The following is a 1,124,853-nucleotide window of genomic DNA, read 5'->3' as shown; positions in this document are numbered from 1 at the left end:
AGTATGACTCCAAAGCATGTGTGCTAGCCCCCAGATAATACTGCCTAATGACATGATGTTTCAATAAGCTTCTATTTCATTCCTGCCTCTCAACAAATATTTTCCATGGCATTGTCCTTACTAGCATTGAGGTCTGGACTTGCAGAATGAAATGGCAACTATTATGAAATAAACCCATTTAATAAAATATTAACTATTTTATTTGAAGTACATCTGGGAACTGCCTAAAGTCATCTCCATGAGTATGCAGATGAAATTCCAGAAAATGCTACTCTATTATCTAGATTCTAAAGAAAAATTCACTCTTCCACTGGGTGATTGGTATATCAGCCTCCTTGTGAAAAAAAATGCTCTTCAAAGCTTGCAAAGGAGAAGGCAGGCTAGCTTTTAGCCCCCATTTACCCATCAGCCACCTTGCTACCTTTATCTAGTGAACTTATACTCTGCACAATTGTAGGCAAAGTCCCCACACTTCTGCGTAACTCCTTGTATCAATTCAAATTAGGTTCAGTTGCAGGTGACATCAAGTCCAAATAAGGGGAACCTAAGCTAGAGGTCTGGTTTTGTTTTTTTCTCTCACACAAAAAATGTCTGGAGGTGGTCGGTCCAGGGCTTGGGCTACTGTCAGTGTCAGTTATCCAGACTCCTAACTTGTTGCTCCACCATACACTTCCACCTATGGTCCAAGATGGGTGCTCAACTTCCAGTCATCACAATCAATTCCTAGTGGCAGAAAGCAAGGTGAAGAAAGACACATCTTTTCTCTTTAAGGACATTTTATAGAAATTTCATTTCCCACTTCTGCCTACCTCCTACTAACTAGAACACAGTCTTCTAAATATACCTAGTTGAAGAAAAGTTGGAAAATATATTCTGGGTGGCCACATGCTAGCTAAAACTCAGTAAGTTTACTACTAAGGTAGAAGGGGACAATGAATAGTGAATGATAACTAGTTGGTAATAAATCGTGTGTGCTTAATTACTCAGATACACTTTCTTATCTAGTACTTGAGTATTTGGGGGTTACAAATAAATTTTAACTGAGTAGGTATTTGCAAATACAGATTTCAGGAATAATAAGAACCAACTGTATTTAAAGTAAAGAGCAGAATGATTAACACAATGTAAGTGATAATTGTTTTCTTCTCCTCTCTAGGTATAGACTATGTACTGAATTACTAAGGAAAAGTTTACATGAGATCTGGTTCTCTGAGTGAGTTAAATGTATTAGAAAGCAATGTGTATATGAAACAAATATGTCATTTGTACCTGAAAAAGTGGTGGTTGGGTTGGAAAAAAGTCAAATATGACCTCCTAGCCTATAAGAAAATCACATTTAGCTTACATGTTTTAAATGTACAACATTTTTCCAATGCTACATCCACCATAATAAGCTCAAATACTGACTACATGTCATTGAGATTTGTGCTTCCCCGAATTTCACATATACAGAAAAAAAATTTTAACCTAAAACTATTGATTTTGATGTGAAAGTGTTAAAGAATTCCAGTTTTATTTTGTTTTACAGAAACAATTTTTTTGAAGTTGAAAACTTCAAATGGAAAATATTGATATTTCTGATAAATCTAGCTCAATGAAATTAGATTTGGATTGTAAAAGAATACAAAAAGACTATGCTCATAAATGTCATTAAAAAATCAGAACTGCTGGATTTTAAAACATTGAGTGAATGAATATATTAGTTAAAACTTGTTTAATAAATTTCAATGTGTAAAACTGGAACTGACCAAAGACTTTTTTCTTAGTAAAAATAAAATTGTTTCTTATTAATAAACAAATATTGAACATTTCTGTGACTATAGCCTTGTGAGGCATATTTGGAAAGATGTAAAAAAGACATGAACTGACCCTTATCTTCAAAAGAACTTGTCTCATTATGAACATAAAATATGCCCACATTAATGCCTCAGTTGAATAGTGATTAAGCTTTTTATCGAGATTCTTACACCAGCATGACCTCAGTCCTCTGAGGCAGGACAGGTAGCATATGATCCATTTGCAAAAGAAGAAGTTTAGACTTAGATTATAATAGGAAGTGATAAGATGATGCAACTGGAAATAAAACACAGATTTTTTCAAAGGGTTAGCCAAGTTTTCTGAATAAGTTTTAGGCAATATTTGAAAAGGCCTCTGCTTTTTCCAAAATAGTAAGGTTCATGTCGTGAGTTTACAAGATCAGTCACAGTTAGGAAGTACACCATGGAGAGTAGCATTTACATGGGCAACGAAGGGGAAAAATCTAGATAGTGGGAGCATCATGGACAGAAGCAGGGGAGCAGAAGCACAGCAGTGGTATAATGAAGTGGAGGGCAAGCCCCCTGGAATTGCTGAGTTGTAAAAAAAAGATTAATTTTTTCCCGTCAAACTTAGTAGTGCTCTTACTCTCTCTCCCCTATTCCCCTCCAACAGTGTAATAAGAAAAGACTAGAGAGTTCTCTTCTGGGTCACTGGATCATGGCCAATGAGCAATGAGTTACCACTGACTTCAGCCCAGCCAGGCAGGTGTGGAAATAAAGTAGCTGCCCTCCCCCTACTCTAAACCAAAACATTTCCCTCTCCCTCTGGATATCATGCCCTCTGCTCTTGGGCTGCTGGGACAGTCCTAGAGAGGAAAAGGATCAGGTACCTCAGACTAGGATACAGTGGGAGAGAGGGGTCAGTGCAATGCCTGAAGCTATTTCTACCACTACAAAAGTGAACCTACATTGGTAAAAAGGAAAAACAATAAATGGGTAACTGGCTTTGGTCCACACCTGTGAATAGAGAATTGCAAAATGTCGATGGCTATGGAAGGGACATTTTTCTACTCAGCAACACTGGTGAAAATAACAGATTTGAGGGTAATGGCTCCCATAATTTTGTATCAAAAGACTCAATATTGTGATCCATAATGTTCATTAAGGTAGGGGAGGCTTGTGGAATCAAGTTTTTACTTACACAGGTTTCTCTGACTAGAATGATCTGAATTCCTTCAAGCTTCTATAACAAAGTACCACAGGCTGGACAGCTTATAAACAACAGAAATTTATTCCTCACAGTTCTGGAGGCTGGGAAGTCCAAGATCAAGGCCCCAGCATGGTCATAGTCTAGTGAGGGACCTTTCTCTGGTACAGAACTGGCACATTCTTTCTGTATTCTCATGTGGCAAGAGGGGTGAGGGATCTCTGTGGGGTATCTTGTAAGAACACTAATCTCATTCCTGAGAACTCTGCCCTCATGACCTAATCACCTCCCAAAGGCCTCACCTTCCTAATACCATCATATTAGACATCAGTATTTCAACATATGAATTTGGCGAGGACACAAACATTCAGACCATACAAGCCCTCCCTCACCTGTTAATATTTTCCCATTCTTAAAGATCCAACAGTTACTTTCCCTGCACCACCTTTGCTCTTACCAGGCAAAATTAATTGGTCCCTCCTCCAAACCCCCAGAGTACTTTTTAAACAGCAAACTATCCTCAGTTTGACTCATAAATACAATTAACAGAGTGTCTATTATGGGGCTGATGTGTGCTAGGTCATTTCTATGTTATTTAACTTAACCTTCACCACAGTATATCTCCCATCTGACACTTAAGACAACTGGCATTTGGAGGTATTACATAACTTGCTTGAAGTCATTTGGCTAGTCATGCATTTATGGGCCAATAAACACTGTCAAGTTGGTTAGTAATGTGTAATAAGAGGTTGAGTGACAAGGATGCTGTGATGGAGACAGTGTAAGAAGGCTTCCCAAGGTCAGGGAGGCCCTGTGCAAGTGGTAAAGAGGCAGGCTCTGGAGTAGGACCGCCTGAGTGTGCATCTGGCCTTCACATCTAGTAGTTACCAGCCTTGGGCTAACTCTTCACCATCTCCATGTTGTGGCGTTGTACCTTCCACTTAGGTTTCTTGAGAAGATAAATGAGAGCTAATTATATGCAGTGTTTGGCACCATCCTTGGCAAATAGTAAACATTCAATAAACATTAGCAGTTAGCATTATCTTCATCATCCTCATCATTAAATATTAAAATGTACCAAGATGTGTGACAAGAGCTCCAGAATTTTACTAAGAAAATCTAAATTCACATTCCAAGTCTTCCTCTTCAGAAAGCATGTCTTAAACAAATATTTAACACTCACAATTTCTATTTCTAAATTTTTTAAATGAAGAAAAATATATTAGGGTTGCTTTGAGTGTTAAGTGAGAAATCCCATCCAAAATTAATCTGTGAAGCTTAAATGTTTAACAAATCTGTTGTACCAGTATTTATTATGAATTAATCTTTAAATATTTTGAGCATTTTATACACTGCTATGGGTAAAATTATAGTATTTCCAGAATATCTCACCTAGCTTTAGTGCATCTGCATATCAACAGGCATTCCTCAGGGTTGGATAACAGTTAATCTCCATATCAATGGGTAATTACCTGGGCAACCAAGAGCTTATATGAACCGGAGAGGTTGGCTTGCTTGCTTCTGCTGGAATAGGAGAAAGAGACAGCCCGGACTATAGTTTGTAAGCAATAAATGAGTTTTAAACTTTATTTCTCCCTTTGACTGATTTCAGTTTTCAAGATATTTTGCCCCAGGATTTCCTTTCCCCAGAGTGATGACTGCTTTCACACTTAGACTTAAAAAATAATTACTAAATTCAAAAGTGTATGGCTAATGATGAAAAACTTCAGATCTTCACTATCCTTTTTTTCCTTCTCACTTTAAATGAAGACGTTAATGACCAAGGGTTATTTTACTGCATGTAATATATTGTTTTATGCTGCTTAAAGTGTGACAATTCAATCTTAATATACTTAGAACATTGTTAGGAGTTGAATTGTGTCCCCCAAGAAAGGTAAGTTGCCCTCCTAACCCCCAGTACTTCAGAATATGACCTTTTTCGTAAGTACGGCCATTACAGAGGTAATTGGTTAGGATGAGCTAGGAGTAGGGTGGATCCTTAATCCAATCTGATAGGTGTCCTTATAAGAGGAGACACAGAAACAGAGATGCACAAAGCAAGAATGACACATGAGGACAGTGACTGAAAAGATCGAAGATTGGAATACTCCAGCTACAAGCCAGGAAAGGGCCACGATTGTCAGTAAAACCCCCAGAGCTAAAAGGCAAAGAGGATTCCCCCTTACGTGTTTCAGGGGGTACATGGCCCTGCTGAAACCTTGATTTTGGACTCCTCACCTCCAGAACTGAGAGAGAATAATCTTCTGTTGTTTTAAGCACCCAGATTGTGCGACTTTGTTACATGCCCTAGGAAGCTAGTACACTACTTTATGAACCCCTTTTAAGAACGTCAGATGCTCTTAATTTTTTAAATATCAGGTAATTATTTTGTAGAATTAAAAAATATATATGCTATAAAAATAAAGTGAAAAATAATAAAATACTATGCTGGACCAATATTATTCATGAGTCCAGAATTGTATGAGAGGCAATGAAAAATAGTGAGAACACATTGATTTTTCAGTCATACATAACTGGATTCGAATCCTTGCCAAAACAGCTGTGTGAATGCAAGTCATTTAATGCTTGCTCAGTTTCCTCGTATTAAAAATGAACCATCAGGGTTATTGAGAAGCTTTTGTCCAGTGCTTAGGCCAAGCAGCCACTCAGCCGATGGCAGGTAGTTCTCTCTGAAAAGACACCACAGGATGTTCTATATAGGAGTATGGCAATTGCATTTTAACTCATTCTCAAATTAAGAAATGTAAATAACCCTGAATTCTCCTGTAGTAACCCATAGGAATATTTCATTCACAAGTCAAGAATTTACTTATGAATATGAAGGAGAGTGTTGATTTTCAGTATTTATCAGTTTTCATCCAAACCCTTTCTTCGCTTTCTTCCCACATTTCCTTTTACTTTCTTGGTTTTTCTGTTTTTAAGCAGCAGCTAAGCTCGTTTGTATTCAGGGAAGCATTGAGGCTGGTGGGGCAGGGTGGTTTTTTTTTTCTCTGGCCTTTGAGTTTTAAAAGCAGAGGCCTAATGATAAAAGAAACTAATGAATAGGCAACAGATTGGCAAGATTGTATCAGTAAGAATACAGCGTCCTCTCCCTCCTCCCAACCCCTCTGCTCCCTGCACACAAAAACCCCCAAGTGGAGAGGACTTGAGAGATGAGGGTAGAAGATGTGGGCATGCAGCAGAGTCCTACAGGAAAGTACTGTCCCTATAGAGAGTCAGAGGCAGCACCCTCCCAGGTAGGTGTGAGGAGTCCCAGCGGTCAGGAGCTTCAGGGGCAGACTCCCTGGAGGCAGCGGGGCCCAGAGGAAGTGGCTGTGTTGTATGCTCACTGCAGTTCCAAGGTAGCAGAATGAGTCCCAGGACTCAAGGATGGAGACAAAGAGAGGAAAGAAACCCTAGTTCAACAGATTCATAGACTAGGAAAAAGGAAGTCTCCAGAGAAACCTGTTGGACTAATTCATGGCCAGATAGGGAACTGATATCTCTAGTGACTGAGGGGACAAATGAGCTTTCATTTCAGTATCTTCATGCCAATATTAGAGAAAAAGAAGGGAAAATAGTGAATTGACCAAGATAAAATTTCTGACAGCCTGGTGAAATGATGTCTTGAAATAGAAATTAAGTTTAATTGTAGAAATTAAGTTGTATTTCTTACACATGTGAGTCTGTAGGTAGAGATTTTGTCCTAATATACCAATTTATAGGTTTGGCCTATTAGCCTCAATTTAATCCAATTACTGCTTATGCAGTGTCAGGCAGTGTTCTTGCCCACATGATGCCTACAGTCCAGTGAAGTGATAGGTACTAAAAACAGTTGCAAGGATAAATGTTACCAAAAGCAAAGTACATAGAATCATTGATCAAAATGGTTTAAAGTATATACTGGTACAATAAATGCCTCCTTCAGGAAATTTTAAGCTGAAATATGAAAAATAAGAAGGAATACACCCAAGGCCAAATATAATAAGGGAAGAGTGGTAGAGGTTAACAAGAGAGAAGAAGTTGTGTCAGGCCTGAGGGAGTGAAATTCAGTATAGAGAGGGCACAGAGGGCAAAGGGGAAAATGCTAGTGTTCAGGTCTTCAAAAAGTGTTTTTGCTTTTATTATTTCTTTGCTAGGTGAGTGGCTAGAAAATAAAGTAATGTAGTATATACTTAGGTCTTAAAAAGAGGGACAAGTCTAACCAACCTTAAAATAGCATTCCATCACCATGTTCCAAATTAACTAGTAATGATAGTTTTAGAGTAAAAATATTTTCACTCCCAGTGCCTATTTCTAGACATTATCTGTATCCTGTGCCCAGATGGGGGCTCTCTGAAGGTTTTAGAGATTATATTCTTGTCGGGATGTCACTATCTTTCATGTCTTATGGTGTTCACATGTATAAGTGAATTCTGAACTTTAAGCCACTTCCATTGGCACTCATTACATTCCAGGTGTTTTCTTTGGATCAGAATATGATCATTGGTTTTACTTCTGGGTTGGCAGTCCCCAACAACACATTTATTTTGTTATATCTGTGTGGGCTGGAAACCTAGAACTTAAAATGTACCCTTAAGTTACCCTAATATTACAAACAGTGGCTTACATGAGGGTATGCGTACTGTAACAGTTTGATTTGGCCCACCTATTGTCTTTGCTTTACAAAGCATCTGTCCTCTTCTTTCTGTTTCTGTTATTACTACCCTCCACATCACACCTTGTGTCAGTTTCCCAAAGCCCTGTCTCCATTATCTTCTACATGTCCCTCTTTCAAACCCCTCATCCTTGCTCAGGTTCCCATCACTTCTCACTTTGACAAATGCCTTTGAACTGCCTGCACTCTCTTTCCCATCAACTGTCCTCCACTCTGCTGCCAAAGTTTCAGATCTGTTGCCATACCTGCCTCCTTAAAACCCTTCACTGTTCCCCTTCACCTAGAGCAGTTGTCTCCAGGCTTCATGGAACCCAGACCCTTAACCAGAAGAACAATTCTGAACATTCATCCCCAATGCAGCCAAATTCATTTTTAATAATGTATATATTTATATTATTGTGCTAATATTAGTACTAATATAAATTACATCATAAGAAGAATATTTTAGGATACAAAGGAAGCTAAAATAAATACAAATGTATATAAAAGATAAAAATAAATAAAAATTGTAACTTTTTCTGTAGAGTACCATTTTCAGCACACTCACTTCATGGACCTTTGTCTTCCGATATTCTGCCCTTCAATTCCCACCAGCTTACACACACATATGCTCCTACCTTCCAGCTGCAAAAGGATTCTCTCAACATAACTAACACTCGATGTTGATTCTCTTTGCACAGGTCATTGCTTCTGCCTGGAAATTCTTTTGCACTTCTATTCCCCCCAGCTCTTTCTTTGCCTCATACTCAGCCCTCAGGGTGTCCTAGCATTACTATCTTCAAAGATATTTTCCTTGATCCTCTCCAATAGGGTCAGATACCTTTCTCCTGTTCCCAAAGCCAATGGGCATTGTTTATGTTGGCGATGTCCCTCACTGGTTCTTCAAACTGCTTGAGGATAAGGATCAGGGATTTCATCTTGATGTCATCATCACCAAGCATAATACTCAGTACAGAATATAATAAAACAATTTGGCTAAAAGGTAGTTTGATAGAAAGAAAGCTGGACAACCTGTTGTTCTGGTCATAGGGGTGTTTTTGTACTGTTTTAAGCAACTTTAAAAATTGTTGCCCATTTTGCTTTCCTTTCCCCCCCCCCAGGGGCAGGATTGTACTTTTTTCTTCTGACTTACTTTCATTTCATTTTAACTGCATTGCAATATTCATCATTTTAAAAGTTTGTTAAAGCCTAGATAGCCAATAATTGGTGAACTTCAGAAGAGAATGCATGATATTAGATTTTAGAAAAATAACACGTTTTATAGAGAAGAATCATGGAAGATATAATCTAAGGTATTACTAAACATTTTATTTCAGAAATGGGTTTGTATTATTGAGACTTTTCCTGCTCATTACAGAAAATCAGAAAGCACAAACAAGGAAATAACAGAACAGTTAAAATTTCATCATCCTAGACACATCCCTATATAAAGAGAGACGAAAGGAGAAATGTATATGAATTGATTACAGATTGATTAGGAAAGGGGTAGGTAGTCTTGATAAAATTTTTAGAGGTAGACATAGATGATCAAAAGAATTTGATGGGAATCTAGGAGGGATGGCTTGAAATAAACAAGGAATTCTTTTGAAGTAACTAAACTGATCTTCTACCTTACATTAAAGTACAATTCATTCATTTAATTTGAGCCCTGAGTCTCAATAAATTAAGCATACATTCCTAAGCCTTTGTTTCCAGTTGCATTTTCTTCTGTCCCTGTATTGCAGACAATTTATGCTCCTTATACTCTCCCCAAATTGTTCCTAACGTTTTCTTGGCTTTCTGTCTGTGCACAAGTCACTTATTATAGAAAATACCACCAATCATTGTCTATTGAAATATGTCCACCTTTCAAAGCTCACCTGAAATGCTTCCTTCTTTATGAAGTCTTACTTCCCACCCCACCCCTACCACCCACTGATATCTCTTAATATCCCTTTGACAATTTTTTGCCCCCATTGTCTAACATAATGCCCAGCACATTAGTTATTTAATAAATATTTGTTAAATAGCATATAGAAGTTCTTTTCTGTCTCTCCCTTGCCCTTATTTTTTAGGAGTGGCCTTAGGTCTTAAAGAAATGTTTTTTGAGTTTGTTAACCTGTCATCCACGAATTTTGCAAAAGCCTCTGCTCCAGTCACAGAGGAAGTTAAGATGTGCATCTCCCCCACCAAGTTTGTGAGATGTTGGTATATTGTTTATTTCCAGGTATGATAATCTTCAAAGAGTAGGTAATGAGAAATTTTCTTGGGCCTTTACACTTGAACCACTGTATGGAATTGTGCTTGGCATAGATGAGGGACTCATGATATAAGGCCTTCTCTAAGGCTCTCGTAATATAGGTAGACCTGCCCCAACTGACAGTGCAGACACTGGTCCTCAGATTGGCACATTCCAGTTACCTGTGTTCACTTTGGAATATCTGCTGCATATTCTCTCATACCTCAGATCTTGTTTTATGGTGCCACCAAAAGATTTTCCCTGCAACGAATTTCTTCCTGGCCAGCATTTCAAATTAACTTGTCCCTTTGTCCCTTATGGACAGACAGAGCCCCACATAAATGAAGATGCTTGTCTCTCTCCTTCTACTGGCTGTTTCTAGACCATGTTAACCTACTAGTCAAACATAAATTTTGGTTTTTAGAATATGAGCTCTCAAGGAGGAAAGTTTGAGACAAATCTCCATTAGATACAGAATTATATTGTTAGATTTATTCATCAGCAAATTTCTTTCATAGATGTGCATTCATGCATGCACATGTATTTATAGAATCATTTGTTTCTGCAGAGACCATTCCTTTCCATTCAATACACATTAATTATAGTCTTGTTTTGTGCCAGACACTCTACTAGCTCCTGAGGAGTGGGACTTGAATGGATTACAGGCCTTGCCATGTGACTTAGATACACCTTCTAATATGCCCAGGAGCTCAGTGAATTGAGGAAGACCAATAATTGTAATTCACTGTGAAATGCAGGAGAGTGGACACAAAGCACATCAGTAGTTCAGAAAAATGCAACATTATCTCAGTCTAAGAGAATCAAGGAAAGTTTCACAAAGGTGGCAGGAATTTTGAAGGATATGCAGGGGTTCATCAGGCAAATGGTGGGGTGAGAGCATTCCAGGCACAGGGAACAGGCTGTTCAATTGCACAAAGGTATAAATTGTGTGATACTTTGGGGTACTATAGTCATTAATGTATTTGCCTCAGGGGATTTGCAAGATGATCAGCTGGAATATCAGATAATATATTAGGGCTTCTGTATAAAGACAAATATGAATTAAATCTACATTGACATGTCATTTCCCTGTAGAAAAATCCAAAATTTCTACACACTTTTGATGAGGTTATAAGGTAGGTGCACTTTCCACTGCTGGTGGGAATGTAAATTGGTACAGTGGCAAAGGAAGACCGTTTTGAAATATCTATCAAAATTATGAAACTACAAACACACATGCCTTTTGACCAAGTAATCCCCCTTCTGATAATTATATGTATATATTTTCATATACTAGTGAAATGACATATATAGTGTAGTTTATTCATTGTTGCATCATCTGTAATATTTTTGTGATTCATCCATGTTATTGCATGTATGATTTTAATTCCTTTTTATTGCTGAGTAGCATTCCATTATATAGACTGACAGATTAAAGGTTTTTTGTATATTTGGGATATAAGTCTTTTACCAGGTACTTTAGAAACATCTCCCAGTCTGTGGTTTTCCTTTTCCTATTCAAAGTAGTGTCATTCAGAGATCTGGAGTTTTTATATTTTTATTAAGTCTAATTTATTAATTTCACCTTTTATGGTTTATGCTTACTGTGTCCTATCTCAGAAATCTTTACCTAAACCAAAGTCAAAATTTACTTCTGTTTTTTTCTTAATGCAAATTTTATAGTTTTATAAACCTAATTCTTGAGTCTATTATCCTTATGGAGTTAATTATTTGTACATGGTGTGTATATATTAATCTTCAATTTAAAGTAAAAAACAAATTCCGGTTATGCTGACCTCTATTTTGATAAGCAACTCTTAGTACTACTCCACCTACTGGACATTTAAAACCACTCTCACATTTAATCTGTCAGTTCATACTATGGACACTTAATTAATGTAAAAGCAGCTTTTTTTTTCAAAATGAAACAAAAGTATTTTGAAAACAAATGTTTGCAGATACCATTTAATTTTATTATTGAAACAGACATAAATATATCACCTATAAAATTAACTCCACACACTTAGAAAACTTGAAAACAGATTTTTCTAACTTATTTTAAAATATCCCACTTTAAAATGAAGAATGTGAGGGGGATTCAAACAAGTTTTTAAAATCTGAAAGTATACCACCTTCCAATTACTTGTCAAGAACAGTTAGTTGACATTAGAAAAAGGTGGAAATTTGCTAATAACTGATTTTCAATGAAAATTTCTGAGTAAGTGGATGGAATTGAAAATTGAGTATTGGCACTACATATCTTTGTGAGGTATTTTTTTTAAACAGCCGAGTATCAAAATAACCTGAACCGACAACTCACTTTTTATATTACTGTATCAAAAAGTGATAGTCCAAGGTTTTAAAAAATGATAATACATATTCATTCAGCACCCACCAAAAACATTGTTGATTGTAAAAGCAAAAAGGATTTTTGTGCGATTAATAAAATAAAATGATTTTTAAATTATTTCTTCTTTATATCACACTATAAAATACTTGTCTTCATAATTTATAACTGTGTTACTATATAATAATTAGATGTTTCCCTGAACATATTACTCTATCTAGTTCGTATATCCTCATTTATAAAATGAATGGTATTAATGACATATTCTGCTCAACCTGCTTGAAAACTCTTTTATTTTGTATTTCTATGCCTAGTGATCCCTTTTTTTGGCCTATATGTCTACATTTTTTAAATGATACTATCATTGGCCTTCTCTCACATATTTGAAAGAATGTAAGACTAAAGTTTTCCTTGGAATTCAGACAGCGCATGCCTGAGGTCAGTCCTAATGTTATATAAGTACTTTTTTAGATAAATGTTCATTTTTCTCCATTGGGGAATACTGGAGGCAAGGAGACCAGGTAGACCGCATCACTGCGATTGAAGAATGACAAGAAGGCTTTACTTAAGGCAGAGGGAAAGCAAAACAGAACAGATGTGAGAAATGAGTGGAATTTATTTTGAAGAAAGAAATGACAGATCTGGTGATAGGTTGCAGGTGTAAGGGATTTTACAGAGAGAAGAGTTAAAGATAATTTAGAAGACTCTAGTCTCGGCAATTAGAAGGGTGATATTATGGGCAGATTTATGAACATATTAAAACCATGCTAGTTCATTATAGGAGAATGTTGAGCTTAGTTTCAAGGGTTAAATTTGAAGCAATTTTTGTAGATCCAGTTGTGATTTTTCTCTACTTTTCTATTAAAAAATAAATCACAGATTAGAGAGAAAAGTGCATTAAAATCTCTAATGGATAATGATCATCTACAAATCAATAGGAAAAAAATACATTTCTAATAGAAAAATGGGCAAGGACAATGGCCAGGAATATGGCCAATCAAGACACCATCAAATGACCAATAAATGTGAAAAATGCTCAACCTCATAAATAATTCAAGAAATTTGAAATTAATATAATAATAACTTATAGATTATTAGGATGGACTTTAGCCATAATTATGTTGCTTCTTTGAATAAATGGTTCTTTTTTCTTAGAGAATTAGACTTGAATGTATTTAGAATATACTTCAAAGCTATGGCTTCTGTGCTCTGGCTTAGAGAAATGAGAACCCGAGAAGTTAAAAGAGGCAGAAGCCCAGCTGGCACACAGTGGGTTGATGTGACACAACAAGTGATCCAGGAATGTGCTGAGAAGAGCTGACAAATGCAGGAATTAATGATGAATATATCAAGTGATAAAGATGACCTTTTGCAAATTGAAATGATGTACCTCACCTCATTTCCAAAGATGAAGAAAAAGTGATATACATCCCCTCAAACCAGCTAATCAGGGATTCATTAACATAACAATCCCAACATATCTGGAGAAGCTGAGAAGTTGAGAAAGCACCAGATAAATATTGAAGAGCACCAAAGGTGCAGAATCTTAGGTGTATCAGTACCTAATATATAAATATATATAACTTTATATAAATATAAAGTTTGTCATATACATACCAATAATATCCAAGAAATGGAATTTTGTTTGAAAATAGCAGAGATGCCCTAGGAATTCAGCAGAGAATGACCTTAAAGAAAAAACACCAGAAGAAAACAGCAGAATTTCTCCAACTCCATTTGGAATCCATAGAAAAAATTCAGGAACAAAACAATGAAGAAGAAACTTCATTCCACCAGCTTCATGACTGTTTGTGGTGTATTTTATGACAAGCCTCTTTTTCTTTTTTTTATTGGAATGGTTGATATATAGTATTATACTAGTTTCAGATGTACAACATAGTGATTTGATAAATATATGCATTACTAAATGCTCACCAGAGTAAGTGTAGTTACCCTCTGCTACCATACCAAGATATTACAACATTACTGGTGATATTCTCTGTGCCATACTTCCATTCCTGTGACTAATTTATTTTATAATTTGAAGTTTGTACCTCTTTATTCCCTTCACCTATTTCACCCATCCCTCCAACCCTCCATTTGCAAGACAATTGGCAAAGTCAGCAGGGTTCATTGTTGACCGAGGAAAAAGACAGGCTACCCTTATGGGAGGGGTGCTTCAGTGGGCTGCCCCTGTGAATGGGGAGACAGTGGATTGTCCCCCAATGGGCATGTGGTCTGAGGTGGCTTGCTGGACCCCACCCCAGGACTGGAGGCAGGTGGAGGTGAAACCTGAGGTAGTAGGGGTGGCCCTTGGTATAGTAAGTAGGTCTTCTGAGAAACAGAGTGCTTGTGAGGCAGCAGGGACTTTGGGTTGGCTGGTTCTCACATGTCTTGCCAATGAGTTTCAGCCCCGGGTAAGTTCACTATGGATTCAATATGACCAAAGAAACAGACAGCAAAATGTTCTTGGGGTGAAAGGGTTATACCCAACTTTATTTCCAGGTGGCAGGTCAGTCACTAAAATCCTGTTCACTCAGAGCAAGTCTGTATGCAACAAGCTGGTCTCTCCCCTTGCCTCTGGGCCCCTCTGTCTGCAAAGCCATCCTCTGGGCCTCTGTCTGCACAGCCATCCCACACAGGCATCCTCTGGGCCACTCTGCACAGTCGTTCGCACAGCTGTCCTCTGGGCCTCTGTCCTCGGTGCTACCACCACTCCAGCCTCTGCTCTGCTCTCCTGCAGTCTTGCAGCCATGCCACCATGTCACGTAGAGAGCATTGGGTGGAGCTCTTTATACAGAGTCAAATTGCCCACAGGTGTGCAGCGAGCTAGACAACTATGGCCAGGTGAGAATCCTGGCCACAGGAACTCTTATTTTATCCACATCATAGTATTAAAAAAGTCTACAGATGAGAAGAACATGCTCCCGAAAGAGACACAAGAAATGGTGACACAAAAAAGTGAGCTGAGAACTGTGAATTCATTGAAGAATGAAATGGCATTGATACCAGAGGAGGCAGCACAAGAACACTGGCAGTGAGGTCCAGTGAAGGAGGTAAAAGATTCCTTACAGAATAAGACAGCAGTGCTGCCAGGTGCTCTGAAGGAGGGAAAGGCCATAAAGGAAAAAGACAAACTCCTGAGGGAAGCACAGGTGGAGGTGGCACGAGAACACCAGCTGCGAGGCATTGAGGTGAAGATAAGAGCTGCTGAAGACTGAGGCAGCATTGCTGCGAGGCACTGTAGAAAAGGTAAAGGATGTAGCAGAGGAGGCACTCGGGGGAGGGGAGAGAAAGGTGCCATCAGCCCCAGAAATGGAGGAGCTGGGGAAGGATGAAGGAATGGTGCCAGGGGCACTGATCCCTCCTCTACTGAAAGCACACCCAGCGGTTGAAAAGAAAATTAAGACACAGCAGCAGAGGGTTTCCCCAGGAGAGGTGCAGCCCCCTCCCCAGGTCATGGAGCACTCTATGCTCTGCCTCTGTACTCAGGCTGAGCTGGTGGATTTGGGCTCCCAGTTTGGGCAGAAACCCATTGGCAAGACACCGAAAATCTGTAGTTTAGGTAATAGTCAAGCATAAAATATTAACTCACTGTTTGCTGCAATGTAATCATTGTCTTGACTGAGAGAAAGAATGTTTAGGGAAAACTGACCAGTTTATACTCTGTAATGGATGCTGTGGGGCATGACCCCGGGAAAGTGAAGCAGTCACTTCCTCAGCCTCCTCCAGGCTGCTGCTGGGTCACAGCTCATCTCCAGGAATTAACCTCAGCAGATGCTGCTTTGGTCCGGCTTACAACACTGCCCCAGCGACAGCTTGCAGCCAATTGCTGGTGGGGTGGGAGACCATGGATCTTCCCTTATCTCTGAAGGGGTATCCAGCTCGGAGCTTGCTCTGGGATTAACTGGGGCCCCCCTCGCTGCTGCAGTGCAGTTCAACTTCTGGCAGCTCTACTTCACTGGCAACCCTAGGGGTGCTGCTCCTGTGCACAAGCCCTCAGACACTTCTGCACGCAGGTCGCCAACTCAGACGCTATGTTCAGAGAACCTAAACAGACCTACTCCAAACGTGTTGTCAGGTGTTGTCAGATCAGTCCTTGGGTCTAGCTAGATCATAAGACAGGTGGCTTTCTTGGTAACTTAATTTTGACCACCCTGCAATTGTTTAGCTTAATATGCTTGGAATTAGTTTAACTTGCTTTAAATTTAAATTGCTTTAAATTAATGAGAGGATGTCCAACAGTCTTTTCAGAGTGATGAAACAAAGAACAGGCCAGTAAAATTTGTCATTATTTCTACAATTTCATTTATAAGAAGTTTATACTAAGGAAATAATTTGACTTGAATTCAAGGATGTATAAATAAAGATAATGACTATAACAGTTTATCATTGGAAAGGAATCAGGGAATATTGGAAACTATAAATATTTACCATATTATATGTTAATTAAAATTTAAAAACACATGTAATAATATACACAGTTTGATCTCATGTTAAATGCCTTAAATATGTTCATAGAAATTAGTCATGATGGGTCATGGCATTAGATGTGGATACAGTAATTACCTAAACAGAGGTGAAACTTGAAGCCATATCATTCTTACAAAACCATAAAATTACATATATTTGACACATTTTTTGTTGAATTTTAGACATATCTAATAAAATGCATATGAAAACAACATTTTATTGAGTTGATATGGTAGAATTTTTAAACAAATTCTATTAATGATGTCCAGGTTAATTCTAATAGCCATAAAGTGAATTTCCAACATACCTAAATGATTTTTCTACCTATTCAGTTTGCATCAAAAAACTTATATAGTTCTTTATTGATCATCTATTTGGGTAGTAGTTATTTTATTTGCACTATGTGTCATTTATTACTATCAACTTATAAAGTCAGCTTTATTCCTGGTCTCTTGAGAAGCAACTGACCTTCAACTAATGTTAATACTAGTCTGAGGTTGAATTACTGGTTCATGGAATTGTTCAGACTCAAACTTGAGTCCATCTTTTTAAATTTTTTTGCTCTTGCTAGTTTGCCAAAGTGTATGTTCAATATATATGCATTTCTAGTGGATTCATCCATGAAACATTATTATAAATGTTTGAAACACTTGATGTAACCAAATAAGTGTTGAGTGAAACAGTACTAAACATAAACTCCATTTAAAAATATAAATGTGCACACATGGGCATGGAAAAAAATGCTTGAGATCACATATTCTTGAATGATGGAATAATTAATGACTTTTATCTTATACTTTTTCTTATTTTGTAAAATACTTAAAATAAGTATGTTTCAATTTGTAACTAGAAAAAATAGGATTCTTCTACAAATATAAAGCTGCTTCTCTTTTTAAATGGAGTGTATCAGTCTTCTTGATCCCTTTAGAAGTACAATTTACATTGAGCTTATTTTTTGTTTTTTATTAAAGTATCATTGATTCTTTACACATGTTACATGTGAGAGTTACACATGAAAACATTGTGGTTTCAACATTCACCCATATTATCAAGTCCTCACCCTCTCCATTGCAGTCACTGTATATGCAGCTTACATTTATTTATTTATTTATTTTTGTATGTGCCAATAAAATTTTATTTATAAAAATGGAGGTACACCAGACATGGCCCATGTGTATAGTTTGCCCACCCCTTGAATAAAGTGGCAAATAGATTAACTTTAAGAAAATAAATACTGCAATACTACAATCATCTAACTGTCTCTAAACGAATTATATGCAGAACTAAAGGGCATAACACATTGATCTCCAAGGGTGATTTCCAAATGCCTTGTTTGGAACTTTAAATTACTTGAACTCACAAGTCATCCTCCCTGTGGGATGGCATTTACCCTTTTATGTCTGATAATCACTTCTGTTGACTAAATTACAAATGGAAACAGTCACTTAAATCACATGCTAAGATGTATCAGGGAAATCTGGGGTTCAGATTCATTTACATGGCATTCCACAACACACCAAAATTCACTATTGAAATGCCACACGAATTTTCCAATTAAGGGAGTCTTTGGGGATTTGAAGCTTTTCAGACTGATTGTGAAATTCGGCAGAGCCCACCTTCATTGAAAACATGGAAGCCTGAGATACTGGAGTGATATAGTGCAATTAATGAGTTACATTCTTCATTCTGAGTTTTGAACAAAACTTTTAACAACTCGATTCTATATTTTGTGGTAGTTTTTTATCTTCCATTCCTATGGGAAATTTTTATGCTTTCAATCATGATTTGATGTGATCACATTCAATTCTGTTCAAACTTTTTGTGAGTTGGCATATATGTTAAAAAAGTTTTTCCCAGAGATATGCAGATGACAATGGGTTTTTCTTGGGTTCTGCCTTCTTTCTTACTGGTTGTCTTTTGCTCTCCCAGAGGCTTATGCATAAACCAGCCAAAGATCATTTTTTAATCCAGCATATTAATTCTATGATTAGGATGATTCCTTAATTAAGAAAGACTTCACTGACGAAAAATGCTAATCATCCTCTGAGCTTTCAGGAGTTCGTAATCTTTTTTGCTGGTGGAGGGTTTTTGCCTCAGTGTTGACGGCTGCTGACTGATCAGGGTGCTGGTTTCTGAAGGTGGGTGTCTGTGGCAGTTTCTGGCTTTTGTTTGTCTTGATTGCAGTCCTCTGGCTCTGGGACTTTGACTCGCCCATGGAAGCACTCCTCGAGCTTACTTTCAAATGCATCTTTTCTCACCTTATTTATCACTCTTTTTAAGATTTAGAAAACCAATTGCTTTCTCCTAAAGTTCCAGTAGGTGGTGCTACAGTAGAATTAATTAATTGCTTTTTCAGACCCAGTAATTCTCAAACTGATCTTGTTTTGAAGTTCAAGTCATTTATTTATCCCCCAATCAATCTCTTCATTGTATCACTATCAATTAACAAGAACAGATCACCTCACTGCAACTCTAGTGCTGATTTAAGGCAATACTAAAGCAATATTTCTATTAAATATGATAGAAAATTGATTTATGGTTAAGTGATAATATAAGCAATGGTTTATCATAAACATTAGACAGGCATATATCTAACCCTGTTAACCGTGAGGTGCTTGGTGATAACTGAAGATATCTGGGCCACACTTTGTGAAGCACTAATTTACAATCTAATATTTGAAGCAATCTGAATCAGTAATTTTTTCCAATTACTAGTAGTTCTCAACTTTCAGATATTCAGCTACAGTAATTTAAAATTAGGGCACATGGATGATTACATGCATGTGATTGTGTATGGCATTTAGAACAGTCTCTGCAAAAATCCCAACTGTTCTGGTCCAGAGGCCCTTTATTAGTAAGGCTCAGGAAATTTTCCCCTTTGCTGCACATTTGTTCCCTGTTCATCTCTCTGGTTCATAGGTTCAGTGATCAAACATTTATCTCATTCTGATATATTCTCTTCAACTCTTTTTTTGGTAATTTTGTCAATAAATGCAACTGAACTTCAGTGCCATTAGTTGCAATATTGTACTATTAGACAAATTGAGCAACTAAAAAATATGTCAGAGTTTATTACCTGTGAATAAATTATGTACTATCTATAAAAGGTTGATGTCATAGGCTGAATAATGACTTCCAAACAGCCATTTATTCCCTGGAAACTGAATGTTATCTTATGTAGCAAAAGAGAATTTGCAGGTGTGATTAAATTAAGGACCTTGAGCTAGGGAGACAAAACTGAATTATCCAGGCGGATGTAAAGTTATTACAATAGCTTTCATAAGAGACACAGGAGATGTCAACAGCAGCGGAGAAGGCTGTGTGACAATGAAAACATCTTGGAGTGGCGTGCTTTGTAGATGAAGGAAAGGGGCACAAGCCAAAGAACACAGGCTAGAGGCTGAAAAATCCAAGGAGGTGAGTTTTCTTTTAAAAGCCTCTAGAATATAGAAGCCCTGCAAACACCTCAACTTTAGCCAAGTAAAATTGATTTTGAACTTCTGGCCTCCAGAACTGTAAGAAAATAAATTCATGTCATTTTAAGTTTGTGGCAATTTGTTACAGTGGCGGTAGAAAACTAATATTGCTGCATATCTGATTTTTGCTTAGTTATCTCACCCTATTGATAGAGCATTGCTGCACTGGAATCTTAACCTGCTTAATTAATTGTATATAAAAATTGTAATACATTGGAAAAATAGGTGCTCCTTTTGGTGGATTTATTGACTACTTCAGTTTTTCTGGAAGGTTTAGTAACATGTATCACATTACTCTAACATGTATCACTTATTTTAAAATGAAAAAACAGTTTAAAAGGCTCATACTCTTTGACCCAGTAATGCTAGATATCTAAAGAAATAACCATGAATATGTTTAAAGATCTAGATACATGAATGAGCATTGCAAGGAAATAATAAAGATTAGAAGAGATACTAATAAATAAAAAAAGAGGAAAACAAATTAATATCCTGCTTTCAATAATGAGTAAAATAGTGTAACACATCAATAAGAAACAGAAGACTTGAACATATTATGACTCAACTAGGCCAAATAGATATCTATATAATACTCTACCCAATGAAAGCAGAATACACATTCCTCTTAAGTGCACAAGGAACATTTCCCTAGATATATAGTCCACAAAACAAGTATCAATAAATTAAGGAGACTGAAATTGAACAAATGTCTTCTCTGACCACAATCGCATGAAAGTAGAAACCAGTAACAAGGAAAAACAAAAAATTCATAGATCTGTGGAATTTAAACAATGTATCTTAAAAAATCATTGGGTTGAAGAAGAAATCACAAAAGGAATTAGAAAATACTTCGAGCTGAATAAAACATAACATATCAGAATTTATGGAATCCCTGGAAGCAGTGCTCAGCAGGAAATCTATAGCTTTAAATGCTTCCATAAAAAAAAAGTTCTCAAATCAATAACCTAATTTTATGCCATAAAAAGCTGTTGTTTTAAGGAACTGATGTTCTAGGAAAAAACAAACAAAAAAAGCAAAACAAAACAAAAAAACCCTGCTGCAAACTCAAGGATAGCAGAGGGAAGGAAATTATAAAGATTAGAGTGAAGATAATGAAATAGAAAAACAGTAGAGAGAATCAATAAAACTAACAGTTGGTTCTTCAAAAAGATCAATAAAGTTGACAAATATTTAGGTAGACTAAGGAAAAGAGAGAGAAGATTCGCATTCATAAAACCAGGGATGAAAGAAAGAAAATTACTACAGATCTTGGAGAAATAAAAAGGAGTATAGGTGAATACTGTGAACAACTGTATGCTAACAAATTAGATAACCTAGATGAAATGGACAAATTCCTAGGAAGACACAAACTATCACAATTGGATCAAAAAGTAGAAAATCAAAATAGAACTAGAGCAAGTAAAAAGAAAGTAATTAAAAATTCTCACAAAGAAAAGGTCAGAATCCCATCCAAAGGCAATAGAATACACATTTCTCAAGTGTATATGGAACATCCTCCAAGACAGATCATATGTTAAGACACAAAAAAAATCTTAATAAATTTAAGAAGACTGAAATCATGTCAAGCATCTTTTCCAACCACAATGGTATGAAACTAAAACTCATTACAAGAAGAAAACTGGAAAATTCACTAATATGTGGCAATTAAACAACATGCTATTGAACAACTGATGAGTCAAAGGAGAAATTAAAAATTACCTTGAAGATAAATGAAAATGGAAATACAGCATACCAAAACCTACGGGATACACCAAAAGCATTTCTAAGAGGGAAGATTGTAGTGATAAATGCCTGCCTCAAGAAATAAAAAAGAATCTCAAATAAACTACTTAACTTTACATCTCAAGAAACTAGATAAGCAGAACAAATAAGCCCAAAGTTAGTATTTTCTTGTTTTTTAGATTCCACATATAAGTGAGGTCATACAGTATTTGTCTTTCTCTGTCTACCTTATTTCATTTAGCATAATGCCCCCCAGTTCCATCCATGTTGTTACAAATAGCAAGATTTCTTTCATTTTTATAGCTGAATAATATTACACTGTATATATAAACAATTTTAATGTAGTACAAACTTAATAAAATATTATTTTGAAGTATTATTTGAACTTGGTTAATCTGTGTAACTGATCTCCTGAACTAACTCTGAGGGCAAAGCTATGTAAACACATGCTGGGTTGGTCTTTGGATATTTACAGCTCTGGGTAGAGTACCAAAGGCCACCACTGAATAAACAGACTGCAGATGCCTGATTGCCTCATTCTTTCTAAAAATTTTTCATACAGTTATATATTCCTACTGGGAATAAAATAACCTGTAATAAATAATTTTCTTATAACAGGAGAAGTATGTTTCACCCTTTATCTATGAAACAAGATAAATTGACACTATATGCTTAATCAGATGTTAAATAAAAACTAGCACAGGAAATGGCTTCTCTCATAAAATTCCATTCTCAGTTGTCACTGTCACTATCATCCTGCTTATTAGGGATGAGAGATCACTTGTAAAGGGAACTTTTCTTAGTGTTAATTAAAAATGCTACATGCTGTGTAGATGCAGCTACTTATGTTCATTTTACTTTTCCACCATATGGAAGTACTTTCATAAAAAGATTTTCACATTTTCTAATGGATGTAATGTTAGCCATATAAAGGCTGTCATTCAAGATATTATACATTTTAGGTTGATAGGCTCAGAATTTTTTAGAGCTATGAAGTTTGTACCTGAGAAACTATCTTGTCCAGTTCTTTCCTTTTTTAGATAAGGGAGATTGAATGATTCTCTTCACTTAAGTTTTGAAATAAGCTGTTTTAGCTTAGTGATTCCAAAATAAAGATTCATGTGACCTTGCACAGGGCCCAGCACACAGATGGCATTGTGCAAGTATTTGTAAGATGAATTACTGCTGCTGGAAGATGTTAGAATGATTTCTTTCAAAATACATGGCCAATATGTAATAGACAAAATATATGAAGAGCTTAGTATAATCCCTGGCATATAGTTAGCATATATCTATGTGATATATAATGTGTATGTAATGCAGTAAAAATCCTCAGTTCAGCACACAATGGGCACTAGGCTACATGGAGATCATCTGTTCTGTATTCTAACAGTGTGAATTGAGGCAAACATGATTTCTCGAGGAGATTGGCTGAAATTATGACTTCAGTGTTATTTACCCTTTTATAATCTATATTATTTATTATAATTATAATTTGCACCTGAAATTGCTGACTTTGTAAGAAACAGAGCCACATAGGCCAAAGTTACAAGCAAGTTGTTCCTAAGAGATTTGATGCTTCCTTTAGCGAACTGGTTTGCAAGTACTTTCCCATAGGTCTCATTGGTGATATGAAGTTTAGGGTACCTTCAACTGCCAAAAAAATTCCAGTTATATATCTAAAGCCTTAGGAAACAGGTCTATGTGCTTAAGTGAACAAAATTCAGGATACAAATATTATGTTAACAGATGTGGACATAGACTATTGCTATAATTATTTCTTCCTTAACTATGGCATATTCTAGCAGAACAGAATTAAAACTAACCACAGAGGATGTGAATTTCAGGATTTAAGCTAAGTGGAATTTTGAAGAGCTAAATTTAGTTTTTTAAAAAATGAGATTATTGAGCAAATCCTTTTGAATGCTCAGACAGCTCCATGGTATCTCTTTGATCAACAAGAGAGCTCATCAAGATGGAGGGCAGATACTATGCCAATTTTATACTCACACAATCTGCAGGTGAGAGAGATAAAATAGACTATCTTCACTTAGTAGTTCTCAAACTGCTTTATCCTAAAAATCCCCTGGAGTGTTTGTTACAAATCCAGATTTCTAGACTTCTTTCCTGGAGATTTTGTTTGATAGGTCTGGATGAGGCTGGAAATCTCTGTCTTTAATAAAACCTCAGGTAAATTATTCTAATGTTTGGTCCAAGTTGGGAAATACTGTCTTGATTATCATTTGTTAAGTAGAAGAACTGTATGAACACTCTTTTCTGGGTCAGAAATCATTAAGACCTCCAAAACTTAGTTGGTCCCTAAAACTCAGCAACAATATATAAAACTTCCATAGCCACTCCCAAAAGGAAAGATTAAGTTGGTTCAAATTGCCAGGACTTGGTGTTGTACCTCTTAAATAAAAGGTCAAAACAGGGATGGATACTAGTAACTGGGAGTTAGAATGTGAATAAATGAAGGTTCCTGTGACCAGGATTCTCACCTGGTCCTGGCTGGCTATCTCACTACACACGTGTGGGCAGTACATTGCTATTGACTCTATATAAAGAGCCCTGCCCAGTGCTCTGGGAGACATGGTAGCATGGCTGCAAGGCTGCAGGAGAGCAGAGCAGAGGCTGGAGTGGTGGCAGCACCGAGGACAGAGGCCCAGAGGCAGAGGCCCAGAGGCAGAGACCAGTTTGCTGCATGCAGACTCGCTCTGAGTGGACAAGATTTTAGTGATTGACCTGTCACCATGGAAATAAAGTTGGGTATAACCCTTTCACCCCAAGAATGTTCTACTGTCATTTCTTTGGTCACTGAATCCTTAGTGAACTTGACAAGGGCTGAAACCCATTGGCAAGACATAGAGTCATAATTTAAGTCCAGACTAGGAAGTTTACAAAATCAAAAGTACAGGTAAAGCTGACATATTATCAAACCTAAGATGCCATTGATTATAGATGGCACATTATTTCAGGTATCACTTAAAAAGAAAAACATTATGACACAATCATATCTTCCTTTCACCTGAATACTTTATATTTATAGAACTCTTTTAGACTTGAAGATATTTATCATATACAACTCAATAACTCTTATGAATACATTAAAAAGGGAAATACCATATATGTATCAGTGAGTCTAAGGCACATTTTTTCACATTTTTACATTGCTGAAATCAGGAGATATATTAGAATTAGTGATGCCATAGCAATGCATCATAATTTAATCCGTTTTTATTTTCACAACATACATAAAAATATTGCTTTACAATGCATGGCACCTTAGATTCAATGAAAGATAGTATTAATAAAATATTTTGGCTAATGCATTCCTAAGATTTATTCACACCCAAGGACCACCTCTTTCGTATAACTCTTTAATTCAGAGTCATCCATGTTGATGTTTTTTTTACATAATTATTATCAAGTGTGACATCAAAATGCAGCATTTTTTGAGTCCATGAAAGAATTAAGCCTCATTGGTTCTGAACACTAAGCCAGATTTACAATTAAGTAAAACTACTTCATATTAACATTGAGAATGTTAATAATTACATCTGATTAACCAATACCCCTGTATCTTGCCAGTGACCATTTGATTTATGCCCTTGAATGTTTGGTTGACAGGAGATAAAAATTTGCACCAAAGGCAGCCTCTATGAAAAACAGTTGGGCAGTTTCTCAAGTGGTTAAAGATAGAATTGCCATATAGACCAGAAAGTCCACTCCTGTGTATATATCCACAGGGCCTGAAAGCAAGGACTTGTACAGATACTTGCACACCAATGATTATAACAATTTATTCACAATAGCCAGAAGATAGAAGCAGCCCCAGTGTCCATGGACAGAAAAATGGGAAAAGAAAAAACATGATATTTTATTCAGCCATAAAAAGTAATACAATTTTGATATATACTACAACATGAATGGACCATGAAAACATCATGTTAAGTAAAATAAGTCAGACAGAGAAGGACAAATATTGTATGATCCCACTTATAAGAGGTACTAGAATGGGCAAGTTGATAGACAAGGAAATAGAATAGAGGTTATCAAGGTCTTGAGGGAGAGGAATTACTGGTTGATGGGTTTTGGTTGACGATAATGAAAAAGGTTTAGGTATAGATAGTTTTGAATGTATTTAATGCCATTTAATTGTACACACTTGAATGATTAAATGGATAAATCCTTTCTTACGAATATAAATATCTGCATAACTATTTTATCTCCAGACTGCATCCATTGTACCACACTTTAATCTCTGGATTTGCTTCCATGTCACTCACACTCCTTTGGCCAGTCTTCTTCATCCTGGCCCTTTTGATATGCGAAAGCAACATCTACTATGTCACAACTGTGACATGACTAAATAGTAGTTGGAGGAAGTCATTTAGCTAGATACATCCCAACTTCAGAGATGTAAACTATGTGTAAAAATGAAATGTGTACCTCAGGAGCAATGAAGTGAAGCTCAGGGACTTGGGATAAAGTTAAGGTGTCATTGTTTTAAGGTCAGATAAGGACAGTAATCACAATAGACTACATGTCTCAAAATCAAGAATATATGTGAGCATTTTGGCACTTGGAAGAAAAATATATATTATGAATCTATCTAACAATGTAAAGATCTTGAATAAACGAAAGGATGCTCATTATCTTAAATATGTTTACCTACAACATACTTTCACATATGTCATCACATTTGATATGATCCTCGCAACATCCCCATGAGGTAATAGAAGGAACCCCACTCAGAGAGGAAGAAACTGAGCCTCACGGCTAGGCACTTTCTTCGAGTCCCACATCTGATGAGAAACAGAATTGTACTCCAACTCTGGTCTGATCCTAAAGCCCAGGGCTTTTGGCTTTACCACAGGAAAGACCATGTCATATGTTATCACTGAATATGAGAACCAGTGTGGGATTTGCCTCTGAGTCCAGATGAGCTTAAATTGTGCCCTTAAGAAAGGAGAGTTATTCTAGGGTTCATTCGCAGCTGCTGGACTTGAAATGTAATCAGGGCCAAATACCATGTCCCAGAGGAGAGGTCTAAATGAACATTCCTAACATGCCAGAGGCTCAGGTACACAAATACATGACGCCTGTACTGGGTCTGGTCATCTTACCAGCACTCAAGAGCTGAGTGGCATCAAGTTTCATAGCAATGACTAACCTTTTGAGACCCAGTTTCCTCATTTCTAAATAGGAGTAACATTATCCACATTGCAACACTCTTGTGAAATTAGAGATAATGTATGTAAAATATCTAACACAGTATCTTGCAAAATGGTAGGTATTAGTAATATTCAATATTTACACAATGTCTTTGTTTTCATTTTGTCACTCATAATGATAGCTACATTGACCCAATCAGTCAATTCTATATTGAAATAATCTGGTTTCCACAATTTAAATACATATGAAAAATAATTGCCCTTTTTCAGGCATCAGGATATGGTGGCTGAGTGTATGAACTCTTAATTATAAACAACCTTAACTGGACTGATTACTAGCTGTGTGATTATTAAGCAAGTTGCTTAACTTCTCTGTTCCTTAGTTTCCTCAATTCTAATATTGGCATAATAGACTCTGTCTTGTAGCACTGTGGCAAAAATTAAATGAATTAGTATTTGTAAAGAGCTGAGAATGTTGCATGACACATGATAGGGGTGTATAAGTCTTCGTTTAACACATGTCATTTTCAAATGAATGATTGACAGCAATTTGTAGAATAACATTTCTAACAAGGGGAGCAATTTTTACTTTTAGTAATCCACATGCTTCTTAATGCACAGCTAAATAATGGTGTGCATCATTCAAAAATGGACAATTAAGTACTGAGTTTACACATTTAAATAACTACCTAGTTCACAGCTGTGAGGATCCTAGATTGAGGGAAAAGCTAGGTCCTCTTGAAGACATTCAAGACCATTTGCCCTCAGTCAAGCCCAGAGGGACCTGCAGCCATTTATCAGAATAACAGTAATGGGGAAAGAGAAACATTCAGAGCTTTTGAGGGCTACCATATATTATGAAGCTAATCCCCAGAGTCTCAAATTGCCACTAGGGTCTCCAGTCATAATGGGTTTATGGAGATCAAGTGATAGATCAAATCTTGACCTGAGTTTATTTTACAATTGATCTGATGGATAGAAGACTGATACTATGGTCATTTCCTCACTCACAGATTGTGTAATGGGAATAAGCATATTTGCCATTTGGCAGAATCCCCATACTGATTATGACCCATGGAGTAAGTGCTATTTTAGTAGAAAGAGTCAAATAGAGGCCCTTGAAAACTGACCACCTCACTCTCCCTCCATGGTACTTCCATTCTCGTGCTATCTCCAAGGTAGTTAACCAGAAGCATTACCTTACCTCTGGGTGACTATGGGTGTGGGGCTCTGTAACTGGCTCCTTTAGTTTCAAAAGCCAAATGGGTCTTAGTCATGACTGTGAATCATTACAAACTCAATCAGGTGTTGGTACCAATTATAGCTCAGGTCTAGATGTGGTTGAATGGAGCAAAGAAACACAGGGCTAGTCTCCAATTTCTCTCAGTGAAGACCGTCAGAAGCAGTTTGCCTGTCTGCGGCCAGGATTGTGATCTTACTTTAAGGGCTGTGCAAACTCTTCTGCTTTCTTGTACACTGTAGCCCAGAGGCCCTGATCATCTTCATGTGTTGCACTGGTTAGTCAGAGTTCTGACCAGAAGGAGATGGCACACTCGCATTGGAGAGTTTGGGATAGTTTAGTAAAGGGACTATTTACAACAGAGAAGGGATGGGAAACACAAAGTCATTACCACCCTCAGATTTTGAACTGGGTTGAAAGGTGTCTGCCCAAAATTCATGGCCTTCCCAGAACAAATGATGTGAACTTATTTGGAAAAAGGAGCATTATAGGTATAATTAAGTTAACATGAGGTCATACTTGATTATGGCAGACTCTAACTCGATATGACTGTATCCTTATAAGAACAAAAAATAGATACACAAACACAGATACCTAGGGGAGATGCCATGTGAAGATGAAGACAGGGACTGGAGGGCTACAGCCATAAACCAAGGAATGACAAAGATTGCGGCAAGGACCTGAGGCTAGGAAGAGATATGGAACAGATTCTTCCTCAAAGCCTCCAAAAAAGGAACTGGCACTGCCTACATTTTGATTTTGGACTTCTGCATCCAGAGCTATGAGAATAAATTTCCATTGTTTAATCCACCTGCTTGTGGCACTTGTTATAGCAGTGGTAGCTAACTACTACAGACTGGAGTGTCAAAGAGTGTGTAGTTAAGGAAACTCAGAGAGAATAGCTGTATTGGGAAGAGAGGGCTGCCCGAAAGGCATGGTGGGCTTAGACTGAGGGGTACAGCCCGTCCAAAGAAAGCCTTGACCTCATACTCTTCCCGTCTCTGGTCAGTGCCTGGCGTTGGCCAAACACAGCCAGGAGCCAGAGAGCAAGGGGCAAACTGAGGAAATCAATCAATCAGCGCACAGAATGGGAGAGAAGAGTGGAAGATGCATCTGAAGTGAAAACGGAAAATCTTCAGCATGCTGGTCTGTTACACTGTTATGTGTTAAGTGGGCCTGGTGAACCCGACATAGCCAACAAATGGTTTCGTAAGAATGCTGTACTCCAGAGGTAGGAGAGAGACCTCACTTTGGTTCAGGTGCTGTCACACTGATGATATTTCTAGCCTGGGCATGTTGAGATACTTCCCTCCTAAGGGAGCAATAAGTTGCTACACTTGCAAAGGAAGAGACCTGAAGAGGCCCAGGCAACCATTCCTTCTGAGGGTGCCTTCTGTTTTCCACTGAGACAATTTCTCAGATACTGTTAAGTGAAGAAAGTAAGACATAAAAAGCATTTATGTTATGCTATCTTTTGTGTAACTTGCTATAACATATTTGCTTTTAGTTTCATATAGAGAAAATAGAAGCATTAACCAATCCTAAAAGATGGTGAAGGAAAGAGCAGAGCAGGAGTTGGGGGAACAGATACAAAAATACAGCTTCTCAGAGTGTACCTTCATTTATATTTCTTGACTCTGAAACTGGTTAATGTTTTACTTAATTAAAAATCAAAGTTAAATTACAAAAAAGGGGAAGTAAGCCCTCAAAGCTGAAAAAAAAAAGGTGAGCTAGAGGGACAAATGAACTTACATATCGAATTGGTTGCATAACCCCTACAAAGAAAAGGATTCCTTCAAGTGAATTTAAAACACCATATTTTGACTATATATCCATAATAAGATACTGTTAGGTTTTTAATATTCATCTTTATCAATTTTATCCTGAGTGTGTACACGAGGTATTGTAGGTCAGAGACAGAGTTCCTACTTAATACTTCGCAGTCAGTAATTAATGGGGTAGTCTACCTTGCCCTAGTCCTTGACCCCAGGATGAGTAGATGTGAACTAAAGGGAACTTTGCCTACATGAGTTGCCAAACTCTGCATAGGAGAGTATTTAGGAAAATGATTTTTCTCTGCATATAAAGGAGCAAGAGGCAGCTGTCTTCTTCTGTTCTTAAAACAGTCTCCTCCTTGCCTACCTCCATACCTTTGGTATGTAAATAAAATCTCTCCATCAGCTATAGATCCACTAGTCTCTGTGGACTCTCAGCTGTTACTATTGACACTAATTTTTTTTTTTTTTACCATTTTTACTAGTTCTCAGACTCCTCCTTGAAATGTGAATTCCTACGTTAGTCCTTCCAGTCTTCCTACATGGGGAAGTCTTCCTAACTCTATGGGAACTTAACCCAAGAACTGAGATTTAGTTATTTCGCTTTCTCCAGGAAATGAGAAGATTTACTATCCTCTCAAATCAGTGCAATTCACCAGACACATGAGAATATATCTAATTCTCATGGTATGTGAAGATGTTTCTGTGGGTCTTGGCCTTTTTATAGGAAAATAGAGTAATCCAGGTAAATTTTATTCCCCCATAGACAAATCCTAAAAATAAAAGGTATCACAAAGAAAACTTTTACTGCATTCAATCATCTTATTTTTAGTGGTATTACTGACACTGCCAATTATAAACTACATGTAAATTATATGATTAAAAGAAGTAAGTAATCATGGTAATACCAATGGGTGGTAAGACTTTTAGTGTAAGAAAACAGGGATACAAATATAAAACCAAAGATGATTAGTAACAACATGGCCATCCTAAGTTTGATTTGGAAGAAGGTATGAACTCATGATCTATTTTCTCTTTAAAAAATATTTTTTTCTAGTTCTCTCCACTTAAAGCACCTTGCAACTCTGACAATCCAGTAGGAATGAGTAAGAATAGAAGCACTTTTGTGCCCTTCCAATCACTACCTGACCCCATTAGTAAATCAATATTCAGATTTCTAACAGATGGTAGTTCTGCCAGGTTTTAAGCTTGTTATCAATGGACCAATACAGCACAAACTCTTGTGTGCCTACCTTCTTTAATTCAACCTGGTGTTGGAGAGTTGCTGTTATATGTGGTTTTAGTTCCTGCATTCTTGTTAGATGTAGTGCTTGACGGTATGAATATACCACACTTTATCCCTCTTAGTGTCGATAGATATTGTTTCCAATTTGGGACATAACACAGAAATCCTATGAAAAAGTTTTTACACATCTTCTGTTAAACATATGTGTTTTTACACATATACATACATATTTTGTAGTACATGTGTTACACATACGTAGGAGTGAAACTGCTGCTCCTAGGGCATGAATAGTTTCAGATTTAGTATAAATTGCCAACCAGTTATTGAAAACAGCCAAGCATTTATCTTCCCTTTCCTATAAAAATGGAATTTTAAGTTAATAACATAGTTGATAAGGGAAAATTCCTATTTACAGGAAAATTTCCTTCTATGATATAAATTAGGAAATGACCATTTGCAATCCCTAAAAAAGTAATGTGCCCAAGCAAAGATTGTCATCAGCAAATGCTAAAACCACTGGGTAAAGGGGAAATTGAAAACTTTGAAATGTTTGGATGCAAGTGAGATCATCTAAATCATCTGATCTATGTTAGTTTACCAAAAGGGAGACAGCACAGATATTATGTATGGCTCATGTGATGCAAAGAAGAGACACCTCATGAAATATTCTTAACCAAAGTAAGATTCAGCCTAGATCTAATCAAACCTCTAGATCTAACTATCGTTTGTAGGAAGTGTAGGAGAAAAGGAACTACTTCATAATACCACAAAGAAGGAATCCACTAAATCTAGAATGTGATAAATCCTAAGGGAAACTGATCTGGTTACCTCAAAAAATTAATGATATTGTTATAAAAAAATAAAAAAGGATGGCTATTCTTAACATTGAGGCTTATTAACAAAGCACAATGTATGAATTTATGTGGATCATAAGTCAACTAATTCAAAAGAGGTATTTTTGAAACAATCAGGGAAATTTGAATACAGGCTGGATATTAGATGACATTGTGGAATAGTTGCTAATTTTTTTAGGTGTGAAAAGTGGTATTATGGAAAGAAGAAAATAATGCACCTTAAAGTATTTACCAAAAAAATTATATGATATGTAGGTATTCTTTAAAGTTATTTGCTTATAAAACAATATTGGCAAAATATCATTTGTTGCTGAAGCAGGATTCACTACTATTAGTATTCACTGCTATTCTATGTATGTTGAAAATTTTCCATAATAAATATTACTTTAAAATTTTTTAAATAAGCTTTCCCAAGTGATGTATGGGAAATATATGGGAAAACTTCAGTGGGAAACTATGCATTTTATAGACCCTAGATGATACCCTTGGATTAATCTGACTTTTATTTAGAGTATTTTACAACTCTGTTAACTGTAGATAACTGATAGCATAGACAAATAATGCCTGGCTAAGAGCATGCAAATTCTGTCTTACTTGGTAGAGTTTCAATTGGTCTCCCTCCTTCACTGTGAAAGTTAGTTTTGCCTCTATTTGCATATTCATTTCAATTTTATTTATTCCATATATGTGTGCGCTGTTTTGATTTCTCTTTTGAGCCTATGTTATAACATCTTCCTGCTTCCTTGCTTACAAGTTAAGTGAAGTCTTTAACACATGTTCATTTTATTATCTATATGAGAGTCATAATTTTATTCCTTTTCAAAAGTTCTCTCTTAAGCATGATAAATAATATTTATGTCTTTCTCATGAAGCTGAAAGCAAAATAAACTAATTGGTATATATACAAATTATTTTGTGTTGATGAGTAACTCCTTGTTAAACAATTTCAGAGTAAACTGTAAGCTAGTTGTACAAATATTAACTAACTTTTCCTTCCATGTCTGTTTCTCATACTATTAGCTTCACAAACTCCCTTGGAATCTTTGCGCCAGAGGCCAGGGTGCATTTTCAGTAACCCTCAGAGCTCACCAGGGTAAAATATGAGTGAAGCAAATCTGAAAATACTTGAAAACAAAAACTGAGTAACATCTCCTGAAAACTTGTGTCAAGAATTCTAAAACTGCTACATAGATACCAGATACACTGTTGAAAGACACAAACATGGTGTGTATTATTTAACAAAAAGTAATCAAGTTTTATTGTGGAAGTCTCACCTTATACGTCTATTCCACCACTTCTCCAACTTTTTTTGTTTCTGTATCCTTAACAATCCACTCTTTTCTTCAACTGAACTAACTACAGATATTGAATTTTGTTACAGATCATTGCTACTACTGCCACTTTCTGAATATTTAGGAGCCTTACAGGCATCTGGGCTCCCTCAATCAGTCAATCAGTAAATATTCTTTTGCATTCATTTTTTAAGAGTCTTAAAAATGCAGAAATAACAAATTTGGACTCCAACCCACCCACAGTTCATTTCCAAAAAAAGATACTAGAGCTAGCCCATGATCTCTCACGACATTTCTGCCTAATTCAAACAAGCAGATGCTAAGGACTAAGAACAGGTAGAAAAATGTGTTGAAAAAAATTTGAAAGAAGAAAACATACTTTGCTCTCTCTCGTCAATTTAAGCACTTTAAACTACAAAGGAGACTGTTTCCTTTATAGTTTTATTATTTAGAGCTTTGGGTAAGGCTTTGCATGATGTACCCCCTTTGACTATACCTCTTCCTCTTCCTCTCTCTTCTTCCTGATTTCTGCCTCTCTCCTTTATCTAGAAAACTTTTCCAATGCAGCCACTAATGCCAAGCTGCTGTTTCCCCAGTAGCACTTATCACCACCTCTCATACCATATTTTATTGTGTATTTATCTTGTTTATTGTCTTTCTCCCTCCACAGAATGAAAATTCCCCAAAGACAAGGGTTTTGTCTGTTTTGTTTACAGGTATACATTCCTTACCCAGAACAAAGTCTAGGAACAGGAGCAACTCAATAAATACAGTTGACCCTTGAATAACTAGGGAGGGTAGTTAGGGGCTCCCACTCCCTGCACAGCTGAAAATGCATGTAACTTTCGATTCCCCAAAAACTTATCTACTAATAGCCTACTGTTGACTGGAAGCTTTATTGATGACATAAACAGTCAGTTAACACGTTATTTTATATGTTACAATTATATATTGTATTCTTGCAATAAGGTAAGCTAGAGGAAAGAAAACATTTTTTTCAAATGTCACATGAAATGTTTTTTCAAATCTCCAAAAAAAATTTCCCATATGTTATTGAAAAATTGTAAGTGGACCTGTGTAGTGCAAACCAGTGTTGTTGAAGGGTCAGCTGTATCCATGAAACAGCAGTCTCACCACCCTGACTGAGCTTCTTAGAAAAGCTTTGTTTTAATTTTTTTGGACAATTCTAGCATTTACCTAGCGCATGGTATACTTCAGTGAGAATTAGTTTCATGCATTCCCTTTGGGGACACGGTCAATTCTAGGATAGCTGCAACAGAGATATTTTAGAGAAAGCCGATTTAACAACATTTGTGGTTTCCACATCACTCCCCTGCTTGTCTCCATCACAGGTGTGTGTGTGTGTGTGTGTGTGTGTGTGTGTGTGTGTGTGTGTGTGTGTGTGTGTGTAATTAGATGAGATCATCTAAGTACTTGGCTGTCCATTGAGATACCAGACCTGGTGGTGGATGGGGTGTAACAGAGGAAGTACATGATGTTCAGAATAACTTTTTTGGCACTTGCTATTTATTTGTATATGTCACCACCAGGGTACAGTGCCAAAAACTGAGAAGATGTGGCCTGGATAAGGAAGAAGGGGAGGGGGTAGTGAGTCAGTTAAGGTAGTATTATGGAATGTGTATTTAGAAACCTCACCTGTAATACAGTTTGAGGTGGGAGTCAGTTTGGAGCCTTAATGGCAGCATCAAGGAGGGCGACTCAGGAGTGAGTCAGCCTCTGACGGAGGGAATGGTTGTTCTAAGGCTCCTCCCAGCTCAAAGAGGAAGGGAGGAAGAAAAGAGAGAGAGGGGAGGATGGAAGGATGGAAGGAAGGGAGGAAGGGAGGAAGGGAGGAAGGGAGGGAGGAAGAAAAGAGAGAGACAAAGAGACAGGTAGGAGGGAAGAAAGAAAAGGAGGGCGGATGGAAGAGAGAGAGAAAAAGAGGAAAAAGTTCTCTGGCCGATTATTTTTAAAACATCCCAACTAATCGCGGTCAGTATAGGCAAACAAGACACCTTCCCCTGGGCGGTGAACACCTGGACTTCCCTTGGTGGGGACAGGCGCGGGTGACCACCGAGTGCTTGCTTTCAGGAGGGGGAGCGCCGTGGCGACGCCGCGCGGATTCCTTTCCAAGGAGGCGGCCCCGGCACACCCACTGGACGGCCGCGGGGTCCGGGGGTGGGTGTGCGCTGGCAGCCGCCGCCTGAGGAGGGGCGGAGGGTGGCGCGGAGCCCGCGCTTTTCCGAGCCGCCAGTGATCGGCGGCCGCAGGCGCAGCGGCGGGCATGGCGGAGACGCGGCCGGGCCAGGCGGCCGGGGTGCAGCTCAGCTCGCTGCCCGACCACTCGCCGCTGCTGCAGCCGAGCCTGGCAGAGCTGCGGCGAAGGGCCCGGGCGGCGGGCACCCCTCCCGCGCCGCTGCAGCTCACCGACTCCTTCCTGCTGCGGTTCCTGCGCGCCCGGGACTTCGACCTGGACCTGGCCTGGCGGGTAAGGAGGCCTCCCGCCGCGCCACCCCGCGGCTTCGCCCAGGCGACGCGAAAGCCCGAGCTGTGGTGCGCGCGGCCGTGGGACGCGCCGCCGCGCACCTGGCGGCGGGCGTGCCTGCAGGTGTTCGTAGAAATCGCGCCCCGGTGCTTCCAAGTTCTCTCGGCCGTGGAAAAGGGCAACCTGGAAAAAGCTGGTACACTCTGGGGTGATGGCCCGTTTGACCCCAAACCCTGGAACTCTGCCTTAGACGAGTCTCCCGACCTGCACAATTTGGGGGAAATGCTTTTGCAGAAGGCCGGTGGTATAAAAATCCGAAGAGCTGAAATGCAGGAAGCTTTGATTTATCACATTTTAGTGGATAACTCCACGTGTGGAGGGGAAAATGAAATCGCCCTTAAAACTGAAGGTCTAAAGCCAAATTCTAGCAAAATAGTGTTGTGAATAGTTAATACTGAAGTGTCAGGATTTTGAGCCGAAGGGCAGATGATGAGGCCGTTCTTTTGTGAATGACCAGGTAAGTTAGCAGCTGGTAGACAGGAGGGGTGATAGGAAGACGGGAATCATAAAAGAGGGATGTAACTATGAATTCTGTCACCCTGGGCTCAATATCCCCATCCATAAAAAAACGGGGAGAATGCGTACCCCACTGACCGGTTTCCATAACAGCTGAAAGGAACAAGATGTGCCTAGGACAGAGCCTAGCCTACGGCAAGCCCTCAGCAGTTGGACCTGATCTAGTCCTTTCTCCAGGTGGCTTGCCTAGTGTTATGCTGCTCGTTGGGAGGCAGGGGAGGTATTAGAGTGCAGAATCCCAACTGCTCAGGATAAGGGTTTTTTGTTGTTGTTGATAACTAAATTTTAATTGAAAAAGAATGTGGGTGGTAAAAATACTCATAATAGTAAAAGGGGCAAAGTAAATTTCTAAAAATTAACTTTCTAAAGGAAAAAATGTCCCCACCCCAAACCTTGTTTGCCAGTCATCTGTCTAGAGGCATTTACTGTTAACTGTTGTTTGTTTATCTTTTCAGACATTGTGTTCACACAAACACATGGATGTGTTTTACATCTTGTCTTTTTTACCTGGTTTATCACAGAGATCAAACTATTACAGAATGTGTACATACGTCTTATTATTTGGGGGCTATGTTCTATTCCATTTATTGTACTAAAGGTCAGCAGTCCCCTGTTACTGGACACAGGAGTGTCATCAGGTCAGTGGCAATGCTGCCATGCATGCTGTTCATTCCTTCATTCAATGACAAGTTTCTGAATTACAATTTTCCTGTAGTAGGGGAAAGGTGGTAAACAAGACAAATGGATTTTTTCCCATCACCAGTTGGATATTCTAGTACATATTTGTTCATATGTCTGTGTGAAAGTGGTAATATATCTTTATGGAATAAGTTGATCCTGCAAAGCCGCTGGATGGAGATGCACGTTTTCAGTGTTGAGGAATATAACAACTGTTCTCCACAGTGTTTGCGCTAATTTTATCACTTCTGTATTATATAATGATGCCTTTTTTTCATATTATCACTTATACTGTGTTATTATGACCTGTGTGCCAGCCTGCTAAGTGAGGAATTGGTTCTCATTATTATCATAGTGTTCATTTGTTAATTACAATGAAGTTAACCATCTTCATATATTTAAAATTTTAAAAATTCTTCTCCAGTTGTGTTTCTGCCACTTGTTCATTTTCTTCCATTTTGTTTACATAAAATATACATATAATATTAACTTTTATTTCTAAAATCTATGTATTAAATAAAATAGGCCTCTATCCTACTTTGTTTTTCTTTTGACATTTGTACTGTTTTCTTTCTATGCAGAATTTTATAAATTCTGTGAAATCAATGTATTGATTAGATTGTTCTCTGAGTGCATCTGGGTTTTATAAGCCTTTCTTCTTGCTAAAATTCCTCTAGTAATTCATGACATCTGTTTTTAATGTTGGAGTTGTTGATCTACTGGGATTTATTTTGCTATTAGAAATGAAATAGCAATCTGACTTTTAATTATTTTCATTCTGTCAGATGGCTCTCCAGGTGTCCCAACATCATGAGTAATTAATATTTACTTGGAAGGTACTGAATATGAAGACACAATCTCAGGTCCTATGAAAAGTACAGTTTAAATGAGGCTTTAAACATATATGTATGTGTGTGTGTGTGCACACACACACACATACATATAACTGCATATATGCATATAGATGTGTAACTAACAATAAAAAGTCTGATTTACTGATTCCATGTATCTGCCTTTTCTTTTTCTTTCTTATTTTTTTATTAAGGTATCATGATATACAATCTTATGATGGTTTCACATGAGCTCATGTAGCTGGTTTTTAAAAGTACTGTCTAAACAAAAAAGAAAAAAGTTTGCCTCCAGCCTCTGTTACATATATACATGTATGTTACAGACATATATATATATTTTTTTTTCCCAGTATGCTTTATTTTCCTGAATTGTTTTCATTGCAACACATCGTTGAGGAACTGGTTAGCAGAACTCTCCAAATCCACTGGATAGGGATCAAGTTTCTGCCTATGAACTCTGTCTTTCTTTTCTGCCAGCTGGAAAGGAAAGGGAAAGGGTTAGAGTGTGAAACTATTTTTTCATTTTCCTTCACAAAGGCGGTTAATTCAACTCAAACTCCCTTGTTAATAGTATAAAAGCCCGAAAGTTTCAGTGTATGAAGAGGGCTTGATGAACCCCTCAGTTATAATTAGAAATTTTTCAATCTAGAGTTTGTATTTGAACTTACAACAAATTTAATGAGGTTTTTATAATCCTAATAGCTTATTGAGTTCCAGGTACTTTGGTAATTAATGTTTGTGTGGCTTATCTCCTTATTTTCATTTTGGAAAAAAGTAGTTGTGGAGTAACAAGTCCAAATTCACAGTTGCTAAGTGGTGGAGCAGGGATTTGAACTTGGGTTGAACTCTGGGTGAGCCTGTGCTCTCAAGTATACCACATTTGCCCCCTCTGTTTAAAACAATGAACATAAAACGACCAACTGTGAACTTCTGTCTATTCCACATATTCTTGTGAATTTCTGTGTTTCACAAGTGAATAATTCACTTCCTTAGGTTTTTGCTGCATGTGTTGTTTTTCATTCTTTGATGTTTTTATGGTTTTGCAGCTTTCAAAATTCCACTGACTGTCCCTGCTAGTTTTCCTCTAAATGTAGCTTCTTTTGTAAAACATATCAGGTGTTGGTTTCAGTCTTCACTCTGCTCCTGTTATCAAGTTATCGCCCTTAAAAAATACGTAAATTCCCTAAGCTTTAGTTTACTTATCCATAAGATGGGGTAACAATAATTACCTCGCAGATGGTTGTGAAGAGGGATTGAAATGATGACATTAAACCCTATAAAACTGGCACAAATATGATTGCTATTTTGTTTGAAAGTACATGAAAAATAAGAAACCTATTCTGTTACAAAGCCTAATTAAAATAAACCATAACTTTTTACATTTATTTATTCTTAATTGTGGTACAAAATGGGTACCTTCCCACTATGAATATTCACTTGCAGCCAGTTTTTTTGTTGTGGACATTCAGTGGTTTGAGAATTGTGCAGCAGCAGTTTACATCATTCACATGATTTTTGTCAACAGGATCTTTGAATTTATTCATAAGTGGAAAAGTAATACTCAAAGATCCAGGTTTAGAAATTTTAATTTGAAAAATTTAAGTGACAAAGGCATGAGAGTGATCTGCGTGTCTTTACAAAAAAAAATTTTTTTCCAGTGTGTGGATCCTGCTGGTTTACTCAGGCACTAATTTATTTTCATTCAGCACATGAACCGACCGCTTGGTTGTCTAGCACTCAGCACAAATGCATAAGCTGAAGACCTTGCCTCTCTTACCTAGAAAATGTTTTCTAATGAAGCTACAGCTTTTTTTCATTTCCTGGGAAAATAAAATCATTATTTCTATATAGAAGTTAATATACAGCTTCTAGTGTTTTGCTTCAATTAGAATTAAAATAAGTTTTTATGTCTGAGGGAGCTATCAAAAAAGTAATGAGCATGGTGAAATGCTATTAGCACTTATTCTGATGGCCCCTAAGACAGCAAGAGGAAGAGATATTCATCTCATAGAAGAGAATGAATATGTCAGAATCTACAATGTGTCTTTTGTTCTTACTGCTTTTGGAAACTGCTATTTAGGTCACCAGTTAGTTCTCTGTTGGCAAATTTACTGACTTTTTCTTTCTTACCTCTTTGTTGCATTTAACTCTTAGAATCATTCTCTTTTTTAAAATAGTTAAGAAAAATTCATTAAATGCATAAATGAAAGGAGAGAAAGATAGGGAGGTAATATCAGGGAAAGTGAGAGGAGAAAGGAGCAGAAAAACCCAGATAACTTTTCCTACCGTAATGCTGTTTCTCCTCCAGTGCAACCAGCTTCTCTCTTCCTCCAGCCATTCCAAGCCACTAACATTGCCCAAGGCTCTGAATTTCACCCTCTACTTGGTTTTTAAAATTTGTATTTGTAGTTTCTTCTCCAGATCATTACTGGTTTTTGGTTACATTTATCATGTTGTTGTTTCAATGACTCTCAAGTATAAAGTTTGTATTTTCCTTTCATCTGAACTTCAGTTCACATTGCTAGTAGATCTCTTTAAACTCAAAACAAATATATTGTCATTTTACGAAAACTGAGAATGCTGAAAATCATGAAGAGGAAAATTCAAATATAATATCTCTTAACTGTATAAATTGATTTTAGTGTTCTCCACAATGCACTGACAATGTTTGTATTATTTGCTAATATAAAGTAACCACTATTGGTGGTTCTTTTGGAAAACAAAAAGAAAACAGAATTTCTTCAAGGTATATTTTGCCAAGACTTAATATCCAAGTATACCGTTTCTTAGGCTCTATGAATGTATACCTCTATTAACCAAGTCCATTTTTGTTGTTTTTTCTATTAGCTATAAGTACAGCAGCAGTATTGAAATGTTTACTTGTATCTTTGATTTAGCTCTTTTTTGTAGGAAAGAAAATTCAAAAAGTTCTAGTTATCTTTATGTAAACCTCCACTAAATACTTGGATGAGCAATTAACCCAGATAACTTTCCTTACTGCAAGAACAGCAGTGTTTAACTACCAGGCATGATGCCCATATATGCTTTACACATAAACTTACAAGGCAGATATTAAGGAAATAGAATGCAAAGGAGTTAAATACTTACCCAAGATCACACAGATAATAAGTGCAGGTGCCCAGCATATTTTGAAGAAGCAGAAACCGAACTTTTCACTATCTAGAATGACCTATATCATCCAGTTGTCACCAAGAAGTCAGCTCCAATGAGAGTAGGGATTTTCTTCTGTTTACCGCTGTCACTCAAGTGCCTAACACAGTTTGTGGAACATTGTAGATGCTCAAAAAATATTTGTAAAACTAATTCACTTGATTTCTACTCTTATTAAAAAAAACTAAATGTGGGTGTTTCAGTTATCTATTGCTGAGTAACAAATTACCCCCACATGTAGTCACTTAAGCCACAACTATTTATTTGTTTGTGATTCTTCAGTCGGGGCAGGGCTCAGTGGGGATGGTTCATCTCTGCTCTGCAGTGTTAGCAGAGGGGAACATGGCTGAGGTTGGACTATCCGAGAGAGCATCTCATTGTCCAGCACCTCACTCCACATAGCTTTATCATTTGTTAATCTTGCAGGGTGTCTGTATCCCCAAAAGCAAAACCAGAAAGTTCTAGGCTCCTTAACCTAGCACAGTGCCACTTCTGCCAAAGCAAAACAGAAGGCCAGGCCAGCCCAGATGCAAGGGGAAAGATCAGAAGGGTTCCTCCTCTTGATGGGAAGAATGGCATGTATATACCAGAAGGGGAGGTATCATTGGCTGCTATCTTTGGAGACTCCCCACCTTAGGAGACAATTGAAGAGTACTCAACTTCAATTTGCAATTAACTCTTAATCACCTGAGGTCCTTGATGTAGGGAACTTTTTAGTTTTTGTAGTTCAAATGATACCCTGGATTAAAATCAGTGTATCACAAAACACAGTGGATGGCAAAGGCCACATGTAATACCAAGGCTTTCCTACCATCTTTATAAAATGTTGACCATGTATGCTCTCTGTAGACAATTTTTATTTTATTTTTCAGCTACTAAAAAACTATTATAAATGGAGAGCAGAATGTCCAGAAATAAGTGCAGATCTACATCCTAGAAGTATCCTTGGCCTTCTGAAGGCTGGCTACCTTGGAGTCCTGAGAGCCAGAGATCCCACTGGCAGCAAAGTTCTTATTTACAGAATCGGTAAGTCATAAGCATTTCTTTTTCATTTTTCTTGATACCATATCAAAAGCTTTAATGAGTCCACATTGATGGATTTGGCTTTTTAGGTTTTAACTTAGGTTTAATTTAGATTTTAATGCCCCCCGAATACAAAAAAAAACTGTCAGTCATGAGAAAATTAACAAAAACCATTGAAAATCCTACTTCATTCTTCCACACAATTGTATAAAATAAGAGAAAAAGAAAATAGAGAAGGTAATAGGAGGAAAAGGTGTAAAAAGGAAAGTAAAGTGTTGCAAAAATGCTTAATAGGAAATCCAAATAAGAATTCTGAACTATGTAATGTATGCTCCATGAGAGCATGTGAATTCTGTCTGTTCTGCTCAGTATATATATTCTGAGCACTGAAACCAGGGCCTGCACAAAGTAGGTATTATTAAGTAAGTTTGAGATGAGTGAGGGAATGGCTAGTTGGATGCTGCCCAGGCTTTGGAACAAAGCGGAAGCCCTGCCGTGTGTCAAAGGTACTGTACACAATACACCCCCTTTTCTTTTCACTGCTTCCCCTTTTTGCCATTAGGTCTTGATAGCATTTCTTGTAAATCAGTGACCTATAACTTCTGCCCCTTCCTTAGACCTGCGTGTGATTAAAAGTGGTGTGTTAACTGAGGACTCACACCGCTCCAAGTATCCTCTCATGAGAAGACAAAGCTAGCCAACATTTCATGAGCAGAATCTTATGAATTATAATCTTACAGAAATTTTGACCTCTGTAAATATTCCAGGCAACTTTAGAATATTTATATAGATTTGCTTTCCTGCTTGCTTGTAGATAGGCTGTCTGCCGGTAACCCAGAGTTTGCTATCTTGCAAGAAAACACTGTATTTAATTCTTGAAAGGGTATCAGAAGACTAAGTATAAGGACTGTTTTTTTTGCTCCAGCTTATGTGTCAAGTACAGCTGGGTTAGTCATGAAGTCATTGTCTATAAAATAGGTATTACAGTGTCTTTCTTTGTCCTTTTCTTGCCATACTTGTTTAATAGCAAGTTGAATAAAGTTTTCCAACTCCCTTGGGGATAGAGTTCTGAGATTTAGCAAAGCATCTATGTTTTATGTAGCAAATAAACCTATATTTTATAAAAATATAGTGTCCAATTGCATTTGAATTTCAGATACATAGCAAATAATTTTTAGTATGCATGGAGCATATTTATACTAAGAAATTGTATCCTGGCTGTCTGCAATTCTACTTTAACTGTGTGTCTTATATTTTTATCTGGCAACCCTGATACTCAGGGATCCCCGAAACATAAAGCTGAAATCTACATGTGATGCTTTCTGCAAGTGTCCTGGCTGGAGGTTTATTTATTTATTTGTTTATTTATTTATTTATTATTGAGTTTGTTCATAAACTAACTGGGGCAAGTTAAGTAAAAATGACATCTTGATAGTTGTAACTCCGGGGGGAGGAAATCCCAGGGCAAAATACCTCTACAGCTGAAATCAGTCAAAGGGAGAAATAAAGTTTAAAACCTGTTTATTGCTTACAAACTGCTGTCTGGGGGCCATCTCTTCCCTGCTCCAGCAGAAGCAAGAGAAACCTCCCACCAAACTCGCAGTTTCAGAAAAGCCCTCTGTCACCCAGGTAACTACCCATTGATATGGAGATGAACTTCTCTCCACCCCTTAGGAACGCCTGTTCATATGGTAATGCACTAATGCCAGATGAGATATTCTGGAATATTACAATTTTAACCACATAGTGAAAAAGCAAATATGCTATGTTGCCCATATATACCTCAACAGTGAGTCAAGAGTCTTATATTATTTAGTGTGGGCTTCTCATAGCATATTAAATTTTAAGTGTCCTATTTAACTCAAAGAGATTTTCAAATCAAGAAAGCATTTAGTTTGAGTGATGGTCAAAACAGAAGGGTACACAGCAAATCTGAATATTATATAGAATAACATGTTATTCTAGGTTGAAAAGGAGAATATCAGAGGAGTTTTAAGTGTAAAAAAAAAGATTAGGATAAAGATTTATAAATTTACCAAATTTAATTGAATTCATAGTAAAGACTTGTGATATAATGATTTATAAGAAATACATACTTGGTCATTCAAAATATATTTCTCAGATATACTTGGTTTTCATCCACAGTTCCTGAAAATACTTCAGAGCCATAAAGGTGAAATGGATGTCTTGTTATGTTAACGAGGAGACTTTTTGTCCCCAGCAAGCATGGGGGCTGGTTATCAGGTCACTAAACTTGTGTTTAGGTCATGGGTAGTTTCAGCTCCCAACCCCTGGGAGGGAGAAGGCAGGGGAGCTTGAAGTTGAATCAGCTAATGGCCAATGACTTAGTCAATTGTGACTATGCAATGAAACCCTCTTAAAAAGAGAAGAGCATTTTGCCCCTTCCTTTGGCATCCTCTTTCTCTGTCCTTTTCCATGGAAGAGCTTCCATGCTTGGGGTACCAGAACTTCAGAATCTGAAATTCCTTAGGACATTGGCCTCAGCTTCCTCTTCTTATGTTACTTTATCTATCTACTGTCACAAAGAACAGCATAGATCTAAGATAATCCCTGTGGTAGGCTGTTACAGAAGTACAAGCAATTCCCAGATTTGTATCTTCACCCCACCATCTCGTCCCCAAGGATCCATACAACCAGCTCCCAGATGTATCTTATTGGATGTGTCACAGTCACCATTTTAACATGTCCAAAACTACTTGTGATTTTTCCTCTCAAAACATTTCTTTTCCAGTGTTTCCTATCTCAAGAAATGGTACTACCATTCTGTCCAGTTGTCCAAGCCACAAACTTTGGCATTTTGAAATGATATCATTACTTGGTCACGACTTTTTCTTTCTCTCTCTCTCTCTTTTTCATTTGTTGTGTTAGGCATTCCATGGGCCTTTCAGTCTGAAGACTGGCATCTTCTTTCAGCCTTGGAAAATTTTTCTCTACCATTACTATTCCTCTCTCCACTGTTCCCTATTTTCTATATTGCTGCCTTCCAGAACTCTGATTAATTTGGATGTTGAAATTTCTGGATCTTCCTGCACACCTCTTTTTATTGATAGATATCAACTCTTGGCTCTTATCAGCTGTGTATTTTCTGTCATTTGTCCCATCAACTAAAATTTGCTTGAATTGTCATCTTTTAGTCCAAGATCTCAACTGATTCATTTCATTCCTTGGGTTTGGGTGCCTTTGTCTACTGAGTTTGGTTCCTCTCTTCATTGTGTGTTTTTGAAGATACTGTAGTTCTTAGTGTATGCATATCTGTTTCTCAAGATGACCTGCTTGCCTGTGTATTACTGTCATTTCTGCAAATCACACCTTATCCCAGGGATGTTTCTACTCCTTATTTCTACTGGGTATGGGCAGCACTTGAGTGCTACCTATGCTGCTTTCCAAAAGCTGACACTTAACCCTTCTAGCCTGTACAGACATGACTGCTAGGTGCTGCTTGTCGTTGAGGGGTGTCAGGGACATCAACCTGCCTGTCTGCACCTCACACATTTGCCTTAGCAACCTCTTTGATTACTGTAGGGCCCTCATTACTTTCCATAATCCAGGTCCTTGCTTTTCTCATTTTCAACACCTCTGAGTTGGCTGCATTGAGTTTGAGACATTCCCATCGTGAGCCACAGCCTGCTCCTGCATGTTTTGGCCTATAGATCCATTTGGCAATCAAATCCAGCCTGCGTTCGTTCTTTTTTCCCCTCCAATCTGCTATTTGCAAGGAATCTGAGGAGGGAGAGAGAAGTAGTCACATGTTCTTGGAGTGTCAATGTTGGCCACACTATTCAGTTTATAATCTTGGTACATATTTTATTTCCACTGATCCTTTAAGTCTAAAAAGAATTAGTTCCATTTTTAAGTCTTTCTGATTCTTTACACAATGCTGAGATATGCTATTTTTTATTTTTTTAGCATGCTGGGACCCAAAAGTTTTTACAGCTTATGATGTATTTCGTGTAAGTCTAATCACATCCGAGCTTATTGTACAGGAGGTAGAAACACAACGGAATGGTGTCAAGGCTATCTTTGATCTAGAAGGCTGGCAGTTTTCTCATGCTTTTCAAATTACCCCATCTGTAGCCAAGAAGATTGCTGCTGTTCTTACAGTAAGTGTATATTTTAACTCTTTTGAGATAATAATTCCAAGTAATAAATTTGAATTTAGTTACATGTTAGACAAAGAGAAGGCATAGTACATTCATTAGAAAATTAAATTTTAGAAATAATAATAGAATTCAGTAATGCTAAGGGGAAGTAAAGTGTTACTAATTTGTAAAAGAATGTTGCAACAAACTGAAAAGGTAACCAGAATTTATATATTTAAGAAATAATGTAGTCACTTTATTTTTCTGTTGTTAAAACTTTATTAAATTAAAAAATTGACTCAAAAAACATTCATAGTGATGGTACAATAAAATGTTACATAAGTCTTGGTAGGTATAAATTGATGTAGTTCTTCCAGAGATCAAAAAATTTTTTAATGTCCATCATATTTGACCAAGTAATTTTACTTTTAGGAATCTAGCCAAGGAATCATCTTAAATGTAGTAAAGACTTTGTATCTAATAATAATAGCTTACTATGTGCCAGGTACTTTGTTAAGAGTTTCAAGTATGTTCTGTTTATAGCCACACAAGCTTATGACATATGACTATTATTTTTCCCATTTTACAGATCAATTTACTGTGTCAGAGAGGTGACATAGCAATGCTCAAGCACATATATTTTGCAGCAGTGAAGCAAGGATACCAATCCAGGTCATCTGCATGTAAAAGTTGTGCTTATTGCCACCATTGCCTTATATATATAGTTACTATTGCACCAGTTTTTCTTTGGAAGAAAATTACAAGCAGCTTATTTGTCCAGAAATAGGAAAATGGTTACTTAAATGGTGGTATAGCCATTTGATGTATTATTGCAACAATATTAAAACTCACGATGTTTACACAAATTGTATTATATCAGTGAAACAAAACTGGGTGTACATTATTTAGAGAGCATATTAGTAATTATTTTTAGCTAAAATTACACATAAAAAGAATCTGGAAGGAAAGCCCCAACTTGATAACACATGCCTGAAAGCTATGCATAGGTTAAAAAAATAATAATAATTTTGCATGAACGAAGCTTGGAAGGAAAAGTCTGTACATTAACAACACACTTTGGGTAGGGAAAGAATGGATGTGGTTTTTCTTTCAATTGTTAACTTTTAAACTTAAAAAAGCCTATATTTCTTTGATGTGAAAGATTTATATCTCTTTCAAAAGTTTAAAAGTGTGTGTTTATTTTGCTATACTTTCAACTTTTATGAAAGTTGGATTTTTTTCTCAAAATAAAAATTTGGGGGAAAAGTTAAATATAAATATCCAAATGACTCATTGGTTCTTTTAAAGAACATGTATATATGTGACTGGGGAAATATATTCTATGTCTTACTTATGAAAGATGTAGTATTTCTTAAAATACTTTGCCTAAGCTACAAGGTGAAACCTTTTTAGAGATCTTTTCTTAATCTAATGACAGTGAACTATGAAGCTGGCTATTGTTGTGTTGGTGTGATAAATAAATAAATTTGAAAGTAAAATTACACTTAAGTTTAACATGTGTTTGAAAATGGAACTTATCAATAAGAATTTATATTGATTTATGCTTTGTTATTAATAAGGTGTTTTCTTTATTTTTAAAAGGACTCATTTCCATTAAAAGTTCGTGGTATCCATTTGATAAATGAGCCAATAATTTTCGATGCTGTCTTTTCCATGATTAAACCATTTCTGACTGAAAAAATTAAGGGACGGGTGAGTAAAACATCATCAAGTCACTATTCCTCTGTACTAAATGTTCCAATCCTTTTCTGTTTAAGGATTTCTTTATTATCTGCCTCTGCACACACATACCATTAACCCAGTATTTTGAATATCTATCTAATAAGTCAACTACTTTTATGAATCAAAAATTCTTTTTAATTTAGAAAATGAGGTTAGTAAGGCTGTGGGGAAACGGCCTCGGATATTGACTCTGGGAGTGTAGCATGGTGTATTTCCTATAGAGGGCAGTGTGGTGATAGTTATCAGAATTACAGCGACTTTGCACTTGCGGGATTTTAAATCTACAAATATACCTGCATATAAACAAAATTACACCTACGAGGGGATTCATTGCAGCAAAGGATGTGAAACCACCAAGTATAAATCATCAGGGAACTGGTTAAATGAACTATGATACATTTACACAGTGGGATACGGTAATATTTGCAGGGTGCTTTGTGAAGTGAAATAAGAAAATGCAAAGCAGTGTTTATGGTATGATACCTTTTGTATAGAAAAAGGAAAGAAATCAGAATATTTATATCTTCATATTTATATTTCCACAAATATCATGTTAAAAGGATTTACAAGCATACAAGTTAAGTGGTTTTCCTAATGGATCAGAGTAGAGATGTGGATGGGGTGGATGAAGATAGGGTGGGGAACAAGACATCTCACTGGAACCTTTTATCTTATTTTCATTTCTAGCCATGCGAATGTAGAATTTATGAATTTTAAAAGTAAATCTATTTAAGTTACACATGTAACTGAAAACCACAGTATATAACTTAATGTCATGTTAGTTAAGAGATTTGGTGCGTTTACCTATTCCTGTGGAGCTGTATCTCAAGTGAATATCTAATATCTTTTAGGATTTTTAAGGTATTGAAAATAGAATCTGAGTTACCAAGAATCAAGAATGACAACCACTCTTCTACATTAATCTATAAAGGATAATTTTTAGAGCATTTATTTAGGCAAACATTGGTGACATCTAACTTGACAGTTTTTAAAGTCTGACAATTTAAATCTCAAAAAGTATTTAAATACAAATAGTGATAATGTGAGTTATAATGGCCTATTTGGAATATCTAAAAATATATTCTTTCATATTAAGAAAATGTAACATTTTGCGTCTAGTCATAAAATCATGACCCTAGAGCTTCTTTTGAGGTTACCCAAGAAGTAATTCTGTCTGTCTTCAAGAAGAAGTATCTCTACGAAGATGGCCACTTTTCATTCTAGTGTTTTTATAGAAGTAAATTTTTTTTCATATTTTTTCTCTCTTCAGTGTAGCTTGATAATGGCTGACCACCTTCTATTTAACTCTGAAAGATCTAAAAATAAATATTTCTATTTTGGGTTATATTCTGGATAAATAACAAAAACAACAATAAACTGAACCTAATAAATAAGAGAATAGGAGCAAAAAAGAAAGAAAAATAAAAAATTGAGAAGGTAGGTAAAGCATTTCAGTGAAAGTTACTTGCCATGAAATGGACTTCTCAAAATGGGTATGGGGACTCAGTCTGTCCACTTTTCTCCTTTTCAACATTTTGACTGTACCTTGCGAATGTTCTTATTTCCCCCTTCCTAACGTGATAGTACGGTTTCTTTTCAATTAGCTGGCAATATTTAATTTAAATTAACTTATTTTGTGCCTCTTTATCCTCTGGTAATATTCTAAGTTTTCAGAAAAAAACAAGTATTGGGACAGTGAAGCTTCCTGAGTGTAGGAAACTTGTCTCATTCATCTTTCAATCCTTGTCCCTTAACACATAGTAGGTGCTCATTAAATGATTGTTGGCTATATAGATGAACACTTTGCGCTAGCAGATGGAGAAAGATCATTTATTCATTTATTTTTAACAAGATGTACTTTGAGCTGAAGGTTCCAAATCATTATTTTAACTTCAGAGCATTATATGATCATTTTTAAAGTTAAAAGTATTTGAAAGTTTAAGCTTCTCCACCATCATAATCTCTTAAGTTTGTACTAGCCAAGAGTATCCATTAACTGTACTACACAAATTATTCCCATGTACCTACTTGTGTGCTCAGATATATGCTTTTATTTAATATGAACTAACACTAGGTAGTATATTTTTATCATCTACACAACAGTCTTGGCATATTAGATATTTTGCTAAGAATCACCTATACATTAGAGAATAGAATGAACAAAATAATTTTAGAGTTTAAAAAATCTACTTTTGAAAGAGGAAAATAATATATTTTATTTTATAAATCTTGTATAGTTATAAGAATACAAAAGTAAGAAAACAGTAAGATAATCAGATTAATGAGAAGCACAATCTAAATACAGGTAGATTCTTAGATTTACAAGCAGAGGAATAAAAGTTGTAGCACCTATACATGTTCTTCTATGTTGGGAGTTACTAAAGTACTTTGTTTTATGGCATTGATTTTTCTACTGGAAATGCACTTAATAAACTGAGAGGTAGAGGGCATACCTTCTAAAATGTTTTGGCTATTTCAGATTCATATGCATGGGGACAATTACAAACAAAGCTTACTTCAGCATTTCCCAGACATTCTTCCTCTGGAATATGGTGGTGAAGAATTCTCCATGGAGGACATATGTCAGGAGTGGACAAATTTTATAATGAAATCTGAAAATTATCTCAGCAGCATTTCACAGACCATTCAGTGAGAAGTTATTTAATGCAAATGGCTTCCTAATTAAAAATACATGCAGGAGATCCTACTTGGTTACATCAATGAAAGAAAAAATCTTAAACCAATTAATGCTTGTCGATTTTTAAAAATGTAAATATCCTCTGACTTGAGTGACATGAGTATTTAGGAACTGCTTTACTTTGTAAATGCATTTTCTTTACTTAGAAGCAATTAAATTTTAGTATACCTTAAAAGCATAGAAGAAATTCCTGATTTTTGCACTTGAAAGAAGTTATCTTTAAAGTAGCTGTTCAGGTGCACCCTTGTACATCACTGGAAAGTTTTCATTTTAACCAGGCTCTCTTATTACATTGATTTAGAAATGTATAAGTAACCCATTGAAAAGAAATATTAGCACAAGTTAATGATAAAAATCTATTAACACTCATTTGGGTGGGTGTCAGAATAAATTATAATTCAGCTTAGAATCTGAATACAGATTTACAGAGTTATTTCCACAGAAAGATAATTCATCTCAGGGAAATTCTGTTTTAGGATATTCGCACAATAGAAACTTTTAAAGATCTATAGACCATAAACTATTACATGTAGCATTGATAGGCCTCTTTGAAATTATACTTGATAACCAAAAATAACTTAGAAAATATTTCAGGTGGAGCTTCTTAATACTGTTTCTGCATTTTCAAAGAAATCCAGAATGTCATTTTGACTTCATTGTTTGTTTTTTTTGTGTCATGACCACATAGAGATTTAGAGATGGAATAATATTTACTTGTCATATACATGTACTCTGTTTTTAACTGAAGAACCCAACAACACAAGGGAAAGGAAATGTTTACATTTTTAAAATCACTGTCAATTACACATGGAAGTTTTTATGAAATAATTTGAGTTGTACTATTACATCAGAGTATCCCAGCCAAATCCTACAATTCATTTTTAACAAAACACGTAGTTAAAATGGGCTGTTTACTGTAGCTCCTATCAAAGAACATTTCATTTATTAAGAAAAATATGTCACTACAGCTTTCAATTTATGACAATTTTTATAGTTTTTAAATTTTATTTTTAAACTTGAACATAAGAGAACAGCGCAAAGTTTGTTAGACATTTGGTTAGCTTCTTTGAATTTCAAAAATAATCATGTAAGAGTATTTTGTGAAAGGATAATGTGGAGAGTGGTTTTCATTATAGAGAAATTATTCTAATCAGGTGATCTGATAATTCCGATTCTCTGTACATGTATCTTTGAAAACATTGAGAGCGATTGTGACTTTAGGGAACATACTTGATTTTGATTTAGCATTATGAAGCTAACTTTACATTTTAATTCTTACTAAAAAATTAGATTGTGCCTGGTTTCTAAAGAAAGTTGAACTATTCTTTACAAAGTCATATAATTTTAAATTGTGTAATTAAAAATGACAGCAGGATAAAACCATTGGAAAATAATGAAGAATAACAACAAAAAGCTGTGGTTTACCCAACTTTCATTCCTACAAGAAGGCTTACATCACAAGGTTCCACTTTATTTACATTTGACTGCTTAAAGCACTTTCTTAGGACACTTTGAAGGAATGTGCCCTTTAACACAAGGATAAAGGATGATTTTTAAAATGTATTTTTGTGATATTATTAACAGAAAATAGAATGATAATAAATCAGTCAGTAGAAATTCATTCTGCGACTTTGAAATTTTTATAAAATGCAACAATTCAGAGAAGAACATTAAAAGAACAATGTGAAGTGAGTAGCCAATTTGATAACAAGGCAAGATAAGTAACTATCAAATTATCTATATTACCTTACTGTAATTGAAGAAGTGCCTTTCAAAAGATTAACGTGTGCTTATTGTGTTACTGAATTGCATGATAATTTGTTTTAATTATTGTTAAAAGAAAATAAAGATCTTTCACATGAGCTATAGCTGTTTCTTTTTCATTGTAAAATACAAATATTAGAAATTATTTTTCAAAAACTTCTTTTCCTTACAGAAAAGTTTAAGGAAAACATACCAGATCAAGTTGTCCATTACCCAAACGCCAGTTTTATCTTCATAAGTTGTAAATGCTGGCTAGTTTCCCTGCTGCTTAGCTCATCACCATCTTCCCCTAATGTCGTTTGCTGCACTTAAAGGGACTGCGGACTAATTTCACAAAATAAAATCATGAATATTCAAAAAGTTAAAACTTCTAAGTGAAAAAAGCCAGAGTGTGCTACTTAATCAGATTATTTGATGTTGAAACAATCTGCTATTTTCCTAGGTCATGATTTTATTTTTCAAACTGTATTATTTTTCTTACAGAGATAACACTGACATCCTAGAGCAAATGTTATCTTTGCCACTGTCTTGCCTGCGGGTTTCAGCCCCACGCAAGTTTACTATAGATTCAGTGAGACTGAGAAATGACAATAGAACATTCTTGGGGTAAAAGGGTTTATACCCAGCTTTATTACCCCAATAATAGGTTGAGCACTAGAATCACATCTGCATCCAGCAGTCCGCAGGTCTGAAATCCTCCTCCATCTCTCCCTCCACCCAGAGCACTGGGCAGAGCTCTATATACAGTGACTCAGTCAATCATAGCTTATAGCCTAAGGGTGTGGAAGCAGTAGCCTAGCAGTAGGCCAATTATATCATCAAATAGTTTAGGGTCAGGTGAGGATCCTGGCCATAGGAACTCCCATTTTTCCCACAGCCACTGACCTCAAAGAAAAACTCACAAGGCAAACATACTGTCAACTAAGAAATGATGCAAACAAAGATCCTGATCAGGTTAAACAAAGTTTTATTCAAGTTTTGGTAGGCTTGCAGTCCAGAATACGTAGATTCATGATGCACTTAAATTATGTTCCAGCAGACTACACAATGGAGAAGATTTATGAGGCAAAAATCTCAAGATTAAGGAAAATCATATAAGTTGTAAAGGTGAAGGTGCTTAGTATGTAAGGATTGATGGGGGAAATGTTAGAACTATAAGCTTACAGTTTGCAGCTGGTATTTTGAAAAACTAAAAGGTCACAGCAGAATTCTATCATGTGGGTTCCTCAAGACAGGTTTAACCCAGTTTGAAGTTCAAGTGAGGATGTGTTGGCCCTGCCTCAGCAACATCTGTCTGGCTCAGTGTGTCTGACAAGAGTGACTCCATCTTGACTAAAACAGATCAAAAATATGTCCACAATACAAATCAAATACTCAGCAAACTAGTAAGATGGTGTTTGAAACACTCCCTATTGGCCTTATATGTTGAACTTTCATACTTAGGAGCTGTGAAGGAACTGTGAGTTACAAAGACAGAGCCAGAATTGATGGCAATAAAATTAGGGCAGTATTTCCCCAAGAATTCTCTGGTTAGCAAGGACACACACCATCCTCCTCCTGCCCCCATACCTAGCATTCAAGTGACTGCTTTCCTCCTCTCTTCAAGTCATTGTATTAATCTATTAAATATCTATTTGGTTATTAACACTGTACATAGAATTAAATACTACAGTGCATAGAAAAATTAACTGCATGTTACTTGGAAGAGAAAAAATATATATCCCAAACAACCAGGTAAAGTGGAGTACAGGATAAGGGTTATTAGAACGGTTCCACTAAAGTGCTTTAGGAGTTTAAAAGAAGACATGATAACTTCCTTCTTACCTGGGAAATGGAGGTTGTGTTCTTAGAGGAGGTCCTGTACGAGGCAGATGCTTTAAGGAGAACTGACCCTAGAGAGCACTGAGAACTGAGAAGGAGGATATTCCAAGAAATGAAATAGCACAAGCAAAGACTTAGAGATGAGAAAGAATAGATCATGTCTGAGAAATAATAAACAGCCCTGTATTTCTGAGGGAGGGAATGAGTAGAGAAGAATGGGGCTTTTTCCTAGGAAGATGTATATGAAACAAAATATAGGAGGCCTTGAATGCCAGCTGAAGGGCATTCAAATATATGGGTTACTTCTTTGGTGACTTACACTATTTCAGATTGACATTCGTTGTGTTATATCTTTGCCAACAAAAAAGGAAGTAAGTGCCATTGTGCCCATTTTTACAGAAGAGAACTAAGCCCAAAAAGTGTCCATTCTGGTCTAACAGTTACCAAAGGGAAAGGAACTGGGGAGAACGGAGGGAAGGGAGGGGTAAGGGTGGGGAAAAAGAAAGGGGGCATTACGATTAGCATGTATAATGTGGGGGAGGAGCTTGGGGAGGGTTGTGCAACACAGAGAAGACAAGTAGTGATTCTACAGCATCTTACTATGCTGATGGACAGTGACTGTAATGGGGTTTGTGCGGGGGACTTGGTGAAGGGGCGGACCCTAGTAAACATAATGTTCTTCATGTAATTGTAGATTAATGATAACAAACAACAAAAAAAGTGTCCATTCCTTGTTTAAAACCACAGAGCCAGTAAATGCCAGAATCAGACTGAACTTGGCTGGCCTTGGGGTAAAGTCCACACCCTCCACAACACCACCATGCTCTCAATAGACCCTATTTCCAGGCCACAGTGATTGATGGCCACCAGATTCTATCAGTCCTACCTTGAAATGTCTGACCTATTTCTAAGGCTCGTCATTTCTCGAAAGACCTGCTGTAATAACCTCCAAGTTGGACTACCTGTTCCTCATTATTCCCGCCCTTACATCCCCCTTCCAGTGCTGCCAGGGTTATTTTTCTGCAAGAGTTTATTCCCTGAACTCTGAGAGAGCAGTACTACATGCAGGGTAACTTGCTAATTGGCACCCAAGGCCCTTGATGACCAGGCCCAACCTGTTTTTCTATCCTCACTTTGCAGGACTCCTAACCCCACCCATATTCTAGGCACACAACCTTTTCACCACTTTGAAAAATACCATCCCTATCACACAAGACATCTCAGAATCAGAAGCAGCCAGGGGTGCGTATGTATGTGTGTTTGGTGGTGGGGGAGTGAGGGGAAAAGAAGGCAAAATATTTTGTACTCAGAAGCTTTGCTCTTACTGTTCCTCTGCACCATACCCTTTCCTGCAGTCTGTGTCTGCTCATCTACAATGTCCTGCTCCCTTGTCATCTCTGAGAAGCCTTCTTCAAGCCTCACAAGAATTCTTTGCTTCTGCTTGTGTGATCCTCTCTGTGGCTATCTAATATCACCTTTAGGACATTGAATTTATAGCTCTTTACCTGCCTGTCTCCCTGCTAGAAAGTGCTCTGAAATGCAGATACTGTCTTTTGCATCTTTATATAATCCATGTCTAACCAGCTTTTAGCACAGCGTCAATACAAACAGAATAAAGACCTGTCCACTTTTAAATTAAAATGTTGATAGACAATATTATGTTAGTTTCAGGTATACAACACAGTGACTCCACAATTATATACATTAGGAAAATGCACTCCATGATAAGTGTAGTTACCATCTGTCACCACATAAAGTTATTACAATATTATTGACTATATCCCTATAACATATCCCCGTGACTCATGTATGTTATAATTGGAATTTTATAGCTCTTAATTTCCTTCACCCATTTTGCCCATCTCCCCACCCCCACCCTCTGGTAATCACCAGTTTATTCTCTATATTTATGAGTCTATTTCTGTCTGTCTGTTCATTGGTTTTATTTTTTAGATTCCATATATAGGTGAAATTATATGGTATTTATCTTTTTCTGTCTGACTTACTTCAGTTAACATAATACCCTGGAGGTCCATCCATGTTGTCTCAAATGGAAAGATTTCATTTTTATGGCTGGGTACTATTCCATTGTGTATGTGTGTGTGGACACACAATATACTGGGAAGTTGGGCTGACCTCAGCAGCCTATGTACAATCCCTCAGACTTCTCCTCCTGTCTACTTTTTCTCTCTCTTTCATCCTGAAGTTTTACAGCGGTAAGATCCTATCCTATTGGGTTTTATTTGTCTTAAACTTCAACCTATTTCTCTATCTTAAGTATCTTAGCTAATGGCTTCCACTTTTTAGCTGATTTTAAATTTCACTTATTTTAATTACATCTAAATATACATACATGCATGCATGCTGGTCCCTAAGGAGCTGTACAGGAGACTCAGTAGCTATTGTTGAATAAATAAACCCTGATGCAACTTAGCTCTCAGGAGGGGCTCCCTCTCCAGTCAACAAGAGCTCTTTGGGCAGGTTTCCCACAGAAGAGCTTGACCATGCAGCTCACTCCTCTCCACAAGAGAATCCACATACCAAACTTTACTAGCCCTTATCTTCCAACAGTTCCTCCATATATTTACTTTCCCTCAGTTTGCCACTCCTAGAATCTCAAAGTCCTTTTCCTTTGTTTTGTGACTTCTTCAAAAAACCTATGATTTCTTTGCTAAGATGCTATGTAAGCCCAAGTTCTAACCAGACCTTTCAGTTACTCTTCACTGAGGTTCCTCCCATGTGATGTGCACTGCATGCATTAATAAGCTGGCTTTCCCTTGTTAATGTCTTTTGTCAGTCTAATTTTACAAGACCCAAGTTATAGAACCAGCAGAGTATAAGGAAAAATAATTTGTCCTTCCCTATAATGATATGAGGAGGACTGTTTTCCCAAGAACAAGTGTATGACACCATGAGGTGACAGCTGCCAACGGAAACGCCTGTGAGAGCTCTATTCCCTCCCCTCCCTGTTTCCCTTTGGATCCTTCTGTTAGCCTCCTTTTCTTGTTCTATTATTGGTATCAAAACTTCTTGAATCATATCCTTCCTTTTCTTTTTTGCCCTTCCTACCATTTCCTTCTTCCCTATTCTTTTTACCTACATTTAGAACCCCAAAAACTTTTGAATGGCTTTTGCTAAACTTATCTATCAATTTCAAATTGTAGCTTTTCTTCATCCTTTCCTTTCAGCACAACCATTTTTCTTCAAATTCTCTTCCCACCCTCACAACCTCTATAGCTTAGTTTAGCTGTTTTCTCCAGGCAATGTTAGGAAATTCTTCCTCTATTTTGTACTATCAGTTTAACAAGTATCCAGATCCAATCTGGACCACTTTTATTAAAGTCATGTTGGTTTCTCTGGCAGTCTCACAGACAGGAGTTTTCTAGGTTCCAATTTCTCTCTGTATCTTTTACTTTGCTAACTCTGATGACAGTCCTTATAACTATTTGTCCTTTTCTCACAGAAAAGGCAACCTTATATCAAAACTCCATCTAGGGGTGCTGCCATTTGTGAGCACTAACTATTTAGAAATGGAAAGGCCCCAAGCAGGTTTTTTCCCTTGCATCTATACCCTTTTCTCAGCTTCTATACTGTAGAAAGGATAACATTATGGCAAAGAATTGCCCAGTTCTCCTATGCTGTGCCAAAAGACACCTGTTTCATTTGTGGAGGAAGGGTCTGATGATACCTGATGATACCTCCCAGCTACTGGCTAGGCTCATATGACCTAGCTAGCCTCATTAGTCCTCACCAGATATGCAGCCCAATCACCTTCCTAAAGTATTTAAATTATTCTCTGCCCTCTTCAGTGCCTGTCATTGGTCTTGACAGTACACTAGTAACTATTTCCTGAAGATGTGGGAGCCAACACCAGAATATCATGGCCCTCTCCCTTTCTCTGCTGGGTCTGAGGACACTCTTGAAAGGGAAGTTGCAATCTTGGTAACAGATTTGAGGTCTTGACTGCTGCATCTGATCACATTTGAGCCACTTTCCTGCCTTGAGTATCTGAAGTATGGGCTACTTAAAAAGTGAGTAGAAACTCTCACATCTTCCACACCCTACTCCAGGAGATAACTATCACTGAAAATGATGTGATAAAGAACATTGAACTTCTTGCCCAAGAACTTCTAAAGATTCACCTCACAGTGTTCCACAACTGACTGGCACTCGCTCTGATCGTGGGGCCTAGAAGGGGATGTGTTCTATGTTTGGAATCAACTATTGCATGTTTATTCCCCAAATTTCTCTGACCTCTACCTCCTAAACAAGAACATTAAATTTGCTAATGAAGAAATATACCTCATTGCCACACAGTGCTGACCTGGTCATGGAAGGAAATTTCCACACTAATCTCCCAGGATCCACTAGAATGGGTGCTGTCTAGGCTCAGGTCTTGGTTATATTCCTTAATACTACCTGTAATAATCATTTTTCTGCTTGTTCTGGGATGTATCTCCCTGACTAAATACCTTGTCTTCAGAACTCTTCTCTGTCCAGACCACTGTCAGAGCACAGTAGTGGGTCAGCTGTTTCCTTAAGAGCAGTATCAACTGCTCAAGAAATGATGACTTTGTTGATTGTTTCACCAAATCTTAACCTTTTCCACAGAAATTAATCCCTAAGATTGCTCTAAAACAAACTATCATTGTTAGCCAAGGCCAACAAACACAGATCTTTCTCTTTTGCCTGAACCTGCTGTCAAGGCCAGACACAGACCCTCCATTTTCCCACTCTATTGATTAGCTAAGATTAGAACTCTTTGTCCTCCTGAAACTTGCTAACCACAGAGGAAAGCATTTCCTCTTCAGATATCTGAGACTTCTGCGAAAAAAACCCTACTGTAAATCCTCAATATGCCATGTGTTTATCCGTTTCTATGAAACTCTAAGGCAAACTACCCTACTGAGACACTCCGATATTTAAGCTTGGGAAACTCTCCATTTGCAATAGCCAGAACAAAATTCACCTCTTTACTTGTCCAGTTTTTGTCTTTGATAGAAGCCATTCTAAAATTTTCTGACACTTGGGCAGGTGGTCTGTCTGTCTGGAAACCACAGAGGATTTCTGAGGAAGGTTGTGAACTATCACTTTACCTCAGCTTTGCTCAGCCCCTTGCTACATGAATGTTTTTTGTTTGTTTGTTTTTTCTTTTGAGAGGGCATCTCTCATATTTATTGATCAAATGGTTGTTAACAACAATAAAATTCTGTATAGGGGACTCAATGCACAATCATTAATCAACCCCAAGTGAATTCTCAATAGTCTCCAATCTTCTGAAGCATAACAAACAAGGTCTTACATGGTGAACAAGTTCTTACATAGTGAATAAGTTCTTACATGGTGAACAGTGAAAGGGCAGTCATATCACAGGAACTTTCGGTCTTGATCACGCATTATGAACTATAAATAATCAGGTCAAATATGAATATTCGTTTGATTTTTATACTTGATTTATATGTGAATCCCACATTTCTCCCTTATTATTATTATTATTATTATTATTATTTTTAATAAAATGCTGAAGTGGTAGGTAGATGCAAGATAAAGGTAGAAAACATAGTTTAGTGCTGTAAGAGGACAAATGTAGATGATCAGGTGTGTGCCTATAGACTAAGTATTAATCCAAGCTACACAAGGGCAACAAAACATCCACGGATGCAGCAGATTTCTCTCAAAACAGGGGGAGTGAGGTTCTAAGCCTCACTTCTGTTGATCCCCAATTTCTCACCTGATGGCCCCCCTGCGACTGTGCCTGTCTTAGGTTGTTCCTCCCTTGAGGAATCTTACCTGTCTCTGGCTAACCAGTCATCTTCCAGGGTCATACAGGGAAATGTAAAGTTGGTAAGTGAGAGAGAAGCAATATTGTTTGAAAAGTTAGCTTTTTACTTCTTTGCAGATTTATACCCTGTGACTTCTATGCCCAGCATTTGTCTTGAAGTATCTTTACCACTTGGAAGAATTATGATACTAGGTAAAAAATCGAATTTACTGAATTCTATTTAAGGGTTGTAATTAGGAAGGAAGAAGAAAAGCTATAGAAGTAGCAGACAGAAGAAAACATAGGAAGATTGATTATTTCTTTGACATGTCTTCTTGTAGAGAAACATAAGCATGTACAGGTTTTAAACTACTAATTAAATTGTGTACACACATTAACATAATAGGAATACAGCTACATAACAAAAGCAGACCTACAATTACCAGCCATCTCTAGTGAAACCAAGAAAACCAGTTAGGCACCCTAGGCATTTGTGAAAACTTACCAATGATACGATGGATATTGTCTAACTGAATTTGAATAGTTTGAGAAAAATCAGACAAATTAAAACAACACATTCCTGGGAACTGTTCACATCCCATATGTTCTTTTAACAGTAGATAGTCTATAGTTGCAAGATTTTGGAGTGCTGCAACTTCCACTTCTCTTAATTCTTGGTTGAGTTCTGACAGTATGGATCCAGTCAAATTTGTTGTTTTACTGTATGCGCAGGCCAGCTTAGAAATCTCCTTCTTCATTCCCATGGCAAGTCCAGGAACCAGTGGGATGAATGCAGCTACAAGTGCAACAGTGCCAGGATATTTGTTGAAGTTTTTTGATGATCATCTTCTGGTATGACTCTTCCAGAGAATGTTGATGTTGCAAGTTCTTCATATCATATCTTAATTTGTTTTCTGGGTAGCCAAATTAGGCTTTGATCCTCTGTGTAAACACAAACAAACCCTTTGCCCACACTTTGATATGCCATTTATACCATTGTGAAGAACTTATTGGAGATCACCATGCAGGAACTGCTGTTAGTCCATTCTTGGGTTCTGTGATTCCACTGCTGTTTTGTTCCTTCAGTTTTTCCTTTGTTCTTATAGTCCACAGATGAGTGAAATCATTTGGTATTTCTCTTTCTCTGCTTGGCTTATTTCACTGAGCATAATACCCTCTAGCTCCATCCATGTTGTTGCAAATGGTAGGATTTGTTTTCTTCTTATGGCTGAGTAGTATTCCAATGTGTATATGTACCACATCTTCTTTATCCATTCATCTACTGATGGACACTTAGGTTGCTTCCAATTCTTGGCTATTGTACATAGTGCTGCAATAAACATAGGGGTGCATCTGCCTTTTTCAAACTTGAGTGTTACATTCTTAGGGTAAATTCCTAGGAGTGGAATTCCTGGGTCAAACGGTAAGTCTATTTTGAGCGTTTTGAGGAACCTCCATACTACTTTCCACAATGGTTGAACTAATTTACATTCCCACTAGCAGTGTTTGAGGGTTCCCCTTTCTACACAACCTCACCATTTGCTGTTGTTTGTCTTTTGGATGGCAGCCATCATAACTGGTGTGAGGTGATAGCTCATTGTGGTTTTAATTTGCATTTCTCTGATAATTAGTGATGTGGAGCATCTTTTCATGTGTCTGTTGGCCATCTGTATATCTTTTTTGGAGAACTGTCTGTTCAGTTCCTCTGCCCATATTTTAAGTTCCTCTGCCCATATTTTAATTGGATTATTTGTTTTTTGTTTGTTGAGGTGGGTGAGCTCTTTATATATTTTGGACATCAAGCCTTTATTGGATCTGTCATTTACAAATATATTCTCCCATACTATAGGGTACCTTTTTGTTCTATTGATGGTGTATTTTGCTGTACAGAAGCTTTTCAGCTTAATATAGTCCCACTTGTTCATTTTTGCTGTTGTTTTCCTTGCCCAGGGAGATATGTTCAAGAAGAGGTCACTCATGTTTATGTCTAAGAGGTTTTTGCCTATGTTTTTTTCCAAGAGTTTAATGGTTTCATGACTTACATTCAGGTCTTTGATCCATTTTGAATTTATTTTTCTACATGGGGTTAGACAATGGTCCAGTTCATTCTCCCACATGTAGCTGTCCAGTTTTGCCAGCACCATCTGTTGAAGAGACTGTCGTTTCGCCATTGTATGTCCATGGCTCCCTTATCAAATATTAATTGACCATATATGTTTGGGTTAATGTCTGGAGTCTCTAGTCTGTTCCACTGGTCTGTGGCTCTGTTCTTGTGCTGTACCAAATTGTCTTGATCACTATGGCTTTGTAGTAGAGCTTAAAGTTGGGGAGTGAGATCCCCCCCACTTTATTCTTCTTTCTCAGGATTGCTTTGGCTATTCGGGGTCTTTGGTGTTGCCATATGAATTTTTGAACTATTTGTTCCAGCTCATTGAAGAATGTTGTTGGTAATTTGATAGGGATTGCATCAAATCTGTATATTGCTTTGGGCAGGATAGCCATTTTGACGATATTAATTCTTTCTAGCCACAAGCACGGGATGAGTTTCCATTTGTTAGTGTCCCCTTTAATTTCTCTTAAGAGTGCCTTGTAGTTTTCAGGGTATAGGTCTTTCACTTCTTTGGTTAGGCTTATTCCTAGGTATTTTATTCTTTTTGATGCAATTGTGAATGGAGTTGTTTTCCTGATTTCTCATTCTATTGGTTCATTGTTAGTGTATAGGAAAGCCACAGATTTCTGTGTGTTAATTTTGTATCCAGCAACTTTGCTGTATTCCGATATCAGTTCTAGTAGTTTTGGAGTGGAATCTTTAGGGTTTTTTATATACAATATCATGTCATCTGCAAATAGTGACAGTTTAACTTCTTCTTTACCAATCTGGATTTCTTGTATTTCTTTGTTTTGCCTGGTTGCCATGGCTAGGACCTCCAGTACTATGTTAAATAACAGTGGGGAGAGTGGGCATCCCTGTCTTGTTCCTGATCTCAGAGGAAAAGCTTTCAGCTTCTCACTGTTCAGTATAATGTTGGCTGTGGGTTTATGATATATGGCCTTTATTATGTTGAGGTACTTGCCCTCTATACCCATTTTGCTGAGAGTTTTTATCATGAATGGATGTTGAATTTTGTCAAATGCTTTTTCAGCATCTATGGAGATGATCATGTGGTTTTTGTCTTTCTTTTTGTTGATGTGGTCGATGATGTTGATGGATTTTCGTATGTTGTACCATCCTTGCATCCCTGGGATGAATCCCACTTGGTCATGGTGTATGATCCTTTTGATATATTTTTGAATTTGGTTTGCTAATATTTTATTGAGTATTTTTGCATCTACATTCATCAGGGATATTGGTCTGTACATGAATGTTTTATACAGATACAAATATGTAACCAGACTCTGCCCTATCAAAGTCACCGTGTTGAAACAAATTTCACATCCAGCACACATACACACAGTACACACACACACAGGCATTAAAAAATACTATACACTTCTACTAAAGCTTTCATGCGAAATGGAAAAGAGGGCTAAATTGCAGGTCACCTAGAAAAAACTCAGCGTGCCTTTTAACAATCTTTTGTCTTTTGCCAAAGTTTTTTCTTCCTTCCTTTCCCTCCCCTTCCTCTCTGTGGGGACAAGCACTGCCCACTTGCAAGCTTTTGTCTCAGAATACCCATGTGTCCACGTGACTCCCTCCTTCAGTGGTGTGCTAGGTATGCAGTATGTTAATGGCCTGGGGTTGGTCACATCCAAGCCCGCCTTAACTATGCAAACATCTTATTCGGAAGCAGATCCTTCTGACCAAGGTGTTGTTCCTTGGGGCCCTAGTGGCACATGAATAATCCTTTCTAACAGGGTACATAGTCTCCTTCTCCTCTGCCCATATAAGCAGTCTCCTCCCTTTTCATGCTGGTGGTGTGCAACCTCCTGGACTACCTGTGCATTAAGTCCCAATAAACCCTCCTGTTAATGGTGTCTCCCAGTCTTTCCTTTGGTTTCTCAAGCACTTTCCCATCACAACTCACTGCCTTGGGTGTGCAATTGGACTTGTGGTCACACCCTCTCTTTCCTCTCTTTCTCCCTCTTCCCTTATCACATCCCATCACAGGTTCCTTGGGATTTCTCTAGATCCATAACTACCTCTTTCCCTTAGCAAAACAAAATATTTCTCCCAGGATGATTCACCCTCCTTAAAAACATGGAAATAGGGTAGGGTAGTTTGGTGATAACTCTTTACTTTATTCTTGGAGTTTTAATTATAGTCTTACACTTTTATTTTTAATCTGGAGTTTTTAAATCATTTGAATCCTTATTGTTTCTTTTATTTTGCATTAAACTATGTATATTTTCAAATTAAAATTTTGTTTTTCCTTTTCAACTGCTTTTAAGCCTTTTGTTCTCTTACGTACATTTCCTACATTAATTTCCTGCTACCTAGGGGATGCCATAATGAGGGAAAGACTTCCAAGGAAATGCCCCTTTTTGACTTTTGTGACTTGGTTTCAAACATTCCAGTATTCATCAGAATTTACAGAGTGGAGACTCTATCACCAGATTTCAGCCACTTCCTCTTCTCTCATCTAAGCTCTAGGATGGTTTATTTCACCTTCTCAGTAGGGTCATGAGAGAAAACTCTTATGTTTGCTCTTACCAGCTCCCTCTACTCTCCACTCTCCTGTGAACCAAGGAGAACCAGCTAAAACTAGCTCAACAAGGTTGTAGTTCTTCTAGTTGGTGGTTCTCCTAAGCCTTTGGGTCCTCTCTTCAGTCAGTAGAGTCCTGCCTAGGAAGCTACCAGAGAAGAGGTTTTCCTTTTATGATTGCCTTTCCCCATAAAGGTAGATCCTGTTGTACTAAACCTAACTGGTTTCACTAAATGGAAATAGATGCATAAAGAATGACTTGATTGGACTTCTGCATGTATGTCCCATTGATAATGTTCCTAACTTTACTCAGTTATCCCCTCCTTCCCACCTTCTTCCTCCTCTTCCTCAAGGGACCTGTGAGCTCCTTAGTAGACCTCACTTAGTGGATTGCTCTATCTATCCCTTTGAAGAGATGAGTCATCTGAGATCTCCTCAAACCATATTTGAACTAAAGACCAGAACAGTTGTAATGATAGTGCTTTTTGCCACTTCCCAGTCATACCCAAGGACTAATACTGGAGTGTTCCTTTCTACATCACTGGATCTTCCTGGATTTCAGGGCTTATGAAGAACAGGGCAGAAGAACGGAAGTAAACATCTAAACAGGGTAGTACAGAGGAGGCTAGGCAAATTCTAGGGTGCAGCCAGACAGCCTTCTGCTGCTAGATAAGCCATGAATGATCTGCAGACAGTTGATGATTAGACATCTATATGTTACAGCGTATACGCGAACAGCACCCAGGACTCTGCTTTGGTGATGGTGGTATTCTAATAGCAGCAAATGGCCTGCAAATATGTGGGGTCAAGTGTTTTTGCTGGTGGTTTTCTCTAGAGGCAATAAAGAATGTAAAAGTGGTCAGTGTAAAAATCCTGTCCTCACTCTTAGGTAAAACACTGGCTTAAGAAACAGACATGAATTATCTTTGGTAAGTAATGGTTTAAAATTAGGACGGGATATCCAGTTAACTAACACATCTATACTTAAAGGGAATAACGGTTGTCCTTTTTAAAGGAGGGAAAAAGTATATCCTAGGCCCAGTCAGATGTAATAGTACTAGTAGAATTATTTAAGAAAAACAAGCTATTAATAATAAATTTTATTACTTCAAATGGTCTCTAAACAGATCTGAGGGGAAAAGTCATTCTGGAAACTTGTATCTAAATACCAGCACAGTGGGAAGGACAAGGTATCATTTTTACTTACTTGTTTACTTGTTTATTAGCTTGGGCAGTTTTTGTTTTATTCTTTGACATTCCAATGGTGATTTGGATGTATGTCACATTGTTTTGCCTCCTGATTTTTTCTTTCTTAATGTGTCACTCTAACTGTCCACTTAAAATTTTTTCTTTTTTGCATTATGCTTCATTAAACTTACCAAGGCTTTTGTCCAGCTGTTTTTGTTAGCTCACTTATAGAACATACAATCTCAGGAACTAGTATACTAGTAAAATGGGATCATCTGTTAGTGTAAGGTCTTGCAGTTAAAACTATTATACACAGGCAGAGCCAAGATGGCGGCGTGAGTAGGACAGTGGGAATCTCCTCCCAAAAACATATATTTTTGAAAATGCAACTAATACAACTAATCCTAAAAGAGAGACCAGAAGACACAAGACAACAGCCAGACTACATCCACATGTGCGAGAGCCCAGCGCCTGGTGAAAGAGTTAAGATACAAGCCCCAGCCTGGCGGAACCCGAGCGCCCCTCACCCCAGCTCCCAGTGGGAGGAGAGGAGTCGGAGCAGGGAGGGAGAAGGAGCCCAGGACTGCTGAACACCCAGCCCTAGACATCCGGACCAGAGCAGAGACAGTGCATGCATGGGGTCCTTGATACTAGGGAAACAGGGCAGCAGGACCGGTGAGCAGGTCCTGAAGCTGATGCCCCTGTGACAAAGAAAAGTGAGTGCTTTTTGAAAGTCTTAAAGGGAAAGGGACGCAACAGCTGGACGGAAACAACCCAGGTCACAGTCCAAAAGCTGGAAATTCCAGGGAAACCAAGGCACACTAACCCCCTGGGCAACAGCTCTGAGACCCCTCATGGAGGTAAACAGCCAAACATCCCCCCATCCATTACCCCTCTGGGACCCTGCCAAAGTAGAGAAGCAGCCTGAGGCTGGCCACACCCTCAGCAAGGGAGCTTCCTTCATACCAGCCGGGCAAGACACGAAGACCCAGTCTACACACAATTGGCCAACACAAGCCACTAGGGGTTGCAGTTGTCCCAGTAAAGAAAGGCTAGTAGCAAGAGGAAAGTTTGACCCTCCCAGCTGACAGTCAATAGCACCTGTCAACATGAGGAGGCAAAAAAATTTGATCCAGACAAGACTAACCCAGACAGCTTCGGCATCTGCTACATCTTCCCCTGAGAAGGAACCTGGGGAGATAGATTTAACCAGTCTTCCTGAAAAAGAATTCAAAACAAAAGTCATAACCATCCTGATGGACTTGCAGAGAAATATGCAAGAACTAAGGAAGGAGAATACAGAAATAAAACAAGCTCTGGAAGGACTTCAAAACAGAATGAACGAGATGCAAGAGACCACTAATGGACTAGAAAACAGAGAACAGGAATGCAGAGAAGCTGATGCAGAGAGAGATAAAAGGATCTCCAGGAATGAAAGAATTCTAAGAGAGCTGAGTGACCAATCGAAATGGAAGAATATCCGCATTATAGGGGTACCAGAAGAAGAAGAGAAAGAAAAAGAGATAGAAAGTGTTTTTGAAGAAATAATTGCTGAAAACTTTCCCAAACTAGGGGAGTCAATGGCCTCTCAGACCACAGAGGTCCACAGAACTCCCATGACAAGGGATCCAAGGAGGGCAACTCCAAGACACATAATAATTAAAATGGCAAAGATCAAAGACAAGGGCAAAGTATTAAAGGCAGCCAGAGAGAAAAAAAAAGGTCACCTACAAAGGAAAACCCATCAGGCTATCATCAGACTTCTCAATAGAAACTCTACAGGCCAGAAGAGAATGGCATGATATACTTAATGCAATGAAACAGAAGGGCCTCGAACCAAGACTACTGTATCCAGCACGATTATCATTTAAATATGAAGGAGGGATTAAACAATTCCCAGGCAAGCAAAAGTTGAGGGAATTTGCCTCCCACAAACCACGTCTACAGGGCATCTTACAGGGACTGCTCTAGATGGGAGCACTCCTAAAAAGAGCACAGAACAAAACACCCAACATATGAAGAAGGGAGGAGGAGGAATAAGAAGGGAGAGAAATAAAGAATCATCAGACCATGTTTATAATATCTCAACAAGCAAGTTAAGTTAGACAGTAAGATAGTAAAGGAACTAACCCTGAACCTTTGGTAACCACAAACTTAAAGCCTGCAATGGCAATAAGTACATACCTTTCAATAATCACCATAAATGTAAATGGACTGAATGCACCAATCAAAAGACACAGAGAAATAGAACGGATAAAAAAGCAAGATCCATCCATATGCTGCTTACAAGAGACTCACCTCAAACCCAAAGACATGCACAGACTTAAAGTCAAGGGATGCACAAAGATATTTCATGCAAACTAAAGAGAGAAGAAAACAGGTGTTGCAATTCTGGTATCAGACAAAACAGACTTCAAAATAAAGAAAGTAACAAAAGACAAAGAAGGACATTACATAATGATAAAGGGCTCAGTCCAACAAGAGGATATAACTATTACAAATGTATGTGCACCCAATACAGGAGCACCAACATACCTGAAACAAATACTAACAGAACTAAAGGAGGAAATAGAATGCAATGCATTCATTCTAGGAGACTTCAACACACCACTCACTCCAAAGGACAGATCCACCAGACAGAAAATAAGTAAGGACACAGAGGCACTGAACAACACACTAGAACAGATCGACCTAATAGACATCTACAGAACTCTATATCCAAAAGCAACAGGATACACATTCTTCTCATGTGCACATGGAATATTCTCCAGAATAGACCACATACTAGGCCAGGAAAAGAGCCTCAGTAAATTCCAAAAGATTGAAATCCTACCAACCAACCTTTCAGACTACAAAGGCATAAAACTAGAAATAAACTGTACAAAGAAAGCAAAAAGGCTCACAAACACATGGAGGCTTAACAACATGTTCCTAAATAATCAATGGATCAATGACCAAATCAAAATGGAGATCCAGCAATATATGGAAACAAATGACAATGACAACACTAAGCCTCAACTACTGTGGGACACAGCAAAAGCAGTCTTAAGAGGAAAGTATATAGCAATCCAGTCATATGTAAAGAAGGAAGAACAATACCAAATGAATGGTCTAATGTCACAATTATCGAAATTGGAAAAAGAAGAAAAATGAGGCCTAAGGTCAGCAGAAGGATGGACATAATGAAGATCAGAGAAGAAATAAACAAAATTGAGAAGAATAAAACAATAGCATAAATCAATGAAACCAAGAGCTGGTTCTTTGAGAAAATAAACAAAACTGATAAGCCTCTAACCAGACTTATTAAGAGGACAAGAGAGTGAACAGAAATCAACAGAATCAGAAAAGAGAAAGGAAAAATCATGGCGGACCCAACAGAAATACAAAGAAATATTAGAGAGTACTATGAAAACCTATATGCTAACAAGCTGGGAAACCTAGGAGAAATGGATAACTTCCTAGAAAAATACAACCTTCCAAGACTGACCCAGAAAGAAACTGAAAATCTAAACAGACCAATTACCAGCAACGAAATTGAAGCAGTAATCAAAAAACTACCAAAGAACAAAACCCCCGGGCCAGATGGATTTACCTGGAATTTTATCAGACATACAGGGAAGACATAATACCCATTCTTCTTAAAGTTTTCCAAAAAATAGAAGAGGAGGGAATACTCCCAAACTCATTCTATGAAGCCAACATCACCTTAATACCAAAACCAGGCAAAGACCGCACCAAAAAAGAAAACTACAGACCAATATCCCTGATGAACATAGATGCAAAAATAGTCAACAAAATATTAGCGAACCGAATTCAAAAATACATCAAAAGGATTGTACACCATGACCAAGTGGGATTCATCCCAGGGATGCAAGGATGGTACAACATTCGAAAATCCATCAGCATCATCGACCACATCAACAAAAAGAAAGACAAAAACCACATGATCATCTCCATAGATGCTGAAAAAGCATTTGACAAAATTCAACATCCATTCATGATAAAAACTCTCAGCAAAATGGGTATAGAGGGCAAGTACCTCAACATAATAAAGGCCATATATCATAAACCCACAGCCAACATTATACTGAACAGTGAGAAGCTGAAAGCTTTTCCTCTGAGATCAGGAACAAGACAGGGATGCCCACTCTCCCCACTGTTATTTAACATAGTACTGGAGGTCCTAGCCATGGCAACCAGGCAAAACAAAGAAATACAAGGAATCCAGATTGGTAAAGAAGAAGTTAAACTGTCACTATTTGCAGATGACATGATATTGTATATAAAAAACCCTAAAGATTCCACTCCAAAACTACTAGAACTGATATCGGAATACAGCAAAGTTGCTGGATACAAAATTAACACACAGAAATCTGTGGCTTTCCTATACACTAACAATGAACCAATAGAATGAGAAATCAGGAAAACAACTCCATTCACAATTGCATCAAAAAGAATAAAATACCTAGGAATAAGCCTAACCAAAGAAGTGAAAGACCTATACCCTGAAAACTACAAGGCACTCTTAAGAGAAATTAAAGGGGACACTAACAAATGGAAACTCATCCCGTGCTTGTGGCTAGAAAGAATTAATATCGTCAAAATGGCTATCCTGCCCAAAGCAATATACAGATTTGATGCAATCCCTATCAAATTACCAACAACATTCTTCAATGAGCTGGAACAAATAGTTCAAAAATTCATATGGCAACACCAAAGACCCCGAATAGCCAAAGCAATCCTGAGAAAGAAGAATAAAGTGGGGGGGATCTCACTCCCCAACTTCAAGCTCTACTACAAAGCCATAGTGATCAAGACAATTTGGTACAGCACAAGAACAGAGCCACAGACCAGTGGAACAGACTAGAGACTCCAGACATTAACCCAAACATATATGGTCAATTAATATTTGATAAGGGAGCCATGGACATACAATGGCGAAACGACAGTCTCTTCAACAGATGGTGCTGGCAAAACTGGACAGCTACATGTGGGAGAATGAACTGGACCATTGTCTAACCCCATGTAGAAAAATAAATTCAAAATGGATCAAAGACCTGAATGTAAGTCATGAAACCATTAAACTCTTGGAAAAAAACATAGGCAAAAAACCTCTTAGACATAAACATGAGTGACCTCTTCTTGAACATATCTCCCTGGGCAAGGAAAACAACAGCAAAAATGAACAAGTGGGACTATATTAAGCTGAAAAGCTTCTGTACAGCAAAATACACCATCAATAGAACAAAAAGGTACCCTATAGTATGGGAGAATATATTTGTAAATGACAGATCCAATAAAGGCTTGATGTCCAAAATATATAAAGAGCTCACCCACCTCAACAAACAAAAAACAAATAATCCAATTAAAATATGGGCAGAGGAACTGAACAGACAGTTCTCCAAAAAAGATATACAGATGGCCAACAGACACATGAAAAGATGCTCCACATCACTAATTATCAGAGAAATGCAAATTAAAACCACAATGAGCTATCACCTCACACCAGTTATGATGGCTGCCATCCAAAAGACAAACAACAGCAAATGGTGAGGTTGTGTAGAAAGGGGAACCCTCAAACACTGCTAGTGGGAATGTAAATTAGTTCAACCATTGTGGAAAGCAGTATGGAGGTTCATCAAAAAACTCAAAATAGAAATACCATTTGACCCAGGAATTCCACTGTGAAGAATTTACCCTAAGAACGCAGCAATCAAGTTTGAAAAAGACAGATGCACCCCTATGTTTATCGCAGCAGTATTTACAATAGCCAAGGATTGGAAGCAACCTAAATGCCCATTGGTAGATGAATGGATAAAGAAGATGTGGTACATATACACAATGGAATACTACTCAGCATAAGAAGAGGGCATATCCCACCATTTGCAGCAACATGGATCGAGCTGGAGGGTATTATGCTCAGTGAAATAAGCCAAGCGGAGAAAGAGAAATACCAAATGATTTCACTCATCTGTGGAGTATAAGAACAAAGGAAAAACTGAGGGTACAAAACAGCAGCAGAATCACAGAACCCAAGAATGTACTAACAGGTACCAAAGGGAAAGGGACTGGGGAGGATGGGTGGTTAGGGAGGGATAAGGGGGGCAAAGAAGAAGGAGGGGTATTACGATTAGCATGCATAATGGGGGGGAGAAAGGGGAGGGCTGTACAACACAGAGAAGACAAGTAGTGATTCTAATACATATTGCTAGGCTGATGGACAGTGACTGTAAAGGGGTTTATGGGGGTACCTGGTATAGGGGATAGCCTGGTAAACATAATATTCTTCATGTAAGTGTTGATTAATGATAAAAAAAAAAAAAGCAGTTCCTGTGTGGTGACCTCCAATGAGTTCTACACAATGATATAAGGGGCATATCAAAGTGTGGGCAAAGGGTCTGTATGTGTTTATACAGAAGATCAAAGCCTAATCGGGCTACCCAGAAAATGAACTAAGATACGATATGAAGAAGAACTTCCAACATCAGCACTCTCTTCAAGAGTCATACCAGAAGATGATCATCAAAAAACCTCATCAAAGATCCAGGCGCTGCTACAGTTGTAGCTGCATTCATCCCATGGTTCCTGGAGTTGCCATGGGAATGAAGAAGGAGATATCTAAGCTGGCCGGTGTATACAGTAAAACAACAAATTTGACTGGATCCATACTGTCGGAATTCAACAAAGAATTAGGAGAAGTGCAAGTTGTAGCGCTCCAAAATCTTACAACTACAGACTATCTACTGTTAAAAGAACATATGGGATGTGAACAGTTCCCAGGAATGGGTTGTTTTAACTTGTCTGATTTCTCTCAGACTGTTCAAGTTCAGTTGGACAATATCCATCATATCATAGATAAATTTTCACAAATGCCTAGGATGCCTAACAGGTTTTCCTGGTTTCACTGGAGAAGGTTGGTAATTATAGGTCTTTTTTGGTTATGTAACTGTATTCATATTATATTAATGTGTGTGCACAATTTAATTAGTAGTTTAAAACCTGTACATGCTTATGTTTCTCTACAAGAAGACATGTCAAAGATATAATCAATCTTCCCATGTTTTCTTCTGTCTGCTACTTCTATAGCTTTTCTTCTTCCTTCCTAATTACAACCCTTAAATAGAATTCGTGCCTCATATCGAATTTACCGAGTATCATAATTCTTCCAAGTGGTAAAGATTTATCTTAAAGATAAATCTGCAAAGAAGTAAAAAGCTAATCTTTTCAAACAATATTGCTTCTCTCTCACTTACCAACTTTACATTTCCCTGTATGGCCCCGGAAGATGACTGCTTAGCCAGAGATGGGGAAGATTCCTCAAGGGAGGAACAACCTAAGACAGGCACAGTCGCAGGGGGGCCATCAGGTGAGAAATTGGGGATCAACAGAGGTGAGGCTTAGAACCTCACCCCCCCTGTTTTGAGAGAAATCTTCTGCATCCGTGGATGTTTTATTGCCCTTGTCTAGCTTGGATTAACAGTCTACAGGCACACACCTGATCATCTACATTTGCTCTCTTACAACACTAAAGTATGTTTTCTACCTTTATCTTGCATCTACCTACCACTTCAGCATTTTATTAAAAAATAAAAATAATAATAATAATAATAATAATAATAAGGGAGAAATGTGGGATTCACATATAAATCAAGTATAAAAATCACACGAATATTCATATTTGACCTGATTATTTATAGTTCATAATGTGTGATCAAAACTGAAAGTTTCTGTGATGACTGCCCTTGTACTGTTCACCATGTAAGAATTTATTCACTATGTAAGAATTTGTTCACCATGTAAGAACTTGTTCATTATGCTTCAGAAGATTGGAGACTGACAAGAATTAGGCTTGGGTGGATTAATGATTGTTCATTGAGCATTGAGCCCCCTATACAGAATTTTATTGTTGTTAACAACCATTTGATCAATAAATATGAGAGATGCCCTCTCAAAAAAAAAAAAAGAAAAATAAATAAATAAATAAATAAATAAATAAGTTCATGTAAAAAAAAGTATTATACAAAACAAGGGGACATTATCCTTTAGACACATTAGAATTTTAAAATTATTTTTTATAGATTCCAATTCTCTGCTGTAAATTTCTCATCCATTTTGCACATCTTTTTCTCTGCTTTATTTAAAATTAATCATATTTTGCTTAAAATAAAAGCCTTATCTTCTAATTGTGGTACCAGGATCATATATGGGTCTTCCATTTAATTTTTCTTTTAAGATTACTATTACATATTTCTGCTTATTCATATTGTTAGAAATATTTTATTGTATGTTGGACATTATATTTATCTATAGAAGGTCCAGGTAATATCTTTCATCAGCAATAATTCTTTCTTTCTTCTGTCAGTCAGTCCAATCAGATCTCGAGCTGGGTGGCAGATTTGTTCAGTCCATCTCTTGTTCGTCCTCATTCTTCAAGATTGGTCTGCTTGGGCTTTTGATTGATAGCCTGACTTTCCTCTATTTTCTCAGCCTTGAAAGTTCTGTCTTTTGCAGATTTTTAACTTAGTTCCTATCCTTTGCAGGCTTAAAATTTGGCAGATGTCTTCAGGAAGAGACCTGGTGTGTGTTTGTTGCAGGCTCCCTTCCTCTAATGGGACTTTGTCTCCAAAGCTGTGCAAGACAATTGAATGCTTCACTCCGCGTTTCCTATTCAATCTTCTCTAGCTTCTGCTACCATGCCAGAACTCAGCTCATGTCCCATGAGAAAATCTAACCATGTACTTGATATTTTCCAATCTTTTCACCAGTACTACGTTAACTACAGAAAGGCTCACTGATTTCTTTTCCCCAGTAGTATCTCTGTATGAGCTAGGATCTTCTATCTTATACCTATATGTGTAGGTACAGGCATACCTTGGAGATATTGTGCATTTGTTTCTAAACCACAAAATAAAGGGAGTATCACAATAAAGCAAGGCAAGTGAGATTTTTTGCTCTCCTAGTGCATATAAAAGTTATGTTTACACTATACTGTATCTGTTAACTACAGAAGCATTACGTGAAAAGAAACTATGTGCCTTAATTAAAAATACTTTATTGCTACAACATGCTGTTATCTGAGCTTTCAGCAAATCATAATCATTGATCATGGATCACCCTAAGAAATATAATAATGATTAGAAAGTTTGAAATGCTGTGAGAAATACCAAAATATAATACCAAGACACAAACTGAGTAAATGTTATTGGAAAAATGGCATCTGTAGGCTTGCTTGACACAGGGTTGCCACAAACATTCAATTTGTAAAAAATGCAGTTATCAGCAAAGCACAATAAAACAAGGTGTGCTTGCATATTTTTAACTTTTATCATGCCCATTATTTCTTTTTCTATCTGGTTGGTCAGTTTTGAAAAGGCACCTTTTGACTCTCACCTATTAGCTCTACACTATAAATGACCTCATTTTAGTTTTCTCTTCTTCTCTCCCTTTCTTTTTTTTTTACTTACATTCTTTCTACTTGACGGAACACCTGATGTTTATATTCTATTCTCTGACCCATGTACCTATACTTATTTTAGTGTTAGTGCTACCTTTAAATATATTAAATGCTCACTTGTCAATTATTTTGATCAATTTTCTTAGTCATCTTGTATTGGGATGAAGTTCATCTTCTAGTTAGTTTTCCAGGAAGGGCATGTGAAAACAATTATTCCCTGTTACATTCAAATCTGTGTTTCTACAGCCCTCATACTTGAAGAATAGCTCAACCATATGTAGAATCCTAAGACTTAAATTTTTCTTGAAATCATGATCCACCGTTCCCTTGAAAAGTGTAAGGCCATCTTAGTATAGTTTTTTTCTTACATTTCTTTATTATTATTATTGTTAATATTTTTAGTATCGTGAATCTACAATTATATGAGGAACATTGTTTTCTAGACACCCCCATCACCAAGTACCCCCCACACACCCCACTACAGTCACTGTCTATCAGCGTAGTAAGATGCTGTAGAATCACTACTTGTCTTCTCTGTGTTGTACAGCCCTCCCCATGCCCCATCCCACATTATACATGCTAATCAGAGTGCCCCCTTTCTCCCCCGCCTTATCCCCTCCCTTCCTTTGGTAACTGTTAGTCCATTTTGGGGTTCTATGAGTCTGCTGCTGTTTCGCTCCTTCAGTTTTTTTCTTTGTTCTTACACTCCACAGATGAGTGAAAGAAATCATTTGGTATTTGTGTTTCTCCGCCTGGCTTATTTCACTGAGCATAATACCCTCTAGCTCCATCCACGTTGTTGCAAATGGTAGGATTTGTTTTCTTCTTATGGCTGAATAATATTCTATTGTGTATATGCCCCACATCTTCTTTATCCATTCATCTACTGATGGACACTTAGGTTGCTTCCATTTCTTGGCTATTGTAAATAGTGCTGTGATAAACATAGGGGTGCATCTGTCTTTTTCAAACTGGGCTGCTGCACTCTTAGGGTAAATTCCTAGGAGTGGAATTCCTGGGTCAAATGGATTTCTATTTTGAGTTTTTTGAGAAACCTCCATACTGCTTTCCACAATGGTTGAACTATTTTATATTCTCACCAGCAGTGCAGGAGGGTTCCCCTTTCTCCACAACCTCGCCAACATTTGTTGTTGTTTGTCTTTTGTATGGTGGTGATTCTTACTGGTGTTAGGTGATATCTCATTGTGGTTTTAATTTGCATTTCTCTGATGACTAGTGATGTGGAGCATCTTTTCATGTGCCTATTGACCATCTGAATTTCTTCTTTGGAGAAGTGTCTGTTCAGATCCTGTGCCCATTTTTTAATTTGATTATTTCCTTTTTGTTTGTTGAAGTGGGTGAGCTCTTTATATATTTTTGATGTCAACCATTTATCGGATCTGTTGTTTATGAATATATTCTCCCATTCTGCAGGATGCCTTTTTGTTCTATTGGTGGTGTCCTTTGCTGTACAAAAGCTTTTCAGCTTGATATAGTCCCACTTGTTCATTTTTGCTTTTGTTTTCCTTTCCTAGGGAGATATGTTCATGAAGAAGTTGCTCATGTTTATGTCCAAGAGATTTTTGCCTATGTTTTTTCTAAGAGTTTTATGGTTTCATGAGTTACATTCAGGTCTTTAATCCATTTCAAATTTACTTTTGTATATGGGGTTAGACCATGATCCAGTTTCATTCTCTTACATGTAGCTGTCCAGTTTTGCCAACACCAGTTGTTGAAGAGGCTGTCATTTCCCCATTGTATATCCATGGCTCCTTTATCATATATTAATTGACTATATATGATTGGGTTAATATCTGGACTCTCTATTCTGTTCCACTGGTCTGTGGGTCTGTTTTTGTGCCAGTACCAAATTGTCTTGATTACTGTGGCTTTGTAGTAGAGCTTGAAGTTGGCAAGTAAGATCCCCTCTGCTTTATTCTTCCTTTTCAGGATTGCTTTGACTATTTGGGGTCTTTTGTGGTTCCATATGAATTTTAAAACTATTTGTTCCATTTCGGTGAAAAATGCTGTTGATGTTTTGATAGGGATTGTATTGAATCTGTAGATTGTTTTAAACAGGATGGCCATTTTGACAATATTAGTTCTTCCTAGCCAAGAGCATGGGATGAGTTTCCATTTGTTAGTGTCCTCTTTAATTTCTCTTAAGAGTGTCTTGTAGTTTTCAGGGTATAGGTCTTTCACTTCCTTGGTTAGGTTTATTCCTAGGTATTTTATTCTTTTTGATGCAATTGTGAATGGAATTGTTTTCCTGATTTCTCTCTCTGCTAGTTCATCATTAGTGTGTAAGAATGCCACAGATTTCTGTGTGTTAATTTTGTATCCTGCAACTTTGCTGAATTCAGGTATTTGTTCTAGTAGTTTTGGAATGGAGTCTTTAGGGTTTTTTATGTACAATATCATGTCATCTGCAAATAGTGACAGTTTGACTTCTTCTTTACCAGTCTGGATGCCTTGTATTTCTTTGTTTTGTCTGATTGCTGTGGCTAGGACCTCCAGTACTATGTTGAATAACAGTGGGGAGAGTGGGCATCCTATCTTGTTCCTGATCTTAGAGGAAAAGCTTTCAGCCTCTCGCTGTTAAGTATGATGTTGGCTGTGGGATTGTCATATATGGCCTTTATTATGTTGAGATACTTGCCCTCTCTACCCATCTTGTTGAGAGTTTTTATTATAAATGGATGTTGAATTTTGTCGAATGCTTTTTCAGCATCTATGAGATGATCATGTGATTTTTGCCCTTTTTGTTGATGTGGTGGATGATGTTGATCATCTTAGTATTCTAACCCTTATAAGTAAATTGATTATTTTGCTTGGTAGCCTTCATGATATTACTTTTCCTTAATATACAATAATTCTACTAGGATAAGTCTCAAAGTTGATCACTCCAGGTTAACTTTACCATTTATATCTTATTTACAGAAAGTTCTCTTATATATCATTGTAAATATTTGTCCTGTTCCATTGCTTTCTTTACTTTTTCTTCCAGGACTCCAGTAATACATATGTTGAATCTTTGCCTGTCTTCCATTTTAAGGAGTCCTGGATGTGTTTTACTTACATCACTTTCATTTCCTTGGTTGTTTTTCTTGTTTTTCCCTCAGTGATCTTTATTAAAACTGCCCTTGAATCTTTTCTACCTTAGACAGTGGTAATTTGTTTTTCATTTCTTAGATGGTTTTGTCATTTCCTTTGTTTTTTTTGCTTGACTTGATCAATTCTTGTAGCATTCTTTTCATTTTTGTCCATTTCTGTTCTTAGGTTTTGTAACTTGAATCTACATTTGAAGCTTACACGCAAATACACATACGTAATGTTTTCTGAGGATATTTAATTTTAGTTTGGAGCTTTGTCTTCCAGTTTGGGGTTTTTTTTTGAGGAAGAAATTTCATTAGGTTAAATGTTACAGGTTATTTTTTCTGTTTTTTTCTCAGAGTAGTTTTGTACTGTGTTGGTTTGATTTTTTTTTTTAATGAGCCTTTTGTGGACACTTTCCTAGTAGAAATATTTTATTGTGTCAGTATTATGAAGTGCAATTCTTTTGATAAATAATGTTTATAGCGGTGGCAATTATACATATGTATGGGTGAGGTGGGGTGGCTGGCCTGACTTACTTCTCTTCTGTTTCTATAGGATCCTGTATTTCCCCTGTTATTTCCTTCTTTCCCTTCACTGTCATGTCTTTAAGGGACACTATCCCCTTGTCAATGTGGTTGATTCTCCCTCAGAAGCAGTAATTAGCTGAAGCTGCACCTCGGCCCTCCTTCATATTCAAGCCCCTTCCTAATAGCCAGTGGTAAAACCTACCAAGACCTAGGCTATGTTCAGAATTTTGGCACTTTATGTTTGGCATTTTCTCTCAGGGCTTCATTTTGCATATGTGTTGTTTAATCATTCAGTCCCTTTTCTCTTTTTCAAAGATTCTTTGAAAGCCTTGCCTCTCCTACTCTCAGCCTCCAGAGTCTTATAGCAGTGGCAGAATCTTTGTTGCAATCTGGTACTTATTAATTTTCTGGTAATTTCATGGTTGTGGTATCATCTGTCTCTTAGTATTATTAAAGTTATGAATCGTGTTATTTTATTTGTACTACTCATATATATATATGTAGCATATATATATTTTAAAGATGTGTGGAGAGATTCTGGCTCAGACCTTTGACGTTATCCTCTAGACCCAAGCATAATTTATCTCTGTTATTTCTTATTAGAGACTTATCTCTGTTACCTTTTGTTAATAGGAATTTCTCTGTTGATAAGCAGCTCCAATTCATTCATTTTCTTGCTTCCTAGTAGTCTATTAATGTTACAATTTATTTATCCATTTTCTTATTGATGGCCATTTACATTGTATTTAATATTTCACTGTTACAAAAAAGTGCTGCAAAGAACATACTTGTGTATATTTCTTTGTTCACACATGCAAGCCTTTCTTTAGGGTATGTACCTGTTTCTGAAAAGTGCTGGGTCATAGAATATGTGAATCCTTACTTTTACAAGATATTGCCTAATTGCTCTCGGAAATTGTTGTAATAATTTACAGTTCTAGCAGTGTTAGAGAACCGATTTTTCTACATCTTTTAATTATTTTTATCAAGATTTACATTTTGACAATCTGATGCATGTGATGTATTATCTTGTTTTAACTTGCTTTGGTGACTAGTGCAGGTTTGGTTTATCTTTTCATGTTCTTTCCCCATTTTTCGATTGGTTGTCCTGTCTTACATGATTTTAGTTGTTTGTATATTCTAGCTAAGAATACTTTTAAAATTCTGTATTTTGTAAATACAGTTAACCCTTGAACAACATGGGTTTGAATTGCTTTGATTCACATATATATTGCAAAATTTTGTGGAGATTTTAGGACAATTAAAAATTTCTCTAGCTTATTTTATTACAAGATACAGTATATAATACATATGACATACAAAATATGTGTTAATTGGATGTTTATATTATTGATAAAGCTTCTAGTAAATACTTGACTATTAGTAAAGGTTTTGAGGTATCAAAGTTATACATGGATTTTCAACTGCACAGGGAGTTGGTGCCCCTAGCACCTTTATTGTTCATGCATCATCTGTATTTTCCAACTTTATGCCTTATCTTTGCTTAGTTATATAGTTTTTAAATTATAACATTGTCATATCTATCAAATTTTCCCATTAACATTTATATTTTTTATATAATGTTTTGTGAAATCCTCTGACAACCAAAGTTACGGACATAGGCTTCTGTATTTTATTTTCAACATACAGTATTTTGCCTTTTACATTTACATTCTTATTTATGTGGAGTTTATTTTGTGTATAATGCCAGGTTACAAGTTTTTTCCTTTGTGGATGGTAAATCTGCTTACCTCTAATCACATCCTCCCTTAGTAGCATTTTTTCTTGTCAAACCAGACTACTAATTGCATTCACTCTTCTTGGAATATGCCAAAAGTGTGCTCTTGTGCTCTTGTTCTCTCCACAAGCTGTGTTCTCTTCCTGTCGTTTTTCCTTACTAACTTGTAAACTTCCTTTTGAAAAGATATTGTCCAATTCTTCTTTGCCTCCTCAATACTTAGCATTGATTGAGTAGGATTTCAAATACTCACCAACTTTATTCTGAAGTTAATCCTTACAGGTGGGAACTTCTTTCATAAATATGTATGTAGGTTTTCACCCAGAAAGAAAAAAATTCTTTTTTTTTTTTTACTACCTTCCCAACCAAAACATGCCCAGTGATTCTAAGTCTCTTAAATTTTTAAACAGAACTTTCAAAATACTTTTAATGGCTAGGAACCAAAGCCATCATTTCTGCTCCTGTTCGCAGGTCAGATGAACGCGGTTGGTGCTACCAGCATTAGCAGGTACTGCCCTTTTGCAGGAGATGCCAGGAGGTGACCCCTCCTTGACCTAGTTCTGAGGTGAGGGGTTGGGCCTCCGACCGTGTTCACAGTTGTCTTCCTTCCCTTGTCTTTCTTTTGTTTCCTTCTGATGCCTTGACCCTGAAAACAAACAGCAGGATGTGGAATGTGGAAATTCCCTCCGAAGTTAGCCTGTTCTCACGTCGAAGTGTCAAGCGCGGCTCTCAGGGCTCTTAAAGACAACCGGCCTTTCATGTAGGAGCTTCAGGGGGCGCAAAGTTCTCGGGCAACTTCCAGAATCTCTCACCAGGCTCCCTTGCTGCCTGGTTACCAGATTCGGTCCGGCCGGGACCCAGAAGTTCCCCTTCGACAGCCTGGGGTGGGCGTGCCAGCTTAGTGCCAACGACTGAAGGAAGGTCTCGTCGCTGTATTCGTTGGTAGGGAAGATTCCGGAGACGCAGACACCACCTCGTGCCCATCTAGCCCTTTCCCGGGTCTCAGCGGGGCCGCCGCAGAGCGGCAGTTTAGGGGCGGGGCGAGACCCAGCGCTGGCGGCGCGATGGGGCGGGTGAGGCCCCGGCGGCCCCTGAGCCTTCCACCCCTGCACTACGTTTCCCACAGGCCTCCGCGTCGGCGCACCACCCCCGCCCCCGCGCTCCCTGCGGCCGCCGCCGCGTCTCCTGGCGACCTGTCTGTCTGTTGTGCCTTTGAAAGACGGCGGGAGGCTGCAGCGCCATGGCGATCCTGGGCCGCCTTCTGTGCATGCTGGGCTTGCTCCTGTGCGGGGCGGCGAGCCCCCTGCCGTCGGCTCCCCACGCCACCACCACCAAGAAGCCCATCATCGGTAAGAAGGTCGGGTGGGACCAGGGGCCGGGGCCGGGTGTCTGCGCTGGGCGCTGCCCGCTGCCGGGCGTCCGCTGGTGCGTGCCTCCTTGCAAATACCCAAGTACAGGGTGTGGGACAAGAGCTGAGCCAAGACACCCTTTGGATCGAATGCCTCTGTCTCCTCACATTCAAATGACTCTGAAAGTTGGAAGGGAGGAGGGTGCACTGTGAAGAATCCTGTGAATTTTCTTCTTTGTAAGTAGCTAGGGATTTCTATTAATGAAACATTGTGTAACTTTTCACTGGCTGAGGGCCTGTTTCAAAATACAATGTGTAATACATGTGAGAATCGGATTGACAAGATAATCAAGACATGATGGTACGCCTGGACTTGGCCGTCTTCAAGCAGCACAGGGCAGCCGCGGCTCCTGTGATCCTAATGTGAATACTATTGGGTGTTAAAGCGAAGCATGTAATTTTTTGTTTCCAACAAATTTGTGTTTTAAAAAGAGTAAAGTCCGTTTGCACTGCCAGAACAGACACTTGATCAAGGCAGGGAACCAGGAAAAATCAACCTAGAATTAAATTTTGCCAAAAATAATTTATGTCGGATAATTAGGATTGATTTTATCTCTAGTATTATGTCATTTACAGTGTTTTTTATTCCTTTCACAAAGAAAAGCACTGTATTCTGTAACTAAATAGAAAGTAGACAGGCATTTTTTTCGTATTGGTAGTGTCCAGTTTTTAAATGGGTTGTATATCAATATTTGGGACTTGGAATGCCTTATTCATAGCTATTTAAAATGGTGGTTAGATTCTCCAAGGAGAATTAACTGGAAATATAATTCCATGTGGAGTGATTGGAATTGTGGGTGCAGGGAGGAGGAAACAAGGAAAGAAGTGGAGGGGGTTCTTTTCCCTTTCTGAGAGGGTGGTCAGCCAGGGTCAAATACAAAGAAAAGGAGTAGGCTTTTATGCTAAGATCAGTTAAGATGACATAGTTAACTGAGCGTCCAGTGTGTGCAAGGCATTGATTTAGGAAGGGCAGAGGATTCAAAGATGAGGAAGTCACAGAAGTTGTGAGATGGCCTTAAAGTATTGGGGGCCTTTCGGTCACATTTTGAGGTGCCGGGAATACAGCCTGCACTTTTTTCTCCATGGATGGGAAAAGTGAGTATGGAGTGGGAAGAGAGGTTGGTGGAACTTCACCTACTCTAAAGTACTTTTCTCCTTTCTGGTACTTGTGTTCACATACCCCAGGCCCTCCTTTGTGGCACCTCACCCTTACCTGCCTTCTACTACTCTATTTCCTATGATACTCCCAACCCTTTCTGTACCAAATTTCATTTTCTTCAGTGAAGAGGTCTTACCTTTCCAGGAGGAGAAAAACAGTCTGACTGTTTTTGACTGACAGATTTTGGGTTTTGGTGTATATTAGTTGAGTGCCTGATAAATCCAGTTATTTGTAAGAAGCTGGAAATACAGAAGTGATTGGTGTAGACAGCAGCAGGTGGCCTTCAGAAATACTGAAGGTGTTCCAGGTGGTGAAGTAGTGAATGATACTGGCGTGGTGTATTGTACAGACTGCTTATTAGATGCCAGTGCTGTGCTGGGGCTGAGGTTTCAGCGGTAAGAGGTAGAAAGGTAAGTGGGGCAGAGCACACAGGGTTTTGTAGAGTTTATGAGGTTAGGAACCTATTGAAGTGTTTAAGCCAGGAGGCATGTCCTGCTGATTGGCTACCAGTCTGATCCCATTCCCTATTGCTTTCTTCCCTTGCTCAACTCAGGGCTCTAGTCGTATATCCTCCTTGCAATGTAGCAGGCATGCACCTGACTCAGGGCCTTTGCACATGCTGTTGCTTCACCTTGGATCCCTCTTCCTCCAGTAATCTGCATATGGCTTACTCCCTCACCTCTCTGAAATTCTGGCCCAAATGTCATACTCTACCTTCTCAGGGAGACTCTTTTGCCCCTTGTACACACCCTGTACCCACCCACCTTGCCACCACACACACACACACCTTCTCCCTCTGCTATACTTTTTTTCTCCTTAGCACTTAAGCACCCACTATCACACAGTAGCTATTTACCTTTTTGTCTCGTTTACTGTTTGTCCTTTCTCCCCTCCCTCCAACACACTATAATTAAAGCCCATAGAGAAGGGCTTTTTGTTTGTTTTGTTCACTCATGTGTTCCCAGCACCTAGTTCAGTGCCTGATATGTAGTATGATTCAACAGTATATACTGAATGAATGAACAGTGATGTGATCAGATTTATTTCCATGTGGAGAACTGGTTGGAGTTGGTGTGGGTTATTTAAGAAAGGACATAGACCTTTCAAGAGCCTAGTCTAACAGTCCACGATTAGGGAGGCAAGTTTGGTTGTTTGAATTAAGGTAGTATTGGTGATGTTGGAGAGATGTAGATAGAAGATATTTCAACTGTTGCTTTGTTGTCAAGGAGACATTATGTCTTTCAGTGTGTGTGGGAAGGGAGAGGTCTTCTTATATATTTAAAGATCTGTTCTCTGGGATCGATTGGAGGTTGTTTGAAGGAAGCTGGTGCCATTGTAAGTCTACTTTGGGGACTTACTTGGCCTTCCTGATGAGGTGAGAGAGAGGAGGTTACTTAAAACTCAGTTCAGCCTCCACTATTCCTGTCCCAAATCCTGTGGATGTACTTGCAGGAGAAGCTTCATATTTAATTCTGAGAATTTAAAGAGTAAAGTAGTGATATTTTTACTATGATGTGTTTCAATGTCTGAGCAAGAAAAAAGGAAATTGCATGAATGTAAAACTTTTTTTTGTCATTTAGGAGTATTAATGCAAAAGTGCCGTAGTAAAAACATGCAAAGCCTGGGAAAATACTATATTGCTGCATCTTATGTAAAGTATCTGGAGTCCGCAGGTGCAAGAGTTGTACCAGTAAGGTATGATTCAATATTTTTTACATTATATAAATAAAAATTGTGTTATCTCTAAAATCATCTTTTATCTTCATTGCTTTCTTTCCTATGATTGCATCATTTAAATGTGGTAATACTGCATCTGATTTTTGCCATAAACTCTTAATGCTTAGAGTTTCTCATTCAGTTGTTTAAAGTATGAAGTCATGTATATCTATACTGTCGTTAGAGGCATCTCATGTGTGTTAGAGATTAAAATGATAGTTTCTTTTCCACCAGAAAAGGTGGTCCTCACCGGACATCATAAAAGTAATCAAGTAACAGAATCTACAACTTAATCAGCTTTATTTCATAATATCAGGATAAGGGAATACTTAGGGGATGAGGAGAATTTTTAGAAGATGACTTTTAAATTATCTTCCCTCTCTAGAAGTTTGTAAATGACCAATACAGCAGTGCTGCTTCAGTATAAATTGCAGATGTTGCATTTTTAAAAGAGCTACATTATTTTTGTGATAAAATGGCCTAGTAAGTATAAAATGATTCATGTCATGTTTTGATTTGGAAAGAATGGATTTTGTTTAACAAACAAAACCTTGTAAATATTTATAATATCTTATCATCCAAAATTAGTCTATTTTAGAATCTTCCAGCATCCCCTTCTAATCTACTATAAGTGACTTCACACACAAAACACAACTCTTTGCTCTGGGCAACCTGTTTGTTTAAGTAATTCCACATTAAAAAACTATAACAAAGAAAAGTACTATTCAAATGCAACAGTAATAATAAAAATGCAAATATTGTAATTTAGGGAATTGTACCACAAAGTGGTTTTATGATTGCCTTCATTAAGTTTTTGGTCTTGTTTAATCTTTGACATCTCCCTTTACCCCAAGAAGAACATTTGCTTTAGACATCAGTCTAATTTTTTAGTAGCAGGTGTAATTTTTCAAATCAAATCTTATCTGAAACCCAGATAACAACCAACTTTTAAAGCTGAGGAGGAGGCTGCAGAGAGCCTTCAGAACCATGTGTCAAAGTTTTGATCATGGAAGCTCTTTTTGCAAGGTGTCCTTTTAGGGCATTAGTGCTGATACCATGGATTGGAGGTTGGCAAGACAAAAGGCAGGTAGACCAGTTCTGAGACTGGTGCAGTAGGGTAGGTGTGGAGTTTTGAGGGTGTGGTCTAGAGTAGTGGCTGTAAGATTGATAGGTAAATGTTCTTAAAAAATATGAACAAGACTTGATGACTAATAAAATGAAAGACAGGGAGGAATAGATAGAATGACAGAAGTTTTGAAACTGGGAAGTTTTGAAACTGGGAGCCTTGCAGAATACTGCTGTTTATGACAGTCACTGAAAACAGGACTGTCAGCATACTGGTTAATTTCCAGCTTGGGTTCCCTCAGTTCATTTTAAGGTATATTGCTTAGAATTAGAATCATATGATTCTGTAAAAACAGTGTATTACATGGTGGCTAAGTTCCCAGAGTCGCCTGCACAGAATGGCCTGATGTAGAATGAGACTGAAACAGTCACTCTGCTAGTGTTGGATTGTATGACCACAAGTCTGATCACACACCCAAGTGGGTGAGTTGCGATGCGGAAGTGCTCAAGAGACCAAAGGAAAGGCCTGGAGACGCCATGTGAGACTTGTGGGTTTACTGGGTCTTACGCACAGGGAGTCCTGGAGCACTGGCTAGACGAGGCTGTGCACCATCATCGTGTACAGAGAGGGACCTGCTTACATGCGGGAGGAGACAGAGATGACATGTGCCAGAGCGAGTGCGTGATTTATGACTATACTACGTGTTATGCTAGAAGGAATCATTCCTGTGTGACTAGTGCCCTAAGGAGTGAAACCTTCGACAGAGGGCTCTGGGCTCTGCATGCTGATAATGTGTCCATCGATAAGAGGGGCTGGATGTGGCAAACCCCAGGCCATCAAATACCTAGCATACTTCCCAGAGGACATAGTTATTCTGGGACAAAAGGTTACAGGCAGACAGTGCTTGTCCACCCATGGGTTCATTTCTGAATTTTCGGTGTTGGGGCCAACATCTGTGTTTTAGAAGGGAAAAGGAGGATGGGAAATGAAGGCAAAATTCTGGAATAGGTAAAGAAGTTTGTCTTTGGTCTGTTTCTGTGTCCTTGCTCCTGCCTTCTCTCTCAGGCGCTGGTGCTCTCAGGTTCTCATGGATTCCCTCTGTGGGATTACTGGAACCTCCAGAGTGTCTTCCTCCTGAGAGGTAGCATGTGGCTGCTATTGGTTTAAAGATATGTTTCATTCCCAGTATATTACAAATCAGAAGATTTCACTAAAGTGAATTTATTTTTGAGCACAAATATCTGGAGCAAATTGTAAATGAAGCAAGTGCTCTTCTCAGTGGGTAACAATGTCTGTCACTCCTTTTCATGCTGCGGAAGCTGTGTCATTTGTCATCATTACCAGGCTTAAGCTGTTTTCCTCTAGTTAAAGAGAGCGAACTCTTCCTCATACACTACTGAGAGGGCCTTCTGTTTCATGAAGTCTGACAACATGCAAGTGACATTCAGCCTGTTTTCCCTGCCAGGCCTCTGAGGCACTTGAGTTCTTTTTCCCTATCCCCCAGCAATTAAGCTCCTTAATAATGATAAGCAGGGCCCCAAAATTCAGTCATGGACAATGTGGGAGTCCTCTACATAGAAGGAATGAAATGACTAAAACTAGCCTGCAGGGCTGGCTAGTAGGAGTACTGGGAGTGCCGCTCAGTGATCTCCATCCATTCTGGTTCCTGGTGGTGGTGATTGCCCATCCTGGTTTAAATATTCATATGGGAGATTCTGGGTCTTGACTCTTTGGTTTCTTTCTGTTGGCACAGTCTGGGGAGATGGAGCTGGCAGAATACTGCATCCCAAACCAGGGCCACCTGCCCTTTTATCCCCCAGTTAAGATGGTGGTGAGCGCCATTGCAGTATCACCCACTGCTTTGTGGCTCTCTGCCAGGAGGATTATTATGAACTTCTGAACAGACCTGGACATGCAGAGTCCTTCTGGCCTTAGAGGAGAGCCCAGATGGGTTTGCTGGCAAAGCCCAGACAAGTTCTGGGCATCACAGGGGTCTTAACACAGAGAGGTGTTCTGATTCCTCCGAGACATTTTCCCTGGGGCAGAACTGGACTGTAGTTGACATTTAATCATAAACCTACTCTTTGTGGCAGGTTGAGAGGGCCATGTTATTCTCTTATAGAACCAGAACACTGGTGAATGTAGGAAAGTTCTTGCAGGAATTTCATGAACATGGTGCTTTCTTCTCTTGTTCTGGCATATTGCTGAACTTTTTGAAGAGCAAATCCATCTTACTATGACTTAATTAAAGGTCTTAGTTGCCTTAGATGAATCCCATAGATTTTCTCTGGAGAAGGGGTTAAACTCATCCATATTATGGTGGTTGTTAAGAGGCCCTTACAGGATGTTTGATGAAGGATGCTTCAGAATAACTACCTGGGCAAATCAGGCCAGTCCACAGTGATATGTAGTCTGTCCCTAGACCTGAACTCTTCTGTGTTTTGAATATCCAGTAGTATCCAAACCTTTAGAGTTGCTGGTAGGGGTGGGAGGAAGCAGGGACCTGGCATTTATATGTATTGTTTTTATCTGCCAAAGCTGCCTGTAGTTAAGACAGGCACATGACCAAATCTCTTTATATAGTGTTTACATAAAACAACTGAATGTCTTTGCATTCTTTTTATAGTTCTTGGCTAGTAGAGAAATTATTGGTGCTCAAATCTCATGGTCTTTAATATTTAGCATATTTACATGTACTTCACAGTAGTAAATTGTATTAGACCACAGAAAAACATGTTTACTTGTCTGATGAGCAAAACAAGGATATAATTAGTAGTTTGAAAAAAATGCCTCTCAGAAGGGAATGATATAATACTGTTGTATTTCAAAAGTATTTTTCATCTGACTTCTGAAAATTAATGCTGTGACTTAATTTAGAGGTTTACTTTTTTTTCTTAAGTTTTGGAAATGAATGTTTTGTAACTTTTTATTGTTTTCAGGGTTGATCTTACAAAACAAGAGTATGAAAAGCTTTTTCAATCTATTAATGGGTAAGTTGGCAGCACTGGTCTGCTTTTACAAAATTGTACATATACATATTATATGTGTATCTATGTAACTATCCTATAGTGGTATAACATTAGTTTTCTTAGTTTTTTATAGGAATTATTTTGTTGAGAGATGCAAAAGTTCTGCAGAGAGGAGAAGGCAGGAGAAGAAATAAATGTTATGTTGTAGGTACATAGAATTTTTTTTTAATGTGTGGCATAATCTTGGTTCTTTTAATACTTGTCTTAATTGTTCTGAAGCCACTTTGAATGGCATGGCATACTGCTTGTTTGGGGAATTTATAAGTCCTAAGTCTGAGGATAGTACTCAATTATTTTTCATAAGGTAATTTGAATAGAACCTGGAAAAAGTTTTCTGTCTTCTGGCTTCACTGCAAAAGATATGGTTGGTTAGCTCACAGAAGAAAACTTTTAATCATATGAAAAAATGTTCAACATAACTCATAATTAAAGGAAAGCTAATTCCAGCAATTAAAAATCATTTTAACTATCAATCTAGGAAATATTCTAATCTTCTATGGTTAAGAGTGTGAGGAAACAAAATAATTTACAAGTTTGTCAGAGGTAAATATCAGTTATTGCTTATTATTCCAAATGAGTGTTTGTGATTTTCTTTGAAGATGAGTCTTCTTTTTTCAGTATCTGGTAATTCTTCCTTCTTAGTTACCCTAGCCTTGTTACCCCTTTAACTTCTTAGGTGCCTGCCCTACCGCAGCCAGTGGCTGCATTTGCCATTTTCTGTGTGCTTTGCTTAATTTTGGGCTCCTAGAGAACCCTTAGAGCCCTGCTGATGGCCTCCACATACTTTATTTATGTTATCATCTTTATTTAAGTTACCAATTTTGGGGGTGGTGGTTTTGGAATACCTACTGAAATTAAAAATGTACATACTCTTTGACCCAGGAATCCTTCAGAAGGAATTATATTTTACAAATATATTCCCCCCTTATGCAAAGACTGAGGTCCCTACATATGCATTTTAGTATTGTCTGAAATATCCCCAATTTAGAAGCCTATCAATAGTCTATCAGTTGGGAATTAGGTAAGTAAAACAGACTATGTGTGTATAATAGAATATTATATATCTAGGTTGAGAAATGAGGATATCTATAGATGCTGCTGTGGATCACTGTTGTTACGAGAACAGTGTGATACTGTTACATGCAAAAGCAAGGCACATGATGGTGTATATAGTACACTCCCATTTCCTTTTTATTTTAAAGTGGGGTGAAGAGATATGCATAGCTTGTGCCTATCAGGTTAGCAGAACAATTATTACTGGTGGTGGTTTCTGATGGGAGTCGGGTGGAGGGAGTCTATTTTATGATAAGGTTTTTATACAAACTTTAAAAAAATTTAAAAACTATTACTGTATTCAGAACAATTACCTGCTTTCAGTTCAGTTTGGTTCAGTAAATATTTCCTGTAAAACTTTAGTAAAACATTTACAATGCCTGTTATGTGCAGTGTACTTTGGCATGGACAAAGATAAGTCCAGGTTAGAATATATGGTAGAACCTTATTTAGGTATACCAGAAAACAAGCTGTACTCTAATAGAATTCCAGAAACACCTTTATTGAGCCCCTGTTATGCAGTAGGCCCCTTACTGTTTTGTGGGGAAACACAGAGATGAAAAGGCAGACCCTTGCTTTAAAGGAATTTGTCAATTGGGAGGGACAGCTAAGTGTTATTTGATGAAAGCAATTTAGGGTTAAACATACCATATATGACCAGTGACAGCTTTCTACATAGTAGAAGAAAAGGGGAACTACTAATGAGTCTTCCTTAAGGTACTTTTAATTGTAGGGTTTTCTGCATTGTGGCAGATGTTCTATTTCACAGTTTATGTTTTCTATTAGACTGTGGGCTTACCAAGAGCAAAAATTATTCACCTTTGTCTCTATAGGTTCCTACAAGGAACTGAATATCTTTATTAGAAGAACAATATTAGCAAAGTGGTATTTCACATATTTTGTATTCATACTTAAATGTTTTCAAAATTTTAGTACACTTAATTCAATTTTTATAATCTCTTTTGAATTTCCTTAGTTATTTTAATACCTGTTACAAATTCTTAAATTTAAAGTTAATTTCAAAGGTGGTATAAAAACATGGTACATGTTTTTCTGTATCTCGCTTTTATGGGTAGAGGAAAAGAAAATCAAATGTTTGGTACTCTTCCCCTTTTCATCTGAAACTTTTTCTAGAATGGTAATTGTGTTCTTTTTTCAAAATTTTCTAATACCATGCTTATTTCTGAAGAGAGTTCAGGGCAATAACAAAAAATTACATAATTGTGGATATTTAATTCTAGCCTACATATATTTTTGTGACCAGTTTGTTTTCTTTATGGTTTAAAAAATTCTTTGTGAGTCAAAACTGACTCCTGATTGTGAACCCACATTTGATTTTGGCGTTGTAGATTGCCTTAATTTAAACCTAACTATACATGGAATGTTTACCTCTGCTTGATCTCCAGCTTTGCCATGTTCTCCTTCCCCTTGTCCACTTACGGACCTGTAATGTATTCACACTGTATTTTAAAAATAAACTTGTTAATCAGAGAAGTTTTGGAAGGACATGCACAAAGTGTTGTTAACTACAGTGGTTTACAAATGGGTAGGATTGTAAGTATTTTATATTCTTTTTGCCATAGTTTTCTCACTTTCTTTAATCTTGCTGCTTATATAATAAGGGAAAAGTTTGTTTTAAAATAAAAAGACTGTTTGTTTTCTATGGGGGAAGGGGTTGAAATATATCCTATTGGATGTTGTTTCAGGATCCTTTTCCCTGGAGGAAGTGTTAACCTCAGGAAGTCAGATTATGCCCGCGTAGCCAAAATATTTTACAAGCTTGCCATAGAGGTAACTACCAGTTATTGCTTATTATTCCAGATTACTTTTGTGATTTTTCCATGAGGACAAGTCTTTTTTTCAGCATATGGTAATACTTTCTTCTCAGTTACCCTCGCCTCATCACCTCTTTAACTTTTGAGGTACGTGCCCGCTGGCGGCTGGTGGCAGCTTTTGCCCATTTTCTGTGTGCTTCACTTAATTCTGGGTTTCCAGGTAACCCTCAGAGCCCTGCCGACTGGCCCTCTCAGTGCTCACCAATGAGAATCAGGTCCTCCTGGTGGCTTAGTGAGCTATTTTCATTATGTACTGGGCATTGTTCATATGTTAGTAATTCTCATCGCTTGAAAGCTCGTTTTCATCCTGACTCATTCAATCCCATTTAACTTTTCTTCACAGAAATCTTAGACTCCATGTTCAGGTACCAAGCAGAGCCTCTTGACTCCTTTGTAATGTCTCTCACTGAGCCTGCCTTTGCACTGTAGCTGAGACTCTGACTATTTCTCCCCTGGACTATTAACAGCAATTTTCTAATTAATCTTGCTGGCCCCATATCTCCCTTACAACCCACTACCCCTTAAATACTTCCCCAAAGAACTGCCTTTAGCATATGAGATACTTGTTTGAAAACTTTTAATGGCTAGGCTAAATAACTTGTAGCCTTTTAGAAAGTCTTTGGGTCAAGACATGTGTGCCCACACTCACCTTTTCCAGCCTTTGCTGATGCAAGTAATTGAAGCCAGGTTAGTATTTCTAGCACATACTCTGTGTCCTCTTATTTTAAATCAGTGTACTCTGTTTCCTTCCTCCCCAACCCTGATACATGCCTTGGCCGTCTTTCCAGGCCGAGGTGCTGCTCTCCTGTGTAGAAGCCTCTCTGCCTCCTCCAGCTGCAGTGGCATCCTAACCTCTCTTAACTTTTAGAGTATTTTGCATAGAATTGTTCAAACATTAAGCTCCAACTCTATAATGTGGCAGGGTTCACAACCTTAAAGAGTTTATAGTTCAAAAGACAGAGTATCTTGAAGTTAGCTGTTCATGTCTCATCAGATTTCATGGTTCTGACACCCTTTAAAGTGTTCCTCATTTCATATCATTTCGTATCATGTACTGATACTGAGTACATGCTTAATGAATTTTTTTAAACTAGCGAACAAAACAGAAATTTTAAGTGACTTAATTTAAAATGTGTTTGGGGAGTATATATTAGCATTATAGTCACTCTTCCCTTTGTGTGTAGAGACTCATGCAGTTAGCTTGCTCAGTGTAAAAAAAGGAGCTATCTTACCCACAAGACTCAAGATCTATTTTTTAAAAATATAATTAGGTACTTGAAGATTTGATAACAAAAAAGCTTAGCAACAATTAATATAGTTCAGCCACTGGGGTCCACAGAGCCCTCATTGAAGAAACCCTGAGAAATTATTAGCCTGATAGATCTGTTCAGTTCCACTCTTTGTCTTTTGCTGTGCCAGGTGTGTGGAGGACCCACAGAAAATAAAAGATGTGGTCCCTGAAAGTGGGGATTTAACATTTAATTAAGAAATTAAATTTGGTACATATGGGACCAGAGAAGTTAGACCCTCTTTTGTGTTTATTATAAGTAAATGCAATAAGACCCTTCAATTTAATGTGTACAATCTTAACTTCTAAAAGTAAAATTTGCAGACATGTATATAAAGTTTTAAAATCCTAACTTGGGGTAGAAAGTATAAGAATTCACATAATTCTATGTTTCTCTCAGTGAGGAAGAGAGAAAAAAAAACCCTAACAATTTCCTCACTTAAAATAAATGACTATTAGGTTCTATTTTGCAGCCTGTACAAGAAAACTGCTAATTTAGAAAGTAACAAAACTCATTTTTGAAACTATTAACACATATGGGTTTAAACTTTAGTTAACTAGAAAATTCAGGTGCTAGAATACTTTCTCCGCAGTCATGTTAGTTGTTGTGATTCCCTTTGAAGAAACCCAGTACATTTGTACTTTTCTAATTGACAGTTTTTGCTCTGAAAATTTTACTTTTGTGTAGCATCTTCCTTATTGTACTTTTTTTCCAGATCATGGGTTTTACCTGATTTAAATCCAGTTAGCTAAAGGTAGAATAATACAGCTATTCCTGTAAATTCTGAGATAATGAAGGAAGACTTTAGAGTGGGTTCAAAACTAAATAATCGTCCTAAGCAACAAAATTTATAGATGTATAAATAGCATTATCTTTGATATTTACAGTCCCTAATTGTACCTTATGTTGTTTGGTAGTTGACTGGCAGATGTCAGTCTCTTTCCCAGCACAACTGATGTTGGATAGTTTAGTTAATTAAAGCTGAATTATTATGTGGGAGCTTGATTTGAAGAGAGATGAAGTGGTAGCCTACTTATGGATCCTGGAAAATTATTAGAAATCCATGCATACGTAGCTCAGGTGCCTGCCTTGTAATGACAAACCTAAAAAATGTGTACTTTTTGTTCTGAGAAGTTTGAATAAGCTTAAATTTCTCTTTCACTCTTCAAAGGGTTTTGATAATGGAGATTATTTTCCTGTATGGGGCACATGCCTTGGATTTGAAGAGCTTTCATATCTGATTAGTGGAGAGTGCTTATTAACTCACACAAATACTACTGAAATTACACTGCCTCTGAACTTCACTGGAGGTAAGAATTCTGTCTTCAACTCTTTTAACTGGGATGGATTAGTAAGTAGCAAATATCAAAGTAAGAAATACTTGTAACATTTATTAATTTTGAAATTATTTACACAGACTGAGGATGTGAGTAACCACTTTTGTACTGAGTTACAAAGATGGCTTAAAGAACTTTGAATTTCGATAATTCATTGCTGCTAATGATATCAGTCCCATGCATGATTAAGACCTGTAAAATCATACCTGGTTTTGAGTCCTTGCTTTGCCGTTTTTGCCTTGGGAAATCATTAAACTTCCTTCAGCGTTAAAGTGCTAAGCACTTTAAATACAACTCTCATATGTGTTAGCTATTGTTATTATAATACAACATTTTCCCTTGGCTCTGTACCTTTTTCAGCCCCAGCTGGGATGTACTGTGGTTCATTTCTGTCACTGACCACCTGGAGTCAGCACGGACTCCACAGTTAAAGGTCAGCTCCTCAACTAGACTGCCCTTGTTTCAGATACCAGCCGTGAGTCATGTCCCGGGTCACCCATACTTCTGACCAATTGCTCACAAATTTGTGGATTCCAGTACCCACTGAGGTTCAATAATCCATTAAAATGACTCAGAGAACTCAGGAGAGTGCTGTGCTTGCAATAACAGTTTTATTATAAAGGACATACATAGGATGAGGTCTGGGAGGGAATTCCTTGCCCTCTCCCTGTTGAGACCTCCCATGCCCTCTCCCTGTTGAGTCAGGGCACACCGTCCTCTTGGCATGTCCATATGTGCACCAACTGGGAAGCTCCAGTGAGCACCAGTGTCCAGTGCTTTTAGTAGGATTTCACTGCAGAGGCATGATTGATTAAATCACTGGCCACGTGATTGAACTCAATCTCCAGTCCTCCTCCAGAACCCTTGGAGGTCAGGCTGGCTCAAAGTTCTAACCTACTCTAATCATGTGGTTAGTCTTCCTGATGACCAGCCTCATCTTGAAGCTAATAGGGGCCTACCATGAGCCACCTCATTAGCATTACAAACCACTTCTATCACTCAGGAAATCCAAGGGTTTTTGAAGCTCATGTCAGAAACCCACACAAAGATCAGACAAATTCCTTACTGTATCACTCTGTACATAGATAATGATTCTTGTAGGTTACTTGATCTATGAACCCTTAGAATTGAATGCTACCCACTATTCTCATAAGGATTTTGGATGTAAAGTTAGTACTTGTTATGTATAGAACCTATAGAATGAGATATACTTTTCTTTTCTTTTTTTGAATGTGCTATACTTTTCAAAGTTCTTTCTCACATTACCTCAATCATTGCAAGAACCCTGTGAGAAGTATATTCTTAGCTTAGTCTCTTCTAGTTGCATGTGGTAAAAACCCAGTGTATACAAAAAAGGAATAAAATCCACTGACGTAAGGTACTTCAGTGAATTTTTTCATTATTTGAGGCACTGGGGTTTGCATGGAAATCATTACCATCCTCTTATGAGGGGCATCATTTAGGGATAGCTGACATCAGGACTTTGAACCTGTTTACAATTCTTTTTATCTTTTTGCTGGTATTTGAGTCCATGTGTCGGACTCCAGAGCTTTCAGAGAGGTACATTACTCTTTTGAGCTATTTACTGAGTAGAAATTTCTTGGCCTGGTTATTACTCTTTTCTACATTTGGTATTTTTAACCTTTCAAGTCCCAGATATCTTTGAAAATATGTTGAAAGTTCTAGATCCTTTCCTGAGAAAACAAATATATACATGTATGAAAATTTTTATCTGTTTTTCAGCTCTGACTAGAGAACTCTAGTTAAAGTTCTGCTGCTTCTGCTATGGCTACTTTCTAATGATCATATCAGGAGAATTTTAGTTTCTCATATTAAAATTCTAGAAGAACATTTTTCTTTTCTAGAAATAAAGTACTTAAATATAGAATATACTGGAATTTTTTTTTTAACCCAGTTTGTGCTTAACTGGAATACTTCTGTGGAAACTGTTTTGCTTATCATTTAGTCATCTTATGTCCTAATAATGGCCTCTCTTTGGATGTAGATCAGTAAATTCAGTGGATTTTATTTTTTCCATGTTTAAATGATTTCTTCTGTGCTTAAATTTCAGCTGCACTGAAGAGCAGAATGTTTCAGAATTTTCCTGCTGACTTAATTCTGTCGTTAGCATTAGAACCTCTGACGGCAAATTTCCACATGTGGAGCCTCTCCATAAAGGTATCACATTAATTAAACAGTGAAGTTAATGCATTTAGATTAACTACAGTTAATTATTTGTTTTGTTTTATTTTTATACTCTAGAATTTTACAGCAAATGAAAATTTAAAGAAGTTTTTCACTATATTAACAACAAATAGAGATGACAAGATTGAGTTTATCTCAACAATGGAAGGTATATATCACTGTGCATATACTCCTAATTTCACTTGTCATGTTTACATTTCTTAATTTTAATTTTGTAGTTCTCTTTTTTATGAATGAAATCATGTTATTTGGGGGCCTCCAGGTGGAAATTAGGGCAGTTTTGGAGTCAGGAGACATGTTTTGTCCATGTTCCAAATCAGTCATTGTTTACCAGGGTCATCTTCTAGAATAACTTGGTGAAGAAGGAAAATAAAGACTAAGGAAGAATGAATAAAGAAATAAATGGAGAAAATAACTTATATTTCTATATTGTAAATTAAGTGCCTTGACAGATTCTGCTCCAGATGACAACAAATATAGTTGACATATAGAAAAATGTCTTTCTGAATACACTGATGAAGTGACAGGAAGGATGCTGAGGCCAAAAACCCCAAGAGTTAAGTGGAGTATTTAAACCAGCATTATTATTGAATCAGGAGGACTTGCTCAAGTTCTTTCTCTGCAGAGCAGGACTTGAAAGGCTATCCTGTCAATGAATCTCACCCAGTGCACTGCAGGGAGAATTGCCCATCTTGAGTCTTGGCACTGAGGAAGTATGGATGGTGAATAAGCCTTTAGCATTCCTGGGAACAAGCTGATCTAGTGTGGCCTGCATTATACTAACCAGGAAGTTGGACCGGCCTCAAGTCAACAGTTTTGTTTAACATTGTCTCAGACTGATAGTGTCCCAACAGGCAGGGCAGATACAAATACAAAATAATTCCCTCTGGAGGAAACTAATTTATCCAGACTTCAAAGAATTTCCGTATTATGAAGTTTTAAGGAAAATAAGCTATTCATGAGGAAATTGAACAATAAAGAAAGTGAGCAGATCATAGCCAAAAAATCACTAATTCACAAAGAAGCAAAATACCACAAATGAGGACTTGCAGAAACAATAGGCAGTTTTTGAGTTGACGAGGCTGGTTAGTGCTACTTGAGAGGCCAGGGTGCCAGAGTGGAATAAACTGGAGTAAAGTGGAAGTAGTTTGTGTTGTTTAAGGATTGGCCATATCACTGTCTCACCCATGGGAGGAGGTCCAATGTCTAAGGGTTTAGAAACAATATCCAGGGAATTCTGGGAAGGTTGATCAGTAAGATCTGAAGTGAATTTATGTCTTCTTTTCAACTACTGCCCCCTCTGTTTTTGACTCGAGCACTGCCACACCATTACGACAGTATTACTACCATTCTCAAAATCACCCAAAGCCAGAAACCTGGCAACTGCCCTTGTCTTGCTGCTTTCATTCTCCATATCTAAAAAATTCATGCTGCTTTCCACTTCCCAAATCCATCTTGACTCCATTATCTCCTCTGTCTCCAGCTTGTCCCCGTCCTACTTCAGCATTACACCTGCCACCAGGATTTCTGTAGTAGGCCCTGGCTGTTCCGCAAGTCTGCCTTCCAGCTGGCCCCTGGTGAGGCCTCTGAGTACCACCAGTCTGGCCATACTGCTTGAGGAGAACTCCTCAGAGGCTGTGCAGCACTTGGACCATAAGTCTAGATTTACCGGACCGTTTGCTCTGTGACCTCTCCCTGCCTTTGTCCCTAGCCTGTATTCCTCTGCATCCCGTTGAGCACACATGCCTTCTACACAGCACTGTTTCCCACACTGTGCTTTTTCTTGAGTTCTTTCCTGTCCTCTGAAGATTCCCTTCCTCCCCATTCCCTTCTACGAGGGACAATTAGTCTTCTTTAAAGACTGAGGTCATTGGTTGATTCCTAGCGGCTATCCCTACCCATTCCTCTCCACATCTTCGTCTGTGTACCCTCACTTTTTGTACTTACTTGCTCATATTCTATCTTTCCTCATAGACCAAGAGCTCATTGTGAGCTGGAACTGTGTCTTATTCTTCCTTGTGTTTCCATGGCTTTGTGTAAATCTCAACAGATACTGAGTGAATGACTGTTGAAATGGAAGAGTATTGGGTTGGAAGTTAGGGAATTGGGTTCCCTGTTGGTTCTTTTGCAGCTATGTCCTCATGCCAGGCTCATTTGAAAATCTTACCATCTGAACATTTTCTGATGCCTGCTAGAAAGGGACACTTGTGGTACTCTTGATAGTTTTGTTCTAATCAGTGAGTCAGGGCATGACTGCTACAGTTATCAGGAACCTGCATTGATTTTTTTAGTAATGCAGTTTACTGAAGAGTAAATCTCACTTGTTTCTGAATGTCAGTGTTTATCTTTCTCTCTCTACTTAACTATCCATCTCTCTCTCTCTTTCTCTGCATCTCCCTCTAGCTAATAAAACTTTGATACCATTTATCACTTAAGGCATTTATTATCCCAAATAATACTTTTCACATCTCAAAGCAATCCATTAGAAGATCTGTCTTTCAGTGAACTATGTGTAACAGTTAATTTCCTAGTCATCCAGCCTGTGGGTCTCTTGCTGGTAGCTTCACATGTAGTCCCAGACAAGAGAGAAAGTGCAAAGACTTAGGCAGGTAGGGAGAAGGGCAGTGAGAGGGATGGAGTAGTGTTCAGAGCTGCAGGCCAGTAGATGAACCTCAGGAAGACTGGGATAAAATATGTTTCCTTCTTGTGAAATGATATCTAGAGGCAGAGGCTCATAGGATGTGGGAGGACAGTATTTTTTCCCCTAGATTTCTCTACTTCTCAGCTAATTATCTTCTTTTCTCTAGGTACTTTACTAAGGTAGTCAGGTTATAACTTTAAAGCAGAAATAATAGGGGGAATTTTTTTTTCAATTAAAATGAAGAAAGGCATATGTGGAGAAGAGATGAGTATATACATTTTTCAGAAGGTATATGATATACATATTCATGTTTTTAAAAAACTGTGGAATTTTTAAAACCTATATAAAAGTAGAGAAAGAAATATAATGAACCCTGGGGTACCAATCTCTAAGCTTCAACAACTATGAACACGACATATGTGACCAGTCTCGTTTAGTATTTACTGTCTTCCTATACTAGGTTATTATTTGAAATAAACACTAGTGTTTTATTTTTATATATAAAGATATTGAAGAATTCTGTAAGTAATTGAACTGTATCACCAAAAATTTTTCACACCAAATTTAAACTTTAAAGAAATTGGCACCATGAAGTCATTAACCATTCCACAGACTGAGAGAACTGCATGATTTAGGCTGAGACAAACTGGCTCACATAAAAGGACACCAGAAATGCTGGCGCAGTTCATTCTCATATGAACAAACCATTATAGGAGAGGATGCAGACATGGTCTGAAGGTGGGGGCGAGGGGGCCCATCATGCAGATGCTTATTCTTAATCAAATATGCACTTCACTGTTGCACTGGATATATTCAGAGGCTCAAATATGATTTTCTAGTAAAGCAAATATTACAAATTTTGTAAGGTTGAAGATCAATGAAATATTGTACTATGAATTTTCACATTGTAAACTGAAATTATTTTGTACCTGAGAGAAGGCTCACAGTTTTACTTTGTCTGACACATTGCATTATCAAGTTAAAAAAAACTTGTAAGTAACATGTTAGACCATTCTTCTACTCAGTACTTACCAGTTTGTGTTCTTCATGCAGGACAAAAGTATCCAGTCTATGGCGTCCAGTGGCATCCAGAGAAAGCACCTTATGAGTGGGGGAAATCAAAAGGCATTTCCCATGCATCTAGTGCTGTGAAGGCTGCATTTTATTTAGCAGAGTTCTTTGTTTCTGAAGGTAACATGTGGGTATAGAATGTTATCACTCTAGTATAGTTTTGAAGGAAATTGACCTCATCTGAATTTTGTGTACTCTTTTGCTCTGTATATATTCTGTAGGTTTTAACTTTTCTAAAAATAAAATCAAATAAAAAAGCCTTGGAATTGAGATATTAGATATTCAGCTAAAACTGGGGCAGGTATTTCAGTTAATAGTATTGCATACTCTAGAATGGGCTGAATTCTAAAACGACAGCATAAAGTTTGTTGGGATTGTTTTTCTTTCTTTCTTGAATACTTTTAAAAGATTTTCCTCCAATACTCTTCTTTTCAGGAATACTTTACAACACTTATAACATTTATAACATTCTCTGAGAATTAGATGTTATTTTTCCAAGTATTGAGTATATATTCTTATCAGTCTGACTTTAAGGCCACCTGTCTGGAGGCATTGGCATGTTGGATTAAAGTGAATAAGCTTTGTCTGTTTTTCATAATGAAAACATAGACATTTTCATGCTGTGTTATGTCTGTGGGTAAAATTGAGAATTTGATGGGAGATGCTTAAGTTTTAGTTGAGTCCTATGGATGTAAGACTGAGGTACAAATGCAGCCTGCAAGCAACAGAGCATCACGCTGTGAGGCATTTGCAGTCTCTCTCCAGGGCTGCACGTAAGCCTTTATCAACCCTCCTGCCGACACTGAGGAGGGAAGTTCTCCCTCCTCAGTTCACTCTGGTTTAGAATTTGGTCACTTGAATGGGTAGTTTCATAACAAAAACCCTAAGTTAAAAAAAGAAGTTCTCTCGTGTGCAGTGTGAGTCCCAAGGAACATTGACCCATGTGTGGAGTAAGCATGGTGAGCAACGGCAGAGCAGTTTGCTGTAGTGTTACCACAGGGTGAGGCTGTTTATTTTGTCTTCATTTTCCAATACCTTCTTTTTAAGAATCTCATAAAGGCCTGTATTTATTTTGACTGTAGGAGAAAGTCTGAGCCTTCACCCCATCACATCCCAGCTTTGGCCACGCCAGCTTCTTTGTGCCTCCTTGTTTCTCATGTTTCTGCCTTACCTGAGGGAAGTGCTTCACTTCTCCATCTGAGCTCTGCCAGTTTCTCCATCCTCTTAACTCTTGAAGCATCTCAGTGAAGAGAGACTATAACAACATTGTAATACGTGATCCTGTGTGGTTCCTACACTAGATTTCTTGAACATTAGGAAGTTGCCCAGTTTATATTTCCATCCCCAGGCCCTGCATTAAGTCTTGCACACAGTAGGCACTTAGTAAGTGTTAGAACGGAGGGAGGAGTGCATACCACATGGGATCTGGTGCAGGGCACATCTAGTTGCTGCATCACTAGGTAACTACTCTAAATCAGGGGCTGCTTTACTGGGGGGAATTTTGTAAGGTTCTCCTTTTTGGTGGTATCTTCTCAGTTAATGCTGATTCTAGGAGGAAGTGCTAAAAAGTAGATTTTCAAAAATTATATCCAATCTTTTTAAAAATTAACACTTTCTTTTTCTTGCAGCTCGGAAAAACAGTCATCACTTTGAATCTGATGTTGAAGAAGCTAAAGCACTGATTTATCAGTTCCATCCAACTTACACTGCGAACATTTCTTCATTTCAGCAAAGCTATTTATTTGATTGAAAGCCATAGATGTGTAACAGGAATTTTGAATAATGCCATATTTAAACTATTTTGCTAACTTACTGTTCATGGCAATAATAGAAAGCCAGAGATTCCTTTTCTATGATGTTGCTGGCTCTGATTCTCATTTGGTATATTTTACTCTATCACATTTGATAATCAGTGAGACAGATAAATAATTATAGTGTATTTCATTGAAAAGCTTTCTCATCTCTGAAAATTAAAAAATAAATTTATTGGAAATCCAAGTAATTTTTCTGATTGATTCTAGAAATAACTTGCACTTCCTACTCATCCATGCATCCTTGCTGAAGGCTCTTTTTAAATCCTCCTCCTTGGTCACTGTGATGTCTTCCTCCTTTGAGTCTTTGGGATATTAGTAGTGTGTGCATATGTGTATGAATGTATATATACACATGTATTTCCCTTTCTTCTATTTTAACTCCTCTAAAGTGTTCAGCTCCTAAAAGCAGTTTGTGTCTTGACCTTTTTATCTCCCACAATGTCTAGCAGTGTAGGCCCTCAATAAGTACTTGTGACTAGTGGGGAATGGAACTTTCTTTTCATAGAAAATAATGTAAAATGTTATACATTTATTAGGTATGTTTTAATATATTTCTCAATCTATGCTTCCCTCTTCCCTCCCTCTTCCACCATTAACCAGCCCATATACCCTCACAAACTGAAATTTAGAAATTCTTAAATGGAGGAATTACAGGCAGTTAGAAGAGAGGATTTTGTGAGCTGTTTCTGATAGTGTTTATGCATCTGTTTCCCTTCATCCTACAGTTGTGCTGTTAGAGAGGTGGAAACCCAGGAAATCGAGTGATTGGGCAGGAAGTTAGAGAAGATGATGCAGAAGGCTAACAACAATCTGAGGTAAACCACGAGCTTTGGGCAATAAGGCCAAACACAGCAATAGACATTGAAAGAGGTTAACACATTTAGTCAGCCAAAAAGCGCTTCAATAGAAGTCTGGCAGATGTAGTCTCTGCCAATGAACACGACGATACTTTATTAAGTCTTATAATCCAGTGTGACATTTCTGGCGAATTTCATGTCTCTCACAAAGAAACTGCTATTACTCATACTACCAGGGCTCTTCCCTACCTGTTTATATTGAAATACTACAGCTCAGTTTGTCTCTGAATAATCCTCATAATAAAACCCTTAATCCTGACTGTATTGTTACTCGAGACGCTGTACCATCCATGCTTCTGCCCATGAATACTGGCTTCTAATTGCTCCTAAAGGTTTTTTTTTTGAAGCAGAGTAAAAGTTTAAGGTTACTTAGAAAGTGCAGGTGACCTCAGAGAGAGGAACACCACACCCTAAAAGGTTGAAAAGAGGGAGTTTAAAGTTAAAAAGTTACCCACTTAGAAAGTGCAGGTGACCTCAGAGAGAGGAGCACCGCTCCTAAAGCTTTTTACTCTGCTTCATTGATGATGACCACAAATGAAAGAAAACATGAACTGTTACTTGTTTTTTATTCATATTAAGTTTTCCACTTTCCCAACCATGTATTTTTTTTCACAGTCTTTACACTGGAATTACTTTATTCCAAGAATGGAATCTCTTTCAGTGTTGACAAAAGCCCTCTCTCCGACACCCCTGCACCTGTTGGAAGACTAGACAAGAGGCCTGAAGGCAACTATGGAGAGAGGTCCCATTTGGGTAGGAATGCCAGTCCCTTGTCTAGTTTGGCGTAAGACTGACCCAGGTAGCCTGACCTGTGACAGCCATGGAGGCAGAGCAGATGTGGATTGGAAGTGCCTGTTGATGTTACTGAGAAATAGGAAAGCTCTGGGAGGAGATAGGTGGCCCCTTCTGGAAGACTGCCTGGCATGTCATGTGGAGCACGTGGAAGGAGCTTGACCACCTTGGGTGCCAGTGGCTGGATGCATGATGGCTAAAAGATGGGTGTTGCCTCCCACCTCCTTGCAGTCTATTAGCTGGATGTGACACTGTAGTTGAGTAAGAGCCAATGCTTGGGCCCACTTACGTGGCTCAAGCCAAAGGGTCAGTGGTCGATCTCTAGCCCAGATTCCTGAATTTGTCCTGTGCCCATCAGGAGATCACTTAAAACTTGAGCATGTCAGCACCATGCTGGTCACCCAATATCATAATCTCATGCAATCCTCTGAAAGAAAGACTGTGCTTACCAGGTGGCCCTACACAAAACCTGGGTCAGTCTCACAGGCATGAGTCCCAGGGCTGCTCCACACATCTGGTTGGCCCCACAAATGGAGTAGTGTTGGACAGAACTTTGAAGGAGAGAAATGTCAGGGCCTGTGCAGGTCTGGCCAGGCTCAGAATGGCCTGCCTAGATGGCTCTGCCACAGCTGGCTTGTCACCACTGGGGTTGGGGGCACTTGGGAAATGTTGAGGCAGGTGTGTCCTATGACCAGGACCAGTTCCAGGTATGGGGTACCTAGCTGAGGTAATAGCACTCTGGCCCTGACCAGTTCCAGGAAACATAAACGGGCTTAGGCAACTTTGAGGAAGGTACCTCAAAGTGTGGGGGCTCCTGATAGATAAGAGCTGGATCCATTTGCCTGAGTCTAAGGGTGATTACGGAACACTTAACCCTAGCCCTAGCCCTGGCCCGTGGAATGGACCCCTCACCATCAGTTTCAATGTCACGCCTGCCAAATTGGAAACCTGAAACACAATCTCACACTCACCCTCACATCACAGTCAGACCCTAACTCTAACCGAAACCCTATACCCACTGTACACCTTCCCAAACACCTAACCCTAGCCCTGGATCTTGGACCAGACCCATACCATCACCATTGACGTCACCCATGACTTGGTGTAACACTGTAGCTCTATCTGGCTGTCGCCCTCACATCAGAGCCAGAGCCTAAATGTAACCATAACCCCATCCTGCCCTTACACCTTACTGAACGCGTAATCCTAACTCCAGCCCTGACCCTAGGACCTGACCACTCATGGTCAACATCGACATCACCCACAATTCAGGGTAAAACTGTAGCTCAATCTCGCCCACACCCTCAAATCAGAGCCAGATCCTCACTGTAACCATAACCCTATCCTGCCCGTACGCATTACCGAACACTTAACCCTAACCCTAGCCCTGGCCCCTGGACTTGAACCTCACCTTCAGTTTCAGTGTCAGTCCAGCCAAATCATAAACCTGAAACAGAATATTGCACTCACCCTCATGTCACAGCCGAACCCTAACTCTATCCGAAACCCTATCCCCGCTGTACACCTTCCTGAACACCTAACCCTAACCCTAGCCTTGGCTCCTGGATCAGACCCATACCATCACCATCGAAGTCACCCATGCCTCACTGTAACACCGTAGCTGTTGCCCTCACATCAGGACTGGAACCTAAATGTAACCATAACCCTATCCTGCCCATACACCTTACCGTGTTCGGGAAGGTGTACGGGGGTGATAGCATTTCGCTTAGAGTTAGGGCCAACTGTGATGTGAGGGTGAGTGTGAGATTGTGTTTAAGGTTTACAATTTTGTGGGGGTGACATTGAAACTGATGGTGAGGGATCAGGTCCAGAGGCCAGGGCTACGGTTAGGGTTAGGTGTTTGGTAATGTGTACAGGCAGGATAGGGTTACGGTTACAGTGAGGATCTGGCTCTGATGTGAGGGTGAGGGCAAGATTGAGCTGCAGGTTTAGAATGAGTTGTGGGTGATGTCGATGTTTACTATGAGGGGTCAGGTCCAAGGGCCTTGGCTGGGGTTAGGATTAGGTGCTCAGTAAGGTGTATGGGAAGGATAGGGTTATGGTTACATTTAGGATCTGGCTCTAATGTGAGGGTGACAGCTGGATAGAGCTACAGTGTTACAGTGATGCATGGGAGACATCGATGGTGATGGTAGGGGTATTGTCCAAGAGCCAGTGCTGGTGTTGCATTGGGTGTTCTGGAAGGTGTACGGGGGTTATAGTGATTTGGTTAGAGTTAAGGTCTGGCTGAGATGTGAGGATTAGTGCGAGATTATGTTTCAGGTTTACGATTTAGTGGGGGTGACATTGGAACTGATGGTGAGGGAACAGTTTCAGGGGCCAGAGCTAGGGTTAGGATTAGGGGTTTGGGAAGGTGTATGGGAGGGATAGTGTTTTGGTTTGAGTTAGGGTCCCGCTGTGATGTGAGGGTCAGTGCGAGATTGTGCTTCAGATTTACAATTAGGCGGGGTTGACATTGAAACAGATGGTGAGGAGTCAAGTCCAGCGGACTTGACTAGGGTTAGGGGTATGTGTTTGGTAATTTGTACAGGCAGAGTAGGGTAATGGTTACAGTGAGCATCTGGCTCTGATGTGAGGCTGAGGGAGAGACTGAGCTACAGGTTTACAGTGAGTTGTGGGTGATGTTGATGTTGACCATGAAGGGTCAGGTCCATGGGCCAGGGCTGCAGTTAGGGTTCCGTGTTCATTAAGGTGTACAGACAGGATAGGGTTATGGTTACATTTAGGATCCAGCACTGATGTGAGGGTGACAGCGATATTCAGCTACAGTGTTACAGTGAGGCATGGGTGATGTTAATGGTGATGGTATGGTTGTGGTCCAAGAGCCAGATCTAGGGTTAGTTAGGGTTAGGTGTTTGGAAGGTGTACAGCGGGTATAGGAATTTGGTTAGAGCTGAGATGTGAAGGTTAGTGTGAGATTGTGTTTCAGGTATATGATTTGGCATGGGTGACATTGAAACTGATGGTGAGGGGACAGATCCAGGAACTAGGGCTATGGTTAGGGTTAAGTGTTCTGTAATGTGTACAGGCAGGATAGGGTTACAGTTACAGTGAGGATCTGGCTCTGATGTGAGGGTGAGGGCGAGGGCGAGATTGAGCTACAGGTTTATGGTGAGTTGTAGGTGATGTTGATGTTGACCGTGAGCGGTCAGGTCTAAGGGCCATGGCTATGGCTAGGTTTAGGTGTTCGTTAAGGTGTACCAGCTGGATAAGTTTATGGTTACATTTAGCATCCTCCTCTGTTGTGAGGGCAATAGTGAGATTTAGCTACAGTGTTACAGTGAGGCATGGGTGATGTCGATGGTGATGGTAGGGGTCTGGTCCAAGAGCCAGGGAGAAGGTTAGGTTTAGGTGTTCAGGAAGGTGTATGGGGGTCTAGGGTTTCGATTAGAGTTAGTGTCCATCTGTGATGTGAGGGTGAGTGTGAGATTGCACTTTAGGTTTATGATTTGTTGGGGGTGACATTGAAACAGATGGTGCGGGGTCATTTCCAAGGGCCAGGGCTAGTGTTAGGGTTAAGTGTCTGGTAATGTGTATGGGCAGTGTATGGTTACAGTTACAGTGAGGATCTGGCTCTGATATAAGGGCAAGATTGAGCTACAGTTTTACAGTGAGGTGTGGGTGATGTCGATGTTGACTGCAAGGGGTGTGTTTGAGGAGCCAGGGCTACAGTTAGGGTTAGGTGATGGAGAAGGTGTATGGGGGGGTATAGTATTTCAGTTAAAGTTATGGTCTGGCTTTGATGTGAGGGTGAGTGCGAGATTGTGTTTCAGGTTTATGATTTGGTGGGGTGACATTGAAGCTGATGGTGAGGGAATGGGTCTAGGGGCCAGGGGTAGGGTCAGGTTTAGGTGTGCAGGAAGCTGTATGGGGCAGATAGGGTTTCGGTTGTAGTTGGGTCCATCTGTGATGTGAGGGTGAGTGCGATATTGTGCTTCAGATTTATGATTTGGTGGGGCTGACATTGAAACAGATGGTGAGGGTTTAGGACCAGCGGACTTGACTAGGGTTAGGGTAAGTGTTTGGTAATCTGTATGGGCAGAGTAGGTTTATGGTTACAGTGAGCATCTGGCTCTGATGTGTGGGTGAGGATGAGATTGAGCTACAGGTTTATGGTGCATTTTGAGTGATGTTGATGTTGACAGTGATGGGTCTGGTCCAAGGGCCATGGCTAGGGTGTGGGTAAGGTGTTCTGTAAGGTGTACGAGCAGGATAGGGTTATGGTTACATTCAGGCTCCAGCAGTCTTGTGAGGGCAACACTGAGATTGAGCTACAGTGTTGTAGTGGGGCATGGGTGATGTCAATGGTAATAGTAGGGGTCTGGTCCATGAGCCAGGGCTAGGGTTAGGGTTAGGTGTTCGGGAAGGTGTACTGGGGGTGATAGGGTTTCAGTTAGAGTTAGGGTCCGGCTGTGAGGTGAAGGTGAGTGCGAGATTGTGTTTCAGGTTTACGATTTCGCAGGGGTGGTGACTTTGCAAGTGATGGTGAGGTGTCAGGTCCTGGGGACTTCGCTAGGGTTTGGGAAAGTGTTTGGTAAAGTGTATGGGCTGTGTAGGGTTATGGTTACAGTGAGGATCTGGCTCTGACATGAGGGTGAGTTCGAGATTGAACTACAGGTTTATGGTGAGGTGTGGGTTATGTTGATGTTGACCATGAAGGGTCAGTTCCAAGGGCCAGGGCTAGGTTTAGGGATAGGTATTCGGTAAAATGTATGGGCAGGATAGGGTTATGGTTACATTTAGGAACCAGCTCTCATGTGAGGGTGACAGTGAGATTGAGCTACAGTGTTACAGTGAGACATGGGTGATGTCATTGATGATGGTAAGGTACTGGTCCAAGAACCAGGGCTAGGGTTAGGTTAGGTGTTTGCGATGGTGTTTGGTGGGTAGGGTTTCTGTTAGACTTGCGATACAGCTGTAATGTGATTGTTAGTCTGATATTGTGTTTCAGGTTTACTATTTTCTGGGGTGACAGTGAAACTGATGGTCAGGGGTCAGGTCCAGGGTTCATGGCTAGAGTTAGGGTAAATTGTTCAGTAGTGTGTACAAACAGAATAGGATTATGGTTAGAGTGAAGATCTGGATTTGATGTGAAGGTGAGTACGAGATTGAGCTACAGGTTTCCAGTGAGTTGTGGGTGATTTTGATGTTGACCATAAGGGGTCAGGTCCAAGGGCCAGGGCTAGGGATAGATTTAGGTGTTTGAGAGGGTGTTTGGAGAGGATAGAGCTATGGTAAGAGTAAAGTTCCGGCTCTGATTTGAGGGAGAGTGCAGGTATGAACTTTAGGGTTTCAGTGAATTGTGTGTGTTGTTGATGGTGGTGGTGAGTGGACAGGTCGAGTGCCCAGGGCTATGGTTAGGGATAGATGTTCTGTAAGGTGTATGGGAAGGATAGGGTTACAGTTACAGTGAGGATCTGGCTATGATGAGATTGTGAGGGCGAGACTGAGGTACAGCTTTACAGTGAGGTGTGGGTGATGATGTTGACTGTGAGCATTCAGGTCCAAGAGCCAGGGATAGGGATAGGGATAGGTGTTCTGTATGGTGTTCGAGAAGAATAGGATTATGGTTACAGTGAGTGATCTGGCTCTGATGTGAGGGTGAGTATGAGATTGAGCTACAGGTTTATGGTGAGTTGTGGGTGATGTTGATGTTGACCATATGGTGTCAGGTCCAAGGGCCAGGGCTAGGGATAGATTTAGGTGTACCAGAAGGTGTTTGGAGAGGATAGAGTTATGGTTAGAAAAAGGCCTGGCTCTGATTTGAGGGAGATTGCAGGTATGAACTTTAGTGTTTCAGTGAAGCGTGGGTGTTGTTGATGCTGATGGTGAGGGGTCAAGTCGAGTCGCCAGGGCTAGGGTTTGGGATAGGTGTTCTTTAAGGTGTACAGGAAGGATAGGATTATGGTTACAGTGAGGTTCTGGCTCTGATGTGAGGGTGAGGGTGAGAAAGAGCTACAGGTTTAACGTGAGGTTTGGGTGATGTCAAAGTTGACCGTGAGGGGTGTAGTCCAAGAGTCAGGGATAGGGTTAGGGTTAGGTGTTCGGGAAGGTGTATAGGGGTGATAGGGTTTCAGTTAGAGTTAGGGTCCAGCTGTGGTGTGACGGTGAGTGTGAAATTGTGTTTCAGGATTATGATTCGGCAGAGGTGACATTGAAAATGATGATGCAGGGACAGGTCCAGGACAAGGGCTAGGGTTAGGGTTAAGTGTTTGGTAATGTGTATGGGCAGGATTGGGTTACAATTCCAGTGAGAATCTGGCTCTGATGTGGGAATGAAGGCGAGATTGAGCTACAGGTTTACGGTGAGTTGTGGGTCATGTCCATATTGATGGGGTCAGGTCCTAGGGCCATGGCTAGGGTTAGATTTAGGTGTTCCAGAGGTGTTTGGAGAGGATAGAGTTACGGTTAAAGTAAGGCTCCAGTTGTGATTAGAGAGAGTGTGCGGGTATGAACTTCCGTGTTTCAGTGAAGCATGGTTGTTTTCGATGGTGAAGGTGAGAGGTCAGGTCAAGTGGCCAGGGCTAGTGTTAGGGATAGGTGTTGTGTAAGGTGTATGGGAAGGATAGGGTTACAGTTACAGTGAGGATCTGGTTCTGATGTGAGGGTGAGGGTGAGATTGAGATACGGGTTTACAGTGAGGTATGGGTGATGTCGATGTTGACCATGAGTGATCAAGACCAAGACGCAGTCCTACAGTTAGGATTAGGTGATAGGAAGGTGTACAGGGGTTATAGAGTTTGGTTTAGAATTAGGGTATGGCTTTGATGTGCCTGTGAGTGCGAAATTGTGTTTCAGGTTTATGATTTTGCAGGGTGTCATTGAAAATGGTGGTGAGGGGTCAGGTCCAGGGACCAGGGCTAGGTTTAGGGTTAAGTGTTTGTTAATGTGTATGGGTAGAATAGGGTTATGGTTACATTTAGGATCCTGATCTGATGTGGGGGGGACAGCAAGATTGAGCTACAGTGTGACAGTGAGACATGGGTGACGTTGAAGTTTATGGTAGGGGACTAGTCCAGGAGCCAGGGCTAGGGTTAGGGTTAAGTGTTCGGGAAGGTGTACTGGGGGTGTAGGATTTCAGTTAGATTTAAGGTCCGGCTGTGATGTGAGTGTGAGTGCGAGATTGTGTTTCAATTTACGATTTGGTGTGGGTGACATTGAAGCTGATGTTGAGGGGTCAAGCCCAGGGGACTTGGCTAGGGTTAGGTTAAGTGTTTGGTAATGTGTACGGGCAGTGTAGATTTATGGTTACAGTGAGGATCTGGCTCTGCTGTGAGGGTGAGGGCGTGATTGAGCTACAGGTTTATGGTGAGCTGTCAGTGATATTGATGCTGACCGTAAGGGGTCAGATCTTAGGGCCAGGGCTAAGATTAGGGTATGTTGTTCGGTAAGCTGTACTGGCAGGATTGGGTTATGGTTACATTTAGGACCAGGCTCTGATTTGAGGGCGACAGCGAGATTGGGCTACAGTGTTACACAGAGGCATGGATGACGTCGACAGTGATGGTACGGGTGTGTTCCAGGAGCCTGGGCTAGGTTTAGGGTAAGGTGTTCGGAAGGAGTGGGGGGGATAGTGTTTCTGTTAGAGTTAGGGTCCATCTGTGGTGTGAGGGTGAGTGCGAGACTCTGTTTCAGGTTTACAATTTGGTGGGAGTGACATTGAAACTGATGGTGAGGATTCAGGTTGATAGGCCAGGTCTAGTGTTATGCTTAAGTGTTCGGTAATGTGTACTGGCAGGATAGGGTTATGGTTACAGTGAAGATCTAGCTCTGACTTGAGGGTGAGGGCAAGATTGAGCTACAGGGTTACGGTGAGTTGTGGGTGATGTTGATGTTGACTGTGAGCAGTCAGGTCCAAGGGGCAGGACAAGGGTTAGGATTCAGTGTTCTGTAAGGTGTACAGGCAGGATTGGGTTATGGTTACATATAGGTTCTGGTTCTGATGTGAGTGCGACAGCGAGATTGAGCTACAGTGTTACAGTGAGGCATGGGTGACATCGATGGTGATGGTAGGAGTCTGGTCCAAGATCCAGGGCTAGGGTTAGGGTTAGGTATTTGGGAAGGTGTACAGTGGGTATAGGGTTTCGGTTAGAGTTAGGGTCCAGCTGTGATGTGAGGGTGAGTGCGAGACTGTGTTTCAGGTTTACGATTTGGCAGGATGACATTGAAACTGATGGTGAATGGTCAGGTACAGGCACCAGGGCTAGGATTAGGGTTAATTGTTCAGTAATGTGTGTGGGCAGCATAGGGTTACAGTTATACTGAGGATCTGGCTCTGATGTAAGGGTGAGGGCAAGATTGAGCTAGAGGTTTATGGTGGGTGGTGGGTGCTGTCCATGTTGCCTGTGCTGGGTAAGATCCAAGGGCCATGGCTAGGTTTAGGGTTATGTATTTGGAAAGGTGTACAGGCAGGATAGTGTTATGGTTAAATTTAGGATCTGGCTCTGATGTGAGGGTGACAGAGAGATTGACCTTCAGTGTTACAGTGTGGCATGGGGGACGTCAAAGGTGATGGAATGGGTCTGGTCCAAGAGCAGGGTTAGGGTTAGGGTTAGGTGTTCTGGAAGGCGTACGGGGTTGATATGGTTTCGGTTAGAGTTTGGGTATGGCTGTTATGTGATGGTGAGTCTGAAAATGTGTTTCAGGTTTACGATTTGGCAATGGTGACATTGAAAATGATGTTGAGGGTTCTGGTCCAGGGGCCAAGGCCAGGGTTAGGGTTAAGTGTTCAGCAATGTGTATGGGCAGGATAAGTTTATGGTTACAGTAAGGATCTGGCTCTCACATGAGGGTGAGGGTGAGATTTAGCTACAGGTTTATGGTGAGTTGTGGGTGGTGTCGATGTTGACTGTGAGGGGTTAGATACAAGGGCCAGGGCTAGGATTAGGGTAAGGTGTTCGTTAAGGTGTACGGGCAGAATTGGGTTATAGTTACATTTAGGATCAGGCTCTGATGTGAGGGAGACTGCGAGATTGAGCTACAGTGTTACAGTGATGCATGCGTGACATTGATGGTGATGGTAAGGGTCTGGTCCAAGAGCCAGGGCTAGGGTTGGGGTTAGGTGTTCTGGAAGTGTTTTGGGGGGTTAGGGTTTCTGTTAGACGTATGCTGTGGCTGTAATGTGAGGGTGAGTCTGAGACTGTGTTTCAGGTTTATGATTGGCGTCAGTGACATTGAAACTGATGGTGAGGGGTTAGGTCCAGGGACCAGGGCTAGAGTTAGTGTTAAGTGTTTGGTAATGTGTTCAGGGAGGATAGGGTTATGGTTATGGTGTAGATCTGGCTCTGCTGTGAGGGTGATGGTGAGTTTGAGCTACAGGTTTACCGTGCATGGTGGATGATATCAATATTGATCGTGAGGAATCAGATCAAAGGTCCAGGGGTAGGATTGGGGTAAGGTGTTCAGTAAGGTGTAACTGTAGGATTGGGTTATGATTACATTTAGGATCTGGTTCTCATGTGAGGGAGACAGCAAGATTGAGCTACAGTATTACTGTGATGCATAGGTGACTTCGATGGTGATGGTAGGGGTCTGGTCCAAGAGCCAGGGCTAGGGTTAGGTTAGGTGTTCAGGAAGGTGTATGTGGGGAAAAGGGTTTTGGTTAGAGTTAGGGTCTGGCTGTGATGTGAGGGTGAGTGTGAGATTGTGTTTCATGTTTACAATTTGGCAGGGGGTGACATTGAAACTGATGGTGAAGGGTCAGGTCCAGGGGCCAGGGCTAAGGTTAGGGTTAAGTGTTCAGTAATGTGTACAGGGAGAATAGGATTATGGTTATGGTGAGGATCTGGCTCTTAGGTGAGGGTGAGGGTGAGATGGAGATACAGGTTTACTGTGAGCTCTGGGTGATATCGATATTGTCCATGAAGGGTGAGATCCAAGAGCCAGGGCCAGCATTAGGGTAAGGTGTTCAGTAAGGTGTGCGGGCAGGATTGTGTTATGGTTACATTTAGGACCAGGCTCTGATGTGAGGGCAACAGCGAGATTGAGCTACAGTGTTACACAGAGGCATGGGTGACGTCCACGATGATGTTAGGGGCCTGGTCCAAGAGAGAGGGCTAGGTTTAGGGTTAAGTGTTTGGAAAGGTGTACGGGTGGATAGAGTTTCAGTTAGAGTTATGATCCGGCTGTGATGTGATGGTAAGTCTGAGATTGTGTTTCAGGTTTATTAATTGGCCAGGAGTGACATTGAAACTGATGCTGAGGGGTCAGTTATCGCCAGGGCAAGGGATAGAGTTAATTGTTCAGTAATGAGTATGGGCCAGATAGAGTTATGGTTATAGTTAGGATCTGGCTCTGATGTGAGGGTAAGGCCAAGATTGAGCTACAGGATTCATGTGAGTTGTGGGTGATGTCAATGTTGACCATAAGAAATCAGGTCCAAGGGCCAGGGCTAGGGTTAGATTTAAGAGTTCCAGAAACTGTTTGGAGAAGATAGAATTACTGTTAGAGTAAGGGTCCCACTCTGATTTGAGGGAGAGTGCAGGTATGAACTTCAGGGTTTCAGTGAAGCATGGGTGCTGTCAATGGTGACAGTGAGAGTTCAGGTCGAGTGGCCAGGGCTTGGGTTTTGATAGGTTTTCTGTCAGGTGTATGGGAAGGATAGGGTTACAATTACAGTGAGGATCTGTCTCTGATATGAGGGTGAGGGCAAGATTGAGCTACAGGTTTATAGTAAGGTATGGGTGATATCAATATTGACCGTGAGGTGTTTGGTCCAAGAGCCAGGGCTAGGTTTAGTGTTAGGTGTTTGGAAAGGTATATGAGGGGTATAGGGTTTCAGTTAGAGTTAGGATCCATCTGTGATGTGAGGGTGAGTGCAAGATTGTGTTTCAGGTTTATGATTTGGCAGGAGTGACATTGAAACTGATGGTTAGGGGTCAGGTCGAGGGGCAAGGTCTAGGGTTATGGTTAAGGGTTTGATAGTGTGTATGGGCAGGATAGGGTTACAGTTACAGTGAAGATCTGGCTCTGACTTGAGGGTGAGGGTGATATTGTGCTACAGGTTTACAGTGATCTGTGGGTGATATCGATGTTGACTGTGAGGGGTCAGGTCCAAGGGCCAGGGCTAAGGTTAGATTTAGGTGTTCCAGAAGGTGTTTGAAGAGGATAGAGTTATGGTTAGAGTAAGTGTCCAGTTCTGATTTGAAGGAGAGTGCAGGTATTAACTTCAGGGTTTCAGTGAAGCGTGGGTGTTGTTGATGGTGATGCTGAGTGGTCAAGTCGAGTGGCCAGGGCGAGGGTTAGGGATAGGTGTTCTGTAAAGTGTACAGGAAGATAGGGTTTCAGTTACAGTGAAGAACTGGCACTGATGTGAGGGTGAGGGCTAGATTGAACTACAGGTTTACAGTGAGGTGTGGGTGACATTGATGTTGACCATGAGTTGTCTGGTCCAAAAGCCAGGGCTCGGGTTAGGTTCTGGTGTTACTGAAGGTGTATGGTGGGAGGGTTAGAATTTCAGTTATAGTAAGGGTCTGGCTTGATGTGAGGGTGAATGCGAGATTGTGTTTCAGGTTTTTGATTTGGTGGGGATGACATTGAAATTGATGGTGAGGGTTCAGATTCAGGGGCAAGGGCGAGGTTTAGTGTTAAGTGTTCAGTAATGTGTAAGGACAGGATAGGGTTATGGTTACATTTAAGGTCTGGCTCTGATGTGAGGGTGAGGGTGAGATTTAGCTACAGGTTTATGGTGAGGTGTGGGTGAGGTCGAAGTTGACTATCAGGGTCATCAGGACCTAGTCTGGTCCATGAGCCAGGGCTAGGTTTAGGGTTAGTTGTTCAGGAAGATGAACTTGGGGGATAGGGTTTCGGTTAGAGTTAGGGTCGAACTGTGATATGAGGCTGAGTGCGAGATTGAGCTACAGGTTATGGTGAATTGTTGTTGAGGTCGATGTTGACCATGATGGTAAGGTCCAAGGGCCATGGCTAGGTTTGGGGTAAGGTGTTTGGTAAGGTGAATGGGCAGGATAGGTTTTTGATTACATTTAGGATTTGCCTCTGATGTGAGGGCAACAGCCATGTTGAGCTACAGTGTTACACTGAGGCATGGGTGACGTTGATACTGATGGCAGAGGTCTGGTCCAAGAGCCAGGATTAGTGTTAGGGTTAGGTGTTTTGGAAGGTGTATGGGGCTATAGGGTTTTGGTTAGAGTTAGGGTCAAACTGTGATGTGAGTGTGAGTGCGAGTTTGTGTTTCAAGTTTACGATTTGGCAGGGGTGACATTGAAACTGATTTTGAGGGGTCAGATCCAGGGGCCTTGGCTAGGGTTAGAGTTAAGTGTTTGGTAATGTGTACGACCAGTGTACCATTATGGTTACAGTGAGCATCTGGCTCTGACGTGAGGCTGAGGACATGATTGAGCTACACGTTTATGGTGAGTTGTGGGTGATGTTGATGTTGACCATGAGGGGTCAGGTCAAAAGGCCAGGGCTAGGGTTAGGGTTAGGTATTTGGTAAGGTGTACTTGCAGGATAGGGTTATGGTTACATTGAGGGTCTGGCTCTGATGTGAGGGCAACAGCGAGATTAAGCTATAGTGTTACAGTGAAACATGGGTGACGTTGATGTTGTTGGTAGAGGTCTGGTCCAAGAGCCAGGGCTGGTGTTAGGGACAGGTGTTCAGTAAGGTGTACAGGCAGGATAGGTTTATGGTTACATTTAGGATCTGGGTCTGATGTGAGGGCAACAGCCAGATTGAGCTGCACTGTTACATTGAGGCATGGGTGATGTCATTCATGATGGTAGGGTACTGGTCCAAGAGCCAGGGCTAGTGTTCGGGTTAAGTGTTTAGGAAGGTGTATGGGGGGATAACTTTTTGGTTAGAGTTAGGGTTTCTCTGCGATGTGCGTGTGTGAGATTGTGTTTCAGGTTTATGATTTGGCAGAGATGACATTGTAACTAATGGTGAAGAGTCCATGACAAGCACCAGGGCTAAGTTTAGGGTTAAGTGTTCAGTCATGTGTATGGGCAGGATTGGGTTATGCTTACATGTAGGAACTAGCTCTGATGTGAGGGTGACAGCAAGATTGAGCTATAGTGTTAAAGTGAGGCATGGGTGATGTCGATGTTGATGGTAGGGGTCTGGTTCAAGAGTCAGGGCTAGGGTTAGGTTTAGGTATTCAGGAAAGTGTCCGGTGGGGGATAGGGTTTCATTTAAATTTCGGATCCAGCTCTGATGTGATGGTGAGTGCGAAATTGTGTTTCAGGTTTATGATTTGGTGGTGGTGACATTGAAAATGATGGTGCGGGGTCAGGTCCAGGGGCCAGGGCTAGGGATTGGGTTAGGTGTTTGGTAATTTGTACAGGCACTGTAGTGTTACAGTTACAGTGAGGATCTGGCTCTGATGTGAGGGTGAGGGCGAGATTGAGCTACAGGTTTACAATGAGATGTGGGTGATGTTGATGTTGACCGTGATGGGTCAGGTCAAAGGGCCAGGGCTAGGTTTAGGTTTACATGTTCATTAAGGTATACGGGCATGATAAGGTTATGGTTACATTTAGAATCTGGCTCTGATGTGAGGGAGAGAGCGAGATTGAGCTACAGTGTTACACTGAGGCATGGGTGATGACAATGGTAATGCTGGGGGGCTGGTCCAAAAGCCAGGGCTAGGGTTATCATTAGGTGTTCAGTAAGGGGTACAGGTAGGATAGGGTTCAGTTACAGTGAGGATCTGGCTCTGATGTGAGTGTGAGGGCTATATTGAGCTACAAGTTTACGGTGAGGTATGGATGAGGTCAATGTTGACATTCAGGGGTCTGGTCCAAGAGCCAGGGCTAGGGTTAGGGTTAGGTGTTTGGGAAGGTGTACAGGGGGGATAGGATTTTGTTTGGAATTAGGGTCCAACTGTGATGTGAGGGTGAGTGCGAGATTGTGTTTCAGGTTTATGGTTTGGTGGTGGTGACATAGAAACTGATTTTGAGGGCTCAGGTCCAGGGACCAGGGCTAGGGTTAGGGTTAAGTGTTTGGTAATATGTATGGCCACTGTAGGGTTACAGTTAGAGTGAGGATCTGGCACTGATGTTAGTGTGAGGGAGAGTTTGCGCTACAGGTTTATGGTGAGTTGTGGGTGATGTCGATGTTGACAGTGAGATTTCAGGTCCAAGTGCCAGGGCTTGTGTTAAGGATATATGTTCTGTCTGGTGTACAGGAAGGATAGGGTTGCCTTACAGTGAGGATCTGGCTCTTATGTCAGGGTGTGGGCTAGATTGAGCTACAGGTTTATGGTGAGGTGTGGGTGATGTCGATTTTGACCATGAAGGGTCTGGCCCAAGAGCCAGTGCCAGGGTTAGGGTTAGGTGTTCGGGAAGGTGTACAGAGGGTATAGGGTTTCAGTTAGAGTTAATGTCTGGCTGTAATGTGAGGTTGAGTCCTAGATTGTGTTTCAGGTTTATAATTTGGCGCGGATGACATTGAAAATGATGATGCAGGGACAGGTCCAGGGCCAGGGCTAGTGTTAGAGTTAAGTGTTCTGTAATGTGTATGGGCAGGATAGGTTTATAATTCCAGTGAGGATCTGGCTGTGCTGTGGGGGTGAAGGTGAAATTGAGCTACAGGTTTATGGTGAGTGGTGGAAGATGTCAGTGTTAACTATGAGGTGTCAGGTCCAAGGGCCAGGGCTAGGGTTAGGGATAGGTCTTCTGTAAGGTGTATGGGGAGGTTAGGGTTGTGGTTACAGTGAGGATCTGACTCTGATGTGAGGGTGAGGGCTAGATTGAGCTATAGGATTACATTGAAGTATGTGATGTCGATATTGACCGTGAAGGGTCTGGTCCAAGATCCAGGGCTAGGATTAGGGTTATTTGTTCAGGAAGGTGTACAGGGGGATAGGGTTTTGGTTAGAGTTAGGATCCGGCTCTGATGTGACGGTGAGTGCAAGATTGTATTTCTGGTTTACAATTTGACGGGGGTGACATTGAAACTGATTGTGTGGTGTCAGGTCCAGCAGACTTGTCTAAGGTTAGGGTTAAGTCTGGTAATGTGTACAGGCAGTGTAGGGTTACAGTTACAGTGAGCATCTGGCTCTTACATGAGGTTGTGGGTGAGATTGAACTACAGGTTTATGGTGAGGTGTGTGTGATGTTGATGTTGACCTTGAGGGTTCAGGTCCAAGGGCCAGGGCTATGATTAGCATTAGGTGTTTGGTAAGGTGCATGGGCAGGATAGGGCTATGGTTACACTTAGGATCTGGCTCTCATGTGAGGGTGCCAGCGAGATTGAGCTACAGTGTTACAGTGAGGGCTGGGTGATGTCAATGTTGATGGTTGGGGTCTGTTCCAAGAGCCAGGGCTAGGGATAGGGTTAGGTGTTCGGGAAGGTGTACTTGGGGGATATGGTTTTGGTTAGAGTTAGGGTCCAGCTATGATGTGAGGGTGAGTCCGAGATTGTGTTTCAGGTTTATGATTTGGCAGGGTTGACATTGAAATTGATGGTGAGGGGTAAGGTCCAGGGGCTAGGGCTAGGTTTAGTGTTAAATGTTGGGTAATATGTACTGGCAGGATAGGGTTAAGATTACAGTGAAGATCTGGCTCTGATGTGAGGGTGAGGACGAGATTGAGCTACAGATTTATGGTGAGTTGTGGGTGATGTCGATGTTGACTGTGAGGGTTCAGGTCCAAAGGCCAGGGCTAGGGTTAGATTTAGGTATTTTTCAGAGGTTGTTTGGTGAGCATAGAGTTACAGTTAGAGTAAGGCTCCAGCTCTGATTTGAGGGACAGTGCAGGTATCCACTTTATGGTTTCAATGAAGCATGGTCATTGTTGATGGATACGGTGAGGGATGTAATCATGTGGCCAGTGCTAGCATAGGGATAGGTGTTCTGTAAGGTGTATGGGAAGGATAGGCTTATGGTTGCAGTGAGGATCTGGCTCTAATGTGAGGGTAAAGGCGAGATTGAGCTATAGGTTTACGGTGAGTTGTGGGTGTTGTCGATGTTGACTGTGAGTGGTTAGGTCCAAGGGCCTGGGCTAGGGTTAGGGATAGGTGTTCTGTAAGGTGTACGGGAAGGATAGGGTTATGGTTACAGTGATGATCTGGCTCTGATGTGTGGGTGAGGGCAAGATTGAGCTGCAGGCTTACCTTGAGGTGTGGTGACATCAATGTTGATCGTGAGGGGTCAGGTCCAAGGGCCAGGGCTAGGATTAGGGTTAGGTGTTAGGGAACATGTATGTGTTGGATAGGGATTTGGTTAGACTTAGGATCTGGCAGTGAAGTGAGGATGAATGTGAGATTGTGCTTCAGGTTTACAATTTGGAGGGGGTGATATTGAAACTGATGGTGCCGGGTCAGGTCCGAGGGCCAGGGCTAGGATTAGGATTACGAGTTCGGTAATGTGTACGGCAGGATCGGGTTATGGTTACAGTGAGAATCTGGCACTGATGTGAGAGTGAGTACGAGATTGAGCTAGTTTTACAGTGAGTTGTGGGTGATGTCGATGTTGACCATGATGGGTCAGTTCCAAGGGCACAGTATAGGGTTACGGTTACAAGTTCGATAAGGTATACAGGCAGTATAATGTTATGGTTACATTTAGGTTCCAGCTCTGATGTGAGGGCAACAGTGAGGTTGAGCTACAGTGTTACAGTGAGGCATGGGTGACGTCAATGGTAATGGTAGGGGTCTGTTCCAAAAGCCATGGCTAGACTTAGGGTTAGGTGTTTGGGAATCTGTATGGGGGGGATAAGGTTTTGGTTAGAGTTAGGGTCTAGCTTTGATGTGAGGGTGAGTGTGAGATTGTGTTTCAAGTTTACGATTTGGTGGGGAGTACATTGAAACTGATGGTGCAGGGTCAGGACGAGGGGCCAGGGCAAGGGTTAGGTTTAAGTGTTCAGTGACTTGTATGGATAGGATAGGGTTACAGTTATAGTGAGGATATGGTTCTGATGTGAGGGTGAGGGTGAGATGTAGCTACAGATTGACAGTGAGTTGTGGGTGATGTCAGTGTTGACCGTGATGGGTCAGATCCAATGGCCAGGGCTAGGGTTAGGGTTAGAAATTAGGGAAGGTATGTACAGAGTGCATAGGGTTTCAGTTAGAGTTAGGGTCTGGCTGTGATGTGAGGGTGAGTGCAAGATTGTATTTCAGGTTTACGATTTGGTGGGGGTGACATTGAAACTGGTGATGAAGGGTCCGGTCCAGGGGCCAGGGCTAGGTTTAGTGTTAAGTGTTAGATAATGTGTACGTGCAGGATAGGGTTACAGTTTCATTGATGATCTGGCTCTGATGTGAGGGTGAGGGCGAGATTGAGATACAGGTTTACGGTTAGTTGTGGTTAATGTCGATGTTGACCATGAGTGTTCAGGTCCAAGGTCCAGGGCTAGGGCTAGGGCTAGGTGTTCTGTAAGCTGTATGTGAAGGATAGGGTTATGGTTACACTAAGGATATGGCTCTGATGTGAGGGTGAAGGTGAGATTGAGCTGCAGGTTTACCTTGAGGCATGGGTGATGTCGATGGTGATGGTAGGGTTTATGGTGAGTCTTGAGTGTTGTCGATGGTGACTGTGAGGGGCTATGGCAAGTGGCCAGGGCTATGTTTAGGGATAGGTGTTATGTATGGTGTATGGGAAACATATGGTTACAGTTCCAGCCCCTGGACCTGACCCCTCATCATCAGTTTCAATGTCACCCCCTCCAAATCATAAACCTGAAACATAATTTTGCACTGACCGTCACATCGAGCTGAAGGCTAACTCTAACCAATACCCTATTACCCCTGTACACCTTCCAAAACACCTAACCCTATCCCTAGTCCTGGCTCTTGGACCAGACCCCTACCAACAGCATCGACGTCACCCATGCCTCAGTGTAACACTGTATTCCAACCTGGCTGTCACCCTCACATCAGAGCCAGATCCTAAATGTAATCATAAAACTATACAGGCCATACACCTTACCAGATACAGAACCCTAACCCTAGCCCTGGCCCTTGGACCTGACCCGTCACAGCCAACATCAACATCACTCAGAACTCACTGTAAACCTGTAGCTGAATCTCGTCCTCACCCTCACATCAAAGCCAGATCCTCACTGTCACCGTAACGATATCTTGCCTGTACACATTACCGAACACTTTACCCTAACCCTAGCAATGGTCCCTGGATGTGACCCCTCACCATCAGTTTCAATGTCACCCCCACCAAATCGTAAACCTGAAACACAATCTCACACTCACACTCACATCACAGCCGGACCCTAACTCTAACCAAAACCATATCCCCTCGGTACTCCTTCCCAAACACCTAACCATAATCATAACTGTGGCTCTTGGACCAGACCGCTACTGTCACCATTGATGTCATCCATGCCACACTGTTACACTGTAGCTCAATCTTGCTTTCACTCCCACATCAGTCCCAGAGCCTAAATGTAATCAAAACCCTATCCTGACCGTACACATTACCGAATAATTAACACTAACCCTAGCCCTAGCTCCTGGTTCTAGCCCCACACCGTCACCATCGACAACACCCATGCTACACTGAAACCCTGAAGTTAATACCTGCACTTGCCCTCAAGTCAGAGCAGGAGACTTACTCTAACCAAAAAACTATCCCCCTGTCCACCTTCCCAATCACCTAACCGTAACCCTAGCCCTGGTTCTTGGACCAGACCCTTACCAACAGCATCGATGTCACCCATGGCTCAGTGTCACACTGTATCCCAACCTGACTGTCACCCTCACATCAGAGCCAGATCCTAAATGTAATCATAAAACTATACAGGCCGTACACCTTACCAAAGTGTAACCCTAACGCTAGCCCTGGCCTTTGGACCTGACCCCTCACAGTCAACATCAACATCACTCAGAACTCACTGTAAACCTGTAGCTCAATCTCATCCTCACCCTCACATCAAAGCCAGATCCTCACTGTCACTGTAATGATATCTTGCCCGTACACATTACTGAACACTTTACCCTAACCCTAGCAATGGTCCCTGGATGTGACCCCCTCACCATCAGTTTCAATGTCACCCCCACCAAATCGTAAACCTGAAACACAATCTCACACTCACACTCACATCACAACCAGACCCTAACTCTAACCAAAACCATATCCCCTTGGTACTCCTTCCCAAACACCTAACCATAACCAGAGCAGTGGCTCTTGGACCAGACCACTACTGTTGCCGTCGATGTCACCCATGCCACACTGTTACACTGTAGCTCAGTCCCAGATCCTAAATGTAATCAAAACCCTATTCTGCCTGTACACATTACCAAATAATTAACACTAACCCTAGCCCTAGCTCCTGGTCCTAGCCCCACACTGTCACTATCGACAACACCCATGCTGTAGCTCAATCTCGCTGTCGCCCTCACATCAGAGCCGAATCCTAAATGTAAACATAACCTTATCAGGCCTGTACAACTTACGGAACACCTAACCCTAACCGTAGCCCTGGCCCTGGGATCTGAGCCATCACAGTCAACATCAACATCACCCACACCTCACCGCAAACCTGTAGCTGAATCTCGCCCTCACCCTTACATCAGAGCCAGAACCTCAATGTAACCATAATGCTATCCTTCCTGTGCACCTTTCAGAACCCTTAACACTAACCATAGCCCTGGTTCTTGGAACAGACCCCTACTATCATCATCGAGGTAACCCATGCCTCACTGTAACACTGTAGCTCAATCTCGCAGTTGGCCTCACATCAGAGATGGTTCCTAGATGTACATCAGCCTCACCCACACCTGACCATAAACCTGTAGCTAAATATTGCCCTCACCCTCATGTCAGAGCCAGATCCTCCCTGTAACTGTAACCCTATCCTGCTTGTATACATTACTGAACACTTAACTGTAAGTCGAGCTCTGGTCCCTGGACCTGACTCCTCACCATCAGTTTCAATATCACCCCCACCAAATCTTAAACCTGAAACACAATCTCGCACTCACCAACACACCACAGCTGGACCCTAACTCAAACCAAAACACTACCAGCCCCATACAATTTCCTGAACACCTAACCCAAACCCTAGCCCTGGTCCTTGGACAGACCATTCACTGTCAACATCCATATCACCCACCCCTCACCATATACCTGTAGCTCAATCTCACCCTCACCCTCATGTCAGAACCATATCCTCACTGTAACCATAACTCTACACTGCCCGTACACATTACCAAACACTGAACCCTAACCCTAGTCAAGTCTGCTGTACCTGTCCCCTCACTATCAGTTTCAATGTCACCCCCGCCAAATCATAAACCTGAAACACAATCACGCACTCACCCTCACATCACGGACTCTAACTCTAACCGAAACACTAAACCGCCCATACACATTCCCGAACACATAACCCTAACCCTAGACCTGGCTGTTGAACCTGACCCCTCATGGTCAACATCAACATCACCCACTTCTCATCATATAACTGTAGCTCAATCTTGCTCTCACCCTCACGTCAGAGCAAGATCCTCACTGTAACCATAACAGTGCACAGTCCATACACATTACAAAACACTTAACACTAAGGCTAGCCTTGGTTCCTGGGCCTGACCTCTCACCATCAGTTTCAATGTCATCCCCGCCAAATCATAAATCTGAAACACAATCTCACACCCACCCTTACATCACAGCTGAACCCTAAATCTAGCCAAAACCCTATCCCACCCACACAACTTCCCTAACACCTGATCGTAACCCGATCTCTGGCTTGTGGACCAGACCCCTCATGGTCAACATTGACATAACCCACACCTCACCGTAAATGTGTAGCTCTATCTAGCCCTCACCTTCACATCAGAGCCAGATATTCACATAACTGTAAGCCTATCCTTCCCATACACCTGACAGAACACCTATCCCTAACCCTAGCCCTGGCCACTTGACCTGACCACTCACCTTCACTATCGACAACACCCATACTTCACTGAAACCCTGAAGTTAATACCTGCACTCTCCTTCAAATCAGAGCCGCTGACTTACTCTAACTATAACTCTATCCTCTAAAACACCTTCTGAAACACCTAAATCTAACCCTATCCCAGGCCCTTGGACCTTACCCCTCATGGTATACATCAACAGCACCCACAATTCACAATAAACCTGTGGCTCAATTTCGCCTTCAGCCACACATCAGAGCCGGATCCTCACTGGAACAGTAACCTTATCCTACAACTACACATTACCGAACACTTTACCCTAACCCCAGCCCTGGCCCCCTGGACCTGATGCCGCACCATCATTTTTAATGTCACGCCCGCCAAATCATAAACCTGAAACACAATTTTGTACTCACCCTCGCATCAGACTTGTACCCTTACTCTAACCTAAACCCTTTCACCTCCGTACACCTTTCCGAACACCTACCCCTAACCCTAGCCCTGGCTACTTGACCTGACCCCTCACCATCATCATCGACAACAATGATGCTTCATTGAAACCCTAAAGTTCATACCTGCACTCTCCCTCAAATCAGAGCCAGAGCCTTACTCTAACCGTAACTCTATCCTCTTGAAACACCTTCTGGAACACTAACTAAATCTAACCCTAGCCCTGGCTCTTGGACCAGAACCCTACTATCAACATCGATGTCACCCATGCCTCACTGTCACACTGCAGCTCAATCTCACTGCCGCCCCCACATCAGATCTGGAACCTAAATGTAACCATGATCTGATCCTGCCTATAAACCTCACCGAACCCATAACCCTAACCCTGGCCCTGGCCCTTGGACCTGACCCCTCACAGTCAACATCGAAATCACCCACAACTCACTGTAAACCTGTAGCTCAATCTTGCCCTCACCCTCACATCAGAGACAGATCCTCACTGTAACCATATTCCTATCCTGCCCGTACACATTACCTAACACTTAACTCTTCCCCTAGGAATGGTCCCTGGACCTGTCCCTCACCATCTGATTCAGTGTCACCCCCGCCAAACCGAAATCCTGATACACAGACTTGCACTCACCCTCACATCCCAGCTGGACACAGATCCTCACTGTAACCTTAACCCTACCCTGCCTATACCCATTACCAAACACTTAACCCTAACCCTAGACCTCTCCCTTGACCTGACACCTCACCATCAGTTTCAGTATCACCCCACCAAATCAATAACCTGAAACACAATCTCGGACTAACCCTCACATCACAGCCAGACCATAACTCTAACAAAAACTCTATCCCCACTGTACAACTTCCTGAAGACCTAACCATAATCCTAACGCTGGCTCTCGGACCAGACCCTCAGCATCACCATCGACATCACCCGACTCAGTATAACACTGTAGCTCAATCTCACTGTCACCCTCACATCAGAGCTGGATCCTAAATTTAATCATAATCCAAACCTGCCCTTACAACTTACTGAACACCTTACCCTAACCCTAGCCCTGGCCCTTGGACCTGACACTTCACGGTTGACATCGACATCACCCACAACTCACTGTAAACCTGTAGCTCAATCTCACTCTCACCCTCACATCAGAGCCAGATCCTCACTGTAACCATAACCCTATCCTGCACATACACATTACCAAAAACTTAACCCTAACCCAAGCCCTGGCCCCTGGACCTAATCCTCACCATCAGTTTCAATGTCACACCTGCCAAATCATAAACCTGAAACACAGTCTCGCACTCACCCTCATATTTCAGCTGGACCATAACTCTAACCGAAACCCTGTCATACACGTATACCTTACGATCACCTAACCCTAACCCTAGCCGTGGCCCTTGGACCTGACCCCCCTCAGTGAACATTGACATTGCACACAATCACCATAAACCTGTAGCTCAATATCGCAGTCACCCTCACATCAGAGCCCGATACTCCCTGTAATGGTAATGCTATCCTACACGTACACATTACTGTGCACTTAGCCCTAACCCTAGCCCTGGCCCCTGTACCTGACCCCTCACCATCATTTTCAATGTCACCCCTACCAAATCATAAAACTGGAACACAGTCTCACACTCACTCTCACATCAAAGCCAGACCCCAACTCTAACCGAAACCCTATCCTCCCCATACACCTTCCTAAACACCTAACTCTAACCCTAGCCCTGGCTCTTGGTACAAACCCCTTCCATCACGATCGACGTCACCCATGCCTCACTGTAACCATGTAGCTCAACCTCACTGTCTCCCCCACATCATACCCAGATCCTAAATGTAATCAAAACCCTATCCTGCCGTTACATGTTATGGAACACCTTACACTATCCCTAGCCCTGACCCTTGGAGCTAACCCCTCATGGTCAACATCGACATCACCTACAACTCACTGTAAACCTGTAGTTAAATCTCACCCTCACCCTCACATGAGAGCCAGATCCTCACTGTAACCATAAACCTATCCTGCCCGTACACATTACTGAGCACTTAACCCTAACCCTGGCCCTGGCCCCTGGACCTGACCCCTCACTATCAGTTTCAGTGTCACCTCTGCCAAATCGTAAACCTGAAACACAATCTCACACTCACCATCACATCAAAGCCAGACCCTAAGTCTAACCGAATCCGTATCCCCCCCATATACCTTACTGAACAAATAACCCTAACCCCAGCCCTGACAGTTGGACCAGACACCTACCATCAACATCGACGTCACCCATGCCTCACTGTAACACTGTAGCTCAATCTCGTTTTGGCCCTCACATCAGAGCTGGATCCTAAATATGACCACAACCCTATCCTGCTCATACACCTTACCGAACACCTAACCCTAACCCTATAACTGACCCATGGGCCTGACCCCTCATGGTCAACACCGACATCAGCCACAACTCACCGTAAACCTCTAGGTCAATCTCACCCTAACCCTCACGTCAGACCCAGGTCCTGTCCTCACTGTAACTGTAACCCTATGCTGCCCATACACATTATGAAACACTTAACCCTAGCCCTGGCCCCTGGACCTGACCCCTCACCATCAGTTTCAATGTCACCTCCGTCAAATCATAAACCTGAAACACAATCTTGCAGTCGCCCTCACCTCACAGCCGGACCCTCACTCTAGCAAGAACCCTATCCACACTGTACACCTTCCCAAACACCTAATCCTAACCTAGCCCTGGCTCTTGGACCAGACCCCTCATGGTCAACATCGACATCACCATCGACGTCAACCATGCCTCACTATAAACCTGTAGCTCAATCTCGCCCTCACTTTCACATCAGAGCCAGATCCTCACTGTAACCATATCCCTATCCTTCCCATACACCTTATAGAACACCTATCCCTAACCCTGGCCCTGGCCACCTGACCAGATCCCTCACTGTCACCATCAACAAAACCCATGCTTCACAAAAACCCTGAAATTTATACCTGCACTCTCCTTCAAATCAGAGCCGAAGCCTTACTCTAACCGTACTCTATCCTCTCCAAACACCTTCTGGAACACGTAAATATGTCCCTAGCCCAGGCCCTTTGACTGGACCCCTTACGGTCAACACTGATATTACCCACAACTCACTGCAAACCTGTAACTCAGTCTCTCATCCTCACATCAGAGCCAGATCCTCACTCTAACTGTAACCCTATCTTGCCCATACATATTACTGAAAAATTAACCCTAATCCTAGCTGGGGCCCAAAGACCTGACTGCTCACCATCAGTTTCAATGTCACCCCGGCTAAATCATAAACATGACCCTAACTCTAACTGAAACACTGTTCTCCCAGTACACCTTCCGGAACACCTAACCCTAACCCTATCCCAGGCTCTTGGACCAGACCCCTACTATCACCATTGATGTCACCCATGCCTCTGTGTAACACTGTAGCTCAATCTCGCTGTCGCCATCATGTCATATCCGTATCTTAAATGTAACCATAACTGTACCCTGCCTGTACACCTTACTGAACTCCTAATCCTAACCCTAACCCTAGCCCTGGCCCTTTTACCTGAACCCTCATGGACAACAACGACATCACCCACAACTCATTGTAAACTTGTAACTCAATCTCACCCTCACCCTCACGTCTGAGCCAGATCCTCACTGTAACCGTAACCCTATCCTGCCTGTACACATAACCAAACACTTAACCCTAACTCTAGCCCTGGCCCCTGGACCTGACCCCTCACCATCAGTTTCAATGTCATCCCCGCCAAATCTTAAACCTGAAACATAATCTCGCACTCACCCGCACATCACAGTTGGACCCTAACTCTAACTGAAACCCTATACCCCCCATACACCTACCCGAACACCTAACCCTAACCATAGTCCTGGTTCTTGGAACAGATGGCTACCATCAACATCGACATCACCCATGCATCACAGTAACACTGTAGCTCTATTGCGCTGTTGCCATCACATGGGAGCCGGATCCTAAATGTAACCATAACCCTATCCTGCCCATACATCTTACCGAACACCTAACCCTAATCCTAGCCATGGCCCTTCGACCTGACGCCTCTCGGTCACCATTGCCATCACCAACAACTCACCATAAACCTGTAGCTCAATCTCACCCTCACCCTCACATCACAGCCAGATTTTCAGAGTAACTGTAGCCCTATCCTGCCTATACACATTACCGAACCCTTTACCCTAACCCTAGCCCTGGCCCCTGGACCTGACCCCTCACCATCTGTTTCAATGTCACCCCCACCAAATCATAAACCTGAAACACAATCTCGCTCTCACCCTTACATCACAGCCAGACCCTCACTCTAACCAAAACCCTGTCACACCCATACACCTTACGAACACCTAACCCTAACCCTAGCCCTGGCCCTTGGACCTGATGTCCCTTGGTCAACATCAATGTTACCCACAACTCACCATAAACCTGTAGCTCAATCTTGCCCTTACCCTCACATCAGAGCCAGATTCTCCCAGTAACCATAACCCTATCCTGCCTGTACACATGACTGAACACTTAATCCTAACTCTAACCCTGGCCTCTGGACCTGACCCCTCACCATAAGTTTCAATGTCATCCCCGACAAATCGTAAACCTGAAACACAATCTCACACTGACCCTCACATCACAGCCTGACCCTAACTCTAACTGAAACCCTATGCCCCCTGTGAAGCTTCCTGAACACCTAACCCTAACCCTATCTTCAACCAGACCCGTACCATCACCATTGATGTCACCCATGCCTCACTGTAACACTGTAGCTCAATTTCACTGTCGCCCTCAAATCGGAGCTGGATCCTACATGTGACCATAACCCTATCCTGCACGTATACCTTACTGAACACCTAACCCTAAACCTAGCCCTGGCCCTTGAACCTGACCCCTCAACAGTCAACGTCATCACCCACAAGTCACAGTAAATCTGTAGCTCAATCTCGCCTTCAACCTCACATCAGAGCCAGATCCTCACTGTGACCAAAATCCTATCCTGCTCAGAACTGCTGCTTAGAGACATAAACACTGAAAACATCAGAAGGTTTGTTTCTGAATCCATAGTGTGGATGTTACATTGTACTGTGCTCACAGGAGATACCCCGTACAGTCCCAGGACTCGCAGTGAGCCAGTTCGTGTCTCCCATTGGCCACTCCTAGTGCTGGAGTGATCTGTCAACTGAAACTTACTTGCTCCTGCTTCTGGTCTGAGCAGTGCCTTTCCAGCTGATGTGCATAGGAGCCACCAGGCGGTCTTGTTAAAAGGCAGATTGGGATTCAGTGGGCCTGGGGTTGGGCCTGAGGACCTGCTCACCAGCTCCTGGCAGTGCTGATGTGACCAGTCAGCTGGCTGCTCTCTGAGTATCACGGCCGCAGACTTCTCCGTCAGTGGGAGGGGGCAGAGGCTGCAGGGTGAAGTGTGATGAGGGCATGTATGGATCAGGAAAAGAAAAAGGAAGAAAGAACAGAAGCAGGGTATGGGTGGGTAAGTCTGGGGATTTCTTTCTACTTGTAGGAGAGAGCTGATTTGTATGTAAGCATTTTTCTCCAAAAAACAATTGCCAAAGTTATTACCTCCAGCATTTCTCACTCCCTCACCTATGTGAAACACTACAAATAGAATGGGAACATTGCCCTTAAAGGACAGGCCCCCTTCCTCATTTCTATTCAAGTGAAATATTTCTGATTGCCTACAAGTTTACATGACCTATTTTACGAAGGAGTGTTGGCTGTCTGCATTTTGATGCTGCAGGGCAGGAAAATCTTCAATACCTGGTCAGGCTGAGTTTCCATAGTTAAGATGGTCCTGTAGCTTCTACAGCACAGTGTTAACTGACCCTGAAGTATTCAAGCCCTGTATTTAGTGCACAGTGGGCCTCTGTAAGTGCCCTTCTGCATCCCCCCTCCTTCCTGTGTGAACAGCCCTATCTGTGCATGCTGCATTTTCTGTCTTATCTATCAGAACAGCAAGAAAATATACTACTCTTCTCACATGGAAAGAATTAAGAGAGAAGATCTTTTGCTCCTTAGATATACAACCTTTGGTATTATTTAGCTTGTAATTTTACTGCACTCAATGAACTTTTTTAAATGAGTAAAGTTTTTATTCCATCCAACATTTTCATTCTAATTGTATTTTAAAATGCACTGAAGTATTTTGCAGCGATGAATCAGGAACACTAGATGTCAGGAGAGAACCAGCTAACCTAAGTTTAACTGGTTGTGTTTTCATTCAACCATTTAGAGGAGTAGATTTGAGGAGGCTGCCAGAAACCTAAAGAATGTTTAGTAGTACAATTATTAAGTTTATTTAAATACTAACGGTTTATTGAATCACTATGTTGTACACCTGAAAATAATGTTATATGTCAATTATAACTTATTTAAAAATACTAATGGTTGTATAAACATAGATTAATATCTAATAATGGCTGTTTTCTGCTCTGATCCAGGAGGCCCTGGAGGATTTGATAAAAAGAAGGGGAACAATTTGAAGCATCTATTAAGGGCCAGGTACTTTCATGAACATGAATTCGTGGACTGTATAAAAAATTCCAATCCTCATTCCCCACTGCCTAACTGGGTAACTTCTAGGCTAGAGGAATTTATATTCTGGACAGGTAAAGGACTAGAGTTTCATATAATGAGAGAAGCTTCTGGGGAGACCTACAAGGAAGGCAAGAATTAATTGAGGTATTCCTTAATCAGTTATTATAAGCAAGATATAAGTATGAAAAGCACTTTCAACAAACGTAACCTAGTCTAGATTTTTTTTCCTATGAATTTTCTCAACCTAATGTGCTGTAAATCTTGTCACAATTTCCCCTTGGAATTTAGAAAATGTCTTCAATCTTTAGTTTTCTTATTGAACTTCTTCCTTTTTGCGTACAGATAGCATGCTCTGACTTCCACTTCTCTGACGTTTATCACAATTGCTCATAAACAGAATTTAGAGTCTGTGTTTCATAATATAGGTTGTCTTTAAAAACTTATAATAACACTCTAACATCTTTTGTTGTAGTTCAACATATTGGAAATTTTTCAGGGAGAAACTCAAGGCTGTGAGAGAATTAGCGAATCTCAGCATGGAAGAGCACTTAGATCAAGGTGGACAATGGGTAGAGTCCACACTTCCATTAGTGAAGTCTAAACAGAATTTAAGGTCAGCCACATAACCCCTGGGTTCACTGAGCTGTTCATAAATTTAAAAACCACAATTCCTTGTTGTCCAGTTTTTATCCTCCACCCAGTTTCCCAGCTAGATAAGAGTGGAAAGAATACTGGCATTCAGAGTGCTAATAATAAAGTCCCATTTCTACCATATCCTAACTGTGTCATCTTGGGCAAATCATGCAATCGCTTTGTCATGAAGATTTCTACTCATAGTTGGAGTACTTCATATCCTTTAAAATTGTCCTTCAAGTTTTAAACCCAAAGTAGATACTTTTACTTTTTCTTTTATATTCTTTTGCCCACTTTTTATAGTGTTAAATAGGACAATGAAAGTTTTCAACTTGCACAGTTAGAACAGCAAATTTTACTTTGCCAATAGTTATAAAAATGACTTTCCCCTTCAATTTGATAAAATGAAGTGAGGATGATCATTTACATTTTTTCTCTTCAGAAGGATCTAAATGACTTGCTTGCTCTTCACTAGTCTCCATCCAGGGGCAAAGGAGCTAACAAATAATAATGCAAATATTTTGGTATAATTAAATATAATGATTGACCTCAATTTTGAGGGCAAATAGCCACATAAAACATGTTTAAACTAAGAATAGAGTTTAGAACTAAGAATAGAATAACAATGTTAGAATTTTTAATTAGTCTTTTTTTCTGTTACTTCCCCTTGGTATATTTGAGGTAGTTACAAATATAATTTGTGTCTTACTTTTAGTTAACTGGATCAAAGGTATGTTTTTGTGTTGCTACATATGTGACCATCCTTGCTGGCTGGGTCTATGCCCTTTGGGAGCATTGGGTGGCCCAGCCAAGGACTAAGCTCAGTGGTTAGGACTGGCCAGCATGGGAGGTGAGTTGAGGGTTCAGGGAGGGCAAGAATTCTTCTTGGACATGGGCAGTGAGGCATATCCAAACCTGAGTACACAAGGTCAAACCAAGTGCGAGAATAAAAAGGACAAGAGCAATATAGTCACTGGAAAATGGAACCTAGATTTAGAGACTAAACTCAAGAAAGCCTGAAGTATGAGCAGGTTCCTACCACCCAGGACAGTCCAGGAGGTGAGCCTCAATCTCCAAGGAGAGATAGTAGCTTACTTTGTGGGTTCAGGTTAAGATATGCCTTTCTGTCTCTACAACACTGTCAAGACTTATACTAACTTATTTTAATGACTGTAAGATGTTTATCTATTAAAGCTGGTAGTATTGGCCTACTTGGATGTATAGGATGGTTACTTTAAAGCCAGCACAGATTGATACTTTAACCCCTCTTCTCCCAATACCCAGGTTGCAGGCTGCCTCTGAGGCCTTCAATGTCAGAATTGCTGTGGGCTACCAGCCACTCTGCCCTCTGTACTTGGGTCTGCCTTCTGTCTGGAGTGGGTTTGACATTCAGGGTGGTTTTATTTCTTGCCCTGTCCCCTTGTGTTTGTGGGTGTTTGGGGTGGTCTGCCTGGCTCTGTGATTCACTGAGTGATGTATAAGGCCTGGCTCCAGCCCAAGCCTTGGCCTCAGCTGTGTGAGTGTCTGCTGCCTTTTGGCCAGTGTCCTAAAGAAGGTGCCCATAGGCAGGGAAGCCTGCCTTGCCCAGTGTCCCCTTTGTAAGTTTAATTCAGAGAGAAGTGGTAAGAGGCTCACTGGGTCTTGTGTTTAAGGTATGATCTCCAAAATATCTTTATATAACAATAAAGTGATGCCTGAATTGTATTCCTTTCCTGTGTGTATAGAGAAGGAACTAGGCTCCTCAGCACCCCTAATACCTAATACCCCTAATACCTGCAAAGGTGAATTAGTTAAAGAGCCTTGCTTCCCTTTCCAGTGAGGTCTGCTGCAATGGCTGGATGGTGCTATGGCCTCCCTGGGCCAGACCTCCCTACCTCCCCGAGACCACCCTACATGCACCTTCAGATGCACCATTCACCTGTCTGAGATCTCCACGATGCTCGCCTGGTTCTCTGCCAGAGCAAAGGGCTCAGGTGCAGGTCAAATGCACCTCCTCCAGGCACAGTGAGAGCTAAACAGCAATGCCAGGCTGTTTCAGGTAGCTTTTGTTTTTCAACAGCCCTGCCTCCCCATTTTACTGGCTTTAAATAACCATTTTATTCAGCTCCTGATTCTGTGTGTCTGCTGGCCAGTCCTTTGGTCTGGGAAGGTGGTGGGTTAATGCTTATGTACCCTGCCTGAGATGCACACATCCTAAAGCAAGTCCATGAGGCTCGGAATGCACTGGGAGGGGACTGATTCAATTCTGCATCTGCAAGTGTTGGGCCTGTTACACACTTTTAAAAGATTTAAATAAAATGCTAAAACTTGTCAACCTCAAGGCTGACAATCTGCTCATCAGCAACTGTTTTGAAATGTAGATTTTTTTTTCAGTTATGGTGAGGCCAACAGATCAGAAAACAGTTGCCATTGAAAAGATAGTTATTGCTTGGAGTTTCCAAGAGGAAGGGGTATGCCATGCCACATGGGCCACATGGGGCCTAGGTTGTTCACAGGCAGAGAGACGGGGGGAGGTGTGGGCAAAGCCTTCATTGTGGTTTTTGTGGGAACGAATGGGCCAGGCATAGTAAGAGGGCTAAACAGATTTAGTATTGGCTAATTTACATAATATCAGCAGGCTCAGGGCATAGGGGCTGCCCCCAAGCATGTAGTGGCTGGCCCTGGGTGATGAGGGCAGGAGAAGCATGTGTGAAGTGTAAGAGCCTGGGGAGGCAGGTGGCCAGGGGTATGGCCTGTTACCTCTAGGACTTAGCCAGCTCTGAGAGGGGCAGTCCGTCCCTGGTCAGGAAAGCCCCAAATGTCAAAGCATCAAAAAAAAGCTAGCTAATGTGGCTAATACAGCCACCTGTGCCTTCCATGCTGAGACCAGGTGACCGAGTGCCATGTTCCCATTTCCAAATGTCCCTGGGAGGTTCTTACTTATCTTCCTGTTTACCTTCCCCTATGGTTATGAGACTCAGGTGAAACCTTCACAAAAATGGAAGATGCTATCTTCTGGAGTACTTCCCTGTTCTGCATTCCCTGCTCCTTTGATTATCATGTACTGCCAAGTGACCCAACATCTGATCTCAGCATGTCATTTGTGCCTGGGTTTGGAGCCTTTGTTTGAGGGCCAGGTCCATTTGTTCCCTACTCCTCATTCCTAGACCAAAGCCCAACAGAGTTTGTCAGATCAGGAGCTACAGCAATCTGCATTTGATCAACCTCACAACCTCACAACATGCCGCCATTACCGCATGTAGGAGAGGAAGGGACTGTTCCTTTCATAGGGACAACAGTTTTGCCCTGACTACTTCCTCACTTCCTCTGATGATATAGAAACCCTGCTGTTGGCCAGTGCCTGGGAGAACCAAGAGTCTCCCAGATGGACTTCCTGGATACCTTAGGCATCAATCCTTCTTTTTTAAACCAGCATCTTCCTGAGGTGGCATCTGACGCACAGTGTTACCAGTGTTAAGTGACACCTCTCTCTGGCTCCTGAGATGGCTTCTGGAACTCTTTGGCCTTAACTGGCAGTTTCTGATTGTAAAAATTACTCTATGTAAGTCAAATAAAAAAAAATCAACCAATTTTTGTGCCATTTTCCCCCTTTATCTTTTATGTCCTTTCCTCAGCTAGAGTCTCCAAAATGGAATTACTGGGAAACTTTTGGTTCTTGATTCCACTGCAAAATTGCTTTCTACAAGGGTCTTATTATTATTATTATTATTATTATTATTATTATTACCATTATTCCACATCTCCTAACAGTGTGTTTAAGCTGATAATAACTTCAAATGCATACAAAAGCTGTATATTTTTGTACTTGCCCATTTAATTTTTTTGATATTACAATTTACATCTTTTTATATTGTATATCCATCAATAATTTTTGTGTAGTTTTTTAATACTTTTGTCTTTTAATCCTTATACGAGAATTATAAGTGACTTATGCAACACCATTACAATATTAGAGTATTCTGAATTTAACTAAATCTCCTTTTACTAGTGAGTCTCACTATACTCATGTGCATTTGTGTTACTAATTAGCATCCTTTCATTTCAGCTTGAAAAACTCCCTTTAACATTTCTTATGAGGCTGGTCTAATGGTGATGAAATCCTTCAGGTTTGGTTGTTTTTTTTTTTGGTCTGAAAAAATTTTCCTCTCTCCTTCAATTCTGAAGGACAACTTTGCTGGGTAGAGTAATTCTTGGTTGGCAAGCTTTTTCTTTAATCACTTTGAATATATCATCCCACTCTCTTCTGGCCTGCAACGTTTCTGCTGAACAGCCTGCTGATAGTCTTATGGGGGTTCCTTTATCTGCAGTAAGTTGCTTTTCTCTTGGTGCTTTTAAGATTCTCTCTTTGTCTTTACCATTTGACAATTTAATTGTAATGTATCTCATTGTGAATCTCTTTAGATTTATCTTATTGGAACTCACTGGGCTTCCTGGATCTGAATGTCTGTTTCTTTCTCCATTTTGAGGATGTTTTTCAGCTATTATTTCTTGAAATAAGCTTTCTGCTCCTTTGCCTCTCTCTCCTTCTTCTGGAACCCATGTAATGCATATGCTCATCTGCTTGATGTTTCCTCATAAGTCTCTTAAGATATCATCACTCTCTTTTATTCTTTTTATTTTTTGTTCCTCTGATTGGATGAATTCCCCTGCTCTGTCTTTGAGTTTGTTGATTCTTTCTTCCACTTGATCTTTTCTTCTGTTGAAACCCTCTATTTAATTTCTGTTCCATTATTCTGTGATTTCTGTTTGGTACATTTTTAAAAATTTTCTATTATCTAATAATGCTAGAAAAACCATTTGTAAATATGAAGCAAAAAGTTAGCTGTATGATTTCTATTTGGTACTTGGTTTCAGCTCTATGATTTCTGTTAAGTACTTTTTAATATTTTCTATCTCTTTCTTGAAATTTTCACTTTGTTTGCACAGTCTTCTTCTGATTTTGGTGAGAAATTTTGTAATGGCTATTTTAAACTCTCTGTTGGGTGTATTTCTTTTTTTTATTATTAAGGTATCATTGATATACAATCTTATGAAGGTTTCACACGAGCAACATTGTGGTTACTACATTCACCCATATTATCAAGTCCCCCCTGACATACCCCACTGCAGTTGCTGTCCATCAGCTATAGAGTCACTACTTGTCTTCTCTATGCTGTACTGCCTTCCCTGTGCCCCTCCCCTATATTATGTGGCCTGTATATTAGGTGTATTTCTTATCCCTGTTTCATTAAGATCAGTTTCTGGAGATTTATCATGTGTTTTTTTCACATATTCCTTCTTTTCTTCATTTTCCTTGACTCTCTGTGTTGGTTCCCGTGCTTTAGATAAAGCAATCACCTTTCCCAGTCTTTAAAGACTGGTGTCCAATAAGAGATGAACCTTATCAGTCAGCCCAGTCCAATTTCCTGCATGACTCTCAAATGTTTGTGATTGTTCAAGCCACTGCCCTTTCTCTTGTTGGCTTTCAGAAATTGAGGGTGTGCCAAGAACACAGTGTACCAAAGTGAAGGATTATAGTTAGCAACTAGATGCAGGCTGATTAGTAACTGGACTCTTAGACAGCAGCTGGGAAAGTATGCAGCCAAACCCTTCCCAGGGAGAAACTAGGAAATGGGTGTTTTTGCCTGCTCTCTTTGTGCTGAGCCCAAGCCTATAGACAGGGGGGTGTTCTTCTGCACCTGTTTAAAAACTACTTCTTTTTTTGAAATAGTCCTTTAGTACTGGTGAATACAAGCTTTATTGGCTATCAGAGATAGTCGATTTTGGGACCTATCCCTCTGTTGACTGCTGTAAATGTTGGGGCAGTAGATGTGTGGACAAGTTTCTTCCAGGGAGATACTGTTGGCTTGGTTTTATTGTTGGAGTGAGTCAGAGGGAGAAGGTGGGGATGTGTCCACTGGCTCCTTTGGGCTCTGGGGCAGATCACAGTCAGCACCTAGATGTGGGCTAATTAGAAGCAGATCTCTTAGGTACCTCTTATAAAATAGAGTTAAATTCCTTCCAGGAAAAGACTGGAAGATGGGCATTTTTGCCTGCTCCCTCTATGCTGAGCCCTGTGGGTTAGCTGAGGTGGGTGCACATCTGACTATTAACACTGGTCTTTTGTTTGCTATAGTCTTGTAGGAGTTGTAAATGCATGCTCCAATGGTGTTCAGAGCTAGGTGACTCAGGGGTCCACCCCTTGGGAGGGCAGCTTAGATGTTGGGGTGCTAAATGTGCTATCTAAGACTTTCATTTCTCACAGGGATCTGGGAGTGCGGGGTTTCCCTCCCAAGTGCTTACTGGGGGTGGCAAGAGTGTGTATCAACATTTTCCATTCATTGCAATGTTGGTATTCTCTCAGTTTCCTGAAATATAGGATCTCTAGGCTAGCTTTCAGATTTCTTTCAGAGGGAATTGCTTTGTGAGTGGTATGTCCATGAAAGGAGGGAAATTCAGGAGATTCCTATGTTTCTATCTTGGTCTGACCTAGAGTTTTTTTCTTTAATGATTTTTTATCTTTTTCTTTAAGCCTGGAAAATCCTTTCATATTTTTATTTCTGTTTTTTTTTCTTGATTTTCAATCACATGACTTTTTAACTCTGTAACCCAAACAAAGTTCATTTTGGAGTATGTTATGAAGTTACCAGATAACTTCTTGTTTCATATTTACAAGTGATTTTGCTAGCATCACTATCAAATAATTATCTCCTTTGTCAGTTATTTACAATGCTATCTATAGAACATAATAAATTATTGTAAATGCTGTTATCTATTTTATTTTATTTCATGAATTTCTGCTTATTCATATGCCAGTAGTAGTAATTTAATTATAAGGTATTTATAATGTATTTTAATATAAAGCTGATTCACTTTTATTGGTTTTATTTTAAAGAATTTGTTTTCATATCCTTTCCTATTTATGTGTTAAAATTAATTTGAAGATTATTTTGAGTCCTCAAAACTCTCCCCTACCCCAACATAGATTTTATTGGGAATATAATAAATATATATATTAATTTGAGAAAAACTGACATCTTTATCTTTCTGACATCTTTAGTGTTTTCCAAATAGTAATGGAACTGTTACTAAGTAGTTTTTTCTTTTGAGGGGGGTGGGGAGAGCAAGTGAGAGTATTTAGAGATAAAGTGAGAGGACAGAGCTCCTGGCTCATGCCAGGGCGGACAAGAGAGCCCCCACTAAGTAGTTTTATGTACGTTTCTTGTTATGATTTTTCTTAGTTATTGTGTTGTCTATTGCTATTTCTCAATGGGATTTATTAAATTACTTTTTTAAATGAAAGGTTGTCAACATATATTCTTTGAACTCATCAGAGTAAAATGTCTTTTGAAATTTCTAACAGGTTTTTGGTGGAGTTGATACAACAGTACTTGGTGTATTGACTTTCCACTGATTTTTGTCTGTGAATTTTGTACCTATTATTAATTCTAGTAACTTTCAAATTGATTCCCAAGGGCTTATTTTATATATATACTTATACATTATATCTTAAACATATACTATATTAGTATTGTTAATACATATTTTCTGTTGTACATATAGGCATTTTCCATAATCTCTGTGATGATTCTTTCCCAGAAATAAAGAAGTGAATGTGCATGTTAAATTAAGGAGGGCTGAGTCATTTAGACATTGAAATGTTGCAATTAGAATAGCACAGTTAATGTTTACAGACTTCTATAAACATGAATAAAAGCATTCCAATAGGTGGTACAGTAATCACAGTATGTAATTTTCTGGAAAGCATTACCCTAAACCAGCTATTTATGTAGGATCAGATGTGTGTGGATGGTTGATGCTCTGGTACAATAATTAAGCTTTTACCTTTCCTTTGCTTTCAAACAGAAAGGTCTGACAAACTATGTAGTGCCTTCAGGACCTCTGGGAAACCAAATAAATGGTGCCCTTATGTTGACCTGTACCTTATAGAAAGAACATGCTGCACTAATGAACGTATGTCAAGATATTACCAGTTCAAGTCTCATCACTTGTAATTAGGGTCTCCAGAATTCTGTGACCCTTGCTACATCTCTGGCTTGGGCCATTTTAATGTGTTTCCATTCCAAAATCTCACTGCTAATTATAATTATTTTTTCCTCTGTAGTATGTCCTAAATCATTCATAGATGTCATTTATTTTGCCTTTCATAATGGAAACTTAATTTTTAAAAAGCTTTTTATTTTGAAATGATTTCAATCTTACAGAAAAACTGCAATTATTTTACAAAGAATTCCCATGTATCCTTTAGGCAGATGATGTAGTTGTTAAAAATTTCATACATTCATGTTATCTTTCTATGCTCTTTATATATGTGTAGTGCATATATGTACATGTATGCACACACACACTCTTTCTTTTTGAACCACACTAGATTAAATTGCAGGCATGTTCTCTTTTACCCCTAAATATTTCAAGGTATATTTCCTAAAAACAAGGATATTCTGATAAATAATACCTTATAGCTATTAACATCAACAGACCTTATTAAAATGTTGCCAGTTTTCTTGCTATTGCTCTCTATGGGAAGTGAAAATATTTTTCAGGGCTAGGATCCAATCTAGAATCACATGCTGCATTTAGTTGTCATGCTTTATTTTTTTATAATTTTCTTTTTTATATCATTAATGTACAATTACTTGAACATTATGGTTACTAGACTCCGCCTATTATCTAGTCCCCCACACATGCCCCATTATAGTCACTGTCCATCAGTGTAGCAAGATGCTATAGAATCATTACTTCTCTTCTCTGTATATACTGCCTTTCCATGTCCCCCATCCCCCCCACTACATTATTTGTGCTAATCATAATGCCCCCTTTTCCCCCTTATACCTCCCTTCCCACCCATCCTCCCCAGTCCCTTTCCCTTTCATAACTGTTAGTCCATTCTTGGATTCTGTGATTCTGCTGCTATTTTGTTCCTTCAGTTTTTTTCCTCATTCTTATACTCCACAGATGAGTGAAATAATTTGCTATGTGTCTTTCTCCACCTGGCTTATTTCACTGAGCATAATACCCTCTAGCTCCATCCATGTTGTTGCAAATGGTAGGATTTGTTTTCTTTTTATGGCTGAATAATATTCCATTGTGTATATGTACCATATCTTCTTTATCCATTCATCTACTGATGGATACTTAGGTTGCTTCCATTTCTTGGCTATTATAAATAGTGCTGCGATAAACATAGGGGTGCATATGTCTTTTTCAAACTGGGCTGTTGCATTCTTACCTTAAATTCCTAGGAGTGGAATTCCTGGGTCAAATGGTATTTCTATTTGAGTTTTTTGAGGAACCTCCATACTGCTTTCCACAATGGTTGAACTAGTTTACATTCTGACCAGCAGTGTATGAGGGTTCCCCTTTCTCCACATCCTTGCCAACATTTGTCATTTGTCTTTTGGATCTTGGCCATCCTAACTGGTGTAAGGTGATATATCACTGTGGTTTTCATTTGCATTTTGTGGTTTTCATTTGATTAGTGATGTAGAGCATCTTTTCATGTGCCTGTTGGCCATCTGAATTTCTTCTTTGGAGAAGTGTCTGCTAAGATCCTGTGCCCGTTTTTCAATTGGCTTATTTGATTTTTGTTTGTTGAGGTATGTGAGCTCTTTATATAATTTGGATGTCAACCCCTTATCGGATATGTCATTTATGAATATATTCTCCCATACTGTTGGATTTCTTTTTGTCCTACTGATGGTGTGCTTTGCTGTACAGAAGCTTTTTACTTTGATTTTGTCCCACTTGTTCATTTTTGCTTTTGTTTCCCTTGCCCAGGGAGATAAGTTCATGAAGAAGTTGCTCATGTTTATGTCCAAGAGATTTTTGCCTATATTTTTTTCTAAGAGTTTTATGGTTTCATGACTTACATTCAGGTCTTTGATCCATTTCAAGTTTACTTTTATGAATGGGGTTAGACAATTATCCATTTCCCTTCTTTTACATGTAGCTGCCCAGTTTTGCCAACACTAGCTGTTGAAGAGGCTGTCATTTCCCCCATTGTATGTCCATGGCTTTATTGTATATTAATTGACCATATATGCTTGGGTTTATATCTGGGCTCTCTATTCTGTTCCACTGGTGTATGGACCTGTTCTTGTGCCAGTACCAAATTGTCTTGATTACTGTGGCTTTGTAGTAGAGCTTGAAGTCAGGGAGCATAATTCCTGTGCTTTATTCTTCCTTCTCAGGATTGCTTTGGCTATTCGGCATCTTTTGTCATTCCATATGAATTTTAGAACTATGTGCTCTAGTTCCCTGAAGAATGCTGTAGGTATTTTGATAGGGATTGCATTGAATCTGTAGATTACTTTAGACAAGATGGGCATTTTAACAATATTAATTCTTTCTAGCCAAGAGCATGGAATGCGTTTCCATTTATTAGGGTCCTCTTTAATTTCTCTTAAGAATGTCTTGTAGTTTTCACGGTGTAGGTCTTTCACTTCCTTGGTTAGGTTTATTCCTAGGTATTTTATTCTTTTTGGTGCAATTGTGAATGGAATTGTTTTCCTGATTTCTCTTTCTGATAGTTCATCATTAGTGTGTAGGAATGCAACAGATTTCTGTGTATTAATTTTGCATCCCACAACTTTGCTGAATTCAGATATTTGATCTAGTAGTTTTGTAGTGGATTCTTTAGGGTTTTTTTATGTACAATATCATGTCATCTGCAAACATGGACAGTTTGACTTCTTCCTTGCCAATTTGGAGGCCTTGTATTTCTTTGTGTTGTCTGATTGCTGTGGCTAGGACCTCCAGTACTATGTTGAATACAAGTGGGGAGAATGGGCATCCTTGTCTTGTTCCTGATCTTAAAGGAAAAGCTTTCAGCTTCTTGCTGTTAAGTATAATGTTGGCTGTGGGTTTGTCATATATGGCCTTTATTATGTTGAGGTACTTGCCCTTTATACCCATTTTGTTGAGAGTTTTTATCATGAATGGATGTTGTATTTCATCAACTGCTTTATCAGCATCTATGGAGATGATCATGTGGTTTTTGTCCTTTCTGTTGATGTGGTGGATGATGTTGATGGATTTTCGAATGTTGTACCATCCTTGCATCCCTGTGATGAATCACACTTCATCATGATGGATGATCTTTTTTATGTATTTTTGAATTTGGTTTGCTAATAGTTTGTTGACTATTTTTGCATCTATGTTCATCAGGGATATTGGTCTGTCATTTTCTTTTTTTTGTGGTGTCTTTGCCTGGTTTTGGTATAAGAGTGATGTTGGCCTCATAGAATGAGTTTAGGAGTATTCCCTCCTCTTCTACTTTTTAGAAAACTTTAAGGAGGATGGGTATTAGGTCTTCACTAAATGTTTGATAAAATTCAGCAGTGAAACCATCTGGTACAGGACTTTTGTTCTTAGGTAGTTTTTTGATTACCAATTCTATTTCTTTGCTGATAATCGGTCTATTCAGATTTTCTGTTTCTTCCTGGGTCAGCCTTGGAAGGTTGTATTTTTCTAGAAAGTTGTTCATTTCTTCTAGGTTATCCATTTTGTTATCATATAATTTTTCATAGTATTCTCTCATAATTCTTTTTATTTCTGTGGTGTCTGTAGTGATTTTTCCTTTCTCATTTCTGATTCTGTTTATGTGTCTAGACTCTCTTTTTTTCTTGATAAGTCTGGCTAGGGGTTTGTCTATTTTGTCTATTTTCTCAAAGAACCAGCTCCTGCTTTCATTGATTCTTTCTATTGTTTTGTTCTTCTCAATTTTGTTTATTTCTGCTTTAATCTTTATTATGTCCCTCCTTCTACTGACTCAGGGCCTCATTAGTTCTTCCTTTTCTAGTTTCATTAATTGTGAGTTTAGAATGTTCATTTGGGATTGTTCTTCTTTCTTGAGGTAGGCCTGTATTGCAATATATTTCCCTCTAAGCACGGCCTTCCCTGCATCCCACAGATTTTGTGTTGTTGAGTTATTTTTGTCATTTGTCTCCATATATTGCTTAATCTCTGTTTTTATTTGATCATTGATTCTTTGATTATTTAGGAGCATGTTATTAAGCCTCCATGTGTTTGTGGGCTTTTTCATTTTCTTTGTGTAATTTATTTCTAGTTTCATACCTTTGTAATCTGAGATGCTGGTTGGTACAATTTCAATCTTTTTGAATTTACTCAGGTTCTTTTTGTGGCCTAATATATGATCTATTATTGAAAATGTTCCTTGTGCAATTGACAAGAATGTGTATCCTCTTGCTTTTGGATGGAGTGTTCTGTGGATGTCTGTTTGGTCCATCTGTTCTAGTACGTTGCTCAGTGCCTCTGTCTCTTTACTTATTTTCTGTCTTGTTGATCTGTCCTTTGTAGTGAGTGGGGTGTTAAAAATCTCCTAAAATGAATGCATTGCATTCTATTTCCCCCTTTAATTCTGTTAGTATTTGTTTCACATGTGTAGGTGATCCTGTGCTCGGTGCATAGATATTTATAATAGTTATATCCTCCTTTTGGACTCATCCCTTTATCACTATATAATGTCCTTCTTTTTCTCTTGCCCCTTTCTTTGTTTGGAAGTCTATTTTGTCTGATACAAGTACTGCATCTCCTGCTTTTTTCTCGCTATTAGTTGCATGAAATATCTTTTTCTATCCCTTTACTTTCAGTCTGTGTATGTCTTTGGGTTTGAAGTGAGTCTCTTGTAGGCAGAATATAGATGGGTCTTTTTTTTTTATCCATTCAGTAACTGTATGTCTTTTGATTGGTGCATTCAGACCATTTACATTTAGGGTGATTATCAATAGGTGTCTATTTATTGCCATTGCATGATTTAGATTTGTGGTTTCCAAAGGTTCAAGGGTAATTCTCTTACTATCTATCAATCTAATTTAACTCACTTTGTATGCTATTACAAACACAACCTAAATGTTTTTTTTTTTTCCATTCTTTTTCTTACTCCTCCATTCTTTGTATGTTATGTATCATATTCTGTACTCTTTGTCTCTCCCTTGGGTGACATCTATTTAGCCTTAGGAATACTTCCATCTATAGGAGTCTCTCCAAAATGCACTGTAGAGGTGGTTTGTGGGAGGTAAGTTCTCACTACTTTTGCTTATCTGAACATTGTTTAATCCCTCATTCAAATTGAAATGATAACCTTGCTGGGTCAAGTATTCTTGATTCAAGGCCCTTCTGCTTCATTGCATTAAATATATCATGCCACTCCCTTCTGGCCTGTAAGGTTTCTGTTGAGAAGTCTGATGATAGCCTGATGGGTTTTCCTTTGTATGTGATCTTTTTTCTCTCTCTAGCTGTTTTTAAAAGTCTGTCTTTTTCCCTGATCTTTGCCATTTTAATTATTATATGTTTTGATCTTGTCTTCCTTGGGTCCTTTGTGTTGGGAGATTTGTGCACCTCCCTGGCCTGAGAAACTATCTCCTTCCCCAGATTGGGGAAGTTTTTGGCAATTACCTCCTCAATTACACTTTCTATCCCTTTTTCTCTCTCTTCTTCTTCTGGTGCCCCTATAATGTGAATATTGTTCTGTTTGGATTGGTCACAAAGTTCTCTCAATATTCTTTTTTCTCTCTGTGCCTCAGCTTCTTTGTATTCCTCTTCTCTAATTTCTATTCCATTTACCATCTCTTCTACTACATCTAATCTGCTTTTAAATCCCTCCATTTTACATTTCATTTCAGATACGGAATTTCTCAGTGATTGAATCTCTGACTTAAATTTGTTTCTGAGATCTTGAATATTTTTCTGTACCTCCATAAGCATGTTTTTAATTTTTGTTTTGAACTCTCTTTCAAGAAGATTGGTGAGTTCAGTTTAATTTGACCCTTTTTCTGGGTTTTGTGAGATTTTGGTCTGAACCATGTTTTTTGACATTTCATATTCCTGTGTGGTGCCCACTAGTGCCAGAAGCTCCAGTCTCTGGAGCTGCTCAGCCCCTAGTGTGAGGCTGGGGGTCACAGGGGAGCGGAGCTGGTGCCTGGGGGAGGAAAGATCTGTTTCCTGATTCCCATCTGCAGTGCCTGTTTCCAGTGTCAGAGCCAGTGGGCCATGCAGACAGGTGTAAACCTCTGTGCTTTGTGTCACTAGCTGTTGTGGGCAGGGCCTCCATCTGGCTGGCCTGATGTCAGCACAGTGACGCTGGTTTGCGAACCTGTGCCTGCAGGCCAGGAGGAAGGCACAGCAGGCTGTGTATCACAGTGGGGAGGCCTTGGAGCTGAATAGTCAGCCAGGGGGATGGGGTGCCAGAAGCTCCTCAAAGTTCCCAACCAGCTAGGCAGAGCATGCCCAGAAAACCTATCCAGCTCTCCCTTCTCCTGCACAGCAAGCTCCATGCAAACCCCACCCCTTCAGTTGCTCTCTCACTGCTAGGAAGCCTCTCAGACTGCCTGTCTTTCCTGACACTGAGCAGCCAGATGTGAATCTGTCCTCCCCAAAGGCCAGAATCTGTCTCTCAAGCACTCCGCCTGTCCGAGCTCCCCAACATCCAGAGCACCACACAATATAGGTTTCTGCTCACAAAGCAGACCTCCAGGGTAAGTGTTCAGCAGTCCCAGGCTTCCACCCCTCCCTGCTCCATTTCTCTTCCTCCTGCCAGTGAGCTGGGATGGGGGAAGGGCTTGGGTCCCACTGGATTAAGGCTTTCGTATGCTACCTTGCTTCTTGAGGTCTGCTCTGTGCATGAGGTCTGTATGCAGTCTGGTTCAGCCTTCTTTCTTGTTGCTGTTTTAGGATTAGTTGTATTAACTATATTTTAATACTATTTGTGATTTTGGGAGGAGTTCTCCATCTCACCTCTCATGCTGTCATCTTGAATCTCCAGTTGTCATGTTTTCTTAATCTCCTTTAATCTCCTCCTCAGTTTCTGTCTTTTATGAGTGAAGCCTGTATGCAAATTATTTTGTGGAAGCTTTCTTTTAGTCCTTAATCTTCAACTAATTCCAATGGCATGACCTTTAACTTACAATTTAGCTGTTGTCTTAATTTCCCATATCTAACCTGAAGACATTTACCTCCTATTTATGATTTAAAAACTCTATGTAGAAGGGCAGAAACATGGAGAAGAAATCTATGTTTGCTGAGCTCCTGCAAAGTCCTTGTACTGGGTAGTTGATAAACATCTCATTTAATTAGCACATGTAATTAGTAGCATAAATTATTATTGCTATCACCCATATTTTGCAAACAAGGACACAGATGCTCTGAGACTGTATTCTGCACAAAGCGACAGTCAGAGCTATGATATTTTGCAGCTCAAATCGTCTGCTTCACCACACTGCTTCTGAAAGGGGGTTAATCTACCTTGAGCCTCACCAGCACTTGGTTCTATAGACACCTTGACTTCTAGCCTTTCATGAAGGTCATTCATGTACTACCTTTCTTCTCCACTAGATTGGAGAGGAGGAGGAGACCACAAGTTATTTACTTTGTAGCACCATGCCTAACAGTTCCTGAGTGAAAGCATTTGAGAGTATAAAATCTAAGAGGAGTAGGAAATGCATCTTTCCTCCAGTTAAGTTTTCCATGTTCAGGACCATGACCATTGCCTGTACCTTAGAGATGTCCTGAAGCCCTATGGAGACTATAACTCACTGCACAGAACCCAGTGGTTTCCCTGCTATGGGCTCAGAGCCTGGCACCCTGATGCTGTGATTTGGATTTTGAGATTTAAAACATTTTAAAACATTTTCTAACTTATAAACAGAAAAGAAATGATGAATTATTTTCAAGACATAAGATCAAAGACAAAGTCTTTCATGATTTTCCCATTTGTGAAATTTTGTGGTAAAAAAGTGGGAGAAATGTCATCTGCTTCTGGGAAATTCAAGCCTTTTTTTCTCTTTAGTGAATGTCTGTCTTGAGTGTTATCCGACAGACATACAAATGGTGGCATTGTTGCAGGCTTGCTCCCCACTCGTCTATATAGTTTGGTCGCTGACAGCATGATAATATTGAGAGTAACATGGGATGTGCACATGGAAATATAATCCTTAGAAAGAGGGACAAATTGCCATGTAGAAAGAAAAACTCAGTGGATACTATCAGATGTGCACTCAATTCTCAAATTCAGTTATACACAATCATAAAAAACCCCAAATAACAACAACAAGAAAACTGCAAAAATGAAAAAAATATACCCTGCGTTTTGTGTATAACCTGGTCCCTAAATGCAAACCAACCATTTCCTTTGGTGGCCAGCTAAAGAGAGAGCGAGCACGTTGCCCCTGGCCACAGCCCCAAGAAGGTCCTCAGTGCTGCTGCAGGATCTGCACACGTTTCCGTAGTCTGCTCCCTCTTCCATTCTTCTGGTTCACTATTTCCTGCCCCTCCTCTCAAATGTCCAGCACCTTCCCTCTCTCCTCACTGTAAGATGATATATTTGCTATATAAACTATGAGATACTAGAAAGGATGAGAAGCCTCCATTCCTCAGCTACCCTATCTCTTCTGCAGGCCAACACTCTGGTTTCTCTAACTGTACCCCTGGATGCATCACTACTGACCATGCACAGCCAACACCTCCTCCACCGGTGCACCAAATCCTGTCCCTTCTGATCTTCTCAAGGGTCCTCACACTAGCAAATGGCTCCATTTTCCCTACATTGTCAGTATTTCTCTCTGGAATCATTCTGATCAATGCATTTACATGTTATATTTCTTACTTAAAAAAAAATCCTATCTTGATTTCACAATCTCTCTCCTTACCTCTTCATTTTACTTTATCCCTTTATGATAAAAGCTTTTCAAAGAGTCATCTGTACTTGATGTCTCTGATTGCTCTCCTGCCACTCTCTCTCAAGTCTATGCCACTGGATTTACAGGCTTACACCCTGACACTCCCTGGAAACTACTCTTTTCGAGCTTTTTGAGGCTACTGACGACCTCCATGTCACTAAATCCAGTGGCCAGTCCCTGATCTGTCAGCAGTATCTGGAATTTCTTCTGACCTCACTAGCTGCTGTTTCTCAATCTTTGTTGATTTATCCTTATCTCTCTGACTGTCAAGCATGGGATTGCCTAGGGTCCAGTCCTTGGACTTACTTTCTCTTTGCTCTGTGTTAACCTACTTTTTGTCCTCCAGCCTCATGGATCTAGACACTGTGTGGCTACTTAAAAATTTGTATTCTAGCTATAGGTTCATCCTTGATTTTCTTTTTCTTTAGTACTCACATGCAGTCCAGCATCAGATTGTGTCAGATTTCAGGTGGTCAGATCATGATGCAGTGGTACTTTAAAAATATCTTTCAAATTCTCATTGAAAATCAAATAGACTATCAGGGATGGAATTGTGGCCACTCAAAATTCATGTTTTGAAACCCTGTCCTCCAATATGATGGTATTTGGAGATGTGGCCTTCGGAAAGGAAGTAGGTTTAGATGAAGTCCTGAGGGTGAGCTTCCAAGGATGAGATTAACACTTCTATAGAAGAAATAGCAGACAGCTTGTCCTCCTGCTCTCTGCTGTGTGAGCACACAGGAGCAGTGTCCGCAAGCCAGGAGGAGAGCTCTCACTGGAATCTGACCATGCTGGCCCCCTGATCTCAGACTCCCAGCCTCCAGACATGGGAAAATAAGTTTCTGCTCTGGCATTTAAATGATCCAGTCTATGACATTTCGTTATGGCACCTGAGCTGACTGAAAAATAGACAAATCTGTATAGTAAATGGAAAAAACATCCAGGCAAATTGCCTTCGAGATAACTGGATGACAGAAAATCCGTACGAATCACAGAATTCAGACATGCTGTCCAAAGTCCTACCAGCATTAGCACAGTTGTATGGGAGGAGGGGTAGAAAATGAAAAGCAAATGTGACAAATCCTACGAGTTGCAAAACCCAAATATCACCCCAAATCCACTTGTCCCTAAAAGTAGAGGAGCCACCCCAAGTGGAACTTGAGTGAATGTTTATGAGAGCAACTACTGAACAGAAATCTTCACAAGGTCCCAAGTTGCAATGAGTATAGAAAACTGCAGATGGAGCAGAATCAAAGGGCAATGGAGGCTTAAACCCTTGAGATTCTCTAGCAAATAATCTCTGTGAATTCATAGCATTCCACAGAGGGAAAATAACTAGAAATAGAAAATGCATTGCACAGAATTGGAACCCAAGGTCAAGGAGTAAAGACTATTCATAGTGGAGGTGTTGGGAGGGGAGGGGAACCTAAGGGAAGTAGATTCCAGAAGGTCCTGTGAATGCTAAGGGCACATGCACGGCTAGAGGCAGAAAGCCTTCCGGAACCAGTTCTCCATCTGTTAATTTATAATTGGAAAAAATTGCTTGTTGGAGCAATTGAGCAATTTGTCCTATGACAGTCCCTCATTCTGATTTTGTCCTTTTGCCTCCTACATTTCCTGTAAACCGGAAGTTAGCTCTACATGGTACATTGGAAACAGCCTCAGTGATTTGACAGAAATGGCACACTTAAGCCCTGGATGAATACTACATCCTGCATGAGTTCAGGAAGGACGTAATGCTGGTTTTCCCATATTGTGCTGAGGGAAGATTGATCTGTAGTCCAGGGCCTGCAGCTGGATCTTCCTCTAAAAAGACCCCTGTCAACTACTCATCTGACTGCCATGGAAGGCCCCCACTTCTAAGCCACCCCCATCTCTCACCTGGAGTATTGCAACTGTCTCCTCGTCTCCTCACCTGTCTCACATCTGCTTTTGCTCCGTAGGATCTCTTTTCAACAAAGGAGCCGGAGTGATTCTTTAGAAACCGGGGTCCCATCGTATTGCCGTTCTGCTCAGAACTCCCTCTTGCTTCCTAATTCTCTTGAGTTACAGCCTACTGTGTGCCCTGGCCCCTTAGGTCTCTGGGATCTGGCCCCTACCTTGTTTCCATCCTGCTGGCCTCCTCCTGCATCTCCCACCATCCAAGCACACTTTCACAACTGAGCTTTGCATGTGTAGCTCCCTCCCTTCCCAGAGAGCCGCCAGCCCGTGCTTTCCTCCCTTTCATGCTTCACCTACATGTCAGCTTCTACAAGAGACCTTTCCCCACTCACTTTAATTAAAGAGGTACTTGCCTCTTCCTTTTCCCTGTTTTATTGTCTCCACACACCAGACAACTACCTGATGTCATTTTACTTACTTGCTCATGTAATTATTCTCTCCCTCCTTACCAAGAACATAATTTAGATAAAGTCAGAGACCTATTTTGTCCTACGTCATCATGGCAGTGTGATCGGTGCCACTCACACAGCTGGTGGACAGCCACGTGCTCAGTGCTGAGAGACTCCTGGGGTCCTGCACTCGGGAGCACCGCCAGCAGGCCCTGTCCCCCAGGGGGGAACCACAGGATCCTTCATAGGAATTTTGACTGTACTCACCTTTTGCTTTATGCACTCACTTTACAATTTAATCCCCTGACTAGGCTTTTTTTTCCACTATAGAACACCATGCGGTCTATTTCATAAAATAAGTAACAAAAACCTGACAACCTGAAGGTCTCTAAAGTCTCTGGCCACAGTTAGTAAGGGCTCATGTCCATGGCCTCAACCACCAAATACTCTGAAAAAATGTACTGGGCTCATAGTATCCATTTTGATAATTCAAACCCCCAGTATAAGGTTTCCTTGTCTCCAACTCAAAACCCTGGTCAGCCCAGCACCACACACAGAAAAAAACATAAGTCTGGCTCCAAAAAGCACTGTGTGGAATATAGGTGATTAGCCCAAGTTTTCACTTTATTTTTTTATGAGGCAGTGGAGGAGGGGTGCTGGCACTGTCACACACACACTAAGATTTCCTGCCCTGCTCGGGAGACATCGTCCATCCTTAAAATGCCCTAGTCACGCCAATCCCCTTTCCTCTCTGCCTCTCCCCGCTCTCACCTGACCCTGCCCTCTGCCTCCTCCTCTCTCCTAAGTCTCCTGCTTTCTTTTATGTATGTTGTGACTTTCTAATGTTTATCAGGGTAGCTTCTCTGCGTTTTTAGTTAGGTTTAGTTTTTAGTTTTTAGTTAACCCTACTTCCACACTCAGCACAGCAAAAGTGGTTAAGTAGGAAGCAGTCTTCCTGAGTCTGGGGTGCAGGCTGACCAGGCTCCATTCAAGGCAGGGGGGCATCTGTGTCCCCCTGTGAATTTTCACTTTGCTGCCTCTGGCTTCTTTAATCCCAAGAGCTGTGTTTAATTCCTTTGGCTCTTGCCCTGCAGCCTGAGCCATTTGAATGAACTCCTGGAGGATACAGAGGACAAACATCTGAAATACCCCTTCTCATGATTAAGCACGCAATAGGATATGCCTGTGCCACACCCATCTAATTGTGGTATGTTTGCTTAATATTAAAATGCTTTTAGATCTACATAAGCCATCTGCTTTCCTCCAGATTCACTGAGCCCTGATGCATTAAGCATCTGTAATGCCATTTCTCTTTATGTCACTAAGGGTGGGAATGTGCTAATGTAAATACTAATTGGAAAGCTGGAGTACTTTTTCAGATTTTTCAGTCATGCTGTTTGCTGTGTTATTATTCTGGATTAGTCTACTTTAGGGACAATTTTACAGTATAATCAAAGTCCTGCTTCAATATTTAGATCCCATATGACAGATTTAATGGCCTTAGTTAACACCATGGTGATGGAGGCTTAATTTTATGGTTCACCTGGTTTTGCTGTTTACTTTCCTGAGCTTCAGCCAAGCTGAAAAAAGTATATGAAAACAGAGTCTGATTGTCCATGAAAGAAAATGTCACTTTCTTAGTAAAAAGGAAACTCTGATCCTCCTAAGTTGGCACCAGAAAGGGACTCTGCACATGGGGATGGAGGAAAGGTAGACCCCACAGACCTGGCCTTCTCCCCCAGTTACACCTTAGTCATACCGACCTCAAGGACATGCTCTGCCTTTGAATGTTCTAGATGGAACTGTGACTCTCTTCTTAGTAGCCCATGGCACTGCTGGCTTTAGATTGGAATATTTTGTTTATTTATTATCAACTTGACTTCTGAACAGATTCTAAAAGGAACATCTACAAAGTCTTCTTCCTTGGTCCACACCTCAGCCACTCAGCCTCCTTCCCCAAGGTGACCCATGTAACTGATTTTTTTATATCTCCTCAGAGACATTCCATACTTAGACAAATACAATGTGATTCCCTTTTGCACAAACATGGTAGCACACTGCACACACGCTTCCACAGCAGAGCCTTTGCCATACTCTTGTCTTGGAAATCCTCTAGCACATAGAATCTCCCATTCTTTTCTGAGGGCAGCATAATGAACCACTGTATGGCTATACCATAGTTTATTTAGCCAGTTTCCTACTGTTAGGCATTTAGATTGCTTCTTATCTTTTCTTACTCCAAAATCCTTCAATATAAACAATGAATAACTTTTTTTGCATATGTGACCCCTGTAGGACAACTTTCTAGAAATTGGTGGGTCAAAGAAGAAATACATCTTTAATGTTAATATGTAGTGCCAAATTTACACTAATATTCCAATTTATAGCCCCCTTCACCCTCACCCCACACACATCGGTAATGTATACATGTAACAAGAGTTTACAACAGGTTTGGGAATAAGATAAGGAAATAAACTTAGTGACCTGGACTTAGATGGTATGGTTTACGAGCTATGGCTTACCCTTTCTGAGTTAGTGGTCCACTGGAGAAAGGCTTGCCTCCTAACTCTCCCAGTGCTTATACAGAAACGACCTCAGCGAGGTAGTGTTACCAGAGAGAGGTCCTTGGTCTTGTTGGCAGGAGGAATTCAAGAATGGACTCTGAAAAGCCATTGAGCATGTAGAGTTTATTTGGAAATTTAAAGTTGGAAAGAAAGGTAAGAGTATGTGTCCAGAGAGTTGGGGCCTGGGCAAACCCAGAGGGAGACTCACAGAGAACAACAGGGAACCTATTTTATATGAAGGGAGATGAATACTCACTCAGTAAGATTAGTTTCAAAGTAAACAGGTAGAGTCTTTCTGGAGTTCTGGCTTGCTCCATCACATGGAGTAGAGGGACTTTTGACTATATTTGGTTCCCACTGGAACTGTCATGGTGTGGGGAGGCTTAATTTCTGCTTTGCTAATGACAGAGCAGTGTGATTTTTACTGTGTTAATGTATTTGGGGTGAAGTTTGTGTCAAGTTCTCCTCCATGTTGGAATCAGCCAGTTTTGGCTGGTCTGTTATCTATATTCTCACTCCATTTCCTGTGAGAACAGCTTGCATTTAATGTGTAGAATGTAAGCAAGCATTCAGCTGAATGTAAACACTGGATGAAGTCCCCCTCCCCTTCCCCATCTGGCCATCTACCTACCAACAGTATGGGCGTGGTTTTTCCCCACCACCTGCCTCACACCCTTCCACCTCTCGAAGCCAAAGGTGACACAAGGGGCCTTAGATAATGCAACTTAGGGAGTAGAAAACATAGTATTTTTCCCATCTCCATTCTTCCAGCACCAACATCTGGCTCAACTAGGACTGGTGGTCAATGCTAAACACCAGGTCTAGGGAGGGTAACAAAAAGACTGAGGAGATGAGGGGTCATGGAAGGTAGAACAGATAGGGGTTACAAAGGGAGACATTCCTCTCCTGGCCATAGAGGGAGGCTGTCTGGTGACTCTAGAGAATGTTATGGGTGATGCCATTTACCATTTATTCCCCATGTTGATCTATATGGTTTTGTAGAATGTGTGGAAATATCCAGATTAAGAGCATCATTATTATTCTGTGTAAGCTTAAAGTTTGAGGACAATTAACTTTGCTCCCAATCCTCTTATTTTCTTATTATTGGTAAAATTCTAATATAACAAGTACCTCTTAAAATGTAGAAAATACTTAATAAAATCATTTGTAATAAGGGATTGTTGTAGCAGAGTTTGTTATATGTTGGGTATATTCTATTTCCCTTTCTTTCTCCAGATCTAGATTCTATTTTCTTCTTTTCTTGCTCTTTGGTGGGGTCCTGTGACTGTTCTGGCTCAAGGAATGTGGGCAGAAGTGATGTGCACCATTTTCAGGCCTGGCTCCTAAGGACTTCCCTCCACCACCATCCCATGGACTCATCTGTACAGCTGGAGGCAAGAGACTCCAAGTCCTTAGACCAACATAAAGCTAGAACACAGGATGAGTCTCGGGTTCTGAATTCTGCTTGAGGAGAGTAATCCAGGACAAGATTTATGCCCTTATTAATCACATGTTAGTTCTTTCCTTGGATTGGTCTCTACTGGCATGTTGCTGTAACATCTGGGTACTTACATGCTTCTGGATAAGAAGGCATAAAGGTAGTACAGGATTCAGCTTCATTATACTGCTTGCCCCAATTTTAAATAAAAATCTTACCTGTCATTAGTAGAAGGGGTCATATAGTTCTTCATGAACCCCCTTAAAATAAACAACAATATAGAGGTTTACTCTGCATGCTAGAATATACTTCTGAATAGACTGAAGTCTATGCCTTGGACCTGCAGGGTTACAGCTAAAGTGAACCACAGCTGTAAGAACAACTGGGGTTGGCCTTTGGAGCAGGCAGGCGAAGAGGAGAAAAGGGAGGTTGGAAGAGAAAGCATGGGCAAGGGAAGTCTAACCCTTGTAGGGGACTCACTTGTATGTCAAGGTCTGTGTCATTTGCTTTAAATGATAACGTGATTATGTCAGCCTCCTTTTACAGATAAGGACACTCTGCCTCTGAGACACTTTACTAATTCAAAGATATGGAGTTAGTGAGCAGTGGAACTGGGGGCTGAAATAACATGAAGAGAGGGTCCTCCAGTATCAGAAATGCAGAAAGATGGGAGATGGGAGGAAGGAAAGTCAGAGAAGAAGAGAGGGAAGGAGAGAGGAGGGCACAGGGGCAGAGGGAGTGTGGGGTGCCGTGTTACCCTAAGCAGCACCTCCTCTCCAACTACCCACCCCTCTTCCCTCTGAAGATGTTTGGTTTGTAACAATGCCTGCAGCTCAAGGAAATTGTGTAAGCAGTTTTGACTCCCCAGGGCACTTTCACCTTTAAGGGATTCTTCCAAGAAACAGCTCTAAAAGGACTGCATCAACTGAAGGTATCCTGTCTTCTTTTATTTCTCATCACCAGCAGGACAAAGACAGGATCAGGTACCATTAGTGCTGGAGGTTTCAGTGAATGCAGGTCTTCATTAGAGCCGGTTAACAGCAACATTTAAGGAGACTTCAGTTTCAGGGAAAAGTACTTTCTGAAAGCAAACTTAGTGAAGTCATTTCTGCATATCTGGAGGCAGGAATGCCTTTTTTGGTTGAATTTTCATTTCCATCATATGACTAATGTCGGATATTATGATGTGTCACTGTGAGCTGAGCAAGCCTGTGCTTTGCTCTGTGTTGGCACAAGTTGTTCTCACAGGATTAAGATGGCAAAGGCAGGGAGGGGTACAACTACATCTCTGCTTGAGTAAGAGGAATACTGCAGAACCTTTGTTTTTTGCCAACAGTTCTGATTTTTAGAGATGTATGCAGTTCCTAGTATTTTTTGGTATTTGTTACCCAAAGAGAGGCACAAGAATCTGAGAAGAATAACCAATAGTTTGGTTTAAAATATCTGTATTCAAAATCATGTCGTCATGTTGAAATGATTGGCTAAATTTAACAAAATTAAATTTGATAGGGGTGAATATAAAAACCTGAAACTGAGTCTAATAAACTCATTTCACAGATGCAGGATGTGTAATTTCCACTTAACAGTAGTAGCATATGGGGAAAAAACTCAGCCTTATGGCTCTAGGTGATAGAAGAACTAGAGAGAATGAACAGGGTAATATGATTGCCAAAATAGCTACCATAATCTGTATTTCTAAAGCACTCAGAAAACTCACAATGTAGTAGGTATAGTTAGGGTTCAGTGTATCATTAAAGAAGCAGGACCAAAATTCTTAGAGCATAGAGTGATCAACTCTGCTGAGTAGATTCAGAATCCTCCACATAGTAAGGGCTCCATCATTATAGGTCAAGTTGGCTTTTAATGGGGTAACATTTGAGTTGGGTCTTGGAGATTGAGTAAAATGTATCTAGCATTCATGATAACCTGACATTCTACATATAGAAAAGGGCTCCCAACTAATAGAAACATGCAAAAGCAGGGGTAATGTTTGGACAAAAGCATGAAAGAGAATCACATGGTATGGAAAAGGGAGTAGTAAGTGGCAAGGCTGGTAATGTCAGATAATGGAAGAGCTTACATACCCAGCTAAGGAGTATGGGTCTAGTTCTTTATCCTATTACAGGATTTTAAGCAGAGTGATAAAACAAAGCTCGGATGTGTTATTTTAGAAATATATTGAAAGCAGAGTTTTTGGGAACAGATGGAGGGTCTAAACTCCGTTTAAAAGGCTGGTTAATTAAAGGATGATGAGATCCAGAACTACACCAACAGCAGTGAATTCGGAGAGATGGGCCTGAGAGATGACAGTTAAGTTATTGCGACACAGGTAAAAAAAATGGAAGAAAAATAAAATTCAACATACCCTTAGCATAGGGAAAGAATATATGCTAGTTTGTTGTTTAAATTCACAGTCATGATTAGATGATGGAACCTAGTCAAGAATATCTAATATGATTTCTATTTGTCCAACTAGGCATAGGAATTCAAATGCCCATCTTAGGGGAAAGGCAATAAGATCAGCAGTTTAATTTTTAAAAGAATTTTCTTGTAAGTACATGGATACGCTGGGACTAGATTCTATTTCAACCTTTTTGATAAATGGAAATGGGGACAAAAAATTCATAATTTTTTATGTGGTTGTGCTTGCAACTCTGAGGGTAGGATCTGGAATACACTGCTGAAACAAGTCTGTCCTCCTCACCTTTTCAATAAATTGTTTTAAACTTACAGAAAAATTGCAGAAGTAGAGTTCCCATGTATCCTACTACCATATTTCTCTTTTGTTCTGAGATGAACCTACTGTGAGTGGTTAGTCAGTTGGTTGAAGACAACTTCATTCACTGTTCTTGGAGAAGCCTGACCCAGGCACAGAATCTCAGCACACATACTTCAGGCCAGATATTATCTTCTTTTGTATAATATATATTGTTTATAAAGATAAAGTATTTTCTTCTATAATCTAAATAACAGTATTCTTAATGCTAAGGAGACTTTTGCTCCCCAGTTAGGGTGAGGTGGAGGGTATTTCTGGCACCCCAACCCAGAAGCCGTGCAGAACCATCAGTGGGCAGGTGTCCCTGGGGACAAGGAGAGGGCAGACAGGAGTTTAAGATGAGAGGCTCAGACACCACTCTGCAAAGGTGAGTTCACTGTGACCCTAGCCTCTGGTAAAGGTGATGCATTTTTCTGGGCTATAATCTTATTTATTCATCAAACTTTTGTAAGATGTATTAGTTACAAAGGCTTGTTTCCACTTTGGGAAATAAAAAGAGAGTCCGAGTTCCTGCTTTGGGAAGAGGTTGGCTGGAGTGAGCTGCAGGGCTGAGAAGCAGTATCAGAAAGTTAGAGCTGTTGGCACTGAAGCCCAGAGCAGAGCAGCTGCCTGCAACGTGCCAGCAGCAGATGTGTACAGCTGGCCCCGTCCCCGGCGATGCCCAGAGATTCATGGGGAAGATGTTGAGTTTCCTCTTCACATAGCCTGAGACTTAACTCTGAGTTTGCAATTGCAATAGAGGGGTAACTGCTTGAAATCTGAAGAATAAAGGGACATTCAATATTAATGCCTTTTCTAGTTTTATTATAATAAATACATACTGAAATGGGGAAAAACTTATTAAAAACAGTAGTCATCTTTAACTTCAATGTATATTTTTATTCATAATTGAAAAGAATAGTCTATTATACTGTCAACTTATTGTAAATGTACCCAGATTCAGAGGGTCCATAGAGACATAAAAAATGCATGTAGTTTCTATTAAATAACACTTTCTGGTCACTTCAGAATACAAGTATAATATACAGGTATTTTATGCACAAAAAATGTAAAAAGGAATTGTGAAAACAAATCTTATTATCAATTTGTATAAGAAAAAAGACATTCATTTTTCACATTTTTTCACGGTCTACCAACATCATATAGGATGGTTCCTCAAAGGATTAGATGTTTTTAATTAATTCACCTGGTAGCTCAAAAGTGTGTAGAAAAGAAGTTAATATACAGTGAAGTCACTACACAGTGTTAAGGGGCAGTAGAAATTCATATTGGTACAAAATATCATTCAAGATTTTTATATTAAGTTACAGTGTCAAGACTGAGACACATCTTGGTTGGCAAGCAATCTAAGAATTGCTCAAGACTGAAAAGTTCTTTTTTTAAAATTACTCATGCTGGCAAAAATGTTAAAGGTTAAGAACATGTAGAAATAGACAGGAGTGCCATGTCCTTGCCTTTCTGTCCTCTTACTAGCAAATCCTTGCCTTTGAATTAGAATGCAATGCTTTAGGGCTTCCAATATTTCCCATAAGATGGCAGAATTGGCATAGCAAATGGAGAGCAAACTGCTTGCATTTTGTTGGTCACAGCAACAAAGACACTGAGAGCCTTCAAACCATGAAAACCCAGCTATCCTCTTTAATAATATCCAGTGTCAGAAACAGTGTGTACTGTGTACCTTCTGCAGTCATGCTATAGCTGCATGGGGACTGCTCTTAGCCTTTCTTCTGCTCCTTTAGTAAGCTTCCTTACCTGTCTGCTCTGGGTTTTATTTGAACACTGACCCATCTAATTAGACCCAAGGGCATGGTCCTTAGATCACCACAGATGTAACAAGAAAACGTCAGCTGATATCATTTAAGCAAGCAGTGACCATGATGGCTTTTGGTCGTTAGGAGCTGCAGACTTGCTGTCTTTAGTTCAAAGTCAGAGGTCCTTGGACTTGCTTTAGTTTGTTTGAAATGGATGACTGCAGTTCTGGCATTTGTTAATCAAATACTGAGCAATGCCTCTCTTTCTGTCAGTTTCATTTAGCATTACAGCCCAAACCACCGCATACATCTGTGGCCTAGTGAGACTTCAGGGTAGTTGAGTGAATGGGTGTTGTTTTCAGAGCCCAAACCCGAGGAAAGTCACATATGAGAGCCACTAGGATTTCTTTTGTAAATTTCTCAAGACAGAGATGTATGTTTGATTTGTTACTGTCACTCCCCGAGCTGCTTGCATACAGTAGGTGCTCACTAAATGTTAAGTCATAGGGAGACAGAGGAAGGCTGTGAATGGGCTCTCCTTCCTTCTGGTGGTGCTAGGAAACAGAGTCTGGAAGAAGGAAAGGCCGGCATCTCCCAATAGGGCCTGGCTTGTGTGGAACACTAGACAATGAACCATAAGGTCCCTGTGGGCAAATCTTAGGATTTTGCTTTAAATGGTACCTCTGTGGTGCCTCATAGTAATAGGCACTCAGCAGGGGTGTTTTGAAAAAAAGCAGCAGCCATAGCTTGCCACCTGTAGATGCTAGTCCACAGTGTGGCTTATAAGGTATCACCAAATCCTGTCTTGCCCACGTTGCTGGTGTACCCGACACTAGTGTATTAACTATTTGCAGGGAAACTTCAAGACCAACAATGTCTTCTGGGTGTTGTCAGTTTTTACACACCAAACAGCCAATAAGAGTTCAGCATGAATGAAGAAGAAACTACACATCCCGGTTTAGTAGAAACTGCTACTATCAAGGCAGAAGACTTTTCCTCTTAGAGAGTGCTGATAGGCCAAAAATGTGCCAGGAAGCAAGTTTGCTTTGGTTTATATAAGCAGGAGGGTAACGATTACTTCCCACGGAAAAAGCATGCCACACTCATGCTTTCCACCAAGGCTTTGCTGTTCTGTGAAATATCCCAGGGCTTTGATATCTTTGCAACTGAAAAACATCAGGGCATTTTACCAGAAGAGAGAATTTGGTAACTTCAAGGTAGAGGGACATTTATTAAAGAGGACAATTCCAGAGAAGTAGCAAGGCCCACAGTCTTGAAAATCTTTTCATTTGTTTCAGAGATACATGCCACTAGGACATGGCCCTATTCAGAACATTCAGGGGATGTCTTTGGTATTACTGATACCTTAACTTTTAATGCCTAAGCATCTTTATTTTAGCTGTTTTGGATAGGGAGTTTTCAAAGATGAAATTTATATACCTAATTATTAAGAAGACCATTTTGACCACAGGACCAATATAAGGGCACAGCAATGCCACATTTAAAGGGCTCCCATTCAAACTGTAGACAATGAAGATCCAAATGGTTATTTGAAAAAATTTCCAATAGATTAACAGTAAAGTGTCTTATTTAAATAACCATTGATAATATAGTCTTGGGACAGATGAAAGGAAAGTATTCCTATTTCTAATTCCCAATAAATGTTTTTATTGATAAGTTGATTCATCATAATATGAATAAGATGCTGTTCTCTAAAGCAATACAATGTTGCCAACAGACTCACATTAAATGTCCCTAGACAACAGTGCTATAGATTTTTCATTTTCTATCTGTGTGCTTTTAGTTAGAGACAGTTTGGTAAATTATTGTTGATATTTCTGCTTATTTTATACCATACCTGCCTTTCTAATCTTCTGTTTTAAAGCTATGTGATTGAAAACTATGCTGTAAAAATAATTCAAATTATGTATAAGTTGAGAGGTAAGCAGGATTTAAATAAAGATTTGAAGAGCTTTTCTATGGGAAAAACTCAGAAGTTTCCGAGCGTGGATTTTATCAAGGGTATTGGGATAGTCAGAGACTCTGTTTCCTCGCCCTCAGGCCTGCTGTGGATAAGGAGAGGCTGCCAGGTAGCAGAGTTCTTGTCACATAGGGAGTCTCAGAAAAATTTGAAAGGCCAGCACCACTGAGAAGACAATGATTTTTTTGTCTTTTTGCCTACAATGGCAGAAATTCCTTAGTGTTTTCAGATCAGAAGGTCTCAGTGGGAGTTCTCACCTACAGGCTTCTACCCCAGGATGAGAAATAACTTTGGTATTCTGAGGCAGGCATCTTGCTTTAGGAACTGATGTGGAAATGAATACTTCTCACTTCAGGTTTTCCTCTAAGGACTTAAAAAGTATTTTGAAATGTCAATGCCAAATTCCCCTTGAGTTATACAAGATGAAATTGGAATATCTACGTCTTTAAAAGGAAAAGAGACATGGTCTTATTACAGTTATCACTGATGCTAATAATGCTCTGTGCTACTAGCAGCTATCACGTGGCACCTTCGATTTGCAGGGAAACTTTAAGGAAAAGCCCCCATTTTCTTAAGAGGTTGTAATTATGTGGCCCCTTATTTATAGACACAGAAAGGTGATACTCAGGCAAAATAACATCAAGGAGGGTTGATGGCCACGGACCCTGAAACAAATGAGGAAAGAGTAAAACAGGATCAGGAGTTCACCTTCTTGACACTTCCCACAACTTCCTTTTTGACAAAGATTAATGGGACCAATGTGAGGAGACTTGAGAGCTGAGCCTTTGCAGCCTACGAGTGCAAAGAGAACTTTACCAAGGGCCAACCAATTTCAATTGCTGAGTGAACTTTAGATATCTGAGTTTTGTGATCAATGGGCTTTTTCTGTGATGTTAAAAAAGTTGAAGATCAAGTTTTAAAAAATTCACCACACTGAACAAGTGGCTTAAAAACATAAATAAAATAGAATTAAAGAATTTTGCTTACCCTATAAAAACATGTAAGCGTGATGCATGAATTGTTCCAAATTCCATTCTCAGAAGCTATTTCACCTGGCGCTCTATACCTTATATTCTCCTTAAAATGTTTTGCACAGGAAACTACTTTTCTTATTTACAGTGATGGCAAAAATGAAAAGCCATAAGAACTAAGTAAATAATGATTGGTGCTGGTTGCATAAATGGGTTAAATGTGACAGTTCATAATAATATAAACCCTCGACAGTTAAAAGAGAAGGCTGCACAATACAATGTAGGTCTGATAAGAGAATCCAAATGCTAATTAACTTTCACAGATATACTACTCTAATTGCATTAGCACTATCTGGATGCAATAGGAATAAATGCAATGATTAGGCTCTTGGATTCATACTACATAGGTGACCCAAATAAACTATTTCATAAAACTGCTTTCAATGGCTGATATTTTAGGCTTAAAATAGCTTTAAGAAGTCAGAAGAGGAAGGGAGAAATTCCCTTAAAAAAGAGGTTTAAAAGAAATGAAACTATGTAAGGCAGTTAAAAAGCGACTCTACCCCATTACTTACAAGATCATTCCCTCAGAAACAAAAGTCTTTAGAAGAGATGGACATTCAGTAGTTAGAAGAATACTATCTCTTCTGGTGGACAAAAATCATGAGAAGGTTTGACTGGCCCAGAGGGAATTGTGTTGAAACCATGAGTAAAGAAAGACGGCAGGCAAGGCCTGAGTTACTGTATCTTTTGGGAAGTGAAAAGCAGTGAGCTGAGGTCTGGGTTTTCTGATTTACCCTGAGAAGACAAAATGGTAGGATGAGAGCCCGCTGGAAGGGGACTTTCCAAAGCTCACATCCAAGCAGCAGGAAGGGAAGGTTGGAGGAGCCCACAGCAGGCACTTGCCCAGCTGTCCTGAGCCTTGATGACCTGGTGAAGAAAATCATCAGGCTGCAGCCGGCAGCAAAGGCCTTGTTCAGATGGAATTTGTGACAGCTGATGGCCACCAAATAAAGAGGAAAGAAGGTTGGACTGAAAGCTTGCAGAGCAGACCCAATGGGACATGGGACAGGGCACCGTAGTGACCAGCCTCAGTCTCCTATTCTGTATATTGAGTAAATGAATCACTGAGGTCCTCTTCAACTCCACAATTTGATCTTGCAGAGCAATAACACATTGAACTAAACATCTTACATCATTTAACTTTCACTCCCTAAAATAATCTTATACTATTTATCATTTACGGAAAGCGGTCATAGGGAACATTTTAACAATATACTTAAATGTTGAAGTTTGTGTGTAGATGTGTGTGTGCCAACACGAATAAGTCAAGTGCTGATATCTCTGTCATCAGCAACAGCTGCCATATTTGCAGGCACAAGGTGTTAGGAGAATATAACCAACACTTTTCAGTGTTTGATCACTTCCTGGGATATTGTTTAATAAGGAGTTGGCAGATATCTGTCTCTGTCTCTGTCTCTGTCTTTTCTCTCTCTCTCTCTCTCTCTCTCTTACACACACACACACACACACACACACACACACACACACACACACACACACTGAAGAGCCTGGGAGGAATGTATCATGAAATCTAATTATAAAAGAACTTTATGATATCTCTCATTATGTTTTTTTCTTAGAGAAACAGACTATCAAATAATTTAAAATACTCATTCCACTCTAATTGATACTGGTTCTGGAAGAAAAGCAGATGAAGAGAAACACAGAACCAAATTTTACTGAAAGAAAATAATAGAAAAGGAAGGATCATATGCATTCCACTTATGTGTTCTGTCCCACTTTCCTAAGCACCAATGTTTATTACATATTTGTTGAACTGAATAAAAAGAAAATGATGACACTACTAATCAATTCAGAAGACAAATTGCTGCCAAATGAAATAGTTGAAGGCTTATGACCATAAAAGAATTAATTTATTTTTGTAGCAGAACAGTGAAAATCAAGCAATACATTAGATTGGCTCTTGAATTTTAAACTCAATTTCCAGAGCAGGAAAGTTAAAATATACTCTGCAGAATTATGGGAAACACAGAGGATCTTGCATCGTAGATTTATATTTTTCTTCCTAAGAAGAAATGCAGAAAGATGAGGTAGAAATTCTCATTTCACAGAGTGGATGTATAATTCCTCACAGTATTGAAGGATATATGTATTTTTTTCTGTAATGTATTGCAATTAAAGTAAATGAAAACATTCCTCAAAAATCATGCCAACTAGTTTGAACTGTATGGTAGAGATTGCTAAGCATTTTTACCACACATTTCCCTTTTGTATTAAGAAATGAACCCCTTAATTTTTAGATAGGCACAAGGCTAAGAATAAAAACTATGCTTCCCAGCTTTCCTTGCAGCTATATTTGGGATGGGCCCAGTTTTGGCTAATGGGGTATAAATGGAAACAGTTTGTGCAATTTCTGAGACATGTCCTTAAAAAGCACCCTTCTCTGTCTGTTTTCTTCCTTTTTGGCTGGAATACAAAAGCAAAGGCTGGAACTTTGGCAGCCACCATGAGTTATGTTATGATCTTGAGAATCACTTAATGAAGCAACAAAGAGAGTGAGCCTGGTCTCCATCTCTAGGGAACTCGTCTAGCTCTTTACTCACTACCTCCAGAACTTTGAAATATGAAAGGATATAGGCCTCTGTCTTATTTAAGCCACCATTAGTTTCTTTGTTTTGTCACTTGTAGATAGACCTGTTCCTAAATAATATAGACTGACAAGGTTGTCCCCCAAAGCAAGTTCTATGACCAGATAGATCATTGGTTTCTCTAAACTCTTTTAAAACACTTAGCTCTGGAGAGGAGAGGAAAAGCAGGTCCTAAATTTAAAATAGATCATTGTTTTTAGTCACTCAAAGAAGAACAACTCTGAGTTAAGGATTGACCTGTCCAAATTCAAATTAGATAGACTCAATTTTAGAGCCTTCTTTCCTTCATTTTCCTTCTTCCTGTTCTTTCTTTTCTTTTCTCCTTTCCTTCCTTTTTACCTTCTTTCTTTTTCTTCTTTGTATATAAATTAACTCTCAAGTTCAAGCCAAAGCATATTTTGGATTTTTTTGAATATTTTATTTTTAAAATGTTTATCATTTAACATGATCTTTGCCTTTTGTATGCCTGCAAGTCTAAGGAAGGTGATTCATTTTTTACCTGTCATCACATTTTTCCACACTTCATTCAGTATTTAAGAAACTTTTTCCACCTTCTAGAAATGGCATTTTTTCTTCACCCTCAATAAATAAATTAAATTTTATCAAGATGAAAAAATAAATGTTACAAATTGTTAATTTTTGTAGAAATCTGTTTTTTTTGAGGATTCTTTATTAAGAAATACATTCTCCTAATACTTAAAATACTTCTACTTCCTTTCTGCATTGCACACTGTGCAGTTACATAAGCAGTAATTTCCTTTATCAGTTCTACTTTTGGACATAATATCCTTAAGTTGTGGGCCTATTGATCACAAATATTTTAACAGGATTTATAGACACTTGCACAGATTTCCTATCGAGCAGAGGTTTTAGATGACTCTTAAAGGGGAGGACATAAGAAGAAAAAGATATTCAAGTTTTCAAGATCAATTATTTGTATTTTTTACCACTTAATTCACTTTTGCCTTGAAAGGAACTACTACCTTGGGCCAAAATGTCAAGTTAGAACATCTGAATTCTAATCAACTATAAAAGTTCCCCAAGTTACATACTAAAGTAACTCAGAAGTAATAAGTCAGACTCCATAGTGAGTCCACACTTTAGGATACTATACATTCTATATATGTATGTCTAAAATGAAGATCTGTTTATTCTTGACAAGATTCCTTGCTGATTTGCAATGGTTGCAAAGAGCATTTTTGGTTTTTATCTGCTTTTTAATTTAGCAGCGTCTTGATGGTTTTCCTCAGCTTTGCAATGCACTTTTTAACTGATTCTAATGAAGACAAATTCTTCTCAATCATGAGTGTCCCATTCATTGAGACAGATGGCAGCCTTGTTACATTTGTTAGCTCCAGCTCCTTGAAGCTGGCCACCTCCCTTATTTAGGTCTACAGAAAATAGTGGGACGTACTTTCTAAAAGAAAAAAGAAAGAAGTCAGTGTTTTTCTAGGCAAGACATCAAGTTATCTTCAAAACAAGTGAGCAAATAGCCCTTCAGATTTGGAGTGGTATGGACATATGGACACAACCCTCACATTACATGGCAGGTAAAATGCTAAGATACTTGGGAATGGACTAACTTAGTGCTTTTCCCGAGAGATGTTTGAGATTTCTCTGATGTAGACTGTTCCATGGGCAAGACATATTCTGTTCCTGGGGATTCTCTAAACCCTGCACCCTGTAACTCCCCTGCTTGACTTCCGCTGCTTTGAAACATGACTGGAAGCTGAAATAAATAGAAGGTAAGTGGGAAAACATCCCAGCTAACTATGGCTCCACACAATGTCAGCAGAAGACTTAAGAAAGGGTAGGTCATCTATGAAAGACAGAAGACGAGCTGGGGCAGGGTTGGCCAAGATTTACAGGACATAATGGTTCAAAGAGGAACAAAAAAAAACATTGGATTTAAGTTCCCCTTGTACACTTCAGTCAGCACTAGTGGCTAACGTGCAGTGGATGTCTGATCTTCAGCTTTCCCAGGATCACTTCTCAGAAAACTACTTGACCCTGGAGCTACACCATCTATTAGGATGCTGAGATTCTGGAAACTGGTACAGGCTAAGAGATGCATTCATCTTCCCTCACTCTGACCAGTCATACACTTGCATACAGAGGAGCCGAGATTTGGCAAGAACGGAGATAGAGTTCACTTTTGTTGAAAGCCTTTCTGTATGAGGCACAGTGCAGAGCAGATTCCCTAAAACAGGAGGCAAAAGCTGCCAGAGCTGGAAATGCTCGCTCCTAAGGAGCAGGAGTGGTGACGGTCTTGCGCTGGAGTTACCCAGGTCACAGGGTGACTGCTGAGTGTGACTGCACAGTGCTGTGCTTCTTTCCATCCCTCTGTCATAAGTAGGCAGAGCCTCTAACAAGAAGCCAGGGAGAGGAGAGGCAGGGAGAAGACAGTGGGAGGGAAATGAGTCGGAGGTGTATCTCACTTGTTTCTGATGTGGGTCAAATTTTGTGGAACTTTAAAATGATCATAATGGATTACTGGGGTTGGGGATTGAAACCGTTATAATTTATTTAAATGAAAGATTAAAAACTTAAACATTCCACATTAAGTAGTTGCCTATATTGAATATCATAGAAAAATCACTAATGTAAGGAATTCCTCCTCAAATTTGTTACCCTCAGTTAAACAAGATCTAGGACTCTGCAGTGCATCTTGGAAGCATGTATAAATTTACATGAAGGTAAAACAGTAACAAAAATTAGTATGGTACTATTTTGTGAAATGTTAACTTCTTCTTTGTACATGGGGAAGTAATGAAATGGCAGTTTTGAATATTTGAATACTACTTTTATTCTGCCTTACTGATTTTCTAGGTTTCGTATATTCTATTAGCTTTCTCCAATAATACTATTATGTATTAATCTTGGAATTTGAATATGAGTTTTTCTTTTTTAGAAATGCAATTTTTAGTCTGCATTATTTCTAATTGCTGAAACATGGGCAAGTTTTCCAAGCTACTTTTTAGGAAACTTAGAGGAGGTTGGTGTTTCTGTGGTCTTTTCACAGCTCTAGGGTGTACAGCAAGAGCTCCAGACAGGGTCCAACTCATTGTTCAGACATTACAGTGATAGCTGTCATTATCACTGTGGAGTGCTTCACAGTTTACAGAGTATTCTCTACATTGTCATCTGATCTTCACTTCACCCTGGGAGGTACAGATTGCAGTTCTACTCTAGATGAGGAAATTTCCAGGGCCGAGATGTCCAACACTGTCCAAGGCCACAGTGATGGATGGACCTGAAACCCAAGTTCCTTTTGCCCTGTAGGATCTCCTTGCTTTGTCTTCTGTCTACATGCAGAACTCTGGACAAATCCACCAGTTCCCCTAGGCTTCAGCCCCCTCAGCTATGCAAAGGTGGCTTGGGTTTGACTATCTCCCAGGTCCCTGCTAGCTCCTCTTCCTTTTGAATTTGAGCTTAGTCAGCAGATGAAAGTGATGGGATCCAGTGGGTGCCAGTTGACTGAGGGGGCATAAGGTGAGTCAAACAGGCCTCCAGAGGGACCACAGTGCTTGTCATCAAGTGGGAGGAAGCAAGGCAGACTTTGCTGCATAAGTTCTGATTCTTAGCAGACTCTCATAAAATACATGGACTCCAAAAAAGAAGAAAAAAGGAACCTCTACACACATACAAAAATCTGCATAAAATTCTAGATGGTTTATAGACTGACTTCTTAAAGATGTATGGGCCAACTTAACAACTACCTATACACAGTTTTACAGGAGGCCTCACCTTGGTTGGTATACAAAGTTTGCAAAACTTATTTTGATATGTGAAATAGTCATTGAAAGACATGAACAGAAAAAGCTGAGATGTGTTTTCAAAACAATCCATTTTTCCATGGAAAATTATGTTTCCCATGTCATTTTCTTGGTTTTTGGAATGGAGTAGGAGAAAGAGAAGTTGATGTAGAACAAATACAAATATTGTTTTTAGAAACATTTATAGAGATTTGTACCCTGTTTTAATGCTCCTTTTGAATTTCTTAACAATGTTCCTGGTTGCAGATTTATGGTTGTGATTTCTGTCCCAGAAGCCCACAAGCTGTATGTTTAGGTGTTACATACACTGTTTGTATGACCAGTGTCAGGACTGGGATAAAGAGTAGAAAATATGAAACTCAGAGATACCATCTTCCCTCCAAAGGGCAAAAATATTCTACTAATCATTTCACTCTTTCATATGTCCTTGATAAATATTTTTCAGAACACACAGGAAGAACAAGATAATATGCACGAATCTGAAAATTTAGATTAACAGTATTATTCTGGATTTTGGAAAGTCAAGAACAAAGGAGGACTCCATGTTTTTTCTTTCAGGGTTGGAAATATGATCTCTACTTGGCCTGAAGGCCAGATCTACTGTTGTACTCATTTCTGAGATGTCACAGCATCTAAGTTCATGTCTAATAACCCCAGGTAATGTCTGCCAATGCAAAATCCATCAAGCCTAGGATAACGGCAGCACTCAGCAATACTGACTTAACACTTCAGCGATATAAACCAATGTTTCTCTCAGCATTGACTGTAGCAGGTTTTCATGGAAATTTTCATTTTGCATGCTTCACATTAGATATTATTAAAAAATTAAAAAACAATTTTTTAACAATTTATAAGTATTCATATAAGAAGAAGGTGATTAAAAAAATACCCACCCCAGCACCTACATCTCATCTAGTGAACAATACTAATAATATGTAGGTTGTGACTGAAGACCTCCGGGATTCATGGGAAAGCAGGAGGGTGTAGTCAATCCTCTGGAAAACAGTGAGACGCATTGATGCAGGGAGGTGCTGTCTGCGGTGTTTGCCTCCTACATCAAGTTCAGCAGCCACATTTCAGAGTTGATGTTATTACTTATTTCGACCTAAAACAGAAAATATGAATTGCTTTAAAAAATACAAAATTGAAAACTAAATTTCCTTTCCATTCATCCAGGCTTTCGAAAATGCAAAATAGCTTTTGGGTGTGCCTTGTACTGTCTTAATAGGTGACTGTGGCAACAGGAAAACTAGAAACCTGGGCTTCCTGGTTCTCAAATGAGAGCATGGCAATCAGGTATACAGATCAGAGTATAGGCTTGGTTTCCTGGGAGAGATGTGTCAACCACGCAGCAGTTGGGGAATAATGTAAAAAGATTGCCTTTGGTTGCCTTGGGGTAAAGGTGACAGGGTATATCTCCAAACTACTAAGTACATCCTTAGCCTATTCTTCCTACAGCATTCTGTTGGTTGACTGTTCAAGAATCATCCTAGTCTGGCTTTCACACCACCTAGCCATCAGTCTATGTCTCTTAATTTGTATTCCATTCTGCAATGATTCATTTCATGTGCCAACTTGGCTAGACCATAGTACCAAGATATTTGGTCAAACACCAATCCAAATGTTACTGTGAGGGTATTTTTTATGTTAGATTAACATTTAAATCAATAGACAATAGGCTGAAACAGATTATCCTACATAATGTGGGTGGGCCTTACTTAATCAGTTGAAGGCCTTCGGAGCATAGATTGAGGCCCCTGGGAAGAAGCAACTTTGCCTCCAGACTGCCTTCAGACTCGAGACTGTCACATAAACTCCTCCCTGGGTCTCCAGTCTGCCATCTTCCCCTGCAGATTTCAGACTTGCTGGCCCCCATAATTACATGAGCCAATTTCTTAATCTCTCTCTCTTTCTCCACACATACATCCTATTGGCTTTGTTTCTTCAGAATTCACACTCCCATCTCCAGTCACTCCTGTCCCCACATGTTTGACAAAGACTCTGTGCATTCCTTATTCTATACGAGGCTTTCGGAAGGTGAGAGTTCTGGCTCATGTATCTTCATACAATACCATCCTCAACACAGCGTCTGCCACGTAGTTGGCACTTAAATGTTTGTGAATAGTTTTGCTGTCATTGTTTCTTTCATGAGAAAAATTTTAGCTGATCCAAATCCTATTCATCATTGAGGTTCAGTTGAAATTTCCTCTCCTCTGTGAAGACTTCTGCTTCTACCTCAGCCACAACGCTGTCTCATCCTGCTGGTAGTAGCTCTGATGGTACCAGCTGTGCCCCGTGGAGCTGGATGGCATTCATCTTCGCGACTAACTGTGCTCTGATTATTTCACTCAGGTACCTTTCCCCCTTTGACTAAATCGTTAGCATCATACCAGCAGAGTCTCAACATGTGTTGCACTTATTCCATATCTCCATCTAGCAATTCTCTTCCTTTAACTTAGTTCAGTGACTGCCTCTATGACTCGGGATGGATTTTCCAGTTGTACCACCTGGCAACCCCTCCTCCCCCTGTGAATCTTGCTCCCTCCTGCACCCCTCAGGGGATGGAGGCCCTCAATTCTCCCTGTCTTCCTCTTGTGTTTTCTCCACTTTTCTACTTCTCTGCATTTTGAGAGACATGACCCATGTATCTGCCCCTTCTACTCCTCTGTAGTTTAACAGGGACTTAAACTGAAAAGACAAAAGGATGAGATCGTGATGTGATATTTTTATAGTTCTATACAACATTTTAGGTAGAAGGAAGATTCAATATCCTAAAGTTCATTTGTCCATCCAACAGGTGAGCCTCTTCTAGAATGGGGATAAAGCAGTAGAGGAAGGTGCTTTTCTTTGTAGTGGTAGCAACAGTGGGGGTTTGGAGGAATTTCTAGATTGCCACCATATTTACTGTAATGTCAGCTCTGCTTCTAGCTTATATGTTCTGGTTTTGGGCTTTAACCACATGCATTGGTAAAGCAGTGAAGCAGGCTGAGCCTGCTCCCTTGATGTCAGGTAGGAATTCTGGAAATGCTACTTCAGATATTGGGAAATCTGTCTGTGAGGAGTTTTCAAAGAAGACAATGAAGCAACTTTGAGAAGAGGCATTGAAAGGTAAGGCTATTGGCAACTCTACCTTAAGTTTTATTAGCAGGTTGATTTTTACAACTCAAACATACACAGAAGTAGAAAGAATGGTTTTAGGAATCCCTATGTGCTCACCACCCAGTTCAACTAAAATAAAAACTATGCTAGGGAAGCTTCACCTATCCACCACAATTTCTTTTCTTGGCTAGAGTACTTAAAAGCAAATCCTAGACATTATGCAAGTCATTCATCAACTCTTCTCTATGCACCTCTAACTTAGTGACTTTTAACCAGGGGACATTTACCAATCAGCATCACAATTCGGCAGGGTGGGAGTGCTACTGGCATTTAGTGAGTAGAGCCCAAAGATGCTGCTAATTAATATCCCACACGCACAGGACAGCCTTCACTACAAAGAATTATCTGGCCCAGATTTAATAGTACTGAGGATGAGAAACCTTATTCAACTGATAAGAATTTCTTTTTATTGACCTATTCACTAGCATATTTCTCAAAATAGACAAGCATTTCTTAACATCATTTACTATTCAGTCCATATTCACATTTCCCCAGTTGTCTGAAACATCTCATCACAGATGACATGTTGAAATCAGAATCTAAGTGCAGTAGACACACTGTATTGACTAGCACATCTCTTAATCTCTTAATCAGTAACTGTCCCCCTACCCTTTCACAGTTTTTCCCTATACTATCTTCTGCATTCCAGATTTGGCTGATTGCTTTCTTGTGGTGAGATCTAATTAATTCTGAATATTCTTGTATTTTTCTGTACTTTCCGCCCAAGATCAGGCTTGATTTTGTGGCACGATATTTCATAGGTGGAGCTGTGTCTTCTTATTGCATCACATCAGGAGACACATAATCTGCAAGTGTCACTCCTTCAATGATACTGTGATTGATCAATGGGTCTGGATAGAACAGTCTGAGTTTTGAGATCCTTAAGATTATATCTCTTTTTTAACTGATAAAATTTTTTATTTCACTTCTGAATTTTTATACATTTCCTGATTATTCAGTGTCAGGTGGAAACTAGAACTGTTTAAAAGACATAACACAAATCTAGTACATTAACAGCTGGGGATCGTTCTGTTTTTTTTCCATATTATTTTCACAACCACGGGTGTGCTTGTGAGGGAGTGTAACCATCACAGAAGAATCGTGAGGCAGAATACTGGTAAGGAAAAACAAAGCAAGAGGAGCTAGCAGATGCACAGACAGGCTCACTGCACATCCGCTACTGCCTTCACAAGTGCCTAAGATTAACTGCGCCTTTTTTTTCCAGTGAGAAAGGAGACAGTTTTTTTTTTTTTTGGTTTGTTTTAAATCACTGCATGAATGTCTCTTTTCTTATTTCAGCAGATGGACACTATATACAGCGTGGTGGAATGCTACAGGTAGAGAGGGGTAGGCTGGGCTGCTCTTGACTTGCCCCATGCACCCTCCCTGCATCAGAGGGTCTGTTTTAACCACATCTGCAAACTTGGCTGGATGAGTACATGTGGGAGATCTGGTGATAGGTAGTAACAAGCATTAAGATCCTATCTTATTCCTATTAATTTTTGCAGATGTTTGGAGATGGAAGAATGAAATCAAGTAGTAAGATATGATGGTATTTCAAAGTTGTCCTCTGATAGGCTTCCCATTACTTCTTCTGTTGCTTGTCTAAGTCTCTCTGCACCACTTGAGTCTGTGTGTTTGTGTATGTGTGCACCTTCATCTGAGTATTATGTAATTTTTCCTTTGTCTTTTTCTTCTGATAGCCTGTCATAACATGGGGTTATAAATATTTTTTGATGTGAATATAAAATGAAAAAATATGTATTTAACATAAAATTTGGTTGATTTTCATGGCCTTTAATTTTAAAATTAGGGGGATATTTTCTCTTGGGAAAATGAATTATTTTTACTAATGTTGATTACTTTGGGGGGCAGGTGCTCTGTGTCTCCACACCACTGGATAAATCTCTTTCTTTGTCATAGCAATGTCAGGTAGTGAGAAAATCCTGAGAGTTCTGGGAAAAACAGGAACTGATGGCTTCTCTGGAGGGCACCTTTCAGAGCTTCCTCATTTTGGAAAAGGCTTTACATACTTCAGGAGGCAGGATGAGAACCGGGCTCCACAGGTTCTGGGGCAATGAGTGAGGTCACCGGTCAAAAGAGAAGGTCTCTGTGTCCCCTGAGGCATAGTGCATGGGTCATGGCAGACCCTCTTGGGTGATGCTGGCGGCATCAGTCCTTCCTAGCAAGGAGAGTAACATGTGAAGTGACTGGGATAGTGACGAGTCTGAACTACACGAGGCACATGAACACAGCCATTTAATTGCTAAATGGTCAACTGGCTACACATTAGAGTGTGTTCTTACCTAGTCCCTCAATGGTATAATCATTTCCTATGATAGATCAAAAACTTATTAACAACAGTGACAAGGGGAGAGCGCTCCAAAGCTAGGGAGGGCAATCAGCCCTAAGAGCTGCCCCTTTCGTGCTAAGTAAGGCAGGCAGGTAGGGAAGCCCGGGTCTCTTTTGGGGCAGCTAAGAGGTGCTGAGTGTACTGCTGCTGGAGTGTTCTACACTCTCAAGACAGCCCAGGGGAGTTAATGCCGCTGTAAGTGCCCCCCACTTCTAGGGACTGATGGAAGCCCGCAGGCAGCAGAGCTCTGCACTCTACAGCGGGAAAATGAGCAGCGATGTCTATGAGCAGATTGCGGACACCTTGCTCTGGGTGCCACAGGGGGACACACAGCAAAGATGGATAAATGGGAAAGTGTGGAAGCCAGTTAGGGACAAATGAAAACAGGGTAAAGAGAGAGTTATCATTTCATTAGTCTTTAGCTGCTTGGTCAGAAATGGAGGAGGAAGGGGTTCATGCAGGTTGTAGACTCCAGGTCCGTCTAGCTTCAGTCGACTAATACATTGCTGGTGGTTCCTGCTTTTTAAACCACGGTTTGAAAGCACATCATTCTCACCATTCTCCCTTTCCCACCTCCTACACACACACACACACACACACACACACACACACACACACACATGATTTGACCTCCTAATTTGTTCTTAATCTTGGAAATGTAAATGCAAAATGGCCTGGGCCCAATTCACAGGGAGACTGAAACAAAAGCTGTTCTTAAGAAAGAGCAGATGGATGGGGCCACCTCAGGCCCTATCCAGCAGCCTGGCATCGGAGCTAGAATTCCTCTGGGCCTGGCCTCTGGGAGGCAGAGGACTGGCTGTGGGAGGAGAGGCTGACTGCAGTGCCAGCTGGGAATGGGGTTAGCCTCCTCTGTCTTCTAGAACTTAGTTCCAACAGCAGACACTCAATCAGCAACAGCCACATGGCATGTAAACATTTTTGTGAAGAAAAATTAGCTTGTAGCAAAGGCAATCAAATCAAGATATCAAAGAAAAGTCAAGTTCTCACTTGAAAATCTTGGAAAAAGATTGAAAGTGGTGGGGAAGCTTTTTTCATCAAGTCTTTCTTAACTGCCGCCCCAGGGCAACTTCCTCACGGAAACCACTAACATTGTCGGTCTGTCCACCTGGACTGTGGAGCTCAGTTCTGAAATTCCACTGCTGTCCTGCTTTGATAAACTGCCTTCCTCTAATTATTTTTATGTGAAGAATTACTGCTACATGGAGCTTTATTTTCCCACTCCCAGTAGCTAACCATTTTGATGATTTTGACCAATTTTAAAGTAATTTAATTGCTCACTATGATGGTCTCTGAAACCATATCCCTTTTATGGCTGTGTGGGTGCATGCTGTTTTTCCCCTGAGAGGTAAATCTGCTTTGGTTTGCCCTCTCGCCTTGGTGGTACTGCTACCACAGTGATAAGCTGCTGTGGTCGTGTCCTCTTCAAAGTCATCACTGATCTAATAACAAGAGCCTTCCTCTTTCCCCTTGTGAAAGGTGGTACCAGTGTGCATAGCAGCAATGAAGGACATCCTGGCAGAGATCCAGGTGGTACTTATGTTGGGAGTTACAACCCCCTCTCTGGCGACTATGGCAAGATGGTGGCCCTCAGCACAGGCTGCTCCTGACCCGTGTGTCACATATACCCAGCCAGACCCAGATGACAAACATTGGAAACATCTCTATAGCTTTATGCATAAAGAGGGGTGGATGGTGTTTAGATGGCAAAGCAATGTCTGCTGAGGATCTCAGAGCATCCTGCCCACAGCCATCAAGAGCCATCCTGCTTGGCTTAACATCTGTTCCCTCAGGTTGGCTCAGTTTATGTGGAACTACGGTGAACATCAGGTTGGATGATCACAAACTTCAGCTTCATCTGTTGTAGAATGGCTGACAAATCAGCTTCCATTCAGGGGACACCCATTTTCTTCTGCTGCTTTTGATAAACTAGCCCTTGTTTTTCCAAAGTCAGCTCTCAACTCAACCCACCCCTTACCACCAACCCCAAGTGAAAAGTGATGGTTCCCTCTTCTGCAAAAATATTACCTTGAGGATATTGTTCTCTATCTACTTATTTCTATACAGGTTTCCTCTCCTAGATTATTGGCTGCTGGAGGAGAAAGCTCAAGTATTACTCATCTTTATATCTCCAGCACTCAAAACAGAGCTTAGTGTGTACATGGTAAGTAATCAATAAATAATTGCAAATGGAAGGAAATCAATTTAATCAGTTAGTTTGATATCATTACTTTAAAAAATCGCAAAGCATGAAAGACCAAATCTATATGTGAACTGCCTCCCATCACATCACCCCCAATATACACACTCACAAACAATTTGACTGTGGGCACTAGAAAGGTACATGTTATGGTTACAAGCAACGACACACTCAAACACAAGAATGGAGGCCTCCTGTACAAATCTGCAGTGTTTCCTGTGCAGGGACTGTCTAGTAGTAACCCAGCCAGAGTTGAAGGCTACCTTCCACATGTATGTGCCTGGGTAAGAATATGCTAAGGAGTCTCCTGATCCTCTTAATAAAGTGGCTTCCTCATAAAAGCTAGTTTGTATTCCATACAGATTAAAGAGAATTAATGAAAGCAAAAACCAGCATTCACTCCCCTCTCTAAGATTGGTATAGAAATTGGCTTTTTCTCCAACCTGTTTCTATACCTCTCCAATGACTGGTATAGAAATTGGCTTTTTGTCCAACCTGTTGCTGGATGGTGATGTGTCATCCCTGAGCTAGGTGCAACAGAAGCCCCTATAAAGGTCTCATTAAAGGAAATCAAACAGGTGGATTCCTGCCCACTAGATAAACTCAGCAGTACCTGCCCACTGGTGGGGAGCGCACATACTGAGCCTGTAAATTGTTTCATGCACAACAATTTTAATTCAGGTTTAGTTTGATCTTTCAGATTCCTGCTGCCTTCCTGGCTGAAAGGCTTTTTCACATTCCTCTAACGTAGTAATATGCATAACCTGTCCAAGTAGCCACTTGGTTTATTGCTCCCTGCAGCCTGTAGTTTATGCTACATTCAGCTAAGAAGACGTAAAAGGTCAGCAGTGAACAGGATAGTTGAGAAAACTCTTTGAAGAAGGAGTGGAGTTGATTAGAGCCTTTTAGGTTTTCTTACAAGGATGTTTCACATGTTCCTGATTCATTGAAATGGAAGGGACATTAAGGAGCATAGATGGAAGTCACTTGCCTCTGGGCCAGGCCAGAGAAAGTCTTTGAGATATGCGGATACCCAGGTGTCATTCAAGAAAGGAGATTCCATTGTCATCATCAACCAGTTACAGTTTTTAATAACTTTCCTTAACAGAAAGATCTTTCTTACATCTAACATTTTGCACATTGCACTTTCTCTGCTGGATTTTTTTTTCACTGTGATGAGGAAAGAAATCATTCATCACCTTATTACATAACACACACACACACACACACACACACACACACACACACACACACACACACACACTTAAGACCCCCTTGTCATCACTAGGCATTGTTTCAGCTGTTTTCTCATTTCCAAAGCCTGGATCATCTTGATTATTGTCATAATCCCTGGCAAGTTCCCCAAATCCACAAACATCAACTTTTGGAGTGCACACAGCACCAAGAGTAGTGAGGTGGTGACTGCTTAGTCCCGGAGTGCTATGGAGGGTGAATGTTTTCCCAAACTGGATTTGCTTTAAGAAACCAACATTTATTTAAGCATCTATCATGCAGCAGGCAGAGTGCTGCTATGTATAACCTGTGAGCTTTGTTTCCTTTAGATCATTCTGCCAGGTTAAATTAATCTGGGAAGGCAGAGGAGCCAGAGCAGGCTTCTCAGGGCTTCAGTCCCAAAAGAAGCTGGGTGGGGCTTGGAGGTCTGGGCAGGGGCCACTGCAGATGGAGGTTTTCATATGCGTTTCTTACACCAGTGACTATTTTCCATGATTTCCCCTACCCCCGTGGAATTACAGCACATTGGGCCGAAAGACTAGGAAGGTCATCTGAGCGAGTCCACAGTGTCAGGCATGGTGACACTTCATCAGCCAGAAAAGATCGCAGCCCCACCACTTATTAGTGGGACTTCGGGAAAGTGGTCTAACCTTGATGACCCTATTTCCTTCATTATGCAGTGGGACAATGAATTCGTACATTACAATGTTTTTATGAGAATCAAGTGAGATAATATATACAAAGTGCTTAGCACATGGTAGCTATTATTTTATACCATTGCCTATTTGCTACTTAGAGTTTTCTGAGAAGGGAGTTATGGTTTCCCTTTTCTTATTTTCCAGTATTTTATCAGGCTGCTGACCATGATTCTTCCTTATACTCAACCCAAATCTGTCCAGTTGTAGGGTGTTTTTTTTTTTGTAGTTGTTGACTTCCTTCCATATCCTCTAGGGACTCTTAGTCAAAACATAGGCCACTTTACATAGGCAACCTGCCCTCCCTCCTCCGCATATTGCAGGTGAGAGAACCACGTCGTAGATCAAGGGATTTTTCTGAGAACACACATGTAAAGCCTGGAGTCTAACTTAGTCTTTCTCCCCTTTTCCCTCTGCTATGCTACCCCGACACATATTTAGTCTCTCTTTGTAGACTTAATACTACCCCACCCTTTTTTCCAATTTGACAATCAACTACTGATAAGAAAAATAAAATAAAAATGTCATTTTAGAAACACAAACCATGCTGCCTACTTCAAATCCTTTTTGGAATGAATAATAATGAGGGTGATGTCAGGTTACATGTGAAAGGTGTGTTTTAAATATGAGTGGAAAATTAAACCAATGATTAGTAGTAACAGGTTCACATTATTTTGTATTTGGTTAGTTTTGACCATGTTAGAAGGATTAATATTTTCCACCTCATCACACCTTTACTTACAGGTTAACAGGCTTTAACTCAACATGATCCTGGTGGTAGGAGTGTGCATCAAGTCCACCTATGAAATCAACTGAAAATATAACATCGCCTAATATGAATAAATGTGTAAATAAAAGCACACGCACTATCAGGTGTTTCAAAAAACATTAACAAAAATATGTCTACCACAAAATGGAAAAATGTGTATTTAATACAAAGGGTTGCTGAAACTATTATCAGTGTTCAAAAATATGGGGAAATTTTAAGAAACACATAAAGAGCTTTGTATCTTAGGGACTGAAAAAATCACAGTTGTTATTGGCTATGGTGAAAAATGAAGCAACATTAAATAACATTAGATTTTAAATAATGTGTTTGTCCTTAGACATACAGGGTAGACCCTTTTGCCATGTTTCAAAAGCTATACCTTCTTGTCTTGTTGCCAGAATCAATTTTTTTTTCTTAAGAATATTTATTGCATAATTAGAAAGACTTTGAGAAGTCACATAATTTATATTCATACCTTCTGTCTTCAAGCCATTCCTAATATATAGGTGTCTGCCTTTTACAAAGAAGCTTTCATCTCTGGTAGGATGGTGCATGTCTCAGACTCTGTAGGGAATCACTATTATTGGTAATACTCGTTCTACTTTCTTTCTGTTTTGATCACAGCCTCCAACTTTATTTTCCAATCCTAATAATCCCAGCTAATCTTATAATCTTTGTTTATTTCTTCTTTCCTTTTTTTTCTTGGTAGTCCACTAAAAGCATTAACTACTTTATACCAAGCTTTACATTATAGCATACCAATAACAGGGACATAGCCTTCTAGGGACACTGAACTCTGTGTGTGTGTGTGTACATGCACAGTAAGAGAATATTGTATCATATGCTCAATTCAAGATTTACAGATGTGATTTAGAGATGAATTAGCCTAGAATTCTATTGAAGACTTGACCTACTCTAGCTGCAACCACTTGTCAATCTCTGACCTGCTCTATCCTTTTACCTACATTGGAGAAAAGTGAGATTAGGCTGAGTCAATCAGAGTTTCATCAGATCACCGTAAGAACATGAGCTATGAAGTCCTGTGGGGCACACAACAGCCAGTTGGCAAGGAACCATTTCCAGGAAATCTCCCAGGAGACCAGAGGGGCCTGAAGCCCAGCCTTTTTCTACCAGGTCACACAAATAACCGGAGCACTACTTTAAAGAGAGGAGCAGTGAGAGAGGAGTGTTAATCTGGGATACCAAAAAGATTTTTCCAGAGGAAATGAGCAGTGCCTAAAGGGACCATGTAATGGCCAGATTGGACTAAAAATACATCAGATTAGATATGTAATCGATAATTGGCTCCTTCAACCTGCTGACCAATGGGTGGGAATTTATAAGGAAGACCACATTGATTAAAAGTTGAATGAGCATATCACTTACAGGACACTTCTGGAAATTAAAAGGGGTGTTAAAAATAAACAAAATTATAAATGTATACATTTGTGAATAAAATGATTCAATTGGGAAATTATATTTGAAGTAAAATTATTTATTTATATAAAGATAACTATTTTATGTCCATTTCTTTTAACCTGGTACTATTATTTTATCTCCATTCAGGGCATCTTTTCTTTTGCCAAAAAATTTTGCAAGGCAAAAAACATAAATGGTATATAGTTATGATTCTTTTCACCAAATATAAATGCTGCAAAATTTTGAGGCCTTCTCACCAATCAATTTCTTTTCATTCTGGTGCAGAATACAAATTTACCCAGTTATAAACAGGAGCTCTGTCAAGACAGTCTTTTCTCAAGTTGAGATATTTCAAAAGGAAATTATGAAATTGAAACATTAAATCTTGTATAATATTTGAACTCTCATTATTGAATTTGTCCTCTCCTCTTGCTTTTGTGAGCATAAATTTCAATGTTCTCCTTTTCATAAGCTTTCCATTATTGCCATTTACTAAAAGCTTCAAAAGATGATTTTTGTGGTGTCTTGTTGAATGATTTGATTTAAATTTTTCAACTGATCTTGAATGCAGTGCGACTAAAATGTAGAAGACACATTTGTAAAAATGCTCAAAACCACTACAGGAAATTTAGATTAATTTACAAAATGGTTCTTTAAAAGCTGAAATGTTCTTAACTCTGATTGATGAAAAGAAGCAGAAAAGAGAAAATGTATTTTGTCATCCTGAAGTTCTTTCTGCTTGTTTTCAACATCAATTTCATTACAAAAATATTCTCAGGGAAATGCAAATAAAAACCACAATGAGGTACTACTTTATGCCCACTAAGGTAGCTAGAATAAAAAAATCAGATAATAACAACTGTTGGTGAGGATGTGGAGAAATTGCAGTTCTCATCTACTGTTGTTGGGACTATAAAATGGTACAGCCACTTATATGATCCAACAATTCTACTTTTAGGCATACGCCCAAGAGAAATGAAAACATGTCTACCCAAAAATTATTTGTGTATAAATGTTTATAACAGCATTACTCATAATATTCAAAAGATGGGAAGAACATTCTAGTTTATTTACCCTAGTGTGTGTGGTATGTGTATGTATACATATATAAATATAAATTTTAAAAACTATAGTTTCTATTTTCATTGGTAAAGCATTGCAGCTTTATTGGCAGGCAATTATAAATTACTTGTGCACTTGAATTCCGAATACATTTTTTGCTTCACAAATTTCCTAGTTTAATAAGAATGTTATGCTTTTAAAAAAAATCTCTAATACTGTCCTCCACCAAAATTTGTGTTTGTTATAACAACAAAAAAATAATTTTATCTTTAATATTTACTTCTTAGCTGAATCACCCATTATATAAGGTAATATCAGAAGGTTTAGCTTGGACAAGATGAGTATCTAAAGCTTTATTTTGATTCCATGATGGATTTAAAACACCAAACCATATTTGAAAATACATTAATTTGTTTTCTGCTGAAAGCATTTGATGAATTGATAAAACATTGATATTTTAGCTCTTTGGTAAATTTGATTTCCACTATGGGAGGCAGACCCTCACCTATACTTCCAGTGCCCTCTGCTGATCCTGTTGGCCAACCCAGCCATGTTCTGATGCACTGATGTGCTGGTAGGAGATGAAGCTTCCAGCACTTCTCCCATATCCACTTGACCTTGGAAGGAGTTAGCCATCTCTGCCACCCCTGTCCAAGCATCTGCCTTTTAAACCATTGATTGACAGTGCATACTGTTTTGAAAGGAAGGTGCTAGTTACATTGTGTCCTTAAAGGCTTGGGGAGAAGAGAGTGGTGTTGGTTTCCCTACAGATCTCAATGCCCCTTAAGAGAAGATGCTACTCATTGCCCTCACATCTCACACACCTTGAGGAAACTATGACAGAAGCTTAAAGCACTGCCTGTTCACTGACCCTAGATTATTCTAGTACAACTATTCATAATACATCACACTTGAAATCTTAAAAAATCTAAGATAAAGTCTAAGCTAGATAGGATGCCAGGACAACTTGTATAAACAGGGACCATTTCAATCAAACTAGAACTTGAGGTCACCCAGGGGATGGTCCCATAAATGAGCTATGCTTTCTCTCTATATCACAATTCTAGTGTGATGCAAATTTTGCAAACCTTTAAAAACAAAACTTACATATTGGTAAGACTTAAATTAATAAGCTTACAGAACTAGACAAGAAAGCAACAAAATAACTTTTAAAGAGGAATCATTGAAAAGTAGGGCATTAATCTGAAAACCAGGATCCTTTATGGATGGAACACAAGGTGGTTCTTTGGCAGCAGAAGGCTGCAAGTCCACAAGGTGATGATGTTTCCATATAAAGAGTAGTTTTTTATGCATATACCAGTGTTTCTCATTTGCCAGAGTGGGAAGATAGTTCAAGTAAGGTGGTAAAGTAAAGCACAAATGGAATTTGAAAGATTCTGAAAGCTTTTCCCCCCCTAAATGTCAATTGCTTTAAAAAAGTGAATTTTTTTTGAAGATGACTTAATAAAAAACTTGAAAACAACTCAGTAGGAAAGACCTTCAGTTTTATGTTTGCAGAAAGGTGGTCATAGCACACTCTTAAGAAAGGAAAGCAACTATGTATTCTAAAATTCGCTTTCTTGAGAAACATGACAAGAGAAGATGCTGAATTAAGGAATTTCTCCAATAGAAATGAGATGAATTTCAATGAAACATGGGAAGTAGAAGAGGCATGGATATATTTTTAGAGGTATTAGGAAGGGGATAAGAAAGGAAATATCCATGAAATCTGTAGTTTTACAGTGAGAACACCATGTAAGGGTCTTTGGCAGAAGAACAGCCATAGAAGAGACGGAAAGCAGAAGCATGGGTGGGACATTGAGGGAACAGCTTGCTGGGTGACCTGTAGAACAATTGAGTTGAGTTCTGTATCCTCTGGTTTTTAAAGTCATGAGATATAGAACAAAAAATTATCACAATTAAGAGTTGGCATCAACTGTCCAGAAAAAGCCAATTATGTAAACCATTGCTCTCTTCGCCTACTCTCAGAAACGGAGGAGTTACTATGAGATCCCACCAGGAGAGCCTGCAGGCAGGAAACCCCCTTGTCTGTAGTCCTTGCAAACATATTTCCTGTGCCAATTTCTAAAAGCACAGTCAAGAAACTTCTTGGAAGGAATTACATTACTTGTAACCAAACATCTTTGTGGTTACTCACTGTAGCCCTGGAGATGCCCTGACAAATGTTCTCACCCACCTGAAGGAATTACAAAGCTTCTCTAGATGTAAAGCAACATCTTACTGTATCAATAGACTTGTTTCCCACTTGTAAAAGCTACACAACTAATTGCAACTTTTCTATATGACTACAGGAAACTTTTGGTTATAAATGAAGTTTTCAGTAAGTAATTTAGTTCTACTGACTCAATTCCTCACTCAGAACTGAAAACCTGATTGACTTATACCCCTAAAACAACCCATTTTTAGTTATCATTCAAACTATCATTTATGTCCCAGATTTAATTACATTCACCAAATAATTAACTAGCATGTAGGTGTGTTTTGTTCCTGATGCAGTTACATTGGATGCTGAGAAACATCCAGCCCTGGTAATGTTGCCTTTAGCTCAGAGGAAGGAAGGGACTCAGGAAGTGGGGGATCGATACACATATTTGGTTTGAACTTGCTTCCTAGCCTGTCATGGTTCCCGCTAAGTAGTTACTGGGCTGGTCTAATAAGCATTTGTTGTATAGGTTGCCAGCAATAATGTCTTAGGGAAGCATAGCTCAGGCCTTAGAGAACTCGAGTATGAGGCTGTTAGATGGTGATTTACTTGTTCTGTGATAGGAATTCATAAGAGAAAAGCCAGGGTAGAGGCTTGACACCACCTGAATTCACAGAGAGGATTCTGCAGCACCCACAGATAAAGAGGGTTCTTAGGAGAGACCAGCTATTGCAGAGGCAGCTGGAAACTGAATTTGTCCTTTGTTTCTAAGGAACGAATCACTGCATCACTGATCTGCTGTCTCCTGTCCAAATAATCTGAGCTTTCAAAGGATATGACCTGTTGTGCCAAACTGAAAGCCATGGTCAGGATGCTCACAGCACCCCAAGTGGCTGAAGGCAGCTGTGATGGCTGTTCTGGGCACAGTGAACTTGACAGTCAGTGCTCTAAAATGCTGTTGATGCCCAGTAGGAGATGCTGAGACCATGTCCCTGCCTGCCCAAAATAACTCTATGAACCTTAATGGCGCATCAGGCAGGTAGATGACACCCAAGTACAAGCTTTATGGCTATTTATTGTTATGCTCTTTATGATGCAGGAAGTTGAAAATCTTTTCCTTCGTTCAAAGCATATGCAACTAAATAAGGAAAGCACATGAGACCATCGAGATGTTTAAGGATAGCTCAATTGTTGCTAATGGCAATTTGGTTTGGAAAACACTGAGAGCTGTCTCGGGGAGAGTCTGGAGGGTCTGTCTGGGACTCCCAGCCCATTCTGGTACTGGGAAGGGAGAGGGGAGGCAATGAGAGCCCAGCATTCTTCACCTGGGGAATGCAAGTGTACTTGCAGACTTCCCAAATGGGGTGTAGGCAAGCACAGTTAAAGGCAGTCAGTTCCAAGAGCCTTAATTCCAAAATTTGTTTGTCCTGACAAAGTACCATGGCCCTTCTGGTTCTCAGTTCCCTCATCTTCTTCCATGAATGTGTTCCTTTCACTTAAAATAAATTTTTTTTATTAAGGTATTATTAATATACACTCTTATGAAGGTTTCACATGAAAAACAATGTGGTTACTACGTTCACCCATATTATCAATTCTCCCCAACACCCCATTGAAGTCACTGTCCATCAGTGTAGTAAGATGCCAGAGTCACTACTTGTCTTCTCTGTGCTACACTGTCTTCCCCATGACCTGACGCACACACCATGTGTACTAATCATATTACCCTCAATCCCCTTCTCCCTCCCTCCTCACCCTCCCCTTTGGTGACCACTAGTCCCTTCTTGGATTTTGTGAGTCTGCTACTGTTTTGTTCCTTCAGTTTTGCTTCGTTGTTATACTCCACAAATGAGGGAAATCATTTGGTACTTGTCTTTCTCTGCCTGGCATATTTCACTGAGCATAATATCCTCCAGCTCCATCCACATTGTTGCAAATGGTAGGACTTGGCTATTGTAAATAGTGCTGCAATAAACATAGGAGTACATATGTCTTTTTGAATCTGAGAACTTGTATTCTTTGGGTAAATTCCTACAAATTCCCGGGTCTAATGTGTTTCTATTTTTAGTTTTTTGAGGAACCTCCATATTGCTTTCCACAATGGCTGAACTAGTTTACATTCCCACCAACAGTGTAGGAGAGTTCCCCGTGTTCTTTCCACTCTTCAGTGAAAGGCATTTATCTCATCCATCTGGAATCCTATCTTGGTGCACTACCCTGGGGAGTGAGGCAGGGGAACATCCTCCAGGGAACTAAACAAAATGGCAGGTTTAATTTCCTAAGATGATAAAATAACAGCTACCAATGACAATGTGGTTTCCAATTTTTGCCTTCCAAAACAATTGAAGGAGAACCTAACTGATTCATTAGGTCTAATACTTTAAACATAATTTTTGGTGCCAAGTCACTATGTACTTTTTAACATATATCTCAGCCATTTTACTTACAATCTCACTCCTCTCCTTTCTTGTTTCCTGCTGTTTCGCTCTTTTGTATTTACCACTATTTACCACTATTTACCATGCTACACTATTTTACTTTAAAAGACCTTTTTTGTTGTCTGATGCCTTCACTACATTTAAACTTTATGAGACAAGAATTTTTGACTGATTTTGTCAGATTTTGTTCATTGCTGTATTCCTAGCATCTAGAACAGTGCTTGCTACAAGATAGGCTCTCAAAAATATTTGGGGAAGAAAGGAATTAAAATAATTGACATTTCTATAACCTATTTTCTTATATTCTTTCTGTGAGCAAGGTTTCTATAAATATAACACTAGTGCCAAGTATTAAAAGTACCCAAGGTAGCCTATCTCATCCTAGCAATAACTAATATTTATCCATAAATATAGGAACTAATTGAAAAAAAAGTTCTATCCATTTCATTAAGAGGTACCTTCCAGTACATGTTTAAGTTTTCCCTTGGATGTGGTTATAATTACAATTCTTTGTTATCAGTATGATTGAGCAAACAGAAATATATTCATCAGTATATGTAATATATTTATATTAGCCCAATCATGTTGGTAGCCAATAATTGTAATTATAATCCCATCTGAAGACAACCTTTAATGCTTAAAATCTGGTCACAGAAAACAACTAAATTTTTATTCATAGGGATAAATCTAAAACATTTTGCGAATCCTCTACTCTGAACACTACAGAATATATTGAGATATGTTAAAGATGTTTTAAGCAAATGGAGGAATATAATGCAGTCATGGATTGTGAAACTCAATATTATAAAAATATCATTTGATCTGAAGAACAATTAATCTATGGACTTATGGCAATCCCAATAAAAAAATTCCAGTTTAATCAAAATGCTGATTCTAAAATGTATATGATAAAGCAAAGACTCAAGATTAGTTAAGACAATCTTGAGAAAAAATATGAATTTTCCTAACTTAAGATTTAAGATTGATAACTGAAGTATACAAATTAAGAACTTTTATTCATTAAAAGATAACATTGAGAATAAAATTTCAACTATAACAATTTTTCAATGCAGCAATGTATGACAGACTAAGAAAAAACCTTAAAGAATAAATATATTCCATTAGGACAGCATTTGATGGGTGAAGTGGAATGAGGGTACAAGTTCAAAAAGAAAACAGAATGATTTAAAATTTCAACTGTTAAATGAGGCTTGTTCAGGAACTTTTAGAATGGATAGTTATGGGTATTGAATTGCAGTGGCATTTAGATTCCATGAGATACATGCAAAAGAATAATGCCTCAATTATATTATGAACTATTGTAGTTATTTTGTAATGTGTCCATTTAAGCTGAAATAATGTTTCCTGAATTCCCCTCTCTGTTGGCTTGGCTCTGAGTTGGCAGCGGCTACAGAAGAATTCTATGTGAGATAGGGAAGAAAGAATGGAAGTGCAGTTACTGTGTCCAGGATGCCAGTTTAGGGTCCCAGGCCCTGTTATAGCTTGCAAATGAAGAGCAGCAACCCAGAATGAGACATGCTTGACAACTGAGACCACAGTGGGACCATTCTACAGCTCAGTGGGTGCCTGGAGGAAAGATGGAAATGACATCAGGGTCCAGCCCTACCCTTCATAGTGCATACCACCACATCAACCTTGGCCTCAGAACCAGAGCAGAGGAGGACGACCCCTTGCCCCCTGGGCTCATCCCTGATGTGGTGGACAAATCATGATGTGGCTGAGATTTCCTGGAAATGACTGCTTGGGGAAGAAATGTGACATCTGGTTTTGTGAACATAAGGGAAGTTACAATTTGTTTTTAAAAAATCATACTCATAACATTTGTCTAATGTTATATTCTCTCACATTTTATCGAGCCAGACTTTAATTATTAAACGGTGGGTTCTTCTATTTCACTGTATAGCCATACAGAATTTTGCAGCTATTAAAAGTCAACACAACGTTTTTGGAGGGGAGGGGTTTGTTTTCACAAGGTGTAGTATTTTGAATTGGATCCTGAGATTGTTAGTCCAATAAGTTTTGCATATTAAATGTTCGGTACTGAAACAAGACAACTGATTTGAAGCAAGATCATTGGGTGTTTTATATTACACATGACTCCCCATACCTACTTCAATTTTCATGGGATAGCTCATTATTTTTCTCCATATTGTGCAAGTGATTTATATTCCACTTAATATTTAAATGTTTAAGTGTTCTGGTTTTAATCTAGTGTGGGACCAATGTCTCTTTCTTTACCTATTTATGGAGAATTTGGTCATTATCCTGTTGGGAAGAAAGGCATACCGCATGTTGGAAAACATGTGGACTTTGGTACCTGAAACACTTGAATCAAATATGAGTTCCACTTCTGACAGGCTATGTGAATTGGGAAAAATTGCAGTGCACTCATCTGTAGAATGAGGACAATGACTACCTCACCAAGTGTGGTTACCCTAGATGAGATAATGGCCACAGAAAGCGTGCAATGAATGGCAGGCTGTTGTTAATGTTACTTACGCATTTATTTTATTCTGATGACACAGTCCCATCAACTATTAATTTCTGAAATTCCAAAAGCTCTGTTTAGTTTAGAATAACAAAGATTTGTGAGAACTAACTGCAACATTCTCTTCCCCCTGCTCCTCAGAAGAGTGTTTGTCCTTGAGGAACTGTATTGAATTTGTCTCTAGTTTGACTTTCTCACATTTGGAAAGAGGAGCTAGTTTGGGGGAGGGGAAATTGATCAGTTCACCACATCTTGAAGCCTGATGTTTCGTCTTCTATGAGCATTTTTATTCTGTAAAGTAATCTTTCCTGTATAAAGATATGGTGCAAGAAAGAAAATAAAACTCAGTGAGAGCAGGTGTGGTCATGTGCCATGAGAGCACGTGGCTCTCCCTCTGTCCAGGGCTGGTGTTGAGTCCGTGAGTGGGGGTTCAGCACACACAACCTGTCCAGGACACAGGTGACAATGTCCACCACCACTTGTTAGCTTTAGTCTGGCATTGCTTTTATGCTCTCTTCTTTTCACCGCAGTAGCCCCAACCCTGAGGGGAAATTGCTTTTTTTTCTTGCTATATTTTCTTTTCAAGTCACTCCATGGGATTCTTTGTAGATAATACATCCCCTATTCTCATAAAGTGATGTCTTCCTAATATTTTCAGTGTTATTCCTTTAGCTGCAGAGGTATGCTTACTCCAGTTGTTCTGTAAAGATTCTATAGACTGTCTTCAGTATTTTGTGTTTGATTCTTCTGTATGGGATCTTGGATGTAGTGTCTGTTACAGGTGCTTTGATAATAAGCATTTACTACTATGGCTTCTCTCCTTGCTCTAATTCTAAAAGTTGTATTGTCTTTGTAAAGATGCCTATAACATATCTGCTCCCACCATTCCACTTCTGCAACACACACATTTATTTTTATTTCTATTTTCTCATATTTGGAAAGTAGCTAGATTTTTTCTCTCCCGTTCTGACTTTAGTCATCACTCTTAATAGTACATCTTCTATTGTCTTCAAAGTTACTCAGCTTTTTCAAAACCACACACACTGGGCTCTTTTTTCCTACAGTAGATATACTCAGCCCTCCAGTTTATCTTCATCAGTAGCTCAGTGATTGGATAGAATGGCTGTTACCAGCTCACTGAGCTTTACTGACGGCCCTTTCAAAGTTTTTCATTTTTCAACTACTATCTGTACACAATCATTGGTGTCTAAAGGCCTTTGTGTCATCACCGCTGGGCTCATTTGGAGAAACATTTTATTCTTGAGAAAACAACATTTAAAAAGAGTCCTGAAATCACCTCCCTTTTCTATTTTTGGAGCTCCATTTTCATCTTATTTGTCTGCATTTCTAGCTTTTGTTCCTCATTGTGGGTCCAGATCTCCGGAATTAGATGTTCCCATAATCAGTGCTGACAGTTTCTTCCCACTTAGACATTTTGTAAGGGTAGCTAATATTTAAATAATGGAACAATGAATTTCTAAAATTTCTCTGGGGTCAACAAAGCAGGATGGAATAGCTGAGAGGAAAAATAATGCTCAAGAAGATAAAGGCTAAAAACAGCTCTAAGAATTTGTCTAAATAGTTGTAATTTTTCCCCTACGTAATATACATTTTTTTTTAGTTATCTGGTTTCCCAATATATATTTATCAGTCTTGCTTAAATCTAGCCAATGTTTTACTTTGCTCCATAAATCAAACAGCAAGAACTCACTGACTTTGAAGTCTTTCTATAATTCCTTTTTACTGTCTACTTCTACAATTTTGGACATTTCCCCTTGAATTTGAATATTTTCTTCTTTTTTTAATAGCCTCTAATATTTTGTCTTTCCCTTTCCTAGGACAGTCTCCATCCAGACTATGCCATTTATTCTGAGATCTCTTTTATCAATCTTTTTTCTCTTTTCATGAATTACTATTCAAAAAAATTGATTCTGATCATAGTCTTAAAGATTCAGTCCATTCATTGATTCCATGTCATCTAGCAGAGCATCCCAACTGGTACGACCTGAGTAGGTACAAACATGACAAGACATTGATTCCCTGGAGTATGTGTGAGGGTACGTGTACGTGTACGTGCGTGTGTGTGTGTGTGTGTGTGTGTGTGTGTGTGTGTGTGTGTATTAAGTGAAACGTGGGGTAGTTAGTCCTGTGAGCTGATCATTTCTTGCTTGGAGAAAAGTAATTTATTTACCACAGAATGCCTCATGAATGTTAGTTTTCACTACAAGTGCCAAGATATGAAATAGGTCGGGAATCACTGGTGTGAGACAGAATCCAACATCCCTCACAGTCTGACCCCACCATTCACTTCGTGAATTGAGAATACCCAACTACAGTTGACTCTTGAACAGTTTGAGGGTTAAGGGTGCTGAACCCTAAGTTGAAAACCTGAAAAAGAGTTTTGACTCACAAACGCTAATTACTAATAACCTACTGTTGACTAGAAGCCTTACAGAGAACATAAATAGTCAATTATCACATATTTCATTTATCATTTGAATTATATACTGTATTCTTACAAAAAAGTAAGCTAGAGAAAAGAAAATGTTTTTCAAATTGTCACAAATCTCCAAAATATTTTCCAATATATTTATTGAAAAAAAAACATATACAAGTAGACCTGTACATGTTTTGGGTTCAAACCCATAGAAACTGTACCCATCACTTCCTGCATAATTCAGGTTTTCCCCAGGCCTTCCTGAATATCCCATGGTTTTCTCAAGCTTTTTTGGACATATTTTCTCCAATATTTAAAGTACATTTTCTTTGTTTCCTTCCTGGTGATGCAATATTCTTCTTATGCTCTGAGTAGCCACGCTTGGTTCCCCAAGACCCAGTTAGCCTCTGCTTATTTTTCTGTGCATCTGATTCACTTTATACAGACAATTATCTATTAACTATTATTTACATGCCTGGCTCACTTATTAGAATGTAAGCTCTCTTGGGAAAGGGACAAAGCTTTACTGGTTTCTGTGTCTTTGTGATCTAACATACAGAAGTCTTTCAATAACTCTTTTTTGAATGAATGAATCAATAAATCAATAAAGGATTAGTTATTTAAGCTTGTTCAAAGCTCTAAAATTAAGCAATAATATTCTAAGTTTGGACTGTAATTACTTCTGGGTCTGCACAAGTTGATGACCTCAGAACAAGAAGAGATATGAGAGAAATGCAGAATCCAATCAAACATTTAAATGTCTACAAAAATTGGCAACCTACCTAGAATACAGAAATAATGCAGAATTCTATGAGGCAGTACGATTGAAAGAAATAGAATGTCAACAAATCATCTGTGGAATCACATGGGACAACATTACAATGTTTTAAAGAATTAGTGTATAAAACCAACTAAAAAGAGCCTCTGAATAGGAAGTAAGTCTTCTGTCTCCTCAAATCTAATGGCATCTGAGTCCTGGCACTGTAGCCTGTTAAATTAATCACATTGAAGTGTATGGAATGAGATCTTTTCTTGTTCCATCAACTATTAAAAAAAAATCTGTATTTCCATTAGTAGAAAGTTAGAATCCCTTTGGAATTTAAGTACTGTTTCCCAAGTGAAAATCCCTCAACATGTAGCAACCTCAAATTGTTTGAGGTGCTTACTTATTGCAGAAATGCCTTCCCAATACAGGGCATTGACTGTAGAGAGAATAAAGTAGGCAAATTCCACAATTTCAATACTTTTTTATGAAGTATAGATTATGATTCTGTAATCATTGGGATAACCTGTGTTTACCTGGTGTGTAAAGTCTTTGTGATTCTTAACATAATCAGAAAGATTATGTTAGATCTCGGAGATTGACTCTGTAAAAGCCATGAAAAAGTTGAAGTGGGTAATTAATTTTACACTTCCGATATTTGGATTGAAAGACATTGGAAAAAATTTTTAACTTGTGTAATATTTAAAAACACACGGATTTAATATACATATAACCTTATTAGATTTATTAACTTTCCGGAATAGCTTACGACTAATATTTGAAGGACTTCACAAGAACAATAGCTACAATGAATTCATGAATGCAGGCTAAATGTTTAAAGAACTTCAGTTTAAATTGTAAATGGAACAGATAATTTAAAGGAATTTAGATTCCTGAATTTAAGCAGATCAAATAGTAATTACAAGTTTAATGGGATATTATTCAGCCTTAAAAAGGAATGAAATTCTGATATATGCTACAAGGTGGATAAATCTTGAAAACATTATGGCAAATGAAATAAGTCATACACAAAAGGAAAATATTGTATGATTCCATTTATGAGGTGCCTGGAATAGGTAAATACACAGAGATAGAAAGTAGAATAGAGGTTATCAGGGTGCGGGGGAGAGGGAGATGGGGAGTTATTATTTCTAGCACAGAGTTGTTATTTGGGATGATGACAAAGTTCTGGAAATGTGTGGTGGTGGCAGTTGCATGACATTGTGAATATATTTAATGCCATTTAATTATACAGTTAAAAGTGCTCATATGGTTAATTTTATATTATGTTTATTTTACCACCAGAAAAAGAGACCAAAAATCCCCAGAAAGTGATTATTAAAATTTGTTAGATTTATAAATGGAGTATTAAAATTTATGTTGCATATAGAGCCTAAGAAAAAAAACAGGTTTTAAAAAAATGTGTTACTTTAATAAATTGCATAGTGATTTTAAACCCTGAATAAGATATAAGTAGAATTCATTGTGCAGAGATGCTTCCCTCACGGACATCAGAAAATAAAGAGACAAAGTCCTAGGGAAACTATGCCTTCGCCTGTTCTCTTGCACCTTTATTGTCTCAATTAGGATGAAAACACAATATGACACCTTGACTTCAACTTTAAAACTAGTAACTAAGAGTCTTTGTTTTTCTTAAATAAAAAAGGCACAGATTTAATTTACTTTCCCGAGTAAACATGTAGATGAATAAATAGGAAATGAATCAAATATAGACGTTAAGAAAAAGAAAAAACTTCAGTCCAAGCTGTGCGCTCTCTTTTCTCACAACATGTGAACAACTAGTATGCTTCTTGTCATTTTCAGCTAGCCTTCTGCTCAACACAGGAAGGCTATGTGAAATAAGTCCCTGATGCAAGCTGCCTTTTAGTTCGTTATTCTTCTGTGAGTCAGCAGATTACCTTTTGACTCTCCAGAACGTCCAGTATGAAGCTGCTCCTGAAGTCAAAGTCTTTGATTTGGCTGGAAGCCTCTTCTAGGAGCGATTCCCCATGCACCTGCTGTTCTTTCTGCCAGGAATGCTCTCCTCCTCAGCTATCTCCTCACAACCTCCTTTTTCTTTCAGTTCCAGCTTCTGTGCCATCTCCTGCAAGAGACCTTCCCATGCACATGGGTGGCACTTGCATTTTGTGGGATGCCTGAAATGCTCTCCTCCCCTTCAGCGGTAAAGAACTCCCGCCTATTTCTGTTTCAGGTTCTCCACCCAGGGGAACCCTTCCCTGACCATACACTCTTGGGGGCTTCTCAGCACCCTGTGCCTCAAAAGCACTCATTTCCTGTTCTCAACTTATTTGGCCAGCTTTCCTCCAAGCAATGACCCAGTGGCTCAAGTCCCTCAACACTGTGGTTCCACCATTTTAAAACACATGGCTTCCAAAGATTTTGTGCTTGTTGGTATCCAACAGGTAGAAAGTAGAAGAACATGGAGAATCACATGGAGAAGTTAGTTAGGGACCAGGCCTGGAAATGGGCGTATCCCTTCTGCTCACAGTCTATGAGCTAGAAGTCAATTTCAGGGACACTTAACTGCAGGGAAGCTGGGAAATGAGTACAGCTGTGTACCAGGAAAAGAACAAATAGTTGTATTGAGTAGATGGTTAGGGTCTGACCAAGCTTTCACACAGCTCTTACAAATTTGTGAAGGTAGAATTCAGTGAACAAGGTAGGGGAATGTTACAGGCTGTGCAGTTTATCAAACTGTATGTAGCAAAGGAAGCTGTTCTCAAAATACATCATCAACTCCAATCTAGACTTTCTATTCTTACAATCAAAGAAAGAGCAAGCGAGGCCAAGAGAGAGAGGGAGACAGAGAGAGAGAAAAAGAGAACAAGGAAGAGAGCTCGTAGTTCCTTCCATAAGGGGGAAAAAATGTGGATCAAACTGAAAGACTACTTAGGTATAATTTAGAATTAATTTACCTGGTACGTCATACAACTTAGAAGGAGAGGAAAATGCTTTTATTTCTCCCTTACTTTTTTTTCAAGTGGGCATCCAAATATGTGAATTCTCCTAAATACTTCAGTTAGATTTAAGTTTCAATTGTTGCTGCCCAGAAAGGACACTAAATTATTTCTTTTTTAGTCAATACAGTACTTAGAATAAAGCACATGAAGATGAGTATCTCGTATATGCCTTTTATTGTTGGTTACTTGTATGACATTTCTTTAAAGGAATTATAAAATAGGATTTCCATTAAATATTTGGTCTAAGAATATAGCTCTTGAGAATATTATGTGTCATTTTGTTATCTAAAAGGGATAAACATTTGTTTTATTGTTTGGTCGTAGTTTAAAATTTACTGTCTGATTTTACTTAATCTGCTTCAGTGTAACAGTGGGAATATAAACTATATACTAGGGTTGGCAAGTTAACCATTTAAGGACTTAATGATAAATCATCACTCCAAATGTAGAGCAAGTCCTTCAAAATTTGTAACCTGTGTCTGCCACAGAAAGCTGCTTGATTTGCATAAGTATGTTAGAAATAACTTGTAATTGGTAAAATTAGTGCTGTTCAAGAGATAGGATTGCCTGGCAAAACTCTAAAGATGGGATTGCTTAGAAATCCAGAAGAGAAAATTTTCAAGGAAGGAGCAGTGACCAAAGCCATCAATTATAATAAAGCTTGATAAGCTCTAAGTGAATTTGACAATTAGGAGGCTGTCGCCGGACTTTGAGACAGCGTGTCAGTGATAATACAGGACAGAAAGCCTGACAGCAGTGGACTGACAGGGAATAGGAGGCAAGAACACTCTAAGGGTGGAGTACTTTGTAGAAAAGCCCAGATGTGGAGGGAAGAAGCATCTGAGACGGGGAAGGTAAATGGACACCAGGTGGGGAGTCAGGGCAATTTCTGTTTTCATTTCTTTCTAAAAAAATTATGTGACATTTTTCATGAGCTGAGGAAAAACACCTGCTAGGAGGAAGAAACTGGGCGGAGAGAAGGGAGGGAAGGAGGAGAGAGAGAGAGAGAGAGAGAGTCAGTCTCTAATGGAGCAAGCTGCCTGAATATTAGAAAGATGAACATAAAAGCTCCAAAAGCCACAGGACAGGGGGACAGCCTCTTTCATCCCTCTGCGGGCAGCTGAGGGGCAGCTGCAGAGACCTGAGGGGTCGAGGAACATGCAGTGGGGCGGCAGAACAAGCCCAGGATGAGGACGAATAGGGGGTTGGGTTGGGATAAGGATATTGAATTTATAATGAAAATGGAAACACAGGGGCCCCTGTCAGTTGCTGTCAGCTGCTCTTCCCCTGGACTCCTGAATTTTCCCACTAATAAATAACCCAGAATAAAGCCACTGCTCAAGATACACATAAATCCTCATGCCCATTTTTCCTCACTGTGCACTCAGGGTGCCATGAGGGTGGGAAGTTTTTGTTACTTTGCTCCCTCATACTCACATCAGGTTCCCAATTCCCTCATCTTCCACTTGGCACTACCTGGATACCAAATCCTTCATTCTTTCTCCTCCACTTGAAGGCTTAAGGCAGGCGGCACAGCCTGGGGCTGCTGGGAAGGCTGCCCCCAGCACTCCCACCTGTCTGCCTCAGGGACGTAGGGGCGTGGACTGTGCCTTCTGTGAGCAGGCACATGCCTCATGCTTGAAGGGGGGAGGCCATGTTCACACTTCATTGATTGTTAATCTGGAGCTGAGAGATCAGGATGTCTTCAACAGCTGCTCATGCTCACCATTTGTAAATGAATGAAGAAAATGTGATGGACTTGATTGCACGCTGAGATAAGCTATGGGCACCATCCACGGAGCTGTACTGTCAGAGCTCAGAGTGCCTTTGGGATCCCTAAGACGTGACTGGATTTGTGACTGGGCACAGAGCTAGATATTGGCAGAGTTAGGACCACCTTCATTTAAATTATTTCTAACATCCAGTTTCAAGTGGAAACATAGAAAATTAAATCCCCACTGGGGTGTGCTTACTGGGATCAACTTTCTGTCAAAATGGGCCACAATCAGTAGCCAATGAAAATTTCCAGGGAACTTAAGTGCATAAACCATTTACATCTTATTGTGAATTCATTAGATTTTTTTTCTATAGTTCAGGGAATGGGGAATTTAAATTTTCATAAGGTGTGAGGAAAGAAATATGAGGTAATATAAAGACAACAAATATGCACTTATTTGCTTTGATGTTCCAGACATTGAAACAGGTCCTGGGGCCCTAGGATGGGAAAGACATAGTCTCTAACCTCTCTAAGTGGAGAATTCAGTTAACTAACAAATATGCCCAACACAGGTTCAGAAACATGCTTAGAGTTTACTGAGTCTCTGGGAAGAGGGTGTCTTTGGGAAGAAAGGGAGCATGTAGGAGTCATTAGTTACATGAAGGGAGGTGACATTGCCCACTTGGCAACTGATTGGATATGGAAGGTGACCGAAAAGTCAAGGAACATGCCTGAGTTTCTATCTCTTGCGAGGAGTGGTCATTCATGTAAATGGGTATAGAAAATAGAGAAGGAAGATCTTTATTCCCCTACTCTGTCGATGAAAATCCTAACCACTTCTGAGTCCATTTGTTCATACCATTATTCATTCAATACTCACTCATTATCTGTTGTCTAAAGTGCCCATTATGTCAGGAAATTGGCTGGGCCCTGGGGAGATTATGGCTTTTAAAAATTACAGTTGTGTTAAATGTTTCCAAGGAAAAAGTACAGTGCAATGAAAGCATATAACAGCATACCATGCTGGTGCCCTCATCTAGCCTGGGGACGGTCAGAGGGAAGTGGCCAAATCTGGGGAGAGGTCTTTAAGGCGAGATCTGAAGAATGTATATAAGTTAGGGAGTTACCGGGGGAAGGTGACGTGGAAGAGCCTGGTGGAATTAAGACCACACATGTGGCCGGATATGAGGAAGGGAGGAGGATAGAAAATATGGCTGTGGATAGTCCCTAGTGAATTATAGGAGGCCTGGCTTAGTGAGACAGGCAGGAGTCTAGGCTCTACTTCATGCGGACTTTAGCACTTTGGAGCTGGTTCTTTTCTATCTTGTGCCGGTGGAAAGTCCCCACTTGATTCACTGGTTTGGGTATTTGTTTGTTATGATACTGTCTCTTTTTTTCAGTTTTTCTGAAGTATAATTGACAAAGTTATAATATACTTAAAGTTTACAACAGGATGGTTTGATACATATACTTTGTGAAGTAATTCCCACCGGCTAGGCTAGTTAATTAACATACCCATTACTGAGACAGACTGTCTTGATCACCTACTTAAGGACCAGAAGACTGTCTCTGAACCATAGCCCTGTAGCGAGGGGCCTGTTCTGTGCTGCCAAGGTCACCAACCTAGTGGTCTCAACTTTTTGACAGTGGGTCTGTCTGCTTGGCCATATTTTGCAGCATTCTGTGAGTGCATCTACCTTTCTGCTGTTCTGTGGGTGCACCTGTTCCCTCCATGATATCTTGTCCAGGACTTGATAAGGTTAATAAGCTCTGGCTCTGATGTGGAATAGTTGAGGTTTAATCCATCTCCCTATATGTTGACTTCGAAATTACTTAAAATTCATCCAATTATGTTAAAGAGACACAGGACCTCCCTTTGCCAAATCTAAATACTTGTAAATGCATCAGACATTTCACTAAATTCTAAATGTAAGGGAGTATCATTTCATCAAAATTAAGAGCCTTGGGGTATTGAAATCCATTTTGAACAATGAGTTGCTAGGCTAAGAGAATTCACCTAACTGTGTAAATTTAACGATCATTTCTTTATTGGTTACTATGTGCAAGTCATTTTCTAGGCTATTGTATCAGGGAACAAATAAAGATCCTGACCTCATAGATCTTCTGTTCTAGTGGGAAGATTAGCTAGTAATTTTGAAGCTATTTGGTAGAGCCTTCTCAACAAATTAGGGGAAATGTTTCAGGCTCTACCCTAAATCTAAGATGTGGTAAGGATAGTTAATACACAACTCACCAGACAGTTACTAAAGAAATCTATACTATCTGAAAACCAGTGGCTTATTGGGTAAATATTGTGACTCCTTTGAAATGTTGACTGCAGGATCACCCTTACCTGAGTCTCATGCATTTTGCCATCTTTGACTCTCACAAAGCTCTCCTTTCCCACTACCCTTAAATATTTATATATTATAATGTTCACAAGACAATGAATCAGTTTTCTATTCTAAGGATCATCCAGGTCTCTGCTGCTTTCTCTCCTTCCTCTACTGCCTGACCTTTGGTTCACTCTACTTCTCTAAGGCTTCTGATACATTACATAGCAAGAAAAGGAAACTTGGAAATTAACATTGAGAAAAATCAGTTTCTGTACCATTAGCTGCCCTAGTAAATTCATAGGAAGAGATAGGGTTCATTTTTATTTCCAATTCACATCATTGCTATGGTAATATGACCTTATCCTCATAAAAGGAATTCATGGGCAGTCAGGCAAATACATGAACACCAGCCTGCGGGAAACCTCAAGTACAGTAGAGATATGGAATGTTTTTCCAAGAGCCAAGTTTTCTTACAATGAAAATTTTTTTAAAAGTGTACTATTAAGGGTCAAATATTTGCATAGTGAGCTATTTTGAACTTTTCAATGTAAAATACTGAGCCCACATCTAGTGGGTTCATCTCTTTTTCAAAAACTAGCTCTAGGGCTTTCAATACTTTTCTCCCATATATACATGTGTGTATATATGCATACAACAGAGACAACCTAGATTGACAACCCAAATGGATATCTCTATTGCAATTTGCAACCTAGTATCAGGAGTAGAGGTAGCAATAGATTCTCTGCAAACTGGCAATATTTATACAAGTTAATACTATTTTGCAGCATCTTTTGCCTTGCCTCTACACTTCCCTGAATTAAAAAACATTCTTTTTAGTAAGTCTGACAAGGTAGTAACAAACCTACAAGTTCATTTTCAGCAGTAGATGGTTCGCAAACAAGATGTCAACAGGTTTTTATGATTACAGATTCCCAATATCCTGGTTTCACAAAAGTGTTCATAGAGATTGATGGATATTAAAAAAAGAAATAAAAATTGAAACAGAGAGATACAGATAGGCTTTTTCATTAGAATGAATGATGAAAAGTATTAATTCACCTAGCAGCATTCTTCCTTTTGTGAACTTTTTATCTCATTGTCTTTGACCTGCAATCATAGTCTTTAAAAGAAACAGCAAAAGAGGCTGACAGGTAACTAAGAAGATGGGTGGCTGGAAATAAATGTTTCCTCAAGTGTTTGTTACCCTTCAGAAATGTCCATCAGCTGAAATGTTAGTCCCATAGAACCACTTGAGCAGTGCAGAGGAGAGCAGCGGGTAGCTGCTATTAATTTTTAAGGCTGGCTGACAGCTCTCGGTCTGAGAACAAGGCTTAACTTTGCATTTTGAATAATGCAGGGATTTTCATTAGTTAGAATAGGAATTGAAATGATAAATGATGTATTGTCTGCCAAAATACTGTGACATTACATTATGTATTTGTAGTTACATTTCAGAGTAAGCTTTCCAGAAGTATACTTAGACAAATTGGAAAGCTACCAGCATTATTTTATTATTGTATAGTTAAATTTTGAAACAACAATGCAAGGGACACATCTTCTTGACTGTGTGTTGATAATGTCGTATCCAGAGGGCAGTTCATTACTGCACCTAAAAGATAAGTGTTGGCACAAATTGTGCTAGTCTATGAGATCATTGACATTGGTTTCAGACATTTCTTTTTGCTCACATCTGCCTTCTGAAGACTCCGGGACAATTTAATTACAAATGCACTTTTGATTCCTACTTCTCACAAAAAAAATGTAAAATTACACTCACTTGAGAACTATCAGACTAAAAGGTTTGGGATTGCTCTTTGCTGTTATCTTTCTTCCCAAAGATTATCATGTCAAGTTGGTCTAGGGCATATTTACTTTGTTTTGAGCACCCAAGACTCTTTCTGGCTCTAAGTGTTATTTGAATTGGTGGTAACAAAACTACTGTATCCAGATGTCTCTTGGTAACTTAATGTATGGCCTTAAAAACAAACACTAGAATTAATCCATTAATAGAATAGACTGCTAGCAGCTGTTTCAATTCCAGTTTTATGGGTATTAAAATAGCTGATTCAGAGATTTCTATAGAGAAACTAAAGCTAACAAAAGACACCAAAGTCAATGGAACTGCAAATATCTGCCAGTAGCAATAAAATACATGTACACTGACATTATTACTCTCAAAGAAGGTGGATGGAAGGTCAAAATCGATTTAGATGAGCCTTTTATTTTGCATGTCATTTTGCATTTTCAAGTTTTGCTTAAAATCACAAGCTTCAAGGAAAAGTCCTTTGTATATTTATTCTACTAGATAAAAGAAGACTATTGATTAATCTGCCTTTTCTCATGCAGTAAGATAGGATAGAGCATTAGCATCATTTGAGAGTCTGTAATGAGTTCACGAGGACACTTTTGGTAGCTAATCAAAAATAAGTGATAAGGGATTCAGCTGGAATTTATCAATCAATGTATCTTTTTTTTGAAGTATTTATTCAGCCTCCAATTCTAATGATCTGTTAAAATTGTTCATACTCAGCCAGTTGTTTTTGGCTATACAGCCTGTCTTTGCTGTGAGGTGGAAACGTGCTGTAGATTTTCTATACATTAACCAGATCAGATTGTGGAACCACCAATGGAGTTTCTGTACTTTTTGAAGTTAACCTCATAGTGTCATTACAGCAACACGTTTGAAATGTCCTAAACTTTCTGGTTTCTCTAGCATTAAAAAAAAATTACATGCCCCCAAGCGAACATAAAAGATACGATGTATTGTGTTCACATCTTTTCATGGCCTGATAAGTTTAAACTCAGGGTCTAAATATTTCTTCCAGTTCGTTAAGTAAATCCTCATTGTCAACTGGAGTCCAGTTCCTATGCAATGCATGAAATCTATTTGGTGGGATACATTCATCAGACCCCTTTGGAGTTGTATACTAGAAGTTATAATGGCTATCCAGATATTTATCTTCATTTTTTAGAAAAGTCAGTAATTTTTTAGGAAAGACAATAACTGCAGTGATGTAACCAAGTCTCCAGGATGGTTGGTGTGATTTATCTAATAATTTATTTTTAAAAAGTCAATCAAAATTTTCTTTGGAATTATGTAAGCCCATAACAGAGATGTGTCAAGAAGTGCCTTATACATTAGCAGGTGCTCAATAAATGCCAGTTGTTGACTTTTGTTGTGATATTTCATCCACTGAATTTCAGGTCACGTGCCATTTTTTTTTTCCTGAGTGTTCTGCTAAAACATGAAGGTAACCTCATAACTTTTTAGTATGTCAATTAATTCTTTTATAGAATCTCTTTTTTTATTTAAACACCTCACCTTGAAGATTATCATTTTAAATTTTCTCAGAGCATTTTACATCGTTTATGTATATGTATTTCTTGCTATAATTTATTGTATTGATGTTATTGCTATTAGATTTCAACCATTCTTACAATTTGGCAAGAATTACAGCTTACTTACAATTGGTGGAGGACAAAACAACCCCTTCTTTTCTCCTCAGCATAATGTTTAGGTCTCAGGAAAAGTGACTAAGACATGATAAGACAGCAGTCTGCAGGCCTTGGTGTCTCTGGGAATCCTTCCACACAACACAGATCAAGAATTGGCAATATTTAGTGCACCTATTTGTGCACAGTTTGGTTTGCAAGCAACTAATTGTAGCTTTACTATGCTGAGTTCAAGTATTTTAAATTCCAAATGTGAAAGATTTCATAGCCCTGGAATAATGAGTTTTGGAAGTTCTCAACCAAAATAAACTCACAGAGAGAGAGCATAGTACTTACAGGTGTCTTCTTCTTCCATGAAAATACTGATCACATAACAGGCATACACAAAACCAACCAACTGCAAAAGAAAAAAATACTTTGAGAATCTATACCAAATAATCAAACAGCCTATATAATCCAATAGGTAAAGAATATAAAAGAATAATGTCTATGAATTTGTAATAGAAAAAAATCTTTTTTAAAAATAATAGCTGTGACTTTTGAAGAGTCTTTATATTTCTACTCAGCTTTAATAGTTTTCTAAAAATGTACACAGGGATGGGAAATATTCTGGATATTTCCCTTAAATTTTGATTTGGGATTTATAGTTCTTATATTTTAAAATCACCACAGATTATTTAGAACATACATTTTTTTTAAGTTTTGACTATTTATACAGCAATTTGGAGCAGCACTCATTAATACAAATATTTTGGTGTTTAATAGCCACACAAGGAATCAAAATATGTTTGTTGTGAATTAAATAACAATCACTTACTTAATTATTCAAAAAGCTTCTAGAACGTAAATTCTATTTAAATAATAAGTTGTTTTGTTAATTTTATCATAAGAAAATACATTAACTTCAGATCATTAGTCAAAAACTAAAGTAGGAGCTAACTGATACTTTGGATGCTAGTGGTTAAAAGACTAAATTCAGGTACCAGAATGTAGGCTTTCTCACTCTTCATGTTGTTTTCTGCACTTATTATAATGAGAAAGCAATTTTTATTCTATGAAGCCAAGACACTACAGTTCCTAGAGTACAAATTGTCAGTGAAACTAACCCAGTCTAACATTACTCTGATACTTTGATGAAAAATAGACATTTCAATAGCGGCTGTATAGCCTGTCTTCTAGCCTTTCTCTCCACTGTGAAAGCCTGCCCCCCACCCCCACCCCTCCACCTGCCCCCTCATAAAATAACATCTGGAAAGGAAACTTGTCTGGTAGTCCCCCTTCTCTAAGGCTGAAGTTCCCAATGCAGAGAACAACGTGTCTGGTGTTCGCATCTGTCCATGTAGATTAGGAGCCTGAATTTGTCATCAGCCTCCAGATTGTCTAGACTAAGGCTGTGACATCCCTGGGAAGGTGACGGGTTAGGGAGTGAGAAGGTCTTGGAGAAAGAGTTTCCAGAGAACCAAAGCCTTCCCCATAGGGGGCCTCTTCTATTCTCAAACCAAGTGAGGGAGTACATCAGAGAACCACTTCAGGAACTTGCCAGTTTCTAGTAATTTGAGGAACTCGGGGGCTTGGCCCCTGACTTGCTTGGAAAAGACAAAGGTGAGGGGCGGGGGCTACAGGGGCTTTTGGCAGCAGGGCAGGAGGGGTCCGCAGGACGGGCATGTGCACATGGGCCCTTCGCCTAGGCAGTAAGGCCTTCAGCAGAGCGCTGGCTGTGCTGACCTGGCGTAGAACCACAACTGAGTGCACTGCCTGCCAGGCCGTGCCTCGGAAGATGGGTGTGGGCACTTTGGTTACAGCTGAGTAGTTGTGTTGAGTAGCGGCCAGAGGTGGATTATCTAGAGAAGCAGGTGAGGATCCTGAAGCGGGGGTGGGGTGGGCTTTGAAGAACTCAAAAAGTACTCCACAAAGGGAAGAATCCACATCTAGGATCTGTTACCCCCAGAGGGCCACGCCCTGCTGGATTAGACTGAACCAGCCTGTGAGACCTCACTCTTTTCCCATGATTCTTCCTTCACTTCTTCCTGGGAGTAACCCAGAGCAGCTAGTGAGTGCAGAGAGAAGTGGAGTAGGGATTGGAGAAAGCAGCCACCGGTCCCTTTCTCACCGAGATTTACAAATTGAAATTATAGCAATTCCTAGGCCTTCCCAGGCCAAGGAAGAGCTTTAAGTAGATGAGAGTTTGTGCTGACTTGGGCTGGACTTTTTAATATCCATGAGGGAACAAAAGAGCTCTAAGTTCTGCCTGAAATGTGACCCAAAGGGTGAGGCAGATGGAGGGCACAGCATACACTTGAAGGAGAAGTGAGAGAGAATAAAATTGCCTTTTGATTATATTCTACAAAGTCTCAATAGATCAGCTGCACACAGAAGAAAGAAATACCCTATGATCTCATAACTAAGAACTTCCTAATGGACTTTCTTCCAGTCTTTTTTCTCATAGTTGTTATATTATACTTTCATGACCCAAATCAATACTTTTCACAAGCTTAATTATGAATGACTATATGAATTTTCATAACTTAAATGTAATGTATTTAAGCAATTTTCTATTATTGAAAGCTGTTTTCAACATTTTCATATCATGCTTTTATGATGAGTATATTCATGCTTTTTTGTATTTTGTATTATCTAAATCCTAGAAGTGCCATAAATGTTTTTATTCTTGTTTCACACATTTTAAAATTGCTTTTAAAAAGTTTTTTTTCACCTGTTATACTAATCCTACTACAGAGTGCATAACAATGCTGGCTTGTTCATACCCCTAGTAGCATAGGATTTTTCATTTCAAAAATACATGCCAATATAACAGACAAAAGAAATCTTCATTTATTTAATTTGCAATAGCTTTATTTCATTTGAAACATTTTTATATTTTATTAGCCATTTATATATTTTTTTCTGAAATACCTACAGAAGTCTTTTCCCCATTTATTAATTTAATATTGTTTTCATTAATCTCTGTGAGGTCTTATGGGTACACATACTAACCCTTTGCTGCATTTGTTGCAATTTTTTTCTTTTTGTCAACAAGTGATGATGGTGACTTCATAACTCATTTTCTTAGTAAACCATATATCGGAAGGCATCTGCCAACAAAACAGCTTCTGATTTCTTGGTGAGCTCTTCCTTAAAGATATGTGTGTGTGTGTGTGTGTGTGTGTGTGTGTGTGTGTGTAAATCAAGAACTTTGTTATGTCAATGTTCTATTGCTGCTGTAACAAATAACCACAAACACAGTGGATTAAAACAACATGAATTTATTACTTCATAGTTCTGGAGGTCAGAAGTTTGAAATCCTTCTCTCTGGGCTAAAATCAAGGTTTCAGCAAGGCTGCCCTTCTACTGAAAAATCTGGGACAGTCTATTTCCTTGCATTTTTCAGCATCTGGAAGATGTCTGCATTCCTTGGCTTGTGGAAAAAATCCTATTTTCCGTTTCAAGGTCAGCAACCTTGACCTTAGTCCTCCTATGCAGCAGCTATGACTGTTTCTCTTTCTGCCATTTTGTTCCACTTTCAAGGACCCTTGTGATTACATTGGACCCACCTTAATCCAGAATTATCTCCTTGTTTTAAGGTCAGATGATTAGCAACCTTAATTCATTTCCCTTTGGAGGTTAGGGCATGGACATCTTTTGGGGGCCAGTATTCTGCCTACTGCATTTGTGAACTTGAATCCCAGGCTCCCATGGATTATTTCTTTCTACTTTGGATTATTTTTTGTACCTCTTTGAATCATATGCTTTACTTCAGAGACCTTAATTTGAAGATGACCCTTTTGCTTAAAAGACAGTTCAGTTAGTCCAGGTCACATGAGTTCCAGTAACATAAATACAGGCAAATCAGATTTCTTCTGAACCCTGAAGAGCTAGACCAAGTGACAGCCAAATAGATCAAGAGTCTCCTATTCAGTGTGACAAAGATGGCTGATCCTCTGTGCCTTTTCCAGCTGTACTGCAAGGAGAAGGGCAGTACCCAAATGGATGAATCATGTTTCAATTGAAAAAGTTCTGAACTAGTTTTATTACCTTGCTTACAGACAGAAATTTAGATGCTACAATGTGTATTTTATCTTGGAAGTGGTTTATTGAATAGTTAGCCCAAAGCTGCTTGATAGCTTTTGTATTCCAATAATTTTTCCTCTACAGCAAACTCAGGTAAGTTAAATCTTGCAAAGTACATTTTTTCATTCATGTTTGTGGGAGGTAAGCAAAGATAAATAAAAATGTTGAGTGCTATAGGACTTTTCTAGTGTAAAGCTAAAGGCCTTTGTTTCTCTTCTTTTCTAATAGACTATACTTCTTTAGAAAAAAGTATAATGCTCCTACCTATATACCTTTACATTGATTTGAAGTAAGATAAATTATTATTTGGTCTTTATAGATATCTTTGGAGATGACAACAATGTCTAAAGTATGTATTAACATATTATTAGACTCTTTGACAGAGGACACATTTTGGTGTTTTCTAACATTGACTCAATCCATTTGGCATACTGGGTCCATCAGCATTTACTGTTTGGTTTATTGGCATTTACTAGAAGGAAAAGGCCAAAGGATTGATGATAGGGCCCCTTGAGAACAAACTCTGTGATCTCAATGCTGAAACATTGTTCTGATATATCAATGTATAGAGTTAATTTGATGCAGTTGAAAAAAAATCCCATCTTGAAAGAGAAATTTTGACCTAAAAGTAAATTCACCCCACCCACCTCTGGTTTGCCTTCCAGTTTTCATAAGAGGCTTGGAAAACATTAACTGCTAATGGCTGAACCATACATTGCTTTGTTACATATGTATACATCTAGGGATACCAATCTAAGCACCCTGTAAGGAAACTTTATAATATAAAATAAAATTTTTTTTTGCTGGAAACTTTTTAATGATTCTAATGCAAGTTTCTTCCCAGGCCAAACAGAAAGGGTTGACCAGATGGCTAACACTGAAAAACAAATATAAGTTTATATAGTCCTGATTTCATTATTTGAATAAGTTTTTTAGGGACAGGTTTTGGATTAGAGCGAGACTTTGAACATGTTGGAAGGAATGCATAAGAATATGATCATAGATGTACTTTTTAAAATAAAATAAAATTTTATTTAACAATCGGAAAATCTCTTCCTTTGGCATTAAGTCTAACAAAATAAATGGTCAGTCAAAGATTTGTTCACTATACTCTATCTGTGGCTATGTGTCTCTGTGTAGACAAGTGTCTGTGTCTACAGATGCTTTTTGTTTCATTGACATTTTAGCCTCACTTAAATTAATATGTAAAGTTTTGTTATTCTAATAATTCTAAAACCTGAATTAAATATTCCTTAAGTCTTTTCTCCCAAACCTGTGTCCCTTCCTCCCCTAAGTCAGCTCTTCACCTTACATTAATACTAGGTCTTTAGAGATTACCAGCATTCCTACTGTTTGAGAAATGCATACTAGATTTGAAGTTGCGCTGATTTATATACCCTCTGTCTGGGGAGCTTCTCTGTGGAGGTGTGTGTATGGGGAGGCATTGGCCATTTTGAATTGTAGATCCTCTTCTTGAGGCCTGAGTGCCATGATATTACTCTCTTCTGGAACTATGAAGCTACCTTGGCTCTCAGGGTAGTCAGTGAGATAAGCTTATTGTTCCCTCTTTTGTCTTCCATCTTTCTTGACTTGCCAGGCTGAAGCAACCTGAGAGATAATGGGGTAGAGGAAGGACAATGTTCTTCTGTGCCCAGATTGTGTTTTCCTCTTCTCTGGCCTCAGGAGTTCTCATTGGCTTCTCTGTGGGCTATGAATCAGGAGAGGCTTCTAAGGGGGCCCTAGGACTTGGAGTCCCAGACCCCAAGAAGGCCCTGGGGCTGATGGGTGAACCCTGTTCAGAAGTCATAGGGCTAGAGGGTATGTTTCCTGAGGAAGGCCTGGGCTGGGAGCAGCCTGGGTGGAGGAGGCCTATTAGGGGGTCCTGAGGTCCTCTCGATTGAGGCTCTATCCTTCGGTTGTGCGTATCCTTCATGTGAGGTACAGGTTTGGAAGACTACTTCGGGGAGAGATGAAGGCGGCTCTGAACGGGTCAGTGCTCTGCCTGGTGATGGAGCTGGGGAGCCAGGGAAAGCGTCCTCCTGGGACTTGCCACCCTTCATGGTAAGAGAAAGCTGGGCCTGAGTGGGTCACTGCAGGCTGTCACAGGCTCATCCTCTTCAGAGGAGCTTGATTCAACCTCTTCCTCCTCTATTTCCTTATCTTTTAAGGGCTCTTCTTTGATCTCAGAGTTGTCTTCTCCCTGGGCAGGATTAGGTGCCTGCTCTTCTTCACTCCTGAGATGGATTCCCTCTCACTCTTTAAGGAATGTGTGGAGGGACTGGTAAGTGAGGTGAGAGGGCAGGGGACTTTAGATGGGGAGAGATTACTGAAGAGCATCTGCTTCTTTCACCACAAGGACTTTGTTGAACTGTCACTTCTCCAGTTTGCTCACCACCTTGTACAGATCATGATTCAGCTTGCTCATTTTCCTGTAGAAGATGTCCCTCAAGTTGAAACTATTTTAGAAAATAGTCACTTAATAGCCAATAAGACTACTTATAAAGAATAGGTAGCTCCTCTAGTTGATCCTGGTTCATATCTTCAAACACAATTTTTCTCTGCCTTGGCAGTATTGGCCTCCTCTTTTTTGGCATCCTGCACTGCCTCCAGCTGGTGTCAGGAACTGTCATGGTCCATTAGTTTCTGACACCATTTAATGATTCTTTTCTTAATATTGCTAACCTGGGTTACATAGTTTTCCATGGTTCTCCAAGCCTGGTCAGCTAATTTTTCTTCATCGTCTTCCCAATGAAGATTGTTATTCCCTAGGATGGCCTTCAGCTCCTCATGAACTTCCCACTCATTGCTGTCGGCCTCCTGCAAGGTTTCTAACACTTTCTTTGAACTTTCATGCATCACTTTGCATTCACAAAGTTCTTCAGGTCCTTGTATAGCTTGTAGCCATCTGCTAGATTACTGGTTTTATAAAAATATATACAGCAACTCAGAAACAGGCAGATGGAAGAAATGCATGGGGCAAGGTATGAGGAAAGGGCTTGGAGCCTCTATGCCCTCGTTAAGCAGGCCACTCTCCCCAAATTTCCAAGTGTTCACTAACCCAGAAGCTTGCATAGATGTTATTTTATAAAGGCAAAAGAGAGCAAGCTTGTTTGAATTATTTTTTTCCAGAAATATGTTTTCACTTAAGTTTATTTGTCTTGTATTTGTCCTTGTACTTTTAAGGTTATGAATTATGCTAACATATTAGATTAACTGTGTTTTCTGAAAAGATTCCTTGCCTATACTGAAGAGAACTGGTTAATATATTTATTTCTCCTTTCCTCAATGAGTCTTTTGACTGATAAAAAGAGAGATTAGCTTCTTAATCACAGTGACAGCACAATATCCTTCCCTATTCAGTGAATTTTTTTTTTTTACCAATGAAATGTGAGAACACTTAGTTTTAAAAGAACAGAAAAATGTGTATAGCAACAGAAAATTTGTCACATCCAGCTCTTTACTAATGGACCTTAATAATATCTTGATAGATGACAAGAGGAATTTTGGCTAGGTAATTGAAATATACAGTACCATTAGCTGGAAATACTAAGATAAAGACAGACCATAATAGAAATATGAGATCACGCTCCAGGCCCTGAAACAGAATATGCCAGACATAATGTCAACATTATAATAAATGAATTAATTAAGATATATCCTTTTACTTTTGCTTTATTGATAGGTACACTAATAAAATATTTATTCCCAAATTACTTTTGCTATTGTGATTAACCAAACTGCTGTTTAATTAATAATAACATTCTCATGAGAACTTGTCTAGACATCATGTTAATCACCAATCCGTACATGGCTGAGTGTTGTGTATTTCTTGGTTTCCCAGAATATGAGTTGAAATAGTTCCTGTGGCTTTCTGCTTATCTCCAAGAAATGGAATAAAATGCATTCTTGCCAACAGCAACGACACAAAAAGTAAATAATACCAGGATAATCCTGGTTATTTCTGCTTTTAATGTAGTTCTGAAAGAGTCATTCATTTTATAGACACCTTTCTTGTCTTCTATTAAAGCCATCCTTCTCTATAGTTACAACATGTAAATGATTTTCTTCTCTGTATTGTAAATTCTGACTGCATAAATTCCATCTGTTTTCATATATTAAGTGAATGCAGATGACATAAAACTAGGTTCCAACACCACTTTCTGTGTAAGGGATTGATTAGTTTTTGCAAGTAGGATGTGTATGTGGGCTTGATTTGCTCTGACCTGCAGGCCTTGTATAGGAAGAGTCAGGGCTGGGTTTCACACATGCAGACACTAGGATCACAGCCATTGGCTATGTGACCTGCTGGCTGTGGATCTTAGTAAGAATGAACCCAGGAAATGAGTCATGGGTATCTTACAGGTTCACTTTTAGGTGAAATACTGGATGAGAAAATCTCTTCTGAGGCGCTCAGGGAGGAGGGCTGGCACAGGCCCAGCCTTAGGGAGAGAGGATCAGAGGGTGTCAGGGAAGCCGAAAGGATCCTGAACAAAACCCATCTCCCTAACTACTTTCCTGATCTCCCAGCAGTCACACCAACATTTAAGTGTTAAAGCCCAAGTGAATTCTTCAGGAATGACTGAAGTTTCTGTTTAACACTGGGTTCTAAATACTCTTTGTTAGTCAATTTTTCCTCAAGTTCAAAATGACTGTGTAAAAGTCTTGGCCAAAGCTACCTATGGGAGTCAGGCAGAGGCTAACACCCCTCTCTCTGTGTAGAGCTTTATCCCCATGAAGTCATTAAGTTGAACATTTGTGAGCATTTGGGCTAAGCTGTGAATTTATCTATAAAAATAAGCATAGCTACCTAATGCCAAGAACTGTGCAGAGTTGGATATTTTACCCCTAAGCCAACAAGTTAGCCTGTTTTTATTTCATGGGTACCAGTCAAAGACAAAGACTTTATTATTCACAGCTCAGCAGCTGACAATAGCTTCACACCTCTTTGCTGCATTCACCATGCCCGTGAGCTGTGATGGAGCCCTGCACACACTGTGGGTTGTACTCCGGTAGGGGACTCTGAGACTCTTTCATAGCAAGGGGATGCAAGCCTGTTCTTTTTGGAGATGTGATGGAGGAGAAGTTACCTCATTCCAAATGGTGGTTTGCTGGGAGCACAGCCCTGAGAAATCACACAGGTAAAGAGGGATTATAAATTTGGAAGTTATCAGTGTATCTCAAGATGGTACCGAAAGCTATGTGACTGAATTAGATCACTAAGGAAGTGAGTGAAGTCACAGGAAAGGATGAAGATCTGGAACATTATGACAGTTAGAGGCTGGAGAAAAGTAAGAAACCAGCAAAGGAGACTGAAAAGGCCTGAGAGGTCTAGTAATAGAAGAAACACAGGTAACCAGCTGTGTCAGTGCCCTCTGGTAAGTCAAGGACTGGAGCCCTGAGCCCTGGGCACTGGCCTGGGCAACGTGGAGGACGTGGGCAGCCTCGATGGGAATTGTTCAGTGGATGGTGGGGCAAAAATTTGATCAGAGTGGCTTGGAGGGAAAAACAGGCTGTCAACAATTCTTTCAAGGAGCTTTGCTGAAAGGGAAAGTAGAGAATGGATAATAGCCAGAGAAAGTGTGAGGTCAATGGTGTGTTTTAGTTGTTTTTTAAAAGTGGACATTATTACAACATGTTTGTATTCTAGTGAGAATAAGCTCTTCCTTAAATCATGATCCACAGTTTGGAGTAATAGTCAACAAAGATTGTTTTGCCTGTCTAAGCACACATGCCTTTTTATCTATTCTAAGCCCTCTATAATCCTGCTTCAACCTGGATGTCAAGGCAAATCCTGCAGTATTCTCTGCCATGAGCCTGAGCTCTGGCTCATTCTTTGCTTGCCCATGACCCCTAACCTGTTCTCACATCTGTGCTTGTAGAAACCTTTTCATCCTTTAAGCCCTGTTGTAAACGTCTTTGATCTCACCAGTGGATATACCTCTAGTTTGACTTTTTCAGCACTTTGTTTTTGTATCTCTGATGGTAGTTTCCAGTATTGCTTTGGATCACAGCTATGTGTGCATTTGTTATCTTCCCACTAGGTCCATAAAGGCAGGAGCTCTCTGAGAGAGCTGACGCAAAGCCCACATCCTCTGTGAGTCCCGCTTGGTTCCTTCAGGAAGAAGACCAGCCCCTTCCCCTACTTTGGTACCACCTCATATTCCCTGATTTAAGGCACATTTCACATGATTATCCCCACCTATTGGAATGTCTGTCTCCACCACCAGGCTGTTTCAAGGTGACCGCTTTTTCTCGACTTAACTTTCCATTTCTGATACTTAGTACTTTGCCTGGTACAAAGAAGGTACTCATTAAATATTTTTGAACAAATAGAGGGTAACAAGTATAGTATGTCAAAGCAAAGTGTGGGAGGGAAATCAGCGTGACTGGAATAAAGGGGATGACTTTCAGATTTCCAGCATGTAAGCACCCTGAAATTCCCACATGCATCACCGTGTCACTCAGCCAGAGTAAGAGCCTGCTCTGCCCAGGTGTATCAGTAGCTATTGTCCTTATTTGATAAGGTCCACAAATCTTTTTGCTTTGTGTTGATGCTAACTGGATCATGCATAAAGGCAAGAACAAATCAATGATTGTACCATCTTAGATGAAGGAAACAAACACGTAGAAAGAACAGGGATATTAGGCCATTTTCATTCATAGGTTTACTATTGGTTGGGTTAACATGAAACTGAACATTTGAAGTACATTGAAAATGTAGTCCCACGTACATACTGCTCTATGAAGAAATAATATGGAGTAAGAATTTTTCAGCCACATTATGGCAGTGATACAGTGGCTTTCAGAAGGAATGGTAGTATTCCTTCTCTCACAGCAAGCCTGGATTCCACATGCCTGTTTGTCATATCAGGCTGGCAGTCAGTCAGATATGTCCAGACACATAACATGTGGTTACTAACTTGGGAATCTTCTGAGTCCATCTTCTAGAAAGGATAGGGGTTCAGTTTTGTGCAATGGCTCACCCTCAGTTTTGGATTGGGCAGCAGAGTAACTTTGCTTTCTAGGGAGTTATCAGAAAGCTCTGAGATGGGAGAACAGGCAGCTGGTGGACTGGCTTATTGCTCAGCACCGTGAGGACACATTTCTTCCTCTACAGCTCCCAGGAGGGCTTTTCCATGCAAATGTCACTCACTCCCATCTGTTTCTCCTACATGGCCAGCAGAAGTCTAGGGGCTCAGAGCCTCAGGGGAAAAAGTCCTAGGAGGCACTGGCTTTTTATTTATTGGGATCACTCTGGGAAGAGTGTGAATCTTAGAAGTCCTAACCTATTTGTTTTTATAATCAAACTGCCTCATTCTTTCCTTCAGGAATCCAGAATCTGAGTTATGTCTGTTCATGGAAGTGTCCTATGCCAAGTGAAGCCTGAAATTATTTGAAGATATTTGGTTCAATCTTCTACACATCCCACTGGCACCCTGGGCTCCAAATGATTCAATGAATATGGAAATAACTTGTTTTCTCCACAATGACCATAAAAATGTACAATAGCAACAGCACCACATTGATTCAGGCTTCCGGGATTTATTGCCTTTACGTGTATGGGAAGCACTTGTATAGACAGTCAAAGTGGAAAACAAATGGTTTGCTGGCTTTTCCCTGGGAAGATAAGCCTTTTAATGACAAGCTTTTGTGATACAGGCACTCAGCGCAAGCCAGCTGAGCAATATCACAGAAGACGCAAATGCTACTCTGACTCGCAAAGAACATTACCCTCAATGCATTTCCAGCGACAAGTTGTTGAAGATTTATAGTGTCCTTCAAACAAAAAGACAAACAAAGACATAATAAAGGCAGCTGTTTAAGTAGATCATTTCATTTAGGTATTTTCCAAGCGTCCACCACCAAATTCAGTAATTCCTCAATGGTATTATGTGAATAGTTTGGTAGGGTCATAGCATCTGAGTGTAATGAAGTAATTAAAAGAAAAATGTCTCTATTAAGGAAAATTTCATCTAGCTTTTACCAATTTTACAATCCTAAATGTAAACCAAAACAGTTTATAAATGTGTGAGATTAACATAAATGTAGTTTAGGAATAAAGAACTGCTCTTGTGATAGTGTCAGAATGTGGCACCCAGCATCTTGGGTGAGTATATGTGTCTTTATGGTTATGGGTACTTAAAAATATGCCAGGTTATATCAAACTCTGCCTCCTCCTTCCCAGACCCTTTAAATGGAGTCAGGTCCAGGAAACGAGTAAAAGCTGGGCTTGGGCAACAGCCCTCTGCCTGTGTCCACTCCGATTGGCCTCAGGCTTGCTTGTCGATCTTCTGTCCCTTGTTCCCATCTTTACCTGTTGATTTCACTCTGGCAACTCAAATCTCTTGCTCTTAGGACTCATTTAGAATCTGCTCACTAACTTATTAGAACCTCCTGACTCTTTTTTGTGCCCTTCCATTTTGGGGTGCCCTCAGTGTCTCAGGAGAGACATTTCTGCAAACATACCCTCAAATGCAGCTTGCCCCTAGACTGCACAACCCAACAGTGGAATGTCCATCTCCAAATGTTGTGTTGAGAACCAGATTCCCCAGAGCATCCATTGGAAGGCAGATAATGGCAGAGCAGCTGTGCTCTGAGCCCCATGCTCAGGCAGTCAGGCACTGCCTCATGGACATACAGATCCACATGTCTATCCATTGCTCACCTGCCTGCAACTGAGGAGTTGGCTCAGCCAGTAAGAGAACTCTTGAGGGGACATTTACAAGTGGCAGTCTGGAGCCCTATGTTTTATGGACACTGCTTCCACCATCTCATAGACTCTTCAGCCCCTTGTTGCAGGTAGAGCTCTGTGTGGATAAATAGTGTTTATAGAGCTCAGGAGAATCCAAGAGAAAGATGGGCATTCCTCTGCTCGTATGTCTCTATTGGATTTGAGGGGAGACATTTTGCAACATGGAAGCGTGCTCTTCTGTGATTAAATAGGGTTTTCACAGGCTTCTTAATTTGTTTGAGAGACATATTTGACAGCTCCACCTAGTGAAATGTGGCAGATACTATGATCCCCTGTCAGTTCTACCTAACTCCACCTCCTTGAACAGGAGTCAGTATGAGACTGAAGATATTGTGGCCCAGTTCCAAATAGGCTCCAGGTAATTCTGTATGAAACACTGTCCACAGTACCAAGGTGCACCAGCCATTGCAACTGATGGACTTTTGAGGGAAGCTAGACCCATAGTCTAGGATCTGCCCATGTTTCACTCTCATAGCATCAGATCACCAGCCCTCCCATCAGGGCAAGGGTGGGGAAGGATCCCATGTCATGGCCACCAGACCTCCCATGATGGTCTTGGTGAAATGAAGGCTGAGTACCACCACGTTGCCTGTATTGGTGTTCCTGCACCCTCCTTTGGCTCTGAGCCTCTATATCTCTTTTCTCCTGACTGCTGGAACAACTTCATTTCAGTCCCCAGGACCAGTGGTGTTCTTAGCAGCAGAGTTTCAAGGAATCCCATCTAACACTTGGGGAATCAACATGAGGCCACTCTTGCTGCAGGTGTCGCTCTGGAATAAGCAGGTCTCAGAGTGGGTTTCAGCTTTGATTCTGGGATCCAGTGCTTCCCTTGCAGTTGATGGTTATGGTGATCGAGAGCCCAGCTTCATGGCTGGAAAGTTCTCAGTTCAAATTTTGGCATTGCCTCTGCTATCTGAGTGACCTTGGATGAGGTATTTAACCTTTCGGAGGAGGCCTAAGTTTCCTTATCTGTAAAATGGGGATAATGATTTATTATGTTATTGATTATTATGAGGATTACTGAGATAATGGATATTTAGTGTTTAGCAAAGGGCTTAGCTGGATACAACTCCAGGCACTGTATGTCCATTAATTCACTAAGTCCTTACATCTCTATCAATAAATTAAGTTCTATTATTAACTCCATTCTATGGATGAGAAAACTGAGGCATGGAGGTTACTTAACATGTCCCCAATCTTAGGTAGGATGGCATACTCTGGTTCTTTAGCTGGTGATGTTAACTCCACTCCTGACTGCTGCTCTGTTTGTAGTTCTTTCCAACCCAATGTTGCATTCACTCAGCAGAGCAGTTAGTACAATTTTCCATAATAATCCTTAGATAGAATTAAGTGCTATTCAACTATCTGCTTAAGACCAACTGTGTACTTTTTAAAGGGTGGTTTAAATGTTTAAAAGCATTTTTTAAAAACATGAGAAGGGCCAAATTTGAGTCAAAGCATAAAATAGCTCCAGACCACTTGTCTAATAACCTGGATTCTTAGACTTTTCCTTTGGTTTTATTGGATACTTTTCAGTCCAGTGGGTGACAACCACCTTTATTCCTTATAATATGCTGAAATCAATAGAAATAAGTTTTTCACTACTATCCATTTTATTATTGCCCAAACTGATAGTTCCTTTTCTAAGATGGCTTTGGAATGATCCCAGAACTATATGGCCATAGTTCCCTTCAAGTATTAGTATCTGTCTAGGTCCAGGCAAATTCATTACTATTGGAGATTCATTGATTACTAAATTCTTTGTTGAAATTCAGGTGCACCATGGATTTGAATTCAAGCACAATCTGGTAAACATGACCAAAAATGAAGCAAGGTTAATTCACTCTTACTTATTCTTAGAGAGTCTATGTTGACCTCTGGAGGGTTCTATCATCTTTCTTATTTGGAGTCCTTCAGTAATGTGTTTCATAAATTATTCCATTTTGTTGGAAAGATGATGTTAAATTTTCTGCTCTGTAATGTGTGGAATTTATCTTTTGTAATAATGGGACAGTTTCCCAGGTCCAGGAAAGAAAATTTAAAGAACCACCCTGGCAGCAATCCTGGTTCTCTGCCACTGCTGAAAGCCAGTTGTGTGATTTATGGGGATGAGCTCTGGGTTGTACATGCCACACCCAAGGTGATATAATCTAAATATCTCAATAGAGACACGTGCTTCTAGTCCAGGTCAGCGCAAACAGGCTGTGGGCTCTCAAAGGGCCTCTCATTCCCGTAGTGCCAGAGCTCACTCTTGGTGACCATGGTCATCCCAAGTGGGCCCTTCCAGGGTAGCCATCTCAGGCTCTATTGCAAACCTCTGTCAAAGTGATGAAGGTTTATATTGAAGAGAAAATGATAGTTCCTATGGCCACGATTCTCAGCTGACTCTGGTCTGCTTGCTCACTATACATGTGTTGGCAATGCATTATTATTGACTCTATATATAGTGAGCTCTGCCCAGTGCTCTGGGCTGCAAGGCTGCAGGAGAGCAGTGACCAGAGTGGTGGCAGTACCTGGGACAGAGACTGAGATGGTGTGGGAGCAGAGAGGCCTGGAGACAGAGACCAGCTTGCTGCATGCAGACTTGCTCTAAGGTGGATGGGATTCTACTGCTTGACCTGCCACTATGGGAATAAAGTTGAGTATGAACCTTTTCACCCCCAGAACATTCGATTGTATTTTTTAGTCTCACTTACTCAGGGCTGAAACCCACTGGCAAGACAATACCTAACAAATTCTGGAAAGAGACTCCAGAAGGAATTTTTGGGTTGGAGTATTAATCAGTGTGGGAAAAACGGAAGTTCCTATAGCCAGGATTCTCACCTGCCCCTAAACTACCTGATGATGTAATTAACCTACTGCTAAGCTAATGCTTCCACACCCATAGGCAATAAATTATTATGGAGTGAGTCACTGTACAAAGAGCTCTCCCCAGTGCCCTGTGCAGAGGCAGAGATGGGGCAGATTACAGACCTGCAGACGTTGGATGCAGATGTGATTCTAGTGCTTGACCTACTGTTGTGAGAATAAAGGTGGGTATAAACCCTTTTACCCCAAGACCAATTCTTGTCATTTCTTCTTCTTACTGAATCCATAGTGAACTTGCCCAGGGCTGAAACATTCAGGCAAGAATCAGTGAGGATATTTGGGCTGGGTAAGGAGGATCAAACTGAAAGAAAGTAGTTTACAAACTATTTTTTCAATTAATTTTTTGGGAATTAAAATATTTTTCTTTAGAAGCTAGTGAAATTTCTAGATGCTTTAAAGATATAACTTAACTAAAAAAGTTTTGGTAGACATACTGTACCCACAAAGATCCTAAATGAAAAAATAGATATATTCTGTGAAGCTGTGAGTGAAAATAACTGGGTCCTCTGCTTCAATTTCAAGTGTTTCAGCTGAGAAAAACTGGCTATAGGTAGGTCTCATTATTGGTCTCCTGTTTCAGTTCTTTTTCAGTGATCAGACTGTTTTGCTGTGTGTGCAACTCAGGAGGAAGGCATTAGGACTGGTTCAGTGGTAATTAGGTCTGGGTTTCCCTGTTCTGCCCTGACAGGTAGAAACTGTGGGAAAAGTTTTGGTGCCATGAAACTCAGTGGGAGAGAATTGTGTTCAATGAGCTTTAGAATATGGCATCTTGAAATGCATTCAGGGTTCCCCAAGGTTGTGTCCCTCAGAATCACCAACACAAAGTATATGTTCCCTACCAAGTTTGATAGTTTTCTACTTTTCTACATTATAGAGAATTCTAGAGAAAATCTGAATGGGAATATATTACACTGCTATCTTTATGGCAATAATCTGATACTTTGAGACATTTTATTTCCTTGTATATTATGAGGCATGTTTCCACCTCATTAGAAAAAAGAGACTTATGTAACCATTTGTCGCTACATTTTAAGGATTCACCTGGGACTAGGTACTCAGTGGTAAATTCTTGGTAATCTTCATGACATATTTGTGAGCTGAGTATTATTATCTCTCCTTTGTGGTTGAAGAATCTAAGGATCAAAGTAACTTGTTTCATGTTGTGTAGCTTGTTAGTAATGGAATTAGGAATCCAGCACAAGTCTTTAGTCTACAAAGGCCTATGCATTTGACACAGTTCAAAGTGTCTCCACACTGGACAAGATCTGAGAAGATGAAGAAGTTGGTTAAATTTGAGATTCTCCACTGACTGTGGCACTGGCAAGTCACTTCCTGCTGCCCTCCCTACAGTCCTACCCATTCATTCTTGCTCATTGTCAGACCAAACTAGCCCCACCCTGTACCATCCCTGCTTTTCATTTCTTTGCTCCTGCTCCTGAGTCACAAAGTAGAGAACTATCATGCTCAGGCCCTACAAAGAATAAATCAAATTTAACTTTTTCAGCTGAAACTTTGGTCTTCATCTGCCTCAAGTTTACCGTTGGCACAGGCTTAGCTTCAGCTTCATTTCTGGTACTTGTCAGGTTCTCTCGTCATCGCTATCTCATTATCCTCAGGGATTCTTCCAGATAGTATTAATCTTATAGCCACTAGATTCCTTTAAACCCATTTTGACAAATCAGTTTATTTTATTCATTAACAGTTTCCTGTGTCTTCGAATGAAGAGAATACAGTAATAGATTGCTTCCATAAGCTTTTCTAGCAATACAAATCTTTGACCCTATGAAAGTCCTAAATCTAACTCAACACATTCCTTATTCTTACCTATTACTTTGTTGAGTGTAATGCTGTTAAAGTGAACCAATTAATAGATCCACAGACACCTTTCTGTATTTTCTTTCCTCATTTTTCCTTCATTCTTTCTTAATATGTCTGAGGTTAAAGGAGTCTTTCAATATAACCTCCTCACCATCTGTGTTTTTTCTTAGATTGATTTTCTTCAGTTTTTTTGAATTTGTCTCCAACATCTCCTTTTCTCAGACTCTTTTCCTTCTGCGTTCAGAAATGTTCAGTTCCTCCTTATCTTATAAAAGTGTCATTTGATTCTGTTATGTCTTATAGCTTCCTCCTTCTACCCACAAAATGTCTGAAATGAATATTTTTATCAGCTGTCTCCCTTCCTCTGTTTTTTTATTCCTTCCTTAATTTACTGCAATTTGGCTTCTGGCCCTACTTTACTGCTGAGATTGTTCTTTTAAAGGTTAGCAGCCTACATTTTGTCAAATCTAATGGCCTTTTTAACCACCCATATTCACACAGTATTGGCACTGTGCTCCAAGTAGACTGTGAGGGCAATGTTCTGCCAGGCTTCCACATCTCCATCCCTTCCAGGGCCATTTAGTCTACTTGTGTATTTCAGCCTGGCTGCAGCACCTAGAAGCTATTCTTGCTGTGCTCACAGGAGACTGAAGGACTCGAGGTCAGTGGTGGGACTCAGCGACAAGTCACTTTTTGACATAAGTAGCATGGTTGTGGTGTTACGTTGATTTCCCCTTGGGTCAAAGAGAGCAAGTAGGGCCAGTCCTGACATGGCACACACTTACAATGGGAAAAATCTGCCTGGGATCTGGGGAGGAAGAGCTGACTCCAAAAGAAGCTTTAGGAGAACATCAGAGTCAGTTCTGCTCCCAGCTTTGGTCACCAGGCAAGGTTGTCCTGACTCATAGAACCCAGCCAGCCAGGATCTAAGCTCCAGGGTAGTGATACATCCTCAGAGCTCTTGGTTTTAAGGCTTAAAAACCAGTGAGGCCCATTTAAGAAGTGGTAAGGAAGCTAGAAGCAAGAACAGCTCCATGCGAAAAGGGGACATAGAAAGCAGGGAGGAGGGCAGCTGTTGTTGGAAGCCGCCTTCCTTCCAGTTTAGGAGAGGAGGGTGGGGATTGCAGAAGGAGACTAACCCAAGAAAGCAGGCCAACAGAACCAGAACTGCTGGCACAATTGGTTGTAGATTAGTGATGACACAGCCTGATGCTCACTCTGGCCCTCACCTACCCCAGGTCCTCCCAGATACCCATAGGACGTGCAATTACTTCCAGACCCTAACAGCTGGCTGGGAGAAGGCTCCTAATACACTACCAGGTGTGTTTGTCACTAAGCTGGGACTTTAGAAGGGCTGATGGTATGCATTGCTTCTCAAGTGCTCACAGATATTTCCCAGGCTCTTGTTAAACGGCAAATTCTGATTTAGTAAATTTAAAGTGGGGCCTGAGATTCTGTATTCTAGCAAGTACCCAGGGATGCTGCTGTGGTGGTGAGTGGATTGCTGTTTGAGCAGCAAGGAGTGTAGGAGCAGCTGGGGTAGGGCAGAACCTGGCCTTCAGAGGAATGAGCCTCAGATGTGTCCTTTGGCTTTGGTCCTACTAAAGTCTGATGAATGTGGTGGATAGAGTCAAAAGCAACAGGACTACTTATGTCACCATTGGTTTAAAAAATGTGGGGGGAAATGCTCATAGGCTTTTATATTGCAGTAAATTGTTAGTTGCTTATGTAATTTGTATTATTTATTCTTTACTAATAGGATCCCTGTGTTTGGGAGTGGCAACGTGCCCAGCCTAAAATCTATCCCCTCAGACAGGGCTAGTCATGGGACTTCTAAAGCACTTCAAAGGGAGCTGACTGCTGGAAAGCATGCCCTGTTGTTCTTCCTTCATCTTGGCTGGAATGGTGATGTGATAGTTTTTACTCTAGCCGCCATAGTCATCATGAGGTGACTTTCAAGATGAAAACTGCATCCCAAGAATAATAAAGAAGATTGAGAGAGCCTGAGTCTGATAGCCATGGAGCCACCGTTGTGGGCTCGCTGTGCACACCTCCAGACCCCTCGATGAGAGAAAAGCAAATCTCTACCTCCCAAATAACTGTTGTTTAGGGTTTCTTTTCTGTGTAGCTAAATTCCATTACTAGCTGGAACTATAGGCACATACTGTTTGTCCAAGGTTAGCTATGAACTGCTATTTGCTATTGTCTCTGGGAAGGGGACCTGGTAATACCCTGTCAGGGGCTGGGAGGGAAATTTAAATTTATGGTATGCCCTTCTGTCCTTTTTGGAGTTTTCTTTTCAAGAGGATACCAACAACAAGCAATAGCAAATAACAATAAATAAACAAACAATGACAACAACCAAAAAAAGTAAACAAGTGAAACAGAAACAGTGAAATAATATGAGAACCTTGAGTTCTTGTGAGTGTTGGAGAAAGACATACTTTGAATTTTCAATCCCTGTTTTCCATCCTTTGAGTGATATTTTCATGGAAGATGAATGTGGGCCCAGCTACATTATATGGATTTTATCAGATATTTGTACATGAGTGGAAGTGAGCATGTATAATTGACATTCATCTCAACTCCGATTTCCTATCTCGCTTTCTGCAGATTTTACTTCAGGATCACTATGCAAATAATTAAAGCTCCTGCATTTTTGCCACTAAAATCAGATTTCTAAGATTTTGAATTCACATTTATGATTGATAAGTTAGTAAATGTCTGGGTCTTGATACAGTTTATTGAATCTGTTTAATGAAGTGCTGGATTTTCTTTGGTAGTGTCATTTTGCAGCAAATATCATAGGAGGCACAAACCTTTATGTCTGATGAAAATGTAATTAATCAAGATCATTCAATCATCTTCTGTGTATACAAACATCACCACTTGCCTTTTCAGGCTTTCTTTTACTACAAAGTCAATCTTCTTTCTCCGTTAGCTGTGAAAAATTTCCCTTCATTCACCTGAACTTTCCATACTGTCTCATTATTCAACCCGTTGATCATGGATCTTTCTAGTGTATGCATGGCCCCCTTCCTTTTCACCTTCCCTGCTTGTATGTATCTTTGTGAGCACACACGCACAAACACACACTACACACATTCAGTGAGAACTCATGCTGTGCTAGTGAATATCACAGGCTTCTCTAACATACATGGAATTTCTGAAGTAAGTGTCAAAAATTGGTGTCCTTTGTCTACATCCAGCCCACAGATAATACTTCATTTGGTTCATATGCTGTTTCCTTAAAATGTTAAGATTGTTACCAAAAGTAAAATATTTTGGAAGATGTCACAAAAAGTGTCAAATATCTAATTTCCCTTACAATATTGGAGGGAAATTCCTTATGTCTATAGTCAGCTTCAACTAATAGCTGCTGCTTTTGAAATAGAGCAGTCTCAGGTTTTCTGGAGACCGCACACCCTATTGCCAGGCCTCTGAGGCATATGAGTCTTTCCCCTTATTATTGGTCATGGGGAACTTAAACTGGGACACAGAAGCATGAGTGGGGAGGGGGGTGAGTGGGGTGACCCAAGCACAGATTCTATGGCAACATCTGTAGGTATCTACATGTGTCTGGAGAGAGTCCACTGTCTCAGTCACACTTAGAACTATGTATAGCTTGCATACAGAGCCCTGCGTCGATTGTTTAGAGCTGCATGAAATGATTACACAATTTATTTTCCTCTTATTAAGCCAATTATTTACATGAATGTACACTTTGAAGATGGAATGGAATATTAAGTATTAGCTCCCCCACCCTGTCCCACTTATCATAGGTCAGGAAACTGACTCACATAGCTAGTTATCACTACCTAACAAATCTCATTACTGTTTTTTCACTATTTTGTGCCTGCATGTCTGACCTTTCCAAATTAGCAGCAGGCTCCTGGAAGGAGAGGATCTTCTTATGTGTTTCTGGAGGCTAATAGAAGACTATGTAAATACATATATATATAAAATAATAGTACCTAAATAATATTTTTACCATATTAAGCCCCTGGGATTTTGATTTGAGAGCACCTTTACCTCCTAATATTTATATTCAAGATTTTCTTCTCTTTACATTTGAATTTACTGCCACTTGAATTAGAGTGACAAACCTGGTTTTGTTGTTTATTTTCTTTGGCAGTACATTTTGTATCTATATTTTTAAGCATATGACCTGAGCATTTGGGGCTAGTAACCACAGACTGGAAAGTGTAAAGACATATCTTATTCACACTTCATTAGCTCAAGAAACATTTTCCCACATCAGTTAATAATATGAAAATAGTTCTCTAAGCATCTGCCTTCTTCCCCCTCATGGTGAAATGTGAAGTGATGTTAATCTAAGACTTGTAAGGAAGTAGATTTAGAAAGAGATTTTGCATATATCATTTGACATGCTAATCTTTCTAGATTGGGCTCTGAGTATGAAATCATGTTATCTAGACCACTGTGCTGTTACCTGCCTTTAATTTTTTTCTGTTTATTTTTCTTTAACTTCTGAAAGCTTTTACTTTGCATGATACCTAGAGTTCTTTCTTCCCAGAAAATCAATTAAATGACTGTATAAAAAAGAACTATTAAAATATACTTAATCCTTGCTAAAATGGACAAAAGCCACCTATAGAATCTATTGTAACGTCTCTGTAACCTCACATGTACTCAACAGTCCTGGTCTTGGTATTTTTGCTTTTTCACCACTTTTAATAATCCTGTGAATAGAAGGATAAGTTTAAGGCTTATTTCACTTACTCTATTATCTAATGGACTGTTAAATAATTTTCTACAGGGGCTTTCTGGACATCCCTTCTCTGCTCCTTTCTTTCAACTAATTATTTTTATTGTGTGAATATGGAAGTGAGGAAAGAGATCAAGGAAAAAGAAGGAAAAGTGGGAGAGAAAGGAGGAGGAGGAGGAGGAGGATGGAGCGAAGAAGAGCAGGAGAGAAGGAGGGAGTCACTTCATTCCGACAAGAATTTTATCTGTGTTTTAGAAATAAACAAGTCACCATGTGAATTGCTAAATGAGGAGGGAATTTTGTCTCTGCTGGAAAGGCTGAACAGGAATAGTGTTCCAGCAGCTACCAGGAGCTCAGACGGCTCTGCCTGCCTCTCACCCCAGCTCTCTGCTCACGGGCCTCACCTCCAGAGGCCCATGCTCTGTGGTCCTCCATACTGCTCTCCTCCAGACATTCTCAGCTGCCTCCTTGGCATTGAAGTAAAATCAAAGCTTTCTTGTAGTCTTCAAAGGATAAAATATTAATAGGATAAGGCCATGTAACAATCTTAGAGGGACAGAGCTTGAGAAATGGCCCATGGACTAGTGAGTGAGGAAGGGCTTTGCCTGGTGGTGAGAGGGTACGTGTGAGTGACAGACCTCACACCCCAAAGGAGGCAGCACTCACTTCACTCAGGGCAAGCAGGCCAGCCCTCTGGGACAACCTTGAATCCTGTCTCACTTGTTGGTGAGAGGCTGTAGGTGAGTGTCCAGGCGTGTACGTGCTGAGAACACAGACACCTGAAGGGCATTCCAGTTAAGGAAGAAGAAACCTAATGGATTTGGAATGACAATTTCTTATGTTTGAATACATGTCATACATTTCTTCTACACTATTATATAAAGGCCATGGGGGAAAGTAAACACTTTGAAAGTAAAGAAGGAAATTACCTTCCAGTAAATTAGAAAACAGCTCATGGAACATAAAGAACTGGTATGAATAGCAAGTTTCTACCTGCACTGTGTGTATAGAAGGTGGGCTTGAATAAGGGAATTACCTGCATGACATATTCTTTCATCACCATTCAAATTATCTAAGAAAAGGAAAATTAGAGACAGAGACAGAACTATCAGGGCTCATTTGCTAAAGATCTCCGTTGTCAGTACACTTGTTTGCTGTCAGAGCATAAAAATGTTTTCATAATCCCCTTTGAAGGACAGTGTTTTTAAAAATTTAGTAAATGTTGGCCTGCTATCTTCTAAAGGGGCCTATTAAAACATTTTAGTGCTGCTTCAAATCTACTGGTTTAAGAAGGGTAATGTGGATTGCAGATTCCAACAGCTAGAACTGTCAGCCAAGCCAAAGACTGTTCAACTGAAGAACATGTTTAAAATAAATTGTGCTTACAGCTATTGCAACACACTGCACTTTAATTGGGAAGGTGATTTTATGCATATCATGCATATCAACATATATTTTCTACTAAAATCTTCCTGGTATAAACTAAGTTACTTTACTTTTCTTTATGCCACTCCATTGTAGTTTTTCAACATGAAACTAGAAATATTAATAATAATATATTATTAGAAATAAATAATAATAATTACTAATAAGATGCATTTTCTTACTTTCCAAATCCACACCTGATTAAAAGTCATGCTACATTCACACCAATGCAAGACCTTGGCTCACCAAGTTCTCCTCTCCTAATCATGGCCATTGTTCAAGGTCTTTCCCAAGTGCTCTGGCGTGGAGACTTCCTGAACCTACCTTGGACTTCTCTGAAATTCCATGTGATGTCTATTTTGAGTAGCTAATAATTCTGGTACCAATTCTAATGTGTCCCCACACCACCAAGCAATTCTGTGACACTAGCTGGATATCCTACTCTTCAACTCCAATCTGACATATTTGCCCAGAGATATTGTCAGATCCCATAGCTTAAGGGCTCAGTTCCACCAGACTGCTCCATCCCTTCTCCCCCACTTCAGACACCAATTACAAGTCCAGTTTGTCACCTGTGTTGCTGACTGGCTATAGATTGTAGGTTCCAAAGACTTCCTCCTTGGGTTTGTTTAATTGGCTAGAGCAGCTCACAGAACTCAGAGAAATATTTTACTTACTAGATTACTGATTTATTGTAAAAGGATATCACTCAGGAACAGCCAGATGGAAGAGATGTACAGGGAAAGTTATGTGGGAAGGGGCAGAGCTGCCATGATTTCTCTGAGTGCACTATTCTCCCCAGATCTCCATCTGGTCATAAACCCAAAAGCCTTCTGAGCCCTATCCTTTTGGAGTTTTGTGGAGGCTTCATTACATAGGTATGTTTGATTAAATTATTGTATACTGCATTGATTCAGCTTCCAGCCCTTTCCCAAAGCTAGGACAGGTGGGATCGAAAGTCCCCACCCTCTAATCTCAAGGCTGGTTCTCCTGGCAACCAATCCCCAGCCTTTGGCGCTGGCCAAAATCTGCCGCGTTCACACAGTAAGATACTTTTGATGACTCATCACCTAGGACATTTCAAGGGTTTTAGGAGCTCTTTGCCAGAAACAGGGACAAATATATATTTATTAATCATATCACAGTCTTCAAAGGACATACCACTTTACCTGCTTTTCTTAAATTAAGAAACCAGAACCAGAACAAATTCTCCCTCTTCCTCAGGTAGTTTTTAATCATTGAAAAAGATATCTATACAAAAGTACGTATCAAAGCTCAATAATGGTTAGATTTTATCAGTAGGAAGTGAGGCTAGCTCCTAGATAGAAGCACTGGATTTACTATTTCCATGCCTAGTTTGTCACCATCATGTTTCATTATCTTGGTGGAGTATTTTGAAGGAACTCTTCTAATGTTCAACAAGATTTGAAATTTTTATTGTTCAGTCACTTTCCCTTATTTTCCTTCCTAACTTGTGCCTAGTTATTGGCACAGAGCATTTGTCTGGTAGACTTATGCTAAAATACTGAATAGTTTTTGGAATTTCTTGAATGAATGAAACAAAAGGTAATTAGGGCTCATTAAAAACTTGCCTGTTAGTTAGAAAGAAAAGACAAATAGACCAGTGGAACACAATACAGTCCAGAAATATACCCACACAAATATGGTCAGCCGATCCCAGACAAAGAAGTGGAGGTAATTCAAGGGAAGAAAGGTAGTGATTTCAGCAAACTAAATGCAAGAACAACTGGGCCTTCACATGCAAAAACAACCTGAACAATCCCTTCACAAAAATAAACTCAAAAAAGACCACAGACCTAAGTGTAAAATTCAAAACTATAAAACTAGAAGATAACATAGGAGAAAATCTAGGTGATCTTGGAGATGGTGACCTTTTTAGATATAACATCGAAGGCATAATCCATTAGAGAAATAATTGATAACATGGACTTCATTAAGACTTCTGCTCTGCAAAGGACACTGTCAAGAGAATGAGTAGAAAAGCCACTGACTTGTGAAGTATTTCTTCAGACTTCTTCAGACTTGTGGAGAAAATATTTGCAAAAGACCCATGTGATAAAGACTGTTACTGAAATTGTATAAAGAACACTTAAAACTCAGCAAAAAAAATGGGCCGAAGACCTAAACAGACACCTCACACTGGGTGAATGCAGCAACCCAAAACAGACTCATCAAAAGTGTCCTGTTATGTGAATGCGGCAGATTTTGGCCAGCGCCAAAGGCTGGGGATTGGTTGCCAGGAGAACCAGCCTTGATATACTGATGCAAATAAGCATATGAAAAGATGATCAACAGCATATATCATTAGAGGATTTCAAATTAAAACAATAATGAGATACCACTACACAGTTATTAGAATTGTCAAAATCCAGAACACTGACAACACCAAATACTGACAAGAGTGTGAAGCAACAGGAAATCTCATTCATTGCTGGTGGGAATGCAAAATGGCTTACTTTGGGAACAGTTTGATAATTTCTTACAAAACTAAACATATTCTTATCATTTGATCTGCAGTCACACTCTTTTATATTTACCCAAAGGAACTGCAAACTTATGTCCACACAAGAATCTGCACATGGATGTTGACAGAAGCTTTATCCATAACTGCTAAAACTTGATAGCAATCAGGATGACCTTAAGTAGATAAATGAATAAATAAATGGTGGTATATCCAGCCAATGGAATAGTATTCAGTGGTAAAAAGAAATGACTTGTGAAGGCCATGAAGAGATATGAAGGGACCTGATATGCATGTCACTAAGTGAGAGAAACTAAGCTGAAAAATCTGCATACTGTTTGATTCCAACTATTTGACTCCTGGAAAAGACTTTTGAGACATTAAAAGGATCATTGGTTGCTGGGGATTAGTTGGGAGGGAAGGGTGAACAGACAGAGATTACAGGATTTTTAGGGCAGTAAGACAATTCTGTATAAAACTATAGTGATGGATGCATATTGTTACACATTTGTTAAAACTCATCAGATGTATAATATTAACAACAGTAAACTCGAATGTACACTAAGAACTGTGAATGATCATTATGGGTCAATGAAGGCTCATTGACTGATACAAATGTACCCCTTCTGATTTGAGGGTGTTTTTTGATTAATAACCTGCTTTTTAGAGCATTTTTGGGTTCACAGTAACATTGAAAAGAAACGGCAGAGAGTTACCATATACCACTGGTGTGGGGTTTTGATAGCTGGGGAATCTGTGCATATGCAGGGACAGTGAGTACATAGGAAATATCTGTACCTTTCATTCAATTTTTTCTGTAAACCTAAAACTGCTCTAAAAAGTAGGGCTTATTAAAAAAAAATCTCATAGAAAAAGAAATCAGATTTTTCTTTACCAGAGGCAGGGGATGAAGTGGGATAATTGGATGAAGGTGATCAAAAGGTACACATTTCCAGTAACAAGATAAATAAGCACTAGCTCTGTAGTGTACAACATGATGCCTACAGCTAACACTGCTGTATGGAAAATTTGAAAGTTCCAAGGGGGGATCCTAAAAAGTCTCATCACAAGGAAAAAAACATTAAATTTTTTAAAATCTATATGAGATTTCATGATGAGGTTTATATTTATTGTGGTAAGCATTTTGCAATATATGTCTCTCAGGTTATTATGCTCTATACTTTAAAACTACACAGTGCTGCATGTCAATTATATCTCAATAAAACTGAAAGAGAAAAGTCTATTAAAAAGAGGTTAATATGGTACATAAATTAAATATACAGATTAAACCCAATCCATAAATGATTTTGAATGTGAAGCTTCACTTGAATTTGAAATTAACAATCGACTTGTACCCTTAGCAATGACCACCCACTTCCAGTATTTCATAGATTTGGGGCTCTGTCCATTGATCAGTAGGAAGGTAACTAGGAACAGGTGTCTCTAATCTGAAGACCCCATGGCGGAATCCTTGCACCAGCTACATCCTGCTTTGTCTTCTTCACAAAATGGAAAGACCTGGCGGAGGGCTGTGTGTACATAAAACCATAAGTAAATCTTTTTGAATTCCTGTTTTGAAGGCAAATAGATCAATCTCTTTCAGTCTAAGTATGCAGTTACTGAAGGAATCTTTTCATTTCTAGCTGTGTTCCTTTATCTCTTCTCGTCCTAAAGTCTGTTATAAAGTAACAAGTGCCTTCACTCTGTGATGAATTTGGGGCCCAGACCTGGCAGGAGACTAGGGTGTTGGATTTTAAATAAGGACCCTTTTTGTTGTGGAATTGATTGTGGGACGTTTGAAAATGGATTTCTATCTACTATAGGCAGTCTAGGTGGAGGCACTGGATGATCTCAACCAACCTGTGCAAATTCACTTCCTTTGTTTCACTTGAGGAGGGGTAGTAAGATGCATGGTAGTGAAATGCCAAGACTGCCTGAGTTCTTATCCCAGCTTTGCTACTGATTGATGTGTGAGGGTAGACATAGTAACAAAGTAAAAAGTTGGTATCTCTAACTTCATATTGTATCTGTCTCCTTTGCTGCTTAAACATTGGGTCAAAAAGCTACTGCTCAGTCCTGCAGCCCCACATGTAGGCTAGTTGATCATCAGAAGGAATTCTGCTCATGACGTAAGACTGATGCAGCCAGCCCCTTACCCAAAACTTGCCTTAACCAAGGAGATAAAGAAGTATGTACAAAAATGGTGACAGGATTGCCAAGGACTTACAGGAACATCATGTCCAGACCCATGTCAGTGAAATGACTGGAATCAACTGCTCAAGGACGAGGAGCTCCTCAGAACCTTGCTGACGTCCAGATGTCTGAGGTCAGTCGTCACCTCCTGACCTCAATCCTCCCATTCCCCCATTTCCTTAATATCAAAGAAGTTTGAAATCAGCCCAGGTTAAGATGATGCTTCTGGTCCACCATCTTCCCCATCTGCAGGCTTTATGGATAAAGCTTCCTTCCTTGTCCAACAAGGTCTCTCCACTGTGGCTGACCTTGGACTTGATACCATGTTTCTCTTTCTCTCTGTGTCTGTTTCTTCCTCTATAAAATGAGGGCAATGCTAACAATATCTAGTCCATGAATGGTTATGTAAGCATTACATATGCACATAACAACAACAGATTAAAATTATTATAGAAAAGTATTAACTGAGGTTAGGGTAGCTGAGGCACTTCAGAAATTAATGCATCTGCCAGCAGCTGCTAGCAAGACTCTCATGTCAGAGCAGCAAAACTACACATTTAGGTTTTGTTTTTTTGAAAGGATACATTAACTGATAAGAAAAGGATTATTTGATTAATCAAAGTATTATCTCCATTGGGATTTTATAGGTTCAACTTTTTTATAGAAAGAAATGTAGAAATAACAAAGCAATATAGTCTTCTCTACAGACATCTAATCCATTTATTTCTGTATTAAAAAATCCTCCCAGTGTGTTAAAACAGCAGCAAAAAATGACAAGATTGATATAAAGCAAATTATTGCACATATCTGATCCTTGGCTGAAATGCAGTCTTTTCTTAGATCTCTTCTTATCTCTCTATGTGTTGATAACATCGCTAACAGAAAAATAACCTTCTTTGACTTATTCATTGGGAAAGTGAAGGATAAAGAAGTTTCAGATTTTGATAGGATTAAAGAATTTCTAATTTTAGCACTAAAATTTTAACTAGGGTGAAGAAGAGTCTGGCTCCAGACCAAAATCCTACCTGTGCTCTTTCAGGCCTGACCACAGGCAGTTAGAGAGTCCGTACCGCGTAGGTTTCCTGGGAAAGCAGCCCTCCCTGCCCTAGACATGGTGCACAGTCAGGGCACTGTGGGCTCTGAAGGGAGCTGGGGTTAAATACTCAGGCGCCCCCTATAGGCTGCCTCCCACCCCCAGGGGTCATGCTCTCTTGCATATCTGTACTTCCAGCCTGGGTGCCTCCATTTGGAGGCCTTGGTCTTAGGCAGCTCTCAGCTGACGCCTTTCCCAGTTCTGCTGCTTAGACCACGTTAGAGGGGACTGGCTTGCAATGCTTTTCCCCACTCCACTTCAATAGTTAGTACTCTCTCACTCCCAGTCCTTTCCCTGACCTCCAAGTCTATAAAATGGCAGGAGCCTTTGGTTGGGGCTCTCTTGGCAGTGAGGTGATGCCCCCCTCCAGCCACACGAATTCATCTGACCCTTATACTGGTCTCACTCCGTGGGGAAAGGTGGACCACTGAGGGAGCCAGCGCCTTCTTTCTAGCCTGCTGCTTATCATCAGAGTCAGTGACTAAAGGCCTGACCGCTGCATCTAGTCTGGCTCCTTGTCTACTCACCCACGTGGACACCCGGAAGCTCAGCTCTCTTTCTCGGTAGGGAACCCATTTGGACTCATGGTACTCACTCCTTCCCCTCTGGGAAATGCATCTTCTGTCCACAGTGCCACTTGGCAGGGTTATCCCTTTCCTACTCAGTCCAAAAACAAAAGCACATAATGGTATCACCATGTTCAAACACAGCTCTCAGGTCTACTTCCTCAGGCTCGGGCAGGAAGGGAACCTGAACATGAGTGTCAACTTGGACTTTCCTGGGTTTGCACTTTCAGCTATGCTGCTGAGGGAACCCCACCCTTTGTGTATGAGCCTTACGTACCCCAGATGTCACTGGGGTCTCCTTGCCTCAGGTTTAGGATACTTGTCTCAGAACTCATGGAAACCCTAAGTTCCCTCTGTGATCTCAGCAATTTTCTTGCCCTCCATCTTACCCCTGAGTTATCTGGCCTGTGTTTGCTCCATTACAAATCCCTGAGTGGCTTCTATTTCTACTTTTCTAAAGATAGATATTATTAACCTCCCTTCTAAATTATTTGCCTCCTGGATAAAGCACAAGTGAGGTATTCTAGGTGGGGTACAGACCTCTGATTTCTCATAATGTTTCATAAGAAAACTAATGAAATTGGTGAAGGGTCCCAGGGAGGAATCCCATTCTGAACCTTCCGCCTGCTCCAGGGGTTTCTCTTTCCTTCCAGAAGCCCGCCCAGCTCCTCTCCTGCGACACTCCCCGCGGCTTGGCCCTGGAAGGACAGCTCAGGCTGGCTCCACTGCTGACGGAGAGCAGCAGCTGCCTCAGACCCAGGCTTTCCTTTCACCATGAAGTCTGGGGAATAATGTCTTTTTCATCTCATTATGTTTATTTGCTGAGCTCTACCTGGCTACTGTTTGAAAGAAAAAAAAGTAAATATCATGCCATTAGGGTAAAGTGAGTCTTCTGTTGCCTTTAGCTTATAGAATCATTCCAAAGAGCACTATACCAGAAAAGTTCCCTCTGAGGAAATTTTTGTTAAAAACAAAAGCCAGTCTTTGACTCCAGTTTTCCCAATATGTATTTTCTTCTGCTTAAGAAGACAATCTAAAAACAAGCCTTTTCCCAGAACCACTTTTCCAAAGCTAAACAGTAATAGTAGATGGCTTCATTTAATAATTTGCATTCTTTCTAATCTCAAATGAATAGCAACTTCTTAAAATCTCATTTAAATTTTGCATTTTTTTTACTTTGTCATGTTAAAATAAATTTCTACCCTTCCTTTTATCAGTTTTAAATTCAAAGAATTTTTGTATTTCAGCTCCCTAGATCAATTCTGCTTAGCTTATTCCTTATTCCTCAGGTTATACATCATTAATTTTCCTTCTAAATTAATTTGCTCATTGGAAAACACCACCAAGAAACAACAATTTTATTTTCCTTTCTTAAAAATATCTTTGTAAAAAGGTAAAAACATCTCTTTAGAAGAGATATCTCTTTTCCCAACATTCTTAGCCAAGGCCATTTCAGAGAGCTTGCAGACACAGGAGCACCCCTCTCTCATTCTACCGTTTTCATGATGAGGTTTATATTTCTCTTGTCCTCACCCATTTCTTGCAAACATTCTGTTCCCCTCAATCGAGCCTGTTGCAGAAAGCTATAGGGGCAAGGAAAGAAAATCCAATCTTTTGGATCTTTTTCCTTTCTGCTTCAATCTTTTTACTTTTCTCCTCTGCCTCTACCAGGAGCAGCAGTGGGAAAGGTGTGATTGCTAATTCAGGAGCCACCTTGGTCCAGCTGTAGATGTCACGTGAAGTCTATTGGCTGGGCTATGGAAAGGCTGCATGTGGTGCCATCTTAAGGCAGAGTACCCAGTGACAGCCCTCCTATTCAACACTCATTCAAGTATTTAGAAGCTGAGCTTATCAGGGCTTATAAATGTCCCTTACTAAGTTTTTCAGAACATGAGAGCTGAGTAATGGTGTTCAAAAGTCAACATTCACACCAGTGATAATGCTGCAGCTGTCACAAAAGAGTCCCAAAGCACATTCAGGACTCACTGGACTGGATGAATCAAAATCAGAGCACTGTGGTGTCATCAATACATTATTTTATGTCTGAAACCAAACCAGGTCTGGGGTTAATTTAAGCAAAAATTCTCCTTTGTCTAAAACATCTTGCTACTTCGGGTATAAATTGTTTCTGCCTGAATTGTTGAGAAAAATGCCTCCTTGGCCCATTTCCCTTTGCTAGTATAATCCTAGCTCATAATAGAAGCTCGTAATAGAAGACCAGGTCAGGAGGAGAAAGATGAAAATGAGCTGAGAATGAATGAAAAGGAAATATGAACAGAAAGAAATACTCTACCACTAGCATGATAAAATGATTTTTGCTTTCATTAAAGTATAAGGGTCTCCTGCTGCACTGGAAAGGATTATTTAAAACTGTTGTAAAGCTCAAGTGTTCATAATTTGGCCTTTTATTCTGGTGAGAGCATCTGCTTCTTTTTCTAACAGCCCCACTTTTCTCCTTTTTCCTTTAAAGATGTTTTTCAAACACTAGACTCCCTGTTCTCTTAATGTATTCTGGTCAGATCCAGTATATTCTTTACAGAATGTCATGAGAATAACATGCAAGGTTTCCTGCCAGTTTAATGATTTAGTCCTGATGTGCTTCTATGTCTTAAAGCCATTTTATTCTTACACAGCTGGATGTACTACATTTCTCTGTACACATGTTTGTGACTATATGTATATATTTTCAGTGTAAACATACTCATGCATATACAACCAAGTGATCAATTTCATTTCAGGAAGCCTTTTATTCTGTTTATAGACTGCTGTTGAAGGGTAGTTACTGAAAATATGTGATTTGCTACTTTAAATACCTAAATTAAACAGCAGAATATTGGATTCATGATCACTAACTAGTATTTCTTACCACTAGAATGTGTGCTTTAGTATGAAATTTATTATGGGAGCTCACTATTCCTGGCCTCTTAGAGTTTCCTTCCTAAGTCAACTGTATGGACACAGGCTGCTCAGAAGAGAGCAGCCAGTGCTGTAGGATCTGCATTAGCAGAGGCTGCAGGTTCCCATTTGAGTAAGTCTTCAAGCAGGACAAATACTGGCAAGCCACTTCTCAGTTCTCTTCTGCCGTCTTCTATTTTCTCCCTAGACTTCCTATTGTGTCTTAGTTTGTTTAGGGCCTGGTACGTTTATCAGTAAAGATACTGAGTACAGTGACTATCGGTATTGGTTACACACATTGTGCCAGGCATGTGTTGAAGGCTTTGTACATCATCTCACTCAGTCCTTAAAATAATCGTATGAAGAAACTACTACCATTATTATTTTGTAAATATGACATAAAGCCATGGGAAAACTAATTAAATCATCTAATGTGACACAGTGTAGAAGTGGTATATCAGAGTTTGAACTCAGGTGTGTACGACTGAAGATCTTATTTTTAACCATTAGACTATTCTGCCTCCCCCCTGAATCAAAAGAGATTCTGTAATTTACTTTCTTCGCTTTACCACTTCCTAAGTTTCAGAGATGCATGATATGAAGATTCACTGTGTCTTTATGTACATACACATGCACACACATCACAGGCAAATACTTGCATGCATACATATGGATACACATGACCTACCTGCATAAAACACATGCACCCACATAAACACACATCCATATGCACGAATGTAGACCCTTAACTATGGGATTCACCACTCTTGCACTGTGGGATGGAAAAAGCAAGCTGTTTGTAAGCTCTTTTTAGAGTTTATGAAAAGAATAACTCCTCTTGCCTTTCCTCCCAATCTGTGACCCCAAAGCTACACTTGTGTTATCTAACTTCTTTATGGAATATTCTTTTCTTTTCAGTCTCTGTGTTAATTCTTGTGTCTTTATTCTTTCAATTTCTTCAAGTCATTGACTTGTATCCTATCTCTATTAAAAGCTATACATCACTCAATATTATTTTCTCCAATTCCAAAGTGATTTTCAGTAACCTTTAAAAAGGCTCGAGTGTACTTCATTTAGAACTACAAATTTTTCATGATTTTTGGCACCCTTTTGCATGAAAGAAGGGAAACTCAGATATTATAATAAATGCTGAATGTCTCCTTTCCTTTTTCTCTGAAAATGTCTCAACTCATTTCTCAATTACATCCTTTATTTCAGGTTTTAAATACCTGCTCTTCCTTTCAACAAACCAGTTTTTTTCAGTCTCTTTGATTTTAGTGTTAAAGGTATTTTAATTTTTATTTATTCTTAATTACAAAAAACTGTGATTTCCTATGTGACCTTGTTATGATCTCATTCATTAGTTCTGTAGAATTTTTCTTTTTCAAATAACCCTCTACCTTCATTGAACTGAAGTGCTTTATACCCTGTCAGCCACACAGAAAGTTTCTTCTTCTCTTTGACTGTTTTACATGATGCACTGGATCTGTCATGTAAATGGGAAGCCAAATCTTTTTTTTTTTTTTTACTGGCTTAAAATACAGGGGGGGCAGCTGTCTAGTTTTATTAATATTGTTTTCATAATTGGATTCCTGATGGTAGATGCACTTTTTGGCTTTCGGTATCAAGGACCAAACTGAATTACAGATCAAACAGATTACAGCAAGTACAGTATGGTAAATGTAGAAATTTAGTTAGGTCAAGCACAACTTTATAATGGAGCCCGAAATGCATCATATGGGTATCAAGAGAGTTCATTTGTTTTACACATGACATTACAAGCTTACATGTCACCTCCTTCATATCACACTGAGAGGGACCTATATTCTTTATACTTTCATTCATTTAAAGTCTAGACTATGAAGATAAGGCTACAGATTCAAACCTGTTCATAGTTTAATCCTAAAATCATTCACAGTATCTAACATTGATTAAGTGCCAAACTACTAGTAAAAATAGCACTATGCTTTATTAGTGACAAACATGCTAATATCCTAGTATAATTAGAAATTACAAAATTGCATTAAAGTCATACTGTTTGGAAAGAATGAATATGCCATTTCTTTTGCAAGGTAGTCACTAACTTGCCTTTTTCAAGTAATACAATGAATTCTCACAATATTTAAAAAATTTTGCCATCCAAAACTTGCATGAGGTTGTTCTCAGGCTAATCTAATGGACACCCATGAATTCTTTGGGGGATCACAACAAAGGGAAATATCCCTTTCTGTGATGTTACTGTTGGCTCACCTGGACAGATGAAGTTCAGGGTAGAGTAGAAAGGCAGGGGCTGTGAGTCCATAGTGAGGCAAAGGGAACTGAATCCTAGCAGGTTAATTGTGAAAATGGAGCTTTGACAATTAACAAGATGTAGTGGGCAGAGGGAGTGGGGCACTTTATGGTTCCTGAGAAAGCAAGGGGTGAGGTACAGTCTACACTGCAAGGGGTCACAGCAGTGGACAAAGGTCCAGCAATGAAGAAGCTGAGACATTTGTTTTGGTCCAGGGAAGGAATAATAAACAAGGTGCAGGAAGTCTGAAGCCCAAGGTAAGCATCTTAGGTAGCTTTGAGGGACAGAGAAGCTCAGAATAAGATCTGAGACAAATGTCTTCTCTTTGTAGGCAGCCCAAAGACGGACCCAGTCAAACCTACTCTAGCATCTGTCATAGTCGATCCAGTACCCAGTATTAGGGATATGCTCCCACCCTCTCAGGAGGCCTCTGTTGTTTATGTCTGCAGCTAGGGTGTATCTGAGCAAATCTGGGCCTCCCGTGGTGGGGGTGTGGTAACAGAACGATCTCTGCTATTCTTCAGAACCCACAAATAACCTGTTTTCTTTGTGTTGCTTATGTTGTATTTCTTTGTTTTATAGCCAGCTAATGCAATGTAGGCATGAAATGGACAACTGAATCAGGTTTCCTATCTCAAGGACTTTCCTAGAGTTTACTGTTAAGGTCAATATGTATCCTGCACAGGTGTTTGCTCTCTTGCCTTAGAATGGTCCAGGGGCAGAGGGAAGTTGGTGCTGAAGAGTAATGAAGATAAAATCGGTGATTAATATGGCAAAGGATGTTCTGGGATAGAGGATGGGTGTGCTTGAAGAAGCTGGCCTGATTTTCTCTGATGGGTGGTGTAAAGGGAAGAAGTGGCTCTATGTTAGTCAGTTCTGCTATAATGTTTGTTTTGAAAATGTAGACTTGTCTCAGAGATGGACCTAGTAGGGAAAAAGTAATGATTTTATGTATATATATATATATATAAATACATATTTATATACATAAAAAATTAATGATTATATATATATATAAACAAATCATCAACTAAAACATAATGCAGATTTCACTTTGGCTTATGCATGATTTTGCCCAAGAGAAATAATAGGTGAATACACAAAACAACTAGCTGAATTGAGTTGTGTATTCCCGGGATTCCAGGATAAGAGTCCTCCCAGTCCACCATTCTTCTTGAAGGCTTGTGTATAGAGTTTTCAGTGGCCACAGAATGTTTGCCTAGCGCTATCATGAAGCAGTTGACAGAAATCAATGTGCCTGAAAAGCAATGCAGACACTGTGTGGAAGTGATGGAAGATGATTCTGGCCTCACTAATGAGTGCTCTTCTGGGACTAGCAGGGGATCCTTTTTTGTTTTTTTGCTGCTGCGAGGTGAACAATAGAGAGTCTGGGCAGTGCTGCAAGATGGACAAATTCTGTATGAATAGCAGGCAACTGGATAGCTAGGGACCTTCAGATGTTAAAATGTAGGGGGTTTACAATTGGTTTTCTGGCTCTGTGATTTGGAATGACATTGGATCTTGCTGCCAGACCTCATAAAAGTAAAATGTCACCCAACAATCAGATTATGCAATAGCCTAATATAAACATGATCAGAAAAGGTTGAGTAGCCTTACTGAGTATTCAGAATGGCCATAATAGGTTCAAGATATGTTCTGTCATCTTTCTTCATGATTATGACTGGCTGTATGTTTTCAAGAATCCCTGTTTGGTATAAACTGTGGTTTTCCTTTGCTAATACAGCAAGCCAGGAGTCAATGGGAAGGTATTGATTTTGGGTAATGATTTTACTTAGCACCTGGTGCTCACTGCACAGATGTGCATCCTTGCTTCTCCTCTTGATGAGGAGATGGGCAGATGGAGCTCCTCTGTAGGTTTCTTTCATTAAATTCTCCACAAGATGTCATCTTTGACTGATCATGGATACATGTACTTGGCAGAAGATCAATAGCTGAGGCAGAAGGGTGGAGGGTAGGCAGGATTTTAGCTTGAAAAGTCTAAATATATTTCAGAATCCTGGGCTTTCCGTGTTACAAACAGTACATTTTGTTTTCTTTTGTACTTCAGTGTGTATGCTTGTTGAGGGAGGCTGTTGGAAGGGATAATGAAAGCACTGGAAGTTATCCTTGGTTTTCAGTGATTTCAAGGGATACTGTTTACTACCTTACTTCCCTAGAGTTATAAGATTGTCAGGGAACAGGTAGTATGCAGAAATGCATATATTTGGTGATACTCAAAATTATTTTTGAACCTCCTGCAGCTTTGAAGAAAGACTGAGATTGTCTTTGGTTGTTGGATTCATAGTGTTGTTGCCCAGCTGTAGTAGTACTCAGTCATTCCATCGTGCTCTGTGTATGTGGAGACAGCCATCTGTTTAACAAGGGCCTATGTCCATATTGAACTAAAGCAGCACCTTGAGGATTCCCAAAGAATGGTGTTTCCAACCATGATTGGAAAGGAAGAGGATGAATCTAACTAGAGTTAGACTCACAAATAGCTTGTGTAGTATTGGGGATTGGTAGGAAAGATCTAGTGTATATTGCTTATATTATTTATTTATAAAAAAGGTATTATTATTGATAAAGAAAGGGAGAAGAGGAAAATAAGAGTTCATTTTCTTTATGTTTGAGTCTGGTTTTATTTGTTTTACTTTAGATACTACATATAAGAGAAATCATATGGTATTTCTCTTTTTCTGTCTGATTTCATTTAGTATAATACCCTCTAGGTCTATCCATGTTATTGCAAATGGCAAGATTTCATTATTTTTTATGGCTGAGTAATATTCCATTGCATATATATACCGTATCTTCTTTATCTATTCATCTGTTAATGGCCACTTAGGTTGATTCCATGTCTCAGCTATTGTAAATAATGCTGCAGTGAAAATAGAGCTACACATTTCTCTTCAACTTGGTGTTTTTATTTTCTTCCAATAAATACCCAGAAGTGGAATTGCTGCATCATATGGTAGTTGTAGTTGTATTTTTAATTTTTTGAGGAACATCCATGCTGTTTTCCATAGTGGTCATACTAGTTCACACTCCCACCAACAGTGCACAGGGGTTGCCTTTACTATACCTCCTCACCAACCCTTGTTTTTTAAAATTATTCTTCTTTAATAGCTGTGTGATCATGTATAGATTTTTAAACATTCAAATGCTGAGTGAGATTTTTCTATCTTTTGGGTTATGATCAAGTCTTGGGAGTCTGACATTTTGGATTCATTCTCTATCTTCTAAAAGGACTGGGGGCCCTGGTTAGTTGTGTGTTGGTAAGAATTGTGAAGCAGGTGTATTTTTACTAAATAAAATAATAGAGTACAGAAAAGAGTAAATGTTGTACTTAGTAAAATTAAGTCCATTTGGTAGCATGCACGGTGGATGTGTTGTGAACAAAACCTGTCTTTCCACTGGGTGACTCCTTTTTTCCTTTTTTTTCTTTTTTAAACATACTGTCTAATCCTTGCTTAAATAATGCCAGTTTCCTCTTACTCCCAGGTCTGCCTGCCAGGATACGGTGCCTGATTAGCAAGCACATTTGTGTGGCCTGTTAAGTGAATGTCAGCTTAAAAGTTCCTTTTCTTCCTGATTTTATTTCACATTCTAGGATAACTGTGATAAACAAAGGTAGCAAATACAACCACTACATCACTTACTTTGCAGGTTTTCAATTCTCTCCTGATCCTCTTTCATCACTCATTTTGGGTCCTATACTGACTCTGTCCCTTCTGTCCAGGACTTCTCCTGTACAGGACTCAGATTCAGGTCTCGTGGGTGATGACCTAGATTCAGAGCTAATGAAGCCCTACATTTCTTGCTGAACTTCTTGTTTGGTGAAAGAGCTGAAAGAGCTATGGGGGCTGGGGGAGGGGGAATAAATCTAGGGCAAGAAGTCAGCTCTGTTAGGTACAGGATTGTTTTCATCACTTAAGCAGCAGTCAACAAATCTATATTATGAAGAAGATGAAGGTTTATAAAACATGTAACCAGTATGAGAAAGAGAACTGATAATACTTAAGCCATGAAGGCATCCCTTTGGACACCTGCCTTTATATTAATACTAAAAATTCTAGCACATGGCAAAATATTCCTTTTAATATCCAATCATCCACATATGTTCCAGGTCTGGATAGCTGTTCTTCAGTGATTTGTGGTTGGTTACAATATGCTTGGTGAGTAAATCAGACATAATTTCACCCAAATGTCCTTTCAGATGTGGAATATGAAGGTAAGTATGACAATGGAGGGCATGAGCAACATAGCCTTAACCTTCTGTGAGAGTGTTTCCTTGCTGGTGATGGTAATGTAACTCAAGGAGTGTCAGAGCTGCTGGGACCTATCAGTTGCCCAGCTCCAATACTTCTGTCCCCTGACAGACCAGGCTGTGACCAATATCCATGGGAAGGCTAAAGGGCACAGTCATCATGAGAAGCAAGCTCCTTTGATCAGTGATTCTTTCTCATTCTTGCTATCTGCCTCCATCTTCCCTTAACCTGGATTTCAAGAAGATCATATTCAATTCTAATGCATCAGCATTTAGTATTGATAAAACTAATGTAGAACAAGAAACCAAGTGTTACCATTAGGATATCACTATGGACACCTGATAATAATGAAGTCAGGGGTAATTAAAATAGTCTCTGGTGAAGGTGAAGGAATGAAATCCTCTTACGAAGAGAAAGTCCTCTACTTCATTTCTCGATTAAAAATAAAAATTTTCTATTACCTTGATTTCACATTTTGTTATAACCTAAAGCTTAAGTAAGTCTTTCAAATGTAAGCAGTTCATCTGGTTTTCTGAAGGGAATCTGAAATCCTTACTATCCTCAGAAATAAATCAGCTGTCTTGGACATGAAAACAGACAGTTTCTAAAAAGTTATTTTATTCTCTGCATACATACTCTTTCAATCCAGGTTTACACTCAGTAACCCTGGAAAGCTCCCCATTCTGCCTTCTGTAAATAGTGGAATCCTTTTTTTTAAACACTCAAGGCAGAAATTCACATAGTTGAGTTGCAAGAAAAATCTTTTCATGCCCTGTTATATCAGCCAGGCCAATGATCTGCATGTTGGGGGCATGTTAAGGTCATAGTTCAGCTTTTGCTCACAGTTAATGCTTACTATACTATGAGTTTGGCATACAAATAGCTTTTTATTGTGAAATTGCAAAGTGCCTCAAGTCACTTCTCAGGTAAAGGTTGGAGGACCTTTACCATAAAGTTTGAGACCCCTAACACCTAATGAGTAGTCCTATAAGCTTTCTCAGTCTCCCAAAGCATGGTTATTTGCTCAGAGAGGAAAGGTCATGACTTGGTGTAAACACCAGCACAGGAGAGAAGCCAGGCGGTGCCGCTGGGTAACCCTCTCCTCCCCCAGCAGCCCGGCAGAAACAAAGCTGGAAAAACGCTCTTAGGTTCCTATTGCTGCTGAACGAAATTGTCAGAAACTTAGTCACCTAAAGCAACATATTTTCTTATCTTACATTTTTGGAAGTCAAAATCTAAGACGAGGCTACCTGGACTAAAACCAGGGCTTGGGAAGGGCTACGTTTGTCTCCGGAGGCTTTCAGGAGGATTGTTTCCTCGCCTTTTCCAGTTGCTAGGTATCGCCTTTATTCCTTGCCTGGGGCCCCCCTCCATCCTCAAAGCCGGCCTAGGCAGGTTGAATTCTCACACCTTCCCTCTCCTCATTCTTCTGCTCCGCTGTTCCACTTTTAAATACCCTTGTGATTCTCCGGGGCTCATCGCATAATCCAGGACAGTCTCCTCATCTTAAGGTCCTTAATCTTATTCACATCTGCCAAGTCCCCTGTGCCCGTAAGGTAACCCTTTAACAGGTTCTAGGGATTAGGGGAGGCACATCTTTTGGGGGCATTATGCCACCTACCGCAATGCCTGGCTGCATGGACACGTGAGCCCTCCAGCTCGCCTCTCCAGTTTGAAAGCCCCTGGGGCAAAGGCAGGAGCAACACAAGAAAGTGTGTACTGCGGGCCCAGAGGTGCCATGCTCAGGAGACGCTGGGCACACCTGTTCAGGTGATTCATCTTTCTCAAATATCCTAAGTTGTATATTCAATACAGACGTTTTTCCCCTTCTTCCTTTGTCACAGTTGTATTTTTCCTTTGTATGAGTTGATTTACCAACTTTTATTAAGGATCATTAATATACATTCTTATGAAGGTTTCACATGAGCAACATTGTTGTTACTACATTTACCCATAGTATAGAGTCCCCCCATCTCACTGCAGTCACTGTCCATCAGTGTAGTAAGATGCTATAGAGTCACTACTTGTCTTTTCTTTGCTACACTGCCTTCCCCATGAACCCCCTAAATTATGTGTGCTAATCAAAATGCCCTCTAATCTCCTTCTCCCTCCATCCCCACATAGCCTCCCCTACATCTTCCCTTTGGTAACCACTAGTCCCTTCTTGGAGTCTGTGAGTCTGCTGCTGTTTTGTTCCTTCAGTTTTGCTTTGTTGTTATGCTCCACAAATGAGGGAAATAATTTGGTATTTGTCTTTCTCTGCCTGGCTTATTTCACTGAGCATAGTACCCTCTAGCTCCATCAGTGTTGTTGCAAATGGTAGGGTTTGTTTTTCTTCTTGTGGCCGAATAATATTCCATTGTGTATATGCACCATATTTTTTTATCCATTCATCTACTGATGGACACTTAGGTTGCTTCCATATCTTGGCTACTATAGATAGAACTGCAATAAACATAGGGGTGCATAAGTCTTTTGAATCTGGGATCTTATTTTCTTTGGGTAAATTCCTAGGAGTGAAACTACAGGGTCAAATGGTATTTCTATTTTTAGTTTTTTTGAGGAACCTCCATATTGTTTTCCACAATGTTTGAATTAATGTACATTCCCACCAATAGTGTAGGAGAGTTCCCCTTTCTCCACATCCTCACCAGCATTTGTTGTTCCTAGTCTTTATGATGGCCATCCTAACTGGTGTGAAATGATATCTCATTGTGGTTTTAATTCACATTTCCCTGATAATTAGTGATGTAGAGCATCTTTTCATGTGCCTCTTGGCCATCTGAATTTCTTCTTTGGAGAAGTGTCTGTTCATATCCTCCGCACATCTTTTAATAGAGTTATTTGCTTTTTGGGCATTGAGGCATGGGAGTTCTTTATATACTTTGGATGTTAACCCCTTATTTGATTTGTCATTTATGAATATATTCTCCCACACTGCAGGATGCCTTTTTGTTCTACTGATGGTATCCTTTGCTGTACAGAAGTTTTTTAGTTTGATGTAGTCCCGTTTGTTTATTATTGCTTTTGTTTCCCTTGACTGAGGAGATGTGTTCAGGAAAAAGTTGCTCAGGTTTATATTCAAGAGATTTTTGCCTATGTTTTCTTCTAAGACTTTTAAAGTATCATGACTTAACATTCAGGTATTTGATCCATTTTGAGTTTACTTTTGTGTATGGAGTTAGACAATAATCCAGTTTCATTCTCTTACATGTAGCTATCCAGTTTTGCCAACACCAGCTGTTGAAAAGGCTGTCATTTCCCCATTGTATATCCATGGCTCCTTTATCATATATTAATTGCTCATATATGTGTGGGTTTATATCTGGGCTATCTATTCTGTTCCATTGATCTATGGGTCTTTTCTTGTGCCAGTACCAAATTGTCTTAATTACTATGGCTTTGTAATAGAGGTTGAAGATGGGGATCATAATCCCCCTCAGCTTTATTCTTCCTTCTCAGGATTGCTTTGGCTATTCAAGGTCTTTCAGTGGTTCCATATGAATTTTAGAACTATCTATTCTAGTTTGAGGAATGCTCTTGGTATTTTGATAGGGATTGCATTGAATCTGTAGATGGCTTTAGGGAGGATGGCCATTTTGATTATACTGATTCTTCCTATCAATGAGCATGGGATGTGTTTCCATTTATTGGTGTCTTCTTTAATTTTTCTCTTGAGTGTCTTGTAGTCTTCAGATCTTTCACCTTTGTTACGTTTATTCCTAGGTATTTTATTCTTTTTGATGCAATTGTAAATGGAGTGTTTTTCCTGATTTCTCTTTCTGCTAGTTCATCATTAGTATATAGGAATGCAACAGGATTTTATGTATTAATTTTGTATCCTACAATTTTGCTGAATTATGTTATTAGTTCTAGTAATTCGGGGATGGATTCTTTAGTTTTTTTTTTATGTGCAACATCATGTCATCTGCAAACAGTGACAGTTTAACTTCTTCCTTACCAATATGGATACCTTTTATTTCTTTGTGTTGTCTGATTGCTGTGGCTAGGACCTCCAGAACTATGTTGATTAAAAGTGGGGAGAGTGGGCATCCTTGTCTTGTTCCCAATCTTAGAGGAAAAACTTTCAGCTTTTTGCTGTTAAGTATGATGTTGGCTGTGGGTTTGTGGTATATGGCCTTTATTATGTTGAGGTACTTGCTCTCTATACCCATTTTTTTTAAGAGTTTTTATCATGAATGGTTGCTGAATTTTCTCAAATGCTTTTTCAGTATCTATTGAGATGAGCATGTGATTTTTGTCTTTCTTTTTGTTGATGTGGTAGATGAGGTTGATGGATTTTCCAATGTTGTACCATCCTTGCATCTCTGGAATAAATCCAACTTGATCAGGATAGATGATCTTTTTCATTTATTTCTGAATTCAGTTTGCTAGTATTTTGTTTAGTATTTTTGCATCTCTATTCATCAGGGATATTGGTCTGTAATTTTCTTTTTTTGTGGTGTCTTTGGCTTTTGGTATTGAAGTGATGCTGGCCTCATAGAATGAGTTTGGTAGTATTCTCTCCTCTTTTACTTTTTGGAAAACTTTGAGGAGGATAGGTATTAGGTCTTCTGTAAATGTTTGATGAAATTCAGCAGTGAAGCTATCTGGTTCAGGTATTTTGTTCTTAGGTAGTTTCTTGACTACCAATTCAATTTCGTTGCTTATAATAGGTTTGTTCAGATTTTCTATTTCTTCTTGGGTCAGTCTTGGAAGGCTGTATTTTTCTAGGAAGTTGTCCATTTCTTCTAGATTATCCAATCTGTTAGTATATCATTTTTAATAGTATTCTCCTATAATACTTTGTATTTCTGTGATGTCTATAGTGGTTTTTCCTTTCTCATTTCTGATTCAGTTTATGGGTGGAAACTCTTCTTTTCTTGATAAGTCTGGCTTTTTGTTTATTTTCTCAAAGAATCAGCTCCTGGTTTCACTGATTCTTTCTATTGTTTTATTCTTCTCAGTTTTATTTATTTCTGCTCTGATCTTTATTATGTCCCTCCTTGTACTGACCTTGTACCTCATTTTTCTCCTCTTTCTGATTTAATTGTGAATTTAGACTGTTCATTTGGAATTCTTCTTCTTTCTTGAAGTAAGCCTGTTCTGTAATGTACTTCCCTCTTAAAATGGTCTTCTCTGTATCCCACATATTTTGGGGAGTTGAGTTGTTGTTTTAATTTGTCTCCATATATTGCTTGATCTTTACTTTTATTTGGTCATTGATCCATTGATTATTTAAGAGCATGTTGTTAAACCTCTATGTGTTTTTGGGCTTTTTTATTTTCTTTGTGTAATTCATTTCTAGTTTCATACCTTGTGGCCAGAGTAGCTGGTTGGCACAATTTCAATCCTTCTGAATTTATTCAGGCTCTTTTTGTGGCCTCGTATGTGATCTATTCTGGAAAATGTTCCATGTGTACTTGAGAAGCATCCTATTTCTTTTGGGTGATGTGTTGTGTAGATGTCCATAAGGTCCATGTGTTCTATTGCATTGTTCAGTGCCTCTGTCTCCTTATTTATTTTCTGTCTGGTTGATCTGCCCTTTGGAGTGAGTGGTGTGTTGATGTTTCCTAAAATGTGTGCATTGCATTCGTTTTTCCCCTTTAATTCTGTTAGTATTTGTTTCACGTAGGTGCTCCTATGTTGGATGCATAGATATTTACAATGGTTAAATACTCTTGTTGGAATGATCCCTTTATCATTATGGAATGTCCTTCTTTGTCTCTTGTTACTTTCTTTGTTTTGAAATCTATTTTGTCTGATACAAGTACTACAACTACTGCTTTTTTCAACCTATTATTTTCATGAAATATCTTTTTCCATCTCTTCACTTCTAGTCTCTGTACATCTTTGGGTTTGAAGTGAGTCTCTTGTAGGCAGCATATCCATGTGTCTTGTTTTTTTAATCCATCCTGTAACTTTGTGTCTTTTTATTGTTGCATTCAGTGCATTTACATTTAGGGTGATTTTTTATAGATATGTATCTATTTCCATTGCAGGCTTTAGATTTGTAGTTACTGAAGGTTTGAGGGCAGCTTCTTTACTTTCTATTAGTCTACTTTAATTCACTTATTATGCTATTTTAAACACAATCTAAAAGTTTTTTTTTCTCCCTTCTTTTTCTTCCTCCTCCACTCTTTATATATTAGGTGTCATATTGTGTACTCTTTATATATCCTTTGGCTGATTTTGTGGGTAGTTTATTTACTTTTGCATTTGTTTACTAATTAATAGGTCTGCTTCTTTTACTGTGGTTTAATTTTCTCTGGTGACAGCTGTTTAGCCTTAGGATCATTTCCATCTAGAGCGGTCCCTTTAAAATACACTATAGAGGCTGTTTGTAGGAGGTAAATTACTTCAACTTTTGCTTATCTGAAAATTGTTTAATCCTCCCTTCAAATTTAAATGATAATCTTGCTGGTAGTGTATTCTTGGTTGGACACCCTTCTGTTTCATTGCATTAAATGTATCATGTCATTCCCTTCTAGCTGTAAGGTTTCTGCTGATAAGTCTGCTTATAGCCTGATGGATTTTCCTTTGTATTTGATCATTTTTCTCTCTCTGGATGCTTTTAATACTCTGTACTTGTCCTTTATCTTTGCCATTTTAATTATTATATGTCTTGGTGTTGTCTTCCTTGGATCCCTTGTGTTGGGAGGTCTGTGCACCTCCATGGCCTGAGAGACTATTTCTTTTCCCAGATTGGGGATGTTTTCATCAATTATTTCCTCAAAGAGACTTTCTATTCCTTTTTCTCTGTCTTCTTTTTCTGGTACCCCTATAATGTGAACCTTGTCCTCTTTGGATTGGTCACACAGTTCTCCTACTAATCTTTCATTCCTAGAGATCCTTTTTTCTTTCTGTGCCTCAGCTTCTTTGTATTCCTGTTCTCTGATTTCTATTCCATGTACCGTCTCCTCTACCTCATCTCATCTGTTTTCAAATCCCTCCATTTTATGTTTCATTTCAGTTTCCATATATTTCAAAGTTTCTCTCTTTCCTAGAGTCATCCTTGAGAGCTTAAATATTTTTCTGTAGCTCTGTGAGCATGTTTATGATTTTTATTTTGAAATCTTTATGAAAAAAAATTCATGATTTCAGTTTCACTTAGCCGTCTTTATGATGTTTGAGGGATTTTGGTTTTCACAGAATTCTTTTGCCATTTCATATTTCTAATGATTATTATGGAACAATAACTTTGTGTAGGCAGTGCCCTCTAGTGTCCAGAAGCTCTACTATCTGCAGCTGTCCAGCACCTGGAGCAATGGTGGGTATTGCAGGTGAGTGGTGCTAGTGCCTGCTGGGAGGAGAGTTTTTTCCTGCTTCCCAGCTTCAGTGACTGCCTCCACTGCCAGGGCATAGTACACAGGGAGGAGTCTCTGTATTATGCCCCTGTAGCTGCTTTAGGTGGGGTTACACTTGGGCTGGCCTGGTGGAATGACAGGGACAGCAGGTAAGCAGACCAGTGCCTGCTAAGAGGAAAGAACTTCTTCCTGCCTCCTGGATGAAGTGCCTGCCTCCACTACCAGGGCCTGTGGGCTGAGCACACAGGGAGAGGCCTCTGCATTAGGCCTTTTAGCTGCCTAGGTGCACTGCTCTCTAGCTGGCCTGGCGCAATGACAGGGGCAGTAGGTTTGCAAATTGGTGCCAGCAGGGAGGAAGGAGCAACAGGCTGCCTATTACAGTGTGGAGCCTCAGTGCTGTGTTGCCAGCCAGGGGGATGGAGAACCTGAAGCTCCTGAATGTTCCCAACCTGCTGGGCTGAGTGTGCCAGGATGATTTTGTCCACCTGTCCTTACTCCTAAGCAGTAAGCTCTGTGTAATCCTTGCCCCTCTAGCAGCCCTCTCACTGTTGGGAAATCTTTCAAAGTGCCTGCCTTTCTTTTGCCCTGGACCAGCCAGTTGTGGGGTACCTGTTCTCCATAAGCAGCTGGAATATCAGTCTCTCTGAGTATTCTGTCTCCCTTTGTTTCCAACCCTAATCTCTAAGGCACCATGTAATGTGGGTTCATGTTTTTGGAGCAGATATCCAAGGGTGGGTATTTAGCAGTTCTGGGCTTCTACTCCCTCCCCACTTCTTTTCTCTTTCTTCTGCCAGTGAGCTGGGGTTGGGGGAGGGCTCTGGTCCCACCAGATCATGGCTTTGCTACTTTACGATTTTCTGTGAGGTCTTTTCTTTTCCCCAGATGCAGGCCATCTGTTGCAGTTTTCTTTCTGATCATTCTTTCAGGATTAGTTGTATTTGCTGTATTTTCATGTTTTATATGGTTTTGCAAGGAAGTTTCTGCCTCACTTCTTACAATGCCATCTTTTCCACCCTCAATTTACCAACTTTTTAACACAGAAACTTGAGAGTGGGAAGGTATGTAATACTGCTTAAATGGTTGGAGAAATCACACCAGTGGATTTGCCTTGCTTAGAATTAGAAAACATATTTGTGGAACTTCTTTCATCCCGGAAGATCAGTCAGCACTGGAACAGCAGAGCTACCAACAATATGACTCTCTCAAGCAGTTGGGCTCTCTGGACCTCTCTCCATGGAAATACTTTTTAACACTAAAAATGTAAAGAGCAGGGTAAAAGGACAGGAGTCAGAAAAAAGAAAATCTTGCTTTCTTTTTTATTGCTTTTTCCTGACCCTCCAGGTTTAAATACAGCAAGCCTTAGAGTAAAGGTAAAACCATGTTTTACAATGAAAAAGTAATTGTATAGAAACCTGGTGACTCTGTTTACAGTGGCGTTGAACACATTATGTTAAGTGATGGCATATGCATTACAAACTCTAAGTATATAACTAGATCACTAAATAAGTCAACAGCCCTTGGAGAGCTCTTTCACGTGGAACTAGGAGTTCAAGGATAATGTGTGATAGGGAAGATGTATGCCAGAAACATTTTTTCTTCCCTAGTGATGACAGTAGGGCTTGGCTCATGTTTACAAAAGCCATTCATTCATTCAAAATGCACATTGAATGCCTACTAAGAGCAATGCTGTGGAGGGATGTATGTGGATGTGAATATATAAGCATAAAAATAAAATCCACCCTATTTTCTATCTCACTTATATTCTAGAGAGAAAAGACAGCAATGTGTGTGTGATTCCTGAGTGCAATGAAGACATTTTATAAATGTCTCTTATTTTCTACAATGTGAAACTCATTTCTGATTTCATTTATCAAAAGGAGGTCTCTAAAAAGATTTACTTCCTTTTATTTACAGTTTTAAAGGCCAAAACATAACCATTTCAGATACGAATATCTTTTGTTTTTTCCAGTAATTTTGAAAATGGCCTTTTTGGAAACCCAAATCCATTTGAGCCACAGATCATATATATGTCACTCTGTATTGGTGTGAAAGTCTTTTTTTTAAAATATAGGCAAAACCCCCTAAAACTTTTAAATAGGATAGCCTATCAGGCTTAGCATATTTTAGGTTGGCTAAAGAAAGAAAATGGAGATTTTGCATAAACATGGGAGATGAAGTTAATGAAAGGTAAACAATTTTTGTTATTAAGCCTTTAGAAGGAGGATAAAAGTAGAGTCAAGAACAATATGACATAGAAACTGCTTCCCTGTCAGATTTCTGCCTGCTAGGAAGATGGGAGTGGGTATGTTTTAGAAGGGGCTGAAGTTATGTCTGAAACATTTACATTCTGTGGTGCTCAGGTGAGGAGCCAAATCCATGTAATCCCCATACTCAGGAACAAAGGAGAAGACCTCAGTGTATATTGAAATTTCCCCCTTCCTTCTAGTTATCCCAAGCAAAGAATGCTAATAAAAAGAAACACATTTCAGTCCATTAGGAGAGTCCAAGTTTTTCTGATGACCCCAAGAATACAAATATCATTGACTGGATCAAGTTGTATATTGACAATGTATATTTACATTTCACTTGAATGATTGAAAATAGGTCTATCAAGTGCTAAGGAGTTTATTCCCTTGGATATGATCACTGATTATTTTGTGTAAATTAAAATATATATGTGATGGTTTTGCTAGCTAATAATTTCATCTTAAATGTAAAATCTTCCATATTTATAGTCAATAGATCCCCTACCAACCAATATTTTCATCTGCTAGATCTAAAGGATGGATCTTCTCTGTTAAAATGACACAGGCCATACTGGGGGGCAGATTAACATTTACATATCTAATAGGACAATTATGGAATAACTTGAGAGTTATCTTAGCTACATAATTTTGTTTGCATTTTCCATTTCTTACTAAGTTTTCACCAAATCCACAAATCTCTTCCTAAACGTCCTAGCTGTCTCCTCTGGTGTTTAAAAAACACTCTGAATAGTGTCTTCCCCGCACATTTGATGCCACCACACACTTCTAAATCCTAGGATTTAACTTCTTCCTCAATATATGTTTTGCTTTCCTAAAAAGTTTTTAAGAGTCAAGGAGCCTTATCCTTAGTCTTAAGGGTCTCATTAGCTCTGAGGATGTAGTTTGCAGACAGTAGACAGTTAATGAACACAGATTGCACAGACAAATCGATTGAAAAATTTAAGTTCACTCTCTCTAGCTATCAACCTCCAAGCATCCTGCAGCTCCCTACAAGAGCTCCCTTTAGCAGGAGTCATATACAATCATGTTTAAGGTAAACTGCTTTCATGACTTCAAATTGTTTTTGGTGGGAGGGACACAGTGAATCAGCTCTGGGTCTTTTGTTTCTCATTAACTGCAAAGCATATTGCATTTTTAAAAATAATGTGGATATTAATTGATAATGCATCACATTTTGTCAAATCTAGCTACTCCAAAAATTACTCTGTTACATATCAATAGATGGATGGAAAATATGAAATCTGAGAGAGAGAGAGAGAGAGTTGAAATAGAAATAGCCTTCTCTGGTCACCCAAAATACCACTGTTCGAGTACTGTAATATAATGCCATGCATACTATTTTCATGTTCAGGATAAAACATTTTTTGGTGAACAATTAAAAATCATTCTAAGATATAACTCTAAAATCTTACTGGAGTTTTTAGGCATGGGCAGAGGATACTTTGAATTGCATAATATCTATGTGGGAGTCTTTCCTGTGTGTCCATATTACTGACTAAACCATATATTACTGAATTAAGTCATTAATCACTGATTTAAAAACATCACGAGGTAATGTTCTAATCTTAAATGGAGATGATGTTACCTTCCCTGTCTCATGAAAACGCATAGACTCAATTGACTTCAAACATCTTAAATAAATTGCAAGTTTGTGAAGACAGAAAGAAGGTCACAGTCATTAAAAATAAATGCCAGTTCATTATTCACAATGTCATTTACAAGGTCCTAACACTGGAGAAGCTGGTTACTCCTTGCTAATATTTTCTTGGAAAACAATAGTGGAATCTCTCAGGAATGTCACAAGAAGGTAGAACTAAAATGAGTCTAGTTTTCTCCTGTGGGTGAATTTAACAGAAATCTCATTTACTCCCTTTAGTGATAAGTGTACCCACATAACCGCACTACAGCTTTCCAGGCAAACTTGTTTTTTGTTTATTACAAGTTTAGATTTCAGTCTCTGCTTAACTCTTCATACAGCTTTTTGTGTTGTTAATTCCCTGAACTGTCTAAATGCAGCTTAAGTTCCTGTGCCAGTCTCTGAATCTTGTTTCTTAATTATCTCTGGACACCACTTAACTGCCACCATGTGCCTCACTAGGGAGATCTGGAAGCCATCAGAGCTGAAGTATATGAGTATATGAGGGAGGCACGGGAAGAGGCCCCTGGCCAAGCTCCGCGGGTGAGCCAGGTCTGCTGGCTGCCTGGCTCCTGATCCGTGCTGGTGACTTTGTGTCTTCTCTGCTCTCATGGCTTAAGAAAAATCCATACAATTCTAGGTGCTTTACAAGGGCACTGCTGCTTTGTCTTCTGGTTTTACTAAACGGAATCTTTTATTAAGAATTTTTTTCCAATCTTATTAAGAAATAATTGACATATCACTGTATAAGCTTAAGGTGTACAGCATGAAATTTGATTTACATATATTGTGAAATGATTACCACAAAAGATTCAGTTGATATCCATCATCTCACAGAGACACAATAAAAAAAAACAGTTTCTCCTTGTGATGAGAACTCTGAGGATTTACTGTCTTAACAACTCCCCTACACATCATACAGCAGCGTTAGCTGTAGTCGTCACAGTGTACATTACATCCCCAGCACTTATTTGTATTATAACTGGAAGTTTGTACCTTTGACCACCTTCATCCAACTACCTCTTCTCCCGACCTAAAAGAAAATCTTGAAAATGGTCAGAGAAGGCCAGGATGACAATAGGCAACTCAAAGTCCTGAAACTTGTGGATGAAAGATAGGAATATATTTAATAAATTTGTTAAATCTTTCTTATAATTTACAGTTACAGGGCATTATGTATTATATTAGAAATCTAAAACAAAATGGCATGTTATATTAAAACACTTATTTTAGACATGGGGGTAGAGTGGGAATTTTATGTTTTATGTTCTAGCACAATGTTTTCAACAATACAGCTACTTTTATAGAGGTATATGCAGCTACTTTATCGTTGTATCAAGCTATGAGGGTGAACATACATTCAAAAATCAGAAAAAAAAATCAGTACTAAAGACTGTGAAGCAGAAGGAATTCATTTAACTTTAGAATGATTCATGGTAAATTATATTAATCAAGCCTTTGTTATGTGCAAAAATCTTTATTGAGTGCATTCACATTTATTTATTTGATTATTCAATCCATTAGTTGAGGCTATTTACTGTTTATGGAAATCCTTGAGTTTAATCTTAACACTCAGATTTAATTTTAGTACATACATGTTAGTTTATTGAATACAGAGGGAAAATATTTTGGATTTATTTATTCCTTAGTGGAAGAAATCAGTAATAATTAGTATGAATCTTAGATACTACCTGTTAAGTAGTCACCAAAAGATCATTTAAAGAATATTCTAAAATGTTTCGCTAGGTGACTTATAGTCATGGAAAAAAATGTTGGTGTGTGAAGGCATAACTAGAAATTATCTATTTTCTGTCATGAATCTTAGCTCCTTTCCATTTCTGTCTTTCTGAGTCTACTTTCAGCACTGTGAAGTTCAATAATGTGAAGTTCAAATATATGACAGAATTCTGAGTCCTCCTTTGAAAGATGACTTTGCTTTTTGTGATTGGAACAAAATTCTTCAATTTACTAACTTCCTACTTCATTTCAAAATCAATTTGAATCAGATGTGGAAATTAAAGAAAAAATCCCTTTCTTTCATTTTGAGACGGAAGGTAGGAAGCATGTCTTCTAGGAGTATACTTTCAGCACAAACAGCTTTAATGAAAATAAATTAGTATTTACAAAAGAAAGATAGGTGGTTATAGTTTTTTAAAAATGCTCTTTTCTTTCAAATATATGTTTCTGTATGTCTGCATCTATAAGAAATCACTAAAACTAGCCTATAGAACAAAGAAAAAGAACAAAAAATAACCTTGTACCTTGCCTCTATATTAAGTCATTCTTATTTATCAAAAATCATAAAATCATCCTACTTAAATATTCTATTAATGTGATGTGGCTATTTAATAAATACCAATGTTCCTACCCATTCTTTGCAATGCACCTGGTCTTATTATCTCCTGTTTTCATGCCCATTTGGAATCTATGCTCTGCTGTACTTCCTTCAGGGGCCTCTTTACCTGGTTTTCTTGTAGCAGTTTTTTTCCTCATTGAATTTCTTTATCTTTTCTGGTTGTGACATGTGACATTGTCTTCTGGGCCCAGCCAGTTCTAATTAATCTTTTCAGTGTGTCTGAAGTGCTTGGGATCAAGCATCAGGATGCATAAGAATCATATATAGGTAGCTTGTTCAAAATGTGGCTTTTTGGATTCCCACATTAAGAGATTCTTATTCAAAAGGTGTGACAAAGTGTGATGGTGGGGGTTGCCTTTTCACCAAACTTCAGACCGTTTTGGTACAAGTTGTTGAGGTTGACACCATAGAGAACTCTGCAATAAGACAATGGCTCATGACATAGAGGCCTACATTTTCCTGAGGAACTCTTTCAGTTGTCTATTACTGTATAACAAACCACCCCAACAGTTAATAGCTTAAAATAACTCAAGTAATTAATTTTTCCCATGAATCTGCAATTTGTGGGGGGCTTGGTGGGAAGGTCTTTTCTCTGTCTATTCAGCGTCAGCTGAAGTAGTTTGCATGGAGCTGGATACCCACTTCCCGCATGGCTCTCTCCTGGTTTGGAAAGCTGGTGTTAGTTGTTGGCTGGGAGCTCAGTTGGAAGGCCATCAGTCAGGGCCCTTGGTCTCTTCTACATGGGACTCCGCAGGGAGCTGCATGGGCTTCCTCATAGCATGGTGGCTAGGTTTCAAGAGTGAATTTTCAAGAGAAAGTAAGTGGAAGCCCTCAGTCTCTTAAGACCTGGCCCCAGAAACTGACAGAGAATCATTTCCTCTGTATTCCATTTGTAAGGCCTGGCTTGATTCAAGGGGAGGGGACATAGACTCCACTATTCAATGAGAGAATTGTCACAGATTTTTTGACTATTTTTATTATCATAATAACTTGATTATTTCAGTATGGTCACTAAAAGGGAATTGAGAGGGAATCTAGTCTATTGGCTTCCAATTTAAGGTGGGTGATGAACAATTGGGGTGCAAAAACAAAATATTAAGAGTTCATTACATTTTCCTCATGACTTTTTGGTATATTATCTTATAATACAAGGGACATACTTGCTTTTGGTGTACAGTGTTAATACATGTATAGATTTGTATAGCCACCACTGCAACCAAGATGTAGAAAAGTTTCAGCATTTCAAAAAACCCTCTTATTATATTCCTTTATACTCAACTTTAACCTGCCTATGACACTTGGCTATTGCAAATTAATTTTTCATGACAAAAGTTTTGTCTTTACAAGAATATCAAATACGTGAAATAACAGAGTACACTGCCTTTTGAGACTAGCTTCTCACAATGCCTTTGAGATTCATCTGTGTTGGTGCATATCTTAATAGTTTGTTCTTTTTGTACTACTGAATAGCATCATATTGTATGAGTATACTGTCTGGCTTTTTTACTTACCTGTTGAAAGACATTGAAAGACATTTGGGGGAAAAAAGAGGCAAAAAATCTCAATGATAATGTAAGTTGGTCACAGGGATGGAAATGCAGCATAGAGAATATAGTCAATAGTTCTGCAACATCTTTCTGTGTTGACAGATAGTAACTGCACTAGCTGGAATGAGGATTTAATAATGTGTGTAACTGTTGAATCACTGTGTTGTATCCTTGAAACCACTATAATATTGTATATCAACTATACTTCAATTAGAAAAGGAATTAAAAAGAAAGACATCTGTGTTGTTTCCAACTTTCAGCTCTCACAACTAAAGATGTTACAGACATTCATGTACAGAATTTCATTATGTCTAAACTCATAGTTTAAAAATATGAGGTTTGTTTTAAAATGTGTGATATAATGATATAGTAATACATGTTTATATTTTACATATAAGCTGTATGTGAGTTCTCAACTCAATGATAAGGGTATGTGATTTTAAAAAGTTGGGAGATTGTGTAGCTAATAGCTGAATTTGCATGATGGATACATGGAGTTTTATTATATTGTACTTTCTACTCTTTCATTTGTTTCAAAATTTACATGATATAAATTTTTAAGTTTTGTAGATCTCTATCTGGCTCAGCTCACTCATGTAATGGATGTAAAGCTGAGTCTTGAGTATTATTAGACATAAGGAGTAGATGGTAGAGAGAAAACCAGATCTTCTTTCTTTCCAAGATGTTATGCTACTACCCAGCTGATTTAGGTAAAATAATGAATTACATAAGAATGTTACATTAGCTATACACATTCTCACATTCTAGCACTGATAACCACATATTTGGAAGAATTGATCTATACTTAAAAAAATCACATTATGAGAGCAAATCAAGGTCAGCAACACTACTCTTGGTCAATCCTTGTTCTTGTTTTTTTCTTGGTGCACTAAACATCTGCACTGCAGAGAATGAAAATTATTGAGCTTCTGAGAACTGAAGATTCTCAGTCTCTTTGCCTGGAGTGGGAAGAGATCAGTTGACCCTTTGTTACTAACATCAGCAAAGAGTAGTGTAACAATGGGTGAAGACTTTGTCTTGGTTATGATTCTGCAGCACGGAGGCAAAGTCATCTAATATGCCAGAAATCAGCATATGCCAAAGCTTCCACCTCTTTATTGTCACTGGCCCATTGGTTTGGGTTGGGAAATTGTTTATTTACTATTTATTGCTATTTGTCTATTGCTTTTCTCTATAAAAGGAAAATTGAACCACCCAGACAGCTTGGCTAAAACTGGCCAGATGACAAGAGTTCTTTCTCTTCCACACTCTTAGAACTTGAGGGCCTATCAGAAATAAAGGGTAAAGACTGACATTAGAGATACACAGTTGTATCCAAAGCAGCCAAGGAACCCAGATTCGAAACAAATGACTATAGTTCATTACAATTCAGCATATGTCAGCTATGTAAGTACTGATTTACTTCCTCTAGTTTTCTAGTTACAGTACAAGGAGAGCATTGTACTTCCAATAAATAATGTATAATTAATTAACATTTCCAAAAGCATAGTACCCTCCATATATAATTGCCCTCTCTCTACCAAAACAGCAGGTACTAATGAGATCAAGTTTTTGTCTTGAAACAATCAGTTCCTGTTATCTGGCAATTATGGAGAGCTTAGGGAATGGAACTCAATTTTTCTGGTTTCCTCTATTTAAAATCAACCTTATTACTATGGAATGGATAGAATTCTTCTAGGTTGGAGATTTATTTAACAAAGTTAGAGAAAAAGGCACTTGCTCTAAGGAAATACTAACACATGCCACCTTAAAGAACTTAGTAATTGTGAATTGGAGAGGTGGTTCAAAATGGCAGTGTAAGAAGATCCCCAAACTCATCTCCTCCCATAAATACAACAAAACAAAACATGTTTTCTGAAAACCAGCTGAACAGCTCCTCTACAACAAAGGGTAAAAGGACCCCATGAAGATAGGCACAAGAGGTAGAGATGCAGTCTCCCCTAAAACACAGTAACCCACACATGCGAGGGTTCTCGCGAATACAGTTTGCCCCCAGGGAGGGAGGATTTTGTGCCCCACATCAGGTACCTCAGCCTTTGGGTCCTGCATTAGACAGAAAAGCCCCCCCAAATGTCTAGCTTTGAAAAACAGTGGGACTTAACATCTAGGAGAATCACAGGGTTGTAGGAACTGGAAATTGCATTATTAAAGGGTTCATGAGCAGACTCACTCACCTGGAACCCAGCACAAAAGTAGGAGTTCGAAAAGGGCCTACACCATAAATGAAGGAGACTGATTTGTTAATCTTAAAGCATCTACCAGAGGGGCAGGAGCTTGTTAGAACTCTCTTGGGGGATGAAGGCACTAGTGGGTGCCATTTTTGCATCCTCCTTCTACCTTGCTAATGCCATTCTACCAGGCCCCATTTTTGCACTCTCCCTCTAGTCTACTAGCACTAAAGTGTGCAATTCACCCCTGTGCTGTGCCCACAGCCCCACCAGAGCCAGTCCTATGAGAATCCCACCCCAATGCAGTTCCCCCGCCCCCTGAGTGGGCAGGCATTTTCTGCCCATACAGGAGATGCCCTTTGAGTGTCTGGCTCTGGAGGACAGTCTTTCTGGGTTCACAGGTATAAAATAATCAGGGAGACAATTCTTGGCAGGTTACCATCCCCAGGGCACTACACAGTCAGCAGACTAAAACATACCCCCAGTCTTCCTGTAAAAAAGGCATATTTAGTTGTCCTGGAGCTTCAGCCTAAGGGGCATGTTTTAAAGTTTCCACATATTTAAAAGCTATGGAAATGCTCCCAAAGAATGTAAGTTGGGTGATACCATCTTTATGCTATTGCTTGTCTTTGCTACAGTTTGCCATTACCTCCCAGAAAGGAGCTTATACACTCATCCAGAGCCCTGAGTTTTGCAACCACTACATTACATAATGACAAAGGGTCAATTCAGCAAGACATAAACACATTTGTAAAAATTTATGCACCCAACATAGAAGCACATAAATATATAAAGCAAATATGAGCAGAGTTCTGTTAACTAAAGCGGAAAATTGGTAGCAATACAGTAATAGTAGGATAATAGTTACTTACATCAATGGGCAAATCATCCAGAGAGAAAAGTCAGCCTTACACAACACATTTGACCCGATGGATTTAATAGAGATATACAGACATTCTGTCCAAAAACAGCAAAATGCACTTTTTCAATTGCACATGGAAAGTTCCCCAGGATAGATCATATAAGAGGTCACAAAACACATCTCAATAAATTTAGGAAGACTGAAATTATATCAAGCATCTTCTGTGACCACAGTAGTATGAAACTAGAACTCAATTACAAGAAGAAAATTAGAAAAAATCACAAATATGTAGAGATTAAACAACATGCTACTGAACAAACAATGGGCCAAAGAAGAAATCAAAGGAGAAATTGAAAAAACACTGAAAATTGAAAATTGAAATACAACATGCCAAAATCTATGGGATGCAGCAAAATGTTTCAAAGAGGAAGATTGTAGTGCTACAGGCCTATCTCAAGAAACAAGAATATTCTCCAATAAGCAATCTAACTTTGTACCTAGAGGAACTAGAAAAAAAAGAACAAAGCCCAAAGTTAGTAGAAGGAAGGATATAATAAAGATCAGAGAGGAAATAAAATAGAGACTAAAAAGACAATAGAAAACTAAAAGTGAAACTGAAAGCTGGTTCTTTGAAAAGATAAACAAAATTGACAAAACCTTAGACTCACCAAGAGAAAAGGAGAGGACACAAATAATAACTAAATAAAATCAGAAATTAAAGAAGAGATGTTAAAACTGATAACCAAAGAAATCCAAAGGATCATAAGAGACCAATATGAACAATTACATGCCCCCAAATTCTCAACCTAGAAGAAATGGATAAATTTATAGAAACATCCAATCTTTTTAAAGACTGAATTATGAAGAAATAGAAAATCTGAATAAACTTATTACTAGCAGGAGACTGAAGTAGTAATCAAAAACTCTCAACAAACAGAAGTCAAAATCTCAGAGCATCACTGGTGAATTCTCCCAAACATGAAAAGAAGATTTAATACCTACCCTTCTCAAACTCTTCAAAAAAACTGAAGAGGAGGGATCACTCCCAAACTCACTATATGAGTGAGGCCAGGAGTAGCCTAATACGAAACCAGATAAGGACACCACACACACAAAAAAGAAACTTACAGTCCAGTATAACTAGATGAACATAGATACAAACATCCTCAACAAAATATTGACAAATCAAATTCAACAATGCATTAAAAGGATTATACACCATGATCAAGTGGGATTTGTTCCAGGGATGCAAGGATATTTGACATCCTCAAATCAGTCAATATGATACACCATATTAAAAAAATGAAGGATAAAAATCATATGTTCATCTCAATAGATTCAGAAAAAGCATTTGACAAAATTCAAAATCCATTCATAATAAAAACTCTCAAAAACAGTTAGTATTCATGGAACATACCTCAACTTAATGAAGGCTATATATGTATCAAGCCCACAGCTAACATCATATTTCAGTGGGGAAAACCTGAAAGTCTTTCCTTTAAGGTCAGAAATAAGACAAGGATGCTCACTCTCAGCATTTTTATTCAACATAGTATTGGAAGTCCTAGCCAGAGCAATAAGGCCAAAAAAAAGAAATAAAAGGTATCAAAATGGAAAGGAAGAAGGAAAACTGTCACTGCTTGTAGAAGACATGATTTTGTATATAGAAAATCACAAGACTCCACCAAATACTGTTGGAACTAATAAACAAATTCAGTAAAGTTGCAGGGTACAAAATCAATATGCATTTTTGTACACAAAAAACCATAAAAAATAGAAGTTAAGAAAAGAATACCATTCACAATTGAATCAAGAAGAATAAAATCCCTCTGAACAACTTAACCAAAGAGATGAAAGACTTGTGTAGTGAAAGGTATAAAACACTAATGAAAAAACTGGAGAAGACATAAATAAATGGAAAGATATTCTATGCTCATGAATTGGAAGAACTAATATGGTGAAAATGTCCACATTACCCAAAGGAATCTGGTTGCTGGACGGTGGTTGCTAGAGAGGATGGAAACTGAGGTGGTGGGCAAAAAGGATGAAAGGTATCAAGAGGAAAAAACTCCCACTTCTATAATAAATAAGGGGATAAGTAAATAATGTACAGCAAGTGACTGTAGTCAGTAATATTGTATTGCAAATCTGAAAGTTGCTAAGAAGGTAAATCTTGCAAGTTCCCATCAGAAGAAAAATATTTTTGTAACTTTGTATGATAGATGGAACTAGACACAGATTTAATGAAATCTGTATCAAAATTCCAGTGGAATTTGTTATAGAATTGGAAAAATTCTAAAGTTTGTATAGAACCACAAAAAACCCCGAATAGCCAAGGAAATCTTGAGAAAACAAAGCTGGAGGCATCCCGCTACCTGATTTCAAACTATATTATAAAGCTATAGTAATCAAAACAGTATGAAATTGGCATTAAGAACTGATCAGTGGAATAGAATAGACACCCAGAAGTAAACCTATACATATATGGTCAATTAATTTATGACAAAGGGGGCAAGAATATGCAATAGGGAAAGGATTATCTTTTCAATAAATGGTGTTGTGAAAACTGGACAGCTACATGCAAAAAAATGAAACTGGACCACTATTCTATAACATACACAAAATTAACTCAAACTATACTAAAGACTTCAATGTAAGACCAGAAACCATAATTCTCCTGGAAGAAAACATAGATGACAAGCTATTTGGTATTGATCTTGGTGGTATTTTTTAGCATCTAACTCTAAAAACAATGGCAACAAAACAAAAATAAACAAATAGGAGGACTATGTCAAACTAAAAAGCTTCTGCACAGTGAAGGAAACCAACAGCAAAATAAACAGGCAACTTACTGAATCAGAGAAGATAATTTTAAGTCATATATCCAATATTATTTGTAATAAGGGGTTAATATCCAAAATATATAAAGAACTTATAGAACTCAATAACAACAAGAAAAAAAACCTAACAATCTGATTAAAAATTGGGCAGAGGATCTGAATAAACATTTTTCAAGATATACAGATGGCCAATAGGCACATGAAAGATGCTCAATATCACTAATCACTAGATTTTTCAAATAAAAACCACAAGAAGATATACTTCACACCAGGCAAAATGCCTATTATCAAAAATGAGAAGAAGTAGCAATTGTGGCAAGGATGTGGAGAAAAGGGAACCTTTGTGTGCTGTTGGTGGGAATGTAAATTGGTGCAACCACTATGGAAAATCATATGGTAGGTCCTCAGTATTTAAAAATAGAACTACCATATTATCCAGTGATTCTACTTCTGAGTCTTTATCTGAAGAAAGCTAAAAAACTAATTCAAAGAGATATATGTACCCCTATGTTCATTGCAATATTATTTACAATAGCCAAGATATGGAGCCAACCTAAGTGTCCATCAGTAAATGGATGGATAAGAAGATTTGGCATATACACACAATGGAATACTACTCAGCCATAAAATCTTGCCATTTGAGACAACATGGATGGACCTTGAGGGTATTATGCTAAGTGATATAAGTCAGATAAAGAAAGAAAAGTAACTGTATGATTTCCCTTATATGTGGAATTAAAAAAAAAAAACAAGACAAATGGACCAAAAACTAAACAAAACAAAACTCACAGACACAGAACAGACTGGTGGTTTCTAGAGGGGAGGGAAGCCGAGGTGGTGGGCAAAATGGATGAAGGGTATCGAGAGGAATACCCTTCCACTTCTATAATAAATAAGTCATGGGGATAAATAAATAATGTACAGCAGGTGACTATAGTCAATAATATCATATTGCAAATTTGAAAGTTGCTAAGAAGGTAAATCTTGTAAGTTCCCCTCACAAGAAAAATATTTTTGTAACTTTGTATGACAGATGGAACTAGACTTATTGCAATTATCATTTCACAGAATATACAAATGTTGAATCATTATGTGTACACCTGAAGCTAATATAATGTATGTCAATTATACTTCAATTAAAAGAATAATTCAGTCAACTGAGTGCACTAATGGCATACAACATTCTGAATTGAAAAGAATGGAGAAGTCATTAGAGGTGTTGATCACATTTTTAAATATGGCTCTGTCCACTATTTTAATTAATAGTCTTACTTAAGCAAGTTTAAATAAATAAAATTTCATTCCCTTTATTATTTTGGGCTAGATTTTAAAGTTTACACACACTTGTTAAAGAAATACTTATTGTAATACCGAATTTATTTATTCCCATAAGGCCGTAAATAGCCCACAAATTCTTTTCAATGATCTATTATTCTTTTAAGCTAGGAAGTGTTCTAAAGTAACATACATCATTGAAGTGCAATACCTGTTTAAGCAATTTCAGCATGATGATTAGGGATGAAGAGAAGAGGGGGTACAGTTGGTGACGTGGTGATGACTGGGGAGGAGGAGGCCTGAACCCGGGGCCTTTGTTGTGACAGAGAATGAAGCATTTGTTATAATTCAATTTCAAGGATATTCTTGATATAACATGTAAAATATGTGTTCTTTGTTTTTTGAAGTATGGCTGCTGCTGTGTCCTGATTCTCTTACTCTAGACCTCTCTGATGAGGCAGCCAGGGACTGTAAGCCAGGAGGCATGACCACTTTAGCCTCTGCTGTAGCACCATGGAGTGATGAGCTGTGTCACCTCACACTTTACAATATCATTTCCAAATGGCTGCACGTGAGGATGACCTGGGAACTTCTCATGTGTAGCTCTCTGGACCTCACTTAAAACCCACTCAGTGAAGGTCTCTGGAAAGTGGAATTCAGGAATCTTTTAAAACATCCCTGGGTAATCCCGACTGTCAGCACTGCTGAGTGACCATTGTTTCACTCAGTTTTTAAAAATTGGTTTAAATAGAGATATGCATAAAGAGAACACACACATACAAATTGACATAACTAATTTAATCTAACCATGGGTTCATTTAATCTAGTGGATTTTCTCTCATGAAAGCACCGGGGCACTTAGGGAGGCAAACTGTAGAGATTAGAGGGAGAACAAGAATATTTCCAGTTTCTCCATAATAAGCTAACTGGAAATATATGCTAGATTATGGATTTTTCCTCAGCCCTCTGATGAATCTATAATAAAAGACACTTATACTCTTTCCTAAATATACATCTAGTAAAACTGAACAATGCATAGTAATGATAAATAAGATCACTAAGCTGGATAAACTTTGCCTATTATTTTGGGGCAAAATCTACTTCCTAATGTCTATTTCAAAGTTTCCTTAAATTTTCTGAGACTGAGACTCATGAGTTATTTCATTCCCTGGAGGTAACTGTATAAAGTAGGGACTGGCTGTTCATAGACTTGGCTCTGATCTTAAATCTTTGCTTTTTCCATGTGGGAGACCTCAAGAAACTCATGATCTCCTTTCTTAGCTTTTTATCCACTTGGGATGCTTGCTCAAGATCATATCTAAAGTCTACTTGGGCTCTATACTCTGTGATGATAATCACCTATTTAAGCAACTGCCAGTACTGTGTTGGCCACTATCCTGTGGTATTTACCATGTAAATAGGATGACATGACACCTCCATGAAATGATAACTGACATAAAGCATAGGTCTATCTATAGTACAAAGCAGAAGTCTCTAAGATCCCAAGGTGGTTTGATGAGGGAAGGCCTTGTGGCAAAGTTAGAACCAGGTCAGTGCCTCATGAAGAACTTAGATACCAAAAAAGAGTAGAAGGAGCATTGCAGGCACGTGAGAAGTGTGGATTGAGCTCAAGCCCTCATTCTCCATGGAAGACAGACTGAATCTCCCCATGAAGGGAAACTCCCTCTTCAGTATTCTCAAAGCATGTTGCAATGACCATTATTATATACTGACCACTGTTTCTTTTCTGTGTTTTTTCCCCTTAGACTGCAGGACGTTTTTCCATTCACCTTTATATTGCCAAAACCCAGCATATATATAGTATCCAGTAGACTGAGTCCCTAATATACATTTTACATAAATGAAGAGCGGAAACAATGAGAATACCGGGCAGGTGAGACTGGTGTAGTGAATGCTATGACCATGACTCAGATGCCCTACAAGGGACCAGGTACTCTTTCCCCCAGCTATTGGGAGTGGTGATGATTGATGGCTCTCTACTCAGCCACTTTCTGGGAATTGCTCTCAGTGGAAGAAAGCTGTCTCTCCCTTGGTCAGGTTCCCTCCCTACAAAGAGTCCTTACCCAAAGATTGGTCAATGCCGGAGTATAAAAACCTAAGTCCCTGCCTCAAACTGTCGCAGCTCAAGCACTCCCTGTGGGATTGCTTGATGTCATTGTTGAGTTTGCATTGCGGTTCACCTCTCCCATCTGTTCATTCCCACTTCCTTCACTTCCTCCTGGTGACCATCCTATGGGCACCGTCCGTTACATTTCTGGTATGCAAATTTCTACCTCCGAGTCTGTTTCTCGCAGAATCTAATCTAAGACAGCTGGTGTGGGAGTTTAATTTTAGATATTATAGAGGCTAAAGTTGGAACAACCTTGCCTTGAGCCTAACTGACACCTTTATGGAACTTTGAAGAAGTTGCCCTTACTCATCTTCAGCTCCATAATATCCATGAAATAGATCCATGTGAGTTTTTCTGTTCAGTGTCACATGCAATTTATCTGTATTTAGCATTATAATATCAAGAGGGAAATGATATATGGTTTCTTGTGTATTTGTATATTTGTTTACTAGAAAACATCTTCAGCCGGAAGAAAAGTCTACTAAATATGGTCCTGGGACTTCTCAGGCTACACATTATGCAAAAGCCGAACACTTAGCCCAAGGATGGCAAGTACAATATTATATCAACACCGTCCTGTGCCTGCGCAGAAAATGAGAGCTGAAAATAAATTCTCAAGTTTGGTTGCAACATGTCTTCCTTGGATTACCCTAGATTAGCTAATCTAGGCATATAGTATTCTATGATAGTAAATACTAAACTAAACTCTTCTCTTCAGTGTTATATGCAATTTATCTGTATTTAGCATTACAGTGTCAAGAGGGAAATGATCTATGGTTTCTTGTGTATACGTATATTTGTGTGATTACAAATACTAAATTATAACACAAAACCACACAAACTTGTATGTATGTAATGCACATACAAGTTGGATTTGGTAAAGTCAAATGCTTTAAAAATTGATGAGCACAGAATTGAGCTCATATGAATGCTTTTATTGAAATACTCTTCTCATATTAAGGAATCTTTCCACTGCTTTCTATTTTTGTACTTTTATCAATAACATTTTCCTTTTAATGCCTTTTACTCAGAATCCTTCCAATATTCTCTTCCATCCAGTGAGAGGAAATAAATTATGCCCTACCATCAAGAAGATAAAATCAGCAATAAAACTACTTTAGATCAGCTGGTGCCTTTTTCTTTTGACAATATGCTTCATTTTGATAACAGAAGGATTTGGCCACCTTGCTCAACCCAATTTAAACTTCACAGAGGGTCATAAACTAGTAATGAGAAACTGGATTTTCACAGTTGCATCCCCGAGGGAATTTTTTTCTAGCCCTAATCTTAGCTTTGCCCATCAGCCTCTATATAATGTTTTTTCAATAGCCAGGCTATAGATGTATTGCATAAAAAGGTACAGTGTCCGAGGGTTTCCTTTTCTATTATGCAGAAAAGAAGAAACTTTTGATTATCTCAAGTTTCTCTTTTCAGTGACATCGTGTCCCCATAATAAGACCCATTTATGGGCACACGACCACAGGGACCTGGCATGATGGGTTTCCTAGGCATCTCCCAACTGTTGTGTCCTCCAAATAAGAAGAATATGGGAGCTCAGGAAAGATATTTTTAGCAAGTGAATATGCTATCTTTTATAATATCAGCTAATATTTGTTTACATGTTGAAGATGTGAATCAGGGAATATAGGTATGTGTCCTTCACTTTAATATATGACTTGGAAATTCATGACCACTTCAAAATAATGACATGCATCAGAATAAGATAGGAAGCATCATTATCTCTCCAATTATGTTCTGCTAAAAAAAGTCCTCCACATTCCACATTAGATGATTATCTGTTACATTGATGGAAAGCACCAGCCAGTAATCAACTGCTCTTTCTCCTTCAAAGGTTAAACTCCTGGACAGAAACTTCTGGTAATGAGAAAGACATTTATGTGCTTGAATGTTAAAGCTGACCTTTGGTATGGAAGACAAGACCTCAATCTTGATAAAGTGAAAGAGGAAATAAAACAATAAACAAAAGAGAAAATAAAAGTCACTCCTGCCCTGTCTATATCCTAATGGATTGTGAAGTGCAAAACTTGGCCTCAAATTATCTATCTCCTGTTAGACAGTTAGATATTTGAGTTGACTTTGCCAGGCATGATTAAAAGGAAACATTTACTATCAATAAAGAGGGGAAAGACATTCTACTAGGCAATAATTGGTAGCACTCCTACCTCAACTGTCATTTTATAGAAACCAAAGCTCATTATTACAAAGGATAATTTAAGGTTTGAATTGTGCAGGTGTCTCAAGGTAAAATGCAATCAGCATAATTAAAATACTCCCGCTTATAATTATGCCTATGATAGGTTCAAGAGAACAAAAACTGCCATAAAACAAATATTGCAAAGATAATTAAACAAAAATAAAGGCTTTGTTGACTCAGATTGCTTCAAATTATTTCTCTAAATGTGCACATTTATGTTTATGTTTGTTTCCTTGGAGTATCTTCCTCATGGATTGCTACAGCTCCCTAACAGGTACCGTTCTCCATAATCCAGCGTTTCCTCAGATCTCACCTAGTCCATGAAGCTTTTCTGAAATTGGTAGCACTTCCTATTGTTCTCTTCCTCACTCTGCCCATTGCTTTTTAACTTGCATCACTATCCTTCACGCGCTAGTTGGTGGGTTCTCTGGAGTGCTGCCTTTGATCCTGTTTTCTCCTTCTACATATTTACTTCAAAAAAGGAGAACTAACTTCTTGTCCTAAATTGTCATTCTCAGCTCTGCCTTGATATCCTGCAGACGTTTAGAGTGAACATGCCTAATACTGCATACATTATGAACTCCTGCCCCAAACCTGCTCTAAATTCTGTGCTCTCCACTTTGGTTGATGACGTTACACTGAGACATTCTCCCTGTTCTTCCACTGTGCCTCTGAATCTTAATCATCTGTCTCAGACAATCATCTCCTTTCATTCCCACAGCCACAGCATAGTTCCCGCTCTCGTCACCTCTTGTCTGGACCATTTCAGAAGCTTCCTCTCTTTGATGTTTCTGTTACAGATCATTCCCCCTTTATTCCTGAGATACCTACAAAGCAAATACACTCTGTTATTCTTCCATATCAAACCTGCACTAATTCTCTCTTCATTAGGATTAAATATGAATTTGTAAATTAAGAAAAATTTGTTGGTTAAGAAATGCTCTTAGCCATAAGTTTACTACCTATCTTTCAATTTTTTACATCCCTTCCCCTGCCCCAAGCCCCCCACTTTGGTTCCCAGCCTGCCCTTGGGGCTAGCCATTATTTCCCTAACATAAGCTTTCTTTTTTTTTTTTTCCTGCCTGGAATGATTTTCCTTTTCTTCCTTCATATAGCAGCTTTTAAAAATAAAATTCAGGTGGAGCCAACATGGCGGCATGAGTAGGACAGTGGGAATCTCCTCCCAAAAACATATATATTTTTGAAAATACAACATATACAACTAATCCTAAAAGAGAGACCAGAAGACACAGGACAACAGCCAGACTACATCCACACGTGCAAGAGCCCAGAGCCTGGTGAAAGGGGTAAGATACAAGCCCTGGCCCAGCGGGACCCAAGCACACCTCCCCCCAGCTCCTGGTGGGAGGGAGAGGGAGCCCAGGACTGCTAAACACACAGCCCCAGCCACCTGCACCAGAGCGCAGACACAGTGCATGCGTGGAGGGCTGGAAACTAGGGAAATAGGGCAGCAAGACCTCTGAGCGGGTTCCAAAGCTGATGCCCCTGTGACAAAGAAAAGCGTGTGCATTTTGAAAGTCTTAAAGGGACAGGGACATAACAGCTGGACGGATACAACACAGGTCACAGCCCAGTGGCTGGAAATTACAGGGAAAACCGGGCGCACTGATCCCCTGGGCAACAGCTCTGAGATCCCTCATGGAGGTAAACAGCCAAACAGCCCCCCTGGTCCATTACCCCTGCGGGCGCTGTGAAAGCAAAGAAACAGCCTAAGGCAGACCCCGCCCACAGAAAGGGAAATTCCTCCATATCATCCGGGCAAGACACAGACCCAGTCTACATGCAATAACCCAACACAAGCCACTAGGGGTTGCAGTTGTCCCAGTAAAGAAAGGCCAGTAGCAAGTGAAAAGTTTGGCCCTCCCAGCTGACAGTCAATAGCACCTGTCAACATGAAAAGGCAAAAAAATGTGATCCAGACAAGACTAACCCAAACAGCTTCGGCATCTGCTACATCTTCCCCTGAGAAGGAACCTGGGGAGACAGATTTAACCAGTCTTCCTGAAAAAGAATTCAAAACAACAGTCATAACCATGCTGATGGACTTGCAGAGAAATATGCAAGAACTAAGGAAGGAGAATACTGAAATAAAACAAGCTCTGGAAGGACTTCAAAACAGAATGGACGAGATGCAAGAGACCATTAATGGACTAGAAAACAGAGAGCAAGAATGCAGAGAAGCTGATGCAGAGAGAGATAAAAGGATCTCCAGGAATGAAAGAATTCTAAGAGAGCTGAGTGACCAATCAAAAGAGAACAATATCTGCATTATAGGGGTACCAGAAGAAGAAGAAGAGAGAAAAAGGGATAGAAAGGGTCTATGAAGAAATAATTGCCAAAAAATTCCCCAAACTAGGGAAAGAAATGGCCTCTCAGACCACAGAGGTACACAGAACTCCCATGAAAAGGGACCCAAGGAGGGCAACACCAAGACACATAATAATTAAAATCGCAAAGATCAAAGAAAAGGGCAAAGTATTAAAGGCAGCCAGAGAGGAAAAAAAGGTTACCTACAAAGGAAAACCCATCAGAGTATCATCAGACTTCTCAACAGAAACCCTACAGGCCAGAAGAGAATGGCATGATATACTTAATGCAATGAAACAGAAGGGCCTTGAACCAAGACTACTGTATCCAGCACGAATATCATTTAAATATGAAGGAGGGATTAAACAATTCCCAGACAAGCAAAAGTTGAGGGAATTTGCCTCCCACAAACCACCTCTACAGGGCATCCTACAGGGACTGCTCTAGATGGGAGCACTCCTAAAAAGAGCACAGAACAAAACACCCAACATGTGAAGAAGGGAGGAGGAGGAATAAGAAGGGAGAGAAATAAAGAATCATCAGACTGCGTTTATAATAGTTCAATAAGCGAGTTAAGTTAGACAGTAAGATAGTAAAGAAGCTAACCCTGAACCTTTGGTAACCACAGACTTAAAGCCTGCAATGGCAATAAGTTCATACCTCTCAATAATCACCCTAAATGTGAATGGACTGTAGGCACCAACCAAAAGACACAGAGTAATAGAATGGATAAAAAAGCAAGATCCATCCATATGCTGCTTACAAGACACTCACCTCAAACCCAAAGACATGCACAGACTGAAAGTGAAGGGATGGAAAAAGATATTTCATCCAAACAACAGAGAGAAGAAAGCAGGTGTTGCAATTCTGGTATCAGACAAACAGACTTTAAAATAAAGAAAGTAACAAAAGACAAAGAAGACATTACATAATGATAAAGGGCTCAGTCCAACAAGAGGATAGAACCATTATAAATATATATGCACCCAATACAGGAGCACCAACATATCTGAATCAAATACTAACAGAACTAAAGGAGGAAATGGAAGCAAATGCATTGATTCTAGGAGACTTCAACACACCACTCACTCCAAAGGACAGATCCACCAGACAGAAAATAAGTAAGGACACAGAGGCACTGAACAACACACTAGAACAGATGGACCTAATAGACATCTATAGAACTCTACATCCAAAAGCAACAGGATACACATTCTTCTCAAGTGCACATGGAACATTCTCCAGAATAGACCACATACTCGGCCACAAAAAGAGCCTTAGTAAAGTCCAAAAGATTGAAATTCTACCAACCAACTTTTCAGACCACAAAGGCATAAAACTAGAAACAAACTATACAAAGAAAGCAAAAAGGCTCACAAACACATGGAGGCTTAACAACACGCTCCTAAATATTCAATGGCTCAATGACCAAATCAAAATGGAGATCTAGCAATATATGGAAAGAAATGACAACAACAACACTAAGAGCCAACTACTGTGGGACACAGCAAAAGCAGTCTTAAGAGGAAAGTATATAGCAATCCAGGCATATTTAAAAAAGGAAGAACAATCCCAAATAAATGGTCTAATGTCACAATTATCGAAATTAGAAAAAGAAGAACAAATGAGGCCTAAGGTCAGCAGAAGGAGGGACATAATAAAGATCAGAGAAGAAATAAAAAAATTGAGAGGAATAAAACAATAGCAAAAATCAATGAAACCAAGAACTGGTTCTTTGAGAAAATAAACAAAATAGATAAGCCTCGAGCCAGACTTATTAAGAGGAAAAGAGAGTCAACACAAATCAACAGTATCAGAAATGAGAAAGGAAAAATCATGACGGAACCCACAGAAATACAAAGAATTATTAGTGAGTACTATGAAAACCTACATGCTAACAAGCTGGGAAACCTAGGAGAAATGGACAACTTCCTAGAAAAATACAACCTTCCAAGACTGACCCAGAAAGAAACAGAAAATCTAAACAGATCAATTACCATTAACAAAATTGAAGTGGTAATCAAAAAACTACCCAAGAACAAAACCCCCGGGCCAGATGGATTCACCTTGGAATCTTATCAGACATACAGGGAAGACATAATACCCATTCTCCTAAAAGTTTTCCAAAAAATAGAAGAGGAGGGGAAATTCCCAAACTCATTCTATGAAACTAACATCACCCTAATACCAAAACCAGGCAAAGACCCCACCAAAAAAGAAAACTACAGACCAATATTCCTGATGAAAGTAGATGCAAAAATACTCAACAAAATACTAGCAAACCGAATTCAAAAATACATCAAAAGGATCGTACACCATGACTAAGTGGGATTCATCCCAGGGATGCAAGGATGGTACAACATTCGAAAGTCCATCAACGTCATCCACCACATCAACAAAAAGAAGGACAAAAACCACATGATCATCTCCATAGATGCTGAAAAAGCATTTTACAAAATTCAACATCCATTCATGATAAAAACTCTCAGCAAAATGGGAATAGAGGGCAAGTACCTCAACATAATAAAGGGCATCTATGATACCCCCACAGCAAACATTATATTGAACAGCGAGAAGCTGAAAGCTTTTCCTCTGAGATTGGGAACTAGACAGGGATGCCCACTCTCCCCACTGTTATTTAACATAGTACTGGAGGTCCTAGCCTTGGCAATTAGACAAAACAAATAAATACAAGGAATCCAGATTGGTAAAGAAGAAGTTAAATTGTCACTTTTTGCAGATGACATGATACTATACATACAAAACCCCAAAACTACTAGAACTGATATTGGAATACAGCAAAGTTACAGGATACAAAATCAACACACAGAAATCTGTGGCTTTCCTATACACTAACAATGAACCAACAGTAAGAGAAATCAGGAAAACAACTCCATTCACAATTGCATAAAAAAAAAATACCTAGGAATAAACCTAACCAAAGAAGTGAAAGACCTATACTCTGAAAACTACAAGTCACTCTTAAGAGAAATTAAAGGGGACACTAACAGATAGAAACTCATCCCATGCTTGTGGCTAGGAAGAATTAATATCATCAAAATAGCCATCCTGCCCAAAGCAATATACAGATTTGATGCAATCCCTATGAAACTACCAGCAACATTCTTCAATGAACTGGAACAAATAATTCAAAAATTCATATGGAAACACCAAAGACCCCAAATTGCCAAAGCAAGCCTGAGAAAGAAGAATAAAGTAGGGGGGATCTCACTCCCCAACTTCAAGCTCTACTATAAAGCCATAGTAATCAAGACAATTTGGTACTGGCACAAGAACAGAGCCACAGACCAGTAGAACAGATTAGAGACTCCAGAAATTAACCCAGACATATATGGTCAATTAATATTTGATAAAGGAGCCATGGACATACAATGGCGAAATGACAGTCACTTCAACAGATGGTGCTGGCAAAATTGGACAGCTACATGTAGGAAAATGAAACTGGACCATTGTCTAACCCCATATACAAAAGTATACTCAAATTCGATCAAAGACCTGAATGTAAGTCATGAAACCATTAAACTCTTGGAAAAAAACATAGGCAAAAACCTCTTAGACATAAACATGAGTGACCTCTTCTTGAACATATCTTCCTGGGCAAGGAAAACAACAGCAAAAATGAACAAGTGGGACTATATTAAACTGAAAAGCTTCTGTACAGCAAAAGACACCATCAATAGAACAAAAACTCTACAGTATGGGAGAATATATTTGAAAATGACAGATCCAATAAAGGCTTGACGTCCAGAATATATAAAGAGCTCACACGCCTCAACAAACTAAAAACAAATAACCCAATTAAAAAATGGGCAGAGGAACTGAACAGACAGTTCTCTAAAAAAGAAATACAGATGGCCAACAGACACATGAAAAGGTGCTCCACATCGCTAATTATCAGAGAAATGCAAATTAAAACTACAATGAGGTATCACCTCACACCAGTAAGGATGGCTGCCATCCAAAAGACAAACAACAACAAATGTTGGTGAGGCTGTGTAGAAAGGGGAACCCTCCTACACTGCTGGTGGGAATGTAAATTAGTTCAACCATTGTGGAAAGCAGTATGGAGGTACATCAAAATGCTGAAAACAGACTTACTATTTGACCAGGAATTCCACTCCTAGGAATTTACCCTAAGAACACAGCAATGAAGTTTGAGAAAGACAGATGCACCCCTATGTTTATCGCAGCACTATTTACAATAGCCAAGAATTGGAAGCAACCTAAATGTCCATCAATAGATGAATGGATAAAGAAGATGTGGTACATATACACAATAGAATACTACTCAGCCATAAGAAAAGGGCAAATCCTACCATTTGCAGCAACATGGATGGAGCTGGAGGGTCTTATGCTCAGTGAAATAAGCCAAGTGGAGAAAGAGAAATACCAAATGATTTCACTCATCTGTGGAGTATAAGAACAAAGGAAAACCTGAAAGAACGAAACAGCAGCATAATCACAGAACTCAAGAATGGAGTAACAGGTACCAAAGGGAAAGGGACTGGGGAGGATGGGTGGGTAGGAAGGGATAAGGAGGGGAAGAAGAAGGGGGGTATTAAGATTAGCATGCATGGTGGGGGGGAGAAAGGGGAGGGCCGTACAACACAGAGAAGACAAGTAGTGATTCTACAACATTTTGCTATGCTGATGGACAGTGACTGTAAAGGGGTTTATACGGGGGACCTGGTTATACAGAGGATCAAAGCCTAAGTTGGCTACCCCGAAAATGAACTAAGATACGATATGAAAAAGAACTTCCAACATCACCACTCTCTGGAAGACTCATGCCAGAAGATGATCATCAAAAAACCCCAACAAAGATCCACGCACTGCTACAGGTGTAGATGCACTCATCCCACTGGTTCCTGGACTTGCCATGAGAATGAAGAAGGAGATATCTAAGCTGGCCTGTGCATACAGTAAAACAACAAATTTGACTGGATCTATACCGTTGGAACTCAACCAAGAATTAGGAGAAGTGCAAATTGTAGTGCTCCAAAATCTTACAACTACATACTATTTACTGTTAAAAGAACATATGGGATGTGAACAGTCCCCAGGAATGGGTTGTTTTAATTTGTCTGATTTCTCTCAGACTGTTCAAGTTCAGTTGGACAATATCCACCATATCATAGATAAGTTTTCACAAATGCCTAAGGTGCCTAACTGATTTTCTTGGTTTCACTGGATATGGCTTGTAATTATAGGTATGCTTGGTTATGTAACTGTCCTCCTATTATGTTAATGTGTGTGCAATTTAATTAGTAGTTTAAAACCTATAAATGCTGAAGTTACTCTACAAGAAGATATGTTAAAGAAATAATCAATCTTCCCATGTTTTCTTCCGCCTGCTACTTCTATAGCTTTTCTTCTTCCTTCCTAATTACAACCCTTAAATAGAATTCGTGCCTCATATGGAATTTACTGTGTATCATAATTCTTCCAAGTGGTAAAGATACCTCAAGACAAATGCTGGGCATAGAAGGGCATAAATATGCAAAGAAGTAAAAAACTAACCTTTTCAAACAATAAGGCTTCTCTCTCACTTACCAACTTTACATTTCCCTGTATGGCACCGGAAGATGACTGGTTAGTCAGACACGGGTAAAATTCCTTAAGGGAGGAACAACCTGAGACAGGCACAGTTGCAGGGGGGCCATCAGGTGAGAAATTGGGGATCAACAGAGGTGAGGCTTAGAACCTCTACCCCCCTGTTCTGAGAGAAATCTGCTGCATCTGTGGATGTTTTATTGCCCTTGTCTAGCTTGGATTAACACATAGTCTACAGGCACACACCTGATCATCTACATTTGCTCTCTTACAACACTAAACTATGTTTTCTACCTTTATCTTGCATCTACCTACCACTTCAGCATTTTATTAAAAATAATAATAATAAAGAGAGAAATGTGGTATCCACATATAAATCAAGTATAAAAATCAAACGAATATTCATATTTGGACTGATTGTTTATAGTTCATAATGCATGATCAAAACTGAAAGTTTCTGTGATGAATGCCCTTGTACTGTTCACCATGTAAGAACTTATTCACTATGTAAGAATTCGTTCACCATGTAAGAACTTGTTCGTTATGCTTCAGAAGATTGGAGACTGAAGAGAACTAGGCTTGAGATGGATTAATGATTGTGCATTGAGCATTGACTCCCCTATACAGAATTTTATTGTTGTTAACAACCATTTGATCAATAAATAGGAGAGATGCCCTCACAAAAAAAGCAAAACAAAAACAAAAACAAAAAAAGTACACACTTCCAATTGTACAATAAATAAGTAACTGGGATGTAATGTACAGCATAAGGAATATAGTAAAAAATATTGTAACACCTTGGTATGGTGATAGCTGGTACCTAGAATTATCATGTATATAAATGTTGAATCACTGTGTTGTACACCTGAAACTAATGTAATACTGTGTGTCAACTACCCTTCAATAAAAAATAATTATCTACAAAAAACAAGTTCAAAAAAAAATTTGTTTACTGAGACCATTTGAAATTTACTTTTTAAATTATTTTTCACTTTCTACAAGTTTTTAAATCCTATCAGCTTATTGTCAGAGTTAAAAGGGCAGACTTACAATTTCAGAGCTGGTAGAAATGATTCATAAATTCAATATAATGGAGACAAATAGATCTTTTCTCCAGTATTTTTTTCTGAAAAAAAAAATTCACCTTCATCCATCCACAGAGGAAACACAAATAGCTTCAATAAATAATTTTTCTCCCTGATGCCATGGCTGGTACCTAATTGGAAGAAAGAAGACTATGACTGAGAAATCCATCAGTGCTGTCACTGATTCAGAATAAATTAAAATACAGATTAGGTGTTAAAAGTTCTGAAGCTATTAGGTAAAGTGTTGATGATTAAGGAATATACTTCACTTTTTGTGATGGAAATTTCCAAACATAGAATTAGCATAGGGAGAATAGTGTAATGAATTCCCACTCACCCATCAACCAATTTCAACAGTTGGTAAATTTTGTCAATTACATGTCATCAGCCACAATTTTGTTTTTCTGGAATATTTTAGTGCAAATCCCAGTCATTATACTTTTATTTGTGAAGACTGCAATTTGCAACTCTGACATAAAGGATTATTTAAAATTTAATAGCAATGTCATTATGTTACCTAACAAAATTAGCAATAATTACTTAACTACCATTAACACATGATTTTTTTCATCCATATCAATTTATAATAAAGTTATTATTAACAATCTTTACTATCTCATCCAATTTGTTTTCTGATCTCTTTGATTATATCATAAATGTATTTTTACAGTTGTTTTATTCAAATGGGTCTATGTATTTTATTAGGTTGATATGTTTCTTAATTATCTTTTAATCTATAGCAATTAACCCAACTCCCTTTATGTTTATGTCTGTTTATTGAAGAAACTAGGCCACTTTTCCCACTGAATTTTTTACACTTTTGAAAAATCTCTACTTATTCTTTAAGATTGAGCTCATATGTTCACTCTGGGATGCTGTCAACAATTATTGAAGACAGATTTTTCCACCTACGTGTTCCTGCAGCACTTAGTTCCTAGAATCATCAGATTATTTTATAGTTTTTTTGTTACATATTTTTCTTTTCCAAAAGATTAAAAGATCTTGAAGATAAGAAGTCTCTCTTATTCATCTTTGTATTCCCTGGACTTAAATTCATCCATGACATATAACAGGTGTTTCAGAAATTTTTATTAGGTAAATGGGTAAAGGAACAAATAAGATAAAGGACAGGTCATATTTGGAAAAAAAGTTTGCATAAGAATATGATCATTAGGAAAGGAGATAAAGTAAAATTTAGTTAATGCTTTCCATTCCTTACAGGGTATATCATATTTTTTTCTCCTCCAAACTGCCTAATTCTTGCATAAAACTCAACAAAAACAATCCTGCTATTTCTATGACTTTATATCCTTAGTTTTTTTAAATTTTAATTTTGAAATAATTATAATCTTAAATAAAGATGCCAAAATAGTACACTGAATCCTGGGAACCCTTTATCCAGATTGCCTCACTGTGACATCATACATAACTGTTGTAAATGTCAAAAAAAGGATTGACATTGGCACAACACTGTTATTATTACAGACTATATTCAATTTTCTCCAGTTTTCATGAACTTGCTGTGTTTGTGTATGTGCATATGTGTGTGTAGATCTATGCAATATGACAGAACCTAAGTTTTGATGGCAGATTTATCACAAAATTTAAAATTATTTGAATCATAAAATCACAGAGAAAAAGGTATTGGTTTTAGTTCAGATTTTCATCCAATTGGTGTAGTTCAAATTCTGGTATTCCTCCTCTGCTTCAAATACACATCAATAAAACATAAAAAGATCAAGTAAAAAAAAGAACATTGGCGAGTTCAAAGATGAATTAAATAGGTATCAAATCAGAAACAGGAAAGAAACAAAAACAGTGAATGAAGACAAAGGCCCAGACCTACTGGTCTCTGGTTGGGGATCAGGAGTGGCTATGAGGCTTTCCACAAACACTAACGGCAAGCTCACTGAAGCATGGGGCCACTTTGGGGGGGCCTCCTTTTCCATGGGGAACCAAAATGGTTGAGCTCTTGGGGCCTGATGCTGTAGCTTTGCAGGAAGCTCCCAGAGGTTCTGGGAAAGTGAGTGAATACTCATCCCCATAATAAGAACTGAACCAAGGTGCCTGTTGGTTCTGTGTCTGGATCTGTGATATCTGCAATATTTATAGGGGAGAGCTCTGAACATTCACTCTAAGATCTCATCCTCAACTGAAACTATAGGGTCAGTGACTGGAGTATGGGCAAGTGGGTGACAAAGTGCTAGACCAGAAGAAGGCAAATTGAGCAGAAGAAAGAGAGGTAAGCAAACTTCACACTCAAAATGAATTCACCAATAAAAATTCTAGAAAATATGGAAATCTCTCAGAAAAATACATAACAAAATTGACAACTGGAACATTAAGTTATTTCAGACTAAAAAAAAAACCTGAGTCCAAAGGCTTAAAGCAATGTGTACTTAAGATACTCAGGAAAGTAACTGAAAAATATCCACTGGAAAGGAATAAGAATTTATGAAAAATAACCATGAAAAGAATAGTTAGAAAGATGGCAGCGTGAGAGGAGAGACAGGCTTCTTCCTAAACTGGATACAATTAGAAAATATAGTTGGCACAACTAATCCTGAGAGAGCAACAGGAAGGAGGATGGGGCCAGGCAGCACACACCTGGAGAAAAGAACAGACCTCACTGAATGGGGTAACGTACCAGAGCTGTGGCCTGGTGGGACCCAAGCCCCTCCCCCACCCCAGCTCACCGGCAGAAGGAAGAGAAATGGAGCAGGGATGGAGTGGAAGGCTTGGGACTGCTGAATACCTAGCTCCGGAGATCTGCTCTGGGAAGACAAACCTACATTTCACGGTGCTTTCATTATACTTTTCTGATTACGGCATTGGAAAGCTGGGACATGCAGAGTTCCTGGGGAGACAGGGATTCCTGCCGCTTGTGGAAAGCATGTATCTATATCTGGCTGCTCTGGGACAAAAGCTTATACCTGTGTGCTCAGCCCACTGGTTCAGGCAGTGGAGACAGGCACAGCAGCCGGGAAGCGGGGAACAGCTCTTTCCTTCCCTCAGGCACCAATACTGCTCCCTTGCGACCCTCGACATTACTTCAGGAGCTGAGCAGCTCCAGAATAGAGCTTCTGGACACTAGAGGGCACCATATACAAATATGAAACATGAAAGAAACCTGGTCCACAGTAAAATTATTAATACAACTCCTGAGAAAGATTTAAATGATATGGATCTTGTGACTCTTCCTGAAAGGGAGTTCAAAATGAAAATCATCAACATGCTAATGGAGGTACGGAAAGACATCCAAGAACTCAGGAAAGAATTCAGGTGGGAGATCCAGTCATTGCAGAGCACGATGGAGGGCATTAAAAGCAGGTTGGATACGGTGGAGAAGATGATAAATGAAATAGAAACTAGAGAAGAGGAATACAAAGAGGCTGAGGCACAGAGAGAAAAAAGGATCTCTAAGAATGAAAGGATATTGAAAGAACTGTGTGACCAATCCAAATGGAACAATATTTGCATTATAGGGATACCAGAAGAAGAAGAGAGACAGAAAGGGATAGAAAGTCTTAGAGGAGGTAGTTGCTGAAAACTTCCCCAATCTGGGGAACGAGATAGCCTCTCAGGCCATGGAGATCCACAGATCTCCCAACATAAGGGACCCAAGGAAGACAACACCAAGACACATAGTAATTAATGGAAAAGATCAAGGATAAGGACAGACTGTTAAAAGCAGCCAGAGACAAAAATAAGATCACATACAAAGGAAAGCCCATCAGGCTACTAACATGAGACTTCTTAGCAGAAACCTTACAGGCCAGAAGGGAGTGGCATGATATATTTAATGCCATGAAGCAGAAGGGCCTGGAATCAAGATTACATTATCTGGCAAGATTATCATTTAAATTTGAAGGAGGGATTAAACAATTTCCAGATAAGCAAAAGCTGAGAGAATTTACCTCCCACAAACCATCTCTACAGTCTATTTTGGAGGGACTGCCATAGACGGAAGTGTTCCTAAGGTTGAATAGCTGTCACCAGAGGAAATAAAACCACAGTAAAGAAAGTAGAACAGCTAATTACTAAGCAAATGCAAAATTAAATTATCTATCCCCAAAGTCAATCAACAGATGGACAAAAAATACAGAATATGATACCTAATAAATAAAGAATGGAGGAGGAAGAAAAAGGAGGAGAAAAAGAAAAGGAACTTTAGATTGTGTTTGTAACAGCATACTAAGTGAGTTAAGTTAGACTTTTAGTAAGGAAATTAATCTTGAGCCTGTGGTAACCACGAATCTAAAGCCTGCAATGGCAATAAGTACATACCTATCGATAATCACCCTAAATGTAAATGGACTAAATTCACCAATCAAAAGACACAGAGTCACTGAATGGATAAAAAACAAGACCCATCCACATGCTGCTTACAAGAGACTCACCTCAAACTCAAAGACATGCACGGACTAAAAGTCAAGGGATGCAAAAAGATATGCAAACAACAGGGAGAAAAAAGCAGGTGTTGCAGTACTAGTATCAGACAAAATAGATGTCAAAACAAAGAAAGTAACAAGAGATAAAGAAGGACATTACATAATGATAAAGGGCTCAGTCCAACAAGAGGATATAACCATCATAAATATATATGCACCCAACACAGGAGCACCAGCATATGTGAAACAAATACTAACAGAACTAAAGGAGGAAACAGACTGCAATGCATTCATTTTAGGAGACTTCAACACACCATTCACTCCAAAGGAAAGATCAATGAGACAGAAAATAAGTAAGGACACAGAGGCACTGAACAACACACTAGAACAGATGGACCTAATAGACATCTATAGAACTCTACATCCAAAAGCAACAGGATACACATTCTTCTCAAGCACACATGGAACATTCTCCAGAATAGACCACTTACTAGGCCACAAAAAGAGCCTCAGTAAATTCAAAAAGATTGAAATTCTACCAACCAAGTGTTCAGACCATAAAGGTATAAAACTAGAATAGACCACTTACTAGGCCACAAAAAGAGCCTCAGTAAATTCAAAAAGATTGAAATTCTACCAACCAAGTTTTCAGACCATAAAGGTATAAAACTAGAACTAAATCGTACAAAGAAAGCAAAAAGACCCACAAACACGTGGAGGCTTAACATGCTCTTAAATAATCAATGGATTAATGACCAAATTCAAATAGAGATCAAGCAATATATGGAAACAAATGTTAACAACAAAACAAAGCCCCAACTTCTGTGGGACGCAGTGAATGCAGTCTTAAGAGGAAAGTATATAGCAATCCAGGCATATTTAAAGAAGGAAGAACAAACCCAAATGAATAGTCTAACATCACAATTATTGAAACTGGAAAAAGAAGAACAAATGAGGCCTAAGTCAGCAGAAGGAGGGACATAATAAAGATCAAAGAAGAAATACACAAAATTGAGAAGAATAAAACAATAGAAAACATCAATGAAACCAAGAGTTGGTTCTTTGAGAAAATAAACAAAATAGATAAGCCTCTAGCCAGACTTATTAGGAGAAAAAGAGAATCAACACACATCAACAGAATCAGAAACAAGAAAGGAAACATCACGACAGACCCCACAGCAATACAAAGAATTATTAGAGAGTACTATGAAAACCTATATGCTAACAAGCTGGAAAACCTAGAAGAAATGGACAGCTTCCTAGAAAAATACAACCTTCCAAGACTGACCAAGGAAGAAACAAAATCTAAACAGACTAATTACCAGCAATGAAATTGAAGTGGTAATCAAAAAACTACCCAAGAACAAAACCCTTGGGCCAGATGGATTTACCTCGGAATTTTATCAGACATACAGAGAAGACATAATACCCATTCTCCTAAAAGTTTTCCAAAAAATAGAAGAGGAGAGAATACTCCCAAACTCATTCTATGAAGCCAACATCACCCTAATACCAAAACCAGGCAAAGACCCCACCAAAAAGAAAATTACAGACCAATATCCCTGATGAACATAGAAGCAAAAATACTCAACAAAATATTAGCAAACTGAATTCAAAAATCCATCAAAAGGATCATACACCACGACCGAGTGGGATTCATCCCAGGGATGCAAGGATGGTACAACATTCGAAAATCCATCAACATCATCCACCACATAAACAAAAAGAAGGACAAAAACCACATGATCATCTCCATAGATGCTGAAAAAGCATTCGACAAAATTCAACATCCATTCATGATCAAAACTCTCAACAAAATGGGTATAGAGGGCATGTACCTCAACATAATAAAGGCCATATATGATAAACCCACAGCCAACATCATACTGAACAGTGAGAAGCTGAAAGCTTTTCCTCTGAGATTGGGAACAAGACAGGGCTGTCCACTCTCCCCACTGTTATTCAACATAGTACTGGAGGTTTTACCCATGGCAATTAGACAAAACAAAGAAATACAAGGAATCCAAATTGGTAAAGAAGAAGTTAAACTGTCACTATTTGCAGATGACATGATATTGCACATAAAAAAGCCCTAAAGACTCCACTCCAAAACTACTAGAACTGATAGCGGAATACAGCAAAGTTGCAGGATACAAAATCAACACACAGAAATCTGTGACTTTCCTATACACTAACAATGAACTAATAGAAAGAGAAATCAGGAAAACAATTCCATTCACAATAGCATCAGAAAGAATAAAATACTTTGGAATAAACCAAACTAAGGAAGTGAAAGACCTATACCCTAAAAACTATAAGACACTCTTAAGAGAAATTAAAGAAGACACTAACAAATGGAAACTCATCCCATGCTCTTGGCTAGGAAGAATGAGTATCGTCAAAATGGCCATCCTGCCCAAAGCAATCTATAGATTTGATGCAATCCCTATCAAATTACCAACAGCATTCTTCAACAAACTGGAATAAATAGTTCAAAAATTCATATGGAAACACCAAAGACCCTGAATAGCCAAAGCCATCCTGAGAAGGAAGAATAAAGTGTGGGGGATCTCACTCCCCAACTTCAAGCTCTATTACAAAGCCACAGTAATCAAGACAGTTTGGTACTGGCACAAGAACAGAGCCACAGACCAGTGGAACAGAATAGAGACTCCAGACATTAACCCAAACATTTATAGTCAACTAATATATGATAAAGGAGCCATGGACATACAATGGGGAAATGACAGTCTCTTCAACAGATGGTGCTGGCAAAACTGGACAGCTACATGTAAGAGAATGAAATTGGATCACTGTCTAACCCCATACACAAATGTAAATTCAAAATGGATCAAAGACCTGAATGTAAGTCATGAAACCGTAAAACTCTTAGAAAAAAACATAGGCAAAAATCTCTTGGACATAAACATGAGCGACTTCTTCATGAACATATCTCCCCAGGCAAGGGAAACAAAAGCAAAAATGAACAAGTGGGACTATATCAAGCTTTCTGTACAGCAAAGGACACCATCAATAGAACAAAAAGGTACCCTACAGTATGGGAGAACATATTTATGAATGATAGATCCGAATAAAGGGTTGACATCCAAAATATATAAAGAGCTCACACACCTCAACAAACAAAAAACAAATAATCCAATTAAAAAATGGGCAGAGGAGCTGAAGAGACATTTTTCCAAAGAAGAAATTCAGATGGCCAACAGACACATGAAAAGATGCTCCACATCGCTATTCGTCAGAGAAATGGAAATTAAAACCACAATGAGGTATCACCTCACACCAGTAAGGATCGCCACCATCCAAAAGACAAACAACAACAAATGTTGGCAAGGATGTGAAGAAAGGGGAACCCTCCTAAACTGCTGGTGGGAATGTAAATTAATTCAACCATTGTGTAAAGCAGTATGGAGGTTCCTCAAAAAGCTCAAAATAGATTTACCATTTGACCCAGGAATTCCACTTCTAGGAATTTACCCTTAGAAGGCAGCAGCCCAGTTTGAAAAAGACAGATGCACCCCTATGTTTATCAGAGCACTAGTTACAATAGCCAAGAAATGGAAGCAACCTAAGTGTCCATCAGTAGATGACTGGATAAAGAAGATGTGGTACATATACCCAAGGGAATATTATTCAGCCATAAGAAGAAAACAAATCCTACCATTTGCGACAACATGGATGGAGCTAGAGGGTATTATGCTCAGTGAAATAAGCCAGGTGGAGAAAGACAAGTACAAAATGATTTCACTCATATGCGGAGTATAAGAAGAAAGAAAAACTGAAGGAACAAAATAGCAGCAGAATCACAGAATCCAAGAATGGACTAACAGTTATCAAAGGGAAAGGAACTGGGGAGGATGGGTGGGAAGGGATGGATAAGGGTGGGGATAAAGAAAGGGGGCCTTACCATTAGCATGTACAATGTTGTGGGGGGCATAGGGAGGGATGTGCAACACAGAGAAGACAAGTAATGATTCTACAGCATCTTACTATGCTGATGGACAGTGAGTGTAATGAGGTTTGTGGGGGGCACTTGGTGAAGGGGGGAGTCTAGTAAATATAATGTTCTTCATGTAATTTTAGATTAATGATAACAAAATGAATAAAGAAAAGAACAGTTAGATATGAGGAAGAACTATTAAGATAACTTCAAAATTAAAAAAGAAGCCATTGGAGGCGGAGCCAGGATGGTGGGGTGAGTAGAGCAGTGGAAATCTCCTCCCAACAACACATAGAGCTATGAAAATATAACAAAGAAAACTCTTCCTAAAATAGAGACCAGAGGACACAGGACAACATCCAGACCACATCCACACCTGCAAGAACCCAGCGCCTTGCAAAGGGGGTAAGATACTAGCCCCTGCCTGGTGGGACCTGAGCACCCCTCCCCCCAGCTCCTTGCGGGTGGAAAGAAACCAGAGCGGTTGTTTTTTTTTTTTTGGCGAGAGCATTTTGGAAGCCTTAAAGGGACAGGGACCCTGTTGCTAGGGAGGCAGGGCAGCAGGACCACTGAGCAGGTGCCTGGGACCGGCGCCTGAGGACAAAGAATATCGCGCATTTTTCCCTGCGGGACTGGTGGGCGGGTGCTTTTTGGAAGCCTTAAAGGGACAGGGGCCCCGGTGCTAGGGAGGCAGGGCGGCGGGATCAGTGAGCGGGTGCCTGGGACCAGCGCCTGAGGACAAAGAATATCACGCATTTTCCCCTGCGGGACCGGTGGGTGGGTGCCTGAGACTGGCACCTGAGAACAGAGGAAATCGCGCGTTTTCCCCCTTTTTTTTTTCTCTTTTTGGCGAGTGCTTTTTGGAAGCCTTAAAGGGACAGGGACCCCGGTGCTAGGGAGGCAGAGCAGCAGGACCAGTGAGTGGGTGCCTGAGACCGGCGCCTGAGGACGGAGGAAATCGTGCGTTTTTCCCTTTTTTTTTTCTCTTTCTGGCAAGTGCTTTTTGGAAGCCTTGAAGGGATAGGGACCCTGGTGCTAGGAAGGCAGGGCGGTGGGACCGGTGAGCAGGTGCCTGGGACTGGTGTCTGAGGACAAAGAATATCTCGCGTTTTTCCCTGCAGGACCGGAGGGCGAGTGCCTGAGATCGGAACCTGAGGACGGAGGAAACTGCGCATTTTTCCCCCTTTTTTTTCTCTTCTTGGCGAGTGCTTTTTGGAAGCCTTAAAGGGACAGGGACCCCGGTGCTGGGGAGGCAGAGCAGCAGGACCGGTGAGCGGGTGCCTGGGACCGGCGCCTGAGGCCGGAGGAAATCGCGCGTTTTTCCCCTTTTATTTTTTTTTCTCTTTCTGGTGAGTGCTTTTTGGAAGCCTTGAAGGGACAGGGACCCCAGTGCTAGGGAGGTAGGGTGGTGGGACCGGTGAGCGGGTGCCTGGGACCGGCGTCTGAGGACAAAGAATATTCTGCGTTTTTCCCTGTGGGACCGGAGGGTGAGTGCCTGAGACCGGCACCTGAGGATGGAGGAAATCACGCGTTTTCCCCTTTTTTCCCTTTTTGGCGAGTGCTTTTTGAAGCCTTAAAGGGACAGGGACCCTGGTGCTAGGGAGGCAGAGCAGCAGGACCGGTGAGCGGGTGCCTGGGATCGGCGCCTGAGGACAAAGAATATTGCGCGTTTTTCCTGCGGGACCAGTGGGCGGGTGCCTGAGAACGGCACCTGAGGACGGAGGAAATTGCGCGTTTTTCCCCCTTTTTTTTCTCTTTTTGGGGAGTGCTTTTTGGAAGACTTAAAAAGACAGGGACCCCGGTGCTAGGAAGGCAGAGCGCCTGAGGACAAAGAATATCGCGCATTTTTCCCTGTGGGACCGGTGGGTGGGTGCTTTTTGGAAGCCTGGAAGGGACAGGGACCACAGTGCTAGGGAGGCAGGGCAGCAGGACCAGTGAGCAGGTGCCTGGGACTGGTGCCTGAGGACAAAAAAAAAAATCGCGTGTTTTTTCCTTTATTTTTTTTTTTTTCTGTTCCCTCTCTCATTGCTGCTGTTGTTGTTTTGGTTTGGAGAGTGTTTTTTGGAAGTCTTAAAGGGGCAGCACAGGACACTTAGACCCAGAGGCAGGGAATATGGGGAAATCTCTGGGCACTCTAACCCCCTGGGCAACAGGGAGCACAGAGGCCCCTTACGGAGATAAATAGCCTCTTGGCAGCTATCCCTCCAATGGGGCTCTACCACTTTGGAGGAGCAGCCCCAGCCAGGCAATGCCCACAGCAACAGTGGAGATAAACTCCATAGCAAACGGGCAGGTAGCAGAAGCCCTGTCTGCACACAGCTGACAAGCATAAGCCACTAGAGGTCGCTATTCTCCCAGGAGAGGAAGGCCACAAACCAACAAGAAGGGAAGCTCTTCCAGCGGTCACTCGTACCAGCTCTGCAAACTATCTCTATCACCATGAAAAGGCAAAACTACAGGCAGACAAAGATCACAGAGACAACACCTGAGAAGGAGACAGACCTAACCAGTCCTCCTGAAAACGAATTCAAAATAAAAATCATGAGCATGCTGACAGAGATGCAGAGAAAAATGCAAGACCAATGGGATGAGATGCAGAGAAAAATGCAAGAGCAATGGGATGAAGTCCGGAGGGACATCACAGATGTCAGGAAGGAGATCACAGAAGGGAAACAATCCCTGGAAAGATTTATAAGCAGAATGGATAAGATGCAAGAGGCCATTGAAGGAATAGAAGCCAGAGAACAGGAACATATAGAAGCTGATATAGAGAGAGATAAAAGGATCTCCAGGAATGAAACAACACTAAGAGAACTATGTGACCAATCCAGAAGGAATAATATTCATATTATAGGTGTACCAGAAGAAGAAGAAAGAGGAAAAGGGATAGAAAGTCTCTTTGAAGAAATAATTGCTGAAAACTTTCCCAAACTGGGGGAGGAAATAATCGAACAGACCATGGAATTACACAGAACCCCCAACAGAAAGGATCCAAGGAGGACAACACCAAGACACATAGTAATTAAAATGGCAAGGATCAAGGACAAGGAAAGAGTTTTAAAGGCAGCTAGAGAGAAAAAGGTCACCTATAAAGGAAAACCCATCAGGCTAACAGCAGACTTCTCGACAGAAACCCTACAGGCCAGAAGAGAATGGCATGATATACTTAATGCAATGAAACAGAAGGGCCTTGAACCAAGGATACTGTAATCCAGCATGACTATCATTTAAATATGATGGCAAGATTAAACAATTCCCAGACAAGCAAAAGCTAAGGGAATTTGCTTCTCACAAACCACCTCTACAGGGCATCCTACAGGGACTGCTCTAGATGGGAGCACTCCTAAAAAGAGCACAGAACAAAACACACAACATATGAAGAATGGAGGAGGAGGAATAAGAAGGGAGAGAAGAAAAGAATCTCCAGACAGTCTATATAACATCTCAATAAGCGAGCTAAGTTAGGCAGTAAGATACTAAAGAAGCTGTCCTTGAACCTTTGGTAACCACGAATCTAAAACCTGCAATGGCAATAAGTACATATCTCTCAATAGTCACCCTAAATGTAAATGGACTTAATGCACCAATCAAAAGACACAGAGTAATAGAATGGATAAAAAAAGAAAGACCCATCTATATGCTGCTTACAAGAAACTCACCTTAAACCCAAAGACAAGCATAGACTAAAAGTCAAGGGATGGAAAAACATATTTCAGGCAAACAACAGTGAGAAGAAAGCAGGGGTTGCAGTACTAATATCAGACAAAATAGACTTCAAAACAAAGAAAGTAACAAGAGATAAAGAAGGACACTATATAATGATAAAGGGCTCAGTCCAACAAGAATATAACCATTCCAAATATATATGCACCCAATACAGGAGCACCAGCATATGTGAAGCAAATACTAACAGAACTAAAGAGGGAAATAGACTGCAATGCATTCATTTTAGGAGACTTCAACACACCACTCACCCCAAAGGATAGATCCACCGGGCAGAAAATAAGTAAGGACACACAGGCACTGAACAACACACTAGAACAGATGGACCTAATAGACATCTATAGAACTCTACATCCAAAAGCAACAGGATATACATTCTTCTCAAGTGCACATGGAACATTCTCCAGAATAGACCACATACTAGCCCACAAAAAGAGCCTCACTAAATTCCAAAATATTGAAATTCTACCAACCAATTTTTCAGACCACAAAGGTGTAAAAGTAGAAATAAATTCTACAAAGAAAACAAAAAGGCTCACAAACACATGGAGGCTTAACAACATGCTACTAAATAATCAATGGATCAATGAACAAATCAAAATAGAGATCAAGGAATATATAGAAACAAATGACAACAATAACACTAAGCCCCAACTTCTGTGGGACGCAGCAAAAGCAGTCTTAAGAGGAAATCTGGGCACACTCGAAGAAGGAAGAACAATCCCAAATGAATAGTCTAACATCACAATTATCGAAACTGGAAAAAGAAGAACAAATGAGGCCTAAAGTGAGCAGGAGGGACATAATAAAGATCAGAGAAGAAATAAACAAAATTGATAATAATAAAACAATAGCAAAAATCAACGAAACCAAGAGCTGGTTCTTTGAGAGAATAAACAGAATAGATAAGCCTCTAGCCAAACTTACTAAGAGAAAAAGAGAATCAACACAAATCAACATAATCAGAAATGAGAATGGAAAAATCACGACAGACTCTACAGAAATACAAAGAATTATCAAGGACTACTATGAAAACCTATATGCCAACAAGATGGAAAACCTAGAAGAAATGGACAACTTTCCAGAAAAATACAACCTCCCAAGACTGACCAAGGAAGAAAGACAAAAGTTAAACCAATTACGAGCAAAGAAATTGAAACGGTAATCAAAAAACTACCCAAGAACAAAACCCCGGGGCCGGACGGATTTACCTCGGAATTTTATCAGACACACAGAGAAGACATAATACCCATTCTCCTTAAAGTGTTCCAAAAAATAGAAGAAGAGGGAATTCTCCCAAACTCATTCTATGAAGCCAACATCACCCTAATACCAAAACCAGGCAAAGACCCCACCAAAAAAGAATATTATAGACCAATATCCCTGATGAATGTAGATGCAAAAATACTCAATAAAATATTAGGAAACAGAATTCAACAGTATATCAAAAGGATCATACACCATGACCAAGTGGGATTCATCCCAGGGATGCAAGGATGGTACAACATTCGAATATCCATCAACATCATCCACCACATCAACAAAAAGAAAGACAAAAACCACATGATAATCTCCATAGATGCTGAAAAAGCATTTGACAAAATTCAACATCCATTCATGATAAAAACTCTCAGCAAAATGGGAATAGAGGGCAAGTACCTCAACATAATAAAGGCCATATATGATAAACCCACAGCCAGCATTATACTGAACAGCGAGAATCTGAAAGCATTTCCTCTGAGATCGGACAAGACAGGGATGCCCACTATCCCCACTGTTATTTAACATAGTACTGGAGGTCCTAGCCACGGCAATCAGACAAAACAAAGAAATACAAGGAATCCAGATTGATAAAGAAGAAGTTAAACTGTCACTATTTGCAGATGATATAATACTGTACATAAAAAACCCTAAAGACTCCACTCCAAAACTACTAGAACTGATATCGGAATACAGCAAAGTTGCAGGATACAAAATTAACACACACATATCTGTAGCTTTCCTATACACTAACAATGAATCAGTAGAAAGAGAAATTAGGAAAACAATTCCATTCACCATTGCATCAAAAAGAATAAAATACCTAGGAATAAACCTAACCAAAGAAGTGATAGACTTATACCCTGAAAACTACAAGTCACTCTTAAGAGAAATTAAAGGGGACACTAATAAGTGGAAACTCATCCCATGCTCATGGCTATGAAGAATTAATATCGTCAAAATGGCCATCCTGCCCAAAGCAATATACAGATTTGATGCAATCCCTCTCAAATTACCTGCAACATTGTTCAATGAATTGGAACAAATAATTCAAAAATTCGTATGGAAATACCAAAGACCCCAAATAGCCAAAGCAATCCTGAAAAAGAAGAATAAAGTAGGGGGGATCTCACTCCCCAACTTCAGCTCTACTACAAAGCCATAGTAATCAAGACAATTTGGTACTGGCACAAGAACAGAGCCACAGACCAGTGGAACAGATTAGACACTCCAGAAATTAACCCAAACATATATGGTCAATTAATATTTGATAAAGGAGCCATGGACATACAATGGCGAAATGACAGTCACTTCAACAGATGGTGCTGGCAAAACTGGACAGCTACATGTAGGAGAATGAAACTGGACCATTGTCTAATGCCATATACAAAGGTAAACTCAAAATGGATCAAAGACCTGAATGTAAGTCATGAAACCGTTAAACTCTTGGAAAAAAACATAGGCAAAAACCTCTTAGACATAAACATGAGTGACCTCTTCTTGAACATATCTCCCCGGGCAAGGAAAACAACAGCAAAAATGAGCAAGTGGGACTACATTAAGCTGAAAAGCTTCTGTACAGAGAAAGACACCATCAATAGAACAAAAAGGAACCCTACAGTATGGGAGAATATATTTGAAAATGATAGATCCAATAAAGGCTTGACGTCCAGAATATATAAAGAGCTCACACGCCTCAACAAACAAAAAACAAATAACCCAATTAAAAAATGGGCAGAGGAACTGAACAGACAGTTCTCTAAAAAAGAAATACAGATGACCAACAGACACATGAAAAGATGCTCCACATCGCTAATTATTAGAGAAATGCAAATTAAAACTACAATGAGGTATCACCTCACACCAGTAAGGATGGCTGCCGTCCAAAAGACAAACAACAACAAATGTTGGCGAGGCTGTGGAGAAAGGGGAACCCTCCTACATTGCTGGTGGGAATGTAAATTAGTTCAACCATTGTGGAAAGCAGTATGGAGGTGCATCAAAATGCTCAAAACAGACCTACCATTTGACCCAGGAATTCCACTCCTAGGAATTTACCCTAAGAACGCAGCAATCAAGTTTGAGAAAGACAGATGCACTCCTATGTTTATCGCAGCACTATTTACAATAGCCAAGAATTGGAAGCAACCTAAATGTCCATCGGTAGATGAATGGATAAAGAAGATGTGGTACATATACACAATGGAATACTACTCCGCCATAAGAAGTGGAAAAATCCAACCATTTGCAGCAACATGGATGGAGCTGGAGAGTATTATGCTCAGTGAAATAAGTCAAGCGGAGAAAGAGAAATACCAAATGATTTCACTCATCTGAGGAGTATAAGAACAAAGGAAAAACTGAAGGAACAAAACAGCAGTGGAATTACAGAACCCAAAAATGGACTAACAGGTACCAAAGGGAAAGGAACTGGGTAGGATGGGTGGGCAGGGAGGGATAAGGGGGGGAAGAAGAAGGGGGTTATTAAGATTAGCATGCATGGAGGGGGAGGGAGAAAGGGGAGGGTGGGCTGCACAACACAGAGAGGACAAGTAGTGATTCTACAACATTTTGCTAAGCTGATGGACAGTAACCATAATGTGGTTGTTAGGGGGGACCTGATATAGGGGAGAGCATAGTAAACATAGTATTCTTCATGTAAGTATAGATTAAAGATTTAAAAAAAAAAAGAAAGAAAGAAAGAAAGAAAGAAAAGGGGGATTACTCCTTGATAGGATAAAACTATTGGTAAATCAAAGATCAACGCATGCTTTAAATATCCTTAATGTTGATCACTTAAAGGGTGTCAGATGATCAGGTGTGGAGGTACTCTTTTCTGATAATATTCCTTTCTCTTAATAAAAAAAAAAAAAAAGCAGTTCCTGTGTGCTGACCTCCAATGAGTTCTGCACAGTGGTATAGAGGGCATGTCAAAGTGTGGGCAAAGGGTCTGTTTGTTTCTATGCAGAAGATCAAGGCCTAGCTTGGCTACCCAGAAAATGAACTAAGATACGGTATGAGGAGGAGCTTCCGGCATGAGCACTCTCTGGAGTGTCGCGTGCCCTGTCCTCGCCGGCAAGAACAGCATGCAACAACAGCAGGATTCTTCTGCAGAAAGCTTTATTCTTCAGCTCTTTGTGAAACAAATGAGTTGGGCAGGACCCAGAGGGGAAGGAGAGGCTTGCTTATATAGTTCTCATGCTCTGACCTGGTTGGTGCGGCTCCATATGCCTTATTAGCATAACCATTTGGTGGGTCTCATTGGTCCTTATGCCAAGGCGCAATTAGCATGTAGTTTAGTGGTGTGGGATGATTTGTCATTAGGAAGTTCGGGGCCTTCCGGCTGCCCTGCATGGGGCGCTATTTTCTGAGCGCGGCTGCCAACATCTCCCCCTTTTTTGTCTAACAGAAGCTCAAGGCGGAACTTGCCAGCAGAGGCGGAGACAGAGGCCTGACCTCCATCATACTTCCTGATGCCCCCTTTTTGGAGAGGGGTTCTGGGCATCTACCCCTATGCAGTCAGGCATGCCTCTCAGAGGGGTCCAAGACCTCTTGCAGTGCTTTGCCTCGCATCCTCTGGCTGGCGTTGGGACCGCTTGGTACAAAGGGTTTGGACCCTTTTTCTCAACCCTCTTGCACCATGAGCTTCTTAAAGAAAGCTGTGATTAAGCATTGAGGTACTCGGGCCTGGTGCAGTGCCACATGGGCTCAGGGTGCAAGAGCTACCTCAAGCTAAAGCCGAGCTTCCTTCTTAAGCATGTTGAGCCACACTTGGGGAGAGGCGCCAACGTCTATCGCCATTAGGGCTTGAGCAAGGATCACCTTGTCCTGCTTATGTTGGTTGCGGAGTCTGCATAACAACCAGAGTAAGAGCATGAGACCTCCAAGCAGGAACACGCCCATCCCAGCCATGCCCGCCCACTCCTTGACGTGGGAGAGAGCTCTGAGGAACCAGGAAGAGAGTCCTTCCGCTACGGAGATATCTAGACGGGTGGAGTTGATGTGGATAATTTCTCGCCGCAGCTCTTCTAGTGTCCCATCGATGTCTTGGGACCAGTTTCCTGAAAGATACTGGGACAGGTCTCGTGACAGATTAGCTGCCCGTGTAAAATTTTTATATTGAATGCTAGTGATGCAGAGGGCACGATATTTCCGCTCACATCCCAATTGGGCCATTTGCCAGAGCACCTCCATTTGTTCTTCCACGAGATCTATGCGTTGATTGAGGATCATTATTCCTCCTTTCAGTTTGCCATCAAGTGTGGACTGTTGGTCCAGGGCAGAAGCTACTGAGGCTGCAAGGTTATTGAGCTCTGTAGCCGATTTGATGGAGGTGTCTAAAGCTATACCAGCGGCGGTGGCTGCGACCGCGGTCGCGGAGATCAGGAGCACTATGGCGGCTGTAACACCGAAATCGCGCCTTTCTCGAAACAGAGTCATGGTGTTAGGGGCGTCTACGGGAACAGGGACCCAACGGGGGATGCGGACTACCAAAGCATTGGTAAAGTTACGTGCATCCCAACACTGAGACAGAAAGCAGGTTTCATTGGAGCAGGAGTCAAAGCTACTATTGGATAAGATAAACAGAAATGGGGGGTATACGCATACTGGAGAAGGTGGAAAAAGGGAATTAGGTGACTCTGGACCTGATTTTGCTGAACACGTGTAGTTCTCGTTGTTATGGGTCATGATCATGTTCCAGTGTGCGCGCATGTGGTTATTCTCGCACCAAAAGGTGATATTTTTTACACCGATTCCCCCACCCTGGAGGGCCACCAGGTTGCAGAGATAATACTTTTATCTGCTCCAGTGTCTAGGATTCCCTCAAAGCTCTTTCCCTCTATTTGAAGAGTTAATTTTGGTCTGTCTGCTAAATCTAATACTATGAAGGCTGAATCCCAGTCAGAGGAGCCGAAGCCCCTTTCTCCCCTCTCCGTGTTGGTAGCAGGATAATTGGCGTGGAGACTAGGTAAAACTAAGAGCTGGGCTATGCGGTCTCCCGGGGATATAGGATAGATTCCTCTGGGAGCCGAACACATGATTTTTACCTGTCCTTCATAATCTTGATCTATGACTCCGGGATGAACTACCAGGCCTTTCAATGCAGCAGAAGAGCGCCCTAGGAGTAACCCAATGGTATTTGGTGGTAGGGGGCCTTTAAAGTCTGAAGGGATAGGCTGAACTCCCATCTGTGGAGTCAACACTATTCTGGTGGTGGCACGGATGTCCAATCCCGCGGAACCTGAAGTGGCTCTCCTTGGGGGGCCTGGTTGTTCCCGAATGACACTTGCGTGCTGGTTGCCCCATATATTTGCGGGCCCTGGTGACGGGGGCCCCTCTGGGCGTTTTTTGGCAACTCTAAGGGTTTCCCTTCTATATCTTTAATAGACCGGCACTCATTAGCCCAATGCCTGCCTTTCTTACACTTAGGGCACAACTCAGGGGTCTTTTGGGTTGTTTGTTCTGAAGCTGGGCTCCTACACTCTCTCTTTATATGTCCTAATTTCCTGCATTGAAAGCATTTGATACTTCTGTTAGTGATCCTGGCTTGTTTGTGGCTCTGTAATATGGCCGCGGCTAGGCCCGCATTGGTGAGTGGCCCTCCTATTTCTCTACAGGCTTTCAACCAGGCATGTATCCCTTTTTGTTTCCAGGGTGTTATCGCCTGTCTGCATTCCTTGGTACATTGTTCAAACACTAATTGCTTCACTAGGGGCATTGCTTGTTCCTGATCTCCAAATATTCTGCCTGCGGCCTCTATCATACGAGCGACAAAGTCAGAAAATGGCTCGCTCAGCCCCTGAATAATTTTTGTCAAATTGCCTGATACTTCTCCTTTGTTGGTGAGGGCTTTCCATGCCTTGGCGGTGCACGTGTTTATTTGTGCATATACCTGTAAGGGGAAGGCGGTCTGGTCGGCTACCCACTGTCCTTGGCCCGTCAGCATATCATATGACCATGCAGGCTGTCCTTCGGCCGCGTTTGCGCGTGCCTGGGTCATGCTGATATCATGCCACAATGCCTTCCATTCTATGTATTGCCCCATACTAGAAAGGCATGCTTTAGTTACATATTGCCAGTCTGCGGGTGTCATGGCTGTCTCTGTTAATCTCTCAACTTGTGCTATGGTATAGTTAGCACTGACTCCATAAGCCCGAACGGATTCTGCTAACTCCTTAACTTGTTTATGGCTCAGGGGCTGGTGAGAGCGTACACCGTTATCCTCAAATACAGGAAACATTTGTCTAATTGCCTGAAGAGTATCTGGGTGGCAAAAGGAGAGTGCGCCACTCACGTAAGGTGGCGGGGCAAAGGGCGTCGGGGGACACCCTGCTTTCATTTTTTCCTTGGTCCGCTTTTCAACTTTGCTGGTTCCCTTACTTCTACACTCTGCGGTTTTATTTTCTTCCCCTTCCTCTGCGGACATTAATTCCTCCTCAGATTCCCTATTGGAGAGTTGGAGGTCCCTCAACTCTTTCCAGGGGTATTTACTATTTTCTCCGAGGCGATTGTCACTCGCTTCTCGGGGCTCTTTCGCTTTTGCCCTAGGCGGGCTTTCTCCCTCACTCTGAGGTTTCTTTACCTTCGTTTTTGTGGCCTTTTTTCGGCCGCGCGCGCTCTCTGTTTCCCGTTCCGTTTCTGACATGCTCTCTTGGATATCTGTCAATGCTCTCTGACCTTCTTTTATTACCTTTTCACATCTCTCATCTTGCAGACAAGCTCTAATCAGTTTCCAGAGGGGCCTGGTGCCTCCCCTCAGGCTACCCTCCTCCTCCTCTCTATCAAGATCTTTCCCCAGTTTGTCCCAGCTCGGGATTGAGAGGGACCCTGAACAAATGAACCAGGGGGCCACACGGTCTATCTCCTTCACAAAAGATCCTAAGACTTTGCTGGAGACCTTCAAGTTTCGCTCTTTGAGAGCTGTCTGCAGCGCCGTGACTAATGACGGTGCATTCCCCATGGTGCCTCCTTATTTACAGAGAACCATCAACCATCATCCTAAAAAGCAGGGGCCTCTCGGAACTTACCCCTCCGGGCTTTCTTCTGACCTGCAGTTCTGAATCCTCTCCAGATGTCTGAAGGGTCCTCCCTGTGCCGGTGATGTTCTGGTTCCCGGGTTTTGGCACCACTTGTCGCGTGCCCTGTCCTCGCCGGCAAGAACAGCATGCAACAACAGCAGGATTCTTCTGCAGAAAGCTTTATTCTTCAGCTCTTTGTGAAACAAATGAGTTGGGCAGGACCCAGAGGGGAAGGAGAGGCTTGCTTATATAGTTCTCATGCTCTGACCTGGTTGGTGCGGCTTCATATGCCTTATTAGCATAACCATTTGGTGGGTCTCATTGGTCCTTATGCCAAGGCGCAATTAGCATGTAGTTTAGTGGTGTGGGATGATTTGTCATTAGGAAGTTCGGGGCCTTCCGGCTGCCCTGCATGGGGCGCTATTTTCTGAGCGCGGCTGCCAACACTGGAGGACTTGTGCCAGGGGCATGATCAACAAAAAGTCTCCACAGGGATCTGGGCGATGCTGCGGTTGTGGCTTCATCCACCCCACCGTTTCCTGGACTTGCCATTGGAATGAGGAGGGAGATGTCTAGGCTGGCATGTGCATACAGTGAGACAACGAATTTGACCGGATCTGTACTATTGGAACTCAACCAGGAGTTGGGAGGGGTGCAAGTTGTAGCACTCCAAAATCTTATGACTATAGACTATCTATGGTTAAAAGAACATATGGGATGTGAACAGATCCCAGAAATGGGCTGCTTTAATTTGTCTGATTTCTCTCAGACTGTTCAAGTACAGTTGGACAATATCCATCATATCATAGACAAATTTTCACAAATGCCTAGGATGCCTAAAAGGTTTTCTTGGCTTCACTGGAGATGGCTGGTAATTATAGATTTGCTTTGTTTATGTCACCGTATTCCTATTATGTTAATATGTGTGTGCAAATTGGTTAGTAGTTTAAAACCTATACATACTTAAGGTACTCTACAAGAAGATATGTCAGAAATAATCAACCCTCCCATGTTTTCTTCCATATGCTACCTCTATAGCTTTTCTTCTTCCTTCCTAATTACAACCCTTAAAAAGAATTCGTGCCTCATATCAAATTTACCGAGTATCACAATTCCTCCAGGTGGTAAAGATACCTCGAGACAAGTGCTCGGCATAGAAGCCACAGGGCATAAATCTGCAAAGAAGTAAAAAGCTAACCTTTTCAAACAATACGGCTTCTCTCTCACTTACCAACTTTACATTTCCCTGTATGGCCCCGGAAGATGACTGGTTAGCCAGAGACAGGTAAGATTCCTCAAGGGAGGAACAACCTAAGACAGGCACAGTCGCAGTGGGGCCATCAGGTGAGAAATTGGGGATCAACAGAGGTAAGGCTCAGAACCTCAGCCCCCCTGCTTTGAGAGAATCTTCTGCATCCGTGGATGTTTTGCTGCCCTTGTCTAGCTTGGATTAATACTTAGTCCATAGGCACACACCTGATCATCTACATTTTCCCTCTTAAAGCACTAAACTATGTTTTCTACCTTTATCTTGCATCTACCTACCACTTCAGCATTTTATTAAAAATAAAAATAATAATAATAATAAAGGGAGAAATGTGGGATCAGCATATAAATCAAGTATAAAAATCAAATGAATATTCATATTTGACCTGATTGTTTATAGTTCATAATGTGTGATCAAAACCGAAAGTTTCTGTGATGAATGCCCTTGTACTGTTCACCATGTAAGAATTCATTCACTATATAAGAATTTGTTCACCATGTAAGAACTTGTTCGTTATGCTTCAGAAGATTGGAGACTGACGAGAATTAGGCTTGAGATGGATTAATGATTGTACATTGAGCATTGACCCCCCTATACAGAACTTTATTGTTGTTAACAACCATTTGATCAAGAAATATGAGAGATGCCCTCTCAAAAAAAAAAATGAACTGTGTCATAATGCATGAGGAAAACCAAAAGTTTCTGTGATGACTGCCCTTGTACTGTTCACCATGTAACTTATTCACTATGTAAGAATTTGTTCTCCATGTAAGAACTTGTTCGCTATTCTTTAGAAGATTGGAGACTGATGAAAATTAGGCTTGGGGTTGGATTAATGATTGTGCATTGAGCATTGACCCCCCTATACAGAATTTTAGTGTTGTTAACAACCATTTGATCAATAAATATGAGAGATGCCCTTTCAAAAAAAAAAAAAGTACACACTTCCAATTGTAAAATAAATAAGTAACCGGGATGTAATGTATAGCATAAGGAATATAGTCAAAATATAGTAACAACTTTGTATGGTGATAGCTGGTAGCTAGAATTATCATGTATATAAATGTTGAATCACTGTGTTGTACACCTGAAACTAATGTAATACTGTGTGTCAACTACCCTTCAATAAAAAATAATTTTAAAAAAAAAGAAGCCATTGAAGTAAATATCAATGAGATAGTCTGTACACTTGAGGGAGGGAAGAATATATAAAGAACTATCAAAATTTCAACATTAAAAAGCAAACAACCAATTCAAAAATGGGCAATATATATGAAGACATTTCACTGAAGAGGATATATGGATGGCAAATGTGCACATGAGAAATGATTCAATGTTACTGATCGTGAGGGACATGCAAATTAAAACCAAAATGAGAGTTTACTAAACACCTATAAAAGTAGTTAAAATAAATATAATGACATGTAGAGAATGACAATACAGAGAAACTAGGTCACACATACATTACTGGTGTAAGTGTACAGTGGTACAGCCTCTCTTGAAAAAAACTAGTTTCATTTAAATCTATATATGCAATTAGTACACAACACAGCAATTATATGCTTGAGCATTTATCCCAGAGAAATGAAAATTTTTGTTTATGGAAACATCTGTATATAAATGCTCATAATAGCCTTATTTATAATAGCCAAGAACTTCAAATGGCTTGGATGTCCTTCCTCAAGCAAATGGTTAACCAAAATATGGTATATCCTTACCAAGGAATACTATCAGTACCGAAATAAAAAGGAATAATTGATAGGCCACCACTTAGGTGGACCTGTAGGGAAATATGCTGAGTGAAGAAAGCCAATCCCAAAGCTTTACATACTGCGTAGGTTATATAACATTTTTGAAATAACATTATAGAAATGGAGACAGACTAGTAATTGCTAGAGATCGGGGATGAGGTAGGGTAGAGAGGGAAAGGAGGGGAAAGAACGTGTGAGTTACAGAAAAAGGATCCTTGTGTGATGAGTCATTCTGTATCTTGACTGCAGCAATGTCAATAGCCTGGCCGTGATAAAACTGTGCTACTATAGATTTGCATGCTATAGATATTATAAGGAGAAACTATGTAAAGGTATACAGGCTCTTTTTCTTTATAATTTCTTATGACTGCATATAAATCCACAGTTACCTTAAAATAAAAAGTTTAATTAAAACAAATTTAAAAAACCCTACAATTAATCTTTAATGGAAGAAAACACATGTACAGTTTCCAAATGAGCAGCAAATACATACACATGTAAATACATAAATAAGATCAAGAATACTTAAAACTTGATCAGTTTAACAGAACCCAGGTAAAGAGAAAAAAGAAAGCAAAAGTAAATACCTACCTAACTATGTATATACCTATCTAAGTGCATACACACATATTATGGTAAATAAAGACATAAAATAAAAAATCCAAGCTTGCCCAATAAATGGGAATGTGTTCAGCTTACCTATTAAAAGCCAGACATCTTCAGATTTTACATTTTGTAAAAGAAAATACATGCCCAGGGAACCTTAAAGACTTTTCAATGTTCCCTAAGTGAGTTGGATCCAGGGTCCAGACTGAATCCCAGACCACTAATTCCCATGCTTACATGGTGTAAATAAATAATAATTAAAAAAAGCCTTTTACCCCAGAAAGGACCTGTTCCACAAAATATATCCCATTAGACTTGCTGGCATGCCTTGTGATATCCTCAAATCATAAAAGAAGTGGAATGTGCCTGAAAACTAAATTACATTTTTTCTCCAGAGTAAAGACTCTTCTGTATTTCAAAGGTCATTTATTCTTCAATTTTGCCATTTTTCAATTTCTCAACACTTGGCTGAGGGCACCCACCCTGAATCTAAAACTTGTGCACATGCTTTACTCAAGCAGGTAGCTGAGCTCCTAATGTTCAGCTTCTAAAGTAGAGGTGCTTCCTCAACCTTCAGGGGCATGTTGAGGGTCTCTGATCATTGAGGTTAGGGGACTGACTTCCACCTTGGACCCCCTGAGGAAGATGACATCACAAATAATGTGATCATTAAATGAGAGTGACTGAGTATATTAGTACTATTCAATTTCCTTTAGCTGTCATAAAAATAAGCAATGGGATAAAAATTAGTATTAATTTCAGAGGAAACTATACTGGTTTGGAATCAGAACACCCATGTTTGCATTCTGTGAATAGGATACCTTAACTGTGTGATCAAGAGTAACTCCTATGACCACCTAAGCTTCAGTTTCTTCATCTGTAAACTGTGGAGTTATTAAAATGTCCTGATTGTGAGACTCAACTCAGTGGGAGAACCTCTGGCCTTCAACAGGCATTTAGTGCATTTTTTAAAAAACTAAATTTACACGATTTTGAAAAGACTTAAATGTAGCAGTAGTGGAACTGTCCTCTAAAACTGTCTTGACATGAAAATATCCAGTCAAGTACTTTCTTCACACAGACATGTTTCTGGGAATGCTTGCCCACCTAGAGTGACTAATACTATCTGACAATTACAATAGATGCCAGACGATGACGTGCTCAGGAAAATAGCCATTGACCTAGAGCAATGGTTTGAGCCAAACTACTATTAGAGGAGGAAGCTGAGATAAAGACGTTAAGACCAACAAAGACAGAGTATACTGTTCACAAGTTCTGTGAAAAAACTACAAAATTATACACTTTAAGAACAGGGTGATTGAGCCTAACAAAAAGAGTAGTGTACGAGAAGCAATAGTGACCAAAGAAATCGTAAGTATGTGAAAATATCACAATAAGCAACTTGCAATAAAAGTGTTAGTTACTAAGTTGAGGTTCCCCATAAATAAGGTAGACTTAAACGACTAGATAAAATTATATGAAAAATGAGAGAGGGACGTTCGGAATTACAGGGCAGAGAACTTTATGTCCTATTGTGTTCAAAAGGAAGTTAAAAAGATAAATTAAGTTTAGATTTTTAAATCAAGTATATATGTAAAACTTTAAGGGTACCCATTGAAAGGCCAGAAAAATAGATAAAACTCCTTGACAAGCAGAAGAGAAATAAGGAGAACAGAGAGGACCAGTGAGTCCCACAGAAAGCAAGAAAGGGGAAGGTAGGAAGTAAGGGGAAAATGGCAAACAGAAGACACAAAGCAAGAAATTAAAAAAAAAAACTTATAATCTATATGTTGCAAATGATTCCATATCTATTAATTAGACAAGAAAATGAAGGGAAGGATACTCATTAACTTCAGGATAGTGGCTACCTCTGAGGAGAGATGGAGAAAGCAGCTGTAGGGGACTTTACGTGAGATCAGTAAAGCTTTAACTAGACCTATTGCGCTGAGCATTTCACAGTGTACATAAGTATTGAATCACCATGTTGATTACCTAAAACAAATATAATATTATATGTCAATTATTCTTCAATAGAAAAATAACTGAAAGAAAAATAGCAAAATATTAACATCTATTACATTTCAGTACAAGGGTATCTGTTATATTATTTTCTGTTCATTTGAAATATCTGACAATAAAAAAATCCATACATTACATATATGCACAAGGCCATATGTGTACAAATTGACAGAAAATATCTTTCTTTTGTGGTAAAAAATTAGTAAGCTAAATACTAGATTTGTAAAATAGGGGAGGTATATGTGATGTGGAGAAAATTCTCGTTATGATTTGGGATAGAGGAATCAGTGTACCATATTGCTTGTCACTCATCCTGCATTCTACACCATTCCTTCCATCCTTCAGAGGCTGGGCATTAGTCTCCAGTACAACTTCTGCTTGGTCTAATGTAGACAATTGGAAATGAGCAAGATATTGGTCTGGTGTTTTTGAAAGATGGGACTGCGTTACTGAAATTCTCTGTTGTGAATTGATGGTGGAGAAAATCCCTGGGAGGCCCAGCATGACTTGTCTTTTGATCTAGGTCATGATTTTCTGTTCAGTGTACTGGGAGTTCTTTTAGGAACAGACCTGAGATTTCATAATAAAATGTGATACTTAAATGGAATTCCATCACAATAAGTAAGCAGCTGAGTGGTAGGCTTGGTCTTGGTTAGTCAAGTTTGGTCTTGCTCCATGGTCCTGGCGATTTTAACCACTGTGCTAGACTGCTTTGTATCAGAGAGCTAGAGGGCCTCACACAAAAGCCCTCCCCACAGGCAAGGTGGATAATTGCCAGAACCAACTGCTGGCATATACCAAATGAGTATCTAGTTATGTGTAGAGCCAATTTAACTTAAGTAGGAACTATGCCCCAAACAGACTGACGTTCCTTGGGCCCACTGATTCACACCTTTTGCATTCCTCCTCCTGACCACATCTTTTCTCCCTAGATCCCCACATGCAGTTCTGCCTCATTCCCAGTCCCCACATCAGTGTAGACTTGAGGGAAGAACAGTAAACCAGCCCTAATTCTGACCCTGATGCAGTTTGGGAGCTACTAGATCTCTAGCTCCTTGGGCAGCTGTCCTGGTCTTCTCTCTGAGTCCTTGCCTGCTGCCCACCTTGTGTCTTGGCCCTGGTTCCTGCCCATCTCTTCCAGGCAGTAGAGCCCAGTTCTTGCCTTGCAGTTAGTGGCCGGGCCACTTCCTTTATAGGTATGTTCTCTTGATGTCTTCTTTCAACACTGGGGATGACTTCTACATTCTTCATTGCTGTAATGTATTAGCTTTCTACGGATGCTGTAACAAAATACTGCACACTGAATGGCAGAAACAACAGAAATTTACTGTCTCACAGATCTGGAGGCCAGGAGTCCCAGGCTGAGGTGTCTGCATGGTTGTGCTCCCTCTGAAGGCGCTGGGGATTGCTGTCCTGGGCCAATCACCCAGCTTCTGGCACTTCCTTGGCTTCTGGCAGCAGAACTTCATTCTTCATATGATGTTCTTCCTGTGTCCAGGTTTGTCTCTAAGTTTCCTGCTTTTATAATAATAACACCAGGCACATGGGGCTGAGGGCCAACACACGCCAGTTTGACCTCATCTTAACTAATTATATCTGCACAACCCTATATCCAACTATGGTCATATTCTGGGGTACTGAAAGTTAGGACTTCACTGCATGAAGTTTTGGAAGACACAATTCAACCCGTAACATGATAGTTTCTTAACTTATTGAGACACTGTTATTCATTTAAAATTTTTTTCATTCATTCCTTTGCTCACTTATTCATTAAACCGGTATTTATCAAAAGTTCACTACCTGTCAGACATTCTTCCAGGCCTTAGAAGACACAAACAAGGCAGTGAGAGCCTAAGGAAATCCCGTCTGTCAGCAGACACAGTGAACAACGGAAGAGCACTTGTTTTGGGTCCTGCACTGCACATTTAAAAAGGACGACCCATTTTTCCCCAGACAGTTTTAACCGGTCATGATCTGCCTGATTGTAATACAACCAGTCATCTAATTTACATGTATACAAATTTCCTGAAAGTGCCTTTACTTAATTTACCTATGCCCAAAATGTCTATTGCACTGATTTTCACCCATTTGTTATTTGTAAACTGTGTTTTTCTGAACATTGCAGTAAGTAACAGGGCTCATTTATTTAAGTTTGGAGGTCTCAAAAACCAAGTTATTATACTATTACTTAGCTATGAAAGTGATTCTGACAAAGAAAAAAACGGTGAGAAAAAATTTTAAGCCTCATGAGGAGGGATCCTTCTCCAAAACAAAGAACTCTGCCTTTTCCAGAGAATAAGTTAAAAGAGTGAGTCAAGTGAAAAATACAGAAGGAACAATAGATAGAAGATATTGTCATCCAATTCCTGTTCCATCACACTGGAGTGTTCAGCCTCTAAACAAAGTGCATGGGAGAGCACTCTATTTTCTCTTTAAATAACCCCAAGTGACCTTGTGAGATAAACTCTTCCTTTGCTTAGGGGACCAGCATGTCAGGGTAAAGTCACACTGACTGAAAGTGCTAATGGACAGCTTTCAGAATGACAGCCTCTCTAGAAACTGCCTTTAAATTCCCGGTCAGTTCAATATGTGTGTGTGTGTGTGTGTGTGTGTGTGTGTGTGTGTGTGTAATAAGAACCAGTTTTCTCTCATCATAACAATATGCTTTCTTCGTAGTAAATTACAGTGTGCTCCATAACCTGTTACACCCACAAGACAGGCTAGGACTGAGCTCCTGGCTCAAATGATCCTTTAAGATTTAAGTGGTAAGAGTACATTCCCTGTAAATCCAGACGTTCTAGATACATTTAGGTATCACTGGCATATGTGTGAGGAATACAGATTGGCTGTCTGCAAATGGATAAGCGCTGACCATCATGTATGTATTTGTGCAGTGAAATCATCTAGTCAAACTAAGCATCTTTCCCCACTCGGCAGAAGCCAGAGGCAGTGTCTGTTGCCCACCGCTGACTTCAAAATCTGGTAACGTGTAATTTGGTGAGCTGCAAACTCAGGTCAGGAGAATTCAAGGCAGTCGTGTCATTGCCCAAACCAATATACTTTTTGAAGCACTCACAGGCTCTGTTGGGATCTGAATATTTTGTGGATTTATAAGGAATCATAAATTTCAGAGTTCTGGTCATTTTATACATATAGATATGCACATACATATATGTTTGATTTGAAATATATATATATATATTCAAATCACATATATATATATATATGTGATTTGAAAGTGCAGTTACTGGATAATAATTCCAACCAAAAATAAGACTTGCTGATGTGATTAAAGTGAATTCATATAATATTGATTTTCTGGGCCCAAGGATGTTTTAATGACTAATATTAATGTGGGGTGGAGTGACAAACGTACACTGAATATATTTTTGAACATTCACAAAGTTCCAGGCTACTGTCTACATTAACTAATTAAATTTTTTAAAATGAAGCATTATTAAGTTGCCAATTGATTTTTAATTACGTTTTAAAGTTGAAAATAACTAAGACTTAGAGAAGTTAAGTGAATTTAGTCTTATAGATTGTAGATTCTGAAGCTGAGACCCAACTGAAGACCATCTGATTCTAAAATGAGTAGTGCCTTTTCCACTACATAACATTGCTTGAAAATCTCTGTTTATGGGACTTTTCAGGATGAGGTTCACAGACAGCCAAGGGGCTTGTGAATGGAGTTCAGCGGTCCATGAACTAAGTGGGAAAAATTACATCTTTCTTTTCATTAACCTCTAACTGGATTAATTTAAACCAAAAATGTTAGCCACAAACCTTAGAAGTATTAGCTTTGTTTTTCTGTTTAGTTTTACACTTATGAGGGAGGGAAAGAATAAGGTTAAGAGTTGAATAGTGGAGGGAAAAGCAAAAGAGAGCTCTCCTTGTTGACAGGAATCCAGGTTATACACACTTGTAGCCTCTAAGTGGTGCTCATACACGTTTGAGAATCAGAATTCCCCTATGAGTTAGTGAAATACATGAATTCCAGGACGTTGCTCTCCAGAAATTTTGATATAGTTGATTTAGAGGTGAATTCTGGTCATTGGCACCATGACATACACACAGAACAGACACAATAAATGCTCTGATAGGGATGGATGGATGAATGGATGGATGGATAACTGAATGAATGAACAGAAGGAAAAAAGACAGTAAAAGAAGCAGCAGGAGCCAAGAGACAGCAGAACCAGTGTCCCCCACTAAGTGCTGTGTGTTCTCGAGGTCACACAACCTTTCACCACCTGTTCCCCTGCAGTTCCTCTCTTGGGGATCTGACTTGGCATCTCCATACAGCAAGGCTTTTTTTTAATGATGGAGAGGTAAATTACACGCAGTGTCTTAGAGATACAGGCAACCATCAGGAAGTCTCCCATGACTGGCAACTCTCCTCCAGGTAAGTAAGACAAGCAGGAGAGGAAGAGAGAAGAAGGCGACGCCAAGGGGAGGGTCGCGCTCCAAAGGGCGTCCAGTTCTCTGCTCACCACCTTTCAATTTCCCTTCCTGAATCCTCACTCCAGAAATACTTCAATAGATGTCAGAACAGTATTTTAGGCAGATTTTTCAGTGGAAGGGGCTATAGATTTTCCTGGGAGTCACTTCAGGGTTGAGGACAATTTTGTAAGTACTGTTACTGAGTTCCGTTTTGTCTGATGACATTTTATTTATTGGGAACATTTATTAGTGACAGTTGAATGGATTTTTCTTGTACTTATACACCACATAGGAAGTGGAAAAGGAATTTTCTATGACATTTGTTTCATGCTCTATTTGATATTTATTAGAGCCAGACTAGAATCTACACGTTAAAAATAATCACCTCATTATGAGGCCATTTATTGCCAGTCAAGCCACCTTACTTCCTGTAGAAAAATAGCATGCTACGTGTGCAAAGGCCTTACTGATGGAAGCAAAAAAAAAGACCTAAGAGATGGTAAGAAGGGGTTGAAGCTATTTCCAGCACTGCAGCTCACTTGTTTTCCTAGGGGATACTGGCATGGTAAGAAGAGTTTTTACTTAAAAAATCAGAAAACAGATATTCAAGTCCTACTATGGGTAGAAAGGGAATAAAAGGAATGATTGTCAGCTATTGCTTATACATTCAAAAGGATTTAGTTAATAAAACAAGGAAAACAAGGCATTATGCTACTGCTTCTTAATTAGTGATTTGTTTTCCCTCCTTTGGGCTCAAACTTAAGCAATGATAGGAAATATTAAATCCAGAAATGCCAGGGATGATGAGGATTATGGATATTCTGGGTAATGACATTAAAGACGCATTCTTAGGTATTCGTGGAGCTGAATATGAAATGTTAAGAGGGTAGGTCCTCTCAGACCTCTGGAACTGACCCCAAGGTTCTCACCCTGAGCTTCCTGGGGGAAATCAGTGGTGCCCCTCAGGGGCCTGCCTGCCACATCCTCTTCTGAGGGAGGGGCCTCCCTCACTGTTCTGTCACTGAGTGGCTGCGCTATTCCCATAGTCACAGATAACTGATCTGCAGGTGGGCAGTGGACCCAAAAAGAGACAGCTAGATTATAAACTGGCCTGTGACCTACAGTCCAGCACTGAAAGATGAGCTGGGCCAATGACATTTATCCTCTCAGAATTCCAAAACGTGTGTGCACATTCTCAATTGATGGAGAGCCAGAACATTATGACTTGGGGAAGATCTGGAGTACCCTGTCTATAGTAAGTCGATGGAATGAACAAATGGAAACTGAGTAAGCCAAGGAACTCAACTGATAGAGCAGGAAAACTGGGATAGATCAACAGAAAGCACAGCAATGCCATGGTGGGACCAGAGTGGAGGTCATTTCTCTGTGTTCTCTATCATGTTCAGCTGAGTTCAGTTGTTGTCCTTGGGGTCCTGGGAGAGCTATTCTTGCTTCCGTTCAGTAAACAAACCATCCTTTACCTAAACAACATTAAGGGGAACTTTTTCTCATAAGCATATGTACTCTCAGACTAATATCAAAATAGCAAGGTTGAGAGCTACACAGATCAATTTTAGAAGTTTGAATCTTTGAAATTCCAATATTTGACTCTCTTGTTCTACAAAAAGGTCAGTTTCATGTGGTTCAAGCTGCCTGGGATAGGAAGCCAATACTTTTTAATCCCTTACCTTCCACCATTTTTTCTATTGAATCTTAGGTTTGGTTAAGTTGTCACATTTCCCCAAATCATGCTGTTTCATATCTCCATATAATCAGTTATGCCATTCCTTCTGACTGGAATACTATTCCCCAACTTTTCCACCTATAAATTCCTATTCATCTTTTAAGACCTTTTAATGCCAGCTCATCTGTGAAACTTCCCCTGACTTCACCAGATTTAATTGGTGCCTTCTGCATTCCACTTTTTCTTGCTACCTAGTCTGTTCATTTTCTGTTAGTACGTACTACACAGAGCCACTCTTACCCAATAAAATTCTGTCTAAAAGGCTACCTAAAAGGCTTTGAGGTCCTTGAGAGCAAGGACCACATTTTTTCTTTTTTCTGTTTCTGGCATGAACCAGTACGTGGTAAATGTGTGTTTTTAATTAACCCAAGAAATCTGGGATTTTACAAGATGATTCCCCCAAAACTAAAAAATTCCAAAATCAAAGGCACTCATCATAATGTGGTAACATCGCACATATCATATCCTACCATCTACATGTGGAATTAAATATGTTTGGAAAAATGGAACTAAACGCCAATATTTTAAAATTTAAGGCACTAGGACACAACTTACATTCAATATTTCACTGGAATAATTGTTGAATATGCTGCTTGCTTATAAGCAATAAAATGAATCACCTGGCCTTTGAAATAACAACTCAATTTCCTTCTTCCATATTCTTTCTTCTGTTGAGAGTTTAAGAACAGTTTAAATTAACCTGTTAATTTATTCTGAAATTTATTGATAATACTGGTTTGGAATGGACTTTGTGGTTAAAGAAGAGATGTTAACTATTTTTTTAAGTAGAGAAATTAACAATCAGATTTGTGTTTTAGAAACATGTAGAGAAGAGCCCAAAGAGGGGGAGGCAATAGGCAGGAAGACCTTTTAAGGAGCTGTGTACAGAGTCTAAATTAAGGCAGTGCCTGTGGAAAAGGGGAAAGGAAGACAGGGAGAAATGTTTAGGAGTATTCACAGCAAAGTCACCAAATGTTCCTATACACAGGTAGATGTGTTTAATGATACCTACTTTCAGGTTCTTTTGGTAAGGTAGTGGTGTTAATTTTTCTGGAATTTGTGTTAATATTGGGGGTGCCTAACATTTTCTTTCAGAGAAGCTTTCAATCATTGTATAAGTGATCAAAACACTTTAAAATGAGCTAATTCTCATACTTGAGGAATGGCATTTCCACAGGTAGGAGGTCGCCACTAAGGGCAGACGTAAACACGTTTCCATTACAATTCTTAACATACTTGGGATACATGGAAAGTATTGAGAATCGTTCATTTGGATATAGCTTTGCTCTATCTATTTCCCAGAAAGTCAGACATTCATATCTTGCTCATATACAAAAAAATAATTGGTGTAAATCAGGTATATATATATGGATTCATGCTAATAGACCTACTACACAAAAGAGTCTGCACATATTAGCCCTTGAGGAACAGATTCAAAGCAAATTCAATGGCATTTTAAATTACACTGAAGATTATAATTCTCAAAACAACCTGAGTTGTTGGCTAGTACATTTGAAAACCTTATCAAATAACACAATTTAAAATTGTAGTTTAAATTGTGGGCTGATTCTCAGTTCAGAATCAAGAGCTTTCCAAAAATAACTACTTAGTTGTTCAGGACATTGAAAATTTTGTCATCATTGATTTCCTTTCTTTCCTTTTTCCTCCCATGTCCAACCAAACATTAAGATCTATTCATCCTATCTTCTAGGTGGTCTTCCCATCCCACACCCATGTGGAAGAGTGCTACACAGCCACAGGACACTGCAACTCCTCTCATCAAGAGGTAGAATTTATTTCCGCATTCTTTTGTATCTGGGTTGGTTTGGGGACTTCCTCTGAACAATGGAATGCTACGGAAGTGAGGTTTGAGGAATTCCACGCCTTGGATTCAAGAGACCTTGCAGACTTTGCTAGCATGGTCTTGAAGCCCTGAGAAGAAGCCCCATTTAATCCTCACAATAACATAATTACTTAGGAGGTAGATACTACTATCAATCTCAGTTTAAAGATGGGGAGCCTGGAGCAGAGAGAGGGTGAGTAATTTGGATGAGGTTAAAGAGCTCATCATGTGTCATATAAGCTAATCATTGCCTAGGATTCAAACGCAGGCATTCTGATTCCCAAACCTGTACCCTAACAAGCACATTCACATGTAGATGTAATACCCTGGTTAACCAGGAACACAGGTAGAATCTCCTTGTTACTGGTGACAGGAAGAGTATGTACCCATTGCTTTGGGTAACATTGATCTGAGTGAGTTGCAATCACTTAGTCAAAAGTATGTCTTAATAGCTTGTAAGGATAGTGAGGGTGAAGCATGTTTGTCTTGTTCTCCGTTTATCTCCAGTGCCTGGAAAGGTACCAGACACATAGAAGATGCTTAAGAATTATTATTTCCCTTTTAGAATTCCTGGACTAAAAATTCCAATCTTCAAATTCTTTAGTCTCTGAGCTTTCATTTTAATTGTCAATAGAACTGTCTTTGTACCAAACATACACCCACACCCACACACACCCATAAAATGAGCCCATTGCTCACTGTCTATCAATACTCATCATCACATCAATAACAAAAGAAACAAATGGTGAATTGTTGTTCAGTTTTGAGATGGTGTCATAACTTTTTAAGATAAGAGGATGACAGTATTTATTCACTGAGTTTTCCTTTCTGTTCTGGTTGCAAGGGAAGATCATAATTAAGGATCATGCTTAGTTATTGTTAATTTTCTCAGCTGGCAGATTTTGATCTCTTTTTCTTTCCTTTCTCATTTTTGATTATTTTCTTTGTGTTATCAATTGTTGTTTTTGGACTTTTTATTTTTGTGCTTTTATTATGAGCTGCCTAAATTTTTTTGGTAGTAGACAGGATATAAAAAGATCTGTAAAACCTTAAGTGCTACATTTTTTATTTTGTTTATTTGACATACACAGCATATAGAATTGGAAATGGAACATGTTTATTACTTAAGCAATGCCATATCTTCCAAAGAAAGAATCAGTTTGTTTCCTTCAAGCCACAGTGGAGGGTTGACATTAGGTAATGTACGTAGATACAGAATCATCTCAAAGAAAGCATTTTTCCCCTTCCTTCTTCCTGTGTTCAGTTTATTCATGAGGGTTGATCCTTATTCCCAACCATTCGAAGTTAAATCTGCTAATCCGTGGGTTCCACATTGCCCCGCTTCAGGTCGGGGTAGGGAGCAGCTGTGGGTTTGACAGCTCAGGCCCTAGAGCATATGCTCACAAATGCCCTCCGGGGGCGTGCCTCTGAGAGCGCATTCGAAATGTTCACATGTGCCAGGGGCAGACTAGCCTTTAACAAGCTAAGAAGTAACCAAATCATCGGGGTTTCATACTTCACTGGCACTGTGCAGGTCACAGACCTTTAACAAAGGGTAAAAGCTTATACTGCTTTCTTTAGCTCAGCAATAAATATTTATAGGCTCACCAGCCCATTGTAAATGGGAGAACCAAATCATTCTAATGCAAAACTGCTGGCTGCTTCTCTAGCTGTTTGACAGAATGCAGTTACACGACCAATTCCCTTTTTGGTGCCCTTCTGTCACTGCTCCCTGGATTCCCCAATTATAGGAGGTGTTCTTTTTTCTGTTTTCCAATTTTCCAAGCACTCATTGTAAACAAGGTTAGACTAATCAGTATCCCAATAAGGACTGGGATATACTGTTAATGTCCTGATATGAAAATACTATTTCTCTTATTACAACAGATAATCTCACTTAAAATCATCTACAGCTAATTAATTCTCTTTGTTTCCAGTAAGAGTTAGTGCCTTTGATGATTCATGAATAATTATATTATATGTAATGCCTACCATTTACGTGACACCCTTCCCAGAGGAGTTTCAAACATCTTGAGAATCTTGAGCTAATTTATTATACGGGCATGCTGGTGTTTGGGGCATCATCATCAGCCCAAATTTATTGAGTGCATATTATGTGCCACAGTCACTGGGCTTAGTTTCTTGTATGTATAATTTTAAAGTCAGGATAAGGTAGAACTAGACTTTCAGTCCAAGTATGTCTCTCATTACCACTGATGGAAAATTGATAAATTGATATGATGAGGGTTGAATTGATTCCCATACGATCCACTAGCAAAGATTATGTATCTTTAAATAAATAATTCAATATGCATCATTCTATATGAGTAGATGAGTAGTGAGGCAGAACTTGGCTACTCTCTGTGATTATATTTGACACCACCCACCCTGGGAAGCAGGTGGCCATCTCTTAGGAGTATTGGAGTGGGGAATGGTTTTCCTGCAAAGTCATAATCACCTCCAAGCTGCCACTCTCCCCATACAGGAAAATGAAGGGTACTTTAAAAAGCTATTACTCCAGGTTGATAAAACAATTAGGCACTACACTGTTAAATGCTATTATTCTTAATCACTTATTCATGCCACATATATTTATAATAATAGGAATTTTTAATTATGATTTTCCTATGTCTAGAAAACTACTTGAATTTGTGCATCTATCTCTGTTCTTTGTGTATATATTTGGAGGGACTAAATTTTCTCCAGTGAGTTTGGAATCCCTTGAATTCAGCTCTTTTCTTTTTGTTGGGGTGTGTGTGGAGGGAGGGATGAGACAGCCAGTCTGTCTGCATAAAGCATATGTTGTCTGCTCTCTGCCACTCTTTTCAGTACTAGCCCCATGAGAAGGCCTTATTGTACAGCTGTGAGGAAACCTAATTTGGGAAGCAGAGATTAGAGAGCCCATGTAGTTGCCTATGTAAAGCCAGACTTTTCAATTGGATTTGTGGGGAAGAAAGCTCATATTCTGATTTCCATTCTTCTATTTCCTGAATGCTTTTCTTGCTTGATAAAATCTCTGTTTGTTGCAGTATTAATATCTCACTGTGGTTTTCATTTGAAAATAATACTTTTCATATGTTGCTGGGTTCAGCATGCCAGTCTCTGATTAAGGATTTCTGTCTATGTTCATAAGAGATAATTGGTCCATATTGCCTTTCCTTGTGTTATCGTTGTGTGGTTTTGGTATCTTAGTAATAGACTAATAGAAGGAGTCGAGAGGTGTTCCCTCCTATTCTACATTCTGAAAGAGATGGTCAAGGATTGCTATTATATATTACAAATATTTGATGTAATTCACCAGTGAAGCTCTCTGGGCTTGGGTATTTCCTTATTGACAATTTTTAATTATTAATTCATTTTTATTTATTTCTTCCTGTTTGGTCTATTCATTTATACCATTTCTTGAGTCAGTTTTGGTAATTTGTCCATTTTATGGAAGTTACCTAAATCATTTCCTAAAGCTGTTCATGGTCTTCTCTCATAATGCTTTTAATTGCTGTGTGGTCAATAGGGATGACCCTTCTTTCATTTCTGATTTGATAATATATGCCTTTTTTTCATTTTGCCCCTAGATGCTTAGCTAAAGGGTTAGGCAGTTTTGTAGATCTTTTAAAAGCACCAAACTTTGATTATACTGATTTTCTCTATTGTTTTTCTCTTTTTATTTCATTAATTATGCTTTGATCTTTGTTATTACCTTAATTTTGCTTGCTTTGGGAGAGTTTGCACTTTCTTTTCCTGTTTCTTAATGTGATCACTTAGAATATTTGAAAATGTTATTCATTCCATTTATAGCTCTAATAACCATTGGCTCTGTCTCATAAATTGTGGTGTGTTAATGTTTTATTGTTTTCATTTAGTTCAATTTTCTTACAGTCAGAGAACATACTTTGAATAATTTCAATTCTTTTAAATTAATTGAAACTTGTTTTATGGCCTACAATGTGGCCTGTCTTGAAAAATGTTCCATGTGCTTCTGAGAAGAATGTGCATCCTTCTCTTGGATGGGATGTTTTATAAATGTCAGTTAGGCCGATTTGGTTACTAGTGCTGTTCTGCAGATCTAGGTCCTTGCAGATTCACTGTTTATTTAACAACTATTTTGAGTAGGGTATTGAAATTTCCCAAAACTATATTTCAAAATTTTCTATTTATCTTTCCCATTTTTTTCATATGTATCTTTTGGGTTCTGTTAGGTGTGTGTATATATTGTCTTGATATACTGACCCTTTTATCAATATGAAATCCCCTCACCTTTTCTTAAAGTCTGTTTTTTTCTGATATTAATTATAGCTGGGTTACTGTTTCTATTTGGATGGAATATCTTTTTCTGTCTCGCTACTTTCCACTACTTCATGCCTTTTAATCCAAAGTATGTCCCTTGTGAACAGCATACAGTTGGATCCTGATCTTAAAAAATACTAGTCTATTCTAACAATCTCCATCTTTTGATTAGAGTGTTTGTCCATTCACATTTATTATAATTAGTCACATGCTTGGATTTATATCTGCATTTTTTCCCACTCTTTTTCATATATTTCATGTCTCTTTTATTTATTTTTTCCACCTTTTGACCTTTTTTGTGTTAAATATTTTGTTTATTGTTCCTATTGTACATGTAAATTTTCCTATTGATTTTTTAATGGTATTTTAGCTGATTTTCTCTATGGTGCTTGTAATGATTACAATATACATATTTATTTATCACAGTCTGATTAACCTTCAGGTTAAAATTGGCTTAATTATGGTAAGCTATAGAAACTTTGCTCCTCTATAGTTCTATTTTCTTTTCTGCTATTATTGTTATATGTATATATATATATATATATATATATATATATATATATATATACATGTACATATATTAGAAACCTAACACAGTATTAAAATTATTTTTTCATATGATCTTACATCTTTCAAATAAATTAAGAGAAGAAAAAAGAAGAAATACATACATTGAGGGAGTTTTTTATGCTTGCCCACACAGTTACCATTTCTGTTACCCTTCATTTCTTATAATTCAAATAACTTACTGGTGTTATTTTCTTTCAACTTGAAGACTTTTTTTTACTATTTCCTGCAACAATTTTTCACAGCCAGTCTTTGTTTATCTGGGAATGCCTCTTTTTCATTTTCTTTTTTTTACCTTCATTTTGTTGGAAATAGAATTCTTGGTTGATTTATTTTCTTTTTAGCACTTTAAGTGATCATTTAATTGCCTTCTAGCTTCCATTTCTTCTGATGAGAAATCAGCTGTTAATTTTTATTGTGATTTATTTGTATGTGATGAATTGTTTTCTTTTACTGCTTTCAAGATTTTTTTTGTTTTTGACTTTCAACAGTTTGGCTATGATGCATCTAGGTGTGGATCCCCTTATGCTTACTGTTTATTCTATTCAGGGTTAGTTCAGCTTCTTGGATCCATAAGTCATTTTTTTCCATTAAATTTGAGAAGTTATGGGTCATTATTTCTCAAAAAAATTTCTTTACCACTATTTCTGTTATCTCTCTAGGACCCCAATTACATTTATGTTGTTATGCTGTCTCCAGATATGTGTGGTTCTATTTTTTCTTCAATTTTCTTCCCTCTGTTCATCAGAAATAATTTCTACTGCTCTTTTTAAAGCTTAATGATTCTTTCTTATGCTATTGCACACCTGTGATTGAATCCATTAAGTGAATTTTTTATTTCAGATATTGTAATTTCAATTATTGAATATCCTTTTGATTCTTTCATAAATTCTATTTCCTCATTAGGATTTCCTATAATTAAGGCATTGCCATCGTAGTTTTCTTTAATAATTTAAGCAAGATTTACTTTAATTTTGAATACTTTTATAAGTAGTGTTTTGAAGTGTTTGTCTTCTAAATACAACATCTGAACCCACTAGGAGACAATTTCTACTGACTATTACTGCCCCAACCCTGCCACACACACACACACACACACACATACACACACTCCTCTCTCCTCTCTGCCTCAGAGTTTATACTTTCTTATTGCTTTGCATGTCTCTCTCTTTTTTTTTTGATTGTTGTTGAAAACTGTACATTTTAGATCATAGCAACTCTGGATTTTACTTTTTTTCCTCACTGAATTGTTGGTTGGTTTTGTTTTGTTTTAATGTAACTTGTCTGGGCTTAATCTTGGTATGTGGTTTCTAAGGCCTCTGCTTTTTTTTTAAAATCCTATTTTGTTTTTATCTGTGATCTTAGAGGTTACCACTATATCTATATAGCTTAATAGTTGGTCAGTAATTGAATAGAAGTTTGCTTAAACATGTAGCACTAGTAAATATTCTTCCCTCTGCTGATGCATCTATGTGTGGGTCTTGGAAAGCATTTCAATATTCTGGCAGTTTTCAAATTTTTCCTAGCTTTTACTCTTTTCTATGTATCCCCCAAATCTGTCATTCATTTGCATGCAGTCACCCAGTAAGCCAAAGGTGTTTGGAGAGTTTGTGCCCCTTCTTTTCTGTGCATGTGCAGCCTCCCACTTTAATATAACATAAAATAATCACAGATGACATCTCATCACTTTTGCCACATATGCAATATATCATGGGGATGGATATCTCATCATCTTTGCCATATCCTATTGGTTGAAGCAAATCCTGGGTGCTTCTCACACTCAAGGGGAGGAGATTATGTAAGGACATAAATACTGGAAGGAGAAAATTATTGGAAGTCACCTTAGAATCCATCTATTATATAGAGAATGGTTATGGGGGACTCTGTGGTGGGAGGCTGGAAAGGCATAAAACAGGAGGATTTCTAGAGTATGACCACATTTCCAAACTGTTTAGAGGCATCACTTTAACTCTTTCAATTTACTAGGTTAGAGACAATGAAGTTTTAGAAATTTTGGATTTGATGTCACAAAGAAGGCTTATTGACCTGGGGTAAGAGAGAAACTATGGAATACTGAAGATGCTTATTTTTTAAGTAGAAGGAAGCGTACAATGACTTATGGAAGGAATAATGAGATACAATGGAAACTGGCTTTTTAGATTGTCTCTATGAAGTCATCTTAAGCTGGGATTATTTTATCAATATTGTTTTTGAAAAATTAGCTTGTCAATTTTTTGGTGAATAATTTTTCATATTGATTTAACTGGGTTGAGTGAATTGAATTAACTGACTGTTTTGGGGCATCAGGTAGGAAAAGGGAAATTAAATGTCTTGGTATTTCTTTAAGGACGCTCATGACAAAGAAGCCATCTCATCTCTTGTTACAACCAATCTGCCTTCATGAAACCTGGGTTGGAGCAGGTTATACTGCAACAGATGCTGTTGGCTGCTGAAAATGGATTCAGAACTGCCATTTTCTTTTGATAACTCTCCTCTTCTTAGCCCAAAGTTCACATCTATTTCCCATGATAGAACTCAGGGCAGAGCAAATCATCCCTGCTGACTGACCTTAACTTTTGCTTCTCTCCAGGTCACAACTTATGGGTCAGAGAGACCTTCCTAGGTCTCAAACAGAACTCTATACCTTGTCTATAGCTTCACAAGCAGGAGGCAGAGCCAGGTTTTGTGTTAGGCATAACAAGATCATGGCTAATAAGCCTGTACAGTTGTTAACGCAAGTATAGGACCCTGTTGGCAAAGCGCCAATCAGCAATGTCTGTGATATCCTACGACATAAGATAGTGAAAGATGGGTTGTGTGGTAATCTAGTAACAAACCAAAGGAGCCACATGTGAATGAAGAGTAGATACTCTGTGATACCCAAGAGGCAGGACTAGTGCCAAGAGATGAAAGTTTCAAGGTGATGGATCTTGGATCTACCCACAAATGATCATTTTTTAACACTTAGGACAGTTCAATAATGGATTGGGCTGCCTCGAGGGGTCAAGAGCTGCACATTCATAATGAGGCTACATCACCATTTGTCAGGGATACCAGAGACCAGCACTCTCCAATGGGCATGACAAGAGCTGCAGACATGATGTTACAGTCTAACAGTCTAGCAGGCACATTAAAAAAAAGAAACAAGTAATTTTAATATGTTATATTTAACCCAATATATCCAAAGCACCATCTCAACATATAATCATTATAAGGAACTTTTCAATGAGATATTTAACATTCCTTTTTATGTACCAAGTCTTCAAAATCCAGTGTGTATATTACAATTAGACCACATCTCAATTTGGACCTGCCCCATTTCATCTGCCCCATAACAATGTGGTTGCCACACTGGGTAACACAGCTATAGAAGGTGTTCCTGGACCATGAGGAAGATTGGGCTAGATGACTTCAAGGGTCCCCTTCAATGAAAAATTCTCAGTTTATTTTAATAGATGAAATAATTTTACTTAGTAGTAATTAAATATATATAGTTATATATATATTTACATTCATTTAACAATTATATAGCTAAATATATACACAAACTATATAAGTAAATATATAATTACATATTTACATATATATATTTATTTAAATATATGTATATATGTATATATATGGTTGCATATATAACTGACAATTCAATTAACTTCTGCATAGGAAAGTTGTTGACTTTTTAATTCCTCCTTCCTTACAGTCTAGCTACTATACAAATATAGATTCTGACTCAGGAAAGAAGATAAGAATTAAATATACCACACCGAGTTTGGGAAAGAAAGAGTCAAACGAGAGCACACCTATGGATTAGAGACAGGTGCATTCAGCTCAGGTAGTCTTTCCATCAATCAGAAAGATACAGGGGTGGAAAGAAGTACTGACAGGTTGAGAAGGGGTTCTAGTTTAGAGATAGAAATCCCTCTATAAATTGAATTCTCTGAAAGGGGAGGGAGGGCTGTACAACACAGAGAGGACAAGTAGTGATTCTACATTTTGCTAAGCTGATGGACAGTAACCATAATGTGGTTTTTAGGGGGGACCTGATATAGGGGAGAGCATAGTAAACATAGTATTCTTCATGTAAGTGTAGATTAAAGATTAAAAAAAAAAGAAAGAAAAGGGGGATTACTCCTAGATAGGATAAAACAATTGGTAAATCAAAGATTAACGCATGCTTTAAATATCCTTAATGTTGATCACTTAAAGAGTGTCAGATGATCAGCTATGGAGGTACTCTTTTCTGATAATATTCCTTTCTCTTAATAAAAAAAAAAAATCAGTTCCTGTGTGCTGACCTCCAATGAGTTCTGCACAGTGGTATAGAGGGCATGTCAAAGTGTGGGCAAAGGGTCTGTTTGTTTCTATGCAGAAGATCAAGGCCTAGCTTGGCTATCCAGAAAATGAACTAAGATACGATATGAGGAGGAGCTTCCGGCATGAGCACTCTCTGGAGGACTTGTGCCAGGGGCATGATCAACAAAAAGTCTCCACAGGGATCTGGGCGATGCTGCGGTTGTGGCTTCATCCACCCCACCGTTTCCTGGACTTGCCATTGGAATGAGGAGGGAGATGTCTAGGCTGGCATGTGCATACAGTGAGACAACGAATTTGACCGGATCTGTACTGTTGGAACTCAACCAGGAGTTGGGAGGGGTGCAAGTTGTAGCACTCCAAAATCTTATGACTATAGACTATCTATGGTTAAAAGAACATATGGGATGTGAACAGATCCCAGAAATGGGTTGCTTTAATTTGTCTGACTTCTCTCAGACTGTTCAAGTACAGTTGGACAATATCCATCATATCATAGACTAATTTTCACAAATGCCTAGGGTGCCTAAATGGTTTTCTTGGCTTCACTGGAGATGGATGGGAATTATAGATTTGCTTTGTTTATGTCACCGTATTCCTATTATGTTAATATGTGTGCGCAAGTTAGTTAGTAGTTTAAAACCTATACATACTTAAGGTACTCTACAAGAAGATATGTCAAAGAAATAATCAATCCTCCCATGTTTTCTTCCATATGCTACCTCTATAGCTTTTCTTCTTCCTTCCTAATTACAACCCTTAAATAGAATTCGTGCCTCATATCGAATTTACCGAGTATCATAATTCCTCCAGGTGGTAAAGATACCTCGAGACAAGTGCTGGGCATAGAAGCCACAGGGCATAAATCTGCAGAGAAGTAAAAAGCTAACCTTTTCAAACAATATGGCTTCTCTCTCACTTACCAACTTTACATTTCCCTGTATGGCCCCGGAAGATGAATGGTTAGTCAGAGACGGGTAAGATTCCTCAAGGGAGGAACAACCTAAGACAGGCACAGTCGCAGGGGGGCCATCAGGTGAGAAATTGGGGAACAACAGTGGTGAAGCTTAGAACCTCACCCCCCACCCCCCGTGTTGAGAGAAAGCTTCTGCATCCATGGATGTTTTATTGCCCTTGTCTAGCTCGGATTAGCACATAGTCTACAGGCACACACCTGATCATCTACAATTGCTCTCTTACAACACTAAACTATGTTTTCTACCTTTATCTTGCATCTACCTACCACTTCAGCAGTTTATTAAAAATAAAAATAATAATAATAATAATAAAGGGAGAAATGTGGGATCCACATATAAATCTAGTATAAAAATCAAATGAATATTCATATTTGACCTGATTGTTTATAGTTCATAATGTGTGATCAAAACCGAAAGTTTCTGTGATGAATGCCCTTGTACTGTTCACCATGTAAGAACTTATTCACTATGTAAGAATTCGTTCACCATGTAAGAACTTGTTCGTTATGCTTCAGAAGATTGGAGACTGAAGAGAACTAGGCTTGAGATGGATTAATGATTGTGCATTGAGCATTGACCCCCCTACACAGAATTTTATTGTTGTCAACAACCATTTGATCAATAAATATGAGAGATGCCCTCCCAAAAAAAAAAAATTGAATTCTCTGGGTGGAGGCAGAGACAAAGGAGGATTACAGACTTGCAGACTGTTGGATGCAGATGTAATTCTAGTGCTTGACTTGTTGCCAGGAGAAGAAGCCTGGTAATAAATGCTTTCACCCCAAGAATGTTCCATTGTCAATTCTTTGGTCTCACTGAATCCATAGTGAATTTGTTGGGGGTAAAAACCCATTGACAAGGCAGGGAATAATTTCAAGTGGAATTTGATTCTTCTGTCCAATACATGTGGGACATAAAAACCTCATAATTTGAAGATTTTGACTTGCACAAAATTGTGAGATAAATGAATAACTTTTGCTAACTGATTCTTTAGAACTCTAATATCTTTTCAAAGCATATGTTAAAAGATACATTTATATGTATTACCTTTTTGTTTTATGTATTATCAAAGTTTCTTCAACAAGCATAGTAGTTGGGATACATCTGAATTAAGTCTGATGCCCCCTCCCTAATCACTGAGCACTGTGGAGAGCCAGGTGTGATGTCACCTCAGAAGTGACATCACCAGATCAGGGCACCAGGGAGTGATATCACCAGAAACAGAGGTGACTACACCAGATATGAGATCAGTCTAGAAGTGACATCATTATGAGCTTGTGTATATAAGTGGTGCTCAGAAAATAAACTGTGTCACTTGTCTGCCATCAGCAGGCAGTGAACATCCTGATCCCAGCTTTGGTTTCTGGGTCTTTCTTGTATCTTTGTATCTTTCTCCGTGTTTTCTTAAAGCTCCTCACCCACTCCACTCAGGTTCAGCTGGTTTGTGGAGCTAGTCTCTGCAGAGCACAAGATCTTGAACCAGGTATTTATTTTATGTCCAAGTTCCTTTGTATATTATTAGAGATAATAAAGCCCCCTTTGCATTACTCTTGAGAAGATTACACAAAATAACACTTCAAAGGAAGATGCCATGCACATAGTATACACAGTAAATGAGAACGAAGGTTCTTTTTACTATCATCCTTGGCTTTAAAACTCTTTAGAGTAAAGCCTTACAACACAGTTTTCTATTTATTTATATTAGTTGAGCTGATTAATTAAAAGCTGTTGTGTATCCTGAAGATTTTAACTCTTCTTATTTCATCCTTTGCAGGACTTCCTGAATAACTAGGCTACTAAGTAATAATTATGTATTGCAAATATTTGCTTAAATTTTATATAAATCCATTTTAAATGGAAGATATATTTATAATGATCAATTTAAACAAAGAGCACCATTTCCATGTAGCTTTCTTGCTATCAAATTTACTTTTAGTCAGATGTGACTGGCTGATACTGCACTAATTGCTTTAATCATTATGAAATGACAACTAATTTTAAGCCATTAGAACGGCAGGGTTTTCCATTCTGAGAATGCATACCTTCTACTTTGAGATGATGCTTCTTTTAGGCCAACTGTATAATATTCATGATATATCTAGAAATATTTCTCTAATTATTAAAACTATATAAAATATAATCTGTTTGACTGCTATAATTTTACACATTGTGAAAAGATAAAAGCTACCAGTGGAGCACGATTCTCATCTCAGCAACTAATATAATCATCTACCCCACTGCTCAAATCCAAACACTAAGCTCCATGCTTATTCCTTCCTGTTCCTCACATGCCACTTTCTTTCTTCCTGCAAACTATTTTCTAGGAATTTCTATTTCTACTACCACTACCCAAATTGAAGGAACCATCTTCTCTCCTGTGGTCTATTGGAATACCCTACAAAGGCTTGTTTTCTTCCACTCTTATTCTCCGCCAACCCATTCTCTAAGCAGTTCCAGAGTTGCTTTCCTAAACGTAGATCATGTCATTTTCTTGGTTGAAACACAGTAATACCTTCCCAGTGTCCTAAACTCCAACTCAAATTTAGTACCATGTCTCCCTTAACTTCTACCTATTTCTTTGATGTCATATTTTATCGCTCTGTCTCTTATTCTCTAAGCTCTGGCCATATGAATCTTTATGTTTCTTCTGGAATATTCCTAGCTCCATTTGAAATGACTTCATTTGTGTCTCAGTACAAATGCCCCTTCCTAAGAGACATCTCTGGCTACTCTAATAAGTATTGACTAAACTAATTTGATCACTGACAAAATAATTTAGGATAGATATTTAGAGAAAGTCAATGACTAAAGTTTTTCTCTCCTGCAATGTTGGTACCAGCAATCAAGCAAATCTCAGTATAAACTCTGCCATACATATACCAATATTTATTAGCAAATAAAACAAACCAGTCACAAAGCCTGTTCTACACGCTAGATGAAGTCCCAGCTCTCTGTCCTTTTGAGCATTTGAAAAGCTGCTTCTGGCAATATTCTAGTAGCAAGATGCAGCCATACTTCGAGTTGGAGTCATGCAACAGTATCCTTAAATATCTGTACTAAGGGCTGGTAGGACCCCCAAATCTAGAGCCCATTCCAGGGCACGTAGGACCAGTGGGCTCACTACATATGCATTCTCTGTATATGCACAGCAACCAGAAGTGTATAAAGAATATTTCTAGATAATTTAGATAACTTGAGAACCATTCAAATCACCAATGTAACACTTCTAATATCCAGTATGCTAAATAAACACTTTCTGATGTTGATCAGAAAAAAGATACTAAAGGCTTTTGGAAGCTGACTCTGACATGTCAACTTTTGTTTATGTGAACTACCCTCTGATTAGGGTACTGGTAGTGTACATGCATAATGACAGGCTTACTTCTAGCCCCTCCCCCACAGCATGTGTAGTGAAACGGATACACATACACAATGCATTGTTTACAGCCTATAGTATTTTAAAGGAAATTATAGATAGCATAACACATGCCCAAACTCCCTCCTGCACTGCAGTTTTTTCTTCCCTCATATGACTTTTGAGTCTCTGTGATTAGCTTACTTAGTTTAGTTTCTGTACGTAAATGTCTCACAAGCCAGTAATTCTGTGATACATACTGAGCATGTAATATCCAAGCACATTAACCTCTTCTGGTTAAAAAAAATTATTTTTGTATGCTAGGATGAACCTACAAGGAAAAATAAATGTGAAGTAGGAAACAGCAGAAATAGTAGATATAAAGTGTAAGGAACATCTGACATTGCTCATTTGGTGCCAACCATCCCTCCGCCCTGGCTGCCAGGTCCAAGGGCTTCATGATCCCAATGTTGGCCAAATTCTCTAGTTGTCAGAAAGCATTCTTTCAGGCTCTTCCTCAAGTTAAAATTAAAGTCCTTTACAATTTTTTATTATGTGATGGATTAAATGAAACAGTTTAAGTTTACCCTCAGTAATCCTCTCCTCTTTCTGTATTGTTACTGCAATTTTACTTGCCACTTGGTCTCAAGACTGGAGTGTTATTTTGGGGGTTTTCTTTTCTATTGCTTTCTTACCTAATCAGTGGCCAAGTGTTCCTTATTGGTCTTTCTCCCATTTGTCTCTTTAGTTCCATTTTCCCCATGCTATTCCAGCTCAGGCTTCATCATCTCTCACCTGGATGGCTATCTTTCTAGATCTAAATCTTCAACTGCTATTTAATTCAACATGCTTTAGCTCGTTTCTGATTATGTCACTCGCTTGGTGAAGAGCATTCCATTGGTCTCCAACTTTATTAAATTAAACATTGTTAAAAGTTATAAAGTTTTGATATTTTAGAAACCAACCCTTAAAGTTAGATTTCTAGAACAATCCATTCTCTGAAGGTTCTGTATAATTTGTGAGGCATTATATTACTGAGTTTTTAAAAAATAAACATTTATATAGAAGCTAATAATTCAGGAGGTAATCTTGATACTTTAATTATAAACCTGTTGTTTTCATTTTCCATCTGATATGTGGCCTGGGGATGTATCCATCTGCTTGACAAAGAGAATGTAATTTAAAAGAAAGTTACTTTGCCCCTTTATTGTTTTACAGAGTGTAGACAAATCAATGTAAGTAGCCATGTCTTTACTACTAATAGAGGAGTGTTAGAATTTGAGGGACCATCTGAGAATCTCCAGGGACCATATATTAAGTGGAAAATTACAGCAGCTTTAATAAAACAGGTGCTATTGTTTAGTTCTAAAAAACTATGGAGCTAAAAAATATAAATCCATGTTTTCAAATATCATGTCAGAATTCCTGAGAATTCTTTTGGAGGATTTTTGTCTCTAGTTTCACTTTTTCACTTATTCATTGCAATTGGGGGGGGTGCTATATTGATTGAAAAAGTGAGAGTAGCTCTTTATACCAAACAGGTACCAGGTAAAATGCTAAGAGCAGGAATGAAGTCAAGACTTTTCATGTGTCCAGACCTAAACTTGTTTGTTCTTTCTGTCAACCCAGCTCTCACCCCAGCAGGTGTATGGATGTGGACAACTCTACCCTCCTTGGACACCCAGGCAAAAAGCCCTCTGTCTCCTTTCCCTTTATTATCAATCACTTTCTGAGTTTCAGTGATGGTTTTGGATCTCTTCTCTGATTTCTGTCCCTACTGATGGTTCCTAACTTTCCCTTAAACCAGTATTTCCCAAAGTGTGGGATAGGTATTCCAAGAACACTCTGGGCATATGGGTATAGATTATTATAAAACTAGCCTGATATATGTTCCTGTTTATTTGATCCATCCTGCACCTGCCTCTCAGAATAGCCTCCTGAATTCAGATGTGTGTGTGTGTGTGTGTGTGTGTGTCATTTACCTGCTTATAAACTGAAAATAACTCTAGTTCACTTAGGGTAAAGGCCCAAAGCCTTAATACGGCATTCAAGCCCCTTCAACAATCTCTTTTTACAACTTAAGCCACAACTTCTGTGCATATAATTTTTGCTCAAGCCAAAGTGAAGTACTCACTATTCCCCTGGTTCCTTATTTTATTTCTCTACTTTCACAGTTCATTCTGTATGAAACACATGTAAGAAATAACCAAAGGTTCTCTTTGTTGCAAGATCTAACCGCAGCCATGGGAAATCTGACCCTTAGTTTTTGTTGAACTTGCCTTTGACTAGCTGTAATAAGAATCAATATAACTCATGTCTGGGCCTCTCTTTGTTATATTTCCTGGGACTGTTTACTCCAGAAGGAGTTTCTCTGCCTTCTTGTAAGGACAATCAACCACTGCCTGTTTTTGCCCTGTTGAATGCCTCCTTTTTGCCCTTTGTGACATGCTTTAATATATTGTTTTTATGTGTCCAAGAAGGTTTGCTTTAAGTTTAAGAATTCTTGATTCTCACTGTGGGGGCATGAATGGAAGCTTCTGTAACTCCAAGCGTAACTCATTTGGATTGTTCACTGAGGTTAAATATCACAGCTACCCTGAATGCTACTTCTTCCTATGAGTCCGTGGCACTTAGAATCTTAATTATGCAGTTCTCATTTCCTGCCCTGCTATGGCCCTTTGACTGCCTGCCTGATCTCCCCTAGTAGATAGACTCAAAGATACCATGGGGAGGACCACGTCGTATTCATCCCCAAAGCTCCTAGCACAGTGCTTTCTTTGTATAGACACATTGTACGGGTTTATGGGTATGTTTTTCTCAATAAATGATAAACTGCCTATGTTCTTAAAGAAAGAATACAAAAAAATGTCATAAGATTTTCATTATGGAATTTGTACAAAATTTGGTCTTTTAAAAAGAGAGTGTAAATATTTTTAAATTAATTCTTATTATTATGAAAGCTACTTTTTCAACCTAATTATTCCTACCTGGGGCTAAAGATGAAATGTCTGGCAACATCTGAATGACATTAAATTACCCTAACTAAAGCATCAATAAAATCAGCTTTCTTGCTTCTAATGTCTTCATAAGCCTACAGTCACGTTTGTCTTGATTAATTATTAAACATATCTCAGATTTTCTATATAATGTTTTTTGTGCTAGATATGATTTCTAATTAAGCTTTGCATTTCTCTGATGAGATAGATAGTACTTAAGCCTATGAAGTGTCATAACTCAACTTTTGCATTTAATAATCAATGTTTAGCAGATTATTTGAAACTAGTAAGGCAGTAATAATTTATGAAGACCTGTAAACATGTCTGGGATAAACATTAGCTTTGGGGCCTCAGGAGGTTTAATTGTGTTATTTGGAAATGGCATGGGATTTGTGGCTTGAGACATAAATGTCTGTGATAACTGATTAACATACAGGATAAAATCCAATCCTATGCATACTATTAAGGAGAATGTAATGGTATAAAAGGAATATGATCTTTAAATGCTCACATGTTTTATGTTATTAAAACACATAGATGCTGTGTAAAAGTGGCAGACATTAGTATTAGATTTATATAAGACCAAACATCTATATAAGAGCTGATAATTGCTATCTGTAACTTAAATGCTACCAAAACAGAAATATATATGTAGATAAAATATATGGTGGGTAGCCTAAATTCCACTTAGGGTTTTATCAGTGGGCAGATGAGGGTTTTATTCATTTGAACTGTAGTTCTGAAAATTCTGCTAAATATTGTACATATATTTGTAACAGACAAAAGTATTAAAATAAATATGTGGTAGAATATTATTCAGCCATAAAAAAGAACAAAGTTCTGATATATGCTACATGAGGAACACTGAAAACATGAAAGCCAGCCACAAAAAGTCCCCCTCATATTATATGATTTCATTTAGATAGAATGTCCAGAATAGGCAATCCATACAGACAGAATAAGATTAATTTTGGCTTGGGTTGAGGGAAGAGAAGAAGGGCTTGGTATTGATAGCTCAAGGGTATACAGGGGTTTCTTTTAAAGGGAGGAATATGTTCTAAAATGGACCACAGTGATGGTTGCACATATCTGTGAATATCCTTAAAACTATTGAATTGTACATTTTAAATGGGTGGATTGTATGGTATATGAATTATATCTTTATAAAGTCTTTCAAAATGTATGCACATTTTAAAGAGAGAATACACTGCTTTGACATGAATACTGAGAGCGAAATGACTTAAAAGTACAGTTTCCCAAACAAACACTTGCAAATCCAAACAATTTAACTTGATCAGGTATTCTCTGGTGCCTGAACACTGATCTGCCAAAGACCTTTTGGTATTGCTGACATAACAACTCCCCTCCAACAACCACAAACCCTTCTCAATATTTTGATGGTCCAATAGTCGACTTTTTGTGGAACTTGATAAACTGTTGGTTCAGTTTTCTGAGGATAGAATTTATAGAGACCAGAGATATGGGGAGTTACTGATCTAAATACTTAATAATTTTAGGTAGCACTTAGAGTTTGCTCAAGATTTGGTCCAAGCAGAAATAATCTAGTTCATAAAAAAAATGATTCTCTGGGAAAAGGGTGATTCTGGGAAGAATTTAGGGCAGGGGAGGCTGACCGTGATTTATTTCCTGTTAGTAGTACCTAGAAAATGCCAGCAAGCATCCAAGAAATAAAGAGCCTGATACGTTTAGTATTTTATGAGTGTTGAAATCCTCCATTTTTAACAACAAAAAGGTGGTTAAGAAATGTTTTCAAGGGTGAAAGGAAGTATTTTGGACTAGTCACTCCACAAATCTACTAACTGTCAGATAATTATTAATTCTTCTCTATTACTTTCAAATACTGCAGCTGTGAAGTAAACGCTGTAAACACCACAGGAGATTCACAGCCTTACAGCTCTGAGAAAGTTTACCACTGACTTCATCAAAGGGCTGTAAGGAAATCGGAGGGTCTCTCCCCATTGAGGAAGCTCAATGAAGTAGTTATGACCATGGATGGACTCCAGAGTCCATATGCCTAGTCTGAGGTCCAGCTTCACTCACACACAAGCTGTGTGATCTTGGGCAAATTACTTGACCTCTTTATTTTCAGATTTCACATTGGTGAAATAAACAAAAGAATACCTACTTCTTGGGTCATTTTGAGGCTAATGTGTTCATATTTGCAAAGCCCTCAGAGTAGCTCCAAACATAAATGCAAATGTTGACAAAGCAATAAAACACAAAAAATATTTTAACTACATTTACATTTTTGGAGGGGTACAATCTATAGCAATGGGAACTTAGTTCCAAAGCTTTTCTTTTGACTCGCATTCTTACACTGTGTGAGTGTATGTACTGAATTAGCAGTAGTATTATCTGCTCCTGTTACTGTGCCATTTAAGCAGATTGAACAGATATCCATACTGCCTTTTAAAGATAAAGATGCCACAGGATTCCCTGTGTCCTAATGGTACCTTTCACTGCTCTCTATTGAGTTTAAATTTATCTTTAAGCTGAATGTGTCTGATATGAAAGACAGAGATCAGTGATGAACGTTGATGTGACTAGATAGATGCAATGCAAAGAACATGGGATGACGGAAACCCATTCTCAGAGTGCTCTGACACCCAGCTCTGGCCGTGGTGACGACCACCAACGATGCTAAAGAATGAGACCTGTCACCTGTGAGATATGAAGGAGAATACTTGATAGTGAGGAGTCAAGACAATATATATGTAAAATTAATTCCAAAGGGAGATAGATAATGTGAGCTTTAAAGATCTTTTCCAGGTTTATAGATTAGGATTTGTCTACTAGGTATGAAAATGAGCTCCTTTTAGAATCTGTTGTGTAAAGGTTAACATAAATAAATGTATCTGTTTACCAGCAAAATTACAAAGGGCCTTAAATTGCATATTTATGATTCACCTATTGACGTCAGAAATAGGCAGTTTACTAAAATGGAGTAACTTGTAATAACTAAGGTTTAAGAGTGCCTCCAAATGATCAAATAAGTATTTATAAGATTTGGGAATGTTTAATAATCTAAGAAAAACAACTATGACATTTCTTCTACTCTTCTATACAAACCATGTGATGATTAAGTGGTACTATTGAAAATGTGATACAACATTTAAAAGCAATTGTAGGGAACACACACACATAATTCCACATATATGTTTTGCACCTTCTTATTCCTTGACTATTTTATCTGGTCTTAAAAATTAACATAGCCATTGTTATCTATCTAATAATGATCATGTTAATATACTGTAAATTGTCACACTCTTTCTATTAGTATGTGCTTAAACATACCTAGGTTTGCTATTATGAACAACAGTGAAATCCACATCATGCAGGTAAGCCCTTCCTTTCTGTTACATCATTTTCTTAAGAGGAAATACCATTGAGTGGAGTTTCAGGGCCAAAGGGTATAGACATGTTAATGGTCCTTGCAGTAAAGAATGCTTTTACCAACAGGCAAATAATGTGGGTTATTTTTCAAAGTTGCTAAACTGGTGAAAATTATTTTTCAGATTTTAATTTGCACATATCAAGTTATTATCAAGGCCATTCTTTTTATATCTTGGTTCATCATTTGGAATTTATCTTATGTGATTACATCTGTTTATAGTCTTCATTGGTTCAATTATTAAATTTACATGTTTCTATGATTAATTTAAGTGATTTTATCATGTCTTATGGATAACGACCTTTGCCTGTCATGTGTGATGCAGTTGTGACTTTTAGTTTACAACTGACCCTTAAACAAATGCAGGGTTTATGGGTGCCAACTCCCATGCAATCAAAAATCCAAGTGTAACTTTTGACTCCCCCAAACTTAACTACTAATAGCATACTGTTGGCTGGAAGCCTACTAGTAACATGAACAGTCCATGAACACATATTTTGCATGTTACATGTATTAAAAACTGTATTCTTACAATAAAGTAAGCTAGAAAAAGAAATTTTTTTTTCAAAATTGTTGCAAATCTCCAAAAAATTTTCCAACATATTTATTGAAATAAATCTGCATGTAAGTAGTACTGCTCAGTTCAAACCCATGTTTTTTCAAGGTCAACTGTATTTCAGTTCTGTAAGTTTCATGTTCAGATGTTTGGGAGTTAAATGAATAAATATAGTGCTGTAGAATGACATTAAGTGGTAATAGAGATTCTTTCAACCTAAAATATCTAATCCATATTCTCTAGTAGAAAAAGGAAATATTGTACTTTGGGCTGTGATATTTAATTTCATATATATGTTTTCTCTTTAAATCTCTGCTGTTAAATTTCCAGAGTGAGAATCTGATTAGAAAATACATACAATATAGTGTTTGGAATTTAAGTGTACATAGTTTTGAATTTTCACCAGTAACTCTTTTGATACTCCTTAATGGGAGCAAAGCAACTATGCTAGATTAAACTAGTGAAGTCAGTGTCAAAATAAAGAACACATGGATATGGAAAAAAAATTAAAAGGCAGAGTTATGATCCTGGAGCAGATTTACTTTCCTTCTCCTCACACCTGGGTACCTTTACCAGTCCAAACAAATGGCATCTGCAGTGGATGTAATTTGGAAGCATATTTTCCAGATAGGTTCTCAAGACATAGCCTCATCAAATTAAATCTAATGTTTAAAAATTACACATTTATTTTTATAAAATTAGAATCCTGAAAATTTATAAAAGTGTTTACTCAACAACCCTGAATCAGTGGTTACTCTGAATTAAGTACAGCCCTGGGCATTAGGTATATGAGGCAAATAAGGAGTCACAGTCAGAGTCCCCAGGAGCTGTGGCCTCTAACTGGCTACTTCAGTCCTTGTTTCTCTGTAGTAATTCTGAAATTTTTCATGAACCTATAAGTTTATTTAGTCATCCAAATGCTCTTGTGAGGTGTACATAAGAAAGAATTCTTGGAAGCCAGAACGATGAAAGTAGATATTAATTAAATAAATGTTTGGTACTCAGAATAGGGATTTATGATTCAGTATCCTATGAAGATCATTTTTTATGCAGGAAATGACTGTCAGTTGTGGGACTGAAGAACTAAGAGTTGAACAAATGGCACCTCTGGGATGGAGCCCTTAGGCCTTTGAAGAAGGACCAGCCCAGACTGGAGAGAGGCAGGCAAGGGCAATAACAGCAGATACATCAGTGATACAAAGCTAATATGCACTGAGTGCTTCTGTGCTGTGCACTGTGCAGAACAATTTGCCTCCATCCCCTACTTCTCAGATGAAGGACATCCTCACTCTGGCTCCTGCATTTAGTCTAAGTACTCAGTCCTGCATTTCTCGGTCAATGGATTCTTCCTTCTGTGTTTATCCACTTAGAGCTTTGGAATCTCTTATTTGTTGGTCATTTATTCATTCACCAAATATTTATGTGTCATCACTCTGCTAGTCATTGGGAATACAGAAATGAAAAGCAAGAAAAGGGCACAATTTCAGCCTTCAAGGAGCTTTCATTCTGGTAAGTAGAGAGATAAGAGACTCAACGATTAGGAAACAAATGTGTTCACATGGGAGGTCATCTAGTACAGCCTGGGGGCACATGAGTTGGCAGGTCTAAGAAATGCTCTAAATGACCTAGGTGCACAGTTGTTTAGTATAACACTCTGTATAACAGTTACATAATATAGAATTATAATACATAATTGATATTATACTCTATACTACATATTATGTTAGTTATATTATATATGTTATATATATCCAAAAGAATTATATTTGGGTGAGGTTGATGTCCATCAGTAGGGGACCATTAAAATGAAATGTTGATGTGCTGGGATGAAAATAGCTCAAAGAAGGCCTCAGAAGAGTGCATGCCATAGGCTGTTTTTGGTGGTGGAAAATAAGAATATGGAGTCATATTTTCTTGTATTTGTGTAGACACCTTGGAATTATATGCATAACACTAAAAAACAAACAAAACTGGTTGTTGGGGACTAAAAATGGGGGGAACAATGGTGGGAGGGAGTATTTTCACTGCAATAATTTTTATGTTTTTGAACTAAATGAATGTATTATCTATTTAAAAAATTAAATGAATATATCCTGAGACTTTTGGGGGAAAGATGTGTTCTAGTGGACTGTGGCCAGGTGGCTGAGGTGCTGTGGTTGGAGTGAGGAGGAGAAGGGGGTGGTGGAGAGCCATTCCAGGCAGAGAGCTTCACATGGAGAGGTGGAGAGTGCTCGCTGAACACACCACCTCCTCTGGAGATGTTAAGTGGCTCCTTTAGGGGAGTGCTGGGAGATAAGAGTGGGAGTCAGGCAGGAAACAAGACATGAAGACCTCACATGACAAGGTATGAATTCAAATTTCATCTAGAAGGTAATGGGATGCTTTGGCAGGTGGTCAGAAGAAAAGCAGGTGATCAGATTAGCAGCATGTGGTCACTTCCCCTGAGCAAGGGCATGCATGATGGTGGACAGGGCAGAAGTAGATTTGGTGATGGAAGACTTCTTAAGAGACTATTGGCCATCCTTCAGGTGAGAAGTGACCAGCATATGGACCAAAGCAGGGGCAGTGCACACGGAGAGGAGGGAGACATCATCCCGCAGCCTGATCCTGGTGACCGCCTCAGATTCGTCATCACTTCCACGGCTTACATATTGGAATGCTGTCCTCAGCCTTGCTTTGGGTCCCACCCTGATCTTCAACTTGGTGTTGCTGACAGTTTGCAAAGGTTTGCTATAGACTTCAGCAAAATTAGGGCAACAAGAACATTCTTTCTGCCTTCTGCTCTCTCTTGCCGCCTCAACCTGGGTGTCTATGGAGTAAGCACAAGACCGAATGCTGGGCTCCGTGCTGAGGGCAGGGAATGCATGTGATAAGGTGCAGATATTCTCAGAGTCCTGAGTGACAGTCCCACATGGGGTTTCAGCTCTCTCTGAGTTCTGCTATATTTTTGGCTTCCATCAAGCTTATCCACAGTTCCTGCAGAAGGCTATTGATGGGGATTTCTTTTCCTTCAGTGCCAAGCTCTGCTCATATGCAGGACAATTGTACAGGCAGTATTCACCAGCAGAGCAGAGCTGTATCCACAGGCAAATCATTCCAGTACTTCTCTCTCACTTGCCAGAAAGCTGCTGTCCTGTAACCCTGAGGGGCCCCGTCCACCATCTTGGCCACCTCCGTTGGTCCCTCCTTTGTGTCCTTCTAGATATTCCCGAGGCTCCAGCAATTACAGGGGTAATTCCTGGTGCAGCAGGACCTCTGGGAGCTCGCCCCATCTCAAAGCCCTGTGTTTGCCTACATGCTGCCCATGCAGTGCATGCTGTTATATATGACAACTGGTACCCCTTGCTGTTAGCAATAAGATGTACATCTCAGCACAAGATAGACAACTGATACAGGAAGTACTCCCACATCATCAGATTAAAAAAACACAATTCTAATAATTGTAAGCATATTCATAGGAAATAACTGGAAAATACAAAAAATCAATATTAAATCACCTACAACTATAATACATAATTTCATACTTGTGAAAAAATTTCAGAATATATTTTATTTTAATATGAAAAGATATCATTGGAATCTCATCCTGCAGGCATATTATACAAGGAAAGTCAGAGATCAGCAATTAATCCTTTTATCTCCAGAAGGCTGAACAGAATAGTTAGGTCAAAGTGTGCAGGTGGCCAGCTTTGAATGTTTATTAAACCACTATGTCTAGGAATTCGTTTATAAGTGACAAATACCTTTAGATGGCAATGTGCACTTTATTTAGTGTTTCTCTTTAGTGTAGGTTTTTATGTCATTTCAGCTCCTTATCAAATACTTTCACCTAGCTATTCATTTAAATTGGAGTTACTATGGAGAAATGACTTGATTCTCCAGTATCCTGTTGTATTATAAAGATGTGGACATCATGCCATCATTCCACAGAGCAGGTTAGCAATTCACTATGAATAATTTTTTCTGCAAGGAGGGTGATCTGTTTACATACGAAAGATTCTAGGAAAATGTTTCAGTACCAAAAAAATTAATATGAAGCTTTAGAATCTACTACATGACAACAGAGTACTTGTTTACCTTAAAATAGACTGAAAAGTTTTAAGAAAAAATGTACATCCATATTTTTTAATAGAAAGATTAAACATTTTGCCACAGTTTCTTCTATAATTTCTAGGAATTAGAAAGAGACCAGAGATTTGGAAAACACATATTGACAAAAAACAGAGACCAGGAATAACCAGATCCCCTATTACAATTCTGGAAGAACATTCCTTAGCATTGATGTACAACCTCCTCCTTCTTTGAATTCAGTGTAGAATTTGCCTTTTTTTAGATTGGAACACTGAAAAATCTTCGATTTTTAAAAATTCTAATCATTAATCTTTCTGGAAAATTACAATTCAAATGTACTCTAAAACTCCTGACTCACAGAAGTCTAAGCAAATACTGTTTTAAATAATTGCATTTTGGAGAAGTTTGATACCTAGCAGTAGATAATGGATGCAGTAAGTGATAGCAAGGATTTTCTCAAAGTTCTTTCTAAAAATAATTCCAAGGTGTACTTTTCACTGACACATGCCTTTTATATTTCTGCAATCTCTTTATTTATTATTGACCTTGTATCTTTTATTCTGACTCTAATTCTAACCAGCTGGACAGAAGAACTGAGATAGCTGGTTTATGTGAAAAATGTGATTGAGAATGGCTTCACTGTGTATTTACTCAGACAACACGTGAAGTCCTGTGGGATCTTAAAGGAACACCATTCTTAATGATGGTAATATCTTACATTAATTCCACTCCACACTGATCAAACTGTGGGCAAGACACTCTGTTATAAAGATTAAGCTCCCAGCACAGAAACCTCCTGTGTTCCAATCAAATCATTTCCTCTGTTTCTTTATATGGAACTGTATCCTGACACCAAATTTTAGGCACTGAAATGTGTAAGACAGGGATTTTTTTCGTAAGGAATAACTATTTGAAATATGGGTTTATTAGGCTGAATAAACCTTCTTGAAATTAGTGTGAATTAGGAAAAGAACGCATTAGAAGTAATAATAGTATCAGAAGGGTTAGAAGAAGAACTCAAGATAGCGAATGGAGAGTGCATCACTTCTGGGGGACAGTGATTCTATTTCCTTGAATGGTGTAGATTGTGTCTCAAGTTAGAAACCACAGCAACTAACTTGTTCTAAAAACAGTGTCTGGATACCAAGAGGAACAAGGTGTAACTGCCATGAAGCATAACTAATGTTAGTATAATTGCTGCTCATTCCAATGGTGAGAGGATGTTCTCTGTGTGCTTATTTATGGTATTACCTCCCAGATGGGGGTGGACGGAAGGTTTAGATATAAAACGCCAATAAAGGGGAATCCTAATCAGACAACCACACAAATGTGACACTTACAGAGAGTAGTATTTGGATGGCACTGTGGATGACCTCCAGGTACTGGAAATCGACAATGCAGCCTGTGACGGAGACATACGTGTAATCATCCATCATGCCGTGGGCTGATGGAGGCAGCACCCTTCGGACACAACCAGGTCCATGTTCCCGCCACCACGACCGGTGTACAGAAATGTTGAACGTCATTAGATCTGTATCCTGGATGGGCAGGAGACAAGAGAAAGAGAGGAGACAATCACACCACACCACATCTTGAATTTTCTCCTTAACGAAGAATTCAGGATGGACAAAATTGCCAAAATTATTTAAATTTCAAGTGAAAAGTAACAAAAGACAAAACTAATATGCCTATATGTCTCATAGGCCTAAGCTATTGTGCTATAATTGATCAATGTAGAGATACAATCCTTTGAATAGTAACATTTTAAGGTTAGAGAACATCAAAAATCCAGAGACAGAGATGGGCCCCTTTCTGTATGTTCATTTTTAAAATTATTTCGTTCATTTGGAAACTTTTGTTCCTTCATCATCGTGGACATCACCATCGTGGGCTAACATTTGTTGGGTGCTTTACTGCATGCTAGACACTGTTTAGGTGCTCTTCATATCTATATCCTTTGATGCTCACTTAGATCTTATTATCAACCCAATTCACAGTAGGCTGAATCATAGTTCGCTCTAAAGACTTTTATGTCCAACTCCATGGCACCTATGACTTTTACCTTTTATCAGGGACTTGGCAGATGTGATTTTGAGTTAAGGATCATGAAGGGGGATTATCCTAGATTATCTGAGTGGGCCCTGTAGGGACCAAGAGCATGCTTCCCCCAAATGTGCCTCTTCTACATATTGATAACTTTAAAGTAAAGTGACTGGAGTAATAGCTGTGCTAGAGGGACACTCTGACCCTCCTCTGTTCCCCATTGAAATCAGGAAATAAATCTCCCAAGCGAAGGGTTCCCTCCCTGTATAAGGAGGTGGAGAAACTTCCTTACCACCAGAGACAGGAAATTCATAGCTGAGAAGGCTGCATCAATAAACCTTGTTACTTTTTACTAATTTACTATCCCAGAACAAATGCTATTTAGAATCCCTTACTAATTGAAGCTCCCAAACCTAAGTTTCCTTTGTCCTGCCAATTCCTCACAGATTTATTGTCTTTTTGTCTAAAGTGTATAAAACGTGCCTACCTTGATCAATTTCATTATTGGGCCTCTGTGCACATATAAAAGTGTTGGGTTTTTTCCTCCTATTAATCTGTCATGTTAATTAGATTTTTAGAACAGCTAGAAGAAACTTGAAGGGTAAAGGAACATTCTTCCTCCCCAAAAGCCTGAAACGCATCCATGTGTTCCTTATGAGAGGAGCCAGACAGAGATTAGACACAGGATGAAGAAGAGAAGGCGATGTGGCCATGGATGCAGGGACTGGAGTGATGCGCCCACAAGCCCAGTTGGCAGCCACTAAAAGCTGGAAGAGACAAGGATTCTCCGCTGACGCTCCAGAGGGAGCATGGCTTCGCCAACACCTTGACTTCAGCCCAGGGACACTGATTTCAGGCTTATAGTCTCCAGAACTATGAGGTAAGAAATTTCTGTTGTTTAAAACATGAGGTTTGTGGTTGGTCATTATTTAGCTGCCAAGAAACTACTACAGGTGAGGAAAGTGACAGAGAGGTCAAATAAATTGCCCAATTTAGTTAATAAATAAATGGCCTATTAATGGTAGATTCAGGGCTTGATACTATACAGTCTGTACTTTTTGGGATCCTATCACCTTGTGTGCTCTCACCTGCTCCCAACCTCACAGCCCCTCACAGCCTGGAGGAAGCCAGGTCTTTCTGCCTCCCTTGTTTCCAGAAAATACAACCACAGCCAGAGCAAAAGAACAAAGGGAGCAATCCCTGACATTTGCATATCCAAATGAGCTTTGGAGCTCTTAGCAGCACAGTCCCGGTGTTTAATCTTAAAGAAATGCCCTTTAGTATTTGTGGAGTGTCAGCCAGGAAAGACTAAGATCATGTGTTTTTGTTATAAAAATAGACTAAAAAGAATGGGTGAGAACCCAGGCTCTTGACTCCCAAACCAACCAAAGATTACAGCTGCTGTGGAGCAGGAGGGAGGAGGAGCGATGCTGGAGAGAGGGCATGGAGGACCTGCAGGAAAGCTGTGGGCACAGGAGCAGGGTCAGCTTTGCTGGTTTCCCAGCCAGCACCCCGAGCAAGCTCCGTTGTCACTAGTGACATGAGGTGGACTGGAGCAGCACCACACAGGGTCTTTGTTCAGTGGCCCAGGAGCTGCCAGTGATTGTGCAGCGCAAATGATGCTCATCCCCACCTCTGTGGGGCAGGGACAGTCCCACCTCAGTGGCACAGGACACTTCTAAGTGCCAGAAATTGAGTCTGAAACTGTGAAAGCAAAATGAAGCTGGTGTGAAATAAAGGGCTCTAAGCTTATACACATGGCAGGAACATAACCAGTGTGGGCGCTCCCTGAGCAAGGACAGGGGGGAAGCCCTTTTGCTATTCTCTGCTTTATATGTGCACGAAATGTGAAGTTAGAAATACTCCCAGTTCGTGTGAGTAGGCAAAATGACTCTACAGTTCAAGATTTTCCTCAATTTAAGGAATTCAAAGTTCCATTATAAGTATGCCTCAGATTTTTCAATAATAAAACATTTACATCTTTTTTTTTTTTTGGTTGTCGGTTTGTTGCATTGTATCATTCAGTTACCTTCACAGTTACAGCACTTTATTGACAATAAAACATTTTACATCTTTTTTTTTTGTTGTTAGTTTGCTATATGTATCATTTGCAGTTACCCTCTGAAGGGAAATATTACAGAAAAATAATTGCTTCAGCTAGCGAATTCAGTTTAGTATAAGGCCATTTACCTTCAGGCAAAGTGCACACTGACTGCTCCCTTTCCTGGCCATCAGATTTAATCGCTTATAGTTAGTCTTCATCACTATGGAAGAACTATTATTTCCCATTTTAATAGAACTCATTAGGTTCAGGATGAACTAGCATGATCTCAAAATTCATAGCAATTTCTATTCTTTAAGCATTCTTACCCAGGGGCCTTTTCTCTTGTAGGACTATAAGTTCCTTTAATATGACTTCTTTAATATGAGTTTGACTAAAATTTATACTACACAAGTAAAACAAAAGTGAATTTATGAACTTAATGATACATATTTGTTATACTCATAAAACCTCTCAGTATATTTCTGACTTAATTTGTTGGCACTATAGCATATTTATAAACCGTACTGTTCTTTGCCATGGCTGTATTAAAAATTTAATGAGAACATCAATAGCATTTAATTATATTTAAATTTCAAACTTCTTACTTAAATTTGGTGTAAGGTTTTGTCTCCTAAGTTTGTGTCTGATTTCTGTTCCTTTCAGTAGCTCTATTTCAAACACTTAAAAGGCCTTAACACATGATAACTCAATTTCCTGTATGAGGCACTACAAAGGAAGTGCAATATAGGGAAGTACATTTTTTTTAATAAAGAAAAATAAATGAATACAGAAGATTACTTTTGTTGAAGATTTTTGTTACCACATCAAACCCTTTAGTTTTGAAATACATGGTTATTGCGAAACCATAGACCAACAAACTAATCTTAAAAATAATTTTGAGTAGCTCAGATGTCATTTCTCTTTCATTGCTTGGAATTAGAATATTGCATGATGCTTTAAGTACACCATGGTTAAGAAAATTGACAACTGAGGTCCTTGCCATTTGCGGGTAAAATTGCATTATTTCCAGAATCTCTCGCCTGGCCTTAGGTCATCTCTGTATCAATAGGTGTTTCCAAGGGGTGGAGAGAAGTAATCTATGTCCATATCAGTAGAAATTATAAGGGCAAGCAAGGGCATATCTGGACTGGAGAGGTTGGGTGGGGTCCCTTTTTGCAGCCCTGTCTTGAGAGACGTAGGTGAGCAGAAGTGGATGACTGCTATAAGCAATAAACAGGTTTCTTCCACTTTACTTCTCCCTTTAACTAATTTCAGTTTCAAAGGTAATTTGTCCTAGATCTGGAAAATATATTCCTTCTGCCCCAGAGTTACACCATTTTTTTTTTTTTTGGAATTTAAAAAATACAAACAATGGCATTTGTGTTTATGCAAGTGTATGTGATTACCAAGGGACAGTTTTTAGAACAAGGAAGAAGCAAGAAGGGAGAAGAGAAGTGAAATTAAAGCAAAAGGGCTTGGGAGGTGTAAGGACAGGCTGGACAGACAGTATATCAAAGCCAGCACAAGAGAGAATTTAAGGGCAGTTGCTAATGCCATAGACTGAAAACCTCCTAAAACAAGACCACTGAATTTGCTGATTGGTGGGGCAAAGAGGACAACAAAATGCAATGCCAGGAGAGTATTGGGAGTAGTGAAAACCTGGATTACAAGGAAGGGAGGGGACTGAGAAGAAAGGCTTTGGTGTGTGTATGTGTATTTATTTATGTTTCTTCATGAAGTTGGGGAGTCAAGGTAGTGAGAACATAGGATGGTAGGCAAGGAGAACAAGAATTAATACCTGGAGAACCAGATGTTACATCTATCTGCTCATACTCATAAAGATATGACTTAAAATTTTTTTACAGAGTATTTGATTTACCCCTAATATCTATTCAAACAAATATTAAATGCTTCAAAGTTATTTAATCTCAGTTGATTTTCAAACTTGTTCCCATTTTCTTAAAATACTTAAACAAAAAAAATGGAATTTCCAGAATTCTTTGAAATGTTCATTAACTATATGTGGACGTACCCCTCCACCCCAATGTCATTCACAGTCAGTGTAGCCACAATAGTGGAATCAGCTCACATCCTAAAAAATTAAACATTCAGTTATTTTTTTATACAGTATGCCACTACTTAATTTCTCATTAATCAAGGAGCTAGTCCTTTATTTTTTGTTATTTAAACCATCTGCTTTTCTGGCATGTTTGTAATTTAACTTTAGCTTATCTTTCTATTTCTAGAAATGGATTCCAAGTACTAATAATATTCATCTTTTTTCTTTCTCCTTAGTTGTGACTCAAATGGTCATTGAATGCACTTTTGTATGGCTACCTACTTTCTTTGTCTTTTCACTTTCTTTTATCACTAGCCAGCCCATCTGGAAGTGAAGATGCAACCTTAGAGAGAAGTTCACATGTGTTTAAGAAAGTAGATTTTCCTCAATTTTAAAGAGTTGTCTTAGGGCTTATACTTATGCCACAGAACTCATGTTTGTTGAAACCCCTTTTGAAATGCTTGTTCATCTCAGATATGAATTAGAAAAGTTAAAACAACTTTCTTACATCTCTAATTAATTTTATCAAAACACTAAACATTTCAGAGCCCTATAGATCTTTATAATAAAGGACCAACACAGTGCTTGTTAGTGAGGTCTGAGTGTTTGGAGTGTGTCATACAAATTCTCAGCACCAGTTCAAATGTGTAAACAATTATATGCTGTTTTCCTATTTTAGAAGTAGCTCTTGCAGGTAAGGTATTCAAGCTTCCATAGGGAAGTGTTTGTCATTTGCGGTTGCTTTCTTAAAGAATCCTTCCTGCAAGCCACCAAACCATTATCATTTAGGCCTGTGCCTTTGGTGTAAAATATAAAAAGCAGTCTGCAGAGCAAGGAGTTAATTGACCATTTTGATTTCCTGTTTCTCATCTGTACAGATACTGCTGGGTTTTTCAATTCTTTACCATTAATCACAGGCTAGAGGCAGAGCTACTTTTAGTTCTTTCTGGGGCTTAATTCCCTAGATTGGACCACTTTAGCAAGCAATGAAGTTTCATCAATCCATTCAACAGATATTTATGGAGTTTCTAATATGAGTTTTGCATTGGGATTTAATATTGGACATAAGAGATTTTATCCCAGACCTCATAGAACATTTGTTCTAGTGGAGAAGACAGGTAATTCAGTAAGCAAATACGCAAGCAAAAGTGATTAGAAATTGTGAAAACCAATGAAAAGAAACTGTTGTGCCGCCGAAGAGTGATTTAGATGAGGAATGGAGTTACTTTATACAAGGTGAAGACTTCTCTGATCACTGATACTTGTTAGGTAAAACCTCTTAGATGAGAAAGAACAAGACATATGAAGATCTGGGGAAAGTATGTTGCATGCAAGCACATTACATATGTAAAGACCATGAGATGGCAAAGAGGTTTAAGCACTCCAGGGATTGAATGAAAGCCCAGTTACCTGGAGGCAAGCCCCGTGGTGAGGAGAAGAATGGTTTATGGAGAGACTGAAGACATAGGCAACAAGCCATGACAGAGTCTGGATTTGATCAAGTCCAGTTGGGAAGGCAAATACTGATATCACCTGCTTTGCATTTTTTGAAAGACCATTCCAAGAATTGTACAGACAATGGATTTAACTGGGGCAAAAGCGAAAGTCACTCAGGGGGTTATTGGAACAAGCAAGGTGGCTTGGAGAACGGTGGTAACAAGCGAGAAGGGCAGAACAGAGAGGCGAGATATATTTGAGAGGCAGACTAGCACAGTGGAGATGAGAGCAGGTGATAAATGAAGGATGACCCTGGACGGAGTCAGGAAGGCTGCTGGCAATCCTATGAAGAGGGCAGCTGTGAGCCACGGGCAGTTACTGACTACAGCAGCTGGGAGATGGGTGGGCATACTGGCCACTGAGGGAGAAAAAGATGGAAATATGGGCCACAAAACAGTATTTTCCAGTGGATTTATATCAGTTTGACAGTTTAAAACTGTTTTTTTACATTCAAGTTAAAACAAATAAGTAATCAACTTAAGTGGTGTTAAATATAAGGATTTTCAGTGTAAGAGGAAAGAGCTGGTTATAAAATCAAAGAAATGACTTGGAAAACAAAGAGTCTACCACTCTTGTTGGTAATATACATTTAAGCAATATATTTTACCTTTTTCTTTTTTACTTTAGAAATTAGGATTAAATTATTGCCCAGTACCAATTAATCTTAAGAATGATGAAATAAATTCATTTAAATTTCCTCCTGATGTTACTTAAATAACTTTTTTTTATTATACTCTGGGTTTGGGCACTAGTCCATCCAGTTATACTGGTAATTATATAATATTCATGAAAATATAGAATACTTGTGATCATTTATTTTGTTCTGATTTTATAATTCATTCAGTTGAATACTTTAGTCCCAAAGTAAAGAGCACCTTAAATGTATTGTGGAGTCTTTTATTTATATTCATATCTGGATCAGCTGAATTTTAGAATCAGTACAGTTTTAGTCTGTTAGTGTGTATATGCATTGCTTCATCTGAAGGACAATATAAGCTCTACCTCCTCAACATTTGGAGATTTGGCATTACATGTATTCATGGCACCTGACACATCTAAGTAAAATTGTATTGCAGAAAAAAAAATCCTGGGATGTTAAATTGAATGGAAAATATCAAAATACGCTCATGATTTAAACTGATTATAGAGTGTGTGTGAGTGAGTGAGAGCTCTGTCCACTGAAATGGCTGAAAACAATGTCACCCCAGTAGCAACAAGCACCTCTGGATCATGCGCTCTAATACAATTCCCCACCGAAAAGAACCAAGGTTATTCCCTGTAAATCTAGGTATAGTGTGAGGCAGGAACACTAGGAGGATGGAATTTATTTTTTGTTTAAAAGCAAGAAAATTTTCAAACTTGATGAGTCAAGCTAAAAGGATGTGGCCTGTCCTGAAAGGTCTATCACTGGCTAAAGTTGTGATAATTGGAATATTAAAAAGGATAATGACTGAGGTCAACAAAAGACATCGAATCAATGAAAATCTGTGACTAAACAATGCTCAACAAAGGTAGAAAAACTCATTTAAGATATTTAAAGCAGTTATTTAAACATTTTTTCTGATTTCTGCTCAATTTTGCTGTGAACAGCTCTAAAAAAAATGAAGTTTATTAATTATAAAAAGGAATCTCACTTGAAAAATGAGTGATTAAAGGGAAAGAATTAAGCATTTATTTTGTCTTTCCAGTAGGAATCCTATATCAAGATAACTTAGTTGATGAGGTAAAGCTCTCCATTATTTATGAGTGTCAGGTAATAATTATAGAAGGAATGGAAAAATTAAAGAAAAGACAATTTTGCCAATTATTAGGAAAATTGATTCTTGCAAGGATTAGCAACTGACTATCTTTAAAAAAATTGCTAGTTAATTCATATAGTGCCAAAGTTCATAACACAGATTTATTTTTAGTGTCAAGCAATACTTATATAATAATAATACATTTCAGAAATTGTGAAATATACATACAATGATATTCAGAGAAAAATATATACTATTAAATGCTTATAATAAAAAGCTAAAATTTAATGAGCTAAGCATTCAGTTAAAAAATTTTTAAAGAATAACAAGTTAATATTGAAGATGTTAGAAAGATACAGATTAAGTTAACAAATATTTGTTATGTGTCTACACTGCTTTGGGATCTGGAATTAATCCATAAACAAAACAGGCAAAGCCCCCTGCTCTAGTGGAGCTAACATTCTAGTTTGGAAAGAGACTATAAATCTAACAAAAAATAAGAGATATTTCATGTTAGAAGATCAGTATATTTTAAAGAGTAGAGTAAGGACATCAGAAATATATAAAACCAGAATTAATTAAAAAGAAATCAAAGATACAATAGAAAGTACCAAAAAAGCACAAAATTGGTTCTTTAAAAATCTAATAAAATTAACAACACCCCAGTAAGAGTGTTCAAGCTTAAGACTGTCATTGTCTAGGTGTGACATGGTTGGTCACTCAGATATAGGACAACGGCTAGGTTTTAGAATAATGTGACAGCATCTAGAAGTCTAAAATGGAATGCCTTATGATTCTGCAATTTTATGCCTTGCATTTATCCTAGCTGATATATACACCTGTATACATATATAAGAGGGTTCATAACACTAATTTAAAGAGCTATCTACACCTTATATTCATTGCAGCATTATTTACAGTAACTAAGATATACATACAATATAAGTATCCATTGATGGATGAATGTATAAACACAGTGGAACATAGCCTAAAAAAGGGTGAATTCTTGCCATTTGTATCAACCTGGATAGAATAAACCTGGAGGGAATAATGCTAGGTGAAATAAGCCAGAGGAAGACAAATACTGTATGATTTCATTTATATATGGAATCTAAAAAACAAAACAAAAGAACAAACAAAACAAAACCAAAGTCACAGGTATGGAGAACAGAATGGTAGTTGCCAGAGGTGTGAAGTCAGGGGGTGGGTGAAATGGGTGAAGGGGGTCCAGAGGTACAAGCTCTCAGTTCTAAAATAAATAAGCCAAGGAAATGTAATGTACAGCATGGTGACTATAGTCAAATAACATTGTAGAGCATATCTGAAAGTTGCCAAGAGGGTAAATCTTAAAAGTAAATTTTGTATGATGGTAGTTTATTGTGGTGATCATTTAACAATGCATATAAATTTGAATCATTATGTTCTACACCTGAAACCAACATAATGTGATATCTCATTATAAATAAAAAACAAAAACAAAGAACAGGTAAGGTAACAGACTCAGAGAGGTTGAGACACTTACTAAAGGTCACACAGCCAGAAAGAGGTAGCAATGATATAAGATGCCTAGCCTAGTGCCTGACACCTAGGGACTTAACCACAGCCAGCCTCCTTTCCATTTGATGACTTTCAAACTTCTGGGGCCCTTGTGTGCCTGGAGGTAGTCTTGTGGTTTGCCTTTGAATGCCTGCTCCTAGCTGTATGGCCTTGACCTTTCTGTGTCTGGAAAATGGGCAGTATGTTAGTTCCTACTCTAGGAGTGTTAACAGGTTTTAGAGTCACAGATGGAAATGGAAGTCACTAAGCACAGTGCCTGGCAAAAGTAAGTTCTCAAAATGTAAATGATGATGACAAGGACGATGATGATGGAGGTAGTGGTGCCTTCATGCCTCTCAGCTTCTAGGCATATAGATGTCTATTTATTCTAGCCTCACCTTGCTCTAGGGGTGTGTTTCTGAAATTAAGTGAAATCATTCATTTTATTTCAACTTTTACCCACACAGTCTGAAAATGCTACTGACCATTCTTCTCATGTCCTGTTTAGTTTGTCCTGGGAAGCTGGATGACTACGTGGCTGCTGTGGCTTGGAAGAGAAGCAAGGAATAGAGACTAGAGCTGCATGTAGAACACACACACAGAGTGCTGTCAACACTTTCTTAAGATGTAGTTGGCTTAAAGGATATTTTTCTTCCCAGCTCACTTGTTTATCCATTTAACATTCCTTATAAATGGTTTAGATAGACATTAAAAAAAAACAAACTTTATCTGCAGTAGCAAAAACTCAGGAACAGTTTTAATGTCTATCAAAAATTAATGAATTGGCATTCATGCCATGTGAAGAAGAAATAAATCAAGTAAGCTCATGTATATTAAAAAGGATGGATCTCTCAAACATAATGCTGTCTTAAAGAATCAAGTGGTGGAAAAAATATTTCATGATTTCAGTTACATAATTTAAAAAGTTGCGTAATTCTATGTATTATTTAGGAGTACACATATATGTAGTGATATTTTAAAGAAATGCCCAAATATGGTAAATATTAAATGTGGAACATGTTGGGGGTAGAAAGAGCATCAAGAAAGAGTGAAAATGAAAGGTTTAACCATGTTGGAGAAGTTTTATGTCTTTATTTCACTGGTAGTAACATGGGATTTTGACTTGTTTCATTATTTTTTTATTAAGTATTAGATACTACTTGAAGATAAACAAAAAAAACCCTTCCATTAAAAAAAAACGAACCATTCCAATCGCCACTACCCTAGGCTGGTCAACTGTTGTTTCTCTTTGTGACAATTACAATAACTTCTAAATGGAACTCCTAGCATCTTCTCTTGTTCAGCCTCCAATTTATTTCCTTTTTTACAACCAGAATAATATTTTTTAAACCCAAATGAGTTGATGTCATTAGTTGCTTTAAACACGTCAGTGGTTTCCCACTGCCCAAGGATAAGATGAACACTTTGGCATAGCTCGCAAGGCCATTCCTTACCTTGCTTCTAATCATTTCCCAGACTCCTTGTTTCCCTTGTAGTCACACTCTGTGCTTTTGCCATACTGAGCTCCTTTCCATTCCCCAAATGAAGTGTTGTCCCCCACCTGCTGGTCTTCACAAACCCTGTCCCACCTTCACAGTGTACAGTCTTGGATTCTTGCCAGTCCTCTGCTACTCCTCAACCTCTTCCACCCTGGTTTCCTGGCTAATTCTTATTTATTTTTAGGTTTCAGCAAAGATATCACATCTTTGGGAAAGTCATCTCTGGCTCCTGGAAAGCCTAAGCAATATAAACCTTCAATGTGCTCCCACGAGCCCAGTTCTTCCATATAATTTTATGTATTTTTGGGTGGGCATGACACACTGTTTTCTTAATAATCAACTTTCTGATTCACTTGCCAGATTGTAAACCAACTATAATCTGTACTGCTTTCCAATGCCAAGTTCACAATAGTAGCTCAATACTTATATACACACACACACACACACACACATATATATATATATATATATATGTGTGTGTTTGTGTATATATATATATATATATGTGTATGTGTGTGTGTGTGTGTGTATTTTAATCAAAAGAATGAAGAAATCTAACTGCTAGGTTTTTGAGGCACAATCTCAATTAAGAATTAAGAAAACCTAAAAGAAAACAGAAGTCACTTCACATTCATCAAAGAGCTTCTTATGTTGATAGTGGGAGTGTGAATCTCTGCAGCCACTTTGGGAAAAAAAACCCATAACTTCATTCTTCTCAATGAAGCTAGACATGTGTATGCTTTATGACCTGGTGGTCCCTCTCCTGAGTATGAAGCTAGGAGAAATGAATGCATTTGTCCACCAAAAACCTGTTCAAGAATGTTCTAAGCAGTTTTTAACAGCTCAAACCTGAAAGTGTCCAAATGTCTATCAGCATAGCACAGATAAATAAATGTGGTGTGCTTATGCAATGGAAGTTGCAGAACAAGGAAGAAGAATGACCTGCTGATACACACAAGAGCATGGCTTCATCTCAGACATGATGTTGAGTGAAGGAGGTCCGACTCCACAGAGTACATACCATATGATCCCATTTCTGTGGTGTTCTAAGAAAGGCAGAACTGATGAAGGTTGGAACAGTAAGGAGGGATATGACCACAGGTGAGTATAATTCCTGGAGCTGGGAATTAAGTGGTGTTGGAAAACTACATAATTTCCTCTAAACCACAAATCTTTCTTCTATATGAAGAAAGTTGTGGTTGTAGGGATTTTCAAATTTACACTTCCTTCCCTCATTCATTTGGAGTTGACATAAGTCTCATTAAATGCATTTCCTAAGAATGTAAGTGTGGAAAGGATCAGCAATCTTTCTCATGCGGAATTAAAATAACTGAGATAGTGTGTAAACCTAGAGGAAAAGACCATAGCCAAAGACTTCATCACCTCCTTTAAAGTAGCTTGTGTGCCAATGGATGCTATTGGAAGAAACCAAACAAAACCCCCCAGCATCCTAATAATGACTCTAGAGAAATCATTAGTCCCAACAGAAGAAAATGATGTGAAAGAAGCCCACTTTTATTGCAGGGCCCCTTGAAGAAGGGTGGGTTAGAAATAACAGCGAGAAGTTAACAAAAATCTGTAATTTTCAGGAAACCTTGCGTTCTTCTTTCAAGTGTCAAATTCCTGATCTCGATCTGTGTTTATTTTTTAGTGGCCATTCATTAGTTATGCCTTCCTTTACACTGGGTTGTCTACTTTTGATGTGCATCAGATATAGATCCAGGGATGAGCCTCTGTAAACAGCCTTTCAAAAGCTTCAGAGTGCTTGGGCATTGAAAGTATTTCTTGCTAGTGATGCTTCAAATATTAATTATTTGTGAAAGTATAATGTACATTCACAGATATTGACATTTATGGTATGTAATTGCTGCATTTGCCTACAGATGACTTTAAAAAAAATAAGTATACATTTCTTTTGTAATCTATGAGTTTTAAACACCTGTAGTTTACTTAGTTAATCACCAAGCCCATTCAACACATCTGGCTTCTCTGTCTTTGTTTTAATCAATAATTATTTGATTACAATGTTATGCCTTTTATGATAATTAGGATTTTGAGACCATAAAATTGTGCTACCTTTGTGCTTCACACCGGCACTAATGGGTTGTTATATTTATCATTTGATGTATTCATAATTCATGCATGCATATGCATGTATGCACACATTCATCTGCACAACAGAAATTTTTGTATTTAATCTGTTTTCTTGCTAAGTTTACTACCTAAAAATAACACCCTTGCTTATTTTTCAATTTTGGTAGGAAAAATTCCTTGTTTTAGAGAAAAAAATAGATGTTTGTTTTAATGTGATAGGATTATTTCAAAAAAGGAAAAGGAGAAGTCATATAATCCTTTTAATTCTTCCCCTTTTGAAAGGTAGCTGGATAAATCGAATATTGATATTCTTGACCTATGGATATGGCTGTTGGAGTGATTTAAAACCCTCTGCGAAAGAAGACTTTCTCTTAATTGCTTCTTTTGCTAAAATAATTGTGAAGGCTGGAAAGAGGTCTGATTAATTGCAAACTTGGATGTGGTAAAAACCTCTCTGGCAGGTTCCTATCTACCACCATCAATCTCAACCAGCAGGGTCACCATCTGGGATAGTTTGCAGGAGGCAGCTTCTTGGGATTTGGAAGTTTCCAAGACAATGACTCACAGGAAACTCTCAGGGTGGATTTGCATTGCAGTGATGAGATGTGTGTTGGCCCATTCTTATTGTCTGACTCCTCATTAGGGTCTTTAGATGTCCATACACATCATGGCTGTGCATATGAGTGTGGCTGTGCTATCACTTTGCTGTGGGGGAGGAACTGAACTGAGAAAAGCCCACACCTGCCATGTGGCTATACTCATTTTGAAATATTGTCTCTCTTCATATCTCCATAGATTCCTTGATGTGACTGCAAGTAATCACACCACATTTGGACATGACTCACACCAGCACTGGTTCAATGCCCTTTATCTAAACAAGATTAAGTTATCACTAGCCAGATATTCCATGTTTTAATTCTAATTGACAAAGGAGTTACCTAATAATGACAGTGTTTTATTTTATTATTATTGAATTCTTTTGGGAGGAATGGAATTTAAGATCATTTCCTTTTTTTTTTGACCCCCTAGCTGAGCCATGTGGGTGTCTGTCCTAGTGTTCTAAGGAGTTCAAACCATAGTTAATTCATATTAGAAAGTGAAGTAACTAATTAATATTAGAAAGTAAATTCTTACTTGTAATGTTTAATCCCAATAATTTTAATTCCCCTAAATGTAGTTAAAACCACTCTTAGTTCTTCCTTAAAGTGGAATTTGAAATTTTCCAAAAAATATTTGAATCTTTTTTTATTTGCAGATCATGGGGAGACATACCTATTTTTGGTTCTCCTTACAGATAGTGGTGACACTTAAATCGAAATATCTAACCTGTCCACAAGCATACTTAGCTACACTTTCCTTAAATACCTACATGAAAACACCTGCTATCACCCAAAGTAGAAAGCCTCCTCCCTTTCACACTTCTGCCTCTAGCCCCCCAAGAACCCTCTCCCATGAGCCAGACTTATGGAGAGACTTGCCAGGTGTAAACTTCAAGGAATGTCAGGTGGTTCCTGTGGCTATGTCTTCTGCTGTGCCTGAAGCAGCCTGACAATAGCCTGTCTATGTTCTGTCCTATTTCTCCTTTGTCTAAACACAAGGAGCCTCAAAACATGGTGGGTTTCCTCTTTATAAATATAATGATCTCACTATGCATATGGATCACTATAAAGTTAAAAATCTCATTAGGTCATAAGATCTCTGAGAATGAATGCACAAAGTTTTCCTTGTCCATTTCTGTAACAGAAAGGCTGCTTGTAGTCATTCTCATCATACTGCAAAAAAATCTTCATATTTTCTTAATTGACACATTCTAATCTAAAAAATACAAATGTATATTAATTATAATATATTGATGAATACAGAAGAAATTTAATTCACAGGCGTTTATGTAGAAAGTGACTCAGACAGTCTGATACAGTTTTCCTGTAAGAATAATGCCTCGAGCATCTTGTCAACTTCTGATAAGGCCTGGTGGCATCTTATTTGTTATTTGAAAATAAGTATTATACTCAGAAGCTCTATGCTCACTGAAAGGCATAGTACAGAGGCCAAGGTTTGGGGAATTGGAAGATGGCCCAGTCAGTAACCAGGATATACCTGCACAGACCCTGAGGCTGAACACATCACCAGTCAAGGGGCCAAATCTTTCTCTGAGGCTGGGAATGAAATAATCAGTTTTTGAGGAAGTCTAGCACTTTAAAAGTTAGCTTGGAGCCTTTCAGGAAATAAATCAAACAGAAGAAGAGTTTTTTCTCTTACAGTCAAAACTATCATCCCTTTAAATGCCTATTTTCTTGGGAGGGGCAGTGTTCCTGAGGGTTGTGTGTGGTTGAGAAAGAAGCAGCAGTAGCTTTCAAAGGCAGTAACTAGGTCTCTGGCTGGTGAGTATGGAAAAGGCACAGTTTTCTGCCTTTTAATTATAGTCTCATTAGTGTAAAAATAAATGATCTCAATTTGGGTAGGATGCTATTGGCTAATTGTTTTTTCACACCTTTAATTAAAAAGGGAATTGAAAGTGTAGAGAATGGGAACTTGTACTCTTCATATATCCTTTTTAGTTTTTCATATACCTGTTTAACATTCTCTAATTTCAGGCCATGTGCAAAGTAGCAGTACTATAATATTTAAGGCAAGGTACATACAATTTCAATTTCATATTAAAAGTCTAGGTAGTTTGAGGACAGGGGAAAAATGGCAGAGTGACAAGTGAGATAGAAACCTCCTCTCAAAACCACATATAACACAAAAGTACAGCAAATACAACTAATCCTGAAAGAGCAAACCAAAGACTGCAATAAACTGTCTACATCTGGGGAAAAGAAAAGACCTCACAGAAAAGGGTAAAGTAGCAAAGTTGCAATCTGGGGGAACCCAAGCATACTCCCACCCTAGCCCACAGGTGGGAGGAAGAGAAACAGAGCAGGGAGGGAGTAGAAGCCAAGGACTTTTAAACACCCAGCCCTGGAGATCTGCTCAGGAAGACTGAACCCACATTACATGGTGCTCTGAAGATTAGAGGGGTTGGAAAGCAAAGACAGAAGGAATACTCAGAGAGACTGAGATTACAGCAGCTTGAGGAGAACAGGTATGTACAACTGGCCCCCTTGTGACAAAGAAAGGAGAGCACATTGAAAGACTTCCCAAGAGTGACAGGGGTGCTAAAGGAGCAAAGATTACACAGAGCTCACTGCTCATGAGAAAGGGCAGTTGGACAAAATCATTGCCTATCTGGCATTGCATCGGCAATGCCCCCACTGTGGTACACAGCCTGCCACTCCTTCCTCCAAGCAGGCACTGGTCCCACACACCTGCTGTCCACCATAATGCCAGGCTAGCCATAGTGTGACCCTGGTTACAGAAGCTACAGGGATGTAGCACAGAGGCTCCTCCCTATGCACTTGGCCACCTAGACCTGGAAGTGGACACAGGCATTGAAGCTAGGAAGGCAGGAAAAAGCCCTTTCCTCCCAGCAGACACTGGTTCCACTCACCTGTGACCCCCACCATTGCTATAGGTGCTTGGCAGCTACAGAGAGTAGTGCTTCTGGGCACTACAGGATGCTGCCTACACAAAGTTATTATTAGATAGGAATCATTAAAAAAAGGAAATGGCAAAAAATTATGTCCAAACAAAAATACAGGAAAAGATGCCAGAAAGAGGGCTAATGGAAACTGCAATCAGTAATCTTCTTGATAAAGACATCAAAATAAAAATTATAAATATGCTCACAGAGCTACAGAAAAATATTCAAGACTCCAGGGAGGACTTCAAGAAAAAGATAGAAATTTGAAAAATACAGTATCTGAAAAGAAGCATACAATGGAGGGATTTAAAAGTAGATTAGATGAGGTAGAGGAGACAGTAAATGAAATAGAAATTAAAGAACAGGAAAACAAATAAGCTGAGGCATAGAGAGAAAAAAGGATCTCCAAGAATGAAAGAACACTAAGATAACTGTGTGAACAATCCAAATGGAAAAATATTTGTATTACAAGATACCAGAAGAAGAAGAAAGAAAAAAAAAGGGATAGAACGTCTCCTTGAGGAAATAATTGCTGAAAACATTCCCAATCTGGGGAAGGAAATAGTCTCTCAGGTCATGGAAGTGCACAGATCTCCCAACACAAGGGACCCAAGGAAGACACTAACAAGACATATATACTTAAAATGACAAAGATCAAGGACAAGGACAGAGTATTAAAAGCAGTCAGAGAGAGAAAAAAGATTGCATACAAAGGAAAATCCACTTGGCTATCATCAGACTTCTCAGTAGAAATCTTACAGGCCAGAAGGGAGTGGCATTATATATTATTGCAATGAAACAGAAGGGCCTCGAACTTTTATTTAAATTTGAAGCAGGGATTAAACAATTTCCAGATAAGCAAAAGTTGAGGGAATTTGCCTCCCATGAATCATCTCTACAGTGTATTTTAAAGGGACTGCTCTAGATGGAAGTGCTCCTAAGGCTAAGTAGGTGTCACCAGAGAAAATAAAACCAAAGTAAAGGAGGTAGACCAATCAAATACTAAGAAAATGCTAAATTAAATCAACTACCCACAAAGTTAGTCATGGGATACACAAAGAGTACAGAATATGACAACTAATAAATAAAGAGTAGAGGAGGAAAAAGAATTGGAAAAGAAGAACCTTTAGATTGTGTTTGAAATAGCATATTAAGTAAGTTAAGACAGGCTGTTCAGTAGTAAGACAAGCTGCCCTTGAACTTTGGTAACCACAATTCTAAAGCCTACAATGGCAATAAGTACAGAGCTATCAATAATCACCCTAAATATAAACACACTGAGTGCACGAATCAAAAGACATAGAGTTACAGAATAAAAAAAGCAAGACCCATCTATATGTTGCCTACAAGAGACTCACTTCAAACCCAAAGACATACACAGACTAAAGTGAAGGGATGGAAATAAGATGCAAATAATAGGGAGAAAAAAGCAGGAGTAGCAGTACTTATATCAGACAAAATAGATTTCAAAACAAAAAAAGTAACAAGAGACAAAGAAGGACATTCCATAATGATAAAGGGGTCAGTCCATCAAGAAGATATAACTGTTATAAACATCTATGGAACCAATATAGAAACACCTAAATATGTGAAACAAATACTAACAGAATTAAAGAGGGAAATATAATGCAATGCATTCATTTTAGGAGACTTCAACACTCCACTCACTCCAAAAGACAGACCAACTAGACAGAAAATAAAGAAGTAGACAGGACACTGAACATGCATTAGAACAGAGGGACCTAACAGACATCTTCAGAACACTCCACCCAAAAGTAATAGGATACACATTCTTCTCAAGTGTACGTGGAATGTTCCAGAGTAGACCACATATTAGGCCACAAAAAGAATCTCAGTAAATTAAAAAAGACTGAAATTGTACCAACAAGTTTCTCAGACCACAAAGGTATGAAACTAGAAATATGCAAAGAAAACAAAAAATCTCACAAACACATGGAGGCTTAACAACATTCTCCTAAATAATCAATGGATCAATGACCAAATAAAAAGAGATCAAGCAATATTTGGAGACAAATAAAAACAACAACTCAATAGCCCAAAACCTGTGGGATGAAGCTAAGGCCATTCTAAGAGGAAAGCATATTGCAATACACACTTACCTCAAGAAATAAGAACAATCCCAAATGAACAGTCTAATCTCATAATTAATGAAACTAGAAGAAGAATAACTAAGGCCAAAAGTCAGTAGAAGGGGGGACATAATAAAGATTACAGCATACATAAATAAAACTGAGAGGAATAAAACAATAGAAAGAATCAATGAAACCAGGAGCTGGTTCTTCAAGAAAATAAACAAAACAGATAAACCCCTAGCCAGACTTTTCAAGAAAAATAGAGAGTGTAAACACATAGACACAATCAGAAATGAGAAAGGAAATATCACTACAGACATCATGGAAATACAAAGTATTATTAGAGAATACTATGAAAAACTATTTGCTAACGAGTTGGATAACTTAGAAGAAATGGACTTTTTAGGAAAATACAGCCTCCTAAGACTGACCCATGAATAAACAGAAAATCTGAACAGACCAATTACCAGCAATGAAATTGAATTGGTAATAAAAATACTTAAGAACAAAACATCTGGACCAATCGCTTCAAGGCTGAAGTTCATAAAACATTTACAAAAGACCTAATACCCATCCTCTTTAAAGTTTTCCAAAAAGTAGAAAAGGAGGGAATACTTGCAAACTCATTCTATGAAGCCAGCATGAGTCTAATACTAAAATGAGGCAAAGACACCACAAAAAAGAAAATTACAGACCTATATCACTGATGAACATAATTGAAAAAATGCTCAAAAAAAATATCTGCAAACTGAATTAAAAAATACATCAGAGGAGGTGCTCAAGATGGCGGCGTGAGTATGGCAGCGGAAATCTCCTCCCAAAACCATATATATTTTTGAAAATACAGCAAAAACAACTACTTCTAAAAGAGAGACCAGAAGATACAGTATAACAGCCAGGCTACATCTACATCTGTGAGAACTCAGCATCTCATGAAAAGGGTAAGATACAAAGCTGTGACCTGGTGGGACCTGAGTGCTTCCCCCACCCCAGCTCAAAGGTGGGAGGAAAGGAGTCAGAGTGGGGAGGGAGTGGAAGTGTAGGACTGCTGAATAACCAGCCCGAATAATCTGCACTGGGAGCACAGACACACATCACATGATGTATTGGATATTAGAGAAATGGAAAAGTAAAATCCAAGACAGAGACTGCGGGCAGGTCCCAACAGCCGGCTCCCCTGGGATGAAAGAAAAGCAGGTGCTTTAAAAGTTTTAAAGGGACAAGGGTTTAACAGGTGGACAAAATCATCCCAGTGTGCTCAGCTCAGCAGGCTAGGAATCTTGAGGAACTTCAGGTGCCCTAACCTCCTGGGTGGCAATGCAGCTCCAAAGCCCCTCACAGCAATAAGCAGCCTGCCGTCCATTCCCCCCCACTGGGCTGGAGGCAAACTGGCTGACCTGCCACTGTTGCAGAGCAGCAGAGAGCAGCCCCACCCACAGCAACCACACAGTCTTCTCCTAGCATGCAGCTAACCAGGACAGACCCAGAGGCTGCTGCCAGCACGCAGCTACCTGGCACGGACAGAGGAAGCTGGTGCAAGGTCCGGAAGGCATGAAGGGGAGCCGTTTTCACAGGAGAACACACCTGGTGCATCTGCGATCCCCACAGTGCCCTAGGCTCTCCTGAGAGTCACCCCACCCACAGCAGCTCAAGGGAAAAACCCAGAGACTGCTCTCTGTGTGTAGGTAAATGGCACAGGCAGTGAAGAAGGGCAAAGCAACCAGCAAGCAGGAAGGGACTTTTTTCTCCCAGCTGACATACATGCCACCTGCTGGCGATCACTTCTATTGGCATGAAAAGGCAGAAGAATCTGGTCCAGTCAAAAGTCACTCAAACAACCTCAGAGAGAGGGCCTGGCAAGATAGATATAACCAATCTTCCTGAAAATGAATTCAAAATAAGTCATAATCATGTGGATGGACCTGCAGAGAAATATGCAAGAGCTAAGGGATGAAGTCCGGAGGAAGATATCAGAAATGAAACAATCAATAGAAGGACTTAAGAGCACACTGGATGAGGTGCAAGAGACTATTTAGAATAGAAATCAGAGAACAGAAATAGAGAGAAGCTGAGGCAGAGAGAGATAAAAGGATCTTTAGGAATGTAGGAATGAAAGAATATTAAGAGAACTGTGTGACCAATACAAACAGAACAATATTCTCCTTATAGGGGTACTAGAAGAAAAAGAGAGAGAAAAAGGGATAGAAAGTGTCTTTGAAGAAATAATTGCTGAAAAGTTCCCCAAGCTGGAGAAGGAAATAGTAGCTCAGACCATGGAAGCCCACAGATCTCCCAACACAAGCGACCAGAGGAGGACAACATCAAGACATATAATAATTAAAATGGCAAATATCAAAGACAAGGACAGGGTATTAAAGGCAGCCAGAGAGTGAAAAAAGATCACCTACAAAGGTAAACCCATCAGGCTATCATCAGACTTCTCAACAGCAACCTTACAGTCCAGAAGAGAATGGCATGATAAATTCAATGCAATGAAAGAGAGGGGCCTTGAACCAGGAATACTGTATCCAGCAAGATTTTCATTTAAATTTGAAGGAGTGATTAAACAATTTACAGAGAATCAAAAGTTGAGGGAATTTGCCTCCCACAAACCACCTCTACAGAATATTTTAAAGGGAATGCTCTAGATGGAAGCTCCTAAGGCTAAATAGATGTCAACAGAGAAAATAGAATCACAACAAAAAAAGCAGACCAACCAAATACTAACTAAAGGCAAAAAGTAAAATCCACTACCAACAAAAGCAGTCAAAGGAAATACAAAAGAGCATATAAAGAAGGGAGGAGGAGGACTAAGAAGGGAGAGAAATAGAGAATCATCAGACTGTATTTATAATAGTGTAATAAGGGAGTTAAAGTTAGACAGTTAGATAGTAAAGAAGCTACCCTTGAACCTTTGGTAAACACGAATCCAAAGCCTGCAATGGCAATAAGTAAATATCTATTGATAATCATCCTAAATGTAAATGGACTGAGTGCACCAATCAAATGACACAGGGTTAAAGAATGGATAAAAAAGCAAAACCCATCTATATGCTGCTTACAAGAAATGTACCTCAAACCCAAAGACATATACAGACTAAAAGTGAAGGGATAGAAAAAGATATTTCATGCAAACGATAGGGAGAAAAAAGCAGGTGTTGAAGTACTAGTATCAGACAAAATAGACTTCAAAACAAAAAAAGTAACAAGAGATAAAGAAGGACATTACATAATGATAAAGAGATCAGTCCAACAAGAGGATATAACCACTATAAATATCTATGCACCCAACACACACGAGCACCAACATACGTGAAACAAACACTAACAAAATTAAAAGAGGAAATAGAAAGCAACACATTCATTCTAGGAGACTTCAACACACCACTCACTTCAACAGTCAGATCAACCAGACAGAAAATAAGTGAGGACACAGAGGCACTGAACAACACACTAGAACAGATGGACATAACAGACATCTACAACTCTCCCAAAAACAGCAGGACACACATTCTTCTCAAGTGCACATGGAACATTTTCCAGAATAGACCACATTCTAGGCCACAAAAAGAGCCTCAGTAAATTCAAAAAGATTGAAATTCTACCAACCAACTTCTCAGATCACAAAAGTATAAAACTAGAAATAAATTGTACAAAGAAAACAAAAAGGCTCACACATGGAGGTTTAACAACATGATCCTAAATAATCAATGGATCAATGACCAATTAAAACAGAGAGGAAACAAATGACAACAACAGCACAATGCTCCAACTTCTGTGGGACACAGTGATGGCCATTCTAAGAGGAAAGTATATAGAAATCCAGGCCTATTTAAAGGAAGAACAATCCCAAATGAATAGTCTAAAGTCACAATTATTGAAACTGGAAAAAGGAGAAAAATGAGGCCCAAAGTTAGCAGAAGAAGGGACATAATAAAGATCAGAGAAGAAATAAATAAAATTGAGAATAAAACAATAGAAAAAATCAATGAAACCAAGAGCTGTTTCTTCTAGAAAATAAACAAAATATATAAACCCCTAGCCAGACTTATTAAGAGAAAAAGAGTCTACACAGATCAACAGAATCCGAAATGAGAAAGGAAAAATCACGATGGACCCCACAGAAATACAAAGAATTATTAGAGAATACTATGAAAATCTATATGCTAACAAGCTGGATAACCTAGAAGAAATGGACAACTTTCTAGAAAAATACAACCTTCTAAGACTGACCAAGGAAGAAACAGAAAATCTAAACAGACCAATCACCAGCAACAAAATTGAATTGGTAATCATAAAACTACCCAAGAACAAAACCCTCGGGCCAGATGGATTCACCGTTGAATTTTATCAGACATATAGAGAAGACATAATACTCATTCTCCTTAAAGTTTTCCAAAAAATAGAGGAGGAGGGAATACTTTCAAACTCATTCCATGAAGCCATCATTACTCTAATACCAAAAGCAGGCAGAGACCCCACCATAAAAGAGAATTACAGACCAATATCCCTGATGAATGTAGATGCAAAAATACTCAACATATATTAACAAACAAAATTCAAAAATATATCAAGAGGATCATACACCATGACCAAGTGGTATTCATCCCAGGGATCCAAGGATGGCACAACATTCAAAAATCCATCAACATCATCCACCACATCAATAAAAAGAAGGACAAAAACCACATGATCATCTCCATGATGCTGAAAAAGCATTTGACAAAATTCAATATCCATTCATGATAAAAACTCTCAGCAAAATGGGTATAGAGGGCAAGTACCTCAACATAATAATGGCCATATATGACCAACCCACAGCCAACTTTTTCCTGAACCATCTCCTTGGGCAAGGGAAACAAAAGCAAGAATGAACAAATGGGACTACATCAAACTAAAAAACTTCTGTACAGCAAAGGACACCATCAGTAGAACAAAAAGGCATCCTACAGTGTGGGAGAATATATTCATAAACTACTTATCTGGTAAGGGGTTAATCCAAAATACAGAGAGAACTCACATACCTCAACACCCAAAAAACAAATAACCTGATTAAAAAATGGGTTTAGGATCTGAACAAACACTTGTCCAAAGAAGAAATTCAGATGGCCAATAGGTACATAAGGAGATGCTCCATGTCAATAATCATCTTGGAAATGCAAATTAAAACTGCTATGAGATATCACCTCATACCAGTTAGGATGGCCAACATCCAAAAGACTAGGAACAACAAATGCTGGTCAGGATGTGGAGAAAGGAGAACCCTCCTACACTGTTGGTGGGAATGTAAATTTGTTCAACTGTTGTGGAAAGCAATATGGCAGTTCCTTAAAAAACTAAAAATAGAAATACCCATAATTCCACTCCTAGGAATTTCCTTGAAGAAAACAAGACCCCTAATTCAAAAATACATATGTACCCCTATGTTTATCATAGCACTATGTACAATAGTCAAGACATGGAAGCAACCTAAGTGTCCATCAGTAGATGAATGGATAAAGAAGATGTGGTACATATACACAATGGAACATTATTCAGCCATAAGAAGAAAACAAATCCAACCATTTGTAACAACATGGATGGAGCTAGAGGGTATTATGCTCAGTGAAATAAGCCAGGTGGAGAAAGACAAGTACCAAATGATTTCACTCATTTGTGGAGTATAACAACAAAACAAAACTGAAGGAACAAAACAGCCGCACACTCACAGACTCCAAGGGACTAGCAGTTACCAAAGAGGAGGGGTGCAAGAGGGTGGGTGGGGATGGAGGGAGAAGGGGATTAGGGGCATTATGATTAGCATACAGAATGTAGGCAGAGGCACCGGGAAGACAGTATAGCGCAGAGAAGACAAGTAGTGACCCTATACCATCTTACTATGCTGATGGACAGTGGCTACAATGGGGCGGTGGCAGTATTTAATAATATGGGTGAATGTTATAACCACAATGTTGCTCATGTGAAGCCTTCATAAGGTTGGATATCAATGATACTTTAAGTTTTAAAAATATGTTAAAAAAAGTCTAGGTAGTTCCCTTACATTTTAATTGAGGCAGTTTTCAGCAAAGGATTATGCTATCTTGTACATCAGTTTCTATCTGAGGAACTCTATATATTTAAAATTCCAGCTTCTAGATGTGACTGATATGGGATATATTATTACTCCAGGACAGACTAGGCCATGAAGAAAGGCACTGGGATTGGAGCACACGTGTGACGCAAATTCTTTAAGTGTTGAAATCTTCCCAACTTTCCACTCCCCATGGTCTCATATTATATTAGAGACCAGTAGATGTAGTTACATGGTCTTCAGTAAAAATCCATGAAGACAAGAAGCGACAGGTGTGTAACATGTCCCAGATGCATTTTGGGTAAGTATGTACTGACATCACATAACTCAAAAGTACTGTTATGTGCAAGACTGCTGAAAAGACAGCAACCACCTTTTCTAATGAGCAAGGTAACAACAGGAAGGACAATTTCCATCCTTTTCTCACCTCCTCCCCTTTGTGCACAACCTCAATAGTAGCTTCTCTCTGGGTCATCCAACAAATGGGACCAATTTCAGTAGGAAAGCTAGTAACTTGGTGGCTTGGGCCATCACTGGTTTTTAGTTTAAAAAACTAAAAATAGAAATACCCATAATTTGGGGGATAGTATGTGGATAAAAGGGATGGAAAGAAAAGGGGAGATGAAATAAATGCTGCCGTTGTCAAAGAAACATCAACTGCCTGGGCCCAAGAAGAAAGAAAATTTTATGGGAACATTCAGGAAACCTGAAATCTATGGGTCAAAGCTATGCATTATATGCACTTAATGCAAGACAGAATTCTAATTACAAGATAATAATTCCAGTGAGAATTTCTGTACCTATTTAATGATTCATGGTATTCTTTAGTTGTTTATTTTACTCATGGCCATGGATATTGCTCTCAGATAGCTTGCAATAGAATTTATTATACATTGCATATTTATTTATCAACATTTAGAAATAAAGATGTTCCTATAATTTAATGTGAATGCATAAATGTGTTAGGATTATCATCTCATCATAAAATACCAGGAATTGTTATTGAAAACATTTATATAATGATACTTAGTATTGAAGGTTATATTTTGGGGGATGTATAAATTACAGCTCCTTAGTTTGATAAATATTCAATTTGGCCATAACTACACATAAAATGAGGGCTTGGTTTAGTGTTTGTGTATAAATTATGATAATTTTTTGCTAAGATAATTCTCCCATCTGATACAAATGTAGCAGAAAGCTAGAGAGAGTGTCAGCTAATCCACAGCATTAGTGTTGTGATGGTCAAAACTTAACCTGTCTGGAGAAGTGTAAGATAAACAGATTATTTGTGGTCATTTTGCTGAGAATCAATTGCGAATAAACCTAGATGTTCAGAGTGAAAAAACAAACAAGATCTCAGCTGATTGTAGGACAATGATTCATAAGACTAATTCATTGCAGAACTTTTCAAAGCTTCTCCTTGTGGACTAATGTCTCAGAGGATAGTTGCCAAGAGAATCTAACCAGGCTCCTAGTCAACAATGAGCAGAATTAAAGAACTCTAGCAGCAAGAACAGGGTCCATTTTTAGATACTTCTGATAGTTCCTAGATTTTTAAAGGAATGATGGCAGATCTTCCCTATCTTTCTCCCCGATCCAAGCTTCCACTCTATCCCCTTCCATATATACGTTTTGTACTGAAACTGAGAAACAGAATAATGTGGAGGAGACTCTAGGGAGCTCAGCTTCTACAAGATGAAGGAGAGGTCGATTCCAAATAAGCCTTCTCTGATCTATGTATCTCACACAGGTTAAATATATTGCAAAAATTCTGAGGACTGTTTTATACATAATATTTACCTGGAAAGCAATCCTAATATTCTGATCTTCATGGACCTATTGGATGGACATGTCAGCAGCAGCCCTACCAAATAACATTCGTCTTATGTCGAATCCAGCCTTGGACATAGCCAGTCCTTAGTCAAGAGTACAGCTGCTTTTTTCTGCTACTGTGAGTCCAGCTTTGTAGTACGAGCATCCCATGATCTCAGCGTCCCAGCTACACTGAGAAGCAGAACCCTAGGCATTAGAGAAACTACCACTACTGGCACAGCAGTGATCTCCTTGCTCTTTGGCTCTTCCCACACTGTAGTGGAATTTATCTTGTTATGGCCTGTCCGCTGAATTTATGTTTCTCAGGAGCTGCATGAATTCACTTTTGTACACACAGTGCCTAGCAGAAAGTCAAGCATATAGTGTGTATGCAATTACTGTTCATTGGGTGAATTATTGGTTCTCAAATAAAAAAAATAACATGCACCCTTCAAAATCAAATAGCCAATTTCATACCTACTACAGAGTCACACAAACTGTAAATATAAAAGAATTAGAGAAAATAAACATGAATATTTATCTTAGGGTAAGGGAATAATCTATAAACAAAAATAGGAAAAGAAGAAACAAAGGAAATGATGGAGAATAGACTTGATAAATTTGATTTAGATGACAGCTAATGAGAAGGAGAAGTGACACTGAAATCAAGAGCTGACTGACTGCGACTCACCTGTGCTGTGCTAAGCTACTTTGAAAAATGGGATTGCCACAACTGAACATTTCCAACCACAGGTTAAGAAAAATATTCACGTGAATAGCACTGTGTTTACAGAGATAAATTGGTTTAATAAAGCATTAAGGAAAAAAGCTACATGAATTAAACAAGATACATTAAAACATCTTTTAAAAAGTTATCAGTGAATAATTGGTTTGACTGTATTTTCCAGATTTTTGTCAATTAAGGTGTCCCTTAGGTGACCTCAGAATTAAAGTACTAGGGAATTACTTACTTAAAATTTGACAAAAATATAATGAACAATGGTTCTTCTGTTTACCACATGCTTTTGTGCTGAAACTGTTTTACAAATAAGACTCTTGCACTACTAAGTTAATGTTACTAGGCTGAAATCATTAATTGATGAAGTAAAGAGTAAATCACAAAAATACATAAAAGAAACCACCTTTCAAACTTGAGAAGTTTCATATGTTGTGGGGAATATTCTAATGCTTTGAGAAAAATGACTTACTGAAGGATCTCCAAAACATAACAACATACTTTAGCTAGAAAACAAATACTATTTCTACAGATAAGTGTGACTACTTAGCAATACATGCCACAAGATAACTGAATGAATTGTGGCCTCTTTGCATTTTCAGAGTCTGGTGTGAATCTATTTCCAGTTGTAGTCATACTCTCATTTATAGTAAAATTCAGTGCTACCTCTTAATCAAAAGTTCTTTTGCTCCAGAAATTTTAAAAATAGAATTGGAACTATGGTAATTTATCTGTAGACATTCCTAATTTTGAATATCAGACACAACTTCAGTAAGCAGGTATTTTCTAGTAAATTTTGGTGGGGCTTCTTGAGAGATGATTCTTAAAAGCTGCTATTCTGTTAAGTTTTTCCTCTGAGACTTCCAGTTTCCAGGTCAGAAGGAGCAACTCCCTATGTGTCTCTTCATGTTCTGGTGCTAGCTCTTTAGAATGATATTAATCTCTATGCCACAGATTCATGTATTTTTTAATTGACTTCAAGAACAGCAAGGATATAATGGCCCATTAGGAAACATTAAATCCCGATCATTTCATTAATGTTCTCACTAATATGTGTTCTATAAAGTTGTTCACTTTTATAACTAAGATTCTAGTGTCATGGGTTAATGAGCCACATAGCTTCTAATGTTGTTCATCTGCCATTAATCCATTATCAGCAAAGGACTAATCTATCGCCCCAGCAGATGGATCAGAAGTCCTGTAGGGGTAAATTAACCCCCGTCCTTTATTACTCTGTCTTACAGATTTACAGAGCATTTCACATACTCTCATATTTGATCCTTAAAACCATTCTCTGAAGTCAGGAGGCTTTGTCTCACTATTCTGTTTGTTTGAAGGGCCTGGCAGGGAAGCACAGAGCCCTGTGATCTGATCATTGACCAACAAGGGCTGTGTGGGGGGTGTCTCTTCTCACTGGAAGGTGATTGGCAGACTGTGCTGCTTCCAGAGGACACTGTGGGAGCAGTGAGAGGGGAAGAGGATGTACCCAAAACAACCCTGGGTGACTGCATCCCAATCTTTGGGTGAGGAATCCGTGTTTCCACTGACGGCAGTTGTGTGCCCGAGGAGGGAGGTAAACTCTAGCTGTTGACTTGCCCTTTGCCTTTTTCACTATGCCTTAGGTCAAGTTCTTGGGGTACACCGAGGCTGACAGCTTCTACTCCATATTCACAGCAGATGAAAAAGTAGGGGGTGGGGCTGTTACTTCCTGCGCCATCCCCAGATGGCCCTGTGTCTCCGGGAAGGGGCCTCTCCCCTCAGCCCTGGGGTGTCCTGACTGTTGGTCTCAGCATGAACCTGTTATCCTATCTGGAGGTTGTTTCAGAAAAGGGCTTAAAACCCAGCTCCTGAAAGGCAGTTAGATATGGAAATCGGCTGCAAAGACTAAAAATTTTCTCCCCATCTAAGAGAGCACCCTCATTTCTTTTTTGGACATTCTCACAACAGCAATAACAAGAAAATCAGCAATGACAATAACAGCTCACTTAGAATGTGCCAGCCACAGTTCTTAGCACTTTTTGTTTTTTAACCGACTTCATCTTCTCAAAAACCATTGGGGAGGTGGTATTCTGCTGACCCTGGAGATGAGGAAATGGGTTCCGAGTGCTGTAGCCTTCCTGCTTTTGAACCTCAATCAACTTGGCAATGTTGCCTCAGTTACACTCAGATATATGGAGCCCATTCTCAGTTAGTTAGGTGACTTGCTTTTACCTATAGCCAAGAAGAAGCAGACCTGATTTCAGAAGCTAGACTGACGTGTCAAAACAGAGACATGGCACTAACCTCATGTTATCCTTGATGTCAACTGACCTTAAAAACCTGCTCTACTTTTGGGCGGGGGATGTGAGATGCTAAGTGCCCTTAAAGTATGACAGTTTGAGTTAGAATTTCTATTACATCCAGGATAACGTTTCCCAAATGATCCAAGAATCATATTTTAGCACCAGCTATGAGTGCAACTGCTTGTGTTTGAATTTCGGCCTTGTGATTTGGGGTCAGTTATTTTTTCCTCCAGGTGGGAACGTGTCCTCTCCCTTTTCCATTTATAAAAAGGGAAGGATAATGGCCTCTACTTCATATGTGCACTGAGAATCAACCGATACAATACTTAGAACAGTGCGCAACTGGAGTTTGCATCCATTAATATCTAGTGGATAATAGTTATTTCAAACAGTATTATTGTTACTATTTTATTAAGCCTTGCTATATTTCTAATCAGTGGAATGTGAAAAGCAGTAAGTTTATAGGATTGTTATGAGGATTAAATGCAAAAACTTACAAAAGGTGTTTAACAGAACACCTGGCATCTAGAAAATATTCAAGAGATTGTTGAAAATATTTTCTTTCCAATTATTTTTTTATTTTAATCAAAATAGTAAGCATATGATGTTAAAGGTAAAACAAATGCTAGACTTATAATGAAAAATCAGTCTTCTCTTTTTATGAGCCAAAGCTATCCTAGCCTATTATTCCACTTTAAAAAATCATATACATTAAAAATAGTAGTGTCATCTTTTATGTAAAGATTTACTCCTTCAGTAAACCAATTGCATACAAACTTCCTACTTATTTTATAAATGAAAATCAATTACAGTCTGTGCAAGCTGTTATATAAGAAATACCATGGTATTGCACAAGCAATTGGTCTATTTCTAAAGTGAAAAATGAAGACATGTCTAGGATTATATTGCTTGCTGATACATAAACTTGTATAGATCAAATATGCAAGTACAAATATTAAATATCTAATAGTATACTGTGAAGGAAATATTGTATATCTGGATAAGCTAAAACCTTGATCTGTCAAAATCTAGTGGTTGAAGTATAATTCTGAGAATTATTAAAACAGCAACCTGATTCTAAAAAAAAAATTCCAAATACATTACAATTAACTTTCTAGCTGTCAGAAACTGATAAAGCTTTATATAGAACCAATGAACTAAAAGTCTGTTTGCATTATTAAATTTAGTAATAGACTGAAGGATTCTATATAGCAAAGTCATAGTGACACATGTAAGTCATACAACTGTTTACTTCAGTCTGCTCTTGATGTGGGAGCAAACAAATCTTAACCTATAAAAATTCATTTAAGGAAATTACTACTAATTATATGATATACAATTCATAATAGACATGCTCCCATGCAAACATTAGTCCCATGTAACAAAAGGCAAACATTAGTCTCAGTGATCATTAGTGACACTTTGCCTTCTCAATGAATATTTGTTGACTAGGTAAGAACACAGTTGGAGAAAAAAGATCTTTTTCCAATATTGGTATTTTTACTTATGGAGCCTATCTATATGTTGCATTATTGGAGGAGAAAAGAGATATTCAGTTTTATTAACTTATCAAATACATACATCTGTAGTATGTGAAAATGATATAGTACTATATTTTGGCTATTTTACTCTACGCAATTCTGCAAATACTAGTTTAGTGTCTACCATGTGCAAGACATTACTGTATACTATGAGAGAGTCAAAAAGGAAAACTATCTTGGTCTCTTTCTGAGATAAGGTAAGAATAAATACACTTAACAAAAACTATAATAAAAGGATATATCTTGAAGACCATAATCCACAAAGGTGGGGAAAACATGAGAGGAGGCAAAGGGCACACAGTTATGAAAGAAGGAAGCAGATGGATGAGCGGTAACTAACATTAGTGGAGAAGGATTGGGACAGACCCAAGTTACACCTGTGGAACCATGAAAAGCATCAGTTCTTTCTGGAACAGAAAGGCAAAGGGGGGTTGTTCTGAACTCAGGAATCCTGGGTAGGATCTGTTTGAGAACCAGTTAGACCTTTTATGTCTTCTGCTCCTCACTGCTGCAGGAGCCTCCTATCCCAAAGTCTCGAGATGTATTCACTAGACAGGAAAAATGAGGAACTTGAGTTGGCGAATGCCACGTATAGTTGGGTGTATGTACTATGCCAAGCACATGGGGATAAATTATGAGATGCATGCCAAATAAAGAATACAGAGAACCCCAGCTTCTGCCCCTAATTGGTCCTCAGGATGCTGGCTTCCAGATTCCTCCCTTCTAAGTAGAAATTGAAGGATACTTTCTTGAAGAATTTGATCTATTCCAAAGCAGAAAAGATAAAGACATGGACACCTGGGATCCCTGAACAAATGGTCAATTCATTAAAAAAAAAATCATTAGGGGCATGTGCAAAGTAAAAATAGAATGCTACTAATGTAGAACAGTCAAATTTAAAAAAAAATAATTGAAATTATCAATACATAATACATATGAAAATTCAGTAAAAGGATTGAAAAATAAGCTTTACAAAAGCACCCTGAAAGTAGAATAAAAAGACAAAAGAATGGAGGTAGAGAAAAGGAAAGGGACTTAGAAGGCTAGCCTAGAATATCCAAGATTTAAGTGACAGAATTGCCATTGGAAAATGGAGGACATACACCATAGAGGGGAAAGGTTATCAACAAGTGATTTAAGAACATTTCCCCAAAACATACGTCATAAGTTTCCAGGAAGAGAGGGCAAACAAAATTTTCAGCATGAGATGCCTTGTGAAGAGACTCAGGTTTGCCAGGACTCATCCATGCTGGGTCTGGTGAGGCCCTAAAAGGCTTCCCAAATCCCTTATGACTGACCATGATTTAACTCTCTCAGTGCCTTGAATCTGAAAGACTAAATTCTAGAAATGCAGATGATAAATTAATTGAAAAATAATAAACCAGTACAAGAAAAATCCCTGGACAAAATCATATTATTTAATAAACATGTTAAAAATAAACAGAAAGAGAAATGTGCCCATAATGTCATATTCACGCAACTTTTAGAACATTCATCATCCACATCAGAATGTGAGGTACCGTCTGGGCTGTTGACTTTTTTAACAAGTGTTTCATGTTTGGAATTATTCTAGGTGTTGCCAATAAAAAATGGATGATTCTCAAAACTTTTTATTCCATTTGACCAAATCATTGTTCTCAGCAACAAAGGAGGCATACGATATGTTCTTTAGAACATTCAGACTACTTATTTTTAGTTCAAAATTAAATCTTTCCTAAACAAAGTATTAAAAAAAAGAAGAGCAAGAGTAATCCCTTCACCTTCTCAGATTCCTTCGGCTCATCATCCATTCACTCAACAACTATTTAATAAATCCCCTACAGTTGTAAATTATACTCCTGATGCTAAAAGTATACAGAAATAAGTAAGAATTCTTGGCCGAGATTGTGGTTTGAACAAATATATATATTTTAGTTCCTTCTTCAAATCTCACTAAAATATCAGTAAGAGTTTTATGAAAGGTGTGTATCTGTGCAAGGATGAAGCTGGGCTTCCCCTGCTGGGCAGGAGGCTAGAAGACTCTCCTGGGGTATCTGCCCAGCTGGAGGGCCAGACTCAACCTGTTGCCCTGATAAGAAGGAGACAGTTAAGGCTCACAGCATGTGCTGAGAATTTCTGAGCAATCCCTCTGCAACTTTTACATGAAAGCCTACAACTAAAGATTATTAGACATTTGGATAAAGCCACTAAGATATGGGACAGAGACGACAGCAAATAGGAGGCAAATGAAGGGCTTGAAAGAGACAGACACCCTGATGGCAAAGAGAGCTTCCTTTCTCCAGAGAAAAGACTATCATTCATATCCACAGAGAGCAAAAAGAAAATACTGTTCAACTATGAAGATTAAAACTTCATAGAAAGGGAAGAGATAGGGAAAAATAGTCTGTTCAGTACTAAAAATATTACAGTGTAGCTCAATTAGATATCTTTCAGAAACTCCGAAGAAGTTTAAAAAGTTCAGGAAAGGAAAAGTTTCTGTATTTTATATGTCTCATCTGTGAAGACTAGTTTTATAGTCAGAATAAAATAAACATTGAATACAATAAATAATAAGAAAACAAAATTAACAAATTCACCTTGCTAATTTGTAGGCATAGATGTGAAAGCCTATATTTCATGACTATCTTGCTGAAATGGTCTGTTGATCTTAAAAAATCCAGATTAGAAAATTTTATTATTAAAAATAAAAGGAGAATCTGCTTCAGAAACTACCTTGTGAAAAATGAACACAAGGTGGATATTAAGAGATTAAGCAATTGTATAACTCACTTAACTGTGGTTTTAGGTAATACACTTTTAATAAATTAAAGTAATGAATGTATGTACTGTTTGCAAGGTATTGGCAATTAATTTAGTAGCTCTCTTGTGGAACAATACCCTTGTCCCCCCAGCCCTGAAAATAATGAGCTCCTTTGGAATATAGTATCCTAATGGTGATCATTCTCATGATACCTCAGAGTGAAAGGAATGAAGTATTAGCACAAATGGAGGCAATCATTAATGCTGACAATCTGGTCCAGGGCAGCAAAATTCCCTGTAGTGTTTGTTTCTTAATTCTTCTATTATTATATGGCTTCATTGACATTTACATTGATATGCTGTGGGATCTTAATATTTCTTAAATTTGACTTAGGAATCAAAATGAAGCAACCAGGTAGAATTTCCCATACCAAAATTCTGGAAACAAAACCTTCAGTGTTGCTAAGTGGTTTATGAGGAGAATTTAAATTCAAACCAACTAGAGTTTTCAAAAATGAATGTGAATAATGACAGAACATGGGTAACAATTCAAAAAAGTCATTTAAAAATTAAGTTTCGGGCGGAGCCAGGATGGCGGCGTGAGTAGAGCAGTGGAAGTCTCCTCCCAGAAACACATAGAGCTATGAAAATATAACAAAGAAAAATCTTCCTAAAATAGAGACCACAGGACACAGGACAACATCCAGACCACATCCACACCTGCAAGGAACCAGCGCCTTGCGAAGGGGGTAAGATACAAGCCCCGGCCCGGTGGGACCCGAGCGCCCCTCCCCCCGGCTCCCGGCGGGTGGAGAGAAACCGGAGTGGTTTTTTTTTTTGGCGAGCGATTTTTCGAAGCCTTAGAGGGACGGGCCCCCGTTGCTGGGGAGGCAGGGTGGCGGGACCGGTGAGCAGGTGCCTGGGAACGGTGCCGGAGGACAAAGAATATCCCGCGTTTCTCCCTGCGGGACCGGCGGGCGGGTGCCTGAGACCGGTGCCTGAGGACGGAGAGGTCGCGTGTTTTTCCCCCTTTTTTTTTTTCTTTCTCTTTTTGGCGAGCGCTTTTTGGAAGCCTTGAAGGGACGGGGACCCCAGTGCTAGGGAGGCAGGGTGGCGGGACTGGTGAGTGGGTGCCTGGGACCGGCGCCTGAGGACAAAGAATATCCCACGTTTTTCCCTGCGGGACCGGTGGGCGGGTGCCTGAGACCGGCACTTGAGGACAGAGGAAATCGCGTGTTTTTCCCCTTTTTTTTTCCTCTTTTCTGCGAGTGCTTTTTGGAAGCCTAAAAGGGACAGGGACCCCGGTGCTAGGGAGGCAGGGCGGCTGGACTGGTGAGCGGGTGCCTGAGACCGGCACCTGAGGACGGAAGAAATCGCACGTTTTTCCCCTTTTTTTCTCTCTTTTTGGCGAGTGCTTTTTGGAAGCCTTGAAGGGACAGGGACCCCGGTGCTGGGGAGGCAGGGCGGCGGGACTGGTGAGCGGGTGCCTGGGACCAGTGCCTGAGGACAAAGAATATCGAGCGTTCCTTCCCTGCGGGACCGGTGGGTGGGTGCTTTTTGGAAGCCTTGAAAGGACAGGGACCCTGGTGCTAGGGAGACAGGGCAGCAGACCAGTGAGCAGTGCCTGGGACCGGCACCTGAGGACAAAAAAAAAAAAAAAAAAAAAATCGCTTGTTTTTTCCTTTTTTTTTCTCTCTTTCTGTTCCCTCTCTCATTGTTGCTGTTGTTGTTTTGGTTTGGAGAGTGCTTTTTGGAAGTCTTAAAGGGGCAGGACAGGTCACTTAGACCAGAGGCAGGGAATCTGGGCATCTCTGGGCACTCTAACCCCCTGGGCAGCAGGGAGCACAGAGGCCCCTTACGGAAATAAATAGCCTCCTGGCCGCTCCCCCTCCAACGGGGCTCCACCATTTTGGAGGAACAGCCCCAGCCAGGCCAAGCCCACAGCAACAGCGGAGATAAACCCCAAAGCAACTGGGCAGGAAGCAGAAGCCCTGTCTGTGCACAGCTGCCCAGCACAAGCAACTAGAGGTCGCTATTCTCCCAGGAAAAGGCTACAAACCAACAAGAAGGGAAGCTCTTCCAGCGGTCACTTGTACCAGCTCTGCAAACTATCTCTATCACCATGAAAAGGCAAAACTACAGGCAGACAAAGATCACAGAGACAACACCTGAGAAGGAGACAGACCTAACTAGTCCTCCTGAAAAAGAATTCAAAATAAAAATCATGAACATGCTGACAGAGATGCAGAGAAAAATGCAAGAGCAATGGGACGAGATGCAGAGAAAAATGCAAGAGCAGTGGGATGAGATGCAGAGAAAAATGCAAGAGCAGTGGGATGAAGTCCAGAAGGAGATCACAGATGTCAGGAAAGAGATCACAGAAGTGAAACAATCCCTGGAAGGATTTATAAGCAGAATGGATAAGATGCAAGAGGCCATTGAAGGAATAGAAGCCAGAGAACAGGAACGTATAGAAGCTGACATAGAGAGAGATAAAAGGATCTCCAGGAATGAAACAACACTAAGAGAAATATGTGACCAATACAAAAGGAAAAACATTCGTATTATAGGGATACCAGAAGAGGAAGAAAGAGGAAAAGGGATAGAAAGTGTCTTTGAAGAAATAATTGCTGAAAACTTCCCCAAACTGGGGGAGGAAGTAATCGAACAGACCATGGAATTACACAGAACCCCCAACAGAAAGGATCCAAGGAGGACAACACCAAGACACATAATAATTAAAATGGCAAGGATCAAGGACAAGGAAAGAGTTTTAAAGGCAGCTAGAGAGAAAAAGGTCACCTATAAAGGAAAACCCATCAGGCTAACATCAGACTTCTCGACAGAAACCCTACAGGCCAGAAGAGAATGGCATGATATACTTAATGCAATGAAACAGAAGGGCCTTGAACCAAGGATACTGTATCCAGCACGACTATCATTTAAATATGATGGTGGGATCAAACAATTCCCAGACAAGCAAAAGCTGAGGGAATTTGCTTCCCACAAACCACCTCTACAGGGCATCCTACAGGGACTGCTCTAGATGGGAGCACCCCTAAAAAGAGCACAGAAGAAAACACACAACATATGAAGAATGGAGGAGGAGGAGGAATAAGAAGGGAGAGAAGAAAAGAATCTCCAGACAGTGTATATAATAGCTCAATAAATGAGCTAAGTTAGGCAGTAAGATACTAAAGAAGCTAACCTTGAACCTTTGGTAACCACGAATCTAAAGCCTGAAATGGCAATAAGTACATATCTCTCAATAGTCACCCTAAATGTAAATGGACTTAATGCACCAATCAAAAGACATAGAGTAATAGAATGGATAAAAAAGCAAGACCCATCTATATGCTGCTTACAAGAAACTCACCTTAAACCCAAAGATAAGCATAGACTAAAAGCAAGGGATGGAAAAACATATTTCAGGCAAACAACAGTGAGAAGAAAGCAGGGGTTGCAGTACTAATATCAGACAAAATAGACTTCAAAACAAAGAAAGTAACAAGAGATAAAGAAGGCCACTACATAATGATAAAGGGCTCAGTCCAACAAGAGGATATAACCATTCTAAATATATATGCACCCAATACAGGAGCACCAGCATATGTGAAGCAAATACTAACAGAATTAAAGAGGGAAATAGACTGCAATGCATTCATTGTAGGAGACTTCAACACACCACTCACCCCAAAGGATAGATCCACCGGGCAGAAAATAAGTAAAGACACACAGGCACTGAACAACACACTAGAACAGATGGACCTAATAGACATCTATAGAACTCTACATCCAAAAGCAACAGGATATACATTCTTCTCAAGTGCACATGGAACATTCTCCAGAATAGACCACATACTAGCTCACAAAAAGAGCCTCAGTAAATTCCACAATATTGAAATTCTACCAACCAATTTTTCAGACCACAAAGGTATGAAAGTAGAAATAAATTCTACAAAGAAAACAAAAAGGCTCACAAACACATGGAGGCTTAACAACATGCTACTAAATAATCAATGGATCAATGAACAAATCAAAATAGAGATCAAGGAATATATAGAAACAAATGACAACAACAACACTAAGCCCCAACTTCTGTGGGATGCAGCGAAAGCAGTCTTAAGAGGAAAGTATATAGCAATCCAGGCACACTTGAAGAAGGAAGAACAATCCCAAATGAATAGTCTAACATCACAATTATCGAAACTGGAAAAAGAAGAACAAATGAGGCCTAAAGTCAGCAGAAGGAGGGACATAATAAAGATCAGAGAAGAAATAAACAAAATTGAGAAGAATAAAACAATAGCAAAAATCAACGAAACCAAGAGCTGGTTCTTTGAGAAAATAAACAAAATAGATAAGCCTCTAGCCCAACTTATTAAGAGAAAAAGAGAGTCAACACAAATCAACATAATCAGAAATGAGAATGGAAAAATCACGACAGACTCCACAGAAATACAAAGAATTATTAAAGACTACTATGAAAACCTATATGCCAACAAGCTGGAAAACCTAGAAGAAATGGACAACTTCCTAGAAAAATACAACCTCCCAAGACTGACCAAGGAAGAAACACAAAAGTTAAACAAACCAATTACAAGCAAAGAAATTGAAACAGTAATCAAAAAACTACCCAAGAACAAAACCCCGGGGCCGGACGGATTTACCTCGGAATTTTATCAGACACACAGAGAAGACATAATACCCATTCTTCTTAAAGTGTTCCACAAAATAGAAGAAGAGGGAATACTCCCAAACTCATTCTATGAAGCCAACATCACCCTAATACCAAAACCAGGAAAAGACCCCACCAAAAAAGAAAATTACAGACCAATATCCCTGATGAATGTAGATGCAAAAATACTCAATAAAATATTAGCAAACAGAATTCAACAGTATATCAAAAGGATCATACACCATGACCAAGTGGGGTTCATCCCAGGGATGCAAGGATGGTACAACATTCGAAAATCCATCAACATCATCCACCACATCAACAAAAAGAAAGACAAAAACCACATGATCATCTCCATAGATGCTAAAAAAACATTTGACAAAATTCAACATCCATTCATGATAAAAACTCTCAGCAAAATGGGAATAGAGGGCAAGTACCTCAACATAATAAAGGCCATATATGATAAACCCACAGCCAGCATCATACTGAACAGCGAGAAGCTGAAAGCATTTCCACTGAGATCGGGAACCAGACAGGGATGCCCACTCTCCCCACTGTTATTTAACATAGTACTGGAGGTCCTAGCCACGGCAATCAGACAAAACAAAGAAATACAAGGAATCCAGATTGGTAAAGAAGAAGTTAAACTGTCACTATTTGCAGATGATATGATACTGTACATAAAAAACCCTAAAGACTCCACTCCAAAACTACTAGAACTGATATCGGAATACAGCAAAGTTGCAGGATACAAAATTAACACACAGAAATCTGTAGCTTTCCTATACACTAACAATGAACCAACAGAAAGAGAAATCAGGAAAACAATTCCATTCACCAATGCATCAAAAAGAATAAAATACCTAGGAATAAACCTAACCAAAGAAGTGAAAGACTTATACTCTGAAAACTACAAGTCACTCTTAAGAGAAATTAAAGGGGACACTAACAAATGGAAACTCATCCCCTGCTCATGGCTAGGAAGAATTAATATCGTCAAAATGGCCATCCTGCCCAAAGCAATATACAGATTTGATGCAATCCCTCTCAAATTACCAGCAACATTCTTCAATGAATTGGAACAAATAATTCAAAAATTCATATGGAAACACCAAAGACCCCGAATAGCCAAAGCAATCCTGAAAAAGAAGAATAAAGTAGGGGGGATCTCACTCCCCAACTTCAAGCTCTACTACAAAGCCATAGTAATCAAGACAATTTGGTACTGGCACAAGAACAGAGCCACAGACCAGTGGAACAGATTAGAGACCCCAGAAATTAACCCAAACATATATGGTCAATTAATATTTGATAAAGGAGCCATGGACATACAATGGCAAAATGACAGTCTCTTCAACAGATGGTGCTGGCAAAACTGGACAGCTACATGTAGGAGAATGAAACTGGACCATTGTCTAACCCCATATACAAAGGTAAACTCAAAATGGATCAAAGACCTGAATGTAAGGCATGAAACCATTAAACTCTTGGAAAAAAACATAGGCAAAAACCTCTTAGACATAAACATGAGTGATCTTTTCTTGAACATATCTCCCCGGGCAAGGAAAACAACAGCAAAAATGAGCAAGTGGGACTACATTAAGCTGAAAAGCTTCTGTACAGCGAAAGACACCATCAATAGAACAAAAAGGAACCCTACAGTATGGGAGAATATATTTGAAAATGACAGATCCGATAAAGGCTTGACGTCCAGAATATATAAAGAGCTCACACGCCTCAACAAACAAAAAACAAATAATCCAATTAAAAAATGGGCAGAGGAACTGAACAGACAGTTCTCCAAAAAAGAAATACAGATGGCCAAGAGACACATGAAAAGATGCTCCACATCGCTAATTATCAGAGAAATGCAAATTAAAACTACAATGAGGTATCACCTCACACCAGTAAGGATAGCTGCCATCCAAAAGACAAACAACAACAAATGTTGGCGAGGCTGTGGAGAAAGGGGAACCCTCCTACACTGCTGGTGGGAATGTAAATTAGTTCAACCATTGTGGAAAGCAGTATGGAGGTGCATCAAAATGCTCAAAACAGACCTACCATTTGACCCAGGAATTCCACTCCTAGGAATTTACCCTAAGAACGCAGCAATCAAGTTTGAGAAAGACAGATGTACTCCTATGTTTATCGCAGCACTATTTACAATAGCCAAGAATTGGAAGCAACCTAAATGTCCATCGGTAGATGAATGGATAAAGAAGATGTGGTACATATACACAATGGAATACTACTCAGCCATAAGAAGTGGAAAAATCCAACCATTTGCAGCAACATGGATGGAGCTGGAGAGTATTATGCTCAGTGAAATAAGCCAAGCGGAGAAAGAGAAATACCAAATGATTTCACTCATCTGAGGAGTATAGGAACAAAGGAAAAGCTGAAGGAACAAAACAGCAGTGGAATTACAGAACCCAAAAATGGACTAACAGGTACCAAAGGGAAAGGAACTGGGGAGGATGGGTGGGCAGGGAGGGATAAGGGGGGGAAGAAGAAGGGGGGTATTAAGATTAGCATGCATGGGGGGGAGGGAGCAAGGGGAGGGTGGGCTGCACAACACAGAGAGGACAAGTAGCGACTCTACAACATTTTGCTAAGCTGATGGACAGTAACCGTAATGTGGTTGTTAGGGGGAACCTGATATAGGGGAGAGCATAGTAAACATAGTATTCTTCATGTAAGTGTAGATTAAAAATTTAAAAAAAAAAAAAAAAAGAAAGGAAGAAAGAAAGAAAAGGGGGATTACTCCTTAACAGGATAAAACTATTGGTAAATCAAAGATCAACGCATGATTTAAATATCCTTAATGTTGATCACTTAAAGGGTGTCAGATGATCAGCTATGGAGGTACTCTTTTCTGATAATATTCCTTTCTCTTAATTAAAAAAAAAAAAAAAAAAAGCAGTTACTGTGTGCTGACCTCCAATGAGTTCTGCACAGTGGTATAGAGGGCATGTCAAAGTGTGGGCAAAGGGTCTGTTTGTTTCTATGCAGAAGATCAAGGCCTAGCTTGGATACCCAGTAAATGAACTAAGATACGATATGAGGAGGAGCTTCCGGCATCAGCACTCTCTGGAGGACTCGTGCCGGGGGATGATCATCAAAATGCCTCCACAGGGATCCGGACGATGCTGCGGTTGTGGCTGCATCCAGCCCACCGTCTCCTGGACTTGCCATAAGAAGGAGGAGGGAGATGTCTAGGCTGGCATGTGCATACAGTGAGACAACGAATTTGACAGGATCTGTACTGTTGGAACTCAACCAGGAGTTGGGAGGGGTGCAAGTTATAGCACTCCAAAATCTCATGACTATAGACTATCTATGGTTAAAAGAACATATGGGATGTGAACAGATCCCAGAAATGGGCTGCTTTAATTTGTCTGATGGTTCAAGTACAGTTGGACAATATCCATCATATCATAGATAAATTTTCACAAATGCCTAGGGTGCCTAAATGGTTTTCTTGGCTTCACTGGAGATGGATGGTAATTATAGATTTGCTTTGTTTATGTCACCATATTCCTATTATGTTAATATGTGTGTGCAAATTAGTTAGTAGTTTAAAACCTATACATACTTAAGGTACTATACAAGAAGATATGTCAAAGAAATAATCAATCCTCCCAAGTTTCCTTCATATGCTACATCTATAGCTTTTCTTCTTCCTTCCTAATTACAACCCTTAAATAGAATTCGTGCCTCATATCGAATTTACCGAGTATCATAATTCCTCTAGGTGGTAAAGATACCTCAAGACAAGTGCTGGGCATAGAAGCCACAGGGCATAAATCTGCAAAGAAGTAAAAAGCTAACCTTTGCAAACAATATGGCTTCTCTCTCACTTACCAACTTTACATTTCCCTGTATGGCCCCGGAAGATGACTGGTTAGCCAGAGACGGGTAAGATTCCTCAAGGGAGGAACAACCTAAGACAGGCACAGTCGCAGGGGGGCCATCAGGTGAGAATTTGGGGATCAACAGAGGTGAGGCTCAGAACCTCACCCCCCCTGCTTTGAGAGAAATCTTCTGCATCCGTGGATGTCTTGCTGCCCTTGTCTAGCCTGGATTAATACTTAGTCCATAGGCACACACCTGATCATCTGATCATCTACATTTGCCTTCTTACAGCACTAAACTATGTTTTCTACCTTTATCTTGCATCTACCTACCACTTCAGCATTTTATTAAAAATAAAAATAATAATAATAATAGGAGAACTGTGGGATCAACATATAAATCAAGTACAAAAATCAAACGAATATTCATATTTGACCTGATTGTTTATAGGTCATATTGCATGATCAAAACCGAAAGTTTCTGTGATGACTGCCCTTGTACTGTTCACCATGTAAGAATTTATTCACTATGTAAGAATTTGTTCACCATGTAAGAACTTGTTCGTTATGCTTCAGAAGATTGGAGACTGACGAGAATTAGGCTTGAGATGGATTAATGATTGTACATTGAGCGCTGACCCCCCTATAGTGAATTTTATTGTTGTTAACAACCATTTGATCAATAAATATGAGAGATGCCCTCTTAAAAAAAAAAAAAAAATGAAAAAAAAAAAAATTAAGTTTTAATGCCTGACCTCTAAATTGCAAAATGTACATCACCTAGAAAATTCCAGAAACCATGTTTGGCTCCGTCATGGGTTTTCATCCTTGGTAATACAAATAAAACAGTTATTAGTTTGGTAAATGAATTTTCCACAGGGATTTTGCCTTTCTAGACACACTATCTGGATAGGAATCTAATTTTCAAGGCCATAATAATGGCATTTACTTGTAAAATGTCAACAATTTCCTTCTTAAAATATTTACCAATGCATTCAACAGGTCCCCGTCCCCATTATTTTAAACATTGTAATTGTGTGCTTTCCTAGCTTAAACTGAATGATTTCTGAGTGGAATCAAACCAATAATATTGGCTTAGAAATTGTACTTCTATGTCAAATATAAAACACAGCTGGCATATTCAAATTCTAAAATGAACATATGCAGCCATTGGAAAACTGAGAGTTGCATGGTTTTATTCAATATTCTACTTTTCACTCAACTTTCAATATTCTTTGGTAGCAGGTTATCAAGTCCAAAGACACTGTGTGGATTACACACAGAGGAGTGAGGTACAGCCACTTACCTGAAGATGCTTATAATCTAGACATAAAGACAAGCCTGTAAAGAACTAGATCATCAAACAAAGAAGAGCGGGAAAAGCTGTCTGAGTGGCACACACACACGTGTGGCCACTGTTAGCCCATAGGGTGCTGGAATTTGAAGAAAAAGATGCACCCGTGGATGGCGGCAGTGCCGTGCATCCCACACACGTGGGAGCCGGTGGAGACCATCGCATTCAGCTCTGTACATTAGTGCTTTGGAACTGCAACAGAAACATCCGTTCCGAAAGGACATACACAAGGAGACTTCCAGGAAGAGGTGGCATTTAGATTTGGAAGAATAATATCTCAGTTCGTAGAGAAGCCTGAGAAGCTCAGTTTGCTTCTCACTCGGGCCCATCTCCAAGTGACAGAAACAGGGTTCCAGGGACTCATTTTGAAGAAAGCTAATCTGAAAAGCTGAGGGACTGTACGCTTCCTCTCATGTTCCCACACAGGATCCTGTTGAATCTGACTCTGCAAGTTTAGTGTCCCCATGTTCTCAGTGTTGAAATCGGGCTTTACTCTTATTTCACCATAGCCGAAGCACAGGAGTGACAGTAAATCGTCTGCGGGGAGTCTCGCCTGATCAGCATGTAACTGTCTGCCAATTTTTTCAGCTGTCTGTCCATTTGAAGGACCCCCTGTGTTTCCACAACCCATAAAATGTGTAATAACTAAATTTGAGAGTTTTCTAATTGAGAGTTAGAAAGCGTGACTAAAGCATACGTGGCCACAGTAAACTGTTGGATACAGGCTGTGCCTTTTTGACAAATGGCTGGTTATGTGTAGTAAAGAGGTGAACATCAGATGCTGTTTCAAACTGAGACTCCATTGGTCTGATGCCACATTTTAAAATGCCCAGATGGCCAAATCCTAACATCTATTGCATTACAGCAGTGCTATGAATCAAAATGAGAGAAAAGATTCTGGGGCCAAAAAGTGGTTATAGTACAGTGGTAAAAAGCTTACAACCTAAGCAACACACGGGGATTAATAAAAGGGAAATCTGGTTGGATTTGATGCTGACCTTCAATGAAATAATTTACTTTTCAGCAATCACAGATGGGTTTATAGGAGAAAAAACTAGCTATGTATAATTTTACAGCTAAGGTAAAGGATCAAACTGCAAGAATAATGTTTAGAAATAATTTGTTTTGGCCAAAAGTACCATGGAGAATCTAGGGTCCATAAAATAAATGGTTGGAAGATAGTGGTATAAAAATATGATATTTTTCAGTTTGGAAAATATGGTCTGATGATGATTTATTTTATTTTGCCCATAACAGAGAAAGTCTAACATCTTCAAACTATGTTGAAAAAAATTCAATCAACAACACATGAAACAATGCAACAGTTAATTGATTGTTTAAAACTTGTGCTAAAATAAATTCCTTAAAAAAAAAAAGAATAAATGCAGCATGTGCCTCAGACCATGTATATGAGCTTATTATCCAGAACTTGTTATTTTTTCGCATCTCCGTTTTCTTTGCCAAAGGTGATGATTAATAGGTGATTCAAGGTTTAAATAATACATGCTACCAAATTGACCATTCTGATTGAATTAGGGGATGAAGGAAAAGGAGATTATGTTTCTGGGTGTCTGCACAGTATTTCATAGTTCATAAAACATTTTCACATTTGAGTGAATTTATCCTGAGGCAATTCTGGTTTCACTATTTTTTTTAGTGAAGGAAACTGCAATGCGGAACTGTAGCCACCCAACCCAGAGCACCAGCTTTTAAGCTATAGACCTGGGATTGGCTTGTTCTGCACTTGCTTTGCCAGTGCTCTTCCTTTTACCCTGTGCAGTATCTCTGAATTATCAAATAAATCCAAACCAAGAGAATTGCTTCAGATATTTCTCCTCCCCACCCACGCAGATGCTTAAGTTGGTTGTCCTAGCATAGCAGAGAGGTAGCCTGAACTACTTAGTCATCTGAATTTCAAAGGCACCACTAAGCAATTAAATAACCACATTTTAAAAAACATCTTGCTCTAAAAATATCAAGATTCTAGGCAATAACTCATAGGTGGCCTATTTTTCCACTCTGAAAAGTCCATAACTTTGAGTAGCATAAAATACTGTGAGTTTACCTTTCTGTGGTATTCTACCACAAAGACCACAGTTTCTGACTAACCATAATTTCAGGAGTGTTAATAACAGCCAAAAAAATGTAAAGGTTTTCCTTTAACAGCACCAAATGAATATAGATGAATAAACCATGGGCAAAGGTTAGGCTTTTGAAAATCTTAAGTTCAACTAACAGATCCCTCCTTTCCCATTCCACAAACACAAAGGTAGAAAAATAGGTGGAAGACAGGCAGATACTTAGAATCATTTAATATGCAGGGTTTCCCAGTTAGTTTCACCAATAATCGTTTAATCAAAATTTCCACAATACCAAAAGTGGTTTCTTTCATTAGCACTAATTCCATTTTGAAGGTCAATGGCGATTAAAGATGTTTTTAATTCATCATCATTCATGGTTTAATATAGGTTATCAATGTAATTGATTTAGAATTAATAATTAACAGAGAAATCTAGCAATGTGCTTTATAATAATGCAGTATATCATACTAATTTCCAAGAACTTGTTTGACCTTTTCGGAACAGCTTTTCTGGGGCTATATCAAGTTAATTTTCTAATTTTCAAGAGGTAGGAAGCAAAACTATGTAAATTATTATTGTGTACCTAGCAAAGGATTTTAAGATACATTATTAAAAAGTGGTGTGTAAAAATCCCGAGGGAGGTCGCAAGGGACCCAGAATGTGTCTAATGATAACAACATATCAGGATTTATTTATATGAGAGGATTAGCAGATAAGGAATGCAGAAAAATAGTTGTTCAGGACTAGTTCTTAAACTGGTAAAATCTTATTATTCTTAAAGTAGAAAGAAATTTGAACCATCCATAAGTAGCTTAGAAACTACCTATATTATAGTACCTCACTAGTACTTATGAATAAATTGATGTCAATCACAAGGAAGTTTCCACTGCTTCATGATTCCATCTCTTCCTCTGTCCTCTTCCGTATTTTTCCAATTACATTTCTTAGGCAAAGAAATAGAGGGCATACTCCCCTGTAGTTAAATTTAACTTTATGATTAGTAAGTATACAAATCAAAATTGCTTTTTTGACATGGTATAACCATTGGCTGAAATCTACCAAATTTCTATTTAATTGGAAAAATATAAAGTCCTACACATTTCACTGAACACAATGGGAAATATGAAGCCTAAATTTAATTCTTAAGAATTAAATTTAACAGGAATTCCATGTGAGTCATTAATATAACCTCAAAAAAAGCAAACGTGATCTTAGGCAGAATTAATAACAGCAAAACATCTAGAAGTGAGAGGACAGTCAGGCTCTGCCATGTGCTGCAAGGAGCACCCTGCATGTTGCTCCAAAATACATGGTAGAGGAAGCGACTCAGTTGACAGATGAACTTGAATTTATGTCAATTGTGAAACAGTTCAGTGTTTATCCTCTTCCAGAATAGACTAAGCACTTCACTGGGGCAGGAAAGTCTCTTCAAATATTTGAGTCTCTTATTTAGAAATGAGGTTTAAGGAAAGAATTAAAATTTTTTCCTTCTAATGGGCATAATCACACTGAAACAATACCTATTGAATTGACTACATTTGTGAAAAATGGTAAGTTTTTCACCATTTTTCTTGGTCCTGTCTATTTTCTTTCCATTTCCCTCTTTCTCTTGATTTAATGTGTGATTTTAGATGATACTTATGATTCAAGTATTTTATTACATTATTTTGGATGTTTGAAGGAATCAGTGAACAAAACAGGCCAAGATCCCTGCCCTTAATGACCATATGTTCTAGCATGTGGGAGGTGATAGAGATTGAGAGGAGGAGAGAGACAAAGAACAAAAACCAAACATAATAAATGAGCAAATTATTAAGTATCTTAGAAAGTGACAAATGGTATAAAAAAAGAAAAAAAATAGATTACAGTTCATTGGGGGCAAAGGAAGTTAGCTATTTTAAATAAAGGGTGTTGAGTGTGATCCCACTGAGAAAATGGCATCTGAGAAAAGACGTAAAGAAGGGGAGGCAGTCATGAGAATAACTTGTGGAAGAGAAAACTAGACAAAGGAAACAGCATGTGCAAAATCTCCATGCAGAGTATTTAGCAGAAGGCTGCCATGGTCTGACCTATGTTTTAAAAGGATTATCACTCTTGCTATAGCTTTGAAAATAGACTGTAGAGGGGCAAGTGTGAAGAGATTCAGGCTGAGTTTTTTCCATTTATTCCCTTGTAAAGCAAAATGGAGGAAATTTAACAGTGTCATTTTGCATTTATTATATACTTTTTCTGAGTTTTACCAGAAAAAAATGTAACAGAGCACATTACAGAGAAATCACTGAATTATGACTGCAAGAAACCTCAAGAAATAATCTGTTCCACTTTGCCTCAATTAGATAGTATCCCAATAAAAGATTTCAGACATATATGAATCTCCTTTATGATAGAGCACTTCTAGTAAAAGAAATTTCACAGCTCCTTATAATTCACACTTCAAAGTTTCAGAGATGTCTCTTTTGGAAATTCTTCCCTATGTCAAATCAGAATTCTTTATTCTGTAAATTGAAATTTATTCTTTTTTACTTTCTTTCTTTTTTTTTAATGGAAACTTAAAACAAAGAGTACTAAATGCAGAATTAAGAATCCAGATTCCTAATCACATAGGATTCTCATCACACAGGATTCTAATCACAGTGGCATGCCCTGTAACCTTTGTTAGATCACTATGTTTCTATGTATAAATTAACAGACGTAAACCTTCCTTCAGTTCCTAGGAAGAGATGAACTCTGTAAGTCTAGGATACAAATAGAATCATTGTTGGTATTATTCTCTTCTTATTATAAATGGAAAATTAATCCTATCCCTTACTAGGATTTTAACTCAGCAACATAGTGTGTGTTGCCTATAGATATGAAATCTTCAGGGAGCACCAGGTCATTAATTCTGAGTTTGGGGGAAAAACTCTGAATTTGCCAAAAGCTTTTAATCCAGATTTAGATCCATTCTTACTCTATTACAATGAGTGACCTTTAAGGAAAAAATCCTGGCAGTAATTTAAAAGAAGTTTAACAGAACAGTTCAGTATAGCTAACATAGATTCCCTTGAAAAATGTACTTTTAGGTTAAATCACAGTGATGAAATTAGATATTTGAATGAGTCAGATTTACTAGAAGATAATTAAAAATTACAAATCAAGAGCTCAGTTTCCCCATTTAAACATTTTATATATGTGTGCCTGTGTTTGTACATAGATACATACTACATACACCAAAGTTTATATATGTATATCTTTAAAATATATAATGTGTAATATTATATGTATAATGTATATAATAATGAATTATTATACATAATATATAATATCTTAATATATGTGTTATATAAATACATAAAAATTATGTGTATCTTTAAAATATTTATCATATATATAATATAATATGTATGTAATATTCCCTTCACTTAAAACCATTATTCCCAAGGTGCTAGGAAACTAAGAAGTTGATTTTTAAAAACTCAAACACCAAGTGGTCTCCAGGGTCAGAGAAGAGCAATGGAGAGAAGCGCGCATAGACCGTGATGGCTCTAAGGGTTGTTTGACAGGGTCATAAAGTCAGCAATCCCCAAGCCCACGCTGTCCCCTAAGTTCTGCTTTCAAAACTAAGGAAAGTACAAACAGCCACAGGCCAGCAACAGCCAACACTGTGCACAGTGAAGTACATACTGGCCACGCCAGAAAGGAGTTCAGGTTCCCCTTGCTTTCCCGAGGTTCGTCATTAAAATCATTTATTCTTAGCTCCAGGCTCAACTTTGATTTATCGTCAATTACTCCTACCCTTTCAAGCCCCCACTGAGTACTGTGGATTCCATTTTTGGAGATGCCACTGTTCTTCTTTGCTCAATGTCCATTGACAATGTCCTCTTTCACCTCATTTTTATTATCACTGGCCTGAGTTATTTGAGTACCCTCCTAACTGGTCCCTTGCATACAGCTTCCTGTCTTATTCATTCTCCATGATGTTTCCCTACTTATTTTTCTAAAGCTTTGCTCTTATTATTTATTCATCAAGTACCACTGAAGCATCACCAGGTGCTGTGGACTGTGTTAGGTGAAGGTAAATACGACATGGTCTTTTCACTTGTGGAAATCGCAGTGATGTTTGGCAGAGAGACCTTTGATTATCACTTTAATATAGTGCGATTAGTGAAGCAGTATGAGCATGTAAGAAGTGTTACAGCAACAGGAGGAGGGAACTGAGGTTGCATAACGTGAGAGGAATGAGGAACAACTTCAGACAGAAGAGGGTGATGTGGACTCTGTGTATGGAGGGACAGGCCGGCTTCACCAGGCAGCAGACACTGGGGAAATGCTAACACTAGGCAGAGAGAACACTATTTGCAGGGACATGGAGATATGAAATATAGCAAGTTTGAAGATATCTAACTCTGCAGCATTGCTATAGAGCATAGGATGAGGGTTAAGAAACAGGAATTGACAACAGAGTTAGGGCAAGAACCTGTCTAAGGTGGGTTTTATGTGGCAGAGAGGCAGTTGAAACTTGATTTCTTATTTCACAGATAATGTAAGTGATGGGTAATATTTGGCTTTAGGAAGATCGTTCTGTAAAGTGTTCTATTAATTGGATGGATCAGGAGCTGGCAGCAAGGAGACCAGTTAGTCTCTCACAGGAGTCCAGGGAAGAGGTCATTGGGCAATTCAGGGCCAGGAAGCAATGGGAGGAGTCAGAGGGAAAAGACCCCATGCTGGAATCTTTACATTGGAGGCTTTTTACTGGAATTGCACTTCACTTAACTGGTCAAGATTCTGAATCCAATCTCTTCCAATAATGCAACATTTTTTCTTTTTTTGTTTCTAGAATCAGTCTGATTTAGCCCAAGTCATTGTTTATTTCCATATAAATGACGTTTGCTCTTTTCCTAGAGTATACTGGTCTGTTTCCTCTAGGCCTGTGATTTTTAAATTGGATTCTTGGGCCTTAAGATTAGTTAGAGGTGCTCCAGGGGCCTTGCAAATGGAGCTTAGAAGGGATTGTGGGGAGAACCAAAGGGCAAAATTCTCATACCTCTACCACACACTTCAGCAAAGCCAGCCCTACTTTTGGTTGTTTTATATGTGAGGTCCCACATAAGATTTGTTTGAGCACAGATATTTAACAACTTTTGCTCAAAGTAGTGGTAGGGCTTATGCAATTTTAGTATTCACTTAGTACTGACATAAGCCTTGGAGGAATAACCTAATGCATTTTGGGCCAAGATGTAGTAAAAGACTGGGCTGAGGTTTTGCTGTGACCATGGAGAAATAATAAATATCACATGACTGTGAGTCACACAAAGATGATATTTCTGGGACCAAGTGTATATGAAAGTCAAAAGTCACACTGGAAAACTTGCTCTTTCCAATCTTACCAGATAATGCATTTGCCTCTTGTACTGGGGTACAAATTCTTATGTTGTTAATGCTTCAAAGAAAGATAAGGTGTCTGGTCAAGATACCATTGCAATGTAAACAAAATCATCTTCCAATTACAATTAGGTTAGCTGAATTGTCTCTGTCCTTCCTACAGAACTTGGAGAACCCAAGGAACCACAGCCATGGATAATGAATAGAGTGGTACAGTACTGATAACACATTAGGAAAAATTTTGGCAGGAACTAAGACTAAATGTGAGAGGTGAGACAGAGAGGATGCCTAGGCCATTCCTGAGCTTCTGGGTTGTGCATCTGAATAGATAGTAGTGGTCCTTAACTATAAATACACACAAGAGAATGAGAAGCACAGAAGGGAAGACTATGTAATTAGCTTTGAGACAAGGTGAGTTGGAAATGCATATGGAATACCCAGGATGCATTTAGATCAATCAGTCCAGAGCTCAGTGGAGTGTCTGGGAGGGCTATAGATGTGTGAGTCAACAATATGGCCTAGTGAAAATTAATGAAGTGGATGAACTTGTTGAGGGGCAATTTTTGAATGAGAAGAGAAGACTAATGATGGAATGTTTGGTAGCTCTAAATTGAGGGAGAACAGGGAAAGAGAGCTAATAAATAAAACTGAGGAATAAATATTAGATAAATAAGAAGTAAGCTAGGAAAGAGTAGTTATTAGACCGATAGGATGAAAAGAAGGGAATGGAGATCAGTGCTAAACTCTGCAAACAAGAGATCCTCTGTTATAACTCTTCGTGCCCTCAACTGATAGTAGAACAAAGCTCTAATTCTTCATGTGGAATGGAAATCCCTCCCAAATCTGATTTCTAATCCTCTTTCCCACAACCCCCAATGTTCTTCTGATTGCAAACAAGATATCTTTTTTCTAATAGCAGTTCTTTGGCCCTTTTTGGAAAATTTTTTGAGTTTTCCTCATATTGTTCCTTATGCCTGAAAGCTTTCTTACATGTTACCTTTGCCACTTATCACTGAAGTTTGTGGTGGTTTGGTTGCAAAAATGACCCCTTTATCTATGCCCCTTGCAATATAACTTTGAAGATCCTTCTATTACAAGGTGGAGTCTATGTCTTCTCCAGCTCTTGAATATGGACTGGCTTCCAGACTTGCTCTGGCCAACAGAATGAGCAATGTGAAGATGGCTGTTCTGAGCTTACATAGTCTCAAGAGCTTTCATTCTCCCGATCTCTTGGAACCATGTCATGACTTGAGAAAAAGCCCAGGATGGTCTGCTGGAAGATGGTAGACCAGGTGGAGAAGAGTCAAGTCCATCACAAGCCAGCTACCAGCAGCATAGTCCTGGAATACATTTAAGACAACTCAGCTGTGAGTGGAGTGGTCTGTCCAACCTGGAGACTATCACAGATGCATGAATGTTGCTGAGTCAGACAACCTACTAGCTTTCCTTTAGACTCCTGAGCAATAACAAATGTTTATTATTTTAAGCCACGGTGTTTTAATGTGGCTCGTTATACAGTAATTGCTAACTGACACAGTGGTCTAGCTCAGATCTCATCAATTCCATGAACACCTGCCTTGATGAATCTTGCCAGGAAGAAAAAATCAAAATCAAAAGCAAAGTAGTGTCTTTCCTTTCACAGAGGCCAGCAGCCTCAGATAAGGAAATAGAGGATGACAGGACCCAGGACAGGCAAGGCCTGATGGGATTTTAGAATTTAACATTCTCAAATACACCAAATGTTTTTTACTCTCCCTTGGATTAAAAATGAAACAAAACAAACTACCACAAACAATAGAAACAAAATCTTAAACTTAAGCTTAAATTTAAAAAAAATTGAAATCTGGGAATAATTGGAAATCTACGTGAAAACACACAAGAGCTGTTTCCTTCAAGTCAGATCAGGATGCCATGAGAGCACCAGCCACTGTAGCCAGCCCAGACCGCCCCCACGCTGCCTGTTGTGGAAGCCACACATTTGGAACAGCACTTACAGGCAACAGAAGGAGCACAGTCTCACCCTCCTCCTCAGGATACATTCCAGAGCATCCGCATTTAGATCCTCAAGGTTCATTTGAGTCAGTCTCTCTACCATAACACCTGCTTGGGTGCAGGAAGCACTTCCATGAAGGAGGAGATAATGGGTAATACGAGATGAAGAAGCACAGGTTGCTACTTAGCTTCAAGCACTTCTTATAAAAGACAATGAGCTATATGTACTCAAAAACCATGGAACTCTAAGCTATGTGAATGTTGTTGCAGCCTGCTGGGAGCTGGGCAACTTGATGGCAAGGATTGTAAGTCTAATACCTTCCTGCATTACAATAGGGAACAAATCATTATCTTTGTAATTTATTCCATGGCTTCTCATTAGGATCCCAAGTATCAGGGCACATGGTGAAAACCGGTGAAGCAATTAACAGCGCTGCGCTCTGCCTGAGCTGAAGCAATAACAGCGGCAGGTGCTCTTGCATCCTCCCTCAGACGTGCTGTGCATTGAAGCTCATGACTTTGCACCTTTCCCAGAGTGGAGCTTTCTCAGACCAACTCAAGTGGCTGCCTCTTCAGTGGAACATTTTGCTGGTGTGAAATGTGTGCAGCTGTCAGGGAAAAGCATATCAGTTCTGCAGTCTGAGAAACTGCCTGTCATAATGTGTGGGTTCCCACCTACCTGGCTTCTGGACAACTGTCTTCTCTTCGGTGCTACCAGCAAGGCAGACTGACACAGAGACAGAAACTTCCATGGAGATACTGATGCTGAATACCCCACGCTTTTCAGGGATGAATTTGGAAAACTTCCCAGTTGCACATCTGCCTTAGGGTAATAGCTTGCACTTCAGAGAAGGAGGCTTTCAAGGGAGACTGTGAGAACAACTACATCTATTCACAGAGGGAGGGTGGCAATTCTTCCTTCTTTCAGGGACAAGTGCCAGCCTTGTTGCGCTCTGCCCAGTAATTGTAGCTGTCTGTGAATGTGTGCAGTCAGGAAGTGCCCACTTGGCACACAAGCCCCTTGGGGGAAGCCCTGTGGCGGGGGCTCCAGCCCAGCCAGCTCATGCAGAGGAGACCACTTCAGATGGGCAGAGTGGATCAAGGCGGGAGACCAGGGTGTACGTGTAGCAAGGCCAAGGGCCCTGGTTCCCTCTTGTCTTTTTCATCAACTTGTAGTATCTGTTTACCTTTCTTGTTTTTGTTTTTCAGTGTGGTGGCCAAAGAGATAGTGCCAATGAGTTCTTGCTACCACCTAAGGAAATTGAGATTTAATGTATTGTCATTTTTCTTAGGGAATGTATATGCTCCACTGATACTTTGTAAATCTATTTCTTGGGTTAGTCATCTTACCCCATAATTAAATTTCACCTTACATTCAAATTTATATAATTTCAGCCAAAGAGACAAAGATACAGAGGAAATTCTGATGGGGACATAGGAATTCTGGGCACCTGAGTGGGGTTAGTAGGAGTACCAGAACATTGTTTAAAATGTGTTCTTCTGATATAATATATAGTGAGATCCCATGAGGTCCACTTGATAAAGAAATAGTCTTTTAAGAGCAAGCACATACTCTTTCTAAAATTAAAATCTTAAATTTTTAAATCAGGTTTATCAGGACAGCATTGGATGAGAATGTACATCAGTGGAGTAAATGGTCTAAACCAGTTGTTTGGGAACTTCTGATGAGGTCAAATCCATGCCTTTCTGAAAGGCAAAAGGTACAAGCAATGTACCTGCATCAATTCCTACATCAATACCTGCAAAAAGGTACATGCATCAATTCTTCTTAAAATGGGAAGAAAATGAATGATGTGGGATGAAACCAAACTGATGGCTCACACAGAGTGCACAGGCCAGGAAGAGAAGGAGCCTGGTCTCTGAGTGGCGTCTCCTAGGTCAGAAGCACACAACTGGCTGGACAGAAAATGCACAAGACTAGAGGCATTTATTTCAGGCATCTACTCAGAAGGGATGATACACAAGCACTTTTAGTCACTTCACAATGGCAGTAGGCCTAGTGATGAGGCAAAACTTATAAATAAGTTTAGATAGCTTATAAATAACTTTAATACAAACTCCCAAAAGGAAATAGATTATAGTTTATAGTTTCTATTAAAAATTATTTCCCCCCTCAATGTTACAGCAACAAATATAATAACAAATAAAAATTGGTACATAGAATATGCGACCTATAAAAGAAATGCATGTTTGTCTCTGTTATTTTACATGTCGAAAAAGACTTAAAAACATGAAAAATAATTTTGAATAATGTGATTTCTCTATTATTAGCCTTAAAGTTAACTTGAGGGATCCTTCAATGTTCCATATTTTAATAGGTGAAACTAAGCTACCCCATAACCATGCCATCTGAGGATCAGATGAAAACACTGGAATCTTCTTGAAATAAGGTACAATCGATGTACCTGCATCAGCTCTTGCAAAAAGGTACATGCATCAATTCTTTTTAAAATGGGAAGAAAATGAATGATGTGGGATGAATCTTGGAATCTTCTTGAAGGAAGACTTTGTAGGAGGAGGTAATATATAATGTTTGTGTGAGCACGTGTGTAACAGAAAATGGACTTGTTCTTTATGCTTCTCTTTGTATGTGTTTCTTAGCAGCCTGGTATTGTCTTTCCTAGCACTTCCAACATTTGTAATTCCATGTTTGTTTTGGATACACTGTATGTCCTTAAGACAAAGCATATATTTGTTTTACCCTCTGCTATATTACCTTGGCCTATTCCAGGGTTTGGAACAAGGAAAACACTAACTCATTATTTTATGACTGAATCAATGATTAAGTTTGGACTATTATTGGACAGAAATAATATTTAGTAAACATCTGCCATGACAACATAAACACTCTACCAAGTATGTATGTATGCTTATGTCATTGCGTCTTCTCTATGATTCTGAAAGAGAGATTTTGTCAGCTCCATTTTGTATGTGGGGAACCTGAAGCATATAGAGACCATCTGAACCACCTCTGTCTGTTTAGGTTCAAGGCTAGTGATGGACATCCTCTGCAGCCCATAAGGAAACAGGTGCCATCTCAATATATGAATGGACTTTCTAAGAAGTCTAACACATCAGGGATGCCCTCTCTTATGAGGAAGTGAACTTCTGTCACTGGAATTATGGAGTCAGTTTGACCATCTGTCGGGAACATAAAATAGAGAAGAGGTGAAAAGAGCTGAATTAGAAAACCTCTAATGTTCTTCTCAACATTAAAACTTTAATTTACTGCCTAGCCATATGGGGAAGTGGCAGAACAATATGGTTCTTCTCCCCTTTGGTACTGCCCCTTTTTCTTTTCCCTTTAAAGCAGATGGTTGCTTTTGCGCTTGCTGCCCCAGGAGGAGGATGCTCAGAATGACAATCAGCAAGGCTGTCTTTTGGCTTTTCTGCGACAGAAGCCTAAGCCTCTGGGAATGCTGGAGGCTCAGGGGCACTAACAAAATATTTGAGAGAAAAGTAACAAAAAACTGCAACTCTTCCCCACCAGTTTGAAAAAGATAATCTGGACTGAAAAGCCAGTTAAAACACTGTCAGGAAGGAGTACCTGGGCATACACAGCCGGACGGAGCGGCAGGTGGTCCCGGGCTGAAGAGGACCCGCCCTGACCCCCAGCCTGGCCTTCAGGAGCCTCCTCCAGCTCAGACTCATTCTGGGGGAGGGTAGGAACAAGACCAGTGGAGAAGGGGGCTTGACAATTTGTGCTGAAGGGTCATCAGATCCAAGACTGAGAATACCTTTTTAATCCCTTACTTATCATTCCTGTATTTTTCTGCTGCTTTTATCTAGGTGAAATGAAATGAAAACACACACATTCTTCCAATGAGAATAGTTTAATGTGTGTATTCTGAATAATCCAAATGTGATTTTGTGATGGAATTCATACTTCAACGGGTAAACTGATTTATTTTGAAGATTGTTTGCATCCATTTTCCATTAATTCTCCTATTCTTAAATATTAAAAAAAGAAAAAGAAAACTCCCTAGGTTTGGAGTCTTATGTAAAATTACACACTTTTGTTTCCCCTAGAGGTAATGTTAAGTGACATGGGAGAAATGGGAGAAATAGTGGATAGCATCTTTCTATTCCTTTCTCTAGTAACATGCTTTTCCTGTAGGTTATAGTTTGTCATGTCATTCAAGGTCCTTTGTGAAACGGACACCAAAAGTTGCAAGAGATTTAATGGGGAAAAGCCTGTGAAAAAATAGGGGAGAGAGAGAGAGAGCAGGAATTGGCAGGAGAGCTTTCAGTCCACAGTGCAGGTTGGCCCCTTGGAGGGGAGAGAGGGAAGGAGGAGGGTGGACAGGAAAGGGCCTGCATTGCAATGCAGCTCTGAACAAATGGGGGTAAGGAGCACCCCAGGGGGGTGAGTTACTTACTGACAAACAGCAAAGCTGTATTTTTATTCCCCAACACGTCATTTCTCAATAAACCAGTTATTCATGGCAATAAAAGGTTAATAATACCTATTCTCCTGCTGCAGCAGAATGTGACCTTTTTCAACTCTCTAGCTCTGTTCTCCTGGTAACGTGGTAAAGATGGCAAGTGCCAACTACATTATGAAGCCACATGGAGTACAAATAAAAAGTGACCCAGGATTGGCAAATTACATCTGGACTGGGATTATCTGTTTTATGCCCATGGAAAGCCATGATTTGTGGCTTTCCTAAGTAAGCACCATGTCCCTAGTGGGGACTCTAGAAGCTATGCCTATTAGTGTGCTACACAAGGTTGCGGCTCTTCTAATGTAGGAAGTTTTTAAGTTAGCACAGCTCCTAGACCCATTTGAGGTAAAACCCATCTCAGACCTGAACTGCTGCATGGATAGTTTTAAGAACACTCAAAAAGAAAACTGTTTGATGCTGCCTTGCTGGCAAATTCTACATTCTGCCTGGATCTTTCTGGTGACAAGTGTGGTCTGTGATGGTCTGGAATCTAAATGTTTAATGGGACCTATGAAGACTTTCTTTGGGTGTTGCTTCCTTATAAAAATGGTTGAAAAAAATTTGCAGCCATAACAAAATGAGTGGCAGAGTATTTGCAAGCACCACTATACATGGTTTTAGGGTTAACCTTGAGGAATCAAATCTACTGCTTAGTGGTGCCCCATCACTTCCAATGGGGACAGGAATTCCCTCTTCTCTCCAACCCCGCCCCCCCCAACATATCCCAGCATTTTCTTTCATGGATTCTTGACCTTTACTTTTTTTTCTCCTTCTTAATTGTCATTTTTAATAAAAGTTGCTAGTTTTGGTGGTGGTGGGGAGCTGATTACATGCCAGACAGTTTTCTTAAGCACTTTCTCAAATCATTTCATTTAATGCACATAACAAGTTATGAGGTGGGACAATAATCTTCATTATAAAGACCAAGATAAGTTTAAATAACTTCTTAAGATGTAATTACTATGCCCTATAACCATAACTTAAGCTATCATCTGGGAGGTGATTTAAAATCATACTTGAATGATACAGAAGAATCTTTGATTTTTTTTCCCTTTGGTAACTTATATGAGCACTTATTTATGGAACAAGTATATAAAGACCTAATATTACTATTATTATTTTTTTAATTTTTAATTTTTACTTTTCTATCTTTAATGTACAATTACATGAACATTATGGTTACTGGACTCCCCCTATTTTCAAGTTCCCACCACATACCCCATTACAGTCACTGTCTATCAGTGTAGTAAGATGCTGTAGAGTCACTACTTCTTTTCTCTCTGTTATACTGCCTTCCCTGTGTCCCCCACCGCTACATTATATGTGCTAATCATATTGCCCCTTTTCTCCCCTTATCCCTCCCTTTCCACCCTCCTTCCCAGTCCCTTTCCCTTTGGTAACTGTCAGTCCATTCTTGGGTTTTGTGAGTCTGCTGCTGTTTTGTTCCTTCTATTTTTTCTTTGTTCTTATGCTCCACAGCTGAGTGAAATCATTTGATACTTTACTTGCTCTGCCTGGCTTATTTCACTGAGCATAAGACCCTCTAGCTCCATTCATGTTGTTGCAAATGGTAGGATTTGTTTTCTTCTTATGGCTGAATAATATTCCATTGTGTATATGTACCACATTCATCTACTGATGGACACTTAGGTTGCTTCCATTTCTTGGCCATTGTAAATAGCACAGTGATAAACATAGGGGTGCATACGTCTTTTTCAAACTGGGCTGCTGCATTCTTAGCGTAAATTCCTATAAGTGGAATTCCTGGGTCAAATGGTATTTGTATTTTAAGCATTTTGAGGAACCTCCATACTGCTTTCCACAATGGTTGAACTATTTTACATTACCACCAGCAGTGCAGGAGGGTTCCCCTTTCTCCACATCCCCACCAACATTTGTTGTTGTTTGTGTTTTGGATGTCAGCCATCCTAACTGGTGTAAGGTGATATCTCATTGTGGTCTTAATTTGCATTTCTCTGATGATTAGGGATGTGGAGCACCTTTTCATGTGCCTGTTGGCCATCTGAACTTCTTCAGAAGTGTCTGTTCAGCTCCTCCGCCCATTTTTTAATTTGCTTATTAGCTTTTTGTTTGCTGAGGTGTGTGAGCTCTTATATAATTTGAATGTCAGCCCCTTACTGGATATGTCATTTATGAATATATTCTCCCATACTGTAGGACATCTTTTTGTTCTACTGATGGTGTCCTTTGCTGTATAGAAACATTTTAGTTTGATGTAGTCCCACTTGTTCCATTTTTGCTTTTGTTTCCATTGCCCGGGGAGATAATTTCATGAAGAAGTTCCTCATGTTCATGTCCAAGAGATCTTTGCCTATGTTTTTTTCTAAGGGTTTTATGGTTTCATGACTTACATTCAGGTCTTTGATCCATTTTGAGTTCTAGATCTAGTAGTTTTGGAGTGGATTCTTTAGGGTTTTTTGTGTACAATATCATGTCATCTGCAAAGAGGGACAGTTTGACTTCTTCCTTACTAATATGGATGCCTTTTATTTCTTTGTGCTGTCTGATTGCTGTGGCTAGGACCTCCAGTACTAAATTGAATAGAAGTGGTAAGAGTGGGCATCCTTGCCTTGTTCCCCATCTTAAAGGAAAAGCTTTCAGCTTCTTGCTGTTAAGTATAATGTTGGCTGTGGGTTTATCATATATGGCCTTTATTATGTTGAGGTACTTCCCTCTATACCCATTTTGTTGAGAGTTTTTATCATGAATGGATGTTGAATTTTGTCGAATGCTTTTTCAGCATCTATGGAGATGATCATATGGTTTCTGTCATTTTTGTTTATGTGGTGGATGATGTTAATGGATTTTCGAATGTTGTACCATCCTTGCATCCCTAGGATGAATCCCACCTTATCATAATAGGTGATATTTTTTATGTATTTTTGAATTCGGTTTGCCAATATTTTGTTGAGTATTTTTCCATCTATGTTCATCAGGGATATTGGTTTGTAATTTTCTTTTTTTGTGGTGTCTTTGCCTGGTTTTGGTATTAGAGTGATGTTGGCCTCATAGAATGAGTTTGGGAGTACTTTCTCCTCTTCTACTTTTCAAAAAAATTTAAGGAGGATGGGTACTAGACCTTTACTAAATGTTTGATAAAATTCAGCAGTGAAATAATCTGGTTCAGGTGTTTTGTTACTAGATAGTTTTTGATTACCAATTCAATTTCCTTGCTGGTAATTGGTCTATTCAGATTTTCTGTTTCTTCCTGGGTCAACCTTGGAAGGTTGTATTTTTCTAGGAAGTTGTCCATTTCTTCTAGGTTATCCAGTTTTTTATCATATAATTTTTCATAGTATTCTCTAATAATTCTTTGTATTTCTGTAGTGTCTGTTGTGATTTTTTCCTTTCTCATTTCTGATTCTGTTTATGTGTGTAGACTCTCTTTTTTTCTTGATAAGTCTGGCTAGGGGTTTATCTATTCTGTTTATTTTCTTAAAGAAACAGCTCTTGCTTTTATTGATTCTTTCTATTATTTTATTCTTTTCTATTTTATTTATTTCTGCTCTAATCTTTATTATGTCCCTCCTTCTACTGACTTTGGGCTTCATTTGTTCTTCCTTTTCTAGTTTCATTAATTGTGAGTTTAGACTGTTCATTTGTGATTGTTCTTCTTTCCTGTAGTAGGCCTGTATTGCAATATACTTCTCTCTTAGTGCGACCTTCACTGTGTCCCACAGATTTTGCAGTGTTGAATTATTTTCATCATTTGTCTCCATATATTGCTTGATCTCTGTTTTTATTTGGTTATTGATCCATTGATTATTTAGGAGTATGTTATCAAGCCTCCATATGTTGGTGGGCTTTTTCATTTTCTTTGTGTAATTTATTTCTCATTTCATACCTTTGTGATCTGAGAAGCTGGTTGGTAGAATTTCAATCTCTTTGAATTTACTGAAGCTCTTTTTGTGGCCTAGTATATGATCTATTCTTGAAAATGTTCCATGTGCACTTGAGAAGAACATGTATCCTGTTGCTTTTGGATGAAGTGTTCTATGGATGTCTATTATGTCCATCTGTTCTAATACATTGTTCAGTGCCTTTGTCTCTTTACTTATTTTCTGTCTGCTTGATCTGTCCTTTGGGATAAGTGGTGTGTTGAAGTGTCTTAAAATTAATGCATTGCATTCTATTTCCCCTTTAATTCTGTTTGTATTCATTTCACATACATAGGTAATCCTGTGTTGGGTGCATAGATGTTTATAATGGTTATATCCTCTTGTTGGACTGATCCCTTTATCATTATGTAATGTCTTTCTTTGTCTCTTGTGACTTTCTTTGTTTTGACGTCTGTTTTGTCTGATACAAGTACTGCAGCTTCTGCTTTTTTCTATTAGTTGCATGAAGTATCTTTTTCCATCCCTTCACTTTTAGTCTCTGTATATTTTTGGGTTTGAAGTGAGTCTCTTCTAGGCAGAATATAGATGGGTCTTGTGTTTTTATCCATTCAGTGACTCTATTTCTTTTGATTGGTGCATTCAGACTGTTTACATTTAGGGTGATTATCAATAGGTATGTACATATTGCCATTGCAGGCTTTAGATCTGTGTTTACCAAAGGTTCAAAGGTAATTCCCTTACTATCTAACAGTCTAATTTAACTCACTTCATATACTATTATATAAACAACCTAAAGGTTCTCTTTTTTCCCTATTTTTTCTACCTTCTCTATTGTTTGTATGTTAGGTATCATATTCTGTACTCTTTGTCTATCTCTTGATTGACTTTGGGAGTAGTTGATTTGATTTTGCATCTGCTTAGTAATTAATTGTTCTACTTTGCTGTGGTTTTATTTCCCCTGGTGACATCTGTTTAGCTTTTGGAATACTTCCATCTATAGCAGTCCCTCCAAAATGCACTGTAGAGGTGGTGTGTGGGAGGTAAATTCCCTCAGCTTTTGCTTATCTGAAAATTGTTTAATCCCTCTTTCAAATTTAAATGATAACCTTGCTGGGCAGAGTATTCTTGGTTGAAGGCCCTTCTGCTTCATTGCATTAAATATATCATTCCACTCCCTTCTGGCCTGTAAGGTTTCTGTTGAGAAATCTGATGACAGCCTGATGGGTTTTCCTTTGTATATGATGTTTTTTCTCTCTCTAGCTGCTTTTAAAAGTTTGTCTTTTTCCCTGATCTTTGCCATTTTAATTATTATATGTCTTGATGTTGTGTTCCTTGGGTCCCTCATGTTGCAAGATCTGTGCATCTCCATGGCTTGCGAGACTATCTTCTTCCCCAGATTGGGGAAGTTTCAGCAATTACCTCCTCAGTAACACTTTCTATCCCTTTTTCTCTCTTCTTCTTCATCTGGTACCCCTATAATGCGAATATTGTTCTGTTTGGACTGGCCATACAGTTTTCTCAATATTATTTTATTCTTAGAGGTCCTTTTTTCTCTCTGTGCCTCAGCTTCTCTGTATTCCTCTTCTTTAATTTCTATTGCTTTTACCGTCTCTTTTACTACATCTAATCTGCTTTTAAATCCCTCCGTTGTGTGTTTCATTTCAAATATAGAATTTCTTAATGATTGAATCTCTGTCTTAAATTAGTACCTGAGTTCTTGAATAATTTTCTGTACCTCCATGAGCATGTTTATGATTTTTATTTTAAACTCTATTTTAGGAATATTAGTGAGTTCAGTTTCATTTGGTCCTTTTTCTGAGGTTTGAGATATTTTGGTCTGAACCAGGTTCCTTTGACATTTCATAGTTCTATGTGGTGCCCTCTAGTTCATAGAAGCTTTAGTCTCTGGAGCTGCTCAACCCCTAGAGTGAAGGTGGGGGTTGTAGGGGAGTGGCACTGGTGCCTTGGGGCAGCAAAGAGCTGTTTCCTGATTCCTGGCTGCAGTGCCCATCTCTAGTATCAGAGCCAGTGGGCTGAGCACACAGGTGCAAGCCCCTGTGCTTTGTATCTCTTGCTGTTGTAGGCGGGGCCTCCCACTGGCCTGACACCAGTGCAGTGACTGCCAGTTTATGAGCAGGTCGGGGCAGGCCAGAAGGAAAGTGCAGCTGGCTGTGTGTCACAGTGGGGGGGTCTCAGAGCTGAGTAGCCAGCCAGGGGGATGGGGTGCCTGAAGCTCCTCAACATCCCAACCCACTGGGTAGAGTGCACCCAGACAACGTTGTCCACCTATCCCTTCTCCCCCATAGAAAGCTCCGTGAAAACCCCACCCCTTCAGCAGCCCTCTTGCTGCTAGGAAGCCTCTCAGATTGCTTGCCTTTCCTTTGTCCCAGAGCAGCCGGATGTGATCCCTGTCCTCTACAAACTGCCAGAATCCCAGTCTTTCAAGCACTCCACCTGTCCCAGCCACCCAACCCCAGCAACCACCAGAGCACCACACAATGTAGGTCTGTGGTCCAAAACAGACGTCCAGGGCTGGGTGTTCAGCAGTTCTAGGCTTCCACCCCCTCCCCACTCTATTTCTCTTCCGGCGGTGAGCTGAGGTAGGGGAAGGGCTCAGGTCCCACTGGATCAAGTACTTTATCCTGTTTCGTGAGGTCTGTTTTTGAGGTCTGTATGCAGTCTGGGGCAGCCTACTTTCCTGTTGCTATTTCAGGGCCAGTTGTTTTAACTATATTTTCACACTATATGTGGTTTTGGGAGGAATTCTCTGTCTCATCTCTCATGCCACCATCTTGAATCCTCCTTATCCAGATCTAATATTATTTTTTTGAGGGTTTATCTCTGCTAACTTCAACTCTCCTCATTAATTTACATGGGAAAGAAAAAAAATAGTCTGTATGACATGTTTTTCCTTATTCTAACCCAAAAAGTCTTTCATTACAAACCATTACTGGAAATATGGAAGAAATTAAAATGGTTGTGAGAATAAAGATACAATAACTGAATATCAACTGTATTACAACACCACCAGAGGAGACCATAAACCTTGAGGGAAGACTTAACTACATGAAATTGAAACATTTTCCTTAGGAAGAGAAGAAGAATGTGAAAGTTCATGTGCTAGAATCTCTCATCCAATAATCCCAGAGTTCTTCCTAAAACATAGCTGACCCAGTTGAGGCAGCATTTAAAAACACTGTAATTACATTGAAATTTTGAGAGTATTAGCATTTTTTCACTTTTAAAATGGGCATTCTGAGCAAATACAGCTCATTGGGCAAGGGTCTGCATGAGTATCTTGACTGGATGCTCTTATCAAGTAGTATGATTCAGGTATGGTATGCCATGTTTCAAGATTAAGGGGCTAAATATTCACCAAAAAAGCTTTTATTCTTTACTTAAATCATTCTAATTCTAACTTCATAAGTTCATATTCAATTGCTACTGTTTCAAAAAACCTTGGGAGATCTCTACAATACATATGATGTTTTCATTCATTAAAAATATTTTCTTGTCTTACTAACTTTTTTCTAAAGTCCCAATTACTATGATCTGAGACAAAATTAGTTATAATTGAGTGAAAATTAGCTAGGAAAATTTAGATAACTAAATGGATAATTATTTACCTGGAATAAATTACTATAAAAATATGATGAAAATTTTTTGCAAAGAGACAGTAAGACATACAAAAAACCCAGGTATCAAAAGTTTTAGTTAAAATTGCATATTGTAATGTTACGTTACTGAATTTCAAGGTTCCAGAGATCAGAATATCTTATCACAAAACATCAGAGTTCTACAGAATATGCCTAATGAAAGAAAGAAGTTACTTTTGTCCCACCTCTGGCACTGAGCATGCTAGTATTTGATACTGGAATTCCCCAACATCTTGAAAATTTGGTCTTTTTTGCCTAAATAGGGAAGAGAAGGAAAAGAAAAGAAGGGGCAATAGCCAAAATTCTTTCTAAGTCATCCATGTCTCTTAACAATTCAGTGTGCCTTTTTATATCTGTATTAGTTTCCTTTGCATTCCATAGCAAGTGACCACAATTTAAGTGGCTTAAAACAACACAAATTTACTATCTCACAGTTCTGTAGATCAGAAGACTGGGTTAGCTCTACGCATAAGGTTGAAATCAAGGTCGGCAGGGCTATGCTCCTTACTGGGGCATCTGTGAAAAATCCACTTCTAAACTCACTCAGGTTGGACAGAATTGAGTTCCATGTGGTTGTAGGACTGAGGTCCAGGTTCCCTTACTGGCTGTTGCTTGTAAAGGTGATCACATTCCATTCCTTGTGGTCTCCTTTATCTTCAAAGTCAGCAGTGATGGGTCAAGTCCCTCTCGTGATTGAATCTTTCTGACCTCCTCCTCTCCTTTGTCTCACTGATCTCTCCTCCCAGCCAAAGAAAGTTCTCTGCTTTTAAGGGCTCATGTGATTAACTAGTGCCCACCAGGATAATCCACCTATTTTAAGGTCCTTAATCTTTACTACATCTACAAAGTCCCTTTTGGTTCTTATATAACCAAGTTAGGTAAGGTAATACATTCACATGTTCCAGGGATTAGAGGCTGGGCATTTTGGGGGGATATTCTGTTTACTATCCTGTTAAGAGTTGGCTATATATCTCTGTCCTATTATGTCTGACCCCTTCCAGATACCTTCTTTAAGCTCCACCTGCAGATTCTGGATGTGTCCCTGAGCCTTTGCTAACTTCTGTTTGGAAAACACACAATGATTCTTCTCAGAAATGGCCTATTTCCAAGATCTCTACTATTACCAAATCATCAAATCTACATTTCTGCCAGCTTTATGCTGCTCCTTCAATTCTGAGAGATAATTTCTTCCCTACTATTTTCCCGGATGTTAGAATATCTGATTTTCTTTGCCCTCTGTCTCCTGGTTGGTCAGCATGGTTTCTAAATTTGTCAGTTCCCAACATGCAAACTCCAAATGTGTTTTTCTAGAAGGTCTCAAGTTTCTCTTGTTCTGGTCCAAGTTACTCATCCTACCATGAGGCACTATTGCTGTCATTTTTTTTGTTTATTAAGAACTGTCACTAGGTGTGGAATGTTACTAAAATGCCCTTTATGTGTTCTAGCATTTATTCCCTAGAAATATGACACATTTATTAGCTATAGATTAAGCTACTATCTGTGTGTTATGGAATGACAGCATGCATTCAAAATTATTTTTCAAAAATCTATATGCCTAGATTAATAGAAAAACATTTATGTAGATTGGATCAACTATTTTCTATACATTTTTGATAAATTATTGAATCATGATACAATTACACTGAGGAGATTGTTAATATGTCTGAAATGACTGGACTATAAAATATTCACCTTGGTAAATTGAGTCATTGTTAATAATGAACTGTATTAATGTTTCAATAATCTAATAAGCTACTTGGAAATTAGTTATTAGGCAACTGGGACATAACTGTGGTTATTGGGTGGAACTAAGTAGTTACTATCAAAACTCTTACTAGGCTATTTCACATATTATGTGACTTCATAAGCTCAAATTAAAAATATTAATTTATGTCTACTGAGTGCAATTCACTGCAATACAAATGAAACAGACATGGATTCTTCCCCTAAGGCACTTATAGGCACCTCAATACATGGACTTCAAGACAGAAAGCAAGGAATATCCTACCAATGGCACAGGGGATGCATTACAGAAATTGAGATGAGAGAAAAAAAAGACTCCACTTCCAAGAAATGTACATAGTACCTACTCTAGAAGAGACACTTAATAAATATAATTGAGTGTATTAAGCCTCTCATTTGGTATATATATATTTATATTGAGATACATGATACATTTATATGGTATATGTCATATATATATAATCTTGATATATTTGGACTCAGAGGGTGAAACTAATAGTCTATCAAATGAAGAAACACAAGAAACACAAACCAAAGCACAAAGACAGCCTAAGTTCTAATGTTGCAGCTTTTGCATGGATTGCTTAGTTCTCTGTCAACTAGGTCATTCTCATCCATATTTTTCTCACCCTGGTTGCTATTACCTAGTCTTATCTGCCTTCTCCTCTCATTCCCCAACATGCACACATGAACTCACAAAATTTTATCTATCCAGAGCAGGAAACACGTTGCTTGCCATTCTCTTCTTTCTATTGCATCATCCCCATTCCAGGTAAGCTTGGTCTACTGCAGTGACCTCCCAAGTGGTGTCCTTGTCTTTGCAAAACTCCTTACTGCCATTCAAACTCTGAAGGCACAACTCTGAACATGTCACTCACTGCAGCAAAAGTATAATATCTCCTCAATATAGCCTGGTCCTTACCCTGCTATCAAGGGTTCTGTGTCCAATTCAACCCGTGGTCCTCCTGTATTTCCTTCCCGCTATGTACACAGTTCCTCTCCTCCAGCCCAGCGGGCCTACTTGCTTTTCATTGTTCCCTGGTCTGCTCACACTCTCCCCTATTTGGGGGATGCCTATTGCCATTGCTGTTCCCTACCACTTCTTACATCTGGAACCTCACACATCCTTAAAGATTCACCTTTTTAACTGCCATAAAGCTCCTTACCTTCTTTTCTTACCTGGAAGTAATATTTGTCCTTTTTGGATCTATTTTAACTTTTTCTGTACTTCTCCTATATCAGATTCCACATTGTTAAAACTAGCTTTCAAGCTCCTTGGAAGAAGAGTATATACTTCTTTTGAATGTTATGTCCTTACGACAGTTACTTAACAAATTATCTGTAATGGTTTAATGAATGGTCCTTCCCCGTTTTATTTCTCTGCAGAATATTTGTTTACTGTTTGATATTTTCCACTTAGTTGGCTGAGTAAATGAATCTCCAAACACCAGTGACTTTTTTGAGAGCCCTTAAGTCTTTTTTATTGCTGAAACCTAATTGTCTGAGATAGTGTCTAGCATGTCTTAGGCCCTCACCCAGTAAGTGTTGAATAAACAAATGAATAAATAAAGTGAAAATCTAGAGAACAATGCTGCTGTCTTCATACACAAAACAGCTTTATTTAGTGATTCAGAGTCACTTTTATACACCAGAAGAACACTTCCAAAGTATTTGTGGGCTTAGTACTCTTTTATTTCCAGGTATCTTGTCATACTATTGACATGTAGGAGGGTTGCAGCTTTCTTCACTATTAATTACAGGTAGCCCTTGAACAATGCAAGGGTTAGGGATAACCAAGCCCCTGAGGAGTCATAAATCTGAGTAAAACATCTGACTCCCCCAAAACTTAACTACTAATAGTTTGCTGTTGACTGGAAGCCTTACTGATAACAAAGTAAATTAACACATATTTTGCAAGTTATATGTATTATATGCTGCATTCTTACAATAAGGTAAGCTAGAGAACAGAAAATCCTTTTTCAAGTAGTCAAAAATCTTCAAAATACATGTATTTTCCAATATATACCCATGCAGCTTCAACTCATATTATTCAAGAATCAACTGTATTATGAAATGTAGACATTTTACAACTTTCTCAGTGCTGGTGAAGTTTGGGGGAGAGGGAGGTAAGTAATTATCTACTGTTTCCTACTCCCTAAAAAATTCTAACTAGTTAATTGCTAACATGCTTCTTTATTATTCTCAACCTGTACACATGGACTCACAAAATTTTATCTATCCAGAGCAGGAAATACGTTGCTTGCCATTCTCTTCTTTCCATTGCACCAACCCCATCCCAGGTAAGCTTGGTCTACTGCAGTGACCTCCCGAGTGGTGTCCTTGTCTTGGTAAAACTCATTATTGCCATTCAAACTCCTATAGCAACTCTGAACATGTCACTCATGTTCTTCTATGGTAGAGAGAAGTATGCCTATGTGATGTGATTATCAATCCCATTTTGCAGGTGAAGAAAACAGGTTTAAAAGTTTAAACCATTCATTTGAGGTCACACAGCTAGAAACTCATAAAGCCAATGTTGAAAGCCAGGCTGTCTGATTGCAGAGCTGGCATGTGAACCCTACCTTTACTATACAGCCTCCAGCCCAGCTCCTATATTTCTAAAACTTTCATATAGAAATGTAAAAGGAAATGGGTTAATGGAGAGCAGGATCTTGGGAGCACCATGGATGCATGTGTTATCTATGGCTGTTGTAACAAATCACCACAAATTAGGTGACTTGAACCAGTAGGAATCTATTCTTTCACCATTCCAGAAGCCTGAAATCAAGGTTTTGGCAAATTTGCACTCCCACCAGAGGCCCCAAGGGATGATCCATCCCTTGTCCCTTCTGGCTTTCGGTAGCTGCTGATATTCCTTGGCTTGTGGCCACCTCACTCCAGTCTTCAAGACCAGTATCTTCAGATGTCTTTGTGCTCTGTCTTCACACTGCCTTCTCCTCAGTGAGTGCCGAGTCTCCCTCTGGCTCTCTTTTAAAGACACTTGTGAAGGCATTTAGTCTACCTGGATAATCCAGGACAATGTCCCATTTCAAGATCCTTAACTTAATCATTCTTGCAAAGACTTTACCATATAAGATAACATTCAAATATTCCAGGGATTAGGACCCAGTATTTATAGGAGACTCCCATGACAGTGTGGACTATTTCACTAAATCCATGAATCCAGGGGTTATGACACACTATGTTCCAATAGTGATAAAAATACCTGACATGGTCAGTCTACTCAGACCTAGATATGTATGCAAGGACTATACCCTCAGGATAGATATAATCTGGAAAAAAATAATCTACCACACAGAAAGAAAGGGAAGGCATCTTGCATGTCTCAACCTTGGCCACATCTGGGGACTCTAGTAGTTAAGCCACCTATAGGAGGGGCACTGGCTGGGGATGAGGGTGATTTTGAGTGCAGGGCAATTAGTTTCTCTTGTGGCCTCAAAACCAGCACAGCCATGGGGCTGCAGTTGCCTCATTAACCTTTCCTTTATAAATTATCCCAGGAAATGAGACCATCCAGAATCCTGGAAGAGCTGATGTCATATTGGGTAAACTTACATGGATCAATGGGCCTCCAGGACACAAGAGAGAGCTGCAGTGCACTCTGCAGTGTGCCTCTCAGGACCCCTTAGGTCCAGGGCAGTCTGCCTGTCTCTGCAGGGCCAGATAACTCTCAGTCAGAACTTTTCCAGGAACTGCCTGCTCTGGAAGGAAGTAGCACCACCCAAGGTTATGCTTCCTCAGGGTATCTAAGGCTTCATGTGGGGTACAAAGGCCCAGCCCCCTGGCCAGGGTGGACCACTGCAAAGCTCATATGGCCTGATGGTGGGGCCTCTAATGCAAACACATCACCTCTCAACGTCCCTCTGTTAATCCTGCCTCCCTCCCCATTCACAGGTCCCCAGAGCACTCCTCACTGGTTCTCCAGCAGGTAATGTTCATCTCAGGGTCTATTGCTTGGGGACTCCAATGTGTTAAGTATTTGAAAAATACAAAAACACACCAACAAACCACACACAAAAAATATTAAAGCCCCAGGATTTGTCCAGCTGTGTACCCTAGCAAAAGGCAGTTTTACACTTAACCACCACACAGTTGGGTTGCATATACATAAACTGTGTACAACTCAGCCATAAAGTTAAAGCTATTGCTAGTTTTTAAAATGTCCTGGTGATTTAATTGGACCCACAAGATTGTGTACCTGTTATTTCTAGAAGGTATGTTTGGCCTGACTGTAGTCTACAGTCAGTGCCAGGAGGATTTGATGTGTTCAGATGACATGCCTCTCTGCTTCCATGGGGACTTCCTTCCAGGCTTCCGTCCCTCACTACCTTCCTATCCATTGCCTACTGGTCTTGAGGTACACCTGGAAGCTTTAGAGGCGTGAAGGAAGGGACAATAGCTGCTAGTCCCCATTCACTTCCCTTCTAGCCCTTCTTGAAATCTAAGAATCCCTGACTTACAAAGTCTGCACAGAACTTCATAGGCATCCAGTTATGGTTTAAACATGGTTGTTCTTCCAGGAAGGAAAATGAATCCTGCTGTTGGTGTTTTCTATTGCCTGCATAAATCAGGCCTCCATTAAGTTTGGATGGATTTCTCGAGCCTTAGAAGAAAAGTATATATCACCTTCCTGAATAGAAAGGTTATAATAAAAAATATTGACCTTGATTTGTACTAACTAGTTCAGTTATTTTTGTGCATATCTTTCAAGGTGGTTAGGAAATATGCATATACTGACCATGGAAAAGAGAGCTGAATTCAGTGATATTTGACCATGTACAGGGCATCTGAAAAGTTTAATAGAAATGAGACAAGAAAAAGAATCACTTCTAATTTTTACAGCACCATGCAGATTACAAAGCTTTTTTGCACATATTAATGTTCATGGTAATTGTTTAAGAGAGGCAGGTTATGTATTCTTAACCTCATTTCCCAGATGAACAAGTTGAAACTCAGAAACATTAGCACAAAAAAATTTAACTTCTTCATTCCCAAAGTTGGGCAAAGATCACACTGCTCTCTGGTGCTTCCAGAAAGCCAGCATCGCAGCTGCATGTGGGAGCTGCATGTCTTACAGCTTAGTCTAAGATCTGGGGACAGAAGTACAGAGGGGAGAAATGGATGTCAGATCCATCCCCTCCCCTCATTGTCCTTATCTGGGGGTTTGCAACTGGCCATGGTGTCACGAAAGGCACAGCAAGAACATTTGTTCTACTGTGAAGTGAGCAGTGAAGTGAAAGGATGCTAACAGTGTTACTGCCTCTTCTCTCTGCAGACTCTACCATTGGGATTTCTTCCACAGCTAAGCTCATTTCCCACTTAGAGCTGCCTACTGGCAACTCCATCTGGATGTCTGGCTAGTGCTTAAAACTGACTATGCCCAACTGGAATTAGTTAGCATCTCCATCAAAATCTACCCTTCTACATGTTAAGCAAATTAATCACAAGGAACCAGACTAGTTAATTAAATTAAAATAGTTAATTCTTTGTTTATTTTTCCTCTATTACCTTTTGTGTCCCTTATGATAGTGACACCATTGTGTTGTAGGCAACACCAAGCATAATACTTGGAGATATTCACTTAATTAATGTGAAGGGGGCAGTGCTAGGCACAATAATGGGAGCTTGACACAGGGACAAATACAAGCAGATAGGTCTACAAAAAGGACAGAAAAATTATCAAGAAGGTGACAGTCATGTCTGCTTCTGATGAAATAAACAATATCTTCCCAAAGGAGGGACGCCTGACTGGTTCTTGAATCTGTGTTCACCTGGCAGGCAGGGTAAGGAATTCCAGGTAAAGAGACAGAATGAACAGATATATGGGCCTGAAAGAACCTAGCACATCAGGGAGTTTTGAGGTCTTCCCCAAGTCTGGATGAGACAGGTAGGGGTCAGATTCATAGAAACCTGCAGGTGTTTGCTAAGTAGAGTGGACATTATTCTGTACACCAGTGATCAGCCCTTGCTGTGTCCCTATACATCTCCACACAAGAGATTGATTTAATCTTGCTATTGAAGCCCTGGAATTATTTTTTATAGTGCCAGAGGTGATTCACAAGCAATTTCTTGCTATAAGCAAGAGAGTGGCACACTCACATAACTGGTTCCCCTGCCACTAGGGAGGTTATTTGAGGACGACAACACCACAGGTAGATATTCTGGGCAGATTTACTTCGGCTTTTCCATCGTTGTGGTTCCTCCCACTTCATACTTGGCAAGTCATAAAGATTATGCCTCTGGCTTTCTTGAGCCACTTCTCTATTTTTTCTGTTTCCATTTTATGCCCTGATTCAGTGCCTCACTGTGTTTTACCTGATATTGTTCACAGTGCACTTAGCTGGTGAGTACCTATACTTCTAGTTTCTTTTTACTCAAGTCAAATCTATTTTTCACACTCAACATTAATCTTCTTAAACTGTAAATTTAAACATATAATTTCTCTGCTCAGAAACCTTCAGTGGCTTCCTATTAACTTACTGAATTTTGTAAACTTTTCAGTCTGGCATTAGAAGTCTTTACATAGTACAATGGTACTGTTTTCTGTTCCTTAAACATCCTCTTTACTTTTTTGCTTTGCTCACAGTTTTTCTTCCTAGAAGACATTTCCCTAATCTGTTCATAAAAGTCTCTGCCATTTTTCATCAAATAGGTTTGGCTCACATCATACCTCTTCTATGAAGCCTCCCTTGATTGTCCAACCTCATTGCAGATTTCCTAGTATCCTTTCAACAAACATTTATAACTTTTTAACATCTCTATAACCATCATCTAACACCATCTAATGTGCTGTCAGATCACATAGTTATTAATACTGGTGCATAATTGGCCTTGTTGCAACTAAAGATGATGTCTTGTTTATCACTGTACATTACTATACACTTTGTTCTACAGGGACTTGCCCATTCCAGCATAGAAAACAATAAAACAAATTATTTGTAAATAATGTAAAAATTAATAATTTTCAGTAAAATTTTAAAAAATGAATTAAGAATTTTCATTGTCTCTAAATATGAAGAATGTTTGTTTTTAACATTTTTAATAATGAACTGGGGAAAACACAAGGCCTATCTTAATATTCTCCCATTGCAGTTACACATGTAAAAGACCATTGATGTTAGAATCAGACAAATATGGAGTTGAATTCTACTTCATTATTTACTAATTATTTGACTTTGAGAACATTGCTAGATATTTTTGAACTTGTGTTTTTTCCTCTAAAATTGGACTTATGTTACCTATTATCACATGGCTATACAATGTATAAATAATATAACAGTGTGTAATGACCAGCATATAGTACTAAATAAGTATTATTTCAATTTATATCTGTTAAATTAATAAATTCTATAAAAGGTTAGTAAAGAATATCATTTACATGGTATATTAGAACAGAAATCATATTTTTACCCATAAGATTTACCTTATAAAATTAAACTTTAAAAGTGACTTTAAAGTTTTCCAAGATATATAAATATATTTTAAAGAAATAGAGTGGTTTCTGGATGAAAATACCTATTGAAGTTCATCTAAAGAAAGAGCAAGTCATTCAGAAAAGGCATTAGCAGCCATAAATCATCCAAAAAGTAGAGACCATGAGGCAACCCTGGTTAGTGTCTGTCTAAGCCCTGGGCACTGACAAGCACTCACCTATTTAGACCTGGTTGAGGAGGTGCAGGTACCTGACCAGGGCTGTAGGCATGGCCTGATGCCACTAAACACCTGAATTACAAAACTAACCATGCCTCTTCCAGTGCCATATATATTAGACATCCTTGTGATAATAATTTGGCTTTTCCTGTAGCTTGCTTATAGCAACTATCTGGTCACATTCCAGAAAAAAATGATTTTTTTTCATTTAATTGGATAAACTGACCTTTGAGTTCAGGATATTATGAATTCTATCATAATTACTCAAGTCAAATCTTAGTAATTTAGTCCAATTTATTTAGGATGTTCACAAGGTCAACATTCTGAGACCTTCAGATCCATGCCACCCTGAGCAGGCTGCCCCATTAGGAAGCACCTTGTGTTGCCTCATTCCCCAAAGCCCTGGTATAGAGTGATAGATGGTGTGCATGAGCCTTGCACCACATTCTATGTGTAGTTCTTCTGAATTGACAATGGCAATAAAAGGGAGGATGCCTGGACACTTGCTGGTATCTGTATTGTGTCTTTTTCTCCTTTCCCCCTTCCCAATAGTTTCTTCTGGGGATTCATGTGGTTTAGGAGAAGCTGAGCACACCATTGTTCTGGGATGAAACACATGACCTAGAAAGCAGAGCTTTCCGTGACTCTGGCCACAGTGATTGGTTTGCAGTGGGCATGGGATCTAATCCAATTGAGTGGGACTGAATCCCAGGTCTTCTTGGAATCATGTGACTAAGGTAAGCAATCTAGATGATGTGGGGTATGGCCATCAGGCCAGGGACTGCTGCAGCCATTCTTTTTCTACCATGAGGGAAGCTATCCTGAAAAAACACCAGGAGAGGAATAAAAAACTAAGAAAAAAGTAAAAAAGCAGAGCCAGGATCCCAGTAATATCATAATCCCAAGAATCAATCTGTGCCTGAATCCTGACCCATGTGTGACCTCTCAGTGTACAAGCCAATGAAGTCTTTCTTATTTAGTTCAGTTGAGTTTTATGTTATTTGCAAAACAAAGGGTCCTACAACAGAAAAGTACACTCCTGCATCATCCTAAATTTTTATTTTCTCAAGGCTTAAAATAAAAACCTGAAAAGAACTCTTAAAATTATAAACCAAATAGCTTCCTGGTATTAATATTTCACAGAACAATTCATATTTTCATTCTTTCAAATTGATTCTACCACATTTAAGTAACTTTCTGATGTCACTAGGAAGACAAGTTTATGGTGCTTTCTTATCTGTATTCTCAAGTCAATAAAATCTTGGCACTAAATTTTCAGTTTTAAGCAGCTAAATCTTAAACTATTGTCAAGAGTACCTGAAAGATATAATGGAATGTTCTTGGGCATGAATAGAATTTTTTAAAGTAAAAAGTTGTCAGGCTCTCAAAAATCTCAACTCATCAAGAGAAGTAGGATGTGTTCTCATCAAGTTGCATCCTGGGTGACCCTTCTCCTATATAGACTTAAAAGTTTCGATTGTGTGAGAATGAAGGCAGAATACTAAAATACCCTAAAAGAGATGAGAGTCTAGAGGAAAACAGCATGAATTTATTGAGAGCCACTAGACATAGCTCCCTTTATGCATGAAAACATCCTCATACTCCTCTTTCTTTACACAAATAATTGTACATGTTCAACGTTTGAGGACAGGGACAAACACATACCTCACTAGGGTTTTACTTCTCTGCTTTTTTTAAAGAATAGAAGATTCAGAATTATATCATCAACGTAATTAAGATTCTTGGTAATAAGCAAGAGGAGGCAACTCTAGCTATTTGAGCAAAAAAGACTTACTTGGAAGGAGATTAGGATGTATATGTGCATAAGCAGATGTGGGGTTTCACAGAAATGGTGGGGGACTAGGGACCAGTCTTAGAAATAGGTAGAAACCAAAGAAGCTACAGAAGGATGAAAATCTGGGAATACCACATTTCCCATATTTCAACCTGTCTAGGCCCCCACCACTGGGATTAACAAATCTGCAACCATCCCCTCTGTCAAGGCTTTACTTGCTTGTTCTAAAGTCCCAGAAGAGAATTCCTTTTGCCATATACTTGCCCAGGGAAGTAAGGATCTGGTCTCTTTAGCTTGCCTAGTGAATAGTCCCCACCTGGCATTACCCTCCCAGTGGGGCCATACCCAATGCAGAAAGGTCCACTTCCAAAAGAAAAATTGGGGTACAATTTGGAAGGGACTAATTCATCGCCAACCAAAGAAGCATGCATTTTCACTACAGCATCTACAGATGCAGGGAACCTGGGGCAAATTTCTGCCTCCTCAGATAGACATGGAATGCCAAGGGAGTCAACAGCATGGCAACCACTCTGTGTTTTGTGCCAAAAGTCTCCAGCTTTGTAATGCGTATTTCAAGGATGAAGTGCCAACACTCTTTATGAAATAAAGATTGAACAGAAGCAGTTCCTTAAGGAAATGTCTGATTAGGTGTTTTATCTATTGCAGATAGAGGAAAATGCCTGTGGATGCTAGTCCTGTTTTTGTGCCATTTAAAGAGATTGAGCTCCTAAAGTCATATACACATAATAAGGAATAGTTCTCCTAAAGGAGAAGGGCTTGCTTCTTTAATCCTTGCACAAAATGTAAGTGCTTTGCAAGTCTTCATTCTCTATGTCTCTCCACTTCAAAGAATTTTTTGGTTATTATTTTAGTGTATAGGGTAGAACCTGATTCTAATTGTGTTGCCTTTGCTATTTTGGATTATTTTAACCTAGCTAAAAAACAGATTTCATTTGTGGACTAAAACCTTTGTAGACAAAAGCATTGGAAATTTGCTTCCACTATAGTTCAGTAGCACAAAAGTTGTGATAAAAAGAGGAAGGAAAGATAGAGCACTGTTTTTTATCAAACAACTGTCCAGTAGCCAATTTCCTGAACACACAGAAGGGGCAATCACACTTCCCTTATTGTGGCTATTTGTAAGTGTAATGCACTAATATAATGTCTAAATACTCAGTGGGTTTCTGACAGTCCCACCCACGGCAGAAGAACTCTCACATGTCATCAAAGCTCAGCCATTCTAAAGAGCCCAAGGCAAGGGAAGGTGAATAGACTATGAAGCCAATCAGGTCCTTAGGTCCATAACTTTGCAATGTATGCCTTTTGCTGTCTTTTTCCTTTTGTTTTGAAGTAATCATTGTACATGTCAGCATGGTTATGTACTAGCATAACCATCTGATGAAATACATTTCCCTAAAATGACAGAAAAAAGGAACTTAGAAAATGTATTCCTTTGGTCCTTTTGGAAGCAGATTCTGAGACAAAATTATTATAGCAAGAGGTTTATTAGGCACTAATATCTGTGATGAAAGAAGGAGGAAGCAGGGTTGAGCAAGGAAAGCCTTCAGATTGAAATGCAGATCTCATAAAGTCTGGACAAACTGAACAGGAAGTCTAATGCAAGGACTGCCCCCTGGAGTCCTGCATTGGGAAGAAATGGCCAATGCTACCGTCCCAGCTGGCTCACTCATTGGCTGGGAGCTGCCTGAGGTGACTGAGATCTTGGCTCTAAAGAGGAAGCAAATCATGCAGAAGACTGTCAGCTAGTGCTTCTTGCAGATAAATAGCAAGTGATTTCTCAAAAGAAATTCCATGTAGTAGACCTTCCTGATTGCATTAAAATAGGACACGGTTAAGTCTCAAATTCGATACAGGTATAGCTCCAGTGATTGAAGTTAAAGAATAAGTGTCACCTACTGGCTTTATAATTTTTATGATTACTATCAAGGAGCACAGTCATAAATTTGTAGGTGGAGGGTATGAAAACTTAAAAACTAATTATAATGGCTATTCTATTAAAGGAAAGCATTTATGATTTGTTGTACACCAGGTAAAAATTACAGAAACTTCTTAGTTTGAGCTTCTATAACAGAATATTACACACTGACTTAAACAACAAACATTTATTTCTCACAGTTATGGGGGTTGTAAAATACAAGGTCAAGATGCCAGCAGATTCTCTGGTGAGGTTACTTTCTGGCTTGTAATTGACTATTTTCTCATTGTGCCTTCACAGAGGCAAGAGCAGAGAAATATCACCTCTCTCATGTCTCTTCTTATAATGGCACTAATCCCATTCATGAGGGCTCCATCTAACACCTAATTATCTCCCAAAGGTCGCGCCTCGAAATATCAGCACACTGAGGATTTAGGCCTCAACATATCAATCATGGGGCCCACAGCAAATTGAGCCCATAGCAAATATTTTTAAAAGTCAAAGAATACAGATAAATAAAACATTAGAAAGTGTAAACTGACAATCTCTCCTTTCCTTACCCTCCCTTCCACAAGTTTATTTTTAAGTAAACTGCTTAAGTATATCAATAGTCAGTGTTGTCTGGTATTGACTCAATAGTTTTTACTCTAGACATCTTATTAAAGATTATTAAACTAATATGTGGAATCTTTAATAAACATTTTCACCAGACCTACCATCTAGGAAGATAGCATGCATATGGTAATAGAAATACCACAGGTAGGAAGTGAGAAGACTTGCCCTGATCTTGAATTCTCCTCTTAGAGTTAATATCTAAATTCTAAGCTTCAAAAAATAATTTACTTTCTATTAACAATTGCATTGTAGATTTTACCTTATCAGTATTATAGTAGACAAGACCAAAAGCTTTTAGAAGTGTTTAAGTATATCCTTCCATTCACTCAACATGTATTTACTGAGTACAGAACCCAGGCTAGGCATGGTCCTGGGCATCAGGAACAGAAAGCAAAGTCCATGTCCTCCTGGAGTTTATACTCTAGTCTGGAGACAATCACCAGGAAAGCACAAATACAATATGTGATAGACACAAGCCCTGTGAAGTAAGGTCAAACACGCGAAGCAGATAGAGAGTGCCAGTATGGTTGTGTGTGAGGGGTGTGCGGGGGGGGCTTGGATTTTAGATGGGGTGGTCAAGATCATCTTCTTCTAATGGACAAGAAGATGGTGAAGCAGATATATAAACCATGTGCAAGGGAAATACAGGAGGAACAGCAAGGGTAAAACTCTAGGGCAGGAGAGAGCAGAGCCTCTTGGAGGAACCCCTGACAGGTAAGTGTGAGTAGATCATTGTGGAAGACGCTGGTTGGGGGTGGTTTTTAGGCAGGCTGACCTGATCCAATGTATCTTTAGGAAAGAGGACTCCAGCTGCTCAGCGGAAAGCACCTGAAGGGTGTTGAGAATGGAAGCCAGAAGCTTATGCACTGGCCCACGTTAGCACTGCAAGTGATTTAGACAGTGAAGGTGGTAGCTGGTCTGCTTTACAACACATTTTGAAGGTGGAGTTGTCTTGAATAGCTGATGGATTGGTTATAGGATGTGAGGATAAGACCAAGATCAAGAATGACTTACAGTCTGAGCTGCTGTTTAAGTGTGGAGCTCAAATCTGATATCATGCATTTGACAAAAATCAGGGGTGCTTGCCTTCTGTGGGTTTGGCCTACTTTTTGGTTCTGTGACCATAAGCAATGAGGGGAAATTTCAGCATGTGGGAAAGGGTATGCTGCCCTGTATTTTTCACTCACTGCTTTATTCTCTATTCACTAACAAAACCTCAGTTGATGTTGGATATGTATTAGAATTTATATATATCTGACTGGATCCACTTTTGGGGAGGTGGACAGGCACTTTTAACCAAACTTGGGCCTCTGCATCTGAGAAGGGGCTTTCTGATTGTCTCTGTAAACCCCGCTCAGGACGGAAATGATTGGCAGTGATGATATCCAATCAAATCCAACACCTCATTGTGGGAATTTAATGAGTAAGACCTTTTCTTTGGTATGATACAAAAGCATAAGCTGGCACAATTTCTGAGAAAGGCAGACAGAGAGAGCAGCTGGCCTTCCTTCAGAACCACAACCTAGACAGGAAAGACAACCAACTGCTTTGCAACCTGAAGCTTAAAGAACTTAGGAGACCTTTGAGGTAAGGAACAAATAATGTCAAGTACAAAAATTAGAATGACACATTATTTAGTATAAGAAAAAAAGCATAAAATGATAAATATTTGAAATGAATACCACAGGCACCTATCATGTACACAAATACTATATTTTAAAAAATTAATTAATTGCTTGACATCCTATGTAATAATTTTTCCCCTACATTTTTTGGGCTGCATAGACTTTGATTGCATTAACACAAAACAAAATTTAATCATTTTTAAATAGAGAGCACAGAGAGGTAATTCTGCTTTCATTCTGGCATGGCTGATGAAACTTTAAAAATTTATCATTGGAATGCATAAAACATATGTCTTTTCATTCAGACATATTGACTGGAGAATTATGTTCTACAAATACAGAATTCTGAGTAATTCTATTTTGCATTTTTAAAAAATTCCTGTTTTAATGTTGGAAACAATTTTGAAAACCTATCTTTGGGATCTGCACACTTCAACCATTGAACTTCTTCCTCCTCTATTCATGGACGGTTAGTGTCGGGCACACAGGCACCTTTGCATCATGATCCAGCCCCGGCCCTGCCCCTCTGTGTTAGGATGCTGGGGGGGAAGCTCAGGGAGCCATCCCCGTGCTCCTGGAAGCCATTCCTACACTGGGAATGCTACGCAAAGAATGACCTATGAAACTCATACCTATACTCCATTCAACAAAAGCTGAGTGTATTCTTAGTTTAATTTCCCTGTAGGCAAATACCAAATGTCCATGTCCATTCCAATGCCATCCTGTCACCCAGGAATGTCACAACATTGGAATTGAACAGAGATAATAGTCCTAAACTATTTGAGCAAACAACTTTGGGAAACTTTACTAAAACATTATGTGAACACATTGCCAGTACCCCTCCCAGCACCTTGACAGGAGCTTGAGCAGTGAGGGTCCCTGCAACTTAGGTTTCATTTCCACTCTGGTAAATCTTTTTTCTAGTCAAGAGTCACAATTTGGTATGTCTTTTTATTTATAACTTGCTAGAGAGAAAATAATAACTAAATAAGTAGTAAGCTATATAAGAGCTTCAGACTCACAGAGGGAAATTTGTTCAAGAATCTCTGAGCACGGTGAAGAGGAACAAAGAGAAAATAAAAGATCTGCTTTGAGGGTGCATTAGACTTTAAATATTTTACTCCAGTGTCTCTCAAACTTACATGTTCATGTGAATCCTGAGGATCTTGTTAAAATGTAGAGTTTGACTAAATACTTGCAAGGCAAAGCCTGTGATTCTTCATTTCTAACAAGTTCCTAGGCATTCCTAGTGCCAGTCTTAAGATCACACTTCGAGTCAAAAGATTTTAGTAATAGTTTAAGTCATGATTTCAAGTTCCTAGAATTAAAAAGAGAGTTGAGATTTAGAGATAGAGGTTTTGGGTGTCATCAGCATGAGATCACCTGAGTAGTGAGAGCTCAGAGATGAGAAAAGGACCTGGGATGAACTGTAGGGCCCAGTGACGTTCAGAGCAGCCTTTCTCGGCTGGAGCACTTCACCTACAGCACAGAACCACTCAATGGTTTCAGTGGCTATTTTTCTCCATCCTGAGGATGGAGCCTAACGAACCCTTAATAGTTGCGTAAAGGGGAGGTGACATCAGTGGATGCCTCGGTCACCAGGGCTTTGCACTTTGGGAACTCTGGCTGTGAAAGACGGACTTAAAATACTGGGAAAGGAGAAATGATTCATCACAGAAAACTAAGACTGACTGGCTGAGAAGTCAGAGTGATGGAGCTTAGGGCTTCCTCAAAACTCAGTATGAAAAATGTAGCAAGAATGAGGGAGTGATCAACTATGAAAAATTGTTGAGATCAAATAAAGTGAGAACAGATTATTGATTACAGTCCTTTCCTCCCACAAGACAGGTTATTGTGGCCTTGATGAGAGCAGTTTTGGAGAGAGGGAAATAGGTTTGATTTGAGTGGGTTCAGGAGAGAATGCAATGTAAGCAAGTATAGATGGTGAGTATAAACACTGTGTTTTATACATTGGAGAAACTGGGTTCTAACTGGACCCCCAAGAGGAAAGGTTAGGAAGATTTTTTTGTTAAGAGATGGGAGCTTTCACAGCCTCTGTTCTATGCTAATCAATATGATCTAGTAGGAGGAAAAATTGAGGGTTCTGAAGTGAAAAGTGATAATCTTAGGAGTAAAAGCTTCTTAGGAGTAAATCTAAGGAGTAAAAGGATAAAGGGGATGGAATCTACCAGGAGGTAGAGGAGTTGGCCTTCCAGGAGAGCATGGAATGTGTGACAGGAGGGGAAGCAGAACATATGGGCTCAGGTTTAGGGCCCAGATAGATGGAGAAAAACAGTGAAATACCAGCAAAGGACAGATGTCCTCACAAACACCTAACTTTCCCATACTCTGCAATATTCTTTTAGGACTCTGTGTGCAGCTCCACACAAAGTCAGCTGACCCTCACACAATGCTGGGTTATGGATGCTGGTGACTCTTTTCTGTGAGTAGTTCATGTATAACTTTTGACTCCATCAAACCTAACTACTAATAGACTCCTGTTGACTAGAAGTCTTACTTATGTTATAAATCTTAACATAGATAGTCATTTAACATGTGTTTTGTATTTTACATGTATCCTATACTGTATTCTTACACTAAAGTGAGCTAGAGAAAAAAATTTTTTTTCCAAATTGTCACAAATCTCCAAAGAATTTTCCACCATATTTACAGAAAAAAAATACATGTACAAGTGAACACGTGCATTGATGCCCATGTGTTCAAGGGTCAACTGTACAAGATTTTATTTTTTTATTGGAAAAGACTGGGCAGATAATATAACATAGAAAGCACTGGTTAAGATTGAGATATGGGAGGGAGCCCAAGTTTGAGTATCATTGCGGAACTGTAGTAAATCCTTCCCTGTAAGGGTGAATACGGTTAAATTGCCAGGAATACATGTTATGTAAAGGAGGTAGTTGAAGGCAGCCATATGTCTCAGTATTCCCTTGTCCCAGGGCCATCTAACTCCCAAATACTTTGGTTGGAAAAATCTTGGGCACCCCTGACCCTTCCTTAAGCTGCTTCCTAAACTTTGTTAGCTGAACCTCACCAGTATCTCTGGTACCTCTGGAAACTGACCCCAGATTTTCATTTCTACACCTACCTCTGCATCTCAGCCCCTCAGAATTCACTGCCCAAATTTCTAAGATAGCCAACTAACTAGTCTGTCTGCTACTTCAAATCATTTCTTACTTGGCTTCCTGAATCTCAGGCCAGATTTGCCACTCTCTTCTCAAAATCTGCCAGTTAAAGAAAGCCTGGACTAAACATGGTATTTGGACCCTACAAATCTGACACTTTGAACTTCATCCTTTTCTTCCATCCATCAAATCATCCTCTGTGGGAACCACACTGGGCTACTTGTCCCTCCTGCCTTCTCATGCCCTTCCATGCCTTCTTCACTTCTCTAATTCTCTTTTTCAAGTGTTAAGTGAAACATAACACTGATCTTGGCCTTTCGAATATTTCAAGAATCAACAATTCTATATTGTTGGGAAAGCCACCTGAATTGCCCTTTCTTATACATCTCCACAGAAGTTAACTTGTGCAGACACGACAGTATTTACTTATGTCTTGTCCAGAGACACATGTTTTTCTGTTTATTTCCCATACTTGATTATAATTCCTTGCAGAGGGACAGTAGTTATTCATCACTTAATAGTCTCCCAAACACATTCACACAATGTCTTTCAAAGTGCTTTGTATACAATAGATGCCCAAAGAATTTTGTATGAATGCATCATCCAACTCATGGATTAAATATTTCATAGAAAGTTAAATGAAAACAACTTTGGGTCATTCACCAGACTATAAGTGCTACAAGGGCAGAACTTTTTATGACATTTTTAGTCCAGCACAAAGAACACAGTCCAACTCAACAAAAATTTTTGTACACATGATTCAAAAAATTCTGAGAATCTGTGTGTATCAGGCCTGTCTGATGGTTAAGGGGAAAGGATAACTCCAGGGAACGAGGTGATCAACCAAGAATAACTTCCAAACAAAAGGAGAAAAAAAACAGAATTGTGGAGTCAGTCACAGCTGGATTAGCAATGCCTGGGATGTGCAGGAGAAATCTGCTTGCAAAAGAAGCTGAGAAAGGACATCATCCCTGGCCAGAAGGGGGTGATGAGCAGAATGAGAATATTGACAGAAAGTCTGACTTGACATGCTTTTGTTCCCCTGCTGTGGACTGTGTGGAGAGACTGAGGGGCAAGGCTGCAATGTACAGAAACCACAGCAAGTAAGTGTGGCAGCTCAGACGTGTGGGGAGGGAGGGTACTGGCTTAGCGCTCCCCAGTCTGGAAGCTCAGAAGAGACAAGAATGACTGTTTCCTGTGGGGTAAGGGTTGGTTACAAGAGCTGGGGAGCCTCAGAGGGGCTCATTTGCCCCAGCCTAAGTGACCTTGAATCCAAGGGCTGATGGGTGATCGGGATTCAGGCAGTGAAGTGGCGGGTGAACTGTACTGGTCAAAAATGCTCAGCAGTTGGGGGTGCTGGGCTCCCCAGGAGCACAGTCTGGCAGAGCAAACCCACCAGAGCTTGAGTGAAAACACTGGTAGGCTCATTCTATCCAGACCAGATCCAGCTGTCTCAGCAGAGACCAGCCAGAGGACAGCCAGGACTGAAGAGCCTGGGCAGGGGACCAGCCCAAGATAACTCATCCTGACACCTGTAGAATTTTTACAGGAAGCTTCCCCTACAGCCAGCAGCCATCTGGGAAGGAGCTGCAGTGTAGGGGCAGGGGCACAGGTCTGTTAGTGAAACTACTTCGATGGCCCATTTACCCCACGGAGCCGATCTGGTCTGAAATTAGCTGTGGGGCTGTTAAGTGTTCATATCCTCTAGCTTCTTGGCCCCAGCCTGGGGAAGTAGAGGCAGGTGAGGCGGGGTAGCTCAGTCAGAGACAATTAAACCGAGCTATTTTATTTGTTTTTTTGAATCCATTGTGTTAAACTGCAATCTGTCACCTTGTCCAGGGTCTGTGAGAAGAACAGCTTCAGGCAGAAAGCAAGTGATGGCCTGAGGCCCAGACAGAAAAGGGCATCGCTGTCCTCAGTGGTCACAGTGGCCAAGGAGAGCCGGGCATGGGGGGAAGGGCAGAGAGAGGAGACAGAGGAGGGCCAGAGCATAGCATGAGCTTGCTTCCAATCTGCTCTCAATAATGTAAGTGTTTCTGTTCCGATCCTAAATTTTGGAGCTCTAACTATCCTTAATTGTCTGTACTGAGCATCTGGAGGTGCACTAGGAAGGTGGCAGCAATACTTTGTGTATGTCAACCCACGCCAGTCTGAAGCGCTCAGCAAGGGTGTTCCACTGGCAGAAGGGTGGGGGCAGGTACAGAAGCAAGGGGAGGAAAGCCACCCGATGCCAGGGGGCTGGGGGCCCCAGGAGGCAGACCCCCACCTGAGTGGACTGGACCACGCGGCTGCTCTCCCTGTTAATTAACCTTCCTCCTCCTTTGCTGAGGGATGTGGGCACAGAGGACATGGATGAAAACTTCAAAAGACAGCTGTGCGGAGTGGTAACCATTTATTGCTGTCCAGGACATGCCCGCACCCTGAACTGGGCTAGGACCCTGAACCTTTCTTCTCTAGCTACCTCTGGCAGATGTCTTTCCTCTGTGAAGCAAGACAAGCTCATCACAGTTGGTCTCTCGTCCCACTGTCGGGTCGGCCTTTCGTCACCCGTGAGCAGTGCTGGCGTCACGTGCACCTGCTGTGTCAGAGCTTCCGCCAGGGGGTGGGGGGGCTTTCCAGGCCGCCGTCCCTGCTGGCGTGAGACCAGGACAAGTGGGTTCTTCACTTTGCTTAGAAAGGAGAAGAGAAAAAAAATCAAGGTCTAGTTCTTAAATTGTAACTCAGGTGTGGATACCTTCTCGCTATTTATAGACTTAATTACAGATAAGACTAATTATGTGGGGTCTCCCTCTGCCATTGCTCTAGATATTCTGAAGTAATCTTCACTACATCTCTGTGGGGCGCGGCACTCAGATTGATTATTCCCCTTCGGTGGGAAGAAGAGAAGAGAAGGAAAGTGGTTTGTCCAAGGACACTAGACAAGTTAGTGCCGCGCAGAAAGCCCCGTGCCATGATTCCTGCTCCTGTGCTCGGGCCAGGAAGCCTTGTGCCCCCGAAACCACGGCATCCCCGCAGGAGTGGCTTGAGTTCAGCTAAGCAGGCGGACCTCGCCCAGGGCGTTCAGACCAGAAGGCAGCAACACTAAACGGATTGCATGACGGCAAAGAAGCTGCCTCCCCGCTCCAGCCAGTGAGACAGAGCGGGCTGAAGCACCTCAGTCTCATAAGCACTTTGTGACCACCATACACAAAGCAGAGGTGCAATGTCCCCGTGAGTCACATCCGTCTATTAAAAAATGGAGGGTTTAATACATGCAAGGCCCTCAGGTATAACCCTTACAAAGCACTGACAGGTGCACATTGCCACCCCACTGCACAGCCGTGAGTGCCCGAGCTGGGTCTGAGCCCGGGTTTCTCTCTCCAATCTCCGTCATCAGAGCAGCGGGCGGCATGCAGGTGAGTCCTCGTGGAGCGGATCATTGCTGCTCATGGGCACAGAAGAGCAAAGCCGAGTAAATTACCTCAGAAGCTGGCTCAGGAGGAACCAGGAGGTGGGGTGGAATGTGTGTCCCTCCTGTAACCTCTTGCCTGTGGCATTAATGTACCATGTGTGACCTTGGCATAGTCACGCCGAGTGGCAAAGTGTCTCCACAGCCATACAAGTGATTTCTGACTAAATGGACACGTGGAGAATAGAAAACAATGAATGCATGTGCAGGAGGGGCTACAGGGATATGTTGCTCAATAGGTTGGGCCTCTTAATTTTTATCCCTCTTTTTTCCTCATCACTGCTCCATTTTAAAGAGCCTTGAATAACCCTGCATCCCAGATATACACTCCAGTGTAAATATGCAGAACATTCTGACACTTAAAAATATATCTATGGCAAAGTGGGACAGGTTAGAATTACAGTGTAGCCTGTAGGCATAAGGGAGAGAAATGAGAAGGTAATACTTCACTTCCTGAAGTTAGAAGGAATGGTTTACCAGCCAATTGCTGCTTAGGGAGGATAAAATTACTATCTAAATCAACAAATGCATAGGCTAGAAAACAAATAAATTATTTCAACACTATTTCAAAAAGCCATGTCTTATTGATGATAAATCACTGAATGGAAGGGAAGCTATGAATACTGTACTTATTTTAAAGACTCAATATCTTCATGGTGTGATATATTCATTTATTCAAAAGCGAACCATCAAAGTATCTGAATGGGTAAGCCTCATTTACATATAATATGCCAACCAGAGATAAATTAGAACTCTGAACATCTACTGCCTCAGTTCCCCAATGATAAACTCAACTGATTTCTTCCCAGATAAAGCAAATAAACAAAAGAATTGTTTCTAAAGTTTACTGGAGAATCTTGCACTACATCCTTGAAAGGAAAGGAGTGACACACAGCAGCAATTCACCGGAGAGTTCCGCTTTATTAGGGAAAGGTGCTGGGTTATATAGGAAGGGGCATGAATTGATTGAGGTGTCACTTCTACGGGGCTGGTGGCTGTTGGCTAGGTGCTGGGATTGGGAAGGGAGCGAGAGGTGATTGGGCTTCAGGTGGCGCCGGGGGGAACTGAGGACCCCGAAGAGAAGCCGGAAGTTTGCCATCTTACTGGTGGGGGCCCTTCAATCCTCACCACCAAAATCAGTTTTGTCAAAGGATGGTGTGTCATGTTTAGGGTGCTCACTTTCTAACAACTGTCACAGGTCTGGGTGTCTCATAAGCATCCTTCAATGCACAGCAGATAAAGACATGTCACAAGTTTACCTCCAAGCCAATGCCACGGGACCAGATCTACAGTGTGATTTCATAATTTTGTGAGAACACACTTTCAGAATGTTCCACAGAGCACTTTCAAATTTAATTCCAAAGCCAAACATAAGTGCTTGGGATTATTCATGCCTTGGCTTGCCCTCCATGAATGCAAATAATTAAAAGCTGACTTTAAACAGAGGCAAGTGGACTGCAGAGATAAACTAGGAGATCTGCATAGTCATTCTGATTTCTTTTGTCCTTTTGGTTATTTGGATATTTACAGAGCTTTCTCTATTTGTTCCACCTAATGCCTGCTGAGCTCCAGGGTAGATCCTTTTATCCCCATTCCGCAAATGAGAAACCTCAAACTGTGAGACAGAGACTCGGCCAAGGTCACCTGAGAAGGGGTAGAAAACAGAAAAGATTTCAGGGCTCCTGCTTCCTCATGCAGGGCTCTTTCTACTATGCCATTTCTATGGTGTATTTTACAGGATCCATCGACAGTTGTGCCATTCACTCATCCAACAAGCACAAACGTGTACTCATTGTGTGCAGGGGCTGATTTTAGGTACTACAAATAGAATGTTGAACCATGTAAAGATCCTGTTTACATGATCCGAAGGGACTGATGATGCAACATATAAACCATGAAGGTTTATTTTTTTCCCCTTCTTTCAGCTTTCTACCCAAAGGAGAAATGAAGAATTAGGGGATGAACTTTGAACACAAAAGACAACAAAAATAGGATCTCTTGCTTATTTGTGAGAATCCTAGTTTCTTGAGATTGAGAATTGGCTGTGGGTAAACAACAGGATATGCTTTGCTTCCTATATAATGCATATGTCAAATGTACCGCAGTGAAAATAATTAAATGTAGGATATTGACTGACCAGTCTGTTAAAGTGAATATTATTCAATACATGTAATACTACATTATTTCAGTTTCTAAAATGGATTCTGACATCTTAAGAGGTTTCATTGTATGCCTCTGAAATATTTATAGATCTGTTCTGAGCAGCTGATAAATAAAACAACTTTCGGACATGCTTAGATAGCTATTTTGAAACACAGAATTCCATCTATAGGCAGACCTTTTAAACAGTATGAAATGTGAAATGTTTTAGATACTGTTTCTAGATCTGAACAAAATAGCCAAAACAATGAATGTTACATACAGAATAAACTGTAATATGGCTTCATATGCTGGAAACTGGCCTTTCTAATGCTTGCATTTAGAAAACACAAAGAATTTTAAAATAAGTCATTTTCACAGATTTTTAACAAAATCTTCAATTATTTGGTAATATATTAATTTACTAGCCACTTCCCTTGTCTGTCATTGTTTGTACATTTCTTTATCTGCCCTGAGCAGTCTTCCTGGGAGGCTACCTCAGAATTACAAAAGACTGTTATAGGGGACTCTTTAAAATAAGAAAAAAGTGGTGGGGCCTTTATTAAAAAAAGAGCAGATAGGAAAAAGGAGTTTATATTTAGCTTGGGAGTTAGGGGAATGGTTGGGATTAGACGTTTTAGAGTAACCATGAAAAACACTCTTATTCTAATTTAGGTTTCTAATGAAGCCTAAAATAACTTATGTGTTGGGGAAGTAGGATGTTTAAATATAAATACAGTTTACAAAGGGAGGCTCTAATTTTATGAGGCTGGTTGCCCTAAGAAGAACCCTAAACACAGGACTTTCTAATTCTGTCCTCCTTGCTTACTTTGTTTCTTTAGTTTGCTACAGGTTTCCTGATGTATGAAATAATTCCTGCTGAAATTCTGCAAAGCACAAAAAATATTCCCAAGCTTCAAAATCTATACCCTAATTTTCAAGACTGAGGTCAAAACAAGGTGCCGAATCAGATTTTCTAAGTTGGAAAACAGGGAGTTTAATGGGTAATCAATTGTAGTGATGGATCAGAATGACAGCCAAATTAGCTCTAGACAGGTACCACTGCTTCCCATGATGGCAAAGCCACTGCTCAAGGAAGGCAGCCTTAGTCAGCACTTCCTCAGTGCCACTTTGTCCCTGAGGCCCCCTTCCTAAGCCATCCCTCTGGTCTCTCTGGGAGACAGGACCACAAGTTTTGGCAGGGCAGGTGATTTTGGTTTAACTTTATTTGCAATTCAAAGGAAATGAGGCTTATTTTATCTCCAACACAGTCGTTCCCAGATAGATATTATCTCAGTGATTGGTGGTGAGTTCTACATTGATTCTACTATTTTTTAATATGGATATATTGTGTCCTTTCCTCTTTGTCCATCTCTACCATCACTATTTTAAATGTCTTGTCTGCACTACTGCAACCTCCTAAATGGTCACCTTTTCTGTAGTCTTACTTCCCTCTAATCTATTTTCCATCCTGAAGCCAAAGTTATGTTTCTAAAATTCAAATCTGATTATGTTGCTCTCCTGCTTAAAATACAGCAGTGACAACCTATGACATAGAGTAGTAGCTTTCAATATTTTGGCATCGAAACCCCATTCTTCTATATGTAAAGTATATCCAAGAGGTGGAAGTGGACTTGTTCTGGTTGAAGCAGAGGAAATGAATCTCTAGACTATAAAATACTGAATGACATTATTGATCCCCAGACCCTCAACCTCTCTTTGCCCAACCCACAGAGTTTGAAAAGAGCTGATTGATATAATTTTATTTTGAATGTTTGATAGAATTCACCAGTGAAACTGTCAGGACCTAACCAGAACACTTTTGTTTTATCTTTTGCAGGATCTTAATCAAACCTTTCAAATTGTTTTAAAAGTTCAGAGAATATCCAAAAGATGTGAATTTTTAAAATGAACCTTCATTTGAATATAATTTTGATTTCCCACTAGTACCTGCAAAAATAAATCATCTTTTCTGAATGGAAAAGAGAATGCATTTGTAAGATTATTCCCCTTTTGGAAAGTGGACTTTTTTTTTTTTCAGAATAACACTGGTAAGTTTTCTTTTTTTTAACTTATACTTTATAACTTAATTTTTATACATATTTTATACTCATATTTGCATGATTAAAAAAGGTGTGATATATATTTTAAGCACCCCTTTATGGTCTGAATATGGCTAAAGAGAGTCAGCCAAGGAATCAAAGAGGAATTAACAATTTTCCAGTTTCATTTTGGAGCAACTTGCCTAACTCTACAGTATTCACCTTGCGAAGTGTTATTGGCAAATGACTGTCTTCCTTATGGACCTAAACATTATTTTTCTACAGCAACCTCAGTGGTTTTCATACCAATCTTCTATTTTCTATATGTCTTAAAAAATATGTTAAAAACATGTAGCATCAGGACTGACCTTAATTTCCATGAAATAATAAGAAGAATAAGCAAAATAAGGGCAGGCATCCTACTGTAGCCTATGGTCAATGTCCACACACTAAACTGTGGTCTTGAACTGGTGATGATTGGATACCCAGAGCCCACACACTGAACATTGGTGTTTAATTAGTTACAGAAAATAACTTTTCATTTAATTTGCCTAGACCTACTGAGAATCAGGAAGAATAAGAGAAAAGAAGACAGAATTATATTCAGCTAATAGTCATAAAGGCAGACTATGTGCTCTAAAGAGAACATATAAATAAAATTCCCTATAGGTGTTTAGGAATGTGGCCTTTCACTGCATGATTTAACTGACGCTGGGACATTTAATTAACTTTGGGATTATCTGCTCAGTTGTAGGGTGTATGATGATGGATTGATACAGTGACTGGAAGCACAAAGATCAGTTAGGGTGCTGTTATTCTATTCTAAGCCAAAGGTGGAGAGCACCTGAATTCTGTAATCTGTTTTGAATAGGAAAGAAAGTGGATATGAGAAATGCTGTAAAAGAAAATTGAGACTGCAGTGATAGATTTTCTCTGGAGCAGTCCCTTTATTTTTAGTTATTTTTTCCAACTTTACTAAGATGTAATTGACATACAACACTGTGTGAGTTTAAAATGTACAGTGTGTTAATTTGACACACTGATATATTACGAAATGATTACCTGAGGCTGAGGGGTGGAGGAAATGGGAAGATGCTGGTCACAGAGTACAAACTCCCCATTATAAAATGAGTAAGAGTAGGTTTAGAACTCCTTTAAAACCTTGATCTCAAATGCTTTCTGTTATTTCAGGTAAAACTTGAATGCAGCTTACTCTGACCTTTATACCCTACCTTTTTCTCCAGGTCCTTTTCTTGCCTCTCAGGAATCTTGGGGATTTAGGCTTTAGCCCTATTGAATTATTATTTTCTCATGGCTCCATGTTCTCTCTCACCTCAAGTCTTCACATAAGCTATTTTCTCTGCTTAAAACAGCGTCCCCTCTCCTTTTGATCTAGCTAATTTCTACTCATCCTTCCAATCTCAGCCTAGACATTGCTTCTTCAGGAAGCCCTGCTCTGTCTCCACCGCTCTCCCCGTCCAGGGCCGGGCCTACTGCCAGAGCTCCCGCCGGCCCTGCACAGCGCTCTCACCGCACACACGGTGCTGAACCACACAGGCCTTCACTTCTTCCCCTTTCCATGTGGGGCAGGTCCTCTGTCTCCCTTCTTCAGTTTAAAAATACTCTGACTATTAACACTTTTCTAGCTGTTTTTGCCCCCCAACCTTTTGTTTTGCATCACGTCCTACAGCATCCATGCTTCCTCCCCAGAATTTCGGACAACTCTCGTGTGTAGTCTTGCCCTTGCAGACTCTCTACCAGCTTTTCTTTCAGAATTACGAGTGATGGCATTAGACTTTTAATCAACCACGTGCTCTAAGGTAGAATACGTCATTGGCTAGTTTTATGAAATAATGGCACATAGGTGTGAATGGTATCATTTTTATATATCTCAAAGTTTGCTGCCTTTCTGTCTTACAGAGGTAAAAAGCCTGGTCTTTAAGAATAATTCACAGCAAGTGAGTAAATGAAGCACTTCATCAGCACTGCTGCCAGAGACGATGTGCAGGGAGCTGCGGCCACAAATCACCTTGTTCATTTATGCCTCTTTGAGCTGAGGTTCAGTGTTGTTTCTCCCCCCATGGCTCTATATTGGGGTTTTTCTTTTGGGATTGCCCTAAACTACTGTAACTTTAAACATAATTTTTGATTATCATAACTTTTGCTGTTTTTGTTTTATTCTCTGCTGCTTTACATGATCATGTGCATTGTTTCCATTATAGATTTTTGCTCTGTTTACAGTTTATTATCTGTTGAATAAAAGTTGCTGATGGCAATTTTTAGGGTTATAAAACATAATAGGGGCTCCTACCATAAATGAGAATTTGAAAATGGAATAGATTTCCAAAGAAATCAACTTTATGTAAAAGCTAAGCCTCTTCAAAATGGATAAATACAATGACTTATTATAAACATTAGGCATATGTAATTAACCTCTGCATTTGAGGTTTATGTTCAGAACAAGCTATTAAGTAAGGACATTTTTACATCTAAGTATTTTATCTTCTGCACTAGGGTTCTTTAGTATCTTAACTGACTTACGTGGAGTTGGCTGAGTGATTGAAAAGTCTCCATAAGCACAGATTCAAAACCCAACACTGTGCCCTGGTTTGCAGTTTTGTATGTAAATATATGCCTCAGATAATATTAGTAGGAGTGGATTAGTTCTTCACTCCTAACCTACCTTACAGCCATCGTTGATTAAAAGCCACCTCCTAAGTTTTATTTTATTTAAACCTGTGAACTGAGTTCATTATGGGGTTGTAAGGACAAAGCTGTCTGGTAGACATGTGATCAACAACATCTAGTCAGCCAGTATGTCTGCATCTACCTTCCTCACAGGATGAAAAAAACACCCTATGATTTTTGCCATTGCAATGGATATATCCATATCTATACCTGTATCTCAGATGCTTCATCCCTAATGTTTTGGTATGTCTTTCAAAATATTAAGTTTCAAGATTTCATCATAAAACAGAAAACAGCTTTTGAGAACAGTAACATTTTTGGAAAGTAGAAACTCAGGTACATGTAAATGGTAAAAGGATCCTCAGATTAACTAGGAAATCCCTTTGAAAATTGTTTGGGGGGCTACACAGCTGAGAACTTGGGTCTCAGATGACCTTCCTCACAGAAGTACAGTAAGGACGACAGTTGTGGTTGAGACAGGAAACCCCAAATATCTTTAATTGTCTAAAGCAAAGCTGGAGCTCAGCGGTAATGATGCCCTGTACATAGAACCCCGGAAAATCCTACTTTAGAAATGCTCATCTTTGAGCTTTCAGAGGATCCATCTCTTCGTATAAATTTGGTTAATTCTTTTATCTTCAATCCAGTGTGATATTTGATTTAAAAAGGAAGGGGAGGAGGATTTTAAAAGTTGTGTGTGTTTGTGGCTATGTAGATAATCTCTTTGCTCTTGATTGTTTCATGGGTATTTATCGTCATTCACATTTAACTAAAACCTCAGAAAAACCAAGTACTTCCTACTCTTACCCTCTTCGGAAAGGAGCACAACTTCATTACATTTATCACAAGAGGATAAGCACTGCAATTCATATATTACCTGGTAGGATTTTTTCTCTCCTTAAAAACTGAATAAATACAGAGCAAAAATTTGAGGTAAGTGGAAAATTTTGGGTTAAATTTGCTAAACGAATGAACACAGACAGTATCTTCCAAGAATGGCATTTCAGCTTCATGCCAGAATTGTCTTTATTTCTCTGCTCTCCAACTCTGTGACCTATGCCACTGAGGAGGGACTCACTGTGCAGTAGCCACCCAAACCTTACACCCCACAGCTTCTCCTGCCCAGGGCTCATAGCATTGACTGCATCAGCAGACTGCTGTGATTTGACTTAGCGGAATGACAGTCTACTCAAGCGAAGTTAAGGACCTTTCCTACAAGAAATGTTTGTTACCTATTTCCCTTTGGGTGTTCCTTTAACCTACCTAATGAGAAAATGCAACAAACTCTAGTTTTCCAGAAATAACATAGCAATGGCTGCTCTGCCTGCATATAAAACTACAGAGCTGAGTGAAGAGAATTGCATAAACAATTAATTATCCAAATAAACTAATCAGCAATCAGTTATTACTCATCTGTTTTGGGCTTGGTGTGGTGGATGATAAAGAATGAAGAACTTCCAGTGCATTTTCATTTCTAAGGGAACATTTTAAAGGCCAAAAATATTCAGAAAGAAAATGCCATAACCAATAACCAAAATAACTCATCTGTAGTTTTGGACATAACCAAAATAACTCATCTGTAGTTATCCTTTCCATAGACTTCATTTGTAAACATCTGAGTCACCTAATTGTGAAAAGCTTCCTAAAAGTCATAATTTTGAATTTTTAGAAAATTTGTGGTTAAGTGAATAAATAGATATAACAATAAATATGTTAAATAGGGGTTTATTCCTCTGGTGGTATAAACATGTAATTTCGAAGGATTTTTCTTTCTCCTACCTCTCTTGAAAAAAAAAAGTAGCTATACTACTTAAACAGACTGTTGAGCCTGATGCGCATTAAGATTACCTTGACATTTGTATCAGTTGGGGTCTCAAAAGGAAAGAGTTGGCACACTTAGATCGGGGCATTTTGAGATATTTATTTGCAAAGGGAATGATTTCAAAGACTGTGACAAGGTCTAGAACTACAGAAGACAGTGTGGGACCCCGCCCACCTGTTGCCCTTCCCAGGCTTGAAGAGATTAGGTAGGGAGAGGTCAGCAAAAGGGAAAGAGGCACAGAGAAAAACCAGCATGAAGTAAAGGCACCCCACCAGCTTGCGATGGTCTCACAGGAAGGAGCCCAGGGGATTAGCATCCCCCACTTCACCCTCATTCTCCCTTCCATTGTCTACTGGTGTCTCCATTTGTCTGAACCAACTGGAACCCAGAGAGCATGGGAGTCCCTTACTAGAGTAGAAACAAAGGTGGTCTCGTCATTTGGGAAGAGTGGAAGGTGGACTGCAAAGTCATTTAGAAGATAACTGGTAGTACATTGAAAGAAATTTTGCATCTCCATGACTAATCCATTAAAACAATAAGAGATCTAGTAATCTATGGATAAAGACAGGAACAGTTCTTTCTCGATAGATAGAAATTCTGAGAAGCTTAGCAGTGTTTGGAAGCTGGTGAAACAATTTCCTAGGTAGATGTTGAGCAACAAAGGGAAAAACCCCCAGAGCACACACAGTGGGCCTCCTGAAGCAGATGTCTTATTTGGGGAGCAGATGTCTACTGTACATCGAGATCCACGGTACCACCAGATTTGGGGATCGTGGCCTTGGGTTTGGGGTTATCAAGATGTGCAGCTGGGAAGCTGCTTTGTGCACTTCTCAGCCTATCGGTGGTGAGGTTATGGCCCAAATGCTGGGGCACTCACCTGTGTTCCCTGAGCTCCCCATAGACATTTCCCCTTTCCAAACCAGTGATACCACTGGAATGACCCTCATGGTTCTTATTGTGATGGCAAGAAGTCTTTTAGCAGCAACTAACAAGGAACTTTGAAAAAAACAAAGGTTTATTACTTACAAGACCTGAAAGTTATACAACATACCTGGGTCACACAGTGAGAGCTCTAGTAAAGAGAGTGAGCACTCATGAGCCAGGGGTTCTGCTCTCATTGGAGTAGACAGTGGAGGCCCAGGGATTCATAGGCTCACTCCTTAATGGTGAATTTGAAACATGGGTGAGAATTTAAAGCCTTGGAGGAAGAAAGCACAAGTGGCCCAAATTCAGTCACTGAAATCAACAAAGTTCTCTAAAACAAAGGAGCCTTAGCAGGGAGAGGTAGGCTAGCTCTGTATCCAGTCTTGGGGCTGGCAACACATTTGTCTTTGAATAGGATGTCTCTTTGAAGTGGATACCTGAGCAGTCAAAGCTTAAGTCAGGTAATTACATTACAAACAGAAAAATAAAAACAACTGTTAGGACTTTACAATGGAGAAGCCAAAGGCTCCTTTCCCTGCAGAACCAGGGGCAGGGTCTGTTTTGTCCCTGCAGCTCATATGATCTTGGGGGCGTGGGCCCAATTCCCCTTGTCTGAGCTCTGCAAGGACTGATTAGCTCAGACACTCAGCTCTGGCCAGTTTTCTTGGTGCCTTGCAGGATGCATCTACTCTGGGAGACCAGCCTGCAGGGAATCAGTCGGGAACAAGTTAAGCTTTACCTGTGTAGGTAATGTTTTGCATGTTAACTTCCCAGCTGATGATATATTATTTCTATTACTACCACATTAAAGTTTGAAAGTTGTATTTTAGCTTTGTAGAAGCATATTGGATATGCCAGGATTTTAGAAATCTTATTATGCATTTAAATCACAATACTTACTCTAATTGAATGAATTAGTTTATTTCATTTTTCTGGTGCTAAATTGCCTTATACAAAGGAAAGCGGCTGAATAAGATGATCTCAAAGGATTCTTTTAGCATTAACAGTCCTAGGTCATTTCATTTATCTCTAGAACACAAAAGAATGCTTTTAAACTATGACCCAAACAAAACTTCCGAAGGTGACCATTCTGTGCTTAATAATGTATACATTTTAGGTAATGCGAGAAATATTTTTTATTTTATTCTATCTTGTTATTATGGAAAATGCATGCCTTGTTTTGTATTCACTAACAATTCTCTATGTTTACAAAATGTCAGCCTGTGAACTAATTGAGGAAAAGAGTGATACAGAGCTTCTAAATCAGCTTCATGTAGGAATGGTATAAAAAAGGAGGATATGTGTAAGAAAACTCATTACTATTTGATTTGTATTTAACATGAATTTTGATAAAGTAAACTGACTACTTTCTCTGCAGGAAAAAGAACTAAGGGGAAAGCTACTAAAGAAAAGAGGTTAAGTTTTTTAGATTATTATTAAGGTGTGAATTCAGTGGGATATATTTGCTTCAACAGAAAAAAAAAAACAAAGGAATAAGTTCAGTATTTATAGTCGACCCTTGAACAACAAGGGTTTGACCTATATGGGTCTACTTAATATGCTGATTTTTTTCAATGAATATATTAGAAATTTTTTGGAGATTTGTGATGATTTGAAAAAAAAACTTTCTCTTGCTTATCTTATTGTAAGAATATAGTATATAATACTTATTAAATACAAAATATAGACTAATCAGCTTTAGTTATCACTAAGGCAGTCAACAGGAGGCTATTAGTAGTTAAGTTTTGGGGGAGTCAAAAGTTATACAAGGATTTTTGATCACATGGGGGTTAGGGTTAGTGCCCCTAACCCCTGTGTTGTTCAAGGGTCAGCTAGACTTACATTATGCATTATATTGTTTAGCATTGTACAAGTAAGGGAAGGAAAAGGAAATTAAATCACCAAGATGAGGATGTCCTTTGAGAACCTGGGAGTCTGAGTTCAGCACCAGCATGACCTAACTGAAATACAACTGGAAACCTAAAAAGCAATTTATTTAAAATAACTATGGGGTGTTAGAATAATAAATAATGAAAATGATATTGCCCTTGTCTAATGGACTGTGCCTCCCAGCATCCTACATGAATATGTTTAGCTGAGAAACCAGAATTTTGACTGATGTTTAAGTGGCAGTTCTGCTGTCATATAACATGATCCCATGTTGGGACATCAAGTGTACTAGTGACAAACTGGTTTCTCTTTCAATAATTAAGTTTAAAGTGGTTTTCTCAGGTGAGATGAGTGGATGAGTAGTTTTAGTGTTTTCCCAATTCCCAAACTTTAAATAGTCAGTTTGTATTACCTTTATTATAATAAAGGTATCACTTTCCCTAAGAATGAGTGTGATTGTTGGTCTGATTCATTTCATCCACATCTATCAAGGCAGAGTTCATCCTAACATCCTCACAACACATTGCTTGGTGACTCACCACTTTTCTGGACATTTAATACGGGCCTTTTCTAATGCTGGTATTCATTTCCAGATAAGATTAAAAATACAGAGAGAATTTCTGAAATTTATCATTGCTAAGTGCATCACAGACTTAAGTGGAAAGTAACTCCTTGAGAGAAGACTTTGAAAGAATTTGAAAGATTTGTAGCACAGAAGAAGGCTGTATCTAAAATTTCCAATTATTTGTGTCCTTCATGTTTTGTGAAAGTAATTCTATGATTTACATATTCAAAAGTAGGTGATTCAGACAACTAACCCTCCTGGATTTGCAGCTTGCTTTATCAATAAAGTATTAACTTGCTAAGCAGTATTTCACTGCCCAAGAAACATTTCCCTGTCTTTAGGAATTTAGAGCCTGATTAGGATTAGGTTTTTGAATAACACTGAGGCCGTTTTCCCAACTACCAGTTGTCCTCCCTGCCATTTATCAAGAGTTTACAAAGAGTGAGTGTGCTACAAAGCATTCATGGATTATTGAGAGCATTTTTGTTATTGTGATTAGGTATTTCATGTCTTATTTCTTAGCTGCAGTTTACACGGAAGAATCAGCCTATTTTAAAGAGACTTCAGCTTTCCTGACAATTATAAAAAAATCTATCTGTTCCTTAGGTCTGTATTTACCCACCAGAAATATAGTAACATAATGTGCTGTTATTTGTGAATGCAGATCAAAGTAATTATTTACATTTTCGTATGTTTTGCAAGGTTTCTGTTAGCATAATTACACAACCGTGTTTGGTAGCTTCTCCTAACAGAGAAGAGTGCTTATCAAACTTTGGTGGCTTAGCGATCACCTGAGCATTTGGTTAAAGTGCAGGTTCTGATTTAGGAGGTCTGGGGTGAGCCGGAGATTCTGCATTTCTGGTAAGCTATCTGGAGCTGATGCTGCTAGTGCAAGGACCAGCATCCTCTGAGAAGCAAGGGTCTAAAAAAATGAATGAGGTGTTTCTCTTCTCTTTCCAGGGCACACTCTGTGACTTGACCTACCATAATGCTGAGTGTCAGAACATTGAGATTAAAGAATTTGAGCACCAAAATGGGAAAGGAACTGGCCACAGTTCACAGCTGCAAAGAAAGAAACTAGAAACAGACTCCTCACACTGGTGCTTCCTCTGGCTCTAGACCAGATTGATGAGCAGAGCACATATCTAATGGGCTTCAAATGTGGACTCATTCTTGGGTGCTCAAAAGAGTTACATAGGATCCTTGTCATGATATGTAAGCTAAGCTAGACCTTGTGTTTGCCAGGCAGAGGGTGTGCAATTAGTTATAGAAGCATCTATATTGATGGGGTACAAGACAAAATGAGGAAGTACAAGAAACATTTCCTGAAATGTTTCATGCAGCTTATTCAATCATAAACTCCACAAATGCTTATGATGTACCTACTTGCCAGGACCCAACCGTATACCCTGGAGAAGATGTCAAGAAATACAACTTGGGGACTCCACTTTGAGAAACAATTTGGGAAAATAGGATCTTCACAAAGTAGTTACTAATACCGTGAGGTAGTATGTGCTAAATGCCAAGTCAGAGATCAGGACTAAATTTATGACTACAGATTTTAAAGGGATACTTAGTGAAGCCTAGGAATCCTACCGTAATTCCCGAGTTCATTTGTATTCTCATTCTCCAGTGATTACTGACTTTGTTTTTTTCCCCATGTTCAGAGCCCCCTTCTCCATTCTCATCCATGACCTCTCTCAGTGTTTATTGATTAAAAGGGAATTATTCAAAAAAGAACTAGTTTGGCCTCCCATCACCAAATCAACTCAAACATATACTCCCTGAACCCATATCCCCCCCTTTCCTCTTTTTGTATGTTGCAGCTCCTGCCTATGCTCAACCTTTCTACTTTCATTACCCAACTTTTCTAATTTCCCCCTCCCTTGCAAGGTCAGTTTCTTCCTTTCTACTAGAAACATTCCACAGACTTGCAAAATATGCTTTCGTATGCCTAGAATGAAAACAAAAACAAACGCTCCATGGATACTGTATCTTCTTCAGGTCACTGTCTTAAATCTTCATCTGACCTTCAGTACACCTTTTCAAAGTAAGTTATTACTTTTGCACTTTCTCCTCATCCACACGCTATGAGTGAGATTCCTGCTTTGCAAACCCTGTGAGCTTTCTTTCCTCTTTGTCCATCCACATGTGTGTTTTTTGTTTTTGTTTTTGCCATGAGGCCTGTTTTCTGTCCTTATCTTATTGTAACTCCCAGTAGCTTTTGACATGGTTGACCATGTCTCTTCTTCTGGAATCACCCTCTTCCCTTGGCCTCCATATCAGCACTCTCTTGGTTTATCTTATGACTCAGTGGAAGCTGTTTCCTGCTGCAGCCTCCACAGTGTGGAGTTCCCAGGGCTCAAGCCTTGGCGCTTTTCTCTTTTCTACGTACTGTCAGTGTATGAGGGTCTCTCAGTTCCATGCTTTTAGGTCAACTTAAAGGACATAGTGTTGGGTTTTCAGATTTTTTTTTCCAAAACTCTGAGATGTGAGAAGAATATCAAAATAGCACATGCAGAGAACAAAATTACAAACAGCTCCAGAACCATCTCCTAGGGAGACCCAGGGGCAAGAGAGTCTATACTGGTTTAGGGGCCTTTCATATTAAGAGCTACCTAGTAAGAATAAGGAATGAGGCAGAAATTCCCCTTGGGAGAGGCCCAAAGTTTGTGGAACACCAACGCTCCTCCATCACTTTCGGAGCTATGTCACATATCCTGCCCTGCACTTACAGAACGCTGGTAATGGCAGCGCACTGAAGCTCTGCTGGGATTCCAGGAAGGGAAAGATAGCATATGGCTGTGAGATCAGGGTAGAATCATAGCATTGGGAATGGGCTGGCTTTTGTTCTGAGCATTAAATTGGGGCAAGACTATTAAATTAAGTCTTGAGAAAAAGAAACAGCATCAACAATATTAATAGATATTGGCATTTTTGGTATATGGGGATTGGGGAGACCCAAATAAACTCTGTAACTGGGCACCTGTACAATAGCTATTCTGCTCATTAAATGTACTTCCCTAAGGTCACACAGATCTTCAGATCATAAGGTCATCTTGGTAACTTAGAGGATGGCCAGCAATTTTGAAAGTCATGGATGTAAGTCATGTGCTGATGACAGAGATCCTATCCTGTCGCTTGGATATTTTGCCTCTTTGTGTCTCACATTTCCAGTTACTGCTTCCTACCACCAGCCCCTGATTTGTGGCCTGTATTAATAGGCAGGCCAAGAATGAATAGAAAGAAGGGAGAAAAGTGTTTGTTTGTTTTTTTTAATGGTAATTGTCATAAAAATCCTAGAGAAGGATTTTTATTCGAAATCAATCTTCCTCTTGCCATCACTGTTTCATAAATGTTTTTTTTTAAGGAGGTTGCAGACTATTAGACTCATTCACCTTTTTTGATCAGTCTTGGACTAGGAATCAAACATTTTAGGAACACTCATATTTTGATGAAGCCGTATTTCTAAGATTTTTATATATTTCCAGAAGACAGAATATGTTATTAGTGTAATGTGAGTTGTCCTAGCTTTAGAATATTAATTAAAGCCCCAAAAGTTGGTGAGTCTACTGGCTACTCCTCTTGGACTAAATATAGAACTACCATAATTATATTACTATGCTTTCCAGGACAATGTTTCTAACATGTGGATAGGCGGTGGTGCGGGGGCAATATAAAATGGGTGACATATTTCGCCTCAAAGAAACCTGACTCTCACATTTTCCTATGTGGTTTTCCTCCTCGTCTTCCCTTGTTGGACCTCACTGTCTTGTGCAGGACAGAAAGTTGTTGCCCCCAGGCCCCTGACACTGAAGGTATGCAGTCAACTGCAGGGAGGCATCTTTCTGCTCTACTATTTGCACCATCATTATACATCTTGATTCTCTAAAATGAAGTAATGACAAATGCCTAGGACTTACAGGACTTCTCCTCTGCAGGATAAAGTTGGCCTGGAAGTCTATTTAGGCTCATCTAATAGTGGTTCCAAAGCACGGAAGATTCCTTGTAATGGAACACTAAATGCAGATAAAAACCTTCCCTGGAGAAGTCTGCTAATTGCCTGATTTCATTAATTTGTTTCTGCGCAGGAAGCTCCAGGCTGAGAAAGCTTCTCATTTCTCAGCAGTGATCTGATTATAGTGTCTTGCTTCTGGAGTGTTCCTGTGGGGCAGGGAAAGAGCAGAAATCACCTGTCCAGCGGGATTTGCAGAGGTGGAAGCTCATTTGCATGCAGGTGCTACTGCACAGGTGATGTGTTTCTTCCTCAGCCTGCCCAGTCCCGTCACAAAGGGATGCTGCTGTGAAATCTGCGAGCAGCCTCCGGAGTGCTCTTCAAAAACTCCAGGCAATGAAAAGGAAGAAAATGTCTTTCTAAGGTTAAACACTGAACTCAATTAATTAGAGGACAATGTTGGTTTCATGGCTGGTTATGTCTGGTATTAGCTTTTGTTCTTTAAAAATTTTTTTTAATCTATTACAAGCTTGAAACCTTTTCCAAAACAAACTAAATTCCTTTTTAAAGGAAACTGATAGCTGTTGATATGTGTAGAAAATGAAAAAAATCACATTTTTAAGTAAAATAAAGAAGTTAATTCACTACAAAGAAGCAAAAAAATTCAACTTTTAAACAATTGTAAGTAGGAGAGAATAGGTTAGAGTTCATCATGTCAAAATGAGAATTGCTAACTATTTTGTATTTTTAGATATGAATTTGTCATCACTAATTACTATCATTATAGAGTATGAACATAAGATTAATGGGGATTTCTATGTTCTGCAATGAGGTCCTTTTTAGCAAAATTTACACCAGTGATATGATTTCCTTTTGTTTAGGATATCAGTATAATTAACTCAGTTCTCTAATTATGAGAAAAGTCCTAAATAGAGATAAAAATTTCATCAATGAAAGCATGCCCACTAAATGCTCTCCTAGACATGGTTGATATTCACAAAATAATGATTAGTCTCAAAGTAAACTTCACATTCAGATTGAGACTTCATTTTTCTCGGAACCTCTATGGACTCTTCCAGCTCCACATTGTTCAGTGATTTGTATTTTAAAGTGTTTTCTGTGGTTTCATCTTTTGAGGGTACAAAGAGAGACTTCCTTTAGTGTCCATTCAAAGTATTCTTTGTATTCCTTGACATTACAAACAATGAATAAAGTTCACTAGGAAAATTTTGACAGGAGCTATTTCCATGTATGACATACATGTGTAGTTTGTGTGTGTGTGTGTGTATCTCTTCACAGGCTAAACCATTTCTATAATTTTTGGAAGCTGTGAAATATGAAAATTTATCTTTCCTGAATCATTAATCATGAACCACTGATACAGAATATTTTGAGGACTGCTGCATCACAGGTTAGGAGATGAATATTTTTAAGAAATGTATTACTAATAGGATTGGAAATTTGGTCTTCCCAAACCACAGTTTTCAGCATCAATCTATTTCTGAATCTGTGAAAGGGAAGACAATCAGTTATAAGTGTGATTTCTTTTCTTTTCTTTTTCTATTAGAATCTATGGTTGATATACAATACTATATTGGTTTCAGATGAACAACATAGTGAATTGATAATTATATATATGAATAAAGACTCCTCATGGTAAGTGTAGTTACCCATTACAAACCAAGATATTACAATATTATTGGTTAAATCTCCATGTTATTCTTCCATTCCTATGACTAATTTATTTTATAATTTGAAGTTTGTACTTCTTTATCCCCTTCACCTATTTCACCCATCTTCTCACCTCTTCTTATGGTAATCAACAGTCCGTTGTCAGTATTTATGGGTATATTTCTTTATTTCTTTGCTTTTGTGATTTTTAGGTTCCACATAAAAGTGCAGTTGCATGGTATTTGTCTTTCTCTATCTGACTTATTTCACTTAATATGATACCCTCTAGGTCTATCCACTTTGTTGCAAATAGCAAGATTTCCTTCTTTTTTATGGCTGAGTAATATTCCATTGTATATATGTACCATTTATTCTTTATCCATTCAATCTATTGATAGCCACTTGGGTTGCTTCGGTCTCTTGGCTATAGGAGAATATATTTTCAAATTATATATCTGTTAAGGGGCTAATATCCAAAATATCTAAATAATTCATATAATTCAAAATTTAAAATAACAAAGAATCCAACTAAAAAGTGGGCAGAAGAACTGAATAGACATTTTTTCCATAGAGGACATACAGATGGCCAACAGGCACATAAAAAGGTATTCCACATTGCTAATCATCAGGGAAATACAAATCAAAACCACAATGAGGTATCACCTCATACCAGTCAGAATGGCTACTATCCAAAGGACAAGAAATAACATGTGTTGGTGAGGATGTGGAGAAAAGAGAACCTTCCTACACTGCTGGTAGGAATGTAAATTGGTGCAGCCACTGTGAAAAGCAGTATGGAGGTTCTTCAAAAAACTAAACATAGAAATGCCATATGGCCCAGCAATTAGAAAAAAAATCACTAATTTGAAAAGATATATACGCCCTTAGGTTCTTTTCTTTTTGTGTTTGTTTTTTCTTTCCCTGTTCCCAGATTCTCGTGGTTGAGACAGTGTCACTAGGTAATTGGAATCCCTAGATTCTCTTGTCTGATCTGAATTTTGAGCTTCTGTCTTTAGCTTCTCTGAGCTGAATCTCCTACCTAAAACAGCACCCAAATTTCTTCTTTCTCCTTTCCTTCCATGATTCCTGTTTCCTCTTCGTCTTCTGCCTCTATGTCCATCTCACTGTCCTAAGGCAATCAAGCAGCCCCTCCATTCAGGTTTGGTTTATCCAAAACAAAGACCTCCACTCACTCCCTCTCCTTCTTTTCCTTCTTTCTTTAAAGGCACTTTCAGAGACTTTTTACCATAAGGCTATGCTGACATGTCCTTGTTCCTTCACAGTGCTGCCCCTTCCCTCCCATTGTCCCGGCAGTGTCACCACCAGGGATCACCTCTTCCCAGCTCTGAGAAGCACAACCACTACTCTTCTGGGACATTATTTTAGAGAAGAAGAGCACTTACATACATAACTACATTTCTAATTTCTTGGTTTCAGTTATACTGAACATGCATTCCCAAATCCACCCTATTTTTTTGAGAGAGAGAGAAAGAGAGCAGGCAGAGTCCCTACTCCGTTAGTAAATACTCAGTGCTCCTGACCCTCCCTGCGGGCAGCAGTGGTACTTGCTGAGATGTTGAGGGGCAGGGAGGTGGGGAGGGAGCCGTGAATGACAGGTGCCTCCTGCAAGAGGCTCACACCCTTTCCTATCCTCTGACATTCAGACTAGCCAAGTGCAGGTGTGATGTGTGATCAGGGTTCTGCCAGGCAGGGTTCCTGCCAGTGCCCCTGATTGGCTGTCATTCTGACTTCAGTCACATGACTGAAACTGGAGGGTAACCTGGCAGAAAACATAGTAGCTGTGCTTAAAGACAGGCTGCATTTTGAGCATTTTGTTCACAAGGGGCTACAACCACACCAGGCATTTTATGGACTTCTCTCCAGCATACCATTCTTCGGTATCCGTGCTGCCTTTCTCTACTGTATTTATCTTTCTTGTAAGTTTTAGAAGCAAAAATGTCAGATTCTAGCATTTTTTTTAAAGACTGAGTGTGGTTTAACTTTGCTTATGATGTACTCATGTAAATTCCTTTCCTTGCTATTGATCTTGAGCACAATGAGAAAAATGATTGTCTACTTTTAAGCACTGTCTGCAAATATCTGGGGCCACTGACACCTACTCCCATTGGCCTGTCGTACAGATTAGAAACAAATATATGCAAAGTCTGGACATTCAGTTAGTGACCACTGTTATTATTACTATATTTTATTCACCAATGGGTCTTTCCCATCGCATGACACATGGGATGTGAGACAGTCAGGGCTGCGGATGTAGACATGAAAACCCCATCCACGATCACAAGACTGCCTAGATAGTAGGTATTTCAGTTATTGGGAAGTTCAGGACTCTGCTGTGCTTGGTGATGGAGTTACCAATAGGGACACAATGAAATAGTTATATGGAAAATGAGGAGAAGAGGAAGATGTATCCCCAGAAGTACTTTTATTTTCATGCCTTCAAAATATTCTGTAATAACAGTCCTTTAACAGCCTGTGAGATCTGAATTAGATTTTCCCCCATTTTGCAAGATGTAGAAACTGAGGCTCAGAGAGGCAAGGTCACTTGCTCTGTTACCCAGCTGCTAGGCTTTAGAAGGCTGAGTGAGGATGTGGGGCAGGAGTAGCAGGCGCCCAGGCCCTAGCTCTCATCCTACACTTCAAAGCCTCCGCGCCTCCGGGACAAGGAGCTGCCCAGCCTCCCTGCTCCGCCTCTCAGCCAGGGACCAGCCTGCCTCCGGTTCTGGGGCAACCAGTACAGAAAGACAGAGCTGGAGTATTGCCTCTTGGTAGTAAATAGTCTGTAAGAGGCATATTTTTATTAAATTTCCTTGAAATCAGGGTGTGAATGTCTTCTCTCGTTCTATGAAATGCACAAGCCTTCATGGTCACTCGAAGCTAACTCTAAATGTATTTTTAATCAACAGTCTTATAGGCTTACTCCTTTTCTGTTTCAACCCACAGAAGCTTCCATTTTCCTGTTCAAAAAACTGAGAGGAGAAAAACAATTTAATTTAAGGCATATGCCAATATTTGTAAAAGGCACCTTGGTATTTTCAGTTTATACCCTGGTCCAGCATTTCTCAGTTATGTTCCCTGAAGGGTTAATAGGGGCTTCAATTTCAAAAAATCATGTTAACAGGTTCTATTAAAAAATATGTAAAGGTTATGTTGAAAAAAATACATGAGGCACTATTAAACCAATATAAGTGGTTGCTCTTACTTTTGTGACAATCTACATGTAAGAAAATAAGTGTCATAGCTGAGCAAATGAGGCAGCCACTGAGACAACCCCACAAAGGCAAGGCCCAGGGATCCCTGGCGTGACACATTAGCAGTGTGTCGGCATCCACAAGCAGCTCAGGGCTTGTCTTGTCAGTATTCACTCAGCCATTGACACTGTGTTATCTTTTCAACATATGATGGTATCTGATGCCTGATCTGTGCCAGATGTTCAAATGGGCCCTATGATTAAAAACATCAGTAAGACATCGTACCCACCGTTATGTGCCTTAAAGCCTAGCTAGAGAGACTTTCAAACCAACTATGCATCCTCAACGCACAGATGCTGAGAAAGCAGAAGGGAGAGGGTCCTTGGAATTCACAGGAGGAAAGGAACCTTCAGCAGAAAGGATTTCAGGGGAAGTGGTGCTGGAACTGGACTTGAGGATAGGGGGTTACCTAGGTGTGAGATGGATTAGGGCTGTTCTGGAGACATGAGATTCCAGAGAAGTTTCCGGGAACTAAAATTAAGTTTGAACAGATGAAGTGAAAAATACCTGTGGAGGAAGGTTACGAGGAGAAAGTGGAAAATTCAGCTAAGCCCAGCTCATGAGGGACTCAGAGTACCTTGTTTAATGTATTTGCTTTTCTTCTAAGAGCTGTGAAAAACCACTGCAAAATTACAAATACAGGACTGCCACGATCAGATTTTCATTTTAAGAAAACTACTGGGCATCAGGATGTTGTAGGCATGGAAGAACAGGGAGGGTATAGGACAATATTCCATGTTTTTGGATTAAGCTCTGGGTGGAGGGTGGCATCCTTCACCAAGGTACAGAATATCAGAGAAGGAGCAGGATGCAGGAAGGGGAATTCAAGGTTAACCCCCCAACATGTGAGACATCATAGAACAGCCATCAAAGAGATGCCCAGGCATGGCAGAGATCAAGAAAGATGGGGTCATGGATTTTAGAGAGAGTTGAAGAGAATGTGGACAAAAGTTTACAATGCTATAGAAAATTCTAGTAGAGAGGGGCCCAATAGGTACTGACTTGCATTGACAGGGGGAATTTATTAGTGACCACTGAGAGAGCAGTTCCACTGGAATAGCCAGAGTCCCTCCTTCTGGGGAGTGAATGGGAGGTTTGTAAGTGGACACAGTATTGGTAGATTTGTCCATCTAGAAACTTGGCTGTGAAGAAATACAGGGCAACATCTGGAGGAAAGTTGCCTTTTTCTTCATATTGGAGAGAAAGCTTGAATCTTGCTTATGTAATAAAAAGAAAAACCCAGCTGGGGTTGGGGAGAGTAAAACACATGAAATACGCCATTTCTAGAAGTAGAAAGTGTTGAGTGTCAGCACACCCTAAGGTAAACTGAGGAAAACCACAGTCACCTCAATTTCCACTTTGAAATGATAAGCAATGTCATCTGCAGGGTACGGTGAAGGGAATGGTGAGGGTCAGTCAGTACCTTTAGCAAAGTATCTGAGGTGGAAGCCCTGGGACTCAGGAGGTACATGTTCTGAACACACCTCATCACAGTTTTGGTGACTTGCTGATATACCTGGAAAAGCTAGAAATACTATTTTTTAGGGTCAGATCTCCCATCAGCCTTGAAGAACCTAAGCCTCATTACTACATGATCATAAAGGGCTACCTTGAAGGAAGTCTCAGCTGTGCCTCACTAATTAGGTTAAATCTCATTGTAATTGCTGTGTAGCTTACACCTCATCTTACTGCAGAACAACATTTGTATTCAGTTGGAAGAAAAGCTCCATCCTAGTATATGTTCACAATTCAAACTCTACCTCTTGTTTAAACAATTTTCTAATGTAATTACATTAGAATTATTATTATTTACCTTTTAAAAGATGCTTAATGAATCAAAATTTTGAATACAGATTCACATATAAACTTCATAGATTCAAACTCCTATGTCTAATAAAAAGGAGTGAATTTAAAATACTCAGATGAGTATTTTCCAGTCTAAAAGAGCATATGTTGCCTCCAAATTCCTGGGTCCATCACAGGTCAACACTTCAATTTTTTTTTTAATTAGTGATGATGAATTTATAATGAACTATTTGTTCTCCCTCAATTCCCTCCTAATCAATGGGAAACATATTTATCTACTGAGTCTATATATGCTGTTGCATAATAATAATGTCTAATATTACTGAGTGCCAACTATATGCCAGCATTGTTCTAGACTATGATTTCACTAGTATTATCTCATTTAATATTCCTAGCAATCTTATGAGGTAGGTACTATTATCAACATGAGATCATGAGAACAAGGATATGTTTCCATTGTGCTCACTGTCCACAACTGCATATGGCACATGGTAGACATGCAAAACATATTTATTCACTAAATACAACTTCATTTCACAGATGAGGAAACTGAGCCATAGAGATGTCAAACAACTCATCTTACTCCCTAAGGTTGTAGTGGAAATAAATGAGTAACTATAAGAAAAGCACTTAATAGAGGGTAGTGGTAAGAATGAAATCTGCTCATCCCTGTGAGTTCCAAGAACTGGGCTTGGTACATAGTAACACTGTACTGGTCATTTATCAACATTACTAGAATTATCTGTCTATTTTTGTGTCTTGTCTTTATGATTAGACAAGGGGTTATTCATTTCACTACCCCTAGGCCAGCATCTTAGATAAATTAGATAGTACAGAAATATGTTGAAGGATAAAAATGTTTTCAAATAGATACTTTTGAGTTTACTGAATTATGTTTTAATAAAAGTAAAATGAATTTAAGTCATATATTCAATATTCTTTCAACAAGTATATATCAAGGACTACTGCATTCCAGGTACTCTGTGGGGTCTTTGGAATAAAATGTTGAAGAAAGACAAAAAAGACAGTCCCTGCCCTTATAGAAGTTGCCATCTGGGGAGGCAGACAGACACCAATATGCCTTATTTTTTATAGTCTTGAATAGGAAGTTGTCTAAAACTATATAACTTATGCATATGGAATCTATACAAACTTCTTGAGAGACTAGAACACAAAAGTGCTAACAGTGATTAAAGATATGACCTACACAAAACATTAAGAACATCACACATGTATAGACCAGAGATAAATAATACTGAGAGAAAAGGGTACCTGCTTAGAACTATTTGAAGCAGAATAACAAAACAGACTAGCAGAATTACTTAAAATGAATTAGCATTGCATAATAAGATGTAACAGTATACGATCCAAAAATGAAACATTTAGATTGGAAATGAAAAAATTGGTAATGATAAAACTGGTTAACTAATGGGATAATTTGTCAAGAAACATCCTATTTTCAAATATAGATTATGACAAAATGTGCAAAACTTGCTATGCAAACCACATATAAACCCAGAGGGAAAAACATTAGCACATCAATAATGTACTTGGTTGTGTGGCAACATATACAAGCACTTAATTCCACCTCGAGATAATGACATTTTAGTATCTCACTGACATAAGCTTGGATATAGGCCCAATCTCCTCTCCAGGCCCCATGACTCCTGAGATGTTTCCCAAGGCTAATGTGCAAGGTAGCTTTAGAGTCCTGATCCTGTGCTTTGACCCTTGTGGGTCCCCATGTGTGAAGCAGAGTAACGATCTAACTCACAGTGACAGAAGGATCACTAGCATTTACAGATACCCCACAGTGCTCCAGAGTGCAAGCAGCTTTACAGATGGGTGCGGCTCTGGCAACACGGGACCCCAGTTACTGAGCACCCTGTATAAGGTGTGTTGTTCTCAGGATCTTACTTAATCCTATCATGGTGTGTGAAGTGGGTGTTACTGTTCTCAAGGATGAGGAAACTTGCCTTGCTGGGATTCAGGGGCTTGTCTGTATGGGTAGAACCAGGAAAGCCCTTTGGGCCTCCAGACTCCACTTTCTGTCTTCCGGGTCCTGTTACCTCCTATGAAAATGCTTCTTCCTTCAAACCTCTATGAACCCAGTAACCTAATGATGTCAAAAGAGGCACCCTGTCCAGTCCTCTAGTTTATTAGACTTGTGAGTTTTTCATAAGATACATATCTTTTTATACTTGAAAAAGCATTGCAAAAAGGCAAGTTTTAATTACTACAGTCACCACCCTGTCCTCAACTTGATGAGCAGTTATATCAGGGCCGGCATCAGCTTCATGTCAAAGCCTGGACAACTAGCAGAATTCTCCCATCTTTCTCTCTGTACCTCTCCCCATTCCAGCTTCTGAGTACTCCATGTGCCAAGAAATGCCCCTTTCCCCATCATCCTGCCCACAGCACAGGGAAGGCTCCCATCACCTGGCACGCCTGGCCCCAGCCATGACCGAAAGGAAAGCAGCTGACTGCCTCTTGAAGTAATTCATAATGGCCTATGAGTGACTGCCAGGCAAACCCAGTCCTCCTAGGACACAGGCATTTTAATCACCAAACCAAGGCAGTAATCATATCTAGCATGGCATAGGGTGTTATTGCTCACAGAGATATTTAAAGCATATTTAATTCTGTGAAGTGATGATATCTATATTTCTCAAACAGAGAAACTAAATTCTAGCCACTGTAATTGGCACTGGGTCACTGCTGCTAAGTGGCAGAGCTGCAACTTGAACACAGAACTTCTCATTCACAACTGCATACTCTGTCCATGTCCCTCACAGCTGCTCATGGGCATTGTCATTTTTTGAGGAGGATAACCTTCTTCTGTGGCTTTTTATAGTTCTGGCCACCAGCATCCTTCCTTTAAGCCATGGCATGTACAAATCATGCAGCAGCTGGTAATTTGGCAACCACCTTCAAAAACTTGCTAATAGATTCCTGTAGTCCACTGACTTGTGGAACAGAGTTAATTATTAAATTTGGCAACATAGAGGCAAGAGTGGATGTCTTACTGGGTGAATTTAGTACTTAAGCCCCGTGGAAAGATGCTATCAGCAAAAGTGAGCTATTTTTTTATTGTTTCATTTAATGTGTGGTGGGTACTATTTTTTTGCACTTTATATACTCTATCTCATTTAATACATTTGACCCCCCTAAGATAAACGTGCTATTACTATGTGCACTTTATAGATGACACATGGAGACACTGCTGGGGAGCCTGAGAGCTAGCAGGTGGAGATGGGATGCAAAAGGCAAGAGCATGCCCCCAGACCCGCTGCCACTAGACCCGATGCTGCACTGGCCACTCGATGTGTTTGCTCTGTAAGACCAGTCTCTGGAATCCGGAAACTTCATTGACCTGAATTCAACCTCCACTCTCACAGGAATTACTGCATCCAGCATGAAACATGAGTTTATGTCACGAACAAATAAATCCATCCCTGCATTCCAAAATCCATGCAAGTTGAGTGGCTCTGCGGGGCCTGCCTGAGATGTGTTCATACAGAATACTGAGCTCCTCTCCTACTCACTGTGGTGGAGAAGAAACTCCAGGGGGTACCTCAGCAGGGAGGGTGGGGCTGGGAGCTAATGAACACAGAAGCATATCAAGGGCCAGTGAGCTAGAAAATAATCCATCTCAAAAATTATGCATACCCCAAGCTTAGGACTCAGGAGCTTTGGTCCTTATGCCTATTATTTAAACTCTCAGAGCCTCAGTTTCCTTATCCTAGGGCTGCTGTTTGGATTATGTTGTGATAACTTATGTAAAATGTTTGTAACAATGTTTGAAACTAATGTAGTAAGTGCTCAACAACTGGGAATCTCTTTGCTGTTGATTCTTGTCAGTAGATGATAGGAAGAGTGAGAAAACTGGTCATAGCTCTAAAGAGACCCATTAAAGGAGACAGAGGAAGGACATGGAAATTTCCGGCTCTGTTTCACCTTTTGATTCCCTTATCATGTGTCACTTTTCCTTTAAGAGCCCTTCTCAATCCTTAGGAAAATTACAGTTCCCCTTCTGAAATCCACATGCTTTGTTGGGTTCTCTGTCAGAGTAATTACCATGATAAACACAACCCAATGGGGTAAGAACTATTATTGTCCTCATTTTCAGATGAGGAAACTGATGTTTGATGTTAAGCAATCTGCTTGAGTCACAGAGTTGGAAATTGGTGGAGGCAGGACTCAAATAGAGCTGAAATATAATAATTGGTTTTATATAACTCAGTGTCGCACAGTGCTTAATTACTCTTGAGTCAGAAAAATCTGAGTGGGAGTCCAAGTTTCACCATTTATTAGCCATATGTCCTTGGGAAATCTTTAGTTTCTTGACCTGTACAATGTGAACAGAGGCGTCTGCCTCTTGGGATTCTAGGGAATTTGAGAGACCACTTACAGAGAAGCTGTAGGGACCTAATTAATTGAAGCTTTTATTAGAATCATCTACCACAACTAGACCTTGATCCCGGCTTTGTATCTCCAGCACAATGTCCAGAATGTCATGTGTATTGATAAATGAATGGATGGCTGGATGAGACATGAAGGAATAAGTTAGGCTGAGAATATTCCACTCTGAAATATCACATCAAAGCAATGTTCTATATAAGTTGTTCAGACCATGGTTAGCATTATCATTTTAATATAAACATATTCTCTACTGGACATTTTATACACTAGGTAATGAAGTAGAAATCATACACATATAAAAGTTAGACATAGCTATAAACTTCATAAATGGCTTTATCGATTGATTAACATTTCTAGGTACTTAAATAATGTCTGTACAAATGCATATTTTTTAAAATCATAATACCCATTTGTACCTGCACTCAGTTATCTAGAAACACCTATTCATTATGTTGCTGAAACATCTACCATCAACCATTTATGCTCCATAACATTTTTATTATGACTATTGTTTCTCAAATCAGTACCCTGTCTTTTGGCATATGTTGATTATCCATATAAATTTAAAGGAAATGTGAAATGTTTTTTCTTGCATCATTGATCTCATTGATGAAGAAGAACATACTTAATCATGTGTGACAAAAGAGGTATCTTATGATCTGCCTCTTGCCCAGAAGGTTCCCTCATTGCCAATTGTTTAAAGGAACATTACATTGCTTTTATCCAGGTGGAAATACGGAGATTTTCCTTTCTCTGAAGGCAGTGGCCTTGGGTACTGAACTTTCTCTTCCTTTCTATCTATTTGTCTCCAGAGAGGCACTTTTTTTTTCTTCTGTTTTCCTCTCCCCTGGAACCTTTAGGCTCTTTGCATAGCTTGTAACCAATGAACATGTTTCCTCTGTTTTCATCATTCTATTATATATGTTCTGTTTAACAAAAGAGAGATATTGACTCTGAGACTTTTCAATGGTCCCAAATCATATTGATAATTACAATTATGAGGTCAATAGAGGAGAGAGGTTGGAAAAAAAGTGTGTGTGAATCTAGAGCCACGAATTCTCCTCATTTCTCTCCTTCAGGATGTGCTCCATCTCAACCTCTTTCTATCTTCAGGCTTTGATCCTGGCTCACAGCTTGCTAGTTTAAATGACATTCTTGGAAATTATCCTCTGTTTCTTAATCTAGACATCTATGTTAGATCAAATTGGATTATAAACAAATGTATTTATACTGTTTCATTTAAAGCTATTTTATATTTAATTAGGGAGGAAAATGCCATAATGGTTACATAGACAAATTTCCTTTCTAGGGAAGAACTTTCTGATTTTTAAGTTGTTGATAATATTTGAATTCAGTTGCCAGTATTAGCACTAGGTTAATATTCTTCATGATAAGGAGGAGAAATAACTGAAAAGAAAGAAAAGCAAGGTGAGGGGGTTGAGTGGATCAAAGACCTCAATTGCTCAGCAGCAGGAATGGGGGAGGGGACTGAATGATGAATGTGCCTTCTGAGCTAGATCTCTGCAGAAGTGAAAAAATCAGACTGCCAAGGACAATCAGTTTGGGATCCCTTATTCTCAAGCTGCTTCAAATGGACTATAGTTTATTCTTAGTGGATATCCTATAATGCCTCTTTTTCCCTATCTTTACTTCATTGGTGAAATTATTGGTTTAACACTCAAAAAAATCTTCAACCTTATATAAAGAATAAAATTGAATCTTAATCAACTCAAAATGGATCATAGACTTAAATATAAAACATAAAATTATAAAATTTATCCAAAAAAGGAAAATCTGCAGGATCCAGGGCTAGGCAAAGAGTTCTCAGACTTGACACCAGAAGTATTATCCATGAAAAGAACAACTGATCAATTGGATCTTGTCAAAATTAAAAATTCTGCTCTGTTACAGAGTCTCTTATGAAGATGAAAAGATAGATTACAGAATGGGAGAAAATATCTGCAAACCACCTTTCTGACAAAGGACTTGTATCTAGAATACATTAAGAAGTCTCAAAACTTAACATTAAAAAAAACCCAATAAATCCAAGTAGAAATGGGCAAAAGACATGAAGAGATATTTTACCAATGGCAAATAAACTCATGAAAAACTATTCAGCATCATTAGCCATTAAGGGAATGCAAATTAAAACCACAGTGAGATTTCACCATACACACATCAGAATGGCTAAAGTAAGCAACAATGACAACACCAAATGCTGCTGAGAATGGACAGAAATGAGATCATTCATACATTGATATTGGGGCTGTAAAGTGGTGCCGTCATTCTAGAAAGCACTTTGGTTGGTTTCCATGAAATGAAACATGTGACTACCAAATGATCCAGCAATTACACACTTGGGCATTTATCCCAGAGATGTGAAAACTTAAATTCATACAAAGCCTGTACAGAAATGTTCATAGCAACTTCATTCTAATAGCCAAGAGTTAGGAAAACAACCACATTTCCTTCAGTGGGAGAATGGTTAAACAAATTGTGGTACAACCATATCATGGAAAATATACTCAGCAATAAAAAGAAGTAAACTATTGATACATGTAACAACTTGTATGAATCTTCAGAGAATTATGCTGAATGAAAAGAGCTAATCCCTAAAAGTTATATCCTGTATGATTCCATTTATATAACTTTCTTGAAATGACAATAATCATAGAAATGGAGAACAGATGGGTGGTTTCCAGAGGTTAAGGATTGGAACGAAGTATGAGTGTCTAGAAAAGGGACCCTGTGGTGATGGAAATATTCTGTACCTTGAGTGTGTCCACATGAATATCCTGGTTGTGATATTGTACTACAGTCTGCAAGATGCTACCACTGTGGGCAGCTGTGCAAAGGGTACACGGGCTCTCCCTGCATTATATCTCACAATTATGTAAGCAAACCTACAATTGTCTCAAAATAAAAATTTAATTAAAAAGGTTTTCAGAAGATATAATATAGGAAAATGCTCTTAGTATAACATGTGAAGAGCAAAATATGAAACTATATTTTACATAATGGCATATGCATATATCTATGCTGAACTGCGTATGTGTGTGCGCATGCACACACATAAACACACAAAATCTATTTATATGCCAAGTGTAATAAATGGAAATACTAAACTACAGTGAGTGGTAGAAGAGGGGAAAGGTAAATTTTTTCTTCATTATACGCAATATATTTTCCATTTAAAAAAATGTTGATATATTATATTTATAATCAGCAACAACAAAAAATAGCTTAGGTCATGACCACCCATTCAACTTACACTTCAGAACTTCAGACCTTTTCAGGTAGTGTGTCAGAAGAAATGGTAATTTATTGAAAACCTGGTTCTGATATTTAATAAATTATCCTTTTCTGCTCTCCAAACTGATGACTTTTATAATCAATGGGCTAATTTAACTGCAAATCTTCAAGTCAGTAATATTAATTAAAAAGAAGGCATGTAAATGACCTTCTGAAAAGGACTTATCTCTCAATTTGCCCACAAATGAGCACTTGCTATTCCTTCTTAATCAATACCAGGAAGCTGGCTAGAATTAATGCCAGGCCTCTGAGTTTCAGCCACTTTTAAGAGCTCTTGGGTCACCACATGCAGACTGTTCAAGGCCAACTCTATATTTTCTTTTAATTTACCTGACCTTTCAGGCAGGGAGAGAATTTAAGGCCTTTATAGGCTTGTCCTGAATAACTGGCAACTTTCATTAGTTTCATCATTGACCACAAGCTTTGGGAAATGTCAGCCTTTCCTGTGCCATTGTTTAATATGCTAATAAGATCATTAACATCTTCTTTTGCTGAGAAAAGGACCTGATACCTAAAGAAAAAGGTAAGAGGATGGAGGTGGAGGGGGATGAATACAACTTTATTTTTATTTCTGGGAGAAAAATGGAGTTCTTTCCTCGCTACCATTCCTCTTGCATTAGATGGAGCATAAATGGTGGCCACCAGGTTTCTAAGAATTGACACTTCTAAGAAATGCAGTTGCTTCTTATGGGGAGATCTAGGTCTCAAGTCAGTGTATAAAGTGAAAATCAAGTACAATGTATTCCAAATTACCCCTGGCACCCCTTAAAGTGTTCAGAAAGGACATTGCTAATATACACTTGTATACAACATATCCCTGTAACTCTTCAAGTGCTAGCCCTCAAGTAATTCACTTTCTTCCTTAAGGATGTTGTTGACTGTGTTTTTTTTTCTTCATTGCACATATTAATAAGCATTCCACTAACTTGCCAATAGTTAGGAAGACCCTTAAAATTGCTGGCACTTTCTTTGGTAAGTTTTACCAACACACATTGGCTGTTTATGGCTTGAATGCTTCCATTCCCTTGATTCTATGAGTAGCACGCCAAGTTGAATTCAGTTAAGGTAAATGGAACAGAGAGGCAAAGATGAGTGTGATCATCTGCTCAATGAAGTGCCGTCTTCACATGAAATCAGTAGTTACATTTCACTGCTTAAATTAGTACAGGGTCTCTCCAAGTTGGAACTTAAGATCTAACAAACATTAGCACCAAATCAGAATGCTTATTAACATCACCAGTGTAAAAAAAAGAAGTATAGCATATTCTATTTTATTTCTTGTTTTTCTATGAAGGAAAAGCGATGCCAACTAAATAAGTAAATGGGAGGGCTGGGGAAAAAGCCACTATAGCTAGTTGTCCACTGAAAGGGAGGCAATCATAATGGCTACACCTGTTTCTAGACACAGTTGGATGGGACAGTAGCTCTGAACTGGCTCAGCATGAAGATACAACCTCACTCATGGTGGAATTGATAGCCAAGGAAGTTACTGGACCCTGATGAGACACATGCTGCCAAGCCCACAACTGAATTACATCTCTGAAAACATCCATGGACTTGGTTGGCTGTGATGGTCGAAGTTTGACTCTCCTGCTAGTCAGTCGTTTTGTGTGTGTGTTCACTAGAGATTTTAACTATTCAGAGATATGATTTCCTCATCTGTATAATGGGATGAAGGGTATGGATCAGAACTAAATGGGGTGACATGGTTGGGGCTGCTGTAAATCACAAAGTCCCACTTCAGATGGTACAAGGAGGCTAACCTCTGAGGACAGCAAGTGGCTAGCTTAATTTCAGATCCTAACTACAGGGGTGAGAATATCGTTTTTCAGATAGTTCAGGGTGAAAGCCTTTCTGATATCTGAAAATACAAATGTTGATTTAAAGTCTTTAATGATTGAATTCCCAAGATTACTATGCTAAGTCTTCTTATCATTTTGTGTTAGGTAACCCTGGAGTCAGCTGCTTGGACAGAGTTTTGTTTATTCATAAATCTCCCATGTCTTAGGCTTTCAGGCAGCTTAGATAAGACAGAGCACTCCTGACTGATGGGGGAGAAGAAGGTATAAATACCATAAAATGTCTGCCCTGTGTTTTTTCTTTTTCTTCTTCTATTTTGAGTTACTCTTACATCATGGAGGCAACTGTCATAATGGATATGATCTTCATCTTGGAGACAGAAGTCAAGATTAAGAACTACATTTGCCAGATATAAGTTGTCTGACCAGGGGTAAGTTATTTACCTTCTATAATCCTTCCATTTTCTTATCTGTGAAAGGGGAAAGGCCACTTTCATTGGGAGATTGGCATCTTGATGATGAGCACCCTTGGTGAACTTGCCCGGTACCCAGTAGCAGACTGGCAAGCCCTTGCCTCTTTGCTCCTTTTTACCTGCTTTAGGCCCCTTGCCCTCAAAGACAGGTCTTTATCATTGTGTTTGAACCTCACCACTTAGTCACAGGGTCCTCCCAAAAGTTCTTTTCTCAGTGGGATAGTAATTAAGAAGGCCACGATTAGTGTGGTATGATAAAAAATACATATTCGACGGTGGTGTCCATTTCTGGCACAGAGCTTCTAAAACCATTGGGGTTCCCTGAGTGATAGAAGTGTATTTTAGTATTTACAAGCCTCTTTTGACCTTACCTGAGTTTATGTTACTGAGGTGAGGGGCCCTGAATGCAATGAGAGCCAGATGCCAGAAGAATGGACCACATGTGTAGATGGTGGCAGATTTCAGCCCCAGTCACCCTGGAGAGAGGAAAAGGGCTGGAAGATGAGTTGAGTCACCAGTGGCCAATGAATTCATAGATGATGACTGCATAATGCAATTTCCCTAAAAGCTTTTGAGCAATCTAGTTGGGGGAGCTTCTGAGTGGTGACACCCCCACACATCTAGATGCTGGCAGGGTGGCACACCTGGAGAAGGCATGGGAGCTCCACATCCCACCCCGCAACCTCTCACCTTGCCCTATTCACTTCTTCCATGTGGCTGTTCCTGAACTGTATTTTTATAATGAACTGATAAGCTTAAGTAAAGTGCTTTCCTGAATCCTAGGGGGAATGATGGGAACCCTGGAATTTGCAGTTTTGTGAGCAGGAGTGTGAGTAGCCTGGGAATGCCATTTGCAGCTAGTCTGTGAATTGGGGCAGTTCTGTGGGACAAAGCCCTTGACCTGTGGAGTCTGTGCTGACTCTAAGTAGTTAGTGTCAGAATTGAACTGGCCACTTCGACACCTAGTGGTGTTGAAGAATTAGAGAATTGATTGGTGTCAGAAAACAAATACACAATTAGAATTTCCCAAATGATCAAAATAAGCACTTAAATATAACTGATTCTCATTAAAATTAGAAGAATTTCATGGTAAACATACACAACATGGTAGAAAAGTACTTTCTGATTGTGAGCACAATTAATTCCAGAATCTCTTGCTAGGCTTCAGTGCATCTCCATATTAACAGGCATTCCTAAGGAGTGGAGAAAAGTAGTTCATCTCCATATCAGTGGGTAATTACCTGGGCTGGCTAGGGCTTATCTCAACCTGAGAGGTTGCCGGGAGGACTTTGTTTGCTTCTGCTAGAGCAGGAGAGAGACAGTCCCTGGACCGCACTTTGTAAGCAATAAATCACTTTTAAACTTTATTTCTCACTTTAATTTTGGTTTCAGAGGTATTTTGTCCTGGGATTTCCTTTCTCTGGAGTTACATCTGGCATTATCGGCAGTATCTCTGAACCCAAAATCTGTCTAAATGGGTATGACCCTTGGGCAGGCTGCCCCTAGATATGATGGGGAGATGCCTGGAATCCCCCTGTGGATAGTGGGGAGTCCCTAGTAGATGCAGTGGCAGAGGGTGCAGCTTCACCTGGAAGCCCCCTTCCAATTTGGGAGCCCCTAGTGGAGAACTGGTTTAGGGTAAAGCACCTCCTAGAGGGGTGGGGCCTTCCCCAAAACTGGGGAAGGGTGGAGACACCAGAAGCTGAAGAAATAGTCTACTGTGAGATAGAAGAGTGCTTAGAGGCCTTGAGTGGCTGTATAGCAGCTGGTACTGTAGGGTCTCTTTTCCTCCAGATAACGGAAAACGTTATCGAGGAGAGAGGGCTATTGAGGAGAAAAAGGGGATTATCAAGAGGGTTAGTGAGGAGAGAGAGGGACTTAGGTGGGAGAGAGACATGCTTGGAGGAGCTGGGCGAGAACTTATGGGATGCCCTTAATGAAGAGAGACAGTTATTGAGAAAACGAGTCATGCTCCTGGAGGATTTCTTAGCAGTGGCAAGGGGGGAGGTGTCAGGAAAAGGCATGTTGCAGGAGGCCGTGGGGAAGGGGGAGGAAAATGTGCTGCCTTCAGTCCCGGAGATGGTGGAGGAGCCAGAGGGAGAAGAGAAGGAGGCGGGGCCACGGGCCGATATGCAGCCAAGGCCACCGCCTGAGGTACCAACTTCTGTATTAAAGGCCTGCCCAGTTGCAATTAAGAAAATAAAAAAAAAAACTATGGGATCTTCAGGGGGCGGAACTGCCCCTCCCAGGTCGTGGAGCACTCCATACTCCGCCTTAATACCCAGGATGAGTTGGTGAACATGAGCATCCAGAATAGGCAGAAGCCCTCAGAATCTCTCCCTACATGGCTTTTACATCTCTGGGATCTGGGGGTGGAAAACATTGTTAAATCGGGTACTGAGATGAGTAGACTGGCTTCCCTGAAGACTCACCCTTCCCTCTGGCAGCCATTGCAAAGTGCCCATCAAGCTTCAGGGAATCAGAAACTCCTGGAATGGCTGACAGCTGTCATCATGGCAATTAGCCTAATCAGGGCAATTTACCATATTTACCCACTAGTTGGAAAATATAGGTAGAGCTCCAACAGGTATTGCCGGAATTGGGTACGAAAAATATCATCTATAATATGGACCACCAGGGCCCCAATGAGGAGTCATTCACCATAGGAATGAGAAACCTGGTGCTGCATACAGCTCCTACATCTCTCTTCAGGTCCCTAATGAATACTCTTGCCCCCCACATAGGGCAACCCATAAGTGAGGCTACACGTACTTTAGCAGATCTGGGAGAGGTTGAAACAATAAAGACATGGAAGGAAGTACAGGCTATGACTGAAAGGAGAGGTGCAAAAGGCCCTGTGAAAGTCTCAAGGACCCAGATGTGGGTTGATTTGATAAAGGCCAGGATAGTGAAAGAAAAACTTGATGGGAAGTCCAGTAGAGTCTTGTTGGAACTGTGGCACCAATTAAAGCCAGAGCAGCAGTTCCAGCCACTGAGGTCCAGGACACAGAAACCAGTTGAGGCCTCATGCCTGGCCTGTGTCCCTGAAAAACTTCCTGGGGACAGTACTCAGGACTCACCTGGGCCCTCACCCCCACAGGAGGATGATTGGGCATTGTAGTTTGACTGGTGGGGGTCAACATCCCCACCTTAGGGGGATGTGGTGGGGACCAGAGGCCACATGTAGAATTAGCAATTCATTGGTCCCTGTGAATGTACAACGTATCCTGGTGCTGGTGGACACAGGAGCTGAGTGTTCTTTGATTTCTGGCAACCCTGAGCATTTGCCCAGGCCCCCTGCTGTGATAGATTGCTATGGGGGTAAGGCAATTAGAGTGAAGAAAGCCCAAATCCCATTGGGGATAGGGTGTTTACCCCCAAAGGAGTATACTATGTATATTTCTCCCATCCCTGAATATATTTTGGGGGGTAGATATCCTAGATATCCTGCAGGGCCTGTGGTTGCAGACCACTGCAGGTGAGCAGACTGAAGGTACATGTGGTAAAGGCAGTTCTGAGGGGACATGTTAAGCACCCACCTGCAGCTCTGCCTGTACCTCCGTGGGTGACAAATACTATGCAGTATAAATTGCATGGGGGGCACAAGGAAATTGGAGAAACTCTACAGGAGTTAGAGAAGGTGGGCATTGTAAGGTCCACTCATAGTCCCTTTAATTCCCCAGTGTGGCCAGTGAAAAAGTCAAATGGCTCCAGGGAATTGAATAAAGTCACACCCCTTTGCATGCTGCTGTCCCCTCTATAGCAGACATTGTGGATACCCTCAGCCATGAGCTGGGAACTATCATTATGTAGTAGACCTTGCTAATGCTTCTTCTCTATTGACATAGCACAGGAAAGCCAGGAACAGTTTGCCTTCATGTGGGAAGGCCGGCAGTGGACATTCACTGTCCTTCCACAGGGATACCTCCAGAGTCCCACCATCTGTCACGGACTTGTAGCCCAGGACTTGGCCACATGGGAGAAACTGAAAATGGTATCACTACATTGATGATATACTCATGTCTGATTCTCTTTCAGATTTAGAAGGGGCAGTTCCTAGACTGCTGCAACATCTACAGGAAAAATTACGGGCTGTGAACAGCACCAAGGTTCAGGGACCTGGTTTGTCTGTAAAATTCTTGGGGGTTGTCTGATTGGGTAAAACTGAAATTATTCCTGAAGCAGTCATAGACAGGCTTTCTCTACCCCTACCATTGTGGCAGTATTACAAGAGTTTTTGAATCTTTTGGGCTACTGGAGAGTGTGTATCCCACACTTGGCAAATTCTGAAGCCCTTATACCAGTCAATACAGAAGGGCATCAGGTGGAAATGGGATTAGACATGTGCAGCTGCTTTTACTGCTGCCAAGTGGGGAGTCAAGGCCATACAGGCCTTGACTGTAATGGACTCATCAAGGCCCTGTGAGCTAGATGTTCATGTAACTGAGGATGGTTATGGATGGGGTCTTTGGCAGTGACTTGAACAGACACACCAACGTATTGGATTCTGGTCACAACTGTGGAAAGGAGCAGAGGTCTGGTACACCTTGATAGAGAAGCAACTGGCTGCTGTGTACCCCGCTTTGCTGGCTATGGGGCCCATCGCTGAAACAGCCCCAACCAAGGTAATAACCACCTATCCCACAGAGGGGTGGGTGCCAGACTGGACCCAAAGGCCATGGAGTTGCATAGCACAGATGTCTTCATTAGCCAAATGGGGCACATATTTATAGCAGGTTAGTGCCCTCTCTCCTCTCCCCTTAAGTGGAGAACTCCAATGCTTACTGTGGCCAGTGACCTATACCAGTGGAAAGCAGGAAGAACTTGCTTTTGAGTCGTTGGTAGCTGAGAGTCCTTATCAGGAGGGAAGAGCCCCCATACCTGAAGATCCTTAGTACACAGACAGATCCAGTTGTGGGCAGTCCCTGAAGTGGAGGGCTATGACTTTCCATCCTAAGACTGAGACAATATGGATGGAGGATGGAGAGAGGAAGAGCAGTCAATGGGCCGAGTTGCGGGCAGTATGGATTGTGATCTCCCAGGAGCCTTCCTTCATAGTTGTGTGCCTGACAGCTGGGCCGTCTGTCAGGGTTTGACCCTGTGGCTACCAACATGGTACCATGGCAACTGGATAGTTGGTCACCAGCCCCTTTGGAGGCAAGAGTTGTGGCAAGACCTAAGGGGCCTCTGCTCAGACTAAGACTGTTTCTGTATATCATGTGACTGACCATTTGCCTTTGGCATCCCCAGGGAATGATGAAATAGACACCTTGGCCCAGGCACATTTGCTAGAAGGAAAGCCTGCCTCTGATTTGGCTCAATGGCTATACCAGTGTTTGTTGCATGTGGGGCAAAAGACAACGTGGGCTGTAGCCCTTAGGTGGGGCTTGCCATTGACCTTTGAAGATGTCAGCAGAGTCCAGAGGGAGTGCCTTGTGTGCTCTAAGGGGGACTTACACCAAGTCCCACAGTAATATGGGACAATAGTAAGGGGGCCAATACCCTTTGTCAGGTGACAGATAGACTATATTGGGTCTCTGCCCATATCAGAAGGGTATCGGTGTGCCATGACTTGTGTAGACACAGCTTCTGGACTATAGGTTGTTTTCCTGCATGTCATGCAGATCAGCAAACCACCAAAAGGGGCCTGGAGTGCCTCTTTGCAGCCTATGGCTGGCCTCAGGTGATTGAGAGAGATCAAGGCACCCACTTTACTGGACATGCATTACAAGAATGGGTGCAGCAGTTAGGAATAAAGTGGAAATTTCATGTACGATTATATAACACTACTGGGGCAGGCATGATAGAGGGGTACAATGGTTTGTTGAAATCTGGCCTGTAGTTGGACACCAATAGTGTATGGGGATGGTTAGTTTGCTTATGGACAGTGCTACAGCATTTGAATGAGGAGCCCCAAAAAGGAGCCTTTAGCCCTGTGGATATGCTAACACACCTTTCTGCCTCTCCTATACAACGTATGTGCAAACCAAAGAAGTTATTGAAGCCAGGATATGGCGAGTGGAGCAACATCCTGCTGCCAACTGTACTGGATTAAACCCTGGAGACACTGTTGAGTGGATGTGGCCCTGGACATTTTGACACATGGATCAGCAATGGCTGGCCCTTCTGGCACTTTGGGGAAAAGGCCTGGAAGCTGTTCTCATGTGTATTCCTGTAGTAACAGCAGAGTGGTCCCCAAAGATCATGGTAGTGCCGCCAAAACATCTAGGAGGGAAGAGTATCTTAGGGGGAAGTTTTATTTTATCTTTATGGCCAGTGTATGTACCTCCCATAGCCCTATATACTGACCCATCTGTAACTCCCACAGCGGGTGTGTGTGAAAGTCTGTTATACTAGACCAGGATGAGATCCCATTCCTGCCACTGTCCTATCATAGGACCACTCTCTTGCATGTATCCTACCTGATGGACAAGATTTGCCTATGCTGGTGTCATTAAAACATGTAACCTATCGCCCTTAAGGTTATTTTCTTCTACAGTCCCTTTTGGCTTGGATGTGCCCCCTGGCTGCAGCTGCCATGTGGTGATTTCCCTGAACCCTCTACCTCTTCAGCTACCTGCTGGAATGGGTTAGCTGTGGACTTAATCTGTGTAGGACTTTGAACCTAGCTGAATCCTTAGGCTTGAGGATTATCATGATTTTATTGCTGTTGCTATTGTATATCATTAGTCGGGTCACAATGCTCCAGTTTTCTCACCCAGGGGCAATTGTAGAAGAGGGGAAATGAGTAGATTGTAAAATGAGATTTCTGGAGGCATGGCCTATGGGTAAAATTGTAATATTCCAGAATCTCTCACTTGGCTTTAGTGCATCTCCATGTGAACAGGCGTTCCAGAGGGGTGGAGAGAAGTAGTTCATCTCCATATCAGTGGGTAGTTACCTGTGTGACCCAGGGCTTATCTGAACCTGAAAGGTTTAGGGGAAGTCTTCACTCCCTTCTGCCAGAGGAGGAGAGAGATGGCCCCCAGACCGCAGTTTGTAAGCAATAAATGGTTTTTAAACTTTCTTTCTTTCTTTGACTGATTTCGATTTTGGATGCTCTTTGCCCCGAGATTTCCTCTCTCCGGAGTTACACTGATTCTGTTCAAAAGGCTTTTTTTTTCTCTCTCAGTGCTAAAAGCTGTCTGTAATTGAGAGAGGAAGCGAATACTCCACATTTTGTTTCTTTGTTTCTGTTTTTTCACTGTATTTCTGATACATCTGGTAAAAGTACATCACCTCTTAAGCTGAAGATTGTGATCAGAATCTAAACATGCAGAAAGCTAGGTTGAGGATGCCTCACCTGCATAGATGCCTCACTTGCACAGACCCCTTGTGTGTTCATAGACAGACCAGCTGGCAAGCATGGTGTCCTTAATGAGACATTAGGGGGCAAGAACAATACATAATACAACAGAGGAGGAGCAGGAAACAAAAGGAGAAAAGTACGGGTTGTGAAATTAAAGAGAAAAGAAAGAAAGAAAAGGGCTAGCTGGGAAGGAGGAGGGAGTGGACATTCTTAACGCTCCGAACGTGTGCTCTGTGCTGCGGGAGGCCTCAGCTCTTCTCTGACTGGACTGTGGTGGTTCTCTTGCAGGTGAGGAAACAATGGCTTCAAGACACCACACGTGGCAGGGACAGAATTTAAAGCTCTCTCATCCCACCACCTCTGACCCATTAGCAAATTCAGTCAGCTTTGTTTTCCAGTGATACTTCAAATCTGATCCCTCTCCCCTCTGCCACTGCCACCACCCTATCCAGGCCACCTTATTTCTTGCCTGGACCACTACCACCCTTTTTCTATGGGTCCACTTGTTTCCCTCTTGTCTCCTGCCCAGTAGTCATTCTCCTATGTACAGCCTTCTGTTGGGTTCCATTATATTTAGACCGAATCCAAGTCCTTCCTATGGCACATACAGTTCCTGCAGGTTCTTGTTACTGCCCAGCTCTCCAGACTCACAGCCTTGCTCCTCACCTTGTTCATGGCATATACGTGTCGGTAACACACCACAGCATCCCTGTGTTTCTTATGCGTGCCTAACATGCTCCCACCTTGGGGACCTGGCATCCCCCATATCTTTACATGGCTTGCTTCTTTCTTTAGCTCAGATCTTTAGCTTCATCCATTCCCATGAAGTCACTCTGTTCCCAGATCCTGCCTTTTTTTTCTTGATAGCACTTAGCTTATATCATGTATTATTGCTTATATATTAAGTCTCTTCCACTGAAATTAAAGCTCTATGAGAGTCCGTTCTTCTCCTCACCTAGTTATACTCCCAGAGCAGATGTTCAATGAATTTGTTGAACAAAAGTGTCTGATTTCAAAGCTGAGAAAAGAAAATGTTTAAGAAAGTTGGACCTTATATTAGAAAAATCTCTAAAAAGATGATCTCTAGAAAAATGTAGGAAATAAATATCCTCCAATAAGCACTGTGCCTTTGGCACATTTCCACCACCAATGATTCTCACCTTACATACCGGACAAAGTGTTAGTAATGATGGCTGTCATGTTTTGTAAAGCCCCTTGAGCTCCTTGAAGGAAAATACAATATAAATGCAAACTAATTATAAGCCACCTCTCTGTTTGGTACTCATAATAAAGTACATGAGGCTTTTGATGATTTAGTGAAAAATAAAGTAGGGAGTTTCTAAATGTAAAGAAATAGGCCAACTCAAAATCATTATAGTTTAATCCAAGCAGCAAGGGGCTTTTTTGTGTAAAGCTGTCACAATTTAGACTTTAGAAATTCACTTCTCAATGTTTTCAACACAAGGGAGAACCTCCTACATTCATGGCACTAGGGTAGGTTACTACCATTACTATACCCTATCAAAACAATAGGCAAGTGATATAACCCTGATTTTAGTGCCTATCATACAGCTATCTCTAAATAAGGCAACAATTTTTTCCCTTGTGGAAATGTATTTTTTCTTACATTAAAAATACTACAGATAAAGAATAAAAAATAAAATAGTTAGTTAGACCTACCAAAGTCAAGACTACAAATAATTTAAAACTTTCTTTCTGCAATAATTATGAATATATTTGTCACTTTTAAAATAAAAAGTTTAAGGAAATTAGATTCCCAGTTTATATGACTTCATTATAGGTTCTTGTATTCCATAAAGGAGGATATTTTGGAAAAGTTGTTTATTAGCATTCTAAAAATATGCTTCTAAAACTGTCAGGTAAAATAACACATTTGCCAAGACTGTTTTTCTACTGCTGAGACACTTAAGAACTATGAGTCTTCAATGTAATGTTTCAGAAGTAGTTCATTCATGTGGACTTTCATTTTATTTATTTTTTATTAAGAAAAAAAACGAGCTCTAGGTAAAGCCAGTGTTATGGTCTAATATGATTCTCTATTAAACAGTTCAATTTTTGGCTTTTATGATAAATTTGTAGTATTTCATATTTTGCCTTTACTATTTGACATAGAAGATGAAAAATAATTTATTAAATGGTCACCTCTTTTTCTCCTTTTGGGAAAAAAATATGGGGAAAAATGATTAAAGTAAAACACAATGTTGCCATCAAATTTTAAAGGAGTTTATAGATCCAGATGGGCAAATAGAGAAAGAAGGAAAGAAAAAAGAAGGCATTTGTCTTAGTTTGCCTACTGACTTTACTGCTAACAATGATACAATTAGGAAATTTTGACTTGTTTCTCATATGGAAGGCTAAACTCATTTTTTAAAAAAATAGCTACTATTGGCATATATGATGCCAGCATAGGAATTACAATTACAACTCTGATTTGCAAGAATTCTTGGACAAGTTGAGAAACTAATGTAAACATTGAGAATAAATTTCAAAATATATCAAAAGTCCATTTTTTGGTTGTGCCCCAAAAATGATCAACCGTGTTTAAATTATAAAATGCTACATTTTATGAACACTCTTCCTATAGAAGTCATCCTTCAGGATACCTTAGAGTTTCACATTCCACCAGGGGCTAAGTCTACCCTCATTTCACTTTTTACAAATTCAAATATGAAGAAATCATTGTTACCGGCTTAATCCCACTAGGGAGAAGTGGAATGAAACTGCACTAATAAAAAGGGGATTTTCCTTTAATCAGCTTCTTATAAAGAACTGCAAAGTTAACTCCTGACACAGGATGAAAGTGATTATACCACCCAGAAATTACAGGACTAAAGAAATATACACACAACGATTTCTTTTCCAAGAAATAAAAGCCCATCACCGTGCTTTCTCAGGGACAAGTGCATTAGAGCACTGAGATGCAAAGGTGCTTAATGGTTCCCAGAGAAGGTGTATCACCTTCTCAGCAGCGTACATTTGCATACATGCGTTTCATCCCAGCAGGAGGTGGGCATTCTGGGATCTTCTAGAGCAAAAATGTAGATGTTCTCAGGTAAAAGCCCTTCTTCACTAAACTTTATAGCCTCATTCCCAACTCCAGTTGTCAGTTAACAGCTTTCAGAATGACATCTTAAATCAAGAAAATGTCACATGTGTACAGTAACTGGCCTAATCTTCTCTGTAAATTGCTGCCTGTGGTTTTCAAAAACATAGTAAATTGCTGACAATTGACAATGTGTCTCCCTGCATGGTTAACTTCACTTCTGCATAGTTAACGAATCTGTATTAAATTATTCATCAGAACACCCAATGTCTAGGCTCTCCTGACTGTCATTGATTTCGTGGATCAGCAGCCTGCCTACCTTTTATGTTGAAGAGAAATTCATGCTCTCAGCATGTAAGATGAATTGCATGCAGGAAACAATAGCACCACTTACTGTTCCAGTATCTCAGTTAATGGCGAGCACCACTCACGGTACAACCAGTGCTCTGTTTGTTGTCTGATGTTACCTTGCCTCGGGACAGAGGATTTACACAGGCTAATACTTACAATAGACTTCATGCCCCTTGATACTTCAAATATACAGAGGGAGTGTTTTCTCTATTTGTCTATAATTACAGGATAGGAATAAAATAATTAATGATATATACAAACTAAAACATCAGATGGCCCACTGAGAAATGATGCCATCAAACAGTTGTTGTTCCAGAAACAGGGTCAAATCAACTCCCCAGACTGCTGAAACAAATTGAATTTTTGTTGCTAAAATAAGTATAGGGTACAGTACTTGCTCTGAAAGGACTTCTCAGCACCATTTGTCCTTCAGTAGCATACAGGGGATTTTGCAGGAAGCATTTTGACCCTTCCTTGAAAAACTTTTTGAATCAGTACTGGCTCTGAGCTGAACAGTGCAGTTGTGCAGTCTTACATTTGAGGATCAAATTTGTCTATACTCAGAGAAATTAACTCCAGAGCACTTCAAAAGGACCCTCAGCATCCTGGCATTTTCTCCTAACTGTGCCTGAATAGATTTTTCTAGGTCACTGGTAGTCATGGCCTGTAACTTGATAGCTTCCTTGTTTACCTTGTGTCCCTACAAGACCCCCTCCCAAGGGTAGTGGCCTGGGCTCTGATGCAAGTAATCCCACGGAGTTCTCTCTCCAATATGTGCTGGCCAGAAGAGAGTCTGGGAAAAGTGTGGGATGGAGGTGGGTGGATTGATGCAAATCATTATGGAGACTTAAAAAGAGTAGCAGCCCAAAGCACTTTCCTCACAGGTGGTAGATCAAAACAGCATCGGAGCTTTTGAAGGTCTGCATGGTGCTCATCATGCTGTTCTTCACTGAGTATGTCCAGTCCTCATCCCATTTTCCTTGAAAGGCCTCCCCTGATCTGGTGAAAACTATGTTCCCTGCCCTATGGTATCAGAATGCTTTTTCCTCCATTATCATAATACTTGTTACATTTTTTGTTATCACTCATTTAATGTCTGTCTTTCCTATGATAGCTGTATCATTTTGTGACGGTAGAAGTGGACATAGTCCTAGTAGCTGATACAGTGTCTTAAACTAATATTAAGTAAAATTGTCTGTAGAATTATCTATGATCAGTTAGGTATTGTTTGCAGCTGCATATCAAGCCCCACAACAGTGGTTTAAAGACATTTTCTAATCTAAACAAAATCTGGTCATGGTTAGCTCAGGACTGGTGTGATTCTTAGGATTCCAGGCTCCTCATTTCCTTTTAGTCCCTTAATGTCATGCATACTTGACATCCTCCAGGTCACCTTTTGGTCTGCCACCACTGCAGAGCAGAATAATGACCCCAAAGATGTCTGTATCCCAATCCTCAGCACCTGTGGATGACAGTGGTGGGGCTTTGCAATGTGATTAAAGGGAAGGGCCTTGAAATGCTGAGATTAGCCTGTATGAGCCAGGTAGCCCCAATATGATCACATGAGTTCTTAGCAGTGGGAAAGTTTTCCTGGCTGCCAAAAATCAGAGAGGTGGCAGAATGAGAAGGATTTGGGCTGCCATTTCTGGTTTGAAAATGGAGAAAGGAATGTGGGCAGCTCTAGAAGCTGGAAAGAGAAAGAAACAGATTCTACACTAGAATCTCCAGAAAGGAATATAGCCCTGCTGACATCATGATTTTATTTTACTTTCTATTGAGATATATTTGACATATACCATTGCATACATTTCAAGAATACAACATAATGATTTGCTAGACATATATATTGTGAAATGATTGCCACAATTGGTTTAGTTAACATCCATCACCCAACATAGTTACAATTTTTTCTTATGATGACTTTTACCATCTATTCTCTTAGCAACTTTAAAATATACAATATTAATTATACTCATCATGTTGTATATTATATCCCCACAACTTATTTATCTTCTAACTGTAAATTTGTACCTTTAGACCACCTTCACCCAACCCCCATACCCTGCCTCTGGCCACCACCAATCTGATCTCTGTATCTGAGAGTTTGGGTTTTTTTTTTACATTTATATAAGTAAAATCATATAGTATTTGTCTTTTTTTGTCTAATCTATTTCACTATACATAATACGTTCAAGGCCCATCCATGTTATTGCAAATGGCAAGATTTCTTTATTTTTTAGGGCTGAATAATATTCCATTGTAGATGTTTACCATCTTTTCTTTATTTATTTATCATCTGTCAGTGGACACTTAGGTTGTTTCCATGCCTTTCCTATTTTAAATAAAGATGCAATGAACATGGGGGTTCAGATATCTCTTTGGGATAGTTACTTTATTTCCTTTGGAAATATACCCAGAGGTGGAATTGCTGGATCACATGATAGTTCTATTTTTAATGTTTCAAGGAGCCTCCATATCATTTTCCATAGTAGCTGTCTGACACCTTGATTTTAGCTTACTGAGATTCATCTAGGATTTCTGACCTACAGAAGTGTAAGATTTATATTCTTTTAAGTGTAAGGTTTGTATTCTTAAAGTCATTAAGTTTGGGCACGTTTCCAAATTGAATTACCCCCTTAGCAGCCTTTCCAGAAGTCCTTCATGATTCTTCTGCTTATATCCCAATGGCCAGAACTTAGATGGCCACACCTATCCACACAGAGGCAAAGAAATACCTTTTTTAACATTTCACCTCAGATGAAATCAGGGCCCTCCCTGACTCTTAGCCAAGAGAAGGGGAAATAATGGAAGATAACTAGGAACTTCTGCCACCATTTGTTTAATAAAAGAATGATTAGATGGATGTGGTTTAAACACCTAGAGAGTTAGGAAAGTGATATGATTTTCACAGAAGTTATATTTTCCATTTGTAAATTAATGAATCCTTCCTTTTTCTCTTAAGTTGGCTAAATTTCTTTCAACTTTGTCTCTCCTATCTAATTTTTTTTTAGATAATTATTTTTATTGAAGGGTAGTTGACACACAGTATTACATTAGTTTCAGGTGTACAACACAGTGATTGAACATTTATATACATGATAATTCTAGGTACCAGCTATCACCATACCAAGTGGTTACAATATTTTGACTATATTCCTTATGCTATACATTACATCCCGGTTACTTATTTATTTTACAATTGGAAGTGTGTATATATATATTTTTGTGAGGGCATCTCTCATATTTATTGATCAAATGGTTGTTAACAACAATAAAATTCTGTATAGGGGGGTCAATGCTCAATGCACAATCATTAATCCACCCCAAGCCTAATTCTCATCAGTCTCCAATCTTCTGAAGCATAACGAACAAGTTCTTACATGGAGAACAAATTCTTACATAGTGAATAAGTTACATGGTGAACAGTACAAGGGCAGTCAGCACAGAAACTTTTGGTTTTGCTCATGCATTATGAACTATAAACAGTCAGTTCAAATATGAATATTCATTTGATTTTTATACTTGATTTATATGTGGATACCACATTTCTCTCTTTATTATTATTATTTTTAATAAAATGCTGAAGTGGTAGGTAGATACAAGATAAAGGTAGAAAACATAGTTTAGTATTGTCTCCTATCTAATTTTAACCTTAAAGATGTATGCTTTTAAACTTTCTATACTTTTTTTTCAGAATATTGAGAACTATTGATATTCATATTCCATAAGTTCTCAGAGAACTTGAGAACCAGCTGCTATAAGAATAAAGCAGAATTTGTTTAAATGTCTCCATTGTGAGATAGTCTGCTTTTTTTTTTTTTTTTTTTTTTTGTAGTAAACTGAAAGTTCCCAGAAAAAAGCCAGCCTTTCAGGGAGTCTAGACTACTGGATATTTCGATGTGCTGATTTTAATTTTTTAATACACAAGTGCACTGACAAGTCCTATAAACACAACTGAATCTTGTATTGTTACTGTACTTCTCCTGTCATTCCTGAGTCAGAAAACAGGTAAAGGGAGATCAATGCTGAGGGCTTCCAAGGGGCGAAGGAGATACAAGCCCAACCCCGACACTCGGATCCTTTGTGTGTCCCTCCCCTTTTTCATTTCTGTCACCTCATGCCTCTGTGCTGTGGTTTGTGCTGCCTCATATTCTTGGCAATCTTTGTTCTTGGCACTTTTTCTCCATCTTCCTCTGTCTGGCCTCAGATAGGACAGGGAGAAGTGAAACTGCTCATTGCCTGACTCTTTTCCCTGGGCAGGTTTGTGCTGCAGCCGACATCCCACTCAGCCTTGCTGGTGGGCTCACACAACTCCTAAGGAGCTTCAGACCAAAAGGCGTGTCGTTACAGACTTCTGAACTGTCATTCTGTTAGCATTCCCTGAATCACGAGAAAGCAAAACATACATACATCCCTTCCGCCTCTCATCTTTGACCCTAATCTTCTGGCCAAATAATTTTTCCACATCTTTCCCTATGTGCCTGGTGTGATTTCCTCATCATTCTCCTCCCTCTGCATTCTCAAGCTTATGCTTTATGAGACAGGGATCTGGAACTTTTGTGCTAACACAGCTGGTGGAACAACATCCTATGCACAGATACTTTCAGGGCTCAAGAACTTGAACTTTTAGGGTTCAAGACTCTCGTCTAGATCAGGCTGGCCTGTAATTCCTCATGTCATCAAAGCACCATGGCTCAGAGGAAAACTTCCCCGGTGTGAAGAGAACTTTTTATATATGATCATTGTTCTTAGTGAGCCCCCTGCCCCCTCCCACCCAACTTCACATGCTACATAGGAAAATTTGACACAAAGCATTTAAATGACTTGTGATTGCCTTTATCTGAGAATAGCCTTGGGTAATAATTATCATAGGCTCCTCTGGTCCTGCAGAACCCTTCAGCTTAATGCTCATGGGTTATAATTTGGCTGTGTGGTGCTATTTTATTTTATAAGACTACACAGTGGTATATACTGCTATTCTGGTTTTAAAAAATAAATAAATGCAACTCAAAATGCATATCAGGCTCTCTGTTATAATCCTGTGAACTGATGCAAATGTAGTCTGAAATTCTTCATCATCAGGATGGACTCTTCATTGACATTTCATAACAAGGAGATTGTGTCTTCAAAGCAAACTAATTAACATCACAGCAAGAAAATCCAAAATCTTAGTGGTGTTTACTCATGTTCCATTCATTTTTCGCATTGTTCTTCCACAATGATCCTACGTTCAATTGACTACCTCAAAAAGCCTGCGGCAGCTACTTTAAATTGTCTTTAAAAACAGAGCAAAGTATTTAAATATAAGCTAGAATAGTATAGTTTCTCTGCAGCAACAAATTTTCTTGAAAATTTATGCATGCATGGAAATTCAGCAGCCATGGTAGACTCAGAATGTCACATAACCAGTGGCTTAACAAACTCCTGTCTACTAGATAAGTATAAATTTATTCAAAATAAATATTATTTTATCAAATTTAGTGGGATAATTAGCCATACTGGAAACTGTCACATCAGCAGAGGCCACTATCAGTGAGAAGAAAAGATTTAAGGCCAGCATGAAGTCAGGATGTGGTCAGGATCCCTGCAATGTTCCCCATCATCTTCAGGTCAGTCATATAAGTTGACTATGTCCTGTTTCCTCTCCAGAGTTGTGGAGTCAAGAGAAGGGAGGAGACAGGGGTGTGTAAAGGCCTTCAAGTGGTCAACTGCAGTAAGGGGAGAATGGAGTCTTTGGGTCTTTGGGTCTCATTTCTATTTAATGCCTGGATGCATAAATCCTTAATATAAATCCTTAATAACTACATAGAAGTCCATTACTACCTATATCCCTTCCCCTGACTTCCCACAGCCTCAGTCAATATTACAGACAAAAATAGTCTTTAAGGGCATCAGGATAAGTATATAGGAATATATTAGTTCAGAACCTGAAATATTTTGCTGTTCTAGTGAAGTTTATTCATTTTTCCAAAGTGTCTTATTGATATAGTTGTAACATTCACTTCATGATATAGTAAATACTATGCCATTCTTGTAGTTCCAAATGTAGGCATTGTGTTGCTGGGTTTCTAGGATGCTACTTGTATATAATTTGCTGATACACTATTCTTGAATAAAGGTATTTTGTACCCTAGCTTCAGCCCTCTGTAAACATACTTCAAGATTCCACTTGAAAAGTGTCCAGGTAGGAAGAGCTTCTCAAAAGGAAAAGATAAATGTAAGTTTAATACTCATTATGAGGCTCAGTAAGTTGTATTTATTTAAATAAAAAGAAATATACATCATTGATTTAGTTTGAAACTGCTATTATAAAAAGATTTCTTTCAGACACAAAAATATTCAGGTCTAAAAAAATGTATGGATTGTAAATAGCTGCAGGGAACTGAGCAATTGCTCCTATACAGAACTCTGAATTATCTAAAAGTTTTCTACTTAAAAGTACCTGTTCAAAGCCAAAGTTAGTGGAAGATTCCAGCCTTGAAGGAAAATGAATCTTGAGCAAGGAAGAGAATTTTCCCAGTAAATATCAAGAACAGTTCAGTCTAGGTGATAAGAATGAGCCTTGAAAAAGAGAAATTATCTCATTGACCCTGTCTGGCTGCTCAGGTGAAATATTCAACTGAAAAATCTCACAAGAGAAGACCCTCATGAATGAATGGTGATGATTTAAGTCAAAAGAGGACAAGAAAGTATTATTATTGCCATTTGGGGAAATGGCTTAAAGTTCTTTAAGAATCAAAATCACCGCAAATCAGGTCACTGTGGAAACAGTGCAGTTGTTAAAACATGATATAAAGAAAAAACTGAAGGTGAGTTTTGCTTTTGTGAAGGCAATATAAAGCACCTGTACAGGGTGGGGATCAATAAGGGTTACTCCATCTCCCTCCCACGCCCCCTGCCTATAATTTGTTAGAAGGTCCCTGATCAAACTTCATGATTAATAAAAGACAAATCTTCATAGAATTTCTTTACCATCATTTTTATGTCTAAATTATGCTCATGCAGTCCTACACATTCTGAATTCTATGAAAATGTGACACACTGAAAATGCTCTAGGTCTCTAATGTGTAAGTTCCACACATCTTTCAAGAAAAGTCAATTAGAAGAAATATTAGCCTAGTTTCTACAATTTGGAGTAATCAAAAGATGCCATTAGACATTTGCTTAATTCCTTTGGAATTAAAAAGACAGTATAACTTGAGTTCTCAACATAACTTATTGTTCAGCATCTTTAAATGTAGCAAATGAGGTGGGTTTTCATATTTACATTCTGAATGTATTCCTAGGGAGGAAAAATGGAGCAGCAACTGCCAAAGAAGCAGCAATAACTTATTAACTGTGCCCATGGTGGCCTTAAAGTATGGCATGAATAACAGCCTTAGAGACTTCCAAAGATGGGAGCAGTAGGGACACCAGGAGAACCTACAGAAGTATTTCAAACAGCTATTTACATGTTCAAAGAGAGAATATAATCAACAGGGTTGCAACTGTGAAGTTAATAAATCGGTCTGAGGTCCTATCACAAGGGACTGTTACATATTTTTTAAAGAAGTCACTCAATCCCACATCTTTTCCCTTTTACAGTTTTTGAATAGTAATAAATTTACATCCCAAAGGTTTTCAGGGTGAGAATCATATTGTCTGTTATTTCTTCAATAATAATAAAAATAATGATGTTGATGGCAATTATGAGAACGACTATCCTTTATATGCATCATCTTATATAATATGCATTTCATCTTAAACAATCCACTAAAATCAGTGCCATATTTTCCTCATTTTTGCAGGAAAGGAAACTGAGGCTACAAGAGATTATGTAAATGCAGACACTTCTGGTCACCTACCCACAGTCATCCCCAACTACCCCATACATGTGCACATTCCTTAAAAACAATACAACCATTTTCCTCCAGGTCAAGAAGATCTGGAGAGAATCAGGACCCTCCAGACTCCAGAACCCTCCAGTGACAAATGCATGATGTGCAGCTGTTTGACAGATGAAACAAAGTGAAGGAAAACTCAGGAGGACAGCATCGAGAATCCCCATAACAGGCCGGATGTGTTGGTTCATGCCCATCATAATGTACGCTGTTAGTTAGTGAAAATGGCTAGGCTTAATAATGGTTAGTTAATAAGGCTGGTTAGGTTATTCCCTGGAACAGCAAACAGAGATGTCATGGAAATTAACCTGAATCTAGTTTTTGGGAAAAATATTCATGATTTTAGAATGGATATTTTGGGCAAAAATTAAGGTATATGGAGGCTTCTGTTAATTTATCTAAGTAGTAATTCTGAGAAATGCCTCCATGAACTAGCAGGAGATGGAGAGCTCTAGAAAGTATATAAACTGGTACATATGGACAAGGATTTCCTTATGAAATGGGGTCCAACCTGGAAGGGTGGTAGAGGTGCTTTCGTTTGCTAAGGGTCCTTAACTCTGCTCTACTTTTCAGAAGAGATTTCCTACATATTGGAAGAGAGGATAGGCTGTGGCTAACCAGGGAGATGGTACAAGACTTTGAGGAGGTCAACAAAAAATCTTTAGGATGCTCCTTTTAGTATCATCTATCCTTTTAATGACCTAGAATCCTTGGTTGGCTGCTCACAGCATTTGAATGGGTAATGGAATGAGTGACCAGGACTATTATATCCATATTTTTAACATTGCACCCAAAGACATGAAGGAAGAAAAACAACAACAACCTTTACATGGACATTGATATTAGAAAAGCAGTTACAATAAGCAGTTCACAAAATTAGCAGTGAAGGGAAATCAGGCACGTATGGAATATTTTCTTAAATTACTTCACAGGGGTGTTTTGAAGTTATCTGAGTTACCATATATGATGTGCTTAACACAATGCTAAGCACCCAACAACCACTTATTACTATCATTATTGGCAAAGCGGGTCCTGTTTTTGTATTTCGCAGAGACTCAGCATGGTTAAACAACTAGCCTAAAGGCCCACAGTTTAATAAATGCTAAAGACAAGATTTGAATGAAAGACTTATGAACTGAAATTCAGTCTTCTTTCAACACACTATAATGCCAATTCCATAGAACAAATTTCTTCTGGTCTAATTTATTCCAAATAAGTTTATATGGAAGAAAAGAAAAGAGAATTTCTACCCAGTGAAATAAAATTATGATTTAAAATGGTCATTCACGTTACAAGACACAAAATGCTATGGGTTGAAAAATGCTATGCTACACTTATTATTCACAACTATTTTATTGGTAAAATTTGCATTTTAAAATTACTTTATAATCCACATATTGCAGAAGATAACTGGGCTCTGATTTAGTACTTTTTGCTGTCTTAGAAATTGGTGGTGAAATATGATTAATAGCACAAATATTAAAGGTAGATGTTAGTGCATTTGTGTGGAACTCAGCATTAGATTGTCATTTCTTTTTCCTGAATACACTTGCCAGTGTGAGAAAATGGTGACAAGTTCTAATTATAAGGTTATTATAGTGTAGAACAAAGAGCAACAATCTCTGGAGGTTCTGGAGAAAATCCTTCAGAGATTTTTGCTGCTTAGCTGAATCACAAATTCTTTGTTACCATATGGACTTCAATGGAATCTAACAATTCTAAAAGTCTCTGTGCTAGCCAAGGCAAATTTTCTAAGATCTAAACCACAAATGCTGGTGGAGGACTATTACATTACTTAGAAGATTTGACACTATCATACAAGAAGAGAATAAGTTAGCACAAACATAGTTGATAATGAAAAATCTAAAAAAAATAAGTACAACTTTTTGTAATTTTTCTTTTTGTAATTATACAGCCAAGTTCCTTCTCTATGATTTCTACAAGTGAAATCTGTGCTGGTTATAAGAAAAATGTTTAAGAAACTCTAGCTAGAGTCAACTAGAGTAAATGCCAACTACATTAACTAGAAACTTAACCCAAGGTGCTCTTAATTTGGGTGGCAATCCATTTAGTTTTGCAGACGTCACAGTGAAAATCATGTGCTCTGCTGATCTTGCTTCTAGACTGATAGAAATAACATGTGCATTATGTCGCATTAAGAAAATCTCTTCTGTCTGATTAGGATTTAAGATGGGAGTCATCGCACTGATGTGCTTAGTTATTAGCAAATGTGTGCTCCACTTACACGTATAAGGATTTCATTCTTTGTCAAACCTTTTTTCCAGAACCAGTATTCAAGCAAAGATAGTAACTTGCCATTCATATATGTCATATTGACATTTTAGTTAACCCCTTTTCCCACTTAAATACCAGAGTGTTCAGAACTATTTTCACTTAACATTTGGGGCTGTGCTCACTGTGACATTAGGCTTTTTAAACTGGGTGTGAGGATATGCTGGAAGCTGAGCTCCAGTAGAGTTTAACAAACTAAAACATAAAGCCACTGTTTTGGAGTTCCATTATATTAACCCACTCCTAAGAGCATTCTATACTGAATGGTAACCAAACTAATTTTTGATTAGTATTCCATGTACAATGTTACTTAGATTACTTATATATATATAATCATATGTAGTCATAGTAACTACTTAGTGTACTTTCTTTTTTTACTGAAGTATAGTTGATATACAATATTATATTGGTTTCAAATATACAACAGAGTGATTCAACAGTTATATACATGATTAATTCTTCAACCAACTAGTGTAATTACTGTATTTTAAAGTGTACTTTAAAAGCATGATAAACTTACCTTAGAGAGCCCACCGACTTCCAAATAAAAGCAGATAATGAACACATTCCAGGTGACCCAGAGGGCAGTCCATACTGTATACTAGAGAGAAAGTGTGGGGAGAGGGAAAAAGAGAAGAAAAATGTGTAGATGAAAGGCATGTACTAAATAAATCAGTAATAAAAATGTCAATAAGTCTGTCCTCTGGGAAGAAACAGGGCATGCTCAGAAGCGTGTTCCTTATGTGGTCTCCTAAGATCTCCAGAAATTGAAAATCCAATATTTTCTACTGCTTTCAGTAGAGGCCAATAAAGCTAGATTTATTTTTAGAGTGCTTTGCTGACTTGGAGACGCAAGTTAAATCCATGTTCTGACTTGACTTCTGTTTTCTGAATATTTGCTTCTCCTGGGAATGCAATCAGGCAAATTTTCTTTGGGTTAGCTATCATCCCTCTCTCATCTAATTCTTAGGTAACTTTTAAACAGTCAAATTTTATGGAATGCTACTCAAAACCCAGCACTTCCCTATCCTTGAATGAAGATTGTGTTTGAAAATGGATGTGTGGAGTAAAATTAACAACTTTCCTCTGCTAGGCTACTGTATCAAGAATGGAGTGTGTGCCTCTAATATAATCATACACTACAATCTGCTCATAGAAAGTATTTGTTAGATCACAGAAATTGACAAACAGGATTAAGAATGAACAAATGAACAACAGATTTCCATAATGGAAACTACCTTCCCACCATATCATCCAATCAAGTCTAAATGTGCTAGCCTAACTGATAATTGGTTTCATTCATGTATTATATATTAGGAAATCCCTTCCTCAAGAGTATTAGCTTGAATTCAGGTAGCCTTTGATCAAGAAGCATCAATGGAGAGGGTCTCAGGGCTCAAAGCATCCAGTTATTGAAAAGGAAACTGAAGCCTGGAAAACTGACGTACACATTAGCTTGCATGACCAAGGATGGAACTCACTCTGAGAACACAATTAACAGATCAAATACATGGTTTAGTCATTCATTTTCCTTTACCATAGAAATCTATGAATTCTTAATTTCATAAGTCAGCACACTAATTAAATTTTTGCTCTCTGGCAGTGATGATAATCATTATATGCTCTTGTCAAATTAAAATAAATTTTGAAATCATTTCATTAGCTTTTCCTATGCTGTGTCAAATAAAAGAATTTATGAATTTCAAACACTGTGTAAAATATCCATGTTACTATTAGAAACCTTATCAGAAGTTTTTGACTATTTGTTAAAAGAAACTTATTACTGTTCTTTTCTTTACATTTTGTATCTCTCTGTCATTTATATTTTAAAGGCTTTCAAAATAACCTCATGTAGTTGTGTAGTTCTAGAATTGGTTACATCTGATGTCACATCATATATCTTTTTTTTCTTTCTGAAAAGGAGGTTTTGCTTTTGCTTTGTTTAATTTTGTTTTTCAAGAATAATAAAATTATAGTAATGAGTAAAACTCCAGAATCATTGGAAATTTAGAGAAGTTGGCAAATATGTTAGAATGTTGATGTAAGTTTAAATATATATCAAGGCTTTTGATATTTGCAAATATTGTTGATACTGCTATCTTCTGTTAGTGAAGCTTCTAGTCTGAGTGGACTAAGGCAGTTTTGAAAATGTACCAAATGCATTGAAACACACTTTCTGAACCGCAAAATATTCCCACAAATTTTGAAAATAGCTAAACTACATCATCAATGTACACTTTTTGCAAACTGATTGAGTCACAATAACCATATCAAATTTTAAAGCTATTGCTTGTAAGAGGGCAACTGGTACCTGCTATTTTTTATTCTAATTTAATCTAATTATGAGTTTATTTAAATGAGAGAGCAGTGCAGACCACTAAGTTATGAGAAAACATCCGGTGATAAAGGTTAAGGGAAGGACATAAAATAAAGCAAAATTAAAGTAAGGAAATGAATTGAATTAAATGCAAACCTTTACAACCTATAGTTATAACAAATGCATAATAAAACAAATTGATTTAAAAATCATAACTGAAGCTCAGTGATTGAAGCATATCCAGGATCTCTCACAAATTGTGTCATTGATGCTACTTCTGAACTTGCAAAGAGAATTACCAAGCTGAGTAGACTCCAGTGGTCAGCTGCTAAATTCTTAACAATAAAGAGTCATTACTGTGATGCTTTCTGTGTTCCTGGTACTGTGTCAAGCACTTTGCACAGATCAGGTCATTACACTAAAAATTGAGGCAGAGAGGTAATCATTTGATGAACTAGGCAGTATCAGCCTTGGGATAGGAATTGCAACAGTTCGCCCCCAGAGCTGGAATGCTTAAGCATTACATGACAGGCTTTATTCTAAAAGATCTTCACAAATGGACTATGGGTTAATTTGCAAGTTAACACTACACCAAATTTTGCAATTTATCAAGTGACCAGTCAACAAATTATCTATTTACCAAAAATTTATTTCATTTATGTATATTCTACAACTGGCAATGTTCTTTGAATAACAATTCCTTTTATATTTTGCAACTAATGTGTTATGCATGATATAAATATCATGTATCATGTCTTTTTATAAAGCAATATTGTAAGTATCTTTCTTCCAATACATTACTTTGTTAAGAATAAAGGACATTTGTATGATTGAATTTTGGATTGTTAGGGGATGAAAACTATATACTTCAGTGTGCACCTGAGACTCAAAGTCTGTGCACAGAGATAAAAGGGGAAGAAATTTCTAGCAATACAAACCCATTCATACACATTTACCTAGGCAAGAAGTATTAGGACAACATAAGTCATCTTTTTGACATGGGTTATTTTATTTATAATTCAATTGAAACAAGAATAAAAAATGAGATAAGACTCAATTTTTGGTTATCACAAAGCATGCATACATGCTCTATATCCACATAAATATATTTGCAGTGTGGAAGAGTTAACTTCCCAATGTAAAATAAAATATTACTCTGTATTATTGTCTATCTATCTATCTACCTATTTATTTATCCTACTTTGGTTATGCTCAGTTCACATATTTTAAATCCTAATTTACATAGACAAGGACTATAAAGATGAAAAAAACATGTTGATTAATTCTATGTAACTTCCTGAGTATCTCCTAGTTTTGCATGGATATTTCAGATTTTTAAGAGTGAAATTAATTTTAGAAGGCTTGCTGTCTATTTCTTCCTTTCTGAGCAATTAGTCTATAACATGAATTATTTTTATTTCCTGAGCTTATTTTCCAATTACCAGAAAGGCCATTTATTCATTCATTCACTCACATGTGTATCAATCAGATACAATATTATGCACAATATGTTAGACTTATAAAAAAAATAGGTAGGTTTCTTGCTTTCTCATTGTTCCAATGTTTTCTGGAGTTCAGTATTCATGTCCAGAAGAACCTTAAGAGCAATGTACTATCCTTTTATTTTAATGGTCAAAAAAAGCAGAGCGAAAGGGAAAAAAAATAAGACATATTAAACTTTCAATCATTTATCAAGAACTTCTTCTGTGTTAGGTTATGCTAAGCAAGCCACATGTATTATACAATTCTCAAAAATGATCAGAGTTAGGTTTTTATAAATGAAGTAATTATTATACAAATAAAGCAAATAAATGTCTGAAGTCTTCAAAGCCAATAATTGGTTGAAAGTGAATTTAAATGTGAGACCAACTCAATGGAAACTGGATGCTCTTAACAGTCATGCTGAGCAGTAGCTCAGGAAGGAGGTTAAGGATGGCCTACTAGGGAAATTTCCCTACACAAGAATTCAAATTAGAGCAAATTCCTGTTCTTTGCACATGAGCATTTGCATAAAAGTCCAATTAACTAAACTGTGGATGTAGCAAATTTACTTGGCATTTTTTTTGTTAATTTTAAGACAGGTTTTGAGTTAATTATAATTTCAAAGTTCCTATTTATTCAAAAATTTAAATTAGCCAATGCTTCTGCATTTAAATTCATTTGAAACAGCTTGATTAAATTATTGCCCATGAAATAATAAAGATTGAAATAGTTCTAAGGCAGAATCTCATTTTGGAATTTATAAGTAAGATTTCAAAATATTTGATTAAGAGTAAACAGACAGGAGCAAAGAGCTGACTCTTGAGCAGTACTTTATGAATGGTAAGTATTATTTCAAAGCCTATGCTTGGCTCTATTTTGACTATAGAAACACAAAAGATACATTCAAATCCTACAACCAAACTCTTAATATATATACCTTGACTTGCAGCTTAGCCAAAATATATTTTAATAGTAAAAGAGTACCACATGATAAAGTTGTCTTTGTGATCTAAAATTAAGCTAAGTACCTAATCGGCAGAGCTAGTATCCAGAGGGAAATTATTACTCTTCCATTTTGTGACTTGGGTGCATTTTTCTAATAGCCTTTGCTGTGGGACCTCCTCATTACAATGGAAGGAGCTCTCAACATTATATTTGTTAGAAAAAATTAGATGAGGAATAAGTCAGTAATGGTAGGTGTAGGCAAAACAGCACATATTATTTTATCATGTAATCCTCAGCTGAGTTCAGATGCAGATAAGCAAGCAGTAGGGCAGTTTCTGTTGCTGAATGATAGTTGACATGTTCTGAGATAAGAAATCCCTGTTCAGACTGTCCTGTAAAATAATTTCATACAATAACCTTTCATTCATATGGCATTTGTTCATTCAGTATTAAGCATCTTTAAAGCCCCATGCATACTGGGCTAGTCCCAGAATACAGCAACAGATGGGCACAATGCACAATCTGCCTTCCAGGAGAACACTGCTGACGGAGCCAGAAGGGCCTAGAAGCATGCAGTGCAGCCATGCAGAATGCTAGGATGGCAGGAGTCACCAGCACCTACGGGAGCAGAGTAGGAAAGCACTTATCCCAAGGTATGGGGGAGGCTGGGGAAGGCTCTTAAGAGGTGACCACTCAGTTGAAGGATTATTGGGAATTTTCTAAATGGATAAGGAGAATAGGGCATTCCAGGGAATGGGTAGAGTGGGTGCTAACTCAAGAGGCAAGAACCAGCGTATCATCTTTGGAAAACACAAACCATTCAGTATGCCTGGGTTGAGGAAGGAGAGAGTGAGGAGGCAGATTTGCAAGGAGAGATAAGTAAAGAAGCTATTTTATAAGCTTTGATTTCCACTTTCAGGATTTGAAGTTTGCCTATAGACATTGTAGAGCCTGTTCTCCATGGTTTTTTTCCTCAGTACTTTCATAAGGGTCATTAATTTTTTGAAATAAATTGCGATAATTCTACTATGTTGCCAGAAATGGCAATGGCTTACCGTCTGTGTTTCGGGTGTTCCAAAATATATTACTTTTGAAATGGATGAAATTTAATTGGCATTATTGGTGATTATTTCAGCCGATAAAGGAACCTAATACTAAGAACAGTGCAGGTGAGCTGGGGAGAAATCACCTGCAATCCAAAAGCTTTTTCTGCTCGTGAGAAATCAGTAGGGTTTCTTGACCTAGGTTTCCTCTTACTGCCATTGAAAGTTGGTGCCTCCTGAAACACAGCTTGACTGAGGTGACATATGCCATATTCATTTTCAAGCTTTTTCATACCAGAATGAATCCCAAGCCACCAGTGGTAGTTTCTAACCAAAGCATTCATGAAAACAACTCAGGGACAAACTGCTGTGGTGTGATAAATGATGCAGCTACCTTTCCAATAAAGTGATCATCCCAGTAAAGACATCTTTTGTGAACATATTTTCCATGCTCGTGGATTCATGATTCTTCAAGCATTTCTCCCAAACAGACAATGTATATGTTATATGTTGATATAACATGTTATAACAAGAGGTAATTTGGAATCCCACACAGTTAACAATATTCTATAATAATCTGAGGAAGTGGGGTAGGATCATTTCCAATATCAAAATTTATACTGACAATGATATCACATCATCTGGAATCTGATGGTGGAAACAAAGCAGAGATTATGATAAAGTAACTTCATAAACCTAATAACAACGAAGGTGAGGCAGACAAATTTTCACTTCTAGCACTTACAATTTAGGTTCCTTGGGTAAGGCACTTCATCTTTCCTTAATCCTCTCCTAGTCTGTAAAATTAGGGAGGCTAATATGTACCCATAGAATATTCGTGAAGGTTAAACCCAGTGACATGTTTGGCAGGGAAAGCTTTCCCATCCATTCATTGCTTTCTTTCTCTCCCATTCCTGGGAGAGGGTCTTGAATAAAATAGCAAATGAAATGATCAGATCTGGTTGGCATATGCATTAAAAGGAAAATCAAGATGGGCAAAAACATGGATTGTTCTCTTATAGATGTTTTTCTTTTGAAGATTCTGAAAGATCTAAACATGCCTCTTCCACACATAGGAGGGAGAAGGGAGAGAAGGAAGTGGAGGAAAAAGACACAAGAAAAAAAAAAAAACTGATGCCAGTTCTGTCATAAATGGGCTCTGGACTGGTAGGGAGCCAGATGGGAAAAACAATGAACACATATTTATTAAGAGCTCATTACACTCGTGTTCTTAAAGAACTCTTTGCCTGTGTGGGCAGACATAAACAGGAACAAAGTATAAGACATGCTCAGGACACAGAGCAAGGAGTGATTAACTGTTAGGGTGCATGGGAGAAGTGTGAGCAAAGGACTGAGGAAGGGCTGCTGGAGCTGGAGCATAACCCCCAAGCGGGGCTCGGGGGGGGAGCGGCTACTGGATGGGAGGAGTAGGTGCTGACGTGCGCCAACTCTGCTCTCCCACAGCTCTGAAGCCAGCTCAGGCCGTCCCCAGGCCTCCACCCCACTGCTCTACTCAGTTCGCTTTCACTGCCATTTCATCACCTCCTGGGACCCTGACCCTGTGCCTCCCCACTCCTTAGAGTGGAGAGCAGGGACACTAATTACATTCTTTCCTACTGATCCAGCCCCAGGACAGTATAGAGGGTCCTCAATAAATAATGAGTGACTGGGAACTACTGCTACGGCCATCCTACTACGTGCTCTGGAGGGCTTCCGCTCAGAAGCCCCTTGGTCCCCTCTTGACGGTGAATCCACACCTATGCTGCGGACTTCAGCTCCGCCATCACTGGGGCAGGGCCAGGTCAGTCTCCCCATTGTGTATCTCCTGCCCAACGTGCTCCTTTGTAAAATTTGCTACAGTTGCAGCTGAACACTTAGGTGGGTGGTTATCTGATCAAGGCACACCTGTCTCACTAGACTGGGAAGGCAGAGAATACCTGTCTGTATTTGCTCACCAATGTACCCCATACTTAACATAATGCCAGATACATAGCAGAAACCCAATAAAGAGTGTTTGAATGAGTTAGTAAATGAAAAAATGAAGGAAGTTAAGAAAGAAAAAAGGGAAGAAGGGAGAGAGGAAAGGGAGAAGAAAGGAAGGAAGGGAGGAAGAGAGGAAGAACAGATTGAGTGTGAGACTTGAGTTTGGCTGGCCACGAATATTCTTAGACTTTATCCTGCTAATAGTCAGTAAGGGTTTTAAGCCAGTGACTTAGGAAAAGTGCACAGGACACACTGGACAGGAAGGAGGCTGAAAGCAAAACGCTGGTCCATAAGCAAGAAGGAGAGGCCAGAAGCTCAACCAGGGCAAAAGCTGTGTGAAGAAGGTGCAGGGCTAATATTTAGACGGTAAAAGCAATAGAAGAGATAATGTCGCTAATGTAATACCCACAGCTTCATTCCATGGCAGCCACTGGTTTCATAGCCACCTGGTATTTTGTGCTTCAGCAGAGCACCAACGTCATAAAATAAAATGGCTGTTGGCGTAAAAGTGCTCTGTCTTCATACCAACAAACTAGAATGTAGAATCCAATAGTAGTTGATATTATGCATATTAAAGGATCTGGAACTGCAAGATCAATTCCATGAAACACCTTTCTAATAGTTTATACAGTGGCTTGGCAGAGATTATCTTTCGGAGAAGAAAAGTAAAGCAGGATTTATTTAGCTTCTGCAGCCCGCTGAGCGACAAAAAACGCTCCAAGCACCCAGGGGCAACAACTCTTTTTGAGTGCAGAGTCCCTGCTGCGGCCCAGTTATCTTCAGCTGCATGATATGCAGAAGATACAATAATGCCAATTTTGAGATTCAAACTAAAGAATTCATGCATGTTGACAGACAGGATTGAATTAAATCAAAATTGAAAGGTGTGTGTGTGTGAGTCTATGGTTTTCTTCTATGGAGGCAAAGTCCCTGCATTCAAGAAAATACTCACTGATCCTAGTGAACACTGTATATTTATTCAGGCTCAAAGTACATTTTAGAGTATGGGACTCCTGTTTACCATTACTTGTATGTACTTTTTATTTCTCACCACCTCCTTGTACATGTAGCCTAAAATATTGCTTTTTTAATAAAAAAGAAAACTAATTATTGTGAGTAATTTCCATTCAGTTGTGAGGCACAGCAGACACTTCATGAAGCTGCCTACCATGGAGGGTGTGCTGACCATGCCTGGCATAGTTTGGAAAATGGATTTATTCTTAAAATTTATCTTTAAAAAATGGAGAAATGTTCAGCGATATCCAGTGTGAAGTACATTAGCGGAGGGTATCAAATGCCCTTTAGTACATGCGTTTGTAATGTTGTAAATAATTAAAATTAAATTATATTATTATTATCAGTTAGCAAACAGTTATGGCTAGATAAGTTTGGTTTTTAGGTTTAGTGACATACACCATTGAAATGACAGTTAATGCACATTATATTTCATCATAACATCAAACCATAACCAGACCTACTCTATCCAAACCCCATTTTAAATTTTCTTGTGAAACTAGAATTCAGTTACACTGTGAGTCGCACTGTGCCTCTCAGACATACAATCATGATTCCTAACATCCACTGAGTTCTGTCTTTTCCACAGAAAATTGCCTCTTAACAGAATTCAGTACGTGAAGGCTAGAATGGCAATGCCACATCATAACAGAGGCAGCACTTAAATTACGTTATTAAGCTTCTTATATCAAATGTGTAGTGTTTCTACAAAGAGACATGATAAAAATAGGACTTACCACCACAATGTATCGAGGTCTGTACTGAATGGTTCCAAACAAACCCAATATGACGACTATTATATGTAGAAAATTTCCAAGAATAGGTGCCCACTGGAAGCCAAGGAAGTCAAAGATCTGCCTCTCTAATGCTGAGAGCTACAACAAAGCAGAGAGAGAGGCCGTTAGCAGCTCAGCCAAGCCCAAACATACTGTGTTAATCTTTATTTCACAGCTAGAGAAGTCTGCATATTCAATTTCCACCTCCCTCATGGACATCATTATCCATGTGATGCCTATTTTGTCTATGTTTTATGCAACTTCTCTCAGCAAATATGCTAAGATAACTTTGTGTATTATGACTGCAAATATACATCGGTTTTAATCTAACTGGAAGTAGAGATATACTCCTTACATCATTTTCTATAGCAGCAAATGCAGGCAGATATTTTGTGACATCATACTCTGTAACATTAATTCATCTTTTTTTTTAGTAGAATGATTGCCTTCATGTACCACTCTTGGGATAATAACTACAGGCTTGCAATGCTAAAACTGGTATCTTTTGGAAACAAAGAAACATCCCTACTTTGACCTGCCTTCCTATGTGAAACATAAATTCCCAAGTCTTCTGCTTGTTTCTTTCGTTTCATTAGACAGTCATTGGTGATAATACCTAATCACTTTTTCAAAATGAAGCTTAATGATTAACTTACTATGGGTTCAAGGCCCTGATGTGAAACTACAGTTAAACTCTCTTTGAAACATATTTTATTGAGATCAGAAACCTACATTAAAATTTATCTTAGTTTTGGTAAAATCCTTTTTGAATACTGAGAAAGTATAGGGCCATAACACTTTTAGACAAGTCATCATTTATTATATTTGCAATATACAACTACATTTTAAATAATTATAAATGTATTAAAATATAAACTTACATCATTCATGATGAAACAGATGAATTTCATATAGTTCAGTAAGTGCTAATGATGTCATTATCATGTACAAATGATATTTATCACATTCTATATCTAAACATTTTATAATTCCACCTGCTGTATTTGGACACTAATCTTATACAGTTCAACCATTTTCTAGATTTACTTTGATAAAATAGTAATTCTAATAAAATGATCCAATGATTAGCCATGCTCATGGAACCAGAGTAGACATATTTGAAATGAAAATGGCACCCCAGGTATTTTTCTAGTTATGTGGCAGGTGTACAGCTTTAATTTCCTTGGACATAAAGAAATGTCCTGCATCCAATAAGCTGAATTTACCTTGGTTAAAATTCACCTTCACCAAGCTGTAGAGGAGAAGAGAAATGAGCAAATGCCCAAAGACAGCCACACCAGAGCCACATTCATTTCATGGGTATTTCCTGACCATCAAGTGATTTGTCACCATCCCCTGCACTCATGAATGGGAAGATGCACAGGAATGGCTAAAGCACAAGATCATCAAGCAAGGTAAGAAGCAGCACCACGTTTTCAATCCCCTGCTTGTCTCTGCTTTTCTGACTCTAATTAGGTCCCAGGAACCTTCACCTAAAAATGCAGCATTTTATTTATCGTTCCATCAGTGATGTAAATATGCAGTTTTTAAATGTCCAAACAGGGTGGATGTGCTCAGATAAAAAAGAAACTCTGAAGAGCAGCTGCAGGCAATTTATTCTGAAAAGCAACCCTATTTTAAAGCTGTCACCCATCACAAAAACCTTCAAAGTGAACTTTTCAAACAGAGAAAAAACCCATTTTCTCTTCTGCCAGAAGATGCCTGGATAGCATTCTCTTTTATGATATTAAAGAAAACACACATAATGAAAGAGAAACCAAATTAACACCACTTACCAGAAAATTTTCATCCTTTATTGAAAACACTATATTTCTCTATTATTAATATTTATTCTCTGATAATTTACTTAAAAATGGGTTTACAATGGTCTTAAATAAGAGCAGAAATAAAAAGATCATAAAAAATTTAAACAGGTAAGGGTATCATATCAAGGATCAGGTGAGAGCTTGCAATAATGGCTATCCAAACCATGAAAACTAGATTTGAGTACTGTATTTTAAAAAATCAACTAAAATAACAAAAACCCCTTCAAAAATAAACAAAATGCTGCTGCATTTTTTACTTAATTATTTTATCTAATTTCCATGTTTAGCTACCTAGTCATTCTTTCATGGGCAAATATCTTGCGTTTAAATGTCATAATCTCTAGGACACAACATTTTGCCTTAGAGCTTGACATTAATAATGACCCAGAGCCACTAAATGAAATTAAATGATAACCAGGTTGCTTTGTTAACTCAGAAAGAGTATGAATATATTTTAGAAATATCTGTCAAATTGTTTTTTGTCAATGGTGTGATGGTGTAGGCTTGGAGGTGCACATTGAGCCACATATCTTACCAACTTCATGGTCAGTGACCTCAGATTAGGAATTAGACATCAGCCTTTATGGGAATACTTACAACATGGACTTTGGGAATGATAAAAATCAGGGTTTTGTTTATCTGTTAAGAGAACCTATCATTAAACATTTCCCTGCATCTCACTGAATTCAGTACCCAAAAAGCAGTGGTTCTGGCTCAGGAGAGCAGCACGAGGAAATGATCAAATGTGCAGTGCCCAGTCCCAGTGAGAGCAGGGGGCTGGAGGGCTCACAGAAGGTATCTGCAGAGACGCCACAGCAAAGAAGAGAATGAATGAGACATTTGAAGAGCCTGAGGTTTAAATAAAGAGATTTCAAGAAAATATAAAGGCGAGGAGACACTCCAGAGAGAGCAAAACCAACTAGCTGCCAGTTTAAAACAACAGGCAGCAGAGGACAAAAACAAACAAAAAATGGAATCATTTCTAAGTGCAAGGTAACATAGGTGTAACTCTGCAATCTGTAATGCTGTGATGAGGAGTGTTTCTTTTCCTAGGAAGTTAAAAAAAGGCAATCAGCATCCTAATAAAAAGGAAGGAAAGAAGGGATAGAAGGAGGGAGGGATGGAAGAAGAGAAGGAAGGAAGGGAGACAAGTCAGCCATGCAAGGAAAACTCAGTTCAAAGATTCCAGGGAAATTAAAATGGGGAGTCATTTTGAAAGTAAGTATGAGAAGCCATTGCACACTTTTATTGAGTGGCATTAGGGATGGGAACATCGGAGCTATGGGAAAGAAATGTAATCCTAGCTCATACTTAGGGTTGCATGAAAAATATTCCACACTCATTATAATATACATGTTGCTGACTGGATTGTAACTTTCAGAATCAAATTGTAGAAAGCTTGAAAGTCTTCATTATGGTTATGGAACAAAGTGTAAGTATGATTCAACCACATACGGTATTGTTGGACAGCTACTTCTGGGGAGGGTCACTCCTTGCACAGTAGGTGAAACCTCAACCTGGGTGGGGGAGCATTCTTGACTCTGAACTAGAAAAAAATCATTGAACAGGTCAGCAAATGTAGGTAAAGAAGGAATGAATTAAAGTGAGAATAGCAGTGAATAGCAGCAGCTGTTTAGGCAGCAGAGAGCAAGAAGAACAGAGGGAAGAAAGAGAAGCTTATTGAACTCCTCCTGTTCAGCATTGGGAAAGTCCCTTGCCAACTCCTAAAACCAGGGTCACCTGGCATCAAGTGTCTGCTTGAATCTGCACAGCATGAACACTAAGCCCCTATGACCCCAGGATTTGGGGGAGCCACAGAACACTGAATGGAGTGAGATTATGTTCTGAGAACTTCCCAAAGACAAGAAAGGCTACTAAAGAACATGATCAGACAGCTCTAGTCCTGTCTGGGTCACCCAGGCAACAGGAACTTGCAAGCCCAAATCAGAGCTCTCAGTAGCCCCTCCTTACTTATCTGAAGTAGGACAGAGAGAGTGAACACTTGTGTTAAAGTACGGAAAATAAAATGAAATAGCAAAGTAACAAAGACACCACTGTAAGAGTGCAGAGACAAAACGCAATAAGTTGGTAAGTGAGAAGTCTTTATTTAAAGCAGAAAGTACACATTCAAAGAAAGGGGAGTGCAGGCAACTTCAACTTCAGAGAGGAGACAGACACACTTAAGGGCTTAGGATTCTTTTAAGGCTTTCAAGAATGGGGCAAAGGGTAGAGGATGGTGGTGTGTAGGCTTGACATGCAATCTCATGATGTCTCTCTCTGTTGAGATACATTACATCACCCTCCACCATCAGTCCTCTAGATAATTCTGTAAGATAAAATTAACACAAGAAATTTACTGATCCTGTTCTTTTCCAAAATAGTGGTTACCCTCATGCACTGTGAACATAGCGGTTAGGGCTGCCTGCCCTGCCTTAAGATAGGTTGTTGGCTGATTACCAAAGAATATGTTAGGAACCTTACCTCCTAATTTCCTGGTTTTTAAAATGGAATCTTAGCCTTAAAATGGAGTACTTCCTGTTCTTACTATACTGTTTATATCCCAGCATTTTCATTATATGCAGGAAAAATTAATCTTGATGCTTTTCACGTATCCCTGCCCTGCCTCAGTATGTCTAACAGAGGTTATGAGAGGTTGAATGTTCTGTGTCTAAAAATCGTGTGCATGCAGCAAGGGCAGCAGCGGGGTTGTAAAACTCTTCCTACAGTGTCAGGCTTCTTTTCTTTGATTTCCTGAGTGTGTACTTTCTGCTTTAAATAAAGACTTCTCACTTCTCAACTTACTGCATTTTGTCTCTGCACTCTTTCACTGATAAGCGTCTTTGTTACTTCACTATTGTGTTTTATTTTCCATACTTAAGCATAATCTCCACTCTCTCTGTCCTACTTCAGGTAAGTAGCAGACTTCAAAGTGGAAATGTTTCCTATAAAACTTTGAACCATGAACCACACTCCACATTAACCACACACACTCCCAATAGCTCAAGAAGAAGAAGAGTCCCTGCGTTGTTGTTTTATGCTGAAGCAATGTAGACAAGGACAAATAGGTGCACCTTTAAAATAAAGTAACTTTCTTATTGATCCCTTATTATGTTTAATGTTTCACATGAAATTTTGCATAATTGCTCAGAATTATTACTAATTGTGAAAATTAATTTACACTGATTTGAAGAGTTATAAAAGCTCCAGCTGACCAAATATTTCCTGGGCCTTTACTAGGCTGGGTCTACACAATAAGCTTCTGCCCAAACAGAAGCTGGGTAAGAATGCTCATTCTTCAGGAGCCAGTACCCTTGGAGATTCAACTTCACAGTAAGAAAAGTGAGCTGCCTTTTGCTCTCATTCCCCTTAGGCTTCTCCTCTGCTCACCAGAGACAGACACACAAAAAAAGATCCAAACAGGGTTACTTATGTTGGCAGAATAATAAGAAAGCATTTGTTTAAAAGACAGTGAAATAAGAGCTATTGTCTCATTGATAGTCTCTTCTGTATAACCTCTAGCCTAGGAATACATGTATTAAGTATTTTCTAACCATGAAGGTTCAATTCTTTCCTGAAAATGAGAATTCAGAAGTTCTAATTAACAATCTTACCAGCTAAATTGATATATATCCCAGGTCATTTCAAATAAGTTCTGGGTTACTGGAGAAGATTTTTCTATGTCTGGCAAGTCCATGCAGCCCCCTGCCCCACCACTCAGCACTCTTGTGTCCTTTGTTCTACAATCTCTGAACTATTCAAGTCCCCAAGGACTTTTCATGCTTGAAATTGATGATGCCCAACCTTTGTGTCTGCAAACCTGGCTTAGGCCAAATTCCTTTCTCATATTTTAAGTTACAACTTGTGAATTTTATTTATTCATAGCTCTGAAAATAGAGAATAGAGAAAAGGATCAATAGCATGTATGTCACTATTCTACTTAGTAAAGACATGCCACAGAGTGTTCTAGTAACTTGGAGATTTACCAGTAGGTTAAAGTAGGTGCTATTCTAGAGAAGTTTCTATGTGTCTGTAGACAGGTAACCATGGCATAGGATGCACACACACTTCAGTGGATTCAGGAACTCTAGATCTGGCCTGCTTATGGTTTGGTTCATGCTCTGAAGACAGTAACAATGTTAAGGGTTTTACAGTCTCTGCATGATTTTTTATCTTTGGTAGGGGTTCGATGGCAAAGGCTGTTCCAGTGAATCCAGAAGCCAATCATTTAGCGAAATGACTAAAGTCAAATCAAGTTTAATCTTTTGCCTATTGCTTGATCTTTAGTAGCATATGCAGTGGGCTGAATGATCACAAGGGCCTCAGCAGCTTAGAAGAGGGGGATCCACGAATGCTCAGAGGAAGAGTATTTTCCATAATGCCCAGTGTGACTGAGTTTTGCTTGAACCAGCTTCACTAGGTGAAACAACTGTCTCCTGAATATTCGAAAAGTCTTCTTGAAATCTGTCTATGCATTTTGACTCCCTATATCTGGAAGTCAAATGGGCATTTCCTGCTCTTACAATTCAATAATACAGATGTAAACTACTTTGTTGAGTAAACAATACTGGAAACTGGAAGACAGGTACGTTATGTTGCAAATCTGTTTGAAGAAATATGGAACTGTGGGTAACATATCAAGGAAATTTCCTGTTAAAAAGTAGATACTATACCACAAATGACATGACAGATTTATGGAGGCTGATGAGATGAAAGAGTGTACGTGAAGGATATTTATGTACCACAAATTCACTCAGGAAAGTTTTTTAGTGTATTTTGTGCACTGACTCTGCCTATCAACTGATAGGGAGACAACTATTTAACCAAAGTCTCAATATGTCAGAGAATAAGCCTGTGGACTGAAGAAGTGCTCAAAAGCCTAAATGAATAATAATACTATGGATATGACATTATTTAACATTTTAATTTTTTCGTATCTATTAATTTAATTAGATGCTAACAAAATAGGTTAAACATTATTATCCCTATTGAATAAGTGAAGAAACTCAGAACTATCTACTAATTAGCATCAGAGATGAGGCTGGCATGTTTATGTACGGACCCTATATTCTTTCTTCCATACTGCTCTGAAATCATTCTGTAAAATGCACATTGTTTAAAGAGGTTAGATTCTGAAATACTGTTTATCACAAGAGTTAGAAATACCACAGGACACATAGTGGTGTGTTTTATGGTTCAGTCCTCTTTCCTCCTATTCCACCCAGTTCTAAGTGGGGCAAGCCTTCTCTCTGTCCTTCCGAGGAAACAAGGTGCTCCTGTCAGAAACTTACAGGCTGTGCTAGCTTAGTCAAGTTTCAGCTTCTTCATCAAAAGTTGATAATAATAAGCTTTGCCTTGTAGATACTTTGCTATGCATGTTGAGCACAGAGGTGCCAATCAGTAAGTCCCAATGGTAGTGTATTCATTTCCCATTGCTGTTTCAATGCTCTAAAAAATCACTATGAACTTAACAGACGTTTATTGTTTTCCATAGTTCAGAAGTCCAAAATGGGTCTCACTGTGCCCAAATCAAAGTGTTAGTGAGACTGCATTCTTTCTGGAGGCTCAGATTTCCTTTGTTGACTTTTCCAGCTTCTGGGAGCTGCCACATTCCTTGGCCACTTTCCTTCCTTTGTATTATAATTAAAAATTTGTGATGCAGATATTAGGATTTTGATGTAAATAAATTTAGTTTTAACTCCACTAAAGTATCTGTAAGGCTTAACTATTAGTAAAATAAGGCTTAATGGAAGAGAAAAGATAAAAAGGGAAGGGAAAAGTTCAATACATCCCAGTAATACCCTATTTGAAATGAAAACATTATGAATAAGTCTTTATTCTTTGCCTAGATAAAATCGCTTTCATGTTAATAATGAGGAAGATCACTTGAGCTATGTCTAGTGATAGCACTACTTAGCACTCTTGTAGCAGTTTTGCAGAAGAGGTAGCTATTGAATGGGGTTCCCAAAGAACGGTGAAAAGTTTTCATGCAAAGAATGGTGGAGGCAGAACAACTACAGAAAGAGGCAGGGCAGAGCATTCTAGTGTTGGAAAATGTTTGATGTGCTTGAGACAAATGAATTTAAAAATATTCAATTTAAGTTCCTATATTAGTTTCAAGTTCAGTTATTAAATTTAAGTTCACTTTTAGGAATTTATCTTAATTGGGCAAATGTAAAGGCAACATTGTGTGGTATTAGACAAATACAGACTCTTGGGCCGGACAGGCTGGTTTCAAATCCTGACTTAGTATCATGATCCTTTACCCTAAATTCTCTGCACCTAGGCTTCTCATTTGTGAAATGACAGAACCTATTTCACTGCACACTAAATGAGGTAATATACATAAGGCACTTAAATCTGTGACTGTTGCACACACACACACACATAATATACACATACATGTGTGTTTGTATTATATGTATACATGTTTGTTCTTACGTAAGGATGTTCACAAAAAATTATGTTCATAATGAGGGGGGATTGGAAACTAAGTATCTGATATGATAAGATATTAAAAGCATATGATGATACATCCATAAAATGAAATACTACATACCCTTACAAAATAATGTAGATCAATATGTATTGATATAAAAAAACTAATCATAATATATTATGTAGAACAAAATCATGTGTATGTATAATGGATTCTATTTGATAACAATAAATTTATATCTATTTAATCAACAAATATTTGAGATCTTTTGAAGTGTATGAAATGCTTGTGTAGTTCTGCATAAAAATTAGGTGCATTTGTGTGTGTGTGTAGAAATATACATTAAATACATTAATCTAAATTATATTGAGTGGAATTTGGGTTGTTTAAAAATTATTACTATTCTAATTTGTCTAAAATTTTAATCAAACTTGGATTACAGGTGTTAATAAAAAGATTTGCTGTGTGTGTGCGCGTGCACATGTGTGGTTCTCTATGGGTGTGTCTTACCTCAATCCATAGTAGTAGATTTTACATCTTGTATAATGTAACAGACATTCTGAAACAAAATATCAAGCAATGCTTAATCTTATTATGTGTGCCATAGTGTGGTCTATTTCATTAACAATGCAAGCCTAAGCCAACTAAATTGATTTCCAACCAGTGGGTCAAGAATTGTAGTTTGCAAAGCACAGGTGTAGAGCATATGCTAGAGAAGGTGGTTCATAAGGGGAAGATGAAGACCAAGGTGAGCTTGGTCAAAGACTTTGAGATTTTCCTCCAGGAGTTAGGAAGCCAATCAAAGAACTCCTCATACACCAAGGAGCTTCATAAACAGTATTATGCTTTGGAAACCATCGGTCAGAGGTTTGGGAGTGTTCTCATCATGTTTTGTAATGGGAGCGAGGAAGTAATGGGGTGAAAGATCAGACCTATACCGAAGGGAGGTAAGTGGTGAAAGCTATTGCAATTATCACATGAGAGAAGATGTGAGAACCTGAACTGAGACAGTGGCCAAGGGAAGTGAAAACAGGGACAGCATGGAAATACTCAGGAACTAGAATCTCATGGCCAATTTCACGTGAGAGGTGAAGGATGAACCCAGTCAAAGGGGCTGACATCTTCACTCCAACCAAAGAAAAGGTGCTTGGTGGATACTGTTACAATCACTGAGAGCTGGAAGAAAAGTAGTTTTGAAGCTAAAGTGTTTGAATCCCTTAAAGAAGGTTTTGTACAGCATCAAATTACATATTCCAGTTATGGGCTTTCCCTGCTCTTTTATTTTAAACGCAAAGTAAAACCCAGTCCACCTTGATAATGCCTCAAAGCAAGAAGCTGTGAACTTCCTAGCTAAGCTCAATATAGGTACGGAGACCCTTTCATCTTTATCAGTATGCACACAAAAAGCCAAGTACTTTTCAATTTAGGTTAAGCCAAATATCATTAGAATGCTTGAAATAACAGGTAAGGACTGGGCAAAAAAATCACGTAAGGAACCTAAAGACTACTAAAAATAACTTTTGGGTTACTTACTATTCGGGATTATTCTAATCACTAAGTCTCCTCACATCTACCCAGTTAGTTTAACTAAATCTGCAAAGTTTCAAGCTATGGGTTTAATTATGGAAAATAAGGTTCTTATAATTAACTTTTAAAATATTTCCTTTGGCAGCACACATTTTTAAAGAGTCTTACATTTTACCAAGAGAGTGTCAAGAGAAGGGTTTTCATACTTGTTTTCTAGCGCTGCAAACAATGATGTGAATAAAAGACAAACAATACTGTAGAGAAGATGGGAAGAATACTGCCATTCCTCCTTTAACACCAAGACAATGATATTCTGGGTAAGAATTTCACAAAAGTTAGGCAGAAGGGAATAATCTATTAGCATTTCTTCTAATAGGTCTCTTAGTGTCTAACAAGGGTGATTTCATCATCTGATTCAGCTTCAAGTATCATTTCCCTGCCAGAAATTAACCCACAGCCCAACACCTCCAACTCTGTCAACCAGAAGCTGACGTTAAGAAATGCAGTTCCCATCCACGAAGAGCTCAAACCCAGAATATGGCAGCTACTTTAGCACAAGCCCAAACTGACTATTTGTTACAGAACAGTGGCTGGAGATTGCAATTCAGTCCTCCAGCAGAGCCATAATGGGTGCAAGACCCTCAAATTGAACCCCTAGTCTGGGTGACCAATACCAGCCCACAAGCAGCTGGCAGGAACATGTCTGCCACGGTATTTAAGACTTCCATGAGGTTTTACTTAAATGGCAATCCAGGATAAGAAGACAGAAGAGAAGAGAGACAGAACACTTTTATGGGCAATGAGTTTCTTTGAGGGCTTTTTTTTTGGTAGTGGAGAACATCTGCAAGAATTCATTTTTGAAAGAAACCCTTTAAAGTATACATTTTCAGTAAGAGCTAGATTTTTCTTTGGGAAATAAAATGTTTCTTCTATAGAAAAAACTAGAACATGTCCAAGTGTTTATGCTATAGAAAAGTCATTCTCATCTGAAAACTAGAATGTACAGTAAACTTTTAAGTAATAAACAGTTAATGGTGTTAAAGTAGGTGCGTACCATTACCTGTATATTTTCCTTTTCTCTCCACCTTTCTCTTGAGACTCTAAATTCATTCTGCAGCAGCTGCTTGAGTGTCCTGTTGCTGTTCATAGCCTAGGCAGGGTGCTGGCAGTAAACTGCTTACCAAAAATGGAATATATCCTTGATTCTAGAAATACTGAAAACTAAACAATGTTTGATGGGTTTCTTGTGTTAACTTGCATTTCAGTTTCTTTTTTGCAGTTATCCTAACCAATATCTATGACCTAATTTGGTGAAATGATCTTCATTAACTTGTTATATGTGTCTTTATTCTTCAGCATCTCAGGGGACAAACTGAATTAACCAGTTTTTAATCATGCTCATACTTTTTGAACATTAAAATGTTTCTCAAAGGACCAGTGAAGCTTGGTCAGCCTCATAGTTTCCAGTTTTTTAGATTGTAAATGTATAAACAGACTAAATAAAAGAGATCCTATCAGATGATCTGCCTTCTGGGCCCTTCACGGGTGACAAGGGTTGAGTGAATGCTCATTTTAGGAGTTCTGATGCAGCTATGCTCATCACACAGAGATACCTGTCAACAGCCTGAGCTTTCATCTCAGCCATGCTCACCCCCTTGCTTTCAGTGTGGATCCATATTTGCAAAGGCCTTTATAGGGATAATGGTTTTTCTCACAGTCTATGTACAATGTATATACACTTCCTGTTCCATACTGTAGCCTAAAGTGATTTCAGTGTTACAGAACATATTTATGGTGCTTTGACCTATGTTTCAGAGAGCTTGATATTTTAAAATAAAAGAAGGGCTAATTTTTATTACAAACCTATTTCCATTTCTGATAAAGTTAAGGGAAGAAGAAAGAACTAATACTTACCCATCACCTATGGTATGCTAGACATTAAATGTAGTATCTCATTAAATACTAATTTTAAAAATGAGAAAGAGGGTGTTTTTACCCTCTAAAGAGATTTAAAAGGCACCTAACACACTCCAGGGACATAATAAGTGAGTACTGGAACCAGGATAAGGACATAGGTCAGTCAGACTCTAGAGTCCAGAGTTTTTATACCACAGTATGGCCTTTAAACCTTGAAGATTAATTTCTACATGGCTTAAATATTTTATAAAAAATATGTGTACGGTTTATAAACTGCATCTGTAGACATCTTCTCACGTGTACCTCTTGCATGGATTTCTGATCTGTGGTAGCAAGGTTATAGGAACAAATTCAACAAAACACAGATTTTTCTCCTGCAGAAAGATGGACTAGACATACTAAGTACATTTGGAAACCTCAGACATCATGTTTAAAACAACATAAGAACACTCTGAAGTGGGAAAGAAGAAGGCAGTGCAGCCAGCAACCTAAGGAATAATGAAGTGGTGATTTTCTTGGGTTTTCTTTTTGCTGTTCCTAGGTTGGAACTGATAAAGCTGGTAATTCAGAAATGTCAATGGGTGCAAACAAAAAAAGTACCCTTAAATGTGCTCTTCCTAGCCAGAGGACCAGGAAAAGAGCAGCCTACTAAGGAGAAAACTTTTGGACAATAATCACCCACTCCAGTTAATACTACAGAAAAAAACAATGGCTACTTCCTCACTGATGCCAAGAAAGGCTGAGTACGGAGCCTAGCATTCCACCCCAGTGAGGACGTGAAATGGCAAGGATGGTGTCAGAGAAATTCAAAATAAGGAGCTGAGACATTCATCCTGCCAGCCAACAATGAGTCCGCTCCTCTTCCATAGTGCAGAGGGGGCCACATGAGGAGCATGAACTTGCACTCTCGCCTGGCACCAATTACCCACTCTGAAACATGCTCTCTCACCACTGGGGTATAAGATGAAGACCAGTGGAGAGCTGAGACTTTCACTGTCACCCAGAGGAAATGAGCCTCTTCTCACCATGGTGTCAAGGGAGACATTTGGAGAGATGAAACTCCCATTCACACCCAGCAGTAATGAGGAGCCCCCCACCTCAGGTGTCAGTACTGTCTCCGTCGAGAACCTGTACTTCTATCGCCACCTGGCAGTAACATGGTGTCACATCCACTTCTCTTGCTAAAGTGGTGTCAGGAAAAAAGAGAGTTAAAACAGAAGATGTAAACAAAATCCAGAGTCTCAAATATAATACAAATTTCCAGGTTTCAATCAATGTCACTTGCTATACTAAGAATCAGGAAGGTCCTCAAACTAAATGAAGAAAGATAAACAATAGATGTCAATGCCAAGAGGAAAACAATGTTAAAATTATCTGACAAAGATTTTATAGTAGCCATGACAAAAATGATTCAATAAGCAACTACATGCATATTTGAAACAAATTAAAAATTAGAAAGCCTCAGCAAAAAATAAAAGTTCTTAGCAAAGAAATAGAGAAAAAAAGAGCCACATGGAAATTTTAGGACTCAAAATACAGTAACTGAAACAAAAAGCTCAGTGGATGAGGTCAACAGCAGAAAGAAGAGGACAGAGGAAAAATTAGTGAAATTGAAGACAGAACAATAAAAATTACCCACTCTGAAAGACATAGAGAAAATGGATGAAAAAGAAAATGAAAAGAGACTCAAGGACCTGTGAGACTATAACAACATGTCTGACATTTCTGTTACTGGAGTCCTGGAAGGAGAGGAAGGAGGTGGGACTGAAAAGGCATTTGATGAAATCATGGCTGAAAACTCTCCACATTAGGCAAGAGAAATAAACCCACAGCTTAAACATGTTGAGAGGACTTCAGGTTGAGTGAATCTCAACTAGAATAAATCCAAAGAAATCCACAACAAGATGTATCATTATTAAACTTCAGAAAACTAAAGACAAATAAAATTATCTTAACAGTAGCCAGAGAAAAACAAAACCTTAATTACAGGGGAAAATAATTTTAACAACTAGTTTACAAGTCCATGTGAGGTCCAGTCTTTCATGAATATGCAGGAGAAATTTTTATTTTTTCTCCATCTTGTCCCAAGGTTGGAGGCAGACAATTTGGACTGTCTTTGAGGATGGGTTTGGGTGTAATTCTCACTTTCAAGTTGAAGCTATAGATGTTTAGGGTTCCAAGTTTATGAAAGATTTTATTAACTTGGGGAGTCCTTTGGGGTTTATCTCTTCTTCCTCATTTTCGAGCCTTGGAAACTGAAGCTCAAGTTTAGAACTTAGTTTGTTCATTCATCGATGGAATTAAAACATTTCTAAAATCTAACATTTATAGTTGTTTTTAACAGCAGTATTGATCTACCATACTGCTGGAAATACATCTTCCAAAGATGTTTCTGATCTCCGGTAAATATTGCTTCTATTACATGTTCCTTTTATAGAATTACAATGAAAAATGTCATATATCAAGGAAACAAAGTTTCACTGATGTGCTTTATTAGGAAACTACTGACATATGCCTCTGTATATTTTGAGGCAAAGTAGGAAATTGAATTCATTTAGTTCTGTGTCAAGTGATATTTTTGCTTAATGCTAAACATTGGAACAAAAACAGAAATCATTTTATAATAATGATTAAAATCTAATTTTCCATTATTAAGCATTTTTTAGAAATTCATGGATCATACTGTGTTAAGTAGAAAAAAAGGCTGCATGCTAATTTTCATTACGTAAACATTATAGACTGAAACTTTCTGTGGCATAGGATATGAGGTTTTAATAATCGAGGCCCTGAGTCAGCTTATATTTTTTATCAGATAGCACACATACATGGAATAGAGCAGTGTTTTGCATACTGTGGCTGTATGATAAATATTTGTCAAACAACATTCCCTTTTCTTCAGAGAAAAAGAAGATACTTTTTTTTTCTTTTTTGAGAGAACTTGCAATGAAAATACTTGCTGGGCAATCTTGCTTTAAATCATGATAAATTCAATAAAGAAAATGGATATTTACACGGGTTAGATGAAATCAAGGGAATGGTTTGACAAATGAAGTGTGAGAGGTAACTCCTGATCTGATCTGGGAAATAAGTAGATGAATAATGTGATCATTTTAATGGTATATTTCTGCATTGATGTGGTACAAATGGGAATATCAGCCTTCTAAGTGAATGCATGACAGTCTTCTCTGAATTGTTGAATTCCACATAACTTCTATCGGGGAAGAGGTTTGGGGCTTTTATTTCTTTGTCTCCACCACTGCCACTACCATCTGTTTTTCCTCTTATAGCCATCTCTCCAAGGCAACACATATTGACTGACCAGCATGACTGAAATTGTTTGGCCAACATCCTGTAACCCTGTACTGTCAACCATGAACCCAGTCATTTTATCTTTCTGCCTTTTGTTTCAGATCACCTTCCAGTGGCTGGATTGCTGCATTTTAAAGCACACTCCCCAGAGGGGAGAGGTGGCATTTTTGAGTCAAAGGTGCTTTTATCCCAGCAGCCGTCTCAGAGCCAGAACCTCTCCAACAGTTCTTTTGTGAAAGTTAAGATCTGGCTGGCAACTGAAAGTGTAGATACATGTGAACAGCATTAACTGAGATGTCAACATATCAAACCACACAAAAGAGAAGCAGGGAAGCTGGCATCAAATTCAAAAGTCACTTGTTGCTTTTCCATTTGTTCTACATAGTGCCTTTCAGGATAGGGTTTAATGGAACTAGATGCTTATCCACTCATTGAATAGTGACATCTCTGACAACAGAAACTGTAAATGAATTGATTATCAAGATTGGACCTTCTTGCACCTTTAGGGTTCAACAAAGAGGAGACATTGCATTCTTGCAGGCATTGCATTACGACAGATACTGATGCAAAGAAATTACTGAACTGTCCAGCAAGGTATTATCCAATTCATGTTGTGAACAGCTTAGCACAATTATGGACTGTTTTTCCACTGCAGATCTGGAGTCAGCACACTATTTTTATTCTAATTGAACTAGTAGGTTAATCAGTGTAAATCTTCAAATATGTGAGCAAAGAAGACATACTTAGAAAGTAAGACAGGAAATATTAGAATGGATTATAACAAGTAGCCATAGCCCCCACAGTACTCAGCAGCATCTTTGCTGTAGATCCCTAACAATTATGTGTCTGCTGCACTACAACATTTAGAACATGTTGAATTCAATAGCTATATGGTAGAATAAATAAATTATGTCTTGAATCAAGGCATAAAGAGCTCAATGGAAAAGACCCACATCCTCAGTTACTTTGGTATTTTGCATGTAGTAAGACTTAATTGAAGACATTTACAAAGAAATGTGATTGAAAATGTAGTTTTTCCACCCAAATAGAGTTAAGGAAGAGTACTTGCTCCTAGAGAGAGGTTGCTCAAGTTAAAGATGCAGGATCATACATGGCCAGCAATATCTCTGATACTGAGGTTTATCTACCAATACTTCAAGGATAAGCATGTTTTGGACATTTTCTATCTTACTTCTGCATCCAAAAGTCTTCTTGCTGAAAGTACTGACAAAGTGACTGGCTGGTTTTTGCAGTGATATACTCCTGTTGTCTCTGAATGCAATTCTAATTACAAACTCATTTCCAAAGGTCTCAGAACAGCTGTTCAAACATAATAGCTTTTTGTCTTCTCTGACTTTAGGAGGCTAAGTTAAAAGTTTGAAAGTCAAGAGCAAGCCCCATGTCAGTATCAAACACTCAAACAATGCAGTACTAATTTCTTCTGTTTTTAAAGATTTTTCCTTGTTTTTGTCTTTTATAATAATTACTAAGGCACAGATAGGCATCATTACCATTGCTCCTTCAGTTTTCCTCTTTGTCATCATTCAACTGCACCGATATTTCAAATTAAATTAGTCCATGGTTAAACAACAACGAAAACAAAAACTGATGTCCGTGTAATTGTCTGCTCGAATTACAGAAATCCTAATGAAAGAGATACCGAGCTGAAGTTAGAGAGCCTAGAAATTCAACCTTTGCCCTTTCCTCCACCATTCTACCCCCATCATCCCCCAATCACTAAGAAGGAACATCATTTGAAAAATACTAAAGTAGATGATGAAATTATTCCTGCATTCTAGAAAAGCTACCAGTAGAGGTTTCCTCTTCTTGAAATCTTTATTCACCATGGAACTTTGCATTAGCAATCCAATATAAAAATGTTTTGTCCTCTCCTCTGTGTTAAGGACTGAGTTTGGAGTTAGAATCTACCCAAAGCCCAGGTCAAGTTGAGGAGATGGGCAAAAAAAACAGCTATGCAAAATACTGTGAGACAGTGAAGGGGGAGTAAGAAAGAGGTGAAGACGGCATTAGGACCCTGTGGAAGACAGTCAGTAGCTCCAAAGTCCTATTGGGACATGAGAGTCAGAATTTATAAATAACATAAGGAATTACATCATCATCCTTGAGCCATCAAAAACATATTTGATCTTTTCTTCTTGTACATACTCCCCTCCTATACAAAGGTGATCCTGTCCCAAGTATCTGTAGAAGTCATTTTATAATGTATAGCACATCTAATTTTATAGAAACACATTAAATGTACCAAAGTCTTCAAATTTCTATAAAATGCAATGTTCACTTTGTCTCAGAGAAGTTTAATAAATGTGACTTTTTTTCCTTGAGAACTTAACAGTTTTAAAATAATTTCTGCTCTCCATCTCTGTATAAATATTATTTAAAGGAACCGTGTTTCATTGTAGAGAATGTTTCAAATTCTATGTTCTATTCAGTCAATGCCAGTGATGTTCTAGAACCAATCTAGGCAATATCAGAGACTAAAAGAGAGAGAGAGGAGAGAGAGAGAGAGAGAGAGAGAGAGAGAGAGAAATCATTATTTTTCTGAAAGACGTTAAAACCTAGTAAGGGTGGTAAGTCAAGTTTCCAAAGGACAAAGCAGAATAAGATGAATGATGCTAGAGAAGTATAAACCAAATGCTGTCCTGGTTGACAGAAGGAGATGGAATCATAGCTTCTTCAGGGTTGTCCGTATTTTTCAAGTGAAGAAGGAGAGCTGGTGTGAAAATAAAAAGGTGAACACCTTTTAAAGGCCATGGTTAGACATCAAATAGTGAAGCAAAGGAGAAAGAGAAATATTTACCAACAGAAGTGACATGATTGAAGATACTGACAAGAGGACAGTCCCTGTGGTCATGCATACTCTAACTGTAAGAGTTCCTTGTATGTTTTCCAGAGTTTTTCCTTTTCTGAGTTCTTACTTCACTATTGATAGCATGCATTTATTCTTTGATTCACATATTCATTCCTTCCATCAACATAAACTGAGTACTCTTCTAGGCTCTCAAGGAACAAGGTGAGCAAAGACAGACGCATCATTTTTTTTTTCATTCTTTTTTTCATGGATGTTGCACCTCTAAAAACATCAGAGGGTGCCACACATATGTGTGCAGGTGGTGTAGGTGGGAGCACACACATGCATTTGTACATGTAAGTATAAATTCTCAAATATTTGAATAAAAATGTTAACACATTTATCTAGAAATGTAGATTATTTAAGGGAGAAAAAAGAATAAGAGATAAAGAGAAACTAGCAGGGGGAAGACTGGGAGAGAGGAAGAATGTCCACCTGGAGAAGAGAAAATAATCAATAGGCTCATCTAAAAATATGAGTCAAACTATTTCGACAAGGACTCATGTTGTCACATTTCTAAGCAGAATTTTTACTTCTCAGTTAAAATTTAAAAAGTTAATGTTACCTTATCTGCTAGTTGGTTTTATCTTATCACATCACTTTCAAATTTAAAAGCTGGAGGCAGAGTACAAAGGGACGTGCCTGTTGCTGAGGGTTGATTTTATACAAGATGAAAACAAAGACCTGATTTTAAATTAGAAAAAATAACTTTAGTACAGAGGCTAAAAGAAAAGAGGTGCAGTGGGGAAAATCCTATACAATTGGCTTTGCACATCGGGGAGCTGTGCTGTACTCCATTTGCTCAGGTGAGTCCCACACCTAGCATTCATTTTCCTGAGTGTTTGGATGAGGAAAGAGTAAAGTGAAAGGACAAGAGCTTTTCCTTAAGCTGTCTGTGAGTTTCATCAAGTTTCAGGGAGTACTATGGAGTTTACAAGTAAAATGAAAGCATTAACATAATCTATAAAAATTTATTTGCTCTTATAATTAAATGTTTCAAAATCTGTCTTAATTTCTCTAATGTGAGTCTTAAGTAGAGTGGGCTTTTGCAATTGAGAACATGGAGGGAGGCAAGAATGATGTCTAATGATAGTAAACTATTTTGTGGTTTCTTTTTATTGTTTTGAAAACTGCAATATAAAAAAGGAATACGTTTAAGAGGAAGTTAAATCATCCATAATCTATATTTTGACTAGCCTGCTTTTGCTTTCCCATGTTCCTTTCTGTTAACCATTATTTATACATATAAAAATTGTAAACCCCCACACAAAAATGCATTGATACATTCAGTTTTTGTTCACTTAATATTATAAATTTTTCATGTTAGAGTTGTTGCAATTATTACTTCCTGAGGTACATTTTATTCTACCAGATTAACACGCCATGATTTACTTTATGTATTTATTCCAATAAAGACTTTTTAGGTAACATTCATTGAGCATGTGCAGGTGCCAGGTCCCCTGGATGGCACGGACACAGGGCTGAATGGGGTGCAGAGCCAGTCCTTGGAGCAGGGTGAGAGCTCCATGCAGCATGGGAGGTGAGGTGCTAGGAGTGCATGACCCCTGGCCAGGGGGAAGGGCCAAGCTGAGTCCTCACAGGGGAGTAACAACAGATCTGGGACTGTAAAACACTATCTCTTCAAAATTATCATTCTTAACGATCCTAACTACTGTATTTGTAGTTCAGCAAAATGTGAAATAAGTTTAAAACAGTAAAATACTGAATATATTTTCAGTGCATTTATTAAAGCGCAACTTAAGCTAGTTTACTTTGTGACATCAGAAGGAATGAAGGTATTATCAGAAAAAATCTACTGATCACCTTTTTGTCATTGTAGAAATGAATTTCTGTTCACTTATGTCCAGGTAAGGAAGGGTCTGGGAGTGGACAGGTTTTGCAGGAAGAACAACCCAGGGACCACAAACCCACAGAACATGTTGGTATCTTCAGCTGTAACTTAAAGATTTAGGACATAAGATGTCATATACTCAAAGTGTGGGTTGCATGCCAGCAGCTGCAGCAGCTGGGAGTTTGTGGGCACTGCAGAGGCCTGGGCCTCACCAGGAAGCAGAGAATTTGCACCTGCATCTTAACATGATCCCCAGGAGACTCAAAGCCCAGGAAGAGCTGACTCTTCTTGCTGTGTTCACTAGCTAGCGATTGGAGAAGTCACTTTATCATGTGTATAGACCATAACAGAGCTGGTGGCCAGGGGCCATTTTAAGAAATGGCCTTGAAATTCTATAAGCATTTTAAAACCTATTCAAACAAAGGAAATGTAATCACCAAAGTCATGGAATTACAGGCATAAATCAGGGACACTGCGGTTGTGTTCCAGACCATTACAATAAAGTGACTATCACAATAAAGCAAATCAAATGAATTTTTTAGTTTTCTAGTGTGTATAAAAATGATGTTTATACCATACTGTATAGTCTATTAAATGTGCAACAGCATTATGTCTAAAAACAATATAAGATTATTTAAAAATACTTTATTGTTAAAAATGCTAACCATCATCTGAGCTTTTGGCCAGCTGTAATATTTTGCTGGTGGAGGGTCTTGCCTCAACATTGGTATCTGCTGACTGGTTAGAGAGGGGGTTGCTGAAGGTTGGGATGGCTGTGGCAATTTTTTAAAATAAGACAACAGTGAAGTTTGCTGCACTGATGACTCTTCTTCTCATGAACAACTTCTCTGTAGCATGTGATGCTGTTTGATAGCATTTTACCCAGAGTAGAACTTCTTTGAAAGTGGGAGCCAATTCTCCCAATCCCTGCTGTTGCTTTATCAACTAAATTTATGTAATATCATAAATCCTTTGTTGTCATTTCAACAGTCATCACAGCATCTTCATCAGGAGTTCTGGAAGTATTTCAACCCTTTCCGTTATTATTATGTTTGCCGTGGGTGATCTGTGATCAGTGATCTTTGATTTTACTATTGTAATTCTTTTGGGGCACCACAAACCACACCGGTATAAGACAGTGTACTTAATGAATGGATTCCATCTTAAGAAACCATTTTCTTTGCTCATCCATAAGAAGCAATTCCTCATTCACTTGAGTTTTATCATGAGGTTACAGCAGTTCAGTCACATCTTCAGGCTCCACTCCACTGTAGTTCTCTTGCCATTTCTACCAATCTGCAGTTATTTCCTTCTCTGAGGTCTTGAATCCCTCAGTCATCCATGAGGGCTGAAATTAACTTCTTCCAAACTCCTGCTAGTATTCTGACCTCTTCCCATGAATCATGAATATTCTGAATAGCATTGAGAATGGTGAATCCTTCCCAGAAAGTTTTCAATTTATTTTGCCCAAATCCATCAGAGGAATCACTCTCTATGGCAAATATTGGCTTATGAAATGTGTTTTTTAAATAGTAAGACTGAAAAGTTGAAATAATCCTTGATCCAAGGGCTATATATTGGATATTATGTTAAGAGGCATGGAAACAACAATAATCTCGGACATCTCCCTGGGAAATCTAAAGTGACCAAGTGCATTATCAATGAGCAGTAATTCTTTTTTCTGAGCAGTAGTTCTCAACAGTGGGCTTAAAATATTCAGTGAACCATGTTGTAGACATATGTGCTGTCATCCAAGCTGTATTGTTCCAGTTATAGAGCACAGCAGAATAGATTTATCATAATTCCTAAGAACTCTAGGCTTTTTGGAATGGTAAGTAAGCAATGGCTTCAATTTAGTCACCAGCTGCTGTAACCCTTCACAAGAGAGCCAGCTTGTCCTTTGAAGCCAACCTCTCCTCTCCAGCTATGAAAGCCCTAGATGGCTTCTTCTTCCAATAGAAGGCTGTTTTATCTACACTGAAAATCTGTTGTTGAGTGTAGCCACCTTCATTAATGATCTTACCTTAAATCTTCTGGATAATGTGTTGCAACTTCTCCATCAGCACCTGCTGCTGCACTTTGTACTTTGATTTTATGGAGATGGCTTCTTTCCTTAACCCTCATGAACCAAACTCTGCTATCTCAGTTTTCTTCTGCAGCTTCCTCCCCACTCTCAGCCTTTGAAGAAGTAAAGAGAGTAGTTAGGGCCTCACTCTGGATTAACCTTTGGTTTAAGGGAAACTTGTGGCTGGTTTGATTTTCTGTTCAGACCACTCAAACTTTCTCCATAGCAGCAATAAGGCTGTGTCACTTCCTTATCACTAGTATGCTCACTGGATTAGTACTTTTAATTTCCTTCAAGAACTTTTCCTTTCATTCACAACTTGGCTAATTGTTTGGTGCAAGAGGCCCAGCTTTCAGCTTCCAATATTCCTTCCTCACAAAACTTAATTATTTCTAGCTTTGATTTAAAGTGATAGAAGTGTGATTCTTTCACTTGAACACTTAGAGGCTACTGTAGGGTTATTCACTGGTCTAATTTCAATATTATGTCTCCTGGAATATGGACGCCCAAGAAGAGAGAGAGAGAGAAAGAGAGAGAGAGAGAGAGAGAGAGGAGACAGGGAGACAGGGAAGGGCTGATCAGTGGAGCAGGAAAATCACATACAAGTATCCATCAAGTTCATTGTCTCATATGGGTGCAGTCTGTGGTGCCTCAAAACAATTACAATAGTAACATAAAAGATCACTGATCATAGATCACTGTAGTAAGTATAATAACAATGAAAAAATTTAAAATATTGTGAGAATTAGCAAAATGTGACACAGGGCCACAAAGTGAGCAAATGCTGTTGGAAAAATGGCACCAACAGTCTTTCTTGATACAGGGTTGGCACAAACCTTCAACTTGTAAATGATGCAATATCTGCCAAGCACAGTAAAGTGAAGGGCAACAAAATGCGTTTTCCTATAAAGACTATTAGTTCTCCTACCACCGATTTTACAGCCTTTGAGTGTTCCCTTTATTACAGGAAAATGTTCCTGAGAGTCAAGTAAAGCTGCCATAAGCCAGGACCTCATTTTTACTAATTATTAGTGATGTGCCTCCTTACACAATGTTCTTTTAGTTACCTTTGCTCTTAGAAAACCCATCAGGAGAAAACTGAACCTCTGAGAGCTGGAGAGAAGGAGATACGGTACTGGATTAACAACCAACCAGTCAGGAGCTACAGGAGGAGTTGTGCCAGTGCAGACCTCTCTAAGGAGAAGGATGGAATCGCGATGCCCTTAACGTAAGAAAATTTAGACAGCTCATATCAAGTGCAGATCACTAAGGACACTATCAAGTCATTCAAAATTTATTTGATTGTAGCACTTGCTGGTATCTTTTTTTGGGCACAGTTATAACTCATTAATGACTTCATCCTTACCTGGCTTTTTCAAGTGAGTTCTTCAACCCGTCTTTAGCCCTTCAACATCAACATGAAGAGGGTTGTCAGTCATGAAGGCTCAGGTGCACCTGGGTCTTCACAAACCCACTTCCTCCCTGGCATCATACACCAGATAATGGCATATTCATTATTCACATAAAACCATGTGCTACATTGTCACAGATCCCATTGTTCAATATTTAATGCTGCAGTGGGTCCCCTGAGACCCTCTGTCAGAATACTGAGGATAGCAGGCTAAGTGTAATGACAAGATTTAAACATCTACTATTTTATTTTCTTGTATTACTCTTTCCAGCACTTTTTAAGCTGATGTTTAAAAAGAAGTGTATTTGTATAAAATATTTCATCCAGAGGCAACCCAGAGACTTCTGTCTTAAAACAGTGCCTGGTTCAGGCTCATGACACAACCTTTCCAAAGTCCCACAGTGATAACGATGAGGACACTAAAACAGTGAAATTTCCAAGAAGTAAACACAAGTAAAGGACCAAATGCAGAACTGGGGGAAATAATCACTTACAACTGGGCCAAAAGCCCACTTGTGCTTTGTTCTTTGGAAGCCAATTGAGCCTGCAATCATGACATAATTAAATGCCACATCACCCCATCATTTCAGAGGCTTATTATGTGCTCCTGAAAACAGAAATGCAAGACGCACAGCAGCTCTGAAACTCATTTCTTCTCTTGGGTAGCCAGGGTACTGTGGCAACTTTGCCCCTCAAGTGCTTTTTCCTACATCCATTCCAACTATAATGCCCAGAAAATGACTGGGATTGTAGGCTGAGTGGTGTCATGAAGGTTTCTTCAATCTTACCCTTAAATTCTGAAATGGATATGGGCACACAGGTAATGCATTAACACAAGTAATCCACACATAGGAATAGAACAAGCCCTGGAAAAAGGCATGATGGGAATATAGTTTTTCTATGCACAATGTCAGCCAGTCAGCAGCAAACAGTCAGGTTTGGATGAGTGCACAAACTCAAGGAAATGTACATTAAAATAAAAATTTGTATTTTTGTACTACTCAGATTGGCAAAACACTTGAACACTGACAATATTCAGTATTGGTGAGGATATGAAGAAATAAGGCATTTTTGTATATTTTTTGGTATAATTTATACTGCCTTTTTGGAAAGAAACTGGACCTTCCATTAATATTAAATATGCATTTATCCTTTGATTGGATAATTCTACATCTAGGACTCTATCTGATTAAAAAGACATTTTGCCCACATATGCAAAATGATCTGTGTACAAAAGTTTACACAACATTATTGTATGTAATAGTTAAAAAACAGAAAGTAATGTTAAGTGCTGGTCATTTGGGGAATTTTTACATAAATTAGTGCATATCAATATCATAAGCTCATTAGCAAGAATGAGATTTATATTGCTGAGATAGAAGATGTGCTCACTGTAAATGATGAAGTTTAAAAATGACCAAGTTAAAAAAAAATGACCAACCTGTGGAATAGTATGTTATAATTTTATTTAAATAAGAAAATTTAAAAGTTGGTGTGTATACCTCTTTATGTTAGTATGTGTAATATATAGGTATATTTGAATTTTAAGAAATGCATACTTTATACAAATGTTTTAAGTATATAAGCATAGAGAGTTCTGGGAAAATACAGAACAAAATTTAGAGGAGCTGAACCTTAAAGAATTCCAGGGTGATACAGAGCTAAAAAGGGAATCCTAATTTTTCATGCTCTATAACTATGTTATCTATATTTTTTAAATGAACATTTATTAATTTCATGATTAAAAAATTTTGTTAATGGAGACCTTAAAGAAATATAGAAGTATAAAGTTTTAAAGTTGCTATATCTGAAAATATTCTGGGTTTAAATTTCTTATCTAGTTCTGTATTTCCCAAATTTTCTGTAGTGAACATATCATTGTTATCACAAAAAACAATTATCTTTTAAATTTAACATGTCAGTTTTGTTTCTGTCATCACAGGAAAGAAGAAAAAATAACTTGAAGAAAAGCACACAAATATTAACAATAATTCTCTTTGGATCACGACACTTTGGATATATTTTTTGGTGTTTCTTGTTTAACTACATTTCAATTTTTTCTATATGTTTTACTTTTGCAGTGACAAAAAAAAATAACACAAAAAATAGAAGAAAACCTTCCAAACTTTGGAGATGCAGAACAAAACATCTGTACATTACCAAGCACCTAAAATAGAAAGTATGTCAAAATGGGAAAGGAATTAAATTCAGGAAACCATTTGAGGTTTCTGGTTTCTTGTGTACCAAAGATGTTACGTACTGGCAAAGATTTTGCCAAAGTATTTAACTAATGAGCCTCTCTAAAGCAGATGAAGATTAGCATTTGCTCTGGGTGCTAAAACTTTGGTACTTTTGAAGTATCACATTCTTGACCAATGTGACAGACAATACAGGGCATTTGTGGGCATCCATGCTGAATTCCCTTCTGTGAGTCCACTAATCCCGACAGAGTTCTGCAATGTGATGGGCACCGTTTCCTACAGGCTCCTCACAGCGGTCACACTGAAGCTCTTGAGCAACACTGTGCCATGTCTGAACCGCTGTTCACATAGAAACTGAAGGCTTGATCTACTAGAGAGACGTTTCTCTTACATGATCCTTCTGGAATGGGCATGGAAGGAAAATGAACATTTCTAAATTCTCTACCCACACTAAATGGGGCATTTATGAGCAGGGTGGACTGCAGGAAGGCTTGTTGCCTGGAGTGCCAGGAAAAGCCAGCCAGTGGCAAACTGTTCCAGACAAACAATATGAGTGAACTGACAGTGTTACCAGCAGTCTTGTGCACCAGATGGGTTGTAGACACAGAAGTAGGCTGACAGCCACTCGACAACAGCCTATTTTCTAATGTACATTTTTGCTGAAGAGATTGTCCCTTTGAGTTTGATTATCTCACAGAGAGACTGAATGTTGAGAGAAAAAAACCTGCATGTTTAGCAACATGTAAAGTATTATACAGTGCTTAGGTGTATACACATAGTGAACACAAACAGGAAAGCAAAGGAGAGTGAGATCCTGGAAGGATATATCAGGGACACTTTACTGTGCACTGAAGGTCCTTTCTAAAGTTTGGTAGTGGGTTACGGGAACACACAAGACCTTTTTTTTTATATATATTCCCATGCACTTTAAATACTGCAAACACAATTAAAAATTAAAGGAGTTAGACTCTAGACTTCCCAACCCCCACTCACTCCATGCAGCAAAATGACTGTCCCTTCTCAATTCTGGCAGAAGATGAAACATTTACCATCTGGAGAGGATGATACAGAGAGAAGTTAGACTGGGTAACACAAAGCCTAATTTATGGCAAGGCTCCTATAAAGAATATTATTAGAGGTCTGCAAATCTATAAATCAGGTATTCCAAACTACCACTCCCCCAGGCTGCTTCCCACGTGAGGGCTCAGGGCACTGGAAGTTGGGCATTTACTCTCTGGGCAAGAGCCTCACGGAGGGATTTGACATGACCAAGAGAAAAAATCTAGCAATGCTGCCATCTGGGTCTTTCCTCAGTGCAACACCCTGGCCAGATTAGGTTACAGTGAGGTCCACACTTGGGGAGGGAGGCAGATAGGAAGCTATATACATACAAAGGGTCTAGAATTACAATCACATTTGGACTCCAGTTCCATTCATGTTAGCCCACCTAAAGCACAGGGTTTTGTATTAGCTTTTCTTAAATGTGAGCAGACAGGTAAGGATAACAACTCATTTTTAATATAAAAGATCCAAAAAATTTAAAAAGCAACTCAGAGATTGTGCAGAGAGAAGAAAATTCTACATCAATAAGAAATAACTCAAAACCTATCACTTACATTCTTAGAGACATAGAGGAAGATCATATTAATAAAGCAAGAATAGGACCCCACAAGGAGGAAACACTAGGAATACACCAAAGAACTTTTGGAAATGAAATACAGCGGTGTTAGAAAGCTCATTATGTAAGGTAAATTTGAGAAAATATCTCAGAAAACAGAATTAAAAATAGGACAGTAGGAGAAAAAGGATGAGAGATACAATAGCTAAATAATAGGAGTTCCCAAAGAAACAACACAAAAACCAAAGTAATCTAATAAAATTTCTCAAAGCTCCAGAACTAAAGTTTCTAGATACAAGATTCTCCTTCCCAAACAAGGGTCCAGAACTGATTAAAATTACCCTAACAAACTACCTCATTATAATATTCAGAACATTGGCTGCAAAAGAAGATTCTATTGTTTTTCTTTTCTTTTTGGGGAGGGAGGCAGATAGGAAGCTATATATACATACAAAGGGTCTAGAATTACAATCACATTGGACTCCAGTTCCATTCATGTTGCTGTAAATGGCAGGAACTTCTTCACTTTTCAGTCTGAATAGTGTTACTTATATACACTACATTTATACATACATACATATACACACACACACACACACACACACACACATATATATATATATATATATATATATATAATGCTGGTTTGAATATGGGATTGCAGATACTGTTTTGAGATCCTAATTTTCATTTTCTTCGGATATATACACAGAAGTCAGATTGCTAGATCATAAGATAGTTCTATTGCTAATTTTTTTTAGAAAACTGTAAGGTTTCTCTAATGGTGATACCAATTTTTGTATAGTATACTTGAAATAGGCTAAGAGGGTGCTCTCACCACACACACACACACACCCAAGGTAACTGTGAGGCGATACATATGTTAATTAGCTTAATTGTGATTATTTCACAATGTATACATATATCAAAACATTAAACTGTGTGCATTAAATATATACAATTTTTGTGCCAGTTATACCTTAATAAAGATGCAAAGGAAGAAAAAAGAATGTCATTGGACTTCTTCATTCAACACTAGAAGCTAGAGAACAATGGCCTCATGCCTTCAAATTTGGAGGGAAAACAATTTTGAACCCAGAATTCTATACCTATTTAAACTCTTAATTGAATTTAGGATATAAAAAAATATAAAATATATATAAAAGATATTTTTATAAAGTCTCAAAAAACTGCTTCTTTCACCCTGTTTCTTAGGTATCTTCTAGAGAAAGTGCTCTACCATAATAAAGAGTAACCAAAAAATGTAAGACATTTAGACAGAAGGAAAGTCTACATAGAGGAAAGACAAAAAGATCCCAAACACCTAAAATAATAGTTGAGGAGGCTCATCAGACGCGAGCCAATGAGCAGGCTCACAGAGCACCAGATAAGAAGGTGATTCTTCATGCCTTGGAGCTCTTCATCACTCAAGAAATTAATTCTTCACAGTGTCACACTAGTACAGGGATGTTGCTTATTCTGCACTCAAGTTCAAAAGGAACTGATGATCAGCTCAGACAGTTCCAGAGCCGATGGACAATGGCAGACAGGGTATAGACGCAGGAGTCAGGAGGCAGATTGTGTCAGGCTTGGAACCAGGACTGGGAGCCCTACCAATATCTTTTATTAATTTGCCAAACATTCACTGGATAGCTCTCATAAGCCCTGCATTGTTCTAGGTAATTAGAGGATAGTGGTAGTAGATAAACAAATCTTTAATACATATGACAGTATAAAGGAAAATGGAAGAGGGTAAGGGGTAGAGTGGTAAGGGAAAGGCTATGGTATATTTCATTACCTGTTCAAACTTGTATCAGTTCAATTTATCCAAATTCGTATAAATAGAGATCCACTAGGATTCAAGGCAGTAGGAACAACTCTGTTAGAAAAGTGCTCTGTAATGTAGAAGAACATACTGCTTGTACAAGAACACAGAAATCAATAGTACATTCAACTTAGATCACTAAGGCTGAAATTACAGTTATTGCTAAAGAATATTTGAAATTTGTCACTAGTAGAAAAATCTTCTTATAACCTGAACTCTAACAAGATTCAATTTGGTGGCTGAAATGAACCCATTGTGAATTTTGTGACAATAAACAACCTGAAAATACTTTCTTTTGGCACTCTTAAGTTTATTTTGTGGGGGGGGGAGAGAGGCATTAATAAAACTACTTGGTATGAAGAACTACCTTTTCAAATGACACATTCAGGGATTAAGCCAGACCCACAATTTTCCAAAGTTCCTCAGGGCTCTGTTCTCCTTCCCCTTCCCCCAGAGCTTGGATACCTGCTTTTTGTCAGGGGAAGCAGCTCCTGGCAGAGATGCTGCACTGGTGGAGGTTGGGCTATGATCACAGCTGCCATCACAGCTGCCATCACAGCGAGGAACGGCCCCAAGAGGACAGCTCTGTCCTTGAACTCGGCTTCTCCGAGGTTGTGTCAAAAAGTGAAGATCGTCCTGCACAATGTCCCACAAATGCATGGTTGAGCAGGAGCACTTTTCAAAAACAACACCATCAAAGCGGCTCAGAAAGTGGGATTCAGCTTAACAAGTCCCCAGCTCCACTTTGTTCGTGACTGGGTTTGTGCACGTTTTCAAACAAGATTTATTCTGAGATTCCCAAAAAGGTCCTAACTAGTATCTATGAAACTACACATTCATGCTCAAGGGAATTATTGATTGACAGCTGCCTGGTAAAAATGTAAAGACCTCAGAGGGACATCAAGTAGGGCAACACTACATAGAACAAGATGCAATTAGGGAGAAGTGGCCAGGAGTAATGAAGTCAAACTAAGGAAGGGAGAGTCTTCCTGGAAGGGGGACAGGAGGAGATGTGTTTCTAATTGAAGCCCTTTTATCACTTTTTGCACCTTTGTAAAGATTCTGAGCACTTCACAGTAGCGGCAGGACCAAGGTGAGATGCTTTAGAATGCCCAGAACCTCTGCTGGTTTCCTTTCTCAGCCACCATAAACAGAGAACTACAGAAGCAGAAAAAATATATAAACATAAAAATTAGATTTTATATATATGTTTATATATTTTATATTTCATTTACTATATATCAGGTATGGCTATATTTTTATATATTTACAAACATATATATATATATAAAATGCAAAGGTATCTTTTAGAAAAATTTGCCAGTATCTCCTCAGTAAAATCAGTACTTAACACACTTAAAAAATTTACTTAACGAACACAGCTTCAGACAAATTTTTCCTCTCGTCTTTCCAACAAAATTGTCCCTGAGTCCCCTCCCCTTCCCTCCACATAGAAATTCAGGAGTAGCCCCTGCTTGGTTAAACAACAACCAACTACATAATGAGTCCTTTTAAGTCTGATCCCCAGGACATATTGACATTCTGTCCCCATCTGAAATGTGCCCTACCAGGAATTTATTCCAAAGGAAAAGCATAAGGTTACTATTCATTTTTTCTTTCTCTTTCCTGAAATGCTGTGATGCTTAGAGCAAGAACCACCGTTTGAACATGTGTTGCCATACATCCACAGCCTTGCTCTCTGACGAGATGGGCCTTGGTTCTGATTAATACTACTGTACTGTCTTATAGATCTTCCCTCTCCTGGTGAGAAGGCAGAGCTCAGAGACACCAAACTCAGTTGGCAAATCTCAACTCTCTCTCCGTGAGCAGGGGGAATACTTCCTGATTATAGGTTGAGGGTGGTTGGCCTGTATATAAAATGTGTTTCAGTTTGAGAGAAGTGGGTGGAGGCTAATTGCCAGTATTCTGATATAATTTAAGAGAATCTGAGCAAGTAACCTCTCTAAACTACAACTGCTTCAAATGTCAAAATAATTCAATTTGGGTGAGAGGAAAAAAGTAGCAACTCTTCCAAGAAGGTTATATGGGTTCTTCCAGAGACAGTTGCACGTTTACAGAAGCTGTTCCAGTCATGTTTCCCCAGGCCTTCCTGGATGTGTCCACAGACCCACCGCCTGGAACACCCAGGAGTGCCCGCTGCTGTGCTACTGGCCCTCTACCCAGTTTCTACAGAGGACAGACTACAAGCAGATGTGTGTCAGTATGTCCAATAGATTGGGCTCCACCTCCCTTGGAGAGCAAGGACATACATTAACATCATTGTTAAATTAATGCTTGACATACACATAGTAGGTGTTTAATAACTGTTCTGCATGTATACACCTTAAAAATATTTTTTTTTCCAGATTTAACAGAGAAGGCAACTGGGTAATGTCACCCTTTCCTTCTTCAGCTAGAGGTCTGGCATCATGGGTGTTTGCAGTCTTGCTTTCTGAAGGCATTACTGATACATTTATTTTTAAATGCATTTTACCCTTAAAAATGTTATAAACATTTTTCATTCATGTCCCAAGTGGTTCCACTAATAGTATATGCCAAAAATATATGGTCATTTCCTTGAAATTTTTAATGTATATCTAAGGGAATTTTAAGAATATTTATGTGTGTGTATCTATTTATATACATACATATGCACATATGATATTACATATATCACATGACCTGTATGTTTATATGATTGAGGCAGGACATGTACTGTGACATATGCTGTTGGTACTTCAATAAGACAAACAGTATATTGATTCAACTCAGTGTTCATCTGTGAGTTGCATCGGTTTTGGATGCAAGGAGGAATCAGTGTTTAACTGAATGGTGGTAATGATTCCATGTCTTTATGTCCAATTCAAATTTTTACAAATATGCTACTCATAAACAAAACATGCACACAAATCAAGTTGAATTCCAGTATACATCTGCAGTCGGGAGAGTGTTATTTGTCTAGCTGTGTTTCACAAGAAGCTGCTTAAAAACACTTCCTTCGGGACCACTCTACAGTACTTTCCGAAAATCAGAAAACATACAAAGAAAAAAATAAATGGAATATTATTACTTTTTTTTTTTTTGGCATGAAGAAAGAAGCACTTCCCTGACAGAGAGGGGCAGTCATGTGGAAAAGTAGAGGTATCTGTTAGGCCAGCAGTTCTCAAAGAGTGGTCCAAGAACAGAAACAATGCAAATTCCCTAAATTATGTTAGAAATAGGAATGCCTGGGCCCCACCCCAGATTTTCACAGAGGAGAAGTCTGGGGGTGGGGCTCAGCACTGTGAGAGCCAGCCCTCCAGGTAATTCTTGGGTGTGCTGAAGCAGGACAACCACCAGGTTAGGTGATCAATGATAAGCAGCCCACGGCTTTTAAAGTTCACATGAGACTCATCCTACATTGGCCTTTTGGGGTGAAAAATGTATTTAATTATAATCAAAGTTACATCATTTCCAACTACCAAATGAGTGTGGGTTGGGAGCGTAATATCATACGTCAGTGATAAACACTTTGCCAACGGGAAGCTGCCCTACAGAGTCAGCCCAGAAGGGGAGCAGTTCTACTTAGTAGCGCCCCTCCCTGTTGTCTGGGGTTTATGTCTTTCAGACCAGTCTGGGTGTCCATCTCACCTGGCCTGATTCTTGCTAAACTTCAGAGGAAGCAACCCAACTCTTCCCACTTAACAGCTGCTGTTTAGCTCGGAGCCAGGCTTCCTGTGCAAACTCACTGTAACACATGGGCTGGAACCAGCCTACTCAGCTTTCATTCTGTGCCCATGCTACTTAATAAAGAATGGGGGATCCCAGACAAGACAATCCTCAGAAGATGGGACAACCTCAGAAAACTCAGGAGCTGGGCAAAGCTCAGCCCCCCGTCCATTTTCGTGGAGTTGCCCTGGGGACGCTGATGCAGTGAAGTCACGGGCTTTCACCCCTGGAGACCTGCAGGGCCTCCTACGGACCCACATTCTCCAGCGGCTCCAGTCCTCAGTTTCAATCTGCCGCCTTGCTTTCCTGTCTAACAGTACACAAGCTTGGAGGATGTTGCAGAATGATTATCATCACAGCTTGGTTTTCTATAAATCCATGGTAGACAAGTTCTACTTATTTAGAGTCTGGAGAGAAAACAATTAAAAAATCCAAGCATAATGACCATTCCTGTGAAGAGAATTTGAACTAGTAATTTGTACATATGGACTTTTCCTCTCTCTTCGACTAATAAGCACTCAAGGAAAACGGAGAACCATGTGACAAGCTTAAGAAGCTTCTAAAAAGTATCTACAAGGCGAAGAGGCAGCCGAGGTGAGGGGAGCCTTTACTGAGATTTCAAAGTGGACAGAACTGTCTCCCAAATGTAATTCATATTCCTCAAAGAAGGCTTCTTCCTTTTCAAGCATCCTGAGATGCTTGTGTGGGAAGGAGGATCAGAAGTTGCCCACGTAAGGCCTTCCAGCCATGGGACTGAGAGGCTCTGAGCCAAATTATAAAATAGGAGAATGTGTTTTGGGTGTTGCCAGAAGGAGTCAGAATCTAATTTATCCACTGCAGCTGAGTCATGCTCTAAGGTAATCTCCTGGGTGGCATCAACTGTTAACAGCTTTCATTGCTACTGGTTAAAATCCTATCTTTTTACATTTTTTTCCCTTGAAACAGTCATACTTTAAGGGAGTTCTTTAAGTCATATTTCAGCGGGGCTTTTCCTGATCAAACTAAATTCTCCAACTCCCTATATATTTCCTGTTTTCTTTTCCTCTGTAGCATATCTCATCATTCCAAAATGACATATCTTATGTATTTGTTTGATTTATTTTCTGTATTACTCCACTAGCATGTCCTAAACTTTTTGGTTGGCCAACTCATGCATCCACGGCACCTAGAGAGGTGAGCAGCACGGGCCAGACACTGAATAAATGACTATTTTGGCGATAATATCTTCTAGATCCAAAACGTCCACTCACCAGTGCTGGAATGTAAAGCATTAATACAATGATGATACGGGACAAGAAGCAGAATATTTCATACATAGTCCCTGAAATCAGTACCTAAATCAATAGAAGGATTGATTTAGTCTAAATCCTAGTATAAGGAGGAGACTCCAGAAACTGCGGGGGACAGTTCCCACAGGCTTAGGTTACATGAATAAACTTTCTATAGAAGGAGATTGGAAGGCAGAGCTGGATCACAAGGCAGTTACAGCCATACTGACTTCTTATCGGACCCACATACAAAAGCATTTCCAGTATGGTGTTCCTACAGACACTGCTGAAAGGCTGACACAAACAACCCCGCTACAAAACTATGTACCATTACAAAACAAATGCAAAATGCTGAGCTTGTCTGCTAGGGACACTAATTCTTTAAGAGATTAGCTTCCTAGCTCTATGCAAACATGGATAATTATAGCATCATGTTTATTATGTTATAACTAGCAAAGCACACATTCATTATAATGCAGATTTCCCCCCTCCCTTTGGGGCTTCAGTACAGATATAGATGTTATATTTTGGACTGGATCATGAAGGCACGTATTTTCTTGAAGGGTGGAATTAGATCACAGCCTTGGCACAGGTGAGGGGCTGTGTCTCTCTGCCAGGCGTTGATAGCATCACCTGGTACCACAAGGCTGGCCTTAACCTTCAGCTGACATGACCAGTGTGATGGTAATGGGAGATGACCATCTCATTCCTCATGGACGCCATGACAAACAACAGTTTAATAGAGCCCTGGGCCAAACAGAGCTGTGCTCAGAGAAGACCAGGAGGTTTTGCCAGAGAACAGATGCCAAAATTAGTCAAAAACATGTGTCCTTGGGGTGCATAAGGAGATTCTAATGTTTTCGCAGACACACCAAGGGGAAGTGTGTTAAGTCCCCTCTTCGTTAGTGTCATCTCAGGGAAGTAGGCAGTCCTGAAAACACTTGGCAGGCAGCTGGATGCATAGAAATGATCCAGACTCCCTCTTTCCCAAGAATGAGCATGATTCTGTGCAGCTGAGAGGAGAATGCAGGCCAGGAAGGGAGGCACTGCTGCTGGTCAGCCATACAAACAGTCTGGTATTTCCCTTCACTGTTTCTTCACTTCCAGTCAGACCAGGCACCATCTGAACAATTGTTGGGAGAAAAACTCCACCAGACCATTATTTACTTCAGACCATCTCTCTTAAACTACACTGTGGGTTGATTTATTTTTTCATGCCTTTACTCAGAAAAAATGTATAAGCCACCTACTCCATACCAGACAGAGAGCTGAGGGCACAAAAGAGACTGTGACAGTGTTCTGGAAGTGCCTGATCTAGTTGGGAAAACTGACATCTGATTAGATCTTTGCAATACATAGTGAGAGTGCTGCTGTGGCGATAAAAAATAAAGCCCCAGGGGGCTGGGAGTCCAAGGAGGGAGCAAATAATACTATGTAAATACAGAAGGAAATAAAACACATGAAACATAGGCAGAGTTCATAGGATGCTTTAAGTATAGGTAAGTCAGTTAGGACCAACCCATGAGATATGTTAGGCAGAGTTATTGAAGTATTAAAGATGTGTCATCTAATCAGATGACACAGGGAGAAAGAACAGAAAGAACAAGAGGCAAAGAATGTTCATAATCACCTAATATTCATTACTTACTAAAAAACAGGAGGTACCATCAGGTTTCTGGTGAGCTGTAGATGTGGACAATAAGCTGTTGTCTTATTGTGCCCCACAAAGAGAGACCCATGTGTTTTGGCTTAGGGACTTTTTGTCTCTGCCCCCTGACTCTGGTCCTCATAACTACACAATCCATGAGGACACCTGATGTGGCAGAGACAGAACATATGAACAGCATGCAAACCAGGATTCCTGACATGTGGCTCCTTCTTAAAGTCAACAGAGCTGCTCTGAAGTAGTGATAGACCAAAACTGAACAGAGACTCAAAAACAGAAAACAGAGTTGAGAAAAAAGCAGAATGCAATATTATTTACATTTTCTCATAATTGAAGGAAATTTATTTGCAGAGGACAATAATTTTCTGAGTTTTTCAATAATTAGTGCTTTAGTTCAAGAACCAACAGCGGCAGAATTGGTTAATATCATCATGTTCTGGTCTGAATTCATGTGGGTCTCCAGACAGTTACCAAGATATTGATTCTTAAGGTCATAGAATAAAGACCTAATTTTAAAGGATATATGAACCCCTACATTCATTGGAAACAATCAAAGTGTCCAACAATAGATGAATGGATAAAGAATATGAGGTACATACACATATTGGAATATTATTCAGCCATAAAAAAGAAAGAAATCTTGACATTTGCAACATGGATGGATCTAGATGGTATTATGCTAAGTGAAGTAAGCCAGTCAGAAAAAAACCAATACCATATGATTTCACTTATATGTGTAATATAAACAAAATAAATGAACAAAACAACAATGGACTCACAGACATTGAGAATTGACTGGTAGTTACCATGTTGGAGGGGCTGAGGTAGGTGGGTGAAATAGGTGAAGTGGGGATAAAGGGACACAAAATCTCAATCTTAATATAAATTAGTTATAGGGATGAAAGTACAGCATAGAGAATATAGTCACTGATTCTGTAACATCTTTCTGTGTTGACAGATAGTAACTACAATAGTTGGGGTGCACATTTAATAATATAGATTACTGTTGAATCACTATGTTTTATACTTAAAGCTGATATAATATCATATATCAACTACACTTCAATAAATGAAGACCAAATTTTAAAAAGTTACCTGAGCATGGGTTGTGATTAAACTAACTTAGGTTCTCCTGCCTATTTAATGGAAGTTATGTTTGAAGTATATTTACTACAGTAATGTGCTAAAGAATACGGGACTGTGAAGAAGAAACAGAAAATGGGTCCAGTGTTTGCATCACGTTTTGAAGTCACCTCCTGTCTTGGAGGTAACTGATGCTTTTCAAGGCACCTAATCATTCTTTCTCCCCATTTCATTGCTCAGTTCTTTCTGCTGTTTTCCATTACAAGTTCTATGACTTTTATTGTAAGTTGTCTCAAACCTTTTTGAATGTGGTAAGTAAATGCATTTAATAAAAGCAAACTAGTTAGTGCAATGTCTACAGGGCAGTGTCACAGCCAAGCCAGCTGAAAACTGCACCCCTTGGTGCCAGAACTAGTGCAGGAAACCTCAAGCACTATGAGCAAAGATACTGTAGGATTTTTTTCCACTTATGTGAAGATACCAAGACCTCAGCTTGACACTCCTGACTTCTGGTACTCATTCTGTAAGCAGGTTATAACTCATCAGCCCACCAGCAGGTGCTGTAAGTTAACAGAGCACACCTATTTAATTCACACAGTAGGAGGCAGAAAAGAGCAATGTGTTAATGAGATTTATCAAAAATAATTTGAAGTTAAACTACAGAAGGATTTAGTGGGTCTGGGTATTTTTTTCCCTTTTAAAGGAAAGAAATTTCAGAGTTATCATATAAGAATGCCACTCAAACTTGCAACCTGATTTGCTTTCTTGAACTACAGAGAAAAAGGATGAATTTAATTATGGGGAGAGGCCAGGAATTGTATTGAACTTAAGGAATGCCTGTGGGAGTGTGTTTAGTATGTGTCCCTCATCTGTAATGTATGATAAAGGAGAAATAGGTTGAGAAGTGCTGGTCTAGCAGAATAAAAATGGGCCTTGGTGTCAGACTGTCTGATTATAATTCTGCTTCTGCCATTGTGACTCCAGTCAAGTCACTCAGCTTCTATGCACCTTGGTTTTCTCAGCTGTAAATGTGGGGAAATGCTATTTACCTTTTAATGGGATAATACGACATAAAGTTTAGGCACTCAATATATGACTTAGTTCTTCCTTTCCCAAGTGTTCTACGTAATTACAAGTTAGGAAGCTTTTGGTTACAAATGACAGAAAAAAACAACACAAACTGGTATAAATCACATGGATTGTGCTAGCCCCATAATTGAAAAATTATGTAGGTTTGGCTTCAGGGATGTTGTGATCTACTGGCTAAGAGGGTGACCAGGAACTTGTGTCTTTGAACTTCTCAACTCTGCTTTCAACACAGCCTAACTGCCCTCCTTGTACAATATGGCTATCTACAGCTCTCAGGCATATGAGCTGGAAGGGGAGGGGGAAGAGAAAGAAGAGAAAAAGAGAGAATGTGAGAGAGATAGGCAAGGATCTCCATTTGTCAGTGATGTCGAATGTCAGTATCATTCAAACAACACAGGTGTCACACAGAGGGAGAGCAATGGCTTAGATCACAGGCCTGGGAGGAAGCCGTACAGCCCACTATGGCAACGGACTGGCATTTTGAAGTCCACATGGAAAACTTTAATGTGACATTTATCCTACCAAAAAATATACAAGATAAATATGTTGTATTTATTCATATATACATATTTAGACAGAGAGGGAAGATTTTACTCTAAGAAGAATAGAAAGAAACCACAGATAAAGAGTACAGCCACTCTGACACAATCCCATCACTTCTAGCAAGCGCAGGAGTCAAGGAGAGGGTTCATCTTTTCTCCAGATTTCATCCAGTTGTTTCCTTCTTTCTACAGTATCACACGTATAGATAGATATAATGGCCAAGAAAGAACTAGACGTATTTTCTCACTAAAACACACACACACACACACACACACACACACACACACACACACACACACAGCAGCACCACCACCACCACCACCACCAAAAATCTCTTTATTAAATCTTTTATAAGCAGCCAATATCATATTGATATTATCAAGTGAAAAATCAGACCTGGCAAGAATCCTGAGGATTCATTATACTCTTGACATTTCAGAAACCATTTTATACACAAAGCATGAACATTTCTGATTAATGTTTTTTATTGGACCCTGTCTGGATTGGACAGGCATGCATACTAATACATTTTCTAAAATATTAGTTCTTAACTTGTCCATAGTGTTTACTAAAGAGAAAATATTCTTCACATCTGAAATACAGGAAAGAAAACCGAAGGTAGTGAATTAACTCCCAAATACATAGCAAATGCTGTGCTCATTACATAGGGATTATGCCTCCTGACATTTCCAAACCTGTCACAACTTAAAAATCCTTACCTTGATGCTTCAAATGGAATGCTTTACCCCCTTTATTATTTTGTAAAGCTCTGGTTCCTGGTTTGATGTTCTCATTGAGGGAGAAGGTATAATTAGCCTCAAATTTCAGTTAACAGTGGGTTAATATATGTCAGCCCTTAGATTGCAGATAATTTTTTTTCTTTTTCAATAATAGACCTGTTCAAGATGGTGACATAGGAAGACTCAGAATTCACCTCCTCCCATGGACACACTAAGTCTACAGCTACCTATGCAACAATTCCTCTTAAAAAAAAACCCTAAAGGCTAGTTGAATGACAATACACATCAGGCAAATGAGAAGAAACCACACTGAAGTGAGAAAAAGGTGCTAGGACACAATCTTGCCATATTTCCCAGGCCTGGTGCATGGACCCACAACTGGGAGAAAACTCAATATCTGGAGATTATCCCCAAGGAGTGAAGAGTTCAGACCCCAAATCAACCTTTAGGAACTGCAACTGAGAGATTAGCCCTAACAGCATCTATCTTTGAAAAGTAATGGGGCTTACATCCGGGGACCCACAGAGCTGTAGTGATCAGGAGACAACTGTTAAAAGGGCCTGTGTGCTCACACCCCAGGGCTAGTTCAGAAGAAACAGATCACACCCAGACTTAAAGTTGAGGAGGCTCACCTGCTTGTATTAAACAGCAGACCTGAGGGATAGGCATCTAATTTAGCAATTGCATCAGGGAGCCTGCTGGGACACTCTCTAGGGACAGGGACAGGCTGGCACCATCTTTGCACCTCCATTTGCTGTGCTCCAGAGCACTGGCACCAGCCGGGAGGAGCTTTCACACACATTTGGTACCCCAACGTCTTTGGCTGCTGCCCAAGTGATGCCTCTTGAGTGCCCAGCTCTGGAGGCCAGGGAAACTGTGTTCCTGCTCCCAGGGGACTGTAATAATTGGTGTCACCCAGAAAGGAACTCATGCCTCTGTCTGGTACCCTGATTTTTGCAGCTGCTACCAGGGGACACCTCAACATTGTGTGGCTCTGGTGGCCAGTGGGGCTTACTCTTGCGGGTTCCACAAGGACGTAACCAACAGAGAGTTCTTAAACAGCTACCACCCCCGGGGCACTGCAAAAGGCAACAGACATGGGAACACAGTCTGTCTGTGAAGGAGGCCTATTAGTTAATCATCATGAATGTGGCCTGAGGGGCAGGCTTCTAATTAAACACGCACCCAGGGTCTGACTACAGTCTTCTCCAGAGATCTTGGAAGGTGACTGCTGTCTTTTCGCTCTCCCTCGGCCATGCACCAGAGAGCCAGCGTCTCCGGAGCGTAGTTTTACATTGGCTGGTGCCCTGGTTTTTATGTCTTGCACCTCAGTTTTTCCAGCTGCCACCCAGGGGACACACCTTAATTTCCTGACTCTGGTGAGGGAGCTTGCATTCCTGGGTCCCCTGGGTCTGTGGCAATTGAAGAGAGATGATTCTTGGCTGACTGCCATCCCCAGAGAGCTGTGCAAATAGCAGACTGAAGCAAACCCCATCCCCTCCATCTTTCTGTGAAGGAGGCCTCTTGGTTTATACTGCAGCTCTGCCTGAGGGACAGGCTTCAGGTCTGGCACTCTTAAGTGGTCTATGCAACTGCTCTTAAGGCACATGTGCCCAGTTGCGGGCTCCTCTATCTCTGGTTTGTGGACCATACAGGGATTCCAGTCTAGCGGCCAGAGAGACTGAGATTTACCTTTGGGGCCACTTGAAGTTAGAAGGTAATTATGTATTTGAACTGAACTGTGGCTCTCCATTGATCCCAAAGATTTTTGTCCCCCTCATTCTGTCTTTTAGAGTATTGCACATGGATCATGTTATGTTATTTATGTCCCTCCTGGCCTATCCCGTTTTTTGTCATTGAAGTATCATTGATATACAGTCTAAAGATGGTTTCAAATACACAACACAGTGGTTCAACAGCTAACCATATTATTAAATCCTCACCCCTTCTAGTGTGGTTACTATCTACTCATGTAGAAAGATGTTACAAAATCATTGACTATATTCTCCATTCTGCACTACCATCCCTGTGACCAATTTATACTGTGATTGTGAATTATTGTACCCCTTTATCCCCCTGCCCCTCCCCTCCACCAGCCCCAACCCCTCCCCTGTGGTAACTGCCAGACACTTCTCAGTGTCTGTGAGTCTGCTGCTGTTTTGTTCCTTCTGTTTTGCTTTGTTTTTGTACTCCACAGATGAGTGAACTCATATGGTGTTTGTCTTTCTTTGCCTGGCTTTTTTCACTGAGCATAACACCCTCTAGATCCATCCATGTTGCTGCAAATGGGAGGATTTCTTTTTTTTATGGCTGAATAATATTGTGTATTACTGTACCACATCTTCTTTATCCATTCATCTATTGATGGACACTTAGGTCGCTTCCATATCCTGGCTATTGCAAACAGTGTGACAATAAACATAGGGGTGCAGACATCTTTTTAAATCAAAGCTTTTGTTTTCCTTGGGTAAATTCCTAAAAGTAGAATTACTGGATCAAATGGTATTTATATTCTTAATTTTTTGAGGAACCTCCATACTGCTTTCCACAGCAGGTGTACCAATTTACATTCCCACCAACAGTATAGGAGGATTCCCATTTCTCCACATCCTTAATAACATTTGTTATTTCTTGTCTTTTGGATAGTGGCCATTCTAACTGGTGTGAGGTGATATCTCATTGTGGTTTTGATTTGCATTTCCCTGATGATTAGTGATGTGGAGCATCTTTTCATGTGTCAGTTGGTCACTGGATTTTGTCTTTGGAGAAATGTCTATTCAGGTTCTCTGCCAACTTTTTGACAAGTTATTTGTTTTCTGGGTGCTGAGGAATATGAATTCTTTATATATTTTGGATGTTAACCCCTTATCTGATGAGTCACTTATGAATATATTCTCCCACACTGTAGGATGCTTTTTTGCTCTACTGTGTCCTTTGCTGTACAGAAGCTTTTTAGTTTGGTGTAGTCCCACTTGTTCATTTTTTATTTTGTTTCCCTTGCCTGAGGAGATGTGTTCAGGAAAAAATTGTTCACACTTATGTTCAAGAGACTTATGCTTATGTTTTCTTCTAAGAGTTTTATGGTTTCATGACTTACATTTAGGGCATTGATCCATTTTGAGTTTACTTTTTATACGGAGTTAAACAATAATCCAGTTTCATTCTTGTCCATGTAGCTGTCCAGTTTTGCCAATACCAGTTGTTGAAGAGGCTGTCCATGGCTCCTTCATCATATATTAATTGAGCATATATGCATGGGTTTATATCTAGGCTTTCAATTCTGTTCCATTGATCTATGGGTCTGTTCTTGTCCTAGTACCAAACTGTTTTGATTACTATAGCTTTATATTAAAGCTTGAAGTCAGGGAGTGTAATCCCTCCAGCTTTGTTCTGCTTTCTCAGGATTAATTTGGCTATTCAGGGCTGTTTGTGTTTCCATATGAATTTTAGAACTATTTGTTCTAGTTAATTGAAAATTATTGTTGCTGTTTTGATAGAGATTGCATTAAATCTGTAAATTGTTTTGAGCAGGATGGCCATTTTGACAATATTAATTTTTCTTATCCATGAGTATGGGGTAGATTTCCATTTACTGGTGTCTTCTTTAATTCCTCTCATGAGTGACTTACAGTTTGAGAGTATAGGTCTTTCACTTCCTTGGTTAGGTTTATTCCTAGGTGTTTTATTCTTTCTGCTGCAATTGCAAAATTGTAAATGGAATTGTTTTCCTGATTTCTCTTTCTCCTAGTTCATTGTTAGTATATAGGAATGCAACAGATTTCTGTATATTATTTTTGTATAGTGCAACTTTGCTGAATTCATTAGCTCTAATAGTTTTTTGGTGGAATCTTTAGACTTTTCTATGCATAATATCATGTCATCTGCAAATAGTGACAATTTAACTTCTTCCTTACCAATGTGGATGCCTTTTCTCTCTTTGTGTTATCTGATTGCCATGTACTATGTTGAATAAAAGTGTAGAGAGTGGGCATTCTTGTCTTGTTCCTGATCTTAAAGGAAAAGCTTTTAACTTTTTGCTTTTAAGTATGATGTTGGCTATGGGTTTGACATGTATGGCCTTTATTTTTGTGAGGTACATACCTGCTATATCCATTTTGTTGAGAGTTTTTATCATGAATGGATGTTGAATTTTACCATATGCTTTTTCAGCATCTATTGAAATGATCATGTGATTTTTGTCCTCTTTTTTGTTGATACGATGTTGATGGATTTTCAAATATTGTACAATCCTTGCATCCCTGAAATAGATCCCACTTGGTCATGATGGATGATCCTTTTGATGTACTTTGTAATTTAATTTGCTAATATTTTGTTGAGGATTTTTGCATTTATGTTCATCAGGGCTTTTGGTCTACAATTTTCTTATTTTGTAGTGTCTTTTTCTGCTTTGGGTATTAAAGTAATACTCTCCTCACAGGATGAGTTTGGAAGTATTCCTTCCTCTTCTACTTTATGGGATACTTTAAGAAGGACAGGTATTAACTCTTACTTAAATGTTTTGTAGAATTCAGCTGTGAAGCCATCTGGACCTAGGTAATTGCTTTTTGGGTAGTTTTGATTACCAATTTGATTTCATTGCTGGTAATTGGTCTGCTCATATTTTCTATTTCTTCCTGGACAGTCTTGGAAGGTTGCATTTTTCTAGAAAGTTGTCCATTTCTTCTAGGTTGTCCAATTTATTGGCATTTAATTTCTCATAGTATTCTCTAGGAATTCTTTGTATTTCTATGGTATCCATTTTGATTATTCCTTATTTCTGATTTTGTTTATGTCTGTACATTCTTTCTTTCTCGATAAATCTGGCTAGGGGTTTATCTATTTTGTTTATTTTCTCAAAGAACCACTTTCTGGTTTCATTGATTTTTCTGTTGTTTCATTCCTCTCTATTTTATTTATTTCTGCTCTGATCTTCATTATGTCCCTTCTTCTACTAACTTTGGGCTTCATTTGTTCTTCTTTTTCTAGTTTCTTTAATTGTGAGTTAAGACTGTTTATTTGGGATTGTTCTTGTTTCTTGATGTAAGCCTGTATTGCTATGTACTTTAGAACAAATTTGCCACATATTTTAGGCTATTGAGTTTTGGCCCATTCTTTCATCATTCACCAATTGTTATTCCTTCTCTCACTCCCTTGTTCCCAGGCCTTTCATTCTGCAGTTTTCCCCTCTGATCCATTCTATCAATACCTCTCATAAAATATGAAAGATACAATCTTGATGAGGTACAAATTCAAAAACCTGGATATGACCTACAAACTGAGCACAAAACTGGGGTATGTTATGTCTTTTAAAAGCCACATTGTAACTTATGACCCATTCAAATCCCCAGTTATTTAATGTGTACAGCTTTTTGCTTCTTATCCAAAAATGGATTGTTTGGCATGTCTTTTGTGTGTCTAGATGTATCCAAAAGTTTAATATGAGACACATACATCTGATTAATTACAGACAAGCTGCATGCCCTCAGTCTGTGTCAGACCAGTGTCAGCTTCCTTGGATATCTCTGACTTGTAGAAAAGACCACATAACTATGGTTTTATCAGATAAGTAGCTTAGATTTTTGAAACTTTAGATAGCAACAATCATAAACATCTATAAAAGTTTTCACATATTTTAATTGCATCAGGAGCTTTATATAATTGATTTAACCTTCATGAGACTATCAGATAAAATCTAACTAAGAATATTTGGAGAAAAACTCTTGATCTACATCATCTCATTTTCTTTTTATTGTAATTATGAATTATTTCAAATCCATATCATATACTTAGTACTATATTTGAAACAGAATTCTTTTTTTTTTTAAGCATAAAGCACTGAGGATGCAGCAATGCCCAATTCCCTCTGTCCTTGCTTGTCTTTTCTGGAGGTAACCATTCTATGAAATTGGTGTCTGTCATTCCCATGGTATTTTTATATTTTTGTTATGAATTCATGTATATGTAAATCACATATGATTATTTTTGTTTTAAGCATTTATATTAATGATATCACGCTCTGTTTGTATCTTTTCGCAACTTTCCTTTTTTTTTCAGTATGATGTTACCAGTTTTATTCATGTTGATATATGTATATCTATCGCATTAATTTTGATGTATGTATATATGGCAAATCTCTGAATAGCTAGCTTAATAGTAAACTTCTTATGGAAAGGTCAACTGATTCCATATGATTTTTCACTATTACAACCAATGCTGCAGTGAATAACTTTATACATAGCTCTTTGGTGTATGTGAGAGTTGTCATAGGATCTATCCTTTTAGTGGAATATGAAGTTAAATGGAATTGTGAAGTTCCAGTTGTGAATCAGATATTTGAAATGGCATATATGCATGTATTCAACTCTCTAGCTATTTACAAACTGATCTCCAAATGGTTAGAGTTATATTCTAAAAAAATACAATTCTATATGAAGATAAGACAAAAATTACCTTTGAACAAAAGCAAAATGCTTAGAATGACGAATAAACTTACGGGGTTAGTTTACGGAGACAACAAATAAATAAAAAAACAATTTAAAAAGGTAAGTGCAAATTCTAAGGCACTATTTGATAAAATGTATTCATTGAAAAACATTAGAAGAAAAGATTTTATTAAATTCTTCACTGTAACTAGTATGGGGAGAAATGATCTTATAAATGTTCACTGTCTTACATAATGGCTCCTTTGCAGATGTTATAGGAAAGATTCCTTTGTGGAACTGTAGGAAAGCTGTATTTCTTACAGTCTGGTTTTATCTGATCCCCTCTATTATGTGAGTGCTATAACTGTTGATGTTTTCCTCTTTGCTCTGACCTGTAAGATCTGATGACACAACCAAGTGTGTGGCCCGCCACTGGCAATAGTGCAAAACCTAGAATAGTAGAATGTGCTTGGAACTCCCTTTTACTACTTATACAACCAAATTTTCCAATGAATACATTTCATCAAATGATAAAAGTGGTATTTTTAGGAGCTGCCTCAATTCCCTTTGGACTGGAGTAAGATGTATAGGACTGAATGGTGAAAGAAACAAAGAAAAAGTAAGGAAATAAATCTTTATCTCCAGGTTTGAGTACAGTCCCAATTTGAAACTGTGGTCTTGCTTTTTAAAATACCTTCCAGATATTTCCAGTTAAATGACCCACAAATGGCTTAAACTCACATTAAAATGTTATATTGATTATTTTTCATGATAACACTTATTATGTATATTATTACTGATGGTAAGATGGTGGGGAAGGGGGATTCCACCTCCAAAATTTCCATTAGTCTCTTCCCAACCTCATTTATGAAATATTATTAAATATAGGAATTTGAAGTTTTACTCGGTCTCATTTCAAGCCTGAAAAATGGATTGTTTTGCATGTCTTTTGTGTGTCTAGATGTAATTGTACCCTATGTTCACTGCCAGGAACACACAATGAGGTGGACACAGTTCCTGCCCCCTGAGAAATTCAAGCAATCATAGCAGCATCTTTGATCTTTTTATCTGCTCACGTTACATACAAGTCGCCAAATATAATTGATTGTCCTTGTGCATTGTCTTATGGGATCCCTCTTCGATTCTTGTATAATCACCATGGCTTACAGATTTGTCATCACATTCTCAGATTGTTGGGGTTCCTTCTCACTGATTTCTATAATCCTAGCTCCCAATCCTGTTATCTTGCTGCCTACTTATGCCACATTAATACTCTCCAAATTAATGTGGCTGTCTCTCTCTTGCTTCTGAGAGCTCTCCTTCCCCATTTCATCCCTATGACCATCCATAAACATCAGTGCAACTACACCCCTCCCGATTCCCACAGAGCCTCTGCAATGCCCCATAGCTCCCATTTCAAGGCAGGCCCACGTCCCCCGCTTCAGAGAGAAGCCTCAGGTTCCTGTTAACTCCTCCCTTCCCTGCCATCACCACATGCAACATGTCACTGTCTTCATTTACCTATCTTTCATGCCTTCCTTCAACTCCCAAGTAAAGTGTGCTCAGTCATTCCCATGACTTCCAAGTCTGTACAGGTAATATGTGCTCTGGCGAAGGCTACTTCTGCAGCCCTGACAAATAGAAGAGACCTTGCTAGATTCCACTTGACAAAGAAGCACAAAAGACCGGTAATTACAGTAAGTGGTCACACCCATAGCAGAGCATATTTACTGTGGTAAACCACCTTTCATGTGTAATCTATGGGGAAAACATTAGGAACTTACCTAAATTAAATACAGGTATTTAGAGTCTTGAAAGCACTCACTCAGGCAGGCCAAGTATAATGGTAAAATGAATGTGATTAAATTTTTAAAGGAGAAAATATGGACTGGAAAATAGATTAGATTAAATGTAACTTTCATTTTTTTATATGGTCAAAGACAGGAGGAGCTGTTCAAATGAAACTTTTGATGTAAAGCCCTCTGTTATCTGGTGTGCGATGCCAGGGAGGAAGTGGATTTGTAAATACCCAGGTGCAACTGAGCCTTCATGATGAACAACCCTCTTCATCATCGATGTTGAAGGGCTAAAGATGGGTTGAGGAACTCACTTGAAAAAGACAGGCAAGGATGAATTCATTAATGAGTTACAATTGTGCACCAAGTCCTACCCTCTTCCAAAGAAGAGTAGAATAGAAGCCAAGAGGGATGCCTTCTGGAATGTCTTGGCAGGCTGACCTGGAGAGAGGGTGCCTTCTGATGTTATCCTTTCCTCTGGTTATGACTTTGCCTCTTCTACTGCCTCCTCTGTCTCCCACTACTCAATATTTGTTTCTTCTGAAATGTCAATTTTTGAAAAGGTTACAATTGCCTCTTACATGTGCTTCACAGAGTAAGCATTTGAAAAAAATGAATCAGCTCTCCTTAGGGGATTGTGTGGCAGGATTCTTGGCACACAGCTCCCTACTAAAGCTAATCTGAGTGTAGTTGATGGTAGCAGAAATTATAAAGCTGTTGGCAATAGAAGAAATTGATACAGAATCATTTACCCTTTGAGGGTCTCTTCACCTCGCCCCGTCCACAGTAGCATCTGTGAAGGATAAGGTGACCAAGCCATGGACAACTCTGCCAGCAAAATCAACCCTTATATGCAGTCAATACATCTTTAATATGACCATATACATCACCAAAGGAATGCAGCTATTAAACAAGAGTATCTCAAGAGTTCTATGAAGGCCTGCATTCACTTTATAAAATCTCAAAACAACTTCACTAGTAAAAGTAAACAAGTAATGAACGTGGCGTGGACAGAGTGCTCTTAAGAATAGAGTGAAAACAGCGTAACTGGTCAGCATAAAACCTCTGCAAAGAAAAAAAAACCAATTTGAGAATTTCTGGATAGCTGCCTTAGAAAGATGGGGTGAGCCTGGAGATTTCAAATAACTGAAGAATGCCGCGAGGGTTAATTGATGTCAGTAGTGCAAGGCTGAAGAAACCACTCACTGTGGATTGAAGGTGAATAATTTGTTCCATCCAGGGCTCTTGCAAATGACTTATACTGATGCCCACCAGCAGACAGAATTAGTTATCACTGCCAATGTGTCCCTTCAGGGCTTGCTCATTTTTCAACGCACTGTCATGCGGTTGAGTTATTCCCTAAATGAATCAATCACTAATTCATAATTAGACCTAATGACAGCATAAATCCTTGTAAGGGAAAACTTTGGAAATGACAATGTGAATTTTCAGACTTATCAGAGATAGCATGTTTGTGATTCCTAAAACCAACTGAACCTTGGCTTAAAATCTTGGTCAGGATATATTAACTAGGTTTTTGCTTTTCTTACTGTTTGATGGGCTTAGTGTGATGAACATAATACTTCTTTTGTTCATCTTTTCTTGGTTTTCCTTTACACACATGATGCGTATTCTACATTAGAGGATTTATCAATGTCATTGCCCTAAAAATTCTTGTCATCAGCAATATGTCATAAAGAATATTATATGAAAGCAACTATTGTTACTTGAAAGCCAGATCATCATCATTGAGGACCAAAACCAAAGAGGAGAAATTCCCTGTGGCTGTGCTAAAATTCTGTGAAATAGTGGACTCTAAAATAATACACCAGCTGGGTTTCTAACCCGTCCCTCTCTCTGTGAGGCTTGGAGGAGTCCTAGCCTCCAGGGGCGTGCTGCGGTGTCACAGTCAGAGCTCAGCGCTGCTTCTTTGCTCCACTGCGCACTCCTAGGAACAGCTGACCTTACATGTCAGAGTGAAACAAGCCTGTCATTGATGCATTCCTCCTCACCCTCTTCCAATATTCAGAGTGCTGGTGCCTTTGCGGTCCTAAGAGAACCCAGAGATTCCAGTGTGAGAGCTCATGGCACTGCTCTGCAGGCCTATAGTGTGGACCTTTCCATTTCTTTCCCCTGCACTAGGAAAATATTTCCCAGTCCTAGATATTTTGATTTCTGATATGCAAGAGTGCATCCCTGAACTGCCTTAACACTTTGTATCTGTTCAGGTAAATCTAATGAGTACTGAGGTATGTAGTCAGTACTAAGAAACTTACTCACTGTGTTGTTGTGATTCATGGATGAACCAAACCCTAGCTTTCTTAGCAAACACAGTATCTAAATGAATACATGTTTCATGTATGTATATGATGCAATTTCACCTCAGAGCAAATGCTAGATTGCTGCATTTTTTTTAGGTTCTTTGCTTCCCATTCATTCTCAGCCCCATGAAAAGAATAGGGTAACTTGAATGTCATTGTTTGCAGGGCTTCTTAACAACTGTGTGGCCCAGAGAACGCATGCCAAATCTCAAGCAAACATTGAGAGTTTCTAGTCTCACATTCAAAAAGTTTTAAAGCAATTATAGCACTTATGAATTCAGACTTCTCTGGACTAAGAAATAAAGTGATTTAGGGAAAACCTAAACTATATCTTATCTAGGAATAAAGATTCTGATGACATCAGCCAGAGATGTTTTCCAGTTTCTGGAATCATTCTTCTTGAATTGACAACCTCTAAGTACTCTGCATCGATGAGTCTGAGATAAACCAGAACTGGTGATGTGGAGAACCACAGGCTACAGTCCATCTCCAGATCCAACATGCTCTTTCTGTCTGTGATTCAGCTACATTACCAACAATTAAAGAAACACAAGATCATTTGAAAGTGCGGTCAGTGGACTGACTCTCTGCAGTTCATTCAACATGGATGTGTCCTTGGCCTCCACAGTCTTCTGCAGACCACTTAACTGGGGTGCAGGCGTGCCCCTCAGAGATATACATGGACTGTACTGCCCATTGGCCATGATCACACTTCTGATTGTGGAAAGGACCCCTCCACCCCTCCAGAACTTTTCTGTCTTTTCATCGCTACACACTTCTCAATGATCAACACAATCCCGGGAAACAGAAAGTAGTTAGAAAACTTTAAGTCATGTAATCACATAGATTAATTGGTCTTCCTGCAGCAACATCTAAAAACATCTGGTATGTAGCCTCTCTACCCACACGTTATCTCAGAATCACAGGATAAGAGCAGGAAGACACCTGAGAGAACACTGATGCAATCACCCTGTCCTTCAGGAAGCCTGGAACTAAATCATCCAGACAGAGGCCCATTTGCCCCAATATGAATGAGCTCCAGGGACAGCGCTCTCCCAACATCCTATTCTGACTAGTGAAATCCGTTCTTACAAAGCTAAACAATCTCTCCCTTTGGAGCTGAAGCCTATCCATGGTGTCTGGCTGTTGCTGGAGATGGAAAAGGGCCTAACAATTCCTGAATCATATCCTTTCCATGTCAATGGAAGCTGGCTCCTTCCTTGTGGATCATATTGCCCCCAAACTTTTAAAACATTAAAATAGTTTTTGTGACATTCACTTGTTCTTTGATGTTATCTCTATTGCTCCTTAGCTCTCACATCCAGGCATAAACATTATTTTCCAGTAAAGTCTAATGAGATCTGAATAAAATAAAAAGTCTCTGTGCTGGCCAGTATGGCAGCTGTTAGCCACATGTATGCTTGAAATGAGGCTGGTGTGCTTGAGAAACAGAATTTTAAATTTCATTTAATTGTACTTAGTTGAAGTTTAGCTCCAAAGACTGCTGCTTGCTACTATTTGAAAAACTGTAAGTATGTTTGGAACAACTTGGGTTTGTGAATCAACTTTTTCAAATATAACTTTTATGCAAATAAATAATGCTCAAATATTGCTGGTGAAGACTTCACACCCACTTTGAGATGTCTTTCAGAGTGTGTCAGAGGATTTTGCAGACTTAATAGAAAAAGAATTTAAGTTTCTTGTTAATATTTTTTATCGATTGCATATCAAAATTATAATATTTTGGACATACTAGATGTTATGGACTGAGTGTGTGCCCCTCAAAAATTCATATTTTAAAACCCAAATCCCCAATGTGATTGATGGTCTTGAGAGGTGGAGCCTTTAAGGGGTAATGAGGTCATGAGAGTGGAGCGCTCACCAGGACCAAGCTATGCTGATCTTGACTTCTTGGTCTCCAGAACTGGGGGGAATAAATGTCTGTTGTTTAAGCCACCCAGTCTATAGCATTTTGTTATGGCAGCCAGAGCTAAGACATCAGGTTAAATAAAATATATTATCAAAATCAATTTTATCCTTTTCTTTTCTTTTTTTTTTTTTTTACTATTTTTAATGTAACTAATCACAATCCTGAAAGAATCCCTAAATGGGAGTTCTCTCTCTTATTATATTTCCCCTCACAAGCGTCATACATATGGCACAGGATTAAACAGTTAAGAGAAGGGAAGAAGGGAGTCAGAACAGCAGGATTTTAAATATTGTGCCATAAGGTCATGATTAGAAGCAGCCCATGGAAGAGGATTTCAGGTTGTCTACATGGTCTCACAGTCTAGTTAACAAATCCAAGGCAGGGGAACATATATTAATGTATACAAGCAAGTTAATTTGAAGGGTTTTTGTTTTTTTATTGTTCTTTGTTTCACTTTTGACATATGGTAGATATGAAGTGGGAGTCTGCAAAAAAACAGATAAATGCTGTGAAAAGAATTTTTCATGTCCTCAGTTCATCTGGCTAGTCTGGGAAGGCCTCGGACCAGCCCCTCTGCAAAGGGCTGTGCTGGGCTATACTCAGTGTGATGTGTGTGCACAAGTTTGTGGCTTGAAACGTGCACTGTAAGGCCATATTCTTAGAGAAAAGAGGTCCTGGAAATTTGAGATTTTAGGAGGCTAATTTAAATGCAACTGGCTATGAAAATATTGGCAACGTTATAACATGAAAATGATTTTCTAAAGTGTTACCTCATAGATTTGAGCTGAGAAAGACCCAGACCTAGCTCTGTCTGGTGGAGACTGCATCACGAAGAGATGCCCACAGACTGTGGATTTTGGGGGTCGTCATTCACTTCTGTCACCTTAAATTAAAAGCTGTTTTTTTATTTCCTCTTAGAAGCTCCTTCAAGTGTCTTGTAATGATACCAAAGGAAGACTGTGTGTACTCCCTGTGACCGTAGGCATTGATATTGTATATGTCCGGATGTATTCTGATCATCTAAGAAAGTAAAACATGTAATGATAGGCAGCTTTTTTTTGCTGTGACACGTCTTCATGACAGCACTATTTTCAGGGTCAGGAAAGTAAACCTGGCCTGTTCTTACTGAGAAGCACCTGGAGGGCAGAAACAGAAGACATGAGATTCCTGCTTCCATATCCTTTAATGAATCATTATGAGAATCTTAGCCAGCCCACTTTCCCCTCCAACTTTTCCTCAATCTTTTGAAATATCAACGTCTGGTTCTTTCACTTGTTTTTAATATGCTAACACTGCCAGGTATTTAACCACACTCTGATGGGCTTGTGTTTCCAATTTCTTTTGTGTTTCCTGAGTTCATGTGCATACGTGATCTGGTATAAAGGCCTACATAAAATATTACAGAGTATTTTGCTTTACCCTTAAGAAAAATATGTCCAAACTGGACATTGTTAAAATCATTAAATATTAGAATTTGACTGCTGCAGTGACTCTGAGAGATTGCCTAGTAAATCCCCTCATGGGAGGACTGACAAAGCTGGAGCCCAGGCATTGACGTCACTTCTAAATCCTGTAGCTGGTTAGCAGAAGACAGCAGTTAGAATCCAGGTCATGGAAAGCTTTGCTTCTTTAGGCTGTCTTAGCAACAGCTGAGATTATTTAGGTGGACATTTACAAACAACTTTAATTCACAGACAAGTATTTCAAAGTTGACTTTTGGGTTTTTCCTTTCAACTTTAAAGAGTTATGGTATTTAAAATGAAGTAATTTTTACTTTGTTTTAGAAAAAAAAATCTTCTGATGCCTAATGTCATTGATGCTAAAAGTTAAAGCCAAATGTTTAATACAAGATGAAATCATACATCCTTAACACCCAGCATCACTTAGAAAATATCTACTCCATGCCAGGAACTGTGCCAACCACATCACATGCATAATCTCATCTAATCCTCCTATATCCCAAGGAGGTAGGCATTAGCACCATCAAGACTTTACAGCAAGGAAGCTGACACATAAAGAAATTACCTAAATAGCCCAAAGTCAAACAAGAATCGATTTCCACGATGGAATCAGATGGGCATCTATAGGTGCTGAGTTTCACTTGCGGCTTCAGCATCTGCCCACAAAATCAACTTGTTTGCCTAAAGATGGCCAGTTAGGGGAGCACATGCTGTGAGTCCCATGCCATTTGAACTGGGATATACAGTTATTGGCATTGATATAGTTATAGATGAAAATAAAGATTTGTTTCTCCTGGATAGTTCTCCTTTCTATTGAAATTCTGAAATGCAAATATTAAAAATAGACCCACTGTCAACAAACAACCACAGTGCCTCACGGTCCTGAGAGGACACAGTCATAAACCATAAGATGCTAATGCTGGGAGGAAACATGTGGACATCAGGCTTCAAGTGAGGTTATTTGTCTTTACTTCACTGGTCATTTACCATTTGTGGTGGAAACTACCGGTGCTCACTCACTGCCCATTCTTCATGGAGGATTAAAGTTCCCTGCCTCTTTCTAGTTAGGTGCCAGTTCTGAATACTGGTTGATGAGTAGAAATTAAATGTGTAAATTCTGCCCAAAGCTTCTGATTCCTGATGAAAAACCATCCAGGATTCTCTTCCCCTCCAGTGCAAATGGAAAGCTGTTCGGTTCCAGATTGTGTGGTTACAGGACGGTGCTGACTCCATTCGCCTGCATCACTAGAACACTACATGAAGAGCGTAGTTCTCTAAGAATTGCCTAGACCTCTAGCAGCCTTTGTTTAATAAGAAATAAACCTTCAGAAATTAGGTTTATTTGTTACTACAGTGTATGTTAGGCTATTCTTAACGAATCCCCTCTGCGGTTTTGAGAGTAAGCTTATTAGAAAAACAATCATCCTTGCAATGACAAATCATTATTTCAATGTAAGCTTAAGCAAGAAGAATATTACTGCCACAGTCTAAAAGTCATAACCAACTTGTGCAACTGAGGAAAGAAATTATTACAATAATTCATTCATTTATGCAATCAATATTTATGTTGTAATTATGGAAAAAATCTACTTGTGGATAAATAATTTTGGCATTAAAATATAACTTAATGATGGATTGAATGGGATGGTGCAAAAGAAGACAATGCAGGTAGGGAATCAGGAAATGATTTATGACTACATGTCTGCAAGGAACTGAAAGGAGTTCCAACTGTTAAAATCTCAGAGACTGAAGGTGAAGGCATTTTGGATGTGAGGTGGAGATCGAATTATCAGTTGGGTACACAACAAGTTTTAGATAAAAAGAGATTCCAAAATGGAAATGTCACATTGGCAATTTGATACATATACAGGGCTGATTTTCAAAAGAAAAATTTGGACTACTAATATAGATTTATAAAATAATAAAATTCTTAAGCATCTAGGAATTATCTGAACCAAGAACCTATAAGATCTGTATAGCATATATTTTAAAAATTCTTTTAAGGGCATCAACCATATGTAAACAAAAGGAGAAATATGCTTTGTAAATGGCTGGCTGGATGGTTTCACACTTTAAAGACCTTAATTTTCTCAAGTCTGTCTGTAAATTTGAGACAATGCCAATTAAATTCCCAGAAAAAGTTTTTCAAAGACCTTGGAAACTAACATAAAAGTAATGTGACTCTTAGGTTATTTTGACAAAGAAGAGCAAAAGCAAAGATCCTGCTTTATCATCTATGAAAATCCTAGTAATAAACAGAGGACTGTTCTGATGAAAGATACAGAACTCAAAAAAATACTGCATAACCATGTTAACTTTATATATGATCATGCTGGCACCATTAATCAATGGTGAAATGGTAGACTGTTTAGCAGAAAGTATTGGGAGAAAATTTGCTTACCAATTAAAGAAAAAAAACAACAGAATTCTAACCTGATACTACACAGAGAAGGGATCAGGCTGGGTTTGAGAGGTGACTGTGATCAGAAATGGACTGTGAAAGTTAGAGCTATAAGGTTAACATGCGACCACATATTTTGAGACTCCTAAATACACTAACTATATGTCCAAAAATATTTGAAAGACCTGAGTACATCTAAATTTTGACATTTTGTTCAGTGGACATTACTTTAAACAAAGTTGACAGAACATAGGTTGGAAAAGATTTACAATGTCTAAAATAAAGAAGAGGGTAACAACTTAAAAACATAAGGAAATTCCTACAAATCAAGAAAAAGAGAAGACATCAAACTAAAAAGCTTCTGTACAGCAAAGGACACCATCAGCAGAATAAAAAGGCATCATACAATATGGGAGAATATATTCATAAATGATTTATCCAGTAAAGCATTAAAATTCAAATATATAAAGAACTCATATGCCTCACACCCAAAAAACAAACAACCCAATTAAAAAAAATGGGTGGAGGACTTGAACAGACACTTTTCCGATGAAGAAATACAGATGGCTGTTGGGGATGGAAATGTTAATGATGGGGCTGTGCACAGTGCTTGGCTTGCTAAGATATAGATAGAAATTTCCAGAAGGTGTCATGGGACCACTGCATGGGGTGTAGACCCTTGGAATGCTGGGGTCTGCATAAGGACTTTATTGTTGGAAAGGCACAAGAGTCACCTGCTCCTGTTGTTCCCATGAGCCTGAAGGTGTTTCTCACAAATGCTGTTTTTGCATAGTATAGTTCTAGTTTAACCGAACATGTAGCACACATAGAGCTCTGCTTTGCTTCTCTGATAATCAACACATGAAAACCTGTGATTGTATGAAAGGTTTAAGATTAATCACACCCTGTAACTTTCTACACTCTTGTAATCTGCACCTGTGGTATTTTTAATCATGATGTGAAGATTTGAAAGCACACAATAAATATGATAGTAAACAGAGGAAAAGAGTCTTCACCTCTGAGGGCTGACGCCCTTGCCTTCTCCCCTCTTGTTAGAAAGTAAGGTGTGGAGTAATCCTGCATCCATCATCTCAGGGATTGCTGGCCATTCCTGGCAGACTGCCAACAGGCACGTGAAAAGATGCTCCACATTGACAATCACCAGGGAAATACAAATTAAAACCACAATTAGATATCAGCTCACACCAGTTAGGATGGCCACTATTCCAAAAGACAAAAAACAACAAATCTTGGCAAGGATGCAGAGAAATGGGAACCCTCCTACACTGTTGGTGGGAATGTAAATTGGTGAAACCATTGTGGAAAGCAATATGGAGTTTCCTCAAAAAACCAAAAATAGAATACCACTTGACCCCATATTTCCACTTCTAGGAATTTACCCAAAGAAAACAAGATCCCTGATTTGAAAAGAACATATGCACCCCTATGTTTATTGCTGCACAATTTACAAAGCTAAGAATTAGAAGTAACCTAAGTGTCCAACAATAGGTGAATGGATAAAGAAGATATGGTACCTATACACAATGGAATATTATACAGCCATAAAGAGAAAAGAAATCTTGCCATTTGCAACAACATGGGTGAATCTAGAGGGTATTATGCTCAGTAAAATAAGCCAGGAGTAGAAAGACAAATATCAAATGATTTCACTTATTTGTGGAGTATAAAAAACAAAGCAAAACAGAAGGAACAAAATAGCAGCAGACTCATAGACACCAAGAAGGGACTCGTTGTTACCAAAGGGAGGGACTGGCGAGGGTGAAGGGAGAGGAGGAAGGGGATAAAGGGGCACAATAATGAAAAGAAAAAATGTAAGAGAGGAAACCCAATAGAAAAGCAAGCAAATGATGTAAATTGGCAATTCATATAGAAATCCAAAGAGTTAACATGAACATAAAGAATTGATCAACCTCATGAGTAATCTAATAAATACAGGTTAAAATGAAATATGACTTCATCTCTATCAGATTGACAAAAATTTGAAAGCCCAAATAATAAAAAGTGTTGGTGAATATGTAGAGAAACCAAACTCCATGCGGAATTGTTATGAAAGTATAAATTAATATAGCCTTTCTGGAAATCATCTGGCAGTGTTTGGTACAAGTGATTATTCATGCAACCTGTGATGTAACAGAAACATCCCTGGGTGGAGAGAGATGACACAGATACAGCTGTAGCTGTATTGATATATAGATAGATACCTAGGTATATAAATATAGATATACATATAGATATATAGATACATTTCTCCTATGACAAAAGAGAATATGTCTAAGGATATTCATCACAGTATTGTTTATGACAAAATTCCTCTATGCAAGAGATAGAGGAAACTTAGGAGAGAAGAAATGAACAGCTCAAGGTTTATGCTATGGAACTTAGACATAAATTATGGGTACCTGTGCCAACTTGCATAGATTTTGAAAAGTGTTAAATAGAAAAAGATATTAAGAACTAGAAAGACCCTTTGGCACAATTTTGTTTTCTTTCAATTAAGCATTATTTGGTTTTCTTGAAAACATACAAAGACAAAAACAATATTGCAATGGTGTATCCATATTCAAGGACACAATTCAAGGGTATTCTATGTAAGAAACTAAGCTGCTGTTATTTGTAAATCTATGAACTGCAATATAATTTTAGTTTTCTTAACCCAATGGAGTAGAGCCAAGTCTATCTACATATCTTCACTACACACATACAACTGTTGAAGAAATATACAGAAACTTATATTTATCATTAGTTATATTCCAATAGGGAAATTTGGTTTATAAAAGTAATATGTAAAATTTTGGAATACAGAAACACAAATAGATGTGCCCTGTAGTATCATGGCCATGAGTGTTTTCATGCCTGTGTCTAGAAAATCTGAGTGAAGAGTCTGGTACTGAGCATGAGCTGCTGTGATAGAATGCAGTTTGCAGATGTGTTTTCTGAAACCCTGCATCTCATTGCAGTAAATGGCCCTAGTACTTTTCTTCTAGCAAGGGATGAGGCAGTTTTTATTATAATGCATTACCACTAGTTACATACATGAGGTTCAGCATTACCTCTGTCTTCTAGGAATGCAAATGCTTTGACAAGAGAAGATTATTTATTTTCCCCAATAACCATGTTCCCAAGTAAATGTACATGATGCTAACTGAGCTGTCTGATTCAGTTTCTTTTGACTTTCATTTTTTTCCAAAAATGGATCTTATGATGCCAGTAGGAAAACAAATAGTGTGATAAACTCATTTACTTAGTGAGTTTCCCATATACCCTGCTGCCATATTTTTTGTGTGTGTGTTTAATTTTATTTCTTTCTAAATACTTCTTGGGAAGATTGTTATTTGTCACTTGCTGGTAATGTACCATCTGTTCATAGAAAATGAAAAACATGATAAATAAAAGTTCTCCTGATTAGAAAGGAAAGCCAACATGAGGCTAAACCTGAAGATTTACCTGAGTTTAAATATGCATTTACATAAACAGACTCCCCAGGTGAGAAGCATGACTTTATTTGTAGCAGCAGTTGGGATACAAACAGTCTGACAACATACAGTTCGTTTGTTGCAAAGGAAGATTTCCCAGCATCAGAACTGCAGTGTGGATGCTGCCCTTTAGGACCTGGGTCTGCGGGACTCCTGCAAACTACCCATTCCCCCTCAGGGAGCTTCCAGATGAAAGAGTGAGCAAATATAACAATAGAATTTGAGTTTAAGGGAGGTGGCTTGGAGGATTTAAAAACCAAAATAAATTATCAACCTGAAACAGAACTGACTGCAAAGTTGAAATAACAATCCTTTAAAACCAGCAAACATGGTCACATATTGGAGGAGTCCTGTTTCCTTGTTCTGATCACAGGAGGCAGAAATGAGAACATGTTTCCAGGCCCTCATTAATTATTTAAGAGAGAAGACGGAGGTTAAAAAAATGGGTTAGGAGCATTAGAGAGAGGTGCTAGTTGTCAATATAAGGGATTAACTGGCCAGGGTAATAAACTCCTTACAAAACTACAGTCTCCCAATAGCCACAAATGCCCTATATTTACAATCATTCATTAAATCAATCATCCATAAATAATTTTAATAACGTTTATGGATAAAAACTTGTCAAGGCCCTAGGAGTATCATGTTAAGTTAGAATTGTCTCAGTTCTCCATAATTTCATGGTATAAAATAGAAAGTCAATTCACTGACTCATTTTTTGCTAAGAGAACTTTGTTTACTGAGGATCTATCATCTGCCAGGTACCACACAAGACACTGGGAATATAAGCATGAGCAAAATAAACCAAACTGATACTTTCACAGAGATGATTAATTCATTGAGATAACTATTTAGATGGTGAAAATGTAGAATCATGAAAAAAACTCATAATCATAAATAAAGATAAATACAATGAATAAGTGGGGCAAGGTTTTCTGAAGACATGGACCTGAAAGGTAAGAAAGTCTTTTCCAGGGAAGTAGTTCTTGAGCTGTGATGAAACAGGTGAGCAGGGGTTAGTTTGGTGAATGTGCAGATAACATTCCAATCAATGGAAAGAACATTTGCAGAGATTTGATGAAGGAAGGAGATGGCATGGCATTTTTGAGTAAATGAAAGGAGGCCAGTGGGATTTTGGTAGAGAGAGAAAGAGGGAGACAGATGTGTGTCAAGGATGAAGAGGCCCCTTTCAGGGCTTTATATGAAGTATAAGGATCTTTGCCTAGCTCCTGAGAATAGCGAGAACACTTTGAAAGTGTTTTAAGCAGACAGTAGTCACCATACTATTTTTGTTTGGAAAAGATCATTTTGCTTCAGCACAAAGTGCAGTCTGGAGAACGGCATAGGACTGCAAAGGGATTCATAAGATGACTTTTCCAATGATCTGTGTAGGATCTGATGGTGGCATGAGTGGGCAGGTTCCAGTGGCCTTGGAGAACTTGGAAAGCCATTAAAATCACTGAATCAATGATGAAATATAGTGAGATAAACCTTACGAAAGGTGGGCTGAAGGGACCCCAGAGGAGGAGAGTCATAGGAACTAGGTTGCAGAGAAGCTTCTGAAGGAAATGCCTCTTACATGAAGTTATGATTGAGGAATTATTTGTTAGATAAAACCAAGGAGAGGAAGTAGTATTCCAGGGCAAGCAGGAAGCATGAGGGGAGACACAGAGGTTGGGATGTGCACTGGGCCAGACTAAGGGCAGAAAGCACAGTCAACAGTTTGTGCTGGAGATCTGTGAGCCATAAGTGTAAATCTGGTATGTTCACATGGGTCCTTTAAGGGGGCTGAGATGAGGAGAGAAACTGGACAGAAACTTTAGAGCGCTGCCATCAGTGTGGGAGACAGAGAGCAGAATGGGGAAGCTCCCCTGAGAAGGAGTAGCTTCTGACAAGGGTTGTAGAAGGAAAACACAGGAGAATGGGAGGCACAGAGGACAAAGGGAAGCCACGCCCCAAGGGCAGGTCACCTTAGAACACTCTAAACTGAGTGTGAACCTTAGCAACATGGGATTGACCTTATAACAGGGCCCCAAATATTATCCAAACTGATCTCTTAATATGTTACCGAAACTCAACTTTCAAACAATTTTCCTCTGTCCTCCTGTTCCTCATTCTTTTCTTATTTCTTCTTATTCTCCTCCATCTCCTCCTCCCCCTTTCTTCCTTCTCCTTCACTTCCTCCTCCTCCTTGCTAACAAACCTTGGTTTTGTAAGGGCCTGAGTCACAATTGGTATAAGACATTCATGGTGCGTCCACTGCCTTTCCAGTGCTTGGCCCAGAGATGGACAGGAGTTTCAGTGCTGACATGAGTGGTCAGAGCAGAATGACATGAAGAGCCAGTGTTCACAGGATGATGGAGTGAACGCAGAAAGGCCAGGCCCCGGGTGACACAGCAGGGCCCAAACAGATCCTGGGGCCGGCTACATCCAGGCTTCTTGTAGAGCAAACCCTGAATGCCTTTCAATTAGAGCTGGTGTAGCAGCGTTAGTTATTGTTTTCCCTACCATCTGAAAGCATTTCTAACAGATGAAACATGTAACTATCCTCTGCTCCTCATATAAACTCCATTCCAATCCCTCTGCCAAGACATCCTTTACCAAACCTTCATAAAGCCCAAAGCAACTGAAATTTTAAGTCCCTTCTAAGTATCACTTCCAGTACGTGGTTTTTCTCTCTTCTTCCCAGTCCTAAGTCCCTTCTTCCTGCCCCTCAAACAGCTATCTCCCTGTCTGTAAATCTCTTTGATCATTTCAGATGTAGGTATTCATGCATTTGGACCTTAATTTACTCAAGGGTAAGATCCATGTCCAAATTATTTTAATTTCCCAGTACCTAAGGTAATATTTTGTCCATTGTAGGGCCTTCATAAATTGAGTGACTTAATAAAATGTCTAAAATGTTTCAATATAACTAAAGTTAGTAATAGAGATATATGGACAATATGACATTTAGGAGAATTATGATGAGAGAAAATTCCTAGTAGAATAATCACAGTTAGAGGAAAGAGTTACTAGCAATTTCAGATACAACTTCATGGCAAATAACTTATTACTGGAACTGCAGACCCATATCTCACAGCATTTAGTGATCATAGTACACTTCTGGCACTTGGATGCTTATGGTGGTTAAAGATCAGAATGCAACCACTGCTGCATCTCATTAACAGTCCATAGATCTGGGATACCAACCCCAAGGCTCTTTTGTTAATCCAGAGACACTCAACACTGGCAGGAAAGGAAAGGAGCATACGGAGCACAGACATAAATGAAAGTGACAGATAAAGAATGAGAGGAGCAAGGGTCCCAGTCTCACTAAATGGGACGCTTCACCTGGACAGATGGTAAGAAAAACACCAAGATGTTTTTCATCACTTTTTAAACCGTGGATCTAAAAACATGGCACTTTCATACACCAGTGCATGAGCTTGCAGAATATCTCCCAAGGTTACCTCATAGACTCTCAGTCCCCACCTCTTTTTCCATGTCCTTTCTGCAAGCCCTTACTCTATCACTGCCTCTTGCCATAGGCAGCCCGGGGCAGGCATCGCTCCTCTTACAGATCCTATATGGGACAGCTGTTAATCTGTTGAACAATTTTTTCCAACTGTGGGATACAGAAGAAGGTTTGTAACAGAAAGGAAGAGAGAGGCATATTAATACTGTCTCCACCATCCATGGTGGGACACTATTTTGGGAAGAGACAGAGAAAGAAAGAAATGATGGCAGCTTTGTGGCTTTCAACCAGTTAGGGTATAAATTTTAACATTTCTGAAGGTGATAGCATTTAGCAGAAAGCTTAGTAAGGAATTGGGAGTGAGCATTAGCTTGAAGTATGGCCTGGACAGCTGTCACATGAGTCACTAATCTGACAGGTGTGTCAATCATTTTTACCTGATTCAAATTAAGTTTACTGAGAATACAATCAAACAAAGAGTGACTAGGGGGAAAAAGTGAAACATGATTTTCATATTCAAAATAATAAGTATTTATTGAGTGTGTACTGTGTGCAGAACTAGACAGTTGCTGAGGTGCTGATTACACTGATTTTAGATAAATCCTAGTGAGTAACTCATAACCAACAAGCAGCATTTTATGCTTTGTTCGTATTCCAGGCTCAAATCAGACATCTTCATCCATCTGGTTGTATCTACAATATCCAAGATTGTTTCAATTTTCTAAAGTGAAACTAGAAAACATAATAGAAACATTTTTTTTCTAACCACTCACATGCTTTGGAAACAATGGAAAATTATTCACACGGCTCAAAATTATCTTTATTCAGAAGATCACATAAGCAGCATGTTCGGAATCAAAAACATTTTACATTAGCAATAAACACCAGTCATTTATGCAAGAGCTTCCCAGGGTTGGTAGATATTTTTATTGCCTCATTTTGCTTCCATCAAGGAAATGGAATAGATGCTTTTAACCCATTATCAATTCTACATCAGGTGCAGAGTAGGGAAACGTGAAACATTAGAAAGGAATGGGGAAGGGAAAGCACTTTCAATGTGCCCTGCAAAGAAAGCAGATTCAGACACGGTTACCCCAGACACCCTTTTCTAATCTCTAAACTCACAAAGCTGAAGAAAATGTGTATGTCCTAAGTCACAATGACACATATCCCTACACAATTATCCATGGATTCTAAAGAAATGCAACTTTTGTTGTTTTAGGGACAAGGTCCTGAATTACATCATGCAATTTGTTCCCTTGAACAGGTGTTTGGGAAGTTACAATCTCCATTGCAAATTAAAGGAGGCCAGTAAAATGGTAGGGCAGGTAGAATGGCCCCCCAAAATGTCCTCACACTAATCACCAAGTTATTGGATATATTACCTTGTATGACAAAATGGACTTTGCAGATGTGCTTAAATTAAGGACTTTAAAATAATATTACCTAGGATTATCCAGGGGTGCCCAGTCTATTCCCGTGAGTCCTTAAAAGCAGAGGATCTTTTCTGGCTATAGTCAGAAGATGTGACTGTATAATAATGACCAGAGAAATGCAATGTTGCTGGTTCTAAAGGAATGTGGGCAACCTCTTGATGCTGGAAAAGGCAATGGAATGAATTCTGCCCTAGAGTCTCCATAAAGGAACCCAGGCCTACCAGCACCTTGATTTGAGCCCCGTGAAAACTGGATGGGGCTTATGGACTACAGCGAGGTAAGGACTGTGAGATGCTAAGTGTGGTTGTTGGGAGCCACTATTTTATGGTACTTTTTTTTACAGCATCATTAAGAAACTAATGCATACAGGTTGTCAGATAAGGGTTTCTTGGTGGTGATATCTCAAATAAATGCACAAAATCATTCTGACTAGGATATCAATGAGAAAACTGGATATAAGTCCAACTATATTCGGTAAAAAAAAGATACAGAATCAAATAACTGTGCTTGATTTCAACCATTTAGCAACTCCCTATTATAAGTAGGTGATATTGATTGCTTTGCCATATTGTGTCTTAATTAACAATCTTTAAAAGTTAAACTTCTATTTTTATGAAATATTGTTGGAATCCTTATCCTTTATTTCACTCAATATGCACTATGCAATGTTTGAAAGAGGAAATTGCTCTCAAAGTTTAGAACCAGGAGGAATTTTGCTCTTCATGATGAAATATCATGCATATTTCTATAATATTATTTCAAGTACATGACTTATTTGTATGTAGGAGGCAGATCTGTCTTGTTCTTAGTTGCCTTTCAACATCTAGTGCTAGGCACAAGGGATTCACCCAAAAATGATGTGTGAAGTGAGTGAATTAATGGCTAAATCTTGGCTGATCAGGGTTCAGAGCTAGGTTTTGTGCATAGCCATAGTAATTCCCTTATTGTCATACTACTTTATTATTGACAGAATTGCATTTCCTGGTTCTTCCTTTGCCATTTATATTCATTTTTCTAGCTTTATTACATTTGTTTCGTCTGCTTTCAAAGGAGTAGCTTGTAAAAGAACACTTGACTACAGACTATAATAGAATGAAAAAGCCCTAAACAGATACTCAAATTTATAGGAATCAAAGTGACAAAGTGGCAAAAAGTTAACTGGCATTTTCTTCAAGGAAGAAGGACATTCTGAAGTGAAGAAATGTCACTAACCTAGATAGTTGTTCAGGGGGACTCTAATAATCTAGCGTTGCTAGAGCATAAAGTAGTGAGAGAAGAATCTGGACAAGATAGTAGGAATAACATTGCAAAGAGCAATGAAAGCTAAACTAAGGAATTATAGGAATTACGGCATCATACCTTAGGCAACAAGGAGCTACTAAAGGGTTTTGAGAAGACTAACCTGTTTATTGCTGTGTTTCAGGAAAACAAAACTAAACTCCAATGCCAATATAATGGATGGTTTGGAGAAATGACAAACTGTAAGCAGAGAAACCAATTTGAATGTTATTGTAATAATCCAGGGAGCAAATAATAAGGACCAAAACATTGACAGGTGGGGATGGATTCAAGGGAAACTAAAGAAGCAGAATCAATGCGACAGAGTCAGTGATTGAATGTGAGGACTGGGATAAAGAGGAAGAGGAAATGACTAAGAGATGATCACATTTTGATTAAAAGCAATAGGAACATAACAGGGAAAGAGGCACTGAAGAGACGGTATAATGCAGAATATCTCCTATGTAATGAGTCAGTATAAAAATGATGACAACCATTTGCCTGGTTTTGTTTCAATTATTTTATATTCCCAGTTATTCTAGAAAGTAGATTTTATAGTTTTCTTTTTACAGATGCACAAAAAATTTCATATTTTCTCCAAAGTCCTGCAACAATTAGAACAAATGTCATGCTTTATGCTATTCTTCACAGTCCAGTTTCATTTTGGACAGATTGGATTTGGAAAGCCAGAAGGACATTCATGCCCAGAAAGCTGTCATAAATATGTATGTGGTGCCTATGAGAATAAATGGTACACATAGATTTCAAGTCATCTGAGGGCAGACAATGGCTGAAGTACCTCCAGTAATTTAGGGAGGATACATGGGAACAGAGAAGACCAAGAATGTTACACTTGAAGGGTAGGTGAAGAGAAGTCAGTGGGGAACCTGAGAAGTATAATGAGAAGAGAGAAATGACTGAAAAGAGCATAGGGTCACACAAGTCAAGAGGGGGCGTGGTCAACCAGACTACCTAGAAAAAAGACATGAGGGTGGAAACAGGAAAGTGCCATTGGATTTTGTAACAGGAAACTCCTTAGGGATGCTGAAAGGGCAGATCATGTCAACTAACTGATATTGGTAGAGCTCAGAAGTAAGACTGTAGGGTTGGGTGGTAAGGAATAGTGAAGAAACAAAGCCTGCTGTTCATGACATTTAGCAATAGAAGGACTAGAGATAGGACAGAGGATGTAGTAATAAGGAGAAAAAGATAAGGCTTTTTTTCCTGTGTATTTTAATATCTATAGGAACTTATTTGTGTAAAACAAGTGTAAAACAAGGCAGGGAAGGGGAAAGAATATGCACATATGTGAAGGAGAGAGATTCCCCTCCCTGTCATTATAGGTCATTTGGTGGCAGTCTGAGCAGTGATGCATTAGTGCTTGACCGAATCCCTGCCATGGCCATCTGCTGTGACTGCAGGGGCTACTGCAGGACAGACCGCAGACACAGCTCTGGACAGCTCTAGGGGATACCCAGAAAAGGAGGACGACTTAAGCCCTCTTTAACTTAAACATAACATCCAACTAGGTTATACCGGTATTTAAAATGCATTGCTAAAGAAAAATGTTGTATCCCAGACATGACTCATCACTTGATATCATTCTATTGTTGTGAATAACAAGGATAGTCACTCATGTTTATGATTTTACTTTGCATGCATACATGAGCACTGATTTGAATACTTAGACATAGTACATGTAAGTTGAGTGGCTTATGTTTGCTACAGAAATTGATCTCAGCTTTTAAGTAAGCAATTGCAAAACAGATATTTAAAGTACCATAGGAAGAAGAGCTGTGAAGGAAGGTCTAGCCGTAGGTCTGTGGCATACACAACAGTAATAATGCACATTTTGCATGATGGCTAGACATGAAGGCTGGAGAGAGTAGAATAGAGTTTGACTCCCAAAAGGGGAGCTACAAGCAACAAAAACTCTGGAATCAGCCATAAGCATGAGAAATGAGGAGACCCCAAAAAGACATGAGTAAATAGAAAGCTTTGTAACTTGGAAGGACTTGACAGAGCGAATGAAAGACAGAAAAAGAAACACAGGAGTCCTGGGAGGGACCCACATGGAATACCACTCTGCTGCACCGCTGTCTGTGGGAGAGCGACTTGTAGAGAGAGAAGAGACAGACATAGGAGGATTTAGTGGGGCTAGGGGGTCAGGGTAGGCGTGGGGCTCCACCAGCCTCACAGAGGGTCAGAGTTGGATTTCTTCCTCCCCATCCTATTCTTTCAGATAGTCCATCCTATGGTCATACAGTGTTCATAGAACAAGACTAGGAGATCTGGGGATAATACAATTACCTTATAAATGGTCTTTGCCTTCCCCAAATTCTCAGCTCGGACAATCAGAAATAATTTTAAAAAATAGGATAAATAGAATAATTAGAAAAAAGGAACATGTGTAACAATAGGTTTATGTGCACAGAATTATAACAAAAGCATAATTGATATTTTTTCAAATTTTCAGAAAAATGAAAATGTTTTGCTTTGTTTAGCAATCACACTTGGCATAGCAAACCCCAGGGCCCCCCTCATGGCTGCCGCTCCCAGATGAACACGGGTCTGGTCCCTTTCCCTTCCTGGTGCCCTGGGCCCTCTGCCTTCTCTGGTTCTCTCTGATGATCTCCCTCCCTCCCACTGACATTCCACTGCCTCCCTGTCCAAACCCCTCTCTCTTCCTACTGACATCAAATACAGCTTATTCTTCAAAGTCCAACTACAGGGTCATTTCCTTGACTAAACCTTCTCTGAGTCTTTAGTCCTTCCCACTCACCTGGTGCCAAGAGGTAACATCTAATTGTTCTCTGAGCATTTCTTACTTTTTAGAATAAAGGCTGACATTTTTCTCCTGGGATTTAAACCTATGTAGCATTTGTCCTTGGTTAAGGAAGACATGATAAATGCCATTATCTAAAGCTTACAACTGCTGAAATAAATCTCCAAGAAAGCTGACAAGATCCAAAGAGCAAGGAATGGACAAACTATTTGGGTTCAGATCCAGACTCTGAATTGAGCTCACTGGATGCTCTAAAACATGGCATTAACTTTGCTGGCCTCAGATTGCTCATGTGCAAAATACCAGGGTTGAGGATAATAGAGTTCTCTGGCATTCTGCCCTCCTAAGGCCCAGTGACCTTGCTCCGTGTCAAGCAATACACACACTCAGACCCATTCAAGCACACTTACATGAAGTGCTCACCGAAGTTGGTGTCAACTTTAACATGTGGGGTCTGATCTTCCTCCTGAAATAAATCATCAATTCTCCCTTCCTGTTATCAGTTCTTAGAAGATGCTTCAACCATGACAAGCCATAATGAAAAGGAAGATTAATTGGTGAACTGAAAAATCCTCACAGTGACAAGGACACACAGAAAAAAGAGAGAGAGGGAAAATAAAACTGGCCACTGCATTCTTTATCTCAGGTTTCCAGGTTTCATGAGTGGGATGACCAGCTCACATCCTTAAAAACATACTGCCTGAATTATTAATTAAGAGAAGTAAGTCTGAATCTTGTCATTAGCTAACCTTGACCAAAGCACCTATTTACGGTGACTTTCACCCCCTTGGGAGGTGACGCTGTATCCTTTGCACACCTTATTTCCCTTCCACAGTGGTACACAGAACACTGTTTTCTTCTCAATTAATGGAAATAAAATTTAATTTTGGGGACTTTACATGAAACACTTCTTAATAAATTTGAGATACCACAAGTCCTACAAGGTGGGATTTGGGAACCCTTCAGTGGCATTCTGTCCTAGACAGGCAGCAGAAAGAACAGAATATACAGTTTCTACCTTCAACAAGTGTGATACAGCTAATTTTACTGAGGTCTCACCATGGGCCTGAGAATACCTTTCCATACTTACAGCAGTCCTACTGCAGGTACCACTGTACCTCCATCTTAGTTCTGTTTAGGACAAGTGCATGGCCCAGTGTGCCAACTACTACACAATGGTCTGAACAACGAGCCCCTCACAGCCCTTGGAATCTCAATGGATAAAAATAGGAGAACACAGAATAAAAAGGATTACAATTGGAAACCAACTTCCTAAGGAAGGTGACATGTGAGTGAGTCTTGAAATTGTTATTAATACAAGTAAATTGTATTAAGGGTAAAGATATTTCAGAAAAACAGTGTATGGCAAGGGAAGTCTTATCACAATGACACCTGTACTTTCCTCACTCCATGCCGGTACCCGACTGCATGGTAAGTCCCATCAACTCTGGGTCTCCTGCTTGGAACTGCAATTCCAAGTCCTAGTATATGGAATATAAGTTGAATGAAGGAAAATACATATATTATTTAGTGGATTAAATTACTGTCCCAATTCTATCTGCATCATATATTCAGGACTTTTGCCATGTAACTTTTCAGCTCCTCCCTAAAATAAGTGCACCTTACCACACTGTTATGGACTGAATGTTTGTGTTCCTCCAAAAATTTATATGTTGACACCCTAACCCTAATATGAGGGTATTTGGAAATGGGGTCTTTGGGAGATAATTATATTTAGATTAGGTCATGAGGGGAGGACCCTACTGAGTGGGATTAGTGATCATAAGAATAAGGGACACATCTCCCTCTAGGCACAGGCATGGCAGGAAGGCCATGTGAGCACCACTATCTACAAGCCAGGATGACAGCTCTCACCAGGATCTGAATCTGCTGGCCCTGATCTTGGACTACCCAGCCTCCAGAGCTGTGAGAGATACATGTCTGCTGTTTAAGCCACTCCATCTATGCTATTTTCTTATACCCACCTAACTGACTAAGACACTCCTTCACTTTGGGCTTGACCATGTTTTGCTTTAGCCAATGAGATTCTAGTCAATGTGATCCAAGGAGAGGTTTGAAATGCCCTTGCCTTGTGCCCCGTGCTCTGCCAGCACCACGAGGAATACACAGTGGAGTGCACGGGATAGTGGGGTTTGAGAGCTGAGGGGGCAGTAGGACAGGCTCCATGACAAAGGTGAAGCCGTGTGACCTGCATGTGTCAGAGAGGGGAGGTGCAGGTAGGAATGAGGCGAGGGGAAAGCAGTTGAGAGATGGTCTTCACAATCAACTTAAAAAGTTTATATTTCAAAAGGGAATCTGAGGAGTAGGGCAATTATATTATAGAATGTTTAGAACAGAGTTGAGTAAGATAAACCAGAAACTAGAGACTACAAAAATAGAGAATTCTTCAGACCAATTCTGCCCTGATCAGATCCTTAATGACAAGGATTGCAATCTGCTGTCTTTATGCTATGTTTTTTGACAAAGCAACCAGGGATCTTGTTTTACAATGTGTTATACAATAACCCTGGCTAAATATTATTCTCAATCCAACCCAAAGGCTTAATGATTACCGACCTTCTTTGTGATGGCAGTCTACAATCATAATCAATGTACAGTTGTTAAATACACACACACACACACCTGGCAACGTTCTAAAAACTAAATAAAAGAAACTAAGCAACAGGATTTGAATCCATGAATACAAATAAAGTTGCTTAGCCACCTTCCCCTTAATCACTCAGCCACCTCAATGGTAGGTGCCAGCAGGCTTATTGACGTTAATCCTTAGATTTTTGTAGCTAGTAACTACAAGCTGGCAATGTCAGAAAGTCAGCCTGCACAAATTAGTAAACTACGTTCCCTAACGCCTGGCATCCAGGCAGTCATAAATGTCCAAGGGCTTCAGAATCAGAACACTGACTGTACAGCAGAGGACTCTGGACTTGTGCATCAAATCGAATTTGACTCTCAGTGTTTTATCACGGATATTTAGGGCCTCTACTAGATACTCAATGTTGCTCTCCTGATACTGCACATTGGACGTGGCCTCGCTGAAACAGGATGTTTCCACTGAAAATGGACCTGAAACCAAGCCAGGACTTTCAGATAGGAGATGAACTGCAGGATTAGCAGATCATTTTCTCACCTCCAACAGTAACAGTTTATTCTAAATTAAGCTGCCCACAAGGCAATAGACACCTTTATGACTTGTGCCAGGAGTTTGCTAAGAAAATTGAGGGTATCTAAAAGTTGTCACCTGTATATCTCACATTCCACACAGCATGGCTTCAATTATTATTATTTATTTTTATTACTAAATAGAATAAATATCTACTCTCCATTCTTAGTTCTCAAAACTGCAACTGAGAATCCATTTTCTCTGTAATTTGTCATTCTCTTTCTTTCCCTCAAATTGCATATTTTATAACTAAAAATGATTATTAGATTATATTAAATTATATATTTGGTAGTTTTCTGTTTTTGTAATGGCAGCCAGAAAGCATTTCAAACACTTTGAATTTTGTTAAGGTGAGAAATAAAAATTTATTTTTTAGTCTTACAGCACAAGAAACCACTTCTTTCCAGATTATCAACTCTTCAGTTGGCAGCTGTATCATTAGAGAAATGTCTTTTCTTTTTTAAGACCTTGAACTTCAATGCCTTCTTAATTGTGAAACTCATTAAGGGCTCAGAAACTACATTATTCGCTAAAGCTCATGCCCATTAAGCAGAGCATATCCATTGTAGTTATTAAGATCCTAGGGAAGTACTGTTATCAGTGAGGAGGCAGGAAAACGGGAAGCCACACACTGAAATGAAAACATTCCCACCAAGTAGTTAACTGCTTAAACAATAAAGAGCAAATGAAACTTCTGCTCCTCAAAGGAGGAAGTAAAGTCAGCCCCATCTACTCAATCATGCCGCACAAGGCATTTTAATACTACTTCTTCGAAAGAGTTCTCTAGTAACCTTTCTGGAGTCTTCCTATATTTCCTGACACCCTTGAAACCTACTCTTCATATTATCTCCATCAGGAGGTCTGCTGAATAAACGTATGCATGAATAAATGCAGGAGTGTAAGCTTTGAAAAAGTAACACCAGAGTGACTTCTTACTAAACTTCATTCAGCAGTTTTATGTGTCAGCCAGAAACAGTGGGCAAGATGGTGATCTGCAGAATTCCTGGTCTACCATCCCACACTTTTTGCAAAGGCTCCATTCTTCTCTGGTCATCTTCAGCACTTTCAACATTATTTTAGACAAGACTAGGGTAAAGACCAGAAACTCACTAGAGTTATTGAAACATGTGTCCTTTCTCGTAGGGTGAGGCTGGTGTGAGAATGCTGGCTCTCTCAGTTTCTTATGTCTTTTGGAAGAGCTTTTAGTTGTTAGTCATCTAGTTTAAAATAGCTTATTTATTCTTGCATGTATTTATAGTTTCCTGCCTTTCTTTTTATGTTTACATATTATAAGCAATAAGCACATCATTACAAGCCATTAAACTAATAAAGCATAATGATTTTAATAAAACCATATAGTCACAGATTATACAAAAAAGATGTTCCAAAACTCACTGTTCAGATACTAGACTCAAAATTCCTTGTGCTTAGGCCAATTTAATGGGGTGAGCTTTGGCCCAACCATGCTGTGGAGTGAACCCTGGGCTAGGGTCCGCACAGCTGGGGCTCCATCACAAAAAAGCTTTCTAGTGGAAAGGAGTAGCCTGGGGATCAGTCCTGGGGTTGACTTACTTGCTGTGTGACCTTGGGAAAACTACCTAACCCTCATCAATCTCAGTTATCTGTAGGTTAGGACCCTGAGTTCATAGAGCATTGAAATATTAAATTAGCTAATGGGGGTAAATGGTTTAACATAGTACAAGATAAATGAGTAAATGATAGTGAAAAATATCTATACTTTGGGTGCTTCAGCTAACTCTTTGTAGTCCAATTTTCTTTCTTTTTACCACTTATTAAAAAATTCTAAGATCCTTCTTTTCCCATAAGAGTACATTTTAATATATTTTTATATACTGTCTGCTTAATTGTTCCCCAAGAGCAGAAAGCAGTATCCCCCATAACACTTGCATCATTGATCAAATGAATTTCTTTAAAAAGCTGGGTTAGCACTAAAAAAGATGAACCTGTATAATTCTCAATTACATAGTACTGATTTTTAACATTCATATTCATATTCTGCCCTCATTTATTCATTTATTTCTAGTTCTCAGCTCTGGATTTCCTTTCCTTTTGCTGGCATAATCTATTTTTCTGACTATATAACCATGTTCTTATTCATTAATTTTGGCTCTTCATTCAAATTCATTCTTAGTTTTTGTTTCAAAAACATTTAATAAAGATTATAGAACCTACACGTAATTGGGCATGAAACAGTTACAGCACAACGGCAGCAGTGCAAGCCAACAGTTTTAACTGTAACTGCTGCAGCAAAGTAGGATAATGGATAGTGAGAGAAGCAGTAACCATTGAATAAGGGTTTCTGATAATGGAGGGACATTTCCAAGCAGCCCTCAAACCAGACCTTGCACTTTCCCTCCAAATTTGCTACCAATTAAATTACTGATAGCTATTTCTGTTATTCACAGGCAGCTGCAAAAAGCATAATTGCAAAATTGGTAGGAAATTGTACTTCCGACATTTCCACAGATTTTTGAAGTAACATTTTAGAACATCTGAACTAACTACTACAATAGAACAAGAGTTGGAAGGTATGTGTTCAAAATTTGAGCCATTGAAGACAGAGTTGGCTAAATCTTAAAATTAGTATGTTAGGTCTGATATAAAGAAGAAAACAATCCAATGTGGTAAGGCATGGCCATATATATAGCACCGGTAAGAAGAAAACCAAGAGCACAGACGACTCACTCCATCTTTGAGATATTGGTTCCTGGATTTGAAGTGAGGCTTGGGAATATATATTTACAAAGTTTCACGGGCAATTCAGGTATAGTGCCAAAACCAGATGGTACTGAATCCCATCATTATATTTACTAAACAAATACAACACTCCTCACTTCTGAGACAAGCGACTGCATCATATTTTTTTGTTGTTGCTGAACACCATCATGGATTGCTTAGATCCACCAAAAATTCCCCACATGGCCTTCTCTTCATTCTTTCCTCCTTAATTGAGAAAGCTTTTTACAATTTTTGTGGCCTCCCTTCACCTGCCATTCTTGACTCCAATGATTGTAATACATCTTCTACATTCACAACTCAAATTAAACTGGTCTCATTTGGGTCATTCATGACCCCCTTAATGAATAAATCTAACAAGTGTTTTTAGTCCCCAGTTTTCTTGGCTTCTCTCTTCAGAAGCAAGTGACACTATTGACTAACCCTCTTTAAAATAGTCAATCTTTTATCTCTTCTTTTGGGCTCTACCATGGGCTTCTCTTCCTCTTCCTATAGGTTAATATTTAGTATTCTCTGGCGTTCTGTTCTCAGCTCTCTTCTCCTTCCATTCCAGATGTTTTCCTAACTAATCAAGAATATGGTGATAATGCTCAGATAATTCTTGTTAGCCTAGACTTTAATTTCCTACAGTCACTCAAATAGGACCTAGTGTCCAAGATGGAATTACCTTCACCATCCTCACCCTCCTACACATGACACTTGTTTTTTCTCCTCTCTTTAAATAATTTTCAATGTTATTTAAATTTGATCTAGGTTGGAATAAACTACTTCTATCTGTCTGTGTCATTAAACCCCTAGAGTTCATTACCTGTGTTTGCCTCTAACAAGAAATAAAAACAAGAGAAAACTCTAGAATTGGTCTTTCAAAGGACAAATCAAGTCTTTCAAAGGACAAGTCAGATGTAGTGGTTAGACTGAGAGAACAAGGGAAGCCCCTATATTCAGTTACTTCTAAAAGATCTAACTTATAAAGAGGTAGCAATAAAAAGGCGATCAAGGCATAATAATAGAGGGAACCACATGGGCAAAAGCTAGACCAATAGTTGAGCATTCGCCTGTAGGATCTGTCTGAGGTGTGCCTGCAATTTCAATTGCCTGGTAATGATGCAGAAGAAACTGTGCTTTGCCAGTGAATATGCTAAGGGATCAGTTTCTTAGGAGAAAGTATGATGAGATTTATAATAAATCTTTCCACACAATTTGGAAGCATATTCTAATGGTTTTTCTTTGGACATTTACTATTTCTTCTTTCTTGTAGCACAATTGGTATGGACTATGTAAGTGTTTTTTAAGAATAAATGCTTAGCCATTAAAGATGCTTCATTGTTGTTGTTAATCAATGATGTCTGAGTAAGAAATTCAGAAAATGAGAAACAGCATAGTGCGTTAGGAATCCATAGTCCCGAGGGCATATGATTAGCTTTTTATTGAGTGTTTATTACATGCTAGCCCTGTACATGCATTACTTTTTTATTTTTATAACATCCCCAAGAGAAAAGTATTATTACTCCATATTTACATTAAAAAGTAATATAAATAAGCTTCAGAGAGGTTAAATAACTTGTCCAAGGTCAGGCAACTAGCAATGATTCAACAAGGCATGATTCTAAACCAGGTCTGTTTGACTCCAATTCCCTATTCTTCCCACTATGACTTGATATGCTGCCTCTCCCATGATACCAGTCCTATGATTGGATTGATGGGCTGGATCTTCCTTTCACACCCATGGATCAACTTTACAATTTATAAAGTGCACACAGAAATTAATATACTTTTGTTATTTGCTGAGTTAACACATTCCCATATTTCAAAACTTCTGGATGAGTACTTATTACTTCCCATGGCCCTCCTTCCCACCAACCTTCTGAAGAAGGTTTCTATTAACCATTCCGAATTTGTGAGGTACATAAGATGATTTTCTCACCTCTATCTCCTGTATTTCCTATTATACTTTCCCCTTAAGTACATAATTTGTGAAATGTTATAGTATCATCCAGAGAAGTAGAACCAGTAGAAGAAATATATGAAGAGATTTAAAGCAAGAAATTGGCTTACACAATTGTGAGGCCCAGATAAGTGAGTAAGACAGGCTGTCACAAAGGATAGGTTAAAGCTACTGGGTAGGAACAAGAGCGGAATTTCTTCTCAAACAAGTCTAGCTGTTTTTAAGGCCTTTCAACTGACTGAATCAGGTCCAGCTAGATTGTACAAAATAATCTCTCTTATTTAAAGTCGACTGAATGTGAAGTTTGATCACATCTCTAAAACACTATCACTTGTAACACCAAGATTAGTGTTTGAATAACTAGGGATTATACCTAGCCAAACTGACATATCAAAAAGACTATCACAAATACTGTTAACTACTTTTAATATGAATAAATAATAGTTTTTATACTAGTCTTCATGTTTTCAACTTACTTAAGATCTGATCCTGAAAACACCTCTCGGAAAACTGGATTAGGGTTTATTGTGACCAATTTATAAAAGAGAAAATTGAGAGTCAGATAATCTTAATTTATGTAGGATCACACATAGGAAGCCAATGGAGTTGGGCTGGAAGCCAGACCCTTGGTTCCATGGGCTATTCTTGGCAGCACTTCCTGATGTGCGTCCCTGCTCCAATTATTCACCAAACACACCAGGGCAATATTCATGAAAGGATGATGCTAGAATTTCAATTTCCAACTTAGGAAAGCTCTGTCTCAGACAACTCTCATAAGTTATTTTAAATTCAGTATATCACGCCCTTGGTTTAAGGAATGCATCAATGATATTTGTTGTGAGCAAAGAACATAATTAAAATAAAACACAAACTACAATTCTTCCGAATATGCTAATGTTTTGTTTTCATTTTTCAAACTTGGTATTTCTTAGAACCTCCCAATAGTAGAGTTTGATTTTTTTAAACGTCCACTATTCAGATATTAAAACAAGGCACAGGGAAGCCTACAAAAGAATTTCAGAGACCTTCCAGTTTTCATTCGCTCTCAGCTACCTCCCTATATAACATGTAACAGATATTGATGAGGTTGTTACATTGCCATAATTCAAAGATGACATCATTTTAAAGATTTCAGGATATATTTTTAAATTTAATGGTATAAATACATAATTCAATATGAGACTTAGAAAAATGTACATTTAACTTTAAAATTTTCAAATCAGATAAATTGGTGATTAAGTCATATAATAAATATAATGATAATAATAATAGCTAGCATGTATTGAACTCTTGGCTTGTCTGCCATTTTGCTAGGATACTTGAATATAAAATATCATTTAATCTTCCCAGCAAACTTAGGTGGCAGCTGCAGTTACAATGGAGGCTATGGATGCACAGCTGCTAAGGGGCAGAGCCACAGTCTGAACCGAGATCTAACTGACTCCAGGCTCTCAAGCCTTAGCTTCACATAGAAATATTCCTCAAAAGTGCAAGCTTTCCCATTCTATGTTGCTCACAGTTGTCTATTGTTCTTTTTTTTTTTACTAGTAGCCATTCCCTTCAGGTATCCTTAGCTCCCCTCTACTGATCTGATTGTTCCAGGCTAATAAGAAGCTTGCACACATGTAACTTTTACATGAGCAGGACTCCCAGTAAATTACAATACATGTCAGTCATTACCTCCCTTATTCATGCATTCATAGTAAGTACTTACTGAGATAATGTGCTACCTACTGAGGTAGGTGATGGTGTAGATGAGAAAGAAAATGTCTGCTCTTGAAGAACCTGTGTGTTGGGAGTGGGCAATAGGACAACTACATAAAGCTAAGTGTCATGATAAAGAGGCATGCATGTGCTGTGAAGTCACAGGGCAGTTGCCACTCAGCTCATCCTCAGAACATAGGTCAGAATTAGGAAGAAGAGAGACAAAAAGTCTTCAAAGTGTCTGATGTGTTTCTAGAACACTGATGTTCTCTGTGGGAGCAAGGTAAGAAGGTAACCTTCAGGGTATGAGATTAGGGCTAAAACTTGGTTGGGTTATCGCCGACATTATTTCAGCAAGGGATTCTATCCAGCCAAAGTGATATGACTTTCTTAAATTCCAGCTTAAAGAGAGAATGCTTAAACTCATAAAAATAAAAATCAGATTTTAAGGTGAAACATTGCCAAAAATGAAATAGATCAATAAATGCCCCTGGTATTCCAGTTGCCAAAAATGAAATAGATCAATAAATGCCACCGGTATTACCACAAAAGAGAACTCCTCACATTTACTGACAACATCAAAATTCTTAAAGAGATTTATGGATATTTGTCATTTTTCTGGTATACTTTCCCAACTCTATTCCCACATATAATTTGGAGCTGGCAATGGAACTGGCCTAAATGCAGCTGTTACAAAGATTGACAATGGGCACATTCAAGGGAATGGGATAGGCTTACAAGACATGTGGTGCTCATGGGATTGAATGACACTACTATTAACAGGTTCAGAATAATCCCCTTCTATCTTATCATAGTTTGTTGAATTGTTTAGCATATTTTGTGATCATATTTGACAATGCATATATCCAAACCTCTTGAAAAAAAAATCTCAAATGGGAATATCACTAAAACATTAAGGCAGTAAAGAGCCATCATGGAATTCAACTGTCTCTCTTCATGGTAACATCCCTATTTGATTTACAATGTGAAATGCTTGCTGTCTTTGCCTCTAATACAACATTTCCTTGAGATTCATATTTAAAAAAAGAGGAGTGAATTTTCATTTTAGAAACCAGCCCCCCAAAATGTCCATGTCCACATTTCCCTACCCCTTTGCCTCAGTGTGCAGTTTTCCTCAAGGGTCTTCCAAAGTCTGCCATCCATGAGCAGAGCATTGCCGTCCTTTTTCCATGGAACAACTCCCATAATTCAAAGTTTTGATAATTGAAAAGGAAGCACAGATTCTTTCAGCTCCTTAGCACACCTGCACCATTTTGGAAACTGAAACCTGCATGTCAGGAAACCTGCTCTGCTTTCCTAGGCTCACCAACGCACCATGGCTAAAAACCGCCTGAACTGAGTGGGAAGTGCCATGAGGTTAGTTAGTGCACTTTGTGATATTTCAAATGTTGAGGCCTTTATTTTGATGATGGAGAACTGATATAGTATGGTCTGGGCTTTCCAGTCAATGGTCCAATTGAAAGTAAGAGAGGTGTGAAAGGTGTGAAAGGTGTTAGTGCTTGTGAGATTCAGAATGGGCTTGCATGGAATGATTGATAATGTTGACCCACTTGCCTCCACATTTCATTATACTACATGATATCTAATCAGTCACAAGTAAACTTCCAAAAGCAAACTTCCAAAAACTTCCAAAACCAAAACCTACCCTATTTTAAATGGCACCCTTCCCAGTCTTGCATTCTTCCACTTTACAACCTTTCCTCAGAAAAAGGATGCAGAATGAAATTGCTGTCAGTCACTATTTGTTGAGATGTAAGTCATTAAATCTGTCCTGAGAAGGTTAATAATGGTTTCCTCATTTCCCAGTCCATGTGCATGTTAGAAGTTTTCTCTGTGTGTTCGTAAGACTGTAATAAAGGATATTACTTTTCTCATGGCCTTAGGTCAAGGACACCATGTCAGAAATCAAATGCAAGTGAGCAAGATACACCGCCCAGCTTGCAGCTTAACTGTGCCAGAGATGAAACTTGCTTCCAAGCTTAATTTGAGTGGTATTTCAAATTTTCATGTGGGAATGTTCCAAATACCTAATACATTCACTGTTTGAACACCAATATTCAGGTGAAAGGATTTACAAAAAAAAAAAAATTTAAAGAAGAAAGAAAAGAAAGAAAGAAAGAAAGAAAGAAAGAAAGGAAGGAAGGAAGGAAGGAAGGAAGGAAGGAAGGAAGGAAGGAAGGAAGGAAGGAAAGAAGAAAGAAAGAAAGAAAGGAGGGAAAAAAAAGAAAGAAGAAAGAAAGAAAGAAGAAAGAAAGAAAGAAAGAAAGAAAGAAAGAAAGAAAGAAAGAAAGAAAGAAAGAAAGAAAGAAAGAAAGAAAGAAATAAAGAAATAAAGAAAGAAAGAAAGAAAGAAAAAAAAAAAGAAAGAAAGAAAGAAAGAAAGAAAGAAAGAAAGAAAGAAAGAAAGAAAGAAAGAAAGAAAGAAAGAAAGAAAGAAAGAAAGAAAGAAAGAAAGAAAGAAAGAAAGAAAGAAAGAAAGAAAGAAAGAAAGAAAGAAAAGAATTTCCCAAATTTTCTTTCATCTCCAGCCCTGATCATCCTTTTCAGCGGACACTCGCTCATTCTCAACTAAAAGGCCTACAATAATTTCCTAATTAATGCGGACTTACTGTCATCACTCAGCTGTACTGCCCACCTATATTTCAAAAATCAATTAATGCTTTATCAATCCCCTGCTTATTTAAACTAAACGCTCCCCTTCGGGCTTCTTATCTGATTTGTCATTAGATCTCTCAAGTTGGCTGCCAAAACTTTCTCAAATCATCCTCTCTTCTCTTTTCCCAGAGCACTGCCCTGCTCAGATACTAGTCTTTCCTCCCTGAATGAGTGTCACAGACTGCAGCCTCGTAACCCACCTGCCTCCCTTCCCACTCTTGTCCCTTCAGCCCAACGTGAGCACTGCTGCCCTATGTGGCACAAAGGTCACGTTCTCTGTGTTCCTGGCTCAAAGCTCAACTTCTTAGCTATAAAATAAAAAGGTCCTTAAAAGCTGACCCCGATATGTGTAACTTCATCTCTCTCACTGTCTTCTAGCTGAGCAGATAGCAAATGCAATGAGTGTACAATCAATGTCTATTGAATGAATAAATGAATTGTTTTCAAACAGGATTTCACACATTTGTGCTATAAAAATATCACTTGCCTCTCAGTGTGATGAAGACAAATCAAAGTAATTTAACACATCGGACCTGATGCCATACATACTGACCCCCTGTAGCTTTCCAAAGCCTCTTAGGACTGGATTTTAAGAAAATATACCTCAGAGTTGACCCATTATTCTCACTACCACCATTACCAGAGTTTCTCTCTAGAGTTTCTGTCCCCATTCTGATGATCTGGAGACAGAACGAGCGAGCAGGCGCTGCCTGCACTGGGCATCTGCCAGGACAAGAACCCACCCTGCAGTAGTCATGGCTACATCTCCTCTGACCCAGGGGCTCTGCCCAGCAGGCACTACTCAACAGAAACAAATAATTAGCATATAACATAATAGGCCCAGTGAGAGTTGTGCACAGGGCCTATGTGTTCTGGATGGACGGGAGGGCTGCTGCCCCTCAGCATGGAGCCCAGTGAATGCTCTTCTGCCCTGGAATGGAGTCCCTACCAGGCCCACAGTCGATGCTGCCCAAGTGGAGGCTGAGCCAGGCTGGCAGTGGCTGGAGGCCGCACAGCAGCTCCCTGTGCTGCAGCAGCAGCTGCTTGGGGAAACGATGCTGAAGACCAAGGTCTCCCCATTCTGGGTCCCTGTCTACATCGGAGAGGAGAGGATAGCCCATACAAAGTGGGAAGGAAGGGAATAGATTCTTGTTTCTCCTGAGGGATAAGCTAGAGTACATTTTTCCATTCCTCACATATATACCATAAAAAATGCCCAGCTTTTGGTTAAGCAAACTGTCCTGGAATGCAAAGCTTATGAGAGAAAATTTGGGATGTGAAGTCAAATCCAGCTCAGAGTAACTGCTATGTTGTCTCTGCACTGAAAATCTTAACAAAAGGGTATTTATGACAGCTATCTGTATACATCAGAGACCCCACACAGCAGAAGGCAGGACCCATTCAACTAGAAGGGAATAGGGAATAATTATGAAAAACAAGCAGACATTTTGTCAGTGGATGAGTGGCAGGGTTGGGGTTGAGTAGGAAGAAGCCTGGGGGAGAGATATCCTAGGAAGCAGGAAAGACTTGGGTAGAAAATATGGAAACACCAAGGCCCTAGAAAAGCATATTGTGGGAATGAGATGTAACAAGAGATGAGTCCAGTGAGGAAAATAGGAGACATCCATCAGAGAGTACCATGAATGCTGCTGCTCTCCAAGAGGTGGAATTTACCCTGCATGCATGGGAAGCCAGCGAAGGACATTAGACAAGAGGTCAGCATCCATGGTGTGACTGTCTGCTGGAGATGCATCAATATGCTTCAGCATCACCCCTTCACCTTGAGTGTCTATTTTAAACAGGTTTGCTTGCTAGTAACTCTGTTACTAGCAAGATGAGGGGTAGGTTGTGGGGTAAGGGGCTAAAAATCGAAACAGAGAGACCAATTAGTACAGCACTATGAGAAGGCATGTGCCAGACTCAGGTAGTAGTTACAGGCATGGAGAGGAGGCAACAATTATAGATGGTAAGAAGCCATCTATGGACTGAATGTGTCCCTCCAATATTCATATGTTGAGCCCTAATTCCCAATGTGATGGTATTTGGAGGCTGGGTCTTTGGGAGGTGATTAAGGTTTGATTATATCATGAGAGTGAGCTCTCCTGATGGTATTAATGTCCTTATAAAAAAAGGAAGAGACATGAGATCTCTCTCTCTCCCCGCCACCATTCTCTCTCTCCATATGCAAACACTCCAAGGAAATGCCGTATGAGGACAAAATGAGACGACGGCACTTTGCAAATCAGGAAGAGGGTCCTTACCAGACACTAAACTTGCCAATACTCTCATCCTGGATGTCCCAGCATCCAGAACTGTGAGGAATAAACGTTTGTTGTTTAAGCCACTCAGTCTGTGGTGTTTTGTTCTAGCAGCCTGGGGTCTAAGACACTCAGATAGAAATGTGGGAAAGGGAGTGAAAAAGGAGAGGATAGAAAACCGCAGTGGGGTGAGAAGGGTTTTGTGTAGGAGCTGAAATTAATCATTCTGGAAGGGAAAAAAGGGGAGACAGGAAAATGTTGACAGGACCTCGGGTTCTAATATGTTTGAGCGAAGAGAAACAGCAGAGCAGTATTCCCAGTGGAGGAAAGGTCAGCTATACCGTGGGTTACCTAGGACTTTATGGGCTAGAGGGCTGGTGTGGACACCTAACCCCTATTGACAGCACAGATTCACTCAGTCAGTACATTCTGAGGCTCAAATAAGCAATATATTTAGTTGAGTGCCACTTAATCTATTCATAAGTGAGGAATTCTATGTTTAAAAGAGGATTTTATCACACTCATCATGTATTGCATTTCAAAGCATATGATGATTTCTTTGGTTTGTCTTGTAATCCATCAAGTCATGAGGAGAAGATTCATTAAATTTTCAACTGCAATTATTTCTATAGATTTCTAGAGGAGCTTTAGTAAAAGCTGTCTTATAAATTTTCATTTTTTTAATTCTGTCAGTTATTCAATCAACAGATATTTACACAACGTTACCATTGAACCTACCTCTGTGGTAGTTGAAAGGGATTTAAAGATGGGCAAGTCCTATTCATGGATCTCAAGCAGCTCACAGTTCTACTTGGAGTGACAGAAATAAACAGATAGTTAATATGTAATGGATTAAGTCCAATGACAGAGCCATGCACAGGAACTTTTATGTCTGTATGGAATGAGTGCATCCACCCAGCCTGGGGACTTCTTAGCCAAAGTGCCACCTGAGAGGTGTCTTAATGGATGACTAAGAGATGGCTGGGGAAAGGGAGGAGAAAAAGGAAGGGAGCATGGAGGCTGGAAGTAGTGAGATCTGTGCAAGGAATTATAAGCAATTAGGTCTTTCCAGAGCATCTAGTGTGAGAGCAGGAATGTCAGTACAAGATAATTTGAACAATCATTAACATCACCTGGGCTGGAAGAAATTAAACTGATCATCAATATCTAAATCAAAGGAGACTTTACCTGTCACAAAATCAATTAATAAATATGAGAAAACAATGATGTCATTATTTTAAATATGAAAAGCAGGAGAGATGTTAAGTTTTTAAATGACAATGCACAGATTTTATGGTAACTGTCTGTCCTGGATGGTGCAGCTGTGCCTGTTCTCTTGAGATGAGCAACTTTCCTCTCAGGGTCCTCTCTCCTGCCTCTTGTCAGATCCTTGGGGAATGATTCCATGAGGATCACTTCTCAATTTTGTCTCTGTAAGTTCTGCATTCTGTAGATGCTGAGAAAAAGCATCCCCTGCTCATTTTCCCCCACCCCCCATCCCCCACCAGGGCCTCCTGCTCATCACTGTTTACTGGGCTCCGTAAGTCCATAACTTTGGTGTCCAGCTTCAAAGAAGGCTCTCGAGTTATTAAAGAAATGTTTTTTTGGGGGTCCAGTTCATTACTGTCCTTTAAATAGAAACACAGAGTTTTTCTCAGTGAGTCCTGGGGTATCCCTCCTCTAGGACTGTTTTGAAAGTATTTTGGGCTTTCTCCCCCCTTTGGGGGTTTAGGGGACTCCCAACTTTTTGCTCCTAATTTCTGTCTCTAAACAGAAATGATAATTTAATTACTGCTTCCTCAACTTTATCCTGAAAACACTACTACATGACAAACTACGAGTGATGAATTCCAACTTATGTTCCTGTGAAGAGATATATTATATAACAAACAAGTGCTGTTTTAAAAAGAAATCTTCAAAAAAAAAGAAATCTTCAATTCAAAATAAAATCAAGCTTGCTCCACATCACTAATCATCAGAGAAATGCAAATTAAAACCACAATGAGATATCACCTCACACTAGTTAGGACGGCCAACATCCAAAAGACAAACAACAACAAATGTTGGTGAGGATGTGGAGAAAGGGGAACCCTCCTACACTGCTGGTGGGAATGTAAATTAGTTCAACCATTGTGGAAAGCAATATGGAGGTTCCTCAAAAAACTAAAAATAAAAATACCATTTGACCCAGGAATTCCACTCCTAGGAATTTACCCTAAGAATGCAGGAGCCCAGTTTGAAAAAAACATATGCACCCCTATGTTTATGGCAGCACTATTTACAATAGCCAAGAAATGGAGGCAACCAAAGTGTCCATCAGTAGATGAATGGATAAAGAAGATGTGGCACATATACACAATAGAATATTATTCAGCCATAGAAGAAAATAAATCCTACCATTTGCAACAGCATGGATGGAGCTAGATGGTATTATGGTTTGTGCTCTGTGAAATAAGCCAGGCAGAGAATGACAAGTATCAGATGATTTCACTCATCTGTGGAGTATAAGAACAAAGAAAAAAACTGAAGGAACAAAACAGCAGCAGACTCACAGAACCCAAGAATGGACAAATGGTTACCAAAGGGAAAGGGACTGGGGAGGATGGGTGGGAAGGGAGGGATAAGGGGAAAAGGGGGCATTACTAATAGCACATATAATGTAGGGGTGGGGACACGGGGAAGGCACTACAACACAGAGAAGACAAGTAGTGATTCTATAGCATCTTACTACAGTGACTGTAATGGGGTATGTGGTGAGGACTTGATAATGGAGGGAATCTAGTAACCACAATGCTGCTAATGTAATTGTATATTAATGATAGCAAAATAAAAAATAAAATAAATAAATAAAATAAAATAAAGCTAAATTCTAGAATATTCTGGGAAGATGCCAGGATATTTCTCATCACTTCTCTTCATTCCCACTCCTTCACCTTTCTTCCTTGTCTTGTTATTTATAATTTCACTAGTGGTGAGGGAGACAGAAATAGGATGACCAAATGGAGCCTGTTAAATATTTCTAAGTTGATTTACTTCTGGAAGTTAACTCTGTGCCCTTGAGGGCTGGAGTATTCCTTATTTTACCTCTCTTTTTCTGAAAGTCATAACTCTTAGAAATAGAGAGACAAAAGACCCATTTGCCCCATTCCCACTTTGAATAAGGTCCTTGCTGAGTACATCCCGTGTTTCCAGAAGCACTGTAGCCCTTAGCTGGCACTTCTCTCCCCTGGGGAACCAAAACTGATTGATTATTCTCAAGACTAAGGACAATTTGGGATGAGTCCATACCAGACGAGATGCTGCCAGCAGTCCTAACAGTGACTCAAGCAATTCTGGCCAAAATAGTAAGAACATGGTGGAGAGATGGGGCTTTGGAGCTGGGATCTGGGTTCAAATTCTGACTCACCTTTTAGAAACTATGTGAGCCTGGGCAACAGGATTTCTTTCTGCATCACTTTCTTCACAGAAAAATTTGAGTAATAGCACCTATCTTGCAGGGTTGTTTTGAGGATTAAGTGAGACAATATATGTAGAACCTTGGATGGAACAGATGCCTAAAAAATTATAGCTCTAATAGTGATAATAATAACAAAATTAACTCATAGAGACTTAAGCCATGCCACTTCTTGCTAACACGCTCCCATGTAGGAATTAATTATTAGACTCCTCAGGTTCAGTGAACATTCAGCTTAAGTAACCCATCAAGTGCAACACTGTATCTTACGGTGTCTCATGACCCCAGAGACTAGAACCTTGCAGATGACATTAGGTGCACAGTAAGACAACATCCACATAGAGAAGCACCAGAGTCTCAGTGTGAGGCAAGACTTGTCTGATATTGGGGTCTATGAAGTTCATCCTTATACTGCGCACTCCACAAAGCAGGGTGCTCAGTTCTGTGAGGACCTCCTCAGTCCTAGCAATGTGCCCAACTCACTACCATATGTAGCACACTGCCCTGCAGGTCATTTGAGTATTAATTGACCAACGTCATTCTTAATCCGACCTGCACTTTAGCATTATTTAGGGAGATCCATGAAATACTAATAGTGGGCCCCCAACTGCACCCACCAACTCCTTCATATTGTGGTTTATTTGGTATGGTATATGGCCAGGAAATATGTTTTTTTTTAAAACCTGTCCAGTTGGTTTTCAAGGACTACCAGGTTAAGAAGCATGTGAAAAAGTACTACTTTACTTATATTAATAGAGATGATTAATAATAATGATGGTAACACTAATTCTAATATGCATTGGAGATTTACTTCATGCTGATTGCTATGCTAACTGTGTGGTTACTGAGTTTGTCAGTGGTGGATTCATGACAGGGGCTGGACCTGAGTGACTTCAATACTGGTATTTTTTAACAAGTACCACACATGTGTCTGGTGTTAATTTTACATTTGATGGGCCTTTCACACAGGATGACTGAAAACTAGCAAACTGCATAACTTTATTTTCTTCCAAGGTAGTATACAGTCATTTTTGCAGTGGCCACCAGAGTCTGTGACCTCAGCTTTGTAAAAAGCATTATAGTGTGGTGGTCAAAGTCCTGCATGAACACAGGACATGGCTGACCTTGATTCAAATATTGGCCTTACCACTAGGCCAGCTGAATGACTGACTCTACTTGTTAGCATTTGCTTAACCTCTCTTGTTAGTTTCCTCATCAATAAAATTAGAATAATAAAAGTACTTTACAGAATACACTATGGAGGATTGGATTACTGTACATGTACAGTGCTTAGAACAGTGTCTGGTGTATGGTAAGAACTATATATGATTTTTGCCTTTTTTAAATCATTATATACCTAACTGGGGCAATGACCTTTGGTGGGAGTTTCAGGAATCATGTCCAAGAAGACATCTGTGGATGTTTAGCTTATTGTCATGTTTCTAGGATCATGCTACATCTGTGGCAATTCACTGCTGAATCTTTAGCACACACAGTGAATTACATGCACTAGTGATTCTCAATGGGGCTGCTGCTATTTTCTAAAGGAATTTTGGAATGTGTGGGGGCACTTTTTTAAAATTTTATTTTTAATTTTTATTTTTTATTAAGGTATCATTGATAGACAATGTTCTGAAGGTTTCACATCAGCAATATTGTGGTTACAACATTCACCCATATTATCAAGTCTCCTCCACATTTCCCATTGCTGTCACTGTCCATCAGCATAGTAAGATGTTATAGAGTCACTAGGTGTCTTCTCTGTGCTATATTGCCTTCGCCATGACCCACCTACATTATATGTGCTAATCATAATGCCCCTTAATCCCTTTACCCCTCCCTCCCAACCCACCCTCCCCAATTCCTTCCTTTTGGTAACCACTAGTCCCTTCTTGGAGTCTGTGAGTCTGCTGCTATTTTGCTTTGTTGTTATACTCCACAAATGAGGTAAATCATTTGGTACTTGTCTTTCTCTGCCTGGCTTATTTCACTGAGCATAACACCCCCTAGCTCCATCTATGTTGTTGCAAATGGTAGGACTTGATTTCTTTTTATGGTTGAATAGTATTCTATTGTGTATACGTACCACATCTTCTTTATCCATTCACGGACGCTTAGGTTGCTTCCATATCTTGGCTATTGTAAATAGTGCTGCGATAAACATAGGGGTGCATATGTCTTTTTCAGACTGTGCTCCTGCATTCTTAGGGTAAATTCCTAGGAGTGAAATTCCTGGGTCAAATGGTATTTCTATTTTTAGTTTTTTGAGGAACCTCCATACTGCTTTCCACAATGGTTGAACTAATTTACATTCGTGGGGCATTTTTATGTCACAAGGCAAAGGGAGTCCCTATACATATGTAGTGGGTGAAAACCAAGGTTACATCATGTTCTACTCAAGGGAGAATTGACTCTCTCAAAATGGCAATAGCACCCCTTGAGGAACATTTACCAGGTAAGAAATAGTCCAGAGGGACTCTATATATGAAATATTTTAACCTATAAAGCCAGAGAGAAAAGGACAATTTAAGTTTCCTTTACATTTAAAAAGGAAATGTGAGGGAGAATATTTAGAGAGTGAAAGGGGCAGCCAATGGAAATGCAGTTTTGTTAGGAGGACCAAGGGCACCCCAGGATAGGGTATGAAGCCTCCCAAACAACAGCATTTAGCCTAGGCATTCAGGGCCCCAGGCTGTAGGGAGGACACATTTTAAAAAGTTGTGTTATAACTATTACTGTGTCAGGATATGTAAGCTTATGAACAAATAATATAAGGAAGAAAAGTAAACAGGAGTATTTTTTAAAGTGTTAAAGTAATAGGACTATGCATGATTTTTTCTTTCTTTGTAGAGTAATAACATTGTGACAAAACCATAAAATGAAAAATTTGCAAGCATAATGAATTCTAACCATAATGGTGAAGATATAGCTAGTGTTAAAAACAGACATTCTTAGACTGGATAACAACTCAAAATGGAGATAACAGACAAGCAAAACTATGGCCTTGACCTCCTTCTTAAAAAAAAAAGCCTGTTTTTATAAGCATTAGGTACAAAGTGATTTATATTTTTGACTTGTCCTTCTAGTTAATCTAATCCACTCTTCATTTGCCTTTTCATAAATAGAAGTTTCAGAGTTCATAATTCTTTAGAGAATTAGGTTATTCCCCCTTCTTGATTTCATAATTTTCATAGAAATGACAGTTAATTCAGGTTCAATGGATAGACCTGAGGGCACTTTACTTCTCAATTTCAAATTCAACTTTTCTTCAATGAAGACATCATTTGATAAGATAGGGTCCATCTTAAGTGGAAATCTTGTGCAATTTAACCATTTTTTTCTCTAGCTATATTCTACTTTTGTTTCTGAATTATGCATAGCCCATAAAACTGGCTGCTCAATATGGTTAAATATTACCATCCCCCAGGCCAATGTCAAACACCTGAGCAGATTTTATTCTATTTAATTAGGTGTTATACAGTGTTAAAGGTAATACAAAAGTACATACTCAAATTCAACATTTCTATTATCTTGATGCCTTTGATTCAAATTGTTTTCTTCAGTGGTTACATTTTCTTAAATGTGATACTCTGTAAAACCTGAAATATCTGATTTTGATACGTTTGTACCTTTAATTGAATGACTTATAGAAATGAAATCTGTAACTCTCTTTTCAAACATCTTGGGATTTTTCTATCTTGTATTTGAGGTGGCATTTTCCTCCCCTGGTGGTAACTTCTTATTCTGATTTTATTGCACTTAAATGCTTACTGTCCCTCTTATGCTTCACTTTTTACATAGGAATTTTTCACTTTCCGCAAAGCGTGCAATATAGGGATTCATTTTATGAGCTATTTTTTTTTTGCCAATCTTTTTTCTTAAGGAACAATATTTGTTTCAGGTCTCAGGAGCATCTCGTGTATGAGATGGGATCATCACAAAAACCTGGCTATTTCCCATCCACTGCCTTATTTTACTACCCACAAAGTACAGTAAAACATAGAATATTCCTCGATTTACATTTCTGCTCATTAATATTGAAATTTTGTTGCTGTAATAAAAAGTATGATGCTGAGACTTTTTGTAGTTTTCTGTTTCAGATGCCCCTATGATAAAAATAATATGTTATTATGTATTTCTTTTTGCTCTCAGTATTTAGTTTCCTAGGGACAAAGTTCTGGAAACTACAAAATATTTTTTTCTAATATTTCCTTAATGTCCTATGTTTATAGATGGGCCTGTTTTCTGCCTTTGTTCTCAGAATGACGTTTCCTTTTTTCTCAGCTTCAGGCCTGTGCCCACACTGAGTTCTTGCCTGTTGATTATATTCAGTGGGAGTCACAGTGGTTTCTGTTTCACCACCGAATCCATCTTTTCCATTTTCTTTCTCTGTGGGACTTTCCAGGTCCTAAAATACACACCTCCCAGAAGCCTCCTTCACATAATGCTTCAAGCACTCTTACCTCCTAAATATACTGTTTCTCTAACCCAAGGAAGCTCCACATAGGTAAATATAAAAGGGATAGCCACCAGAAACCATCCTGTTGGGGGAATTGTCTCCTGGGCTCCATGGCCAAGATGGGGGAGGAGCAGGGTCCTCTGAGAGCCATGAAATCAATGAGAGTAACAACTGGGGTTGCTCTTTCCCCCAGCTTCCTGTGCACACAGCTAGCCCACTGCTCTCCATTCATCCATCACTGGTAAACATTTTTCACTGCCCCTGGGAAAAGGATGGGCTATTGTCACTGTCCTTGGAAAAGGTCTCCGAAAGATGCTGCTGTGTGTGTATGAGACAGAGAGAGAGGAGAGAGAAAGAGAAGGAAGGAGTAGTAAATCTAAGCCCATCCTCCCCTTCGTTCCCATCCTGGCAAGGTGCCTGCCTGCACTCTCCTGCTGCTCAGCTCCATGTGCATTTCCACACAAGACTGATACTCTCAACATTTTTAACCAGCTGTTTCCTCCCTGCTTGAGCATTTCTTGTACTGACTTTTCCCTCTGCCCAGGAGATCTGTAATTGTTTCCTCTGATTGCTTTTGTACCTTTCCTATGATTTCTCCAATCTAAAGCTGCCACTGCATTTGCAGTCAAACCACTTATCTTTCCATCCTCAAGTCCCAGAGTACACCCTCTCCTCTTATGTCCCCTTGTCTTAGTGTAGCAATCCATATTTTAAATTCCTGTGATGGCTTTAGAGTGTCAGAGAAAAGCAGAGTACTATTTATAAAACAAGAGACAGGGACAAAGAGCAGTAAATAAATAACTTAAAAAAGTTGTATGCAGAAGGGTGCCATGGTATTTTAGTTATTACTATAGAACAAGCGACTAACTATACAACATGTACACCCTTCTAACAATCCTTTAATAGCAAATAACAGTGGTTGTATTCTATGCTTCCATAGAGTAGTTTCAAAAACTTGCAAACTAGAATTTCCTAAATTCCATCTGAAAAAATGAACAATTTATTACCCTGCTACTTTCCTCTCTGTTTCACGTATCTACGTATGTCTATTTTTCAGTGACAATATTCCTATCAAATAAGTGCCATGATTATAAAATTCCAAGCCTCTTATTTGATCATGGTATAAAACAGCAAAATGCCTCAAGTGGGCCCAAGCACAACCTTAATATGAAATTGCTAGCCATAACTATAATGTTCATCATAATTAACATCTAGTAAATATTTACCATGTACTAGGTATTTTTCCAAATAACTGACTTCTTTTATTTCATTTTAGTCTCATCACAACCTCATGAAGAATGTGTGTCATTACGGACAGGGGACTAGAGGTTACCTGAATTTGAGTGACTTGCTCAAGTTCACAAAGATATGAAACCATGGTTTGACCTCGTCACACTTTTCTGTGCTCTTGTTCTTAACCCCTACTCTCTGCTATGTTTTTTATTAATTAAAGTTTTCTTTAAATTTTAAATTAAGTTTTATTTAATGAGTTAAAAATGTTTGTTCATATTCTTTAGCAAGATTTATACATTTTAAACCAATGTGAGTTTTTCTATGGCGCTTAGCACCACCCCAGAGAATCCATCACAAACAATGCAATGTAGTGTGCCTCTGGAGTGGGGCAATGCCAGAACCCTGGGTATACCATTCGTTTCAATGAGCTTATTCTCACCATTGGATAATGAGATCTCTGTGAACTTCCCAGATTCAATAAAAAGGCAAAATGAAAGGATTCGGTGGGAAGAGAGCAGGATTATTGATGTGGTTGAAAACTTTGGTGTTTCAAAAAATCGCCTGTGGGAGGGAGCTTGTTACACATGCGCATATTCCTGTCTACAGCCCACATTTTGTTTTGCTGAGTTTAGGGTGGGTCCTAGGAGTCTAAAATTTGACAGAGTGGATGGAAGAAATGAGCTGATGGGTACAAGGTTTCTTTGGGGATGATGAAGATTTTAAAAATTAGGTTATTGCAATAGTTGCAGAACTCTGTAAACATACTAAAATAATATTGAATTGAATCCTTTAAATGGGTGAACCATTATAAATTACATCTCTATATAAACCATATCTCAATAAAGCTGTTGGAAAAAAGTCATGAGCACAAATGACCACACAGGTACAGCTTCCAGGCAAGTTCCAGTGGTCACAGACTCACAGAGAACGGGAATGGATCATTGCTCTGAGTTATAAGTGCGATGTTTTTCTCATTCACTTTGGGAAATTTAAATCGTTTATAACAAAGATAGAGCTCTCCAGAAAGACACATTGTCTCTGCTCCTTTTGGTCCTTTGTATTATACGATCCTTCTCTTCATCTTATATCTTTTTTTTTTTGTTTTGGAAAGTAATGGTATAAATGACTAGTTTTTGGTATCTTCTCTAATGACTTTTTAGCTATGCCTCTTTTTATTATTTCTGTAATCATTGCTCTAGGCATTTTCATATGCATTCTTAATTTACCATGATCAATCCTGAATTAATATTATGTTTTCACATATAATGTAAGACATCTTAATTGACTTTTTAAAAATTTAAGAAAGAAAATGATTTTTTATATTTACCTTTTTAACCCTTATCAAAGTTCTTTACTCCTTATTTTAGATTTGAATATCCACCTAGTACTTTCTCCCTTCAGCCTAAAAATTCTCTTTACTAGTTTCCATAGTAGGAATCTGTCAACTATTTCTCTAATCTTTTGTTTTTCTGACAATATTTTCATTTAACCATAATTTTTGAAATATATTTTTACCTGCACATAGAAATATACATTGTCTAGTTTTTGTGTCTTAGCACTTCAAAGGTTTTGTTCGATTTTCTTTTTGCTCAATTGTTTATTTATTTATTTTTTTAATTTTGATATCATAAATGTACAATTACTTGAACAACATTATGGTTACTAGACTTCCCTATTATCAAATCCCCCCCACATACTCCATTACAGTCACTGTCCATCAGCATAGTAAGATGTTATAGAATCACTACTTGTCTTCTCTGTATGTACTGCCTTTCCTGTGACTCGCCTGCTACATTACATGTGCTAACTGTAATGCCCCGTTTTCCCCCTTATCCTTCCCTTCCCACCCTTCCTCCCCAGTCCCTTTCCCTTTGGTAACTGTTAGTCCATTCTTGGGTTCTGTGAGTCTGCTGCTCTTTTGTTCCTTCAGTTTTTTTCTTTGTTCTTATACTTCACAGATGAATGAAATCATTTGATACTTGTCTTTTTCTGCCTGGCTTATTTCACTAAGCATAACACCCTCTAGCTCCATCCATGTTGCTGCAAATGGTAGGATTTGTTTTCTTCTTAAGGCTGAATAATATTCCATTGTGTATATGTACCATCTCTTCTTTATCCATTCATCCACTGATGGACACTTTGGTTGCTTCCATTTCTTGGCTATTGTAAATAGTGCAGTGATAAACATAGGGGTGCATAAGTATTTTTCAAACTTGGCTCCTGCATTCTTAGGGTAAATTCCTAGGAGTGGAATTCCTGGGTCAAATGGTATTTCTATTTTTAGTTTTTTGAGGAACCTCCATACTGCTTTCCACAATGGTTAAACTATTTTACATTCCCACCAGCAGTGTAGGAGGCTTCCCCTTTCTCCACAACCTCGCCAACATTTGTTGTTTGTCTTTTGGATGTTGGCCATCCTAACTGGTGTGAGGTGATATCTCATTGTGGTTTTAATTTGCATTTTTCTGATGATTATTGATGTGGAGCATCTTTTTGTGTGCCTGTTGGCCATCTGAATTTTTTCTTTGGAGAAATGTCTGTTCAGCTCCTCTGCCCATTTTTTAATTGGCTTGTTTGCTTTTTGTTTGTTGAGGTGCATGAGCTCTTTATATAATTTCGATGTCAACCCCTCATCAGATATGTCATTTATGAATATATTCTCCTATACTATAGTATGTCTTTGTGTTCTACTGATGGTATCCTTTGCTGTACAGAAGCTTTTTAGTTTGATATAGTCTCACTTGTTCAATTTTGCTTTTGTTTCTCTTGCCCAGGGAGATATGTTCATGAAGAAATTGCTCATGTTTATGTCCAAGAGATTTTTGCTTATATTTTTTTCTAAGAGTTTTATGGTTTCATGACTTACATTCAAGTCTTTGATCCATTTTGAGTTTACTGTTGTGTATGGGGATAGACAATAATCCAGTTTCATTCTCTTAGATGCAGATGTCCAGTTTTGCCAACACCAGCTGTGAAGAGTCTGTCATTTCCCCACTGCATATCCATGGCTCTTTTATCATATATTAATTGACTATATATGCTTGGGTTTATATCTGGGCTCTCTATTCTGTTCCACTGGTCTATGGGTCTGTTTTTGTGCCAGTACCAAATTGTCTTGAGTACTGTGGCTTTATAGTGGAGCTTAAAGTCAGGGAGCATAATTCTCCCTGCTTTATTCTTCCTTCTCAGGATTGCTTTGGCTATTTGGGGTCTTTTGTTGTTCCATATGAATTTTAGAACTATTTGCTCTAGTTCACTGAAGAATGCTGTAGGTATTTTGATAGGAATTGCATTGACTCTATAGATTGCATTAGGCAGGATGGTCATTTTGACAATATTAATTCTTCCTATCCATGAGCACAAGATGTGTTTCCATTTATTGGTTTCTTCTTTAATTTCTCTCATGAGTGTCTTGTAGTTTTCAGAATACAGTTCTTTCACTTACTTGGTTAGGTTTATTCCTATGTATTTTATTCTTTTTGATGCAATTGTGAATGGAATTGTTTTCCTGATTTCTCTTTCTGCTAGTTCATCATTAGTTGTATAGGAATGCAACAGATTTCTGTGTATTAATTTTCTAACCCGCAACTTTGCTGAATTCAGAAATCACATCTAGTAGTTTTAGAGTGGATTCTTAGTTTTTTTTTATGTACAACAACATGTCATCTGCAAACAGAGACAGTTTGACTTCTTCTTTGCAAATCTGGATGCCTTTTATTTCTTTGTGTTGTCTGATGCCATGGCTAGAACCTCCAGTACTATGTTGAATAGAAGTGTGAAGAGTGGGCATCCTTGTCTTGTTCCCGATCTTAAAGGAAGAGCTTTCAGCTTCTTGCTGTTAAGTATAATGTTGGCTATGGGTTTGTCATATATGGCCTTTGCTCAATTGTTTCTTATAATGTCACATTTATTATTATTCCTTTGTAAGTACTGGTCTTTTTTTCTGGCTACAAAATCATAAGGTCTTTTTCCACTTTCCACCCCAGCATCCAGCCTCTGCTTCTTTAGCAAAATTCCCAAAGATGGACTTACTAGGCAGAAAAGATCATCTTTGCATTTGGAGCAACATCAGATTCAAGTATAGCATGCCTGCCCACAGACTTGCCCAGTATTTGCTGATTCCTGCTAAAAGACCACAAATAGTCTTCCTCTGGCTGGTGTCTTCCTCCATGTTCCCTGACCACATCCTCAGAAATTGATTTACTCCATAAGCTCCTCCTTCTAGTATTACTTCTTTAAAATTTCTTTCTACCCACAATTCTTCAATGTCTTTAAGAAAAATTACAATTTTTTTGTTTGTATGTTTGCCTGGTGACTTCTGATTTTTATTGCATAAATTAAGATTTTGTACCTCCTTTGTATCCAAACTAGAAGTGGAACTCCTCTCTTTCCAAGGAGTTTAAGATCTGACTGAAGGCATACAACAGATCTAGGTTGAAAATACCAAGTGAAATAAGTGAATGATAAGGAATATCAATCTCCCAAGAGTTCAGAGGAATAAGTTGAATTGACAGCTACAATACAGGATATCCAGTTAAGTTTGAACTTCAGGTATACAAAATACATTTTTTAGTAAAAGTATATCCCAAATATTGCATGGAGTACAGTTATATGGAAAAACATTCTCTGTTTATCTGAAATGCAAATTTAACTGGACATCTTATATCTCTGCTAAGTATGTCCCTGGGGGAGAGGGACCACTAACTGGGAAAGAAGGCTCTGGAAGCACGTAGAAAAACAAGTCAGGCTGTTCAGGAAGAACTGAGATGTTCAAAAATTAACACATAATATGTATGCAGATAAGTAGTAGGAAAGATGATCAGAGAATGTGTCAAGTTTAAAACCCCTGAGGATTCTGAATGCCAGTCTAAGAAGAATGGACTCTATTTTGCTGCTAAAGATGACTAACAAAGATTCTCTGTTTCTCACTTCTAACCTCTTTAAAGGTAACAGTGGCAATATGAATCAATTTTATGATATAGGTCTTCCAAAGCAAAGACCTTTTCAGATTTTATAGGGCTTTTTGCTTCGAAAAGATCCCATTTTCCTTTTTATGTTTTTCCTTAGGTTTTTACAATCTTCCTTTGTTGAAGTATAAGAAATGATGATGGCTCTCCCCCTTAGGAATGTGAGGCAAATAAGATTTTCTATTTCTGCCAAATAAATGAAAATCAACATCACGTAGAAATTGACAAATGCCAAACAATAGACTTTCAACGCTGTTTATCTGAGGCAACTTGTTGTACTTCAGTACACAATTACAAATCATCCTTTCAAGCCCTTCAGAATCTCAAACCTGCCAAGAGCTAATTAACTGCTCTGACAGTGGGAAGGAGTGGCGACATAAGGTGCTGTTTCTGAATGACTGTAAGGTATTTAATTTGAATAAAAGAAGAATAAAAAAAGCAGCAGTGAGCAAGACTAGTAGCAGACAGAGAATGATAATATTAACTATTCTTACTTGATTTCAAAATAATCCCCTGGAAACTGATACTGGAAAAAATGTTTCAATGTGTCAGGCCACCCTATATAGCAGAAAGCAGTGACATGGGGCAGAGAGTGTGAGTTAGTGTAGGTGCCGATCTCTCAGCAGAGACAGGCATTTCCTCACTGAGCACCTTTCCTGTTCTTCTGACCAGCAGTCAGAACCCGAACGAGGATGCTCAGAGCTTAGCATCATGTTAAAACAGTGCAGCATCTCCTACCACGTGAGTGACTGCTGTATCCTAACTAATTGGAGGGATGCACACACAATTGAGGAAGTATCCTCATCATTAATGTTAAACTGTTTTCACTCACTGTACAGTCTAACCTTCACCCTAACTCCCAGGCCTGAGAAGTGGCAGCAGGGATGGGATTGTTCTTAGACCCCTTCTAAGAGAGCACAGATAAGGTCAACTAAAGTCTTCTCTCTGTCTCCTCCCTGTTTCACTTCCAGTGACACCTACCTGAAGGGGTGGAGAAGAAAATTCCTTATTTGCAGAGTCAAAAACTTTCCTGTGTTATTTCATGAATTCACATAAGAATTTTACCAGGATAGATTTACTTCTATTTTCAAGATAAAGAAACTAAGTCTCATAAGTTTTCATATTGTGCCAGTCATTCAAACTCAGGCAGGCTGACTCCAGCTGCCTTGGCCTCCCGCCTTACTGCACAGTCTCACCACACAACCCTGCCTTCCTTACTGCTTCTTCAGCTCTGAGTTTCTTTGAGCTTCTAATTATATTCTGATTTCATGTGGAAAAAAAAGGCACCTGTAACTTCCTTCCTACCCAAAGGTAGACTCCTATCTGTAACTGAGGCCAGCTCATCCCAGGAATGAGGTTGACTCGTCCTTATCAGGCCATATGTGAGGCAGCTCCCTGAATGCCCAAGACTTCTCAGGACTTCCATTCCTTCACCCTCAGTGAGTTAAAGTATGAAGTGCTGTTTAGGTTCATAGCCATGTGACTCCTGCCATGTGGGGATCTGATCATTTTTCACAGTTAGTTTCCCAACTCATATGTACCTCCTCCCACAGAACGCAGCTGAGTATATGCCTATAAGATTGTTTTAGCCAACAATTCTAATGCTTTTACTATACACATAAGATGCTCCTCTTCTGAATAATATCCTACAAGTTTTTATAGAACTTAATTTTAAAAGAACTTGAGAAACATCCCAAGTGTATTTAAAAGTATAAGAAAAATACATCTACATAATTATCAACAAGATTGAACAGATGTTAACATACAAAAATTTGCTCCAGATCATATTTTAAAAGAAATAAAATGTTATAGATATTATTAAAATGCCACTTCCTTTCCCTTACCCCTTCCTTCCTAGAAAAATCTACTCTTCTGAAGTTGGTGTGGATTATTCTCATGCATGGTTTTAACTTCTATGTAAATACATTCATCCATAAACAATATGTTTGTGAGTTTCAAAGATTTACATGATTGGAATACAACTGCACATATCTTTTCACAGTTTGTTATCTTCCATTCTTTATGGGTGTCTATCCTGGAGAAATAAGATGAGTTTCAGGAGCTGTGCACAGGATTTTCACTGACTCACCGCAGGCTAGTAAACAAAAAATTAAAACAACCTAATTATTCCTCTTTTGTGCAAAGTTTACAAAAATGTGACTCATGGAATGGAATGCTAAAATTGCCATCCAACAGGTAAAATGGATCAACAAGATCTATAAAATTTACAGAACTTAAGTTCTTTATTTTTTTCCAGAATGCATTTAGGCCAAGGAAAGCAATAAATTTAAAGTGATTTTTTATAATAGTAGGTTTCTGTTTGCTTCTTTTCAAGATTGATCCCTTGATAATATAAAATATTAAATGATTTAGCATATAAAAATTAATAGTGTTATCACTGATGGAAAAAAAGAAGTGGTTCAGTATTTTCTTTATTTAAACTTCTCTGCTCTATCTTCAGATCATACGTTGACTCCTGCAATACATGTAAGCAGAAAAATGCAGGATTTGGGCATGAAATTAAGTCAACATTTTAGCAAACTCTCTTTCAGTCCCTGTCATTGACTCCACTAAAAAACTCAGGGTAAAGGAAAATATGTCTTTCATTCTTAAGAAATTGTTCCCATTTGTTATATTTGTTAATGCAATCATATCAGTGATGTTTTTCAAAGGCTTGACCTTTCTTGCTATCTGGTCTTATCAGGTTAGTTCTAAAATTTCTTTGGAGAACATATTTGTATGCAGACCAGAATTTCCAAATTGGCAGCTCTAACTACCACAGCATTTGAATTGCCATATATAGATGACAGTAAATTACTTTCAGTATTACCTCCAGACTATTAATGCTACAGTGGTATGAGAATAATGTATGTGTGCATATTGCTACCGTCAGTAGGTATCCAATCAATAAAACGATATTGCTCAGTATTTCAGCAGAACAGAGGTCTGATAAGGTAATGGTAGCTTGAAATAGGCTGATAAATATATTTAGTAAAACCTCTATTAGTGAAGACAAGGCTGCGGTGAACTGGGAGAGCTGCAAAGCATGCTGGGACCTGTGCAGCTAAGAGCTGAAATTCTGCTGAAGAAACTTTGTTGTGGTTGGACCTGGAAGGAAAGTGATGTGTCAGATGGTAAGTGTTGAGCCATCCAACTGGGTTGGCAAAGCAAAACACCAACTCTCTGACCTGCTGAAATAGGTCAGATCATCCTGTTGTAAGCTTTTATTGTGCACTACAACCTTCCTTAGTAAGCTTCTCACACTAAGTATGCAATTCTTTGTAAAATTATGTGATTAAGGTTTCTTTCCCAGCCAGATGCTTAGCTGGATGAAGGGACAGTGCCTGTCTTGTCTGTTACATTTCTGCAGGGCCAAGTGAAGCTCCTTGAGCACATTTAATAATAGAGCCCTAAAATAGTTAAAAGTTATGAGGGGGAGGGTCCCAAAGTAGAGATCCTATTGAGTACCAGCCCGGATAGGGCAGGTCTTCTCTATGTCTCCACCAATCCAGCAGGAGCAGTGAGTCAGTAATTCAGGAGCAACAGAGCAGGGTTCAGAGTATAGGTCTGAAGGGTTCAGAGTTGGTTCACATTCAACTGCAATATTCATCTGCTTTATGACTTTGAATAAGTTATTTAACTTATCTAAGCCTCCGCTTTCCCATCTGTTAAATGGATAATAGTTTCATACATTGTTTTTAAGAATGAGATAATCCAGGTATTGCTTAGCATATATTACTCACTTTAAGAATGAGATAATCCAGGTATTGCTTAGCATATATTACTCACTTAAAACATGATATCTATTATTGCCATTGTTATTCAAGATTAGAATCTATTCCTAAGGAATGAGGGTTGATAAAAAGTAAGAGGACATGACACAAGCTCCAGACATTGGGACTGGTTTAAGATCAGATTCCAGTCCTCCAAAAGGGTGAGGTCTCAGATGGAATCACTAGTATATTTCAGAAAACAATCCAGATTTATGGTCCAGGCCAACACAGAGGTGGTGCGCTGGGAGAGGGTGATGAAATTTTAGGCCTTCAGGGTATGAGAAAAAGCAACAAAACACTGGGCTGGATGAGAATTAAGTCTGCTTATTGGGAAGAATGCAGAAATCCAACAGATCTTCACAAGGTGTTGGGATTACGGTTGCCCTACTCAGAATTAGTTGATTCGATTTTGAGAGGCTGGCAAAGAGAGAGGTAGTGTCAGGAGTTGACCACTTATTTTATCCAGAGAGATAAATATGACCTTAAGTAGAACTAAATTTTAAGGATATCAGAAAACGGAAGTAGTGGTGTGGAGTAAATGACAGAATTTCCAGAATCTCCGGCTTACCCTTAGTTCATTTACATATCAATAGGTGTTTACCACTGCAGAGCCTTCCAATGATCTGGGCCAAAGGGTAGAGAGAAAACTGCTTTTCTTTCCTCCTCTCTGTTCCTGGTACATAATTGGTCTGGTGCCTGCCAGTCGCCAAGGACCCGCCAATGGAGTTTCTCATGGAAGGGGTAGGCAGGAAGTAGAGAGCGTGCCCTGGTGGCACAGCCTGAGTGGCAGCCAAAGGAGATGGATGGGGCCGAGCCTAGCTAGTGAATTCAAGCAAGCTGTTAGCAACAGGAGGGGTTTCTCCCAACCGATCCTTTCCCTCGACTTATTTTGGTCTCAGCGGTTTCATAGGGGTTTCGCTCCCTGGCTGGGAATGCCCTTCCTCCCAGAGCTACAGGTGGCCATATATTTATTACACATTTATTGAAATTAAATCACAACAAAAGAGAAATCGGTATGGATAAATAGTGGATTTAGATTACTTTTCGCTTTTGGCAAACATTTTCACCACAGTGAGGAATTGTGCCAAAACAGTGAAGAAACTTAAAAGAAATCATTGACAACCATCATCTTGTCCAGAAATTGCCAATATGTGGCCCAGCTGCTACTATCTCTGAATTCTGTGTCCTTAGCCAGCCTCAAGGAATCATCTCTGAATTATTCCCTGGAGACCTCAAGAAATTTGAATATGGCACAGTAGCCCCCTCCAACCACTCTTTTGGCACAAAGAGAGGACCTTCTTGCCTTCCCTTATCTAGATTATCTCCTAAGTATATAAATGAGATAACTGAGGGGTAACCACCTTCTTAAAAACCACCTCTTGTGGGTAATATATTTCCCCTTCTCTTTTCATGATCCTCATTTATATTTCTATTCAGTTAACATTATTGTTACACAAAATATGTTCAGACAAAAATCAGTTATTAAATTAATTAATTAATCAAATGCTCTTTCCTGAAGTCACATGACGAGTGGATCATAGACTCAGGACGCTGGGCAAATAACCAAGTATTTGTGTCTGAATCCACCAACCATATAAGAAAAGACGAATGAGAAAAATGTTGACTAAACTCAAAATTAAAAACTCTTACCTGCAGAAAAGACATAATATTTGAGCATCACAGTGACTCTTCTTTTCTAAGGAAGTATATAATCGATTTATTTCTAAGAAATACATGGAAGTAACATGTAGAAAGCACTACAGAAAGCACTAGCATCTCTGACTTGAGTGGAGCTGGAGGGGTAAGGGAGCAAGAGCCAGCTTTCCAAACAGAAGTAACAACAGCAAAGGACCGGAAGCAGGAATGAGTTAGGACCTTCTAGGAATAAAAATGCACCTCCTGTGTTTGCTACACAGTAGACCTGGACAACAGGAAAATAATAATCAAGGGGAGAGAGAGGTCAGATCTAGGCCAAGTAGGTTCTTGTAGGCTATGGTTAATAGTTGAATTTGAATTTAAGCCCCCTGAGAAGTCATTTGAGGGAATTAAGCAGGTAAATGCATGATTTGATTAACCTTTTAAATGAAGAGATCATTTTTCTTTGAGTTAGGGTTATTTAAGTAAGTAATTTAACTAAACACAGGACAGGGACTGTTTCTGATTCATCTCTGGCACCTTGTATTGTCCAATTCATAACAAGAATTCAAGGCCAAGAATAAATGTATACCAAATGACTAAGATTAAATGGCTTACTGAATGAAGAAATGAATACAGGGAAGAACTACCAGTGTGGATAGAGTTCAAAACACATACTGAAACAATTCTGGCCACATCTAAGTCTGAGTGAACAGAAAAAAGATTTTTATATAGTTATGATTTATTGTTGGAGATATAATTAGTCCATGAATTTTTTTCCTTTTTCAGAAGTTTGTTTATTCCATAGTTGTTGTGTTAACATTCTTGTTTTATTTAAGTATCTTCTTGCTGATTAGCATGCATTTATAAGGCCAAGCTAATTAGATTGAATTACATCAATTTGGAGAGGTTAAATTCTAGTAATTATACATTTGCAACTTAAAATTAGAGCATAAATCTCATGATGGTATATTACAATGCATATGATAATGGCTATTTAAGATGTCATCAACATAGAATTCTGGATATTATTGACTGAAGCAATCCATTTAGACTATAAACATGTTTGAGTTGAATGTTCTAAAAAAAGAAAGCTATAAGTTGTTACCTTCCCATTTTATAGTTGAAAATGCTATATTGTACCCATCTTTTAAATATTTCCACATAGGCAGAAAGCCATTTAGGAAACCAGATTAGAAAACAGAAATCCCTTCTGCATGCTAAACTCAATCATTGAAATACCCATTCCATCCTCATATATAAATTATAGTCCCAGGTATCTCTGCAAACAAATTGTAAGTTGCCCAATTAAACAGCTCTGTGATAATAATTCACAGGTACACCTCTGATTCAAATTTCAAATAACAAAATTACGTACTTAGATATGTGAAATGTGCTTGATACCAAGACAGATTTCACCTCACCTCTGACACTTTTCAGAGTTATCACTGAATAACTGGAAAATTTAGTTGGCAATAAACAACTATTTCTAAAAATAGTATACCTGAAGATGCTGGCCTAAACTAAGGGTCTTTTCTTATACTAGAAGATTTAGAATGTCATCAGGATATATCTGTGGACATCTTCAAATAGAACATTCTAACTAGCATTTAAAATATAATTCTTAGGATTACACTTCTAACAAATATTAAATGCTGCTGAACAAAAACAAGGACAAAGGAAGAACCACATATTGACTGACTTTGTAAATGTTATTTTATGAATCAAATAATATTAATTGCTCTCTTTTTAACTTCCATTTATGTGAATCCAAATACACATACACATGTACACATACACAGGTATTACACATTAATAATTACATGTTAATAATTACACATTAATAATTGTTGAATAAAATATGCTGTTATCAAGAGTAACTCTATTGACTTCATGACCTGCAAGAGTAGCAAGACGCACTAACTTTCCAAGTTTTAACTTGAGAATACTTTCTAAACACTGCACCTTTCATTTGCTTTTGAATAAACCTTATTTGGGGACAACTGAAGAATTATAGAAAGGTTGCAAAGACAGTACGGTTCCTGTACACCCGTCACCCAGTTTTCCCCTTTGTTAACATTTTACTTTTTGTCCTGAATATTGAGCTACATATCTACAAATACAAGGCAAGGGAAAGTTTACATATGAAATGAAAGCATTTAGGAACAGATTCAGCTCTAGGGAAAAGGGGAATGAGCAAATCACCAGGAGTTAATACAGTTTTCTACACTGTGACATAGTTTTTGGATACCACAAAATTCAGTCCAAGGACATGAGTTTTAACAACAAATTTGCACTCAACAGGCCCTTGGCACAGTTTAAAGTGTCTGCTGTCTTCCATGACAAGACTTAAAAAGCACAAGTTACAATATTATCATGCAGAACATATAGGAATTTTGTGTTTCTGCTAAGCAGAATGCATTGCAAGATGAATTGCATTGATTTTCAACATTTTCCAAGGTAACATCAATGCTAATTGCTAATAAGCCTTGTACTGTGCCTAAAACAGATTCAGCATTTGCTGGATTCTATTAAACTGAATTTTAATAGACCAAACTTACTTTTGTTGCATATTTTGTTGTCCTACTTACATAGAAACATTTATTGGCTCTGAGTAGAATTACAAAAATTAGTGAAATTGCCATCCCTCCTTTAAAGGGAGCTCAATACCCAAAAAGGACAGACAGGAAAGAAGATAAACAAGATTCAATAGCAGGCTGAATATAAGAAATGTGGCAAGATTTGAGCCCACAAAATCCAATGGAAACCTTGGGAACATGTGTGGCAGGAAGAAGCAGACTTTAGACTATGGGAATGAATAGAATGTTCTGGACACTCAGTAATATGAGAGAAGGTCATTCTCTGAAAATAAAGTGGTATGAACCAACGTTTGCAAAGCTGGCAGATGGAATGCATATGCCCTGTGAAGAGGCTAGTTGCCAAATGGATGAGTTTTAGAAGCACCAAAAACACCTTCCATCTGACAAATGAATGCTATTCTACAAAGGTGAAGGCTTGGAAAACCAACCATCTGCCTCAGCTGCTTTTCCAAATCAAGGTGACCAGCAGGACACAATTCCTTCCTGTCCTTGTCAGTGAAAGCTGACTCAGGTTCTGGAACTAACTTACCAACAACCATTATGCCATTATGTAATCAAAGGGTTGGGTACCTCCAAACCCAGCCACATATCACTCTCCAGTCTCCTTTCCAGGGCCAGATATGTTTTGATATGTTAGTATTTTTAAGATGCCATATTCTTTTTTAATAACATGTCCATTTAACATGATTGGTTGTACACATGCTTTCTCAGTAATTTTTCTAATTCCTTAGGTTTGGAAAATAAGTTTTTATAGAGATAGCAAAAGGAGTAAGCAATCAAGTCAAATGACAGAATTTAAGGAATGGGCTATTTCAGAAGCAGCAGCCTCAACAATATAGCGGAAGAAGACAGACAGTTCATCATGATAGAGTCAGACTTGCAGACACTCAGACAAAGAGATGATGATATGCTTTGAGTTGTTTCTCATAGTGCTGTTATTTTTGTTTCATGTGAAACTGAGCATTTGAAGACCCAATAAAATCATACTAATACAGAAACTATACCCCTCTGGGACCCACCTGTAGCCACAATCCAAACAAAAGAGAAAATCTGTAGGTAATCAATAATGAGCCTATTACAGTGTATAGTGGCTTAGGTAATTTTGGCCACATGCCTATTTTATACACATGAAAAAGTCTTGAATAAATCCTCCCTGAAAAAAAAATAATTAATTTAATTGAGTGTAAGCAGGTGCTAATGGCTATGGTAAGAAAAGCAATTTACAATACATGTCAGACCCAAATTGTTTCTGATTCTATCCACATCTGCCTAATTTAATATACTAAGAACCACTGGTATAAATTTGAATCAATGGTCAACTGCACCAAAGTCAGGCTTTACTCAATATTTTTTATCAATCATTGTCTACCTAGAAAAAAGAACACACAGCTAGAAAAAGGGGAAATGGGTTTTCAAATGAAATTAGGAAGTGTCTTAAAAAGCAGACAAATAAGAGTTACAATCCACAAGTGGAAATCATTGTGTGCTCAATTACATTAATGTCACACAATCATAAACATCAATAACGCTGAAATTGAAAAAAGAAACATCAGCAAAACACGCCCCCTCCCAAAACCATACATAGTTGGAGAGGAACAAGTCAGCAGGCCTGCTGTGCCCTCAAACGAATTCAAAGCATTTGCCCTTGCTCACCCCCACCCCCCACCAGGCATTATCTCCTGCCTGAACACTGTTCGTGGCAGAGAACTTGATACTTTGCAAGGTAGTTCTCTTTGCTCATGTGTGAACATTCTAATATACTTTTAAGTCCTCCTGAACCAAAACATTTATCAGTAGCTTCAACTCAGCACCAATCTCCCTATTGCCCCCTGGATACCACAAAATAAACAAATAACTGTTCCGTCCAAGGACCTCCCAAATATTTGAAGACAAGTTTCATATATCTCCCTAATGTAGTCCCATCTCCATAAATAGTCCCAATCCACCACTTCCCATGTACAAGATTTCCCCAACTTTCATCATTTTCGTTTCCATCTGTATTCAATGGTATTACTGACTGAGCATCACTGCATGTGAAGCACTGGGGATATGCCAATGGCTGGAGCAGCACAGCAGCTGCACTCTGGGAGCTCACAGCCTATGAAAGGCAGATGCTTTAAGCAAGACAATTAAATACGTGATGAGTGCTACAAAGGGAAGGTCATGGGCACTATTCAGGTCTCAAAATGCTGTTCCTAGATGTGTCTGTAAAACTCCGGGCATTGTTTTAATGAAGGCAAGGTACATTAGGATGATTTATCACCTTGATCCAACCTGTGACTCTTTCAATCTGGCCAAGTTTTCAATAACTCAGAAATTACATCATAGCATGGAAAATACTCATGTGAAGGCTAAGACAAACCAAAAATTTGGTATACAGTTCAAAGTAACCGTGGACTCTTGTAACACTACTGAGGTGCTACAGGTCGAAGTATAAACTCTTCTGCGGGAAAACTTCAAAGGAAGCCCCCTGATTCCATAGTTGGTGCCCCTGTCAGATGACCAGAGTGCATGCCAGTGACAGGGGGGGTCCTCATGTAGATGGAGAAAGGCTTGCTCCACTTCCATTTCTTAAGACTCGCATACATTAAAAGCAATGAAGAACAGCCAAAATGAAATCCCTAGATCAAACTCTTTGCTGCTAACAAGCCAGCAATTTTAAATCAATAGAAAGATTGCATATGTGTAATAAGATCCCCTAGGGCTATTCCCCAGAATTTCCTCCAACTCCATCCTACTCTGACATAGATTTCATCTTTCCTGTGTTTTTGCCACATTTTCCCAAGCATGGTGAATGTGTTATATTATCCTTACTGAGTGGGTCATGTTGTGATGTTCAGATATTCATAATTACTAATTGAGATCTCCTGGAAAATAAGTAAAGTAAGCAAAAAGCATGAACAATAGGTAGTATTCTACTAAGCACCTGGGTACCCTTCACTCCCCTTTAGCTCTTCTGACCTCAGATATTTTTCTAAGCAAGTGAGAGGTCATTTCTGAAGCCTTCTAGGTTGTTTCTACCTTAATGTCTTATGAATCTGAATAGTGTTCAATGAAGTTTACATTACTTTCCTACCACCATCTCCATAAGGTATGGAAAAGAAATATTAGGAGTCAAATCAAAATACAAAAAATTACAACTTTTTTAAAGTCTCAAGAATACTTCGACTATGAATGATGTTAATCTATTTATACTGTTTGAAATATTCAGTCCTTAGGATTCTACAAAATGTTTTTATGGCAGATTTGAGCATAGATCTTCCTATCAAACATCTATCAAATAACATGAACCTAGAAACAGATTGCTCACGTGGTGCTTTTTACCACTTTGCATTTTTTCTGGATGAGCTGTCGTCCAGCTAGCTAAGTTGACTGATGCTTGAAATGTTCTGAGAGTACTAGTCAATGCAGAAAAAGTGGCAGGTAACATGGATGTTGGGATTTTACCATGCATCAGTTTGCCATTCGTTTGAACTCAATTTTTGTTTTGTAAACTCAATGACTTCTACTTAACTCCTTGCCTTGCCTCAAGTGTTTTTGCCTTTCTTTGTAAATTATCAGATGTAAGGAGTGACTTAGCTGGCCAAAGCTCAGTTTGAATACATACCATTCTGGAGAGAGAGGGAATTGTTAATGTCATTCTGGGTCTGCAAGTTTATATAAATGCATGTGCACCTGTCTGTCTGTCTGTCTGTCTGTATATAGAGGGCTCAGGATGAGATATAGTGAAGGAAATACATAGAACTCAAAATCATTTTCAAATACTGTTTAGAAATATTTATTTCCCTCAGATAGTAGCAATATATTTCGATATCCATGTCAGAATGGCCATGGGATTTTTAAGTTAAACAGACTTTTCAGCACCAAGGACTATTTTTCAAGGAAGAAGAAAAGGTGTTCCAGTGGTGAGCACTTGATTTTTAGTTCATTGTATAATCACATGCTGCTTTGAAATTACTGTAACCATAGTCATGAATGGCAGCTGCCTCTTCTCCAAAAAAATGTAATCAAAACTAATTTCAAAAAAAGTAATGATAGTTTTTTTTAATATTTTAAAAATTGATGTCAAAACATAACTTGCCCACTCTGTTGCATAAGTACCATCTATATGACTTTCAGGGGAAAATCACTACATCTCTCACTGTTCACTGTATCTATCGCAACTACAAAGTGGATTAATCTTCTCTGCCTTATTTTATACAAGGTTGTAGTGATGTGCTTTCAAAGTATATCACACCAAAATAATATAAGACATTCTTCCACAAGATAACACGACAGAGATGAGTAGCTAAGACTATGCAGCCACACTGCCTGGGCTCCATCTCCTGGATTGACAGTTAACTTTATGTGTGATCTGGACAGGCTACTCCTCAACCTTTCTGAGCCTCAGTTTTTCACTTAAAGTGAAGTGTGAATAATAACAGCTTTCCTTTATTGGGTTGCCTTAAAGGTTAAATGAGTCATTATTTACAGTACTTAATGCAATGCCTGTATACAGCAAGCCCCTGTGTATATAATTATTACATTATAGGCATACCTTGGAGATTTTGTGGGTTTGGTTCCAGACCATCACAATAAAGTGAATGTTGCAATAAAGCTAATCAGATTAATTTTTTGGTTTCCCAATGCATATAAAAGTTATGTTTACTGTAGTCTGTTAAGTGTACAATAGCATTATATATATATAGTACTTAATTAAAGAATGCTTTATTGCAAAAAATGTTAAACATCATCTGAGCTTTCAGTATGTCAGAATCACTGATCACAGATTACCAAAACAAACATATTAATAATGAAAATGTTTCAAATATAGAAGAAATTGACAAAATGTGACAGAGACACAAGGTGAGCAAATGCTGTTGGAAAAAGGATACCAATAGATGTGCTGCACAGGGTTGTCACAGAATTCCAATTGGTTAAAAACACATTATCTGCAAAGTGTAATAGCGTAAAGCACAACAAAGGAGGTATGTCTGTATATCGATTAAGTGGCACTTGCTCTAGGGAAGCAGACGAAGGGAACTATTGGCTTGTTGCAGAATATTAAAATATTTGAGATGTGAGTGGAGGTAGGATTCCAGCACCTGTTCCGCTAGTTTTCTGGGTCTGGGAAAGCCATGCATTTTGCCCTTCTCCTACTTTCCTACCTTACCTGCACCCTGACACCAGACCTCTTCCTCAGTTCACATTAATGAATACTTTTGAAACAATACAGATATGAAAAACAAGCAGCCACCTGCCTTAAATGTTGGAAATTAGTATTCAGATTAATTCAAACATCACCCCTTCAAAACATCACTCAGAGGATATTAATGACCCTAGTTGATTTTCTTTTTCACTGTGCTCTTGGCAGTCCTTAAATAAGGTTGTAGTAAATAGTGAAGGCAAGTCAGACTCCTGTTAGTTCACTCAATCATAACAGCAGTAAAAAGAACTTTGTTTAAAAACTGCAATGCTGTTGATAACAACATTGATCTGACAACAACAGATAGTCATCTGATCTATGAGGACAGTGGCTTGGAAGATTTAGTGGACTTTCTAAAGTACAATTTGATACATTAGAGTAAGTTTTAGCCTCAATTTTTTATTAGAAAGATTATAACATTGTTCATGCATTAACAAAGGATGGCAAGGCAGAGGACCAAATATGATTGAAATAAAGATCAGAAACAACAAATCCATCATCAAAAACTAATGTAATTATCCCTCAGAAAGGTACAGGGAACAATAAATAAACCTTAAAACTCACACGTAGCCCAAATACAAAAAATATTAAAATTAGAAATAGATTATTTTGCTTTTCCCTGAGATTCTGGTCTTAGGTATTGTGGATACACACTTAAGTTCTTGCTAAGATTCACTTCAGTCAAAGCTATTTATGTCCACTATTGACAGAGAGCAAACCCAGTACAGAAGGACCACATGTGGTGGCTTTCCCTGTGTTCTATGCCATGTCATATACGGTTTATTTGATTTCAGTAAGGATAAGTATTTCTGACAATTCAATAAGGCATAAACTTTTAAGAAGTAAAGGGAGGAGGTGGGGACACATGGGAGTTGTTCTCTTTCTAAACCATAGCATATCTTTCAGTATTTTAGTACTTAAACCTCTCTTATTCTGAAGAGATATTCTACCTAACTCAATCATGCATACATGACCCAGGGCTGGAAAGGAAAGAAAAAATAAACAAAACTCAAGTGCATTTGAAAGTTTATTGTCATGATGGAACTCAATGAAATCAAGAGAGCAGTACTGTAGCTATATTTGACATAAATGGACAAATCTGCCCTAAAAGCCCCAGCATAGGGCCATGTAGGTGAAACAGACTGTTTTGACAGACCTGAATGCTTTATGGGTTTTCAATATTTTATGCCTTCCCATTTGTTCACGCTTGCAGTCATTTACAAATATAGAATAGAATACAGCAGGTTAACTCTAGAAATCAGGCACAGATCTAATTGACTATAGAGAGAATAAACCTGGCTTCTAGACTTAGGTCTGTTTTCATTCACTTAGAATCTCAAAAAGCATGGGTAAACACAACACGGTGAAATCCTGGAAAAGTATGCAGAATAATGGATCCCACAACTTTGTAAGCACTGCTTCGAAAGGCCAGTTGTTCTTCCCTTAAATGAAGCTGTCTAACCCAGACAAGAAAAGCATGTTGAGATTTCTAGTGCACTTTAACTATTCAGAGTTTCTTTAAAGATCACATTACAAACATTTTCACATGATAAATCTTTAAGTTAGCAAACATAAACCCTAAGAAAGAAAAAAACAAACAATGGAATTCAGAAATCCTGGTAACATCCACTCCTTCAACAGACAAGGGGTATGACAATATAAGGTCAAACTAGCAACTGGGTTCTCATCACCAGTGACACCAAAGAAGAAAGACAGTGGGAAAGATTGATTAAATGGAGTTTGAGGATTTTCTGTACATTTTAAAAATCCATAATACATCAAATCCCTTATAACCTTAAAAATTGATCTGGACTTAAGTTCAATAGTTCTTTACAAAAACTCTGAGATTCTTACAATAGCCTTCTCTACCTTCTGTCATTGATTTGCAGAGCTGAGGCTTCTAGCTCTGACATCTTTTTTTTCCTGCAGTTTTCCCAATGTGTTTGTTTCGAAAACATCCTTAAGAATAGCCATGATATTTAAGCAAACTTTAAGACTCTGTATTGTACAGGCTCAGTCATGTACAAGGACAGACATAACAGATAGAAATCATTCTCTCAAATGTGAATGGCTTTTCTTATCTTCTTTATATTTTTCTGCATTTTCAAAAACTTCTAAAATGTATTGGTATTACTTTTATACTTCTAAGAGTAAATGTTATTATAAGCCTTTAATCTATTATCTACATATCTGCAATCTACAATCTCTAAAACCTTAAAGTTTTTCATAATTCGTACCCCATTTGGAAGCACAGCCTGATCTGATCTGGCAAGAAACTATTTATAGCCTTTGTCTTCCTTGTGAGAATTCTGATATATTCTCCTGCAAAAATACTAACATGTTTGATTATGAAATACTGTCTCAGACTACACTGGGTTTTTACTAAATTTATAGTGTTTGTATCATATTACATTTCTGAAATCTAAAAAGTTCTGAATTCTGAAATACATCTCACCCTAAACAATTTGGATGAGAAAGGGTGAATCTTTAAAAAAATTAACATTTTGAATAACATCTTTCATGAAGCTTAAATAATACTATATGACATGATCCTGATCCAGTATCACTGAGGTTTCAGTAGACATCTTGAAATAAAGATCAGAAACAACAGATCCATCATCAAAAACTAATGTAATTATCCCTCAGAAAGGTACAGGGAACAATAAATAAGCATTAAAACTCACAAGTAACCCAAATACAAAAGACATGAAAATTAGAAACAGATTATTTTGCTTTTCCCTGAGATTCTGGTCTTAGGTATTGTGGATACACACTTATGTTCTTGCTAAGATTCACTTCAGTCAAAGTCATTTACGTCCACTACTGACAGAGCAAACCCAGTACAGAAGGACCACATGTGGTGGCTTTCCCTGTGTTCCAAGATTAAATAGGCCATAGCAAAGAAGATACCAACAGCCATTCTTTATTTAGAGCATCACAGTAAGGTCCACTAACTCCTCACCTTTGAAAGTCCTTATAATTTTGAAATGGGACGTTACCTTGTCCGAGGCTTACTTACATAAGATTAACTTCAGGGGCTGGACCAGCACCACTCTTCCCAGGGCTGACATCCAGATGGCAAAGTCATCTAACCTGCCTATAACTAGCAAAACACAAATTAGACAAGCTCTTCTGATTCCTATGATAACGTGTTTTGCTTTGTTTCATCCAGTGTACATCCTGTCTCAAGACCCTGGACAAAAACTGTAACATCTTGGTTCTGTATTGTTTTTAACATTCTCCATCCCTCTTAATAAGCAATATGGATAGAGCAAACTCTATGGGTTCTGGGGTTAAACTGCCAATGATAAGGTTTTGCCTTGCCCACTTAGGAGATCTTGACCTTGAATGAATTATTTAACTTCTCTCAGCCATTTTTTTATCAGCAAAATGGAAATAATTATATATAACTTCGCAAAATTCTAGGATACAGGCAGTCAGTGAATATACAGACTCCCGAGCTTTGATTTTCCAAAATAGTATCTAGTAACACAGGGAAAGCAAGTTTAATGAAATTTTACTTTTTGGATCACAATTTATTTTACACATTGTAATTTCAGGGCTGTTTAGTCTTTAATAATTTTATGTTTGTGAAAATGAACTTGAAAGACTATCACTGGGTTTAGGAAAAAAAATCTCATTTTAGCTGACTAAATGCATGGCTGGATCAATGTCAAATGCAGTCACTATTTACAAGTTGAATTTTATTTTATTTTATTTTTGTTTAGTTATTCTTTTTTATTAAGGTATCATTGAAAGTTTCACATGAAAAACACTGTGGTTACTACATCACCCATATTATCAAGCCCCTCCCATACCCCACTGAAGTCACTGTCCATCAGCATAGTAAGAGGCCACAGAGTCACTACTTGTCTTCTGTGTCCTACACTGTCTTCCGCATGACCCCCCCACACCATGTGTACCAATCATAATACCACTCAATCCCCTTCTCCCCTCCTCCCCTCCCCCACTCCTAGCCTTTGGTAACCGTTAGTCACTTCTTGGAGTCTGTGAGTCTGCTGCTGTTTTGTTCCTTCAGTTTTTCTTTGTTGTTATACTCCACAATGGGGGAAATCATTTGGTACTTGTCTTTTCACTGGCTTTTCACCTGACTTATTTCACTGAGCATAATACCCTCTAGCTCCATCCATGTTGTTGCAAATGGTATGATTACAAATTGAATTTTAAAAACTATCCTATCATTTTCACCTATCTTTTTTAATAGCCAAATTGTCATCGTATTTGTGTTATACAATGTTTTTTATCCTACAATGTTTTTTACCCTCAAGTATGATTCAGAAATTAAACTGTTTGTATATGTAACATTGTAGGTAACATTATACGGATATGCTGTCTATAATATACAGAAAAAGCATGTATATGTAAAGAGAGGGACAGAGACACAGAGCTCACTACATAATTTCCTAAAATGTTTTGAGTGTATGAAAAAGTGAAAAAAGTATTTACATAGGCATTTTTTTTGTTTATCAACAAGCCTCATGAATTCACAGAACAGTTTATTTAAAGAGGGTGAAAATTTGGAGATTAAGTCAAACAATAGCTTGAACTACTTTTAAAATACAATTTTCTAAGAATGTTAATAATATTGTGTACGTCCCACTTTAAGTGACAATATTATAGAAATATTTACTTGATTAATAATTGGAAAGTTGCTTAAACTACTTTGTTAAAGGTAATGTTATTTAGAGATCATCTTATGAGAGTCTTTGTAAGACTCAAATACAGGGTCTCTCTTGCATTTCTGAAGGAAGAATTTTATGAAAAAACTCACCTTAGATATAAATGTGGCATCTCACAGAGCAAAGGGAATAAACTATTATATATAATAAGCAATTTGTGAATTATAAATTTACACAATTATAAATAGATTCCAAGAAACAATTCTCACTTTTTCCTGTCTTTATCTAGTAATGGTGGCTATATGGAATAAAATTTATAGAACTTGCATATTAATCAGATTTTAAAATTCATAATTTTTAAAAATTCAGGTTGATTTTCTCCTTTACATTAAGTTATCAGAATTATTTCCTTTCCCTAGGAATAATAACACCTAATACTTTCCATTCCACCAAATAAACAAGTCTTAACCTGGACTTCACATTTCAAACAGTATGTCACCTACTTAAAATAGTTTCCCATTTATCTCCATTATTTACAAAAGAATTTAAGAGGGCTAGATTCCAGTGTCCTATTTCCATTTGTCTTTGGAAGACTCATACATTGATAAAATCAGTGTCCATTGTCCCATATATTTTGGATATTCGAAGGGGTGAAAAAAAAGCAAATTAGCTACAGAGATCAGTGGATCACTGGGATGTATGAATTTTTGCTTTTCATGAATGAAGGGAGTAGTTATGAGAACCAGACATAATTCATGAATTTTGGAAGTGATTACTAGACCTTAACTGCTTGCATTACTTGGTTGTAACCATATAGGAGAATGAAAAGAACCAAAAAGCACAAACTTCTTTTGTCTTGTGTTCAATTATTCTCTTCTCATGGCATATTTGGGTTGACCACTGACAACAGGGCTAACAAAGGAAAACAACAGATACTTAGACATGTTTGATGTCAACTCTACTGATCATCACCATTTCCTCAAATCACATCAAAGGGCTGAGTTAAGTGGTTAACTCACAGGAAATAGATGGTTTTGACTCTATTTCACTTAATAGAATCCTAATGGTTTAAAATTACTAATATACTTCCTAAATTGAAAAACAGACTTCACTTTCCAATGAAATTAAGCTAAATATTTCCACTTCTCCATTATCAATCACTATAAACTAAATATTCAATTTATACAATTACCCTTTAAGGATAAGGGAGCCACATGGCCAGGTTTGCTTGAAACAGTACTGATTTATGCCTATTTTTTTCTGAGTAAATATTAACCATACTGTTTTTTCATTGTCAAAAGCATGCTGGTTGGATGATAAATTAAATAGTCATCTTAACTATAACTGATATTCAAAAATGCTTCAAAATTTCACCAGGAATGGTGTCCCAGCAACACCAAGCATTAGATTTGCCATATCTTGTCAATTTGCATTAATGCCTAAAAGATGTTTTTTGGATACTCAAATCATACATAAAAAAGGAAGCCTTGCACACCAATGAACATAGTAGCATTATTAATGACAGCTAAAAAGTAGAAATAACCCAAATTTCCATCAAGAAATTAGTGGATAAGTAAATGCTGCATATACAGTGTAATATGGTTCAGCCTTAACAAGGAATTTCTGACACGTGTTAGAACATGGATGAACCCTGAAGACATTATGCTACATGAAATAAGCCAGTCACAAAAGGGTACATATAATATGATTATGCTTACATGGGAAACCTAGAACTGTCAAATTCATTGATATAAAAAATAAAGTAGAGGTTTTCAGGGGCAGGGAGAGTTGGAAATAAGGAATTATTGTTTAAAGGGTACAGAGTTTCAGTTTGGGATGATGAAAAAGTTCTGGATGTGGAGTGGTTGGACAATAAAGTGAATGTGTTTAATGTCACTTAAGTGTACATTTAAAAAAGGTTAAAATGGTAAATTTCATATTATGTACATTTTACCACAATAAAAAAGAAGTATGTATTAAAACTAGGTGAAAGTAATTAAGAGGTACAAATTTCCATTTATAAAATAAGTAAGTCAAGGGGATATAATGTCCAGCATAGTGAATATACTCAGTAATTTTGTACTAACTTTGTGTGGTGACAGACTTATCATGGGAATCATTTTGAGGTACATAAAAATATCAAATCATGATTCTGAGATTAAAGATGGTGGCATGAGAGGTGAGACAGAGGCCTCTTCCCAAAACCACATATAATAAGAAAATATAGTTAATACAACTAATTCTGAAAGAGCAACAGAAAAGAAGGCTGCACCAGACTGCATACATCCAGAGAAAAGAACAGATTTCATGAAACAGGATAACGTACCAAAGCTGTGACCAGGCAGAACCCAAGCCCTTCCCCCATCCCAGCTCACAGAAGGGAGGGAGAGAAACGGAACAAAGAGGGGGTGGAGGCCTACCACTGCTAAACACCCAGCCCTGGAGATCTGCTGTGGGAGCACAAACCTACATTGCATAGTGCTCTGGGATTAGTGAGGTTGGAAAGCTAAGACAGGCAGAATACTTAGAGAGACTGAGATTCCATCTGCTTGTAGAAAACAGGGATCCACATCTGGCTGCTCTGGGACAAAAGAAAGGCAGGCAGTCTGAGAGACTTCCTGACAGTGAGAGGGCTGCTAAAGGGGCAAGGATTAGAGAGAGCTTACTGCTCAGGAGAAAGGACAGGTAGCAAAAATTGTCTGGGCTCACTCTGCCAAGCAGGTTGGGAACTTTCAGGAGCTACAGGTGTTCCATCCCCCTGGCTGGCTATGCAGATCCAAGGCCCCCCACAATGATATGCAGCCTGCTGTGCCTTCCTTCCAGCCAGTGGGCACCACTTGCAAACTGGCAGCCCCTGCACTGGCATCAGACTAGCAAGAGGGAGGCCCCGCCTATGGCAGCTATAAACACAAAACATAGAGGATTACACCTGTGCATTCAGCCAGTGTTTCTGGCAGTGAACAGACACAGCAGCCAGGAAGCAGGAAACAGCTCTTTCCTCCCCCCAGGTATCAGCGCCACTCTCCTGCATCACCAACATGGATCCAGGAACTGAGCAGCTCCAGAGAGTAGAGCTTCTGGGCACTAGAGGGTGCCACATACAATTATGAAACTTCAAAGGAACCTGGTTCAACCCAAAATCCCAAAAACACCAGAAAAAGGGCTAAGTGAAAAATGAACCTCTAAATCAACAATTTAACAAAAATAATACATTATGTTCCAATAGGGTTTAATTTAGGGACACAAGCATGTTTTACTATCAGAACATCTGTAAATACAATGCATCAATTTAATGAATTAATGGGAAAAATACAGGATTTTCTCAAATGGAATAAAGGTGTTTGATGAAATTCAACATCATAATTTTTAAAAATCTGAGAAAAGTTAAACTAAGGGAAATTCCTTAACTTGATAAAGGCAATACACCAGAGACCCACACAAACATAATGGGGTAACTTTGGAGCATTCACATTTATTTTTCCAGTTCTATTAAAATATACTTGACATACAGTGCTGTAGAAGTTTAGGGTATCAGCACAATGATAGACTTACATGTATCATGAAATGCTTATCACAGTCAGTTTAGTTAACATCTATCATCTCATAGAGATCCAAAAAATAAAAAGAAGAAAGCAATAGATATATGTATTTTTCTCTTAATGAGAGCTGTTAGGATTTACTCTCTTGACTTTAATATATATCATTCAGCAATGGTGCATAGTTTTAAAGGAGGAAATGAGGCAAAGATGTTACTTACCACTGTTTTTTATTTTATTTTATTTTTTCTATATAGTACTGAAGGTCTTAGAAAATGCAATAAAATAAAATAAAATAAGTTAAAAGAACTGGAAAAGAAAGAGATAAAACATTCATTATTTACCAGTATAAGTTTATCTACAAGGAAAATCCAAGAGTACATAGGTAAATTCTACAAATAAGATAGTCTAGAAAGTTGTCAGATATTAGATCAACTTTCAAAAATTCTTCCATCCCAGGAATAGCCAAACTGAAAATAAGATTAGTTAAACTAGCAAAAAGACAATGAAATACCTAGAAATTATTGTAATTGTTGTATAAAGAATGCGTAAGACATTATGGAGAAACTCTTTTAACTTTATTTATTAACTCCACTAACAGATATGAAAGACCTGAATAAATGGAGACTACACTCTGTTCACTGAGAGACAACATTGTCAAGATATCAATTCTTATCAAACACATTTATAAGGAAGACTTGGGAGAAGTGACTCATCTAATTAATTATGCAGACACCAAAAAGAAACAATAAAATAAAACTAAACAAATTCCACAGCAATCATAGTAAAAATAGCATAGAGCTTAAGTACCTGTTAAAATCAGTAACATTATGTACTATTTCTTATAAAAAAAATAGGAAAAAAAAGGAATAAAAAGCTTAGCCCTTGGTTTGAACCAATGGTTCCTAACTAGAGAATGTCTGTATTCAAAAATGTAAACGTAATGACAACCTACAGGGTAAAGCAAAGGAGAAACAGAACAGAAAACCAACCAAGCTGAGCGTGTTGACTAATTACCACCAGATGAAGCCTAAGACATGGAGGGGGATGTATGGCAGCGTTACAGCAGCACTGAGGATGACTTTGAGAGCAAAATTGGCATGGGGGTTTGACGTAAGTCCAGACATAAGTCCAGGATATTTTCTGCAAACATTTCTTGCCACACACTTAATACACTCTTGCAATAGCCACAAAACTGATCTGTCTGCCTCTGGCACCCCATAGCCTGATTAATCTTTCTCAAACACTGCATGTCAGGTATTTAAAAAATGTCTAAGATACAGATTCTCATTGCCATGTTTAGTTCATAGTATTTAGCTCTCTCTTGATAAAAAAATAAAAATAGGACAGTATAGCCATTAGAGAGTTATTGAAAAACAAGGGAGATTTATGTATATATGTATATATTGTATATGTACAAATACATATGTTTATATATCTATGTAAATATAACATATTTGTATATACAACATATATTATATATTTATATGTTATGCATTTTTTAATTTTAACACACACAAACGCACACTTGAGCATGAATATGTGTGTAGCTGCAGGGAAACTAGCCAGCACAAAGTTCGAGGATGAAGGAGACATAATCACAATGAAAGGGGATAGAAAAGCGCTGGATGAAGAGCAGAGTCAGACTATGGCCTAGCACAGGAGGAGGGAACCTTATTTTCTGAATCTGAGTGACAGTGACACACTTGTCAGTATATTGGCTAAACTGATTCCTCCCAGATGAAGTGGCAAAAAAGCTGCCTTGTCAGCTGTATGTGTGTTGGTCTGAAGTTTCACCAGCTTTTCATCCCTACAGAAGGTTGGACAAGCACACTTGGGTTGACATTAATTCCTGATTAAGACCAAGGAAGTCATAAAATTTACACCTGAAGGACACCTTTAGTTTGGTTTGGATTCTGTTCCAGTGTTTATCTTCTAGGTCCTTCAGTGTTTAGTATGGAAGGTAAATAAGAAGACCGACAAATCAATATTAAAGATAATGATGTTTTCCTAATTCAAGAACTCAAGTGCCCTGACCTTGAATTGCATAAAAGAGTAAATAAAATGCAAAGAGAAGGCAGAATTCAATGAAAAAGTGGGTCCTAAATCTTTCCATTAAAATCATCATCCAAATGTATGCAAAAAAAATCATTTATTCTCATGTTAATTTCTGCTTCCCAACAGAGTAAGTAAAACAACTCAAAAGAAACCATTATTGAAACAATAATTAATTTAATGCAGTTAAGTAAAATGCTTCCCAATACAAGCACATAACTTCATAGCCAACAAACAAAACAAAAATGCTTTTCTGTTGACTGCACCTCAAGTTTGGTGCCAATGGCTCTTCTATGCAAATGAACAGAGCAAAGTGTGAAAAGAGAACATCTTTGATAACATCTGCCTGCAAATGTTCAGAACACTCACATTTGAATCCATGTGGCTAAGTACAAATGTTAATGGTTCTGCATTAGCTTGGATGGAGTTCTGAGACTGCCAAATCTGACACCAAGAGTAATGATGGGGAACAATCTGCGTGCTGCATACATTTTTGCTCAGGATGAATGCTGAAGTGCAGACTCTTGGAGGAAATCTATCCATTCAACAAAATGATGCTGGTATTTTTAATTTGCTTTCTTGCTCCCAGGCTCAAACACCTGCTAAGTGTGAGCTTTTCAGGAACTGAAAAGCATGGGTTGCCTGGGATTAAAATTATACTAACAGAGAAGCTGAGTGGTAAATGTCCTAGTGGTTTCTTGAAATGTCACACCTCCCTTATGATTTGTAAACTACAAGTTGTACTTTGTAGAGCCTTGCCCAAAGCAGCACGGAGATGGGGCTGAAAGAAAAAGGAGAGAGGACGCAGGATGGCAGAGCAGCAGAAAAAGGAGCATGGGGCCAGATGCAGCCAGTTCTCCTGCAGGATGTACTGCGTTCCCTCCATCACGCACCTGCTCGGGGGATCACAATGTATTTTCAAATAAGGGAGCATTATATTATAAATATAATTCACATGTCCATTAGAGAAAATTTGGAAAAATTAGAAAAGTGGGAAAATAAAAAAGAATCCCCCAAGGTACATGCACAGTAAACCAAATAATGTTAAACCTAAGCTGTATTGTTTTCCAGCCTTTTTCTACATACATAGTTTTTAGGATTATTTTTAGGTTTTCAAACAGCTGATAACTTAGTCCTGTTATAGCAGTTTCCAAACCTATCATAAATTCTTCCTAAATTTCAATTTAAATAACTATATCAATCACATCAATAAGATGGACCGTCACATATTTATCCACTTTCCTTACTTGGATATTAAAGTCCCTTCTAGTTTTTCCAATATATAAATAGTCACTGTGGCAATAATTTTTGCCATTATACATGTCTAAGCTCACAGGTTCTAAGCATTACCTGAGGATGGACAAAATACTGTCTTTACTGCTGTCTGCGGCTCCCATAACTTAGAATTTTACAGACCCTTCCTTGCAGGAGGGTCTTACCCTGAAGCCTCTATAAGTCACTTGAAGTCATTGCTAGAGGTGACAGAAAAGCACTGCCCAGTCATCAGTCAACATGTCAGGATGTCCACGTTCACAGCTAAAATGGAGACTGGGTACAAATAAAACATCTCAATATTCTACTATCTATGTGTATCTGTACACCCAGGGGAGTTTATTTTGCAAAGCAATTTGAACTTTTCTTTCTTTAAGTGAGTACTAAAGCTTTGTTTCCACTCAGGAGAAATTTTAAGATGATCGCCTGAGGGAAGTTCAGATAAATTAGTCATACCTGTTTTTTGTGGTTATTCTGTGTGATATTATAGGCCATTAATGGTGTCATGGTTTTTCATATGTGTTTAGCTTCTCTGCCAAAAGAAAGTATTCTAGCTCTGTCCATGCTAATCTTGAAAACTTCACATCTAATAATAGCAATTTGTAATCATGTATCTCTCCTTGCTATCTCATTTGCCTCTATTTTAACCTCATGACATGAAACAAAGTGATTCAAAAAAATATAGTAAAGGATATAAAACAATCTTTCATTTACTTTGGCACATTTGATTTAAATTTAAATATAGTTATCACTTTATTTTAATATGCAGCCCTTTCTCTTTTGTGTATCTCATACATCCACGTGCCTTTTGTTTTCATTTTACAGGGATCTTAATTCCTTAATTCCATTTGTGCAAAATCTGGTACTTTTGAGTAATGCCAAAAGTGCTAATTGTCAAGTCAAATGACATCTGTTCAATCAAATCAATCAAATGACACTGATGACTTCACCATTCACTTCTCAACAAGGTGGATCTCTGATTGAATACTATTGTGTCAAAGCTATTCGACATTTAGACTATCATTAGTTTAGGAAATCAGTCAATATGTGAGAACTTCTAATTAAGTGAACAAAACAAATATGTCTGAAAATGGAGACTCTCCAGTTTCTATGTTAATCTAATTGCTTGATTGTGTATTTAACAACTATTAACAACAACAAAAAAAGATGAAGATTGGAATCTATCAATAGTTAAGTAAAATTCTTAGATTCATTAAGCTGATGTTCACATCTGTTTTATAACCACTTAATCTGACAAGAATGCAATGCCTTTATTCTGCCTCATTTAAAATCTCCATATTAAATGCCATTTAAATAAATGAAAGATGTCTATATTGCTTAGACTTTTCTCAGAAAATCCAAAACTTATGTAAAATTCTCAGTTCTGAATTCAACTCCACTCAGGAGCAAGAAAAAGTTCACCTGACTGCCTTAATCATAATAGAGCTAGTAAGATTTGGCATAAAAGCATGAGTGAAATAAGACTTTTACACAACTCTGTTTGACACTTTAAACTCTCTATTCATTAATACGATGGAGAGACACTGGCTCTTGCACTCTCAGCATCCCACAAAACATCTTTAACATCTCGAACTTGTCTTAAGTATTGCTCATTCCTATCACCAGCCCTCAGCAGATGCCCCCGCAGCGTGAGCCCTCCGTAAAGATATGCAGATGAACGGCTAGTAGGCTGAAAATCAAAGGCCCAAAAGGCTGACAAGATGCTAAAGGACTGAATCCACACCCTTGCTTGCCTTTCACATTCATTAAAGACTTTTCAGCCTTCTATCCGTTCATCTGCAAGACAGATACACCGGCTGTCCTCATGGAGCTTGGGGTCTGCATGAGCTGGACGTGGAGCACACCGAGGCGAACAGGACAAATCTGAGGAAGGAACTGCATTAAAATCCATACATACCGCCTGGATAAATACGCTGGCAGAGATGACGACTGACATTGTAGGAGGCGAACTCTGTTTCTTGAAAAGTCAGAGAAGCTGCCCTTTATCAGGTGATGTTTGTGCTGAGTCTCAAAAGTGACCCTGTTGCTATCAGTAAGTCACGAGTGTCTCAAATTTATTTATTCTCATTTCTTATGCATACAACAATACTAAAGAGAACACCACACGGGAGAAGCTATAGATATTTCTGCCAAGGAAATTTCTGAACTCCTCTGAATCCAATTAACTTAATCAACTACATTTGATGTCAAATAACCCAAAGTTTGGCACTACTTATATAAACATCCCCATTGCCTTATTAAACAATTAGTGGGATAGATATCCAAATTCCTATTTCTGATAGGGCTTTCTAAAATGGTTTCACTGCGCACTGGGCTTAAAAAAAAATCACTATCAAATGCAAAGAAATTTATCCAAATCTGTGAAGACTGCTTTTGCTGTAAGTTTGCTTATATTTAAGAGATGGATACTTGGGATTGTAGTTTTGCTTCACTAATATCTGCAGCTACTTTGTAATGGTATTTTTAAGCCTTTATTTTTTTTTAGAGCAGCAAAATTAGGGGGAAGGTAAGAAGATTTCCTATATGCCTCTTGCCCCTACATGTACATAGCCTCCCCCATTATCAATGTGCCCTACCAGAATTGTACCTTTGTTACAACTGATGAACCAGTTATTTTTTTCACTTTCTCAGTCATATTTTATGAGCTGCCCGTTCCTATTCCCCACCTTCTAAGAAGAGACTGTCAGTAACCTGAGTGAATAAACTGACTTATTTAGTAGGAATTGATGCTTCTGTTAGATGGTGCACAAACTTGTGATTTGAAATTTAGCAGGAAATGCCCCGATTGCATTGAATTGAAATCATTTAAATTGTATTTGAATAAAGAGGTGCCAAAAACAGTTAGATTACTTTTAAAAGGGCCACACTTATTAAGTCTTTACAACCATAAAATGTTCTGTCAAAGTAATTAACTAAGGATTATTCAATTTGGGATTGAGAAGGCAAAAAACTACTTCGAGGGGTTGGTGGGCTGTCACACATTTCGGGAGGAGACAGATTTATTTCCCTGGCTGAAGATATACCAAGTCGCTGGAGGGAGCATCGGGGCTCAGGTATGAAGGATCCTACAGAGTATTGATCAAATATGAAAGCACTGCTTGGGATCAATAGGACTGAGGCAGTGTGAAATGCATTGCAATCTTCTAAATGACAAGTCAGATTCCAAGGGACAAAACAGCCTCCCGTTCTTGATTCATTACTGCAGGCTCAGGTTGGGAGATAACAAATGTTTGGAGCAAATATGAAGTCTATATTCAAAATTTAATTCACACAGTCCAGGCCAAAGTGTTTAAACTGGGATGCATTCTCTCTTCCATAATGCATTGTGCTTTGGATAGGCTATTTCCTTTCTCACAACCCTCTAGAAAGATCAAAGAGAGCATGAAAAATAATAATGTCCAATATTATGACAGACATCAATATCATGCTAATATAATGTTTCTGTCACAGATTAATTTGATGCATAGGCCCTTAAGTCACATTAGTATCATAGAGGATTTTCCGGATCACAAATCAAAACCATTCTACAGTCCTCTTCTCTAATGTAGAAGTAGTTCATTTAAAATGATTTTCTACTTGCAAAGGAAATAATTTTCCTTTTTCTTGAAGTTCTTCCAAGTGATAAAAGAGCATTTAGGCTAAGTTTTTCCTTGACTGAAAAGGCAGTACTCAGCTGGGAAACTAAATACAGCCAGCCACTTCTGCAGGGATTTCTAGTCTCTGATTTCCGACTTAACAAAGAACCATTGCATGATCCCTTATTCCCTTAGTATTTTTACAACATCAGAGACTTTCTTGTGCATTTCTATGGATTATTTGGAGGTATTGGGCTATCTTTTAGGGACAAGAAAATTGAGGAGACTATAAAAAGGAATGGTCAAATTAGAAGCTTTTGGAGGATAAACCCACATAGTATTCTGTTTGGCTCACCATTACTTTCCTATCACTTATTTTATTTCTTTTGCTGAAAATGATTCTGTCCCATATACTTAAGTATCAAAAGGGTTATGATACATGTCAGTTAAACGTTTAATTGGGTGGATACAGTTCTTAGAGCAAATTAATCAACTTTTTCCTTTTTGTGTGTCTTTCTTTTGGTTCTTAGAGCATCTCAAGCAGTTAATTAAGCATTCTCTAAGGCACTTTTACAGTCCTTGTTACCATCGATTGCTAACAAGACTTAGGAGAAAATAAATCACATTTTTTTAGGTTACCTGAAAACATTTAAAAAAATCATTTGTTATTTTAGAGTACAAGAAAATCGATGCTAGAGCTATAATACTCTTCAGATACAAGCCTGGGGTAAGAACAAACACAAATATGTTATTAGTTTCATTTCATGATAGTTTACTCTACTTGTTAAAAGAACTTTTTACCTGAAAGTATGATTGTTTTCCCCTCATTCACCTTTCTGAATTCACAGCTACAAATAAAATGTTGGTTTACTGTCAGTCATATATCTTAGTCAATTTAACATAAATCAGTTTGGCCAGAGCTCTAGGCAAAGAAAAGAATATGGTTGGAAAGAAAATGTTATTAATATGCCTATTTTGAAAATAAGCTATATTTAACTTAAAAAGTGGAGATACAAGTGAAAAAGTATCAGGTGCATCTTAGTTCTTTATGTTCTTATGCTAGGTCTTCATTAAACACATTTAGAGAACCGGTTTTCATGTTTTCAGAGCACCTGCTTGATTAATGGCTAGAATTAAAGTAACCCAAGCAGGAATCACTCTTAGATTCAGAGTGGCTTTGGATGTGATGTAAGAAAACTCACCTAATGAAAAGAAGAGTGATTTCCAAGTAACATTAATTACAAAATGCAAAGTCATAAGCATTTGTAAAATATTCAAAGGGTGCTTTCTCTATCTTTCTAAAACAAACTTTTTCCTAAATCATATTGTTGTGCTATTGCTCCGTAACCCAGTGATGATATAACTGGCCTGTTGCTGGGCTGCCGCTTCCACACCTTTAGGCAATAAGCTATTATTATGCTATATAGAGAGCTCGGCCCAGTGCTCTGGATAGAGGCGGAGATGCTAGTGCTCGACCTATCGCCAGAGAGCAAGACGGGTAATAAACCCTTTCACCCCAAAGAATGTTTTGCTGTCCATTTCTTTGGTCACACTGAATCCATAGTGAACTTGCCCGGGGCTAAAGCCCACTGTCAAGACAACATCTTAGTATGGATACATTTAATAAAGAACAGAATAAAACAACAAACAAACTGGAAAGCAAACCAAGGAACACTAAAGTCAGAAACTTCAATACTGCTTCTATAGAAGGTCCCCATGAAATATTCATTTAAGACTGCTTTACTAAGCTCTTAATTAATGAAATGCACTTCAGCCAACCAAATACAAAGAACCAAGGAGAAAATGGAGCAAGTTTGGGAAATTACTGCAGGCAGGCAAACTCTCTTAAGAGCAAAATAGTCAATCAGAAGTGCTGTATTGCAAAAAGAATGTGTTTTTAAAAGGCAATATTCCCATATGCAAAAGGCCACTTCACAGTTAAATGTTTCTACTCCCATGGCAATGGCTGCTAACCACTACTGAGTTTCCATAAATATTCATTCAGTTTGAGATTATGCTGCTTGACCATCAAAGAATCAAAGATTCTTATTCTAAATTCACATTCTGAAATGATCAGCTTATCTACCTCATTTATTAGTGGAGTTCTTATTTAGTAAAGCTCACTTAAAGTTAACAAGCACTTCTAACAAATAACCATGATCAGCTGTTCCATGATACCTTTTATCCTCATCAAATTGGAAACTGGGTTCATTAAGTCACTGTGTGTTACCAATGGTGGATTTACTGTGCTCATCATTATCGTTTCTAAATGGGCAAGGCTTTCACGTTAGACCTTAAAAGATTTAAGCAGATATTGACCTGACATTTCTAACTTGAGTAAATGCTCTTGATGATTTCTGGTAATAATATAAGTAAATTTTTGAAGAATGTGAAAGGCTTCTGACTAGCTATTAGAATCAATCACTCAATCACGAAAGCAGAGGGGATGTTAAATGCTCTTTTTCTGTTTTGACAAATATCCTTATTTTTTATAAAATTATAGTATCTGAGTACCTAAAGTCTATGTAACTGGTAGAGTATAACAGTAGATTTTCAGTTAATACTGCATAGGTAAAACAGACATGAAATGTTGAGGTTGTGGTTAGGTGAGCAGAACAAGCTATCAGGAAAGCATGTGTTTGACACTAAAGTTTCCATTGAATATCAATATTTTGAAGAAAGTCAGCATACCTTCTAAGACACCTGGTACATTCATACATCATTCTTTTTCAAATTTCAAGCCAAGTGAAGTGTTAGACTCCCAGCTTGCCTGCATACTAACTATATGATGTCACAGGTATATGTTATTCAATTAATCTGTATTTCAGTTTTCCCCTAAGTAAAAATGAGACAACAGTCCCTATGTCACTGGACTCTTATAAGGATTACATTATATTAATATAAAGCATACTCTAAGCATTTAACCTACACTTGCTACTGAATGGTGAGTCTGCAGCCTGGTTTATGGGGAGAGTAGATTCACATTCCTAGGCAGGTGCAGAAAGAGGGAAATGGAGTCCCACTGAGAGCTAAATTTTCCTGCAGCCTTTTCAGCTGACACAGAAAAATGAACTCCACCCCAGGCAGATGGTAGGTGGTGTCCTCCAGAAAGGCTACTTCCCAAAGGACAAACCCAAGGGGTTCAGAGTCTCCTCCTGTGCCACTCAGCACCACCACACACTAAGGCTTACATTAAGGAGGGCTGGGTCACAGAGGGCACAGGGCACAGGAGTCAATAGAAGTAAAAATTGGCACGAACTTTCTGAAAGATGTTTTGGTCACCAACAACACAGTTGACGTGCAGGCAAGAATCCCCGGGGGAGTTGACCTTGCAGCAATGGTGCACTTCTCTCCTACTTGCAACAGCTGTCTGGCTGGGCTGAAGCCAGAGCTTAGTGCCAGAAAGTAACAAGAAATTTGACACTCTGCCAAGGACCAGGCAGCTGGGGGACTGGAGCTAAGAAGGACAGAAGAAAAACCCACTTCATGGTAGGGACTGTTCTTCTGGGCACCTGGCTGCTCTGGTTTATAATCCCAAATCTTGTGTAGTGTTTGCTCAGCCGCTGAAGCAGAGTTGGAGGCCTGAACACGTTGAGTGGATCATTTGCCATGTTAATGACCCAACATAGTCACCCGACAGAGTGATAAAGTCTGCCCTTCGATGTTTATGCTGTTTCCATGTAGTACAGCTGTTTAATCTCTGAACTCTGTTGAATAAAAAGTGGATGCTGCATAAATCACATCTTAGCAAATCTTTTATAAGGACCACACTGTATTTAAATTCACTTAACTATTAAAAGAATAATTTATGGTTATATATTTAAATTTATCTGAAAGATCATCTAATTCCTATTTTAGTACTATTTTTATAAAATATACAGATACTTTTTTTATTCTTGAAATTTGGTTTACTGTTGATGTAAACACTGGGTTCAGGTTGATCTTCATTAATATAAACCCTCAAATTTATTCATCTAAAAGATACCCATTTGAATGGCTATTTGGATAATTTCTGACAATTTCATGAAGCCTAAATATGTAAAACTTGATATGTTTATTTTTAAATAATTTTAAAAATTATTTCAGAAAGCTAAATAAGCCCCAAATTCATGCCACTTCTCTATCTCTGTATGACACTTCTGTATTCAGGCCAGTAGCTTCAGCAAGAAATACATTTTCACTAAAAATCATTTTTCAATTCTAGGCTTTATTATTCTAACACATAAACACAAAAATTTGTAACATGGAAATACTACCAACACTTTTAAAGTAAATGCCTCACTTTGGAATATGAATTGACTATATAACTGGAACCACCCTGTTAAGTTGTGAAAAATCAGATCTACTGACGTGTAAGTTCAAGTGGACATAGCAGTAATCCATTGCTTGATGGAAATCATATATCTGGGACTGGGCCTGATTAAATTATACAAATAGGTAAGCCACACTCCATGTTACCTACTTTACCTTCTCCCTCCATGCACACCTCTGGCCTTATGTGAGATTCCCTACAACTAAATGACAGAAGAGAATAGAACTCTAACATGGCTCATATGATTTGTTGGCACTAGCTAACAGCTGACTGCTGATGCACTGTAGCTCCATTCAAAGTTTGTCCTCCTTTATAGTAGGAAAGGGAAATACTTTTAGCTGACATGTTTGTGGGTTACAAAACTGATCATCTACTTCATATGTAACTAGAAGTGTTCTTAATTACAAATATGCAAATAAATACTCCTGGTAAGTGGCAAATGGCTTGGCAAGTTGATCACTGGCCTCAAAGGTACAATATTGGAAAAGCAGGGATGTTCATTTCAGGAGGTACTCTGTGGCTGGATCTATATGAATGGGTACAATTCATTTCAAACTTTGTATCATGTATTAGTGCCCTTTGGAGAGTATCTACTAATGTGGAAAGTTTAAACAGTCAGGAAGACTTATCCTATGAATGCCAGCCAGCATTTCCTCTAGGTTATCTCAGGGCTGCTGCAACGGTGCCATGCACAGAATGACCATGGTGGCAGAGATGAAAGGCATGAGTAAACATAATAGCATGGACTCCCTCTCTCAGCACAAGACTGATCTAGACTGTCACTTCGGAATGCCCAAGCTATTAGCAGCAAAAACTTACACTGAGCCCTCTCGATGACACATGGCAACACAATGTGGCCATTTCTTGGCAGGCCAGTTACATCAGACTTCTTCTACTCTGAAGAGCAGTAATTTGTCCTTAATAAAGGTAAAAAGTCTTCCAAATTTCATTCCTGGCTGTAGAGTCTCTGATAGCATGACTTTCCAAAGATGTACTTGAGCTGCCAGTGTGGTTTGTATATACCTTTGCCTTATTTGAAGGGAGCCATTTTAAGAAAAAGGAAGTGTACCAGTCCCAACATGGACATAGAGCTCATGTACCCAGTCACCTAGAAATGGCTGAAGAGACTGGTGAAATAGCCTTATAAAGTCTCAACTAAAGTATAAGCTTAAAACCAATACCTTAGAGGGTCAAGGTGCTGACTTTCAGGATGCAGGATATTTACTGAATCAATGGCCAATATATGCACCCATGTCCCTATTTAGCTAGCCTACTTGTGTCCTGAAGCCAAGGGATAGTAGGATTGGCCCGTTTTACCATCACTCCCAGTGGTCCACTTGTAGAATACATGTGTCCCATCCCTGCAGCTTTAGGCTACGCAGGGTTAGAAATCCTAAAGCCCAGTAGAGAAAGGCTTCTGTTAGGGAACATATTAAGGGAACGTGAAACTGCAACCTGCCTGGTTCACACAGTGCTCCACATGCCAGTGAATCCACAAGCAAATAAAGGAGTTGCTTTACTGGTGGAGGGAAACATTCATGATTTCCATGAGAGTCAGGGTTGTGGATATACAGTGGGGTCTTGGAAGAGTAAGTGTGACACTCAAGGATTCCATAGGACATCTCTCTGTACCCCACATACAGTTTTGAGATTAAATTAGAGAATGCAGTAACCATGACTCTGAGACACCAAAGATAAGGAAGGAGCAAAAGGAAGAAGGGGGCTTTAGCCAACTCTAAAATGAAGATTCACATCACCCCACCAGGCAAGTCACTTGGACCAGCCAAAGGGTTGTTGAAGAGTCAGGGAAATCTAGAATGCATGGTGGAGAAGAGAGATGATGTAAGTATCAATTACAACCTCAAGACCAGCTAAGAAACAGTCTCTAGCTGATTCCAACAGACCTACTTGCATTAAACTTTCCAGAAGGCGCAGCTGGCTACCATCTTAAAGGATATCCTGTGACCTGATTGGACTTTGGGGAGAACATCAGCTATTTACTTTTTTTTATTTTGATGTGGAGCAGGATGTAATGGAGGGAACCTTAGTAGCTGAATAACGTCAAGGGTAGATTGTATCAGATTCTCTTTGTCACCAGTTCCCATCTCCTCCCCCTCAGTTACCCTTTGCTCCAACTCGCATGACCTCTGACAGTCTTCATGCAGGCATAACCAGACGGTGCTTCATCTTCCCCCATGTACGTGCCTCTCACCTCCCATTTTCACACATGCTCAACCTTGAAAATGCAGAGCAGATAATAATCCACAGAATAAGATGTAAACCAAGAGAAATGTAGATGACTGATGTACACTTTCCTTATACCCCTGACAGGTGGATGGTCCCCAAATTCAGTCTATCCATCTTGAGGAACACACTTCCCGGATCAGACAGTGTCACTTGTGGCTGCCAGCTTGATGATTCTTCTCACAGACAGAGCTGGAACTGGGATGAAGTGGGCGAGGCACTTGTTTTGGATGAAAACTTGAAGGGGACATTAAAATCTCCAAATATTTTAAAGCAACTTTTAAAGTTCGAAATTAATTTTAAAACATCAATGTTGACAAAAGTATGAGAATTTTAAATAAATACAGGATCAGGTCTCCTACTGGTTTCCCCTCCTACCTTCCTTCATGTTCCCCCTTCTTCACTCATTCTTTCTGGATTATGTTCCCTAATAAAACATCAGCCATCAGCCTTCCTTGTCCAGCTCTGCTTTCTAGATAGAAACAATTCTTATCAAAGGAATATGTCCAAAGGAAGGCAAATTGGAGGGTCATCCAGGGAAAAATGAGGGAAAAAATGCCTTTTGAGGAGAAAAGAAAGGAAAATAAAAGGCAGTGGAAGATGATGACACAAGAGAAAGAATCTAACAGCCTCACATCATCACACAGAGAGAAGCAAGCATGACCTTCTGGAGAGAGAGGAAGACAGTGGGCTCACCACAGCTAGCAGATCCTTGTTGGGCATGACCTTGTGGCTTTCTGGAGGGTAAGGAGTGGAGCAGAAGGTCACGGGTCCCAGAATGCCCCTGGAAAGGCAAAAGACGCACCCTAACCAAGGCCTGAGACCTGGCAACCAGGAGTCTCACCTCCTCGTGGGTCTGAATGCTTAATAGAATTATTATACCAAGTCATTTGTACCAACAAAAGAAAGAAGGAAGTTTCTATAGTTTACAGAGCATAATCAAAATGTCCTTGAGGAATACACACAAACATCAACAAATGCCTCACTGCAAAACTAAGCCCTCAGTCATCTGTGATATAACCTACAATAAAAAAATGAGAAATGTTGGAAGGTAGACTGTAGATACCCTTAATATTAGAATATGGTATTAGCTTTTATGTATCATTAAGTGCTATGTGAGAAAATATAAACATGCCTGACCAAGATATTCAGCTCCTTTATGACTCTGTATGAAGTTGATTTTGATCATGGCGATGTTGATGATGATAATAAAGACATACCACTTGTTTAGTGTTATGATCCAGGCTTTTCTGATGTCCCTCTTTCCTTCTGTCTCTCCTCTCTCTCTCTCTCTCTCTCTCTCTCACACACACACACACAAAAAAAAAAATCTATCATCTCAAGTTTCACAAGCTCAAGAGGCAGAAATAGATACTACTTCTAAATAATTTCTAATTCACAGACAAGTAAGGGATCTCAAGAGCGTAGATACTTGCCTGAGATTCAACCCAAAATCCGTGAGATTCCAAACACCTGGTCCTAACTGCATTCCATATGCACTCCACATATTATATCATTGACTTGAAAGTATTCAGGGTAAAAACCCATGTCAGTCGCCAAATTTCCACTCTGAGGATATCTACAAGTCATTAATGCTAAAATACTGCTTGTCTATAGTATGTTTCCTAACATTCCCCACTGTTTCATGTTATTTCTCACTGAAAGCAGGTAACATTTCACACATCGTAACTAAATACTGACCCCTAGCTAAGGTCCCCCACCAAATCTGCCAAAAAGAAAACTCAGCAATTTCATGAAATATAGTGCCCTTTAGCCATGTTCACAACCTGTGAAGGCTTGGTAAGACTGTTGAAGAAGTTTTTATTTGGCTTAATTGAAACCCGTTTTCTGAAAATAGAAGAATTCATGTTTCTTTGACTGCTCTTATCAAATCTTGAGAGTTCTTGTCATGAACAGCAGAACTGTTGCTAATAGTAATACCTTATATTTTGTTTGCTAGGAAGTGACTATTCCCTGGAACAAAGCATCATAAAAACAATATCACTAAAAATGTTTTCCACCCTCTCCATTCCTTAATTTAAATGGCAAATAAGTGAAAGTGAAAGTGTGTTGACAATTACACACTGTATTTGCTTCATCAATGATGCAACTTACTCTATTTATACAGTATGCAGAAAGGTCAATTGAAACAGAAGAACATGTTTAAAAAGAAAATCTTGCTCTAGTTTAAAATAAAGCAATATATTCCAAACATGGTCGGCACACTGACGTCAGGAGGATTGGGGTAGTGGAGAGGATTGGGAAAATGGTAAGTGTCTTTTTCAACCCAAAAAGCATTCAGATAGCTTAATTTTACTATATGTCCCAAATAGAATATTGTATATCAACTATATTTCAATTAAAATGTTTCAGGTATACAACATAATGATTTGACAATTATTTACATTACCAAATATTCACCAGGATAAGTGTAGTTACGATCTGTCACCATACAAAGATATTAAAACATTACAGGCTATATTCTCCAGGCTGTACTTCCATCCCTGTGACTAGTTTATTTTATAATGGCTATTTTATTTTATTAAAAAGTTTGTGCCTCTTTATCACCTTCACGGATTTCACCCATCCTCCCACCCCATCCTCCATGGTAACCAACAGAACATTGACTGTGTTTATGCAAATTTACATAACAAAAGATACTCAGAAGCTTCATCAATATATTTTAGATTTTGGTCATTGCTGATTTACTCAATGACTGGTGAATAATTTATTATCTATATACCTTGCCATGTGTAAGTTCCTATTACATTTAATACTGATAAAGAAAAAAAAGTAAAGAGTAAAATAATGTTTTCTGTATATACTTATAACAGTAAAACTAATGATTTTTAATTTTATTAGAATAGGTTTGTAAATTATAATTCAAAAGGAAGTATACCATCTCCTATTTAGTGTTTAAATTAAGTAAACTAGAATAATAGAAAGTGATTTTTCTACTCTGCCATGTTTTCATTTAATAAAATGTACATTTATTCTGTGATAACTACACATTTTATTTCATTAAGAAAATAAACATAGCCAAAACGACTTAAAGAGTCTTGATTTAAATTTCATATTTTTGATATTTCCTTCCATGTATTCAGGGTTTTAAAAATTCAAATTTCAGTATTGCTTCAATTTATTTAACTCTTGTTGACTTAAATTTAATTGGAGGGGCAAAGATTTAAAATGATGGTTTGGAATTTATTGATCTGTGAACACTATATATGAAAACTATTCATACATTTAAGACTGGGAGATAAATGCATCCTCATCATTATTGCTGAATGATGAAAATATTTTAGAGTTTATTTAATTCACAGGATAACCAGAAAGATAGTCATGAGCATTTTTATTTTTTTATATTTTAAATATTTGCATGAATAATTTTTAAGAGTCAGAATAAAAAGATTATTTAACTCAACTTAAATAAGACATGTACAAATTTAAACATAAAAAACATTTTTATACCATCCCAGTTTTGAAGAATATATGTATGTATGTATGTATAATATACATACATGTATCTGTAATATTTATATGAACTGTACAATGTCATTTGAATGAAATGAACTAGTCATCAACTTCCATGAACTTGGGACACAGTCACCTCAAAACTTCTAATTCCAAATGTTAAATACATCTTTAATCTTTACTATACCTTATCAAAATTTCTCATTTTTCTTTCCTTTGAACTGTCAAGTTGCAATTCTTCTGAAAACCCAAGGTTTACTATAATTTTGTTTCTGATCAATCCAATGGATTTTTTTCATTTCTATATTATCTAGTTCCTTTTCACTACCTTTATATACATACCAGATCTCCTGAATCAGAACCTGAGGATGGCACCCAGAAATCTATGAAATATTAGAGAGATTCCCATTAGAAATAGGAACAAAATTTGGAGGATGGCTATTGCCATAGTTTAGTTTTTTTTTGGAAGTCTTGGCCAATGTTTTAAGTTATGTAACAGAAGTAGGAGATCAAGTATATTTAAAGGAAAAGATAGAATGTGTAATCAAGACAATTGATTGGGAAACAATTTCAATCAATATGATGGCTGTAAAGTGTTGTGTAAAAGGTGGATGCATAATAACCAATAGCATTTCCTGCTACTTACATTGGAAGTAAGATTTGATTCCCAATAGTAGTAAAAATATAAAATATCAAAAATTACAAGAAATAGTCTTGATTCACATTTTAACACCATAAGACTTTAATAAGATATTAAAAATTTGAATAGAATAAAGTTCCATACTTATAAATAAAAGGTGAAATGTTGTAAATCAGCCAACTCTTCCAAAGTTAACTTAACATTTTAATACTTATTCAAATTTGGCCAAACAAATCGAAGAAAATAAGTTAAAAATAGCTTAAAAAAAGAGTTTAAAGCATCAATTACTAAATAAGTATTTATTCTTCAATTAAGGTTGAAAAACTTACATTAAAGGAAGAGTCAAGCAAAAACTAAAGAGCAGACCCAAGAGTGATGGTTGAAATATTTAACAATGGTCTGGTAGTCACTCCAAACATTCAGAATGGATCTTGCTAGAATGTTCCATTCTCATGTATCCTGGCTAACATCAGTCCTGGAGAAGGCAACAAAATAGAATTGATAATCTTAAAGAGATGCTAGTCTGTATAAGAACATAACATAAAATTTTACAAAATCTTCAATACAATGTCAAATAGAGGTTATTTTTTAAATTAATAAACTGATATTAACTAAATACTAACTATTCATAAAAATTGTATTTCTCTTAGCATTTTCAAAAAACCACACCAAAAATATAAACCAAAAAACTGCTGCAAATAAAAACAGGATTACTAGTGAAAGTTACCTTTTTTAATCCTAGAATGAAATATTGATGAATACAACTCATCTTAGGGAATCATAAAACTTTCTAAGAGTAATAAAAATATTATCATAGGTGTTTGACCACATAACCTAGAAAGTTCCCATAAATCAAAAACATTACAAAAATGTGAAATAACTGATAATAATTAATAAATCCTTTAACAAAATTCTCACAAAAAATTAATGCAATGAAAAAATTAGCAGAGTGTACTAATGTGTAAATCACAGAGGAGACAACCTAAATGTATGAAAAGATGTCAACTTCACCAGGAATCAAAAAAAGTGCAAATTTAAGATTTTCTATATGGCAGAGTAAAATAGTCCTTCAAAACTTCTCTATTTCCCTCAATTAGTTCCTAGTTCTACCTAGGTCTAGAAAAGACAAAAACAAATACTTTATCTTACGATTTCTCAGACAGATTTGGCTAGGTGGCTAAGGTCTAATTAATGTAATGTGCCATAAACTTTTATAAACAAACTGTGCATTGTACCCTTAAAAGGAGGGAAGAACCTGGTCCCCTTTTACACTTTCCTCAGTTGGGCTGTTTGGAACACAGTGCTTGAGGTGATATGCTGTCTTAGACCAAATGAATGGAAGCAAAATGCTGTGGTGGAGAAGCACAGGTAGAGCAGCAAAGGTCTTTGAACTACAGGGTGAAGAGGAACCCGGTTACCAGGTATGAGCCTTCCCAGCTTGCCTCTGAACCATCAAACAAGAGAAGAAGCAACTTCTTTCTTCCTTCCACCACACTTTTTTTGATGTCTCTACTAAATATAACTAAACCTTAACTATTGGTCAATGAAAAACAAGGTTTTTTCCCATCTTTTGAAGTGTCTGTGATTATAAAAGTGCTTATACTGCTATTGTATTAATATTAGTGAGAGTGAGATGTATATGCTCATACCATGCAGGGGGGAGTACTCACCAATTCTGTTGTATAAGTTGTGCACAGTTTAATTCCAGAGGTTTCTATTCTATGTGCACAAATACACTTATTGGCCCTAGGTAGTTGTATAAATTTGTACAGCCTTTAAAAATGTTTTGAAAATGTTTATCAAGAGTCTTAGGAGCTCATGATTTTATTGGGGGAAATCTATTGTGATGAATAATGTGATGAATACCTAGGGCTATGTTCAAAATCTTGTGTTCAACTTTCACTGTATCTTCAAATATGGGAAACAATCAAAGTATCTTAAAAAGATGACAAACTATGGTATTACAAATAGGATACACTATAATGTAGCCATTATACATTATATTTTTTAAAACTATCCATTGTTATGAAAAACAGAATGGAGGTTTTCTGAGAAAACTAAAACAGAAATACCATATGACCCAGCAATTCCATTTTTGGGAATTTACCCAAAAATTCCCCACAAAATTACTAATTTGGGAAGATACAGTCACCTCCATGTTCATTGCAGCACTATTTATAATAGCCAAGATATGGAAGCAACCTAAGTGTCCATCAATAGATGAATGGAGAAGATGTCCATATACACAATGGGATGTTAGCCATAAAAACGAACTCTTGCCATTGGCAACAACATGGAAGGACATGAGTATTATAAGGGAAATAAGTCAAACAGAGAAAGACCAATATCATATGATTTCACTTATATGTGGAATCTAAAAAAGCAGAACAAGCAAACAAATGAAACAGAAATAAACTCATAAGCACAGTCAATGGAAGGCAGGTTACCATAGAGGATGGGTAGGGGTGAAATAGGTGAAGGGGATAAAGAGGCACAAACTTTTTTACAAAATAAAATACCCATTATAAAATAAATTAGTCACAGGGATGGAAGTACAGCCTTGAGAATATACCATGTATAATTGTAATATATTTGTATGGTGACAGAAGGTAACTATATTTATCATGATGAATATTTAGTAATATATATCACTGTCAAATCATTATGTTGTATACCTGAAATATAATAGTGTATATCAACTATATTTCAATTAAAAAATTTTTAAAAAGAAAACTGTTGTCAGATAATATATTCAATGTACTGCTAATGTTTTTTAAAAAAGCTCTCTTTATACCATGATCCCAAGTCTTTTGGAAGTAAGAAAAAGACACATATGTAAATACATATAAAAAAGGGAGGAATATATAAAATATCATATTTATCTGAGTGATGATACTGTTTTACTTATTCTCTATATCTCCTATAATCTTTTTTTCTATGATAATCATGTGTTATTTTGAAAATCAGTAAAAATAAATACTTAAAAACCTCCTTTCCAGTTGAATCCTGCATGGAAAACTTGTTGTGAATTTTTCATCTTCAAATGTCTAGTTGATTATAAACATTCTAACTTAGTCAATGGTGTGGTATGAGTATTTGTGTCCACCCAAAATTCATCTGTTGAAATCCTAATTCCCAAGGTTATGATATTCTATAGTGGAGTCTTTGGGACGTGCTTAAGTATCGAGGCTGGAGTTCTCATGAGTGGGGTACGTTCTCATAAAAGAGACCCTGCAGAGCTCCCTAGCCCCTTCCAGCATGAGAAGACACAGAAAAATGGTGCTTTCTACAAAACAGGAAGTGGGGTCTCTCTCACCAGATGCTGAATCTTTCAGCACCATGACATTGGACTTAGAGCCTCCAGAATTGTAGGAAATAAATTTCTGTCCTTTATAAGCTATCTAGTTTATGAAATTTTTGTTCTAGTAGCCTGAATGGACTGTCAGTGATTACAGGAACAGCAACGTAAATAACTAACACAATTACGATAAAGGAATATATGTCTTATTTACAACTAAAAATAACTAGAATAACCACTTGAAACTTACTCTAAGTGAATTTTTTTCATTAAAGGTTTTGTATAAAAATACATGTGGAACAATAACACTGTCGATTTTATGTGCATAATCACATACAAATTTGAGATAAATACAATTTCCCTTTTCAGGTGTAGAATTAGAGACAGGAATATATAGAAGGAAGAATAAAATTCTTAAATACTTATTATGCTTAAAGATCTTTGTCTAAATCAGTGCAAATTCATTAAAATATATTTAGATCAAGGAAAAATGGTATAGATGGTATCTCTATGTATGTAAACATGGTATTTTTAATATAATACCCTAACATTATAACAAGTTCTGTCACACAAGCAATGTTTGAACAAAAGCTTAGAGCCCAGAAATTAGGGAATAGCAGCCTTACAATGTAAATTAATGTTATGTTAAAGAAAGAGTGACTAAAATATCCTATATTCATAGGAAAGAAAGTTTAAGCCTTAGATTTTAAACATTGAACAACTTATAATTTTATTATCCTGTATTTGGAAAACACATCTTGGGCATCATATAAATTTAATGTATTTCTAAATTTTTGTAGGGTCCCTCTTAAGAGCTCACACACAGTTTCATCTATTACAGCAAACTGTAATTCTAGTAAGGTACAACCTTCTCCATGTTAAGATGTTGAAAAAATATTTAATGAAAACATTTACACACCTTAAATATTTAATAGTTGCCCATATCAGGTCAATACCTGGTGTGTATTCAGCCAAGTGTTAGGGATCGAGGACAGAGACTCAGTAAAAGGCATGGCTCCCCTAAGAAAGGCTTTGGAACAATAATTCATTAAACATTTGTGGTGACTAAGATGAATTATCCTTGGTTATATTGTAGTGAGCCATATTGATCAAATAACTTATTGTAGAAGGAGACTCATAAATTTCCAAGAATGGTACAAAATAATTTACAGTCAAGTGATAACTTGCATGGAACACATTATTAATCCTTTGTTAGTTAAGAGAAGGGAGAAATTAGTGAGCTTATAAAGGGAGAAAGACTCACCAATAACATGTAAATTTAGACTTAAAACATGAGCAAGATTAAGTTTGGTAGCAAAGAGTGAAGGTTATAGATGGAAGAGCACAGGAGAAATGGCATAAAGATGGGAATGACCAAGGTATGTGGAAGGTAAAGTTGAGTGATCAGTAATTTAGAATAACAGATGAGAGAGTTGTAATAAGAGTGAAATACATTGTTGTAACGGCATACTTTCACCAAGTATATATTAGAAATCTGATCTATGTTATCACTTTAGAACCAATAGGGGATATGCAAATGTGGCCTGGAAGCAGCCATGAGCAAATTAACCTAGGGGTCGGAAAAATCAGTAAACAACCAGCCACAGAAATGAAACAGACTGAGAGAAATACCTGAGACCACAGCAGGCATATAGACCTTATGCAAGAAATAAAGAAAGCCAACTAAGGTTTGAAAGCAACTTTAGGAAAGATAAAAAAGAGGTTGGAAAATTCTTATACTTCTGTGACCAAATAAAAATTACTAATTGTGGCCATCGGACTCTAAACTGCCCTCCCCAAGATCCCAGTCCCTGGTAGTCAGATCTTTGTGTAATCCACCCCCCTTGACTTAGTCTAGCTGAGTGACTTGCTTCTAACCAACAGAATAAGGCAAAAGTTATAGCATATCTCTTCTGTGATTAGGATACCTATGATTTTGACTTCTGTCTTCTTAGCAGACTCTCTCCCTTGCTGGCCTTGGTGAGGCAAGTTGCCATGTTGGGGAGGCCCACATGGTAAGGAACTAAGGGTGGCCTCAACTAGGAGCTGAGTCCTCCAGACCAACAGCCCTTGAGGAACTGAAACTCAGCCCACATGTGAGCTTGGAAGTAGATCCTCTCCTGAAAATCTTCAGATGAGACCTCAGCCCTGGGTGACATAATGGCGGCCTTGAGAAAGACAGTGAGACAGATTCCTGACCTGTACTCTGAGATGTTAAATTGTGTTGTTCTAAGCCACTAGGTTTGGGGTGATAGGGGTTATGGAAGCAATAAGTAGCAAATAAATTTGTGTTCAGAATCAAGAAGAGTGAGGGAATGAAGAACAAGAAACATGCAGAGCTGGACTAGGGAAGACGTTTTGTTGTGGAGTTTATGGTTAAGAGGAAAGATATGAGGTGTGAGGTAAGAACTCAGATGAGTTAAAAAGGAAAGCATATTTTTAAAAATACTAGTTATTTTTTTTTATGTTCTTTTGGTGGTTGGGTGTGTAACCTTCATCACGGGCGCATCTCCGACGCTGCATCATACGGCTCATGACAGCAACAGGATAAGGAGGAAACATCCTCTAGGAGTCCCTGTGGCATCTGCTGCAAGCACAGTTAGGGCTGATCAGTGTCTCTGTTTTGTTCCTTCATGACCTTAATCTCTGAGGGGTTTCACAGAGCTGCCGTCTTCCCAAAGGCATGTATTTGTAGCCATTCTGGAGTTGCTTTCTCACCTTCTCACCCCACTATCTCCCCATTGAAGACGGAGGGAAATGAAGATGTGGGGGAAAGTCCCCAATGAATTAGGAGACAGACCTATAGGAGCTGCTGAGCAAAGATCTTCTACCTGTAACTTGGAGAACCTGATGTGAAAGAGAGCTAATGCAATCAGCCAGCTGTTATGGAACCAACACTTTATAAGCAGTATAGAAATTGCTTTTCAAGGGTAGGAAAAATATTTTTTGATGGGCTCACCACAGGTTACCAGAGTTCTTCCCAAGGTAGATGACATTAAAATAACTAACAATTTTGAGCACTAATTATATGCAAAGTCTCTAAGCTATTTCCATATATGAACTCATTGGGTTCTCACAATAACATAAGAAAAAAAGTTTCTACTATTATCTCCATCTTTTAGATAAAGAAAAAGGCAAAAAGATGTTACATATTTAGCCTAAGCTTACAAACTATAAAGGAGCACAGTGAGGTTACAAATCTAGGCAGTTTAATTTCAGAATTCTTGTACATAATAAAAACTAATATATATTGATTGACCAATAATAATTATGGAGAGATTCCCACAGGCAGAGCCGTACACTGGTAAGTTTTAGGAGAAACTGATAACATGTATGTGAAAGTTTCCTGGATTAAAATGTCCCTTATAATTATTGCAAACAATTATTTCATATGAAACATCTTTGTAAACTTCTAAAACCAAATTTTCTTTGTGTGTGATTCTTCAATTTAAACAACAAAATTCAATTTAACAAAGTGTGTATAGAATCCTTTTTTCTATCACTCCTTCACCTTCAATCTATTAGAGAGTCTTGCTAACTCTGTCTCCCGAGAGAGATCCTAAATCTAATAATTTCTTATTGCTAAACCCTAGTCAAAGCCGGACTAGTGTGAGACTTCCTCCCTGCTTCTCTGCTTCCACTTCGATCTCCCTATTTTTCATTCCTTAAGTAATAACAAGAGTGATTTTATTAAAACATAGATCATGCTCAAAATTTTCCAAGGGTTTCTGAAAGCAATTCATGTGAAATCAAAACACTGTACCATGATTTACAACATGCCTCTTGAACTATCTCCTGCCCACTCTCAGTCTTCATGACCTACCATATCACACGTTGGTCATTCTGCTCCAGACACACTGGCTTGATTTTTGTCCCTTGACTTTGCTTAGCTAATCTGTCTCAGGGCCCTTGTACATGCTATTACCACTTACCAGAATGTTCTATTTTCAGAGCATCACATGGCCATCTCCTTTACATTTTTTAAGTATCAGCTCAAATTAAAGCCTGTGAGCATTTTATCATCTTGATTTATATACTTGATAACACCTATCACTTCCTAAAATTATCTTATGTCTGGAATATCTTCCTTACTACATTCAATGAAGAAGGGGGCTTTATGTAATTTACTATTGTGTTCCCATGTCTAGAGCAGTGCCCAACTTTTAGGAGATGCTCAATATATAAATGTTGAATGGATAAGTGAAGGAATGAATGATTAACCAATGCTGGCCAGTTCAGTGTTAGTGTTAGAGATTCAGAAGTTAATAAGAACATACAATAATCTGGCCTCAAATCTCAGGATTTACTTCTGTTCTCTGTATGGAAGTAGAGTGAAATGTGAAGAGCCAGAAGGAGTCACCCGGGTGGAGAGTGTAGGAAAAAATTTTCAAAGGAGATGATCTATGCAACACTGAGGCCCAGAGGTAAGAGGGAGCTGAGCCAGTGGGAGGCACTGAAGGAAGAGCAGGAACGTGGCTGTCATGCAGACAGACACAGAAAAAAACAGGTGTGTGGCTGGAGGGAAGGTCACCTGGGGCCACATAACTCTTGCTGAGAGTATGGACTTCATCAGGAGGGAATGGAGAGCTCTAGACAGGTTTTAAATAGGGAAATGACATTATCATATTAAAGACAAAAACTTGGAATCTGAATTCAGCCTACTGCAACTAAGCTGCATTTTAATAAAAATTTAAAAATAAAAAATGTAGCCTTCCAGAGAGAGATTATGGGATAAGGGTAGGCAGGGTTGGTAGTGAACGGGTGGGGAGTGGCTCCTGGGAATGGGCACGATTGAGGCTCACTGTGTGTCGCTGCCCTGGCTGAGTAACATAAGGACTTGGTGCTAGAGAGGGGAATGGCCAGTCAAATGGAAATCTTTCTTAATTTATTTTTCCTGTAACTTCTTTTCACAAAGCTCAGAAGCACTTTTTGTTTTTGCTAGAAGGACTGTTTCAGTTATGAATTAGTCCCAATTTTTTGCCTGTATAGAAAACACTCTAATTTTCCCCCTCTGTTCAGGGGGATATAATTCAGATATACTAAACTGTGTTTCAGAAATAAAACATTGGCATGATCCTGCCAGACCATTCATTCCTTCTAGCCAGGGTTTTCAGAAGTTACCTCCTATTCCTGGATATTTTTACTGTGTTTAGATGTTTTTATTTTGTCTTCTCTTTGCATAAAATGCATATTTCTCTGACATGAACATTCCATAATATAATTAACAGAATATAATGTTTGTCTGTTCTTCACATTCTTTCCTGATTCTTTCGGGAACTATTCATGGAAATCCTACTATGTACAAGGTGCTGTGGGCACAGGCATATCAAGTAGGGAGACCCTGAGTATTTCATAGAAAAATCAAAACTAAGATTTGAGATCTGTAAACAACTGATACAAATAACTCAAATTTTAGGGACAGTGTTATAGTCATTTTTGCCCATCTTTACAAGTATATTAATTAAGTAATTTGATTTTTTCTGTCAAAAAAATGGGTAAGCCACATTTACTGAACTATAACATGTACATATGTCAGGGAGTTGAAGTCACACATAAGCTCTTCCCAGAAGCTGGGTTTGTACCTGTTTGTATCATCAGCACAGTGCCTGGCACACAGTAGATACTGAGTATTTACTGAACAGAACAGAGTGGGATAAAATTGGTATTAGGCTGTTAGACTTTACTATTTATAATTTATTTATTTAAATGTCTATGAAATTTAACACTGCAAACTGACTTCATCTTAATGGTACCCACATACAGTTAGCAATGTGCAATATTTCAGAAAACTAGCTTTTGTGTCCTTTTCCTTTTACAGTTGTATACCGTTCATTTTGTTTTTACTTCACCTATACCTGTAATTACCAATGGCCAGGTTTGAAAAACAAAAATGTTCTTGTTTGTATGTGAATACCTTATTCACTTTTGTTCCACCCACGAATTTTACTGACATTGAAATGTGTCATAATCTCAGGCATATTGTTATTAATATTAAAGTCATACAAAACTAGGGCAGAAGTCTGTTTGGTGTTAATAAAAGTCCTTATCAATGCAAAATATTTTCACGTTATCAAAATTAGCAATGCAAAAATGCAAATATGGTTCTCCAAGGATTTAAGAACATGACTTCACTGGTATGTAGGTATTTCTGGGATTCCTGTAAAACTTTTATTCAATATACTGACCTAGCAGATGTGTAAATTTTGAAGGAATCATTCTATTTCTGGTTTAGCATCTGTGAAATTAATTAAATCACATGTGAAAATACAGAAAATGTCTAGAATTTTTTCTTCACTTACTTACCTAATAACTAAAAAGAAATAGCCAATGGAAAGCTGTATTTGTAAAGATAATATCATAGGGTATTAAGAAGAGGGTAACCAAAATAACTTTTAATATTAAGATTTATTATTGTATTTCACAGAGGGCTTTAGAAAAATAATGAAATGTGGATTCTGGTATAACATTGAAGGAAGGATGTGAAATAATTTACTTAGCATAAATGGCACATAAATAGGAACATAGTTGGAGCCTACATTATCCTAATCTACCTAAAAATATTCATTTTGATTTTGTGCAAATAACTTTAGCTTAGGTCCACTTCTAAGTTGAGAGAAAACAATTGTACCCTTAGAAATATTCCTATGGTATATATTTTCTCATGTTCTTAACTTTATACATGGAGAAACCAACTAAAATGACATTTATAATCAAGAAAATAGAAAGCCAGGATTCTGTTTAGTTTTGTTCTAATTTGAGTTTATGACGTGATCTTGCCTGAATGTTTAACTTGTTGGAGTCTGCATGTGATGTGAGCCACAGAGCTATGCCACTCCCGTGTCTTTGTGGTCTACCCTTATTTACTGAAGACTGGACTGCTGGTCGCTTGTCTCCCTCTCCACTCAAGTCCTGCCATCACCATCTAGGCACTTTTAGTGGCTGTGGAGCGATGTGGTGGTTCTGTGGGCCATTTCTGGACCAACCTCTCCATCGCCTTCTCCACCCCAGGCCCTCCTACTGCAGCAGCTGCCAGGAGGTCCACAGCTCTGCCGATTGTGCCACCATGAACTCATGCTGCATGGCGGCAGGTGGCCTCCATTCTTCTCTGGCTGGCCTGTCACTCCTGTTATCCATCTTTCTCATCTCTACAGTTAATACCTCAGTTCCTCTCCACAGAAGAGCTCATCTGTGGGAACTGTGACATCTACCACACGGAACTCTCTCCTCACATTTTCCCTTCACTCCTGAGTGAATAGAAGGAACTGCTCCTCTCCTCTAAGACAAACCCACTACTTCTGCTTGGGGTCCCACCCCTTCTTCTGTTCAGGAACTTACCATGTTTATTATCCCCCATCCCCTGGATCATCCCCTGGCTTCACCCTATCCAACCCTTTTTCTCAGCTTTTAATAATTCTACAAAAGCTCTTACACCTACGAGACAGTTCTTATGTCTTCTGTACTTGCAGCACATTAAATCACATTTCTGGGCTTATTTTCTCCATTTCTTTACCTCCCTTGAATTCTGCAGGTCACTGAAATCTGGACTTTCTAGATCACTCATTGGGACAGTCAGTAGATATTGGTTGAGAGCTGACTATGCACAAGACACTGCTGTACGTGCTGGAAAACAGCAGTTAATGAGACACATGCCTTCCCAGTCATGCCGAATCTTCCCAGAAGCCCCTTTCAGAGACCAAAGGTGTCTACATTTTCTTCAAGACTTACCATCCTCTCCATTCTCCCTTTTTCATACAATTATCACTTGTCTAAATAAATCTCAGAAATTGATATGTATTTCATGTCCTAAATTCATCTTATCTTCTGAATAAATAATTTAAATAATCTGCAGGCAAAAACAACAAAAAAAATAGAATTGAGCAGCTTTATCCTGTACACACTGTGACTCTAATTTTGTATTTTAAACAGCACAATTGACTCTGATCTTCAAGAAGATACATTAGACCTCACTGAGGAATCAAAATAGATAGTAATAAATAAAACAGCATAGTAATAGTTCATTCTGCTAATGATCATGCTTCCATTTATTTCTTCAAGTCACCATGACCAAAGTACTACTATGTGACTGAGGATGTTGAAATGATATTCCTTTTGCTTCTTGTGGTATATTTATTTTAATTGACACCACTGGAAATCTTTGAATTACTGTCATATACCTTCAGTTTTGTCATTCCCTTGATAGCAATCAGCTCACCTGAAACCTGCCTGGGTGTTTGAAAGGGCAGAAGCTTTGGGGAACAGTAAGAGCTCTATTTTCAAGCAATGCTTGCTCACAGTGTGGTTTAAATTTGCCCTTATGTTCACTTGATTTCCATGTTTATATGTGGACAATGACATCTAAGGATGGAGTGTCATTTCAGTTGCATCCATCTGCACAAATAGAAGGCAGTATAATCTTCAGCGTCCAATTCTCCAGCTATTATTCTGTGTCCCAGAACTGTCTAGGTCATGCGTGTCCCCAACATAAGATGCTTTGTCACCACTGCTGTGTTCTTGTTTGCCTTTTTCTTGCCTTGCCCCGGCAGTGGTGAGACAGCTGGCCTGAAGGACACCGGCAGAGAGCCCAGAAGCAACGAGAGAGCAGCGATGTGACTGTAAATCCAGATCTGTAGACACCCTTACAAACTGTAGGTAACTGAGAGTTAGCATCACATAAATGTATCCTGTATTTGCTAGGAAAAGGAGGCAGGTAGTGTGAGCTAGTGCACAGAGAACTAATTGGGAGCCCAGAGACCCTGATTGCTTCTGAGTTCTGCTACAGCTGTGCTTGGCGACTCAGAGCAATTTGCCACATCACTCTATTTCAATTTTCCTCCCTGTAAATTGGATAGAGTACTTATCACCTACAGCACTCTGCAGAATTTGAAGATCTAAATGAGTTATTGCCTGTAAAGTAGTTTGTGCTCCTGAGGAAAAAGAAGTACATACTTCATGATAGAAACACTTTAATTTAAACAAAATAAACAGCTCTAATACTAGCATATCTTCACTCTGTGAAACAGCAAAGTGTGAATTTTAGAAGGTATTTCTTAAGGAAGAAGGTAATTAAAGACATAGGTAGGGTGATAAAGTTTATTTTCTACTCTAATTAAATGTCAGGATGGTAGTAAGAATCAGTATCTTAAGAGTAACAAGGCCATTGAAATCCCTATGAAACTCTAAAATCTTAAAGATTGTGAAGGATGCCACCAATGATAGAAGTGCTATTTCTGAACTGGGAGTTTTAAGATGATTCATCTAGAGCACCCCAAAGAATACCCCAATTTCCCTAAAATCCAAAATAATATTTAGTGGGCATCTATTGTGCACATCATGGGATTGCTAATATATATACCTTATATCACTGCTGGTTCAAGGGCTCCATCCTCTCTCTCCAACGGATACACTGAGGTTAAAGCCATTTAAGCATCACAATCACTCAGCAGAGCAAATGCCAAAGGAAGTCACTGTAATCTGGTGCCCAGAAACAAAGTCACATTAAGAAGGTTCCCTGAAGTGGTATGGGGACATTTTCCTAATGGTAATCAACACACAAAAAAGTCACAGAAGCAAAATAAATGAAGGGCTTCTTCCGAGAGTAAAATGTAAACTAATCTGGCTTAGTTTTCAATAGAATAGACCAGCCAGTTGGGCTACAATAGTCAGAAGATTAGAGAGCAGCCACCACATACCACATGTATTTTTCTAAATAGGAGCTACCATTCCTTAAGTAACTAAGTGAAATGATAATACTGTAATAAAACATAATAGTATCTTAAACTAAGGAGTACCCAGGAAATACCCTGCCTTTTAAATACAAGGATGTCTGAAAATTAATTCCCTTAAATTCATTCATATTCCAATGCAAACTACTTTTGTAAGGAATACCTGAGGTTTCATGGAATTGTCTTAAACACTGACCCACTATAATGAAAGAGCACGCCTAATGACCAGGGTACATCTTCATTAGATAAGATTTGGGCAGTTGGCATGTCTCTAAACTCGGTTTTCTCACTTCAAATAGGTAATAAATAACAGTACACTAAGGATTATTATAATTTTTCTAGTAAGCACCAATTTCCACCTAGTGTCCTATTAAAAGTATACATATAGAATTTTGGATGAATATCTTTATTACAATTGTACATGATGGTCTAGAATTCACCCCAAACACATCTAGAAAACAGAAACTCTTTGAACTAGAACTGAAAATTAGGCTCTTGGTTAAACAATTTTAAATATCTGCAAAGGGACCATTTTCAGTTTGGTTCATGGACATATTTTCATAAATCCTTAAAAATATTAGCAAAATGAGTTCAACTACACACCCACATACATATGATAACTTGCCAACAAGTGTACTTTTCCCTGGGGGGCAAAGTTGGTTTAACTCTTAAAGATCAACTATTATATTATATCATCCAAATATAAAAAGGGGAAAATGGCATGATCATTTTAATAAAAGAAAAACATTTCACAAGATTCAACATTTATAGTAATAAAAAAAGTTCTCTGCAAATTAGGGATAAAAAGAAATTTCTTCAACCTGATAAAGAATATCTATGAAATATTAAGTAACATTATAATCAGTAGTGAAAACCAGAATGCTTTCTCCTGAAACTGGGAAAAAGACAAGGATGTCCACTCTCACCACTTCTAACCAGTATAGCAAAGCAAAGCAGAGATAAATGAAAGATACGCTGGTTAGAATGGAAGAAACAGCAATGTATTTATTTCCATATGACATGGTATGTACAGAGAGCATCCTAAGGAAATCTATTAAAAGCTCCTAAAACTAATGAATTTAACAAGTCTCAGGATATAGGATCAAATGCAAAAATCAATTTTATTTTTATACGCTAGGGATGAAGAACATGAAAATGAAACAAAAGTCGGACTCACAACACCAAACACCATAAAAAGTAAAATTCTTAGGAATGAATTTCACAAACAATGTGCAATGCTTACAAACTGAAAACCACAAAACATTGCTGAAAGGAATGAAAGACAATGTGCCTAAATATAGATACATACTATTTTCATTGATTGACAATTCACTATTGTTAAGAAGTCAATTGTTCCAAACTTGACACACATAAATTCAATGCACTCAGGATAAAAATCAGAGCAGTCATTAGAGAAGAATTTGACAAGCTAAGGATAATATTTGAACTGAAAGGCAAAGGATCTAGAGTAGCCCCAGTAATTTTTAAAATGAAGAAAAATGTCAGAGGAATCAAATTAGCTGATGTTCAAGATTTATAATAAAGATACATTAATTAAGAGAGTATGGGATTGCTATAAGGATAGGCATACAGATCAATGGAAAAGAATTGTGAATCCAGAAATATGCGCACAATTATTATACATTATAAATTGATTTCCAACAAAGATGCCAAGGAAATTCAATAGAGTAAAGACCATCTTTTCTATAAGTGGTATTAAAACAGCTGGATATCAACTTGGAGGGAAAAAAAAGTTGAACCCTTTCTTCACACCATGCACAAAAGTAATACAAAATTGATTATCAACCTAATTGTAAGAGTAAAACTTTAGAAGAATAGTTAGGAGAGAATCTTAATGGCCTCTAGTTAGTCAATATTTAGAAGTATAAGACATTAAAAAACATCAGCCATAAAGAAAAATCTGGAGAAATTGGACTGATTGAAATTAAACTAAAATACTTTGGTCATCAAATTACTCCATTAAGAAAATGAAAAGGCAAGCCAACTACTGGGACACAATATTTGCAAGGCATATATCTGACCAAGGGCTTATTGTATCTACAATACAGAAAACTGTTACAAACACCTCAATTGAAAAGTACACAGAATACCTGAACAGACACTTCATAAATGAAAATACATGGATTCAAAACAAGCACATGAAAAAATACTCAAAATCATTTCATTAGGGAAAATAAACGAGATGATGTGGAACCTTCATATACTGCTAGTTGGTATCACCAATTTGGTAGTGCAGTTTAGCGGTTTTTTTAAATGTTACCATTCACTTTCAATAGAACTAAGCAATTATACCCCTTTACACCTATTGATGAGATGTGAAAATGTGTAATCACATAAAGACTTGAATGTGAATATTCATAACAGTATGATTATTCATAATAGCTCCAAACAGCCCAAATGCCCATTGGGTGGTGAACAGAGAAACAAATGGTGTATCCACATAACGGAAGAACACTTGTCACTGAACAGGACTGGATTAGTGTATATCTCACACAAACGAATTTCCAGAATATCATGCTAAATGAAATGAGCTACACCTAATATACTACAAACAATGTATTTAAAGGAATGCCTAGAAAATGCTGAGGTATCTAGAGATTGAGCAGGTCAGCAGGGGCCTAGGCATGAGGTGGGTAGGTGTGGTTATTAACTGTCAATAGTCAGCACAAAGTTTTGGTGCGATGGAAATGTTCTAATTCTTAATGTCATGATAGTTTCTCAACTATATGTATTTGCCAAAGCAATTTAACTTACAGTGAAGGATATTATCAATTATATCTCAGGAAGGACACAAAAAATTCTGATAAGTGTCAACTTGAGTAACATAGATAAAGGAAAGAAATATACAGTTTGAAGATGGATATTAAAATATCCATCTGGCAAAATATTTTATTAAAGTTATAACATAAAAAAGTTGAACCAAGCAACTACTATGTGAGAAAACTAACACTAACCCACTTACTGGCTGAGTAAATGACAGAATTCACTGGGTGACCTGGTGAGGTCACCCTCGCCCAGAATCACGTCAGGGAGCTGGAAGCTTGTCCATCAGTAGTCCTCAGGCTGCCACTGTTCTCAGCATCTCAGCAAGCTAATCTAAGCACTTCAAAACCCCAAGAAATGCTGGCTGCACTATGAAACTGGATGATTCCTACACACTGGGATCCCCTCTCCATCCCCAACAACTAGATAAGAAAATAAAAAATCCAACAGAGCCCCATCACAGCCCTCTGGGCACAGACACAGAACCCACTGAAGTCTCTCCAAGCTGCAGATAATGTGCCACAAGAGAAGGGACGCTCCGCATTTTGAGGGCTGCTGCATTTCCTTCCCTAGCTTGGTGTTTGGCATGGTGTGTATGCAATAATTGAAAGATTGATGGTACATCTTTGGACTCCATGTCTGTATCTTTGGTTCAGCGCAGATTCCTAAGTTTTCTTTTACTTTGCTGTGATTTCTTGCCAGTGCATCTGCACATTCCTGTATTTCTCATGTGTCCTTAATTCTATGTTCTAGATACCATTTAGCCTTCAGAAATAGACATTGAAATGCCCAAGTCAATAGGTCCAGGAGATAAATTTCAGAAAGACACATAGGAAAAACCAATACAAATTTGTTTAATAACTATTATGGCAAATCCTGTTAATTTTACTTCCAAAACATATTTCTAATGCTTTAAGTTGTAATGGTTAGGCCTTTTTGAACCTCTAGAACATTAAGCACATGAAGCATTTGGAGCAGCTGGGAATTCATTCTGATTGAAGAACCTCTTTTCCTGCTCAGAAGCAGAAAAAGTCCAGCTAGCAGTGGGGTAAACAGAATGCATTAATTTTAACCACCCCTCTAAGTTATTCTTCTCCTCATAACAAGAGGTAGGTGCTATTTTCCCTACTGAATCTGAGCTAGTTTCTTGTGGCTTGCTTTGACCAATGGATTGCTTTGAGGTGCTATGTATAAGTGGTTTCACCTTCTACTCTGTGGGATCCCCAAGTGGCCATGTAAAGCCGTTGAGCCACACTGCTGGGGAATCTGTTCCAGCCATCCCAACTGAGGCACCTGCTGAGTTACATTATGTTGGGTCAGCCAGCCCGACTGGAGGCTCTGGATGACAACAGTCACTTAAAGGACCTCAGGTGAGACCAACAGAAAACCAGCCCGGACTACTTAATCATATGCAAATAAATGATTGTACTGAGGCTCATTTGGACTAATTTATTACACAGCAATAGATAATGATACAAGCCAGCAATGGAGTAGCAGAGAGGAGATTTAGTTACTGGCTCAGGTTTCTGGGAAGGGACCTCTTTTCTTTCCACTCCTCTAGGGAAAGCCCCAGTGTGAGGTGGACAGAGAAGGAAAGAAGCCTTGAACAGATTTTCCTTTTGGAGAAGAGGTGTCTGATGTGTAATGAGGTGTTTGATTTCTGGGTGGAGACTAACCCAGTTAGCTTCTCAGAAAAGACTGCAAAAGCAGTCATGAGGCATTAGTCTAATAGAAGAGATGGGCTAACATGTTGGGAGGATGTGGCAGGAATGAGAACTCAGAACTCGTTGAATTTAAGCTTTGAATTGACTGACTGCTTAATTTTCCAGTTTAATCCAGAAATAATTAGATCAAATGGCAGCAAAGGAAATAGGGACTTTCATTCTGAAACTTAACATTTATAAAAAAAAGGTTGCATTCCTTGGCCACTTAAATCTATGACTACCACACATATATTGTCTTTATCTCTAAGTTTATGAATTCTTTACCACTGCTCCTAGATTACATATTCATTTATAATTGCTATGAGGACTGGAAAATCCATCCACAGTAAATAAGGAGTAAATTTTGGCGGCTTTTAGTAGAACATTACCAATATATTTCATTAGTATTCTCCCAGTCTTTTGGGGTAATATTCTTAAGTTCTATATATTTTTAATGGTTTTACACTATAGTATAAAAATTGTAAGAAATTAAAGACTATTTTGGCCCATTCTGTTGTTAGGATGCATGTGTGTGCATGTGTCTGTGTGTATATGTTGGTTTGCATGTTTGTTTTTTTCCACATACAAAAGGCCTTTTGTTAATGTTGCTCATCTAGTTGTGACTGTGATATGTAAGTATCATTAAGGGAACTGTTAGTGTTTTTATAACTTTCTATAATTAGTAACTTTTATAACATCTCTTTTTCCAAGCCTCTATGATACTAATAAATTTTGGAACCTTGAATTCCTAATATTTATTAAAAAGTGCAAAGACAAGCATCAAAAACAAGAACACCTAATTTACAAGGATGTTTTTCTCACCGAAAACCGTAAGACCAAATGATACCTTAATGAAAGAATTCCCAATGAGGCAAAGGATTTTCTCAAATACCAACTGTAGATATCAAGTGATATTACAAATAAAAACACTTTGGTTCCTTAAAGACAATAGTGATTGTGTATTATTCCAGTGTCACTTCCTAGCTAATAATTCTTCATTTACATTTTCTACAAACTATGAATACAAAGTTTTCTGGAACAGAAAATACAGAGTCCCACACTGTAATAACCTTACTTAACCTTTTACCTAACCTTTTATGCTAATAAGCCAGTGCCTTATTGACATAAAAACGAGCACCTCATGACAGTTCAACATGAAGATTTCTGCTGCTGTTATAGATCAGGAAACTGAAAGTGCTGAATAGGAAATCAAATTTCTTATGTCTAAGTCATATATTTTCTTTCTAGTATTTTCAAAGAAAGTAGTTAGAATATTTTTATCTAAGTCTAATCTGCAGCCCTCAAAGATGACAAAACATGAATTATGATGATGAAAATGGAAAGACAATTACCCAAAATAGTCGCCTCTTTCTTCATTTTACAAAAAAGACACCACACTGACAGCTAATCAACATGATATTTTTGTTTTCTTACTATACCTAGCCTGTTCAGAGATGACCTATTAATTTTAAGGGTTTGCTGGACTCCCATTTAGTGGTTCAGTAAATATAACACATTTGTGCTTTCCTCTGCATCATGAAGTGGCCAAGTAAGCTAGGTAACTCTCTGAGATTTTTATACCTATAGGCTCCCAAAACAATTCAAATATCTTAACTTTCCATTATAAGTAATAGCAAAATTTATCTAAATTCTATCCTTAATTTGTAAAATAGCTCTAAAATGAGTTTCACTCCACTACAAAAATCTCCATCAAACTATACACATTTAAAAAAATTTATAGTTAGCAAAATTCTCCTTATGAGAGTGTAATAAATTTATTTCTATTACATGCTTATTTAAATTTGAATTACTCTAGAATACAGTAATTGCCAATAAACTTTACTGTTCAGAGTAAAAATATTCATCAATAACAACCTTCAAAAGTATATACTTATCCTACAAATTTTCTCATAGCCTCATCCTATTAGAACATTTAAATATTTGGCAGCTCTGATATTTCATCAATCTTAATTATTTTATACTATGTTTTTAGGGCTTTAATTAGAACTTTCTCAACTTGGCTAGTGAAAATTTGGTTGTCATTGTTACTAAGAGAGGCTCAGAGATTAACATGCCAAAAAGAAAAGATCTCAATTAGGACAGAATTAACCAGATGACAATCGAAACTCCACTCTGTGAAACATGAAAAAATGCTAGTGATGTTCTGACATTATGTATATTTTCCAAATGAATCTAATATTTTTCACACACACACACACACACACACACACACACACACACTTAGCTTCATACTGCATTAAACCATGCAAGGTTTTAAAAGCTTACCTAATATTTCACATTTCCCAACATAATCTACAAATTATATCTCAAAAACTGGTACTTGCTCTTATTTTTATAGGTGCTTTATTTTCACTAAAATCTATTTTCAAGTCATATTTACATGCATTTCACTTCTTAGCCGTAGGCATTCCTAACTTTCTGACTTTATCCCATTTCAGTGTACATATCCTCTTCTTTCTTCAGTGTGTCCAAATTACTTTTCTGCACATTAAGGGCTGCTTTCTTTTCCATTTTCATCTTTCACCTGTTCTCTACCTCCAGGTGTAATTTTAATGCTCATCCTTTCTGTTCAATGTTGGCTCATGGTTTTAACCTTATATCACACCCTGAATTTGATCTTTATTTCCATCAGTCAAACTAGTGCTTTAAGTAAAGCCACCCCTTTGGCCCTTAAGACTGCAACAGAGATGTGGTTTCCACACAGTAGCTCAGGAAAGTTCCAAGAAGAAAAGGTGTGTGCACATGCTCAGGCAACTGTTATTTCCAGCACTTACCATCCCCAGAGACATAAAGGCAAATCAGGCTCTTCTCAGACTGAACTGAATTCCATTACTCAACAAAACATAACCAAAACTAGGCAAAATAACATTACCTAAGGTAAATCATTACTGCTAACAAATGATACTCAATAAAGTAAGTGATACAACAGCCTAGAAACTTAATTGCATTACCTTTAACTACTAAACTGTGGCAAGAAACTACACAATCAAGTCATTCAGCTTTCTTTACTTTGTGTCTCCTTGATATGACCTGAAGGTATGTAATCCCTACATCCAGACATCCTACACAAGTTTACTCAGTCTCCCTTTTCTGCAAATATGTTTATTATAAGATGTCAAGAAGAGGAATGAGGTTAATTATTCAGTGATATTAAACCCTTTCTGTTCCATAAAAAGAGGGCAACCTAGAGAATTCCCTTAGCTTGGCATGTCTGAGGGCAGCGCTGGGGTGGCTAGAGAGGGACACCATTGCCAGGCCTTCCCATTTCCACGTTGGCCTTAACATGGAAGTCACTCTCAGAGCATGCCTCTTCCTCAGTGAAGTGCTGGGAAGGCTGTTTCTACCTTTATTTCTCTCTGTTTCTCTTCTCCACAGGAAAAGGAATCAAATGTCAGGTGAGAGCCTGTGTTTCTTGGGCTATGTTCCTCTAGTGGGTGGAGTTAAGGTATTAAAGAGCAGGACTCAGGTGTGTGGTAATAACTGTGAATCGTATTCTTCTGTGGATGAAATTGTGCTCCAGTTGGGAAGGTCTGTGTTTCCAGGTTCCATGTGGCAACCTCCCTCCCCCTGGCTAGAATCCTTCCAGGCAAGGTGTCTACCCTTTCCAGGTTCTCTACCTGTGGTTAAGCAGGTGAAGCCAATATGGGTTGGAACCTGGAGGGCCTGCTCTACTTTTTGTCCTATTTTGGGGTTATGGGACACTCATCTGGCCCATTAACAAAGCCGATGACCCAATTCTACACTTGACCACAGAGTTTTTGGTCAGCTAGAGATTTTGTTACAAGTAGAAGAACTGGACTCTGCAAAATGTTGGCTTACCTTACACCCAACTGCACTCAACAGCGTAATGGACAGTCCAGAGACATGAAAGCAGTCAGAGCTGGCTTAAATCCAAATTTGGAGACCAGGTAATTGGGAAAGTTGTGTGATCTCATTGAACTCAGGTCACTTTATTTTAAAATTAGGATAATGCAATCTTAATGGTTGTTTTAAAAATTAATTTGGATATGGCTGTAAAGTGCCAAGAGTAGAACTTGGTGTGCAATATAATGGCCAAGGTTTGATAAAAGTAGCTAAGTAGGTGTGAACTGCAATTACTCCACTTATACTTGAAAATTTTCCCCAGCTATTTGGGATAGTTTTTAACCACATATTACCTTGTTGGGCCTGAATAGGCAATGACCAATTATTACAAACATATTTTTTCTGAGATTTTTTTTCAAAATTCTGAAATAAATCCATGTCCCACATATAATGTTCAACTATTAAATTGGGGGTAGCTCTATTTATAAATTAACAAGGCAATCTAGTAGGTTTTACATGTCAGGAATAATTACATAAATTATTAATCTGAAAAAAACACTTTTGGGATACCAAAATCATTTATAAAAGCCAGAGCATTTTATCCAACATGCAAAACCTTCACAAACACATTCGTAATATAAGTGCTGATTCATGGAGCTGATCACACATATTGTTTTAGTGGCAAATTAGTAAGTTAAGATCTGTAACTTTTTAAAAACAAACACTTTGGAAAGTTATTAAATATTTTAGAAAGTCAGTATTCAGTGGTAACAGGTAATAATGTACTCTGGTACTCCACAATGACACTCATTAACAAGGCATAAGAGTTTAGTATCCCCAGGCTAAAAATACCCTGGCCTATGGGAAGACTTTTTGGAAAATAATGGTTTTACTTGTATAAATGAGAAATCTTTTTTTGCCAGATATTTACCAAGGCAACAAGAAGCCATAAGCAGCGTTACTGCTTCTCTTTGTTCAAGATAAGACAGAAAAGCTCATTGAATAGAATGCTTAAAATTATAATTACTACCAGTCTTACTATAGGACACATGGACTATCAAAGGTAAAAATCACTGGAGATTTAATTTAGTTCAATGCCTTAATTTTTTAGATAAGGGAAGGGATTAAATGGGGACTTTCTCAAGGCACCATACCAGCACCCAAATATGTACCAAACTAGGGGGATGTTATCACAATAGACAAGTTTTTGCATTTCTCTCCTCCAAACTGGGAGTGGGGTCATACTTAAGAAGAAAGGGGACGATGAGCAAATGTGATCTGTTTATTCATGTGTCCTCCATAAAACAATGGGTTCTTTCTAAATGTAAGCACCACTGCTGAAGGAAAGATGAGCCACTACTCTTACTTCACATAGTAGGTTTAATAAAGATGGTTAGAAATAAGTTCACTTAATCAGATGTCATAAATGGCAGCCTGCATGGTGATTTCACCAAAAGCATATTTTTATTTGATTAGTTCCATGTTTGGACATAAGCCTCAGCAAAAATAAATAAATTAATTTTGTATTCCAGCTTATTGAAAAACCCAGGGCCCTTACACCATCTGGGCCATGGCCCCAGGTGGCAACATTCATCTAGAGCTAAGTAACAGTTGATTGCCTACTTCTGACAGGGTAAGAACTCTTCCACTCACTGCAGAACCCCCACTTCTTGCTGTGTTTCACTCAATTCCGTTTTTACCTGTCTGTCCTGGCCTTAGTGGGCATTTATGTCTATCTGTAAAGGTGCTCATATATGTTAACAAAATACTTTACTACAAGCAGAATAACCTTTCATGTACATCCCAAACCTTAGAGAAACAGAAGCTGTTACCATATGCATGGGGTGCATGATTTATTGCCCCTCTTCCTCTCCTTGTGTATTGATTTGGAATTTCCAAGTGCACTATTGCCCTTGATCCTCACAGCAACATGTGAGGTGAATTACATGAGTTTTTTGTGTCATTTTACATACGATAGAACTGAGTTTAAGATTCAGGAACTTGCCCAAGGCCAGTAAGTGGCAGAGCTGGTGCTCAAACTCTGGTCTTCTTGATCAACAGGCTCTCGACTCTATCATGTTGCCTTACCATGCTACGGAGTCTAGCAATACTGTATATTTTAACACACAAAATAAACTTTGCTTTCGGTTTGTTCCCCCAATAACCATGTTAGGTCAGAAAGCTAGAGTTATTATATTATAAATTACTTCATTATTATCTTTATTATTCATATTTATCATTTATTGAAAATTTAAACATAAATCAAATTAACTTAAAATAAGGCATTGAGGTAGTAGAATCACCAGAAACTAGCATTCCTTATTGGAAAATGCACATGGAAGGTCAGACTACTTATAGTAAAGTATTTTGTTAGTTCATATGATCATCTTTATCATAAATACCCAGAGAAGCCAGGCCAGGCATGTAACAATTGACTTGAGTCCTTTATACCCTAGTGTCCTTGGCCTAATAGTAACCTTTCCAGGTACCTCATAGCTACTATTTATCAGTGACAGGGCTTTATTAGGAACTTTCCATTAAAAAAAATGTTATAAAAATCTTCAAAGCATTCCTAAGAGGTGGGTATTATTATTATTACTACTTTACAGATGAGTAAATTGCGATTTGGGGAAGTTACCTGATTTTATACAATTTTTAATGTGACTTTGTCACACATCTTTTCGAAAAGTGGAGTCTATTTCTCCACACCATAACCATGAGGACTTCTTTTGGTGCAAAGAACAGTAACAAATTAGATGTTAGCAGAAAACAGAAAAATGTTTATGTAAACAAAAGAAAGGAAGGCCCAGTGCACAAGCACTATTCCATCCACTGCATGGAGAACACTGAGACCCCCATGTGAGTGAGCCCATTGCTATTATAGGAGAGATCGGAAGGAGAACTGAGGCTCACTGGCTGATAGCCTGGTGACCACCAGGCCTTGGATGAGGCCCCATTTTAGGCTGTTGAATGAATAAACAAACTATGGTAGGTGTACAAATCCATTTCATCAATGTTGATACACACAGCAAAGTGTATGACACTCAAAAGCATTTTGCTAAGTGAGAGAAGCCAGACCAAAAGGCTGCATACTGCAGATACAATCTACACACCATTCTGGAAAAGACAAGGTTATAAAGGATAGCAAACACGCCAGTAGTTGCCAGAGGTTAGGGGTAGGAGAGGGTTTGACTACAAAGGAGCAACACAAGTGAATTTGGAGAACAGGACTATTCTGTATAGTGATTGTGGCTGTAGTTATAGACCATGCATTTGTCAAAAATTCATAGAACTGTAACCAAAGGAGTGAATTTTATGCATATAAATGAAAACAAATTTTTTTTTTTAAACTCTCTCTTCCCCCACATTAACTGTGAAATCATGTAGAGTTGGCGGGGTTGAAATTATAAGGGTCTGGATTATTTGGATTCTGAATTTGCTGTTTACTATCAGAGTGATTTAATTATATTATAATGTCTCTGAGCCTAAGTTTATAACATCTACGATGGAAATAATAATACCTACCTTACACTTCCACATATTTCTTCATCTGTGAAATGGTGAAGAGTTATGGTTGGGAGTTCAGTGAGGTAACACCTGTAGAGGGCCTGGTACAAAGTAAATACTCAATAAAGGGAAATGATGATGGTGTAAATGTGCATTATGATGATAATGATGCTGATGAATGAAATAATGATCTGCACTACGGGGACACAATTTAAATAATTTATGCCTCTAGGAAATTGGTAAGATTTTCAGAGTTCTAATTCTAAATTTACATTTGATATATGTATCTTCCCTAAAGATCCTTACATCTCATGGGTCATGAGACTATCAACAAATGGAGGTTTCCAAAATGAATGCATTCAGAAGATATATATTAGACACCAACTATATGCAAAACACTGTCAAATAGGTGTTCTATGTAGTAATTGAGTTTATAATATCTAAAGGCCTCTTCTAACAAATTACAATGGTATCTTATAGATCTTTGACTTATCCTTGATTCAGGAAATTCTGCTGTAACCCTACTTGATACCTCTGACTGAGGTCATCCTTTGAAATCTGCTTTGTGGAATTCTGGAGTCTTTTAATCTGTGATTATAATTTTAGTGAAAGCTATTTATATTATTTTGATTTCCTTACCTACATCAAATCCATAAAATCAAGAAAATCACCTAATGATATGAATGTTTGGATAATTAATACTCAAAAGACTAAACAAGGTGTTTGCTCACACCTGAATGCAGTTAAATCTCAAGAATTAGAGGGCAAGCTCACTGGCAGAGGCAAGAGGAGGTCTCAGGCCACCTTGGCTTCCCTAACTATGGAACTTCTTGACTCAGAAGTGATGGAGTTTAACTAGAAGTAAGAAGAAGGAAAGATCAACTTGCACATGCAGATCAGTAAAAATTTTATGAAGATGCTCAGGTCTAGGGGAGAAGTCATGTATGCATATATTCATTGATGTTAACTAACTAACATATAATGAAAGAAGCACTAAGCTAGAAGTCAAGAGAGCTGGGTTCTAGTCCTGGCTACAGATCAACGTCTCTCCATTCCATCTACCGAGAGTCCTAGACTGGAGTGAATTAGCTTAATTTTACCTACTTTGGTGCAGGCATGGGGAAATGATAGACCTTTATATTGCTAAACACCTCATTTCCTTGTCCTATTTAATTTATAAAGAGTTTTTTCTTAATTGAAATAAAGCACCATCCTAATCAAACAGTATTTTATAAACCTAAAGGATTAGATGTTAGACCTCTGGGGTTATTGAAGGAAACAGTAAAAGGGCACCCTGGTATAAACTGCATTCAAGAATGCTTGAAGCTTTAGGCAAAGACTACAATTTTAGCTTTAATTTGATTGGCAAGATAAAAATGTCCTGGTGAATGTAGAAGAAAACTGATTCTCAGTATTCTAAGAGATCCTCATACAAAGAAAAAGTAGGTATAAATTTTAACTACAGGAAAAATTGTCAATGCCAAGGGAAAGAAAAGAAAACTAATTAAAGTTTCAAACATTCAGAAATGATAAAGGATCTTGGAAAGGATAGAAATAGTACTTTATTCACCTTTATGATTCTAGAAAATGTAATGTGGAATAAAGCACAGTTTATTTATGTTTTTAATTGCAAAACCAAGTAATTGATATTTTTTAAAACAGGGATACTCAAAGGTAGATCACAGTAGGTTTTTTTTCAATGGGCCCCATAAGAAGTAAATTATAAAGTCCCCATCTGTGCCTCAGAGGAAAAAAAAATCCATTACCATTTGCTCTTTATTGGCATTATAGCTCTTCAAAATGGCTTACAACTGAGCTTGTATTTCACACATGACCGTTTGATTGAGCTCACCTATTGTGATCTGCTCTAAGTGCTCACATTTTCAGTTGCAGCTGTAGATTGCCCAAACCAAGGCTTTTATAATGTTTTAAAAATAATTGAAGGAGCTCTTCCTTCATTTTTCTCTCACCTTATCTTCCTTGAATGTTAAGCAGAAATTACTCAAGTTTGGAAACTTGATGGGGTTGATAATGGAAGCTTGCTTATCTCAAGATTTTAGACTGCTTTTCCTACCCATTTATTGTGATCAGGCTTTCCTGAGACCAGCACAGGAGCTATGCGGTCCTGTTCACTGTCACCTTTATTGAAGCTCCAACACACGCATATGCTCAGCAGCTGGAGCTGTTAGAGCCTTGGGGGCTTTTGGCTAATGCTGGCAAGTGGGGCATCCACCTGCTGCACTGTCTGATGAGCAGATGTTGACATACCTAGAATGCTCTAGCCCACATTCCTATTATTAACTCATGGAAGAAAGAAATGGAAAAGCTCGTCATATGAAAGTGGTGAACAAGAAGAATAACAACTAGAGGTAAAGCAAATAGAGAAAATCTAGAGTTCCACGTGGTCGTCTTTATTATCCTATTGAGGCATGGGAGTGAGTTTATTTATCTTTTGAAAGTGAAAAATATTTATTAATTTAAAAATCTCATGCCATCCTAGGTCATACTAATGCTATTTTGTCTATCTCTCATTCTTCAGGCAGAAGTCTCCCTAAGCCATTTCAAACAAAAACATGTTATCATGTTTTAAACCATGATATACTAGTGAACAAAGTCCTTTACTAGTCCATTTACTATTAACAACCTTATCTGCCAAGAAAATTTTCCCTGCATATAGTTAATTGCCTCAGACAGTGAGATATAATGGCAAGGAGATCTATGGAGACACAAATCCCAGTTCTATCAACTGAAGAGCCCTGTCTGAGTCTCATTATCCTCATCTGTAATATGGAAATGTCAGCTTGAGGAAATGACATCAAGAGTAAGAGTTCCTAGTGGAGAATCTGTATGAAGAAATACAGTTTATCTCTACCCATGCTACATTCAGAGTGCATCCCTTTATATTTTCAACTTCATAAACACAATAATAAATACATAAACACAATAAAACTCCATATATCTGAAACTGGTCACCACTTTCTGATCCCTTAAATTGCATATGTGTGTACACATATGTGCACACAGAATGTGCACAGTCCACTGAAAATTAAAACTATGGTGTGCTTAATAATCAAACAAAATTTTTAAAAGAAACAGCTGTCATACTGAATTCTGAGAAACAAAGCACTTAAAAGGAAAATAAGTCTTTAATAATCTTTAAAAGTCTAAATAAGAGAACTTGGGACATTTATTTTGAAAAAAGAATAAATAATAGAGTTAAACGTTGTGGTCATGTGTATGAAACTGCATTGTGTGTGTGGTGGGGTATGAGAGACTGAGAACAAGATGAAGAGACAGTAAGAATTTTTTTTAATGAAGAGTGTACATGTCCTCAGCAATCAAAATTTTTTTCATAGTAGAAATGAAAATTCAGTCCTAATTAAATACTAATTATGTAGTAAAATGTGTTTTTATTCTGTTGTTAATTTCCCATTACATTAACCTTCTCATCAAATCTTATGTTTATATACTAAAATTTTCTAATAATAGAACTTCATGAAAAAAGTTTAGAATGATTTATCTACATAAAATGTAGGTCTCTTCCTATAGGGTTATTATTTTGTGCTCTGTAGAAAAAGAAATAGACATAAATAATTAAGTGCAAAAGTAACTAAAAGTAAGGAGTGTTGAAGACAGTGGTGTAGGAGGAACCTGAGCTCACCCCCTCCCACGTACACAACAAACATAGAACCAGATATGGAAAAATTTCCTCAGAAAAAAAAACCCTGAAAGAGGATGAACACAGCCTCCACAATGAGGGACAAAGGGCAGCATCAAGCATGTAGGAGAGGCAGGTACAAGGTCTTGCAAAAAAGGGGGGAGAAAAAAAAATACCTTAGCAGTGATTCACAATTGAGAGGGATCTCAAAAACATTCAACCTCTCCAAGGAGCTGGGGTTGGAGCTTCTCATCAGATACTCCAACTCTTAGATCCTGCACAGTAGAGATGAGCCCCCAAATTGCCAGACTTTGAAAATTAGCAGAGATTATATTCAGAAAAACCACAGGGAATGGAGAACTTACTCTTAAAGGGCTCAAACACAGTTCCATTAACCCAGGGATACAGTGATAAAATACCCATTGGAAAAGCACCCGGCACATAGCTGCAGGAGACTGACATACTGGTCCTGGAGTGCCTGCCAGGGAGGCAGGAAATTGCTGACTCACTCTCTGGGGAAAGAGACACTGTTGGGTGCCATTTTTGTGAACAAATTATCATTTGCTAGTACCTGCACTGGCAGGAGCCATCTTGGAACCGGTCTCTAACCTGCTAACACTGGTGAGCATATCCTAGTATGAGCCCTACCTACCACAATTCCCAGTGGGAGACTCCAATCTGCTGTTGCAGTTGTAGTGGAAGCCATGGTTATCCAGCCAGCCAGGCTATAGAGGGAGGGAGAGTCCAGCACATCTTCAGAACCAGAGCTGCAGCTGCAGCTCCTGTCAGCTAGGCTTCGGGAAAAGCTCTGCTCACTGCCCCACCACAAAAGGCTCACACAGGAGGTTCCCACTGAGTAGGCTCTTGTCACCAGGGACTATTGCATTTCTGGGCCCCATGAGACATCTCCTACAAAAGCAACTCCTTCAAGACTAGAAAATGTGGCTGATTTGCCTAACACATAGAAACAAAGAGTTAGGCAGAAAGAAGGGAGAGAATGAGAAGAGACAACAAAAGGGACAGACAACTTATTTGAAGAAATATTGGCTGAAAACTTCTCTAAACTGGGGAAGAAAACAGACACCCAGGTCTGGGAAGCAAAGAGGCCCAAATAGGATGAATTCAAAGAGATCTACATCAAGACACATTATAATTAAAATGTCAGATATTGAAGATGAGAGAATCTTGAAAGCAACATGAGAAAAACAAATAGTTATGTACAAAGGAATCCCTATTAGGCTATTAGCTGATTTCTCAGCAGAAATTTTGCAATCAGGAAAGGAGTGGCATGATATATTTAAAACTTTTAGAGGAAAAATCCTGCCATCAATTACACTGTACCTGTGAAGTTTATCACTCAGATTTGAGGGAGAGATAAAAAGTTTTTGCAGATAAGCAAAATCTAAATGAGTTCATTGCCACTAAACTGGCCTTACAAGAAATGGTAAAAGGACTTTTTTAATTGGAAAGGAAAATGGCATCACTGGAAATAAAATATATGAAAGAAAAAATCTCACTGGTAAAGGGAATTATATAGTAAAGGTAATGGATCAACAACTCATAAAGCTAGAATAAAGATTATAAAACAAAAGTAGTACAATAAACTATAACTATAATAATGAGGTAAGGGATACACAAAAAGATATAAAATATTATGTCAAAAACACAAAACATGGAGTGAGGTAGTAAAAATATATTTCTTTTGGAATGCATTCAAACTTAAGTTAACATTAACTTAACATAGACTACTATATATTTAGGTTGTTACATATGAACCTGATGGTAGTCACAGTCAGAAACCTATAATGGATATACCAAAACAGAAAAGGCATTCAAACATAACATCAAATCACAAGGGAAGAGAGCAGAGAGGAAAGGAACAGAGAATAACTACAAAAGCAACCAGAAAACAATTAACAAAATGGTAACAAGTACATACCCATTAATAATTACTTTAAATGTAAAAGGACTAAATGCTCTAAGACAAAAGACATGGTGGATGTATGTATAGAAAAACAAAATTCATTTATATGCTGCCTATGAGAGACTCCCATCAAATCTAAAGTGACAGAGAGACTGAAGTGAAGGGATATAAACAGATAGCTATGAAAATGGAAATTAAAAAAAAGCAGAAATAGCAATATTTACATCATACAAAATAAACTTTAAAACAAATGATGCAGCAAGAGACAAAGAAGGTCATTACATAATGATAAAGGGACCAAACCAATATGAAGAAAAAACATATATAAATATTTATGCATCCAACAAAGGAGCACCTAATTATATAAAGCAAATTTTAATATACATTAAGGAATTCATTGACAGCAGTACAATAAAACTGGAAGACAGCAATAACTCACTTACATCAATGGGCTGATTATCCAAAAGAAAATCAACAATGAAACACTGGTCTTAAATGGCACATTAGAACAGAAGGACTTAATAGTTACATTTCACCCAAAACAGCAGAATACACATTCTTTTCATGTGAATATGGAACATTCTCCAGGATCAACCACATGTTAGGACAAAAAACAGGCCTCAATAAATTTAAAAAGGCTGAAATCATATCATCTTTTCCAAGTACAATGGTATAAAACCAGAAATCAGTTACAAGAAGAAAACTGATATAAAAAACACAAAAACTTGGAGACTAAACATCATGGTACTAAAAAACAATGGGTCAATGAAGAAATAAAAGAGGGAATCAAAAAACACTTCAAGACAAATGAAAATGGAAACACAATGTTCCAAAATCTATGGGATACAGCAAAAGCAGTTCTAAGAGGGAAGTTCATACTGATAGAGGCTTAATTCCAAAAACAAAAAATTCTTAAATAAACAATTTAAGAATTTAACAAGATTTATTTTGTAAATTAAATTAAATTTAAATTATTTTGTTAAATGTAAATTAAATTGAACAATTTAAAAAGATTGTTTATTTTAGAATTTACACCTAAATTACATCTAAATTTACACCTAATGAAAATAGAAAAAGAATAATAAAATAAATCCAAAGTTGTAGATGAAGGAAATAATAAAGATTAGAATGGAAATAAATGAACTAGAGACTTAAAAAATACAAAAGGGTTCAAACTAAGAACTTGTTCTATGAAAAGATGAACAAAATTGATAAATCTTAGCTGTACTCATCAAGAAAAAAAAAGAGGCCAAATAAATAAAATCAGAAATGAAAGAGGAAGAGTTACAACCAATAGCACAAAAATGCAAAGGATCATGAGACTACTATGAACAATTATATGCCAACAAACTGGATAACCTAAAATGAGAAAATTCCTAGAAACAAACAATCTTTATGAATCATAAATAGAAAAACTGAATAGACTGATTACCAGCAATGTAATTGAATTATAATAAAAAACTCCTAACAACACAAGTCCAGGACCAGATGGCTTTCACAAGTGTTTTCTACCAAACATTTAAAGAAGAATTAATATCTATCCTCAAAATTAGCTCAACAGGCCAATAACCATGATGACCATAGATGGAAAAATCCTCAAAAAAACTAAGCAAAACAAATTCAGCAATACATAAAAGAATCATATACCATGACCAAGTGGGATTTATTCCAGGGATATGAGGATGGTTTAACATCTATAAATCAATCAACATGACACACCACACTAACAAAATGAAGGGAAAAAAATCATATGATCATCTCAATAGATGCTTAAAAAGCATCTGAACAATTCAAGATCCATTTGTGATAAAAATTCTTAACAAAGTGGCTACAGAGGGAATGTACTTCCACATAAAAAGGTCATATGTGAAAAACCCACAGGTTACATCATACTCAATGGTAAAAAGCTAAAAGCTTTTCCTTTAAGATCAAAAACAAGAAAAGTATGCCCATTTTCACCACTTTTATTTAACACAGTATTGGATGTCCTAGCCACAGCAATCAGACAAGAAAAAGAAATAAAAGACATCCAAACTGAAAAGGTAGAAGTAGAAATTTTCTTATATGATATATACAGGAAACCATAAAGACTCTAGCAATAAGCTGTTAGAACTAGTAAATGAATTCAGTAAAGTTGCAGGATACAAAATTAATATACAGAAATCTGTTGTGTTTCTATACAATAATAACAAACTATCAGAGAAATTAAGAAAGCAATCCCATTTACAATTGCATAAAAAAAGAGTAAAACACTGAGGAATAAATTTAACCAAGGGGATGAAAGACCTGTACTCTGAAAACTATAAGACATTGATGAAAGAAACTGAAAATGACACAAATAAATGTAAAGATAACTGAGTTCATGGGTTAGAAAAATTAGTAATTCTAAAATGTCCATACTACCCAAAGCAATCTATAGATTTAATGCAATCCTTATCAAAATGCCAATGGCATTTTTCACAGAACTAAAGAAATAATCCTAAAATTTGCCTGGAACCAAAAAAGCCTTTGAATAGTCAAAGAAAATTTGAGAAAGAAGAACAAAGCCAGAGATATCATGCTTCCAAATCTCAAACTATAGTACAGAACTGTAGTAATCATAACAGTACATTACTGGCACAGAAACAGACACAGAGATAAGTGAAAAAGGATAGAAATGAACCAATACTTATATGGTCAATTAATCTATGACAAAAGTAGCAAGAATACATAGTGGGGAAGACAGTCTCTTTAATAAATAGTGCTGGAAAAATCTGACAGCTACATGCAAGAGAATGAAACTGAACCACTTTCTTACACCAGATACAAAAATAAACTCAAAATGATCATGAAACTGGACCACTTTCTTACACAATATACAAAAATCAACTCAGAATGCATTAAAGACTTAAGTGTAAGACTGGAAACCAGAGATTCAGGACTGGAGTCAGAGATTCAAGACAGTGGTGTGAGAGGTGAGACAGAGAACTTCTCCCAAAATGACATATGATATGAAAATATAGCTAATACAACTAATCCAAAAAGAGCAACAGAAAAGAAGGCTGTGCCAGACTACATACACCTGGAGAATAGAGCAGACCTAATGAAACAGGGTAATGTACCAAACCCTTGATCTGGTGAGACCCAAGCCCTTCTCCCACCCCAGCTTACCATCAGGAGGAAGAGAAATGGAACAGGGAGGGGGTGGAAGCCTAGGTCTGCTGAACACCCAGCCCTGGATATCTCCTTTGGGAGCACAAACCTACATTGTATGGTGTTCTGGAGATTAGTGGGGTTGGAAAGCTAAGACTGGTGGAAACTTGGAAATACTGAGATTCCAGCCATTTCTGGAGTACAGGGATCCACATCCTGTTGCTCTGGGACAAAGGACAGGCTGGCAGTCTCAGAGACTTCCTAGCAGCAAAAGGGCTGCTGAATGGGGGGAGGTTTACACAGAGCTTACTGCCCAGGAGAAGGATAGGTGGACAAGGTTGTCTAGGCATGCTCTCCCCAGCAGGTTGGGAACTTTCAGGAGCTTCAGGCACTCCAAACCCTGGCTGGACACTCAGCTCTGAGGGCCCACACCATGACTGCTGTAGACGCAAAGCACAGAGGATTCTGACAGTGAGACAGGCACTGCAGCCAGGAAGCAGGAAACAGCTCTTTACACCCCCCAGGCACCAGCGCCACTCCCTTTTCGACACCTGACATCACTCCAGGGGCTGAACAGCTCCAGAGACTACAACTTCTGGGGACTAGAGGGTGACCAATACAAATACGAAACATCAAAGAAACCTGGTTCAAATAAAAATCTCACAAACACCAGAAAAAGGGCCAAATGAAATAGAACACACCAATCTTCCTGAAAGAGAGTTCAAAATAAAAATAAAAAATATGCTCATTGGAGTTATAGAAAAATATTCAAGAACTAAGGGATGAATTTAGGATGGAGATTCAATCACTAAGAAATTCCAAACCTGAAATGAAACATACAATGGAAGGTATTAAAAGCAGATTGGATATGGCGGAGGAGATGATAAATGAAATAGAAACTAGAGAAGAGGAATACAAAGAAGCTGAGGCACACAGAGATGAAAGGATCTCTAAGAATGAAAGAATATTGAGAGAACTGTGTGAACAATCAAAATGGAACAATATTCACATTATAGGGGTACCAGAAGAAGGGAGAGAAAAATGGATAGAAAGTGTCTTTGAGGAGGTAATTGCTGAAAACTTCCCCCATCTGGGGAAAGAGATAGTCTCTCAGGCCAGGGAGGTGCACAGATCTCCCAACACAAGGGACCCAAAGAAGACAACACCAAAACATATAATAATTAAAATGGCAAAGATCAAGGATAAGGAATGACTTTTAAAAACAGCCAGAGAGAGAAAAAAGATCACATACAAAGGAAAACTCAAAAGGCTATCATCATATTTCTCAACAGAAACCTTATAGGCCAGAAGGGAGTGGCATGATATATTTAATGCAATGAGACAGAAGGGCCTTGAACCAAGAATACTCTACAGTGAAAGATTATCATTTAAATTTGAAGGAGGGATTAAACAATTTTCAAATAAGCTAAAGCTGAGAGAATTTACCTCTGACAAACCACGTTTACAGTGCATTCTGGAGGGACTGCTGTACATGGAAGTATTCCTAAGGCTAAATAGCTGTCACCAGGGGAAATAAAACCACAGTAAAGAGAGCAGAACAATTAATTACTAAGCAGATATAAAATCAAATCAACTACCCCAAAAGTCAATCACGGGATAGGATAAGAGTACAGAATATAATACCTAATATATAAAGAAAGGAGGAGGAAGAAAAAGAAGGAAGAGAAAAAAGAAACATCAGATTATGTTTATAATAGTGTAATAAGTGAGTAGACTGCCAGATAGTAAAGAAGCTGCTCTTGAACCTTTGGTAACCATGAATCCAAAGCCTGTAAGAGCAATAAGTACATGTCTATTGATAATCACCCTAAATGTAAATGGACTGAATGCACCAATAAAAAGACAGAGTCACTGAATGGATAAAAATGGAAGACCCATTCATATGCTGTCTACAAGAGACTCACTTCAAACCCAAAGATGTACACAGACTAAAAGTGAATGGATGGAAAGAGATAGTTCATGCAAACAATAGGGAGAACACAGCAAGTGTTGTAGTACTGTATCAGACAAAATAGATTTCAACAGAAAGAAAGTCACAAGAGACAAAGAAGGACATTACATAATAATAAAGGGGTCAGTCCAACAGGAGGATATAACCATTATAAATATCTATGCACCCAACACAGGAGCACCAACATATGTGAAACAAATACTAACAGAATTAAAGGAGGAAATAGAATGCAGTACATTAATTTTAGGAGACTTCAACACACCACTCACTACAAAGGACAGATCAACCAGACAGAAAATAAGTAAGGAGACAGAGGCACTGAACAACACATTACAAGAGATGGACATAACTCTCCATCCAAAAGCAGAAAGATACACATTCTTCTCAAGTACACATGGAACATTTCAAGAATAGATCATGTACTAGGCCATAAAAAGAATCTCAGTAAATTCAGAAAGAATGAAATTGTACCGAGCTTCTCAGACCACAAAGGTATGAAACTAGAAATAAATAACGGAAACAAAACAAAAAAGCCCATGAACACATGAAGGCTTAATAATAGGCTCCTTAATCATCAATGGATCAATGACCAAATAAAATCAGAGAACAAGCAGCATATGGAGACAAACAACAACAATAATTCAACACCACAAAATCTGCGGGACGCAGCAAAGGCCGTGCTCAGAGTGAAGTATACTGCAATACAGGCCTACCTCAGGAAAGAAAAACAATCTCATATGAACAGACTAAACTCACAATTAATGAAACTGCAATAAGAAGAACAAATGAGGCCTAAAGTCAGTGGAAGGAGGGACATAATAAAGATTAGAACATAAATAAATAAAATCAAGAAGAATAAAACAATAGAAAGAATCAATAAAAGCAGCAAATGATTCTTCAAGAAAATAAAAAAATAGATAAACCCCTAGCCAGACTTATCAAGAAAAAAAGTCTACACACATAAACAGAATCAGAAATGAGAAAGGAAAAATCACTACAGACACCACTGAAATACAAAGAATTATGAGAGAACACTATGAAAAATTATATGCTAACAAACTGGATAAAATAGAAGAAATGAACAACTTTCTAGAAAAATACAACCTTCCAAGAACGACCCAGGAAGAGACAAAAGTCTGAATAGACTAATTACAGCAACAAATTTGTAGCTCTACTACAAAGCCACAGTAATCAAGACAATTTGATACTGGCATAAGAACAGGTCCATAGACCAGTGGAACAGAATAGAAAGCCCAGATATAAACCTAATCATATATGGTCAATTAATATATGATAAGGGAGCCATGGATATACAATGGGGGAATGACAGCCTCTTCAATATCTGGTGCTGGCAAAACTGGACAGTTACATGCAAGAGAATGAAACTCGATTATTGTCTAACCCCATACACAAAAGTAAACTCAAAATGAAGCAAAGACCTGAATGTAAGTCATGAAACCATAAAACTCTTAGAAGAAAACAAAGGCAAAAATCTCTTGAATATAAAAATGAGCAACTTTTCCCTGAATGAATCTCCTCAGGCAAGGGAATCAAAATAAAAAATGAGTAAATGGGACCACATCATGCTAAAAAGCTTCTGTACAGCAAAGGAAACCATCAGCAGAACAAAAAAGTATCCTATAGTGTGGAGAATATATTTGTAAATGACATATCCAACAAGGGGTTAACATTCAAAATATATAAAGAACTCACATGCCTCAACACCCAAAAAGGAAATAACCCTATTAAAAAATGGGCAGAGTATATGAACACACAGTTCTCCAAAGAAGAAATTCAGATGGCCAACAGGCACATGAAAAGATGCTCCACATCGCTAATTATCAGGGAAATGCAAATTAAAACCAAGATGAGATATCACCTCACACCAATTAGGATGGCCAACATAGAAAATAATAAGAACAACAAATGCTGGTGAGGAAGTGGAGAAAAGGCAACCCTCCTACACTGCTGGTGGGAATGTAAATTAGTTCAACCATTGTGGAAAGCAGTACGGAGTTTCCTCACAAAACTAAAAATAGAAATACCATTTGACACAGGAATTCCACTCATAGGATTTTACTCTAAGAATGCAGGATCCCAGTTTGAAAAAGATATATGCACCCCTATGTTTATCGCAGCACTATTAACAACAGCCAAGAAATGGAAGTAACCCAAGTGTTCATCAGTAGATGAATGGATAAAGAAGAGGTGGCTCATAAACACAATGGAGTACTATTCAGTCATAAGAAGAAAAAAATATCCTACCATTTGCAACAACATGGATGCAGCTAGATGGTATTATGCTCAATGAAATAAGCCAGGTGGAGAAAGAGAAGTAGCAAATGATTTCAGTCATCTGTGGAGTATTAGAACAAACCAAAAACTGAAGGAAGAAAACAACAGCAGATTCACAGATCCCAAGAATGGACTAACAGTTAACAAAGGGAAAGGGACTGGGGAGGATGGGTGAGAAGGGAGGGAGAAGGGGAATAAGGAGCATTATGATTAGCACACATAATGTAGTGGGGGAGGCAGTGAGGGGGTTCACAAGGTAGGCAGTATAGCACAGCGAAGACAAGTAGTAACTCGACAGCATCTTACAATGTTGATGGACAGTGACTGTAATTGTGTATGGTGGGGACTTGATAATGGGAGGAATCTAGTAACCACAGTGTTGGTTATGTAATTGTATATTAATGATACCAAAATGAAAAATAATAAAAAAATAAAAAATAAATGAACTAACATGCCTCAACACCCAAAAAGCAAATAACCCAATTAGAAAATGGGTGGAGGATATGAACAGAGAATTCTCCTAAGTAGAAATTCAGATGGCCAACAGGCACATGAAAAGATGCTTCACATTGCTAATTATCAGGGAAATGCAAATTAAAACCACAATGAGATATCACTTCACACCAGTTAGGATGACCAACATAGAAAAGACTAGGAACAGCAAATGCTGGCAAGGATGCATAGAACAGGGAACCCTCCTACACTGCTGGTGGGAATGTAAACTAGTTCAACCATTGTGGAAAGCAATATGGCAGTTCCTCAAAAAACTAAAAATAGAAATACCATTTGACTGGCAACTCCACTCCTAGGAATTTACCCAAAGAAAACAACTTCTCAGATTCAAAAAGACATATACATCCCTATGTTTATTGAAGCACTATTTATAATAGCCAAGATATGGAAGCAACCTAACTGTCCATCTGTAGATGAATGGATAAAGAAGATGTGGTACATATACACAATGAAATACTATTCAGCCATAAGAAAGAAACAAATCCTACCATTTGCAACAACATGGATGGAGCTAGAGGATATTATGCTCAGTGAAATAGGGAGACAGAGGAAGACAAATACCAAATGATTTCCCTCATTTGTGAAGTATAACAACGAAGCAAAACTGAAGGAACAAAATAGCAGCAGACTCACACACTCCAAGAAGGGACTAGTGGTTACCAAAGAGGAGGGGTGCAGCAGGGTGGGTGGGGAGGGCGGGAGAAGGGAATTGTGAGGTATCATGATTGGTGCACATGGTGTGGGATTGGGGTCACGGAGAAGACAGTGTAGCTGAGAGAAGACAAGTAGTGACTATGTGCCATTTTACTACACTGATGGACAGTGACTGCAATGGGGTGTGGGGTGTACTCGATAGTAAGGGTGAGTGTAGTAACCACAATGTTTTTCATGTGAAACCTTCGTAAGAGTGTATATCAATGCTATCCTAAAAAAAAAAAAAGACTGGAAACCATAAAACTCCTAGAAGAAAACACAGTCAGTAAGCTCTTTGACATTGGTCCTAGTAGTATTTTCTTGGGATCTGTCTCTTTGACAACAAAAGCAAAATAAAGAAATGGGACTCTATCAAACTAAAAAGCTTTTGCACAACACAGAAACCCATAATCAAAAGAAAAAGGCAATCTATTTACTGGGAGAAGATATTTGAAAATCATATAATGAATAAGGGGTTAATATCCAAATTACATGAAGAACTCATACAACTGAACAAAAATAAACTAGTAATCCAATTAAAAAATGGACAGACCACCTGAATAGCCATTTTTCCAAAGAAGATAAACAGATAGCCACCAGGCATAAAAAGATTCTCAACATCAATTACTAATCATCAGGGAAATGAAAATCAAAGCCACAGTGAGATACCACCTCACACCAGTCAGAATGGCTGTAATCAAAAGGTAGGAAATAATAAATATTGTTGAGAACATGGAAAAAGGGAATCCTCATGCAAGGCTGATGGGAATGTAATGGGTATAATCACTATGGAAAACAGTATGGAGCTTCCTTTAAAAATTAAAAATAGAACTACCATATGATCTAGCAATTTTTCTGAGTTTTTAGCTGAAGAAAAGAAAAACAGTAATTCAAAAAAATCATACACACCCTTACATTTATTGCAGCATTATTTATAATAGTCCAAATATGGAAGCAACCTTAGTGTGCACTGATAGATGAATAAATAAGGAAAATGCAGTGTATATAATGGAATATTACTCAGCCATAAGAAGAACAAAATCTTGCCATTTGTGAAAACATGGATATACCTAGAGGGTATATAATATATATATATACATATATATATATAATGTTAAGTGAAATAAATCAGAGAAAGACAAATACCATATGACTTCACTTACATGTAGAATCTAAAAAACAAAACAAGGAAACCAAAACAGCAACAGGCTCATAGACATAGAGAACAAATGGTGGTTGTCAAAGGGGAAGAGGTCAGGGGAGGGTATAGAAAATATAGGTGAAGGGGATTAAAAAAGGTATAGTCTTCTAGTTATAAAATAAATAGGACAAGGGGATATAATGTACAGGATAGGGAATATAGTCAATAATATTGTTAAAGCTTTGTATGGTGACAAATGGTAACTAGACCTATCATGGTAATAATTTCGTAAACAATATTTATTGTATATAAATATCAAATTACTGTCACATTCCTGAAACTAATATAACATTGCATGTTAATTATACTTCAATAAAAATAATGATAATAAAACTAAAATTTAAGGTAGCTGTTGTGTCTTAAGTGGACATCTTCCACAAAGATTCCATTCTAGATGAATCAGATTAGGTATGAATTTACCAATATCTAAAGAAAAACTGTTTTGTATTTCCTATTTAAATTTTCCTAGAACCACATCAAATCTGTCCTTTTTCTTAAAGAATAAAGTCAACAAACTAGTATTTGAAAGTGTCATAATATGACCCTCTTATCCTTCCATAAATAACTGCTGACTTCCTTGTCGGCTTCTGAAGAAGAGAGAAATTTAACCATCTTCACGCTCCCAACATTTAGTAAGAGCTTGGACCATGGTTGGTACTCAGAAAATGTACTGGAAACCAAACAGGTCATGCAGGTTTATTCATGATTCCCCAGTAAAACTTGTGCATTTCCCCGTGTTCATCTCTGCTCCTTCTGTCAACCAGAAAAGTCCTTTCTCTTTTCTCTGCTTGTTTCAATTCCATCTGTTTTTAAGGATGTACTAAAAAATCACCTCCCTCATAAAGCTGACCATCTGCACTTCTTGTAAATATCCACTGACTACACCGACTCTTCAGGAAGTAATTGTTGTGGCAACCAGATCTGGATTAGCAAGGCAAAGCGACAGTTCAGGGAATGGCAGGACCCTTCTAAGAAGTCCGTGAAGGTGGATCCCGGGCCAGACATTCGCATATAGGAGCAACAGTAGGGGCAGTTGTCTCCAGTTTACATTTGAAAACACCAGTCTGATTCTAAATCACTCCACAGAGAAAAAAGCCTGTGAGCCTAACAGATGGGCCAAGAGGCAGGGTGGTCCCAGACAGTGGCAGGCACCTGCAGATCAGGGAGGTGTCACCTGAGATTCTCTATCACAGAAAAACCATTTTTTAAGAGTGGACATTACAGCATCTGGGAACACTAGAGGGATGGAGACAGCCAGAACAGAGAAGGTGGAGATGCAAGCTGGACCTGGGCCCTTTGGGAGCCCCCATGAAAAGGATATATCCAGGGTTAAGGCAGTAAAAAAGGCTACAGCACTGAGGTCATCAGGAAAGGCCTCTTGGCAGAGAGGCACATTTTCTAAACTGCACATTGGAGGTTAGCTGTGAAAATCCCATTAATACCTCACAGCATTTCATGTGCATTGAGTGTCTATGGAGGTAGAAGACAGATTCAGAGATAGGTGAGAAGAGTTTCCAAGATCCCACAGCCAGTGTGTGGCTGCCTCAGAGCCCAACACACAGACGGCCCTTCTACATTTGGCATCTTACTTGAGTGATCTTTAGCGGCTGTATATAAGCACTTTGAGGGCAGAGGGCGCATTTGTTCTGTTCTTTACGGTGTTCCTAGCCCCTAACAGAGGAGAAGAAAACTTGGTGTGTGGACTTAAGAAACAAGATGTCAAGGAAAGGAGGATCAAAGCTGCTGCAGATCAAAAGCATCAAGGTATCAAGGTGCATGGACTGCAGCTGTGTCAAAGACAAATCCTGAGAATTTATTGTTGTTAAATACGATTTTTGAAATTAGATTTTAAAAGAGAGCATGTGAGTCAAGCATTCTAATGATGTTAAAAATTCTTTCTGGAACTGGGTGCTCTTTATTCCACATAGGCTGTGCAGGCAGTAGGATATGTGCTGAATATCCTTTGCTTATGAAATTCCACCCTGAATCTCTCTAATCACTAAATTAGGGAGAAGGACTGACATTTGACAGTCCCCAATATAGTATTATGAATTAAAAACCAATGGAAGCTCCAAATGGCTGAATAAATGACTTGTGGCTCATGGCCACTAAAGTAGTCTAGAGAATGTCTCAATCAACGCTGACTCTCGAGTCTGAGTGCCTTCCCACAGCACGCCGCCCAGAATCATCGTCATGGCGTGTGTTTCACGTTTGCTCATTTCCAGGGCATGCCCGCTGTGGGTTTCAAATATGTTTTCAAAAGAAAGACCTGCAATGCTTATCAATATTACAAAGCCTCTGTGCTGTCCTTCACAGTGTTCATAGACCCGATATAATTGATCTTCACATTGTGTGAGGAACATAGGCTCAATCACATTGCCCCATTTTATAGGTGACAGATTCGAATCTCTGAGCTGAAATGACCTGCTATGATCAAGCAGCCAGTGGGTGAAAAAGCTTGTCTGATTCTTTGGAAACATATAAGATTGACTTTGAATTCAACATTAAGAGTCATCAATTTGGTTCAAATAATGCATGTGGACCAAAGAAGCATGGACTGTTTAATTCGTGTCGGTGGGGGAGACAGAGCATTTACACATAAGAGGTATTGAAAATAGAATACACAAAGGAGTAACAAGTCCACAGAGAAGCAAAACTTGAACAAATGCTACCAAAACACTATGTAGCTCTCTCTTGTTGTGTACGTGGGTTTTAGTTGGGATTACTTTTCCTGAAGTTCAACGTCCTGTGTTCAAATGCCCAGTTCATGCCAAATAAAAGGAATAGGCAGGTAATATGCCGTAACATTGCTGGCTCAAGTTAGATTACAGCTTCTCATTTGAGCACATGTTTGCTTGAGGTTCCACTGACTCTGGCTTTACCAGATTATTCCTTTCTGCACACCAGTCCTACTCCCCACCACCCCCGTCTCTACTACTGCTTAATTTGCCCTGACTTTCTTTACTAGATGAGACTGTGAAGCTATAAAGTAAAACCATGAAAACTGACTGCATAAATGTGTCATTTGCTGCTAAAACAGCCTCATTTTTTGGTTCAGATTCACAGTTGAAAACTAACAGCAACCTTTCTGAGGGGCAACATTCCTTAGGTTGCTTCAAGCTGCCAAAATATCCTTCTTGGCTTGGACTCCCAAATTGCCAGGCACCTGAGGCACTGCCTCACTCCTAGGAAAACGAAAGCATAATTTTATCCTCATCTGCCAATTTAAGCTAAGTAGAGCTGGATTGCAATTGTTAATACTAATGAATTATACTTGGACTCCACAGGCCTGTGATCTGGTACAAAAAATATTTTATGGAATTTTTAGTGAATAACCTTAGGCCAAAATTACTTTATTCCAAAAATGGCCACTGATATTCTCAATTTGGGTATTGTATTTTGAGGGTGCCTTTGTGAAATCAAGAAGGATAATTCCTACAAAGGGTATTAGGAGTCAAGTCTACAACTTTTTTCAGTGACAGTGAACACCTTGTGATAAGAAGTGCCTTTAGTAGATGCACTGCTGCTGTGAATGACAACTCATTTCCTCTGCATTCCAACAAAATGCAACTGAAATCTTCATTTAAGGTTTTGATTTGCTATGCTTGTCTTGCAGCCTTACATCAATGATCCATTATTTCAATTGTAGAGGTGCTTGATGGGAACTAAACTGTATGTCTGAAATACCTTGGTTTAGAAAATTTCCAAACTAGCTGAATGCACTGAGACATGAGAACCAAACAAATTAGCACAATTTCTCTGCCTTCAAGAAAGCAAAAGGTCCCAAAGATATTGGTAGGTAGTCAAGATTTCTGATATTTGTTGTAAGAACTCTAGCAACTCTTATAAAATCATATTGATTTTTTAAATAAATAGAAGAATTTTTATATCAAAATCTTAAAATTAAATCTGTCTAGGAAAATTTTCCAATCCATACTTATTTAATGCTCAAATATTCAACATAAAACATTTTTATTTTTCAAAATTCATCTAAAATTTGACAGTCTGTAAGAGTGACTTCCATTAATATGAACCAAAAGGGATAATACGTGAGATGAAACACAGCACCTCACACAGATTCCAGCATTTAATTATCAAGAATAGTTTCAAACTAAAAAGAACTCTCTTTTTAGTGATATTTTAGAACAACCCAGGGTTATTTTCTCAAAAAAATTTTTAGAAGCAGAATTTCTGAGTTAAAAGAAATGCAAGGATTCTACAAGTAAAAAAAAAAATGTTTTGCTAAGTTACTTTCTAGAACTTGCTTGTCCTAATAGAATGTATAAGAATGCTTATTTTCCAAAACAAAAACCAACAACAGGAACTATAATTATTTAAAAAATTATTTAAAAATCTCTTCAAAAAGAGGGAAACAGACTGTTAAAAGTTTACCTGAAGATCAACAGGCCTTTCTTTTATTTGTAAAGACTTTCTTTTAATTGTAAAGAAAGTGAAGGGAAATCATCCATGAAAATATAAAATCCAATGAAATACTCTACACCTTTAGCCATTCTCCAGGATTACTCATGGCATCATAACCAATAGAACTTTCAGGTCAGACATCACTGTCAAAAATATTTAAGTACTTAAAGGGAGAGAGAAGGGGAATAAGGGGCATTATGATGAGCACACATAATGTAGTGGGGGACACCAGGAAGGCAGTACAGCACAGAAAAGACAAGTAGTGACTCTACAGCATCTTACTACGCTGATGGACAGTGACTGTAATGGGGTATGTGGTGGGGACTTGATAATGGAGGGAATCTAGTAACCACAATGTTGCTAATGTAATTGTATATTAATGATACCAAATATATATATATATATATATGTGTGTGTGTGTGTGTGTGTGTGTGTGTGTTTGTGTGTGTGTATATATATGTATATATATATATTTAAGTACTTAGAAACCCAAAAGTCAGTCGAAAATTATGTGAAAGACACCTTTTCAAGTAGTAGATGAGTTATGCCTGCTTATTGTAAGATTTGTGAGGAAAACGTATTATATGCACAAATAGGGAGGGAAAGGAGCAAATGTAAAATATATTGTTAAATTATCCCTTTGGTTACCTCTGGCAAGTTTAGATGAAGCATTGCTTTGTCAAGGGCTCAGGACTACTGCAATGATGTTTTATGTCTAATAGGTACCAACAGTACACCAGGAGGAAATAAACAGCAACATCACACAGCATAGGACATGAGTTTTCTATATTTTAACTACATTAGTAAAATTTGTTTTGAGCATCAAAAAAAACCTGAACTTGTCCTCAAAGCAAACTGCAACTAATCGACCTCGGAAAGGCAAAAGGATTTGGAGACAGATAATCGGGGGTGGTGCAGCGCAGCTGAGACGCCCCTTTTAAGTTAGCAGTTACTGAGATTTAGATCTTTTATTGTCACTTATTAGAATTTCCATCAGAATCCCCCAATTGAGTCATGTCCAAACCAGATCCTTTTGATGCTCAGTCAATTTCCCTTTATCAAAAGCAAAACCTGCAAAGCCTGCTCCTAGTTTCTAATACTAGATCATCTCTTTCTTACCATCATTGATTAAATTCTGTAGATCTATCCTTTCAGGGTTTAGAAAGACTAAAAGTGGAAGGAAATTTAAGTCTCAGAATATACTAAGTATACTCAATCTGATTTATTAGGAACGGCTTTTGAGATCATAACACACAAACACACACACACACACAAATGTTCTTAACTTAGTATGTATTTTTATACTCCGACTACAAATACATCAAATTGATAAACTCCTTCATTTTTTGAATCCCCTTTGAAGCCATGTGTTTTCCGTTTCTAAAATTAAACCCGTAACTATCATAATAGTAAAATTCAGCCATGTTAGTGGATGTTTCTGCAAGTTGTGTTACATACATAGAATCAGATAACCTCCACCACAATCAAGATACAGAACATTCCCATTAACCCACAAATTCCCTTTTGCTTCTTTGTAATAAACTACTCCCTCCTCCCTTTTGGCAACCACTTTTCTTAAGGTTTTGCCTTTTCCAAAATAACATATAAATTCAATCACATAGTATGTATGTTTTTGAGCCCACCTTCTTATACTTAGAGTAGTGTATTTGAAATTTATCCATTTTGTTCATATCAGTAGATCATTCCTTTGTATTGCTGAACAATGTGGAGATAGCGCCATTTATTTATCTATTCCAAAATTCAAGGACATTTGGGTTGTGAAACCCAACTTTATATGTATTTTTTATTTCTTCATTAAGAAAATGTAAGGTTATATGATCCAAATTTCCAATTTTAGACCTTTGACTCACTCTTAAATTAGGTTCTCATTTAAAGCTTCTGGCCTTGAGATTATACTTACCTGTATTCCATTTTTTCAAGCTTCTGATACAGGTTTTATATCATTCTCTTGTTACTATGAACCTGAAGGTAGCATCACTTCTTTTGAAGGTTATCATCACTTCCACATTCAAGGCCCATTTTTCTTTATCATAAATGCACATGTTACCAATAGCAGAGCCTGACTGAACATATTACTGCACCATTTAAAAATCAGGCATTGGTAAATGAGAGGACATTCGATTTTACCTTTACATGTAGGCAAACACGTGCAACTTGTTTGTTTCATGGAGAGGAGATGGGTAAGCACTCCTTCCAGACTCCCCTTACTACTGAAAATTCTGCCATTGTGCCATGATGAAAGTAAATGCTAGCTATTATTCCACAAATAAATATCTTCATACAAAGTGAATTTAACAAAATATTAACTATAACTCATATCTGATGCAGAGTTTGCAAAATGTGATCTCTCTTTGCCTTTATGTGTTTTTTGCCCTTTTTGTAAATACTTCATAAAGTTGTGATTTTATGAGATTGTGACTGGTTGTCATCTTTGTAAAACAACCTGGCAACATAAAATAAAAATGAATCAAAGTGTTGCCACTTTAGGATGAGGTCAGTGTATAAACAAGCATATAAAATTCAAATTGTAGCTATCAAAACTATAGGAAGCGTATCCCTAGTTAAATAACATCTAATGATCCAGCTACTTAATTTTGATACAAAATGTGTGATATGAAGATCCACAACCAGAAAAAATGTCTAAAGATATTCATTCAGCTGGCAGCTTTTTCTTCCTTTAAGTAGAAAATCATGTATTTGTTAGAAACATGAAATAGAAATATATTAGCTCCAAAGTTCAGAAAAAATAATGAATTAACTCCCTATGCATTTAAAAAACAACACCATTAAGAGAAAACAAGATGCATTTATGACATTTTATGTTTTTTTAGTAAAAATTAATGTACCCTCTGTATATAAATAGTATTTAAAGAATATGTGTGTGACTAAACTAAAATGCCTATTTCTCTATCTTTTTAAAGCAAACTCTCATACAGACTAACATGCATATCTGTAGTCATAATTAAATTCCTTGTTACAATTTCCTGGGTCCCACAGTTAATCAGTACAGCTTTCCTCAATCTCAGAAAATTTAATCAAAAGTAAAGGTATTTTATGTTGATTGGTTAAACCAGGACTAAGTTGTATTCTGACATGTTTCCGTCACCAGGTATTAGAAAATAGGGAAAAAAAACAAACCAGAAAAGTAATGACACTTTGGTAATATTCCATCAAGGAAGGGAAGGGGAGCCTAGTTTTTAAGAAACAAAGGAGGCGCAAGTTACTTAAAACAATTCACCATAGGAATCACGGGGAAATTTCAGAAACTTCTTTAGTATTCTAACTAGTGCATGCAAAGCAGAACAGGCTGAAATTAAAAACAACAGCGTGCAATAAAATGGAGAGTGAAATAAGGAGTGAATTCAAGTGCAGTAAAATTACCGCAAAATGCAGAAGCAGAATGAAAATTGACATTGGAGAGCAGGAATTTACATTGCAAAAAATAAAATCAAGGGACTGGAATACATGATAAGCTCTCCCAGAATTCAGGAGAAAAGCCCAAGATATTCCAACAAGAAAACCTATCAATAATTGTGGAGAGCAGAAAAGAGTAGTCAACCTATGGATTATAGCTGTTGCTGAGGAAGAAGCACTAACTGAGATAGAAACCTAAGATAAAATGGGACTAAATTTTTCATTGAAGAAAACTTTTAACAGTTCTTACTAAGCATATAAACACTAATTTCATTCCAGCGAAACAATAGTAGAAAGTGAACTCTATGAAGGTAGATCTTAAAAGTACAAAGGAAGTAAAAAAATAAAATAAAATAAAATACAAACAAAAACAAAAGGCAGAGAAAGGATGGAGGGAGAGGGAGAGGGACAGGCAAAGAGAGAATTAAGCCAGACTGCCTTCACAATAACAACAGTAACAACAAAATAGTGTTGTGTGGATTTGGCTTTCCTGGAGCACTAAGTGCAAAAGGACAGACACATAATGTGGATAGAATTCTGGGAACGAGATGACATTGGTGAGGTGGCAGCTCCATTGTTACTGGGAGGGTCATGCAGCAGAAGGGTAAACCAAATTCTGCTATGGCCCAGGAAAGATCACATGTATGCGCTCCTGTTTAAAAATGTTCTTTAAGATTTACTACAACCCAACTTGAGAAGAAACAAATTCACAACTCAGGATTCAGATAAGGCTAGATTGGTGAGGCAGCTTGGGCAGCTGGACTTTGCAGAATTCCTGCAGCCTTTCTTCTAGATTTGCTCCATTCCCATTCACAGGAAACAAGTTTCTTAAACCAATTCATGCCTACAGGTCATACAGAATGTTTTGCAGTTTTAATAATTATCTAATGCAATAGTGTTAATTGTTCCATTTTTGAAAATATTCCTTAATAAACAATATTGAACATGGTACTAGGAGAATCACTAATCAAAAAGGTTCTTTTTTCCTTTCATTAAAGCTAACTTGTTACAGTTAATCAACAGTCATAGGTCTTAGGATTTTCTTTTTTTTTTACAAATCTGAAGCCTATTGAATGGCATATGCCATTTTTTCTTTCATAGTGAAGACTAATAATTTATCTATTAACAAATATCTCCTAACTTCTTATCTTCCATCTAAAACATGTGACTATTCCCGAGTTAATTATGTTTAAAATCAATATATGGTATATAGTCATAACAATGAATAATGATATTCAAAATGAGATAAGGAAATGCATTAAAATATGAAGTGCTAATAGAAGTTATCCATAAATAATGAAGCTATAGGCAGTTATTTTTTTCCAGTTTTTTAATGAGCATACTGTAACTGAATATTCTTGAAAAATATATAAAGTAAATATGCAGATGTTCATGCTCACACTACTCAGATAAATGAAAATCAAATCAACAAGATATTACTTCATGAGCCAAAGATAAGCAAAAATGTATGGTCAGGAAACACTGAGAGATAGTAGAGCAGTATGCACTCTGGTACTGCTGGGAGGAGTACTAAGTGCAACATTAGGACTTGGTAAAGCTGAAGATTTGTGCTTAGTGCTATGATTTGTACACTTCAGTCTCTAAGCTTTGCGAAACTCTTGTAGCATGTATACAGGATATATGTATATGCTCACTGCAAGAGTTTGTAAGAATAAAAATTGGAAACATAAATGTCCATTCTTCCATATAGAAAGAATACTTTATAGAAGTTAAGTGAACTAGAGCTACATGTGTCAATATGGATAAATCTCAAAAACATTAGGCTCAGCAGAAAAAACAATAATAGTACTATACTGCACATATTTAAATTTTATGTACTAATACTTAACTAAAGCTTAAATATGCAAAACAATACCATATTGTTTATGGGACCATACATAGGAAGCATAAAAGATTACTGGGAAAAATAAATGCTGCATTGTGGGGGACAGGAGAGAATGGCCTTGGCAAGAGATACCTATGTAGATGTTTGGGTCTTTTTCTTTATACTTTTCTGTATGTGTGAAATACATCAAAATAACAATAGTGCACTAGAGTGAGATGAAATTTTTTCATGTTAACAACCCTCTCAAGTATAAAAAGAAGGAAAATGGTTGGAAAAACAGGCTGTCTAGATTTTGACTGACTTGTAGATGCCACCTATTTTGAGTCTCCATTTTAGCTGATCTTTTAACAAATAACCTTTAAGTTCTACTGATTCATCTTGAAGGGCAGGTTGGACAACACCTCTGCAAATGGAGATTTTCAACACCTGGATATTTTAACTGATTCAAGCAAGAAAAGCTTACGTCAACTATGGAATTGAATTATCCCATAGGCAATAAAACCAATTCGAATGGGAAGGATAGAAGAGCAAAATTACCTGCAATGCTTTCGAAACTCCTTAGAGGAGAGAAACCACTGTATGAAAATGTTGGAGTCTGTCATGAATATAAAGTCCTAACACTGGATTCCATTCAATGTTTAAAAGGAGTTATATGTAGGTGAAGTTTAGTAAAAAAGATCTTTGGCTTTGCTAAATTCTTCATGATAGAATTACATAATTTTATAAGCTTTCTAAGTTAGAGAAGTTGAATGATTTGGAAAAATACAACTTTTACAAAGGTTTTACAATCACCTTTAAGGCACTGCTGTAAGTCTTAATTTGCTAATTGAATTTTTGTATGTTAATAGGCTTACATCTATTAATATACACATTAAGTAATGCCCTAATTTGTTTTAGTGCTTTCACTTAATGGAAATACAACAGAGCACACATACAAAACTATTCATTCGCCCATTAACATGCCTAATAAACATTCACTTTTCCTTATACTCTGATGGGTTTTAAAGAAAAGGATGTGTGAAAAACTTTTAAGTCACATAAAATTCTAGATGGAGAAGGAAAATTCAATGGGGTATATCCTCTGGGTAACCATTCCCCATTATTATGGTACACTGCATCATTCTACATAGGTTTTTTATTATTTCTAATCTGTATTGGAAAATAGAAAGACATTAAGAACTGATTAAACATCTTTCTAATTTCAGACTAGCAATTCATTTCTTCCACTTGAAACTCTTCCTTTCAAATGGGATTAGTTATTGCATAGATTCACCAATAGAATTTATGATAAATGTTGGCCTGCTTGGGGGTCAGCTTGTGGGATAGACACAAAGTAATTTTTCTCTAAACCCTGGTCATTTTGTTGGATTACTTGAGGTAGAAATGCTCTTTCTCTGAAAATTTAAAAGGCACTTGAAACATATATCCTCATGTTGAAATGTTTGAATAACAAATTTTATTTACCCCAGTAACAATCATTAACATTGGAGTAGCACTTTACAATATACCATCACACAGCTGATGACAAGTTCATTTGATGGGACAGTACTGCAGCTTCAGCCAGCTCTTCTAGGAGAAGAAGAGAGACAAGGTCAAGTGTGCTGAGGAGAAACACCGGATGTTCAGCAGTTAGTAGCTGTCCACTGCTCCCATGATAAGGGCTCAGCAAGATGAAATCTGAATTGTGGATGACAAGTCTAAAGTAAGACACATTCCACAAAATGATCTCCAGTGATAAGATGCTGGCCATCAATATGCAATTCATTGTCAAGAGAATCAAAGTCCTGAAAGACACCTTAGTTGTGCACAGAGGTAGTAACAAGAGATGAATGGGAACAGCATAACCAAGCATGAGCTGCAGGGTGCTTCTCCCACTGTCTGTGGAGAACAGAGCTCAGTTACAAGGTTCTTTCAGAGCTTCGCTCTCCTCTCTCTTTTACATTCATACGTTCTTTCCTGCCTTCCTACACTATTCCTTTATCAGCCTTTACTGTATGGTGACCTTCACATTTTTTTGTTTTGCAACTGTCAATTTATCTTTTCTGCAGTTTCTTCTACACTCCCATTCATACAGTTTCCCATGCCTCGTGGTGGCTGCACCCAGCTGAGACACTGCCCTGCATGTGACACCTAGTGTTCTTTCTGCAGCTGCTGTCCCCTCAGCAAGTGTGATCTGTGCTCATTTCTCCTGGCCCTATATTCCACTCCCCTTGCTTCTGTAATTGACACAGAAGGCTGGGAAATACCTGGCATGAGTTGATAAGATACATGCCCAGCTCTTCAAAAGCCAGAAATCATTATGACCAGTTGAGTTATGTTGAACAGTCTGAATTTGTCCCTCTGACCCTGCCTCCTGCTCCTATAATGTTTTCCAAATTCATGTCCTGTTATGTGAGAATAATTATTACAGCATGTCCACTTGCTTAGCCCTTCATTCATTCATGCACTCATTCAAGGTTTACTGAAATTCTTTGCTGCATCAGACATTACACTAGGTGCTGGAAAGAATCGTAACCATGAAGACCGCTATGTTGTTGCTGGAGTAGACCAAGTGACCAGTAAGTCCCAGTGCATTATGAAGGGGGCCCAAGCAGGTACCACAGAATATAGGGAGCCCATCTTGGGGGAGCTAAGCATGCCTCCTGGAGGAAGAGACATGGAAGGTAAGGCCTAAAGAAAGAACAGGAGTTAACAGGTGGAAGGGCAGGAAGTGTGCATTACAGGTAGAGGAAACCACACGGGTTACGTGGAGAGGCAGAAACAAGCATACGGAGGGCTGCTCATTGCTGCAGCTGCTGGACATGTCAAAGTAAACTGCATTTCTTAACACTCAATTCTTCACTGCTTCCTTTACTTTACATCAATTCAAAATAAATAAGTACATATTTATGTTAAAATATGAATCATTAAGCACACAGTTATATTAAGAATATGAGTCATTAAGTACATTTAATAAAATCATGAACCTGCAAGGACTTTCAATAATTCATTTGCCTCGATTCCCTAAAAATCTCGAGTTATTAACAACTATTCACTGTTTAAAACTACAGTGAAAAAGAAAATGGGCTACTATAAGCTAAATAAGTAACTTTTTAACTGGTTTTAATTCACTTAATCATAGTACAAACATTTAATGAGCCTCCGCTCTTGCCCAGCACTTCTCTCAGGATGCTGACAATGAGAGTTGTGAGGGTGGGGGAGGAGACAACAAAACTGAAACAAGTAAACAGCTAAATAAATCACGCAGCACTTCAAATATGAACATTAAAGGAAAAAAAGAGAAAATGATCTATAAACTGAAGATTGTCTCATTAAAAAGTTCATTTACTGAAAATGATGTTGAAATTAAACCAAAAAAATTCTTTCTAATAAACGCAATTAGTTATATTTCCTTTACAACTTATGAAATAACCACAAGTCAAAGATTCATTTACTAGAATTAGACTAAGTTTATAAGGGATAACAAATACTTTTAGTATATTAATATCATGCAATATAATGCAAAAAGCAGCATCTCATAGGGGTTAGGCACTCTGGCTATAGAGACCAGCTCTAATCCTCATTCTGCAAATTTTCTAAATGGATGGATTCCAGGAGGTTATTGAACTTTATGAGAATCGCATTCTATTTTTTATAATATGAAGATGCAAATTATAATGTTAGTACAGACTTGTTGAGTTGTTTCAAGGCTTACTATGAACTAACTCACATTAAATAAATTAATTATTGTTAAGCTCTTAGAACAGTGCATGGCCCATTCTAAACATGTTATAGAACATTATAATCCATTAACCCAGGAGTAAATATCCTTGCTGTTGAGAACCACCAATGCACTTTTTAACTATTTCTGCCTTCCTAGGTCCTCAATTGCTATCAAGAAAGCACTATTCACTACCCCAAATGGAAGAAAGTTGGTTTTCTTTCAAACAACCCTACCTGGTTATACCCTAATTGAATATATTTGATATTAAATACTCAGGGCATATTGACAGTAAATACTTTAATATTCAATAATTAAGCACAAGCTGCTTAGGAATCTCCATCAGTAACCGGCCCATACACATGGAGATCCCATATGCAGACTCATGGACCCTCACACGGAGGACCACAGCTGCTCAGTGTGACAGGTACCCTGCTGCTCCATCATCTGGACAGACACCTCCTCCCCTTCCTGGCAGCCTCCCCCTAGGCCGCTGCATGGTGTGGGAACTGGAAGGGCTCGAGGACAAGTGTGGTGAGGCTGCAAATGCTCAGGTGAGCGTTCTGACGTGGGCATCCTGAGTAGTGGGTGGGTCACAGGCAGATGTTGTGGCTGATGTTGCTGGACATTGACGAGCTTGATACCAGGACTGTTCCTCCTTTGCCATTTATGTCATGATGGCTCTGGAATCAACCTCTGTCCTCTCAAGCAGAAACAAGACCACCAAGTTCCATTCATCTTTGACACAAGGAAACAGAATGGAGGCATCTGTGGGTTTCCTGTTGTTTCCCTGAAGACATACCAGGGCAGTGGCATCTGCAGAGGAAAATGCAGTGTGTGCACTCCTATCTAAACAACATGTGTTACCTGTATGTATATGGAGTATTTGTGAGAGTTTGTCAGTGGAGATGACGTTTGCCGCCACTCCTCTGGTTCCTAAAAGAAGACTTATTTTTGCCCCTTGCCTCATCCTTCCACCTCTCCACAGCTGTGGAGTTGCAGAGCCACGAGCTGGCGGGTGACACCCATTGGTCTTCTTCATCAGGTGGGGCATGGGAATTTTGTCTGCCTTCCTCCCTGGGACCAGAAAGGCTGCCATCCTGGGTTGGTGTCTCTGCTCTGCAGACCCAAATCTCCCCTCTGATGTGGCGGTCCATGTTCTGGCCTGGAGATCAGGACATATATGCCCATTTAACTCGCCAACAGGTATAAGCTACAGAGTTCAAGAGCTCTATTAAAAAGCCAAACTGACATTCTGGTCTCCATCTGTTTGTGCCTATGTCTCAATTGGTTCCAAACCAGATAAATAAAAAGGATAGAATAGATGATATTTATCCAATCCAATCCCAACAATTAGTTCTTTAAAAAAATGGTTTGCAAACATAAAGTCTTCAACTAAAGAACATGGGAATTAGTTAATGGCTCTAAAAGCGTGGCTAAGAAAATGGAATCTCCTCTAGGAATTGACTTTGTCGTACTGCTTTTGCTTGTTTTATTACTATAAATCAGTCAAACCTAAGAGCTGACATAAAACAATAATATGTACACTTTTATTTTATTTTTATTAATAAACATGAGAAATAAGTGAAATAAACTACTTACACAAGCAGTTGACCTTCTGACTTAAGGCATGACTTTTCAGCAACACAAATGCTGAAGACATCTTTTGCTGAATTCTGTTGAAAGCCAATTTGCATCTGAGGGTCCTAAGGAACGTGTGTGGAGAGGTGCTGTCTTCAGCAGTGTTCAGCTCTCACAAGTTACATATTCTACCACTCATATCTAAGAGGAAATGTTGAATTTTTTGAAGTAATGCATAAAAAATGCAAATGTGAACCCATTTATATCTACGCTTAACATATAATGGAATAAAACTTCCTCTTTTGGCTTACGTAGCAGTTTGTACCTTATCAACCACCATTAAAATGCATTAAATGGCTCTAATAATGATGCATAATTGACCTGCCCAATACTTCAGCATTCCTAGTCACGTCTAATTTCTGTCTGAAAATGAAGAACAGCCTAATTATCAAACTACTAACTTCAGGTCCTTTGAGTATTAAAAAAAAAAAAAAGTCAAACAACATTAACTAGCTTGAACTCTCCATTTTATAAACTTATGCACTTCTGATAAAAATGCCAGTTACATATTTCCAGCCTTTCCTCCATAGATTTGCCTGAGATATTAACAACAACGAGGCGTGATTAGTTAGATCTGCTTAATGGTGCTTTTCCAACCATTATCTCCATAGCATGGCTCTGTAATGCATTCCAATGTTTACTCTTAAAATATCAACCAAAATAAGAAACCTAATGTTTAATTTGTTCTTTAAAACAGATATGCTACCTCCGATGAATAAATAGCCTGATGATATCTGTAGATGTCAGAGAAAAAGACTGGGTCATACATTATCATCTAAGAACAATTTCATATGTATAATAGAAGTAACACACAATACGACTTAGCATTTTTAGAGTGTAGATGATACCTTAATTTCTGAGGAAATCAAAACTCTCTCTTTTTCTTATAAACTGTGCTGACACTTATTAGAGTTTGGGGGCCAGGGGTTAATAGGACAGGTGAGGGGTAAGGATGGAAGGAGCAGGGCAGGCCCTGGACCATGCTTAGGAGTTTGGGCTTTATTTTATAATATGACTTGCATTGTCCTATATGCTTTACTTAGAGCACTAACTGATGTTTTTCCAAACAAAAGAATTTTATTATCAAGTGATTTGGTAATATAACATTATTTGGGAAAACAAAGATCTATCTTTACTCCAGGACTTTTAAGAGCCTTTATATGCAAATGAGCATTTTTCAGCCACAAGAAGTTTGAGTACACTCTATAGAATTTCTCATTTTCTTTTTACTACTGAATGCTTTTTTAAGAGAATTTTTTTTTAAATGGAAGTATATTTGACATACAGGATTATTAGTTTCAGGTGTACAACACAGTGATTTCACAATTATATACATTACAAAATGCTCACAATAGTATAGTTATCATCTGTCACCATACAAATAATATTATGGTATTATTGGCCATATTTCCTATGCTGTACTCTTCATACTCATGATTTAATTAATTTATAACTGGAATTATACATTTTTTTGTACCCTTCACCTATTTTGACTACAGCCCCACACCCCTCCCTTTTAACAACCTCCAGTTTGTTCCAACAGAACATTTCTTTATAGAACTTGAAATCACGAGATGTATTTTAGGTATGTTTGGTCAAATAGGAGAGATTTGGAAATTTTAATCTTAGGAGTGACAGGGTTTGGTCTGCATTGAAGACAGAGTACTCTGATGATAGCTGTGTGAAAAGAGGATGCAAGATGACCCTGGAGCCTTTCAAGACAAGATGATTAAGGTCAGAACGAAAGCAGTGGTAGGTAGGAAAAGGAAAGCAGAAAGACTAGACTATATCTGACAAAAAATCTGGCAGGACTTGACAGTTAGGTTGATAAGGGAGTAGAACAAAGATGCCTCCCCAGTTTGAAGCTGAGGCAACTGGGAGAACATGTGTGCCACAATTAAGTGAGAGCATGATGGAGAAAGGGCATCGTAAGCAAATATACAACCATGTCAGTTATGGTTTAAAGTTCTTTCACACTCATTATTTATCCAGCACTCATGACAACTCTAAGACATAGGCAGTATGCATAGTTTTCCTGTTCTAATGATGAGAAAAATGGGATCCACATTTTACTCAACTAACATAAGCTAATAGCACATGTATAATAAGGTGAGGATTCCACTCCACCCCTCAAATCATCTCTCAGTAAAGTGGATATTTTCTTATATTTAGGTTCTTAGGAAATCTCTCATGGTTCAGGGGACTGTATGACTGTCTTTTAAAGAAACTGAATTAGCCTGAAATGTTCTCCAGCAATTCTAGTTGAGATGCTTCTGGAGCTCAGCTGAATGAATTGATCGAAAGGGGAGCCAAAAAATATAACCTGGATTTAGGATTAATATTTAGGACTATGTCCTCATGATGCTTGGGTTCTTGCTCATGGAGTCGAAGAATGAACTTCATGAACAAGCAAGGAAGGAGATTTACAGAGAGAGCATTAGTCAGGATAAGGGAGAGTACGGAACTCCCCACAGCTGTAGGGAGGGGCAAGGCTGCCGCGTGGGGTCTCGTGTCTAGATTTTATGCTTGTAGCTGTGGGGGTTTCCTACAGGTTCAGCCAGAATGCTAGTTATGTTTTAACTTATCTCTGTAAAGGCTACCCAGAAACCCTACTGTCAACTAATGGGCCCAGGTGTCTGTGGTCAGCAAGCTATTCTATACCACTGGATCGTGGTGGTGGTGGTGGCAGTGACCGGCGGGGTGCATTATTACATTGCTTCAACCTCAAGCACCCTGTTCTTTCTCTACATTTCTGAAGCCTCAGTAACACTGTGTCCTATTCCAGGGCCCACACCGTACCCTAACTGGGCAGAGATTGCTCCCTGCTGCCTCCCTATCTCACTCATACCTGCTGTACTGGAAGTTACTGTCCTCAGAGTTTTAAAATATTGCTACAAAAAGCCATGTTTTAAATATTGCTACAAAAAGCCATAGACTACATTGTTACATGTTAAAGACCATGACATACTTACAACATAGTTGTAAAAAGAACTTTCCTAATATATTTATGGTTTAAGATAAAATTTGTAGTGGCAACATCATACACAGAAATAAAACTATTGAACTTTAGAAAACATATATGAATATAGAAATAATGTTCAAAAAAATCTATATTAGATGTCCTCAAACAGGCTTAAATGTTGAAAGTGCATGCAAAGATTTTGAATGACATTATTTCAGGAAATGTGAGAAAAAGCAGTTTTGCTAATACACCATATAATTGCGTATGTGAGAATGTGAGTTGCAGTATGTATGAGTAATTAAAAGGATGAATTAAATATTATAAATAAGGCATAGACTTCCATCTACATCTGTAAGAGTTATACATTTAGATTAGACCAAAATATTAGCTCTGCTTATTGAGAAAGTGGGAAAATCATCTTTTATGATGTTGCCTTCTGTTCAAGATTATTTGACATTTGGATCTGTCCTATTCTTCACTATCTCTGTTTCCATTGACTCGACAGGTGCCTGATAAAACCCTATCAAAGCTGAATTTTGGAAGCCAGTGCTGACCTTGGAAGCAAGGGGGCCAATGAAGTAATGCAGAATTAGAATGACATATATGGTACTGACTCTCTACATCTTCATGAAGATTTCAGTTTGCTTCTGAAATTGGGAGGAACAAGTCTCCCAGGAAATGGAAAGCTCTATGTCCTACACATGCTGCTGTGACTATGGGTGTTCCCAGGACAGTGGTGGGAAAAGAGCCCTAGGCTTGAAGACAACTGTGTGGTCTCCTAAAAGTGACATGTCTCTCTGGGGAGACCATTCTTCATGGACCCTGCACATTTCTGCACATCCTGGCAGTGAGACATTGACTGCCTTTTATTTTGGGCTATGTTTTCAAAGGTAATACTTGGATAGCTAACAGCCTTGGAAGCTGCAGACAGTGTCTCCCTCCCTTCAGAGAAAAGGGCAGGCATATTTACTCACCAGTATAAGGAAGATGAATCTCATTGCAGAGGAAAGAACACACATGCTTCCTGCCCACTTGAGAAGATTCAGAGTCCCTAAGCTCAGGGCTCTTCTGTAATGCAACCCACTGCTTGTGCAGGTGTCAGATGGCCTTAGCTACGTCCCCCTGTGGGAACGGGGCTGAGGGACTGGGTGCACAGATGCTGCCACATTGGCTCCGTCTTTCCCGTGTGGAATACACTGGCTTGTACCTCTATATCCAGGAGTCTTGGGTCTTCCACCAGCATCCTGGAAAATGGGACAGCTAACTTGCACATTTGCGAATAGGTTGAAGTCTTAGACCCTTCACAGTTCTTGAACTTCTTTACAGTCCCTCCTTTACTTGTCTAGAAAAAGCAGCTTAGGCTCGATGATCTTTACTTCTCTTTCCAGCACCGTGAGTCCATATAATTTACATTAGAAATATAAATAGTCTTAGCAAAAATGGTGGTTATGGTTTATGTTTCTATGGTTTAAGAATTCTCAAAATTGTTTTTTTATCCAAAAGAATGCCATGTGTCTAATGCTTTGAGTTATACATGTTTCCTCTTTAAAAAACCAATAACCTGAATGCTTTCCAATTGCTTTTCAAAATACAACCTGCTGTATTCAGTTAAAACTTCAGCTCTTAAACATCTCAGACTGACCTGTTATCAATCCCCTCTCAAACCCCTCATGCACACTCACTTCAAGAAGCCATTCAATTAAAGCTTTGGTTTTGAAGGTTCTGCAGGCACCTTAAAATGTCTATTAACATCATACCTCTGAAATTGTAAGCCAGTTGGTCTATTTCATATCTAAATTTTGTCTTTGTGGCTATTTCAATTCTAGTGATGTTAGTAAAAAGATGTTACTCTCCATATTTGATAAGATATTCACTTATTCATGCTTGACAAAAAATTCTCTCTGAGAGCAGGAAGTTTATTTATTCATTAGTAAGTTTTAATAATTAGTAATATTTATTATTATTAATTAATAAATTCATTATTTATTGAGTTTCTACTATATGCCAAGAACTATAAAAGAGAGGCTATGATAAAAAATTAGGAAAACATAATGACTACCTTCATCAAATGTCCAATAAAATAGAGGAATTTAATCTAGTGACATATAGCCTTAATTTCCTAGGAAAACAGATAACATACCATTCATACATTAACAAAAATTTCTGAATAATAGCTAAATGAATGAATATGAATATTGAATGAATGTTTAAACACAGTATGCAAACTGAGGAGAATCCAGCATCAAATTGTGTTTTGGCAGCCTTGGGAGTTCTGAAAACATTTCAGATAATAGTACTATGAAAACTCATTTCTTTCCAGAAAGTAGAATTTAAATCCTAATTGCATTAAAATCCCTGGGCTAATACTTCTTACTAAGAACATACATAAGACTACTAAAGTACACTTAAATTTACCATCTTTGAATTGAGTATTTCTTTTTTCCTTTCATGAAGTAGGCAAAGATTCTCCCAAGGATCTACACTAAGGCACATGTATCTTTCAGATTGGTGGCCCAGGTCTACTGGGACTGGTCTACACACTGAGGCTTTGTAGGTTTGACATTGAAGACTCAGAGTCCACTATATCCGAGAATTACGCTGTTGAGTGGATTGGATTGCTCATCAAGTAATAAGGCAGATGGCCTCTTCTTCTTCCTATTGGTACAGACCCTGTAGTCAACAATCTGTCTAAGAGTGCTGAGAATGAGAAGTCTGGGTCCCTGAAGCAGTGGGTGTTTGTAAGGGGCTAACTCCTTGAGATTTTCACCATTACGGCATTCACTCCACAACGACTGATGAGGTGCCTAAGCTACAGGAGCCACTGCCTAGGAAGGAGACCGGCAAGAACCTCCAGTGTCTTCATGGCCCTGAGGAATCTTCAGGGCAAAGAGGAGAAAGGTGTGCTCACTAGAACGCCACAGGCAATGTCTGCAGGGCAGCTGGGAGTTCAGATAATGTGAAATAAAGTCATCTCAAGAGAGAAAAACAACTCTTTTCTACCTGATTCATCAAGATCTAGATCAAACATCAGTACTCTTTAATGTTGGTGGGGGTATGGCCATTTAAGTAGGTAATGTTCAGCTTATTTCTTTTTCCTCAAGGAATCCTCCAGAGCGTCCAAGTGGCTAGTCCCTTTCTCAGCTTCTTCATCTGCTCATCTTTGTTATTTAATTCACTTACTCTAAAACTTCCAGGGAGGCAGAGAAGACAATGCCTCTCTCTACATTTAAAGTTTAATAGATAGGTTGGAATCAGCATTAGTGAGTAACATGATAAATGTGTTTTAAGAGAAATGTGCAAAGGAGGGCAATGGAGTTGTCATTTTATCAGAGGAGATCTTGACCAGTGCATTGAGAACGGAGCATGCATGCACGGCACAGACAAGGAGATGAGACACAGGAGCACAGCTCGGCCACATGAAGGCATGAAAAGGGGTGTGCCAGCACCTAGGGCCCCATGCCCACTGACCTCCCTAAGCCTCCCTGCTCTGATAAGAAGCCAGACTTGTTCCAGTAGTGTACTTTTCTCTTTCTCATACATCCTTTCTCCAATTCTTAGCTGATTCTTTGGTTTCAATCCAACTCCCTCCCTGGTTGTGTTGCCAGCCTTCATTCCTGGTCTTCGGCCATCCCACCAGCTTCATCCCTATTTATTAATCCATAACTTTTACTGACTCAGCCTAGGAAGAACAACTCTGTTTCCATCTTGAAACATGATTTCTGCAAACCTGCTTCTTCCATGGCTGCCCAGGATAGCTACCCAGTATCTCAAAATAAATATATCACTACCTTCTGGTGAAGCTACTTCCTCTTAGATTAAAAAATTCTGAAGAGTTGGAAGATACCATTCATGATGTTAGTCCAATAGAAATTAACATTTAATGGGCATTTGGTAAAACACAAAAACTGTTCTGAGCAGATTCATATTTATCATGTTACTTGGCTGGTCTAACATCTCTTCAATTTAGGGACTATAATTTGTACTTTGGAAATCGCATATCTGGAGACAGAGAAGTTGTAACTTTCCCAAAGTCACATAGCTAGTAAGTGACTGATCCATGATTCTACCTCCAGTCTCTCTAATTATGATACTTCTCACAACAAAAACAAACAAACAACAAACAAAATTCCTCTATCTGTGTCTCTCTGTCTCTGTCTGTATCTCTACATATCCTGCCTTGGCTGAATCACTATTAGTGATGAAAAGTTCATTACTCTCTAAGGCAAATGTAATATTTTTGCTCTTATGATGATTAAAACATACATGACAAATTCATTGCTAAAAATAAATAAACTCTAAAGTGAGGAAAAGACATGGAGGTTAAGTGTATATTACTAAATCAAAGAAGCCAATCTGACAAAGCTGCATACTATGGGACTCCAACTATACGACATTCTTGAAAAGGTAAAACTATAGAGACAGTAAAAAGGCCACTGGTTGCTGGGCTGGGGGAGAGATGAATAGAACACAGAGGATTTTTAGGTCATAAATAACCTGCATGATATTATAATGATGGATACTTTTGTCCAAACCCAGAGAATGTACAAAACCAAGAGTAAATTCAAAGATAAATTACAGACTTTGGGTGATTATGATGTGTCGATGTAGGTTTATCTTTGGCAAAATATGTTCCATTATTATAATAGGTGAGTCCATGCATGCATGGGGCCAAGGGGTATATGGAAAATCTCTATGCCATCCTCTGAATTTTGTTATAAAACTAAAACTGCTCCAAAAATAATAGTTTTAACAAAACAAACAAAATATAAACATCACATAAAATCTATCATTGGAATCAGTTTGAAGTGTACAGTTCAGTGGCATTAAGTACATTCACGTTGTGCAACTATCACCACTATCCTTCTCCAGAACTCTTTCAAATCTTCCCAAACAGAAACTCTGTACCCAGTAAACAACTTCCCATTCTCCTTTCTCCCCCCAGCCTCTGGTAACCACCACTACTTTATGCCTCTATGAATTTGACTCTAGAGACCTCCTATTTCAAATCACACATACCTGTTATGTCTGTATTATTTCATTTGTCATGTTGTCAAGATTCGTCCATGTTGCAGCACAAGTCAGAATTTCATTGCCCTTTAAGAAATATTGAATAATATTCCATTCTATGCAAATGCAACATTTTGTTTATCCATTCATCCTTCAGTGGACATTTAGGTTGTCTCAACCTCTTGATTGTTGTGAATAATGCTGGTACAAACATGTGAGCATCAAGGACCTTGCTTTCAATTCTTTCGTTGTATACCCAGAAGTGGAATTGCTAGATGGAGATTATTGTATTTAATTTTTCTTTCTGAGGACCTGTCATATTGTTTCCCACAGTGGCTGTACCATTTTATATTCCCATCAGCTATGCACATGAGTTCCATAAGGCAACATATTTTGGACCACACAAATTCAAATGTAAATATTAATTTGTCTAGAAAAGTGAATCCCTTGAGAGAATACAACTCTAAACTTCAAAGGAGTCAAAAATGTTGAGGGTGAGTGTACCTTTAGGTGTTGGGAGAAGTGGGAGATAGGTATGGGACACAGAGTTTCCCGGAGAGAGCCCTGACATGTCTACATTCACTCCTTGAGACTGGGATGGGTTGAAAAGTTTTCAAGATGGAATTTGCCTGAGAGGAGATTCTTTTCCACTCATGTTTAGAAAAACTGCAAGGACTTCAATAACCTGGTAACTGCATCTGACCTGCTTCCTTCTCCTCGTTAGACCCCAACTAGTTTTCCTGTGTGCTTGACCCTGTTGGGATTGAGGGTTATGCCAATCACATATTTACCTTTAGTGTCTTTGCCCACATCCAGTTTTAGCTTCTGCTTCTCCAACCAGACTTTTCCTAAGTTTTATCTTTTTCTCAACTTTACTTAAATTTTATTATCAGAACCAGCTTTATCCACTAAATATATGTTGATTACTACCAACTGAACAAATTGTAGTCTGTCTTCTCTAACACCTATGCCCAGTTCTAATCTTTATCTGTCTGGTTAGTTTTTTGTTCAAACCTAAGCTGTAACTTTCTTGAATCTATTTCTGGCTCCAATTTCAGCCATCCTGACTCCCTGCCTCTCTAAAGCAGACTTTACTCCAACACTCCCTAGGGGAATAAAGTATTTTTTTTAAATCTCATTGCTGCTCATCCATATGAATTTGCTTGGCTCTCCAACTATCTGGGGAGGTTATCTCCTTGTGTGCACAGCTTCACTTACACAATTAAGCATGGCAGAAGAAACACAATGATGTATTTTGAGAACTAAAATGAGAAATATTGGGAAATAGTATGAGGCTCAGGGAATGCCATATGGAATTGTTTATAAAATGACTAATATTAGAATTAGATACTTGAGGTTAGCTATGTTTGAGCAATAGCCCATTCAAGGATTACACTGCCACTTGAGCAGGTGAGAGCACCACTTCTAGTAAACTGAAACTCAAAATCAGAAAATAAAGGGGACTTATCTAAAAGCCAGGCACAGCAGGGGGACTCCTTGTCCCATTGAAGGGGGTAGATGGGCGTTTTCTCATATTTCTTGGTAGGTTCTACTTCTAGGATGACCAATGAATAAATCAAATTATTTTTCTTATATTTGAATGTTTCAACATGTTTAATCCATTCCAGGCTGTTATCTCCAACTGATTCAACAGTTTCTGATACAACATGGTTTTCAGTGCCCTCAGGTAAGGAAACTCTAATTTATTATGTTCTGTCTTAAAACTCATAGCCCAAAAGCAAGCCAGATCCTTGACATAAGGACTTCTCAGTAGAGTTCTGTTAATCTCAGCACTGCATGCTTGTAGGGCAACCTAAGATTGTATTAGCTGTTTTTAGAAGCCAGAGATACAATTGCCTACCATACAAATTATGAGCAACTAAAACCTCTGGCTATTTGTACATTAATGTTGGTCAATATATATTCTCATATCTTGTGCTTGGGAGGCTGGTTTCTTTAATGTATATATTTATCTTGCCTGTTTCTTTCCATTATGCCAGCCAACAGAAACATTTTTCAATTTTGTTAATGTCACTAAATTTATCTGCAATACCTAAAAGACTGTCATGTACAAATATAAGCATGCTTTCTGGGATTAGTAACCCTAAAAAAGAGAAAAAATCATTTAAATTTGATGACTTGTTTTTAGTGAACCCATGAGGTCTCCTAGTGATTACTAGATTCTTTTCAAAGTACTCATGTTATGTTCCTGGTTTATTACCTCTTTTCTGGAGATAATATTCTAATAATCTATACAGTTGTTTAAGTTTATCTTTTTCCCAATTTTGGAAATCAGGATCAAGATTGCCTATCTCTGAGAGCCAAGTATGTTCATAGACAAAGAGATTTCTAAACAAAATACTGACAGTAAATCTAAAATCATATCTTCAAAATTCTCTTTAAGACCTAACAATTCTTCTCTTTGAGATTTGACTTACTTAAACAGCCAGGTACTTTCTCACTGTCTGATCCTTTATGCAGCATATTCATTGATGTGAATATAATGAGGAGTCCTGTACCTGCAATTTAAAGATCATTTTCTTGCCTAGACAAAATGGAAGAAAGGAAGAGTAGGTAGTTCTTGCTTTCCCATTGTGATTTTTATAACCTGATGTTTATCTGTCCCAGAAATGAGCCTATCATAGTTTTCTTGCTATTCTTGCTCCAACCTTTGCAAAAATATGTCTTAATTTTTTTTCACATTTTTCAAAACAACTTCCCATTTTAGTCATTAGACTGCCTAGCATTATATTTAAACATTCATTCTTCTTTTTTCAGAATCCTTACTTAGTTATGCATTTTTCCTTTGCTCTTTTTATTGCATCTTCTTTCAAAAGGTTGATTGATATGGACCTAATAATATTTCCACAGAAATTTTTACATTTTGATCTTCATCAGGATCATTTGTAATTGTATCATCAGGATTTGCCATTTAAAAGTCTCTTATCCATTCTCAAAAAAATCTTTCTTTTAGAATTTTTACACATGGAAATGAATCCTTTTTTCTACATTTTTCTGATCGCTTCTTTAGAAAATATGGCATTCATATCTGGAGATGCCAACATTTCTTTTTCTTTCCACTGTGACTTCCAAGTTAATAGAATTGTGAGCTCCTGAGATTCCCCCAAGATCTAAATCACCAATACAGTTTCCTCTTTGGACAGAATTCAACAAAAGCTCCAATCTTACTTTATAGAAATGTAATTTTAAGTTAAGCAGGACATAGATAAGCCAAATACTCTGCTTTTAGTGAATGGAACCTAAAGTAGATGTCTTTACATTAAAACCCTTAAAATTACTACTGTTCTTCAGAATGACCTTACAGTTTGTATTGGAAAATGTCCCTTGCATCCATAACTGTCCATGTCAGATATTTGCATTAATTCTTCAATATTAGATGTCACTATCACTTCTCTAAATGTCTTCGGTTATCCTATTGTATATTATCACTTGTCATTAGAATTTTTGTTTGACCCTAAGAAATGAAAGATGAAATGGGGATGTTGTATCATTCACTTGAATAAGGTTACTGAGCAGTTATTATGCTATTTCAAATACTGTGTGATGGTCTCTAAACTATTGTGCTTGTATTTCTTTGAATTACAGAGAACTCAAACATTTATGGTCTACAATGCCCTTATGATTCAACAGTGACCTGCTGATGTAGCATAACATGCCTCATGTAATGCCGAGCTCCCATAACATCAAAGTAGAGTCTCTGGTAGACTTAGCAATAATCAAGACCTGCCGTCTCCTTACTTTCTAAAGCCATGTAGACTGATTTGAGACCTTCAAAATAGGACTAATAATCCCTTTCACAGAAGACTCACTTACTCTGAATGTATATAATCTAAAAACCTTTGGATTAGTTGTGTGATTATTTCCAAGATCATTTTAAGGCATGACAAAGGACATGTGAATTTAATAGTTGAATAAGGCTTAAAAATCATTGAAATTTTGTATTTCATTACCTAATAAGGTATACTACACAATTCCAAATTTCTTAGTTTTAATAGTGTTTTACTAGCTGAATAACAAACTGGAAAACTGACTTCAGTCAACACATGTAAGCAACTGAGTTGCAAGATAAAAAATGTAGCAATTGAACCTATAAAGTACTTATTAGATCAAACAGATCACCCCTTCCCATTGGCAATTCATAAAGAAAAGCGAAGTAGAAAGAAGAGAAAATACAATGCACCATTCTTTATTAAAAGCCTACATATAAATGTTAAACTTTCTAGATGAAAACAATTCCAAAGCAGAGGGTAATTTAATGTTCTCATTTCAAAATGCCTTTTAATGGTTCTTCTCTCTTGTGTACAAAACTTTTAAATACCACAAACATGAGTATCGTTATGATAATAAATGAAAATATAGATATCTAGAAACATAGTGTACACTTACACTTATGTAGTACATATGTACATAGTGAACATAAATACTAAATGTGTTTATGTACATATATTTACCATTTACATCAAATATTCTAAATAGAAGTAATAGAAATTAGGTTACTTAATATTTAATGTTCCTTAAACTCACTTCAAAAAAATGTTTTATTTATTTGGTTTTCAGAGGAGTCTATCAAGATTCAGTCCATGAATTGTGATACACCAGAAACCTTTACAACACTCCACACACCATCCTAGCTGTCACATGTATTTCTGAATCTCAACAATCAATCCATACTTTCTAGTCAAGATGAAAAGCCTTTTCAATTATTTATCTTATCTTAAACTTATTGATATATTTGCCTCATGTTAGCAACATTAACTTTAAAAATATAAAGCAACACTTGGGTACCAATTATACATTGACCATAATGACTACCATGATCACCCATGAAGAATCAAAATGTGGTTTCTGTACTATAGAAATTTTGCACTCATTTTTAAAAGGCTAGTTCCCATAAATAGCACACTAACTATAGGTTTTGAACATTTGTTAAACAAAGGAATGTTCAATATGACAACAGAATAATTATAGATGTTTTGTGAAAAGATGAAGAAAAAGGAATCAGAGTACATAATCATGGATAATCACCAATCTACAAAGGTATGAAGCAAGAATAGAAGAAATAATGATGAAATTAGAAAACAACCAGAAAACAGTTAAAAAGATACCATTAGTAAGTTCTTTTATATCGGTGATTTCTCTATATAATTACTCTAAATGTAAATGGGATGAATTCTTCAATCAAAAGTTACAGAATGTCTGGATAGATTAAAAAAAAAAGACCCAACTATATGCCATCTATGAGACACACTTCAGCTTTAAGGATACATATAGAGTCAAAATGAAAGGATGGGAAAAGACATTTTATGCAAGTAGAAACCAAAAAAGAGCGGAAGTAACTATACTTCTAGCAGACAAAGTAGACTTTAAACCCAAAATGGTAGTATGAAAAAAAGAAGATCATAATGTAAGTTATCAAGAAGATATAAAAATTATAAATATACACTCAATATTAGAGTACCTAAACATGTTAAGCAAATACTACCAGATATGAAAGTAATACTAGGGGACAACACCCTAGTAATACCCTACCTTCACCATTGGATAGATTATCCAGACAGAGCATCAACATCACAACATTGGACTTGAGCCATATTTTAGATCAAATGGACCTAACAAATACATATAGAACATTCCAATGAACACCAACAGAATATACATTTTTATCAAATCCACAGGGAATATTCTCTAGGACAGAACATATGATAGGCCACAAAACATGTGTTAGCAAACTGAAGAAGACTGAAATAACACTAAGTATTATCTTTTCTAAATACAATGGTTTGAAATTGAAAATCAACAATAAAAGGAAAGCTGGAAAATACATAAACACATGGAAACTAAACACACTCTTGAACAACCAAAGGGTCATAGAAGAAATCAAAAGGGAAATCAAAAAATTTCTCAAAACAAATAAAAATGGAAACTTAATGAATCAAAACCTATGGGATGCCAGAAAAGCAGTACTTAGAGGAAAGTTTATAGCCAATAAATGCATACATTAAGAAATGTTTCAAATAAACAGCCTAAGTTAGCACCTCAAGAAATTAGAAAAAGAACAAACTAAGACCAAAGTTAGCAGAAAGAAGGAAATAACAAAGATCAAAGTGGAAACAAATAAAAGACCAGAAAAAAACAATAGAAAAGATTAAGAGCTTAAAAGGTAAACAAAATTGACAACCAATTAGTTATAATAGTTAGGAACAAAAAAGAGAAGACTAAAATAAAAAAAATCCTAAATGAAAGAGGAAACATTATAATTGATACCCCAGAAATGCAAAGGATCAAAGAGATTACTATGAATCATTACATATCAATTGAACAACCTATTCCTAGAAACAGATAACTTATCAAGACTAAATCATGAAGAAATAGAAAATTTGAACAGACCAATAATGAGTAAGAAGATTGAATCAGTAACCAAAAACTTCCCAACAAAGGAAATCCAAAATCCAAAATCCAAAATCTAAAATCCAAAATCAAAGGTCCAGACAGTTTCACAGGTGAATTTGACCAAACACTTAAAGAAGAATTAATTCCAATGCTTCTCAAAGTCTTCTAAAAAACTGAAAAAGAGGTAACATTCCCAAATTCATTAGGCTAGCATTATGTTGATAACAAAGCCATATAAGGACACTACAAGTAAAGAATCCTGCATTCCAATATCCCTGATGAAAATATAGATGCAAAAACTCTCAAGAAATTATGAGCACATTGAGAGGCTTATGATCAAGTGGGACTGATCCATGGGAAGCAAGGATGCTCCAAAATACACAAATCAATCAACATGTTATACCACATTAATAGAATGAAAGATTAAAAAGTACATAATAATCTCGATGGATGTAGAAAAAAATTGACAAAATTGAACATTCTTTTATGATAAAAACTCTCAACGAACTGCATATACATGAAACATAATAAAGGCCTTATATGACAAGCCCACAGCTAACATCAAACTCAACAGTAAAAGGTTGAAAGATTTTCCTCTAAGATTGGGAACTGGACAAGGGTACCCACTCTCACCACTTTTATTCACCATAGTCTTTGAAATCCTGGCCAGAGCAATTATGCAAGACAAAGAAATAAAGGGCATCTAGGTTAGGAAGGAAGTAGTAAAATTATCTATTTGCATATGACAGGATTTTATATATAGAAAATCCTGAAGACTCCTTGAAAAAATTATTAGGATTAGTAAATGAATTCAGTATAGTTGCATGATATAAAATCAGCATACAGAAATCTGCTGTGTTTCTATACAGTAGCAACAAAATATCTGAAAAAGAAATGAGTTTCACTTACAATCAAATCATAAAAAATAAAATGCTGTTATATGTCAATTATATCTCAATCAAGCTGGGGGAGGAACAACAAAATACGTAAGAGTAAGTTTAACCAAAGAGGTGACAGATCTGTACAGTGAACACTGTAAGACTTTGATAAAAGAAATTGAAGAAGACACAAATGGAAAGACATTTCATGTTCATGGATTGGAAAAATTAATATTAGTAATATACCCATACTATGCAAAGTTATCTATAGAGTCAGTGCAATTCCTATCAAAATTCTAATGACATTTTCATGAAAATAGAAAAACTATCCTAAAATTTGTATGGAACTACAAAAGATTCCAAATAGCCAAAGCAGTCCTGAAAAAGAAAAACAAAGCTAGACACTTCACACAAGTCTTGATATCAAATTATATTGCAAAGATACAGTAATCAAAATAGTATGATACTGGCATAAAAACAGACACATAGACTAATGGAACAGAACTGACAGTTCAGAAATGAACCCTTACAGGTATAGCCAACAAATATTTGACAAGGGAGCCCAGAATACTCAATGGGGAAAGGCTAGTCTCTTCAATAAATGGTGTTGGGAAAACTGGATAACCACATGCAAAAGGAAAAGAAAATTGTATCTTATAGAAGTTAAAAATTAATTCAAAGTAGATTAGAGACTTACACATAACACTTGAAATCATAAAAATTCTAGATGTAAACATAGGAAAAATTTCCTTGGTGTTGGTCTTGGCAATAATTTTTTGGATAGAGCAAAAATGAGTAAGCAAGACTACAACAAACTAAATAGCTTCTGCACAGGAGAAGAGACAATAAAAAAAATTGAACAAGCAAGCTAAAGAATGGGAGAAAATATTTGCAATCCATATACATAATAGAATATTAATATCCAAATTATGTGAAGAACTCAATAACAAAAAATAACAATCCAAGTAAAATATGGGCAGCAGACATTTTTCCAAAGAAGACATCCAATTGGCAAGCAGACATCCATGAAAAGATGTTCAATATCACTAATCACCAGGGAAATACAAATCAAAACCACAGTGAGAGAGCCATGTGCGTTGTTGATGGGAATACAAATTGGTACAGCCACTATGGAAAACAGTATGGAGGTGCCTCAGAAAAATTAAAATAGAAATACCATATGATCCAGTAGTCCAACTTCTGGGTATATATCCAAAGGAAATGAACACAGGATATCAAAAAGATATCTACACTACCATGTTTATTGTAGCATTATTCACAAGAGCCAAAATAAGGAAAAAAACTAAGTGTCCAACAACAGATGAATGAATAAAGAATATACAGTATATATATATATATATATGCATATATATATGTATGTATGTATAATACACACAAAAAAATGAAATATTGTTGACCCATGAGAAAAAATATCCTGTCATTTACAACATCAATGGACCTTGAGGATATTATGCTAAGCAAGATAAGTCAGACAGAGAAAGATAAACACTGTATGATATCACTAATACATGAAATCTAACTCATAGAAACACAGAGTAGAATGTAGAATGATGGTTACTAGGGACTGAGGGGGTGTGATAACTGAGGAGATAAGGTACAAACTTACATTTAGAAGATGAATATGTTTTGAGGATCCAATGCACAGCATTGTGACTCACTTTACAATACTGCATTACATACTTGAAAGCTGCCAAGATAATAGATTTTAAGTGTTCTAACCACAAAAAAAGAATGATACTTATGTGACATGATGGAGTTGTCAGGTAATGTTATGCTGATAATTATTGCACTATGTATCAAAACAACACAGTTTATAACTTAAACTTACACAGTATTATAATGTCAACATTATCTGAAGAAGAAAGGGAAGGGAAAGGAAGGGAAGGGAAGACAAGAAAGGAAGAGAAAGAGGAAAAGAGGAAGGAAGAAAGAATAAAACTAATGGCAGAAAGGTAGCCAAGGTTCTAGAAAACAGCCTAGGCTGTAAAAGTTGAGGTAGAATGCTGGGATGACTGACTTAGGGCCCTGCCTTGATACAGGTAAGGGAAAGCCTGAATCAAGGGTGCTGACTTAGAACACTCTCCTCTCCAAGACCAGAAGGGGGTGGGGATGGTTCAGTCTGGGATTGGAACAGGGGTTCTTATCTTGGTTCACCAAAGGGTCTTGGATAGAATTCTGGGAGTCTGCAAATTAGATGGGAAAATAACATGTAACATCTAATTGAAATTTATCATTACCTTCAATTATTGAATATGGCAATAAACCATAGTAGTATTAGTAGTATCTATGACTTGGTTACCAGTAAAAACCACAGATATTTTCATTTTATTTTACTCTGTATTATTGCAGGTATCAAACACTATTGATTCTCATTACTACTTTGAAATTATGGAAGTTATAGACCCTCTCATAGATCTTGTTTACTGTTTTAAGAAGCACATTCCTAAATTACAATATAAAATGTTTAAAAACATTTTGATAATTATATTTCAATATTTCTGATTTCCTTTTTAATCCATTGTGTTTTACTTTGTGCATTTAAAACTACTGTTTTAAAAAGCAATTCATTAGCTTCAACAGATTGGCAAAGAAGTCCTTGGACAAATGGTCAAGAAACTCAGGTTATATGGTATGGAAGAGAGCAGATAAGCTGGAGAGACTCCACCCCTTTGAGCCTAGGGGAAGAAGTTCTGGTCAAAGAGAAAGTGAGAGGATGCTCTGGGAGGCTCTAGGACGCAAGCACCTGGACTTCTGCCCACCCATGAGTGCTGCAGTCTGCTTCTGGGTGGTCCTCAGCCCGGCCTGGCTCCAGAGGATGGAGCTGGAAAGACTTGGGTCCCAGGAGAAAAAAAAAAGTTTTATGGTAGTACTTTTACATATGTAAGTGAGAGAATGATGTTTTATCAGGAAAATAATTTGTCACTTGAGTAAACAGTAAATGGTAAAAAAAAAAAATAATGATTACTCAAAGAGTGCTGACTCTGTGCCAGACATTGTTCCATACAATTTACAAATACTAGATCCATTAACACTCACAAGAATCCTGTACAGCAGGCACTACTGTCATCCCCATTTTGCAGATGAAAAGGCAAGGCAAAGCAAGGTCATCTAAGTTGCCCACGGTAGTCCAGGAGTTAAGTCACAAAACCAGGGTTTGGATGCAGTCTGTTGGACTCTGGACTATGTATGCTTATATAAGCTGCAAAGTGATTTCTGAAAGGACTGATGATAATAATAACCAATGTTATTTGTACTCTGCAATAATCATCATCATCATAAAGGAAATACAATATATAACAGGAAGAAATAAAAAATCACATTCTATCCTTATATTTTCCACTCTGAGATTCTTTTCATCAGAGGTGCTTCCCATAAATATATTCTCAGTTTCTCCTCCAAATGTCTATTATTAGAACACAAGGACTTACGTTAAAGTATGCCTTACTCCATCTTTCTAAGAAAGCAAATCTTAACCTCTCAAGGGCAGCTCTTTCTGTGAGTGACGGCCTAACCCAACTTTTGACGTTACTAATACATTCTTTTCAGAGAACATTACAAAGCGTGTGGGCAGCTGTGACACGCTGGCTGTGGCTGCTGTGATAACCCTGCTTCCATTCAGCACACCCATAAAGAGCTGCCCTGTAACTCGGTGCCACCAGAGGAGAAACACCAAGAGCTCTGAGAGTTCCTTTGTGCCAGAGTCTCAGGCTTCCCCAGTGGGGAGGCGACCTGATGTCCAGTCATATGTGACAGGGTGAATTTCAAACTGCATTAATGGTTTCAGGAAGCAAGAAACCAGACGCCTTTGTTAACAGAGGAAAAGCTTGATTAAAAAGGCTTCTTTTCCACTGTAATTGGTTTTTGTGGATACTGTATCTACTTAGAAGAAAACCCAAATCTGTCCAAAACTTCACTGTGGATACACAGGCATTGATATATGATTATGAACAATTCTCAACACCAAAAAAATTATATAAGCTCCCAAGTTTCCCAAACAAGCAACCAAAATAAACCCAAAGAAACACTTTCTTTTTTTTTTTCTTCTCTTGCTTCAGAGTTCAAAGGTGTAATTAGTCTGCTTTGAAATGTGAGCCCAAGTGTAGAAGGAGGTAGACACTTATTTTATTTCACATCCTCCAAATACTGGCAATAGCTTTTTCTCTATTGGAAAAAAACAGAGACATGAATTGTTTTCCAATAAAGATAGAATGGATTGGAATTTGGATTGAGAGTTGGAAAGCCTGAATTGTCTTGACTTTGCCCCTGAGCATCTATTTCTGAGTAATTTCTGAATAATTTACAATAGCTTTCAAAAGGGATTTATGGAGTAACTTGCAATAAAATCTTATATACAAAAGCCCACCAATTCTTGACAAAAGAAGTAGTTTCCATTTTTCTGTACTGTTTGGTTTTGTTTCCTGACCTTAAGTTTTAGAAAGAATTTTTTCTTGTGGATTTTTAAGTAAAAAGCCATCAAGTTAGATGACTCTTCCATAGAAAATGCAAAAGCACTAGCTAAAGCTTAAAGGTATTTTATTGAATTATAACATCAGCTGAAGGAATTTATTTGGAGAGTTAATGCACGGCAGCTCAAGTAAATTGCTTCTGATGCTCTCACCTGGTGAGACACGTCACCAAGCAGCCCTGTGACCTCTCGTGTCTCCAAGTCAGTAAAGTAGGGATTTTGATTAGGTGAAACACCAAGGTTCTTCTAAGTCACAGACTCTATTATTTCTGGGATGCATTTCACCTAGACTTCTTGTTACCGTTAACATGCCATCCTAGCCCAGATGCCCACAGTATAGGGATTTCCACTATCTTCTTTCTGTCATAAAATTCACATTATAAGTATATTTGGAACCAAATTGGGTGCTTTAAATAAGAGACAGGATCTACCATAGTGCCTATGAATAAATTAGTGAGTACAAATATTTCAAAGTTCCCACCACTTTTATACCATGTTTTTTTAAAAGACTAGGTTAATGGCTAACAAGTGAGCTGTCCGTATGTCCTGTGAATTCTAAAAGAAACAGCATGAAGTCTTGCTGTAGCTAATAATGGTTCCTAGGGTAATCCAATTGTGCTGACGTATCTGCAGCAATTTCTAGATAAATAAAAATGCAATTACTTTAATGGGTAGTGAAGGGAAACAGAATACACCACTCCAAAATAGTCCTCTTTGGCATACTAATTATTTTGAGCTGGTTATTTTTAAGAAATGGCAGACACAGAAGAAGCTCTGGAAACTGAGTTGAGCTATCCTTTTGTAAGAGACATTGGTAAAGGAAATCTCTATTTGTAAAGGTTGGCTCCCTTTTACCAGGAAGTGAAGGATGAGTCTAAATCTCTAGAAACACTTGTCAACCAGAAGGTGTGAACTTAAATCTGCATAACAACCATCACCCTGTTTGTTGTGCCTTTTCTGGTAACATCCCACAACTGCCTCCCCCAATCCCATTGCAACATCTTTTGTTTTTAGCTGGAGATGTTATTTAAGGTAGTGGCTTGTGCCATTTGGAGAGTCCCTCAGTTTTCCTGGGTCTTTCCCATTTATACAGTAGGTATATATATTATTAAATGTCTGTTGCTTTTCTTCTATAATCTGTCTTGTTACAGAGTGGGTCTCAGTCTAGAACCTAGAAGGGTAGAGAGAATTACTTCCCTCCCCCATAGTTGAGAACAAATAAAGGTAGCATTCTCATTTCCAATTTTGCTCCTCGCTAGTTCAATCTACACATAGCAATCAAAATGAACTTCTTAAAACCAGATTTGAACCTTGCCCTCTCTGGCACCAGAACAGCTGCTAAGGGAAAAGCAATCTGCACTCCTCCCTGTGGCCTGGAAGGCCCTGCCTACCTCCCTCCCCCTCCCGGCTCTGATAACTCACTAGCCTCACTGGGGTTTCAGTTCCCAAGCACAGCACCCCTCCTGCCCCTGGACCCAGTACCCATTCTCTGGAACGGTCTCCCACTGGTCGAACAGCAGGCAGCTCCTCTGCATCCTTTACTCTGAATTGCCACCTGCTCAGAGCTGCCTGCCCTGACCACTCTTTGGCAAGAGCTGATAACAAATTCTCAATTTCTGCTCAGTTTAGTCCTTTCATAGCATTCACCACAACTCAGTTATTTTGTCCACTGATTTGTTTTCTCCCATCTGTCCCTGAAGAATGTAAGTTCCGTGATGGCAGATTTGTGTTGTCCTGTTTACAGTTGCGTTTCAAGCACTAAGTAAACTCTAGTTTAGTGGATAACTATCGATTAACTCTACCTTTTATCATCATCATAGTAACATTATAATCAAGTCCATTTCATGGGCATTTTCCCATTATTTTCCTATTCCAAACCCTCAGTATACATAGACAGTTTCTACACAAACTAGAAACAAATGTTAGACTCTTCTTATCATAAAATGTAATGACTTCTACAATGATGGCATTTTCACAACCTACAAAAGTTAACAAGGTTTTACAGTTCCTTCAAACTAATGTCTTATCAGAGCAGCTCAAAATTAGCAGACACATCACTGGCAGAGAATCAACTAACATATTAAAAGACACCGGCATATGTTGAGTCAGCGAAGCCACTGGATAAAGAACTGGTGTGAAAAGTTCTTTCATATCCCCTATGAAATCAATTCACAGATCTTCCTGCAGAGAATAAATTTTAACAGTAAGTTACTATGCAACTGTGACCCACAAAACTCTGTCCTCTGTCTCTCCTAGATAGCTCTTTTTAATTAATTTAATTAATTTAGTGGACAATGACCAGAATTTCTGAAAGTTAAGTATAGTAGAAAAAAACAGAAAAGAGTGAAACACACCAGAGTACATTGCACAGATGTAGAGGACCTGCTATTGGAAGAAACTCGTTTCAGTTTTCTATTTCAGTGTGTTTTGTGTGGGTGTGTGCTGTGCATATTTATTCTGGGTCACAGTGCAAATCACAGGTTGCAGTTCAAAACAAGTAAAAAACCACTATACTTGACAATCAAAGAGATAAAAACAACAGCAAGTGATCACTCGTAGAACATGTGCATCTATCCAGATTTGTTATACTCCCACAGGTTATCAATGGGGTTCAGTACTCCACCCCCAAATATGGCACCCTAGTGTATTAAGCTGAAGGAGTTTTCAAAGCCAGCAGAAGCAGCAGGTCGCCCTGACCTTCCTCCCACCCTTCCCCACAAAACAGGTCCAAAACCCTCCTGTGAGAGGTGCCTTATACCTGGAAGAAAGAGGAGCACCCTCATGCTCACAAACAGGCCCTGCTGAATGCCACCCAGGTGGCACAAATGTCACAGTCTCTGGCCTGCCGATTTCACATGACTGCCCCTCCTCCTTGTACCTAGCACAGGGACACTCGGGTCTGTTTCTTGGGGTCTTCACTTCCTTACAAAGGTTCCTGTGTCACATAAAACTTACACTAAATAAATTTGTACATTTTTCCCTGTTAATCTGTCTTTCTCAGTTTATTTTCAGATCCAGCCAGGGTCTGAGAGGGTCAAAGAAGACTTTTCCTCCCTTATAGTATTCACACATTTTATTTCTCCCTGTCCTTCCTTGATACATTTCATTCTGCTTCATACTTTAGATGATTGTATTCATATCTGTTTCCAACTATACTGTAAGCTCCTTGAGGGTAGGAGTGTGTTTTATTCATCAGTGGATTGAATTAAGGTCATGTATTACTTTGGATTAAAGATGGTCACAAAGGGTCTGACACCATTTCTATTAAGCGTGTCCGTGGAGGGCCATGCTTTTCCCCTCTCGGTCTGGGAGGGGAAGTCTACGGCCATGCTGACCCCTGAAAATGGCAGAAATGGTAATGTGGCGTGTGCTTCCAGACCTACACCTTACAATGCTGGCCGCTCCCACTTCTGGCCTCCCAGAAGACCCTTGGGGCCTGAGCTGCCCTGTGAGAAGTCACTACCATGCTGGGGAAACCTTGGAGAGAGGCGCTGTGACCCCCCGCCCCGGGGGGAGGGGGGAGGAGGAGCCATGCTCTGCTCCCTTCCTGCGGCTTCACAAGAGTGAAGGTCATGTGCGAGAGGCCGTCTTGGCCACACTGACCAGGCACCTGCAAGCCACTACCTACAGGGCAGCCACCCGATTTTGTCAATAAAAATCTGTAAGACTACACCCACAGTCATTTGTTAACATAGTGTCTGTAGCTACTTTCATATCACAACAGTGGGGCTGAGCAGTTGTGCTGCCAGAATGTCTCACAAAGTCTACAATATTTATGATCTGGTCCTTCAACAAAAAAGTCTGCTGACCCCTGTTCCAAACCGTCTCAGCCACCTCTAAACAACCACATATGACACTACATAGAGCAGAAGAATCTCTCAGCCAAGCTCTGCCTACTTTTCTCATCCATAAAAATCATGAAATATAATAAAATGATTATTGTTTTAAGCCACTTGTTTTAGGGTACATTTTCATACAATAGTAAACTGGAATATAATTCTTTACCTGGAAGTGTGGTGCTGTTGTATAAAACCTGTGGCACGTGTCAGTGGGTCAGCTGCTCTGTAATTAGGCAGTAGGCAGAAGGTGGAAGGGCCTCATGGAGACTGTGAGTGGGAAGGAGCCTGTTAGTAAAAGCAGGAGCCTTGAAAAGGCTGTCGGTGAAGCCTTGAGGGACACACTGAAAACATGCTATGGGAAGCTGGAGAATATGGGAAACTCTCTGTATTGGCAGAAAGTTTGGCATTAGTTTGCACATGTTAACAAAGAAAGCGGAAAAGGGACCTAAGAGTTTTGTGGATCTGGCAGAGAAGATTAACAGGCAGATCAGAGAAAGTGCCAAATGGCTTCTGACTGCCAAGGGTAAAATATACGAAGAGAGATGAGCTAAAGAAGGAAACGCTGGGGTTGTGATCAGGATTTAGAGGAAATATAAAGGAGCCAGGGCAGGCAGGGTATGAAAATAAAACTGTCCCATCCCAGTCTCTCCCAGCAAGATACTTGCAAAGCCAGGAACGGCCCCCAAGATAAAGGTTAAACCCAGATAACTATCTGTAAAACTGAGCATGGGGTAAACAATTTCAAGGATGTTCCTGTGCTGGGACCTCAAAAAGATTTGAGGGCAAGCCTAATAAGGCTTCTAAGAACCTTAAGGGTTGTACATCTCAGACCCACTCTGCCAGAAAAAAAAAAGCCTCAATGAATCTCAAGATATTCTCAGTAACCCATTTCATGTAGACAAAAAGGTTTATTTGCATAATTGGTAGAATACCCTAAATTTCAGCTCAAAGAAGAAAAAGGACTATATCAGAAACAAATGTGTGCCTGGCTTTTATTTGGTGAATTGGATTATCATTTGATACACAGGAGCCCTATAAAGTTTTTGTGGATAAAGAGGGAGGATTCAGAGAGCGGAGCCAAGAGCCATTGCAGTTGTTTTTAGGAAAGAGGACTAGAACCTAATCAAGGAACTGGGGCTTGTCTCTGGCTGGATTTCAGAATTAGTGTGGGACAGTAATTACTACATGCTTCCCATTTTCTCTTTGAAGAGAAGTATCTATGTCCCTGTCCATATCTGACCATCATATGTGGGAGGAGAGCAGTTAGATTTCCCAATAGTTCACAGGTTTTCAGAGTGAGGAAAACCATACTCAAGTATTGTCATCCATACACAGCTTTGATTTCATCAGCAGCAGCTTTTAAAATTCAATGATGCAATGAGGTGAAATTTTGTAATGTGGGAGGAATGTAAGCAATCTGTGGCCCAAAGGTGGACAACAGCCCTTCCACACATTCATCCCTGTCACCTTAAACCCTGAGGTGCTCTGTGACTATACTGACCAGTAGAAAATAGTGGAAGCTTGGCCCTTAAAAGACTGAGAGTTGCAAGACAAATGCTGGGCATAGAAGCCACAGGGCATAAATCTGCAAAGAAGTAAAAAGCTAACCTTTTCAAACAATATGGCTTCTCTCTCACTTACCAACTTTACATTTCCCTGTATGGCCCCGGAAGATGACTGGTTAGCCAGAGACGGGTAAGATTCCTCAAGGGAGGAACAACCTAAGACAGGCACAGTCGCAGGAGACATCAGGTGAGAAATTGGGGATTAACAGAGGTGAGGCTTAGAACCTCACCTCCCCTGTTTTGAGAGAAATCTTCTGCATCCGTGGATGTTTTAATGCCCTTGTCTAGCTCGGATTAACACATAGTCTACAGGCACACACCTGATCATCTACATTTGCTCTCTTACAACACTAAACTATGTTTTCTACCTTTATCTTGCATCTACCTACCACTTAAGCATTTTATTAAAAATAAAAAAAATAATAATAATAAAGGGAGAAATGTGGGATCCACATATAAATCAACTATAAAAATCAAACGAATATTCATATTTGACCTGATTGTTTGTAGTTCATAATGCATGATCAAAACCAAAAGTTTCTGTGATGACTGCCCTTGTACTGTTCACCATGTAAGAACTTATTCACTATGTAAGAATTTGTTCACCATGTAAGAACTTGTTCGTTATGCTTCAGAAGATTGGAGACTGACGAGAATTAGGCTTGAGATGGATTAATGATTGTGCATTGAGCATTGATTCCCCTATACACAATTTTATTGTTGTTAACGACCATTTGATCAATAAATATGAGAGATACTCTCTCAAAAAAAAAAAAAAGACTGAGAGTTGATCGTTGCTATCTCTTGGAACCCTGAACTGCCATATAAGACTTCCAGCTACTCTGCTCAAGAGAGCTTATGGAAAGGTCCTGAATCCACAGCCTTGTAGTTGCAAATGAAGCCATCTTTGATATTCCAGCAGAGCACAGGCTGGATACCACCACGATACCACATGGAGAACTGTCCAGCCAAACCCTGCCCGAGTTCTGGCCCATAAAATCCTGGGATATAATGAAATGCTTACAGTTTTAAGGCACTAAGCTTTGAGGTAATTTGTTATATAGCAATACATAATAAACACATTTCACACTGGCACTAAAAATACACAATCATATTTTCAAAATACCTAATCTCCAAAGTCATTGAGTTTAGAAATATGGATTGAATCATGTCTCTCAAAAAGATATGTTGAAGTTCTAACTTCCAGAATTAGAGGACCCTGCCAGAGGGCCCTAATCCAAAGACTGATGTCCTCATAAGAAGATGCACAGTTGGATCCCGACACAGGGAGAAGGTTTGTGAAGAAGGAGCAGAGCCTGGAGTGATACACCTGTAAGCTGAGGACTTCTGGCAGCCACCAAAGCAAAGAAGGAATCCTCCCCTAGAGCCTTCAGAGACAGCATGGCTCTCCCACCACCTTTTGGACTTCTGGCCTCCAGAATTGTGAGAGAATAAATTTATGTTATTTTCATACCCCTGGTTTATGCCACTTTGTTACTGCAGTCCTAGGTTATTCATCTCATCTCCAAGAGCAGGTGGCATAGAGTGGAATTTATGTCTGCCACCAATTCTTCTGGCAACATATAATACATCTTTTGGTATATTACCAATGCTGGCTAAATCTTCACATGGCCCAGTACATATAATTCCAAATATTTAGGGTGGTTCTCCATATTGTGTCAACCCTTTTTTTTTTAATTTAATGCTGATTCTTGAAGTCACAGAGCTGGATTATTCTGTACCTTTACTCCACCTGCCCCTTAAAATCCACCTAATGGCTTACAGACCTCATACCTGAGGAACAGCCAGAGACAAAGGGGATAAAATTAAATGAGGCAATATCATTACTTGCCAGCAGATTGGTGATGGATATCTGTAATTATTCTCTAAAATGGAATTTGCAAATTTTCTCTGGCTTTTAGTCACTCTTTTAAATACCTTCAGATAATGGCACTGGAGCCCAAAGCCATAGGTAAAACATTTAATGATGTACATTTCTGCCTCTATCAATACTTCAGAAGGGCTAGCACTCTAAAAACAGGAGAAAACTTTATGCTGTTTATTTTTACTATATGATAATACAGACAGTTAAGAAAAATGATGTATCAAGTTAATGCTTAGTAAATCCTCTTCCAAAGTGGTTGTTTATACCTCTCTTCAGGAAAAGACCAGGTAAATGTGACTATCATAGGATTGCAGTAATGCATTGCAGTATTTCATGATTCACATTAAGCCTCTCTTAAGTAGCTTCTGGTACACCTATGCAGAATGCAGAATTATTGCCTTATTATTATTAAAAATGCATGTCATATTTCCAGATGGTATTAATTTGGCCACTGGGACATGCACTATAATAAGCTGGTACCAGATTCATCTGAGCTATAAAAATAAATAATTACTACATGATCATCTTTTGATGTACGGCCAAGAATCATTTAATTTCTGGAGTCATAAAAGGGTGAAATGAACCACAAGTCCAAAAACGCCAATGAAACTTGAAGGAAAATCCTTTAGAGACAGGTAACTGCTGCTTTTCCAAATGATAAAAAGATTAATTTCTTAGGGGAAAAGTTGATAGTAAAAGGACATATTTCTATGCTAGCATAATGGGAAACAAAAGTATTTTTATGAGCATTGTTTGTGAACTTTAGAGAAACATCTTGTAAATTGTGCTAAAAAAGCTTTTTACAAAGAAACTAATAAACAAAAACAAAAACAGATACATTGGGTCATAGCAGACCTAGGTTCCTGCGGCAGCTCATTCATAGGTTATCAGGCTTCCTTTAGTCACCTACCCTCCTCAGACTTCAGTCTCCCTGTATGTAGAATGAAGTGATATTATTACCTAGGTCACTAAATCATTGCAATGAAAAATTAGAAAAGTGCATGGCAAATTTCTTTGTAACTGCAAAGAAATATACAGATATCATGTTACTCATTAATCTACTTGGGAAAGTAACTCCAAATTACAAACTTTCAAGTACCTTGTCACTCGAAGATTTAAAAAGTAGCTTTCAATTTGGTTTATGTGTAATTCTTTCTGATGCTGAGTCTTTGTTTTCACCCAAAATATAAACCCAGAGTAAACTAAACCAAGCACTTATTGACAATGGATATTTAGAATAGAAACATGTTCCCCTGGAAGTCTAAAGCATATGCTGTAAAACATTCTTACTGACCTTTAACAAAGTCTATTCAGCAGAAACAAGGGGTTAAGAATGTAAAGGACTTAGAAACATTTTTCTTATTTCTGAAGCACTTATGATTTCACCCGTTCCCTTTTCAAAGTCTTTTCAACAGTTCTGACATGATGCTCCATTGAAATTTCAGCTGGGGAGTAGACAGGTTGAAGGGCATACAAGTAAAAAAGGCTTGCTATTAGAATCAAAATGGAAATAACTCCTTAATTGTTCCTTTCAAATTCATATCATGATCAGTCAGAGCATGTTTCTGCCCTGGCCATCCAGCTGGGAGTTTCCCCTGACTTCAAAGAAATCGCTCAGAGAAGACATTGGCTGAATCCTATCTGAAGACCAAGTTAAACATGAAAAAGAAAATTTTTATGATTCCTACAGTACTCTCACAGAGCACTGTTTAATTAGCCTTTCACAAACAAAGACAAAGATCCACAATAACCTATAGGTCCTGGAAATATAAGTTAGTTGTTAAAAGTTCAGTTGGGAGCTGTTGGCTCCTAATTCTCATTAATTCACTTTCCAGTTCATCCGGGATAAAAATCAAACTCTCACCTATAGCTGAGAAGAAAGAATTACTCAAGCTCTCCCAATTTTTAAAGAACAAAGGCTTCTTATGCTCAGTACTTCCTTTGGATCATATTCTTCAGAAAAAGAAGTGGTACATTTGAATGCAATGCTCTTTCTAGCCATTCAGCCATTTCACATGCATTTATTGTCTGTATTAGGCCCAATTCCGTGCTGGGTACATGAAGAATAATTCCCACCTTCAAGGAGTGCAAGCCAGTAGTAGAAACTGCCGTGTGAGTCACAAATGATCAGACTGTGGGATGAAGCCCCCATAGATGGGAATCACAGGCACCAGGTTAAGAGTCCAAGAGCTAGAGTGGCACATAAGCTTTTGTCTTCAAGGACATGTAGGAGTTAGCTGGGGAAGGGAGAAAGGGGGAGCCAGTCACAGGAGAGAGCAGGTTTGACAGGGTATAAATGACTGCCATGGATTAATACAGCCATGCATTGGACTTTGGAAGGGGAGGGACAGTGGGTAGGACCAGAGGATGTGGGACAAATGAGCCAAGGGATTTGTGTCCAACCAAGTTTGGACTGTGACCTAAGTGGTAAAGGGAACCAGTGAAGCATGTCTAAGCATGTGGAAGAGTGCTCACAAGAGTGTGTGTGTGTGTTAATGGCACTAGCAGGAGTCCAGAGAATTAACAAAGGTATGGCTCAGAGTAGAATGGTTAGGTAGCCATCACAGAATCAGGGGAAAAGATGCAAGGGTTTACTTAACACTATTTAGGGGGAAAAACAGGAAGGGAAGAATGAAAAAGGAATATTTCTGGGTGCTAACTGGATAAAGCTACAAGGAAAAGGGATCTGTTTCCAGTGATTTTCAAGTTTCCCCATTGAGCAACTGGGTCATCAGGGATGTCTATCACTAACACAGCTGTACTACAGAAGGAGCAGGTATGAGTTAGGTCTCCTGGGGTCTGACTATAGAAACTATAATAATATATGTCAGCCTCAAATTCTGTCCTGCCTCTTATGCCTCAGATCCAACCTCCTCTCATTCCCCTGCTCTACCCACTACCAAGCTCCCCCCATTGTCTCCTGTCACTGTGCAGCACCTCCTTGGCTAACCTGCCTCATACTCAGAACTGTAGACATGCTCCTGCCTAAAGGGGCTGCCCTAGAACTTCAGGACAGAAATCAAACTCCCTCCTTATACCATCTGTGCTCCTTTCCAGCTGCTACCCACTCACCTCTCCATCCTCATTTTCTGTCACCCCCATGGCCCACATGAATCCTCTCCCTGGCAACAGTTGCACTTGCTTCCCCTGCTCTGGGCCTGTGCTCACTCTCTCCCCTTATCTGCAACAGCTTTCTCTGCCCTAAGCTTTCCTCTAGCTACTACCTCATTTTCATCCTTTGAGCCTCAGATGAGGTGTCCTTTCCTCACTGTCCCTGGCCTCCACAACTCAGTGGTGCTGCTCTCGGTGCCCTCATTGCACTACCACTGGTTTAGCAGTAAAACAGCAAATCCCTAGTTTTTCTGGACTAGAAGCTTCTTGGAGGCAGCAACAGTCTTATTCATCTGCATGCCTCCATACTAACTTACCTATTGCTGTATAAAAAAACTGTCCCAAATGCATCAGGGTAAAAAAAACAAACACTGATTGTCTCACAGTTTCTGAGAGCCAGATTCTAGAGCAACTTCTCTAAGTGGTGCTGGCACAGGGCCTCTCATGAGGCTGCAACCAAGGTGCCAGCTGAGGCTGCCGTCATTTGGAACAGGACTGGGTTATACAGAATCCACCAGACAGTTCACCCACATGACTGCTGGTAGGAGGCTACAGGTCCTGACCACATAGGCCACTCCACAGAACTGCTGATGACAGCGTTTCCCCGAAGAGTGATCCAGGAGATATGAGGCCCAACATGGAGGCCACAGTGTTTTACCACTTAATCTCAGAAGTGACATGCTAGAATTTCTGCAATACTCTATTGTCACACACCCCACCCCTGCTGCCATGTCAGAGAGAACTAACAAGGGTGAGTAGCCAGAGACAGGAATCACTAGGAGCACTCTTGGAGGCTGGATCTCCCAGTCTCCAGTACAGGCCAGTGGTACTAGATATCTTAGTAGATAACCTGTAAGAGGTCTTAATAGATATCTGAGATGAATAAATGAATGAATGAATGAATGAATAAAAGGTGAACAAGTTTGTGCAAAGTTTTGGGCTAATTATTGTGGAGAATGTAAAGGTGTTAAAAATTGATTTATTCTCTTTTTCATTTCTTCTTCTGCTAAAAAAGAGTATACAATAATGTTAAAGTCTTCTTTTGCATAAGATATCTGACACAATGAGGACTGGTTTCATGGCATATAATTATTTATTCCCAGAAGGCTAAGCAAACAGGTAAGCTCTATTAGATAATATCCATATCATCTCTTTGAACCTTGAAAAGAAAAAAAAAAGAAATTAAATACTGTTACCCATAGATTCTCAACCTTTACTTGTAACTGGACGTGTCTTATTATGGGTATTTTGATACATTTAAACTGATTAAAAGGTAAAGGAAAACAATGTCTGAAATAGAAGGTCCATTAAGCAAGCAAATGAGAACCATAAACTATGGAAAAGATATTAAACTATTTTACCTTTCTTTGGACTTATGAATTCTGTAGAAGGTAATGCTGAGTTTGGTGACATGTATTTCAAAAACTAAATTATTACAATAATAGGCTTGTCTACTGGTACTATTTTCTAGCTATACTGCATTAAATGTCATTTAACTGTTCTAATAAATTTTTAGCCCATGGGTATAATTGATAAGCATTTCTCTATCTGCCTATAAATAAAATAAGCTGGCATAACAGATGGATCAATATGTAATAATAGCAAGCTAAGAACTGGGCCAGTAAGAAAAAAAAAATCATTGTCAAGGTAACTGCTTTAAAATAACAAACACTTGAAAAAGAAAGCTGCACAGGGGGAACTACAAAACATTGCTGAAAGAAATTAAAGACATAAATAAATGGGAAGACATCCTATGTTCATAGATTAGAGACTTAATATTGTTAAAATGTCAATATTACCCAAAGGAATCTACCGTTACCATGCAATCCCTATTGAACTCCCACTGACATTTTTTGCAGAAATAGAAAAATCCACATTAAAATCTGTTTGTAATCTGAAGGGACCCTGAATAGCCAAAACAATCTTGAAAAAGAACAAAATTGGAGAACTCACATTTCCTGATTTTAAAACTTACTGCAAAGCTACAGTAATCAAAATAATATGGCACTGGCATAAAGACAGACAAATAGACCCAAGAATAGGAAGGAGAGTCCAGAAATAAACTCTCACAAATATGATCAAATGATTTTTAACAGAAGTGCCAAACTGATTCAATGAGGGAAAAGACAGTCTTTTTAAACCATGGTGCTGGGACAACTGTGCTATCCACATGCAAAAGAATGAAGTTGGACCCTCACTTAACACCATGCACAAAAATTTACTCAACATGGATAAAAGACCTAAATATAAGAGCTAAAACTATAAAATTCTTATAAAAAACATAGGACAAAAGCTTTATGATATTAGACTTGGCAATGTTTTCTAGGTGAGACACCAAAGGCACAGGCAACTAAAGGAGAAATAGACAATATGGGCTTCATGAAAATTTAAAACCTTTGTGCATCAAAGGACACTATCAACACAGCAAAAAGGCAATCCACAGAGTGGGAGATAATATTTGCAAACCAAATATCTGGTAAGGGATTAATATCCAGAACACATAGAGAACTCCTAAAATCCAACAACAAAAAACAGCCTAATTTCAAACATAAGCAAAGGATTTGAACAGACATTTCCCCAAAGAAGATATATCAAGGCCAATAAGCATAAGAAAGGATGCTTAACATCCACTAATCACTAGGGGAATGCAAAACCAAAACCACAATGAGACACTACCACACACCCATTAGGATGGCTACCAAAAGCAAACAAACAAAAAACACAGAAAATAATGGGTTTGGGAAAGAATGTGGAAAAACTGGAACCCTAGTGGACCAATGAAGAGAATGTAAAATGATATAGCTAATGTGGAAAACAGTATGATAATTCCTCAAGAAAATTAAAAATAGACCTATCATTTGATCCAGCAATTCCACTTCTAGGTATACACCCAAAACAATTAAAAGCCAGGTCTCAAGGAGGTATTTGTACAGCTACATTCATGCAAGCTAAAATATGTTCACAGTAGCTAAAACATGGAAGCAACCCAAGTATCCACGGACAGATGAATGGCTATTCATGAAATGCAATAGTAAGTCAGGGCTCAAAAAGGCAGGAAGTTTTGATGCTACTGCATGGATGAATCTTGAGGATATTATACTAAGTAAAATAAGTCAATCACAAAAAGATAAATACTGTTTTATCCCACTGAGAGACAAAAAGTAGAATGGTAGTTGGAGAATGGGGAGGTATTGTTTAAGGGGTATAGATTTTCAGTTTTGCAAGATGGAAAGAGTTCTGGAGATAGATGTTGGTGATGGTTGCACAATAATCCAAATGTATTTAATACCACTGATCTACACCCTTACAAATTATTAAGATAATAAGTACTATGCTGTATATATATTTTACCAAAACTAAAAAATTGGAAAAAATATGTAGAAAGAAAGAAAAATAAAGAAACAGGATCTGTGTGATGGGGGAAATGTTTGTATCTTGATTCCATCACTGTCAATATCCTGGTTGTGATATTGTACTATAGTTTTGCTAAATGTTACCATGGGAGGAAACTAGGCAGCTGTACATGGGATTCTATGTATTATTTCTTGCAATTGCATGTGAATATACAATGATCTCAAATCAAAATTTAATTCATATAAAAATGCTTAAAATTTAGTTAATGTATTGGGTGTTAAGATACGCATATGTGATTAAATTTTCACTCATTCATTAAACAAGCATTATTCAGCACTTATAACTTTATAATAATAATGTTCTCATAGAGCTTACATTATGTTTTAAACAAAGTACAATTATCATAAGGTGAAGACTAAAATTTCTAAACTGTCTTACAGAAGGAAATGCATAGATAACAACCTGATGGTGTATGAAATAAACTACATCTGGTGTCAGGAAATAAGACTATGCAATGAAGGACTTAATTATTTAGAGCCTACATTATACAAAATGAGTAACATGGCAGCAACCATTTACAAGATATTAAAAGTACATACATTTTTTTGAACCAAGTCCATCTGAGGTCATTTTCATGGGCAAATTGAAAATACCCATTATAGTCTATATACTTTAATAACTAGGGGGTTGGGGCACAGGGGGCAGGCAACACTGCAAGATGACAGATCTTTTTATATCCTATCTTTTTTTCCCAGACCAGTAAAGGACATAAAGAACCAAGATGTCCAAGCTTGCAGCCAAGAGAGAGAATAACCAATTTACCACTTTGGACTATCAGCAAAATAGAAAGCTACATTTCATTTTCACGGGTGGGATGCTGTGACTTATCAAACTGTTAATCTTCAAAGATCCCATTCCTTTACTAGGGAGCAGTCAAAATGGTTTAAATGTGCTTTGTTGCTCTGTTGACTTGTTGGGAATTTAGTGCTTTTTTTCTGCTTTTCCTGGCTTTTTTTTTTTTTTTTTTGGTTTAACTTAAGTCGATTTAAAGGAGACTGGCTCTTAAAGTTTTATTTAGCTCTCTTTTGTAAAGAATGCTTCCTGAATAAATATGCTTTATGTAACAGTTGATAAATAGCCCACCTCTAATACACGTTACTAATTTAACATTGTTAACCAAATCAATCTCAGTTTCAAATTACTGAGAGAAAAGTCAGTTTGAATTAGTGAGAGATTATGTAATAAGATTTTTTTAATGTAATTTTATTACCAACAAGTGTATTTTATAGACTAGATGTAAAAGTTTCTGTTTAGAGACCCAGCTGAGCCTGTGTAATAAGTTTGTAGTCTTTTTTTTGTAACAGATTATTTGTTGGAATAGTTTTAGATTTACATAAATATGAGCAGAAATTAAAGAGTTCCCATTTAACCCTTGCTCCACAGTTTTCTCTATTATTAACATCTTGCATTAGTGTGGTAGGTTTGTTACAATTAATGAATCTCTATTGATACTTCATTGTTAACTAAAGTCCATAGTTTACATTAGGGTTCACATTTGGTGTTGTGCATTCTCTGAGTTTTGGCAAATGTATGATGATGTTACAGTGTCACACAGAATATTTTATTTCCCTTAAAATCCCCTTGGCTCCACCTAGCCATCTCTCTCTCTCTTCCCAGCCCCCAAATTATGACAACCACTGATTTTTCTACAGTTTCACAGTTTTGCCTTATCCACAATGTCACGTAGTTGGAATCACAGAGTTTGTAGCCTTTTCAAATTGGCTTTTTGACTCGGCAATATGTGTTTAAGATTCCTCTGTGTCTTTTAATGACTTGATAGCTAATTTAGTTTTATTGCTGAATAATATTTCATTGTACAAATGAGCCCTAGTTTGTTTATCCATTCAACTTACTGAAAGACACCTTGGTTACTTCCAAGTTTTGGCAAATAGTAATAATTGCTATAAATATTCATGTGCAGGTTTTTGTGTGGACATAAGTTTTTAACTCATGGTAAAATATGAAGGAGTGTGATTGCTGAGTCATACAATAAGAGTGTGTTTAGTTTTGTAAGAAGCCACCAAACTGTCTTCCAAATGGTTGTACCATGTTGCCCTCTCACTGGCTATGAGCGAGATTGTTTGATATTTTTGATTTAGCCATTCTAATAAGTAAGTAGTTTTAATCTACAATTCCTTGAGGATATATGATGCTGAGCATATTTTCATATGCTTACTGGCCATCTGTATAATATGTGCTAAGGTGTCTGTTCATGCCTTTTGCCCATTTTTTAATTGGGTTGATTATTTTCTTACTGTTGAGTTTGAAGAGTTCTTTGTATATTTGGATACCAATCCTTTATCAGATTTATTTTTTGCAAGTATTTTCTCCCTATCTATGGTATGATCTATTTTTAATAGCTTAACTAATTTGCTCATTCACCTTTACATGACCTTCAAAACTTAGAATGGGTTCCTTTTATACTATTTATTCAGTAAGTGTTTGAAGATCCTTATTTAAAATGATTTACCACTAGAATATAGGTTTGCATGAAAAAAATTGTTTTGTGCAGGCACACTTTCAATATTGTACAGCAATCATAGTGTAAAAATGCTGATACATTTCCACACATACTCCCAAAACAAAATTCGAGTTTGCTTACAGTAAAGGGAAGCTAGATGAAAATATATCAGTCCTCTATTAAGGCTGCCACTCATTTCACAGTTACCTGTATTTACATTAGAAAACTCATCTTTTTCTAACTGGACACCAGTCACCAGTGAAAAAAGATTTATGGCATTACATTGCTGCCCTGGACCAAGATGGGCACATCCTGATTTCTGCCCTGCCCAGAATGAATCAAACCTATGATTTTCAGATATGTTTATATTTTAGGTAGTGGAAGCAGAACATTCCAACTGTCCATGATAACCTCTGGAAAATATTTCCTTTGCTAAATAAACCCTAATGAAGTATTATGGACCAGTGAGTGACTTCAACAGAATTAAGCGTCACCTATCCTTCACATTTGCAACAAATCCTAAAGAATCCCTGAAAACCGAGGTCAAGACATTTGATAGGTCCTGGGCAGAAAGTCCTCTCATTTACTGTAATAGAAATCTATTAAAACCACTACTCATGGCATTATGTTTACATTACATTTTGTATTTGTAGTTGAACTCTGGAAATTGACTATGTAATAGCTTTCTATGAATTCCTTTTTTGACAGTATTTTCCCTTTCTAGCTCCTTTTGTAAACAACTATAATACACAGTTAGGCACGCACAATAGATAATATGTGCTAACATGGATTTGCTAGCCTTGTCAGAAAAAAGAATGTGTCCTATATAATGACTGTGTCTTAAAAATCTATTAGGTCTTCCTCTGTGATCCATTTACACCAAATACAAGGCTATCCTATCCTTAGGAATATCCTACATGCTGAGCACAGTTAGTGAAAACAAGCAAGCTGGGCGAGTTATATCATCTGCAACTTACACAAGTTAGAGCTCTCATGATTTAACCTAAAACAAAGAGTTTTCTTTGCAAGACTACTTTGAACTCAGGTTCATGATTATAGATCCTTGTCACATAAGAGTTTTCTAACATTAAATACAGTATAAAATACATATTAAAAATATCTTCTGCAAAGTAAGCAGTATGTTGATTATTGGCAATATATTATTTGGCAAATCATCACAGGGATACCACAGATGGATGGGATTCTCTTCAATGAAGACTACTTATCAAAGAAAGTTCCAAATCTTAATGTAACACAAGTGTAACATAAGGGAAAATACTTTGGTTCTATTTCTTCCCAGAAGGAAGCCTAGCACTACAATTTGTGCCAGGTAACAACTATTGAAAGAAAAACCCCTTTATTGATTGAAGGAAACAAAATTCCTAATCCAAAAAGAATCTGCACCCCTATGTTTAGGGGTGTACCACAACATTATTTACAACAGCCAAACTAGGGAAACAACCTAAATGTTCATTGACAGAAAAATGCATAAAAAAGATGTGATGCCTATATACAAGGGAATATTGCTCAGCCATAAAAAGGAATGAAATCCTGCCATTTGTGACAACATGAGTGGACCTAGAGGGTATTATGCTTAGTGAAATAAGTTAGACAGAGAAGGACAAAAACCTTCTGATTTCACTTACATGTAGAATCCAAAAAGAAAAGAAAAAAACAACATACAAATAATAAAAAATAAACAGGAATAAACTAATAAACACAGAGAACAGACTGCTGGCTGCCATAGAGGAGGGTTGGGGAAATGGGTGGAATAGGTGAAGGGAAAGGAAATTAGTGAGAATGTTTGATACCTTGATTTGGGAGATGGTTTCATGAATGTATACACATGTCAGAATTCATCTAGGTGTACACTAAGATTTGTGTATTTTGTTGTATGTACCTCAACATGAAAAGTTTTCTTTAAAAAGAAAGAAACGAGAATCCCTTTCACAAGGGAAGATTGCCTCCAGGAGAGCTAAGGCTACCTGTCAAGGAACCACTAATCTAAACTGAAAGGCAGGAGTCTGGTTCCTTCACAGGCCTTGGGGCTCTCATGGGAGCAAGAAGGTACCTTTCCACTTGCTCATTTTGGTGGGAACAGTAAGATCCAAGCAAAGCCACAGATACTGGCACACCTAGACCACACTGCCACCCTGTAGCGAGGCTGAGCCTCTGCGGTGGGGCAGAAGGATGACAGCTTAATACAGCTGGAAGCTTTTCTGGGGTGCTATTCAATATTGAAAGAGCGAAAATGTGCCTTGTAATTTAGGAAGTTTAAAATGTTCAATGAGTTAAGCTTTATATATGTAACATATTGTAGTAAATGCAGAATGATTTAAATCTTCCCTTAACTTACAGCATCACTCTGAATGTCTCAGTAACAACTTGAGAGAGAGCTAGTTCTGAAGATGGATTCACCCACAAAAGGAGGCTCATAATCAGTCTAACATAAAGAGACAACAGAAGCAATACTGATAAAAATGCATGCATGCATTTTAATGCAATTCTCTTTAATTGCAAACACTGTTGTGTCCCTTCTTTGTCCCCCAGATGGGGTTTACCTTATCAAGACCAACATCTCCAGGCTTTGTATCCCCAATAAATGTTTATGAATAAAAAAGCACATGAATGAAAGAGTATGAAAATTCAGAACCCTAAGTAGCTTGACATTTATTCTGATTGTGGGCTTAATGCACAGTTGAGCTAATGTCTATGTAACAATTATGCTAATATCTATGTTCTTTTACAAAGGTACTGGAATTCTTATAACACAATTTCTTTTATACTTTTTGGAACCTGTGAGTAAAATATGGAGAAATTCCCCCAAATGGAAAAATATGTATGTGTTCAGCCCCTTGTGTCTATTATTCCTATCAGAAATATCTAATATTTCCCCTTAAACTCCTTATAATTAATATCGGATTTTTAAAAATTGCTGACAGTTATGCCCTGAGCCCTTGTTCTTCCAAAGAAACATTCTGACTTACATCACAGGGAAGTTTCCATGCTAGTTGTATATCTATACCTGTGCTATCATTTTTCTCCAGCTTCTAGAATAAAAGGAATAAAAAATCTGACTGGCTTCAATCTAGGGATCCAGCCAAGTCTGCCCTACCTTTTCATCCTAGCCTACAACCCCTAATTCAGTGCTATGCCCTCCTAACCTGCTAGGTGCATACTGCCCCCTGCCTAAGGGAATGTTATCTCTGAGCCTTAGCAGCTCCATTAGTTCTGAGCAGCACTACTGCCTTGCTCTACCCTCCCCACACCCTATCTCAAACCTGTGCCCTGATTTAACTCTCCATTCAATTTAATATCAGTTAATACACTCCTAAGGCACAATCCACCACCACTCACCTTATCCCAGAATACTTCAGCTAGAAGTGCTATCTCCTTTTGTCAACAAAAACACTTTGTACAATTCATATAAGACTAAAAAAAATCACTTTGTACAATTTAGGTAAGATTTCTCATATTCTGCCTAGAGTTGTGTTTTCTTATATTTCCTACACATTGACTGTCACAACAACATGAGGCCAAGCTTTATGCTTTATGTGTCTTCCACAAAACCCAAAATAGGACTTGCATACAAGAAAAGCATACTACTTTCTTACAGAGTTAAACTGAATTCGTGCCACAATTGAAAAATACATTAAACCTTTCAGTGCATATTTGATCATGTGCTTTTTTCTTCAAGAATTTAAGGTTTTTGTATCCCTAGTACTTGGTAGTGGTCTGGTACACAGTGATGTTCAAAAATGCATGTGGAAGAAAGGAAAGAAGTAAAATAAGGAAAGAGAGTGAGAATGAAGAAAAAAAAAGATGAGAAAAAGAGGAAATAGGGAACCTGTTTATATATAAAGTTGTGGCTACTGTTCTCTACTTAATTTCAGAACAATAAAACTATTTATGCAGCATTTTTAATAAAAGAGTGTGAATGAAACCACAAGGAAAAAAGAGCTGTTTATTTCTCTTAAAATGATTTAAAAATTGCATTTAAAATGGAATCACATGCGGGTGCTCAGTGTATCACCAGGAGAAGCCAGCGGCTTAGCGACCCAAGGTGTCATGTGGTGGCCGCAGATTGACAAGGACAGACCTCTCAGCTCCACAGGCTCAGAAATATGGTAACCTTACAGCAGTAGATCATTTCTTGGGGGGATATTCAAATTACCCAGCTTACAAAAATCAAAGTGGTAGAATGAGAATGCAACATGACTCCTAATATCGCTGAGAAATGGAACTGTTGCAGAGCTGATGAGGTCAAGGCCAGCACACTTTCTCCTTGTGGACACACTGGCATGAGGTGTCAAGTATTACCATTAATAATTCTTGGTGAGTGCTGGGATCAGAGCCAGGCAAGTTTATTATATGATTTAAAAGGGTATTAATAGTATTAGGTTAGGGTGGTTTGCAGTACCTATCTGCTTAATGGCCACTCAACCAGAACATGGAATTCTATTATCTGGCTCTTTGGCTAAACTTATTACTCCGCTAAAACCATCAGTTATTGAGTGATGGGTGTCAAAATCTGACACTTTGACTCTGCCTTTTCTGTGTTCTACTGTCAGTCTATACCTTCCTCAGTTCCTCCCACCATGCAAACACACATACTGCCTTCTAATGATTGACACATCCTTTCTATATCTTACGAATATGTTCCATCAGGTATTTCTCTGGCTAGGAAAGTTATCTCATTAAGATTTGCACAGACCTGCTCCTACTTACTGCATTTTGCTTTAATAGCTTAACCTTCTGTGCTGTGTTATTGCTCTTAATTCTAAATTCATGGCAGATATCTAATTATTCTCCACCTACCGTGTACAGTAAAAGGAAAGAAGGTCCCCTTTCAAGAACTCATTCAAGAACTTTGAAGGTGGTCAAAAGGTACAAACTTCCAGTTATAAAATGTCCTGAGGATATAATGTATAGGATTAAGAGATCTTAAAAGCTCTCATAACAAGGAAAAGAATTGTAACTATGTGCTTTGATAGATATTAACTAAAATTATTTTGGTGATAATTTTCCTATATATATATCAAATCTCTATGTTGTACATCTGAAATTAATGCAATGCTATATGTCTATCATATCTCAACTTAAAGAATAAATCCTTGACAAAAAGTTATAAAATTTAGTTCTCTCCCCAAATGCTAAAATTCAGTAATGTAAATACTAAGAAAACAATCATCAGCACTTAAAATAGTAAGAAAGTCAACAAATTACAGGCAAAACTGAATTAATAGCAGATAAAAACTATATTTTCAACACTGAAACAGTTTAAAACTAATTAGTGAAAAGAAAGCTCAATCAATATTTGACTACAGATCAAAATTCTAAGACAGATATGAACAGTTCAAGAAAGCCGAATACAATGACAGTGCTAGGTTAGGAGTCACCAGCCCCTACTATGACCTTCCGTGCTCATCTGAGTGCTGTTCAACCCGCTTCACCAGAACTCAGGGCAATGGCTGGGGCATTAGACAGCAGAGCACAGAGAGCTCAGTGCTCAGAGGCCAAACTCCCCATTTACCAACAGGACAGATGAGAATGAATGAATCAAGGTCCTCGATACTAGTACTATATTCAAGGACCATAAATTCTTAGAACCCAGATGGAGAAAGCGAGTAGAGACCAGCTTTACATTTTCTTTCATCCGTTACCACATGCTAGTGCCCAAGGACTGAGAAGAAGGGCCTGGCAACACCATCCTGCTTAGACCTTGGGGAGATTTGACAGGTATTTTTATAGGACTTACCAAGAGGAATAGTTTCCATAGAATTCTGTAAAGGAAGTTAAATATTGCCTTTTAAGAAATAGCAGCCTCTAAGAAGGCATTTGTCAATGATAAACAACAAAGTGAGTAGAACTTTACTGGTACATATTTATCCTAATTAATAACCATATTCTGTGTTAAAATGAGTTTATAAGGTTATTGCAATATAAGTTTTTACAATATCCCCTTCTCAAAATTTCATCCATATGCATTATGGAATTCCCTGAGATTCTGCTTTCTCCTAAAAATCTGATTAAAGTTTTAACATCACATTTAATAGAAATATCTTTTCAAAACAGTTAACAATTAAAACAAAAATAGTAAGTAAAAACAATATATAAAGCAATAAAAATGGATGTGGCTATGAGAGTTGAAAGATAAGAAAATAGTTCTTTAAGTTTTGTATAGTCAAGAGGGAGCCATGTTTTATAGTAAATATAAGGCTACAAATCATCACGGTTTATGAAGTCAGTTTGTGCTAGGCCAAGTGCTATTTTCTTTATATAGCCTCCTTCTGTTCTTTGCAACAACCCAGGATTATTCTTATTTTACAGATAAGGTTAATTGGCCCAATGTCACCCAGTGAATGAGTGTTACAATTGGGATTTGATCATCCAAAAATAGATTTACCTGTGATTTCAGAGTAGCTTCTGCTGACATAAGAACTTTACACTGGACATGCATATGCCAAGGACAACAATTGCATCAGATGCTATCAGTCTAGCCAAGTCAGAACAGAGGCAGACACTTTTCTATGGCATGCAGTGGTGCTTAAACTCCTGTTATGTGAAACAATTAAATCACAGAATACTAGTCCTGAAATGTTTAGATAATCAACCCAGGACACAGGTCAGTTAGCAACAGGGAGAAACTAGTCTCTTACACTTGCTGGCTCTCAATTCCTCCTTCTTCATTCTATTTGCATATTTACATTTCAGCAAATACGTGTCAAGTGTCTACCTGTACTAAGTAAATTAACTTCAAAGACTCAATTATGCATGAGAAAACAGCTTCTGAGGCATGGTGTTAGAACAAAGGGAACTGGACCTCCATCAAGCTGCACTACCTTCTCTGTCCTTAAACTGGGACTGGCAGAGCACTGCGACCTCTGTCCTTGGTTCCCTTCCTACTGGTCAACATGCTTAAGCAGATGGTTTGGATAGACACACATCTCTGTCCATTTTCACACAATTCTCTAGCATGTATTACTGTAGATGACTATGCTTGACCTATTCCAATTTAAATATAAAACAGTGCCTTCTCCAGGATCCCATGACAGGCTAAAGACAAAGTAAAAGTCTGTTCCATTTTCTACTTCCTTGCTCCTGGAAATTTCCTTAAAGGACAGCTGTAACATTTTATTCTTTAAAAATGGAATTAGATATAGAAAATTATTAAATAATGCCTTGAAATTTTAACCTACAGAATTGTAACAACTTTTACAATCTACATTGGTTATTTTTATTCTATGTATTTATAATCCCCTGATACTAATATTAAAATATTGGGATTTGAGTTTTAGGTGTTGTGTTTCTTTTATTAATTAAGAAATATTTTCAATATGTACTTTTAAAGATTCTACAATCCCAAGAATTTGGAATTTGACGTTATCTAATTTTTCAAGCGAAAACTTTCAAAAAAATAAGTTGCTTCCAACCTAAACTGTATGATACCCAAAATCGAGAGAAAGCAATAAAACAGAGGGCTTGTCAATGCTGTTCTTTCTTAAGTCAACTATATTTTCTCATAGCTTTCAAATTGCGTACATAAATATCTTCACCACATTAAAATACAATTTCCAAAAGGGTCCTCATTTTAAGGCAGTCTCTTCTGTAACAAGCATTTTCTGGCCTGGATAGAGCTCCCTTGGGTACCCTGACATATAGTTTAGATGTTAGCAAACACCTTTTGGGGGGAAATCTCATAAAAAATGTAGGAGATAGGAAATGAGTCAAGTAAAACTTGGATCCTCAGTCACTGGCTGTTTTTCTAGAGTCCTGTGCTATCTTTAGCAAATTAACAAACAGGGAACTTTGTTCACATCAGAACACTTCCAGGGTGATTAGGTTTATCCAGGGATCATTCAACAGTTTCACACATTTCATTTTAATTGTTACAGAATGAGTGACCCAAGAGCACAACTGTTTTCAAAAGAAACAGTAAATCAGCCACTGAAGAACACATTTTCCCAATTGTCCCTGCTCTGTTGGAATTCTATGCCTTGTTTTTACCAGTCCCAAGGAGTCCAAAACCGTGGCCAGGGAACAAAATGTTCTCACTGTATACTCACTCATCCATTAGAGTTCAGGTATGCAGCTCAAGTGATTTGTTGCACGAACTTGTCAAGATGGCACAAGTGGAAGTTGATAGCCCAAACCTCTACACATTATAGCTGCCGTAAAAAAAACATCACCCAGGGATGGTGAGCATATCTGTCTCAGATGGTGAAAGAGAAACATGAATCTTTTCACGAATAGCACTAAATAATAAGTCCTTATGATCAGATTAAACACTGCTGTCCTTACTTTTCCATTACACATTTGTTTATTAAGAAGAAAAAAACTCTGTAACATGTTCTCTGGAGATGTGTTAGCTTTTCTCACCTCGGAAACAATACAGAGGATAAGCTTTACATCTTGAAGCAGCAAATATTCATTGAGTACTTTCTATTTGCTTGGCACCAGGACAAAAGCCAGACATCACCTCCAAAACTCCAATGGACATATTGATATACTGACCACTAACTTGGGCTATAGTCTGTAACTATAATGGAGCATAAGTTTAGTTCAAATGGTATCTTTAAATTAACATTTACATGTTCCTTATTATTGATATAGCTGCTAAAGTGAAGCTAAAGAGAAACAGCTTTTTGTTAACACATTGTAATTGTTGCTCTGGAGAGCACCTAGAAATAATGCCTACTCTTTGAAATATTGAACTGTAAATTTTCCTTTGATTAATAAAGAACTGCAAAAGAAGTTGGGAACCCAGCTGAGGTAAGAAGAAAGGATGCCTTTTGTTCCTGTGGTTTAGGGAGCTAGAGGGACTAATGAGCAAGAACAGAAAAGAGCTTTCTTCTTAATGAATAGGTAACCCACATGAATGAATGCCCTTGGTTTACCCATTTGGTGAAGCTGAAATGGAAAACACTGCCAAGCCATGCCTCAATGAACAGCTGCATTTGAGAATTCGGAACATGTCAAGGGGGTAGTTCTAGATGAATATGTTTTTACTCATCTTGGTAGTCTTGTACAGTAATTAGGGAAGTGAAAACACAATGAGTGAGGAGTGGCACTCGGGCTATTTTTACAAGAGTCTGTGGTAGAATCTTCTGAAACCAAGGACTTTCCTAAGGGGATACGATGGTCCTCAGTAGGGCTTCTCAAGATAAAATCCAGTTTGACATCCCTGATTCGATTTCAACTTAGGTTATGTGTACGGGGTAACACTGGTACTCACTTCCATTGTTCTTTTATACACTACCCTAAAACACTGAGTCACATTGGAAAGACTAATATTGAGGTTTTTGGTTTTGTTCTGTTTTGGCCACATTAAGACTAATGGCAGTCACTGTGTGTGTGTGTACATGTGTGTGTGTGTGTGTGTGTGTGTATGTGTGTGTGTGTGCGCGCGTGCGTGAGAGAGAGGAGAGAAAGAGACAGAGATAGACAGACAGAGTGGATTGAGGAAAGACACAGAAAAACAGAAGAACAGAGAGAGATGAGGGAGAAAGAGTAAGTATGGAATAATTGGTCTGAAAGAGAAAAATCTGAGTATTCCCACTTTCCCGCCCAAGTTGAACTGCTTTATTCTATTTCAAGTATAGCTGAGTCATGATAGGGTCTAATGATGTGACTAAATCCTGATTCTGCTCTTTCCCCAGGAATTACTGAGAGGTTATAAATTGCATGAAGCTCTAGATCTCTTGCAAAAGCTAAGCAGACAGTGATCAGTTGATGAGGGTGTGTTCCCTTTATGAGGGCAGTATTCATGCCATTTCCAGCTTGGCTCTGGGTGGTGGACATGTGCCCAAACAGTTAGAAAAGGACAGAGATGGAGAGTACCAGCAGTGGTATGCACTTCACAAGACGCCAGAAGAGTCCTTTCTAGCCAAAGCTGGGCCTCTCTGCTCATCCTACCTGTGGGGGAAGCTGGAATCACAGATCCATACAGGGAAGCTCTGAGACTTGTAACCACTGTACGCTGAGCAAGATCACCTTGGCTCTTCAACCAGTGGGCTTTTGTCTGACAAGTTGCAGTGTACATTCCAGACAGTGGGGTCTGCAATTAGAGATCCCTGCACCAGTGACAGTAACAATAAGGAACCTACCAAATGGCTACTGACCCAAGAAGAATCCCTGCTCATTTACTGTGCTCCACTCCACCCTGTATATGTCTCTGTGATGGTCTTTCTCTCCTTAAATACAACAAAGAATAAGCCCAGTCTATCTTCAGTGAGACTCTAATACTAGATAGGAAGTAGATTTACAATTTAGAACTCTAGACTTATAAAGTATGGTAGATTGATTTCACACACACTATGCTCCCTTCAGGTCTCAGCATGAGTATTATATGCTTGAAGAAGCCATCCTTATCCCCTACATCCCTCCAAACCAGTCTAGGTCCCTCTCATTCCCGCAAAACCTTGGTATTTCTCCTTTGAGCCCCAAACCACATTCCACTTCTCCAGGGCCAGTCTTCACCACTTGGCCAGGGAGTCCATGAGGAAACCCCATGTGCCTGGGACATAAGAGCTGTTCAATAAAAATTGGATAAATAGGAGATGAGAGCCAGAAGAGAAAAGTCAACGGACACAAAAGAGTATCAAGTAAGACTAGATGTCAGCAGTGTGAGATGCTCCAGGAAGTTCAATCAGACCAGAAGAAAAGGAAAACTGAAAGTCTCTGTGGCATCTGTCAGTAAAGAAAGTGACATTAATATTAAGATTAAGCTTTAGAAGAATAAGGGATAAAAAGAGACTGCATTTCCTTGAGAAGTAAATTAGAATAGAGGAAGTAGAGATGGAAAGTGGAGACAGAGTTTGAGAAAACATAGATTAAACAGTTAGAAGGAATCAGGTAGAGGAGCCAGTTAAAAAAAGAAGAGGCTGAAAATATGAGAGAGAGAAACTATCAAGGAGTAAAAAAACAAACCGCACATGGGAATAAACATTTGTAATGCATATAAATGCCAACAAATTTGTACCCATAATAAATAAAGAACCCCGTAACAATGAATTAATTTTAAAATAAAGAACAGTTGGTAAATGGCCTGAACACACATCACACAAGAGGAAATTCAAATCGCCAACAGGTATATGAAAGGTGCTAAACCATGCTAATACTTAGGACAAGGCCCATTACAACAACAATGAGGCCACCATAACCCTACAGAAAGGAGGAGAAGAAGGCTATGGATGTAGATGTAGCTGGAGGTCTGAGATGGAGCAGTTAAGGTGGTTCAGGCCTATCTTTTACTCAGTATGAGAGGAGCTTTAGTGACATGAGGACTTAAAGTGATTCATTAAGTTTTGGAATAATCAGTGTATGTATGCTCTTCAGAACAAGAATCTGAAAGTCTGATGAGTTAGCCAAATTGTAGACTCCAAATGTGTATCAGCAACAAACTACAACAATCATGTTATTTTCTTCACATAATTCAAAAATCCAAGTGCAGGTGGAAGGTTAGACTGCTTAGGGTTAATCATTTATAGGGTAGCTGTATCTGATTGACAAAGGGCATTGAAATGAGGACAAAAGAATAGTTGAACTATGGATTCACGGTACACCTAGAAAAGAAAAACATTCCAAGATGAGTAAATAAACTGGAAGATAAAGAAGGTGACAAGGCACACGGGGGTGGTGGGAACTGGGAATGAGAGAACAGAGCCTAAGACTTCAGGGCCCAGGCAGTTCCAGGAGGACCACTGGGAGTGACTCCTGCCACCACAAGCCTTTGAACTCTTCCCCTGCACAACTCTGGGGGCCATTGTCTCTCCTCTGTTGAGACCAGTTCTGAAATATTAAGCCTATCAACAACTCAGTGAGACAAATGGGAAATTGATAATGTAACATGAAAACCAAACACTCTTTTATTGTTTTTTTTTTCCTTTGTTTTGTTTCTTTAACCTGATTTATACCTGTCAACTTGGGGCCCTCTACATGGAGGTCTTCTTATATATCTCCCTGCTCCAAGCAAGTCATGTAGGCTCTCTACACCTTGGTTTCCTCACTTTCAAATATGATGACTGGATGGAGCCTTTTATGTCCACTCTACAGGACATGTAAGAACCAGCTCAGTGAGATAAATTCAAAAGCACATAGAAGCTTTTGTTGTCATATGTACTATGCCATTACTAATTTTTATCACATCTCATTAAAATATTTTCATAAAATATAAGCTTTACATGAAAGTATAATCTTGACTACTTATTTCCTGGAAAACAGGATACATTAACCATTAATTTTACCAAATATATAATCAAACAATAAAAACTCATTTCTTCTGCAGTTTACACACTGTTCCCAAACTGCAAGCCTCAAGCCATCTGTCCTCCTTCACTCTCAGTGGGAAAGTGACAGGAAGGCTTAAGCTGAAATGCTCCACCTAAAGAAATAAGTCCCCTAGAAATGTGCCGGTAGTTATTGTTACCACCATCATTGCCATCATTGTTGACCAGAGCCTAGAGTTATTTATAGCTAATGCATTTAAAAGAAAAACCGTAAATCTTGACCACAGTTGGACAGAGAAAGTGCTCAGACTAACTCACTCAGATCTGTGGTGGGACAAGAACAGTACAAAAGTGGACAGCACTTTGCAAAGCTATAATTCTTAATGATTCCCCCAAGTGCACCACTGAGTACTTCAAATAGCTGAGTCATCAGAAACAGAGGGGTAGCCTAATTTCATATTCCTTAGGACTCAAAAGCCTAACTAATGTAGAACGTTCACGTTTTTATCTCTCAATATCCCATTCATCTTTTAAAACTAGTATTTCAGTATGAGCTTGTGATTTCAAGTATTCCTTTTCGAACTGTATTGTTTTGGATAATCTGTCACTGGACACAGATGTAATTGAGGCCAGGAATCATGAATTGCCATTCTCCTCCCGATTTGACTGGATTGTCTCATTATAAAATATGCTAAAGGAAAGTACTTTTAATGCACACATACCACTTTTTTCCTGGGAAATGTCTGTTAAAAGAGAAGGGAACACAGTTCCATGAAAGTTGGCAGTTGAAAAGGTCTATTTGCAATAATGTATAGATAAGTGTGTACACTTCCATACATAGAACATTATCAGAAAATAACGGTAATTATGTCATTAACAAATATGGATTTCCAAACATATATCTCCCAGAGCAGTACAAGATCTAGGTTTATTATTTATGTAAAGGAATCTTTTTCAGGCACAAAATCTCAATCATAATATAAATTAGTCATACAGATGAAAGTACAGCAGAGAGAATATAGTCACTAGTTCAGTAACATATTTCTATGTTGAGTAATAGTAACCACACCAGCTGGGTAAGCATTTAATAGTGTATATAACTGTCGAACCACTATGTTACAAACTTGAAACGAATATTATATGTTAACTATACTTCAATTAAAAAATATTTTTGCCATTCCTAAATCCATGATATGTATTTTTAATGCTATCTTAACTTTTTTTGGAAGAGAGAGCCAATCACAACACATATGAGAATAGATCCACTGACCACATGCACACATCATAAATATAATGTAGATCATTTAACTACTTGTCCATTCACAGCACAAACCCTTTCCAGCACACGAGCTATCACTCTATCCACAGTCCTGCCTCAGGTGTGCCCAAAGCAGGCAATCATTAAATACATGTGAAATGAATGAAAACATGAGTAAAGTTGCTTCATTCTTATTTTGTTTGTGGAGCCCTCCAGCTCTGTCTTCCTCCCGTTTGATTAGAACATGTTTTTATATAATCTTATGTCCAAGCAACTTAATCTGAATTCAGTCTTCCTACCTGCCTCCCACACTCCCTCCTGGATTTGGCCTCTCCCTGATTAACCACTCTGGAATTTAGACTCAGGCTCCCTTACTTCATTTCTGGATTATTTTGTATTCCAAAAAAATGCTCAGCCCTAGTCCTTGGCCCTGCAGACACCACCCAGAACACAGAGGGATCCTATGACATGTGGGAACCCTGAAGAGGAGAAAGGAGATACGGAATAGGTGCAGCTAGATTCAATTTGTTTGAGTAGCCTCTGTTCAGAGAAGTTGAATGACACAGAAGATACAGGACAGTGGACAAGAAAGCAAAAACAAATTGTGGTGTTGGTCCCCACAAAGGAGCATAATTAGATGGGTCAACACTGGGAGCTGGCTCTGAAAGGAACATGCTAGGTAAGTAAAAAGAAGGACAGATGGGGACATTCACAGTAACTCGACTTCACACCAATGGCTTTCTATAAGAAAATCCTAAATAAAATAATCTATGCATATAATACCATAGAATACTTGTTCAAGTGAAAATGAAATAATTACCCTCCTAATGTTAAAATTTTATTTAACAACTTACATCATCCATTCCTAAAGACATCACTTATCTTGTGTAATAAAAATATCTATTCCAAATTGACACTTAACATGATATTCAAATGATAATTGTTTTATATACAGTAAAGCAAGCCTTTCAGAATAAAAATAATTATACATATATAAAAAACATGGTGTTTTTCTTTGCTTATTAGTTTTGGAATATATGAACTTATCCAAATTCTGATTTTTAAACTTTCTAAGCTTATTCTTAATAAAAATTATAAAATAACACAAATTTTTTGAGTAAAAATAAAACATTCCATTATCTTTATATTCTTGTATTATGTATGTATATTCCTTTCTTGTGGTTTTAGACATTTCTTACTTCATTATGATAAAAGTACATAAAATTTGTGTCTTACATTCTTAATTATCATGGTATATCTAATATTTTTCTTTTTGGTTTCCTAATTTTCTGTCTGTAGCATTATTTTAAAACATGCCTGTTTTTCTATCAAGAAGTTATTCTCATTGAGTATCCTCCCTATTTTTGGATAGTTGTCTTATTTCCACTCTTTTAAGGAATGTCACAGTGAACAGCTTTTGGCATTCATTTATTGGGTTTCAATAATTCTCTTATAAAAATATCTCCATTATGTCCTTGCAAAATATTTCCTTAATATTTTCCTTGCTTTTTACATTTTTGCCATAAAATTTTTGCTTGTCACATAATCATAGATCCTTTCTTTTGTGATTTCCCAACCTTAAAAAATGGGGAACTACCTTTCTGATAGCTTGAGAGAGGTTTTGTGCCCTAAACTTCTAATACTATTGCAATGCCACTTATTAAGTAATCCTACTCTCTCTTCATTGGTTAGTAAAGCTTCTTTTATTACTTGCTGAATTTCAAAATATAAAGAAATATTTCTAGGAAACCTGTTCTGTCTATTTTTGTGCCAAACCAGAAAAGTCTGTTTTTAAATTAATTTGCTTTTTAATATTTAATGTATCTATACTAGCTATAGCTATATCCCCTTAAATCATAATTTTTTAAATTTTTATTTACTTCAAGTGACCTTTAGAACAATTTGTTTGAATTTACAGAATTTATTCTTTAGATCTATATTTAATTTCATTAAATATATAGATTGGATTGTAAAGAATTCATATTTCTGTACATTAAATATTTTCAAAATAGAGCAATGACCAGTCTCTTTGTGAACTAAAGTCAGTATGCTCTATGAAATTTGGTAGTCTTTTGTCTGTAGACCTATACAGTTTCTACTAAGTTCAACTACTATTTAATATACATTCTATTTTCTTCTAGTATACTCTCTTTTTCATTATAATATATACTTTATAATGACTCCTATATTAAAGGAGCTTCAAAATCAGGCTGAGGAAAAAGAGGGCACACTTTTAAGGAATGTGTATGACTCAGTGGACCAAAAATATACTTTCTGACCCATTGAACCTTCTGTGCTATCCGCAAAATTGTCTTGCCAACCAACTGTGATTTCTATAAACTTTTAAAATTATTTATATGAAAAATGTGTTTTGCCATTTCCCCATCTGATGTCAAGCACTAAAATTTAAGATAAACTCTAAAATTTATAATAATTATTTTAACTGAATAAAATATTTTTTAGGCTCCTTTTATTTATCTCACCTGTAACATTTTTATTTCATAACTAACTGTTTTTAACTACTAGAAATATATTTTTTAAAGGTGGTAATAATAGGTTAAATTTGTGATTTTTATTATTTATAATTAGAAATTAAACTTTTTACTGAAGCCTGTTTTTGCTTTTTCATTTGAGGGGATAATCTCATTACAATCCCTACCTACCTTTATCTAATAATGTGCCCCACACAGAGGTAAGTGACATATCAGTAGGATTATAATTTCACTTGTTGTTTCTCCTTTAATTTAATTTTTATACATCTGTTTCAAAAGGGTTATTCTTGTCTATTTTGAATTAAAGTAATGCAATTATGTCTCAGGTTATCGTAACACACTTTTTTCATGTTCACTGCCTGGCCACCTCTCAGGAAGGCTTCCCCCATCCAACTCACCTACTCACAAACACCACAGCCACCACACATATAAACTAGAACCCAACTGCATGATACAAATGTTGCTTCTATTCAACAGTATCAACATGTTAAGGTTACTACAAACTGTAAGTCATTTAGCCCCTGAAACACTACCAATGAAAGGGAAATAATTCTGTTCAATTATAATTTTAAACACAGAACCACCACTTCTCAAATTTGTAATCTAGACTTTCCTGATCAACATTAAAATTCAAAGCAGCACATTTTTTAGCTAAAAAGACCACAAAATTGATAACAAAAATAGTATTTCTTTTTAAATGAGAAATGTGGAAAAGGCATTAAAAAAAAGCCTTCCTATATCCATATAGTGTTCAATTAGTGTCATATTTCTAAAAGTGACTAAATAAACCTTATTTTAATATACCATATATGAACAGTGCCATAAAAGTCTGTTAAATAAAGGAAGCAGGAAGACTTGGAGTAATACAGAGAGAGATTTTCCTTTTTTGAATTATCATCAGCTCCCAAATTCACAAAATGTTTCTCTAAAATTATCTTGCATGTAGATTTTATCTATACATGAAAAAGCACCGTGATAAAATAAAATTCATTATTCTGTGAAGGGGGAAAATATCCTCAGAGGAATACACGCGCGATCCTGAGTTCGCCATCCGAGGAGCCTTATTCCAGCAGATGACAGGGCGCCCAGTCCCCGGGGAGGCAGAGCTCTGTGACCTGAGGAAGAACATTCCAAAGCCTGTGGTCAGGGGCTGCCGCCTTTCTGGCCCAGGCCACTGAACCCCCCGTCGTGGCTCCACTTATGGCTCCACTTACTGTAAGACAGGCTCCTGTCTGAGTGCCACTGCACTAAAACCACTGCTCCACAGAAACATGGAGGCAATGAGTGTGGCTATGGGTGAACAGGGAGGTTTTTCTCTTTACGTGGAGTGTTCGACACTAATTCCCAGAACAAAAAACAAACAAAAACTAATGTATAAAAACATGGAATATTATAGAATAGTAAAACATTTTTCATAATCTAAAAACATTTTATTAACAAGGGAGAAATGACCAAACCAAAACGCTTATTCAGCCTTGTTAGCCACTCCACGTTAGTACTCAAACCCTAGTTCCTTGGCTCTGTGAGACACCATGCATGGGGTCCTTCACTTGGAGAAGGTATGTCTTAGAAATGTAGGGAAAACCCTGTCTCTTCATCTCAAAACTTCTCGTCATGCATTCATTCACTCAACAAGTATTTACTGAGTATCCGCTCTATCACAGGGACTCTGTGAGTGACAGGGTGCAGCAGTGAGACAGCCAGACAGTCCCGATGCACATAAACGTCTCTTGGTCTTGCGGGACATGCAGCACACTAAATAAATACATAGCTACAAGTTTTGATAACTTCCATGAAGGATGACAATAAGGATTATAACTGGAGGAACAGATTTGTATTAGAAAGTAAGAGAAAGATTCTTTACAAAAAGGTGACATTACACTGGTTCTTAAAAGAAAAGGGAGGAGAAATCTGCATGGTCTAGCTAGGAGGAGTAGCATGTGGGAAGAAGGCTCTGGGTAGAAAGAAACTTTGGAGGACAGAAAACGGTCACTGTGACTGAAGCCAAGTAGACCAAGGGAGGGCAGGTCTAGCAGGAATTCAGGCAAGAGAGGAAGTTAGGGTTCAAACAGAATCGATTGGGCTTATCATCTTCACTGTGGTGGGCAGCAGCAGACACACAGCTTGTCAGAATGAGATCTGAGCTATTCTTTGAAAGATCACCATGGCTGCCAGGTGGAGAATGAGAGGTGGTAGAGTAGTGTATTTATCAGATAATAGCAGTGGTCTAGCAAGAGGTGATAGGGCAACACAGAGAGGTTAAGGGATCAGGTACTGTAACAGAGTAAAAAAGTTGGCATACTGTTTCTCCCTCCTTTTCTATCTCAATCTGTGGGTCAAAAAGCTTCTGCTCAGCCCTGCAGCCTCACATGTAAGCTAGTTGATAATAAAAAGGAATTTTACTCATGACTTAAGATTGATGCAACCAGTCCCTTAGCCAAAACTCATTTCCCCCAAGGAGAAAGAGAAGTATGTATAAAAATAATGACGGGATTGTCAAGAATTTACAGGAACATCGTGGCCAGACTTGTGTCAACAAAATGACTGGAGTCAGCCACCCAGAACACGGAGCTTCCCAACACTCCTCAGACCTTTGCTGATGTCCAGATGTCTGAGGCCAGTCATCACCACCTGACCTCAATCCCCTCCTGTTCCACCTCTTTCCTAATAAAAGAATCTTGAAATAAACTCAAGGTGGTGCTTTAGGACAGTAATCCATCATCTTCTCGGTCTACTGGCTTTCCGAGTAAAGTCAACTTCCTTGTCCCAACACTGTCTCTTGGCTTATTGGCATGTTGCAAGGCAAGTGGCATGAGCTTGGACTTGGTAACAGTAGGAAAGATGTAGGAGAGTGTGAGGTTCACAGGTTTCTGTAATAAACAACTGGATGGCAGCTGGTACCAGGGGTAGAAAAATGGCTAGAGATGCTGAGACAGGTGAGGGGGAGGGGGGGGCAAGGGCTACACTTTGGAATTTGTACTTGAGGGAGTCCAGTTGGCTGTGAGGATCAGAAGCACAGAAGGAAGTCTGGGCAGAGAGACAGGAACAGAGGATCCTTTGGTGTGAAGATGGCATATAAGAAGGGAAAAACTGCAAGAACTGGAAGGACGGAGAAGGCTGCCTCCCACTGGACCCTGGCCATGTGGTAACACACGGACACTGCACGTACAGATCTCACAAAGAAAGTGGAAAATAGCACCACAGAAGGGACTCAAAAAGGCTGTTCCGGGAAAATGGTAAGGGTAGCAAATATGGCTAAAAGAGGAAGGAGATTGAAGACTGAAATGTGAATATTAAGTTTATCAATAAGAAAGTCACAAGCAAGAGTCATTTCAATAGAATATCAGGAGTGGAAACCATATTGATGTGGGTTGAAGAGTAAACTGGAAGAAAGTGAAGATAGGTCTAAAATAGATTGTTGATAAGAATATCCTAAACGTATTCTTCTAATGTTGAACACAGGACATTGTGGTTTTATCTTAAAAGAAGAGAGATGTAAGGCAAATTTGTATGCTAAGAGGGATGATGAAGCAGAAAAGGAGAGAATTCAAGAGAGAGAAAACATGCCCACCTAAGAATCCCTAACCTATGGGATTCAAAGTAGATAACCTGGCCTTTGAAAGGGGGGATCACTAGGTAGAGAGGAGAAAACACAGTGGGTGATGTTTTCTCACCTGGTACAAGTGTGGGATGAGGAAGGGTGGGAGGTAGGGAAGAAAGATGAGATATTAATGCCCAGAAGGCTTGAAGAATACAGGAAATGTGTGGAAGTCATTGCAGGTTGGGAATTCATGGAAAAAGACTGGTGAAGTTGGTAATAATAAATTCACAGCAGCACTCATACACCCAGTTTCTTGACTCATCCTCTATTACCTCCCTGAATTAACAGCATTTATCACCCACCCAGGTGCTTGGGCATGAATGCTTGGGGTCATCCTTACCCCTCCCTCTGCATGTACCTCCAGCTGCTACTCAACCCTCCCCAGTCCCATGGCCGTGGACCCTGTTCAGTCCCTTGTCATGGCTGGAACAGACAGCTGTGTAGTTCTCAGTTGTCCATCCTCCAGGCCCCCTACTCTTGACATCTTCCCCCACCCCACAACTTTACTCACCACCCTCTGGCCCTGCTCCCTGCAGCATTGGCTTATTTCTAAGCCTTTCTTTACCCTTTGTTTTCTCCTGGAGTTCCCTTTCTCCTTTTTAGGCTAAGTTAATTTACTCCCTCATTTGCAGTCCTAGCATTTCTATGCGTCCAGCTCCCTATTGACTGAGAGCTCTTCAAAGGAAGGCAGTGTCAGTTCACCTCTGTGTCACCAATGTCCAGCAGCAGGACCAGCTACATAATTTGCAGGGCCCAGTGCAAAATGAAAAGGTGAACCCCTTGTTTAAAAAGTTATTAAAAAACTAAAATAGCAACTGTACAGCAATAAAGGAAATACAAGGCCCTTCTCAGCACAGGACCCTGGGCAACCACATAACTCACACACCCAGGAAGCCAGCCCTCCCGAGGAAGTACCTACAATGTATCAAACATTCAGTGAGCCACTGAAGCATAAATAAGGAACTTAATGAGGCATAAATAGATTTAGATATAATCACTGATTAGGTAGGGCAGTACTAAGATAAAGAGAGCCCTGGATTTGATCTAGGATCCTAACTGGCTGTCTGATCTTGGATAACTTCTTTGATCTTCACTTTCTTAATCTCTAAAATGAGAACATTGGATTAGACAACTTCTCACCCATAGTTTTAAAATCCTAGAAGTTGTAAATGTACTCAGGCCTCAGCTCATCTGACAAGCCCTCCTGCTAGCAAAAAAAAAAAAAAAAAAGGAAGAAAGAAAGAAGATACTAATGAATTTCACAAAACCCGCATGGTTCTCTTTATTTATAAACTCAGTATCTGTGGAGCTTTAAGGGTCCCACTTGAACAACATGAGAGTTTTAAAGGAATGTTATAGAAAATTAGTAAGATTAGAAACTAATAGCTAAACAGGAAGGTTCAGAAAACAAGGCTCAAGTAGACAAACAAGGAGGAGGAGACATGATTTAATTTGGGCAACACTTTGGTTTTCTGAATGCTTACAATGGGCTTCACAGGGTGCTGGGCCCTGTGGATTCAAATACAGTTCCATGTCCTGAGCTCAAGAAACGTGTACTCTATATTTCTGCACAGACATGGTTAACAGAGGTCTTTTCCCTTTTCAGGCCTTGTCCTATTACAGGTGAAAGACAGACATTCAGGGCCTCTATATCCACCTAGCAGGAAGGAGAGGGACAAACTTGGAAGCTGGTACAGAGATCAGGTTGAGAGCTAGGACTCTGGAGTCAAAACAGCCATTCCCTGACTTGGACAAGCTACATATTCCTCAGAAACCTTAGTTGTCGACTCTGTATGATGCCCTAAATATCTGCACCTTTCTTGTATTTAAAAACTGAATGAGAAAAAGACTGCAATGTACATTGCACCAGATAAGTGTTAGTTTATATTTGTCCTGTATCCTCTAAGCACAGGTGAACTAATAATCATAGAGAAGCTATTTGAAAAACACACTAGACATACTCCTGAGCTTATACTTGATGCATGACTTAGGATGGCCAGCTAGATTGTCCTGTGCTCAACAACAAAACTAGTTTCTGCTCTGTTGGCCTAAGCATGATAGCTCTCTGAATTAATTTCATGATGTTCTGTTTTATCTTACATAAAATTAGATTTAATTAAAAGAAAAGCAGGAAAAAGGTATCTTCAAATTACTCTTAAAATATATTTTGAGCAAAATATGATCCTCAAAAGTATTTTCAATTTCCTAATAAATTTTTCTCATCAGTATGAACTTACCCCCATGTAAAATAAAAAGTAGCCAGTCATGAAATTTTGACCAAAGTGGTCATAAGTAGATAAATACAACTTAAAAACTTAACTGAATATTTCTTATCTTTCAGTTGTGGTTTATTCCACCATCTCAAAAAACAAAAGCAAAAATAAAAACACTTTTATGAGCAAAAAGATAAAACTCCCTGGCTCTAATAAAATAATACCTCCTCCCTCACTATTAGATTCAGAGGAAAATATATATGCAACAGTACTAAAGTATGACATGCAACACCAGCCACCTTCTAGCAGAACATGCCTTTCAGGACATAGGTGGTTTTTATAAATTTATTTTCATATTGAAGAAAATCTATTAAAAAATTAATATTTCCAAAGATTTGGGGAGTCATAAAAATGAAAAAATATCTTATCATTAACTGGGGCCCTGTGTTATTGTCTAAACACTTACACATTTTCAGTATAAGGGAGAAGGGATTAAACATTTTTCAGAGTCTGTCTAGGTAAGGTATAATCATACTGCTGGAAGCATATTTTTTCTTAGCAATCATATTTAAGTGTATAATGAACTCTGGTTGGGTTATCCTCATGAAAATAAAACACAGGCATGTTGAAAATATAAGTTGATGATTACTAGATTATTTTTTTAATTCAAGAATAGCCTCAGAAAGCTATTTTGTAATTATTTTGTTCCACTATTTTATAGTGGTAAATAGTATTTAATTTTGTTACAATAAATGTTATTTGAGATAAGAGACAGCTGAGTCGGGAGAGGTTAGCCATTTTATTGTAATGGGATGTGGTGGGAAAAGTGACTGAACAGGAATAAATCCATTATAGTCATTTTACTTCAAAATATTGATAATTGTCTTGATGTCACAAAAGTATGAATTGAATCCAGAAAGACAAAAAGGTGTTGTATTTTTAAAAATATGATGCTGTTGTGACTATAGACTATCTATGGTTAAAAGAACATATGGGATGTGAACAGATCCCAGAAATGGGCTGCTTTAATTTGTCTGATGGTTCAAGTACAGTTGGAAAATATCCATCATATCATAGATAAATTTTCACAAATGCCTAGGGTGCCTAAATGGTTTTCTTGGCTTCACTGGAGATGGCTGGTAATTATAGATTTGCTTTGTTTATGTCACCGTATTCCTATTATGTTAATATGTGTGTGCAAATTAGTTAATAGTTTAAAACCTATACATACTTAAGGTACTATACAAGAAGATATGTCAAAGAAATAATCAATCCTCCCAAGTTTCCTTCATATGCTACATCTATAGCTTTTCTTCTTCCTTCCTAATTACAAACCTTAAATAGAATTCGTGCCTCATATCGAATTTACCGAGTATCATAATTCCTCCAGGTGGTAAAGATACCTCGAGACAAGTGCTGGGCATAGAAGCCACAGGGCATAAATCTGCAAAGAAGTAAAAAGCTAACCTTTGCAAACAATATGGCTTCTCTCTCACTTACCAACTTTACATTTCCCTGTATGGCCCCGGAAGATGACTGGTTAGCCAGAGACGGGTAAGATTCCTCAAGGGAGGAACAACCTAAGACAGGCACAGTCGCAGGGGGGCCATCAGGTGAGAATTTGGGGATCAACAGAGGTGAGGCTCAGAACCTCACCCCCCCTGCTTTGAGAGAAATCTTCTGCATCCATGGATGTCTTGCTGCCCTTGTCTAGCCTGGATTAATACTTAGTCCATAGGCACACACCTGATCATCTGATCATCTACATTTGCCTTCTTACAGCACTAAACTATGTTTTCTACCTTTATCTTGCATCTACCTACCACTTCAGCATTTTATTAAAAATAAAAATAATAATAATAAAGGGAGAAATGTGGGATCAACATATAAATCAAGTACAAAAATCAAATGAATATTCATATTTGACCTGATGGTTTATAGGTCATATTGCATGATCAAAACCGAAAGTTTCTGTGATGAATGCCCTTGTACTGTTCACCATGTAAGAATTTATTCACTCTGTAAGAATTCGTTCACCATGTAAGAACTTGTTCGTTATGCTTCAGAAGATTGGAGACTGATGAGAATTAGGCTTGAGATGGATTAATGATTGTACATTGAGCATTGACCCCCCTATACTGAATTTTATTGTTGTTAACAACCATTTGATCAATAAATATGAGAGATGCCCTCTCAAAAAAAAAAAAAAAAAAAAAAGATAAAAAAAAAAAATATGATGCTGTTGTAAAACAAATCAATATACTTAGATACATTCTAGTTCCCGTAATTCATGAATGCCTGTGGACAGACAGCCTTTCTATAGCAAATGGACACCAAAGAATATATTTATTTTCTCTCCTCTTGATGCAGATTCACAAATTTACAAGTTTTACAGTTGCTCTAACATTAAACTGTGAAAATTCAAGTTTTCAATCATTTGAAATAAATCATTCTTTCTTGCTTTTCTGAAGATGTTAATTGCAATAACTGTAGAATATCTCTCCTTGTTTTACTCCAGTAAATATGCTACAGCTATCCCTGAATAAGAGATAATAAACTCAGAGATTTCCAAACATAGCCACATGGAATTTCTTTTAAATGCTTATTTGGGATAGCTCTTATAAAGTTCCCATCAGATTCAACTTCCTTACAAATTAGTGACTGGTCATGATATAATGACTGCAGGTAGTCCACGCCAACTCATGTAATTTAGTTAGTCAAGCTCTTTTCCAGCATTTTTCCAGGCTGCCTCATGTAAGTTATGCACACTTTTCCTATTTTTCACCTTTTCCCGCCTTGGACTGTATCCTAACAGGAAAGACCACCAGGATTTCAGCACTCACTTCTTCAATTGCTTGTTTGTCAAGAAACATAAAAAGCTAGCTATGAGAAATTTTGCTTTATGTCTAGGAGACTTTAAGAGAGTAGCTAGAAATATGGGAATGTGCTCTGAAGAGTCTTATATAGAAATGCTGGGAATGTGGAAATTTGAGTGCAACTAACTCCTTTACCCTCCACTCCTAGCTCCAGTCCAATATGGCAGCTTCTCCAGAATCAATGGTTTCTGACTCTGTGAGCAGCTGGGAGCAAGTGAGGCCTTGGACCATTCCATGATGTGTGGAAATGGCTGGTGCAAAACTTGCTTCCCTGTTCCTAGGCAGAAACCAGCATAAAGAAGAAGTGTTTGGCTTAGAGAGACTTGTAGACCCCTAGCTGAAGAGTAATACCAGCTCGACACAAAGAATACCTGACTGTCCCGGCCTTCCAAAGAGCAAGAAGTGGCTGGGCCAGTGGGCTGAGTGCCCTCATACCCGAATCAGTGAAATTTCAAGGGGACTGGGGAGGTGAGAGCACAAAAGCTTCTTCTAGGAAGGAGAGAACAGTTGCCCGCTTTGACATTTTCATTTTCTTCACTTACAAGACACCAATATCTGGGATATTTGGGCAATAAACAAAGAAAATGAGCACAAACTCATACGCAAAACCCATTTAAGGGTGCCCGGTGGCCAAATAGGAACCAATAAAATATAGGGCCTGGAGACCAGTGACAACCTGAATTAAAAAAGTCAAAGAGCATGAAAAGAACCACAGAACCACAAAGGTATTCTTGAGTTACTAAAGATGGTTTCTAATTAGACACCAATTAAATGGAAAAGAAGAGCATGGTTATGTTTGAGGCCCAAATCAGTGACTTAAAGATCAACTGCAGAAAATACACAAAGCTTAAAAAAATTACTTACACATACACATGTGCACTATTTATATACATATATATATGATATACACATATATTTGTATGCATTACATATATAGATACACACTAATTTATACATATATATATACACACACATATGTATCATATACACACACACAGGAATGTATAAGAGACTAGAGAACAGACACAAAAGATCTAACATCAAAAATATATAGTTTCAGAAAAAGAATAAGCAGTTAGAGGAGCCCCAGTAATTAAACGAATAATGGAAATAGTGAACAAGAAAAGAGATTAGGCAAGATCTGCTGCACACTTTTTAAACTTCAAACACAGGGAAAATCTTACAATGTTCTAGGAAGAAAGGATAAGCTACCTACAAATGAGATAGTATCGGAGTGTCATCTGACTATGTTTTCAACTACCAAGCCTAGAAGTCAGTGGAATACCATTTACTATCTACTGAGAAGAGAGACTGAAACTCAAAATCCTATAACATTTATCTGTCAGAGTGAAAGTAAGATATTTGCCAAGACATGAAAAATTCATGTAGCGCATCATCTGTGTTTTTAAAGGAGAAAAACACTTAAATCGATTTAAATGAATAGCAAATAAAAGAGAATAGAGATATAGAGATGGGAGAATAGAAAAAGGAAAGCAGCCCCTGACACCTGGCAGCTGGCCTTACGTTCAGAACCAGGTCTTGCATTCTCCCACTGAACGTAACCTCAGTTATGTGAACATCAGTATCAGACACGACCCCTCTGTCTATCACAGTCATGCCAAAAACAAGATCACTCCGTAATGTCGGAACTCAGAATAAACAAGAACGCTGTCCAAAACACAAAATACCAGACAACTTCCTCTCCCAGCTAATAGGAATGTCTGCGGCTACTTTACCAAGTATAGCTATAGATTCACTCTGGTCTGCCCTCCTTGTGGATAAGATTTATAAGATGTAAGACATATGTAAAGATACATCAATTACTGAATTATACCCACTCCCTGCAGTATCCAGTCCTCTTCCTTAAGCTATCTATCCCTCAAATCACTGAACATAAGCCCAATTCTATGAATCCTTTCTAACTCCTATCACTAAGGTTCTCCATGGTTTCTTGGGGTGTGTTAATGCCTCATTGTTACAAACAATAAACTCAACCTGCTCAGGCCAGGTGTATTCCTAGGAGTCTTCAGTGATATTGATGATGAAGAGGATAGGGAACAGCAGTGAGCAATGAACTTTGGACTATACAAAAATGGGTAAAGATAAGCTGACTGGATGTTTGCAAAAAAAAAAAAAAGAGGTTTAATAAGGAACCTTGAAATTAAGGAGATACATTTCAAGGGAAAGTCTAATAGTCTTTACTATTACAGGCTCTAATACAGAGTCTAATACAGGCTCAAATTAAGAATACTAAACTATTTCAGCAAACCCGAGAATTGCTGAGGGTAGGAAGGCTGGTATACTTGGTGGGAGGTAGGGTAGAGAAAATAGAAAAGAAAAATCAATTCAGATGATCTCAGGAAGAGGGCAGGTAGAAAAAAGGATAATTTTATAACACACATATTTTCATTTATTCCACAGCTATTTATTGATAGCCCTTTGTATTCAAGGTACTTTTCCAAGTACTCCAGATACAACAATGAAGGCACAACAGTTTTTGCCCTCATGGAGCTCTTATTATATTGGAGAAAGATAGTAAATAAGAAATGTATCTACATAATGTGTTTTCATATATTAATAAATGTTTGAAGAAAAATAAAACTGGATAAAGAAATAGGACATGATGGGAGATGTTATTTTCAATACTCAGTTGAAGCAACAATCAAGCAGAGACCTGAAAAGAGTCAGGGAACAAGTTATACAGATCTGGGGAAGGTTAACAAGGCAGAAGGAAACACGAGAGCAAGTACCCTGACTTGAGATTATTCTTGCTTGTTTTTGAGTAGCAAGAAGCCCAGTGTGGTTTGGAACACAGTGATAATGCAGATCGGCAAAATGATAGGGGAGAAGCCAGAGACCAGATCATGAAGGATTTTGGATTTTGAACAAATAGAACATTTACTTACAGAATAAGAAGTCAAACAGTCAGCAGCTATATTGATTCAGTTGCCCAGAATCTCTGTCAAGCTGTTCTACACTTCTGCCATTCTTAGGGCACTGGCTCTTTATTCTCAGGCTTGTTGCCACATAGTTGTAATGGGGTTGCTGCAGCTCCTACAATCACGTGTTCACACAAGAGCCCCAGGCAGGAATGAAGGTAAAAGTGTTCTTCTCCTGAGGATATGCTGACTAAACCACATGCCTAGATTTAGACTAAGCACTGACAAAAGAAAATGGGATGCCAGTTACACCAATTGCCCAGGGATAACAATCACCACCCTTGGGAATGGGAAAGGCCACCCTTTTCCAGATCAAGGTAGAAGAGTTTGTTACCAAGAGAAATGGGTAGAAGAAGGAATGGCTGTTGGGTAAACAACCAATAAGTCAGCCACCAAAATCTATGACATATACAAATTTAAGGAGGGAAACTCCTATGTCACATCACGCTGGCAACTTGGCATTTAATTCTAATGAAACTAAGTAAAACAAGAACAGAAGAAAATTAGCAGAAACCAACAGATATATTATCCTCATCCAGGATTTGCTTTCTGCATAAAATGATATTAAATTTTATATGGAAGAAGCTCTCAAGAATGTCTAAGAAGAAAGCAATGAAATAGAAGCATATAAATGATCCTGAAAGATGTGTGCTAGTATTCTTATTTTTATAGATCACAAAAGCTCAAAGTCATTGTGTTGCCATAGGTCATGTAACTAGTCAGCAAACAGGTCTCAAACTCAAAGCATCTAAATCAAAGCATACATTGTTGCCATGGAGTCAACATTGAGTCTACAATTACTAGGATGATTGCCTGACACATCTATCAGCTTCACTAAGGCATTTTTGCTGGTTACTAGAGCTTAAACCTTACAAAAATAAGAGCCAGAGACTAATCTTACTCTTATATGTGCACACCTTATATGAACCAGGTATCTACTCTACTCACCATGTCCCAGATGAGGTGATATTCCTATATATCCATGTTTTGATTTGGTCTGCAAGGTGTACCATATTGATACTGAAATGATGATGAGTACCAAAAACAAATTCAGGGAAAGAAATCATTCTATGTAAATTTTTGCCTTCTTTTTCTTCAAACCAACTTTGGTCTTGCTTAGGCCTCCTAAAGTCTGAGGAGGGATGAGGCCACATGGATTTCCAGAGGAGAAAAGTAATCCAAGGATTCACATAAAAGTTCATTCCCAACAAGATGATGCAAATTTTGGAACATGACCCAAAAGTTAAAAAGGCCCTAAGACATATGTGATTGTTTCAGGAATAGTAGAAGCTTTGAGTCCTCTCAAGAATCTAAACTATCCAATTAATGGATTACTTTCTCATTTTCTATAGGAGAATTTCAGAATAGAAAGGAAATATCTGTTAATGAACTCCTACTGAGCAGGGTGCTTACTGTTCATAATTATTTTGTATAATTCAACTAAAAAAGCTGAAAGAAAGAAAATTCCTGTCAAAGTTCTTGATAAATTCACTTCAATAAACACTGAGTATCTAATATGAGCAAGGAACTGGAACATGTATGATAAAATCTGATTAAAACACTGTTCTCAGAGAGCCTACAATCTAGTATGTAGGACAGGAATATGCACATGAAGGCAGAACATGATACTATCCAAGGCACCGTGGAAGCACGAATCAAGTGGAAAGATCTACTTTACCAGGATTAAAGAAGATTCAATTGAGAAAGAATGATATAAACTGGGACTGGAGTCTTGATAGGCTATCAACAGTGAGGACAGGAAGAAGAGGGAGAAGTCATTAGGTGGGAAAACACTTGAAGACTAGGAAGCGCAGGTTTATGCCAGGGCTGAGCAAGCCGATGTGGCTGGAGCACAAACAGCAGGCATGAGATGCATGTGCCTCACGAGGGAGGCAGGCAGGCAGATAGTGGGGAGAAGGTGGTAGAAGAAGAGAGAGACAGCCAGGTTAGAATCAGATTGTGGAAGGACTATGCAAAGAATCTCTACTTGTTCTTTAGGCTATGGAGACCCATCAAAAGATTTTTTAATAGATAGATCATGAGTGGAATAATCCAGAAATTTCTGTGTTGCACTTGAAATACATTGGGATTGCCCTTATATTCTTTCATGGAAGATGTTTTGTGAAAAAAGATCTGCAAGGAATTCAGAAATATTCCACTCTAAATTTTCTAAAAGAAAACCAAACATTGTAGAAACACATTTCTAAGTACCTATATTCTCAGTGCAGACAAATGCCATTGACTTGCTTCCTTTAGCTTGCCCGCAAACGCTCACTTGCATCTCAGGCTTGTTCTGAAGTGAGCTGGCTTCTGTCCAGGTACGAACCTAAGTCAGGCTCCTCACCCACCCATGACTGAATGCCAATATTGCCTTTTCATGTTGGGATTGTTTCTTTAATCAGAAACGACTAGCTGGGCTACTTGTTAGAGAATCATGAACTGCTGGGTACTGGGAACCTGCCAAGAATACTAACACTTGAAAGTGATAGTTTAATAGGAATCCAGTCACTTCAATTATACAAGTCCTATTATATTAAGTTGGTATATGAACAGAGGATTCCTAGACAGCATTATCTCTGGCCCACAGAGTATCCCAGCACTGAAATATGGTACAGTACTGTGCCTTCTACCTTGAGAGTGAGGATATGAGAACAGCTCCTCTGAAAAATATTTCTGCATCTTTTGTATAAGCTGAAAAAAAATCATAGTTAAGGTTACTGACCGCTGTATTTCTCCACTTCTTTAAATGAAGCATATGATACATTTTTCTATTTTCTTACTTTCAAGGTAAGATTTCTGTGCTGCTTTGTCAGAAACTACCTCCTGAACAATTTATTATGAAGAGAATAATGTGAATTTAGGAAGCTCAGAGTCAAATTAATGGCCTAATGATAACATTTTGTTACATTCAAACATGTGGTATTTTTACTTCCTTCCTTTAAACCATCTTTGCTCTACTTTTAATTCAGTTTGGCTTAACAAATATTTATTGAGTATCTATAATATACCAGTACTTGGTGAGACATTTGGGATGCAGAAATAAATATTCTGCACTTTAAAAAACTATGTAAGCTACTAAAAATCCAGTAAATGGAAGAATGTACATCATAAATCAATAAGCCACATGCATAATACACAGATTCAATTTTCTAGTAGAAAAGTTGTGTCTAATTTAGCCTTTTTGTTTAAATATACAAGAACAGAATACTGAATTGGTAAATCATCTAAAATCCTAAGTAAAGAAAAACTACAATTGCTTTCAGGCTTCCTGGTCCAGACATTTCTGTAGGAATGTGTGTTATCCTGGTATCGACTCCAGAGAAAAACAGAGAAGACAGGGGTAGAATCTGAAGGCCCTTGTGTATTGAATTTTATTCAAAATTCAGGAGGTGGCATCAAGGGGTTATATGTGTGTATGTGGTGTGTGGCGGAGGGGGGGTGCGGTTGAACAGGATCTTCAGAACAGAAGAAAAGTCAGACATGGAGAGGAAAATAATCTAATTACCTATTTTTCAGGAGTCCATGAGAAATTTATTAACAATCAATTGGCCATTACAGAGAATAGACATAATGGTTAACAAGATGGAAGAAATGGTCCCTGCACTAACATACCGTTTAATGAAAGGATAAAATACAGGACTGACTTAAGACTACAGGCAATATAATGTCTGTAGTCATCAAAATGTAGCACTAGAAAACCTAAATTGCAGGTAACTCTGCCACATGTAACAGTAATTTGTACAAAATGTGCAACACTATAAACATTCATACGTTTGGAGTATTGAAAGGGAGTTCTATAACACAATACTAAAACATACACCATCAACAGAACAAAAAGCATTCTACAGTATTGAAGACATATTGGATATGTAAATGACATATCCAATAAGGGATTAACGTCCAAAATATAAAAGGAGCTCACATGCCTCAACAATCAAAAAGCAAATAACCCAATAAAAATGGGTGGTGGGCCTGAGAGGATTAAAGATGGCAGCATGAGAGGTGAGACAGAGGCTTCATCCTAAAACTGCATATAATACAAAAATATAATAAATAAAACTAATCCTGAAAGAGCAACAGGAAAGAAGACTGCACCAGACTGCCTACAGCTGCAGAAAAGACCAGACCTCACGGAACAGGGTAAGGAACAGGGTAACATACCAAAGCTGTGGCCAGGTGGGATCCAAGCCCTTCCCCCACCCCAGCTCACCAGTGGGAGGAAGAGGAAATGAGTGAGGAGTGAGAAAAGGCTGGGGACTGCTGAATACCTCACTCCAGAGATCTGCTCTGGGAGCACAAACCTACATGTCACAGTGCTTTCATGATGCTCTCATGATTAGGGGATTGGAAGGCTAAGACAGGCAGAATCCCCGCAGAGACTGAGATTCCAGCCACTTGTGGAGAGCAGGGATCCATATCCAGCTGCTCTGGGACAAAAGAAAGGTGGGCAGACTGAAAGACTTCCTAACAAGGAAGCCCTTAGCAAGAGGGCTGCTAAAGGGGCAAGGATTGCGCAGAGCTTATTTCTCAGGAGAAAGGACAGGTAGACAAAATTGTCTGGGTTGGGACCAGCAGGTTAGGAGCTTTCATTATTTGCAGGTGCTCCATCTCCCTGGCTGGCTACACAGCTCCAAGGACATCCTCCATGACAGGCAACCTACTGCACCTTTCTCCCGGACAGCCCCACCTGGCTCGCAAACTGGCAGACCCTACCCTGGCATTAGAACAGCCAGAGGGAAGATCTGTCTACAGCAAGTACAAACGCAAAGCATAGAGACCTATACCTGTGCACTCAGCCCACTGGTTCAGGCAGTGGAGACAGGCATACCAGCAGGGAAGCAGGAAACAGCTCTGTCCTCCACCCAGGAACAAATACCACTCCCCTGCAACCCCTGACATTGCTTCAGGGGCTAAGCAGCTCCAGAGAGAAGAGCTTCTGGACACTAGAGGGGGCCATATACAAATATGAAATGCCAAAGGAACCTGGTTCAGAGTAAAATTAATATAACTCCTCAGAAAGATAACATGGACCTCATGACTCTTCCTGAAAGGGAGTTCAAAATAAAAACCATTAACATGCTCATGGAGGTACGGAAAGATATTCAAGAACTCAGGAATTAATTTCAGTCAGAGATCCAATCATTGAAGGGCACAATGGAGGGTATTAAAAGCAGATTGGATATAATGGAGGAGACAATAAATGAAATAGAAACTAGAGAAGAGGAATACAAAGGAGCTGAGGCACACAGAGATGAAAGGATCTGTAAGAATGAAAGAATATTGAGAGAAATGTGTGATCAATCCAAATGGAACAATATACACATTATAGGGGTACCAGAAGAAAGAAGTGAGAGAGAAAGGGATAGAAAGTGTCTTTGAGGAGGTAATTGCTGAAAACTTCCCCAATCTGGGGAAGGAGATAGTCTCTCAGTCCATGGAGATCCAGAGGTCTCCCAACATAAGAGACCCAAGTACGACAACAAGATATATAGTAATTAAAATGGCAAAGATCAAGGATAAGGACAGATTATTAAAAGCAGCCAGAGAGAGAAATAAGATCACATACAAAGGAAAGACCATGAGGCTAACATCAGACTTCTCAGCAGAAACCTTACAGGCCAAAAGGGAATGGCATGATGTATTTAATGCAATGAAGCAGAAGGGCCTGGAACCAAGATTACTTTATCCAGCAAGATCATCATTTAAATTTGAAGGAGGGATTAAACAATTTCCAGAGAAGCAAAAGCTGAATTTACCTCCCACAAACCATCTCTACAGTTTATTTTGGAGGGACTGCTATAGATGGAAGTGTTCCTAAGGTTTAATAGCTGTCACCAGAGGTATTAAAACCACAGTAAAGAAAGTAGAACAGCTAATTACTAAGCAAATGCAAAATTAAATTAACTATACCCAAAGTAAATCAAGGGATAGACAAAGAGTACACAATATGATACCTAATATATAAAGAATGGAGGAGGAAGAAAAAGGAGGAGAAAAAGAAAAGAACCTTTAGATTGTGTTTGAAATAGCATATTAAGTGAGTTAAGTTAGACTCTTAAATAGTAAGGAAGTTAACCTTGAAACTTTGGTAACCACAAAACTAAAGTCTACAATGGCAATAAGTACATACCTATCGATAATCACCCTAAATGTAAATGGACTGAATGCACCAATCAAAAGAAAGAGTCACTGAATGGATGAAAAAACAAGACCCATCCATATGCTGCCTGTAAGACACTCACTTTAAACCCAAAGACATACACAGACTAAAAGTGAATGGATGAAAAAAGATATTTCATGAAATTAATAGAGAGAAAAAGCAGGACTTGCAGTACTTGCATCAGACAAAATAGACTTCAAAACAAAGAGACAAAGAAGGACATTACATAATGATAAAGGGGTCAATCCAACAAGAACATATAACCATTATAAATATCTCTGCTCCCAACAGAGGAGCATCTACTTATGCAAAACAAATACTAACTGAATTAAAAGGGGAAATAGAATGCAATGCATTCATTCTAGGAGACTTCAACACTCCACTCACTCTGAAGAACAGATCAACCAGACAGAAAATAAGTAAGGACACAGAGGCACTCAACAACACATTAGAAAAGATGGACCTAATGGACATCCACAGAACTCTACACCCAAAATCAGCAGAATACACATTCTTCTCAAGTGCACATGGAACATTTTCAAGAATAGACCATATACTAAGCCACAAAAAGAGCCTCAGTAAATTAAAAAAGATTGAAATTGTACCAACCAGTTTCTCATACCACAAAGGTATGAAACTAGAAATAAATTATGCAAAGAAAATGAAAAATCCCACACAAACATGGAGGCTTCACAACATGCTCCTAAATAACCAATGGATCAATGAACAAATAAAAACAGAGATCAAGCAATATATGGAGACAAATGACAAAACTAATTCAAAAATACAAAATCTGTAGGAAGCAGCCAAGGCTGTGCTAAGAGGAAAGTATATTGCAATACAGGCCTACCTCAGGAAAGAAGAACAATCCCATATAAGCAGTCTAAACTCACAATTAATGAGACTAGAAAAAGAAGAACAAATGAGGCCAAAATCAGTAGGAGGAGGGACATAATAAAGATTAGAGCAGAAATAAATAAAATCAAGAGGAATAAAACAATAGAAAGAATCAATGAAAGCAAGAGTTGGTTCTTTGAGAAAATGAACAAAACAGATAAACCCCTCGCCAGACTTATCAAGAAAAAAAGAGAGTCTACACACATAAACAGAATCAGAAATGAGAAAGGAAAAATCATGATGGATACCACAGAAATACAAAGAGTTATTAGAGAATACTATGAAAAATTATATGCTAACAAACTGGATAACCTAGAAGAAATGGAAAACTTTCTAGAAAAATAAAACCTTCCAAGGCTGACCAAGGAAGAAACAGAAAATCTGAACAGACCAATTACCAACAAGGAAATTGAACTGGTAATCAAAAACCTACCTAAGAACAAAACTCCTGGACCAGATGGCTTCACTGCTGAATTTTATCAAACATTTACTGAAGACCTAATACCCAATCTCCTTAAAGCTTTCCAAAGAGTAGCAGAAGAGGGAATACTTCCAAACTCATTCTATGAGGCCAGCATCACTCTAATACCAAAACCAGATAAAGAAACCACAAAAAAAGAAAATTACAGACCAATATCCCTGATGAACACAGATGCAAAAATACTCAACAAAATATTAGCAAGCCAAACTGAAAAATACATCAAAAAGATATCCATCATGATCAAGTAGGATTTATTCCAGGGATGCAAGGATGGTACAACATTAGAAAATCCATCAACATCATCCACCACATCAACAAAAAGGACAAAAACCACATGATCATCTCCATAGATGCTGAAAAAGCATTCAACAGAATTCAACATCCATCCATGATAAAAACTCTCAACAAAATGGATATAGTGGGCAAGTACCTCAACATAATAAAGGCCATATATGACAAACCCACAGCAAACATTATACTTAACAGTGAGAAGCTGAACACTTTTCCTTTAAGATCAGGAACAGGACAAGGATGCACACTTTCCCCACTTCTATTCAACATAGCACTGGATGTCCTAGCCATGGCAATCAGACAACACAAAGAAATAAAAGGCATCCAGATTGGCAAGGAAGAAGTTAAACTGTCCCTGTTTGCAGGTGACATGATATTGTACATAAAAATCCCTAAGGACTCCACTTCAAAACTACTAGATCTAATATCTGAATTCAGCAAAGTTTCAGGATACAAAATTAATACACAGAAATCTGTGGCATTCCTATACACTAACAATGAACTAGCAGAGAGAGAAATCAGTAAAACAATTCCATTCACAATTGCATCAAAAAGAATAAAATACCTAGGAATAAACCTAACCAAGGAAGTAAAAGACTTATACTCTGAAAACTACAAGATTCTCATGAGAGAAATTAAAGGAGATACCAATAAATGGAAAAACATCCCATGCCTATGGATAGGAAGAATTAATATTGTCAAAATGGCCATCCTGCCTAGAGCAATCTATAGATTCAATACAATTCCATCAAAATATCAACAGCATTCTTCAATGAACTACAGAAAATTGCCCTAAAATTCATATGGAACCACAAAAGACCTCGAATAGCCAAAGCAATTCTGAGAAGGAAGAGTAAAGCTGAATGGTATTATGCTCCCTGACTTCAAGCTCTACTACAAAGCCACAGTAATCAAGACAATTTGGTACAGGCACAAGAACATAACCATAGACTAATAGAACAGGCTACAGAGCCCTGATATAAACCCAACAATAGATGGTCAAACAATATATGATAAAGGAGCCATGGATATGCAATGGGGAAATGACAGCCTCCTCAACAGCTGGTGTTGGCAAAACTGGACAGCTACATTCAAGAGAATGAAACTGGATTATTGTTTAACCCCATACATAAAAGTAAACTCGAAATGGATCAAAGACTTGAATGTAAGTTGTGAAACCATAAAACTCTTAGAAGAAAACATAGGCAAACATCTCCTGAATATAAGCATGAGGAACTTCTTCCTGAACGCATCTCCTCGAGCAAGGAAACAAAAGCAAAAATGAACTCATGGGACTACATCAAACTAAAAAGTTTCTGTATGGCAAAGGACACCATCAACAGAACAAAAAGGCATGCTATACTATGCAAGAATATATTTGTAAATGGCGTATCCAACAAGGGGTTAACATCCAAAATATATAAAGAACTTAGATGCCTCAACACTGAACAGGCAAATAACCCGATTAACAAATGGGCAGAGGATATGAAGAGAAACTTCTCCAAAGAAGAAATTCAGATGGCATCAAAAAACACTCCACATCACTAATCATAAGAGAAATGCAAATTAAAACCACAATGAGATATCACCTCACACTTGTTAGGATGGCCAATGTAGAAAAGACTAGGAACAACAAATGCTGGTGAGGATGTGGAGAAAGGGGAACCCTCCTACACTGCTCTTGAGAATGTAAACTAGTTCAACCATTGTGGAAAGCAATATGGAGGTTCCTCAAAAAACTAAAAATAATAACATTTGACCCAGGAATTCCACTCCTAGAAATTTACTCAAAGAGAACAAGATCCCTGATTCAGAAAGACATATGCACACTTATGTTTGTCACAGCACTATTTACAATAGCCAAGATATGGAAGCAACGTAAGTGTCCATCAGTAGAATGGATGAAGAAGAGATGGTACATATACACAATGGAATATTATTCAGCCATACAAAGAAAAGAAATCCTACCATTAGCAACAACATGGATGGAGCTAGAGGGTATTATGCTCGGTGAAATAAGTCAGGCAGAGAAAGACAAGTACCAAATGATTTCACTCACTTTTGGAGTATAACAACAAAGCAAAACTGAAGGAACAAAACAGCAGCAGACTCACAGACTCCAAGCAGTTACCAAAATGAAGGAATTGGGGAGGGTGGGTGAGGAGAGAGGGAGAAGAGGATTAAGGGGCATTATAATTGGCACATGCAATGTAGGTATGTCACAGGGAAGGCAGTATAGCATGGAGTAGACAAGTATTGACTCTAGCATCTTACTATGTTGATAGACAGTGACTGCAATGGAGTGAGGGGGTACTTCATAATATGGGTAAATGCTGAAACCACAATTGCTCATGTAAAACCTTCATAAGATTGTAACAATCAAGGATACCTTATTTTTTTTTAAAAAAGAAAGAAACACGTTTAACTTAAAAATTGTAAGTTTTTGTTTTGACATAAGTTTAAATTTTTCTTGTCTGAATACCTAGAAGTAGAATTTTGGAGTGGTTAAGTATATGTTTACATTTCTGAGAAACTGTTAGTTTTTCAAAGTATTTGTACCATTTTGCATTCTGCCAACAACGTAGAAGTATTCCATTTGCTCCACAGCCTCACCACCATTTGTGCTCTGTCTTTTAATGTTATCTACTCTAAAGAGTAAGACATAGCACTTCATTGTAATTTTAACTTGCATTTTCCTGATGAACTATAACTGTAAGAATATTTTTCATATGCTCACTGTCCTTCATATGTGTTCTTGTGTGTCTCTTCAAGTCCTTTATCCATTTTTATATTGGGCTATTTTTCTTTTAATTATCAGTTTGCATTAATTCTTAAAATATTGTAAACACAAATCCCTCGTCAGGATGGTGTAATGCACAAATTTTCTGCACTGAAAAAAACTTTTCATTTGCAAAGTTTGTCTTTTGAGGAACAGAGTTATAATTTTATGAAATAAAATAATCATTTTTTTTTCCTTAAGGTTAATACCTTTGTATATGGTCTTTGCTTGTTCCAAGGTCACAATGTTCTTCTCCCATGTTTTATTCTAGAAAGTTATGAGTTAAGCTTTATGTTTACGTCCACATCCTTCTCAAATGAATTATTTTGACTGGCATAAAATACGGGCCAAAACTCGTATTTTTCCATTAGTCTCTTCACTGTTCCAGCACCATCTGTTGAAAAGATTTTCTTTACTCTCTTGAATAGCCTTTGTCAAAAATTAATAGATCAACTACCTGTGGTTCTATTGTGCATTCTTTTTGTTCTTTTAATCTATGTGTCTATCTTTATGCCAAGCCACACTGTTTTGATTATTATAGGTTTATAGTAAATCTTAAAATCAGGTCATATGAGTCATCCAACTTTGTTCTTTACTAAAATTGCTTTGGGTATTTGGATATTTGGATTGCTTTACCACAGTTGCTTTCCATATACAGTTAAGAATAAGCTTTACAGTTTGTTAAAAAAAAAGCTTTACAATTGTTTTTATTAGGATTGTGTTGAATCTATATTCTGCAGTTTTTGAGTATACTATTTTATAAAACATGAGTCTTGTCGATTTAGTTTAAAGGGTAGTGTAAATCTTTTACAACCTTAGTGATTTTCTTTTTGTCTTATTTTCCTGATTACTGAGAGTTATTAAAATTTGCTGATTGTGCACTTAGCTAATTTTCCCTCTAGTTCTCTATATTTTGCTTAATATATTTTGAGACTCTATTAATAGTTGAATGCACATTAGGGTATTTTTTGTATTTACCTTTTATCACCATAAAAATTTTTCCTTTTATAATGGGCAATACTCTTTTCTGATTTCCATTTTATCCAATATTCATAAAGCCCTCCAGCTTTTTGATGTTTGGTGTTGGTATAGTACATCTATCCCCATCTTTGATTTTTTATAGGATATATCAGGGCTTGAATTTTTTATGCAGTCTGACAATACACATCTTTTAATTGGAGTGTTTAATTAATTTATATCTGATGCAATTATTAGTTTGGGATTTTCTATAGCATCATAGTATGTTTGCAAATTTGTCAGTTAGGATTTTTGTATCACTGCTTCTCCTTTCTTGCTTTAAGGCCATTATCATTATTATTTTTAATTTCATTTTTCCTGTTGGTTCAAAGCTACACCTCTTTGAACTATCTTTTACAGGGAATTTTTTTTATAGAGATTACAATATGCATCCTTTACTTATTGGTCTACTTAGAAATTAACATTATATTACTTCACATAAGATATAAGATTCTCAGAGCAATATAATTCCATTTATTCATAACATCTCCTTGCATATATTTTATATCTATATGTAAAATAACTCTCATACATAATACATGCTATTATTTTTATGTTGTTCTCTTCTAAGGAAATAAAGATGAAATATCCAAATATTTATAATATCTGATGTTATTCTTTGCTATTTGTGGATCTGCTTTTCTTTCTGTTATCTCTAAAGCTAAACAAGTTTCCTTCAGCATATCTTGCACTGCAGTTCTTTTGGAAACAGATTCTTTTTTATTTTATTTATCTGAATATTGTCTTTATTTTGTTAGAACTTTTGAAGGACATTTTAGCATGCTCAGTTATCACATGACCTTTTTTTCTTCCTAAAATTTAAAGATGATATCCATTGTCTTTCTGGCCTCCATTGTTAAAGACGAAATGTGAGCCATAATTCATTTGTATACATATATTCCTTTCATGTAACGTGTCTTTTTTTTTCTCACTACTTTGAAGGCTTTATCTTAGGTAATCAATAGTTGTATTATACATGGTTTCTTCGTATTTTATTCTTTGGGCTTACTGATTTCTTGAATCTGTAAGATTATTTTTCTTCATGACATTGGAAAATTGTCTGCCACTATTTCTTCTAATGTCATTTCTTTTTCTATTCTCTCTGTCCATTTCATATTGTTTCACAGGTTGCTGAGATTCTGTTCATTTTTTACTTGTTTCAACATTTTCTGTCTCTCTCTCTTAACACTTCACATTTTTTATTCATTTTTCTTTAAGTTCACTGGCTCTTTCTCTTCCATGAACAATCTGCTGGTAAGCCCATTAAAGGAACTTTCATTTGTTTTACAGTACTTTTAAGCTTCAGAATTTGTTTGGTTTCTTTTCTCTTTCTCTTTTTTTACTTTCAGTTTGTCTACTGAGTTCCTTCTCTACTCATGTATCATTTACATGTTTTTCTTTAAATCCCTGAACATAATTATAGTAGTATTTAAAGTCCTTGTCTGTTCATTCCAAAATCTTGATCATCCTGAAGTCTGTTTCTGTTGTCGACATTTCCTCTAAAAAACTAATGGATCAATTTTTTATTTAGTGTATTGCTTGACTGAATGTCTAATTTTTAATTGTGTTCTGGACAACATGGAGCCAAGTCATGTGAAGTGTTATGAATTATGTTGAATTCACGTGAGTCATGTGAATTATGCTTTTCTCCTTTAAAGGGTACTGGTATTTGTTACACTAATGGCAGGATCTTTGCAATCTGCCAGGCATGGTTTCATGCTTTATGTAGTAGGTCTATTTTGTTTATTCCTTAATTCTAGCATGTGGACCCTTACTTTAGAGTGTAGTGACTCTTACTCCTAGCATGCCTTTTTGTGATACCAATTACCTGAGGGGTGTTCAGAAGGCCTCTTCTCTATGCTCCACCCAAAATCCAATGGCTTCCAGGACTTCAGGACCTCTGTCTCTAGGTTCATCTCTCAGTCCTGCAGTAGCCTCTCTATGCTGGGCTTCACAGAGTCTCACTCTGAGAATGTGTAGTCCAGTCCACAGCCAATATCTTAAGATAGAACCACCAGACTCCTTATTTCCCACAATGTAACTCTCAATCACAGTTACCTGCTCTGCAAATTTCAGTCCTGACCTCCAATACCTGCCTCCTCCTATCAGCAAATCTCCTGCTGTCTGGGTAGGCTTCAGACCCTGCTTCACATTCAGTAAGTACCCTTTAAAGTCTACTTTCTTTCAATGTCACGGTCCTGCACTGCCTGCTGTCCATTACCTGAAAACCACCACCTCATCTAATTTGCCCAGTGTTACAGTTGATTATGTCAAAAGAGCAAGTTCAATACCATTATTTCATCTGCCAGAAGAAGTCTACAGATAATTAAGCAGGACTTTAAAAAATAAACAAAGTGAACTTTATTCAAGGACATATCCTAAATCCACATTAACTTCCTTAATCCTATCCATAAAACAGAAAATTTTAAATCCCCATATGAAATACCCTTATTTTGGGTTTCTAATAGGAAAAGTAGCTTTATATAAATAAATTTCATCTTCACTTTAAAGATGACTATATAGCAGATGGTTTCAGAGAGGATAATACATTTTAATACCATAGAAGCTATGTCACATAAAGGATAATGACTCATCTTCCTTTCTGAGGAGAGGTCAGGCACCACCACAAGCCCATAGCCCATAGAGGGAGAGCTTGTGACATGGGGCTGCCCAGAAGGGTCAGGAGTGTGAGGGACTGACGTTAGCAGTCAGCAATAATGCCATGCTGGTCACTTACACTTCTATACATCATCACAAACCTGTCCAGGTCTAAGTTTAATTTTGGAGAAAACCAGATGCTCAAAAATACAAACCACTTTTGGTTCAGTTACAAACTAGCAATTACATAGATTTCAGAAAATATATAGTACTCTATCCAAAAACTCTCTTGAGAGGTTATTAAAAACTCAGCTGAAATACATTTCTTCCTTAATAATGAGCATATTCAACAGCATTTATCCTTGACTTTCCAAAATCATTTGTTTTGGGACATTTTCTGAAAAAGGCATTCTGCACATCATTATTAAAATTGAAATTCAGTGATCAATAAAATGCAACTATTATTAACAATAAATTAAATTATGCACATCATAAAAAAATTACATTAGTCAAATATCAAAAGAATATAAATGTGTGTGATAAAGTATTGAGGAGTAGGAGAAGTAAAATTCAGAAAAATAATGCATTCAGTAAAAACATGCATTTTATTCATAATTGAAAATAAAGCTCTGTGGGAATCTAGTAACCATAATGTTGCTCATGTAATTGTATATTAAATAAAATAAGTAAATAAATAAATAAAGCCTAGAAATATTTGCTGAATTCTGAAAGTTAAAATAAGTACTTTATTGTGGCAGTCAACTTAAATTTAAACTATTCCTACTGTAGAAATCACTGAAAATTGCCATACTAATTAATTTAAGGATGACTGCTTAAATTCCTGGCCTCTTAATTTTAACCTTTCTTAGTGATTTTTTGAAAATTACATTAAAGAGACAGATGAACAAATAAATTGGGAAATTTGCAACCTAATACAAAAAAGTTATGTTAACAAAGCTGGTTATGTAGATAAATTCAAACTTAATATGAAGCATATGCATACTTTATAGCACATGATCTCTCATTTTTATGTCCGGTCATTAGGATAGAGCTTGAGGTCATTATAAATACAATAATTGCTTTATTTCTAGTTTTCTCAAGTCTGGTGATGTTGCCCAGCAATGCAGAGCCTTGTCACCAATGTAAAAACTTCTCCTCGGTTACTAACTTAAAAAATAAAAATCAGAACTGACATACTAGATGTAAAAGTAACCTACGATACTATCAAATCTAAATATTTTTTCCTGTATTTCCAAAATATTGGGCCTTATTTAAATCCAAGAAAAAGATAGCCTGAGATTCTATAGCTAAGTTACAGCCTCAAATAGTTAACCTTTCTTCAGCATCTAAAAAGTCATGGGAAATCCCAAGAAGAAAATGAATGGCAAAGTTTTGAATTCAGAAAAATGTATACTGCTCAATCTGTCTTCTCCATTTCAACATTAAAATAATTCAAAGGGATAAACATAGGGGTGCATCTGTCTTTTTCAAACTGGAGTGCTGCATTCTTAGGGTAATTCCTAGAAGTGGAATTCCTGGGTCAAATGGTATTTCTATTTTGAGCATTTTGAGGAACCTCCATACTGCTTTCCACAATGGTTGAACTAATTTACATTCCCACCAGCAGTGTAGGTTTCCCCTTTCTCCACAACCTCGCCAACATTTGTTGTTGTTTGTCTTTTTGATGATGGTGATCCTTATTGGTGTGAGGTGATATCTCATTGTGGTTTTAATTTGCATTTCTCTGATGACAATAGCCAAGATATGGAAGCAACCTAAATGTCCATCAGTAGATGAATGGATAAAGAATATGTGGTACATATACACAATGGAATATTACTCAGCCATAAGAAAAAAACAGATCCTACCATTTGCAACAACATGGATGGAGCTAGAGGGAATTATGCTCAGTGAAATAAGCCAGGCAGAGAAAGACAAGTACCAAATGATTTCACTCATATGTGGAGTAAAAGAACAAAGGAAAACTGAAGGAACAAAACAGCAACAGAATCACAGAACCCAAGAATGGACTAATAGTTACCAAAGGGAAAGGGACTGGGGAGGATGGTTGGGAAGGGAGGGAAAAGGGCAGGGAAAAAGAAAGGCGGTATTACGATTAGCATGTATAGTGTGGGGTGGGGGCACAGGGAGGGCTGCGCAACACAGAGAAGACAAGTAGTGATTTTACAGCATCTTACTACACTGATGGACAGTGACTGTGAAGGGGTATGTAGGGGGTCTTGGTAAAGGCGGGACCCTAGTAAACATAATGTTCTTCATGTAATTGTAGATTAATGATACCAAAATAAAAATAAAAATAATAAAAATAATAATAATTCAAAGGCTCACATTATGGCAGTAATCACAGAAATCATTTTCTGATAATAAAATTATATTAGAAAAAGTATTAGGAAAGTCCTTTTCCAAATGGGATGCAATTTACTTTCAGAGTAACAGACAAACTCTGACTATGTGTGTGTGCAAGTTATCTCAGGGGAAAAATGTTTAGGGTTTGGTTTTTATATTTCATTCCTCAAGCAGATGAAGTGCTTGTGTGATTAACTTTCACTCTCCAGCCACCTGTATCACATAAATTCCAGGTTTATTTAGAATACATAATCGAGATAGAAAAAGAATACCCTGTTACAAAGTCCTGGATATGAACTTCTTCGAAAATCTTCCTGTTACTAAATCTCCTTGCAGTATTTACAGACGTCTGGTGGAGGCCAGTAGGTGGGCCAGGATGTCCTTGAGAAGGAAAAAGTGTAACTCTTTCCTTCCCCCATAAGGCACAACAGGACCCAACTATGATCTCAGAAGCACACAGACATTTGTATAGTTAAGCTTACAATGGCAGGAAAATCCCACTTGGGCAAATATCTCAAAAGGGGCAGGTGCAAGAAGCTGACTGATCTCTTCTCAGAAAAATGCAAGAATGGATGACTTACTAAAAGTCAGTTTTACATGACCAATATTAATTTTGTTGGCATTAATAGAGTGGCATGACAAGAACTTGTCATAGACAGGCATCTTGATTCCAGGAAGAAAATACAGACAATCCCTTAATGATTCTTGAAAGAAAAGGAGTAACTGTGCTTCATGATAGATGTTTGGTGTAGTTTCATGAATTAACTGATGGTTAAACTTTGGAAATCAGACATGTTTATCACACAGACCACTAATCATCTTAAACCAAAGAACTGGTTATGTGCATGGTATATGACTTTCTTTAAGCTTTATTCTGTTCAAGGTGTTTTTGTTCTTATGTAGAGAATAATTAGATAAAAATATAGAAGTCATGTCATAGGTAATACAAAGTAAAAAAGAGTTTAATATTTTATTGCATAACAATTGGAATAATTAGAACTCAAGAGGTTCTCAGCTGGTAGGTATGATTGGCTGAACTCAATACAATAATATGAACAAACACGATTTGACAAGAACTACATTTGGATTTTAAGCTAATAATTCTTTAAGTACTGAACAGGGGTTGGCAAACTGTGGCCCACTAGCCAAAACTGTCCTGCTACCTCTTTCTGCAAATAACATTTAACTGAAACACACCACCCCCATTCATGTACTGGCTATGGCTACTTTCATGCTACAATGGCAGAGTTGAGTAGCTGCAACAGAGACTGAGTGGCCTGTGAAGCCTTACTGAAAAAATGTGCTAACCCTTGGTACAGAATGATATAAACTTAGACTGGCAACAGTTTACATGAAGAATATTTGAATTTTTAATTGATAAGCTGACATAAATTTTAAAAGATTAATGCAATCTTAGGTTGCATTAATAGAAATAACAGTAGTTACAACTGTAGTTAAGCTGTAAGTTGGTTATAATCACTAAGGCTACAGGCACTCTGTGCTGCACAGTCAGGACACAGCTGAAGGACTAAGCCAGGTTGCAGTGCCCCCACTTAACAGGGCCAAAGAGAACCTGGTAGACCCCTCAGGAAGGCAACCAGAATGGTTAAAGTCAGTAAATGAGTTGAAGGAGTAACATTAGAGGAAGCTAGCAGCAATCTGTTCCTTTGGTGGACAGAGGGGGTATTAATAGGAAGAATTATCAAGGTTTTGGCTCAACATAAGGAAATCCTCTTCTGAAAGCTGTATGTCCAACAAGGTATTTGGTTACTTGATAAAGTAAGGGCTTTCCTGTCTCTAAACTTCCTATCAGAGAACTCAGATGGAGACTCAGTGCTTCTCAACAGGAGGCTGTTTATTCTTTTAGGCAAGAATTCCTCAGTGTGCAGGACTCCTTTTTGCTGAAGGACATTAACATCTCTGCCCTTTGAGAAACTACGTGTCGGCAGCACCTCATGCCCTCCACCACCATGTCACTGTGACAACCGAACGTCCTCACCCAGGTGCAAACACCCTAAGTGGATGGAAGGGTGCAGTACTGCCCTGGGTTGACAACCAAGCTGAGATGAAATGTTATTGGAACTCCAAAGGCAAATTTACTGAATGAACTGAACCTAGAATCTCTGCTTCTACTACAAAGTCTATCTCTTCGCTCCCTCACTATTAAGCACTTCTTATGCGCAAGACATGATCTTACTATTTCATCTGAGACTGGCTGTAGGGAAGACTTTAATGTAATTTAACCACCAATTACTGTCTCGATTATTGGCCACATCTATTTTATGAATTGCTCAACAGCACGGCACAAGTAGAGCAACATTTCCATCTGGCAGTCCTGCCTCTAACCACAGTGGGGAAGCAAGTTGCCTCTGGCTCACCACAGATCCTTGTGGATTTTCCTTAAGTGTTGTGGAGAATAAAGCTGGAGAGCCACAGGATTTCAGCCTCCCAGCAGGCCCTCTGAAGAGAAGTGAAAACCAAAATCCATTCTCTATTATCAGAAGAAAGGGATGTGGTAGATGATTTCTAAAGCATAATTTTTTATAAAAAGGAAAAAGATGTTAAGTCCTTTTCAGTGCCATCACACCAATATAACTCCTAATATCCTGAGAGAATTAAAATATGATTGGTATTCTTTCCTACATGGAACATACAGCATTCAGAAAGCATGACATTATTGGCCTGATAAAGTATAATTGAAATTCTTAGTTCATCCTACCCTGCAAGCCTCCTAATACAGCCACTTCAGAACTGGGGCTTATTTATATACCTCAGCTCTTAGGAACACCCTGATACTTTATCACAGACAACAAAACCGAGCTATTCTCCATTCTTTTCCTGAGTCAGTCCCACGTAAAGCTTTCTTTCTAAAATCCCCAATTCCTGGACCTGCCACAAATCTGGAGCTTAAAGACAAGAGTAAGAATAGACAAGTCAAAAGTTTATTGCAATAAAAAACCTCATTTGTAGCCCTATCTTGATGTCATAAACTATTCTATTGAAAGTTTAGGTCACAGCAAATCTTTTTCATGCTGTATTCCTATCCTGGTTGAAACAGACCCACTTAGATTTACAATTTCAGTCCCTGGCTCTCTGTATTCTTTCTAACTAAAACTGGAGCAGCCTATAAACACTGTGAACAATTTTTCAGGAAATTGTTCACATCCAATACTAAGAAAATACAAGGTATATGTATTTTCTTATGAGGGTCATCTAAAGATATTCATTGACTTTAATACCAATTTTTAATCTTTTCACAAATTTTCAAAAGAAAAGTAAGAAAAAACTATTTCACAAGTCATCCTAAACTTTAACGTAGCCTCCCCTTCAATATGGCAATACCAGTATTGTGATATGTACTCAAAGTAAAAACTTGATATTTGAGTTACCCAACAATGGATAAAGGCATGAAGATGACCTCCACATAAGCTAAAATAAAATGAATTAATTAAATTGTTTTTCATTGTTCCTACTTCAACACTAATTATTACTTTTATTTTACTTAACCTAAAGTACACAGAAAATCTTAGAAAATAGGTGGATTTATATTGCCCCAAGTTTTGTTTTTTGACTTCTCATGAAATGGTGAATATGATAAGACTATTTAATTATGCACTATTATATGCTGGGGGTTTTCATCCAAAGGCAGTATCAGTAACATTAAGGAGCCTCATCAAATGCTACCCAAGTCAAATGTGCTGACCTGAAGTAGCTTACAAATGAGTTTAATTAACAATGTATGGCTGCAACAGGAAACACATACTTCAAAGTGGACTGGCATAGCTTGATAAAATCCTAAAGTTTTCAGAAATATGATAACGAAATCTATGTATTTTGGCATTAAAGAGGAATGTTCCAAAACTTAATTTTCTCAGCCCTATAGACCTTGCGATGCTGCATGCATTAAGTAGAACAATATCACCTGCAGAAAGGAACATGGTCAGAAACAATTAGGATCGTATGCCCAGCTCAGAAGAATGAAAAAAAAAAAAGGATCGTGCCAGAGATGTATCATCTAACCTATCTCAAAAGCAATTTTCTAGGGAATTGGAATATGAGAAACTATGAGATCAAGAGAGAATTCCATAAACTGGGCAATTTTCAGTTTACCAAAGAGCTTTGGTGCAAAGAAGTGTTTGAAAGGTGGTTGTGTAGCCCTGTACTGGGTTCAAATGGTTTTTGAAAGCTCATGAAAGCCTAGGTAAGCGACAGCAGTGTTGATGTATAGCATTGTCATATTGGTTAAGTTTCAAGTTACCCTCCATGACCAGCATTTTAATGAGCAATCATCTTCTAGACTGCAGTATCACAGATAATACAGCTGTCTACTTATTAGGTCCAACCCCCCGACAATGAGAGGGGTCCTTAGGCCCCTAGCGCAGAAATGACAGTGAGAGATTATAAGGGGATACTCTTCAGGCAGCAGCAGATAGGGTTCACATGTTAGTGACCAGAGAAGAAAATAGTGCAGTCCCATGTGCCAGAAACCCAGTAATTATTCTTAGATATGTTAAGATACATCACATCACTTATTTTTTTAAAAGGGCATCACTCCAGTCAGTGTCCCTGGGCAGACCTTCCAAAGTTTCTGATGTCCTCCACATCCCAAGTCTAATGTACACTGTCTGGCCACACTATTGGCACCAAACAAAAACAGCCTTTATAGAATAGTTGAAAGAACCTGGGTCTAGACACTCACCAAGTAGGGCTGGATTCCCAGTTCTGCTCCACCAACCAAACAGTGATATGACCTTGGGCAGGCAACAACCTCTCTCTGTCTCATTCTCCCATCCACACAATAAGGTAACATTGGATATGTGCACGGTATTGTGTGAAATATGAAGAATTATGTGACATACCTCGCCTAATAGGTTTTCTATAAAGTTGAGCTATTACACCTCCCCACTTGCTGGTTTTGGCAATTTCTGATCATTTTAAATCTTTAGAGAACTGTGTGGAACATCCATTCGCTAGTGATTCTGGCTGGTAGACCCTGATTCTGTTCATGCAGGGAGGTGTCCCACCCAGAGGATGTCATGCCAGACTGAGTCTTGACAGTTTGGCAGGGGATTGGTCCAGGAAGGGTAGGTGACCCAATTTTGAGCAATTAAGCATGGGAGAAATCTGGAAAAGATTTTCTTTCCAGATGAAAAGAGGGCTAGGAGAAAGGACAGGCTCTTTTCCATCTGCCCATTTTCTTCCTGAGTTGAATATTTTCATGTAAAAACATGAGGCTTGGAACTGCTGAAGGCAAATTGTAATCAGGATAGGAAAGCAAGAGAACCCCCAGAAACACTGCCCCCAGAGCCCTGTCGTTACTGAACTGGTAATTCAATCCCACCAACCACTTCCCTCTTTATGTTTTGTTATGTGAGATTTATTAATAAATACTCAGTGTCTGCACTTGTGCTTCTCCAATAAGCTGTAATAAAGGAGATGGGTTTATTCTGTTTTCTGTTTTTTGTTTTATTTTAATTTTCAATCAGTTGAGGATAAAACCTTTTGTAAAATACCATAAAAACAAATTCCTAGAGTAATGGTTCTGACATTTGAATGTCATGATAAATTCAAAGTGCTATCAACGTTTCTAAATTGCTTACTTTATTACTTAGCTCCTTGCAGATCAGAAATGAAGTTTGTGAACTGATACCAATCTGTGGATCACACTTTGAGTAGCACTCGTATATCCAGTGTTTCCCTGGGTGCTTTGCTTCTTGTAAACCCAAAGCATCCTGATCATACAGGAAACAGAAAACTCATCCAGAATTCAGCACATATCTATTGAGCAGTTCACATGTGTAAATCAGGGCACACAAGTATTTGAATACAAAATTGAGGAAGCCAAGAACCTTTCCATCTTTATAATTTGTGGAAATATATATAAATATTACAAATAAATTAAAAGATGATAGCCATACAGGACACTGCACAGAGTTATAATTCAGAGGAGTAAACCATCTCCAAGTATAAAACACTCATGTTAATGTAGCATGTTATCTGTCATAGAAACATGCAGGTAATTAGGGGTAATAAAAGAAGCTGCTGGTATTTGCCCTAAAAATACTTAAATTTCATAGAAATTTCACCAGGCTTCATTGGTTGAGTAATCTACTTAAAAGGAAATAAATTGGTAAGTTTTCCATGTAAGAAAACTTCTGTGTCAGAAAATCACATTGAGTGACTTGCACGATGGGTACAATTTTGAATCATATATGCACGAGCCAAAACTTCAGTGTGGAACACGATCAGAGAGTTCTATTTATTATTTGCTATAATTCAGAAAGCAAAGTTGTTATGCTTTGGAAAATAATATAGAATAGTGAAAATATGTTTGCTTTAAATATAATTACTGTACAGTGGTGATGATGAGTGCCGACTGCTTCAAATCTTAAATGGGATATGTATTACAATTCTCAAGAGTCCCCTCAAAAGACAAACTATGTAAGATGAACTATTTCATGCTATGTTCCTCTTTGACCATGTCTGAGTTTTGATAATATGTATTAAAAATAACCATTTTTATTTCATACATGTATATATTTATAAAGGCATTTGCCATGAATTTAATAAAAAGGTATGCATGTGAAGAGAGAAATCTTTAATTTTTTGAACCTAGAAATTCCTAGCAAAAATTTTAGTAAATAAAAATAAATACATAATCTACACTTGACTCAATCTAGAATGATTTCACACTTACTAAATGAGTGTTTTTAAGATTTGTTTCAGTCACAGAACCTCTTTCCCAAATAAAGTCTTTTTTAGATTTCAGTGTTTATAAACATAGAATCCTAACTGCTCTGCTTGAAATGCCCAGAGCCTGCATTCCCTACAGAGTAAGATCAGGGGCGGAATCCAGGGCCCCTTGCTTAAAAACCCTATTGCTCCCTTCTAGTATCCAAAAGGCACTTTCTGTGACTCTAAGACCCCTTAGGATCTTTCAGCATATGTGTCAAGGAGCACATTGGTGCAATGGCATATGTTTTAATGTTCTCACGTGTTATTTCCTCTGTTGAACAAGGTAAGGTGAATTGTTCTGCCACCAGGAAACTCCATTTCCTATTGACATTTCTTATTATTATAGATATTGCTAATGCCCCATGTGATTGATCTTCTATTTTGCTCACAATAATACTGTGCATAAATTAGTTACTCGGGATTATATTGATCAGCTAATCTTATCTAAACTGGTTGACACTGGGCCACCATCCTTTGCACTTTGCTCCAGTCTGATTTCCTCCTGGAAGCCTCCACACATGCCCTGATCTCATGCTGAGTCAGATGTGTACTCAGGACCCCCGAACTGAAGGTTTTTCATAGCACATTACACTGACATTATTTACTAAATTGTCTCCAGTCACAAGATTGTGAACACCTCAGGACAAGGATGATTTTTAATTCATCTCATAGAAGTCATAAAGAAAAATTACTTCAAATAATTTGTTAGGTAGTGTTAATATTAACCATAAACTTACTACAAGTATTAGCCAAAAATCTCAAATGTATGTTGTACAATTACTCACATTATAATCCTTGTACTTCAGACATGCACTGTTGGCAAACAATGCTTTGTCATCATACACACTGCACTCCAGGAGGGGAGCGCTATGCATGCCCTCCCTCTTCAGCCAGTATCTGGCATAGAGCAGGACATATGGTTTAGCCCTCAGTAACTACCCCTGAATAAATTAATGAATAAATGAGTGAATGGGGTGAACAAATGAATGTAATGGCTTTTGAAATTTAGTTCAGATCTATTGAATCACAATTCTCTGTTGTGATTCCATAGATGAGTTTCTGAAAAGCCTCACAAATAATCATGTTGATGGAAGTACATTAATTTTAAGTGTTACAGGTACATCAAATAGGAATTATAATGTTCAAAAATGAATCATCACTCAGGAAAAATATGTGCTATTATATATTACCAACCATTCAAACTCATGTGCCTCTACACAAAGTTAATAGAAGGTAGAAAAGAATATAAGACAATAAAAAAGTATATAAACAATATAAGTCAATAAAGGCAGAAGGAAGGACAGAGATAAGAGTGGATTAAGAAAGGAGGGACACAGGGAGAAGGCAGGGCGAAAAAAAGAATGAGCTCCCTTTGAAGTAATGGAGGACTAAACTTAAAGCAGTCTTGTGGGGCATGGAACACCGAGAACTATGTCCCCAGGGCGCTGTTTATTTTCACTGTGGTTATATATGATAAATGCAGGAATTACATTGCATATTTGAATTCACTGACTTTCAGATACTTAAAATCTCAAGCCAAACTTATTGGGAAGGCATCATGCAATATTAAAGTTTGGAATTGTTTTAAATCTCACGTCTGCAAATCTAAAGCAACCTGATTACTGTTTAGATACCACATCCACACATAAAAAGTGTACTGAAAAAAGGCAAGCAAAGAAGCTCCACCAGTGTAGAGCTTCCCAGAGACTCTAACTTAGAGTGTTAGAAATGTAAGTGTGAATAAGACCCTGAGTAGCCAAAGAAATCCTGAAAAAGAAGAGCAAAGCTAGAATCATCACACTTCCTAATTTCAAGCTGTACTATGAAGCTATAGTTATCACAAAAATATGATACTTGCATAAAACAAACAAATAGACCAATGGAAAAGAATCAAGGGCCCAAAATTAAATTCAAGCATATATAGTCAACTAATATTCAACCAGGGAGCCAAGAATACTCAATCAAAAAAAAGACAGTCTCTTCAATAAACAGTGCTGGAATAATTGAATATTCATATGTAAAAGAATGAAACAGGACCCATATCATATACCACTCATAAAAATTAACTTAAAATGGATTAAAGACTTGAATGTTAACACTTGAAACTACAAAATTCCTAGAAGAGGACTTAGGAATAAGCTTCTTGACTTGGGCTTTGGTAATGATGTTTTGGATATGACACCTAAAGCATAAACAACAAAATCAAAAATAAACAAGTGGGACTATATAAAGCAAAAAGCTTCTGTACAACAAAAAAAAACCATCAACAAAGAGAAAAGGCAGTCTATGGAATGTGAAAAAATATTTACAAACCATATATCTGATAAGAGGTTAATCTCCAAAATATATAAATAACTCACTCATACCACTGAAGAGCAAAAATATATAAATAGCCCAATATAAAAATGGGCAAAAGACCCAAATACATTTTTCAAAAAAAGATGTATGAAAGGCCACCAAGTACATGAGAAGATGCTTAAAATCACTTAGTCATTAGGAAAATGCAAATTAAAAATTAAAACCACAATCAGATATTTCATGCCTATTAGGAAGGCCATAATCAAAAGATAGAGATAACAAATGCTAGCATGGATATGGACAGAAGGGAAACCCTGTGCACTCTGTTTGGAATGTATATTGATACAGCCCCTATGGAAAACAGCACAGAGAATCTACAAAAAAATAAATAAAAATAGGATTGCAAAATGATTCAGCAATTCCACTTCTGGGAATATATCCAAAGGAAATAAAAACACTAACTTGAAAAGGTGTCTGCACCCCCATATTCACTGCAGCAAGACATGGAAACACCTAAGTGTCCATTGATTGATGATGAATGGATAAAGAAGCTATGGTACTAACTGCAATGGAATATTACTCAGCCATAAAAAAGGCAAGGACATTTTACCATTTGTGAAAACATGGATGTGCTCTGAAAGCATTATGCTAAGTGAAATAAGTCAAACAGAGGAAGATAAATACTATATGATCTTACTTACATGTAGAATATTTTTAAAAATGAAAAAAAATGCACCAAATTCATAGGAAAAGACACCAGATTTGTGGCTACTAGAAGTAAAAGAGGATGGAGGAAGGGTAATTAGAGGAAGGAAGATGGTCAAAATGTGCAAACTTTCAGTTAATTTCAAGATAAATGAGTACTAGGGATGTGATATACACCATGACTACAGCTAACACTGTTGAATGATATATATTGCAGAGCTGTTAAGACAGTAAATCCTAAGAGTTCTCATTACAAGGAAAAAAATGTTTTATCTCTTCTTTCTTTTCTTTATATCTATGTGAAATGATAGATGCTAGCTGAACCTATGGTAATAACCATTTCACAAATATGTAAATCAAACCATCATGCCATACAGTTAAACTTAAAATAGTATGTGTCAATTATTTCTCAATAAAACTGGAAAAAAATTATTTCTAGGTGTGCCTGAAGGTACCTCTGGGAAGAGATTAGCACTGCATCAGTAGACTGAGTGAAGAAGATCTCCCTCAGGAATGCTGGTAGGCATCATCACATCTGCTGATGGCCCAAGTAGAACAAAAGGGCAGAAAGAAGGAGAATTTGCTCTCCCTGTTTGAGCTGGGACATCCATCTTCTCCTACCCCTAGCATCAGCATTCCTAGTTCTCATGTCTTCAGACTCAGGCTGAATTACAGCACCAGCTTCCCTGGTTTCCCAGCTTACCGATGGCAGAAGATGGGACTTCTCAGCCTTTGTCTCCACATAAACCTATTCCTATAATCAATCTCCCCCAAATATGCATAGACTAGGATACATATGTGTAAGTCATACTGGTTCTCTTTCTCTGGAGACCACTGACTAATACAGGCTGCATCAGTCCTTTTGGACCAAAGTAGCCTCAATCTATTCTATTCTGTAAATCTTCAGAGAATTAATTTCCAAAGTATTTTTCTATCAACTTCATAACACATCTTTGTTCAAACAGAAGTGTTTCCCAAATTTGCTCATTCCTGCCATGTTGTAGAAGAGAGTAATTACAGGGTGGTCGTTGTGCTTGGCTTTACTATGGAGAGAAAGCAAATGTAGCAGCAGAAAGAAACATGCATGCACTCTCAAACTGCAGGTAGTAAGTTTAAACAGTGATTTGGAAAGTAGACAGTTAAGAATTAATAACATTCAGACCTAAATGAAAGTCAAACTCATTTTCTATAATGACACCTTTTATGCAACTGTTTTATCCACCGTGTGGTGTCATAAAGCACCAATTCCTGCTATCACATATTCTCTTATGTCAGGGAAGTGGCCTTGTTGAGAATGTCACATGGCTCCTTTCTCAGCTATATAGGTGGAAAAGGCCAGATCATAAACACTGCTCCAGATGGACTCTGAGAGTCTCCATAAGAGTGTCACACTCCCAGAAATACAACTGAGGAGAGAATTCATGGCATGATGAGGGCAGACAGTGATCTTGGGAGCAGGGGCACAGGCCTTGTTATGTCGTAATTTTACTACCACAATGGACAGCTGAACATATTGAGCTGCAGCTGGGCTTTGAAGAATGAGTAGCTCTGTAATGAAAACCAGTTTGTAAACCTCAGTGTCTCCCCCTTTCTCCTTGGTAAGAGACTGATGTATAATACAAGGTAGAGTCACGAGCTAGCAGTTGTCAGAGCTTGGGCACTAGCATGAAAGCTCGGGAACCAAGTGGTAAGGGGTCACAAGGGAGTGCTTTTGGAAGGCGAACAAGTTTCTCTAGGATGTCATCTTGTTATATTGTCTTTCATTCTATTTGCTTCTGAGAAAAAGGGATTTAGGTACATGACTTAAAGTCCTAAAGGTGACCAACTGAAGAGCTAAAGATATATGTGCTATTCTGGCTCTCACTACTAGCTCATAAACAGGGCTGACTCAGAACAGGCAGAGTTGGATAATGATTCCAGGGATAAGGAAAACAGACTGAAGCAGGCGGCAGAGAGATAGGATATTTTCCTTTCAACATTCTGAGACAGCTCCATGTAATACTAATAATCCAACATTAGGCTAAATAATCTATTTTCCTTCATTTTTCCTTCCAAACTATTCCTAAATTAGCATCTCTTTAAGTCTGACTATACACTTCTCAAAATACTTCACTATAAGAAATAGGAAATTATCACATTCTTTTGTTTAAATATACCGGATCAATATTGACAAGACTGGATTGCTAAATATCATGCTTATATGAATGCCTTCCAATATTCGCTGCTTAAAGAACATGCAATTACTGATTCATCTTTTGTCTGTCATTTATTAATATTCAGATCTTTATTTCCAGGGCTTTCTTGCAAAATGTTATCATTGTACATAATGGAGTTTACACATGAATATGTAGTTGAATCCTTCCAAAAACCATTTTTCCTGTACTTGAATGCAATAGAAGAAACTTAGTCCAAATATCAGGAACTCTCAGAAATGTTCAATGATTTTATTCACTGGGATTGTAGGTGAAGATTTTAACATTTGTATTCTTTACAACACTAGCTGTTCACTCGCATTGAGTTTAAACCTGTTTCTAATTTCTAATCTGACTCTCTGGTGCTAACTTGGTAATTTATATCACACTCAGTGTTGCTCTTATAGAGCTTGATCCTGCCATCTTGTTGTGATACCCTGTGTGAGGTCAGCCTCTGGCACTCATTCAAGCACCTTAGGAAAATTGTGGTTACACAGCAGCTAACTGTCCATCAGCATAATTCTGATGTCTGTGGTAAAAAGGTTCTCCACTGCTATTCCTTTTGCTCAGGGACATGGAAAACACCTCATGGCAAGTGATGCCTGACCGACCCAAATCTAAATTTCATATTATCTCCTAGATAAATATAATATGCAAAATACATATTAACTAAAGAAGTATATTTCTATTTATAAAAAGAGTTCTAACTACCTTTGTCTTAAGGGTACTTTGAACCTTTCATTAGTAGAATGGCAATAAATCAACATTTAAAATCAAATGAAGTTGTTAAATATGAAAAAATATAGGGAATAAAAGTTTAGATGCCTGAAAATATGTTTAAATACACTTATCTCTTCAGCTTTGATATGGTCCTCTAAAATAAGAAAATAGTACTACTTTCCAACATAATGGGACAAAAATCCATGCACAGTTTCTTCAACTACCAAACCAGTTTGTCATCAATAAGGAAAACCACACTAAAAAGATCAACATCTGCACTTTGTGTTGTCTTGAAAGAAAATCAAGCCATTGTTTATGGCTTAAACTCCCCAAAACCTTTGTCCTCCAATAAAAGTATCCTCCCTAGTGAAGGACTTTAAAAGTATGTGTAAAGAAACTTTTGAGCTAGTCAAACAAACATATTATAATAGATGACCGCTGCCCTGCTGCATGATGTAGTCTGTGAAATGTTACAAAACATTAAGTCTCCTACTTGTGAAATGCTTCAACAGAACCACATCTTGTGAAGGACAGATCCCTAAGGACAACTCCATCTGTATTTCCAGCCACAGCTCTTTTAGATGAAAAGACTATTAGGACATTTTTGTAGGCTTCCTAATGGTTCAGTGACTTCATCTAATGCTTTCCTCTAATTGGCCCTGCATTTCAGACACTCAGTAGATGGTGTGGCTGCAACATTCAGATATTTGACAATCATGCTCTCCAAGGCCAAGGAGGAGTTTCCTATCAGAGAGAAAAAAGGGTTTTTGGCTTAAGAGCTTATGCAGAGAGAGGATATTTCTGAGGAAAGGTCCCAGTGGCATTACAAGATTATATGTGGAGAGTGAAAACACTGTCAGAAGACATTCATCTGTTGAAGAAAATAGAGCATGCAAAAATGCAGAGTACTTGGTCTACAGAAAGCTTGCATTTCATTCTTTTGCTCAAGGATAAATTGCAGTGCCCCCTTAGGGGCTCTAAAAATATATATCAGTCATGAGAAAGCCACCTCCTACTAATGGAAATGGAAGGAAAAAAACTGTTAAAATAGTTATGCCTCTTCTTATTAATAAAGTAACCTGGATCACATTTTAGAGGTAAGAGAAAAGATGGTGGCATGAGTAGTGTGGCAGAAATCTCCTCCCAAAATCATATATATTTTGAAAATACAGAAAATACAACTGTGCCCAAAAGAGTGACCAGAAGTAAGAGTGCACCAGCCAGTCTACATCTGGGAGAAGTCAAAATCTCACAGAAAAGAGTAAAGTAAAAAAGCCGTGACCTGGCAGGACCCAAGCACTCCCCACACCCCAGCTCACCAGTGGGAGGAAGAGAATAAGAGCAGGGAGGGAGTGGAAGCACAGGACTGCTAAATACCCAGCCCTAGAAGTCTGCCCCTGGGAGCACAGTGCTCTGGAGATTAGAGGGGGTGAAAACCAAAGTCTGAGACATAGACTGTGAACAGGTTCCCACAACCGCTGTCTTGGGACAAAAGAAAAGCAGGCGCTTTAAAAGACTTCTCAGCAATCAGAAGACTGCTAAAGGGCAAGGGTTTAGGAGAAGGAACAAGTGGACAAAATCATCATGGCACACTCAGTCCAGCAGGCTCAGAACTTTCAGGAGCTTCACATGTCCTATCCTCCTGGTTGCCAATACAGCCCTGAGGTCCCTCACTGCAATAAGCAGCCTGCCACTTATTCCTCCCTGCCAGCACCTGCACACAAACTGGCTTTCCCCACCACTGCTGCAGACCAGCCAGAGGACACCCCTGCCTATAGCAACTACAGCCTACAGAGACTTCTCCCAGTGTGCAGCTAACCAGCCAGACCCAGAGGCTGCTCCCTGCATATGGTTAACCAGCACAGAAAGTGGAGACAGGCATGGCGACCGGCAATCAAAAAGGGACTTTGTCCTCCCAGCTGACACCCACGCCACTCACCAGTAACCAAGACCATGAAAAGGCAGAGAAGAACCTTGTTCAATCCAAAATCCCAAAACACCAGAAAGAGGGCTCAAAGAGACTGAAATCACCAATCTTCATGAAAAATAATTCAAACTAAAAGTCATAAACATGTTAATGGAGCTACAGAAAAATATTCAAGAGCTAAGGGATGAATTCAGGAGGGAGAAAACAGAAATGAAACCAACAATGGATTGATTTAAAAGCACAAAGGTAAGGTGGAGGAGACAATTAATGGAATAGAAATCAGAGAACAGGAATACCCAGAAGCTAATGCAGAGAGAGAAAAAAGGATCTCTGGGAATTAAAGAATATTAAGAGAACTGTGTGAGCAAACCAAAAGGTACAATATTCACATTATAGGGGTACCAGAAGAAGAAGAGAGAGGAAAAGGGATAGAAAGTGTCTTTAAAGAAATAATTGCTGAAAAATTCCCCAATCTGTGAAAGGATAGAGTCTCTCAGGCCATGGAAGTACAAAGATCTCCCAAAACAAGGTAACCAATGAGGACAACACCAAGACATATAATATTAAAATGGCAAAGATAAAAGACAAGGACAGAGTATTAAAAGCAGCCAGAGAGAGGAAAAATGATCACCTACAAAGGAAAAACCATCAGGCTATCATCAGACTGCTCAGCAGAAACCTTACAGGCCAGAAGAGACTGGCATGATATATTCAGTGCAATGAAACAGAAGGGCCTCGAATCAAGAATACTCTACCCAGCAGGATTATCATTGAAATTTGAAAGAGGGACTAAGCAATTCACAGGTAAGCAAAAATTTAGGGAATTTACCTCCCAAAAACCATTTCTACATGTATTTTAAAAGGACTGCTCTAGATGGAAGTGTGCCTAAAACTAAATAGCTATCACCAGAGAAAATAAAACCACAGCAAAGGAAGTAGACCAATATAAGTCAAATGCAAAATTAAATCACCTACCCATAAAGTCAGTAAAGGGATACACAAAGAGTATAGAATATGACATCTAACAAATAAACAGTGGAGGAGGAAGAAAAAGCAGGGAGAGAAAATGAATCATCAGACTGTGCTTATAATAGCATAATAAGTGAGTGAAGGTAGACTGCTAGATAGTAAAGAAGCTGCCCTAGAACCTTTGGTAACCACAAATCCAAAGCCTGCAATAGCTATAAATACATATCTATCGATAATCACCCTAAATATAAATGGACTGAATGCACCAATCAGTAGACAAAGAGTAATAAGATGGATAAAAAAGCAAGACCCATCTATATGCTGTCTTCAAGAGACTCACTTCAAAACCAAAACATACACAGACTAAAAGTGAAGGGATGGAAAACATATTTCATGCAATAAAATAGGGAGAGAAAAGCAGGTGTTGGAGTACTTTTATCAGGCAAAATAGACTTCAAAACAAAGAAAGTAACAAGAGACAAAGAAGGACTTTATATAATAATGCAGGGGTCAGTCCAACAAGAGGATTATAAATGTTTACATTACAAAACCATTATAAATGTTTATGTACCCAACACAGGAGCACCCACATATGTGAAACAAATAGTAACAGAATTAAAGGGGAAAATTGAATGAAATGCACCACTCACTCCACTCAACACACCACTCACTCCAAAGGACAGATAAACCAGACAGAAAATAAGTAAGGACCCAGAGGATAAGTAAGGAACAGCACATTAGAACAAATGGACCTAACAGACATCTATAGAATGTTCCACCCAAAAGCAGCAGGGTACACATTCTTCTCAAGTCCCATGGAATATTTACCAGAATAGACCAAAAATTAGGCCACAAAAAGGGCCTCAGCAATTCAGAAAGATTGAAGTTGTACCAACCAACTTCTCAGATCACAGAGGTATGAAACTAGAAATAAATTGTCCAAAAAAACCAAAAAGGCTCACAAACACATGCACGCTTAACAACATGCTCCTAAATAATCAATGGATCAATGACCAAATTAAAACAAATATTAAGCAATATATGGAGACAAATGAAAACCACAGCACAATGCCCCAACTTCTGTGGGATGCAGTGAAGGCACTTCTAAGAGGAAAGTATATAGCAATCCAGGCTTAAAGAAGGAAGAACAATTCCAAATGAACAGTCTAAATTCACAATTATTGAAACTGGAAAAGGAAGAACAAATGAGGCCCAAAGTCAGTAGAAGGAGGGACATAATAAAGATCAGAGAAGAAATAAATAAAAATGGAGAAGAATAAAAGAATAGAAAAAATTAATGAAACCAAGAGCTGGTTCTTTGACAAAATAAACAAAATAGATAAACTCCTAACCATACTTATTGAGAGAAAAAGGGAATCTACACACATAAACAGAATCAGAAATGAGAAAGGAAACATCACTATGGACACCACAGAAAAACAAAGAATTAGTAGAGAATATTATGAAAAATTTTATGCCAACAAACTGGAAAACCTAGAAGAAATGGAAAACATCCTAGAAAAATACAACCTTGCAAGACTGACCGAGGAAGAAACAGAAAATCTTAACAGACCACTTACCAGCAATGAAATTGAATCAGTAATCAAAAAACCACCCAAGAACAAAACTCCCAGACAAGATGTATTAACCACTGAATTTTATCAGACATTTAGAGAAGACATAATACCAATTCTCCTTAAAGTTTTCCAAAAAATAGAAGAGGAGGAAATACTTCCAAACTCAATCTATGAAGCCAGCATCACTCTAATACCAAAACCAAGCAAAGACACCACAATAAAAGAAAACTACAGACCAATATCCCTGATGAATATAGATGCAAAAATACTCAATAAAATATTAGCAAACCAAATTCAAAAATACATCAAAAGGATCATACATCATGATCAAGTGGGATTCATTCCAGGGATGCAAGGATGGCACAACATTTGAAAATCTGTCAACGTCATCCACTATATCAATAAAAAGAAGGACAAAAATCACATGATCATCTCCATAGATGCTGAAAAAGCATTTGACAAAATTCAACATGCATTCATGATAAAAACTCTCAACAAAATGGGTACAGAGGGCAAGTACCTCAATATAATAAATGCCATACATGACAAACCCACAGCCAACAGCATACTTAACAGTGAAAAGCTGAAAGCTTTTCCTCTAAGATCAAGAACAAGACCAGGATGCCCACTCTCTCTGCTTTTCTTCAACATTGTTCTGGAGGTCCTAGCCATAGCAAAAAGACAACACAAAGAACTAAAAGGCATCAAGATTGGTAAGGAAGAAGTTAAACTGTTACTATTTGAAGATGACATGATATTGTACATAAAAAACCCTGAAGAATCCACTCTCTAAAACTGCTAGAACAATATCTGAATTCAGAAGAGTTGCAGGATACAAAGTTAATACACAGAAATCTGTTGCATTCCTATGCACTAATGATGAACTAGCAGAAAGAGAAATCAGGGAAACAATTCCATTCACAATTGCATCAAAAAGAATAAAATACCTAAGAATAAACCTAGCAAAGGAAGTAAAAGACCTATACTCTGAAAACTACAAGACACTCTTGAGAGAAATTAAAGAGGACACTAATAAATGGAAATTCATCCCATGCTCTTGGGTAGGAAGAATTAATATTATCAAAATGGCCAACCTGCATAAAGCAATCTACAGATTCAATGCAATCCCTATCAAAATATCAACAGCATTCTTCAACAAACTGAAACAAATAGTTCTAAAATTCATATGATCACAAAAGACTCTGGTTAACCAAAGCAATCCTGAGAAGGAAGAATAAAGCAGGGGGGATTACACTCCCCAACTTCAAGCTCTACTACAAAGTCACAGTAATCAAGACAATTTGGTTCTGGCACAAGAAACAGACCCATAGACCAATGGAACAGACTAGAGACCCCAGATATTAACCCAAGCATACATTGTCAATTAATACACAATAAAGGAGCCATGGATATAGAATGGTGAAATGACAGCCTCTTCCACAACTGGTGTTGGCAAAACTGGACAGCTACATGCAAGAGAATGAAACTGGATTATTGTTTAACCCCATAAACAAAAGTAAACTCAAAATGGATCAAAGACCTGAATGTAGGTCATGAAACCATAAAACTCTTAGAAGAAAACATAGGCATAAATCTCCTGAATATAAACATGAGCAACTTTTTCATGAACATATCTCCCCGGGCAACGGAAACAAAAGCAAAAATGAACAAGAAGGACTATTTCAAACTGAAAACCTTCTATACAGCAAAGGACACCATCAGTAGAACATAAAGGCATCCTACAGTATGGGAGAATATATTCATAAATGACATATTCGATAAGGGGTTGACATCCAAAATATATAAAGAGCTTACACACCTCAACAACCAAAGAGCAAATAACCCAATTAAAAAATGAGCAGAGGTTCTGAACAGACACTTCTCCAAAGAAGAAATTCAGATGGCCAACACACATATGAAAAGATGCCCCACATCACTAATCATCAGAGAAATGCAAATTAAAACCACAATGAGATATCACCTCACACCAGTTAGGAAGGGCAACATCCAAAAGACAAGGAACAACTAATGCTGGCGAGGATGTGGAGAAAGGGAAACCCTCCTACACTGCTGGTGGGAATATAAATTAGTTCAACCATGTGGAAAGCAGTATGGAGGTTTCTCAAAAAACTAAAAATAGAAACACCATTTGACCCAGGAATTCCACTCCTAGGAACTGACCCTTAAGAATGCAGCAGTCCAGTATCAAAATGCCATATGCACCCCTATGTTTATCACAGCACTATCTACAATAGCCAAGAAATGGAAGCAACCTAAGTGTCCATCAGTAGATGAATGGATAAAGAAGAGGTGGTACATATACACAATGGAATTATTATTCAGCCATAAGAAGAAAACAAATCCTACCATTTTCAACAACATGGATGGAGCTAAAGAGTATCATGCTTAGTGAAATAAGCCAGGCAGAGAAAGACAAATACCAAATGATTTCACACATCTGTGGAGCATAAGAACAAAGCAAAAACTGAAGGAACAAAACAGCAGCAGACTCACAGAACCTAAGAATGGACTAACAGATACCAAAGGGAAAGGGACTGGGAAGGGAGGGTGGGAAGGGAGGGATCAGGGGATTAAGGAGCATTATGATTAGCACACATAATGTAGGGAGGCACAGGGAAGGCAGTATTGCACAGAGAAGACAAATAGTGACTCTATAATATCTTACTATGTTGATGGATAGTGACTGTAATGGGGTATGTGATGGGGACTTGATAATAGGGGGAAAGTGTAAACCACAAGGTTGCTCATGTGATTGTATATCAAAGATACCATAATTTCTACATTTCTGATGGCTTAAGCCTTGTCATAGTATATGATTTCAATTCACTGCTTAATCTCTCCACATTTCAGTTTTCTCATCTGGAAATTGGAAGATAGTCACATCTGCCTCATGGAGATGTTATAAAAATGAATCAAGGGAACTGAAGGCCAACATTTGTTCCACAATGTAACAATGATTCCTTTTTTAAAATCCAGAAATTGACTTTATAAGCCAAATATCTTGTAATGTGTTCTCAAAAATCTCTTAAATATAAACATGAGCAACTTTTTCATGAAGGCTTCAAGACTGACTATTTAAGATCCCAGTGTGGGGACAGTGGACAAATGAATTTTATCAGAAGCCTGGAAGAACCAGATGTGATGCAAGAAGGTATTCTGATCTTTTTGCCATCGATGACGTGACAATCCCTATGGAAGAGCTAACGAGGCTCAATAGGGTGGAGGGTGGAGTAGCTGAGAGTGGAGCAGATCCTCCCTCATGAGTGATAATCAGTTTACACCCGTTAGGCAGACATGACTCTCCCTCACAGTGAGGGATTCTGGAGTCTAGTCCATTGCCTAGAAGTGAAACCCTGAACTATTATCAATTCTGGATCATACAGCATAAATCAGTTATCAACTACAGTGTTTAAGGAGATCCAGAAGCTTTTATATAAAAGGAGTCAATATTGAAATGTTAAAAAAAATAAAACCTTCTATGTTACGTTTAAACAATTTTACTGATGCACTCAAAGCAATAAATTAAACATTTATGTTAGGCAATATACTGTCTGTTCATGCATTAATTAGTTACATTAAGGACCTATAAATCAGTTCCTGCTTGTACCAGAAAGCAAATTGGATTTCTTCTGATGAAAACCTCTGCCCAGTGGTGTGCTGGTAAATGTTTAATAACTGGCTCTGAGGGGTGGAAGGAAGACCTGATGTGTGATTTTGTGGATTTCATGATGTAAATACTTCCACCATAATAGATTTCTAGCTACTAATATGGTATCACTAGCTGCAGAGTTGGAAAGAGATGCTCAGAGCACACTGTTACACACAATTTCTAACATACACACACTATAGATACAAAATAATCCCTGGAGCATAGATAACAGCACAATGCAGTAAAAAATAATTAGGATGGGTTGAGTTTGGAATATTTATTACCAGTGTTTTTGATATGGTTTAAAATTATATAATTCATTTTTAATAAAGGCTGTAAATAACAAGTCTGAAGAATTTCTGGAAAAGTAACAGTAACTCTCCACAGGTGGTACAAACTGGCTCTAGTACATCACTACATTCATCGGCTATTCATTGTCCAGATCAAAAGCAAATGCAGAGAAGACAGCATAAAAATCAAAGCATGAGAAATTCAATTTAAATATATATGGAGGATTTCACGAACAGTAAAAGTTTCCATTCCCAGAGATGGGTAAGAATCAGTATGACAGGCTTCAGTACTGAAGATTCATGCACAGTCCAATCATGGTGTTCATAACAAGTCCAGCTGATTTCTTGTGTTATCTCTCAAATCTAAGAGATGTTACCTTTCATGAACTATAATTTGAAAGAGCTCACTCATCAAGTATTTATACTTTAAATTTATAAAGAGCTGCCATTAACAGGAATTTTCTATTTCCCATTATCTTAATTATGATCAGTTACAGCTAGTTATCAGGACAGGAAACATAACTTCAGGATAGAGCATTCCTCTTTGTACCTTAATTAACCAATTTAACCAATCAACCTCTACAGCCTGGGGCTTCCCACATGCAAGCACTTATTATGCTACATATTAATCAATACCAAAGTACCACCACCATGTATCTAATTACTGGAAGAGAAAGAAGCTGTCAGAAATATCATCCATTGAGATCATATCTCTTATGAGAATCTGATAGCTAAAATCATATTCCAGTACCTCATGTTAATTAAGAAACTGGGCAGCTGTATGAAACCATTCATAAAACAAATACCTATGGAGGGAAGGGAAAGAAGAAACTCAAACTTTTAATTCTACTTAATCAGTCAGGAATACAATCAATCAGCAAAACCATTCAAAAGGGTGGTCTTTTACACACAAAAAGAAGAAAAAATAGAAAAAAGAACGAGATGACTAACACTGCATGATCTTGCCCCCAATTCCCTTCAACAGACCCTGTCAGTCGTGCTCCCTCAGCCCTTGTCAGCACTCCCGAGCCCGCTGCCCACCAGCCTTCATCCTTAACTCCCTTTCCCAATAGACACAGGCTTCTCCAAATCAAGGAACTGGGGATTCTCTGACTAGCATCAAACAGAACAGCAACCTTCTAGTTCGAGAATTGCACCTTCCCTATCTTAAGTCATCAAGTAAGACTCAATGTTTTCTCAAGATTTATTTTGGTACTATGCCTATCTTAAATTATCTTATGATAGCGATTACTCTCTTAGGGGGAAAAAGAACTAGGCAAAATGAAAATCCACATGGAAGTAACCAGAATAAAAATGATTTGATTAAAATTGGGGACAATTTTTTAAAAAGTCAATAGCATTTTATATTTTCTGAAGAATAAAAGAACAAATATATATAAACATTCCCATTCCAGTGAACTCTGTTCATTTTTATTTTCCATTTTACAACATTGAGTGCTGTTTTGGTACTGTTTTCCACTATTTTTTCACTCTCTCTTGAGGCAATCTTGTCCAGGTCTTTAAATACCAATGTTGCTCCTGATGCCCGATGCTGCCTATTCTGTCCACTCTTGTTCTCTGAGTTTCAAGCTCATATACTTGACAGCTAATTGGCATTGGGTATCCGAATTTTAAAGTGCCCAGAACAGAACCCAGATATCTCCAAACACACACTCCTGCTCCATCCCATAACCACAACACCCAATTTTCCCACCTGCAGTGAAAAATACCACAATTACATTCTGTTATGCTGTGAAGGTCAGCCCCTCAGCCAATCCTGGGCTTTCTGCTCCTAAATTATGACTCAAGTCCATCCTTTGCTCCATCCATGCTGTTATTACATGTGCCTGGCTCACATTATCTCTTGCTCAGAAAAACAGAAGAGCATCCTGTCTCCCACTTCCTTTCATTTCCCTTAATCTGTTCTCTATTCAGCAATGAGAATATTTTGAAATACAAGCCCCATGATATGAGGCCTCTGTTTAAAAGGCTCCAGCAGATTCACATGGCTCCTTGAACGAAGTCTGGTGTCACTGCACACATCCAATGCCATCTCACTGGATACATGCTGTCTCATACTGCACCCTAGCTACATCAGTCTCCTGTCACCTGGAAACTTACCGTACTCTTTCCAAACTGGAGGCTTAGCACAGTTTCCTCTGCTTTGAATGGTCCCCCTTTCTGTGCATGACTGACTGCTGGTCACTCTTTCAGAGTCAGCTTCCAATTTCTGGGAAGTCTTCCTGACCACCCCATCTAAGAAAATCGCACCCCCCTACCACTCTGTGAAGGGAGTATATTACACTTTCCATGTCCTCCATGGCTTTTAACAGTATTTGTAATTAGGTACTATCTGTTTGCATATTTATTGACAGCTCTCTGCCCTCAGACATAAACTCTGTAAGAGCAGGTCTACATCCAAATAGTTCACACCTGTACACCAGTGCTTAGGGAGTCTATGAATATTTGTTGAATGTTATTGATTATTTTAAGTACAGGAAGCAAAGAACAGAGTAAAGAGAGTATGGACTCAAATTTAAACCCTGGTTCCATCATTTACCAGCTATACGGTCTTGGGCATGTTACTTAAATACTCTTTGCTTCAATTTCTGAATCTCTAAACTGACTGGTTATAAGAACTACATAATTTCATAGATATGGAGGTACCTAGAAAAATGCCCTGAACATTAAAAAGTCAATAAAGTTTAGCTCTTCATTTATGCATTAATTTATTCCCCAAATATTTACGGCATGCTTACCCTTTACAGGGGGTAGTGGAAGATTCTGTGTGTAAATCAAAGTCTTTGCTCTTAGTGGACTTAAAATCCAGTAAAGGAAATAGCACATAACCAAGGAGTTAAACACAAAGATTAGTGTCCTGTGAAAATAAAATAAAATAAAAAAACAGAAGACCTGCATTAGTTTGCTAGGGCTGCTGAAACAAAGTACCACCTGCTGAGTGGCTTAAACCACATAAATCTATTGTCTCACTCACAGTTTTGGATGCTAGAAGTCTGATATCAAGGTGTTGGTAAGGTTGTTTTCTCCTGAGGGCTGTGTGACAGAATCTGCTCCAAGCCTTTCGTCTAGCTTTGCTGCCATCTTTGGCTTTCCTTGGCTTATCAAAACATCTCCCCAATCTCTTGTGTTCATCATCACCAGGTGCACTTTCTGTGGGCATACCTGGGTCCACATGTCCCCTTTCTATAAGGACACCAGTCACACTGGATTAAGGGCCCACCCTACTCCAGTATCACCTCCTCTTAACCTAACTAAGAGCAGTAATGTTCTGCAATGACCATTTTTCCAAATAAGGTCAGATTCTGAGTTCCTGGGGTTAGGACTTCAACATAAGAATTTGGGTAAGCAGGACACAATTCAATCTGCAACAAAACCATAAGAATACAGTATTTCTCAAATAAATGAAATACTCTGAATCTACACCTGGATAACAAGGGAGCTGTAAATGCATCTAGATTAGAGGGGAAAAATGGATAATTCAACAGCAATCACATAATAACCAAAGTCTCATTATGAACCATAATTTTTATTTCCCTAAGCTTTCCTAAGTTCCATAAGAAAAATACCTAAATATAGAAAAAGAATGGGAACTAAATGAGTAAGAATTACATTCACAGAAGAGCTTTTAAGTTCAAAAATACTTTAAAACAAATGATTCAGTATATCTACATAATAAACTAAATGTACCTCTGCATCTACAGTCAAATGTCTATGAAAGGTGACTTGCATATTTCACAGGACTTAGTTTAAAAACGTGTTCCCACAAGTACACCACCATCATTCAGATACCTCTCCACACATGTTATCTCAGCACTATAGTGTCATAGGTGGTCAAAAGATGGTTTGAATGTGGTATGAGAGAAAATTAACTTGGTTTTCACTCATCGCAAAGATGAATAACATTTCATCCTTATCCTCAGGTTGCTTACAATTTAGTGAAGGGAGATATGTGTAAATTCTCCCTTCACTGTAAATTCTCCCTTTTTATCTGTAAGAAAAATAATTACTAGTTTTCTTTAATTTGAGAGGATGTTCTCTAAAATAAAGACATATAGTCCATCAACATGTTAAAAGCTGACTTTCCTATAAATCTTCTAAAGGTTTCTATTACTGCAGATATGTAAAGTGATAGTTTTGAATTTTGTTCCACTGATTAATAGGCCTAACAGGAATCTGGCTGTCACCTTTCCATAATGATGCACGGTACAATAAAGCTCCCCTAGTAATAACAACACATAATAACAGGGACAATTTTGTTGAAAATGTCTTACAGTCTGACCTCTGTGATGTCAAGACTTCCAGAGCTCTGTGGGAACCACCCAAGTTCAACACCAGTGAAGTCCCTATAAGAAGACAGTTCTGAAATGGCATGTAGAGTAAACTTTAGACCTTAAAAACATGCAATTCAGACTTATTTAAATGTGGCAATTACTAAAAGGATATGATCCAGTGTTCCTTTTTATTTCTAGGTTATATATATATATATGATAATACAAGACACATTATTCTAAGATGAGAAAAACCAAAAGTATCCTTACAAAAAAATATATATTTAAAAGTTCTTGGATAACTTTATGAATCTGCTATACGGGAATGGATTGCTTTTCCAGAAAAATATTTATTTTGTACAGTTTTCTATGGGCATGTATTCATACTTTCCACTTTCCCTTTAAATTCAGTTAGCAGAATTAAGAACATGAATGTAAATAAAATCTGGGGCAAACACACAAATGTGCTTGGGAGTAGAAGTATGGAGAAAAAGTAATGGTGCAGGATGGCCAGAGCAGTGGAAGGAAGGAAGTAGAAAAAAAACTGAGAATTTGCAAACCAAAGCTCATCCAAATACACTAACCTAAAAATGATAAATTATCTCCAATTTTGTTCCCAGTCTGAGCTTTACTATGGAGGAGGGTTTCAATGAAACATGAGTGAGATAATAAAAACCTTTCATTTGTTTCTTTGACTTTTAGAAGAAGCTAATGTGCCATCTTTTAATGACCTGAACAGTTACTCCTAGTCATTTAATGCGTAGATGGTCTTCAGTAAATGTGTTCTCCAAATGCCATTCCCCTCTCAACACCCACACTATTTACTGCTTCACAACCTCCACTTCCAACAGTTGGTGGGAGCATAAAAAGACATGAAAGGGAAAAAGAAGACAGCTGGTTGCTGTGGAAATAATACTAGATCCAGGAGTCCTATGTGGAGGAATGCTGGAGTCGCTTATATCGGCTCAGCGTCTGATAATTTGTAGGATTTTGTGAGCCAGTTGTCAAACAAAGCCATTATTTAAAAATAAATAATATAAATCATATTAAAAAGAGAGGTACTAAATATTTAAAATGAATTCCTTGTTAATGATTTTACTGTTTCTTACTTTCTCTCTGCTTCTGAGGTTATTTATGCTTCTTTTATCTGTATGATGGGAATACTATGTAATAGTGCACTTCCAATTGGCAACAGTGGGAGTATTTACACCAAAGAAATTGGCAAATGCTAAAAGCTAGGGTGTAATATTGTTTTGTTGATTGTCTAAACTTAAGGAAGCAATGGAGAATGCTTTCTAATAATGCGTATTGAACCTACAATGTATCATGTCATTACACTGTCAGCAGCACAAAAAATTGAGGAAATAATCTTCCAATATTTCAAAACTATTACCCAATTCAGCAAAGACTCTGCTGGTGCTGGAGGAGGTCATGAAGAGGACATGACCATCAGGTGACACTCAAGCTGGACCAGAGCAATAGTGTAGCCCCTTCCCTGTCCTTGGAGGGCTGATTGTGCCCACCATTCCCACAGTGGGAGCAGTTTCAAGGACACAGCCTCGAGAGAGCAATGTATTGTTGAGACCGTCTAAACTGTATACACGATTGAACTAGGTAAGGCCTCTAAATAAACTTTTTAAGATTCTGGCAGATGGGTGCACAGAGCTACTCATTTTGCAGCCACTGAACAAGACTTGTACGTAAGTTCCTTGCCTCTTAAGCATGCCACCTACGAACCTGGAGGAGCCTGCCTCTTCCTTCAGTCTCCCCTTGCTCTCCTTGCATGGGAGCCAAGTTTGAATTTCACCCAGGAAGTTCCCGAGGTTACAAACCAACATCAGGTCACTGATGGAGTAAATGGCTTCCTTGTTTCACTTTCCTATTACTCCTCAAAGTAAATAAAAGCACAAACTAGCATTCATGTCAGAACTATAGTACCAAGAGTTCATCATATTCAACAAAAGGACTCTGCCAGAATTAATTGGCTATATAGAATTTACAAATAAGAACATCACATATTTTATTATTATTATTATTTGTCAACTCAATGTTACACATCCTTTATATATATAAAAATGTAATCATAAGAATGTAGTATATTCATATATTTTGTTTTGTCTGATATGTATTTATGAAGTGTTTATCATCACCTCTCTACCACCCAAAAACTACTGATTTGGAAAAGCTGTATAACTCTATAAGTACCCTTGTCTGCAAACTAGTGAAATGGATGCCTTCCTCAGAGGAGAATTTTAGGAATAAAATAAAATAATGTTTATGCAAAAACGCTGCATGGATTGCAAATGTTAATTACTATCATAAATTCAGCAAATATGTTTCAGCTCCTAATAAGAGTTCTCCTGAGAACTTGTAAGGTTTGCAAAGATGAATAACGTTTCATCCTTATCCTCAGGTTGCTTACAGTTTAGTGAAGGGAGATATGTGTAAATAACCTAAAATAATGTAAGAGGATGAGATGTATTCTATCAGAGAGAAAAGCACTTTTGCTATGCAAGTAAAGAAAAAGAAGTGATTGATTTTACCTGAAGCACCAGGGAAGACTTCTTAGAGGAGGTGGAATTTTGAGAAAAACTTTGAAGAGTAGGTTGCATTTAGATCAATTGAAAAGGTGTATGTGGAAAGTGGAAGCCTTCCAGGCTGACAGATGAAATACCAAATATACTACCACATAAATATTACAATACCATCTAAGGAAATCATAATTGTTTTGATGAATCCACTGCATCAAAACCCCTTACATGTTATTTCCATATAAAACAGAAAGAATTATGCCATTGTAGATTATACAGTCTAGTGTGCCTATCTATAATCTTGCATATTCAGGGATGGACTAAATATTTATTCACTTTTTTCCAATTTATAAGCCATATCCATTTCTAATAAACAAAGTGTCAAGTAACTTATGACCTTCCCTAGTGAAAGAAAACATTCATGTTCAAGTGGATTTTTAAAGTATTTTTTCCAGAAAACTCCATAAACTATGTCTTATTTAACAGGATAGAAAGGACTGTCCCATAGATTTAAAGTAAAGTAGCCACTGATTTCAAATCTGTCAATACAGAAATTATGCACACATGTGAACAATGAAGAGCAGGTCTAAAGTGAGGTTATAATGGGAGAGTGGAACACTGAGGCAAGAGAAAAGTGAAACCTTTTAAAACATTCATGGAAACAAGGACTATTAAAGGAAGAGCTCTATTTTATCCTTCAGTTAATGAGCCTTGCAAGGGTTGACATTACTCAGTAAAAGCATTTTTCTCTTGCTAGTCGAGTATGCTAGTTAGTGTTTGTGATTTTAAAAAACAAACAACACTTCAGAGAAAACTTGGCAGAGCATCTGCAGAATGTCTGAAGTGTAATAAAAAGGAGATGGCTATTAATCCCTTACGCACAAAAGTCTGACATAAAACGTCTGCAGACTTGACCTCAGACGACTCTGCAATAGACCACAGTCCCGTCTATGCCCCGGTAGGGCCAATGGTATAAGAGCTTTCTCTCCACACTGAAATTCCTTCTATCCTTCACTCTGGTCTACAACTTCCATTTCATGCACTCCCTGGGCAAGCCACCGCGCCATGGGACCCTTTCACTCAGTTGTCTCCCTGATGACAGCTGTCAGTCTGTCGCTGAGTGGACATGCAATATTTCAACAAAATCTGAAGAGAAACTGAAAGGGCAGGAGCTGAAATACTCGGTTTAAACACACACAGCCAGACCTCTCTGGAGATCTCCTCAAGCACCACCTTTCATCCTGCTGAAGGTAAGCACCATATCACTCTTTAAGAGTTGGAGCTCCTCGTCTGCTCAGAACGTGGGCATTCCCACGCACCTTCTCATTAAACAGCGTCCCTGGAAATCATCCCAAGAGAAAGAGCCCACAAGCCCCGTGAAACTTCAGCAGGAATGCGAAGGGTGCTAAAGCCAGTTGTCCAGCCGAGGGGCGGGGAAATCGCTCACTCTCCCGGCGAGCCTCGGCACCAACCTCCGGACCTCGTGGCGACGCCCGGCGGTCGCGTGGGGCCAGGAGCGAGACCGCGCCCTCCGGCCCGGCAGGGGCGCCCGGGTGAGTGCCTGCGGGCTCAGGGCAGTGGGGTTGAAGCGGTGGGTACAGTGGGGCCCGGCGGGAGGGACCGACAGTCCTGCACCCGGGGCTGCGGCCCGCGGAGGGAGCCGGCAAGGCCGGTTCCAGGGCAGGGACGCGTGTGGCAGGAGGGGACCAGGGGCAGAGGCCGGTCCCCGGGCAGGGGCGCGCGGGGCACTCACCAGCTGCAGCGCACAGAGGCAGATAAGCGAGCAGCGCCCGGTGCAGCAGCCCATGGTGCCGGCGGCGTCCGAGCGGCGCTCGCGGCCAGAGATCCGCGTCCTCCGGCTCCGCTGCCTCCTGACTCCGGAGCAGTCCCCGCCCGGCGCTCGCCAGGCCCGGCCCGCGGCCGCCGCTCGCAGCTGTGGGGGTCTGGGCTCGCGCACCGCCTTTGTTAGTTTCCCGGGCGGGCAGAGGTCAGTACCGCGCGCTCCAGCCGCGCGTCTGGCTGGGGCCCTGCCTCCCACTGTGCGGGTCTGCTTCTTGGGGAAAGGAAGCCGCGCGGGCGGGAGGGAGGCTACAGCTGGCGAGTGGGTGGAAGTCTGTTTAGGGGAGGGGAGTCTGCAGGAGGTGGGCGTCTGAGAAGTGGAGTGGGCTGTCTGGGTTGGGGTGTGTGTGTGTATGTGTGCGTGTGTGTGCGCGCGCGCGCGCGTGTGTGTGGTGGTGGGAGGGGATGAATGAAAGGGAGTGCCACGGAGGACGACTGGCCTGTCTTGTTAGGAGTCTTTGGAGAGAGAGGGAGAGGGGGAGAGAATGCGAATGAATGTGAATGAGCGTGAACTAGGGCGGCAGGTGGTGATGGAGACCCGGGCGGCCCGTGCAACTGCGGACACCCCGACTCGACTTCCTCGCTGCGGGTTGTGCTGGGGGTTGGGAGGGTGGTCGGAGTTGTGGGCAAAGGAAGGGGCAGGGTTTTGTTTAGCTGCCCCGGAATGGGCAGGGTGGGAATTGAGATGGGCTGGTGTGCGGGGAAGAAGGGCCCAGAGGCGAGGAGCCAAGAGCGGCGAGAGCGGCGGAGCTCCAGGAGGGGCTCCCGACCTCGGGGTTACGAGCGCGGACCGGAAGGGAGCCGGCGGGCCAGTCCGCTGCGCCCCGGCTGGGCTGGATCCTCGGGGGTCTCAGGACCCGCCGCAGTCGGCTGCCGGGAGGGCGTCCCTGCTGGACTCTGGCACGGAAAGTTGGACTGAGTTGGTCTGGAGAGGGGAGAAGAGATGCGCCGGCTGGCAGCGCGGGGATAAATAAACCCGGACACCGAGAGGAGACCTGGTTTAGGCTCTTTGAAATTGTCACCAGGCATGAAAGAAGAGAAGGCGAGAAAGCAGAGAATGCGTGGCTTTTTCTAGGAATAGAGAATGTTTCGGAGATGAAGATAAATATGATTTATACCCAGAGATAATTAAATTTTTTGAGAAGGGCTTGGAAAAAAGACCTGATCGCGGATAGTTAAGATCCAGGACTAAGTGTCCACGATCCCAGGGAGACTCGATTGCTCTCTCTCACCTCACAGAATAGAGCAGGGGAGTTGTGCACAGGACTAAATTTCATCAGGGCCCCATGTCAGATTTCATGGGCATATTTGTGGTACCTGGTGGAGCTAAGCTGGGAGCTCAAGCGAGCCCGCTACAAGAACAGGGAACAGCCTCCAGGCCAGTTGTCTCAGAAGCGGCTTTCTTCAGAACTTGGCACAGAAACCTCGTTTCCAACCCACTGCTGCCCTCCTGGGTCCTTAGTGGTAGGTTACTAAGAAAAGGAAAGAGCGCTTTTGAAACACTCGCTCCATACAAGGAAACTCTGCTCAAGCCATTCCTTCAGGATTAAACCGAGTTCTGTTTTTATTTCTTTTACAATTTATTGGTTCTTTCTGAGTCAATATGTTTATAACTTAAGACTGTTATAGCCCCCAGGAAAATCTTTGCATGATATCTTTGAAATCTTAATAGGGACACAGGAAAACCTCGGGATTTGGGTCAACAAAAGGGTCAAGAAACTTTATTATTTTAGGTGCCACCTCTGACCATTATCTTGAAGTAGCAGAAAGTGGAATCAGAAATTTTTTTTTAACCGAACCTTTAAGACTTCAGTGATCAGCAATTATGAAGGCATGCTTTTTGTTACAAATAAACATAACTGTCAGTCTGCATGATAACTGAAAACAATAGAAAAAATGGACCTGACAATTAAGTTAGCATATAGGAGTGTTCAATGCACCAACCCCTCGCAAAGCTGTAGGGGGCAGCTGCAGAGGGTGAGGACATAAACAAGTCTATGTACAACTCCTAGAAATTATTATAGCCTCTTCATCTCCAGAGATTGTGATGAATGATGATAATAAACATAATGACCCTTCCTATTAAATATGTTTATCCCAATATACTTTTCTCGTCATTTTTAGTTTAAGAAATACCCAATTTGCAGCTAACATGCATTGAATCCCTACCAGGCACCAAGTACAAGCCTGAGTCTAAGTGCTCTCTATGTATATTCACTTATTTAATTGTCACCAATGAGAGGGATCCTATGAACATTCCCAGTGAAAAGATGTCAAATAGGGACAGGGAGTCAGTCCCATGGCTACTGAATGGGTGAAAAGGAATGCAAAACCAGATAATCTGACTAGGAACTCCTTGGTTCACACATTCACTGTGCTGTCTCTGAAGTTTCAGACCCAAGGAATGTCTACACTGGAGCTCACTGCTGGCTGGGAAGTAGGCACAATAATTTGCACTGATCCTTCCTGCCTCAAGCATCAGTTCACCCATGTGGTGTGATTTCAGGAAACCAGGAGAGTCCTGTACCTTTCCCTTTTCCACTGCCCCCTGTACTCATCCACCCCTTGCATAATTTAAGACAGTTGAAAATGGCTTTGGCTTTCAAAGAGAGGAAGAGAGAAGAAGCAAAGGTAACATAATGCTAGTAACAAGTCTGGAAAGTGTGTGAAGCTACTTTTATTTGTCTCTGCAGACTTTCAGTCTCATTTTCTGAATTGAACTGCATCCTGAACTGAAAATCTTCCTCCCTTCCTGTTTCCTTCCTTCCTCAATCCAGCCTTCAAATATTTCTCACTCAGTTCATTTCTTAATTGCTTATTATGTCAATAGCTATGCTGGTTGCTAGGTTTGCCGTTTATATTGTGAAAGTAAAGGATACACTCCCTCCCCTCCCCGCAGAGGCTTGGTGGTGGGAAGGGAGAGTAGATGAGTCAAGGAAGTTGAGCCCACTTCGAAAGAGTTTTCTTCCTGGGAGGGTGAGGGAAGGCTTAAAAGAGGAATCACATGACTCTTGGGTAAAAGGGAAGAGAAGAGAGAAAATGACAGAACAATGGAAAGAGTGGCGCGAGAAGAGGATTTTGTAAAAGGTGAGGAGGAAATAATAATCTAAGTAGCCAATCTGATATATGGTAGGTTGTAGCTGTATAGCCAACTTCCTCACTGTAGAATCTCAGACAGGTCACTGCTTCCCCGTTAAGTCCCAGTTTTCATGTGTAAAGTGGGTATGATGACAAAACTTGCCCCAGAGGACTAAGCCTGACATTTGTTCTTTATCCCCCATCTACATGCATCCTGCACTCAAGCAGGTTTCAGCTTCATGTCACATCCAAGAGCCCTCACTGACCACACCGTCTGAAATAACACCCCAGCCACTCTATTATAATTCCACTCAAAACACTGATTTGTTTACTTTATAATTTCCTATTTCCCCACTCAAAAACAAGGCTGTTTCTGCAATACTTATCAGGAGTTAAACTCAAGATTTGTTGAATGAAAAAAGATAAAGTGTGCACATTTTCAGCATAATATTTCACACCGTTTTTAATATATCTATATACACATATGTAGGATATAATAAGTATTAAACATGTTGCACTCGTGTGCATATGGCATATGCACATGTGGCATATGATTCTATGGAGTCTTTTCTTTCTCTTGCTTTCTTCTACCCTTTTTATTTCTCAGTTTCTTGGTCTAGTCTCTCCGAAAGTTGAGAGAAGCAGTTTGTCAATTCCAAGACTACGAGAACTGAGTAGAAAACAGCAAGCCTAAAGATAAGGCTGGGAAGTACAACTGCTAGATTTTATAGGATTTTCAAATCCTAGGTTTTGAGACACTAGCTTGAAGGATTTAAAGTTCCTCCTTAGTTATTCCACTGTTTCATTGTTTTTGTTTCTGTATTTTGAAGGCTTCCACCTCAACACTTTAGTTAGAGTGAAATGCTGTACAGTCTGGTCAAGCATTCTGCCATCTCCACTAAAAAGTTCCTAAATGTGCCAGTAATGACATTCTTTTCTCTGGTGCCTCCTGGATGCTGGGCCACTCCTTGGCACCTTCTTGGAGCAAGCAAATTACAATCCTCTACAGCTTTTCTTGTAACTGGCTGAACTTCATGAGTATCTGAACAGACATTGTAGTTCCAGGATGGCTGCTTATTTGGAGCAAAGATAAGGTCTACACTGGAGCAGCATTTAGAAAGTTTGAAGCACAGCCATGGGGGCTGCAATGCATTAGTGTGCTGCCCAGTCAATGCCTATTGAGATCACCCTACTAGTTAGAATTGATTCACTTGTTATGTGTAGCAATGAATGTTCCAGAATGTGGGAGCAGGAAGAGAGGTGACGGTTATAATTACAATATTTCCTTACTCCCTAAGAAGAGAAATACTTCTTGCAATTGTAAGCACTTCCCATCACAGCATTTGAAAGTGATCCCCCAGATGGCTGTTTTATTGGGAGGAAAGGTGGGACGGCTGTTTTATTGGGAGGAAAGGTGAGAAATCCATTGGCAATGGATATGGGGGTGGGAGTGTTTTTAAGGACACTGCAAAGTATGGAGGATGTGAGAATTCTGAGACAAAATAAGGAAACTCCTTTGGTATATTTTGCTTCAAGAAATGTTAGTAATAACTAGTTTTAAAATTTGAAAGAGATAGCCACACACCATCGTTTTTATTTCTGCTTGGGTTAAAAAAAATGAGCCACAATTCATATTCACCTCTCATACTCTTCAGTGTTCTAACAACATTGATCTTGCTGTTTATTATCATAATTAGTATTGCAATAATGTGTATTTGGAGTTTTTCTAATGTCCTGCACTGAACAGCCTCAACTGACATCAACAAGTTCAAGCATGTCCTACCATGTCATTTATTGGCCACTACTGGGGATTTCTCCGCAAGGACATGACTGCGTGCCTTTTATGTCAGAGTCCTCATGACACAGACACAGTCACTTCCTTACCACCATTAAAATGTGCTCCCCCACCCCCTGCCTTTTCTCCTAATTCCAGAAGCTCAGATCAGACTCCTCTGTATAGTGACTTAACTCGACCCCTAACAACTGGTGAAGAAAAAAAGGAAAAGAAAGGAAAAGGTAGCATGACTGAAAATAAAAAGAAAACATTAATAAAAAGTCAGCAAATCCTGATGCCACCCAACTCGTTTTTTGTATGTATGCATACATGCATTTATCTGTCCATTTATCTACTTATTGGATTAAATTAACTGTTCCAAAGTAAAGAGAAGACTTTTTTAGGAAGGTACAAAAAAACACATTTTTTCACATATGTGGAGAGAATACCTATGTAAGATGATAAACCTTCGCAGTACCCTCACATCCATCTGGTTCAAGGATCAGTCCTATGTTAGCGCCTAGCTAAGATGTTAACATCAGGGAAGGTATATAGGTCTCTGTAATTTACTTTGGCACCTCTTTTCTAAGTCTATGGTCATTTCAAAATAAATAGTTGAAAATAAGAAAATCATATAAAATGTGTTACACATGTGTGTGCAACTGGCCTATGCAATACAGAACAAGCCACCCATTAGAAATGTAAAACCTAACATAAAGTACATTAGTTCAAGCTAATATGGAGCAATTTGTTAGTAATATATGAATAATGGATTTTTTTATTTGCCATGGTATTTTCATATGCATATAGAATTCCCCAATATTATGCCAGTGCACATAAATATACATGTTTTATTTTTAAAATTAGTCATACAAACATGATTCACAATGAACCTGCTGCTGCTTTTCCCATGTGTTTTTACTTGAGAAATCTAGAGAATTTCAAACAGTCATTAGAAATAGTGCACTTGTATAATTCCCCTTTATATTTTTTAATGGGAAAATAAGAAAACAAGGTTGGTAGTGAGAGAAAATGAGTAGTCATTTGTAAAATCATTATGATATCAGAACTGTCATTCAAAGCCAAATGGTGTGGATTCCCTTTGCATTTACTAGATCCCAAATGTGCCATCAGTCAGGCCATGGTCTCCTCCAAAAAGATGCAACTCACCACACGAGAGCACGTTTTGTTATAGTGTCCTATTATCTTAGGTGTGTCTAGCATGTTTTCCATAGTGTGCATACACTAAGCAGTGGCAAGGAAGTGACAGATTTGAAATACAGTTGTAAATATAGCTCATATTTTAATGTGGCAGATATAAGTTGATTACAGTAAAAAGTAAGAGACATAGAAACCGAAGTTTTGATTATAAACAACCCTGAGTCACAGGTCCTCGGGTATGTGGCCAAATCACTGGCACTGGGACAGGTTGGGAAATGCATAAATATAATTGTACCAAGCAGCACACCCAGGCTAGAAAAAGTCTTGTGAAGATAGCAAGCATCAGGGATTTGTAGTAGATGCTGGGACTGTCCCACCAACACCCTTTTGCCTTTACTATTTCAGTGCAGAACTTCTCCCTGGTAGGACCTAGATTTCACACGCAGGGCAGGCTGCAGTTTGGAGGATTCCCACCTCCCAGGAGCAGTTCTGGAAGCCCAGATGATAGAAATTAGTATATAAACACCTCAGCTGCCTGGACCCTCAGAGAAGATGACTCGGAGGTGCATATTCCATACTATTTCCACAGGTCTCCAACTTCAGTGACCCACAGAGGTAATTTGTTTCATAATCCACCCTTTCCTGGCCCTTTTCCTACTTGGTTTCATGTCTGCCCTCCTCTCCTGTGATTTCCAGGCATCATGTCCCAAGCAAACTGCTTGCACTTGAAATCCCATCTAAGGGGCTGCTTCCATAAAAGCCCAGCTAAGACGCAGTCACACTCTCCTGCTCTTACATTCCTGGCACTAGCATCTTGAATAAATAATAAGCAGAATTCAGTTCCATTTTTTATACTTGAAGACAACTTGAAGGAATCTTTAAATCTAGATTTTATAAAGATAACACAAAGCTTAGTGGATAATGACTTAACCCACAACAGGTTCAGAACTGCATACAATTCATAATTGCCAACCGAAGCATGGCAATATGCTGCATACTAGAACACAGTGGAAGTGCTGACATGAATTTCCCATTGCCTCTTCACTAAGGATCTGGAACACTCTCAGCAAGAAGTGACGACAAGAAGTAACTATCTGTTTTGTTTGCTTCTGTATTTCTCTTCTAGCATTGATGGGTTCTGCCAAGCATACTTTCAGATATTCTGTATCATGATGATCTCCAATAAAGCAATCTTGTTCTTGTGTCAAAATTCTTATTCTAATTATGTACCAAATATTCTCAGTCTCTGCTTGTATGAAGTTGCTAAAATATTTATATATTTTCCATGCAAAGTGACCATCTCTTGTATTCCAAAAAATAGCTTCTGACAAGAGTTTTCTCCTACTTGCCCCTCACCAGTCTCTTATACCTCCAGGGAGGGCTTATCTCTCTATTAGGCAGAGCTCAGTTCTCTGTGTATGAGTTGTCATTTGGAAAAGAAAAGGGAGCCTTTATGTCTCTAGTCCTTTTGGCAGGAAGAATAACTTCCAGATGGCATCTTTGAAATGGAAACAGAAAATTCACCTGTGATACAGGCTATCAAATCAACTCAGAGCTTTTACTGCTTCCCTATTTAATCCCAGTCATGTGATGACATACTGATTAAGGAGTTAGTTTTTCTCCCTTAAGTCTCCTTGGATAACAGACACCTCAAGATTGAAAGATGGAGAGAGAGAGGCCCATCTCAGCTGCAGTTAAACTTGAACCTTTGGGGGCACACATCAAAGTAGAAACAAAAAAGCTGCCTGAAGAACATCGTCAATGGTTCTTCTGCCATAAACATGTACTATGAATGACTGTGCTTGGCAGACAGTCTGTGCAGCATGAAATGCCCCTAAACTTAGGCATAACTACTTGTTAATATTAATGCTTTCCCAGATTTATAACTCTAAGGTGCTATTGCATCTTTTAATTCACTTGATTCTCAAAATAACCAGAGGTACTTAAAATGAATGATAACACAGCTAGTCAGTGACATCTCTCCCTCTTTCTGCCTCATGGCCATCGCTTACCATCAGCAAAACACATGTAGATTGTGTGAGTTAAGGCAAGCCATATTAGCTCCTACAGCAAACAAATACTAAATCTTAGTGGCCTTAGGCACTAAAGTTCACTCTCTCCCTCACACAAATGTTCCTAATTGATGGGGAAAACTTTCCATGTGGTCAGCCCTTGACTTGGCTCCTTCCATCTTGTGGCCCCACCTTCTTCCCATTCAGCTGATTGAGGAGAATGGGTGAGAGAGTGGAGATTGGTGTGGGTAGTCTTCTAAGGGCCAGACTAGGAAAGGAAGATATCATTTCTGGGCTCGTCCTTTAAACAATACTCAGCCATACAGCCCAGCTCAAGGGGAGCTGAAAAAGGTAATTAGCTCTGGGACCAAAGAGAAAAGAAGCAGGATTTGGAGAACACATGGTACTGTCTGCCAAAAAAAAAAAATATGCTGCCTCTGTGCTCCCCATCATAGCCTGTCCTCTCCTCTGCCTAGTACACTTCCTCCCCTTCACGTGTTTTCCTTCCTTAGAAAATGTTCACTTATCACCGCAGCTGAGCTCAGGAACTTTGCCTGCTCTGAGAAGCCTTCATCTCTGTCTCTACTTCATGTAAGATGCCTCTTTTATTATTCCCTTTCTATGCTCAATTATCCTCTATTATTGACTTACTTTAACTCTATTAACATTTTGTATCTTTGGACAGCACAGGTGAGTGACAACACATATTTGCTGAGCTACTGAAAAAAGGAAGCCCATCATTCCTCTTGCTATGTCACATTCTCTAGTGGTAACCAAACGGCAATCCTCCAACACATGCAGACTGACTTCATAAAAATCACCTGTAGAGTTTGTTAGACCTAATCCCTCAGTCCAACCCCCAGGTGGCCATTCCTCCCCATTCAAGGCAGAGTATACCTCCCAACCTCACTGACCTCAAGCTTGCTCTGAGACTTGCTTTGACCAATGGAATGTGGGCCAAAGTGAAGGTGGGTAGTTCAAAACATGAGCTTTAAGGACTGCCACATGTTTTCATTCACCATTGTCTTGCCAATGGGTTTCAGCCCCGGGCAAGTTCACTATGGATTCAGTGTGACCAAAGAAATAGACAGCAAAAAGTTCTTGTGTTGAAAGAGTTATACCCAACTTTATTTCCAAGTGGCAGGTCAGTGACTAGAATCCCATTCACTCAGAGCAAGTCTGCATGCAGCAAGCCAGTCTCTGCCTCTGGGCCCCTCTGTCTGCACAGCCATCCTCTGGGCCCCTCTGCCCACACAGCCATCCCGCATAGCCATCCTCTGGGCCTCTGTCCTCAGTGCTGCCACCACTCCAGCCTCTGCTCTGCTCTCCTGCAGCCTTGCAGCCCTGCCACCATATCGTGTGCAGAGCACTGGGCAGAGCTCTTTTTACAGAGTCAACAGCCATGTATTGCCCACAAGTGTGTGCAGTGAGCTAGTCAACCACAGCCAGGTGAGAATCCTGGCCACAGGAACTCTCATTTTATCCACAACCATATGGTCTTGCCACCCACCATGAAAAGAACAGGCCCCCAGGTGTCCGCTGTTGCTGCAGCCTGTGCTCTAGAATGAGAGACACATGGTGCAACCCTGAACCCAAGCCACAGCCCAGCCAAGCCACTACCCACTAGCACACCTCTGAGCAAGAAAAATGTGTTTGTAAGCCATTGACCTTTTTAGCAGCATTTGTTACCCAGGACTGCTGAAGTAAAAGCTCACCTAGTAAATTCTTCTTTCATGATTCTTTTTTAATTGTTCAGGGTGAGACCTGGAAATCTCTAATTTTCTAAAGCCCCCAAGGTGATTTGGATGGTCAGCCAGCCACATTTGGAAACTTATGTTCACATTGTCTCCTGTTCAACAGGAGGAACAACTACTATTTAAGCCCACGGAACAAGTCACCTATAAGGCCTTTATTGTCAGCCATTTCCCCAATCCTATGCAAGGGAATGGGGCTTCAGATAGAATCCCAGAAATTCTCAGGTGACAGCTGAACATGAGCCCCAGCAGGGGATGCTGTGGGAGGCAGAAGGAGCCTAGCAGTGGGTGCTGCTCTGCCCTCCCAAACTCAGCGTGGGCCAGGGCGGATGAGCCCATGCTGGATGGAGGTTGATGTGGGTTTTTTTCCTTCAACCTGAATTCATCGTTTCATCACAATATTAAAATGGATCAGATTACTGAATCTTCCATGATCACTTTATTCTAATCATTAGATAACATAATTTAAAGGTAAAATAATTTTTTTCTTCATACAATCATACAAAATTAACAGATTTGGTTAACTATGACTAGCATAATTACTATTTCATGTCTATAAGGTTTTTTTTACCCCCTAAATGTCTGATCTGTAAAAGGCTATTGTTGGCCATTTATTTAGAGATGCTTACATGATTTTTTCTGCCTCCAGTTAGCCCTATAAGCATCACCACATTCTATTTCTCCAGTCATATGTTCTCTGTCTGTGAATCGAAGATTTGCAATATGCACAAAGGAGCCGAGCTCCATAATAGCTGTTCTTATGTGCTATGGTCTAATAAGTGACACAGGAAATTTGGCCTTTGCTATTTCTTTGGCAGAGTAGGAAAGGTGTAGGGAGAAGAAGCATACTTAACTCTATAAGTACTATGTCTTATTTTCTTATATCATGGTAGAAAAGGAAGAGGAGATAGTCATAAGAATATGAGAAATTTGTCACATCCATGAATCACATTAGGGAGATTAAAATACTTCTTTTTAAAAGTAGCTGACAGTACCCTTTGTGTCAAATACAGAGTCATAATCCCAAAGGACAGGTATATGATTCTCAGAATCCCCTCAGATTTCAGTTTGCCACAAGCAGCAGCCCTGGATCATTCCTTGTGTTTGCCCTGCTGCAAGCATAGGTCCTAATTTTATAAATATTTGTTGAATGAATGGATAGGCAAATGAGCGATGATGGGGAAGGGAGATTTCTGCTGAGCAAAAATGGGAATCATTGAGGATGATAATCCAAAGAGCTATGCAGGTGGTTAAACAAACCAGAAACCTTTTGCCCCTTGTCCCTGTGCAGGGAAGGTCTGTGCTCATACCCATCACCTGGGGTGCCTGCGATGCCAGAACAGGTTAAGTCTTCTGTATCAGCCCATCACTGCCTCAAAGGCTGGAAGCCCCTCCTTCTGATACAAGTATTCAGAAGGTTATTGTCTGCTGTCATCTTTTATTCGGAAACCATTTAGTATTTACTAGTATCCTTGGTGTTTTTAGCAAATCCTGTTTTCAATACATCCTTTAAAAGACAAGCATAAAGATGGTCTCATTTTAAATTTATGTATGCTTATATCTCATGGTGGGAAATAACATTCTTCATTGAAATTGAAGCAGTGTATGTCAAATGACTAAGTCACTAAGTATTTGTAAGCAAACTGAGAGGAAGGGTTTTATCGAAATGCTTTGCAAAAGGATAGTATGGAAGAAAGCATAGCCCTCTTATCATAACCAACATATGTAACTGCTATTAATCTTTAACTTATGCAGTAGAAGATAGGAGTGGATCCTGTGACCTTAACCTAAAGAAAACAGGCAGTTTTTTTCTCTCATTATTACTTGGTCTAAGCCATGGGAATTCAAGTAATACTTCTCAGTACCGTGGAGTCTAAGTCATAGGATGAGGATAAAGGGAAGTACCACAGACATTCTATAACACATCTCCATCACTTTAAACCTAAACATCATTAGAAAATTAAAACAAGGAAATGCAGATGGTTTAGTCCTCTTATTAGAAAGCACATGATAACAGAAATTTTGAACGAGATAGGAAAAGTGTGGGCACTCCAAGCTAGGTTCTAACTACAATGTTGCCCTTCATCTTCATGTTCCTTATCTTTTAATGCCTGGGGCAAAGCCTGGCTAATGATACCTAGCAGCTCTTCCAGGAAGACAGTCTTTTTAGAAAATGTTTGGCTAAAGAGGGCCTGGGTTTTTCTCCCTGGTCCAAAGCTGTCACAGAGTTCTCAGCCTGGGGATGCAAGTTTCACCAGAGTGGGCTTGGTCAACATTCACCTTCTCTACAGGAAATTAGAAACTATATTGTCTTTGGGACCTCCTTAGAGAGCCAAGGCCTTACATAGGCAGGATCCAGGCCCCTTATCCCAACTTAACTACTGCTCTTTCCTAATATAAAACACCAAAAGCTACTGCAAGTCTGGAATTCTCTTCTCCCATGCCTTTTTCTGAGATGAAGACAATATGACCTGAGGGGGAAGAAAACAAGCTTTGCAGAGTTTGACATTTCTCTTCCACTCACTGGCTGAAAGAGGGACCCACTGAATGACAGCCATGATCATCTGCAAATCCGATTGCTCTTCCTTAGTCCCTGTCTCTTCTTTTCCCACCTGTCTGAGCACTCTTCCCTACCACATCCAATGCAGTTTTCCTAAAAATATTGCAATGACAACAATACTAAGTCAAATATTTATTGAGACTCTACAATGAATAAATATTTAAGCTAATATTTAATTGAACTAACATTTTAAATAAAGCTTAAATATTAGTAGGTGCTGGGAAATAAAATCTCATCCCTGCCTTTAAAGAACTTACTGTCTGGAAAGAAAGTAAGATTACAGAGTAATAATTGCACACCTCATAACATGTAAATAGTAGTACTGGTGGGAAACTAATAGAGACAATTAGAAACTACATTATTAATGTTCGGGAATGCCTGCACGAGTAGCTTCTGCTTTATTTGATAAGTCAGTTCTATCTAAGTTCATTTCATTCATGTACCATTATTGGCAAAAATAACTGAGAACACACCAACGAACAGGCAAACATACACAATGCACACCTAACAGTCAGTCTGTCCTTGTGATTCACAGAATCTGTATTTGCAAATTCGCATGTTAGCTAAAATGTACTTGTAACCCCCAAAACAATGTGCATAGCACTATTGCAGGCCTCTGTAGACACGGGCAGAGGGAATAATTTGAGTGCCTGCCTGAAAGCAGGCTCCCCAACTGAATCAGACTAGGTGAAGCTTTGCCCTGTTGCTTCAATTCTTACACTACAAACAAGTGTCCTTCCTGTGGTCAATTTAATGCCATATTTTTTTTGCATTATTTGCTTTTTGGGAGGGATTTTGCAGCTTAAAATGATCCCAAAGCTTAGCACAGAGGTGCTGTCTAGTGCTGCTAAGCATAAGACAGTGTGATGTGCCTTTTGGAGAAAATGCATGTCTTAGAGGATTTTAGTTCAGTCATAGTGCTGTTGACTGTGAGCTGAAGGTTAATGTATCAGTATATATTAAATAAAATGTCTTTTAAGAGAAGTACACATAAAACAAAACTTTGTTTTATCATTACATTTTTTTCCAGCTGGTCATATGAAGGCAGATTATAATGAGTTGATGTAGACAGTTCAAATATTTTTTCACATTTGATGGACTATTAAGTCAAAATAAAAATCACTGAATGAAAATGTTAATATAGTCTAGACAGAATAGGACTGTGGAATTTCACCAGTTTTAAATTCCATAAGACGTGCTTTACAAAGTTACCATCCTAAGCCATTTTCCTTTTGGTAGTTTGACCAGGTATTTATCCATGGTGTGCAATTTATATTGTTGAGTGCATTATGAAGCCCCATGACTGTCTGCTGGAGGCTGTATAGAAAACAGGACTCTACTATCCCCAATAAATGGAATCAGAGAGACCACAGGAGGAGACTTTCAGCAGGAGGCATATGATAGCACCTCAAATGAGATAGAAAGGCCAATATTTCAGTCTGAAGAAGATTAGAGAGCGTCCTTAACAAGATCTATTTCTACTGAGTGCTAGATTCAGAAAGGGACCTTTAGGAGTTTGCAATTTTGAAGATGAAAGAATGCTGGCTGATATAAAGGTCCAGATCACAATACTGGGGAACTGGGAAAAAAAGGTGATCGGAAGAGAAAATGGTTAGACATCACATGGCTGAAGAGCACTACTTCCTTGAAAATGGTAGGAATTGGGATGGGAAAAAAAAAATCCAAGAATCCAGGACTTAAAGTTCTTCCTAAAGGTGGAAGAGGGACCCAGAGGCTGGTGATCATGGAGCAGTGGGAAGAAAGGTTGTATTCTAGCCTGTTGCTTACTTTTGGCTTCAATACATTCTTATTGAAAAATAGAGCAGTAGTTGTTCGAAAAGACTTAGGGTAGATTAATCTGGGTTCAGAAATAGGCAATAACATTGCTCATCTGTGGAGCTCCCACCTTCCAGGAAATCTTTACCATCTTGGACATGGTAGGATATGGCAGGGGAGTAATAAGAAGATGATGAAAATGTTGAAGAACTTGTTCACAAGAATGCTGGACCTCCAGATCCTAACTGCTGGATTCCCCTGGATGCAGTTTAAGGCTATTGAGAACATGTCAAAGGGTAGAAGAGGAGACCCATGAGAAGTGTCCAGAGACACCTAACTTTTGGTTAGGGCCCATTGATTACCAAGACGTGGAAAACAGAATGAATTTTCCAGCCACAAAAGGTTCCTAAAGTTGATATTAACATTACCTTCACACTAGAATTGGGTGAAAGTGTCAGGTGTTATCAGGGACTGTGTGGTCTATGCAGACTTTCCTCTTTGAGGCACACTAAGTGACCCATAGCATGCAGAAAGGTTTTGTTCCAGCACAGCTTGCTGAGCTGTGGCCCAGGTGTGGGGTGAGGTCTGAAGGATGGTTCACAAAGCTCTTTGGTACCCATATTCACCTACTTTTTCTCCTCCTGTCATGATATCCCCCCTCCACAAATGATATAGGCATGATGCACATGCCCTCGCAACCTCTACTCAAGGAATTCATATTAAATTCAAGTGTCAACTACTCTGTGAAATTTCCACTGCTCTGTGGAGTCTTATCCAACTACCCTTCACCTCCCCAAGCACCACCAAACCTCTCCTTCAAGCCAAAATGTTCCCAGAGCCCTTCAGTATAACTGAAAGTGAACTGCAGGTGGCAGAATTAAATGGAATTAGGAGAAACTGATGCACCCTTAGACCCCTAAAGACATGGCTGATGTCCATATCTGGTAGAGAAGGCATTGGCAAAGTTTGATTGTAAATCATTATGTAGGTATATAGATTCACCCAACGAGCCAGCAACATGTTGTGGCAAATCCTCCAGATCCTAACTGCCTGGGCTCAGTCCAGCTCTGACGGATTAGCACCATGGCATTGAGCACTTAGATCATTTCCGTTTCCTTCTCTGTAAAATAAGGATCATGATAAAGGGATCATGATCATATAACAGGTATTATGAGAATTAAATGAACACATTAATATAAAGCCAGGAACTGCCCCAGGCCCATAGTGAATGTGCAGTAGGAGGTAGTATTATTTTGATGAGCACAATTTTTGAAATTCTCTTGATTTTAATTGAAAATTGATGTTGCATTGGATGACAATATTGATTTTGGTTTTCCTTTGTTTTTGTTCATTATTTCATACTTTCGGTTATCTCTCTGTTTTGGAGGAATTCAAGCAATGAAAAGGAAATTAAAGAAAATTGCTAGGAAACACTTTAATTTGCCCTAAGTTTAATATAGCTTATGCTTCTTTTCAAATTATGGTTTGATTATTTTTATACTTAAGAACACATGTAAACACACACATGATAATCATTTTTAAATAATTTTAATCAGTTAAGAACTTATTGTATTCTATCCATAATCCTTTAAAAAGAGATTTCTGTAAAGTATTTTTAAATGGGCAAAGGAAAATAGGACTATGTTTAGACAGCCTTTTTAAATTAGCATGAAATTCTGCTTCTTTTTCTTACCAGTTCTTGCTCCTCCATGTCTGTATGTTATTTTAGATAGGGATTCCTTACTTGTATTTTTTATTAGAATCATGTGAGAATGTAAATACTGGTAGCTTTTCAGATGACACTGTAATGTATAATGTTTCTACATTTCGGTAGAGCTCTATTCTCCTCTTAAAATAAAATAACAAGTGGGAAATTTTAGGACTTGAGGCCTATTTTATTAGCAGGCTGCTTAGGACGGCATCTGTACTCTCCTTTCCTGGAAATCCTACTAACTCTACACTAACCAATCCATCACGGCTACACAAAGGAGGCGAAGAAAAGCATGCCTGTCTCCTGCACTTAAAATTGAAATTAGCCTGATTGGATTGCACAGAGTCCTCTGCAGTCAGCCCTGGTTGACTTCCAAAGAGTCATACATTGCAAAAGAAGAAGAAAAAGATCCAAAACTTCAAAGCATTGAGAATCTGGTGCAAATAATGTCATGTTTTTACTTAAAGCTGACAACAAAACTCAAAAAACAACAACAAAAAAAACCCCAAATACCAATGAAATGAAACCCAGCAGTTTCCAAACAGTTTTAAAACTGCATTTATGTGATTAACCTATTTATTTATCATTTAACAGCTACAGGTGGCTCTAAATATTACTACTCAAGTTGAAGTCAATTATTTTTATGTAACATAAAATACAACTTGCTTTGATAAGTGAAGAAAAAATAAAAAGGGATCAGAAGCAGAAATGATAAATATTTACTTCATATTTTTAATAAAGAAAAATTAGAAAAGGGAAGAATGATGTTAACAAACAATGTCAGGAACTTTAAAAATTTTTATATTATCTTTTATGTTCTATTTTCTTGTCCTAATATTAGTGCATATAATTTTTATGTAATTTGTAACATACAGAAACTAACATTAGATTTTTCTCCTAAAGAGGAAAAAAAACCTTTTATTTACTATTTGTCTTCAAGGCATACATATTTTTCATACACAGACCCAGGCTTTGCCTCCCAGAAACATATGTACATGCCAAACATACCAGTGGTCAGGAAAAATACTGACCTTAGACAGTCCTTTGGCGTTTCTTGTTACTGTCTTCCTATCTTTTCTTGGCTCCCAGTGTACCTCCTAGAAAGTAGACACAAGCCTAAAGAAAGCAGATACAAGCTTCCCAAGTCTCTTATTAGTCTGTTCTGGCTACTATAACAAAATACCACAAACTGGGTGGTTTATAAGCAACGGAAATTCACTTCTCACAGTTCTGGAAGCTGGAAGTCCAAGATCATGGCACTGGCTTACTTCAGCATGGAGACTGGCTAGGAGGGCTAGCTCCCTGATGCATAGACGGCCACCTTCTCACTGAATCTTCACAGAGTGGAAGAGGCAAGAGATCTCTCTGGAGCTCTTTTATAAGGCACTAATCCCATTCATAAGGGCTGTACTCTCATGGCCTGAGTACCACCCACAGGCCCCACCTCTTAATACTTTCACATCAGCCTCAAGATTTCAACATATGAATTTGGGGGAGGAGCGCAAACATTCAGACCACAGCACACGCAAAGCTCAGAGCCTCCGACCTGTAATTTCCTCCGAAGGAGACACATTTCCACTCTGACTTACCCGTTAAAAGTACCCCAGCTTTTGGCCTGAGCTACACCCACTTTTGGAAAACTGGATGTATTTTTCCTCAGATGAGACTGTCACAAATATCAATTTGTTAGCATCTACCTGTGGACAGAGCACTCCATAAAATAATTTTATACTAATGTATCTATGAATCCACAGCTTCAGGGGATACACCTGTACTGCTGTGTACTCAGGTGGCTCTGCTTAACTTTCTCTGATTGTATAAAGTCTTGGACAAATAAAGATGCCTCATTTGATACTTTGATCAAATTGATCTCCTTCACCCATCTGTTTAAACTGTCAAAGTGCGATTATCAGCCCTGAGCAGAAGGCACTCCACCAGCATAGAAGCGGCATTTGCTGTAACATCTGACTACAGGGCTCCCATTGCACAAAGGATGACGTGTTCTGTGAGTCTGAAGCAGTGGCAGAGTTTAAATCCTGCTCTTCCATTCTTCTTTGACTTGACTACTACATATTCGACTACTGACCAAAATGCACAACTCCACCCCTATTACAGGGCCCTCTTTAAAAACAAAGCTGTTAGGTAGATGGTGAGAAAAGTGACAAGTGTGTAGGTTCTAGGATATGCTGCTGCACTGGTAGGTCATTGTCCTTCACGAATGACCATGGCCCATTCTACAGGGACTTTAAACACTGAGAGATTGGAGGGCTCCCTCCCCTAAAGTTGAGTGCTGTAAATACTGGTTAACTAAATGAATAATACTGTTTCAATTATCAAGTCACAGGCAACTTTAAAAGGAGAAAGACCATTTTTTAAAACAATCTCAAATTTTCCTCCAGATTCATCTTGCATTTTGTACATCCAACACCAGCTCATTTTATTCACTGTGGGTATCATAACCCATTTAGAAATACCAAAATATCTTCATGACCACATAAGTAATTAACCAAATAAAAGACAATATATGAACCAATTATTCAAGGGCCTAAGCTTATTCTTGGAAGGAAATCTGATAATTGGAAGTTTGGATCACTTTTTTTTTTCTGTTTTAGGAGTATCAAACTAATTCCTGAATAAAATCTAATGCACTAAGATAAGCTGCTTCAATAAAAGGAATAGAACCCTATGCCCTTCCTAATGAAGAAAATTAATTTCCTGGCATATCTGAAATGTCAAATTTCACACTCAGGAGTCCTATGAACTAAAATAAATCAGCCAATAACAAATAGTTCCGGGAAAAACACTGAAATAATGGTGTTATCAAATGGGCTATATGATAATGATTTCCCTTTAATAAAGATTTTTGTACATTTTCCTAAATATAAGTTCTTCAAGGAAAATAGAATGTTCTGTTAATACAGTTAATACAGGAGAAACATTCAAATGGAATAAATGAATTTCTGTTCCTCTTTTGCATAAAATAAATGTCAGTTTCTTGGCCCCTGATATACCCAGTTAGATACACAGAAAAAAAGAATGTGATTAAATAGCTTCTCATTTGGTACATTGTTTATGTATTCCGTCTTGATGATAATGCACTCAAACACAATCGATCACTGATTTTAATTTCCTTTATTGTGTTACAGACAGATGAAAAGGAAAGAGAATTAAATGAGGGAGCTGTTTAGCCAGGCTGTGCATTGCCTCTCCATCCAGATGGTACACACAACCTGCGTTCTTTGCAACATGCGTTTGGCTAAGCAATAAGGCCCACCTCACCCCAGGACATGCAGTTCGTTCACAAAGCACTTTCCTAGGAGATGACATTAGAAGATTCATTACCTTTCTCTTTATGGAGGTGAGAGGGGTCATAAAGTAATGCTTAATTTCATGAGTTACATAATAAAAAGCAGTCTCATATTCTGTATGTTCCATGTTCTAAAAATTATAGATCAATAATAGATGCACTTTGACACCACTAAGGATTAAAAGTCTGTTTGTTTATACTTTTCATTATAAGGTATTTGGCAATTCCTGGTTCTTTCTCCCTCTCTTTTTTTAAAAGAGTTTATAATATAAAGTGTTTATATTATAGTCAGAGTTTATAATATAAAGTGAATGAAATTATTGGGTAGAGATGAGAGTAATAATTAATTTTTTCTTCATTAAATGGAGTATTTTCTGCAGAAGTAGAATAAAATCTAAAGAAATGATCTGTAATTCAAGGACTGAAATTTCTTAAGCTTTATATCTAAAGAGAATATAGGGTTTTTAAAGCCTTTTATTCTGCACCCAGGTTTACTACCTGAGCTTCAATTAGTTCTGAAATCTTTTAGCTTGAGCAATTGTTTCTTCAAGAAACCTCTTCAAAATGCTTAGCTTTTCCTGGAAATGCATACATACAGTCTCTTACTTTGGACATCCGTCAATACAACATAAATACAACTGATTTAAAAAGTAAAGTGTTTGGTGATAATCAAGGATCCCTCTTCCAGAAAACTTTGTCTGATACAACCCCTCCCTTCTTGGATGCCTCACCATTTCGATTCATACAGCACCAAATACCCAAAGGCATTTATTTGCTTCTGTGCATTTTATCCCATTGATGGTGTGCTCCTTGAGCCGCAGAGTCAGCACTTCTCCATCCCCTAGGGCCCAGCACTGTGTCTGGAATCTGAGTTCAATAAAATGAAAAGTATATGAAGAATGAAGAGTCCTCATATTAAAGGAAACTCCCACTTTGAATTTCTTGTCATTTCATCTCTAGATATTTCTGAATAGTCCAGCAAACATTTAAAACCTATCACACTCTTCTTCTGTCTTATGTGTGGTCTGTCATGTGTGGTCAAAAGCAGAGACACAGGAGAGAGTCAAACATCTACTATATTACAGGTCCCCACGTACCATGCAGGGCCACAGGAGGAAGACTCAGGGTGGTGAGGAGACAGAAAGCAGGGGCAAGGGGAGAGCTAGGGCTAGACCTTTGACCCTTTTTGGGGGATTCCAAAGGAAAGACAAGGCAGGCAGAGCAAACAGTTTTAGACTGACCAGTTCCAGTCATTTCAGCAGGCTCCTGGCTATAGGGGTGGTCCCTGGCTGCCCAGTGCTGGTCCCAGGATGCTCAGGGCAGAAGTATATTACCTCCTGGGGTAGAGGTCTGGCTCTGGATTGGTTAGTTTGCATATCAAAGGCATGCTTTGGGCCAGGCCCTTTAGCTTTAGGAAGGGCACTCTCTTCCCAGCCAGAAAGGTTTTTAAGATGCCAAAACCTCATAATATATAGAAAACTTTAAATATATATATATATAAACAATACACACAACCTCCTGGAAAGGCTTCTGCAAGTCGAGAAGCAGAGAAAATAGTCTGCCATTTGTTTCGGGGCACAACCACTTATCTGTACCACAGCCCATCTCTCTTTTCCTTTTCCCAAAATGAAATCTCCTTTTCCATGCAAGGTGGTGGGTAAATGAGTAAAACTAAACAGCAGGGACACAGAAGTAGGGAAGGTGATGTATTGGTTATGTTGAGATTCGGCACAGTGGGGTTACGTGGTAGAGAGCCAGGGAATTTAAGGTATGAGGCTCTCACTATCTTGTTGATTTTGCAGCTCCCTTTCCAAGGGTCACCTGCAAAAGTAGTAACAAGGAGTCACGGCGAGGCTTCAGGTTCCAGGCCACCAGCCACATGGGCAATAGAAGTGCTCTCCGTTTTGGCATCTTCACAAGTCTCACCAGCCCAGCCATGATGCTCCTTTCTACTCCCCAAGGCTTTCCATTCTGATGAAGTTCATGCAGTGCAGGGACCAATGCTTCACAGCCATCAACCCTGTCAACTACCTCAAAAGCAGATGCAGACCCAGACGACTCCACTCTATGGCCTGTCAATTCCACCCCATGCTGATTTTCTACTGATCTGTTCCTACCACTGTTCTACTTCGCCGTCCCTGAAACCACAGCTCACCGACCCTGACTGACCCTAGGCACACGGGTATTCTCATCAGTGATGTGTCAGTTTAGAGAACTCAGTCACACTAATTTCCATGATTGTTACAATTCAGCATTTTAGCTTATTGCAAGGAATTACATTATAGAATGTTTGCACCCCCCACCAGAAGCATCATTTTTTTATATCAAATTGGAAGGGAGAATGAAGAATCCATGCCCATACATAAATTCTGATTATTTCCTCTCTTCTTCTGGAATGCTTTTAGAAAAGCCTCCTGCCTGAGAATTCTTTCCCTGCAGCTTTGTCTGAGTGAGTGCCTGTGTTGTCAGAATTTGGTGTGTGCTATTCAGACCTGTTCCATGTAAAATCTAGTGCACTGAGAATATAACCTAAACACGATTAATCCTAAAAATTATAAATTATAGGAAATAAAACCACCATGACAAATTAATTTGCACTTCAGTGTATGTACAGTAGTTAGAAAGGACTTCCCACAGCTCATACTCACTCCACCTGCAAACAGGAAAACACACAGCCAAGCCCAAGGTCACAGGTACCTTCTCCACCCTCACCATGGACACTGGATATCAGGTTTAGAATGGGACCAAAACCTATTGCAATCAATAACAATAACCATAAAAAGTGTGTCCCTGTAATTCCATGGAACTACTTTCCATAAATTGTCACTTAATGAAATTGAGCTGAAAGTGGTTCCGAGGCATTCATAGCATTCTCATCCTCATGCAGGGACACAGCGCCAGAAGCCCCCTTGAGTATCAGACCTCAAGGTCAAGGAGAGGAGTAAGACTGCTGTTGTGTCTTCTCCCATCTCGAAGCGTGGCAGTGTGCTAAGTGTCTGCACTGATGGAAGGCAAGAGACAAAGATATAAAACAGCAGACATGGTCCCCAGGAGGAGCAGGTCCCCGGGAACATGCAATAGAACAAATATAAAATGTATTCAATGGAAAAGGGAAAAAAAGGCCTTTTCTCTTGCCATAAATGGAGTTAAATAGCCAGCAAAAGGAAAGCGTACACACAATGGAAGACACTCTACTGTGTGACTTCCTATCCACGCATTTTTGTTAGTGACACACCACTCTGATCCCATATGCCAGACAATCGGAACCACATTAAAAATGAGAGTGCACATAAAAAGAAAGGTGAAAACAAATCCTCAGTAGAATGATCGAACTACTTGGGTGGAAGTGGAAGGGCACCAATGGTTGCTTTAAATCGCCATCTCAGATCTTACGGAGTTTATGCCTTTACACTTCCATTTCCTTTCCTACCTCACAAATTGATTTGAGAAATAATGAACCACTGCTTGTAAAGCGCTCATATCCTTAAATAATGACTGTAATAGGAAGGGCAGATGATGCCCAAAGGAGGAAGTATTCTTTTTAGAACGAAACAGGTTTTGTCCGGTGACATCACCTCTGAGATTCTGGCCGCCTAGGCTGGGATGACAATCTGATGCCTGGACCTCACCTCCTGGCGAGCAGCAGTTATCCACAGCAATGCTCTGATGCTGAGTGCTCGGTCTCCCTAGCAGATCAAAGTCACCACTCTTAGCTCTCTTTTGGAAGGTAAAATCAAGAGTCATGTGTGCATCCTCACACCAAAAACTGAAAACCAGTTAACTATGTCACTCCACCTGCAGAGAAAACTCATGGCTCTGAAGTCACCGTGGCATAGGATATTTAAAAAGTAAAACCCGCCCAGCTCCTTATCAGAAGGAAAAAAAAACAACAAATAAATTGCAACTGACTAGTGCTGCAGTGTCGGAAGTCTCAAAAGTTCCAGGTTGTTTATATTTTCTGCACTGCTCTTAATGCTAAATTAGAAAAGATACAAAATGCCATTGGAACTGACAGTGTGTAGAAAGTGATGGCTACTGAACTGCTTAGAAATAGAAGGAAGTCTTAGCTTTACATGTCAGGTCCAAATTGATCTACAGACAGAGAGACTCCCTCCTGGAAAAAAAAAATTGCAGCCAAATGCTCATCAATAGAGACAAAAGATGAGTTTGGCAAACTTATTAGAGGGCCAGTGAAGCTGTTTGATAAACCACAGGACAGAGACAAAGCTCTCTGTTAAAAGAGCAGTTTGAGGCTCTGCACTCAACCTGCCAACTGAAGCTAATATGAACATCTCTTAACAAGAAATGTGCAGGGGGTGGAAAAAATGAGGGAGTGATTCCCTGGATGAGACGGAAAGCTCCCGATCAGTCAAAGACATCACCTGAAATGCCTGGAGTTGGTTATATGCCAAAGCTCAGTGATGCAGCAAAAAAAAAAAATCTGCAATCAACTGCTCAGAAAAGATCAACATTCAGCACACTCCGAACTTCACTAACTTTTCATTTAATATTCTGCACATCTGGGGCAGGGCAGGACTGAATGGGCTGAGCCAAATGTCATGGGAGAGAGGATGAGTGCTGAGTGTCAGAACAACCATCTCTCCTGCCAGATTCAAAACAGCCTGGCAGATGAAGCCTTGCTCAGAGCACTTGGGACTACATGCTCAACTCTCAATGAGTCCAAGTCTGATTGTCTTGACAAATTTTACTCCAAGCTATCAAGAGAACCTGGGCCAGGAATTATATATGCTCAAAGATTCAAAATGGGATATGGCTGCTTTGAAAACAGGTTTGTGACAACTGTAGAGCTGTTTCTCTACTATCTACCTCAAGAGCACCTCCTGCTGAGGGCTAACGTGCTCTGAGGTACCTGTGCTGAGGGCCTGCCTCCCCCTGCGGCTCCCTCAGTGACTAGGGCAGGCTGCATATGCCTCACGTGGGGCTCTTCTGACAGGCGAGCTCTGCTTGGGGACCTCCTAAGAGCATGGTGAGGGTGAGACTATCTCAGAAGGCAAAGAGGTCTGAGGCCCTCCACTCCATGCCCTTCCATGCCCTTCCCCATCATGTGCCACCTCTGCATGACAGTCTAAAGGCTCCTTCCTCCAACCCCTATGCCTTCTTCTTTATCTGTCTTGGCATTTCCTCCTTAAGACCCCTGTGTGTCTAGCCCCGCCAAGGTAAGTGCTTCTTCGAGATCCCATGTAGCACAAGCTTCTATCTAGATGGCCATTGTCTTTGATTCTAAAACTACAGATTCTACCTGCAAAAGAGAGAATTGTGATTTATCAAAGGTTTGTTGACAATTAGGAAAGTATAGCATGAATATTCTAACTGTAAAGCATGTAAAAGATTGAATTTTCTTTTCCAATAGGCTTACTAGAAGGATTCACAAAGGAAATGCAGAAGACATTTGTATTGTCACAAGGTACCTGGCGATGTCACACATCTGACTGCATTTGGGTCTTGAGCATAGTGTGGCGACGGGTACTGACTAGGCCGTCAAAGGCCACTTCAGAGGGAAGACTGAAGGTAGCGGGGGAGAGGGGCCTTTGAGGAAGAGAAAGAAGAAAGCAAAGACCTTGAAGGCTGATGCTGTCACCCTGGAGATGCTTTCCAGCATTTACAGTGCACCAGGCTGCATGTATGTAAAGTGCATTACATACTGTATGTGCATCAAGACATGAAACCAAACATCATTCTTCAGATAAGCCTGTGAAAGAGATGATTTCCTTTTGCTAAGGATGAGAAAGGCAAAGCCTGGGTGGTTTAATGAAAAACTTGAGAAAGAATGCCCCGTGGGGTAAGGGCCAGCATACAAACCAGGTCCATCTCCCTCAGCCTGCCCTGACCACAACCCCTGCCTCCTGACTTTGGAGAAGGATTTCAAGTTCATTGAGGCCAGTCTTTGATATGCACTGTGAGACAAGGGCACCCTTTGCAGAAGGCAAGGGCACAGTTTGCAAAAATACCTGCAGACCTTTTTCATGCTTGGGGCAGTCCGTGAGAGGGCAGGAGCACATGCCGCAGGACTCCGGCTGCTCTCCAAGCACTGACACAGACACCACACAGCGTGGTGTGGAGTAGAGTGGCTATAGGACGAGGCCCAATGTGGGGAGGAATGTGTTAGGCCAGGTGATAAGGTTACTCCTTCCCTGTAATGCCACATTGAGGCAGACATGTCACATGCTCCCTCACAGCAACTGGGCCCACTCTGAGTTCAGTTTTAACTGCAGTGGACAGTCCCAAAGGGGCTCAGCCTGCTGCTGTACTGCCCCATCCCAGCTAATGGAGCACCTTGCTCCCATGCTGTTCTCTCATAAGACCTTAGCCAACTCATATGCAGCCTCCAAGTGTAGAACGTTCAGCAGCTCCATTGGGGGAAGGGAGCCATTGGGTAACTTGGGGGGCATTCTCTCTGCCTCTTAACAGTCACAGCAAAATCAAGCCACTTGTGATTGTAACAGTGTCCTAGATAATGTGTCCAAATAGTGGCTTTTAACCATTCCATGTCTCAATTTCTCTGTTTCCTCATTCCTATCTGATCTCCTCTCAAAAAAAAGTAGCCATGCTCTAACCCTTGTCACAGGCTTTCCTGTCAGGGGAGCTTAAACTGAGACAGCTGGTTGCAGGAAGTGCTTCTGGGATGTACTCGGGATGGGATTCTGGAACTGGGTCTCCGCAGATCATCACCCCATTTCTGATGATTAGAGGGGGGTCAGTAATCTCTTGCATCAGAATTACTAAATCATATGTGAGGTGACTGGGATGGACAGGAGAGAAGGGTAGGCAGTGGTTACATGGTTGCTCTAGCGCTTGAACAGTAAGGGACAATGGTAAAAATAAGGAGGTGATGGAGTTGGCTGACTTTTGATAACTGCCTTGGAGCCTTGAACGAAGCAGAGAATCTAGGCTCAGGCTAGTCAACTATCAATAGGGCAAACTGTGCAAAAAATGTAGCGAGAATTAACAAATAAGAGTGAGACCTCATGGAGACTAAATGTATGATCTTGAGGTATCACCTGCTGAAGTCAGGCCCTCATTGGAAATGATGGCACCTTGAGGCCTGGGATGGGGCCAGTTGGCTCTGCATCAATCCAAGGTGCAGGCACCCACCATTACTTCCAGCCACACACCTGCAGAATGTGTGTACACAGGTCTATGCCCCACTGACTTAAAAGTCCAGGGGAGAGACAAGAAAACCCATCCCACCCAGGGAGGGTGTCGTTTCCCTGAACTGGAGCTCTGATTGGTTATGTTAGACTCCTTATTTCAGCACAGAAAGGAGTTGTATTTTTCAATGTAACTAACTCTGAGGGGGGAGCTTGGCTGCACTTGGGGATGCCCTGAGGTGCTCTGATGCTTCTACACTTGCCAATTACTGAACTATCGCTGCCACAGCAAGGGCAGGGCAACCAGAACGAAGATCCCTCTGGGATGGAGGTCTGTGTCTCTCCACCACATAAGTGACATTGTTCTGCAGCAGTGATGGATGAAGGGAGGGAAATCTAGAAGGTGTGGCTGTGGAGGGCAATGATATATCCCAGTTGTGGTCTTGATACCAGTTGTAACAGGGGAGACTATAGTTGCTTCTACTCAGCCTGCCTGATTAAAGCTTTTTGGCAGGAATGATCGCCAGTCCCACCTTAACAATGCAGTGACAGAATGGACATAGTGAGGGACATGACACAACCTGAAGAGTGCAATAGGCTGGACTTTTGCAGATGTCACTTAGATCATCTCATTTTTAGCCTCACCTATAGTGGACAGGGGCATATGAGCTCTGACTCACCTTACTGCTGGGACTACATGTAGCCACAGCTCAAAGCTAATACCCTTGGCTGACCTTCAACCAAGAGGGATGAGAGTCAGTGGATAGGGCTTCAGCCTCCTGACATTCATGAGGACACTTCTGGGAAGTATTCTATTCACTTCTTGGGGGTTCTGGTCAAATTGCACAAATGCCTTTGGAAGTGAAAACAATAATGTACACTTACATCAGCTTCTCCTTCCTCTGAGTCTTTCTGTCTGTCTCCCTTGCTGCTTCATGAGATCACCTCTCGGGCAAATCGCTGGCCCTGCAGCCCCTTCTTAAGCTCTACTTTCAGAGGAAACCACACTAAAATGCACAAAATGTCTTCAAAACCTTCCTGTTTTCTGTTTTATGACAAGCATGCTCACCCCTGCTGGAAAGGTAGCTGGATTGAATACTGGATAAGGAATATTTATTATTCAAAGCCCAAGTAGTATGAGTCTGGGGTTTGTGCCAGATTTCAGCTTTCTAATGCTTTGCAGAATCTTCACCATAAAACTTGGTGGAGATGCTGAAAACCCAGTCACAGCCAGATGAGTTATTGCCTACTGGAATTTTTAAGTCACTCAGATAACATAGTTTTAGAAAAGAATCCACCCCAGAGCAAAATTGGAAGCATTGGAGGGAATATACCTTATAAGCCTATAATTTTTCACCTTTCAGATTCCCCCACATACCCAGTCGGAGCAATCATTAATATTGCTTTGGGGCATTCCAAGTTGTCCCCAGTGAGCAGTCTGCTACTAGCTCTAACCACTTTCTAAGAAACATGAAGTTCAGGCAGTGTCTAAAAGCTTAGATCAATGAGTCATGAAGAAGCTAAATGGGATGACTAGCTTTCACGAAACTCCCAGACCCCACACGCAACACAGGAATGCTGACAGATGCTCCCGGAGGCACCACAGTTACAATATCATAGCTTAGCAGTTTCCAGTCCCAAATTATTTACTGCAATCTTGTATATTCCACAGCCATGCCTTTGAAGTTTGTTATAGTGCCCTCATTTTTCTAATAGAGGAAAACAGATTAAAAGTGACTGATTTAATATGTCATGGTAAAAAAAAAAAACACTTGGCATTCAGTAGCTCCTGAGTTCAGGGATCTCTCTCCTTTGGTTGTTGAAGTCTGAAGATTTCTAACTGGACTTAGGTGTCACCCAAGAAGTTGTTTTCCCTATGCTCTTTCTTGCTGTCTTCTAGAAGCAAATGACATCAACGAGTTCTTTGAATGGGCTTTGAAGTTTTGGCTTCAAGCTCTTGAGAGTGAAAGATATTTTTGTTGCAGTCAACAGGCCACAGAGCTTATGCAGAACTGAAGAGCCTTTGTTGAAGACAGTAAAAAATATCTACTACCTTACTTATTTCAAATAGACCAAAGGGGAGATGCAGTCTAGAAGGTGGGGGTTGACAAGTAGGAGCAGGGAGTGGAATTGACATCTTCTTGTGTGCCCACAAGCAATCCAAAATTGAGGTACCATTCCTTTATTATGCTACTGAGTTAATAGCTTTCCTTTAGCATGCTTGTTGCAGAATGTGAGTATAAGGAATTCATTTTTGTATATTACAAAATTCCTTTTGAAATGTGCTTAAAATGAATCCATTAATTAAATGATTTTAAATTATCTTTTCATATAGACACTATGAAATTCTGGGCATAGCTATATGCCTGACAAACTAATCATTTCCTCAACACAGACGAATCTAATGAAAACTAAAGAGTTTAGAAGAAAGAGAATTACACTAATATAAATTCTCATGATGTTTGAAACTAAACATTGATGCCTAAGAGCCATTTTCTCAAAAATCCCTGGGATGCTTATTAAAAATACAGGTTTGTGGACCTCACTGAGAACCAGTGAATCAGAATGTCCCAGGGGAGAATCCAGGTACCTATGCTTTTAAGGAAACTCCAATCTGCCCTTCCACCCTCCCACTCCACCCCTAGCACATGATTTACAATGGAGTCCTAGGAAATGTGGACAAACAAAAGAAGCTACACATTGTACTCTTAATCTCCATGTTTGGACAGCAGCAAGTTGCATAAAGTCTGGTTATAAAAGCATTCTCAAGTTGGGATTTACTTTTCTTACACATCAAGAAGTCTGCATGGAGGTCCCGGCTTTGCTCCAACAGTGCTGTGACACCAGGGCCAATACCTGCAGATCCTCTTGGCCTCTTCCTCATGACTGTCACCTTACACCAGGAAATACAGCCCACCTCACACTTAAAAGCCCCCCCCCCCTTGTCACTCCTCAGAGGGTGCAGCCTAGGGCAAGGACACAGTGGGGGTGAGGGGGCAGTGACAATTGTACTGGCAGCATTTTCTTTTGTCTCTTTCTCTGAACCCCCTGCTACACTGCCTACCTCTGATCATATCACCTATAGCTGTTAGGCTGCACTAATAGCTGACTAATGGCTCAATGTTTGCACTAATGCCTTGGGGAGCATATTTCTCAAAGGTCTGATAGTCTTTGTAGGAGTATTTTTTGAGTTCAGTATTTGAATTTGTTCTGATCCAGGAGGGCTTCCTCTTTTTCTCTAGTTGTCTCTAGTTAAGTAGCTGCCCTGTGATTTAGCTTGCTGTTCTCATGGAGATACCAACCTTCTCTTAATAGCTTCCACAAAAATTTCAACCTTAGGCCTGAACATTCCCACATTTAGTTTCAAATAAAGTCAGTTTCTTTGGGGAGAGCTTCGGAGTTCTGCCCTGCCTCTCTCTCTGAGCAAAATCTCTGAGCCACTGCTCTTGAGCTGGGGGTGGGCCGTGGCTTTCTTCTTTCAGAGTGACACTTCTGATATATAGACAGGATGCTAGGTGACTCAGGTCACCTCAGCTTTCACACAGCTTTGAACTGCCAGGTCCAAGTGACCTGGGAGGAAGATGGCTAGGACCTACGAGGCCTCAGCAGACTCTGCCCTGTTAAGTGCAGGCTGGGTGGAGGAACAGCCCAACATCTTAGGCTCATTTGGAATTTAGCCTCTTCAGCAGGGAGGTGGGAAGACAATAAAATCTTGGCAACCTGTTCCTCCTGAAGACACAACAGAGTCCTTGACTAGGAGCTGTGAGATGAGACAAGGGAGCCCTATTTTCTCAAGCACATCTACCTAGGGAGTGGATCTTCCTTCAAGCAGAGCTGGGTGGCAATGTTTCTTCATTTTCTGCATACACTTAGCACTATTTTCAGAGACTACAAGCTCTCTTTCTTCTCTCTAATTCCTGTTCACCAGTCATGATTGTGTTGCTGGGGTTGGGTCTGTGGAGCTCCTCATGCTGCCATTCCGGATGGAAGGTATCTCCTTCTTTGACTTTTTAGACCCAATAACACATTAAAGAATTGGCATCTCCATCTGTGATATTCATTGCAAGTATTTTCTCCTATTTTGTTGTTTGTCTTTTTACATCATTTATGGTGTATTGTTTTGGCATGAAATTCTAAAATAATATTGTCTGTAGTTTACTTAATCATTTTCCCCTTATTGGATTTTGTTGGAAAAGCATTCCCCACTCCCATGTTATAATATAACTAACTCATTTTCCCTTGGTACTTGTATGGTTTAATTTTTACATTTAGATCTCCCATCATTTTTAGTTTATTAAAGTGGATTTATGAAGTACAATTTCTAAATTACCTTGTTCTAATGGCTACTTAGGTGTTCCATAATAGTGATTAAAAATTCCATCTTATTCCCAGGAACTTGAGATGCACCATTATCACTTAAAAGTTTTCCATACATATTTCAGTTGTTTCAGACTCCATTCTGTTTCTGGTATATTGATCTATTTATGAGCTAAGACTATATAATCTTTTATTTTATAGAGGCATTATGTTATGTCTCTAAATGGTTAGCCTCCTGCAACTCAGTTATTCTAATTTTTCAGGAGTTTCTGTACATATTTTATTTATTTTTAAATTTTGTCAACTTTAGAATTAGCTTGTATATCTCTAGACCAAGAAAAAAAATTAAACTTGTTGGATTATGTTACCGCATTAAATTTATACACTAACTTGAGAAGTATTGATATCTTTTGATTGAGTTGCTGTATTAAAAAATCATACAATGTCCATTTGATTGAATCTACTTATTCTGCTTTTCAGTGGTATTTTAGATTTTTCCTTATTTAGACTTTCCACATGTCTTGTTAAAAATATTTCTGGATATTTGTTGCTATAATAAGTGGCAGTTTTGTTTTCCAACATATTTTATACATTTTTATTGGTATTTTTGGTCTATAAAAGGGCATGGAATTTTGTATTTAATTTTATAACCTGCTAATTTACTGATTGTCTTATTGTTTGTAGTAACTCTTTCACTGATTGCCTTTGGTTTTCAAGGTACACTATTATATAGAATACAAAGAAAAATAATTTTTCTTCCTTTAAATAATTATGCTTCAAATTATTGGTCTTGTCTGAAGGATTGGCTAATTCCTCCAATATAATAATAAGTAGGAATGGATAATGTAGAAATTCTTACTTTGTTCATGATCTCAGTGAAAATGGGAAAGATATTTTCTTGCTAATTAAGATGCTGCTGTTGCTTTGTTTTCATTTTCCTGGAATAAACCCCTCTTAGTCACAATACATCTTCTTTATGGTACTATTGGATTCTGTTTGCTAATGATTTATTGATAAGTTTTAATCAATATCTGCAAGATAAGTTGTCATTTTTTTGGTTGTGCTTGTCATCATTATCAAGCTTGGGGTTTACTTACCTTCCATTCATGAAATTAGTTTGGAAGTCTTCCTTATTTGATAAGCCCTGGAACAGTTTAAATAGCAGTAGCATTAATTGTTGAAAGCTTGATAGAAGTCCCTATGAAAATATATGAGTGAGGTCCTTTTCTGGGGTGTAGCACTTTGATATAATTCTTTATTTCTTCTAAAGACATTGAAATTCAAACCTTCTCTTCTTCCTGGTGTTAGTTTTGCCAAATTTTATTTTCATAGAAATTTACCATGTTTATCCAAGCTTTCAAACTGGGTTACAAAGAATTGTGTGAAGTCTTCTTTTAAGAACTTCTTTAAGTTCTTGTAATTTCAAAAGGTATTTTCCCTGCTAGTTCTTATTTGTGTATGTGCATTTCCTTTCTTCTTAGTTGATTATGTTAGCTACTTGTTTGTTAGGTTGATTAGTTCAAAATGCCAGCTTGTGTATTTATATATTACATGTTCTTGTTTTCTAATTTGTTAATTTCGGCTTTTGTCTTTATTATTTCATTTTTTCTGCTTTCTTCGTATTTATTTTGTTCTTTTTCTTGCTTTGCTCTATGAAGTGAATCCCCCCTTCCATTTTTATTATTTGTATTAAGAGCCAGAATCTTCCTCTGAACATTGCCTTAATTGTATTCTATAGACTCTCTTTCATACAGTTTTAATCATTTCTAAAAGAAATTCTTCAATTTTGATTTGATTTTCCCTTTGAATTAAAAGATATTTATAAGAAATTTTTAAATTCTAGTTGTAAAGGCTTTCCACTCTCTTTAAAAATTAACCTCTAGTTCAGTGTATCATGACTCAAAATGATTTTGCATTATTTGTTTTAATGATATTTACTTAGATTTATCCCATTTTTATATGTTGGAACTTATTAATTACTTAATAATTTTTGTCCCAATTACTTATTTTAGCTTGCCAATATTTTGTTCAAGTCTCTTATTTGGTGTTTTTTTAAGTTTATTTCCTATAAGTTTTATGAAAATTGTTGCTATGCTATTTTTTCATTTGTGCTCATAAATGTTTTATATAATCACTGCAAAAGCATGGCCAATTTATTAAAAACCATCATTATGCAACCTTTGAGACAATCTAAAACTACAAAGAAGAGGATAATTAACCTTTATGTACTTATAACCTTTAATAGTTCTCCACTCAAGACCAGTCTTGTTCTATTTGTATTTCCACAAGCCCTCCATCTGCTTCTCTGCATTATTTTGAAGCAAATTATAAAATGAAATAGGAAATTTTTCTTTTTTCTATGCTCTCAAATAGTTTAAATAACAGTAGGATTATCTAATCTTTAGAACTTTATCAGAATTCCCCTTCAAACCTATCAGGGTCCAGTACTTTTTTCTATTAGCTACATCTTTTCTTACTCATTTGGTAGGTGTTCTGTCTACTGATAGCAGTTTTTGTGAATTACACTTTTTCCTAGAAGATCACATTCCATCTAGTATCTCAAACATATGTGAGCAGTATTATAAAGCATTGTTTCTCTTGATTAAAAAATATTCTCTGTTTTATGGTTAATTCCCTTTTTATATTTCAGCATTAGAAACTTTGGCTCTTCTGCTTTTTAAAAGTTACTATTAAGAGAATAAAAAGAAAAGTTTCAGACTAGGAGAAACATTTCTAAGTAACATATGACTAGGGAAATTTCTCCAAATATATAAATAACTGTCAAAATAATAAGAAAACAAGCAGTCCAGGAAAAAAAAGTGGACAAAAATTTCAGACAGGTCCACAAAGAATATACATGAATGGCAAATAAGTACATGAAAAGAGGCTCAACATCACTAATCCTCAAGAATTGAAAATTTAAATCACAATGAGATACCACTTTACAGATACTAGATTGGTCAAAAACAAACAAAGCAAAACAACAATACCAAGCACTGGTGAGGATATGAAACAAAACTCAAACATTGCTTGCTGGAATCCAAAATGCTACAGTTGCTTTGTAAAATAAACATCATGTAACCATATGACCCAGCAAATTCACTCCTAGGTGAGATTCACACATCATGTAACCATATGACCCAGCAAATTCACTCCTAGGTGAGATTCACACAAAACTGTGCATGAAAGCTTATAGCCACTTATTCATAATTATCCCAAACTGGGAAGACACATCATGTCTTTCAACTGGTGAATAGATTTTATCTTAATGTGGTGCATTAACACAATGAAATACTTCTCAGCAATTCAAAACAAATGAACTGTTGATACACAACAACGTGGATGAATCTCGTCTATGCTTTGGTAAAAGAAGCTGGACTTAGAAGGCTATCTACTATATGATTCCCTTTATATGATATGGAAGAGAGAAAGCTATAAGGAAGGAGAGTATATATCATTGGGGGCCTGGTTGGAAATGGGAGAAGGATTGACTGCAAAGGAACTGCATCAGGGAATCTGGCAGGGGCAGGGAGTGATGGCATGTTCTGTACCTGGACTGACTGTAGCTATACAACTCTTTGCACTTATCAAAACTCATAGCATTGTACATGGATAAGAGTGTGCTAGTGTATATAAATACAGAAAATAAAAATAAAGTGGTAGGGGTGGAGACAAGATGGTGGCGTGAGTAGGACAGTGGGAATCTCCTCCCAAAAACATACATATTTTTGAAAATACAACAAATACAACTAATCCTAAAAGAGAGACCAGAAGACACAGGACAACAGCCAGACTACAACCACACCTGCGAGAGCCCAGTGCCTGGTGAAAGGGGTAAGATACAAGCCCTGGCCCAGGGGGCCCGAGCACCCCTCACCCCAGCTCCCAGCGGGAGAGAAGTCGGAGCATAGAGGGAGAGGGAGCCCAGGACTGCTAAACACCCAGCCCTAGCCATCTGCACCAGAGCGCAGATACAGTGCATGCATGGAGGGCTGGAAACTAAGGAAACAGTACAGCAAGACCTCTGAGTGGGTCCTGAAGCTGATGCCCCTGTGACAAAGAAAAGCGAGTGCTTTTTGAAAGTCTTAAATGGACAGGGACACCACAGCTGGATGGAAACAACCCAGGTCACAGTCCAGCAGCTGGAAATTCCAGGGAACTCTGGGCGCACTAACCCCCTGGGCAACAGTTCTGAGACCCCTCATGGAGGTAAACAGCCAAACAGCCCCCCCATCCATTACCCCTCTGGGGCCCTGCCAAAGCAGAGAAGCAGCCTGAGGCTAGCCACACCCACAGCAGGGGAGCTTCCTCCATACCAGCCGGCAAGATACAGAGACCCAGTCTACACGCAATTGCCCAACACAAGCCGCTAGGAGTCGCAGTTATCCCAGTAAAGAAAGGCCAGGAGCCAAGTGGAAAGCTGATAGATGCGTCAATAGCACTCCACTGCACCTATCAACATGAAAAGGCAAAAGAATTTGATCCAGACAAGACTAACCCAGACAGCTTTGGCATCTGCTACATCTTCCGCTGAGAAGGAACCTGGGGAGATAGATTTAACCAGTCTTCCTGAAAAAGAATTCAAAACAAAAGTCATAAGCACACTGATGGACTTGCAGAGAAATATGCAAGAACTAAGGAAGGAGAATACAGAAATAAAACAAGCTCTGGAAGGACTTCAAAACAGAATGGACGAGATGCAAGAGACCATTAATGGACTAGAAAACAGAGAACAGGAATGCAGAGAAGCTGATGCAGAGAGAGATAAAAGGATCTCCAGGAATGAAAGAATTCTAAGAGAGCTGAGTGACCAATCAAAACAGAACAATATCCGCATTACAGGAGTACCAGAAGAAAGAGAAGAGAGAGAAAAAGGGATAGAAAGTGTCTAAAGAAATAATTGCTGAAAACTTCCCCAAACTAGGGGAGGAAATGGCCTGTCAGACCATAGACGTACACAGAACTCCCATGACAAGGGATCAAAGGAGGGCAACACCAAGACATATAATAATGAAAATGGCAAAGATCAAAGACAAGGACAAAGTATTAAAGGGAGCCAGAGAGAAAAAAAAGGTCACCTACAAAGGAAAACCCATCAGGCTATCATCAGACTTCTCAACAGAAACCCTACAGGCCAGAAGAGAATGGCATGATATACTTAATGCAATGAAACAGAAGGGCCTCGAACCAAGACTACTGTATCCAGCACGATTATCATTTAAATATGAAGGAGGGATTACACAATTCCCAGACAAGCAAAATTGAGGGAATTTGCTTCCCACAAACCACCTCTACAGGGCATCTTACAGGGACTGCTCTAGATGGGAGCACTCCTAAAAAGAGCACAGAACAAAACACCCAACATATGAAGAAGGGAGGATGAGGAATAAGAAGGGAGAGAAATAAAGAATCATCAGACCGTGTTTATAATAGCTCAATAAGCAAGTTAAGTTAGACAGTAAGATAGTAAAGAAGCTAACCTTGAACCTTTGGTAACCACAAACTTAAAGCCTGCAATGGCAATAAGTACATACCTTTCAATAATCACCCTAAATGTAAATGGACTGAATGCACCAATCAAAAGACACAGAGTAGTAGAATGGATAAAAAAGCAAGATCCATCCATATGCTGCTTACAAGAGACAAACCTCAAACCCAAAGACATGCACAGACTTAAAGTCAAGGGATGGAAAAAGATGTTTCATGCAAACAACAGAGAGAAGAAAGCAGGTGTTGTAATTCTGGTATCAGACAAAACAGACTTCAAAATAAAGAAAGTAACAAAAGACAAAGAAGGACATTACATAATGATAAAGGGCTCAGTCCAACAAGAGGATATAACCATTATAAATATATATGCACCCAATACAGGAGCACCAACACACCTGAAACAAATACTAACAGAACTAAAGGAGGAAATAAAATGCAATGCATTCATTCTAGGAGACTTCAACACACCACTCACTCCAAAGGACAAATCCACCAGGCAGAAAATAAGTAAGGACACAGAGGCACTGAACAACACACTAGAACAGATGGACCTAATAGACATCTATAGAACTCTACAACCAAAAGCAACAGGATACACATTCTTCTCAAGCGCACATGGAACATTCTCCAGAATAGACCACATACTAGGCCACAAAAAGAGCCTCAGTAAATTCCAAAAGATTGAAATCCTACCAACCAACTTTTCAAACCACAAAGGCATAAAACTAGAAATAAACTGTACAAAGAAAGCAAAAAGGCTCATAAACACATGGAGGCTTAACAATACACTCCTAAATAATCAATGGATCAATGACCAAATCAAAATGGAGATCCAGCAATATACAGAAACAAACAACAACAACAACACAAAGCCCCAACTACTGTGGGATACAGCAAAAGCAGTCTTAAGAGGAAAGTATATAGCAATCCAGGCTTATTTAAAGAAGGAAAAACAATCGCAAATGAATGGTCTAATGTCACAATTATCGAAATTGGAAAAAGAAGAACAAATGAGGCCTAAGGTCAGCAGAAGGAGGGATATAATAAAGATCAGGGAAGAAATGAATAAAATTGAGAAGAATAAACAATTGAGAAAATAAACAAAATAGATAAGCCTCGAGCCAGACTTACTAAGAGGAAAAGAGAGTCAACACAAATCAACAGAATCAGAAACGAGAAAGGAAAAATCACGACAGACCCCACAGAAACACAAAGAATTATTAGAGAGTACTATGAAAGCCTATATGCTAACAAGCTGGGAAACCTAGGAGAAATGGACAACTTCCTAGAAAAATACAACCTTGTAAGACTGACCCAGAAAGAAACAGAAAATCTAAACAGACCAATTACCAGCAACGAAATTGAAGCGGTAATCAAAAAACTACCAAAGAACAAAATCCCGGGCCAGATGGATTTACCTCAGAATTTTATCAGACATACAGGGAAGACATAATACCCATTCTCCTTAAAGTTTTCCAAAAAATAGAAGAGGAGGGAATACTCCCAAACTCATTCTATGAAGCCAACATCACCCTAATACCAAAACCAGGCAAAGACCCCACCAAAAAAGAAAACTACAGAACAATATCCCTGATGAATGTAGATGCAAAAATACTCAACAAAATATTAGCAAACCAAATTCAAAAATACATCAAAAGGATCATACCCCATGACCAAGTGGGATTCATCCCAGGGATGCAAGGAAGGTACAACATTCGAAAATCCATCAACATCATCCACCACATCAACAAAAAGAAAGACAAAAACCACATGATCATCTCCATAGATGCTGAAAAAGCACTCGATAAAATTCAACATCCATTCATGATAAAAACTCTCAACAAAATGGGTATAGAGGGCAAGTACCTCAACATAATTAAGGCCATATATGATATACCCACAGCCAACATTATACTGAACAGCAAAAAGCTGAAAGCTTGTCCTCTGTGATCAGGAACAAGACAGGGATGTCCACTATCCCCACTGTTATTCAACATAGTACTGGAGGTCCTAGCCATGGCAATTAGAGAAAACAAAGAAATACAAGGAATCCAGATTGGTAAAAAAGAAGTTAAACTGTCACTATTTGCAGATGACATGATATTGTACATAAAAAACCCTAAAGACTCCACTCCAAAACTACTAGAGCTAATATCGGAATTCAGCAAAGTTGCAGGATACAAAATTAACACACAGAAATCTGTGGCTTTCCTATATACTAACAATAAACTAATAGAAAGAGAAATCAGGAAGACAATTCCATTCACAATAGCATCAAAAAGAATAAATACCTAGGAATAAACCTATCCAAGGAAGTGAAAGACCTATACCCTGGAAACTATAAGACACTCTTAAGAGAAATTAAAGAGGTCACTAACAAATGGAAACTCATCCCATGCTCTTGGCTAGGAAGAATTAATATCATCAAAATGGCCATCCTGCCTAAAGCAATATACAGATTCAATGCAATCCCTATCAAATTACCAACAGCTTTCTTCAATGAACTGGAACAAATAGTTTAAAAATTCATATGGAAACACCAAAGACCCCGAATAGCTAAAGCAATCCTGAGAAGGAAGAAAAAAGTGAGGGGGATCTCACTCCCCAACTTCAAGCTCTACTACAAAGCCACAGTAATCAAGACAATTTGGTACTGGCACAAGAACAGATCCACAGACCAATGGAACAGAATAGAGACTCCGAACATTAACCCAAACATATATGGTCAACTAATATTCGATAAAAGGGCCATGGACATACAATGGGGAAATGACAGTCTCTTCAACAGATAGTGCTGGCAAAACTGAACAGCTACATGTAAGAGAATGAAACTGGATCACTGCCTAACCTCATACACAAAAGTAAATTCGAAACAGATCAAAGACTTGAATGTAAATCATGAAACCATAAAACTCTTAGAAAAAAACATAGGCAAAAATCTCTTAGACATAAACATGAGTGACCTCTTCTTGAACATATCACCCCGGACAAGGGAAACAAATGCAAAAATGAACAAATGGAACTATATCAAGCTGAAAAGCTTCTGTACAGCAAAGGACACCATCAATAGAACAAAAAGGTATCCTACAGTATGGGAGAATATATAATAATAATAATAAATAATAATAATAAAATGACAGATCCGATAAAGGGTTGACATCCAAAATATATAAAGAGCTCACACACCTCAACAAACAAAAAGCAAATAATCCAATTAAAAAATGGGCAGAGGAGCTGAATAGACAGTTCTCTAAAGAAGAAATTCAGATGGCCAACAGACACATGAAAAGATGCTCCACATCGCTTGTCATCAGAGAAATGCAAATTAAAACCACAATGAGATATCATCTCACACCAGTAAGGATGGCTACCATCCAAAAGACAAACAACAGCAAATGTTGGCGAGGTTGTGGAGAAAGGGCAACCCTCCTACACTGCTGGTGGGAATGTAAATTAGTTCAATCATTATGGAAAGCAGTATGGAGGTTACTCAAAATGCTCAAAATAGAAATACCATTTGACCCAGGAATTCCACTTCTAGGAATTTACCCTAAGAATGCAGCACTCCAGTTTGAAAAAGACAGATGCACCCCTATGTTTATCGCTGCACTATTTACAATAGCCAAGATATGGAAGCAACCTAAATGTCCATCAGTAGATGAATGGATAAAGAAGATGTGGTACATATACACAATGGAATATTATTCAGCCCTAAGAAAAAAACAAATCCTACCATTCGCAACAACATGGATGGAGTTAGAGGGTATTATGCTCCATGAAATAAGCCAGGCAGAGAAAGACAAGTACCAAATGATCTCACTCATATGTGGAGTATAAGAACAAAAGAAAACTGAAGGAACAAAACAGCAGCAGAAGCACAGAACCCAAGAAGGGACTAATAGTTACCAAAGGGAAAGGGACTGGGGAGGAAGGGTGGGAAGGGAGGGATAAGGGTGGGAAGAAAAGAAAGGGGGCATTATGATTAGCATGTATAGTGTTGGGGGGGCATGGGGAGGGCTGTGCAACACAGATAAGACAAGTAGTGATTCTACAGCATCTTACTATGTTGAAGGACAGTGACTGTGAACTTGGTGACAAATAGTGACTTTACAGCATCTTACTATGTTGATGGACAGTGACTGTGAACGGGGATGTGGGGTGGACTTGGTGAAGGGAGGAGCCTAGTAAACATAATGTCCTTCATGTAATTGTAGATTAATGATACCAAAATAAATAAATAAATAAATAAATAAAATAAAGTGGTAGGAAGCAGAAAGATTTTACAGGAAAGGTAAAAACAAATTTAAGGAAAATGTTTCTTGTTTTTTACTACAAAATCATTCTTACTCCTTCACACTCTTCTGTGTGCCAGCAGGCTAACCTGTTAGGCTACATCAACATGTCCTTTCCCCTCAGTGTTTTGATGGGCTTGCCACATCATGAGATCAAACGAAAGAGGAAGGGAATGTCAGGGTATTGATTCTCCCGGCTCCTTCCCTGTGGGACTGCCTCAGGCTGGCTGTGACCCCCCACCAATTACCAGGACTCCTCAGGTCATCTTACCCACATCTCACCTTGCACTTGCAGCATTAACCTCTTCCTCTGATCCCTTTTGATGCAGAGATGGTAACAATTTGCACTAACACTAGCTCTGGATATTACACTATCCTTGATGGTTTCCTAACCTCTGTTCATACTTTTGTAAGTATTCCTCTATTAAAATCTCTCCAATCATCCTATTTGAGTTTGCAGAGACCTTAACTAATACAGTGACTCATGAGTATGAGTCTAGCATATTCTTAGGACAGTAAGGAGACCAGCTTGACTGGAATTAGACAATATAATTTGAGTGAGAAATAAGATCAAATACATAGAGTGAGGCCATAATTCGCAAGGTCACAATAGTCAAGATATCCAAAACTACTAGGTCACTCTTAACTATTCAAGGAAAAAAATGAAACCATTGGAAACTTTTGAACAGAAAAGTGAAAGTATTAGAGTAATACTTAATAAAGATTGGCTGTAGTATACAAGATGGATGGGAAAAGGAAACATGGAGGTTAAGAACTGTAGATGTCATGTAAGCTGAGGGAAGCTACACAATAATTAGGTAGTGGAAATGACAAGCATAAATTAGATCTTGGGGAGTCAGTAGCTACAGGACAGTAAAGAATAAAATGAGCCAAAGATGGCTTTGAAGCTCAAAATCAGGGTGATGGGAAGGATAATGACATTACTAAAGGGTGACAGCATTACCAGCTGAGGTGCTGTTCTTCCCAGGGTCGTGTCTCCAAGGCCAGGAAGAATGAAGCCAATAGACAAGAGTCTGGATCAACCAGCAAAACTCTTTCCATGAGTGAAAAAGAAAGCTCCTGCTACTCAGCAAGGAATTCAAGGGAGGAGGCTGTCAGGACGGCATGTCTGGCGTTTACGCTGCCTCCGGAGGGAAGGAAGTCTCACCCTCCCCAGACCCAATAGAGAACTGAACTGATGACATCACAACTCACTCTTGATTGGCTGAGAGTAAAATGCTTCATTTGCATAGGGCATAACCAATCAGAGCTGAGGTCTTAGTACTTTTGAATGGTTGAGTTGGACTGGAGCTTTTTGAAACTTAAGAGGGCTTGAATCCTCTAAGGTCCCTGAAGCTTCTTGGAGCTTACAATGGCCTTAAAATTTACAGAGGCTCTGAACTCTGCCTGCCTCCATCTATCACCTGTCTCAACAGGGCAGACTGATTTGTAAAGGAAGATAATGTTTAAAGATAAGGAACTCATATACTCACACCACCATGTCAGGAATTAGCTCTGGTTGGTGGGTTTGATATTTCATCTTTGAAACATTTTTTTTTCTCCCTATGTTGAAGAAAAACCGAAAGTTATTAATCCTGTTGAGAACCAGAAGATGGTTCAATGTGCATAATTCAAAGCGTCTGATTCCAGGAATCACTGGGAAAAGAAGCTCTAATCCTAGGAACAAGATAAAATAATTTTGTGACTTCATTTGACATAATGGGTCAGACTGGTGGTTGGAATTAGGGGAATGTTATTTGCATTAAATTTGAAAAATGGAAAACCTGTCCAAACTGGAAGGAAGATGGGTAATGAGAGCTTATCTAACAGAGCTGGGCCACTCAGGAGTAAAGGCAAGAAGGATCATTACACTAGACTATTTATTTACCTAGCAGGTTACCAGACAGACCAAGGCTGATTACTTGAGCGTTCAGTAGCTTGGGAAGAACATGGCATTCGGATTCAAAGACCACGGAAGTGGGGGGATGTCACCTCTGCTTCTGATTGGTGTTCTATACTTGTTGCCAGTGTGGGAACCTAGCCCCGTGATCAGACTACTGAATCTGACGTTTGAGAAGCACAGTTTTTAGAAGCAAGCTTAGGTTCCTCCTGCAATTGTTGATACTTTGCTCTAAGTGTGAAATTTGGCTTGAAAACTACAGCAGGAGAGAAGATACAGGCTGAGGACATCTTTGAACTCAGGTGAGTGAAAAGAAACTGCATAGGAAGATACCACTGCCTGAGTTTTGTGAGGAGGCCCGGTTTCTATTTCTTTTTTGGTCTCATACATAGCCTAACACAACACTGGATTTATAGAAGCTGTTCATATATTTTGAACTGAATTGATACTAACCCAGGATAAAAGCAGTCCTGCATCCAAACTAGAATGTTATCTCTTGAAAAGGTGTAAGATTCAGGGACCCCAGAAGATGTTTAAGTTCTGAAAAATTGGGTATGTGCTGGGGGCATGAAGTGGGGTCCTCAATAGGTATGGACAGTGTCTTCTAGGAAAGGGTAGGTGATATGACTGGCTAATATACATAGCAATAAATACTGAAGAAATAAGAACAGATAGGCAGACAGGAGTTACTATTCTGTATTTTTCAAAATCTCAAGGGCAATGTAGTTAAGAAGATGTATCAGGGAAGGATCAGCAAACCAGCGATTTGTCTGACTTGAATTTAAAACAAGAATAGCACAGTAGGTCTGTTCACACATACATATATACCTCCTAAGTTTCATTCACCTCAAAAGACTAAGAGTAGGTATTAAGGAGACATTTCAATGACCAATTTCAATTCCATCCCCTCCAAATGAGTAAAGGCATTGTAACCAAAAGTACAGGTACAGAATAATTTCTGAAGCCCATCGCTGAGCCATTTCTTCCTTGGATATTCCTCTCCAGCAGTGTTTTCCAGCAGTCAGAATTTTCATGATTCAATGTTGACAGTGAACTTTTTAGTTCACATTTTTGTCATTGAATCAGAAAGTTCAGAGGAATTGCTAATAGAGACTGAAAGAAACCTAAAGGAAAAATCTACCTCTGTTGCTGGAATCAATTGTTGGTTTATTAGGAAATATACATATCCACAATGCTGGATTTCTTCCAATTGTAGAAGAAATCACTGTTTTAATGCTTTGTCCTTGGGTTTTCTTACTGTCTTTGTCCAGGAAGATTCAAGTAATAAGACACAGGCAGTTTACTGGGGGCAGGCCCCAAACAAACCAGCGAAAGAATGTTCTACTCTTTCAAATGTGTTTATTAATTGCCCACAATATGTCATAAATGGGTGCATAAGTATTTTTAACAATGTTTTTAAATTTATATTTTAATTGTGGTGGAGATAATTCTCCAAGAACATATATTGTATACCATAAGGGCAGAATCACTCATATTTGCTCTTAATTTTACTGATACAAAAACTAAGGCCTAGTTATCAAGAGAAATACCCAAACTCACAGAACAAGCTAACTCCCATACTACCATAAGCAATAAACTCACCCAATAGTTAAATATGCAAACTCATTGTTCTCAAAATATACACCAAGAAACAATGATTTTTATTTTTACAGCATCAATAATAGTAACTTAGCTCTATTAAGGAATTTCTAAGAGTCACTATGACATCTAATGAAACAACACCTCTCAATATCAATATATTGTAGCAGATAATAAGGGAAACTTTAAGTGGATGGGTTAATAGGTATTTATTCAGTTCTTGATATTTCATTAACTTATTCAAGTCACAAAAACTCTAACAAGTACTTCCCTGTAGAGATAGAATAAACAAAGAAATACAATTGAAGGGGCATTGCATTTTAAAAAAAACAATATACATTATCTTATTTAAAATTGATTGATAAAAACCTGAACTAGTTCTTTTCTTTAGCTTAGAGAAGAGCAGAAATTCCCTTGGGAAATTTTTTCAGCTTTCCTTAAGGCTCAAGAACTTGGTTTTATATAGATTACTAACCTTAGAATTTCATCCTCAAAGAAATGTTTAATAGCCTGATGGATTATGGTATCATGCAAGTGATTTCCATGAAATGCTATCTTCACTTGTTTTCAGCACAGCCGAAAGGGACCTCATGTAATTGTAGCCTCCCTTGCTCAGAGTAGTTTCCATTACTTGCTGAGTTTATCATGAAGAATAATGATAGCTTTGATTATAAAAGGAACATCACTGCTGCGCTAGTCAGACCTCACCAAGGGCAGGCCTGCACATCTTCCTCTTACTCCTCCCCCATAAACATGACAGAGAGCAATGGTAAAATACATCAGATTATGACAATTGTGGAAGGACTGCTATAGGTCTTCAGTTCCTCATGAAACATTCACAAAACGTTTCTAACCATTGCCATGCATATACGTATTAATCTTCAGTTTCCCTGCTTTATAAAAATGTAGAAATATGCTAAAGAGGCAAGGTCTATCAGCCTCTAGCCCATCAGGCCAGAGGTATTAAGGCATTAATGTGAATCTAAGATCCAAGGAGAAAGGGCAACATAAGCAATTTAATATATACTCTATTTCCTTCTTAGACTTTTCCATCCCCTCTCTCACTTCTCTGGTTCAGTTTCTTATCTCGCCTAACCTGATTTATTGCACTGGTCTTCCAGCTGCTTTGCCTGATTCTTATGTCTTGCCTCTGAATCCATTCTTCACATATTTTAGAAAGTACTTCAAGTCTAAGCTATACTCTCTCACTGCCCAGGAGTTTTAAACCTCTTGGGTTCTTGACCCTCCTGCCTCCTCAGCCAACCCCTGCCAGCCACAGGGAATATCCTCTACCACCATTCTGCCTTCAGTCTTTTCTGATTTCAGGGCCATCTGCTTTGGCTTCTGTTGCCTTTTCCATCAATTCTGTTAGCCTGAGCTTGGCGTTGTTGTCTCCCCAAGTTCTATGACTGTAATTTGATGAGAACCTTTCATGGATAAAATCTGATGAACTTCCAGTGGGTTTAAGCTAACTCATCTTGCAGAAATATTCATGTGTATCTATTAAAATACTTGGTTTTTTCATCTTTCTTTTTTTAATCTTTAATGATATTTCTTTCATATTATTCCTAAGATAATTTGTGATACTTTTAAAGGCTAACATTTTATATTTTGTTAATTACTTTAAGTATAAAAGCAATATAAATATTCTCAATGTATTGTCAGGGTATTTTTGAACACTGGAAACATTTCTGGGTGAAGTCATTGTTCTCCTGTTAACATTATTACTCATGTAAAGGATTGTGATTATCTTCTATACATGGAGTTCTACATATGACTACAAGTTGTATGCACAGATGATGTAAGTTCAGACTAAGTTATATGGCTGTGTTGTTTAGGATTTATATTTGGAAATGATTCATAGGTGAATGATTGGCCCTGACCTTTATGGAAAAAACAATAGGGTGACATAAATACCCCACTTAATATTGTTGGCTTGACTTTAGATAACCTACCTTGGACAAAATGAAGTCTGAGCAAAAACTAGTTTTTCTTCTCCTTTTCATCATTTTTTTCTCATAAAAGCAAATTTTAAAAGCCACATAGGTGCAGTCATTCAACAATGTGGGATTCACTGCTGAAAGCCACTCGGTCCCAGAGCATATACTCTGTGAGATGGTATCTGTATATAGCCCTTTATTCAAACCCTTGAGAGAAGATGTGCCTGTGAATGCAGAATTTTTCTAATCTTAGGAAAATAAAACAGTGCACGCATCTTCTTTACAAAATACTCCCAGAGGAACCCTGTGCTGTGTCCTATAATCAAACACATTAATGTGTCAGCAGTGGCAATCATGACTATTCACTTAGGAATAATGAAGTTTGTAAATGGTGTCACATCAAGATAAGCAAGGTTTTATAGCCAAATGAGTTACAGAGACTTTTACTTTTTTCAGCTTTTTGGATTTCAGAATTGTAGATAAAAGCTTGTAGACCTGCAGTGTTTACTAAAAATAGAAATGTCTGCTCTCAAAGGAAACTAGTGTGTTCATACTTAGCTAGTTCATACTGGTAGGCCCATACTTGTACTAAAATATTGAAATATTTGGTTAATTGGTGGCCATTGTCCAAAGCCATTCAAGGACTGTCCCCTCTAACCCATCCATCACCTGCATCCCCAGTACTTCCCCTACACCTGAAATGATCCAACAGTTGAAGGAATAACTCCTGGCTCCACAACCAGTCCTGTGTGGTGGGTGGTGTCTGAGCCATATCACTTGTTCAAAATTTGAATATCATGCCTGAAATTACAGGACAGTAAATTTCTTCCAGTAGAGCCAGAGGATTTTGACAGGGTAAGTAGAGGTTGGAAGAACTAAGGAGTTTTGTTTTAAACTTTTCTAGATCAGAAATTTGGGTGAGCAGGAGCCAATGAAATCATTATCCAGGGGGTGTGCTTGCCACAAAATACTACTTCTCAATTTCTGCTGACATGTTAATTGTACTAAACACTCAGCTGCCCTTGAGGCTGCTATCTATTCGATTTTTCCAGAGTCGTTCAATCAAAGCTACTGAGCTTCTCTCAGCCTATTATCCACCCTTCTTGTGTTGTCACTGCTACTGCTGTCCTCTTTCTCCCTGTTCCTTTCTCCTCCTCCTCTTTGTCCTATTCTCTTCCTCCTCCTCCCCCTAAAATTCACCTATAATGCACATCTGTTTGTACAAAAATGTATGTAACCTGCATAGAGAATATAGTCAAAGGTTCTGTAACATCTTAGTAACTACTCTAGTTGGGGTATTTAATAATGTATGTAACCATCAAGTCACAATATTGTATACTTGAAACCAATATAATATTGTGTATCAACTATAGTTCAGTAAAAAGAGTATAAAAAATATCAACCTGTAATTATTTTTTATTCTTCCAACTTCAAACTTCCCATCCCTATATTCTCCCACCTCCTCTTGAGAATACTGAAATAGCTCATCTCACAAAAAAGAAAGGTCTCCATTCTATTATTACCTCTTCAGATTCTGCCTTCTCCTCTTTAGGCATTTCGTTCTTATCCTTTCACGCATGTAATATTGTGACTTTTAAGCATCCTATTACAACCCTCATTACAATTCTTAAGTACATCCCACCAACTCAGTATGATCACTTCCCCCAATTTCTCTCCCACCCACAAATTTAGTTATGTTTCCTAGCCTATGTCACAGCTTACTGATAGTCTTGCATTTTCTTTTCTATATTCTAATGCCTATTCCTAATATATCGTTTGGAGGCATTATTGTTAAGACCACAATATTTAAATGGAAAACAAGAAGCGTCTAAGTTCATGAAGTAAAGATTCTGATACTGTAATTTTTCATATGTTAAAAAGAGTTATGTTTTCAGTACATTCCCTACAGAAGTTTGTTCCATCTCTACATGGTAAGCCAAAACCTTAAATAAATAATTGCACTTTGGGATAACGCAAACTCAGTAGGAAAGTTTATTACCTTTGCTCACTTGACTTTGTATTAGGAATTTTGGCTGCCTTATACCACCTTTTTTAACTACATGAAATCGAGAAAAGAATACAGTAAACAGGCTAGTAAAACTACTCGTATACAATATATGTTACTTATCATTGAAAAGGGTGAATGACCCAGAAGGCAAGTATGGAGGCTCAGAGAGCAGAAACTCAGTTTTAGAGGGTGGAGTCATGGCCAAGAAGGTGGGCCCAGTAGTGCTAGAGGATTATTTTCAGCCCTGGAAGCTGATAGAGGTTTACATTTCAAAACTGAATCTCAAAATTGCTTGACAATAGTGATTTCTTTATTCACTCTATTTTCTCCCTTTCAGGATGGGAATTGGGATAATTCCTTCCTTAAATATTGGTAGAATTCACCAGTGAGACCATCTGGTCCTGATGCTTTCTGTTTTGTAAAGTTACTGATTACTGATTCAATTTATTTAATAGATAAAGGCCTATTCCAATTGTCTGTCTCTTCTTATGTGAGTTTTAGAAATTGTGTCAATTTTTAAAAAATTTGTGCCATTCATGTAGGATATCAATTTTCCTTGTGACATCCAGGATTTTTTTCTGAATCTAATAAGAGTTCTTCAACTTTTTAAGTGACATAGTTGAGGTATGAAAGAATGTAATAAAAATGAAGGATTAGAAGATTTTATTCATTCAGTTCTAGACACTTGAGCTCCTTAGAATGAGCACTCCTCCCAATAGAGGGGAGGGTTTGTAAATAGAGAAGAGGGAGAAGCTGATGGAGATCTGGATAGCAAGGGGCACAGTCTTGAGCATGGGTGATAACTATCTTTGAATAGAAGAGGGAAACTCCTCATTGAAAACTGAGGATTCTGTTACTCATTTGTAGAGATGTTTAAACATAGTGAGGCTTGGTATCAATCTCCTTTTAGGTAGACAGCTGAGCTAGCAAAATAAGATACTGAGAAGTGCTAATAATGCATGTTCAGAAGGCAAGTGGTACAAATGATACATGTGCTGCTCCAAAAACCACATCAACTTTCAAACGTCCCTTTCATTATACCTTCCCAATCTCCATATTTGAAAATTTTTGCCCTCTCCTTTCTCTGCTCCAAAGTATATGACACTTTATTTCTACTTTTCTCAGTACCAAGTTCTGTATATGTTGCATTATAATGACTTTTTTCATTTGTTGAGATGAATATTGTTTGACAAATACTTACTGAGCACCTACATTATGCTAGATAGACTTCACATCTCTTCTTTAAATGTTTGAAATTTGGAATTTTCTATAATTCATTATTGATTCCACTAAAGTGTCTGAAGCAGGGTCTTGTATGTATGTAGATGACAGGCAAAAGTTTAGTGAATCAAAAATAAGTGAAGTTATTATGTTCATGCTTGCATACATTAACTGCCAAAATAACAGCTAAAAGTACAAAGATTTTCTCTTAACTATGTCGTATAATCCTTACACAAATTTGACATGTAGACATCATTGTCTCTATTTTGCTGTTGAAGAACCTTAGCTTAGAAAGGTTAAATAATTTATTCACTTACATAACTAATAATAAGACTCTGTTCCATGATGAGCCAATTTCAGTAGCTTATTTTTTAATAACCATCTTCTTCAATCCACAAAGTATGCTGCCTGTTTTTATCAACTCTTGACCTTCTACCACTAGAACTTATCAGAAATGCCAAGATCAAACATTAAACATAAAGAATTTAGAGGACAAGCAAAATGGAACCCTTTCACCTGGGAATACTTAAGTTGTGTAATCACAAATAATACAGTTATATTATGAGGGAAAAAAAACAATTCCTGAAAAGGGAGTTTCTGTTGGTAAAGGCCACTCTTGCTCACAAGACACCAACATGCACAGAAATCATGGCTTAGCTTATCCTTGTCTGCTGGATAATAGTTTGTTTGCTGAGATCAGCTTGGAATGGCTGTCTGTGTGCCTAACACATGACTCATACTGCCTGACCACAATTTGTCTGACTCCTTTTCATGGTTCATCTTTCTTTTTCAGTTTTGGCCCAGGCTCTTGTACTGCTCACAGGTGTCCTGGACATCTTTGCGAAGAACATTTGATGATAATCACCCAGCTTGGCTGCAGCACAAGCACTACGTGGAGTTGGGGGCCCTTGATGGAAAATCACTTACTCTATTCCTGAGAAGTAATATTTTCAGTTTACTTCACACAGACAACACTTTTTCAAATTCAAAGTGGATGTCTGTTTCCATAGCCCAGGTAATTTATTCCAGTTACTTAAGACTGAGCTCTAAATCCATGTGCCATTGGTAATTTGGGATGGATATAGGGAGGAATTTCCTGAGAGCCTTATGGGTTATTAAACACTGAAATGTGCTACAGAAGCAAATTGAAGGACTCCCTTCCTGTAAAGGTGTTTAAAAATGGAATCAATGAACATTATGCAGTGTGAGCCAGGGACCCATGTGAAGGCAAGGATATGGAATAGATGACTTCTCAAGGTCTTACAGGGCTAGCATTCTGTGATTCATGCTTTAAAATCAATGATCTGTGTTGAGAAAAATTATATCTTATAGGTATGTGAAGAAAGCAAACATAAAATATTCTAGAGGCAGTGATAAGCATTTATAGTGTACTCAACCAGTACTGCTGCCTTAGAAGATATTTACCAAGTTTCATTGATTGTAGATGAGGCAGTGATACTATAATCTTGGGGGAAAACCTACAATTTTTAATGTGGCACTTGAAATTCATGCAGTGAGACTGGAGAAAGTCTTCCCAAAAAGCATTCATTTACTGTCTACATGCAGTAACCAGTAGAAGGATTAGAAACCTTCCAATATGCTGCTCCTGCATTCATATGATGGAAGAACCTGAAGATATGAATGGCTATAAAGATTATACTATGCTATTTTTATTTTTAAGTGGCATATAACCCATTCATTTTTCCATACTCATAGATCATCTAGGCAATTCTTCATTTCACATGGCTATGCTCCAAAATTTGGGGCTTGAGAAATGAGAATACATTTTTCTTGATGAACAATGTTCATTTACTTGTCTACTTAGCTTCAGAAATATTATGTAGCATAATGAATGAACAGTAACACTGCTTTAACCTTAACGATAAAAAAATGAATGAATTATAAAGTAGGTTTTTTGTGTTTCATTTCTTCATTTTAAATGTCAGAATTGGAGGAGATAGAAGGACATTTCTATAGAAATACCACAAAGAATTTCTGGGTATTTTCATAGGTTCTGGTACTTGGTGTGACACTGGGTACCATTTGTAATTTCCACTGAACCTTTTTTACCTTTTTCTGTGGATAGGTATGTCATTATTGATAATTTTTCACTTAACTCTGATGGTGTTCACATTTCTATTTATTGAATGAATAATTTCTGAGCACTAAATGTATTTCAGGCACTGTGCTGACTGCTGGCGTATAATAGTGATAAAAAAGATGAGGCCCTTGTCTTTGTAGGTGTTACAATCCACCAGAAAGAGCATACTGACAAGACCATCAGAGCAGAAGAGTGTGTCACATGTGCACACATTATAGGCAGAAGGGCATGTGAAGTGCAGAACGGTGTGGTTGGAATTCGGAGAGCGAAGGGAACAGTTGCGTGGGATGAAGCTGAATACAAGAAACCAGCACTAACACAGCGAGGACACGGTGGAGAGTGTTTTGTAAACAGACTGTTAGGTGAAAGAGAAAGGAAAGAAAGATAGTTGGATAGATTTCCTTGAGTTAGCTGGGGTAAAATGGGCAGAGGAAAAGAAAATGGGTTATATATGAGGTATAGAGTGATAGGGAGATAGAGGAGCATGACATAGTATACAACTGAATAATATAGATAGATAGATAGATAGATAGATAGATAGATAGATAGATAGATGCTTGTATACTAGATGTGCAGACTTCCAAACTGAGGCTGCTGAGAACTTGCCATGCAAATTTTTGGGGAATTCTTGTCTAACTCATAGTGTGACCTCAAATTATGAATCACTGGGGTAAGAATAAGATCAGGGGCTGTATATTCTTTGCACTCCCTCCATCAAGAGGTGGGCTCTATTTCTTTTCCTTTTTCATCCGGGTTGACTTGTGACTGTTTGACAAACAGAATATAGCAGAAGTGATGCTATGCCAGTTTGAGGTCAACCCTTTAAGAAAACTGGCCCTTTATGCCCTTTGCCTTCGAGTCCTAAGCCACCATACTAAGAAATCTGACTACCCTGCAATAAAAACCATGTGGGGAGGCTCTGAGATCACATGAACATGAAGAGGGGCTCAAGTGAGCTCACTGTTCCCAACATCCCCTTCGAAGTGAGAGGCTTGGGAGCAAAGCTGACTTGGACCCTCCAGATAAGCCTTCCCACTAGGAAAATACTGAGCAATCCCAATGGTTACCTCATAGAGCAAAAGAATCACCCAGTGAGCTCTGCGCAAATCCCTGACCCAGAAAATTATGAAGTATCAGCAAGGCTGTTTCACACCAAGTTCAGGCACTTTGTTACAGACCAAAAGACAACTGAAGCAGTGTCTGTTGCCATGAGTAAGGTGCTGCTTTACAAAAATCTAAAACCAGTGGCCTTGGGGCCCAGCAGAAAGAAGCTAGAAGAGCCCCAAGGAGACTGTTAGTGAGAGTGGGAAGAGCCTTGGGGAGGTTGTTGATGAATATGAGAAAGACAATGGGGAGAACATTGTTGGAACTGAAGAAAAAAGACCCCTAGTTCTGTAGGTCCAGAAAGTCTGGCAACCCTTATGACTGGCAGTAATGCAGAGAATAAGAGGTGTATCTAACTAGTGAACTCAGTGATCAAGCCAAGAGGATTGATTTCCAGGCAGGATGCTGAAATGTTGACTCTTTTAGCTGTGATAAAATAGTTTAGTCTACTATAAATATAAAAAATGAAGATGAAATTATTCAGGTTTTGAGCTGAATTAAGAGAGCATATAAAGTGCTTGGGACAGTCTTTTTAGCCAGCAAAAGATTCTCAAAGAAATGGCCTTAGGGCGAAATTAAAACCAAGGCAGTTAAGACTCAGTCTCTGTGAAAGGTTGAAGTCAGGATAAGGCCATAAAAACCCCTTGTTTAATACTGCAGAAAGATGTAAGGGGTATCACACTTGCTTTTTGTTTCGCATTAATATTTTTAAGAATTTTTTTTCCAACAGACTCACCAGTTACCTATGACAAGTAAGTGGCCAGTTTGGAAAGTAATATGAGTATGGCTTTTATCTAATGGAGTGAAATACAACCCGCTATATTAGACACATACTAAATTCTAAGAGATGTGTACTAGTTGAAAGACTGAATTAAAACAGATGTAGACAGTACAAAAAGAAAGAAAGAAAAGTTTGGTATTTGGTCTAGTAACCATCCATGAAAAGGAAGTAGGCTGAGAGAAAAAATGACTCAGATTCAGGAAGGGTAGATCCAAATACCACTGAGAATATTTCCCAGGGATCAGGACAGAGCCCAAATCAAGGACCTGGCAACATGTACCTGCCCAGATTTTGGGTTGCTATGAATCATTCTCCGTTATGTGCCTCCTATTTTCCCACATTTTGACAATGAGTGTCTATTGTGGTTGCCCTAACTCTCTGTCTCACATTGTATATTGAGTATGTGGGGTACAGATTATTTATCTCTTCAGTTCACAGATCTTCAGAGCATGAGGAATCAACTCAAGGGACCTTATCCAAGTCTGGTCCTAATTTAGATAGCAAGATTCTGGACTTTGAGATGATGCCATAATGGGATGAGACTTTGGTCACCTTGAAAGGGGTCAATGCATTTTACATATGGAAGAAATAGTAAATACAAAAAATGTAAATAATTTGTGGCTGTAGGAAAGATGGTAGCAGAGTAACCATGTCTCTAAATTAGTTGATATTTCTGTCTTTGAGAGGTTGGACCTATTTCCCTTCCTATTGAATCTCCACTGCCTGGATTCCTTTGAGCATTACACCATGGTAGGGGAATGACACTATGTCAGTTCTACGCCTACACTTTAAGGGAACTCTAAGCCTCTGCCCTGACATCTTAAAGCTCTGAGATGTCATTTAAAATCTAATTCCCAGATTGGACACCACAGGAAGAAGGTAAGGAATACAGCTAAGGTCACCTTTCCAGATAACCCTTCCTAGTGCCAGGCATGTGATAAAGCCATTGGCCTTCCAGAAGAGTCCAGCTGAATACCACTGAGTATGCCAGTAAATGTCAAATAGAGAAAAAGCACCCTAGTAAACCTGCCAAAATTCTGATTCACAAAGCCATGAGATAATAGCGAAATGCTTTTAGTTTCAAGCCATGTGTTCTGAGGTAAGTAGTTTTGCCACCAGAGATAACTGTCACAGCCCCCAAAGAAACTGAGTTGGAGGGACTGAAAATCTGAGCGGAATGTGTATATTTTCATCAATGGAATCAGTGATTGAATTAAAGATAGAAGCTTTAGGGATTGAAAATAAAGATAGACCTTTGGTGAGAATGCATTATGATCCCAAGGCAACTGGGAATATTTACAAGTTTTTAATCCACATAAGCAAATAGATCTCTGGCAAGCCATGTGAATAATGAATATCAGTGCATGTAATTTATGAGTGTATCCATCACTGTAAGAACTAAAAGTGGCCATGGGCTTAGATGAATTTGAGGAATAGAGTAGGTAGGGCTTCAGGAGTTCAGATCCTAAAGAGTGATTGGCCTTCTTCCTCAGATAGAAACTTGAGGTCTTCAGACACTTGATAAAAAATTCTTACATTATTCATTATATCCATTCATTCAGCAATATTTATTGTATCATCTACCTATGCAAGTTCAGCATAACATTCTGTTAGGAATACAAAAGAGGAGATTCTGTCCTTGCCCTCCAGGGACTTACAGTAGGTTAGAAAATGTCAGTCAAGGGCTAAAGTAATGCTAATGTACAAAAGAAAATAATGATTTCTAGCATTGGAGAGGATTGACTGGCTCCAAGATTTTAGAATCTAGTCAAGGAGCTTCCTAAGTTGAAGAGGTAAGAAATCAGTCTCTGAATAGACTGGGGAACCATAAAAGGGCAAAGGAATAAAGAAGGATCCAGTGACCAGGTAACGCTTACCAAGGTCACAGTGCAATTTGCAGAGATTGATTATATCCTGAACCCTGCTACTTCAAGGAGCCTTTAGAACCAGGAAGATACTAGAATCTCATTTGGGGGCATCTGCAGGAAAGTGCAAATTACTCCAGATAAAAAAATTAGAGGCCCACCTGAGATAGAACCAATAAAAGTAGTTGAGGTGTCAGGAATTCCATGAGAATTCTGCTATGGGAAATTCTAACAAAATTCCTGTTGGAAGAGTAGGATTCTGACCAAGTTGAATAGATTTTATGCCGGATGTTGCTGCTGAAATCCCAGAGCCAGTGTTCCACTTGTCCTCAGTCCCTCTCTCTTGTTTTCACTCAATCCTCTTCCTCCTAGAAAATTATTCATGCCCACCCAGTAATTACACTTCTAGGAATTTCCCAAAGAAAACAAAATCTCTGATTCAAAAAGATAGATACACCTGTATGTTTATTAACCCATTATTTTCAATAGCCAAGATATGGAGGCAACCAAAGTATCCATCAATAGATGACTGAATAAAGAAGATGTAGACATATACAGAATGGTGTATTATTCAGCCATAAAAAAGAATGAAACCTTTCCATTTGCAGTAACATGAATGGACCTAGAGGGCATTATGCTCAGTGAAATAAGCCAGGCAAAGAAAGAGAAATACCATATGATTTCACTTACATGTTGAATCTATAAACAAAACAAAACAAAAGGAACAAAACAGCAGTAGACTCATAGATACTGAGAAGTGACTGGTGGTTACCGTGCAGGAGTGGTTGAAGTGGGTGGGTGAAACAGGTGAAGGGGATAAAGAGGCCCAAAATCTCAATCACAATATAAATTAGTCACAGGGATAAAAGTATAGCATAAAGAACATAGTCAATAGTTCTGTAACATCTTTCTGTATTGACAGATAGTAAGTACACTAGTTGGGGTGAGCTTTCAATAATGTAGATAACTGTCCAATCACTATGTTGTATCCTTGATACCAACATAATATTGTATATCAACTATACGTGAATAGAAATTATACAAAAATAATTGATCATACCCTATATCACTCAGCTCAACCAAAGGACTCATCTGCTTGCCTTCCCCCCTCTCCCTGCTCCAGCAATGTATGCTTGTTCAGGTTGTTAAATAAATAATACTCAAATTTTTTAAGTTTTACTTGTTTTTTTTATGAGAGTCCCTCCTCAATACTCCCTTTCCCAGCTGCTCTTGCAGCTGTGGTTGGTCATTACAAATAGCTTTCTCCAAGGAGGCATAAGAAATCTCAAGTTAGTTTAGGAAAGACAATTTGTTTCCTCCAAGAAGAGATTTCTTAAGGTGCCACTTTCCCCTTCTTTCTACCTTGAATGTAAATATGATACCTGAAGCTGCAGCAGGCATCTTGCGAAAAAGAGGCAACAAGCATGAAAATGAAAAACAACACATCTGGATGACAGAGAAAAAGGAAAGAAGGATTTGGGTCATTGATGACATTGTTGAGTTTTCAAATCAGCCATGAGACCTCTTGTTAAGGACATAATAAAACTTCCTTATTTAAGCCATTGATACTTACACAGGAATGAAATTCTAATCGTGTTATTGTATTTCATTAAACATATAATGCAATTTATTGTAACTATATTGTTCTTTATTGTACTACTGAGCAGGAAAATAAGCCACATAATAAAATGTTCAGCACTTGTAATTTTTATTTTATACTTCTGAAAAAATGCTTTTCTATTTAAAAAGACATAGGTTTTTCATCATATATTTCATATATTCCATTTGTGAGTATATTAAAAAATAAGTGGTATAAATTTGTTGGAGTGCCCTGAAACTTCTTCACATTCAGTGTACAATTGTACTGAATACTTTCATTCCTCCATGTTTTTTCCACATATCATACTTTGTCTTCAACAATGTGTATGATGCAGTATTTCTTAAACTAATCCATAAAATAATTAATGCCAGTTTGGGGACTTTTGGATCTGCTTTACATGTGTGTAGAGCAAAATCAATTTTTGGACCTCCACTGCAATATTCCTAAACATGTATTAACAATTTCTAGTACCCTCTTTCCACACTATTGGTTTCCTAGATGTTGAAAGAATGTGTCGTCCCTGGGATTATCTTCCAAGCCGGCACCCATTCTGAGAGTTTTACTTGCCAGTGCTTCTAACATTCATTCATTTGTGCAGGCAGTGAGTACTACATCAGAGCTCCTGTTCTTCCACCAGCAAATGTACCCCAGTGAACGTAGGATTCGTCTCTTATGTCAGTCTGGATGAAGTAATTTATTGAAGTACAAAGTGACTGGCAGCAGCCATAGCTTTTATGTTTTGTAGGACCTTCACTATGCACCTCCCTCTGAGAACCAGAATCTCCGGATTTACAGAGCCTGGAGTTGTGGCAAAAATTTATACCAAGTAGGTCACTGGAACTGGTGAGTGAGCTACTCCTATTACTCCACTTTGATTTTGGAGCCTGTGTATTCTACATGTGCATAATGCACCATATACTGATTTAACATCTATATAACATACTGTTGAATAACATAGCACAGGATGTCATTTCCAAGCTGGCACCTCAATTGTAGCTTCAAGAGAGTGTTATACTACATCAAACACTTTCCCTATTTTGCAGTGTATAAGAAACAGGGGATAACACAGTTGCATGCCTACTGCTCTATCTCCTTTGCCGTAAGATGAGTCTCTTGTGGTGGACTGTAGTGATGTTGCACAGGGTGCCATGCTAGTAATCTGAACTCCGTGGATAGTGGTCCCAGCTGAGGCACTGCAGACAAAGAAGCCAAAACCAGGCCTAGAATCTGATCAGAATGAAAAGTTGCCTGTTAAAATGTAGAGGATGTCAGCTATAATCAACTTGCTATCAAGTTGCTGATTTGATTCCTTTACAGATTATATACTTCAGCCTGGCAGTAATATCTCAAAGAAAAGTTGTAATGGTTGAGATGAAAAATAAGTATGAAGATGAAAAATAAGTTCTAAGGATGTACCTACAGAGTTGGAGAAGAAGAAATTGAATGTGTGTAAGAGAAACTATAGCAATAAAGTCAGGAGTGAGACCCTCTCACCTGTTTATAGTGGGAGAAAAAATTATGAAGAAATTTCTGCAAAATTAATTTGCAGAATAAACCAAGTACCAATGTCACTTGTCCTTGAAATTCCTTTTCTTAATAAATTCCTTTTCTTAATTAAATTTACTTGAGAATTTAAGTAGAAATAATAGGGCATATGGTATAAAAATATCTTAATTGGCTAAAAAAGTAGCAGTAAAAATTAAATAAATTATGTTAGACCCATAGAATGGACTATTACACTCCTAGTGAGTTACATCTTAGTAATGGCACCAGCTAGACCTGCTCTGGTGACTGGAACACCATGTGGTTGCAACATTTATGCTTCCATCTTCTGTCGAAATAACTATTCCATGCTGGAGCCCACAGTTTAGGTCTTGGGATGGTACATTTGCCAGATGAGATATCCTATCTACTGGAATGTTTAGTGCCTCTTCTGCAGTGCATGCGTTCAGGTGAGTACTGACCTATAACACAAATATTTCCACACTTTGTGCCCGCTTCCTTAGGTCCATACAATCTTCAATAGATGAAAGGTTCTGTAAGCCCTTGGAGGCTTACTCCACAATAAGGATCTGGCTCCCAATCTGCTTTCTCTCCCAGATGCCCTGAAAGCTCAGCCTCCTAACGGTCCTGTATTATTGTACATTGTTTTGTACTGTATCTGAACCCCAATGATGGGTGACACTCATTTTTTACTCTTGTGCATATTAGGAGATGCAACTGGTTATCAAGTTAAAGATACATATCCTTTAGCTATGCAGAGTAAAAATAACTGCTAGAGGACACTGTGGCCTGTTTTTACTAACTTTCATCAGAGTCCCAGTTCTGGTTCAGGTTAGAGAACCTTTTCCTGTGCCTGGTTACAGTGGTTGGCCTGGAGAGAGGCTACGTGGTGTTAGCTCCTTCTTCCCTTCCCCCACCTTCTCAAATCATAGTTAACAAAGTTCTTACATCAACTAGCTTCTACATATTTATTCATTCTATTATTTTAGGTGATAATGTTATTTTAGTCAATTTCCAATCTAGGTTCAATGTGCCATGTCTAGGGATGCTAAGACATTTGCTTAGTGATTAGTGGGATATACTGGAAAATACACTAGTAAATATCAACTGCTATGTCAGAGCCTAAAAGGAGAAAGAGAAATGTAGTCAAGCCATTTTTTTACAAGGCCCAATCATAGGACATATCTCTGTCTCTCTTCTTCCTTCAAGCTGTCACTCAATCCTATTGCTTCATTTCTTAAATTATAAAACATAGATTATGATTTTTACAGACAGTTTAGAAGACAATAAGAGGAAAAAGAGGAAGTTCATCCTTACAGAAATAATCATAAACATTTTTATGTATCTCCTTGGTTTTATTTTTAAGATACATATATTTCTATGAAAATGAAATCATGCATAAGCAATATCATATTTTAAGTTTCATATCATAGTCATTGAGTGACATCAATAAAATCACTTTAGAAAATAACTCAATAGGAGTAGAATAGTCCATTTTATGGTTTTAACATCATTCGTTTAATTTACCTGTTTAAACTTTGTATTAAGATAAATATTTTTGTACCATGAGTCCTATTGTTTATTATTGCTACTTATATCCTCATCTAAATTTATCTTTAGAATTAATACTGAGAAATGGAATTATTAGCTCAAGTTAATACTTAGTTTGTTCTACAAATTAATTTTGCAGAAAAACTTTAATGATTTCCTCTCGCACCATTAATGGGTGGGAGAGCCTCTCTGTATATGCCCTCTCCTGACTTTATCACTGTAGTTTTTCTTACACACATTCATTTCTTGCTCTCCAACTCTATAGATAAATCCTTAAACTTCTGTGTTTATTTTTCTATCTCAAGCATTACATCTTCCTTTAAGCTTAGTCCCAGTATAATGCTACGGGTTTGTAAGAGTCCAGTACAGAACTGGATGTATTGGTAAAAGTAAACCAGAAAATTCTAAGTCTCATAAATGTGTTTTATGCATAAATCATTGTTTTGACCACATTCTCCATTTGCTCCATGGCCAAAGACCCACATCCATATTTCCCAAAAGACTCTGTTTGGTTTATAAACTCAGAGTTACAGACCTGTAGTGACTCCATCTCTCTAGTTTATATTGATCTCAGGTTCATTAAATACATATACTAAAGTAACCTTCCCTGATTAATTTCTTTTCTACTTGAAAAACTTCCTTAATACTAACTTCTTTTCCATATGCCCACCATTTGCCATATCCTTTCATGTTGAAAAGAAATGTATCTTGGGAACTCTTCCATTCATTCATTCATTCGTTCATGCAGAAAACAGATATTCCTGTGGAAAGCCCTAGATAATTTCTGGAATCCTGCTTTTCTGGTGTGCTACAACTGCCTGGAATTCCTGAAGGATCTCAGGGGTCAAGAGTGTATAACTGGTGATGCTTAATTGCTCCAGTTCACTTTGTGTTTCAATTTCCATTATTCATCACCTGCCACAGTGTGAGGGAGCCCTAAGGAAAATGCATACCACCTTCTTACTCTATATTGTAAAACCACACTATCAGTGTTATCATCTTACAGATTTCATATTGAATATATATATTTGACAATATCTACCAAACTTTCTTTTCATTTGCTTTCAATTTGACATTAGCCACTGTGTTTCTTTGCTAAGCTGATCTTATTTATTGTTCAATTTATAATAGATGTTCCCAATAACAATGATCACATGGTTACACAGCACTATAAATTGTTTTGTTATAGGTATGCCTCCTAACTCCCCAAACTACTTTTGTATCTTTTTCTAATTAGCCAACATCTTTAACATTTAAATGTTAGTTATTATCTTGAGTTGGAAGTCATAAGGATGACCCAAAAATACATTTAGCATGATGAAAAAAGACTGGAACCCCCTAGGATTCTAATTCAGAGAACTGAAGATCTGAGGAGAGTTGATTTGGCCTTAAAAGCTGGTCTCAGAGCACATAATTATGCATTTTAAGATAATCAGGAGGTCTCAACAATTCTAGCCCTATTTCTGAAGCACAAGGTGAGCCTCTGGATCAGAAGACTAGAGAATAAAATCTTAAAATGACTCTCTGGACCCAAAGACTCCTGGAAGATACCTAGTCTTTTAAATTAGCATCAATTGGCAGACAAGTTGTGTTGGATTCAAGGTCAACAAGCATGAGTGTGCAGTGCTCAACCCTGTGTGGTTCATGGAAGGGAAAAGGGAACCCTATGTTATGGAAAATATCACATCTCAACTAAGCTTTAGATCTTAATTATGTTGAATTGCTGCTATACAGCGGAAAGGTAAGGCAGGAAAAAATGAGGAGGGTCAGGACTGGCTGAGGAGCTGGGCCAGACCTGGAATGCAGATGACAGCATCTTAGAGGAAGGTAGCTTGAAGGGTCAGAGAAGCAAGAAAGAGCCCTGGAAATATGTATTTTTGGTTCTGCTTTTAGCTTCTATCCCAGCTTTCCCTTTCCTTTCTGTATACTAAGGGATTTTATGTTGGATGTGACTATAGCAACCTCTGTCTGAATTTTTGTTTATTTCCCTCCCATTTCTTTGAACCTATTAAAAGGATTCTCTGCCTTTTGTCTCTGGTAGCACTACTGCTAAGCTCCTGCAGAGGTTAGTCATGTAGCTTCTTTCAACTCACTGAGGACTTGCTTTGTAAGGTACTGTCAGGTGCTATGAGGAATACACATAAAATTTTATGAAATAAGGTTCCTCAAGGAACTAAAATATAGTCAAGTAGATGAAAATATAGGCATCTACTACAAAGCAGTGTGTAAAAATGTTCATGAGAAAAAAAAATATTTTAATTTTCCTTGGAAAAGACTGATTGTTCTTTGGCCATAGTAACAAGTAACGCCCAGATCTGGTATTAAACAGTCTCAATTGATCAAGGACAACTTTGATCATTTCTGGATGCCAGGGATTTGTGACAGCCCCATACTTCTAAAAGTATCAATAACAGTTACATTACAATGATTAACCAACCACAGCTAAGATCAATGCATCCCTAACAGATCTTGCTTCTGTACATCACTAATCCTGAATTCCATGCTTCTCCAAATCCAATACAAGATTACCAATAGATTTTTCCAAAAAGATTGTATCCTGCAAGCACAATTTTTCTTTGTTTACTAAGCCACAAATTCATCTTTCTGCTTTAGAATTTGAGGGATGACTTCTTTCTTTGATATCATTGATTAAACTCATTGGTCCATTTGACCAGGTGTGTTTTCCCATGGAGTCATAAGCTATCAGGAAATGAGCAGTTTATGAGGAAACAACCTTCCAATTCTAGACTAACCAATCATAAGTCTTTAATAATGCTATTACCAAGTCTAGTGTTCTGATCTTGAGAAATAGTTATGCCAGCTATCAGGATATAGGTGATACCATGGACAGCAGCTTTCCTCATAAGAGCAAGATATCAAACAATTTTGGCAGGAGGGATATAAATGATAAAGCACATTATCTCTTGCTATGGAGTGCCAATGTCAGAATGGGAATTGTATAAAATAGTTACCTGAGCCTGTGAGGTCAGTGATAATCTGCCACCCTCTCTCCACCTACCATTTAATTAGGATTAAGATGGCCAGGCCTCTTATCTCTATGATACGCATTTTTTTCTTTTTACACGGAGAGGAGGAAGGCAAAAGCCTTAAAGAAAGGAGACTTTTTTATAAGTCAAGGCATGTAAGAGAGGAAAAATATTAAAATCAAAGAAGAAATTTAAATGATCTGAATTATTGTATTTGTAATGTAGCCACTAGGAAGTATAGTCTGGGAGTCTTTCTAGTATAATAACAGTTGCTTTATAGATAGTTGGAAATTGAAGGTAGGTAACCATGGCTTGACAGACACCACTGCTCACTAGAAATAGCAGGCCCAGAGCAGGTGAAAATCTCTCCTGTCTAGCCAATTCCATTTGGTGGAAAAGTCTTCCATCTTCTAGACTAGGCTGTATGTGGAAGCACATGGCAAACTGAGAGGGAGGTCAGCTGAGGAGAATTACCATATTCAGCACTCACATTTGGGTGATGGATAATGAATGTACAGATAACTAAGGGTCTACAATCTTTCAAAAGAGAAGGGATTTGGAGAGACAATTATATGTGGGGCAAATGGATGATATCCCACAGTGCGGGAGAACACTGGGCAGAGATACTTCCCATCCAGTAACACCCACAAGGAGATGCTAATATGCTCAGTTATCGATGACAGGTCACTGAGACCCATCTCCTGCATGCTTTCTGGCTAACTCTGCAGAGAGGTCTTTTTAAAAAATATGCTCATTCTACACTCACAAGCATAGCTATTAAGAAATCCATCATTCTTTTAGGGTAGCTAAGCTTTAAAATAAGAAGTAAGGCCAGTATTCTTTCTGTTCTGAACTGCCAAGCAAGGTCATGCTGCTTTTTTTTTTTTTTGTAGACTGTGTTCTGTTTGGTGATTCCACAAACAAGAAACTGTCTTTATTCCAAAATTATATCATGCAGAAACTTGGCCTTAGCACACAGAAGTGTAAAGAAATCTCCAAAGTCTCGTAAACACTTATTATTTGATTAAATTAATCCAGGAAGGAGGACCTTGCCTGAACAAAATTATCAGCTGACCTCTTTCTTCTGTTAAACAGCTGCCTACTATATGACATATCCTAGGACTTGTGATTGCACAAGCAAAAACCATGTATTTTAGATTACATAATTTGCTACAAAAAGGGTGGAAAGAGCCAAAGATCCACTAAAGGCCAAGTGAAAGAATAAAAATGTTCAAATTAGGAAATGAATTACTTAAATACCAGCTGCTGACATATTTTCTATATATACTAATTCTATACATAATCATATTAAATTAAAATTAAATTTAGCAGAAATGAAAATAGAAAAGAAATTAAAGAAAATAATGAAAATAAACAAGGTAAAAGGAAAAATTTTAAAACTCAAAAGAACTCAAAATTTACTAAAATACACACAAAACATAAAGTGTTAAAAAAAACAAGAAAATTTCAAGTGAGGAATTGACAAAACACATTAGAAAACTTTAAAAGCACCAGAAGTTTAAAATGAGACAATATAATCAGATTTAAAAACATGCAAAATGAATATTATTCAAAAGACTAGATTAAAGAAGAACAGCAAATAGACCAAAGAGAAAAAAATTAAATGATGTGGTGATAATGTTCTAAGACTTAATACCATGGCACAGTGGCATATGGCCTCATAAGAGATCACCAGTACGCACAGCACCTTTCCTCTTATGTATGTGCAAAGAACCTTTACTTTCTTATTTTTTAAATCAATTCCCTTTTTTAGAAAATGAAATAAAACAATATATGGATACCATTTTACTGAATTAAAATATTCATCATATTTATAATAATAAAATAGAAAAACATTTAACTACAAACCAAGGTTTAAGTTGAGAGTGACATAGCCACAAGGGCTAACTCCTCCTGCTAGGTGGGTCCTGGGCCTGACTGCTTACTCAAGGCTTTGTCTCCTGCAATTTTTCTTCCAAATTTTAAGTCATGAAATTATTCCCATCAGTATGCAAACATACTGTAATATTACCCATGTCTTAAAATAGCCTTCAACCAATAAGTCACTCACATACAGAATATAAAAAAAGTATCTATGAATCAGTGACTAACAGAGAGCTAACTAGAGAAACATGGGCAAAATGCTTGATCTGACACCCAAAGCAACGTCCAATTGGCCAATAAACATCTGATTTTACTGGTCTTCAGTGAAATGCAAATTAAAACCATACCAGGAGTACTGATATGTTGGCAAATGTATTCAGCAACTGTGCTTTAAGAAAAAAAGTGTAGAATTGTTTAGTTTAATTTATAATTAAAATACGTGTTTTTAGTGACACAGCAATTTATTTCCTAGGAAAATTCATACATATGTTCACCAAAAGTCATACACTAGAAAATGCATGATGAGAACCTAGAAAATTATGACTAGTACATAGCAACACTATTCATAATAGAACAAAACTTGGAAATTACCCACACTCCTTTCAACACTGTAATAAGTAAATAAATTATATAAATATACTCAAATAATAGGAAATTAAACAGCAGTGAGAATGAAACACCTACAGAGACCTGTAACAAAGTGAAAAATCCTCACAAACATAATGCCCAGCAAAAACAGCCAGACACAGAAACACAGCCGAAAGTAGAGTTAGACATTGATACAGGGATTTTTCTGTTGGGGGCAATTAGTGGCCACATGGAACACTGGGGACATCTAGGAAAATGGTAATATTCTGTTCTTCGATCTGCAGGTTATTGAGTTTCTGAAAATTCATCAAGAAGTACATTTAAGAAACATGCACTTTTTGTTAAGTCTGTGTTTAAATTAAAAATTTAAAAAAAGACCCTACAGTGCCTCAACTACTATTCATCCTATGACCTTTTATAATAAGCCTTCTTAACTAAGTGTCCTACACTTCCTGCATTTACTGTACCCACCTTTTCACACAATTTTTCTGTAGAACCTATTCCAACTGGTCTTCTGTACCCACTGCTCAACAGTATGACTCTTTTCAAAGTCACTAGTGACCTTAAACCAATGGCTTTCAGTCTTCACCTTAATCAATTTCCCAGGCACTTGCCACTTTGATTACTCCATTGTTCTTGAAAAATCTTTCACTCCTTCAACTTTCACTCCTTCACTACTTTCTCCCCACTGGCTGCTCCTTTATAGTATCTCTTGCTCAATATAATGAATAAAACCAGGCAAATGACATAACTAGAAGTCATAGAACACTACAAACTCAAATTACTTGAGTGTACTTGTAAGTACAAAAGTAAATGCCAATTTTCAGCAGATCTGTCTTAAGCTTTGCAGACAGATGAGGGGAGGGAAGGGGAAGGACTTGAAAAAATGGCTGTGGAAGAGGGAATAGGAGAAGAAAGGGCTGTGATTGATCTAAAATACCCTCAGAAAGAGATAGCCTGCAATAAGTGTGAAAATACTGAAAAATATCTGTGATAAATTAGAGCACTGTGAGCAGAGCAGGACATAACAGTGTGTGAGGCTCACAGTGACAAGACTGTGAAGCACTGATTCTGAAGGATGAGAGACAAGAAAGGGAGTGGCATCCTTGGGAGATTTGAACAGAAAGGGGAAAATTGTGGTCTGACAGAAAAAAAGAGAATAACAAACAAAATCAAGGGCACACAACTCTCCTCAGGCTAACCAAGAATTTCATGTTCTTGAAACTGAAAACTTGTAACTCATCTGACCAGCATCCTGTATACAAATTGCACTGATGGGAACTGTCTTCATCTACCTGTAGCTACTCCAGGAGGAAAACAGAGCAAGCATCAAATGTTTCACCTAATGAAAATTCTTTCTCAGAAAACCAACCACAAAGCAGAAGAAAACCCTGACACAATATTCAAAACTGTATTAAATATCTTCACTCTAGCATTTGTGGACCTGGAGCCAGAATAAGAAGTGCATATATTAAGGAAAAAATGAAATGATAGTTGATTTTACTCAGAGGAGAAGAAGAAGAAAGAGAAAATTATAACAGCAATGATGACTAAATTACGTAAGGCACCCCAGGAAGAACAGGATTACACACAAAATTAATCAGGGACTTTGGAGAAAGGTAGGAAAGTAATCTAGAGAATAAAAATGAGTCAAAATAAGAAGTGAAAAAGAAAGGGTAAGAGGGAAAGTGGTTAGAATGGGAAACAGGCAAATATTTAAATATCAAATACAGAATCTTTAGCAGTGGAAAACAAAATAATAAAGTAGAGCTCACATTTAATTCTTTAACATAAAAATTCCTAGAAGTAAAGTAAGTACTCTAAATATGAAACACACTTAGTAGGTATTTGAGAATCTTCTTGACATGAGTGTGGAGAAATAAAGTTGGAATCATAAGCCATTCACAGCAAAATGACAGTTAGCTAAATTGTTAACACTGGAGTGAGAGAATACCCTCAGACACCTCAGTTCAAATCACGAACACTTGGCTTCTTTAGCCATCTTGCCCACACCAGGGCAGCTGCTAGAAATAAGTCCACCCTTAACATTATTCAAAATCCCTTGGGGGATTCTGTTGTACGCATATATATACAACCAAGACTTCTGCTCTCTTCCTAGGTCTAGGCAGCAAAGAGGTTCTTAGGCCAGGACTCCTCCCACTTTGCATTTGCCTGAGTAATGACCCTTTGACTTATTTACACTCAAGTTGCCTTTGTGATGTGTGTTTTGACCTATGATAATGTTAAAGGAGGAAGAGCTGGCCAGGTTTGAGACTAATAGTGGTCAACTCCAAGATGCATGTTAATAAATCTATAAAACTTTAATGGTTAAAAAAAATCTTTAAGACTTAAAGGCAAATCCTTTTGAGTTACACGCAAAAAGATCAATAACTTAAAAGGACAAGAGAATTGGATGGATGTGATTTCTTAGAAGCAGCATAAAAAGCAAACAGTAGAACAAGCATTTTCAATGAAAAAAAAGTGAATCAAAGATTTTATACTCAGAAAAACCATCATTTAACTATCAAGTCTATAGAAAAATGGCTTAACATATAACAACCCAGGTTACACTGCACTCTCAAGCTGTCCTTAAAGAATCATCTAGATCATTGGCCCACCAAGAGAAAACTGGGGGGATCTTAAGCAAAAGGAACTGTGATAACTATTTATTCTATTAAATTGTAGAACTGAGATCAAAGCTATGGTGTGGGGGAAGGTGGAAGAATGGTAAATAAATGTTACATGTTCTGACAAGTTAAAAATAATGCAACTAAAATAATGGAAGAAAGAAGAATAAAAGAGAAACAGAATAAGTTCACTGATTTTTATATAGGCAATTGGCAGAAGTCAAAATACACTATTAAAAAACAACAAATAATAAATGCTTGCTTAAGAAATCAGGGTGCTAAGAGCATTAGAAAGACATAAGTACAAGGTAATTATTAGAAAAAATATAAACTATTTTAAATACCAAATGAAATTTAGAAAGGAAAAGAACAAAGTACATACAACCAAAGCGGAAAAAAACATAATACACACCATAAACATATAATTGCATTTAATTGTATGAACTTACAAAAATTATCAAATATGAGTTATCAGTACATGTGAATGGGTTTAACTCAGCTATTAAAAGAAGGCTTTTAATTTTATTGACAAGGTAATGCCAAACCATAATTCTGTACATAAGTAATATACTTAAAATAAGATGATTCAAAAGGCTAAACTAAAGGAAAGGTTGGGGATATATTGGTCAAACAAAAACAATTTTAAAAAAGACAGGATTTATGATCCCAAAAGGCAATGTAAAGTCAAGCAAAAAAAAGAATAAAGTGTGACAGAGGAAGACACTTTTAATGATAAAAATCAGAATTCCTAATAAAGATGTAACATTTACAAATGTGAATACACCAAACAAATAATACACTACACTACTGCCTCTATTTTTTTAACATAGGAAGACGTTACAGAACTATTGGCTATATTGTTTATGCTGCTTTTTCATCCCCATGAAGAATTTACATGATAATTGAGATTTTGTGTCTCTTTATCCCTTCACCTCTACACCTAAGACAGCACTACCTTTATAGAGTAGAAACTGTAGGAAGTTATTAGACATGAAAAAGATTTTGTAAAAAGAAATGAATAGAAACACACTACTAAAAGAAGACAAACATCATTTTCAGTGTAATACAGATCAAGTGATTTTGAAATAAGGACACAGAGCACCTAAGTAACAATCAATAAGATAAGGTACATTGTATGAATATAAAAGAAACTTTACACCTACCTAACAGAAAATACACCTTCTTATTAAGTGTACATGGAACATTTACATAAATTGATAACAAAATCCACTGGTGATTTACTCATTCTTAAGAGCACATCCATAGTTCCATAATGTAAAAATATTATGAATAATACTTTCTGATAGCAATGCAATTAGAATAGACAATAATGGCACTCCCCTCATAAACCTCTTCCAATTAAAAGTTATACATAAAAAAAAAAAATCTTTTGAACAGCTCTTGAAATAATATTGAATAAAGATAAATACTAACAGAAAACACAAAATATCTTAAAATAATAATAAATAAATGACATTTTGTATATTTAAACATATATATTCAAAACAGTAATCAGAAGAAATTATTAGGTTTAAAATTATTATAGCAATAAAAAATAAAGGATGAAAATAAATGAAATGACTCTCTGCTTAGTCTCTCTCTTCTTCTATCACCTCCCTTTTCTTTCCTTCTCAGTTAATTCATCAAAAACTCTTTGGTGGGGCAGAACAAAGAGGATGACTTCTGGAAAGGGAGGCAGCTGGGGTGGAGCCTACTGGAATGAGGACATCCACAGCCTCCCCACTGCCAACACTCCCCACCAAAGTGTGCATTTTTCACAACTGATAAACCACCACTGACACAACAATATCACCCAAAGTCCACAGTATATGTTGCAGTTCAATCTTGGTGTACATTATATAGGTTTGGATACATGTATAATGACATGAAACCATGGTATCATAAAAGCATTTTCACTGAAGTAAAAATCCTCTGTGCTCTATTCATCCCTCTAACTCCCCTCTAACTCCTGGAAATCAGATTCTTTTACAGTCTCCACAGTTTTGCCCTTTCCAGAATATCATATAATTGGAATTATACAGTATGTAGCCTTTTGGCCTCTTTTACATAGTAGTATGCATTTAAGTTTTCCCCATGTCCTCTTGTGGCTTGATAGCTCATTTCTTTCTAAGGCTGAATACTATTCCATTGCTTGGATGTACCACAGTTTGTTCAAACATTCACCTACTGAAGGACATCTTTGTGCTTCCAAGTTTTAGCAAGGATGAATAACAGTGCTATAAACAACCATGTGCAGGTTTTGGTATACACATACATTTTCAATTCATTTGGTTAAACACCAAGGAGAATGATTCCTGAATCATATGGTAAGAACATGCTCAGTTTTCTAAGAAACTGTCAAGCTGCCTTCTAAAGCAGCTATACCATTTTGCATTTCTACCAGCAATGAATGAGAGTTCCTACTGCTCTACATCCTTACCACTATTGATTGTTGTCAGTGTTCCCAATTTTGGCCATTCTAATAGGTGTGTGGTAGTGTCCCATTGTTTTAATTTGAAATTCCCTGTTGACACATGATGTTGAACATCTTTCCACATGCTCTTTTGCCATCTGTATATTTTCTTTGGTGAGATGACCATTAGAGTCTTTGGTCTATTTCATTGGATTATTTGTTTTCTTGTTGAATTTTACAAATTCATGTATTTTAGATAATAGCCCATTATTAGGTGTGTCTGCAAATATTTTTTGCCAGTCTGTGTTTGTCTTCCCATTCTCTTGATATTGTCTTTTTCAAAGCCGAAGTTCTTACTTTAAATTAAATACAGCTTATCAATCATTTTTTTCATGGACCATGCCTTTGATATATCTAAAAAGTTATTGCCACACTCAAGGTCATTGAGATTTTCTCCTCCATTATCATCTAGGAGTTGTATAGTTTTGCATTTTAGATTTAGGTCTGTGATCTATTTTGAGTTAATTTTTTGTGAAGAGTGTAAATTCTTTGTCTAGATTAACTTCTTTGTGTACGGATATCCAGTGGTTCCAGTATCATTTGTTGAAAAGACTATGCTCCATTGTATTGCCTTTGTTTTTCTGTCAAAGATCAGTTGACTATTTTTATATGAGTCTCCTTCTGAGCTCTCTATGGTTTCATTGGTCTATTTGTTTATTCACCAATACTATACTGTATTGACTACTGTAGCTTTAGAGTAAGTCTTGAAGTCAAGTAGGGTCAGTACTCCAACTTTGTAACTGTCTTTCAGTATTGATTGACTATTCTGGGTCTTTGTCTCTCCATGTAAACTTGAAAATCAGTTTTTTGATAACCAGAAAAAATGTATTAGGATTTTAATTGGAAATGAACCTATAGATCAATATTTTGTCAATCTTGATAAATATTTTAGTGACTTTTCACTTTTCTTCTTATCAAAACTGTTATGAGTTAATATGTTCTACCTTTGCAATGAGGAAACAACATTTCAAAAATACCATTGGTGTCCTTTTATGTGTCCTATTGTGTCCCACAAGCAGTTTACCTCTTTTTGTCATCTGTGGCTTAAATATGTGTACCTATGACACAAAGAAGGTAAGGAGCTGAGAGTTCTTTCTCTATATGGCAACAACTATCAGCATTTGGAAAAGGCCTTTCTTCTAATGAGGTAGGAGCTGTGGTTTCAAACGTGGGCTTCTGGAGTCAGGTAATAGCCATTTCCAAGTCCCAGTGCTGCCTGCCTTACACTCATTATGTGACTGTGAGTGAGTGATTTAACCTCTCCAACTTCTGGTTCCATACATATGAGGTGAGGATGATACAAAACCTTCTTTTTCATTGTTAGGAAAAGTGAATGAGATGCTATACTTGGTGTGGTGCTGGTGCATGACAGCAGTCAATAAGCTGGATTTTTATTTATTTTTTGTGCATCTCCCTAAGATGAAATACTCCATGTATTTATGTAATTCAAGTTGTATAAATGTATCAAAATCCACATACTGAATCAAATACATGGAATAAATAATTACAAAAGGATTATTTACTTAATTAAAACAGATCCACAGCAAGACCTTCTTAAATTGTTAGCCACTCTAGTACATTTATTTGTAAGTAATTCCCAAAAGACTTTTAATTGTAATATTAGTAATTTTAATAGTAATTATTAATTAATAAAATTAATAAGCAACTCCCAAAAGGCTTTTAATGAACACACAAATATACATAAAAAGAGAACCAAGTGATTAGGATTTATATACACAAAGAATATACACATCACATTCACGTACTGTCAGTTATTCCTAATAATGCTAAAGCCATTGAATATTTTATTATCTGTATCAGTGAGTATATTCTAGATTATAATCAGGTGGAGAACAGGTAAAGGCTAAATTTACCTTGCCTTCTTCCTATCCTTTTATTTGTATATACTACAAAAATTTAATGTCAACAAGCTGACCTGATATTTTCCAAAGTTTCCAAAACTAATGCTGTTATGCAAGTATGCAATACAGAGGAAAAAAGTACATCTTTTTGTCTGGTATCTGCTTCTCTCTGGAGGTGACTGTAAGTGTCAGGGCACCATGATGCTCTCCTTCCTGGCGCTCAAGGGCAAGAACAACAGAAAGTGTTTCACCTGGTTACTGTGTGATTGTGAGTAAAGTGAAAAGTGGTTCTGAGAAATGAACCCTTAATCTAAAAAAAAAATTCTAATACTATTATAGTTTTGCCATTATGAGAGAAAGAAGAGGCTTTCTGACAAAAAATTCAGATGAATGTATGTTTTCCCTGGTCTTCTAGCAGCAGAGAAAAAGAGAGGAATGTCCGCCATGTCTCAGCTGTTCGCCTCCAAACTCTGTGTGAGTTGTCATTGCCACACAGGGAGAGGCATCCTCCCTCTCTAGGTCCCAGACATGTTCTGGAGAAAACAAAACAGTGACGGGGAATTTAAAGGGCAGCAGAAAGAATAAAAGACATAAAAGGTCAGTTGATCCTAGCAGTCTGGCAGCCAGAGCCTGCAGGACCCTCTGAGTTAGGAGACTGGAGGCAGTTACAGCACAGATACAAAGCCATGGGGCCAGGGCAGCTGGAAATGACTGGCAGTAATTTAGCTCAACAGGAAGCCCACACAGGTAAACCTCTGTCCTCCACACTGACAGAATTAAGACAGGAGTACCGCCTTTCTGAATAAGCCCACCCGCCATCTCAGAGAGACCTAGGTTTCATCTTACCTAGGCTACAAGCATTCTCCAAGCATTCTCCAGAGGACACGTCAGCAAGCCACAAGCCTGCTAAAAAGCCTGGCCATAAAAAGCCTCTTGGCCTTTTAGAGACCCCTTTTTTTTCTTTGTTCTGCTGGCCAGAATAGAGAAGTCCCTCTCAGGGTTAGCAATAAACCTGCTTGGACTGCTGAGTTTGCATCCCCTCTTTTCCTTTCATCAATCCTTTCTTTTTTCTTTCACATACAGTGTCTTGACTGTTGATCAAATTATTCTTTAGGTAGAAACTGTCACATGAAGACTGTTGATTACATTGGGGTTCTTTGAAAAAAGAATAATTTCCTGAAGAACCTCCTCTTTCAGGCAGTACAAATATCTTCAAGATCCACAGACACGTTATACTCACTAAAATAAAACGACAGTTGCTACTATCTGGGCCCCTATGGGCTAAATTAATGAATGGGACACACACACACTCTCACAATAGGGTTTCATTTTTCTGTAGGCTAGAAGTTCAATTCATGGAATACAATTTATTTGTATATATTTTCTTAGAGACCAGTTCTACTTTTATAGCCCATGTTTTCTGGATGTTTTTGAGCTTTAACCCCATCTTCAAACCCATCCCTACTCTACTTTGGATTGCTGATGAGAGGTGAAAAAATTTACTGATTCTAGGTAAATTCATATTGTGTCTATTTCTCCATGCACTTACATGTGAGACTAGTTGGTTATGCATAAAGTATGCCTATACTCTTAGTAAGTTAATAAACAAATATAGATACCTGGAGACTTAAGGATGTTAAAGTGTTGTTAAATCCACTAGAAAATAACCTTAAAGTAGATGCTATTAATGTCCCATTTTATATTGCATTTGTTTGACTTTCAAAATTATTTTGAATTTGTGGCAAATTGTTGCTTCTGTCATTGTTCTTGTAAGTCCACAAGGGAGACAAAAGAAAAAGAGAAGGAAACAGGGAAAGTTAGGAACATGTTTATAACAATGCTTTATTTAGGTAAAGATAATGTATACTGCTAACTATCATGTACTTGGTTGTAAGATTTATTTTCAAAATGTCTGTTAGACTTTCATGTATGATACTGGTATTAGAAACACTAAAAATATATTTTTTATTTCCTTAATTTTTTAGATTTTAGGGAAAATCTAATTTATTTACTCTCTTTATTGTTGAAAAAGTGTGAATGAGTAATCTAAATATTCAATAGTAAAATTGCAGAAGACATAATTAAAATCAATCTAAATATCTAAGGTACCTACAGTATCTGCGGTAGCTCCTACTAGCCTAGAACACAGGACTATTCTTAGCCTGACCCCTAGTGTTAACAGCAAATAAGTGTGGAATCTGACAATATTAGACCAAGAAAAATTATTTTAAAAGAAATGCATAACAATAATACTACATTATAAAATAATTCATCCTTCATGAGTAAGTACTGAGCACAGAAGCTTCAATCCAGAAGGAACTCAGATTAACACCTTCATTAACAGAAGGGAAACCAACCTGATTGTTTTTAGGATCACAGAATTAGTTTGGATTCATTTACAGAACTGCATTTCAGTCTCGGCATCCATGCCACTGGCTGCCGTAATCCATGTACAACTGTGGGAAGACAATCTTTGGCTTTTAATTCCTGCCATCCCTATTCCCTGAGCACCCCATGGCTGAGGCGTGGGTACACACCTTTCCTGCTCTGAAGTTGGGAAGCAAGTTCAAGTTACTCAAAGGGCACAGCAGAAAGGTCCAAAGAATTTGTTCCTTGATCTGGTTGAGTTTAGAATTGTCTGATTTTCCTCCTATCAACTGTGACAGTCTTAGTGTTTATCCACCCATTGGCAAAGCATTTCTAAATAGAGCTCCTTATAATTCAACCAACTCTGGTGTTTCCCTCTTGTCTCTGGTAAGAGGAAATCTCTTCTTTTGGTGGAAGCCCTTTGAAGTTTTAAAGGGAGTGTCTCAACAAATGAAGTTATCCGCAGGGAGTTACTTCTATCCATGACTTCAGGTGATATGTTTTTCACAGGTAACTTAGAAGAAATTGTGAGATTCTTACTTCTTTTCTTGAAGATTTAGAGCATTGAGCTTCTCTGAGCTCCTTTGCCCTCACATACTAATCTTTAGTTTTAATATCCTAAATCTGCATTATTTATTTTTTTGTATTGATGAATTTTCTACTTTTTTTGATCCTGAACTTGGTGACTTTGTAAATTTTCCATATAGTGATTGTTTATCAGCAGATCTTGGATAATTCCACTTTATTTTCTATTACCAAACTAGTACATATATTTGCTTCCTAAACCAGAAAATATTCCCCAGGGTACTCAAAAATACAATTTTTATCACCTTCACCTGTTTCACCCATCCTCACCTGCCTCCGCTATAGTAACCACCAGTCTGTTCTTTGTGTTTGAGTCTGTTTCAGTTTTGTTTGTTCATTTGTTTTTCAGATTCCACACAAGAATGAAACATACAGTATTTGTCTTTGACTTACTTCACTTAGCATTTGTGAAGATACTTTTGACTAGATGTAACCTAAAATCAACCTACTAAATTGATTTCTCAACCGAAGTCTGAGTAACTGATGTTCCAATTACCACTCAATTTCTTTCCTTGGGAATATATATAATCTGATTAAAGAAAGTCATGCTTAGAGGTAGCCTAATTATTATTGGTCTTAAAATGACATAATTCTCATTCTCAACTGTTTGCTCCTTTGTCTCTTAGTGTATTGATGGAAACATTTGAATTAAAAAGTGCTTTTAGAGATGTTAACAAAATAAGCTCAAAATAAAGCTTTGCAAAATTTCTGTTGGAGCAATAGCCCATGCTGCATGCAGTTACACATTTGAATTTTTGCTATATTCAGAGGTTTGTCAGGGTTAAAGAAGCAACATACATGACAAAGACAATTTTTGAGTAAATACTAATTCTCACATTGTAAACTATGGTAATTCAGCCCTTTCCACGCTGCTGTCCCTGAATCAGTTTAACTGCCATCTCTTTCCCCTAACCCTCCAGGGCTCCTTGACCTCTCTCTGTCTCCCAAATATGGGGCCCAGAAACCTAACCGTTCCATGAGCTGATCCAATAGTGTTTTGATTGATATCCTTTACTTCTAAATACTGGTTTCTGTTCCCTGCATCCAAAAGCTCTAACTAACCAGGTTAGGAACATTATAGGTAACAAGCAAAAGCTGTTACATAAGGCAAAAAATGGCAGACAGCAGCCACTGTCCCTATCCATAAACCTAGAGAGGAATGTAAAGCTCCATGGAATGAAAAGGCTAGATTAGTTACATTACCACCTGTACTTATCCAAAATCAATTCCGGTTGATAGTAAGACGTTGGGACACTCTATTATTTCTGCCATGAAGAATAAGAGATGTTCTAGACCCAGGATGACAAAGGTCAAGCTGACGCATGCTCTGAGGCAAACATGGTCATCATAAGAAGCAGTAGAACTGGCACAATAAACTCATTTTGATTCACAGTATTGCCATGGTCAACTGAACATGAGTTTCCTGGAAGAAAACAAACAATAGCAATAAAAATTCAGGTCTAGGGAACACATGCCTGTTTTGAGCCTCCATAATGAGTACCTTCGGTCCTCTCTCATTTCCCAGACCTAAAATAGCTCACAGATAAGAGCTTCTTCAATAAAGGGAAGCAAGGTGGAATCCAAAATGAGCCTTGCCATGTACCCATTATGTATACCCTGTGAAATTTTTCCTAACCATAATCAAAGGGTCTTGAAGTTACTTAGAAGGGTAATTCTCTGATGGAATGGAAATACCAAATCTTTCAAGGACTGTCAGGCATTGTCTCTGAGCTAATTCCTGGGAACTCAAAACACTGCTGCATACTCCCCATCCTATTTGGGGCCTATGAGCCCCAGGAGAACAATGGCATTTTCTCATTAGCCTCCTGGCAAAACAACACCTTCAGTTCAAATTCAAGGGTATTTTAACAGTTCCTGTGTATATGGTTTAAATAGACATCTTTAGAAGCAGGCAGCATTCCTACATCGATGCCTCTGCTCACTGATCAAGACCAGTAGTTACACAGGGCAAGTGGAAGTCGCTAGAACCTGCTCTTCCTACCGAGCAGCACACCATGGATCCAGTACCCTAACTTGTTAGGAGAAATAACAAGGACTGGGGTGCCATCACAAACTTGAAAGAATCAGCAGTGGTAATTTCTCACACATTCTCATTTACTCATGCAATTTCACTGATGAAAAAGTAAACAGGCCTAAAGTAGCTGCCATTTTGGGGTTTTGTTTACCTTTAAACAGTTCTCACTTTGGCCTAATTCATGAGAGATAATTTCCCTGGACATTAAATTCAACGTCAGTAGTCATTTTCTTTTAGCACGTCAGGGACATTCTCTCTTGTAGCTGTCATTTATACTTTATAGAAGACACTTGTCAGTCTTGTGCTGCTACTGTGATTTTTTTTTCTTTGATTTCTTACAGTTTCACTATGATTATTCTTGGTATGTTTCTTTTTGTTTAACCTCTGTGGAGTTCACTGGGATTTTGAATGTGAGGATTGAGATCTTTCATTAGTTCTGGAACATTATAAGCCATTATCTTTTGAAACACTGCTTTTGTCCCGTCCATTCCTTTCTCTCCTTCAGGAACTCATGCTTAGACCTGCTCACTCTCTTTAGTAGTTTCTTCACTTCTTCTTTATTATCTTTTTTTATCCTTATCCTCAATTCTGGATACCTTTTTACTGTCTTGATTTTCTGATCTCCCACTGATTTTCTCTTCAGTTATAGCTAATGTATTATTAGTATATTCATTGAATTTTTAATTTAGGTAACTTACACTCAGTTAATTTTATCTTTTAATAGTTTATTTTGCAACAGTTCTGGGTTTATAGAAAAATTGCAAAGCTAGTACAGAGAGTCCCTATATACTGTCCTTTATCTGTCCTTTATATAATTATTTCCTATTACTTATATCTCTTATTATTAATGTCTTATGTTATGATACATTTATTACAGTTAATGAACCAAAACTGATGCATTATCATTAACTATAGACCACAGTTTATTTAGACTTCCTTAGAATTTATTTAATGTCCTTTTTCTGTTCCAGGATCCCACATTAAATTTAGTTGTCATGTCTCTTTAACGTCCTCTTGACTGAAACAGTGTCTTTAATGACCTTGGCAACTGTGATGAGTACTGAACAGCTATTTTGTAGAATGCCCTTCTATTGCAATTTGTTTGATATTTTTCTCATGATTAGACTAGAATATAAGGAGGAAGATCACAGAGGTAAAAGGCCATTATCATCACATTATAACCATCACAGACACTATCAATGTGATTTATGATTTTTTGACACCGGCTTTAATCACCTGGCTGAGGTAGTATTTGTGAGCTTTCTCTGTAAAGTTATACACACACACCCATTACTATACACCTTGGAAGAAAGTCACTATATGTAGCATATACCTAACAACAGGGAGCTATGCTTGCTCCACTTGAGTAGCGAGTATCTCCGTAAATTATTTGGAATTCTTCTGCAAGAGAGATTTATCTCTTCTGCATTTAATTTACTCAATCTTTTACTTATATATGTATGAACTCACGATATTTATTTCACATTTTGAGTAACAATCCAATACTACTGATTTATTTTGTTGCTGAAATTATTCTAGCTTTAACCACTGGGAACTCTTTTAGTTGGCCCCAGTGTTCCTTTGACATAATCCAATCAACATGTGAGTTTTATTGTTTGTTGATTTTTAGCAATTTCTTATTTTCTGGCACTACAAATGCTCCAGGCTCATCTTGTGTATTTTCTGCCCCAGTCCTAGAATTAGCCATTCTCCAAGGAGCCCTGGTTCCTTTTATTGGAGAATAGTATTAGAAACCAAAATTTGCATGCTATTTATGCATGTTGCAACAGGAGTGTCATTTTGGGGAACAATTTCAGGTAAAGAGCAAAATAATAATGTGTTTATATTAATACCTGTGTATTTGAATATATCTATAAATCTTTCTGTATGTAACCATCAGTATCTACATTAAACTGATAATTCAATCTCTTCCCCTTATTTAAGTGTAAACTCCCACTTCAACAGTGAGACATCTAGTGCCCATTATCTGTCATCCATATACTTAAATGTTCCATTCCAATATACATGTAATAATAAGTATTAGGTTGTTAACCTATAACCCTGTGGGGAACAATTTTATCAACTAAAGTATAGTACTTATGCGTACCTCCTTCTATCTTTAGTCAAACGACTGTTACTCTTTTCCAAAATTACAGAGCTTACCACCTTTCCCCCAGTCTCTTCAGTGAGATTCTTCCATATATTTGTAACATAGTTAGACTCTGAATTTCTTCCTGGGATACCCCAGCCTCCTAAATGATACTTTAAAATTTGCACCCATTAAAGTTTAATTTTTGTGCTAAAATGATCTATGAGTTTTGACAAATGCATAATGTTTTCTACTCACAATTACAGTATCATAAAGAATATTTTTATTCCCTTAAAAATCCCTTGTGCTTGAACTATATCTTTATAGTTTTGCCCTTTCCAGAATGTTTTATAACTGGTTTCTTTCACTTAGAATTATGTATTTGAGATTTTTACTTTTGCTTTTGGGGACTTTGTAGTTCATTTCCTTATATTGCTAAATAATATTCCAATGTAATGGACTATAGTTTATTCATTCAGCTATTAAGTGGATATCTTGGTTACTTCTAGTTTTTGGAGATTAGCAACAAAGCTGCTATGAACATTCACATGCAGGCTTTTGTGTGGACTTCGGATTACAAATCAATTGGGTAAATACCAAGAAACATGCTTGCTGGTTCACATGATAAGATTGTGTTAACTTTGTAAGAGACTGCCAAAGTATCTTCCAAAGTGGCCAAACAATTTTGTATTCCAACCAGCAATGAATGAGAATCCCTGTTGTTCATTATCTTTATTATCGTCCAAAATGTTTTTGTTTGTTTTACATTTCACATTTATAGTCACCCAGAATTGATTTCCATATATATGGTGTAATGTATGGATTCATGATTTTGCACATGGATTTTTCAAAATGATATTTGATGTTTTTGCAATTATAAATGATAGTTATATTTCATTTTTTAACAATTTATTATGACATGTTGAAATGAAAATGATTTTTATACATGGATCTTTTTTATCTAGCACTATTATCAAACTTATTAATTTTAATCAGTTATTTCCAGAGATATGCAGATTATCTTAATATGCAATTAAATCGTCTTTGAATAATGCCAGTGTTGTTTCTTCTTTTCCAATTTTTAAGCATATTATAGATCTTTCAGGCCTTAATGCACTGGCTAAGACCTTTTGTACTCTCTAGAACAGAAATGGATATAGTGGGCACTTTTATCTCATTCCTAATCTCAGAGGTAGAGCATTCAGTATTAATAAGTAGGTTCTTTACTGATGTCTAAAATAATTATCAAGTTATTTGCAATGATCACATCATCTATCAGATTCTTGTTCTTATCAGAGTAAGAGTTTCTTTCTATTCCTAGATGTATAAATGCTTTTTTGTTATAAATTAGTGATAAATTTTATCAAAAGCATTTTCCTTTATTTAGTGGGTTGCTCATATATTCTTCTTACATTCTATGAAAACCATGCATGATATCACTTGATTTTCTAATGTTAAACTAACTTTAAATTCCTGAAATAAGTCCAATTTGTTTAAGATGTGTTAACTTTTATAAATATTTCTGGATGCAGTTTCCTAGATTTTTACTTAGAATATTTACATTTAAATCACAAGATGTATATAGGTTTATCATCTTTACTAATGCCAGTGACAAATTTTAGTTTCAAAGAATTTGGGCTTACAAAATTTGTTTCGACATGTTCTCTTTTTCTATTTCCAGAGGAACTTATGTAATGAAGGTATTATTTCTTGCTTAATATTTGATAGATTTTTTTCACTGATGTATTCTGGGTGTGGAATTTTCCTTGTTGAAAGAATAATTACAGGATTATTCAGATTTTTCCACATTATCTTAAATCAGCTTTGGTAAATTGTATTGTTCTAGGAAGTTGTACCTTTCACTTACTATTAATTGGCATGAAGTTGTTCCTAATTTCTTGTGTTATAACTTGTTGTTTGTAGGATACACAGTATTACGCCTTTTTACTCTAGTATTGGTTATTTGTATCTTCTCTTTTTCTGTTCTATAAGTTTAACAGGGGTTTTATTTTATTAGACTTTTCATAGAAACATTCTATGAATATTTTCTAATACACAAATTTTGGTTCATTTAGTCCTTTCTAATTTGTGCTTATTTTCTATACCTTCAGCTTCTACTCTTAATTTTACTTTCTTTCTACTTCTTTCATTGGTGTAATCCTGCTGTTTTTATAACTTTATAAGAATACTTTGCTCATGTATTTAAACCTTTCTGATATTTCTATAAATAAATCTTAAAGCAATAAATCTCTCTTAAAGCATGACTTTAGCTACATACAACAAATCTTATAATGTAGAATTTTTACATGGTTCATCTATTTTTAGTTTACATTGTGATTCCTCTTTCATTCAAGAGTTAATTATACACTGCTTAATTTCCAAAGAAACAATTTTCTGGTTAAGTGTTTGTAATCAAGTAACAAATTGTTTATACAAATCCTTTGAAAGGTTGCCCAAGCTGTGCCAAATTTTTATTAATATTTTAGGTATACTAGATTGTGTATTTGTCTACTTTCATTTTCTTTTATGTGAATTCTTGCTTCATGCATTTTGAAACTACATTATCAGATATACATATATATATATATATATATATATATATATATAGTATACTACTATTCTAGAATTTGTTTGGTCCTTTTTATAGTTATTCAGCTAAATTCTCATTTTCTGTTTATCATGACCCTGACCATGACAATCACAGATATTTCAATGTAAATTTAAAAAATAGTTATTTTTGTAACTCTGTTATCTGAATCTTTCATTGATTACTTTCAACTGTTCATGATTTTTCTTGGTTTTTGGTAATGCCTTCTAATATGGCCTGGTATTTATTACTTATTTATTTTTATTTACTATTGGATATTGAACATGAAAAACTGGAAAGATCACTGGAAGCTGTAATGGCATTATCTTTCTCTAGAGAGAATCTGCATTGATTTTTTTAAATATTATATCAGTTAATGTTTATTAAGCTTCATATCTGGTGGACCAAGTCTATGGCCCAAGCTCTTGTGCTAACTGATTGTTTTTGTTGTGGTTGTTATCATTAATCTACAATTACATAAAGAACATTATGTTTACTAGGGACCCCCTTCACCAAGTCCCCCCACAAACCCCATTACAGTGACTGTAGTAAGATGCTGTAGAATCACTACTTGTCTTCTCTGTGTTGCACAGCCCTCCCCTGCCCCGACCACCACATTACCCATGCTAATCGTAATGCCCTCTTTCTTCTTCCCTGCCCTTATCCTTACTTACTTTCAGTCCTTCCCACCCAGTCCCTTTCCCTTTGGTAACTGTTAGTCCATTCATGGGTTCTGTGCTTCTGCTGCTGTTTTGTTCCTTCAGTTTTTCTTTGTTCTTATACTCCACATATGTGTGAAATCATTTGGTATTTGTCTTTCTCCACCTGGCTTATTTCACTCAGCATAATAACCTCTAGCTCCATCCATGTTGTTGCAAATGGTAGGATTTGTTTCCTTCTTATGGCTGAATAATATTCCATTGTGTATATGTACCACCTCTTCTTTATCCATTCATCTACCAATGGACATATAGGTTGCTTCCATTTCTTGACTATTGTAAATAGTGCTACGATAGACATAGGGGTGCATTTGTCTTTTTCAAACTGGGCTGCAGCATTCTTAGGGTAAATTCCTAGAAGTGAAATTCCTGGGTCAAATGGTATGCCTATTTTGAGCATTTTGAGGAACCTCCATACTACTTTCCACAATGGTCGAACTAATTTACATTCCCACCAGCAGTGTAGGAGGGTTCCCCTTTCTCCACAACCTTGCCAACATTTGTTGTTTGTCTTTTAGATGGTAGCCATCCTTACTGGTGTGAGGTAATATCTCATTGTGGTTTTAATTTGCATTTCTCTGATAACTAGCAATGTGGAGCATCTTTTCATGTGCCGTTGGCCATCTGAATTTCTTCTTTAGAGAACTGTCTGCTCAGCTCCTCTGCCCATTTTTTAATTGGATTATTTGCTTTTTGTTTGTTGAGGTGCATGAGCTCTTTATATATTTTGGATGTCAAGCCTTTATCGGATCTGTCATTTTCAAATATATTCTCCCATACTGTAGGATACCTTTTTGTCTATTGAGGGTGTCCTTTGCTTTAAAGAAGCTTTTCAGCTTGATGTAGTCACACTTGTTCATTTTTGCTTCGGTTTCCTTTCCCAGGGAAATATGTTCATGAAGAAGTCACTCATGTTTATGTCCAAGAATTTTAGCCTGTTTTTTTCTAAGAGTTTTATGGTTTTGTGACTTACATTCAGGTCTTTGATCCATTTCCATTTTACTTTTGTGTATGGGGTTAGACAATGATCCAGTTTCATTCTCTTACATGTAGCTGTCCAGATTTGCCAGCACTATCTGTTGAAGAGACTGTCATTTCCCCATTGTAAGTCCATGGCTCCTTTATCATATATTAATTGACCATATATGTTTGGGTTAATGTCTGCAGTCTCTATTCTGTTCTACTGGTCTGTGGCTCTGTTCTTGTGCCAGTACCAAATTGTCTTGATTACTATGGCTTTGTAGTAGAGCTTGAAGTTGGGGAGTGAGATCTCCCCCCTCATTTTATTCTTCCTTCTCAGGATTGCTTTGGCTATTCAGGGTCTGTGGTGTTTCCATATGAATTTTTGAACTATTTGTTCCAGTTCGTTGAAGAATGTTGTTGGTAATTTGATAGGGATTGCATCGAATCTGTATATTGCTTTGGGCAGCATGGCCATTTTGACGATACTAATTCTTCCTAGCCAAGAGCATGGGATGAATTTCCATTTGTTAGTGTCCTCTTTAATTTCTCTTAAGAGTGTCTTATAGTTTTCAGGATATAGGTATTTCACTTCTTTGGTTGGATTTATTCCTAGGTATTTTATTCTTTTTGATGCAATTGTAAATGGAATTGTTTTCCTGATTTCTCTTTCTTTGGTTCATTGTTAGTGTATAGGAAAGCCACAGATTTCTGTGTGTTAATTTTGTATCCTGCAACTTTGCTCTATTCCGATATCAGTTCTAGTAGTTTTGGAGTGGAGTCTTTAGGGTTTTTTATGTACAATATCATGTCATCTGCAAATAGTGACAATTTAACTTCTTCTTTACCAATCTGGATTCCTGTATTTCTTTGTTTTGTCTAATTGCTATGGCTAGGACCTCCAGAACTATGTTAAATAACAGTGGGGAGAGTGAGCATCCCTGTCTAGTTCCCGATCTCAGAGGAAAAGCTTTCAGCTTCTCGCTGTTCAGTATGATGTTGGCTGTGGGTTTATCATATATGGCCTTTATTATGTTGAGGTACTTGCCCTCTATACCCATTTTGCTGAGAGTTTTTATCATGAATGGATGTTGGATTTTTTTTAATGCTTTTTCAGCATCTATGGAGATGATCATGTGGTTTTTGTCCTTCTTTGTGTTGATGTTGTAGATGATGTTGATGGATTTTCAAATGTTGTACCATCCTTGCATCCCTGGGATGAATCCCACTTGGTCATGGTGTATGATCCTTTTGATATATTTTTGAATTCGGTTTGCTAATATTTTTTTGAGTATTTTTGCATCTACATTCATCAGGGATATTGGTCTGTAATTTTCTTTTTTGGTGGGGGTCTTTGCCTGGTTTTGATATTAGGGTGATGTTGGCTTCAGAGAATGAGTTGGGGAGTATTCCCCCCTCTTTTATTTTTTGGTTTTCGAGCTTGTTAGCATATAGGTTTTCATAGTAGTCTCTAATAATTCTTTGTATTTCTGTGGAGTCTGTCATGATTTTTCCTTTCTTGTTTCTGATTCTGTTGATGTGTGTTGATTCTTTTATTCTCTTAATAAGTTTTGCTAGAGGCTTATCTATTTGGTTTATTTTCTCAAAGAACCAGCTCTTGGTTTCATTGATTTTTGCTATTGTTTTATTCTTCTCAATTTTGTTTATTCTTTGATCTTTATTATGTCCCTTCTTCTGCTGACTTTAGGCCTCATTTGTTCTTCTGTTTCCAATTTTGATAATTGTGATGTTAGACTATTCATTTGGGATTGTTCTTCCTTCTTTAAATATGCCTGGATTGCTATATACTTTCCTCTTAAAACTGCTTTCACTGCGTACCACAGAAGTTGGGGCTTTGTGTTATTGTTGTCATTTGTTTCCATATATTCCTTGATCTCTATTTTAATTTGTTTGTTGATCCATTGATTATTTAGGAGCATGTTGTTAAGCCTCCATGTATTTGTGAGCCTTTTTGTTTTCTTTGTGCGATTTATTTCTAGTTTTATACGTTTGTGGTCTAAAAAGTTGGTTGGTAGAATTTCAATCTTTTTGAATTTACTGAGGCTCTTTTTTTGTGTGTGTGGCCTAGTATGTGGTCTATTCTGGAGAATGTTCCATGTGCACTTGAAAAGAATGTGTATCCTATTGCTTTTAGATGTAGAGTTCTATAGATGTCTATTAGGTCCATCTGTTCTAGTGTGTTGTTCAGTGCCTCTGTGTCCTTACTTATTTTCTGTCTGGTGGATCTATCCTTTGGTGTGAGAGGCGTGTCAAAGTCTCCTAAAATGAATGCATTGCATTCTATTTCCTCTTTTAGTTCTGTTAGTATTTGTTTCACATATGCTGGTGCTCCTGTGTTGAGTGCATATATATTTATAATGGTTATTTCCTCTTGTTGGACTGAGCCCTTTATATTATGTAATGTCCTTCTTTATCTCTTGTTACTTTCTTTGTTTTGAAGTCTACTTTGTCTGATACTAGTACTGCAGCACCTGCTTTTTTATCCCTGTTGTTTGCATGAAATATGTTTTTCCATCCCTTGACTTTTAGTCTGTGCATGTCTTTGGGTTTGAGGTGAGTTTCTTGTAAGCAGCATATAAATTGGTCTTGCTTTTTTATCTAGTCTATTACTCTGTGTCTTTTGATTTGTGCATTCAGTACATTTACATTTAGGGTGATTATTGAAAGATATATACTTATTGCCAGCTCAGGCTTTAGATTCGTGGTTACCAAAGGTTCAAAGTTAGCTTCTTTACTATCTTACTGTCTAACTTAATTCACTTATTGAGCTGTTATAAACACTGCCTGGTGATTCTTTATTTCTCTCCCTTCTTATTGCTCCTCCTCCATTCTTTATATGTTGGTTGTTTTATTCTGTGCTCTTTTGTGTTTCCTTTAACTGCTTTTGTGGATAGTTGATTTTATTTTTGGCTTTTAGTTAGTATTTGGTGGGTCTGTGTTCTTTGCAGTGATTTCATTTTCTCTGGTGATATCCATTTATTCTTAGGAGTGCTCCCATCTAGAGCAGTCCCTCTAATATACCCTGCAGAGGTGGTTTGTGGGAAGCAAATTCTCTCAACTTTTGCTTGTCTGGGAATTGTTTAATCTCTCCTTCATATTTAAATGATAGTCATGCTGGATACAGTATTCTTGGTTCAAGGCCCGTCTGTTTCATTGCATCAAACATATCATGCTATTCTTTTCTGGCCTGTAAGGTTTCTGTTGAGAAGTCTGATGATAGCCTGATGGGTTTTCCTTTGTAGGTGACCTTTTCCTCTCTCTAGCTGCCTTTAAAACTCTGTCCTTGTCCTTGATCTTTGCCATTTTAATTATTATGTGTCTTGGTGTTGTCCTCCCTGGTTCTTTCATTCCTGGAGATCCTTTTGTCTCTCTCTGCATCAGCTTCTATACGTTCCTGTTCTCTGGTTTCTGTTCCATCAATGGCCTCTTGCATCTTATCCATTCTGCTTGTAAATCCTTCCAGAGATTGTTTCATTTCTGTAATCTCCCTACGGTCCTCATCCCTTAGCTCTTGCATATTTCTCTGCAGCTCCATCAGCATGGTTATGACTTTTATTTTGAATTCTTTTTCAGGAAGATTGGTTAGGTCTATTTCCTTCTCAGGGGTTGACTCTGTGATTTTGGTCTGTATCAAATTCTTCTGCCTTTTCATGGTGATAGAGGTAGTTGTGCAGAGCTGGCACATGTGTTGGCTGGGAGAATGTCCCTTCTTGCTGGTTTGTAGCCTTCCTCTCCTGAGAGAACAGCGACCTCTAGCAGCTTGTGCTGGGAAACTGCACGCAGATGGGGCTTCTGATTCTTGCCCGACTGCTGTGGAGTTAAGCTCCACGGTTGCTGTGGGCATGGCCAGCCTCAGTCTGCTGCTCCAATACGGCAGAGCCACATCAGAGGGGAAACAGGCAGGAGGTTGTTTATTGCCATGAGGGGCCTCTGAGCTGCACTGCTGTCCAGGGGGTTGAGGGACCTGGAGTTCCCTGGGTTGCCAGCTGCTGGGCTAAGTGTCCTGGGATGCTTTCATCCAGCTGTTCGGTCCCTGTCCCTTTAAGACTTTCAAAAGCACTCGCTTTTCTTTGTCCCAGAAGTGCCAGCTGCAGGGACCCACTCACAGGTCTTACTGTCCTTTTTCCCTAGTATCCAGCACACCACGCACTGTGTGTCTGTGCTCTGGTGCAGATGGCTAGGGCTGGGTGTTTAGCCATCCTGGGCTCCCTCTCCCTCCCCTCTCTGACTCCTCTCCTCCTGCCTGGAGCTGGAGTGAGAGCTGCTCATGTCCCACTGGGCCGTGGCTTGTATCTTATCCCTTCATGAGGCTCTGGGTTCTCGCATGTGTGCATGTAGTCTGGCTGTTGCCCTGTGTCTTCTGGTCTCTCTTTTAGGAAGAGTTGTATTTGTTGTATTTTAAAAAATATATATGGTTTTGGGAGGAGATTTCCGCTGCTCTACTCATGCCACCATCTTGGCTCCACCCCCCTCTGCATTGATTTTTAACAAAAAATAATTCCTTACTATCTCCAGCCGATCAGGAAGGGAGATGGTTTCCACCCAGTTCTTAAAGAGGCTGATCTATTCTCAGTTTAACTTTCCTTTTTGGTAGAGACTTGCAGAGCCCTGGGCTTACCAGGAAGCTTGATGGACCTGAACTCCAGTTTCTGTTCTCATAGGCCTGAGAACTGACTGAAGATTTTCAGGATCTTGGAGAAAATTGGTCTCTTCTAATAAGCCAGAATCACCTCTTGAGTATTTTTGTTTACTTAGGGATCAGTACTTTAATTCTCCATAGGCATGGTGGCTCTTCAGTATCACTCAAAAGATTAAAAAATATCTTATATATTTCTCTAGTTCTTCTGATGTATAGTATTGTCTGAATAATTTATTCTGCCTTGACTCAAAATAAAACTTCTTATGTGGGTATGAAAAATTTAAAGGATTTTGAGAACAGGGAAGAGAATGGGGGATTTCCTTTTTCTTAATATTGTTTATAAATATGAAGGAGATGAAGCAATGTAGAGGACATGAAGTTATGTAGAGAATCTTTTATTTCCAACTGAACATTTCTCATCCTTAATTTCCTGTGAATTTTTAAGTGAAAATAATAAGTTTAAGCTTTCCCATAAACTGTTTTTGTACCATTGCTATGAGCTCATTTGTATTTCCATACACAAACTTGCTGCAGTTCAGGAAAAAAAAAATTCTGTGTTATAATTAAATAATTTTAATGCAGGGCATGTGAAGAAAGCCCCTTGTAAGCTTGTCCAATCACTTGGATACACCTGACCAATTCATCTGCAAAGGAATGAAATAGCAAACATTGCTGTAAGGAACTGGTTGGAAAAATTTGGATAGGCACCCTGGAATCTCAGTTCTCTGAAATTAGGAATGGTTTAGCTACTCATATTTTTCTCTTGTTCAGGATAGATCACATGCCTCCAGGAAATTCTGATTCAGTTACATAGTTTTAATATTCACTGTGATGAAACTGTTATTTGCATCTTTTTATCATGGATTATGAATTTGAGCCTTTCTGATTCCTTCTTTTTTTTAATTAATGTGATGCCACTAAAAACATACTGACCTTTAGGCCAAGAAACTCACTATCTGAATGACAGCAATTAGTATAGGGTAGTGTTATTCTGAGCTATTGAAAAACAGTGTTCCTTTGGTAGTAAGAGCTATTGAAAAACAGTGGAGTTCCTTTGGTAGTAAGAGCGGACAGGGTACCCCAGGGTGCCCTGAGCAGCCCCCAACGCCGTCCCTGCCTAATAACCATCACCCCCCTCCCCAGCAGGGGCTGCAGCCGCCCCAGAACCATCACCGCAACCACGAGCCGTGAGGCTGAGATCCGGCCAACACCAGCCCCGGGACCTGGGCAGCAGCTGAGGGAGCAGTGGCCCTGACCGCCTGACATCAGTGGCACCTGCCAGCAGAGACAAAGAGGTCATCACAAGGAACGTTTGGGGAACAGTAAAATGGCTCAATGTAAGAAACATGTGGTTTCATCAACACAAAAGACACGATGGAAGATGTATTTGTACACGACTGCCATAAAGAATAACCCCAGGAAGTCCCTTCACAGTGTCGGGGATGGAGAGCCTGCAGAGTCAGATGTTGGCAAGGAGAAAAGGGTGTGGAGGCAGCACATGTTCCCTGCCTGGTGGAGTTCCAGCACAAGGCGGTAAATGAGCGGCAGACCCTAATAATCATTAAAGACGCTATCCACGTGGGCTGGTGTGCAGCAGTCCCCTGCAGAATTACCAGAATAGTGTGAGTGGGGAAAGTGTGAGGGATGGGGGTGCTCCCGAAGGCCGGACCCCACAGTACGCCACTCCGCAGGCCACGGGACCCACCTACTACACATTGGCATTGATTTTTAACAAAAAATAATCCCTTACTATCTCCATCCAATCAGGAAGAGAGATGGTTTCCACCAAGTTCTTAAAAAAGTTGATCTCTTCTCAGTTTAACTTTCCTTTTTGGTAGAGACTTGCAGAGCCCTGGGCTTACCAGGAAGCCTGATGGACCTGAATTCCAGTTTCTGTTCTCATAGGCCTGAGAACTGACCGAAGACTTTCAGGATCTAGGAGAAAATTGGTCTCTCCTAATAAGCCTGTGGGCATGGACCACAGTATCCCAGCCCTCCTATGCAGGGGGAGGTAGTGCAGGGGGTGACAACCAGGGGAGGGGAGAACAAGGCAGGCCAGTGAGACAGAATATGTATGGGGGGAGCGGTTAGAGGCAATGATTCCGCACGGGTCCCCCTCGCCAACACTGGCCTAGACAGGGCAGCCATGAAGAGGATAAGGAAAGTCAAGGAGAGGAGACCCAAAGTCAGCAGGCACCTCAAAGTCCCTACATCTGCAACTTCAATTACCGCCGCAAATGCCCAGTAAACCCTAAGCCACCAGATGGCAAGGAGGCAAAAGCAGCCGATCCGCCAGCTGAGATTTCATCCGCTCAGAGGCAGAGCAGCGGGCCTGAGGAAATGCTGACTTACCAACCCTTCCATCATCCGGTTTAGTCATCCAACAAGAAATGCATAGGAAATTCCTGCAATAAGAAATGAGTGAGAGTTGGAGCTTACTTTTTGGGCATTAACCAGATAACCAGAACTATCTGCAATATCTATGGAGCAAAGGGTTTTCATTATTTTTAACCTTAAATTGTCTCTTTTTGGTAACGGCAAATGTGTTTTTTTTTTTAAATGCCTAGTTTTTCTCAATACACCTTTAAAGGTGTTTTAATTGTTTTACATCTGGTCAAGATTTTTAAAAACCTCATTTTTAATTTGTAATAAAAGTTTACAACTTAATTTTTTTAAAAGTCAAACAGTAAGCACCTATTAATAAAGGTCTTAATAAAGAAAAAACAGTGTTTGATATGTCACATTACCTTCTTTTGAAACAAAGATAAAAGACTTTGGATAACAGATCCCAATGGAACATTAATTCCATCAGTATTTGAAATATTAACAAGGATAGCTATGTAAATTAAAATATGTTGTGTTCCAGAATGCAAAGAACATATTAGTAGTTGGTGCATAAATTGTTTATATTAATCTTATCTTTTCTCCCTATTAAATTTATAGGGAATTAGAAATATAAAGGCCTAAGGGGCCTAGCACAGAAAGCAGACTATTTATCATTCCTCACTGATTAGCTATATATTAATCAAACAAGTGATTGAGAATAGCTGAAAGGTTCTAAAAACTGTTTTTCTAGAAACTGAAATCTTTACCAAAAATTAATAATGTAGAAAATCTGTATTTTAATGCTGAGATATACAGTGTAATAACCTGGAAACTTTGATATCTTTATTTATTTTTGCATTGGTATCTTGACTTTTAACTGCTTAAAATCACTTAGGAGGTCCCAGGGATATAATGATATTAGAAACTCAGACATTCATGTTTTTAATCATCTATCAAGCTGCACACTACTCTACCTTGAGAACTGTATATTTGAGGATAAAATTCAACCTAAATAGTACCTTTTTTTTTCCCTATAGAAAAACTGAAAATCACAGGTCATTAATGTAGCGTACATGAATTACCCACCTAATTCTTCGTAATTCTTTTAGTCTCTTTCAAATTATACTCAGTTTGCCCTCCATGTTTGGATTCTGCCACCTACAAACAGCCAGAAAAAAACAGTATAAAATTTAATAGTTTAAACAGTATATCCTATCAAAGAAAAGATGGAATTTCTGTAAAAAGAAAACCACAACAAATGGTGAACTTGAACAATGCCACAACCTTGATTCCTCAGGTGTATAATAAACACACCAGCAAGAGCTTTATGTGTGTTATTTTAAACACATGGATTAATGTCCAATGTCATCCTGAGAAAAATTCTTCATAAGGGAAGTTCAAAACCTACTGACCAACAAGACACAAATTCCAATGCAGGAGTGAGGTCCTCTCATGAGTACCTTACCATCAGGGAGATTGAAAGACAATTCAGAAAACTTTCTTCAAGTACTGTTCCTATGGGAACCCCAATTTTATACTCCTTATTCAGTTTTTACAATCCCATAACATCATCATAACCACATGTAATATTGTTCATGCATAGTATTAAGTATTATGTGAAAATACTTGAAATGTGGATAAATTCTGTATTCTTATCAAAGCACTTGCCACTTTAAAAGTTTTAGTCCATGAACTAAGCAATCTACTATTACACTTAAACTATTTTTAAAAAGTGATTAAAGCCATAATAATTTAGAAGCCAACAGAAGGCATTTCAAACCTAACAGTGAAAGATGAGGACTTAAGACAGCTGAATAATTCTGACTTGTCCATTAACTTTCAGCAAGACATTATCTAAGGTCCTTAATCCTCTTTCATCTCAATTTTCTTTTATTGAATGAAGAGGGTTGAACTTGGGTATTTCTTAGGTCCCTTATGTATTTGATGTATAGGAATTGAAGAATTTGAAGCACCTCCCCATATTCTGGAGAATTAAGGCAGGAGGGCAATCTGTCACTATAACTGAAGTGGATTAGGACACAAGGGACTGAACTCACACCTACTTATGCCTTCATCATGAGAAGTAGTGACGGGCCTACTCATTTGGTATAATGCCAGGTTTCTCCAAAAGCCTCGGGTTCATCAATGAGGGTGCAACCAAAGTGCAAGAACATTCCTAACCCCACCGCTGGGGTGCCCGGCATGCTGAGACTGATAAGCTGATGCCTCTTGAGCTACTACATCCTTATCAGAGGTGAAGAGACAGTCCCAGGAAGCCATCTTCCTCCACTCCCCAAACTCTCAGCCTTCCCTCCACCACCTGTTCTGAATCGATGGGGACTAAGTGTGCTCAGCTTTGATTCTTCTGTCTTCGGTCACCTCAAGAAGCCCCAGACCTAGCACATCAGTCACCCTCTAGTCCCCTGTGGTCATAGGCACTGCCCCTCTCTTTTCTATCCCCCTTTCCCCTTTATCTTCTGAAGCCCTTCCATGTGCCCTCTGAACCTTACCTTCCATCATGAGCAAATGTCCCCACATTCTTAGCCTCTTCTCAGTGCTTCTCTCACATTCTTGATGTAACCAAACCTGGCTGTCCCCTAAGGACCTTACTTTCCCTTCACCCTCTTAATTGGTGGCTGTTTTCTTCCACCTGTGCATTGTACTGGGGTGGGGGGAGATGGCTGACTTGCTCTTCCTTGCTATTTTCAAACTATTTTTCTTCCCTTCTTTCTAAAAACCCCCCAAACTTTTAGTCTCATATAACAGATAATGCTTTTTATAACTTTATTTTCTTTCTTATTTCAATTCATTTCTATTGACTCTAGTTTCTAGCTCCTACTATGCCTTTTATGAAACACAGATCTTTTCTCCTGCTTTAATTCTTGACAATTTTGGTAGACACGTAGCTAATTCTCCCCACACTCTATCCTCTCGGTTACTTGATCCCCTCTCTGCAATGATCTTAGCCACTCACTTTTCTCAGACTCACTCTCATGGTCTACCCAAGATCTTTTCATTATCAATAACTACAGAACAAAATGTCAGCCTCTGTTTACATCTTAATCTGCAACACTAAATATTACAGGCTTTCAGCTGCCCTGGTCACAGAGTTGTTCAACAGCAGCCAAGGCTAAGTGCCCTGGAATGTTGAGAATTCAGACTGGCCCAAACTCCTCCTCCTACAGAAACATAAAAGGTGAAGCCATGGAGGGGATTCAAACAAAGATGTGTATCAAGACAATTAATAGCATTTACCACCCCCCCGTGCTGCTTTAACATGAGCTCTAAAATCCATAAGCTTTCTAATATACATACATATTCTACAAGCACCGAGAAAAAGAAGAAGAAAAAGAAGGGTTATGGGAGGAGTAGAAGATCCCTCTGTAACTAAAATTCTTTTTAGAAAACAAACAAAATAGCAGCTCCTAGTTAACCTACTCAAGAAAACAGTTTTTGAATTTACCCTTTGTAAACAACTTAAATGAGATTGACCAGGTTAGTGTGTTGAAGTTAGGGCTATGATTATCCAGGTTATTTAAAATTCAAATTTTGAATGCAAGTTACTGTCAAAAATGCAAGGGATTTAGTTTACCCTAGCAAAAGAGCTCTACTTTCTAATTACAGGCTTAATGTTAAATTAGGTCCTGTTTCTCTGCAGCAGCAAAGTAATCAGATGAAAATCCCATGCCTCTATTAAACATTTACATTAGAGGTACCTAATTATACCAGATTTTTTTGGAAATGTTCTAAAAGGCTGTGAAAAAGGCAGGGACTCTTTCACAGGAGATGGGCACCAGCTTAGGACCATCCTGACATCGAAACTAGTTATGTGAGTGCTCATGTAGGTCACAGAATGTACTGGGTACTTGGGGTGAGGATTTAATAATGTGTGCAATTATTGAACCACTGTGAAGTATACTTGAAGCCAATATAATATTGCATATCAACAATACTTCTAAAAAATTTTAGAAAACCACAAACTAAATAAGTACATGGCTAAAAGTTGGATGCACAGAGACCAATGTCTATTAGCCAAGAAAAAAAATGTACTAGGTGCTTCTAAATATAATTCAGTTCAATAGATCAACCGAGCATCTGTAATGAAGGTATTTGTTCTCCATCTGCCTCAAGAAAATACAGCAAGAATTCACAAAAGAAGCCCATAAACCTTTAAGCTTTCCAAAATTATTGTTGTGGAGATAGGAAGTTAAGTTAGTGTAAACAAAATTTTAATGTTGAAAAATAAATTCACATAGGTTTCCTTTGGTCCAACTGGTCACACGTTTCCTAAGCCCTTTTACATCCACAAAGACATGATATTTGTAACGCTATGAGATTTTACCATTAGAAGCCCCTATGGTTCATAGTTGAATAGATAACACCCAGCCGTAGTCACTCAACAAGGAGTGCAGCAGGCTCTGTTTCCTCTATTTCATGTCATGATGCCATGCTTGAAGGCATAATTGAAGTCGAAGAAGGGAGAATCTGGACAGTCTAGGTAACATGAGGCATGCGCAAAGAAGTGCACTCCTGGTCCAGATTTACTCCCTGTCTTCTCCTGCCCCTGCCTGATACGAAAATGCTTCCTCAAGATCTCCTTTCTCAAGGTCAGCACATTCCTCCCTGCTCTGTGAACTTCCCACTTTCCTGATGCTATCTTTGCTTACCACCTGGGCCCTCCCTCTCTGCCTGAGTCCCTCTGACAAACAAATTGGTTAGATAGTCTACCTGATTTTCATTTGAAATTCTTCCCCAGGAACCTACTCCTTGGGTTCCACATAGCACAGCCCATGAGGACTGGCCCCCTTTCTGTATTCCTTCTTCCCACTGAACCTGATTAAATTCCAGAAGCATGCAGTGCTCAGGGCCCCTGCATTTTCAGCAATGGGATTCAATAATACCTATATGTAGAAACATTTTAGTGTGGAATTTTGGGAGGCAAAAAGTTACGTGTTGATAAGAGAGTAACATTATGCAGCATTTCTTTGAACACAAAGCTCACCCTCTTCTTTAAGCCCCACCAGTGCCTTTCCTACAATATACAGAATTCATTCTTGGCCTTTCCTTCTGCAAGGTGCTTAGAGATTACATCACAGGAAACCAATGCCATTGATGTCTGGTGTTTTCTTACTTCATCACCCTATGAACAGCCTCTTCTGTTTGCTCGGGTCTGTTGTCATCCTTAGAATCACAGAGCTCCTTGACCTTTTAAAAAAATTTTCTGGGTAGTATCTTTCAACTCCCACTGATTTTCAAGACAGTGTGGAATTAACAACCATTTTAAGATCTTTTTACTGGGAGCAACTGTTTTCTGTTTGGGGTCCAACTCCCAGTCACCTCAGTCAATGCCCCTCATGGAAGCATTAGCCCAGGTTAATCCCTGCTTGATCTGTTTCCTGGCTGCAGTGTCCACAGCTGCACACTGAGCTGCTATGCTTGCAGTGGCATGACTTTGCTGGTGGCTGCTGCCGCCACTCGTTCATTCCATCTGCACCCCTCTGGTCATCCGCATTCCATCTAAGGCCATGAGCTGTCTCCTAAATGTTCAACCATAAAATGAGATTTTGATGCAGGTTCTCATCTGACATTTCATGTGCTCTCAAAGACTGACTATTAAGGAGTGATAAAGGCTGAGAAGCTTTCTGGAAAAAATGAATGCGGCAATGATCTGCCTATAAAGAAACCATACCTCCTTGACAATGGCAAAGGAAGACATGAAAGGGGTGTGGCTTAATTTCTACTATGCCTAACTATATCAGGGACACTTTATTTTTATTAATTTCCCATCTTATTACCAATATAGCTGGAAGAGGTAGAGGGAAATGTGTGCCCACAGAATGTGCACAATAAAAACTTCTGTTTTTAATAGCTTTAGAGCCACAACATTACTTGATTATTTTTAAACTTTTAAATGAAATCTCTTAAGAAATATCAGGAATGGTGGACATTCCAAATTATTCACAAATTGCCTCTGATTCACTCCAGGACCTCTGAAAGCCAGTCCAAGTTATGTCAGGCCCAGAAGTCCCATGGACTACTACAATATGGAGCTGGTTTTCTAAATCCTTTTGAAGCCATCAAACTGCAGTGGTGATGGAAATGGGACCCAAGGTAGAAGTGCCCATCTTCCGAGGCCCTCTCCACTGACCAGTGATGGAGACCTAGCTGCACCCTTTACTCCGCCCCCCTCTCAACATGAAGCAGCCAGAGCGGTCGTTTCCCCCTTTCCCTAGCAGCAGCTAGGGTCTCCATCTGTAGAAGGGAGAATGAGACAGGGACCGTGGGCTCAGACAGAGTAGGAAGAGGGCCTCCGGAAAAAAACAAAGCAAGATTATCCATTGTGAGATTTGCTTTGGCCTGCTGGGGGGGCGCAGCTTATTTTTCGGACTCTACCCAGGTGCTGCTTTTTCTTCCTCCAGCCCTAAACAAATGATTGCAACCTGGGCAATGTAGCAAGCAAGCCGAAAACAACATAGTAAAAACAGGAAGGATTTCATCTTGAAAATTAGATTGCATTTTAAAACCCAATTAGTTAAAAAGTAAGTTTCTTAACAGACAATTCTAACTCAGCTTACCTTGGGAGCAAAGCAGGCAGCCTTGAGTGATACACTCCCAGACCAGGAAGCTGCTATCCTGGGAGGAAATCAGAGCAGTAAAATTCTTGTAAATAACCAGGAAGAACAATAAGAAACTTAGTGTTTCTTCAGAGGTAAACATTTTGGGACCACTTGGCAGGTGTGCATCCCTGGCCTATAAAACCCCTAGACAATGTACCACCCTGGCCTGAGCCAGGAGCTCTGTTCTCTCGCTTTCTCTCTAAATAAAAGCCTCTACCTTGCTCTGCTAAAGAAAGAAAGAGAGAAAGAAAGAAATATCAGGAGTTGCTTAAATATCAATTTCATGTACCATGAGTGAAAATTACTACAAAACGTTTTGCTCTACTTACATATAATCTGTATCTGCTATGTCAACAATCATGGTTGCTTGCTTGAAAAATAGGCACCAACCTGGATTCTGAAGTAAATAAATTATTTTCTATGGAAAAAATAATACAATATGAAGGGAAATGGCAAGCCTTGTTAAAGTGTTTTTAGATCTTTTTAATTAGTCTTTTATTCATGGGGAAGAAAAAGATTTTTTGACTCTAGAAAAGAGTCTTTTTATGAAAAATGGATTTTTAAACAAATTCCCAATGGATAATTCAGAAGGAATTATTAACATCAGAAAGTATAATAGATTTACTTAAGATTTATAGTATACCTTATACAGCATTTTATGAAATAAAATATTTTGAGGTTATAAAAATTGAAGATCCACATTGTTTTTCAGGACTTATCATTTAAACCATCTGTATTAAATTTTAAAAATGATACATGATATTTATATCATTTTGTTAGTATTTACAAATATATTTGTGTGGCTGATTATAAGCATTCCCATATGATTCACTCTCATAAAACAGGTGTGAGAGTGACAAGAATGATCAGGAAATTGTATTATCGAGATGACCAAACTCTGCATTATGTAGATCTTTTGTGGTAGACACATACTGATGTGTTAGATTCACATATGCAAAAAACAGTGTATTTCCTTAGATGATTAATTGACATCATTTTCCACTCACTTAATAGCTTGCACTTTCAACTTTAAAAAAATTACATTTCCTTGGCTTCCAAAAAACTTTGATTCAAAAACAATTGCCAATAGGTGTTTTTTTTAATAGCAGCTAAATGGAAGTGTTTGTTAATTAGTGATTAAAAATTTGCTAATTGATAGCATTTACATTTGCTTATGTTCTTTTATTGTTCAAGTTACTTAAATCTTCTATCAAATTTTACTCTACATATAACCAGAGCCCACTGAACAAATTGTACATGGGTTACTCAATTGTAGATGGGTTACTTTCTGCTTTTAGACCTTGACATGTGTAGGGCTTCAAAGTTTGATTTCTCTAATATTTAGATTCTTTTCTATGGTGTGCCACTGTTTAAAAAGCTTTCGAGGACACTTCTCCAATCACTAGGAATATAAACGTCTAAAGATCATTTTTAAAAGATTTCCAGGGACTAGACATTTTGAGTGCATTTTTTAAGTACTCTTCCTTTTCATTGGACACACAAAACTGTTCTGACTGGCCTTAGTAGAAATCTATGGTTAGTATCATAATGTTTTAAAGTATACAACTGAAAAGAAAAGCAGTACATTGAAAACTTGGTCTTTTATTTGGAAATTTTATAAAATTATGAAGAATGGAAATAATTGATAATATGTAAGATGATCTGCAGATAATATATTTTTAGTTTGTGTATAATGTTACTGTGTGCTATGTAAACCTGATTGGCCCAACAGGCCTCCAGATAGGCTAATAGATGTCTGTGATTACTTTCTTTCCTGAATGTTAAAGCAGAATCCAGTAAATACACTCAACAGGAAAGATTGAATCTCTCAACTGGAACCCCAGAGATTTCCTTCCTAATATCTGGCACTGCTTCTCCCAGTCTGTTCTGTGTATGGTAGCCTGATCAGTTCTGTTGGGATGAGAAGGTTCTATACTCACATATTCTGACAGCGATGAACACATTTTTAAAGCTTCACAATGAAAGTTAGCCTTGTATAAGCACTGAAAAGTTCTGTAATAAAGATCCCTGTTAAATTTCATTTGCTTCAGCACTTTTATTACCATAGAATTATTTTTAGAATGAATACCTGTTAATATCCTATGGAAAACTTCAAAAATTGCTATACTAGACAAACTAGGCTTGCTTACAAGGTTATGTTCATTAGGATGTGTTTTCTTCTTTCCTTTGTTTCTCTTTCTCTTTTTTTTGTGTGTGTCTGTGTACATCAGATCCCAAGAACTTATTTATCTTATAACTACAAGTGGTATGTACCCTTTTGACAAACATTTTCCCATTTCCCCACCCTCCATCCACTGGTAACCTATTTCTATGAGTTCGGCTTTTTTAGATTCCTCATATGAGTGAGATCATGCAATATTTTTCTTTCTCTGACTTACTTCACTTAATAATCTGTCAAGATTCACACATTGTTGCAAATAACAGGACTTCCTTCTTTCTCATGGCTGAATAATATTCCACAGTATACATATTAAAAAATCTTCCTTATACATTCATCCATAGATGGACACTTAGGTTGTTTCCAAATCTTGCCTATTGTGAATAATGCTTCAATCAATACAGGGATGTAGATTATCTCCTCTAGATAATGTTTTCATTTCCTTTGGACATACACCCAGAAGTGGATTGTTGGATCATATAGTATTTTTATTTTTAATTATTGGAGGCACCTCCATACTGCTTTCCATAGTAGCTGCACCTATTTAACCAACCAGCAATGGACAAGCTTCCCTTCTCTCCACATGCTGGCCAGCACTTGCTATGTCTTATCTTTTGATTCTAGCACATGTGAGGTGATATCTTATTATGGTTTTGATTTTCATTTCCCTAAATAATTACTGATGTTGAGGATCTTTTCATGTTCCTGCTGTCCATTTGTATGTCTTCTTCGGAAAACTATCTATACAGTGTTCTATGCACTTTAAAATCAGATTCTTTTTATTTTTTTTTGCTATTGAGTTGTATGAATTTGATCCCTTTTCAGAGAAGGTTTGCAAACATTTTCTCCCATTCCACAGGTTGCATTTTCATTTTGTTGATGGTTTCTTTTGCTGTGAAAAACCTTTGTAGTTTGGTGTAGTCTGACTTGCTGATTTTTGCTTTGGTTGCTTATTCTTTTGGTGTCATATCCAAGCAACCTTTGCCAAACTAACATCAGGTAGTTTTTTCCTTGTGTTCTCTTCTAGGAGTTTTATGGTTTCATGTATTATGTTTAAATTTTTAATCATTTTAACACCATTTATTGAAGAGACAAGACTATGCCCATTGAATACTCTTGACTCCCTTGTCAAATATGTGTGTGTATGTGAGATTTTACTACTGGACTCTCAATTCTGTTCCTTTGGTGTATTTGGCTTATGTCAGTACCATAACATTTGAGTACAATAGCTTTGAAATGTAGTTTGGAATCAAGACATGTGATGCCTCTAGCTTTCTTCTTCTTTCTCAGGATTGCTTTGACTATTTGGAATCTTTTGCAGTTCCACCCAAATTTTAGGATAGTTTTCCTATTTCTGTGAAAAAATGCCATTAGAATTTTGACAGATGAATCTACAGATAGCTTTGGGTAATATAGGCATTTTAATAATTTTAATTCTTCTGATTTATGATTGTGGGTAGCTTTTCTTTATTTGTGTCTTCTCTAAGCCATAGTTTTTAAGGTACAGAACTTTCCCCTGCTGACATTATATCCTGCAACTTAACTGAATTTATTTACTAGTTCTAATAGTTTTTTTGGTGGAATCTTTAGGATTTTCTATATATAAAATTATATCATATGCAAATGGACAGTTTTACTTCTTCCTTTTCAATCTGGATGCATTTTATTCCCCCTTCTTACCTAATTACTCTGGTTAAGACTTCCAGTATTATATTGAATAGGAGTGGTGAGACTGGGCACCTTTGCCTTATTCCCAGTCCTAGAGCAAAAGCTTGTAACCTTTCACTGTTGAGTACGATGTTAGTTGTAGGCTTAACAATATGGTCTTTATAATGTTGATACTCTATACTTTGCCCTTTGACCTTTATACTATAGATATGCTATAAATAAGGAGTTAACACACCACGTTACTGTAGGATCTAAGCATTCAGTGAAGACAACAGGTTAGCCTGTTAGCCTAAGCACAGCCATCTTGAGAAGCTCAGATGAATATGTGACTCAGAAAGGCCTTGAAAAACGAGGTGAAAAACAAGTTAATCATAAACACCAGGTGGTGGGCAGCTGCGGCCTTCAGACAGCTAAACCTTGGTCAGTTAGTCATACATACCAAGCTTATCTTGCTGAAACACTGTATGGCTGAGGGTGTTCTTATCTCGTGAAACCCCCGGGATGTGGCGCCAACCGAAGATTTATGCGTCCTTGTTGAGACCCGCTGCGTTGGGCTAACACTTGGACCCCAGCTAGCTGGTTCCTGAATAAATTCCTCTTGCTTGTTGCATCAAGAGACGCCTTTCGTGAGTGATTTGGGGCGGCGTCCTCCTCTGGGAGAATCCAACAGTTACATTCTTTTATATGATACCTTCCTTACTTCCCTTGTTGAGAAGGAATTTTTTCATCCTTTGCGTTCTGATATTTTTGTTGTACTTCTTTTATGGCATTTAATACTTTCAATTATGAATTATATTTATCTGTGTACCCACTGTAATTCATTTATAAACAGTAAAATTGAAACAGATAGCATCTGAGTCTGAGTCACCTTTGTTTACTGTTTGCCCTTGAAACCAGCCCATTACTTTCCAAGCAATACATATAAGCTGATGTGTGAAGGAACACCTAGGAACCAGCAGTTCTGTTTATCTTCTCTTTGCACACTTTTTCATCTGAATAAGGCCAGCTTTACCAGTAGCTATATATTCACTACTCAGATGGTCACATCACATTCTGCATAAGTTTCACTTCTTCAGATTCCAAGTTTTAATTTTTACTATTACTTAGTCACATACATAAATATTCTTTAGGACCAAATTCTCTATATAAGTCTTAGTATGGAATCAAAGAATCTCTGTATGATATCCTTGGCTGAATTTGTAGATTCCCCCCAAGGTCTGAGGCTTGCACTCTCTACTGCAAACAGTATGGATTCCTCACCATTCATCTTGACATTTCCATCTTGCTTACCTCTTGCCTTTCCTCCACTTTTGTCTGTCAAAGTCAACTCAACTTCTAATTTTCTGAAAAACTGTCTGCTTCAAATACAATGGAGCTTTTACTCTGAGTTCTGACTGCTTTTCACACTTTTTTACCCCTGAAATTGTTAAGTAATGCAACAGAGTAAAGACCACCCTCCAACATTTAACAGTATTATTTATACAAAAGTGTTCAATATATTTAGGCCAAACAGGATCTATTCAATAGTCAGCTTTGGAATCAGATTTTTCCAGTTAGTGTGAAGCAGTAATAGCCAACTTGTCTTTTCTGAACCATTTGAACTTTTCTATAGGCAGCAGGCTTTCTCAACATGTTGGCATAATGTGTAAAAAAAAAAAGGTTTAGTAATTGAGGGGATAAGGGCAGCATCAAATAAACCACTAAAATGTTAGAATAGAATTAAGGATGTACTAGATTTCCAAATGTCAGTGTAGTCTCTGTCTCAGAAAAAGAAAATCAAGAGATGGGCAGTCTTTTACAAACAAACACTGTAATAAATAAGGATCTGTGACTTCACTATAGCAGGGAGGGAGAAGAAAGGAAATGGCACTTTAAAAAAATTTTTTTAAATACTATGTGTGTGATTTCAGTAATTTCAGGGATTCACTGGGTAAGGTGTATAGTAGAAGTAATCTTATCTATAGAAACATGTCAGGCCTGCGTTGAATGTGCAGTTGTGAAGCTAAGGAAGGGGCTGGGCACTCAAGGCCAGTTCCACTCAGGATGTGGCTGGGACAGGAAGGACCTGGGGTGACAGGAGGAGCAGGCCATGCTGTCATTGCGGTCAGTGTTTCCTCACATGTGGGAAACAGATCACTGTGGGCACATCAGCTAATGTTAGATCATATTAAACAGATACTTTAAAAATTTATTTTATGCTTCATACATTTACAAGTAGTAAGTAATACAAAGTTTTGCTGATATTAGTGCTCAGAGGATAGCTAAAGGAAGCAGTGTTGTGTTGATCCATCCAACACAGACAGCATGAATCTGAGGTGGGTCCCTGGATGAAGCCAGGAGGAACATATAACAAGAAATGAAATTTGAGAAACAGTGTCTCAAACTGACAATAACCCAAAGAACACTTTAGCTTTGCTAAAATCATAACCATTTTTTTTTACCAAATTTTTTGCCATCTGATGCTTAGCCTTGAGAGAAAGTTGGCATATCTTGCTATACAACAGGTTGTCTGGAAAAATGTGATGTGAGTTGAAACAGTCATCTACCCAGGCAAATATGGGGGCTGATTTCCCTACCCATCTGTGAAAGGAAAGAAATCTCCTACTTATACAAGTATTTTGAATATATTGTGTGGCACAAACTTAGAAGCAAAAGAGATTCTTTAATAAAAAATATTCTGTAATTTCATATTTCATCTTTTCTCCTTATCACACAAAAAAGAGTTGGTTGCAATTATTCATACACTTCCATTGTTCCAAAGCAATAGTGTGATGTAACATTATTAAAAATTCAATTTTGGGAAAGAGTTCTAGCATTAATTCTAATCCCTAAGCAACACAAAAATAGTATTATTTTGTAATGTTTATACAATTTTCTCTTTGTGATTTATAGCAATTTACTACACCTTCCTCTTTCTACTGCAGTCACCTACCACTTCCTTAGAAAGAAAATGAAGAAAGGATGAAAGGATACTTCCAGTAAATGATTTGTAATTATTTTAGTGGGTCTTTTTTTTTTTTCTGGTAATTGAAAACATTTTGATATAATTGTTTATACTCAGGATGGAATAGCAGAATCAAAATGAATTGCATTTATTATAATATATATGGTATTCACTGAGATATATTACTGAAGCAAAGAATCAAAAGAGAACTGAGTCTTATGAAATATGGAGTATTAAAAATGAGACTGTGTGAGTATATGTATGTGTGTATTCATATGGTGTGAGTGTGTAAAGAGAGACAGAGAGGGAGAGAACTATAATTAGTCAATATGAAAAATGTGAATTCTTTTATAAGTAGAAAGCATTATTATTTCAAATAACTTTTGCCAATAAACCATTTCCTCATGTAGGACAATGGAATGTTATAACATTTGTTCACATAATATATTACTGAATTAATAAACAGTAAAGAACCTAGGCCTTTAAAAATGCAAGTGTGGGAGATTAAAGATGGTGGCGTGAGAGGTAAGACAAAGGCTTTCTCCTAAAACCACATATAGTAAGAAAATATAATTAATACAACTAATCCTGAAAGAGCAATAGGAAAGAGGACTGCACCAGACTGCATACACCTGGAGAAAAGAGCAGACCTCAAGAAACAGGGTAATGTATGAAAGCTGTGGCCAGGTGGGACCCAAGCCATTCCCACACCCAAGTTCACCAGAGGGAGGAAAAGAAACGGAGTGGGGAGGGAGTGGAGGCCTGGGACTGCAGAAGACCTAACTCCGGAGATCTGCTCTGGGAGCACAAACTTACATTTCATGGTACTTTCATGATACTCTCATGATTAGGGGATTGGAAAGCTAAGACAGGCGGAATTCCTGGAGAGACTGAGATTCCAGCCACTTGTGGAAAGCAAGGGTCCACATCCGGTCGCTCTGGGACAAAAGAAAGGCAAGCAGTCAGAGAGACTTCCTAACAAGGAAGCCCTTAGCAAGAGGGCTGCTAAAGGGGCAAGGATTGCACAGAGCTTACTGCTCAGGAGAAAGCGCAGGTAAACAAAATTGTCCAGATGCACTCTGCCCAGAATGTTGGGAGCTTTCATGATTTCCATGTGCTCCAGCCCAATGGCTGGCTACACAGCTCCAAGGACCCACTGTGTGATATGCAGCCTACGGGGCCTTTCTTCCAGCAAACCCTACCGTGGCATTATGCCAGCCAAAGGGAAGATCTGTCTACAACTACAGATGCAAAGAATAGAGGCTTATACCTGTGTGCTCAACTCACTAGTTCATGCAGTGGAGACAGGCATAGCAGTGGGGAAGCAGGAAACAGCTCTTTCCTTCCCACAGGCACCAATGCCATTTCCCTTCCACCCCCAACATTGTTTCAGGGGCTGAGCAGCTCCAGAGAATAGAGCTTCTGGACACCAGAGGGTGCCATATACAAATATGAAACACCAAAGGAACCTGGTTCAAAGTAAAATTAATGTAAGTCCAGAGAAAGATGACATGGATCTCATGACTCTTCCTGAAAGGGAGTTCAAAATAAAAATCATTAGCATGCTCATGGAGGTACTGAAAGATATTCAAGAACTCAGGAATGAATTCCAGTCAGAGATCCAACCATTGAAGAGCACAATGGAAGGTATTAAAAGCATATTAGATACAGTGGAGGAGACGATAAATGAAATAGAAACTAGAGAAGAGGAATACAAACGAGCTGAGGCACAGAGAGAAATAAGGATCTCTAAGAATGAAAGAATATTCAGAGAACTGTGTGACCAATCAAAATGGAACAATATTCACTTTATAGGGGTACCAGAAGAAGAAGAGAGAGAAAAAGGGATAGAAAGTGTCTTTGAGGAGCTAATTGCTGAAAACTTCCCCAGTTTGGGGAAGGACATAGTCTCTCAGGCAATGGAGATCCAGAGATCTCCCAACACAAGGGACCCAAGGAAGACAACACCAAGACATATAGTAATTAAAATGACAAAGATCAAGTATAAAGACAGACTATTAAAAGCAGCCAGAGAGAGAAATAAGATCACATACAAAGGGAAGCCAATCAGGCTAACATCAGTATTCTCAGCAGAAACCTTACAGGCCAGAAGGGAGTGGCATGATGTATTTAATGCAATGAAGCAGAAGGGCCTGGAACCAAGATTATTTTATCCAGCAAGATTATCATTTAAATTTGAAGGAGAGATTTCCAGAGAAGTAAAGTCTGAGAGAATTTACCTCCCACAAAGCATCTCTACAGTCTATTTTGGAGGGACTTCTATAGATGCAAGTGTACCTAAGGTTTAATAGCTGTCACCAGAGGTAATAAAACCAGAGTAAAGAAAGTAGAAGAGCTAATTACTAAGCAAATGCAAAATTAAATTAACTATCCCCAAAATCAATCAAGGGATAGACAAAGTACAAAATATAATGCCTAATATATAAAGGACAGAGGAGGAACAAAAAGGAGGAGAAAAAGAAAAGAACCTTTATTTTGTGTTTGTAACAGCAAATTAAGTGAGTTAAGTTAGACTCTTAGATAGTAAGGAAGTTAACCTTGAATCTCTGGTAACCACGAATCTAAAGTCTGCAATTGCAATAAGTACATACCTATCGCTAATCACCCTAAATGTAAATGGACTGAATGCACCAATCAAAAGACATAGAGTCACTGAATGGATAAAAAAACAAGACCCATTTACATACTGCTTACATGAGACTCACATTAAACTCAAAGACATACACAGACTAAAAGTGAAGGGATGGAAAAATATATTTCATGCAACTAATAGAGAGAAAAAGGTAGGAGTTGCAGTACTTGTATCAGACAAAATAGACTTCAAAACAAACAAAGCAATGAAATTGAACTGGTAATCAAAAACCTATGTAAGAATAAAACTCCTGGACCAGATGGCTTCACTGCTGAATTTTATCAAACATTTAGTGAAGACCTAATACCCATCCTCCTTAAAATTTTCCAAAGACTAGAAGAAGAGGGAATACTTCCAAACTCATTCTATGAGGCCAGCATCACTCTAATACCAAAACCAGGCAAAGACACCACAAAAAAAGAAAATTACACACCAATATCCCTGATGAACATAGATGCAAAAATACTTAACAAAATATTAGCAAACTGAACTCAAAAATACATCAAAAAGATCATCCATCATGGTCAAGTAGGATTTATTGCAGGGGTGCAAGGATAGTAGAACATTTGAAAATCCATCAACATCATCCACCATATAAACAAAAAGAAGGACAAAAACCACATGATCATCTCCATAGATGCTGAAAAACCATTCGACAAAATTCAACATCCATTCATAATAGAAACTCTCAACAAAATGGGTATAGAGGGCAAGTACCTCAACATAATAAAGGCCATATATGACAAACCCACAGCCAACATTATACTTAAGAGCAAGAAGCTGAAAGCTTTTCCTTTAAGATCGGGAACAAGACAAGGATGCCCACTTTCCCCACTTCTATTCAACATAGTACTGGAGGTCCTAGCCACGGCAATCAGACAACACAAGGAAATAAAAGGCATCCAGATTGGGAAGGAAAAAGTTAAACTGTCCCTGTTAGCAGATGACATGATATTGTACATAAAAAACCCTAAAGTATCCACTCCAAAACTACTTGATCTAATATCTGAATTCAGCAAAGTTGCAGGATACAAAATTAATTCACAGAAATCTGTGGCATTCCTATACACTAACAATGAACTACCAGAAAGAGAAATCAGAAAAACAATTCCATTCACAATTGCATTAAAAGAATAAAATACCTAGGAATTTAAACCTAACCAAGGAAGTGAAAAACCTGTACTCTGAAAACTACAAGACACTCATGAGAGAAATTAAAGAAGATACCAATAAATGGAAACACATCCCTTGCTCATTGATAGGAAGAATTAATATTGTCAAAATGGCCATCCTGCCTAAAGCAGTCTACAGATTCAATGCAGTTCTTATCAAAATACCAACAGCATTCTTCAACAAAGTAGAGTAAATAGTTCTAAAATTCATATGGAACCACAAAAGACCTTGAATAGCCAAAGCAACTCTGAGAAGGAAGAATAAAACTGAGGGGATTACACTCCCCAACTTCAAGCTCTACTACAAAGCCACAGTAATCAAGACAATTTGGTACTGGCACAAGAACAGACCCATAGACCACTGGAACAGACTAGAGAGCCCTGATATAAAGCCAACAATATATGGTCAATTAATATATGATAAAGGAGCCATGGACATACAATGGGGAAATGACAGCCTCTTCAATAGCTGGTGTTGGCAAAACTGGACAGCTACATGCAAGAGAATGAAACTGGATTATTGTTTAACCCCATACACAAAAGTAAACTCAAAATGGATTAAAGACTTGAATATAAGTAGTGAAACCATAAATCTCTTAGAAGACAACATAGGCAAAAATCTCCTGAATATATGCATGAGCAACTTCTTCCTGAATGCATCTCCTCGAGCAAGGGAAACAAAAGCAAAAATGAACTCATGGGACTACATCAAACTGAAAAGTTTCTGTACAGCAAAGGACACCATCAGCAAAACAAAAAGGCATCCTACAGTATGGGAGAATATATTTGTAAATGACATATCAGCACCCAAAAAGCAAATAACCTGATTAACAAATGGGCAGATGATATGAAGAGACAGTTCTCCAAAGAAGAAATTCAGATGGCCAACAGACACATGAAAAGATGCTCCACATCACTAATCATCAGGGAAATGCAAATTAAAACCACAGTGAGATATCACCTCACACCAGTAAGGATGGCCAGCATCAAAAAGACTAAGAACAATAAATGCTGGCAAGGATGCAGAGAAAGGCGAACCCTCCTACACTGCTGGTGGGAATGTAAGCTAGTTCAACCACTGTGGAAAGCAGTATGGAGGTTCCTCAAAAAACTAAAAATAGAAATACCATTTGAACTGGGAATCCTACTCCTTGGAATTTACCCAAAGAATACAACTTCTCATATTCAAAAAGACATATGCACCCCTATGTTTATCACAGCACTTTTCTACAGTAGCCAAGATATGGAAGCAACCTAAGTGTCCATCAGCAGATGAATGGATAAAGAAGATGTAGTACATTTACAGAATGGAATAGTATTCGGCCATAAGAAAGAAAAAAATCCTACCATTTGCAACAACATAAATGGAGCTGGAGGACATTATGCTCAGTGAAATAAGCCAGGTGGAGAAAGGCAAGTGCCAAATGATTTCTCTCATTTGTGGAGTATAACAACAAAGCAAAACTGAGGAACAAAATAAGAGCAGACTCAGCAACTCCAAGAATGAACTAGTGGTTACCAAAGGGGAGAGGTGTGGGAGGGTGGGGGGGAGGGAGGGAGAAGAGGATTGAAGGATGTTATGTTTAGTACCCATGGTGCGGGGGATCACAGGGAGAATAGTGTAGCACAGAGACAGCGCATAGTGGATCTGTGGCAACTTGCTGCATTGATGGTCAGTGACTGCATTGGGGTGTGGGTGGGGACTTGATAATATGGGTAAATGTAGTAACCACATTGTTTCTTCATGTGAAACCTTCATAAGAGTGTATATTAATAATACCTTAATAAAAATTAAAGAAAAATGCAAGTGTGATTAAATAAACCCAAAGCAGCCATCAAAATATTTCAATCCGAAATCCAGTGTGTCTAAAAAATCAGTTGTTTCTTTCAACTCTTACACACTAGGTTAAGAATTTATTCAAACAGTAGGTCAGAAAAGAGATGAAAGCTGGAAAACTGAACAGGATAGTAAAAGTTCTGTCACCAAATCCAGCAAGTGTGTGTGTGTCAGAGGGGTTCCCCACATCACCAACAATGCTCTGGACACCTGCTGGGTGTCCTACAATTCAACTCAATGCTGACATTGTCTAGCCTCAGATTCCAGAGATTAAGAGCGCAGTTCGACAACACTGACCCTCCACACACACACACACACACTTCAGATATCACTCACAAGCTCAGGGTGTCGCCTGTGCTTTGACTAATCAGTTAGACATCGAGGTTCCAATGACCCTGTCCTTGGGTTTGATGAATTTGCTGAAGCGGCTCACAGAAGTCAGGGAAATGTTTTACTTACTAGATTATTAATTTATTATAAAGGGATATAACTCAGGAATAGGTGGGGAGAGATGCATAGGGCAAGATCTGAAGAAGGGACATGGGACTTCAGTGCCTTCTCTGAGGACCCCACTCTCCCCAAATCACCACATGCTCACCAACTCAGAAATTCTCCAAATTCTCTCTTTTGGGGCTTTCATGGAGGCTTCATTACATAGGTATGATTGACTAAATCATTGGCCATTGGTGACTGAACTTAGGCTCCAGACCTTCTCCCCAACCCCAGAGGCCAGGGGCAGGTGTGAAAGTTCCAATCCTCTAACCACACAGTTGACTTGACTGGCAACCAGCCCCCCTCTCCAGGTGTGGTCCAAAAGTCATTTAATTGATACAACAAAAGACAGATCTATTACCTAGACACTCTCACCACTTAGGAAATCCTAAGGATTTTAGGAGCTCTGTGCCAGGACAGGGACAAAAACCAAATGTATATTTTTTATTACAAATCACAATACCATAGATATCGATCTTTCTACTGTGGGGAACTGAAGCATAGACAGATGTAATTTAAATACAAGATTTTAAGTTACGTGGCCACGATGTGGATAATACGTAAGTAAGTCCGCAGAACTTGAGAAGTGAGAAATCACTGTGACTGAGGGTTATCAGAGAAGTCTGCCTGGAGGAAATACTTTTGATTAAGACCTCAGGACAAGCAGGATTCAGACATGCAGAGAAAAATAGAAATGGAGACATGAAATTCTAGACATAAAGACCAATGCAGGCAAAACAATGAAGATAGGAAATGTGGAGTGAATGCTCTGCATATAATAATAAAATGTTTGTGAAAAAAGTGAATGTTTATAAAGGAAAGCAATACAGTAACATTAAACATTTACCATATGGCCTTATTTTTGTCATTAAAAAAGAGAAAGGAATAGAACTTTGAAAATACCTATCTTGCAGTACACAGTAGGACATTTAAATTTTTACACAAATAATTATGAGAGAAAAAAAGAGTATGGGTCAATTATATTTCATCAAAAAGTAATCTTTAAAATATTTGGAATACAAAAGAGAATGAAGAGAATATATTCCCTTCTCAGAGATTAGTAAACCAAAAAAGATACATGTTTAGTATCCTTGACAGTTATTAGTTACATTTTTAATTCTTTTAAATGTGGGGGGCAGGCAGCATAGGTATGACTGCTATAGTTAAAGTAAATCAATAACAGCTTCCACTATTTGCTTCTATCAAGCCAACACTACACAAAATAGCAACTATTTATTATTTAATATATATATAGGCTGTACACATTATAACTCTAATGCCAACAAATTTAATAACAGATTAAATGGACAATTCTTTTAAATATAAAACCAAATACAACACAAGATAAAATAAAAATAATATGAGTACATTCACATATATGTAAATTGAAATGATGATCAAGCCATTCAATGAAAACCCCAGACTCAGATGCTTTTGCCAGTGAATTTCATCAAATATTTAAAAAAGAAATGACACAAACTATACACAAACTCTTTTAGAAATGGAAAAAGAGTGAACATTTTTCTAATCATTTAATGGGGCTAGATTATCCCTAATAACAAAACCTGAGAAAATAATTACAAAATGAGAAAATTACAAATATCTCTCATGAACATGGACATATATGTCCTTAACAGAATATTAGCAAATAAATTCTAGAAATATATGAAAGAGATAATGCCCCAAAAACCAAATATGATTAGCCCAAGGATAAAGACCAGTTTACCAGATAAACTATAAACCCTACTAACAAAATAAACAGGGAAAAAATCTAATCAATTTTTTCTTTATGGTTTTTTTCATTCTAAGAGATTCAACAAAATCACTTATCAAAATTCAATACCTATTCATGATAAAATCTCTCAGAAAAATAGGAATAGACAATTCTGAAACCTGATAAAGGACACCTCTGTTCACATGATATTGTATGTTGAAATACTAAAATTTTCTTCCTAAGATTAGGACAAGGCAAGAATGTCCCATTTCATTATTATTGTGCAAAAAGATCCTTTTCAGTGAAAGAAGGAAAATAAATAAATGTATAAAGATCAGAAATAAAAAATTAAATCCCATCTATTTGCATATGTCTTTTTTTTTATATTGAAAGCCTAAGGAATGTCAGCACAATGACAAGAGCTAATAAGTGAATTTACAAGGTCACAGGTTACTAGGTCAGTATATATAAATCAATTGTATTTGCTATGCAGTAGCAGTGGTAAAGAAAAAAAAATCATTCTACTAAAGAAAAAATTACTCAGTGACACTCATTAAAGCATTGTAAGATAGACTTTATTTAAGGGAGGCCATGGCAATAGGTGTAGGAACCACTCCTAAAGGGTCTTGCTGCAAATGAGAGATTGGACTCAACTCTGAGTAACAGCATGGGTAAGTGGGAATTTATAGCCAAGGAGCAAGCAGGGTGGGGGTTATAGGAGCAAACATCAGGAGCAAAGGGGAGATTGGGCTGACCTGACCTATCAGGACTCTTTCTGAAGGTAAGTCAGGGAGGTCAGACATCACCTGGTGGATGACAGAGGATGAGGAAGCTGACCAGCAAGCAAGGTGATCAGACATGGAAAATGGGGGAACCTAACTAAAGCAATTTAGTAGGATTCTTGCAAAAATTGAACAATGCAGGGATGAACACAAAAGTCCAAAAGTCAAGACCTATTTGAGAAGTTTAGGCGAGCCTGAGAAGAGTTTAAATCTTTGTCAGTATCCAAGTTTAAAACAATGAAATTTAAGAAAAATGATTTATAATAGAATCCACAGCATAAAAATTTTTAGTTACATATTTAACAGAAATCCTGTAAGTCCATGAATTGAAAAGTACAAAATATTTCTGAGAGAAATTAAAGATTCTAAATAAATGGGGACATACCATACTTGTGAATTAAAAGACTCAGTATCATTATGTTAATTTTCTTCAAACTGGTTTATGAATTCAACAAAATCCCAGCAAGCTTTTATCTTTTACTTTGTTTTCCTTGTCCATTTCCTTCTCCTTTCTTCTGTTACAAATTGACAAACTGAGTTTAAAATTTATAAGGAAATACAAACAATAATCTAAGTACTTTTTTCTTTAGAAATAAAAATAGTAGGGGGCCTATATTAGAAACAAGAATGTGTGGTAGCAGCATAAAGATGAAGAGTAGATCAATGAAGCGTAATAGAGTTCCCAGAAATGCATCCACATTTATACACTCACCAATTTTCTAAGACACCAAAACAATCCAAGGAAGAAAGGAAAGGATTTTCAAAGGAGGCTTCTGGAACAATTGGATGTGCATTCAGAAGAGAAAATTGTGAAATACTTTTAATTGAAAATGAAAACACCCGGTTTCAAGATTTGTGAGATGGAACCAAACAAGCACTGACAGGGAATAATATCACAGAGCCTGACGTGAGTGTGAGGATTAAATGCAATAACACAGGAGCTGGTTTGCGACCTTGGGCGCTTTCCGGGAGGCGTGCGGCAGGGGGCGGGTTGGGAGGGAAAACTGGCCCCCGCACCCGAGGGCAGGAGAGCCCAAAGGAAACGGGAAGCTCCAGAGGGGCCGGCGGCGGTTATGAGACGCAGGGCAACTTACACAGCGGCTTGTCGTGGGCCATCTCAGGATGAGTAGATCTCCGCTCCCACCGGCCAGATTCTTAAAAATTTATAAAGAAGACTTACCCGAGTTCAGTCACAGACGCCGTCCGGGTGGTCTCAACACCGCATGCTCTCTCCAGGCTGTGTCCTCACAGCAGCTCCCAGTCTGGAGGCGGCGGCAGACCGGACACTCCGAGGACGTGGAGGGCCGAGGAGCCCCTGAGTTCCCGCCTTGGCCCCAAGGTCAGCCGGGGGTCACGCTCTCTTGTGGACCTCCTCCAACTGCACAAGTTGAGCCAGGGGCTGGGCACCTTGCATGGGCGCATGCGGGCTGCTGGCATCATCCTGAGAGGCCAGCGGAGGCTGATTCTGGAGACTGAGGTTCTCTGGGAGGCGCCCCTGCTGGGATCCCAGGACGCCTGCAATCCAGGTAAGCCAGAGCCTGCGGGTGCTGCTGTCTGAACCCAAACTCAAGTGTTTTGTGTGAGGAAAAACTAAATTGCTCTGCTTAAGGTTTCAATTACATAGGTAAATAGCTGGTGGAAAGAATTATTTCTCTTTCTTGGAGAAATGTAAATCACTTTCCAAAAAACCCCAAAGGCCACGCTGTTCTTCATTGGCGTATTTAACTCATGTACTCGTATTATTTAATAGAGGAAATGATAACCCATTGGCACGAATTGTGAAATGTTCATTCATTTTCCCTACTTATTTTCCCAAGAGGTATACAGACTTTGCACTGGTTTGGGACTAGAAAAAAATGTAATGTCTTTTTGGTAATTCAACAAGTTCTTTAAATGGAATAGTTTTTTCCTATGAGTTATTTTAGAATATTGAAAGTGCCTTTTCAGAATAATCTTCTTTATCTTTTTATCTTTGATATATAAAAGCTGTAATTTTTTTAGACATTTAGACTGTCTCCATCTTTAACAGTTGGAGATTTAATTTGAAGCCAAGATTTATTTCATGTTTTGAAAATTTTGTTTTCTTTTTCCAAGTAAATTTTTGTCCATAATGCTTCTTCTCTGACTGTTCAAGTCCTAATGAATAATGATCACAATTAAGCCAGTAAGACTAGTTTTTATTCACATCTAATCATCTGCTCTTTATCAAACCCTCAATCTATATATTGCTCTAAGGTGTTATATTGGGCACTTTATACTTATTACCTAATAATTTTCAAGCAACTGTTACAGTTAAGTCATCCTAACTTAAAATTAAGAAGCCAGGGCTCTGTGATATTAAGAAAAATTCTTCATTTCTCAGTTAGGCAGTCTCTGAATTGGGATTCATTCCAGCTCTGTCTATACCTAAAATACATGAGCTTTTACTAGCCGTATGACCATGGTGGACTTAATGTAGTTCTTATTTACTAGCAAAGAAATTTGTGGCCAAGTGGGAAGCCAGCTTCTCAGTTTTATCAATGGGCCACAGAAGTTCCTCCAACCTGTTAAGTACAGGAATCTTTGACAAAGCCAGTAAAAAGGCTCCAGTAGGCCCCTGAAGACAACTCCAAATTGAATTTACCCACTCGGATGTAGGTGAAGAAGCTGTAGCATGGCTAACCTGTTCTCTGAGAGGTTCCAAGCTAGGGAAAGATAAGTTTCTCCCTGGAGATTGTAAACATGAACCCATAGGACCAGAAACCAGTTGTGTCCACAGCAAACATGCACAGTGTCATGACACACATGAACAATGCTTTAAGGCCTTAACCCCATCCCCTGGAGAAACATGACTCAGACCGTGCTTGCCTCTCACCAACAATAAGCTTAAGATCAACTTGTCCTGTGAGAAGTAATAAGAATATAAAATAAAATGGAAGTTTCTTCTATTTGGAACTAACTTTTATGGGTTGAGGAAGAAAATGAGGAAAATAAACAATAGTTTCACATAGTCTTTCCAAGTTACTCTCAAAGAAAATTGAGTTTGGACAATCTCTGCCATACAGAGTGGAAAAATCATGCTTTAGGGCAAAATTCATTTTTGGATTCAGGAAGGGCTCAATATTGCTGAATAATTAGCCCATCACTCTGCTTAAAAGTTCATGAATGAACATTTTTATAAAGAGGTAAATTATAAATACTTTTCTATATCTGCATTTCTTGAATGGATATAGTCATGCATGCATGTGAGTAACAAAGGAAAATTATTCAATATCTTTGCCCTTACAAAGAGCAGAGTATCTTATTTATTAAGCTGCTTTCTGATACAATTTCATAATTGCAGGTAATCCAATTAAATTTTCAACCTCCCTGAGGATCATTTAAAGCCATGTAGTAAATGCACTGTCTTAGAGAATTAATGTTATTTTTCAAATTCTTTTTCTGTTAATAAAATGGATATTCAATTTAGTTCTAAGAAGAGTGCTTGCCTTTATAGCCCCAATAGGGATAAACATTCTGGGAATAATAATCACTTGCCCACTTCCATATACCTTTTTACTTCTGGGGATAGACAAGGAGAATCATTGTCACTGCCCCTAGGAAAGCCACTGAGAGCCCTGGCATCTTGTAACTTTCCTGGAGCACCAGGGGGATGGCCACTTTGGGTATTCTGTACTTTCTGAGTGCTTTACGTATACTGGTTGGAGATATTAGTGAACAAAGGCATAGTTCATATATATATTTAATAAGAAAGGAGTTAAATGAAATCACTAACTTGATCATGGAAATAAGGGTATAGTCCAGGCTGTGAAATAAGGTAAGAATCCCAAAGACAAGGTGAAATTAAGATGATACCTGGACTGGTTGGAAAGAGATGAAGATGAGAACAAAGAAATTAGCATAAAAGAAGAATTTAAATGTGAAGAAAATTTATTAGAATGTAATGAAGGAAGAAGAGAACAGATTAAGCATAAAATAAAAGGAAGAGTTGTGAAATTCTATGGATAAGAAAGACATAGAAAATAGTATTTCTAAATAGACATAGGAAAATAACTTTTTTAAAAGGGAGACATTGACAACTTTGAGATATAATTCACCACTTTAGATTGGAAAATATAGAATAAGACATATCCTCTTAACTCCAGAGTAAAGTGACACTGCAAAATGTGAACCAGTGTTTTTCTAAGGACATTTTTTTCTATTCAAGCTTGTTGTCTTCTGTTTATTTCCCACCCTCTACCACTTTCTTCTCCCCAAAGACAAGGCACATAAACACACATTGACCAGCATTCACTACTATGCTTCTTGAAGGTAAACTACTCCTTGGAGTTCCTTGGTTATTGATGATAATTAGTATGTGAGAAAGACAGTAAGGCCTTTCTTAATTTTGAGAATGGAAGTCAAAAGGGAATAGATTAATTAGCTGTCTGTACAAAAAACTTAGTTTGACCTTAGTAACAAGCTATTTGAGGTCTTCCAGTATATTTTCTTAGGTCGGGTGCTTTCTAGTATTTTCTACAGGTAAGAATGGGTATTAAGATGAAAGTGCTCTGAATCTTTTGATCATTTTAACTCTAATTGTAAATTTTAATAACTAGGCAACCTGATTCATACCGCAGAATGCTGTGCTTCTGTTCATGTGGGTCCTCCTGCTTGGGCTTGACCGCTTTGCGGGTGTTGACGGAATCCGGTCTCTGAACCACAGGTTGAAGGCTGACTGCAGGATTGCCTTGTCTGTGCCACCTGCTGGTCCAGGTGATGTCTCCTGTGGCTTGTCACTGCTGTGGCAGCAGTAAACTCATTCGCCATGTCTCTAAAATGTCTAAGCCATAGTGCCTACACAAACCTTGTAGTTTAAAACATATTCACTTCTCTTGCCGTTATCTTAAAAGACATAATGGTCCCAATCCTTAATTTGATCATTCTCTTTTTGGAAATGGGTGTGAATAGAAAGTGCATGAGAAAAAAAATCAGGTACTCAAATAAGAACAGCAGATATTTATTGAGCACTGTGATACATTATTTCATGCAGTATTTCTAATTATCATAAGAGTTTTGCCAAGTGGTTATTATCTCTAAGACCTTACAACTGGAATGAAAAAAGTTAGATTCAATTGGGGAATGTATATAGTGACAAAAAGAATTGTTTCAAATATGTTTTCAATATATTTTCTATTATAGTAAAATTGTTACCTGGCTTACTCTGGACAACTGCTCTAATATAGCTCTAAGTCATTAATTTATGAACTCTTCCTTGTATTTAAATAAAGCAATTAATAAACATACTAAGAAAGGTTTAATAACTGAAACTGTACAAAGTTATGTTGGAGAAACTAAAAATATTAAGTTTGATAGTCACAACCTAATGTAATACTTTAATTTTTTAAAGTGAGTAAGGCTTTGAGAAGCTTTGTGAAATGCCTAGACTTTTAGTATTATTGTTTTTACTGAATATCTTTAATCTGAGTTAAATTTTAAATAATTTTTAAGTGAAAATAAATATGTAACTTAAACAGAGAAATAAATTTATTTCTTCTGTATTGCCAACCGTAAAGTCTCTGAAACTTTTTTAAAAACAGCTTTATTGAGGTATAATTAAATAAAACTCAAAGATATTTGAAGTGTATATCGTGACAATTTGGTATACCTATACATTGTGAGAGGATTTCTCCTATCTAGTTAGTTAATGCATCCATCACCTCATATATTTACCTTCTTATTTTTTCTGGTGCAAACATTTCAGTCTACTTTCTTAATAAATTTCAGTTATATAATGCCATGCTATCAGCTATAATTGCCATATATTAGACCCTCAGGCTTTATCTACCTTATAACTGAAAATTCATAGCCTTTCTAAAAGTGTACATTATCAAGGAGATTCATTCAGTGGTTTAAAGCTTATTTTTATAGCTAGACTACAAGTTTACACAGAGAATTTAGAATGCAATTGTATTAATAATATTAGTGGAAATGGGAAATATTTTATTTGTTTTGGGAGTCTCTGAGAATATTAACTTCAAAAAGCTATTTTACTTACTAAATCACTCCTTTATGCAGCAAAAAATACAAATATATTTTACTTATTGAACCAAAAAGTGGAGTCCAGTATACTATGAAAATTAATTGGTCAGTCAGGAATAGGATATGTATAGGAATGGAAAACAAACAAAAATATTAAATACCTAAGCAGGTTAACTCAAGTTCTGCATCTGTTTATCCGGATGAATGGAGAAGCACTAATTTTTTTGCTGTTCCATTTTCATCTATTATAATTCATGTGTGGTTGTATTCTTTAAGTGATGCTGAATAGAATTAAATGAAAATTTTATAACCATCTTCCTCAGCATTACTACTAATAAATTCTATGACTTGAAGTAATGAAAATTGATTTCCTATTCAGTTCTATGCTCTGCTAACCTGCAACACCAGAAGATACAAGTTACGTACATCGGCATACTGATGGCAAGTTCAGAGGCACTGGTGTATCATCGGGAAAAGCTAAGTGAACAAACAGGATGGAAACAAACCTTTTAAAGTATAGAATCTCATAAGCTGTTTCCTAGAGGTTGTACTTAGAGAAAGTGTACAATAAACAATATTAGCTAATAAAGGACATTCCAATAATGCACCCTGTTTTCTGAGGAAACCATTGTCTGGAATATAATTCATTATTTCACAGATATAACTTAAGGCATGTTATTACCCTCACTGTGAGCTACTTGAGTTCGGGATTTTTCACTTTTTCTTCCTTCCTGCCTTCCTTCCTACCTTCCATCTTCTCTCTCTCTCTCTCTCCATCTCTCTCTCTCTCTCTCTATCTCTGTCTATCTATCTTGATTTTTGGCTAGAAAAAAATTTCCTTCCCAATATTATTTTACTATTTTAACAGCAGTTATGTAATTTATGGTTTCCAGGTTTTGTATGCGTCATAGAAGTTTGTAAAGAAAGTGTAAGGGAGGACCAATAATTTTCCCTCTATCCTTCTACATTATTGGCTGAGATCCCTTTCTAATAAAAAAAAAAGACAAACAATAGGAAAAAATTCCACTTTTAAATACATGTATATGTTCTATAGGAAGTCCACATGAATGAGAGAGTCCAAAAGATTTGAAACTCAAAAGGTACCCAGAGGATTGAGACTTATATACCATCGTGAGCTCAGCAAAGGGATAGGGGTTTGGGACTTCGAGTTTGGAGGAGGTAATTCACAGCAAGGTGAGAAAAGGAAATCTTTGGTAAACAAAGGTTGCCTTGCTGTGCAGATCTATTTTTTATAGGTAAAGTTTCTCTGGTAGTAGCTGTTTTCCAGGTACAGGTCCCTTTCGAACATAAATTTCTCTTACAAAAGGGTAACTTCTACTCTGTTATCAGAGCTTCTCCTGTGTTTGCTGTCTCTGAAAATGATCAACTCAAAGTAGTCCTTATGCCAAAGAGACTTATTTTGGGGTGGCATCCTTTGCTACCCTTCAAAAGCAGGTACAAAAATTGGTGAGTACAGAAGGCCTAAATGACCAGTAGCTGTGCTCACCACCAAGTAAATTATACTGCAGAGACTACACAAATAGCTATATGTAAAGGTCTTTGTTTATTCAAGAAGGCACACACATGAACATACATAACCAGAGACACAGAACCAGAAATCCGCAGGTAAGGATTAATCAGACAAGTCAGTGTTCATGATTTCCATAATAGTCTTCTTTAACTTTCAAAAGCATTTGGGAACTTGGGGAAAGAAAGGAAAGAACAAACATATAAATAGATATTACATATATATATAACCTACATATGTAATGTTGTGCTTAGATTTGGGCTGAAATTCCCACCCATGGGATTTTACTATGAGAAGGAGGCAAAGGAACTGTGGGACCCTTGGTTCATCTGCATGAGTTTGCTCCTCTGGCACAGACCAAACTGGCTTAGAACGGTTAGCAATTGCATCTCTTCCTGAAATTTAACTGAAAAAGAACTTTAAAAGACATCAAGTGCCTTGGAACCTTAGGGTCTTGAAACAGAAGTGAATCCAAACAGACTTTTGGGCTGCTCAGGGCATTAGCTGTGATAATATTCACATACATGCAGGTGTTCAATAGACAGTGGTAAAAAATTCAAGTATATATGTGTGTGTGTGTGTGTGTAGAACTCATGTATATCATGTATATATTATACATACTTTATATTATAACTATCTATATACATTACATATATACTTCTTATAGACTATGATTAGGCAAAAATTATGCAGTGCCCTGAATTAAGAGATATAAGGAGCAGAGAATGAGGGAGAGAGACAAGGGACGGTTATCAGTTGACAGCAGCAGGTCTTAGCTAAACAGAAACCCCACATTCCTGGATGAAGTCATTTTTCAGCAATCATCTTGAAGGTCCAAAGAACCACTGCCTCCCCCTTTGGAGTCACCAGTGTCTGGCCATCATCAGCAGCCAACCCACAAGCCTTCTCTATGGACTAAGCACTCATCCCAGGACTTTACCCACTTCACATTAGCCTGCGTTCCATATCTGTAACCAGTGTGACTTTAGGGAGCTTTCTTTCCTTGAGACCCCTCGTGAATGTGCTGTTTCTTGAGTCTGACTGACCAGTTGTTTCTGTTAACTGGCCTTGCTGCTTGATAGTGGAGCAGAAATTTCCCATCCCAGGACTCAGTCTTTATTCTAGGGTAGCATCTCTTAACAGCTCAGTAAACCCTTTTATTTTAGAGATCTCTTGGTCTCTACAGTTTTTGATTTGCCAATATAGTAAAGAATTAAAAAGCTTGAGATAAAGACATTGTATGTGTGGTGTGTATGCATTTCCAATATCACCCTTAGGGTGTGCAAGAAATACAAAATATTAAGTCTTTTTAGTAAGAGATTAAACCCCCATTTTTCTGATGCAGAAAACTTAATCCATTCAATTACCGATTGATTTTTCTCAAATTTAATAATTTCTCAGTCAGTTCTGTTTTAAACTCAACTGACATAAAATTTCTCCCATCCATCCTTCCTCCTGACTTGTCCCTCAGAGTGTACTAGGTTCCTGATCCACAGTTCCTGGCAAGGCTTTGTCCTCTGCAGGCATCTACTAGCAACGGTACTCAAACTAAAATCCGCATCAAAATCTCCTGGAGGGCTTGTTAGAATACAAACTACCACTCCTACTCCCAGAGTGTCCGATTCAGTAGGTCTGGAGTGGATTCTGAGAATCTCCCTTCCTCACAAGGCACTAGCTGATGCTATCTGCTGGGTTAGGGACAACCACTGCACTCCGGCTTACCTTGCATGGGCTGATCTTTTCTCTACTGAACCTATTTCTGAAGACAGTTCAGTAAGTCAGTGTCACACCTAAATCCCTGTAGTCCTAAGAGACATTCCTAGGCCCTCTCTTTACTTTCTGTGAACCCAGAAGATTGAGGAGACTGGCGTATGCCCCTTCTGCTTGGCCATGTCTCGCCACCATTTCTGTTTGCCTGCTACTTCACCCTTCCACTGTAACTTCAGACTTCACTAAGCAAGTGGGATCCAGGTCCCGTCTATTTTTAGACTGCCCTCCACCTCTAAAACATATCAAAGAACCTTTTATTCTCACTTCCATTCACTGGGGCTTTGCCCAAAAGAGAAGAAAGAAGAACCAATTCTTGCTACCTTGAACTCAATTTCTCCCTCCCCTGGAACTTCATCTTCTCTGCAGAAACATTCATTCTTGTATCATCGTGCATTCTTCTCAAATGTATTTTCTTATGTCTTCATTCTCTTAGCAGTGGTAGCTTCAGAAATGTTTCTCCCAAGAAAAGCTTAATTACTAAGCTATTAAAGTTGATGCTTTAAATTTTATCTAATAGGATTTTTGAAGTCCCATTTTATAGGTCAAAACCCAATTTTCATGTTTTATTTTATATTTTAAGCTCCTCTGAGATAATAAAACTCAGTTTAAGATCTAATTTTAATTATTGAAGACCACAAGGGGAGAGGAACTACTTAAAGCAGCAGTAAAAAAAAATTAGTTGAATTTCAAAATTTTACCCATTTTAGACACATTTGGGTAGTTTTCTTAAGAAGTAGCATACCTGTTATCTTATCACTTTTGGTGAAAATGTTACTGCTGTCCGCTGAAAGAAAAAAAATACCTCCATAGGCCATTGTTAGGATGTCTTTTATCATTTTAATAGTCATCCTCAGGAGATTTAATTATAAGTATGTCAAAGATGTCATGATGCCCCCTCTGGGTGTGATCACTGGCTTCTCAAGTAGTGAGCAGTAGGCTCATGTGCAAACTCTCTCAGTTTTGCCTCCAGAATCATCTCATTGTGAACCCTGAATGAAAAGTCAGGAAGCCAGATGCTGGAGGGGATTGTGTTTGAATGAAGTTACCCTGAATCTAACTTGGCTGTACACTGTATTTAAAACACAAACATCCTTAGTTGCACATAGAATGTTATGTTAATTAGCATATGTTTGCACAAATAACATGCAGTCAAAAGATTTACAGATTTAAGGAAACAAAATGGAATACAGATTTAGTAGAAATACAAGTTGACTTTCCTGCTGCCTCCGTTCCAATAGGAAAATGACGGACTAAAACTGAGTTGACAGAATTAATAGTGTATAATGAGCTAAGGAATACTTATATTGAAAGAAGTCCCCAAAAATTACAATTCATAAAGAGACGTCAAGGTTAAAACCTTCCAAAGAAGTAATCTGTTAATAATCAAAACTCAAACAGCATATATTTGATATAAATAATCATTTCACTTATAGATGTATGTGTGTGTATATATATATAATCAGACTTGTCTTTTTGTTTCTTACTGTATTACTAGTGCCTACTCACTCAGTGCCTACTCTATGTTAAACCTTCAGTAATGTATCTTTAATATATTATGCCTGTGAAGCAGAGGTTATTACCTGAATTCTACAGCTGAGGAAACTAAATCTCAAAGGGTTAAGGAGAGTTTTAGTCCAAAAAAAATTTCTAAGCATGGATTTAAACCTAGATATGTCTAAATCCAGAAATTCCATAATTTTCATTTCTTAATTTATATTCTTCTATTTGTTTTGGTTTTTTAAATTAAAACAGTATTTATTCAATTTCTCTAATCACCAGTGGACACCATGTGCTGAGTTTCCCACCAAGCAACAGAAGCCCAGGGCTAAATAAGCCTCGTGTGTTAGAAGAACAGAAAGAAGTAGATCATAAGTGTTTTCCCCAGGAAAGAAAGAAAGAGAGAAAGAGAGAGAGGGAGAGGGAGAGGGAGAGGGGAAGTGAAAGGGGAAGGGAAAGGGAGAGGGGGAGGGTGAACATTGGTATTTTGAAATATTCCTCCCTGAGATCTTGGTAGGGTGGTACAATATGATTTCATTATGTAAATGAAAGGCAAATTAAAATTATCTCAGATAAAAAGTAATTACTGAGAGCTATGGCTGCTATGAATGAATGGTCTGATTGAATCTGACCACTTTAACTTTTTGTGAAACATAATTTAATAGATCTGCACATGAATAGAAGAGAAAAAATTAAATCAATTTATTTAAAATAGAAAATTCTGAAAGAGTTCACAACTGAAGTAATCTCACTAGACAAAAAGCATGTCTTCTACAATTGTGAAATGATAAATATATTGCAGAAGAGAGAGTGTCATTTGACCCAGTATTGGACTGGCACTGAGCCATCCTATCAATCACCTAGTGAATGACAAAATTACATTCAGTCCTGAATGTTGAATTATAAACATTAGCAAGAAACCTCCATCACCACCAATACTTCTATTTGCACAAATTATGATCTTACTATGCAAATTTTACTTAATTACAGCCTTGATTAACTCAGGTTCCATGCTTGGATCCCTATGTAATATAATAGCATAACCTACTGCTTTTAAGACTCTTCTGGATACTTCTAGTCCCTCAGAATAAAGTCCACATTCTTAACAAAGTCTATATGCCCTTTGTGATCTGCTTTCTACCCTCCCACCTCAGTATTGATCCCTGAGTGCCTGTCTCCAGAAAGCCATCCTGCTCTTCCTTTAGTGCTTTCAACAGGCTCAACCCCTTCTTAGCTCTGCACATCAGTGATCCTGAACCCATTGACACTGAAAGCTCCTTCCTTCACTATCTACCTGGATAACTCATTCCTCTTCTTTGAGTATCATTTTACACTTTACCTTCCTGAGGATTAAGTGATGAGATCCCAAGATTGGAAGATAGGTACTGTGTTTACCTCATTGAATCTACAGCATTAAGCAAATTTCTAGCCTTCAGATTTCATTCATTCTTTCAATCATTCATTCATTATTCAACAAACAATTACTGATCATCTATTACATGTGAGGCATAATTCTTGATATGAGGGATGCCATGGCATCATAAGATATCTCTTCCTTCTGAGTCTTACACTATTATAATTAATATAAGCAACTGAGACACAAAGACAGATCATTTCAGAAAGCATAAATACTATGAGGAAAAGTCAATCATGGGTCAGGGATAAGACCTCCTGGAGAGAATGTCATTTGAGCTGGGTTCTAAAAAATGAAGAAGAAAAGCATGTCAAACTCAGGAGAAACAACATTCTAGTCAGAGAAAATGCAAGTGCAGAAGCCTAGGATGAGCATGAGCTTAGCATGTCCAGAGGACAATGAAAAGTGAAAAAGAAGCATTGAAAAGAACAAGGGTGATAAGAACTAAGCTTAGGCAGCAGCCAATTCCTGTGGCATATTGCAGGTCATAGTTTGCAGTTTGGATTTGATTTTATATCATAAAAGAAGCCACTGGACTGGAGGATATGGAGCAGAGAAGGGCCATATTCCTAAATACCTTAGAGAAAATTGCACTGCTACTAATGAAATGTAGAAGGAATAAAAATGTCAGCAGAAGGAATAAAAATGGCAGCAGAATGCTGGCTTAACCTAGGCTTTAAAGTAACTATTGTTGGGATTCAGGATCTAATTTGGAAATGGAGTTCTGAAGCCATCTGATCATTTAAATATAGAAGGTGAAAGAAAAAGGAAATCAGTAAATACTGAATTTTTTTCTTTAATTTTATTTTAAGAATAATACAGAAAGAATGTTTTAGATTACATCATGGTTTCTCAACCTCACCACTATCAGTGTTATGATCTGGAAAGTTTTTTGTGGTGGGGAACTGTCCAGTGCTTTGTAAAATGTTTAAAAACATTCCTGGTCCCCACCCGCTAGAAACCAGTAGCAACCCTTGATTTTGACAACAGTGTCTCCAGACATTTCCAAATATTCCCAGGAGATAAAAATCTTTCCTGGGTGAGAACCGCTGGGTTAGATATATCAAATGTTCCTTCATTTGTAAGAATATTGTAAATACTAGGCTATACTTATCAAGAGAAGTAATAATATTTTCTATCCTGAAAACTTTCCAATAAGAGATCATAAAAGATCTTGTTTACAGCTGGATGACTTGTTTGCAGCTGTTTTTGTGAAAATCCTTTCAGATGTATCATTAATCAATTACCATCATTCAATATTTAAATATTTTATATTTTGATATTAATAGTAATCATGTTAATATTTACTTAATAGTATTTTAATTAAATATTTTATAAAATAATGACTTATTTTAATTTTTATTTAATAGTCCTTAGAGCAAGCAATCTACAGTAGATGGCTTGATAATAATTTCTGCCTATGCCATTCACTAGCTGTGGTTAGTGATGATACTAATAGAAACTTTCTCACGGGGATTGTTTTACATTTAAATCCTGTAAACCCATTTAAAGCATTTAGAATAGTTCCTGGCATATAGTAAAGCACTCAGTAAACCTTAGTTGTTGTTATAATTATCTACTCTGAAAAAACTACTGGTAAGTTGTGGGGGATTCCATAAAGAAAAATATTTTTCTTCTCTCAAAGTACAGTATCTGTACTTCTACAAAATAATAGTAATATAAGAGGTGGTTAAAATGAACTGTGATTTATTTCAGGGTCTCTATCAAGATGAGAGGAGTCACAGTTAGGGAGTTTATATAGAGGTTGTTCTACACTTGTCTCACATGGTTCAGGGACATTTCTGCCTAACTTCACTTCCTCTCCCTTCTCAATAGGGAGACACTTCAGGTGCAGTGACTAGGGGAGCAGTGGGTGGCTCTTTGGAAGTTATGGAGAATGTGGGTCCTCACAGGGATTAGAGGTTACAAACAAGATGAAGAGGGATATTGGTTAGCCTTTTAACTCATGAAGTACTTAAGAGATGCAAATTTTTCTTGTAGCAAATATCACAGTATAAACTTGATTCTCACTATAATTAAACTGACATCATGAATCATGTGGTCCAGTCTCAAAGCAAAAACACAAAAATCAGCAACTATAAGCAACTACAAAATAACTCAAAGGTTTATAGTTTTCATATGTAGGAAATAGTATACGTCGGCCGTGGCAGTGAATAGCTTTCATACTTTTCTTTTTCACATAAATCCCTTACACCATATCTTATATCTACTATGCCCAACATTTCTTCCCTTGTCCAGTCCTACCCATCTCTTCTTCTACTACCCCTTCTCAGTTTCAATATGCAACATAAAGTTCAAAAGGAGGAATATGGTAGGCAAAGGGGAAAGAAACTGTCAGGGAAGGCAGGCCTACTCAATGATGGCCTGAACAACATTGGCAAGAATCAACAAGTGGCAAGAATGTCTGGGATGATGTTACATTGATATATTTTTGTCAGATGTCAGTAGTATATAATTTTGCCACACTGAGTTTTTTTTTTCCTAAATCTATTCTCATGTTTTAGATTTGCCTCATTGGTCAAATCAAGGTTCAAGTGGTATGTTTATTCACTATACCTACAGTGCTTTCTCTTGTTTTGTTTCATTTTCCTGGCCACACTCCACTGCCCTTCAGCAGCTTCAGGTAAATTAGCATATGCCCATTCTTCTCAGGGCACATTTTTAAATCCTCCATGATTTACAGTATTAATACAGATTAAATTGCTAATATAAGCATGCCTAGATTATATTAACATTTAATATAAACTCCTGTTTAATTAAGCTATTTCTTCAACTACTCTACATATACAGCTTGTTGCCTTGCACATATGCTCATCTCCACCTTTGTGCCACTATATGAATATGCTCTTCCCAAGCTGTACTCTCCATGCTCTCCTTTTTATTTAATAAAATTTGCTCATACTTAAGCCTCATTTCAAGTATTTCCATTGAAACAGTCCTACTTTTTTAACTCACAATAATTCTTCTAATAAATGAAGCATTAATAATTTACACTATACAAAATGTCACTTGACTAGAATTATTTTGTACTAATTACTAATTGTTTCTACTTTATAAGCTTCATTTACTCAATAAGATTGTGAGATCTTTAATCAGTGGAGCCTGCTAAAGTATAATTAAGGGAGATTTATGTTAATTACCACAAATGATAAATTAAGTGTCATTTTGATGTCTTTCTTAGGGAAGATATCTTTATCCTTAGTGTGTCCCTTGGTGTCTACCACTTGAGTGGGTACATCAAAGTATCCAATAAATACTTGATATGGAAAATATGTAAAAAATTTCATGACATATATTTTTATAACATAAAAGGGTGGGTGATACCCTTCACTAAAGATCATTTGCCTGTAATACATGAAATGTGTATGTGAGCTTTTAGGAAGAAGAATTCTATGTAACATTTTTAAAAATACAACATTTAATTGATACTAAATATTTTTTTCTCCTAACAAGGAAATAAAATTGTAAGTTGTAGAATATAAGCAGTGGTTCTCCAACTTCAGCATGAATCAGAATGTCTTGGAGAGGCTATTCAACAAATTGCTAAACCCATCCCCAGGGTTTCAAATCCAATAGGTCCAGGGTGAGACCCCAGTAATTTGCATTTCTTACAAGTTTTCTGCTGATGCAGGTGCTGCTGTTCCTAGAAACATACTTTGAGAAGCAGTGTGTAAAGTATTCATTCTTTTACAGAGAAAAATCATCTATTGCAGTCATACCACCACCATGTTCCAAGAAGCATGATGAAGGAAGGCAAAAAAATCCAAGGAGATAAATATGCATGATTATTTTATTTAAGACAAGGTATTCCAACAAGAGGAGGCTAATTTCCTCAGAAATGGAAAGGCAGGTTGTTCTCATTGGCAAAGGAGTAATAGTGTGACCAAGGGCCTCAGCTTCAACTGGCCTACCAAGGTATCCCAGTTCCAAGCCTCAACATCCCACACTTTCCCAAAGATAATCCTCATTTTACATGAAAAACGTAACAAGACTGAACCAACACATGTTGTATTTCTTCAGCCTTCACAACTGAAGTCTATGCTACTTTTTCAGAAAAATTTATCCTATGGCTTCATAAATAAGAGACTCTTCTAGGGCTACTATAAAAGTTCTTTGGTTTTCTGATCATGACTTGATCTGAGAATTTACAGACTTGAGTTTGTCATTATTTTATAAGAATTCCAGGGCACTCCAAAAAACCCATCCCACGCAGCCATGTATTGGAGCCGGCTCATACCAGCTAGCAGAAAATGATGTGTACATCTCTTCCCAGTTCCAGGTTCAGTGACACCACATTCCTAGATTGATATTGGCCACAGTAGGAATATTTACTCCAAGGAAATTGACCATGATGACAGATAAGAATTTTTTTGGAAAATCAGTTATTAAACATCTACCAGCCCAACACTAGTTTCATGTCACTGTTTAGTTAGTCAATATTACTATAAGATGCAGTACAGAAACCCCTTAGTCCTCAAGAAACTTATTTGAAAAGGCACTTTATCAAAATCAATCACAGGTGGTTACTCATAATGCTGCAGCATCTTATGACTAACTACCAAGTTTTAAGATTTAGAAGTTTGGAAAAGGAGCCCCACCAAGCTGAAAGTCAGACCTCAGAGGAGGGAGCTAATTCTATTTGGCTAGTTCTGGTGTTTTTGAGCTTGGAAGAGGGTGCCTGTATTCTGGAACCCTAACAACTACATAGAGGATCATGTCAGGCTGATGTTGGTGTCTGTGTCAGCATGCCCTAGGAAAACAAATACAAAGTCTAAAGGAGGAGCAAATAATGATACAACAAAAGCATTGCAAAAACAGAGAGAAATATATTTAGGAACTGATTTCAGGGTATTAGACAGGAAAACATGACATGACAGTGGAAAAGACCAAAATGATTAATGTGGGTACACTTAATAGAAATTTCGATTGAATGTGTTAGTGACTGCATTTGAAAGTTTACTTGATTTTATAACTAAAACTTTGACTCAAATATGTTCTACCTTTAAAGATATTGAGAAGATTGGCTTAAAGATGGTGGTGTGAGAGGTGAGACAGAAACCTCCTCCAAAAACCACATATAATATAAAAATATGGCAAATGCAATTAATCCTGAAAGAGCAACAGGAAAGAAGGCTATGAAAAACTGTCTACATCTGGGGAAAAGAGCAGACCTATGGAAAAGGGTAAAGTACCAAAGCTGTGATCTGGTGGGACCAAAGCCCTTTCCCCACCCCAGCTCACCAGATAGAGGAAGAGAAATGGAGCAGGGAGGGGTTAGAGGCCTAGAACTGCTGAACACCCAGCCCTGGAGATCTGCTCTGGGAGCACGAAGCTATATTACATGATGCTCTGGAGATGAATGGGGTTAGAAAGCTAAGACAGGCAGAATACTGACAGAGACTAAGATTCCAGCCACTTGTGGAGAATAAGTACCCATAACAGGACGCTCTGGAACAAAAGAAAAGTGGGCAGTCTGAGAGACTTCCCAACAGTGAGAGGGTTGCTAATAGGGCAAGGATTTCACAGAGCTTGCTACTCAGGAGAAAGTGCAGGTGGACAAAATTGTCCCAGCACACTCAGCCCAGCAGATTGGGAACTTTCAGGAGCTTCAGGCACTCCACCTCCTGGCTGGCAAGAGCTCAGAGGACCCCCACCACGATACACAGCCTGCCGCTCCTTCCTGCTGGCCAGGATCGGCTCACAAACCTGCTGCCCCAACCATTCCGCAGACCTGCAAGAGGGTGGCCCCATTTACAACAGCTATAAGGGTGTAGCATAGAAGCTTCTCCTTAGATGCTCAGCCCACTGGTGCTGGCAGTGGAGGCAGGCACTCGCAGCAGGGAAGCAGGAAACAGCTCTTTCCTCCTGGCAGGCACCAGTGCTGCTCACCTGTGATCCCAGCCATCACTCCAGGGGCCGAGCAGCTCCAGAGAGTAGAGATTCTGGGCACTAGAGGATGCCACCTACACCAAGTTATTATTAAAAATATGAAACATCAAAAGAACCTGGTACAAACCAAAATCCCACAAACACCAGAAAGAGAGCCAAGTGAAACTGAACTCACCAATCTTCCTGAAAAATATTTCAAAATAAAAATTGTAAGCATGATCATGGAGCTACAGATAAGTATTCAAGACCTCAGGGATGAATTCAAAAGATAGAAACTTTAAAAAATACAGAATCTGAAATGAAACGTAAATGGAGGGATTTAAAAGCAGATTAGATGAAGTAGAGGAGATGATAAATGAAATAGAAATTAGAGAATAGGAATACAAAGAAGTTGATGCACAGAGAGAAAAAGGGATCTCTAGGAATAAAAGAATATTAAGAGAACTGTGTGACCAATCCAAAGGGAACAATATTTGCATTATAGGGATACCAGAAGAAAAAGAGAGAGGAAAAAAGGATGAAAGTGTCTTTGAGGAGATAATTGGTGAAAACATCCCAAATATGGGGCAGGACATAGATCTTGTGCTCAGATCTCCCAACACAAGAGACCCAAGGAAGACAACACCATGACATATAATAATTAAAATGGCAAAGATCAAGGATAAGGACAAAGAAATAAAAGCAGCTGGAAAGAGAAAAAAAGTCACATACAAAGGAAAACCCATCAGGCTATCATCAGACTTCTCAGCAGAAACCTTAAAGGCTAAAAGCAAGTGGCATGATATATTTAATGCAATGAAAGAGAAGGGCCTCGAACCAAGAATACCCAGTAAGGTTATCATTTAAATTTAGAGGCGGAATTAAACAATTTCCAGAGAAGCAAAGTTGAGGGAATTTACCTCCCACAAAACATCTCTATAGTGTATTTTGGACGGACTGCTCTAGATGGAAGTGCTCTTAAGGCTAATAGCTGTCATCAGAGAAAATGAAACCACAGTAAAGGAAGTAGACCAATTAATTACTAAACAAATGCAAAATTAAATCAACTACCCATAAAGTCAGTCAAGGATACACAAAGAGTACAGAATATGATACCTAACACATAAAGAATGGAGGAGGAAGAGAAAAAGGAATCTTTAGAGTGTGTTTGTAATAGCATACAGTGAGTTAAGTTAGAATGTTAGATAATAAAGAAGCTACCCTTGAACCTTTGGTAACCACAAATCTAAAGCCTGCAATGGCAATAAGTACATATCTATCAATCATCACTCTAAATGTTAATGGTCTGAATGCACCAGTAAAAAGACATAGAGTCACTGAATGGATTAAAAAAACAAAGACTTGTCTGTATGTTGCCTACAAGACACTCACTTGAAACCCAAGGACATACACAGACTAAAAGTGAAGGGATGGAAAAAGATATTTCATGCAACAAATAGTGAAAAAAAAAGGAGGAGTTGCAGTACTTGTATCAGACAAAATAGACTTCAAAACAAAGAAAGTCACAAGAGACAAAGGAGGACATTACATAATGATAAAGGGGTCAGTCCAATAAGAGGATATAACCATTATAAACATCTATGTACCAAACACAGGAGCATCTACATATGTGAAACAAGTACTAACAGAATTAGAGGGTGAAGTAGAATGCAATGCATTCATTTTTGGAGACTTCTACACACCACTCACTCCAAAGGACAGATCAACCAGACAGAAAATAAGTAAGGAGAAAAAGGCACTGAACAACACATTAGAACAGATGGACCTAAAGGACATGTACAGAACAGTCCACCCAAAAGAGGCAGGATACACATTCTTCTCAAGTGCACATGGAACATTTTCCAGAAAAGATCACATACTAGGCCACAAAAACAGCCTCAGGAAATTTAGAAGGATTGAAATTGTGCCAACTAGCTTCTCTGACACAAAGGTACGAAACTAGAAATAAATTATGCAAAGAAAACAAAAAAACCCACAAACACGTGGAGCCTTAACAACATGCTCCAAAATAATCAGTGTATCAATGAGCAAATAAAAACAGAGATAAGCAATATATGGAGACAAATGAAAACAGCAACTCAATACCCCAGAATCTATGGAATGAAGTGAAGGCAATTTTAACAGGAAAGTATATAGCAATTCAGACCTATTTAAAGAATGAAGAACAATCCCAAATGAACAGTCTAAATTCACAATTAATGAAACTGGGAAAAGAAGAACAAATGAGGCACAAAGTCAATAGAAGGAGGGACATAATAAAGATCAGAGAAGAAATAAATACAATCGAGAAGAATAAAACAATAGAAAGAATCAATGAAAGCAGGAGCTGGTTATTGAAGAAAACAGAATAGATAAACTCCTAGCCAGACTTCTGAAGAGAAAAAGAGAGTCTAGATACATAAAGAGAATCAGAAATGAGAAAGGGAAAATCACCACAGACACCCCAGATATACAAAGAATTTTTAGACAATACTATGAAAAATTATATGCTAACAAATTGGATAACCTAGAAGAAATGGACAACTTTTAAAAAAATATGACCTTCTATGGCTGACACAGGAAGAAACAGAAAATCTGAACAGACCAATTACCAGCAACGAAATTGATTTGGTAATCAAAAAATTACCTAAGAACAAAACACCTGTACCAGATAGTTTCACTGCTGAATTTTACCAAACATTTAGTGAAGACCTAATACCCATCTTCCTTAAGGTTTTTCAAAAAGTAAAAGAGGAAGGAATACTTCCAAATACATTTTATCAGGCCAGCATTACTCTACTACCAAAACCAAGCAAAGACACCACAAAAAAAAAAATTATAGACCAATATTCCTGATGAACATAGATGCAAAAATACTCAACAAAATACTAGCAAATGAATTAAAAAATACATCAAAAATGTCATCCATCATTATCAAGTAGGATTTTTTGTATCATTAATATACAATTACTTGAACAACATTATGGTTACTAGACTCCCACTATTATTAAGTCCCCCCATATACCCAATTACAGTCACTGTCCATCAGTGTAGTAAAATGCTGTAGAATCATTACTTCTCTCCTCTGTATATACTGCCTACCCATGTCCCCACCCCCCTACATTATGTGTGCTAATTGTAATGTGGTGTTTACCCCCTTATTCCTCCCTTCCCACCCATCCTCCCCAGTCCCTTTCCCTTTGGTAACTGTTAGTCCATTCTTAGGTTCTGTGAGTCTGTTGCTGTTTTGTTTCTTCAGTTTTTTCTCTGTTGGAATACTCCACAGATGAGTGAAATCATTTGATACTTGTCTTTCTCTGCCTGGCTTATTTCACTAAGCATAATACCCTCTAGCTCCATCCATGTTGTTGCAAATAGTAGGATTTGTTTTCTTATGGCTGAATAATATTCCATTGTGTATATGTACCACCTCTTCTTTATCCATTCATCTACTGATGGACACTTAGGTTGCTTCCATTTCTTAGCTATTGTAAATAGTGCTGCAATAAACATAGGAGTGCATATGTTTTTTTTTCAAACTGGGCTGCTGCATTCTTAGGGTAAATTCCTAGAAGTGGAATTCCTGCATCAAACGATATTTCTATTTTGAGTTTTTTGAGGAATCTCCATATTGCTTTCCACAATGGCTGAACTAGTTTACATTCCCACAAGCAGTGTAGGAGGGTTCCGCTTTCTCCACATCCTTGCCAACATTTGTTGTTGTTTGTCTTTTGGATGTTGACCATCCTTACTGGTGTGAGGTGATATCTCGTTGTGGTTTTAATTTGCATTTCCTGGATGATTAGTGATGTGGAGCATCTTTTCATGTGTCTGTTGGCCATCTGAATTTCTTCTTTATAGAACTGTCTATTCAGCACCTCTGCCCATTTTTTAATTGGATTATTTGCTTTTTGTTTGTTGAGGTGTGTAAGCTCTTTACATATTTTGGATGTCAACCCTTTATTGGATCTGTCATTTGTGAATATATTCTTCCATACTAATCAAGTAGGATTTATTCCAGGGATGCAATGATGGTACAATATTTGAGAATCCATCAACATTATACACCACATCAACAAAAAGAAGGAAAAAACCCACATGATCATCTCCATAGATGCTAAAGAAGTGTTCGACAAAATTCGACACCCATTTATAATAAAAAATCTCAACAAAATGGGTATAGAGGGCAAGTACCTCAACATAAAAAAGGCCATATATGACAAACCCACAGCCAACATTATACTTAAGAGCAAGAAGCTGAAAGCTTTTCCTTTAAGATCGGGAACAAGACAAGGATGTCCACTCTCCCCACTTTTATTCAACACAGTTCTGGAAGACCTAGCCACGGCAATCAGACAGCACAAAGAAATAAAAGGCATCCAGATTGGTAAGAAAGAAGTTAAACTGTCACTGTTTGTGGATGACATGATATTGTACTTAAAAAACCCTAAAGAATCTACCCCAAAAGTACCAGAACTAATAACAGAATTCAGCAAAGTTGCAGCATACAAAATTAATATGCAGAAATCTATTGCATTCCTTTTAACTAATCATGAGCTAGCAAAAAGAGAAATCAGGAAAAAAATTTCATTCACAATTGCATCAAAAAGAATAAGTACCTAGGAATAAACCTAACCAAGGAATTGAAAGATCTGTACCCTGAAAACTACAAGACACTCATGAGAGAAATTAAAGAAGATACCAATAAATGGAAACACATTCCACCCTCATGGATAGGAAGAATTAATATTGTCAAAATGGCCATTCTGCCTAAAGCATTCTACAGATTCAATGCAATCCCTGTCACAATACCAATGGCATTCTTCAACAAACTAGAACAAGTAGTTCTAAAATTGATATGGAACCACAAAAGACTCTGAATAGCCAAAACAATCCTGAGAAGGAAGAATAAAGCTGAGGTGGATTATACTCCCTGACTTCAAGCTCTCCTACAAAGCCACAGAAATCAAGACAATTTGGTACTGGCACAAGAACAGACCCATATATCAATGAAAACAGAATAGAAAACCCAGATATAAACTCAAGCATATATGGTCAATTAATATATGAGAAAGGAGCCATGGATATACAATGAGGGAATGACAGCCTCTTCAACAACTGGTGTTGGCAAAACTGGACAGCTACATGTAAGAGAATGAAACCAGATTATTGTCTAACTCCATACACAAAAATAAAGTCAAAATGGGTTAAAGACTTGAATGTAAGTCATGAAACCATCAAACTCTTAGAAGAAAACATAGACAAAAATCTCTTGAATATAAACATGAGCAACATTTTCCTGAATGCATCTCCTCAGGCAAGGGAAACAAGAGGAGAAATGAACAAATGAAACTACACCAACCTAAAAAACTTCTGTACAGCAGAGGACACCGTCAGCAGAACAAAAAGGCATCCTACAGTATGGGAGAATATATTCATAAATGACATATCTGACAAGCAGTTAACATCCAAAATATGTAAAGAACTCACATGCCTCAACACCCAAAAAAGCAAATAACCCTATTAAAAAAAAGGGTGGAGGATATGAACAGACAAGTCTCCAAAAAAGAAAATCAGTTGACCAATAGGCACATGAACAAATGCTCCACATCATTAATTATCAGGGAAATGCAAATTAAAACCACAATGAGATATCACCTCACACCAGTTCGAATGGCCAACATCCAAAAGACTAGGAACAACAAATGCAAGTGAGGATGTGGAGAAAGGGGAGCCCTCCTACACAGTTGGTGAAAATGTAAATTAGTTCAACCACTGTGGAAAGCAATAGGGAAATTCCTCAGAAAACTAAAAATAGAAATACCATTTGACCTAGGAATTCCACTCCTAGGAATTTACTCAATGAAAAAAGGTCTCAGATTCAAAAAGACATATGCACTCCTGTGTTTATTGCAGCACTATTTATCAATAGTCAAGGTATGGAAGCAACCTAAGTGTCCATCAGTAGATGAATGGATAAAGAAGATGTGGTACATATACACAATGGAATATTATTCAGTCATAAGAAGAAAGCAAATCTGACCATTTGCAACAACTTGGATGGAGCTAGAGGGTATTGTGCTCAGTGAAATAAGCCAGGCAGAGAAAGACAAGTACGAAATGATTTCCCTCATTTGTGGAGTATAACAATGAAGCAAAACTGAAGGAACAAAACAGCAGCAGACTCACAGACTCCAAGAAAGGGCTAGTGGTTAAAGGGGAAGGGTTGGGTAGGGTGAGTGGAGAGGGAGGGAGAAGGATATTGAGCGTTATTTTGATTGTCACTTACGGTGAGTACAGGGTCACAGAGAAGACAGTGTAGCACAGAGAAAACAAGTAGTGACTCTGTGGCATCTTACTATACTGCTGGGCAGTGACTACAATAGGATCACTATCCTGTTGATAATATGGGTGAATGTAGTAATCACAATATTTTTCATGTGAAACCTTTATAAGAGTGTATATTAATGATACCTTAATAAAAAATGAATGAATGAAAAAAAGGAAGGAAGGAAGGAAGGAAGGAAGGAAGGAAGGAAGGAAGGAAGGAAGGAAGGAAGGAAGGAAGGAAGGAAGGAAGGAAGGAAGGAAGGAAGGAAGGAAGGAAGGAAGAAGAAGGAAGGAAAAAGAAAAGAGAAAGAGGAAGAAAGGAAGAAAGAGGAAGGGGAAGGGAGAAAGAAAATGTATGAATGAATGAATGATTGAGTGAGTGAGTGAGTGAGTGAGTGAGTGAGTGAGTGAATGAATGAATGAAATAAAGATATTGTGATGTGAAGACTTTCCTTGCATACTGGCAAGGAAGGAACGGGAAAGTACAGGCAATAGGAATATTAGAAAAAAGAAGGCTGTTTTCTCCAAATGTTCAAAAACTGAGCAGTGTAGTCAAATAACAGTCTTTGTATATACGTGGAGTTTATTCTTTATCTTTGCAGATTCAATTCTCACACAGTGAATGATTCTAAAGCTGTCATTTTCCAGTTTGCTTATCAATTTAGAATTGGGCCAAAAGTCAGGACTTGCATTTCCTAAACAAATATTTTTCTATAAAAATAAAGTTTTGATATTCAAATTCCAGGCCTTGATTTATTTTTGTCAAAATTTGTATTTTCTAGCATTATACTCTATGCAGCCAGCCATATGGAATGACAACTAAGGAGCCTAATATTGTACCAAACAGAATGGTCATGTTTCAAGGTTGTTAAAATGAATTCTCATGAAAATCTTGCACATTATCTGCTAAGTTAAGCCTGCCCCTTTGGGATTCTGAAGGAAATTTTTGGATGGTGACTGAAAATGTTATTGTACTATTATTTGCTAGTTTTAGTAATATTTATGAAGATTAACAGACCACTGTGAAATTACAACCAAGGACATATGATCTGATGCTATATTTATTAGTAAGCTTCATTTTTTGGAGACTTTTACTGATGCAAATATGTATGGAAATGAATATTTTAGTCACGTTTTAATGTTTTCTTAAGAATCAGTATAATGAAACTTTGAACTGAAAAATTGTATCTGAAATAAAATCTTTGTATTTTTTGCCTAAGACCATAGCCTTAATTTCTCAATAATATAGGAGATATGGTTGTCTGTTGAAAATGGACTATAAAATTTAGGACCTATTTAATTTTTTTTGAAATACTTATTTCAGTTTTACAGTTTTGGGGTACTTTCTGATGTACATACCCTAAATTGATATCTAAAGATGTGTCTCTTGGATTAATACATTTAAACATTAAAAAATATTTTTTATCCCAATTTTCATATAAATAATAAATAAAAATTCAAGAAAACAGAAGTAAATCTGTACACTAAAAAAGTACTTAAGGCAGAAATTGTGTGAACAGAGAAAGAATAGGAATTCAGGGAATTATTTTTAAAATCAAATCAAATAGATTATTATAAAATAATTTTAATAAGATTTTGATATCAGAGAGATCTAGGTTCAAATTCTGGCTCTTCCATTTGCCAGGTGGTGAGACCTAGGTGTTATATTAAAATCCCTCAGTTTCTGTTTTTCTCTGTAAAATGGGGATTATGCCTAACTTTCCGTACAACACATGCCATATTCTCTCATTGGAATGTCTCTCTGTCCCTCATCACCACTTCACGTGACATCTGTAGTTCAGTTTTAATATCACCTCTTCAGCAGTCTTCTCTGATCACTTGAATTTATCCTTTATAGTTTAGCCATAATGGTTTGGAGATTGGTTAATGGTGATGATTGTTGAATGTGTTTCTCCTTCATTAGTCTGTTTATGAGAGCAGGAGCCATTTCTCTTATTATTTAATGGCATCCCTTCAGTAGGTGCTCAATATATCCTAGTGGATGGATGAATGCATATCATGTAACACCAGTTGTTAAGCAATAAATGATAGTTAATACTGTATTCATCATATTATAATTGCTATAACATAGTAGGAAGTCTTTAATAAAAATTTGCTGTGTTTTTTTGTGTGTGTGTGCAGTGACCCTATTTTGTCCTACAGAGATTAGAGACTATAACATAAAAATCAAAGGGCAAATTTTATCACTTCATCAGATGAATATGTTGGGTCTTTTACCTGCAGAGTTTTATAGATATGAGACTTTTTAGAGTAGAAAGTTTTCCCTTTGTGTCTGTGCTAGAAAAAAATGCTGACATTCTCTTTGGTTTGTACTCAGAATTAAAGACTTTTTTAAACAATTCACTTTTGAGTGTAGATTCAAGCATTAAAACATTGTGAATCATCCACTTAGCATATTTAGTTATCTTTCCTGTCTATGTGTCTCACAAACTTAGCACAGAATTAAAGGTCATAACCCAAAGCAACCAGGTGGCCAAGAATCATTTTTCCTCCAAACTGGACTTTTTCTCCCAGCTCCCTGGTCCCAATAAGGCCATTGTTAATTTGTTTGTGCCTACTGAAATTCGCCTGACATCTGCTTAGCCAAGTCAGTATTTGCAAGAGGAGAGATAACTCTTTTTATAATACTAACTCCCTTAAAATACTTGACTCCTACCTCACACAGGATTCATACAAAGGAAATTCCACTGAAAGATTAGGTTTCCTCCCTGGGTATACCAGGATCACTCCTTCAATGATGATTGAGGAAGAAATGGTGTGCTCTTTTAAAAAATATTAGAATTCTGACTTAAATAGCATTACTGAAAGGAAAAGAAGCACAGGCTATATTCAAAGTATTACTCAATTATTTCATCACCAAAGTCATAGAACCTGATTGTAGAAAATTTAGAAAATATAAGTAAACAAAATGTCAATATACACTGATAGTAAATTTTGGTAGGGATCTGTCCATACCTTTTGGAAATGTGTGTGTGTGTGTGTGTGTGTGTGTGTGTGTGTGTGTGTATGCAAATTTATTAGTTAGACAGAAAGATAAATCTTTAGTTCTTTTCTACTTTATATACATGAAATAAATGTAAAATATGACTATACCATGATACTTTACAAACATCTTTTATGTTACTATATATCATTCTACAATATAATTTTATTGATTCTGTAATGTTCTGTTTTATGGAAATAAAATAACTCATTGTTGGAAAATTTACCTATTAACCTTATTGGACACTGTAGAGTTGTACTTCTTTCTTTGTACATATAAAACCCTAGTATTCTTTTGTATATATTTGCACACATTACCAATGATTTTATTAAGATAGATTTCTAAATGTATAATTTTTTGAATAAAGTATATGCAAATCTTCAAGGATGCTGACCCATAATACCAAACCATCATCTAAAATTTTTGTAGTAATTTATACTCCTATTAGTGTATATGAAGAGATCTGTTTCTTGGTGCCCTCCCAAACACCAATTACTTAATTAAACTTACATGTGTTGTGCTGCACTGGTGCCAGAAAAGAATCTAATGCAGCTTTGGGCTTTGGAAAAATAACTGTTTGAGTAACATTGTCCAATCTGCTCTTAGGCAGAGTTAATTTTCTGGAGTAACTGAAAGAGTTCCTGAAGGACTTTCTGTCCATGGGTGCCTTTCCTCTCCCTCATTTGCCTGTGGATATGAATCTGCAGAATTTCTCTACTTGTTAATGTGTATTAAATGCTTACAAAGCACTTTATACTTCTGTAATTTAAGGTTTACAATTACCCATAACATAGCTACTGTTATCCCCAAACGGAGACACAACAAAGTTAAATAAATAATAGCTAGTATATTCGGCAACTAGTAAGTGATGAAGCTGGTTCAATCCAGAACATCCACTCTTCACCACTGTGTAACACAGCTGCAGAAAAGAGTGGTGATGAGTGGGAATTTACATTTCTCTCTGACATGTCTCTTAATATGAATAGAAAATGTATGAATTTATTTGACTAGTCAAAAGCATTTGCCATACCCTTACTATGTAGATCAAAAACAAAACAAAAAAACAATAGAACAGTCCGTAGGATTGAGATTAGGGAATGCTCAGGGAGGATTTGATGAATGAGGTGAGCTTGAACTCAGTCTTGAACAATGAATGTGTTACCAGGCAGATGGGACATGGTGCAGAGAAAATGACAAAGGCCTACCAAGTGAGGGAGCAGTTGGGAAAAACATGAAGGTGTGAAGAAGCATTATGCACCCACCATTACAGCATGTGCTAGTATATTGACTTTGTGGGGAGTAGTTCTCTAGCTGTTTGATTTACTTTTCTTCTTCATGGTGGAAAACATTATCTTCTGCTTCCCATGTCTAGAGTTTAAGGGCTGGGGCAAAGGTTTCCTATGATATGTGTCACATTCTTTATCAAAATTTCCCAGAAAGAGAGTGATTACTCTAGACAAGTGTCTGTTAAATGAATGAATGAATGAATGAATGGTTTCATTCAAGTGTAGGGACAACTAGGTTAAATAAGATAAAAAGCAAGATGAGGAATTAAGTCTGCTCTTGATTTGGTTTAGAGACAGCTAAAGGGACGTTTCTGCTTTAAAAGTGTTTGAGTTACTGATTATAAATATCTCTTCTAAACATGCTGACATTTTTACCCAATTATCTAGAATGCTCATTGCAAACAGGATTATGAATTAACAGAAATGCATCAAATAGTTCACACCTGCAGTTAAATATAACTTGTACATAATCCAAAATAAAAATATTAATAGCATTTTTTTCCTGTGGCAACATATCCTTTTATATACCTGAAGGTCAGGATGAACTGATTTGTACTGCATTGATTGAGACATAAAACTTACAGTAACCAGTATTATAGTTGAACTAGTGAGTTCTGAATGGTGGGGAAACACTCTTTGTTTCATGTATATAAGCCTCTTGATAGACAGATACAAATGTAACAGAATGAAACAAGGGGCATATCTGTGTTTGTTCTATTCCCAGCTTGTGTCTGAAACACATAATTGCTATAGTAATTGACTTTATCATACTCAAAAATAACGAAGACTTTTCAAAAATATTCTATTACCTTAAAAAAAGAAATCACTTTCTGCTGTCTTATTAGCAATCAATAGTAGTAAAGACTGTGAAAGTGCCTTTTTGAGATCCTTTGAGAACAACTGAAATAGAGGCTTATAAAAAAAGAAAGTTAATTAACTTGTCCTGGGAACTATATCCATCCAATTAAAGTATACATAAAATATTGTTAACTTACCATAGGTTGTTTAATATATGATGGATAATTTATGTAAGAGGAATAAATAAGCAATTAAAAACATTTCAGAACCAAATGGTTGCCTTACCTTACCTGTTTCCCTTAAAAGGTATGTGCTCTAGTTTGATAATTTCTCTTTATTATTCCTTTAAATTATTCTTCCTAAGAAGATGGCCTAGTACCCAAAATAATGCACAGGAATACACACAGAAGGTCTCTGATCTTTCAAAGATGCTCAGGGAAAACAGGATGATTGTAATCCTTATTTCCAAGTCTGAAATCATCACAAACTACTGGATAATTATCCCTCTAGACTGTTCAACTTTCCAATTCAGTCTTACCTTGCAAGTGAAGGAAACATTCAGCCTAGGTCCTCTCCAATCATTTTAAGATCCTTTAACAAGAAATTTGGAAATATTTTTTTAATTGTAAGTTAAATTTTATCATTTTAGTGAGCTACTATATAAGAAGAAAGTGTTTTAACTCCACATTCTCTCTGTAGTACTGATGTGATTCAAGGACATATACTTCAGGGCAACCTAGGAAAGACATTAGCATTCATTTTATGCCTTATACTATTATCCATTATATTTTATTAGGTTGTCTCTAATATTTTCATAGGGAATACCCTGACTGAAGTGTATTACACTTAAAAAATTTCTGGCTTGTCTAGACCATATGATTTGAGTATGTATTTATATCATCACCAAAGGTTAGTTTATCTCAACATGAGCATGCAGCAATGAATATAAGAAATAATGAGTGTTATGTCCCTTAACATTGCTATCTAGAAGACGGCAATGCATTTTAGGCTTGCTTGGAACTCTTATCCCCAGAGTGTTTTCATATTGATCAGTGCTCAGTACTAAACACTAGTCTTAGTCTTTTTTGATAATTTGGTATATGTTGGTTCCCATGTTCGTACATGGGAATTAGGTCTCTCTAATTTAGAAACATCCAAGAGATCACACACAACTCTTACAGCAGAGTGGCACAATCCCAACTGGAATAATAATTAATTTATAATTTCATAAGATCTTTTATACTTATAAGAGTTTAACAAATACGTAGTCCTGATTTTTACATCTAGATAGAAGGCAGGAAGGCTCAGGAGACTGGTCTTTCAAATTTACCAATTAGAATACAGCAGAAAAGCTGCAATATCACAGTAAGACATGTTAGAGTAACCAGTATCAAATTTTGCCTCCTGGTATGAACAACTAGAAAAAGAAGTGGATACATATGTGAAATCACTGATTTTACACATTAGACAAGAAAGCATTTCAGGGCTGTGATCCCTGAGATAATTAAAATAAACAAAGCAACTAAAAAGTTGCCCTGAGGTTTCTCACAGAGGGACTATCAAAATCAGCATGTAAGAACACATCATGGAGATTTTACTGAATTGATGAGACAAAGTCACATTTTGATGAAGCCCTAGTGCCAAAATTTTAAAGACAGTATTGGAGGGGAGGGAGCTATGCTGAAATGAGCTCTAGAAATTTGCAGAGAATGCCATTTGAGTGTGCTGCTGAGCATTAATTTGTGCATGTATGAGGTAAATACTCTGAAACCAGACAAAGATACTCATGTTTATAAGATAAATAATTCCCAGAGATCACCAACAGCTCTAACATATTCAAGTTATAATGTGCCATAGCAGAGATATCTCACTGAACAACCAGGGCATATTAGTAGAGAAATCTGGAGGATCATGTCGCAGTAAGGCTAACCTACACCTACACTAAACTCCAGTCCAAGCCTGCCCCAAAAAGCTTTAAAAAGAAACTTCAAATCAAGCTGTTTCACAAATAACTTGACTATCAAAACAAATTCTAATATTTTTTAAAGATAGACAAAATACTCCATACAAAAAAATGTAACAGAATGATCAGCACTCAATTAAAATTGACTAGAAATGGAAAAACCATCAGAATCCTACCCAGAGCTAGAAGAAAAGCAGGGCTATAAAAAGAAACAAATATGACAGAGATGATAGAACCAGTAGAAAAAGACCTTAACGTAATTAAGAATTTCAAGAAAATGTAAAACCAAGTCAAGACACTGAAGTTTTCATAAAATTTATGAAAATGAACAAATATTACTTCTAGACAAGAAAAATACAGTATGAAAACGGAAAAAATCCTTTATAGTTTAACAGATTATTAGATACTTATAAAAACATTCATTAAACTTGAAGACATAGCAAAAATAGGTAGGTAGGCAGATAGATTAGATAGATAGATAGATAGATAGATAGATAGATAGATAGATAGATAGATAGATAGATGATAGATAGATAATAAATAAGCAGAGGGGAAACAATCTTCAAAATCATAAAAGGCCTCAGCAACCTGTGAGAAAATATAAAGCAGTCAAAAATATGTTTAATTAGAGTTCCCAAAATGGGGTAAAGTCAAAAAATATTTGAAGAAATAATATTGCTCTACTTATTATTAGAGCCAGAAATTTTTTTATTGATGTTTTTGTGGGTTTAATACATAAAGAATCATGTCATCAGGGGACAAACTTGTAGTTCTTCTGTCCCAGTTTGTATACTTTTTCTTTTTTTGTCTTATTTCAGTAGCTTGGACTTCCATTTCAATTTTGAGTAGGAGTTGTAAGAGAGAACATCCGTGATTTGTCCACAGGGGTGAATATTCAATTTATCACCATTAAGTATAATGTTAGCTGAACATTTTTTTGTAGATACCCTTCTAATTCTAGTTTTCTGAAACCTTTTATCATGAAAGGTATTAAATTTTGTCATATCTTTTTTTTTTAGCAAATGATACTCATATGATTTTTCTTCTTGAGCCTGTTGACAGGGGGACTCCACCAATTAATTTTCAAATGTTGAATCCGTCTCACATAATTGGAGTAAATCTGATTTGGTTTTAATATATGATTTTTTTTCCTACATTGTTAGATTCAATATGCTAATGTCTTCCCAAATATTTTTGCATATATGTTCATGAAAGATATTGGGCTGCAGTTTTGCTTTCTTCTAATGTCTTTATCTGGTATTAGTATTAAAATAATGGTATTCTAATAATAGAATGAATAATTAAATAGAATAATTATTCTATCTAATAATAAATAATGAATTAGGAAGTGTTCACTTTACTTCCATTTTCTAAATGAAATTGTGGAGAATTAGTACCAGGTCTTCCTTAAGTATTTGGTAGCATTCACTAGTAAAACCGTCTGAGCTTGGTGCTTTCTGTTTTTGGAAGGTTTTAAATTTTTGTTTCAATTTCTTTAGCAGACATAAATCTATTCAGATATCCATTTCTTCTTATATAAATTTTGGTAGTTTGTGTTTTTCAAGCAATTGGTGAATCCTAAGGTACCAAATTTGTGCACATAGAGTTCATCATAGTATTCCTTTTTTATTCTTTTAATGTCAACAGAATCAGTAGTGATAAACCCTCTTGTATTTTTTGTATTGGTTATTTGCGTGTCCTCTTTTTTCTTGGTAATCTACTTAGAGACTTACTAATTTTTGTGTGTGTGTTTTCAGAGAACCAGCTTTTGTATTTATTTCTTTTCCTCTATTGTTTTATTATTTTCATTTTCATTGATTTCTACTGTAGTGTTTTATCATTTCTATTCTTCTGCTTGCTTTGGACATAAATCACCCTTCTTTCCCTGGCTTCCTAAGGTGGAAGCATAAATAATTGATATTAGATCTTTCTTCTTTTCTCATAAATTCATTCAATGCTATAAATTTGCCTCAAATCTGCTTCATATGCATCACACAAATTTGTGTTTTCATCTTTATTTAGTTCAAAATATTTTAGAATTTCCCTTGAGGCTTCTTTGACCCATGTGTTTTAGGTTAGTTGCTTAATTTCTGATAATTTGGGGCTCTTTTATCCTCATTTGTTGATTACTAGTTTAAATCCATTGTGTCTGAGACACAATTTATATGATTTTTTATTTTAAAAACGTATTTAATACTGTTTATGGTCTAGAATGAGGTCTGTCTTGATAAATGTCCCATGCAGACTTGAGAAAAATGATTGTTCTGCTGTCATCCAGGGCAGTAGGATATAAATATCAGTTAGATCAGGTTGTTCAATGGTGCTTTTCTGGTCAAATATATCCTCAAATATTTCCTGTCTGTTTTATCTATCAATATTGAAAGTGTGGTGTTGAAATCTCTAACTGGATAATGTAATTGTTTATTTCTCCTTGTAGTTCTATCAGTTTTTGCCTCATATATTTTGACAATTTGCTGTTGGGTACATATACATTTAAGATTGTTATGCCTTCTTGAAGGATTGACCTCTTTACCATTATGTAATACCACTCTTTAGCCCTGAAAATTCCTTTTTTTTTTTTTTGGAAGCCTTATTTGTCTGAAAATAATATAGCTACTTCATCTTTCTTTAGATTCATGTTATCACAGCATATCTTTTTCCACCCCTTTGAAGCAGTGTTTATATTTAAAGTGGTTCCTTGTACAGTTGTAATACTTGGGTCTTATTTTTCATTACCCACCTTGACAATCTGTCTTTAAATTGCTGTATTTAGATCATTCACATTTAATGACTTTTTTAAATAGTTGATTTAATATTTATCATCAAAATCTGTTTCATGTATTTGTCTTTTTGCTTCCTCCCCTTCTTTTTCTGCTTCTCTGATTTTAATTAACCATCATATGTGATTGACTTTATCTCTTAGCATATCAAGTTCACTTCTTTTAACATATTCAGTGATCTCACTGGAATTTGCAATATGTTTTCAAAGTAATCTAAATCCACCATAATAACGTTAGGTCCTTTTTAACATAAATAACATAATATAAATAACACTAGGTAATTTTACAATGTTTTTAAAGTAATCTAATATTTTTAAGTAATTTGCAATATGTTTTTAAAGTAATCTAAACCCACCGTAATAACATAAGGTCATTTTAACATAAACATAAACAACATAACATAAATAACACTAGGTCATTTCACACATAGTTCAGGTAATTTGTGACAGAGTAGCCCACATTCCTCCACCCCACCCACCCCTTATTGCATTGCTGTCACTCACTTATTCACAGGCTACTATCATCTAATACTCTATCACTAACTAGTATTACTTTAAATAAACATCTTCTGGATGAATTGATGATTAGAAAAATAAAAGATTTTATTTATACATCTTCACTTATTTGTATAACCTTCACTTATTCCTTTTTCTATTTTACCTTTATTTTTCATTTACACTCTTTCTTTTCTACATGACATGTGAGTTTCTGACCTACGTATCATTTTCCTTTTACCTGAACATCTTTTAGCTACTTCTTGTAGAATAGGTCAATTGGTGATGAATTTCCTCAGTTTTTGTTTGTCTGAGAAGTCTATGTCTCCTTCAATGTTAAAGGGTAATTTCATTGAACATAAAGTTCTACGTGGTGGGTTTTTTTGTCTTTCAACACTTAAACTATTTCTTAAATATGTATTACTTATTACTTTAATGGCTTCTGATGAGAAATCCATATTTCTTATTTATTTACTTAGTGTTTTTACTGAGGTTAATAGGCCATTAGTGTGAGGTTTTATGCTAATCTGGCTAAGAGTTGGGTTGTATTAAATGTTTATTGTAGGTTGTGGTACCAGAGACTTCATTTCCTTTAGAATTTGTCTTCCCTGTTGCCTTTGGGCCTTCCTATGAGCTCCTTTTAAAAGACTTCACATCTTGCAGCACTTTCAGCTGTAATCTACTGTTATTACCCTGAAGCCTTGTTGGTATGGTAGTAAACTACAGGGATGGAAGTATTTTATAATCTTGTGATTGAATGTCATCCTTTTACCAGGTATTTTTGGGATGCAATCTTCTAGGATATGTCCTTTGGACTGTGTTCTTGGGATGTGACCCTCACAAGCGTTTCTTAGCTTTCTTTTCCCTTTTAGGTAAATCAGGAAAGCTAGAGGGACTGGAGTCAGAGAAATGCCTTTCTCCCAGGCAGGGTAATGATCTGGTAAGGAATTTTCCCCTAAAGAGATGGTCTTTGTGTTTGAGAATGCTCTGGTCATAATTTATAAGTCTATTCCCCCTGCCAGAACCAAGAGGAAATCTGTCTTGGTACTTCACCATGAGAACCTATCGCATTTCCAGAAGCTAAAACCCAAATAAGTTGGGGGTGCCCCAAAGAATAGAGCCCCAGAAGTTTCTCATTCTCAAGTTAGTTCTCACTGAGTTGCCATCAATTTACCAAAATTACTATTTAACTGTATCTATCAGTTTATGGCTCCAGCAGCTTCTGTTCCCGGTAGGTAGATCTTGATTATGACTGTAGGGGAGCCAAAATGTGTTTCTTTGGCATGTAGATTATTTTAAGCTGATTATTTTTAAGAAAAAGAGGCTCAGGGAGAAACTTTGACTTTTCCCCTGACTTCCCAAAATAATTTAGAGGATATGCTCCCAGAAGGAAACTATCATCATTAATAAATACAGTATATGAACTAGGTATAGTAGATGGGGAGAACTTAGCAAAGCCTGTTTGTTAAAATGCTTATGTCCCACCATTTCTGGATGACCCAGCAAATATTTGTTTACCAAACACTCACCCTTTCCATTCTCCCTACAAATTATCTTCCTTTCCTTTGAAGCCCCAAATACCCTACCCCTTCTCCTTGGCCCAGAATGACATATAACCCTTGCTTTGCCTGACAGTCTTTGCAATACCTCATGTTTCTGTGGATTTGCTCATATATATGTTATTAAACTTTGTTTTCTCCTGTTAGTCTGCCTCATGTCAATTTAATTCTTAGACCAACCAAAAGAACTTTGAAGACTGGAGAAAAACTTTTCCTCCCCAACATGACTTTCTGTATTCGTCTTTCCTTCTCAGCTATGAGGGTGGTGAAGTGCCCTGCAGCCTCAGTCTTCTGATGGCTCCAAGGAAGGTCACTGATCTTCATTCATGCTGCTTTGTCTTGTGTGAAGACAGCAGTGATGACTGCTGAGCTCTTTCCAAGTAAGAGAAGAAACCAATAATCTATTTTACTATAACTTTTATCAGTCCTTTTATACTTGGAATCTAGGTGTTCATTACACTATCTCCTATGATTTCACATAGGGTAACAATATTTATTTCAAATTACAGTTTGTGAGCATCCCTCTTTTATCCCTTCCATGTGCAGAAGCACATAAGTTACATGAAATTCTCTGAGCTTTTAGATTGATGTGTCAGTTAGAATCACCTCAAGACATCAACTATATCCTCCCTCTCCTCCTTGTCTCACATTAATTAAGTTTGCTAAAAAGCTTATGTCAGGAATCCCTTTGCTGCCAAAGATGACTGTGGCCATTGTGAGAAGGCCAATGTCTATTCTTAAAATGTTGTTAACTGATATTTCCAAGGTTTCCTCTCCTTACAATGTTAGAAACATGCTGAAGGAATACCAGTATGGCTGTACTATAAAAATTAAGCTGTCATGTAGTTCAATTTAGATTGGAGGGGCAGATATAATCTTGGAGGACATGTTAAGGAATCTCAGTAGAAGCTCTGGAAAAGTTTTAAGTTTAAAAAGTGCAAAATCTTTTAATGTGCATATGGTCAAAAGTCACCCAGCTGGCAAAGTATATATAGGTTTTTATCTAAGGCCCACAATTTTCTAAAATGTATTCCCTTTCCACAAAGGCTTGTTCACGTTCAATATACTATTCAGAAACCTAGTGATAACAGAAGTAATATATTTTGGAAGTCTATTAGGACACTGCATGCAATCCAACCTCTCTGTTAACATTCTTTGACTCCATTCAGCCTTCCTTTTCAGTTCATAGAAAGACCAGGCTTAGCAGTGTTGGAGCATGAAATGCAAGTCCAAATGAAAACACAAGCACCACAGCCTGGCTGACAAACACATTTCCCTCAAAGGTCTTTACATTCAGTATTCATCCTAAGGGGGAAAATATTCTGTAAATAGAAAATCTCTCTCATACTATACCAACCATGTCAGACTTGGGGGTCTGCATACTCCTTTAGTATGACCCAGAAACCTTACACATGACACATCGATTCAAATGATGAAAGCTCTGAACATTTTTAGGCAGATGTTTTCAGACATTTTTTGCCAGTTTCCTCAGTAAATTTGCATAAAACAACCATTGCCACTGAAACTGAAGTGCAATCAACAAAAAAACAATTTGTGTTTATTATTGAGATCTGGGAATATAATATACCTGTGTTGAGGAAGGATTCTTCCTTTATTATACTAAAAGTACTTTTGATGGAAACTAAGTTTTTCCATTTAACCTGGTATATACAGATATGTACATATGTATATAAATGCTTTTGCCAACAATTTCATAAAAATGATGGTAGGGAGGAATGGATGAACAGTTACTGTTTTTTCAGTTTGAGTAAGTTGAACTAAAAATAAATCAACAAGGGGGGTCAGAAAGAAACTTTTGGAACTGATGGATAAGTTTGTGTCTTTGATTGTGGTGATAGTTTATCTCCAAACTCATCAAGTTGTAAACATGAAATATGTTCAGCTTTTTGTATGTCAAAAAAAACACATACACATGCAAAAGTCAATTTTATTCCTACATACCAACTATAAAAAATGGACTTTCATTTTAAAATGCTCTTTAAACTAGTACTACAATATAATAAAGTACCAGCATATAATTATGACAAAATATATGCAGGCTCTGTGTGATCAAAGCTGTAAAACATTCATGACAAATTCAGAGATCTAAACAAATGGAAATATTCCCTGTTCATGGATTGGAAGACTCCATATTATTAAGATGTCAGTTTTCTCATTTGTTTTTGCTGGGGATACGAAATAATACAGCCATTTTGTGAGACACGTGGGTAATTTTTGAAAAAATTAAACATATGCTTACCATATAATCCAGCAATCCTACTCCTAGGTATTTACCCAAGTGAATTGAAAATATCTGTTCACCAAAAACCTGAACCCTGTATTATCTACACAGCACTTTTCTCATACTCAGAGAAAAAGTGGAAGCAACCCTATTATCTCAACAGATGAATGGATAAACAAACTGTGTTATATTCATTCAGTCGAGTACTGTAGCAATAAAAAGCAGTAAACTGTTGATTCATTCAACAGTATTGATTAATCTTAACTACATTTTGCTAAGCGACGGAAGTCAGATCTAAATACCTACATGTTTCATGACTTTCTTAGAGAGGCAGAACTATGGATGTAGAAAACAGATGGGTGGTTTTGAGGGTTGTGGAAAGGAAGTAATTGAAAAGGGCCTAGACAAAGGAATATTCAGGGTGATGGAAACTATGTTTCATGGTAGCAGGCCCATGACTACATGACTATATGTATATGACACAAATATGCATTTGATTTAAAATAAATCATGTAATATATCAGGATCCTATAATGAAACACAGAATGTGATCATTAAATCAAACCGTATTACAATGTATCAAATAACATCAATGAAGAGGATAGAAAAAAAGTGCTAAACTAAGTTGCCCTGGAATATGGTGATTTTACTGGATATTGTAAGCCTACAGACAAAAAGAACTAATAAATTTACTATAATCTGCTTGATAGCTTGCTTTTCACAGAGGTGAAGATACTTTACATATACATTAGAGCTGAACAAATAAGTTAATAAAATGCAGATAATGGAATAATATTTTTTAATATCAGAGAAAGAAATTACAGATAAGCAAGCGGGGAGGCTACAAAGAATCCTGTGGGACCAGGCAAAAGCTGGAGATATCATTATGAATGCATGTTTATTTAGTTTATACAGATATGTAGATGTAGAACTAATCATAACTGTGTGTGTGTGTGTGTATACATGTTAGTAAAGATACATGTATTTCCTAGCTCTGTCCACTGAGAGGGCCAAGGCAGTGACACTCAGTAGCAGTGAGCATACCCAATATCCAAACACTGGTTTCTAAATACCATTCTCTGAAGAAGGATCAAGGACTTCTTGCAGAAATGGCTGATTCTAGTATTGGGACAGGGCATATACAAGTTGATATGAGCATCTTTTAGTATAAAAAATGTAAGGAAGTTAAAAAAATAAAAGATAGGAACTGATCAAAAAGACACACAGTATAAGGTCCAGCCAGAGAGAACCCCCAAGTGGCTGAAGCTGGAATAATTTTAGCAACAAAGTAAATGATAATACTAGTATGGGATCATAACACAAGGAAGGGGCCAATCTTTCTTGCAGAATATTTTCTAATAATGTGTGTAAATAGTTTACCTTTTTCCAGTGAATGGAAATTAAGGCTCCTAACTTAAGTGTGGGTTATACTTAATCATTCAATTCCAAAGACTAGATTATAGAAAATGAAAAATAGTAACTTAATAATGGAGAATCCTGGCAGACACCACCTTAACTAAATAATCAAGATTAACATAACTAATGATAGGTCATGTTGGTATCATATCCCTGTATTATAATGAAATAAGAAGGGTGTTTTACGTCTGTGATATTCTTCCCCCAAACATGTAATCCCAATCTAGCATGCTGAATCATCATTTTAATGTAAATTTAAGAATATTCCACAAAATTCCCTACCAATATTCTTTAAAACAACTAAGGAAGCTAAAGGGGGGTAAAAAAAGAAACAAAAAAAAATATGGATAAATTGCCACAATTGGGAGTAGATTAAGAAGATACGATGATTAAACTCAATGTAGTATCCAGATTATAATCTGGAATAGAAAAAGGATTTAAGTGGAAAAATTGGTGAAATCTGAATATAAAATCTGTAGTGCAGTAGTTAATACTACTGTACCATTGTACAAGCATTTTAAATTTTGACAAATTAGTCACTTTACAGTGAAGAAGCCCTGCAGACACTGAGATTAATCTCACTAGTAAGAAGCCCTATTGCCATCATATACCATCTGATAGGAGGCAGTGAGAAGTATAAACATCATTTCTGTGACATTCTTGCCCAACACAAAACCCTCAGTATAATTATGAGAAAACATCAGACAAATCTAAATTGAGAGAAAGTCTATGAAATATTTTACCAGGATCATAAAATTGTCAGGATCATGAAAGACAAGGGAAAAAAATAAAGAACCATAATAGATCAGGGGAGACCATACAGACACGATTTAATGCATTGTGGCATCCTGGACTGAATTCAGGAACAACAACAACAAAAAGGCATTTTAGGGAAAAGCTGATTAAATATGAATAATATCTATAGCTTAGTTATTAGTGTTATGCCAATGTTAATTTCTCAGTTTTGATAACTGGACTATGGTTATGTCAGTACATGACATCAGAGGAAACTGAGTGCAAGTTATTCATGGACTTTGTGTACTGTTTTGCAACTTTAATGTTATGTCTAAAATTATTTCAAAAAATTGAAAATGCAAAAGACATATCTTTTGGCTCTAACACAGAAAGGGATGAGTAAAATTAAATGAAATGATAAAAGAATGAAAAAAGCAATTTCCAAAAAAGAATTTATAATACTACTACTTAAAAAAAACACATCTTTGATTCTGATACATTCAGACAATGGAATATTATTCAGTATTAAAAATAAATTATCAAGCCATGAAAAGACATGGAAGGCACTTACATGCATCTGAAAAGGCTACATACTGTATGATTCCAACTATTTGATATTCTGGTAAAGGCAAAACTGAGGAGATAGTAAAAGAATCTGTGTTTGTTAGGGGCTAGGAGAGAGGGAACAGAGGAACAGGTAGAGCACTTAGGATTTGTAGGGCCGTGAAACTATTCTATATGACACTACGCTTGTGCATAAATGTCACTGTTCATGTGTTCAAACCCATTGAATGTACATACATACAACACCAATAATAAACCCTAATGTAAAATATAGAATTTGGGTGACAATGTGTCAATGTAGATTCATCAGTTTTAACAAATATACCATTCTGGTTGTGGGGGGTGTTAATAATGGGAGAGGCCATGCGTGTGTGTGTAGGTATATGGGAAATCTTTGTACCTTCTGCCCAATTTTGAGTAAACCTCTGACTTCCCACAAAAAAATAGTCTTATGTACAGAGATACATGTATATATGTGTACATGTTTATATTTGTATTTATATTAACCTATCCACATAAGAACTCTGTAATATATGCCTAATTGTAATTGGTTTTCTGTTTAGGAGAGACAGGTGGGTAATCAAAGACATTTTACCCTTTCTGCTATATGTATTTTATATTTTTCTGTCATATTTGAATCTCCATAATGAAGTTAGATTCATTTTGAACAAAACAGTAATAATAAATTTTCTTAAAAAAGAATATGTTTAAAAATGAGTGCATGAAAACCACATTTAGAAACTAAACTTGCCTTGTCCATAGTTCACTAAATGTGTGCCTGATTTCCTGAACCACTACTTCAGTCAACCTGCTATATCCCAATTTATATCTGTGTTTGACTGGAAACATTAACAAATAGGAAAGGTATAAAATATTTAAAGCTCATGGAGCACTTAGACCATCAGAATGATCTATTCCACACACAGCCCTATCCTGTGGCTTTTAGGCCAGAATTGCCTGTTTATGTGAGCTATAGCTACAGTGTTGCTTTTATTCATTTGCTTGTATCATAAAGATAACAATCAACTTTGATACATATTAAAATTCCTTTTACTTTCTATCCTTCCAATCTTGTGTAAGTGATTTAGAATGGCAGAGTATATTTTCTACAGGAGGAATTTTTAAGTATTAAAAACACCTACAAAATACATTTATAGTTTAAGGGGTGATATTACCTTGCCATCACCCCCTATCTCCAAGCCATTTAATTCTTGCTGATGTTGTGTCTTGCTGTGTTTTCAAAACGAACCAAACTTGTGTTTACTCAAACTTGTAATGAGCTGCATTACAGTTATCCATTTTCCGCATGGACCACAAGTAAAGTTATCATCACTGGGCATGCAGCCCTCCCATGTAGGACCACCGCATGTCAGTAATGCATTCACTTTGGCTGAGTGCAGCTGAAAAAAGAAATGAATGAGGCATCACAGTCTCTTCAAAAAGGATATTGGGGAGATAATAATAATGTAATTTTAGTTTCAAAATTCAACATATTTAGATTTTCTGGTGAGTTTTATGCCTGTGTGGTATTTCATGGTGGCCATTATATTCTGCCTTGGGTATCGGTACTTTTCAGTCCTTCACTTAGTTATGTTTCACCCTTCTTCCTCCTCCAATACAGTTCGGTAACCCCTGAAGTCTGTCATGGTCTTTCAAATAAAAAATCATGAAAAGGTATTAGGGTAATATAGTAATTTGCACTCTACAAATTGTATTTAATCTGTAAAGTCACTTTCTTAGTGAATCAGAGTAACCAGGACAGTTATGTAACATGGCATTACTGTCCTTAATTTGAAGCAAGCTCTTTGTTGTTGCTATTACTGTGATAAATTTGAGCCAGTAATGGTATTGGTGGGCACTGGCAGCCCTCGCTAGTTTTTACCACTTATGAAAGCATAATGTATGGATTTGCAAGGAAATAAGAAAAATGATGTGATAAAAATAAATTGTCTGGATGACCTCATAAGTCACCACAAAGTGCCATTTTAAGTTAGGGATAAACTTAGTCTTCATTCCAAGGCTCCATGCTCATTCCCGTTACTATGACATACTTTTAAAATACATACTAATGTATGTTTAAATCACTTCTGTTTTGAGGATTGCTTATGGATTTGTAAAGCCTCTTGAGGAGGTACCTAGAGTCAATCAGAGATATTTCCAATGAAAGATGAGAATATCTGAATATTTTGACTTCATTTTGGGGTTTGAATTCCTGTCTCCTAAAGCAGGGATCTGCAAACTTTTTCTGCAAAGAACCAAAAAGTAAACAGCTTAGGCTTTGTAGCACTATGGCTTCTGTCTCAACCACTCATCTCTGCCACTGTAGGGCAAAAGCAGCCACAGATAATACATAAACGAATGGGCATGGCTATGTTCCAGTATAGCTTTACTGGCAAAAATAAGAAGTGGGCTGGATTTGGCCTTTGTGGCCAAATTACACCAGTTTGTAATTTGATACATTCCTGATAAAGTACAGCTAAATCAAATTTGTGCCAATCAAAAGGGAAGTTATACTTTTATGGACACCCATGGAAAATAATACAAACTTGGAAAGTAATACAAACTTGGGAAATAGCACAAATTGAAGAATCTATTTGCAGACTGAAAAAGAAACACTTAGGTATATGTTTTTTTAAAACGTTTTGAAGTCACAAAAAATGCAAACTGACTGATGGTATTACTGAAATTGAGGAATTCTATAGCTTGTCATTAGAAATGCAAACATGAGAAATGTCTTGGCTGAACCATATATTACAAATAAGTGGTTAGGGGCTCAGGGAGATGGTGTGACCTGCCCAGAGTCTCATAGCTATTAGGTGCCAAACTAAAATCCAAATATGGTGTCTTCTGTCCTTGTTCTTTTTGTAAATCATATTATTACCATTTAAATATTGAACTAATGTCATGTGGTATTACAATAATCTACACTTTCTGGGCTATATCCAAGAAAATGTAAATTATACTAGAAGGTATGCAAGAATGAGTTAACTGTACAATTAATTCCTTTAGTAATATCATCAGTCAGTTTGAATTTTATATGACTTCAAAGACTTCTGTAAAAGAAGATGCACATAAGTTTGTGTTTTGTTTTTTTTTCAGTTTGCAAATATATTAAAGCCCTTTTGTGACTCAATTAATGCCGGCACTTTGTCTTTCACACATCTCTTCTCCAAGGACATGAAAAATACAACTCTCTAAAGATTAAGTATAATTATTAAAGAGAACTGTCATTGAAGGTTAAGTATAATGATTAAAGAGAGCAAATGACAAGCCTAGTGTAAGTAGAAACGCTTGCCTTTCAAAGTCATTTTCGTGTCCAAAGGCAGAGATGTACAGAAGGAAATTTAATCCTATTAAATAAAGCAAATCCAACTTCGTGACAAAGAAGTGAGTGTCTTAGTAATGAGTGATTATAAAATAAGGGAGGTCAGCTGAGGTGTACTGGGGTTAGCAGCAATATTGGCTATGCACCGTTTCATTTTGAAACATATGAGTCGAATTTATACAGCTATTGGAATATGAGAAGAGCAAAGACTGATGCTTGTCAATGTCGATGAGGATGCTATGGGGATGCACAGCCATGCCCAGGTGTTTGGTGTGCACTGTGTCCAGGGCCCTCTTACGGAAGGCGCCCTGGGACACGGGAGACCAAAATTCCGTTCCTTCTCTTATTTTCTGCCTCTGCCAATGAACTCTGTGAACTCTAAGGGTGAAACCAACATCCCAAATACAGCAGATGTTTACTGAGTGTTCCTGAATTTTTATATAAAATTTACTGGGGAACCAGACCTAAGACAAAATGCTTGGTCTATTGCTTTGTAAAGTAATTACTAATATTATGGCAAATTGTGAGGCCACAAGAAGTTCCTCATCTTACAGTGTGCCATTAACATTTCTCCCACCAAGACGTGGGTCCTAGGTTCCCTTTCCCTGGTGGGCCTCAGACTACAGCAGAAATGACACTCATGACTCCCAGGTTAAGTCATAAAAAGGATACAACTCTCTCCTCCCTAGACCCAGAAAAGCCTCCCAAGCATCCCTAAACTTGAATCACTGCCCCACCTGCTCTGTGGGACCATTTTTCTTAAGTTTCTGTCTTCTTACACAGGGCTCACAGGCAGAAAACTGAGGCAAATGTGTGGGCTTCCCTTTTATCACAAACCTCAGTCCTGTCCTGCCTGCTTTCCAACGCTGAAGCAGTTGAAGCAAGCTCTTTGTTGTTGTTATTACTGTGATGAATTTGAGCCAGTAATGATACTGGTGGGCACTGGAAGCCCTAAATAGTTTTTACCACTTATGAAAGCATCATGTGTGGTTTTCAAGGAAATAAGAAAAATGATGTGTTAAAGACAAATTGTCTGGATGAGTAGAATTTGATAGCTGTGTACCATGGGAAAGGAAATCTGATCCCAGTTAGTTTTGTCATACCAGAAGTGGAAGTTTGCCTTTCTATTGTATGTACAAAATATTTTTATATTGTGTCCCCTGTTTAAAAGTAGGGCTTGTTATATTAATGTTCATAAACTTAAACTATTAAGTTGGCCATGTAGCTACGTCTGTGTTTTTGTAGAAACTGACCCATTCCTGCCTCTAATGAATGTACCATTGCTTAGATCTGTCAGCATTTCATGTGTATCAGGCTGAAGATGAAAAAAAAAAAGTAGGCTCAGCTCTCCTCTCTCTATTGGATGTGCAAAAGGAAAGAAGTTGGATTCTAACTGACTCCATCCCTGGAATGTTAATTGATCTTGTAGAGCTTTTATCCCATCTAGTATCAGAGGTCTCTGCTGCAGGACACAGGGAAACAGCCTGGGTCTGAAGCCTGCACTGATTCTGCCCTTTCAGACTAGGCCTGATTTCAGGTCAAGTGGAATTTTTCCCTTCTAGCCATTATTTTATTGATTCAACATATTTTACTGAGTATTTGCCATGTACCAGAAATTTGGCAATGAAAAGTAGATTACTTTCTTTTGGAGGGAGCCAAACATTGCTTAAATATATAATAGACTAAATATGTCATCTGTAATGCAACCAAAGTGCTATGAAGGAAATAGCTCAAAGTAAGAGGAGATTCCAAGGCTGAGACCTCCAAAAAGCAAGAAGCAGAAGTTACCAGACAAAAGAAGGTCATTGCCCTTTTCTGATGCACAACACTGTTTCCTCCATATTCTATTGGTCCAAGCAGTCACAAGCCTGCCTACATTCAAGGGCAAAGAGGAATAGATACATCTCTTAGTGGGGAATGGCCAGGTCACATGCAGAAAAGCACATGGGGTGAAGCCACCATTGGAAAATGGATTTGACTATGGTTTACATGCTTAAATCACACTAATTATTGCCACATGGTAACAGATAGATTTGTGAATTATCTATAATAACACCATTGAAGTGAAAAATCAAACTTTGCAAAAATAACAGATTATCTTTCATATTTTGAAAATCAGAGTATTTTAACATACTGATTTCATTTTGTAAAGGGAAATTTTTGCTTCTTTTTTCATCTTTTAAATTATTATGTACCTATTTGGAAAATATTTAGGCAGATTAAACAGTGTATGTATTCAAAGAGAAATGAAAAGCTATTACTCTGAAGCTTTTATTTTTGAGAATAGTTGACATCAAATCAACAGAACACACTGTCCCAAGTTTATATCTTATTAAATTGCCACTATCCCACCTATTGTTACTCTTACAACATCATATTTATTTTATGATTATATGTTACAATGTATAATTACAATAATTTAACCTCTCTGTAAAGATGTAATTTAACAAATTATCCTGGCTATTTAAATGCATGGTAATCAGCAAGAGATTACTTAAGTAAAACAAGAAAAATGGACACAAGAAATAGAAAATTAACAAATTCTAGAGAAGAATAATTTCAGGGACTAATTACATCTCCTACAATAAATCACAAGTGCATACTAGTGTAAAGACCTATTCCTTTCCATTCAGATTTTAGATGTGCCCAGAATTGGTCCAGTATGTACTCTATATCCTAAGCATATTAATAGTTCTGTTCTCATATTGAATTATTTACTCAGCAATCTATTCATTCTTCATTGTTTCATACATTTGATGAATGTTTACTTCTGGCCATTCATAATTATGTTGGGTGCAGTGAATTAGGGTTCTCCAGAGAAACAGAACCAATAGTATATATTATATACATATATATAGAGATTTACTTGTTATAAGGAATTGGCTTATGTAATTATGGGGGATGAGAAGTCCACAGTGGAGAACCAATGGTAGAACTCCAGCCCATGACGGAAGGCCTAAGAGCCAGGACAGCCAGTGGTGTAAGTTCCAGTCCTGCTCAGAGTCAAAAGGTAAGAGAAACCAGTGAACCAATGCCCCAGCTCAAAGACAATTAGCAGAAAGAAAGTACCCTTTCTCATTCACCCTTTTAGTCCATTTAGGCCTTCAGTGGACTGGATAAGGCCCACACACATTGGGGAGAGAAATCTGCTTTATTCAGTGTACCGTTTCAAATGTTGATCTTATGCCAAAACATCCTCACAGACACACCCAGAAAGAACGTTCAGCAAAATATCTGGGCAGCCGGTAGCTTCGTCAAGTTGACACACAAAATTACTACCACAAGTAGTTATGAATACAAGACCTGGAGATTAAACAAAACCTCCTCCTGATCTTGAGTTGCTTATTGGGTAGTTTGCAAGGAAGTTATTTACCAAAATAACAGTCATTGGAACTTAAAAGGCATAACATCACTATAAAAGATAAGTCAGATCATGTCAGTCCACCACTTGAAGTTCTACTGTGGCTTCTCAACATATTACATTTAAATCCAAATTTCTTGGCCTGGACAACCTTCCATCATTTTCTGACTGCATCATCTTTGCTGCACCCACTGCTAGAGTCAGGGCAAAACTATTCATTCCCACCATGCCACACTTCCTCTTGGGTCGGGGCCTTTGCTGTCTTCCCTCCATGGGGACAGGGGCTCCCCTGCCCCCACTCCATACCACACAGGACAGAGACTGAGGCAGCACTTTCTTTGTGCAGCTTCTATCTATATATCTAGAAACTACATCACAAATAGATGTTTTTCATAGGAAAATAATGAGGAAGTTATGACCAAGAATTTCACAGCAGATAAATCATAGACATGACAAAAATGTTCTGAAAGCAAGGATATGTCCACGATAAATGCCTATAAGCATTGTAATGGGTGCTGAAATACTACAAAGTTGTAACTCCTTGTTATTCAATGTATGAATTAAGTATCTGGTAAAAAAATAGTTTTCTCTGTGATGAATCTGATCCACATTCAACCAGGAAGCTAAAATCATCTCATAACATTAATTACCTGTTATTTTTATTGCTTCAGAGTTACAAGTTTGGCAAAAAAATAATTTGAAATGCCCAGATCTCTCCAAAAAACCGCTGATGGTAGCTTGTACTTAGGTCATTTTCAGTAACTTTCTTGGCATCAACAAAAGATAGTGAAGATTTTCAAATATTGTGTTTCTCCTATTGAGAAGCATCTTTATAAACAAAGCTAGCGCAACATTTTTCTTTTCATACTTGCCTATGTAGTTGTCTTATTCAAAATCACAAGTATGAATACTTAGTGCTTAACTAGAATGCTGACTTACTAACACCTGCTTATGTGACTTCAGGAAAATTGTTATGTTTAACAATGTTATATACCGATATTTTTCTTACCGATAATTGATATAGTTTCTAATTATAAAGTTATTTGAATAAACAGAAATAGAAATGAGGGTCAGACAAAAGAGAAGGGAAATCACTTTTCTTATTCAAACATAGAGTGGGTGATTTATATCAGAGAGGGTGAGTAGGCCCCTCTTGTGTGCCACCCCTGATCAGCTGGAAGATGCCACTGCACTGTGACGAGGACATTCCTGAGGCCACCTATGGGCCCCCCATAGCAGAATGCCCAGATCATTCAGTGACGTCCTCCAAAGTCGCACACTAGGATGTGGCAGCAGATCTGCCATTATTTGGCAATTTCTGGACAAGTTTATGGTTGTCAGTGATTCTTTTAAGGGTCTTCATTGTTTGGGCATAATTTCTCACTGTGCAGTGACAAATACTTTGCAAATAATGAATTATCTCATCTGGTATATGTATTAATTGATACCTCTGGTTTGAACTATTTTAGTAAATATAGTCCCCTCACTTCCTTTGTCTGACGTCTTGAAAAATCTGAGCATAGTTCCTGACCTCACCTAGCTGCGTGTCCTTTAGATGAGAAAACCTTCATCAAGTAACTAAACAAATAATGACATAATTGTTGATATGCTGTGTTCTACCAAGGAACAGCATGGCACACAGGGGGGAGTATCTGACCTGTGCTGGCAGGTCTGATTGATGGCTGTGCCTCATCTCCTGAATTGGAAGGTACTCTATGTATTCTTTGACTCACACTTGCTTTCCCACATAGGAAGTACCGAATATTTATTCATTGATTTATTTCAAGCCACCATTACCTTATCAGACCTCTGCTCTGTTAAAATACTGAGTAATACTATTTTATTGATTGCATACCTTCTGACAGTTGCAATGTGCACACATGCCTTAGTCTCATACCTCTACAGCTTTAATAGTCTGAAAGCAATAGTGAAAATAATGTATTCTTGTCTAGGTGCAGCAGTTTAGATTCTGTAATAGTTAGAGCTGCCAGTTTGGAAATGCACACAATGAGTTATCTAAAGCCTTTGCAGAACTAAGTTGATATATCAATCAAGATGCTAAGAGAGACTGAGCTTCTAAAAAGCGCCACTGATCTGATTATTGTTTGCAGCCATAGCATATGGGAACTGTTCTTAGAAATAAAAAAGAAAAGTTCTTTTAGTTTTACATTTCTTGGTAGAGTCAATGACAATGGCTGGATAACATGTTGACTCATTGCAGTGTTGAAATCCTGCATCCTTCAGTTGACTTTAGTACAAGATTCAACACATGAACTGAAGGATTTGTGTATATTCAGAAGAAAATAGTGATAGCACCAAGAGTCTTATTGAATGAAGTTATTCAATATTTTATATTATCACAGAAGGGATACTTATAAAAAATAGGTAATTTTAAGAAATCATTTTACATATATTGCACTCTCTTTTGGTTTAAGTTTTTCTTAAAAAATCCTGAGCTTTGTACATCTTATCCACTTATTTTGGCTCCTAAATAGTATATAATTTAATTGATAAAAAAAAATTTTATTTATATTAACCCACTATGGGATGATTTAGGCATTTATAATTTTTTTCCACTCTTACAGATTTGTGGTAAAAAATCCTTATATAGACACAGTGCACAGCTAGTTTCTCTGGCACCAAGGAAGAGCCAGAAAAAAAAAGTTGCGAAAGAATGGGCACAGTAGGATACAATTGACATAAACTTTTATTACACTAAACGTTTCAGTTTTGACTGAAGAAAAGCACAAAAGTACATGGGAATGATTTCTAGCTTCAGGATGGCAGTAACCTTTGGGGAGTGAAGGACATAGAAGGGATGGAGACTTAGCTATAAGTTTATCTTTTCTGCTTTAAAATGAAACAAAAACAAACAAAAAATGTGGTAATGTCTGTTGAGTCTTGGTGTTGTTATATAGGTGTCTGTTTTATTGTTTCCCATACTTTTCTTGAAGTGTTTCATAATTTACAAAATAATCTTAAATTATATGACCAAGTTTAGGAAACTTTAAGAAAACCCAAATGTGTCGTAAGTGCATTAGTCACATGTGAGAGGATCTATTAGCATACACATCTAATTTCCTCATTTGAATGAAGTTAGCTATGCATTTTTAAAAACACAACCATGAAAAAAATGACATGTAAGAGTAGGGTTCACATAGTAAAGGAATTAAACAATGTTTATTGGGTTTGAGTGCCCCCCTCAAAAAAAAGTGTATATCCACCTAGAACCACAGAATATGACTGTGATTGGAAACAGGTATTTTGCAGATATAATTAGTAAAATGAGTTCATATTGGATTAGGATGGATCCTAAATTCAATTTCTAGTGTCCTAATAAGAGGAGAGGTCTCACACACACACACACACACACACACACAGAGGGAAGATGAACACATGCAGATATCTGAAGCAGAAATTTTTAGTGATGAGGCACAAGTCAAGGAAGGCCAAGGATTTCCAGCAACCACCGAAAAGCAGGAAAAGGCATGGAAAGGGTCTTCTCTGTCCTACGGAGGAAGCATCCAACACCTTTATACTGACTGGATTTCTAGCCTTCAGAGCTGTGAAGAACGTTTTCTGTTGTTTTAAGGCCCTCATTTTGTGATACCTGGTTACACCAGCGACAGGAAACCAATATATGCACTTTGGGTTCACTGGTTGTTGAATCTGGAACTAGGGCTGTTTTACTTTCCCATGATCAGGAAAATGAGCCTTATAGGTCCTGTCAACAAGTCTATCTCATTTCCAGGATTAGCAAACTAGGTTACAGGCAGCCCTCCACTCAGATAAGAAGGAAGCTTTCTGTATCTTTAATTCCACAGAAAATCAGAAATGAGCCAGAGATAAAACACAAGAAAGTCAGAGCAGATCTGGGAAGAAACACAGGGCAATTCTGGGAGCCTGTGTCATGAGACGCAAATCCTGCTGCAGTTGGGCTGCAGCTGGCTGACCTGCATTTGAAATGTGGGGAGTTGCAGTTTCCTCATCTGAAATATATCTTCTTGAGAGTTAAATGAAATAATATATACAGACCTTGGCACTGTAAAAGTTAGGTTTCTCTCCAGGTATGAAAGAAAATAAAATTGGAGATGAGATGAACCAATCCAGAGTCTTTATCTGAAGCTCTAGTTTAGAAGGCATGATAGCTAATTTTATGTGTCTATTTGGTTAGGTCTCACTACCCAGATATTGGACCTAACATTAATCTAGATGTTTCTGTAAAGATTTATTTTAAAGATAATATTAACACTTAAATCAGTAGACTTTGAGTAAAGCAGATTACATTACTCTTCATGTTGTGGGTTGGCCTTATCCAATAATTTGATGGCCTGAATAAAGATGTATCTCCCTGGAGAAGGGAGAATTCTGCCTCCAGAGATCTTCAGAGTCAATCTGCAACACCAGCTCTTCCCTGGGTCTCCATGTTGCTGTCCTACACTGTAGATTTTGGACTTCGTAAAGCTTTACAATTGCACAAAATAAATTCCAATTCCTTAAAATCTTTCTCTATCTCTCTGTGTCTCTCTCTCTCTATCTCTCTGTGTGTGTCTCTGTCTCTGTCTCTTTGTCTGTCTCTCTCCATATAGACAGAGATACAGATATAGATACAGATCTCTTTGTTGGTTCTGTTCTCCAGAATCTGGAAATTCTGACTAATACAGAAGGGATTCAAGAAAAACTCAAAGTGAATTTCTTCTGAGACCAGGGAATGAGGGTGGTGTGCAGAGTTGATTAGTGGTGTAGATACTTAGATCCTGAAAATATTCCTCAATTTTAAGGTAATTATTTGCAGGTGGGCTGGTATTGTTATTTGCTTCATGTCCATAGACTTAGCGGAAACCTGGCTATTCAGACCCTGATGCCATTAACAACTAGAAACACTGGGTTAGCTTTTCTATTGCAGAATTACAGAATGATAGCTTCCCTTGCTGGTATTTACAGTGTAAGGTTCTCTTTGTGATAAAATATGTGTATATATATATATATATATATATATATAAATCTTCAGGCGATTCATTTTTGAAATTAAATAAGAACCATTTAGCCAGCATACTTTATCTGCTGATATGCTTGCTAACTGCTGCCCTTTAATTCTTCTACTGTTCAAATTAAATACCTTGCAGTCATTCAGAAACTGAATCGTGTTGCCACATCTTCCCATTGCCAAAGCTGTTAATTAGCTCCTGGCAGGTCTGAATATCTGAGAAGATTACAAGGAGGATTTCTAATTGCATACTGAAGTACAGCAAGTTGCTTAGATGTCTTTTGCTCAGCATTTACAATTTATACACCGTTTAGATTTTCAGTTTTCTGATAGAAAATAGAAAACTTTACATTTCATATTACTGCTGGTGGCATCATCATTCTTTTAGCTGGATAAAAGGAAAGCAAAAATTGGATCTTATTGAAGCAAACAGCTCTATAAAATCTGAAGAGGACTTCTCTAAAGAAGATGGTTAGCATAACATTTATTCTTATTGTTACTGATACCTTCAAAGAAGTCAGATTTGAAGGATTTCCTGGAAAAGCCTTCTTACTTCCCTTTGAAAGCAAAATAAAGTTTATTGTTTTTATATTTATACTGGCATTCAAGAACTTCAGTAGTTTTTTAACTTGGCAGGTAGTTTCTCTGACCATTTTACCTCCAACTTTTCTTCTCTATATACATAATGTGACATTTAAATAGAACTTCTGGGGATTTTTTTTCCAAATTATTTTCATTACAGCTCAACTCAATTTTTTTCTCCTTTCTGAATCCTTTCTGGACTTCCCACTATTTTTTTTCTTTCAATTTTGAAATTCTGTGTTGTGTAGTATCTGTACTTGCCACTTGTCACTTCTTAGTTTCAAGCAAGTTTATTGTCATAATTCTCAGTCAGTCTTTTCAGCTTATTGAGAATAGAAATCATGTCCTTTGTCTTCTTTTCAGATTATGTTGTTTGATTTTTCATAGGTAAATAAGAAAACAATCATCTTGTTCTCAAAGCCATCTTTCTTTCTAGACTCAGAAGACCTTTTCTAAAAGGTAGTATATTCAAAATCTTTTTCCCCAAGTCCTTTAATAATTTTTCCTTGGATTCTGCATCTATCCATAGGTAGTCCAACTCAAATTGTCCATAGAAAAAATATGAAAATTTGGAATCTAAAATAAAATAATCTTGTACTTCTCTGTGTTATTTAAGTCTCTTCTAGACACATTGGGTAGTAGAGATACTTGTTCCAAGGGTTGTCTATCTTCTAAAGAAACAATGTCCAGGCACAGTGATCAGAGGGAGAGTTAGTATCCAGAAGAGATAGAGAGACTAGTATACTGGACAAAGCATAGACACAAGAGAATCTATAGGAATCATGTTGATCAAGGAAGTCTCCTGCAGTAGATCAGAAGGAGGGTGTCAGGAAACAAGAACTCAACCATATCAGCTCCTGCTCAGGATACCATGTAGGCTGGAATTCAATTCATGGCCCCAAAATTGTAGTTGGAGAACCATCTGAAAGCTAGCAGGGGATTAACACCACAGCCCAGTCCTGTGATGTGGAAGAACCCAAAATCATCAAAGAAACACTAGCCCTTGGAGCCCACCTAAGTATACAGAGAGGCTGGCTGGCAGCTAAGCTGTTGGGAATGAAATTGATTTGCTTTCTGGTCGTCCTATAGCAGTCAGTGAATATAGGAGAGCAGGAGTGGAAAACAGAGCATTCTTAAGCTTCACAACAATGGACTAGTCGCAGAAGGGGAAATAATGCACAGATGACTGTACTACTGCTGGTTACCTCTTTCCTCTGATGGACACTCATCACTAGCAGTTGGGCTCAGAAATCTGCATGTTTCACCAGAATTCGAAAAGGACTACAGCAACACTTCTAACCAAAAGCTCCTTTTATCTGTTTGTTAGACTTTAGAAGTTCACAAGTTTTATAGCATGAGAACAATGCATGGAAAGTTCTTGGCACTGAAGGCCCTATGGTCTCCCATCTCTCTGAAGTGTACAGGTCATGCTGTATTTGTGTACATGGTGCTCCCTGATGTTGTACAACATGTTTGCCCTTCATAAACAGGTTGATTTAATAGAAACGTCATGCTAGAGTTATCAGCAGATACTAAAGAGTGGAGCTAATGAGTATCAAAAGTGTAGCTTATTAAAGAGTTGCATAAAGGTGTGGTCACCTCCTCTGCAGGCAAATCATGGTTCTGCCCTATGTCTTACTGAGGAACTTGGACAAATTACTCAAACTCTGTGTCTCAATTTATTCAACTGTAACAATATGTATTTACAAGGCTGAAATGAGACTAAAATGACACTAAGTAATGGGCTCAGAAGTGTGCCTGGCACAGAGTAAACACTGTGAACACTTATTACCACTGTAGATTGCAGTAAGGATATTTTAAGCAGACTTGCGTTAGCAACGTGGTAAAGCTTTTTGCGTCTGTGTTCCAGGATCGCTGAGAAGGCTGACATTTTTAGAACCAGTACAATGATACTTATTTCAGATGAACTCTGGGCCACTGAGAAATAGATTTATGGACACATAGGGAAGTATCAAGAGAGTAACTTACTTTTTCTTTCTGATGGGATTTGAAACAGACACATCTGCACATTTGAAGACTTACACCATGGAAGAAGTGAATGACCGCTTTATGTTTGTTTACACATTGCTGTGAGTGTGAAATTTGTAGAGTAAATGTGTATTTCTCTCGTAGTTCTAAAAATACACGAAATGTTTCCTTCATTTCCCCCTTTTCTCTTTGGTAATTTATGTGTTACTTTCCTCTCTTTGTCCCTGTCTCCTTTCACCTTCTTTCATAAATAATACACATCTTTTCTCTGTCATCCTAATGGGGTCATGGGGACTTTAAACTAAACTGATACAGCTATAAAGGGGGAAATGAGAGGCAAAGAATACCCCATAACTTTAGGAAGGAAAGAGATGTGGTTTGACTGCCAATGTAGAGGCAGCTTTGATTGGGGTGAAACATAGGAAAGATCCAAGAAAATCAGAGAAAACTATCACAGATCTCCTGGGCAAAGGGGAAAATGTTCCTGCCTGAGGATGGGAAGGAAAGAGTTGGGTAAAATATTTGAGTATCAACCAAATGGGGGAATACAGTGGAGCTCATCCAGGTGGAAGCACAGGCTTTGTAGGGGTCAAGGGCAGCAACCCCCAAATGTGCCACTTTGGCATAGAAACAGCCAGTGCAAGACCACTCTGACCTCCCTTTTTTCCTCTGAAAGCAGAAAATAAATCTCACGTGTGAAAGGTATCTTCCCCAAACCAGGAGGTAAAGAGAGAACTTTATTGCCACAGAGGGAATTCAGGGCAAAGACAGCTGTAAACAAACCTTGTTACTTTCACTAACTTACCAATCAAAACTTTTGAATATACATTTTCTTTGTCCTACGAACTCCTCACAGATTTATTGTCACTTTGTCTAAAAAGTATGAAAACAGCCTGCCTTTGTCATTTTATTTAGGTCTCAATTTCACTATTAGGCCTCTGTGTGTATGTAATTAAACCTTTTTTTGGCTTCTGTTTTTTTCTGTTAACCTGTCTTGTGAATGATTCTTAGACTAGCGGGGATAGACTTAAAGGGAAAAAGAAAATTTTTCCTCCCCAATAGCGACTTGCCAGGGCTGGAATGAGGGTAAGGATGAATGGAGACTGCACTCACACAGTACACACATTTTAAAGGTCCCGTGACAAGTACAGCATTAAAAGCATACCTGTGCCTTCCTGGCAGGGAGGAATGTTAACTCAAGACTGTGAGTGGGGTAAATGGGGAGCAATGGGCTTTCTCTGTGCAAGCTACTGCAGAGGCAGCCTTGGGAAAGAGCAGCCTGAGTATTATTTCACAGTTCCCAGAAATTAGGCCCTGATGGATTTGACCCGTGCACTCCATTTTGCCCCGCCCCATCGTGTACTGAGACTTTTTGTTTGTGGGTTCTGCAGGTGACCTAAAGACAAGGTTCTATCCCCTATACTCAGACTGATTTCTTTGCTTTCCAAGGATACTGATGCTCACATGCTGGCCATGAGCCAAGGATACAGTTTCCATGTGGGTGGTATTTAAAGGCTATGATGTTTAAATACTACCAACACTATACGATATTGGATTTAGAAGGATCTAGTCTTCATGTGAACACTGCAGAAGGACACTTAGGATATGTTTCAGGTTCTGAGAAGCACCACTGAGAAGCAGAAAGAATTGGGAAATTGGTGATGAACAAAGGGAGTGCAGGAACTCAGTGGAGAAGCATAGAGAATAATTGTGACACTCAATGTAATGTATACAAAGGGAGAAAATCACAAAACAAACCGAGGGTAGTCCAAAAATTATGGAATATTACAAAGGGTGTAAGGGAAGAGAAGAAGGACAGTATGCCTCTGGTAAAGCAGGAACTCAGCAACTACAAAAGAAAAGCTGTTAGTGTGGGGAAGTTGGGGTTTCTATGGCCAGGATTCTCACTGAACTTAAACCACCTGATGATGTAACTGGCCTGTTGCTAGGCTACCGCTTCCACACCTTTAGGCAATAAGCTATTATTGCGCTACATAGAGAGCTTGGCCCAGTGCTCTGCACGGAGGCAGAGACGCTGGTGCTCGACCTACCGCCGGAGAACAAGCCAGATAATAAACCCTTTCACCCCAAAGAACGTTTTGCTGTCCATTTCTTTGGTCACACTGAATCCATAGCGAACTTGCACGGGGCTGAAACCCATTGGAAGGACAGTTTTCTTTGCCTAACATGAATCCAATCTAGAGGAATGAACTAGCATTCATGAGCTAAAAAGAAAAATACGATTATTTTTTATTTTAATGGCTCTTAAGAGGAGAACTATAAAATACCAGCATTATGCACTGAACCTCACTGGAGGAATATGAACACTGACAAGAAGAAATAGTAAAAAAAGAGCGTCAATGTTTCACTGTGGTTTATGTGTAATACACTATGATTAAAGATGGAAAATAATCTGACTTTTGTGGACATAAGACCTTATTATAGGTGAGATTCTCCTGTGACCTGCAAGAGAAGTTGTTGCATAGGAAACAAACAAGACTGGAGAAAGAATGGCTCACAAAATATGCATACATGCTGTGTGTATTTGGGGGAGAAAACTGCAAAAATGAAATCGCATTAGGCTAGTAAGAAAAAACGTCATCTAAGACCAAGGTAATACTTGGTACTAATGAGAAAAATATCACAGAACAGATACTTCTCTAAGGAAGATATACAATTGGCAACAAGCCCATGAAAAGATTGTTAATATAAGTCTTCAGGGAAATATAAATCAAAGCTGCAATGGGATATTACTTCACTCCCACTAGGATGGCTGGAATCAAACAGTCAGATAACAACAACTATTGGCAAAGATGTGGAGAAATGGTAACCCTTGTACGTTAGTAATGGAAATATAAAGAAACAGTTGGGCCTTTTCTCAAAGGATTAAACATAGAGTTGCTATTGGATCCAACAATTCCTTTCTAAGGTAGATCCCCAAGAGAGATCAGAACATACATCCACACAAATCCTTATACACAAACATTTCTAGCAGCATTATTCATAATATTGATGCCGGTTCTTGTTCACAGAGTGGAAGAATGAACTTCCCAAACAGTCAAGCTAGGAGAGCAAGGCAGAGATTTTTATTTAGAAATAAAGCAAAAGGACAGAGCTCCTGAGCCAGGAGGGGACAAGAGAGCCCCTGGGTGGTGGGTTGTCTAGGGGTTTTATAGGCAGTTGAGAGACTAAGGGCTAGGGATGTACACCTGCTAAGGGGTCCTAAATGTTTACCCTTTGAAGAAACATTAAGTTTCCTCTCTTGATTTCCTTCTAGGATAGCAGCTTCCTGGTCTGGGAGCATATCACCCAAGACTGCCTGCTTTGCTCCCAAGGTGGGCTGAGTTATTGACTGTTAAGAAACTTTGTAACTAATTGGGGTTTAAAATGGAATCCTTCCTGTTTTTACTATGTTGTTTTGGGCTTGCTTGCTATATTGCCCAAGTTTCAACAAATCATTTGTTTAGGGCTGGAAGAAGAAAAGCAGCACCTGGGAAAAGTTAGAAAAATAAGTTGGCACCCTCCCCAGCAAGCCAAAGCAAATATCTTGCTTTGTTTTTCTCCAGAGGCCCTCACCCTATTCTGTCTATGCCTGTGGTCCCTGTCTCAATATTATATTCAAAAGATGAAAACAAGTTTAACATTCAACAGAAAAATGGATAAAAGTTCGGTATATTGGCCCACAACTTCCTGGTCACCTAGGGTTGGGAGGGTGGGGGGGGCCCTGCTGGCCTCCCAGTCTTCCCTCGGGAATGCACGGGGCGGGGCAGAGCTGTGTGGGCGGGACAGAGCCCTGCAGGCAGGCCAGGCACCTGGCCCGACTTCGGTGGTCCCCTGGGCCGGGAGCGACAGGTGCCTGGGCTGCGTCCTCGCCGTCGTAGTCTAGCTGGTGCCCAGCGCCGGGATTGCGGAGTGAGGGCCAGGAGCCCCGTGCCTCGGCTGACCCCAGGAGGTGCCGGCAAGGCCCACCCCAGCACTCTGGAGGCGACCTCCTTTCTGTATCAGTTACATCAAACAAACCAGCTCCTAGATGGTAACTGTAATATTATTCTTGATTATACTTGGGAAAATATTACCAAATATCTTAACACTAGGAATGAGAAGAAAAAACAACTATCAAAATTTTACAGAATATTTTTGCATTTCACTAGCATTCATTAATCTTTTACATTAGATAAACATTTCCATTATATCCTATTTAAGGGATTTTGTACTTTTAGGCATTAGGTTTACTAAACACCACATCTGCCTGTTTACTCAAATTATTTCTTTTACTTTCAGCATTTTGCATTATCCTGTTTTCCTGATAGCTTGTATAGATTACTGCCTGAATTTCTCTAAAACCACCAAGCTTCCATTGAAGTGTCAAAAATTATTTTATTTCTTTACAGTAATTTTAATTTGGATTTCAGTCCTCACTTATTTTTTAGGAGATCCAGCTATCTACCAAAGCCTGAAAGCACAGGATTTTTATTCTTATCAATGTCCTTCCTACATTAGCATTCAGAGTTACTGGATGTCATTTTCCATGGTGATGGTTTTATTTATGGCTTTTATAACCTCTTGGTCAGAAGTTATTGCCTTGGTACAGGCTGTTAGGATAGCTTCCTATATGAATGAGATTATCCTATATTTTCCCTTTTCATCTCACTCTAGTTATACTACGAGCTCTAAAAAAAAAACACTCTTGCTCAAGTTCATTATCTGTTTTTTCGGTACATGGTCACCATTTGTACTACTTCAAGTAATTATCCTCTTACTTAAAGTACAGATTCCAGTATATATTGAGTTAAATGTTCTATGGTTGTCCTTTGTTAATTGTTTCCTCGTTGCCACAATGTATTGGTTTAATTGTCAAAAGCTTGACTTAAGAGAGACTGCATTACCTGGGGATCCGTTTGTCAACTGGAAATGCTGCTTCATTCCATTTACAATTCCTAATTTTGAGCAAATTGAAAAGCTTTTATCAATAATAATTTGTTAATATGTTGCCACATTAAAATTAAAGCTTATACCTACAGTAAAAACCATGATTTTATAATGATTAGTTACAACATAAAAAGAATGAAGGGGGAACCTAGTAAACATAATGTTCTTCATGTAATTGTACATCAATGATACCAAAAAAAAAAGAATAAACTGAAGCTTTCCCCCAACTTCTGCACTCCCACTTCCATATCTTTTCAGAATGTGTCTTTTGGGACTATGTTATTGGTTTTTTGTTTTTTTTTTTAAACAAAATAATTCCAAGAAAAACGTCTATACCTGTTCAGGAAAAATGCATGTTACATATATTAATACAAAAGTGAAATGAGTTCAACATTTGCTTACTGATGTTTGTGTTGCATACCCTAAAAACTGTATGCAAACTGTTAGGTACATCTGAAATTTGCTGCCAACTTATAATAAGACCTTAAACATTTTTATTAAATTCAGAGCAAGAAAATCAGGATCATTTTCTTAAAATGATTTCAAATAAATATTCTTCAATGTAAGGAGGAGATGAGCTCAATTAAAATTAGCTAATTTTTTAAATATCTGTTTTTAATGCACGTATTCCTGGAGGAAAACATTTGGTTACTTACTTACAGAATTGGGAGTAGTGACTAAGATCTCTTTCCATGACATACCAGATTCATTTTCAGTTATAACTTACATGTCATACTTGCATGTCAGATCATAATCACATGGGAAATGTATCACACTGTAAGGTTGGGTTTCTTATCCTCAGCACTGTTGACACTTTGGGTTGGATATTTCTTTGTTGTTGGGGAAGGCTGTTCTGCGTATTGTAGGATGTTTGGCAGCATCCCTGCCCTCTAGCCAACCGCTGGATGCCAGTAGCACCTCCCTTTCTCAGTCACAGCAATCAAAATGTCTCCAGACATTGCCGAACTTCCTCTGCTGGGCACAACTGGCTCCTGCCGAGAACTACTGAAGTAAAGCAATCTGAAAGGCAGAATAATCTGATGTCATTTTGTTAATTAAACTATGAGATATGGCCTAATCTGTCAGTTTCTAAACCTGGCCCTTCTATGCTTTTGTGTTACTATTCCCCTGAATGTGTTTGTTGCTAATTGGCCATACCATGGGATTGAGATATTTTAAAATATACTTAATTAGTAAATCAGTAGATTTTTTACAAAGTAAATATTTACTCTGTGTATTTTAAATCAGGCAAATTTATAACTATAACTATTTCAAACCCTTTGTTAAGCTTTTTGTTTACTTATAAAAAAAATTTGGTATATTATAAACGGGAGGGGTGGGGGAGGGTGGGTGGGGAGGGAGGGAGAAGGGGATTGAGGGGTATTATGATTAGTACACATGGTGTAGGGGGGTCGTGGGAAAGACAGTGTAGCACAGAGAAGACAAGTGGTGACTCTCTAGCCTCTTACTATACTGATGGACAGTGACTTCAGTGGGGGTATGTGGGGACTTGATAACATGGGTGAATGTAGTAACCACAGTGTGAAACCTTCGTAAGAGTATATATCAATGATACCTTAATAAAAAAAAACCTAAAAAAAAGAAATTGGGGTATATCAGGCTGCTCCTCTCTGAGGTTGCCCGTATTCCCATCTGAGTGTGTACTGTCTTATATAATAAACCTCTTGTTGCATTAAAAAAAAATTGTGGCATAGCTATACAATGATACAATGAAATAGTATTTGGCCATAAAAAAGAATTAAGTACCAGTACATGCTACACCATAATTGAACCTTGAAAACATGCTAAGTGAAAAAAGCCAGTCAGAAAAGACCACATACAGTATGATTTCATATATATCAAAGTGCAAAATAAGGAGATATATTCAGACAGAACACAGCAGCTTCTTTGGACTGAGGAAGGAGTGGGCGATTGCTAAAGAGCATGGGATCCGTTTCTGAGGTCACACAAAAACATTCTGAAATTGTCATTGTGATTGCACATGTCTGTGAATATACTAAAGACTATTGGCTTGTACCCATTAAATGTGTAACTTGTATATGAATTATATCTCAAACTTAAATAAGTAAGTAAATAAGCAAATAAATCAATAGAAAAGTTGGAAAGAAGACATTAAGATGTTTGGAAAAAATAAGCTAATAAAATTTTCGTATTTCTTTGCAACAGATAATACAATTACAGGGGAAAACATCTCAACAACAATTTTGTACATAAACTATCAAAACAGAAACATTTAAAAGAAATTGTAACCCCTAAAAATCTCCAGGCCAGGATGACTGTATTGGAAAATGTTTCCAAACATTTAAAAAAGAACACCAATTTATACAATCTTTTTAAACAAAATAATAACAGGAGGGAATATTTTCCTACTCACTTATCAGAGTATTTACTTGATATCAAAACAGGACAAAGATAGTTAAAAAAAAAAAAAGAAAGAAAACTATAGACCAGTATACTTCATGAGATAAGACACAGAAATTCTCACCAAAATATTGTGAACCTGAAGATATTCTATCAGCATTTTCTAGATCTATAGACTATCAATTATCTCAGTTTTTGTCTATCTGAGAATGTTTTTATTTTACCATCAACTTTGAAGGATATTTTTGCTGAAAATAAAATGGCACAGGGAGGTGAGCAAAGCTGTGAGTGCTCCCAGGTTGGATCCTGTCCACGGATGTACAACCTAGGTGTGTACAACATCACACAACTGGAATGATAACAAAAGCCCGTGGAGAGGTATTGGTAATGGTGGTAACGAGGATTCATTAACTCTAAACCACAATCTTTTAAAGTTTTTTTTTTAGGAGGCATTGAGAAACTGCATGGCATTTATAGATATGATTTACTATCAAATGGGTTAAGTATGATTTGTTTTTGCCATAGGAGAAATAAAGACTGATTGTGTATTTTAGGCTCAGATTTTTAAGAACTATTCATATTGCACCAAAAGTTTGGACTTTATTCTATGAAACTATAGAAGCAGTATCTCAGAGGACAGACATAATACTATGTTGTATCATAAAAATAATCCTGAAAGCAGCTTTTAGGATGGTGCGGGTAAAATTGCAATATTCCCAGAATCTCTTGCCTGCTTTAGTGCATCTGCATATCAACAGGTGTTTCCTAGGGGTGGGAAGAGGTAGTCCATCTCCATATCAATGGGTAATTACATGGGCGAGTGAGAGTTTATCTGGACTGGAGAGAATCTTCTCTGTGGGAATCTTTTTCCACCGCAGCAGGAGAGAGAAAAAGAGAGAGAGAGAGAGAGAGAGAGAGAGAGAGATGTGGAGTGACTACTTGTAAGTAATAAGCGGGTTTTAAACTTTTTTCCTCCCTTTGACTGATTGCGGTTTCAAAGGTTTTTTGGCCCCAGGGTTTCCCCCTCCCTGGATTTACAGATGGGTAGGAAAGAGAGCAGACAGGAGTCAGGGAGATCAGATTATGCTTTGACTTTTTGCTTTTAACATAAACTCAGAGTGAAGAAACCAAAGCCAAGGTATGGTAATGATCATTGGAAAGCAGAACAGAGGGTTAGAGATATATTTTGGAGGGTGATCTGACAAGCATTAGTAACAAATCAGTTTTGAAGTATATAGGGATGTTTCTAATGCAAATGACTAAGTAATTAGAATGCATTAATTGATGTATGAAATAAGCAGAAGAGCAGGCTTCAGAGATGTCAGTCACCCCACATTCGATGCTATTTAGCTGAACTATGTGATTACATTTGGGATTCTCACTGAGGGGAGAGGTCAGAAATGGAGATCAAAGTAGATGTGAGAACTTTTTTTAAAATGTACAATTGCATTTGTATGAGAAGAGTATGTTTCAGAAGTAGAAAACAGACTAGAAACAGGAAAAAGCTGACAGTGTCCTGGGGACAACAATATTTAAGAGGCAAGATGAAGAAAATGATTAAGCAAAAGAAACTGAGAAAGCCAGACAAGCAGACAGGTAGGTGACAGTAGTACACTGGAGGCCATGGGAGGAGTGCCAAGAAATGGGGGTGGTCAACAAAGTCAAGGGGCTTCCCACAGTGGCACCTTGCTCCATGATTAGTTCATGCAAGGAAGGCAATTCACTGCATTCTTAGCTCAGGGTTATGGGTGTCTCTTTAAAAATATTCTTGTAGATACTTTAATCTAAAAAACTGGTGCCCTAATAGTATTTTACATATTTAGAATGGGGTATTAGGGAAGCTTGAAATGTTCAAATTAAACCTGAGAGCAAGGCTTACTTCTTACACTACTAAGCAGAGTTGGCTATCTTGATCACTTTTATTGGATTTTTTGACAGGGAATCCCTGTCCTAAACCAATGAGAAAAAGCAGCTTACTTTATGACAGCTTGACAAATAGAGAGCTTCCTCGACGCCATTACTGAAGTCAGGAAAACATTGTTAATCTTCCTTCCACTACTATTCTTATTACTGCTGCGTATCTCTCAAGGTGGTGACTGGCAACCCCTTCATTCCAGCATTCTTTCTCTAAGCAAAGGCTTTAAATTGAAGAGACAAAGAATGTGGAAGATCATTTAGACCAGGGTTAATAATTCTGGAAACACTTTTGTTGCTATTTAGATATCTTTTGGTGCAACATAATGGTCTTCTAGATGAGATAGAGATCTCGGACAAAATCCATCTCATATAGAGCCAGGCTGAATCTCAAGAGAAATAGCATCCTTTATTTTCTTTTTCCTCAGTTGAACCATTAACCAGATGCCCCATTCCCTGGCCCTGCCAGATAAGAAAACTCTCTGTAATTAATTATAATAAGAGCTTAACCATTTAAAATAACTTGGAAGGTAATAATTATCCTCACTACATTGAGGACTCACCTACATTTAAGACAAGCTCTTGGCAGTGGGTGCTGTGATAGGGGCAAAGCTGTAGCATTTGATGAGCTTGAGATTGGAGAGTGGGATTTCTGATAAACACATTTAGTTTCCAAGGTGACACAGAATGTGCTGAGGAACTGCAAAGGCCTTTGCTTCTTTCTTAAAAGGCACAAATTCAGAACTACAGGGGTCAATCCAGGGAATGAAGGGCCACTGAGGGATGACAAAGTGGGAAAAGCTTTGATGAAGTGTTACACAGGGAGGCAGCATATCTACTATGCATTGGGTCCATTAATATCTTCAAGGAACATTTCTATAAGGTAAATTCATCTCTTAAAAAACTTTAAATATGGTAGATACAGCAGCATCTTCTGTTATAATTAAAAATAATGTTGCAAATATGAAGAATCATGGTGAAATTTTCCCCTGGCTTAATGACTACATTATTACTTTAATATTTTGCTGCTAGCTTATTAAAGTTAATTTTTTCCCAAGAAAATAGGATACATGCATTTTCAAATGTGATAACAAACAAATACATTTACAATTTACTAATTTACAAAGAGCTAGAGAGATGTGGCTGATTCTAAACTGTTAATGTGTGTACAGTTCTCAAACTTATTATTACCATATGCTTTGTAAACCAATTGCATTCTCTTGATATGTGCAGAACATTGCTCTCTATAAAAGCTCCACTGAACTCATATCTAGTCCTTGATCACTAGCCGCATATAGTTCTTGATATACCTATGAGAATGGAGTTGGAGAGTAAACTGGAAGAATGACAGTATATCTTTTGAGGGGGTCTTGGTGATATTGTAAGTATGAGAAACTCACTTTTATAACTTACTGGATTTCTGGGAAGACAACCTGATCACTGAGGAATAATTGGTCCATTTCATTTTTAGCAATGTTTTATTATAATTTTCATTCTTTAAATTATAACTTCATAAAATTTAAAGCATTTCAACTGCAATCAAATGCAGTGATGTCATTATTTGGCAATAACCCATCCATGCGTAAGTCCAACCTCTCCAGAGTCCAGAGACATCATCTCTAAGTAATCCAAAAACCTCACCATGTACTGTTTTCTTTCCTTCAAGAATACACAGGGAACATCTACTGTTCAAAACACACTCTTTAATGTACTTTGAAGTTATTCCTTCATTCCTCTGCCTAATTCTACTCCATCCTTCAAGGAAAAGCTCATATATACCTTTTGAGCTAAAAATGCAGAAAAGCATTTTTAGATTCTAGGAATCCTGCCTTCGTGAATTATTATAATCTGTCTGTCCTTGCTCTGAGTCTTGCCATCTTTTTAAGTAAATTGGAAATAATAATATTTATCTTATGGGAGACTGTGAGAATCAAAAGAGATAATGCCTTTATAGAGCTCAGCCTATAGTAAGCACTCTGTAAGCCCAGCTAATTGTTAATCTCCTGAACCTGAGTATTCTTAATGCACTACCCTTTCCCTCGTAGACTGTACACCTCACTAGGAAACTGCACAGGTCACCAGCTTCTTTAGCAGAGCTCATCATTTTCTGTAATCATCAGTCACATATTCCCTGCCTATTTTGCTAGAAAAAGAGATATATTAAATATCCAAGGAATAGTATTTCAGATTAAATTCCTGAAATTGGTTGAGCAATGTATTATGTATCTATTGACCTAATCTCTAACCGTGTAGACTTCATTATTATTGCTTCTCTCTCTCACCACTTTTCAGTTACATGTGTTCTTAGTAAAGTGAGTAGAAATAAAGGAAGAAATGGTGCTTCGCCTCCCTTTTTCTCCTGAACTAGCCACTTTAAATCTGAAAGCTTTGCTTTCCCATGTTAGCAGGTTGCATGGTGCCTACTTTAATTGGAATGTATTTACAATAATACCAGGAATATTATTCAAAAATACCATCTCTTGGACTGTAGAGTCTTACTCAACTTATGACTTATGAAAAATGCTCTCATATTTTTTTAGATTTGGGTGAAGATAAACATGTATGTTAAAAAAAATCTAGATAGGACCTAAGTAATGTTGGGGGGTGGGAGTGTTATTTTGCATACCTAAAAGCCTTGTATAAAAATGTAATTTTCAAAATTAAATTTATGAAGGTTAACAAAGAATGCTTAGTTTATATATAGCTGTTTATAGTAACCACTCTCTAGTGCTCATATCATAGCAATTGCCTTTCCTCATTTTATCTACTTTTAATTATTAATTCAACAAGCACACTTGGGGGAAAACCAGACTTGTCTCTTGATGGTTTTGTGACTACTAAGCATATATACTCATGTCTTATGCTAAAGCATCCCCATTGCCATATTCCTTTTGCGGAATTATTTTTCATAAAGAAAGAAAAGTAATGCAGTGTGATGATAGTGTCAGTTGAGATGGTGTGCCTTCCGTGAGCCTAGGCATGTAGCCCAAGGCAAACCAGTTGGATTCTCTCTCCTGTGATTTTGGAACATGAATAAAATAATGCCAAAATGGGAAAACACAATTGGAGCCAATTCATCTAAGTGTCGCTACCCAAGTTTGGTAAATCCAGTGACTCAGCTATGTCACTAAGGGCCTAGGATCTTTCTGTTTTATCTTTATAGCCACAGATGTGGACTCATCTTTTTTTCAGCTGCCTCTCTCATGGTCTCAGGATGGCTACTTAGTTCCAGGCGTCACAAGACAATATGACTGTAGAGTGGCAATTAGATCAGGGCTCAGCTGGGAGGCTCACCTCTGCAGCCATGGCAGCTCCTAGGCTTGATCATGTGGCTAAATAAATAAATATATACCAACTATAATTACATTGCTCTAAATTCTCAAATATTCTTATTTCACAGATCTGTGAAAATATCCTAAACACAATATTCTACTAATTTGCAATTGTCTTTTGAAGTTGTATTTTAGTGCTGGAGAATGCTTTAGTTAGGGGGCGTTGTTTATTTTTCTCAGTCCTTGTCCCCACTGCAACCAAACATTGAGGGTAGAGACACAGTAGTGAAGCAGAGGAAAAGTTTTATTTAAAGTTGCGCACTTAAAAAGAGAAAAAGTGCAGGCAACCTCAGAGAGGAGAGGCGTCCTGAAAGGTTAGGAAGAAGTTTTATTTAAGGCAAAAATGTGCACACTCAGAGAAAGAGAGTGTGGGCTACCTCAGAGAAGAGGCACTAGAAGGTTTAGGTTTTATTTAAAGAAAGAAAGTGCACACTCAGAGAAAGGGGACTGTGGACTGCTTCAGAGAAAAGGCCCTAAAAGATTGGGAAAGTTTTACTTAAGGCTATGTGCTTAGAAAGTGCAGGGCAACCTAAGAGAGGTTAAAGGTTGGGGGTTCCCCCTTTCAAGGATTTTTCAAAGCTGTGAGAAAGGGCTAGGGGTGTGGACTTGTCAAGTGGTCCCAAGATGTTTATCTTTGATGAGAGACATTAAGTCTCTTCCATTATCAGTCCTTTAGGTAATTCTGCAAAATTAACACAAGAAGTTTACTGCTCGGATTCCTTCCCAGAATACAGCTTCCCTCTGGGAACATTCCAATTAGGACTGCTTGCCCTGCTCCCAAGATGGGCTGAGTTATTGTCTATTTGCTAAGGAGTATGTTAAGAATCTTACTTCTTAATTTCTTGGGCTTTAAAATACAATCTCAGCTTTAAAATGGAATCTTTCCTGTTTTCACTATGCTATTAACAACTAGGCGTGTTTGTTAAATTAATCATGATTCTTGTCTCCTGTCTGGGTTGCAGATTACTTGATCAGGGGTTGGAAGAGAAAAAAATAGCATATAGGTTAAGTTAAAGAATAAGCTGGGCCTTTTAGTAGGCTGAAGTAAATCTTAAAATGGCATGATCTAATTGACAGAATGAAGACATGGGCTGCGTTCAGATACTTTTCTTTATCTGGGGAATATTTGGACATTCCAAGTTACTCCCAGCCTGTGGAGCTTCAACTGATTAACTCTTTAACTCTGTGAGTCTCTTCTGGCTCTCTAGTTTTAACTGGCTAACTCTTTGAGTCCCTTCTAAGTGGGCTTTACTGGCCTTATTCTCTCTCCAACTGCTCATTTCTATTCTTCTGCCTAAAACTTTCAGTGCCTTTTTGGTAGCAATTTTGGAGGGAAGAGAAAAACATCTTTTTGCCATAATTCAGAAGTCCTTTACTCAATCTTATTTTGTTACTCTCTATCCAGAATCCTGTCCAGTTTGACAATGCACTGGAGTTTTACCTTTTCAATTTCCTGTGCCCAGTTACATCTGAGATATGGGGATCTTCATTAAATGTTTGTTGAATTAATAATTAAAAGATTAAATAAGGAAAGACGATTACTAGGATATGAGCACTAGAGAGTGGTTACTATAAACAGTAACATCCATACAGACATGATTTCCATAAGAGAAAAGCAATGTATAGCTGGGCTTAGAAAACTGAAGGACAGCAGGATATGAGCTGCACATTAAGAACACTGTCTTGGGATTCATGAGACTTGGCTCTGAATGTTGTAAGAATCACTCAGGCACATATTCTTGACATGGACAATGAACATTTTTTTTGTTGTATTATTTGTTTGTTATAAAATTCATTCAGTCAACATTATACCTGTGACAAATACACAGGGAGAAGTTGGCTCTACTCAATGATGTACAAACTAATAGGAAGTCTATCAAATTAATAGATTTGTAAGATTACAAGGACCTAAATTTATTTCTTAGTCTAACTTTTTCATTTTATAAATGAAAATATTAAAGTGTGGAAAGGTTCAAACAACCCATATTATTTTAATAGCATCTATTAACTAATTTTGTGCTGCTTTGCACATATTGTCTTGCTTAATGCTCTCCACAATTCTATGAAGAGTCCCAATTTATGTATCAGGTAACTGAAATTCAGCAAGGTTAAATAACTTGCCAAGGACACACAACTGTGTTTCTGCTCAGCCATGGGGCCCAGCTCTGTTGACTCGTGGCCTAGTGCTCACTCCACAGGACTGTCAGCCAAGCCTGGATATTGGAAACAGCCCAAATGAAAAACCTGGGGCTCAGGAATGAGGCAGAGGGCTTTAGGTGGCCTTTATATGCAGGTTGTAATATATGACTATATGTTTTTATTAAGATCATCATGCTCTATTAATTTAACAGTTTTTAATGATATGCTTACTGTTTACAAATGTAAACATAAATGGAAAGGCAGAAAATCATAAAACTGTACCTAATGAAGTAAAACTATTTTAAGCTAGATGACTCACTGCTTTCTAATCAGACTGAAAAACAGCCAGCATTCCTAATGTAGCATAACCGGGTTGATGGGGGTCAGAAGATATCATGATTAATAACTGCAATGATATCATTTTCTGTTTGTCTGATGCTGTTGAAAGCACAGAGTATCAAGTCATGGCCAGAGTGTCATGAGACTGTGAGAGACTGACAGGGCTCCTGCAAAATGAGTCAGAACTGTATGGGAAAGACTGCCATTCACTGTCACCTTACCTGTTGATTCTGGTTAATACATAAAACGCCTGTAATGAGCTTAGCAGGAAACCTCTCCTTGTTCAGAACTAGGGCTATTCACTGATTCATTTAAGCATGCATTTATTCAATTTGTCATCACAACTGAGCTCATATGATTGGTAGGTTGCAGTTGTGGCAGGAAATATGGAAAGAGTTCTGAAACACTACTAGAGATCCCTCTCAAAAAGCAGAGTTAATATGCTTGGTAACATAATTCCAGTAGATGAGACTAACTTAAATTCCTTCTCTCTCTAGAGGTAGAAGCTTCATTGTCTCCATTGTTTTATGTAATTAGTGTCCTAGCTAGAAATACTTTTTGCTCAATAGTCTCTCATTTGCCTGTCCCTTTCCCAAAACAGCATTTCCTGGTGTCTTAATAACTACAGAGAAATGGCTATGCTTTGCTTAATGGGCATGAGCTTTAGAAAATAATGTCATTTCTGAACGCTTAACAAGTTTCACAATTACGAAAGCATTGAGGTTCAAGGTCTTATAAAAAAAAAGACATTTTCCTAATCATAACATGGTTGTCTGAATTAATAAACCAACTTTTCTTTTTTTTTATCTAATTTAAGGCTCAAAAATATTAATTCATGCCTATTTCTCTCTGACCTTGAGATAACTCAAAATATTAAATGCTATTTGACTACCATCACAGAAAACTACTATATATGTGTAGGCAGGCATGTGTGTGTATGTATGTAGCTATATAAACTAAATCTATTGTAATGTAATATGATACATATATAGTAAATTATATCTATACACACACATATGCAGTGGTTTGTGTGATGACTGTCAACCCTATTTCACATGTTGAATTTATGTCAGTCATAAATAAATATGTTTGTACCTATTAAACTATATATATAGTATAGTATCTATATTTACTATGATATATACATTATAGTAGATATAGATACATATTAACGTATAGAGTCATCTTTTAATTGTTAATACAAGTTGAAGAAGAAAAAAGTCATAATTTTAAAGAATGAACCAATACACATAGGATTCTGTTTTCAGTGTAGACTAGAATATTGGTAATAGTGAAAAGCTTCTTATATTTATTTTCTGTGTGAGAAACAAAAACAACTGAAGCTCAGTGGAATGTGTGGTACCTGGGCAGTTACTACAGGTATACTGTGAATTTTCTTATCAAGGATCTCACAAGATTGCAGAGGTCTGTCTCAAGTAGCCTAATGCGGTTAATCCTAACTTCATTTCCCAGCTCCAAGACCCTGCATAACTCCAAATCTATTTCCAGTGGAGGGTCCTGTCCCTAGGAATTGTCTTCCTATTACAGAAACTATTCAGATTTGTAGAGAGTCCTAAATATCTAATCCAGGACAAATATCTTATAAAACTATCTGAGAGATGAATTTGATTTTGAGCTGAAGTCTAGGTATTCTCCACAGGGGACTCAGAACTTGACTTTGATGTCCTTGGCCTTCTGTTCTCTCCAGGTTTCAGCCAACTTGGGCTTATTATCTAGAAAAAGCTTAGTATTAACCTTGGTAACTCTTTTGGCACCCACTACTTGAAGCATTTGGCTGTGTGATTAACATGCAAAACAGTTAATGCCTTTTACTTGGCACAGTTCATTCAAATTCTGTATTGCTGCTTTGTTACTTTTATTTAGTTATAAAAATGGTAGTAGATACCCACGGTGCTATTTAAACGAGTGTGTATTGATGATGACTGCAACTACCATCACTATTAAGGGATTCTGGGCATCATTAGACTTTTGAATTCAATTGAATGATAGTAACATTTTAGCCAGGCTCATTTTTAGAATAGTACATGGAATACATGCCATAATGTAGAATCTCTGGGTTTTGCCAAAGAAAAGTAGTGAATTATAATCCTTTTCTTGAGCATTTAAGTACTCTTTAAAAAATATTTTATTTCTGCAGTTTCTATTTTTTTACTTCATCTTACTTAACTCCATTTTTAAACACAATGATTTTATCATTTCATTATTTTTCTCTATAGATTTCCCCATTGAAATATAAACTTTCACCTTGATATTCCTAATTGCTATGCTCTTGCCCTATTCCTAACTCTCCAACACATACAGACACACAGACACAGACACACACACACACACACACACAACATCAAAACTATTGGACTTCATTGTATTCATGTCTTAAACATCTCTTCAGTTCTTATAATCAGTCAATTCTTTATCAAATACAAGTATGCAATCTGTCAGTTACTGCTTCATAAAAAAATAGCCTGCAAATTTCAGTAGCATGCAATGATAAGCATTGGTTTTTCCCTTCTAAGATAGTGAGTTAGCAGAAGTGACTGCACATCAGGCCATAGTCATTTCCATGCCCTACATATTGCTGAATCTAGTATCCAGACCTGACCATTCAGTAAGTCTGACCAAAAAATTCAGGCAACCACAGAGCCCATCCTACAGCCTCACTTGGGTAGGGAACTAAGTCAACAGTCTTTACAACTGTTCTTAGCCAGTGGCATCCCACTACCCACCATTCCCATCCTAAAAGCTTGAATAGTTTTCATGCCCTACAATAGAACATAACAGCAGGCCTCACTGCCCAAGGACATTGCCACAAGACACACCCAGAAGCACAAACTTAACTGGTAAAGAATGGCCTCTTCCAAAGCAAAACTATAGAGTCTGAAAGAGGAGCCCATAGCTCAAATGTGCAGATACTGATGTGTAGCAAAAACAACCATATATGTAATTATCTGTTACTAGTTACACAAAACAAAAAAACATGTAAATTGTAACAGCAATAACCTAAAATGTGAACAGGAGAAGAAATAACAGTGTAAGGTATATGAATTATATTAAAGTTGTTATCAGTTTCAAATAGGGAGTTTTAAGTTTAAGATATTTTATGTAAGCCTCCTGGTATAACTGCAAGGGAAAATCTTGTAGTCATCACACAGAAGAACATGATAAAGAAGGCAAGGCCTACTGATAACCAAATATATCAAAACATTAAAAAAGATAGTAGTATAAGTAACAAGGAACAATAGATCTACAAAACAAACAGAAAACAACAAAATGGTGATTAAGTCCTTCCTTACTACAAATATTTTAAATGTGAACATATTAAATACTGTAATCAAAAGACATGGAATGACTGAATGGGTTAAAAACAAACAAACAAGCGAAAACTTCACAATTTTCAGCAATATAATGCCTACAAGAAACTCACTTTAGTCTTAAAGACACACACAGACAGACAGTGAAGGGATAGAAAAAGATATTTCAAGCAAATGGTGGGGGGGAAAAAAACAAGGATAGCTAGTCTTATATTAGACTAAATGGACTTTAAACTAAAAATGGTAAATAAAGACAAAGGTAGTCATTAGATAATGATAAAGGAGTGAACACATCAAGAAGAATAACAATTATAAATATTTATGTGCCCCATATCAGAGCACCTAAATATATAAAACAAAACTAATAGAGCTAAAAGGAGAAATAAACAATAAAAAAATAGTTGGAAACTATAATACCCCTCTCTCAAAAATGAGTAGATCATCCAAAGAGAGAACCAATAAGAAAATAGCAGATTTGAACAACACTGTAGAGAAAATGGGCCTAATAGACATGTGTAGAACATTCTATCCAACAAAACTGTAGAATACACTCTTTTCTCAAGAACACATGGAATATTTTTTAGGTTAGACCATATGTTAGGTTACAAAACAATTCTTAGCAAAATTGTGAAGAGTGAAAGCATACCAAGTATCTTCTCTGACCATAATGGCATGAAACTAGAAATCAGTAACAAGGAAAATTTGTAAACACATGGAAATTAAAAAAATACTCTTCTGAATAACAAATGGGTCAAAGAATAAATTAATGGGGAAATAAAAAATATCTTAAGACAGAAATGCAAACACAACATACTGGAACATACAGGATGCAGCAGAAATAGTTCTAAGAGGGAAGTTCATATTAAAAAATGCCTACATTAAGAAGCAAGGAAAATCCCAAGTAAACAATCTAAATCTACATTTTAAGGAACTAGGAAAAAAGAACAAACTGAGCCTAAAGTTAGCAGAAGAATGGAATAATAAAGATTAGAGCAGAAATAAATGAAATATAGAACAGAAAAGATTAAACCAAACTATGCTTAGTTCTTTGAAAAGATAAACAAAATCAACTAACCCCTAACCTACACTAACCAAAGGAAAAGGGGAAATGATTCAAATCATCATAATTATAAATGAAAAAAGAGGTATGTCCATGAATACCACAGAAATTTAAAGGTTCATAAGAGGCTACTGTGAACAACTGTATGCCAACAAACTGGACAACCTAAAAGAAATGAAAAAATTCTTAGAAACATACTACTTATCATGACTGAATCAGGAAGATATAGAAAATCTGAATAGACCAATTACTAGTAAGTAGATTGAATCAATAATCAGAAATCTTCCAATGGAGAAGATTCTACTACCAGATAGCTTCACTGCTGAATTTTACCAGACATTTAAAGGAGAATTAACACCAATCCCTTCAAATTTTTCCAAAAAAATCAAAAAGAAGGGAACATTTCAATGCTCATTTTGAGACCAGCATCATCCTGATATCAAAACCAGAAAAGACACTACTAGAAAAGAAAATACAGGCTAATATCCCTAATGAATATAGATTTAAAAAATCTCAATGAAATACTAGCAAACCTAATTTCACAGCATAGTAAAAGGATCATCCACCATGATCAATGCAATTTATACCTGGGATGGAAAAATGCTTCAAAATATGAAATCAATCAATGTGATACATCACATTAATAAAATGAGAGAATTATATGATCATCTCAATTGATGCAGAAAAAGTATTTGACAAAATTCAAAATCTATTCATAATAAAACTTAACAAATGAAGCATATAAGGAAAATATCTCAACATAATGGAGGCCATGTGTGACAAAGTCACAGCTGACATTAAACTCAGTGGTGAAAGAATGAAAACGTTTCCTCTAAGATCAAGAACAAGACAATGGTGCCTGTTTTCACTCCTCTTATTCATCATACTACTGAAGTCATAGCTAGAGGAATCAGACAAGAAAAAGAGATAAAACTACCACAACTGGAAAAGAAGATGTAAAATTGTCTTTATTTGCAGATGAAATAATTCTATATACAGAAAATCCTACAGACAACCAAAAAAGTTGTTAGACACAATCAGTAAATTCAAAGTTTCAGGATACAAAATTAACATATAAAAATAAGTAACTTTTCTATATACTAACAATGAAATTTGTGAAAAAGAAATAAAGAAATCAATCCTATTTTTAAAAGCATCAAAGCTAAACAATACATATTAATAAATGTAACAAATGATGTAAAAGTTCTTTATGCTCAAAACTATAAGACATTGATGAAAGAAATCCAGAAAGAACCAATGGAGATGTAGTATTTGTTCATGGATTTGAAGAATTAATATTGTTAAAATGTCAATACAACCAAAAGCCATCCATAGATTCAATACAATCTCTATCAAGATTCCCATGGCATTTTTTACAGAAGCAGAAAAAACCCTCCTAAAATGCATAAGGACCACAAAAGACCCTGAATATCCAAACAAATGCTGAGAAAGAACAAAGCAAGAGGTATCATACATCCTGATTTCAAGCTGTACTACAAAGCTATAGTCACCAAAACAGTATGGTGCTGGCATAGTAACAGACAAGTAGACCAATGGAATAGAATTGAGAGCCCAGAAATAAACCCCAGCATACACAGTCAACTAATATATGACAAGGGAGCCAAGAATACTCAACTAAGAAAATAGAGTCTCTTCAATGAATGATGCTGGGATAATTGGATATTCACATGCATAAAGACTGAAATTGGATCCCTACCACATACCACTCAAAAAATTAACTTGAAATGGATTAAAGACTTAAATGCAGGACCTGAAACCACAACACTTCTAAAGGAAAACATAGGAACAAACCTCCTTGGTATGGGTCTATGTAATGACTTTTTGGATATGATACCTAAAGCACAAGAAACAAATAAAAAACAAACCAGTGGGATTATATCAAACTAAAATGCTCTCCACAAGAAAAGTCAAAAGACAACTTGCAGAATGAGAAAAAATATTTGGAAACCATATGTCTGACAAGAAGTTAATATGATGGATTCAGTGGAAATACTGGATAATATAGTAATTCTCTTTTTATTTTTTTTTTGAGGAACCTCCTTATATGTTCTGGGACATGTAAGGAACTCAAACAACTCAATAGCAAAAAAACAAATAAGCCAATAAAAAATGGACAAAGAACCTTAATAGACATTTCTCCAAAGAAGATATATGAAAAACCAACAGATATATGAAAACATATTCAATGTTGCTAGTTATTAGGGAAATGCAAATTGAAACCACAATAAGATCTCACCTCATACCTGTTAGAATGGCCATCATCAAAAAGACAAGAGATAACAAATGCTGGAGTAGATGTAGAGAAAATGGGGAACTCTTGTACCCTGTTGATGGGAATATAAATTGGTATAGCCATTGTGGAAAACAGTACAGAGGTTCCTCAAAAAATTAAAAATAGAATTACCATGTGACCCAGCAATTCCACTTCTAGGAACATATCTAAAGAAACTTAAAACACTAACTCAAAATAATATCTACACTTATGTTCACAACAGCATTATTTACAGTAGCCAAGATAAGGAAACAACCTAAGTGTCCATCAATGAATGAATGGATAAAGAATTTGTGATATAAATATATACATAGGAATATTATTCAGCCATAAAAAATGAGGAAATTCTATCATTTGTGACAATATGGATGGACCTTAAAGGCATTATGCTAAGTGAAATAAGCCAAGTAGAGAAAGACAAACATTGTATGATCTTGCTTATATCTGGAGTCTAAATGAAAAAGAAACTGATAGAAAAGGAGATCAGACTGTGGTTACCAGATGTGGAGGTAAGAGGGAGGAGGAATTGGAGGAAGGTAGTCAGAATATACAAACTTTCACTTACAAGATAAATAAGTACTAGGGATGTAATGTATGACATGATGACTATAGCTAACAATGCTATGTGATGTGTAGTGGAGTTGTAAAGAGAGTGAATCCTGAAGTTCTAATCACAAGATAAATTTCCCTTTATACTTTTCTTCTTTCTTTTCCTTTTATTGTATGTATATGAGAAAATGGATGTTAGCTGAACCTATTGGGGTAATCATTTCAAAATGTGTAAATCGAACCATCCTGCTGTATGCCTTAAACTTACACAGTGATGTATGTCAATTATGTCTCAATAAAACTAGAAAAAAATGTTGAACACACTTAACACATATTAGAATGGCTAAATTTTTAAAATTCTAAATATTTCAAGACTGGTGAGGGTGTACATTGACTGGAGCTCTCCTGGTGGGAACACAAAATGATTCAGTCACTTTGTAAAACAGTTTGTGTTTTTTTAGGAAGTGAAACACATGCCATAAGAAACAGCAAACCACTTCTCAGGACTCCTTTACTCTTTTATCTAGGATGAAAAAATGGTTTTGTTCTTTTGGGGCTCCTCTTTGGGGATGCCAGGTTTGTTTTGCTATCTTTTATTTGCTTTTCAATTTCCCCACACATTACTAGACTTCATGTTTACTCAGATCTTTTTCTATTCTCATTTCTCATGATTTCAATGCTGCTGATTGCAAAGCTGTCATTGCAGCTCTCCTTGCATAGTCAAACCACATTCTACTCTTCCTGTTATAGCTACTTGTTCTGCAAAATGTGCATTATGTTATTGTGTGTACTCCTTACCACAGCTGGACCCATAGCCTATGCCTCTTACACAGCCTTCTTACATCATGGTCCTTAATTCTTTCTTGACCCCTCAATATTTATTTTATGATCACTTATTTAAAAGGTGAAATACAGAGATTTCTGTAGTGAGCATAAGCTACTAGTTTCCACCCTTTGATATCTGAATAAGTATTATTATATGTGTACGTAATACAATCATCTGCTTGAGAAAATAGTTTTAATATTTCTTCATGATATAAATATGCTGAACAGTACATGATGTTTGAGATGTCATTTCTCACTGCAGGTGCATTTTACATGTCAGGGGAAATAATTTAATTAGATATGATGCTAAAGTTGAAGAGGGTTAATGTTCCAGTTTGCTGAGTTTGTCATTAGCTGCTCCTTAGCTCTGCCTGCAGCTACCATGTCAGAGGCCATGTAGTTAGAGCACAGAGTAATACATCTTCCCTCACTTCTTCTCTCTCACTTGCTTTTGATATCTTTCTCACCCACTGACTTTTTAACTTCAATAAGACCTCATTATAGTGAATAAAAAAGGAAAGCAAAAACCGATACACTCAACAATGAGAAACTTCTTTCTAATGCACCTTACCCCTTTTTCCATCTCTATCCTTTGATCATTGCCCAAAAATCACAAATAAAAGGCATCAGTTTTTTATTGCATCTTCCTCTCTCAATACTCTGAAGTCTTGGTTCTAACAGTCTCTGATAGCTGAATGCTGCTGCTCTTTCTCTAATGAATCCCTACTTGGAAAACCCAGGTGCCTCTTCCGGAATGTCACCCTCACGTAACTTTCTGCAGTATTTGACATTGCTGACCCCTCATTCCTTCTCGACATGCTACTTCTTGGTTTCATTTTAATCTCTTATTCTCATTCTACTACTTAACTTGTTCTGTGACTTGCCTTGCTCCACCTGCCCTTTAAGGTGTGACTCTGTCCAGGTTACATCCTTGGTCTTCTCTCACACATTGTCTCTAGTGACTTCAGCCACCACTACAGTTTCAACTGCCACCTCCCTCCAGATAATTCTAACTCTGTGTAGACACCACACCCACATTTGCAACCACTTGCTGGACAGGGATGTTTCACTTATACCTAAATTCAGTATATTCAAAATGAAAGTGCACAATGAGGGGTAGTGCAAAGAAGATAGTTTTTGAACTCAGACAAAGGTTTCTTGAAATTTTGCCTTGACTTCTTATCCACTGTATGCCTATGAAAAAGACACTTAAGTGGCATATAGAGCTGTAATTTGGGGAAAAACTCTCTCCATAGTTACTGGGAGGATTCACTATCTAACACACTGCCCAAAATATGGTAGTGCTCAAGACCTAGGAGATATTCTATGCAATTATCTTCTCTTCAATGACTATTTTGCTTCTAGGAACTCTATATCCATTAATGGCATAGTCATATTCCTATAGCAATTTCATTTCACTTTCTAGCTTCACATCCCATCAGTGGTCAAATCACATTGATTCTAATTTTTTCATTTTTCCTTGCATCACTACCTATGTTTCTCTATATTGGCCATTATTAGCTACAACTTAGATTATTGTAAAACTTTCCATTGTTTCTTCTACTTTGAGTTTCTTACTTCTCCAAAATCATCCTTCATGCTTGCTGCCATTTGAGTTATTTTCCTAAAGAACAGCAGTAATGTCTTTGTATCTTCCCTCAGATTGCTTCAGTGTCTTCTAATTGCTGAAGTGTAATGACCAAACTTCTCATCCTACCGTTCACAGTCCTTGTCAGAGTGATTCTCAGTTGCCTTTTCAGTTTTAACTCTTAACTACTAATATTTATGAACTCTGTGTGCTAGCCAGACTGAATATGTAACTGTCCTCCAAAGAAGCTCAATAAAGCATGCTCAGTACAATCCCCCCCCCTTCAAAAAGTCTCTCTCTTATCTTGATAAATTCCAATTAGACTCAACTGCTTCTTCCTCGGGGCCCATGTAATATGTTGTCTGTGTTTCTGTTAAATGTTTTGTCTTTTTTCCTTCCTCTCTTCTATTGTTCTTAGGTATAAAGGTTCCTTTTTTCGCAAGGCGATCCCTTTGGAAGCAGAAATGACAATACAATAAAGCTAGTAAAATAGAAATGAAAAATTACAAAACAGGGCTGAGAAAAATAAATACACCAATATTATGGCCCAGTGCAATTGCTATGATCACTGACAAACCATGCTCTATACTTTTTAGTAAACAAAATTCATTCATTTCACAAATGTATTTTGAATGTCTTCCCAAAGCCTTGTGCTATGCTAGATCCTTGGGATTCACAGGGAACCTAAAATGGCAAGATATAAACCTCAAATTTTCCAAGAGAAGGAAATGACATTCTTCATATGAAACAAAAATGCTCTCAGTACTAACATTTGAGAGAGATTTTTGGTGGGGGACTTTATGAAGGGGTTATTGAAAAAAAAAAAAAGGACAGGAGCTCAGCAATTCTATATGACTGTTAAAAAAAACTTGTACCACTATATTATAATATCCAAAAGCACTAGTGCCTTCATTCATCAGTATCTTTCTTAAACACAGCCCACTGATAACAGCATCTTTACACATCTAGTGGTTCTAGCCAATCCATTTGTTTAGCACTAAGTAATCCTTGCATGACAGCCCTTATATGTGGCATTTTCCAATTGATTGTGTCAGTTGTGACTGTAACTACTAATTAGCTATTCAAAGGAGCAAACTATGAAATAAGTCTGCACCCACCTCTTGAAACAAAAATGTCTTACTTTTCCTTGAACTCATAGATAATTGTATATGTCTGTGTATGTAACTTAGATTTCGGACATGTTCATTTTCCTCTGGCTTCCAGTGTCCGTCTTTGGAATCAGAGTACAATAAGCTGGTGTGCTCTTGCAGTTTTCTCCTCTGTCAGGATTCTGTTTCCTTCTTAGAGATCATTTCCACTCCCCACTCTCTCTGCACTTTCACTTCTCATGAGTAATTGATAATGGATTGAAACCATCTATTCCTTTGAGTGAAGCAAAGAGAAACAATAGTAATATCTACCAACAGTGGTTAGCAAATACCTGACTTTTATTCTTATGGTAAGATGTGTTAGTTGTGAACATGCTGCTTATGTGATTTGCTGAATAATGATAATTTTGTACCATATGAATGGTTTCTCATTGTTTGCCAAAGCATCTGAGTGCTTAGAAGACATATTGCCACTATGAGTCTGCTGGTTTCACTTCACAAAATTTTAACAATCTTGGGCAGTATGGATAATAACCAAGATGCATGAAGACTTTTTATTTGAGTCTTAAATGTGAACAAAGCTCACCATGCTTCTTCCAGATTATGAAGTACTCCCTGGGATTTATTTAAAATCCAAGCAAGCACTGCCTCAGTACCTATCTAGTTCTGTACACATAGCAAGAATTCAATAAATGCTGAACACACAAATAGTAGAAGTAGTTTCCAGTCTTCCTCTCCATAGGTACCTTTATATTCTTGCCAAGACTCATGGAATTAGGAATCAGATGGAAATTGTCACTGATAACTAGGTTACACTTAGCACTGCAGTCATACATGCCATCTCTGGAGCAAATACCCACACTAAGACATCCTTTATTGTTCTATAAAACACAATGTACCAGATCTTTTTCTGAATGCTGTAAGAGGGTTACCACCCTCCTCAGTAATATTAAAATTGTACTCCATCAGGTGAGAACAATAAGCCTGACACTGGATTTGTCATCTTTTGTTTTTGTGAAGGGAGGGGTTGTGCACTAATTCAAAGGAGGACGCAGCACTAATTGGAGTCTTTCTTGCTTTAAATGCCTCTTGTTTACATGTCCATAGGTGAAACAAATTAGTCAACAGATTAAAAGCCTAATGAGATATTCAAAAGTCATGATGCCTGTATCAAACATCATCTGCCCATTTCAAGTGTTAGAAAGGGAATAACTTGCAGAAAGACCCATGAAAAGAAATGGGAGATGAGGCAGGGAATGAATCAGAAGAGATTTTCCAGCTCATATGTTGCTACCAGAAAATGACAAGTTTCATCTCCATGTACGAAAACTAGTGATATGAACAAGACAGGGTCCGTTGAGAAAAAATATCTTAGTTAAAACTTTGCTGATCAAGCTTGCTGAAGGAAGGTGATAGGTCATTACTTCCAGGGAATAATTCGTCATATGTTCTATTCCCTAAGAAGCCTCTCTTCAAATGCAAAGAAGTCACATGATATCGAACACACGCTGAGTCAGGAGCCTTCAGTTCCAATCCTAACTCTACCAATGATGGTATGACTTTAGGAAAGTCACTTCATTTCATTTTTGACAAAATGGGTGTCCTCTCAGCCCTTCCAACTAAACTAATAATTTTTCCCTACCCTTCCATTTCCCTACCAATGTCTCATTAAAAAGGATTCACTCTTTGTCTCAAACAATCTCTTCAGGTCAAGCCTTCAGAATCATGTTTTCTCAGTTTAGTCTCCCCCCTGTTGCCAACTTGCTTTGGGCACCATTCCTCTTACCCATCCTCCCAGTCCTCAAGGGTTTCCCTTTGCTCCACACTTCAAAGTGGCCATGGCACCTGAGCTTGAGGCTCCTGCTGGAGAGGGCCAGTTAGGCATGCCCACTAACTGGAGAGGGCCATTTAGATGTACTTGGGGGACCCAAAAAGATATGTGTTTGGTTATGCTTATTAAACTTTACAGCATCACACAGAGGTGGGCTTCCTACCCAGATTCTGTGATGCCCACTAATTTGGCTCCTTCATTCTAATTCAGGCCTTCAATAGGCTATATATATAGAGAGAGACACACACACACACACGTATATATATGCACACATACACATACCATATACATATATATGTCATACACACATGTATATCTATACACATATACAGCTTATATAATTGACATACATACATAATTAGCATTTATTTTTTATATATAATGTTTACATGGCATATCTTTTTCCATCTTTTATTTTCAACTTACCTATGCTGTTGAATTTGAAATAAGTTCCTCGTAAACAGTGTACTGTCAGGTCATACTTTTTATCCACTCTGTTGAACTCAGTCTTTTTGTAGGTTATGTAGATCACTCATACATAAAAAGATAATTATTTAGATGTTTAGTATGTTTTTATTTGTCTTCCTGTAGGTTACTTGGAAATTTTTTAGGATTCCATCTTGATTTGTTAATAATGTTTTCAGTGTGTCTCTTTGTATAGCTTTTATATTGGTTGCAATGGACATTACAATATACACATGTGACTTAACACATTCTACCAGTAACAATATTTTACTACTTCAAAGGAAATGTGGAAACTTACTTCTATTTAGGTCCTTTACCATCTCCACATTTAAATATCTTCATCTTGAATATCAGATGGTAATATTGAATTTTTATTTCAATTATCAAATTGATTTATAGAACTCATAAGCAAAAAGATGGTCTATTATATGTACTCCATTCTTCTCTCTCTATTGCTGCTTCTACCTTCCATATGCTCCAAGATTTTTTCCTTTTGAAGATTCTTTTTGTTTGAAGACATTCCTGTGATCTGTGTTTAAAGGTAGGTCTGCTAATAACAAATCTTTTTAGATTTTTTTTTTTTAGTATGAGAAAGTCATTCCCTTTCATTCTTTAAAGATAGTTTTTTTCCCCTCTATGTAGAATTCATTGCTGACAGTTCTCTTCTCAGTTCTTGAAAGGCATGTGACCTCCATATGGCCTCCAAGGTTCCATAAGAGAAATGTGCTACCATTTGAATCGGTGCTCCAGCATGTGGGTCATGTGCCACTTCTCTGTCTGCTTTCAAGATATTTTTTTGTCTTTTGTTTTCAGAAACTTAATTATAATATGCATTGGCATGTATTTCTTTGGGTTTATCCATTTTAGGGGATCACTCAGTTTCTTGAAGCTATAGGTTTGTGCCTTTTCCCAGGCTTGGAAGTTTTCAGTAATTATTTCTTTAAATACTCTTTCAATCCAACTCACTCTCTTTTTCCTCCTTTCTGAGGTTGTGATAATAAGAGCATTAGATCTTTTGTTATAGTCCCACAGAGCCCCGAGATCGTTCATTTTGAAGGAAGGAAAGCTGGTTGTTTTTTTATTTTTTTCCTATTGTTCAGATTGGGTAAATTATGTTAATTACTTCAAGTTCAGTGAATCTCTCCTGTCATCTCCACTCTACTCTTGAGCCCATCCAGCAAGTCTGGTATTTTTGTTTTGACTTCAGTTCCTGTGTTGTCTTTCTATAATTTCCATTCAGCTCTTTTTCATAACTTCTATTTCTTTGCTGAGTTTTTATTTTCATTTGTTCCAAGAGAATTTGTAATTGTTTATTAAGCATTCTGATGATTGTTTGCTTTAAAATTCCTATCAGATAATTCCAACCTATGATTATTACAGTGTTGGAATTCATCTCAGTCAGTTGTCTTTTCTCACTCAAGTCTAATTTTCCTGATTACTAGTATGATGGATGATAGCCTGGACATTTTGTCTGTTATGTCAGGAGATTCTGTGTCCTATTTTAACTTTTTATTTTAGCAGGCAGTCATCCCTTTCAGACTTCACATGTGGATCCAGAACTACTTTTCTGGATTGCAGTTCTAATGGCAATTTAATTTTCAGAAACTTTGTGGTGTTTTTTTGGGTCTACCTGAATTATCTGCTGTTGGAATGGAGAAGTTCCCCCAGACCAGGCAGACAGGCATCTCTAGTGCAGGAAGGATCTCAGGTCTCAAGCCTGGCACACAGATGCCAAGAACTTCCTTGGTCTGAGCTCTTGTTGAGGTAGGAGTCTCCGGCTGTGCGGCTTGTCTCACCGCATGTCTCTCTCTGGGGCGAGGGTAGAGTGCTTTCCCTCATGAAGATTGCTGCTCATTGTTAGCAGTGTTCTAATGGTCCCCCTTTCTGATGGTGCTGGGCTCTCCTGGTGTTTCAGGAGAGACTCCTGTTCAATCTGAGGGAGGACTGAGCCTACCTAGACTGCCTTCTGCTGCTAGGTTGGAGAGGGAAATACTGGGCCCAGCTCATTTTATTTCTGAGCACTGGGCCATCATAAGATGCCTTACTACTGCATTCTTTCTCCAGTCCCATGGTCCTAAACCAGTCCTTCCTCTCATCACCTTCCAGGCTTCTCCTCTGGTTGTCCCTAGCACCCTTTCCAGTGACTGTGGTTCTACTTGCCAAGGAGAATCAAGGAGAAACAAGTCTATGCCATCTTGTTGGGTCATAATGGTCCCAGCATGACCATGTTAGATCAATGCTGGGTCAGGGTAATTACATTGATTTTTCAACAAGGATCTATTTATAATTTATTCAATTTATCACTCAAAACCCTGTATTGTTCCCTCATGATATGTAGAGTCTACCCTAGGTTTTGGGAGAATGGAGATTTCTGCACAATGATTAAGCAATAGTTTCTACCCCTGGTTGGTTTGTAGTCTTATTGATGAGGGCAATGAAAACAAGAAACAAAGGAAAGTAAAGAAAACAAGATAACTATAGGAAATAACTATGTTTGCAAGGTCATACTGTATATGAAAAACTCTATGTAGGGAATAAAACTGATTAAAGGTAGTAGGAGATGGGTTGGTGTGGGAAATGTTAATGTTTTGACACAATATTGAAATTAGGAGAAAAAACATTCATTGAGACATTATTTTATTTTGTTTTTTTAAAAGAGCAAGGCAGAAACTTTTATTTAGAGAGAAAGTGAGAGGACAGAGCTCCTGGCTCAGGCCAGGAGGGGACAAGAGAGTCCTGGGGTGGTACATTGTTTAGGGGTTTTATATGCAGTTGAGAAACAAAGGGCTAGGGATGCACACCTGCTAAGTGGTCCCAAAATGTTTACCTTTGAATAAACACTGTTTCTTATTAGTCTTCCTGGTTATTTACAAGAATTTTGCTACTCTGATTTCTTCCCAGGATAGCAGCTTCCTGGCCTGGGAGCATATCAATTAAGGCTGCCTGCTTTGCCCCCAAGGTGAGCTGAGTTATTTATAGTCTGTTTCTTAAGAAACTTACTTTTTAACTAATTGGGTTTTAAAATGCAATCTTATTTCCAAAATGGAATCCTTCCTGTTTTTACTCCATTGTTTTACTCCATTGTTTTGGGCTTGCTTGCTACATTACCCAAGTTGCAATCATTTGTTTAGGGCTGGCAGAAGAAAAGCAGCACCTGGGTAAAATCAGAAAAATAAGCTGGGCCCCCCAGCAGGCCAAAGCAAATTCCACAATGGATTACCTTGCTTTGTTTTTTCCAGAGGCCCTCACCCTACTCTAAGTCCATGGTCCCTGTCTCATTCCCTCCTCTACAGATGGAGACTTTAGCTGCTGCTAGGGGAAACGGGTTGATGACCGCTCTGGCTGCTTCATGCTGGGAGGGGGCACAGTAAAGGGTGCAGTTAGGTTTCCATCACTGGTCAGTTGAGAGGGCCTCGGAAGATGGGCACTTCTATCTGGGGTTCCATATCCATCACCATTTACAGTTTTATGGCTTCAAAAGGATTTAGAAAACCAGCTCTATACTGTAATAGTCCATGGGACTTCTGGGCCTGACATAGCTTGGACTTGGATTCAGAGGTCCTGGAGTGAAGCAGAGACATTTTGTGAATAATTTGGAATGTACACAAAACACTCAACTTGATGACTAGTGCCATTCTATTTTGTACAACTGCTTGGCGCATTAGTTTTACTTTAGTATTAAGGCCTTTTGAATAAAATTGGTTAAGAATTTGCTAGGCCAGATTACATCTTCTAAACCAAGAGATGCTATAAAAATGAAGGCTAGGTGATTATCCTAATGAAAAACACTCCTAGTCCATGGATGTTGGAGGTTTGGGAAGTTTGCAGGGTGTGGGATGTTCTTAACCCAACACCCTTGCAACCAAGTTCAGTTACTACACTTATTTCGTTCACTTGTTCTTAACAACCATGCTAGATTTACAAAACCTTCACTAAATATGATAAAATCAAGCTTCTTTTTAAGCATTCTTTTCTTTTTTAAGATTTAAGGCTGTACTGCAGAAGATAAATTTCTTATGTCTCAGAGTCTAGTTTAAAAACCTCCCGGATTTAAGAGTAAAGAAGCAGCATGAAAGGAGAGACAGAGGCTTCCTCCTAAAAGTGGATACAATTAGAACATTTAATTGTGGCAACTAATCCTGAGAGAGCAACAGAAAGCGGACGGCAGTGTCAGACTGCACATACCTGGAGAAAAGAGCAGATGTCACGGAACGGGATAACGTACCAGAGCTGTGGCTCCGTGGGACCTGAACCCCTCCCCCACCCCAGCTCACCGGCCAGAGGAAGACAAACGGAGCAGGAAGGGAGTGGAAGGCCTAGGACTGCTGAATACCCAGCTCCGGAGATCTGCACTGGGAACACAAACCTACATTTCATGGTGCTTTCATGAGCCTCGCATGACTACTGGGTTGGAAAGTTAATACAGGCAGAGTTCCTGGGGAGACTGGGATTCCAGCCGCTTGCGGAAAGCAGGAATCCATATCCGGCTGCTCTGGGACAAAAACTTATACCTGTGTGACCAGCCCACTGGCTCAGGCAGTGGAGACAGGCACAGCAGCCGGGAGGCAGGAAACAGCCCTTTCCTCCCCCCAGGCACCACTACCGCTCCCCTGCGACCCCCAACATTGCTTCAGGGGCTGAGCAGCTCCAGAGACTACAGCTTCTGGACACTAGAGGGCGCCATATACAACCATGAAACACCAAAGGAACCTTGTCCAGAGTAAAATTATTAATACAAATCCCGCGAAAGATTTAAATGATATGGACCTTGTGACTCTTCCTGAAAGGGAGTTCAAAATAAAACTCATCAACATTCTAATGGAGGTACGGAAAGACATCCAAGAACTCAGGAATGAATTCAGGTCAGAAATCCAATTGCTGAAGAGCACAATGGAGGGTATTTAAAGCAGGTTGGATATGATGGAGGAGACAATAAATGAAATAGAAACTAGAGAAGAGGAATACAAAGAAGCTGAGGCACAGAGAGAAAGAAGGATCTCTAAGAATGAAAGAATATTGAGAGAACTGTGTGACCAATCCAAGTGGAACAATATTCCCATCATAGGGATACCAGAAGAATAAGAGAGAGAGAAGGGGGTAGAAAGTGTCTTTGAGGAGGTAATTGCTGAAAACTTCCCCAGTCTGGGGAAGGACATAGTCTCTCAGGCCATGGAGATCCACAAATCTCCCAACACAAGGGACCCAAGGAAGACAACACCAAGGCACATATTAATTAAAATGAAAAAGATCAAGGATAAGGACAGACTGTTAAAAGCAGCCAGAGGCAGAAATAAGATCACATACAAAGGAAAGTCCATCAGGCTAACATCAGACTTCTCAGCAGAAACCTTACAGGCCAGAAGGGAGTGGCATGATATATTTAATGCCATGAAGCAGAAGGGCCTGGAACCAAGATTACTTTATCTGGCAAAACTATCATTTAAGTTTGAAGGAGGGATTAAAAATTTTCCAGATAAGCAAAAGCTAAGAGAGTTTACCTCCCACAAACCATCTCTGCAGTCTATTTTGGAAGGACTGCTATTGGTTGGATAGCTGTCACCAGAGGTAGTAAAACCATGGTAGGGAGGGTGGAGCAGCTGATTGTGAGGCAAATGAAAAATTAAATTGACTATCCGCAAAGTCAATCAAGGGATAGACAAAAAGTACAGAATTTGATACCTAATATATAAAAAATGAAGGGGGAAGAAAAAGGAGGAGAAATAGAAAAGAACCTTTAGATTGTGTTTGTAACAGCATACAAAGTGAGTTAAGTTAGACTCTTAGATAGTAAGGAGAGTGACCTGGAAACTTTGTTAACCATGAATCTAAAGCCTGAAATGGCAATAAGTACATACCTATCAATAATGACCCTAAATGTAAAGGGACTGAATGCACCAAACAAAAGACACAGAGTCACTGAATGGACAAAAAAACAAGACCCATCTACATGCTGCTTACAAGAGACTCACCTAAAACCCAAAGACATGCACAGACTAAAAGTCAAGGAATGGAAAAAGATATTTCATGCAAACAATAGGGAGAAAAAGCAGGTGTTGCAGTACTAGTAACAGACAAAATAGACTTCAAAACAAAGAAAGTAACAAGAGATAAAGAAGGACATTACATAATGATAAAGGGGTCAGTCCAACAAGAGGATATAACCATTATAAATATATATGCACTAAACAAGGAGCACCAGCATATGTGAAACAAATACTAACAGAACTAAAGGCGAAAATAGAATGCAATACATTCATTTTAGGAGACTTCAACACACCACTCACTCCAAAGGACAGATCCACCAGACAGAAAATAAGTAAGTACACAGAGGCACTGAACAACACACTAGAACAGATAGACCTAATAGACATCTATAGAACTCTACACCCAAAAGCAACAGGATACACATTCTTCTCAAGTGCACATGGAACATTCTCCAGAATAGACCACGTACTAGGCCACAAAAAGAGCCTCAGTAAATTCAAAAACATTGAAATTCTACCAACCACCTTTTCAGACCACAAAGGTATGAAACTAGAAATAAATTGTACAAAGAAAACAAAAAGGCTCACAAACACATGGAGGTTTAACAACATGTTTCTAAATAGTCAATGGATCAATGACCAAATTAAAATGGAGATCCAGCAATATATGGAAATAAATGACAACAACAACACAGAGCCCCAACTTCTGTGGGACGCAGCCAAAGCAGTCTTAAGAGGAAAGTATATAGCAATCCAGGCATATTTAAAGAAGGAAGAACAAACCCAAATGAATAGTCTAATGTCACAGTTATCAAAATTGGAAAAAGAAGAACAAATGAGGCCTAAAGTCAGCAGAAGGAGGGACATAATAAAGATCAGAGAAGAATAAACAAAATTGAGAAGAATAAAACAATAGCAAAAATCAATGAAACTAAGAGCTGGTTCTTTGAGAAAATAAACAAAATAGATAAGCCTCTATTTAGACTTACTAAGACAAAAAGAGAATTAACACACATCAACAGAATCAGAAATGAGAAAGGAAACATCATGACGGACCCAATAGAAATACAAAGAATTATTAGAGACTACTATGAAAATCTATATGCTAAGAAGCTAGAAAATCTAGAAGAAATGGACAACTTCCTAGAAAAATACAACCTTCCAAGACTGACCAAGGAAGAAACACAAAATCTAAACAAACCAATTACCAGCAAAGTAATTGAAGCAGTTATCAAAAAACTACCCAAGAACAAAACCCCTGGGCCAGATGACTTCACCTCGGGATTTTATCAGACATACAGAGAAGATATAATACCTATTCTCCTTAAAGTTTTCCAAAAAAAAAAATAGAAGAGGAGGGAATACTCCCAAACTCATTCTATGAAGCCAACATCACCCTAATACCAAAACCAGGCAAAGACCCCCACCAAAAAAGAAAATTACAGACCAATATCAGTGATGAGCGAAGATGCAAAAATACTCAATAAAATATTAGCAAACTGAATTTAAAAATATATCAAAAGGATCATATACCACGTCCAAGTGGGATTCATCCCAGGGATGCAAGGATGGTACAACATTCGAAAATCCATCAACATCATCCACCACATAAACAAAAAGAAAGACAAAAACCACATGATCATCTCCATAGATGCTGAAAAAGCATTCGACAAAATTCAACATCTACTCATGATAAAAACTCATAATAAAAGCCATATATGATAAACCCACAGTCAACATCATACTGAACAGCAAGAAGCTGAAAGCATTTCCTCTGAGATCGGGAACAAGACAGGGATGCCCACTCTACCCACTGTTATTTAACACAGTACTGGAGGTCCTAGCCACAGCAATTAGACAAAACAAAGAAATACAAGGAATCCAGATTGGTAAAGAAGAAGTTAAACTGTCAGTATTTGCAGATGACATGATATTGTACATAAAAAACCCTAAAGACTCCACTCCAAAACTACTAGAACTGATATCGGAATACAGAAAAGTTTCAGGATACAAAATTAACACACAGAAGTCTGTGGCTTTCCTATACACTAACAATGAGCCAATAGAAAGAGAAATCAGGAAAACAATTCCATTCACAATTGCATCAAAAAGAATAAAATACCTAGGAATAAACCTAACCAAAGAAGTGAAAGACCTATACCCTGAAAACTACAAGACACTTTTAAGAGAAATTAAAGAGGACACTAACAAATGGAAACTCACCCCAAGCTCTTGGCTAGGAAGAATTAATATAGTCAAAATGGCCATCCTGCCCAAAGCAATACACAGATTCGATGCAATCCCTATCAAATTACCAACAACATTCTTCAACAAACTGGAACAAATAGTTCAAAAATTCATATGAAAACAAAAAAGACCCCGAATAGCCAAAGCAATCCTGAGAAACAAGAATAAGTGGGGGGGAATCTCACTCCCCAACTTCAAGCTCTACTGCAAAGCTATAGTAATTAAGACAATTTGGTACTGGCACAAGAACAGAGCCACAGACCAGTGGAACAGATTAGAAACTCCAGACATTAACCCAAACATATATGGTCAATTAGTATTCGATAAAGGAGCCATGGACATACAATGGGGAAATGACAGTCTCTTCAACAGATGGTGCTGGCAAAACTGGACACCTACATGTAAGAGAATGAAACTGGATCACTGTCCAACCCCATACACACAAGTAAATTCGAAATGGATCAAAGACCTGAATGTAAGTCATGAAACCATAAAACTCTTAGGAAAAAACATAGGCAAAAATCTCTTGGACATAAACATTAGCGACATCTTCATGAACATATCTTCCTGGACAAGGAAAACAAAAGCAAAAATTAACAAGTGGGACTATATCAAGCTGAAAAGCTTCTGTACAGCAAAGGACACCATCAATAGAACAAAAGGTACCCTACAGTATGGGAGATTATATTTGTAAATGACAGATCCGATAAAGGCTTGACATCCAAAATATATTAAGAGCTCACACACCTCAACAAACAAAAAGCAAATAATCCAATTAAAAAATGGGCAGAGGAGCTGAACAGACAGTTCTCCAAAGAAGAAATTCAGATGACCAACAGACACATGAAAAGATGCTCCACATTGCTAGTTATCAGATAAATGCAAATTAAGACCACAATGAGATATCACCTCACACCAGTAAGGATGGCTACCATCCAAAAGACAAACAACAACAAATGTTGGCGAAGTTGTGGAGAAAGGGGAACCCTCTTACACTGCTGGTGGGAATGTAAATTAGTTCAACCATTGTGGAAAGCAGTATGGAGGTTCCTCAAAATGCTCAAAACAGACTTACCAGTTGACCCAGGAATTCCACTTCTAGGAATTTACACTAAGAATGCAGCACTCCAGTTTGAAAAAGACAGATGCACCCCTATGTTTATTGCAACACTATTTAAAATAGCCAAGAAATGGAAGCAACCTAAGTTGCTTGATCCATGCATCAGTAGATGAATGGATAAAGAAGATGTCATACATATACACAATGGAATATTATTCAGCCATAAGAAGAAAACAAATCCTACCATTTGCAACAACATGGATGGAGCTAGAGGTTATTATGCTCAGTGAAATAAGCCAGGCAGAGAAAGACAAATACCAAATGATTTCACTCATCTTTGGAGTATAAGAACAAAGGAAAACTGAAGGAACAAAACAGCAGCAGAATCACAGAACCCAAGAATGGATTAACAGTTAGCAAAGGGAAAGAGACTGGGGAGAATGGGAGGGAAGGGAGGGATAAGGATGGGGATGAAGAAAGAGGGTATTATGACTAGCATGTATAATATGAGGGGTGGGGGAAAGGGAAGGGCTGTGCAACACAGAGAAGACAAGTAGTGATTCTACAACATCTCACTATGGTGATGGACAGTGACTGTAATGGGGTATGTGGTGGGGACTTGGCATAGGAGGGAGCCTAGTAAACATAATGTTCTTCATGTAATTATAGATTAATGATAACAAAATTTTAAAAAAGATAATTTAAGACATTAAAAAAAGAAAAAAAACCTCCTAATTTTTGAGGATAATGATGAACCCAATAAATAGAATAGATTTCCAATAAAAGGATTTAGAAAACCAGTTTTATACTTTAGTCACAGAATTTTTGACCATTTTCCTTCCTTGTGGCGAAATTAGTTTAGCTGCATAACATTATATTGATCAGAGGGACAAGCCTCTTGATCAGAGAGTTTGTACTGAGGCCAGGCTTGTATGCAGAAGAAGATAAGACACTTTTTTCAGGGTTTGGGGATCAATTGCTCCCAGTTCTTCAGAATGCATGCCAGAAGCATGTCTGGCTTTAAACTTGAAGAGGATGCTGCCATCTGTAAGAGAGAGAGAGAAAGGCAGGTGTGGGACACCTGGTTGGCCATTTCTGTGAGGGCGTCCCCTCACCTTGGAGCCTGGGTGGCAATGGCCAGTCACTTCCTCTGCCAGGCCTGCTGGACTTAACCACTCCTTACCAGTGTGGCCTTCACCTTGCCTTGATTTCCCTCTTGCCTTCTCACTAAGCAAGCATTGCCTCAGAGCTCTGCATTTAGTGGGACCTTACCACTGTGCTCTTACTTTCATGCCAGAGGGGTGTCTGGCTTTAAACTTGAAGAGGAAGCTCCCATCTGGCCTTTTCTCTGTGAGGGTGTTGCCTCGCCTTGGAGCCTGGGTGACTGGTCAATCACCTCCTCTCCTGGGCCTACTGGACTTAACTACTCCTTACCAGAGTGGCCTGCACCTTGCTTTGATTTCTCTCTTGCCTTCCTACTAAGCAAGAATCGCCTCAGAACTCTGGATTTAGTGGGACCTTACCAATGTGCTCTTACTTTATGCCTTCTGGAGTTCCAATCCAGACCCTAGTTTCTTCTTCACAGGCTTTAGCATAGTACAGTCAGGCCCCCTGCCTGTCTGATAAGTGCAGGGACTGTGTGACCTCTCGTTGCCAGAACAGTGATTGGCCTGTTCCACTTCCCTGGGGCTGCAGAAAAGGAAATGCTGTACCCCAGGATGACTGCCTTAAAGGAAGAAAGGTCAATAGAATAGAGCCATTTACATGTTGGGCTCAGTGTTCAGCTTGACTACTTCACAAACCTTATTTATGCTACACAGGAGAAAGTGGCACAGTGCCAAGAGGACAGCTTCAAATGAGGAGCAGGGGAACTTTTTCTAAGGCTAACGATAAAATTCAGACAGAGGCTGCCCTGGACAGTTAATGAAGGAAGAGATATATACTCTCAAATACCAGTTTCTGCTACTGCCAGGGAATTCTCCTATTAGTCACCCACTGTAAGAAATCTGACCTGTCAAAGAGGTCAGGGGTCACCTGTGACACTCACATAGGCAGCAGCCTAGCCAGAGGTTCACTTAGCACCATCGGATCAATTGGCCAGAGCTGAGATCCAAGGACCACTGTTTACTAAATCTGTTCTGCCCTCAGAGTCTGCAAATTAGGATAGGCAAGTAGGAAACTGTCCCAGCTACTCCCCAACATTCCTGTCCAGAGGAGGGGGATCAAGGAGTGGCAGACACCAGGAAGCCTTTCACCTGAGACTTAAGACTGGTAACCGATGCTAATCATCTTTTAAGTGGCTAACAGGTGCCGAGACACATTTTTATGAGCTAAAAAGTAAGCATTTAGTCAAAAATAAGAGTGAAGCATAGATCTCCTACCTTCCAGTGGTGAGCATCAGGTTCCGTGAAATTGATGAAGTTAGAGGCATGCATAGAGCATGTAAAGAAAGTAAAGAGTGCCCCTGCCTCACTCAGAGGCCATGGTGGGCTGTAGAAGGAGGCTGAAAGTTAGAGAGAGGAAGAGAGACACTCCTCACAGATACCCAGTCAGGCTGTCAGGGTCTGATACCAGACACGCAGACCTTTGAGAAGCCGCTGAAGTGGAGCCTAAGCCTAGAGTCTCACAGTTGCCCATGGCTTTCCTCAGTCCCTCGCATACAAGGAGATGCCTCTGAAAGGGAATTCTGGCCTCCACTCAGGTGACTTTCCTGGCTCCCAAGGGAGATGGGGGATCCACTGAGGGAAGTTCAGGGGAATCTGTCACTCAAGACTTTGAGATTGGCAGCCATGCTAGTCCCTTTTAAGTGGCTGGTAAGTGCCAGATTTTGAGTGCCATAGACAGCTTCCTTGTATAAGGAGAGTGAAAGAAGAAAAGCAGGCTCAGATGCCAATACTCACTTCCAAAGTTATCCCAGACAAACCCCCAAAGATGGTGCCGGGGTTCTTGTTCACGGAGTTGAAGAATAAACTTCACAAACACTCAAGGTAGGAGAGCAATGCAGAGGCTTTTATTTAGAGAGAAAGCAAGAGGACAGAGCTCCTGGCTCAAGCCAGAAGGGAACAAGAGAGCCCTGACATTATTGTTTTTATTTTACACCTTACTTTGTCTCTCCTATCTCCAGTTCTGCTTCACTTCATTGAGGTAACCTTGAGTACACTGTGGGGTCCAGATGTGATGTGTCCCCGGAAGTGACATTACCAAATCCAGGCACTAGGGAGTGATATCACCAGGAGGTGATACCACCAGATATAAGATCACTAGATATAAGATGAGTCAACTTTATTAAATGTTTTATATTACAGATATATCCAAATATCCTTATATCAACTGTCTTATGGTAAGTTCTCCTCATATCTTTAACCATTGTAAATTGTAAGTCTTTTGTCACTTACAGTTTATTATTCCTAAACTGATAAACTAAATGCCAGCAGTGGTGCTTATCTGGGGGAGAGGGCATGTCTGCTGAGGTCCTTGCTGGCTCCCCGAACAGCTGGTCAAACATCATCACACAGTGGTCAGCTCCTAAAATGAAGATGAAAACCACCCCAGAAGTTTGCCTCCCTCAGCACCCAAAATCACCTACGACTTCAATTAAAGAAAGAAGGAGGAAAGCTCACAGCCCCTTGAGGATTTTCCAATCTTTTAGAGGTTTTCCAATCTTCATCTTTCTTCCTATTTGCTGATTCTGTTTTCTCTTTCTTTCTTTAACAAAACCTTTTGTAGAACCTCCCTGTTGTTCCAGGGGAGCATCTTACATTATAAAAAATGGCCTGAGTTCCCTAAAATATATTACCTGAACTAGGGCCCTGCCGGCTGACAATGAAACCCTAAAGCATATACTAAGCATGGAGGCCATGGAGGTATAAACAGTCAAGGATACAAAAAACCGATGCTGCCTCTCTCTCCCTCTCATACCTCACATCACCCTGATTGGCCCCAGAGGATGACTGGCTAGCCAGAGACGGGTAAGATTTCTCAAGGGAGGAACAACCTAAGACAGGCACAGTCACAGAGGGGCCATCAGGAGAGAACCTGGGGGCCAACAGAGGTGAGGCACAGATCCTCACCCCCTCGAACTTGCAGAGGCCTGAACTTTCACCATCTCAGAGAGGTCTCCTCCTTCAATGGCTGCTTCACTCCCCATGCTCGGCTCAGATTGAGAACCAGGCTGTGGTCATAATCCCACTTTTTTATTTCACTATGGGAAATTAAAGAAATCTTTCACTACAGGAACTTAAAGGAAAGGCTATATTAAAAACAGGATATTTAAGGGAAGACTTTCTAGAATCTCTATTATGTCCATATATTACCTTCATTTCTAATAAAGTAACAAGGGGGATATGTGGAGGGCCAGTTGTGATGTCACCCCGGAAGTGACATCACCAGATCCGGGCACCAGGGAGTGATATCACTCAATATGAGATCACCGGATATGAGATCAGTCCAGAAGTGACATCATTATGAGCTTGTGTATATAAGTGGTGCTCAGAAAATAAACTGCACCACTTATCCGCCATCAGCAGGCAGTGAATCTCCTGATCCCAGCTTTGGTTTCTGGGTCTTTCTTGTATCCTTTTCTGTATTTTTCTTAGGCTCCTCACTCCCACTCCACTCAGGTTCAGCTGGTTTGTGGAGCTGGTCTCCCCAGTACACACCACACCATCTCTCCAGGAGAGGGCCTCCATCCAGTTAGAGTTGTGGCCTTATTCTTCTAATTCTTCATCTGTCACTTTCACTGCTGCCATGTTCCATATACTCCTTCTTTTTATTGTCTATATTGTGTATTGCTGACCACACAAAAATTGCTTTGTGTTTGGTATTTTTTATTTGATGGGCTCTTAGTGAATTGCAGTAGTGGTCAGCTCACCATGAGACCTGACCCCACAATTGCCAAAAGATGTCATATCACTTCTGACTTTGGTTCTTTTGATAGTAATTTTTTTATTTTTAGTAATTTTCCCAAATATATTATTATCTGTTTTTCCTTTATTACTAACCTTGTTCACATAGGGACATTACAGAACATATATTTGGGGCATGTCAGTAATTCACTAATTTAATCACTATTTTGAAGCAACTGCTATGGGCAGAACATTGTGATAGACACTGGAAATATGGATGTAATTTATAATGGATTCTGCCCTCGTTTGTCTCACTAACAATAGGCATCAGGATATTTATAAAAAATGCTTTTGTTTTAAGTAAGCAAAAGACTGACACAAAAGAGATATGGATGTCCAGATAGTAGTAAATTCTTTGGACTATATGAAAATGTTGGGAAAACTTTACAATGGACTGACATTTAAAGCAGGCCTTTTCATATGGCTTTGATTTTTGGATATGTGAAGTTCAAAGAATAGGACACTCTGGACAGACAAACAGTATGAATAGAGGGAAAGATGGATTTATAATAATGGAGATTGTGCAAGGAACAGTAAATTATGAGTTAGGAATACTTTTAGGTGTGACAGGAAACTCTTCTAAAGAGTGACTGAAATACAAGGACAGTTATAGTATATTTACAATAGTATATTTACAGGAAACCTGAAGACAGAAGAGCTCAGGATATGTTCCTTGACTCAAGCATGACATCAAAGACGGAGACCATTTCCACCCTTCCACTCTTGCATCCTTGCCATGTTGGCATTTATCCTTGAACTTCCCACTAGTTTCCCATTTCTAAAACTGAATTGTTTGACCCTGTCTAGACCATGGGGAAGAAGGAGTTGAAATGGAAAATACCATGATTCCTTCCCTGAAACTAGACATGTTGTTTCCCCAACAATAAGAGTTAGGAAAAAAGCAGTGGGCAGGTAATCTGATAGGCAGTTGACAGCATCTGCCATACTTTGGCTTTAACATTGGGTTTTCAATGTTTTCAGAAATACATTAGGTAAAAACTTAGGAAGAGTATTTTGAGACCAATCCACATTGTCAATCTAATGGACCTATTTCAGCCCTTCATTTACCTGACCTCCTTATGACATTTGACTCTATTGACTCACCTTTCTTCTTCTAGCTCCTCTTTGAGCTCTTTGCATCACCCTTTCCCCCCCCTGACTTCCTTCTTTTTCTTTGGTTATTCATTCTCAATATATTTTGCTGGTGCTCTTCTGTTCTTCAGAAAAACGTCCCTGGTTTCTTGCCCAAGTCCTTGGCTTTTCTCATTCTTCCAAATGAAATTCATATGCCATTTTATATAGGTTTGCTGCTATATTACCCTTATAAATCTCTAGCACAGCCTCAAACTGCTCTTTCTGCCTCTATAGTCATTTTTGCCTTTGAAGACTCTCCAATCCATTTCATACCTGTGGGCCTCCTCTTGATCTTTGTTCCACAATCCCATGGACCTTCTCTCATTTACTCAAAAGTTCCGTGCCTTCTCCCTGCTAACGTGGGGTCTTTACATATGCTCCTTCCTTTCTTCACCTTCACCGAATGAACTCATCTGTATGAGCACAGCTCAGGGATCACTTACTAAGAGCATTGTTTAACATTTCAATTATGCATTTTCATAGAGCCTTATCCCATTCTTCCAGTGCACTTATCTTTGACACATTACACCTAATCTGTGTGGCTATTTGATTAATATCTTTCCCTCCCTATACAGTAACCCCCATAAGAGTAACATTATATGCTCATCTCTCTATTCAGTTTCCCACAGTAATTGGCATCTATTACATGTTGATAAACATAATGCTTGTTGTTTTATAAATTTATGAATTAAATTAATCAATACATGGTTAGAGTGTCTCTTTTGTTATGTGAAATTCAGGACCTTGCACAGTACTTACCCATGAAAGCTATAAGTTATTATTGAATGATTGAAGTAGGGAATGATTTTGGGGGGATGGGGTTTAAGGGATTTGGTTTCTTGTTCTCTCTTCTTTTATCTAGTTTGGACTTAATTTGTACTGTGTCAGCTTTGTGAAACCAGAACTACATTTCCTAGGTTCTCGTTGTTAAGTCTTCAACATTGAGTTGGCTATGGGGAAATTAGTGTGAAATTTGGAAGGCAGAAGTTAAGCAGCAACCACTACTCTCTGATGTCAGTTGGTTTCGCTTCTTCCCCTTCTCCTTCATTTTGTATCAAGCAGTTCCTCCCAGTTGCTGTCCCAGTTAGCCAACAGCAACTCCAGGCCATTCACCAGACACCTGGCTGCAGACCCACAGAAACAACAGCATCCCCTGGAATTTGGCACAAGCACTCACATCTTCTACCTCTTTAGCAGCTGGTTGTACATAAATTGTCAGATTCACTAGTTGGTGACCACTCTGATCTCTAATTTTCAGATCTCACTTTCCACCATTATGTAAGATTTAATTATTCCTATAGTTAGTACCATTTTCCCCATAATGCATTGTTGTTATGTTTCCCAGTTGAGCCCAGACTGATACAGAAACTAGTATCTGGAAAAAAGATGTTAATCTAACAAAAACCAAAAAACATGTGGCAATGGCTTTGAGACATTGGTAATGACAAAGAGAGCAGGAAGACTGAAAAGCATTGAGAAAATTTCTACTGAAGGCTGAGAAAGGGAGATTCATTTTGCATTGGTGGAGCAATAAATAGACATACTATAGTAAAATAAAAGCTAGAAAATGAATTTATGGGTCTGGCTGAAAAAATTTCCCAGCAGAATATCCAAAGTGTCCGTTGACTTCTTATTGCTGCATTTTATAAGGTTTTGCAATGGAGAGATGAGAAAAATAAAAAGGTGATTTTTTTTCAAATAGAATTTATGGAATGTGTTTCAACAAAACTTTTTGGTTTGGAAATTAAATTTGTTTTCATTACCAGCCTCTCTTACCCACAAAAATTCACAAATTAAGAAATGTCCTCAACGTAAAGACCAAAGTGAAAATGTTGAGAGAAACTGTGTCCTCTGGATCAAGAGTAAGGCTGTAAGATTTTTGTTAAGACCTTAGAATGTTGTAGATGGCTCATACATCCAAAGGTGTGCTGATGTTGGCTCAGATTAACTCATGAGAGCTGACTTTGTGGATCTTCCCAACCAGCGTTCCATGATTTCATGTTAGTACCTTTAAATCAGCCATTGGGGAGTATGTACACCACAGAAATGGGTGAAACTATAAATCAGTCCCTTACATTCTCCCACAGAGAACTGCTTGTTAAACATTTAACCTTATACTACTGTTTTTAGAGATGATAACACTCTTAGAGAAGATAAAAATGCTACTGTCTTCCCGCATTCTGATTCCCAGTCCATAATAAAGAGGAATTTGCCTCAAAGAAAATGTCTGTTTAAAGACATTTTTCTCTTTATTTTGAGTTCACTAAAGTTTATAATGAAGTTGTAAGAAATAATTAGGAAAGATCATGCCTTCCATGATCTTTTTTACTGTTGGTAACTAAATCTTGCAAAACTATAACATCATAGCCAGTATACTGACATTGTTGCAGTCAAGATACAGAATTGCTCCCCACCATAGAATACCTCATATTGTCCTTTTATAGCCACATTCACCTCTTTTCCCCATCCCACACAACCCCTTCAATAACCCCTGTCAACAACCACCAATCTATTTTCCATTTCTAAAATTGTATCATTTCATGAATGTTACATAAACAGAATTATAGGTATTGGGTCTTAGAATTTTTCACTAAACATAATTCTGTAAAGTTTCACTTGGGTTGTTGCATCTGGCAGTAGTTTGCTCCTTTTCATTGTCAAGTGGCATTTACGTGGCATGGATATACCACAATTTGGTCAACCATTTACCTATTGAAAGACATCTGGGTTGTTTCCAGTTTGGAGCTATTACAAATAAAATTGTCAAGAATATTGTGTGCAGGTTTTTGTGTGAAACTTGTGGGTTGTGTGGTGGTTGTATGCTTAGATTTGTAAGAAAGTATCAAACTATCTTACAGGGTGGCTTTACCATTGTATATTCCCAACAGCAAAGTATGAGTGATTCAGTTCTTTTGCATACTTGACAGCATTCGCTGTTATCACCAATTTTTACTTCAGCCATTCTAAAGGGTATGTAGAATGATAGTGATATCTCATTGTAGTTTTGATTTGCATTTCCCAAATGGCTAATTACATTGAAATCTTTTTCACATGCTTATTTGCCATATCTGTGTATCCTCTTTGGCAAAATATCTGTTCATGTCTTTTGCCTACTTTATAATAGAACTATATGGTTTTTTTACATCGAGTTTTGAGAATTCTTTATATATTCTAACTATTAGTACTTTGGCAGATGTCTAGTTTTCAAGTATTTTCTCCCAGTCTTCAGCTGCAATTCTCATCCTATGTACAAGGTTTTGTGCAAAAGAATTTTTTTTGACAGTTTATTGATTTTTTCCATTTATAAAATTGTGCCTTTCGTTTTAAGTCTAAGAACTTTTTGCCTAGCACTAGATCCCAAATATTTTCTTCTATGTTCTTTTCCAAAACATTTATAGTTTTACATCTTGCATTTAAGTCTATGAGGTATTTTGAGTTAATTTTTGTATAGGATGTATAACTTTCCTTTTAATTAAGAGGATTTGATCTATAGCTCCCAAATTTTTTTTAATGGAGATTTACCTAATTAGACTGGTAAGTTCAAAATAAAAAGAGGCTTCTGAACTCTCACATATTTAAGGACATAAAATGCATTGAAATTAGGGTTTAGCTGAAAATATTGCCCTTTTTTTTAATGGGAAGAAATGATGACTATGAATGCAGACCCAATAGCCCAGAGGAAGGATACAAGAACTGGGGAATTCTAATGCTAGGGCAAGAACCTAGCCCTAGTCAAGCAATAGTCCCTTGATTAGGAGCTCTAAAAACATTTATTTTGTGGGATTGGAGTAGAGTTAATATGAACTAGTCATTGGCTACCACACGGAGGATAGGAAAATGAGGGACTGACTATCTTGGATTTTCTGGACTTCAGAAGATTTGCCAACTGTATGCAGTACAAAAATGATGTTATCCTACATGTGAATAACTATGCAGCTAACCCCTGCAAGCCAAAAAATCATGAGAAATTATGACCTGGTGCTGTTTTTTTGTTTTTTTGTTTTTTTTGGTATCATTAATCTACAATTACATGAGGAACATTATGTTTACTAGACTCCCCCCATCACCAAGTTCCCCCAACATACCCCATTACAGTCACTTTCTATAAGCGTAGTAAGATGCTATAGAATCACTACTTGTCTTCTGTTTGTTGTACAGCCCTCCCCATGCCCGCCCAACATTATACATGCTAATCATAAGGCCCCCTTTCTTTTTTTGCCCCCTGAATCCCTTCCTTCCCACCCATCCTCCCCAGTCCCTTTCCCTTTGGTAACTGTTAGTCCATTCTTGGGTTCTGTGAGTCTGCTGCTGTTTTGCTCCTTCAGTTTTTCTTTGTTCTTATACTCCACAGGTAAGTGAAATCATTTGATACTTGTCTTTCATCGCCTGGTTTATTTCACTGAGCATAATAGCCTCTAACTCTATCCATGTTGTTGTAAATGGTAGGATTTGTTTCCTTCTTATGGCTGAATAATATTCCATTGTGTATATGTATGACATCTTCTTTATCCATTCATCTACTGATGGACATTCAGGATGCTTCTATTTCTTGGCTATTTTAAACAGTGCTGCGATAAAGATAGGGGTGCATGTGTCTTTTTCAAAGTGGGCTGTTGCATTTTTAGGGTAAATTCCTAGAAGTGGAATTCCTGGGTCAAATGGGATTTCTATTTTGAGTTTTTAGAGGAACCTCCATACTACTTTCCACAATGGTTGAAAAATTTACATTCCCACCAGCAGTGTAGGAAGGTTCACTTTCTCCACAACCTTGCCAACATTTGTTTTTGTTTGTCTTTTGGATGGTGGTGATCCTTACTGGTGTGAGGTGATATCTCAGTGTGGTTTTAATTTACATTTCTCTGATGACTAGCGATTTGGAGCATCTTTTCATGTGCCTGTTGGCCATCTGAATTTCTGCTTTGGAGAACTGTCTGCTCAGCTCCTCTGCCCATTTTTTAATTGGATTATTTGCTTTTTGTTTGTTGAGGTGCATGAGCTCTTTATATATTTTGGATGTCAACCCTTCATTGGATCCATCATTTATTAATATATTCTCCCATACTGTAGGATGCCTTTTTTGTTCTCTTAGTGGTGTCCTTTGCTGTACAGAAGCTTTTCAGCTTGATATAGTCCCACTTGTTCATTTTTGCTTTTGTTTCCCTTGCCCAGGGGGATATGTTCATGATGAAGTTGCTCATGTTTATGTCCAAGAGATTTTTGCCCATGTTTTTTTCTAAGAGTTTTATGGTTTCATGACTTACATTCAGGTCTTTGATTCATTTCTAATTTACTTTTGTGTATGGGGTTAGACAATGATCCAGTTTCATTCTCTTACATGTAGCTGTCCAGTTTTGCCAGCACCAGCTGTTGAAGAGGGTGTCATATTCCCATTGTATGTCCATGGATCCTTTATCGTATATTAATTGACCATATATATTTGGGTTAATATCTGGACTCTCTATTCTGTTTCACTGATTCCTTGGGTCTGTTCTTGTGCCAGTACCAAATTGTCTTAATTACTGTGGCTTTGTAGTAGAGCTTGAAGTTTGGAAGCAAGATCTCCCCTGCTTTATTCTTCCTTCACAGAATTGATTTAGCTATTTGGGGTCTTTTGTGGTCATATGAATTTTCAAACTATTTGTTCCAGTTCATTGAAGAATGTTGTTGGCATTTTGATAGGCATTGCATTGAATGTGTAGATTGCTTTAGGTAAGATGGCCATTTTCACAATATTAATTCTTCTTAGCCAAGAGCATGAGATGAGTTTCCATTTGTTAGTGTCCTCTTTAATTTCTCTTAAGAGTGTCTTGTAGTTTTCAGGGTATAGGTCTTTCACTTCCTTGGTTAGGTTTATTCCTAGGTATTTTATTCTTTTTGATGCAATTGTGAATGGAATTGTTTTCCTGATTTCTCTTTCTATTGGCTCATTGTTAGTGTATAGGAAAGCCACAGACTTCTGTGTATTAATTTTGTATCCTGCAACTTTGCTGAATTCAGATATCAGTTCTAGTAGGTCTGGAGTGGAGTCTTTAGGATTTTTATGTACAATATCATGTCATCTGCAAATACTGACAGTTTGACTTCTTCTTTACCAATCTGGATTCCTTGTATTTCTTTGTGTTGTCTGATTGCTGTGGCTAGGACCTCCAGTACAATGTTAAATAACAGTGGGGAGAGTGGGCATCCCTGTCTTGTTCCCAAACTTAGTGGAAAAGCTTTCAGCTTCTCGCTGTTAAGTATGATGTTGGCTGTGGGTTTGTCATATATGGCCTTTATTATGTTGATGTACTTGTCCTCTACACCCATTTTGTTGAGAGTTTTTATCATGAATGGATGTTAAATTTTGTTGAATGCTTTTTCAGTGTCTATGGAGATGATCATGTGGTTTTTGTCCTTCTTTTTGTTTATGTGGTGGATGATGTTGATGGATTTTTGAATGTTGTACCATCCTTGCATCCCTGAGATGAATCCCACTTGGTCATGGTGTATGATCCTCTTGATGTGTTTTTGAATTCAGTTTGCTAATATTTTGTTAAGTATTTTTGCATGTATGTTCATCAGGGATATTGGTCTGTAATTTTCTTTTTTGGTGAGGTCTTTGCCCGGTTTTGGTTTTACAGTGATGCTGGCTTCATAGAATGAGTTTGGAAGTATTCCCTCCTCTTCTATCTTTTGGAAAACTTTAAGGAGAATGGGTATTACGTCTTCTCTGTATGTGTGATAAAACTCAGCAGTGAATCCATCTGGGCCAGAGGTTTTGTTCTTGGGTAGTTTTTTGATTACCGCTTCAATTTCATTTCTGATAATTGGTCTGTTTAGATTTTCTGTTTCTTCCTTGGTCAGTCTTGGAAGGTTGTATTTTTCTAGGAAGTTGTCCATTTCCTCTAGGTTTTCCAGCTTGTTAGCATAAAGATTCTCATAGTATTCTCTAATAATTCTTTGTATTTCTGTAGGGTCCGTCATGATTTTTCCTTTCCCATTTCTGATTCTGTTGCCTTGTGTAGATTTTCTTTTTCTCTTAATAAGTCTAGCAAGGGGCTTATCTATCTTGTTTATTCTCTCAAAGAAACAACTTTTGGTTTCATTGATTTTTTATACTGTTTTATTCTTCTCAATTTTATTTTATTTTATTTTATTTTTTTTTAGGAGAGCAAAGCAGAGGCTTTATTTAGAGAGAAAGCGAGAGGACAGAGCTCCTGGCTCACGCCTGGAGGGGACAAGAGAGCCCCTCAATTTTATTTATTTCTTCTCTGATCTTTATTAAGTCCCTCCTTCTGTTGACTTTAAGCCTCATTTGTTCTTCTTTTTCCAGTTTTGATAATTGTGATGTTAGACTATTCATTTGGGTTTGTTCTTCCTTCTTTAAATATGCCTGGATTGCTATATACTTTCCTCTTAAGACTGCTTTCACTGCATCTCACGCAAGTTGGGGCTTTCTGTTGTTGTTGTCATTTATTTCCATATATTGTTGGATCTCCATTTTAATTTGGTTGTTGATCCATTGACTATTTAGGAGCATGTTGTTAAGCCTCCATGTGTTTGTGAGCCTTTCTGTTTTCTTTGTACAATTTATTTCTAGTTTTATACACTTGTGGTCTAATAAGTTGGTTGGTAGAATTTCAATCTTTTTTAATTTACTGAGGCCTTTTTTGTGGCCTGGTATGTGGTCTATTCTGGAAAATGTTCCATGTGCACTTGAGAAGAATGTGTATCCTGCTGCTTTTGGGTGTGGAGTTCTTTAGATGTCTGTTAGGTCCATCTGTTCTAGTGTGTTGTTCAGTACCTCTGTGTCCTTACTTATTTTCTTCCTGGTGGATCTGTCCTTTGGAGTGAGTGGTGTGTTGAAGTCTCCTCGAATGAATGCATTGCATTCTATTTCCTCCTTTAATTCTGTTAGTATTTTTTCACAAATGTTGGTGCTCCTGTATTATGTGCACATATATTTATAATGGTTAGATCCTCTTGTTGAACTGACCATTTTATCATTATGTAATGTCCTTCTTTATCTCTTGTTACTTTTTGTTTTTGAAGTCTATTTTGTCTGATACAAGTATTGCAGCACCTGCTTTTTTCTCCCTATTGTTTCCATGAAATATCTTTTTCCATCCCTTGATTTTTAGTATGTGTATGTCTTTGGGTTTGAGGTGAGTCTCTTGTAAGCAGCATATAGACAGGTCTTGCTTTTTTATCCATTCTATTACTCTGTGTCTTTTGATTGGTGCATTCAGTCCATTTACATTTAAGGAGATTTTTGAAAGATATGTATTTATTGCCATTGCAGGCTTTATATTTATGATTACCAGAGATTCAAGGGTAGCTTCTTTACTATCTAACCGTCTAACTTAACTTGCTTATTAAGCTATTATAAAACAGTCTGATGATTCTTTATTTCTCTCCCTTCTTATTCCTCCTCCTCCATTCTTTATATGTTAGGTGTTTTATTCTGTACTCTTTTGTGTTTCCTTTGGCTGCTTTTGTTAATAGTCAATTTTATTTTTTGCCTTTAGTTAGTATTTGGTTGGTCTGCTTTCTTTGGTGTGATTTTATTTTGTCTGCTGACATCTATTTAGCCTTAGGAGTGCTTCCATCTAGAGCAGTCCCTTTAAAATATCCTGTAGAGGTGGTTTGTGGGAGGCAAATTCTCTCAACTTTTGCTTGTCTGGGAATTGTTTAATCCCTCTTTCATATTTAAATGATAATCATACTGGATACAGTATCCTTGGTTCAAAGCCCTTCTGTTTCATTGCATTAAATATATCATGCCATTCTCTTCTGCCCTGCAAGGTTTCTGTTGAGAAGTTTGATGATAGCCTGATGAGTTTTCCTTTGTAGGTGACCTTTTTTCTCTCTCTGGCTGCCTTTAATACTCTGTCCTTGTCTTTGATCTTTACCATTTTAATTATTATATGTCTTGGTGTTGCCCTCTTTGGGTCCCTTATGTTGGGAGAACTGTGGGCTTCCAAGGTCTGAGAGACTATTTCCTCCCCCAGTTTGAGGAAGTTTTCAGCAATTATTTCTTCAAAGACACTTTCTACCCCTTTTTCCTCTCTCTTCTTCTTCTGGTACCCCTATAATAGGAATATTGTTCCATTTGGATTGGTCACACAGTTCTCTTAATATTCTTTCGTTCGTGGATATCCTTTTATCTCTCTCCCTCAGCTTCTCTGTATTCCTGTTCTCTAATTTCTATTGCATTAATTCTCTTGCACCTCACCCAGTCTGCTCTTAAGTCTTTCCAGAGATTGTTTTATTTCTGTATTCTCCCTCCTGACTTGATCCCTTAGCTCTTGCCTACTTCTCTGCAGGTCCATCAGCATGGTTACAACCTTTATTTTGAATTCTTTTTCAGGAAGATTGATTAAATCTATCTCCCCAGTCCGTCTCTCAGGGGTTGTCTCAGTAATTCTGGACTGGACCAAATTCTTCTGCCTTTTCATGGCCATAGAGGTAGTCATAGGCAGGTAGCACATGTATCATCTGGGAGAACAAAGTCCCTTCCTGCTTGCTGGTCGCCTTGCCCTTCTCCACTGCCTGTGTCGGTTCCCTGCATACCAGGAGCAGCATCCAGGTCAATCCCCTGAGCCGCCATGGGTGGCACAGCCATCAGGGTAGCCCATAGTTCTGCAGGGAGTGGCAGACATGCCAGGTATGCTCTCCTGTGAGATAGCACCCCTCACGCCTTGCCCTGGCCTCCTCTGCCTGCACCTAGGAGCTGTGTGCCAGCGGCGGCCTCTGGGTCTGGCCCGGGTGGCTGCATGCCAGGAAGAGACTCTGGGTGGTTGTTGTGGGCATGGCCGCTCTTCAGCTGCTTGGCCACTGTGGCATGGCCTTGTTGGCCAAGGGGAACAAATGGCAGGCTGTTTATCACCGTGAGGGGGCTTCAGGGATGCATTGACATGCAGGGGACTGGGGCGCCTTCAGTTCCTCAAGATTCCCAGCATGTTGGGCTGAGGGTGCCGGGACGATTCCATCCATCTGTGAGTCCCCTGTTCCTTTAAGACTTTCAAAAAGCACTCATTTTTTTTTTTTTTGTCCCAGGGGAACCGGCTGTGGGGACCCACTTGCAGATTTTACTTTTCCATTTACCTAATATCCAGCGCATAATGCAATATGTGTCTGAGCTCCCGGTGCGGATTACTATGGCTGGGTATTTAGCAGTCCTGCGCTTCCACTCCCTCCCAGCTCTACTCCTCTCCTCCTGCTGGTGAGCTGGGGTTGGGGGAACGCTTGGGTCCCGCCGGGCCACAGCTTGTATCTTACCCCCTTCAAAGATGCTGAGTTCTCGCAGATGTAGATGTAGTCTGGTTGTTGTACTGTATCCTCTGGTCTCTCTTTTAGGAATAGTTGTATTTGTTGTATTTTCAAAAATATATATGGTTTTGGGAGGAGATTTCTACTGCCCTACTCATGCTGCCATCTTCCTGGTGCTATTTTAATAGTCACTGTATTCTGTAGTAGTTATACAACAATAGATAATTAAAACAAGCCTCTTATTTAATTGAACCTATTAATCTCCTCAATCTCACCCATTATTCTGAAATTCCACTTTTATGTTTGTTTATTTTTTATGTCTGGAAACCACAGGAAAGTAGGCATTTTCAGTAATACTATGGTCTTAGATCCTAAAGTGTGAGAGTATACCAGAGTTGTTTCTACACAAAAATCTTTAGTAGTAAACAGCCTGCACATTCAGTCATAAATTTAGTGTTTGTGCTGCTGCTTCAGTTCTCACCTCTGGAGTCTTTGTGTCACCACATGTTTAAGTTTTGGTGAATTCTTGGTTGTAACTTTACACTGACTTTCTTTTTCTCATTAGGAAAATTTTATTTATTATCATTTCATATTCACTTTCTCTGAACACACATTGTATTACTAGCAATAACTTAGAAATAAATTTATTTTTAAGTTGTGGTAGCCAGGTATATAAAATGTCATTGTGAAAATGACTATCGCACCATTGGTAACTATTGGCCTCATGAAAGCCATTATGGAAAAATATAAAATATTAAATGAAACTGATTTGGATAGCATATCTCCTTTTCAAGACAATAGGGGAAAAACAATCTTTTTTTTTGTCAAAGCATTGGTATACATGGAGAAAAGCACTGCTGTTTAGCCTTGCATACTTAAAATGAATTATGATAAATAGATGCCTCATACCTCCCTATGAGAAAAAAAACTAATGTATTGCAACCAATTGTAATGCAGATTTTTTCACTCTTCTCCAAAATTGCATTCTATCACATCAGCTCAAAGAATGTCAAACTTACCAGGGGGAGAAAAAGAGAACATTTACATCTAAATTTAATTATCTTTGGTGCACTTGTGACTAGAAGACATGGTGTAGATCCATTGTAATTTCTCTATACTGTGATTTTAAGATACTGCCATTTCTGTATTAGAATAGAACTATGAATACACATAGTTTGCTCCAGAGATTTCTCAAATAATTTATTTGTGTAGTGAGGAAAGGTAGAGTGAGGTCTATTCAACTAGTTAAATAACTTACATTCCATTCTGTCTCATAGATCCACCTGGTTAAATTGTTTTGTATAGAATGTCCATTAAAATATGTGCTTTTAGAGGACAGTACGTATCTTACATGCTTAGACACTGCACATGGATTTACTACATTTTTAATTAATTAAAATACTTAATTTTGATTGGTAAATTATAACCCATTTTGATAAAATATTGGTAATTTTTTAATTGTCCATAAATAATTTTATTGAGTAAGTTAAGGTAAAATAAAAATAGGAAATCTAGCAGCATTGGTGATTATCATTTGTACTTTTTATTCTAACATATTAATTGTATTGCTTGCTAATTTCTGCTAATTATTTATTGACAATGCTACCAACCTCTGTTCTCTGAGATGTTCCTTCTTGTATGTGAAATACTCAATATTGTCTGGGCCTTGTACCCCCAGAAAATAGAAATAGTTAAGAAATATCTCCACCCTTTTATCTTCCTGGGATGACTAATCTCAGCACCCCACTCTTTCTTTATTCAGAGATAAGACCCACCTCCATTCCACCTCGTGACTACCCTTAGGATTTACTGGCATCTTCATAATCACCTTGTTTAGTTGCCTCTGAGTTTTTTCCTTCTTCTTTGAGACATTCTGCATTAAATGACTATTTTTCTATTGCAAAAGCCTTAATAACATCATCCCCTTAACTGTGCAGTACATTCCATCTTTCATATGAGAGATGCCTTGGAATTATAATAAATGATTAGAATAAAATAAACAAGGCAACTAAAATAAAAACATTAATTACTTTATTAACAATTCTATTTTAAATTGAATACATACACAATGAAGGTATTCAATAACATATCTTAGAGAAAAAAGTGAAATTCAACAAGTTACTGGGATAAAATAGTCTCAGTAAGAGTTTATTCTATTTCTCATGTTTTTAGGTAGTTCATTATTAAAATAAGAGCAAATATGAGTTTACAGTCATTTCAATAATATAATAACTATTTAAATGTACTATTTAAATGTAGAGAAATAATAGTCCAAGTACTTTAAACTATTTTGTGTAGTGTATTCATTTACCATATAAGGAGCTGTAACAAATTATCACAAAATTATTGGCTTAAAACATATGAGTTTACTACCTAACAGTTCTGGACATCAGAAGTCCATAGTGGGTCTCATTGCACTAAGATCAAGGAGTCAGTAGGTGTGTATTCCTTCTGGAAGCTTTAAGGGTAATCTCCTTTCTTGCCTTTTCCAGTTTCTAGAGGATCTCCACATTCTTTCGATTTACAGCCCCTTCTGTCATTTTCAAAGCCAGCCACACTGGGTGTGCCCTTATCACATCATATCACTCTGGCCTCCTCATCCACTTCCTTCTTCCACTTTAGAGGACCCTTGAGATTACCCTGGGCTCAATTATATAAATGAAGGTAATATCCCCATCCTCAGCTGATTAGCATCCTTAGCTTCCCTTTGTCATGTAACATAACATATTCACAGATGTAGAGATTCACCCTTGAACACTAAAGCAGTCATTCTTCTGCCTACCACAGATGCGCGTTTCACCCTAAGCACAAATAATTTCAGTTCTTCAGGGAGGAACAGTTGTAAGAAAGTGTGCTGTGGATGAGGCTTCTCTGCCGTAATCTGAGATCTTTCCTTTATCCAGGCTGCTGCTGTGCCACGTAGGCCTTTTGCCAGCCGCTCTCTCTACCCTTTTAGACCTCTAACCTGATGGGCCTACCTAATTCAGTCCTAGTACACGGGTATGAGGCCAGTGGTTTAAAACAGTACAGGTCTTCCCTCACCAGATTTTTATCATTTAACAGATATTAACCTGTTAAATTTCAGAGATAAATGTGTAGATATGGGAAACATTACCCGGGTGAAGGTGCTTCTCAGAGCTCTGAGCCACATACATGAGATCACTAGGATTGTACTCTTGTGAAAGTTCCACCAGGAAAGCTAGATTTCAGTTTTGGACCTTGCTAAGAGGGTAAGTAAATGATTGCCCGGGCCACTGAGCTTCTTCTAGTCACCAGATCCCCATGTGGTACAGAAACAAAATAAACAAAACCCCTTTAAACCTGCATTGGCCATGAAGTCAATGCTCCTTATGTGGATCTTCTTAATATTAGGTCCCCTTGAAAACAGATAAAATTATTAATAACAGGAATAAAATAGAAGAAATCACCAGAGATTCTAAATATATAAAGGGTAATAAATATTATGAACTAACTTTTATTCCATTAAATCAATAACATAAATGAAATAAATTTTAGAAAGATACAAATTTTCAAGCTCATTGATGAGGAAATAGAAAAATGTGAATAGTCAAATATCTATTAAATAATGAATTCAGAGCTTAAAACTTTTCCATGCAGAAAATTTCAGGACTAGAGAGGTTTCTTGGGGAATGCTCCCAAGAAAGAATAAATAATACCAACTATACACAAAACCTTACAAAAAATAGAATGCTGTCTTATTCATTTTAAGAAGGCAACATTATCTTGATATCAAAGCATTGAGGCATTACAAGGAAGTAAAACCATAGACAGTATCTTTCAAGAACATAGATACAAAATTTCATAACAATGTTGGCCAATCATTGTATATAATAATAATTCATGACTTTCTCAACAATGATGCTGGGACAAGTGGATATCCACATGCAAAATAATGAGGCTAGATCCTTATCTCATAATATATCAAAAAAACTACCAAAATGGATTAAATATCTAAATATAACAAAACTAGAAAACTCTTAGAAGCATAGGATTAAATCTGTATGATCTCAGATTTGGCAGTAGATTCTTACATGTGACACGAAAGCATGAACAACAAAGGAAAAAAGGACCTCATCAAAATTTAAAACTTTTGTGCTTCAAAGGACACTATCAGTGAAGTGATAAACCAGCTAACAATATAGGAGAAAATACTTGCAAATCACCACTCAACAAAAATTATCTCAAAATGGATTAAAGACTTGAAGGTGAGCCTTCAACACTACTGTAGATAAAGACGATGTTATACATATGTGTGTATACTCACACACACTCATACACAGTGGAATATTCAGCTTTAAAAAGAAGAAATCCTGTCATCTGTGACAAAATAGATGAAACTGGAGGCAAATACTGTATGATGTCACTTTTATGTAGAATCTAAAAAAATCCATAGAAACAGAGAATAGCATGGTGGTTGCCAGGGACTGAGAGGTAGAGGAAAAGAGAAGGGTTGGTAAAGGATACAAAACTTCACCTACAAGATAAATGAAGTCAATAAAATATGGTGATTACAGTTGATAATGCTATAGTATGATTGAAATTTGAAGAGTAGAATTTAAGTGTTCTCACGGAGAAAAAAGGTAAATATGTGATGGGATGGATGTGTTAAGAACTTGATTATAAGAATCCTTTCACAACATGTATGTATAAAAAATCATAGCACTGTACACTTTAAATATGTTACAATTTTATTTGTCAATTATGCATCAAAAACTCAAAAAATACAATTGACATAAAAAATGTGGAAAGACTGCTCAGATACAAGGCAACAAATGATGTTTGCTCTCATCATTTCTATTTAACATTACGTTGGAAGTCCTAGACAGTGCAAAAAGTCATAACAGTGAAATAAGTCATACTAGATTGTAATAGATTGGAATGATATAAAATTGTCTTTATTGCGACAATATAATTATGTGGAATAATCTGAGCAATCTACAAAAAACTAATACATTTAATATGTGAGTTTAGCAAATATATAAGGTCAATAATCAAAAATCAATTCTGTTTCTACTAACAACAAACTGGAAGTTGATATTAAAATATCATTTATAATAGTATAGATAGTATAAAATACTTAGGAATCAATTCAACAAAACTTGCTGATAGAAATTAGGTCTAAATAACTGGAGAGATATATTATTGTCCCCAAATTGAGTTATAAATGCAATCCTGATAAAAATCTGAGGAGGAATTTTTTTTGTTGAACTTGACAAAAATTTATATGGATTGCTTACAAGGACCAGAATTATTCAAAAGTAGTGACAATTTTAGAAAACATATGCTATTCAATTTCAAATGTCGCTATAAATCTACCACAATGCTTTGTATAAATATATAGATCCATGGAACAGAATAGTCTAGAAATTGTCTCACATATAAATGTGATCAAATGATCAAATGATTTTGACAAAAATGCCAAGTTCATTCAACAGAGAAAGGAGGAAATTTTCAGGTATGACTACTGGAACAACTATATCCATTTGAAAAATTCTCTCCACTTAAAAAAATATAAAAATCTGATCTATGTTTCACATCATATACAAAAAGTGACTTGAAATGGAAAATGAACTTAAATATAAGAGCTAAAATTATAAAACTAAAAATTCTTGTGACCTTGGATTAGATAAAAATTTCTTCGATAAGATACATTAAGTATTAGCCATAAAAATATGATAAATTATATTTTGTAATTTTAAGCTTTGTTCTTTAAAAGGGACTGCTAACAAACAGAAAAGAAAAGATACAAACCGGGAAAAACCATTTGCAAAAAACATAGGTAATCATAGCCTTGTATCTACAATAAACAAAGAACACACAACCCTTGCAATTCCATAATAGAAGACAAAACATCATATTTAAAAACTTAGGTAAAAGATTTGGACAGACACTTCTCCAAAGAGGATGTGGGAATGGCAAGTCAGTGAATGAAAAGTTGCTCAGCTTCTTTAGTTATTAGGAAAATGCAAAGTAAAACCACAATGAGATGCATCTCCACACTGACTATAATAGATAAAATTAAACAAACTAACAATACTAATTGCTGTGTAGTATGTGTAGCATTTAGAACCCTAATATATAGTTACCTGAAATGTAAAATGGTACACAATATAGAAAATAAGCACTTTCATACAAAATTGATCATATCCTTACTTTATAAGCCAGCAGTCACTTCTGCACATTTATGCAAAAGAAATAAAAACATGTCCACACAAAAAGTTACATGCTAATGCTCATTGAAATTTTATTCCTAACAGTCAACTCAAATTTCCATCAATTTGTTGAACAGATTGTGCTATTTCCATGATACAGAATAAAACATTTCAATTTAAAATAACACTACTGACACATACAATGTGAATGTCTCAAAAACACTATGCTTTGTGAGAGTTGCCAAATATAAAATATTACATACAGCTGATTCCATGTCTAAGAAATTCTACGAAACTATAGTGACAATCAGATAAGTGGTTTCAGGGACTGAGGGAAGGCATCTGTGAATTGACTACAAAGTGGGTTGAAGGAACTTCTGGCCTGATGAAACTGTTCTATATCATGATTATGGTGGTGGTTTCATAAAGGAATATATTTGCCAATTTGCATCAAATTGTATACTTAAAAATGGAGAAGTTTATAGAATGTAAATTATACTCTAATAAACACAGTATGGAAGCTCCAGTTCCAGTAATAAAGTGGCTTATATTGGCTAACTCTACATAAATGACAGTTATATACTCTGGACAAAATATGAAACAGCTCTTTGAAACCATGGAAGAACTGATAAAAGTAGAAACTGTGGGAGACTCTAACTTCGAAAGAAAAGCAGCACACTGGATTTCTTGAAAATATTCACTACCCAAATTTTGGTAAACTTGAATATCAAAATAAGTAATAATAGTAATAAATTACAGCCTTCCATATTTTAAAAATAAATCCATATGTCCATGTTGACATCAATGCAGAGAAAATATTCTTCCCTATAGAATTCCAAGTTGCACATTTAGAATGAATGATGGAGTTAGAAAATCATCAATGGGTACTAAAATTATTGGTGAAAGTTGAATGTGGACAAGTTTATCTGGTTAATCTCAAAGCTATTTCTTATAAATTACAAAAAGAAAAATAACCAAATGAAGCAATAACTAAAATAATTCCTGAATTTGATTAAAGAGTATACTGGTGTTCCCTGTACTATTTTCCAGTTTTCTATAAATATTGAAATTATTTTAAAATAATTCCTTTAATTTGATACAGATTATAGACCTTACGTGAATGAAATGTCTACTATTTTGAGAATGGGTAGACAAATTGCAGTATATTCACACTTTGGAATCTATTTAGTAATAAATAATGAACTATAGGATATACAATGAAACAAGGACAAACCCCCTAGATATTATGTTGTATGAAAAAGCTAGACATAAAATTCACACTGTATGATTCCATTTATGTGAAACTCAAGAACAAGCAAAACTAATTAATTTAATATGATAGAAATTAGAATAGTTGTTGTCCATGAAGAATAGGGAATATACGGGAAGACAGCATAAAGAAACATTTTGGGTGCTTCATTTGGTTATTTTTCTTTTTGTAAATAAACACTTCTTTTGTAAAAAAAAAAAAGAAGTAAAGAAACATCATAGAGATGTTCTGTATATCACAGGAATGGTAGTGACTGGTACATAAATTCATCAAAACATCAAGTTGTACACTTCAAATCTGTTCATTTTATTATTATTATATGCAATTTTACCTCAGTTTTTTTAAAGTGGTTTTTTCCATAAAGCCACTTTATGAAGTTCACATTTAAAAGCAGAAAGAGAAAATTAAACTTTAAAATGTTTTAGCTATGTGTTTTAGCTATTCATGGAAGCCCACTTATATAATCTTAGTTAAGGCTAAGCCTCCTATCCTGTACTCAATTCTGATTATGGGCCCATTCTCCAATCTAATCCATGTGTACCACTCAAAATAAATCATGCACATGCTACTAGTAATTCGATAGCCAGGCTAATTTTCAAATACAATTTCCAAACTTTTAAGCAGTCAGGAAATGGGATTCTAATCTTAGTTCCCACTGTTCACTAGCTTTGGGGTTTGGAAATGGCCTAATAAACCCAGACCACAGCTCTGCTGAGAGTTAACCAGGTCAGCTCCAGGATTTTCTACAATTCTCATATTTTAATTGGTACTTCAGTGTGTGAGGTAGAAAGTTTTCCTCTTACAGCAAATCATAATAGACCATTGTTCTAGAATAGATCATATAAAAGTATGACTTTTGCTTTCAAAACACCTTCTTTAAAGTTGAAAACAAATTCTTACCCTTGAAGAGATTCCAATACCTTTGGGGTTAAAGAGCTTTCAGTGCTAACATGTTACAAAGAGATAAAGGAGAAGGGCTGGTAGTACAGAACATCTAGGAAGAGACAGAGGGATAGGTTGACTTGCTGAAATTCTCAGGATGATTCATTAACAGAACTAGGAGCAGAAATTTTATATCTTCTATTCCACTGGTGTATTGTCCTTGTAGTGGGGTCAGATTCCATTTACTGATCCTTAAAATAATGCTGCCATGAAAAACAAAACAAGAAACTTCACACCAAAGAAGAGCTGTCTCTCACTTCACATTTTATTTTCTCTGCCGATTAGAATCTATGAGAATTCCGTTATTCATGCGTGCATTCACAGAGGGCCCCCGAACATGTGTTTGGCATCCTGAAAAGACTCACAGAAGAAGATCCCCAAGAGACAAAGGAATTTTTCGTTTGTTTGTTTTTATTTTTATTACATTGTTTCCACCACATGAATTGATAAAGGAAAAGGATTTCTTTCAGCCATTGGTTAAAATACTGTGCCATCTATGTGTGAAAATGCATAAGGATACATCAATCTTTTGTTTGCTTTATTAAATTACTTGCCCCAAATTACCAAACATTTATATTGAAGAACTGGTAGGAAAAAAATGTAAAGGTATGTGAAGAAAGTTCATGTATGTTCTTCTAAATCTTTTCCATTTTAATCCCTATTTCCAGTAGTTTATCAATACTAAAAGTCATTGCGTTACTCTAAAAAGACTCAAACATACAGACACTTATATAGACAGTTCTTTTCAACTTGCTTTTCCCTTTTAATAATACATCATTGGCATATCTCAGACCAATAAATAAATAACTCAGTTAAAATAAGCTCTCAAATTAGGTCATAGCTGGCATTTACAATGTATGTAGTCAAGAACAACCTCTGGGCTTCTGGTCCTTTGATCTCCTTCCCTATGAATGTATTTTTGTGCTTCATCCTGTCATATCAACCCAGGTCAGGGTACCCAGAGGTCTCCTGTAAATGCCAGGGAAAGGGACTCCTACATATTCCTTTATTTTTTCACATTCTTCATTTTAAGGCTGGTAAAAGGAAAAGAATGAATACCCAGAACTGAGGCATTCCCTGACAGGCCCTCCTCTCAAGGCCAGCAAGTAAGGTAAGGCAGGAGGAGTATACGCTTTTCAATGGGAATCTTCTGCATGTGGGACAGAGATGAATGTCTTCCCTGGAAACCCCACACTGCTATGGTATCTCTGTACGATCAGCTTGCACCTGGCTGGTGCGGGTTTCTGATGATGACTCATTCTTAGCTCTAACCCATGATTTACCACTTAAAAACAATTTTATTTAAGATTATAATGATACTAATATTTTCATAACAAGACTGTTGCTTTCAAAATTTCTGTTGAAGCTTTCAGTTAGTCAGAAATTCTTATCTACATGAATTTGGCCTTTGAATCCCAAGACCCAAGATGCTGTAGAACTGTTTTATCTACATGATACTCAGCCCAGCCCTCGGCAGGTAGGCCCAATTCTCAGAGCCTCTGACACAGCTGGACATCTTGAGGAATTCCAAAGTTCCCTTTTCAGCACTTTTCTTTTATTCTGACTCAGCCTTCTTGTTGAACATTTTGAAACGTTTGAAACAAAAGAAAAAGGAAAAGACTTTGAAGACACTGTGCTCAATAAAATAACCGAACATAGAAGTCTGGGAAATACTATCCATGAGGAAGAAATTTACTCAGATTGATGTGGAAAGAGTGCATGATACAGGAAATGTCAGAGACTCTTCTCTATCTCAAAATACAGCACAGCAAAATAAATAGAATTCAGCTCTAATGTGAGAGATTGTTTAGTTCTAAAAAGGGATTTCTCTCTAGACAGAATAGGAAATCATGAGAGCTCTGTGCTTGGAGCTCACTAGAATTAGGCAAATGGGCCTCTGTCTGGATGATTTAGTTCCAGACTTCCTGAAGGACCAGGGGATCGCATCGTGTTCTCTCAGATCTCTTCCTGCTCTGATCCTGGGATTCTGGGATTCCATGTGGGTGGAGAGGCCACATGCCAGCTGTCTTTAGATGTTGTTTTGGAAGAACAATTTTTCTGTGATTACATAAATAATACTATAGAATTTCTTTCTTTATTTTTTTGCCTTGGTAATTTGCTGATAAATAAGTAGGATCTTTACTCTAGAAGTGGGAAAACTTGAAGCTGGTAGGAAAATTATCTCCTATAGAAAAAACTGTGAACATGTTTAACAGGCATTAAATTCTATATCTACCTTTGAGGGCCACACATCAGAAAATTTGTGTGGCCAAGGATACATCCATGTTGAATTAAATGCAGAAGGCAGGCCTGTGGACCTCGCTTACAAATGATGATCATCTGCAAATGATTGCAAATAATCTATAGTGTGGCTGAAAAATGGGCAAAAAGAGAGCATCTTAAATCTGCAGCTGGGTTACAGTAACTGGTTCTGCACCCTATCATTTTAAATTTACCTCAGGAGATACATTAACACAAAGTACTTAGGAAAGATGAATTCTAGAAAGAGTGGCCCCAGAGTTAATATAATGTAAATTTTTATTACAGAAAAAATTTTCTCTAATGCACTCTATTTATAATGCTAAGGAAGTATCAAGTCTGAAAATATGATTACTTAAAAAAACATGAAATATGAAACAAGAAGATCTCACTGTATTGGGTTAGGTTAGACATGGGCTCCTTAAACCAATCAGTTGTTAGAAAGCAGTGATAGTAATAACACTGAAGCTCATAGTCTGAACTTATTCATCTTGCTTGTGGAGGTGAAACTAAGAGAAATAATTGGAAGGCATATTATGCTCACAAGAAGTAAAGATAGTAGCATTATGCCTCATTATGTGCATATATGAAACAAGTATTGATTTTAATATTGCCAGAAGATAGAGCAACTGCTACAGTCTGAGCCAAAATAGTTTTTTCTTTTTTTTTTTGGTCATCTGAAATATAGTCCTTATGGATTTAATTAAATCCATAAACATGGTGAGTGGCTCAGTGGGAAAAGAACAGCTAGATAACTCCCTAACACAGAATAGTTGAATAACCACTACTATTCATTATTATGTAGCAGAGATCTGCATGGGAAAAAAAGTGTCTGTGCAGAGAAAGGAAATAGAAATGACCATACCATAGGCTTGCCCCATGTGGGACACACTGGGGTCCCCACGACACCAGGAATGAGATATCATGCCTTATATTATAGGATAATAAAGGGTCTCACACCTTATTTGTGTGTTTATCTGCTGTTTTTAAGTCTCACTTTTCCCCTTTTGTCTTGTTCACCACACACCTGGGAAAGTGGATTAAAAAATCTCAGGTGCTCCCTCCTTAAGCCCCTGTGGGAGATTCAAACTACACAAGTCTCTACTTACTCACACACATGAATCCTCACACCAACTCTTCCACTAACCAAAATAAAAAAAGCCTGCTCTTTCAAGCCATTTTTGACCCGGCTTGAGAAATCTGCCTTGTTCTCTCCAGAAAACTCATTGTGAGATTACTATTTCCAGCCAGTTTCCTCGTCACAATAGTCATGTAACAAACCAAGGAGTAATAAACTTCTTATACCCTTTTGCTGTGTGTATGTGGGCTGTCATCAGTTTTGACATCCAAACCATATTTGAAGGGAGGACACATCCTAATTCTGCAGTGTATCACAACATTACATATCCTCAAGGGCATTAGGACTCAAAATGTTGAAAGAGGGAAAGGAATTAAGTATCGGTAATAGGTTTGCCTGTTTGACTCTTTGTGCAGTGGAACAAAACCAGATGTAGAGGTTGTAAACTGGACACCAGTAGTACTAAACTAAAATCTGAGACTATATCAAACACTTTAGGCTGAAAGATTAAGTAGAAATCTGGCTGGTTTATTTTATGATGCATGGAATTTCATGCTAACTTCAAGGGATTTCTCATGTACAGCTTTGATAATCAAGAGTGATGATGGAATCATAAGTGTCTATTTTAATCTTTTAATAGGTTTTAAAATCTATTTTAAAGATTTTTTCCATAGGTGTTTTTGGTAAACTTGGTGTAACATACTCAGATGAACCCAATATATTTTATATCATCAAACTTTAAACCCCACTAATCTTTAACAGTACCTTCACAAATATACAACGATTTAAAAGAATTGAAAGAAAAAGAATTAAATTTATTAGACTGCATCCATCCAAATAAAGTTTTAGTTAATTTACTTTCACCACAGAATAATTTAAGGGCAATTAAGATTTGATGCTGTATTACGGAGTTATTATGTTTGTCTAAGAAAAACAAACACACTGTATTTCTGAATTGTAAATATTCCCACTGTCATCCCCAAGATCTTCCATTAGGAAGATTTATGTTGCCATTTGGTCTAATTATAAATCAATGATTAGATTCATTTAGAGATCAGTTTGATAAAGTGAACATTCATGAAGAGAAATTATCAGTAATATCTCAGGATTGATGATCAGAAAACAGGAATGAAAGATAAATATTTGTCTTCAATTCATCAATAACTTACCCTGCTAACATTAATAATGCCTAATGGCATTTTTTCAATTAATAACATTTCCATATTTATATAGTTACCCAGAACATTTCAAGTTTGTTTTCTTAGGAAAGGTTTTAATCAGGACCACTATGATATTTAAACTCTTTTGTATTTAAACTCTATATTCTTAAGAGCACTCTGTGGAATTCATTTGAAGCTTAGTTACGCTACTCACAGCTGAGTACATCTTGACATTTTGAAAATGAATACAAGCCTCAAGAGAAAGTATAATTTACTTGGGTCTCACAACTGCTCTCCTTTATATATATGGTCATATTAAAGAAGTATTAATTGCCCTTCACAATTAACTCTAACTGAAGGGTCTATGAAAAAGACCCTACACATAATCATTTCTTGTTCTGAAACCTTATCCTTTGCAGAGGCTTCTCTTAGGATGTTGGAAGGAGGATCAACCAATAAAGGGTAAATAAAGTCATGTACATTTTAAAAAATCAACAACAACTTCATCATTCCTGCTGAGAGCCACCTACTATACTCAGATTAGCTTTAATGGGAAGTTATGTACCAAGAATTATGCCACAGAACATCCTAATTAGGGCTGATTAAGTTTTTTTCAAATGTTTACTCAGGGAAGCATACTTAATGGTAAATTGTAACCTTTCAAAAGTTGAAAATTACAAAATAATTGAGGAATAAGAGGAGGCAGAAGAGGGTGCAGTAGAAGAGGCAGTTTTATAACTAGAGGAAAGGCTAACAGCAGAAGCAGCTTGCTCTGGGTAAGCCTATGAAGGCATTCCATGGGCCAGCATCTCTTTCTCTTCTGTCTTCTGTTTTGTGACCTGTGTCACGGTCTTCTTGAGAGTTATGAAGGCTCTTGACAGTCTGAGTTATTTACATCAGGAGCTTTTCAAATTTTATGGTGTTCCTACAGCTATTTGGCATATAAGTCAAACTCTTTTTGTCTCATTTATTTGTTCAGCTCATATCTTCTCTATTAATAATTTAATCTTATTTATTATTCCACTTAATCTGAATGAATAGCCAATTTCAAGATCCTTTAGGTAAATTGTTCTTCTGTAAGTTATGTCAGTTCCCAACATGCTCTCCATAGAAAATGGAAGATACATGGCAGATGAGTTTTCATGTAACACACTTCTACTTTCCAGTGGCCAGCGCTATGAACAACCTCTAGCATGTCAACTGTAACTCCATCCATTTCGTTTGCAACTTGAAAGAGTACATAGAAACACAATGATAAACAATGATCTTGTATTATCATAGACATAATCTCGAACATGCTTTACTAGAATTTTAAGATTTCATGACTTAAAGCTTTAACTAATACTAGAAATAAAATACATCTTACAGTTGTTGAGTATGTCACAATTAATAGAACAGGACTTGAGGTTCAAAATTATGGAGCCATCAATAAGCAGCATTTGTGCTACATGAGAATGGAAAGTCTTAACTTCAAAGGATATTTATGGTAGTCCAGAGCACTCACTACATAATGATTTTTGTTGAAGGAATTCTGTACCTTTTTAAGAGTCAAACTGTAACTGCCAATCATCTCTTTCTCAAATAGAAAGCTGAACTACTGTCCTGAAAGAAGAAGATTCTTTACAATCAACTTACCTGATTACAATGATGTATTTTTCTACTGGTCAGGGCTGCAGATACAGACTTAACAAATCACCCATACAACTTCGTTTCCGTGAGCTTGTCACTTAAAGGCCATTTTTTTGTGTGTGGAATTTCCCTCAATTGGAATTTTGCTTATGTTTTTTCCTGATAATTTTCAGTTTTTCATCCTTGACAGGGTTGTCATAGAAAGGATGAAGTATTTCTCCTTGTAATCTGTCAGGTGGCACACCATTTTGATGTGTGCTATTACTGATGGTGTTCATCTTGATCGCTTCATTGAAGTGATGTCTGCTAGAGTGCGCTGTAAAGTTATTCCCTTTATCTATAATTAATAAGCCTTTTGCATGGAGATAGCTTTATGTATCAACATGGGTAGGCCATAATACCTGCTTACTTATTTAATCAAATACTAATCTAGTCATTGCTGTGAAGGTATTTTGCAAATGTAATTCACATTGATAATCAATTGACTTTAATTGAAGTTTACCTTAAGTAGTGAGGGTGGGATTCAGTCAGTCAGTAGAAAGACCTTAAGTGCAATAACTAAGGAAGAAGAGTATCTGTCTCAAGATAACAGAATCAACTCCTACCTGACTTTCTAGCCTGCCAGCCTGCCCTACATACTGTGGATTTGACAGCCCTGTAATCACATGTTCCAATCCCTTGAAATAACTATCTTAATACATTCATATCACAAATTAATAATTGTTAATTAATTATTAAGTGAAAAGATGTGTTTTGCCCTTATATATAATTCTTTTGGTTCTGTTTCTCTGGAGAATGCTGATGACCTGATAAAGATTTTGGTACTAGGCATGGCAGGATGCCTTTTCTGAATTGTTTTTTTTAGAGGTACTTTGGGACTATGAAATGTCCTGTTCCTCATCAAAACATCAGTTTATCCATATTCCTTCATTTATGTCAGTATAGACTACTAGTTTCCTAATTTGTTCAGTGGTTTATAATCTACTTCTTGTAATAACTTTATTAATAAATAATTCACATAGTACACAATCCACACATTTAAAAGACAGAATTCAAAGATTTTTAGTAAATTCACAGAATTGTGCAATAATCACCACAATTAATTTTTAATATCTTCACCCAAAAATGAAGACCTACTTAGCTATTATCCTCAAAACAATTCATCTCGTCCAGTCTTGGCAACCACTGATCTACTTTCTGTTTCTATAGATTTGCCTAATGTAGACATTTCATAAAAATGGAAAAATATGTAGTTTTTTTTACTCAAATTTCATTTACAGAGTGTTTCAAGTTTCATCCATGTTGTAGTATGTATGAGTATATCCTGTTTATGGTCAAATAATACTCCATTGTGTTTTGTTTATTCATTTTATTCACATTTTGTTTATCCATTATCACTGATGGAAATTTAGGTTGTTATCACCTTTTGGCTACTATGAGTGGTGCCACAAAAATATTTGTGCATAAGTTTTATTGTAGACTTACACTTCCAGTTATTTTGGGTATATATACCTAAGAATGGAATTGATGTGTCAAATGGTAACAATATGCTTAACTTTTTGAGGAGCTGCCAGACTGTTTTCCAAAGTGGCTTCACTATTCTACATTCTACCAGCACTATGTGAGGTTTCCAACTTCTCCACATTCTTGCCAACATTTGCTACTTTTTATTTGGTTATAGTCATCTTAATGGGTGTAATGTGGTATCTCATTGTGGTTTTGATTGTATTTCCCTTATGACTAATAATGTTGAACATCTTTTGTGTACTTGTAGGCCATTTATATATTTTCTCTGGACAATTGTTAGATCCCTTGCCTATTTCTTAATTGTGTTGTCTTTTTCATTACTGAGTTGTAAGTGTTCTTTATATATTCTACATACAAATTACCCCATCAGATCTATGATTTGCAAATATCTTCTCCCATTCTGTAAGTTACCTCTTTTGTGATAATATCCATTTAAAAACAACAGTGCTTCATTTTTATGAAGCCACATTTAATCTATTTTTTTGTTGTTGTTCCTTGTGCTTTTCATGTTATATTTAAGAATCCATTTGACAAATCCAAGGTCACAAAGACTTACTCTTATATTTTCCTCTAAGATTTTATAGTTTTAGCTATTACATTAGGTCTTTGTTTAATTTTGAGCTGTATATAGTGTGAGATAGGGGTCCAACTTCATTCTTTTGCATATACAGACGGCCAGTTTTCCCAGCACTATTTACTAAAAAGTCTATTCCTTTGAACTGAACTGTGTTGTCATCAAAATGAAGAAGTTGGAAGCTCAAATAATCAGCACCTTAACTGAACCAACCACTAATCTGGCGAAAACGGATAGAATCAATTTTTGGGGGATTACTGTAATCTAAACAAAAGCTTATAGCAACCAAGTGAGTACTCAATGAAGGCAAAGAAGACAGTAAATTTCATTATAAAAGCACTGAGGGATCTTTGCTTATCCACCTACCATCCTTCATTCTCCAGCTCACTGGTGGCTCTCTGGACAGTGGCCCACATTACTGGAGAAATTTGATGGTGCCATGAGGGTAATATAGACCTTGTCATAAATCTGAGTTATGAATTTTTAATTTGTCTGGAAGTTCCCTGAGGGACTGGGGGGCAGAGGTTAACTTTCTTCAGATCACCCTAGAGCTAGAGCAGCTTTTCTGGGGGTGGTAACATCAGTCAAAAGCATTTGAAAACGTGCACAACCTTCAGTCTCTTGGAGCAAGCAATGGCAGAGGCAGCAAATAGCAGCTAGACTAAACACCTGGGAAAGAGACTAAGGAGGAAGATTTTGGAGGAAATAAGGGCTTTGAAGGGCTATTGTGTATACCTATGTGTATGCCCATGGCCAGATGTGTGCTCAGAAAATAGATGAGAGCTAGGCTAGTACCTTTGACTAATCTGTGGACTTCATGCAAGCAAGACGCAAAACACAGGGCAGGGATGACTGCAGGTTGGCTTAGTGTTAAAGGAGCGCCACAGCTCAGAACCGAGCTGCCCAGAGAGGGAGACTCATGTGTGTAGGGGGTGGCCAAGGGGTGTTTTTGGTTTTGGTTTCCTCCTGCACAAACTTGTCTTTTTTATTTTTAATACAGTTCTATTTTATATTTACTATCTTAATACTGTTACTATCCTATACTTAGCTTTGGAAGCAAAACCTTCAACTCCTTCCTTGCTCCAGATAAGAGAGAATAGAACAATTTTCTTAAAGTTGATGTTCTGCATCGGTCTAAAGGCAGTACCCTCTATTCTGTGATTAGATGATTAAAAAGCTGTGTATCTGTGGAGAAAAATGGGAATGCTACTAGGCCAATGCAACTCAAATTGCTGACCTATGGACTGTGTGTGTGTGCTTGTCCACCACCAGGTAAAGAAATTGAGAGTGTTTAGAAACCTTGACAGCAATTTCAAAGAATAAATCTGTCTGTGGAATATAAAAAAAATTAGGTACTACCCCGATGGTTTTTTTTTGTTTTTTTTTTCCTATTGCATGATGATGGACTTTATAAATAACCAGTGATAATGTTATATCAAGATTCCCCATGTTAAAAATAGCAAAACAGAGATATAAGTAATTAGTAAATCTAGGTAACTAACAACTAGTTAATATTGTTGAGAATCAAATACAGTTGATACAATATCAAACACTCTTCTTTGTCCAAATCTCCATGCTTTTCCAGTCACAATATTTCAAAACGTATCTCATCTTAAATTTTAACAGAGAATTTATGATTTACATGCTATCAATAAAAGCTTTAAGTAATTATTCTGGTCATGCTATGATTTTTCTGAATAAATTCTAAAATAGAAAATCCATGTTATATAAGGCTTTATCGTGGGCTCCACAGAGCAGCATATATGAAAGTAGTCACATGAATTTTTTTTTTGAGAGGGCATCTCTCATATTTATTGATCAAATGGTTGTTAACAACAATAAAATTCTGTATAGGGGGGTCAATGCTCAATGCATAATCGTTAATCCATCTCAAGCCTAGTTCTCGTCAGTCTCCAATCTTCTGAAGCATAACGAACAAGTTCTTACATGGTGAACAAATTCTTACATAGTGAATAAGTTCTTACATGGTGAACAGTACAAGGGCATTCATCACAGAAACTTTCGGTTTTGATCACGCATTATGAACTATAAAAAATCAGGTCACCTATGAATATTCATTTGATTTTTATACTTGATTTATATGTGGGTCCCACATTTCTCCCTTTATTATTATTATTATTTTTATTTTTAATAAACTGCTGAAGTGGTAGGTAGATGCAAGATAAAGGTAGAAAACATAGTTTAGTGTTGTAAGAGAGCAATTGTAGATGATCAGGTGTGTGCCCGTAGACTATGTGCTAATCCGAGCTAGACAAGGGCAATAAAACATCCATGGATGCAGAGCTTTCTCTCAACACTGGAGGGGGTGGGGGTTAGGTTCTAAGCTTCATCACTGTTGTTCCCCTGCGACTGTGCCTGTCTTAGGTTGTTCCTCCCTTGAGGAATCTTACCCGTCTCTGGCTAACCAGTCATCTTCCGGGGCCATACAGGGAAATGTAAAGTTGGTAAGTGAGAGAGAAGCCATATTGTTTGAAAAGGTTAGCTTTTTACTTCTTTGCAGATTTATGCCCTGTGGCTTCTATGCCCAGCACTTGTCTCGAGGTATCTTTACCACCTGGAGGAATTATGATACTCAGTAATTTCGATATGAGGCACGAATTCTATTTAAGGGTTGTAATTAGGAAGGAAGAAGAAAAGCTATAGAGGTAGCATATGGAAGAAAACATGGGAGGATTGATTATTTCTTTGACGTATCTTCTTGTAGAGGACCTTAACTATGTATAGGTTTTAAACTACTAACTAACTTGCGCACACATATTAACATAATAGGAATACGGTGACATAAAGCAAATCTATCATTACCAGTCATCTCCAGTGAAGCCAAGAAAACCATTTAGGCACCCTAGGCATTTGTGAAAATTTGTCTATGATATGATAGATATTGTCCAACTGTACTTGAACAGTCTGAGAGAAATCAGACAAATTAAAGCAACCCATTTCTGAGATCTGTTCACATCCCATATGTTCTTTTAACCGTAGATAGTTTATAGTCGTAAGATTTTGGAGTGCTACAACTTGCACCCCTCCCAACTCCTGATTGAGTTCCAACAGTACAGATCCGGTCAAATTCGTTGTCTCACTGTATGCACATGCCAGCCTAGACATCTCCCTCCTCATTCCAATGGCAAGTCCAGGAAAGGGTGGGGTGGACGCAGCCACAACCGCAGCATTGCCCGGATCCCTGTGGAGGCTTTTTGATCATCATCCCCCAGCACGAGTCCTCCAGAGAGTGCTGATGCCAGGAGCTCCTCCTCATATCATATCTTAATTCATTTTCTGGGTAGCCAAGCTAGGCCTTGATCTTCTGCATAGAAACAAACAGACCCTTTGCCCACACTTTGACATGCCCTCTATACCACTGTGTGGAACTCATTGGAGGTCAGCACACAGGAACTCCTTTTTTTTAATTTTTTTATTTATTTTTATTTTTATTAAGAGAAAGGAATATTATCAGAAAAGAGTACCTCCATAGCTGATCATCTGACACCCTTTAAGTGACCAACATTAAGGATATTTAAAGCATGCATTAATCTTTGATTTACCAATTGTTTTATCCTATCAAGGAGTAATCCCCCTTTTCTTTCTTTCTTTTTTTTTTTAATCTTTAATCTACACTTACATGAAGAATACTATGTTTACTATGCTCTCCCCTATATCAGGTCCCCCCTAAAAACCACATTACGGTCACTGTCCATCAGCATAGCAAAATGTAGAATCACTACTTGTCCTCTCTGTGTTATACAGCCCTCCCTGCCCTTTCTCCCTCCCCCCCTATGCATGATAATCTTAATACCCACCTTCTTCTTCCCCCCCTTATCCCCCCCTGCCCACCCATCCTCCCCAGTTCCTTTCCCTTTGGTACCTGTTAGTCCATTTTTGGGTTCTGTAATTCCGCTGCTGTTTTGTTCCTTCAGTTTTTCCTTTATTTTTATACTCCTCAGATGAGTGAAATCATTTGGAATTTCTCTTTCTCCGCTTGGCTTATTTCACTGAACATAATACTCTCCAGCTCCATCCATGTTGCTGCAAATGGTAGGATTTTTCCTCTTCTTATGGCTGAGTAATATTCCATTGTGTATATGTACCACATCTTCTTTATCCATTCGTCTACCAATGGACATTTAGGTTGCTTCCAATTCTTGGCTATTGTAAATAGTGCTGCAATAAACATAGGGGTGCATCTGTCTTTCTCAAGCTTGATTGCTGCATTCTTAGGGTAAATTCCTAGGAGTGGAATTCCTGGGTCAAATGGTAGGTCTGTTTTGAGCATTTTGATGAACCTCCATACTGCTTTCCACAATGGTTGAACTAATTTACATTCCCACCAGCAGTGTAGGAGGGTTCCCCTTTCTCCACAGCCTCGCCAACATTTGTTGTTGTTTGTCTTTTGAATGGCAGCCATCCTTACTGGTGTGAGGTGATACCTCATTGTAGTTTTAATTTGCATTTCTCTGATAATTAGCAATGTGGAGCATCTTTTCATGTGTCTGTTGGCCATCTGTATTTCTTTTTTTGAGAACTTTTTAATTGGGTTATTTGCTTTTTGTTTGTTGAGGCATGTGAGCTCTTTATATATTCTGGACGTCAAGTCTTTATCGGATCTGTCATTTTCAAATATATTCTCCCATACTGTAGGCTTCCTTTTTTGTTCTATTGATGGTGTCTTTCGCTGTACAGAAGCTTTTCAGCTTAATGTAGTCCCACTTGCTCATTTTTGCTGTTGTTTTCCTTGCCCGGGGAGATATGTTCAAGAAGAGGTTACTCATGTTTATGTCTAAGAGGTTTTTGCCTATGTTTTTTTCCAAGAGTTTAATGGTTTCGTGACTTACATTCAGGTCTTTGACCCATTTTGAGTTTACCTTTGTATATGGGGTTAGACAAAGGTCCAGTTTCATTCTCCTACATGTAGCTGTCCAGTTTTGCCAGCACCATCTGTTGAAGAGACTATCATTTTGCCATTGTATGTCCTTGGCTCCTTTATCAAATATTAATTGACCATATATGTTTGGGTTAATTTCTGGAGTCTCTAATCTGTTCCACTGGTCTGTGGCTCTGTTCTTGTGCCAGTACCAAATTGTCTTGATTACTATGGCTTTTAGTTGAGCTTGAAGTTGGGGAGTGAGATCCCCCCTATTTTATTCTTGTTTCTCAGGATTGCTTTGGCTATTCGGGATCTTTGGTGTTTCCATATGAATTTTTGAATTATTTGTTCCAATTCATTGAAGAATGTTGCTGGTAATTTGATAGGGATTGCATCAAATCTGTATATTGCTTTAGGCAGGATGGCCATTTTGATGATATTAATTCTTCCTAGCCATGAGCAAGGGATGAGTTTCCATTTGTTAGTGTCCCCTTTAATTTCTCTTAAGAGTGACTTGTAGTTTTCAGAGTATAAGTCCTTCACTTCTTTGGTTAGGTTTATTCCTAGGTATTTTATTCTTTTTGATGCAATGGTGAATGGAATTGCTTTCCTGATCTCTCTATTGGTTCATTGTTAGTGTATAGGAAAGCTACAGATTTCTGTGTGTTAATTTTGTATCCTGCAACTTTACTGTATTCCAATATCAGTTCTAGTAGTTTTGTAGTGGAGTCTTTAGGGTTTTTTTATGTACAGTATGATATCATCTGCAAATAGTGACAGTTTAACTTCTTCTTTACCAATCTGGATTCCTTGTATTTCTTTGTTTTGTCTGACTGCCATGGCTAGGACCTCCAGTAGTATGTTAAATAACAGTGGGGAGAGTGGGCCTTCCTGTCTGGTTCCCGATCTCAGAGGAAATGCTTTCAGCTTCTCGCTGTTCAGTATAATGTTGGCTGTGAGTTTATCATATATGGCCTTTATTATGTTGAGGTACTTGCCGTCTATTCCCATTTTGCTGAGAGTTTTTATCATGAATGGATGTTGAATTTTGTCAAATGCTTTTTCAGCATCTATGGAGATGATCATGTGGTTTTTGTCTTTCTTTTTGTTGATGTGGTGGATGATGTTGATGGATTTTCGAATGTTGTACCATCCTTGCATCCCTGGGATGAATCCCACTTGGTCATGGTGTATGATCCTTTTGATATACTGTTGAATTCTGTTTGCTAATATTTTATTGAGTATTTTTGCATCTACATTCATCAGGGATATTGGTCTGTAATTTTCTTTTTTGGTGGGGTCTTTGCCTGGTTTTGGTATTAGGGTGATGTTGGCTTCATAGAATGAGTTTGGGAGTCTTCCCTCCTCTTCTATTTTTTGGAACACTTTAAGGAGAATGGGTATTATGTCTTCTCTGTGTGTCTGATAAAATTACGAGGTAAATCCATCCGGCTCCGGGGTTTTGTTCTTGGGTTGTTTTTTGATTACCATTTCAATTTCTTTGCTCATAATTGGTTTGTTTAACTTTTGTGTTTCTTCCTTGGTCAGTCTTGGGAGGTTGTATTTTTCTAGGAAGTTGTCCATTTCTTCTAGGTTTTCCAGCTTGTTGGCATATAGGTTTTCATAGTAGTCTTTAATAATTCTTTGTATTTCTGTGGGGTCTGTCGTGATTTTTCCATTCTCATTTCTAATTATGTTGATTTGTGTTGATTCTCTTTTTCTCTTAATAAGTTTGGCTAGAGGCTTATCTATTTTGTTTATTTTCTCAAAGAACCAGGTCTTGGTTTCCTTGGTTTTTGCTATTGTTTTATTCCTCTCTGTGTTGTTTATTTCTTCTCTGATCTTTATTATGTCCCTCCTTCTGCTGACTTTAGGCCTCATTTGTTCTTCTTTTTCCAGTTTTGATAGTTGTGATGTTAGACTATTCATTTGGGATTGTTCTTCCTTCTTCAGGTGTGCCTGGATTGCTATATACTTTCCTCTTAAGACTGCTTTCGCTGCGTCCCACAGAAGTTGGGGCTTTGTGTTGTTGTCATTTGTTTCTATATATTCCTTGATCTCTATTTTGATTTGTTCGTTGATACATTGATTATTTAGAAGCATGTTGTTCAGCCTCCATGTGTTTGTGAGCCTTTTTGTTTTCATTGTAGAATTTATTTCTACTTTTATACCTTTGTGGTCTGAAAAATTGGTTGGTAGAATTTCAATATTTTGGAATTTACTGAGGCTCTTTTTTGTGAGCTAGTATGTGGTCTATTCTGGAGAATGTTCCATGTGCACTTGAGAAGAATGTATATCCTGTTGCTTTTGGATGTAGAGTTCTATAGATGTCTGTTAGGTCCATCTGTTCTAGTGTGGTGTTCAATGCCTGTGGGTCGTTACTTATTTACTTCCCGGTGGATCTATCCTTTGGGATGAGTGGTGTGCTGAAGTCTCCTAAGATGAATGCATTGCAATGTATTTCCCTCTTTAGTTCTGTTAGTATTTGTTTCACAAATGCTGATGCTCCTGTGTTGTGTGCATATATATTTAGAATGGTTATATCGTCTTGTTGGACTGAGCCCTTTATCATTATGTAGTGTCCTTCTTTATCTCTTGTTACTTTCTTTTTTTTGACGTCTATTTTGTCTGATATTAGTACTGCAACCCCTGCTTTCTTCTCGCTGTTGTTTGCCTGAAATATCTTTTTCCATCCCTTGACTTTTAGTCTGTGCATGTCTTTGGGTTTGAGGTGAGTCTCTTGTAAGCAGCATATAGATGGGTCTTGCTTTTTTATCCATTCTATTACTCTGTCTTTTGATTGGTGCATTAAGTCCATTTACATTTAGGGTGACTATTGAGAGATATGTACTTATTGCCATTGCAAGGTTTAAATTCGTGGTTACCAAAGGTTCAAGGTTAGCTTCTTTAGTATCTTACTGCCTAACTTAGCTCGCTTATTGAGCTGTTATATACACTGTCTGGAGATTCTTTTCTTCTCTCCATTCTTATTCCTCGTCCTCTATTCTTTATGTGTTGGGTGTTTTGTTCTGTGCTCTTTTTAGGAGTGCTCCCATCTAGAGCAGTCCCTGTAAGATGCCCTGTAGAGGTAGTTTGTGGGAAGCAAATTCCCTCAGCTTTTGCTTGTCTGGGAATTGTTTAATCCCACCATCATATTTAAATGATAGTCATGCTGCATACAGTATCCTTGGTTCAAGGCCCTTCTGTTTCATTGTATTAAATATATCATGCCATTCTCTTCTGGCCTGTAGGGTTTCTGTCGAGAAGTCTGATGTTAGCCTGATGGGTTTTCCTTTATAGGTGACCTTTTTCTCTCTAGCTGCCTTTAAAACTCTTTCCTTGTCCTTGATCCTTGTCATTTTAATTATTATGTGTCTTGGTGTTGTCCTCCTTGGATCCTTTTTATTGGGAGTTCTGTGTATTTCCGTGGTCTGTTCGATTATTTCCTCCCCCAGTTTGGGGACGTTTTCAGCAATTATTTCTTCAAAGAGACTTTCTATCCCTTTTCCTCTTTCTTCTTCTTCTCGTACCCCTATAATACGAATATTATTCCTTTTGGTTTGGTCACATAGTTCTCTTAGTGTTGTTTCATTCCTGGAAATCCTTTTATCTCTCTCTATGTCAGCTTCTATACATTCCTGTTCTCTGGTTTCTATTCCTTCAATGGCCTCTTACGTCTTATCCATTCTGCTTATAAATCCTTCCAGGGATTGTTTCACTTCTGTGATCTCCTTCCTGACATCTGTGATCTCCCTCCAGACTTCATCCCATTGCTCTTGCATTTTTCTCTGCATCTCTGTCAGTATGTTCATGATTTTTATTTTGAATTCTTTTTCAGGAGGACTGGTTAGGTCTATCTCCTTCTCAGGTGTTGTCTCTGTGATCTTTGTCTGCCTGTAGTTTTGCCTTTTCATGGTGATAGAGATAGTTTGCAGAGCTGGTACGAGTGACCACTGGAAGAGCTTTCCTTCTTGTTGGTTTGTGGCCTTCCTCTCCTGGGAGAATAGCGACCTCTAGTGGCTTATGCTTGTCAGCTGTGCGCAGACCGGGCTTCTGCTACCTTCCCTGTTGCTATGGAGTTTATCTCCGCTGTTGCTGTGGGCGTGACCTGGCTGGGGCTGCTCCTCCAAAATGGTGGAGCCCTGTTGGAGGGGGAGCGGCCAGGTGGCTATTTATGTCTGTAATAGGCCTCTGTGCTCCCTGTTGCCCAGGAGGTTAGAGTGCCCAGAGATCCCCAGTTTCCCTGCCTCTGGGCTCAGTGTCCTGTCCTGCCCCTTTAAGACTTCCAAAAAGCACTCTCCAAACCAAAACAACAACAGCAGCAACGAAAGAGGGAAAAAAAAAAAGGAAAAAACGCACGATTTTCTTTGTCCTCAGGCGCCGGTCTCAGGCACCTGCTCACCGGTCTTGCTGCCTTATTTCCCTAGTATTGGGGTCCCTGTCCCTTTAAGGCTTCCAAAAAGCACTCGCCAAAAAAAAAAAAAAATAGGGAGAAACACGCGATATTGTTTGTCCTCAGGCGCTGTTCTGAGGCACCCACTCACTGGTCTTGCTGCCCTGTTTCCCTAGTATTGGGGTCCCTGTCTCTTTAAGGCTTCCCAAAAGCACTTGCCAAAAAAAAAGGGAGAAACGCGCGATTTTCTTTGTCCTCAGGTGCCGGTCTCAGGCATCTGCTCACCAGTCTTCCTTCCTTGTTTCCCTAGTATTGGGGTCCCTGTCCCTTTAAGGCTTCCAAAAAGCACTCGCCAAAAAAAAAGGGAAAAATGTGCAATTTTCTTTGTCCTCAGGTGCCGGTCTCGGGCACCAGCTCACTGGTCTTACTGCCCTGTTTCCCTGGTATTGGGGTCCCTGTCCCTTTAAGGCTTCCAAAAAGCACTCACCAAAAAAAACAAAAACTGCTCTGGTTTCTTTCCACCTGCCGGGAGCTGGGGGGTGGGGAGCTTGGGTTCTGCCGGGCCTGAGCTTGTATCTTACCCCCTTCGCGAGGCGCTGGGTTCTCGCAGGTGTGGATGTGGTCTGGATGTTGTCCTGTGTCCTCTGGTCTCTATTTTAGGAAGAGTTGTCTTTGTTATATTTTCATAATTCTATGTGGTTTTGGGAGGAGAGTTCCGCTGCTCTACTCACACTGCCATCCTGGCTCCGCCCCCCCAATGTTTTTTATTTCATTTTTCTAGTAATTTGTGTTTATTGTATTTTTACATAAGTACTAGTCTACTACAAATTGGGAAAAAAATTTAAATCACAGATAGTTGAGAGCATACTTCTAGGCAGCTTATCAGACCTCCAAGGCCAGGTTTTATCTGGGAGAAATATAATGATTTCCTAAAATACTGAAGATACTGAGAACGGGACCATGGGCTTAGACAGAGTAGGGTGAGGGCCTCCAGAAAAACCAAAGCAAGATAATCCATTGTGAGATTTGCTTTGCCCTGCTGGGGGCCCAGTTTATTTTTCTAACTTTACCGAGGTGCTGCTTTTCTTCCTCCAGCCCTAAACAAATGATTTGCAACCTGGGCAATGTAGCAGGCAAGCCCAAAACAACATAGTAAAAACAGGAAAGATTTAATCTTGAAAATAAGATTGCATCTTACAACCCAATTAGTTAAAAAGTAAGTTTCTTAACAAACAGACAATAATAACTCAACCCACCTTGGGAGCAAAGCACGCAGCCTTGAGTGATATGCCCCCAGAGGAGGAAGCTGCTATCCTGGGAGGAAATCAGAGCAGTAATATTCTTGTAAATAAGAATAAGAAGGCAAATAAGAAACTTATTGTTTCTTAAAAGGTAAACATTTTGGGACCACTTGGCAAGTGTACATCACTAGCCCTTTGTCTCTCAACTGCCTATAAAACCCCTAGACACCACACCACCCTTGGACTCTCTCTTATCCCCTCCTGGTGTGAGCCAGGAGCTCTGTTCGCTCACTTTCTCTCTAAATAAAAGCCTCTCACTTGCTCTCCTACCATGAGTGTTTGCGACGTTCATTCTTGGACTCCGTGAACAAGAACCCAGCATCAATACCTATATCTCAATGTAAAAACAAAATTCACAAACCATTAGCTAGACTGCCAAAGTAAAAACAGAGAAGACTCATATTATTAAAGGCAGGAATGAGAAAGGAAATATTCTTATAGTTATGGAGGGGGTCTCTTTTTTTTGTCTCAAAGAACTACTTTGGTTTGTTTGATTCTATTGATTTTTGATTCTTAATATCTTTACTTGTTTCTCATCTTTATTTTTCCCTTCCATCTGCTTATTTTGGATTTAGTTTGCTCTTCTTTTTCTAATTTCTTCAGGTGGAAATTTAGGTTATTGTTTGAAATCTTTCTTCTTTTAAAAGTAGGCTTTATATTTGTAAATTTTTAATAGCATCCCAGTTGTGTTTCTCTCTTCATGCATTTTCTAAATATCTAAACATAACATAGATCATCCCAAAGAAAGAGGTCATAAACCCTTCCTTGGGAAACTAAGAAATATGAAACAACTCTATCTGCTGCATATATACACACACACACACACACACACACACACACACACACATGTATACAGGATATGAATTTTATTTGTGTGCACACTTTGCTTATAAGTAGCATTATTTATAAAAGAGTGAAGAGGACCCCATTCGCAGAGTCATTCTCAGACAATATGAGTGATTTCTCTGTTGTATCCAGATTTGGTAGAGCTGACAGAAAATCACTGAGAGGAATCCAAAAACTCCAAAACATTGAGATATAGGTATTGATGCTGGGTTCTTGTTCACGGAGTCAAAGAATGAACTAAGAATGAACTGTCTCTACCTTTATGTCTCTACCTTTATTCTTTTTAAAAGCACTTTAGTTTTCCAGCACAAGGACTAAAGTTGATAGAAGGTATTTATCACTAAGTATGTATAGCTAAGATACAGAAGCAACCTAAGTCTCCAGAAATGAATGAATGCATAAAGACAATGCAGCCTCTCTTTCTCTCCATATATATATATGTATACACATACTATTCAGCCCTCAAAAGAATGATATCTTGCCATTGCAATAACACAGATGGACGTCAGGTATACTATGCTAAGTAAAATAAGTCATACAAAGAAAGACAAATACCATATGATTTCATTTATTTGTAGTCTGGAAAAAAAAATGAACAAGCAAAACAGAAACAGACTCTTAGATACAGAGAACAATCTGGTAGTTGCCAGAGGGGAGACAGGCAAAATATGGGGATTAAGAAGTACAAATTTCCAGTTACACAATAAATAAGACATGCGGGTGCAATGCACATCATAGGGAATAGAGTTAATACTACTGTCACAACTCTATATGGTGACATGGTTGCTAGATTTATTGTGGTATCACTTCATTATGTGTACAAATGTTGAATTAATATGTGTACACCTGAAACTAATATAATATTGTATTTTGGCTCTCTTCAATAAAAAGAAAAAAGAAAGAAAAACTGACCTTAAGGCATTTTGCAGTCATTTCTGAAGGTAAGACTCATTTAAAATTAAAATTTTTTTACCTTCAAAATTAGTCTGACAAACTCCATGATGAGAGGCCATTAGCCCAAGTAGACTGGTGTAGCACACTCTCACTGCTTTCTCTCTTGGTTTTGGAAAAACATATCAGTGGTGTAGTGCCCAATAACATGTACTAAACACTGAGTGCAAGATACCTGCTAGGCACTGACTTAAAACTGACAGTTATTTACAATCCTTTCTTTCAAATAGTTATCTTCACACTGCAAGTGATATAGAACCTAGTAGAAGAACACTTACAGGATAATATTCACTTTGTCTATGTTTTTTGTAAAAATTAGAGTAGTAAGAGACATTTTTCCTGGATTTTCTCCCTAGTATTCTGGCTTATAAGGAGTTCTGATCACATTCCTAGGGAGGTCTGGAAAAACATGTATCCAGGAAAAGCTTCTGTGGGCAAAGAGATCTCTCTAGAACAATATATCAAACTCCCTTGAAACATTCCCCAGTCCTTTTTGTCATGTGAATTGTATTCATTTGGCAAAGGACATGGTTAAATTTCAGTCAGGTACCTTGCTTGGCTTCTCTTTAAATTGATGCTAGCCACCATGACATTAGACCTCAGCTCAAGAGCCTTTGCTATTTAAAATGCAAACCAAAATGCTTCTGATACCTACCAAATTCTCATACCAACGTAAATGCGATCTGTTCATTCCATTCAGCTTTAAGAGCCCCCGTTTTCCTTATGCTACGTTCAGAAGGAGGGAACCCAAAGACAGGCATAAAATTACTGATAGACATGGCACTGTATTATTTAGTGTTAGGTTTTTATGGTGAGTAAGATCAGTAATTCAGAAAAGAGAAAGCATTTTGCCTTTGCCTTTCCTTCTGAATGAATTCTGGATAAGGCCACATTTTCACTGATGGCAAAATACTAATATATCTTAGTACTTAGGATGAGCTCCTTGTGTAATTTAGCTGACATTTAAGCAAGGACCACTTCAGAATTTAGATGAAGCTTGAAAAAACAATGTGTTTAGAAGGAGATGCTAAGAGACTTCTGAAATAAATGTACTGCTTTAACCTAGGGTATATTAGCCAAGTTTTCCAAAGATTTATACTTTTTAGAAAATTATTTATATGTATATATAAATATTTATTTATATTTATAGACTATGTTTATGCATAAATATGTATTTTATAATAGAAATTATGTTAGTTATAAAATAATATAAAGTGTGTGTGTGTGTATATATATATATATATATATATATATATATATATATATACACATATAATTTTTTTCTCTATGTGAGGCAGCTGGGAATACTCATGGGAAGTATTGGGACTATAATGAATCCCTCCAAGCCACCCTTTGCTCTCGCTATTATGAATAACGGGATAAAAACAGCCTGAAGAGTTTGCCCAGAACCTGTTAAGTGCCACAAATAAAATAATTGTTCCAATCAGAAACAAATTATTCTCCAGTCTTCTCCGAAAGATTCTTCTTAATTTTTTTCTTTATTCCCCACAACTTCTACATAATTTAATTCATGTTTCATAAGGTCCTAATAGCTTTGTCTCTTTTTACATTTATATCTTTACTACGAAACCCAGAGTCAGTAATTCCTTTGGACTTCATGTACAGTTCCACAGAGGCTGTTATAAATTCTTTAGGAATCTCATAAAATAAATTCTAGTGGAAAATCTACAAGGTCTTCAGCAAGTTCAGATGGAGCTGGTGATTTTTACAGTTGACTATTTTTTCTGAGCCACTCTGACCATGTTGCATATCAAAAATACTCTGCTTACCACTAGGCTTCACAAAACCTTATGCAGGATAGTGAATGTTCTTTACTTTTTGACACAACTTCAGGGAAGTCTTGTTCAAGGGCAGCTCCATGTCATTTTTGTACTGCGCCTCGTACTGATGGCAACTGTGATTATAGCTCAACTTCCCCAGCGCCCTGTGTCTCTGCCACGACATGCTTCCCCTGACAGAAAGCAGGTATCTGAGCACAGGGAGAAGGGGACCTGTGAACACGTATTTTGCAATCATTGTTCTTGCTACAGGATCGGTTATATATTATTCTTTCCCTTCTTATTTTGTTTTCCCCAAAATAGATTGAGAATGGATGTTCAAAAAAGAAGTAATTTCAGAATGGATGCTATTGCCATAAAATTCACCTTAATGTCAGCCCCAAAAGTGATTCTTGTTGGATTTCTGCATTGTGATGTTGTAAGAAGGTTTCTTTATTACTGACAATTTTCAAATAATTTATAGCACTGAATCTGAATATGATTTCAAACCTGAGCATTCAATTAATGATGGTTTCTCTATCCTTTGTCATTATTATTATTATGTACAAACTATAATGCCTTGTTAGCTAGTGAAATTCTACATTCTCTAGTTTTTAGAATTTGAACGAGGAATAAAAAGAAAAAAAAGTAGGAGAGGAAAAAGAAATTATGTAAGTGTGTGTAAAGGATCAATGAAGTATAAGCTAGTGTCTCCCCTCGTATTATACTTTATTCCATTTAAAATACTATGTACTTACTGTAATGTCCATTAAAATGGGATTTTTATCCACCTTCCTTAGCATCTAAAGAGTGCCAGGGAGAGAGGAGGCATTTAATAAATGTTTGTTGAAGGAATGAGCAAGCCTGGTATGGCTTCTAGTTCTCCTAGTCTTTAAATCTGATACACTTTACATACTAATTCCACTGCCTTTGACATTAAATATGTCAAATGCCTTTGACATGTGTATTGCTCTCACAATGGCTTTTAAACTATCCTAACTGATCATCAATTCCTTTTATGTAAGAAGGAAAATAAGCAACACCACATGACAAAATGACATTTTGAGGATTAATTACTTGTTTGAATGTTTGAATCATCATGGAGAAATTTACAGGAACTATTAAATACAAATATTAGCTATTTGGTTTAGAATCAAAGGGAAATTAAAATTGTAGCCTTGAAATAGGTACACCTTAAACATCTGAAAGGTCAAACCATAAACTGGCAGAAACAAGAGTAGTGATTTATTTCAGGTTCCCTGCAATATGAAATTGGCCATCTGTCATAGACTCTCCATAAAAACTGCCAAGATCTGAGATACATGCCACACAGATGATTAAAAACTGAAAGAGTGACTCCTGACTGAACCACATGGAGTTGCCTGGGCCAGCTGTCTTACTTCCCACTTCTCTCAGGAGGATTCATTCTAATATGGACTGTGTAGTCGGTCAACCATATTCAAAATACAGATAATCAAGGATCTGTGAATTGCTTCATCTTCTGTTTATGTATGTTGAATCAGCTTTACCTTGTGAGGAGCAATAATATTCTCAATAAGTTTATGATATTTAATTGATTCCTATAGTTTTTATCAAAGAAATAGATTTGCGTATCTTAGAAATTAGCCATGTTAACAATGCTTATGATAAATAGCAGTCCCTTGTCCACATCTACTACTAATTCCTGTTCTCCAGAAGAAGCGGTTTATGAAATTTCTGATAATTAGCCATTTTTATCTACAAACTGGCAATTTCATGACTCACCTTAATATTTACACTATGTATATATTCCCAAGCCACATAAAATGCCTGCTTGTTGCTTAAACATGGGACTCTTTAATTAAAGTTATTTTTTGAAAATAATCTGTATGTGTAACTCCAGTTAATTCATATTACCATTTTGTATAATATCTCATGGATTTATCCATTCTGTTCTTGATAAACATTTCAGTTGCATTCTTTCTTTTTTTTCTTTACAAACAGCACTCTTGATATTCATATCTTCATGTTTATATTTTACAATTCTTCTGGGTTGGATCACAAAGTACATGCTTCCTCACCTTCGCTAGGTGTTGAGGTGTTGACCAGTTGTTTTCCAAAGTAGCTGTGTCAGTATACCCTTCCCACTGTCCTGCCTCAAAATCCTTGATAATGCTTGGTGCTGTCAGAGGCTTTTCCAGTATTCTCTGCCTCCATCCTCGTGCTCCACCACACCCTCCTTCCTGGGAGGTTCCTGAGAACACCACTTCCTGGCATTCTGCAATGCAAATCAGGATACTTTGGTCTTTCACCACTTACTGCTCTGATTCCAGTTTTCTTGGCTGGGATATATCCGTTCCTGCTTCTCCTTCTGCTCCAGCTTAGAAAACTTGGTCCCTATCATCTTCACTTCTGTTTTCTTTGTCTTGGTGGAGTTATGCCCTTATTAATCCCTAAAAAATACTTTATTTTAGTGGAGTCTCAAGCAGGAATTTAGATAAATCTGTGTCCTCAATCACCATCAACTAGAAGCTATTTCTTAGTGTTTTTCTTTCCATACACATCCATGTTGCAAGTGCCCTACACTGCATTGTAGCTCAAAGCAGCTGTGGTATATAAACAAATAGGCATAGCTGTGCTCAAAGTAAACAATGTGTACAAAAACAGTCAGTGAAATGGATTTGGCCTTGTCTTGCCAATAAGTTTCAGCCCCCAGCAAGTTCACTATGGATTCAGTGTGACCATAGAAGTGACAGTAAAACGGTTCTTTGGGGTGAAAGGGTTTATTACCTGACTTGTTCTCCCTGCGGTAGGTCAAGCACCAGTATCTCTGCCTCTGCCCAGAGCACTGGGCCAAGCTCTCTATATAGTGCAATAATAGCTTATTGCCTAAAGGTGTGGAAGTGGCAGCCTAGCAACAAGCCAGTTACATCATCAAGTGGTTTAAGTTCAGTGAGGATCCTGGCCATAGGAACTCCAACTTCTCCACGGGCCTATAAGCCATGTTTTGCTGACCCCTCATATAAGACTGGGTTTGTCTGATACTGTGAATAGCATATGAAAAATACATTCCCCAATATGGATCGCTTCCAGGACCTGTTGTCTTGGGCATACCTTGACCACTGATATATTAGTTGGGAAACCTTGTAACACACACAAATTCAAGAAAGTGCTTTCAGTCTACTCTCAATCCCTTTTTTTCTGGCTCTTGCAATCTAAACAGAGGTGGGCTAGAAGAGGCCGACACAGAACACTGGCTGCCTCCAAAAAACGAAGCCAGTTTTATAGTTGAACTCATGTCTGAACTCAGGATCAGCAACTGCAGTAGTGTTGGGGTGGGCTTTCTATAAACCGCTTTCATGCTTGGTTTATCTCTAACAGCAAACCCGTGTAGACCACCAATTGTATTTTTCATCTAGTTATATAATTCCAAATCAGTCACCATTGAAGACCAGAATTCTGAGTTGCTTATTGAAGTGAAATATTTGTCATTTTCCTTCTATTTAAGTGTAAATTTTAAGCATGCTGGGAAACAGTAAGAGAGGAAAATACCATTTCAGATGTTTAGAGCTTGCTGTGCAGTTAGCATTTCATCCCCAGCATTCTGACAGTGGAGCATTGTAGGAGCCGACACCACTGTAAATACTGACTGGAGGGATTTGTGCCAGGGCAGCATATGGTTTTATGTGAGCAATGAATATTCTGCTATCTGGTGTATGATGTCAGGGAGGAAGTGAGTTTGCAGTAGCCTGGGGCAGCTGCTACCTTTTTGTCATTATTGGTGTATAAGGTCTAAAATGGATAGAGAAAATCAGTTGAGGAAGGCAGTCAAGGGTGTTAATAAGTTACATCTGTGTCCAAAAATGACACCAGTGAATGCTGCAATTAAATACATTTTGAATGACTTTCTAGGGTCCCTAGAGATCTTCACTTGATCTGAGCTCCTTGGATGCCTGGATTTTCACACATCAGTAGCATGGAGTTTTCATTCCTGTCCTTAGAGTGGTCTCCATTACAAGAACTTCTTCTCCACCTTCTGATCAGTTAATAAAGCATTTAGCTACCCCCATCTTTCAACCATATAATATGTACAGTATATATTAAATGTGCTGTTCTTTTTTTATATATGTGAATATATATACACATGTATACACACATACACACTGTGGATAAAATGAGAGTTCCTGTGGCCAGGATTCTCACCTGGCCCTGGTTGACTAGCTCACTGCACATCTGTGGGCAATACATGGCTGTTGACTCTATAAAAAGAGCTCCACCCAGTGCTCTGGGCACAACACGGTGGCAGGGCTGCAAGGCTGCAGGAGAGCAGAGCAGAGGCTGGAATGGTGGCAGTGCCGAGGACAGAGGCCCAGACAACAGCTGTGCGGGACAACTGTGCAGAGAGGCTCAGAGGACGGTTGTGTGGAATGGCTGTGCAGAGAAGCCCAGAGGACAGCTGTGCGGACAGAGGGGCACAGAAGCAGACTGACTTGCTGCATACAGACTCACTCTGAGTAAATGTGATTCTAGTGACTGACCTGCCAACTGGAAATAAAATTGGATATAACCCTTTCACCCCAAAGAACATTTTGCTGTCATTTTCTTTGGTCACACTGAGTCCGTAGCAAACTTGCCCAGGGCTGAAACCCATTGGCAAGACACACACATACATGTTTCCCTTTCAGAAGTTTCCCAAAAGCAAAATTTCAATTAAATTAAAGGACTATCAAAGGAGTATGATTCACATTTAGTAAAATTGAAGTTTCAACTTATCATGGCTTCAGTGGACTGTCAGACCTTCTTGCCATGCCTGCTCTTTCATTCCTGGTCAAGCATGTAGCTTACATGTGATGAAGGAAAAACTCAGAAGTTGGTGCTCTGAATATAAGGAGAAATACAAGTTCATACTCCTTGACCTTTGTTGACTAAAAACATTCTAATGTTTGACTTTGTTTTAAAATATTTGAAGAATTCCTCTAAGAGTTACTTAAAATGGTCCCTAAGCATTTAAATCAATGATGTTATAAGATGGAATAAAATTGCTACTCCAGTTTCCAGCAAACAATATCCTGGGATAACCTCAGCATTACTAGCTTCAGGCTGCAGAGTTAAGTCATGAGTTGCCTCATTAATTGGCATCCTTGTGTCATCCTTGTGAAGGATTTCTTTCCAAATTTTAATATGTATACATCACCTGGGATCCTGTTAAAATGCAGATTCTTATACAGTAGGCCTGATGTAGAGTCCAAAATTCTGAAATCCTAACAAGCTCCCAAGTGACACTAGTTAGAGAAGCAAATTATTTAGAGCTAGTGGTTCAGGGGAATAATGTCTTCCTGTTCCTTGTCAATTACTGAGAGATCTCCCCTACAACCCTTTAAGCTGAGAAATGCTTCTGGGTTTTAAAGACTAACTTATAGCAGAGAAGCAGATAAATACATTAATCTAGGCATTTGGTGTGACTGCCATCTAGTTTTTGTGCATGTATCTATCTAAAGCAGGTCTTGCAGGTGTAACTGTAATTATCTCAGAAACATCATTATAGTTTCTGGATGTGGTAAAACCTGGATTACGGGGAGAAATGTGGTAGTCTAGGTTAAACTATTAAATCATATCTGTTATATACTTTGTATTAGAATCTCGTATTTCTGAATGTGTCTTTTGTTTTAATTATTTTTTGTCCATTCCCCTGTCTTGCCAATTTTCAGCCCTGGGCAAGTTGAAAATGGATTTAGTGAGACTGAAGACTGGCAATGGAATGTTCTTGTGGCAAAAGGGTTTATTACCCAACTTTATTCTCCTGGCAGTAGGTTGAGCAGTAGAAAGTCACGTCTGCATCCAACAGTCTACAGGTCAGTAATCGTCCTCAATTTGTGCCTCCCCCCAGAGCACTGGGAAGAGCTCTTTATATAGTGACTCAGTCAATAATAGCTTATTGCTTAGGGTGTGGAAACATTAGCCTAGCAGTAGGCCAATTACATCATCAAGTGGCCAGGGTCATGTGAGGATCCTGGCCATAGGAACTTCTATTTTCCCACAACCCTATATTCTTATTTTTTAAAAACTGAAACAGTTGTCTTTTTCCTTTTCATACAGTTCTGAAGTTAATTTATTATAACTATAAGTCAATTTTATGTGGTGTATGCATTTGAATGCAACCCAAATCAAAATATAATATTAAAATATAATACTCTTCTTGTTACTTTCCAATTCAATCATTGTTCCTGAAAGTATTTATAAATCACTTACTATGGGCCAAGCTTCATAGTAGGAGTTACAAGGATATATGTGAAAATATAAAATTAGTAAAATAGTTAACATTCTTTTTTTACCAGGTATAGACAGTTTAAATATTTTGTAAAAATAGAACATTGTAATACATATTTGTGGAGATAATAGAAGTTCCTATGGCCAAGATCCTTACCTGACCCTAAACTACCTGATAATGTTATTGGTCTGCTGCTAGGCTACTGCTTCCACACCTGAAGGCAATAAGCTATTACTGACTGAGTCACTATGTAAAGTGTTCTGCCCAGTGCTCTGGGCATAGGCAGATATGGAGGAGGATTACAGACCTGCAGACTGTTGAATGCAGACATGATTCTGTGCTTGACTTATTGCCAGGAGAATAAAGCTGGGTATAAACCCTTTTACCCAATAATGTTCCATTGTCATTTCTTGGTGTCACTGAACCTATAGTGAACTTGCCTGGAGCTGATACCCTCAGGCAAGATAATATTATATCAGGGTACATACAGATCTATGGCCTCACATAATGGATGCAACTAACATAGCTGTATCTAATATTTCCAACTCGATTGGAAAATTCTCATCTGTTCATGCACTAGATCCATTAGGTCCTTTAACATATAAGCTCTTTTAAAGTTCCTGTTGGATAATTATATCTAGTTTATTTTTGACCCTGATACTCTTGGTTGTTTTATCTCTTGACAGCAGATTATTTTCTTTGCTTTTTGTGTGTCTTGTAATTCTTATTGAGTTATAGACATCATGAGTGAAAGAACAGTAGAGAGTTAGTAAATAATGCTTACACCTGAAACTTGGCATTTCTCTTCTATGCTGTTCATGTGAGGAGTTGAGTCAACCTAGTCAGAAGTTGAGCTGTGTTTCATTTTTGTTGCTGCTATTGTTATCTTTAAAGCACCACAATCATTAAATTCTTCCAGGGATGGATTATTATTATTATCTTAGGCCTAGTGTAAGTCCTCAGGTGTGTAAATGTATTTTTTTTTGTTCCTACTTTTACCTCAGTTTCAGCAGGTCTTGAGTAACTGTGCTACAGAGGGGCGTCTCCCATGCTCTAGAGTGTTGCCTGGAAGTACTCAGTTGCTGCTTATTATTGAGTGATAGGGTCATAGTAGAGGTAAAATGGGGTTTTATGGTCTGTGGTTTAGACTCAGACTTAGGCAGGCCCTCTGTACCTGGGACTTGGGGTGCGGCTTTTTAAGTACTCCTTCACCTCCCTTCAAAGTAGCTAACCCTGTCATGGACCTTGAGAGTTTCCTGTCCCTCCTTCAGTGGTGTCAGACCTCTGCTTTGTAGCTGTGCAAGAACCTGGATAAGAAGATTGCCTTTCTCCCAGAAGAGGAAACATTTCATTTCTATTTCTCCAGACAGTAGATTCTTGCCTGGCCTCTGATTCCCTCCCCCACTGCCTCAAGTGTTTTGCTCCTTATTAGACAAGTATAAAGGAAGTGGGTAATCCCAGAGATAGCCAATCATGACCTGCATGCCTATCCCACTGAAGAGAGCACTCTGGTCTTCTGTCCAGACTTCAGTAGTTCACATGAGTCCTCAGTGGAGACCTATGGAAAAGAGATTGTAAGTCAATACAAATTTCCCTAGTCTCTATGGCTCTAGTTATTCTAAACTGTCAATATGAGCCCATTCTTGGTCTTTAAGAATTCACAGAAATTCTGACTAATTTCTTATTACACTTTTTTTTGGTAACTTCCTCTTTTTATTGTGTTCAGCAAAATATGAAACAGTTTATGTATTCTGTCTCTCTTTGGATGGATTGTCTCTGTTTGGAATTCATTTCACTTGACAACATTGTAACCTCAGCTTTCTGATAGACTCAAGAAAACTTATGATTTTGTATATTTCCTTTAGGGTGAAACTGATGTTCTATTGTGGCTTTGCACACTCTAAACAGAAGATGCACAAAATAATTTAGTTTTAAAGAGTCAGTAAGAGAGTCAGTAATTGGTTTAAATCTATAGGAAAAAACTGTTATTTTGTCATGCCTTGCAACATTCATTTCAGCAGGACAATTCCACTTCCTACAACTTTCTGGCTACTTAGTAAAGAGGTACATTTTCTAGAACCTGAATTATGTGGACATAAATTCAATTTCTATAAAATCCCAAAGGTGAATAACATGGTTTCCTGATCATTTTACTGATCAAGATATCACAAAGGAGATAGGTAAATAAATTGAGCTTTAATGTATAATCTGGAAATTATACTCAGTATTTTAATATTTACAGCATATTTTATATTTTCAACATTTAAATTTTTTGAAACATTCATTAAGAATAATATTGTTTAAAACATTAGCAATTATTCAAGTTCTGCAATTTCATTAACCATGTTCTCCCTGGGTACTTGATATCATATGTACTGGTTGACATAGTTAGACTATAAACACTACATTTGCAGAAGATCCACACTTTCTCTTAGATTTTAGATTCCTTTTTCAGATTCTAGGAGCTTTTGTCTCCTAATACATCTGTCTGTCTGTCTCTCTAATATAATTTATATAATCTGTATGCATAGGTAAATGTGCTAAGATTAATTTGTATTCAAATATTTGAAAAATTACACACACATACATACATATATATATATATAAAGCACATATTTTTGCAGCGGTATGGTATGAGCCTCTATTAATTTGGAGTACATGCTTTGTGGGAACAAAGGGCAAGTCTCCTTTTGCTCATCCTTGGATCTCTAATGCTTTGAATAACACTGGACACTAAATAAGGTACTCAAAAATATGTACTGAATAAGTGAATGAAATAATGAATGAATGCAGTAAATATTTGAAAATTATAATAATATTCATTGTCCACACTCCTTACCCCCTTTGCTAACGTCTTTATCTCCTAGTTCTTTGCTAGTTCTTTACTCTTTCTCCTCTATTTTGCTCTTCCTATCAGAATTTGGTATTTAGAAGGATATCTTCTTATATTTTCCTCAGTACCCCTCTTTTCATTTGAGAAATGTAGACAAATTAAGAAAAATTCAGTCTTCCGTGGTGAAAACACTTGGTTTACATTATTCTAGTGCCATCTGTCTCCTCTAATTTGTATTAATTATTGGAGGGCTTAACTCTTCTCCATTATTATATATTTGTACAAATAAAAAGACTTGTTGCATTGGATCTGCTTCTATGAATTTACATGTGTGTATACTCAAGAAATTTTAAAGAATCTTAGAGAAGATCTGATTGTAGAGAACATGGGAAAGGGAGAAACATTCATGATAAACAGGTTAAAACATCTTCTGATAGGCACAAAGAAAAGAATGTAAGTTTCTTTTATATTGTTAAATATAGCCAATTCTTATTATTTTCATTATTATCAGTAGTTATGTTCTATAAAGTCTCAAAGTATTATAAATTAATGAATACTCAACCATTGTTTCTAATGGAAATATGGGCTTAGGTTCCTGCCAGGCCCTGGTTGTAACATTTTTTTCATACAATTGTTTTATTAAGGTATTATTGATATACACTCTTATGAAGGTTTCACATGAAAATCAATGTGGTTAGCACAATCACCCCCATGCCCCTTTGCAGTCACTGTCCATCAGTGTAGTGAGATGCCACAGAGTCCCTACTTGTCTTCTCTGTGCTACACTGTCTTCCCCGTGATCCCCCACACACCATGTGAACTAACCATAATACCCCTCAGTCCCTTTCTCCCTCCCCCACCATCCACCCTCCCCCACCCCTCTCCTTTGGGAATGGCTAGTCCCTTCTTAGAGTCTGTGAGTCTGCTGCTGTTTTGCTGATCAGAACATTTTCATCAATTCATCAATACATAGCCTTGTCTTACAAGTGCTTCTGCTTAGACACATTTTATTTAATATATGTTCTTGATTAATTAACATTGAATTCACAACCAATTGCACTGTAACTTTTCCTGAACATAGCTTATCTAATATACATATCTTCTCTATAAAACACATCCCAACCTTCTTGTACTTGATAGGTCTAGATATCACTTCAGCAATATGCTTGGGTGATACTTTAAACATAAAATCACCAACAAAAATCACAAAAATATGAAAATATCTCACTAAGTAGACTGCTAGAAGGACACATGACTGTACATGCATGTTGGGAGCACAAAATTTTTGCCACTCTGTACATGACCGTGTATGACCACAAAATCACCATAAGTAGTGATCTTGGAGTTATAAATCAAGTTTAACAAATAGGCAAATTCCCAAATACAGAATCTGAACATAATCAACTGTATTGTCTCTAATGACCTAGATTTTAGAGCTATTGGTCACCTCCCAGGATGGTCCTAGTGGCATACCTACTGGCCCTTTAACCCTCAAACTTTCTCTGCTTCAAAGATAAATTAACCATTTATCTATATCCTCGCCTTTATTGTGAGCTCTTGGGAAACTCTGACGCCAGTAGATTAGAGATAAGTAATTAACTGTTAATTTACCTAAAAGGTGTAAAAATGAGTAACATTATGAAAGGAGATGTCTATTTAAACTACCTCAGGTGTTACCAACTGACATTCTTCATAGCTTTCTAGGAAATATGATACATTGGGTGGGGGTGGAGAAGAAAAACAGAAAATGTGGATGATTCCAGTCTTTGTAACCTCACTTTAGTTCATATGTGTGCAATTTATATCACATTTCTGGAAGATTTGGTCTGTACCAAAGTTTTACAGTTACATTTTTTACACTGCAGTTTTTAAGCAATTAAATCTACTGAGTCTGAGACACATTTCAATTACTTGGCCATAAATAATATATTTATATATCTCAAATGTCTAAGAATGATAAACAACAGGGGATTAAGAAACTGAATTAGGTCTGTAGCAACATACTTAAAATAAGGTGAGAAGGTTCATGAAAATGTAAAAATATTGGTAACAGCCTTGCAGGTTTGAAAGCATTTAGTTTGAAATGTCCAATGCAACTGAACTCTAGTAGAGAGTTTTATACATAATAATGATTTATGTCTTTAGTAATTAGTATCAAAAGGAAAATTAAGGATGAAAAATCAGTAAAATGATTTGTTTGAAAATTTATTAGTGGGATGAGAAAGATTGTTACTTGTAAAATTTTGATCCAGTCTACACATGTCAGAGAGGACTGAATGCTATTGCTTTTGTAGAGTTGTTTTTTGACCTCTGTGAAATGTGTTTATAACTTGATTCACAGGAAACAGGGTTCTATCACCACAAAAAACAACTGACACAACCAGTCACCTCGCAAGTGGCTTCAGGAAAGTAATTCAAGTTCTAAACTATACAGAAAAAAAAGGTTATTCCCTAAGTTTTGGCAAAAAAATAATCTTGCTATCAGAGACATATCTGGCCATGAATATTTTCGTTATTTTGCTTATTGAGTCTGATGAAACTCTTGAAATACTTGTTATTTCTTCAATCAGGCAGAAAAAATGATTTTTTAGGTCAAATTTTTCTAGAGGTGCATATCCTGAAAATCTTTAATATGAGTCAATAAGTAATGTTGGTAATGTCAACACAGTTAAGGACATTATTTTCTTTGCAGTGAGTTCCTTATGCTTTGATTCAGGATACAATATATTATGATGCAATTTTAGCATATACACATATAAATATTGAACTGCAACACATACATAATATTTTGGAAAACACTAAGCAAGGACCTTGTTAATATAGGATGATGTTAATTTGGACAACATTTAAAAATCAAGATCAATTGTGATTTCTTAAAGTTTTCCATTTCGTATTTATTTACATAAATATTTATTTTAATTACCTTAGTCATTACTGAAAATAATAGCATGCCAGAATGCATCAGCAAAAATGGTCAAGTAAGAAACTCCTAAACCATTCCCCATATAAAAATCATGAAATAACTGACAAAAGCAGCTGGAATCAAGATCTCAGGAGAGTAGTGACAAGCTTATAGCAACCCAGTGAGAGAGTATCAACAGCTTGGTAAGAATAGTGAGCTTTTGGTGCTGTAGGTTAACATAAACACATCCCCCCACTCCTCAGATCAGTGAAAGCCTTGAAATTAATTACCCTTATTCAAGATACTAGTACCACAAGGAAGGAACAGAACCGATCTGATTTACAAATTATTGTTGGTTCACCAGTCTAGTGGTTCCCTGTAATGCCCAGTCCAAAGGGATGTCTTTGTCTCACTTGATTGGAACTCTCCTTTGCTATACTGCTCCCAAAAGGCTTTTGTTAAAACCATTTACAGAGGGCAGTGGTTTAGTTGCTGCTGTGTGAGAAATGCCTAATTGTTGGGCAAACAACAGACTGACCATAATCTTGAGTGGAAACGCTAAGTGAGATACCTTAAGGAATAAGTGCTTTGAAAGCCATGATATATTTGTGGGATTCTGAAATCCACTTGCATTCACAGGGTCGTAAATAGATCAGAAAAGACCTGAGAAGTCCCTAAGTGCTCACTTCTGGCTGACCTTGGAACACTGGTCAAGCAGGAAGTGAAGGCAAAGGCAGAGTTGTAAACTTCTTGGCTGAACGTTAATGGCATGCCCCAACAGAAAAAGAGTCCATCTTTTTAAAAAAATGTGATTTGTTCGTTTGTTTGTTTCCAGGCATTTAAGGAAATCTCTGTTTTATTATTAGGTTCTACTAAGGTAATGGGACAGAGACATCAATGGGCAGTCATGACAAATAAAGCAGAGTTTATGGAACTAGTTCAGAAAAGCCACTAAACAAACAAACAAAAACTACTACAATAAGCAATGGCAAACCCTGAGGATCAGGGGCAGGAGGACTTTTGATCTCTAGCATTGTAATATAAAAAGGTTCCAGTTTTCTGCAATAAATTACAAGCATGTCAAGAAACAAGTTATTGCCCATTCTCTGAAAAAAATCACAAACAAAAGAAACTGTTCTGAGGAAGCCCAGATGTTGGACTTACCCAACAAAAGCCCTAAATCAGCTCTTCTAAAAATGTTTAAAGAGCTAAAGCAGATCATCTTAGTTTTAAAACACTAAAGTAAAACAAGAGAACAATGTTTCAGCAAAAGAGATTATATAAAAGTTGACTAAATAGAAATTCTGGAGTCAAAAAGTACAATAACTGAAATTAGAAATTCACTAGAGGGTCTCAACAATGTATCGGAACTGGCAGAAGAAAGAGTTCGTGAACTTGTAGGTAAATTGAAATTTTCCAAATTGAAAAGCAGGAAAAAAAATGAAGAAAAATTAACAGAGCATAAGGGACCTATGGGATATCATCAACCATATATACTGAACTGAAAGTCCAAGAGAAGACAGAGAAAGGACAGAAGAAAAGCTGATGGATGAGAATATGAATATATACATCTTAAGAAGTTCAATGAACTCCAAGCAGATAAACCCAAATAGATTTAGACCAAGACACATCATAATCAAATTATCAAAAGTCGAAAATAAAGCAAGAATATTGAAAGCAGCAAAAAAGAAGCAACTCCTGTTTCCATTTATATAAAATGTCCAGAATAGGCAAATCCAAAAAGATAGGAAGCAGATTTCCAGAGACTGAGAAAGGGAAGAATGAGAAGAAGTAATTACTCAACAGGTTTGGGTTTTCTATTTGGGATAATAAAAGAAGTTCTGGAAGTGGATAGTGGTTATGATTGCACAACATTATGAATGTACTTAATGCCATTGAATTGGATACTCAAAAATGGTTAAAAAGGTATATTGTATGTTATGTGCATTTTACTACAATAAAAAAATCTCAACAAGAAAAAGCAAACAACCCAATTAAAAAATGGGCAAAGGATTTGAATAGGCATTTCTCCAAAGAAAACACACAAATTGCTGATAAGCTCATGAAAGATGCCGAACATCATTAGTCAAAAGGAAAAGGCACATCAAAGCCATAATGAGAAACTACTTTATATCCACTAAAATGGCTCTAATAAAAAGGACAAAAAGATAAATAACTAACGGTGAGGACTGGAGAAATTAGACCCTTATGCATTGCTGATTGACTTCAAAATGGTAAAGAGTCTGTGAAAAACTACTAGAAACTTCCTCAAACAGTTAAAGATAGAGTTACCACCTGGTACAAGATTTCCATTCCTACATATAACTAAGAGAGGTGAAATTATATGCCCACACAAAAACTTGTACAAGAATGTTCTTAGCAGCATAATTTGTAATAGTCCAAAAGTAGAAACAACCTAAATTGCCCATCAACTAATTAATGAATAAATGAAAGATCATATATCCATATGATGGAATATCATTTGGCCATAAAAAGGAGTAAGTTCTGATACCTGCTATAAAATGGATAAACCTTGAAAGTGTGCTAAGTGAAAGAAGCCACATGTAAAATGCACATACTATATGAATCCATATACACAAAATTTCCAAAATGGATAAATTCATAGAAACAGAAATTTCCTGATTCAGTGGAGAGAAAGTAATTGGGAATTTTAACTGGTACACGGTTTCTCTTTGGGAGTAATGGAAATATTCTAGAATTAGATAATTCTTGAATTGCAAAACATTATGAATATACTAATAACCACTGAATGTACACTTTAAAATGTTTAAAGTGACTAATTTTATATTATGTGAACTTTGTGTCAAAAATAATTATTGTAGTACATGTGTATCTACATTTTCATTATAAAAGAACTAGTCATATTTTCAGCTGTTAACAGTGCAGATAGAATAATATCTTTCTGAATATCTTAAGACTTACTGTGTCCTGGATGGCTGCCATAATGTGAAGCCTCAAAGTTCATCTTACTTTGTGGAGTTCCTCTTGGTGGAACTATAAAGTTGAAAGTCTGGTGTGAGTATGAGATTTGTACCCATTTTTGTTGTGGTGGTTACCATTCAGTGACTACATAGTGAGCTCATTTTCATTACACTATAGCCTCACCAACTCTCATGTCAGTTCCCCTGCTTCCCTTTCATATTGCTTACTGTATGGAAACCCAATTATTTCTATTTACATTATGTGCACTTTTACTTGCTAGCTAGCTCTTGACTCTTACCAAAAAACAAAAACAATAAAAACAGCAACAAAAAACGATGTTCTGGTCCTGAGATTGCCTCTGGATGATAGCATTGTCCCTTAAAATCATGCCTCTGCCCTCTGGGTGGTGTCCTCTAAAATGCAGCCACATAGCTGCTGAAAGGAGACTTGAAACCAAAGGAAAAAAATGGATTCCAGGTTAACAGTAGTAGGATTAGATAAAATTTAACATGCAATTGCAATTGCACTGCTAAGTCAATAGGCATCACTGCGGACAGATGGACTGTGGGTAAAATATCAGTGGTGATGACTGAGTAAAGATGAAAGATGAATGTTTTCTTTCAGTGTAAATCTTACATGGAATTATATATATATGAAAAAGAATCATATATACTTACAAGGTTTAGATTACTATATTAATCATATAACTGTAGGAACAAATTGATAAAATATCTTACTAGTCATCATTGTGTGAAAGGACATCCTCAATCAAATAATTTCCCTTTCGAACATTTCTTGTAAGATTTTTGCCTAGAATATTAATGCCTTGGTATATTTGAAAAAAATGTTAATATCCACTCCATATTTAATTATGGGATGATGTGTTTCATGTCTATATTAAACATTTCAATTCCACTATACATTGTTTAGAAAACTAGCATTAAACCCTCCTCTTAACAGAGAGCTATTGGTAAAATGCAGGACTTCTTTTAATGTGACATAAAGTAAGAATATTGCCAAAGTAAATGATTTAAGTGTTTACTTATTTAGGGAAATGGATTTCCTATAATTAAATTAAGAAAGTTTAAACCTGTGTTTATTGAGTTAAGGGAGCTATAATATTTGAGAAGTACTGGTTAAATAATTTTGAACTGTAAAAATCCTAAACCCTAAATCCTAAATTTATGCACTATTTTCTTGTACGATCTTTCATGTCCATTTGTGAATAGTTATTTAGATCTTTCTACCTATATTTGACTTAGAAAAAGATTGAAATGCGTGTAACTTCTCTATGCACACACTGAAAGCTGGGGAAGAGCAGGACTAGTACTGAGCAGGAGGAAGAACCTCAAAACTGCTAGTTTTGTGGTATCATCCAAGCGGACAATCCACACGTGAGCATCTGCGCAGGACTTCAGTGTTCCTTAAACAAAGGATAGAGCATGTCCTTCGATGGCTTCTGGTACTGTGTACAGCCATTCTCTCATCTCTCATGGATGCTTACAACAGTGGCCGCCAGTTTCCTATTTCCAGTGCAAACCGTTCTCTACTGAAACAAAACAAAAACCAAACATTTCAAAACTGCTGTGAGAGTTATATTTTTCCAAAGCTCAGTTCTGATCATGATCATGACACTGCCTGGTTTAAAGACATTTGCAGTTGCTTCCCTGGAACTGTAACTCCCCACCTCTCTACTGAAGGACACACTGCTCTTCAGTGGTGGCCACCAAGCTGTCTTCCCAGAATCATGTGCCAGGTCTAATGTTTTTCAAACTGCAATTCATGACCCAGTAATTCCTAATACTCAATCCACATGGGGTAGAGAAGGCAGTGTGGGGAGCAGAGAAGATGAATCCTGAGAGATACACACTGGTGTTCATAAATAATCAGTAACTAGGGCAGAAAAATGTATGGAAAGATACCCACCCAGTAATATTATGTATCATATATTAGCAAAAAAGAAAAGAAAACTGCTTATATTTCCAAATGAAAATGGCAAAGTAAATTTTGGTACATTCACACAACCTTAATGGATATGGGCACTAGGAATCTTTTTTTAAAAGTTTTCTTTTTTTTTAGTAAAAAACCAGGGAAATAAACTAGATACTCATTATGATCACATTTACAAAGAAAATACACACTTTAAAATAAAGTTACATGCTATAAACATGTCATACATACACATTTAAAAATGGAAAGAAGCTGTACTAGTGTACTAATAGTGCCTGGGTATAATAGAATTGGGAGTAGTTTATGTGATTTTTATTTTCTTCTTGACAGTTCTCTGTATTCTCATATATTGGACTTTATAAAAATGTTACTTTTATAAATAATAAAGTTTACAATTTATATAATTGTCATTAACTGCCTAAAATGTCTATCATCACATGATTTGTGTCAAAAACATGTCTCTACAATTCATATCCTGGAATCTGGACTGACAACATATCATCCCATGGATTTTCTTGTGAGAAAATTGACAGTATCTTGAATTTGTTTAATGCTAGTGAAGTGGTTTGAAGATGAAAAGTACTACATAACTACTAAGTGTTGTTATTGATCATTAAAAATCACTTGACATAGCACAAGTGATTCTCTTCATTACTGGCATGAAAGCAATTTTCTCTAGGCAAAGGGTAAGGACTTATAATATTGACATTTTAAAAATTGTATTGCTAAGAGATGTGACATACTGGAAACACTTATCATTCCTTTCATTTAAGTCCTGTTGTTAGAACTTTATATTTTGTGGAGTCAGGTCTGTATTTATGTCAAATGCTATATTACTACATTATACATTTTGCATTAAGGTGTTACATTAGTTAACTTTTCAGGAAATGATTCCTTTTACAAGAATGGCATAGGTGCAGGTATGTTTGATGAAGGACTGGCCTACTCAGTACTGGACTGGTGACAATTACCCCTGGAAAAAATAATGTTAACTCATATTAGATGTTTGGTGTTGAGAAAGAAGTAGGGAGGATATAGATCTTGCAAGGGCTAGTGTGGACCTACTAAGGAAAAGATATTTTCTGAGTTTTTCCCTGCAGGTTGTGGCCTTTTGAAGTGTCCATTAGTACCATCTAAGAGGGATCTCTAGGTTGAACAGGCAGCAGATAGCATCTTTCACTTATTGACTATCATCTGAGTGTTTTACATGCATTTAATTACCAACAACTACCTACAAAGTAAGAATTACTGTTATATATATTTGAATATATAACAAAGGAACTGAAGCCCAGAGGTAACTATTTGACCAAGCTTACCCAGGGAACAAGTTTCTAAAATGTGCCATATAGCTCTTCTGAAGCGTAGGGAGATTGCCTTCATCCTGCCCAGGCACTGGGGATTAAGACGAGGAAGTGGAGAGGGCAAAATGAGAAAGAGCTCCATCATGCTTCCTGTGTTATTTCTACCTCTGGTGATAAAGCTTATTTTGGAATTAACCACTAAACAAAGAGCTCTTTGCTGCCTGAGGTCAGGGTGACACGATAGAATAAAATAAGATCAAAAGATAAAATTTATAGTCTTAGATCTATTGCCAATTAGCTAGTTGTTCTTGTTTCTCATATCTGCAGTAGGCATGATAATATATTCCATAGTTTTATTAGCATTATTTGAGACTCATAAATGTGGAAAAATTAAAGTGTTAACTAATTTCTTCACTCTGGTTATTCTTCCAGACTTAAAAACATTTCTTTAGTACTTTGGATTCTCCCTGATGTATTGAGAAATTGGTGAAATAGTTGTCACCATATGCTTTCATGGAAAAACTGCTTTAATATATCATTCCCAACTCTTATCTCCATAGAAAGAAAATCTGTAACAATTTATATAACCTTTCTCCATGTTCTGAAATTGTTACCAAGATCATGTAGTTCACACTTCTGTTAGGAGTCATTGATGAAATTCCAAGAGCAGGTTATTCCCAATCAACTCCCTTAAGATTATATGGACTCAAATTGTAGAGATAACTTACAGGAACCTATCTCAAATATTCTAAGATAGTTACTTTACCTAGTAATGCTATTTTGAAGAATAATTTATACAATAATATTTTTAAAAATTACCTCCTTCATATATACATAGTCTCCCCTCATTCATAAGAGCTGCTATAAGTACTAATGGTCATTCAGGCACTAGAGCTGATACTAAAAGCGAAGGAAAGGAAAAAAGAGGTAATACATTAAATTTTTTCCCTTTAACCACTTTATTTGATTTCACCCAATGTTTGGTTCTTATCTCAGTGACATGACATAACTTTTGCAATTAAATGAAAGCAAAAGAATATAAAATCATGGAAACTGTGAAGTTCTTAAAGCCATCACTACTTTCATTGTATGAAAAAAATTCTAAACAATACACAGAACCTGGGTATGTAAAGAGATCTATGTAGACCCTTTACAAAGAAGGTTCTCCAGACTTGGATTCACCTCAACATCTCCAAGTAAATAATCTCCAATTCACTAGTACTATTAGTTACAAATACATATGTAGTAGGGCTGTGAAATGAGGGTTATTGTATGAACTGCTTCCTCAGAGCCATGAGCAATATTCAGAGAGATAAAACTCAAAATATAAGATCATAAGTTGTTCTAGACCTTGAAGGTCTTGCATAGAAGGCAAGAATCATTAACTCCAAATATGAAAAGTCTTTTGGAGAAAGGTTGGTATAAGGAAATTTTAAAACACAAAAAGAAAGAGTAAGGAGGAGGAGCCAAGATAGCGGCTTGAGTAGTTCAGCAGAAATCTCCTCCCAAAAACATGTATATTTTTGAAAATACAACAAATACAACTATTCCTAAAAGAGACACCAGTGGATACAGTACAACATCCAGGCTACATCTACATCTACGAGAACTCAGCATCACATGAAGGGGGTAAGATACAAGCCATGGCCTGGCAGGACCTGAGCCCTCTCCCCTACTCCAGCCCCTCCGGCAGGAAGAAAGGAGTCAAAGTGGGGAGGGAGTGAAGGCCTAGGACTGCTAAACAACCAGCTCTAGTAATCTGCACTGGGAACGCAGACACACCATGCATGGTGTGCTGGATATTAGAGAAACAGAAAAGCAAAACTTGTGAGTGGGTCCGCAAAACTGGCACCCCTGGGACAAAAGAAAATCAAGTGCTTTTTGCAAGTCTTAAAGGGACAGGGACCTCACAGCAGGATGAAGTCATCCTGGACACAGCCCAGCACCTGGGAATCCCGGGGAACTCAAAGTAAACTAACCCCCTGGGAAGCAGCATAGCCCTGAAGCCCCTCACAGCGATAAACAGCCTGCCAGTCATTCCCCCAACTGGCGCAGACCCCGACACATGGGCCCAGTAGTGGGAGAATGGCTGCACATGCCGGTGGTGACGGTGCCAGAGGGACCCAGGAGCAGCCTGTGCGAGCCCAGGAGCCGTGGCAGCAGTGACAGAGTAGACCAGAAGTAGCCCAAGGGACCTGGCGGCAGCCAAGGAGCGGCCCAGAAGCAGCCATGCCCCCAGAAGCTGCCCAGAATCTCAGCCCGGCGCACAGCCACCTGGGCCAGACTCAAAGGCTGCAGCCAGCACACAGATGCCCAGCAGGGGTGCCATTTTCACTGGAGAGCACACCCAGTATGCCTCCCATTCCCCGCAGGGCTCTACGCTACACTGACAGAGACCCCGCACACAGCAGCTTAGAGGATTAACCCAGAGGCTGCTCTAGGAGTACGGGTAACTGACACAGGCAGAGAAGAAGGGCAAGGCATTGAGCAAGCAGGAAAGGACTTTGTTCTCCCAGCAGACACATGTGCTACCTGCCTACAGCTACCTCTATCACCATGAAAAGGCAAAAGAATTTAGCCTAGTCCAAAATTACCCAGACAACCCCCAAGAGAAGGCCTGGGGAGACATACTTAACCAATCTCCCTGAATAAGAATTCAAAATAGAGGTCATAACCATGCTGATGTATCTGCAGAGAAATATGCAAGAGCTAAAGGAGCAAGTACAGAGGGAGAATACAGAAATAAAACAATCTCTGGAAGGACTTAAGAGCAGATTGGATGAGGTGCAAGAGGCCATTAATGGAATAGAAATCAGAGAACAGGAATGCAGAGAAGCTGACACAAAGAGAGATAAAAGGATTTTCAGGAATGAAAGAATATTAAGAGAATTGTGTGGCCAATCCAAATGGGGCAATATTCGCATTATAAGGGTACCAGAAGAAGAAGAGAGAGAAAAAGGGATAGAAAGTGTCTTTGAAGAAATAATGGCTGAAAACTTCCCCAAACTGGGGGAGGAAATAGTCTTTCAGACCATGGAAGCCCACAGAACTCCAACACAAGGGACCCAAAGAGGACAACACCAAGACATGTAATAATTAAAATGGCAAAGATCAAAGACAAGGACAGAGTATTAAAGGCAGGCAGAGAGAGAAAAAAGGTCACCTACAAAGAAAAACCATCAGGCTGTCATCAGACTTCTCAACAAAAGCCTTACAGGCCAGAAGAGAATGGCATGATATATTTAATGCAATGAAACAGAAGTGCCTTGAACCAAGAATACTGTATCCAGCATGATTGTCATTTAAATATGAAAGAGGGATTAAACAATTCCCAGACAAGCAAAAGTTGAGGGAATTTGCCTCCCACAAACCACCTCTACAGGGTATTTGGAGGGACTGCTCTAGATGGGAGCACTCCTAAGATTAAATAGATGTCACCAGAGAAAATAAAATCACAGCAAAGAAAGCAAACCAACCAAATACCAAATAAAGACAAAAAAATAAAATCAACTACTCACAAAAGAAGTCAAAGAAAATGCAAAAGAACACAGAATAAAACACCTAACAAGTAAAGATTGGAGGAGGAGAAATAAGAAGGTAGGGAAAGAATCATCAGACTGTGCTTACAATAGCTTAAAAAACATGTTAAGTTAGAGAGTTAGATAGTAAAGAAGCTAACCTTGAACTTTTGGTACCAACAAATCTAAAGCCTGCAATGGCAATAAGTACATATCTATCAATAATCACCCTAAATGTAAATGGACTGAATGCACCAATCAAAAGACACAGAGTAACAGAATGGATAAAAAAGCAAGACCCATCTATATGCTGCTTACAAGAGACTCACCTCAAACCCAAAGACATACACAGACTAAAAGTCAAGGGATGGAAAAAGATATTTCATGCAAACAATAGGGAGAAAAATACAGGTGTAGCAGTACTGGTATCAGACAAAATAGACTTCAAAACAAAGAACGTAACAAGAGATAAAGAAGGGCATTACATAATGATAAAGGGGTCAACCCAACAAGAGGATATAAATATTATAAATATATATGTACCCAATACAGGAGCACCAGCATATGTGAAACAAATACTAATTGATTTAAAGGAGGATATAGAATGCAATGCATACATTTTAGGAGACTTCAACACACCACTCATTCCAAAGGACAGATCCACCCAACAGAAAATAAGTATGGATACAAAGGCACTGAAAAACATACTAGAACAGATGGACTTAAAAGACATCTACAGAACCCTACACCCAAAAGCAGCATGCACATTCTTCTCTAGTGCACATTCTCCAGAATAGATTACATACTAGGCCACAAAAAGAGCCTCAGTAAACTCAAAAAGATTGAAATTCTACCAACCAACTTCTCAGACCACAAAGGTATAAAACTAGAAATAAATTGTACAAAGAAAGCAAAAAGGCTCAGAAACACATGGAGGCTTAACAACATGTTTCTAAATAACCAATGGATCAATGACCAAATTAAAACAGAGATCAATATATGGAGACAAATGACACAGAAAGCATAAAGCCCTAACTTCTGTGGGACAAAGTGAAGGCAGTTCTAAGAGGAAAGTACATAGCAATCCAGGCCTATCTAAAGAAGGAAGAACATTCCCAAATGAATAGTTTAAAGTCACAATTATTGAAACTGGAAAAAGAAGAACAAATGAAGCCCGAAGTCAGCTGAAGGAGGGACATAATAAAGATCAGAGCAGAAATAAATAAAATTGAGAACAATAAAACAATAGAAAAAAATAAATGAAACTAAAGCTGGTTCTTTGAGAAAACAAACAAAATAGATAAACTGTTAGTCAGACTTATTAAGAGAAAAAGAGAGTCTACACATATCAACAGAATCAGAAAAGAGAAAAGAAAAATCATGGCAGACCCCAAAGAAATACAAAAAATTATTAGAGAGTACTATGAAAATCTGTATGCTAACAAGCTGCAAAACCTAGAAGAAATGGACAACTTCCTAGAAAAATACAACCTTCCAAGACTGACCCAGAAAGAAACAGAAAATCTAAACAAACCAATTACCAGCAAAGAAATTGAAGTGGTATTCAAAAAACTACCCAAGAACAAAACCCATGGGCCAGATGGATTCACTGCTGAGACAGACATATAGAGATGACATAATACCCATTCTCCTTAAAGTTTTTCAAAAAACAGAAGAGGAGGGAATACTTCCCAACTCATTCTATGAAGCCAGCATCACTCTAGTACCAAATCCAGGCAAAGGCCCCACCAAAAAAGAAAATTACAGACCAATATCCCTGATGAACATAGATGCAAAAATACTCGACAAAATATTAGCAAACCAAATTCAAAAATACATCAAGAGGATCATACACCATGATCAAGTGGGACTTATCTCAGGGATGCAAGGATGGTACAACATTTGAAAATCCATCAGCATCATCCACCACATCAACAAAAAGAAGGACAGAAACCACATGATCATTTCCATAGATGCTGAAAAAGCATTCAACAAAATTCAATATCCATTCATGATAAAAACTTTCAACAAAATGGGTATACAAGGCAAGTACCTCAACATAATAAAGGCCATATATGACAAACCCACAGCCAACATCATACTTAACAACAAGAAGTTGACAGCTTTTCCTTTAAGATCAGGAACAAGACAGGGATGCCTACTCTTCCCACTGTTATTCAATATAGTACTGGAGGTCCTAGCCACAGCAATTAGACAAAACAAAGAAATACAAGGCATCCAAATTGGTAAAGAGGAAGTCAAACTGTCACTATTTTCAGACAACATGATATTGTACATAAAAAACCCTGAAGACTACACTCCAAAACTACTAGATCTAATATCTGAATTCAGCAAAGTTGCAGGATACAAAATTAATACACAGAAATCTGTTGCTTTCCTATACACTAATGATGAATTAACAGAAAGAGAAATCAGGAAAACAATTCCATTCACAATTGCATCAAAAAGAATAAAATACCTAGGAATAAATGTAACCAAGGAAGTGAAAGACCTATACCCTGAAAACTATAAGACACTCTTAAGAGAAATTAAAGAGGACACTAACAAATGGAAATTCATCCTATGTTTATGGCTAGGAAGAATTAATATTGTCAAAAGGGCCATCCTGTCTAAAGCGATCTACAGATTCAATGTAATGCCTATCAAAATACCAAGAACATTCTTCAACGAACTGGAACAAATAGTTTTAAAATTCATATGGAACCACAAAAGACCGTGAATAGCCAAAGCAATCCTGAGAAAGAAGAATAAAGCAGGGGTCATCTTGCTTCCCAACTTCAAGCTGTACTACAAAGCCACAGTAAACAACACAATTTGGTATTGACACAAGAACAGAGCCACAAACCAGTGGAACAGAATAGAGAGTCCAGACATTAACCCAAACATATACGGTCAATTAATACATGATAAAGGAGCCATGGACATACAATGGGGAAATGACAGTCTCTAACAGATGGTGCTGGCAAAACTGGACAGCTACATGTAAGAGAATGATACTGGATCTTTGTCTAACCCCATATACAAAAGTAAATTCCAAGTGGATCAAAGACCTGAATGTAAGTCATGAAACCATAAAACTCTTGGAGGCAAACATAGGCAAAAATCTCTTGGACATAAACATGAGTGACTTCTTCATGAACATATCTCCCAAGGCAAGGGAAACAAAAGCAAAAATAAACAACTGGGACTATATCAAGCTGAAAAGCTTCTGTACAGCAAATGACATCTCCAAGAGAACAAAAAGGCATCCTACAGTATGGGAGAATATATTCATAAATGAAAGATCTGATAAAGGGTTGACATACAAAATATATAAAGAACTCACATGCCTCAACAAACGAAAAGCAAAAAGTACAATTAAAAAATGGGCAGAGGAGCTGAACAGACAGTTTTCCAAAGAAGAAATTCAGATGGCCAACAGGCACATGAAAAGATGCTCCACATCATTAATCATCAGAGAAATGCAAATTAAAACCACAGTGAGATATCACCTCACACCAGTAAGGATCACCACCATCCAAAAGACAAACAACAACAAATGTTGGCGAGGTTGTGTAGAAATCGGAACCCTCCTACACTGCTGGTGGTAATGTAAACTAGTTCAACCACTGTGGAAAGCAGTATGGAGGTTCCTCAAAAAGCTCAAAATAGAAATACCATTTGACCCAGGAATTCCACTTCTAGGAATTTACCCTAAGAATGCAGCAGCCCAGTTTGAAAAAGACAAATGTACCCCTATGTTTATTGCAACACTATTTACTATAGCCAAGAAATGGAAACAACCTAAGTGTCCATCAATAGATGAATGGATAAAGAAGATGTGGTACATATACACAGTGGAATATTATTTAGCCATGAGAAGAAAACAAATCCTACCATATGCAACAACATAGATGGAGCTAGAGGGTATTATGCTCAGTGAAATAAGCCATGCAGAGAAAGACAAGTACCAAGTGATTTCACTCATATGAACAAAGGAAAAACTGAAGGAACAAAACAACAGCAGAAACACAGAACCCAAGAATGGACTAACAGTTACCAAAGGGAAAAGGAGTGGGGGACAATGGGTGAAAAGGGAGGGATAAGGAGGGGGGGAAGAAAGGGGACATTACTAATAGCATGTATAATGTGGGGGGAGGCACGGGGAGGGCTGTGCAACACAGAGAAGACAAGTAGTGATTCTACAGCATCTTACTATGCTGATGGACAGTGACTGTAATGGGGTTTGTGGGGGGGACTTGGTGATGGGGGTAGTCTAGTAAACATAATGTTCCTCATGTAACTGTAGATTAATTATACCAAAATAAATAAATAAATAAATAAATAAATAAATAAATAAATAAATAAATAAATAAATAAATTGAAAAAAAAAGAAAATAAAGAGTGAGCAGTGGTGGTGGTAAATTTCTGGGTTACAAACACTTACCAGGTCTAAAAATATGCTAACTTAATAACCAAAGACAACTATTTGAAATTTTCAGAGATATTATCAATTTAACACATGTGAATTCTAATTAGAACTTTTAAATTATAGTATTAAAGGATATATACCTCATAGTTAAGGATTATAAATAATCTGGGGTATAAATTCCTAAACTATTAAATAGATGAGAGCACCAGTTTACACAATATGCTTACACTTCAGTTTGATTTGTGACTGTCAGTAAAGCTGTGAGTGGACCTGTATTAATCCTCAGGTTACAATCATTGTATTATTTCTGCCTCTAGTCAGTGGGAAGAATGGGAATAAAAAGCAGTTTACTTTATTTACCATGAAGTTGAGTTTCTAAGCGTAGGGTACTTAGTACTTTAGAAAGAATATATTCTTATTCTGTTTTGATTTAGACAAAGCCCATTCTACAGGTTTAGCATAGGTAAATATCCAGAGGAGTGCTCTGTTATCTGGAGTTTTCTTTATTATATCCCTAATAACTTCTGGTTATTGGGATTCTACCTATTACAGAGAAATTGTTCCACTATTTTTCTTCAAGGTCATGATCCTTGTTCAGACTGGCTGACTCGTTGCTTCACATTTAACTTTTTGATTTCCTGGAGTATCTAATTGCTTTTCTTTTTTATTGAACTCTGTAACTTTATTGTATCCTCATATTATTCAATTGTATACATCAAAGGACAGCAAATTTTTCCACAAAAAGAGCATATAGCAAATAATTTTAGTCTCTGAAAGACATTAAGTCTTGGTTGCAGTTACTCAAATCTGCCACTGCAGCACAAAAAGAACCATAGATATGTAAATGAATGGGTGTGGCTGTGTTTCAATAAAATTTTATTTATGAAACAGATGATGCCAGATTTTTCCAATGGTCTACATCATTCTCTTATTTGTATGGAATCCAGTGTCATTACCCTATGATCCCTCCATTCTTCTGCTCTAATCTGGACTGGTTGCTTCCTATTAACTAGCTCACCTAGGTCATAACCACTATTTTTAGAGCTCATATTTTCCTCTTTACTCTCTCATTTTGCTACATCATTAAGCAATGAACCAATTAAAAGATATTAGTGTTTCTTTCTGATTCCTTACTTGTCTGAAGTATCTTTATTCTGTGTTCATTGTTTGGTAGTTTAGCTAAGTATTGAATTCTAGATTGAATATATTTTCTCCTCAGAACTCTGACAAGATCACTCCATTTTATTCTGACCCGCATGTTGCTGAAGAGAATTCTAATAATCATCTAAATTTAGATCTTTGAGAATAATCAGTTTCTTTCTCCTCTTAGAAAGTTATAATCTTCTCTTTACTATAGGGGATCTGGAATAACACAGTGATGTATCTACACATGGGTTATTGTTATTCAGCCTACTGTCCATTCAATAGCACTTTAAATTCAAACACTAGTGTCCCTTTCCTTCCTAGAAAATCTCTTATTTTTATTATTAACAATTTCCTGTCCTTTATTTTTCTGGCACCTCAATTAGCAGAAAACAGAATTCTTTGATTGTTGCTTTATGTTTCTCATAAGTTATCTTAAAACATAATCCTTGTCTGTTTATGTTCAGGATGATTTCCCATAACACTAATTCCCATATATTTGAGTTGTTTATTTCATCATATTTCTGGTGCCCAGATCCTTTATACTCTGTGACTTTCCATTTTTCATGCCCTCTATTATTCTTATGAAACTGAAACAGTTTTCTAGCACTCTCTGATGATATAGACACCCTCTAAAAAGTAACTTTCCATGACTTCTCTGCTTTCTTCATATTTATTTTTCTCTGGTTATAGTTGGTCTTATTCTGCTCTACTTTCCTCTGTTGACAGTTCTTGATTATTTGTTTATCATTGCATAATGGGGCAACTAAGGAAAAGACTGGAAATTCAATTTATAGGGGCAGACTGTGTTACCTGGCACACTTACCTTGGAGCTGAGTGTACAAAGATCTAGTCATTACTGTGGGGAGACTCAGATGTTTGAACATGGGGAGTTTTCTTCAAGGTTTCTTTTAGGTTGCCACCATCAACTCTGGCAACTATAGTTTTCATCATACAGTTCATTCAATTTCTTCAAAGAATAATACCTATATGTGTGTTTGTGTGTGTGTGTAAGAGAGAGAGAGAGAGACAGAGATAAATAAATAGGAAGTAAATAAAGGTGGTCTGGCTGCTGGATTCTGCATGCAGGGTGAGGAGTGGGGAGACCTTTTATTTACAGACTGCTGATTTCTCCTGTTATTAGCTGGCATTTCATGAACAGCATTTGTGGTACTCACTGTTTTGAGTCTGGAACTCTTCAGGTTTCTTTTTCTCAGTTCTTATTATGATAGCCTACTTCTATCTGCTCTATTTGCCAGTTATGTGGTGAAATTTCTCATGTGCAAATGAGCACTGCATCGTCTTCTTTATTGGTATTGAGGTGTACCTTTTTCATTTTCTACACCAAGTTTTAGAGAGTACCAGGGTTAATAATAACCATTCTCAATTTGGATATAAACCTGGGAACTGTGATTAGTATTTTTTAAATTGAGGAAAGTCTCCACAGTTCATTCTCTTATGATCAGAATATTAATGCCTGTTTCTCACATTTTCTAAGTTATGAGATATCTTTGGAATCATTAGCCAATATAATGGGTTAAATAATGCCCGCTTTTTAGTAGCTTATAAATTATAAAATCTATTTTGTCCTCCAAATATATCACCCCTTTTAAGATAATTTCAAAACCATAAAGCTCTATCAAATTCATTCTGAACTGGTTCTGTAATCTACTAATCTTGCATGAATATACTGCAGAGATCAGTGTACAGAATCAGCATATCTTAAATGCCAAACTCTAATTTTTACTTCTCTCGTATGGATCCAAAGAGAATTTCATCTCATGGAATCAAGAGATAAAACACCTGAAAACTACTAATTAGTACATTTTAAATTTATGGGATAGAATCCAGGTATTATTTTTTTCTTGATTAAATAGCAATACACTTATAACATTCTTGGGTTTTCCCTGTTAGCGTCCAAGTTGCAATAAGTTGGATTTCATGAAAAGTATTTTTGCTATCTATGCATGTTATTAATATACTCATGATTCTGGAAAATGGGTTTATCTGTAAATACAATGAATGTTATATTTTTCTTCTAGCATTTGTCAGCACAAAATTTATTCTAAGCTTCAGCAATTTTTTCAAACTTTGTTTTTTTTCCTCTGCATTTCAGCTGCTTACCTTAGTTTCTAGCACAAGAAAATTCAAGACCTAGAAAATAAATGCATTTCAAAGTTAGAATATTTGTATCTCAGGCCCTTCCATTCTGAAGGTTTAGAAAACCTTCTTGCTTTTGGTGATGATTATAAGATTTATACATGTAGATATATGTATACAAATGTATACATATACATAAAATATATATGTATACATATGTATAAATATATGTGTGTATATGCTTAACCTAGTCATGAAGTGGGCTTACATTGTTTAAAATTTGCCAAATTTGATTTCAGTTCATGATCTTCTTATATTCTGCACTTCTTTGGTGATACTATGTCAGAGTTAAAATACATGTTTATTGGAAATATTTATTTGTTTCTAGGAAATTTATAGAACAATAAATCAGTACTAATTCATTCATAATGTATAATCAGGTGATAAACTAGTTTTGACAGTAAGTTAAGCTTACTCATTAACCTCATTTTTTTATTATAACTGACAAAAATATTTCTGACATATATTTCAAAATCAGAGAAAAACAGAGCAATAGGAATGTATACATATATTTTTACTTTAATATAATGACATGGTATCTTTAGACAGGTTTCGAAGTGTAGAGATACCTTTCCTGGAAAATTACTTAACTAAATGGCTGAAAGAATTTTAAATGGTTTTTTTTCCTGTTTCCTTTTTGTTGGTGGTAGTGTTCTTCTTAAATATACTTCAGACAGATTTTATAGCATCTATTATTATAGGTTTTATTCAGCTAGACTGCTTCTTAACATGATTAGCTTCCTTCATTTCCTATTGTTTTGTCTCCTATTGTGTATGATTATTTTAGGTAATATTCTATTTCAAGCCACTTCAAATGTATTTTTGAGGAATTTGTATAATAGATTGATGGATAATAGACGTATAGATAGATAAATAGACAATACACAGGTAGATAGATAGGTTATAGATAGATTCATTTCATATTCTTCCTCAGTAAAGAATATCGGTCTTCTAATAGGCACCATTATTTAGAACCTCTTTCATTATGCACGTTTGTCTAATACCATAAAACGGAATGTTACCCATGCATTTTCTGACAGAACAGGAAATTGTGTTTTTATCTGTTTGAAAATTTTACCTTGAATGCTTTGTCCCACATGACAGCTTTAAAATAATGTTGTTTTCCAGACATATTGCCTGAAGCTGTTCTTCAGGGATCTCTTTTTGAGATGCACTAGTGTTTAGACCTTCATGCCACATGTGAATCGGGAACAAATGACTGCCTGTTACATGGAGTATTATTGGAAACTAATTAGTTACAAGCAGAGACAAACAGAGCATTGGAAGCCTGCCCTTTTATTTACATTATTCTAATCATCTTGCTTTTTGGTCACTTCTGTACATTTTTTAGTATGTAGAGGCGGGAGGTGGTGACAAGTCAGTTAATAATTAGGAGATACACATGAAATGATGTGACTCTGGTGTGGTTGTCTTTGGGCATTTGCTCTTTTCTCTTCCCCTCCACGGCTTACTGAAGGTGAATCTTAACCAAGGTAGATTCAGTTTACTGCATGGAGGACATTTCTTTCTGTCAAAGGAGATTAAAGCTATTCAGTCCAAACAACTGCCGTGCATATCTGGCAATGTATTTCACATGCCATTTTTACTCCTAACCTGTTGCTTCTAGTGCTATCAGTACAGCTAATCACTGGTTCATTTCATTGGAGTTATTATTTCATCAAAGCAAATCTAGGGAAATGCCTGAAATATGTCAGATAGTCTCCTAATACAGCAGGTAGGATTGTAAAAGTTATAGATGTAGAATGGAAAACTAATTTGTACATGATAAAGACCTTGTTGATAGTCATTGAGTTTGGTGAAATTCAGTTGCATTATCATAAATTATATAAGTGCACATTTCATAATTGCCTAACAGTGTTGTATATGTAATGAAAATGGACTAACCCTGACATACCTGGAAACTCTCATGACTCTGTAATTTTCATTTGACTATTCCAAAGGAGTTTTACTTAATTTAATAGAAATTTTCTTATAAGGGTTATGTCTAATCAAGATCTGCTTCAAAGGGATTGTTTGCACTAGTGCTTGAAGACATAGTGAATAATAAGGAAGCTTTGCTTTTAATAAATGATTAGTTCTCATCAAAATTGACATTCTTTTGAGAAAAAAGGAAAAACTAAGACTGCACATAGGGAGACAATAATGTAAAATAATTTCCTCTACATAGCATTAGTTCTGTGATTTTTTTATTTTAGTTCTGTTATTTTTCAAAAAGTTTAGTAAACCAGTCATTTTATCAAGCATAGTAATAAATTTAAATCATATGTCTTCCTAGATTTTGCTAATATGGACAGTTAAGTAAATATTTTTCCATATAGCTTTAACATCTGCTGTGTACCTGAAATCATAATTTTCACAAGATCCTTGGTAAATTCTGAGAAAAGTTGCATAAATTGTGTATGAAATTGGTAACAAACATCTATTATTATGATGCCAAACATGCAGATCCTCCTAGCTATTCCAGTTATGATGGTGAAATTTAATGGCTTAAGCAACCATTTCTTATGCTCACAAATTTGGTTGTAAGGCATTCATCTAGGCTTTTATCTGCTCCATGATGTCTGGGGTCTCAGTTGGAAGCCTCAAAGGCTGGAAAACAGGGTATCTTAAGGCTCACTCATGTACCTGCCTGGCAGCTGATGCAGGCTGCGGTCTGACACCTTAGCTGGTGCTGTCAATCAAAGCCTCACCACATGCAGACATCTTCACATTGTGGCTAGGTACAAGGAAGAACATTTAAAGATTGGAAGGAGTCAGTGAAAGTTATGCAGCCTACTATGACCTAGCCTCAGAGTTTGTGAAGTGCTGTGTCTTTCATTCTCCTTGTCATAACAATCATAGCCTTGTCTAATTTCAAGGGTAGGGGAAATTGGGTCCACCTCTCTACGGGGTAGTAGCAAAGCTCCAAAAAGAGATTGGAGGACAAGAAATACTCTATGGCCATTTTTGAAAGCTGTAATCTGCCATATTTACTATGAAAGAAATATCAAAACAGTATGAGTATACATAAAGACTGTCATGTTGTTTTTTGTCCCATGTTGTTGTTTTATTGGAAGTTTCAACCTCTTTAAGAGTAGCATAACTGATTTCCTTGACTTCACTAGGCTCCTATTATTGGTCATTTCCTACCTGTAATAGATGTTGTTTGGCTTTATTTAGAACCAGTCAGTATGGTTCTTAACTCATAATGGTTGGAAGTGTCTTATTTTATCATGTCTTTTCATAAAGACACTACCAAACTGTTACAAGAGGATGAATGACACAATTTGTTATTTGTTTTGACATGTTATCATAGAATTATTATACCAGACCTCAAATATTAAATTATATTAAGAAAAGATTATCTGCAGGGAAGATAATGATGGCTTTCACATATTAAATATTGTACAGCTAGAACAAAAATAACAGGACACCAAACACAGAGGGACAGAATTTGCCTCACAGCATACCTGAATTCCAGGTTTGTCCGGGGAATTTTAAATGGAGTCTGGTCAGAATCAGGGTAGATTTTGGCCATGCAAAAGGGAAATGAACATGATGTTGACCCAAATGAAAACTACAAACATAAAAACCCTGAAAATTCATTTTATAGTCATTCCTGCACAAAGGTGGAAAATAGCAAAGTAATTCAAATTATAATTGACTTAGTAAAATACAAATACATCTATTGAATTTATTTTTGACACATCCATAATAAATTTCATCCTATATATTATTGAACATTTCTCCAAATCATTAAGCTAATTTTGGAAGAATAAAAGAAAATACACAAACTCCATATTCTCCCAAACATGATTGATAAATACTTTACTCTCAGCCAATAAAAAGGCCATATACTATGAACCACAATCTAATAGGTATTTATTATACTTAATTTCATTTTTTATAAAGATGGTCTTTAAGATTACCTGTGCCAAAAAAAATGTTAATGAAGTAGCAAGTGCTGCTATAGGTAAATATCAATAAAACAGGTAAATATAAATAAAATTTTCAATGTAATTATTTAAACATATAATACTCAGTTTAGTTAAAAAATCACTGAGTGTTTTATTCTGCAGTGCCATGTTCTTATAGAGTAGTTTTCCTCCCTAAACCAACATGTCAGCGCTCAGTGCTGATTTAAATTCATCCCTATCTTTCTAAAAAATAAAGATACACGTAATTCTCCAAAAACCACTTCCCTTTCTGAAACTCAAAACAGGCCTTATTTTCTATCACATCACAGAGGTGGGGATAATTGGGACCACGGAATAGTCTCTCTGCTTAAAATCCTGCCTTGGGCTCACTGGGAACTTTGATATCAGTTGATTTGTTTCCTGGATTAAGCAAATTCTGCATTATTTTTGATTCTGCAAAAGCTATCCTTTGCAATCTTCTGCATAATCCACTGAAAACGTGCCTCCTGGTAGCAGAGTTGCCAGCATGATGATGCCTTTCAGAATATCAAATTTACTGAATTCTAACTGTTGTGGTTTGTTAGTGGGAACATGAACTACTTTGGCTTATCAGTGACTTTATTTCACTATCCTGGTATTCTGCTCATTCACCAAATGCCAGATGGCTCTGACGACAGTTGCTTCTGTTGGATAAAGAATGCACATGATAGTTGATAGTACTGTTTTCAAGGCCTATTGTTTTCACCCTCTAAACACCAGCTCTTCAATTTTTACACAACTACTGCTTTATTTTTCTCTTCTTTCCTAGACTATGAGTTGCTGTTTGTCTTTCCCCAACACTGCTTCTTTTGTATTATTTCCTAAACTGTGTTGTTCTTTTGCCCAGAATTCTTTATTGGCCCTTTATTGTGGTCACAAAAGACAGTTGGTGTGATTTTTCAGCAGGATGAAGTAAAAAAATCGCCCGCCCTCCTCTTTACTACATGATCAAACTCTCCTCACACTATTCTCCAAGCCTTTTCCCCTCTCCTTCCTCCTCCATTCTTTTCCCCCTTCTTGTCCTCTGTCTCTTCCTTCTTTTATTTACTCATCCCAGAAATATGTATTGAGACCTTGCTGTGTGCTAGGTGCTGTCCTAGGCTCTGGAGTAGACCCCTGAGTAAAAGAGATCGACCTTCTCTTAGACATTAAGACTTGTGAGGGCTTCCATCAAATAATCACCTGAATAAACATTAAATTGCTACAAAGCAGTACATCGCACATAGGATATACAGCAGAGACTGTGACATAGGAGATTTTGCAGGCTTTATTCTACCACATGGCATGAAATAGGAAATGAATAGTTGGTAGTTTTCATTCATTCAGTTGAAGACCTACCATACTGTGCTAGTCTAGAGCAATAAAAAAAGAATACAAACTACAGAAACTCTACCATCTACATAGTAATTATCCAAATTAGGGAGACCGGAGCTAGGCCATAGGCTCTCTTGAAGAAAGAGGTAGTGGCAGGTGAGGTGAAGTTTAAAAACTTGACAAGGATGACAAGGTAAGAACAGTTATTGTCTTCTCTCTCTTTTCTTTGTAAATTTGAAAGAGATTGATCAATTGTATAGATCTTTTTAACCTTTTGGTTTCACTGATTTTTCTCTACCTGTTTCCTTTATTTCAATTTCATTGGTTCATGCTGTATTTTTTAAATTCTTATTTCTTCTGCCTGTGTTAGCTTTTATTTGTTCTTCTTTCTCTAGCTTCCTAAATGGGAAAATTAATTACTGGGTTTAGATCTTTCTTGTTTTCCAACATATGCATTCTATGCAATACATTTCCTTCTAAGCACTGTTTTTGCTGTACCCACAAACTTTGACATTTTATTTTTATTTTTAATTTATTCAAAATATCTTTCAATTTTTCTTGAGACTTCTCCTTGACCTAAATGTTCTTTAGAAACATGTCACGTTAAATTAATGAAACGCAGAGGTCATTAGACAGAGTAGGCTCTAATGTCTTTGTTGGCTATGTAAGCAAACCACAATCTAAGCCAGACTCAATGCACTGGAATCTGAGAAAATGACACTTAAGAACAATCACAAACAGCCAACTAGGTGTCCCCAAATAAAGCAACTGCTTATGCAATAGCCAATCAGATCATTTCCTTGCTTTGGTCCCTTGGCTTCCCTATAAAACCTCTTCCCTATGTCCAAGGGTGGAGTGCTCCTAACCACTTTCAGTTTTTCGCTGCCTGATTCAAATTAATGTCTGCTCAGTTAAACTCTGGACGATTTGAATGTGCCTTAGTTTATCTTTAATTCTCAAATACTGGGGAATTTTCCAGCTACCTTTTATTATTAATTTCTAGTTTAATTCCACTGTGGTTTGAAAACATACTGAATTCGATTATTTCATTTGAATTTGCTTAGTGTATTTTATGGTCCAGAATGTGAACAGTTTTGGTGAATGTTTCATGCAAGCCTAGAAAAAATGTTTACTCTCCTATTGTTGGGCAGACTATTCTAGAAATGCTTATTAGGTCACGTTGATTTGATAATACCTTTCAGGTCATCTAGCTATATCCTTACATAGTTTTGTACTTGTTGATCTATCAATTACTGACAAAGAGGTATTTCTAATAAAAATAGTATATTTATCCATTTCTCCTTTTAGTTCTATCAATTTTTGCCTCAAGAATTTGATGCTCTTTTGTTGGGTGCATACATATTTAGCATTGTTATGTTCTGGGACATAATCATCATTATGTGGTTTATCTTCCTTATTCTGAAGTCTGCTTAATACCCAGCTACACATGCTGTTATCAGATAATAGGAACTGAGGTAAACCGACTTTTCAAGTGAGGTTTTATATTAATCTGTGAAAGGAAAGGAGCGACACACAGCAGCAATTCACCGGAGAAATCCGCTTTATTAGGGAAAGGTGCTGGGTTATATAGGAAGGGACATGGGGTGATTGTGGTGTTACTTCTACGGGGCTGGTGGCTGTTGGCTAGGTGCTGGGATTGGGAGGGGGGCGAGAGGTGATTGGGCTTCAGGTGGCGCCGGCGGGAACCGAGGACCCTGAAGAGAAGCCGGAAGTTCGCCATCTTACTGGTGGGGGCCCTTCATTCCCCCCTTTCACCTCTATGGGGTTGTGGACGTTGCTTTCTCTCTGGCTGCTTCCTGCTGAACGGGGGCGGAGAAGGGAGTGAGGGCTTGAGGACGGGGAGGAAAGGGTTGATAGGACTCCCCACAGCAAGGACGAGTAGATGTGGACTTCTTCAGGTTGGAAATCAATGAAGGTTCCCTGTAACCATAGGTCGAGGACCTGTTGATTCCAATGGTGCCAAGAGCATATGGGTGTCAGGAGCCAGGCGTCTGCGGCCATTGTTTCCAGGAACAGTTTCCAGCAGAGAGAGGGGTCCATCTCAGCATGTGGTGAGGAGGTCACGCGAGGGTGAGGGATCTTCTGTGGCCAGAAGCTGGTAGTTCCTGAGTAAAAGCTGGTTGAAAGCTTGATTAGAGATTTTTCCGATTTGGGATTTGATGAACTTTATTATACAGGGTAAGAAGAGACAGGCGAGAAGAATGATTATTATGGGGCCTGCGATGGGCCAGAGCCAGGTAAGGAGGGGGTTTGTTAGTATTGAAGAGAATGGGTTGGAATTGGAAGCAGAGTGGAGGCTGGAGGCAAGGTCGGTGAGTTTGGTGATGTCAGTTTCTACAATGCCGGATTCGTTGATGTAATAGCAGCACTCTTCCAGGAGGAAGACGCAGGTGCCGCCCTTCTCGGCTGTAAGCAGATCTAGGGCCCGCCGGTTTTGAAGGGTGACTTTAGCTAGCGAAGTGACCTGTCTTTGGAGAGAGGCTAGGGAATCGGCAGTGGATGTCAGGGCTCCCTCAAGTTTGGAGTTGAGATCTCTGCCCATAGAGAGTGACCCAAGGCTCCTCCCAAAAACCCTGCCCCAATGGCTATGGTGGTCAAAGAGATACCGACCATAATGGGAAGGAAAGCAGCCCTTTTTGTGCCCAAGGGCAAGGGAGGTTGGAGCTCAAGAAATTCTGCCATGCTGTAAAGTGTAAGCTGTGGGATTAGGGTGACGAGAATGCAGGGTGTATCGGAGTTGGGAGGCAGTGAGTTGAAAAGACTGCCATTACACCAAAAGAAGTGTCCTGGTTGCGTAAAAGTCTTAGAGCCAGAGGTAGGGGTGTAGATAGAGAGGCAGTGAAGTGCGCTGGAGTGGGATGGAGTTGGTTCCCATAGGGGTATGTCTGCCAGGGGGTGGAGGGGTTGTCCTTCTGCATGGAAGGAGTAGTTGGAAATATTAAGGGGCACGGCAGCCAGCAGTGGGCGCTGTAGTGATGCGCACAAGAAACAATTGGCAGTGTTGAGGGTGTGATTGAGAAAGATGGTAGTGTCTTGAATGAGTTGTAACCAAGAGTAGGAGGAATAAGAAGATGCAGAGGCGCCGTCAAGAGTTTGGATAATGACTTTTTCAGAATGTCTGATATCTGATGCAACTTGAGAGATCTGGAAGTGAGAGGGAACATATTCTCGAGAGATATGAAGGGTACCGTGGGGGGTCGAGGACCCCATAGTAAACTGAGGCTGTGACTCCAGCAGCCCATCGAGAGTCCCAGGGATCTGGGATTGATAAGGAGAATGAGCCGTTGGGATATTTCATGAAACGGTTGGAGGAGTAATACTGTGGGTACTGGAAGTTACCCATGTAGTGAATGGCGCAAGACCAGTAGGGACATCCCCCATAGGTGTCTTGCCATCGCCTGCAATAGGCTTGTCTTTGGTCATAGAGGAAGCAGAGGTAGGGAGAATAAGGGTAGTTGCTAGTGAACACTTCAGTGGAGGGGGGAAAGTGGAGGTACAAAGGCTCAGAGCAGCCTTTCAGAGGGCAGTCTGATGTGGCAATGAGGGCAGTAACTTTTGTTTGATGCTGTGTGTAAGTCTGTCTGACTTTGAATCGCCATACAAAGGAAGCTGGGGTGGCGGGGAAGACGATAGGAATGAGGAAAAAAAGCGATAGAGCGGTAAAGGAGGAAAAAGTCATGATTCGGGTATGGATGGCAAAGGGGGTGAACAGGAGATGCGGAGTTTCAAGGAATCAGAGGGATGAGGCGTGGTAGAGTAGACAGCGTCTTGAGCTGTATCCAAAGGACTCTGGATTGTGACTGATGGGTCTTGGGTGTCCAGAGAAGGTGGGTCCTGGGTATTTGGTTTCAACCTGGAGATATGAATCCAAGGGGTGACAGAGTTATCAGGCAGTGAGAGCTTGGCAGCAGAGGGGGTGCAGAGAATAACTGGGTGTGGACCTTCCCATTTCGGGGTGAGAGAGGGCCAATCCTCTGGCAGCTTATAAAACACTAGTTGGCCAGGCTGTAAGACAGGAGGATTTGGGGAGGCGGATGGATCAGGAAGGAGCCAATCCTGATATTTCCACAATTCAGTGCAGAGGAGAGAGAGTAGTGGAAGGGCCATATTGGGAGGAATTGGTCCTTTGTGGGAAGGGAGCCCTGGGGGTAGAATCAGGCAGCCGTACATGATCTCAAAGGGCGACAAGAAGGAAGGTTTCTTTGGGAGGGCCCAAATGCGGAGTAGAGCTAAGGGAAGTAAGCGAACCCAGTCAAGGTGTAGTTCTAGAGATAGTTTGGTGAGGATGTCCTTTAGAGTCCTATTGGCTCTTTCTACTTTTCCTGAAGCTTGTGGTCGATAAGGACAATGTAAATGCCAGGGGAGCGAGAGCGACTTGGAGAGGTTCTGGATAATTTGGGCAGTGAACTCAGGGCCGTTATCTGATTGGAGGGAAGTGGGCATTCCAAACCTAGGAAAGATCTGGGTGAGGAGGATAGAGGCAACTGCAGATGTTCGTTTGTTAGTGGTGGGGAAAGCTTCGACCCATCCTGAAAATGTATCTACTAACACAAGTAGGTATCTGGTACGCCGTACAAGGGGCATGTTAGTGAAGTCTATTTGCCAATCTGCGGCGAGGACATTACCCCTCGCTTGATGAGCTGGGAAGGGTTGAGCCTTGATGGGGGTATTAGGGTTAGTGCGTTGGCAGATGGTGCACCTACAGGTGATTTGGTTAAGTAGGGTTTTGTCTTCAGGAGAGAGAGAAAAAAAAGATTGTAAAAAATGGATCAAGGCTTGGGGGCTGGGATGGAACAGATCATGTAAGAGGCGGAAGAGAGGCTCTTTGTCCTGGGAACAGAGGGAGTCTTGTGATAAGGCTAAAACTGCAAGGGCAGATGGATTGTTGTCTGATGTGTCTTCTGATAGGGCAACTGACTGGGCTACTCTGTCGGCTTTGTTGTTACCTCTTGCAATGGGGGAGTCATCCTTTTGATGTGATTTGCAGTGGACTATGCCTAGTCGGTGTGGGAGTTGTGAAGCCTCTAGAAGGTTAGTAATTAAGGCTGAATTAGTTATGGAATTTCCTTTTGTGGTGAGGAGGCCTCGTTCTTTCCACACTGATGCGTGAGACAAGAGAATGTGGAATACGTACGTGGAGTCAGTGTACAATGTGAGAGACGTGTCCCGGGCCAGAGTGCAAGCTCTGGTGGCTGCAATGAGTTCAGCCTGTTGATTGGTTGTACCAGGGGGTAGGGCTCGTGCCTCAATGACATCTTTGAGGGAGACTACTGCATATCCTGCGTAGTGGGTGCCCTCATGTTTAAAGGAGGACCCATCAGTAAACCAGATGAGGTCGGAGTGTGAGAGGGCTCCTTCGGAGATCGTGGAGTGGCACGGAAGGAAGTTGTGAAGGGCTTCTAGGCAATCATGCGAGGGAGTATGAGGAGAGTAGGGCAGAGGAAGAAGAGTGGCCGGATTCAGGGGCTGGCAGGGGAGGAAAGAAATGTCTGGATTTTGGAGGAAAGAGGACAGTAAGGTCAGGAGTCTGGAGGGAGGGAGAGTCTGTAAACTTTTGTAGGTTAAGAGATCTTTTAGGTGATGTGGGGACAGAATGGTAAGGGGTGCCCTGAATGTTAGTTTATGAGCTTCTTACTGCAAGAGCTGCCCAGTGGCTAATGCCCATAGGCAGGGGCCCATCCCCGAACTGTGGGGTCTAATTGCTTGGAGAGATAAGCTACTGGGGCAAAGGATGGGCCATAAAATTAGCCTAGGACTCCTAGAGCTTGACTGGACCTCTCATGAATGTATAATGAGAAGGGTTTTGAAAAATCAGAGAGATGGAGAGCTGGAGCTTCCACAAGGGCTTGATGGAGCTTAATGAAGGAGTGTCGGGGTGAGGATGACAATGGTTCTTCAGGGGAGCCCTTGCTGAGGTCGTATAGGGGTCTTGCCAACAGGGAGAAGTTAGGGATCCACGCTCTAAAATACCTAGCCAGGCCTAGAAAGGAAAGGATTTCTGTCTTGGTTTTGGGAACGGGCAGGTCAGAGAGGAGTCGTTTTCTGTCTAAGGTAATGGACTTTCTTTGTTGAGACAGAAGGAATCCAAGGTAAGTGACAGAAGGGGAAGAGATTTGAGCTTTGACGGGGGATACCCGGTAACCTCTGGAAGCTAGAAGGTTAAGTAGAGAGGCAGGGTCAAGTTGAAACTGTTCCCATGAGGGACTGCAGAGTAGAAGATCATCTACATATTGTAATAAAGTGGACTCAGAGTGATCATGATGAAACTGTTTGAGGTCCTGAGCTAAGACTTGTCCAAAAATATGGAGACTATCTCGGAAGACTTGTGGCAAAACTGTCCAAGTAAGTTGTTCAGAATGTCTCGTGCATGGGTCCATACAGGTGAAGGCAAAAAAATCTTGAGAGGAGGGGTACAGAGGGATAGAAAAAAGATGCATCCTTGAGATTTAGGACTGAGAAGTGGGATGTGGAGGCAGGGATCTGTGATAAAAGGGTGTATGGATTTGGAACTAAGGGATGGATAGGGACAACGGCCATGTTGATGAGGCGAAGGTCTTGGACAAGGCAGAAAGATCCGTTGGTTTTTTTAACAGCTAATATGGGGGTATTAAATGGGGAGTGAGTGGGTCTGAGGTAATTTTTGTTTAAGAGATCTTGAATGATGGGTTGGAGGCCTATGAGGGCTGAAGTGATTAGGGGATATTGGGCCTGACAGATATACTGAGAGGGGTCACGTAATTTGATAGAGGCAGAGGGAGATAGGGCTACGGAGGGGCTTGTAATGTCCCAAACTTTGGGATTTACAGGGTGTATGAGGGCGGAACTGGAGCTTTCATTGGGTAGAGGGGGGTCATCAGCTATGAGGGCCAGCAGAAAGGGAGTACTGGGGGCTGTGGGAGTGGATATAGTTATGGAAACATGGAGGAGGGAAAGGATGTCCTGTCCTAGTAAAGGGATGGGACACTGGGGCATAACCAGGAAGGAGTGGGAGAAAGGTATGGGATTGTCTTGGATTGTACATAAAAGGGGGGGGGGGGGTTAATGGGAAAATCTGTTTACCTCCTACCCCGACTACAGGAGTAATGGCAGGTGTGGTAGAGCCCCGGTATTCTCGGAAGACTGAGAAGGTGGCTCCTGTATCTAGGAGGAAGGAGATGGGGCGACTGTCTACTGTTAAAGTAACCCTGGGCTCCTGTTTGGTGATGGAAATGGTCGGGCGAGTAGCCCCCGGGCCCCGTCAATCTTCTTCTGCCAGCCCCACTACAGCGGGCTTAGGATGGGGGTTGTTCGTCCAGCCTCCCCTTCGGGTGGTTGGGCAATCAGACCCCCTGTGGCCTATTTTGTGGCATCTGGGACATGGGGTGGTAGGAGATCTGGGGGAGGGGCATGCCCTTGACCAATGTCCCTCTTTTCTGCACTTGAAACAAGCTCCTGGAGGGGGGCTTGTTTGTAGAGGGGCGCTCAGGTTGTGGTTTTATCAGCTGGGCCAACATCTGGAAATTGGCCTGATCAGCCTTTTGTTTACAGCATTCTTTCTCCTCCTCCCGGTTATGGAAGACTTTAAAGGCCACTGTTAGGATCTCAGTCTGTGGGGTAGCGGGGCCCTGTTCTAACTTTTTGAGTTTAGCTTTAATGTTGGAGTAGCTTTGAGCTAGGAAGTATGTCATAAGGACATGTCTTCCTTCAGGTGTTTCTGGGTCCAGGCTGGTATACTGTAATAGGGCTTGAGTGAGTCTGTCTAAGAACTCGGAGGGAGTTTCGTCTCTCTTTTGAATTATGTCTTGGAGCTTTTGAAAATTGACTACTTTATGAGCTGCCTTTTTCAGACCTGCTATTAAGCAGGAGGCAAAAATATCTCGAGAACGGAGACCCATGGTGGTGTTATAATCCCAGTGTGGGTCTTGTTTGGGGACAGCAGTGGGGCCAGGGGGATAGGTGGGGTCAGTCCTGTGGGTTTCGGTAGAGTGCGTTTGGGCAAAGTCCCAAACTCGTCTACGCTCTTCAGGGAGGAGAGTATTGGCCAGCAGCATGAAAATGTCATGATGTGTGAGGCTGTAAGACTGGAAGGTCCATTGAAACTCGCTGATGTATGTCGTGTTATCAGTGGAAAAGGAACCTAGGCGTTTCTCTAGTTGGGCTAAATCTCCTAAGGAGAAAGGGACGTGAACACGCACGATGCCTTCGGATTCTGCTACCTCCCAGAGGGGGGGCGATAATTTTGGGAGGCCCTCGGAACCAAGTCTTAGGGGGACTGAAGGGTTCTGACTCAGTCTGTGGGGGGGAAACAGGTGATGGGGGCAAAGATGCGATAATTTTGGGAGGACCTCAGGACCGAGTCTGAGGGGGCAAAGATGGAGGAGGCTCCTGGAACTTAGAGGGGGGCTGAAAGGCTCAGGCTCAATCTGCGGGAGGGGTTGAGGTGAGGGAGGAGATGGTGGTGGAGGGAGGAGAGGAGGGGGAAGGGAGAGGATGGGAGGCTTCTGCGGGGGTGGAGGCAGTGGTGGTGCTGGAGGGTGGAGGGGTTGTAGGAGGGGGAGGGGCCGAAGGGGGAAGCCTGTATGGTGGGGGCTCGTCAGCTGTGTCAAAGGTAATTGAAGAGGGACTGGGAGTGTGTGGAGGGGAGGGAGGCGGCCTGCAGGCTAGGAGAACTTGGGGTGGGGAGCAGGTGGTACAGAGGCTGGGATTTTGAGCTAGGAGGTGAAAAGCTTTGATATAGGGAATCTCCTTCCATTTTTTCAGGCGCTGGCAGTAGTTAAAAAGATCGCGAGTGATGTTAGGATCAAGAGTTCCTCCTGCAGGCCATTGGTTGTTATTGTCTAGGGGGTATGTTGGCCAATCTTGGGAGCAATATAATACGGAGAAGTTTTGGTTTTATATCAGGTGTCAGGGAGAGGGTGGCTAGATACTTGAGCAGGCATTCAAGAGGTGAACTTTCAGGGAGGGATGAGGAGGCTCCCATGGCTAAAGGACAGAGAAGGAGACAAACAGGGGAAGACGAACGGAGATCCTCGGACTGGAGGCAGACCGCAACGAGACAAAGGGCGTCCCCGATGATCCTTGGTGGTCTGCAGAAACTCGTATATGAGTCAGAATTTCTTAGGAAGTGTGGGTCGTCACCCAGACTTCTCTAAGAAGGCAGAGTGCCGGAATCACGAGGTACCTAGTACTAGGACTTTTCGGCGGATGGAACAGATTTCGGCAGGCAGAACGGAAGGAGGAGGGGGGGAAAAGGGAGCTTTCTCATCCGCAAAGGAGTCACCTTGTTTATGGCTGTTGGAGGAGGGGCCTGAGGGTCCGCTGCAGCTGTGAAGGCCTGAGGCGGGGATTTATGGCTGTTGGAGGGGGGCCTGAGGGTCTGCCACAGCCATGAAGGCCTAAGGCGGGGATTTATGGCTGTTGGAGGAGGGCCTGAGGGTCCGCCACAGCCATGAAGGCCTGAGGCGGGGATTTATGGCTGTTGGAGGGGGTCCTGAGGGTCTGCCGCAGCTGTGAGGGCCTGAGGCGGGGCCCTCCTTGTCCCCGAGCTTCAGGGCCTTGCTGGATGATCACAGTCAATGGCACTGTGATAGCTCGGGGAAGAGTGGCCCATTCCGGGGAAATTTTGCTTAAAAAGTTGTGGCACTGATGGAAGGGACGGTGAGTGCGTTTATGGCTGTTGGAGGAGGGCCTGAGGGTCCGCCACAGCCATGAAGGCCTGAGGTGGGGATTTATGGCTGTTGGAGGAGGGGCCTGAGAGTCGGCCGCAGCCGTGAAGGCCTGAGGCGGGTGAGTTCCCTCCTCGTCCCCGAGCTTCAGGGCCTTGCCGGATGATCACAGTCAATGGCACTGCGATAGCTCGGGGAAGAGTGAGCCATTCTGGGGCAAAACTTAGCCAAAGGCAAAAGAGGAGTGGTGAGTGTGATGAGCCAGCACCGGAAAAAGAGGACGAGGGCAAGCTGCTGCTGGTGTCGGGGGGAAGACGGGGTCCAGTTGGGGTGTCCCGTCTCCCGGGTTTCAGCACCAATGAAAGGAAAGGAGCAACACACAGCAGCAATTCACCGCTTTATTAAGGAAAGGTGCTGGGTTATACAGGAAGGGGCATGGGGTGATTGTGGTGTTACTTCTATGGGGCTGGTGGCTATTGGCTAGGTGCTGGGATTGGGAGGGGGGCAAGAGGTGATTGGGCTTCAGGTGGCACCGGTGGGAACCGAGGACCCCGAAGAGAAGCTGGAAGTTCGCCATCTTACTGGTAAGGGCCCTTCAATCTGGTTTGGAGTTGAGCTGTGTTTAACATTAGTTATAGCTGTAGTTACCAGAGACTTCAAATTCATTCAGTGTCTTTGTGTCTCCTCTCTTGATTTTGGCCTCTCTCTGAGTTCTTCTCTAAGAATCTGTATCTTGCAGCTATTTTAGCTGTAATCCTCTGTTATTATATTATAGAACTTTGGTGGTGGTGAGATGTGGGGGAGGGAAAGTGTTCTATAACCTTCCAGTTAAACCTCAGGCTTTTAGTGAGCCTGATCTCACAAGCATTGCTCCAGTTGTTCAGCTCCCACCCTCCACCTCTCCCTGTTGCTTGTCCCTTCCCTGGTGCCCAGTCTATTTCCTGAAGCTTTGACCCTTACTGACTAGTCCTTCACCTTGTTGAGATCAGAAGCCCAAAGAAGACTGGGCTGGTAAGGAATCTCCTTCCCCAAGTGGGGATGAGGCTCTGGCCTTTCCCCCAAAGCAGGCTTTGTGATGGAGAAGGTTCTGGGCATGCTTCACAGAGATCTCTCTTCCACACTCCCCACCCTCTATTAAAGCCCTAAGGAGATCACTCTCAGATTTACACATGAAAGCCTGGTGTGTTTCATGGAGGAAATGTTCATGGAAGTGTGGGAGCCCCCTAAAAATGTGGCCCTGTGGAGTATCTCATTGACATACGGTCCATACTCTGTCACCAACCATTCATCAAAATCAGCATTAGGTGTTCCAACCAGTTTATGGAGCTATCAGCTTCGGCTCTAGGTGGGCAGGTGTGGGTAAAATTGCAGTATTTCCAGAATCTCTCTCCTGGCCTAGTGCATCTCCATATCAATAGATATTTCCAAAGCTTGGAGAGAAGTGGTCCATCTCCATATCAATAGGTGATTACAAGGGTGAGCTAGGGCATATCTGGGCCAGAGATGTTGGGTAGAGTTCTCTTCTTCTGCAGCCAGGTTGAGAGAGATGCTGTGTGACTGATTTTAAGAAATAAACAGGTTTCTCCCACTTTATTTCTCCCTTTGACTGATTTCTGTTTCAAAGGTATTTTGCCCCAGGATTTTCCCCCTGGAGTTACAGCAGGTCTCACTCTGTCTCTCAGGTCTACCTGTCCCTCCAAATTTCAGAGTGGCAGTTTGCCTGAAACCTCAGTTGTTTGTTGAGTCCAAAAGAAGTCTTGATTTTCATTTTGCCCAGCTTTACTTGTTGTACACATGGAAGCTGAACTGAGAAGTCTCCTCAATTTGTTAATTTTTTACTTATATTATACAACTTCTCCAAATCTCCAGAGTCTAACCTTTTACAGTTTTATGGTTCATTAAAAAGAAGTTGTACCAGAAAACCTCCACCTCAAAGGCGAAATGAGTGATAAGACCCAAAACCCAACCAGTTTGAGAGCTACACTTCTTTTGAAGTCCTAAATAACAAAAAGCACACGTAATGTAAATTAAATTGTATGACTACAATGAGCCTCTGAGACGTCTAATAACTGCAACTATTAATAGGCATTGCCAACAGTACATAATTCTAATCATGGGTAAAATATAAAATACTTTTTTAATGTATGTTTTTAATGTATATTCTTTAATACAACTAAAGAAATAAATGTAATAAAACAAATATAATATTCTTTATAAGTTTATATCACTTAAAGACAACTATTTGATAGAAATCAATAATATAACTAATGGGCCTATATAATGAAGCAAGAATTCAAGGACTTCTATAATAAAGTAGAATGAGTGGGAAAGCTATTGTGTTTAATGTGGTGACTTTTTTCCAAGGAAATTATCATTCCCAGTTATCCAGGCTTCTCTGTAATTAAGTTCTCTCAGGCATAGTTTCTTCATCTCAATCTAAAAGTGGCTGGTGAGCTCTAAGATCTCTATCTGGGCTAACCAGTTAAAGATAACCAATGCTGTTTAGTAATTAACATAATTTCTAATACAAAAAGAGTCATTAAAAAGCCCAGTTAATCCCTGGTTGCTGGGTTTGATTGGAAAGCTTCCCTTCATTATGGAAATCTGCTGCTAATTTATTCACCCTAATTCTATTCATTAAAGTTCCACAGTCATTTTTTAGTTAATAGTTTTTACCATGTGACCCACAGAAAGCATATTTTCTACTTGTATAAAATGGACCAAGAAAATAAGCTTTACTTACTTAAGTCCAAATATGTGTTTTAAGAACTAGTAGCTTTCTAGCAGAAACTATGGAAGTGCTGTCATTCGCTATCTCTAGTCCTGACAACTTACTGATACAATTTATTTTGATGTGTAAAGGAGTGTAGAGAGCATCAAGAGTCAGGAAAAAGAACTAATAACACTTAACCTGACCGTAGAGCAGGAGCCACCCAGTTTTTGTATAAAATACCCGAGGCTAAGAAATGCGCCTGGCCTAAATTAGATAACAGCCTGGGGGCGTAAACCTTGATAAGTCATGTAGACATGCTTGGGTAAACAAGAGATAACAATTGAAGCGGTCATGCAACTGATGCGTTCCCTAAAAGGTTACAATGTTTCCCATTGGTTACAATATAGAATGTGTTTTAAAATTATTGATTGTAGAAATGCGCGGGCTTCGGTGCAATGGCTGTGAAAACCCTAAATAATCCATACCTAAAGTTGCCTGGGGGTCGCTGCTCTGACCAGACCTGTGTGTCAGGGGAGGTGCTGCCAGCCCCAGCTAGCTGGCTGAATAAAGACTTTGCTTTGCTTGTATTTACATCTCCATGTCTGTGTGCCTTGTTCTCTCAGGAAATCCCCAGATTTCTGGACCCTAACATTTTTTTGCGGGGCTCGTCCGGGATCCGAGTGGCTTCCCTGAGAACAAAGGATGGCTGGAGGCAAGGTCTAATTGTCCAGATGGGACAGTGTAATTCGAGGGTCGCTCCCTCGTGTCTGCATAAATCGGGAGTCGCCATCCCGAGTCTGGTCTCGGGTTAGTGATCCCGAGCGAGGAAGTCCGGGTTGGTATTCCCGGCCCCCAGTTTAGCGACCCTGGTTGAAGCCCAGGTAACCAATCCTGGCCCTAGGGTCCGAGTGACTCGGCCTTAGGAGGGCAAATCCGATCGGCAGAAAACTGGGGTCCAAGGAGGAAAAGATCGAGCTCATCACCCTGCGGCAGTCCGAGTGGACACATTTCAGGAGAATTACGAGAGTTTTTGAGGATCCTGAAAGTGGTGAGTGTGGTACGCGCCAGAGTGAGAGAAGGACCGGTCCAAGCGAGTGCGATCAGATGTGGTGTGTGTGTTTAGTGTTGTTGTTGATTGTTTTATTGTGTTTTGGTTTATATTTCTTTCTGTGCTTTTCATTTTAAGTTTCTCCTATTTTGAGGTTCTCCTGTTCTTTCCGTCCCTCCTCTCTGCCACTAAATCATTCCCCCGCGGGCATGGGTCAGGCAACTAAGAGCCATTAGGGTGCCCGCCGCTAGAAGACTCCCGTGACAGGATAAGGGGGTCATAGCCGCGAATCCCAGATAAATTCACGTCCCCCGCAGAAGAAAACCTGTGTAACAACAGGCACCCGTTCACAAGCACATACACCAGTCATCTTGTTTGAAGTGGCATCTTCATCCTTCGCCTTTGTCTTCCTCGTATTCTTTTTTCTTCTTCTTCTTTCTCACTATGGGCCAGACTCAGGCTACTCCTAAGGGTCTGATCCTTTCCAATTTTCAGAAGGTCAAGGAGCAGGCCTTAAATATGGGCCTTGGCATCAAGAAAGGTAAGCTCCACACCTTTTGCTCGGCCGAGTGGCCTTCCTTTGGAGTAGGCTGGCCGATCCAAGGGTCTCTTTCCTTGGACCTTATCGGCAAAGTCAAAGCCATTATCTCCCGACCAGACCCTGGGGGCCACCCTGACCAACTCCCCTATATCCTGGTCTGGGAAAATCTAGCCGAGAATCCTCCATCCTGGCTGAGGCCCTTTTCGGTGGGGAAATCTCACCCCAACCCACTAAAGACCTCCATCCTAGTTGCTCAGGAAGATTTAAAGCCCTCTAATCGCAGGGCCAAAAACCCGAGTGTGCCGCCTGTCCTCCCTGACAGTTCTCCCCTCTACCCCCTTCTGTCGATTTAGCGACCACCCTCGTATGTGGCTTCATGGGAGGAAGGGGGCGAAGCTGCCGAGGGGGTAGAAAACGAAGTTGGGGGGCCCAGTGGGAACCAGGCGGCTGCAGCTTCTCCAGACTCTTCAGCAAGAGAAGGCAGGAGGCCAGGAAGAGTGGGAGGAATGCAGTTAAGGCCTCGGGGGGCCAGGGAACAAGAAGGGGAGGCTCCCTCCTCCACCTCAGAAGGAGCAGTGCCGGTTCTGCCTGTGCGTGCCATCGGTGCAGGCATAGCTCAATAATATCAGTACTGGCCCTTTTCATCTAGTGACCTCTATAACTGGAGGACTCAGAACCCTCCCTTCTCAGAGGACCCAAGTGTCTTATAGGTCTGGTGGAGTCCATTATGTTTACCCATTGTCCCACATGGGATAACTGCCAGCAATTGCTCCTCCACCCGCTTCACGATGGAAGAGCAAGAGTGTATCCTCAATGAGGCCAGGAAAAATGTCCTCGGAGAAAATGGAAGACCCACTACCCTCCAGCCCATCATCGACGAGGCGTTCCCACTTATGCGCCCAGATTGGGACTTCAGGACTACAGAAGGTAGGGAGCGTCTCCGGGTCTACCACCAGACTCTGATGACCGGTCTCCAGGCGGCCGCCAGACGGCCCACTAACCTGGCTAAGGTAAAAACTATTGTTCAGGGGGAAATGGAAAGCCCGGCTGCGTATCTGAAAAGACTGTTTGACGCTTACAGGCAATATACCCCCATAAACCCAGAAGCAGAGGAACATAGATCAGCTGTAGTCCTCTCATTCATCAACCAGGCAGCCCCCGATATCCGGAGAAAACTCCACAAGCAGGAGGACCTGGAGGAGATCTCTATTAGGGAACTGCTGCAGCAGGTGGAGAAGGTCTTCAATGCTAGGGAAACTCCGGAAGACAGAGAGGAAAGGCTGAGGAAAGAGAAATGGGTAATGCAGGAGAAAAATAGGAAAGAAGACAGAGAATTTCAGAGGAGGGAGAACAAGAAGCAGAGGGAGGAGATGGCCAGGATATTCCTGGCCAGGATGAAGGAGAGCCCTAGGCCACCTCGAGGAACGGGACCCCGCCAATCCCGACTAGGACAAGATCAATGCGCCCTGTGTAAGAGATATGGACATTGGAAGAGGGAGTGCCCCAAAAGGAGGGAACAAGGAGGGAACCCCGTTAAGACCCTGCACCTAGGAGAGGAGAATTGATGGGGACAGGGTTCGGCACCCCTCCCCAAGTCCTGGGTAACCCTGTGCGTGGAGGGGACTCCCATTGGGTTCATGGTGGATACTGGGGCACAATATTCAGTTCTCAACCAGGCCCACGGTCCCCTGAACCCAGGATGCACAAGTATAATCCAGGGAGTGACAGGGTACAAGAGATGTACCTGGACCACTAACAGAAAAGTGGACCTAGGAAGGCATCAGGTCTCTCATTTCTGGTCATACCTGAGAGCCCCGCACTGTTGTTAGGCAGAGACTTACTAACCAAGGTTGGGCGCACATCCATTTTGAACCTGAGGGGATAAAAATCATGGACAAAGAAGGGTAGCCCCTACAACCAGTGCATGTGTTGACTCTGTCCCTGGCCGATGAACATCGTCTGTTTCAGGCGGATCTAGAAGAGGGGGGCCAGGGAGAAATGGACTCTTGGTTGCAGGGGTTCCCTTCCGCATGGGCTGAAACAGGAGGAATTGGTCTCGCCAAACATCTACCCCCGGTCGTTGTTCAACTCAAAGCCACGGCCTTACCCATCCGGGTCCAGCAGTATCCAATACCGGAAGAGGCTAGGAAAGGGATAGCACCCCATATCCACAGACTGTTGGAGACAGGAATCCTTAAACCCTGCCGATCTGCATGGAATACGCCCCTGCTTCCAGTAAGGAAGCCTGGCAGTGGAGATTACAGACTGGTGCAGGACTTGCGAAAGGTCAATGAGAGGGTAGAAGACATCCACTCTACAGTGCCCAACCCCTACACCCTACTCAGCCACCTGCCACCCTCACATGTGTGGTGTACTACTCTGGACCTGAAAGATGCCTTCTTCAGTATCTGAAGTTAGTCAGCCTTTGTTTGCCTTTGAGTGGCAGGAGCCAGGGGGAGGAAGAAAAGGGCAGCTTACCTGGATTAGACTGCCACAGGGCTTCAAGAACTCTCCCACCTTATTTAATGAAGCCCTAAGCCAAGACCTGGAGCCCTTTCGCAGGAGCCACCCCCACGTGACACTGCTGCAGTTTGTGGATGACCTGTTGCTGGCCACAGAAACCCGTAAGGAGTGCGAAAAAGCCACGGGGAACTTGCTGGCTGAACTAAGCAAACTGGGATATCGAGCCAGTGCCAAGAAAGCCCACATCTGTCAGAGGTCAGTGGTCTACCTGGGGTACAAAATATCTAATGGAGCCAGATGGCTAACGCAGGCCATGAAACAAACTATCCTGACTATCCCCGTCCCTTCCTCACCCCGGGGAGTGAGGGAATTTCTTGGCTCAGCCGGGTTCTGCAGGCTCTGGATTCCAGGGTATGCAGAAATAGCCCAACTGCTATATGAGGCGACCAGAGAAGGGCCAGGCTGGCAATGGGATCAGGAACAACAAGGGGCCTTTGACAGACTGAAAGAAGCCCTCCTCCGAGCCCCCGCCCTATCTCTGCCAGACCCAGAAAAACCCTTCATCCTATTTGTTGATGAAAAAAAAGGAGTGGCTAAAGGAGACCTGGCTCAGCAGCTGGGCCTGTGGAAAAGACCTGTGGCCTATTTGTCCAAGCAGCTAGACCCAGTGGCCTCTGGGTGGCCACCTTGTCTGCGTATCCTAGCAGCCATCGCTCTACTAGTAAAAGAGGCAGATAAGCTGACTTTTGGCCAGAACCTGAGGGTAACAGCCCCACATACTGTAGAGGGGATCCTCAGGCATCCTCCAGGAAAATGGATGACAAATGCGCGACTCACCCACTACCAAGGGCTCCTACTAGATTCTCCACGAATTGCCTTCTCTGACCCGGTGACCCTAAATCCTGCCACCCTTCTGCCGGACCCAGATCTGTTGACCCCCATTCATGACTGTAGAGACATCCTTTCTGAAATTATCCAGGTGCGAGCAGACCTGAAAGACACACTGTTACCAAACTGTGAGCTAAATTGGTATACAGATGGGAGCAGCTTTGTGCAGGAGGGGGTCAGGAGAGCAGGGGCAGCAGTAGTAACCCACGAAGGGGAAGTTGTCTGGAGCACAGCTCTGCCCCCTGGTACCTCAGCACAAAAGGCAGAACTTATTGCTCTCACTGAGGCCCTGGAAAGAGCAGAAGGCAAGCGGGCCAACATCTACACAGATAGCAGGTATGCCTTTGGCACTGTCCATGTCCACGGTGCCATCTACCGAGAAAGAAGATTCCGTTCCGCGGAAGGGGAGGGACTGAGGAATCTGAAGAAGTCCAAAGACTACTAGCCGCTATTGAAAAACCAAAGGCGGTAGCAGTTATACATGTACCAGGCCACCAACCAAAGAGGACACCTGAGGCTATCGGCAACAACCATGCTGATGCGGAAGCTAGGAGGGCAGCCCTCTTGGACTCCCTTGTAATTACAGCCCTCAAGATACCTTTACCTGAACTGCCCGCCCTGCCACCCAAACCTGAGTATTCCCCTCTGGATCTTGAGTGGATTAGGAAACAAGTATCGGGAAAAGTGTTTGGGGAGGGAAATTGGAGTAGGGACCAAGAAGGTAGATTGATCCTGCCAGAAGTATTAGGATAGTACCTGCTTGCTAATCTGCATAAGTCCACCCATCTAGGCTGGAAAAAGCTGCTCAGCCTCTTCCAGTCTGCGCAGTTGGTGTTTCCCCACCAGAATGAGGCAGATCATGAAAAAATGCAGTAGCTGTGCAATGCTAAGACCAGCCCCAAGAGGGCCGCACCCGGCAGGTACTCGGGAAAGGGGGGAGGGCTCCAGGGAGAAATTGGGAAATAGACTTCACCGAAGTAAAACCAGGGAAGTATGGATATAAGTATTTGCTGGTTATGGTGGATACCTTCTCTGGGTGGGTGGAGGCTTTTCCAACCAAGCATGAGACTAGCCAGGTAGTAGCTAAAAGATTAATTGAGGAAATCATCCCCAGATATGGGGTCCCTGAAGCCATAGGTTCCGATAACGGCCCGGCTTTCGTTAGCAAAATCCTGCAAGGACTAGCCCTAGCTTTGGGGGTAGATTGGAAGTTACATTGTGCTTATAACCCACAAAGCTCTGGGCAGGTAGAAAGAATGAATCGGACCCTGAAGGAGACCCTTTCTAAATTGGTATTGGTGACTGGCGGGGACTGGGTGACCCTCCTTCCCTTAGCTATCTTCCGCGCGCGGAACTCCCCCTATGTACATGGTTTAACTCCATTTGAGATAATGTATGGGGCCCCTCCACCCATAATTTGGTGAGTGCAGCTTTCCGGTGCAGAGGACCTGGCCCCTGACTATCTGAATGTGTTGCAAGCTCTTGCTAAAGTGCAGCAGGAAATCTGGCCCCTGATCAGAGCATATTATGAAGGCAGGAAAATTCCTAGCCCGGAACATGGTATAGTCCCAGGGGATATGGTATGGGTCAAGAGACACCAAGTGAGGACTCTCCAGCCCAGGTGGAAGGGACCTTACGTTGTATTGTTTACCACCCCACTGCTCTCAAGGTTGATGGTATCGCTCCATGGGTACACCACACCCACGTTCGGAAGGTCCTACCTTGTAACGATCCAAGGACCCAAAAGGAAGAGTGGAAGGTGCAGCAGCATCCTGCCAATCCCCTAAAACTACACTTAAGCCGAAGATGAAGGGGATCCTGCTAATAAACTCCTTAGTATGGACCTTCATGGGAGCCACATCTGTGGAGATCAGAGGCACCAACCCCCATCGACCCTGTAACCTGACCTGGATGCTGGTTGATAGCGACAATGGGGAGGTCCTCAACTCCACACATCACATTGCGCCAATCGGAACCTGGTGGCCTGGCCTGTATTTCTGCTTTCGGCAGATCAACCCTGTTTACCGATCCGTCCCTCCAAATTTGACTCGCTCCCATGGGTTTTATGCTTGCCCAGGAACAGGTAAAACCAGGCACTGTGGTGGGGGGGACATGACTTCTGGTGTGCCAGCTGGGACTGTGTAACCTCTAACAATGGGGATTGGAGATGGACAGTTACAAGAATCGATTCTGTCAAATTTACTTATGTCAACAAGGGCATCCCTCATCACCAGCCTATGGCCCTTTACAAACCAAAGCTTGTGACAGAAGGGACCAGGATTGGGTAAGAGTTCAATTCACCGAGACGGGCAAAAAGACTGAGGTATCGCGCTGGATAAATGGATTAACATGGGGAATGGTGTACTATAAATATGGCGGGCATGCTGGCTCGACCCTTATCATAAAATTAACTGTTTCAACTCCCAACGCCGCCGTAGGTCCCAACCCAGTTATAAATCCCCAGAAACCTTCAATCCAGGACAAGGGCCTGAGCAAAAAGGATGAGAAAATGCCAACCGAAACACTTGCCCCAGAGCCCACAAGAGGACCAGGTCCATCGACCTCTGGTCCATCGACCCCTGGGTTGGGGGCCCAGCACGCTCCCTCCAGGTTAGATAATCCTATGTGGGAAATGGTGCAGGCAGTAGTAGAGACCCTTAACCACACCACTTCCTCCCTCACCGATCCCTGTTGGCTATGCTACCCAGGTTCACCCCCCTTCTATGAGGCAAGTGGGATAAATGGCTCCTACACTATCAACAACTCCCATCCCACTTACTGGGACGGGAGACCGTGGGGACTTACGATCGCTCAGGTCTCAGTCGCTGGTACGTGTGTAGGCACAGTCCCGATAACCCAGAGCCAGTTATGCTCCTCCTATAATAGCCCTACATGGGAGCAGGGAAAGTGGATTATACCCTCCTCGGGTTGGTGGCTCTGTTCAAAGACAGGCCTCACTCCAGCCCTATCCACCTCTGTGTTCAATGCCAGCAGTGAGTTTTGTGTGCTTGTGGCCATTATACCTCGCTTAATATATATTCTCATGAATCCCTCCTTTCTTTTTGGGAAGAAGTGCCAAGCCTCCACCGGAAAAAGAGGGAGCCTGTTACTGCCCTGACCACTGGGGTCCTCTTCTCCCTAGGGATAGCAGGGGCAGGCACTGGGGTCACAGCCCTTGTAACTCGGGAAAAGGGGCTCACAGCCCTGAGGCTGGCAATCAACAGGGACCTAGAACAACTCCGACAGACAATGTCAAATCTGGAACAATCCCTCACTTCCCTGTCAGAGGTGGTCCTACAAAACCGAAGAGGCCTGGACCTCCTGTTCTTAAGAGAAGGTGGGCTGTGTGCAGCCTTAAAGGAAGAGTGCTGTTTCTATGTAGATAAAACTGGTGCGGTCAGGGAGTCCCTGGCCAAGCTAAATAAGATCTAGAGAAGTGGCGTAAGGAATATGAAAGCAGCAAAGGCTGTTTTGAGTCTTGGTTCAAACACAAGCCATGGTTTGCTACCCTCCTCTCGGCCGTTGCGGGGCCACTGGTCATCCTGCTGTTGTTGCTTCCAATCGGTCCATGCATAATAAACAGGCTGCTTAGGTTTGTACGGGAAAGGTTTGACACCGTCCAACTCCCGGTCCTTCACCAAAAATATCAGGCCCTAGATACCACTGCGGAAGATTCCTCAGTCTGATCAAGAAAAGGGGGGAATGTAAAGGAGTGTAGAGAGCATCAAGAGTCAGGAAAAAGACCTAACTAATAACACTTAACCTGACCCTAGAGCAGGAGCCACCCAGTTTTTGTATAAACTACCGGAGGCTAAGAAATGCGCCTGGCCTAAATTAGGTAACAGCCTGGGGGCGTAATCTGTGAAAAATCACGTAGACATGCTTGGGTAAGCAAGAGAACAATTGAAGCGGTCAGGCAACTGACCCGTTCCCTAAAAGGTTACAATGTTTCCCATTGGTTACAATATAAAATGTGTTTTAAAATTTTTGGTTGTAGAAATGCGCAGGCTTCGGTGCAACGGCTGTGAAAACCCTATATAATCCATACCTAAAGTTGCCTGGGGGTCGCTGCTCTGACCAGACCTGTGTGTCAGGGGAGGTGCTGCCGGCCCCAGCTTGCTGACTGAATAAAGACTTTGCTTGTATTTACATCTCCGTGTCTGTGTGCCTTCTTCTCTCGGGAAATCCCGGGATTTCTGGACCCTAACAGATGTTATGAGTGGCCTCACATAAAATGCACAAAATGTTATTTGTTACAAAATGAGAATACTCAGAAAAGAATAAATGAGTCATCATTCAGGATAAAGTTATATTTTCAGGCCAGCAAAGCACTTTAAAAATAAACCTAATTTTTATGGCAAGTATTGGAAGTAGTAGAAACTTTTGGACATTGAAGTTCAAAAGATCTCAGCAACCTTATAAAGAGCATACTTTTCTGAATGCTCCCTGTCTCTTTCTTCCAGGAAGAGTCAAATTTATTGACATTTTGACTACTGACCTGTTTTGTATATATGCTTTTCATTCCCACATTTTTTAAAATTATTTTTATTTTCTTTTTGTGTTGTGTATAGTGCGGACTTCCCTTTGAGTCATGGCATGTTTTTATTATCTATTTTGATCTGGAAGTAGCTAGACTATCTAAGGCAAGTTTATCACACTGTTTATCATATTATTGGTGTGAATAAAGTACATTTACAAATTATTATGACTCACATTGTTAGTGTTAAAAATCAGTATAATATGATAGAAGAAATGCTGATTTAAATAGTAAATAATGACTTTGGAAGTAGGTAATTATAATAAAACTTCAAACAATAGCCTTATGTTTTAGTTCTCCATGCTGAAGTGGGACTTGCCCTCCAATGTATCTTCATGTACATTTTTAAATGAATAATATCAGTATGACTACAGCCTCCAGTTGGGTAAGGAGTAAGTGAAACATTGTTTTAAACATTCCTGTTATTATAGGCTAAGATATGGAAGCAACAAAAGTCCATCAATAGATGAATGGATAAAGTAGATCTGGTACAAATATACAATGGAATGCTACTCAGCCATAAAAAGAGAACGAAATCTTGCCATTTACAATATGGATGGACCTAGAGGGTATTATGTTAAATGAAATAAATCAATCAGAGAAGACAAATTCCATAAGAGAGAATGGAGGAAGGGGACAGGGATGGGCAAATTTGGTGATAAATAAGGGATAAAGAAGTACACATCTGAAATTATAAAATAAATTTGTCACAGGGTTGTAAGTATAACATAGGGAACATAGCCAATAATATTGTGATTTCTTTGTACATTGACAGGTGGTAATTACACTTATAATAGTGAGCATTTAGTAATGTATATAATTGTCAAATCCCTCTGTTGCATGTCAGAAACCAATATAATAATGTATATCAACTATATTTCAATAAGAAATTAATTAAAAATAAACATTTTTGTGTTTAAAGCTGGAAACGGAATTGACCAGGGATGTTAATGTAACAGTATGCGTAGCAAATTGATCTCATAGCTTGAATAAATTCTGAAAACATGTATGTATTAAAAAGGATGTCATCTCTGCATGTTTAAGTGGAACACTTGTTTACAAACAACTAAATGTTTTATTGTGATAATTCATATTTCTAATTCCTGATCAGATAGCAGATTTGCCTGGATGCACCCTTATAAAACTGTCTATCTAGCATAAATGTTAACAGAGCACAGGATTTTTGTGATTCCTCAGAGGCAGTATTTGACTGCCATGCAAATGTAAGAGCAGCTTGTGTTGAATTTTTATTTAAGTGATTTAAATATTTTCTTGTATACTGCATAATTTGTTATGTAAAGAAGAATCTAAATAGCATGATGAAATAAAAAGCCCTATTTTTTAAACTTCTCATTTCCAACTGTAGTTTTAAATGTAGCTGTTATTTTAAGTCAGTCTAGAAGCTTTCTGACTACAATGAAGCATCTCTACTTGTATTTGTGGTTTAGATCTTAGCAAATCTGCCTTGACCATCACAGGTTCTACAGGATCTATGTAACAAAGGCTCTAGTGGCCCATGTTTAATGGAGGGTATTTGATTCAGTCAAGCAGCAAGAAATCCCTGGAAAGTTTACTCTAGAATCCCCAGAGTTGTCTTCTGTTTGTTCTACCTTATAATCACTATACAGTAGAACCCATCACAATTTCTCACATCAACAAATGTATTAGTGAACCATACATGCATTTCCCATGCTAAATTCAACATATCTAAACTAGTAAGCCTCTTTATAATGTATTATTTCAATAATTGCCCATCTTCTATCACATGCATATTATAAAATAATTTAAGATCTTATGAATAAAGTAATTACATACATGAAGTTTTATGTTGGATTTCAACCCATTTTGCATCTTGTAATTTGAATTTGCTTCCTTTACTTCTGTTTAGCCTGATTTGAGACAGCTGATTAGTTAGATTAGGGAAGATATGTGCTGCGGATTTGGCAACACGGACTCTGTTTTTCTGCTATGATTAACTTCCTCGTCATCACTTCCAGTTTCTTGACGTTATCCATCTTCCACTCACTTCCTCTGTGCGCCTCAAACCCCACAAACACAGGATGGTCATGTATTGAAGACTTGTGATAAAAGAGAAATGACAAAATAGCACATGATGAGTAAGAACCTGACTTGAACATTAGATGTCAGTGATCTTTGACCCTCTCCTTCACAGGAAATTTATCACTGGTCATTTTCTCCTCAAAGGATCCCATGTGGCATCATTTTCATTGCTGGCTTCACTGTTTCTCAATATGCACCTGATTTCATAGTTATAACAGAAGTCCTCATTCACTGCTTTTAACATCTGAGTCATCTTGAGATGTTTTTTGATTTGTTTTATTCTTTGTTTTCTTGATAATAGTTTATATTTTTCTATTTATTGATGTATGTTGTAATTTTTGTTGTATGCAGAACAGTGTCCAGGATACATTGCCAGGAGTTCAGATTATATGGCCTGCCTTCACAGGTGAGTGAGTTGTTTTGACAGGAGTTAGTTCCGAAAGAATCCTTTTGGCCTTTGTTCCTGTAAAGCATAGTTTAATTATTGTCTAGAACAGATCTATTTCAGTCTTCAGCTTGCCTTCCTCTAGGGTATACATCCTACTTCTAGTACGTGCCCTTTCTGGAGTTTCAAATAAATGTTCAAAATACTCAATTCGCTCAATCCTCTCTCATTCAGAGCCTTCAATCTCCCAGTCCCAAGTGACCCCTGCTCGCCTTATCTCTCAGTCCCAAAGTGGATGATCTTTGCTAGCTTCTAGGTGAGACATCCTGCACATGCTCTTAGCCCTGAATTGCAGTGAATTCCCATGAAAACTTCTGCTCTCTCTCCATCTTCACCTCCCTTACTTTCCTCAGAAATGGCTACATAAATTTCAGACATTTCAATAGCTCAAATATCCAACCATCTTCCTCCCTTCAGTAAGAAAACTGACTGGTCCATAGCATAAATGTGTCTCCCATCAGAAAGTCAGGGAGATCTATTTTGGGCATCACATTGTTTGTTTCCCTTCCTTCAAGAATCACAGTTACTTCATATGTTTTTCCCTTTTTGCTATTATTTGCATCAAAAGGACAATTCCAGTGCCAGTCATCATGTCATGGCCAGAAGTATTCATTTGTACCTTAAGTTTTTTGATTAGTGTAATCATATTGTAGATCAAATTCATATGCTTTTTTTTACTTCGCATAATGCAAACCTTTCTCATATTGTTGCAAACTAAAAATATTTTTAATGATTTCCTAATATTAACCAAGTAGATATATAATTTTCTTAGCTATTTCACTTAACTCGTTTTCATAAATTATGTTGCTTCCAAAGTTGCTATTATAATGATTTGCCACTTTTACTATGCTGGCAATGAAAAAATATGTTTTGTTTATTATTTTATTTATTTATTTTTGCTGGGCTGGGGATTTCTTTGCTTATGCATATGGTTGAGTATCTTACTGTGTACTAAATAGCTCACTTTTTAAAAAATCTGTTAATTGTGTTTTTAACATCTCACCTGTAGTTAACATAAGGTTTTGTTTGTTTTTGCTTAATTTCTCTGAAATTTAATTTGCAAAATTTTTTGAGATGAAGCTCCAAATAGATAACTTCTGATAAACAACTGTACAACCAAGATTTACCTAGCAGGCTTCCCACTGGTTTATCATACTTTTTAAATGATATACTATGTTCTTTTAGGGCCTCTTTCTGAAATATAGATTTGATTCCATCTAATACTTTAGAGTGTACATTTGTATGTATAATTAGACATAAAAATTGATATGCAGAAATAAGATACATCAATGTGAAGGCATTCTAAAGACTTATCTTGTATTACTCATAAGCTTTGACCAGAAGCCTACTAAAAGCAACAATAGGAAAGATGACTGACATTTACTGGCTGCCAACTCTGTACACATTATTTTACATTTATGTTTTTTGCTTTATCCTTACAATAACTCTGAAGTAAATATTGTTTTCCTGATTCTGTGAGAAACTTCAACCTGAACAGTTTAATTCAGGTACCAAATAAACGCATGTAGTAAATGGGGAAGGTGGGCTTTATCTCCAGGTCTGGCTGACCAGAAGATGTGCCTGATATATACCTAATTCAGCCATCCACAAATGATTCATTTCAACAAATATGGATTTTTGAGTGTATATTTGTATTCTTTTGTTATATGTAGTGTGTGTTTTTGTTCTGTAGTGGCCTGATTCTCTAATATTTTGATTTCTTAAGAAACTAAACAGTTTTTCAAAGTGGCAACAATGGAACCCTATTTTCCCATTTTTGGCTTGATACCATTGCCCGGGAACCTCTGTTCCCACGAAATACATCACCTATATATGTCACCTGAGAAACCAGGCAGGACCAATGACCATCATTCTTCTTTCTCAAGTCATTCTGATTCCCAAATTCAAATTATTCCTCTGAGTATTGCTGGGAAACCATTTTATCTTTCTCAAGTTTCAATTTCTTTTTAATTTTCAAAGTTTGCTTTTTTTTCCCTCTCTGTAGATCATGGTATTTTGAACTAGAAATACTTTAGAGAGCCAACTAAGAGTTCTAAAACATAGAAAACCAAAGTGGCTTTCCTCCAAATGGCTACAACCTATCAATTGTATATAATAAACTTTCTAAATATTTTACTGCCCTCATGGCATTTTATTTTCATTTGACTAAGTTTAGGCAACTCTGCTTTGCATATTTAATTTTTTATTTAATATAGTAATAAATTTTAAACTTAACTTTTAGCTTTACCTATGAGTTCTTCCTACCTAGGCAAAATTCTAAAGAAGTTTGTAAGCCTAGTATTGATTTTAATTTTTATTGCTAAACAATACTTTTTCAAGGGATGTAATTACATTAAAGGAAACAGGATAAGTCAGCTTAATTGTAATTATGCTTCTTATTCCAAAGACCTTATAATTCTAAGTGACCATAATTTCTGAAAAATAAAGTTTTGTTATTCCTTCACTGATATGGTGATCTAATTTTTCTGTCACTTTTCCACAATAAAAGAAAGTTGTATGCAAACTGAAATCTATATTGTATTTTATTATGATGTTTCATGCAAATGCAAAGGTTTTGGGGAATCTTTTCTCAGGAGACAACCAGGACATTTAATTTATGTTTAGGTTATACAGTTTAATGACAAACAGAAACAATCTAAACTTTAAAGCAATCACTGTGGCCTGGGTTGTATTGTTTTTCATCAGATTTTGTGTAACAGTGATATGTCTCTCATTAGTGGTTGCAAGTAGGTTTCATTTTTGTTTTGTTTTGTTTTTGTAAAGCAGTTGGGTTGATTTTATATCAACAATGGCTACATTTATTGCTGTATGTTACAGTCCCTGCAAATATAACTGAGTTTGTACACTGAAATACACAGTCTCCACCATTTTTAGTTTGTATTGTATTCTCCCTCCAAATAACATGAGAATGAACAATTTTTTAAGCAAAAGTGAATGTTTTATCTGTGTAATTAGTTTATTTCATAGTTTCAATTTGGGAGTGTGAATATGAAGTGATTTTCATATTTATACTCCCAGTAACTCCAATAACTCCCTCCCTCTTCTGTGTCAAATACCCCCTTGCAATTCCTTTATACATCATGCATACATTCTGCACCAATGTTAGCTGTTAAAACTTGGTATTAAAACTTTCTCTCATGTTTCCTCCCCTGGTCAAGAAAACCACATTTGTGGCTTGTGGCTTGAGGATTTCCTGCCCTCCCCACACTTCCTCTTCCAGACTCTGCCACCTGGGCAGACGACGGGAGGGAGCAATGGTGCCCATCTCCAGCCAGACAAAAGCTGGAGGGAGGTTGGGAAGGGATCCTGCTTCATTCAGCTTCTCTGGTGTCCCTGCTGATGTGATGGTCTCCATATGTATCTACTTCTCTCACATATGTCAATAAAAACATTTCTTTCTTAATAAAGCTTTAATTATTTCAATGTATGAGAGAGAGTAGGCCACTATTGCAAAAAATAAATCACTGAGCATAGGCTATGGCTGTGAAACTTCCATAAAAGCAGACCTGTTCCCCAGAGAAAACAACTTTAATAGTGTCTCATGTAATGTGTTGCTGTGCTTTTTTAAAGGAAATTCAAGCAATATGGAGGAACTCTTGATGGAGCAAATTGAACATAAGGTCATTCTACGAAAACAATGTGTAGAACAAACAGAACACGAGTACATGCCATTAAGACTGTGGATTCTCTTGCTGTGATGTTAATTTGTATATTTAATGGATGCAGTCTCATGGGTGAGAAACTTCAATTAAGAGGAACATCCAAATGAAGAATTTAGGTGATATTTGCAAAGGTTCATAAGACTATGAAAGAGAATCTGATAAATGTGCTTATTTGCATGTTGTTTATTGTTTTTCTTTAACAAGTAATGTATGCCTTCAAGTTGTTGTACATAATAACAAAGAATACTATCACAAAATGAAATGACAGCTGATGAAAATTTAGCTGAAAAGCCTTGCAGGAACAGAGCTTATAATATGATTATGCAACAATACCTTCTGAGATACTATAAAGGAAAAAAGGTCACTGAATTGCTATGCAAATTTACCTCTGTAACTCAGTTGACAGAAATCACACTTATCTTATTGGCATATCTTAATAATTCTCTTTGCACAAAGAAGGTTGATTAGTGATACATGAGAAACCATGGGTAAAGGCTTTGGGGTGACCTTGAACATGAAAGGCACTAGAAAAGGTGTCAATTTGATTTGTTATTTGACTGGTATGGCAGTCACAGGATGCCCACAAGAGTTCCAGATCCCTCATTCTGAAAGAGTAAGGCTGAGAATGTGGATTAAGCAGAACGATGAGGAAATCAAACCAACTATAAAGGGAAAGATGGAGAAAAGGGTTGGCTGGAGCCTGAACAGCCAGCTTGAACCATCAGATGACCATGAAAACACAAGTGACTGACTATAATAATAATGTAGGAAGACAGGAGAGCTTGGAAACTTCTATCTCTGTGGAGCTATTATATCATCTCTAAACTGCTTAATATTGGATTTCTGTCATATGAGAGAATATATTTTAAGCCATTGTTTTGGGGCTTTTCTATAATATGCAACCCAACCTAATACAAAATGACATACATAAATTTTAATTTAGAACTTATGAGCATGGCAATGGGAACATGTGAATATACCAGATAGCTTCTGTTCTCAAGAAAGTTTCTATATAATGGGAATCACTGACAACCTAATAAGTAATAATAATAGAGTTTGGAGATGGACTTTTCTTAGAATTCTGAGTATATAGAGCAGGAATGTTAAACACAAGCGTGATGAGCCAAGGTCTCTCTGGGATAAATGTGATGGCTCTATGCATTACTGTGTTTAAGAACCAGAAGAATACAGCCCTAATACTTAATATTTAATGCTGGTTTTCACATATAAGGACAATGTTCATGACCAACCACATGTGAGAAAAGCAGTTTATTTTTCTATCTCATATAATGAATCTGTATAGATCTGTCCAACTCCATCCCACACCTTTTTTTGCAAACTCTTCTTTTACCTGTAATTTATATTTGGGATTACACACTATCATAGATCAGAATGAGGATCGCCTCCTGTAGAAGGTGGTCTTGTAGAGACATGCTCTAAACAAAACTGCTGAACTACAGTGTCACAGACCAGAGCAACAGTGACATGTTTTCTTGCTGGAGTTCCTTTTAAGATGCCCTGAAGTTAATTTTCCTCAGCAAATATGGACAAATGTGATGCTCAAATATAAAACTCCTTCATGCTCAAGTGTGTTACTTCGCTTTGAGCCAGTATTGATTCAAAAAGAGTTTCAAGGAAGCGTAAATATGCTTCCAGAAAAAAACCCTTAAGAAACTGATGCTGGAAAACAAAAATGGTGTTAAGAGGTCTTTTCAGAACCAAGTACTGTATCCTTAAACTTATTTTAGGAACAAAATTCTAAGTTTGAGCTGCTTGAGATGACCCAGACGTATTCTTAGAACAATCTTGTGATAGTACCATGTCTTAATGGGCCATCTGATGTTTTAGTTTGTATATACAACTAATCATTTTATTGTTGTCCTATAATTACAGAGCTAGCAGAGGAAGATATCTGTATTTGAAATATTAAGGTACATTAAGTCTATTAGTCTGAGAAACAGGCTGTCCTACCTCAGAGCAGCAAAGGACAATGGAAGCCCTGATTCAGTAGTGAATTGTGCTCACCATTAAGGTATCACTAGACAAACGGTGTAGTTATTTTTCCTAATTACACTTTTTTTAATTGAGTTATAATTGACATACCCTATTATATTAGTGCCAGGTATACAACATAGTGACTTTATTGTAAAATGGTCACTGCAATAAGTCCAGTTACCAATAATAAGTATCATTGACTTTATTCCTCATGCTGTATGCAACATCTGCATGACTTACTTATTTTGCAACTGGAAATTTGTACTTTGCAACCCCTTCACCCATTTCTCCCTCTACTCCCAACCAAACCCCTCTCTGGCAAACACCAATTGTCCCCCTGTATCTATGAGTTTGGATTTGGTTTGGTTTGGTTTGATTTTTAGATTCCACATAAAATTAGTGAAGTCATGTGGTATTTGTCTGTCTTTTTCTGTCTGACTTACCGTAACACCCTCAAGTTCCTTCCATGTTGTCACAAAAGGCAAGATTTCATTCTTTTTCATGGCTGAGTAGTATTTCATTATTATGCACCTTGGCCATCTGTATGTCTTCTTTGAAAAACCGAAATACTCACATCCTTTGCCCATTTTTTAGTCAGATTATTTGGGGGGGGGTTTGGTGTTGACTTTTTAAATTAATACCTTACTAAGTATATCATTTGTAAGTATCTTCTCCCATCCAGTAGGTTGCCTTTAATTTTGTTGGTGGTGTCCTTTGCTGTGCAAAGAGTTTTTATTTTGATGTAGTCCCAATTGCTTATTTTTGCTTTTGTTTCTCTTGCCTGGAGAGACAAATCCAGAAAAATATTGCTGAGGTCAATGTCAAACAGTATTATGACCTACGTTTTCTTTTAGAATTTTATGGTTTCAGATCTTACATTTAGGTCTTCAGTCCATTTCAAGTTGATGTTTCTAGTACACTAAAGTAATTCAGATTCGTTCTCTTGCATGTAGCTGTCCAGTTTTGCCAACATTACTTATTGAAGAGACTGTCTTTTCCCCATTCTTGCCTCCTTTATTGTAAATTAATTAACCATGTATATGTGGGTTTATTTCTGGGCTCTCTATTCTGTTCTATTGATCTATGTGTCTGTTTTTATGCCAATACCAGATTGTTTTGATTACTATAGCTTTGCAGTATAGTTTGAAATCAGGGAGCATAATACCTCTGACTTTCTCAAAATTATTTTGGCTATTTTGGGTCTTTTGTGACTCCATACAAATTTTGGATTTGTTCTAGTTCCATTAAAAATGTCATTGGAATTTTGACGGGGATTGCATTGAAACTGTAGATTACTTTAGGTAGTATAGACATTTTAACAATGTTAATTCAATGTTAATTCTTCCAGTCCATGAACACAGAATATCATTTCATTTATTTGTGCCTTCTATTTCTTTTATCAATGTTATATAGTTTTCAGTGTACAGATCTTTCACCTCCTTGGTTAAATTATTCCTAGTTGTTTTCTCTTTGATGTAATTGCAAATTTGAGTTTTTAAAAATATTTCCTTCTGATAGTTCATTATTAGTGTAAAGAAATGGAATATTAATTTTGTATCCTACAACTTTACTGAATTCATTATTAGTTTTAACAGCTTTTCTTTTTCTTTTTCTCTATTCCCTTTTGGTTTGATGATTTTTCTTTAGAATTATGCTTAGATTCCTTTCACATTTTCTTTTGTGTCTTTACTATAAGTTTTTGCTTTGTAGTTACAATTAGGTTCATACATACCACACTATGTATATAACAGTCTTTTAAGTTGATAGCAACTTAAATTTGAATACATTCCAAAACTCCACACCCCCACCAAATTTTCTTTTTTGATGTCATTTTTTATATCTTTTTATGTATTCCTTTGACAAAGTATTGTTCTACATAACTACTTTTATCTTTTAACCTTCTTAGCTTTGTAAGTGATTAATCCACTACCTTTACTATATATTTACCTTTACCATATATTTACCAGTGAGATTTTCACTTTTGTACATTTTCTTGGTATCAATTAGTTCTGTTTTTTTTTTCAGTTTAGAGAAGTGCCTTTAATATTTCTTGTACAGCTGGTTTTGTAGTGATGAACTCCTTTTAGCTTCTGCTTGTCTGAAAACTCTCTCTCCTAACAAATGAAAAATAACCTTGCTAAGTAGAATATTCTTTGTTGGAAGTTTTTTCCTCTCAGCATTTTGAATATATCATGCCACTCCCTTCTGGCCTGAAGAATTTCTGCTGAAAAATCAGCTGATAGTGTTATGGGGTTTCCCTTGTACATAACAATTTATTTTTCTTCTGCTGCTTTTAAGATTTACTTGCTGTTTCTCTTTGAGTTCATATTATTTGGAACTCTCTGGGCTGAAACCCACCTTATTTGGGACTCTCTGGTCTGGAAACTTGACCTGGACATCTGTTTCCTTCCCCAGGTAAGTGATGTTTTCAGCCATTATTTCTTCTAATAAGTTTTCTCCCTCTTTCTCATTCTCTGCTCCTTCTGTCACCCCTCTAATGTGAATGTTATTCTGCTGGATGTTGTCCCAGTTCTACGGGACTGAAACATGATCCCTGCAGACCTCCAGACTAGAAGGAGCAAGAGAATTTTGTGACCAGACTAGAAGATCTGGAGGTGTCCCTTGGGTGAAAGTTGCAAAACTGGGGGCTCCAGGAAAGTGTATAAGCATCTATGGAATGTCTCAATGAGCTGTAACAAAGCCAAAGGGGTTCACAAAGATGATGTCTCTCTGCTTACATCACCTGGGAGGGCCCTCTAGCCTTTAAATGTGTGGGAAATTTGTCCCTCAGACTAAGTCAATAGGCTTTTTTAAAGGAAGAGTGGAACGGTGTTTCAGTCTGCTGTCAGTGCAGTGGCCTGAGGGTGGCCTGCCAAGAACTATCTTTTCAGACTTTATAGCCCTATGGAGGTCTGCAACACCAGCCCTCTTGGCCACCAGGGCCAGGCTATTGATGGGTGTCCCCTGTGTGGACTGCATGTACCCACTGGTTTTAGCAAAGCAGTGGGAGAGTGTATGTGTATGGCTCGGGGCACACAGTAGGCTCCAGCAGTGCAGTAGGATAGTGCCTTTCCTGTGCATGCATGCTGGCTTGAGGTTGGAAACAGAAGAATGTCACCACCATGGACACTTACCAGCCCCAGCCAGGACTAAGAAAGTTATAACTACCCATGGTTGCAGGCCTTAGCTAAGGAGCAGGAGAATTTTGTGACCATTTGTGTTTTCCCAGCCCAGACAGGGAGCAGGGGAACACTGTAGTCCCTGGCGCTCTCCTGCCTCAGCTCCCCTCATTTCCACCCCCCAGCAAGGCAGCAGAAGGTGCTGCATCCAAGCTGGTCGGCCTGTGCTAGCAGGCTATGTGGAGCAGGCAACAATGGCATTGGCCAGTGCCTCTTACTGGGGTGCCAGCACCTCAATACACTCTGCCCCTGCAGTCAACACACCTAGATCAGCAAGTGAATTTCCTTCACAGCATTTTTCAAACTCCTGTATTTTTGCTGGGTCTCAGGACAAACATGCCCACCCATAAGCCCTCTAAGAGGGGAATCTCAGTTTCATATAACACTTTGGGACCCCTGGGTGTCAGCCCCATGGATTTTCTAAACCCAGTGTTCTGGGGTCTCATCTCTTCAGTGTAGATCCCAGGACCCAGGGTGCCCTGTGCAGGGCACGAACCCCTCACTCACTCTGGGGGAAGTGCCTGTGCAGTGAGATTCCTCACCGCACTTGGGGTGGGGTTTTTGCTAAGACCAGGTCTTTTCTTTTCCAACCTAACTCAGTGTGCTCCTTTTATCCTTTGCTGTGAAGAACGATTCACCTAGTTTTCAGAGCTTTTTCAGAGGGAAATGATCCGATGAAGCTGTAGATTTAGTGTGCCACAGGAGGAGCTGATTTAGAATCTTCCTGTGTTGTCATCTTTCTGCTTACGTTTTAATTTTACATTGTAAGGGGATGGAAACAATAAGGTGGCAAATTTTACTTCAATATAAAGGACAGAAGTACAAGTCCCTAAAATCAATGGCTGTCAATCAAAGCCTAGACATTGGGTGTTCTGATGAATAATTTAAGACTGATTTATTAACTGCACAAAAGTGAAGTTAGTCATGCGGCAAGACACATTGTCAATTGTCAGCAATTTACTATGTTTTTGAAAACCATAGGCAGCAATTTACAGAAAAGATTAGGCCAGTTACTATCCACATGTGTCATTTTCTTGATTTAAGATGTCAATCTGGAAAGTTGTAAACTGACAACTGGTGTTTGGAATGTGGTTATAGAGTTTCATGAAAAAGGGATTTTACCTGAGAACCTCTGTATGTCTGCTCTAGAAGATCCCAGGAATGCATGCATACCTCCAGCTGGGCCTAAAGGTGTATGCAAATGAGCACAGTTAAGAAGATGCTACACCTTCTCTGGGAGCCACTAATCACCTTTGCATCCCAGTTCTCTAATGCACTTGTCCATGAGAAAGCATGGCAATGGACTTTTGTTTCTTAGAGCTGATATTATTTCAAAGAAAACACTATGAATACATGTTCTTTAGTCCTAAACCATCCAGTAGATATAACTACTTTAATCCTAAACTAGAATCCTTAATGTTTAAGTTGCTTTTCAAAAGAATATGGTGTGAGTAAAGTAGATTATCACCTTTGGATACCACCATGATAACTGCTGAAGGCAAGATCTTCTGACGAATGGTAAAGCTGATGGGCACAATGTAATGGAGGAACAGGTTACCTGCATAGCTTCAAATTCTCTATCCCCAAACATTTACTAATTACTGTGCTGGTTTTAACCTATGTTCTTAAATTCCCTCCCTCCAAGGGGTGAAACTTAATTTTCCTTCCTTTTAGTGTGGAATGAACTTAGTGATTTGTTTGCAAAGAACAGAGCATGGAAAGAGAAAATGGTAACTTCACTGTAGAGAAACCTTTCAGGCAACAACTTAACCAAATGGTCCAGCTATTAGCACCAATAATAACCATGTTGGTATCATATCTCCCTGGTATTGTTTATAAGTGGGACACTTTGTCTTTGTAATATCCTTCTCAAAAATTTGTAATTGTGAGGAAACATCAGAAAAATGCAAATGAAGGACATTCTACCCAGTATTCTCCAAAAGTCTCTATGCCAAGTTCATAAAAATCAAGTGAAGATGAAACAGCTGTCACAGATTGGCAATACAACTAAACTGATTAAATGAAACTTGATGTCATAAGTTGGATCCTGGAACAAAAAAAAATATTTTAAAACAGATATTAGTGGAAAATTAGTGAAATGCAACTAATGTCTCTAGATTATTTAATAAACTTTTCACTATTTTAGTTTTGATATGTGGACCATGGATATTAAAGCTGTTAATATTAGTAGATATTGGGTAAAGGCATAGGAATCCTCTGCATTATCTTTGGAACATTATGTATATTATTTCACTAGAAAGTTTTAAAATTTTTAAAAAGAAGAAAATGGTCAATAGATGTGGGTTGCATTGTGTTCCCCAAAAGATATGTTGAAGTGCTAGCTCTCAGACCCTCAAAAGGTGACCTTATTTGGAAATAGGATCCTTGCAAATGTAATTACTTAAGATGAGGTCATTCTGAAGTAGGGTGGGCCTCCAGTCCAATATGGCTGGTGTCCTTTTAAGAAGACATCTACACAAGGGAAGAATGCCCTGTAATGACAGAGACAGGGACTAGGGCACTGCAGCTGCAAACCAAGAAACATCAGGGATTTTCCACCTCCAACAGAAGCTAGAAGAAGCAAGAAAGTTTTTGCCCTTCAAGTTTTAAAGGGAGATAGCTCTGTAGGCACCTTGATTTAGGACTTTCCAACCTCCAGAATTGGAGACTCTTTATGGTTACTTTAAGCCACCCAGTTTGTGGTAATTTGTTACATTAGGAAACAAAATACAATTGAGAACTGGAGTAAACTCTCCATGTTTTTTATTAGTATGTGCTATTTCAATCTCTTCTTTATTAGTATTAAACTTAGAAACAAAAATTCTTTGTCCTTGGATTTTACAAAAGCTACATAAAACTACATTTCCAGTAAATAAGTGAGATACTGACACAAGAAAAACATTTATGGGATAAAGTTTCCATAATTCAAATGAAATTGGGGTACTGTCTGTGTTTGATCACTTCCCTATGCTTTAGAAAAAAATATATTTACTGTATATTTCTACATTTTTTTCTCAGTGTCTACATTAATTTACTAAATTTGTCAATATTTTCCAAGAAATTTAAACCTTGTAAACCTGGGTTTTTATTGCAATTCGACACTGAAATTGCTTTTGCCAATAGCCATCATTTAAAATACATAAGTTGAAGTTTTTATTTCCTGATAAACAAGGCAACATGTCCTGTTTGTTTAGCAATAAAATATATCTGAAGAGTAATACTTAAAGCTTCTTCTGGCTTATACAGTTTAATGTCAACTCTGATGATTTGTTTCAATCACTCTTTTCCTCTAAATTTTTTCTCAAAAAGGAAAAGAATGAAGACTGATTAATAAATTACTTTTTTTAATTTTGATCTCAAGTTTCAAGGGTAAAATATAAAATGGTAGATTTGATGACAAGTCATATACTGAAGTGTTTTGTGAATGGACATTATCTTTAGACCATTAACTAAATGGCTTACTCAGAATTTTTTTCTTTTTTGCTATTGCAAAAAAAAACAATTGTTTGAAACAGATCATCACTGCTGATGGTCTTACATGGCACAAGATGGATTATGCACCCAGATAAGTGGACAGAAAAACAAAAATGCAAGATGCATATGAATGGGCTGGAGCTTTTCGATCTACTTTTAAAACACTAGTTTGAAGACTGACAAATTCAACTCTAAATTTCTCACCTGTCATTTTTATTTTGTCATGTAGAGCTTTTCATGATAGATTTCAGTTTGTATGTTACTGGCACACTCATGTTCCATTAGATTAAAAACCCAGCTAGGTTTTGGAATGCAATTGGCAATTGCATTCCATTTTTCCAATTAAACTAAGATTATAATACCAACAACCTATAGTGATGGCTAACAATGCTTAGATTTCCATTACTTTAAACATTTGACTTTGGAAACTAATCTGTTACATCATATGGTGTTCTTGTTTATTTTTTACTTAAAGATTTAGATAACCATAATGTAAAAAACAAAGTCACTTCAGAGAAGAAATGTTGCCTTAGTGCTAGCCTGCACCTCTAGCATGCCTAATCCCTTTAGATTCCAAATCTTGCTCAAGCATCCCTTTTCTGGGCCTACCAGTATATCAGCAATGATAATGCTGCAGTGCCCTCTGGCTCACTGTCTCTGACCAACTGCCAGGCCTCTTCACACCGACTCAAGGTCTTATTTGTCTTTACAATTCTAGGACACATCAAATGGTTGGACAAAGAAGTCATCAAGTAAAGTCACAATCACATCTTAAAATCATGTGTCCAATGTATCACATGGTTGTATAATTATGGATATGGAAGCTCAGAACACTGAAAAGATAAGCACAATGCCACTTTTAGAATATGCTAGAAAGGCTGCTTGCACTTCATGCCAAGGGAACTGAGGCTTCTTCATAGGAGGGTCTTGCAGGTGACCCTCCTTTTCACAGAAGGAACACCTCTTTTCTTAAAAACATGTCATCATATAAATTTTTAACAATGTACATTTGTTGAGTAGTATTTGCATTTTATATAGATGTATGTTTGTCCACATGTATGTGTGTATAGTATAACTTACTGCTAGTGTATTTTTTTCCTAATGAAATTCCTATTACCCATGAACCCTTAGGAAACACTAAAATGTCCCTCAAAAATACATTGTGAAGGACTGAGCCAGGGTTTTAAATGAAAGTGCCAAGTTTCCTTTTGAGTATATCAACATGAATTTTAAAGTGCTTTACTCTTTAAAGTTCTGCAGGTTTGAATATATATTCTGGTAGATTGAAATGGAATTTGTAGAGCAAAATGTCCACTAATACAATTCTGGTACAAAATCTTTAATTAGGAGATAGGACTTAAATTGCCCTGAAGAATATGACAGAGAGAAAAAATTCACACCCTTATGGGAATGGAAATTTTACTCGAATTTAATTAAACCCCACCCCTGTCAGGTTTCTCCTACCTGAGAGGAAGTGCCCTGCCTCTATCTCATTCTGCGGCAGGAGACCAAGGACCTGAGGCAGTATGGCTTTCAGCTCCAGGGGCAGAGCAGGGCAGCCCCTGAAGGATTCTCAGGTGCTATGCGTGGACTTGCAAGGCATAAGGTAAGAACACTTTCAGGAGCCTGCCACTCCTGATTTTAAGTCCTCATTCTGCCTCCTAATAACTGGATGACTGAGCAAGTCATCTAACTTCACTGAGCTTTAGTTTCTGCTTCTTACAAAAATTAGTTCAAACCTCACAGGGTTGCTAGGGGCATTATTTGAAGAATAAAGTTTATTACATAGTAAATCTCCACTCTTATTTTACAATATTTTAGAAATTAAAAATAAGATCATTTCATTTATTTTTGTGCTCAGAGGGCACATTCCTTCCTCCACAGTTTAGTGGGAATACTAACAGAGGGATGACAAAGGGGGGTACCGTTTGCAGGGAGTAGTAAAAGCTAAAGCTGACCTTGTAGGACCTGGGAAAATGAGTAATAATGTCATATCTGAAAGGAATTCTGTGCTTGCAAGAAAGGCATGTGTCTCTCCCATGGAAAAGCATGTTACTTCAGGAAGCTGGTGAAGGGGAACAGGGAGGCATATGCACTATTGACTGGTATAGACGGTCTTTTCCTCACATAACCATTGGCTTCATTACGCAAGAGGGTTAGAGCAGCAACAAAATATCAAAACCCAAATACCTTGCTTAAAGTACCCGTTCAAGTAAGTAATAATAACGGCTAACATTCTATAATATTTCATAATTACAATGCACGTTCATGTACAATCTCACCCAAGTCTTGTCATCATTTTACATCCAAAGGAAACTGAGCTTTAAAGGCTTATAAAGATTCTTTCATATACAGTCTCTCACTTATCTCCCAAACAATCTTGAGATTGAGATGTTATTAAACTATACTTTTAACTGAGCCAGGGAAAACTATATACAGATGCACAAGCCATACCACCCATTCTGAGTGTATCTTAGGTTGTTGTTTTGTTTTTGTCATCAAAGTCATTATCATCAGGCAATTAAGAAATATAGGGTAATTTTACATAGTGGAGAAATACCAGAACTAATAGTTTTAAATATTTTTATGATTATGAAATAGCATTTTTATTATTGCAGAATATTTGGAAAACATTGAAAAAATGTACAGAAAGGAATAAACATCATTCATGATCCAACTGCCCAAATCAACTACTCTTAAATATGTGATATAGTCACTTCCAATAAATACATATACTTAGATCATAAAAAAAAATAAGATCATTTCTACTGATATACATTCCTACCCTTTAGCCTCTTTAATTTTTTTCTTCTGTGTTTTTATTATTGATTCCATTTTTTACCATTTTGGATAAATGAACTGCTTTAACCACCCCTTGATCTTTCTATCTTAGAAACCTCACCTTTTTGTTGGGAGTTCCATGCATAGAAAAAATGAAATCTACATCTGTCATCCAGACTTTTCTCTAAAGTTCCAGATTTCTTGCAATGGGCAAAATAACAATGCTTATATTTCTTGTTATCAGTGAAAACTAAGTGGACACTTGCATCATCATCTCCAGCGTTGCTGTTTTCCATCAGACATCTGCCTATTTGGACAATTTAATCAGTGGTGAATTCCTTGGGAATAGACACTCTGTCATTTTCATCTCCATCCATATGACCTAAACACAGTACATGACATAGTAGGTGGTCAATAAATAGTTGTCAAATGAATAAGTGAATGAATGACTGAAGAAGGAAGAGTTTTTCTCAGGTTGGAAATGGTAACTACCACGGAAAGAGAGAGGAAACAAAAGTAATGATAAAAAGTGTCATTGTTTTCCTCTTTAGACAAAAGGAAAAAATAATTTGGGGCTGAGGAATTGTGATTGAGAATGCCAAGTTTTCAATTCTATTGATAAGCAACTGACCTCCAGTACCCATTTCTCAGTCTGTGACATGACTACTCCCTAGTATTTTATACCAATGTATCATCGTGAGGGTTTGTTGAAATAATCTCAAGAAATAGAAATACAAGACTTACACATTTCAAAAATTCCAAAGACTCACAATTTAACTATAAATTTACACCATACACATGCACACACACCAACACACACAGACACATTTGTGTGTGCCCATCCTCCTTACACATGATGATGTTCTCCTTCCCTGCCAAGGAATCCTGAAATGAATACCTTTCTTCTCTCAAAAGATGAAATATGCAGTAATAAAGACCAGATTTTAAAATAAGTATCTTAGAAATGTTTAAAAATCATATCCTTAGTTCCAAGAAACAAAGTCTCAGACTACATATAAAATCCTCTCTTTAAGACTAAATTTAAAGATATGTAAATTGAATATATGTAAATACTCAGTATAAATTCAGTATGTATAAATTTAAGACTAATTTGAGTATATGTAAATTATAGCTGCCTATGTGGCACCATTGGGGCCAATGTCCTTCAGTAACTTCATTGGCATTGATTGACTTCTTTATCTCCTCCAGGACCTTTCTCATACACTAGATTGCACTTATAAAAGTGTGGTTGGTAAGTGCTAGAGAAATAAATTATTTATACATTTTTCAGTGCATTGATTTTCTAGGTAAGAGGAAACTATGCCATGGCATAAATTCTGCTACAAATAACTGCATGGAAGAACTAAATATATTAATTTAAATTCATAAATTCATACAGTATAATCATAGTAATTATTGTTGGTAAGTTGTACAACTTAGCAAATCTCATTACCACATTAGCATAATTGAAACATAAAACTTTGCTCTCTCACTATTTTTTGAAAATTTGATTTGTAATGAAGTATATTCTTTTTGTTATAAAAAGTGAAGAATTTCCTACTTTATATACATACCATCAGATAGCAAGTTCTTTTTTAAAATTAAATAAAACTTAGTACTTTATTGGGAACCAATTATTTAAAGTTTATTATGCTAGTGAAGAATATTTTAATGACAAAAATTAATAGCAGACAAAACCTGGCAGAAGACAAGTACTTTCCTCCTTCATGAGCAGGAGTCTTCGAAGAGCACCCCTGAGGCTGAGCAGATTTCCTAGTAATTGTCATCTCTTTGCTATGTGACAAGCAAGCTTTAAAGAGATGCCTGACGTCTGGAGCAGTAGGATGCGCATGCAAGTGAACTTCCCATCTCAGTGAAGCCTGCTGGACCAGGGAATTTCTGCCCATATCCTGACCCACAGGAAAGTTCCAGTAGGAAAACACTATTAAGATCACTGCTGAGCAATGGAAATGAAGTGTAGAGTTTCCTGCATAGAAAGGAACTAAGGAGATCATCCAGTAGCTAGCCCCTCAGAATGTGATCTTTGTGGCTGCATTTACTGTCCATCCGAAGGAATCCTGGGTCCACTTTTCTTGTTCTTTGGATTCTTTTTATGTGAGACTAAATGGACTTTCAGGTTTTCCTATTCTTACAAAGGGGAAATCCTATAAATCCTGGGAGTCCGTGGTGAATTCATTCTTGAAAGTTAAGGTCCCTATGCCAATGCCAACAGTAAGACAGAAAGAAGCCTCCCAGAGGTAGAAACTCAAAGTGTGGGAGAGTCAGCCTGGGGCCTGGCGTTGAGGTCTTAATGGCTTGGACAACACAGGGAGAAATAAAATGAGGAGGCAAGGAACAAGAATGCAAGTAGGATCTAAGTGGCAGGTTCTCTCACAAGGTAAAACAGTCAGCCAGTCAGCCATACTATGTTGATCCCTCAGCCCTTGAAACATTGTGAACACCATCCTGGAGCGCCACAGAAGGTACTTATGGAAGGATTATTCAGTCCAAAGGGAATTGCCTACCTACATCTCCCCACTATTATGGTATCACTAGTGAGACCATAATGCTTTTAAATGGTAAAACACCACTGTAACTCTAGGGGCAGGTGGGGGCGAGGGGAATATGTCTCCCAGCCTGGGGCAAATTACCTTTGAAACTGAAATCAAAGGGAGAAATGAAGTGGGAGAAACCCGTTTATTGCTTACAAGCAGTCCACTTTTGCTTGTCCGTGTCTCTCATGACCCGGCTGCCAAAAGGGACCCCACCCAACCTCTCTAGTCCACATATGCCCTGCTCCCCCATGTAATCACTTCCTGATACGGAGATGGACTAACTCTCTCCACCCCTTGGAAACACCTATTGATATGGAGATGGACTAAGGCCAGGCAAGAGATTCTGGTAATACTGCAGTTTTACCCACAACCACATAGAATAGGTATTAACAAATTCTGCCTTTTCAAAATTATGTAAAATCTGAGATATGTTTTCTTTCAGATAAGTGCATAATTATAGTGCTTGAATACAGTGTTTGTCAACGATATAGAAACACTTTAGGTGACTGACCCAACTTAAAAAGTAAAACCTCAGGAAAGAGAAAGGGCCACATTGTTTTACAAAGTATCATGGGTGAGAGGATTGATCTAAAAAACAAACAACAAAAATGAAACAAAGCAGAAAACCTTATCTGAAATTTTTGCTCACATATATAATCTCAAAAAGCACTTTTTTCCTCCATTCTGTTTATGAATTCATGGTTATGAATTTAGGTCTTCCACACCTGCATTAGAAGGAGCCTGACACAGGCTATGAAATGTGTCATCAACATGTCAATCATATTGCTCCTAAAAACCAACTTGTTGCAGAGGGCTTATCCTTTCAGTTGCCTGAGAGGATCCTCTGATAAGAGGTAAGAGCACCAAGCTAAACCTAAAGTAGTAGATTTAAGAGGTAGGCAGAGCTCTAGAGTGGTGTGGGACCATGCTCTGATTGCCAAAAACAGCATCTATAAATATGAAAGCTCTGATTCTGTTTCTTGTTCTGAAACCAACCCCACATAAGTAAATGTAACAAAAGGCAGCCCAGTTCTAATTGTCCCAGAGCAGGCTGCCTGTCCACTGCTGCTGGGTCTCACCTCACTCCACAACAGCTATCTCGCTGTTTTACCAAAAGTAGAACCATATTTCAGAGACAATCAATTACCAGAGGTTCAGTGTTTGAGTAAATTTATATTACTGGGATGTGCCATTATCCTTATATTCCCCTCCAAGCCAACTTCCTTCTCCCTCATCCTAACTTCTTTGAAATCTCTTATGCTTAAGAGGAAGAATCTCACACCACAATGGCCTTGCTTAAGAAATTGCCCTGGAGAAGGCAACAACTTTGCATGAGTGAGCTCTCAGCTGAAATCTCTATACCACTCTGTCACCTCTAGAGGCTGGGAACAATGCTCAGTCTGACTTCCACAAGATCCTGTTTAGGCTGTTTTAAAGCCAAGGGGCAGGATGAGATCACCTGGGGTTTGATGTTAGAGAGAAAAAAGAATAAGACCACAGCTGGGTCCTGGGAATTCTAACATTAAAGGCTGGTCAGTGAAAGGGAGTCACCACAGGATTCGAAAAAGAGTTTGAGACAGCGAAGCGTGAAGAAAGGCAAGAAAGTGATGACATGGAAGAAAAAAAGTGTTTAAAGAACTAGGGATGGGGCGAGCCAGGCCAATGGTACTGAGAATTCTATTAAGATAAGGAGGGAAAACTGACTATTGGTCTGAAAGAAGGGAAATCTCTGCATCTTTATTAAGAAACCCTCATGGTCAGGTGAGGATGCTCCCTAATGCCAAATGGGAGGGAGAATGAAAGAGGGGGGCTTGGAGACTGTGACTAAAGACAAGTGTTCCCAGTCTTGTCATCAAGGTGAACTTGAGGTTACCCTAAAGTTTACTGAGAGAAGACTCAAGAGAGTGTTGGATTTTCATTTTTGGTTTTTGAAATATAAAAACCGTATCTACACGCCAATGGGAATGATCTAATTGGGAGAAAAAAATTGTTTCAAGAGACAGCGATAACTGCAGAGCATGGTGTTGTGTAACCTGGAGGTGATGGAGTCTTAAAGCACAAGTCGAGGGACTTAACTGTGGCACAGGGACACCTAAAAGAGGCAAGAAAGGGAGGTGGAGCCAAGATGGTGGCGTGAGTAGAGCAGCGGAAATCTTCTCCCAAAACCACATGTATCTATGAAAATATAAAAAGACAACTCTTCCTAAAATAGAGACAAGAGGATACAGGACAACATCCAGACCACATCCACACCTGTGAGAACCCAGCGCCTCGTGAAGAGGGTAAGATACAAGCCCCGGCCTGGCAGGACCTGATCACCCCTCACCCCAGCTCCAGGTGGGAGGAGAGAGGTCTGAGCGGGAGGGAGAAGGAGCCCAGGACTGCTGAACACCCAGCCCAAGCCATCCAAACCAGAGCGCAGACACAGTGCATGCGTGGGGACCTGGATACTAGGGAAACAGGGCGGCAGGACCGGTGAGCGGGTGCCTGAGACCGACAACCGAGAACAAAGAAACAGGAGCGGCCATTTTTTTTCTTTTTTTTTGGTGAGTGCTTTTTGGAAGTCTTAAGGGACAGGGACCCCAATACTAGGGAAACAGGACAGTAAGACCAGTGAGCGGGTGTCTGAGGCCAGCGCCTGAGGACAAAGAAAATTGTGCATTTTTCCTTTCTTTTTTTTAAAATTATTTATTTATTTATTTATTTATTTTTCTTGTTGTTGTTTTGGTTTGGTGAGTGCTTTATGGAACTCTTACAGGGGCAGGGAGGGAAAATTAGTCCAGAGGCAGGGAATCTGGGGATCTCTGGGCACTCTAACTCCCTGGGCAGCAGGGAGCATGGAGGCCCCTTATGAAGATAAATAGTCTCCCGGTGCTCCCCCTCCAACGAGGCACCACCATTTTGGAGCAGCAGCCCAAGCCAGGCCACACCCACAGCAACAGCGGAGATAAAATCCATAGGAGCCGGGCAGGAAGCAGAAGCCCTGTCTGCGCGCCCCTGTCTGCACACAGCAACCCAGCACAAGCCACTAGAGGTCACTGTTCTCCCAAGAGAGGAAGGCCAAAAACAAAAAGAAGGAAAGCTCTTCCAGCCATCACTCATAACAGTTCTGCAAACTATCTCTATCACCATGAAAAGGCAAAACTACAGGCAGACAAAGATCACAGAGACAACACCTGAGAAGGAGACAGAACTAATCAGTCTTCCTGAAAAAGAATTCAAAATAAAAATCATGAATATGCTGATGGAGATGCAGAGAAAAATGCAAGAGCAATGGGATGAAGTCTGGAGGGAGATCACAGATACCAGGAAGGCGATTACAGAAGTGAAACAAACCCTGGAAGGATTTATAAGCAGAATGGATAAGACGCAAGAGGCCATTGAAGGAATAGAAACCAGAGGACAGGAATATATAAAGCTGACATAGAGAGAGATAAAAGGACCTCCAGGAATGAAACAACACTAAGAGAACTGTGTGACCAATACAAAAGGAACAATATCCATATTATATGGGTACCAGAAGAAGAAGAGAGAGGAAAAGGGATAGAAAGTGTCTTTGAAGAAATAATTGCTGAAAACTTCCCCAAACTGGGGGAGGAAATAATTGAACAGACCACGGAAATACACAGAAACCTCAACAGAAAGGATCCAAGGAGAACAACACCAAGATACATAATAATTAAAATGGCAAGGATCAAGGACAAGGAAAGAGTTTTAAAGGCAGCTAGAGAGAAAAAGGTCACCTATAAAGGAAAACCCATCAGGCTATCACCAGACTTCTTGACAGAAACTCTACAGGCCAGAAGAGAATGGCATGATATATTTAATACAATGAAACAGAAGGGCCTTGAACCAATGATACTGTATCCAGCATGACTATCATTTAAATATGATGGTGGGATTAAACAATTCCCAGACAAGCAAAAGCTGAGGTAATTTGCTTCCCACAAACCACCTCTACAGGGCATCTTACAGGGACTGCTCTAGATAGGAGCACTCCTAAAAAGAGCACAGAACAAAACACACAACATATGAAGAAAGGAGGAGGAGGAATAACAAGTGAGAGAAGAAAAGAATCTCCAGACAGTGTATATAACAGCTCAATAAGTGAGCTAAGTTAGGCAGTAAGATACTAAAGAGGCTAACCTTGAACCTTTGGTAACCACGAATCTAAAGACTGCAATGGCAATAAGTACATATCTCTCAATAGTCACCCTAAATGTAAATGGACTTAATGCACCAATCAAAAGACACAGGGTAATAGAATGGATACAAAAGCAAGACCCATCTATATGCTGCTTACAAGAAACTCACCTCAAACCCAAAGACATGCACAGACTAAAAGTCAAGGGATGGAAAAACATATTTCAGGCAAACAACAGTGAGAAGAAAGCAGGGGTTGCAGTACTAATATCAGACAAAATAGACTTCAAAACAAAGAAAGTAACAAGAGATTAAGAAGGACACTACATAATGATAAAGGGCTCAGTCCAACAAGACGATATAACCATTCTAATTATATATGCACCCAACACAGGCGCACCAGCATATGTGAAACAAATACTAACAGAACTAAAGGGGGAAATAGACTGCAATGCATTCATTTTAGGAGACTTCAACACACCACTCACCCCAAAGGATAGCTCCACCGGGCAGAAAATAAGTAAGGACACACAGGTACGGAACAACACACTAGAACAGATGGACGTAATAGACATCTATAGAACTCTACATCCAAAAGCAACAGGATATACATTCTTCTCAAGGGCACATGGAACATTCTCCAGAATAGACCACATACTAGCTCACAAAAAGAGCCTCAGTAAGTTCCAAAATATTGAAATTCTACCAACCAATTTTTCAGACCACAAAGGTATAAAAGTAGAAATAAACTCTACAAAGAAAACAAAAAAGCGCACAAACACATGGAGGCTTAACAACATGCTACTAAATAATCAATGGATCAATGAACAAATCAAAATAGAGATCAAGGAATATATAGAAACAAATGACAACAACAACACAAAGACCCAACTTCTGTGGGACGCTGCGAAAGTAGTCTTAAGAGGAAAGTATATAGCAATCCAGGCACACTTAAAGAAGGAAGAACAATCCCAAATGAATAGTCTAACATCACAATTATCGAAACTGGAAAAAGAAGAACAAATGAGGCTTAAAGTCAGCAGGAAGAGGGACATAATAAAGATCAGAGAAGAAATAAACAGAATTGAGAAGAATAAAACAATAGCAACAATCAACGAAACCAAGAGCTGGTTCTTTGAGAAAATAAACAAAATAGATAAGCCTCTAGCCAAACTTGTTAAGAGAAAAAGAGAATCAACACAAATCAAGATAATCAGAAATGAGAACGGAAAAATCATGACAGACTCCACAGAAATACAAAGAATTATTAAAGACTACTATGCAAACCTATATGCCAACAAGCAGGAAAACCTAGAAGAAATGGACAACTTCCTAGAAAAATACAACCTCCCAAGACTGACCAAGGAAGAAACACAAAAGTTAAACAAACCAATTACGAGCAAAGAAATTGAAACGGTAATCAAAAAACTACCCAAGAACAAAACCCCGGGACCGGACGGATTTACCTCAGAATTTTATCAGACACACAGAGAAGACATAATACCCATTCTCCTTAAAGTGTCCCAAAAAATAGAAGAAGAGGGAATACTCCCAAACTCATTCTATGAAGCCAACATCACCCTAATACCAAAACCAGGCAAAGACCCCGCCAAAAAAGAAAATTACAGACCAATATCCCTGATGAATGTAGATGCAAAAATACTCAATAAAATATTAGCATACAGGAGCCAAGATGGCGGCGTGAGTAGAGCAGTGGAAATCTCCTCCCAAAAACACATAGAGCTATGAAAATATAACAAAGAAAAATCTTCCTAAAATAGAGACCACAGGACACAGGACAACATCCAGACCACATCCACACCTGCAAGAACCCAGCGCCTTGTGAAGGGGGTAAGATACAAGCCCCAGCCCGGCGGGACCCGAGCGCCCCTCCCCCCGGCTCCCTGCGGGTGGAGAGAAACCAGAGCGGTTTTTTTTTTTCTTTTTTTTTGGCGAGCGCTTTTTGGAAGCCTTAGAGGGACGGGCCCCCGTTGCTGGGGAGGCAGGGTGGCGGGACCGGTGAGGAGGTGCCTGGGAACGGCACCGGAGGACAAAGAATATCCCCCGTGTTTCCCTGCGAGACCTGGGGGCGGGTGCCTGAGACCGGTGCCTGAGGACGGAGGAGGTCGCGCGTTTTTCCCCTTTTTTTTTTTTTTCTCTTTTTGGCGAGCGCTTTTTGGAAGCCTTGAAGGGACGGGGACCCCAGTGCTAGGGAGGCACGGTGGCAGGACTGGTGAGCGGGTGGCTGGGACCGGCGCCTGAGGACAAAGAATATCCCCCGTGTTTCCCTGCGGGACCGGTGGGCGGGTGCCTGAGACCAGCACTTGAGGACAGAGGAAATCGCGCGTTTTTCCCCTTTTTTTTTTCTCTTTTCTGCGAGTGCTTTTTGGAAGCCTTAAAGGGACAGGGACCCCGGTGCTAGGGAGGCAGGGCGGCGGGACTGGTGAGCGGGTGCCTGGGACCGGCACCTGAGGACAAAGAATATCCCACATTTTTCCCTGTG

At 38.3% G+C, this 1,124,853-nt stretch overlaps 4 protein-coding genes, 2 long non-coding RNA genes and 1 pseudogene across 14 annotated transcripts; 4 read left to right on the top strand and 3 right to left on the bottom strand.

Annotated features, from left to right (window-relative positions):
* The first annotated feature begins 35,297 nt into the window (after positions 1 to 35,297).
* TTPA (alpha tocopherol transfer protein) lies at positions 35,298 to 82,020 on the top strand. Of its 6 annotated transcripts, none has more exons than XR_012128211.1 (6): positions 35,302 to 35,950; positions 42,096 to 42,249; positions 46,174 to 46,367; positions 46,936 to 47,018; positions 47,949 to 48,059; positions 81,906 to 82,020. XR_012128211.1 is itself a non-coding variant. In XM_036998094.2 (5 exons), exons 1-5 carry the CDS (start codon positions 35,747 to 35,749, stop codon positions 49,444 to 49,446), a joined length of 750 nt encoding a protein of 249 aa, XP_036853989.1. In that variant the 5' UTR covers positions 35,303 to 35,746; the 3' UTR covers positions 49,447 to 49,501. The 6 variants fall into 6 exon arrangements, 3 of the variants coding, with proteins under 3 accessions (XP_073085693.1, XP_036853989.1, XP_017525359.2); XR_012128209.1 differs by lacking the exon at positions 81,906 to 82,020 and adding an exon at positions 50,569 to 52,649; XR_012128210.1 differs by lacking the exon at positions 81,906 to 82,020 and adding an exon at positions 49,360 to 49,501.
* GGH (gamma-glutamyl hydrolase) lies at positions 81,971 to 102,586 on the top strand. 2 transcript variants are annotated; one of them, XM_017643283.3, is made up of 9 exons: positions 81,971 to 82,128; positions 84,927 to 85,041; positions 89,068 to 89,118; positions 91,917 to 92,001; positions 94,506 to 94,644; positions 96,743 to 96,849; positions 96,934 to 97,024; positions 100,571 to 100,708; positions 102,217 to 102,586. In XM_017643283.3, exons 1-9 carry the CDS (start codon positions 82,020 to 82,022, stop codon positions 102,336 to 102,338), a joined length of 957 nt encoding a protein of 318 aa, XP_017498772.2. In that variant the 5' UTR covers positions 81,971 to 82,019; the 3' UTR covers positions 102,339 to 102,586. The 2 variants fall into 2 exon arrangements, with proteins under 2 accessions (XP_017498772.2, XP_073085692.1); XM_073229591.1 differs by lacking the exon at positions 81,971 to 82,128 and adding an exon at positions 82,246 to 82,364.
* Positions 102,587 to 159,228: 56,642 nt separating this feature from the next.
* NKAIN3 (sodium/potassium transporting ATPase interacting 3) lies at positions 159,229 to 791,327 on the bottom strand. Of its 3 annotated transcripts, XR_012128208.1 has the most exons (8): positions 789,135 to 791,327; positions 488,628 to 488,765; positions 479,627 to 479,707; positions 338,180 to 338,377; positions 203,564 to 203,624; positions 179,922 to 179,991; positions 170,415 to 170,626; positions 159,229 to 165,162 (listed from the first exon to the last, which is right to left on the bottom strand). XR_012128208.1 is itself a non-coding variant. In XM_073229590.1 (7 exons), the coding sequence occupies exons 1-7, from the start codon at positions 789,186 to 789,188 to the stop codon at positions 170,617 to 170,619; spliced, it is 612 nt and encodes a 203-aa protein (XP_073085691.1). In that variant the 5' UTR covers positions 789,189 to 791,327; the 3' UTR covers positions 159,229 to 170,616. The 3 variants fall into 3 exon arrangements, 2 of the variants coding, with proteins under 2 accessions (XP_073085691.1, XP_036854190.1); XM_073229590.1 differs by having other exon boundaries at positions 159,229 to 170,626; XM_036998295.2 differs by lacking the exon at positions 179,922 to 179,991 and having other exon boundaries at positions 159,229 to 170,626.
* Positions 204,743 to 212,256, bottom strand: LOC108385728 (bridging integrator 2-like; annotated as a pseudogene).
* Positions 788,402 to 839,239, top strand: LOC118968314 (uncharacterized). Its single transcript, XR_005055941.2, has 3 exons — positions 788,402 to 788,631; positions 788,716 to 788,934; positions 839,023 to 839,239. It is a non-coding gene; the product is annotated as an uncharacterized lncRNA (long non-coding RNA).
* Positions 839,240 to 861,411: 22,172 nt separating this feature from the next.
* LOC140845321 (uncharacterized) lies at positions 861,412 to 902,830 on the bottom strand. The gene is made up of 5 exons (XR_012124094.1): positions 902,721 to 902,830; positions 886,058 to 886,115; positions 880,569 to 880,640; positions 879,510 to 879,562; positions 861,412 to 861,688 (listed from the first exon to the last, which is right to left on the bottom strand). It is a non-coding gene; the product is annotated as an uncharacterized lncRNA (long non-coding RNA).
* Positions 902,831 to 949,060: 46,230 nt separating this feature from the next.
* Positions 949,061 to 962,037, top strand: LOC108385593 (probable G-protein coupled receptor 160). Its single transcript, XM_036998312.2, is given in 3 exon segments — positions 949,061 to 949,144; positions 960,756 to 961,085; positions 961,087 to 962,037. Coding segments are annotated over 3 exon segments (1,365 nt in total).
* Positions 962,038 to 1,124,853: the final 162,816 nt, after the last annotated feature.

The sequence above is a fragment of the Manis javanica genome, chromosome 2 (assembly GCF_040802235.1).
Source record: "Manis javanica isolate MJ-LG chromosome 2, MJ_LKY, whole genome shotgun sequence".
NCBI classification, from domain to species: Eukaryota; Metazoa; Chordata; class Mammalia; order Pholidota; family Manidae; genus Manis; species Manis javanica.
This window is presented reverse-complemented; position numbering and strand designations above follow the sequence as displayed.

Bases quoted from the DNA above. Each gene is read 5' to 3' on its own strand.
- TTPA (XM_017669870.3), top strand. From the start codon at position 35,747: ATGGCGGAGACGCGGCCGGGCCAGGCGGCCGGGGTGCAGCTCAGCTCG. The intron at 35,951-42,095 runs GTAAGGAGGCCT...TTTATTTTTCAG, and splicing joins ACCTGGACCTGGCCTGGCGG to CTACTAAAAAACTATTATAA. The intron at 48,060-50,568 runs GTGAGTAAAACA...TGGCTATTTCAG, and splicing joins CTGAAAAAATTAAGGGACGG to ATTCATATGCATGGGGACAA.
- GGH (XM_017643283.3), top strand. From the start codon at position 82,020: ATGGCGATCCTGGGCCGCCTTCTGTGCATGCTGGGCTTGCTCCTGTGC. The intron at 85,042-89,067 runs GTATGATTCAAT...TATTGTTTTCAG, and splicing joins GCAAGAGTTGTACCAGTAAG to GGTTGATCTTACAAAACAAG. The intron at 100,709-102,216 runs GTAACATGTGGG...TTTTTCTTGCAG, and splicing joins AGAGTTCTTTGTTTCTGAAG to CTCGGAAAAACAGTCATCAC.
- NKAIN3 (XM_073229590.1), bottom strand. From the start codon at position 789,188: ATGGGCTGCTGCACCGGGCGCTGCTCGCTTATCTGCCTCTGTGCGCTG. The intron at 479,708-488,627 runs GTAAGTCCTATT...CTTTCTCTCTAG, and splicing joins GACCTCGATACATTGTGGTG to TATACAGTATGGACTGCCCT. The intron at 338,378-479,626 runs GTAAGTTTATCA...CTGCCCATCCAG, and splicing joins AAGTCGGTGGGCTCTCTAAG to GATACAGATCTAATGACGTT.